At 48.6% G+C, this 942,920-nt stretch overlaps 1 protein-coding gene across 3 annotated transcripts; it reads right to left on the bottom strand.

The window, feature by feature from the left end:
• Window positions 1-106,764: 106,764 nt before the first annotated feature.
• Window positions 106,765-742,257, bottom strand: LOC140385559 (nucleolar protein 4-like). 3 transcript variants are annotated; one of them, XM_072467835.1, is made up of 13 exons: window positions 742,129-742,241; window positions 741,563-741,898; window positions 718,969-719,118; window positions 585,164-585,275; window positions 578,570-578,682; window positions 481,437-481,575; window positions 364,214-364,518; window positions 261,224-261,403; window positions 220,898-221,089; window positions 219,212-219,364; window positions 188,855-188,977; window positions 109,102-109,294; window positions 106,765-108,467 (listed from the first exon to the last, which is right to left on the bottom strand). In XM_072467835.1, exons 2-13 carry the CDS (start codon window positions 741,845-741,847, stop codon window positions 108,265-108,267), a joined length of 2,148 nt encoding a protein of 715 aa, XP_072323936.1. In that variant the 5' UTR covers window positions 741,848-741,898; window positions 742,129-742,241; the 3' UTR covers window positions 106,765-108,264. The 3 variants fall into 3 exon arrangements, with proteins under 3 accessions (XP_072323936.1, XP_072323937.1, XP_072323938.1); XM_072467836.1 differs by lacking the exon at window positions 219,212-219,364 and having other exon boundaries at window positions 741,563-742,257; XM_072467837.1 differs by lacking the exons at window positions 219,212-219,364; window positions 220,898-221,089 and having other exon boundaries at window positions 741,563-742,257.
• Window positions 742,258-942,920: the final 200,663 nt, after the last annotated feature.

The raw sequence follows: 942,920 nt of genomic DNA, 5'->3' as shown, positions 1-942,920 counted from the left end.
GCTGGGCAGTGGTTAGCACTACTGCCTCACGGCACCGAGGACCTGGGTTCGATCCCGGCTCCGGGTCACTGTCCATGTGGAGTTTGCACATTCTCCCCATGTCTGCATGGGTCTCACTCCCACAACCCAAAACTGTGCAGGGTAGGTGGATTGGCCGTGATAAATTTGGGGGAAAAAATTTAAATTATCAAAGGTCTATCTGAGTTTTACACACACCATGCCGCTGGTCACTTCCTGCATTTCCCACATGGTATTAATGAAGTAGTGTGTCCTCTGTGTGTGCCTGAAGATCTCAAATTGACAATATCATGATGTCATGAACCCAAATGGACTGACGCAACACTAGGATATTAAATTTGGCTAACACATGTGCAGACATTGTCACTATTGAGAGATGGGTGGTAGTGGTAGTTGTAAGATGTGATGTGCAAATGCCTTCATTGGCCTTGACCTCACGTGTGAAGTCATTAACTTATTTTGGTACTGTTGCTATTACTGAGTGCGACACGCTGGGCCTTAACTGGTCTTGCCATCTGATCCCATTCCTTTCTGAAGCTCGTTTAGCACAGGACTAAATCGCTGGCTTTGAAAGCAGACCAAGGCAGGCCAGCAGCACGGTTCAATTCCCGTAACAGCCTCCCTGAACAGGCGCTGGAATGTGGCGACTAGGGGCTTTTCACAGTAACTTCATTTGAAGCCTACTTGTGACAATAAGTGATTTTCATTTCATTCATTCATTTCATTTCATGAAGACTTCCTGCATCCCTGGCAGGAACCTGACCTTTGTCCTTGTCTCCATGTCTGACCAATGCCCCCTGTGTGGTTTGACAGAAGCAAGAAAATCTTTCCCTGGCATTGGACATTTTGCTTGCCCCCCCAAGGGTTCCAAAGTGATTATCCAGTAGCCTGCGGTGCATTGCTGCAACCTCCCTTTTATAGGACCTGTGCCTTTTTTTAAAATATTTTTATTCAAAGCTTTTCAACAAAAATATAAATATACAAAATATCAAAAGAACAACCAAAGAGCATCAGAAGAAGATTACATCAACCGAACAAACAACCCCAACCCTCCAGCCCACTGACACTCCCCCGAACCATGCCCCACCTTCCCCGTTTTAACCCCCTTACCCCTTTCTTGCTGCCCCCTCAATCCTCCTCGAAGGAATCGATGAATGGTTTCCACCTCCATGTGAACCTTTCAAGCGATGCGTATCTAAATCCGGAATCCTCCCCAGCACCTGGCTCATAAAATCCACATCATCTCAATTTGGGGCATAAACATTAACCAGGACCACCGTCATCCCCTCCAGTACACAGAATCACAGAATACTACAGGGCAGAAGAGGACTCTCAGCCCATCGATTGAAATGAAATGAAATGAAAATCACTTATTGTCACAAGTAGGCTTCAAATGAAGTTACTGTGAAAAGCCCCTCGTCGCCTCTTTCCGGCGCCTGTTCGGGGAGACTGTTACGGGATTCTGCACTGATGCCTGAAAAGCCCTAACTTGCCCACCTAATCCCAGTTGCCAGCACTTGGCCCAGAGCCTTGAATATTATGGTATGCCAAGTACTCATTGAGGTACTTTTTAAAGTAGCAGCCAGTGCATTCCAGACTATCACCACTCTGGGTAAAAACGTTTTTCCTCAAATCCCACCTAAATTATACTTTCTTGCTAAATTACTCCTTCCAAAGTGTATCACCTCACACTTTTCAGGGTTAAATTCCATCTGCCACTTATCTGTCCATTTGATCATTCCATCTATATCTTCCTGTCACCCAAATCACTCAAACTTACTGTTAACCACCCAGCTAATCTTTGTGTCATCCGCAAACTTTCCCACTAACCACCACATACCTACCGCCCCCCCACTGATTGGCCGCAATGCTCCCCATCGCAAACGCTACCCTCTGATTGACAAACACTGCTACCCCCCTCATCTTCATATAGAACATAGAACAATACAGCGCAGTACAGGCCCTTCGGCCCACGATGTTGCACCGAAACAAAAGCCATCTAACCTACACTATGCCATTATCATCCATATGTTTATCCAATAAACTTTTAAATGCCCTCAATGTTGGCGAGTTCACTACTGTAGCAGGTAGGGCATTCCACGGCCTCACTACTCTTTGCGTAAAGAGCCTGGAGCTATTCTCTCTCAGCCTCTTCTGCCCCGAGTAGAACACCTACCCTACCCATCCCTTCCTCAGCCTTGTCTGATCCCCCAACTTCAGGTGCATCTCCTGCAGATACACCACATCTGCCTTCAGACTCCTCAGGTACGTGAACACACACGACTGTTTAACTGGCCCATTCAAGCCTCGCAGATTCCACGTGACCAACCTGCCTCCCCGCCTCCCTCCCCTGCTGATCAACCATACCCCTTCTTGGGCCAGCCCACGCCACACGCCCCTCCAGGTCCACCCTCGGATGTCCACCGTCATCTCTCCCCAACTACGCCACACCAACCTCACCCATGTCAGCAACCCGTCTCCCTCCCACCCTCAAACAAAGAACCAACCCACCCTCCCCACGGCTTCCTCCTGCAACCCCCCCACTTCACTTCTGTTAACTAGCCCGCTCAACTAGTATGGTTGCCCCCAAGGACTCTAATCTCCCCCTCCCCCTCCAATCCACCCCTCTGTCCAACCAGTAACAAACAAAGAAGAACGAAAAGCATACCATCGCCACTCCCCTGTCGAAACCCAACCTAAAAAATCCACTCAGACATTTTACCATATACACAAAGCTCCTCTCCAAAGTTCATTGTCCTCACACTCCCCCCAGTCCATGGTCTCTCTTAAAGTCCATTGCCTCCTCCGGTGAGTCAAAATAACACTCTTGCGTCTGATAAATCACCCACAAGCGGGCAGGGTACAAAACCCCAAACTTCTTGAAGAAAGCAGCCTTCACACAGTTAAACCCAGCTCTCCTCTTCACAAGCTCCACACCCAGGTCTTGGTAAACCCACTGCTCACTCCCTTCCCAGGTACCTCTACTGGTCTGCCTCGCCCACAGCAAAATCATTTCCTTGTCCAAGAAATGGTGCAACCGCACCACCATCACCCTCGGCGGCTCCCCCACCTGCGGCCTCCTCCTCAGCACCCTATGCGCCCGATCCACCTTGAGGGGCCGATCAAAAGCCCCCTCCCCCGCCAACTGCTACAACATCCTCGCCACATCCTTGGCAGCATTGGCTCCCTCGGGTATCCCGACTATCCTCAGATTCTGTCGCCTGGAGCTATTCTCTCTCAGCCTCTTCTGGCTGTCCATAACCATCCCCTTCTCCGCTGCCAGCGAGGCCGTCCACTCCTCATGTTCCCCACCATCTCTTTCACCTTATGAATCGCCAGGCCCCCCGAGGCCTCCTCCCTCTGCTACTGGAGCTTATTTAAAAACTCCACCAGTTGTTCTGTCGACCACTGGGCGAGCAATGCTGCCACCTTGCCCTCCGCCAACTTGACCTGTGGTGAATCACAAAAACTGCCCTGCTTCAACTGCTCTCTCTTTCTCATAGCGCTTCCCGTCATCTGATCCATGCACCAGACTCACCAGAGGACCATTACCATCCCTGGACAGGTATGGTCCTCATAAGGACTCCCAAGACAGGTGGGGAAGGACCAAAAAATCCACCTTGAGCAGGAGCCATCAAATGTGTGACCACTCACTCCATGGCCACCACTGGAAGTCCCAGGAACTGAGCCTTTAAAAAGGGAAGGTTGCCTGGAGCATCTGGTTTGTTCAGAATGTTGCGTAGTCCTCTGAGACAACACAGAGACAACCGGCAGCAAGGTATACAGCAATTCAGGGGAGACACTTAAGAGTTATGTTGCAATCATGGAGATGTGATTACTGCAACAATTTCTCATGTCATCCATCTCATTTTGAATAGGTGTAGACATGTTGCAAACTGCAACACCACCCCTCCCCCACCCTGATCAAAAAAAGGAGCTATCCAATTTCTAGACCTTTATTTTTGGAAAGGAAATTCAAGCGATGGTTAATATTTTCACCATATTGCTGTTCCATAAACTGATGTATTACAGATACATGCCTGATTGTTGTTTGGAGAGGTCCACCAACCTGTCTGATAGCATCATTGGGTACAGGGTCACATCTTGCTGAAGTAGGGCATCTCGTAGAATACAGCATTAGACTTTTTCTTAAGCACCGCGACATGGGGGAATCTAGAACTAGGGGACAGAATTTCAAAATAACAGGTCTCCTGTTTAAGACAGGGATGAGGAGGAAGTTCTTATCTCAGTGGGTCATTAATCTTTGGAATTCCCTACCCCAGAGAAAAGTAGAAGCTGGATCAATGAATATATTCAAGGCTGAGTTCGAAAGCCTTTTGATCTACAAGGAATTCAGAGGTTATGGGGAGCAGGCAGTGGGGTTAAGGTCATGATCAGGTCAGCCAGGAACTTATTGAATGGCAGAGCAAACTCAAGAGGTCCACTCGTATTTCTTAACTACTGAGATTTAAGGATTAAGCAAGAAATCCACGTCAGCAGAGGAAGGTGCATTGGAGCAAATTAGACACAGAGATTGGATTTAGAGAAATAAAAAAAGACAGAAAGGAAAAGTTAGGATAAAAAGTAACATTTTAAAAATCTAACAACCAATTTATTGCATGCCAACATACGATTGAACAGTTTAAATTGTTTTCTTTGTGAACCAGAGAGGTTAGTTGTCATTGCATTAACAATTATCGTGTCATTAAAGAGATAGTTGTGCTGTTCAGTTCCAGTACTGACTTTCTGCGACAAGTTTTGTGAGCAACTGATATACAAAAGGGCGGCACGGTGGCACAGTTGTTAGCTCTGCTGCCCCACAGCTCCAGGGACCCAGGCTCAATTCCGGCATCGGGGTGACTGGCTGTGTGGAGTTTGCACCTTCTCCATGTGTCTGCGAGGGTTTTCTTCGGGTGCTCTGGTTTCCTCCCACAAGTCAAAGATGGGCAGGTTAGGTGGATTGAACATGCTAAATTGCCCCTTTGTGTCCAAAAGGTTAGGTGGGGTTACGGGGATAGGGTGGAGGTGTGGGCATAGATAGGGCGCTCTTTCCAAGGGCCGGTGCAGACTTGATGGGCCGAATAGCCTCCTTCAGCACTTTAAACTCTATGATTCTATGAAAAGCTTCAAGTTCTTAAAAATAACAGGGTGTCTAAGAGTGCAATGCGTGAAGTGACATAAATTGACCAGCAAAATTCAAGTGATTTGCAATTCAGGCTTTGCCGATTAATTCCCTGAGCTTGTTGGCCAATTTGTACATTAATAACAGCATGAGCCATTAACACACCATTATTTTCCAGCAAGATCCAGCCAAAGGTGTGTCTTTATTATTGGACAGGCTTGGATAGCTTTTCAATTTGGGTTAAATCGTGACATGCTGCCTAAACTGCCTCCAAATCTTCAATGTGATCACCGCCACTGGACTCACGAGTACTTTCCTGCAAGTGCCCGCAACCTCGACGCCTCCGTCCTTACCCTCAGAGTCCCCCCTCTCCTTGCTCCAGCACACACCGTCACCGCATTGGCTGCCCAATAATAATACAGCAAGTTTGGGAGGCCTAACCCCTTCCCACCTGCCATCCCCTCTGCAATATCACCCTTCCTAATCCTGGCCGTCTTTCGCACTTCCCCCACCCCACAAATGAACGAAGAGATCAACTTGTCCACCGCCCTGAAGAAGGACTTGGGTAAAACGACTGGTAGACATTGAAATACAAACAGGAATCGCGACAAAACATTCATTTTAAATGCCAACAATGGGAGATTGTCCCACCTCAGCAAATCGGCCTTCACCCACCCTACCAAACTATGAAATTAAACTTCCGAAACCTTGTCCAATCTCGGACCATCTGCATCCCCAAATACCTGGGTAGCACAGTGGTTAGCACTGTTGCTTCACAGCTCCAAGGTCCCAGGTTCGATTCCCGGCTTGGGTCACTGTCTGTGTGGAGTCTGCACGTTCTCCCCGCATGTTTCCTCCGGGTGCTCCAGTTTCCTCCCACAGTCCAAAGACGTGCAGGTTAGGTGGATTGGCCATTATAAATTGCCCTTAGTGTCCAAAATTACCCTTAGTGTTGGGTGGGATTACTGGGTTATGGGGATGGGGTGGCGGTGTTGACCTTGGGTAGGGTGCTCTTTCCAAGAGCCGGTGCAGACTCAATGGGCCGAATGGCCTCCTTCTACACTGTAAATTCTATGATGTGCGTGGGTTTTCTCCAGGTGCTACGGTTTCCTCCCACATTTCAAAGATGTGCAGGTTAGGCGGATTGGCCATGCTAAATTGCCCTTAGTGTCAGGAAAGGTTGGGTGGCGTTACTGGGTTATGGGGATAGGGTGGAAGTGTGGGCTTAAATGGGGTACTCTTTCAAAGGGCCGGTGCAGACTCGATGGGCCGAATGGCCTCCTTCTGCACTGTAAATTCGATGATAAAGTGGGTTGCTGCCAAACGGAATGGCAGCCACCCCCTCCCCCCCCCCCACCCCCACTCCGCCTACTCCCAGGCGACGATTATAAAATAATCGCTTTTTACGAGATTTCCGGATCTCTGGAGCAGCTCCATTATATTCTCCACCAACATGCTGGGTTCCGAAATATACAACAGCAGATCATTGTCGTATAGGGACACCCAATGCTCCACATCCCCCGACGTTGGAGTTTAGAAGGATGAAGGGGGACTTAATGAAACTTACAGGATACTGCGAGGCCTGGATAGAGTGGATGTGGAGAGGATGTTTCCACTTGTAGGAAAAACTAGAAGCATAGGACACCATCTCAGACTAAAGGGTCAATCCTTTAAAACAGAGATGAGGAGGAATTTCTTCAGCCAGAGGGTGGTGAATCTATGGAACTCTTTGCCGCAGATGACTGTGGAGGTCAAATCACTGAGTGTCTTTAAGACCGAGATAGATAGGTTCTTGATTAATAAGGGGATCAGGGGTTATGGGGAGAATGGGGATGAGAAAAATATCAGCCATGATTGAATGGCGGAGCAGACTCGATGGGCTGAGTGGCCTAATTCTGCTCTTATGTCTTATGGTCTTAGGGACTGGGCCAGCGAGATGGCCATACAGACTTTGAGTATCAGCATGTCTGCCACCTTAAACAGGATGACTGATACCTTAACCAAGACACTAGTATAAAGTGTTACTGATCAGTGCCAATCTACTGTGCAGCAGTGAGGCATGAATGATGTGCCGCGAGCCCAGGAGAGTGATGATAGTGAAAAGGAACATGGAAGTGGGAATTCCAGTTAATGTGGTGCCATGTCTCACTGGTTACCCAACCAGCTACTATCCAACACCTATCCTGATGGTCAAGACAGGTTGTACCCAATTGCAGCTGGAGCAGTCTTTGCCAGGGCCATTATAACTCCAACACACAGAGGACATGAGCCAAGAATACCCCGGCAATCAGAGCAGGGGTTACTGATCAGTCTGCCTCTGCCTCTACTAAAGGCACATGGCAGAATTTTCTATTCTGGCGATTACGTGCGATGGCAGGTGGGGAAGTTGGCATGATTCCCACTGCGGCAGGTGAACATGCATATGTTGCTTCACAGCGCCAGGTTTCCGGGTTCGATTCCCGGCTTGATTCACTGTCTGTGTGGAGTCTGCACATTCTCCCTGTGTCTGTGTGGGTTTCCTCCAGTACTCTGGTTTCCTCCCACAAGTCCAGAAAGACGTGCTGTTAGGTAATTTGGACATTCTGAATTCTCCCTCAGTGTACCCGAACAGGCACCAGAGTGTGGCAACTTGGGGCTTTTCACAGTAACTTAATTGCAGTGTTAATGTAAGCCTACTTGTGACATCGCCTCAAAAGCAGCATCAATGCATTCCAGAATGCACGCACAGGAAACGCCGTCAGCATATTATTAGCGGGCCTGATCTGGAGAGAAAAAAACATAGGTGAGCATTTTTACACCCAGTTGCCTCATAATTGTTTGTGTGTCCTTTTAGTCAGCAAGGTGTGCTGACCTTAAACTCCACGCACTCAAAAAGACCCTCCTCCCACTTTGAGGATTCACACATCCAGAGTAACAGTCGTCATGAACAGCCTTGAGAAAATGGTGCACATAACCGTACACCATAGATCCACCTAATAGCACCATTCCTCTCCCTCCTGTCACTCTTGATCCTCCCCCCATCACTCTGGAATTTATAATGATCCACCTCCACATGGATTCCCATCCCTCAGAGCCAAGCTTCTTCCCCAAGGCGCCACCATCAACATAGCGAACCCCACTTCTAAGACAATCCCTCCCTTTGTTAGACACTGTCCCCCTTTCCCCAGACACTCTACCCACCCTGCTTCCTGTAAACCTTTCTGTACAGCCTTGACACAGTCTGTGATACAAGTATCCAAAATCTTGCAGCATCACTCTTAAACGTAGGCACAAGCAGCGTCCTGCAAAATGAACTAAAGTTCACCAGGCGCACACCATTTATGTACAGTTGGAAACACTGCTCTGATGGGGCCCTTAATTTGGAGAGGGAATGTGATATGGCGAAGTGGCCTGTTGCTGAGCAATTATGAAATGTAAATGGATGCAAATGTGGTTTGCAGTTGCTCAACTAGGTTGAGGGATTCACATGCATCTGCTCCTATGAAGGGCTCGAATTTCATGTCCACAATATAAAACAGCAACATGTACGTTGTGTTATGCACGCTAAGCTCAAGTTCACATTCACCGAATGTTTCCATCTTTTCCGTAGTGTACCGGCAGTCCATGTCGATCAACAACTTCTGGCTGCGCGTCCATCAGGGTCTCCAGCTTGGCATCTGCAAATAGGGGTGCCGCTCTCCGTGCTGCCATCTTGTTGGCTGGAATGAGTGTGCGTGTGTGTGGAGTGGAATGCTAATATGTGGCTGCAGCTTGTTAGTCATCGAGTGTCAAGTCTGACCCCAGCGAATTGGACACCTGGTGGGATTCTCCATCAGTCGACATCGGAATCGGTAAACATGTTTGGGTGGAGAATCGGTTCCAAATCCAAAATCGCAGCGGGCGCCTATTTCACAGCAAATCACAATTCTCCATCGCCTCGAAAACAGCATCAATGCATTCCAGAATGCACGCACAGGAAACGCCGTCGGCATATTATTAGCGGGCCTGATCCGGTATTCTCTGGGTCCTCCGTGATTCTCCGCCTACAATGGCCCGAATTACCATTGGCACAGTTCTCTTCTGCTTTTAAAATTTGTGAACCGGTGTCGTGACTGCTGAAGGAGAGGGGGTACGGAAAGTGTCCAACGTTGCCATAGTTATGCTGCTGGCTGGGGCGGGGGCTTCTTCCAGGACTCGGGAAATAGCGGGGGTGGGCAGCAGGGTGGCACAATGGTGAGCACTGATGCCTCACAGCTCCAGGGACCCGGGTTCAATTCCGGCCTCAGATACTGTGGAGAGCACTGATGCCTCACAGCTCCAGGGACCCGGGTTCAATTCCGGCCTCAGATACTGTGCAGAGTCTGCACATTCTCCCCGAGCCTGTGTGGGTTTCCTCCCAATGCTCCAGTTTCCTCCCACAGTCCAAAGATCTGCAGGTTAGGTGGATTGGCCATGCTAAATTGCTCCTTAGTGTCCAAAAGATTAGGTGAGCTTACTGGGTTACGGGGATAGGGTGGCGGCTTGGGCTTAAGTAGGGTGCCCTTTCCAAGGGCCGGTGCCGACTTGATGGGCCAAATGGCCTCTCTCTACTGTAAATTCTATGATTCTATGGGCTGTGGGGTCGGTGTGGACGGGCACGGAACACCAATGCAGCAGCTGGCAAGGCAGCCAACCAGCTGCGCACAGCATTTACTGCCCATTGTGAACTTAGGGCCACGGGTCGTATGGGTGTGTCCTCCAGGTCACCCCCCTAGGTGCCCTCTGGCCTCAGCCGACCAATCAGCCATATGGGCGTGCTCCAGCACAACCAGTGCCATCTTGTTGGTTAGGATAGTGTGTGTGGGGAGTGCAGTGTGTATGTGTGGCTCCAGCTTGTCAGCCTCCCGAGTGTCAATCAAGAATCCAGCGAATCCCGCACCGTTTCTCATTGGACTCGATTGTGTTCCACGTGGCACCGGTGCTAGCCCCTCAATGGTTGTTGAATCGGTCCCGGTGCGGATCCAGTTATGCTGTCCTGAAAGTCCACGAATCCTGCCCCGGTGTCAACACTTGGTCTCAGGAACGGAGAATCCAGCTGACGGTTTTTCATTGGAATCGCTCATGTTCCACTTGGTGTTGCTGCTAACCCATTAACGGTTCATGAATTGATCTGGCACTGGCCTCCAATTCTGTTGTCGTAGAAGTCCACCAATTCAATCCCGGAGTTAATAGTCTCTGAGACGTAGAATCTCACCACTTATTTTTGATATCACTTGAACAGATTTGAAATCAAACCTTTTCTATGTAACACTCAGTGCAATGTGAAATGAAAGAATCCACAGTGTCAATATTCAAGGCATGTTTCACTTCATTTAAATATTAGCCACAGCCTTTTTTCAGTTTGAAGGGAAATTATGCTATCTTTAGATTTACCAAATTAAAATTCTCACCAGGTAAGGTTATGCGCATTAAAAACAACTGAGAATGAATAAATGAAAAAATACTTCATGACATGAATGTAATACTTGAAACTTCTAATAGTTTGTTCATAATCAGCAATAATTAAAGCAGGTATTTTGTCTCTATGTTGAATGACAAGTATGAGGGGCGAAATTCTCCTACCCGCCCCGCCACATTTCTGCGCCGACCGGCCGGCGGGAGTCTCCGTAACACCGGCCGGTCAATGGGGTTTCCCATTGTGGGGCAGCCCCACGCCGTCGGGAAACCCCCGGGCGCCGGCAGAACGGAGACTCCCGCCGGCGGAGAATGACGCCCGAGGTTACTACAGTTAATGAACTAAAGGACTCTTGCACACTCTCATGCTTTCTTTGAGACTATGAAAAATAAATATCGGAATTGCCATCTCTGAATCCCCCACTATCAACACTCTGGGGGGGTTACCATTAGCCAGCAGCTGAACTAGACTAGCCATGTAAATAATGTGGCTACAAGAGCAGGTCAGAGGTTAGGAATAATACGGCGAGTAACTCACCTCCTGACTCCCCAAAGCCTGTCCACCATCTACAAGGCACAAGTCAAGAATGTGATGGAATACTCTCCACGTGCCTGGATAAGTGCAGCTCCAACAATACTCAAGATGCTTTACACCATCCACAACAAAGCAGCCGATTTGATTGACGCCCCATCCACAAACACTCAAGCCCTCCACCATTGACACACAGTGGCAGCAGTGTGTAACATCTGGTGCACAGTAGGAGCTCACTGAGCCAGCACCTTCCAAACCCATGACCACAACCATCTGGAAGGCAAGGGCAGCAGATACCTGGGAACCCCACCACCAGTTAATTTTCCTCCAAGTCACTCACCATGGGCGAGATTCTCCGACCCCCCCGCCGGGTCGGAGAATCGCCGGGGGCTGGCGTGAATCCCGCCCCCGCCGGTTGCCAAATTCTCCGGCACCGGAGACTCGGCGGGGGCGGGAATCGCGCCGCGCCAGTTGGCGGGCCTCCCCCCCCCCCCCCCCCCCCCCCGTGATTCTCTGCCCCGGATGGGCCGAAGTCCCGCTGCTAGGATGCCTGTCCCACCGGCGTGGATTAAACCACCTACCTTACCGGCTGGACAAGACGGCGTGGGCGGGCTCCGGGGTCCTGGGGGGGGGGGGGGGGGGCGGGGGGGGGGGGGGGGTGCGGGGCGATCTGCCCCCACTGTGGCCTGGCCCGTGATCGGGGCCCACCGATCCGCGGGCGGGCCTGTGCTGTGCGGGCACTCTTTTTCTTCCGCCTTCGCTGCGGTCTCCACCATGGCGGAGGCGGAAGAGACTCCTTCCACAGCGCATGCGCGGGAATGCCGTGAGCAGCCGCTAACGCTCCCGCGCATGCGCCGCCCGGCAATGTCATTTCCGCGCCAGCTGGCGGGGCACTTCCGCCAGCTGGCGGGGCGGAAATCGGTCCGGCGCAGGCCTAGCCCCTCAAGGTTAGGGCTGGGCCCCCCAAGATGCGGAGGATTCCGCACCTTTGGGGCGGCGCGATGCCCAACTGATTTGCGCCGTTTTTGGCGCCGGTCGGCGGACATCGCGCCGATACCGGAGAATTTCGCGCCATATCATGGAAATATATCACCGTTCCTTGACAGTCACTGGGTCAAACTCCTGGAGCTCTCTCCCTAACAGCACTGTGGGTGTACCTACAGCACATGGACTGCAGCAGTTCAAGAAGGCAACTCACCACCACCTTTTCTAAGGGAATAGGGATGGGTAATAAATGTTGTCCTAGCCAGCGACATTCACATCCCATGAATATTTTTTTTAAATCACATACTTTTCCTAACAACTCTTTCAGAGACATCAAATCATGTCTGTATTCACTTTGTCAATAAAAACAGCGTACAAGAGGCAAGAGGATTATATACTGTTCCTGGGACTGGAAACACCATTCTTTTTTTGACTGGAAGCAAAAAGCACCTTCTGAAAACGGTTGTACTGGAGTTTTTGTTTGCTTGAAATGATCCTACTCCAATATGTGCAACATACTGCATAACAGATGGCCAGTAATGTGCCATGAAAATCAGCTTAAGTCAATAAAATTACAGCACACTAATTACATTGTTTGTAACACTCCTGTTTAGATTTTAGCCTTGTGACTGACTTCATGGAGTGTTTGATATATTATGTAATTGCTTGTGAATCCAACAGAGGGAGCAAGACATTAATAATGGTAAATTTGAGAACATGGTGGTGATTTTCAACTGCTGACTGGACAACTTACACTGGAGAATGAGGTGCCAACAATGAAAGATTTTTTAACATGTTTATTGGCTGCCCGAGAGTTGCCCAATTCAATTTTCAAGCAACAAGAATTCATTCTAAAAGTAAGCAAGAGCTTATTTTAAAAAACTAATTAGAATTTTACACCAGCTCAATGTCTCCAGTACCATTCAGAGTTACAAATTGGTGACTTCTGCACAGCTCACACACAACCTATAACCCAATAAATTCTTAAAAGGACCACTGAATTCTGCTGCAGCTGGGCCACCCTCCTTCATCTATAGTCTCAGAATGCAATAGGAATCTTTTAAATATAATAAGACATTCCAGAAATTATGTATTAATACAATCCATTCTGTCGTGTTAAGCACACTGAGATAACACGGGCTGCAACTGGATGCAGCTATAACTGAAATATACTCCAGACCTTGAAGTTAGTTCAATTTGATTTATTGAACTTGTCACACAGTTAGCACAGTTCTCTGTGAGTTCGACTGTCTGCTAACCTCAGTGTAATTACTCTGTCTGACTGAACCAGACTAGCTCTTAGCCACTTGCTGTAGGTGTTTAGCACACAGGGCTAAATCGCTGGCTTTGAAAGCAGACCAAGGCAGGCCAGCATCTCGAGTTCAATTACCATACCAGCCTCCCCGAACAGGCGCCGGAATGTGGCGACTAGGGGCTTTTCACAGTAACTTCATTGAAGTCTACTTGTGACAATAAGCGATTTTCATTTCATTTTCATATCTCCTGTGTGGGCTTCCTCCCAATGCTGTGTGAGTGCCTCGTGCCTTTTATAGTGGGAAACCACCCCCAAGTATTCTGCCTGCTGATTGGTTATGTCCTGTTCTCTGTGTTCATTAGCTGCCTGTCTGTATCTCATTATGTGCATGTCTGCATATCCTGACATCTCCCCTTTTGAAATGTTTTTCTGTAGCATATGTGAAAGTATTTACATGTGTAGGCCGGAAAACTAACTTATTAACATAAAACGGCAGATGGGAACATATGTACATGTGAAAACAGGTGTCTAATGTGCGAAAACAGAACATAGCAAACAAAACAAATGTTCATAAGTCCAGTATCTGGGGCTGGAGTCTGATCCTGGTCGACCGCCGGAGAGGCGGTGGTGGGGACGATGGCGCCTTAATGGGCAGGATTCAGCCGAACTGGTGGCCTCGTGGTTCGAGGTATCAGGAGGTGGCACACTAACAGATGGAAACAACGAAGAATGTGGTTGCAGGTGGGAAACTGTGTGCAGTGCCCATCTGTTTTGCCGCACAAGAGCCATCAGCCATACGCACAACATACGATCGAGGTGCAGCCTGTCAAAGAACAACTGCTGGAGCTGACCAGCCTCCATCAGGTAACTTGATCCGAACAGCATCCGCCGGGGATTGCACAGGCAAATCGATGGCATGAGCATCATAGACCTGCTTTTGCCGGTCCCTGAGTTTCTGCACCTTCTGCAGCACCGGGAGGTGATCCAGATCAGGCAAATGTATGGCTGGAAGAGTCGTCCGCAGGTCCCTATTCATCAGGAGTTGAGCCGGTGACATGTCGGTAGACAGAGGAGTTGCCCTGCACGCAAGCAGCGCAATGTTGACGTCAGAAGCAGAATCCGCGGCCTTGCAGATGAGCTGCTTCACTATGTGCACCCCTTTCTCAACCTTCCCGTTGGACTGCGGGTAATGTGGGCTGGAAGTGACGTGATGAAATTAATGTAACTGGGCAAAGCTTGACCACTCTTGGCTGCTGAAGCAAGGACCATTGTCACTCATGACAGTGAGTGGACCACCATGCCTAGAGAATGCCTCCCTACAGGCCTTGATGATGGTCTTGGATGTGAGGTCCGAGAGCTTCACGACTTCTGGGTAGTTGGAAAAATAATCAATGATTAACACATAATCACGACCATTGGCATGAAAGAGGTCGATGCCCACCTTGGACCACGGGGAGGTCACGATTTTGTGCTGCTGAAGCGTCTCCTTGCTCTGTGCTGGCTGGAAGCGTGACAGGTCGGAGAGTTGAGGATCATATTTGAGATGTCCTGACTAATCTCAGGCCAGTAGACAGCTTGCCTGGCTCTGCGCCTGCACTTCTCGACACCCAGATGTCCCTCGTGGATTTGCCAGAGCACCAAACTATGGAGACTGAGTGGAATGACAATTCGGTCCAGCTTGAGGAGGATGCCATCAACCACCGTCAGGTCGTCCTTCACATTGAAGAATTGAGGGCTCTGCCCTTTTTGCCAGCCATTGACGAGGTGGCGCATGACATGCTGCAGAAGAGGGTCTTTGGCTGTCTCGTCGCGAATGCGAATCACCTTTTCATCCGATGCTGGGAGGTTGCTGGCCCACAGCTGCACCTGTGATTCGATCTGTTGGATGAATACCGGCGGGTCAGTAGGCAAGGTTACGGAGCGGGACAAGGCATCCGCAATAATGAGCTCCTTGCCAGGCGTGTACACGAGCTCAAAGTCGTACCTTCTGAGTCTGAGGAGGATGCGCTGCAGCCGGGGCGCCATGTCGTTCAGGTCCTTGTGGATAATGTGGACCAGAGGCCTGTGGTCCATCTCGACGGTGAACGTCGGCAGGCCGTAGACATAATTGTGGAACTTGAGAATTCCAGTGAGAAGGCCCAGGCATTCCTTTTCAATTTGAGCGTACCGCCGCTCGCTGGGTGTCATCACCCGAGATGCGTAGGCAACCGGTGCCCAGGATGAGGTGTCATCGCGCTGGAGCAACACCGCGTTGATGCCGTTCTGGCTCGCATCTGTTGAGATTTTTGTTTCCCTGTCAGGGTCAAAAAATGCCAATACAGGTGCAGTGGTGAGCTTGGCTTTCAGCTCCAACCACTCTGCTTGATGAGCCGCCTGCCACTCAAAGGCAGTAGACTTTTTCACCAGGTGTCTGAGGGCCGTGTGTGTGAGGCCAGGTTTGGGATAAACTTGCCCAAAAAGTTTAGCATGCCTAGGAAGCACAGCGCCGCCTTCTTGTCTTCAGGGGTCTTCATGGCTTCGATTGCCTTGATCTTGTCTGTGTCCGGGTGCACACCCTGCTGAGATATCTGGTCACCCAAGAACTTCAGTGTCGACATGCCAAAGCAACACTTTGCCCTGTTCAGCTTGAGGCCATTGGCATGGACACGGCGGAATACCTGCTGGAGACGAGAGATGTGCTCTTCGGGGGTTGTGGACCATATGATAACGTCGTCCACAAAAACACGAACCCCTTCAATGCCCTCCATCATCTGCTCCATGATTCTATGGAAGATCTCCGAGGCCGAGACAATGCCGAACGGCATACGATTATAACAGTACCTGCCAAACGGTGTGTTAAAGGTGCAGAGCCTTCTGCTGGACTCATCCAGCTGGATTTGCCAAAATCCATGTTACGCATCTAACTTTGTGAAAAACCGGGCTTGTGCCATCTCATTTGTTAGTTCCTCCCGCTTCGGGATGGGGTAGTGTTCACGCATTTATTCTGGTTGAGATCCTTGGGATCAATGCAGATGCGCAACTCCCCTGAAGGCTTCTTTACACATACCATCGAGCTGACCCAGTCAGTCGGTTCTGTAACTTTGGAGATGATGCCCTGGTCCTGAAGATCCTTTAACTGCGCCTTCAGGCGCTCCTTCAGTGGAGCCGGGACCTGGCGTGGTGCGTGGACCACAGGCGTGGCATCAGGCCGCAGCAGGATCTTGTACTGATATGGCAGAGTGCCCATCCCGTCAAACACATCCGGATACTGAGCGAGGATGGCTTGAAGATCCACATTGGGGGAGGTCATTGTGTAGACCCGCTGCACAAGGTTTAGCTGCTTGCATGCATGTGCGCCGAGCAGGAAGGCCCTGTCTGGCTTGACGATTACAAACCGCAGCCTTGCGTGAATGCTCCTGTTGGAGACAAACAGATGGCAGGATCGCAGTGCTGTGATGGCATTGTCGTTATAGTCCTGGAGCTGGCAGGCTGCTGGAAGGAGCTTGGGTGGCTTCTTGATGCAGTTGAAATCTGCCTGTGGAAGGAGATTGGCAGAAGCACCTGTATCCAGCTTGAACTGGATAGAGCATTGATTTACTTGCAGCACTTCCTGGAGATCCTCTCCACTTTGAGCCGGCAGTTTGCGGTGTCGATGGTAGCCATGATGTGGAGATGCCGGCGTTGGACTGGGGTGAGCACAGTAAGAAGTCTTACAACACCAGGTTAAAGTCCAACAGGTTTGTTTCGATGTCACTAGCTTTCAGAGCGCTGCTCCTTCTTCAGGTGAATGAAGAGGTATGTTCCAGAAACATATATATAGACAAATTCAAAGATGCCAAACAATGCTCACCCCAGTCCAACGCCGGCATCTCCACATCATGGCTACCATCGACACCGCAAACTGCCGGCTCAAAGTGGAGAGGATCTCCAGGAAGATCGCGCATATAGACACTGACATTAAGTTCCTACAAAGATGCAAGAAAGCAGACAAGATCCCGAAAGGGCTTCCAAGCATTGTTTGGCATCTTTGAATTTGTCTATATATGTGTTTCTGGAACATACCTCTTCATTCACCTGAGGAAGGAGCAGCGCTCCGAAAGCTAGTGACATCGAAACAAACCTGTTGGACTTTAACCTGGTGTTGTAAGACTTCGTACTGTTACTTGTTGAAGGAAGATGAGAAAAGTAAATCTTCTGAAATGCTTTAATGTGGATATTAACACTGTCTGTGAATTAAAGTATCTGTTTTTATTCACTGTACTGAATCTTGAAGCAACAATGTTTCAAAATATCTTGAGAAGGCCAGGGTGATTTTTTTTTACCCCCATCTAACCAACATGGACACATCATAGACATGTGCAGGTGAGGGAATGGTGCATCTCGGGGTAAAGGATAAGATGATCAGGGGAATAGATAGAGTAGACAGTCAGAGACCTTTCCCCCAGGTGGAACAAAGCATTACAAGGGGACATAAATTTAAGGTGAATGGTGGAAGATATAGGGGGGATGTCAGAGGTAGGTTCTTTACCCAGAGAGTAGTGGAAGTAGTTGAGTCGGAAACATTAGGGACCTTCAAGCAGCTATTGGATAGGTACATGGATTACGGTAGAATGATATAGTGTAGATTAATTTGTTCTTAAGGGCAGCACGGTAGCATTGTGGATAGCACAATTGCTTCACAGCTCCAGGGTCCCAGGTTCGATTCCGGCTTGGGTCACTGTCTGTGCGGAGTCTGCACATCCTCCCCGAGTGTGCGTGGGTTTCCTCCGGGTGCTCCGGTTTCCTCCCACCGTCCAAAGATGTGCAGGTTAGGTGCAGATGTGCAGGTGGATTGGCCATGATAAATTGCCCTGAGTGTCCAAAATTGCCCTTAGTGTTGGGTGGAGGTGTTGACCTTGGGTAGGGTGCTCTTTCCAAGAGCCGGTGCAGACTCAATGGGCCGAATTGCCTCCTTCTGCACTGTAAATTCTATGATAATCTATGATTAATCTAGGACAAAGGTTCGGCACAACATCATGGGCCGAAGGGCCTGTTCTGTGCTGTATTTTTCTATGACTATGTCTATTCAATTTGAGATGCAGCCATCACTAAGAGATGGTGGTTGGTAAACAAAAGCCAAAATGATCTTCCTCTCATTGAGAAGTGTTTCTGCATAAAGTCCTCTAAGGTACTATTTGCTTTGCGATTTTGCCTATTAATGATTAAATCACAGGGTAACTCCATGATCAGCACCTAGTTGTTTCCCCGAACTTCAGAGACGGACAGTTGCTTTATTAACAAACTAGTTCATTGTGTCACGCTCAGAACAAACATGAGGATATTTTATATGATGGAGTGTAAGATGATACTTTGTGAAAGTAGTCAGAAAACTTTTTAAGAAGGCTATAACTTTACATATGACATAGAAACGTAGAAAAATAGCAGGAGTGGGCTATTTGACACTTTGAACCTGCTCCGTCATTCAACATGATTATAACCGAACCTCTATCTCAGCGCCATACAGTGCTCTCCCCATACACTTTCACAGCTTTGGAGTCCAGAAACCTATCTATTTCCTTCTTAAATATATTCGGTGATTTGGCCTTCTGTGGTAGAGAGTTCCACAGGTTCACCAAACTGAGTGAAGACATTTCTCTTCATCTCAGTCCTAAATGGCCACCCCGCATCATGAGAGTGTGACCCCTTGTTCTAGACCCTCCATCGAGAGGAAACACATCCCTGCATCCCGTCTGTCCATACCTGACAGAACTTAATACGTTTCAATTAGATCGCCTCTTATTCTTCTAAGTTCCAGTGAATACAGGCCCAGTCGACCCAATCTCTCCTCATATGACAATCCTGCCAGATTCCAGGAGTCAGTCTGGTGAATCTTTGTTGCACTCTGTCTATGACAAGGATATTCTTTTTAGATAAGAAGAGCAAAACTGCACACAATACTCCAGGTGTGGGAGGCCAAAACTGCACACAATACTCCAGGTCTGGGAGGCCAAAACTGCACACAATACTCCAGGTCTGGGAGGCCAAAACTGCACACAATACTCCAGGTGTGATAGGCCAAAACTGCACACAATACTCCAGGTGTGGTCTCACCAATGCCCTGTACAGCTGCAATAAGACATTGGTGATCCTGCACTAAGACCTCTTGCAATGAAGACCATTTGCCTTCCTTTTTTGAAAATGTATTTTATTCCAAACTTATATAAAAGGTTACAAAACATAAACAATTAGGGAGCAAACTCCCCAACACTCAACTATACAGTTCGTACAAATGTTTCTCTTTTTCACCCCCCTCCTCTCTCCCTCCCCTCACCCCCCCCCCCCCCCCCCCAATGAACAGCTCCTCAAACACGGCCACAAACGCTCCCTACCTTGCCTTGAAGCCCTCTGCTGAACCCCTTAATTCATATTTGACCTTATCCAGCCGGAGAAAGTCATCAAAGTCTCCCAGTCAGGCCGCCACCCCTGCCGGCGCTGCTGACCACCACTCCAACGGTATTCTTCACTGGGCAATCAGAGAGGCGAAGGCCACAACATCGGCCTTCCTCCCCTCCATCAGCTGCAGCTTCTCCGATATCCCAAATATTGCCACCAAAGGGTGTGGCTCAACCTCCTCCTCCAACTTTTCACAGCCCCAGAACATATGAACATGATTCACTGGTCACCGCCCACACTTCTCACACTCGTTTGTCACTCCCTGGAAGAACCCACTCATTCTTGCCCGAGCCATGTGCACCCTACCACCTTGAACTGTATCAGGCTCATCCTTGCGCATGAGGAGGTCGCATTTCCCCTTCGTAGCGCCTCTCTACATACTCCCCAGTTTAGCTTCCCTCCCAGCTTCCCACAATAGTCCTCCTCCACAATCGTCCTTGTGGTAGTATGTATTGGGGGTCATGTGGGACTGGAAGCCCTAATGTCATTGGCTGACAGATCCCGGGTCCTGGTTGGCGTTGACCTCAAGCTCCACCCTGAAGGCGGAGTATAAGAAGCCGGAGTCTTCCCCCGCAGGCCAGTTTACTATCGAGCTGCTGGGGAACAGACACGCTTAATAAAGCCTCATCGACTTCACTCTATTCGTCTCACGGAGTCTTTGTGCGCTACAATTTATTAAGCGTGCCTAAAAAGGACTATGGAGCTCAGGATCATTCCAGAATGCCTGAGGATCAGCCCCCACGCAGTGAACGCGGCAGCAGCCTTCAAACACTGGCAGACTTGCTTCGAGGCCTACCTCAGAACGACCACCGGCCGAGTCTCAGACGAACAAAAACTGCAGGTCCTTCACTCGAGGGTGAGCACGGAGATTTTCACCCTCATTGAAGACACCGACGATTTCCAGACGGCGTTCGCAGCACTCAGAAGTCTCTAAGTTCGCCCAGTTAACCAAATCTACGCTCGCTACCAGCTCGCGACGAGACAGCAAGCTCCCGGAGAATCGATGGACGAGTTCTACGCCGCGCTGCTGATTTTGGGACGAGCCTGCAGCTCCCCGTCGGTGAACGCAAACGAACACACGGACATGTTAATGCGCGATGCTTTTGTGGCAGGTATGCAATCCTCCCAAATCCGCCAAAGACTTCTAGAAAAAGAGTCGCTAGGACTCTCAGAGGCACGGGCCCTAGCAGCCTCCCTAGACGTGGCCGCGCGTAATACCCGCGCCTACGGCCCCGACCGCGCGGCAGGCCATTGGGCCCCGTACGTACCCATCGCGGCAAACCCCCTACCCCCCCCGGACACCCCACAGGCTTGCGCGGTCCAAACGCCGAGTCGCACCGGGGGCGCCCGCTGTTATTTCTGCGGCCAGGCGAAACACCCCCGACAGCGCTGCCCGGTCCGCGCAGCTATCTGCAAAAGCTGCGGGAAAAAGGGCCATTATGCGGTTGTGTGCCGGTCCCGCGTGGTCGCCGCCGTCCCGGGAGCACAGGGAGCCCTGCAAGCAGTCTATGTGCCCCAACCCCCCCAGCACGCCATGTACGACCCGCAGGCGCAGCCGCTCTGGGTCCCGACCACCGCGGTCCCGGGAGAACTGGGAGCCCTGCACGCCGCCTATGCACCCCAACCCCCCTCCCCGCAGCCCACGTATGACCCGCCGCCGGCGCTACCGCTTTGGGTTCCGGCCAACACTCCCCACGGAGAGGAGGGAGTTTTTCGCGTCCCTAACGCTACCCTAACCCCCGTCCCGCGCCCCACGCCTGACCCGCCGGCGCCACCTACTTGGACCCCGACCACCGCTGTCCCCGGCGAGGGAGCTCCTCGCGGTCCTTGCGCTCGCAGCCCCACGCCTGACCCGCCGGCGCCACCTACTTGGACCCTGACCACCGCTGTCCCCGGTGAGGGAGCTCCGCGCGGTCCTTGCGCTCGCAACCCCACGCCTGACCCGCCGGCGCCGCTGACTTGGGCCCCGACCACCGCTGTCCCCGGTGAAGGAGCTCCGCGCGGTCCTAGCGCTCGCGGTCCTAGCGCTCGCGGTGAGGGAGCTCCGCGCGGTCCTAGTGCTCGCGGTCCTAGCGCTCCCCAGCCCCCCCAGCACACCATGTGCGACCCGCAGACGCCGCCATTTTGGGTCCCGACCACCACGAGGGGAGGAGGGGTGCCGATGTGCGACCCGCAGACGCCGCCATTTTGGGTCCCGACCACCACGAGGGGAGGAGGGGCGCCGCCATCTTGGACCACCCCAGACCTGTACGACGCATGGGGGCGGCCATTTTGTCCACCCCGCCACCATCTTGTGACCCCCCAGCCACGTGCGATGTATGGGGGCGGCCATTTTGTTCATCCCCGACGCCATCTTGGACGGCAACAACGGACCCCACTCCACTACTACAACCACGGCTCGCTTTGATTACGCTCGATCAGGCTCGGCCCCGGACACTCCAGACGACGACGACAACGGTCCTAATAAATGGCCACGAGACGCCATGCCTAGTCGACTCCGGGAGCACGGAAAGCTTTATACACCCCAACACGGTAAGACGCTGTTCCTTGACCACCTATCCCAGCGCACAAAAGATTTGCCTAGCTGCAGGATCCCACTCCGTACAGATCCAGGGATTCTGCATAGTTACCCTTACGGTGCAGGTGAGGGAGTTCAAAAACTACAAACTTAACGTCCTTCCCCAACTCTGTGCCCCCACCTTGCTGGGATTAGATTTCCAATGTAATCTACAGAGCCTTACGTTCAAATTCGGCGGCCCCATACCCCCACTCACTATCTGCGGCCTCGCAACCCTCAAAGTGCAACCCCCGTCCTTGTTTGCGAACCTCACCCCGGATTGCAAACCCGTCGCCACTAGGAGCAGATGGTACAGCGCCCAGGACCGGACCTTCATTCGGTCCGAAGTCCAGCGGCTACTAAAGGAGGGCATAATCCAGGCCAGCAATAGTCCCTGGAGAGCGCAGGTGGTAGTAGTGAAGACAGGGGAGAAACAAAGGATGGTCATTGACTATAGCCAGACCATCAATAGGTACACACAACTAGACGCGTACCCTCTCCCCCACATCTCCGACATGGTCAATCGGATTGCCCAATATAAAGTCTTCTCCACCGTGGACCTCAAGTCCGCCTACCATCAGCTCCCCATCCGCCCAAGTGACCGCAAGTACACAGCCTTCGAGGCAGACGGGCGATTATACCATTTCCTACGGGTCCCTTTTGGCGTCACAAACGGGGTCTCGGTCTTCCAACGGGAGATGGACCGAATGGTTGATCAACATGGGTTGCGGGCCACGTTCCCGTATCTCGACAATGTAACCATCTGCGGCCACGATCAGCAGGACCACGACGCCAACCTCCAGAAATTCCTCCAGACCGCCAAAGCCTTGAACCTCACGTACAACGAGGACAAGTGCGTTTTTAGCACCGACCGGCTAGCCATTCTGGGCTACGTAGTGCGCAATGGGATAATAAGCCCCGACCCCGAACGTATGCGCGCACTCATGGAATTTCCCCTCCCGCACTGCCCAAAAGCCCTGAAACGCTGCTTGGGGTTCTTTTCGTACTACGCCCAGTGGGTCCCCCAGTACGCAGACAAGGCCCGCCCCCTAATACAGACCACGACCTTCCCTCTGTCGACAGAGGCTTGCCAGGCCTTCAGCCGCATCAAAGCGGATATCGCAAAGGCCACGATGCGCGCCATCGACGAGTCCCTCCCCTTCCAGGTCGAGAGCGACGCCTCCGACGTAGCTCTAGCGGCCACCCTTAACCAAGCGGGCAGACCCATGGCCTTTTTCTCCCGGACCCTCCACGCCTCAGAAATCCGCCACTCTTCAGTAGAAAAGGAAGCCCAAGCCATAGTGGAAGCTGTGCGACATTGGAGGCATTACCTGGCCGGCAGGAGATTCACTCTCCTCACTGACCAATGGTCGGTAGCTTTCATGTTCGATAATGCACAGCGGGGCAAAATTAAAAATGACAAGATCTTAAGGTGGAGGATCGAGCTCTCCACCTTCAACTATGAGATCTTGTACCGTCCCGGAAAGCTGAACGAGCCGTCCGATGCCCTATCCCGCGGCACATGTGCCAACGCACAAATTAACCGCCTCCAAACCCTCCACGAGGACCTCTGCCACCCGGGGGTCACTCGGTTTTACCACTTCATCAAGTCCCGCAATCTCCCATACTCTTTAGAGGAGTTCCGTACAGTCACAAGGGACTGCCACATCTGCGCGGAATGCAAGCCGCATTTTTTCAGGCCAGATGGAGCGCACCTGATTAAGGCTTCCCGCCCCTTTGAACGCCTCAGTCTCGATTTCAAAGGGCCCCTCCCCTCCACCGACCGCAACGCATATTTTCTTAATGTAGTGGACGAATACTCCCGCTTCCCTTTCGCCATTCCCTGCTCTGACATGACCGCGGCCACAGTCATTAAAGCCCTGAACAGCATCTTCACACTGTTCAGTTACCCCGCATACGTCCACAGCGACAGGGGGTCCTCTTTCATGAGTGACGAGCTGCGCCAGTTCCTGCTCAGCAAGGGCATAGCCTCAAGCAGGACGACCAGCTACAACCCCCGGGGGAATGGGCAAGTAGAAAGGGAGAACGGCACGGTCTGGAAGGCCGTCCTACTGGCCCTACGGTCCAGGGATCTCCCAGTTTCACGGTGGCAGGAGGTCCTCCCGGACGCTCTCCATTCCATCCGGTCGTTATTATGTACGAGCACTAATCAAATGCCCCACGAGCGTCTCCTTGTCTTCCCTAGGAGGTCCTCCTCTGGAATGTCGCTGCCGACCTGGCTGGCGGCCCCAGGACCCATCCTGCTCCGAAAGCATGTGCAGGCACATAAGGCGGACCCGTTGGTCGAAAGGGTTCACCTCCTCCACGCAAACCCCCAGTACGCCTACGTGGAGTACCCCGACGGCCGACAGGACACGGTCTCCCTGCGGGATCTGGCGCCCGCCGGCAACACGCACAGCCCCCCGACACCATCAACCCAACCCCCCCCTTCCTGCCACCGCCGCACCCCGCGACCGCCCCCTTCCCAGGAGGATCGGTCCCCCTCCCTTTTGCACCAACAGCTGAAACCGTACGGCTCCTGGAGGCGACAACACTGGTACAAGCACCACCACCACCGCCGGGGCCGAGGCGATCGACACGGACGACCAGACCGCCCGACCGACTCGTGGCGTCGATGTAACACAAATATGGACTGTTCACAAGAACATTTTGCTTTTCTTCCTATACCCTCTGTAAATAGTTGCAACAGGACGAAATTGTCCAATACTGTATTGCCATGTGAATGTTTTATCCTCCCAGGACCAGCCCTGTAAACCCTTACCACCATACGAAGCATCACCCCGCCGGGTTCATTTTTGACAAGGGGTGAATGTGGTAGTATGTATTGGGGGTCATGTGGGACTGGAAGCCCTAATGTCATTGGCTGACAGATCCCGGGTCCTGGTTGGCCGTTGACCTCAAGCTCCGCCCTGAAGGTGGAGTATAAGAAACTGGAGTCTTCCCCCGCAGGCCAGTTTACTATCGAGCTGCTGGGGAACAGACACGCTTAATAAAGCCTCATCGACTTCACTCTATTCGTCTCATGGAGTCTTTGTGCGCTACAGTCCTCAATACTGTGGCCCTGCAAGGCTGCACACTTAGCCCCCTACTATTCTCCCTTTACACACACAACTGCATGGCAAAATTTGGTTCCAACTCCATCTACAAGTTTGCTGGCGATACGACCATAGTGGGCCGGATCTCGAATAATGACGAGTCAGAATACAGGAGGGAGATAGAGAACCTAGTGGAGTGGTGTAGCGACAACAATCTCTCCCTCAATGCCAGCAAAACTAAAGAGCTGTTCATTGACTTCAGAAAGCAAAGTACTGTACACACCCGTGTTAGCATCAACGGGGCCGAGGTGGAGATAGTTAGCAGTTTCAAATTCCTAGGGGTGCACATCTCCAAAAATCTGTTCTGGGCCACCCACGTCGACGCTACCACCAAGAAAGCACAACAGCGCCTATACTTCCTCAGGAAACTAAGGATATTCAGCATGTCCACACTGACTCTTACCAACTTTTACAGATGCACCATAGAAAGCATCCTATCGGGCTGCATCACAGCCTGGTATGGCAACTGCTCAGCCCAGGACCGCAAGAAACTTCAGAGAGTCGTGAACACCGCCCAGTCCATCACACAAACCTGACTCCCATCTATTGACTCCACTACAGCTCCGGCTGGCTGGGGAATGCGGGCAGCATAATCAAAGACCCCTCCCACCTGGTTTACTCTTCCAACTTCTTCCATCGGGCAGGACATACAAAAGTCTGAACACGGACGAACAGACTCAAAAACAGCTTTTTCCCTGCTGTTATCAGACTCCTTAATGACCCTCTTATGGACTGACCTGATTAACACTACATCCCTGTATGCTTCACCCGATGCCGGTGTTTATGTAGTTACATTGTGTACCTTGTGTTGCCCTATTATATATTTTCCTTTATTTTATTTTATTTTCATTTACTTAATGATCTGTTGAGCTGCTCGCAGAAAAATACTTTTCACTGTACCTCGGTACACGTGACAATAAACAAAATCCAATCCAATCCAATTCATCCCACATCTCCTTAATCTTCACCACCAGCTCACTTTCCTGTCTCCCAACCACCCATAAATATCTCCGATCCTGCCCTCCCCTTTCACATCCGGAAGCAGCAGTCGCTCCAACAGGGTGTACCCCAGTAACCTGGGGAACTCTTTCCAAACCTTCCGCGTAAAGTCCCTTACCTGCAGTACCTAAACTCACTTCCTCTCGGGAACTCAACACTCTCCTTCCATTCCTCTATACTGGTACCTATCCAGGTACAGATCCCTCATGTTAACCAGCCCCACTTCTCCCCACGTCCTGTACATGCCATCTCCGACAGCGCGGGTTCAATTCTCATACCGGCCTCCCTGCCCATACAAAGTCTGAGATAAACATATCCAGTTTTCGAAAGAAGGTCTTCGGTACAAAGATCGGAACTGTCTGGAATATGAACAGGAACCTCGGCAGAATGTTCACCTTCACCATTTGAACCCACCCTGCCAGAGTCAAGTGTCTCCCTTCGCCCCCTCGTAATCCCTTGCCACTCTGTCGATCCCCTAAGAGCCATGGCCAGAGGCTCTATCACTAACGCAAATAACAGCGGCAACAGCGGGCACCCCTTCCATGTTCCCCTGTGCAGTTCAAAGTTTCGTGAGCCCATGTCGTTGATCCGCACACTCGCGTTCGGTGCCACGTATAACAGATGCACCCATGCCACAAACTTCGGCCCAAACCCAAACCTTCCCAGGTCCTCAAACAGGAACCGCCACTCCACCCAGTCGAATGCCTTCTCTGCATCCATGGACACCACTACCTCCGGTACCTGAGCTCTCGACGGGGTCATGGTTACATTTAACAGCCTCCTTATATTGCTAGAAAGCTGCCTGCCTTTTACAAAACCTGTCTGGTCCTCTGCAACCACCCCAAATTTGGAAACATTACATTTGGTTTCTCATCCAAATTATTGATGTGCATTGTGAATAGCTGTGGCCCAAGCATTGATCCCTGCAGGAATACCAGTAATTGCCAGCAGCTTCAAAATAATAATAATAATAGCTTATTGTCACAAGTAAGCATTTATTCTTACTCTGTTTCCTGTCTGCTAACCAATTCTCAATTCATGCTAGTATATTATCCCCAATCCCATGTGCTTTAATTTTAAAGGATGGAATGTCTGCGGCTGGTTGAAGCCATTTTAGCAGTGGACAGGCAGTACTCAACAGCTGCTGAAGAAGGGTTGTTGAAGGAGAGGAAGAAGCTGCAGATGGGATTTGACCTTATGTCGGCAGGGAAGGCAGTGGGGCAGTTGCATCGGATTAGAGGGGCATTTTATGAGCACGGGGAGAAGGCCAGTAGGTTGCTCATGCATCAGTTGAGGTGACAGGTGGCGGCAAGGGAGATTGGACAGATAAAAGACTCCAGGAGCAGGGTGGTAACTGAACCAAGGAAGATAAATGGAGTATTTGAGGCCTTCTACTGTGGACTGCACCACTGGACTCTCTGTGTATTTCTTTGTATATTCTGTGTATAAGTTGGAGGGGGACTCGTGCATAGTGCAGTTCTTCGATAGCTTGCATTTCCCCGGTGGTGGAGGAGGGGAAAATGTGGGGGCTGGGAGCCCTACCTGGGTTAGAGGAGGTGATGAGGTGTATTGGGTCGATGCAGTGTGGGAAGGCCCCGGGCCCGGAAGGATTCCCAGCGGAATTTTACAAAACGTTTGCTACAGAGTTGGGGCCTTTCCCAGTAGAAATGTTTAATGATGCGTTGGAGAGAGGGGAGCCCACATAGGCACAAGCCTCGATTTTGCTCACTTTAAAGAAATGATCCAAAGGAGTATGGGTCTCATCGACAGATATCACTTTTGAACGTGGCTGGAAGCTGTTGGCTAATGTGTTGGTGATGTGCCTGGAGGATTGTGCGCAGGGGTGATAGCTGAGGACCAGACTGGGTGTGTGAAATGGGCGACGGTTATTAGGAGGTTGTTGAATGTGGTGATGACGCCCCCGATGGGTCAGGAAATGGAAGTGATAATATCCATGGATACGGAGAAGGCGTTTGACCAGGTGGAGTGGGAGTATCTTTTTGAGGTACTGAGGCAGTTTGGATTTGCACTGGGGTTTGTTGACTGGGTTAAGATGCTGGAGAGGACCCCCATGGCAAGTGTGCGCACAAACACTCTGAGTTTTGAGTATTTTTGCATTTTTGTTTGCACCATGGAACGAGGCGGGGGGGGGCCACTGCCTCTGGTGCTTTTTGCATTGGCGATTAAGCCATTGGCAATGGTGCTTAGGGCTTCAACAGAGTGGAGAGGAATGGTGGGGAGTGTGGAGCATCGAATGTCCCTGTATGCATACAGACCAGGGGCGAAATTCTCCCCCAATGGCGGGATGTCCGCCGACTGGCGCCAAAGACGGCGCCAATCAGACGGGCATCGCGCCGGCCCAAAGGTGCGGAATGCTCCGCATCTTTGGCGGCCTAGCCCCAACATTGAGGGGCTAGGCCGACGCTGGAGGGATTTCCGCCCCGCCAGCTGGCGGAAATGGCGTTTGTTGCCCCGCCAGCTGGCGCGGAAATGTGGCGCATGCGCGGGAGCGTCAGCGGCCGCTGTCAGTTTCCCGGCACATGCGCGGGAGCGTCAGCGGCCGCTGTCAGTTTCCCGCGCATGCGCAGTGGGGAGAGTCTCTTCCGCCTCTGCCATGGTGGAGGCCGTAGCGGAGGCAGAAGGGAAAGAGTGCCCCCACGGCACAGTCCTGCCCGCGGATCGGTGGGCCCCGATCGCGGGCCAGGCCACCGTGGGGGCACCCCCCCGGGGTCAGATCGCCCCGTGCCCCCCCCCAGGACCCGGAGCCCACCCACGTCGCCTTGTCCCGCCGGTAAATACCAGCTTTGATTTACGCCGGCGGGACAGGCAATTTCTCGGCGGGACTTCGGCCTATCCGGGCCGGAGAATCCAGCGGGGGGTCCCGCCAACCGGCGCGGCCCGATTCCCGCCCCCGCCCAATCTCCGGTACCGGAGACTTCGGCGGAGGCGGGGGCGGGATTCACGGCGGCCAACGGCCATTCTCCGACCCGGCAGGGGGTCGGAGAATGACGCCCCTGGTTTCTAGCACTTTTTTTTAGCACAGTTGGCCAAACAGCTGGCTTGTAATGTAGAACAAGGCCAGCAGCGCGGGTTCAATTCTCATACCGGCCTCCCTGAACAGGCGCCGGAATGTGGCGACTAGGGGATTTTCACAGTAATTCATTGAAGCCTACTTGTGACAATAAGCTATTATTATTAGTGTAGATAGGATTATGGGAATATTGACAAAATGTGTGTTGTGAGCTTTGTACATGAAATGAAAATGCCTTGAATAAAAATATTTTTAAAAAGAAAGGGAGCTCCAGGATTTTGACCCAGCGACAGTAAAGAAGATACACAAGAACTGCACCTCAGTTAGCCTTTTCCAGCTTTCAGTGCAACCATAGATACAAATGTCTTCACTGATGAGTGCAGATTCATTATAGAATTTACAGTGCAGAAGGAGGCCATTCTGCCCATCGTGTCTGCACCGACCCTTGGAAAGAGCACCCCACGTAAGTCCCCCCCCCCCCCCCCCTAAACCCTAACCTTTTTAGACAACACGGGAAATTTAGCATGGCCAATCCACCTAACCTGCATTCTTTGGACTGTGGGAGGAAACCGGAGCACCCAGGATTGAATCATGTGATAAAATACCTCAGTTGCCGAGTTGACTTCAAAATTGAGCCTCTTATGTTGATAAAGTCCATTGTGACCGGAGAATATGGTAAGATACTCAGTTCTTCTGCCAGCTCAGTTTGATTGTATCCTGCATTGAGATCTTTAGTACAATTCACTTTCTCTATGATACCATCGATGGCCTTTGTCAAGTGTCTTTTTCCTTGCACTGCTTGGTTTGGTGTCTGGATATCAATGCAGATTCCAACTTGATTCTTGCCCTCAGGTTTCTTGAAGACTTGTATGTGTCTCGCCCAAGGGGTCGGCTCATCTCCAAATTTCTCTATAATACCAAAGTGGAAGTTCTGAGGTTCCTTCTCTATCCGCTGTCTGACATGAAATGCTATTCATTTATGGTGACATACAACTGGGGGCACAATAGGGTCTACCTGCAGCTGACATGTACCACCTTGCAATTTGCTGATTACTTCTTCTCAGGCAGTCCCTCGGGATCAAGGATGATTTGTGTCACTCTGATTCCATGGGTTCTGGAATGGCTGCTAAGTCCAATGCATGATCTGCAGATATTGCCACATGCAAGGTAGATGGATCTGGAATGGTTCAGTAGATGGGTTGTTTGGAGGGACATGTTCACCCTCTGAGGCATTGACTTCACCTCTACATGTTCCTGATGAAGTCTCTGGGTGTGTTTTGTGCCTTCAAACATACAAACATAAGAATTAGGAGCAGGAGTACCCCATTCTGCCCTCCGAGCCTGCTCCACCATTCAATAGGATCATGGGTGATCTGATTGTGGCCTTAACTCCACAATCCATCTACTCCCTCCTTGTTAGTGAAGAATCTAGCTACCACTGCCTTCAAAATATTCAACGACCCTGCTTCCACTGGTCTCTGAGTTCTAAAGACTCACAACCCTCTGAGTGAAACCATTGTGTCTCGTGCATGGGAGACTCCTTATTTTTAAACTATGCCCCATATTTCTAGTCACTCCCACTGTCTGCAAAAAGACAAACACCTTCCAAAAATGTCATAATAGGAAGCAATGTTTCCTATTTTTCACCCTCTTTGACACCATTGTGAAGCTCTTGGGAAGAAATGGTAAGATTCAGGAAGAAGCATTCATAAAATAAATGAAATCTGGAATGAAAAACTACTTTCAGTTGTGGTGACTGATGCACTATTACAGTCAGATGTGTGGCCTCCTGCTGCAGCTGGCAAAATGGCAGGGCACTGGAGGTCATGCATATTTATACAGTTCTCCCTGGCCGGAGCCAGCCGGCAGGAGCTACCGGCGAACCTGTTGTGCAGGTCCCACCTTACATCTCCTATTACAGTGGTTCACCACAGTGATCTTGTCACAATTGGATTATTGTAAAAATCCTAACTGGTTCACTGATGTCTCAGGAAGGAAATCGGTTATCCCTCCTGGTCTAACCTGGATGTGACCCCAGACCCACAGCAATGTGATTGACTCTTAAGCTCGCTTTGAAATAGCCTAAAAAATTGCCAAGACCCCCGTGGGACTACATTTTCCACATTAAATGCATTGGTGGCATGCCACCAATCTCATTGACCTTAAATAAAAACCTTGCCAGAGATAACTACACCCCATCAATCAATAAAGAAATGGCAATTCAGAAAACAATCGTTCATGGGTTTGAAATAATTACACAATACTTGTGCTATTTAAAGTTATACATTTGAATGAACAAAACTACTTCTAATATACAGTTGTTAAGTTTATTACATAGGCGATTCAAAATCCAATTATGACTTAAACCCAATTTTGTTTTCGATAACTGAATGTTCAATGTAATTTCATGTTTCCACTACCATCAGTAAGAGACTTTTCACAGTAATTTCATTACAATGTAAGCCTACTTGTGACAATAAAGATTATTATTATTATAGGTTATGACCTGAAGCAGACCTGAATTTTGCGGCCATTAGGCTGCCGCAATGGCCAAGCGCGAATTGCGCTTCCAGCCGTGATAAGCCCTGGAACGTAATTTCACAATGGTTGACCAATTAACAGGCAGCCACTGTGAAATGTGCACTGAGGAAGGCTCAGGGCTGCCAGGGAGAGCGGGCACCAAGAAAATGGAGGGTGACGCCTGTCACTTCTAATCGGCTCCCTCAAGGGGACAGCCACTGAGGAGCAGTCTCACAGAGTTGCAGACCTGTACAAATTAAATCCCAATGAAAATACACAGCGAGCAGTGTCAAGGCAGTGTCAAGGCAGCATATTCAATGACAAACCTCAGTCCTCAGGCAGTTTATTAATTTTATTTCGGCCCTGACATTTCACCCCACCCTGGATGTACCTAAAATACCTGGCTAATCAGCCCACACCCACCAATGTAAAAGTAGCTTTAAAATGGCCCCTTAAAGTGGCATTCTTAATTGTCAGTGGGTGCCCTTCTGACTAGCGCGCACACGTCGACTGAAATATTATGAGAGTGCGCGATGACATTGGGATGTGGGCCCAATGTTTTTTCGCATGATTTCACACACTCCTGGGTCAGGTACGCATCTTTTTCAACCTAAAATTCTGCCCCCGCCCCCCCCCCCCCCCCAACCACCCCCCTCCGCATTATTTACACCCACTGGAGGTAATGGCTGCAAAGAGGAAGCTTTCCTTCATTGTTAATGTTGGTTATTGTCATTCACTGGTCACTATTTCATACCACATGTATTGAGACAATCCACTATCAGATGCTGCTGACAACATACTTCCCTGATGGCTCAGTCCTAGTGTACCTGTTGCTTCACCAGATTGCACCGCTCCACCATGTCAGAACACATGATCCCTCAACCTGATTTCACCTGTGATTGTTGTGCTGACTAGCCTCACTCTGTCCAACCAAAATGCTGAATTAACCAAATAACCAGAAGTGAAAATTCATCAAAGATTATCTGTCAGGTGAGTGAAGGTTTAGGATAATGAATTAAATTAGAGTTTTTATTGGCTGTATTGGTGGATCGTTTCAAATCTTCTTGTGGAGGCTTTGGGGAAAGGATCCTTGGTTCAGAACCCCTGTTCTAAACACACTTTTTCTTTCTTTACTTGACAATTACTACTCCCTTTTGCCCTGCTCCCTGACCCATTTGCCACTTAATCTCTCTCGTCCTCCACCCTATTGCAGATTTTCTGGCTTGTCCTCCCCATCCACTTTTCCCATTTCTCTTAGGATTGTGATATTATCCTATGGTTCTTCAATAATCCTGGACATTAATCCCTAGTGGTTATGTTAGTGATTATTTGTTGTCTTTTCTTCTGCAAAGGCGTGCGAGGTGTTAGCACAAGGGGGGGAGTCACCTGTTACTGTTACAGCAAAGCCATATTGAATTGTTTATGTAAAATGTGGTCTGTGCAGTTTTGCTCCTTTCATTATGCACTGTAATCCTTGCGGTTCTGGGAAGGACTGATTTTTGAACACCCCTTATCATGTTTACAAAGTAGATGAGTGGAGCCAGGGCAGGTTGAAGAGTGATTATTTGGTGGGGAGCTGGGTGGTAAGATTAGTTATGAAACTGAGATTGAGGATAGCATCCTTTGTTATTCTTTGGTCCACTCTTGGTAGTTCTAGTTCTCCATTTTTGTTTATCTTGGGAGGTTTTCAATCATAATCTGAACATGTTGCTGCTGGTCCTCTCTGTATAAATGTATGGAATGATGTTGGTTCTGTACTGGGCATGAGGCTAGGGTTATGTTGTGTTGTGTGATAGATCTATAAGACCCTTTTAGAACTGGAGTTCTCGTGTATTTTCATTGTATGTTTCCTTTTTTTGAAGGTTGGCATAAAGAATCTATGATTGGTTCCTGCATGGGTGCAGATAGGTTTGGTATCTGAGGAAAGGAGGCTGCGGTGTGTCATTGCAGAGTGCTGGCGCTGCTGGAGTTGAGGGAGATGTATGTTAGTGTGCGCTCAAACATAGTGCGATACATTTATCCCAAACTCTTGTGGCAATTATGAACAATCACTTCATGGGAAGGTCATAGAGTCATAGAGGTGTACAGCATGAAAACAGGCCCTTTGGCCCAACTTGTCCAAGCCCAGTTTTTAACACTAAGCTAGTTGCAATTGCCTGCATTGGTGGATCGTTTCAATAACCCTCTATACCCAGCTTTCCCATATAACTGTCTAAATGCTTTTTAAAGACAAAATTGTACCCGCCTCTACTAATGCCTCTGGCAGCTCATTCCAGATACTCACCACCCTCTGTGTGAAATAATTGCCCCTCTGGACCCTTTTGAATCTCTCCCCTCTTACCTTAAACCTATGCCCTCTAGTTTTAGACTCCCCTACCTTTGGGAAAATGTGTTGACTATCTACCTTATCTATGCCCCTCATTATTTTATAGACCACTATAAGATCACCCATAAGCCTCCTACGCTACAGGGAAAAAAAAGTCCCAGTCTATCAAGCCTCTCCTTATAACTCAAACCATCAAGTCCCGGTGTGCACCATTTTACCATTTTGTTCATGGCCATATCCTGATTGGGCTTATAGAGGCAGCAATTTATGTCTAATGATTGTATTGAGCTAGTTATACTGTAGATCTCCTGTCCCCCTCTGTATTCATGTATGTTGAGCCCTATTTTTTTGTTTGCTGTGCTGTATCATTCTTCTGGCTTTGTTGCATTGTTTATCAAAATCTAAATCCTTAATAAACATACTTAACAAAAAAGAAATAAGGTTTAGTTTTAAGTAGGTTTAATTTTATGTTTCGGTGCCTGGAAGGGTAAAGCTTATAGTTGGATTCAAGTTGGACAAAGGTGTTTGTATGTGAGGGAGTTGGTTAAGTTCCAACTGTATTTCTATTGTCCTTGGAGAGGGCTGCGCCATGAAGAATAAATAGTAGTCGTAAGGCATTGCCTAGCAAATGAGGCCTCCTTGCTTTGCTCTTAGTTTTAACTGGGAGCCAGAGCAGTCGGAGATATATAGAGAACGAGAAGGCAGCTCTCACAGCTCTGCTGGAAGCATTTGGTTTAGAAGGCTAGAGAGGGAATATCTCTCTTGGCTTTGCTATAAGAACAACCATACCATGGAGTAATGAGCAGCTAGTTAAGAAAACCAGATAAATGAAGAGAAGTTTCCAAGAGGTCCAAGGTTAAAGATACAAGAAAAGAGATCTGTTCAATAAAGACACATTGAGAGGAAAGCTGAAAATCCAGGAAGCCATCTGGAGTGATTTTCAGGTTTGTGAGATTGTACTACAGTCTGTGGAATGTGAGTTAAAATAACAACAGAAATCAGTGGCTAGATCTCAAGAGTTTGTATCGAAGCCTGTAAGACAAAGAAATCCCAAAAGGGAAGATGTGAAATTCTGTCCTAGATTCACTGTTAAAAGTGGAGCAGAAGCTTTGTTCGAAGTGTCATTTGTAAAATCTGGGCTGGATTTTGGAATGCAAACCGCCAAGGCAAAGCATTATTATGAGAGAAGAATTTAAAGTGTGGTTTTGGGAGTGGAGTTTGGAAACTCTCATGTGATAATATTTGGGGGGGATTCTGAGGAGAAAACCACAGACACTAACGTGGGTTCAGAATGGAGTGTGTATTTGATCACAGTTATCTTGTGTGCTTAAAAGGGACCTTTTGTGTTAATTAGTCCGTTGTTTGCTTAAGATGTACTTTGTAATCTGTGATAATCTGAAAACCTGTGTGTGGTTGTTCAGCTAAGGGGAGAGTAAAAGGAGTATCATGTAATAATACACTTTTTTCATGTTTAATAAATATTTGTTCTTCGTTAAAACTAATTACTGGTCCTGTAACTCTGTTCCACCACGTTTTATCAAAATGAGGAAAGGTTACTGGGCGGGATTCTCCGTCGGCTGTCGCCGGAATGTGATTGGACGGAGAATCGGTTTTGACGCCAGGGGCGAAATTCTCCGGAAACGGCGCGATGTCCGCCAACTGGCGCCCAAAATGGCGCAAATCAGTCGGGCATCGCGCCGCCCCAAAGGTGCGGAATGCTCCGCATCTTTGGGGGCCGAGCCCCAACCTTAAGGGGCTAGGTCGGCGCCGGACGAATTTCCGCCCCGCCAGCTGGCGGAAAAGGCTTTTGGTGCCCTGCCAGCTGGCGCGGAAATGACATCTCCTGGCGGCGCATGCGCGGTAGCGTTAGCGGCCGCTCACGGCATTCCCGCGCATGCGCATTGGAGGGAGTCTCTTCTGCCTCCCCCATGGTGGAGACCATGACGGAGGCGGAAGGGAAAGAGTGCCCCCATGGCACAGGCCCGCCCGCGGATCGGTGGGCCCCGATCGCGGGCCAGGCCACCGTGGGGGCACCCCCCAGGGCCAGATCGCCCCCCCCCCCAGGACCCCGGAGCCCGCCCGCGCCGCCTTGTCCCGCCGGTAAGGTAGGTGGTTTAATCTACGCCGGCGGGACAGGCATTTTAGCGCCGGGACTTCGGCCCATCTGGGCCGGAGAATCGCGCGGGGGGGCCCGCCAACCGGCGCGATTCCTGCCCCCACCGAATATCCGGTGCTGGAGAATTCGGCAACCGGCGGAGGCGGGATTCATGCCAGTTCCCGGCGATTCTCCGACCCGGCGGGGGGTCGGAGAATCTCGTCCCAGGCATCGATTTCAAACCAAATCGCAATTCTCCGGTGCCTCCACAGTGGTGTCAATACGTTCCAGAATGCTCCAGTAAACGTTGTTGGCATATCATTAGCGAGCCTGACCCGGTATTCTCCGGGGCCTCCACTATGCTCCGTCTCCACTGGGGCGGAATCCTGACGGCGAGGTTCACTTATGCTTTTGAAAATTGTGAAACAGATGCTGTGGCTGCTGAGGGAGAGAGAGGGGGTACAAAAAGTGTCCAACATCGGCATAGTTTGCTAACAGTCATGCTGCTGGCCGGGTGGCTTCTGCCAGGGCCGGGGGGAAGTAGGGGGATGGCCAGGAATTGGCTGTGGGGGTCAGGTTGGACAGGCACGGAACACCATTGCCGCGGCCTGCAAGGCAGCCATGCAGTTGTGAACGCCACTGACTGCCCACTGTGAACTTAGGGCCACAAGTTGTATGGGTCTCCCCCCAGGGCACCCCCCTAGGTGCCCTCTGGCTCCAGCCGACCCATCAGTGGGATGGGCGCGCTCCAGAGCAACCAGTCTTGTTGGCTGGGGTGAGTGTGTGTGTGGGGAGTGTAATGTGTATCTGCGGTTGCAGCTTGTCAGCCTTCCAAGTGTCAATCACGGACCCAGCGAATCCCGTACTGTTTCTCATTGGAATCAATTGTGTTCCACCTGGCGCTGGTGCTAGCCCCTCAACGGCCGCTGAATCGGTCCAGTTGCGGCGCTGGTTTTGCTGTCATGGAAGTCCCGAATCCTACTCTGTTGTCAACACTCAATCTCAGGAACGGAAAATCCCACCTCCTGTCTTTTGAACTAGGGTTCCATTCTGGGATTTTCCCATCCTGTTATAACACCAACTGGGATTGTGACACCCCTCAGCAAAGAAGCTCACAACAGTGGTGGCTTTTTCTGCTGCAGAGAGTGCTATTTCTCCTGTATAATGTGACATCAGGGGCGTCATTCTCCGACCCCCCTCATGCTTATCAAGAATCTATCTACCTCTGCCTTAAAGATATTTAAAGACTCTGCTTCCACCGCCTTTTGAGAAAGAGAGTTCCAAACACTAAGACAAAAATATTCTCCTCATCTCTGTCTTAAATGGGCGATCGATTATTTTTAGACAGTGACTCCTAGTTCTAGATTCTCCCACAAGAGGAAACATCCTCTCCACACACACCCAGTCAAGGCCTTTCAGGAATTTAGAGGTTTCAGTCAAGTTGCCTCTTATTCTTCTAAATTCGAGTGGATACAAGCCTAACCTGTCCAACCTTATCTCATCAGCCAACCCACCCAATCCAGGGGATAGTCTAATAAAGCTCCTCTGAACTGCTTCCAACACATTTACAAAGTTCCTCAAACAAGGAGACCAATACTGCACACAATACTCCAGATGTGGTTTCACCAATGCCTTGTATAACGGAAGCATAACCTCTCTACTTTTGTATTCAATTCCTCTTGCAATAAACAATAACATACTATTAGCTTTTCCAATTACTTGCTGTTCCTGCACACCAACCTTTAGCGATGCATGCACTAGGGTACCCAGATCCCTCTGCATCTCAGAGCATTTCTCAAATATTTAGCTTCTTCTTTATTATTCCTGCCAAAATGAACATTTCACATTTTTCCACATTATGGGCGCGATCTACCCGAATGGAAACAGAGTTCCATAAGGCGCACGATTAGCCAGGATGCCAGGCTGGCACTGCAAGGGCGCCATCCTGCCCAGAGGACAAGTACCTTGGAGACCCCATGAGTGCCATTCTGCCTGGTGCCCATTTGTGGAGACTGGCACTGAACAGCACTCGACTGAGATCTCCAAGCCGAGGGAGTTAGATCCCACACCTTAGGAAGATCATAGCCACGATCATATTGAATGTCGGAGCAGGCTCAAAAGACCAAATACCCTACACCCCCTCCTATTTTCTAAGTTTCTACTTTCCTACCTTTGTATAAGCAGAAAATCTGGGAACCATACCTTCAACCATGTATATTTATTGTCAATTGTTCTTATTGGAAAAGTGAAACGGTAAAAAATGAAACCACCTTTGAAGTTGATGGGTTTTTTTTTCTTGGGGGAGGTGCCATGGGAGTGTCCCTTTAAGAAATGTTTTTGTCTTATCACATGGCTTCAATGATGTCATTGTGTGGGTGGCTCTGGGAGTTGGTTTTACTTACGCTTTGGTTAGGGGCTTGTTTGTGGCTCTGAGTTTTGCTTTTGTTTTCACATTTGGCTGCTAAATAGAAGTATCTTGGAGTGTCTCTCTATCTTCATTTTAAAAGCTGTTTCCAAACTACTTGATAACTTAAAATAAATAATTGCTTTCTGGAAGGAATTCAAACCTGCAATTTTGGAAAGGAAACAAGAGCATCCATATCAGGTCTTGAGTGCTGTGTGCTGGGCCACACCTTTGAAAAGGGGTTCTGGATTATGGGATCTTATTATTAAATTGGAACAGTTAAAGGAGAAATTATTTTTTAAAAAATTTTTTTATTAAAGCTTTTTTCAAACAGAATCTTTACATAACTAATAACAGAATAATAAACGAAAAATATTTAACAAAACTAGGTGGCTGTTATCATTATATAAAAAGAAAATATATATTAAATAGACAGTTCCCCCACCTGAGCCCCCCTCTCCCCACCCTCCCCACCCCCGATTGTTGCTGCTGGCATTTTACCGCTCCCCTAGAAAGTCAAGGAAAGGTTTCCACCGCCGGGAGAATCCCAGCAAGGACCCTCTCAAGGCAAACTTTATTCGCTCCAGGCTGAGGAACCCAGCCATGTCACTAACTTAGGTCTCCACACTCGGGGGTTTTGCGTCTCTCCACAGTAACAAGATCCGTCTCCAGGCTACCAGGGAGGCAAAGGCCAGTTCCTCGGCCTCTTTCGCTTCCTGCACTCCCGGATCCTCCGACACCCCAAAGATTGCTATTGCTGGACTTGGCTTCACCCGCGTGTCCAAAATCCTGGACATAGCCCTTGCAAAGCCCTGCCAGAATTCTTTGAGCGGCGGGCATGCCCAGAACATATGGACATGGTTCGTCGGACTCCCTGAACATCTCGCACTTGTCCTCCACCCTAAAGCACTTGCTCATTCTCGCCGTCGTCATGTGAGCCCGATGCACCACCTTAAACTGAATTAAGCTGAGCCTGGCACATGATGCGGAAGAATTCACCCTGCCCAGGGCATCAGCCCACAGGCCCTCATCTAGCTCCTCACCCAGCTCCTCCTCCCACTTGCCCTTCAGTTCCTCCACTGAGGCTTCCTCCGCCTCCTGCAGCTCTTGGTAGATGTCTGACACCTTCCCCTCTCCCACCCAGATGCCAGACACCACCCTGTCCTGTATCCTTCGAAGGGGTAGCAACGGAAATGTCCCCACCTGCTTTTTGAGAAAGTCGAGGACTTGGAGGTATCTGAAGGCATTTCCCGGAGGCAGGCCAAACTTCTCCTCCAGCGCCTTCAAGCTAGGGAAAGTCCCATCTATAAACAGGTCTCCCATCCTTCTAATGCCTGCAATGCCAGCCTTGAAACCCCCCGTCTATCTTGCCCGGAGCAAACCTATGGTTCTCCCGTATCGGGGTCCAAATTGAGGCCCCCTCCTCCTTCCTGTGCCTTCTCCACTGACCCCAGGCCCTCAGTGCCACCGTCACCACCGGGCTTGTGGTGTATCGTGCCGGCGAGAATGGCAGAGGTGCCGTTACTAGTGCCCCTAGGCTGGTGCCTTTGCATGACACGCCTCTAGCCGCCCCCACGCCGACCCCTCCTCCATTACCCACTTCTTAATCATGGCTACATTAGCTGCCCAATAGTAGCTACAGAAGTTCAGCAGTGCCAAACCCCCCCCCGCCCCATCGCTCCAAAAACAGTCTTTTAACTCGCGGGGTCTTGTTTGCCCACACGAATCCCGTGATAATCCTGTTCACCCGCTTGAAGAAGGATTTGGGGATGAAGATGGGAAGGTACTGAAAAACGAACAGGAATCTGGGGAGAACCGTCATCTTTACAGTCTGCACCCTTCCTGCCAGGGAAAGCGGGAGCATGTCCAACTTTTAAAGTCTCCCTCCATCTGCTCTACAAGCCGAGATAAATTGAGCATGTGTAGGGCATCCCAGTTCCTAGCCACCTGTATACACAGGTAATGAAAGCTCTTCTCCGCCATCTTGAGAGGAACCTCTCCCAGTCACTCCTCCTGACCCCTAGCGTGGATTACAAACAGCTCACTTTTCCCCACATTCATCTTGTACCCCGAGAAGCTCCCAAAGTCCCCTAGGATCCGCATGACCTCCCCCATCCCTTCTAGCGGGTCCGAAATATACAATAGCAGGTCGTCTGCGTAGAGTGAAACCCAGTGCTCTTTTCCCCTGTGTTTCTACCGGACTTGAATTGTAAAACGGATGTTACTGGCAATTGTTTACTGAATTCCCACTTCGGTGCATCGAGAGAAGGACTAGAAGTGTTCGTAAGGGCAGAAACAAAAAGATAGAGAAGGCTTGGGCTGTAGCTGCAACAGAAGACAGCATGGCGGAGGTTCGGACCTCTGGCTTGTCGACCCAGCAGTCTATGGAGCAGCTGATGCAAGTCATTCAGGAAAGCTTTGCTACGCAGAAACAGGACTGCTTGGACCCGACAAAAGAGTCGATTGAGTGGTTGGAGCATAGATTGGACGCCCAAGATCGGGCGATCCAGAAGGTGGAGAAGGCGCTGGCTGAGCAGGAGGAACATCAGACTGCGGTGGAGCTGGAGGTGGGGATGCTGAGGGACCAGCAGAAGAAGCTCCTGGAGAAGGTGAAGGACCTATGAATAGGTCGTGCTGGCAGAACCTAAGAATCGTCGGGCTCCCGGAGGGGTCCGAAGGAGCGGACGCTGGGGCATACATCGCAGACATGTTTGTGAAGCTGCTGGGGGATGGGGCATTCTCCCGGCCCTTGGAGGTGGACAGGGCTCACAGAGCACTCGCGAGGAAGCCGTGAATGGGAGACTCCCCGAGGGCAATGGTGGTGAGATACCACAGGTTCTCGGATAATGAGCGCATTCTACAGTGGGCCAAGCAGACATGGAGCTGTAAATGGGACAATAGCATCCTGCGGGTTTACCAGGACCTGAGTGTAGAGGTGGCCAGGAGGAGAGCAGGCTTCAACCAGATCAGGTCGATCCTTTTTAAGAAAAAGGTGAAGTTTGGACTGTTATACCCAGCCTGTCTCTGGGTCACGCATGAGGACCAGCACTTCTACTTCGGGCACCTGAGGACGCGTTGGACTTTGGGAAAAAGAAAGGTCTGGTGATGGATTGAGAACTTTTGAACTTGTCTGCTACGTTCATGTTTTTGTTTTTTCTTTTTGTTTCTCTGTTTTTGTAAAAAGTTTCTCGTTTTGCGTTTCATGGGCGATGTTTGTGATGCCGTTTGCATTGATTTGGAACCAGCGGTAGAGCTGAGTGAGATAAGGTTTCCATTTGCACCGTTAGGGGATGGAGGGGTGCTTGTTTTGATGTCGGTGATTTTCTGTTGGGCAATTGTGTGGGGATTGTTCGATGTTGGAGCTTGTTTGTATGAGCGGGGGGACGACGACACAATAGGTGGGAGAATATCTGGCGTCGGGGATGGGGGCCACCAAGCTAGCTGGGCGAGCTAGCTCACGGAAGCGCAGTGGGGGATGAGCATATGGTTGGTTTAGTAAAGGGGTTGGGTTACAGGGTGTTGTTACTGGGGGGGGGAGGGGGGGTGAATGTTCTGCTGATGAGGGAGGGACTTGGGCTGAGGGACAGAGAGGAGGTTGGGGGTGGGGGCTGCCTGGGGATGGACCGGTGGAGGCGCGGAGCATGGGCTGGAAGCGGGCCTAAAATAGGGGATGGCTGATCGGTGAAGGGGCGGGGCAATGAGCACCCCAACTAGGCTGATCACCTGGAATGTTCGAGGGTTAAATGGGCCGGTCCAAAGGGCACGTGTGTTCGCGCATCTTAGGGGATTGAAGGCGAACGTGGTAATGTTGCAGGAGACTTAGAGTAACGGACCAGGTTAGACTGAGGAAAGGCTGGGTCAGTCAGGTCTTTCACTCGGGACTAGATTCAAAGACTAGAGGGGTCGCGATCCTGATCAATAAGCGGGTGATGTTTGAGGCGGGTAGAACAGTCTCGGACGTGGGAGGTCGGTACAATATGGTCAGTGGGAAGCTAGAGGGGGTGCAGGTAGTATTAGTAAATGTGTATGCGCCAAATTGGGATAATGTGGAGTTTATAAAGAGGATGCTGGGGAAGATACTGGACCTGGATTCGCACAGGTTGGTCATGGGAGAGGACTTCAACACAGTTATGGACCCTGGCTTGGACCGGTCAAGCTCGAGAACGGGCAGGGTGCCAGCAATGGTAAAGGAACTAAGAGGGTTCATGGAGCTGATGGGAGGGGTGGATCCGTGGATGTTTGGGCAGCCAAGGGGGAAGGAATTCTCCTTCTACTCACACGTGCATAAAGTCTACTCCCGGATTGATTTCTTTATTTTGAGCAGAGCCTTACTGGCTGGGGTGGTGGACACGGGGTACTCGGCGATCACAATCTCAGACCATGCTCCGCACTGGGTTGACCTGCAGGTTAGTAAAGACAGAACCAGCGCCCACACTGGAGGTTAGATGTGGGACCTTTGGCGGATGAATGGGTGTGCGAGCGACTGAGGAAATGTATTCAGAGCTACCTGCAGGTCAACGACACGGGGGAAATTTCAGCAGCGGTGGTTTGGGAAGCACTGAAGGCAGTGGTCATGGGGGAGCTGATCTTGATCCGGGCCCATAGGGCAAAGGTAGACAGGGCAGAGACGGACCGATTGGTAAAGGAGATACTACAGATTGATAGGAGGTATGCGGAGACCCCAGAGGCAGGGCTTTTAAGGGAACGGCAGAGGTTACAGGCGGAGTTTAGCTTGCTGACCACAGGGAGGGCAGTGGAGCAGTTGAGAAAGGCGAGGGGGGCCATATATGAACATGGAGAGAAGGCCAGCAGATTGCTTCCAGAGCAGCTTAGGAAGAGGGAGGCAGCTAGGGAGATAGGGGAAGTAAAGGACGGAGATGGGAACATGGTTGGTGATTCAGTAGGGGTGAACAAGGTGTTTAGGGACTTCTACAGCAGGCTGTACAGGTCGGAACCCCCTACGGGGACGGAGGGGATGAGGCACTTCTTGGAGGGGCTGAATTTCCCAAAGGTGGACGGGGAGCAGTTAGAAGGGCTGGGGGCCCCAATCGGGCTGGACGAGATACTGGAGGGCTTGAAGGCCATGCAGGTAGGTAAGGCCCCGGGTCCGGACGGATACCCAGTGGAGTTTTATAAAAAGTTCTCTGGGATATTGGGGCCGGTGTTGTTAAGGATGTTCAATGAGGCAAGGGAAAGAGGGGTGCTGCCCCCGACGACATCACAGGCAACTATTTCGCTGATTCTTAAGCGGGACAAGAACCCGGAGCTGTATGGGTCCTACAGGCCGATCTCCCTGTTGAATGTAGATGCCAAGTTGCTGGCCAAAATATTGTCTTCCAGGATCGAGGATTGTGTTCCGGACATTATTGGGGAGGACCAGACGGGGTTTGTTAAGGGCAGGCAGTTGGTGGCCAATGTAAGAAGGCTGTTAAATGTGATCATGATACCCCCGGAAGGTAGGGAGGTGGAGGTAGTGATCGCAATGGATGCAGAAAAGGCTTTTGATCGGGAAGAATGGGATTATCTGTGGAAGGTACTGGGACAGTTCGGATTTGGGCGAGGCTTAATTGACTGGGTCAGGTTACTGTACCAGGCTCCTGTGGCAAGTGTACTGATGAATAGGGCAACATCGGACTATTTTGGTGTGCGAGTGCATGAGTCGCAAAAAGTTGGTTTACAGGTGCAACAGGTGATTAAGAAAGCAAATGGAATTTTGTCCTTCATTGCTAGAGGGATGGAGTTTAAGACTAGGGAGGTTATGCTGCAATTGTATAAGGTGTTAGTGAGGCCACACCTGGAGTATTGTGTTCAGCTTTGGTCTCCTTACCTGAGAAAGGACGCACTGGCGCTGGAGGGTGTGCAGAGGAGATTCACTAGGTTAATCCCAGAGCTGAAGGGGTTGGATTGCGAGGAGAGGTTGAGTACGCTGGGACTGTACTCGTTGGAATTTAGAAGGTTGCGGGGGGATATTATAGAAACGTATAAAATTATAAATTTATGAAGGGAATAGATAGGATAGATGCGGGCAGGTTGTTTCCACTGGCGGGTGAAAGCAGAACTAGGGGGCATAACCTCAAAATAAGGGGAAGTAGATTTAGGACTGAGTTTAGGAGGAACTTCTTCAGCCAAAGGGTTGTGAATCTATGGAATTCCTAGCCCAGTGAAGCAGTTGAGGCTCCTTCATTAAATGTTTTTAAGATAAAGATAGATAGTTTTTTGAAGAATAAAGGGATTAAGGGTTATGGTGTTCGGGCCGGAAAGTGGAGCTGAGTCCACAAAAGATCAGCCATGATCTCATTGAATGGCAGAGCAGGCTCGAGGGGCCAGATGGCCTACTCCTGCTCCTAGTTCTTATGTTCTTATTTTAGACTGCACCGGGGGACGAGACAGGGATGCCCCCTCTCCCCACTGTTGTTTGCGCTGGCTATAGAGCCGTTGGCAATTGCTCTGAGAGCCTCGAGGGGCTGGCGAGGACTGGTCTGGGGCGGGGGTGGAACACAGGGTTTCACTCTATGCGGATGACCTGCTTCTGTACATTTTGGACCCAATAGAGGCGATGGAAGAAATCATGAGGATTCTAGGGTAATTTGACCGGTTGTCGGGGTATGAGCTTAATATGGGAAAGAGTGAGATGTTTGTGGTCCAGGCGAGGGGACAGGAGAGGCAACTGGGAGAGCTGCCGTTTAGGTTAGTAGAGGGAAGCTTTAGGAACCTAGGCATTCAAGTGGCGCGGGAATGGGACCGGCTGCATAAATTGAATCTGGCCCGGCTAGTGGACCAAATGAAGGACAATTTTCAGAGGTGGGTCGCGCTTCATAGAACATAGAACATAGAACATTACAGCGCAGTACAGGCCCTTCGGCCCTCGATGTTGCGCCGACCTGTGAAACCACTCTAAAGCCCATCTACACTATTCCCTTATCGTCCATTTGAATGCCCTTAGTGTTGGCGAGTCCACTACTGTTGCAGGCAGGGCATTCCACGCCCTTACTACTATCTGAGTAAAGAACCTACCTCTGACATCTGTCTTATATCTATCTCCCCTCAATTTAAAGTTATGTCCCCTCGTGCTAGACATCACCATCCGAGGAAGAAGGCTCTCACTGTCCACCCTATCCAATCCTCTGATCATCTTGTATGCCTCAATTAAGTCACCTCTTAACCTTCTTCTCTCGAAAACAGCCTCAGGTCCCTCAGCCTTTCCTCATAAGATCTTCCCTCCATACCAGGTAACATTCTGGCAAATCTCCTCTGCACCCTTTCCAATGCTTGCACATCCTTCCTATAATGTGGCGACCAGAATTGCACGCAATACTCCAAATGCGGTCGCACCAGAGTTTTGTACAGCTGCAACATGACCTCATGGCTCTGAAACTCAATCCCTCTACCAATAAAAGCTAACACACCGTTCGCCTTCTTAACAACCCTCTCAACCTGGGTGGCAACTTTCAGGGATCTATGTACATGGACACTGAGATCTCTCTGCTCATCCACACTGCCAAGAATCTTACCATTAGCCCAGTACTCTGTCTTGCTGTTATTCCTTCCAAAATGAATCACCTCACACTTTTCTGCATTAAACTCCATTTGCCACCTCTCAGCCCAGCGCTGCAGCTTATCTATGTCCCTCTGTAACTTGTAACATCCTTCCGCACTGTCCACAACTCTACCGACTTTAGTGTCATCTGCAAATTTACTCACCCATCCTTCTACGCCCTCCTCCAGGTCATTTATAAAAATGACAAACAGCAGTGGCCCCAAAACAGATCCTTGTGGTACACCACTAGTAACTGGACTACAGTCTTAACATTTCCCATCAACCACCACCCTTTGTCTTCTTCCAGCTAGCCAATTTCTGATCCAAACTGCTAAATCACCCTGAATCCCATGCCTCCGTATTTTCTACAGTAGCCTACCGGGGGGAACCTTATCAAACGCTTTACTGAAATCCATATACACCACATCAACTGCTTTACCTTCATCCACCTGTTTTGTCACCTTCTCAAAGAACTCAATAAGGTTTGTGAGGCACGACCTACCCTTCACTAAACCGTGTTGATTATCTGTAATCAAATTATTCCTTTCCAGATGATTATACATCCTATCTTTTATAAACCTTTCCAAGATTTTGCCCACAACAGAAGTAAGGCTCACTGGTCTATAGTTACCGGGGTTGTCTCTACTCCCCTTCTTGAACAAGGGGACAACATTTGCTATCCTCCAGTCTTCTGGCGCTATTCCTGTAGACAAAGATGACTTAAAGATCAAAGCCAAAGGCTCAGCAATCTCCTCCCTAGCTTCCCAGAGAATCCTAGGATAAATCCCATCCAGCCCAGGGGACTTGTCTCTTTTCACACTTTCCAAAATTGCTAACACATCCTCCTTATGAACCTCAAGCCCGTCTAGTCTAGTAGTCTGAATCTCAGTATTCTCCTCGACAACAGTGTCTTTTTCCTGTGTGAATACTGACGAAAAATATTCATTTAGCACCTCTCCTATCTCCTCGGACTCCAAGCACAACATCCCACTACTGTCCTTGACTGGCCCTACTCTTACCGTAGTCATTCATTTATTCCTGACATATCTATAGAAAGCTTGAGGGTTATCCTTGATCCTACCTGCCAAAGACTTCTCATGTCCCCTCCTGGCTCTTCTTAGCTCTCTCTTTAGGTCCTTCCTAGCTAACTTGTAACTCTCGAGCGCCCTAACTGAACCTTCATGTCTCATCTTTACATAAGCCTCCTTCTTCCTCTTGACAAGTGTTTCGACTGCTTTAGTAAACCACGGTTCCCTTGCTCGACCACTTACTCCCTGCCTGACAGGTACATACTTATCAAGGACACGCAGTAGCTTTTCCTTGAACAAGCTCCGCATTTCCATTGTGCCCATCGCCTGCAGTTTTCCTCTCCATCCGATGCATCCTAAATCTTGCCTCATCGCCTCATAATTGCCTTTCGCCCAGATATAACTCTTGCCCTGCGGTATATACCTATCCCTTTCCATCACTAAAGTAAACGTAATCGAATTGTGGTCACTATCACCAAAGTGCTCACCTACCTCCAAATCTAACACCTGTCCTGGTTCATTACCCAGTACCAAATCCAATACAGCCTCGCCTCTCGTTGGCCTATCTACACACTGTGTCAGGAAACCCTCCTGCACACATTGGACAAAAATGGACCCATCTAAAGTACTCGAACTATAGCGTTTCCAGTCAATATTTGGAAAGTTAAAGTCCTCCATAACAACTACCCTGTTACTTTCGCACCGATCCTGAATCATCTTTGCAATCCTTTCCTCTACATCTCTGGAACTTTTCGGAGGCCTATAGAAAACCCCTAACAGGGTGACCTCTCCTTTCTTGTTTCTAACCTCAGCCCATACTACCTCAGTAGACGAGTACTCATCAAATGTCCTTTCTGCCACCGTAATACTGTCCTTGACTAACAATGCCACCCCTCCCCCTCTTTTACCACCTTCCCTGCGCTTACTGAAATATTTAAACCCCGGCACCTGCAACAACCATTCCTGTGCCTGCTCTATCCATGTCTCCGAAATGGCCACAACATCGAAGTCCCAGGTACCAACCCATGCCGCAAGTTCACCCACCTTATTCCGGATGCTCCTGGCATTGAAGAAGACACACTTTAAGCCACCTTCCTGCCTGCCGGTACACTCCTGCAACTTTGAAACCTTACTCATGACCTCACTACTCTCAACCTTCAGTATACTGGAGCTACAATTCAGGTTCCCTAGCCCCTGCTGAACTAGTTTAAACCCTCCCGAAGAGCATTAGCAAATTTCCCCCCAGGATATCGGTACCCCTCTGGTCCAGGTGTAGACCATCCCGTTTGTAGAAGTCCCACCGACCCCAGAATGAGCCCAAATTATCCAGAAATCTGAAACCCTCCCTCCTGCACCATCCCTGTAGCCACGTGTTCAACTCCTCTCTGTCCCTATTCCTCGTCTCGCTATCACGTGGCATGGGTAACAACCCAGAGATAATATCTCTGTTTGTCCCAGATCTACGTTTCCACCCTAGCTCCCTGAATTCCTGCCTTACATCCCTATCCCTATTCCTACCTATATCGTTGGTACCTATGTGGACCACGACTTGGGGCTGCTCCCCCTCCCCCTTAAGGATCCCGAAAACACGATCCGAGACATCACGCACCATGGCACCTGGGAGGCAACACACCAACCGCGAGTCTCTCTCGTTCCCACAGAATCTCCTATCTATCCCCCTAACTATGGAGTCTCCATTGACTAATGCTCTGCTCCTCTCCCTCCTGCCCTTCTGAGCAACAGGGACAGACTCTGTGCCAGAGACCTGTACCTCATGGCTTACCCCTGGTAAGTCCCCCCCCCCCCAACAGTATCCAAAGTGGTATACTTGTTACTAAAGGGAATGACCACAGGGGATCCCTGTACTGACTGCTTCCTCCCAGCCCCTCTCACTGTCACCCATCTATCTTTATTCTTCGGAGTAACTACATCCCTGAAGCTTCTATCTATGACCACCTCTGCCTTCCGAATGATCCGAAGTTCATCCAGCTCCAGGTCCAGTTCCCTAACGTGGTTTCCGACGAGCTGGAGATGGGTGCACTTCCCACAGATGAAATCAGCAGGGACACTGATGGCGTCCCTCACCTCAAACATTCTGCAGGAGGAACATTGCACTACCTTCCCTTCTAAATAAAAAAAGAAAAAGAAAGAAAGAGCTTACCTGTTATTCACTCCCCTTCTCAGCAAGCACTCACTCAGCAGCCTTGGCGCCCCGCACAATAACACCCGAGGGAAAATAAAAGAAACACTACTTACCAGTCACCAGCCAATCCCTTACCTGCAGGCCATGATGTCACGGTTTAACTTCTTTCTACTTCTACCTGTCCTCGAGCCTTCCTCTTGATCTTTACAGCGGTTGGGTTTTTTTTGGTTAGAGGAGGGGGTAGGGAGGGAAACATGGAAGAAGTGTTTCGGGTTTAAGTGTCACTTGACAACAGCTCCTCCACAAACCACCTTCAAGTTAGGGTCAGCACAACGGCGTATGCAAATTTCCCCCACAACAACCAATCAGCAGCTCTGCTCTACTGCCCTCTGCTGGATGCTTGTCTTCACTTGAACAGCTAGGGTCTCTTGCTCAGGTACACCTTCAAGTTAGGGTGAACACAACGGTGTATGCAAATTTACCCCGCAACAGCCAATCAGCAGCTCTGCTCTACTGCCCTCTGCTGGATGCTTGTCTTCACTTGAACAGCTAGGGTCTCTTGCTCAGGTACACCTTCAAGTTCGGGTGAGCACAACGGCGTAAGCAAATTTCCCCCGCAACAGCCAATCAGCAGCTCCGCTCTACTGCTCTCTGCTTCTGTTGTCTCTGGATGGGAGGGTGCAAACGGTGAAGATGACGGTCCTCCTGAGATTCCTATTTGTATTTCAGTGTCTCCCCATCTTTAGTCCGCGGTCCTTTTTTAAGCGGGTCAACAGAGTGATCAGGGGCTTCGTCTGTCGGGCAAGACCCCGCGAGTAAGGAAGGTAATGCTTGAGCGGAGTCGGGGAGAGGGCAGGCTGGTGTTCCAAATTTTAGCAACTATTACTCGGCGGCTAATATAGCCATGATCAGGAAGTGGGTGGTGGGGGAGGGGTCGGCATGGGTGCGCATGGAGGTGGCTTCATGTAATGGCACCAGTCTGGGGGTGTTGGTAACTGCACCGCTGCCATTCCCGCCGGCACGGTACTCCACCGGTCCAGTGGTGGTGGCGGCCCTGAGGGTTTGGGGCCAATGGAGGAGGCATGTGGGAGCAGTGGGAGCATCGGTCTGGGCCCGGGGAGTGTGGACATGGGGTTCCGGTTATGGCGGAGAGCGGGGATTGAGAGGATGGGGGATATCTTCATAGAGGGGAACTTTCCGAGTATGAGGGTATTGAAGGAAAAGTTTGGGTTGGCGAGGGGAAATGAATTCAGGTATCTGCAGGTGCGGGACTTCCTTCGTAAACAGGTGTCAACCTTCCCGCTCCTACCGCTAAGGGAGATTAAGGACAGGGTAGTTTCCAGAGGGTGGGTAGGAGAAGGGAGCATATCGGACATTTTTAAGGAGCTTATGGGGTCGGAGGAGACGCAGGCCGAGGAGCTGAAGCGCAAGTGGGAGGAGGAGCTGGGAGGTGAGATAGAGGATGGTCTATGGGCAGACGCGTTGAGTAGAGTCAACACGTTTGCGACATGTGCCAGGCTCAGCCTGATACAATTTAAGGGTGTTCATCGGGCTCACATGACAGTGGCTCAGATGAGCAGATTCTTTCGGGTGGAGGACAGGTGCGCAAAATATGCGGGAGGACTGACGAAGCATGTCCACATGTTTTGGACATGTCCAAAGCTTAGGGGATTTTGGCAGGGGTTTGCGGACGTCATGTGCACGGTGTTAAAGACAAGGGTGGCGCTGAGTACAGAGGTGGCGATTTTCGGGGTGTCAGAAGACCCGGGAATCCAGAAGGAGAAAGAGGCAGACGTTCTGGCCTTTGCTTCCCTGGTAGCCTGGAGACGGATACTATTAGCATGGAGGGACTCAAAGCTCCCAAAGTCGGAGACCTGGCTATCGGACATGGCTCCCTTTCTCTGTTTGGAGAAAATCAAGTTCGCCTTGAGAGCGTCACTGTTAGGGTTCACCCAGATGTGGTAACCGTTCGTTGACTTCTTCGCAGAAAATTAATCGTCAGAGACGGGGGTGGGGAGTAGTTCAGATTAGAGTAGGGGGTCAATGTATATTGTTTATTTTGTTCTTGTTACGATACCAAAAATACCTCAATAAAATCTTTATTTTAATAAAAAGGTATTTTAAGTCATATGGATGTGAAAAGGAAAGCTTAAAGGATTACTTAATGTTGTAGTCTTTGGGGGTTGTATTTGAATTAATGGTTGCTAAGATGTTCATTGTATGTTTCGAAAAAGGTTAACTTGAGTTCATAGAATAAACATTGTTTTGCTTTAAAAAATACTTTTCCATTTCTGCTGTACCACACCTGTAGAGTGGGCCGTCTGCTCCCCATACCACAATCTATTAAAAGTTGTGGGTCAGGTGAACTCCATGACACACTTTGGGGTTCTCTAAACCCTGGCCCATAACAGTGGGGTATTTATGTTTGTATTTGATAAAAATGCTTACTGTGTGTGTTTATAAAATGTTAACTAAATTCGTAGAATAAAGCTTGCTTTTGATTGAAAATGCTTAAGGCCTCTCTTTTATAACACCTGAAAGGCAGGTCCTTGTTCATCGTAACCAAACTCGTTAAACAGTTGTAGGTCAGGTGAACTCCACGATATACATTGGCCCATAACACCATGGCTGATCACCCAACTCAGTAATCTGTTCCCGCTTTACTCCCACATTCGTTGATCCGTTTAACCCAAGAGCTCTATCTAACTCCTTGAAATATTGGCCTCAACTGTTTTCTGTGGTAGCAAATATTGTTCTTGGTTTTCTGTACCTTGCAAAGGAATCCACCAAACACTTTGACTTGTCCAATCCAGGATCTTTATTGAGTCTCCTGTGGTAAAATAGCAATCTGTTACAGAGCACATTATCATGGAGTCTCCTTATTACTCCTCTGGAACTACATCGAGTATCAACCATTCAGTTGTATGTCTTACACAAGTGATGATGGTCGGATGCGTCTCCACTTATATGGGAGTCGCTGATCACATGACCATGGACGAGAGGCCTCATGGTGTGTCTGCACTGCCACCTGCTGGCTGGAGGCCGCGCACAATCCATCTATGATATTGCCCATAGGCATTTCACCACAGCAAATTCCACAGGCTCACCATTCTGTGGGTTAAGAAATGTCTCCTCAACCCTGTCCTAAAAGGTATACCTAGTAACCTTAGACTGCGACCCCTGGTTCTGGACTCCCCCGCCATCAGAAACATCCTTCTTACATCTGCCGTGACTAGTCCTGTTAGAATTCTATAGGTTTCTATGCGATCCCTTCTCATTCTTCCAAATTCCAGCAAATACAAACCTAACCGACTCAAACTCTCCTCATACATCAGTCCCACAATCCCAGGAATCAATCTGGTAAACGTTCTCTGCACTACCTCTATAGCAAGGACAACTTTCCTCAGATAAGGAGAGCAATACTGCACACAATATTGCAGGTGTGGTGTCACCAAGGTCCTGTATAATTGCAGCAAGACATCCCTGCTCCTGTACTTAAATCCTCTCGCAATGAAGGCCAACATACCAATTGCCTTCTTTATCATCTGCATGCTTATTTTCAGTGACTGGTGTACGAGGACATCCAGGTCTCATTGCATATTCCCCTCTCAATTTATAATCATTCAAATAATAATCTGCCTTCCTGTTCTTGCTATTAAAATGCATAACCTCACATTTATCCACATTATTTGCCAGGCATTTGTCCATTCACTCAACTTGTCCAAATCACATTGAAGCATCTCTGTCTGCATCCTCCTCACAGCTCACCCTCCCATCCAGCTTTGTGTCCTCAGCAAGTTTGAAGATACTCAGCTGGATTCTCCATTTCTAAGACTAGGGTTGATGCCGGCACAGGAATCGTGGACTTCCATGACAGCAAAACTGGCGCTGCACCTGGACCGATTTAGCACCTGTTAAGGGGCTATCACCGGCACTGCATGGAACACAATCGACTCCAATGAGAAACGGTGCCAGATTCACAGGACTCATGATTGACACTCAGGAGACTGACACACTTCACTCCCCACACCAACATTCCAGTCAACAAGATGCACAGACCCACGTTTCATGGATGCCAAGCTCGAGATCCTCATGGTGCTGTGGAGGAGAGGCAGGCCACCCTGAACCCCAGCCTGGGAAGGATGCTGACAGCCGCTGCTGTTTGCCGTGCCTGGGTGCAGCTGGCAGAGGCGGTGAGCACCACAAGCAACACTGTCTGGACCGGCCAGCAGTGCAGGAAAAACCTGCATGACCTCCTAAGGGCAGCCAGGGTGAGTAGGCAGCACAGTGCCCCTGGAACCAAACCCCACCCCACACACCCATAACCCTACCTCGCCCCCCATCCCACCCCGAGGGGGCCGAACCCCCACCCTGCACCACATGCCGGCACCCATACCGGCCGCCATGGCAGGGTGTCCTGGCCACTGAGGCCACCAGCTACCCCCCCCTGGGCTGCATGCGTTGGACTGTCTAACATGGTCGTTCTCTGGTTCCAGGAGAAGGCCACCCATAACCGACGAAAGTGGGAGAAAACTGGAGGGGGACCGCCGGACCTGCAGCCCATCCCCTTGGCAGAGCAATGGGCCCTGGACGTGGTTGGCAGCCCTGAGGAAAGGGAAGTCACCAGAGTGGAGATTGGCTGCGGGCGAGGAAGAGAGATCCCACTTAGTTGTGGTTCCCCGTGACACGTGTATCAACGCCCCCCCCAACACCACCCTCACCACCATCTTCACCCCCACATCACCCTCACCATAACACGGCCCTCACCCCCACCATCGCCACTCCCCTCTGGCTCACGGTTTAATTATACATCTTGCCTTGTGTCTTGCAGGAGCTGCTGGTGATGGGGGCGGGGGGGGGGGGGGGGGGGTCCATCTGGTGTCTCCCTCCCCAGCCACAGCCAGTGCCTTAACTTGAACCCCCACTGTGGGCCGAGCAGCGATGGTGACTCCAACTTGGAGGGCTGCCATATGTCTGTGACCCAGGCACCCCAGAGCTCGAGTCTGCAGATGACTGAATTCATCGCACAGCTGTCTCCAACACCCTCCACCATCCCAGCGACACTCACCTAAGTTGGGCACTTCAGTGAAGAGGCTCCTGGGACACCCTCTGGCGCGCACCACACAGCTGCTCAGGTACATCAGGTGGAGGTAGGAACTCCCGAGGGGGCAGACGATTGGAGGGCGGCAATCCCCAGGGTCTTGTTGCCGTCCAGATGGGTTTTGTCCAAGGCCTGGGGTACTGGCTGAGGCCCAGGACCGGTCTGCCCTGTCACAGGCAGCCATGTGCCAGAGCCACCTGGAAATTGCAGCGGCGCTCCTGAGTGTGGCCCAGTCACCGTGGGCCATGGCTGAGACATATGGCGGCACCCCAAAGGAGAAGGAGGTGATTGTGTTCCATGCAGTGCCGGTGACACAGGCATTGGCCGACGTGGCACAGACACAGAGGAAGGTGGCCCAGTCCCAGAGGGGGATGGCGCAGTCACTGGCTTGTGTGACACAGACCCAGAACGTAGTGGCACAGTCACAGCATGATGTGGCGCAGTCCAGACAGAGGTGGTCCGCTCACTGTGCTCCATGACCGCGAGCATGCAGACCCTGGTCGAAACAAGAACGGGCCTCCAGGACTGGCAGCGCCAGGTGGCGGGGGAGCCTCAGGGGATGGCTCCGCTCACACTCGTCTCATAGAGTAGCCTGGGAGCCACCCGGCACCCCAAAGGAGAAGGAGGTGATGGGGCCCATGCGGGTGAATCCCACAAGGGAGGTTCCAGAACACCACAGCACCTCGGTTTCCCCCCTCCCTCCTGTCCCTGGCGCATTTGGTGGGCAGCAGGCAGAGTAGGGTGGTACCACGTCGCTTGGGACACCCGAGTAGCAGCTGGGCCCATCCAGGCCCGGTCGCCCCAGAGGATGCCTGCCAACGCGGACCCAGCTCACAGGGCAGGAATCACAGCAGGCCACTTCCACTCCTGAAGTACTGTCAGGGGATCTATTTCGACGTAGTGTTAGGGCCCGTAAGGCCAGCAAGTTAGACACCAGTTAAGCTGGTATGGGTGCAGGGCACAGTATAATGATAGTGGCAAGGGCACAGATCTGTATATATTTGTTTACATTAAACACCAGTTCACACTGTTACAACCTGCCTCAGTGCTCTGTCAGATGGGCTTGAGGGATGGGCTGGTCTGGGCCGACCACAGAGGGGTCGGGGGGGGGGGAGAGAATGGGGTGGACATGGCTCGGGGACTGCTCTCCACTCCGGTGTCCCATTCCCATTCCCTACCTTCACCACCCCAGGGATTCGTGAGACTGTGATGGAATGGCCAGCCTGCATGCAGGGGTCACCCAGGTGGATGGTGGAAAGTGCTACTGTGGGAAGAAGTCAGATATTGTCATACAATGCGGAGCACCAGAGCTCATCACAGAGCAGGTTGTCATCATCCTCCATCCCACGGACCAGACCTGCTGTTACATCCAACCCAGGGCTCACACCCTGTAGTGCGGCAGGTATGTACCACAGGGGGGTATGCAGGGGTTGGCCGGGAGTGAGGAAGGGAGTAGGGGTGGGTATGGTGTCCGTGCTCCAGGCCAGATCCCCGTCACCCAGTCGATAATCCTGGAGCCAATCAGAACATCTTTCTGAAAGAAAGATGGCGCTCGGAGCGAGGCGACTTCTTGCTCGCTGTGCCCAGCATACCCTCTATTTCTATCTTTTATTCTCATTCTATGCTTCTAAAACTTCATGCTAACTCTTTTAAACTCTCTAACAATGTTCCTAATCAATTACTTACAGATTTAGCGATCTTTAGGACCCTGGAGACACCTGAAATTGACGACCTGAAATCGACCCGGACCAGCTCACCACGTGTGAGCAGCTGCCGAAGCTGCAGTCCCAGGCCTGGGGATTCCCCTACAGCGGATGCCAAAGACCAGCAAAACGCCCTAGAAGCCAGGGCCTTCACTCTACAAGCTCCCAGAGACCTGGAAAAAACACAGAAGCCGGGACCTCCACTCTGCTGCTCTCCAATGACCAGACCAGCATCGCAGCAGCTGCAGCCCCCACGCACCCCACCCCACCCCCCCAGCTTCCAACCCCACTGACCCAGAGAACTGCGACCTCCCGCAGGCCTCAAGCTCTCCCTCCACTCCCCCCTCTACAGTCACCCCACACTCCTAAAAATCAACTCCCACAGCCTAACAATCACTAATACTGCTTGTGGTAAATGCACAGACCCTGTGTGTGGTGCAGAGGAAACCAGGCCTACACAGATACTTGCACCTGCTAAAGGTCAATTACTGATCTCCCCAGGACAATGGGACTCAGATGGAAACATAGCAGCAGTAACAGGCTCAGAGGCGCCTATTCACCTTATTTGGGAGTGCATACGTACCTTGGACAATAACAACTAGGACCCGCCCAGCTATCAAGGTACCCACCCCTAATTGGCCAGAATCGATTAGGGTGATCGTAATCCTATCGATCCATTGGATCCCGAGTTGGGACCGCCCAAAAGAGCGCAAAAGATCGGAGGATAAGAAGAACTGCGCGACCAACGTTCTGTCACTTTTGGGACCGGCTTCTGCCCCACCAACTGCAGCACATCGACCAGCCAAGTCCAAGGACCCGCGATAGCTCCCTGAAGGAAGAGTCGCAGCCTAGACGTACCTGACAACTTCCAGCCGCCTCATGTGGGGATTCAAATAAAGGCCTTATCTAACCTGCACAGAGTTGGTCAGTTGAAAATTAAATATAGGTAATTTAAGCTGTTAGGTATAGATTAATGTGTATCCGCAATTAGATCATTCCGAATTGAGTCTGAAGAGATAGGAGAGGTCTTGAACAAGTACTTTTCTTCAGTATTTACGAATGAGAGGGGCCATATTGTTTGAGAGGACAGTGTGAAACAGACTGGTAAGCGCGAGGAGATACTTGTTAGGAAGGAAGATGTGTTGGGCATTTTGAAAAACTTGAGGATAGACAAGGCCCCCGGGACTGACGGGATATATCCAAGGATTCTATGGGAAGCAAGAGATGAAATTGCAGAGCCGTTGGCAGTGATCTTTTCGAAGTCTTACAACACCAGGTTAAAGTCCAACAGGTTTGTTTCGATGTCACTAGCTTTCGGAGCGCTGCTCCTTCCTCAGGTGAATGAAGAGGTCTGTTCCAGAAACACATATATAGACAAATTCAAAGATGCCAAACAATGCTTGGAATGCGACCATTAGCAGGTGATTAAATCTTTACAGATCCAGAGATGGGGTAACCCCAGGTTAAAGAGGTGTGAATTGTACCAAGCCAGGACAGTTGGTAGGATTTCGCAGGCCAGATGGTGGGGGATGAATGTAATGCGACATGAATCCCAGGTCCCGGTTGAGGCCGCACTCATGTGTGCGGAACTTGGCTATAGGTTTCTGCTCGGCGATTCTGCGTTGTCGCGGGTCCTGAAGGCCGCCTTGGAGAACGCTTACCCGGAGATCAGAGGCTGAATGCCCTTGACTGCTGAAGTGTTCCCCGGCTGGAAGGGAACATTCCTGCCTGGTGATTGTCGCGCGATGTCTGTTCATTCGTTGTCACAGCGTCTGCATGGTCTCGCCAATGTACCACGCTTCGGGACATCCTTTCCTGCAGCGTATGAGGTAGACAACGTTGGCCGAGTCGCACGAGTATGTACCGCGTACCTGGTGGGCGGTGTTCTCACGTGTAATGGGTGGTACCCATGTCGATGATCTGGCACGTCTTGCAGAGATTGCCATGACAGGGTTGTGTGGTGTCGTGGTCGCTTTTCTGAAGACTGGGTAGTTTGCTGCAAACAATGGTTCGTTTGAGGTTGCGCGGTTGTTTGAAGGCAAGTAGTGGGGGTGTGGGGATGACCTTGGCAAGATGTTCATCGTCATCAATGACGTGTTGAAGGCTGTGAAGAAGATGACGTAGTTTCTCCGCTCCGGGGAAGTACTGGACGACGAAGGGTATTCTGTTGGTTGTGTCCCATGTTTGTCTTCTGAGGAGGTTGGTCCGGTTTTTCGCTGTGGCGCGTTGGAACTGTCGATCGATGAGTCGAGTGCCATATCCCGTTCGTACGAGGGCATCTTTCAACGTCTGTAGATGTCTGTTACGCTCCTCCTCGTCTGAGCAGATCCTGTGTATACGGAGCGCTTGTCCATAGGGGATGGCTTCTTTAATGCGTTTAGGGTGGAAGCTGGAGAAGTGGAGCATCATGAGGTTATCCGTGGGTTTGCGGTAAAGCGAAGTGCTGAGGTGACCGTCCTTGATGGAGACCAATGTGTCCAAGAATGCAACTGATTTTGGAGAGTAGTCCATGGTGAGTCTGATGGTTGGATGGAACTTATTAATGTCACCGTGTAGTCGTTTCAGTGATTCTTCGCCGTGGGTCCAAAGGAAAAAAATGTCATCGATGTATCTGGTGTATAACATCGGTTGAAGGTCCTGTGCGGTGAGTAGGTCCTGTTCAAACTTGTGCATGAAGATGTTGGCGTATTGGGGTGCGAATTTGGTACCCATGGCTGTTCCGTGCGTCTGGATGAAGAACTTGTTGTCGAAGGTGAAGACGTTGTGATCCAGAATGAAGCGGATGAGTTGCAGAATTGCGTCTGGAGATTGGCAGTTGTCGGTGTTGAGTACTGAGGCTGTTGCAGCAATGCCGTCGTCATGGGGGATGCTGGTGTAGAGTGCCGAGACGTCCATTCTGACGAGGAATGTTCCTGGTTCAACTGGTCCATGGGTGCTGAGTTTCTGTAGGAAGTCCGTTGTGTCGCGACAGAAGCTGGGTGTACCTTGTACGATGGGTTTCAAGATGCCCTCGATGTAGCCAGAGAGGTTCTCACACAGTGTCCCATTGCCTGAAACGATAGGGCGGCCTGGTGTGTTGGCCTTATGTATTTTCGGGAGGCAGTAGAGATCTCCAATGCGGGGAGTACGTGGGATGAGAGCACGTAGGGTGCTCTGAAGATCTGGATCCAAGGTCTTGATCAGTCTGTTAAGTTGGCGGATGTGTTCCTTGGTCGGATCTGCGGGTAACTGTCTGTAGTGTTCTTGGTTGTTCAGTTGTCGGTATACTTCTTTGCAGTAGTCCGTTCTGTTCAGTATGACAGTGGCCCCTCCTTTGTCTGCTGGTTTGATGACGATGCTGCGGTTGGTCTTGAGAGCGTGGATGGCATTGCGTTGTGCTTGGGTGACATTCGGGGCTGTCTTGTGAATGCGACTGATGAATCTGGCATTGACGCGACTCCTGACGGCTTGAGCATACATGTCGAGTCTAAGGCAGCGGCCTTCCGGAGGGGTCCAATTCGACTCTTTCCTCTTCGGTTGCCGCACCGCAGATCTCTCGGTCTGCTGTTCCGGTTCATTGGTAGTCTGCTTGGGTTCGCTGTTGGCCTCTTGGGGTCTGTGGAAGAATTCCCGGAGCCTCATTCGTCTGATGAATTCCTCCGTGTCTGCCATGAGACTGATGGGGTCCATTATGGTGGTGGTGCAGAAATTGAGCCCTCTGCTGAGGACTTCGATTTCATCTGGTTGAAGGGTGTAGTCTGACAAGTTGACAATAGATTTCCCTGTATTGTTTTCTACTGTGGCACCGGGGGTGGCTTGGTTGCTGCCGGTGGTGATGCCAAGTTTCTCAAGCTTTCTGTTCTTGGTATGCATATAGGTGGCATAGTATTGTTGTCTCATCTGTTTGGCGGTGTTCTGCAGCTGGTCTGCTGCATCCTGAGCGCAAGTTGAGAATATGGCCTCTATCTTGGTTTCCAGGTTGCGTCGTCTGCTGTAGAGCTGGTGTACGAGGTGGTTGAGGAGTGTGAGAGAGGTGCGACGGCAGAGTCTCTCAGCGAAGTCTGTGTTGTAGGTCGACTTGAGTGGGTTTGTGACCTGTAGCCCTTTCGGGATCTTGTCTGCTTTCTTGCATCTTTGTAGAAACTTAATGTCAGTGTCTATATGCGCGATCTTCCTGGAGATCCTCTCCACTTTGAGCCGGCAGTTTGCGGTGTCGTTGGTAGCCATGATGTGGAGATGCCGGCGTTGGACTGGGGTGAGCACAGTACGAAGTCTTACAACACCAGGTTAAAGTCCAACAGGTTTGTTTCGATGTCACTAGCTTTCGGAGCGCTGCTCCTTCCTCAGGTGAATGAAGAGGTCTGTTCCAGAAACACATATATAGACAAATTCAGTGATCTTTTCGTCCTCACTGTCAACAGGGGTGGTACCAGGGGATTGGAGAGTGGCGACTGTTGTGCCCATGTTCAAAAAAGGGAATAGGGATAACCCTGGGAATTACAGGCCAGTTAGTCTTACTTCGGTGGTAGGCAAAGTCATGGAAAGGGTACTGAAGGATAGGATTTCTGAGCATCTGGAAAGACACTCCTTTATTAGGGACAGTCAGCACGGATTTGTGATTGGTAGGTCTTGCCTCACAAGTCTTATTGAATTCTTTGAGGAGGTGACCAAGCACGTGGATGAAGGTAAAGCAGTGGGTGTAGTGTACATGGATTTTATATTCATGCAAATATTCAGCCTGGAGCCCAGTTACCAGTGGCATACCGCAGGGATCAGTCTGGGTCCTCTGCTGTTTGTGATTTTCATTAATGACTTGGATGAGGGAGTTTAAGAGTGGGTCAGTAAATTTGCAGACGATACGAAGATTGGTGGAGTTGTGGATAGTGAGGAGGGCTGTTGTCGGCTGCAAAGAGACATAGATAGGATGCAGAGCTGGGCTGAGAAGTGGCAGATGGAGTTTAACCCTGAAAAGTGTGAGGTTGTCCATTTTGGAAGGACAAATATGAATGCGGAATACAGGGTTAACGGTAGGGTTCTTGGCAATGTGGAGGAGTAGAGAGATGTTGGGGTCTATGTTCATGGATCTTTGAAAGTTGCCACTCAAGTGGATAGAGCTGTGAAGAAGGCCTATGGTGTGCTAGCGTTCATTAGCAGAGGGATTGAATTTAAGAGCCGTGAGGCCACATTTGGAGTACCGTGTGCAGTTCTGGTCGCCTCATTTTGGGAAGGATGTGGAAGCTTTGGAAAAGGTGCAAAGGAGATTTACCAGGATGTTGCCTGGAATGGAGAGTAGGTCTTAGGAGGAAAGGTTGAGGGTGCTAGGCCTTTTCTCATTAGAACGGAGAAGGATGAGGGGCGACTTGATAGAGGTTTATAAGATGATCAGGGTAATAGATAGAGTAGACAGTCAGAGACTTTTGCCCCGGGTGGAACAAACCATTACAAGGGGACATAAATTTAAGGTGAATGGTGGAAGATATAGGGGGGGATGTCAGAGGTAGGTTCTTTACCGAGAGAGTAGTAGTGGCATGGAATGCACTGCCTGTGGAAGTAGTTGAGTCGGAAACATTAGGGACCTTCAAGCGGCTATTGGATAGGTACATGGATTATGGTAGAATGATGGGGTGTAGATTCATTTGTTCTTAATCTAGGACAAAGGTTCGGCACAACATCTATTTTTCTATGTTCTAGAACCAAGCCTATGTTTAATAATAAACAGTAATTGAACTGATATACTGGTTGTGTGGTCATTTGTCCAATACACGGAATGTACTCGCGTCTTGGGGTTATTATTAATAAAGATAAAAGAGCAACAGTACCAATTGTCTGGAACCAATAGTAATAATAGGATGTGGGAAACTGCTTAAAACACACATTCATATTTCTTTTTGAAAAAAACTGCTCCTGCTGCAACACTATACAAGTGTTAATCATAGAATCATAGAATTTACAGTGCTGAAGGAGGCCTTTCGGCCCATCGAGGCTGCACCGGCCCTTGGAAAGCCCACACCTCCACCCCATCCCCATAACCCCACTTAACCTTTTTGGACACTAAGGGCAATTTAGCATGGCCAATCCACCTAACCCGCACATCTTTGGACTGTGGGAGGAAACCAGAGCACCCGGAGGAAACCCACCCGCATGCGGGGAGAATATGCAGACTCGCACAGACAGTGACCCAAGCTGGGAATCGAACCTGGGACCCTGGAGCTGTGAAGCAACTGTGCTAACCACTATGCTACCGTGCTGCCTCACGTTAAGCAACCAGACCATTAAAACATCAATAACAGAAACTTTAAGCACTTGACACCTTTTAACCTTGTGCAAAATACACTTTATAACCTCACAGAGCTGCCAATCAAGCAAATCCCACAGTTCTCTTCAGCAGTGCAAACAGACTTAATCCTTTTATGAGAATATGGGCTCTTAGCCAAGCCTCGTTATGCATTTGGAGTGGGATGGTGTGTAATGTTGCTAGACAAGTAACCCAGGGAGCTCAGGCTAATATTCTGGGGACATGGGTTCAAATTTCACCATGGCAGCTGGTGGAACTAAAATTCACTGAATAAATCTGGAATTGAAAGCAAGTCTCATTAATGGTAACCATGGCGATCATCATCAATTGTTGCAAACACCCATCTGGTTCACTAATGTCCTTTAGGGAAGGAAATATATGTGACTCCAGACCCGCAGCAATGTGGTTGACTCTTAAATGTCCTCTGACATGGTTGAGAGCAAGCTACTCAGTTCAAGGAAAGTTAGGGGTGGGCAAGATGTTCATGTCCCATGAAATAATACAGACAACAAAGTGAATTGGTAGCCAGAGGACAGAGTTTATCACAATGAAGAGAAATGTTTTTTTCACACAAAGTGTTGTAAAGATCAGGAGCGGGATTCTCCGCATCGGCGCGATGTCCGCCGACCGGCGCCAAAAACGGCGCGAATCAGTCCGGCATCGCACCGCCCCAAAGGTGCGGAATTCTCCGCATCTTGAGGGGCTGAGTCCTCACCTTGAGGGGCTAGGCCCGCGCCGGACTGATTTCCGCCCCGCCAGCTGGCGGGAAAGGCCTTTGGTGCCCCGCCAGCTGCCGCGGAAATGACTTTGCCGTGCGGCGCATGCGCGGGAGCATCAGCGGCCGCTCACGACATCCCCGCGCATGCGCAGTGGAGGGGGTCTCTTCCGCCTCTGCCATAGTGGAGACCTTGATGAAGGCGGAAGGAAAAGAGTGCCCCCGCGTCACAGGCCCGCCCGCGGATCAGTGGGCTGCGATCGCGGGCCAGGCCACCGTGGGGGCACCCCCCGGGGCCAGATCGCCCCACGCGCCCCCTCCCCCCCCAGGACCCCGGAGCTCGCCCACGCCGCCTTGTCCCGCTGGTAAGAGAGGTGGTTTGATTCTCGCCGGCGGGACAGGCATTTCAGCAGCGGGACTTCGGCCCATCGCGGGCCGCAGAATCGCCGGGGGGGGCCCGCCAACCGGCGCGGCGCGATTCCCACCCCCGCCGAATCTCCGGTGCCGGTGAATTCGGCAACTGGCGGGGGCGGGATTCACGCCAGCCCCTGGTGATTCTCCAACCCGGCGGGGTTCGGAGAATCCCGCCCCAGAATTGTACTATCTGAAAGGGTGTTTGAAACAGATTCCATATGGAATTTCATAGGCAATTGAGCATGTACTTCATGAAATTATAGAATCCCTACCCTGCAGGAGGCCATTCGGCCCATCGAGTCTACACCAGCCCTCTGAAAGAGCACCCTACATAGGCCCAAAACCTCACATTATCCTTGTAACCCCGCCTAGGGCCAATTCAGCGTGGCCAATCCACCTAGCCTGCACATCTTTGGACTGTGGGAGGAAACCGGAGCACCCGGAGGAAACCCACACAGACACGGGGAGAACGTGCAGACTCCACACAGACTGTCACCCGAGATGTGAAGAGAACCGTGGTACCTGCGCTGTGAGGCAGCGATGCTAACCACTGTGCCACTGAGCTGCAACTGAGGTGTAATTTACAGAGCTAAGAAGAAAAAGCCGAGTGTGAGACTAAATTGGACATTCTTTCAAAGAGCCAACACAGGCACGATGGGCCAAATGGCCTCCCTCTGAATGATGAGATTCTATCATTCTCATGCTCCTGTGTATGATGCCATTATATTAAAATTCCCAGAACCACTGCCTGGTCACTAAATTTTCTGCTGCAGCTTCCTATTTTGGTAATGGTAACTGCCATCTTATGACTATAATGTCCTGCAGGAAGCATTTGAACCTCTTGCCCCATACAAATAAATTATACAGCATAAGAAGAGAAACAATTGCAGACACCTCAGTTCTGCACTGGAATGTAGACAGCTCATTCTGTAAACATCATAAATATGGATCATTCAGATTAATTATTTGAATGCTAACCATGTGCATGTGATATATTACTAATGAAGGATATTCTTGACAAAAGTTATACTTAAAGTTAATTTCATCATAACTATTAAAGTCCTACTTGTATTTGCAACTGTAAAAGGAATGAGTCAGGGCAACAGGCTTGTTCTCTTTGTAAATGGCAAATTATAGATTAAACCCATTCGATTAATGTAGGAATTGCTTTTGTTGGTTCATCTCATGTCACATGTAGAGTATTTGCTGGTTTCAAAAAAATTAGAAAAGCTTTTTATATACAGTAAAGTTTGCAACTTCTTCTTTCGTGATTTTGTTAACCTGCGCAAAGGTTTTTGCACATACTATCACCCATTGCAGTTCCAAATCTTTGCCTATCCATAATTTAAGCAAACAAAAAGTAACAAGTTCCTGTGGAAGCCAGTCTTTCCTGCGTGTGTGACACTGACGGTGAAAAGGAGAGATGCAGGTTAGTTGTGTATATGCACACGTTTATACAATGATGTTTTTCTAAGCAACAGAAGTGAAGTCGAACAGTGTATGTTTGTCCCAGTTGCTACAGTATGTCTCTCTTATTTGCTCTTGCTATGTCCTGGCAACCAACGAGGCTGTTGTGGTGGTTGCTTCCTTCCTCCGTCCAACCAGGAGAGATCCAGAGTCCCCACCCTATTTCCATACTTAGTTCTTCCTCCCATTTTTCCCATGTTTGGTACAGTGGGGAATGTGTCCTTTCTAATAGTCATCCGTAGGTACCTGCAGTTCCTCCCTCCCAGATTTCCCGCGTCCAGTAGATCCTCTAGCATTGTGTGTCTCGGGGTCCGTGGCTATGCTGTTGTCTCCTTGCGGAGAAAGTTCTTCACCTGTAGGTGTCGGAGTTTGTTCCCGTTAGGTAGCTGAAGTCTCTGTCAGTTTCCCTAAGATCGCTAGCCTTTCCACTGTGTAAGCGTCCCTAACTGCCAGTGTCCCCCAGTCTTGACTCCAACTCTTAAAAGGTGGCATCTAGCATGGCTGGTGTGAACCTATGGTTGCTGCAGATGGGGGCATGGTGGACATTTCAGTCAAGCCGAAGTGCTGCCTCATCTGGTTCCAGGTTCGGATGGTGGCTCCCACCACTGGGCTTGTTGAGTGTTTTGCTGGCGGAGATGGGAGCGCTGCCATGGAGAGGGCTCGGGTGGTCGAATCTGTACAGTAGATCTCCTCCAACCTTACCCATTCCATGTCTTGTTCTTTCACCCATCCTCTCACTCTGTGCTGTGGTTGCCCAATGGTGGTACTGTAGGTTTGGGAGGGCCAGGCCTCTCATCTTTCTTCTTCTCTGTGGGATGTTTTTGGGGATCCTTGGGTTCTTCCCCCGCCCCATCCAGCCCCCAACCCTTCACTCCCCACACAACCGCCCAGCCCCATCCAGCCCCCAACCCTTCACTCCCCACACAACCGCCCGCCCCACCCAGCCCCCAACCCTTCACTCCCCACACAACCGCCCGCCCCACCCAGCCCCCAACCCTTCACTCCCCACACAACCGCCCGCCCCACCCAGCCCCCAACCCTTCACTCCCCCACACAACCGCCCAGCCCCATCCAGCCCCCAACCCTTCACTCCCCACACAACCGCCCAGCCCCATCCAGCCCCAACCCTTCACTCCCCACACAACCGCCCGCCCCACCCAGCCCCCAACCCTTCACTCCCCACACAACCGCCCAGCCCCATCCAGCCCCCAACCCTTCACTCCCCCACACAACCGCCCGCCCCACCCAGCCCCCAACCCTTCACTCCCCCACACAACCGCCCCGCCCCACCCAGCCCCAACCCTTCACTCCCCCACACAACCGCCCGCCCCACCCAGCCCCCAACCCTTCACTCCCCCACACAACCGCCCCGCCCCACCCAGCCCCAACCCTTCACTCCCCACACAACCGCTCCACCCCACCCAGCCCCCAACCCTTCACTCCCCCACACAACCGCCCCGCCCCACCCAGCCCCAACCCTTCACTCCCCACACAACCGCCCAGCCCCATCCAGCCCCCAACCCTTCACTCCCCACACAACCGCCCAGCCCCATCCAGCCCCCAACCCTTCACTCCCCACACAACCGCCCAGCCCCATCCAGCCCCCAACCCTTCACTCCCCACACAACCGCCCGCCCCATCCAGCCCCCAACCCTTCACTCCCCACACAACCGCCCAGCCCCATCCAGCCCCCAGCCCTTCACTCCCCACACAACCGCCCGCCCCACCCAGCCCCCAACCCTTCACTCCCCACACAACCGCCCCGCCCCACCCAGCCCCCAACCCTTCACTCCCCACACAACCGCCCCGCCCCACCCTTCACTCCCCCACACAACTGCCCCGCCCCACCCAGCCCCCAACCCTTCACTCCCCCACACAACCGCCCGCCCCACCCAGCCCCCAACCCTTCACTCCCCCACACAACCCCCCCCCCGCCCCACCCAGCCCCAACCCTTCACTCCCCCACACAACCCCCCGCCCCACCCTTCACTCCCCCACACAACCCCCCCCGCCCCACCCAGCCCCAACCCTTCACGCCCCCACACAACCCCCCCGCCCCATCCAGCCCCAATCTTCACTCCCCCACACAACCCCCCCGCCCCACCCAGCCCCCAACCCTTCACTCCCCCACACAACCCCCCCGCCCCACCCAACCCCCAACCCTTCACTCCCCCACACAACCGCCCCGCCCCACCCAGCCCCAACCCTTCACTCCCCCACACAACCCCCCCTCCCCACCCAGCCCCCAACCCTTCACTCCCCCACACAACTGCCCCACCCCACCCAGCCCCCAACTCGTCACTCTCCCACACAACCGCCATAATCATTTTGTTGACCGCATTGCTGAAGGCCTTGGAGAAGTAGATCGGTATGGATCTGAACAGGAAGAGGAACCTGGATAGTACGTTCATCTTGTTCGGCTGTACCCTCCCTAGCAGGGAGAGTGGGAGTGTGTCCCATCTCTATGGGTTCTTTTTTACTTCCTCCACCAGACTGGTCAGGTTCCACTTGTGGATCCGTGTTCAGTCAGGGACAATCTAGATCCCCAGGTAGCGGAATTTGTTTTGGGCTAGTTTGAATGGTGGTCCCCCCAGCTCTGCTCCTCCCCCTCTCGGGTTCACAGCGAAGACTTCACTCTTGCTCAGGTTGAGTTTGGAGCCCCTCAGGCTACAAACTCTCAGGAGCTTCATGATCCCTTCCATGCCGCTTTGCAGGTCCACGATGTAGAGGAGCAGGTCATCCGCATAGAGCAAGACTCTGTGCTCTCTGCTTCTTCTTCCAGCTTCTCGCCTGAGGGCGATCACCAGCGGTTCGATTGCCAGGGTGAATAAGTGTGAGGAGAGCTGGCACAGAGGCCTTGTGCCTCTGTGCAGCTGGAAGTATTCAGAACTGGTGGTATTGGTCCGTATGCTCGTCTTGGGGGCATTGAACTGGAGTTTCACCCACGAGTGAACCCTGTCCCCAGCCCAAACCGCTCCAGTACCTCTATGAGGTACTTCCACTCAACTCTGTCGAAGGCCTTTTCTGCGTCCCCTGGATGGACATCCCTGGTGTTCTCTCCCCAGTTGGGGTCATTATCACATTGAGCAGGCATCTGATGTTCGCCATCAGCTGTCCACTCTTAACAAAGCCCTTCTGGTCCTCTGCGACCCAACTCTGGTATGCAGTTCTCCAGCCGTTTAGCCAGGATTTCGCGTCCACATTGCGCATCGAAATGGATCTGTATGATCTGCATTCAATTGGATCTTTCTTGGGTATCAACGATATGGTGGCTTGTGTTAGCATTGGAGGCAGGGTGCCCCTTGCTAGCGAGTCTGCAAACATCTTCTGCAGATGCGGGGCCAGTGTCATTGCAAATGTTTTGTAGAAGTCTGCCAGGAACCTGTCGGGTCCCACTGCCTTCCCCGTCTACATGGAGCTGATGCTCTTCATTACCTCTCCCAGTCCAAGCAGTGCTTCCAGCTCCCTTCATCTATCATCCACAACGACTGGCATGTTCAGTCCATTGAAGAACTGTTTAATTCCCGAGCCTCCGGTAGCAGGCCTCAAATGCTTTGTTGACCTTTTTTGGTTCGGCTACCAATCCGCCTCTGCTATCTTTCACCTGCACTACTTCCCTCATGGCTGCCTGCTTTCTCAGCTGGTGAGCCAGAAGGCGGCTAGCCTTGTCTCTGAGTAAGTAGAAGGTCCCCCGTGTCTGGCTGAGTTGGTGCACTGCCTTCCTGGTGGATAGCGTTAAAGTCCATTTGTAGCTTTTTCCTCTCCCCCACAAGTTCTGCGGTTGGGGCCTTGGAATATCTTCTGTCCACCTCCAGTATGGAGTCAATCAGTTGTTGCCCAGCCACCCTCTCTTCCCTGTCTCTGTGTGCCTTATAGGCCTAATTTCTCCTCTAATTATAGCCTCCAGAGCCTCCCAGAAAGTGGAGGGTGAGACCTCCCTATTCTAGTTGTTAGTATTATACTCGTCCATTTGAAAGCAAACATTGGGGATTAATGGGTGTTTCTCTGGTTGGCAATCAGTAGCTAGTGGTGTCCCTCAGGGATCAGTGTTGGGCCCACAATTGTTCACAATTTACATAGATGATTTGGAGTTGGGGACCAAGGACAATGTGTCCAAGTTTGCAGACGACACTAAGATGAGTGGTAAAGCAAAAAGTGCAGAGGATACTGGAAGTCTGCTGAGGGATTTGAATAGGCTAAATAAATGGGCTAGGGTCTGGCAGATGGAATACAATGTTGACAAATGTGAGGTTATCCATTTTGGTAGGAATATCAGCAAAAGGGATTATTATTTTAACGATAAAATATTAAAACATGCTGATGTGCAGAGAGACCTGGGTGTGCTAGTGCATGAGTCGCAAAAAGTTAGTTTACAGGTGCAACAGGTGATTAAGAAGGCAAATGGAATTTTGTCCTTCATTGCTAGAGGGACGGAGTTTAAGACTAGGGAGGTTATGCTGCAATTGTATAAGGTGTTAGTGAGGCCACACCTGGAGTATTGTGTTCAGTTTTGGTCTCCTTACTTGAGAAAGGACGTACTGGCACTGGAAGTTGTGCAGAGGAGATTCACTAGGTTAATCCCAGAGCTGAAGGCGTTGGAGTACGAGGAGTGGTTGAGTAGACTGGGACTGTACTCGTTGGAATTTAGAAGGATGAGGGGGGATCTTATAGAAACATATAAAATTATGAAGGGAATAGATAGGATAGATGCGGGCAGGTTGATTCCACTGGTGGGTGAAAGCAGAACTAGGGGGCATAGCCTCAAAATAAGGGGAAGTAGATTTAGGACTGGAGTTTAGGAGGAACTTCTTTACCCAAAGGGTTGTGAATCTATGGAATTCCTTGCCCAGTGAAGCAATAGAGGCTCCTTCATTAAATGTTTTTAATATAAAGATAGATAATTTTTTGAAGAATAAAGGGATTAAGGGTCATGGTGTTCGGGCCGGAAAGTGGAGCTGAGTCCATAAAAGATCAGCCATGATCTCAGTGAATGGCGGAGCAGGCTCGAGGGGCCAGATGGCCTACTCCTGCTCCTAGTTCTTATGTTCTTATGACCTGTGATGTTTTCTAGGAGAAGACCTTGTCAGGCAGGAGGGTCATGTCCAACCTCCATGGCGGGCGTTGGGCACAGCCTGTCTCAAGCCTCACTCCATGTAGTGTGGAAGGTAGTCGGAGATTACAATCGCGGAGTATTCCACTCTTACAATCTCTGGAAGCACCAATTTCACCACCACAAAGAAGTCGACATGGGTATTGACCTTGTGTACTTGCGAGAAGAAAGAAAACTCCTTCTCACCTGGGTGCATGAACCTCCTTGGGTCAACAGCCACCATCTGTTTCATAAATGTTCCCAGTTCGCTAGCCATGCCTGCCATTTTCCCTGTTCTGGGGTTTGATCTGTCCATCAGTGGGTTCTGTAAACAGTAAAGTGCCCCCCCCCCAATGTTCAGTCGGTGCTTATCTATGTCGTGGATTTCCGCTATGACCTTTACAAACTCCGTGTCATCCCAATTGGGCTTGTACATGTTGATTAGGACCATCGGTGCCCCTGACATACCATCCCCCTTAGTCTATAATTGCCTTTGTCACAGTGAACATCATCCTCTTACTTATCAGTATGGTTACCGCCCCCCAGCTCTCGACCCGTAGCAGGAATGATAGGACTGTCCCACCTAGCCCTTTCTCACCTGCAGTCGGTCCTTTTACCCAGGTGTGTCTCTTGGTGGAAGATTATGTCAGCTTTCATATTTTTCAGGTGGGTGAAGACTCTGGATCTTTTCATTCGGCCGTTAAGTCCCCCGATGTTCCAGATGACTATCCTGATGGGGCTTTTTGTCCCCTGCTTCCTGCAGGATCGACCATACGTACCTGGTGGATGGGCCCCTGCACTCCGGGGGTTTCCCTTTGTTAGGGAGCCATCCAAAATGGCCACAGTCATCGTTCTCATCCTGAGGCTGAGCCAGGCCCCTGCGCTCCGGAGTTTCTTTTTGTCCAAGGGCCACCCAACATGGTCGTCAACAATGTGTACACCATGTGGGTGAGTATCTGCACTCCGGGATTTCCTTTTGTTCAGGGACCTTCCAAAGTGGCTGCTTGTGGTGCCATCTTGTTCCACGTTTCCAAGAGTGACCAGTCTAGAGCCCTTCCCCCCCCCCCCCCCCCCATTTTGTTCCCCCTGTGGATTTGTTTTCCCCCCTCTTGCTGCCTCCACCCCTCCATGGTACACCCCTCCTGTACCCCCCTTCTGTTTAACCCTCTGCTTTACCCCTCCTTGATATGACCCCCCCCCCTTGCGAGATGCTCTCTCCCTGATGGGGCATGTGCTGTGTGCCCCCCCCCCACCCCACCCCCCCACTCACTCATACCTCCTGAAACTAGCTTTCCCGCTAGTGTGATGGCTCCTGTCTTGGACTCAGTCTGACCCCCTCCTACGCCCGCTCTGTTGGTGTCCCCTCTGTCTCATCCTCACCCACATCCTCTCCTGCGTTCTGCTGCACTCGCCCCCTCCTTTCTACGAACTGGTTCCGCTGTTCATAATAAGGATATGCAGCCTTGGGTAAAAGTGTCCTTTGGTTCTCCTCTGCCTCCTCCTGTGCCTTCCTTTTTTAAAATAAATTTAGAGTACCAATTATTTTTTTCCAATAAGGGGCAATTTAGCGTGGCCAATCCACCCATCCTGCACAATTTGGGGTTGTGTGGGTGAGACCCACACAGCATAGAGAGAATGTACAAATTCCACACGGACAGTGGCCTGGGGCCAGGATCGAACCTGGGTCCTCAACGAAGTGAGGCAGCAATGCTACCCACTGCGCTACCAGGCCACCCTCCTTTGTGAGTTCTTTATTGCAGTCTCCCTTGCTGTCTGTCTGGACCATTCTCTTAGACAAACTCATCCGCTTCTTCAGGGGCAGTGAAGTAATGTTCATTGCCCTGGTATGTTACCCATAGTCTGGCTGGGTACAGCATTCTGAATTTAATATTGTTTTTGTATAGGGCTAATTTTGCCTTATTAAATTCTGCCCTTCGATTTTCCAGGTCTGTCCCAATGTCCTGATAGACGCTGATTTTGTATTCCTCCCAGCTGCAAGCCTTCGTTTGTCTGCCCCAGCGAAGAATCCTTTCCCGGTCCTAGTATCTGTGCAGCCAGGCAATGACCATTCTCAGCTGCTCCCCCGCCTTGGGGTTCGGCCGGAGTGACCTCTGAGCTCTGTCGATCTCCAGAAGCTGTCTCTCCCCACCAGGTTGCCATGTAATCGGTCCAGTCCCTGCCCTTGATTCCCTCTGGCAGGCCCACTATTCTGATATTCTGCCACCTTGACCGATATGCTTGCTCCTCCACTTTCCCTTTCAGGTTCCTCTGGGTCGCCACCAACTTTTTAATTTCAGCCTCCACGCGATGATTCGGTTGCTCTGGTCTGTCGAGGCTTTCTCCAGCTCCTTCATTGTGGTCCTCTGGGCCTCCAGGCTCTGCGGCCTCTTGAACTGCTGCTTCCTCGCATCTTTGCTGTAATTCTTGCTGCGAAGGGTGAGAGGATATTTTAGTCTGATTTTGTGGGCTAAATTCAGCTAAAAGTGTCTATTATTCTGTCTTTTGGAGAAGAGCCACCTGGTGTGCGACTGCTCAGCACATGCCCATCATAATGAGCACTTCTGAAGCACTAACTTCTTCCTTGCACCCTGGTTCAAGACTCAGTGAGGGCAATGGAGAATTGTCCTCACAGACCAGCAGCCTCACTTTCCCACTTCCCTGGGTCACGAGATGAAAGTGAGAGTTAAATTCCTGCAATTCTGGGGCACTAAATGAAAACTTCAATATAATTTTACAAGGGTAACTTATCTATCCAAGAGGGAAGCCCTGGCTCTCCAAACCAAATGCACAGAAAACAGGCCTCTTAGACCTGCTCTGCTCTGCATACTTGGGAATCTCCGTAACTGGGGTGTAAAGATTGGAAGGCAGTGGAGCAGCTGGTGATTTACATGGCCAGCTGCCTCTGTGAATCGTGCATGTGCGAACCCCCCAGTGGAACATGGGCGCGGGGCCTGGATTTCAGGCCATTTCTGGGATCTTCATCTCTCCATAGTGATGAAAATCTGGGCCTTATTAAGTGTTCTAAACAGCCATAAGTGAAGAAAATATTTTTCATTGTCGCAGCCAAGAAATGTAAATCTACTATTTAGATTTGGAAACTTTAGATTGTACTGGCGAAATTAAAGAATGCCTCACATTAAATACCGAGTCTTTGTATCATGAGAAAGTCTACTCCTGTCAGGTTTATATTCCAAGTACTGTACTGTGAAGGCTAATTGGTTAAGATCACTATATTATAATGATGGACAGAGATGTCACCTGAGTGTGACCCAAATGGTTTACAACCAGGTCAGAATTTACACCGGCAGGGGCAGAACCTGTTATTTGTTTAATGTGGTAGGCAGCTGGTGCTTTGGAGCAATCAAGGAGCATATTATTCACCGTGAGGTTGCCAGGTGCAGCCTGGTTGGCGTGTGCTGAGAAAGAGCTATATTTAATACAAACACCTGTTTGTGTCACTGACGCTTTTCTGGCAAGTGGCTATTATTTTCATGGATGTGTTTTTTAAGTGGTTCTACTGATACGTGTCACTTGTTTCAGAGCAAAAGATAATTAACAGTAGAGGGTAATGAGCATGCTTCTCTTAATATATAGTTCTTAGGAGAAGAAAACAGTGATTAAACTGGTTTATCAATCAGCCTGTCCGTGGAAAGTTGTTATTGTTTATTCACAACTTGCTTGAACACAAAATCCAATTTCGGCTTGAGATGTTACTTAGTGGGAGAGTCTCTGTAGGAAGTCAACTGTCTTCTAATCAAAACATACTTTAAGTTTTGAAAAAGAATTGCCATTTGAGAACCAGTTAGTTCCTGAAGTGCTTTATCTTGTAAATGTTGTAAAAATATTATGATGTGATAATGTGCATGGTAAATTATTTTGAATTTCATGAAGCATTTCCCAATGATACTACTTCAGGTTTTTTTTTCCAACTCATTATCATGTTTCCAATCTTTTAGTCTCTAGGTTTTCAGCCTGGTGGTGGGGAAGTCCCCATCCATTAGGGGGTCTGAAAGGTGCCCAGGTTTTTGTCAATTACTGTGACATTACTTTCGCCTGCTGCATGTTAATAGGTAGTAGATAGATATTTGAGGAGTGAACAATTTAACATTTTTAGGATTAGCCTGGTTACGGCATGAACTTGGTTCACCCTGGTCCGTCAGCACGAACAGATCACGAGTAACAATCCCCGAGTAACAATGAGAGTCGCCCCTATTCACAGTGCTTCATGGGCTGTAGCAGTACAAGCATGTCCAAAGCCTGGATAAATGCCAGGTGGGTGGTGTCGTGTTTGATGTGTTGGGTGTTCTGGATCACATACAGGTCACCAACACTTGAAGTAGTGCAACACTATTTTATTAAAAGGTTAACTATTTAAACATACTTGAACTGTGGGTAAATACGATACTAGCTTTAACTAAAGACCTTTGCCTTGTCCTAACCAGTTGATGCATTCAGCACATGGTGAATGTCTGTGTTGCAAGCTGTGAACTCTGTGCTCCTAGCTAGCTGCTACTCGAATGAGCGGGAACTCTGATGTCCCCTGTCTTTATAGTGCGTGTGCTCTCACTGGTGATTGGCTGCGGTGTTGTGTGTGTTGATTGGTCCCACTGTGTGTCCATCAGTGTGTGTCTGCACCATGATATACTGGTGCATATTATGACAGTGACTTCACTTGTTAGTTGGAATGTGCCACACATGTCCCTTTTTATATAAAAAAATGTGCCTGCGTGACAATAAATAGTATGTGGTGAATGTTCCTGACTACGTGCATGCGAAATATTTACAGGACTATGTACATAAAACTAAGCTATTTACATGGGAAGGTGCCTGGTGCAGAAAAAGCAGTGTCACACAAATAACGAGATGAACACGATATACAAATCACTTGAACGATTAAACGGAAGGACAGAACAGACCAGAGAGTCCATTAGTGCACAAAGTTCACAAATTAAGTCTCTGAGGTGGGCGACGAATTCTGGTTGACCGCCTCAAGGGTGGGTCGGGAGCCGCTGGCTGAGGAGCGGGCTGGACTGCGTCAGAGTGAGGAGGATGCAGAGTAACCGGAATCTCCGCACAGTCCAGGTCAGGGACAACAGGAGGGCGTGGCACTGGCAGAGGATCACGTAGCGAGCGCGGAACGAGACGAAGGGCACGTCGATTACGGCGCAGAATGGAACCATCCGGTAGACGAACCAGGAACGAGCGGGGAGCCACCGGCCGAAGAACCACAGCGGTTGCAGACCAGCCACCATCCAGAAGATGGATGCGGACGTTGTCATCTGGAGCCAGAGCAGGAAGATCAACTGCACGGGAGTCATGAGTCGCCTTGTGCTGTGCATGAGACAGTTGCATTCGTTGAAGGACCGGAACGTGGTCGAGGTCTGGGACATGAATGGATGGCACCGTCGTCCTCAGGGTGCGACCCATGAACAGCTGGGCTGGCGACAGGCCAGTGGACAGTGGGGCCGAGCGATAGGCCAGCAGGGCGAGGTAGAAGTCGGATCCTGCATCGGCAGCCTTGCAGAGGAGCCGTTTGACTATGTGGACGCCCTTCTCCGCTTTGCCGTTGGATTGGGGTTACAGGGGACTGGATGTCACATGCACAAAGTTGTAACTCCTGGCAAAATTGGACCATTCCTGGCTTGCGAAGTAGGGGCCATTGTCCGACATCACAGTGAGTGGGATGCCGTAACGAGCAAAGGTGTCCTTACAGGCACGGATGACTGCAGACGATGTGATGTCGTGCAAACGTACCACCTCTGGGTAGTTTGAAAAATAGTCTACAATCAGAACATAGTCCCTGCCCAGTGCATGGAACAGGTCGATGCCGACCTTGGACCAAGGGGACGTGACCAACTCATGGGGCTGTAGGGTCTCATGTAGTTGGGCCGGCTGGAACCGCTGACAGGTGGGGCAGTTGAGCACTGTGTTGGCGATGTCGTCATTGATGCCGGGCCAGGACACTGCTTCTCGGGCCCGTCAGCGGCACTTCTCCACGATTGCCCTCGTGTAGCTTGTTCCAAGACAAGCTGGCACATGCTGTGCGGGATACCAATGCGGTCCAGCTTCAGGAGGACACCATCGTCTACCGCCAGATCGTCTCTGATGTTGTAGAACTGTGGGCATTGGCCCTTGAGCCACCCGCCTGTTAGGTGACGCATGACACGCTGTAGCAGGGGGTCAGCCGCAGTTTCGTGGCGAATTTGGATGAGGCGTTCATCCGTGGCCGGTAAATTGGAGGCCACGAAGGCCACATGGGCGGCAACCTGGCAGACGAATCCCGCTGGGTCACACGGGGTATTGACTGCCCTGGACTGAGCGTCGGCTATGATTAGATCTTTGCCCGGGGTGTATACGAGCTGGAAGTCGTATCGCCGGAGTTTGAGCAGAATGCACTGGAGGCGAGGCGTCATGTCGTTCAAGTCTTTTTATATTATATTGACCAGCGGGCGATGGTCGGTCTCGACGGTGAATTGGGGAAGGCCGTATACAGAATCATGAAACTTGACGACACCAGTCAAAAGGTCCAGGCACTCCTTTTCTATCTGCACATAGTGCTGTTCCGTGGGGATCAAGGCGCGTGACGCATATGCAACGGGGGCCCATGATGAAGCCTCATCGCGTTGCAGGAGCACTGCCCCAATGCCAGATTGGCTGGCATCTGTCAAAATTTTTGTCTCTTTCGCTGGATCAAAAAAGGCCAATACCGGGGCCGTGGTAAGTTTGGTTTTAAGTTCTCTCCATTCGCACTCGTGGGCAGGAAGCCATTGGAAGTCTGTCGTCTTCCTGACCTGGGGCGAAATTCTCCCCCAACGGCGCGATGTCCGCCAACTGGCGCCAAAGACGGCGCCAATCAGACGGGCATCGCGCCAGCCCAAAGGTGCGGAATGCTCCGCATCTTTGGCAGCCTAGCCCCAACATTGAGGGGCTAGGCCGACCCCGGAGGGATTTCCCCCCCGCCAGCTGGCGGAAATGGCGTTTGTTGCCCCGCCAGCTGGTGCGGAAATGCGGCGCATGCGTGGGAGCGTCAGCGGCCGCTGACAGTTTCCCGGCGCATGCGCGGGAGCGTCAGCGGCCGCTGAAAGTTTCCCGCGCATGCGCAGTGGGTAGAGTCTCTTCCGCCTCCGCCATGGTGGAGGCCGTGGCGGAGGCGGAAGGGAAAGAGTGCCCCCACGGCACAGGCCCGCCCGCGGATCGGTGGGCCCCGATCGCGGGCCAGGCCACCGTGGGGGCACCCCCCGGGGTCAGATCGCCCCGCGCCCCCCCCCCAGGACCCCGGAGCCCGCCCACGCCGCCTGGTCCCGCCGGTAAATACCAGGTTTGATTTACGTCGGCGGGACAGGCAATTTCTGGGCGGGACTTCGGCCCATCCGGGCTGGAGAATTGAACGGGGGGTCCCGCCAACCGGCGCGGCCCGATTCCCGCCCCCGCCCAATCTCCGGTACCGGAGACTTCGGCAGGGGCGTGGGCGGGATTCACGGCGGCCAGCGGCCATTCTCCGACCCGGCGGCGGGCCGGAGAATGACGCCCCAGGTTCCTGGGAGCTGTGGTATGAGAGGCGAGGTTAGGGATGAACTTCCCTAGGAAGTTGACCATGCCCAGGAATCGGAGGACCGCCTTCTTGTCCTCTGGCTTTTTCATGGCTGTGATGGCAGCCACCTTGTCCGCACACCCAACTGTGAGATGTGGTCCCCTAGGAACTTGAGTTCCGTCTGGCCGAAGGAGCATTTGGCTCTGTTGAGGCATAGGCCCTGCTCCCGTATGCGTTTGAACACGCGCTGGAGGCGACTGATATGCTCCTGCGGGGTGGTGGACCAAATGATAATGTCGTCAACAGAGACACGAACACATTCAATGCCTTGCATCATTTGTTCCATGACTCTGTGGAACACATCTAACGCCGATATGATCCCAAACGGCATCCTGTTGTAACAATATCTGCCAAAAGGGGTGTTAAAGGTACACAGTTTCCTGCTGGATCTGTCTAGTTGAATCTGCCAGAATCCTTTCGAGGCATCAATTTTGGTAAAGAGCTTGGCGCGAGCCATCTTGCATGTGATCGCTTCGCGCTTGGGGATTGGGTAATGCTCCCTCATTATGTTGCGATTCAGATCCTTTGGATCAATGCAGGTTCTGAGCTCGCTGGAAGGCTTTTTTACGCACACCATGGAACTGACCCAGTCGGTTGGTTACGTAACTCTGGAGATCACTCCTTGGTCTTGGAGGTCCTGCAGCTGCTGCTTGAGGCGGTCCTTGAGGGGTGCTGGGACTCTGCGAGGTGCATGCACCACACGCGTGGCGTTCTGTTTGAGTAGGGTCTTGTAAGTACATGGGAGCGTACCCATGCATTCGAAGACGTTGCGGTGCTAGTCGATGATGGCGTTGAGTTGCGCCCTGAAGCCAGCATCCTGGAAGGCAGACGTGTCATCAGGAGAGAGAGAGTGAACTCTTTGAACGAGGTTCAGCAGCTTGCACGCCTGTGCGCCAAGCAGAGAGTCCTTCGAGGAACCCGCGATCTCGAAAGGATGGCTTTTCGTCACTTCGAGTTGGCATGAGCTGGTAGCAGGAATGATGTTGCCATTGTAGCCCAATAGCTGGCAGGCCGATGGAAGAATGGTTGGTTTGACACGAAGGCTTTGGAAAGCAGACCACGCCATGAGATTGGCGGAGGCACCAGTGTCCAGGCAGAATCGTATATGGGACCGGTTGACCGTCAGGGTGGCACACCACTCATCGTCTGGATCGATGCTGTATACTGACAACGGCTGGTGTCTTTGCTTTGGGGACTGCCTGTTTTTCGTTATGACACCGACTCGAAAAGGTGCCTTCAGGTCCTCGGTGTCACTGCTGTGTGGGAGGTCGAAATCGGACTCGGTGACCGTGGGTTGAATTGCCCGAACATTCCTGCGAGGCTGGCTGAAGCAATTTGAATTGGAAGGCTGAGCTTCTCGACAGCAGGCAGCATAGTGGCCAAGTCTTCCACATCGTAGGCATTGTCAAGATTTTGCGGGGCATTGCCGCTTTAAATGGGCGGAGACACAGTTGTCGCACGTCGTGACGTCAGCATATTCGCTGCGCCACCGCGCATGCGCGGTGCGGTCGTGCGTGGTGCGCGCCTGAGCATTACGTTCCTCCACGTCGCCGTCCCCTCGTTTGGTGCGCACAAGCACGGGAGTCCTCAAAAAGAGCGTGAAATGGCCGCACTCATCCAGGCTGAGGCCCTGGAGGTGCTCAATCACTTGGACCAGTTCCGCCTCATGGGGACCTTGCCGCGCCGTTTCAGCCGCTTGCATATAGGAGTACCGACTGGTGGCATTTTCATGTAGGACACAGGTGTCGATGGCGGTCGCTAGGGTGAGTTGCTTTACTTTGAGGAGCTGCTGACGTTGGGGGTCCGACTGAACACCGAAAATGATCTGGTCGCGTATCATGGAGTCGGAGGTGGGCCCATGGCTGCAAGATTGCGCAAGGTTGCGGAGGTGCATTAGAAAGGATTGGAAAGGTTTGTCCTTACCCTGCAAACGCTGCTGGAACACTTAGCGTTCAAAACTTTCATTCACCTCTACGCTGCAGTGAGTGTAAAATTTGAGGAGAACCGTCTTGAACTTCGTCTTGTCTTCGTCATCTGCAAAGGTGAGAGAGTTGAAAATGTGGATGGCATGGTCCCCGGCCGTGGAGAGGAGAAGAGCAATCTTTCTGGTGTCCGAGGCGCCCTCCCTGTCCGTGGCTTCGAGGAAGAACTCGAAGCGCTGTTTGAAAATCTTCCAGTTGGCCCCGAGGTTGCCGGCGATGCGGAGCGGCGGCGGCGGGCTGATGTTGTCCATGTTGCAGGACAACGGAATGCTGGCGGAAGGCAGATCACTTGCAGGTAGGTCTAAGAAGAGCTAGTATGCAACCACAGCTGGTATCATGATGTGTTGGGTGTTGCGGATCACATACAGGTCACCAACACTTGAAGTAGTGCAATGCTATTTTATTAAAAGGTTAACTATTTAAACATACTTGAACTGTGGGTAAATACGATACTCGCTTTAACTAAAGACCTTTGCCTTGTCCTAACCAGTTGATGCACTCAGCACATGGTGAATGTCTGTGTTGCAGGCTGTGAGCTCTGTGCTCCTAGCTAGCTGCAGCTCGAATGAGCGGGAACTCTGATGCCCCCTGTCTTTATAGTGCGTGTGCTGTCACTGGTGATTGGCTGCGGTGTTGTGTGTGTTGATTGGTCCCACTGTGTGTCCATCAGTGTGTGTCTGCACCATGATATACTGGTGTATATTATGACAGTGTTTGCTGACATTACCTTCTCAGCCTCCGTTGCCAGGCAATTGCAGCCTGCTAGGAAAGAGATTTGGCTTCAGGCAGGAAAACAGTTTCCATTATTGCATCCTAGCAGCCATGTTAGTTACTCTTGTCAGTGTCCTTCACACCAAATATTGGATCTTGGGCATCATTTAAATGAGACCAGTGATCAACCAATCACTGGTGAATTGGCATTAAACTTTGGCATCAGACTCACTAATAGTGGCTGTTGTCGGCTCCTGGGAGGGGAGGGAGGTGAACAGGACGATGGTCAAAATAGACATTGGGTCTACAATTTAGAGGATCCTATCTTATTTTTTTAAAGCTGGAGGAGTGTGGATTCATCTTCAAATAAAACCCAGTGTTATTGTTTCAAGTAACTGTTTCTCTTCACAGATGTTTCCCGACCAACTCAGTATTCCCAGCATTTCTCTGGTTTTATTTCAGATTTCCAGCATTCACACTGTCGGTTTTTTGCATTGATGTTATTGTTTATGCTCACAAACGGCAGAGGGACACTGACAAGAGTAACTAACATGACTGCTAGGATGCAATAATGGAAACCGTTTTCCTGCCTGAAGCCAAATCTCTTTCCTAGCAGGCTGCAATTGCCTGGCAACGGAGGCTGAGAAGGTAATGTCAGCAAATACGACACCACCCTCCTGGCATTTATCCAGGCTTTGGACATGCTTTTACTGCTACAGCCCAGAGAGTGTGGAAAGGGGCAGCTCTGATTGATTTTATGTCATTATCAAGAGTAGATTTTGGCTATGTTTTCTTTGTATGTAAATGTGGTTAATAACAGTCTCGGCCGACTAAAAGGATTTGATGTTTAAATGGTGTGCCAAATTCATTAGGCAAGACAGTTGGAAAGTAAAATTAAAGGTTACGATTTAAACTGGTGGATTCAGGCTTTGTTGAAAGTAGCCTTAAAAAACTCAATCACAAGGATGAGGTTTATGAGCCTTTTGGGTAGTTAGCAGACATCCAATAACAAATGAATTAATTGGAAATGTAAATATATATATCAATATATAATTTAAAATTCGCATCCTTGTTTTAAAAACCCGACAGACTCTGAACCCTCCTGAACTCTGTAATCTCCTCTGGCACTACAACCCTCTGAGATGTTTGTGCTCTTCCAATTGTGTCTGCTTGAATATCCCCAAATTTAAACATTCCACATTTGCTTGCCAAACCTGCAGTTGCCAAGATTCTAATCTCTGCAATTCCTACCTGAAATGTTCAATTGTTCTGTGTTTAATTATGTGAATCTGTTTACTATTGATACTCACTATGCTTGATTAGTTAAGGCTGGCTCCTAAGTACCCTAGTTTTCATTTTAAGATAATGCCCTTTGATTTGTGTGGTAGCATGGTCCCTTTAAGGGGTGATCCTACGTGGGCCATGTGACAGGACCGGAGCCTATGGGGACAGAGCAGGCGAATGTTCGCCAATAAGGTGTTTAGGTGTGAAGCTGCCTATTCGGGTTTGGTCAGAGTTAGCCTGGGCGTCGTGGGAACAAGACCTGTGTAGTAGTTATACTGTTCTGTATATGTAGTTCTTCTTAATTAAATAAATCACCGTTGTGATTTAACAGCGCCTCGGCGCTTGCCTCATGATACAATATTGGTGACAAGAATAAATCAAGCCAGTCGAAGGAAACTGATTGAAAATTGAAAGGTGAGGAAAAGTGTTGCTTCTCAGAGTCTTGAAATAGTAAAAGATCATCAGCAGTCGAATAGCAATGTCACTATTCTGGAAGATTGATCCGTTTGATTCAGAGGTTGAAAATTGTGGCCAATATGTTGAAACTCTTTGAGACTTTTTCACTGCCAATGAAATCACGGCAGAAAACAAACAGAAAGTAATATTACTTTCATTGCGGCCCACAAGCATATAACCTCCTGTGAAGTTTAACATCTCTGGAGGCTCCAGGCTCCAAGTCCTTTGATCAATTGGTGCAACTAGTGAGGGACCATTTCAATCCCCAACCTCCATTATTATGCAGCGCTATAAATTTCATGCAGCTATTAGAGGTCCTGGAGACACGGTATCTGCTTTTGTAACCAGACTTCAACAAATGTCAGAACATTGTGAATTTCTCTCAGTGACACGTTTCATGGCCGGTTGGTCTGTGGGACAAATAACTTCAATATTCAGAAGAAGTTGCTGGCAGAGACTAAGATATTCTTGGACAATGCGGTTGGCTTGGCTCAAGAGACTCAAAGCACTGAATAAAACGCTTTCAAAGTACAAAGCATGCAAAATGAGGTGAACAAGTACGGCAGGGAGCAGTGGCCATTTGAGGTTCCCTAAGTGAGGGAGCAGCAGAGCCAGAGGAGAAGAAAAGTGACCGGCAGTCACAAGGGTTAGAGGCTTGTTACTGTTGTGGGGGAGAGCATTCCCAAGACAGATGCAAGTGTAAAGAATTCATCTCTTCCAGATGTAATAAGAAAAGCCATTTACAAGCTAGATGTAGAGCTGTCTAATCCAAGTTCACAAAAAAAGATCGGCAACTCCAGCGAACAAACTTGAGGGAGACCTTGAAGAAAATCAGTAGGATACAAGCCTAACATGGTGAGATTAAGTAAAGCATCCCCTATTGAGATTGTCTTTGTCGTCAACAGCTGCCCGCTTAAAATGGAGGTTGATACAGGGGTGGTTGCCACAACAATGGGTGTGCTAACGTTTGGGTATCTGCAGGGAAGGCTGCGGCCTGTGAATCTCATCAGTACTTTGGCCACCTTAGCTACCTTTACTGGGGAAGCACTGAAGATACTGGGGATGGCATCCATACCAGTACCGTACCAACGGCAGTCAGCCAAGTGGCCTTTGATTGCAGTGAAGGGACAAAGGCCAAGCCTCACGGGACAGGATTGGCTGAAGAAAATCAAATTGGATTGGTTAGAAATATTCAGCGTCACTGTCGCGGTTTTCCAAGAGATGCTACATAAATAGCATGTGATCTTCCAGAGAGAGTTTGGATGCCTCAAAGGAGCAAAAGCAGTAGAGCCGGAAGCAACAACAAGTTTTTTCGCGCCAGACCGATGCCTTATGCTGAACACCAAAAAGTGGAGGTGGAGTTGAAGCGTCTGGAGAACCTGGGGGTTATTACTCCAGTTCAGTTTTCAGAATGGGCAGCACTGATTATCCCAGTGTTGAAGACGGACCACACAGTCCAAATCTGCGGTGATTTACAGGATGACGGTGAACAGGGCTGCTGAAGTAGACATATCTCTAGGATAGAAGATTTATATGCCACGCTGGCAAGGGGCCTCAGATATACCAAATTGTATTTAAGCCATGCGTACCAGCAGCTTGAGCTGAAAGAGGAGTCAAAAAAGTTTATTGTAATAAATACACACAAAGGCTTATTCCAATATACGTGATTGCCCTTCGGTATTTCACCGGCCTGTGTTATATTTCAGCAAACAATGGAGAGCCTTTTGCAGGGAATTTTGAAGGTTGTTGTGTATATGGATGATGTCCTAATGATGGGGGCAATACCAGAGCAACACAGGGACAATTTGGAAGGAATACTGAAGAGGTTTAAAAAAGCCAGTATTAGGTTAAAGCGAGAGAAGTGTACATTTCAGGCTGACGTAGTCACGTATTTAGTTGATGTGAAGGGATTGCACCCACTCTAAAGGCAAAAAAAGGGGTCCCTGAATCAAGGAACATGTCGGAATTGAAGTCCTTTTTAGGGATGGTCAATTATTACGGCTGCTTTTAACCCAACCTGTCAACCATTTTGGCACCCGTACATCAACTACTGAGGAAGAACCAACATTGGAAGTGGGAAGATTCCCAGAGGACGTCTTTCAATCAGGTCAAACAGGCCTTGCAGTCATCGACCTTATTCGTCCACTTCAACCCAGATAAACCCATCAAAATCACTTGTGATGCATCATCGTATGGCATTGGTTCGGTACTCTTGCACAAAATGGAAGATAGCATAGAAAGGCCTGTCACCTTCGCATCCAGAACACTGTCGGATGCTGAAAGGAAATATTCCCAAATCGACAGAAAGTCTGGTGGTCATTTATGCCTTTAAAAATTCACATCAATATGTTTGTGGCCGGCACATCACCATCATCTCAGACAATAAGCCATTACTTGGCATTTTTCGTGAAGATAAATCCGTCCCCCAATACCATTGGCCTTGGTGCAAAGATGGGCACTGCTCTTGGCTTCATGTTCGTAAATCTTTCAGCATAGACCAGGTATCATATGTGAATACTTTGAGCAAGCCTCCATTGCCACGGACAATATCTGAGCCCCCCACTCCACAGGGGATCGTCCAGGCTCCAAGTTTTGTTGATACTGTACCTATTTCACCCGGCCACATTAAGACATGGACCAACAGAGACCCTATGTTGTCAAGAGTCTAAAAGATTGTTCTCGGGCAGCACGGTGGCGCAGTGGATAGCACTCATGCCTCACGGCGCCGAGGTCCCAGGTTCGATCCCGCCTCTGGGTCACTGTCCGTGTGGAGTTTGAACATTCTCCCCATTTTTGCATGTGTTTTGCCCCCACAGTCTAAAGATGTGCAGGGTAGGTGGATTGGCCATGCTAAATTGCCCCTTAATTGTAAAAAATGAATTGGGTACTGTAAATTTATTTCTCACAGGCTGGCATTTTCAGAAGTCAGAGCAGATCAGGCCCGATACACAACGTCGGGATGAAATCACTTGTGAGGATGGGGTTGAGTGATAGTTCCACCCCTGGGGTGGCAGCCTCTCCTCCAAGAATTGCACAGTGGTCATTCTGGTCAGTTGAAGATGAACGTCAATGATGAATCAGACTACAGAAGGGAGATAAATCACTTGGTTGCATGGTGTACCAAAAATAACCTCTCTCTAAATGTTGGAAAGACCAAGGAACTGATCATCGACTTCAGGAAGCGTAGCACGACACACATTTCTGTCTGCACCAATGGTTCCAAAGTAGAGATGGTCGACAGCTTTACGTTCCTGGGGGTCACCATCACCAACAGTCTGTCCTGGTCCACTCTCGTTGATGCAACAGTCAAGAAAGCCCAACAACATCTCTACTTCATATGGAAGCTAAAGAAATTTAGCATGTCTGCATCGACTCTCATAAACATCTCTAGATGTGCGATAGAGAGCATCCTATCCGGCTGCATTACATCTTGATATGGCAACTGCTTGGCCCAAGTTCGCAAGAAACTGCAGAGTGTGGTGAACTCACCCCAATGCATCACACAAGTTGCCACCCTCACATTGATTCTCTATACACCTCCCGCTCCCTAAAGAAGGCAGACAGCATTATCAGAGACCCCTCCCACTCAGGCATTGCCTTCTTCCTGACCCTTCCATCAGGCAGAAGGTACAGAAGTCTGAAGTCCCACACATCCCGACATAGGTACAGCTTCTTCCCCACAGCTACAAGACTCCTCAACGACTCCCACTCGGACTGATCTGTTTCCTGTAAGAGCACTATTCATGATGCCCTATGCTGCGCTTAGGGGCTGGTTTAGCACAGTGGGCTAAATAGCTGGCTTGTAAAGCAGACCAAGGCCAGCAGCGCGGGTTCAATTCCCGTACCAGACTCCCCGAACAGGCACCGGAATATGGTGACTAGGGGCTTTTCACAGTAACTTAATTTGAAGCCTACTTGTGACAATAAGCCATTTTCAGTTCATTGCTCATGCATTTGCTTTGTTTGGCCCCTTGTTCCGCATTGTAACCAATCACTGTTTGTCAATGTACCATTTTTCAATGTTCTCTGTTGATTATTCTTTTTGTCTACTCTGGAAGTACTGTGTACGTTCCCTCGGCCACAGAAAAAGACTTTTCACTGTACTTCGATACATGTGACAATAAATCAAATCAAATCAAATCAGGTGTTGACCAGGAGTCATGTTTGATGACCAAGGATTGACAAGGAGATTGAAAATATGGTCAATTGATGCAAACAGTTTCAGATTCAGCACAAGCTTCTGCCTGAAGCAAGTTTTCACCCTTGAGAGTGGACGGAGCATCCATAGAAAAGGCCGCACATTGACTTTGTGCGTCCTTTTCTGGGTATGATGTTTTTGATTGATATCCACACCCATTTGAAGTGGCTGGATGTTTAGCCTATGCTTTTGACCACTGCATTGGTCCCCGCGGACAAGCTGCGCCAAATCTTTGCCAATCATGGCCTACCCAAGGTGATTGTCTCAGATAACAGTACTCAGCTAAAGAGTTTCAACTCTTCATTAAGTTCAATGGGATCCAAATGGGCTGGCTGAAAGAGCGGTCCAAACTTTCAAAGCGCCAATAAAAAGACAAGCTATTCAGCCACAACTGCCTCGTTTAGCGGACCTCTTGCACTCGTCCAATTCAACCATTGGGTCACCCTGGCTGAGTTGTTAATGGGCAGGCGCTTCATGACCCAGCTTGACCTAATTTTTCCAAATTTGTTGGGGAGGGTGGAGGCTAAGCTAGCATCACAGAAAGGCAATGACGATACAGCCAAGGTCGACAGTTTGTTTCAAACAGAAGGTATAGTGTATGTGCGGAACTTTGGTGGAGGACCAGAATGCTTACCTGGGAGAGTTGTTGCCAGAACTGGGCCTGTAGCCCATGTCATAGACCTACAAGGCTGTGAAGTGAGAAAACATCTTGATCATTTAAAGAGAGAAACAGTTGTCCTTGCCGGTGGGCGGGTGGACTCAATCCTAGCTACCAGTACACTACTTGCTGAGTTGGTGGTATTAGAACCAAGATCTTCTGAAGTGGAATCATCAGGGGCCACAGAAGGAGTTGTAGAGGTAGCCAGTACTGCCCCTACTTCCGACTCTACCAATTTGCCTGCACTTGCAGTAGACTCGGATGCCTCCCTTCTGGAAGAGTCAGTTGCCAAGTTGCGATGTTTGCAAGAGGTAGGAAGTCACCTGATAGACTTACTGTATGAACTTTGCTTTAAGCTTTCTTACTGTAATTCTCTTTGTATATAATTGTAAATAAGAGTTTTCCTGCTTTTTGTATTTCAGGGATCTGTAAGGGAACTTTAGGGAGGAGGAATGTGGTAGCATGGAGATCCTTTGTGGGCCACATGACAGGCCTAGAGTCTTTGGGGACGGAGTGGGCAAACGTTCGCCTATCAGATGTTTAGGTGTGGACCTGGTTATTGGAGTTTGGTCAGAGTTAGCTTAGGAGTTGTGGGAACAGGACCTGCATAGTAGTTGTACTGTTCTGCATATATGGTTCTTCTTAGTTAAATAAATCACAGTTGTGATTTAGCACCTTCTCGTCGCATTAGAACAGTTTGGATTTCCTGCCAGGATACACAGTGGTCAAAATCTAATGGCCTCGTCACACCAGGCGCAAATCCGCACAAGTCAAAGAACAAAGAACAAAGAAATGTACAGCACAGGAACAGGCCCTTCGGCCCTCCAAGCCCGTGCCGACCATACTGCCCGACTAAACTACAATCTTCTACACTTCCTGGGTCCGTATCCTACTATTCCCATCCTATTCATATATTTGTCAAGATGCCCCTTAAATGTCCCTATCGTCCCTGCTTCCACTACCTCCTCCGGTAGTGAGTTCCAGGCACCCACTACCCTCTGCGTAAAAAACTTGCCTCGTACATCTACTCTAAACTTTGCCCCTCTCACCTTAAACCTATGCCCCCTCGTAATTGACCCCTCTACCCTGGGGAAAAGCCTCTGACTATCCACTCTGTCTATGCCCCTCATAATTTTGTATACCTCTATCAGGTCGCCCCTCAACCTCCTTCGTTCCAGTGAGAACAAACCGAGTTTATTCAATCGCTCCTCATAGCTTATGCCCTCCATACCAGGCAACATTCTGGTAAATCTCTTCTGCACCCTCTCTAAAGCCTCCACATCCTTCTGGTAGTGTGGCGACCAGAATTGAACACTATACTCCAAGTGTGGCCTAACTAAGGTTCTATACAGCTGCAACATGACTTGCCAATTCTTATACTCAATGCCCCGGCCAATGAAGGCAAGCATGCCGTATGCCTTCTTGACTACCTTCTCCACCTGTGTTGCCCCTTTCAATGACCTGTGGACCTGTACTCCTAGATCTCTTTGACTTTCAATACTCTTGAGGGTTCTACCATTCACTGTATATTCCCTACCTGCATTAGCCCTTCCAAAATGCATTACCTCACATTTGTCCGGATTAAACTCCATCTGCCATCTCTCCGCCCAAGTCTCCAGACAATCTAAATCCTGCTGTATCCTCAGACAGTCCTCATCGCTATCCGCAATTCCACCAACCTTTGTGTCGTCTGCAAACTTACTAATCAGACCAGTTACATTTTCCTCCAAATCATTTATATATACTACAAAGAGCAAAGGTCCCAGCACTGATCCCTGTGGAACACCACTGGTCACAGCCCTCCAATTAGAAAAGCATCCCTCCATTGCTACCCTCTGCCTTCTATGGCCTAGCCAGTTCAGTATCCACCTTGCCAGTTCACCCCTGATCCCGTGTGACTTCACCTTTTGTACTAGTCTACCATGAGGGACCTTGTCAAAGGCCTTACTGAAGTCCATATAGACAACATCTACTGCCCTACCTGCATCAATCATCTTAGTGACCTCCTCGAAAAACTCTATCAAGTTAGTGAGACACGACCTCCCCTTCACAAAACCGTGCTGCCTCTCACTAATACGTCCATTTGCTTCCAAATGGGAGTAGATCCTGTCTCGAAGAATTCTCTCCAGTAATTTCCCTACCACTGAAGTAAGGCTCACCGGCCTGTAGATCCCGGGATTATCCTTGCTACCCTTCTTAAACAGAGGAACAACATTGGCTATTCTCCAGTCCTCCGGGACATCCCCTGAAGACAGCGAGGACCCAAAGATTTCTGTCAAGGCCTCAGCAATTTCCTCTCCAGCCTCCTTCAGTATTCTGGGGTAGATCCCATCCGGCCCTGGGGACTTATCTACCTTAATATTTTTTAAGACACCCAACACCTCGTCTTTTTGGATCACAATGTGACCCAGGCTATCTACACCCCCTTCTCCAGACTCAACATCTACCAATTCCTTCTCTTTGGTGAATACTGATGCAAAGTATTCATTTAGTACCTCGCCCATTTCCTCTGGCTCCACACATAGATTCCCTTGCCTATCCTTCAGTGGGCCAACCCTTTCCCTGGCTACCCTCTTGCTTTTTATGTACGTGTAAAAAGCCTTGGGATTTTCCTTAACCCTATTTGCCAATGACTTTTCATGACCCCTTCTAGCCCTCCTGACTCCTTGCTTAAGTTCCTTCCTACTTTCCTTATATGCCACACAGGCTTCGTCTGTTCCCAGCCTTTTAGCCCTGACAAATGCCTCCTTTTTCTTTTTGACGAGGCCTACAATATCACTCGTCATCCAAGGTTCCCGGAAATTGCCGTATTTATCTTTCTTCCTCACAGGAACATGCCTGTCCTGTATTCCTTTCAACTGACACTTGAAAGCCTCCCACATGTCAGATGTTGATTTGCCCTCAAACATCCGCCCCCAATCTATGTTCTTCAGTTCCCGCCTAATATTGTTATAATTAGCCTTCCCCCAATTTAGCACATTCATCCTCGGACCACTCTTATCCTTGTCCACCAGTACTTTAAAACTTACTGAATTGTGGTCACTGTTACCGAAATGCTCCCCTACTGAAACTTCTACCACCTGGCCGGGCTCATTCCCCAATACCAGGTCCAGTACCGCCCCTTCCCTAGTTGGACTGTTTACATATTGTTTTAAGAAGCCCTCCTGGATGCTCCTTACAAACTCCGCCCCGTCTAAGCCCCTGGCACTAAGTGAGTCCCAGTCAATATTGGGGAAGTTGAAGTCTCCCATCACCACAACCCTGTTGTTTTTACTCTTTTCCAAAATCTGTCTACCTATCTGCTCCTCTATCTCCCGCTGGCTGTTGGGAGGCCTGTAGTATACCCCCAACATTGTGACTGCACCCTTCTTATTCCTGATCTCTACCCATATAGCCTCACTGCCCTCTGAGGTGTCCTCTCGCAGTATAGCTGTGATATTCTCCCGAACAAGTAGCGCAACTCCGCCTCCCCTTTTACATCCCCCTCTATCCCGCCTGAAACATCTAAATCCTGGAACGTTTAGCTGCCAATCCTGCCCTTCCCTCAACCAGGTCTCTGTAATGGCAACAACATCATAGTTCCAAGTAGTAATCCAAGCTCTAAGTTCATCTGCCTTACCCGTAATGCTCCTTGCATTAAAACATATGCACTTCAGGCCACCAGACCCACTGTGTTCAGCAACTTCTCCCCGTCTGCTCTGCCTCAGAGCCACACTGTCCTTATTCCCTAGTTCTCCCTCAATGCTCTCACCTTCTGACCTATTGCTCCCGTGCCCACCCCCCTGCCATACTAGTTTAAACCCTCCCGTGTGACACTAGCAAACCTAGCGGCCAGGATATTTATGCCTCTCCCGTTTAGATGCAACCCGTCCATCTTATACAGGTCACACCTGCCCCGGAAGAGCTCCCAGTGGTCCAGATAACGGAAACCCTCCCTCCTACACCAGCTGTTTAGCCACGTGTTTGTCTGCTCTATCTTCCTATTTCTAGCCTCACTGGCACGTGGCACAGGGAGTAATCCCGAGATTACAACCCTCGAGGTCCTGTCTTTTAACTTTCTGCCTAGCTCCCTGAACTCCTGCTGCAGGACCTCATGCCCCTTCCTGCCTATGTCGTTAGTACCAATATGTACAACGACCTCTGCCTGTTTGCCCTCCCCCTTCAGGATTCCCTCTACCCGTTCGGAGACATCCTGGACCCTGGCACCAGGGAGGCAACATACCATCCTGGAGTCTCTTTCACGTCCACAGAAGCGCCTATCTGTGCCCCTGACTATAGAGTCCCCTATTACTATTACTCTTCTGCGCTTTGACCCTCCCTTCTGAACATCAGAGCCAGCCGTGGTGCCACTGCTCTGGCTGCTGCTGTTTTCCCCTGATAGGCTATCCCCCCCGACAGTATCCAAAGGGGTATATCTGTACAAGAGAGGGGGACAACCACAGGGGATTCCTGCACTGACTGCCTGCCCTTTCTGGTGGTCACCCATTTCTCTGCCTGCACCTTGGGTGTGACCACATTTACATAACTGCGACCTATGACGCTTTCCGCCACCTGCATGCTCCTAAGTGCATCCAATTGCTGCTCCAACCGAACCATGCGGTCTGTGAGGAGCTGCAGTTGGGTGCACTTTCTGCAGATGAAGCCATCCGGGACGCTGGAAGCCTCCCGGACCTGCCACATCTCACAGTCAGAGCACAGCACCCCTCTAACTGACATTGCGTCAATTAATTAAAATTAAAATTTGTCTTTTTTTTTAAAATACTTTTTTTTTAAATTGCAAAGTTACTGTCAACTGTCTGTTTCCTAGCACTAGATTTCTAATAGAAATGCGATAGCTAACTATAATATTCTCCGATCTCTGGCTTAGATATCCTCTAAATTATAATTAAGTTATTATGTTTAATTAGTTCCCAAATACTCAAATTTTTTTTTTTTTTTTTAAATTTAGGTTAGAATCCCAACCAGCCACTCAGGTCACAGCTTTTCTGTGATGTCACTTCAGTTTCCCCCGACACACACAATTTGAAAAAAGGTATAAAAGTAAAAATCACTTACTTACCTTCTTACCTTCTGAGTGTCTGAGATGTTCTCAGGTTCTCTCGCTGACAGAGACTGCTCCTCCACCTCCGATCCTTGACCTGCACAATGCTAATAATATAATAATATAATATGGCACTTACCTTACACCAATGGGTCTTATTATTAGGTTAGAGGAGGAGGGCGGGTGGGAGACACTACACGTGTAGTGTCTCGGGTTTCCTCTCCACCAGAATTTATTGGTGGTGGTGGGGGGGGGGGGGGGGGGGGGGGGGACTTGCCAGAGGTCGAACTTCCGGTTCCTGCCTTATATAAAAACAAATAAAACAGAAAAGAAGAACAGACACGGGACCAGGCAAGGCTTTTTAAATTCACTACTCACCTCCCAGAAGGCCCCTGCGCACCGCTGCCGCCGAAATCCAAAGGGCTGCTCCTGTAAAGGTAAGGTTTTTAAATACACTACTCACCTCCAAGAAGGCCCCTGCGCACCGCTGCCGCCGAAATCCAAAGGGCTGCTCCTGTAAAGGTAAGAGCTTTTAAACTCACTACTCACCTCCCAGAAGGCCCCTGCGCACCGCTGCCGCCGAAATCCAAAGGGCTGCTCCTGTAAAGGTAAGGTTTTTAAATACACTACTCACCTCCAAGAAGGCCCCTGCGCACCGCTGCCGCCGAAATCCAAAGGGCTGCTCCTGTAAAGGTAAGGTTTTTAAATACACTACTCACCTCCAAGAAGGCCCCTGCGCACCGCTGCCGCCGAAATCCAAAGGGCTGCTCCTGTAAAGGTAAGGTTTTTAAATACACTACTCACCTCCAAGAAGGCCCCTGCGCACCGCTGCCGCCGAAATCCAAAGGGCTGCTCCTGTAAAGGTAAGAGCTTTTAAACTCACTACTCACCTCCCAGAAGGCCCCTGCGCACCGCTGCCGCCGAAATCCAAAGGGCTGCTCCTGTAAAGGTAAGGGTTTTTAAATACACCACTCACCTCCAAGAAGGCCCCTGCGCACCGCTGCCGCCGAAATCCAAAGGCAAAATAAGTCGGTTATATCACGGGAGAGGCCGAAATCGAGAACAGCGTGGACGCCGATTGGTTACCGGTCTAACCGGCCCGCTCCCGTTGGCGAGATCAGGATCCCACCGGCACGTGACAAGTAACCAATCATCACCAATTAAGGCCAATCTCCATATCATTAACGGGAAGAACTCCAAATCGAACAGTCTCCCATGATCTAACTGGCTCCCCAGCGAGTGGTCATGCGGGTGCTGATTAGTACTGGTCCACACAAACATGGACCAAGCATTACAGCACCTGGGGGTCTCCCAGGCCATTGGAGATCCCTGGGTGGTCAGGGACAGGGTGGCATCCTGACTCTCCCTCTGGCCCCTGGGCACTGCCACCCTGGCACTGCCAATATGCCTGGGTGGCACTGCCAGGATGACAGGAACAATTCCACGGTGCCAGTGTGCCCGGGTGGCATTGCCAAGGGTCAGGACCTGAGAGGGGCCATGCCCAGGAAAGGAGGATTGAGGGGGGTATGAAGGTGCGGAAGGGGGTGAATGGTTGGGCCCTGGAATGGGGGAACCTGAATAGGAACATGAGAAGGCCTCAAAAGAGGTGTCCCTCAGCGACCCCATAGCCGGGTGTCCTACTTGGGGGAGTGGGTGGGTTAATATCCATGTGTTTGTGGGCCAGTGAGTTCTGCTCCCCAGTGATGGAAAACATTCTAATGACGCAATCTACTGGCCACATCACGCTGGGCGCGAATACGAGCAGGCTGGTTCGATGGCAGGAGAGGCCGAAATCGGGAATGGTGCCAGGCGCTGATCGGTTTCTGATCTAACTGGTCCATTCCCATTGGCGCGATCCACATGGTAAGAAACCAATAATCACCAGTTAAGACCAATCTCCATCCCATTAACGGGAAGGACCCCCTATTAAATGGCCTCCCGTGATCTAACCGCCTCTCCAGCGAGTGGTCTTGCGCATGTCCTTTACCGCACCTATTTAAAAATGTGAAGCTAGTGCAATGGCTGCTGCGAAGATCAGAAGAGGTGAGTAGCCATCTTCAAAATCAGGCAGTCAGTCTGGACACATAGGGGCCGCTGCCCCAGTGTTTGGAGGTTTGTGGGGCTCCGGGCAGGAGGGCGGGGAGAGGTGTTGGCGAGGCTCAGCGCCTGCGGGCCTGCCCTGCCACCTCCTGGATTGTGTATACCCATAATGGGGCAGCTCCAGCTGCTGCCTGTCTCTTCCACTGATCAGCCGCGTGACAGAGTCCCATCCATGGTAATATGGTGAAGGTCACTTTAACCCTCGCTGACTGTGGCGGCCACTGGCCACACAGCTGAAGGCTGTTGCGAATGGGGAATTGACAGTTCTAGGAGTGTGAGCACCTCACGGCTCCCAAGTGGATTCCCGTGGGTACACAGGCGGTTGTTACTGCCTAGCATCCAACCAGGCTGTGGGGCCTGGACACTTGCCCTGAACGCTGGAGACATCAACACCATGGAGGCAGCAGCCAATATTTGAACACCCAAGAGCTGTGCCTTAGCAGTGGGGACATCCACGGAATTGAGGATGTGTGTGTGGACAGAGGGGGAGTGGGGGAGGGGGAGTGGGGGGGGGGGGGGGGGGTGGAAACCAGCACCCGGTCCAGGTAACATTTCCAGCAGGTGTTAGGCGTACAGTATCTGGAGTCCAGAGCCCAGGGGCCACTGCTGCGGTAGGGTGTGTGTGTGCAGGGCATGTTGGATGGCACCCTGAGGAATGGCAGGGGTTGTGAGGGTGGGGGACGCATGGGGTCTCCGAGGGTACAGGGGTGGAAGGAATAACTGAACGTCAGTCTCACACCCTCTCCAATTCCTTACAGATATTACATTTTGATGATATCTTGGACCCCATGGAAGCTGCCCTCACAGTGGCATTGGCAGACCAGGCAGTCAGGCACTGGCGAAGGCAGCGACAGCAGCGTCGACAGAGATTCGAGGCAGAAGCCCATGTGCAGGCCCCGCCGCCCATCAGACAAGGGAGTGATCCAGCGGGGAGGCAGGCAATGGCTCAAGGCGTACAGGCGTTGCTGGTCCTACAAACAGATGACGAACAGCATGTGCCTCAGGAGGCTCTGCCTCAACAAGGAGTTGGTGCAATACCTTTGCCATGTCCTTGCGGACTTGGCACCATGTGGAGGGTAGGATACCCGCTGTCCGGTGGCCGTCAAGATCACCACAGCCCTGAACTTAGAATCATAGAATTCCTATAGTACAGAAGGAGGCTTTTTGACCTATCGAGCCTGCACCTACCCTCTGAAGGAGCACCTTATCTCAGCCCCGTCCCTGCCCTATCCCCATAACCCCACCTAGCCTTTGGATACTAAGGGTCAATTTTAGCATGACCAATCCACCTAACCTACACATCTTTGGACTGTGGGAGGAAACCGGAGCACCCAAAGGAAGCTCATGCAGACACTGGGAGAACATGCAAAGTCCACAAGTCACACAAGTTCGGAATCTAAACTGGGTCCCTAGCAACGTGAGGCAGCAGTACTAACCACTGTGCCATCGTGCCACGCATTTACATCTCAATATCATTCCAGGGTGGGGACATGTGTGGCATTTCCAACGAACAAGTGAAGTCACTGTCATAATAGACACCGGTATATCATGGTACAGACACACACTGATGTACACACAGTGGGACCAATCAACATGCATAACACCGCAGCCAATCACCAGTGAGAGCCCCCGATAAAGACAGGGGGCATCAGAGTTGCCGCTCATTCGAGTAGCAGCTAGCTAGGAGCAGAGCTCACAGCCTGCAACACAGATATTCACCATGTGCTGAGTGCATCAACTGGTTAGAACAAGGCAAAGGTCTTCAGTTAAAGCTGGTATCGTATTTACCCACAGTTCAAGTATGTTTAAATAGATAACCTTTTAATAAAATAGTGTTGCACTACTTCAAGTGTTGGTGACCTGTATGTGATCCGCAACACCCAACACATCATCAGACCAGGTGTGGTTGCATACTTGCACTTCTTAGACCTACCTGCAAGTGATCTGCCTTCCGCCAGCATTCCGTCATCCTGGAACATGGACAACATCAGCCCGCCGCCGCCGCTCCGCATCGCCGGCAACCTCGGGGCCAACTGGAAGATTTTCAAACAACGCTTCCAGCTCTACCTCGAATCCACGGACAGGGAGGGCGCCTCGGACACCAGAAAGATTGCTCTTCTCCTCTCCACGGCCGGGGACCATGCCATCCATATTTTCAACTCTCTCACCTTTGCAGATGACGAAGACAAGACGAAGTTCAAGACGGTTCTCCACAAATTTTACACTCACTGCAGCGTAGAGGTGAATGAAAGTTTTGAACGCTACGTGTTCCAGCAGCGTTTGCAGGGTAAGGATAAACCTTTCCAATCCTTTCTAACGCACCTCCGCATCCTTGCGCAATCTTGCAGCCATGGGCCCACCTCCGACTCCATGATACGCGACCAGATCATTTTCGGTGTTCAGTCGCAACCCCTACGTCAGCAGTTCCTCAAAGTAAAGCAACTCACCCTAGTGACCGCCATCGAGACCTGTGTCCTACATGAAAATGCCACCAGTCGGTACTCCCATATACAAGCGGCTGAAACGGCGCGGCAAGGTCCCCACGAGGCGGAACGGGTCCAAGTGATTGAACACCTCCAGGGCCTCAGCCTGGATGAGGGCGGCCATTTCGCGCGCTTTGCGCGGACTCCCGCACTTGTACGCAGCAAACGAGGGGACAGCGACATGGAGGAATGTAATGCTCAGGCGCGCACCACGCACGACCGCACCGCGCATGCGCGGTGGCGCAGCGAACGTGCTGACGTCCTTCCTTTCGAGATCGTGGGCTCCTCGAAGGACTCTCTGCTTGGCGCACAGGCGTGCAAATTGCTAAACCTCGTTCAAAGAGTTCACTCTCTCTCTCCTGATGACACGTCTGCCTTCCAGGATGCTGACTTCAGGGCGCAACCCAACGCCATCATCGACCAGCACCGCGAAGTCTTCGAAGGCATGGGCATGCTCTCATATACTTACAACATCATACTCAAACAGAACGCCACGCCTGTGGTGCATGCACCTCGCAGAGTCCCAGCACCCCTCAAGGACTGCCTCAAGCAGCAGCTGCAGGACCTCCAAGACCAAGGAGTGATCTCCAGAGTTACGGAACCAACCGACTGGGTCAGTTCCATGGTGTGCGTAAAGAAGCCTTCCGGCGAGCTCAGAATCTGTATTGATCCAAAGGATCTGAATCGCAACATAATGAGGGAGCATTACCCAATCCCCAAGCGCGAAGAGATCACATGCAAGATGGCTCGCGCCAAGCTCTTCACCAAACTTGACGCCTCAAAAGGATTCCGGCAGATTCAACTAGACAGATCCAGCAGGAAATTCTGTACCTTTAACACCCCTTTTGGCAGATATTGTTACAACAGGATGCCGTTTGGGATCATATCGGCGTTAGAAGTATTCCACAGGATCATGGAACAAATGATGGAAGGCATTGAAGGTGTTCGCGTCTATGTTGACGACATAATCATTTGGTCCACCACCCCGCAGGAGCATATCAGTCACCTCCAGCGCGTGTTCAAACACATACGGGAGCAGGGCCTATGCCTCAACAGAGCCAAATGCTCCTTCGGCCAGACGGAACTCAAGCTCCTAGGGGACCACATCTCCCAGTTGGGTGTGCGGCCGGATGCGGACAAGGTGGCTGCCATCACAGCCATGAAAAAGCCAGAGGACAAGAAGGCGGTCCTCCCATTTCTGGGCATGGTCAACTTCCTAGGGAAGTTCGTCCCTAACCTCGCCTCTCATACCACAGCTCTCAGGAACCTGGTCAGGAAGACGACAGACTTCCAATGGCTTCCTGCCCACGGGAGCGAATGGACAGAACTTAAAACCAAACTTACCACAGCCCGGGTATTGGACTTTTTTGATCGAGCGAAAGAGACAAAAATTTCGACCGATGCCAGCCAATCTGCCATTGGGGCAGTGCTCCTGCAACGAGATCAGGCCTCATCATAGGCCCCCGTTGCATATCCGTCACGCGCCATGACCCCCCCCCATGGAACAGCGCTACGCGCAGATAGAAAAAGAGTGCCTGGGCCTGTTGACCGGTGTCGGCAAATTTCATGATTATGTGTACGGCCTTCCCCAATTCACCGTCGAGACCGACCATCGCCCGCTGGTCAATATAATACAAAAAGACTTGAACGACACGAGGCCTCGCCTCCAGCGCATTCTGCTCAAACTCCGGCGAAACAACTTCCAGCTCGTATACACCCCGGGCAAAGACCTGATCATAGCCGACGCTCTGTCCAGGGCAGTCAACACCCCATGTGACCCAGCGGGATTCGTCTGTCAGGTTGACGCCCATGTGGCCTTCGTAGCCTCCAATCTACCGGCCACGGATGAACGCCTCATCCAAATTTGGCGCGAGACTGCGGCTGACCCCCTGCTATAGCGTGTCATGCGCCACCTAACAGACGGGTGGCTCAAGGGCCAATGCCCGCAGTTCTACAACATCAGAGATGATCTGGCGGTAGTCGATGGTGTCCTCCTGAAGCTGGACTGCATTGTTATCCCGCACAGCATGCACCAGCTCATCTTGGAACAGCTACACGAGGGCCACCATGGAGAGTTGCCGCCGACGGGACCGAGAGGCAGTCTACTGGCCCGGCATCAATGACGACATTGCCAACACAGTGCTCAACTGCCCCACCTGTCAGCGGTTCCAGCCGGCCCAACAAAGTGAGACTCTACAGCCCCATGAGTTGGTCACATCCCCTTGGTCCAAGGTCGGCATCGACCTGTTCCACGCGCTGGGCAGGGACTACATGCTGATTGTAGACTATTTTTCAAACTACCCGGATGTGATACGTTTGCACGATATCACATCGTCTGCAGTCATCCGTGCCTGTAAGGACACCTTTGCTCGTCACGGCATCCCACTCACTGTGATGTCGAATAATGGCCCCTGCTTCGCAAGCCAGGAATGGTCCAACTTTGCCAGGAGGTACAACTTTGTGCATGTGACATCCAGTCCCCTGTACCCCCAATCCAACGGCAAAGTGGAGAAGGGCGTCCACATAGTCAAACGGCTCCTCTGCAAGGCTGCCAATGCAGGATCCGACTTCTACCTCGCCCTGCTGGCCTATCGCTCGGCCCCACTGTCCACTGGCCTGTCGCCAGCCCAGCTGCTCATGGGTCACACCCTGAGGACGACGGTGCTGTCCATTCACGTCCCAGACCTCGACCACGTTCCGGTCCTTCAACGAATGCAACTGTCTCGTGAACAGCACAAGGCGGCTCATGACTCCCGTGCAGCTGATCTTCCTGCTCTGGCTCCAGATGACAATGGCCGTATCTATCTTCCGGGTGGTGGCTGGTCTACAACCACTGTGGTTCTTCGGCAGGTGACTCCTCGCTCGTTCCTGGTTCGTCTACCGGATGGTTCCATTCTGCGCCGTAATCGGCATGCCCTTCGTCTCGTTCCACGCTCGCTACGTGATCCTCCGCCAGTGCCACGCCCTCCTGTTGTCCCTGACCTGGACTATGCAGAGATTCCAGTTACTCTGCATCCTCCTCACTCTGATGCAGTCCAGCCCGCTCCTCAGCTGTTGCCGCTCATTCGAGTAGCAGCTAGCTAGGAGCACAGAGCTCACAGCCTGCAACACAGATATTCACCATGTGCTGAGTGCCTCAACTGGTTAGGTCAAGGCAAAGCTCTTTAGTTAAAGCTGGCATCGTATTTACCCACAGTTCAATTATGTTCAAATAGTTAACCTTTTAATAAAATAGTGTTGCACTACTTCAAGTGTTGGTGACCTGTACGTGATCCAGAACACCCAACACGTCAGTCACGGCTACCCTGTTTCCCTGTGCAGCCAACTACATAAACTTTGACCTGGACCTGGACCAAGCCCATCAAAATGCCCGAGCAGCAGGATTCTTCACGATCACCGGGATGCCCCAAGTCCAGGGGATAATAGATAGCACACATGTTGCCTTGCATACCTGGTAGTCCGGGAGCGTCCTTCATCAACAGGAAAGGGTTCCACTCCCTGAACACCCAAATGATGTGCAACCACCACCTAAAGATCATGCCCCAGTGTGCACACTTCCCAGGGAGTGTGCATGACAGCTACATCCTGGGGCAGTCAGAGATCCCCGGCAACTTTGACGGACACCCCAGGTGACCGGTTGGCTCTTGGGGGATAAGGGGTACCTGATGAGGTCTTGGCTGATGACATCAGTACCGAGGCCAGAGACCGACATGGAGACCTGATAAAATGAGGACCATGTGGCCATCCGAGCTGTCATTGAGCGTTGCATCAGACTGTTTAAACAGCAGTTCCGATGCCTGGACAGCTCTGGTCGTGCACTGCAGTAAACCCCCCTGGAGGGTCTCCCCCTTTGCGGTGGTCTGCTATGTCCTCCCCAACCTGGCACAGCACCGGGGCGACGTGTTGGAGCTGGAGGAAGAGGAACATGTAGCCACCTACGAGGAGGAAGATGGAGGACCAGGAGGACGAGCTCGGGGAGGAACCGCAGGGCCAGTCGAAGAGTAGAGAACAGGCGGTGGCAGCGAGGGTCTGGCATGTCCTTAAGGCCAAGGAGGCCCTCATTGTGCCCGCTTCTCATAGGACGTGGTTTCGTCCATCATCTCTCCCCCCTCCCCCCGGCCATTCCCCCCACCCACCCATCCATTACCCACCCCTTTCCCCCCCCTCCCCAATTGCCCTGTTGAACCCTCTCAGGGTCTGTGTTAAATCATTCCAGGGTGATGGGCCTGTGTCGGCACTGTCAGCAAGTCAATATACAAGGCAGGAGGGTGACGATAACCCACTGTGTGCTGAGCTCTGGTGTCATAGTCTGACTCCTTTCTGTCTGCTGAGTGTGCGCTCACACCCATCACCTGCACGTGGCATGCCTTGGGGGGAACCAAGTCTAGTAGCAGTCTATGATGCCGAGCCAAGTAAGGAGATATTAGAGCAGATGTTCAAAAGCTTGGTCAAAAAGATACATTTTAAGTGGCTTAAGGTGGAACATGAATTAGAGAGGTGGAAAGGTAGAGGGCTGAGGCAACTGAAGGAATGACCACCAATACTGGAGTAACTAAGAGCTCAAGGATCCAGAATTGGAGCAGGATAGACATTTCAGAGGGTTGCTTGAAGGTACAGAACCTGAATTTGCTGAAAATAGAGACATGTTGCCGAAGCTTTTCAGCTTGCGCTGATCTGGATAAATGCAAGAATTCCTAATTTCGAACGATTACAACAATTTATACCACAGGAAAAATGGGGTACAGATTGGTTGGTAAATTGACTCTGATTGGACGAGACGTTGCCATAAGAGAAAAGTGCCTGGTCTACCTCGGATTACGCTGGAAAGGCAAAGTAGCTCCGAAATTTGAACATGTTGAACAAGTCGTTTCATGCAGCTTCTATGGAGTGATGACACTCGTGGTACTTTCCACTAATAAGATGCCGCTGTCAGTCCACAAACTACATTCTGCCTACCACACAATTGAGTAATGGCATGTATGAATTTCAGTGCCAGTACAATTTCAGGTACATAGGCTGTACATCCCAATGATTGGCCAATCGAATCAAACGACATGTTCCTCTGGCTGTTTACAATAGGCAGAGTACAAAGACACTCATTGCCTGATTAAGGGCCCTGGCATTGGGAAGAGGGATGCCTACTGAGAGCCACCCCTCACCTTTGCTGGTAACTTCCCTCCCCACAACCCTCATCCTGCGATCAATTACCTCTGTCTGAAATCCAGCAACCATCTTAGGCCTTGGTGGGTGTCATACTGGCAACAGCCACTGCCTCCCCAGTGGTACTGCATTTCAATACAGCTGCCAGTCTTCATAGAAGTTATCATGGAGTGCCTACAGTACAGGCCATTCAGCCCATCAAGTCTGCACCGACCCTTTGAAAGAGCACCCTTAAAGGATTCCACCCTATCCCTGCAACCCCGGGACCCCACCTAATTCACACATCCCTTGACATTAAAGGGCAATTTAGCATGGCCAATCCACCTAACCTGCACATCTTTGGACTGTGGGAGGAAACGGGATCACCCGGAGGAAACCCACGCAGAGATGGGGAGAACGTGCAGACACCGCACAGTCACCAAAGGTTGGAATTGAGGCCGGGTCCCTGGCGTTGTGAGGCAGCAGTGCCAACCACTATGCCGCCCCAAAGGAAACAGTTAGCGGTTGGTTTGACTTGCGTCCCAGGGGTCCTTGTTCTCAGGATGGGACCCATCGCTGGCCTGTCAAGGCATCCCCATCGTCTCGACAAGGCTCTGTCTTTGACTCAGTTATTCGGTTTGTGGGTGCTGTCTGACCTGCTGAATATTTCCAGCTTTTCTGTTTTTAAATCAGAGGCTTCTAGACTCATTAAAATAGCGAAACTGCTGACCCGTCTACTGGGAGTGGGATGTGTGTCTGCCCCTTATCCTGCCTCTATTAAACCCAAAAGTGAGGGCTTAACAGTCCGATTTCAGTTAAAAAAAATAATAGTTTCCATTCGGATTCCTACTCGTTCAATTTTTGCTATTAAAATTCAACCCTAAAACTTGGGAGAGAATGAAAACACTGATTTATTGAAATACATGTCTCAACATTTCCAAGGTATGTATATTTTTGCAGCTCTCATATTTGTACCTTCAAAACATAACCATTGGTCTCCTCAATCAAATGCACCTTGGGTTCAAGCCACAAGCAACATTATACAAGTCTCTCTAATTGCCTTTCTGCACTGATGTGGCTTCATCCTCTGGATCAGGCACCCGTCAGAGGAAAAGCTTTTTTTATGCATCAAGAGGTTAGAATCTGGAATGCACTGCCCGAGGTTGAAGCAGATTCAGTCTTGACTTTTAAAAGAGAATTGCAACATATCTCAAGAGGAAAAATTTGCAGGGCTACATGGAAAAGGCAGGGAAGTGGGACAAGGTGAATTACTCTTGCAAAGAGACGACAAGATGAGCGAAATAGCCTCATTCTGCACTGTGACCATTGTATGATTTTATGATTCTGTCTTGACGCTTTTTCCCTATTCCTTTTTGTTTCCGCCAGGAAGTTGGATTTCTGTACAGAGGTGATTATTACAACAAGCCAGATGTGGCATAATTTGGTCTTTTCCTTTACTGTTTTTCAGATTTCCAGAGCGTGTGGTCCAGGACGGTTGCTGACGGCATGTCGCCAATGGTATACCAAAGTGGTGGGCTTTAGAACAAACAAACAAAGAAATGTACAGCACAGGAACAGGCCCTTCGGCCCTCCAAGCCCGTGCCGACCATGCTGCCCGACTAAACTACAATCTTCTACACTTCCTGGGTCCGTATCCCTCTATTCCCATCTATTCATGTATTTGTCAAGATGCCCCTTAAATGTTACTATCGTCCCTGCTTCCACCACCTCCTCCGGTAGCGTGTTCCAGGCGCCCACTACCCTCTGTGTAAAAAACTTGCTTCATACATCTACTCTAAACCTTGCCCCTCTCACCTTAAACCTATGCCCCCTAGTAATTGACCCCTCTACCCCGGGGAAAAGCCTCTGACTATCCACTCTGTCTATGCCCCTCATAATTTTGTAGACCCCTATCAGGTCGCCCCTCAACCTCCTTCGTTCCAGTGAGAACAAACCAAGTTTATTCAACCGCTCCTCATACTGATCTATGAAGGTGTAAGGCGTGAAAGAGTTTCATTGGGTGAGAATTTTAAATTTGAGATGCTATGAAATTCTTTAAGAACATTAGTGAACCAGATGGGTTTTTACAACAATGGTCATCATTAGACTTTTAATTCCAGATTTTTATTGAATGTGTGGCACGTTTTCAACCTGGGTCCGCAGATCTGTAAGTCAGCAGGGGTAAGGTTGATGACTGAGCAGAACTTGACACAAGATAGCATACAGTCAGCAATTTTTAGACAGTGGAGAATTGAAAGCCAGCCAACAGTGCTTTGGAACTGTGAAGTCTGGAGGATATAAATGCATGGATTAGAGTTTCAGCAGCAGATGTGCTGATGCCAAGGGCAGAGGTAAGCATCATAACTGAGGTGGAAATAGATGGTCCTTAGGATGAAGAGGATATGGGTTTGCATGTCCAACTCAGGATCGAATATGTCGTTGAGACTGCGAACATATGAAAGTTGACTATATGGCTGTGGATGATGTTATCAATAGGAAGCATGTAGATGGGAAAAGTATGGAAGGATATCTAGTTTGAGAACATAGAATGCAGAAGGAGGCCATTTGGCCCATCGAGTCTGCACTAACCCCATCTAACCTTTTTTGGACACTAAAGGGCAATTTAGCATGGCCAATCCACCTACCCTGCACGTCTTTGGATAGAGGACTCCGGAAGGAACAATAGAGGGGTGAGGTGGGAAAAGAAGCCATGACAGCAGATATCCTGGTTATGATTGAATAGTTAAGGCCAGAACCACGTGAATGTCAGAGATGAAAACCTGGAGTTGCAGGAAAGATGCTCACAGATTTGGCACACAATGACATGTTCAGGAATTTTGGAGAGGAGCGATTGGAGGTGGGACCTGTGCCTCACGCTGTCATTTAGTGCTGAGCAATACCTTTTATATAGACTTTGATTTTTGCAGGGGTTTAGTTGGGAGGGGGAAGCACGGTGGGCCAAAGTTTCTTTCTCTCTCCATCCCCAAAGTATCGGCAGAATCTTCTCACTTAGCTCTGATGGAATATTGGGACTGTTTCTGGGTCAGGAATCCAACTCTCAGATTTGCGAACCTTGTGGTTGCTCTTTCCCAGAACAAACCAATTATCCGTCCACCAGTGGGTTCTCTGATCAATCAGAGAGGGCAGGTGGGAAGACCTGCCTAAAGCAGCAATGAAGGATTTATATTTAAATGAACCTGGCAGGACTTACAATGATAACAGTGTTTCCAGGAAACATTCCAGTGAGAGGAAAGAGCTGCAGCATGGATGGGATACATGGAAAGGCTGTTCCCCAGTTCACAGATTCATCCCTGGAGGTGATGATTCATGTAGTGACAGCTTGTTCTATTGTTGCCCGAGAATTAACATGGCTCCTGTTGTATTTCTCCTGTCTCTGTAGAGGGGCTCCACGTTGGGGTCATCGGCCAGTTCTTGTGGTTGTCCACTGTCTCCCAGAAACCGGAGGCTGGGGAAGGATGAACAAGTCATGGTAGCTCCCTGGATATTTGGCAACACTTACATTATCCTTTTGTGGTAGTCGCATGCCAGTTGCTCGTTAAAGGAGGGGAAGCCCCTTTAACAAATACGCCGACTGATCTGATGGCACCTTATTTGCCGAATGGATACAATCAATATCTCATTGAACCTGTAGAAATCCTGTGAAGGAAGTAAAACTTACTGTGGAGAAGACAGCTGTTGTTGCCTCAGTCAGTGTGTCTGCTGAGCTCGGGGACTCTGGAGACTGCCTCCTCAAAGGACTAACCAACTTCATAATATGTAGACTGCATGTCTTTGGAAAGTCTCACAGGCAATAAGGTGAGGTTAGCCTCAGTGGTATTCAAGTTACACAAAGTTGCTGTCCCCAGTGAAATCAGTGATTTTGGGTTGAAAGGACTGCTCCTGTCACATAAGCTCTTTATTGTGGCTGGCCACAGGTTTGTGGGTTTCACCATTAATACAATCAGGTCATTTCACTCCAATGAGTTCCTGATTTGCACTTGTCTTCTCCAGCCTGGTGAGTTGCAGGTGCAGCATGTAACCCACAAGCTGTTGTGAAATAGGGATTTTATTCTTAAAAGGGCTCTTAATTGCCTTTTTAGTACTTCAACTACTTTCCCCCGAAACCCATGGGAGCTTCCCACTGGGGGAGATGTGGGGTTGCAAGCGTTATTCTGCCCGGCGGGGTATTTTGCCCAGGATGTCTGTCAGTAATTTAGAGTATAGAAGATTTTTTTGTTGAACCAGGAATGACAATGTTGGATTGATTTTCTGACTGGCGTTACCATCAGCAGGATTCATGTTCGTAGTGAATAGGGGTGTGTGGGGCAAATTGTTCCATCCATTAAAGGATTCCACGCAGCTTTCAGTTTTTCGCCTTGGTGGCAATAGCCCATTTATGAGCTGAAGTAAGAACTTCCGTAAGGAACTACCATAAGAGCAGAAGTAGGCCATTCAGCCCATTCAGTCTGCTTTGCCGTTCAATGAGATCATGTCTGATCTGATAAAATAATCCTCAATTCCACTTTTCCGCCTTATCCCAAAACCCTTGATTCCCTTACCTACTACTAAACCTACTCTGCAGGAGTGGGAACTCTTTTAAAAAAATAACAGTGAGCACTTGATATTACTAATGACTATAATAGCCTACAGTCACTCTTCCTGGTAATGCATAACGTTGCTAGTAAATGTGTGGCTAGAATCCATTAGAATTAGCTGTCAACAAGGAAAGAAAGGCACTTGCATTCCACTACAAGTATGTTTTTGCATTATTTTTCAAGATGTTTCAAAACTAATTTTGTTCAATATTTATTGGTTCCAGCTTTCTAATAAGAGGTATATGCTGCAGTAGAAGGAAAAATCCACAAATATTTGGATTATAGCAGTGACTGTTTTCTCACATTTATATTCACCTACAATACCAACCATTTTGACTTTGTTAAACAGTATATCAATCAATCAAATAAACATTACAAAAAGCTTAGATGTCAGTGCTGTCCAATTACTATAGAACAAAGTGCACATAACGCAGTTCACAATCACAGTCTGGAGTTGTTAACAAATTGAAAACACTAATTCACATATACTCAAAATGTTACCGATTCATTAAACACAATTATCAAAACATAAATGAGATTCAACATGAATGAGACAATTTTTAAGTATTTCACAAGTGTAGAAACTATACAGGGATTCCCACTATACCTCTTCACTAAGTGCACAGCAAAAATACAAAATTTAAATTATATTCTAACATGAAAAGCAAAGGTAAATTACCCAAGAATTACAGATAAAATGGTCATAAACAACAGAAATTAACATCAATTTGTGTATAAGTAATAATTTATAAAATAATTGACAGAATTTAAGTACACCCACAGTAATTGTGAGAGAACTGCATCCGGTCAGTACAGGCTTTAGGGAACAACAAAATACTGCAGAGAACTGCACATTTTGCACATCAAAAAAAGTCTCCAGGCCTCTGTTCATAGAATTCTGAAAAATGGAACTGTACAAAGATTTCACATTGTTACTTGCAAAATATACAACCTACAGCAAAATACATCCCACAGTAAAAGGTGTCCCAAGACATCCTCTCAATAGAATTCTCTAAAATTAAACTGTACAAAGATCTCAGATTGTTACTTGCAAAATATACAACCTACAGTGAAATACATCCCACAAGGTTTTATGTTTTCATTTTCCAACAAACATCAGATTTAAATTAATCCAATAAACAACTTGTCTATTTTGTTTTCAGATGCATTTTATCCAGGCACCATATCAGAATTTATTTTACCTGAACACAGGGGTAGACTTACATGTGAGTGAAATGGGGATCGATAACAGTAGGAGCGTAAACTCAATATGATAAATTATATTGGCTTAGCTACCACCCCCCCCCCCCCCTCCCCTCCAATTAACCTATTATCACCACCCCAAAACCAACACCAAATTCCCAACATCTGCTCCGCATCTACTACAACATAATTATTTTTCACAGGTATAAAGCCTCCTTAAATTATTTTTATCTCTGCAGTTGTCCAAAATAAACTATTAGTAGCACCTTAAACTAATATTGCACTTGGAACGTAAGACGATATTGATGCTGTTGTTTTTACTTGGCGGTCAGTCACTGAAGATGGTTAAACATTTGTGGCCATATTCCATTTGTTACTCCAATTAGAAAATATGAAATAGAACCGACTGAAGCTTTATAAAACACCAGAGGTGGTCCAATATGTTGTTTCACATTCAGGGGTATGATCGGAGACTACAACAGCCATTATTCCATGGTACTGTATAGTTATAGAAAGGTATCTGCCCCAGAAACCTAAACATCAACAGTGAAGAGGGTAGCTCAATGGGAATTAATTCTGCTGTAAGATCAGGTTTTCTAGCTCATCTGCAGAACGGAGTAAAAAGGCTGCTGATTCTCGATATCCTGCAACAAGCTGCCGTACTGCATTTATTTCAGTGGGACTCAGCTGAGCTGGTGGAGTTTTGGAATTGTTAATGTTGGAGGATCCGGAGTGTGATGCAAGTGACTTCTTCACGCTGAGATCTGCTGGGCCTTTAAATAGAAACAAAACATTATATATGGATGCACTTCTAAATGCATATCTCTCTTTAATTTCAAGCAGTTTTTTGTACCCAACATTCTCACGATCCCTTTGGCAAGATTTGTAACAGAACATGCAATCACAGATAGTGTACTGCAAATCTTTAAATATCACATCTGGGAAATTCTTCATCCATATAGACAATTGCTAGCTCTAGGTATTTTTGTACAAACTTGACAAAAAAACAAGAAGAGTTCTCAGTATTCAGTTACTGTAATTGTTGAAAAAAGTTCACAACACTGACAGCTGCTAAGTGAGTCTAAGGGATAAATTTGACAATGTTGTTGCATTAAAAACCAATGACTTTACATTGACATCTGGCTTCCTGGTCTGAGCTGATGAAACAGAATTAACATGACAAAACATGTTCAATCCCTTTGCTCATTCACTGATTTTAAAGCCTCCTCTTTCAGTTTAGGTCCTCAGCCTTCTGTGTAATTGTATTTGGAATATATATATATATATTTAATAATATACAATTATCAAGAATATAACTAATGCAAGGTTATGCAAGAATTTTCTTTTCATATTGAAATCATTTGAGATATTACTGATAATCATTAATGGATATTTAATTAGACCTACCACTGTTAGTACCGTCACTTGGTAAGGAAGGTGGATTCTGCTTCCCACCACTCAGCCCTCCATAACCATGGTAATTATAGCTTGTATTTCCATTGATGTACATCAACTCCTGTGAATAAGAAACTGCTGGGGCGGTGTATGCGACCTGAGCAGAATCTCTCGTCCACTGTTTGCCAAGTGCAACAGGCTCATCCTGCAAAAGTGCAAAATAATTTTCTTTATTGAGATGTGAATTAATTTGCAAAAAGTGTTTATGGTAGCAACAGAAACAGTAAGAATGGAAATTTCTTATTAAAAATTAAATTTGTCCTATTGACAGTGAGAGCTTTCAAGGTACATCTTATTAGGATAGTAAATTATATGATGCTTTGCCTATATGGTTAAAAAAAGGGCCACATTTTGCGTTCAGTGGTGAAGGAATGGTTCTTATCATTCACCTGGCCACAAATTCTCTGCAAACTTGTCAGCAGAGATTTCCACCAATCTGATGCCTGTTTCAGTGTGATACCCTGTGCAGGGAATCAATGATGGCGGTGAACAGGAAAAGCAAGAGCAAAGGTTTTCAACCAATCAAATTACATTATCATCAATGAGACATACAGTGTCCAACAAAGGAAGTAAAAAGCAGGAAATATATATTATATTACATTTAAATGATGTAGAGCGAGTCAAATAAAGATTGGGAACACAGAATTGATTAAAAGCGAGAGATAAAAGAGACAAACAGTAAGGTAATTATTTTGAAAAATATGCATTAATTTTCTTTTCAGGAAATGAGAGCTCACACTGCTAAATTTAATTTTTCAGAGCCAGAGAGGTTGTTCAAAAGTAATTATCACTTATTATATTGTTAAAAACTCACTTGCTTCTAAAAACAGCAAAGGCTATGGGGCCGTATTAGTACTGGTGACTTGTGTTCCATAACCAGCTGTGTCCCAAACAAAGCTGCTTGTAATGACTTAGGCCAGGCCTTTGAGATTGGCTAATTAGAATACGGGTTCCCTGATTAGTGGCCCAATCAGGGAACCCCTTTCTGTGTTTCTAACAGGGAGTGTCAGATCCGCTACATTCTTGGTGTAGACAGCAGACTGAATGGTCATGGTTGTTCAACTGTTGGGTTTGAAAATAAAAGGTATTCTGGTGACGGGACTTCTGCCTCCGTGGACTTATTACAGTGGTGACGAGGAAAATGGAACGACCCGAAGAAACCTGCTCGTCAGCAGCTGCCGCATATTGAGGGTAAGCCACTGACGGGCAGAATGCCTTTATTCGGAAAGTTGGACTCTTTTGACCCTGCAGTGGAAGACTGGGCCCAATATGTAGAGCGGATGACGTACTTCTTTAGAGAAAACGATATAATTCCGGATGAAAAGCAACGGGTCATTCTGCTGACCGTGTGTGGGCCGGCAGCCTTTGCCGTTATGCGCAGTCTCACTTTTCTGGAGGCACCGGACACAAACTTTCCAGGAATTGACGGACTTAGTAAAAGAGTACTATGACCCTAAGTCACCTCTGGTCCTGCGAAGGTACCGGTTTTACTCCGCATGCCGAGACACTGGGGAGTCGGTTACAAACTTTTTAACAAGATTAAGGCGATTAGCAGAGGCTTGCGAATTTGGCCTGACGCTAAATGAGATGCTCCGAGACTGTTTGGTATGTGGAATAAATAATCTAGCAATCCAGAAGCATCTGTTAGCAGAGGCTGAGCCGGATTGCAAACGAGCATTGCAGCTGGCTTTGTCCTTAGAAAATGCGGCAAGCAGAACGCATGAGTTACAGGGTACTCCGATGGAGGTAGATGCCCACACCAGTGAAACTGAGTAACTACCGCTGGGGGATAGGCAACTGCATAGCCACCCTCCGAAACGACTCGAATACTAAGTTAAGAAGGCCCACTTGCCTCCCAAGCAAGGGAAAATTAGGTCCAGACAGACGGCAGCCTTTCGCCCGGCAAAATGTTGTAGTTGTTGCCAGAGATCGGAGCCAGAAAGGAGGAATAGAAGCCCAAAACCATCATCTTGGAGAAGGTCACGTAGGCCGGGGTACAGGAGAATGCATACCCTAGAAGCTCCACCTATTTCCCAACAAGGAACAACTAAATTGTGTAATGATGGTGAACTCAAAACTCATTAAACTATCCATTAGGTTGAATGGACGTCCCACACTGATGGAAGTCGACACTGGAGCAGCCGTATCAGTGACAGGGGAAACAGTATTCAATAAAATTCGCACTGGACTCCAACCCCTATTCCTAGCCAGGACCTCGGCAAAACTGAGGACATACACAGGGGAACCACTGAGAGTGTTGGGAACAATGCATGTAACTGTGGCTTATGGAGAGCAACTGGTTAGGCTGCTTTTAATGGTAGTGAAAGGTGTGGGGCCAAGCTTATCGGGACGAAACTGACTAAAAGAGATCCAGCTGGATTGGGTAAACATTTTCCAGCTGGAAAATGGGCGCCTGAGCGAACTCCTGTGCAAATACCCAGAGGTTTTCCGAGAAGGGCTCGGAACAATAAAGGGAGCAAAGGCGACATTGCCTGTAGATCCACAGGCAGTCCCAAAATTCTACAAGGCCCGACCAGTACTCTTCGCATTAAGGCAGAAAGTCGATATGGAAATAAAACATTTACAGCGTGCAGGGAATAATAAAACCGGTCCGGTTTGCAGAGTGGGCGGCACCCGTAGTACCTATCCTTAAACCGGACAGCTCGGTCCGCCTTTGTGGAGATTTCAAACAAACGATTAATCGCTACTCCCAACTGGACAAATACCCAATTCCCCGGATTGAGGATTTGTATGCAAAGCTGGCTGGAGGACTCCTATTCTCAAAGCTGGATATGAGCCACGCATATCTACAGCTGAAGCTGGACAAAGTCCCAAAAATTCTCAACGATAAACACCCTGAAGGGCCTTTTTCAATATACAAGATTATCCTTCAGGGTATCGTCAGCTTGTGTGATATTCCAAAGGACAATGGAGAATATATTGCAAGGGCTACCACAGGTCGCCATTTACCTGGACGATGTCCTCATTACAGGAAAAACAAAGACAGAACACCTGCAAAACCTGGAGGAAGTCATTTGGAGGTTTCAGCAGCAGGCATGTGCCTAAAGAGGGAGAAATGTGTTTTCCTAGCACTTCAAGTAACCTATCTGAGTAACAAGATTGACAAATCAGGGCTATACCCTTTGGAGGATCAGATGAGAGCAATTAAAGATGCCCTGGCCCCCACCACAATCCAGGAGTTCAGGTCTTTTTTAGGACTTGTGACATATTATGGAAAGTTCATGCAGAACAAAGCTGCCATCTTGGACCACCTACACAAATTACTGAAGGTGCAAGCCTGGGAGTGGTCCGCCCGCCAAGACAGAGCTTTCAAGAAGATAAAAGAACAGCTTTCCTCCGAGAAAGTCTTTGCACATTACGACACAGCAAAGGGTTGGTGCTCACATTTGACGCGTCTCCATATGGCGTTGGTGCAGTTTTGCACACGAGGGCTAAACGGGCAGGAACCACCTATTGCATTTGTTTCCAGGACGCTGGCAGCAGCAGAACGAAAGTACGCCCAAATCGAAAAGGAAGGACTGGCTGTGATCTTCGCGGTGAAGAAATTTCATCAGTACTTGTACGGGCGGAAATTCACTATAATTACAGACCACAAGCCATTGTTGGGTTTGTTGAAAGAAGACCAAACAATACCACCAATAGCTTCGGCCCAGATCCAACGCTGGACCCTACGACTGGTGGCGTACCAGTATGAACTGGAGCATCGGCCAGGAACCCGGGTGGCAAATGCCGATGCATTAAGCAGGCTGCCATTACCAGACGCCCCGCCAAATAGAGGAAATGGTAATGATGTTACATTTCCTGGACACCCTTCCAGTGGCCGCACAAAACATTCGTTTATGGACCCAAAGGGACCCGGTTTTATCAAAAATAAAACACATGGTGCTAACTGGGGAGATGGAAAGATCAGTCCAGGCGGAATTCCACCTTTACTGGAGCAGAAGAGAGCAGATCATCGTGGAAGACGGGATCCTGCTATGGGGGGCTCGGGTAATAGTTCCAAGTCAAGGCCGTCGAGCCATACTGGCTGAACTACATCATGGGGCACCCTGGAGTCTCAAAAATGAAGATGCTGGCCAGAAGCTGTGAAATGAAATGAAATGAAAATGGCTTATTGTCACAAGTAGGCTTCAAATGAAGTTACTGTGAAAAGCCCCTAGTCGCCACATTCCGGCACCTGTTCGGGGAGGCTGGTACGGGAATGTCTGGTGTTCATTCCAAATGACTGGACGTCTACAAAATGAACTCTGCAAATTCAACAACTACCATTGGAAAAATGGGGGGGGTCTTTGAGCAGGAGGTGCCATGTTGGCAGGTAGTGCTGGTGAACGGAGGTGAGGTGGGGTAGGAGGCCGCGAGAGGTGGCCAGGTGCCGGGGGGGAAGAGGGGGGGATTGGAGACTTGGAGACTGAGCATGGCCATGGGTGGAGAGGGAAGCCATTTTGGATGGGCCCGATTTAGGGTGGTATTAGAGGAGATGGAGGGGTAGGATGATGTCGGACAGTAGAAGGGAGTGGAAGTATAAGTCTCCGGTAAGAATTGAAGCGTGAAACATCTGTGGGTTCAATGGGCCGATTTAAGAGGTCTTGGTTTTTTTTGCACACCTGAGGAGTTTGATGGAGGAGGTGATCTTTTTACTGAAGACGCACCTCCAGGTGAAGGATCAGTTTTAAGTTGAGGAAGGGATGGGTGGGACAAGTGTTCCTCTCAGGGTTTGACTCGGCATGGTGGGGGGTGGCCATTTTGTTGAACGAAAGGAACGGGGTTAAGGGGGCCAATGAAGTGCGGGACCCAGAGTGGGTGGGTGGGGAGGGGGTGGGATCCGGGGGGGAGGGGGGGGATGAATTGATGGCAGAGAGGAAGAGGTTGCAAGGGCAGTTTGATAGGTTGATGACTGGAAAGGCAGCTAAGGGGGGTGCAATAGGAAAATGGAGAGAAGGCGAGCTGTATGCTGTCCCACCAGCTGTGGCAGCAGGCTGTGTCCAGGGAAATTCTAAGGGTGCGAAAGAGAAGGGGCGATGTCAAAGCCAGGGAGGGTAAATGAGGTGTTCAGGGGTATTTGGGAAGCTGGCCTAGCCAGGTGGAGAAGGGGATATGGGATGGTTTTTAGATGGGTTGAAGTTTCCGAGGTTGGAGGAGAGAGAAGGCAGGCAGGCATTGGAGGAGCGGCTGAAGGAGACGATGGATGGCATTAGGGGCATGAAGTCAGGGAAGGCTCCAGGGCCGGACGGTTTTCCAACAAAGATTTATAAGGCGTTTGTGGCAGAGTTGGCGCCACATTTGTTGGGGATATTTCATGAGGTGTTGGAGAAGGGAGAGCTGCCAGAGACACTGATGCAGGCGTCGATCACTATAATAATGATCTTTAATCCCAAATAATAATCCCGAAGAATGGGAAGTGTCGGCCGTATAGGCCCAATTTGTTGTTGAACACAGATGTGATAGCGCTGGCTCAGCTGGTGGCGGGGAGGATGGAGGAATGTGTGCCAGGGGTGGTCGCTGAGGATCAAACAGGTTTTGTAAAGGGTAGGCAGCTCTCTAGTAACATCAGGAGGCTGTTAAATGTGGTTGTGACTCTGTCAGTGGTCCGAAGTTGGTGGCATGTTGTATGTAGCACAAATGTGATGAATTAACAGAGTTTTGGACTGCACAAGGGAACAAAACAAGGGTATCCGCTGTCGCTGTTGCTGTTTGTGATGGCGATTGAGCCTTTGGCGATGGCCCTTAGGGGGTCAGTGGAGTGGCAGGGGATTGTGAGGGTGAATGGGGAACACTGGGTGTCATTGTACGTGGATGACCTGTTGGGTTTTTTGTGTCGAACCCGCTGGAGAGTATGGGTAGTGTTATGGGCCAGAGTTTAAAAACCCCAAAGTGTATCATGGAGTTCACCTGACCCACAACTTTTATTAGATTGTGGTATGGGGAGCACACAGCCCACTCTACAGGTGTGGTACAGCAGAAATGTAAAAGTATTTTTAAAATCAAAACAATGTTTATTCTATGAACTCAAGTTAACCTTTCTAAAACATAGTGAACATCTTAGCAACCATTAATTCAAATACAACCCCCAAAGACTACAACACTAAGTAAACCTTTCAGTTTTCCTTTTAACATCCATACGACTTAAAACACCTTTTACCAGAAGCACATCAGGTTAAAGTAGTTAAACCACTGTTATTAGTTTTAAATCACCAGGATCGATTTACAGTCTTTAGATTACAGAGAGAAATTCATACACCTTCTGGATGTGACTGCAGCTATCCAGCTCTGAAAATGAAACTAAAACACACCTTGCAGCCTGCTCAAAAACGAAAGTATAAAGCTGAGACAGCCCAGCTCCACCCACTCTCTGACATCACTGCAGTAGTAAACACCCATTTCTTAAAGGTACTCTCACATGACACATTCCTCCAAGAAAAAAAAAACTAGCAGCTTCAACATGGTTTCCTTTTTCACTTTTAAAAAAAATATGTTTATTCAAATTTTTCCAACAAAATTTTTAACAAACAAACCCCCATAACGAAAAGAAGAAAGAACACAAACACCACAATCAAAAATAATAAACTACTTATACATTGGGTTTCTCCTGCATATATTAACCCCCCCCCATATAACATTCCAAAGTACCCTTAGGGAACCCCCCCCCCGGGTTGCTGCTGCTGCTGACCTCCTCCTAGCGCTCCGCGAGATAGTCTAGGAACGGTTGCCACCGCCTGAAGAACCCCTGAACAGACCCTCATAAGGCAAACTTTATCCTCTCTGTCTTAATGAACCCTGCCATGTCATTTATCCAGGCTTCCACACTGGGGGGCTTCGCGTCCTTCCATAGTAGCAGGATCCTCCGCCGGGCTACCAGGGACGCAAAGGCCAGGATACCGGCCTCTTTCGCCTCCTGCACGCCCGGCTCATCCATTACCCCAAATAGTGCCAACCGCCAACTCGACTTGACCTGGACCTTCACCACCTTGGACATCATCCTCGCGAAACCCCTCCAGAACCCATCCAGTGCCGGGCACGACCAGAACATGTGGACGTGATTCGCCGGGCTTCCTGAACACCTCCCACATCTGTCCTCCATCCCAAAGAACCTACTCGACCTCGCCCCTGTCATATGCGTTCTGTGAGTAACCTTAAATTGTATTACGCTGAGCCTGGCGCAAGAGGAAGAGGAGTTAACCCTACTCGGGGCATCAGCCCACAGACCCTCATCAATCTCCTCCCCAAGCTCCTCCACCCACTTGCCCTTTAGCTCCTCTACCGAAACCTCCTCCTCTTCTTTCATAAGACCATAAGACATAGGAGTGGAAGTAAGGCCATTCGGCCCATTGAGTCCACTCCACCATTCAATCATGGCTGATTTCAACTCCATTTACCCGCTCTCTCTCCATAGCCCTTAATTCCTCGAGAAATCAAGAATTTATCAACTTCTGTCTTAAAGACACTCAACGTCCCGGCCTCCACCGCCCTCTGTGGCAATGAATTCCACAGACCCACCACTCTCTGGCTGAAGAAATTTCTCCTCATCTCTGTTCTAAAGTGACTCCCTTTTATTCTAAGGTTGTGCCCCTGGGTCCTAGTCTCCCCTGCTAATGGAAACAACTTCCCTACGTCCACCCTATCTAAGCCATTCATTATCTTGTAAGTTTCTATTAGATCTCCCCTCAACCTCCGAAACTCCAATGAATATAATCCCAGGATCCTCAGACGTTCATCGTATGTTAGGCCTACCATTCCTGGGATCATCCGTGTGAATCTCCACTGGACCCGCTCCAGTGCCAGTATGTCCTTCCTGAGGTGTGGGGCCCAAAATTGCTCACAGTATTCTAAATGGGGCCTAACAAATGCTTTATAAAGCTTCAGAAGTCCATCCCTGCTTTTATATTCCAAGCCTCTTGAGATAAATGACAACATTGCATTTGCTTTCTTAATTACGGACTCAACCTGCAAGTTTACCTTTAGAGAATCCTGGACTAGGACTCCCAAGTCCCTTTGCACATCAGCATTATGAATTTTGTCACCGTTTAGAAAATAGTCCATGCCTCTATTCTTTTTTCCAAAGTGCAAGACCTCGCACTTGCCCACGTTGAATTTCATCAGCCATTTCTTGGACTACTCTCCTAAACTGTCTAAATCTTTCTGCAGCCTCCCCACCTCCTCCATACTACCTGCCCCTCCGCCTATCTTTGTATCATCGGCAAACTTAGCCAGAATGCTCCCAGTCCCGTCATCTAGCTTGTTAATATATAAAGAGAACAGCTGTGGCCCCAACACTGAACCCTGCGGGACACCACTCGTCACCGGTTGCCATTCCGAAAAATAACCTTTTATCCCAATCTCTGCCTTCTGCCTGACAGCCAATCGTCAATCCATGTTAGTGCCTTGCCTCGAATACCATGGGCCCTTGTGTTACTCAGCAGTCTCCCGTGAGGCACTTTATCAAAGGCCTTTTGGAAGTCAAGATAGATAACATCCATTGGCTCTCCTTGGTCTAAACTATTTGTTATCTCTTCAAAGAACTCTAACAGGTTTGTCAGGCACGACCTCCCCTTACTAAATCCACGCTGACTTGTCCTAATCCGACCCTGCACTTCCAAGAATTTAGAAATCTCATCCTTAACAATGGATTCTAGAATCTTGCCAACAACCGAGGTTAGGCTAATTGGCCTATAATTTTCCATCTTTTTCCTTGTTCCCTTCTTGAACAGGGGGGTTACAACAGCGATTTTCCAATCCTCTGGGACTTTCCCCGACTCCAGTGACTTTTGAAAGATCATAACTAACGCCTCCACTATTTCTTCAGCTACCTCCTTTAGAACTCTAGGATGTAGCCCATCTGGGCCCGGAGATTTATCAATTTTTAGACCTCTTAGTTTCTCTAGCACTTTCTCCTTTGTGATGGCTACCATAATCAACTCTGCCCCCTGACTATCCTGAATTGTTGGGATATTACTCATGTCTTCTATTGTGAAGACTGACGCAAAGTACTTATTTAATTCCTCCGCTATTTCCTTGTCTCCCATCACTAGATTACCAGCGTCATTTTGGAGCGGCCCAATGTCTACTTTTGCCTCCCGTTTGTTTTTAATGTGTTTAAAGAAACTTTTACTATCATTCCTAATGTTACTGGCTAGCCTACCTTCATAATTGATCCTCTCTTTCCTTATTTCTCTCTTTGTTATCTCTTTGTCAAGGGGCTGTTTAGCACAGGGCTAAATCGCTGGCTTTGAAAGCAGACCAAGGCAGGCCAGCAGCACGGTTCAATTCCCGCAACAGCCTCCCCGAACAGGCGCCGGAATGTGGAGACTAGGGGCTTTTCACAGTAACTTCATTGAAGCCTACTTGTGACAATAAGCGATTTTCATTTTCATCCTCTGTTTGTTTTTGTAGCCTTCCCAATCTTCTGACTTCCCACTACTCTTTGCCACATTATAGGTTTTCTCTTTTGCTTTGATGCATTCCCTAACTTCCTTTGTCAGCCATGGCTGCCTAAACTCCTTTCTGATAACCTTTCTTTTCTTTGGGGTGAACCTTTGTACTGTGTCCTCAATTACTCCCAGAAACTCCTGCCATTGCTGTTCTACTGTCTTTCCCACAAGGCTCTGCTCCCAGTCGATTTTCGTCAGTTCCTCCCTCATGCCCCTGTAGTTACCTTTATTTAACTGTAACACCTTTACATCTGATTCTACCTTCTTTCTTTCAAATTGCAGATTGAATTCTACCATATTATGATCACTGCCTCCTAAGTGTTCCCTTACTTTAAGATCTTTAATCAAGTCTGGCTCATTACATAACACTAAGTCCAGAATGGCCTGTCCCCTCATGGGCTCCATCACAAACTGTTCCAAAAAGCCCTCCTGTAAACATTCAATGAATTCCCTTTCCTTGGGTCCATTGGCAGCATTATTTACCCAGTCCACCTGCATATTGAAGTCCGCCATGATCACTGTGACCTTGCCTTTCTGACATGCACTTTCTATTTTGTGGTGCATTTTGTGCCCCTGGTCCTGACCACTGTTAGGAGGCCTGTACATAACTCCCATGTTTTTTTTGCCTTTGTGGTTCCTCAACTCTACCCACACAGACTCCACATCATCTGACCCTATGTTGTTTAGTGCTATTGATTTAATTTCATTCCTAATTAACAAGGCAACCCCGCCCCCTCTGCCCACCTCTCTGTCTTTTCGATAGGTTGTGAATCCCTGGATGTTTAAATGCCAGTCCTGAACCCCCTGCAACCTTGTCTCTGTGATGCCTACCACATCATACCTGCCAGTCACAATCTGGGCCACAAGCTCATCTACCTTGTTCCGTACACTGCACGCATTTAAATATAGCACCTTTAATTCTCTATTGACCGTCCCTTTTTGTTTTCTTAGTGTGGTGGACCTTGGTTTACTGAGCCTTTCCATACACTTGTGTCATATTTTGTGGGATGGGAACTATCGTAACCTCTCCTGAGTTCTGTCTTTTGGTGCTTTTTTGTATTCCTAAGCAGCTACGCTTCCCACTGATTACTTCACCTCTTGGTTCCCTGACTTTCCCTTCCCCCCCAATCTCTAGTTTAAAGTCCTATTGATCACCCTATTTACTCTTTTCGCCAGAACACTGGTCCCAGCTCGGTTCAGGTGGAGACCATCCCAACGGTATAGGTCCCCCCTGTCCCAAAACTGATGCCAGTGTCCCATGAAAAGGAACCCCTCTTTTCCACACCACTCTTTCAGCCACATGTTAACTTCCCTTATTCTTGCCTCCCTATGCCAATTTGCACGTGGCTCGGGCAGTAATCCGGAGATTATGACCCTTGAGTACCTGTTTTTTAATTTAAATCCTACCTCTTCATAATCTCTAAACAGGTCCTCTTTTCTAGACTTGCCTATGTTGTTGATACCGACATGGACCACAACAACTGGATCCTCCCCCTCCCTCGCCAGTATCCTTTCAAGCCGGTCAGAGATGTCCCGCACCCCAAGAGATGTCATCTCTTGATAGATCGCCGAAACCTTGCCTTCTCCGACCCATACACCCGAAATCACCCTGTCCTGAATCCTCTGTGCCGGGAGCAGTGGGAATTCCCTCACCTGCCGCCTCACAAATGCCCTCACTTGCATATACCTGAACGCATTTCCCGGGGGTAACCCAAACTTCTCCTCCAGCGCCCCTAGGCTCGCAAACGTCCCATCTATAAACAGGTCCCCCATTCTTCTGATCCCTGCCCGATGCCAGCTCCGAAACCCCCCATCCATCCTTCCCGGGACGAACCAATGGTTCTCCCGAATCGGGGACCAAACCGAGGCTCCCATCTCGCCCCTATGCCGTCTCCACTGCCCCCAGATCTTCAACGTTGCCGCCACCACCGGACCCGTGGTGTACCTTGTCGGTGAGAGCGGCAGTGGTGCCGTCACCAGCGCCCTCAGGCTCGTGCCCCTGCAGGATGCCATCTCCAACCTCTTCCATGCTGCCCCCTCTCCCTCTATTACCCACTTACGGATCATCGCCACGTTGGCTGCCCAATAGTAGCTGCACAGATTCGGCATCGCCAGCCCTCCCTGTCCCTGATACGGTCCAGAAACACCCTCTTTACCCTCGGGGTCTTATTTGCCCACACGAAACCCATGATGCGCCTACCTACCCGTTTAAAAAAAGCCTCGGTAATCATAATGGGAAGGCACTGGAACACAAAGAGAACCTCGGGAGGACCATCATTTTAACCGACTGTACCCTGCCCGCTAGCGAGAGTGGCAGCACATCCCATCTTTTGAAATCCTCCTCCATCTGTTCCACCAACCGCGTCAAATTAAGCTTGTGCAGGGTCCCCCAGCTCCCAGCCACTTGGATCCCCAAGTGCCGAAAGTTATTTTCCGCCCTCTTCAATGGTAGGTCGTCTATCCCCCTTCCCTGGTCCCCTGGATGCACCACAAAGAGCTCACTTTTCCCTACGTTGAGGTTCTAGCCCGAGAAGTCCCCAAACTCCCTTAGGATCCGCATGACCTCCACCATCCCCTCCACTGGATTTGCCACATACAGCGACACCCGATATTCCTCTCCCCCCCTCGGACCAACCCCCTCCATTTCCTGGACTCCCTTAGTGCCATGGCCAAAGTCTCAATTGCCAATGCAAACAACAAGGGGGACAGGGGGCACCTCTGCCTCGTCCCTCGGTACAGCCGAAAGTACTCTGACCACTGCCGATTCGTAGCCACACTCGCCACCGAGGATCTATATAGGAGCCTGACCCAACCAATAAACCCCTCCCCGAACCCAAACCTCCGCAACACTTCCCAAATATACTCCCACTCCACCCGGTCGAAGGCCTTCTCTGCGTCCATAGCTGCCTCTACCTCCGCCTCTCCCTCCATCAGCGCCCCGGACATTGTCGGGGGCAGGGTCCCCCTCTCCCTTGCCTCATTGAAAGTCCTCACTAACAACAGGCCTAGCAGGTCCACATATTTCCTATAAAACTCGACCAGGAACCCATCTGGCCCCGGGGCCTTCCCCGCCTGCATGTTCCCCAATCCTTTAGCCAGCTCTTCCAACCCAATTAGCACCCCTAAACCAGCCACCTCCTGCTCCTCCACCCTCGGGAACCTAGGTTGATCCAAATATCTTTGCATCCCCTCTTCCCCTGCTGGGGGCTCAGATCTGTACAGCTCCTCATAGAAGTCCTTAAATACCTCATTTACTCTCACCGCACCCCACACTGTATTCCCCCTGCTATCCTTAACTCCACCTATCTCCCTCGCTGCCACCCTCTTACGGAGCTGGTATGCCAGCATCCGGCTCACCTTCTCCCCATACTCGTACGTCGCCCCGTGTGCTTTCCTCCACTGTGCCTCTGCTTTCCCTGTGGTCAATAGGTCAAACTCCGTCTGGAGGCTTCGCCGCTCCCTAAGTAGTCCCTCCTTGGGGGCCTCTGCATATCTCCTGTCCACCCTTAAGATCTCCCCCACCAACCTCTCCCTCTCCCTCCCCTCTCTCTTCTCCCTGTGGGCCCTAATGGAGATTAACTCTCCCCTGACCACCACCTTCAACGCCTCCCAGACTACCCCCACCTGCACCTCTCCGTTGTCATTGACCTCCAAGTATCTCTCAATGCACCCTCCCACACACCACCTCATCCGCCAATAATCACACATCAAGACGCCACAGCGGGCGCTGGTCTCTCTCCTCTCCTAACTCCAGCTCCACCCAGTGCGGGCTATGGCCAAAAACTCCGTTCCTTCCACTTTCGGGATTAGCGCCCTACTCAAAACAAAAAAATCTATCCGGGAGTAGGCTCTATGTACATGGGAAAAGAATGAGAATTCCCTGGCCATGGATCCATTCCCCCCATCTGGTCCATAAACCCCCAAAGCACCTTGGCCGCAGCCGGCCTCTTCCCCGTCTTGGATCTGGAGCGATCTAATGCTGGATCCAGCACCGTGTTGAAATCCCCCCCCCCCCCCCCCCCCCCAAGCCTCCTGCCTTCAGGTCCGGAATCCGACACAGCATGCGCTTCATAAATCCGGCGTCGTCCCAGTTCGGGGCATATACGTTTACCAGTACCACCCGCTCACCTACCTGCAACCTACCGCTCACCATCACATATCGACCTCCATTATCCACTACAATATTCATTGCCTCAAACGACACCTGCTTCCCCACCAGTATTGCAACCCCTCTGTTCTTCGCATCCAGCCCCGAATGGAATACCTGTCCTACCCATCCCTTTCTCAACCTGACCTGGTCTGCCACCTTCAAATGCGTCTCCTGAAGCATGACCACATCTGCCTTCAGTCCCTTTAAGTGCGCGAACACTCGGGGCCCTCTTAACCGGCCCATTCAGGCCCCTCACATTCCAAGTTATCAGCTGCATTGGGGGGCTTCTCACCCCACCCCCCTGCCGACTAGCCATCTCCTTTTCTAGGCCAGTCACGTGCCCGCGCCTCCCGCACCCTCCAGTCCCCCAGACGGCGGAACCCCGCCCCGACCGCCTCTCCTATTTCCATTTCCCCATTGGCCAATGCAGCAGCAACCCTATACCCACCCCCCTGCCCCCACTAGATCCATATCTAGCTCTTTTGCTCCCCCCATAACACTCCCGTAAGTCAGCTGACTCCTGCTGACCCCGGCCTCTCCCGTCTTCCCATCGACCCCCCCCCCCAGTGTATGAATCCCCCCTCCCCCTCCTTCCTAGCAGTCAGTGCGCGCTCCTCCGACCCCCCCCTGCCATCCTTCCCTAGCGCGGGAAACAGCCCGCGCTTTCCTAAGCCGGCCCCGTCCCCTCTGGCGCAGCTCCTTTTGCGGCCTTATCTCAACTCCCCATCCCCAGGCTTCCCCTCCCTCCAACACCGGCGCCCACACTCTCCCCATCAAATCCCTTCACCCACCCCATCCAGCACCCAACCAAGGGAACATCCCCTACACGTATTTAAAACCATATATACAGCAGACATCCCCCCCCCCACAACCACAGACCCTCAATTTGTGTCCAACTTTTCAGTCTGTATAAAGCTCCAAGCCTCCTCAGGCGTTTCGAAATAGTGGTGCCGATCTTGGAATGTGACCCACAATCGCGCTGGCTGCAGCATACCGAACTTCACCCACTTCCGATGGAGCACCGCTTTGGCCCGATTAAAGCCAGCTCTCTTCTTGGCCACCTCTGCACTCCAGTCCTGGTAGATTCGGATCTCCGTGTTCTCCCACCTGCTGCTCCGCTCTTTCGTGGCCCATCTCAAGACACACTCTCTATCCATAAAGCGGTGAAACCTCACCACTACAGCCCTTGGCGGCTCGTTGGCCTTGGGTCTCCTTGCCAGGACCCGATGAGCCCCACCTAGCTCCAGGGGGCTCAGGAAGGCTCCCTCGCCCATCAGCGAACTGAGCATCGTGCTCACATATACCCCGGTATCGGGCCCCTCCACTCCTTCGGGGAGACCCAGAATCCGAAGATTCTTCATCCTCGACCTATTTTCTAGGTCCTCAAATCTTTCCGCCCACCTCTTGTGCAGCACCTCGTGTGCCTCCACTTTCACCGCCAGGCCCAAGATCTCATCCTCGTTCGCCGAGGCTTTCTGCCGCACCTTCCGGATCGCCGCCCCCTGGGCCCTCTGAGTCTCCACCAGCTTCTCAATCGCCGCCTTCATTGGCGCCAGCATTTCTGTCTTCAGCTCCTCAAAGCAGCGTTTAAGAAACTCCTGCTGCACCTGCGACCACTGCGCCCACGCTGCTTGGTCTCCACCCGCCGCCATCTTGCTTTTTCTCCCTCTCTCTTTTTGCTGCTCCAAGATCCACTCCTGGTCCAATCCATATACTGTCGGGGGGACCTTGCTGTCACCTTCCCAAACTGGAAGCCGTTGAACAAGTGCCGTTGGGGCCCCTCTAGAGAGCCCTAAAGTCCGTTCCTGGCGGGAGCTGCCGAACGTGCGACCTATTCAGGCATGGCCGCAACCGGAAGTCCCATTTTTCGCCTTTTAACCATCCTTTAAGAAATGCACACAGTAAATATACTTTTTCGTTTCAAAAAACAACACACGCAAACAGGTACAATAATATAATCCATTTTTGTTCTTCTTCCTCCAACTGAAATCCTTCTCGATTGACAGACTTTTTGAAAGGTCTTTGCACGATCCCTCCATTTCTCTACGCCTCGGCATTTCTGTTTAAAGTCAGATACTTTAGTTCAATCTGATCAGAGTCCCTTGCAATTCTCCAACACAGGAACATTGGTTATCACAGCTTTCAGGCAGTCAAATGCCTGTTGAAACTCTGCTGTACACTGAAATTTTTGACGTTTCTTCAGCAAGTCCATCAGTGGAGCAATCACGCTACAAAACATTTGCACAAATATTTGATCAAATCCACTCATGCCAAGAAATCGCATTATTTCCCTTCGTCTTGAGGGTATCGGATCTCCTCAATAACTGTTGGTTTCACATCCCGTGTGACCATTCGACCCTGTCTGATTGTATGGCCAAGCAAAGTGACTTGGGCTTTTGCAAATTCACATTTGGCTAGGTTTACCACCAAACCCGCCGCCTGAAATCGATCGAATAACTCCATCAGATGTTTTAAATGTTCTTTCTATGTCTGGCTGAAAATTACCAGATCGTCTATGTATACCACACAATTGGGTAATCCTGAAACAACTTTGTTTGTTAACCGTTGAAATGTGGCCAGTGCGTTTTTCATGCCAAATGGCATAACTTTGAATTGATATATACCATCTGGAGTCACAGGATCTGAAATCTCCTTCACCCTTTCGTTTAAAGGTACCTGCCAGTAACCTCTAAGTAAATGCAGTTTGGAAATAAAAGCTGATTGTCCCACTTTCTCAATGCAATCCTCCAAACGTGGGATAGGATAAGAGTCCATTCTTGTAACTGCATTAACCTTTCTATAGTCCACACACAACCATTGGGTACCGTCTGCTTTAGGTACCATCACTATGGGTGAGCTCCATGGGCCGCAACCCACTTTAATTATGCCATTTTTAAGCATACTCTCAATCTCTTTGTTAACCTGTGCCAATTTTAAAGGGTTAAGTTTGTATGGATGTTGTTTGATTGGACCAGCCTTTCCCACATCTACATCATGTATAGCCATTTTAGTACTTCCCAATTTATCTCTACAAATGTGCCCACGTGATACCAATAACTCTTTCAGGTCAGTTTGTTTTTCCTCTGGGAGGTAACTCATCAATGTATCCCAATTTTTAAGAACATCCTCATTTTCCAATTTAATTTGAGGTATGTCAAATTCACAGTCATCTGGATTTGGTTTGTCACTTTGAGTTAGAATCATTAAAACCTCCTCCTTTTCCTCTCCTTCCCTTTCAAAGTACCTTTTAAGCATATTCACATGACACACTCGGTGAGTCTTCCTTCTATCTGGTATTTTTACCACATAATTCACCTCACTTAATTTCCTTTCAATCTGAAAAGGTCCACAAAACCTAGCTTTTAAAGGTTCACCTACCACTGGTAACAATGCTAAAACTTTATCTCCACTGAAAGTTCTCCACTACGAACTTTGGATTTCTTATCCGCTACCCGTTTCATCACCATTTTCTGTGAAACTTTTAAATGTTGACTAGCCAATTCACCTGCTCTATTTAATTGTTCCCTAAAATTTGACACATAATCCAATAATGTAATTTCCGATTTCTCACTCCCCAATTTTTCCTTAATCAATTTAAGTGGTCCTCTTACCTCATGACCAAAAATTAGTTCAAAAGGACTAAATTTGGTTGACTCATTAGGTGCATCCCTAATTGCAAACAGTACGAATGGAATTCCTTTATCCCAATCCTCGGATAATCTTGACAATAAGCCCTCAACATTATCTTTAATGTCTATTACTCTTACTACCACTTCACCATTCTTCACTGGACTTTCCAACCTTACCTGATATAATTGATCACTACTCCTCTCACCCTGAATTCCACATATTACCACCTTTTCTGGCAACAATCTTCCCAGACTACAGAACTCCTCATCTCTTACGATTAAAGATTGACTAGCTCACATATCTCTTAAAATTGTTACTTCTTTACCTGCTCTTCCTGATACACATGAGTAAACTTTACCCACACAAGTAAATTCTTTAGAGAGATCTGGCACCTTATTATCAATCACCTCCCACTGTCTTATCCTGTTTTACCACATCAGCCTTCCCAGTGCTTTTCTTCAACCACCAACACTGTGACTTTACATGGCCTAGTTTATTACAGTGAAAACATTTGAAACTTTTCATGTCTCTTCCACCCTCCTGGATTTCTTTTTTAATTTGAGGTGCACTCTCCTTATTATCTCCCATCAGATCACCTTTACCTTTACCACTTGAGTATTTCTCATGTCCCTATCATCCAACTGTACGTTTCCCTTTACGTCTGCCAATTTTAACTGACTGTCATGTTTCATGGCCATTTTCTGAAGTTCAAACTCTCTCTCTTTATCTTTTTCCCTGATCTGGATCTCCCTTTCTCTTTCTTTTTGTTCTGCTAGGGCTATTCTTTCTTTTCTCCTTTCTTCTCTCTTCTTTTCTTTTTCCTCTCTCTCTCTCTTTCCACTCTATCTTTTTCTCTTTCTTTTTCCTCTGTATCATATTCAAGCTGCTTTAATTCTTTCTCATGTTCCATTCGTTTAAGTTGTAATTTAATTTTTTGCCATTTCCAATGAGTGAAACTGTATCTCAGGCAACTTTAAATGCTTAGCCACCGCCATAATTACCTCATCTTTTCACATTTTGTCAGGTAATGTTAACTGCAATGTTTTTGCCAAATCTAACAGTCTGCTTTTAGTATCTGTCCGTAAGGTACTGCGTGTGACCGTCTCCACCCCCAAAACCTTCAGAGCCTCTGAAAGAGCCAGTGTCCACAACACACTCCCCACTTAAACTGGAATACCACATCCGAAAAGCAACCACAGTATGCTCAACCCTCACTGTCTTTAAGTTCACTAAGCCAATCCAATAGATAGACTTTTATCCCCCTCAAGCCCCCAATTTGTGATGGGCCAGGGTTCAGAGAACCCCAAAGTGTATCATGGAGTTCACCTGACCCACAACTTTTTCTAGATAGCGGTATGGGGAGCACACGGCCCACTCTACAGGTGTGGTACTGCAGAAATGTAAAAGTATTTTTCAAAGCAAAACAATGTTTATTCTATGAACTCCAGTTAACCTTTTTAAAACACAGTGAACATCTTCGCAACCATTATTTCAAATACAACCCCCAAAGACTACAACACTAAGTAAACCTTTAAACTTTCCTTTGAACATCCATACGACTTAAAACACCTTTTACCTTAAGAACATAAGAACTAGGAACAGGAGTAGGCCATCTGGCCCCTCAAGCCTGCTCCGCCATTTCATGAGATCATGGCTGATCTTTGTGGACACAGCTCCACTCTCCGGCCCGTACACCATATCCCCGAATCCCTTTATTCTTTAGAAAGGCATCTATCTTTTTCTTAAAAACATTGAAAGAAGGAGTCTCAACTGCTTCACTGGGCAAGGAATTCCAGAGATTCACAACCCTTTGGGTGAAGAAGTTCCTCCTACACTCCGTCCTAAATCTACCACCCCTTATTTTGAGGCTATGCCCCCTAGTTCTGCTTTCCCTGTCCAGTGGAAACAACCTGCCCGCATCTATCCTATCTATTCCCTTCATAATTTTATATGTCTCAATAAGATCCCCCCGCATCCTTCTAAACTCCAATGAGTACAGTCCCAGTCTACTCAACCTCTCGTCATAATCTAATCCCCTCAACTCTGGGATCAACCTAGTGAATCTCCTCTGCACTCCCTCCAGTGCCAATATGTCCTTTCTCAGGTAAGGAGACCAAAACTGAACACAATACTCCAGATGCGGCCTCACCAACACCCTATACAACTGCAGCATAACCTCACTAGTCTTGAGCTCCATCCCTCTAGCAATGAAAGACAAAACTTGATTAGCCTTCTTAATCACCTGTTGCACCTGCACACCAACTTTTTGCGACTCGTGCACCAGCACACCCAGGTCCCTCTGCACAGCAGCATGTTTTAACATCTTACCGTTTAAATAATAATCCATTCTGCTGTTATTCCTCCCAAAATGGATAGCCTCACACTTGGCAACATTGAATTCCATCTGCCAGACCCTAGCCCATTCACCTAACCTATCCAAATCCTTCTGCAGACTTCCGGTATCCTCTGCCCTTTTTGCTTTACCACTCATCTTAGTGTCGTCTGCAAACTTTGACACATTGCACTTGGTCCCCAACTCCAAATCGTCTATGTAAATTGTGAACAACTGCGGACCCAACACTGATCCTTGAGGGAGCCCACTAGTTACAGGTTGCCAACCAGAGAAACACCCATTTTGTCCCCACTCTCTGCTTTCTGTTAGTTAACCAATCCTCTACCCATGCTACCACTTTACCCTCAATGCCATGCATCTTTAGTTTATGCAGCAACCTTTTGTGTGGCACCTTGTCAAAAGCTTTCTGGAAATCCAGATATACCACATCCATTGGCTCCCCGTTATCTACTGCACTGGTAACGTCCTCAAAAAATTCTACCAAATTAGTCAGACACGACCTACCCTTTGTGAACCCATGCTGCGTCTGCCCAATGGGACAATTTCCCTCCAGGTGCCCCGCTATTTCCTCCTTAATGATAGATTCCAGCATTTTCTCTACAACCGAAGTTAAGCTTATCGGCCTATAATTACCCGCTTTCTGCCGACCTCCTTTTTTGAACAGTGGTGTCATGTTTGCTACTTTCCAATCCTCTGGGACCACCCCAGAGTCCAGTGAATTTTGATAAATTATCACTAGTGCGTTTACAATTTCCCTAGCCATCTCTTTTAACACTCTGGGATGCATCCCATCAGGGCCAGGAGACTTGTCTACCTTTAGCCCCATTAGCTTGCCCAATACTGCCTCCTTAGTGATTACAATCATCTCAAGGTCCTCACCTATCATATCCTTATTTCCATCAGTCACTGGCATGTTATTTGTGTCCTCCACTGTGAAGACTGACCCAAAAAAAACTGTTCAGCTCCTCAGCCATTTCCCCGTCTTCTATTATTAAATCTCCCTTCTCATCTTCCAAAGGACCAATATTTACCTTAGCCACTCTTTTTTGTCTTATATATTTGTAGAAGCTTTTACTATCTGCTTTTATGTTCTGAGCCAGTTTACTTTCATAGTCTACCTTACTCTTCTTTATGGCTTTTTTAGTAGCTTTCTGTTGTCCCCTAAAGACTTTCCAGTCCTCTAGTCTCCCACTAATTTTTGCCACTTTGTCTGCTTTTTCCTTCAATTTGATACTCTCCCTCACCTCCTTAGGTATCCACGGTCGATTTTTCCCCTTTCTACCGACTTTCTTTTTTGTCGGTATGAACCTTTTCTGAACACTGAAAGATTGCTCGGAAGGTTCTCCACTGTTCCTCAACTGCTTCACCATGAAGTCTTTGCTCCCAGTCTACCTTAGCTAGTTCTTCTCTCATCCCATTGTAATCGCCTTTGTTTAAGCACAAAACACTAGTGTTTGATTTACCTTGTCATCCTCCAACTGTATTTTAAATTCCACCATATTGTGGTCGCTCCTTCCAAGAGGATCCCGAACTATGAGATCATTAATCAATTCTGCCTCATTACACAGGACCAGATCGAGGACCGCTTGTTCCCTTGTAGGTTCCATTACATACTGTTCCAGGAAATTATCCCGGGCACATTCTATAAACTCCTCCTCAAGGCTGCCTTTACCAACCTGGTTAAACCAATCGATATGCAGATTAAAATCTCCCATGGTAACCGCTGTACCATTTCTACATGCATCTGACGAATGTGATATAAAATAGTTACTTTAGAGATACTAGTTAATGTAATGTAGAAATAAGCCACTTTGATTCTGGCAGATAGAGACAAAGGGATTGAGACCGCATGGAAAAAGCAGGAAGAGGTGTGTCTATGAGAGTGATGCTGCATTGATAGGGGCCAGAGAAAGGGATTGGAAGTGAGCCAATCAGAATAGATCAAACAGGTCAGGAGGGATATAGGCAGACCTATGGGTGTCGAGTATGTGAAACTTGATACCATTTGAATTGATTTGCAGAGATCCCTTTGTCTCTTTGTTCATTCGCTTTCTGAAGTGTAGGAGACTGGATGTCTCTTATGTTTCTGTAAGATGAATCAAGCTTGCAAGCTAAATAAATAACTTTTTACGTGCAAATCCATCTCAACTTTTATTGAGGCCAGACTGACGGAGAAAGAAATTTGGGAATCAACATTTGGTGCCGAAAACCGGGATTTCTCAGGGCGATCCTGATCCAACTGCGAAATCAGAATTAGACTGATTATGAACAGGAGGATGGGGAACAAAGGGCCCTCAATGTAGAACTGGAAAACGACCGCGCATTGATTGTTCCCCTCTTCTTATCGTCTGATTAGTCTGGTCACTTGCGGTTGGCACAGAAAGACCGCCTCGACGAAATCACAGGTCAGTCTGGGGATTAGCATTTTAATTGATGGGACTTTATTTGTGAGTTAATTCGGCTGGGGTAGGCTGTATTGTTGATGTAACATTTAAAATATAAATGGTTCAACTTTATTTGTGAGTTAATTAGGCTGGGGTAGGCTGTATTGTTGATGTAACATTTAAAATATAAATGGTTCAACTTTATTTGTGAGTTAATTCGGCTGGGGTAGGCTGTATTGTTGATGTAACATTTAAAATATAAATGGTTCAACTTTATTTGTGAGTTAATTCGGTTGGGTTACGTTATGAGAGGTAGATGTAACATTTGAAATTGAAAATGGTTCACCTCTATATGTCTGTGTGTTAAAAATATAGTTGATTAAGCTAAAATTGTCTCCTTGGACTGTATTGGCGAAAAACGCAGTTCCGAGGGCTAGTTGAGATTGTGGGGAATGCTGCAGATTGGTTGAAACAGAAGTCTCTCAAAGGGTTAACAGCAGCAGGCGAAGTCATGCCAGACAGTGCTTCTCACTCAGGCCTTGAGATAACAGCGCCAGTCGCTAGTGTAATCGGATACCTTTCCTTTGAGTCAGTGAACTCCAGCAAAGTTACGTTTTGAATTAATTAAAGGAAACCAGTGGGTTTCTCCACCTCTTTGATAAAAGTTATTATTTTCGAAAGCAATTGATTGAAATTGCCAGAATCTTAAGTTTTACTTACTTGAAATAAGGTTTATCTCATTTTATCTGGAGATTAATAGAAACTTAAAGAAGATCATGGACACCATTTTAAAAAGTGTCAATCTGGAGATGATAGTTGATTTTGCTAATACTTATGTGTATGTAAAAGAAAAAAACTTGTTAAAAGAAAAATTGTTAAGATAAAGAAATAATTAAGTTGTAAATGTTATACAAGTTTGTGTTAAGCAAATTGTAAATTTAGTTCTGAGTTGAGATCAGAGCTAAGCTTGCAAGTTGCAGTAATTCAATTTGAATTTTCAAACATTTTTAAGTTTAAAAAAAAAGGAGCAAATAGAGAAAAGAAGGACACAGATCTTGAATGCGTTGAATAGCACATTTCAAAGGCCCATAAATCTTTCTGTTATCTTAGACCTAAAACCTAGGAAGACTGAAGAGCCAGAGGAATTTCTGGAGCGTTTTAATGAAATCTACCGGGGGCAGTCAGGCGATTTGCTGTATCAAAATGGTCAGAATTCCCCTCAATACTGTGCTATGTTAATGCATTGCCTACCACCTTCTGTGGTTACTGCTGTGAAATGTAATAACATGAATTGGACAGAGAACGACCCTTCCCAGATGGCAAGGGCAGTCAGATTTTACTGGAAGGAGGGTGTAGGCCAAGAAGGAGGCTCAGTTACAAAGGTTAAGACTGAGTATGTCATGAAAAAGGATGATCTGCGACCCCAACAAGCGGCAGAAATGGTAGTTTACCAGCAGGAGCCCCAATATAGTGACTTTGGGTGGGTGGATCAGCGAAGAGGAGGATGAGACAACAGTGCTATATTTCTATCACCCCCCAGTGGTGGACGTTAGACGTTGAACAGTCACTGCATCACGTTACCCTGGCCTATGACAGAACTGGACGAAACAGGGAGTTGGAGGACAAATACCGGCCATTACTTGAGACCGAATGGCCAGTCAAGGTTACAGCCACAGTCACGGGAAAAGAAGGTACAGCCGATTTTGTTACAATATCACCACATTTATGGCCACAGTCAGCTTCGGTAAGCCCTCATATTACACGTCAGGTCCATGACCAGTACCATGCCAGGGATATGGGGCGAATGGTCAGGAGGGCAGTGGATCATTCAGATCCAACAGACTACGCACTTCAAGTCATGCCGGACGGCACTACCATAAAATATTTTGAGGTCCCTGAAACGATTAACACTCGACTGCAGCATCACAGGGGACATGATGTGTTGGAATATGTCAATCCACAGGTCTGGGCGGAATACCCATCACAAGTGGGAAAGACGAATGTTACACCTATTAAGGTGATGATTAAGGATCATGTAAAGCTACCTTCCTTTCGACAATACCCCCTGAAATCTCAAGCTGCTCCATCAATAGATAAATTAATTCAAGAGCTGTTGAAACAGGGTATTTTGGTCCCTTGCCAATCAGAATGTAACACCCCCTACTTGCTGTGCCTAAACCAGCCAAACCAGACCAGTACCGATTAGTACAGGATTTACGTTCAATCAATGCCATCGCATAGCCATTACATGCTCTCACCCTCCAACAGGATATTACGGTGTATAGCTCCCACTCGGTCATCGCACTACTGAGGCAACTGCAGACTCAGCATCTTACCGCAGCTCGTCAGAATAGGTATGAGATATACCTTTTGAACAATCCACGTCTGACATTTAAATACTGTACCACTATCAATCCAGCCTGTTTTCTTAGCGGTCCCCCTGTCCATGAAGACGCGCCTGGTCACGACTGTTTAGCCTTGATTCAGGAAACTACAACAATAAGGGACGATCTGAGTGATATTCCGTTAGAACAACCTGACATGATTATGTATGTTGATGGCAGTGCATTAGTAAGCCCCACTGGCCGGAGACTGTCCGGTTATGCAATCGTAGATCAGGATGGTCTGATTTTAGAAGCGGCAGCTTTCCAGACCCCTTACTCAGCACAACAAGCCAAACTTTTTGCCCTCACCCGTGCATGTATACTTGGGGGAGATCGCCGGGTAAATATTTACACTGACTCCCGATATGCTTTCGGGGTAGTTCATGACTTCGGACAACTCTGGAAGAATAGGGGATTCCTTACCTCGGCAGGCACAGAAATATCCAACCGGGGTTTAGTTAATGACCTACTGCAGGCCCTCCTTATGCCAGCGCAGATTTCCGTTATTAAATGCGCTGCCCACACGAATGGTACAACCCCAGTTGACGTTGGTAATGAACGAGCAGATCGTGCAGCGCGAACAGCCGCGCAAATTCAGCAAGTGATGGTGCCTAAGATGTTAAGTCAGACTAAACGATCTACTATAAATATGTCTGCTTTTGACAAGTCAATGCCAACCATCCAAGACATCATAAGGTTACAGGAGGACGCTCCTGAGAGTGATAAACAAATGTGGAAACGGTTAGGTTGTACATATGATTCTGTTTCCTCTTTATGGACCACGCCTGCACATCAGACTTGTATGTCTGATGTGCTGGCTTTATGGGTCATTGAATGTGTACACTTTGCAACTCATTGTGGGGCTCGAGGGACTAGTGATTTGTTGCTGGACACTTGGTGGCACCCTAAAATGCAGGGGTTGGCCCAAAGTATCAGTAATCGGTGTTGGATTTGTCAGCAATATAACACCGGAAAAGGTATCCCTTGTGGGAAGGGGCAAACCCCGTTGCCCAGTGGTCCCTTTGAGACGCTCCAAATGGATTACATTGAGTTGGAAAGATGTCAATGTTACAAATATGTTTTGGTCATTGTGGATGTGTTTAGCAGATGGGTTGAGGTGTATCCGACTATCGATAATAAAGCTGCTACTGTGGTTAAAGTCTTGATGAGGGAAATCATTCCCCGGTACGGTATACCAGCTCAGTTAAGTTCTGATAATGGGCCTCATTTTATTGGACAAATTAACAAGGAGTTTTGCTCCCAGTTGGGCATACGCCAGCAGTTACACTGTGCTTACAGACCGCAGGCGGCCGGGTTGGTTGAGAGACACAATCAGACCCTCAAAACTAAATTGGCTAAATTAAGAGCAGACACGGGACTGACATGGCTTAAGTTGATCCCCGTTGCCCTCTTCCAGCTGCGGGTTACACCTGCGGGACCGGCCCGGCTCTCTCCCGCCGAGATTCTTTATGGCAGGCCTCTTAGAACTCCCTGGAGCCTGCAGGTTCCCAGACTGGTTCAGTTTCATCAGATGACTGGAGAAATGACCACCTATGTTCTAGCCCTCACGCAAGTGCTCAAGGAACTCCATGGCCAAGTCCGCGCGGCTCACCAGCCATTGCCCCCAGTACCTAGCTCACTTTCAGTCCAGCCCGGTAGTTATGTCATGGTCGAAAATTGGACTAGGAAGGGGTCGGAGCCGCGATGGGACGGGCCCTTCCAAGTTCTCCTTACCACCCCCACAGCAGTTAAAGTGGAGGGGCGAAGTGCTTGGGTCCACCTACATCACTGTAAATTGAGTCCATCTCCACTACTGTAAAAGGTCGGATACTAACCTGCCTCCCTTCTCCAGTGCTATTTTACAGGTGTGGAGCATGATGGAGTGGCTACGCATCGTCTGTCTGATATTTGGCCTCACTTCGCTTGGCGTGTTATTGGCGATGGACATGGAAAAGGGGAATATTATGTATCTGTGTAGCCCCAACCAATCTACAAGGATACATCACCTATGCAAAGGTGATGTTCTTCGCTGCCCCCATATACGAGGACATGGTATCGACTCATGGAAGGTCATCAAAGTTAAGGAGAATGCAGGAGTCATGAAGCAGTTGCACCGGTCCCGGCGATGGGAAGGGAACATTATATGGACATTGCCTTGTTTTTGGGATACATGTAAATTTGATTTTGGATGTGTTAAGAGTGGTACAATAAAGGTAAAATCAGGCTGTCAGAAGAGTGTAGGAAGAGGCTATGAGAAAGAGAAAGGGACTAGAGAGAGGATGGGGCGTATGAGAAGGGAAGTACAGCTAGAACGTAGGTTACCGGGAGATACACTTAAGTTAATTAAAGGCCAAACTGAGGAAAACCCGGGTAGTAGTCAGTGATCGGAATTATTTTATTTGCGGCCTTACCATCTTGGGAAATGAAACCTTGGGAGCCCTCGGGGCAATAACTAAGGAGTTGTCTCAGCTACGGTTGTTTGCAATGCAGAACCGGTATGCTCTTGACTATCTTCTGGCCCGTGAGGGTGGGGTATGCGCCATAGTACAGGGCAAGTGTATCATGGGAGTTCAGGACTTGACCGCTAACATCACTAAATTTATGGATCGCATACGGGATCACTTGGACGGGATGCAGGATCCTGGCTCTTGGGGTAACTGGGGATTTGGAGGATGGAAGGACTGGTTGATAAATATGGCCATGTATCTAGTGGTAGCTATCGGCTGCATCTTTGTGGGCCTGGCTATCCTTAAATGTGTGATGGGTAGAATGCGGGGTGCACTGGATCAGATCACCGCCCCAATCACCGAAAAAAAAATTTAACTGTTAAAATCCATGAGGGTGAGGCAGATGAAGGGGGGCTAAGACAGGAATTGGAAATGCAGCGACGGATCTTTTTAGATGAGGAACCGTAGCTATGGATTGGGTAGTTCGGTTATCATGGAATGATAAAAGGAGGGAATGACGAATGTGATATAAAATAGTTACTTTAGAGATACTAGTTAATGTAATGTAGAAATAAGCCACTTTGATTCTGGCAGATAGAGACAAAGGGATTGAGACCGCATGGAAAAAGCAGGAAGAGGTGTGTCTATGAGAGTGATGCTGCATTGATAGGGGCCAGAGAAAGGGATTGGAAGTGAGCCAATCAGAATAGATCAAACAGGTCAGGAGGGATATAGGCTGACCTATGGGCGTCGAGTATGTGAAACTTGATACCATTTGAATTGATTTGCAGAGATCCCTTTGTCTCTTTGTTCATTCGCTTTCTGAAGTGTAGGAGACTGGATGTCTCTTATGTTTCTGTAAGATGAATCAAGCTTGCAAGCTAAATAAATAACTTCTTTTTACGTGCAAATCCATCTCAACTTTTATTGAGGCCAGACTGACGGAGAAAGAAATTTGGGGATCAACACATCCGTTATTTCTTTGCTTATTGCCTGCCCTACCATCCTGTTACTATTTGGTGGCCTATAGACTACTCCTATCAGTGACCGTTTCGCCTTACTATTCCTGATTTCCACCCAAATTGATTCAACCTTGTCCTCCATAGCACCAATATCATCCCTTACTATTGCCCGGATGCCATCCTTAAACAACAAAGCTACACCACCGCCCTTACCGTCCATTCTATCCTTTCGTATAGTCTGATACCCTTGGATATTTAACTCCCAGTCGTGACCGACTTTTAACCATGTTTCAGTAATGGCCACTAAATCATAGTCATTCACGATGATTTGCGCCATCAACTCATTTACCTTATTTCGTATACTACGAGCATTCAGGTAAAGTACACTTATGCTGTTTTTTATGTCTTTGTTATGAATCCTAACACCTTGATGAGTAACTTTTCGCAATTTATTTTTCCTCTTGCTCTTTCTCCTAATTTTCCTTGTCTTTGAACCCATATCTCTACATAATAACCTGTCACATAACCTGCTGCCTTGATCTCCATTAACCATTATACTGTCCATAGCTTTACACTTCCCTTCCCCCCAACTTGCTAGTTTAAAGTCCTTGTGACCAACCTATTTATCCTATTCGCTAGAACACTGGTCCCAGAATGGTTCAGGTGAAGACCGTCCCAACGGTACAGGTCTCTCCTGCCCCAGTACTGATGCCAATACCCCATGAAATGGAATCCCTCTTTCCCGCACCACTCCTTTAGCCACGTGTTAACTTCTCTAATTTTCTCAACCCTATGCCAATTGGCACGTGGCTCGGGTAGTAATCCAGAGATTATAACCCTGGAGGACCTGCTCTTTAATTTAGTCCCTAGTGTTGGATAATCCCCAAACAGGTCCTCTTTCCTAGTCTTACCTACGTTGTTAGTCCCAACGTGGACCACAACAACTGGATCCTCCCCCTCCCTCTCCAAAATCCTTTCAAGCCGATCAGAGATGTCCCTCACCCTGGCACCGGGCAGGCAACATACCATGCGGGACTCTCGATCTGTCTTACAAAGGATGCCACCAATCCCCCTAATTATAGAATCCCCTACAACTACCACTTGTCTTTTTGCTCCCCCCTCTTGAATGGCTTCCTGTACCACGGTGCAGTGGTCAGTCAACGCATCCTCCCTACAGCCCTCTTCCTCATCCACACAGGGAGCAAGTACCTCATACCTGTTGGACAAGGTCAAGGGCTGAGGCTCCTCAACTCCTAAACTCAGGATCTCCCTACCTGCCTCCCTTGCAGTCACACCACTCTGTCCCTGACCACTGTCCGAATTAACAGTACTTATTCTACCGGGTGTGACTGCCTCCTGAAACAAAGCGTCCAGGTAATGTTCCCCCTCCCTGATGTGCCGCAGTGTGTGCAGCTCGGTCTCCAGCTCATCAATTCTGAGCCGAAGTTCCTCGAGCAGCCAACACTTGCTGCAGATGTGGTCACTGACGGTCTCAATGGGATCCACCAGTTCCATCATCATACAGCAACAGCACATCACCTGTCCAGCCATATTCAACTAGTTAATTAATTTAAATATTTTTAAAAAATTTCCTTTATATAACCTCAAGGATAAACCCGAACACCAACAAAAACACAGCCCTCTCTTGCCACTCACCCGAACTCAGTCACTCACCTAAACTCAGATGCACTCTGTTCCAATCAGCACTCCGTGTCTAAAGACACTCCTGCCACACCTTTTGTGCACTCACCTCGCCCAGCACTGTCCCAGCTCTCTCCTCCCGCGCTTTTAAAATCTCCCGGCTCTCTCCTCCGGCGCTGTTTTCGCTGTCCCGGCTCTCTCTGCTCCCGCGCTGTTTTCGCTGTCCCGGCTCTCTCCTCCCGCGCTTTTTAAATCTCCCGGCTCTCTCCTCCGGCGCTGTTTTCGCTGTCCCGGCTCTCTCTGCTCCCGCGCTGTTTTTGCTGTCCCGGCTCTCTCCTCCCGCGCTTTTTAAATCTCCCGGCTCTCTCCTCCGGCGCTGTTTTCGCTGTCCCGGCTCTCTCTGCTCCCGCGCTGTTTTTGCTGTCCCGGCTCTCTCCTCCCGCGCTTTTTAAATCTCCCGGCTCTCTCCTCCGGCGCTGTTTTCGCTGTCCCGACTCTCTCTGCTCCCGCGCTGTTTTCGCTTACCAGAAGCACATGAGGTTAAAGTCACTACTGTTATTAGTTTTAAATCACCAGGATCGATTTACAGTCTTTAGATTACAGAGAGAGATTCATACACCTTCTGGCTGTGACTGCAGCTATCCAGCTCTGTAAACGAAACTAAAACACACCCTGCAGCCTGCTTAAAAACGAAAGTAAAAAGCTGACAGACAGCCCAGCTCCACCCATCTCTGACATCACTGCAGTAGTAAACACCCATTTGTTGAAGGTACTCTCACTACAGATATTTATATAAACACCCATTTCTTAAAGGTACTCTCACATGGCAGTAGGATCATGGGAATATTGGAGAGAAGTCCCTTGCCGTCACCAGCACCGCCTCCCTCCACTTTCCAACAGTGGAACTGTTAGCGGAGAGGAAGAAGCTTCAGATGGAGTTTGAGTCGGTGCCGAAGGAGAAGGCGGTGAGCCAGCTTTGATGGGTGAGAGAGACGTCTTTCGAGTATGGGGAGAAAGCCGGACATTTATTGGCTCATCAGTTGAGGCAGCAGGTGGCCTCTGGGAGATAGTCCACTGGGGGGGGGTAGGAGCTGGAGGGCATGCTCAGGCTGGGAGAAATTGTGAGCTGTATTCGTTCAATGAGGGGCTGTTTAGCACAGGGCTAAATCGCTGGCTTTAAAAGCAGACCAAGGCAGGCCAGCAGCACGGTTCAATTCCCTTAACAGCCTCCCCGAACAGGCGCCGGAATGTGGCGACTAGGGGCTTTTCACAGTGACTTCATTGAATCCTACTTGTCACAATAAGCGATTTTCATTTTTCGTTTCATTTTCAATGCAGTTGGGGAAGGTGCCAGTCCAGGAGAGAATCTCCTTCGGAATTTTATAAACGGTTTGCAATTGTGTTGGGGCCACACCTGTTGGACATGCCTAATGATTCTCTGTCTCGGGGGTGTTACCGGCCACACTGGCGCAGGCATCAATATTCTTATTCTTGAAAAAGGATAAAGATCCCATGGAATGTGGGTCATTTGGCCCATCATTCTGTAGCGTGCTGATACAAAGCTGTTGACTAAGGTGCTGGCAACCGTTTGGAGGGGTGCCTGCCGGGGGATACTTTCTGAGGATCAGACGGATGTTGCTAAAGGCCAGCAGTTGTCAGCCAACATTAAGAGACTTCTGAATGTGGTGCTGTCGCCCGTGTCGGGTGTCGATCCAGAGATAATCTCTCCATGGATTCGATAAAAGCGTTCGACCGGGTGGAGTGAAGGTAGCTTTTTGAGGTTTTGGGGCGGTTTGGCTTCGGGTCTAAATTCATTTTGTGGGTTAGGTTTTTGTACACTGCTTCCACTGTGAGCGTATGTACCAATGCATTGAGTTTGGGGTACTTTTGGTTATATAGGGCTACGAGGCAGGGATGTCCACTTTCCCAGTTACTGCTTGCTTTGGCAATTGAGCTGTTGGCCATCATACTTAGTTCGTCGGCCGCATAAGAGGGGAGGTAGGGAGCATAGGGTGCTCCTGTCTACGGACGATTTATTGCTTTATGTCGCAAACCCTCTCTCTAATGTGGGGAAGTTAATGGAGGTGCTTAGGAAGTTTGGTTTCTTCTCGGGATATAGATTGAACATGAACAAGGGTGACATTTCCCCAATGAACCCTCCGAGGAAGGGAGCTGATCTGGAGAGGCTACTGTTTTGGCTGGCCAGGACTAGTTTTAGATACCTGGGAATATGGGTGGCTCATAACTTGGCCTCATTGCAGAGGTTGAACCTGGCCATCTGGTACAGGGGGTGAAGGCAGACTTGAACAAATTAATTTCAACTTTTGTCAGGGTGGGTCCGACACCCCCGGGTTTGAAGGGCATTCTTGCAGAGGGATAGGCAGTCGGGGAGATTGACACAACCTCATTTTATGTATTATTATTGGGCAGCAAACATTGAGAAAGTGTGGGCGTGCTTTAAGGATCCCGGGTTGGTATGGGGCGGATGGAGAAAGCTTCTTTTAGGTTCGAACTTGAGGACACTTGTTACCCCTCCTCTTCCATTTTCTTCGGCTAGATTTTCTTTGATCCTATTGGTAATAGCCTCCTTGAGAATTCAGACAGCCACTTCAATTAGGGTCTTTGACGCTACTGGTGGCGATCTGTGGGAACCATAGGTATATACCGGTTGGGATGGATTTGACTTACAACATTCTTCTTTTGCCAACGCCTTCACTTATGGATGAGGTGCTGTCTCTTGACGAGATGGGAAAGTGAGGATATCAGATATATATGGCATATGATGGCGATGGAGAAGGCTTGTTGCAGGAAGTAAAGGGGAAATAGGAAGAAGAGTTGGGTTTGATTTTGGAGAGGGAAGTGTGGATAGATTCTGATAAGGTCAGTTTTATCTCCTCGTGTTCAAGGCTGAGTTTGATACAGTTTAAAGTGGTACATTGGGCGCACTTGGCCAAAGCACGTATGAGTGGGTTCTTCCTGGGTGTAGAGGGTAGATGTAAGCGTTGTTCGAGGTGGTCAGTGAACCACTCATATATGTTTTGGTCTTACCCTAAGCTGGTTAAGTTCTAGGCCTCCTTCTTTGAAACAATGTCAGAGATTTTGCGAGTTAGAGTGAAGCCATGCCCAATGGTGACAATCTTTGGAGTGTCGGACTTGCTGGGGCTGCAAGAGGGGAAGAAGGCTGATGTCTTGACCTTCGCCTCTCTGATAGCCCGGAGTGTGGTAAACTATTGTATTGTACTGTTGTATTGTTACATGCCTGGGCTTGTCCCTGCTGGCTCCTCCCCTCGGGCTCCTGTACAAAGGTGGCTGGTCTCCGCCTCTGATCCAGTTCGGGATCAGAGGCCAGGAGGCTTTCTGTTTAGTGTATTAAAGCCTCAGTTACGTTCACCACTCGTCGTGTGTTCACTGATGGCATATCACAGAGGCAAGTCTTGTGTGGATGGAGGGCATCCACGCCGCCTAAGATTTTGTCATGTTTGGGTTGGGGGATCTGTTGGAATTTCTGCATTTGGAAACAATAGAATATACCATAAGCGGATCGGAGGAGGGGTTTTACTCCATGTGGCTGCCGTTCATTACCTTCTTTATGGAGCTGGTCATTGCCAGCAATTAGGAGTGGGTGGTATGACAAAGCACACCTTCACAGAGATTGTAGTACAGTGGCTATGTAACGAGACCAGCAATCCAGAGGCCGGAACTAATGATCCAGTGACACGAGTCCAAATTCCACAATAGCAACTGGGGAATTCAAATGTAATTAATTAAATAAATCTGGAATAAAAAAGGCTAATGTCAGTAATGGTACTATCAAAGTGTCTATTTTGTCATGATATGCAAACATGCAGCTAATGAACACATAGAATAGGACACGACCAATGAGCAGTCAGGACACTCAGGGGTGGTATCTCACTATAAAAGGGATGAGGCACTCACACCCCGCCTCTTTCTACAGAGTGAGACAGGGTGGATCCTCAGCATCACACCCCAGCACGTGGCTCAGAGCAAGGCTGGTTCACTAAGACTGAGTTACTATATTTAGATTAGCAGAGAGTCGAACTCATTGAGAACTGTGCTAATAGTTCAATAAAACACATTGGACTCACTTCAAAGTCTGGAGCATCTTTTACTCAAAACTGCATCAAGTGGCAGCTTGTGTTTTTCCAAATTACATAAAACAACATGATACCAGGAGTCTGTTCAATCTAGTTGGTTCAACTCAGCAAGATCCGTGATGACCAGCAAATGTATACCGGCACAATGGAAAAGATTCCGGCTCCTCACCAGCTCAGGACCTCCGGCAATCTCAATGCCAACTGGTGGACATTCAAGCAGAAATTTCAGCTTTAGGTCGAAGCATCAGACCTCAATGGTGCGTCTGATGCACAGAAGACAGCTCTTTTCCTCACCACAGCAGATGATCACACCTTGGAAATATTCAACTCCTTTCAATTCGCCGAAGACCAGGACAAGACAAAGTTCCAGACCATCCTGGACAAGTTTGACAGCCACTGTGAGGTGGACACCAACAAAATCTTCGAGCACTACATATTCAAGCAGCGATTGCAAGGTAAAAGACGAATCCTTCAACTCATATTTAACTAACCTTAGAATGCTAGCGCAATCCTGCAACTTCGGTGATGTCACTGACTCCATGATCAGAGACCAAATCATTTTTGGAGTTCACTCTGATCCTCAGAGAGCAGTTACTGAAGATCAAGCATATGGCCCTGCCAGTCGCGACTGAAACATGCGCAGTGCATGAGCACCCTGAAAATTGCTATTCCCAGTACAAAAACGGCAGAAAATGATAACCTAGCCTCCCATGAGGCGGAGAATGTGCAGGCCATTTCCCGGATGCAGCACCTCAACATTGACGAAAGTGGCCGTTTTGCATGCTCTTCCCGGGGCCAGGCGCATGCGCGATGCGAACGGGATAACGAAGCGGCCGAAACCCGCACCGCAGGTGCAGACATCTGAGAACCAACCTGCGCATGTGCAATGACGCACAGAGCGTCAGGACGCTGACGTCATGACGTGTTCGAACTGTGGCACCGCCCATTTAAAGAAACACTGCCCTGCAAGAAGCAGACGCTGTTTAAACTGCGGGAAGCCAGGCCACTGTGCAGCCCTGTGCAGATCTGCACCACTAGTCAGGAGCCAGTGCTCCCAATTCCGGCGACGGCGCATCCGGAGTGTGCAACAACGCCTACAGGATTCTGATCCCGGCAGTGTAACGGATCCAGATGATGAATGCCTGGACAACGCCTACCGTGTGGACATTACTACAACGTGTGAATATGCCACACCAGACTCATCGCAAGTCCAGTCAATCCTAGCTGTGGATTCAGAGGACGAATGGCGAGCAGTGATGAAGGTCAACCACTGCCCCATCCAGTTCAAGCTGGACACAAGTGCCTCTGCCAACCTCCTCTCACAGGCAGACTTCAGACGCATTAAGAGGCCCCCCACGGTCCTTCCAGCTGCCTGCAAGCTCCTGGATTACAACGAGAATGCCATCACGGAACTGGGATTCTGCCATCTGCAGATATCCAACCGACACACACAAGCACAGTTACGCTTTGAAATTGTTAAGCCGGACAGGGCATCCCTACTAGGTGCGCACACCTCCAAGCAGCTGAACCTCATTCAAAGGGTTTACACCACAACATCCTCCCATGTGGATCTTCAGGCTGACATCAATGACATTCTTGCCCAGTATCCAGATGTGTTCGACGGGATGGGCACGCTGCCATATCGATACAAGATTCTGCTACGACCTGATGCCAAGCCAGTGGCCCACGCACCACGACGTGTCCCTGCTCCACTGAGAGGGCACCTGAAGGCACAGCTCCAGGATCTTCAGCAAAAAGGCATCATATCCAAGGTCACCGAACCGTCTGACTGGGTCAGCTCAATGGTGTGCGTAAAGAAGCCTTCGGGGGACCTGCGCATCTGCATTGATCCCAAGGATCTCAATAAGAATATCATGCGGGAACACTACCCTATCCCGAAGCGGGAGGAACTCACGAGTGAGATGGCACACGCGCGCTTCGTCAACAAATTGGATGCATCACGGATTTTGGCAAATCCAGCTGGAAGAGTCCAGCAGAAGGCTCTGCACCTTCAACACGCCTTTTGGCAGATACTGCTGCAATCGCATGCCATTTGGCATCATCTCGGCATCGGAGATATTCCATCGCATCATGGAGCAGATGATGGAAGGCATTAAAGGGGTCCTTGTGTACGTGGACGACATCATCCTATGGTCCATGACCCCTGAAGAACATGTGCCCCATCTCCAGAAGGTATTCCGCCGTGTACATGCCAACGGCCTAAAGTTAAACAGGTCCAAATGTTGTTTGGCATATCGACGCTCAAGATCTCACAGCATGGTGTGCGCCCGGACACAGACAAAATAAAGGCCATCAAGGCGGTGCAGCGCTTCTTGGGTATGGTCAATTTTCTGGGCAAGTTCATTCCAAACATGGCGCCACACACCACGGCCCTACGCAACCTGGTGAAACAGTCAACTGCCTTTGAGTGGAAGGCGGCACACCAGACAGAGTGGCTGAAGCTGAAAGCCAAGCTCACCACTGCACCAGTCCTGGCATTCTTCGACCCGGACCGGGAGACAAAAGATATCCACAGATGCGAGTCAGGACGGCATCGGTGCGGTGTTGCTTCAACGAGATGACACATTACCCTGGGCACCAATAGCCTACGCATCAAGGGCGATGTCGCTCACTGAAATCAGATTGAGAAGGGTCTTCTCACTGGCATCCTCAAGTTTCCATGATTATGTCTACGGCCTGCCGACATTCACTGTCGAGACGGATCATAGGCCTCTGGTCCATATCATCCACAAGGACCTGAACGACATGACGCCTTGGTTGCAGAGAATCCTGCTTAAACTTAGGAGGTATAACTTCAACTTAGTGCACACACCTGGCAAGGACCTCACCATCGCTGATGCATTGTCCCGCTCCGTCACCTCGCCCAGTGAGCCGCTGGAAATCATCCAGCACATCGAATCGCAGGTGCAGCTGTGTGCTAGCACTCTCCCGGCGACAGATGAGAAGGTAGTTCTCATCCGTGCAGAGACAGCCAAAGTCCCCCTCTTGCAGCACGTCATCCACCACCTCACCAATGGCTGGCAGAAAGGGTAGTGCCCACAATTTTACAATGTGAAGGATGATCTGACAGTGATTGATGGTATCCTCCTCAAGCTGGACAGGATTGTCATTCCTCTCTGTCTCCAGAGCTTGGTGCTGAGCCAGATTCATGAAGGACACCTGGGCATTGAGAAGTGCAGACGCAGAACCCGGCAAGCTGTCTACTGGCCCGGCATCAGCCAGGACATCACGAACATGGTCCTGAACTGTGCTACCTGGCAGCGGCTCCAGCCAGCGCATAGCAAGGAGATGCTCCAACAGCATGACATAGTGACCTCTCCGTGGTCCAAGGTTGGCATCGACTTCTTTCATGCGAATGGTCGCGACTACGTATTGATCATCAACTATTTCTCGAATTACCCTGAGGTGCTGAAACTCCCGGACCTCACCTCTCAAACCGTCATCAAAGCCTGTAAGGAGACGTTCTCAAGGCATGGTATCCCAATCACCGTCATGAGCGACAATGGCCCGTGCTTTAACAGTCGAGAATGGTCCACGTTTGCCAGGTCATACAATTTCCAGCATGTCACCTCCAGTCCGCACTATCCGCAGTCCAATGGAAAAGTCGAGAAAGGGGTGCACATTGTGAAACAGCTCATCTGCAAGGCCGTGGACTCTGCTTCCGACATACATCTTGCACTGCTCGCGTACAGGGTGACTCCATTGTCCACTGGCATGTCGGCAGTTCAACTCCTGATGAACAGGGACCTGCGGACGATGCTTCCAACCATACACCTGCCCAACCTGGATCACCTCCCGGTGCTGCAGAAGATGCAGCAGCTCAGAGACCGTCAAAAGCAGGACTATGGGGCGTAATTCTCCGGAAACGGCGCGATGTCCGCCGACTGGCGCCCAAAACGGCGCAAATCAGTCAGGCATCGCGCCGCCCCAAAGGTGCGGAATGCTCCGCACCTTGGGAGGCCGAGCCCCAACCTGAAGGGGCTAGGCTGGCGCCGGACGAATTTCCGCCCCGCCAGCAAGCGGAAAAGGCCTTTGGTGCCCCGCCAGCTGGCGCGGAAATGACATCTCCGGGCGGCGCATGCGCGGGAGAGTTAGCGGCCGCTGACTGCATTCCCGCGCATGCGCAGTGGAAGGAGTCTCTTCTGCCTCCGCCATGGTGGAGACCGTGGCGAAGGCGGAAGGGAAAGAGTGCCCCCACGGCACAGGCCCGCCCGCGGATCGGTGGGCCCCGATCACGGGCCAGGCCACCGTGGGGGCACCCTCCGGGGCCAGATCGCCCCTCCCCCCCCCAGGACCCCGGAGCCCGCCCGCGTCGCCTTGTCCCGCCGGTAAGGTAGGTGGTTTCATTTACGCCGGCGGGACAGGCATTTTAGCGGCGGGACGTCGGCCCATTCGGGCCGGAGAATCGCGGGGGGGGGGGGGGGGGGGGGCCCGCCAACCGGCGCGGCGCGATTCCCGCCCCGCCGAATATCCGGTGGTGGAGAATTCGGCAACCGGCGGGGGCAGGATTCATGCTAGCCCCCGGCGATTCTCTGACCCGGCGGGGGGGTCGGAGAATCTCGCCCATGATGTCCATTCCACCGATCTGGCTGTGCTATCCCCGGCAGACACTGTCAGAATCAAGATACCGGATGGTGGGTGGTCTGCCCTGGCTGTCGTTGTTCGAAAGGCCGCGCCACACTCTTATGTTGTACGTATGGCTGATGGCTCCATTGTGCGAAGGAATCGACGGGCACTGCGCAAAGTTGCCTGCCCGCAACCACTTTCTCCTCCATTTCCATATGTTGACTTGCCACCACGAAGCCACCAGTCAGGCTTCCATCCCGCCTGTCACGGCGCCGTCGTCCCCTCCGCCACCTCTCCGGCGGTCGACCAGGAACAGACGCAAGCCTCCGAGACTGGACTTGTGAACGTTTGTTTTGTTTGCTCTGTTCTGTTGTCCTCCGTCAGTCACGTTAGACACTCATTCACATGTAAATACATTCACATACATCAACAAAACATAAAAAAAAGGTAGATGTCATGATAGGACACGACCAATGAGCAGTCAGGACACTCGGGGGTGGTATCTCACTATAAAAGGGACGAGGCACTCATACCCCGCCTCTTTCCACAGACCAACATCTACAGAGTGAGACAGGGTGTAACCTCAGCATCACACCCCAGCACGTGGCTTAGAGCAAGGCTGGTTCAGTTAGACTGAGTTACTACATTTAGATTAGCAGAGAGTCGAACTCATTGAGAACTGTGCTAATAGTTCAGTAAAACACATTGAACTCTTTTCAAAGTCTGGAGCATCTTTTACTCAAAACTGCATCAAGTGGCAGCTTGTGTGATTCCAAATTACATAACACAACATGTTTCATTAATGGTTTTGAAGGAAGAAACATGCCATCCTTAACTGGCTTGGCCTATATGTGATTCCAAACTCATTGCAATGTGTTTGAATCTTAACTGCCCTCTGATGTGGCGTAAAAAGCCATGTAGCTGTATCAAAAAGTGCTGTGAAAAAATCTAAGACAAATAAAAATAGATGGACCACATGCCATCAACCTAGGTGCGAGACACAAGGTGCATCTTGCTCAGTTGATCATGAAAAGTCCTCCTAACATCAGAAAAATTGTGTCAAAATTAGGAAAGGTGTCTCCAGGACTAGTTTTTAAAAATATATATATATTTTATTCAAGATTTTTGGCCAAACATAACAGTACGTAGTGTTTCTTTTACACAACGATAAAGCAATATAAATAACAGTGGCCAGTTTTAAACAAATAAATAAATAATATATAAACAAAAACAAAAACAAAACTGAATGGCCAAAATAAATACTCTCAAAATACAATCCAACAATCCAATATACAATTACCTATAGCAACTACCTATCCATATTATACATATACAATAACATCTCTGAGAGTCCGTTCGATTCCTCCCCCTTCCCCCCCCCCCCCCCCTCCCCCCTGGGTTGCTGCTGTTGTCTACCCCTGAATGTCGTGCCCCTGTTCAAAAAAGGAACTAGGGATAACCCTGGGAATTACAGGCCAGTTAGTCTTACTTCGGTGGTAGGCAAAGTAATGGAAAGGGTACTGAAGGATAGGATTTCTGAGCATCTGGAAAGACACTGCTTGATTAGGGATAGTCAGCACGGATTTGTGAGGGGTAGGTCTTGCCTTACAAATCTTATTGAATTCTTTGAGGAGGTGACCAAGCATGTGGATGAAGGTAAAGCAGTGGATGTAGTGTACATGGATTTTAGTAAGGCATTTGATAAAGTTCCCCATGGTAGGCTTCTGCACAAAGTAAGGAGGCATGGGATAGTGGGAAATTTGGCCAGTTGGATAACGAACTGGCTAACCGATAGAAGTCAGAGAGTGGTGGTGGATGGCAAATATTCAGCCTGGATCACAGTTACCAGTGGTGTACCGCAGGGATCAGTTCTGGGTTCTCTGCTGTTTGTGATTTTCATTAATGACTTGGATGAGGGAGTTGAAGGGTGGGTCAGTAAATTTGAAGACGATACGAAGATTGGTGGAGTTGTGGATAGTAAGGAGGGCTGTTGTCGGCTGCAAAGAGACATAGATAGGATGCAGAGCTGGGCTGAGAAGTGGCAGATGGAGTTTAACCCTGAAAAGTGTGAGGTTGTCCATTTTGGAAGGACAAATATGAATGCGGAATACAGGGTTAACGGTAGAGTTCTTGGCATTGTGGAGGAGCAGAGAGACCTTGGGGTCTATGTTCATACATCTTTGAAAGTTGCCACTCAAATGGATAGAGCTGTGAAGAAGGCCTATGGTGTGCTCGCGTTCATTAACAGAGGGATTGAATTTAAGAGCCATGAGGTAATGATGCAGCTGTACAAAACTTTGGTAAGGCCACATTTGGAGTACTGTGTACAGTTCTGGTCGCCTCATTTTAGGAAGGATGTGGAAGCTCTGGAAAAGGTGCAAAGAAGATTTACCAGGATGTTGCCTGGAATGGAGAGTAGGTCTTACGAGGAAAGGTTGAGGGTGCTAGGCCTTTTTTCATTAGAGCGGAGAAGGATGAGGGGCGACTTGATAGAGGTTTATAAGATGATCAGGGGAATAGATAGAGTAGACAGTCAGAGACTTTTTCCCCAGGTGGAACACACCATTACAAGGGGACATAAATTTAAGGTGAAAGGTGGAAGATATAGGAGGGATATCAGAGGTAGGTTCTTTACCCAGAGAGTAGTGGGGGCATGGAATGCACTGCCTGTGGAAGTAGTTGAGCGGAAACATTAGGGACCTTCAAGCAGCTGTTGGATAGGTACATGGATTACGGGAAAATGATATAGTGTAGATTTATTTGTTCTTAAGGGCAGCACGGTAGCATTGTGGATAGCACAATTGCTTCACAGATCCATGGTCCCAGGTTCGATTCCAGCTTGGGTCATTGTCTGTGCGGAGTCTGCACGTCCTCCCCGTGTCTGCGTGGGTTTCCTCCGGGTGCTCCGGTTTCCTCCCACAGTCCAAAGATGTGCGGGTTAGGTGAATTGGCCAATGATAAATTGCCCTTAATGTCCAAATTGCCCTTGGTGTTGGGTGGAGGTGTTGAGTTTGGGTAGGGTGCTCTTTCCAAGAGCTGGTGCAGACTCAAAGGGCCGAATGGCCTCCTTCTGCACTGTAAATTCAATGATAATCTATGATTAATCTAGGACAAAGGTTCGGCACAACATCGTGGGCCGAAGGACCTGTTCTGTGCTGTATTTTCTATGTTCTATGTACTTCTTTTCCATTCCCTCTATCTTTCTATGAGGTAATCGACGAACGGTTGCCACTGCCTGGTGAACCCCTGAGCCGAACCTCTTAACACAAACTTAATCCGTTCTAACTTTATAAACCCTGCCATGTCGTTTATCCAGGTCTCCACACCCAGGGGTTTGGTTTCCTTCCACATGAACAATATCCTGCACCGGGCTACTAGGGACGCAAAGGCCAACACGTCAGCCTCTCTCGCCTCCTGCACTCCCGGCTCTTCTGCAACCCCAAATATAGCCAACCCCCAGCTTGGTTCGACCCGGACCCCGACCACCTTCGACAGCACCTTTGCCACCCCCACCCAGAACCCCTGTGGTGCCGGGCATGACCAGAACATGTGGGTGTGATTCGCTGGGCCTCTCGAGCATCTCGCACACCTATCCTCTACCCCAAAAAATTTACTAAGCCATGCTCCAGTAATATGCGCCCTGTGTAACACCTTGAATTGTATCAGGCTTAGCCTGGCACACGAGGACGATGAGTTTACCCGACGTAGGGCATCAGCCCACAGCCCCTCCTCAATCTCCTCCCCCAGTTCTTCTTCCCATTTCCCTCTCAGCTCATCTACCATGATCTCCTCCTCGTCCCTCATTTCCCTATATATGGCCGACACCTTACCATCCCCCACCCATGTCTCTGAGATCACTCTATCCTGCACCTCCTGCGTCGGGAGCTGCGGGAATTCCCTCACCTGTTGCCTCGCAAAAGCCCTCAATTGCATGTACCGAAATGCATTCCCTTGGGGCAACCCATATTTTTCCGTCAGCGCTCCCAGACTCGCAAACGTCCCATCTACAAACAGATCTCTCAGTTGTACTACCCCAGCTCTTTGCCATGCTCCAAATCCCCCATCCATTCTCCCCGGAACGAACCTATGATTGTTTCTTATCGGGGACCGCACCGAAGCTCCCGTCCTTCCCCTATGCCGTCTCCACTGCCCCCAAATTTTCAATGTAGCCACCACCACCGGGCTTGTGGTGTATTTCTTTGGTGAGAACGGCAATGGCGCCGTCACCATTGCTTGTAGGCTAGTCCCCCTGCAGGACGCCCTCTCCAATCTCTTCCACACCGCTCCCTCCCCTTCTCCCATCCACTTACACACCATTGAAACATTGGCGGCCCAGTAGTACTCACTTAGGCTCGGTAGTGCCAGCCCCCCCCCCTGTCCCTACTACGCTGCAAAAATCCCCTCCTCACTCTCAGGGTCTTCCCAGCCCACACAAAACTCATAATACTCTTCTCGATTCTTTTGAAAAAAGCCTTCGTGATCACCACCGGGAGGCACTGAAACACAAAAAGGAATCTCGGGAGGACCACCATTTTAACCGCCTGCACCCTACCTGCCAATGACAGGGACACCATGTCCCATCTCTTAAAGTCCTCCTCCATCTGTTCCACCAACCGCGTTAAATTAAGCCTGTGTAATGTACCCCAATTCTTGGCTATCTGGATCCCCAAGTACCGGAAGTCCCTTGTTACCTTCCTCAACGGTAAATCCTCTATCTCTCTGCTCTGCTCCCCTGGATGCACCACAAACAACTCACTTTTCCCCATGTTCAGTTTATACCCTGAAAAATCTCCAAACTCCCCAAGTATCCGCATTATCTCTGGCATCCCCTCCGCCGGGTCCGCCACATATAGCAACAAATCATCCGCATACAGAGATACCCGGTGTTCTTCTCCCCCCCTGAGTACTCCCCTCCACTTCCTGGAACCCCTCAATGCTATGGCCAGGGGTTCAATCGCCAGTGCAAACAATAACGGGGACAGAGGACATCCCTGCCTCGTCCCTCTATGGAGCCGAAAATAGTCAGACCCCCGTCCATTCGTGACCACGCTCGCCATCAGGATCCTATACAGCAACTGTACCCACCTGATATACCCATCCCCAAAACCAAATCTCCTCAGCACCTCCCACAAATAATCCCACTCCACTCTATCAAATGCTTTCTCGGCATCCATCGCCACCACTATCTCCGCTTCCCCCTCTGGTGGGGGCATCATCATTACCCCTAGCAGCCTCCGTATATTTGTATTCAGCTGTCTCCCCTTCACAAACCCAGTTTGGTCCTCATGAACCACCCCCGGGACACAATCCTCTATCCACATTGCCATTACCTTGGCCAGAATCTTAGCGTCCACATTCAGGAGGGAAATGGGCCTGTAGGACCCGCATTGCAGCGGGTCTTTTTCCTTCTTTAGGAGGAGCGATATCGTTGCCTCTGACATAGTCGGGGGCAGCTGCCCCCTTTCCCTCGCCTCATTAAAGGTTTTCATCAGTAGCGGGGCCAGCAAGTCCATATATTTCCTATAGAATTCAACTGGGAATCCGTCTGGTCCCGGGGCCTACCCCGCCTGCATGCTCCCAATCCCTTTCACCACTTCCTCCGTCTCAATCTGTGCTCCCAGTCCCACCCTCTCCTGCTCCTCCACCTTAGGAAATTCCAGCTGATCCAGAAAGCACATCATTCTCTCCTTCCCATCCGGGGGCTGAGCTTCATATAATCTTTCGTAAAATGCCTTGAACACTCCATTCACTCTCTCCGCTCCATCTCTCCCTCCTCATCTCTCACCCCCCCTATCTCTCTCGCTGCTCCCCTTTTCCTCAGTTGGTGGGCCAGCAACCTGCTCGCCTTCTCCCCGTATTCGTACTGTACACCCTGTGCCTTCCTCCATTGTGCCTCTGCATTACCCGTAGTCAACAAGTCAAATTCTACATGTAGCCTTTGCCTTTCCCTGTACAGTCCCTCCTCCGGTGCCTCCTCTTATTGTCTGTCCACCCTCAGAAGTTCTTTCAACAACCGCTCCCTTTCCCTACCCTCCTGCTTTCCTTTATGTGACCTAATAGATATCAGCTCCCCTCTAACCACTGCCTTCAGCGCCTCCCAGACCACTCCCACCTGGACCTCCCCATTATCATTTAGTTCCAAGTACCTTTCAATACACCCCCTCACCCTTAAACACACCCCCTCATCTGCCAATAATCCCATGTCCATTCTCCAGGGTGGACGCTGTTGTTTTTCTTCCCCTATCTCCAGATCCACCCAATGTGGAGCATGATCCGAAATGGCTATAGCCGTGTACTCCGTCCCCGTCACCTTTGGGATCAGTGCCCTTCCCAAAACAAAAAAATCTATTTGTGAATAAACTTTGTGGACATAGGAGAAAAACGAAAACTCCTTACTCCTAGGTCTACTAAATCTCCAGGGGTCTACTCCTCCCATCTGCTCCATAAAGTCCTTAAGCACCCTTGCTGCAGCCGGCCTCCTTCCGGTCCTGGACCTCGATCTGTCCAGCCCTGGGTCCAGTACCGTATTAAAATCTCCACCCATTACCAACTTCCCCACTTCTAGGTCCGGGATTCGTCCTAACATACGCCTCATAAAGTTGGCATCATCCCAGTTCGGGGCATACACGTTCACTAATACCACCGCCTCCCCTTGCAATTTGCCACTCACCATCACGTATCTGACCCCACTATCCACCACTATAGTCTTTGCCTCAAACATTACCCGCTTCCCCACTAGTATGGCCACCCCCCTGTTTTTTGCGTCTAGCCCCGAATGAAACACCTGCCCCACCCATCCTTTGCGTAGTCTGACCTGGTCTATCAGCTTCAGATGCGTCTCCTGAAGCATAACCACATCTGCCTTAAGTTTCTTTAGGTGTGCGAGTACTCGTGCCCTCTTAATCGGCCCGTTCAGCCCTTTCACATTCCACGTGATCAACCGGGTTGGGGGGCTCTTTACACCCCCCCCCCTTGACGACTAGCCATCTCCTTTTTCAATCCAGCTCCTCACCCGGTTCCCACGTAGCCGTATCTCCCCCAAGCGGCGCCCCCCCCGCCCCGACCACCCCCCCCATACCAGCTCCCCCTTCTCCCAGCAGCAGCAACCCAGTTAACCCCCCCCCCCCGCTAGATCCCAAACTAGCGTAATTGCACCCCCCATGTTGCTCCCAGAAGTCAGCAAACTCTGGCCGACCTCGGCTTCCCCCCGTGACCTCGGCTCACACTGTGCGAGGCCCCCTCCTTCCTGCTTCCCTGTTCCCGCCGTGATTACCATAGCGCGGGAACAAAGCCCGCGCTTCCCTTTTGGCCCCGCCCCCAATGGCCGGCGCCCTCAGCTCCTCATCCTCCCTCCCCCACGACATGGGGAAGAGAGAAAAGTTACAGGGTCGCAGGATTAACAACTTGGGAAGTCATCTTCCCTCTTTTCCCCCCCTTCATCCCACATATTCACCCCCCCACTTTGTCCCAAACGTTCTTTTTATGGCCCGCTCACTCCAGTTTCTCCTCGACAATAAATGTCCACGCCTCATCTGCCGTTTCGAAGTAGTGGTGTTTCCCTTGATGTGTGACCCACAGTCTTGCCGGTTGCAGCATTCCAAATTTAATCTTCCATTTGTGCAGCACCGCCTTGGCCCGATTAAAGCTTGCCCTCCTGCTCGCCACCTCCGCACTCCAATCTTGATATACGCGGATCACCGCGTTCTCCCACCTACTGCTCCGAGTTTTCTTTGCCCATCTGAGGACCATCTCTCTGTCCTTATATCAGAGAAATCTCACCACTATGGCTCGAGGAATTTCTCCAGCCCTCGGTCTTCGCGCCATAACTCGATAGGCTCCCTCCACCTCCAGCGGACCTGTCGGGGCCTCCGATCCCATTAACGAGTGCAGCATCGTGCTCACATATGCCCCGACGTCCGCCCCTTCTACACCTTCGGGAAGACCAAGAATCCTTAAATTCTTCCTCCTCGCATTATTCTCCAGCACCTCCAGCCTTTCCACACACCTTTTGTGTTGTGCCTCGTGCATCTCCGTTTTCACCACCAGGCCCTGTATGTCGTCCTCATTCTCAGCAGCCTTTGCCTTCACGACCCGAAGCTCCTGTTCCTGGGTCTTTTGCTCCTCCTTTAGCCCCTCAATCGCTTGTAATATCGGGGCCAACAGCTCCTTCTTCATCTCCTTTTTGAGTTCTTCCACGCAACGCTGCAGGAACTCTTGTTGGTCAGGGCCCCATGTTAAACTGCCTCCTTCCGACGCCATCTTGCTTTGTGCCTGCCTTCCTGGCCGCTGCTCTAGAGGATCCACCGCAATCCGGCCACTTTCCTCTCTTTTTTCCATCCGTGTCCAGGGGGGATTCCCTTCTGGATTACAGCACAGTATTTTTTGCCGTTAAAATTGCCGTTGGGGCTCCTATCAAGAGCCCAAAAGTCCGTTCCACCGGGAGCTGCCGAAACGTGCGACCTAGCTGGTCATCGCCGCACCCGGAAGTCCGTCTCCAGGACTAGTTGAGCAACAGTCTGCCATAATCACACTCACAGAATCATACCATTCAGACATTGTCCGAGACCCCTCCTTGGGTATGTCCTGTTCCAGCGACGGGGCAAACCAAACAAAGGAGCACGCGTGATACTTATAAGAACACAAGAACTAGGAGCACGAGGCCATCTGGCCCCTCAGGCCTGTTTCGCCTTCAATAAAATCATGGCTGATCTTTTTGTGGACTCAGCTCCACTTAGCCGCCCACTCCCCATCATTCTCAATTCCTTTACTGTTCAAAATTCTATCTATCTGTGCCTTAAAAACATTTAACGAGGTAGCCTCAACTGCTTCACTGAGCAGGGAATTCCAGATTCACAACCCTTTGAGTGACGAATTTCCTCCCCAATGCAGTCCTAAATCTGCTCCCCATTATTTTGAGGCTATGCCTCCTAGTTCTGTTTCACCCACCAGTGGGAACAACCTCCCTGCTTCTATCTTATCTATTCCCTTCATAATTTTATATGTTTCTATAAGATACCCCCTCATTCTTCTAAATTCCAATGAGTATAATCCCAGTCTACTCAAGTCTTTCCTCAATCCTCTCAACTCCAGAATCAACCTCGTGAATCTCCTCTGCACCCCACCAGTACCAGTACATCCTTTCTCAAGTAAGGAGACCAAAACTGTACACAGTACGCCAGGTGTGGACTAACCAGCACTCAACATAGCTGCAACATAACCTCCCTGTTTTTAAACTCCATCTCTCTAGCAATGAAGGACAAAATTCCATTTGCCGTTTTAATTACCTGCTGCACCTGCAAACCAACATTTTGGACAACTTGTCACTTGTCATCCCATGTGTGGATGTTCTCCAGTTTCTTGTTCCATGTGGGCATTGACTGATTCATTATCTGAGGAGTTGTGAATGGAAATGAACCCTGAGCAGTGATTACTGAAGATCCCCACTTTTGACTTTATGATGATTGAGTTGAGGACACTATCCGAAGGAACTCGTGCAGCGATATTCTGGGGCTGAGATGATTGGCCTCCAAAAATGACAACCTGGCAAAATGACAAAGCTGACCAATTATCACCCAATAGTCTACTCTTAATCATCAGAACCACGATGGAAGGTATCACCAACAGTGCTATCAAGCTGCACTTGCAGAGCAATCATCTGCTCTCCAATACTCAGTTTGGGTCCCATCAGGGTAACTCAGCTCCTCACCTTATTACTGCCTTGGTCCAAACATGGACAAAGTGCTGAACTCAAGAGATGAGATCTGACTGTTTTTGATATCATGTTAACGGGGGTAAAATCAGCGTTAAAAAAAGGTATAGTGAGCGCAGAATTCTCAAAATACATTCAGGTGAAACTTTTTTAGCCAGTATGTAGCAAGGCCAACAAGAACGCACAGTTTTAGACTTAATTTTAGGGAATGAAGCTGGGCAGGTAGGTGTGAGTGTCAATTTTGGTAATTGTGGTCATAATTCAGTTAATTTTAAGAGTAGTTATGGAAAAGGACAAAGATAGACCAAAAGTAAATGTTTATAATTGGGGAAATGACAATTTTACTAAGCTAAAATGCGATTTGTCAAAAGTAGACTGGAAGAAGTTACTTGGAGGTAAATCAGTGTCAGCACCTTCAAGGAAAAGATAAAGATTGTACAGAACCAAAATGTTAAGCATCTATGAGTCCCTACATTCCAAGGAGAATACAGAAAAAGATAAGGCAAAAAAAAAAAAGGATGATTATTTTCGATACAAGAGCTAAATACTATAAAAGGCCTGAACAAGTAGAGAAAGTATAGGGGAGAAATTAAAATAAAAAATTAGGAAAGCAAAGAGAGAACATGAACAAATATAGGCAAGTAAAATCAAGGACAAACCAAAGATGTTTTATAAGCTAAAGAGTAAGAGGATAACGAAATAAATAATAGTGCCAATTAGAGACTAAAGAGGGAATATTTTGAATATTTTTCAGTTTTCTTCACGATAAAGGATGATAATGCAGATATTCTAGTTAAGAATTATTTAATGGACTAAGTACAGTGAGCGAGGGAATATTAAGTAGTTTATTAGCATCTTTGACGGTAGGTAAGTTTCCAGGCTCAGGTAAAATGTATCCCAGGCTGGCACAATCTAAACTGTCACAGGTTAATTAAGCATTGCCTACGTGCGTTTGTTAAGGGAAGGTTTGTTGACTAACTTGATTGAAGTTTTAGTAGCTGACGAGGACAGTTGATCAGCGTAGTGCCTTTGTTGCAGTCTGTGGAATCAAGGAAGGCTTTTGGCAAATGGCACACCGGTCATAAAAGTGTCGTGTTGGGTGCTCTGCTACACAGATGAACCAACACGGTTGCAGATGCTACAACTCTGTTTTATTACTATCAATAGCAACATCTGTAAACCTGTTACTGTGGTTCATTCATTACCCTTTAACCTGTGGACCCAGCCCTAACACTATCTTGGAGAGGCACTCAGCACATGTTGAATGTCTGAGTGGCTTGCTGTGAGCTCTGTGCCCTGAGCGGTCTCCTGCTGGAATGGGCGGGAACTGTGGTGTTCCCCGTTTTATAATGCGTGTGCCCTTGCTTGTGATTGGCTGTGATGTTGCGTGTGTGTTGATTGATCCGTTGATCTGTCCATCAGTGTGTATGTGTGTTTGCACCATGATGTTTATCTGAATATCATGACATCCCCTTTTTTACAAAAATATGTGCCTATGTGTTAATAAATATAGATGTGCACTGAGCGCAGCTGAATGTGTGTGCAATATCTACAACATGTACATGAGGCTAAACTATATACATAGGAAGGTGTCAGGTGCAACATAGCAACGAGGTTGTACCATAAACAAAACAACTGTAAACATCAAGCATCAAAACAAACTCCTGTAACGACAAAAAGAGAAACATATTAACATTGTGGCACTTTAGTGAGTCCAATGTTCAAACAGGCTCATAAGTCCAGCCTAGTAGGTGGGCGACGAATTTGGGTTGACCGCCTCAAGGGTGGGTCAGGATCCACCGGCTGAGGAATGGGCTTGGCCACAGGCGACAGAGGAATGGGCATGGTGGCAGGAAGCTCCACGAAGTCGACATCAGGAACAACAAGAGGGCGTGGCACCGGTGTATGATCACGTAGCGAGCGCGGAAGCAGGCGAAGAGCCCGGCGATTGCGCCAGCGAATGGAGCCATCAGGCATGCGAAAAAGGAACGAGCGAGGAGCCACGCGTCGGAGAACTTCGGCAGTTGCCGACCAGCCACCCTCTGGTAAGTGGATGCGGACGTTGTCTCCAGGCGCCAAGGCAGGAAGATCAGTTGCCCGAGTGTCATGTGCCACCTTCTGCTGAGCACGCTGCTGTCGCATGCTTTGCAGTACTGGAGCATGGTCAGGTTTAGGAACAAGAATGGATGGCACAGTGGTCCTGAGAGCGCGACCCATCAACAGCTGGGCTGGTGAGAGGCCAGTGGCTAGTGGGGCCGAGCGATAGGCCAGCAGAGCTAAACAGAAGTCAGATCCGGCATCAGCAGCCTTGCAGAGGAGCCGCTTGATGATTATGAACGCCCTTTTCGGCCTTGCCATTGGACTGGGGATGCAGAGGGCTGGTCGTCATGTGTGTGAAGCTATACGAAGCAGCAAAAGAAGACCATTCTTGGCTTGCAAAACAGGGCCCATTGTCCGACATGACAGTCATCGGAATGCCGTGGCGAGCGAAGGTGTCTTTGCAGGCCCTGATGACAGCGGACGATGTCAAATCGTGCAGGCGTATGACCTCTGGATAATTCGAAAAGTAATCTATGATGATGATGTAGTCCCTGCCAAGCACATGAAAAAGGTCCACACCCACCTTTGCCCAGGGGGACGTCACCAACTCATGGGGCTGAAGCGTCTCAGGGGGCTGCGGCGGCTGAAACCTTTGGCAGGTGGGGCAGTTGAGCACCATGTTGGCAATGTCGTCGCTGATGCCCGGCCAGTAGACAGCTTCTCGGGCCCTCCGCCTGCACTTCTCAACCCCGAGATGGCCTTCGTGCAGTTGTTCGAGGACCGGCCTGTGCATGCTGTGTGGAATCACAATCCGGTCCAACTTTAAGAGGACACCGTCAATGACGGCCAAGTCGTCCCGGACATTGTAGAATTGTGGGCACTGTCCTTTGAGCCACCCTCCCGTCATGTGGCACATCACACGTTGTAGAAGGGGGTCAGCCGCAGTTTCCCGGTGAATCCGGGCCAGACTTGAATCATTAGCTGGCGGATTGGCCGATGTGAAGGCCACATGCGCTTCGACCTGACAGACGAACCCCTCCGATTCGGGCGGTGTGCTCACTGCTCTGGATAGGGCATCCGCGATGATGAGGTCCTTTCCCGGGGTGTAGACCAGTTGGAAGTCGTACCTCCGGAGCTTGAGCAGAATGCGCTGGAGGCGAGGGGTCATCTCATTCAGGTCCTTTTGTATGATGCTGACCAGGGGGCGATGGTCAGTTTCCACGGTGAACTGAGGGAGACCATACACGTAGTCGTGGAACTTATCTATGCCGGTTAACAAACCCAGGCACTCCTTCTCGATCTACGCATAGTGCTGTTCTGTGGGGGTCATGGCCCACGAGGCATAGGCGACCGGGGCCTATGATGCAGTGTCGTCCCGTTGCAGGAGTACCGCCCCAATGCCGAACTGGCTGGCATCAGTCGAGATCTTCGTATCTCGAGAGATGTCGAAGAACGCCAATACCGGGGCTGTGGTGAGCTTAATTTGAGCTCTTCCCATTCCTTCTGGTGTGCGGGCAGCCACTGGATCTCCGTGGTCTTGTTCACTAGGTGGAGAAGAGCCGTTGTGTGGGAGGCAAGGTTGGGAATGAACTTCCCCAGGAAGCTGACCATCCCGAGAAAGCGTAGCACTGCTTTCTTGTCTGCCGGCTGCAGCATGGATGTAATGGCGCTCAAGGGGCTGTTTAGCACAGGGCTAAATCGCTGGCTTTGAAAGCAGACCAAGGCAAGCCAGCAGCACGGTTCAATTCCCGTAACAGCCTCCCCGAACAGGTGCCGGAATGTGGCGACTAGGGGCTTTTCACAATAACTTCATTGAAGCCTACTTGTGACAATAAGCGATTTTCATTTCATTTCATTCATTTCACTTTGTCTGCATCCGGACGCACTCCTGACCGGGATATGTGGTCCCCCAGAAACTTTAGCGCAGTTTGGCCAAAAGAACACTTGGCTCTGTTGAGGCGCAGGCCGTGTTCTCGTATCCGAGCAAAGACACGCTGGAGACGACTGATGTGCTACTGTGGTGTGGTGGACCAGATGATGACGTTGTCAACATAGACGCGCACCCCTTTGATGCCCTCCATCTGTTCCATGATTCTGTGAAATACCTCGGATGTCGAGATCATGCCAAACGGCATTCTGTTGTAGCGGTACCTGCCGAAAGGAATGTTGAAGATGCACACGTCCTGCTGGACTGATCCAGTTGAATCTGCCAAAAACCCTTTGAGGTATCAAGCTTTGTAAAAATTTTAGCCCGGGCCATTTCGCTCGATCTCTTCCCGTTTGGGTATGGGGTAGTCTTCCCTCATGATGTTGTTGTTTAGGTCTTTCGGGTTGATGCAGATCCGGAGTTTGCCAGAGGGCTTTTTAACGCACACCATGGAGCTGACCCATGGCGTGGGCTCCGTGACCCGGGATAGCACTCCTTGGTCCTGGAGATCCTGCAGCTGTTGCTTGAGGCGGTCTTTGAGTGGCGCTGGGACTCTACGAGGTGCGTGAATGACTGGGGTGGGGTCCGGTTTGAGCCGTATTCTGTAAGTGTAGGGCAGTGTGCCCATGCCCTCGAATGCCTCCTGGTTGTGGGTGAGGAGCGAATGGAGCTGTGCCCTAAATTCTGCGTCCGGGAAGTCTGACGTGCCTTCTGGAGACAGAGTGTGTACCCGCTGAACGAGGTGGAGAACCTTGCACGCCTGTGCGCCTAACGGAGTCCTTCGATGATCCAACTATCTCAAAGGACAGTGATGCTGTGTATGCATTGTGTGTCACCTGGGGCTGGCAGGATCCCATGGCCGGGATAATTTTTCCGTTGTAGTCGACCATCTTACAACGGGATGGCCGAATTGGTGGTCTGACCTTCCAAGGTGTAGAAGGCTGACCATGCTATTAGGTTGGCGGAGGCACCAGTGTCTAAACGGAATGTGACTGGTGATCGGTTGACCGTTAGGGTGGCACATCATTCATCACCCGGAATGACACTGTTCACTGGCATCGGCTGGTGGGTCCGGCTTGGGGACATCCGGTTCCTGTCAATGACGGCAACACGGAAGGCTTCCCGGTCATCTGTATCACCGGTCTGTATATCGTCAGGGTATGACTCGGTGTATGGAGGCTGAATGGTCCGCACGTCCCTGCGAGGCTGGCGGAATTGGGGAGCGTTGGCAGGTTGAGCTGCTCGACAGCAGGCAGCGTAGTGGCCCATCTTGCCACAGCGGAGGCATTGTCGGTTCTTTGCTGGACATTGCCGCTTTAAATGGGCGGATCCACAGTTGCCGCACGTCTTGACGTCATGGCGTTCATTGCACCATCGCGCATGAGCAGTTTGGTCCTGCGTAGAGTGCGCCTGCGCGTCACGTCCCTCTGCGTCGACATCTCTTTTGGCGCGTACAAGCGCGGGAATCCGCGGAAAGCGCGCGAAATGGCCACCCTCGTCCGGGCCGCCGGCCAGGAGGACTTCGATCGCCTGGACCCGCTCGGTCTCGTAGGACCCCTGCCTTGCCGAATCGGCCGCGTAGGACACCTGCCGTGCCGATTCGGCCGCCTGGAATTGGGAGTAACGGCTGGTCGCGTTTTCATGGAGGACGCAGGCGTCGATGGCGGTGGCTAGGGTGAGGCTTTTAATTTTGAGGAGCTGCTGGTGTAGGATGCCCGAGGTGACCCCAAAAACTATCTGGTCCCGAATCATGGAATCGGAGGTGGCCTCGTAACCGCAGGACTGCGCGAGGATACGGAGGTGTGTTAGGAAAGATTGAAAAGGCTCATCCTTACTTTTAGACCTAATCTTGTAGTCTCCTTACTGGGAGGCGAGGGAAGCTCGGGACCTGCCTTCGGACAAAATCCCATACTTGCGGATATCGAAACCCGTCCCACCCGGCAACTCCGATTTCTCCTCTAGCTCCTCCAGGCTTGGGCAACCCTCCTGAATGAAGAGATCCCCAAATCTCTCAATCCCTGCCTGCTGCCACCTCCTGAAGCCCCCGTCCAGCCCCTCCGGAGCGAACCGGTGATCATCACAGATCGGCGACCACACCGACGCCCCCTCCAGTCTCATGTGCTGCCTCCATTGCCCCCACACTCTCAGGGCTGCCACTACCACTGGGCTTGTGGAGTACCGAGCCGGCGAGAACGCTGGAGGTGCCGTTAACAAAGTCTTCAGAGTCGTGCCGTTGCAAGATGCCGCCTCCACTCGCTCCCATACCGACCCCTCCCCCACTACCCATTTCCTAACCATCGATATATTAGCCGCCCAGTAGTAATTAACAAAGTTTGGAAGACCCCCTCCCCGCGCCCCCGCTCAAGAAGGACCTTCTTCACCCTCGGGGCTTTCCCGGCCCATACAAACACAACCTGAGATCGGCGCATTCATCTTCTTAAAAATGCCTTGGGGTTGAAGATTGGAAGACACTGAAACACAAACAGCAATCTCAGGAAGACTGTCATTTTCACAGTCTGTACCCTCCCCGCCAAGGACAGCGGGAGCACGTCCCACCTACGGAAGTCTCCTTTCATTTGCTCAATCACCCGGCCCAAATTTAGTTTATGAAGTTGACCACCGTCCCTTGCCACCTGAATCCCCAGGTACCCAAAACTCCCTCCCACCACTATGAATGGCATCTCCCTCAGTCTCCTCTCCTACCCTCTTGCCTGGATCACAAAGTCCTCACTTTTGCCCATATTCAGTTTGAGAACCTGAGAACCGACCAAATTCCTCCAGTATCCCCATAATTCCTGCAATTCCCCCAACGAGTCTGTTATAAAAAGGAGCAAATGATCCGCATAGAGCGAGACCCTATGTTCCACCCCACCTCTCACTATCTCCCACCAAATGTTCAATGCTCTCAGCGCCATTGCCAAAGGATCTATGGCCAAGGTAAACAGTTGTGGGGAAAGTGGGCCCCCCTGCCTTGTCCCCCTGCACAGACTAAAATATTCCGATTGAACCCGGTTTGTCCTTGCATTCGCCACCGGTGCCTGAGAAAGCAACTGGACCCAATCCACGAATCCCTGTCCGAACCCAAACCTTCCCAGAACATCCCACGAATACTTCCACTCCACCCGATCAAAGGCCTTTTCTGCATCCATGGCCACCACCTCGAGCTGGTATCAGTATAACATTTAGGAGCTCAATTAATGTTGGACATCAGGTGCCGTATTTTAACAAATTCCGTCTGGTCCTCCCGTGTTACCCCCTAAACATAGACTTCTATACGTGTGGCCAAGATCTTTGCCAGCAGTTTTGCATCCACATTTAGCAGGGAGATTGGCCTATACGAACCACAACTCTCCGGATCCTTATCCCGCTTCAAAATACGGGAAATCAATGCCTGCGAAAATATTGGTGGGAGCACTCCCCAGCTCCTTCATTAAAAGCCTTTACCAGGAATGGCCCCAACAGCCCGGAAAACTTTTTATAGAACTCAACCGGGTATCCGTCTGGTCCCGGCGCTTTACCCAATTGCATCGCCCCAGCCCGTCTATAACCTCCCCAAGCCCAATTGGGGCTCCTAAATCCTTCACCAATTCCTCATCTATCCTCAGAAACTCGAGCCCCCCCAGAAATCATTTCATTCCCTCCTCCCCAGCTGGGGGTTCCGATTTATACAATTTACTATAAAACTCCCGAAACACATCATTCATCCCCGCCGGATCCAGAATCACCTTCCCCCCTGTATCCCTCACCTTCCCAATCTCTCTCACCACCTCCTGTTTCCTCAGCTGTTGCGCCACAGTCATAGACTGCCCCCTTTACCCTCCTCAGCTGTCCCTCCGCCTTACCAATGGACAGGAGCCCAAATTCCAGCTGCAGTCTCTGACGCTCCATAAAAGTCCATCATCCGGACCTCCTGTCCACCTGTAAAATTTTGCCTACCAGTCTGTCCAATTCCTCCCTCTCAGCCTTCTCCTTATGAGCCGGAATTGAGATGAATTCACCTCTAACAACCACCTTCAGTGCCTCTTAAACCCCCCTGCCGAAACCTCACCCGTGTCATTGATCTTTATATATCCCCGAATGGCCTCCCTCACCCGCTCACATGCCTCCTCCTTCGCTAACAGCCCCACATCCAACCTCCATTGTGGGTGCTGGGCCTTTCTTTTGCTAACTTGCAGGTCCACCCAGTGCGGTGCCATTAACCATAACATATCTACCCTCCGGGTCCGCTTCTATATTCCCTACCTCAAATGCCATCTGCTTATTAACCAAGATTGCCACCCCCCTCGTTTTGAAGTCTAATCGCAAATGGAACACCTGCCCAACCCATCTTTCCTTAACCTAATCTGGTCCCCCACCTTCAGATGTGTCTCCTGCAAAATGGCCATGTTCGCCTTTAGTTGCTTCAAGTGCACGAACACATGGGCCCTTTTGACTGGCCCATTCAGTCCCTGAACGTTCCATGTGACCAGCCTGATCAGAGGGCACCCCGCCCCCCCTCCCCTGCCAATGAACCATAACCTCTCCTATGCCAGTCTGCATCCCATGTCCCGCACCCCCCCGGCCCACACTCGAGCAACTACCGCCATTAACCCTCCTTCTCCTCCACTTTGAAAGTCCCCTCCCCGTCAGCAGTCTAATCCCACCCCCCCCCCCACATCGATCTTCAGCTCACCCCCCACTTTGCTTCCGTGAACTAGCCCTCCCTGCTAGCCTGGCAGCTCCTGCCCATGGCGCCTAGCATCTTACCCCCCACCGATTCCCCTCCCCCCCGCTCTTAGGCAAACAGTCGAAACAAAGGCAAGAAGTAAAAACAAACAAACAATCCCTCCCAAGGTCCAAACACAGAAACCCACCCCTCATTCCTTAACAAATCACTGTATACCAACCTAACCCCAAACAACCGAAAAAACGGAAAAAACAAGAGATCCGAACAACATAAACCCAAAGTTTATCACAACTTGGTTCAGTTCTCCTCAATTCAAGTTCAAGGTCTTCCTTCCCTTGCCAATCTATTCTCCTTCATAAAGTTCGCTGCCTCCTCCACCGAGCCAAAGAACAACTCCCGGCCCCCATAGGTCACCCATAGGTGGGTGGGGTACAGTAGTCCGAACTTTAATGCCCTTCTTATACAGGGCCGACTTGACCTTATTGAAGCTTACCCTCCTCTTCGCCAGCTCTGTTCCCAGGTCTTGGTACACCCGAATCTTCCCAAGTGCATCGCCTCGTCTGCCTGGCCCACCTCATGATGCATTCCTTGTCCAGAAACCGATGCAATCGTATCACCATCGCCCTCGGCGGCTCGCTCCCCTTGGGCTTTGCGCATCAATGCCCTGTGGGCCCGATCCATCTCCAATGGCCGGTCAAATGCACCTTCCCCAAGCAGCTTCTCCAGTATCTTCCCAACATAAACACCAGCATCCGATCCTTCGATTCCCTCCAACAGACCCACAATCCAGATTTTCTGCCTCCGAGTACGGTTCTCCAGGTCCTCCACTTTCTCCAGCAGTCTCTTCTGCTGGTCAAGCATCAGCACAATCTCTGCTGCCATCGAGGTGAACTGTTCCTCATGTTCCCTCGCCTGCTCCTCCAACCTCTGGATCGCCTGTCCCTAGGCTGCCAGGCTCGTCTCCACGTGGTCAACCACCGCCTTGACCGAGTCCGCCGCCCGGGCCAGGTCCTCCGCACTTTCCTTCCGCTGTTGGCTGAACATCCCATTTAAGAAGCTCATCAACTGGTCCATTGACCACTGAATCGGCAGGCCAGAACCTGCCCATCCGCCATCCCCGCATGCGTTGTCCGTTCCTCCCTCACCACCACCACCTGGTTTGTTCTTTTCCCAGTACATCTGGACCGTAGCTCCATAAACTGGGGTTACTCTCTTCTGCTCTCACTTCTGCACCTTTTTCCGACAAAATTCCTGCGACAAACTGGCGTAAAGGCCACAAAAAGACCACCATGAGTGGGAGCTGCCAAATATGCGACCACTCACTCCCTGGCCGCCATCGGAAGTCGTCCAGGTTAAAGTTGAAGTAGATAGATACCTGGGTGCATCAGGCACATGTCACATCTTGGCTGCTGCGTGTGTGGTGTTGCCTCTCGCAGTGTTTAGGCACAGTGTCCACGCATCAAGGTGTGATTGGGATGCTAGGCAATAACTCAAAATGCTACATGGCCCGCCCACCCACAGGAATCCACTTGGGTTGTATGAAGTGCTCACTTAACCACGATTGCCAATTCCCTATTAGCAATATCCTTCAGCTGCATGGGCACAGGCCTCAGGGGTTATGGATGGTTGGTGGGGCAGATTGGCAGGGGCTAGGGTTGCCCCCGGAACAGGTGCACACTATGTAGGAGTTGGCATGCTGATGCCATGCATGTTTGCCCCCCTCCCCCCTTTCCATGGCAGCCCACCCCTCCGGAGGGTGTCCCCCCTCCAGTTGAGGGACCCAACCCTCCGCCAGGCACTGGGGCGGCAAGCCCAGTGCCACCAGGCTTTTTGCCTATGAGCAAAGATGGCGACTCAAATCCTCGGCTCCCTGCAGAAGTAATTCAAAAGGAGTATTAATCGGCGCCAGCGTGACCACTTGCTGGGCAGGTCGATGAATTACGGGAGACCAATGGATATGGGGTTGCTTCCATTAATTGTATGGAAATAGGGTTTAAGTGGTGATAATTTGTTGCTCACCCGAGCGAGAGTGCCACGAGGTCCGAGAATCGCGCCCATTAGCTCCAATTATGTGGAATGTGTATGGGCAGAGGTGAGAAACACTAGGGGGCAAAAATTGTTCGTGGGGGTTGTATATAAGATCCCCAAACTGTAGTGTTGATGTTGGGAATGGCATTAAACAGGAGATATATGCTGTCATAATATACACCAGTATATCATGGTGCAGACACACACACTGATGGACACACAGCAAGAGCAATCAACACACACAACACCGCAGCCAATCACCAGTTAGAGCACACTCACTATAAAGACAGAGGGCATCAGAGTTCCTGCTCATTCGGGGTGCAGCCTCTCAGAAGGACAGAGCTTACAGCTTTTAGCACAGATCTTCACCATGTGCTGAGTGCATAGACTGGTTAGGACAGGCATAGTTTTTAGTTTAATCTCACATTGTGTTAACCCACAGTGAAAGTATGTTCAACAGATTATAGCTTAATAAATTAGTGTTGTACTATTTTAAGTGTTGGTGGCCTGTATGTGTTCCACGGATCCAGAGCACCCAACACATCACATGCGATAAAGGAACATCTGTAATTATGGATCTTTGCAACCCGAGGTGTTTAAAAGTGGAGGTGGCCTTTCTGCAGGAGACGTACCTCCGCGTGAAGGACCAGGTTAGGTTGTGGGTTTTACGAGGGGGTTGCTGGCAATGCACCAGTTATTATGGGAGGAGGCTTTAATTGTGTCCTAGAGCTGAGGGTAGATAGATCGAGCCCCTGGTCAATGGAATACGAATGACAAAGGATCTGGGTGGGTTTATGGAAAAGATGAGTATGGTGGACCCATGGTGTTTCAAGAATCCAGGGGGAAGGGAGTATTCCTTTTTCTCACATCTGTATAGGATGTACTCCATGTGGTGTTGGGTGTTCTAACACACAGAAGAGCCAACACAGTTGCATATGGTACAACACTTGTTTATTTAAACTCACTATTTACAACTTGGTCTTTGCACTCTGCACGTGGGGGGCTCCCTGCTTGTGGTGTTTCAACAGCTCTTTCATGCTTCCTTCTCCCCAGACCTACTGACCTCCAGGTGTCGTGCTCGTGCTTTTTATGTGGTTGGTGTTCTTGTCTGTGATTGGTTGTGGTGTTGTGTACTCTGATTTGCCTGTTAGTGTGTCCATCATGATGTGTGTGTTTGAATATCATGACATCCCCCCTTTTTACAAAGATATGTGCCTACGTGGTAATAAATATGATCGTGACGTGAGTGCATCTAAGAGTGTGTGTGTGTCGTGTGCAGCATGTGTCTATGACGGAACTATGTACATGGGGCGATGTCGAGTGCGTCACATGAATCCAGTTGTACCATAACATAACAGAAATGCGAACGAGAGAAGAAGAAAAAAAATTTTGAACAGTTGTCCAGTCAGACGACATCTGGAACGATAAACAACAACAGGTTATCATGTAAAATTGTCCAACTTATTAAACATATGAACTGTATTATAAGTCCATTCTAATGGGTTTGCGACGAATTCGGGTTGACCGCCTTAAGGGTGGATCAAGAACCACCGGCTGCTGTGCAGGCATGGCCATGGGTGGCGATGGAAAGGGCGTGATGTGCGGCAGCTCCACAAAGTCATCCTCGGAAGCCTGTTGAGGATCTGGCGTGTTGTGTGGCTGTGAACGTGGAAGTCGGCGAAGGGCGCGCCGATTGCGGCGACGCACGGAACCATCCGGCATGCGAACCAGGAACGAGCGGGGAGCCACTTGTCGGAGGACTTCGGCCGGTGCTGACCAGCCACCATACGGTTGATGGACGCGTACTTTGTCTCCGGAGGACAGGGGGGGCAGGTCCGTCGCTCGTGTGTCGTACCGACCTTTCTGGCGATCACGCTGCAGTTGCATGTCCCGAAGAACCGCCTCATGGTCTGTTGTCGGTGCCAGGACGGAAGGTACCGTCGTCCTGAGGGAGCGACCCATTAGTAGCTGCGCTGGCGAGAGGCCCGTGGATAACGGGGCCGATCGATAGGCCAGCAAGGCAAGGTTAAAGTCCGATCCGGCATCAGCCGCCTTGCACAGGAGCCGCTTTGCGATGTGGACACCCTTTTCAGCCTTCCCGTTCGATTGTGGATGCAGAGGGCTGGATGTCACATGAGTGAAACCATATGCTGCGGCAAAGGACGACCATTCACGGCTGGCAAAACAAGGTCCATTGTCTGACATGACAGTCCTTGGAATGCCATGGCGAGCAAACGTTTCCTTGCAGGCCCCAATGACTGCGGACGACGTCAGATCATGGAGAGGCATGACTTCCGGGTAGTTTGAGAAGTAGTCTATAATAACAATGTAATCTCTGCCGAGCGCGTGAAATAGGTCAACACCCACCTTCGCCCAGGGGGACGTCACCATCTCGTGTGGTAGAAGTGTTTCCGGAGGTTGCGCCGGCTGAAACCTCTGACAGGTTGTGCAGTTGAGCACCATGTTGGCTATGTCTTCATTAATACCCGGCCAATATACCGCCGCCCGGGCCCTTCGTCTGCATTTTTCGACACCCAAGTGGCCTTCGTGTAGTTGACGAAGAATCATCTGGCGCACACTGTGTGGAATGACGATCCTATGCGATTTCATAAGGACCCCGTCTATATTGGTGAGATCATCTCGCACATTGTAAAACTGGGGGCACTGCCCTTTTAGCCACCCTTCCGTCATGTGGCGCATCACTCGCTGCAGCAGAGGGTCAGTCGCCGTCTCTGCGCGTATGTGGGCCAGACAAGGATCATCAGCTGGCATATTTGCTGCTGTCAGAGTCACGTGTGCCTCAATTTGACGCACGAACCCCTCCGCATCTGGTGGTGTGCTCACTGCTCGGGAAAGAGTGTCCGCCACTATGAGTTCCTTCCCCGGAGTGTAGATCAGTTCAAAATCGTACCTCCTGAGTTTGAGTAAGATGCGCTGGAGGCGAGGAGTCATGTCGTTCAGGTCTTTGTTAATGATGTTGACCAGGGGGCGGTGGTCAGTTTCGACCGTGAATCGTGGCAGGCCATACACATAGTCGTGGAACTTGTCCAGTCCAGTTAACAAGCCCAGGCATTCTTTTTCGATTTGCGCGTAGCGCTGTTCGGTAGGGGTCATGGCTCGTGAGGCATACGCAACCGGGGCCCATGATGACGTGCTGTCTTTTTGCAGGAGTACCGCTCCAATACCAGATTGGCTGGCGTCTGTTGAGATCTTTGTAGGGCGAGTCGCGTCAAAGAAGGCCAGCACTGGTGCCGTGACCAGTTTGTGCTTGAGCTCCTCCCATTCCTGCTGATGCGACTGGTGCCAGTTGAATTCCGTCGATTTTTTTACGAGATGGCGCATGTTTGTTGTATGAGAAGCCAGGTTGGGAATGAACTTCCCAAGGAAGTTGACCATGCCCAGGAATCTTAAGACAGCCTTCTTATCAGCCGGTCGTGGCATGGCTGTGATGGCGCTAACCTTGTCTGCATCGGGACGGACCCCGGACCTTGAGATGTGGTCCCCGAGGAATTTCAGCTCCGTCTGGCCGAAAGCACACTTCGCACGGTTGAGACGCAGGCCATTTTGCCGTATGCGGGTGAAGACACGTCGAAGACGATGCATGTGTTCCTGCGGAGTGGTGGACCAAATGATGATATCGTCCACATATACACGTACCCCTTCGATGCCTTCCATCATCTGCTCCATAATGCGGTGGAATACTTCAGATGCCGAAATGATGCCGAATGGCATCCGGTTGTAGCAGAATCTGCCAAAAGGGGTGTTGAATGTGCATAGTCTTCGGCTGGCCGGGTCCAGTTGGATCTGCCAGAATCCTTTGGACGCATCCAATTTAGTGAATATGTTGGCTCGCGCCATCTCGCTGGTGAGGTCTTCTCGTTTTGGGATGGGATAGTGTTCCCGCATGATGTTGTTGTTCAGATCTTTTGGATCTATACATATACGGAGCTCGCCAGAGGGCTTCTTTACACAGACCATGGAGCTGACCCATGGCGTGGGCTCCGTGACCTTGGATAGGACCCCTTGGTCCTGAAGAATCTGCAGTTGTGCCTTGAGGCGGTCTTTGAGAGGCGCAGGAACCCTGCGAGGTGCGTGAACGACAGGGATGGCGTCCGGTCTGAGTCGAATCTTGTACGTGTGTGGCAATGTCCCCATGCCTTCAAAAACCTCCTGGTTGTGAGCGAGGAGGGAATGGAGATTCGCGTGGAACTCAGCATCCGGGAAGTCGGATATCTCATCTGGAGAGAGAGACATGATGCGCTGTACCAGGTGAAGGACCTTACACGCTTGTGCGCCCAGTAACGAGTCCTTTGATGAGCCCACAACTTCGAAGGGGAGTGTGGCCGTGTACCCCTTGTGAGTCACCTGTAGCTGGCAAGATCCTACGGACGGGATAACGTTCCCGTTATAGTCAACCATCTTAAGCCGGGATGGTGTGATGAGTGGTTTGACCTTCATGGCCTGGACTGCAGAGTAAGCAATCAGGTTGGCGGATGCGCCGGTGTCCAGACGGAAGGCGACGCGCGATCGGTTGACCGTCAGGGTGGCACACCACTCATCGTCTGGATTGATGGCATTGACCTTGTTGACATCAATGACGGCAACTCTGAAGTCATCCTGGTCATCTGCATCACTTAACTGGAAGTCTTGATGCGTGGGCTGGACGGTCCTGACTCGTGTGCGAGGTTGTCGAGGATGCGCCGGATCCATGGGTTGAGCCGCACGACAGCGGGCTGCGTAGTGGCCTATCATGGCACATCTGTTGCACTGTTGGTATTTTGCAGGACATTGCCCTTTTAAGTGTAGACCTCCACACTTGCTGCACGTCATGACGTCACGGCGTTCGTTGCGCCACTGCGCATGCGCAGTGCGATCTTGCGGTGGGCGCGCCTGCGCAGTGCGTCCCTCGTTGTGGCCGTTATTCTTGGCGCGCACCTGCGCGGGAGACCGCGAAAAGCGCGGGAAGCGGCCGCTGTCGTCCGGGCCGTGGGGCGGGAAGAAATCGACGGCCTGGATGCGTTCAACGTCGTGGGCGGCCTGGCTTGCCGATTCGACGGCTGGGGACCCCCTCCGTGCCAACTCGGACGCCTGAAATCGGGCAAAACGGCAGGCAGCATTCTCATGGAGGACACAGGCTTCCACAGCAGACGCTAAGGTGAGGCTCTTTATTTTAAGAAGCTGCTGGCGTAGGCCACTGGAGGCAACGCCAAAAACAATCTGGTCCCTGATCATGGACTCTGTGGTGGTGCCGTAACCGCAGGACTGCGCTAGAATCCGGAGGTGCGTCAAAAAGGGTTGAAAAAGCTCCTCCTTACCTTGCAGGCGTTGCTGAAAGATGTATCTTTCGAAAGTTTCGTTTACTTCAGTTTGAAAGTGCTGGTCCATTTTGAGGATGACCGTGTCATATTTGGCCTGGTTTTCGCCTTCCTCGAACACCAGTGAATTAAAGACATCATTTGGGTGGGGGCCTGCGTAGAAGAGGAGCATTGCAATCTTCGAATCATCCGAGACATTCTGTTTTTCGGTGGCACGGATGTACAGGTCAAATCGCTGCCTGTAGAGCTTCCAGTTGGTGCCTAGGTTCCCCGTGACTTGCATCGGCTGCGGTTTGCCGGTGTGGTCCATGTCCAGAATGGCAGGTTGGTAGGCAGGTATCGATCCACTCCTGTACCATGTGGTGTTGGGTGTTCTAACACACAGAAGAGCCAACACAGTTGCATATGGTACAACACTTGTTTATTTAAACTCACTATTTACAACTTGGTCTTTGCACTCTGCACGTGGGGGGCTCCCTGCTTGTGGTGTTTCAACAGCTCTTTCATGCTTCCTTCTCCCCAGACCTACTGACCTCCAGGTGTCGTGCTCGTGCTTTTTATGTGGTTGGTGTTCTTGTCTGTGATTGGTTGTGGTGTTGTGTACTCTGATTTGCCTGTTAGTGTGTCCATCATGATGTGTGTGTTTGAATATCATGACACTCCAGAATCGACATTTTTGTGGTGAGCCGGGAGGTTTTGGTCAGGGTGGAGGGGGCAGGATATGTGGAGTTAGTAATCTCGGACCATGTGCCCACTGGATGGAGATTCGGCTTACATCGGGATGGGAGCAGAGGCCGGGTGGAGGCTCGATTCAGGGTTGTTGGCAGATAGAGGGTTTCGCGATAAAGGGCAGCTGTGATTAATATTATGTAGAATTGAACCAAAATGGGGAGGTCTCGGGGAAGTGCTAAAAGCAGTGGTCTGAGGGGAGATTATCTTGTTCAAGGCTCATGCGGAGAGGGAAAGGAGGGAGGAATATGAATGGCTAATGAACAAGATAGTGGAGTACCCACCACGGAGGGATTGGCGAAGAAGAAAAAATTACAGGGCCAATTTGTTAGGTTGACAACCGAGAGGACGGTAGGGCAACTGCGTAGGGCAAGAGGGGTGCAGTGCGAATACGGGGAGAAGGTGAGACGAATGTTAGCACATCAGCTACAGAGGCAGGCTGCATTCAGGGAAATATTGAAGATAGGGACTGGGACAGGGGATGTGGTGTCGGAGCCGGGGAAGGTAAACCAGGTGTTTGGGAGTATTATAAGGAGCTGTACAGGGTGGACCCGGGGTAGTAAAAAGGGGGACATGGGATGGTTCTTGGATGAACTGAAGTTTCCACAATTGGAGGAAGAGAAGAGGCAGGCACTAGAGGAGCTTCTGGGGCTGAGAGAGGTATTGGACAGTATAAGGGCTATGAAGTTGCGGAAGGCCCGATGGTTACCCGGCAGAATTGAGGGCATTTAATGAGGCGTTGGAGAAGGGGGAGCTACCGGAGATGATGACACAGGCAACGATCACATTACTACCAAAAAAGGGAAAGGAACCGTTGGAATGTGGGTTGTATAGCCCCATAGCGTTGTTAAATAGGGATGTGAAAGTGCTGGCTAAGTTGGTGGTGGGAAGGATGGAAGGTTGTGTCCCGGAGGTGGTTGCAGAGGACCAAACAGGCTTCGCAAAGTGCAGGCAGCTTTCTAGTAATATAAGGAGGCTGTTAAATGTATAGATGATACAAAACTTGGAACCATTGTGAACTACAAGGAAGATAGTGTAGAACTCAAAAAGGACATAGACAAGTTGGTGGACAAGTGGCACTTGAAAGTTAATGCAGAGAAGTGTGAAGTGATTCATTTTGATAGAAAGAACATGGAGAGACAATATATAACAAAGGCTGAAAATTTAAAAGAGGTCCTGGTTGAGAGAGCGATTAATAAAGCACACAGTATCCTTGGAATTATTAATAGGAGCATAGAATGTAAAAACAAGGAAGTTATGTTAAATTTGTATTGAACATTGGATAGATCTTAACTCGGTTATTGGGCCCAGTTCTGCCTGCTACACTTTAGGAAAAGTGTGAAGTCATTAGAGAGTGCAGAAAAGATTCATGACAATTCATGGTCCCAGGGATGAGGAACTTTATTGATGTAGATAGATTGGGATGGGGCACCAACTCCGCCAGGCACGAGGACTCTTTATAAGCACGGAGACAAAGCCAGCCGCCTGCTGGCTCACCAGCTGAGAAAGCAAGAAGTAATGAGGGGAATAGCCCAGATTAGGGACAGTAAAGGCAAAGTAGTAGCAGAGCCGGAAAAGGTTAACAAAGCATTTGAGACATTCTACTGGGGACTGTATACCTCCGAGCCTCCAGCAGGGGATTTGAGGATGAAGCAGTTCCTCGATGGACTGGAATTGCCAGTTGTGGCAGAGGATAGTGGATGGGGCCTGGAAGCACCGCTAGAACTGGGAGAAGTCATGGAGAGTATTAACTCCATGCACATAGGGAAGGCGTGGGAACGGACGGTTTCCCAGCGGGCTTCTACAAAGTATTTGCGATAGCACTGGCCCCACACCTGCAGGAGATGTTCATAGATTCACTGGTGAAGGGCACCCTGCCACCTACACTGGCACAAGCCTCAATCTTGCTGATACCCATGAAAGACAAAGACCCAACAGAATGCAGGTCTTACAGACCCATCTCACTGCTAAAGGCAGACGTGAAAATACTGGCCAAGATCCTAGCCAAGAGGCTGGAGGACAGCGTACCGGAGGTGGTAGCAGAAGACCAAACCAGCTTTGTCAAGGGTATACAGCTAACATCGGGCACCTGCTAAACATGATCATGACCCTATCTGAACAGAGAACACCCAAGGTTATAGTCTCCCTGGAAGCAGACAAGGCCGTCGACAGAGTCGAATGTAAGTCCCTCATAGAGGTACTAGAGCGGTTCAAGCTTGGAGCGGGGTTCACCGCCTGGTGAAACTCCTGTACAACGTTCCCACAGTGAGCATACGGACAAATACCACCAGCTCTAAGTACTTCCAGCTGCACAGAGGCACAAGGCAGGCAAGCCCATTGTCCCCGCTGCTGTTCGTCCTAGCGATCGAACCACTGTCAATCGCCGTTGGGGTGGCAAAGAATTGGAAGGGCACCCGGAGAGAAGACCGAGAGCTCAGAGTCTTGCTCTATGTGGATGACCTGCTCCTCTACATCTCGGACCCGCAAAGCAGCATGGAAGGAATCGTGGCGCTCTTGAAAGAGTTTGGAGCCTTCTCGGGCTGCAAACTCAACCGAGCAAAAGCGAGATTGTTTCGGTGAACCCAAAAGGGTAGAGCTGGAGGGGCTGCCGTTTAAACGGGCCCGGCACAAATCCTGCTACCTGGGGATCCAAATCGTTCAAGACTGGACAGGGATCCACAAATGGAACCTGACCAGCCTGATGGAGGAAGTAAAAAAGGACCTGCAGAGATGGAACACACTCCCACACAAGATGAACGTACTGCCCAGGTTCCTTTTCCTGTTTGGATCCACCCCGATCTGCATCCCCAAGACCTTTTTCAACTTACTAGAAAAACTGATCATGGCGTTTGTTTGTGGGGATGGGGGTGGGAAAACGCAAGAATCCCAAAATGAGTAATGAAGAGAGCAAAAATTATGGGGGCGCCTAGCCCTTCCGTGGCAGCAACCACGGAAAGGGTAAAGAGGTAGATAAAAGAGCCAGAAGCCGAGTGGGAGCTTATGGAGGAGGGCTCCTGCAGAGGAACCTCTCTCGAAGCCCTAGACATGGCAGCACTTCCATTCCCACCGAATAAATATCAATGAGCCCATTGGTGATTGCAATGCTCTGGTCGTGGAGCCAGCTGAGAACTAACTAAGATACATGCAGGTCAAAAACCTCTTTCGCAGGGAAACGAGGGGGGGGGGGGGGGTAGAGAAACTAACTAAGATACATGCAGGTCAAAAACCTCTTTCGCAGGGAAACGAGGACATAACCATGACCACCGCAACAATCACTGCTAGAGGGCCTATTAAGGAGGGCTAACACTCAATTGAGACAAACAATGTGGGAGGAGGACTTGGGGTTTGAAATAGGGTGGGGACACTGGAGCGAAGCACTGCAGAAGGCCAACTCCACCTCCACATGCGCAAGGCCAATGCCTAATGCAGCTAAAAGTAGAACACAGAGCTCACTTAACCAGAACCCGAATGGGCAGGTTCTTCCCGGAGGTGGAGGACAAATGCGAACGGTACCAAGGAGGCCCAGTCCACCACAGCCACATGTTCTGGTCTTGCCCCAGACTTGGTGGGTTTTGGACAGCCTTTTTTGAGGCAATGCCCAAGGTGGTGGGGATGAGGGTGGAGCGTTGCCCAAAAGTGGCAGTCTTTGGGTATCAAAACAGCCAGATCTCTTCATGGGGAGGAGGGCCAATGCCCTTGCCTTTGCCTCCCTAATCGCCCGCTGGGGAATCCTGATCGGTTGGCGGTCAGCAGCACCACCCAAAGGGAGGTGCGGTAGCACAGTGGTTAGCACTTTTGCTTCACAGTGCCAGGGTCCCAGGTTCGATTCCTGGCTTGGGTCACTGTCTGTGCGGAGTCTGCACGTTCTCGCCGTGTCTGCGTGGGTTTCCTCCGGGTGCTCCGGTTTTCTCCCACAAGTCCCGAAAGACGTGCTGTTAGGTAATTTGGACACTCTTGAATTCTCCCTCTGTGTACCCGAACAGGCGGAATGTGGTGACGAGGGGCTTTTCACAGTAACGTCATTGCAGTGTTAATGTAAGCCTACTTGTGACAATAAAGATTATTTAAAATTTTGAAAAGCTGCACACTGGCTGTCCGACCTATCGGGATTTCTCCAGATGGAGAAAATTAAATTTTCCATCCAGGGATCGGAAGAAGGCTTCCACAAAACATGGGAGCCATTCACTCAGTTATTCCAAGATCTGTTTGCAGCCAACAGCCAATAAACCAAAGGAAGTGAGCGGGTAGGCACGTTTAACAAGAAGAGAGGGGTGGGGTGCAGGATGGGGGTGAGAAGGAATAATAATGGCATGGAATCCAACCATGCCCAGCAAGTAGCAAAATACACGGATTCACGCCAACCCAACTGGAGAAGGACACGAGCAGATGAGGGAAGAAGACACGCCAGACGGCCAGAGGGGGACCAGCATTTGGAATCCGTGACCAATATATTTACGTTTGGCTTCGAGAATTTATCCAGAACACCCCAAAATGGTTCTATGACAGTTGATATATGTTTGTAATGCTTCCATAGCATTGAAATTGATCTCCCTTGTACTCCATGAGAGTTAGGAAGAATAAGACTTTTCAGTGTGAATTTTTAATTGGGAGTAGCCTAGCTCGAAGTTTGGTGGAGCACAATTTGCATTCAATTACTGTAATGAGTACTGACACTGCCTTAAGTTCTGGAGTTAGTCTAATGAGGATTGTTTGAATAATACCCATACATCAAAAAACCTCTGATTGGCAATGAATTTGAGCAGAGTGGCAATCAGAATTGGCCTGCCTATCGACGACTACTTTCTTACCTTTAATTTATTTTGGTCCCATCTCATCTGACCTTCTAACCCAGGCAGGCAAGATGTGCAGTGCAGTGCACTCCTGAGGCCTTCAGTCGAGCTCTGCAGGGTCAGATGTAAGGACGTCATACGTGTCCTGAAAAGGGTGGGGGTGGGAGCAGCGCCAGTGGGTTAGGTCGGGCCTCGGTGGATTGGAGTGGGTCTGACCTCTGCAGAAGTGGAGGTGGGGGGGGGGTGATCTGGTGGGGGTGAATGGGTCGGACCTCCAGTAGGGGGCAGGTCAGGTAGTACTTCAAGGTGAGCTTGAAAGTCAAGGCAGGCAGGAGGGTGGTAAGAATTGGGCCTGGGGTGGACCGTGGTGGAAAGAGTCTCAATGCGAGAGACGCTCCGTGTGGTTTAGGGAATCCCATGGGGCTTAGGGGGAGATTCCAGGGAGTATCGCTGGGGTGTGGGGGCATCCTGTTGCAGGGGGGGTGAATTCTCAGGATTACGAGGAGAGGTTGAGTAAACTGGGACTGTACTCGTTGGAATTTAGAAGGATGAGGGGGGATCTTATAGAAACATATAAAATTATGAAGGGAATAGGTAGGATAGATGCAGGCAGGTTGTTTCCACTGGTGGGTGAAAGCAGAACTAGGGGGCATAGCCTCAAAATAAGGGGAAGTAGATTTAGGACTGAGTTTAGGAGGAACTTCTTCACCCAAAGGGTTGTGAATCTATGGAATTCCTTGACCAGTGAAGCAGTAGAGGCTCCTTCATTAAATGTTTTTAAGATAAAGATAGATAGTTTTTTGAAGAATAAAGGGACTAAGGGTTATGGTGTTCGGGCCGGAAAGTGGAGCTGAGTCCACAAAAGATCAGCCATGATCTCATTGAATGGTGGAGCAGGCTCGAGGGGCCAGGTGGCCTACTCCTGCTTCTAGTTCTTATGTTCTCAGGTGGGGATGCCAATACGGTGGAGTGGGAGAGTCCTGTGTGCGGGGGCGGGAGTAGTGTGGCAAATGGGGAATAGTCAGGTGGGTGGGGATGTAGTGTGGGGGGGTGGGGTTAGTCAGGGGGTGGGGGAGTCCCTTGGGAGTTTGGGGATGGGAGATACTCCCATGGGGAGTTGGTTTGGGACTCTACGATAATTACTCAGAATTTAAAGATGGTTTAAATTCTTATAACCTTTTGGGGATATGTATTGATATAACACAGTCACAACCATCCAAAGTTTGCGGTTTAAATCACATTTTTGGCTGGGTACAGCACAGGGCAATTGCCCAGCAGAAGTTTGCACTTCCCAGGTAATTGCTGTGCAATCCTTACCTGGGAACTTCCAGGAGGCATCTTTGGGGTACGCCCCCGTTACACTGCTCTGGAGCTTGAAAGTTATGGCCCAATATGCACATTTAGGGACTGTAAATAATATGCCAGTGGAAGATGAAAAGGACTGCAGCAGCTCAAATGAACAAATACCATCATTATCAAGATGTTTTCTGAATCCAGAATCTACTGCCAAGAAGCAACGTGTGTGTACGTAGTCAGGATAAAAATCAAAATCTCTACTTTCTCATTCTATTATACAAACATTAAGGAGTAATGTTCCCCCCATCCTAAAATCAGACTTATGTGGCCAGTCTGGATGCAGCTGATTGGTAGGTGTTGTTCTTGTTCCCATGACAGCTTGAGAATAACGCAGCAATTTAAATGTCTATGCTCGCAGGGAGTACTTGGGTCTCCATTTAGTGGGCGAGATTCTCCGACCCCCCGCCGGGTCGGAGAATCGCCGGGGGCTGGCGTGAATCCCGCCCCCGCCGGTTGCCGAATTCTCCGGCACCAGATATTCGGCGGGGGCGGGAATCGTGCCGCCCCCCCCGGCGATTCTCCGGCCTGGATGGGCCGAAGTCCCGCTGCTAGGATGCCTGTCCCGCCGGCGAGAATCAAACCACCTCTCTTACCGGTGGGACAAGGCGGCGCTGGCGGGCTCCGGGGTCCTGGGGGGGGGCGCGGGGCGATCTGGCCTCGGGGGGTGCCCCCACGGTGGCCTGGCCCGCGATCGGGGCCCACCGATCCGCGGGCGGCCTGTGCCGTGGGGGCACTCTTTTCCTTCCGCCTTCGCCATGGTCTCCACCGTGGCGGAGGCGGAAGAGACTCCCTCCACTAACGGTCCCGCGCATGCGCCTCCCGGCAATGTCATTTCCGCGCCAGCTGGCGGGGCAAGAAAGGCCTTTTCCGCCAGCTGGCGGGGCGGAAATCAGTCCGGTGCGCGCCTAGCCCCTCAAGGTTGGGGCTCGGCCCCCCACGATGCGGAGACTTCCGCACCTTTGGGGCGGTGCGATGCCCGACTGATTTGCGCCGTTTTTGGCGCCGGTCGACGGACATCGTGCCAATACCGGAGAATTTCCCCCACTATGTTCAAAATAATACCAAAATCAATTAAGTAGATGTTAGAATCAATTTCTTGGGTTCCACACTCGCATTTCAACTGGCTCTCAGCATCCCACATAAAAGTTGAATCCAGCAGAGTGTCATGTGCAGTGCCCTTATACAATAAGCCAGTTAGGAGTTTACAAAAAAAAACTTTACATTGCCCTCAATGGAAAGTAATTCAAAATGTTGAAAAATAGAGAAGGGGGGGGGGGGTCACTACACTGAAATGACCATAAGCACAGATTGAACTGTAAATCCAAAAATTGTGACAACATAAGAATGTGAAGAAAGAAATTTGGTCTATCATATAGCACTGGCTCATGTTTCTCCAAAATATCTAAAAGCGACACTTAAAATGAATGACTTATGGGGCGAAATTCTCCGTTATCGGCGGAAAGTCCGCCGATCGGCGCAAAAAACGGCACAAATCCCACTTGCGTCACGTCATAAAAATGGGACGATAGTCTCCGGCCCGAAATGGGCTAGCAGCGACGTAACGGGATCCGCGCTTGCGCAGTGGTTCACGCCATGCAGCGTCATACGTGAACCACAGCGTCATACGTGAAGCGCTCCTGGACACGGTGGAGCAGAGGAGGGACGCCCTGTATCCCGGGCACGGCCGCAGAGTTGCCCCACGCCACAGCCGGCGTCTGTGGAGGGAAGTGGCAGAGGCCGTCACCGCTGTGGCCCTGACACCACGGACAGGCACCCAGTGACACAAGAAGGTGAACGACCTCGTCAGAGCAGGCAGGGTGAGCCTCCCCATATCCCCCCCCTCCCCCATATCCCCCCTCCCCCATATCCCCCCTCCCCCATATCCCCCCTCCCCCATATCCCCCCTCCCCATATCCCCCTCCCCATATCCCCCATATCCCCAAGTGAATCCAGCCCTAACCTTAACCTCTGCAATGCACGCGCAACCGATGGCGTGCATTCATATACCTGCCTAACACTGTTGCCTTTTACCCCTGCCACCACCCCCCCCCCCCCCCCCCCCCCCCCCACAGGAGAAGCGCGCACACAACAATAGGGAGCATGTGAGGACTGGAGGAGGGCCCGCTGATGAGAGGCCACTGACCGTACACGAGGAAAGGGCCCTGGAACTGGCTGGCGGACCTGAGGACCGGGAGGTTGCTGATGCAGAGGTCGGGGGCCCACGAGCAAGTGAGCCACCAACAGCCCGTCCCCATATCCCCCCTCCCCTATATCCCCCTACCCCGTATCACCTGATCACTGCCTGATGTCTAACCATGCATGCTTCGTTGTGTATCGCAGGACCAAACGTCCAGGCACCCCATCCCCGCAGATGCACACCGCCCGCAGGATGCCCCTCGGAGACCACAGGAGACGGAGAGACCCGCACCCTCCAGCATGCGACGCCCGCAGGATGCCCCTCGGAGACCACGGGAGACGGAGAGACCCGGACCCTCCAGCATGCGACGCCCGCAGGATGCCCCTTGGAGACCACGGGAGACGGAGAGACCCGGACCCTCCAGCATGCGACGCCCGCAGGATGCCCCTCGGAAACCACGGGAGACGGAGAGACCTGGAGCAACAGGGAGACGACACCCCTGTCACGTGCGGGAGCGACCACCCAGTGATGAGGGGGGCAGCCACAGGCCCCCGTCACATCCGAGCCAGGACACCACTACCCAGGACACCACTATCCAGGACACCCCTACCCGGGACACCACTACCGAGGACACCCCTACCCGGGACAGCACTACCCGGGACAGCACTACCCAGGACACCCCTACCCGGGACAGCACTACCCGGGACAGCACTACCCAGGACACCCCTGCCCGGGAAGACGAAATACCGGACAGTGACTCAGAGTGGATGGGTGGAGACGAACCCCCACCCCAAAGTGCCATGGAGTCAGAGTGGGACGAACAGCACGACACAACGCCACTGCTGTCACCAACACCCTCCACCATCGCAGAAACACTCACCACGGTTGGGCACTTTAGTGATGAGGCGTCTGGTACACTCACTGGTGCGCACAACACAGCCGTCCCGGTACAGCAGGTGGAGGTAGGAGCAGCAGAGGGACCGGGCGGTCGGAGGGCAGCCCAGGCCAAGCGAACATCTGCCGCCTAGATGGATCCCGGGTTCCTGCAGTTACCACACCCACACATAGATCCGATGCAACCACCGACATGGAGACGAGCGAATAGGGTGACGGGTGGCTTGCGGCGGCTGCGGTCGCAGGTGGAGGAGTCCACCCGCGTCCAGGAGCTGGGAGTGGTCCCGGTCATGCGTGCCACCCAGGCTGACACCACACGAGTGGCGTCCGCGGTGGAGGCAATGGGTGCGACGGTGTCAGACATGGGGAACGGTTTGCGAGGCCTGGGGCCTTCCGTGCAGGCGGCGTCTGTGGCCCAGGAAATGGCTGCCCTCTCACAGGAGGCCATGAGCCAGTGCCAGCGCCAGATGGCAGAGGCGCTCAACGCCATAGCCCAGTCTCAGCAGGCCATGGCCCAGTCTCAGCAGGCCATGGCCCAGTCTCAGCAGGCCATGGCCCAGTCTCAGCAGGCCATCGCTGAGGGCATCGGCGCCAGTGGCCATGTGCGAGCCGGCGTCGCACTGTCACAGACAGGGTTTGACAACACCCTGGGCTCCATGGCTGCAAACCTGCAGACCCCTGTCGATACCAGCACGGGCCTCCAGGACTGGCAGCGCCAGATGTCGGGGGGGCGTCGGATGGCCAGTCCGTTCGCACCCCCCACCCATGTAGAGGCCTGGGGGCCATCGGGCACCCCGAGGGAGGAGGAGGTGGTGTGGTCCGTCCCGGCTCCCTCTGTAGGGGAGGTCCCGGTACACCGCGACACCTCGGACTCCCCCCCTTCCGTCCCAGGTGCATCGGGTGGGCAACGGGCAGGACAGGCTGGCAGCTCGCCATCCCAGTCGCCCGGGCCGCAGCCTGGCCCATCTAGGCCAGGACGCCCCAGGAAATGGCCGCCAAAGGGATCCAGTGTCAGAGGGCAGGAATCACAGGAGTCCACCTCCAGTTCTGCTGTACCGTCTGGGGAACCACGTAGACGTAGTCAAAGGGCCCGTAAGGCCAAACAATTAGACACTGAGTAAGTTGGCACGGGTGCAGGGCACAGATGAGTTTTAGGGGCGAGGGCACGTGCATGAACTCCTTTGGTTATTAAAGTCAATGTTACACCTACCGAAGCTGCCTTTGTGCTCTGTCCAAGGTGTGCGGGCGTGTCATGTACGTTGAGCGCAAGTGTGTGTGTGAGGGGTGGTCTTACCTCAGCCCCAGGTGAGTCTGCCCCCTTCCCCCTGGGCCGCCATCAACATCCCCCGGGCAGAGGACGGGACCGTGCGCTGCAGTGTCACAGCCGCATGCAGGGATGGTCCGGGTGGATGGTGGTACTGTGGCCATGGGTCAGACATAGTCCAACGATGTAGAGCCAGGAGCTCATCGCAGGGCAGGTTGTCATCATCCTCCATGGCCTGCGATAGACACGCGTCCACCCGCAACTGGGTGAGCCCGGCCCGTTGTGCCGCCGGTGGATCGGCAATTGGGGGGCGGGGGTGGTGTGCATGCGGGTGGGGTGTGTGGGGTTGGGGAGGGGGGTGAGGGTGCTGGGTGGGGTGCTGGGTGGGGGGTGTGGGTGGTCGGCTGTTGCCATGGTGTGCGGTCTGTGGCCATACTACCCGATTCCCACGCCCATCTAGTCAGTGAAGCGGGCGGCTATCAGTCTGTCCCGTGCCTGCTGGGCCAGCCGGTAACGGTGGACAGCCACCCGCCTGTGTCTACCCCGTCTGCCCTGACCATTGCCCCCATCCCCCTCATCTGGGGAGGACTGGGCCTCTTCCTGCTGCTCCTCCACTCCGCCCTCCTCTGCCTGCGGCACATCGCCCCTCTGCTGGGCTATGTTGTGCAGGACGCAGCACACCACAATGATGCGGCCGACCCTATCTGACCGATACTGGAGGGCGCCCCCAGAGAGGTCCAGGCACCTGAAACGCATCTTCAGCACGCCAAAGCACCTCTCTATCACTCCCCTTGTCGCTACATGGGCATCATTGTAGCGGTTCTCCGCCTCATTGCGTGTCCTCCGTATAGGCGTCATCAGCCACGATCGCAATGAGTAGCCCCTGTCGCCCAGCAACCAGCCCCTCAGCCGGGGATGGCGTCCCTCGTACATGCCGGGGATGGATGACCGCGACAACACGAATGAGTCGTGTACACTGCCTGGGTGACGGGCGCAGACGTGCAGGATCATCATGCGGTGGTCGCAGACCACCTGTACGTTCATCGAATAGGTCCCCTTCCTATTAGTGAACACGGCCCTGTTATCTGCAGGTGGCCGCACGGCGACGTGCATCCCATCGATCGCGCCCTGGACCATGGGGAACCCGGCAACGGCAGAGAAGCCCACGGCCCGGGCATCTTGGCTGGCCCGGTCCACGGGGAAGCGGATGTAGCGGTGCGCCATGGCATAAAGGGCATCTGTCACTGCCCGGATGCACCGGTGCACCGATGTCTGCGATATACCGGACAGGTCCCCACTCGGTGCCTGGAATGACCCCGTTGCATAAAAGTCCAGGGCCACCGTAACCTTGACGGACACGGGGAGAGGGTGTCCCCCGCCAGTGCCACGCGGTGACAGGTGTGCCAGCAGGTGGCAGATGTGTGCCACGGTTTCCCGGCTCATCCGGAGTCTCCTCCTGCATTCCCGGTCCGTGAGGTCCTGGTATGACTGCCGGGGCCGGTACACACGGGGCGCCCTCGGGTGCCTCCGTTGCCGTGGGGCCGCGACGTCCTCCTCCCCCTCCTCGTCCTGTAGGTCAGGTGTCCCTCCAGCCTGGGCGGCTGCCGCCTGTCCCTCTGCGGCAGCCTGCGCCGCCTCTCTGGCACGCTCCTCCTCCTCCTCCTCCTCATCCAGGGCAACATAGACATGAGCGGCTGCCACCACGGCGGCCAACATCGCTGGATGGTCTCAAAACATGACGGCCTGGTGGGGGGGAGGGGAACGACGACATGTCATCATTGCCCATATCCCCTCCTCCCCCCAGCCAGGTGGCATGGACCGCATGGGTCCAACTGTTGGAGGCTGGCACCTGGCCAGGTGGACCAACTCATTTGCCCTCCCATCACCCTCCTCGGCATGGACCCCCTCCCCAACCTCCACCCCAGCACGGACCCCCTCCCCAACCTCCACCCCGGCACGGACCCCCTCCAACCCCCAACCTCCACCCCAGCACGGACCCCCTCCCCAACCTCCACCCCAGCACGGACCCCCTCCCCAACCTCCACCCCAGCACGGACCCCCTCCCCAACCTCCACCCCAGCACGGACCCCCTCCCCAACCTCCACCCCAGCACGGACCCCCTCCCCAACCTCCACTCCGGCACGGACCCCCTCCAACCCCCAACCTCCACCCCAGCACGGACCCCCTCCCCAACCTCCACCCCAGCACGGACCCCCCCCCCCAACCTCCACCCCAGCACGGACCCCCTCCCCAACCTCCACCCCAGCACGGACCCCCTCCCCAACCTCCACCCCGGCACGGACCCCCCCCAACCCCCAACCTCCACCCCGGCACGGACCCCCTCCCCAACCTCCACCCCGGCACGGACCCTCTCCAACCCCCAACCTCCACCCCAGCACGGACCCCCTCCCCAACCTCCACCCCAGCACGGACCCCCCCCCAACCTCCACCCCAGCACGGACCCCCTCCCCAACCTCCACCCCAGCACGGACCCCCTCCCCAACCTCCACCCCAGCACGGACCCCCCCAACCCCCAACCTCCACCCCGGCACGGACCCCCTCCCCAACCTCCAACCCAGCACGGACCCCCTCCCCAACCTCCACCCCAGCACGGACCCCCTCCCCAACCTCCACCCCAGCACGGACCCCCCCCCAACCTCCACCCCGGCACGGACCCCCTCCAACCCCCAACCTCCACCCCAGCACAGACCCCCTCCAACCCCCAACCTCCACCCCAGCACGGACCCCCTCCCGGCACTCCCCCGGAGCCCAGCCTACTCTAACCACCCCCCCCCCCTCCCCCCGCCGCACACACACACACACAAGCCGAGACACACCTCTCCTCACGCAATCAGTCTGCGGCCACGCCATTTCCTGCCCAGAGCCAACCCCCCAGGCCGTCACTCACCTCCTCGCTGGTCGGTGTGAGCCTGGAGCACCGGGTCACGCCGATGAAAAGGAGGTTTGATTCACGTCGACGTGAACGGTCATCATGTCGACGGGACTTCGGCCCATCCGGAAGGGAGAATATCGGCAGGCCGAAAATCAGCTGCCTTGCGCAGACCCGTGACATTCTCCGCGGCAGCGGCGCCATTAACGCCCCGCCGACTTTTCTCCCTTCGGAGACTTCGGCGGGGGCGGGGGTGGGATTCACGGCGGCCAACGGCCATTCTCCGACCCGGCGGGGGGTCGGAGAATGACGCCCCATGGTGTGCCGTGTACGAAAAATGGCCGGGATTCTCTGAGCCTCCGCGCTCTCGGCGTGGGGGCAGAGAATGGGGCATCAGACCCGCGATCGGGTCCGACGCCTTCCTGCGATTCTACGGGGACCGGAGAATCGCTGCCAGTCGCGCGTGCCGGTTGACGCAGCGCCGGTCGGGGGCCATTGAAAGAGGTCGGCAACTGGCCGAGTTACCGCCGGCGTGGTTCACTCATGATTCCACCCGCCGAGCGTTTGGAGTGATGGCTGTGCAGTCACCGGGGGGTCTCCAGGGTGGCCAGGCTCGCGATCGGGGGCAACCGATCCGCGGGAGTGCGCGATCTGGGGTGGAGCCTATATTGTGGGACCGGCCCGCTGTGTGGGTCCACCATGATGCGCGGGGCCATCGGCGCAAGTGGCCGCCGCGCGCATGCGTGGACCCGCAGGCGGAAGTGCAGGGCCCCATATCGGCAACCGGAGCTGCGTGGACTACTGCGGGCCCTGCTAGCCCCCTTCAAAGTGGAGAATCACTCTGGACTTTCTAGAAAAAAGTCCAGAGTGATTTGTGCCCGTTTTCCCGTGGGTGTGGGGACATAGCCCCATTATCAGAGAAGTCCGCCCAATATTTTTTGCAAGCTACTCTATAATTATTAAACCTTGTTAAGAAAAAGATCAGCAGTCTTGTCTGAAGATTGAATAACTTGATTGAGATAGTACATCATTCATGAAACCATGTAAAGTGACATTTATTTGCAATTTTGTATTTTATGGGATCATGGCATGGGAAACCATCAGCTGTTTATCCCTTATTTGGAAAATTGGAGAAGTAAGCATGTGGCTACTTGACGTGGAAGACACTGAAATTGATATGGCATGCAAGCACAAAGTTCTGTAAGAATAAATAAGTAAATTTATAAATAGATGGCACAATAAATAAATTGGTAAATTTTGTAACGCTGGACTTGAAGCATTGATGTTGGAATATTCTCGGAGTGAGGTCAGACATGGTAGCAAGACCACGAGAATTATATCGCCTCAAAACTTTATTGGTTAAGCTTTGCCAAGTTGTATCGCAACATCTTACTTAATATGTTACAATTTGTATTTTAAAATCTTTACGACTTATATTGTAACTTGTTAATAAAACCTCTCAATACTTTGGATAAAAATGATCTCTAGACTCTTGATACTACAGACCAAATTTAATATATTTTACTCACAATGCCCACAAGCAACAATAAGATCAATGCTCTTAATTCTTTTGGCAGCGTTAAGTAGTGGAGTAAGGGAATAGGTAAGGGAGCATCAGCAAAACTCCTGCTCTTTATCAAAGAGTGTCATAGAAACTTTAACATATGTGGTTTTGGTTGAATATCTCATTCAATAATGCAGAATTTCCTCAGCACTGCAGTAGTGGCCAGACCAGATAATCTGCTCAAGTCACAATCAGCAGATTATTCATTGGAGAAAAGGGTCATAATGTACTCATAATGTACAATTGTGCTTGTAAAACTGTAATCATGAGACACTTATTTAATTATTATACTAATACCTGTTGCTGTTGACGTACATCCAGACGCATTCTCTTAGCTGCATTCTTGCTCTCGCTCTCACAAGCTGTGGCCAAGATATTCTCTGCTACTGCAGATGTGAGATGTGAAGGGATGGGACGTGACTGAAGAAAGAAATACAAAATAAATACAATACCATCCTTTAAAAAAGCGATAGTCAAAACCAACGCAATATCAGTTTCTTAAAAAAAAACATTATCACAAATCAATAGCATACCTGACTGCTCCGATATATTGTAAGCCAAAGAAAATAAATTACGAATCCTAACATTAAGAAAATACGCACTTAAGAGGTCCAATCTGGTAACGCCCCAAAATTCAATCAAAAACTCCTTTGTCTTGCTTTTCTGGAGACTGAATTCAGTCAACTTCATTAGCTTGCATATTTCTACAACCAGTGACATCTTCTGGGTAGTGTGCTGCAAATCAAGTGCTGGGTTACTATCTTGTCCATTAAACTCAAATGTCTTGTACCCTTTAAAGTTTATGAACGCATCTTACGGTATAATAAAATATTTTGGGCACTCTGCAATTCATCCTGGTACATAATGCTACATCATTTTTCAACCAGTTGTTTCAATATATTTGCATGCAAATACAAATATAAGAAAATTAAAGTTGTGAAGAAATGTGAAATGATTGATTTGAATAAAAAAACATGTGGGTTAAAACATATTCAAGTTGGAATTGCAATTAATATTAATAAGATTGGGTCTGAAGTTACTTGGTGAAATATTTCTAGAAACAGCCACTCTCTATGATATCTTCACAATTTGATTTCCAGTATTTTTTTATCTGAAGATTGAGAGCGTCAAAAAGATATATTCAAACTATAAATAATTATGACTCTTTTAATTAGACATCATTCATTTGTTTTAAAGTACTGATGGCACGATAAATTAACAACCAAGGGCTCATTCATTTTACATGGCTCTACCAGTGCACCGTTGGTAATTAATCGTTATAAATAACTGATTGTTGCATGGTAAGTTACTTCTGATGGTAAATTAGGGTGGCAAATGAGAAAGCTTATTCAACAACTGTCTTAACTACCAAATCTTGAATCAATACTCTTGATTTCTAAAAATCCTACATCGTAACACAAGAATTATTGGACATTAAATGTCTAAGGCCTCTCTAGTTTGGTTTCTACCACCTTGGCAGAAACAAAGATACAAAGGTAAGCATCATATTGTACCAAAGCCCAAAATGCAGAATATGACTGACTTGAAAAGAATAATGAAACTCAAGATTCACAGACCATCATACAAATTAAATTTTGGATGTGATGCTGAGCACAGAGCCTGAATAAATGCCCCAACCAACTTCCAGATATATTGCAAATGTAGCTACATTCAAACTACCATAGAACAAGTGGATGGAAATCAGGAACTCTTTCAATAACATGGAACAAAATGCATAAGGTCAATTAGTACTAATGCATTGGCACGAAGATAAAAATAGCTAAAATTAAAGAAGTTAATACTTGTACAGAAGGGGACTTTGACTCTATAAGTGAGACCACTGCCAAATAAGATAAATATCTTCCAAGTATCATTAAATCTGAAGTTTTCTAAAAGCATTTATATTGACCCAGACCTGCCAATAATGCCCAAGTAGATTGATGAGAACAAGATCAAGTAGGCTTTGCCCTCTTGTTGGGACTCAGCCAGCTCAATCAGTAGTGGTACCACCAAGTCATGCTTGATGATGGGCATTGAAATCCTCACCCAGAATGCACCCTGCCACCTTCAGTGCTTCTTTCAATTTGTGTTCAACATGGGGGAGTACTGATTCATCAGCTGAGGGAGTGGGAGAGTGGGATTTGGTGGCAATCAGCAGAGTTTCCTTGCCCATATTTGACTTGATGCCATCGGACCGTACAAGGTGCAGAGTCAATCATAGAATTTACAGTGCAGAAAGAGGCCATTCGGCCCATCGAGTCTGCACCGGCTCTTGGAAAGAGCACCCTACCCAAGGTCAACACCGCCACCCTATCCCCATAACCCAGTAACCCCATCCAACACTAAGGGCAATTTTGGACACTAAGGGCAATTTAGGACACTAAGGGCAATTTATCATGGCCAATCCACCTAACCTGCACATCTTTGGACTTTGGGAGCTTTGAATCTTGAGAGCTCACAGACCAACTCCCTTTTGGCACCTCTGGTGCGTCTATTCTGCTGTTGAAACATGATATACTCAGAGATGGTGATGATGGTGTCTGGGGCATTATTTGTAAGGTATGATTTTATTTTATTATGTCAGGCTGTTGTTTCAATAGTTTGTGGGACAGCTCTCCAAATTTTGGCTGAAACCCCCAGGGATTAGGACTTTGCAGGTGAATTGGGCATTGTGTGCCCTTTGTTGTTTCAAATGCTGAGGTCCATGCTGGGTGACCCATCCAGTTTTGTTCTTTTTTATTTTTCCGTAGCTGCTTGGCACAACTGAGTGGCCTGCCAGGCCATTTCAGAGGGCAGTTCAGAATGAATCAAATTGTTGCAGGTCTGGAGTCACATAAAGGCCAGACCAGGTCCTGACAGCAGATTTCATTCCCAAAAGAGTGTTAGTTAACCAGGTGGGTTTTTACAACAATTGTTTCATGGTCACCATTACTGGATGATCTTTTAATTTTAATTCAGGGTTTATTAATTAATTGAACTTAAATTCCATCAGCTGCCACGTGGGATTTGAACCAGTGTTCCAAGAGCATTGACTTGATCCTCAGGATTATTAGTCCGTTGACATTACCATTATGCCACTACCTCCCCGCAAATTGTTCAGCGTGTTTACTTTTGCGGCCTTCCCAGTATAGATTCTGCAGTTAATCACTTTTAACTTAAACTCTGTTCTGGAATCCTCATTATAGAAGGGAAGTGATAGCACTGGAAAGGGTGCAAAGGAGATTCACTAGGCTGTTGCCTGGGCTTGAGAATTTTAATTATGAAGTGAGATTGGGGTTGTTTTCCATGGAGTAGAGGAGACTAAGGGGGGATATGATTGAGATGTATAAAATTATGAGTGACATAGAGTGAGTAGACAGGAAGAAACTAGTCCCCTTGGTGGAGGGTTCAATGACCAGGAGGCATAGATTTAAGGTAAGGGGCAGAAGGTTTAGAGGGGATATGAGGAAAGTCCTTTTCACCCTGAGGTTGGTGTGAGTCTGGAACTCACAGCCAGAAAGGGTGATGGGGGCAAAGACTCTCATAACATTTAAGAAATATTCAGATGTGCACTTGTGATGCAAGGCATTCAAGGCTCTGGGCCAAATGATGGGGAGTAGGGACTGGAATAGTTAGGTGGCTGTTTTTGACTGGCATAGACATGATAGGCCGAAGGGCCTTTTTTATGCTGTAGACCTCAATGACTCTATGGCTCCACACTGTGGCGAACAGCGCGAGTATCCTGGGGTAATTTCTGTGATAGCTCCAGGCATCTAGCACAATTCTCCAATGGTAGGATAGTTTCCTAGGCCACCATGAAGCAGTTCGGGTAGTGTACTTTTACCCATTGAAGTTTAAAATCCCCAGGTAAATATAATATCATACATCGGCACTTCTTCAGGGTTCCGACATGCAATAATGGCAAAAGTCTGAACATTTGCTGCTGTTGCCATTGGAAGATCTGGGCTATTGCAATATCCGCATTGAAATGACATTGTTAAATATATATTAACAAACACACACATATATACATAATAGATATTAAATTATGAACACTAAGCACACATACAATCACCTTTGATCTCAATTAGGTATCCTGCGTAAAGGGGTAAACTTCACCTGGATTCAAAATTATTTAAATGCTGCAGCCATGTAGAACCTGTACATAACAACAGTTTCAAACAATTCTTTAAATTGATTTTGTGAAGCAATATTAGAATACATGAGAAAGCAATCTCCAACAATTTTTCCTTCACTCAAGTTGCTCATATCACTGAAAAGCTTCCAGGTAATCTGCTGAATCACCTTTTGAATTTTTAATAATACCAAAAAAGTTAAAAGAATCATCCAATCCTTTGGAACATTAAAAATGTCACTAGCTTAATTTTGCCAGTAAGTGGAGCTCTGTACGTACATTTAAGTAAGCATGCACGAAGTCTTGTTTTGTCTGAGCCTCAAGTATGAATTGATGCCATCTGTTTGAATTGCTCTCAGAAAGGGTACTGATATAAATCATATAAAATATCCAGCATTGGAAACATTACTAACACCAGAAGAGAGGAAGCTAATCCAGCAGATTAATATTCTACTTCCTCATTATCACACAATTGAGCGCTAGTGCTGATGAAACTAGCAGTACCAGAGGACAAAGGAAACTACAGCAGATTGCCTATTTTAAAATTTCAAAGTAATGGAGGCCACATTTATAGGGTGAGGAAGAAAGATTGGAATAGTACCTTACACCTATCTTCAAGGAAATAATTTTCCCAGATCAATTGGATGCACATCAGATATTACTAAATACCTATGAGCTCCAGTGGAACACAGCACACAAGAACTCTATTTAGGCTGTTCAATTTTATCAACCTCCAAGAAGTGATGTGGACAGAATTGCAACGTTGTTTAAATGACTTCCATGGTGTATTCTGGCACAGCTGGAATTCAGCCCATTATATCTAGTAGCAACATGTTGGAGCAGTGAGGTTAACTATACAGGTTAATGAGAATATTGTCCTACCACCTGCTTTCATTGTTGCTTTTAGCGGATACATCTAAGTTTTGGTGTAATACGTTTGAAGTATGTTCCATGCCACAATAATCCCTTATCCATGAGTGCAAGAAGGCAATGGTATAAAAGTTGCTTTAATCATTTTGACGGTTATCATTTTGGCTTTTACTAATTTGGGATAGAGATCCAATGTGTTTCATGTGTTTATCACAAGCACTGCTTGCTAATACTTGTCTTGCTTAGCATTTTAATCAACATGGGATGAATTTCATGCTAGTCAGGATAGCATGACAAACTGCTGCCTAAAGGGACTGAAATACCACCCATTCAGTCGCATCCAAGATGTCATCTAGTTACCAGGAACGTACAATCTGCAACCTTTCATGAGAGCTATTCTAACCGTGAAAATATAACAAAGGAATTCCTCTCTTTATGAATCCAGCTGCACTGCTCAGAGTCAGTCTAGATCTATATGCAAATCGATCTTTAGAAAACTATACAAAACTCCATTTAGAATTCTTTCTATGGATACCTGTAGTTTGACATCAGCTTCTCGGTTCTATCTGATCAATAGTTTACTAATGGTTGTAAAAAAAAATGGAGGACTTGAGAATGAGGTTAATGTTTGAGGAAAATGAAACTGTTTAAAGACAATTCCTAGCCTATTTTGTATCAGCTCCCAGTTTCTCCTTTGACTACAGCCCCGATAAGCAGCATATTGCACCTTGCAACAGAAAGATAAAGAGTTAAACAAGCCAGCTATTGATAACAAGCCATTATCACACAGCTGCAGATTGTGTGTTTGGAGATCGTTTTAATAATTCCAAAAGTTGAAACACTGGGATTTTCATTCAGATTGTTCTGATGTAAACAAGGATTGGAGCCTTCAAAGTCAATGCTGCTGAAAATATCTCTGTAGAATTAAATCATGTTGCCATGTTGAGCAGGTCATTTTTTTGGCAAAATAGCACTTTAATATTTAATTTTCTAACAAATGGACCCATTAATACATCACAATTCAACTGTATCAAACTCAATTTTAGAATGAACTGTTCTGCATTCAGCATCATACTGTTTCAAAAGCTCCGTCTTCATCAAAATCTGTTGTGCAATAAATTAAACGTTACACTTGAATAATTCTGTTGACATTCATTCTGGATGCTGGAGTACTTTTTTAGACCCAATTAGTTTTTTCATACAAGCAGATGAAAAATGTTCTTTATAAATGCTCTCTGTTGCTGACAATACAGCTTTCTTTTTATTGGTAAATTTTCGTTCAAACTTATATTTAATCATTATGTGTGCTTATTCTTCATTAAGTGAGGACCGCAACATTCTGTACTACTGCTGATGCCAGTGTTGTGGGGGCCCAAAACTCAGGAAATGTCAGCCAGAACATTTCCTGCTCAACTATAGGGTGCTGGCACAGGCATGTCATGCTTGTGCCAGACGTATGCAAAATGGGTAGATCACAACATAATTTGAAAATGAAATGAAATGAAAATCGCTTATTGTCACAAGTAGGCTTCAAATCAAGTTACTGTGAAAAGCCACATTACGGCGCCTGTTCGGGGAGGCAGGTATGGGAATTGAGCCTTGCTGCTGGCCTGCCTTGGTCTGCTTTCAAAGCCAGCGATTTAGCCCTGTGCTAAACCAGTCCCTTAGCATCTGATTTAAATTTGGTGCCGATCTGTCACTTTGGACTCACAGACCTGTGAATGCCCTTTCTTATTTACTTCCAGAGGGACACCCTACAATGCTATTTAAAAGGATCACCATTCAATTTTCAGGTTAGGTACTTTAACTTTTGTTGCTGTGGAGTTTGTGAATATACTGTGTTCAAGGTCGTTGGAGAAGTTGACTGATGTTTTTGGATTCACAAAGGTCTGGTGATTTGGACGTGAAGCACAGGCAGCAGAGAATGGGAGCTATGTGCGTAGAGAGGAGAAGGGCCCTCAACTGAAGGCCTACCCTCAAAGGTCTTCAAGGAGCACATCACCTACCTCCACCTCATCCAGGAGCAGTCTCTAACGTGTCTATGTTTCACCAAGGTAACTGAAATAATCCATTACCTGCAATTGGACCTTCAACCTCACAGCAGGTCAAGGGAAGTGCTGCCAGTGGCTATTAAGATAACAGTAGCCCTCAATTTCTATGTCAGTGGGTCCTTCCAGGTGAATGCAGGTGACATTTCCAATATTTCACAGTTAATCACAGAGGAGCTAATGGAGGCTCTGTACACAAGGAGAGAGGACTTCAACGTCTCTCTTACCAGAGAAAAGGACAAGCATGCGTGGGGCTGGCCAGGCTAACAGGAATTTTAACAGTGCCATCGACTGTGCATACATGGTTCTGTGGGCCCTAATATTAATGAGGAGATATACCCTTACAAGGGCTACTCTAGAAACGAGTAGTTGGTGTATAAAAATGCCCAGAAGCTCTTGTCCATGAATGCCTGCCTTTTTTGAGTCACCACATGGGTGAGAAGGGATATCCATTCTATATCTGCTCAGGAGTCTCCAAGTTTGTGGTGGTCTGCTGCGTGCTCCACAACTTTGTTCCAATCACAATGGAGTCCTTGCCAACTTTGCCTTTGGAGAGCACCTCAGGAGGAGAAGGAAGGGAAGGGGCATGCATTGCTTTGAATGGGACGTCTATGAGAGGATATTCAGATGCCCCTGAGATCCCACAAAACCTTCCCAGCACAGTTACAGAATCTATTGTAACCTGCTTTGGCTTGATTAGGGTGCTCTTTCCAAGGGCAGGTGCAGTCTCGATGGGCTGAATGGCCCTCCACCTGCACTGTAGGGATTCTATGAGTGCAGCTACCCTTTAAGAGGGCTGGCAGCTTTTAAGTATAAACTAGCTGTAAACTGTGCCATCCATGAATACTGCTGGGTGCTAGCTGCATGTGCAGCCAGTCAAACACATTTTGTGTTGGGCTGCACTCCACAATCTTGTTGACGAGCAACCAGCACAAAGGTTATGTGCTGCCTGCCTCAACGGGACCAGGCATGGGTGGTTGTGTACCATGGGCCTGTATCTGATAATGGGCCTAATCAAACATTTCCCTGATAAAGCAGTACAGGGCATCACTGCCATCAGCGGTCCCCAACAGAGTCAACAAAATATCTAACTTAATAAATAAAAGCAGAATATTGGAAATCTGAAATAAAAACAAATAATCTAACTTGTTCTGATTTGTCTTAGAAGCAACTGTGCTAACCACCGTGCTACCGTGCTGCCCCTGTGCTACCGTGCTTAACTCTATGTTCCGTAGTTCATCATTTACTTTGATGTTAGATTTCCCTCTGCTCCATCAATGAATGTAACTGAAATTTGTTACTACAGTACTAAATTAGTGACTTAATTTAAAAGAATCTTGGAGGCAAAACTCTATAATCCTGCCTGCCAGTGCAAGACTGTTTTTTTCAGCCACCTGTTGCTTTTGACTCCAAGCCTTGCCCACTTCCTGGTGTCATTGATGTCATGTTCTGTAGACTGGCCAAAGTAAATGATGAACTATGGAACATAGAGTTAAGCATGGTAGCACAGGGGCAGCACGGTAGCACAGTGGTTAGCACAGTTGCTTCACAGCTCTAGGGTCCCAGGTTCAATTCCCGGCTTGGGTCACTGTCTGTGTGGAGTCTGCACATTCTCGCCGTGTCTGCGTGGGTTTCCTCCGGGTGCTCCGGTTTCTCCCACAAGTCCCAAAAGACGTGCTGTTAGGTAATTTGGACACTCTTGTATTCTCCCTCTGTGTACCTAAACGTTTTCCCCGTGTCTGCGTGGGTTTCCTCCGGGTGCTCCGGTTTCCTTCCACAGTCCAAAGATGTGCAGGTTAGGTGGATTGGCCATGATAAATTGCCTTAGTGTCCAAAACGGTTAGGTGGGGTTACTGGGTTACGGGGATAGGGTGCAGGTGTGTGCTGAAGTAGGGTGCTCTTTCCAAGAGCCAGTGCATGATGTGTTGGGTAGGCTGGGTCGCTGTGGACTGCACTTGATGCAGTGTAGTGAGAGACAGACCTCCAACACTTGATAAGATGCAACACGATTTTATTTAACATCTAAACTATTATATGTTCAATTGTGGGTTGACACTATGCTGACTTGACTGGAGACCTGATACTAGCCTGATCAGACTTACTAGCTACCACATGGTGTTTGCACTGGCCAGCTCACTAACTCTGACTGTCTCAGAGGCTGGGTCCCGAGAGAGAGGGAAAACTGGTGCCCTCTGGCTTTATAGAGGTCGTGTCCTGTCTGGTGATTGGCTGCTCTGTTCTGTGTGCTCACTGGTCATCCTGTGTGTAAATCACTGCCTGTCTGCACTCCATTGTATCCATAGATATATATTATGACAGTGTAGACTCGATGGGCCGAATGGCCTCCTTCTGCACTGTAAATTCTATGATAACTAAGATAAATAAATTAATCAATTACTAACACTGACTATTTTAGAGCTACCGCAAAATATGTCTATCCCCTAGCACGACCTACACCCAACTCCCCAGCCACAGGGTCGCGTGGTGGGTTCACACTGCCACCTAGTGGTCGGGGATCATGCATATCATCACAATTGACATTTAAATATTTTGATTGATGCTGCTGCCATTTACAGCCCGAGTAAAAACAATCTGTTCAAGATTTGAAAATCGATGCCCCATAACTGGAAGTAAACACATACAAAGAAATAATTTTGGAAAGTGGAACTAATGTCAAATTAACTTAGTTTTTCTCATGTAGATAGCACCCTGCATTGGTGACATCCACAATACTATCTCTGCCCTCCCCCTTCTCAATTTAGATGTTCCCTTGGCGTCTTGGTCTATTTACATTTTGGCAGGATTTTATTTGTTTGCTTGTGTCAGCCATGGCAGGGCCCTCTACCTGGTTCTGTCTGTTTGCCGGTTAGAATGGACCGTTTCGCCCAGGATTGGGGGGGAGGGGGGGATGGGGGGGGTTTGGTACCCCTCCCTGTAGCCTTAGTCGGCCCCCAGCGGGCATCTCTGCCTTGTGTGTCTGTGCAGCTGGAAGTATTCAGATCTGGTGGTGTTGGTCCTTATGCTCACCATGGAGGCGTTGTACAAGAGTTTGCGCCATGCGCTGAACCCTGTCTCCAGCCCAAAACGCTCTGCTAACTCAATGAGGTACTTCCACTCGACTCTGCATCCAGGGAGATGATCAGCTCTGGTGTTCTCCCCCCAAATGGGGTCATTATCACATTTAGCAGTCGCCTGATGTTCGCTGTTAACTGTCTACCCTTAACAAAGACAGTCCGGCCTTCCGCGACCACCCCTGGTACCCAGTTCTCCAGTCGGTTGGCCAGGATTTTCACGAGTATTTTTCCATCTACATTGAGGAGCGAAATGGATCTGTAGGATCTGCATTCGGTTAGGACTTTGTCGTTCTTGGGTATCAGCGATATAATGGCTTGTGCCAGCCCCAGAAGTAGGGTGCTCCTCGCTAATGAGTCTGCAAACATCTCCCACATGTGTGGGGCCAGTGCTGCCGCACATTTGGTCCCAGCACCTGCCCCGCCTGCATGGAGCTAATGCCTTCTCCCAGTTCTAGTGGTTCTTCCTGCCGCCTCCTTCTATCATCCCCCACGAATGGCATGTCCAGTCCATCAAGGAACTGTTTAATCCCCGAGTCCCCGCCTGAGGGTTCAGAGGTGTACGGCCCTCGGTAGAAGCCCTGACTGCTTTGTTGAACTTTTTTGTTTCGGCTACCAGTCCGTCTTTGCTGTCCTTCACCTGGGCTAACTCTCTCGTGGCTACCTGCTTTCTCAGCTGGTGAGCCAGCAGGCGGCTGGCTTTGTCTCCATGTTCGTAGAAGGTCCCCTGTGTCTGGCGGAGTTGGTGCACTGCTTTCCGGGTGGATAGCAGATTAAAGTCTATTTGTAGCCTTTTCCTCGCCGCCAGAAGCTCTACAGTCAGGGCCTCGGAGTATCGCCTGTCTACCTCCAGAATGGAGTCGATCAGTTGTTGCCTAGCCGCCCTCTCTTCCCTGTCCCTGCGTGCCTTGTAGGCGATAATCTCTCCTCTGATCACAGCCTTCAGCGCCTCCCAGAACGTGGAGGGTGAGACCTCCCCATTCCAGTTGTTGGTAATATACCCATCTATGGCCTGTGATATTTTCTGGCAGAAGACCTTGTCGGTCAGGAGGGCCGTGTCCAACCTCCATGGGCATAGCCGGTCTCCAACCTCACATCCATGTGGTGTGGAGTGTGGTCGGAGATTACGATTGCGGAGTATTCCACTCTTACTATCCCTGGAAGCACCAATTTCCCCACCATAAAGAAGTCAATATGGGGAGAGACTTTGTGTACTTGTGATAGAAATCAGAACTCCTTCTCACCCAGGTGCATGAACCTCCATGGGTCCCCTGCCCCCATCTGCTCCATAAATGTCCCCAGTTCTCGAGCCATGTTTGTCATTTTTCCCGTTTGGAGGTTTGACCTGTCCATCAGCGGGACCTGTAGACAGTTAAAGACCCTCCCCCCCCCCCCCAATGATTAGTCGGTGGGTGTCTATTTCGGGGATTTCCAACATGGTCTTTTTTACGAATTCCACGTTGTCCCAGTTGGACACGTATACATTCGCCAGGACTACCGGTGCCCCGTCTAGGACACCGCTGACCATGCCGTACCGACCCTCTGGAATCATAACTGTCCTCGTTGCGTTAAATGTCGTCCTCTTGCTCAGTAGTATGGCTACATCCCTAGCTCTCGTCCAGTAGCATAATTGGTAAGTCTGTCCCACCCATCCATTCCTTACCTGTAGTCGTTCCTTCTCCCTCAGGTGTGTCTCTTGGAGAAAGGCTATGTTGGCTTTCATACTTTTCAAGTGGGTTAAAACTCTGGATTAAATCACTGGGCTGTTAAGTCCCCTGATGTTCCAGGTGACTATTCTGATGGGAGGGCAGGGGGGAGTTAATTCCCCCCCCCCACCACCCCGACTTCCTCCTGCGGGTTCACCCACTTACCTTGTGGATGTGCCCCTGCACTTCGGGGTTTCAAAATGGTCACGGTCACCGTACTCACCCAGGCTGAGTGAGTGGGCACATGCATGGTAGATGCGATATAATGCGGACAAATGCGACATTATCTGCTTCGGTAGCATAAATAGGATTGCAGATTATTATTTGAGTGGGTGTAAATTGAGAGAGGTGGATACTTAGTGAGACCTTGGTGTCCTCATGCATCAGTCGCTGAAAGTAAACGCGTAAGTACAGCAGGCCGTTAAGAAGGCAAATAGTATGATGGTTTTCATTGCGAGAGGATTTGAGTATAAGAGTAGAGATGTTTTACTGCAATTGTATAGGGCATTGGTGAGGCCGCACCTGGAGTATTGTGTGCAGTTTTGGTGTCCTTATCTAAGGAAGGATGTTCTTGCTACAGAGGGAGTGCAGCGAAGGATTACCAGACTGATTCCTGGGATGGCGGGACTGTCATATGAAGAGAGACTAAATTGGTTAGGATTATATTCACTGGAGTTTAGAAGAGTGAGAGGGCATCTCATTGAAACTTATAAAATTCTAACAGGATTGAAAAGGGTAGATTCAGATAGAATGTTCCCGATGGTGGGGGTGACCAGACTAGAGGTGACAGCCTCCGAAGTCAGATCGGCCTTCTTGAAAGTGAACCCTCGCAAAGCAACAGGTCCTGACCGAGTCCCTGGTCATGCACTCAGATCTTGTGCGGACCAAATGGCGGACATCTTCAACCTCCCCCCCCCTAGTAATGGCAGGGGGGGTGGGTACCGGAGCAATAGGTCAGAAGGTGAAAGCATTGAGGGAGAACTAGGGAATAGGGCCAGTATGGCTCTGAGGAAGAGCAGACAGGGAGATGTTGCTGCAAACAGCGGGTCTGGTGGCCTGAAGTGCATATGTTTTAATGCAAGAAGTATTACGGGTAAGGCAGTTGAACTTAGAGCTGGGAACTATGATGTGTTGCCATTACAGAGGCCTGGTTGAGGGAAAGACAGGATTGGCAGCTAAACATTCCAGGATTTAGATGTTTCAGGCGGGATAGAGGAGGATGTAAAAGGGGTGGCGGAGTTGTGCTACTGGTTGGGTGAATATCACCGCTGTACGACGGGACGACACCTCAGAGGGCAGCGAGGCTATATGGGTAGAGATCAGGAATAAGAAGGGTGCAATCACAATGTTGGGGGTTTACTACAGGTCTCCCAACAGCCAGCGGGAGATAGAGGAGCAGATAGGTAGACAGATTTTGGAAATGAGTAAAAACAACAGGGTTGTTGGGATGGGAGACTTCAACTTCCCCAATATTGACTGGGACTCGCTTAGTACTAGGGGCCTAGACGGGGCAGAGTTTGTAAGGAGCATCCAGGAGGGCTTCTTAAAACAATATGTAGATAGTCCAACGAGGGAAGGGGCTGTACTAGACCTGGTATTGGGGAATGAGCCCGGCAGGTGGTAAAAGTTTCAGTAGGGGAGCATTTCGGGAACAGTGACCACAATTCAGTAAGTTTTAAAGTGCTGGTGGACAAGGATAAGAGTGGTCTTAGGGTGAATGTGCTAAATTGGGGGATGGCTAATTATAACAATATTAGGCAGGAACTGAAGAACCTAGATTGGGGGCGGATGTTTGAGGGTAAATCGACATCTGACATGTGGGAGGCTTTCAAATGTCAGTTGAAAGGAATTCAGGACCGGCATGTTCCTGTGCGGAAGAAGGATAAATACGGCAAATTTCGGGAACCTTGGATAACGAGAGATATTGTTGGCCTCGTCAAAAAGAAAAAGGAGGCATTCGTCAGGGCCAGAAGGCTGGGAACAAACAAAGCCTGTGTGGAATATAAGGAACGTAGGAAGGAACTTATGAAAGGGGTCAGGAGGGCTAGAAGGGGTCACGAAAAGTCATTGGCAAATAGGGTTAAGGAAAATCCCAAGGCTTTCTACACGTACATAAAAAGCAAGAGGGTAGCCAGGGAAAGGGTTGGCCCACTGAAGGATAGGCAAGGGAATCTATGTGTGGAGCCAGAGGAAATGGGCGAGGTACTAAATGAATACTTTGCATCAGTATTCACCAAAGAGAAGGAATTGGTGGATGTTGAGTCTGGAGAAGGGTGTGTAGATAGCCTGGGTCACATTGAGATCCAAAAAGACGAGGCGAAGGGCGCCTTGAAAAATATTAAAGTCGATAAGTCCCCAGGGCCTGATGGGACCTGCCCCAGAATACTGAAGGAGGCTAGAGAGGAAATTGCTGAGGCCTTGACGGAAATCTTTGGATCCTCACTGTCTTCAGTTGATGTCCCGGAGGACTGGAGAATAGCCAATGTTGTTCCTTTGTTTAAGAAGGGTAGCAAGGATAATCCAGGGAACTGCAGGCCGGTGAGCCTTACGTCAGTGGTAGGGAAATTACTGGAGAGAATTCTTCGAGACAGGATCTACTCCCATTTGGAAGCAAATGGACGTATTAGTGAGAGGCAACATGGTTTTGTGAATGGTAGGTCGTGTCTCACTAACTTGATAGAGTTTTTCGAAGAGGTCACAAAGATGATTGATGCAGGTAGGGCAGTGGATGTTGTCTATATGGACTTCAGTAAGGCCTTTTGACAAGGTCCCTCATGGTAGACTGGTACAAAAGGTGAAGTCACACGGGATCAGGGGTGAGCTGGCAAGATGGATACAGAACTGGCTAGGTCATAGAAGGCAGAGACTATCAATGAAAGGGTCCTATTCTAATTGAAGGGCTGTGACTAGTGGTGTTCCACAGGGATCAGTGCTGGGACCTTTGCTGTTCGTAGTATATATAAATGATTTGGAGGAAAATGTAACTGGTCTGATTAGTAAGTTTGCAGATGACACAAAGGTTGGTGGAATTGCGGATAGCGATGAGGACTGTCAGAGGATACAGCAGGATTTAGATCGGTTGGAGACTTAGGTAGAGAGATGGCAGATGGAGTTTAATCCGGACAAATGTGAGGTAATGCATTTTGGAAAGTCGAATGCAGATAGGGAATATACAGTGAATGTTAGAACACTCAAGAGTATTGAAAGTCAGAGAGATCTAGGTATACAGGTCCACAGGTCACTGAAAGGGGCAGCACAGGTGGAGAAGGTAGTCAAGAAGGCATACGGCATGCTTGCCTTCATTGGCCGGGGCATTGAGTATAAGAATTGGCAAGTCATGTTGCAGCTGTATAGAACCTTAGTTAGGCCACACTTGGAGTATAGTGTTCAATTCTGGTCACCACACTACCAGAAGGATGTGGAGGCTTTAGAGAGGGTGCAGAAGAGATTTACCAGGATGTTGCCTGGTATGGAGGGCATTAGCTATGAGGAGCGGTTGAATAAACTCGGTTTGTTCTCACTGGAACGACGGAGGTTGAGGGGCGGCCTGATAGAGGTCTACAAAATTATGAGGGGCATAGACAGAGTGGATAGTCAGAGGCTTTTCCCCAGGGTAGAGGGGTCAATTACTAGGGGGCATAGGTTTAAGGTGCGAGGGGCAAGGTTTAGAGGAGATGTGCGAGGCAAGTTTTTTTACACAGAGGGTAGTGGGTGCCTGGAACTCGCTGCCAGAGGAGGTGGTGGAAGCAGGGATGAAAGTGACATTTAAGGGACATCTTGACAAATACATGAATAGGATGGGAATAGAGGGATACAGACCCAGGAAGTGTAGAAGATTTTAGTTTAGACGGGCAGCATGTTTGGCACAGGCTTGGAGGGCCGAAGGGCCTGTTCCTGTGCTGTACTTTTCTTTGTTCTTTGTACTCCGTTCCGAAGTTCCTACCTACTTCAAGAAGATCACCATCATACTGGTGCCAAAGAAGAACCAGGTAACGTGTCTCAATGACTACCATCCGTGGCCTTGACATTTATCTTTATGAAGTGCTGCGAGAGGCTGGTCAAGAGACACATCAACTCGATTCTCCCAGAATGCCTTGATCCACTGCAATTCACATACCGCCACAACCGGTCCACAGCAAACGCTTTCTCCCTGACCCTATACCCATTTCTGGAGCATCTCGACAACAAAAGCTCCTACATCAGACTCCTATTCATTGACTACAGTTCTACCTTCAACACCATCATCTCAGCCAAGCTCATAAAAAAACTCCAAAACCTAGGACTTGGCTCCTCCCACTGCAACTGGATCCTCGACTTGCTGACTCACAGTGAGGATAAACAACAACACCTCCTCCATGATAGTTCTCAATAGTGGGGCCACACAGGGCTGCATGCTTAGCACGCCACTATACTCCCCATACACACATGACTGTGTGGCAACATTTGGCTCCAACTCCATCTACAAGTTTGCTGATGACACAAACTTAATGGGTCGGATCTCGAACAACGATGAGTCAGAGTACAGGAGGGAAATAGAGAACCCAGTGGCATGATATAACAACAACAATCTCACCCTCAATATCAGCAAAACTAAGGCACTGGTCATTGACTTCAGGAAGCAAAGTATCATACACACCACTGTCTGCATCAATGGTGCCGAGGTGGAGATGGTTAGCAGCTTCAAATTCCTAGGTGTGCAAATCACCAACAATCTGTCCTGGTCCACCCTTGTCGTGCTACAACCAAGAAAGCACAGCAACGCCTAGGCTTCCTCAAGAAACTAAGGAAATTCGGCATGCCCACATTGACTCTGACCAATTTTTACACATGCACCAGAGAAAGCATCCTATCGGGCTGCATCATAGCCTGGTATGGCAACTGCTCGGCCCAATACAGTAAGAAACTATAGAGAGTCATGAACACAGCACAGTCCATTTCATGAGCCCACCTTCCATCCATGGACTGTCCACACCTCCCGATGCCTTGAGAAAGCGGGCAGCATAATCAAAGACCCCTCCCACCTGGGTTACTCTCTCTTCCAACCTCTTCCATCGGGCAGGAAATACAAAAGTCTGAGAACACGCACTAACAGATTCAAAAACAACTTCTTCCCCGCTGGTACCAGACTCCTGAATGACCCTCTTATGGACTGAACTGATCTCTCTACGCATCTCTCTACTGAGTAGTACTACACTCTGTATGCTTCACCCGATGTCTATGTATTTATATTGTGTATCTACCATATGTACTACGTTTTCATGTATGGAACGATCTGTCTGGATCCTAGTTCCTGCCCCCACCCCCCTGCCCCGCCTTGCCAGCTGCTCCCTCGTCCCGGTGGGAGATGCACCCCCCCCCCCCCCCCTGCCATTTTCACACCTGGTGCTAGCTTTCCTGCTAGTGTGGTGGCCCCTTCTCCTGGGGACCTGACCTCTCCTACACCTGCTATGTTGGTTTCCCCTGTCTTCCCCAACCCGCACCCTCTCCTGCGCTCTGCTGCACTCGCCCTCTCCTTGCTGCGAACTAGTTCCCAGGTTCAGAACGAGGCAGTACAGTCCCGCGTAAATTGTCCTTTAGCTTCCTCTGTTTCCTGTGTCCACCTCATCGCTACCTTCTCTGTTACTTGTCTAGTCCGTTCTTGTGGACAAACTCGTCCGCATCTGCAGTGGCAGTAAAATTCCTGTTCTGGTATGTTACCCAGAGTCTAGCTGGGTACAGCATCCCAAACCTGATGTTGCTCTTGTACAGGGCCGACTTCGCCCTGTTAAATATTGTCCGGTGCTTTGCTAGGTCGGCCTCAGTATCCTGGTGTCCCTCCCAGCTGTACGCCTTCAATTGCCTGGCCCTTCGATTACCTGGACCAACGTAAGATTTTTTTCCCTGTGCTCGGTTCCTTATGGCAGGTCCCCTATCCTATTGTTCTGGCATCTCGACCGATTCTCCTGGTCCTCCACCTTCCCCTTCAACCTCTTTATTCCAGCCTCCATGGCGGTTATTCAGTCGCTCTGGTCCGTCGAGGTTTTCTCCAGTTCTTTAATCGTATTCCCTAGTCTCTATCCCATTTTGTCCAGGGCCATCTGCATGATGACCACCCTTCTGTCACTGTGACTTCGACCACCAGCTTGATTTAGTTTTTTATCTCTTCTTCCATCTCTTTCAGTTTCCTCGTGAGGAATGTCTTTATCCGTCCTCCGGCATGGGCAACTTGTTTTAGGGCTCGCTGCTCTCCTTCTCTCTGCATTGCCGGGTCCCTTGCCTCGTGGGTCTGTTGACTGCTCGCTCGCCGCTCCGGTTCTTCACCACCGTTTCTGGTTCCTCTACGGCCCCTGGAGCTGCTGCTTCCTGGCATTTCTGTTGATCCTTGTGTTTTTGAGGGCGAGGGGATGTTTTAGTCCAGTTTTTGTGGGCTAATTACGACTAAAAATGCATATTTTCTTGTCCTACGGAAGAGAGACACCTGGACCGGGATTCTCCCCTACTTGGCGGGGCGGGGGGTCCCGGCGGGATGGAGTGGCGGGAACCTTTGGATTTCTCCGCACCTTTAGGGGCCAAGCCATCACCTTGAGGGGCTAGGCCCATGCCGGAGTGGTTGGCGTGCCGCCGGCCGGCGGGAAAGGCCTTTGGCGCCACAGCAGCCGGGGCAGAAGGGACTTCGCCGGCCGGCGGAAGTCCGCGCATGCGCGGGAGCGTCAGCGGATGCTGACGTCATCCCCGCGCATGCGCGGGGGGGGTCACTTCCGCATCAGCCATCGCGGAGGCTATGGCGGAGGCGGAAGGAAAAGAGTGCCCCCACGGCACAGGCATGCCCGCGGATCGGTGGGCCCCGATCGCGGGCCAGGCCACCGTGGGGGCACCCCCCGGGGCTAGATCGCCCCGCGCCGCCCCCAGGATCCCAGAGCCTGCCCGCGCCGCCTGTCCCGCCGGTAAGGTTGGTGGTTTGATTCACGCCGGTGGGACTGGCATGACAGCAGTGGGACTTCGGCCCATCGCGGGCCGGAGAATCGCCGGGTGGGGGGGGGGGGGGCCCGCCGACCGGCGCGATTCCCACCCCTGACAAATTTTCGGTGCCGGAGAATTCGGTGGCCGGCGGGGGCGGGATTCACGCCGCCCCCCTGGCGATTCTCCGGCATTCAGAGAATCCCGCCCCTAATGTGCGACTGCTCAGCACATCCCCGTCACCGGAATATTCCGACAGAAAATATCCTCGGGCTGATGATTTTTAATGTTATAAAGTCAAATGATTGTTTTTTTCAAAATCATTTTGGTCTCCTAGGTGTCTTAATATATCTTTTGAATTGTAATTTCAGTCATTTGGAAAATAAACAGGTACAATTGCGTAACAACCAATAATTTCTCTTTCTAGTCTCCACATGTTAATACTGATATGGCCATGACAAAAAATACTTCATTGTTAGCAATTCTGCTACTAAGCAGTTTAGGAAAATAAAACTTGAAAATCTTGTAAACCGAGTCAGACAGTGTGATTGCAGCATCAAAGACAATGGGCGCAATTCGCTCAAAAATGACAAGTGTCATTTTGGGCACATTTGGCTGGAATCGGGGCGGAATGCCACCGGTAGATCCCGGATGCCTCTCCCGGGATTTCTGATTGTCGTCACGCCTCGCGAGATCTCATTCGATCTTGTGATCTGGATCCCGCCCACAATGGGCGGGACCAGACTCGCACAATTAAAAGAGGTTAAAAGCTCACTTAGCTATGCTGCCGCTGGGGCAAACGACCACCCTGCATCTTTTGACCTCATCGAGGAGACCTTAGACGGCTTCCGTTCAACTCTGGTCCCCACAAATTTGGCGTGAGCGTGGGGTGGCAACTGGGAGAGAAGGTCTCCCAGGTGATTGGAGGCCCATGGTCAACCACCAGGGCACCTTGGCATTGCCAACCTGGCAGTGTCACCCGGGTTTCACCTTGACAGTGCCAGGGTGTCCAGGTGGCACTGCCAGAGTGTTCAGCTGACTGTCAGGCTGGTAGTGCCAAGTTGCCAAGCTACCATTCTGCCCATACAAAGGAATGGGCCCGAGGGTGCCCTGTCGGTATATGGTGTGTGTGGGGGCTCGACGATCCCCCAGCAGGTGAGTTGGCTCCGGGGATTATGTCAGGGGGGTGGAAAAATCGGGGTGCCATTTCCCTTCCCGCAGGAAGGAGCTCTGCTTGTCAGAGCTCCTCAGTGCAGGATATGCGGCTAAGTGCAGTCTCAGCAAGGCTAACCCAATTGAGTGCTGCAAAAAACAAAGAGTGCCGTTAGATAGCGGGGTTGATCCTGGCACTTGATTTCCACGCAGAAAGAACTCTTTTTATTCAGCTAAATCGCACCCGTAGTAATTTTTTGAGGGCTTGGGAGTTGCTCACTGGTCAAGCCCACACTCAGACTTTTTTTCTGCAATGTGGAGCTAAACATGCCAGCCAGACCGGCTCCTCGGAAATCGGGCACAACTTTGAAAGGGTGCTTCGATCTCAAAGTGAGCTTGAGGCTTCCCCACACCCCACACCCATGTGACCCCACGCAGACATGGGCAACCCCCAGCCCTCGACCCCCAAGGGCCAACCTCCACCACATCACTACAAGCCCGCATGAGCCCTCCTCAACACCCAGGCATGAGGGTGCCTCTGCCCCTCACCCATCCATCCTTGTGGGCATCGAGGAATGGCCCTCCCACCCATAAATGAGTACATCCCGTGAGGGCCCCAAACCTTCAGGACCCCCCTTTAGCTCCCCCCCTACATCTCATTTTAGGCACCCCCCCATCACATCCCCAACCTTCATAATGCCCCCTCACCTTCCCACATTTCATGCCCACGGCACAGACATTGCCCCCATCAGTCCCCTCCCATTTGCAGTGCCAAACTGGCACTGCTAGCCTGACACCCAGGCTGGCACTGCCAAGGGTCCAGAGAGTCATGAACATAGCCCAGTCCATCACACGAAACCCCCTCCCATCCATTGACTCTGTCTACACCTCCCACTGCCTTGGGAAAGTGGGCAGCATAATCAAAGAGCCCTCCCACCAGGTTATTCTCTCTTCCAACCTCGTCCATCGGGCAAGAGACACAAAAGTCTGAAAGCACGTACTAACAGGTTCAAAAACAGTTCCTTCCCCGCTGTTTCCAGACTCCTAAACGACCCTCTTATGGACTGAACTGATCTCTTCACACATCTTCTCTACTGAGTAGTACTACACGCTGTATGCTTCACCCGATGCCTGCGTCTATGTATTTACATTGTGTATTTATGTATGTCCTATATTTTTTCATGTATGGACCAACTGTCTAGACTGTACTCAGAACAATATTTTTCACTGTACCTTTGTACACTTGACAATAAATCAAATCAAATTACGCTCACTGATTTTCCCACCACGTTGCACCCAGCGCCAGTGGGGAACGCGCACCTGATATATCACAATTATCTAAATTTATTATTGAAACTCTATTTCCCTTGTCTAACTTATGCTTGTTTAGCCTTCTCTTAAATGCTTCTGTACTATTCACTTCAACTTACTTCCTGTGATAGCGAGTTCCACATTCACACCACTCTTTGGGTAAAACAAAGTTTCTTCTGAATTCCCTGTTGGATTTCTTGGTGACTATCTTGCATGGTTGTGAAAATGCTCTTTCCCATGAGAGGAAACATTCTCTCTGTATCTATCCACTCCATCAAAACCTCTTTCAATTCATTCCTGATCTGTATAGCCATGAATTTCTGGTAGTATCTTTGTAAATCTTCTGTGAACCTTCTTCAACGCCTTTGTATCTTTTCTCTTGCAAAGGGTTGGTGCAGTCTCGGTGGGCTGAATTCAATGATTCTAACTAGTGAAATCGAGAACCAATGGTGGATGGAGAAAACTAAGGAGCTGCACCTCCCCGCCGACAAGCATGACACCTGGGGCTTCTTCAGTGCCACCAAGGCAATATCTGAACCCAAACCCTTCGGCTTCAAACCTGTGAGGACTAAGAATGGAACCCTTTTGAGAAACAGAGAAAACATCAGCCTTCAGTGGAGAGAACACTTCAAAGAATTCCTAACTGTGATGCAATCATAGATGAGGACATGTTCGAGAAGACCCCCCAATTACCCATCATGGGCATTCCACTAAGCGTGGATGAAATTGAAGCTGTTATTAAACACATGAAGAATGGAAAAGCCGCAGGAGTGAATCCGATTCCAGTGCAGAATTTCAAACTTGGAGGAGAAGAGATCACCCATCATCTCCATCAGTGTTCCTGAAAATCTGGGACAGAGAAGAAATCCCTGCCAGCCTCAGGGATGCCATCAGGAAACTACGGAGGAATCTCCCTACACTCCATCGCTGGGAAGATCTTCGCCTGAAACCTCACAAACCGCCTTTTCCCAGTCTCTTAAGAAACCCTTCTGGAAAGTCAGTGCGGCTTCCGACCAAACCATGGAACAATGGACATGATTTTCACTGCTCAACACCATCAAGAGAAATGCCTGGAACAACATCAACCACTCTACATGGCCTTCATCGATCTGACCAAAGCTTTTGACTCAGTCAATTGGGAAGTGCTATGGAAGTTCCTGTCAAAGGCCGGCTGCCGATGTCTAAAACTTGGGTGGGGGAGGGGAGGGTCTCGGAAATATATTAGGAACTGATATAGTGAGAAGGGGTCCCAATCGGGGAGGTGAAGAGTAAGTGGGAGGAAGAGTTGGGAGGGGAGTTGGAAGTCGGGCCATGATAGAAGGCCCTGAGGACAGTCAATGCATCCTCATCATATGCCAGGCTCAGCCTGATCCACTTCAAGGTGGTCCACAGGGTTCATATCACAGTGTCCTAGATGAGTAGGTTTTTTGAGGAGGTGGAGGACAGATGTGGACGGTGCGGGGGAAGTCCTGCAAATCATGTACATATGTTTTGGGCGTGTCCGTAGCTGAGGGGATTTTGGCAGGGATTCTCAGAGGTCCTGGAAGAGAGGGTGACTCCGAGTCCAGAGGTGGCAATATTTGGAGTGTCGGAAGATCCGGGAACCCCAGGGGGGAAGAGATGCCACGTTTTGGCCTTTGCCTCCCTGGTGGCCCGGAGCCGGATTTTCCTGGAAGGGAGGGACTCGCAGCCTCCAAAGTTGGGGAGTGTGGGTCAGTGACATGGCAGCGTTTCTCAGGCTAGAGCAGATTAAGTTTGTCTTAAGGTGTTCAATACAGGGGTTCGCTCGGAAGTAGCAGCCGTTCATCGACTTCTTTAAGGAAAACTGACCGTCAGCAGGAAGGGGGGGGGGGAGGGGGGGAGAGGCATGGAAGTGAAGAATAAGGGCAGGGAATCTAATATATGGGTTAGGAGTTAGAGCAGAGGGAAGTTGGGTATGCCATTGTGGGGTTTTTGCATGTGTTGGACCGCTCTGTTCTTCAGAACGTTAAAATGTTAAGATTATAAATGCCTCAATAAAATATTTTCTTTAAAAAAAGGCCGGCTTCCCAGAGAAATTCATCAACATCCTCTGACTCCTCCATGACAAGATGTCAGCAACAGACCTCACTGTTGGAAATAAGACAGAAAACTTTTGAGGTCAAGGCTGGAGTCAACCAGAGATATGTCATTGCCCCCCACCCCTTTTTCCACCTTCATCACCACCATCCTTCACCTTGTCAAGCACAAACTTCCCAGTGGAGTGTACAGGATGGACGGAAAACCTTTCAATCTAAACCGGTTGAAATCCAAGAAGGAAATTACACTGATATCACTCATGGAACTTCAGTATGCGGGTGACATCGCCATCTCCACTCTCTCAGAAAAGAATCGGCAAGCTATGCTTGACACCTTCGCGGAAGCATACCAAAGAATTGGTCTCAGCCCCAACCTCAAGAAGACTCGAGTCCTTTACTAATCCGCCTCAGGGCAAGACCTGGTCTCACCATCAAGATCAAAGGATAAACTCTCCCAAACCTGGAAAATGTTCCCTACCTGAGGAGCCACCTGTCATCTAAGGCTGCCATCGATGTGGAGATCCAAAATCGTACCCTATCTGCAAGCACCGCATTCAGACGCCCAAGGATGAGAGTCTTTGACCACTGCGACATTCATGCTGACACCAAGGTCTTAGTGTAAAAGGCAGTTGCCCTCCCAACTCTTCCATATGGCTCAGAAACTTACAGTCACCACCTCAAGGCCCTGGAGAGGTACCATCAACACTGTCTGAGATGGATTCTCTGCCTCAGCTGGGAGGAAAGGCGTACTAACATCAGCATATTTCAAGGAGTCAAGAACACTAGCACCGAAGCCATGATGATCCAAAACCAACTACTCTGGGCCAGTCATGTGCTTAGGATACCAGAGTCCCAACTGCAAATCTTTTTCGCCCAGCTCAAGGAAAGCTCCCGGACAAAATGAGAACAAAGGATGCGCCTCTAAGAAACCCTGAAGGCCTATCTCAGGAAATGCAACATAGACGTCAACATCTGGGAGACCCTTGCTCAGAACTACTTGGAGGAACCTCCCGATTGATGGGACACAATTCTTCGGGAACACCTGATGGCAAGACGAGGTCCGGAAAAGGAGCCTGAGACAGGAATACCAGTGATCTCAAGTCCAAGGACCAATCCCACCTCCCAAAAACACCTGCCAAGTGTGGGGCTGAAGATGCGGCTCTAGGATCGGGCTCAACAGCTACTCAAAGACCCACAGAACCCATGACTACTGACATGGAGTTTCTTTTTTTTAATAAATATTTTATTGAAAATTTTTGGTCAACCAACACAGTACATTGTGCATCCTTTACACAATATTATAACAACACAAATAACAATGACCTATTTTATAAACAAAAAATGAATAAATAATAAATAACAAAAATGAAAACTAACCCTAATTGGCAACTGCCTTATCACAAGTAACACTCTCCAAAAATATAATTTAACAGTCCAATATATAATTATCTGTCGCAACGACCTATACATATTATACAGCATATATTAACAACCCTGAGAGTCCTTCTGGTTCCTCCCCCCCCCCCCCCCCCCCCCCCCCCCCGATCCTGGGCTGCTGCTGCTGCCTTCTTTTTTCCGTTCCATCTATCTTTCTGCGAGGTATTCGATGAACGGTTGCCACTGCCTGGTGAACCCTTGAGGCAACCCCCTTAGAACGAACTTAATCCGCTCTAGCTTTATAAACCCTGCCATGTCATTTATCCAGGTCTCCACCCCCGGGGGCTTGGCTTCTTTCCACATTAACAATATCCTGCGCCGGGCTACTAGGGACGCAAAGGCCAAAACATCGGCCTCTCTCGCCTCCTGCACTCCCGGCTCTTGTGCAACCCCAAATATAGCCAACCCCCAGCTTGGTTCGACCCGGACCCCCACTACTTTTGAAAGCACCTTTGTCACCCCCATCCAAAACCCCTGTAGTGCCGGGCATGACCAAAACATATGGGTATGATTCGCTGGGCTTCTCGAGCACCTCGCACACCTATCCTCCACCCCAAAAAATTTACTGAGCCGTGCTCCAGTCATATGCGCCCTGTGTAATACCTTAAACTGAATCAGGCTTAGCCTGGCACACGAGGACGACGAGTTTACCCTGCTTAGGGCATCTGCCCACAGCCCCTCCTCGATCTCCTCCCCCAGCTCTTCTTCCCATTTCCCTTTTAGTTCATCTACCATAGTCTCCCTTTCGTCCCTCATTTTCCTATATATATCTGACACCTTACCATCCCCCACCCATGTCTTTGAGATCACTCTGTCCTGCACCTCTTGTGTCGGGAGCTGCGGGAATTCCCTCACCTGTTGCCTCGCAAAAGCCCTCAGTTGCATATACCTGAATGCATTCCCTTGGGGCAACCCATATTTCTCGGTCAGCGCTCCCAGACTCGCGAACTTCCCATCCACAAACAGATCTTTCAGTTGCGTTATTCCTGCTCTTTGCTGCATTCCATATCCCCCATCCATTCCCCCCGGGGCAAACCTATGGTTGTTTCTTATCGGGGACCCCCCCCCCCCAAGGCTCCAGTCTTTCCCCTATGCCGTCTCCACTGTCCCCAAATCTTCAGTGTAGCCACCACCACCGGGCTTGTGGTGTAGTTCCTCGGTGAGAACGGCAATGGGGCTGTCACCATAGCCTGTAGGCTAGTCCCCATACAGGACGCCCTCTCTAATCTCTTCCACGCCGCTCCCTCCTCCTCTCCCATCCACTTACTCACCATTGAAATATTAGCGGCCCAATAATACTCACTTAGGCTCGGTAGTGCCAGCCCCTCCCTATCCCTGCTACGCTGTAAGAATCCCTTCCTCACTCTCGGGGTCTTCCCGGCCCACACAAAACCCATGATGCTCTTTTCAATCCTTTTAAAAAAAGCCTTCGTGATCACCACCGGGAGGCACTGAAACACAAAGAGGAATCTCGGGAGGACCACCATCTTAACCGCCTGCACCCTCCCTGCCAGTGACAGGGATACCATATCCCATCTCTTGAAATCCTCCTCCTGTTCCACAAACCGCGTTAAATTTAACCTATGCAATGTGCCCCAATTCTTGTCTATCTGGATCCCTAGGTAACGAAAGTCCCTTGTTACCTTCCTCAACGGTAGGTCCTCTATTTCTTTACTCTGCTCCCCTGGATGCACCACAAACAACTCACTTTTCCCCATGTTCAATTTATACCCTGAAAAATCCCCAAACTCCCCAAGTATCTGCATTATTTCTGGCATCCCCTCCGCCGGGTCTGCCACGTATAGTAGCAAATCGTCCGCATACAAAGATACCCGGTGTTCTTCTCCTCCTCTAAGTACTCCCCTCCACTTCTTGGAACCCCTCAACACTATCGCCAGGGGCTCAATCGCCAGTGCAAACAATAATGGGGACAGAGGGCATCCCTGCCTTGTCCCTCTATGGAGCCGAAAATATGCAGATCCCCGTCCATTCGTGACCACGCTCACCACTGGGGCCCTATACAACAGCTGCACCCATCTAACATACCCCTCTCCAAAACCAAATCTCCTCAACACCTCCCACAAATAATCCCACTCCACTCTATCAAATGCTTTCTCGGCATCCATCGCCACTACTATCTCAGTTTCCCCCTCTGGTGGGGCCATCATCATTACCCCTAACAGCCTCCGTATATTCGTGTTCAGCTGTCTCCCCTTCACAAACCCAGTTTGGTCCTCGTGGACCACCCCCGGGACACATTCCTCTATTCTCATTGCCATTACCTTGGCCAGGATCTTGGCATCTACATTTAGGAGGGAAATAGGTCTATAGGACCCGCATTGTAGCGGGTCCTTTTCCTTCTTTAAGAGAAGCGATATCGTTGCTTCAGACATAGTCGGGGGCAGTTGTCCCCTTTCCTTTGCCTCATTAAAGGTCCTCGTCAATACCGGGGCGAGAAAGTCCACATATTTTCTATAGAATTCGACTGGGAATCCATCCGGTCCCGGGGCCTTTCCCGCCTGCATGCTCCTAATTCCTTTCACCACTTCTTCTACCTCGATCTGTGCTCCCAGTCCCACCCTTTCCTGCTCTTCCACCTTGGGAAATTCCAGCCGATCCAAGAAGCCCATCATTCTCTCCCTCCCATCCGGGGGTTGAGCTTCATATAATTTTTTATAAAATGTCTTGAACACTCCATTCACTCTCTCCGCTCCCCGCTCCATCTCTCCTTCCTCATCCCTCACTCCCCCTATTTCCCTCGCTGCTCCCCTTTTCCTCAATTGGTGTGCCAGCAACCTGCTCGCCTTCTCCCCATATTCGTACTGTACACCCTGTGCCTTCCTCCATTGTGCCTCTGCAGTGCCCGTAGTCAGCAAGTCAAATTCTACATGTAGCCTTTGCCTTTCCCTGTACAGTCCCTCCTCCGGTGCTTCCGCATATTGTCTGTCCACCCTCAAAAGTTCTTGCAGCAACCGCTCCCGTTCCTTACTCTCCTGCTTCCCTTTATGTGCCCTTATTGATATCAGCTCCCCTCTAACCACCGCCTTCAGCGCCTCCCAGACCACTCCCACCTGGACCTCCCCATTATCATTGAGTTCCAAGTACTTTTCAATGCACCCCCTCACCCTTAGACACACCCCCTCATCTGCCATTAGTCCCATGTCCATTCTCCAGGGTGGGCGCCCTCCTGTTTCCTCCCCTATCTCCAAGTCTACCCAGTGTGGAGCGTGATCCGAAATGGCTATAGCCGTATACTCCGTTCCCCTCACCTTCGGGATCAACGCCCTTCCCAGCACAAAAAAGTCTATTCGCGAGTAGACTTTATGGACATAGGAGAAAAACGAGAACTCCTTACTCCTAGGTCTGCTAAATCTCCACGGGTCTACACCTCCCATCTGCTCCATAAAATCTTTAAGTACCTTGGCTGCTGCCGGCCTCCTTCCAGTCCTGGACTTCGACCTATCCAGCCCTGGTTCCAACACCGTATTAAAATCTCCCCCCATTATCAGCTTTCCCATCTCTAGGTCCGGAATGCGTCCTAGCATCCGCCTCATAAAATTGGCATCATCCCAGTTCGGGGCATATACGTTTACCAAAACCACCGTCTCCCCCTGTAGTTTGCCACTCACCATCACGTATCTGCCCCCGTTATCCGCCACTATAGTCTTTGCCTCGAACATTACCCGCTTCCCCACTAATATAGCCACCCCCCTGTTTTTCGCATCTAGCCCCGAATGGAACACCTGCCCCACCCATCCTTTGCGTAGCCTAACCTGGTCTATCAGTTTCAGGTGCGTTTCCTGTAACATAACCACATCTGCCTTAAGTTTCTTAAGGTGTGCGAGTACCCGTGCCCTCTTTATCGGCCCGTTCAGCCCTCTCACGTTCCACGTGATCAGCCAGGTTGGGGGGCTTCCTACCCCCCCCCCCCCCCCCCCCCCTTGTCGATTAGCCATCCCCTTTTTCCAGCTCCTCACCCGGTTCCCACGCAGCTGTATCTCCCCCAGGCGGTGCCCCCCCGCCCATCCCCTCCCATACCAGCTCCCCCCTCTCCCCAGCAGCAGCAACCCAGTAATTCCCCCCTCCCCCCCCCCCCGCTAGATCCCCCGCTAGCGTAATTACTCCCCCCATGTTGCTCCCAGAAGTCAGCAAACTCTGGCCGACCTCGGCTTCCCCTCGTGACCTCGGCTCGCACCGTGCGATGCCCCCTCCTTCCTGCTTCTCTATTCCCGCCATGATTATCATAGCGCGGGAACCAAGCCCGCGCTTCTCCCTTGGCCCCGCCCCCAATGGCCAACGCCCCATCTCCTCCACCTCCCCTCCTCCCCCCATCACCACCTGTGGAAGAGAGAAAAGTTACCACATCGCAGGATTAGTACATAAAACTCCTCTTTCCCCCCTTTTTAACCCCCGTCTTCGCCCCCCACATTCGCCCCACCACTTTGTTCAAATGTTCTTTTTAATAACCCGCTCATTCCAGTTTTTCTTCCACAATAAAAGTCCACGCTTCATCCGCCGTCTCAAAGTAGTGGTGCCTCCCTCGATATGTGACCCACAGTCTTGCCGGTTGCAGCATTCCAAATTTTATCTTCTTTTTATGAAGCACTGCCTTGGCCCGAATAAAGCTCGCCCTCCTTCTCGCCACCTCCGCATTCCAGTCTTGATAAACGCGGATCACCGCGTTCTCCCATTTACTGCTCCGAGTTTTCTTTGCCCATCTAAGGACCATTTCTCTATCCTTAAAACGGAGGAATCTCACCACTATGGCTCTGGGAATTTCTCCTGCTCTCGGTCCTCGCGCCATCACTCGGTATGCTCCCTCCACCTCCAACGGACCCGCCGGGGCCTCCGCTCCCATTAACGAGTGCAGCATCGTGCTCACATATGCCCCGACGTCCGCTCCCTCCGCACCTACAGGAAGACCAAGAATCCTCAGGTTGTTCCTCCTTGCGTTGTTCTCCAGTGCCTCCAACCTTTCCACACATTCTTTCTGATGTGCCTCATGCGTCTCCGTCTTCACCACCAGGCCCTGTATGTCGTCCTCATTCTCGGCTGCCTTTGCCTTCACGACCCGAAGATCCTGCTCCTGGGTCTTTTGTTCCTCCTTTAGCCCTTTGATCGCCTGTAGTATCGGGGCCAACAGCTCTTTCTTCATTTCCTTTTTGAGCTCTTCCACACAGCATTTCAAGAACTCTTGTTGTTCAGGGCCCCATGTTAAACTGCCACCTTCCGACGCCATCTTGGTTTTTGCTTGCCTTCCTTGCCGCTGTTCTAAAGGATCCACTGCAATCCGGCCACTTTCTCCTCCTTTTTCCATCCGTATCCAGGGGGGATTCCCTTCTGGTTTACCGCACAGTGTTTTTAGCCGTCAAAATTGCCGTTGGGGCTCCTATCAAGAGCCCAAAAGTCCGTTTCACCGGGAGCTGCCGAAACGTGCGACTCAGCTGGTCATCACCGCACCCGGAAGTCGACATGGAGTTTCGTAGGTGGACAATCATACCCGTTAGTGAGTGGTCGCTGAAAAATATGTGGAGCAACTTGTAGTCATTAGTGTATTTGTTCTCCAAGATCCCTTTGTTCCACTACGCACCAACTAGACTTGCATCTTCCAAGTAATAAGTGTTCTGCCTATTCTTCCAACCAAAATGTACTACATCACATTAAGAATGGAGATGACGATGTCATCACAATGTACTACATCAGTGTAATTTCCTCCTTGGATTTCAACCACTCTACATGAAAAGTGGGAGCAGACCATATTTTCCTGAATTTGCTTATGTATTCATTTTGTTCTTCTTAACCACCTGCTTTTTCTAATTTATAAATTACTTCATTTACTGCAATTGTGTTGTCCACTGCTAATTAATTTCCACTAGACTTATCTAAACTTAAGCTTTTTCAGACCATTATTGATCAATCATAATCTTATTAAACCATCTGATAATTTCTTACCTGCATCCCTCCCCCCATCCTGTTTCTTTCACTTTGTATACTTCTTAGTCTGTTGCCGATTTGGCTGTGACCGTGCTGTATAACTGTTGTTGTTACAAAGCACTGCAGCATTGTCGTTTGATTCATATGAATGGCAGTGACAAATTTTGCATCCTGGAATTAGTGGACAAAATACATCAATGTGAGGTCAGTTTGTCCTCCGTTCCTATGGACACTTCTCTCAATCATTCTTACGGTTTACTTTGACAAAGCTTACATTTGTGTAAGTCCTTACTTCTTTTTTACTAAATATGAATTAAAATGAGCTCTGCAACTTCTGGAGAATCCAACCAGGATACTTATTCATAAAAACAAAAACTAGTTGGAAGTGACCAAACTTATTGAAGAAAAGCAGTAGTTACCAGCAATTTCAGTTGAATAACTCTGGTAATGTCACACCCATTCACAAAGCATCCTGGTTAGGTATTAAATGAAAGAAGCTGTCAATTTACCTACAGAATACCAGAATTTAATATAACTGATCAAAGGAACTCATATGACAATAAATCAAGAGTTTTACATCAGCAGATGAAATCAGTGAGCTTGATAAGTGTTTTTGAATTCTCATCCCCACCTAAACTTCCACATTGACTAACGCAAAAAAAATGAACTGAAATGTTAAAGTAGCTTTCTTCAGTGGAATAGCAGTGTTTCCTGATTCACTTTATAGAATAAATCAATTCTGTGGCAGACTTTTTGAATAGAAATCGGCTTTTTCTTTTGAAAGGAAGCAGGAACCAAATAAAGAAAAATTCTCTGGATAGACAGGTCTGAATTCCATCGATAAAATGGATCTCATTTATTTAACAACAACATTTCAATTCCATAGTTTTGAAGAACATAGTGATAAGGAAAACTCTTATGAACACATCATTCAGACCTGGATAATAAGAGGTGTGCTGAAGATTGAAATATGTGCAGAATTAAGTGTTACTGAACACATATTGTTCACATAATACTCACCTTCCAACATTTTTTTCTGAAAGAGGAATTAAAGTACTTTCAAGAAGTTCAAAACCTTAATTCCTGTGACAGTATCAATATTAACTCAGTTACAGAGACTCAGACTGCTATAAAATAGATAATTCAGTTGCTATGATATATCCACAGGAACTCCTGTGAGGTGCCAACAGAATTCATGTCTCAGAGTGCCATGTGGCCAGTTTCTGTGCAGTATATCCTATGTATGTATCCCCAAAACTCCATTAGGAAAGTCTATTTGTACTTCTGCTAAATTATATATAAGATATTAGTTTTCTGCAGTGTATTAATCAGAACTAAGAAAATGAATAACCAAATAGATTAGAAATAACTCAGTGTTAGGCATGTCAAAATAGATTTGGAGAAAAGTTTATAGACAGGTACAGTACAGCAGTATATTGTTCATAATGTCTATAAGGCACTTCAATCAACAACCTTTGAAACTACAAACATTCACATAAAATATTCTCCCAGACACCAGTGACGCAAAATAAACATGGTTTGGATGAAAGGGAAAGGTCTTTGAGCCGATGTTACCAAAAATAACATTTAAAAAATCATTAGAATGGTGTGGGGAGGAGGTGAGTGGAGAGATCTTGTAATGAGTTTATGCATGGGAACTGGATGCAGACTGGGAATGGGTTGTGTTTGGACAGTTCAACTCACCGTCTCAAAACCATTCTTTTTCATCCGCCTGCAGGACTTGAGGTAAGTACGTATGCGCTTCCGGGCACGCTCCTGATATTCAGGGAATTGCCGGCTACATGACTCAATTATTGCCTGGATCTTTTCTTTGGGCTGTTTAGAAATGGGGACCATTCGGTCCAAGTTTTCATCTACAAACAGCCTCACAAACATCTGTTGGCAAGAGGAAGACAGAGGAAAAGAATGCATTGGACGGCTGCTCTATTTCGTACTTTTTTACTCCCTTGTTGAGTGGACACTGTAGGATAAATTCAATGACTCTGCATTCCCAATGGGCCACCCAGCTTAATGGGAATGTGTTGTGGAGATAGTGCTACAATACAATAGCACTGATTTTCCAATTCATTTCTGACTTGCAAGGCTTCCCGCTGGGATGCAGGTTCAGTGAATGAACATTTATATCTGCAACCCTTCCCAAGACAGACCATTGTAACACATATATGAAATTTAAAAACAATAAATACATGCTAGTTAATTGAATGTATAAAATAATTAGTATTTAGAAGTGCATGACTTTGTCACTAATGGCATTAATTTGTCATTGATTTACATTCACTAAGCATGCTGTTGGCATAATGCATTATAGAAATATATTGGGTAATGTGGAAGAATATAAGTGTTCAAGGAAGTACAGGTCAATAGTGTATGACAGTACTTTGGTCATGAAGGCTGAAACCCATAAACGACACATTGGTCATGATAATAATCCAGCTTTTACTGCATCTTAGCCCTTCTCATCTCACTTCCATTATAACCTGATTATATAGGATCAATATATATTGTCTCTACAATTCTGAAATTGTTTTTGAGAAATATTTAAGCTTTTAACAATATCAATAATTGGACAACATATTCATGTTTTATTAGCAACTATTTCTACATCTGTAATGCAATTTTGGAGTGATTTAGCTACATTTTTGAAATATCAAGTCCTGAGTTGATATACATTTCTACATAGCTATCTGTGAAGGTTCTATAATATGAAAAAAGTTTCATTTCATGGGTAACACATAAAATAATATATATAATATCTGAGTGTTGCTGAAAAGAGATGTGTTGAAGCTTTTCGTTTTGCACTCATCAGGACACTTCAAAGAATATCAGTATAAAAGGAAAACAATAATTTATACTACATGAGAAGAGAATGATGATTTGTTGGCAAATGGACTCTGAGTGGTAGAGGTGTTGCCATAGAGAATGCACCAGTTTATGGTGACTGACAGATAACTGCCAAGCATTGTTTGAAATTTACACCAGGCTGCTTGACCGTGACCAGACATTGCTCTGGGGAATAAATCAGCAAATGACTGTCACTTATTTTGTTCAGCTAAAACAGATACAATCGGCCCGATTTAACTAAATGGGAATAAAGTCCTATAGCGAGCGCGTTTAGCCATGTGTTTCCCGGTGCTTACAGCACCGAGAAACACAATGCTATCAAACCTCACTTGAGTTAGAAAGGGGATCTCAGCGGGAAACACACGGCCGAGGACACACACAGCCCCATTTTCTGCACTGAGGAGCTCCACTCGCCGGGACTCCTCAGTGTAGCGAGAGATCAGGACGGCATTTTCAAATGACGATCTCTGGAGCCCACGATGTGACCCTTGAACCCCTTCCCCAAGCCTCAACTCACTATGAGTGGATCCCCAGGCCTCCTCACAACACCGGTGCACGGCTAGGTTGCTGCTGTGCAACAATTGTTAGCTTGGCACCTTGGCAGTGCAAACCTGGTACTCTGGCAGTGTCATCTGGGAACCTTGGCAGTGCCAGGCTGGAACCTAGGTGGCAATGCCAGGGTGCAAAGCTACTACTGCCAGGGTGCAAGGCTGGCAGTGCCAGGGTGCCCAGGTGCCATGTACCATCCTGCCCAACAGCATGCACCTGGGAGCCTCCGATCCCCTGGGGATCTCAATAAGTGCCATACCGTCTGGTCTTCGTTTACATCTGGTCCCTGTTTCTGGAGACCAGTACTGAACAGCATTCACCCGAGGTCTCCGAGGCAAAGGGGTTAGATCACAACACCTTGGGTACCTCGGGAAACTGCATATTAAAGTGAGACTAGCTGTCTCGCTTTATATGCAGATTTGCCAAAAAGTGATCCCGCCCACAATGGGCAGGATTCACATGGCAACATCTCACAAGATTGCGTTAGATTTCGTGAGGCACTGCAAGCCGGTTAGGTCGCAGGAGCAGGGTGTCCGGGCTTCTATCGGCTTTTTAGCCACAGTGTGACCTTTCGATTGCGCCCAATGTGTGTATGTGTTCTTTCTGTCTGCAAAGAACAGGGCCTTTTGTGTTATTTTCTTTTGCAATCACCATTCAGCATTCTCTTGTCATACAGCATAAGTTGTTGTTTTCTCCTTATACTGGTATTTTTGCAAAGTACCCTGAGAGCAAGGCGAAAAGCAAATTACTTTTTGTATTAAATTCTTGTTTTTATTTAGCATGCAAATTTCTAGATTATACTTTTTATTCTCTGAAGCAGACATTAAAAGCATACCTTCAATTATATTACTATCTGCTGCCACATTTTTAATTATAAATTTTAATCAACTAATATGTATTTTACAATCATGTTAATCAAAATATCACCAAATCTTTTATTTAGTCAATATCAAAAGCAATGTAAAGGTAAACTTAAGTGTTAACATATATTGTACAGGAAAAAACATGTTAATTCCTTACATAAAACGTTCCATACTTAAAAACTGATATAAATATAACTGCAGATCTTTTCTATCTTCATATGCTTTCCAAATGTCAACGACAACATTTTAATGGATTTGTAACAATTTCCAAACAACCAATAGGATCTAGATGCTTTAGAATGTCTCCAAGATTAAATTGGCATCACATACTATTTTTAAAAATCAGATTATTTCAACATTTGGCAACAAAAAAATCTGCATTTTACAGGCTATGGCATTATCACAAAATTCTGACAGCATCTTCACATTGCAGAGTCAAATGGCATCTGAACAGTTTCACCATCAAAGTTTAATTCAAAGATATGAACAATTAATAAGCAAAGGTCTTTGGATATTAACCAATAATTGTGATAAACTTAAATGGTCTCAATTGTAATATAGCAAAATATCATATTTATTATATCAAATATGTCTTAACATCAAGGAACAAAGATTACAACTGATTTTTGGTAACTCCAAACATCTGTTGCAGATGACACACTGGTCTGAACAGGACATGGTGTGAGTTCGGATGTGGACCGAGTTTTGCATGAACTCAAGCTTGTCAAGTGCCAGGAGAGCCCTGGAATAGTCAAGCCTAGGAATAACCAAGTCGTGGGCAATGATATCAGCACAGGATGAAAGTCGACAGCTGTGTAGTTGGATGATATTATGGAAGAGGAGGTGGGATCATAAGTTACTTGCAATTTTTTCACTCAAACCAATGAGTCAAACATGCATTTGATGTACAAATGACACATTTGTTTACCACTGTGACAATTGGGACATTTTAGAAATATTGACAATTTAAGGGTTAAAAGCCTGGGGTTAGACTGTGTTAGGCTGCAGTGATCAGGGTTTGAAAAATAACTGATCTGTAGGGTCTGGGCAGTTTTAGCAGCCAGCATGATAAATTGAACAAGGAGAATGTCTTTTCAGTCTGGGCTAATGCCTGGTGGTTTGCCTGGGGAAGTCCCTGGGGAGTTGAAGTACTTTGCAGCCTGCAGAGAGAATTTGTTTTTTCAGTTTAGGGAGATGAGGCCATTGCTGGGTGGAGCCGAGGCATGCAGAGATACATTTTGAGAGGCTGTGGAGAGAAGCAGTTTTATAGAAAGCTGTGGAGAGAGACAGGGGACTGGATTCTCTGCCGTCGGGATGCTCCGTTTTGCCGGCAGCACGGCTTGCCGATGGCATGGGGCCACCCCACAATGGAAAACCCCATTGGCCAGCTGGCGAAACGGAGCATCACACCAGCGTGCTGAACCAGAAATTTGGCGCGGCGGGTCGGAGAACCCAGCCCATGGTTTTAGAGAAAAGCCTTTTGGAATTGAAGTCTGATCTGGCAATCCTTGTGTTATTTAGACCACAGATAAAGGCAGTTTTCTTTCCTAGTAGGATAGGAACAAAAATATTTTAAAAGCAGAGCATTTTTGTCTGCAGGCAAGGAAGAGGCTGGAACAACCAAGTTGAAACAGCCATTTGAAGGCATTCAGCCAGAGTCTGAAGAGGTTCTAACAAGAGCCAGAATCTGTTATGTAACGCAAGCATTACTGCATGCCATGCTGGTTTAAGCTGGATTGAAAGCTGTATGTTTATTTTCTTGTTGTTAAATTGGAAATTGCATAGCTGTGTTTTTTAAAATAAATTTAGAGTACCCAATTCTTTCCAATTAAGGGGTAATTTAGCGTGGCCAATTCACCTACTCTGCACATCTTTGGGTTGTGGGAGCGAAACCCACGCAAACACGGGGAGAATGTGCAAATTCCACACGGACAGTGACCCAGAGCCGGGATCGAACCTGGGAACTCGGCGCCGTGAGGCAGCAGTGCTAACCACTGCACCACCGTGCTGCCCATATAGCTGTGTTAAGGGTAATTGTAAGCTGTTCTTTTTCAGGTGAGAAGTTAAAAATATAATATTGTATTCATAAGAAAGTTTTGTTTTAGAAATACCAAAGCCCTATTTTTTCATGCAATCACTCCTGGAGCGAATCATTCTTTCTGCACAGTCTTGAAATAAACTAAAATATTGGGGTTTTGGCCCAGTATCCTAGCTACTGTCTAGCATTGTAATAACATGTATTGTAATGTTCTCATACAGTAATGATCATTATGGACCATTCTATTTCCCTACCGCTGACACATCATTTTATTGCATATTAACTTAACCAATTTTCATTCCAGAAGTGGGACAGGCGTAAAGAAAGATCAGGAAAACTAACAGAAACGGTTCCACCAACCAGAACCGTTTTATCATCCAGATTTTGACATCCCTCGGTAAAAGAATTAGGTTAGTAGGCCAGTGGATAGCTGCGGTATGGATATAACAGCATAATTACATTGACATCTATATGTTCCTGGCAATGATCCAGTAACAAGGTAATTGTGTTAATCCTGCATTACACAATGTTCTTGATAGTAAACCCTGCCATAATGGTCAGAACAAGGACAGTCCAAGAGAGAAATCAATGCCTTTGCAGCCTGCTTGTGGCCTAGAAGGAAAAGCGAAGTCCACCCCGTCCCACAGTTTATCGTGATATCCCCCCTCCCCACTACAGCTTACCTTGTTCCCTTGAATCAGACCACCCACCAAAAAGCCTCTTGGGTTGGGGATCGGACCCCCCTACTCTCCACTCCAGCTTCAGGGTCTACCAACCTGTTCCAGAGTGCTCTCTACACGACTGGAAGCCAAGTATTTCAATCAGGCTGATTTCCAGGTGGTAGATTGTATCAAAGAAAAACACTACACACTGTGTAGTTAATACTCCATACCATATATTAGTATGGTGCCTGAAAGTGAAGATTGGAGACTGAGATTTACTTCCAGGCAGGAGCTGAAATATTGAGTTAATTTCCTTTGCGAGAAGACTATAATTGGAGACTTTCTGAAACCATGTATGAAGTGGCAGGATTTGATTTCCCACCATTGTTTTGTGACACAGACCTTTATGATCAATGGAAAAATTAAGTTGCGGCATGGCCATGGGTCATGTCTCTCACAAAAGAAAGCAAGGGATAGCTCTGACACTTGCTTCCTGCCAGGAACAAGATCTGCCGGAAATTGTTCTCGGAACTAGACACTCAGGAGCTGAACAATGACAAAGGTTTGGACCTTCTCATGGATAAAATTTACATGACAAATGATTTATTGAATGCCTATGGGACTCAGAGTTTAATTGGCTATATATGAGATTGCAGCAATTCCACTTGGAATTTCCTAAATCAGTACTTGCCTTCAAATTATTGGACTGTGTTTGTATATCAAACATGGATAGGTTGTTGGTTTTAAGTGGAGTTAGATTCAAAAAGGAAGAAATGCTTATGGATCAAATGTACGAAGCCTTAAAACAATTTCTGGGAAACCATTCATTTCCAGCCACTCTTATGGCCAAATGGGCTCTCCAGCAATGACACAGAAGATGGAGGATGCAATGCTAGCAGTATTTTGAAACCATTCAGATATTGGGCCCAAACATCTGTACAACGGTAGAATTATAAACAAACAAATATTGATTAGTAAGGGGATCAGGGGTTATGGGGAGAAGGCAGGAGAATGGGGATGAGAAAAATATCAACCATGATTGAAAGGCTTAGCAGACTCGATGGGCTGAGTGACCTAATTCTGCTCCTGTGTCTTATATTCACTAGAGTTTAGAGGAGCGAGAGGGGATCTCATAGAAATATATAAAATTCTAACAGGATTAGACAGGATTCAGAAAAATTGTTCCTGATGATGGAGTAGTCCAGAACTAGGGATCATAGTTTGAGGATAAGGGATAAATCTTTTAGGACTGAGGTGAGGAGACATTTCTTCACCCAGAGAGTGGTGAATCTGTGGAATTCTCTACCACAGAAAAGAGTTGAGGCCAAAACATTGTGTAATTGCAAGAAAGAATTGGATATGGCTCTTGGGGCTAAAGGGATCAAGGGATATGGGGTGAAGGCGGGATCAGAATATTGAATTTGATGATTAGCCATGATCATAATGAATGGCGAAGCAGGCTTGAAGGGCTGAATGTCCTTCTCCTGCTTCTATTTTCTATGTATAAGCATATCAATTAAGGAGTTCAATTGGGTAATTAAACTGGTTATGCACACAAACTAGACCGGATGTGTGCCATTATGCATTAGAATTGAGCACAATGCTGAAATATGCTACTGTTAGGGAAATGCTAAAAACAAATTAGACAGTGAAGAAATTAAGTGTAGAAAAATGTACACTCAGATTTTCAGAGGGATGAAATCAGTCATTTTTAGTGACACCTCTCACACTAACCTTCCCGATAATTATTCAAGTGCATAAAATTAATTATATTTTCAGTGGAAAGAAACTATAAATGTTGTCCATTAGCTTGGGAATCAAAGAGAGGAGTTAAAAGTACTTTAGCGGCAGAGACACTTGCGGTGGTCGAAGCAACAGATATGGCTGTATATTTATTGAATATTTTAAAGGAATTCCTATATAAGGAGCAACTAGGGGAAAAGGTGCCTGTAACATGCTACATAGATAGCCATTAACTGAAAGAATGCCCATTCAACAATGAATTGAGAATTGACCTCAGGTGCAAAAAAGATGTTGGAAAGTAAGGAGGCTTCCAAAATAAAATGGGTTAACCCAAGTCACCAGCTGTCAAATTGTTTCCCAAAGTTAAGAAAGTGAAATAAGAGAGAAAGAAAGATGGAAATGAGAGCAAGAGAGATAAAGGGAAATTTTTAAAAAATCTTTTAAAAATCCAACAATAGTTAGGGGCATGATCTAACCAAACAAAAAGAGTCCGTTCTGGGTGGGAATCGAGGGGTCGTTCCGCTATCTAATGGCACATACCCAAACTCACCTATAAGGTGGTCCTCGAGTCTCCCTGCACCCCTCACATGGGCAGGGCACCACCGAGCCTAATCCCTGGCAAAATGCCAGTCTGACACCTTGGCATGTCAGCTTGGTAGTGTCACCTGGGCACCCTGGCAGTGTCAGCCTGTCACCCAGGTGACACTGCCAGGATGCCCAGGTGACACTACTAGGATGCCAGCCTGGCAGTGCCAAGGTGCCCAGGTGGTACCAGCAGTGCCAGGGTGCCACCCTGCCCAGAGGAGCACCACCCAGTGACTTCCAATCCCTTGGGAGACCCCTCCCAAGTGCCATCTCACCTGATCCCCATTTACGGGGACCAGTACTGAATGGTGCTTCGCCTAAGGTCTCCAAGGCAAAGGGGTCGATCCCAAAGCCTTGGGTAGACCAGGCAAGCACATATAAGAGTGAGACTAGCTGTTCACTCTAAAATGCAGATCTGCCAAATACTGATCCTGCCCATAATGGGTGGGATCCAGATCAGGATCCTGTTAGATCTCGCGAGACATGGCGAGCAGGCCAAATCCCGGAAGAGGTCTCTCCCGGCCACGTCACTCCCAGATCCGGATGGGACGTGGCTTGTAAATCGTACCCTAGATTTATGAAAGTTCTGAAAGAATAAGAAGCAAGAATCCACACATTAAATTAATTACTCAGATCCAAACAGGCATAGCAATAATTAAAGCCTATCACTTATGCCTGAATGCACCAGCCCTAATATTTTCTTACAACAATTTCATGCTCTTCCTGCGTTTCAATGCCAAAATCCTTCATGGAGACACCAATGTAGTGATGCTTGTGAAGGGACAGAGTAACTGGGACCTCACCCTTTGGATTTCTGCATTGAACTGTTCATGTGTAGTGCCAGAATTTGTCGTCTGATTTACTTCCTAATATCAATAACTGCTGATAGCCTCATCCCTATTCCTATCTCAAAATTGGGCAATTGCTGAAATTTAATATTTGCACATAAAAACAGGGTTTGTAGTAAATAATAGATTCTTCATTCTAATAACATACAAATATCACTCTTAAGCTATTTTGACATTAGGGAGATCTAAACATATTTTCTGGCAGTATCGGTAATTACATCCAGTGTATATTTCCCACTTTTATAAGTCATATAAAATATGATTTAGAGCTATACATAAAGTTTATAGTTAGTTAATATGTAGCTGGATCTTTTCACAGCAAATGTTTACTGCTCCTGTAGGTGAGATAGTTAACATTCTTTGGGCACCATTTGTGCGTGCGAGACTCTTGTATTCATGACCAGCCTGTTATCAGACAAACCTGGTGCTGCCTCCTCATTTACCTGATGGTAGTATTAGTCCAAGCAGGGCCTGTGCTGCTGGCTGCCTGAACATTCAGCAGGGGACAGAGCAGCATGGGCTGACAACATGCTCTCCAGCCAGCCTGCACCAGGTAGTCTTCCACATTTAAATGGAATTTGTGCTCAGTAGAAGGGAACTGTTCTGGCTGGTTGGAATGACACTGAATCTAGGAGTTGTATAAATGGAGCACCAGGGAAAGGTTCCGAGATTTACAAATGTGGCACTTGGGCCTTAGTAATGGAGGTGGACTTGTTTCTGTGGGGAGGAGGCAGGACAATCCTCTGAAGGGATTGGAAGCAGGTAGCCAAGGAGGTCAATACGAAAAATCAAACCTCCAAGGAACTGGCAGTGGTATCACGAGATGTGTAATGGCCTCACGCAGTTTGTCAAGGTCAGTGAATACACCTTTCATGAAGCTCATACTCACCGTTCTACCAACCTCTTTCTATATGTTGTTCAATGCATCATCACTCACACATCAGCAATCGTGGCACTCAGGACTTTCATGCCTAACATCCAGATACCTCAACCGCACACATTCCAAGGATGCCAAGCTCGCAACCAATTCTCACTGCTTGGGCAAAGCTCCAGCTATTCAGCTGTGACAGGCACATCACCCAAATAGAGTGCACCAGAATCACTGACATTCTGCTCTCACTCTTGCAGGATTGGGTCACGCGTAACTGCGCGAACATCTCGGATCAGCGAGGAAATGGACATCTGCATTCCTCGAGTCCTGTGGAGGAAATGGCTCGCCATGTCATGGGCCAGGTTTCAGCAGAGTCCAGGGCTTCCTGTGGTATTGAGAACACTCAGGATGCCAGCAAATTCCAGCCTTATGCCCCTTCGACTCCCAGTTTGCCTTCAACCTATCTGGCATGATGTGCAAATTGCTGCTGATCACCGTGAACCTCTTGATTCCCATACCAACACTCTTGTCTCATCCCAATCTTCCCCTTTCTGATTGTTTGAAGTTAGGCACCCAAGATCCATTGTCTGTCCTGCTACAGTAGCCCCAGGAGTAGGAAGAAGTAGAAAACCGCACCAAGTGAAGGGGCCTTGGCATCAGTGATCTGACACCCGCAAAGGCTCACTAGTTTAGATAACTTCACTGCAATTACCTTAGCGGTTAGGGCAGAGTCAGGATCTGCACATGGTGAGACACCAGTTACAAGTGATCTGCAGCCATCTCACCAAAGGACAAGATCATACATGGGTTTTATTTCATGAGACTCAGTAAGGGAACAGGTAAGGACTTAGTTACACATAGATAAAATGGAGGCATCTGGCAAAACTGTCACAATGAATTGGTCTCCCCGAGTGGGGAAAAGACCGCAACATTAACAATAAATACAATACAGAATATTTGAGGGGGAACAGATCAATTATGATTTCCCTTTGAAGGCCTTGAATGGTAGGGAGCAAATTAATAGACAGATATTGCATTTACTGCAATTGCACTGGAGGAGCCAGGGGAAGAGCAACTGGAAGATGGAGTGGTGGAAGAGTGAACCAGTGTGTCTAGATGGGACAAGGTGGAGGTGGAGATGGTAGGTTGCAGAAATGTTGATGATAACCTGACTGATATGGAGACTGGTGGTGTGGATGCGTGACAAGGGATTCTTTACCAATTGGGAGAGGAAAGAGGGGATAAGAACAGAAGTACAGGGAATGCGACACACTTAACCAAGAGTACTGTCAACTATTGCTGGAGACCTTGGCTGAGGAAAAAGTGACATCTCAGAAGCTTTGTTATGAAAGGTGAAGTAATTGAAAGTTACAGTTGCCAATTGAAATGACCAGCTTGAAACATTGGCCTATCAGGTTTCTCCACATGTGCTGACTGACCTGCTGTGTGATTTCAGCATTTCCTAGTTTTTGTTTATATTTCCAGTTGCAGTTTTGTGCCATTTGACAGCAGGATAAAGATGTTTTGCAAGCAAATGCCCAAGATTGCACAGCACAACGTGATTCCTGCCAACCTGTTTCGTACATCATTTGCTTTGCCAAGCTTTCAGTTAACTTTACAGCTCCTTTATTTCACCTCTCATACACCAATAGTTTAACAGGCGATTCATTTCAGTTTAAACTTACAACAACTTGTATTTAAATAGCACCTGTTCCATTATGAAATATTCCAAGGCTCACAAGTACATCATAATGCAACATTTTATGCTGAGTCACACAAGAAAGTATTAGGGCAGATGATCAAACCCATTACCAAGATGTCGGTTTTAAGGAACATTCCAAAGAATGAAAGAGAGATAGTCAGAGAGGTTGTGGAACGGAATCCCGCAACTTAAGACCTAGGGATGGAGCAATTAAAATCCGGGATGCTCAAGGGGCCAGGGGAATGTAGGTATCATGGTTGTTGGGTTGGGGAATATCATTGAGATAGGAAGTAGTGAGGCCCTAGAGGGATTTGATAACAAGGAGTTGCTTAACCAGGAGCCAATGCAAATCAGCAAGCACTAGGGTGATGCACCAAAGAGACTTGGACAAGCAAGGCACAGCAGCAGTGTTTTGGATGACCTCATGTAAATGGAGGCTAGAACGTGGAGGATTGGCCAGGAATGCATTGGTATAGTCCGCTTTAAGGCAACAAAGGCATGGATGAGGGTTCCAGCAGTAGATGAACACAGGCAGGACTTAGGCAATGATATGGAGGTGGAGTAGATGGTCTAAATTATGGCATGGATAGAAATGCACAAAACTACCAAAACATTTGCAGTCAAATTTATTGCAATATTTTTTTTAAAAATCCCTATCCTTTGTCACTCACCCTTCCCATTTTTCTCTCCCTCTTGCCATATCCATCCCATTCCTTTCATCCTTCTAATATCATTCTCATTGCATTCCCGCCCTATCTATGCATGCCCATCCCTCATTCCATCTCTCCATGCCATCCCAGCCTCACGCCACATCCTACACATTCTAGGCTATTCCAGTCTCCCTCCCTAGTCAACCCCCCCCACCTCCACACCATCTTCCTCCTTGACCTATGCCATTCACCTCCCCCCCCACCCAGTCATGCTGTCTCCTTTCTCTATCCCTTCCATGCCATCCACATTCTTTCCCTCCCTACTGTCCCCTGCATCCCATTCCGGTCCCAATCCGCACCCCTCTTCATCCCTCTCCCAATTCACCGAGCCGTCCATGCTATCTGCACCTGCCTTTCATGGTCTTCCCTTCCCCATGCCCATGCTTCTCCCAACTCCCCCAAAGCCACCCCCCCCTCCCCTCCGTTGCCATCCCATTCTCCACTGCCCACTCCTCTTATACAGGTGCCCAGTACAATTGTAGCATGACCTTCTTGTTCTTGTGCTCCAATCTCCTTGCAATAAAGGGGTAACATGCCATTTGCCTTCTTAATTTCTTGTTGTACTTGCATGCTAGCTTTTGGCATTCCTTGTACGAACACACCCATGTCTATCTGAATATCAGCATTTAAAATTTTCCTGACTTTTAAAATTATTCAACTTTTCTATTCTTATTATCAAAGTGAACCACCTCACATTTCCCCGCACAATACTCCGTCGTGTTGTCCACTCACTTAACCCATCCATATATCTTTGCAGCCCCTGTTTAGACGGAGTTCAATGAAGCTAGCTTGTTGGTGGTCGGGGGTTGGTGAGGAAGGAGTATTGTTCTCTAGTAGACAATTCACAGGTTCATTGAGTGGGAGGGGGGGGGGGGGGGGGGGGGGCGGTGGTTAGAGACCTGATAGTGACCAGGGGTTTTTCTTTGTCTCGCCACATGGGTGGGGTTGGTGGCCATCTTAGATGGGCCTTGGACCTAGGCATTTTGTGTAAGAACTGGATATTCCTTCACAGTGGAAATGGTTCATTCTGGGTTGACGGGGTTGAGAGGCCCCCAATTAGACTTGTCACTTGGAACGTAAAGGTGTTTAGGTGGTCCGGTGAAAAGATAGAGAGTTTTCTCGCACCTGCAGAATTTAAGGGCTTTAGCAGTAGAACCAAATGCGGGTGAGGGACCAGACCAGGCTTCAGAGGGTTGGATGAGCCAGGTATTTAATTCAGGCTTCAATGGCAGGGGGTGGAATTTTTTATTAACAAACGGGTCTATTTTTTGGTTCACAAGATTGTGGTGAATCAGGCTGGTAGGTATGTGATGGTCACTGGTCACTGGCAGGCAAGCTACTGGTAAAGATGTGCAAGTTAGGTGGATTGGCCATGATAAATTGCCCTTAGTGTCCAAAATTGCCCTTAGTGTTGGGTGGGGTTACTGGGTTATGGGGATAGGGTGGAGGTGTTGACCTTAGGTAGGGTGCTCTTTCCAAGAGCTGGTGCAGACTCGATGGGCCAATGGCCTCCTTCTGCACTGTAAATTCTATGATAATCTATGTAATGTACGTGCCCCAAATTGGAATGATGTTGCATTTATGAGGACGCTGTCCTCTATACCGGACCTGGACATGTACCAGCTGATTCTGGGGCAGATATAAATTGTGTATCACACCCAAGACTTGATCATTCTAAACCAAAGTTGTTGCCTCTTCGGGGCTTGCAAGGGCACTGTTGGCATTGATGGCAGGGTGGGTGGGGGGAAGACTGCCCCTTGGAGGTTCAAGCACCTGGGAAGTAAAGAATACTTGTTCTTTTCCCCAATGCAGAAGGTACATTATCGGAGAATTTCTTTGTGATGGGAGGGTCCCTTCCTCCCGGGGTGAGGAAAACACAATACTCTGCTATAGTTATTTCAGGCCGTGCCCCACATTTGGTGAACTACGAGGAGCAAAACCTTTATAGTTTACTTTAAGGAATTGATTATCATCAGTTGTTATGGGGTGGAGGGGGGAAGGGGGTTGGTTGGTGTTGCTTTTTGTGTTTGTTTTTGTAAATAGTATTTGGTTTGTTTGTGCGGATGTATCTATTTTGTAATTTATAAAATTAAAATCTCTAATAAACACATTTTGAAAAAATCTTTGCAACCCCTTAATGTCATCCTCACAGCTTACATTCCCAGCTCATTTTGTATTATCAACAAATTTATATACATTCCTCTCGGTGTCTTCGTATAGATCATTAATACAAGCTGTAAATAATTGAGGCCCCAGCACTAATCCATGTGACATTCTACAAGTTAAAATGCCCTATTTATCCCTATTCTTCCTGGCGTTAACCAAATATCCATCCATGCTAATATAGTACACTAACTCCATGAAAGCTTATCTTACATATTAACCATTTGTGCCACATTTAACTGTGTGAATGAGAGCAAGGACCACAGGGAGAATGATCAGACTGACAATATCACCATAGTGCAAAAATAAATTCAAGTGGGAGTAATTAAAAGGAATGTAGTTATAGTAGTGGACAGTATAGTTATGGGGATATCTGGAGTTCTCTGCAACCAACAATGTTGCAATTAGGGGCTGGTTTAGCACACTGGGCTAAATAGCTGGCTTTTAAAGCAGACCAAGGCAGGCCAGCAGCACGGTTCAATTCCCGTACCAACCTCCCCGAACAGGTGCCGGAATGTGGCGACTAGGGGCTTTTCACAGTAACTTCATTTGAAGCCTACTTGTGACAATAAGCAATTTTCATTTCATGTGAGGCCTGAAGGCTGTCTTGCCTGCCTGGTATTGTGATATAATGTGCGTGCACATTTAAAGGTACATATCTTAAACTAAAGTCGTTCATTACACACCTAGAGCCATGCTGGGACAGGTTTCCTGGCAAATTGTACAACTAGGATTTTAGAGGAGTTTCAAACTAACTCATTGGGGATAGAGTTCATGTGAGGAGAGATTTGGAAACGTTAAAGAGAAAGTACAAGGCAATAGTGCAGGGTAATAATACAGGTACTGATAATCAGAGTGTAAAAATATAAGTGTGCATGGGCAAATAAGAGCAAAAATAGTAGTTGCCGCATTTATAACAATACGCATGAATGGTAGCATAAATAGAAATAAATCATCACAGAGACATGGGACTGGATTCTTTGCCACCCACCGTCAGTTGCTGATGCGTTGGGAATTCAGCATAGTCCAAAAATGGGATCGACGCTCGCTCTGATGCTCCGGTCCTCCGCTGATGGCGGCATGGAGGTTCGTGCGTTAGCGTGCAGTTAACGCCAATCAACAGGCTGGGCACCGGATTCGCCAAGCCTGCATGATATTCTGGTCCTGGATTCACAGGGGTGAATCCCATGTGGGTGCCAGCCTGGCACTGCCAAGGTGACCATATGGCACTGCCAGCTGGCATGGGTACTGCCAGGGTGGCAGGTGGAACTGTCAAGGTGCAAACAGGCATTTTATGCGCACATGCGATCGGGCTGTGGGTGCCCTGCATGGGTGTTCATGGGCGGGGACCCTCTCATAGTGCTTTCGGGCTGGGGTGGGGGGAGGTCGGGGATTGATTTGGGGGCCTCGCTACAAAACAGGGCTATGTACGGCCTTGACGCTTGTTTCCCGTTGAGGCCCCTTATACAATGCGAGTCGTGTTGAATAGCCATGTGTTTCGCGGCATTGTGAACGCTGGGAAACACGTGGCTGAATGCGCTTGCTATGGGACTTTGTTCCCATTTGGGTGAATCGCGCCCATTATCTAAGTGGTGAGAAATTACAGAGCTCAGATTTAGCGGAGTCCGGATGTCATAATGCACAAACCACAAAAGGCTATTGCACAGGTACAGCAAGTAATTAGGAAAACTAATAGAACTCTCATTTATTATGCGGGGAATTGATTACAGAAGTAGGGAGGCTATACTTCAATTTTACAGGGCAATGGTGAGACCACATCTGACATAATATTAACAATATTGGCCTCCTTATTTAAGAAAATATATAAATACATTAGGAGCAGTTCAGAGGTTTACCAGACTAATACCAGTGTTATGTTATGCTGTTTGATTAACATAAGTTGCTACTGACCATAGACAACGCTGAAAGACACTCCAGTCCTTGAAGTAAGTTGAAAGGATTTATTCAGTAACAACAACTAGATAAATTAATTCGACACTCTGCTGATCTAACTCTAGTAACTCAGTGATAATGACTAGCTGTACAACTGGGATCTAGGCCACATGTGGTGACCCAGCCTGAGATCTAAACTATTCTGGTGCTAATCCTACAGTCCCTACCAGGAGTGAGAAGGAGGGTCTAGCGTGTGTCTGGTTTTATAATGAGTTGTGTAGTGCCCTCTAGTGGTCATGCCACAGCCGGGTGTTCTGATTAACCCCTTAGTTTCATGTCAGTCTACATATCATTACAACCGGGAGTGGGTGGGTATGAGGAAAGTTGGATAGACTAGGCTTGCATTCACTGGAGTTTAGAAGAGTAGGAGGTGACTTGACTAAAACCTTTCAGATCATGAGATGTATTGGCAGGGTGGATGTGGAGAGGAAGTTTTCTCCTGTGTGAGAATCTATAAGCACTGCTGTCTCACGGTGCCGAGGTCCCAGGTTCGATTCCGGCTCTGGGACACTGTTTGTGCGGAGTTTGCACATTCTCCCCGTGTTTGCGTGGGTTTCACCCCCACAACCCAAAGATGTGCAGGGTAGGTGGATTGGCCACGCTAAATTGCCCCTTAATTGGAAAAAATGAATTGGGTACTCTAAATTTATTTTTAAAAAAGGAATGTGTGTTGAGGTTACAATCAGATCAGCCATGATGTTCCGGGGCCAGCCATGGCCCCCCACCCTATTCCCGCTTCCCCTTATCTGACAGAACTCGTCTTTGGCAGCTGAACCTGTCTTGAGAGAATGGTGTGCATTGCCTTCCTGCCCCTATTTACTCTCCCATGCCCTTCTGATATCCTGGCTTCTGCCTTTCCTGCACAGAAGTTGCCCCTTATTACCAAAATCTTACAGTGTAGGCTTTTTCTTGGACATGTGGCCACCTTAGTGATTGACAGCCTCACCCTCCAGCTCTTCTGACCCACAATGTTGCGGGAAGGAGGAGTGATGACCTCATTCAATGTCTGAAGACTAAATACCCACTCTCTTTGTCATCTGCATCTGCACTGCATCAAGGGCACCTCCTCACCAAGTCCTGAGTTCCCCCTTCATCCCACTGACCCGCTTGTGGGGCTAGGGTGATGCTGCAGGCCACCCATGACTCCCCACTCTGCACCTGTTATCTGATCTGCAAACAGAGATCAGAATGGATGAAGACAAGATGATCTGAAAGGTTGTGACAAAGAATTAGGTAAATATTGTAGCACAAAGTAGAAAGCACAGCATGAGGGACTGGAAAATGATAGAACTTTTTATTAACTGTCGAGAAATGTAAAAGTTTCTGGGTCACTTTAGATAGGTGGAATTATCCCATTCCAGCCTCCCCGAACAGACGCCGGAATGTGACGACTGGGGGCTTTTCACAGTAACTTCATTTGAAGCCTACTTGTGACAATAAGTGATTTTCATTTCATTCATATCTTCTTAAATGCCACTACATCTCTACTGACCTACCCCTTAACCAACATCCCATTTCATTTCAACCATCTCTGTCTTCATGCCCTCTTAATTGCCCTTGTTTAAGATCAAAGCTCTAGTCTTAGATCCACTCCTTTCATGCTCAAATAACTTCTTTGATTGACAGAACTATCACACTGTGAAGCTCCATGGAATGTTTTTCATATTAGAGGTAATGTATAAATTTAAGTTATTGTTGTCTGTATAAGCATAGCAGGTAAGACTATAAGATTGTTCCAGGTCTGGTCATTCATTTTTTAAAAAAAAATAATTTTTATTAAAGGTTTTCATAAAATATCAATAACAAAATGAGAAAGAAAAAAGAACTCAACAGAGTTAAGTACAAAACACAATCTAAAAAAGCAACCCCCCCAAACCCCTCCCCCCCGTACCTAAATAATAAATTAACATTAACACCCCGACTTAAGACAACAGGTGTATACACCCCCTCAGACCCTTCCAGTGTAAATAACATAAACAAAAATAAAGTAAACCCGCCCGCTCGCCACCCCCCCCACCCCCCGAGCTGCTGCTGCCATTGACCAATGTCTAGCGTTCTGCCAGAAAGTCTAAGAACGGTTGCCACCGCCTAAAGAACCCGTGTACCAACCCTCTGAAGGCGAATTTCACCCTCTCCAATTTAATGAACCCTGCCATATCGCTGATCCAGGATTCCACGCTTGGGGGCCTCGTATCTTTCCACTGAAGGAGAATCCTTCGCCGGGCTACCACGGACGCAAAGGCCAGAATTCCGGCTTCTTTCGCCTCCTGCACTCCCGGCTCCTCTGCCACCCCAAATATTGCGAGCCCCCAGCCCGGTTTGACCCTGGATCCTACCACCCACGACACCGTCCTCGCTACGCCCTTCCAAAATTCCTCCAGCGCTGGGCATGCCCAGAACATATGGGTGTGATTTGCTGGGCTCCCTGAGCACCTAACGCACCTGTCCTCACCCCCAAAGAACCTGCTCATCCTTGTCCCGGTCATGTGTGCCCTGTGCAGCACCTTAAACTGTATGAGGCTGAGCCTCGCGCATGAAGAGGAAGAGTTCACCCTCCCTAGGGCATTTGCCCATGTCCCCTCTTCGATCTCCTCTCCCAACTCCTCCTCCCACTTACCTTTCAACTCCACCACCGAGGCCTCCTCCTCCTCCTGCATCACCTGGTAAGTTTCCGAGATCTTCCCCACTCCCACCCACCCCCCCGAGAGCACCCTGTCCTGTACTGTGTGTGGCAGTAGCCGTGGGAGTTCCACCACCTGCCGTCTGGCAAACGCCCTTACCTGTAAGTACCTGAAGGTGTTCCCCGGGGGGAGCCCGTACCTCTCCTCCAGCTCACCCAAGCTCGCGAACTTCCCGTCCACAAACAGGTCCCCCAACTTTCATATGCCTGACCTGTGCCACCCCGAAAACCCTCCACCTGTTCTTCCTGGGGCGAACCGGTGGTTACCCCGTAATGGGGTCCACGCCGAGGCCCTAACTTCCCCCCTATGCCGCCTCCACTGCCCCCAGACTTTGAGGGCCGCCACCACCACCGGGCTCGTGGTATACCTCCTTGGAGGGAGTGGCAGCGGTGCCGTTGCCAGCGCCCCCAGACTCGTACCCACACAGGACGCCGTCTCCAGCCTCTTCCATGCAGCCTCCTCCCCCTCCATCACCCACTTGTGCACCATTGTCGCATTGGCGGCCCAGTAGTACCCACAGAGGTTGGGCAGCGCCAGCCCCCCCCCCTATCTCTACTCCGCTCCAGGAACACCCTTCTCACCCTCAGAGTCCCTCGCGCCCACACAAACCCCATTATACTCCTGTTAACCCGCCTGAAAAAAGCCTTCGGGATAAACACGGGGAGGCACTGGAACAGGAACAAAAACCTTGGGAGCACCGTCATTTTGATTGACTGCGCCCTAACCTCCAGGGACAGCGGCAACGCGTCCCACCTCTTGAACTCCTCCTCCATTTGCTCCACCAGCCTTGTAAAGTTAAGCCTATGCAGGGCCCCCCCAGCTCCTGGCCACCTGGACCCCCAAATATCTGAAACTCCTCTCCGCCCTTATTTAGTTGGAGCTCGCCAATCCCCCTCTCCTGGTCCCCTAGCTGAACTACGAACAGCTCGCTCTTCCCCATATTGAGCTTGTACCCCGAAAAGTCCCCGAATTCCCTTAGCATCCTCATTACCTCTGGCATTCCTCCCACCGGGTCCGCCACATACAGCAGCAGGTCGTCCGCATAAAGCGACACCCTATGCTCCTCCCCACCCCGCACCAACCCCCTCCAGTTCCTCGACTCTCTCAGTGCCATAGCCAGGGGTTCAATCGCCAGTGCGAAGAGCAGGAGGGACAGGGGGGACCCCTGTCTCGTCCCTCGGTGCAACCGAAAGTACTCGGACCTCCTCCTATTTGTGGCCACACTCGCCATCGGGACCTCGTACAACAGCCTAACCCACCTGACAAACCCCTCCCCAAACCCGAACCTCTTTAGCACCTCCCACAGGTACCCCCACTCTACCCTATCGAAGGCTTTCTCAGCGTCCATCGCCACCACTATCTCCGCCTCCCCTTCCCTCGCCGGCATCATGATAACGTTCAAAAGCCTCCGCACATTCGCGTTCAACTGTCTCCCCTTCACAAACCCCGTCTGGTCTTCATGGATGATCTGCGGCACACAATCCTCAATCCTCGTGGCTAAGACCTTCGCCTGCACCTTGGCATCTACATTTAGCAAGGAAATCGGTCTGTAAGACCCACATTGCAGGGGATCCTTGTCCCGCTTCAGGATCAAGGAGATCAGTGCCCGGGACATCGTCGGGGGTAAAGCCCCCTCCTCCCTTGCCTCATTAAAGGTCCTAACTAACAGCGGGCCCAACAGGTCCATATATTTTTTATAGAACTCGACCGGGAAACCGTCCGGCCCCGGTGCCTTCCCCGCCTGCATGCTTCCTATCCCTTTGATCAGCTCCTCCAGCCCAATCGGGGCCCCCAGTCCCGCCACCAGTCCCTCTTCCACCTTTGGAAACTTCAATTGGTCCAGGAAACGGCCCATCCCTCCCTCCTCCCGTGGGGGCTCGGATCGGTACAATTCCTCGTAGAAGTCCCTGAAGACCCCATTGATGCCAACCCCACTCCGCACCACGCTCCCTCCCCTGTCCTTAACTCCCCCGACCTCCCTAGCTGCGTCCCGCTTCCGAAGCTGATGCGCCAGCATCCGGCTTGCCTTTTCCCCATTCTCGTAGACCGCCCCCTGGGCCTTCCTCCACTGCACCTCCGCCTTCCTGGTGGTCACCAGGTCGAATTTGGCCTGGAGGCTGCACCTCTTCCTCAACAATCCTTCCTCAGGTTCTTCCGCATACCTCCTGTCTACCCTCACCATCTCCCCCACCAGCCTCTCCCTCTCACCCCGCTCCCTCCGCTCCTTGTGGGCCCTGATGGAGATGACCTCTCCCCTCACCACCGCCTTCAGTGCCTCCCATACCATCCCCACTTGGACCTCCCCGTTGTCGTTGGTCTCACAAGTACCTCTCTATACTTCCTCGGACCCGCTCGCTCACCTCCTCGTCCGCCAACAGCCCCGCCTCCAAGCGCCACAGCGGGCGCTGGTCCCTCTCCTCCCCCATCTCCAAGTCCACCCAATGCGGGGCGTGGTCCGAAATGGCTATTGCCGAGTACTCGGTATCCTCTACTCTCGCTATCAGCGCCCTACTCAAAATGAAAAAGTCGATTTGAGAATAAGCCTTATGGACATGTGAGAAGAATGAAAATTCCCTAGCCCCCGGCCTTGCAAATCTCCAAGGGTCCACCCCTCCCATTTGGTCCATAAATCCCTTCAACACTCTAGCCGCCGCCGGCTTCCTACCCGTCCTAGACCTGGAGCGATCCAGTGCAGGATCCAACACCGTGTTAAAGTCTCCCCCCATTATCAGGCCCCCCACTTCCAAGTCTGGGATCCGACCCAACATACGCCGCATAAAACCCGCATCGTCCCAGTTCGGAGCATACACATTGACCAGTACCACCCTCTCTCCCTGCAACTTACCACTTACCATTATGTACCTACCGCCATTATCTGCCACAATGCTCGACGCCTCGAATGACACCTTCTTTCCCACCAAGATCGCCACCCCTCGATTTTTGGCATCTAGCCCCGAGTGAAACACCTGACCTACCCACCCTTTCCTCAGTCTTACCTGGTCTGCCACCTTCAGGTGTGTCTCCTGGAGCATAACCACATCGGCCATGAGCCCCTTCAGGTGCGCGAACACGCGGGCCTGCTTAACCGGTCCATTCAGTCCCCTTACATTCCAGGTTATCAGCCGGATTAGGGGGCTACATGCCCCCCTCCCCCGCCGACTAGCCATGACCCCTCCTCGGCCAGCCACGCGCCCGCACCCCACACCCGGCCCATTCCCCACAGCGGCATACCCCCGTCTTGACCCACCCCACTCGCTCCAGCTCCTTCTTGATCTTAGCAGCATGTGATGAACGGTTACTGCCTTATCATCATGTAAGGTGATGTCCCCTTTAAGACCAGGCTTGGAACCCTGGGGACTCCGCCTCTGGCTCCGCCCATCTGGGAGCCATACATAAAGGCCTGCCTCATGGTCTGTATAGCAGTCAGCTCTCGTCCAAATCTGTAGCATAGTTATTAGCCTAATAAAGCCTTCTTTACAGTTTAATCTCTAAGCATCATTATTGAGGGTACCTCAATTTATTAGGCTAAACTAGATTCAGGATGGACGCAGGCCTAAAACCAGAGAAGCTCAATCTGGAAGCACGAACGCCGGAGGCAAAGGACATTTTAAAATACTGGCTGCGGTGCTTCGAGGCCTACCTGGACTCCGCAGAGACTCCCATCCTGGGGCCACGCAAGCTGCGTCTACTCCACGCCCGGGTGAGTCACAGAATCTCCGCCACGCTCGAAAAGGCGACGATTTATGAGGAAGCGATTGAGTTGCTCCGCAAGCGGTTTGTCAAACCCGTCAATGAGGTGCACGCCCGGCATCTGCTCTCTACCTGCCGGCAGCGCTCGCGGGAATCGCTCGACGATTTTGTTGAGAAACTCACCGCGCTGGCCAGGGACTGTGACCATCAGGATGTGACAGGGGAAGTCCATATGAACCTGCACATCAGAGATTCTTTCGTGTCCGACATCCGCTCGACCTACATCCGGCAGCGACTGCTCGAAAACGGGGCAAAAGACCTCCAGGAGACGCTAACGCTCGCCTCCTCGCTGGAGGTGGCCCGACATAACTTGGGTACGTACCCCGCGGACTCTGCCAGCCCCCCCCGGACTTCCTCAGACTCGCCCGTATTACAGGCCTGCGCCACGCGGCGACCCGCTCACCATGGGGGCACACCTTGCTACTTCTGCGGGCAGGGCCAGCACCCACGCCCACGCTGCCCAGCCCGCTCCGCGATCTGCAGCGACTGCGGGAAGAAAGGGCACTTTGCGAGGGTCTGCCTGGCCAGACCCAGGGGCCAGAAAAACAAAGAACAGCCGGCCCGAAAATCAGGCTCTCAGGCCCGCAGGCCTCGCAATGCTGCTGCGCACCGACCCGACACGTCCTCTTCTGACGCGTCATCAGCCTCGTGCGAATCATGGGAGCGGCCATCTGGTCGGTGGCCATCTTCTCGACCCGACACGTGCGACCAACGGCAGCGGCCATTTTACGACTCAGACTACCCGCGACTGGGTGCGATCACCCTCGATCAAACTCGGCCAAAACACCTGCAGAACTCCATGATGCAGGTCCAGGTCAACGGGCACGACACTGCATGCCTCTTCACCCTGTTCGGTTTCCCTGCTTATATCCACAGCGACCGGGGTACATCGTTCATGAGCGATGATCTGCGTCAGTATCTGCTCAGCAAAGGCATCGCCTCGAGCAGAACGACCAGCTATAACCCACGGGGAAACGGGCAGGTGGAGAGGGAGAACGCGACCGTGTGGAAGGCTGTCCTTCTGGCCCTGCGGTCGAGAAATCTCCCAACCACCCGCAGGCAGGAGGTCCTACCCGATGCCCTACCGTGCGCCCCCCCTTGCGCCCCCCCTTTACACACCCCGCCGGCACTGGCTCCGCTACCCCCGGCCCTGCCTAGTTCCTCTGCCCCGACCCGGACCGAAGCTCCGACCGCTGTGCTCCCGGATGTGCCCTCAACCGGGACGTCCGTGCCCGCCGCACCACCGCCCGAACTGAGGAGATCGAGGAGGACGATCCGGCCGCCGAGACGGATGGACCTATGATGGCACTTCACCCCCGCCGGACTCCTTTTTTAAACAGGGGGTGAATGTGATGAACGGTTACTGCCTTATCATCATGTAAGGTGATGTCCCCTTTAAGACCAGGCTTGGAACCCTGGGGACTCCGCCTCTGGCTCCGCCCATCTGGGAGCCATACATAAAGGCCTGCCTCATGGTCTGTATAGCAGTCAGCTCTCGTCCAAATCTGTAGCATAGTTATTAGCCTAATAAATCCTTCTTTACAGTTTAATCTCTAAGCATCATTATTGAGGGTACCTCACAGCAGCAACTCGATTCCCCCCCCCCCCCCCTGGCTAGGACCCATCCTAGCTGGTTTACTCCCCCCATTGCACTTCCGCAAGTCAGCTGACTCCTGCTGACCCCGGCCACTCCCGCCTCCCCTTTGACTCCTCCCATTGTGTGGCACACCCTCCTCTCCCGCTCCCCATTCACAGGCTCTCCCCCTCCGTTCTAAGCGCGGGAAACAATCCTCGCTTCCCAGCCCCGGTCCCGCCCCCCCCAGTCTTCGGCGCGGGAAAAAAATCCCGTGCTCTCCACCTACCAGGCCCCGCCACCAACCAAAACAGTGCCCAACCCACCGTCCCCAACCCGAAAGAGAAAAACACAGAGAAAAAGAAACCCAAAACAATGCAAAGGCCCCCCGCCCCGAACCAAAAATAGGCATAACATATCCACCGCAGTCCCCAATCGCCCATCCCGACCCTCAGTTTGTGTCCAGATTCTCGGCCTGAACAAAGGCCCACGCCTCCTCCGGAGACTCAAAACAATGGTGCCGGTCCTTGTAGGTAACCCACAATCGCGCCAGCTGCAACATGCCAAACTTCACCCCCTTCCTGTGCAGCACCGTCTTCACTCGATTGTACCCGGCCCTCCTCTTCGCCACCTCCGCACTCCAGTCCTGATATATCCGAACCTCAGCATTCTCCCACCTGCTGCTCCTCTCTTTCTTGGCCCATCTGAGCACACACTCCCGATCGACGAACCGATGGAACCTCACCAGCACCGCCCGCGGAAGCTCATTAGCCTTGGGCCTCCTCGCCAGCACTCTTATCGGCCCCTTCCAGCTCCAGGGGCCCCTGGAAGGACCCCGCTCCCATCAGCGAGTTCAACATGGTGACCACATAGGCCCCCACGTCCGGCCCCTCCAGCCCCTCCGGGAGGCCCAGAATCCGCAGATTCTTCCGCCTCGACCGATTCTCCATCTCCTCGAACCGTTCCTGCCATTTCTTGTGGAGCGTCTCGTACGCCTCCACCTTTACCGTCAGACCTAAGATCTCGTCCTCATTGTCAGGGATCTTTTGTCGAGCCTCGCGGATCGCCACTCCCTGGGCCGTCTCGTGTGTCCGGCAGCTTATCAATAGGCACCTTCATCGGCGTTTCATCGGGCCCTGTTTATCCTGTTGCAGCCAAATCTTCCACTGCTTCTGCCGGACCGGGCAGCCAAAAGACACAACACTCTTGGGGGACACCGTCAGGGGAGTGTTGCAGTCCTCTTGCCACACCGGGAAATGTCAAACAAATGCCGTGGGCGCCCTGCAAAAGAGCCCAAAAGTCCGTTCCAAGCGGGAGCTACCGAATATGCGACCTAGCTCTGCATAGCCGCACCCGGAAGTCAGGTCCGGTCATTCATTTGCTCAATTAAAAATTCCATTCCTGTGGCTGATATCATGCCTCACTTCCTTACCTATTGAGTTAGGAGGTTTAGATCAAAATACTTTTTCCTATTCCCACCCAATCCAATGTTTTTACCCTTCATTTGCCCCATTAAGCACATTGCTTTTGAGTATCTTCTCAACCTCTGAACAAGGGTCCCTGCATGCCCAGCATTCTTAACTGGCCACGTTATTTTGTGTATTCAACAATCCCATAACCAAATTGTCATGCCCCCTATTCTCCAAGCTGGGTAAGTTATGCACCACATTTTTCCTTAGGGCAAAATAGCAGGGTACGTGGTGTGATGGAAAAAAAGGGAGATGGGAATGGAAAGGGTAGAGGAAGAGGATGGAGGGAGAAGGCAAGAGACAAGGGATCAGAGTAGCAGGAATGACTGGAAGAGGCATAGAGAGAGGAGAAAAGAAATGAGGTAAGCAAAGGTGGAGGAGGAAGGGAGAGACGGAAGAGTGAATGGAGAGTGACCTTTAAGAAATGGGTGTTTATAAATGGGTGTGTATATAAATATCTATAGTGATGGTACCTTTAAGAAATGGGTGTTTATTACTGCAGTGATGTCAGAGAGTGGGGGAGCTGGGTTGTCTGTCAGCTTTTTACTTTCGCTTTAGGCTTTTTGCTGCAGGGTGGGTTTGGTTTTATTTTAGTTTTGGAGAAGCTGCAATCACAGCAGGGTGTGTGTGAATCTCTGCAAGCTTATGAGTGTCCATTTGCTGATTTCAACGTGGTAACTGTTCTCAGTAGTGAAGTTAAGCCTGATGTCTTTCTGTAAAAGGGTGTTTTTAAGTCTTATGGATGTTAAAAGGAAAATAAGAATTACTTAGTGTTGTATTCTTTGGAGGTTGTATTTGAATTAATGATTGCTAAAATGTTCACTGTATGTTGTAAAAAGGTTAACTTGAGTTCATAGAATAAACATTGTTTTGCTTTAAAAAATGCTTTTCCATTTCTGCTGTACCCCACCTGTAGAGTGGGCCGCGTGCTCCCCATACCACAATCTAGAAAAAGTTGTGGGTCAGGTGAACTCCATGATACACTTTGGGGTTCTTTAAACCCTGGCCCATAACAAATTGGGGGCTCGAGGGGATAAAAATCTATCTATTGGATTGGCTTAGTGAACGTAAAGACAGTGAAGGGTGAGCATATTGTGGTTGCTTTTCAGGTGTGGTATTCTAGTTTAAGTGGGGCGTGTGTTGTGGACAATGGCTCATTCAGAGGCTCTGAAGTTTTTGGGGATGGAGACAGTCACACTCAGTACCTTATGGACAGAGACTAAAAGCAGGCTGTTAGATTTGGCAAAAACATTGCAGTTAACATTACCTGACAAAATGCGAAAAGATGAGGTAATTATGGCAGTGGTTAAGCATTTAAAGTTGCCTGAGATACAGTTTGACTCATTGGAAATGGCACAAATTCAGTTACAAATTAAACAAATGGAACATGAGAAAGAATTAATGCAGCTTGAATACGAAAGAGAGGAAAAAGAGAAAGAGAGGAAAAAGAAAAAGAGAGAGAAGAAAGGAGAAAAGAAAGAATAGCCCTAGCAGAACAAAAAGAAAGAAAAAGGGAGATACAGATCAGGGAAAAAGATAAAGAGAGAGAGTTTGAACTTCAGAAAATGGCTATGAAACATAAGTCAGTTAAAATTGGGAGACGTAAAGGGAAACGTACAGTTGGAGGATAGTGATGAGGATAGTGAAAAAGAGCATCATAGTCGAAGGCTTGGTGGGAATCTACTTAAATATGTCTAAGCATTGCCAAGGTTTGACGAGAAGGAGGTGGAAGCCTTTTTCATTTCATTTGAGAAGGTAGCTAAACAAATGGAATGGCCACAGGACATGTGGGTATTACTGATTCAAACAAAGCTGGTAGGTAGGGCTAGTGAAGTGTTTATATCACTACCGGAGGAGGTATCTGGGACGTATGAGGAAGTGACAAAATCCATCTTAGGTGCATATGAACTAGTGCCTGATGCTTACAGACAAAGGTTTAGAAATTTAAGGAAAGAATTTGGTCAAACATACATGGCGTTTGAAAGGCTCAGAGTAATTTTGATAGGTGGATAAGGGCTTTGAAAATAGACCAAACGTATGAAGCTCTCAGAGAAATTATACTTTTGGAGGAGTTTAAAAATTCAATTCCTGATGTAGTGAGAACTCATGTGGCAGATCAGAGGGTTAAAACTGCAAGATTAGCAGCAGAAATGGCAGATGATTATGAATTAGTTCATAAATCAAAGCTTGGTTTCCGACATCAGTTCCAGCCTGTGAGGGATAGAAACTGGGGACATGAGAAATACTCAAGTGGTAAAGGTAAATGTGATCTAATGTGAGATAATAACGAGAGTGTACCTCAGATTAAAAAAGAAATCCAGCAGGGTAGAAGAGACATGAAAAGTTTCAAATGTTTTCACTGTAATAAACTAGGCCATGTAAAGTCACAGTGTTGGTGGTTGAAGAAAAGCACTGGGAAGGCTGATGTGGTAAAACAGGAAAAGACAGTGGGGTTTGTTAAAGTGGTCAAGGAAAGCCCAAGTGAAGCGAAGGAGGTGTAAAAGATTGTACAGCTTGATCAAGAGGTGATTGATAAGAAGGTGCCAGATCTCTTTAAGGAATTTACTTGTGTGGGTAAAGTTTACTCATGTGTATCAGGAGGAGCAGGTAAAGAAGTCACAATTTTATGAAATACTTTAAGAAATCTTTAATGGTAAGAGATGAGGAGTTAAGTAGTTTGGGAAGACTGTTGCCAGAAAAGGTGGTAATATGTGGAATTCAGGATGAGAGGAGTAGAGTTCCATTATATAAGGTAAGGTTGGAAAGTCCAGTGAAGAGTGATGAAGTGGTAGTAGGAGTAATAGAGAAACTATCTTGTCCAGGAATACAGTTTATCTTGGGTAATGCTATAGCTGGATCGCAGGGGGGAGTGATGCCTACTGCGGTTGATAAGCCAGTAGAAAATCAGACAATTGAAGTGGTGAAGGATGAATATCCTGGGATTTTTCCAGATTGTGTACTAACAAGGTCACAAAGTCACACGTCAGGACAAGAGGAGAAATCAAAGAGTGAAGATGAAGTGGAAGTTCAATTATCAGAAACGATTTTTGATCAGATAGTTGAAAAAGAACAAGAAATAAAATATATTTTTTTTAAAAAGAAAAAGAACAAGAACAGGTGGAGGATGAGGCGGATAATTTTAGTTCAGGAAAATTGGCAGAGTTACAACAAAAAGATATAGAAATAAAACGGATTCATCAGAAAGCATATATGGAAGAGGAATGAGAGTGTATATCAGAGTGTTATTACCGTAAAAGTGATGTCTTGATGAGAAAATGGAGACCTTTAGGTATGCAGGCAGATGAAAAGTGGGCAGAAGTTCATCAAGTAGTATTGCCGGTAGAGTATAGAAAGGAGATGTTGCGAGTTGCACATGAGGTACCAGTGGGAGGTCTTTTGGGAATAAGGAAAACTCAAGCTAAAATCCAAAAACATTTTTATTGGCCTGGACTACATAAAGATGTAGTTAAATTTTGTCAATCATGTCACACATGTCAAGTGATAGGGAAACCTCAAGCAGTGATAAAACCATCACCCTTAATACCCATTCCAGCATTTGAAGAACCTTTTACAAGTGTCCTAATTAATTGCGTAGGATCGCTTCCTGAAACGAAAAGTGTGAATAAATATCTTTTGACTATAATGGATGTGTCTACTAGGTTTCCAGAGGCTATTCCAGTACGTAATATTACAGCTAAAAAGATTGTGGAGGAGTTACTTAAATTCTTTACTAGGTATGGACTAACCACAGAAATGCAATCAGATCAACGATCACATTTTACCTCAAGGTTATTCAAATAAGTTATGGCTAGCTTCGGAATAAAACAATTTAAATCAACTGTGTACTATCCAGAATTGCAGGGAGCGTTAGAAAGGTGGCATCACACATCAAAGACAATGTTGAGAGTTTATTGTCACGATTATCCAGAGGATTGGGATAAAGGAATTCCATTTTTGCAATTAGGGATGCACCTAATGAGTCAACCAAATTTTTGAACGAATTTTTGGTCATGAGGTAAGAGGACCACTTAAATTAATTAAGGAAAAATTGGTGAGTGAGAAATCGGAAATTACATTATTGGATTACGTGTCAAATTTTAGGGAACGATTAAATAGAGCAGGTGAATTGGCTAGACAACATTTAAAAGTTGCACAAAATGTGATGAAACGGGTCGCGGATAAGAAATCCAAAGTTCGTAGTTTTGCCAGTGGAGATAAAGTTTTAGTATTGTTACCAGTGGTAGGTGAACCTTTAAAAGCTAGGTTTTGTGGACCTTATCAGATTGAAAGGAAATTAAGTGAGGTGAATTATGTCATAAAAACACCAGATAGAAGGAAGACTCACCGAGTGTGTCATGTGAAATATGCTTAAAAGGTACTTTGAAAGGGAAAGAGAGAAAAAGGAGGAGGTTTTAATGATTCTAACTCAAAGTGACGAACCAAATCCAGATGACTGTGAAGTTGACATACCTCAAATTAAATTGGAAAATGAGGATGTTCTTAAGAATTAGAATAAATTGTTGAGTTACCTTCCAGAGGAAAAACAAACTGACCTGAAAGAGTTATTGATATCACGTGGGCAAGTTTGTAGAGATAAATTGGGAAGTACTAAAATGGCTATAATGATGTAGCATTGGGAAATGCTGTTCCAATCAAACAACATCCATATAGACTTAACCCTTTAAAATTGGCACAAGTTAACAAAGAGATTGCGAGTATGCTTAAAAATAGCATAATTGAAGTGGGTTGCAGCCAATGGAGCTCACCCATAGTGATGGTACCTAAACCAGACGGTACCAAAGATTTGTGTGTGGATTATAGAAAGGTTAGAGCAGTTACAAGAACGGACTCTTATCCTGTCCCACGTTTGGAGGATTGCATTGAGAAAGTGGGACAATCAGCTTTTATTTCCAAATGGATTTACTACAAGGTTACTGGTAGTAAGTTACCTTTATCTGAAAGGGCGAAGGAGATTTCAGCTTTTGTGACTCCAGATGATATATACTAATTCAAAGTTATGCCATTTTACATGAAAAACGCCCCAGCCACATTTCAACGGTTAACAAAGTCTTTTCAGGATTACCCAATTGTGCGGTATACATCGATGATCATTTAAGACATGGCAGGAGATCTCAGACCCGTGTCATGCTCTTCGTGTGCGATGTGGGAGCTCAGGGACACGTCCACTGTCCCTGGCTCCTTCACGTGCAAGAGGTGTGTCCAGTTGCAGCTCCTGTTAGACCGCTTGACGGCTCTGGAGCTGCGGATGGACTCACTTTGGAGCATCTGCGATGCTGAGGACGTCGTGGATAGCACGTTTAGCGAGTTGGTCACACCGCAGGTGAAAGGTACTGAGGGAGATAGTAAATGGGTGACCAAAAGACAGAGCAAGAGTAGGAAGGCAGTGCAGGTGTCCTCTGCGGTCATCTCCCTGCAAAACAGATTTACTGCTTTGGATACTGTTGAGGGAGATGGCTCACCAGGGGAACGCAGCAGCAGCCAGGTTCATGGCACTGTGGCTGGCTCTGCTGCGCAGCTGGGCAGGAAGAAGAATGGCAGGGCTATAGTGATAGGGGACTCAATTGTAAGGGGAATAGACAGGCGGTTCTGCGGACGCAATCGAGACTCCAGGATGGTATGTTGCCTCCCTGGTGCAAGGGTCAAGGATGTCTCGGAGGGCCTGCAGGACATTCTGGGGGGGGGAGGGTGAACAGCCAGCTGTCGTGGTGCACATAGGCACCAACGATATAGGTAAAAAACGGGACGAGGTCCTACAAGCTGAATTTAGGGAGCTAGGAGTTAAACTAAAAAGTAGGACCTCAAAGGTAGTAATCTCAGGATTGCTACCAGTGCCACGAGCTAGTCAGAGTAGGAATGTCAGGATAGAGAGGATGAATACATGGCTCGAGAGATGGTGCAAGAGGGAGGGATTCAAATTCCTGGGACATTGGAACCGGTTCTGGGGGAGGTGGGACCAGTACAAACCGGATGGTCGGTACCTGGGCAGGACTGGAACCGATGTCCTAGGGGGGGTGTTTGCTAGAGCTGTTGGGGAGAGTTTAAACTAATGTGGCAGGGGGATGGGAACCGATGCAGGAAGTTGGAAGGTAGTAAAACAGGGACAGACATAAAAGGCAGTAAGGGGGAAAGTGTAAGGCAGAGAAGCCATAGTCAAAAATCAAAAAGGGCGACAGTAAAAGGTACAGTGACTGAGGGGAGCTCAGTGAATAGGACCAGGAATACTAAAAGAAATAAAACGGGAAGTGAAAACATTAATGGTAAGCGACGCGGCAGGTTGTTACAGGAAGATATGGGTTCGACGACAAGGAAAATTAGGAGAAAGGTTAAGAGGAAATAGAACTTAGGAGAGGTTACTGATCGAGGTGTTAAGATTCAGAACAGAGGTAAAAAAGCCAACATAAGTGTACTTTACCTGAATGCTCGTAGTATTCGGAATAAGGTAAATGAGTTGATGGCGCAAATCATCGTGAATGACTATGATTTAGTGGCCATTACTGAAACATGGTTAAAGGATGGTCACGACTGGGAGTTAAATATCCGAGGGTATCAAACTTTTCGGAAGGACAGAGTGGATGGTAAGGGAGGTGGTGTAGCTCTGTTACTTAAGGATGACATCCGGGCAACAGTAAGGGATGACATCGGTGCTATGGAGGATAAGGTTGAATCCATTTGGGTGGAAATCAGGAATAGTAAGGCGAAAAAGTCACTGATAGGAGTAATCTATAGGCCACCAAATAGTAACATTATGGTGGGGCAGGCAATAAACAAAGAAATAACAGATGCATGTAGAAATGGTACAGCAGTTATCATGGGGGATTTTAATCTACATGTTGATTGGTTTAACCAGGTCGGTCAAGGCAGCCTTGAGGAGGAGTTTATAGAATGTATCCGCGATAGTTTCCTCGAACAGTATGTAATGGAACCTACGAGGGAACAAGCGGTCCGAGATCTGGTCCTGTGTAATGAGACAGGATTGATTCAGGATCTCATAGTTAGGGATCCTCTCGGAAGGAGCGATCACAATATGGTGGAATTTAAAATACAGATGGAGGGTGAGAAGGTAAAATCAAGCACTAGTGTTTTGTGCTTAAACAAAGGAGATTACAATGGGATGAGAGAAGAACTAGCTAAGGTAGACTGGGAGCAAAGACTTTATGGTGAAACAGTTGAGGAACAGTGGAGAACCTTCCAAGTGATTTTTCACAGTGCCCAGCAAAGGTTGATACCAACAAAAAGGAAGGACGGTAAAAAGAGGGAAAATCGACCGTGGATATCTAAGGAAATAAGGGAGAGTATCAAATTGAAGGAAAAAACATACAAAGTAGCAAAGATCAGTGGGAGACTAGAGGACTGGGAAATCTTTAGGGGGCAACAGAAAGCTACTAGAAAAGCTATAAAGAAGAGTAAGATAGATTATGAGAGTAAACTTGCTCAGAACATAAAAACAGATAGTAAAAGTTTCTACAAATACATAAAACAAAAAAGAGTGGCTAAGGTAAATATTGGTCCTTTAGAGGATGAGAAGGGAGATTTAATAATGGGAGATGAGGAAATGGCTGAGGAACTGAACAGGTTTTTTGGGTCGGTCTTCACAGTGGAAGACACAAATAACATGCCAGTGACTGATGGAAATGAGGCTATGACAGGTGAGGACCTTGAGAGGATTGATATCACCAAGGAGGTAGTGTTGGGCAAGCTAATGGGGCTAGAGGTAGACAAGTCTCCTGGACCTGATGGAATGCATCCCAGAGTGCTAAAAGAGATGGCTAGGGAAATTGCAAATGCACTAGTGATAATTTACCAAAATTCACTAGACTCTGGGGTCGTCCCGGCGGATTGGAAATTAGCAAACGTGACACCACTGTTTAAAAAAGGAGGTAGGCAGAAAGCGGGTAATTATTGGCCAGTGAGCTTAACTTTGGTAGTAGGGAAGATGCTGGAATCTATCATCAAGGAAGAAATAGCGAGGCATCTGGATGGAAATTGTCCCATTGGACAGACGCAGCATGGGTTCATAAAGGGCAGGTCGTGCCTAACTAATTTAGTGGAATTTTTTGAGGACATTAACAGTGCGGTAGATAACGGGAAGCCAATGGATGTGGTATATCTGGATTTCCAGAAAGCCTTTGACAAGGTGCCACACAAAAGGTTGTTGCATAAGAAATAGATGCATGGCATTAAGGGGAAAGTAGTAGCATGGATAGAGGATTGGTTAATTAATAGAAAGCAAAGAGTGGGGTTTAATGGGTGTTTCTCTGGTTGGCAATCAGTAGCTAGTGGTGTCCCTCAGGGATCAGTGTTGGGCCCACAACCGTTCACAATTTACATAGATGATTTGGAGTTGGGGACCAAGGGCAATGTGTCCAAGTTTGCAGACGACACTAAGATAAGTGGTAAAGCAAAAAGTGCAGAGGATACTGGAAGTCTGCAGAGGAATTTGGATAGGCTAAGTGAATGGGCTCGGGTCTGGCAGATGGAATACAATGTTGACAAATGTGAGGTTATCCATTTTGGTAGGAATAACAGCAAAAGGGATTATTATTTAAATGATAAAATATTAAAACATGCTGCTGTGCAGAGGGACCTTGGTGTGCTAGTGCATGAGTCGCAAAAAGTTGGTTTACAGGTGCAACAGGTGATTAAAAAGGCGAATGGAATTTTGTCCTTCATTGCTAGAGGGATGGAGTTTAAGACCAGGGAGGTTATGCTGCAATTGTATAAGGTGTTAGTGAGGCCACACCTGGAGTATTGTGTTCAGTTTTGGTCTCCTTACTTGAGAAAGGACCTACTGGCACTGGAGGGTGTGCAGAGGAGATTCACTAGGTTAATCCCAGAGCTGAAGGGGTTGGATTACGAGGAGAGGTTGAGTAGACTGGGACTGTACTCGTTGGAATTTAGAAGGACGAGGGGGGATCTTATAGAAACATATAAGATTATGAAGGGAATAGATAGGATAGATGCGGGCAGGTTGTTTCCACTGGCGGGTGAAAGCAGAACTAGGGGGCATAGCCTCAAAATAAGGGGAAGTAGATTTAGGACTGAGTTTAGGAGGAACTTCTTCACCCAAAGGGTTGTGAATCTATGGAATTCCTTGCCCAGTGAAGCAGTAGAGGCTCCTTCATTAAATGTTTTAAAGATAAAGATAGATAGTCTTTTGAAGAATAAAGGGATTAAGGGTTATGGTGTTCGGGCCAGAAAGTGGAGCTGAGTCCACAAAAGATCAGCCATGATCTCATTGAATGGTGGAGCAGGCTCGAGGGACCAGATGGCCCACTCCTGCTCCTAGTTCTTATGTTCTTATGATCTGGTCATTTTCGGCCAGACATGGAAAGAACATTTGAAACATCTGAGGAAGTTATTCGATCAACTTCAGTAGGCAGGTCTGGTGATAAACCTAGCCAAAAGTGAATTTGGAAAAGCCCAAGTCACATTTCTTGGCCGCACAATCGGACAGGGTTGAATGGTCACACGGGATGTGACACCAACAGTTATTGAGGAGTTTCAGATACCCTCAAGACGAAGGGAAAGAATGTGATTTCTTGGCATGAGGGGATTTGATCGAACATTTGTGAAAAGTTTTTGTAGCGTGATTGCTCCACTGGTAGACTTTCTGAAGAAACGTCGAAAATTTCAGTGGACAGCGACTTTCAACAGGCATTTGACTGCGTGAAAGCTGTGCTAACCAATGCTCCTGTGTTGGAGAATTACAAGGGACTCTGTGATCAGATTGAACTAAAGTATCTGACTTTAAAGAGAAATGCCAAGGCGTAGAGAAATGGATGGATCGTGCAGAGACCTTCTTGTTCAAAGAGACTGTCAATCGAGAAGATTCCAGTTGGAGGAAGAAGAAAAAAAAATGGACTATGTTATTATACCTGTTTGGGGGTGTTGTTTTTTTAAACAAAAAAGTATGTTTACTGTGTGCATTTCTTAAACGATAGTGAAAAGGTGAAAAATGAAACCATCTTGAAGTTGATGGTTTATTTGTTTTTCTTGGGGGGTGGTGTCATGTACCATGTCAGAGTACCTTTAAGAAATGGGTATTTAAATGGGTGTGTATATAAATATCTGTAGTGAGAGTGCATTTAAGAAATGGGTGTTTATTACTGCAGTGATGTCAGAGAGTGGGGGGAGCTGGGCTGTCTGTCAGCGTTTTACTTTCGCTTTAGGCTCTTTGCTGCAGGGTGGGTTTGGTTTTATTTTAGTTTTGGAGAAGCTGCAATCACAGCAGGATGTGTGTGAATCTCGGCAAGCTTATGAGTGTCCATTTGCTGATTTCAACGTGGTAGCTGTTCTCAGTAGTGAAGTTAAGCCTGATGTCTTTCTGTAAAAAGGTGTTTGTAAGTCTTATGGATGTTGAAAGGAAAGTAAGAATTACTTAGTGGTGTATTCTTTGGGGGCTGTATTTGAATTGATGGTTGCTAAGATGGTCACTGTATGTTGTAAAAGGGTTAACTTGAGTTCATAGAATAAACATTGTTTTGCTTTAAAAAAATACTTTTCAATTTCTGCTGTACCTCACCTGTAAAGTGGGCCGTGTGCTCCTGACACCACAATCTATTAAAAGTTGTGGGTCAGGTGAACTCCATGATACACTTTGGGGTTCTCTAAACCCTGGTCCATAACAAGAGAGTGGAGGGAGATGGGAAGGTGGAGGGTGGGAGAGAAAGGAGAGGTAGCAGGATGGGAGTAGAGAAAGAGTCAGTGGAGTGAGAGAAAGGAAGTTGTAAGGAGTGGGTTGGAGAGTTCAGCGAGTGGAAGGAGGAGATGTGGACACAAGACCCTACTATGAGCATATCCTTGCATTCAGCAGACTTTTACTGCAAAATAAGGTGCACTGGTTGGAATTGTCCATCCATTGAAATTAAAAAATGGAAATTGGGGATAGCGCAACCATAATTTCCTGACATGCCACCTACTACATGCAAGGGACAAGACCTCAGGAAATTTTACCCATTATATCTGAAAAACAAAAACAGTTTCTCAATTAAACACATTGGGAGTCATTTCTCAAGCACATGCTAGTAGTGGGTGGGTATTCTCCCATTACAAGTACATATCAGAAAATTATGATGCTCTACTCAGGAATGTTCCATTATCTGAAATCAATGAATAGAAAATCGTGGGCATAAGATGAAGTTCTTGACCTCAGCATGTATGTGAAATTACCATCTCTACTGCCTTGTCTGCATGTAGCTACTGCAACCAGGAGGTCTGCTGTCATGGCATGTCATACTTGTCTGTTTTGCACCTTCTGCACACATCAACTGTAACTAGTCTGCAACCACTTTTTCCTTCATTATCCAACGACATCTAGGCTGACCCTTCTCGTTGCTCTCCACTTTCCCATTTGAAGAGATTGCTGTAGATTAGCTTTTCAGCTCAGGTCAAATGGCTGAAATATTGACATTTTCTTGTTGGGTGCCACTTTTTGTTATCTTTTTTGCTTTTGTGATTTTAAGCACTTTTTCAATTGTCTTATAATGATAATCTTTATTGTCACACGTAGGCTTACATTAACACTGCAATGAAGTTACTGTGCAAAGCCCCGAGTCGCCACATTCCAGCACCTGTTCGGGTACACAGAGGGAGAATTCAGAATGTCCAATTCACCTAATGGTCTGCATAGGGTTTTTTCGCATAACTCGTCGCACCCACATTTGAAATGCTTCTTTTCATTCGCATAGCTCTATTTATTTTCCAGGTTTCTGAGGCATACAGGAAAGTAAATAGAACGCAGCATTTGTTTTCTTGTTTGAAGCTGAGTTTTCTTGTTGTTAACACATACTTCATCTCCATTGAATGATTTCTGGCTATCTCTATCCTTCTGACTTTGGCATTGCATTTGTCATCTTCTGTCCTAAGTAGACAAATTAATCTATTCTATCAGCTGAAATATAATTTTAATATAGTCGTTGTCAAGATTTTTAAATTTTGACTGACTGGAAATTGTGCAATTTGAACGAGACAGAGCAAGCTGCTTAAATATGAAAGACCACATTTCAAGGTGAAAGAGAGAAACAAACAAATAAACTTCATGGGAGTGTGAAGAGAGAAACATTTCCTATAATCCAGACACCCATCAAAACTCATAACTGTCTAAGAAAGAGACATTAAAAAGGCAAAGTACCGAATACTGAAACAATGGCTGCCACAGAAAGCCACACATAAAGCCTCTTGGAAATACATAATGTGTCAGGTATTTCAGGTAAGGCTGCCCAGCCACTCGAGAGAGATTGCAAGTGACACAAGCAGTGTGAGGAAAGTCTATCAATTTCCGCTCATCCATTACTTGTACCATATCTGTTTCTATCAGCATTTTGTCAGCATCATCTTCCTTAGTAAACACGGACACAAAGTATTCATTAAGTATCCTAATCTTGACCTGTATACGTTCATAAGTTCAAAAGATATAGGAGCAGCATTAGGCCATTCGGCCCATCGTGTTTGTTCCACCTTTCTATCATGGCTATATCACCTACAATGCTATTGCTAAGTTTATGATTTTTTTTAGAAAATATTTTATTGAGGCATTTATAATTTTAACAATTCTCAACATCAAATGTCAACAAAAACATAAACACAACAGTATAACCAACAACCCCCCCCCCCCCCCCCCCCCGAGCACAAACCCCAGCTAACATGGCTTCCACAAACAGTGCCACCTTCACCAGCCACTCCACCGTTGGTTCTCCTGTCCTTACTCGTCTCTCCCATGCCTCCCTTTTCTCCCCCCTCACCCCCCCCCGACCCTGCTGACAGCTTAATTTGTTTCAAAGAAGTCGATGAACGGTTGCCACCTCCGAGCAAACTCCAGCAACAAACCCCTCAAGGCGAATTTAATTTTCTCAAGTCTGAGAAACCCCACCATGTCGCTAATCCATACCCCCGACTTCGGATTTTCCGAGTCCCTCCACCGAGTAAGATCCGTCTCCAGGGAGACAAAGGCCAGGACATCGGCCTCCCTCAATCCCTGGGCTCCCGGGTCTTCCGACACACTAAATAGCGCCACCTCTGGACTCGGCACCACCGAGTTTTAAGACCTCTGACATGACGTCAGCAAACTCCTGCCAGAAACCTCTCAGCCTCGGACATGCCCAAAACATATGACATGGCTTGCAGGGTCCCCCACACAGCGCCCACACCTATCCTCCACCTTCTCAAAGAACCTGCTCATTTGGGCCACAATCATGTGTGCCCTTTGGACCGCCTTAAACTGTATCACGCTGAGCCTGTCGCACAACTAGGATGCATTAACTCTCCTCAGGGCCTCCTCGCATAACCGGCCTTCAACTCCCCACCCAGCTTTTCTTCCCACTTTCTCTTCACCTCTCCTATCTGGGCTCCCTCCCAGTCCATCAGTTCCTTACAGATCTCTGAGACCCTCCCCACTCCACTCCTGTTCTGAACACCACCTTATCCTGTAGTTCCTTGGGGGGTGGGGTGAAGAGGTGCGGGAAGGTCGAAACCTGCCTCCACACGAAGTCTCTGACCTGCAGATACCGGAACCCATTTCCCCCTGGCAACTCAAACGCCTTCTCCAGCTCCTCCAGACTCGGGAATCCCTCATCAATAAAGAGATCTCAACCCCACCTTTTGCTAACTGCTTACAATTTACATGCGAGATGAGGTTTTTGGGTTGGGTTACTTTTGTGGCCATTCTATTAATACCGTCTCTTTGACAGACATATTTTCCTCTTCTTTTCCGCTCTCAACTTAATGTATATGGCTTGGTTCTTGCTTGAAAATGTTATCCAACGTGTTTCATGCAAATTTCAACATATTCTTCATTTCCCGCGTCAACCATGGAATCTTGACTGGTTCTCCTGAATTTTCGTCTTGTTGGAATGTACCTATCTGAAACATCTCTCATCCATTGCTTTGTTACAGTTTTTCACATCAAATCTTGATTTCATTTTAACCTTGCTTAGATTCTCTCTCATTCCATTCAAATTAGCCCTCTTCTAATTTAGAAGAACTACTTCTTTGTTCTTCTCCATTACTCATCTAAAACTTATGATACAATGATCACTCTTGCCCAAGTGAACTCCCACTTGGTTCACTTGGCCCACTTTATTCCCCAGTATCAAATCTGCTCAGACATTTTTGTTGATCAATTGAAAAGAAAAAAATCGAGGTAAAACTCTTGCCCTGTTGGACCACATTTTGACATACGCTCATGTGTGTAAACACTCATTAAAGACAGATGCAAACACAGTTCACCACACAATAATGCAGTGAAATCTTTACTTGGCCAGAGTCTGAAAGCTAAATGTGGATGCTCTATGTTATGAATTTATATCGTATACATTTGTTGTCTTGTGTTGTAATGTATATCAGGATCTTTAAAGATGGGGTTACCAATAGATATGGCACTAAAGGTGGAAAATAGAGTTCTGGGTTATATATTTGTGCCACTGAATGCAAAAGCATTCAAAACAAATAAAATTATTTGTATGTAGCATTTTTTGGTCCAGAGTTAGTATTATTGTGTGAAATTCTTTTTATCCCTTTATTAGAAGAATCACAGAATGGAAAGCATGCAATGAAGATTGGTTTAAAATATATCAGGGTTTAGATATTATAGTTACGAAGAAAGGTTTGAGTGTTAATCAGGAGTCTAACAGAAGTTTGCACATTTATGAAATCACCTTGAGATGGTAAATAGTGAAAGATTGCTTCCACTGATCAGTACTAAGGAAGCACGTACTGAGGATGATCACTATGAGTAAAAAGGAAGAGTTTAAAGAAATATTTTCACAAGGTTATTAGAATATCTAATGAGGCAGAAACGTGGTTTCAGAATAAAACTGGATAGGTATACAAAAGAGAAGAGTATATTTCCATGGTGCAATTGCTGTGGCTCAACTACAAGTGCAGGAAATTACTTGGGTATTACAAATGGTCTATCACTTGCAAATAAAATCATGTTTCCTGTTATGAAGAGGTTTCTGGAGTATAGGAATGAAAACCCAGTTGTAACTTACATTAAAAGCTTTAAGGCGCTCAGATTCTGCTCCATCTGAGTCAATTATCTTCTCAACATCATCATGGTCATCCTGGTCATCATCATCTTCAATAGCTCGACTCACAGTCAGATCTTCAGGGCCACCTCCTACACTTTCATTTCTAAGAGACTCGTAGCTAGAATAGCTGTGTGCAGGTGACTGAATTGGGGAAAAGAAACAGACATGAAACATAATTAGCCTATTGTATTCAACATTATTAATAAAAACAAAGCTTTGAATAATTTAGTTAGCCTTGATAAAATGAGTGTCCTGTCGATTTCTGAATATCCGAATCAAGATGTAACTCATCTTTAACCCCACTAAATAAATCAGCTTTAACTTCAAAAATGTTTTAAAATAGGAATAAAGTAACATTTAATTTATTTCATACAAAAAGTTGCACTTTACACTAACATTAGAACAGCAGCGGTATTGCAGAATTACAGAATGTTACAGAGCAGAAGGAGGCCATCGTGTCTGCACTGGCTCGCCGAATTAGCAATTCACTTAACACCATTCTCCCGCCTTCTCCCCGTAACCCTGCACATTCTTCCCTTTTAGATCATAGTCTAATTTACTTTTGAATGCTTTGATTGAACCTGCCTCCTTAACACGCTCAGGTAGTGCATTCCAGATCTTAACCACTCACTGAGAGAAAAGTTTTTTCCACATATTGCTTTTTCTTCCTTTGTCAATTACTTTAAATCTGTGCCCTCTCACTCTTGATCCTTTTACAGGCAGGTATAGTTTCTCCCTCTGTCCAGATGCCTCATGATCTTAAATACCTCTGTCAAATCTCTTCTCAGCTTTCTTTTCTTGAGGGGGTACAGTCCTATCTCATAAATGAAGATACTCATACCTGGAACCATTCTCGTGAATATTTTCTGCACGCTCTCCACAATGTCTTCATATCTTTCCTAAAGTGGGGCACCCAGAACTAGATGCCACACTCCAGGTGAGGGCAAACTAGTATCTTATATAAGTTCAACATAACTTCTTTGCATTTGTACTCTCTGTTGCTATTTACAAAGCCGAGAATACTACATGCTTTATTAACCACTCTTTCAACCTGTACTGCCACCTGAAATGACCTATGCACACATACACTCAGGTCCCTCTGCTTCTGCATCCCTTTTAAAGTTTTACCCTTTGTTTTATATTATCTATCCATATTCTTTCTACCAAAATGCATCACTTCACATTTCTCTACATTGAACATCCATCTGTCAACTTTCTGCCCATTTCACCAACATGTCTATGTTCTTTTGAAGTTCTACACTATCCTCCTTACAGTTCAAATGTTTTGTATCATTTGCATATTTTAAATTCTGGCCTGTGCACCAAGGTCCCGGTCATTAGTAGATATCAGTGCAAATAGGATCCTAACACTGACCCTGGGAGCTCCATTTCAAAACCATCTCCAGCTAGAAAACCATTAATTAACCACTACTCTCCGTTTTGTGCCTCACAGCCGATTTTGTATCCATGTTGTTAATTCCATGATCTTTAACTTTGCACACAGGTTTGTTGTGTGGCACTGTATTGAATGCCTTTTGGAAGTCAATGTACACCACATCAACATCATTATTCTAATCAACAATCTCAGTTACTCTTCAAAAAACTCAAACAAGTTAGATTTTCCCTCAAAACGTCTATGCTGCCTTTCCTTAATTAACCTGCATTTGTCCATGTGACTATATATTCTGTCACAAATTATTGTTTCTAGAAGTTTCCCCATCACCAAATTTAAACTGAATGGCCATGAAGTTGCTGGCCTCATCTTTGCACACTTTATTGAATAAGGGGGTACGGTTAGCAATTCTCCAGTCCTCTGGCAGCACCCACGTCACAAGAAGACTGAAAAAGTATGGCCAGTGTCTCTGCAATTTCCACCCATCCTGTCCTGGTACCTATCAACTTTAAGTACAGATTGACTATCCAGTACCTCCTCCTTATCCATTTTAAACCCTTCTAGTCTGAATTACCTCCTCCTTCACCATGGCCTGGGTGTAATCTTTCTTATTGGTAAAGGCAGAGTATTAATTTAGTACCGTAGCTATTCCCTCTGCCTCAAGGCAGAAGTCCCCCTATTGATCCCCAATTGACCCTACTCCTTGTTTTACTATTTATATGCCGAAAGAAGACTTTGGGATTCCCTTTAATATCAGCTGCAAATCTCTTTTTATATTCTTTCTTTACTTCTCTTATTTGCTTTTTCACCTTGCCTCTGAACCTTCTACATTCAACCTGATTCACAGTTAGATTTTCTACATCTTCTATAAGAACATATCTTCTTTATTCAAATTTGTTGTCAACTAGAGAACTCTGGATTTGTTTGCCCTAACTTTGCCTTTTGAGGGAATTTACCTTGACTGTGCCTGAACTCTCTCATTGTAGCCCATTGTTCCACTACTGTTCTTATTAAAAACCTTTGACTCCAATTTATTTCACCCAGCTGTGTCATTACCACTTTTATATTCATTTATTCATGAGGTGTTGGCAGCACTGGCCAGGCCATCGTTAATTACCCATTGCTAATTGCCCTCGAGAAGGTGCTGGTGAGCCATTTTCTTAAACAACTGTAGTCCATGTGGTGTAGGTACACCTCAGTGCTGTTAGGGAGGGAGTTCCAGGATTTTGATCCAGTGACAGTGAAGGAACAGTGATACTGTTTCAAGTCAGGATCGTGTGTGGCTTGGAGGTGAACTTGTAGTTGGTGGTTCTCCCATGCATCTGTTGCCCTTGTCCTTTAGGTGGGAGAGATTGCAGGTTTAGAAGATGCTGTCAAAATAGCATTGGCACGTTTTTGCTTTGCACGTTGTAGATATACTGCCATTGTGCATTGGTCTTGAAGGGAGTAAATGTTTCAGGAGGTAGATGGGTTGTCAATCAAGTGTGCTGCTTTGTCCTGGATAGTGTCAAGCTTATTAGGTGTTGTTGGAGTTGTGCTCATCAAGGCAAGTGGTATTCCATCACATTCCTGACTTGTACCTTGTAGATGGTGAACAGGTTTTGGGGAGTAAGGTGGTGAGTTACTTGGCCCAGAATTCTTAGCCGCTTTTGTAGTCACAGTATTTGTATGGCTGGTCAATTTCAGTTTCTGCTGAATGGTAACCCCTAGGATGTTAATCATGGAGGGTAATGTCATTGAATGTCAAGGGGAGATGGTTAGATACTCTCTTATGGAGATGGCTTACTCCTAGCACTTGTGTGGTGTGAATGCCACTTGCCACTTGTCAACACAAGCCTGGATATTGGCCAGGTCTTGTTGTATTTGGAGAGGGACTGTTTCAGTATCTGAGGAGTTACGAATGGTGCTGAACATTGTGTAGTCATCAGAAAACATCCCCACTTCTGAACTTATGATGAAAGGAAGATTATTGATGAAGCAACTGATGGTTGAGCATCAGACACTACCTTAAGGGACTTCTGCAGTGATGTCCTAGGACTGAAATGTCTGACCTCCACCAACCAGAACCATCTTCCTTTATGCTGGGTATGACTAACACCAGTGGAGAATTTCTCCCCTGTTTTCCATTGACTTCAGTTTTGTTAGGACTCTTTGATATCATACTTGGGCCCATAAAATCCGAGCTTCAGGGCAGTGCATCGGGGGAGGGGGGGTCCAAAAGATGCACTGGGGAGCCACTCTAGAGATTCCCACATAAGGACTGCATGACAATTGCTTGGGAAGGTCAAATTGCTGACGGGAACTGCCCCATGCGAACTGGAAACAATTTGAAAATGCAATTTAAATCACAAACTTCGGATGATTCTGACTGTCTTACAGTAACGGTTATCCAGAAAAAAATCAAAAGAATTAAAACCAGTTCTAGCTTCTAGGTAACTATTGTACTGATCCCATCAACACCACCCCCCACCAATCCCTCAGTCGGCCAATGGGATTTCCCATTGTAGCCACCTCACACCGTCTGACCAGAGGATCCCGCCAATGAGAATTCCGCTGCAGATCTTCCGATTTAAAAATATTGGTTGGTGAAGTCATCCCAAATGAGTTTAGCTCTATTGGAAAGGGGCACGAGTTGTCATGTTCTTGATGGACCTGGTCTACAGAATCAGCAATATCATTAGGCTCTCTGCAATGCTCCAGAACAGCCACCATTAATTCTTAGCTGATTTCCTAGTTAGGAACCATACAAAATATAGATAGGATTTCTGAGATATTGCTTCACTCATATTGCATGCTGCCCTGAACCTACCCAGGAACTGGAAGTCTTTTTTCAAGCGTGCCAATGGCTTGCTCTATTCCAATTCTGTCTCATCATGTGCCTCATTGTAGCATCCTCTGCAATGCTGGTGCCCATAAAAATTATTAAAGGATTTAATAGGATAAATGCAGAGAAACTATTTCATCTCGTATAGCAAGAAGACAAATTGAAATCAGGAAGCATTTTCCCACATGAAGGATAGTAGAAATCTGGAACCAAATACATCAAAAGGCTGTAGGTGCTGGGTCAACTGACGTTTTTAAGACTGAGATTAATAGACTTTTGTTAAGAAAGTGTTTTAAGTGAGTTCAGGTAAAGATCAGGCATGACCTAACTGCCTGGCAGAATAGGTCTGAAGAGGCCCAAATAGTTTACCCCTGTTACATAAAGTACCATTAACCACAGGAATAGCAGGCATCACTTGTCACTCAAAGCCATCTTGCACATTGCCCCGATGTTGAAATTAGCTGAGACAATGGACTGGATACAGGCTGAATATAAAAACATCGTAACGGCTCACGGCTAATAGCAAATGTAGGCAAAGGGTCCATTGTATGATGCTGAAAAATATTTTTTGCTACTCGCAGTTGGGGTATGGAGGCGTAGTGGTATTGTCCTAGAAACTCCGAGTAATGCTCTGGGGACCCGGGTTCAAATCCCATCAAGCAGATGTGAAATTTGAATTCAATAAAAATCTGGAATTAAAAATCTAATGATGACCATGAAACCATTGTCGACTGTTGTAAAACCGCATCCGGTTCACTCATGTTCTTTAGGGAAGGAAATCTGCTGTCCTTACCTGGTCTGGCCTACAAGTGACTCCAGACCAACAGCAATGTGACTAACTCTTAACTGCCCCCTCTGAAATGGCCTAGCACACCCTCAGTTCAAGGGCAATTAGGGATGGGTAATAAACGCTGGCCCAGTCGGGGATGCCCACATCCCCTGAACGAATACAAATAAAGTCAAATAGCCAAAACTGCAGAAACAACCTCATTCAGTGGCTTTCCTTTAAACGATTTTTGCCTTGCTAAGTCACGGAGGTACCCTGGTCAGGCCACTTAAAGTATGCAACTCCAAATAGCATCATGCACGGGGCTCCTGCCCGAATCTGGTGGAAGCCCGCCAAATGCAGCAGCGTTAAAATCAGATTATCTGCAACAGTGCAGAAAATAGAGCTGTTCAATTTTAACTTTCAGGTTAGGTGGATTGACCATGCTAAATTTCTCTTTGTGTCCAAAAAGGTTGGGTGGGATTACAGGGATAAGATGGAGGTGTGGGCTTGGGTGGGGTGCTCTTTCCAAGGGGTGGTGCAGACTCGGTGGGCCGAACAGCCTCCTTCTGCACTGTAAATTCTATGAACTGCTCACCTGCTCCACTCTCCCTATGTGGGGAAAGTTGAAATTTCCATCAGAAAGTTAAATGCGTTTAATAGAAAAGGAGAAGAACTCGAGCAAAACAATACTGAAATTCCATTTGAAATATGATTCAATTCCCAGCTCTGAATATTGTATGAACTAGATTCCATTCCATTGGAACAATTTGTTTAACTTGCGGATAGTTGAAACACTGTTTGCTTATTAGTTACATTATTCATAGAATCCCTACAGTGCAGAAGGAGGCCATTTGGCCCATCGAGTCTGCACCGACCGTCTGAAAGAGCACTCCACACAAGCCTGCTCCCAATAACCCCTTAACCTAACCTATACATCCCTGGACGCTAAGGGACAATTTAGCGTGGTCAATCCACCTAACCCGCATATCTTCGACTGTGGGAGGAAACCCACACAGACACGGGAGAACGTACAAACTCCACACAGACACAGTCACCCGAGGCCAGAATTGAACCGGGTCCTTGGCGCTGAGAGGCAATGAAAGAAGCAAGATTGAAGGTAAATCCAACTAAAATACTTGAATCACGACTTGAGCAAAATCAGCATGGCTGGAAGAGATGTTAATTTGCCATCATAAGTCTACACGTTCAGTCTAATGGCTGCTGTAGAGGTGTGAATACTAATTTTGAAATATGAAAATGAGTGTCTTTTTATGCCAAACAATCTCACTGTCAAATCTGTGCAAAAACAGCTGCCAAATCACCCTTACTGTTGTTCTGGTTCCCCTGCGGTACTTACTATACAAAATGTAAAATCTGATGGCTTCTCAATTTCTGTTGGAATCTTGGCCCAACAGAACATTGCAGGGATCCAGCTACACTCTTCTGCCCACAGACATCAGGGGCGGAATTCTCCGCAATCGGCGTGATGTCCGCCGACCGGCGCCAAAAACGGCGCGAATCAGTCCGGCATCGCGCCGCCTCAAAGGTGCGGAATCCTCCGCATCTTGAGCGGCCGAGCCCTAACCTTGAGGGGTTAGGCCCGCGCCGGACTTATTTCCGCCCCGCCAGCTGGCGGGAAAGGCCTTTGGTGCCCCGCCAGCTGGCGCAAAACTGACTTTGCCGGACGGCGCATGCGTGGGAGCGTCAGCGGCCGCTCACGGCATCCCCGCGCATGCGCAGTGAAGGGAGTCTCTTCTGCCTCCGCCATGGTGGAGACCGTGGCGAAGGCGGAAGGAAAAGAATGCCCCCACGGCACAGGCCCACCCGCAGATCGGTGGGCCCGATCGCGGGCCAGGCCAATGTGGGGGCACCCCCTGGGGCCAGATCGCCCCGCGCCCCCCCCCCCCCAGGACCACGGAGCCCGCCCGCGCCGCCTTGTCCCGCCGGTAAGAGAGGTGGTTTAATCCACGTTGGCGGGACAGGCATTCCAGCAGCGGGACTTTGGCCATCCGGGCCGGAGAATCGCCGGGGGGGGGGGGGGGGGGGGGCGCCAACCGGCGCGGCGCGATTCCCACCCCCGGCGAATATCCGGTGCTGGAGAATTTGGCAACCGGCGGGGGCGGGATTCACACCAGCCCCCGGCGATTCTCTGACCCGGCGGGGGGGTCGGAGAATCCCGCCCCAGAACAGTAATCGCTTGGTTTGAAAAGAAAGGAAACTATTGGCTCCAAGCACTTAATATGGGTACAATTATATAATGACGAGCGTGATAGATAAATAATTGGTTATTGAAAGATTATTACAGCAGGTAGCAAATCAATCCATAAACTTAAAATAAAGTTTAAAATCAAAAGGGATCGCGCAATTATCAACATTTCAGCATATTGAAAAATGCAGGTCTCCTAACTTAGAGAATAAAATCGAAGTCTACTACACTCTGAATTTTGTATTAAAGCCCACAGATCAGAGTAATTGGGGGGGGGGGGGGGGGGGGGGGGCAGGGACACTGAAGGTGTGTTTTTATTCCTTCATGGGGTGTCAGCATAATCGGCCAGGCCAGCATTTATTGCCAATCCAGAATAGTTCTTAAGGTGGTGGTAAGCTGCCTTCTTGAACAACTGCAGTCCGTGTGGTGCACACCTACGGTGGTGTTAGGGAGGGAGTTCAAGGATCTTGATAGTGACAGTGGAGGAACAGAGATTTATTTCCAAGTCAGGATGGTGAGCGTCTTGGAGGGGAACATCTAGGTGGTGGTGTTCTCAGGAGCCTCGGTGTTGCTGACTGTTTATGGAGGAAGTGGTTATGAGGAGAAGCACAACAAGTAGAGCAGCAGGGAAAAGAGAGGGCTCCCAGGCTTTCCGATGCAGCTCTGGAATACAGATGGCGAAAAAGAGGGGGGAAAGAAATGATTCTACAGGGGTCCAGGAATTGCTCAAAGCACACCACAAGGAGGAAATAGGAGCAGGTAGCCATGGAAGAAAATGTCTTATTTATTTCTGAGATCTGAGCATCATTTGCAATACCAGTATTTGTTGCCCATCTCTAATGTCCTTGAAAAGGTTTTGGCGAGCTGCCTTCTTAAGCCACTGCAGTCTATATGGTGTAGGTGCAGCCACAGTGCTGTTAGGAAGAGAGTCCCAAGACTTTGACCCAGTACCAGTGAAGGAATGGGTTTGTGGCTTAGTGGGGAACTTGCAGGTGGTTCCCATGCCCTTCTAGATCAGTGACGGGCAACCTAGGGCTAGTGAGTGGGTCACATGAGTGGCCCTTCATCTCAGTTGGCCATCAGATCGGGCATATGCACTAACTATGACCTTTGAATAAAATTGAATATATGAAATACACGGTGAATATTTCTAACAAGTTATAATGGGCAGCACGGTAGCATGGTGGTTAGCGCAATTGCTTCACAGCTCCAGGGTCCCAGGTTCGATTCCCGGATTGGGTCACTGTCTGTGAGGAGTCTGCACATTCTCCCTGTGCGTGAGTTTCCTCCCGGTGCTCCAGTTTCCTCCCACAGTCCAAAGATGTGCAGGTTAGGTGGATTGGCCATGCTAAATTGGTCTTAGTGTCCAAAATTGCCCTTAGTGTTGGGTGGAGTTACTGGGTTACGGGGATGAGGTGAAGGTGTGGGCTTGGGTAGGGTGCTCTTTCCAAGAGCCGGTGCAGACTCGATGGGCCGAATGGCCTCCTTCTGCACTGTAAATTCTATGATTCTATTATAAAGAATCCTTAATCATTCGTATATTAAAGAACTGTCACCAACATGGTGAAAAAACAAATATTTACGCTTGACTGGATGCAGGGTGGGCACACAGCTGTCAGTCAATGTTGTGTGTCATCAGAACATACCTCAATTCACATGCTTATGCATTACATGCATAGCACTTATACCAGTAAAACAAAAGCTATGCTGGTGGAAACCAGCGGAAGGTGGCAGTCAACAATATGCCTCGCGGACCACACTCAGAACCCTTGTGGCTCGCAGGTTACCCACCACTGTTCTAGGCGATAGAGGTCACGGGTTTGGTGGAAGCTACTGTCAAAGGAGGATTGGCAAATTGTTGCAGTGCACCTTGCAGATGGTACACACTGCTGCCACTGTACACCGGTGGAGAGAGTGAACATTTTAGGTGGTGGAGTGCGGAGAGTGGTGTCAATCAAGAGGGCTGCTTTGTCCTATTCTTGAGTGTTATTGGAGATGCACTCACCACTGGCAAGAAGGATATTCCATCACACTCCTGAATTGTGCCTTGGAGCTAGTGGATAGGCTTTGGGGAGTCAAGAGCTGCACAATTCTCAGGCCTGTTCAAATAAGTGCTTGAATGTTTATGTTGCTGGCCCAGTTGAGTTGCTAATTACTAGTGGATCAACCGAGGAAGCTGGTGGTGGGGACTCAGTGATTGTAACTCTGATATGGGGATGTGGTTAGTGACTAGCTGCTTGGACAGTTAGGTAGTGACTTGCTGGACAGTTAGGTAGTGCAAATGCCACTTGGGTTAGGGTGCAACTGTGAAAAGTTAATAAATAACTGATATGGAGATGTCAACACAGATAGCACTGAGCTAAGATCAAAGTATATAGGCAGCAGGCAGGAAAGTGGAGTTAAGGCCACAAGTCAGATCAGCCATGATCAGCATGGTGGCACAGTGGTTAGCACTGCTTCCTCACAGCGCCAGGGACCTGGGTTCAATTCTGGCCTTTGGTAACTGTGTGGAGTTTGTACATTCTCCAGTGTCTGCGTGGGTTTCCTCCCACAGTCCAAAGATGAGGTTAGGTGGATTGGCCATTTTAAATTGCCCCTTTAGCATTCAAAGTTTAGGTGGGTTACGGGGATAGGGCGGGAAATTGAACCTGCCTTGGGGGTCGGTGCAGACTCGTTAGGTCAAAAGGCCTCCTTCGCCACTGAAGGGATTCTACGACTATTGTATTGAATGGTGAAGCAATTTTGAGGAGCCAAATGGTCTACTTAGGTTCCTATTTCTTATGTTCCAAAATCGGTTCACATCAGGGGCGGGATTCTCCGCAATCGGCGCAATGTCCGCCGACCGGCGCCAAAAACGGCGCAAATCAGTCCGGCTCGTGCCGCCCCAAAGGTGCAGAATTCTCTGCATCTTGAGGGGCCGAGCCCTCACCTTGAGGGGCTAGGCCCGCGCCGGACTGATTTCCACCCCGGCAGCTGGCAGGAAAGGCCTTTGGCGCCCCGCCAGCTGGCGCGGAAATGACTTTGCCGTGCGGCGCATGAGCGGGAGCGTCAGCGGCCGCTCACAGCATCCCCGCGCATGCGCAGTGGAGAGGGTCTCTTCCACCTCCGCCATAGTGGAGACCATGGCGAAGGCGGAAGGAAAAGAGTGCCCCCACGGCACAGGCCCGCCGGCGAATCGGGGTCGGAGAATCCCACCCCAGATGTTTCCCAGATCTTGGTGCACGCAGGCACAGGCTAGTTCATTATATGAGGAATTGCGAATAGAGCCAAGTATTGCACAATCAGCCAACAGTCCCATTTATGCTTGCTCATCCAAACACAAAACAGGACAATTTTTAAAAGATCTCTTTGTTCATTGCATTGGGGCTGGTTTAGCACAATGGGCGAAATCGTTGGCTTTTAAAAAGCAGACCTAGGCAGGCCAGCAGCACGGTTCAATTCCCGTACCAGCCTCCCCAAACAGGCGGCGGAATGTGACTACTAGGGACTTTTCACAGTAACTTCATTTGAAGCCTACTTGTGACAATAAGCGATTTTCATTTCATTTCATTTCATTTCATTTATCATGTCATTGCACTCTGCTAGCAAATGCACCCTGCTAGCAATGGAGTTAACAGGAATTTAAAACATTTATTCTGCAGATATCTAAAATATATAATGAAATAAATACATCACATTATGAATTAAATATTCATGTATTAAGTTGACACTGCATATACCAAATGAAATTAGGGAACTATTAAGAAAACAAATGAATAGGCATTGGGACTGGTGTTCACACTTTGATTGATAATCCTAATCAAGCAAAAGTGCAGAAGTGAATATACCGATGTCAACCCAGGAAATGCAAGTATAGCAACACTATGGTCATGGTTATTAGACACTTTGATAGATTATTATATATGCCGATTTTTGGATTTCTGGTTATCAATAGCAAATTATTTCTGAAGACAACTGTAATAAATGCAACCAAGATGTTAATTCTTCAGTACAGATGTTTTCATTCAATGACACAAAAGGATGCAAGATTAAAATTCATCTTGGAAAGTGGCACAAAATGAGTGGAAATATAGTGCTGAAATTCATTTCAATTTTAGTCAATGGAATTAGATATCAGGCACTGCAAAAAAATGAACAGTTGATCCGAAACTGCAGATTTTGTGCCAACACCAAAGACAGGATTCTACCCCTGTGACATTTATTTGGGCCAAGATTTTTGCTCCTGGGTGAGGAACCCAGAGACAGAAGAATTCCTGGCTCTGCGAAAAAGACTTTAAAAATGGCTGCACGCAGTTGGAATTTTCGTTCTGGGGCTCGAGAGTTTTGGCGGGGGGGGGGGGGGGGAGAGAGAGAGAGAGAGAGAGAGAGAGAGAGAGAGAGAGAAGAGAGAAGAGGAGAAAACGGGAATGAGTACAGAGGCTGCCGGATGAGGTTCAGGGCTTCTGTGACTTTTTGATGGCCACCAGGAGCAGGTATCCTTCTCCACGTGGTGTCAAGTCTCTTCTCTTCCCCACCCCCCCAATTGGTTTATTGGTTATGCCAATGAGAGCGGGCTGGTTAGATCAGAAACCAATCAGTGCTCAGCTCAGTTCCCGATTTTAGACTCTCCCACAATCTAACTGGCTCGCTTGGATCATAGAATTTACAGTGCAGAAGGAGGCCATTCGAAACTGCACCGGCCCTTGGAAAGGGCACCCTACCTAAACCCACACCTCCACCCTATCCCCGTAACCCGTGCCTGGCACAACGCGAAGGGAACTTTTAGTTCTAGGCATATAACATTTACATTTGTATTTAAAAAAAATTCTTTCCTGGGATGTGTACGTCACTGGCAAGGCCAACATTTGTTGCCCATCTGCAACTTTCAGAGGGTACATAAAAGCGAACCACACTCCTGTGGATGAAGTAGACCAGATGCTATTCCCTAAAGGGAATTAGTTGGTTTTCTTACACAATATATTACAATTTCAGGGTCACTATTACAGAGGCTAGCTTTCAATTCCAGATTTTAATTAATTGAATTTGAACCCATGTCCTCAGAACGTTAGCCTGAGCCTCTAGATTACTAGTCCAGTGACATTATCACTATGCCACTATCTCCCCCGAGGTTGGAGGCCAAAGTGTTAAATGGACTTCTCGATCCCAGGACTCAGCTGAGTCCCAGTCAAATGTCGAGCTTCTGGACAAGTAATCCTGGAGCTGATGCTGATTCTAGGTAGGGCACAGCTGTGGGATTCAGGAGGGGATGACAGCGACACTCCAGTAAATACATGGCTGATTGGAGGAGTCCCAAAGGCTACGGGCACAGGAAATGGTGCTGGCAATGGGTGACACTGAGGCCAACACTGCTAAGGTGGTGATCACAGTATAAAGACTGGAGCACGACTCTGCATCTTGAGTGGTGGTGTCCAAGGCATGGCTCAGTCAGTGACAACCATGGCTGAGGGCCTCGTCATCATGTGCCAGCTGCTGAGGGACGTGTCCCAGCCGCAGGTGGACATTTCTGATGCACTCCAGAGCATTGCCCAATCACTGATGAACATGTCACAGACGTAGTTGAACATTGGCAGGGGTTTGCAGAGCATGACCCAGTCACTGAGGACCATCACTGAGGGCGTGAACACCATGGTGCGGACAACGGGGAACTACTATGGCTGTCAAAGCCCGATAATTCAGAGGCCTATGCCCTTCCATTCCATAGAGACCCCGAGGGCCCTATGGGCACCGTCCAAGATGAGGGAGCACTGGCAGCTGACCTGGGGTCTGCCACCAGGAGACGATAACTGTCTCCACCTCACCCGAATCTCCCCTACTGACACTGGCACGTCTCAAGGTCAGCGGGCAGAACATGGTGGCACGGCGAAGCCTGTGACATCGGTAAGTCAGCGGGGCCCTCCGGCTCCAGTCCCTCCAAAGGACGTCCGCCAAGGACATCAAAGGCCACTGGGCATGGAAAGCAGCCGTCTGCCTCTACCCCTGATGTGCATCTTGGAGATACACTGGACGTAGCAGTAGAGCACGAAAGATTACGAAGATTGTGGATCACTGAGTGGGCATGGTGGGGGGTGGGGGGCGGGGAAGCATCACTATCTGTAGCCAGGACTATAAAAGTATCAAATATTCATCATTAAATCATGCAAAGCCTGTTACATGGGCAGCCTCTGTCATATTATTCTCTGCAGCGGAACTGCCTGCACCCCCACCCCCTCTTGTCCTTTGCTCCCCCTATCTCCCGCCCCAGGGCATAGTGGTCCAAGATCAAGACCCCGTTCAGAGGACGGGTGTGAGCGCACTGTCAGCAGAAAGATAGGAGCCAGACTTTGGCATTAATTGAGGAGCACCAGAGATAATCTCACAGTGATTTATCATTACTCTCCTGCCTTGTATATTGACTTTATATATTATATAGTGGGAAGCATGGTAGCATAGTGGTTAGCACAATAGCTTCACAGCCCCAGGGTCCCAGGTCCGATTCCTGACTTGGGTCACTGTCTGTGCGGAGTCTGCACTTTCTCCACGTGTCTATATGGGTTTCCTCCGGGTGCTCCGGTTTCCTCCCACAATCCAAAGATGTGCAGATTAGGTGAATTGGCCATGCTAAATTGCCCTTAGTGCCCTGAGGGACCGGGAGGTTCTCATCCTTGCCCGCTTTTCATGGGTAGGGTTACTGGGTTATGGGGATAGGGTGGAGGTGTGGGCTTGGGTAGGGTGCACTTCCCAAGAGCCGGTGCAGACTCCTCCTTCTGCACTGTAAATTCTATGAAATCTATGACCCGCTGACAGTGCTGACACTGGCCCATCACCCTGGAGTGATGTTACAGACCCTTCGAGGGTAAGACAGGGTGGTCCAGGGGTGTGGGAGGGTCTGGGGATGAGTGTGAGAATGATGGAGATGGTCAATGGGGGGAGGGGGTGAATGAAGGGGAGAAGGGGGGCTTGAGAGGGTTGGCTGACGGACAAAGCGTCGTCCTATGAAAAGCAGGCAAGGATAAGAACCTCCCGGGTCCTCAGGGCATGCCGGACCTGAGCTGCTGCCTGTCCTCCATCCTCCGGCTGCTCTCATGGGTCCTCCCCAGGCTCGTCCTCCATCCTCTCCTGGTCCGGCTCCTCCTCAGACGAGGCCGCAGGAGTTTACACTTCCTCCCCGTGTCTGCGTTGGTTTCCTCCGGGTGCTCCGGTTTCCCCCCCACAGACCAAAGATGTGCAGGTTAGGTGGACTGGCCATGCTAAATTGCCCCTTAGTGTCCAAAAGGTTAGGTGGCGTTATTGGGTTACGGGGATAAGGGTGGTGGCATGAGCTTAAGTAGGGTGCTCTTTCCAAGGGCCGGTGCAGACTTGATTAGCCGAATGGCCTCCTTCTGCACTGTAAATACTATGATTCTATGCCCCTCCTTCTCCTCCTCCGGCACATCACCCCGCTGCTGTGTCAGGTTGTGGGGGACACTGCAGACCGCCACAAAGCGGGACAACCTCTGGCGGATACCACCAGAGCGGTCCAGGCATTGGAATCGCCTCTTGAGCAGTCCGATGCACCGCTCAGTGACAGTACAGGTGGCAACATGGGCCTCGTTATATCGGGTCTCCGCTTTGGTCGCCGGCCTCCACACTGGCGCCTCAGCAGGTACCCATATCCCCCAAGAGACAACCCGACATTCTGGGGTAGTCCTTGAAGATGCCGGGGATCTCAGAGTGTCCCAGGATGTAGTTGGCATGAATGCTCCCTGGGAAGCGTGCACACATGTGCATGTTCCGGAGGTGGTGGTCGCACACGAGTTGAACATTGAGGGAGTCGAACCCCTTCCCCTTAATAAAGGGCACTCCCTGATGACCAAGTGCATGCAAGGCGACATGCGTACCATCAATTACCTTGAGAGCTGGGGCATCCCAGCGATGGCAGAGAATCCTGCTGTCCGGGCATCTTGATGGGTTTGGCCCAGCTCAAAGTTGATACAATCAGCTGCCTGGGCATACAGAGCATCCGTGACCTCACGCACAAAATTGTGGGCTGTAGATTGAGAGATGCCGCACAAGTCCCCACTCGAGCCCTGGAATGATCCGGTGGCAAAAAGGTTCAGGGCTGCGGTGACCTTCACAGCCACTGGGAGCGGGTGTCCTCCTCCTCCACGAGCTATTAAGCCTGTGAGGACATGGCACAGGTGCTGCACTCTCTTTGCTGAGACAGAGCCTCTTGCAGCACATGCTGTCTGTCATCTCCTCGAACGACCAATAATGCCTGACCACCTTGGACCGTTGCCCGCGTCCCCCTCGAAGGAATTGTCGAAGGAGAGAGACCATCATCAGTGAGGGCTTACATCCCAGCACCTTCAGATCCTCCAAGCCTGCCCCATCCTTATATGTCCCACCTTTCCTCAGAGTGCCATCCACCAAGAAAGTTGTGCTGGAGAACCTTGCTTTGCACACTCATCCTCAGCCGTAGCAGGAGCCCCGAGACCTCAGCCCCCTACTGGGAACATGAGGGAGACCGTGCTCAGGTGACCTCCCCTGATCCACACACCCTCTGGTTGTGGGGATATCCGCAGTGCTGAAGCCCAGCTCCTGAGTTTTTGATTGTTGGCCACTGCCTCTGTGGTGCTGACACCTCCAGGGTTCAGGCAGTGTCCAGGCCTCAGAGTTTGATTGGAATGCTAGTTTGATTGGAATGCTAGGCAATAACACTCGTCTGAGACATGGCACGTGTACCCATGAGAATGCACTTGAGAATTAAACTATCAACAGTAAACAAAGATTTGAAAATCATCTACAAAACATTCCACATATTACACTAACCATTAAACAACAAGGAAACATCGCCGTTCCATATTGGTATCAATACAAAGCAAATAAGCTCATTATCACAAAAAAACCAAATACACGTCTCACCCCTCACAGGTTCCTCAACAGAAATGGAGAGTAAGTCCAAAAATGTGTTATCATGTCCATAACTTTGTTGTAGAAATTATCTGTCTATCAATGTGTCACTTGTTCCACATATCAGTGCCATTCTCTGCCCAGGAGCCACAGCTGTGCAGGCCCTGGCATCCACATATTCCACTGTTGCTCAAGATATAGTTGAACATCTTTGAGTTCCAGTGTGTTTAACCCACGGTGACATGCCAGTTACATGCAGCACTTACTTCACCACATCAGCAACAAAAGCACCCGCAATCTGCGAAAGCATTTTTTCAACAGGGTCATCAGGTGTCCCATTTGGATCAATGCCGTGCATCAGGTCCCACAATGTGTTCTTGCTTCGAACCAGATTGCCTTCTGGACTCATACATCCCCCTGAGCCCAATGTTCAAGGACCCAGGTATCTTAGAAACATAAGGAAACAGCAACAGCAGCCTCCAGGCATTAGCAGCCACCAACAGGAGCAAATAGCAAGCACAACCTGTAGCTGTGAAGTGATCTCACAACTAACAAGACCAATTCCTTTTTAGAAATAGCCTTCAGCTGTGAAGCTGGAGGCTTCTCACAGTCAAGGGGAGTTAAAGTGACCTACAACATTTAACCAAGAGCTGGTTTCCATCCTGGAAGTGTTTGATAGGACAGGCAGGCAGCAGCTGTAGTTGCCCCTGATACGGGTATACAGAATATTGGAGGGTGGCTTGTAGGCCCCGCAGACAATAAGCCCCTCACCCTCCCAAAGCAAGGGTGACTCCCAACCAAAAGCGCCCAGCCCCCCTGACCAGAACCATTCTCCCTGGGGGGTCCCTCACACCTCCCCTCCCCGAATACTGGAGCAGCGACTCCTGCACCCTTGAGCTGCATGTCAGAAAATGGAAATGGCTACTCACCTCCTCAGTCCCCCTCAGCAACCATTGCACCAGCTTCACATTTTTAAAAAGGAGTACTGAACAATGGCCTTTTGATGGTGAACTGATTTGTGCCTGTGTGGATCTCGATTTTGTCCTCTCCTGCTATTTAACTGGTGTGCCCAGATCCTCGCCAAGCACAACACGGTGGCTAAATTGCACCCTGTTTATCAGATACTATCTTTTACAGTATCAAATCTTTATGCTTGTCTGTGTATGTGTGTACATGCATGGGACTGACTGTGTGACATTGCGTTAATTTAGGGAATGTGTGAGAATAATTAATTTAACTAGATCCAATCTTTGTGCATGTGTGTCTGCATACATAGGACTGAGTATGGGATGTTACGTTAATTTGAGGTAGATGTGTGAGCATACGTAACCTTCTTTATTTAAACTTACAAAAGCTTGTTGCAGAATTATTTAAGTGGAATACACACTCCAATGCCAGGACTTTCCCTGATATCGGCAAAGGCCAAAGCTGGGTGGAAAAAGCCGCTTTCAAGCCGCAGACGGCAATAGCGGCTTTCTCCGCCATATAGAGCGGCACTTAGAAAACAAAGTTAGTCATGGGTCCCTGACGTGTCGCAAGTGGAGAGGTGTCTGATTCACTCTCCCTACTCTGAACTTATGCATTTGATGATCCGAGGTGCCATTTTTAAAGGCTGCCCTAGCAAGAAAACCAGTTCACCGAGTTGCAGCCCGGCATTACCCTGGCATCAGGTTGGTGCTACCCAGGCAGTGTCTGGCTAGTGTTAGTGCATGGGTGGTGCCAGCTTGATGCCAGGGCACTGCCTGGGCAGGGCCCTCTACCCCGAGTGCTGGACTCACCTGAGCTCCCTGAGTGTACTGCTCGTTAGGTGCACACCTTCGGAGACCAGCTGTGCTCCATGCCATTCTGGATGGATTTTGTGACGTGGGTGGACGATTCCAGCGTATGGAGCTGAGAATAATATGTTCATTATTGTAATGATGTGTCTGATGTTGGAAGAATGGCCATCACTGATGGGAGGAGGGGACAATTGTGTCATTTCATGTCGACATAAAACGTGAATTTGCACTTCTCGTGATATTTTCAGCTTCTCTTGCTGAACCCACCCGACGTAAACAAGAAAAGAAACACTTCTTTCCACACAAAACATTCAGATTACGGGCAGTAAGAGAGCAAATATTTTATGTCCATGACAATAAGCTTGACACAGGAATTTGCTTGTAGTTTATTCTTTAAAAACAACTGCTTATGCGCTGTGATTGGTTTTAAAGAGACTCAATCCTTGAAAGATATGTTGAATTGGTGCTTCATACAGCAGTTTTCTATGCTGCATTGGTGATTTCAAACGAATATCTCATTGTCATTTTCACTTTCCTACTCTGCTATGGCTTTGACATCCTGATTATCAACCTGCATGGAGAGATTTGTTTGGAGGGAAAAGTTATGGAAAATGTAGCAGATGGTTGGTAATTATTTGTTTATGTGGCACCTCCAATTAGTCAAGACATTTGAAATGTTACGACAAGATTTCAAACTGCATATTGTAGCATAAGCTTTGGTTTACCTGCACTCTAACTCCTCTATGTTTGGTGTGAGGGTGTGTGGTCTCTGACTGCAGCAGTAGTCTTGCTCTCCCAGGAGCCATCCTTCCATTTATCCTTCCCCTGGGAGACAGATGATTGACCTAAAATAAAGCTATTGTGACAGCTTCCAGCAAAGTAGATCTGTATGATTCAATGCTGTTTCTCATGTAACAGCTGGACATGAGAGAACAAAATATATTTGAACTCATAACAGGCACAAGATTGACACAGGGAATGGAATGAGAAGGCACAGCTTTGTCACATCCTGCCTGTTAAATCTCAACCTCCTACAGCACATTTTCTCTGTTGTTCCAGGTAGCTATGCCTCTCAACCTGTTGTGTTGTGTAGCAAAGGATCTGACAATATGTACGGTGTGCCACTCCTACTCTTGTCCTCCTCGGCCACTTGTACTGTTAATGGAGCATCAAATCTAATCCTCACAGTAAAAAGGTGCTGCAAATAGTGCAGACTCCAAATTGAAGTCATAGCAGTTTAAATTATGTCCTCTGAATCTCCCTGCAAGCAGCAGTTGTTCAATGTCAGGGCTAAAGCTACATTGGACATGAAACACTTCAGCAACGGAATATGGCGTTTATGCTGGAAATAATAAGGTTAATGAACATCACATCTTCAGCAGTGTAGCATTCAGAACAAAGTTTTATTTCATTGCAATTTTGTGAAATTTAGGAAACGGTCATTGAGGGTTAAACAACTAACACACTATTATTGATTATGCTTCAATCCTGCAGCTGTTAAATTGTACTTCAACACAAATTTCCAGGCTTTTCTTGCAATGCAAAAAAAATTTGAACTACAATTACCTTCTTTTAAGCAATGCTCTTGCTGTTCTACGTTTTAGAGTCCTTACATCTTGTCACATTACTGGATAAAAAGACAGCAGGCAAATTATTCCCGGGGCTCTCCTAATGCTACTCTGGAATTGGTAAGTTTTTAAAATGCATCTCCATAACACATTATGATACATACGGGCTGGAATTTTCTGGCAGTTCTCATCGATGCATACCCTGCCGCAGGTTTGCTGGCGGCAAGGGTGCATTCAAAGGGACAATGGCGGAAACAGAGGATCTAGCCGCCCGGCCAATAGTGGGCCACCTCCGCGATGCATGGAAAATCCCACCCAAGATCCTGATGGCTTTATTACTTCAATGACAAGCATTGAGAATGCTTTGTAAATACGCAACATCAAAAAAATTTCCAATTTGGGACATAAATGTATTTCAATGTAGCTGCTGAATATTTTAAGTTCTTTGCGAGGGAAGGGCAGAAGGGAACTTTTAAAATACTTAGAGGTTATAAGTATATTACAATATCAAATCGATAATACAGATTTTATCCTGGTTCTGAAGTTAACTGACTTTAATCAGCAGTAGGAATACTTGACTGGCGTCAGTGAACTCGGGAGGGTAAAATGGCTATCCACCTCTCATGTCAACAATACCTGCTAGAAATGTCTGACTGGATAATGGGCAAGGGTGTCATTATTGATAAAATTCTGACCCATGTAAAATGATGCATTTGGCAAATCACTATTACCTGGAGGAATAGTTCAACGGATTAAAAAATAATTATGCTTGATTTCATTTTGAACTACTAAACCAGTAGGTGAAAAAGATTACACAGATTTTGAATTTTTAAAAAAAATTCTTATGTAATTCCACAACAATCAGATATAATAATAATCTTTATTAGTGTCACAAGTAGGCTGACATTAACACTGCAATGGAGTTACTGTGAAAATCTTCTAGTCGCTACACTCCAGCGCCTGTTCGGGTACACTGAGGATGTTCAATTCACCTGACAAGCACATCTTTCGGGACTTGTGCGAGGAAAGCGGAGCACCTGGAGCAAACCCATGCAGACACGGGGAGAACGTGCAGACTCCGTATGGATAGTGACCCAAGCCGGGAATTGAACCTGGGTCCCTGGTGCTGTGAAGCAACAGTGCTCACCACTGTGCTACCGTGCCGCCCTCTATCAGCATTCATGTACTTACGCTCAACCGTAAGAAACAAATTCTTTCACTTCCGGTTGCGGCTATGCCTAGGTAGGTCGCACGTTCGGCAGCTCCCACCGAGAACGGACTTTTGGGCTCTTTAGAGGGGCCCCAATGGCAATTGTTCAACGGCTTCCAGTGTGGGAAAGTGACAGCAAGGTCCCCCCGACAATATATGGATTGGACCAGGAGTGGAGTGGCTAAAAAAGTGATCCTGGTGCAGCGAAAAGTGCGAGGGAGGAAAAGCAAGATGGCGGCGGGTGGAGACCAGGCAGCGTGGACGTAGGAGCAGCAGGAGTTTCTTAAACGCTGCTTTGAGGAGCTGAAGATAGAAATGCTGGCGCCAATGAAAGCGGTGATTGAAAAGCTTGTAGAGACCCAGAAGGCCCAAGGGGCGGCAATCCGGGAGGTGCGCCAAAATGTCTCGGAGAATGAGGGCGAGATCTTGGGGCTGACGGTGAAGGTGGAGGCGCACGAGGCGCTGCACAAGAAGTGGGTGGAAAAATTCGAGGACCTGGAGAATAGGTCGAGGAGGAAGAATCTTCGGGTTCTGGGTCTCCCTGAAGGAGTGGAGGGGCCCGATGCCAGGGCAAATATGAGCACGATGCTAAATTCGCTGATGGGCGCGGGAGCTTTCCCGAGGCCCCTTGAGCTGGAGGGGGCTCATCGGGTCCTGGCGAGGAGACCCAAAGCCAACGAGCCGCCAAGGGCCATAGTGATGAGGCTCCACCGCTTTGGGGACAGAGAGTGTGTCCTGAGATGGGCCAAAAAAGAGCGGAGCAGCAAGTGGGAGAACACGGAGATCCGAATCTATCAGGACTGGACTGCGGAGGTGACTAAGAAGACGGCTAAGGCGGTGCTCTATCGGAAGGAGGTGAAGTTCGGGATGCTGCAGCCAGCGCGACTGTGGGTCACATTCCAAGATCGGCACCATTATTTTGAAACGCCTGATGAGGCATGGAACTTTATACAGACTGAAAAGCTGGACTCAATTTGTGGGTTTGTCGTGGGGTGGATATTTAATGTGTTTACCGTGTTTGGGGAATCTTCTTCGTTCTTTTTGTTTGGGTGCTGGGTGGGGATGGGTGAATGGACTTGATGTGGGGACTGTGGGAGAGTGTGGGCGTCGGTGTTGGTAGGGCAGGGCCCCCACGGAGGAGGAGGGGGGGTGAGGCTCGGGGATGGGGAGTTGGGGTACGGCCGTAAAAAGGAGCTGCGCCGGATGGCGGCGGGGCCGGCTCAGGAAAGCGCGGGCTTTTTCCCATGCTAAGGAAGGATGGGGGCAGGGCCGGGGGGGGGGGTGGAAGGGCAGTGCTGGAGAGGAGTGCACACTGACGGCCAAGGGGTGGGGAGATTCTCACACTGGGGGGGTCGATGGAATGGTGGGAGAGGTCGGAGTCAGCAGGAGTCAGCTGACTTACGGGAGTGTTATGGGGGGAGCAAAATGGCTAGATGAAGATCTAGCGGGGGGGGGTGGAGGGGAGGGGGAGGAGGGGATTTGGGTTGCTGCTGCATTGGCCAAAAGGGAGCTGGAAGTAGGAGAGGTAGTCGGGGCGGGGGTTCGCCGCCTGGGGGACTGGAGGGTGCGGGTGGCGCGGGCGCGTGGCTGGTCCAGAAAAGGAGATGGCTTGTCGGCGGTGGGGGGGGGGGGGGGGGGCAGCCCCCCGCTCCGGCTGATAACTTGGAATGTGAGGGGCCTGAACGGGCCGGTCAAGAGGGCCCGGGTGTTCGTGCACTTAAAGGGACTGAAGGCAGACGTGGTTATGCTCCAGGAGACACACCTGAAGGTGGCATCAAGCTGGAGAGGATAAAGTTTGCCTTGCGAGGGTCTGTGCAGGGGTTCCTCAGGCGGTGGCAACCGTTCCTGGGCTATCTCGCAGAGCGTTAGGAGGAGGTCAGCAGCAGCAGCAACCCAAGGGTGGGGGGGTTCTTTCTTTTGGGGTGGTGTTTGGGTAAGGCTGTTTTTTTTTCCCTATTGGTATTTTTAAATGTTATACGGGGGGTTATTGTATATGGGGGAAATCCAATGTATAATTTCTGATTGTTGTGTTCTGGTTTCTTCTTGTTTCTTCTTTGTGTGGGGGGGGTTTTGTTGAAAATTCGTTGAAAAATTTGAATAAATATATATATTTTTTAAAAGAAACAAATTCTTTCATGGAATTTCAGTTCAAAATGATTCAGGAAATTGGATCATAATTGTCATTTCATTTTATTCAATATTATGAAACAGAGTTTCATGCTACTGAATAAAACAGAAAATATTCTTTCCTACCCAATCTTATTATTTTACACAGTTTAATTAAATCTTCCTTCAGCTTCCTATTCCAAACAAACCCAGCCTATCCAATCGTTCCTTATAGTTATAATCCTCCATTCCTGTCAACATCCTTGTAAATCTCCTCTGCATTCACTGTCGTGTAATCTCAAACTCACTGAATCCTGTGACCAGAATCTTTTTTCAATTATTTTCTCATGAGTGAGAAAATGTTGGCAGACCTGAGAAACTCTGATGAAGAACTAAGTGTAAGAATGGTGTTCTCCACAATACCTACAAACTTAGCAAAGCAGAAAAGGTTAGCCAGCAGCTTTGATTGACAAACTGACATTGCTCTGATTAAGGACATATATAAAACAGTTGCACTGAAAACACAGGGGGCACGATTCTCCACCCCCACGCCGAAGTGGCCGCGCCGCGTGAACGCCGTCGAGGTTCACGACGGCGTGGAATGGCCCAGGTCCCGACTGATTCAGGCCCTGACAATGGGCCAGTATCGGGGCCGCGTCATCTACCCGCGCCAGGCCTTGTCGCCCGCGTAAAAGCGGCGCCGCATAGATGACACGGCCAGCGCCGCATAACGGACGTCATCCGCGCATGTGCGGGATGGCCGGCGCTAACCCGCTCATGCGTGGTTGCCGTCCTGTCCAAATCCGCCCCGCAAGACGATGGGGGACGGATCTTGCGGGGCGGCGGAAGGAAGGAGGTCCTCCTTCAGAGAGGACGGCCCGACGATCGGTGGGCACCAATCGCGGGCCACCCCACATTTAAGGTACCCCCCGGTGCAGGATACCCCCTCGCCCCCCCCCAGAGGCCGCCCCCCCCAGCGTTCACGCACCGCCCACGACTGTAGCGACCAGGTGTGGACGGCGCCGGGGGGAACCCGCCGTTTTGGCCTGGCCGCTCGGCCCATCCGGGCCTCAGAATTGCGGGTGTGCCGGAGAATCGCCATTTTCGGTGTCTCCGGCGATTCTCCGGCCTGCGGCCCGCAAAACTCGACCGGGCCGTTCCCGCCGCTTGGGAGAATCGCGGAAGGGCGTTGGACCAGCGTCCCCGGAATTTTCGGCGGCCCAGGCGATTCTCCCAACCGGCGTGGGAGTGGAGAATCGCGCCCAGGGTACGTGGGCTTGCTGTACTTCAGCTACAGTTGTATCCAACATTCATCAATTATACTGCAAGGAAACAATAGACTAAAGCAAAGACTGTAGTAACAAATTTAGGCATTTTAAATGTCAGAAATGTAATAGCATGCAGGAGGCCTAAGGGTTGGGGATGGTTATCTTCCCCGTGGTCCTTGATGTGTTCGGTACTCTGCTACACAGGCGAACCAACACGGTTGCGAATGTTACAACTCAGTTTTATTATTAACATTTATTTACAGTGGTAAACTGGTTACTGAGGTTCGATCATAACCCTAGAATCTGTGGACCTATTCCTAATACTATCTTGTAGTGGCACTCAGCACATGGTGGATGTCTGAGTGGCTTGCTGTGAGCTCTGTGCCCTGAGATGTCTCCTGCTGGAATGCCCAGGAAGTGTTGTGTTCCCTGTTTTGTACTGTGTATGCTCTTGCCTGTGATTGGCTGTGGTGTTGTGTGTGTGTTGATTGGTCCGTTGATCTGTCCATCAGTATGTATGTATGTTTGTACTATGATGTTTACCTGAACATCTTGACAGTCCTTGTGGAGTACAAGCTCCCCGCAAGAGCGGGGGATCATTATTAACCTCTGTATAAAAAGTCGGTCAATAAGGCACCGACCAGTGAGAAATCCGGTAGAGATCTATATATTGTGTTATAAATAAAACATTGTTTCTTTATTTTACTTGGTGTGGATTCCCAGTGTCCTTATTAAAAGGAAACATCTGAAGCCATTAGATTTAATTTTAGGAGAGTCAGTATATGAGCCCCCAAAAATGTTGATACTTATTTCAATTTACTACTGTGCTTCATGAAATTAGATGGTACAGCTGTAGGAAATGGAGTAAAACAAGGTCTGTCCACTTTTGCAAGGGCCACTATAAATTTTCCTTTCTTCATCTTTTAAAAAAATATATTCATTCTCAGAATGTGGGCATACCAAGATGCCTTACTGCTCTTGAGAGGGTGGTGCTGAGCTGCCTTCTTGAACCCCTGCAATGCATGTTATGTAGAATTTTGACCCAGCGACAGTGAAGGAACAGCGTTATAGCTCCCAGTCAGGATGCTGTATGGTTTGGAGGAGAACTCGTAGATGGTGGTGTTCCCATGCATCTACTGTCGTTGCCCATCCAGGTGATAGAAGACATAGGTTTGGGAACTTCCAGTGCAGCCATGAACTAAGTGGTCGCAAGCAGGGTGTTTCCCACTTAAATACCCGATTTCAGGACTTTTTTTCCCCCTGGTAAATGGGCACCGCTGTCGGAAAGGGTGCGATTAAATCGAACCTCTTCAATAGCTCCGTTAAAGTGGAATATCAGCTGGCGGCAGCAAAAAGCAAAAGGAAAAATAACTAGCAAAATCCCCCCGCTCCGGTCTCGGACGAGCCACGTGGCGGCACGGAAAAAAACATGGCAGACCTTGCCAAGTCATCTCCACGGAGAAGCTGATGGCTTTTATTGCAGGCGAGTTCCAGGGACACAGACAGGCGGCGAAGGAAGACCTAGCCTTGGCGGCCAAGGCGACAGTAGCACCGCTCCGTGTATTGCTGGTGAGGGTGGAGCAGCGGCTGGAGTCGGAAGACACGACAATCTGGGAGATGGAGAAAACAATCTTGGAATATGATGAACAAATTGCCTCATTGAAATCGGAAATCGCGAGACTGGCAGCGGCCCTAAAAGTCCTAAAGGTCAGAGCAGACAACCAGGAGAATAGGTCCAGGCGCCAAAACTTATAAATTGTCAGATTACCAGAGGGCGTCAAAGGTAAGAGTGTTGAAGATGCTTGAGGAGCTGGTCGGTGAGGGGGGTCTTCACTAAACCCCCTGAGGTGGACCGTGGTGGACCAGGCCCATTGGTCACTGCGCCAGAAGCCGAGAGGCGGAGAATCGCCGTGGGCAGTAATTCACAAATTCCAGGACAGGGAGTGCATTCTAAAATGAGCCACCATGGTCCTGTAACTGGGAGGGACACTCCATCTGCATGTATATCCACTCCATATATCAGGACATTGAGGCCGGCCTGGCCAAACGCTGTGCAGAATACAACAAGGCCAAGGTGGTGTTATTTAAGGATAAAATCCAGATCGGAATGTTATATCTGGCGAAACTTTGGGTTACGTTCAAAAACAAAGAGCATTTCTTTAACTGGAGATGCAAATGACTTTATACAAAAATATTAGTTGGCAGTGACTTGAGCGTGGCTTCACAAAGTTATGGAAATTCTTCCATTTCATGGCCATTTTGTTATTACACACAATGCTTGAAGGGATAAACATTAGCCAGAATGTTTGGAGAACTCCTGTGATCTCCTTCAAAGTACTGCCCCAGGATCTTTTACGTCAAAAAGATATCACCTCTGAACATCTTGCACTCCTTCAATATTATACTAACATGCCACCCCAGATTTTATGCTCCCATCACTGGAGTAGGACTAAAAATCCACAACCTTCCGATTCAGAGGCAAGAGTGCTACCGAGTCATGGCTGACTGGGAACAGACAGTCCAGTGGGATTGTACCTTCGCCTAAAACAAGGCCTGATCAAGTAGAAAACGGGTCTGGTCAATGTGGTGCGCCCTGACTCCAATCCATCTCTGGCACCAAATGTGCCCCAGATGAAATTTCAGTCCATGATTTGTACATTGACCAGCATTTTGTTCCTTTCGTAATTATCCCTGAAAGGTGACAGACAACTAATAACAGAAATAAAATATCTTTTTTTATTATAAACATTTTATTGAGGTATTTATGGTTTTATAACAACAAAATAAACAATGTACATGAATTTATAAACATGGTGCAAAAGCCGTCTTCCTCCCTGACAGGTCCAACTTTTACTAACCCCCTACTCTAAACTAAGCTAACCCCCTGCCCCCTTCTGCTGACGGTTAATTTCCCGCAAAGAAGTCGATGAACGGCTGCCACCTCCGGGCGAACCCTAACATTGACCCTCTCAAGGCGAACTTGATTTTCTCCAGGAGAAAAAGCTAGCCATGTCAGTTAGCCAGGTCTCCGACTTCGGGGCTTTGAATCCCTCCAAGCTAATAATATCCTTCTCCGGGCTACGAGAGGGGCAAAGGCCAGAACATCTGCCTCTTTCTCCTCCTGGAATCCCGGATCTTCCGACACACCGAAAATCGCCACCTCTGGACTCAGTGCCACCCTCGTTTTCATTACATTGGACATGACATCCGCAAACGCCTGCCAGAATCCCCTAAGCTTCGGGCATGTCCAGAACATGTGAACATGGTTCGCTGGTCGTCCCGCACACCTTGCACACCTGTCTTCCACCCCAAAGAACCTGCTCATCCGGGCCACTGTCATGTGGGCCCGATGAAAGACCTTGAATTGTATTAGGCTGAGCCTGGCACATGTTGTGGATGCGTTGACTCTACTCAACGCGTCCGCCCAGAGACCATCCTCTATCTCTCCTCCCAACTCCTCTTCCCACTTGCACTTCAGCTCCTCAGTCTGCGTCTCCTCCGACCCCATGAGTTCCTTGTAAATGTCAGAGACCCTCCCTTCTCCCACCCACTCTCTGGATATGACCCTGTCCTGTATCCCCCTTGGTGGTAGGAGCGGGAAGGTTGACACCTGCTTGCGTAGGATGTCCCACACCTGCGGGTACCTAATTTTGTTTCCCCTCGCTAATCCAAATTTCTCCTCCAGCTCCCTCAGGCTAGGAAAGCTCCCCTCTATAAACATACCTCCATCCTCTCAATCCCTGCTCTCTGCCATCTCCGAAACCCTCCATCCATCCTTCCCGGAGCAAACCGGTGATTATTACAGATTGGAGACCACACCAATGCTCCCTCCGCTCCCATGTGCCTCCTCCATTGCCCCCAGACCTTCAGGGCCGCCACCACCACGGGGCTTGTGGAGTACCATGCCGGTGGGAACGGCAAAGGCCTCTGGGGTCTCCGCATACCTCCTGTCGACCTGCAATATCTCCTTTATCAGTCGGTCCGTCTCTGCTCTTCTGCCTTCTTCCTGTGGGCCCGTATCGAGACCAGCTCCCCTCTAACCACCGCCTTCAATTCCTCCCAGACCACCGCTGCCGAAACTTCACCCGTGTCGTTGACTTCCAGTTAGTTCTGAATACATTTCCTCAGCCGCTCGCACACCTCTTCGTCAGCTAAAAGTCCCACGTCCAGCCTCCAGAGCGGGCGCTGGCGACTCTCCTTGCTAACCTGTAGGTCAACTCAGTGCGGGGCATGATCTGAAATTGTGATCGCCGAATACCCAGTGTCCACCACCCCCGTCAGTAGAGCCCTGTTCAAAATAAAGAAATCACTTTATGCATGTGCAAGTAGAAGGAAAACTCCTTCTCTCTCGGCTGCCCAAATCTCCATGGGTCCACCCCCCCTCCCCGATCTGCTCCATGAACCCCTTTAGCTCCTTTGCCATTGCTGGTACCCTACCCGTCTTTGAGCTCGACCGGTCTAAACCAGGGTCAATAACTGTGTTAAAGTCCGCTTCTCTGACCAACTTATGTGAATCTAGGTCCGGGATCGTCCCCAGCATCCTCTTTATAAACTCCACATCATCCCAATTTGGCACATACACATTTACTAATACCACCTGCACCCCCTCCAGTTTCCCACTGATCATAATGTACCAGCCTCCCACATCCGTAACTATTCTTCCCGCCTCGAACAGCACTCGCTTGTTAATCAGGATCGCGACCCCTAGTCTTCGAGTCTAGCCCTGAGTGAAAAACCTGTCCGACCCATCCCTTCCTTAATCTGATCTAGATGAGTTACTCTAAGGTGTGTCTCCAGTAGCATTACCACATCCGCCTTCAGTCCCCTCAGATGTGCAAACACGCGTGCCCTCTTAACTGGCCCATTTAGTCCTCTTACATTCCAGGTGATCAGCCTAGTTGGGGGGCTCATTGCGCCCCCCCCTTCACTAATCAGCCATCACCTTTCTTGGGCCAGTCTCCAGCCCATGCCCCACGCCTCCACCGGCCCGTCCCAGGCAGCCTTCGCCCCGACCTCCTTTCTGTCCCTCAGCAACAGTCCCCAGCAGAACATCTCCCCCCCCCCCCCCGTAACAGCACAATGTAAACAAGCATAACATCTGCTCACCCCCCACTGGGCGTCCGTGAGCTAGCTCGTCCAGCTAGCTTGGTGACCCGCACCCATGGCGCCAGACATTCTCCCACCTATTGTTCCCTCCCCACCCTCCCCCCTGCTTATATACACATACTCAAACAAAAAAACCAGTCCCAACACAATTGCCCTAGAAGAAAAACCGATAAACAAAGAAAAGATCAAACAGAAGATCCAGCATCTAGCAAACATATCTCCATCCCCCATCAGTACAAATGTAAACTTTAACTCACTCAGCTCTGCAACTGGCACCAAATCAATACAGAAGGCATTACAAATAACGTCCGAAAAATAAGAAACTTTTTTAACGTGAACGTTGCAGCAAAGTTCAAAGTCCTCAGTCCGCCACCAGTCCTTTCCTTTACGCGAAGTCCATCGCTTCCTCGGGCGACTCGACTTAAAAATGTTGCTCCACGTACGTGACCCAGAGACAGGCCGGATTCAGCAGTCCAAACTTCACCTTTTTCTTAAAAAGGATCGACTTTATCTGATTGAACCCCGCTCTTCTCCTGGCCACCTCTGCACGCAGGTCCTGATAGATCTTGTGCAATGGGACAGCGGAGAATTCAGCCCAAAAGGTCACCTCTCATTTTTCTAAATTCCAATGAGTACAGGCCCAATCATGTGGCAGCACGGTAGCACAGTGGTTAGCTCTGTTGCTTCACAGCACTAGGGACCCGGGTTTGATTCCCGGCTTGAGTCACTGTCTGTGCGGAGTCTGCACGTTCTCCCCATGTCTACGTGGGTTTCCTCCGGCTGCTCTGGTTTCCTGAAAGATGTGCTTGTTAGGTGAATTGGACATTCTGAATTCTCCGTCAGTGTACCCAAACAGGCACCGTAGTGTGGCAATTAGGGGATTTTCACAGTACTTCTTTGCAGTGTTAATGTAAGCCTATTTGTGACACTAATAAAGATTACTATTATTATTACTTAACCTCTCCTCATTAGAAAATCCCTCCATACCTGGGGTCAACCTAGTGAACCTTCTGTGAACTGCCTCCAATGCCAGTATATCTTTCCTTAGATGAGAGAACTAAAATTGTTCACAATATTCCAGGTGTTGTCTAACTAGTGCTTGTATAGGTTTAGCAGGACTTCGCTATTTTTATACTTGATTCCCTTTGAAATAAATGTCAACATTTCATGAGTTCCCAATTACCTGCTGAACTTGCTTGCTAGCTTTTTGTGATTTTTAAAGAGGACCCCCAAATCCCTCTGTGCTGCAGTTTTCTGCAGTCTTTCTCCATTTAAATAATATTCAGTGCGTTTATTCTCCCTATCAAAGTGCATAACCTCATATTTCATATGTTATGTTCCACCTATCCACGAGCGAGAAATACAAAATATTGCCAATACTTTCTTCCGGGTCATGCTTGACTTGTAACGGCAATCGCGATAAAGCATCAGCATTTCCATGCTGCTCTGACTTGCAATGCTGGATACTGTAAATGTGTGCCGACAATATCAATGACCATCTTTGCAATTTACTAGCTGCCAAAGAAAGTATTCCTTGGTATGGCCCAAAAATGTAGTCAAGGCTCGGTAAAGTGACACGCATAAAGGTAATGGTAGAATCTCTTACACCAAAAATGATGCTCAAAGCTTTGTTTTCTAGCTGAGCGTAATTCATTTCTGCGCTAGTAAGAGTGCTAAGAGTGCTTGAGGGTAATGTCATCAGTCGTTCCTCTACTGAAGGCATAATGTGCAAGATGACTGCACCAACCCCACAGTGTGAGGCATCGATAGCAAGTTGCAACTTCATCTTGGGATTATAATTACCAATAGCTCTAACTTCTGTAAATCTCCTTTCACTACATTGTATACATTCTCACATTCTTCTGACCAGTGCCATGCTTGTCTGATACTTAAAGTGTGTAAAGGCTTTAATCGTGGTTACCATAAAATTGATCAATCCTAAAAACAACTTTAGTTGTGTCACATTTTTGAGGATGTGATGCTTCTAAGATTACTGACATTTTCATTGGCTCCTTCTGTAAGATATCTTTGTCGATGATATGACCAAGGATAACTTTAAAACGTCTTCCTTTTTTAACTTACAGGTTCTGGCTCTGTAACTACTTCAGGGTAGCTTCCAAATGTTCATAGTGATGAGTATGTCATCTGAATAACATTGTACTCCATTCAAACCACTTTTAATTTGAACTATGAATCTTTGAAAAAGAGCAGGCACAGATATTATTTTGAAAGCAAGTCTTCAGAAAGTCCAGCAAATAAGTCTTCAATCAGCGGCCGTGGATAATGATCTGCACACAAAACTGGGTTCATTGTCGTTTAAAAATTCTCACTGAGTCATCTTGTTTTAGTACAGAAACAATTGGCGTTGCCCAATCATGCGTAGCAACAGGTTCAATGACTGTTCGTATTAATCTTTTTAGTTCTTCTTCAATGTTAGTCCTAATTGCATATAGTATGATTCTAGCTTTGAGACATTTGGGTGTGCTATCTGGCATCATTTGTAGGTGAACCTCAACTCCAGTTATAGAGCTGAATAAATCTTCGAACACCCTCTCCTTCTTCTTCGTGATGTGGAGATGCCGGCGTTGGACTGGGGTGAGCACAGTACGAAGTCTTACAACACCAGGTTAAAGTCCAACAGGTTTGTTTCGATGTCACTAGCTTTCGCAGCGCTGCTCCTTCCTCAGGTGAATGAAGAGGTCTGTTCATTGTCTTCTTCAGAAGTTCTTGCAAGTTGCTCTTCGAATTTACTAATTGATTGGCTGTTTCCCAGTTAAGCCTAATCTTAGCCAATCATGCTCTGCCAAATAGAGCAGGAATGTTTCCATGGACAATGTGAAGGGAACTTTGTTGTCTGTCCATTTGCTTCTACTTTCATGATAACACATTCTTCTAATGGTATGACTTCTTCAGTGTACATCCTTGGGATCACATTAGACAGTTTTAAAGGCTGATGCTTCAGCTTTTGATAATAAATTGCCTCAGGTATTAGTGATACTGCTGTGCCCGTATCCACTTCCAATTTAATTTCATGACCTTCAGTTCTTGGATATGCCCCAAAACATTGTTGATCGTGCTGCATTGACAAAACATCTAGCTTTAGCTCTTGCTGTAGCTCAGCTTTGCTGTCTTTTGAGTGATCTCGAGCTTCATCCAGTAATTTGTAGACAGATTAGATTGTTTGACTGTGTTGTTCTTCTTGTACCTTCTTGATGTAGAGGTTTTCTGAGCCCAACATACCTTTGCAATGTGGCCCTTTTGCCACAGTTCTGGCATGTAATTGTTTTACTCCAGCATTGCCCCACTGAGTGTTCAACCTGTGTACAAAAGTGACATAGTTGCACCTTTGCAGCCTCATTCCTTGAGGTATCCATTTTATGGGTCTTCACTCCAGTCCCATCAGTGAGGCTTTTTTTGTTGCTAGCTCCATAGATGCGGCAACTTCCACAGCTGCTTTTAGAGTTAAAGCAGCTTCCTCTGAATAGCTTCACTGCAGAGTCTGCAAACCAGCCTGTCATGAAGAGTATCATCAAGTGTGTACCAAATTCGCAAGATTTAGCTAATCTTCTTAAAGATGCTACGAACTGTAAAATGCTTTTACCTTCTTCCTGACTACGGCGGTGGAAACAAAACCTTTCTGCAAGCAATAACGGTTTAGGAGAGAAATGTCTCTCTAAGGTATTCATTCATTCACTGTTGGATCTATCTCCTGATTCTGCAGCATAAACATTTTACAGCCATGATGAGAGCTTTATTAAGGGTGTTGTTCATACAATCAAGATGATGATCTGCCACAAAGCCCACGTAAACACTCTGCTGACGTCACTACACATCACGTGGCACATAACCCGCAGGAATGTATTCTCTGATACATAACAAGAACCTAGATAAAAAAACATGTATTCAATTTCTTTAAGTTAGTAAGGAATGAAGTTAAATTAGCAAGAAGCGATATAGGATCCGAAGGTATAGAATCTCTGTGGGTAGAGTTGAGGAATCGCAAAGGTAAAAAGACCCTGATGGGAGTTATGTACAGGCCCCCTAGCAATAGTCAGGATGTGGGGCTGAAAATAAATCAGGAGATAGAAAAGGCATGTAAAAAAGGCAATATCACAATAATCATGGGGGACTTCAATATGCAGGTGGACTGGGAAAATCAGGTTGGTAGGTGATCCCAAGAAAAGGAATTTGTGGAATGTCCAAGAGATGTTTTTTTGGAGCAGCTTGTGACTGAGCCTACTAAGGAACCAGGTAATTCTTGATTTGGTGATATGTAATGAGGCAGACTTGATTAGGAGCTTAAGGTGAAGGAACCCTTAGGCAGCAGTGACCACAATATGATAGAATTTACCCTTAGTTTGAGAGGGAGATGCTGGAATCAGATGTAACGGTATTACAACTAAATAAGGGTAACTACAAAGACATGAGGGAGGAGCTGGCCAGAGTTGATTGGAGAAGGAGCCTAGCAGGGAAGACAGTGGAACAGCAATGGCAGGAGTTTTGGGGAGTTATTCGGGAGGCACAACAGAAATTCATCGCAAGGAAGAGGAAACATGCTAAGGGGAGGACAAGGCATTCAGGGTTGACGAGAGAAGTCAAGGACAGCATAAGAGCAAAAGAAAAAGCATACAGAGTCGATTTCGGCGGGAGAACAGCTGGTGAGTCAGTTTCAGCGGGAGCAGTGCGGAAGTGGCTGCTGGGAGGTAAGTCTGTCCTTTAAAAGCACTTGTCTTTGCAGGGGCAGGCCAGTCGATTTCAGCGGGAGAACAGCTGGTGAGTCAGTTTCAGCGGGAGAAGTGCGGAAGTGGCTGCTGGGAGGTAAGTCTGTCCGTGTTCTGTCCACTTGTCTTTGCAGGGGCAGGCCAGTCGATTTCGGCGGGAGTGGAGCTGGCTGGTTAGTCAATTTCAGCAGGAGCTGAGAATTTTTATTTTTTTAAATTTTTAAAGTAGTGTTTTAGGCGGGAACAGGAAGTCGACCCGCGGACGTCTGGGAAGACCCTCACCAATAAATTCTGGTGGAGAGGAAACCCGAGACACTACACGTGTAGTGTCTCCCACCCGCCCGCCTCCTCTAACCTAATAATAAAACCCATTGGTCTGAGGTAAGTACCATATTTTATTATATTATTATTATTTTTTATAAAAAATTTAATTTCGTTGTTAGCCAGATCTTGGTAGAAAGTTAGAGGAATGGCAGGGAAGGGAGTGCAATGTTCCTCCTGCAGGATGTTTGAGGTGAGGGATGCAGTTAGTGTCCCTGCTGATTTTACCTGCAGGAAGTGCTGCCATCTCCAGCTCCTCCAAGACCGAGTTAGGGAACTGGAGCTGGAGTTGGAAGAACTTCGGATCATTCGGGAGGCAGAAGGGGTCATAGACAGCAGCTTCAGGGAATTAGTTACACCAAAGATTGGAGATAGGTGGGTAACTGTAAGAGGGACTGGGAAAAAGCAGTCAGTGCAGGGATCCCCTGCAGTCGTTCCCCTGAGAAACAAGTATACCGCTTTGGATACTTGTGGGGGGGACGACTTACCAGGGGTAAGCCATGGGGTACGGGCCTCTGGCACGGAGTCTGTCCCTGTTGCTCAGAAGGGAAGGGGGGAGAGGAGCAGAGCATTAGTAATTGGGGACTCTATAGTCAGGGGCACAGATAGGAGATTTTGTGGGAGCGTGAGAGACTCATGTTTGGTATGTTGCCTCCCAGGTGCAAGGGTACGTGATGTCTCGGATCGTGTTTTCCGGGTCCTTAGGGGGGAGGGGGAGCAGCCCCAAGTCGTGGTCCACATTGGCACTAACGACATAGGTAGGAAAGGGGACAAGGATGTCAGGCAGGCTTTCAGGGCGCTAGGATGGAAGCTCAGAACTAGAACAAACAGAGTTGTTATCTCTGGGTTGTTGCCCGTGCCACGTGATAGTGAGATGAGGAATAGGGAGAGAGAGCATTTAAACACGTGGCTACAGGGATGGTGCAGGCGGGAGGGATTCAGATTTCTGGATAACTAGGGCTCTTTCTGGGGAAGGTGGGACCTCTACAGACAGGATGGTCTACATCTGAACCTGAGGGGCACAAATATCCTGGGGGGGGAGATTTGTTAGTGCTCTTTGGGGGGGTTTAAACTAATGCAGCAGGGGCATGGGAACCTGGATTGTAGTTTTAGGGTAAGGGAGAATGAGAGTATAGAGGTCAGGAGCACAGATTTGACGTCGCAGGAGGAGGCCAGTGTTCATGTAGGTGGTTTGAAGTGTGTCTACTTCAATGCCAGGAGTATACAAAACAAGGTAGGGGAACTGGCAGCATGGGTTGGTACCTGGGACTTCGATGTTGTGGCCATTTCGGAGACATGGATAGAGCAGGGACAGGAATGGATGTTGCAGGTTCTGGGGTTTAGGTGTTTTAGTAAGCTCAGAGAAGGAGGCAAAAGAGGGGGAGGTGTGGCGCTGCTAGTCAAGAGCAGTATTATGGTGGCGGAGAGGATGCTAGATGGGGACTCTTCTTCCGAGGTAGTATGGGCTGAAGTTAGAAACAGGAAAGGAGAGGTCACCCTGTTGGGAGTTTTTAATAGGCCTCCTAATAGTTCTAGGGATGTAGAGGAAAGGATGGCGAAGATGATTCTGGATAAGAGCGAAAGTAACAGGGTAGTTATTATGGGAGACTTTAACTTTCCAAATATTGACTGGAAAAGATATAGTTCGAGTACAATAGATGGGTCGTTTTTTGTACAGTGTGTGCAGGAGGGTTTCCTGAAACAATATGTTGACAGGCCAACAAGAGGCGAGGCCACGTTGGATTTGGTTTTGGGTAATGAACCAGGCCAGGTGTTGGATTTGGAGGTAGGAGAGCACTTTGGGGACAGTGACCACAATTCGGTGACGTTTACGTTAATGATGGAAAGGGATAAGTATACACCGCAGGGCAAGAGTTATAGCTGGGGGAAGGGCAATTATGATGCCATTCGACGTGACTTGGGGGGGATAAGGTGGAGAAGTAGGCTGCAAGTGTTGGGCACACTGGATAAGTGGGGCTTGTTCAAGGATCAGCTACTGCGTGTTCTTGATAAGTATGTACCGGTCAGGCAGGGAGGAAGGCGTCGAGCGAGGGAACCGTGGTTTACCAAGGAAGTGGAATCTCTTATTAAGAGGAAGAAGGAGGCCTATGTGAAGATGAGGTGTGAAGTTTCAGTTGGGGCGATGGATAGTTACAAGGTAGCGAGGAAGGATCTAAAGAGAGAGCTAAGGCGAGCAAGGAGGGGACATGAGAAGTATTTGGCAGGAAGGATCAAGGAAAACCCAAAAGCTTTCTATCGGTATGTCAGGAATAAGCGAATGACTAGGGAAAGAGTAGGACCAGTCAAGGACAGGGATGGGAAATTGTGTGTGGAGTCTGAAGAGATAGGTGAGATACTAAATGAATATTTTTCGTCAGTATTCACTCAGGAAAAAGATAATGTTGTGGAGGAGAATGCTGAGCCCCAGGCTAATAGAATAGATGGCATTGAGGTACGTAGGGAAGAGGTGTTGGCAATTCTGGACAGGCTGAAAATAGATAAGTCCCCGGGACCTGATGGGATTTATCCTAGGATTCTCTGGGAGGCCAGGGAAGAGATTGCTGGACCTTTGGCTTTGATTTTATGTCATCATTGGCTACAGGAATAGTGCCAGAGGACTGGAGGACAGCAAATGTGGTCCCTTTGTTCAAAAAGGGGAGCAGAGACAACCCCGGCAACTATAGACCGGTGAGCCTCACGTCTGTAGTGGGTAAAGTCTTGGAGGGGATTATAAGAGACAAGATTTATAATCATCTAGATAGGAATAATATGATCAGGGATAGTCAGCATGGCTTTGTGAAGGGTAGGTCATGCCTCACAAACCTTATTGAGTTCTTTGAGAAGGTGACTGAACATGTAGATGAGGGTAGAGCAGTTGATGTGGTGTATATGGATTTCAGCAAAGCGTTTGATAAGGTTCCCCACGGTAGGCTATTGCAGAAAACACGGAGGCTGGGGATTGAGGGTGATTTAGAGATGTGGATCAGAAATTGGCTAGCTGAAATAAGACAGAGGGTGGTGGTTGATGGGAAATGTTCAGAATGGAGTACAGTCACAAGTGGAGTACCACAAGGATCTGTTCTGGGGCCGTTGCTGTTTGTCATTTTTATCAATGACCTAGAGGAAGGCGCAGAAGGGTGGGTGAGTAAATTTGCAGACGATACTAAAGTCGGTGGTGTTGTTGATAGTGTGGAAGGATGTAGCAGGTTACAGAGGGATATAGATAAGCTGCAGAGCTGGGCTGAGAGGTGGCAAATGGAGTTTAATGTAGAGAAGTGTGAGGTGATTCACTTTGGAAGGAATAACAGGAATGCGGAATATTTGGCTAATGGTAAAGTTCTTGAAAGTGTGGATGAGCAGAGGGATCTAGGTGTCCATGTACATAGATCCCTGAAAGTTGCCACCCAGGTTGATAGGGCTGTGAATAAGGCCTATGGAGTATTGGCCTTTATTGGTAGAGGGATTGAATTCCGGAGTCGGGAGGTCATGTTGCAGCTGTACAGAACTCTGGTACGGCCGCATTTGGAGTATTGCGTACAGTTCTGGTCACCGCATTATAGGAAGGACGTGAAGGCTTTGGAGCGGGTGCAGAGGAGATTTACCAGGATGTTGCCTGGTATGGAGGGAAAATCTTATGAGGAAAGGCTGATGGACTTGAGGTTGTTTTCGTTGGAGAGAAGAAGGTTAAGAGGAGACTTAATAGAGGCATACAAAATGATCAGGGGGTGGGATAGGGTGGACAGTGAGAGCCTTCTCCCGCGGATGGAAATGGCTGGCACGAGGGGACATAACTTTAAACTGAGGGGTAATAGATATAGGACAGAGGTCAGAGGTAGGTTCTTTACGCAAAGAGCAGTGAGGCCGTGAAATGCCCTACCTGCTACAGTAGTGAGCTCGCCAACATTGAGGGCATTTAAAAGTTTATTGGATAAACATATGGATGATAATGGCATAGTGTAGGTTAGATGGCTTTTGTTTCGGTGCAACATCGTGGGCCGAAGGGCCGGTACTGCGCTGTATTGTTCTATGTTCTATGTTCTAAAGTGGTGAGGATTAGTGGGAAGCCAGAGGATTGGGAATCCTTTAAAAGTGAGCAGAGGCAACTAAAAAAGCAATAAGGGGAGAGAAGATGAAATATGAGTGCAAGCTAGCTAGTAATATAAAAGAAGATAGGAAGAGTTTTTTTCAATATATAAAAAGTAAGAGAGAGGCAAACATAGACATTGGACCACTGGAAAATGTGGCAGGAGAATTAATAATAGGAAACAAAGAAATGGCAGAAGAACTGAATAGTTGCTTTGCGTTAGTCTTCACGGTCGAAGACACCAGTGGGATGCCAGAGCTCCAGGAGAATCAGGGGGCAGAGGTGAGTGCAGTGGCCATCACTAAGGAGAAGGTTCTGGGGAAACTGAAAGGTCTGAAGGTGGATAAATCCCCTGGATCGGATGGACTACTCCCCAGGGTCTAAAAGAGATAGCTGAGGAAATTGTGGAGGCATTGGTGGTGATCTTTCAGGTATCACTGGAGGCAGGAAGGGTCCCAGAGGACTGGAAAGTGGCTAATGTAACACCGCTGTTTAAGAAGGAAGGGAGGCAGAAGATGGAAAATTATAGGCCGGTTAGTCTGACTTTCACATTGGTAAGATTTTAGAGTCCATTATTAAAGCTGAGATTGTGGAGTACTTGGAAGTGCATGATGAAATAGGACTGAGTTAGCACGGCTTTGTCAAAGGGAGGTCATGTCTGACAAATCTATTAGAGTTCTTTCAGGAGATAACCAGGAAGTTAGACAAAGGAGAACCAGTGGACATGATTTATTTAGATTTTAAGAAGGCCTTTGACAAGGTGCCACATAGGAGACTGTTAAATAAGTTATGAGCTTATGGTGTTAAGGGTAAGATCCTGTCATGGATAGAGGATTGGCTGACTGGCAGAAGGCAGAGAATGGGGATAAAGGGGTCTTTTTCAGGATGGCAGCCAGCGACTAGTGGTGTGCTTCAGAGGTCTCGGCTGGGTCCACAACTTTTCACAATATACATTAATGACCTGGCAGAAGGAACTGAAGGCACTGTTGCTAAGTATGCAGATGATACAAAGATCTATAGAGGGACAGGTAGCATTGAGGAAGCAGGGGGACTGCAGAAGGACTTGGACAGGCTAGGAGAGTGGGCAATGAAGTGGCAGATGGAATACAATGTGGAAAAGTGTGAGGTTATGCATTTTGGAAGGAAGAATGGAGGCATAGACTTTTCTAAATGGGGAAATGCTTAGGAAATCAGAAGTACACAGGGTCTTGTGATTCTTTGTTCAAGATTCTCTTAAGGTTAACGTGCAGGTTCAGTCGGCAGTTAGGAAGGCAAATGCAATGTTAGCATTCATGTCGAGAAAACACGACCAGGGACTTACTTCTGAGGCTGTATAAGGCTCTGGTCAGACCCCATTTGAAGTATTGTGAGCAGTTTTGGGCCCTGTATCTAAGGACGGATATGCTGGCCCTGGAAAGGGTCCAGAGGAGGGTCACAAGAATGATCCCTGGAATGAAGAGCTTTTCGTATGAGGAATGGTTGAGGACTCTGGGTCTGTACTCATTGGAGTTTTGAAGGATGGGGGGGGGGGAGGTAGTCTCATTGAAACTTACAGGATACTGTGAGGCCTGGACAGAGTCGGTGTGGAGAGGATGTTTCCACTTGTAGGAAAGACTAGAACCAGAGGACACAATCTCAGACTAAAGGAACGAACATTTAAAACAGAGATGAGGAGGAATTTCTTCAGCCAGAGGGTGGTGCATCTGTGGAAATCTTTGCTGTAGAAGGCTGTGGAGGCCAAATCACTGAGTGTCTTTAAGACAGAGATAGATAGGTTCTTGATTAATAAGAGAATCAGGGTTATGGGGAGAAGGCAGGAGAATGGGGATGAGAAAAATATCAGCTCTGATTGAATGGCAGAGAAGACTCGATGGGGCGAGTGGCTTAATTCTGCTCCTATGTCTTCTGTCCTTAAGATGATACTTAAAACCACAGACATCAAGTTTGGTGAGCTTTGTGCAATTTCTTGTTTTGGTTATGATTGATCTGTGCTTCCCAGTTCTGACATGTGGCAGTCAAGTCGAGATCAACTTTGACAGAAGTTCCTAGCTCAGAGCTGCCACCTTCAAATGGAACCAGAACCCTAGAAGTTACGAAGAAAGACTGGGTCTGTTACTGGTGACTGACTGGGAAACGTGACTTCACCCCTTGTACTGTGCAGGGAAATTCTGTCTATGTTCTTAAGGTGAATTTCAGTAGATTACTACTGGTTATCGGTAGGATATCAGGGTATTACACCTATTACTGCCAATTTCATGCAGACTATCAATGAGTTAATGTATTACTCTTGTTTATGATGGAAATCTGAGTCTTATCAGTATATTATTAGTTACCCTTGCAATTTCAGCGAGTTACCATTGTTACTGGTTGAATCAAAGTTCCTTCCACCTTTGGTTTCCACTCTAAATCATTCCTCCACCTTTGGATTCCCCATCCCCAGTTTTCCCTTTTCGCCTTGTTCTGGGCCAGGGTTTAGAAACTCCAAACTGTATTATGAAGTTCACCTGATCTACAACCTTTATATTGAATTTGGCTAGGATGAGCACAAAAATCTTCACTGCAGGTGTGATCACCAGACTTCCTAGACACTTTAATCAAACAAGGTTTATTCTAAGAATGTAGTTAACATATATACAAAAACATTACATTAAAAACATAAAGACACTACACAGCTACAGTAATCTATGTATACAACACCCAATTAATTCCCCCTTAGCTGTTCCAATTCAATAACAAAATCCAATTAAACCAAAACTCCCTTTCAAGGGCATGGCTCAGCACACCGTATTCTCACTTGAATGGGACTGGTCCTTTCCCTGAGATTCTGATCCAGTTCTAAACGGCAGATCCAAACTCCTTCCGGAAAACAACTCCACCTTTAAAGTTACCAAGGCAGTTTCCCACACGCAATGTGCTTTTCACTGGAACAGCTTTTAAAATGAAAACAGACAAAATGCTTCTTTCTCCTTAGCTCAGTGGGCTGGACAGCTGGTTTATAATTGTGGAGGGGAAGTTGATGAGTTGCCAATTTGGAAGCATGCTGGGAATGTTGACTATATTTTAACACTGCTTTTGAGCGAAAATGAGTAGGTCACGTAATGTAAACTAAATACTGCTTAGTATTTTGTACTCGGCCTTATTATGATAATAAGTTGTTCTTCCGAAGGACAACAAAATGCGTACTCGAATTGTTTTTAAACCAAGGGCAAAACATTCATATTTCCTCTTGCGTATGTTCCCAAGCTTTATCTCTTCAAAGTTGTTTATTTCACACTATAAATATAATGGTTTTTGACTGCATAACTCAGAGTGCAGTGCCTTGGCTTTGCAGCTGAAATACTCTCTCTCCACAAGTATATTTGTGTAAATAAATTTCCTTAAATCGAACCTCGAGGAATTTGTCTTTATTATGATTTCCACGACAAATTGCCGTAGTCGTTGCAGTTGTAGCCACCTGAGTTGGCCACTTCCCGACTTAAAATGGAGAACCGCAAAGGCTGAAGAAAAATTCAGCCAACACAGGCAAAAACTAGCAGGTGCAAAGTTACTGTGTATTAGACTCTGCAGAAGCCCAGACAGCATCGATGTAGCAGCCATCTACATAGTAATGAGCGATTCCCGGGAACAATCGAAACATTTTAAGGTAAACAAGGCCAAGCCAGACTCCTCGGCGCCAGCAGGAGCCAACACAAAAGAGGTTAACGGACACTTAAAGACCGCTCAACGATCAGGGAACAGCTCCAGTATTGGAGTAATCGAACCAAGTGATTGGAGCGAAGTCCAATCACTTGAAACCAAATACGGGGTCCGCCCCGAAGGGCGGGAAGCCCCTGGGGACTATAAAGTAAAGCCCCCAAGTTCAAATCATCCTTCTTGACAGGGTCACTCAGCAACGCGAAGCAACCCCTGAGAGTGAACTGTCCAGCGGCCTCCAAGCAAGTAAGTCTCAAGTCAACGCTCGCTACGAGATAGGCGCTCCTAGCTACTGGTCCATACCAGCTTTTGAATCCTGCAGTTTCAGAACCCGAACGAAAGGCCATTTGTTCCCCTGACCTGGTGGGCCAGTCCGAAGCTAAGTATAGGCCTGTTAGTGATAGAAATAGCCTAGAAAGTAGAGTTTATGCATGAGTAGCGATTTACTGTGTATAATAAATGTGTATTGATTTGAATCTTACTAATTGGTGTGTTGAGTTATTGATCATTACTTGAACGTGAGAATATCGTGGCGGTATCATAAAGATACCTGGCGACTCAAGAGCAAAGGTTATAAAACAGAGCCAATTGAACCAACCAAAAATTAGCAACACAGTTTCCCTAATTTAATGGGAAGTGAAACCCGAAACAAATCTCTAAACAGGACTCTCTCAGCTGAAAGGGAGAGAGCCATAGCGCGACCCCAGCTGAAAGGGGGGTCTGCAGCTCGGCAGCCTTAATTACTGGCCAGTGACTCATGCTAGGAGAGTTATCTTAATTAATAAATTAATGATAGCTGCATGGGAAGAAAAAGGTGCCTTAGAGACTAAAATTTTAAAAAAAAGACTTTGAGGTTCCTGAAAGGATAAACACCGGTGTGCGCTCCTTGTAGTATTTGTAAATGATTTCCGCGGTTGTTGTTATTGTTATATATATGTTCTAAAATAATTTGCAGAAGGAACGATGAGCACTAAACTTGACTCACAGGTCGTCCTGAAGCCTCGGTAAAGATATCCGGAGCGAGAAAGAAGGTGAACTCCTTAAAGAGGACAGATAAGGGAGTCAAAATGAGTAAGAAAATGAAAAGAAACAATCGTAAAGCAACGGAATGAGGTAGGAAAACCTATCTGTCCCGCATAGGAATCGAATGAAGCTGACCCCCTTTCGGAAAAAAAAACAGGGGAGTAAAAGTAAATAGAAGGGTAAGGTAAAAGCGTAACAGATGAGTTCCTGGACAGAAAGGGAATTCAGATTTTCTGTAGCCGTGAGATAAGGCTAACGGTTAACTGTGATATTTGTGAGCTGTGAGAATCTGTGTGTTTTGTTTAACCAATTAATTTTAGTCAAAGCATGAAGTGGGTTGTATTTTTTATCGTCTGTCTTTGTGAGTCAGAGATTATAACTTAAGTGATTTTTGTTGAGATTTCTCTAATGAACGGAAACATTGGAAATTACGATCAGTTTAAAAGAAAGAAAGTACCTTTACGAATAAAAGTAATTGAATAAGAATAAGTTTTTAGATTGCGTGAAAAAACATAAATGGCATCATGCCAAGTTCTCCGCACCTTAGGTTCTGCAGGAAACATTAACCATTTCAGCAGACAGTTGATCTTTTCTGAATTGACAAAGAAAAAATATGACTAAGAATAGCTAATGCCTATAAAATCAATCATTGGAAATTGACTTAAATGTGTGTTATTCATAGCCCCCCTCCCAGGGGATGTTTCTAAAATAATCTTTGCTTTGAAGGATGGGATCCCACCCAGCATAAATGGGGGTTGGATTCCCAATAATGATAATCATTTGAATGAAGGAAATGAGTCCCTCGAACACTGGTTACCAAATAGAGGGAAAGAGGCTATCATGCAAGGGGCCAAGAAGCATTTAACCCCCAGGAAGGGTGTACCGCAACTAGCGATACCTGACCCTATTAGGCAGGCAGACACTCTGCAAATTAGGAATGGTAATACATCGCATTGATAATGGAATGTTTATAGAACTGTCTCAAATATGAGCTCATCAGCTGCAAAATTTAATAACTTCTGAGCCTACGCCCGATCGCTCTGTGTCTGTGTTCTATGCTGGCAGCTGAACGTTAACCCTTACAGTACCACTGTTAAAAATAATTTTTTTTAAACTGCAGGAAGTCTTACAAAAGATTAATGACCCTTGGGCACAGCTATTAAAACACCTGATAGAGTCCAGATGAGAGAATATAGTGACCCATTGCACGGCTTGGTATGCTCGTGAGGATGAGCACGCATACAATTTACAAGCGCAATGTCACTTAGGAAAGTAGACATCATTGCATGTCACTCCTTTTTATTTTTCGGTGTTGTGGGATTACGAATGTTAGTATAGTTGACCCATAGTCAGAGGGACCTTTTTAGGATGAGTTTAACTTCAGAGCCCCATTTAACATTGGCCGTAAGACATCCCGCTAAGGCAAAGCAAATAGGAGAAGTGATCAAAGAGGCCAAAGGAAAAAAGTAATACATGGGATTTATATTGAAATGGATGGACGAAATTTCCTGATAGAATTTTATGGCAAACAGGAGGGCAAAGTGACCTGGAAAGAGGAGCAATGGCCCGCTACATTTGAAAGACAACAACCTCCCCGAGAGAGCCATCATTTACTCCCTTCAATCCTGGCCCAGGTACTGCCACATCTATGGGCCCAACATAAAAATCATGTTGGAAAAGTACATTCTGCCCCAGCGCATAGGGTGCAGTTACAGAAGAACGTTGCCCTGCCCTACTTAAAACTATACAGGTTGGCACCGGAAGCAGAAAAAGGGAGAGAGAGAGTGATCAATGCACTATTACAGCAAAGGGTGCTGAAGAGAACACAAAGCCCCTGTAACACCCCTATACTCCCCATTCCAAAGGTAGGAAGACCCAACGAGTGGTGGTTTGGGCAAGATCTTAGAGCCATCAATAACATTGTTATTACTATTGCTCCATTGGTGCCGGACACAAACATCATTTTGTCTTCTATACCACCAACAACGGATACTTTCTCAGCCTTTTTCTCCAAACCATTGCACCCAGAAAGTCAATATCTATTTGCCTTTACATATCGGATTTGGCAGTATTAAAAGAGACTTGGACGAGTGGCAGTTGTCTGCAGGCTCAACATTCCCACAATATGATGACAATTTATTGATAGCCTCAAAGGGAGGGCTAGTTTGTCAACAGAATTCCCTTTTGTTATTATCACATCTGGCAGAAAGAGGGCATAGGGTCTCAATGGACAAGCTGCAATTCTGTCAGGAGACAGTTCAGTATTTGGGATTTCAGCTGCAGCAAGGACAGCAGAGCCTGTAGCAAGGGTTCCAACTCCACGCACAAAAAAGGAAACCTTTACCTTCCTCGGACTGGTGGGCTATTGCAGGCAGTGGATACCGAACTATAGAGAGATGGACGCAGGACTCCCCTTCAGTTATTACCAGAGAGGGAGCAAGCATTTCGTAATTTGAAACAAGTCATGATGAGCGCCCCTGCCTTGGGACTTCCTAATTTCAGCAAGTCCTTTACTCTTTATATGAATGAAGCAGAGAGATTTGCAACAGGGGTCCTAGTGCAAGAGCATTGAGGAGGGAAAAGACCCTTTGCCTATTACCCGTTGTGGTAAACGGTATGCCAAATTGCTTAAGAGCAGTAGCAGCCACAGTGGCCACAGTAGGAAAAAAAATCATCAGTTTTGCTGCTGCTTAATTCATCCGCAATGCAGCATTTTACTGCGGCTCGACACACTGGGTATGAAGCAATTCTCTCCAAAACCAACTTTACCTACAAGCGAGCGCTAGCTGTCAACCCTGCAACAATCTTGCCCACGCCCTCGAAAGCAGAACATATGTATGATCATGACTGTTACAACTGGTTGAAGCCACCACAACCCCTCGACCTGATTCACCCACAAGAAAATCCAGACATCATCTTTTTCACCAATGGGTCAGCAAACCGACCAAATGATATGACCCTCCTGGCCGATGATGTAATAGTAACTCCATTCAAGATAGTGGAAGCTTTTGCACTGCCTTTGGGAACGTTTGCTCAAGCGGCCGAATAGTTTGCCCTTACTAAAGCATGTATTCTAGCTAAAAATAAAACAATCAATTGGGGCAGCATGGTAGCATTGTGGATAGCACAATTGCTTCACAGCTCCAGGGTCCCCGGTTCGATTCCGGCTTGGCTTACTGTCTGTGCGGAGTCTGCACATTCTCCCCGTGTGTGCGTGGGTTTCCTCCGGGTGCTCCGGTTTCCTCCCACAGTCCAAAGATGTGCAGGTTAGGTGGATTGGCCATGATACATTGCCCTTAGTGTCCAAAATTGCCCTGAGTGTTGGGTGGGGTTACTGGGTTATGGGGATAGGGTGGAGGTGTTGACCTTGGGTAGGGTGCTCTTTCCAAGAGCCGGTGCAGACTCGATGGGCCGAATGGCCTCCTTCTGCGCTGTCAATGCTATGATAATCTATGATTTATACTGATTCCCGATCCGTTTTTGGGGCAGTGCATGATTTTGGCCAATTATGGAAAAACAGGGGATTCATAACTTCCTCCGGCCAACCTATTAAACATGCTAAATTGGTTTTAAATTTACTAGATGCTGTTCAGCTGCCCAGCAAGATAGCCATTTTAAAGTGTGAAGCGCCTACTACCGCAGACGATGAAGTCTCATGCGGCAATAGATTTGCTGATAAAATAGCAAAAAAGTGGCTCTCAAACAGCAGCCACAACTACAAGCTTCTGCAGTTGAACTTCCGTCCACCATAACAGAACCAAAGTTAAAACAGGCACAGGAGCAAGCCTCTCTACAGGAGCATCGCTCTTGGCTAAAAGCAGGTTGCTATCAAGACAATTTTGATAGGTGGATAAGGGCTTTGAAAATAAACCAAACGTATGAAGCTCTCAGAGAAATTATACTTTTGGAGGAGTTTAAAAATTCAATTCCCGATGTAGTGAAAACTCATGTGGAAGAACAGAGGGTTAAAACTGTGAGGCTAGCAGCAGAAATGACAGATGATTGTGAATTAGTTCATAAATCAAAGTTTGGTTTCCGACATCAGTTTCAGCCTGTGAGGGATAGAAACTGGGGACATGAGAAATACTCAAGTGGTAAAGGTAAAGGTGATCTGATGGGAGATAATAAGGAGAGTGTCAAAAGTTTCAAATGTTTTCACTGTAATAAATTAGGCCATGTAAAGTCACAGTGTTGGTGGTTGAAGAAAAGCACTGGGAAGGCTGATGTGGGGTTTGTTAAAGTGGTAAAGGAAAACCCAGGTGAAGCGAAGGAGGTGCAAAAGATTGTACAGCCTGATCAAGAGGTGATTGATAAGAAGATGCCAGGTGTCTTTAAAGAATGTACTTGTGTGGGTAAAGTTTACTCGTGTATCAGGAGGAGCAGGTAAAGAAGTCACAATTTTAAGAGATATGGGAGCTAGTTAATCTTTGATGGTAGGAGATAAGGAGTTATGTAGTCTGGGAAGAATGTTGCCAGAAAAGGTGGTAATATGTGGAATTCAGGGTGAGAGGAGTAGTGTCCCATTATATAAGGTAAGGTTGGAAAGTCCAGTGAAGAGTGGTGAAGTGGTAGTAGAAGTAATACAGAAACTATCTTGTCCAGGAATACAGTTTATCTTGGGTAATGATATACCTGGATCGCAGGTGGGAGCGATGCCTACTGTGGTTGATAAACCAGTGGAAAATCAGACAACTGAAGTGTTGAAGGACGAATATCCTGGGATTTTTCCGGATTGTGTAATAACAAGGTCGCAAAGTCACAGGTTAAGACAAGAGGAGATATCAAAGAGTGAAGATGAAGTTGAAGTGCATGTATGATTTGTCAAAGGACTAATCGGTGATAGTGGACATGTTTTCACGGTGGGTAGAGGCTTTTCCAACCAAAAGAGATGATGCTAGAACAATGGTAAATATTCTGGTAGCAGAGAATGGTTAAAGGAAATAATACCTAGGTTTGTGATACCAATGGGTATTAACAGTGACAGGGGAACTCATTTCACTAGCAAATTGACCAAAGCCCTAACAGAAGCCATGGGATTTGATTGGAAATTGCATATCCCATATCAGCCACAATGCTCAGGAATGGTGGAAAGGGCGGATGGAATAATTAAAACTGCAGTTACAAAAGTGTGCCAACAAAATGGGCTGCTATGGCCAGATGCCATACCCATAGTAATGTATGCACTGCAAAATCAGAGAAATCGTAATACGGGCTTAACCCCGTATGAGATATTAATGGAACGTCCCATGACAACTGCAACTAGGAGATTCACTAGGTTAATCCCAGAGCTGAAGTGGTTGGATTACGAGGAGAGGTTGAGTAGACTGGGACTGTACTCTTTGGAATTTAGAAGGATGAGGGGGGATCTTATAGAAACATATAAGATTATGAAGGGAATAGATAGGATAGATGCGGGCAGGTTGTTTCCACTGGCGGGTGAAAGCAGAACTAGGGGGCATAGCCTCAAAATAAGGGGAAGTAGATTTAGGACTGAGTTTAGGAGGAACTTCTTCACCCAAAGGGTTGTGAATCTATGGAATTCCTTGCCCAGTAGAAGCAGTAGAGGCTCCTTCATTAAATGTTTTTAAGATATAGATAGTTTTTTGAAGAATAAAGGGATTAAGGGTTATGGTGTTCGGGCCGGAAAGTGGAGCTGAGTCCACAAAAGATCAGCCATGATCTCATTAAATGGTGGAGCAAGCTCGAGGGGCCAGATGGCCTACTCCTACTCCTAGTTCTTATGTTATTCTGTGAAGTGAAATGTGAAAGTGAAAATCGCTTATTGTCACAAGTAGGCTTCAATGAAGTTACTGTGAAAAGCCCCTAGTCGCCACATTCCGGCACCTGTTCGGGGAGGCTGGTACGGGAATTGAACTGCTGGCCTGCCTTGGTCTGCTTTAAAAGCCAGCGATTTAGCCCAGTGTGCTAAACCAGCCCCTGTAATTGAATGTCAGGAAGCATTGGCTTGTGAAATGGACTTCACAGCAGGGAGTTGGAAATCTCTGGGTGCTGTGTGTATGGTGGGACAGCAAGGTTGATATTAGCTGGCAGAGGTGAAATGGAGGTGAAGTGGGCAGCACAGTAGCATAGTGGTTAGCACAATTGCTTCACAGCTCCAGGGTCCCAGGTTCGATTCCCCGTTTGGCTCACTGACTGTGCGGAGTCTGCCGTTCTCCCCGTGTGTGTGTGTGGGTTTCCTCCGGGTGCTCCGGTTTCCTCCCACAGTCCAAAGATGTGCAGGTTAGGTGGATTGGCCATGATAAATTGCCCTTAGTGTCCAAAAGTACCCTTTGTGTTGGGTGGGGTTACTGGGTTATGGGGATAGGGTGGAGGTGTGTGCTTGGGTATGGTGCTCTTCCCAAGAGCCGGTGCAGACTCGATGGGCCGAATGGCCTCCTTCTGCACTGTAAATTCTATATATCTATATATCTAAACCCCCAATGACTCCAGTGGCAGTAACCTTAATATGGGCAGATGAGGCATCACTAAAATATGCCTAGGCCATGTGTGAAACCGCTGAAAAAATAAATAAATAAATAAAACATGAAAAGGTGCAACAGGCTCAGATGCATCCAAAAGAGGGAAATACACACCCTTTAAACCTGGCGATCAAGTATATATGAAAGCACTAAACAAAGATTATTTTTATCCTCGGTGAAATTGACCCTTCTAAGTGCTGCTCACAACCCGAACAGCCATTAAAGTAAAAGAAAAGCCAGATGGGATCCACGCAACTCGTGTAAACTACATCATACGGAACTACATCACACAAAACACTAACCTGAAGAGAATGACGGCGTTGATGTTTTTATATTATCATATTAATCCAACATCATGTAGAGGGTAAACTGCATACTAACACCTTAATATACATGTCTCACTCATACGCAGAGAGGGTAAATAAATTCAGTTGTTGGGTTTGTACACAAATTCCCAGATGCTTGGGGCAGGGCTTCCCTGTGCGACCTATCCCATTCGCCAGTAAAGAGATAGCAGAATGGGCTCTAAGACAAAATAGTACAGGATAAATACACAGAATATGTTTGATTGGAGATTAGCTGGATATGATATGAATAGGTTTGAGGAATGGTGGGGGCCTTGGTTTAATATAACATGTCAAACGCCCTGTTTGATCCTTCCCAATTACACTGGAGTCCCAAAGGGTAGCATATGCTTTAGGAAACATAAAACATATGGGACCTATCCAGTCAGCACAAGTCAGTGTGATCAGACCTTGAATTTGCAACCCATTATGTTCCACCTTACAGCTAAAGGATTATTCATCTTTGATTGGTCAGGAGTTGAAAATCAAACGAATGGAGGCTCCTGGGAAGGGGATCCGATTAGACTAATGATGACTGATAGTAAAGGAAACCTGACCGCATCTAACGGCACGTATTTTATCTGTGGCCACATCAGAAAATTGGGAGGGCTCCTGCTATTTTGGATACGTAGTCCCTTATGTGCATCACATTCAGCAATTGCAGGACCATCCCCATCACAGGACGACACAAAGTGTTATGACATGGGCACAAATGCTGGGAATAATGATTGTGGAAGGGAAGGTGGGATGTGGTTGATGTTCCCGGCATGCTTCGGAATTGGTGGCTCATGGCTTCCCTTCCACAATTCCTTCCTTGAGCATAAGAATATAAGAACTAGAAGCAGGAGTAGGCCATCTGGCCCCTCGAGCCTGCAGCTAATGACACTGCAGAAGCTGTTAACCAGATAGAAACTGAGATGGTTGCTATAAGAGCGGTTGCCCTGCAGAATAGAATGGCTTTTGATTTCTTGTTAGCTGAAAAGGGAGGCACTTGTGCCCTGATTGGAAGTAACTGTTGCACATACATCCCTGATAACTCAGAAAAATTGATAATCTGGTGGATCACATTCGTAGAGAGGTAACAAGATTACACAAAAATGAGGGATGAGACTTTGGCTTTGGATGGTAGGATCGTCAGGACAGAGGATTGTGTTCTGGATTATAATCACCATTGTAATCTTGATTGTCGTATGGTTACTGTTTTAATATTGCGTAAGATATTTTTATTGTACTAACACAGGAGAACAGCCATCGCCGCCTTCCCACCGGCTCATAACACGCAGGGAACTGTCATACGTCCGTTCCCCTTACATTATAAACCACCATGATATTTACTAAAAGGTGTAAGGAGGGAAATGTGGAGGGGAAGTTGATGAGTTGCCAGTTTGGAAGCATGCTGGGAATGTTGACTATATTTTAACACTGCTTTTGAGCGAAAATGAGTAGGTCACGTAATGTAAACTAAATACTGCTTAGTATTTTGTACTCGGCCTTATTATGATAATAAGTTGTTCTTCCGAAGGACAACAAAATGCGTACTCGAATTGTTTTTAAACCAAGGGCAAAACATTCATATTTCCTCTTGCGTATGTTCCCAAGCTTTATCTCTTCAAAGTTGTTTATTTCACACTATAAATATAATGGTTTTTGACTGCATAACTCAGAGTGCAGTGCCTTGGCTTTGCAGCTGAAATACTCTCTCTCCACAAGTATATTTGTGTAAATAAATTTCCTTAAATCGAACCTCGAGGAATTTGTTTTTATTATGATTTCCACGACAGTAATGCAGAACAAGGCCAGCAGCGCGAGTTCAATTCCCGTACCGGCTTACCCGAACAGGCGCTGGAATGTGGCGACTAGGGGCTTTTCATAGTAACTTCATACTTGTGACAATAAAAAAGATTATTATTATTATGCAGTCCAAAGCAATGAAACTGATCTGAAACCCCCTCTCACCTCACAGCCACATGTGCTACAAGTCACATGATAAGAGATTAAACCTTTCTTAAAGGGACACTCACATGACAGCCTGCTCAATGACAGCGTCCCAGTTCTTAGAACTTGCCACACCACAGCTGGCACAAACGTCAAGCAAAAATATTCAATTACTGGAGGCCCAACCTTGAATGCAATAACATTTGTAGAAGTCATGTGATTGGATGTCAGTCAGAGGACATGTGACCATAAGTCATGCGATCAAGCCTCCAGAATGTCTCCAACCAGAGTAAACCCTGCTGTGGATGTCCTTCGGAAGTTCCATCTCTGACCTATTGATTCCTTTCATTATTAATTTCAAGAATTGATTTACCAACCTCTGGAAAAATTGTCATCAAACTATTGAATCTCTAGGTTTATTTTCTAAGAATGTTTGGAGGTCGGCCTTATACCAAAGAAAAGAACCATGCAACAGCAAAACAAACAGTTCTTACAAGCCTCTCTTTCAGTACCAATGCATTCAAGAGTGGACATTTGAGGAAACAGGCAAAAAAATCAAGTTCATGTCCTTTTCTTATGTCATTCAATTTGTGGGTTGTGAAATAAATTGTAAAATGATCTTCCTGCAACTATGATCTTCAATTTCTTCAATCATACCACGTGCATTTACTTATTATCAGTGAATCGACATTGTTTAAAATTTTGATTAGTCCTTTCAACAGTGAAAACACCATTTCAGTCTTGAAAGATACACATTTTCCCATTCATATAACAGAAATTGTCTGAAAAACTTAAGTAGTGAACTGTGGAAAACAAAAGAACACTTCTTAATTCACAATGTTTCTGGAGTGAGCTACAATGTTGCAGACAATACCACAGTGTGACTCAAAATGCTAATACACAATAAATTACAAATATAGATAAACCTGTAGCTTGTACCTCAGTAATTCAGATCAAAATTGCAGTTACATGAGGGTTGCAACTACTGATTTTAGGAGAACACTTTACTTATTTGTTCTTGAGATGTGGGTGTCGCTGGCTAGGTCAGCATTATTACACATAATTAATTTCCCTCGAGAAAGTGGTGGTGAGTCACCTTCTTAAACTGCTGCAATGCAATCCATGTGTTGTAGGAATACCCACAGTGTTAATCGGAAGAGAGTTCCAGGATTTTATAATAATAATCTTTATTGTCACAAGTAGGCTTACATTAACATTGCAATGAAGTTACTGTGAAAAGCCCTTAGTCGCCACATTCCAGTGCCTGTTCGGGTACACAGAGGGAGAATTCAGAATGTCCAAATTACCTAACAGCATGTCTTTCATGACTTGTGGGAGGAAACCGGAACACCCGGAGGAAACTCCGCAGACACAGGGAGAGCGTGCAGACTCCGCACAGACAGTGACCCAAGCCAAGAATTGAACCTGGGACCCAGGCATTGTGAAGCAACATGGCTAAACACTGTGCTACTGTGCTGGATTTTGACCCAATGACTGTGAAGGAATGGCTACATAGTTCCAAATCAGGACGGGGTGTGGCTTGGAGGGGAACTTGCGGGTTGCAGTGTTCCCATCCATCATCTGCACTTGTCCTTCTCGGTGATAGAGGTCGCAGGTTCGGAAGATGCTGTTGACGGAGTCGTGATGTGTTGCTGCAGTACATCTTGTAGATGGCACTTACTATTGTTGTTGTGCGTCAGTGGGAGTGAATGTTAAAGGTGGTGATTGGGGTGCTAATGAAGCGTGTAGCTTTGTCCTGGATAGTGTTCAGCTTCTTTTTTTAAATTTTAGAGTACCCAATTATTTTTTTCCCAATTAAGGGGCAATTTAGTGTGGCCAATCCACCTACCCTGCACATCTTTGGGTTGTGGGGGTGAAACCTGTCGTGTTGGGTGTTATGATGTGCAAACAATCCAACATGGCTGGAGATGGTGTAACTCAATTTTATTAACTACTTAACTGTAACAGCACACTGCTAACTTGGGTGCGTGCATTACCAGCTAATCTGTGGACGCTGCCCTATCACTATCTGGGTGAGGCACTCAGCACATGGTGAATGTCTGAGTGGCAGGCTCTGAGCTCGGTGCTCTGAGCTGGCTACTGCTGGAATCAGCAGGAACTGTAGTGTCCCCTGTTTTTATAGTGCGTGTGCTCTCACTGGTGATTGGCTGCGATGTTGTGTGTGTGTTGGTTGGTCCTACTGCATGTCCATCAGTGTGTGTTTGATTGCACCATGATCTGGTGATCTAAATATCATGACAAAACCCACGCAGACACGGGGAGACTGTGCAAACTCCACATGGACAGTGACCTGGGGCCGGGATCGAACCCAGGTTGTCAGCACCAGAATGCAGCAGTACTAACCTCTGCGCCACCGTGCCACACAGTGTTTGTTGGCCCTGTACTCATCCAGCCCAAGTGAAGTATATGCCAGCATACTCCTCACTTGTGCCTTGTAGATGATGGACAGGCTTTGGAGAGTGAGGAGGTGAGTTAGTCGCCTCAGAATTTCCAGCCTCTGACCGGCTCTTGTATTCGCAATATTTTTATGGCTTATGATCCAATGCATACAATTGTCTGATAGTCTGTCCATTATTAATCAAATTGTCAGTAAATGGAGAGGAAGTAGTAATTCCACAGCTCAAAATAAAATTAACCAGTTGCATAACAAAACTATGAAGGTTACTAGACTTTGAGTCTAATGATTTGAACTATTTCAGTATATGTAATATGTAATGGGTCCTTTCCTCACCAACAACAGGGGAGCGATTCTTTAGCAAAATAATTGTTCATTGGAGAGATGTACAGTTTTGTGTGACTGAGTCACATAGATCGAAATGTCCCATGTGTGATTCCTGATCTGTGGCCCATTGGCGACCATGCCTTCAAGTGTCAAGATCCCAAACTCTGAATTCGCTCCGGAAACTTCTCTACCTCTCCTCTTCCCTTAAGACACTCTGTAAAACTGGCCTCTTTCCAAATGTTTGGTCATTTGCCCTAATAGGTTGAATTTTTTGAACTCAGTTTTTTTTCTGATGTTACAGCCATTATGGGCCAAGAAACAGATCGCTGGAGCAGCAGGCTTTCCAGTTGCTCTATGCTAGAGTAAACCAATTATGAGCCCTTCCTGACCAATTGAGAGTGGGCAAGATGACGGGGCTCATCAGGACTTTGATCCTCATCAGGACTTCGAATGCTCATCAGGACTTGGAATTTTCAGACTGCAGCACCCACAGGTGAATAGTCTGATATTTTAGAGTACCCAATTCATTTGTTCTAATTAAGGGACAATTTAGCGTGGCCAATCCACCTACCCGGCACATCTTTGGGTTGTGAGGGTGAAACCCACGCAAACACGGGGAGAATGTGCAAACTCCACACGGACAGTAACCCAGAGCCGGGATCGAACCTGGGACCTCGGTGCCGTGAGGCAGCTGTGCTAACCACTGTGCCGCTGTGCTGCTCTTTCATCCCACACTTTTGATTCACACAGCACTCTCCTCACAGTGCATCACAGATCAAGACATCTTGCAGCTCCACTCATTACTCTCATCCTCATTTGAGCAACCAACACTGACAATGACCCTCAGCCTACTGCCCTCTTGAACACGTGCCTCACAGTCAGCAAACACAAATGTTATATTCACTCCTCTGAATACCATCATTCCTATCACTTCCACCTCATGCATTCTTTCCTTGCATGAGAAGAGATCACACACTTTAGCAGGAATCAGAGACATGGGGTAATGAATTGTGGGCCTGGGAATGGGGGAACTGGGTGGGGGGAGTGGGGGGGGAAGGGAAGGGAAGATGGGTGGCGGGGGTGAGGAGTTGTGCCTTCAGTGGCAGGCATCATGTCATCCACTGGTAATGTGCATCTGCCTGGTCTAACAATAATAGCTTAGATTTGTATAGGACTATATGTAATTAAACATCCTGAGGCGGTCCATAGGAGCATTATAAAACAAAGTATGGGGCAGTATGGTGGTGCAGTGGTTAGCACTGCTGCCTCACTGCGCTGAGGTCGTAGGTTCAATCCCGCCCTGGGTCACTGTCCATGTGGAGTTTGCACTATCTCCCTGTGTTTGCATGGATTTCACCCTCATGACCCAAAGGTGTGCAGGCTAGGTGGATTGGCCACACTAAATGGCCCCTTAATTGGAAAAAATGAATTAGATACTCTAAATTTACAAAAAATAAATAAAACAAAGTATGATGCTGAGCCACATAAGGAAATATTAGGTCAGATGACCACAACCTTGGTCAAAGATATATTTTATGAAGTATCCAAAAGAGAAGTGAGATAGAGCAGCACCGTGAGGAATAGGGAGGGAATTCCCAAGCTTGGGGCGGAGGTAACTGAAAGTACAGCCACTAATGGCCTTAAACATTCATTCCCTCCACTGTCGATCCACAGTGGTAGCAGTGTCTAGCATCTACAAGATGCACTGCAGCAACCCGTCAAATTTCACCTTTGACAGCACCTTCCAAACCCGCGACCTCTACCACTAGAAGGACATGAGCAGCAGGTGCAGGGGAAGTCCAGCACCTGCAGGTTTCCCTCCAAGGCACACGGTATCATGACTTGGAACTATATCGTCTTCACTGTCACTGGGACACATTTTTGGAACTCTCTAACAGCACTATGGGTGTAGCTACAGCACAAGGATTGCAGCAGTTCAAGAAAGTGACTCACCACCACCTTCTCAAGGGCAATTATGGATGGGTAACAAATATTGGCCAAGTCAGAGATGGGCTTGGGAGAATCAATAAATAATATTGTCATTTAGAAATTAATTCTTGTGAAGTAAATTACAACCTGAACATCTCTAGTGATATGCTAATATCCTAGCATAGTACTGAGTTACACTGACTGATAAAGCCCTAATCAATGCATAGGCAATTCACAGAGTCCAACAACTTCACGCCATATCCAAAACAACGGCGAGGCTGCAGATCCAGAATACCTATCCAATATCCAGCAAAAACCAATTTCGCCGGGGGAAACAGGGGCAGGGAGAGACAGATTTACAATGCAACATTCAGAGTTGCAGCATGGGCCCCGGCCAAAGAGGTGGCTATGGTGTGGAGGCACCAAACAGAACCTTAATCACTCTGAGATTGCTGATAGGCTGAAACCGGCAGGCAATACAGAAAAACATCGGTCTCTGATTGGCTGACTCCAGTTTCAAGCGGGAAAACAGTGTGCCAGACAGCGTGAGATGGGGGAGACTTAGAGCAGTTCAGGTGGATCTCCTGATTGTCTGGTGTGAAATTTCTGAACTTTCATTGAGTGAAGCAGCAGCCAGGTTTCTGACATTCAGCCTGGCAGCCTGAGAAACAAGTGAGATGGGCAACCTTACATCGGGGTGCAAGCCTGTGGCGTGGCGTAAAGGCGGCGCTGGCCAAAGGGTGTCGAGGGTAGCAGAGGGGTGACTCTCAACCTTCAGGAAGGGTGGAGGAAGGTGGGCAACCAACCAAAGAAAGAACAGAGGTCAGGCCACGGTAGGCCAGATGAAGCCAGCACCCAACCAGGCAATGAGGCAGAAACACACACGGTCAGCAAGGACTCAAAGGCCCAGCCACTCGAACGAGAGTTGAACAGTCAGGAGGTGCAAGGGCCAGGCATTGTGGTTTCCAGGGAGAAGTGGCCAGTGGGGAGACTCAACCATAGCCAAAGGCCAGGGCTGAGAGTGAGAAGGATGGGTGGCAACTGGACAGGTGAGGGTGAGAGCAGAGGTGAGGCCCAAAAACCAGCAGCCAGGCAGTCAGTAAGCTACCAGCAGCACACCTGCAAGATTAGGTCATCCAGGGTAGCAGCTGCAGTGGCCACACATCCCCTAGGCCAGGGCGGAGAAGGGCAAAGAAGCCCACTCTTTCTGAAAATTCATATTCATTGAAATCAAGGCAGATCAGTCAATTTGAACACTTTGAGTGAGATTCTCTGTTGGCTGATGGCAAAATCAGGAAATGTGATTGGGCAGAGAATAGATCCCAATGCCAAAATCGCGGCAGGAGACAATTTGACGCCAAATCGCAATTCTCCGTCACCTTGACAGCGGCGACAATGCATTGCGGGACGCAAGTACAGTAGGGGCAGCACGGTAGCATTGTGTATAGCACAATTGCTTCACAGCTCCAGGGTCCCAGGTTCGATTCCGGCTTGGGTCACTGAATCTGCGGAGTCTGCACATCCTCCCCGTGTGTGCGTGGGTTTCCTCCGGGTGCTCCGGTTTCCTCCCACAGTCCAAAGATGTGCAGGTTAGGTGGATTGGCCATGCTAAATTGTCCTTAGTGTCCAAAATTGCCCTTAGTGTTGGGTGGGGTTACTGGGTTATGGGGATCGGGTGGAGGTGTTGACCTTGGGTAGGGTGCTCTTTCCAAGAGCCGGTGCAGTCTCGATGGGCCGAATGGCCTCCTTCTGCACTCTAAATTCTATGTTAATCTATGTTAAACACCGTTTGCATATCATTAGTGGGCCTGACCCAGAATTCTCTGGGGCCTCTGCCATTCTCCGATGGGCCAAGTTACCGACAGCGCAGTTCACTTATGCTTTTAAAAATCGTGAAACTGGCGTCATGGCTGATGAAGGAGACAGAGGAGGTAGGACATAGAGAGGAGTGATTGTGCTACTGGGCTGGACAGGCTGGGGGGGGTGGGCCATGCCACAGCTGAGGGGGGATGTCGATGGGGCAACAGGCCATGGTCACCCACCATGGGACTGGGGCAGTGCCCAGGCACAGACCGCCATTACCACGGCCTGCAAGGCAGCCATCTTGCTGTGCAACCCACTGACCACCCACCTTGGCCCCTGGTTCTGTAGAGTGACAGTGGCCGCATGGGTGCCCCCACCCCACAAGGATTATCCACTGTAGTTGTGGCTGATGACGCCTAAACGGAGCCCACAGACCGAAACGGAGACCCGTTAGAACGATGCCCATACAGCAACCAGGAGCATGATCGAGCGGTGTTTCAGCCTCCTGAAGTTGCAGTTTAGGTGCCTGGACCGCTCTGGAGGGGCCTCCAGTATGATGCTGAAAGGGCTGCGCGCATCACGGCGACTTGCTGCATCGTCCACAACATCACACAGTGGAAGGGTGATGTACAGGAGGAGGAGGATGAATGCCAGGCCTCATCCGGCAAGGAGGATGCGGGGAAGGGGAAGGATGGGCAGCACATGGGGCCCAGGGAGGCACGGGAGATACTCTGATCACCTCCAGGTTCACAACCGGGGGGGGGTGGCCAGGGGCACAGAAGTCGCATCCCAACACCACACCCCCCTCCTCCCCCACCTGGCCAATCCCCTGCCTGCAGCTCCCTCCATGATACATACCTGCCACACTATGGGGTGGGGGCCCTGGGTTGACAGTAACAGCGCGTCTGGTCCATGGGATGGAGGGTGATGACAACCTGCTCTGCGATGAGTTCTGATGCTCCACATCATCTGACAATGTCGGACTCCTGCCCATGGTAGCATTTTCCACCGTCAACCTGGGTGATCCCTGTATGCGAGCTGGCCATTCCATCACACGGTCCCATCAAATCCCTGGTGACCATCACACCATCTCCATTCAGGACTCCGCCACATCACCCATTGACTGTGCCACCACCTTCTGGGCCTGTGTCACATCAGCCAGTGACTGCGCCGCTGTGATGTCCAGGTGGCTCAGGGACATGGTTGCCTCTGATCGACAACCCTGCCCTGGACTACAGCAAGCACCTGTACAGACGCCCCAGGCCTTGGATGCTGATCCATAGCCAAAACTATCGTCCCCAATGCCTCCACAACAGATGCCACCCTTGCAGTGTTGGCCTGGGTGGCACGCATTGTCAGCACCACCTTCTGTTGCTGCACGCGGTTGGACTCCTCCAACTGCACCTGCAGGTACTGGATGCTCGCCGATAACCCCTCCTGTTGTCCCTGGCTCTGAGACTGCATCTTCACGTTTGATGGGACTGTCCGTTCCAGGAGCCCACAACATATCTGGACAGCAGCTAGTCCCTGGAATCAGCCCACCCTCCGACCGTCCGTCCCCTCGGGAGTTCATACCTCCACCTGCTGTACCGGATCAGCTGTGTGGTGCGCACCAGAGAGTGTCCCAGGAGTCTCTTCACCGAGGTGAGTGTCTCTGGGATGGTGGAGGATGTTGGAGACAGCTGTGACGGAAAATCACTGTCATCCCCCGACTCGCGCTCCGGGGTCTCCTGAGTCACGGGCAGAGGGCTGGTGTCAGAGCTTCTCCCATTGCGGCCGGTATGGGCGCAAGCATGTGGTGTCGGGTAGGGCCACGGGTTTGTGGGGCGGGGTTTAGTGTCAGGGTCACAGTGCTGCCTACTCACCCTGGCCGCCCCTGAGGAGGTCATGCGGCACTGCTGGCCGGTCTACGTTGTCCACGGCGCTGACCGATTCTGCTACCTGCGTCAAGGCACAGCAAACGGCGGCGGCTGGCAGCCTCATTCCTGGGCCGGCGTACAGGGTCATCCTCCTCTCCTCCACGGCATCCAAGAGGGTCTCCAGCTCAGCATCTGCGAAGCTTGTTGCCACTCTCCTCACGACCATCTTGTTGGCTGGGTTGGGTTGTGTGCAGTGAAGTGTGTATATGCAGCTGCAGCTTGTCAGCCTCCTGGTGCGAACCCGGCACCATTTCTCATTAGAACCGATTAACAGTAGCAGAATCGGTCCAGTTTTGCTGTCGTGAAAGTCCAGGAATTCTGTGTTGGCATCAACACTTGTCTCAGAAACGGAGAATCCCGCCCTATGAAACTGGCAGTCAGGAATGCAGGAGATTGATGGCGAGGCAAGAGGAAGTAACTAGGCAAAGAGACAGTTTGGCACTTTACATTAAAAGGTCCGAAGTACTGAGCTGTGCACGAACTGCACATTCATCCTCAACAACAATGTCCACCCAAACGTTTGGTGATTTGTCTGATGACTTCGACCTGACAGTTTCCAGAGACAACACATCGTCTGAAAGACTTGAACAGTAACAAGTGGACATTTAGATGGGAATAGAACTCCAATGAGCTCAAGCTCATTGTTCTGCAGCTGAAGTGAGGGAAGAAACCTAGCCTGAAGGCACTGCCTTATGGCCAAAATCTGTTTCACTGGGTATGATTAAATATTTTATAATAAGTAAACCAGAGGACATAGATAATATGTAAATAAAAGCAAATTGTGCGGATGCTGGAATCTGAAACTAAAACAGAAAATACTGGACAAACTCAGCAGGTCTGACAGCATCTGTGGAGAGGGAAGAGTCTGGAAGACGCTTAGTCGAAACTAGAGAGAACTGGAAATAGGGTCAAATTTATACTGTTGTGGGCAGCATGGAGCGGGGAGGCTGAATAGGGGGCCAGCGATAGGTGGAGATTGACAAAGATGTCATGGACAGAAAGAGAAAAGAAATGTAAATGGATGTGATTAAGGCTAAGAAGGTTGCTGATAGCGGCACATCAAGAGATTAGAATGTGTGAATAGAAAACCTGAGAAAAAAAAGAGATTGAATTTCGAGGCCGAAAGATGTTTAAAAGTCTTCATGAGTCCCAAATGGATGACGGAACGGCCCATTGTGTTTGCTTCACGCACCCTGGCTGCGTCGTAGCGGAACCATGCGCAAACGGACAATAATAATAAAAAGGAAGGTTTTCGGGGTGAAGTGAATCCACCAGTACGTGTACGGGCCTACATTTATGGCTTATACGGACCACAAGCCCCTTTTGTGGTTCTGTAAGGATACCATTCGCCCGCATTCAAAGCTTGCCACTGCTCCTGGTGGTGTACGAATATGTGTTGGAACAGTTTCCAGGAACGAAGATTCCGCATACTGATAGCCCGGCTCTTGTTGCCTACCAGCACGCCACTTCAGTTGAGGTGATTGCAACTTTGCACTTCATGGATTTGTTGCCAGTTACGGCGGCCCAGGTGAAGACATGGACACAGACGGACCCGCTGTTGGCCAGGGTCCACCACATAGTACAGCATCACGCTCTCCCGGAGGATCTGTGCGCATTCACCACAAAGGTGGCTGAATTCAGTGTGGTAGATGACACCCTGCTGCGGAGCTCCTGGATGGTCATGCCTGAGCGAGGCAAGGGGCAATCCTACAAGACCTCCACAACAGACACCCAGAGGTCTCGAAGATGAAGATGTTGGCCCAGAGTTATGTATGGTGCCCAGGATAGACACGGACATCAAATCTTTGACAAAACAATTTACGCAGTGCCAGGAGCACCAGAAGCTCCCTGCTGCAGCTCCACTCCAACAATGGGAGTGGTCGGGCCCACTGTGGTCCCAACTCCATGTGAATTTTGCGGGAACTTTTCAAAGAGCAATGTATTTACTTATCATACCTATTCGAACTGAATGGATGTCCACTGCCTGTCCACGATGACGTTGCGAGCCACTACGGAGAAGCTCCGAAAAACTTTCAGTATCCACAGGCTTCCCAAGGTGTTAGTGTCAGACAACGGCCCAGCTCCCACAAGTGCAGAATTTGCCTATCTTCTGAAGCTAAACGGGGTTCACCATGTACAGACCGCACCTTCCCACCCATCTTATAATGGATTGGCCGAACAGGCAGTACAGATATTTAAGCTGGGAATGCGTAAACAGACCTCCGGTTCCCCAGAGACCCGTCTGGCCCATTTCCTTTTCTATTACCAGTGCCACCCGCCACTACCGGGGTGGCACCCTTGGTGTTGTTAATGGGTTGTCGGCTGCGCACGAGGTTGAGCCTTGTCCTGCCAGACTTCCGGAAAAGGTCCGTGCTTGGCCCGGTGGCCTTCACCCCCCCAGTTGGTTACACTCCTCCGGGCCCAGAGCAACAGACATTAGAGAGGCAGCCAGAGTCTGCAATATTAGAGTTCCTGTGGTCTCACCTGAATTTGCCGAGATGAGGGGGCAGACCTACACCCTTAAGCCAAGGGCCTCATGGGACATAAATATTCCAGCCCAAGTGCAGGCTGGGTGAGGGAGAATGTTCGGAGAGTAGTAGTTGTATTGTAGTAGGTAAAATAAACATTGAGTTTTCTTACAGTCATCGCTTCCGTGTGGTCGCTCACCTGGAACTTTACACATTGGTAGAGCGATCCTGGCTGAGAAAGATCAAGTTAGTAAAGCCTGTTCTTTGAAAAAGTCAAGCACAGTTAGGTTAGGAATTCTTGTTCAAGAGAAGTAGCTCCGGAGTAAACAACTAGCACTATTTACATGAAAAGACAGTTTTCGAATGATTCAAGAATAGTTATGTCATGAGTTCATAACCGTGACGAGTGCTTTTGATGCAGGCAAACAAAGATGTATAGAGGAGCAGAGTTTTGAAAAGGGTTTCTGAGACCTTGAAAGGTACGGAAATCAAAATGCTACTTCTGTGTCTAGATCAGCCGATCAATCATGCAAAACATCAATAAAGCCTGCTCAGTATACTCTACCATTGGTCTCATGCTTATTCGAAACGTGTTGTTCTGAACCGGAGGAAGAAGGAGGCAGAATGCTAAAATAGTGTCTAATGGAAATGGAAATATTAGACAAAGACATGATAGCACTTGGCTGTCACATTGTTCATGAGCGATTGCTCAGAGTAAGCACAGAAGGATTGCTGTCACATTCCAGTCATGCACTGGTATCAGAAGCATGAAAAAATAGACAGAAAATTTGAGTAGGAAAAAAAATCAAAATCTCTTCTTAATTTTACACATTGCAAAGACTCCTTTTTAAAACTAATTTTATTTCATTAAGTTATACATAGTGATTTTATTTTTTATATATTATTATTTTTCGTTCAAGGGAGGTGGGCGTCACTGGCAAGGCCGGCATTTATTGCCCATCCCTGAGGGGGCATTTAAGAGTCAACCACATTACTGTGGATCTGGAGTCATATGTAGACCAGACCAGGTAAGGACAACAGGTTTCCTTCCCGAAAGGACATTAGTGAACCAGATGGGTTTTTAGGACAATCGACAATGGTTTCATGGTCATCTTTAGACTTTTAATTCCAGGTGTTTTTAATTGAATTCATATTTCACCATCTGCCATGGTGGGATTTGAACCCAGGTCCCCAGAGCATGACTCAAGGTCACTAGTCCAGCGAAAATACCACTATGGCATTGCCCCCCCTTATATACACACAATTTGAAAGGTAAGAATGTATTCCAATTACCTGTCAATCTGATATAATTTTTTGAATAAATAGTTCATCACTCATTTAATCAATATCTCTTTTCTGCTTTATGTCCAATTGTGCCCAGTGACAAACAGTATGTATTGTTGTCTAATGTCGGCTTCCTAGCTGACACTTTAAAGCTCAGTCATCTTGCAAAGGGAGAGTGTTACAGACAGCAACCTGACCCAATATGATGCTGGGTACCCTGCTGTGTCTCTAGTGTGGAAGCCTTATCATCCCTACCTTTGAGCCAGAAGCTCCGAGCTTGTGTACCATCCCAGGACTTGATACCCATGAAAGGTGCATTTGAAAAATGGCCAAGAAGGTTAATTAACAATCTGCAAATCCTTCCAATATACCAGTAGCTCAGCCGGCAATGCTTTTCAACATTAATTGCTCAACTTAACAGGGCCTCACGGGCTTGTCGCCACAAGTGAAGGCTAGCCAGTCGATTCGCCTGCTCAGCACTCACCTGCCACCCCCCGCCCCCCGCCTCCCCTCACCCTGCCAGAACAATGTCGAGCAGCACTTAAACAGCTCTTGCACAGCCAACCTCAGCCAGCTCGCCGAGGAGACCAGTCCCAAGATTCAGGGACGCTGACATGGGGAGGCTGCGAGACACTAATGAGGCCAGGAGGGATGTCCTTTCTCCCCGTGGGTCCAGGAGGATCAGTCATAGGGCAGCCAGTCCCACCTGGGACGAGGTGGCGGTGGCAGTGAGCTCAGGGAGTGTGACCGGGAGGACAGGCCTCCAGATCAGGAAGAAGGTCATCAACCCCCCGCCCCCCGCCCCCGCCCCCCGCCCCCCTCCCCCCCAGACCTTTCCACCCACACTCACCTCCTCGGCTCCCCACAGAAGCCCTTCCACCAACTACACATTTTTCAAAAGTAGGACTAATCGGTGCCAACGTGAGCACTTGCTGGGGAGGCCGATGAATGACGGGAGGCCGTTGGATATGGGTTGACTGCTGCTAATTGTATGGACATGGGGTTTAAGTGGTGATAATTGGTTTCTCGCCACGCTACAGCGAGATCCCAATTTTGCGTATGGGAGCGGGCCGGTTGCATCGCCAACTGTTTGGTGCCTGACACGGTTCTCGTTTCCTGCCTCTGTTACTAATCACCAGCCCTGTTTCACTTGAGCGAGAGCGTAATGAGGCTGGAGAATCCCGCACAAAAACTCCCATGTGCAAGCTCTTGCCATGGCTGTACTCCATGGCACCTGTCCTCCTCACTTTAAGTGGCAGAGAGGGCGAGTCTCCCTAGCAGCGCACTTTAGAGTCACTTTTACACTGCATGATTGACAAAAAATTGTATTTGCCTTTTTCAACTGAAGTGGGTCAGCACTAAAATTCCTAGTGGCACGGTTATGCTTTCCTTGAGTCTGAAAAAAGCCACATTTGTGATTACATTTTCCACTTTGATTTCAAGTATTATTAATTTATGATTTCTGGGGTACAAAAGAGACAATGTTGTTTGACTTGACGACATTTGGAAATTCTCTAAAAGTGGGAGTATCAAGTTTGCCTGGTTGAATTTTTTTTTTTAAAAGGCACTGAAGTGGGGGACACGAGATACAGACATGGGAAAGCAGCTTTTCTACAGGCTCTGGTGCCACTCGCTTCATAATCCGTCTTCCTGTTTGCTTGGTACGTGCTTGCCTAATCTGAAGGTTAATTATTCGGTTGAGCATCCCTTATCCAAAACTCCAAAAACCAGAAAATTCTGAAATCTGCCCTTTTTTTTTGAGCATCGACGTGACGTCACGAGTAGGAAATCCCACAAGCCTCTGCAAAGCTACACGGGTGATGCACAGGTCCCAATTCCCCACTCCCGCACAGGTCCCAATGCGCCGTAGACAGTCTCAAGCCCGAGGTGGGGCTGTTTTGGCGCCAAAACCTTATCGATGCCAGAATTGAGGGCATTACATTTGTGCAATCACTGTGATTAAATCACTGAAAATGTCAATAGGGCCTGCAGATACCCTTAAAAGGAAGCATGTGTGTTTATCTATAGCAGTGTTTTTCAAATTTTTTTTCCCGCGACCCATTTATATGAACCGGTCGATCTTTGGGACCCATGCCGGTCGATCTTCGTGACTCACACCGGCCGACCTTCGTGAGACACACCACGTTTGCTTACCTTTAATGCGAAAGGGGAGCCTGCTTGGTCCTCACAATCTCACTTGAATCAGTTTCAAGGCACATATCAGGTACAGATTTCAGCCAGTACCTATGTGCCGTCTTCATCTTTATGAAAACAGAAAATCCAACTTTGCGCATGTAGCTTATCGTGAAGGACAATAGCAACAAAATGCTTGTTTTACTCTGCACTGGATACTCCTGAGAGTTGCCACTCCAGAATGCTGACAGTCTCATGGGCTTTTGGTGTTTTTAATATAGATATCACAGGTCAGGTACAGCAGTGTTGTCTTTTAATTTGGAGTCAGCTCTAAGTTAATAACTGACTCTGGGGACTTAACCTCAAAAAGAATTTTTCACCCACCACTGCACTTTCAAAATTTGAAACTTCCCTGCAAATATCACACATAGGCTTAGCATCCTTATTTGCACTGGCACAATTGGTAAAACCATGCCTCAAGAAATCAACTTTATAGTGCTTTGTTTCTGAGTTAAGCTTCTTTTTTGTGGGTTGTTAACCAGAGGCACTGAGTTCTGTACAGTGCTAACAACAGCACTGCTCTGTCCAGCCCTGAACTCTCCGATGCATCTCTCTCCAGCAGGTTCTGTTGTGAGATCCTGTCCAGTAGGAACATTGCCTATTTAAGTCTCTGGCCATCTCTTACTTTTAAGAAAATGATCCATCGTCACAGTCCTCTTGCCAGCAGCTAGAAAAGCATCTTTGCTCAGTGATCTGGTGCCAAAAGCACATACATGGAGGGCACATACATGCAGGGCGCGTGACCTGTTCTCTGCTGCCGCTTTGGCCGGAAGTCTGCACCCAGCCTCATTTATTTTCAGCCGCCATACTCAATTTAAAAGCAGGTAGCGGTCATTGGCCAGTTATCCCGCGATCAGGACAACAGTGGGAACAGCGTGACCTTCCTGACACACACGCACGGATCCCGACCCACACTTTGAAAAACACTGATCTATTGCACAGAAAGTCAACTTATTACAAAAACTGGACCGTGGTGTAAGTGTGAGGTGTCTTACAGATGAGTATAGCATTGGAACAACCACCATCTATGATCTGAAGATACAGAAGGACAAACTGTTAAAGCTCTTTTTTAAAAAATAAACTTAAAGTGCCCAAATTTATTTCTGATTAAGGGGCAATTAGGCGTGGCCAATCCACCTACCCTGCACATCTTTGGGTTGTGGGGGTGAAACCCACGCAAATACGGGGAGAATGTGCAAACTCCACACGGACAGTGTCCAGGGGCTGGAATCGAACCCGGGTCCTCAGTGCTGTGAGGCAGCAATGCTAACCACTGCACCATCATGCCGCCCACTAAACTGTTGAAAGTGTTGAAAGTATGCTGAAAGTGATGAGCAGAAGCTAACGAAAAATAGAAAAACATTTCATCAGGTGAAAAATAAAAATGTTGATTGTGTATTGAAAGAGTTGATTCATCAGCGCGGAGTGAACATATGCCACTTAACAGTATGTTTATCATGAAGTAAGCAAAGATCTATCATGACAAACTTAGAATTGAAGGTAACTGAATATTCCCCAGGCTGGTTGCAAAAATTTTAGAAAAGATATGGCGTTACATTTTTAAAGATTTGTGATGATAAAGTTTCTGCTGATCAGAGACAGCAGAGGAATTCATTGATGAGTTTGCCAAGGTCGTCACTGCTAGAACTCTAACACCAGAACAAATTTACAAAGCTTCTCCTCCAGGAAGGAGGTTCAGACCTTCCCGATAGCGCCAGCCCCCTTGTTGTTGGAAGAGGCACGGGGAATGGACAAGGGGGGGTCAGCGATCTATGGGAGGATTTTGGGGGAGGATAAGGTATCCTTGGAGGGGATTAAAGCCAAATGGGACGAAAAGTTGGGGGAGTCTATGGGAAGACGGTCTATGATGCGAGGTGCTCCGAAGGGTAAATGCCTCAACCTCGTGCGCGAGGTGGGGTTGATACAGTTGAAGGTCGTGTATAGGGCGCACTACACGAGGGCGATGATGAGCTGACACTTTGAGGGGCTGGAGGATGTATATGAGCGATGTGGGAGGAGCCTTGCAAACCATGTTCGCATGTTTTGGTCCTGCCCAAAGCTGGTGATGTATTGAAGGGAGGTTATTAAGGTCATCTCGGTGGTGGTACATGTGAGTTTGGAGCCAGGGCCCCTAGAAGCTATTATGTCGGACTGGCCTGGGCTACAGGTGGGTGCGGGGGCAGATATTTTAGCCTTCGCCTCGCTGATTGCCCGGAGGCAGGTCCTGCTGGGGTGGAGGTCAACTTCTCCACCCTGTGCTCGGCATGGTGGGGGGACCTGCTGGAATGTTTAACGTTCGAGAAGGTGAGGTTTGAGCTGAGGGGGAGGATGGAAGGGTTCTACAATTCATGGGCATTGTTTATCTTGCACTTTCAGGAAGTGGATGACATCGAACATTAGGGGCCGGGGGGGTTATTGGTGGGATTGGGCACATTGTTTATGGACCGTTAATTTTCTTTGTGTCTTTTTGTTTTGTTTTACTTGGAATGTATGGGTGATGTTTGTGTTTGTATATTGAAGAGGATGCTGTTTGGGGGATTGATACTGTATTTGTTATTGATGGTTGTTCTTTGTTGTGTATTTGATGAAAATGAGGAGAATAAAAAAAGATTTTTAAAAACTTTTTTACAATGCTGAGGAAACATCATTATTGTCCCAGGACGACAGTGACTAAGCTGATGAGAAGGCCCCTTCAGGGGTGTTAAGAATGCCAAGGACAGATGGACTGTGCTGGGATGTGTTCATGCAACAGGCACGCACAAGTGTAAACTTGCTGTGATAGGCAAAGCATGCGCCCTCGCTAATTTAAAGGAGTACCTTACCAGTCCATTATTAAGCAAACAAGAGGGCATAATAATAATAATCTTTATTGTCACAGGTAGGCTTACAGTAACACTGCAATGAAGTTACCGTGAAAAGCCCCTAGTCGCCGGCACCTGTTCGGGTACACGGAGAGAGAATTCGGAATGTCTAAATTACCTAACAGCACGTCTTTCAGGACTTAAGCCCCACACCTCCACCCTATCCCTGTAACCCAGTAACCCCACCTAACTTTTTTGGACACTAAGGGCAATTTATCATGGCCAATCCACCTAACCTGCATGTCTTTGGACTGTGGGAGGAAAACGGAGCACCCGGAGGAAACCCACCAGACACGGGGAGAACGTGCAGACTCTGCACAGACAGTGACCCAAGCTGGGCATTGAACCTGGGACCCTGGCGCTGTGAAACGACAGTGCTAACCACTGTGCTACTGTGCCTCCCTGGATCACCAGAGACATATTTTCTGATTGGTTTCACACACATTTTATACCAGCAGTTCGTGCCCACTACAGGGAAGCTGGACTGGATGACGACTGCAAGATTTTGTTATTCCTTGACAACTGTTCTGCACATCCCCCAACTGAGCTTCTCATCAAGAATAATGTTTATGCCATCGACGTTCTAAAATATGATTTCATTAATTCAACAATGTGGCCAAGGTATCCTTAGATCAATGAAGAGTAAATTCAAAGTGCCAGATTCTCCGTCGCCGGGATCCTCTAGTTCGCTGGCAGCGCACTCACACCCGCGGATTTCCCGACGGCATGGGGGTGCCCACAATGGGAAACTCCATTGGTCAGCTGCTGGGACGGAGGATCTAACCGCCAGTGGAGGCATGCCACACCGGAAAGTGGGTGCGGCGGGATGGAGAATCCCGCCCAAAGACTTTTTCTTGAACAGCATGTTGGCAGTAGTGTAAGGACGCGTGGGTGTGGGAGGTTCCAAAAGGAGTTTACCATGAAGGATTCCACCTATGCCGCTGAGAACACAGAGAACACCGTAGATAAAGACACCCTTGTGCATGTCTGGCTCAACCTGTGGCCTATGACTATGTTGAATGATAATGATGAACAAAGCGAGTTTCACGAGTTTCGTATGACAGATGAAAAAAGGATGATATTGGACCTTCTTACATATGCAAAAGGAACAGCCTCGGTTGCTGTCAATAAGCTGGAGGAAATGGAATCAATATGCTGGAACATCGAAGAAGTTCTCAACATTGATAATGAGGCTCAGTTATTCATTCAATGACTGATGGTGAAGTAGCTGAAATGGTTCTGAATCAAGGGGATCATGATGATAACAGTGAAGATGACGATAACATTGTTAACATGGGAAAAAAAATGCCTATAGATGTCATGGTGAAAATGTGTGATGGACCTATTGAAGGACTAGAACATTCATAACGGAACAAGAAATCATGTCAGTTTATAGAATCAAAGAGAGACTGCTATGACAAAAAACATTGTTAATGATGCAGACAATGCTAGATCAAACATTTAAGAAAGCCATCCAGCAAAGTGCTTCCTCATCCTCAGAGCCCGAAGTAGCCTTAGATTGAATTTATCTTCCTTTGGTTTTTTGATTGTGATGATAACAGTGAAGATGAAGATAAAGATAACATTGTTAACACAGCGGAAAACATACCCATAGACGTCATGCAGATGCTTGGTGAAAAGATGAAGAGAGCGCTAGAAGAGACTGCTGTGACAAAAAACATTGTTTTTTGTTAAATACGGAACATATCATGGGCACAATCCAGTGGCCACGTTGCGCTGAAGCGAGTGTACAACACGGCTGGTAGATCCGGGGTGAAGCCTCCCACAGGCCTCACGGCAGCCTTCGCGCCTTGGGGTATATACCCAAGACCCGCGAGGCGTCGGGACCGGGACTCTGCCCAAAAGGGACGGGACCAAAAGGCACACACTAAAGTAGGTCTTAAACCTACTAAAGGCCTACCTACCTGGGATCTACCAGCCTCCCTCGATTCTTCGGCTTCCCCAGGGAGGCTGCAGCTGGACTCCAATTAGTACTGGTCCACAGGAACATGGGCCAGGCGGAATGGCACCCGGGGTCTCCCAGGGCATCAGATCATGAGCTGTTTCTACTGGAAATTCATGCCAAATTTCGACTGCGTGGTTGCTCCACTGATTGAACTTCTGAAAAAGCACAAGAACTTTTAGTGGATGTCAGAATGTCAGGAGGCATTCGATAATCTGAAGACTATTAACCATTGCATTAGTGTTGATAACACCTAATTATGTGAAGTCATTTAAGGTGGCAATTAATGCAAGTGATGTGGCTGTTGGTGCTATACTGCTGCAGGAAGACAACAAGAAAATCAAAAGACCTAAGGGCTATTTTTCTTGGAAGACAAATATTCACAAAATAAATATTCGACCATCGAGGAGGAGACATTATGTTTGGTTTGGAGTTACAACATTTTGACATTTATGTTGGTAATAATTCATTGGAAGCAAGTATATATACAGACTATAATCCATTAAAGTTTATGGACAAGTTTAAAAATCAAAATGCAAGACTGTTCAGATGGAGATCATTGTTAGAACTGTTTAAATTAAAAATTCTACATGTGGCATGAAGAGAAAATGTGATTGACGATGCTTTATCACAACTGTGAAGTGTGAGAAGACTGAAATGGTCTGTATTCATGTTTACGCTCACATCTTTAAAATGTAAAATGAAATATATATATCTTATAGAGTATAAGTTGTATTAATCATGAGAAATGTTTAGAGTGAAAAGGCTCTGGAAATAATGAAGCCATCTGTTTATATTGCTGGTTCATATTTTTAAGGGGTGGTGTGACAAATGCAAGATTTTAGATAGGATTTTAAAACATTTGGCAATTTAAGGGGTAAAAGCCTGGGTTAGAGTGTGTTTGACTGCAGTTGTCATAGTTTTTTAATGATTTTGTTTTGCAAGACCAGAGTTGAAATTGACCATCGTACAAGCCTGGACTAATGCACTGTTGTTTGATTCGAGGGAGTCCCTGGGGAGTTAACAGGTCTTCAGCCTGGGGAGTCAACTTTTTTTCAGCTTGGGGAGATGATTTTACTTCTGGGTGGAACTAAGCTATTCAGACATTTTGAGAAAGCTTTTGAGTTGAGTCCTGATTTGGCTATCATTTTGACCACATAGTATTTAAAGCAGTGCAGATTTGTCTGAGGCCAAGAGAGAACCTGAAACAAGACGGTTGAAACAGCTTTTTGAAGATATCCAGCCAGAGTCTGCAGGGGTTCTAAAATGAGCCAAATCTGTTCCAGTATTACCCTGCGTTATTGGGATGTAGGATGAATTGAGAGCTTCGGTCTTGTTGTTTAATTGGAAATAGAGATAGTAATTAAAAGTATTTTATTTACTGTATTGAGTGGTATTGTTTAAGGGGTAATTATAAGCTATTTTTGGGTGATGTGCACTTTAAGACTGCAGATTATGCAGACTGTAGCATCAGTATGTGTATCATGCTGATTTGACTCCAGTGGTGCTATTTCCGACCTAAACACTGTTCTATTCTTCCTGCCAAATTGGACAAGTTCATATTTTCCCACATTATACTCCAACTGCCAAATTTACTCATTTAACCATCCCAAGTCCCTTTGCAGACACCTCGGGTGAGATCCTCCAGCTGTTCACACCGATGGGATCTTCCAGTCCCGACAAACGGCGCACCCTTGCTCCGGGTTTCCCGGCAGCATGGAGTAGATACAATAGGAAATCCCATTGACAGCGATGGAACCAGAAGATCCCATCGCTGGCCAACAGTGGGCTGCCTTCCGCCACCTTGAAACACAGCGCACGGAGGCCAGAGAATTTCACCCCTTATGTCCTCTCCACAACTTGCTTTCCTACCTAACTTTGTGCCACCAGTAAGTTTAGCAACCATACACTCCATCCCTTCATCTAAGTCATTGATATATATAGTTGAAGCCCCAGCACTGATTCCTGTGGTACTCCACTCGTCACATCTTGCCAACATGAAAATGACCCATTTATGCCTACTCTGTATCCTAATCCTCTTTCCATGCTTATAATCACTGACATCATGAGCTCTTATTTTAAATAGTAATCTTTCATGTGGCACCTTGTCAAGTGCCTTCTGGAAATCTAAGGATAGCACGCCCACAGTTTCTCCATTATCCACGTTACTTGTTACTTCTTCAAAGAACTCCGATAACTTAATCAAACATGATTTGCCTTTCACAAAACCATACTGATTCTGCCTGATTGCATCAAACTTTACGAATTGCCCCACTGTAACCTCCTTCATAATACATTTCCAGCAATTTCCCTATGACCACCAATGTCATGAACAACTGCAGCAAAACTGAAGTCGCGTTCTCTATTTTCCTATCTGGCGGGCTTTTCCAGAATATGGGCGATTTGGGAAAATAAGTACTTAGATGTTGGGACATAGGGGGCCAATGACATCAATTTTATCCAACCAAGATATTTGGGGTGTTGGAAGATTTCGGAGTCCAGGGGGTGAAAGAGGCCAATGTTTTAGCCTCTGCCTCCCTGATAGCCCGGAGTCGGATCTTGCTTGGGTGGCGGGACTTGGAGCCACTGAAAGTGGGGGTGTGGATGTGCGATCTGGTGGAATTCCTGAGGTTGGAGAGGGTTAAGTTCACCTTGAGGGGGATGGGTCACCTGGAGGTTGAAGCTATTTATTGATTTCTTTAAGGAGGTTTGAGAGGTCAACAAGGAGGAGTAAGAGGGTTAAAATGGGGAAGGTGGGATATGAGGAGAGGGCCGTTCAGGGGAGCAGGGGGGGGGGGATGAGTGTTGGTTGTTTATTGAGTTGTTTGCTTGTTCTTCTGATTCTGTTTGCACATCTGAAAATGCCTTGAATAAAAGTATTTTTAACAACTTTATCCAACCATGTTGGCCAGGACAAACAATAGCCCAATGTGATATCATACGGGTCTCTCAACGGGAATAAAAGAAAGGAGTTAAAGTACATAATTGGCACGCATCAAGAGGAAGAAGACCGACTATGCTCAACAAAAACTGGAAAAGAAGTGAAGACTGTGCCCCAGAGAGCTATCAATGTATCTATTACTATTGTTGAACATTAACTTTGTATTTCTTTGTGAAATGTAATAAATTCTCTGAATTGATTAAAGAATGGGAACCGTGCCTTGTGGTCAGGATTGGTCAAAAGTCCTGAGTGAGGTGGGTTGGGATATCCTCTATCTCACACAGATTATCACATCTGGGGGGTTCTCTCCCCATGATATCTTACGCCCATCAGTTGTTATATCAAGGAGGTGACTGACATACTGGGCGGAATCATCCTAGAAATCGGCAAAATCAAAATCCTATTTCAGGCGGGTATAGTGGTGTTTGACCCACTGAAGGGTCACCATATGGCATTTTGTACAAAAAATGCAGAGGCATGGGTTTCAGGTTGGATCCCTGGCAGGTGACCTTTGATTCACCCGCCGAACCAACACTTCAGTGCTACAATAATCATATTCAAAGGCCACTCCTGCACACAGCTAGCACACTTCCAAGTCAGAGGAAGCCGATGGGAAGTCATGGTTTCCAAACCTAGAAAGCGTACTGCCCTGGGTACCCTTACCTTCCCTCACTTCATTGAAGCCCGAATCCTGGAATCAGGTCCATTTTTAAAGAACTTCCGAGTTGGGCTGACTCTGAGAAAATCTGTGTTGTTCGGTTTCTTTCCACAGGTGTTGGCTGACCTGCAAGGTTTTTCCAGCATTTTCCATTTTTATTTCCGATTTCTAGAAACTGCAGTAATGTTTTTGTTGTAAAAAATTCAGAAAGCCTTAAATATCAGAGCAAGGTATTTACTCTAAACTATCTTTTAAAAAAACAGAACGATTAAATATTGCAAATGTTCATAAAAATGGAAATTAATTTCACTAGATGGAGGAAGTGTGTTAACCGGAACATAATGCGGGAACACTACCCGATCCCGAAGCGGGAGGAACTGACCAGTGAGATGGCACACGCCAAATTCTTCACAAAGCTAGATGCATCATGTGGTTTCTGGCAGATACAATTGGACGAGTCCAGCAGGAAGCTCTGCACGTTCAATACACCTTTCGGAATGTACTGTTATAACCGGATGCCGTTAACATTTTCCACAGGATCACGGAGCAGATGCTGGAGGGCATTGAGGGTGTGCGTGTCTACGTAGATGATGTAATCATATGGTCCACGACCCCCAAGGTACACATATCTCGTCTAAAACAAGTCTTTTGACGTGTCCATGCAAACGGCCTCAAGTTGAACAAGGCCAAGTGCTCCTTTGGCATGTCATCCATCAATTTCTTGGGCGACCAGATATCCCAGCAGAGTGTGCAACCAGATTCGGACAAAGTCAAGGCCATTGATGCCATGAAGACCCCGGAAGACAAAAAGACAGTACTACGCTTCCTCGGTATGGTAAACGTCTTGGGAAAGTTCATTCCCAACCTGGCATCACACACCACGGCTCTCAGGCATCTGGTGAAGAAGTCTACTGCATTCCAGTGGCTATCCACACATCAAGCAGAGTGGCTCGAGCTAAAGGCAAAGCTCACCACTGCTCCGGGACTAGCGTTTTTTTGACCCGGATAGGGAGACAAAAATCTCCACGGACGCAAGCCAGGACGGCATTGGTGCGGTGCTCTTCCAGAAGGATGACTCCTCGTCCTGGGCTCCAGTGGCTTATGCGTCAAGGGCCATGACTGCTACTGAACAGAGGTATGCCCAGATAGAAAAAGAGTGCCTGGGCCTCCTAACCGGCATTGTAAAGTTCCATGACTACGTTTACGGTCTACCAACATTCACAGTGGAGACTGACCACAGACCCTTGGTCCATATAAGAACATAAGAACTAGGAGCAGGAGTAGGCCATCTGGCCCCTCGAGCCTGCTCCGCCAAACAATGAGATCATGGCTGATCTTTTGTGGACTCAGCTCCACTTTCCGGCCCGAACACCATAACCCTTAATCCCTTTATTCTTCAAAAAAACCATCTATCTTTATCTTAAAAACATTTAATGAAGGTGCCTCTACTGCTTCACTGGGCAAGGAATTCCATAGATTCACAACCCTTTGGGTGAAGAGGTTGCTACTAAACTCGGTCCTAAATCTACTTCCCCTTATTTTGAGGCTATGCCCCCTAGTTCTCCTTTCACCTGCCAGTGGAAACAACCTGCCCGCATCTATCCTATCTATTCCCTTCATAATTTTATATGTTTCTATAAGATCCCCCCTCATCCTTCTAAATTCCAACGAGTACAGTCCCAGTCTACTCAACTTCTCCTCGTAATCCAACCCCTTCAGCTCTGGGATTAACCTAGAGAATCTCCTCTGCACACCCTCCAGTGCCAGTAGGTCCTTTCTCAAGTAAGGAGACCAAAACTGAACACAATACTCCAGGTGTAGCCTCACTAACACCTTATACAATTGCAGCATAACCTCCCTGGTCTTAAACTCCATCCCTCTAGCAATGAAGGACAAAATTCCATTCGCCTTTTTAATCACCTGTTGCACCTGTAAACCAACTTTTTGCGACTCATGCACTAGCACACCAAGGTCCCTCTGCACAGCAGCATGTTTTAATATTTTATCATTTAAATAATAATCCCTTTTGCTGTTATTCCTACCAAAATGGATAACCTCACATTTGTCAACATTGTATTCCATCTGCCAGACTTACATCTTTCGGAAGGTACTGTTATAACCGGATGCGGTTTGGCATTGTTTCAGCCTCTGACATTTTCCACAGGATCATGGAGCAGATGATGGAGGGCATTGAGGGTGTGTGTGTCTACGTAGATGACGTAATCATATGATCCACGACCCCCGAGGAACACATATCTCATCTCAAACAAGTCTTTTGATGTGTCATCTGCAAACTTGGACACATTGCCCTTGGTCCCCAACTCCAAATCATCTATGTAAATTGTGAATAATTGTGGGCCCAACACTGATCCCTGAGGGTCACCACTAGCTACTGATTGCCAACCAGAGAAACACCCATTAATCCCCACTCTTTGCTTTCTATTAATTAACCAATCCTCTATCCATGCTACTACCTTCCCCTTAATGCCATGCATCTTTATCTTATGCAGCAACCTTTTGTGTGGCACCTTGTCAAAGGCTTTCTGGAAATCCAGATATACCACATCCATTGACTCCCCGTTATCTACCGCCCTGGTAATGTCCTCAAAAAATTCCACTAACTTAGTTAGGCACGACCTGCTCTTTATGAACCCATGCTGTGTCTGCCCAATGGGACAATTTCCATCCGGATGCCTCGCTATTTCGTCCTTTTTAAAAAATAAATATATTTTATTAAATTTTTCAAACAAAATGTTTCCGTTTTTACAAATCAACATAAAAATAATACAATAACTAGTAAATAACATTATTTAAATAATATAGTGAACTAACAAAATAACAAAAACTAGTGCTTCCCCCCTCCCCACCCTCCCCCCTCCCTTTCCCCCTCCCCCCCTTCCTCCCCCCCTCCTTTCCCCCTCCCCTCCTTTCCCCCCCCCTCCTTTCCCCCTCCCCCCCTCCTTTCCCCCTCCCCCCTCCTTTCCCCCTCCCCCCCTCCCCCCTCCTTTCCCCCTCCCCCCCTCCTTTCCCCCTCCCCCCCTCCTTTCCCCCTCCTTTCCCCCTCCCTCCTTTCCCCCTCCCCCCCCTCCCCCCCCTCCCCCCTCCTTTCCCCCTCCCCCCCTCCTTTCCCCCTCCCCCCCCTCCTTTCCCCCTCCCCCCCTCCTTTCCCCCTCCCCCCTCCTTTCCCCCTCCCCCCCCTCCTTTCCCCCTCCCCCCCTCCTTTCCCCCTCCCCCCCTCCTTTCCCCCTCCCCCCCTCCTTTCCCCCTCCCCCCCTCCTTTCCCCCTCCCCCCTCCTTTCCCCCTCCCCCCCCTCCTTTCCCCCTCCCCCCCCTCCTTTCCCCCTCCCCCCCCTCCTCCCCCCCCTCCTTTCCCCCTCCACCCCCCCCCTCCTTTCCCCCTCCCCCCCTCCTTTCCCCCTCCACCCCCCTCCTTTCCCCCTCCACCCCCCCCCTCCTTTCCCCCTCCCCCCCCCTCCTTTCCCCCTCCACCCCCCCCTTTCCCCCTCCACCCCCCCCCTTTCCCCCTCCACCCCCCCTTTCCCCCTCCACCCCCCCCTTTCCCCCTCCACCCCCCCCCTTTCCCCCTCCACCCCCCCCCTTTCCCCCTCCACCCCCCCCCTTTCCCCCTCCACCCCCCCCCCTTTCCCCCTCCACCCCCCCCCTTTCCCCCTCCACCCCCCCCCCCCGGGTTGCTGATGCTGTCACTCTATCTACCCTTAACATTCCGCGAGATAGTCAATGAACGGTTGCCACCGCCTGGAGAACCCCTGAGCCGATACTCTCAACGCAAATTTTATTCGTTCCAACTTTATGAACCCTGCCATGTCATTTATTCAGGCCTCCACGGCGGGGGGTTTCGCTTCCTTCCACATGAGTAAAATCCTACGCCGGGCTACTAGGGACGCAAAGGCCAGAATGTCGGCCTCTTTCGCCTCCTGCACTCCGGGCTCTTTCGCTACCCCAAATATCGCTAACCCCCAGCCTGGCTTGACCCGGACCTTCCCCACCTTTGAAATCACCCTTGCCACGCCTCCCCAGTACTCATCCAATGCCGGACACGACCAGAACATGTGTGTGTGGTTCGCCGGGCTTCCCGAGCACCTCCCACACCTGTCCTCCATTCCGAAGAACCTGCTCAGTCTTGCTCCCGTCATATGTGCTCTGTGTAGAACCTTAAATTGAATCAGGCTAAGCCTGGCACACGAAGACGAGGAATTTACCCTGCTTAGGGCATCAGCCCATAGCCCCTCCTCAATCTCCTCCCCCAGCTCTTCTTCCCATTTTCCCTTCAGCTCCTCTATCATCGCCTCCCCCTCGTCTCTCATCTCCTGATATATTTCGGACACTTTGCCCTCCCCGACCCATACCCCGGAAATCACTCTATCTTGGATCCCCTGTATCGGGAGCAGCGGAAATTCCCTCACCTGTTGCCTCGTAAACGCCCTCACTTGCATATATCTGAAGATATTCCCCGGGGGCAACTCATATTTTTCCTCCAGCGCTCCCAGACTTGCAAACGTCCCGTCTATGAACAGGTCCCTCAGTTTCCTAATTCCTACTCGTTGCGAACTCTGGAACCCCCCGTCCATCCTTCCTGGACAAACCTGTGGTTATTCCTAATCGGGGACCATACCGAGGCACCCGTCACCCCCCTGTGTCGCCTCCACTGCCCCCAGATCCTCAAGGTTGCCACCACCACTGGGTTTGTGGTATACCTTTTCGGGGAGAACGGCAGCGGCGCCGTCACCAGCGCCTTTAGGCTCGTTCCTTTACAGGACGCCATCTCCAGCCTCTTCCACGCCGGCCCCTCTCCCTCCCTCATCCATTTACAAACTATCGCCACATTGGCGGCCCAGTAGTAGTCGTTCAGGCTCGGCAGCGCCAGTCCCCCTCTATCCCTACTGCGCTGCAGGAACCCGCTCTTTACCCTCGGAGTCTTCCCTGCCCACACAAAGCTCATAATGCTCCTGTCTATTTTTTTGAAAAAGGCCTTTGTGATCAGAATGGGGAGACACTGAAACACGAAAAGAAACCTCGGGAGGACCATCATTTTTACCGCCTGCACTCTGCCCGCCAATGAGAGCGGCACCATATCCCACCTCTTGAAGTCCTCCTCCATCTGCTCCACCAGTCGCGTCAGATTAAGTCTGTGTAGAGTTCCCCGGTTCCTGGCTACCTGGATCCCCAGATATCGGAAGCTCCTTTCCACTCTCCTTAACGGCAGAGTGTCTATTCCTCTTCCCTGGTCCCCGGGGTGTAATACAAAAAGCTCGCTCTTCCCCATATTTAGCCTGTATCCCGAGAAATCTCCGAACTCCATCAGTATCTGCATAACCTCTGGCATCCCCTCCACAGGGTCAGCAACGTATAGCAGTAAGTCATCAGCGTAGAGCGACACTCGATGCTCCTCTCCCCCTCTAACCACCCCCCTCCACTTCTTAGAGTCCTTCAACGCTATGGCCAATGGTTCAGTTGCCAACGCGAACAGTAAGTGGGACAGGGGACACCCCTGTCTTGTTCCCCTGTGTAGCCGAAAATACCCCGATCTTTGCCGGTTTGTGACTACACTTGCCACTGGGGCCCTATACAGGAGTCTGACCCATCTAACAAACCCCTCTCCGAACCCAAACCTCCTCAGCACCTCCCACAAATAGTCCCACTCCACCCTATCGAATGCCTTCTCCGCATCCATCGCCGCCACTATCTCTGCCTCCCCCTCCGGTGGGGCCCTATTTCTTCCTTGATGATAGATTCCAGCATCTTCCCTACTTCCGAAGTTAAGCTCACTGGCCTATAATTATCCGCTTTCTGCCCACCTCCTTTTTTAAACAGTGGTGTCACGTTTGCTCATTTCCAATCCGCCGGGACCACCCCAGAGTCTCGTGAATTTTGGTAAATTATCACTAGTGCATTTGCAATTTCCCTAGCCATCTCTTTTAGCACTCTGGGATGCATTCCATCAGGGCCAGGAGACTTGTCTACCTTTAGCCCCATTAGCTTGCCCATCACTACCTCCTTAGTGATAACAATCCTCTCAAGGTCTTCACCTGTCAAAACCTCATTTCTATCAGTCACTGGCATGTTATTTGTGTCTTTCACTGTGAAGACCGACCCAAAAAAACTGTTCAGTTCCTCAGCATTTCCTCATCTCCCATTATTAAATCTCCCTTCTCAACCTCTAAAGGACCAATATTTACCTTAGCCACTCTTTTTTGTTTTATATATTTGTAGAAACATTTACTATCTGTTTTTATATTCTGAGCAAGTTTACTCTCATAATCTATCTTACTCTTCTTTATAGCTTTTTTAGTAGCTTTCTATTGCCCCCTAAAGATTTCCCAGTCCTCTAGTCTCCCACTAATCTTTGCCACTTTGTATGCTTTTTCCTTCAATTTGATACTCTCCCTTACGGTCGATTTTCCCTCTTTCTACCGTCCTTCCTTTTTGTTGGTATAAACCTTTGTTGAGCACTGTGAAAAATCGCTTGGAAGGTTCTCCACATCCCATTGTAATCTCCTTTATTTAAGCACAAAACACTAGTGTTTGATTTTACCTTCTCACCCTCCATCTGTATTTTAAATTCCACCATATTGTGATCGCTCCTTCCGAGAGCATCCCTAACTATGAGATCATGAATCAATCCTGTCTCATTACACAGGACCAGATCTAGGACCGCTTGTTCTCTCGTAGGTTCCATTACATACTGTTCTAGGAAACTATCGCGGATACATTCTATAAACTCTTCCTCAAGGCTGCCTTGACCGACCTGGTTAAACCAATCGACATGTAGATTAAAATCCCCCATGATAACTGCTGTACCATTTGTACATGCATCCGTTATTTCTTTGTTTATTGCCTGCCCCACCATATTGTTACTATTTGATGGCCTATAGACTACTCCTATCAGTGACTTTTTCGCCCTACTATCCCTGATTTCCACCCAAATGGATTCAACCTTATCCTCCATAGCACCGATGTCATCCCTTACTATTGTCCGGATGCTATCCTTAAATAACAGAGCTACACCACCTCCCTTACCATCCACTCTGTCCTTCCGAATAGTTTGATACCTTTGGATATTTAACTCCCAGTCGTGACCATCCTTTAACCATGTTTCAGTAATGGCCACTAAATCATAGTCATTCACGATGATTTGCGCCATCAACTCATTTACCTTATTCTGAATACTACGAGCATTCAGGTAAAGTACACTTATGTTGGCTTTTTTACCTCTGTTTTGAATCTTAACACCTCGATCAGTAACCTCTCCTACGTTATATTTCCTCTTAACTTTTCTCCTAATTTTCCTTGTCGTTGAACCCATATCTTTATGTAACAACCTGCCGCGTCGCTTACCATTAATATTTTTACTTCCCGTTTTATTCCTTCTAGTATTACTGGTCCTATTCACTGAGCTCCCCTCAGTCACTGTACCTTGTACTGTCGCCCTTTTTGATTTTTGACTATGGCTTCTCTGCCTTACACTTTCCCCCTTACTGCCTTTTGTTTCTGTCCCTGTTTTACTACCTTCCAACTTCCTGCATCGGTTCCCATCCCCTGTCACATTAGTTTAAACCCTCCCCAACAGCTCAAGCAACCCCCCCCCCAGGACATCTGTTCCAGTCCTGCCCAGGTGCAGACCGTCTGGTTTGTACTGGTCCCCCAGAACTATCATTCATAAGGACTTGAATGACATGACGCCCAGGCTTCAGCGCATTCTCCTTCGACTCCGAAGGTACGATTTTGAGTTAGTATACACACCAGGCAAGGAGCTGATAATTGCGGATTCCCTGTCCCGCTCCATCACCTCGCCTTTGAACAGGTTGACTTCATCCGCCTGATTGAGGCGCAGGTGCAACTGTGGTCAGCAACCTCCCAGCCTCAGATGCAAGAGGGATTAACATTCGAGAAGAGACTGCCAAAGACACTCTTCTGCAGCGTGTAATGCACCACCTCGCAAATGGTTGGCAAAAGGGCAATGCCCTCAGTTCTTTAATGTCAAGGACGGCCTGACAGTCATCAAGGGGATCCTCCTCAAGCTAGATCGTATCGTTATTCCTCGCAGCCTGCAGAGCTTAGTGCTCAAACAAATCCACGAGGGACACCTCGGTGTCGAAAAGTGTAGGCGCAGGGCCTGGCAGGCCTGGAATCAACCAGGACATATCCAACATGGTCCTCAATTGTGTGACCTGCCAGCGCTTCCAGCCTGCTCAAGCAAAAGAAACTCTCCAGCAACACAAGATCATGACCTCTCCGTGGTCCAAGGTGAGAATCGACCTTTTTCACGCCAATGGGCGTGACTATTTGCTCATCATAGATTACTTCTCAAGTTACCCGGAAGTTGTGAAGCTGTCAGACCTCACATCAAGGACAGTCATCAAAGCCTACAAGTAGACATTTGCCAGGCATGGTATTCCACTCACTGTCATGAGTGTCAATGGTCCCTGCTTCCACAGCGAAGAGTGGTCCAATTTCGCCAAGTCGTACCAATTCAAATGACATTACCTCAAGCCCACACTACCCGCAGTCCAACAGGAAGGTCGAGAAAGGTGTCTATATAGTGAAGCAACTGCTCTGCAAGGCTGCGGACTCTGCTTCTGACTTCAACCTTACGCTATTGGCATACAGGGCGACCCCTATGTCCACCGGTATGTCTCCGGCACAACTCCTTATGCATAGAGACTGCGAACGACTGTTCCGGCCATACACTTACCAGACCTGGATCACCTCCCAGTGCTGCAAAAGGTGCAGCCACTCAGGAACCGGCAAAAGCTGACGAACGATGCTCATGCTACCCATTTGCCTGTGCTATCTCCGAAAGATGCTGTGCGCATCAAGCTACCTGATGGAGGCTGGTCAGCCCCAGCTATTGTTGTTTGACAGGCTGCTCCCAGATCGTTTGTGGTTTGTATGGCTGATGGCTCCATTGTCAGGCGCAACAGAAGGGCACTACGCAAACTTGCCTGCCCACCACCAAATCTCACCTTTCCAGAAGTTGTTATGCCTCCTCCGGATACCTCGCACCACTAGGCCACCAATCTGGCAGCAATCCCGCAGTCGACAAGGTTCCGACGCCAGCCCCAAATATTGGACTGAAAGACATGTATCTTGTAAATATTGTTCTGTACATATTCATTCACTCACCATTTAATGTAAATAGTTATACATGTACATACAGTCGCATCTGCTCTAAGCAACCGACAATTTTTTTTTTTTAAAAGGGAGGATGTCATGATATGCACTCATGCACATAATGAGGTACAGACAGGCAGTGACAGACAGGCAGTGACAGACACCCAGTACAGCCAATCAACACACAGGACAGAACACAACCACTAACCGTGGGGCAGCACGGTAGCCTTGTGGAGAGCACAATTGCTTCACAGCTCCAGGGTCCCAGGTTCGATTCCGGCTTGGGTCACTGTCTGTGCGGAGTCTGCACATCCTCCCCGTGTGTGCGTGGGTTTCCTCCGGGTGCTCCGGTTTCCTCCCACAGTCCAAAGATGTGCGGGTTAGGTGGATTGGCCATGATAAATTGCCCTTAGTGTCCAAAATTGCCCTTAGTGTTGGGTGGGGTTACTGGGTTATGGGGATAGGGCGGAGGTGTTGACCTTGGGTAGGGTGCTCTTTCCAAGAGCCGGTGCAGACTCGATGGGCCGAATGGCCTCCTTCTGCACTGTAAATTCTATGATTCTATAACCAGGCAGAACACTAGAGGGAGGTTTCCCACTATAAAACACACAAGGCATCAGCACTCTGCCTCTTTCCACTGGTGACAACTGTAGTGACCATCAGGGTGTATATATCAGTTTAGCACCTTCTACATGTGGCTCAGAGCTAGTCTGGTCTAGTTAGTTATAGTTAGCACACTTCGATTAGTAGAATGTCAACCCACAGCAAGCTGTGTGCACTGCTCCAGAAGTTCAATAAAACATATTGAACTGACGTCTAAGTTTGGTGTCTACTTTACAGTACAACTGCATCCAGTTGCAATCCGTGTTACCCCAGGGTGAATAACACGACAATCCTAATACAAACCCTTGAGGTACCTCACCATATATTTTTCACCAGTCCAAAAAATAACCATGTACTACTGCTCTCCGTTTCCTAACTTTGTATGCATGCTGCCATTGCCCCTTTTCTCCATGGGCTTCAACTTTACTGACAAGATTGCTATTTGACACTTTATCAATAACCTTCTGGAAGGAAAAAATGTACACTACAACAATCAGATTACTCTTATTAATCCTCTATGTTACCTCATCAAAAAACTCAACCAAGTTAAACATAATAATAATATAATAATCTGTATTGTCACAAGTAGGCTTACATTAACACTGCAATGAAATTCTGTGAAAAGCCTCTAGTTGCCACATTCCGGCGCCTGTTCGGGTACACAGAGGGAGAATTCAGAACGTCCAAATTACCTGACAAGCACGCCTTTCGGGACTTGGGGTTGAAAACCGGAGCACCCGGGGCAAACCCACGCAGACACAGGGAGCACATGCAGATCCACAAATTACCCAAGCCAGAAATCGAACCTGGGATCCTGGTGCTGTGAAGCAACAGTGCTAATCACTGTGCTACTGTGCCGCCATGAACTGCCTTTGACAAATTCATGCTGGCTTTTCTTAATTAATACACATTTATCCAAATTATTGTGAATTTTGTCTTAGATAATCTTTTCTAAAAGTTTTCCCACAACTGACGTTGAACTGATTGGCTTGTAGTAGCTGGGCTGACTCTTACAAACCTTTTATGAGCAAGGATGTGTTATTTGCAAATCTGCAGCACTTCTGACAGTATAATCTTCAGAGTTGACCCACACAAGAGAAGAAAGTAGGAGGCACTCCCACATTTGTCCTCATGCAAATATGGCAGCTTGCTCTGACCCTCTCGTCTCAGTAAATTATGGAAGTTATTAGCAAGACTGCTGCAAAACATTGAAGATTCCCTCAGGAACTTCTGTCATAGATAATATCAAAAGCCTGGCCAACTTCAAAACCAATTGCTTGGATCTATCTACCAGCTGACCTGAAAATTGTGCTGTAGCATTTTCTTCCAGAAGTTTGTAATAGAGATGTGGTGACACTGTCTGAACAGTACCTGGATATTTTTCATTTTTTGGATTATTCATCCATTGTGTTCAACATGTTTATTCTCCTGTTTAATGCCCTCTTTTCAAAAAGTAAAATAAGCTGTCTTAAACTTTTGTTTTGTTTTTATGTAATTCATATGTATAATTGACACCGAAATTAACAACATTGGTGCATTTCACCTGAGGTGTGTAACAGCATTATTCATTCTTTCTAAAACAATTAATGCAGGAGCACGTTAAATTATTTTCAGACGTTTTCCCTTGAGGAAGGGTGCTTGAGAACTGGGTTAGCATTCCTAGAATCTTAGAATAATTACAGCACAGAAGGAGGTCATTCAGTCCATGCCATTTGGGTTGGCTCTCTGAAGAAACAATTCACCTCTTGCACTACTGCCTTCTCATAACCCTGCACATTCTTCCTTTTCAGATAATAATCCAATTCCCTTGAGTGCCTCGATTTAATCAGCCTCCACCACACTCTCAGGTAGATTCTAGATCTATTCCAGATTCTAACCGCTCACTACATAATAAGTTTTTCCTCACACTGTCATTGCTTCTTTTGCCAATTACCTTAAATCTGTGCCCACTTGTCCTTAATCCTTCAATCAATGGGAATAGTTTTTCCAACCTACTCTGTCCAGACCACTCATGATTTTGAATACCCCTTTCCATCTCCTCTCAAACTTCTATTTTCCAAAGAAAATAGTCCCAACTTCTACAATCTATTTTGATATGGGCGAGGATTCTCAGAACCCCAAAATGTATCAAGGAGTTCAACCAACCTCTCCCTTTAATGGATTTGTTGCTTTTCCGAGCACACGGCTTTTTCCCTCGGTGTGGGATTACAATTATGGACACGTGGGTTTTTAAACACAAAACACTGTTTATTCCATGAACTCAACTTAACATCTTAAATGAGCATTGGATCTCTTAACACCCTTTTCTTCAAAGATAACTCAGAAAATATTGCAACAGTAAATACTTCCTTAAAATGTTCCTTCAAACTTCCAAGAGACTTAACACCTTTAAACAGTATCACATCAGGTTAAAGGATATATATATTTTCTGTAGAATGGCAGAGACATATTAGCTTGGTTGATTTCAGCTCCAGCACCTTGCTTTTCTTCATGTAGCTCTCTGGAAACCCACAGACATACCCAAACTGCTTTCCCAAACCTGGCTTTCTACTGTTTTGCTCACGGCAAAACAGCCAGGCACTTTTAAGCTGCTCTCAGCAAAACCAGCTGGGTTCTTTTTTTAGCTGCTCTCAGCAAAACCAGCCAGGTTCTTTTCAAAACTGAAACTAAAAACCTGCAAAACACAGACCGCAAAATGGCTGAACTGAGCTGAGCCCCACCCACTCTCTGACATTACTGTTTTCTTAAAGGTACATTGCTTAAACATCCAGTTCTTAAAGGCACTCTCGCATGGCAATCTACATAACTGAAGTTCTTAATCCCCGGAACAATCCATGTTAATCTTTTCACATCCTTCCTAAAGTATGGTGCCCAGAATTTACACTGTACTTCAGAAGTGGTCAAACCATGTTTTACATTCCTGCCTCTTCTGATCCAGAAATAGTGCCGGAAATGCACTTACCTGCTGGATCTGACAATTACTGCCTCTTCTTAACTGTCAGATTTCCAAGAAACTCCCGTCTATCATTAAATCCAAACACTAATAATATTGGAGGCATAGAAACTGATTGAAATATTATAATTAATTGCCTGCCTGTCAAATTTGGATTACTTGGCAAACACAAACCCACGTAGTTAAACTGGAAGTAGCGTATTTACAATGGGGTGTGATTACAATTCCCATTTTAACTTCTCATGGCCTTGTCCAGCCCCTCAATGGGGTGGGGTTAAAATGACCCCCTTTTTGTTTGCCACTTCAACAACTACGAAAATGTGTCTACTATTTAAAATGCATTGCACTGTTGTTTTGTATTGTTGGATGGTCTGCATCTACCACACATGATGTTAACAACAAATTGAATAGCAGGCAAATGTGAAACAGACCTCCTTCATCCAGTAACATATCACACAAGTGAATATCACACTGTAGAAATGACACTATACTACATTTCGCATAAAACGAAGATTAAGTACAGCACATCACATTAAATATAAACAACAGACTAAATGTTCTGAGTATGTGTCAATCATAGGATATCTCAAGGGATGAAAACTTACAAGCAATGTGTCTAGAATTTTCCTGTTGCTTTTACCTTGAGCAAAATGTGCAACCACTGGAGCAGACACAGAAACATAATTCACACAACTGCATTGCTATACTCAAAATAAAAACTGCAAACTCTGAAGTTGTTAACTTTTGAAACAAATTTCCGAATAAAAGGCATTCATAAAGAATAGTTTTTTTTAAAAAAAAATTTGAACAAGCATAAAGATAGGCTTAAATTAAAGAACTCAGTAAGATGCTGGCAGACTACTGCTGAATATAGCAATTACTGAATTTCTGTTAGCTCTTAGAATCCAAAGAATCCCTACAGAGCAAAAGGAGGCCATTCGGCCCATTGGGTCTACACCGGCGCTCTGAACGAGCACCCTACCTAGGCCCACTCTGCTGTCCTATCCCCATAACCCCACCTAACCTGCACATCATTGGACTGTGGAGAGAAGCCGGAGAACACAGAGAAAGCTCACGCAGACACATGGAGAACGTGCCGCCCTCATCTACATCTGACACATCCTGTGCCATTTCTTCACATTCAATTTGGGTTTTGCCAGTATCACTTGGCTCAAGGTCTCATCACAGACTTGGTCCAAACATGGCCAAAAGTGTATTCCAGAGGAATCTGTGGGAGTTGCTTTGCTGCAACATAAGCTGAGCCAGCAGCCTTGAGGTGCTGCACCATGATTGGGTCCACAAGTGCTTTGCTGGAGTTGGCTACCATTCCCACGCTAGAACTTCCAAGCTCTGTGCAAAAGCTTCTGCTAAGTTTGTGCTGAATTCCTCCATGTTCCTTGACATCAACAACAGGTTTACGCGCAGGTTTCCCAATGCACCAAACATTTCTTTGTGTCTACCCATGAGCGTTATTTCATAAGTTGCCTCAGTGATGAGATCTCTGCAGCAGACCTTGTGTGTGATCTCACCCTTTAGCAAGCTGGCATTTGAGCTATACACGGACACTGCCTTGGCTTCAATCACTCTTGCCTGCTGTCTCATAGCATGCAGGTCACACCTCTATGCTATTCTCTAAAGTACATGCAGTGACAGCATCTGAATTAGTGGATAACTCTATGAAATAAAGTAATAGAAAAGGCAAACCAATCACTTACCCAGTTTTCTGTGTCATCACATTTTGATTTTGCTTTGGAGACCACCCGCTGGTTTCGTAATGACTCTCTTATGCTCTCCGCCGCTCCTTTTCTCTTCTCTTCACTGTGCTCTAGTCTCTTCTCGCAGTGAATCTACCGCTTTGTCCGCCATTCCTTTCTTCCCTGATATGCTCTTGCCTCTCCTGCTCGTCTAATGATGACTTGCTTATCTTTCTGCTAATTCTTTTCTCTCCACTGCGCTCTCACCTCTCCCACTGGTCTTGCAGATTTACTTAATTAGCTATTTAAATTCCCTGGCTGCCATATGCAGTTTTAACTCAAGTCTCTGGATCATTAGTCCAGGGCACTGGATTACTGGTCCAGTAACGTAACAACTATGCTACCGTATCTGTACGTATGGAGTGTGCTTTTATAAAATGCTGAACAAGTGCATTTTTGGAATGACAGGAAAGGAGAAAATTAGCCTACGTTTGTACACATGCCTTCAAAGAATATGGAAGGGTTTCACACTTTAGGGTGCACTTTATGTATGCAGACTCGTCGCAGGAAGCTTTTGGCTATTTTGTGAACATTATTACTTTCCTTGCTGTAATCAATCACTTATTCTGTTTTTGTTTGGGAAACTGATCATTGAACCTTTATGACCTTAATATGCTAAACTCCAACCCGTTCGTGCAGTTGGAGGGCCTTGCCGATCTGAAGCACATATCAGGAACTCAGGTGTGCACTGTGCAGGATTTCATAATTCAGTAAATAATTCACAGGGCACATTTACATTTCTGACATATGTTCCATGTAGGTGATCCTCACTGTCAGCTACATGGGCTTACAAAGCGCCACTGAAAACTTAATCTTCCATGCTGTACAAAATTATACAAGCAGATGCCTAGTCAAATCACAAAAATGTTTGGTTTGTCTGCAAAGATTTTTCATTTAAAGAATTATATTTGGAGAAATGTTTCAAGAAAATCTAAATCCACAGGATTTTTCTGGTATAAACAAGGCATAAATTTAAGAAATGTCAATACATAGTGAGGTACATAGTCTCCCTTGAGAAACGACATAATTGAAGCAGTTGAATTATTTCTTGACTGTAATAAAATTTCAACACTCCAGCCTTCCAGATTATCAAGGACACTGTGATAGACAGATACATGCCTAGTTACTAGATTTCCAGCGATGTTAGAAGAATAAAATGGCAGTTTTAAAATGCGCTGTCTTTATAAAATGCTTCAAAAGTCAGCAAAGCGTATTACATAAACTCAGTAACTAGAATGTTTAGAAAGTTGAAAAGAACCCCACATGTAGGTTATAAAGTATTACAACTGGTTCAACATTCATACGACTGCAAAGCCTGGTTTGATGAGCAACAAATTAAAATGTTTTCAATAATCTATCAAGAAAAGTAATAGAGTCTAAACATTAGGGTCATTCATGGTCATTCAGATGCACAACAGGAGAATTAATATACTAGAGGTTTGAGCTATGATAGGTTGAATGATTTTTTTCCTAATCCTCGTCCTCTGTAAATACCATTACTGTTCATTGGGACAGCCCAGAGACTTAGAGCCTGGAATTCAATTTTGCGACAGCATCTTATCCCAACTTTTATTAACATTCAAATTTAGCTGTCCTAAATTTGGAATGTTTTGAGGTTAAAAATCTTATGTATTGTGGATCATGGGTGAGTGGTCTTCATATTGAGGAAACCCTTCCATTGTGTGGCACTACCTTTGCGCTAAATGGGATAGACTGAGAACAGATCTAGCAACTCAAGACTGGGCATCCTTGAAGCGCTGTGGGCAATCAGCAGCAGAATTGTTCTCAGTCACAATTTGTCACCTCATGGCTCGACGTATCCCCCACTCTACCATTACCACCAATGAAGAGTGCAGGAGGGCTTTCCAGGAGTAGCATGCGGCAGAAAATGAGGTGTCAAGCCGATGAAGCCGATAGAACTACTTGCATGCCAAACAAGATAAACAGCAAGTGATAGACTGCACTAAGCAATCCCACAATCACTGATCAGATCTAAGCTCTACAGTCATGTCACATCCAACCATGAAGAGGGACTGGTTTAGCACAATGGACTAAACAGCTGGCTTGTAATGCAGAACAAGGCAGCAGCGTGGGTTCAATTCCTGTACCGGCCTCCCCGAACAGGCGCCAGAATGTGGCGACTGGGGGCTTTTCACAGTAACTTCATTGAAGCCTATTTGTGACAATAAGTGATTATTATTATTATTATTATTAATAAGAGTGGTGGACAATTAAACAACTCACTGGAGGAGGAGGCTGCACACATATATCTCCATCCTCAATGTTCAGAGGGCCCAGCACATCAGTGCAAAAGACAAGGCTGAAGCAGTTGCAATAATCTACCTTGTACGATCTACCTTGGTCTCCTCCAGAGGTCCCGAGCAACACAGATGCCAGTCTTCAGTCAATTCAATTCACCCCACATGATATCAAGAAATGGCTGAAGGTACTGGATACTGCAAAGGCTATGCGCCCTGACAATATTCTGGCAATAGTACCGAAGACTTGTGCCCCCCACTATCAACATCTGGAAGTTACCATTGACCAAAAATTGAACTGGATTAGCCATATAAATATTGTAGCCACAGGAGCTGGTCAGAGGCTAAGAATCCTGTAGCGAGTAACTCACCTCCTGACTCCCCAAAGCCTGTCCACACCTACAAGACACAAATCAGAAGTGTGATGGAATACCTGCCTGGATGAGTGCAGCTCCAACAACACTCAAGAAACTTGACACCATCCAGGATAAAGTTCTAGAATCTGGGAACATTTGGACAATTATAACCAGTGCATCTGCTATTTCTGCAGCTACCTCTTTTAGAGCCCTCACATGTAGGTTATCAGATTCTCAGAATTTGCTGACTTTTTGGCCCAAAGTTTCTCCAATACTTCTTTTCTGCTGATATTATTCAAAATTTCTCACTTTTGTTAGTCCTTTAGTTATCTCTATTTGTGGTATGCAATTAGTGTCTTCTCAAGTGAAAACAGGCAAAATATTTGTTCAATGTTTCTGCCATCTCCTCATTCCCCCCATGTTAATTTCCCTTTTTGCTCCCTTAGAGTTATTTAAGCTATTCTCCTTATTGTATATTTGTAAAATCTCTTCCAACCTGTTTTTAAATTCCTGGCTTGTTTTCTGTCAATCTATTTTTTTCCCTTTTGATCAACTTTCTGGTCTGTTAGGATACTGGACCAGACCTCAATTTGTGTTGGGATACCAGCCGAGAAACCCGAAACAATTTGCAATTTGTAAAACTGTGAGGAAAGGACACTTCACCCCAGGAGTGATGGGCGGGATTCTCTGACCCCCCGCTGGGTCGGAGAATCGCCAGGGGATGGCGTGAATCCCGCCCCCGCCGGCTGCCGAATTCTCCGGCGCCGGGGATTTGGCGGGGGCGGGAATCGCGCCGGTCGGTGGCCGCTGGCAGCGGTGTCGTCCCCCCCCCCGCCGATTCTCCGGCCCGCGATGGGCCGAGTGGCTGCCCGTTTTCGGCGGATCCCGCTGGCGTATGTTACGACAGGTATTTGCCAGTGGAACCTGGCTCCGCGGGCGGCCTCCGGGGTCCTCGGTGGGGGGCACGGGTGATCTGGCCCCGGGGGGTGTCCCCATCGATCCGCGGGCGGGCCTGTGCCATAGGGGCACTCTATTCCTCCGTGCCGGCTGGTGTATCGGTCCGCGATGGCCGGCGCGGAGATGAACCCCCCCTGCGCATGCGCTGGGATGACGCCAGTGCACGCTGGTGCTCCCGCGCATGCGCCAACTCGCGCCTGCCGGTGGAGGCCATTTGGCGCCCCTCCGTGCCGGCCGGTGCGGCGCAAACCACTCTGGTGCCAGCCTAGCCCCTGAAGGTGCGGAGGATTCCGCACCTTCGGGAGGCCCGACGCTGGGGTGGTTCACACCACTCCTTCGCGCCGGAGTTGCCTGCCCCGCCAGTTTCCGAAGAATCCCGCCCGATGACTCTGGCCAATAGGTATCTGTTATGTTAAAACAAACTTTAATTTAAACACAGAATCAACCACATTAGCATCAAAGGAATTGCTTTACAATTAACATTCAAACAGTTAAAATAAACAGTTAAATAAAAGGAAAACTTTCACTTATGCCCTACACCTTCACTATATATATTCCAACCAAGCAACCCAATACAGTTCACTCATAAATAGATTTAGCATTCAAGGTTACTTGCTATTCTCTGTGCAGACGTTTGGAGAGAGACCCTTCCAGGAACAACTTGAAAATCCTTCTGTCTTGACAGACTCACATCCTGTGGCAAACTGCCAAAAACTACAGACATAATTCCTTCCATTAATTACATTATCTGTATCCCGGATCTGTACCCGGATGATCTGCTTAGCTTGGACTAAACACCTCCTTAACTATCTACACTCCAGGGAAGTTCCTTTCTATAAACAATATTTCATTAGCCGCCTTTTTGTAAAGAAGTAAATGGTTAAAGTCAATGATTTCCTCACTTTTACACCTTTATTACAGCTTTAGCAGACATATTGCCTGTATGCATTTGAACACAGGGTTTTTAATTATATTATTATAAAAAAATATAATACATAATATATTACAACAATTTCTTACATTTATTCACTCATCCTCAATCGAAATTTCTCCCAGTCCTCAGGTTTACCATTGCGCATCGCAACTTTATAAGCCACTTCTTTTAATCTTATACTATCCTTAAATTCCTTTGTAAGCTACAGATGGCTCTTTCATCTTGTGATTTTGTATTTTAATGGAACACATTATTGTTAAACATTTTGAATAATTTTTAAAAATGTTTCCCACTGTTCATTTACCACTATACCTTTTAGTCTATTTAGCAAACCAGCTTAGCCACCTATATAATGGTTTGGTTTAAGATTTTTGTTTCGGACTTGAGTTATTAATTGTCAAACTTAATATGACATTTAATTGTATTATGGTCACTTTGTCCCAGAGAGTATTTCACTATGAGATTAATAATTACCGTGCCTGATTACACAATACTATATCTAAATAGCTTTATCCCAGGTAGATCCACATCACATTGTTCCAAAAATCTGTTGTGAAATCATTCCACAAACTCATCTTCCAGAACCAGTTTTATCAATTTGATTTGTCTAATTTGTATAAAGATTAAAGTCATTCATGATCAACACATTGCCTTTGTTACAAACTCCGATCATTTCCAGTTAATGCTCTGTCCAATGGTATAACTATTGTATTCTACTCTGAACCGCATTTTCTAACCCTTATTCCTAGGCCTGAGTTTCCCCATGGTGGGAAAACTTACATTAGGACCGTTTCGTAAGTCCACATGTCTTGTGACTGTGCCCACTGGCCAATTGTACACGAAGCAACCAATATTACGAACACAGGTGGGTCAATCCAAGTGACCCACGTAAGAGCTGGCCAGCAGCCCCACAGGGACTGGAGAGGCTTCTCACATAGACAGAGCAATAAGGTAACACAAGATGAAGTTACTCACCTAAAGATCCAAATGGATCGTTTGACTAAAGGCCAGAGCTATGATGGGGTTCAGAATGCAGAATAAATGGCTCCAATTGCCTGTAGTTGTGCTGCTTATAATCTTTCTGCTAATTTTCATTCAATTCTGAAAGATCATGGGCGGGATTCTCCACTCCTGCGCTGAAGTGGCCGTGCCGTCGTGAACGGCAGCCTGCATGCCTGACCTGGCCTGTTCCATTGTGGGGTTAGGCTTAGCCGAGCAATTTTCATGGAGTCGGGCCAGCTTCCCAAGGACAAGTGGCCACGGCCCCTCAGATGAGTTGTGAACCAAAGCCTGGATTCGGAACCTTTTGAAAGGTAATTTCAAAAGGTCTTTTTACATGTCATTCATGCCACCTCTATGCCCATTCGTGACCTGCATTAACCCGCATGGCTCCTTATAGCCTTCTTGCCAACTTAATGTCCATTCATAACCCCACCCACCCAGTAGTACCAAAAGTAAAATCAGTCTGTCTGGAGATTAGGACTGGAATTTAGAAATTTAGAATGCAGCCCGTCAGGTTGGTTTCCGAATGTCTAACTGCCTCTCTGTACTTTTCCTGGAGGCAAATTCCAAGCAGCAGATAGCTAATTGAAATATTTTTTAGAACAGTGCATTGAAATTCTCCTAAAGGTAAAGGGCCATCTTATGGGGCAAAATTCTCCACTCCCACGCCGGTTGGGAGAATCGCCTGGGCCGGCAAAATATCCCGGGACGCCGGTCCGACGCCCTCCCGCGATTCTCCCAAGCGGCGGGAACGGCCCGTCGAGTTGCGCGCGGCGCAGGCCGGATAATCGCCGGAGACACCCAAAATGGCGATTCTCCGGCACCCCCGCTATTCTCAGGCCTGGATGGGCCGAGCGGCCAGGCCAAAACGGCGGGTTCCCCCCGGCGCCGTCCACACCTGGTCGCTGCCGTCGTGAACGGTGCATGAACGCTGGGGGGGCGGCCTGCGGGGGGGGGCGAGGGGTGATCCTGCAAATGTGGGGTGGCCCGCGATCGGTGCCCACCGATCGTCGGGCCGTCCTCTCTGAAGGAAGACCTCCTTCCTTCCGCGGCCCCAAAAGATCCGTCAGACACCTTCTTGCAGGGCGGACTTAGAGAGGACGGCAACCACGCATGCGCGGGTTGGTGCCGGCCAACCCGCGCATGCGCGGATGACGCCCGTTATGCGGCGCCGGCCGCATTATCTATGCGGCGCCGCCTTTACGCGGGCGCCAAGGCCTGGTGCGTGTAGATGACGCAGTCCCGATCCTGGCCCATTGTCAGGGCCTGAATCCGTCGGGATCGAGGCCGTTTCGCGCCGTCATGAACCTCAACGGCGTTCACGCGGCGCGGCCACTTCGGCGCGGGAGTGGAGAATCGCGCCCCATGATTCCACGAAAATCCACTGTCTCCAACCCACAGAAATTAGGAGTTTTTGCATTTCCTACGTATAAAATCCAACATCTCTTGAATAATGTACCGGGAACCACTTCATGTGAATTGAAAGCTGACTTCAGAAAAACAAAATCACATTTTCTTTCATTTGCGTTGTGCCAAGGAGATATTTTACTCCCTCCTCTAATGTGCCACAGCTTTTATTTTAAAAGATTTACATAAAATAGTCATTTTGCTTTTAGTCTATTTTATTTCACCAGCCCCACCTGAATGCATTCACTTCTTTCTGAGAGACAATTTTACAAGTGCTCATTCTTCAAGTGACCAGAAAGGGTGTGATTTTCAATCCTGTTGAATTTCCAGTTCCAGGTTTCCAAGCCTCACATATTTGTCTTGGAATCTCCAGGAATGAAAGCTTAATCTTATGGATACCGCTTCAAGGATCAATTAAAAAGTAAATTCCTCAATTTCATTGAAAATGTTTTTTTTTCAGTTATTAGCATATTGGAAGTGAGAAAAAAAGATTGCTCGGCTGACAGTCAAGAATTATCCAATCAGGGGGGCCTGAGCAGGACGAGGTCGTGAGACGGTGCGTGGACCTGCTGAAGAAGGAGGTACTGACCCCGATACTACAGGCAATTGAGGGGCTTAAGGAGACTTTAAAGACCCAGGAGACTGAGCTTTGCGTGGTGGAGCAGAAGGTGTCAGGTATTGAGGACGAGGTCCTGGGCCTGGCGGTTCAGACTCAGACGCACGAGGCACTTCATAAAAAGTGTGCTGAAAGGATCGAGGCCCTTGAAAACGGAGCGCGAAGGAAGAACCTTAGGATACTAGGTCTCCCTGAGGGTGTGGAAGGAGTGGACTGTGGAGCGTACGCAAGTAAGATGCTGAGCTCACTGATGGGTGCTGAGGCCCCTGCGGGCCCCATGGAGGTGGAGTGGGCAGGTCGGATCCCGGCGAGAAGACCAAAAGCGGGAGAACCACCGAGGGCGATAATCGTGCGATTCTACCGCCTTAAGGTCAGAGAAGAGGTCCTGAGATGGGCTAAAAAGGTGCGGAGTAGCAGATGGGAGAATGCGGTGGTATGGATATACCAGGATTGGAGTGCGGAGGTGGCGAGAAGGAGGGCAAGCTTCAACCGAGCCAAAGAGGTTTTGCACAAAAAGAAGGTGAAGTTTGGGATGCTGCAGCCGGCAAGACTATGGGTCACGTATCAGGAGAGACACTATTACTTCGAGACGGCGGAGGAAGCATGGATCTTTATTAAAGAAGAGAAACTGGACCGGAACTGAGGGACTGATGCTGCAGGGAATTGTTATTGTTATTGTTTTGTTAATGTTATGGTGAAAGTTAATCGAGAAGTAAACAGGGAAGGGGGGAGACACTGGGGAAATGTGGCGCCGGTGAGGGGGGAAAGACGGGACATAGTCGGAGAATGGGGAAGGGGAGGGGGAGGGGAAAGGGAGCTGCGCCATAAGAGGCGGGTCAGGTAAAGGGATGTTCCCGCGCCAGAAAGAATAAGGCGGGAAAACAGGCGCAAGGCGGATGGGAGTTCCCTCACACCGGGGGGGTCGAGGAGTGAGCAGGAGTAGCCGGGGTCAGTTGAAGTCAGCTGACTTACGGAAGTGATATGGGGGGAGCAATCAAGCTAGATAGGGATCTAGCGGGGGGGGGGGGGGGGGGGGGGGACAACTGGGTTGCTGCTGCGGAAATCCAAAAGGGAATGGCTAAAGAGTGGGTGTTCGGGGACGGTGTGCGACGCTGGGGGAGCGAGCGGGAGCGCGGAGGCGGGATATGGGACTGGCCTAGAGAAGGTAATGGCTAGTCGACACGGGAGAGGGGCAGGTAGCCCCCTAGTGAGGCTGATCACGTGGAACGTGAGAGGCCTGAATGGACCGATAGAAAGGGCCCGAGCGCTCGCGCATTTGAAAGGACTAAGGGCAGATGTGGCTATGCTCCAAGAGACGCACCTAAAGGTGGCAGACCAAGTTAGGCTAAGGAAAGGATGAGTGGGACAGGTGTTCCACTCAGGACTGGACGCAAAGAACAGAGGGGTGGCCATTTTGGTGGGGAAACGGGTAGCATTTGAAGCAAAGAACATCGTAGCAGAGAGCGGAGGTAGATATGTAATGGTGAGTGGTAGGCTGGAGGGAATGGAGGTCGTGTTGGTTAATGTGTATGCCCCAAATTGGGACGATGCGGGATTCATGAGACGGATGCTGGGGCGTATACCGGACCTGGAGGCAGGAAATTTGATTTTAGGAGGGGACTTCAATACGGTGCTTGACCCGGGACTAGATAGATCCAGCTCAAGGACCGGAAGAAGGCCGGCAGCGGCCGAGGTACTTAAGGGGTTTATGGACCAAATGGGGGGAGTGGATCCATGGCGATTTCTAAGACCTAGGGCTAGGGAGTATTCCTTCTTCTCCCATGTCCATAAAGTGTACTCCCGGATAGATTTTTTTGTTTTAGGAAGGTCGTTGATCTCTAGGGTGGAAGAAGCTGAATACTCAGCCATAGCGGTTTCGGATCATGCCCCACATTGGGTGGACCTGGAATTAGGAGAGGACAGGGAGCAGAGAACACTCTGGCGATTAGATGTGGGACTGATGGCGGATGAGGGAGTGTGTGCAAGAGTGAGGGGGTGTATTGAGAGATACCTGGAGGTCAATGACGACGGCGAGGTCCCTGTGGGAGTGGTCTGGGAAGCACTAAAAGCGGTGGTCAGAGGAGACCTGATCTCTATTGGGGCCCACAAAAGGAAAACAGAGGCCAAGGAAAAGGACAGATTACTGGGGGAAATTTTAAGGGTGGACAGGGAATTTGCAGAGACCCCGGAGGAGGAGCTGTACAGGGAGAGGAGACGACTCCAGACCGAGTTTGACCTTCTGACCACCAGAAAGGCGGAGGTACTGTGGAGGAAGGCACAGGGGAGGAGGTACGAATATGGGGAAAAGGCTAGTCGCCTGTTGGCGCACCAACTGCGAAAGAGGGCAGCAGCGAGGGAGATAGGAGGAATTAGGGATGAAAGGGGAGACACCGTGCGAAGGGCAGGAAAGATAAATGAGGTGTTTAAGACCTTCTATGAGGAACTGTATAGGTCTCAACCCCCAGAGGGAGAGGAGGGGATGCGGCAGTTCCTGGACCAATTGAGGTTCCCGAAAGTGGAGGAGCAGGAGGTGGCAGGCCTGGGGGCGCCGATTGAGGTGGACGAGGTTATTAAGGGACTGGGAAGCATGCAAGCAGGGAAGGCTCCGGGGCCGGACGGGTTCCCGGTGGAATACTACAGAAAATATGTGGACTTGTTGGCCCCGTTGATGGCGAGGACGTTCAATGAGGCCAGGGAAGGGGGGACTCTACCCCCGACGATGTCGGAGGCGACGATATCGCTAATTTTGAAGAGAGACAAAGATCCGTTGCAGTGCGGGTCCTATAGACCTATTTCACTATTGAACGTGGACGCCAAGTTGCTGGCAAAGGTACTGGCATCGAGGATAGAGGACTGTGTCCCGGGGGTGGTGCACGAAGACCAGACAGGGTTCGTAAAAGGGAGACACTGAATGTTAACGTGCGACGACTATTAGGGGTGATAATGATGCCCCCAGTGGAGGGGGAGGCAGAGATAGTGGCGGCAATGGACGCAGAGAAGGCATTTGATAGGGTGGAGTGGGAGTATTTATGGGAAGTGTTAAGGAGGTTTGGGTTTGGGAACGGGTTTATTCGCTGGGTTAGACTTCTTTATGGGGCACCATCGGCAAGCGTAGTTACAGGTCGACATAGATCGGAGTATTTCCGATTATATAGGGGAACAAGACAGGGATGCCTGCTGTCTCCATTGTTGTTTGCGTTGGCAATTGAACCTCTGGCCATGGCGTTGAGAGACTCCAGGAAATGGAGAGGGGTGATTAGAGGGGGAGAAGAACATCGAGTCTCATTATACGCGGATGACCTATTGTTATACGTGTCGGACCCAGCGGGGGGGATGATAGAGGTTATGCGAATTTTGAGGAGGTTCGGGGAATTCTCGGGGTATAGGCTAAACATGGGGAAGAGTGAATTATTTGTGATACAACCAGGGGACCAGAGTAGAGAGATAGAAGGCTTACCGCTAAGGAAAGTGGAAAGTAACTTCCGATACCTGGGGATTCAGATCGCTAGGAGCTGGGGAACCTTGCACAGACTTAATTTGACATGGCTGGTACAACAAATGGAAGAGGACTTCAAGAGGTGGGACATGCAGCCTTTATCGCTGGTGGGCAGGATGCAAGCAATTAAGATGATAGTCCTCCCGAGGTTCTTATTTGTATTTCAATGTCTCCCTATATTAATCACCAGGACCTTTTTTAATAAAATAGATAGGAGCATCATGAGCTTTGTGTGGGCAGGGAAAGTTCCGAGAGTAAGGAGGGGGTTCCTTCAGCGTAGTAGGGATAGAGGAGGACTGGCACTACCGAACTTGGGAGATTATTATTGGGCCGCCAATGTGGCAATGATATGTAGATGGATGATGGAGGGTGAGGGAGCGGCGTGGAAAAGACTGGAGAGAAAGTCCTGTAAAGGGACGAGTTTAGAGGCGCTGGTGACGGCACCGCTACCGCTCTCACCTAAAAAGTATACCACGAACCCGGTGGTGGCGGCAACACTGAACATATGGGGACAGTGGAGGCGACAGAGAGGGGTGCGGGGAGCCCTGGTGGGGTCCCCTATCAGGAACAACCATTGGTTCGCCCCAGGAAGAATGGATGGAGGATTTCAGAGCTGGTACCAGTTGGGAATTAGGAAGGTGGGAGATTTATTCATAGATGGGACTTTTGCGAGCTTGGGAGCATTGGAGGAAAAGTATAAGTTACCCCAGGGAAATTTCTTGAGATATATGCAGGTGAGGGCATTTACTAGACAACAGGTGAGGGAATTTCCGTTGCTCCTGACACAGGGGATACAGGACAGGGTGCTTTCAGGGGTGTGGGTCGGAGAGGGCAAGGTGTCAGAGATTTACAGAGAGATGAGGGAAGAGGGGGAGGAGTCGGTGGGAGAACTAAAGGGAAAGTGGGAAGAAGAATTAGGGGAAGAGATAGAAGAGGGTATGTGGGCTGATGCCCTAAGCAGGGTAAACTCCTCTTCCTCATGCGCCAGGCTTAGCATGATTCAATTTAAGGTGCTACATAGAGCACACATAACGGGGGCAAGATTGAGCAGGTTCTTTGGAGTGGAGAACAGATGTGGGAGGTGTGGCGGGAGCCCGGCAAACCACGCACATATGTTTTGGGCGTGCCCGGCACTGGAAGGATATTGGAAGGGAGTGACGGGAGTGATCTCGCAGGTGGTGAATGCCCGGGTCAAACCAAGCTGGGGGTTAGCTCTATTTGGAGTTGCGGAAGAGCCGGGAGTGCAGGAGGCGAAAGAGGCCGATGTCGTGGCCTTTGCGTCCCTAGTAGCCCGGCGCAGGATCCTACTCATGTGGAAGGAGGCGAAACCCCCCGGACTGGAGGCCTGGGTAAACGATATGGCGGGGTTTATTAAACTGGAGCAGATAAAGTTTGCCCTGAGAGGATCAGCTCAAGGGTTCACCAGGCGGTGGCAGCCATTTCTCGACTACCTAAGGGAATGTTAGAGGGAAGACAGATGACCAGCAGCAGCAACCCAGGGGGCTAGTTTAGTATAGGTCAATAGATAATGGGGTTTTGTTACTTGTGTATTGTTAAAAATTTATATTTTGTTATCGTTCCGTTTGTTTTGTAAGAGGGAAAAATGTTGTTTAGAAAAAATTTTCAATAAATATTTTTTAAAAAAATAATTATCCAATCAGTAATATATAGTATGCTCACTTTCAAAAAAGCATGGGAAAGAAAGCAGTGTATGGGTGTGTTGGACAACCAATGGTAATAGTGTGGGATCAGGGGGTCATGCAATAAAACCTCCAGGAATACATTGAACCAAAGTCTGGAGCCCCTCTTCCAGTAGAAGCTCCTGGTTAGCGATAAGATGACAACTTTGGCCAATTTCTACCCCAAACCCCTCCAAAGGCCATTCGTGGAACCAAAACTATAATCAACTGAGCACACAACAGTGATTAAACCCGGGACCTTCCTGCTCTGTATAACTCAATTATTGAATCTATATTGATCCTAAAAGAGAAATGTATCTTACATTTCCACTGGGTCATTTCCTTTCTGATGTCCAATACACAATTCTGCCACACTGACGTTAAAACCACAACAGATCAAGTACTTGGCCATGCTCAAAAGTTATTTTTGCTGCAGATTAAAATGGGTGTACAAACATTACAAGTCCAACTACATGGTGTAAATAATCCAAGACACAATCATGTAAGCATTTAAAAAAATATGCCATCACGCAACTAATAAAACATGTTCTTAAAGTCAGGTGATGGAAAACATCCGAATTTCCCAAGTTGAGTGTAAACAGTTCTCTTTTATTCATTTCATGGGATGTGGGCATCACTGGCTGGGCCAGCATTTATTCCCAATTCCTAATTGCCCTTGAACTGACTGGCTCGCTAGGCGATTTCAGAGAGCATTTAAGAGGCAACGACATTGCTTTGGATCTGGAGTCACATGTAAACCAGACCAGGTAAGATGGCAGATTTCATCCCCCAAAAGGTCATTAACGAATCAGATGGGATTTTAACAATCGGCAATAGTTTTACTAATAATCGCTTATCGTCACAAGCAGGCTTCAATTAAGTTACTGTGAAAAGCCCCTAGTCGCCACATTCCGGCGCCTGTTCGGGGAGGCCGGTACGGGAATTGAACCCGCGCTGCTGGCATTGTTCTGCATTACAAGCCAGTTGTTTAGCCCACTGTGCTAAATCAGCCCCTATCTTGCTTACTTTTTGTAATCATCCTCAGACTTTTAATTCCAGAATTTTATTGAATTCATCTGCCATGGTGGGATTCGAACCCGGGTCCCCAGAGTCCAGTGAAAATACCACTGTCTCTCGCCAGGGAAAGACTAACACGTAAAATAAACGTAAAATTTACTTCCAGTATTGAAGGTAAACCAGTAATTTTTTAATAAAGATTCCACAGTTGTACCTATTTTCTCAAAAGAATTTCAAGGTTATATTGCTTTTGAATGGCTGCCATCAGGTTGATTTTCCCATATTTGTAGTGGAATTTTTAATCATATGACAATCTGATCATTTCTTACCTTGCTTCCCAAATCTCTTGAATCTCGCTCCATTTTAATGTCAGTAACTGTATACTTGATGCGGTTTCTTCTGCCATTGCTGCTGTTATCTGTGCCATAGTCTGGTGTTATCTGGACTGATAGAGGACTGTCACTTAGGTTGATTGGTTGCTCATCCTGGCCAGCAGAATGGTCTGGATTGGCTGTGCCATTACCATTAATGTCTCCCATATTTGCATACATCTCCCCACAATGGCCTCCTTCTGCAGCACTAGAATTAAGCATTAAGGTCTCATTTCCATTGAAACACTCCACAGATGAATCCTCTGTAAAGACAAAAATGTCAGACTTCAGGACTTATCTGATTTACCGATCCAAATATCAATTTCTGCAATATAACCTGAAGTGTTCTTTCATGACAACATATCATATTAGCCAATTAGCAAGAGGAGCATTCATAAATCATGGGATTGAAACTAATATATACAAAAACTTTGTGCCAGTGTGAATGTTTTCAACGATCTTTCATTCTTAATACTTCATACTTTTTATTTTTAACTTCCAAATGTTAGTATTCATTGGAACAAATTTTTCTCATCAATTGTACCGAAATGCTGGTAAAATGGAAGTGGCAATACCACTGTTGTGGGGCGTCACTCATTAAAATTGCCCTTATTGTGTTTGCTTCATGCCTGTTTATCTACTACTTCACTTGTGTTCCATAAGGAAATCCTCTGCTGTCCAGGATCCTCCCATGTTCCTGCCTTTGAAATTGGCACCATAAGTTGCCCCCACCCTAACAAAGGTTTTTTTCATTCATTCATGGGATACGAGTGTCACTGGCTAGAATAGCATTTATTGCCCATCCCTAACTGCCCTTTAGAAGGTGGTGGTGAGCTGCCTTCTTGAAACCCTGCAGTCCATGTGGTGTGGGTACAACCACAGGGCTGTTGGAAAGGGAGTTCCAGGATTTTGACCCAGTCAGAATGAAGGAACAGCGATATATTTCCAAGTCGGTATGGTGAGTGGCCTGGAGGGGAACTACAAGGTGGTGGTGCTCTTATATGTTTGCTGCCCTTGTCCTTGAAGAAGGTAGTGACCGTGGGTTTGAAGGTGCTATCTAAGGAGTCTTGGTGATTTCCTACATTGCATCTTGTAGATGGTACACACTGCTGCCAAAATGTTTCAGTGGTGGAAGGAGAGAATGTCGTGGATGGAGTGCCAATCAAGCGTGCTGCTTTGTCCTGGTTGACGCCAAGCATCTTCAGTGTTATTGCAGCTGCATTCATTCAGGCAAGGCGAGAGTATTCCATCACACTCCTGACTTGTACCTTGTAGATGGTGGACAGGTTTTGGGGAAGTCAGGGAGTGAGTTACCCGCCGCAGGATTTCGAGCCTCTGACCTGCTCTTCTAGACACAATATATATGGCTAATCCAGTTCAGTTTCTGGTCAATGACATCCCCGAGGATGTTGATAGTGGGTGATTCCAGTGATGGTAACGCCATTGAATGTCAAGGGGCTGGCACTTGTTTGGCGCGAATATTACTTGCCACTTATCAGCCAAAGCCTGAACATTGTCCAGGTCTTACCTGGACATGGACTGCTTCAGTATCTGAGGAGTCACAAATGATATGGAACCCAAACTGAGCGCCAGTGAGCAGGTTATTACTGAGTAAGTGCTGCTTGATAGCACTGTTAATGATTCGTCCCATCATTTTACTGATTTTTGAGAGTAGACTGATGGGTGGTAATTGGCCATGTTGGATTTATCCTGTTTTTTGTGTACAGGACATACCTGGGCAAATTTCTATATTGCCAGCCAAATGCCAGTGTTGTAGCTGTACTGGAACAGCTTGGCTAGTGTGTGGCAAGTTCTGTCGCACAGGTCTTCAGCACTATTCTGGGAATATTGTCAGGGCCCGTGACCTTTGCAGTATACAGTGCCTTCAGGCGTTTCTTGATCTCACGTGGAGTGAATTGAATTGGCTTAAGACTGGGATCTGTGATGCTGGGGACCTCTGGAGCAAGCCAAAATGGATCATCGACTCGGCACTCTGGCTGAAGATTTGTTCAAATGCTTCAGTTTTATCTTTTGCACTGATATGCTGGGCTCCCCCATCATTGAGGATGGGGATACGTGGAGTTCCCCACCATTCTGAACTGGATGTGGCAGGACTGCAGAGCTCGGATGGGAATAGAGGGATACGGACCCCAGAAGTGTGGAAGATTTTAGTTTAGACGGGCAGCATGGTCGGCGCAGGCTTGGAGGGCCGAAAGGCCTGTTCCTGTGCTGTACTTTTCTTTGTTCTAAGATCTGATCCATTGGTTGTGGAATCACTTAGCTCCGTCTAATGCGCATGTCGTATGCTATAGCTTTACCAGGCTGACCCCCCATTTTTACGTATGCCTGGTGCTGCGCCTGGTATGCCCTCCTGTACATTTCATTGAACCAGGGTTGGTCCCCTGGCTTGGCGGTAATGATAGGGTGGGGGATATGTTGAGCCATGCAGTTGCATATTGTGGTTGAGTACAATACTGCTGCTGCTGATGGCCCACAGCACCTCAAGGTTAACATTTCAAGGCCGTATGACTTTTCTTCAGAGTTCTAAACAGTCAAACGGACTCGAAATGTTAACTCTTTCATTCTCCACAGATGCTGCTAGACTGGCTGAGTTTATCCAGTGTTTCTTGTTTTTCTCTCCATTGTCGTTTCCAGTGCCTAGGTCGATGCCAGGTGATCTGTACGGTCTCATTCCTTATATAATTTATGTTACAACTGACTGGCTGGTAGGCCATTTCAGAGGGCATTTAAAAGTCAACCACACTGATGTGGATCTAGAATCACATGTAGGCTAGGCCATGTAACGATGACAGATTTCTTTCCCTAAAGAGCATCAGAGGAACAGATGGACAATCAACAAATCATTAGACTTTAAATTACATATTTTTATTGAATTCAAATTGCACCATCTGCCATGGTGGGATTTGAACCCGGATTTCCAGAGCATTACCCTGGGTCTCTGGATTACTAGTCCAGTAATAATATCATTATGCCACTGGGGTGGCAGTGGCAGCTTACAAGCCTCATGACTTTGTCTGGCCTGAAGGCAGTCATTGGCCTCTCTCTACCTGTTTTGGATGGGTAGTGAGGGAGCAGGATATAAATGAGGCTTGGCCATGAAAATCAGGCAAAGCTTCCCATCGAGATGGACCAGCTCCTGCTGGGAGGTAACATTCACCTTACACTGTTAGCCCAATAACCTGATATAGTGAGCCACATTGTCTGCCTACACTATTATTATACCATTGGGTGCTCAACTCTAACTAGCCCTGCTACTTTCATTTCTATAAAACATTCCTTGGAACTTAGAGCCAGAAAATGCTGAAGCAACACTAGTTTATTAGAGCAATTAGATGTTACTTTTGTCACCACCAAAGTATTGAAGATGATTGTAAATTGACCCTCTGCTTCAATAGCTTATAAGATATTAAGCCAACCAAAACTGTGGCAGAGATTATAAACGGATTCACAGCAGCTGAATAGTTACATGCCTCAAATTGCAAGGGTCATTAAAAAAAGGCTTCAATTTCTTGATACAAGGTGACCTTAGTCATTATGATGGGCTGAGAAGTTTCTGGTGGAGACATGAAGGGGAGAAGTCACACATGAGGTGGCTTACACCAGAGGACTTTATTTAAGCCCTTTTCGCCTAGATTTTTGTAAGAAATTTGGGCTCAAGTTTGTTTTTATTGATGGGTTAAATATCCCACATCAAGAGATGCCCAATAGATACCAGACCCGGCAGCAGAAAAAACAAGGAATTAGTGTTGAATTTAGAAACTTCTGAGTCCTGTCTTGAAAAAGAAATGGCGGCGGCGGCTGCGGTATCATAGTCCACTCCACGAACTGTTGACATCTTAGCTCTGGAGCTACAGAAATTGCAGTGGGAGGTCTCAGGGGACCATGAGAAAGACATTGGGGCGGTGATATCCTCGATTCGAACGGCCTTGGCTAAGGTGGACGAGGTGGTGAAGGTGCAGGGCGTGGAGCTGAAAGAGGTGAGGGGAGCTCTGTCTAGGTAGAGTGATCAGATCACTGCCCTGGAAGGGGAGATGGCACAGGTGGCAGCCGATAACAAAGTATTAAGGGCCAAGGTAGATGATTTGGAAAATCGGTCTCGTAGACCGAAATGGAGGGTGGTTGGGTTGCCGGAGAGTCTAGAGGGTGCGAGCACGACAAAGTTCATGTCGTAATTGTTTTGGAAGATGGTGGGGCAGGGGGAAATGGTGACCTATCCAGAGTTGGATCGTGCCCGCAGGTCGTTGAGGCAGAATCCCCGTACCGTGTGTGATCATAGTGCGCTTCCACAGCTTTCATGACAAAGAGTTTTACGGTGGGCAAAGGATCATCCCAATTACAGATGGGAGGGTCATGCAGGAGAATATATGTTAGAGCAGAGCTGGCCAGAGGTGTGCTGCACTTAATAAGGCCAAGGCTGCATCGTATCGCAATAAGGTTCAATTTGGTGTGGTTTACCCCCTGCGCCTCCATGTGACTTACGAAAATAAAGACTATGGGCGGGATGCTCCGTCCCGACGAGCCACATTTGTGCCTCACCCCGCCGGCGGGATGCTCCATTACTCCAGCTGGTCAATGGGGTTTCCCATTGTGGGGCAACCCCACGCCATCGGGAAACCCCCTGGGCTGCCAGCAAAACGGAGCATCCCGCCGGCGGAGAATCCTGCCCTATTACTTTGGGACTCCAGAAGAAGCTGAACCGTTCATGGAGAGAAATGAAGTGGGATTCTCTGGTCTGCCAGCCGCGTGTTCCTCGGCGGCATGCTCTCGTATGCATCGCGTTCTCCATTGCCGCCACCTGCCAATGGAATTTCCCATTGTCACCACCCCACTTTGTCGGGAAACCCACGGGCGTGGGTGTTCTGCCGCCGCAACAGACAATCCCACTGGAGGAGAATCCCGCAAATGGACTGGGCTTGAGATAAATGTTTTCTTTTTGTATTGGTTCGGTGATGTTTGTATAGAGGCGGTGGGTGATTTCTGGTATTTGATGGGGTGTGTTTATTGGGCGATTTGGAAGTTTTTCTGTGTTAATGGGGAATTTTATTGTGGGGGCTAGAGGGATGGGTGTTGTTTATTGTTCATGTTTCTTTTTGTGTTTTTTTCTCTCTCTACTTTGGCAATAATAAAGTTGATTTCGGCGGTTAGTTAACTGGAGTGATAGCTGCAGCTCATATGGTGGGGGGGGGTGCTGGGCACATGGACTGTGAGGGGGGTGAGCAGACCGGTAAAGAGATCTAGTGTGTTTGCGCACCTTAAGGGTTTAAAGGATGATGCGGTGCTGTTGCAGGAGACCCATTTGTGGGTGAAGGATCAGTTAAGGTTGCGGAAGGGTTGGGTGGGGCAAGTGTTTCATTTGTGATTCGACAGTAGGGCCCGAGGGATAGCGATCTTGATTAATAAGAAGGCAGCTTTTTTGGTGGCTAAGATTTTGACGGATCCACATGGAGATATGTTATGGTTAGTGGGTTGTTGGCGGGTGCCCTGGTGGTGCTGGTCAATGTACATGCCCCGAACTGGGATGACACAGATTTTATCAAAATGTATAGATCCCCAATTTGGACTAACGCCAGCTAATTCTGTGAGAGGGCTTTAACTGTGTATTGGATCCTTGATTGGATAAGTCGAGGCCTAAGGCTGTGAGGCCTTCGGAGGTGGGAAAGGTACTTTTGGCCTTCATGGAACAGATAGGGGGAGTAGACCCGTGGAGATTTTTACACCCTGATGAAAAGGATTTTTCTTTCTTCTCCCAGGCACATCAAGTATAATCTAGGAGCGATTATTTTTGTGGTAGTTAGGTCCCTGCTGCCAGAAGTGATGGGGGAAGGGTACTCGGTGATAGTGATCTCTGATCATGCTCCGCATTTTCTGGCTTTGGTGGTGGGGTCAGGGCCTGCTCAGCTCCCCCCGGGGAGGTTGGAGATGTCGCTGTTGGCGGGTTTCCTCTGCCATTGAGGAGAATCTGGGGTTTAACAGATGTGAGGGGATTTCACTTCCATGTTGTGGGAGGCTTCGAAGGTGGTTATTAGAGGAGAGATCATTTCTTGCAAGGCACATTAGGAGAGGACTGAAAGGGTGGCGAAGCAGCGGTTGGTGGATGTCACCCTGGAGTTGGATCGGTAATACTCAGCTAGTCAGACACCGGAACTACTGGCAAATAGAAAGAATTTGCAGTTGGAATTTGGGCTGCTATCAATGGACAGAACGGTGTGCCAGCTAGAACGTTCGAGGGCGGCTGTTTATGAACATGGGGAGAAGGCCAGTCACCTGTTAGCGCAACAGCTGAGGCGACAGGTGGCTTCTCAGGAAATAGTGCAGGTAAAGCACTCTAGTGGCAGGTTGATCTCTCCCCCGGCCAAGGTTAATGAGGCTTTTGAGATTTTTTACTGTAACCTTTACAAGTTGGAGCCCCCGAGAAACAGATTGTCAATGTTGGAGTTCTTGGATATTTTGCCTAGCCCAGTGGTGGAGCAGGAGAGAAGGGAGGAACTGGAGATCCCGCTGACCTTAGAGGAGGTTATGTAATGCATGGGTCTGATGCAGTTGGATCAAGGCGCCAGGAGCGGATGGATTCCCAATCAAATTTTACAAGATATTTATGAGACAATTGACCCTGGTGGTGTTGGAAATGTTCAAGGATTCAATGTCTCGAGGGTGTTTCTAGCCACATTGACACAGGCGTTTATCTCCTTCGTCTTAAGAAAGATAAGGATTTGGCAAGAGTGTGGGTCTTATTTCTCTCCAGAATGCAGATGCAAAGTTGTTGACGAAGGTCTTGGCTATGCGCCTGAAGCCCTACCTTCCAGGGGTTATATCGGAGAAGCAGACTGGATTTGTTTGGGTAGGCCATTGTCGGCCAATGTTCGGAGACTGTTAAATGTTGTTTTGTTCCCTTCTCCAGTCCTTGAGTCAGAGGTGATTATTTAATTAGACACGGAAAAGGCATTTGATAGGGTGGAGTGGGGTTATTTGTTTGAGGTCCTAGGGAGGTTTGGCTTTGGGCCTAGATTTATAGCTTGGATCCAGCTCTTATATAAGGTCCCCACCATGAGCATTCAGATGAATGCCTTGAGTTCAAAGCATTTCTAACTGGTGAGAGGCACGAGACAGAGATGTCCACTGTCCCCGCTATTGTTTGCCTTAGCAATTGAAGTTCTGGCCATAGAGCTGAGGTCACCTACGAAGTTGGGGGGAGGAGAGAGGGAGGGGAATAGAGCAGAGGGTACCATTGTAGGCAGACGATTTGTTGCTGGATGTGATGGACCCCCTCACCAGTACAGAGGAGATAATGAAACTGCTCAGGAGGTTTGACTCCTTTTCAGGGTATAAATTAAACTTAGGCAAAAGCGAATGCTTTCCGGTGAGTCACCCAGGGTGGGGAGTTGGTCTGGGGAGGTAGCCCTTTCGCCTGGCCAGTCCAGCTTCTGTTATTTAGGAATCTGGGTGGCCTATGATTGGGCTGTGCTCCATAAACTAAATTTGGGGGATCTGGTCATTGCAGTGAAAGCTAACCTGAAGAGGTGGGGAAACCTCCCACTGAACTTGGCGGACAGAGTTCAGTTGGTAAATAGGAATAACTTCCCAAGGTTTTGATTTTTGTTGCAGTTTTCCACCCTAAATGTATCTTTGTGAAAGTCAGTAAAATATTATCTTCTTTTATTTGGGCGGGTAAGACCCCGCTGATTCTCCGGGTATTTTTGCAAAGGGATAGGTAGTCGGGCCATCCTCTTATGGACTGACCTGATATGTATTTACATTGTGTACCTATTCGGTATTTTATTTTTATTTTATTTTCATGTACTAAATTTTTAGTACATGAAAAAATTTAATTTTTCTTTGTTCTTTAGAAAATAGGTGACAGTTTTAGATAGAGGATCTGGATCGGCGCAGGCTTGGAGGGCCGAAGGGCCTGTTCCTGTGCTGTAATTTTTTTTTGTTCTTCTATGTTCTTTAAATGATCTGTTTGTGCTGCTCGCAGAAAAATACTTTTCACTGTGCCTCGCTACACGTGACAATAAACAAATCCAATCCAATACAATCTGTTATTTTATTATTGGGCGGAGAATATCGAGAGGATGCGGGGTTGGTACAGGGGGACGGAATTTGTTTGGGGGCAGATGGAGGGAGGTGCCTGCAGAGTTTCAGAGCCTTGGTTACAGCTCCTCTTCCATTCGCTCTGGCTAAATGGACTTCAGTCCAGTGGTGTGGCCATATGGAAACAGTTTAGAAAGCATTATAAGCTGGATGCTATGTCATTGTTGGCCCCAATCTGTGAGAATCATTGTACCAGTGGCCATGGATTTGGTGTAGAGACAGGGGGCCTGGAGGGGTTTGGAGATTTGTTTATAGATGGGAAGTCCACTGATTTTGAAGAGTGGGTGGAGGCAAGTACCGACTTCCAAGAGCTAACTTGTTTTAGTATTATCAGGTACGAGCCTATGTATGCAAAGATTTCTTCTTACCCCATGGCACCTCCGTCCTCGTTGATGGATAGGGTTCTTTCGGTGATGGATGTAGGGAAAGGGAAGGTATTGGACATTTATAGTCAGCTCGTGTCGATGGAACAAGTTTCGCTGGATGAGGTTAAGAGAAAGTAGGAGGGGGACTGGGCCATGTGTTTGAAGGGGGGTGCAAAGCGAGGCTCTACATAGGTCAACTCCACCTCCTTGTACGCTAGGCTCAGCGTAATTCAATTTAAAGTGGTTCATAGGGCACATCTGGCCAGGGCATTATTAAATGGGTTCTTCTCGGAAGTAGATGATAGGTATGAGCAGTGTACTAGGCGTCCGGTGCACCATTAGCACGTGTCCTGTTCTTGTTCTAAGACTTTGAGCTTTTGGGTGTCCCTCTTCAGCACCATGTCAGGAATTCTTGGGGCTGAGTTGGAGCCTTTCCATTTGCTGGCTTTCTTTGGGGTTTCAGATTTACTGGAGCTACAGATGGGGGCAAAGATGGATTATCTGGCCTTTCCTTGCTAATAGCCCGAAGGTGACGGCAATTTGGATGGAGGTCTTCGGTCCAGCCCAGTGTCACAGTGTGGTTAAGTGACCTGACAGAGTTTTTACATTCAGAAAAAAATTAAGTATATCTTGAGAGGTTCTATCTGAAGCGCCAGCTGTTCATTTCCTACTTCAGGGAGCTGATCAACATCAGATGTTAGGGGGTGGGTTTCGGGGGATTGTTTTTTGCACTTTTTGGGTTTGTTTCTGGGGTTGGGGGGTTGAAATATTGTAATGGTTGTTTGAATTCTGTAATTGTTGTTGAATATGGTTGTGAAGGTGTTATATTGGTAAACTTTCTCAATAAAAATATTTTCAAAAAGTGATGGGCTGAGAAAGTGTTCTATAACTTTGCTGATAGTCCATGTTGTTACGATTCCAGTTAGTATTATAACGGGACAGGAAGATCTCAGAATGGGACCCTTGCTCAAATAACTGTAACATTTTTAGAAAACATGGAAGACTGAGTCATACGACTTCAAATTAGTTTTAACAAGAAATAAAACATTCCTTGTATGAAACATGAAAAATTTAATTATACAATACTCCTTAGTCCCCCCTTAGTGTCACAAAAATGCAGATACAGATTACTAAGTACATCTTAAGTTACAATGGTCGCAGTAATGCAAAGTCCCTTTAAACACAGACTGAATGTAGTCAAATACACTTTCCACTCTGAACCCAAGTGAATGTCTCTCCTCAAAATCCCCCAGATGTTTCTAAATTTGTGAGCCACTTTGTCTCATTGAAATCCGGCTTCCACATGAGTGATTTCAAATTCCGCTTTCAAAAAGACATATTTTGAAACAAGAGGCATCCCTCAGAGTCATCCATCAAGGATTCACTTACAGGTTTTACTCCTTCCGCCTTCAGGATTTCGTTGTCTTCACAGTTGCTTATACTATCGATTCCCATATTAAAATGGCATCAAATCTTTGATTTACCTCTGAAGTCTGCATGCGCAGTAATCACTAATCCACGCAATTGCTTCCGCAGTGGCTAAATGGAGTTTGGTGAGGCCTCTGCAAAATTTTGTCAGGGGCAGTCTTCAGTGATGTGAGTCATTGATTGGGGTGCACCACACCTGCAGTCCGGGTTCCATGCAAGGCCTCACCTGTGCCGATTTGCTGAACAAAGGCCTTTGCCATACAGAAATGGTTAAGGAGAGTCCAATGTTGGCGTGGCAGGTTGAAGTCGGGTGAATGGGTTGTGGGCTCTGTGATGAAGAAGTGGTTATTAATGATGTTGGTTCCATTCCTGCTGGCATAGGGCTTCTGCAGTTATTCCTTGGTACAGTGGTCTTAACCATACAGACTGGCGTGATGGGAGGCAAGCAGCAGGTGGACTGGTACAGTCTTTGTATAGCTGTAGGCTTGGGTTGTTGTCTACCTTGTCCAGGAGCTTTCTTGGTACAATCTCCCTCCTTATGAGAGGGGGATGAATGGTGCTCACAACTGGGAGCCAGCTGAGTTGATTGGAGGGTAGCCGAGATGATATACATTGTTGTGTTAAGCTGGCCATCTACAAGGCGCGTATGGAATGAGTTTTACCATGCTGTTGTACAGTGCTCTGCACGGTACTCTGCACTTGAGTAGATGATGGCAAGAGCAGGTTCCTTAAGGTTTGAGCAATTGCAACCCATGAAGAGCCAGCAAGTTTGTTGATGAAGTTGTTTCGTGTTTAGATCTTTGTTGCTGTCTTGTACAGGTGTTTTTTGTATATCAGTGTTCGACCAAGGATAACACCAAGATAAATGGGATCAGGGGCAAAATTCGCCTACCCCCCGCTGGGTCGGAGAATCGCCGGGGGCTGGCGTGAATCCCGCCCCCGCCGGTTGCCGAATTCTCCGGCACCGGAGATTCGGCGGGGGCGGGAATCGCACCGCGTCGGTTTGCGGGCCCCCCCCGCGCGATTCACCGGCCCGGATGGGCCGAAGTCCCGCCGCTAAAATGCCTGTCCCGCCGACGTAGATTAAACCACCTACCTTACCGGCGGGACAAGGCGGCGCAGGCGGGCTCCGGGGTCCTGGGGGGGGGGGCGCGGGGCGATCTGGCCCCGGGGGGTGCCCCCACGGTGGCCTGGTCCGCGATTGGGTCCCACCGATCCGCGGGCGGGCCTGTGCCGTGGGGGCACTCTTTCCCTTCCGCCTCCACCACGGTCTCCACCATGGCGGAGGCAGAAGAGACTCCCTCCACTGCGCATGCGCGGGAATGCCGTCAGCGGCCGCTGACGCTCCCGCGCATGCGCCGCCCGGAGATGTCATTTCCGCGCCAGCTGGCGGGGCACCAAAGGCCTTTTCCACCAGCTGTCGGGGCGGAAATTCGTCCGGCGCCGACCTAGCCCCTTAAGGTTGGGGCTCGGCCCCCAAAGATGCGGAGCATTCCGCACCTTTGGGGCGGCGCGATGCCCGACTGATTTCGCCGTTTTGGGCGCCAGTCGGCGGACATCGCGCCGTTTCCGGAGAATTTCGCCCCTTTTACGTGAATCAGACTCTCAACATTCAGGAGATGTTGAGTTCCCTCTTGGTGCTGACATTGTGGAGGTGGAATATACTTGAGACTGGTTTGTTGCTGCTGGGCTGAGACTTACAATAGTTAGCCAGTTTTGCAACATTATTGTTTAGTGTGGCCTGTACTTTAGAAAACATCCGAACCTGAGGCACAGCAGATATTGTCAGCGCAGATGAACTTCCAAGACAGATCATGGCAAAGGTTTGGGACTGGAACAGATCCCTGGGTAAGCCTGTTGGACTATTTCTGCCAGGCACTTGGCACATCTCCCATTTGCTTCCTGAACCATCTATCGCGGAGTAATAATTCAATGGCATCAGTAACCCACAGAGAGAGGACTTTTGAGATTTTGACAAGGAGACCAATATGCCAGACCGTGTCATATGCCACAGTGAGTTCCAGAAAGACAGCACCTGTTTTTAGCCATTTTCAATGAAAGATGATTAGGACAAGAACTTGGTTGCATGTGCTTCACTCTCTTCAAAAGCCAGCCTGTTCAGCCTTCAAGATTTTCTCCACCTCTGGTTCTAGCCGCTTTAAGATGACATGTTTTTAAGATCTAGCAGCACACACAGAGCAGAGATATTGGTCAGTAGCTTGAAATAAGTTTGGGCCTTTGCCTGGTTTTGGGAGGCCATTGGTCATAGGCCTGGGTTTAGGCAATCTCCTTTTGCAAATAATCCTTGAGAGGAATTGAGCCAACCAACAGAATGTTGTCACTGCTGGCAGCAGTGCCAGGCTTGATTTTATGTAGGGTTGACAGCATCTGCGGAGATTAACAGAGCTAACATTTTGAGTCTGGATGATTCCTTGTCAAAGCTGGTTGACTCTTTGTCAAAGCTGGTAATCCAGACTCGAAATGTTAGCTCCCATTTCTCTCCACAGATGTTGTCCGACCTGCTGAGATTGTCCAGTATTTTCTGTTTTTGTTTCAGATTCCAGTATCCGCACAATTTGCTTTTATCTTTTTTGATTTTTATGCAGCACATTATCCAACTGCACTACAGTGAAGCATTCAGGGCCTTCAAAGGGCTCTCCACTTAGTTTTTCATTTTTTTTTTTCACTTTTATCCCAGGGATGCCGTTCCCATGTGGTGATGGGTCACTACTTTGTTGGCATTTACAGGTGGTCGGCTTGGTGTTAGTGGTTGCTGGTAGCGTAGGAGCCTCCAGCGTTTCTGGCCGGAACGGGCGAATTCAAGTTTCTGGTTGTCTCTTCCCATCTAGCTCAGCGGCACTCCAAATGTTCAGCTACATCTGGGTCACCAGTTTCCTCATAGTGTTGAAGGAGAGAAGCACATTCCTCTTCAAAGCAGGGAGTGTACACTGGGCGATATCCACGTGGGATAGATTTGGTGGCTGCTTGGTAGATGGCTTTGCAGAAGTGGCTGTATACCTGCTCTATGGGGGATATGGTGGTGCCACACTTTGTTCCAATGCCTTGTGGTATTTCCCCCAGTTAGTTTTGGGTAGGTTGCACCGCTTTTTCTTTGAGCTGGTGATGGAAAGTAGTTGAAGGCAGTTGTGGGTCAGGGTTGGTCTGTGTTGGCTGTGTGGGATGCCAAGCAAGACTTAGTATGATATTGGGAATGGGTTGCCATGTGTTGAGCTGACCCAGCAGAGGTCAGGCGAGTAGTCATGCCTCCATCTTGCAGATTGGAAAGTAAAATTGAGGTCATTTTGTGCGGCCCAATTTGCAAATTTTGCACCATTAGCATCAACCTCATTGCAGCTCCCCCAGGCTGTGTGATGACTGTTGAAGTCTCCGGAATAGACAGCTGGGTGTGATGGAGCAGGGAGAATATGTTTGTCCCAGCTGCTGCTGGGAGGCTTGTGGACATTTGCTATTTTGAAGGCCTCAATCCTGATCACATCCTATAGATCAGGCTGATGGGCATCGCAGGGACTGGGGTGCATCATCACCCCTGGAAATGATATTGTGGTTTTGTTTGTTAAGTTTCCTTTGATGATTTTTTTAAAATTACAGTGCTCCACCAGGGGCTGTCACCCCCTCTGATTTTTGTTTAATTTATTGATTTTTTTTCTATTCAAAAGTATACAAGGAGTCAGCTGGGACACATAGATAGAAGTTAGGAGGCAGAGATCTGTAAGGCTACATACTGTGAATAAGCCTACCATCAAGGAAAGGAATTGTGTCTTATTTTGTACTTCACCATCTGGCTTGGATCCATATAACAAACTGAGTCATCACACACAAGCATAAATTCATTTAGGGGTCAATTTTAATATCAGGTGGGATTCAGCGCAGATTGTGTTTGCAGAGAATTCAAAAGCTGGACTAATTAATTTCCCAGGGATAATTTAAACGACACTAATACATAAAAAAGTATAAACTGACCAAGAAGCTATTGCTGGCCTTTGAAAAATGTTTCGCTGTTTACTAGCAAGAGGTAGGTGTTGGGAAGGGGGTTCTGGGGGGGTTTGTGAGGTGGTGGTGGAGTGTGCAGGGCCGGGAAGGCTCCTTCTGATCTCCCTGGCCCCATAAAAAAATGTAAAAAAACACTGCGGTGTTTTCTGGTGCGGTGCACCCCCCACCGGCAGCAGGCCCACGCCGTCGGGAAATCCAGGGGCGTGAGTGCGCTCCCGCCGACGGAGAATCCAGCCCATGTTCTTAAGACCCCACATTGAAAGTCCTGAGATCTGAATTTTCAAAGTAAATGATGCAAGTAGACAGCATCAATCTGCACAGTTCACTCACACCATTCCAACGATACTTAGAGCATACTGGCAGCACAGCAAAAACATAAATTACACTTTTTTTGTAAACATTTAATCCTGTAAAGGATGCTGGCTCAGAATTGTTTTGTGAAGCATAAAGTCTGGTTCAGGTTAGGTTCACAGCCCAGGGAAGTTGAAAACTACAGCACCTTTGTTGAAACAGAGGATTTAAATAACTGAATCAGTGTTGAGCCTGCAGCAATTTAAAGTTGAGTTGACTGCTAACCAGGCAACTACCCACAGCTGTCTGTAAGAACAAGTTCAGTTTTGATGCTTCGGCATTTCAATGCCAGGTGTGGCATGAGTGTGTTTGGCATAGCAAGGGTGAATGTGGGACTGGAGAACAGTACAGCCCACATGAAGAATGTCATAATATACACACATGTATATGATGGTGCACAGACAGGCAGTGATTTACACACAGGATGACCAGTGAACACACAGAACACAGCAGCCAATCACCAGACAGGACACGACCACTATAAAGCCAGAGGGCACTAGTTTTCCCACTCTCTTGGGATCCAGCCTCTGAGACAGTCAGAGCCCATGAGCAGCAACCAGAACATACACCATGTGGTAGTAAGATAGTCTGGTCAGGTTAGCCTCAGGTCTCCAGTCAAGTCAGCATAGTGTCAACCCACAGTTAAAGTGTGTATGATAGTTAACAGTTCAATAAAATCAAGTTGCATTTCTTCAAGTGTTGGAAGCCTGTCTCTCTCACTGCTGCAGTACACGCAGTCCTCGCAGACCCGGCATACCCAACGCATCATGGTACCAGTGAGTCATGCTCGAGTTTGACGGACCGACCTTGAGATAGTCTGCCTTTGACCAGCGATCAGCCATCCGGTAACATGGACAGCGTCCGCCCTCCCCCGCAGCTGTGCAACGCCGGCAACCTCGGTGCTAACTGGAAGATTTTCAAGCAGAAGTTCCAGCTGTATCTTGAAGCCACCAACCTCGAAACCGCATCGGAGCCAGGAAGATCGCTCTCTTCCTCGCTACAGCCGGGGACCACGCTATCCAGATTTTCAACTCCCTCACCTTTGCTGAAGGCGAGGACAAGACAAAGTTTAAAACAGTCCTGCTTAAGTTTGACAGCCACTGTGACATCGAAGTCAACGAGAGCTTTGAACACTGTGTTCCAGCAGAGGCTTCAGGGTAAGGATGAACCTTTTCAGTCCTTCTTAACCCATCTCCGTATCCTCGCGCAGTCTTGCAACTACGGCTCCACTTCCGACTCCATGATCCGCGACCAGATCGTTTTCGGGGCCCACTCCGATCCCCTTCGCCAGCAGGTCCTTAAAGTTAAGCAGCTCACCCTTACCATCGCCATCAAAACCTGCGTCCTCCACAAGCACGCTAACAACCGGTACTCCCATATCAAGGCGGCAGAGATGACACGGCAAGGCCCCCACGATGCGAAGCGAGTGCAGGCCGTAAAACAGCTCCAGGACCTGAGTCTGGATGAGGGCGGCCATTTCGCGCGCATTTCCCGGCCTCCTGCGCAGTGCAGGGACGTCCGGTCAGTACAGCAACTCATTGCAGACTCTGACATGGTTCCAGATCCCGACACCGAGGGCCTCACATCCCCATTCCGGGTGGGCATCATCACCAAGCATACGCTGCTTTCAGCGAACAAGCTGAAACAACTCCCAGTGATGAGCATTGATCCGGACGACGAGTGGTGTGCCACCCTTACAGTCAACGAGGCTCGCATACGCTTCATGCTGGACACCGGCGCTTCAGCGAACCTCATTTCAAAGTCTAACCTGGACACCATCCGCACCAAGCCAAGCATTCTTCCACCGGCCTGCCAGCTCCTCGACTACAATGGCAATGCCATTGCTGCCAGTGGCTCATGCCAGCTTGCAGTATCCCATCATCCTTCAAAAGCAACCCTGCATTTTGAAATTGTAGGAACCAACAGAGCTTCCCTGCTCGGTGCTCGGGCCTGCAAAATCCTGAATCTTGTGCAGCGGGTTCACACCATGGCATCCGCAGAGGCAACGGCCTCGCCAGATGTCAACTTCCAAGTCCAATTAGATGACATCATAGCACAATACCACAGCGTCTTTGAAGGTATGGGTACACTACCTAACCGATACAAGGTACTGCTGAAGCCGAATGCCACACCTGGGATTCATGCACCGCGTCGGGTGTCGGCACCCCTCAAGGACCGTCTCAAGCAGCAGCTGCAAGACCTCCAGGACCAGGGCGTCATTTCTAAGATCACTGAACCCACGGACTGGGTTAGCTCCATGGTCTGTGTCAAAAAACCGTCAGGGGAACATCGCATTTGCATCGACCCCAAAGATTTGAACAGTAACATCATGAGGGAACACTACCCTATACCTAAACGAGAAGAGCTCACCAGTGAAATGGCTCACGCCAAGCTTCTCACGTAGCTGGATGCCTCCAAGGGGTTTTGGCAAATACAACTGGACACGTCCAGTCGAAAGTTGTGTACATTCAACACCCCGTTCGGTCGCTACTGTTACAACCAGATGCCCTTTGGCATCATCTCCGCCTCGGAGGTGTTCCACCGCATAATGGAGCAAATGATGGAGGGCATCGAGGGGGTGCGAGTGTACGTCGATGATATTATTATCTGATCCACAACTCCTCAGGAGCACACCAATTGCCTCAAGCGAGTGTTCCGCAGGATCCACGAGCATGGCCTCCGACTCAATGGAGTCAAATGCTCGTTCGGTCAAGTAGAAATAAAGTTCCTTGGCGACCATATTTCGCAGTTCGGTGTGCAGCCAGATGCAGACAAGGTGGCGGCGATCAACGCCATGAAGACCCCGGAGGACAAGAAGGCCGTCCTCCGCTTCCTCGGGATGGTCAATTTCCTTGGGAAGTTTATACCCAACCTTGCATCACACACCACAGCTCTCCGCAATCTTGTCAAAAAAACGATGGACTTCCAGTGGCTCCCCGCTCACGAGCAAGAGTGGCGTGAGCTCAGGGCGAAACTCACCAAGGCCCGGTACTGGCATTTTTCGACTCCGCCAAGGAGACGAAGATCTCCACCGACGCGAGCCAGGCTGGCATTGGGGCAGTACTCCTCCAGCGGGACGAATCCTCCTCCTGGGCCCCAGTCGCATATGCCTCCAGAGCCATGACACCTACTGATACGCTCAGATTGGAAAAGAATGCCTGGGCCCACAGTTAAAGTATGTATGATAGTTAAGAGTTCAATAAAATCGAGTTGCATTTCTTCAAGTGTTGGAAGCCTTTCTCTCTCACTGCTGCAGTAAACGCAGTCCTCGCAGACCTGGCATACCCAACACATCAAAGAACACATGACAAGGGGCCTGGGTCAGTCAAAGAATATGCAGAGACCTTTGTAGAAGTAAGTATGAAGTCAGCTCTTAGTCTGGGCTATACATTGTACACATGTAAATAGTTGTGTGTTACCAGTGAACACTACTGACCAACCTTACATGTCTTTAAACCTCTTTGTGAGATCTATTAGACAAAAGTCTTCCAACATGGTGGGAGCTCATGAACAAACCCAGGACTGAAGCAGGACCATGAAGTTTGAAAAAAACAAAGGAACAGCATCCTGACCTGACTGAAGTACATTTGCACTGAAGACATAGCTGGAGATCGCTGACAAAGAAGTTCCATTGCAGGCTAGGATGCTGAAGGGCAGAAAATAAATCCACTGTGCAGCTAAAGATCTCCAACAAAGCACATGGAGGTCCATTGTGGATCCCCATCGAATGCACAGTCAGTCAAAGGAGCTAGCAAGGGTGAGCAAAAATTCAGTTATAAAGCTGAACCAGCCTTTAAAGGTCTTCCGGCCATTAAACAATCAGAGCAGTCTGTTTCATTAATCACCACAGGCAGCCAGGGTTCAGAGACTGCACCATACCACATGGCAGCCGAGCTCATGTCGAAAAACACCAAAACAAACGGCCGGGAAAAAAGCGGATGAAAGTCCGTTGGAGAGGGGAAAGGTCACCGCGGGGTCAACAAAGAAAATGGAGGTTGGAGCACCAGGGGAGGCCGCAGTGCTTACGGCTGAAGAAATAACTAAGGTGATGGCTGCGGAATTCCAAAAGCAGTTGCCGCAGATTGAGAAATGTATGGAGATGGTGAGGAAGGAGATGAGGGGGGTTTTGAATGTGCTGGTGGAGGAGGCGGTTTCCCCGGTGAAGACGGCGGTGGCGAGCGCAGTGGCGGAGGTGCGAGAGCAAGGGGAGGCGCTGAAGGAAGTGGAGGAGACGGTATTGCAGCATCGTGATCAACTTGCCTCGATGGGGAAGGAGATGCGGAAGGTGATGGACACGAACAAGAATCTGCAAGGAAAAATGGAAGATCTGGAAAACAGATCCAGGCGACAGAATTTGAGGGTCGTGGGGCTGCCGAAGGAATTGAAGGACCGAAGCCGACTGAGTATTTTGCCGCGATGCTGGCAAAACTACTGGGCGAGGGGAGGACCCCTCCCGATATGAACTGGATCGGGCTCATCGGTCGTGGAGGCCTGTACCAAAGGCGAGTGAGCCGCCAAGGGCAGTGACTCTGTGCTTCCCTAGGTACAGTGTGGAGGAGAAGGTCCTGAGCTGGGTCAAGCAGAAGCGGGTGGTGCAGTGGGCTGGAGCTGGTATACGTGTATACCAGGACTTTACGGTGGAGCTGGCGAGGAGGCGGGCTGCCTTCAACCGGGTGAAGAGTGCACTGTACATTAGCAAGGTGCGGTGCGGCATTGTATATCCAGCTGAGGGTGACTTACAAGCTCAGGGACTTTTATTTTAGAACGGCAGAAGCAGCGGAGGAGTTTGCGAAGGCAGAAGGACTGTGGCAGAACTGACAAATTGAGGAATGGTCATGTGCCGATGTAACCTCATGACTGTATGTTCTTCTTTTTTTTTGTATCACTGCGCGCGGGTGTAGAGGCTAAAGGAGCCAATGTTGAATATATTTGGACAAGGGAAGGGACGGGACTTTTACTCGAAAGGTTGCCTCTTTGGGGTGTCGGTGGATATGCGGGGTTTGTGTGCTAACAGGGGATCTTTGGGCTTTCCTAGGGCCGGGCAAGGGGGAAAGGGACCCGGGCGGGGGCCTCCACGCTGGCCGGTTTAAGCCGGCCAGTGAACGGGAGTGAGGTGGGGGGAGGGGCTGCAGCCATCGGAGCCTGACAGAACAGGGTCCGAGTGGTCTAGCCGGGGTGGAAAGTTGGGGGGAAGGAACCGAGGTTGGGGGAGGGAACCGAGGTTGGGAGGGGGAGTTTTACAAGAGGCAGTGGACAGGAGGAGCTGGAGACTTGGGGGGGGGGGTACAACTTTGGGGTATCATGTACGGTACTCTCTTAGAGGCTGGATGGCGTTGGTTGGGGGGGTGGGTAGGTGGAAAGCCGTGTAGATTAAGGGTGACTACGGGTAATCCCGGATTCCTTTTTGTCATTTGTTTATGTAAACATGCGGGTTGAGGTTTGGGGTTGGTGGGCGGATGGGATCGTTGTTATTATGGGGATTGACATATCTTGTTGATTATTGTTTATTGTTGATGGGTGTAAATGTGGGAGAAAACGTGAAAGAGGAGATTTTTTTAAAAAATGTGTTTAAATGGCAGCCGAGCTCTGTTGAAAACAAAGACCAAAGTTTTAAAATCTCAGCCGGAGCCAGGAGTCATATTTTAATCGGACTAATGCTCCACAAACCTTTTAAAGGGTCCACACCTTTGAATAAAAAAAATCACTGCAAGAAATCGATCCCTTTGATGTCAGGTCCATGATAACCACAAGAGCCCGCCAGAATCCGACAAACATGGGAAGAAGCATTGAAAAAATGGTTATTCTTGGAAAGTGAAAGAGCAATTAAATCTGTACTTCCTCGAGTTTAAAAATTGTGGATAATAAATCAATCACACCAGATCAATTTGGGATGGTTCAAGGATCAGACCAGGTACAGAACTGGGGCTTTGATGAAAACGATTTTCAAGATACATGATAGTTTCAGGATTAGATAAGGCAGAGGCTAAATAAGAGAAGACACTACTAAACTCAGTAGGTCTGATAGCTGATTACATCATTGCAAGGCGCAGAATAAATAAGCTTCAAATTTTGAAGATTTTCTGAAATCCTTTGATAACTTTTTGAATTTAAGCAATAACATTTTAGAGCAAACCAAGTTCAACCAGCGCGTCCACAGCCTGGAGGACCAGTTGACTCTTTTAGAAACAAATTTTACAGATTGGTTGAAGACTGTGATAACAGTGACTTTAGGTCAGAGGGCATACAAGACCGAATAGTAGTCGAAGCAGCTGATGATGTCCTTTCAGACATCCTACAGGTAAAAGATCTGGGGCGAAATTCTCCGGTATCGGCGCGATGTCCGACGACCGGCGGCAAAAACGGCGCAAATCAGTCCGGCATCGCGCCGCCCCAAAGGTGTGGAATCCTCCGCATCATGGGGGGCCGAGCCCTAACCTTGAGGGGCTAGGCCCGCGCCGGGCTGATTTCCGCCCTGCCAGCTGGCAGAAAAGGCCTTTGGTGCCCCGCCAGCTGGCGCGGAAATGACGTTGCTGGGCAGCGCATGCGCGGGAGCGTTAGCGGCCGCTCACGGCATCCCCGCGCATGCGCTGTGGAGGGGGGTCTCTTCTGCCTCCGCCATGGTGGAGACCGTGGCGAAGACGGAAGGAAAAGAGTGCCCCCACGGCACAGGCCCGCCCACGGATCGGTGGGCCCCGATCGCTGGCCAGGCCACCGTGGGGGCACCCCCCCGGGGCCAGATCACCCCGCGCCCTCCCCAGGACCCCGGAGCCCGCCCGCGCCGCCTTGCCCCGCCGGTAAGAGAGGTGGTTTAATCCACGCCGGCGGGACAGGCATTCTAGCAGCAGGACTTCGGCCCATCCAGGCCTGAGAATCGCGGGGGGGGGGGGGGGGGGGGGCCAACCGGCACGGCGCGATTCCCGCCCCCGCCAAATCTCTGGTGCCGGAGAATTCAGCAACCGGCGGGGGCAGGATTCACGCCAGCCCCCGCCGATTCTCCGACCCAGCGGGGGATCGGAGAAATTCGCCCCAGATTCTAAAAATGGCCATCCAAATAATCAGGGAGTCTGAAATTCACCATTTTGTGTGGCGAAGTTAAGTCATGGTATAAAGCAACTCCAACTCTCCAAGTCATAACTCAACAAAAGGCCAGGGAGACTCCGGGCCAGGGAAGAAAATACCCAAACAGATCACACGATAGTGGGAGACCATCTCTGCACTGTGAAGCCAAAAGGCCTCATGGGCGAGAACAACATCCAGCAATCTGCACACTTTTTAACTGCACCCGGCTGGGACACTTCAGAAAACGTGCGGAGGATCCCAAAACAGTCCATGACTTTGGGGTACCATAACAGGAGGAAGTTCAACCGTGCTTCTTGGGCAAGATTTCTCCGTTTCTCCTTTTTGAACGCTGACAGATCTGTAAACGGTCACCTCACCAATTTCAAATTAGACATGGGAGCCAGCGTGACAAACAAATATTGAACTTTTGTATGTCAACCATGGCTCTGGAGGAATCTGACTTCCGATCATAGGTAAGGTCGTTGAACCACGCCAGTATGGCAACAAGCAAATATTAGAAATTTAGTAAGTCATCAAAACTAAACCTTTTCTCACTTAAGCAGGAATGCCTGTGTGGCCCTTAATTTCCTCAAAATGGCATAAGATGTCAAAACTACCTGTGTCAACTACACAGAACTGCAAGTTGCTGAGAGGTCCACCAGTGGAGAGACTCTCAACTGGGACTTCAGTTCTGAATTACCTTCATTCTTTGCAGAGATGGTTTGTCCAGCTCCCTTGCAGATGACAGAAGCCCCTCTTTGGTCAGCCAGTTAAACCTTCAGGTAAATACCACCATACTTTGATTGGAAGACACACATGAGAATGACCAGCAACAGAGCGATGAAGCCTCAAACTCAGGCTCCAGCAGCTGCTTTTGCACATCCAGGGAACAACATGGCACCAAAACTGCAATTTCGAGCAAAAGCGCACAGCAGCAAGCGTGTGCTGCAGCAGGGGAATAGCAACAATCAAATCACCAGAACACATCTTAGTGGGGTATAAGGGCACACAAAAGAACATGGTGTGGCAATAAATGTAACAAAACATCCCAAATTATTTCACAGATGCTTAATATACAAGGTATAACACCAAGCCACATAAGGAGATACTAGGCCATATGAACAATTGCTTGGTCAGAGAGATAGGTTTTAACGAGTGTCTTAAAGGAGAAGAGAGAGGTAGAGGCATGGAGAGGTGAAGAGAGGTTATTGCAGAGTTTAGGGCATAGGCTACTCTAAACTCAGCTATCAATAGTAAAGAAATTAAAATCGGGAATGCACAAGAGACTAGAATTAAAGGACTACATTTATCTTGGAAGGTTATGGGGCTGGTGGTCATTATGGATTTAGGGAAGGGTGAGGTCATGGAAGGATTTGAAAACAAGGAAGAGTATTTTAAAATCAAGGCTTTGCTCGACCAGGTCTCAATGTGACTTAGGCCAGGCCTTTGAGATTGGCCAATTAGAATACAAGTTCCCTGATTAGTGGCCCAATCAGGGAACCCCTTTCTGTGTTTCTAACAGGGAGTGTCAGATCCTCTGCACGCCCGGTGTAGACAGCAGACTGAATGGTCATGGTTGTTCAGCTGTTGGGTTTGTAAATAAAAGGAATTCTGGTGACGGGACTTCTGGCTTCGTGGACTTATCACAGTGGCGACAAGGAAAACGGAACTACCCGAAGAAACCTGCTCGTCAGCAGCTGCCGCATATTGAGGGTAAGCCACTGACGGGCAAAATGCCTTTACTTGGAAAGTTGGACTCTTTTGACCCTGCAGTGGAAGTCTGGGCCCAAAATGTAGAGCGGATGAAGTACTTCTTTAGAGCAAACAATATAATTCCGGATGAAAAGCAACGGGTCATTCTGCTGACCGCGTGTGGGCCAGCAGCCTTTGCCATTATGCGCAGTCTCACTTTTCCGGAGGCACCGGACACACAAACGTTCCAGGAATTGACGGACTTAGTAAGAGAGCACTGTGACCCTAAGCCACCTCTGATCCTGCGAAGGTACCGGTTTTACTCAGCATTCCGAGACACTGGGGAGTCAGTTACAAACTTTTTAACAAGATTATGGCGATTAGCAGAGGCTTGTGAATTTGGCCTGACGCTAAATGAGATGCTCCGAAACCTTTTGGTATGTGGAATAAATAATTTAGCAATACAGAAACGCCTGTTATCAGAGGCTGAGCTGGATTGCAAACGAGCATTGCAGCTGGCTTTATCCTTAGAAAAAGCAGCAAGCAGAGCGCATGAGTTACAGGGTACTCTGATGGAGGTAGACCCCATACCTGTGAAACTGAGTTAAGGGACTACCGCTGGGGGATAGGCAACTGCATAGCCACCCTCAGGAACGACTCGGATACTAAGTTAAGAAGGCCCACTTGCCTCCCAAGCAAGGGAAAATTAGGTCCAGACAGACGGCAGCCTTTCGCCCGGCAAAATATTGTGCTTGTTGCCAGAAAGGAGAAATAGAAGCCCAAAACCATCATCTTGGAGAAGGTCACGTAGGCCGGGGTACAGGAGAATGCATACCCTAGAAGCCCCACCTACCTCCGACGAGGAACAACTAAATTGTGTAACGATAGTGAAATCAAACCCATTAAACTATCCATAAGGTTGAATGGACATCCCACACTGATGGAAGTCGACACTGGAGCAGCCGTATCAGTGATAGGGGAAACAGTATTCAATAAAATTCGCACTAGATTCCAACCCTTATTCCTAACCAGTACCTCGGCAAAACTGAGGACATACACAGGGGAACCACTGAGAGTGTTGGGCACAACACCGGTAACTGTGGCTTATGGAGAGCAACTGGTTAGGCTGCCTTTAATGGTAGTGAAGGCGTGGGGCAAAGCTTATTGGGACGAAGCTGGCTAAAAGAGATCCAACTGGATTGGGTAAACATTTTCCAGCTGGAAAATGGTCGCCTGAGCGAACTCCTGTGCAAATACCCAGAGGTTTTCCGAGAAGGGCTCGGAACAATAAAGGGAGCAAAGGCGACATTGCATGTAGATCCAGAAGCAGTCCCAAAATTCTACAAGGCCCGACCAGTACCCTTCACATTAAGGCAGAAAGTCGATATGGAAATAAAACGATTCGATTGTGAGGGAATAATAAAACCGGTCCAGTTTGCAGAGTGGGCGGCACCCGCGGTACCTATCCTTAAACCGGACGGCTCGGTCCGCCTTTGTGGAGATTTCAAACAAACGATTAATCGCTACTCCCAACTGGACATATGCCCAATTCCCCGGATTGAGGATTTGTATGCAAAGCTGGCTGGAGGACTCCTATTCTCAAAGCTGGATATGAGCCACGCATATCTACAACTGAAGCTGGACGAAGAGTCCCAAAAATTCTCAACGATAAACACCCTGAAGGGCCTTTTTCAGTCTACAAGATTACCCTTCGGGGTATCGTCAGCTTGTGCGATATTCCAGAGGACAATGGAGAATATATTGCAAGGCCTACCACAAGTCGCCATTTACCTGGACGATGTCCTCATTACAGGAAAAACAAAGGCAGAACACCTGCAAAACCTGGAGGAAGTCCTTAGGAGGTTTCAGCAGCAGGCATGTGCCTAAAGAGGGAGAAATGTGTTTTCCTTGCACCTCAAGTAACCTATCTGGGGTACAAGGTTGACAAATCAGTGCTACACCCTTTGGAGGATCAGGCAAGGGTGATTAAAGATGCCCCGGCCCCCACCACAATCCAGGAGTTACGATCTTTTTTAGGACTGGTGACATATTATGGAAAGTTCACACAGAACAGAGCTTCCATCTTGGATCCCCTACACCAATTACTAAAAAAGGGCAAGCCTGGGAGTGGTCCATCCGCCAAGACAGGGCTTTCAAGAAGATAAAAGAACAGCTTTCCTCAGAGAATGTCTTGGCACACAACGACCCCAGGAAACAGTTGGTGCTCACGTGCGATGCATCTCCATATGGCGTTGGTTCAGTTTCGGCACACAAGAGGGCAAAACGGACAGGAACCACCTACAGCGTTTGCTTCCAGGACGCTGGTAGCAGCAGAACAAAAGTACGCCTAAATCGAAAAGGAAGGACCGGCTGTGATCTTCGCGGTGAAGAAATTTCACCAGTACTTGTACGGGCGGAAATTCACTACAATTATAGACCACAAGCCATTGCTGGGTTTGTTGAAAGAAGACAAAGCAATACCACCAATAGCTTCTGCCTGGATCCAACGCTGGGCCCTACTACTGGAGGCGTACCAGTATCAACTGGCGCATCGGCCAGGAACCCGGGTGGCAAACGCCGATGCACTCAGCAGGCTGCCGTTACCGGACGTCCCGCCATTAGTACCCAAAATAGAGGAAACGGTAATGACGTTACATTTCCTGGACATCCTTCCAGTGGCCGCACAAAACATTCGTTTATGGACCCAAAGGGACCCGGTTTTAACAAAAAGAAAACACATGGTGCTAACTGGGGAGATGGAAAGACCGGTCCAGGCGGAATTCCACCTTTACCGGAGCAGAAGAGAGCAGATCACCGTGGAAGACGGGATCGAGTAATAGTTCCAAGTCAAGGCCGTCGAGCCGTACTGGCTGAACTACATCATGGGTACCCTGGAGTCTCAAAAATTAAGATGCTGGTCAGAGGCTGTCTGGTGGCCAGGCCTGGACACAGACATAGCGGCATTGGTAGGTTGGTGCCAAGAATGCCAACAAGGGCTGAAGGTACCACCGGCAGCCCCGCTGCACCCATGGGAATGGCCAGGTAGACCATGGTCGTGACTTCATGGCGATTTTGCAGGCCTGTTTATGGGTTCAATGTTTTTTATAACAGCAGACGCCCATTCCAAATGGCTGGACGTCTACAAAATGAACTCTGCAAATTCAACAAATACCATTGAAAAACTCCGCACCTCGTTCGCAACTCATGGTATCCCGGAGGTGTTAGTTTCGGATAATGGATCGGTTTTCACCAGCCAGGACTTCACAACATTTATGAAGTCGAATGGCATTCAGCAGATAAGGACGGCACCATACCACCCGGCATCGAATGGTTTGGCGGAGAGAGCCATCCAGACCTTAAAAGTCGGGTTGAAGAAACAGTCAGCAGTATCATTGGACACCAAACTGTTGCGCTGGCTATTTGACTACAGAACAACCCCACACGCCACAACGGGAAAAGCACCGGCGGAGCTACTCATGGGCAGACGACTCCGTACCCGGCTGAGTCTACTATTCCCGAATTTAGGTGTCAGAATAGAGCGACACCAAGAGGCCCAATGCAGGGACCACGGCAACACTCACCGAGAAAGGCAGTTTAACATGGGTGAATGCTAATGGCCCCACATGGGTAGCAGGAGCAGTCAAGGCCAGGGCAGGACCTGTGTCGTATGAGATACGTGTGGGAAAACATGTAATAAAGAAACACCTGGACCTGGTGCGGGCCTCAGATTAGTTTCCTCCTCCGGAGCTGACTCAGACCAGCATGCCAAGGACCGTGGCGAGTCGTCCCCGACAAACTATTCATGCCAGCATGCGGCTCAGGTGTAGCCCGCCTGAGTCCCGGCCCCTCAGGCATTTGATTCGCTCACGTCGGGATTCATGTTCAGAGCCTGACAAGCTGGAGCAGCCTCTAAGTGCACCACTCAGCACAGACTGTCATTCCAGCCAAGAAGATGGCTGCACCACCAACACCACGTTTCCTAGATGCTGATACTGAACGCGTGCTGGATGCCAATGAGGCGAGCAAGAACACCCACTTACCCAGTGGGATGTCCGCTATATTCGATGAGGCCTGGGATGAGGTGAAAGGTTGTGAAGGCTGGCGCCTCACCAAGAGGACTGACATTCAATCATTGAATCATAGGATCATAGAATTTACAGTGCAGAAGGAGGCCACTCTGCCCATCAAGTCTGCATCAGTCCTTGGAAAAAAAACCCTACTTAAGCCCACACCTCCACCCTATCCCCGTAACCTCACCTAACCTTTTTGGACACCAAGGGCAATTTACCATGGCCAATCAACCTAACCTGCGCATCTTTGGACTGTGGGAGGAAACCTGAACACCCGGAGGAAACCCACGCAGACACGGAGAAATTGCAAACTCCGCATAGACAGTGACCCAAACCGGGATCGAACCTGGGACCCTGGAGCTGTGAAGCAACAATGTCAACCACTGTGCTACCATGCCACCCTGTAAGAAGATGAACAACCTCCTTCTATTGGCTTGGGTGAGGAGCCACCTGTGTGCTCCTGGCATCACTCCCACCCTTACTCCTTACATCTGCCCCCAATCCTGAGAGGCCAATAACATCCCAGTTACCTGCATCTCCCTTACAAAACAGCCTCCACAAACACCCAACACATGTTTTGCCCTTTTTGTGCCGGAGCCTTGCACACACATGCCACCAGCTACAAATCCCCCATTAAACTTGCATCTCACTATGTCCTTTCTGTGTTCCCAAGAATGAAACGGACCATAATCGTCAGGAACACTACAAGACTGGAGGGGGCATCCCAGACATTTGGGTCCACATGCCCTCTGTGGAAAGAGCCTGCAACTCACAGGGGAGGTTGAGGAAAGGGCAGTGGCTGGAATGGAGTTCGGCACGCATCAAACACAAACAAGTGAGAGTCCAATACAACACACACTCCCCACAGCAAGTGAGTCACCCCTCTCTCACAATCCAGCCCTTCCCAAGATCTCACGGATGTGCTGAAAGCCAAGATGATGAAATGCAATGAAAGGAAAATATTGCGGACGCTGGAAATTTGAAATAAAGCAGAAAATGCTGGAAAATCTCAGAACGTGATATCGAAGAGTGAGTCCATAGAATCCATAGAACCACTACAGTGCAGAAGGAAGCCATTCAGTCCATCGAGTCAGCACCAACCCTCTGAAAGAGGACCTTACCTAAGCCCACTCCCCCACCCTATCACGCCACCTAAACTGCACATCATTTTTAAAATAATCTTTATTGCCACAAGTAGGCTTACATTAACACTGCAATGAAGTTACTGTGAAAAGCCTTTGGACTATGGGAGGAAACCGGACCACACGGAGAAAATTCACGCAGACACTGAGAGAATGTACAAACTTCACACAGACAGTTACCCAAGGGCGGAATCGATCCCAGGTTCCTGGTGCTGAGGCAGCAGTGCTAACCACTGTGCCATCATGCCGCCCCTTTTGGGTGGCATATTGGACTTGAAATGTTAACTCTGTTGTTCTCTCCACTGCCAGACTGAGTTTTTCCATCATTTTCTGTTTTTATTTATGAATAAATGTAACATTGACACCAACTCCTATGAAACCATTGCTTTACTTTGGACCTTGCCCACATCCTGAAGTGAAAAGTGATGGCCACTGCAGTTTCTATTAGGATGATAAATTTACTACACTGCAGTTCCCTTTTTGAAGTACTGTGCAGTAAAGTAAAAAATAGGATTTGGGATATCATAAGTATATACTTGTGTGGCAGAATATGTACAGCACTCCTTTACATCGGTGATGGTTCATATGCTACTTGGATTTGCAAAAGATTCACAGCATGGCTTTTGTGTTACAGATATTATGACAACTACTCTCATTCATAAATAACTAATCAAAACGAAAAAAAATTCAGGATGACACTTAGCAACCAATCAAGATCTAAAGCAATTTACACAGTGCTACAGATGTAAGACAAAATGAAAATGAAAATCGCTTATTGTCACAAGTAGGCTTCAAATGAAGTTACTGTGAAAAGCCCCTAGTCGCCACATTCCGGCACCTGTTCGGGGAGGCTGGTATGGGAATTGAACCGCGCTGCTGGCCTGCCTTGGTCTGCTTTTAAAAGCCACCTATTTAGCCCTGTACTAAACCAGCCCCATATTATCTAAAACCGTTCCAAGAACTTTTTAGTTATTGTAAAGAATAATAAGCTTCTTCTCATTTTTCTCCATTTTTGGAACTGATTTAAAAATACGCTACTCGTTATCACCAATCACGTATGCACAAATTGATAAAATATAGTATTTCACAAAACCAGGGATGTGAAGAAAGACACCCTCTCGATCAATTGCAATATTGTTGCTTGGATCATGTTTTTACTATGGTATAAATGACTCCTATTGAGCCTAATATGAACATTTTATCTTTTGTCTTGCAGGATGCCCATCAGATGAAGCCAGGCTGTCCGGGATTGCTGCCCCCCCCATCCAGACCCTCAGAACACCCTGGAGCATGACTCCAGGAAAGACACTGACGTCTCAGCACAGCTTTCACCAGCACCATCCACCATCGCAGAGACGATCACCTCGGTGGGTAATGTTAGCGATCAGGCTCCTGGGTCACCTTGCGCTGAGCACCACACACAAGCTACAGCATATCAGGTGGAGAGAGGCCAGGACCCGCGAGGGAGTGGATGATCAGAAGGCTGCCTGATCCCAGGGAACAGCTGTCGCCCAGACGTATGTTGTGCTTCTGGAAAGGATATTCCCATCACTGGTTCTGATGCAGAAGCAGAGCCAGAATCTACAGGCGGGGATGTCAGCAACATTCCAACACCTGCAAGTCCAGCTGGAGGAATCCACTCGCCTTCAGGACCAGGAGATGATGCCGACAATGCGTGGCACCCAGGCCAACGCTGGCAGCCATGATGGAATGCCTGGGGCAAGACGTCAGACCCATGAATCAGGATGTCCAGGCTAGGGGCACACTATGCTGTTTATGGCTGAGGCGCAGGACAGGAGGACCCAGTCACAGGCTGACATGGCCCGGAACAGATTGTCATTAGTGAGGTGCTCCAGAGCTTAACCATTCACAAAGGGTCAAGGCTGAGAGCATTGGCCGGATTCTGACTGACTATAACCAGTCACAGAGTAACGTGGCTGACTCTGAGGGACATGGCTCACTTGCTGAGGGATGTGACCCAGTCTCAGTGTGCCATGGCTGAGGGCATCAATACCATGGTTCAGAAGAGAGCAGACCTCCAGGACTGGTAGGGCCAGTTAATGGCGGGGCCTCTGGAGCACTCTTGCCTCCCCTCTGTCCCAAGGAATATCCCGGGGGCCATCGAGCACCCTGAAGGAGCAGGAAGTGATGGGGCCCATCTGGCGCTGGAAGACCACAGCCCTTCTGAATCCCCCCCCACCTGGCACTGGCTGACTGGGCAGTGGCAGAACAGGGTAACACGTTGTCACCTGTAACACTCGAAAGTCGGCCGGGTCCATCCAGGCCCAGGCCTTCTAGAGGTCGAACGTCAAGGGCATCAAATGGCAGAGGATGAGACAAGCAGTAGTCCATCCCCACCTCAATGTGCTGTCTGGAGGCGCTGAAAGGTTAAAAAAAATAGATGTCACCGGTGCAATAGATAGTAAGAGGAGAGCGGGGGGGGGGGGGGGGTCTGCTGGGTGGTAGGACACCATTACACATGAACGTCCCACATGCTTATACTCTCGCTGAGAAGTGGCAGGACATGGGAGTAGCAGTGTGAGTCTGCCTTGTATGACAGCATCCCCAGTGAGTGTGCCCTGGAATCACCAGCACATATGTAGGGGTGGATAGTGGAATGTTATCTGAAAGGAGTCAAACTTTGTTCGACACTGAGGTCACGTCACAGCGAGTCATCAACATCCTCCATCCCGTGTTTGTGGAAGAAGGAGCAATCAAGCGGGCTGCTTTGACCTGGATGGTGTCAAGCTTCTTGAGTGTTGTTGGAGCTGCACCCATCCAGCCTTTAACCTGCCCTGCTAGCCACAATATTTATATATTTTTTTCTTTTTTTATAAATTTAGAATAGCCAATTCTTTTCTTCCCAATTCAGGGGCAATTTAATGTTGCCAATTAACCTACCCTGCACATCTTTGGGTTGTGGGGGTGAAACCCATGCAAACACGCGGAGAAAGTGCAAACCCCACACGGACAGTGACCCAGAGCCGGGATCGAACCTGGGACCTTGCTGCCGTGAGGCAACAATGCTAACCACTGTGCCACCATGCTACCCTGGTAGCCACAATATTAATATGGCCAGTCCAGTTCAGTTTCTGGGGGTGAATGAGGCATGTGTGCATTTGCTGGAACCATTGATGCAATGTGATGTGGAGTCTGGGTTCTATACGTGGGTTGTGACAGAGATCAGGAGCACGGTGGGCCGTCAGGGCTTATCCTTGGGGTGGGCTAGCTGATATTGTCACTGGGGAGGCTTTTACTTGAGAAGGGGCTGTGTGCCAGGGAAGGGTTCAAGCGGCAATGGTGCAGGTGTCCATTGTTTGGGGTCAGCTCTGCTAATCGCCTGCTTCCTGTGGGTCTGCACTGAGGAGTGCCAACACCAGGTGGGCCGCCAATTGAGCATGGCCTCCCCCAAACCCTATATTTCTAGTTTAAATATTTTAATTCAATCTTGTAATTTCCCTTTCCAGAAGAAAGTATAGGTACCTCAAAGAGTACCTTGAACTGCCCTCTCAGCTTGCCAGGTTCTCAGGCTACAAACGCAGTATGACGCTCTGGGCATTCGCTTGGAGGTGTGTACATGACCTGGTTTTCCAGGTCCCAAATGTTACTACTTTTGTCTTTTGTGTGTTTCTACCCCAAAAGGTGATCCTTCTATAGCTATCTAGTCTGGAGATGTGAAGCAGACTTATGTTTATGGCATCTATTTTAGTCCCCTCCACAATAAGGTGTGAGCAGAATTGATCCTGAAGATGCCTGCTCAGTTACAGTTACAGCTGCTGAAAGGCACCCCTGCCTTATCCGAATGCTAGACAACCCTCTTGTAACTGCCACCTTTGTGCAAGACGAGAAGGTATCAGACAACACAATCCTGCTCCTGTCACCATTTTTTGGTTGCCGAATGGCTTGGGAGATGTGCTCATAAAGAGTGGCATCTTTTAGTTTGGAGAATCCATTGCACATCAGCTTCCTTACAAGTCTCAACAGGACAAAACCTTGATCCAATGACAAGGAAACCAAGATAATTGGAAGTTTTGTTCTGCTGCAGCCTTCGCCCGTCAGAACAGCCTGAGATATTCCAGATGGCGTATCTCCCTCTGCCTGTTTTGCTTTTGAGGACTTGTTTGCCAGAACCCATTCGGCTGAGTATTTCTAGGGTTCCTAACAGGCCTTCCTGGTAACCAAAATGGCTCAGACATAAGACCCTGTTTTGATCAAACCTTTCATACTCATTGTCCTGATTTTCTGGCAGGGAGCAGGGATGGATTTAATCGTATATACACGTTCTAGACCTTTTGACTACTGGAAACAGGACCATCAAGTTTAAACAGGGTTATCTAATCAACTTGAAAACATCTCTGTTTTATCCTCCATTGTCATTTCATTCCTTGTATATTTTATTTCTCAAGAATAGGCAGCATCCTACTGAACATGTGCTATGCCCTTCCTATTGCTAAATGGTTCTTCCTGTATAATGGAGCGCAAAATTTCACAATACTCAAACTGGTAGCTGACTAAGGTTTTAGACAGATACACAATTACATTTTGTTTTATTTTTGATACTACTAGCATAAAACCCAGTAATCCATTACCTTAATTTGGCCGTATCAACTTAAGATGCGGCTTTTGTACCTGAAGCTTCAAATCTTTCTGCTCCTTCTTACGCTCCAAGTGCAATTTCTTTTTACCTTCTTTTCATCCAAAATATACCATCTCACATTTCCTGAGATTGAATTCCATTTACCATTTTCGTGGCTATTCCACGACCTTATTAATATTCTCTCGCAGCTTCTTTTGTCCTCAGAATTATTCACTATGCTTCCAATTTTACTATCCTCTAGAAATTTGGACAACCAGGAGCCTTGTATCCAAATGGAAGAACAGGAGCTTGAACTGAACCCTATGGGACACCACTGCACACTTTCAACCACTCTTCAAAATGATTAAATTAAACCCTGATCCCATCAATCTGAATTAAACTCATACTCCCTAATGTCTGCATAGTACATTTTCCCCTTCGATCAGCATATATGTCAAATGCCATAAAATTAATTCCAGTTATATTGTTGTGTCGCAACATTGCAACGGCAAGCATCAGTGTGCAGACAACAGGTTATCAAGTAGCTTTAATAGCACTGGTAAATTGTTGTTTTTTGCTCCAATATACAAATTATAACTCTGAATTAATACTGCATAGTACATTTTAATTCAGACCAACTGTATGCTCTCAACAGATTTGAATATATTTTACAGCAGATGTATAATTGCGATTTTAGATGGTGCCTACAGAGCTTCTATCGAGGCACATGCTGCAGAATCCTCACTGTTAATGCATTTAGTATTAGTGCACTCAAAGGAGCATAATGTCAAATTAAAACAAGATAACTGTATTACAGTCACAGCATGCAACGGTATCATTTTGATTCAAATTGTACAGTTTTAGTTTCTCATTGAAATTTTCGTAAACAATAGCGATACTCCAGTTCTTACTGTGTGCAACACAATTTTGCCACAGTGTATGATGAGGATTCACAGAAAAATTTGAATAACTGGAAATAATTTAGTGTTTGATTATATTTAGTTTGTATATTAAGAGGATTTGAGGACTAGGATCTCAAACGGAAGCCCACGGTCATGGTTCACTGGGCAGCAGTGATTCCCACGCTCCTACATGCTTGGACAAATGACAGCAGGCATCGCAAAACACTGGAGAAGTACCACCAGCAACACCTTCATAAAATCCTCCAAAACCAATGTCAAGGAAAATGGTCCAACATCAGTACCCTCTCCCAAGTCAAGGTGTGTGGCTTGAAGGGGAACCAGTTGGTGGTGTTTCCTTGCATCTGCCCTCCTTGTCTTTCTAGGTGGTGGAGTGGGTTTGGGAGGTGCTGTTGAAGAAGTTTTGGTAAGCTACTGCAGGGCATCTTGTAGGTAGTACACACTGCTGCCACCGTGCACCAGTGGTAGAGGGGTTTCAAGTATTGGATGGAATATCAATCAAGCATGTCGCTTTGTCCTAGGTGGTGTTGATCTACTTGTGGTGATGGACAAATGCGACACGCATGTTACTTGCCACTTATCAGTTCAAGTCTGAATGTTATTGTGGCCTTGCTGCACATGAATTTGGACTGCTTCAGCATCGGAGTTGCAAATTCTACTGAACTCTGTACAATCTTTAGTGAACATCCCCACTTCTGACCTTATGATGGAAGGAAGGTTATTGATAAAGCAGTTGAAGATCACTGGGTATTTATCAGGAGCTTATTGAACAAATAGACTGCATTCTTGTTAACCCTGAACAAGTTATTGATTGGTTATCTCCTCTGTAGCCAAGTCTTTGTGAATGCCAATAGCAATTGCAACTGCAGTGATTGCTGCAATTTGTAATGAGTCTTTTAGAAGTCTTCAGTTGATATCTGTTAAATTAGTCTAATAAATACTGGTGGGGACAATGGTTTCTCTGGGAACTACAGCCAGAAGCAAGTACATGGGAACAGGTTGGCATTTCAACAGCAACAGATGTGACTCTAGGATGGTAAACTGCCTTCCTTATGTTCAGATCCAGGATATCACTGAGCAGCTGCAGAACATTCTGAGGGGAGATGGTGAACAGCAGAAATCATGGTCCATATTGGTACCATGACTTAGGTAGAAAGAGCGATGAGGTCTTGCAGGGAGAATTCAGGAAGCTAGGAAAGAAATTAAAAATAGGAGTTCAAAGTTTGTAATCTCCAGATTGTTCTCGGTGACACTGAGTACAAAACTAGGAAGATCGGGCAACTGAATGTGTGGCCCTTAGATCCCTGGGCATTGGGTTCGGTTTTGGGAGGTACAAGTTGGATGGGTCGAATATCAACAGGCTGGGACCAATATCTTGGCAGGAAAACTTAAAAGTGCTATTGGGAAGATACAAAATAGCTTTTCAGGTGGTGGGAACCTCAGTGTGGATTCAGATGGGAGAGAAGCCAATTGAGTATGGAAAGCCAAGAAAACAAAGGCTATCAAACAGACAACAAAAATGTTGTTCAGTGTTTAGTAGTGTATACTTAAAATGCAATATGATTCACTGTTCAGTAAACAAGAAAAATGAGCAAAGGGCAAACATTGACACTTGGAAGTTTGAAATGATAGCTAACATGGTTTAAAAAAGTCAGGAATGGCACCTCAACATTCCTGGATTTTAGAGAGTAGAGAGGGTGGAAAAAAGGAGGCAGGGAGGGGCAACATTGGTTAAAGCAAATATTGCAGCTGTACGGAGGGATGATCTGCTAGGAGCATAAAATGAGCATATGGGTTGAACTGAGAAACAAAAAAGGGGCAATTCACTGCTGGAGGTATACCATAAACCACAAGCAGTCAGAGGGAGATCGGGGGGAAAGAGGTAGGGATCATAATTCGGTTAGATTTTAAAGTAGTTAAGGAAAAACATAAAGATAGCCAAATGAAAAAATTATGCACTGGGGAAATCTCATTTTTCCAAGCTAAGATATAATTTTGCAAAATTAGACAGGAAAGGCAGCACACGGTGGCACAGTGGGTTAGCCCTGTTGCCTTATGGCGCAAGGTCCCAGGTTTGATCCCGGCTCTGGGTCACTGTCCGTGTGGAGTTTGCACATTCTCCCCGTGTTTGTGTGGGTTTTGCCCCCACAACCCAAAGATGTGCAGGCTAGGTGGATTGGCCACACTAAATTGTCCCATAATTGGAAAAAATGAATTGGGTACTCTAAATGTATTAATTTTAAAAAATTAGACAGGAAACAGCAACGAGAAGGCAAATTATCAAAGTGGAAGCCATTCAAGGAGCTAAAATGGTTTCAGGACAAATATATTTCCACAAAGATAAAGGATGGTACTCCCAAATCCAGAGCCTCCTGGATGGATATGGAGAAAAAAAATAAAGTTTGTCAGATGCTAATAGTTTAAAACTGCAGAAAGCCGAGGAATATACAAGTGCAGAGGCGAAATTTAAAAGCAAATTAGGAAAGCAAAGGCATGAAAAATATCAGCATGTAAGATCAAGGAAAACCCAAAATTGATCGAAAATACACAGAGCAAGAGGATAACTGAGGCAGCAATAGTGTCAATTAGAGATCAAAAAGGTAATGTTGTAACCCGTCCGGAGGCCATGGGGTCCGTAACCTCAGAGTCCCTGTGGCCTCACCTGAGTACAATGTCCCTAAATGAGGGGGCGGAGCCACCCCCTTAAGCCAGGGGCCTCTGGGACATAAACCCAAGAGTGGGCTGGGCGCGGAAAACCCTTTCGGGATTAGGAGGTGTACAATAATAGGTGAAATAAATTTGAGTTTTTCTTACATCCATCGGTTCTGTGTGGTTCCTCGCCTGGAACTTTACAAGTAATTTGCGTATGGAGGCAGAAGATACAAATATGGATCTTAATGAATACTTTGGCTGAACTACCATGGCAAGTAGCTTGAGTTAGAAAATTTTCAGACTTCCAGAGCCCCTCCTCAGTAAAACGTACTTCAAAAGTGCAAGTTTGTTCCAGGGGAGTCGGGGAAGGGGCGGTTGCGGGATGCCCACCAACCCTGGAAACAAATTGTAGATGACCACAGGGACTGCTAGTGCTGTGGTGGGCTGGTTAAAAGATCCACCTCGGTCCTCTGGGACTATGTCCCAGTGTGTTAGAAATTGTTAAACCCTGTCACAGCCACTCACCACTCTGATGAGGCCTCATCCCATCCTTACAAATTCATACACCCCGTTCACCCATTATCCCTCACACGCACCAGGCCATATTCATAGACACATACCACCATAAGAAACCCTCAGGATCCATGTGGAGATGGAAAAAAATCTAACTATTTAATAGCTCTCACTCTTACATTGTTGATACTGGAAAAAGCTCCCATTCATAGAAGCCATTCAAAGCTCATAAATCCCACAGCTAATCTCTTATTAAAACAAATACACTTCCATTCTGACCCCACATCAAAGACAGCTAATAATTTAATAGATTCTTTAAATTGGCAGACAAATTGTAAACTCAGGACTCCCTGCTGAGATAATTGTAGCTTTTGGAACTCAACCAAACACTCAAAATGACATAATGATAGCTCTTGGGGAAATGTCAACAAAGAGCACTATTAAAACTGCACCACCAGATGCTACTTTGTTTTCTAACCTATACCTGCCAATCAAAGCAGTCTAGCTAGCAAATAATACTTCTCAACTCTCACTGACAGCTGTAACCATTTTATTTTTATTTTAAAGTGCAGGGAATTTAAAAGCCTTCAGATAATGACACTTAAAACGATCTTATTCAACCTTCAAGAGCAATTATGTCTACTCTCCAAGTTATGACTCCCACATTGTGGGTTAAGGCCCTTGCAACAGCCAAATTGGGGTTGGTTTGAACTCAGTACTAAGTTCAAATGACCCTGCTACGTTCAGGTTTCCCCATATATGAATGATCGGGAACTGTCAGAAATGAGGGAGGGATTTACGCATTTGGATCTTGTCCACCAATTGTAAAGGTCCATGGAGTCTTCTTGACTTCATAAAAATCCAGCCCTCAGTGTCTGTTTTCACAAAGCGAGTGAGAGAGTAGGAGCCGAGAGTAATAGCAGAGATTTAAAAAGAGAGGGAGCTGAGAGTCAGATTGCAGATTTAAAAAGAGCGGGATCTGAGTCAGAGTGGAGATTTAAAAAGAACGGGAGTTGAGAATCAGAGCCGAGATTTAGAAAGAGAGGGAGCTGAGTCAGAGTGGAGATTAAAAAAGAGCGGGAGCGGAGACTTAAAAAGAGCGAGAGCTGAGAGTCAGAGAGAAGATTTATAAAGAGCGGGAGCTGAAAGCGACACCTCTAGGCAGTGGGCTGAGTATGAAAAACAATCCAAGAATGACATCATAGGAAAATACAGAATTGATCAATAATATCTAACTACACTCATCTACTGCTAATCTCACTAACTGGTGTAAACTATAATCTAACCATCTCACACTAACTTGTTTTATGACCTTTACTGGCTGTCTCCTGCTTACACTCCTCCCTTAAGGTCTTGCATCACTGCTTTATATAGTAGTATCTGCAGCTCCCGCCAGCAGCTATTCATGGTACTACATTAACCCTTGTAATGCTGACAGTTATGATAATACCACAGTAGGTAACTGCGCATTTGCATTATTTTTTCCAAATTGCTTTCAGATTACAAGTAAAAAGGAGAAATATTTTGCAGATTACAAAAACTAAAAACCAGCTGGAATTTTTTTTTTAATAAATTAAAAATAAATTAAATTAAATAAAGATGCAGGGCCAGGCGATGTGTTGTACCTGCATGATGTGAGAGCTAGTGGACCCCATTGTGCCTCCCAGTGAACTCATCAGTAGCAAGAGTCGTTTGCTCGAAGAACTTCGGCTCAGGGTTAATGAGTTGGAGTCTGAGCTTCGGACGCTGCGTCACATCAGTGAGGGGAAAGTTACCTGGATGCTGTGTTTCAGGAGGCAGTCACATCTCTTAGATTAACTAACTTGAATTTGGCCAGTGTCAGGGACAGGGGTGTGTGACTATGAGTGAGGTGGATAGAGAGATCCAAGAGGTAGGGTGACAGGAGCTTCAGCCCATGTTCTTGTCCAACAGGTTCAAATTCTTGCTCCCTGTGAGGATGAGAGGGACTCTGGGGAGGATGAGCAAACTGACCACACCACCGTGGTACAGGGAGTCATTCAAATGGGAGGGCGGTGGGGGAAAGAGAAATGAAATGTAGTCGCAATCGGGGTAGTATAGTTAGGGGCATAGATATTGTTCTCTGTGACCAAGATCGAGAGTCCTGAAGGCTCTTTTGCCTACCTGGTGCTCAGGGTTGGGATATCTCATCTGGGCTGCTGAGGAACTTGGAGTGGGAGGGTAAAGATCCAGCTCTCATAGAACACATAGCTACCAACGACATAGGTGGAACAAAGACAGAGTTTCTGCTGAAGAAACATGAGCAGTTAGGGTCTAAATTAAAAAGCAGAACCAAAAAGGTAATAATCTCCGGATTACTACCTCAGCCACGAGCTAATTGGCACAGGGTCAATACGATTAAAGAGGTAAATGCTCAAAGGTTGATGTGGGAGAATTGGGTTTGAATTCATGGGACATTGATACCAGTACTGGTCAAGGAGGAGGGACGGTCTGCAGCTAAATCATGCTGTGACCAGAGTCCAGGTGAATCAAAGTAATAGTGCACCAAGGAATCAGACAAGAGTAGGGAGATTTGATAACAGAAGAAACTTTGTGTCTGATTGCATGAAACATTCGGAACAACATTAACGAGTTAACAGTGCGAATAGAGACAAATGGGTGTGATTTGGTGGTGATAACTGAGACATGGTTACAAGGAGACCAGCAGTAGGAATTAAATATCCAAGGGTATTCAATATTTCGGAGGGATAGACATAAAAGTCAAGGAGGTGGTGTAGCTTTGCTGTTAAAGAAAGGGATCAGCGCTGTAGTGAGAAATGATGTGGGCACTGCAGATCCAAGGCATGGAATCAGTCTGGGTAGAAATAAGAAACGGCAAATGAAAAAAATTTGTGGTGGGAGTATTCTAAAGATCCCCAAACAGTAGTTGCCCAGTGGGGTACAGTATAAGCTAGGAAATATTGGAGGCTTGTAAGAAAGGTACGACAATAATCATGGTTGATTTTAATATGCATATAGACTGATTAATCAAAGTGACAAGGGTAGCCTCGAAGGAGAGTTCATTGAATGTGTTAGAGATTGTTTCTTGGTGCAATATAGATACATAAAACATACAGTGCAGAAGGAGACCATTCGGCCCATCGAGTCTGCACCGACCCACTTAAGCCCTCACTTCCACCCTATCCCCATAACCCAATAACCCCTCCTAACCTTTTTTTTTTGGACACAAAGGGCAATTTAGCATGGCCAGTCCACCTAACCTGCACGTTATTGGACTATGGGAGGAAACCAGAGCACCTGGAGGAAACCCACGCAGACACGGGAAGAACGTGCAGACTCCGCACAGACAGATATGCTATGGAACCAACCAGGGAGCAGGCTATTCTGAATTTGGTATTGCGCAATGAGGAGGGATTCATTAATAACTTCATATTTAAGGGTCCTATAGGAAAGAACGATCATAGCATGACAGAATTTCAAATTCAGGACTTCCGGTGACGGGGATGTGCTGAGAATTCGCACATCAGGTGGCTCTCCTCCCGCAAACCTGAAAAATACACACTTTTTACCTGAAAAATGCCTGCAAATCATCTCCACAACACTAGCAGAACAACAGGAGAGAAAAGGATGCCGAACAAGAGCCAGTTCAGGGTTCGAGCAGAAACCAGGACTAGGAAGAGCCTGGACCGTCAACAAACAGTCGAGCCAACTGGCGCATGAGGCGATGAAACCCAAACTTCGCCGGACGAGACGGTCCGATCAGCCGCACAAGAAGCCCCCCCTCACCAGGGATGGCTGGATGTCATTCCTTTCAAGGGCATTGAGGGAACACAGAGACAAGCCAAAGTCAGACATCCAGGCTGTGGTGAAGGGCCCGGTAGCCAAGTCGAAGACCAAGATAGCCGGTCGAGGCGGCGGAACTTGCGAATTGTGGGCATACCCGGGGGGATCGAAGGCAGGGACCCCACAAAATACGTGGCCCAAATACTGGGTAACCTGGTGGGAAGGGAGAGCTTCCCTAACCCGCCAGAAATAGACAAAGCACATCGGTCGCTCCGAACAAAGCCCAAAGCCAGGGACCAGCCAAGGGCCATTACTGCAAAAATTCACCGGTACCAAGACCGAGAGTGAATCCTGCGCTGGGCGAGGCAGTCCAAAAACTACAGCTAAAAAGGACACAAGATCCAGATATACCAGGACATTGGGGCTGACCTAGAAAAGTGCCGGGCCGAATTGAACAAAGCAAAGGCCGCACTGTACAAGAACGGCGTAAGATTTGGAATACTGTACCCAGCCAAGCTCTGGGTCATATTCCAAGGCAAAGAACACTTTTTCACTTTTCTTGCAGATGTGGACAAATTTGTCGCAGAGAACGGGCTGGAAAAGCGGCAGCAGGGGAAACGATGAGGAGCCCACAGAGCGAGACTGTAACAATGCAATGCTTTAACATAGTTGGGCGGGGGGGGAGAGAAAAGAGCTCACCCCACTCCATAACCCATACAGCCGACACTGCAACCGCTTAATGCGGGAGAACGTGGCCTCATTTTGGAAAACGACGGTAGTGAAAGAGGGAAAAATGAGCTGCGTACAGACAAGCACAGGGTAAGACTGGGGAAAGAGTGGGTAAGGAGTCCAGAGAACGGGCGAGGGGAAGTACAGTAATTCCTGGGAGGGGGGGCCACCACACGAGTGGGATTCATGAGAAGGAAAGAAGCCGCGGCTCGCCCCCAGTAAGGGGGAAGGTGCCTGGTAGAAGGAGGGCAGATAAAGGAGACGGGGAGGTAAGCGGGGAAAGAAACAGGGGGAAGGGGAATGGGGGTATGGGATTGGATTGGATTGGATTTGTTTATTGTCACGTGTACTGAGGCACAGTGAAAAGTATTTTTCTGCGAGCAGCTCAACAGATCATTAAGTACATGGGAAGAAAAGGGAATAAAAGAAAATACATAATAGGGCAACACAAGGTATACAATGTAACTACATAAGCACTGGCATCGGATGAAGCATAAGAGGGTCGTTTAGGAGTCTGGTAACAGCGGGGAAGGAGCTGTTTTTGAGTCTGTTCATGCGTATTCTCAGACTTCTGTATCTCCTGCCCGATGGAAGAAGTTGGAAGAGTGTGTAAGCCGGGTGGGAGGGGTCTTTGATTATGCTACCCCCTTTCCCCAGGCAGCGGGAGGTGTCGTGGAGTCAATGTATGGGAGTCAGGTAGGAGGGAGAAGAGGAGGGGGGGGGGGTACCGTAAGAGAGAAATAGGCAAGGAAAGAGGGAAGACTTTAGACTGGCTACAGCAGGCCACACGTGGCAACTTGGAACAAAATGGTGCTGTAAGCAACCACTTAGAAGGGTCACTGGACAAAGAGAAACCTTGAAGTGCAGGGGCTTATTTCCATGGCCGCCCATGTGGCCGCCATGTTGGACAGCCCCCTAACAAAGGAAAACCCCAGAGGGCAGGGGCCCGCCCACCAGGCAAATACAGGAGTAGGAGGGACAAAAAAAAAACCATTAGGATAGTCACCTGGAACGTGAGGGGACTTAATGGCCCATTGAAAAGATCCAGAGTCTTCACCCTTCTGAGAAACATGAAAGCTGACATAGTCTTCCTCCAAGAGACGCACCTGAGGGAGAAGGACTGACTGTGGGTAAGGAAGGGCTGGGTGGGACAGACCTACCATTCCTACTACATGACAAGGGCCAGGGGGGTAGCCATTTTGCTAAATAAGAGGACGATGTTCACGGCAAGAAGTCTTCCAACACCAGCTTAAACTCCAACATGTTAGCACAGTAAGAAGTCTTACAACACCAGATTAAACCCAGTCAAACGCCGGCCTCTCCACATCAGGGCTACCATCGACACCGCAAACTGCCGGCTTAAAGTGGAGAGGATCTCCAAGAAAAACACCCCAGTCCAATGCCGGCATCTCCACATCATGGATGTTCACAGCGACAAAGACGGTTACGGACACAGGGGGACGTCATGGTCAACGGGTCCTGTACGGGGCATCGGTAGTCCTCGTTAACGTGTACGCTCCCAACTGGGACGACACAGAATTTATAAAGAAAACGATGACGGTACTCCCCAACATAGATACACACCAACTGATCATGAGGGGGAGGGTACTTTAACGGTGTACAGGATCCACGGATGGACAGGTCGAATCCCAAAACAGGAAAGACCTCAGGCGGGATTCTCCGACCCCCCGGCGGCCGCCGAATTCTCCAGCGCCAGAGAATTTGCGGGGCGGGAGTCGCGCCGCGCCAGTTGGCGGCCGCTCAGAGCGCCCCCCCCCCAGCAATTCTCCGGCCCGCGATGGGCCGAAGTCTCGCTCATTCTATGCAGGTCCCGCCGGCGTAAATTGGATAGGTCCCTTACCGGCGGGACCTGGCGGCGCGGGTGGGCTCCGGGGTGTGCCCCCAGGGGTGTGCCCCCACAGTGGCCTAGCCCACGTGGGGGCACTCTTTTCCTACGCGCCAGCCGTGTAGGCCACCGCGATGGCCGGTGCGAAGGTGAACCCCACCCTGCGCGTGCGCGGGGATGACATCAGCAGCCGCTGAAGCTCCCGCGCATGCAGGGACCTACACCGGCCGGCAGAGTCCCTTCGGCCCCGGCTGGTGCGGCGCCAAAGGCCTTCCACGCCGGCCAGCGGGGCACAAACCACTCCAGCGCCAGCCTAGCCCCCTCCGCACCATTAGGGCGGCCCGACGTCAGAGTGGTTCACGCCACTCCGTCCCGCTGGGACGCCCCGCCCCGCCGGGTACGGGAGAATCCCGCCCCTCCAGTCTGGCAAAATAATTTGGCCTTTTTATGGAGCAGATGGGGGCGGTGAACCCATGGCAATTCACCCACCCAGGGGAGAAGGAGTTTTCCTTATTCTCCCAAGTACATAACGTCTATTCACAAATTGACTTTTTTGTAGTGGGGAATTCGGTGCTTCCAGGGCTGATGAAGGCAGAGTATTCCGCAATCGTAATTTCAGACCACGCTCCACATTACATGGATGTGAGGTTGGAGACAGGCCGTGCCCAATAAGGCTTTTTGTGAAAAAATATCACAGGATATAGATGAGTATATTACAAAGAACAAAGAACAAAGAAATGTACAGCACAGTAACCGGCCCTTCGGCCCTCCAAGCCCGTGCCGACCATGCTGCCCGACTAAACTACAATCATCTACACTTCCTGGGTCCGTATCCCTCTATTCCCATCCTATCCATGTATTTGTCAAGATGCCCCTTAAATGTCACTATCGTCCCTGCTTCCACCACCTCCTCCGGTAGCGAGTTCCAGGCACCCACTACCCTCTGTGTAAAAAAACTTGCCTCGTACATCTACTCTAAACCTTGCCCCTCTCACCTTAAACCTATGCCCCCTAGTAATTGACCCCTCTACCCTGGGGAAAAGCCTCTGACTATCCACTCTGTCTATGCCACTCATAACTTTGTAGACCTCTATCAGGTCGCCCTTCAACCTCCGTCGTTCCAGTGAGAACAAACCGAGTTTATTCAACCGCTCCTCATAGCTAATGCCTTCCATACCAGGCAACATTCTGGTAAATCTCTTCTGCACCCTCTCTAAAGCCTCCACATCCTTCTGGTAGTGTGGCGACCAGAATTGAACACTATACTCCAAGTGTGGCCGAACTAAGGTTCTATACACCTGCAACATGACTTGCCAATTCTTATACTCAATGCCCCGGCCAATGAAGGCAAGCATGCCGTATGCCTTCTTGACTACCTTCTCCATCTGTGTTGCCCCTTTCAGTGACCTGTGGACCTGTACACCTAGATCTCTCTGACTTTCAATACTCTTGAGGGTTCTACCATTCACTGTATATTCCCTACCTGCATTAGACCTTCCAAAATGCATTACCTTACATTTGTCCGGATTAAACTTCATCTGCCATCTCTCCGCCCAAGTCTCCAAACAATCTAAATCCTGCTGTATCCTCTGACAGTCCTCATCGCTATCTGCAGTTCCACCAACCTTTGTGTCGTCTGCAAACTTACTAATCAGACCAGTTACATTTTCCTCCAAATCATTTATATATACTACAAACATCAAAGGTCCCAGCACTGATCCCTGCAGAACACCACTGGTCACAGCCCTCCAATTAGAAAAGCATCCTTCCATTGCTACTCTCTGCCTTCTATGACCTAGCCAGTTCTGTATCCACTTTGCCAGCTCACCCCTGATCCCGTATGACTTCACCTTTTGTACTAGTCTACCATGAGGGACCTTGTCAAAGGCCTTACTGAAGTCCATATAGACAACATCCACTGCCCTACCTGCATCAATCATCTTTGTGACCGCCTCGGAAAACTCTATCAAGTTAGTGAGACACGACCACCCCTTCACAAAACCATGCTGCCTGTCACTAATATGTCCATTTGCTTCCAAATGGGAGTAGGTCCTGTCTCGAAGAATTCTGTCCAGTAATTTCCTGACCACTGAAGTAAGGCTCACTGGCCTATAGTTCCCTGGATTATCCTTGCTACTCTTCTTAAACAGAGGAACAACATTGGCTATTCTCCAGTCCTCCGGGACATCACCTGAAGACAGTGAGGATCCAAAGACTTCTGTCAAGGCCTCAGCAATTTCCTCTCCAGCCTCCTTCAGTATTCTGGGGTAGATCCCATCAGACCCTGGGGACTTATCTACCTTAATATTTTTTAAGACACCCAACACCTCATCTTTTTGGATCTCAATGTGACCCAGGCTATCCACACACCCTTCTCCAGACTCAACATCTACCAATTCCTTCTCTTTGGTGAATACTGATACAAAGTATTCATTTAGTACCTCGCCCATTTCCTCTGGCTCCACACATAGATTCCCTTGCCTATCCTTCAGTGGGCCAACCCTTTCCCTGTCTACCCTCTTGCTTTTTATGTACGTGTAAAAAGCCTTGGGATTTTCCTTAACCCTATTTGCCGATGACTTTTCGTGACCCCTTCTAGCCCTCCTGACTCCTTGCTTAAGTTCCTTCCTACTTTCCTTATCTTCCACACAGGCTTTGTCTGTTTCCAGCCTTTTAGCCCGGACAAATGCCTCCTTTTTCTTTTTGACGAGGCCTATAATATCTCTCGTTATCCAAGGTTCCCGAAATTTGCCGTATTTATCCTTCTTCCTCACAGGAACATGCCGGTCCTGAATTCCTTTCAACTGACACTTGAAAGCTTCCCACATGTCAGATGTTGATTTGCCCTCAAACATCCGCCCCCAATCTAGGTTCTTCAGTTCCCGCCTAATATTGTTATAATTAGCCTTCCCCCAATTTAGCACATTCACCCTAGGACCACTCTTATCCTTGTCCACAAGCAGGTTAAAACTTACTGAATTGTGGTCACTGTTCCCGAAATGCTCCCCTACTGAAACTTCTACCACCTGGCCGGGTTCATTCCCCAATACCAGGTCCAGTACCGCCCCTTCCCTCGTTGAACTGTCTACATATTGTTTTAAGAAGCTCTCCTGGATGCTCCTTACAAACTCTGCCCCATCTAAGCCCCTGGCACTAAGTGAGTCCCAGTCAAAATTGGGGAAGTTGAAGTCTCCCATCACCACAACCCTGTTGTTTTTACTCTTTTCCAAAATCTGTCTACCTATCTGCTCCTCTATCTCCCGCTGGCTGTTGGGAGGCCTGGAGTAAACCCCCAACATTGTGACTGCACCCTTCTTATTCCTGATCTCTACCCATATAGCCTCACTGCCCTCTGAGGTGTCCTCCCGTAGTACATCTGTGATATCCTCCCTAACCAGTAGCGCAACTCCGCCACCCCTTTTACATCCCCCTCTATCCCGCCTGAAACATCTAAATCCTGGAACGTTTAGGTGCCAATCCTGCCCTTACCTCAACCAGGTCTCTGTAATGGCAACAACATCATAGTTCCAAGTACTAATCCAAGCTCTAAGTTCATCTGCCTTACCCGTAATACTTCTTGCATTAAAACATATGCACTTCAGGCCACCAGACACGCTGTGTTCAGCAACTTCTCCCTGTCTGCTCTGCTTCAGAGCCACACTGTCCCTATTCCCTAGTTCTCCCTCAATGCTCTCACCTTCTGACCTATTGCTCCCATGCCCACCCCCCTGCCATACTAGTTTAAACTAATTACTAATAACCCGAATGTGGAGGTCTCACTTTCCACATTCTGGGAGGCGATGAAGGCTGTGATGAAGGAAGAAATTATAGCTTTTAAAGCACGAAGGGACAGGGAAGAGAGGGTGGCTAGGCAACAGCTGGTTGACTCCATACTGGGGGTGGACCAGTGATACTCCAAGGTCCTGACCGTAGAGCTCCTGGCGGAGAGGAAAAAGCTACAGATGGACTTTGACCTGCTCTCCACAAGGAAAGCGATGCACCAACTCTATCAGGCACGGGGACCCTGTATGAACATGGAGAAAAGACCCGTGCCTGCTGGCTCACCAGCTGAGAAAGCAGGCAACCACGAGAGAGATTGCACAAATTAGGGATAGCGGAGGCAAACTAGTAGTGGATCCAGACAAGTTCAACAAGTCCTTCAAGACCTTCTACCAGGGCTGTACACCTCGAGGCCCCGAGCAGGGGACTCGGGGTGAAGCAGTTCCTTGATGAACTGGACATGCCGGTTGTGGGGGAGGACAGGAAATGGGTCCTGGAAGCACCCCTAGAACTGGGAGAGGTCATGGAGAGTATTAGCTCCATGCAGGCGGGGAAGACGTTGGGAACCAGACGGTTTCCCGGCTGACTTCTACAAAAGATTCACTACAGCACTGGCCCCGCACCTGTGGGAGATGTTAACAGACTCACTGGCGAAGGGGACACTGCCACCTACGCTAGCACAAGCCTCAATCTCACCGATACCTAAAAAAGACAAAGACCCAACAGAGTGCGCTTCCTACAGACTCATCTCGCTACTAAACGTTGACGCAAAAATACTGACCAAAACCCTAGCCAAAAGGCTGGAGGTTTGCGTACCAGAAGTGGTTGTAGAGGACCTGACAGGTCCTGTCAAAGCTAACTTCGAACATCAGGCGCCTGCTGAACGTGATCATGAGCCCATCCAGGGATAGAATACCTGAGGTGATCATCTCCCTGGACGCAGAAAAGGCCTTCGACAGAGTTGAATGGAAGTACCTTATAGAGGTACTGGAGCGGTTCGGGCTCGGAACAGGGTTCACCGCCTGGATAAAACTCCTGTAAAGCGCCCCCATGGTGAGCGTACGGACAAATACCACCAGCTCTTAGTACTTCCAGCTGCACAGTGGCACAAGGCAGGGATGCCCGTTATCCCCGCTGCTGTTCGCCTTAGCAATTGAACCATCAGCGATCGTGCTCAGAGCAGCAAAGAATTGGAAGGGGATCCGAAGAGCAGACAGAGAGCACAAAGTCTCACTCCATGCAGATGACCTGCTCCTCTAAATCTCAGACCCGCGAAGCAGCTTGGAAGGAATCATGGTGCTCTTGAAAGAGTTTGGAGCCTTCTCGGGCTACATACATAACTTGAGCAAAAGCAAGATCTTCCCGGTGAACCCGATAGCATGAGGACAGATTTGGCCCAAGTGGACTGAGCAGGGAGACTAAAAGGTAGGACAGTTGATGAACAGTGACAGTTGCTTAAGGTGAAATTAAATTCCTTCCAACTAAAGTATATTCCAAAGAAGAAGAAAAATTGTTAGAGGGAGAAAAACATCCCTGGCTAAGCAAGGAAGTTAAAGATAATGCAAAGACAAAACAAAAGGTATACCATATTACAAAGACGAGTAGCAGGCTGGAAGATTGGGAAACTTTTAAAGATCAACAAAGGGTTACTAAAAAAGAAATAAGAAGAACAAAGATGAATTATGAAAGAAAACTAACACAAAATATTTAAAAAGGGCGGCAAAAGCTTCTGTAAGTATATAAAAGGGAAAAGAGTAGTTGAAGTGAATGTTATTCCCTTGGCGGATGAAACCGTTAGTAGTGGGGTACACAGAAATGGCTGGACGCCAAATCAATATTTTGCCTCAGTTTTTGTGGTGGAGGACACTAGTACCATTCCAATAATAGCAGGTAATGCAGAGGTAATAGAAAGAGAGGAACGTAGAACAATCATCATCAATGGGGAAAAAGTGCAAACTATTGGGATTTAAGACAGGCAAATCCTCAGGGCTTGATGGCCTCCATCCGAGGGTCTTAAAGGAAGAGGCAGAGGAGATAGTGGGTCCATTGGCTATAATATTCCAAAATTCCCTTGATGCGGGAAAGGTTCCAGTAGATTGGAAAAATGCTAATGTCTAGCCCTTATTCAAAAAAGGAAGGAGGCAGAAAGTAGGAAACTAGAGTTTTATTCACATCTGTCATTGGGAAATTGTTAGAATCTATTATTAAGTAATAACAGGACATTTAGAAAGTCAAAACACTTTCCATCAGAGTCAGCATGGTTTTATGAAGGGTAAATTGTACTTGACTGATTTGCTAGAGGTCTTCGAATATGTAACAAGCCAAGTGAATAATGGGCATCCTGTATTTTATCTGGACTTCCAGAAGGCATTTAACAAGGTGCCACACAAAAATGTTTAATACTCAAGGTAAAATCACATGGGATATGGGTTAATTTATTAGCTTGGATAGAAGACTGGCTCACCGACAGAAGGCAGAGAGAATAGGAATAAATGGGTCTTTTTCTGGTTGGCAAGATGTAACTCGTGGGTGCCATTGGGTTTAGTCTCGGATCCCAACTATTCACAATATATATTCATGACTTGGATGTAGGGATAGAAGGTACTATAGTCAAATATGCAGATGACACTAAAATAGGTGGAATTATAAGATGCAATGAGGAAATAAGAAATTTACAAATTGCTATAGATATGTTTGGTGAGTGGGTAAGTGTGAGATTATCCATTTTGCGCGGACAAATGGAAAGGCAACTTATTATCTAAATGGAGAGAAACTTCAGAATGCTTTGGTGCGAAGGGATCTGGGTGTCCTCATGCATGAATCGCAGAAAACTAGTATCCAAGTACAGCAGGTAATAAGGAAGGCAAATGGAATTTTGGCTTTTATAGCTAAAGGAATAGAGCATAAAAGCAGGAAAGTGTTGCTGTAACTGTACAAGGCATTGGTGAGACCGCACCTGGAGTACTGTGGACAGTTTTGATGAGGGATGTAGTTGCATTGGAGGAAGTTCAGAGGAGGTTCACTAGATTGATTACAGAGATAAGAAGTTTGTCTTATGAAGAGAGATTGAACAGTTTAGGCCTATACTCTCTTAAGTTTAGAAGCATGAGAGGAGATCTAATTGAGGTATACAAGATGATAAAAGGAATTGACAAAGTAGACGTAGAGCGAATGCTTCCTCTTCTGGAGCAATCTAGAATGAGAGGTCATAGTTTTTCTGATAAGAGGTAGCAGATTTAAAACAGATGAGGAGAAATTGCTTCCCTCAGAGGGTCATGAATCTGTGGAACTCACTGCCCCAGAGTGCAGTGGATGCCGGGACATTTGAGTAAATTTAAGGTGGAGGTAGACAAATTTGTAATTAGCAATGGGTTGAAGGGTTATGGAAAACCGCAGGAAAGTGGAGTTGAGGGTGAGAGGAGTTCAGCCATGATCGTATTGGATTGCATAGCGGGGTATTAGCACCTCATTTCTGTGGCTATGACTCATCTTTCATTCTCACTCCACAGTATAAATATTTCTCACTTTCTGTCTTTTAGCTTTGACAAACGGTCATCTGGAATCGAAACGTTAGCTCTTTTCTCTCCCTACAGATGCTGCCAGACCTGCTGAAAGTTGCCAGCATTTTCTCTTTGGTTAAACTTGATGGTCCTGTTTCCAGTAGTCAAAAGGTCTAGAACGTGTATATATGATTAAATCCACCTCATCTCCCTGCCAGAAAATCAGGACAATGAGTATGAAAGGTTTGATCAAACCAGGGTCTTATATCTGAGCCATTTTGGTTACCAGGAAGGCCTGTTAGGAGCCCTAGAAATACTCAGCCGAATGGGTTCTGGCAAACAAGTCCTCAAAAGCAAAACAGGCAGAGGGAGATCTGCCAACTGGAATATCTCAATTCATGTTACATTATTGAAATCAAGGGGTTGATCACTTGGGTGAGAATTGAATTAAGTATGATGAATGGCATTAAATTAATCATCTTTGTCACATTTGGCACCTCAATCTGCAGCGTGGCTTTACAGCAGTTTCCGAATCTGCATTGTCAGAATGTTATTGATATTAGAGGTTTCAAATTGATACAAAGATTTCAATAATGCAACATGAATTGAGTAATGAAGGATATATCGAAGAGCAAAGGTGCCCTGTACAAGTTCTCAGAGCAGGGATATATTAAGCTCAGCAGCATGACCAAGCAATAAATTGATCCCTCACATCTCCTTCTGCAAGACAGTGAATTGGCAGTGCATCTTATGCTGCTTCCTGCTCTTTCCCTGAAGCTGTTTTTGATGCTGTTGCTCCTCTGCCTCGTCCAAGTGCAGGCCTCTCTGTAATTCAAGTTCTGCAGTGCAGCAGATTCAACCTGTGCCTATTGTGGAAAATCCCTGAAACTGGTCAATTCTCCAGAATCTCTACTTCAGTGTGTGTTTTGGATAATCCTCTGGCTTTAGTTAATATATGTGCAGCTCGGGCATAAGGGTGTCATTAAAACTATTTATCAGGAGTATCCTTCCTGCTGCCATTCTGTCATGTACCTCACAGGCAGGCAGCTCCTTGGATACCTTACACAGATCTGTATGATAGTGTTCATGCGATCAACCACTAATTGCACATTGCTGAAATTACTCCTTTTCTATTTGCAAGTGTTACTGTTTGCGTACTCTGATGAAAATAGGAATGCAGCTAATAACACCCTCCACATAAAGGAAGCTAGACTATAGTAAATACTCAAACGGACATATCTGTGCACTGCAGATTGTAATATGCTGCTGATAAACCCAGTAGCAGCTCAAAAGGATCAAATGGCAAAATTCACAGCCGTGGAGGCGGTGGTGTAATGGTATTGTCACTGGACTAATAAACCAGAGACCCAGAGTAATGTTCTGGGGAGCCAGGTTGAAATTCCGCCACTGCAGATGATGAAATTTGAATTCAATAAAAATTTGAAATTAAAAATGTAATGATGACCATGAAACCATTGTTGTCGTTAAAACCTACCTAGTTCACTTATCTCACTTAGGGAAGGAAATCTGCCATCCTTACCTGGTCTGGCCTACATGTGACTCCAAATTAACTGCTTCCCAAGGGCAATTAGGGATGGGCAATAAATGCTGGCACAGCCTGCGGCGCCCAAGTCCCATGAACAAATAAAAAATAAGCCTGCCTGGATAAGTGCAGCCTGCTCCTCAGATAAGGTCAAAAAAGTTACTCTTGGCATGTAGACCCATACTTCTGGGGATGGCCTCAAATGAGCATTGCCCCCAAATGTTGGCATTAGTGGTTGCTGAAACTGAAGCTCGAATTTCAGCCAGTCTTTCACCTCCGACTGCCCACCAAGTAGAATAGAGTAGAATATCCCCATAATAAGCAGCTAAAGCTGACTAAGGGTAGATAATTGCGCAAAAAGACAATCTATGGGCTTGAAAAACTCCTAGCAAAAAAAAACCTTCTCCTGGAAGCTGCAGCGAGAGCTCCTTTTTATACACCTTTTGGAGCTCTCCCATACCAAATATGCCAGGTTTTACTGGCAAGTCTAGGACTGAACATCTATTCATCAATTTTAGGTTAAAGTGGCATTTAGGTGTGAATTATGCCACTGCAGTGTGGCTTTTACATTTTGATTGCACCATTGGTTGTCAGAGGCATGCTGGTGTCTGGATGAATGTTGAGGAATGCAACAGTGCGTCTAGGGGATTTTCATAGTACCTTCTTGCAGTGTTAATGTAAGCCTACTTGTGACAATAAAGATTATTATTAAATAAAAGACTCACAATTTTAAGTCAATCGTATCTTCTTGGTTTATCAAAATTATCCCTCTCAACAGTACAATGGCTGGTACACTGTATACTACCACATTATGGAGAAGCAATGAGCTCTGAAACTTGGGTGTGTCATCAGGCCGAACAGGACGCGGTGATGGTAATGGAGCGCTGGTGGTGGGGGGCTTGTTCACACTGGGTTCAAAAATGGCTGCCCCACCGCGATAATATGCTGGGGGTGGCCTTACCAAAAGTGAGTGTGGGACTTCTGTCTCCCGGGGAAAGGAAGCCTTTCGAGACCTATCAGCCAATTTGATTAGCTGGTAGCCGAGTATTCCCAGCAGCAACAGAAAGCAGCACTAGCCGCTGCAGGCTCTCCAAGAGTGTCCCCAGAAGACACATGCCAACCGGTCTTCGGAAAGTCTGGATTTTTGGGAAAGGACGGATCGGAACACTAGAAAGTGGAAAATGCAGGGATGGGCGGAGGTCAATTTTGGATGCCAGTGGAGGGAGGCACAAAAGGGGGAGGTGTTACAATCTCGGGGGTTTCCCCCAGTGGGCACAGGAGACCTCCCAAAGGTGGCCTCCACTTCCTTCCAGTCTTTTAATCCAGTTTGCAAAAGTAGTGGGCTGGCATCCTTTGTTACGCCTTTCCCAGCCACATCTATTATTGTAGTGGAGACAGAATGAGGCCCTTAACTGGCCATTCATTACTTTTATTTTAGGTGCCACCCCAGAATGATCAGTGGGGAGGGGTGGGGGGGGCTAAAATTCCTGCCTTGAAGATGATAATAGTTTATTCATCAGGTTGGGCCAGTTTATTAGCGTTTAGAAGAATGAGAGGTGATCTTGCTAAAATATAGAAGATTCTGAGGAGGTTTGACAGAGTGGGTGCTGAGAGAATGTTTCTCCTTGTAGCAAAATCTAGAGCTAGGGGGCAGAATTCCAAAATTTAAGATGGAGATGAAGAGTAATTTCTTCTATATGAGGGTCGATAATCTTTGGAATTCTCTACCTCAGCCACGAGTACAGGCTGGGTCATTGTATCTGATTGTGGTTAACACATCAGAAACAGGAGTTTTACTTTGACTCATCAGAAGAGGCAATGCACTTTATGAGGGACCATGGACAGTTGGAAAGGGAGAGACAGCAGTGGACATCCAAGGGCGGGCCTGGAGGGGTGCGTGGCGCGGGCCAGCTGCTGGCTCAAAAAGGGTAATGGCAGGTTGGCAGCAGAGGGGGGCGGGGAGTCGCTGACCAGGTTGGCTACGTGGAATATGCGGGGGTTGAATGGGCTGGTTAAATGGTCACGTGTTCACGCACTTGAGTCTCAAGGTGAACGTTGTGTTTTTGCAGGAGATGCACCTAAAGTTGTGGGATCAGACAAGGCTGAGAAAAGAATGGGTGGGCCAGGTGTTCCACTCGGGACTGGACATGAAGATGGGGGGGGGGGGGTGGTGGTGTTGGTTAATAAGAGGGTGGCGTTTGAGATGGGGAGGATTGTGGCTGATCCGGAGGGTAGGTACGATATGGCCAGTGGAACGTTGGAAGGGATGCCAGTGGTCCTGGTAAATGTTTATGCACCAAAGTGGGATGACGTGTGCTTTACGAGGTGGGTGCTGGGGAAGATTACAGACCTGGACATGCATCGGCTGATTATGGGGGGGGGGGGGGGGGGGGGTGGACATGCATCGGCTGATTATTGGGGGGGGGGGGGGGGTGTACATTGAGGAAGAATTCAGAATGTCCAATTCACCTGACAAGCACATCTTTCAGGACTTGTGGGAGGAAACCGGAGCACCAGAGGAAATGCACGCAGACATGGGGGGAACGTGCAGACTCCGCACAGACAGTGGCCCAAGCCGGGAATCGAACCCAGGTCCCTGGCGCTGTGAAGCAACAGTGCTAGCCACTGTGCTGCCAATATAGTCCTGGACCGGCCAAGTCCTAAGTCGTTGAGCGGCTAAGGAATTGAGGGGTTCATGGAGTGTGTGTGTGTGTGTTGGGCGGGGGGCCGACCTGTGGAGGCTCGGGAGGCTGAGAGCAAACGAGTTTTCATACTTCTCCCGTGTGCACAGGGTTTACTCCCGGATTGATTTTTTTCATGATGAGCAAAGCTCTGCCGGTTGGTGGCTGACTCGCAGTACTCGGTGATTGTGGTTTCCGACCACGCGTCGCATTGGATTTGCAGGTGGTTCAGGGGGAGGCCAACGGCTGCAATGGAGGTCAGATATTGGGTTATTGGCGGATAAGGGGATGTGTGAACAGGTGAGGGCGGCCATTCGGGGTTATGCGGTGCTGAATGATACGGGGAAGGTCACAGCCGCCACCTTGTGGGAGACACTCATGATAGTAGTCGGGGGGAGTTTACCTTGATTCGGGCACACAGGGAGAGGGTGGAACAGAAGGAGAGTGTAAGGCTGGTAAATGAGATTCTGAGGGTGGACCGGAGGAAGGGTTGTTGAAGGAGAGGCAGAGGCTTCAGGTGGAGTTTGGGTTAGTGTCTACGGGGAAGGCAGTGGGGCGGTTGCGGAGGGTCAGAGTGGCAGTGTACAAGTACGGGGAGAAGACGAGTAGGATGCTGGCCCATCAGCTGAGGGAGGGAGATTGGTAGGGTGAGGGTCGAGAGGGGTAAGGTGGTGATGGACCCGGAGGGGGGGGGGGGGGGTGAATGAAGCATTTGGAGCCTTTTATAGGTGGCTGTATGAGCCGAAGCTCCCACCAGGGGAAGAGGAAATGCGGCAGTTCCTGGATGGGTTGGAATTTCCCATGGTGGAAGGGTGGGTTCAGGGCCTGGGGGCCTCGATTGGCTGAGGGAGGTGATGGATGGCATGGGGGCGATGCAGGCAGGGAAGGCCCCGGGACTGGACGGGTTCCGAATAGAGTTTTATAAAACGTTTGGTGCAGAGCTGGGTCACTGCTGATGAGGCAAGGGAGAGGGGGGGATCTTCCCCCCACAAGCAGGCTTCCATCGCCCTGATTTTAAAGAAGGATAAGACCGGGAGCAGTATGGTTCGTACCGCCCGATATCGCTGCTGCATGTTGATGCCAAGCTGTTGGCGAAAGTGCTTGCATCGCGAATTGAGGACTGTGTGCCGGGGTGATAGGGGAGGATCAGATGGGTTTTGTGAAGGGAAGGCAGTTGTCGGCAAATGTGCTGATGTGATGATACACTCGGTGGAACAGGAGGTGGAGTTGGTGGCGATGGACGTGGAGAAGGCTTTTGATCGGGTGGGCTGGGTATTTGCTTGAGGGGCTGGGAAGTTTGGGTTCGGGCAGGGGCTTGTAATTTGGTCCAGCAGTTGTGCGAGGCGCCGGTGGCGAATGTGCAGACAAACTGAGTGAGTTTGGAGTACTTTGGGCTACACCACGGGACAAGACAGGAGTGCTCGCTATCCCCATTGCTTTTCACCTTGGCAATGGAGCCATTGGCAGTGGCGCTTAGGGCATCGAGGGTTTGGAGAGGGATTGAGCGGGGGGCGGTACCGAGCATAGGTTTTCGCTAGATGCGAATAACTTGTAATTATATATTTTGGACCCGATGGGCAACATTGGGGGAATTATGGAGATATTGGCGGAATTTGGTCGGATTTTGGGATATAAATTGAACATGGGAAAGAGTGAGGTGTTCCCGATCAATGCCAGAGGGCAAGAAAGGAGAATAGGGGATCTGCCGTTGAGGGTGGTGAAAACGAACATTATATACCTAGGTATCCAAGTGGCACGGAGCTTGGCCCATAGACTGAACTGAGCTTGATTGGTGGAGGGAATGAAGGTGGATTTTAAGAGGTGGGATGTGTTGCCACTATCGTTGGCTGGGCGGGTGCAGACAGTGAAAATGATGGTGCTGCCTAGGTTTTTATTTGTGTTCCAGAACCTCCCTCCCTTTGTTCCTAAGTATTTTTTGAGGAAAGTCGATGGGATAATTTGGGGGTTTGTGTGGGGACGGAGAAGGCCCCAATGGTGCGGCAGATATTTTGGATCGGGTGTGAGGGGAGGGGGGGGGCTGGCGTTGCTGAATTTGATAAATTATTATTGGCTGGCGAATATTCGATGGTGAGGAAATTAGCTGTGGAGGAGAGATATGGCAGGTCTATCATTGTGTGCGCCAATTTGTGACAACCATTAGTTTGGGGCTGGACACTAAATTTCGGGGGTGGCAGCAGATGGGGGTTGAGTATTTCAGGGACTTGTTTGTAGGGGAAAATTCGCAGGGCTGGAGGAATTGGATGAATTGTATGAGTTGCCCAAGGGGAATGGTTTTAGGTACCTGCAGGTTCGGGTTTTCGTGAGGAGGTGTCGTCCTTCTTGGGGCTGCCGCCTCCGGTGTTGTAAGACAAATTGCTATCGGAGGACGAAATGGGGAGGGGAAGGTGTCAGATGTTTAGAAGAAACTGATGGAGAGGGAGGGCACTCCAGTGGAGGATGTTAAGCACAAGTGGGAGGAGGAGCTTGGCGGGGATGTGCGGGCCGGGACGTGGGCGGAGGCCTTGCGGAGGGTGAATACATCTTTGTTATGTGCAAGGTTAAGCCTCATCCAGTTTAAAGTGGTGCATAGGGCCCATATGATGGTGGCAAGAATGAGCAGGTTCTTTGCAGAGGTGGAGGATACGTGTGGGCAGTGTGCGGGGGGGGGGCTGCGAATCACAACTACATGTTCTGGGTGTGTCCAAGACTGAGGGGCTTCTGGTGGGGGTTCTTGGACGTGATGTCCGAGATTCCGGGTGTGGTGATAGCTCCGAGTCCAGAGGTGGCTATATTTAGGTAAGTGTACTCGAACAGGAGTTTGCCGACTAGGGGCTTATCACAGTAACTTCATTGCAGTGTTAAAGTAAGCCTAGTTGTGACAATAAAGATTATTTTAAAAATATTTGGTGAGTCGGAAGACCTGGGAGTCCAGGTGGGGAGAGAGGCCGATGTATTGGCCTTTGCCTCCTGATAGCCCAGAGGCGGATTTTGTTGGGCTGGAGGGACTCGGAGCCGCTGAAGAAAGGGGTGTGGGTGAATGACCTGGCAGAATTCCTGCGGCCAGAGAAGGTCAAGTTCGCTCTGAGGTAGTCGATAGTTGAGTTCTCCCGGAGGTGGAGACTGTTCAATCAGCGACCCACCTGGTGTTGGCACTCCTCAGTGCAGACCCACAGCAGAGGAAGCAGGCGATTAGCAGAGCTCATCCCAAACAATAGACACAGCACGGTAGCGCAAGTGGATAGCACTATGGCTTCACACGCCAGGGTCCCAGGTTCAATTCCCTGCTGGGTCACTGTCTGTGCGGTGTCTGCACGTTCTCCCCGTGTCTGCGTGGGTTTCCTCCGGGTGCTCCGGTTTCCTCCCACAGTCCAAAGACATGCAGGTTAGGTGGATTGGCCATGATAAATTGCCCTTAGTGACCAAAACAAAAGTTAGGAGGGGTTCTTGGGTTATGGGGATAGGGTGGAAGTGAGGGCTTAAGTGGGTCGGTGCAGACTCAATGGGCCGAATGGCCTCCTTCTGCACTGTATGTTCTATGTACTATGCATCATTGCCGCTTGAACACTTCCCTGGCACACAGCCCTTTCTCCAGTAAAAGCCTCCCCAGTGACAATATCAGCCAGCCCACCCCAAGGATCATGAGATGTCTCCAAGCCCTGCCTGCCTATCATGCCCCAGATCCCTGTCACAATCCACGTATAGAACCCAGACTCCACATCATATTGCATCTATGGTCACAGCAAATGCACACATTCCACATCCCCCAGAAACTGAACTGGACTAACCATATTAATACTGTGGCTACCAGGGCAGGTTAAAGGCTAGGAATCCTACGGTGAGTAACTCACCTCTTGACCCCCCCAAAGCCTGCCCACCATCTACAAGGCACAATTCAGGAGTGCAATGGAATACTCTCCACTTGCCTGGATGAATGCAGCTCCAACAACACTCAAGAAGCTTGACACCATCCAGGACAAAGCAGCCCGCTTGATTGCTCCTCTTTCCAGAAACACGGGACGGAGGATGTTGATGACTCGCTGTGACGTGACCTTCTCAGTGTCTAACAAAGTTTTACTCCTTTCTTTCAGATAACATTCCACTGTCCACCCTTACCATAAGACCATAAAACCATAAGTGCTGGTGATTCCAGGGCTCACTCACTGAGGATGCTGTCATAAAAGGTGGACTAACACTGCTACTCGCATGTCCAGCCGCTTCTGAGTGAGAGTGTAAGCATGTGGGACGTTCATGTGTTATGGTGCCCTACCACCCATCTCCCCCGCTTACTGCCTATTGCACCCGTGCCATATTTTTGTTTTATTTTTCAGGGCCTACTAGGAGTTTCTCCAGCCAACACATCGAGGTGGAGATGGCCTGTTGCTTGTCTCACCCTCTGCCATTAAATTCCCTTGGCGTTCGGCCTCTAAAGGGCCTGGGTCTGGATGGGCCTGGCCGACTCTCGGGTGTCACTGGCGACGACGTGTTACCCTGTTCTGCCACTGCCCAGCAAGCCAGTGTCAGGTGGGGGGGGGATTCAGAAGGGCTGTGGTCTTCTGGCGCCAGATGGGCCCCATCACTTCCTGATCCTTCAGGGTGCTCGATGGCCCCCAGGCTATTCCATGGGTCAGAGGGGAGGCCTGAGTGAGCTCCAGAGGCCCCGCCATTAACTGGCTCTACCAGTCCTGGAGGTCTGTTCTCTTCTGGACCATGGTATTGATGCCCTCAGCCATGGCAGACTGAGACTGGGTCACATCTCTCAGCAAGTGAGCATGTCTCTCATAGCGTTGGCCACGTTACTCTGTGACTGGCTATAGTCAGTCAGCATCCGGCCAATGCTCTCAATGCCCTCAGCCTTGACCCTTTGTGAATGGACAAGCTCTGGAGCACCTCAGCAATGTCCATTTGTTCATGGCCATGTCAGCCTGTGACTGGGTCCTCCTGTCCTGCGCCTCAGCCATAAACAGCATAGTGTGCCCCTAGCCTGGACATCCTGATTCATGGGTCTGACGTCTTGCCCCAGGCCTTCCATCATGGCTGCCAGTGTTGGCTTTGGTGCCATGCATGCTTGGCATCATCTCCTGGTCCTGAAGGCGAGTGGACTCCTCCAGCTGGACTTGCAGGCGTTGGAATGTTGCTGACATCCCCGCCTGTAGATTCTGGCTCTGCTTCTGCATCAGAACCAGTGACGGGATTATCCTTTCCACAACATACGTCTGGGCGACAGCTGTTCCCTGGGATCAGGCAGCCTTCTGATCATCCACTCCCTCACGTATCCTTGCCTCCCTCCACCTGATATACTGTAGCTTGTGTGTGGTGCTCATCAGAGGGTGACCCAGGAGCCTGATCACTAACATTACCCACCGAGGTGATAGTCTCTGCGATGGTGGATGGTGCAGGTGAAAGTTGTGCTGAGACATCAGTGTCTTCCCCGGATTCATGCTCCAGGGTGTTCTAAGCGTCTAGATGGGGGGCAGCAATCTCAGACAGCCTGGCTTAATCTGATGGGCATCCTGCAAGACAAAAGACATGGGGTGGAGTGAGATCTTGGGAAGGGCTGGATTGTGGGAGAGAGGTGACTCACTTGCTGTGGACTCTCACTTGTTTGATGCGTGCCGAACTCCAGTCCAGCCACTGCCCTTTCCTCAACCTCAGGGCTCTTTCCACAGAAGTCATGTGGACCCAAATATCTGGGATGCCCACTCCCATTTTGTAGTGTTCCTGACCACAGAAAGTACATAGTGAGATGCTGGGACGCAAGTTTTATGGGAGATTTGTAGCTGGTGGCATGTGTGTGCAAGGCTCCGGCACAAAAAGGGCAAAACATGTGTTGGGTGTTTGTGGAGGCTGGTTTGTAAGGGAGATGCAGGTAACTGGGGTGTTATTGGCCTCTCAGGATTGGGGGCAGATGTAAGGACTAAGGGTGGGAGTGATGCCAGGAGCACACAGGTGGCTCCTCACCCAAGCTAATAGGAGGAGGTTGTTCATCTTCTTACAGGGTGGTAAGGTAGCACAGTGGTTAACATTGTTGCTTCACAGCTCCAGGGCCCCAGGTTCAATCCCGGCTTGGGTCACTGTTTGTGCGGAGTCTGCAAGTTCTCCCCGTGTCTGGCTGTGTTTCCTCCGGGTGCTCCAGTTTCCTCCCTGTGATGAACGGTTACTGCCTTATCATCATGTAAGGTGATGTCCCCTTTAAGACCAGGCTTGGAACCCTGGGGACTCCGCCTCTGGCTCCGCCCATCTGGGAGCCATACATAAAGGCCTGCCTCATGGTCTGTATAGCAGTCAGCTCTCGTCCAAATCTGTAGCATAGTTATTAGCCTAATAAAGCCTTCTTTACAGTTTAATCTCTAAGCACATTATTGAGGGTACCTCAATTTATTAGGCTAAACTAGATTCAGGATGGACGCAGGCCTAAAACCAGAGAAGCTCAATCTGGAAGCACAAACGCCGGAGGCAAAGGAAATTTTTAAATACTGGCTGCGGTGCTTCGAGGCCTACCTGGACTCCGCAGAGACTCCTATCCTGGGGCCACGCAAGCTGCGTCTACTCCACGCCCGGGTGAGTCACAGAATCTCCGCCACACTCGAAAAGGCGACAATTTATGAGGAAGCGATTGAGTTGCTCCGCAAGCGGTTTGTCAAACCCGTCAATGAGGTGCACGTCCGGCATCTGCTCTCTACCTGCCGGCAGCGCTCGGGGGAATCGCTCGACGAGTTTGTTGAGAAACTCACCGCGCTGGCCAGGGACTGTGACCATCAGGATGTGACAGGGGAAGTCCATATGAACCTGCACATCAGAGATTCTTTCGTGTCCGACATCCGCTCGACCTACATCCGGCAGCGACTGCTCGAAAACGGGGCAAAAGACCTCCAGGGGACGCTAACGCTCGCCTCCTCGCTGGAGGTGGCCCGACATAACTTGGGTACGTACCCCGCGGACTCTGCCAGCCCCCCCGGACTTCCTCAGACTCGCCCGTATTACAGGCCTGCGCCACGCGGCGACCCGCTCACCATGGGGGCACACCTTGCTACTTCTGCGGGCAGGGCCAGCACCCACGCCCACGCTGCCCAGCCCGCTCCGCGATCTGCAGCGACTGCGGGAAGAAAGAGCACTTTGCGAGGGTCTGCCTGGCCAGACCCAGGGGCCAGAAAAACAAAGAACAGCCGGCCTGAAAATCAGGCTCTCAGGCCCGCAGGCCTCGCAATGCTGCTGCGCACCGACCCGACACATCCTCTTCTGACGCGTCATCAGCCTCGTGCGAATCATGGGAGCGGCCATCTGGTCGGCGGCCATCTTCTCGACCCGACACGTGCGACCAACGGCAGCGGCCATTTTACGACTCCGACTACCCGCGACTGGGTGCGATCACCCTCGATCAAACTCGGCCAAAACACCTGCAGAACTCCATGATGCAGGTCCAGGTCAACGGGCACGACACTGCATGCCTCTACGACTCCGGGAGCACGGAGAGCTTTATCCACCCTGAAACGGTAAGGCGCTGCTCCCTACGCACCCATCCCACATCCCAAACCATAGCCCTCGCATCTGGGTCCCACTCGGTACAAATCACGGGGTACTGTATTGCGGATCTCTCGATCCAGGGTGCCAAATACACCCGTTTCAAATTTTATATCCTCCCTCACCTCTGTGCCCCCCTGCTGCTCGGACTGGATTTCCAGTGCAGCCACCGAAGCCTGACACTGAAGTTCGGCGGACCCTTGCCCCCCCTCACGGTGTGCTGCCTTGCGACCCCTCGCTATTCGCTAACCTCACTCCCAACTGTAAGCCCGTCGCCACCAGGAGCCGGCGCTACAGTGCCCAAGATATGGCTTTTATCAAGTCAGAGGTCCAGTGTTTACTGGGAGAGGGGGTCATCAAGGCTAGCAACAGCCCTTGGAGAGCGCAAGTGGTGGTAGTCCGGTCCGGGGAGAAGAAACGGATGGTCGTGGATTATAGCCAGACCATAAACCGATTCACGCAGCTTGATGCGTACCCCCTTCCTCGCATCGCGGAAATGGTAAATCGGATCGCCCAATACCGAGTCTTTTCCACGGTCGACCTCAAATCTGCCTACCACCAGCTCCCCATCCGACCAAAAGACCGCCCCTATACTGCCTTCGAAGCAGCCGGCCGGCTCTTCCACTTCCTCAAGGTCCCCTTTGGTGTCACAAATGGGGTCTCCGTCTTTCAAAGGGCGATGGACCAAATGGTGGACCAGTACGGTTTGCGGGCTACATACCCGTACTTGGACAATGTCACCATCTGCGGCCATGATCAGCAGGACCATGACGCTAACCTCAAAAAGTTCCTCCAGACCGCCCGAGCCCTTAACCTGACCTATAACGAGGGCAAATGCGTTTTCCACACCACCCGGCTGGCCATCCTCGGCTATGTCGTGGAAGACGGTGTCCTAGGTCCCGACCCCGACCGCATGCGCCCCCTTAAGGAACTCCCTCTCCCCCGCAGCCTCAAGGCCCTCAAACGGTGCTTGGGGCTTTTCTCCTATTACGCCCAGTGGGTCCCCAAGTATGCGGACAAAGCCCGCCCACTCCTAAAGACCACCACTTTTCCCCTCTCGGCTGAGGCTCAATTGGCCTTCAACCGCATCAAGGCCGACATCATCAAGGCCGCCATGCACGCGGTGGACGAAACCATCCCTTTCCAGGTAGAGAGCGATGCATCAGACATCGCCCTGGCTGCTACCCTCAATCAAGGAGGCAGACCAGTAGCGTTCTTCTCCCGAACCCTCACCGCCTCCGAGATTCGACACTCTGCAGTCGAAAAGGAGGCACAAGCCATTGTGGAGGCTGTGCGGCGCTGGAGACACTACCTCGCCGGTAGGAGGTTTACCCTCGTCACCGACCAACGGTCGGTCGCCTATATGTTCGATAACACGCAACGGGGCAAAATAAAAAACGATAACATTTTGAGGTGGAGGATCGAACTCTCCACCTACTCGTACGATATCTAGTATCGTCCAGGGGAGCTCAACGAGCCCCCAGATGCCCTGTCCCGCGGCACATGCGCCAACGCGCAGGAGGACCGCCTGCAAGCCATCCGCAATGACCTCGGCCACCCGGGGGTTACCCGGCTCGTCCATTTCATCAAGTCCCGCAACCTACCTTACTCAACCAAGGAGGTCAAGGCCATGGTCAGGGCCTGCCAGGTCTGTGCGGAGTGCAAACCGCACTTCTATCGGCCAGACAAGGTTCGGCTCGTGAAGGCCTCGGGCCCCTTTGAGCGACTAAGCGTGGACTTCAAGGGGCCCCTCCCGTCCACCAACCGTTATGCCTATTTGCTCACCGTGATCGATGAGTTCTCCCGTTTCCCATTCGCCATTCCCTGCACCGACATGACCTCAGCCACGGTGATTAAGGCACTGCACAGCATCTTCACCCTGTTCGGTTTCCCTGCTTATATCCACAGCGACCGGGGTACATCGTTCATGAGCGATGAACTGCGTCAGTATCTGCTCAGCAAAGGCATCGCCTCGAGCAGAACGACCAGCTATAACCCACGGGGAAACGGGCAGGTGGAGAGGGAGAACGCGGCCGTGTGGAAGGCTGTCCTTCTGGCCCTGCGGTCGAGAAATCTCCCAACCACCCGCTGGCAGGAGGTCCTACCCGATGCCCTACACTCCATTAGGTCACTCCTCTGCACGGCCACAAATGAGACCCCTCATGAGCGATTGTTTCTCTTCCCCAGGAAGTCTACCTCCGGGGTCTCGCTTCCACCTTGGCTGACGGCTCCGGGACCTGTTCTTCTCTGGAGGCACACGAGGAGCCATAAAACGGACCCCCTAGTTGAAAAGGTCCGACTGCTCCACGCCAACCCCAGTTACGCCTACGTGGAGTACTCCGACGGCAGGCAAGATACGGTTTCCCTCTGGGATCTGGCGCCCGCTGGATCCTCCACCACAGACGCCCCTTCCCGCGCCGCTCCCCTGCAGGATCCGTCGCCCCCTACAACACACCCCCTTCCGGCCCTACCACCCGTTGGTGAGCTCCTACCGTGCGCCCCCCCTTGCGCCCCCCCTTTACACACCCCGCCGGCTCCGCTACCCCCGGCCCTGCCTAGTTCCTCTGCCCCGACCCGGACCGAAGCTCCGACCGCTGTGCTCCCGGATGTGCCCTCAACCGGGACGTCCGTGCCCGCCGCACCACCGCCCGAACTGAGGAGATCGAGGAGGACGATCCGGCCGCCGAGACGGATGGACCTATGATGGCACTTCACCCCCGCCGGACTCCTTTTTAAACAGGGGGTGAATGTGATGAACAGTTACTGCCTTATCATCATGTAAGGTGATGTCCCCTTTAAGACCAGGCTTGGAACCCTGGGGACTCCGCCTCTGGCTCCGCCCATCTGGGAGCCATACATAAAGGCCTGCCTCATGGTCTGTATAGCAGTCAGCTCTCGTCCAAATCTGTAGCATAGTTATTAGCCTAATAAAGCCTTCTTTACAGTTTAATCTCTAAGCATCATTATTGAGGGTACCTCACTCCCACAGTCCAAAGATGCGCAGGTTAGATTGATTGGCCATGCTAAATTGCCCTTAGTGTCCAAAAAGGTTAGGTTAGGTAAGGTTAAGGGGATAGGGTGGAGGTGTGGGCTTAAGTAGGTTTTCCTTTCCAAGGGCCGATACAGACTCGATGGGCAGAGTGGCCTCCTTCTGCACTGTATATTCTACGATCCTATGAATCAATGATTGCATGCCGGTCCTCTTGGTGAGGTGCCAGCCTTTCACCTCATCCCAGGCCTCATCGAGTACAGCGGACATGAGTCCAGCATGCGTTCAGCATCTGGGAACCTTGATGCTGGTCTTGGTGCAGCCATCTTCTTGGCTGGAATGACAGTCTGTGCTGAGTGGTGCACTTAGAAGCTGCTCCAGCTTGTCAGGCTCTGAACATGAATCCCAACGTGAGCGAATCAAATGCCTGAGGGGCCGGGACTCAGGCGGGCTACACCTGAGCTGCATGCTGGCCCATTTGCATGGTATGAATTGCTTCTCGCAACTAGGTGCATCTAGCAACAGTGCAGATTTATCTCAGGCAGAGGCAGTTAGTCTCCAGAATCCAGGCTTCTAATTCTGTTCTGCCATTCAGATGGATCTTGCTGATGTGTAACTTGGTGTCATATTTCACCTTGAGATGAGCTTATGACTAAATACCCTTGCCATCATTAAGATCAACTATTTTCACCTCTGTAACATTGTGAAAAGTTGCCCTGCCTCAGCTCATCTGCTGCTGGAACCCTCATTTGTGCCTTTGTTACTTTAGACTTAATTATTCCAATGTCCTCCTGGCTGGCCACCCACATTCCCCCTCAGTAAACTTGAGGTGGTTCAAATCTCTGCTGCTCTTGTCCTTACTTGCACCAAGTCCCATTTCCCTATCATCCCTGTCTCCCAGTCAAGTAACACCTCGATTTTAAAATCCTAATTTTTGTTGTCAAATCCCTCCATTGCCTCATCCCCATCGCTGTAATGTCCTCCAGCCCCGCAACCCGCTGTGGTATCTGCATTTGTATCTTTCTGGCCGCTTCAGCATTCCTGATTTTAATTGTTCTACCATCGGTGATCGTCCTTCAGCTGTTCTCAGCCCTAAGCTCTGGAATCCCTTGCTAAAGCTCTACACTTCTTTAAATCTCTTCCTCTCTTTAATACACTCCTTAAAATAATGGGAAAGTGGTTTCGTAGTGGCAATGTCACTGGACTAGTGTAGGAGGTCATGTGGTACAGTGGTCCCTACCTCAAGGCCAGAAGCTCCGGGTTCAAGTAAAACACCAGGACTTGTGGCCACAGAAGGGGCATTCAACAGGCTGATCATCAGCTTGGAAATCCGTCCACTCGCCCCCAATATTCCCCAAAGGAAAGAAAAAAATTGCACGTGTGAAGATACACTAAAACAGAACTACTCTGTCTAATTCGATCTTCCAGCTCTTGGTCTGTAGCCCTACAGGCAACAGCACCTCCAGCAAAAACCTGGCATTCTTGCTTGATAAGGGGACCAGGGGTGATGAGGAGGAGGATGGAGAATGAGGATGAGGAACTTATCAGTCATGATCGATTAGAGGAGCAGACACGATGGGCCGAATGGCCTAATTCTGCTCCTATATCTTATGGTCTCATGCTGACATCAACAGCCTGGGTTCAATTCCTGTAATGACTGACATTATTCTCAACCTTGCCCCTCGCCTGAGGTGTGGTGACTGTCAGGTTAAACCGCCATCAGTCAGCTCTCAAAGGGGAGAGCAGCCTCTGGGACTGTGGTGACATTTACATTACGCTCTTGTGAAATGTCTATGGGTTTTCTATTTTGTTAATAGTGCTGTATAAAAATAAGTTATTGTTGTATCCTAGCTCCATTTAACTACCTGGTTTGTGATCCAGTGTGACTTCACCTTTTGTACCTGTCTACCATGGGGGACCTTGTCAAAGGCCTTACTGAAGTCCACATAGACAACATCCACTGCCCTACCCGCATCAATCATCTTTGTAACCTCATCGAAAAACTCTATCATGTTATTGAGACACAACCTCCCCTTCACAAAACCATGCTGCCTCTTGCTATATGTCCATTTGCTTCCAAATGGGAGTAGACCCTGTCTCGAAGAATTCTCTCCAGTAATTTCCCTACCACTGATGTAAGGCACACTGGCCTGTAGTTCCCTGGATTATCCTTGCTACCCTTCTTAAACAAAGGAACAACATTGGCTATTCTCCAGTCCTCCGGGACGTCACCTGAAGACAGTGAGGATCCAAAGATTTCTGTCAAGGCCTCAGCAATTTCCTCTCTAGCCTCCTTCAGTATTCTGGGGTAGATCCCATCAGGCCCTGGGGACTTATCTACCTTAATATTTTTCAAGATGCCCAACACCTCGTCTTTTTGGATCTCAATGTGACCCAGGCTATCTACACACCCTTCTCCAGACTCAACGTCCACCAATTCCTTCTCTTTGGTGAATACTGATGCAAAGTATTTATTTAGTACCTCGCCCATTTCCTCTGGCTCCACACATAGATTCCCTTGCCTATCCTTCAGTGGGCCAACCCTTTCCCTGGCTACCCTCTTGCTTTTATGTATGCGTAGAAAGCCTTGGGATTTTCCTTAACCCTATTTGCCAATGACTTTTCGTGACCCCTTCTAGCCCTCCTGACTCCTTGCTTAAGTTCCTTCCTACTTTCCTTATATTCCACACAGGCTTCGTCTGTTCCCAGCCTTCCAGCTCTGACAAATGCCTCCTTTTTCTTTTTGACGAGGCCTACACTATATCTCGTTATCCAAGGTTCCCGAAATTTGCCGTATTTATCCTTCTTCTGCACAGGAACATGCTGGTCCTGAATTCCTTTCAACTGACATTTGAAAGCCTCCCACCTGTCAGATGTTGATTTACCCTCAAACATCCGCCCCCAATCTAGGTTCTTCAGTTCCTGCCTAATATTGTTATAATTAGCCTTCCCCCAATTTAGCACATTCACCCTCGGATCACTCTTATCCTTGTCCACCAGCACTTTAAAACTTACTGAATTGTGGTCACTGTTCCCGAAATGCTCCCCTACTGAGACTTCTACCACCTGGCCGGGCTCATTCCCCAATACCAGGGCCAGTACAGCCCCTTCCCTAGTTGGACAATCTACATATTGTTTTAAGAAGCCCTCCTGGATGCTCCTTACAAACTCTGCCCCATCTAAGCCCCTAGCACTAAGTGTGTCCCAGTCAATATTGGGGATGTTGAAGTCTCCCATCACAACAACCCTGTTGTTTTTACTCTTTTCCAAAATCTGTCTACCTATCTGCTCCTCTATCTCCCACTGGCTGTTGGGGGGCCTGTAGTAAACCCCCAACATTGTGACTGCACCCTTCTTATTCCTGATCTCTACCCATATTGCCTCGCTGCCCTCTGAGGTGTCCTCCCGTGGTACAGCTGTGATATTCTCCCTAACCAATAGCGCAACTCCGCCACCCCCTTTACATCCCCCTCTATCCCGCTTGAAACATCTAAATCCTGGAACGTTTAGCTGCCAATCCTGTCCTTCCCTCAACCAGGTCTCTGTAATGGCAACACCATCATAGTTCCAAGTACTAATCCAAGATCTAAGTTCATCTGCCTTACCCGTAATACTTCTTGCATTAAAACATATGCACTTCAGGCCACCAGACCCGCTGTGTTTAGCAACTTCACCCTGTCTGCTCTTCCTCAGAACCATACTGGCCCTATTCGCTAGTTCTCCCTCAATGCTTTCACCTTCTGACCAATTGCTCCGGTACCACCCCCCTGCCATACTAGTTTAAACCCTCCCGTGTGACACCAGCAAACCTCACATCCAGGATATTTATGCCTCTCCAGTTTAGATGCAACCCGTCCTTCTTGGACAGGTCACACCTGCCCCGGAAGAGCTCCCAGTGGTAAGATTACTGAAACCCTCCCTCCTACACCAGGGAGTAGCCATGTGTTTAGCTATTCTATCTTCCTATTTCTAGCTTCACTGGCACGTGGCACAGGGAGTAATCCTGAGATTACATCCCTAGAGGTCCTGTCTTTTAACTTTCTGCCTAGCTTCCTGAACTCCTGCTGCAGGACCCCATGCCCCTTCCTGCCTATGTCGTTGGTACCAATATGTACAACGACCTCTGCCTGTTTGCCCTTCCCCTTCAGGATGCCCGCTACCCGGTCTGAGATGTCCTGGACTCTGGCACCAGGGAGGCAATATACCATCCTGGAGTCTCTTTCACATCCACAGAAGCGCCTATCTGTGCCCCTGACTATAGAGTCCCCTATGACTATTGCTCTTCTGCGCTTTGACCCTCCCTTCTGAACATCAGAGCCAGCCATGGTGCCACTGCTCTGGCTGCTGCTGTTTTCCCCTGATAGGCTATCCCCCCCCCCGACAGTATCCAAAGGGGTATACCTGTTCGAGAGGGGGACAACCACAGAGGATTCCTGCACTGACTGCCTGCCCCTTCTGGTGGTCACCCATTTCTCTGCCTGCACCTTGGGTGTGACCACATTTATATAACTGCTATCTATGACGCTTTCCGCCACCTGCATGCTCCTAAGTGCATCCAACTGCTGCTCCAACCGAACCATGCGGTCTGTGAGGAGCTCTAGTTGGGTGCACTTTCTGCAGATTAAGCCATCCCGGACACTGGAAGCCTCCCGGACCTGCCACATCTCACAGTAGGAGCACTGCGCCCCTCTAATTGACATTGCGTTAATTAATTAGTTAATTTAATTTAATTTTTTATAAAATAAAAGTTAGTTGACTGTATGTTTCCTAACTCCTTTACGGCAGCTGATCAATGGGGCTTCCCATTGTGGGGCAGCCCCATGCCGTCAGGCAACCCCCGGGCTGCCGGCGAAACGGAGCATCCAGCCGGTAGAGAATCCAGTCCTCTGATTTTCACAAGGAATGTTTCTCAGATTAGCAAATGGGCTCATCACATCTTGATTTCCTTTGAAATCTTCTTTGGCTATCTGACTTCAAACTTGCCATTTTGCATCATTTTTTTTTACAGATTTTTCTATTGCAAGCATTATGCTCCAATGTGTTCTTTGAAATATCTTTTGGGCAGCACGGTAGCACAGTGCTTAGCACTGTTGCTTCACAGCGCCAGGTATCCGGGTTCAATTCCCGGCTTGTATCACTCTCTGTGCGGAGTCTGCATGTTCTCCCAGTGTCTGCGCGGGTTTCCTCCAGGTGCACCGGTTTCCTTCCACAAGACCCAAAAGACGTGCTGTTAGGTGAATTGGACATTCTGAATTCTCCTTCAGTTTACCTGAACAGGCGCCAGATATGGTGACAAGGGGATTTTCACAGTAACTTCATTGCAGTGTTAATGCAAGTCTATTTGTGACACTAATAAAGATTATTATTATTATTCAGATATTTAGACATCCTTACAATTTGATCGTAGTACCACAGGAGCACTTACCAAGCTTCAGCTCAGAAAATATTTTCTTGGGTAGTTGTATCAGGACTAGTCCAATACTGGATTAAATGACTAACATTTTACTATCATTGCCTCTATGACTGAGGCTTCTTTGCTCATCTGAGGACCTGTGTCCAGAATCAAGTGCTGTCTTCAAATTATCAAGATCTTTCTGAGGCAATCTGGATGGAAATAGAGTTTTCTGATGTGATGATTGCAACCGATCCTTCTATTTCACATAAACAGTAAAGATATTATAACCAATGGCCTTGTAGACCTAGTTTTGTTGCCTGTTCAATGCCGCATTTATCCCATAATTTCACACAGAACCTCCCAATAGCACTATTTATTTTAAGCAATGTGATTCACTTCAGCACCTTAGAGCGTCTCACCTGACATGGTGTTTCCTGGGTGGTAAACCCCATCCACTGTAATCAGCCTTTGTTCTTCAATGGTAATATTGGGTGACAGATAACATTTTCTCGAGGCAGGCTGGTAGGTACCTATGCCTCTTTCGGACTGATAATTTCAAATAAATAATCCGTTAAGATTTTGAGCTTTACTTCTGTGACAGCAACAAGGGTAGATTAAGCAATCAAGAGCTCCCGAATAAGTTTGTTGTTTTGGACTGCAGGTGGCTGCACCCTAGAAGTGGGTCACATCAGCGGCACTCCCTCCGCCAATGACCAAGTTCGTTCAGGGGGGGGGGGGGAGACAAATGCCAACCCCATGATCCCTTAAAGAATAATATGCCTGCTCCAACCTGCCATTTATAAAAGGGACACTGCTGTAAAACACCCCCAAAGATTTATAGGCCCCTGAATCTCCAGCATCCAAGCTCCGATCCCAGCCTGGACCCCCAGATGGGCCCTGTTCCCTCTAAAAAAAAGAATGCTTTCAGAGTGTGATCTTTTCTGACTGTTATAAAACAGCTTTTGGATTCACTAAGGTCCCTGAGCCTGACAAATATAATTAGTTGTCACCTTCTTGTTTTACTCCTGCTTGCGGAACAGCACTTTGACATAAATCAGACAATTAAGTGAAACACCATGATTAAAGGAATTGGTGTGACACACAGAAATGTACTTTATTTGAAATAAATGTAGTCACACCATTCTATCCATATGAACAAAAAGAACATTTGATGGGCGAGCGAGATGTAACATCTATAGTTGGTGAATGGTGGTGGCAGAGACTTAATTATTTTCCATTAGATATTTTAGGGACTGGAGGGACAGAGTGTCCTTATTTACTGGATTACCATTAATTTTCCATAACTAAATTTTTTTCTGTGTTTTTTTTATTATTTTGCTGAGTCTTATGCAATCCAGCAAGTCTTAAATACCAAACGCCCAAGCTTTCAGGGGAGCATTATAAATTGGAAGTGCCTGCACAAGATTCATCCATAACTTGTTGGATGCACTGCAGTCTGACATAGTAGCATCCTAAACGCCTCTAATGGCACAAAAATTAACTTTCTACTCCTCTTTTACTTACACTGTGCACCACGCAAGAACACAATTACCAATCCTCTCCCAAAAGGTGATATAATTTTCCCATCGCTTCCCCACTTGAATGAACCATAAAAAAGTTCTACACTCATCCATGGTAAATATCCATACACAGCTGGATATCAGCTTGAAGGTGTTTGTATTCTCTGCTCCTGACTGACCTCACATAGATTCGTCGGTGTTTTCTGCTTTTCGTCCTCTAGATAACATGTGGAATGCCAAAAGTGATCCCCATCAGAGAGATCAGTCAACTAACCTATCAACACACAGACTACAGGCGAGAAAATCCCAAAGAATATAAAACTTCAAGATCTGCAGTTGATGGATCAATAATACCACTTTAATTTCAAAGTTACCGGAACTCTCCATCCATCATTGCAAGTCTTTCCTCGCGGTAATAACATCAATTCAGGAGTGGCCAGTTGATGTGTGTAAGCAAAAATATAATCAAAAACAATCACAATATCAGGAAGCCAGGTTGCAAACCTTTCAAATAAAACACTGGTTATATACCACTGTTCTGCCACTGTGACATGGGTTTCTACTGAAAACGAACACAAGAAAGTTTAGGGGAAGAGACAGGTGAGGAACTTCCTGCAGGCTTTAGGCTGGAATGGGAGTCAGAGAACCACACACTGTGGGAAACAGTCATTCATTGCAATTTTCCCCCAGGGAGGCCAATTAACAGCCCAAGGGTGAGCTTGTCATCCAATGAACGGCAGCCAGGGCAGGCTCGTGATGCTGGGAAGATAATCAGAGGCCTTTCAGCTTTAGAGGAGGAGCAGGCTGAAATGGCAGGTGAGTAAGGAAAGGGGCGCTTTAAAATGAAGGCAGTTTCTCTCCCAGTTCTTTAAATTTAAACAAACAAAAGGCTGTTTCAGTAAGGTTGCTGCTGTGGGGGAGATTAGGATGATGGGGGGGACTCTCTACTGGGCAGCTGCAGCTGCTGCAGCATCCAGGCATGCAGAGAGGGCTTTTAGGCCTGCCTGGAGCACAGTGCCGCGCACTGGGAGGCCAATTCCAAGCAGTTAAAATGGCCTCCGCCACCCATGGAGCCCTTGTGGCCAACTAGAAAATTGCAATTGGCCTTCTTTAATTTCCCTTAGTAGGCCCTTAACAAGTTGTTTCAGCTACCCACTATGTGTGGGTTAGCACTGCCACACCACCATCTCACCTCAAGGAAAATGTCCCTGAGGCAGGGTGGTGCTATGGAACTTGCACAAAGGCCAGCGGCACAATTCTTAGCACATGCCCATCTCCATTTCCAGCACCAGCAGGGCCTGAACATCAAGCATCACAGTACGTTTCAAATTTCCAATGGACTTAAATTGTGCTGCTGAAGCACTAGGACCAGGAAAATTGGCCCAATGTGTCTTTGCTAGCTCTCTAAAAGGAACAACCCAGCAAGTCATTTCCTGACTTTTCCCTGTAGCTTTGCATATTCTTTTCCCTTCAAATGCTTATTCATTTCCCGTTTGAAAGTCATAATGGTATCTGTATCTACCATACACTCAGATAGTGCATCCAAAATCCTAACCACATGCTGCATACATTTTTTCCCCCTCATATCATCTTGGTTCTTTTGCCATTTATCATAAATCATTATTCTCTGGTTCTTGACCCTTCCACCATTCGGAACAGTTTCTCTCTATTCTGTCCAGAACCCTCAAGAATTTGGACACCTCTATCACATTTTCTTGCAACCTTCTAGCCACTAAGAAGAACAACAGCAACCTCTCCAACCTTTCCAATCTATCCATGCAACTGTCCCTCATCCCATTATCCCAAATATTCCCTGCACCATCTCTATAGCCTTCACATCCTACCAAAGGTGTGGTGTTCACAATTGGACACAATACTTCAGATGGGGCTGGATCAGTGTTTTATGAAGGTTTACTGCAACCTCCTTGTTTATGTACACTATGTCTCTATTTTAAAACCCAAAACCCCTTATGAATTTTGAACCACTTTCTCAATCTGTTCCATCACCTTTAACAATTTATGTACATACAGTCCCAGGGCTCTCTGCTCCCGTAACCTCTTTACAATCATCCCTTTTATATTATCTAGCTCCTCATTCTCCCTACCAAAATGTATCATTCCACATTACTCTGCATTAAATTTCATCTGCCACTTGTTCTACCAGTCTGTTAAGCCCTGGTGCAGTTTATCACTATCCTCCTCACAGTACACGATACTTCCAGGTTTTGTGTCATTCTCAAATTTAGGAACTGTGCCCTGTACACCCAAGTCCAGATTATTACTTTAGATCAAGGAAAACAGGGGCTCTAAAACCGACCCCTGTGGAAACACACTAAATAGCTTCCTCCAGTCCGAAAAACAAGTTCGCCGTTACTCTCTACTCCTAGTCGGTCGATCAATTTCATTTCAATGCTGCCATTGTCCTTTTTATTCCATGGGCTCTAACCTTGTTGACAAGCTTGTTTTGTGGCACATTATCAAATGCCTTTTGGAGGTACATGTATACCACATCAATCACATTACCCTCATCGACTATTTCTGTTACCTCATCAAGAAACACAAATCAAGTTAAACACAATTTGCATTTAACAAATCAATGCTGACTTTTCTTAATTAATTCACACTTGTCAGAGAGATTTGTCCTAAAATCAAAGTTAAACTGTGGTTCTCAGTTGCTGGACTTGTAATTTCATCTTTTTATTTTGACCAGGAATGGAATTCTGCAGTCCTCTGGCACCACTGTTGAATCCAAGGAGATTTGGAAGATTATGGCCAGTGCCTCTGCAATTTCCTATTTGTGATTAATTTCATATTCTGATATTCATGGGGTCCTGTAGGGATCAGTGTTGGGGCCCTTGCTGTTTCTGGTTTATATAAATGACTTAGACTTGCATAACGGAGGGTTGATAAGTAAGTTTGTGGATTGTACGAAAATTGGTGGGGTGGTAAATAGTGAGGAGGATAGCCTTAGATTACAGGAGGGTATAGACGAGTTGGTCAGATGGGCTGATCAGTGACAAATAGAATTCAATCCGGAAAAATGTGAGGTGATGCACTTGGGCAGGGCAAACCAGGCAAGGGAATACATAATGCATGGCAGGACCCAAGGAAGCATAAAGGATCATGGTCTGCATGTACACCGGTCCCTTAAGGTAGAAAGGCAGGTGGATACCGTGGTTAAGAAGGCATATGGTATACTTGCCTGTTAGGCCTGAGTTAAAGAGCAGGGTGGTTATGCTGGAACTGTATAAAACTTTGGCTAGGTTACGGCTAGAGTATTGTAGGAGGAATGTGATAGCACTGGAAAGAGTGCAGAGGAAATTTACCAGGATATTGCCTGGGCTGGAGAGTTTTAGCTATGAAGAGAAATTGGATAGTCAGGGGTTCCTTTCCTTGGAGCTGGGGATATCGAGGGGGGGACATGATTGAGATGTATAAAATTATGAGAGGCATAGATAAAGTAGACAGGAAGAAACCTTTCCCCTTGGTAGGGGGATCAGTTAGCAGGGAACATAATTTTAAGGTAAGGGGCTTAGAGGCGATGCGAGGAAAAACCTCCTTTTCACTGTGAGTCTGGAACTCACTGCCTGAAAGGGTATTGGAGGCAGAGACCCTCATAACATTTAAGAAGTATTTAGATGTGAACTTGCGATGCCAAGGCATATAATGATAGGGCCAAGTGCCGGGAAATGGGATTAGAGTAGTTAGGTGGATATTTTTGACTGGCGCATACACAATGGGCTATAGGGCCTTTTCTGTGCTGTAGACCTCTGATTCTATAAAACATAGAAACATCTTTTCAGGTTTCTTTGTATGTTTGCACCTATTGTGCATTAATAATAATTTTTTGTGTTTTGATTCTTCAGTATGAGGAGGTTTCGCAGGGATTCCTTCAGAAATCTCAGCAGGTCAAAATGGTTCCGTGGCTGGAAAAGTTTGGAAAACCCTGCAGTAAACAATAGTTGGCCCTTTTCTTGAATCTTGGTGAAAACAAGAGCTCTATAGATGTTGCCATGAGGGGTGGAAATTATTCATCTGGTTTTTCAAAACAAAGTTAAGGGTTAGGAATTGGAGATAATCAGTTTAAATCTCCATCTGGGAGATCCCAGATATGCTATGTTCTGGTGGGGATAGATTGCAGCGGGGTATATTTAGTTTTGGGCTTGGCCATGTGTTTTCTCATGGAAACTGTTAGTCAGCGCGATAGCAGCTTTGTAAGAAGTAGTAGTTTATGTCTCGAGCTGGAACAGCATGGAAGCAACACAAGGTAATCTGCCAGAAGCTGTAGACCAGAAGCAAAGCACTATTTCAGATCGGGGTATTTTAGTTGGAGTACTAAGCAAGAGTGCAGTGAGGCCCATGCTTCAGCTGGAGAGTTCACAGATGCTTAAGGAAAATTGGAGGATCACTTAGCCAGATGCTAGTGAAAAGATCCCAAGAAATCCCATACCTCGGAGAATCACGGAAACACTGAGGAGAATCAAAGTGAATTCCTGAGAGCTGTGGCACACCTTGGTTTGTTCCCAATAGAAGTAAATGAATCCTCAAGATCCTGTAACATATAGGTGAACTCTTGGTGTGTAAATAAAAATAGAACATGAACACCCTGTTGAGATTTTCGGGCTGAAAGAATAGGTACTTACAAAATAGAGTGTTAAGTTAATAGTACTTATTTTGCTTAACTCATGTACAGTAAAAGCTTTTGTTCAAAACATGACACCTCATGGCATAATTCTTCAAATTATTAGTCTCCCTTGAGATCATATCATTTCAGTTCATACAACTTAAAAGATAATGGGCGCAATTTAACCATTGCGTTATGCCCGGCGCAGATCTGGGCTGCTGGTCAAATAGCGGGAAAGACCAAAATCGAACAGGAAATCAGTTTGCAATCTATCCAGCCCACTCCCGATGGCGATTTCCGGATCTCGCCCAAATATGGCAAGTACATCATTAATCGCAATTTGCATTCATTTCCATCTCATTAGCAAGATTGGAGTTGAATATAACTCCCTCCTAGGAATTAACCAGCTCCCCAGCAAGAAACTCCTTTTTAAAACGTGAAACTGGTGCAATGGCTGCTGAGGGGAACGGAGGAGGTGAGTAGCCGTTTCCATTTTCTGGCTAACATGCTGATCCCCAAACCACCCCAACACCTTCTCTGCATTGGCCACCCAGTAACAGTGCAACAAATGTTGCAGCGCCAACCCCCCAGCCCATCTACCTTTCTTCTGTAGGACCCACTCCGAATGAAAGGTGTTCATCCTGCCCATATGAAGCCCATATGAGCCACTCCATCTCCTGAAAAAACGACTTTGGCAGGTATAATGGTAATGTTCTTATGTTCTTAAGTAAGGGTGGGGGGTGGCTTGGGGGATTTGAGGGTGGCAGGGTGGATGTCCTATCTGATTGTTGGTCTCTCTCCTCACAGATGCCAAAATAGATGGTGCTGTCCGCCCCGCAGAGGATTGCCGTTGCAGTGATGGTGGCAGCCCAGGCAGCCAGGCGCCGGCGTTGATGCAGGCTAGAAGCAGCACCCATGTGCAGGGGGTCGCTGCACACCCTGAAGACCTGGCTGCCCATCAAGCCGAGAAGGAACCCGGAGGGGGACGCCAGCAACAGCCCAAGGTGTCCAGGCGCCGTTGATCTTTCGAGGAAATGACAGACAGCATGTGCCGCAGGACTCCCTCTCAACAAAGAGACAATGCGGCACCTGTGCCATGTCCTCGCGGACTTGATACCCCATGGAGGAAGAGGACATCTGCTCCTGGTGGTCGTGAAGGTCACCGCAGCCCTGAATCTTTATGCCACTGGTTCATTCCAGGGCTCGAGCGGGGATTTGTGCAGCATATTCACAAGCTACAGCCAACAGCTGAATCCGTGAGGTCACGGATGCCACGTATGCCCAGGCATCAGACTTTATCAACTTTGAGTTGGACCAAGCCCACTAAGATACCCAAGCTGCAGGATTCTCCACCATTGGTGGGATGCCCCAGGGCCAGGGTGTAATTGGTGGCACGCATGTCGCCTTGCATGACCCGGGGCATCAGGGAGGGCCCTTCATTAACAGTCACTTCCTGAATGTTCAACACATGTGCAACCACTACTGTGGATCATTCACATGTGTGACCGTTTCCAGGGAGCATGCATGACAGCTACATCCTGGGACACTCGGAGATCCCTGGCATCTTCAAGGGCCACCCCACGATGACAGGTTGGCTTTTGGGGGTAAGGGGTACCTGCTGAGGTCCTGACTGATGACGCCAGTGCGGAGGCCAGCGACCGAGGGCGAGGCCCAATATAAAGAGGCCCATGTCGCCGCCCGTGCTGTCATTTAGCGGCGCATCTGACTGGTCAAAATGTGATTCCGATGCCTGGACTACTCTTTTGGTGCACTGCAGTACCCTCCCGCCCCCCCCCCCCCCCAAAAAAAAAGGTCTCCCACTTTACGGTGATCTGCTGTGCCCTCCATAACCTGGCACAGCAGTGGGGCGACATGCTGGAAAAGGAAGAGGGTCATGTGGCCACGTCTGAGGAGGAGACCAGGAGGGATGGAGGAAGAGCCCCAAGGGGACCCACAGGAGAAGCCGGAGGACTAAGGACAGGAGGCGAGGGTTTGACATCCTTGGGGCCAGGGAGGCCCTCATCCTCATCAGATTCTCATAGGACGAGGTTTTTCCATCAGCTCACTCCCTCCACCCCTCCATTCTCTCCCCATTCCCTAAACCTCGCCCTCCCAACCCTATTACCCTCCTTCCCACGAACCTCTCTCTCTCCCCTGGCCCCACAGGGTCTGTGTAACATCGCCCTAGAGTGATGGACCTGTGTCGGCACTGTTAGCAGGTCAATATATAAGGCAGGAGAGTGATAATCACTCACTATTTGGTTAGATCTGATGCTCCTCAGTTTATGCAAAGCCTGACTCCAGTATCTTTGCTGATCTCCGCTCATAGCCATCCTCTGAACGGGTGCTGCATCCGGGACTCTTGATCTTGGACCACTGTGCCCACGGGGGCACAGAGGTCAACAAAGGGTTGGGGTGCAGGCAGGCCCACTGTGAAGATTAAGTGTTAGAGGCTTCACATGTATTCGGTGTAACATTTTAAAAATTGTGAACATTTTCTCCAAAGCCACAGATAGTGCCCCAGCCCGTGTCCAATGATCCTCAATCTTCTTGATCTTACTTGGTCTACAGCTACCTCTGTTCCCTGGATGCACATCAGAGATGGAGGCAGCGTGCTGCTTTTCACACCCTGTGGCCTTTGATGCCCTTGGCAGATGTCCTCTGGAGGACCTGGAGCCCGAGAGCCCCGGCTGACTTATCAGTGTTAGTGGATTTGTTGTGCCACCCTGTTTTTCCCGCTGCCTTTGAGATGCGCCGGTATCAGTAGTGCGGGAGGGGTAGAATTCAGAAGAATTGGAGACCACCGTTGTCGCCTTGGTGGTAGGTCCTGGGTTGGCCTCCAGCCCTTCCTCCTCCTTGGATGGTGCCCGTAGGGCTCGGGGGGGGGGGGGGGGGGGGGGGGTAGCTGGAGTGAGCTCCAGTGGCCTCTGCATCATCTGGCTCTGCCAGTCCAGGCATTTCCCCATTGTCTGCACCATGGTACCGATGCCCTCAGCGATGATCCTCAGTGACTGGGCTACGCTCTGCAGTGCACCAGCAATGTCCTCCTGTGTCTGGGAGACACCCTCCAGTGACTGGGACATGATGTTGAGGCCCTCAGCCATGGTAGTCACAGACCCAGCCATGCCTTGAACACCACCACTCAGGATGCTAATGTCGTGCTCCAGGCTTTTCACTGCGGTCGCCACTATTGTCGTGCCACATGTTGGCCTCGGTACCACGCATTGTCGGCATCATCTTCTGAGCTCGGAGACTTTGGGACTCTTCGAATTGGCAATGCGTCTGCTGGAAGGTCGCTGACATCCCCTCTTGAATCTCATGGCCATGTCCTAGCATCTGCATCAGCTCGGGGATAACCTTGTCCAGAGGCTCGGCATCTGACTGGGAGCCGAGTCCTTGGATCCAGCAGACTTCCAACTGCTGACTCGCTTGGATGTTCTCGCCTCCACCTGATGTGCATCAGCAACTGTACGGTGCTCACCAGATTGTGCCCCAGAAGCCTGTCCACGAATGTCACCCACTGAGGTGTGTCTCTTGTGGAAGGTGGGGGTGTTAGCTGTGACCCCTTCGATGATGGTCCCCTCCGAGCTGATCTCTTGGGTGGCTGTGATGGTCCGGCCCCATCAGATGGCGATCCTGCGAGAGAATGGTCATGTGGTCAGCGAGAGGGAAGGATCATTTTGCCTGACATGAACAACTGACTTGAGACAGGTCATCTGGGTGAAGGGGCAGTGGATCTTCACTTCGGCGGCGTCGGCCAACCTTGCTGCCGGTGACGGCACTCTCATCGGACAACCCCACAAACTCACGGGCCCGTTCCTCATAGGGGGGTGAGGACTTGGATCTCTAGTACTCCCCCCCAACCCCCTCTCCCGCCCGCCTTGGCCCTTTCCCACTTATTATGGGCTATCCTCTCCTCCGATGACGAAGAGAGCGTTTTGTCAACCCCATGTTTGATGGATCAGGGGTCTATAGCAGGTGGCATGTGTGGGCATATGTGGGCACTGAAGAAGTTCTGCTGGTGGGTGCTGAGGAACAAGCACAAAGATTGGATGTGGGATGGTGCGAGGTGTAGGGCAGTGAGGGGAGGGGGGGGAATTTAAGGACTGGCAGGCTTTGAAGGAAATCATTGGTTTTCTTCCGACATTGGACACTGGTCCTCCTGCCCGCACTGACAGCTACTGCCACTGCCTCCCAGGAGATATTGGTGGCCCTACGGCTGGCCCTCCACATTCCTCGGCGGAACAGGATACCCCATCTCTCATTCACAGCATCAAGAAGCCTGTCCAGGTTGGCATCTCCAAAGTGAGGGGCAGGTCTGCGTGCTGCCATGCTTGTCTGTTGACTGGGAGTGAGTGGTGCTGCAGCGTTTAAAACCAACTCCCTTGTTGGCAGCAAGACGCTGAGGCCTGAGTCTTGTGAATCAGATGGCGAGACAGCCAGTAATGGCAAGACGCTCGTGAGAGCTCATTTTTTGGCACTAAATACGGACCGCGATCTCGCTAACGCAGCTGTCGAGATACACCTTGCCGATCATGCCCAAAATGAGACTTCGAAATGTTTCCATTAAATCGCACCCAAAGAATATTTTTATGTCACTGTAAATAAATGGGGCATGGTTAATGCAAAATATCGGTCTATCCATATATTGTAAATGCTGTGTGTGGAAGTCATGCTTGTCTACAAATCTTACTTGCTGTTGTCATCATTTTGCATCATATTTGTGCCAACATTTAGCACATTAGCTTCTATATCAAAATGTAGTTCCTCCAGGCTCCAACTATTTTTTTTAATGTATTTTATTCCAAACAAGACCAAAGTTTCTACAATTGTATAAAACACACAACTATATTACAGATAGTATATCTTTGTTAACTAACTCATTTTACCCCGAAAACAAATCCCCAATCCCCTCCCGCCCTCCCCCTCCCTCAACAACCCCCCTCTCCCCTTCCCCCATTTAATTGCTGGCGACAAACAGATCTTTGGAAACAGAGATGAACGGCCTCCACCTCGAATGGAACCCCTCCTCCGACCCCCTAAGGACAAACTTAATTTTTTCCATCTGCAGGAACTCTGCCACGTCCTCCAACCACACCAAAGGCCTAGGTGGCATCGCTTATCTCCATGCAAGTAGGATTCGTCGCTGGGCAATCAGAGAGGTGAAGGCCACGGCATCGGCCCCCTTCCTCTCCAGCAGCTCTGGCAACTCCAGTATGCTGAAAATTGCCAGCAAAGGGCACGGCTCCAATCTCACCCCCACGATCATCAACAAAGTCTCAAACACCAATGTCCAGAGCTCGATCAGTTTTGGGCAGGACAAAAGCATATGCACGGGATTCACCGGTCCCCTTGAGCACCTCTTGCAGCTATTCTCCATCAGGAAAGAACCCATTCATATGTGCTCTAGTCATATGAGCCCTGTGAACCTGAGGACCAAATTCGCACCTCAATATGCCAACATCTTCATGCACAAGTTTGAACAAGACCGCCTCACCGCACAGGACCTTCAACTGACGTTATATACCAGATACATTCATGAAATTTTTTTCCTTTGGACCCACGGCAAAGAATTACTGAAACGACTACACGATTACATCAATAAGTTCCATCCCACTATCAGACTCACCATGGACTGCTCTCCAAAATCGGTTGCATTCTTGGACACACTCATCTCCATCAAGGACGGTCACCTCAGCACTTTGCTTTACTGTAAGCTCACGGATAACCTCACGATGCTCCACTTCTCCAGCTTCCACCCTAAACACTTTAAAGAAGCCATCCTCTATGGACAAGCCCTCCATACATACAGGATCTGCTCAGACGAGGAGGAGCGTAACAGACATCTACAGACGCTGAAAGATGCCCTCGTGCGAACGGGATATGGCGCTCGACTCATCGATCGACAGTTTCAACGCGCCACAGCAAAAAACCGCACCGACCTCCTCAGAAGACAAACAGGGGACACAACCAACAGAGTACCCTTCGTTGTTCAGTACTTCCACAGAGTGGAAGACATCTTCGCAGCCTTCAACATGTCATCGATGAAGACAAACATCTTGCCAAGATCATCTCCACACCCCCACTACTTGGCCTTCAAACAACCGCGCAACCTCAAACAAACCATTGCTTGCAGCAAACTACCCAGTCTTCAGAACAGCGACCACAACACCACACAACCCTGCCATGGCAATCTCTGCAAGACGTGCCAGATCATTGACATGGGTACCACCATTACACGTGAGAACACCACCCACCAGGTACGTGGTACATACTCGTGCGACTCGGCCAACGTTGTCTACCTCATAAGCTGCAGGAAAGGATGTCCCGAAGCGTGGTACATTGGCGAGACCATGCAGACGCTGTGACAACGGATGAACGGACATCGCGTGACAATTGCCAGGCAGGAATGTTCCCTTCCAGTCGGGGAGTACTTCAGCAGTCAAGGGCATTGAGCCTCTGACCTCCAGGTAAGCGTTCTCCAAGGCGGCCTTCAGGACGCGCGACAACGCAAAATCGCCGAGCAGAAACTTATAGCCAAGTTCCGCACACATGAGTACGGCCTCAACCAGGACCTTGGATTCTTTTTGCATTACATTCACCCCTCCCCATCTGAAGACAAACAGGGGCTTGGGAATCCTACCAACTGTCCTGGCTTGAGACAATACACACCTCTTTAACCTGGGATAACCCCTCTCTCTGGATCTGTAAAGACTTAATTACCTGCAAATGCTCGCATTCTAAGCATTGTATTGCATCTTTGACTCTGTCTATCTATATGTTTCTGGAACCTACCTCTTCATTCACTTGAGGAAGGAGCAGTGCTCCGAAAGCTGTTGGACTTTAACCTGGTGTTGTAAGACTTCTTACTGTGCTCACCCCAGTCCAAAGCCGGCATCTCCACATCACTTTAAATTGAATTAAGCTCATCCTGGCACACAAAGAGGGCGAGTTCACCCAATACAGTGTTTCACTGCACCCCCTCTCCCAGTGCCAATCCCAGTTCCTCCTCCCACTTCCCCTAATCTCTACATATCAGAGAGCTTCCCTTTCCCTCGCTCAGTGCATGATAACATTCTATCCATCAATGTATGACTCGGCAGCTGAGGGAACAAAGGAAACTCAAACTCATTGTGAACAAAGTCCTGCACCTGCATATACCTAAATTCACTCTCCCTCGGGAGCTGGCTGTGGTAGTCACCAATGTTGTATTATATTGTACATATGGGTAAGGCCCCTGTACTACAGGTACAGGGGTAGATCCCTGCCTGCTGGCTCCGCCCAGGAGGCGGAGTATAAATGTGTGTGCTCTCCGAACAGCAGCCATTTTGTAAGCTGCTTAGGAGGCCACACATCTCTGCGTAATAAAGCCTCGATTACATTCTACTCTCGTCATAATTGATAGTGCATCAATTTATTACACAGAGATTTTTCAGAGATGGACCTCCGCATCAAGCCGAATCGCCTGCAGCTGCATCCTCAAGCAAACAACGCCAAAAAGGACTTCCAACATTGGCTGCGCCAGACCCAATCTCAGAAGCAAAGAAGCTCCAGATTCTGTACACGCGGCTGAGCTCAAACGTTTTTCCCCTCGTCCAGGATGCGCCTACCTATGCAGAGGCCATGGCGCTACTGAAGCAGAATTACGCTCAGCAGACCAACAAGATCTATGCCAGGCACCTCCTATCCACGCAGCACCAACTTCCCGGTGAGTCTGTGGAAGATTTCTGGTGTGCCCTGCTCGCCCTGGTGAGACTGTGACTGCCAGGCCGTTTAGGCCACTGAACATTCGAACCTGCTAATGAGAGACGCGTTCATTACGGGCATAGGGTCTGACTACATCCGCCAGCGCCTCTTAGAAGGGGCCACGCTTGACCTCGCGGCGACCAAGAAACTAGCGCTCTCGCTCACCTCACGCAACGTACAGGCTTATGCCCCCAACCGCACGGCCCACCCCCCCATACATCATGGACCCCGCCAGCGGCCACCCCATCGTGGACGCCATCAGCGACCGCCCTCAGCCAACCCCACACCTGCGCCGCGCGCCGCTCGGCAGCCAACCAACCCCGGGGGACCCAAGTGCTACTTCTGCGGACAGACAAATCACCCCCAACAGCGCTGCCCGGCGCAGAGGGCAGTGGCAAGGCCTGTGGCAAGAAGGGACATTTCGCTGCAGTGTGCCAGGCCCGCTCAATCGCCGCTATTGTCCCGGCACCCCCCACGTGCGGCCAGTGGGCGCCGCCATCTTCCTCTACTCAGACTGCGTGCGCAACCGCCGACGACCAGCCGTGTCTCGCCTCGGTCACGATCGACCTTTCTCAACCGCACAACCTCACGACCACTTCGACAAAGGTGAAGATCGACGGGCACAAGCTATCCTGCCTTCTGGACTTCGGGAGCACTGACAGCTTCATCCACCCCGATACGGTAAGGCTCTGCTCCCTCGCGGTACATCCCATTCAACAAATAATCTCCCTGGCCGCCAGATCCCACTCCGTGGCGATCCGGGGGTACTGCATCGCCACCCTCACCGTCCAGGGCGTAGAGTTCAGAGGCTTCCGGCTCTACGTCCTCCCCAACCTCTGCGCTGCCTTGTTACTCGGCCTGGACTTCCAGTGCAACCTCCAGAGCCTAACCCTGAAATTTGGCGGGCCCTTACCACCCCTTACTGTTTGCGGCCTCGCAACCCTCAAGGTCGACCCGCCTTCCCTGTTTGCAAACCTCACCCCGGATTGCAAACCCGTCGCCACCAGGAGCAGACCTTCACCAGGTCTGAGGTCCAGCGGCTGCTGCGGGAAGGTATCATCGAGGCCAGCAATTGCCCCTATAGAGCCCAAGTGGTAGTGGTGAAAACTGGGGAGAAAAACAGGATGGTCGTTGACTACAGTCAGACCATCAATCGGTACACGCAGCTCGAGGTGTACCCCCTCCCACGCATATCTGATATGGTCAATCAGATTGCACAGTACCGGGTCTTCTCGACAGTGGACCTGAAATCTGCCTGCCACCAGCTCCCCATCCGTAAGGCGGACCGCCCATACACTGCATTTGAAGCAGACGGCCGCCTTTACCATTTCCTTAGGGTTCCCTTCGGTGTCACCAACGGGGTCTCGGTCTTCCAACGGGAGATGGACCAAATGGTTGATTGGTACGGGCTGCGGGCCGCTTTCCCGTACCTGGATAACGTCACGATCTGAGGCCACGACCAGCAGGACCACGACGCTAACCTTTCCAAATTTCTCCACACCACCACACTCCTCAACCTAACTTAAAACAAGGAGAAGTGTGTGTTCAGCACGAACCGATTAGCCATCCTCGGCTATGTGGTTCAGAACGGAGTTCTAGGGCCCAACCCCGATCGCATGCACCCCCTCATGGAACGCCCCCTCCCCCACTGCCCAAGGCCCTCAAACGATGCCTGGGGTTCTTTTCGTACTACGCCCAGTGGGTCCTAAACTATGCAGACAAGGCCCGCCCACTCATTCAATCCACCGTTTTCCCACTGACGGCCGTGGCTCACCAGGCCTTCAACCGTATCAAGGCCGACATCGCCAAGGCACGGGGTCGACAAGACCCTCCCCTTCCAATTCGAGAGCGATGCATCAGACGTCGCTCTGGCCGCCATCCTCAACCAGGCAGGCAGGCCCGTGGCATTCTTTTCCCGCACCCTCCATGCCTCCGAAATTCGGCACTCCTCCGTCGAAAAGGAGGCCCAAGCGATCGTTGAAGCTGTGCGACATTGGAGGCATTACCTGACCGGCAGGAGATTCACTCTCCTCGCTGACCAATGGTCGGTTGCCTTCATGTTTAACAACACACAGCGGGGTAAGATCAAAAATGATAAAATCTTGAGCTAGAGGATCGAGCTCTCCACCTACAATTACGAGATTTTGTATCGCCCCGGTAAGTTCAACGAGCCCCCCGATGCCCTGTCCCAGTGCACAAGTGGACCGACTCCGGACCCCGCACGACGATTTCTGTCACCCGGGAGTCACCTGCTTTTACCACTTCATAAAGGCCTGCAATCTGCCCTACTCCAGCGAAGCAGGGCTATCACCAGAGACTGCCAGGTCTGCGCGGAATGTAAACCACACTTTTACCATCCAGAGCGTGCGCGCCTGGTGAAGACCTCCCGCCCCTTTGAACGCCTCAGCGTGGACTTCAAAGGGCCCCTCCCCTCCAGCGACCGCAACTCGTACTTTCTTAATGTGGTCGACGAGTATTCCCGATTCCTCTTCGCCGTCCCATTCCCCGATATGACGTCTGCCACCGTCATCAAAGCTCTCAACACCATCTTCGCTCTGTTCAGTTTCCCCGCCTACGTCCAGAGCGACCGAAGATCCTCATTTATGAGCGAGGAGCTGCGCCAGTACCTGCTCAACAGGGGCATTGCATTGAGCAGGACGACCAGCTACAACCCCCGGGGAAACGGGCAGGTGGAGCAGGAGAATGGGACGGTCTGGAGGGCCGTCCAGGGCCGCAAGGCGTGACGATTCGGGAGATGGAGCAGGTGGCCTCAGACCACAGCGACCAGATCAGGTTTCTGGTAGCAGAGGGCCACAAAATGTTGAAGGCCAGAGTGGATGACCAGGAGAATCGATCCTGGCGTCAAAATTTAAGAATAGTTGGACTGCCGGAGGAGTTGAAGGCACGAGCACCACCGATTACGTTGCAAAGATGTTTGGGAAGTTGTTAGGGGAGGAGGTGGATCGGGCCCACTGGTCGCTGCGTCAGAGGACGAGAGCTGGAGAACCGCCATGGGTGGTGACTGTTCAGTTGCATAAGTACCAGGAGAAGGAGCGGATTTTGAAGTGGGCGAAATCCACACGATACTGTAGCTGGGAGGGTCACCCGATATGCCTATATCAGCACATTGGAGTCCATCTGGCCAAATGTCAAGAGGGCTTCAGCAAGGCCAAGGCAGTGTTATTTAGCAGCAAGGTTCGATTTGCGATGCTGTACCTGACAAAACTGTGGGTCACGTTCAAAAATAAAAAACATTACTTTAATACGCCGGAGGAGGTGAACTACTTTGTTAGGAAGGATGGTTTGGGGGAGGACTAATGTCGAGAATGTATAGTTTTGATGTCTTTGTAATTTGAATGTGTGAAGGTGTTACGATTGCATTTATTGTTTTTTTCACTATGGTGGGTATTGGGATTTTTCCGAGTCCTGTGTTCTTCTCTTGCTGGGAGACTGGGAGATGGGGCTTCGGTAAAAGGAGGTTTGACTGGGAGGCTGTGACTTCAGTAAGAGGGGGTTTGGGCTTGTTCTTTCCGGATTGTATTAGTTTACATGAACAGGGAAGAAGACACAAGAGAGAATCTAACCATCTCTCCCTGAAATTCAATGGCATCACAATAGCTGAATCCCTCATTATCAGCATCCTGGATCTTACCATTGACCAGAAATTGAAATGCACTAGTCATATAAATACTGTAGCTACAAGAGCAGATCAAAAGCTCGGAACTCTGCGGAGCGGAACTTATCTCCCGACACCCCAAAGCCTGCCCACCACCTATAAGGCATAAGTCAGGAGTGTGATGGAATACTCTCCACTTGCCTGGATGAGTGCAGCTCCAACAACACTTAAAAAGCTCAACACCACACAGGACAAAGCAACCCATTTGATTGGCACCCCATCCACCACCTTCAAGATTCACACCCTCTAACACTGTTACACAATAGCACAGTGTGCACCATCTGTAAGATGCATTGCATCAACTCACTAATGCTCCTTCAACAATGCCTTCAAAACCCATGACCTCTACCATCTAGAAGGACAAGGACAACAGATGCATGAAAATAGCATCATCTTCAATAGTTCCCCTCCATGCCGCCCACCATCCTGACTTTGGAATTTAATCGTCTTCTTTCACTGATGGTCAAAATGCTGGAACTCCATTCCTAACAGCATTGCAGATGTTCCCACAACAGATAGACTGCAGTGATTCAAGAAGGCAGCGCCCCAGCACCTTTGAGGGCAGTTAGATATGGGCAACAAATGTTGGTCTAATCAGTGATACCCACATCCCATGAACGAATAAATAAAAATAAAATATTTCACAGCGATGTAAATAACAATGAAAAAATCAGATTACGGAGAGGGGCACTAAAATAAAACTTACACATTTAATGATAGAAGAATAGTGGTAAACTAAATAATTACTTTGAATGCGAGACCAACCTATGGCAGAAATATATAATGACATTTAAGATAGAAAATGGGTAAGATAACTGAAGTCCCCAATTTCTGGTCATAATGTAACTATATGAATTATATCATGAAAGCACAAATAATTCCTTCTACTTCAACCTATAATCAACTGTGCAGCTCAGCAATACAAGCTTTTGTTGTAACAGTTTCTACATATCCCAACTCAAAGAGCAAGATATGCATTCAGCAAACCCCCTACTGCTTCAGGCCCTAATGCACTTCATTATGCTGCCATTATTTACCTTCTCTGTCAAATATCGGTTTGGTTACTTATGCCCACAGGCAATTACAGAGGGTAGTGAACAGGCAGAGGAAGGAGATTCAGGATGCAAAATAAGGAAGACATTGTTGACTTGTTGAAGAGATGTGTGGCTGACAGGTTTCTTGTGTGTCCTTCTTTGAAAAGCTGGACATAAAAGGAATCAAATACAATAATAATAATAATCTTTATTAGTGTCACAAGTAGGCTTACATTAACATTGCAATGAAGTTACAGTGAAAATCCCCTAGTCGCCACACTACAGCGCCTGCTCGGATACACTGAGGGAGAATTCAAGATGTCCAATTCACCGAACAGCACATCTTTTGGGACTTGAGAGAGGAAACCGGAGCACCCAGAGGAAACCCATGCAGGCACGAGGAGAACGTGCAGACTCCGCGCAGACAGTGAACCAAGCCGGGAATCGAACCCGGGTCCCTGGCGCTGTGAAACAGCAGTGCTAACCACTTTGCTATTGTGCTTATATATGTATAAGCACTGAGGATAATCTGCCAGAATGAAAGCAAATGACAAAGCTCTACATATGCAGGATCATGGTGCATACATATGCAGCACAATTGTCCAAACCTGCACATATAACTGCTCTGGCAACATCTACAGCACAGATCATAACCAATACATGTCTTCCGACAAGCTGTTGTGACTGCTATCATTGGTTTTGGGCATTTTGAATGGGGAGCACTGTTTTATCCATTCTCCGAACAATTGTGGGTGGAGTACACAGCTGTATATTTCAGGCCTTCAGTGACTTGACAAGTCTGGAATATAAAGTTAGTCTCCATCATCGATTGTCATAAAAACACAGCTGGTTCACTTAAATGTCCTTTAAAGGAAGGAAACCAGCCATCCTTACCTGGTCTGGCCTACATGTGACACCAGACCCACACAATGTGGTTGATTCTTAACTGCCCATTTAAATGGCTTAGTACACCATTCAGTTCCAGGACAATTAGGGATAGGCAACAATTGCTGGTCTTTCCAGCAATACCCACATCCCATGGAAGAATAAAAAAAATTCCTTTGGGATGTCAGCCACCTCCATCAACAGAGAATCCTGAATGAAATCAGTCAACTCAAGGACGTCTGCAACACAGAGATTACTCAAATAAAGCAAGCGGCTAGGTTTGAAAGAGTTTGTAGCAATTAATGGCATCAAGATGAATTACACTATAAGTAAGCAGACACCACTATCATTTGTACAAATGTTCTTTGTGCAGGGGAGGAAGGTGATAGGTCTTTTCACATAGTGGCAGATTCCATTTCCTGCTAGAGGACTCCACAAGGATTCTTTTTGCCAAATGATATTGCAAAAATCGTCCAGACCCGCAACCAAGTGTCACAATTTTCTTATCTATGCTGTATTAACTACACAAAAATAAACCTTCCCCATCAGTTTTGGTATTGTATACAATCAAATCCAGATATACAACTCATAAAAGTCATTAAAATTGCTTTTTAAAGCCTGCTTTTAAACTTTACAATTATTAAACGTAATCCACAAAAATGCAAATAAGATTATAGGGTGAAAAATTGGATCCTCACCCGAAAATGATAGCACTCTGAGCCAGCTTGAAGATGAAACCCATAAGAAGTTGGGCAAAGAGCCGCATATGCATTTAACTGATAGTTGCAGATATTGTTCAGGCACCCCAATAATTTAGAGGTCACAAATTTGAGTGGGCCACTAACCTGGTTGGCCCTGGGGAGTGAAGTGTACAAATGTGCAGTGGAGAGGGCAATTGCAGATTGTTACTATGGAGCTAGAAGGCCACCTCAAAACCAAAATAATTGTTTATTATGTGCCAGGTCTCGCTTGTTGTCCAGATTGGTACAGGATTAATGATCGGGATCATTAATGGCATAATGATCATGCCATGAGAATGATCAGGTCTGCCAATTTATAAGGCAATACAATTCCAGGGGAGAGAATCAGGTATGGCATGCCCTTATTTTGTGACTAAAGTCCAGGTACAAAAGTATACCAATTTTTACTCCATTAGTACTTGGTAATAGAATATCAACTGTGTTTTTGAGAAACAACACCTAACAGAATTCACAAACTTACTTGGAAATGCCAATGCAAGTCAATCCCTCATTCCTTCCACAATTCATATAACTTATAATTTTAACTATGTTTTAAATTCCTGGCTTTCAGTAATCTTTAAATCAATTCCTTAGAAATTGACATTTCAGGGGCAGCACAGTGGCGTAGTGGTTAGCATTGCGATCCCGTTCGATCCTGGCCCCGGGTCATTGTCCGTGTAGAGTTTGCACATTCTCCCCCTGCCTGTGTGGGTCTCACCTCTACAACCCAAAGATGTGCATGGTAGCTGAATTGGCCATCCTAATTGCCCCTTAATTGAAAAAAAAAAGAATTGGGCACTCTAAATTAAATATAAATAAATTGACATTTCACTGACATTGCCAATTTTCATTTAGAAATAAGGGGCGAGATTCTCCCACCCCCCCGCTGGGTCGGAGAATCGCCAGGGGCTGGCGTGAATCCCGCCCCCGCCGGTTGCCGAATTCTCTGGCACCGGATATTCGGCGGGGGCGGGAATCGAACCGCGCCGGTTGGCACCCCCCCCCCCCCCCCCCCCCGCGATTCTCCGGCCCGGATGGGCCGAAGTCCCGCTGCTAGGATGCCTGTCCCGCCGACGTAGATTAAACCACCTACCTTACCGGCGGGACAAGTCGGCGTGGGTGGGCTCCGGGGTCCTGGGGGGGGGGGGCACAGGGCGATCTGGCCCCGGGGGTTGCCCCCACGGTGGCCTGGCCCACGATCGGGGCCCACCGATCGGCGGGGGGGCCTGTGCCGTGGGGGCACTCTTTTCGTTCCGCCTTCGCCACGGTCTCCACCATGGCGGAGGCGGAAGAGACTCCCTCCACAGCGCATGCGCGGGGATGCTGTGAGCGGCCGCTAACGCTCCCGCGCATGCGCCGCCCGGAGATGTCATTTCCGCGCCAGCTGGCGGGGCACCAAAGGCCTTTTCCGCCAGCTGGCGGGGCGGAAATTAGTCCGGCGCGGGCCTAGGCCCTTAAGGTTGGGGCTCGGCCCCCCAAGATACGGAGGATTCCGCACCTTTGGGGCGGCGCGATGCCCGACTGATTTGCGCCGTTTTGGGCGCCAGTCGGCGGACTTCGCGCCGATACCGGAGAATTTCGCCCAAGATTTCGGAATCAGACTTAGCCCACTTTAATTCTGTTTGTACGTTAATTTTGCTATCTTGCTGACCAGTGAAAACTGTAAACCAATCCATCAGAGTAAAACAATCAGTGGGCTAGAGAGTGGCATTACATTTATGGGAAATAACAAATCAAAAATTAATGAGCATACCAAAGGCAACAATTTTGCCTTCTTTTACATCTATTTCTCCTGTACATGTTTAGATTATGCCACTGCAATAAGGAAAGATAAAGCTGTTTTGTGGATTCTATTGTTACACTTCACTTCTTATGGAGCAAATAAAATTAAGATAAAGATGAGACTGTTCGAAATGAACACTTTACAAAATGTAGTCAATGGAGATTCATTTGATGTTAGTCCACAAAATTGAGATAATGTATCGGGAATAAGCTTTTATTTTCTAACAATTGGAGATCATCAAATTCGTAACATTAAAATATAAACACATTCCATGGCACAATAGGACCAAGTCCACTGTTAGAATAGTGGGACAGGTTCAGTCCTTTACTATGATAATTTGGGTAAAAATTTCAAAAAAGGTCCAAGTTTACTCAAATTGAGCACAATAAAAACCTATGGTGGATCTGCTACAGTAACTTAAGCTGCAATGCTGAAACAAATTCACACTCTCTCCAGCAGTAAAGATAAAGGACGGAATTCTCCCCACCACCCCCCCCCCCCCCCCCCCCGCCCCCACGCCAGGTGGGAGAATCGCCGGGGCGCCGCGCGTGTCCCACACGTGATTCTCCCGCGGCGAGAATCACGGCTGGCCGCTCAGAGAATCGCCGCTCGCTGTTTGTAACGGGCGAGCGGCGATTCTCCGGCCCAAATGGGCCGAGCGGTCTGCCCAACACGACAGGTTCCCACCTGTACACACCTGGCGCCGTACACACCTGGTCGCTGCCAGCGGGAACAGCGCGGGAACGCTGGGGGGGGGGGGGGCGGCCTGTGGGGGGGCGGAGGGGGGTTCCTGCACTGGGGGGGGACTCAAAAGGGGTCTGGCCCTTGACCGGTGCCCACCGAGCGGCGGGCCGGCCTCTCTGAAGGAGGACCTCCTTTCCTCCGCTGCCCCACAAGATCCATCCGACATCTTCTTGCGGGGCGGCCGCGGGGAGAATGGCAACCACGCATGCGCGGATTACGTCATTTACGCAGCGCCGGCCGTGTCATTTACGCGGCCCCGCTTTTACGCGGTGCCAAGGCCCGGCGCGCGTAAATGACGAGGCGCCACTCCTAGCCCCCCCGGGGGCGAGAGAATAGGGGGCTGGGAACGGCCTCCGACACCGGAGTGAAACACTCCGATTTTCACTCCGACGTCAGCACTTAGTCTCCTGATGGGAGAATTGCGCCCAAAGCCTCCGAGAAGAAACCCTTGATTGATTTTCATGCTAGATCTTAAAATCAGATTGGCAAATCCCTTGGTGACTAGTATTGGGTTTCAGGTATTATTGGTGTGGGGACACTGTGGGCGAGATATTCCGGCTATTCATGCTGACGGGATCTTCCGGTCCTGACCACCACCCCCCACCCCGCTCTCCGCCGGCCGAGGGATGGATTCAGTGGAAAATTGCATTGGCAGCTGGTGGCGGAATCTTCTGGTTCTGCAGCTGCATCTATGTTTGTGTGGGACTATCTGGTATTGACTTTTCCAGTCATTTTTGTACACAAGTTATCGAGATTCAGATCTGTAGCAAGTCAGAGGCCCTTATAGTAGGGCTCCCATGCTAGGTAGGGCAATCATGTGGACATTCCCTGTGTAAACAATAAGTCTCCCAATTGCTATGGTCATATTTTTCAGTCCCATGTTGATTTAATGCTCCATTTGCAAACTTTAAAAAAATAAATTTAGAGTACCCAATTATTTTTCTTTTCCAATTAAGGGGCAATTTAACGTGGCCAATCCACCTAACCAGCACATCTTTGGATTGTGGGGGTGAAACCCACGCAGACATGAGGAGAATGTGCAAACTCCACACGGACAGTAACCCAGGGCCAGGATTCGAACCCAGGTCCTCAGCGCCGTAGTCCCAGTGCTAACCACTGCGCCACATGGCGTCCCCCATTTGCAAACTTGGACCATGCAAATCCATTCAATGTATTCTCTTATTGCTCACAAAAGAGCACATATTCACTTGCAGAAGGGACTCAGCAGTAGTGTTACTTAAAAGGGTCAGCACACAATTTGGAGGGATGACTCAGAGTAACTACAGCTATTGCAAAATCTCTGAAAAACAATATAGTTTTTGGAGGTGTTGTGAATTCTTGGAATTTGCAAGGAGTTTTGCTATATCCTCATCGTGGGCCGGAGATTTGGTAATAAAAAACAAGAAAATGCTGGAAAAGGTCAGCAGGTCTGTCAACATCTGTGGAGGCAGAAACAGAATTGATATTTCGAGTCCAATATGATCCCTTTTTGGAACATATCGACTACGAGCCCTATTAAACTTATTTTACTTCACTAGCCCCTTAAGATACATGCTGTCAGAATATCATAATATGGATTATGCTGATGTGGTGGTGACGCATTGATGAGATCTTGAGGCTGTCTGTTAAAACATAAATCACCTTTCTGGATAGGCTTTAACTAGATACATCACAATGTGTGTGGTGCCACTCTTCAGTCCCACATTAACTCTTACTCTGCTGAGCACCTTACATTATAATGCATGCAGGCACATATCACCATATCCTCCTTTCTTTTCCAAAAACATTCTCCCTTCTAACAGAGAATACAATACAATGTTTACTTCCTAGCACAATACAACACAGTCTTATGCCTTGGCAATTATTTCACATCTTGGTCCATCACATGTAAAAGAATGGCGGTAGTACTCGGTGTCTCTGGTGCTTCGGTCATGTGATATAAAGTTCCTTTCTCTACTAGCAGGGTGTTGTAATGTGAAGAGATCTTTTCATGCCTTTCTCTTCAATTCATCTTTTCAATGATTTGACTGTTCCCTTCATTGTTTTAGTTTGTCAAGCAAAACTTCCTTTTCTGCAGTTATTTTCTGGGGTCCTTGTTTTATAACTGAGAGCTCATTCTTGACAGAACAGAGCTGAATTTACAAAGGCTTTTTAAAAATAAATTGAAATTTGGTTCTTTTTCTTTGCCGTCTTTCAATTCAGCATCTTTTTCATCAGCTTTTTTATCATATTGGTCCTTGTGCTTTTCCATTAGCATGACCATTTCAGCACAGAAGTTCTGGCACATTCTATGTGTCTGAATTGCTGATTCTACCGTCGATTTCAACGTTTTTACCTCTTTTGTTAATTTATCATTGTCATCCTTACTCTCTTCAACTTCCGTCTACAGGCTGAATAGTTTCTTCAACTTGCTTGACGAGACCCGAGTCAGTTCCAAATTCAATTGTTCTGTTAGTTTCTTCTATAACCTTCTTTTTTAATCTCTTATCTCTGGACTTAATTCTTCACTGGACTTGTTTTTATTTTCCAGTTGCTTTTCTCCATTGTCTTCATTAATTTTCCCTTCTTTCTTATTTTGCATCAGCCATTTCATCTTATTGTTTTGATGTCTGAGAGCTTTCATTCTTTTTGCTGTTTTTTTAAAGTACTTTTCTTGCCTCCTTCTGCACTGTAGGAATTCTATGATTCTGCTGCAACAGAATTTTGCCCTCCCCGAGGTCATTTGTTGCCCATCATTTAATGTCCTCTCTCTGGGGTCATTCAACCCTCCTTCTCGTATCTTTTGTTGTCTCTCGAGGTCTTCTGTTGCCCTCTCTCTGGGATCTTATGTTGCCTCCTCTTTTAGGTCTTTCATTGCCTGCTCTGAGAGGTTTCCGTTGCCCATGGATTTTTTTTAAAAGTTGCCCCTAAATGGGGTCTTCCCTAAACCATAGTGGTTTGCTTTTTCTTGTGGGTGCCACTTAAGGGCTGTCACCGTTTTTTTCCCCACTCGGCTGTCAGCAACTACCGGTTGTATCTGTGTTTTTCCCACGCTTTGTTGGGAGACCCTTGCTTGTAGCTGCTTGTTCAAAACTTAGTATTAGACCACTGCAGTCTTTCTTTGAATACCTCGTGCTCTGGGAGTTTGGCAGACATGCTTCCCTTTGAAGTTGCGATCTATCAGTTTCTTCATGTCTTTGATCTTCCCGTGCTTCGGGACACCTGGCAGGTGCCGTCAATGTGAAAACCATGAGGCTTCAACTCTGCAGGTTGCTTGCTCGCTTTCTTTGGCCTTTGTTTTAAATGTAAAGTGACAGCTTTCTCTGTCTGCTTTTTGAATGTTGCAGCAATTATTTTTTTATTAAACTTAAATTCATATTTTTAAAAAAGTTTAAGCCACTGAACTTCTTGCTGTTAATTCTGCACAGCTATGTTTTTTTTTAAACTCTTAAGTTTCTATTTAAACTTTTGACTTTGCTGGCCAATTTTACATGTTTTCTTCTCTACCTGCTTTTTTTAAGAAAACAGGTTTTGCTACAATAATCTTTTAATTTCTTCAATTTATTGGGACTACCACTACAATGTAAGGTACTTTTTTGTATTTTGCACACCCTTCTTGTGGATTAATGTTTTGGAACCATAGAATTCCCAGAGTGCAGAAGGAGGCCATTTGGCCCATCGAGTCTGCACCGACCCTCTTGAAGAGCACCATACCCAGGACCCAACCCTACCCCATAAACACACCGAACCTACACATCTTTGGACACTAATCTGCACACCTTTGGACACTATGAGACAATTTAACATGGCCAATTCACCTAACCTGCAATTCTTTGGACTCTATGTTCTCTATGCTGCTCACCCATCTTGTAACTGCCCATGTTCTTTGACTCTACATTTCTCAGAGTCTGGCAATATATCTTCTTATATGCGTTTCTGGTTAGGTTTCATATTTTCCACTGTTTTGCGTTCCTAATTTAGTTGGCATCTTCACTGTTGTTCATCACCATCAAACAGCATGGCACAATCACCAAATCCCCTTCTGACACCATATAATATGGATTCTGTACTGTTGCTCCGACCATGCAGGTTAGCTGTTTACAGAGTGTTCTTCTAGACTGTTCTCTTAGCATGTGACTCCATGAATCATACAGTGAGCAGTACCACATTATCCCTGGTTCTGTTAGACACCTTACATTATAATGCATACAGGCACATATCATCTCACAGGCAATGCAAGTATCTCAGGTGGTGGCTGTGAATGTGAGATAAAATGATGGAGCCTTTTTATCAGTGCTGTGCTATTGCACTCTATTTTTCACCTGGGTGTGCCGTGGCTGGGTAGGCCACAAATCTTAGATGTCTGAGATCTGGAAATTAGAAAGGAGAGGTTGGGATGAGAGAAATGGATGAGGTGGAAAGCAAGAGGTTATTAGTCACACCATCTGCAGCTAGTTTATCCTGCAAAGTAGTAGGATGATGACGATCTGGGAATTGAGAAAGGACATAAGGTAACATGCCTAAAGGTTCTTAGTGGTGCTGGATGCTATAGGTTCTGTCGCAGCTGGCCTCATGTTGTAAGGAACCATCTCTTCCATAGGGCATAGGAGACATAGGTATTCTTGTTGCCCAACAATTTTGCTCTGCCCGCTCCTGTAATGAGCTACCTTTTCTGCATGAGAGGGGAAAACACAATTGATTATATTGCACTACGATCTAAATTTTCAAGACAGCGAGCAGCGGCACCTGTCATCCCAAGAGTAGGCTGGGAACTCATCCTGGCGACTGGCAGACCTATTGTTAGCATTGATTGGCACATGGCAGGACTTTCATCCCCCATGGAGCTTAACTGACAGCTCTGCAGTGACAGGAAAGGGTACTGCAGTGCCCGGGACCACAGTTCAGAGAAATACCAGGGGCGGGATTCTCCAGTCGCCGACGCCGTAATTGCATTCGCCGATTGGCAGGGGAATCCCCGTTCACGACCGAATCGGGGACGGCGCCATTTTTGCGATGTTCCGAACCCTCCAAAGTGGTGTAGTCCGCCCATTGATTATTGTTTTTACACCTCCAACACCATGGGTGGCACGGTAGCAGTGGGCGGCACGGGTAACACTGTTGCTTCACAGCGCCATGGTCCCAGGTTCGATTCCCGGCTTGAGTCACTGTCTGCACGTTCTCCCTGGTTCTGTGTGGGTTTCCTCCGGGTGCTCCGGGTGCAGTTAGGTGAATTGGACATTCTGAATTCTCCCTCTGTGTACCCAAATAGGCACCGGAATGTGGCGACTAGGGGATTTTCACAGTAACTTCATTGCAGTGTTAATGTAAGCCTACTTGTGACACTAATGAAGATTAAAAACTCGAACCCCTTTATGTACAAATGGACCATCCTTTGAATTGTAGTTATCTTAGGGGCATTTATCAATTTCTGAAAAGCAGTTTCTTTGCCATTTATCTTGCTTTAAAACAATAATTCCCAAAAGTAAGTTATACCCAAAAACATATGAATCGCAATATTAGATATTCATAACAATGGGAACTCCTGTGCATAGTACCATGCTCGGCAAATCTGTGACACCTAGAGTGAAGCATTTTGAATATGTACACAATATCAGAGATTACATGGGAGTAAGGTGCATGCACACCTCTCCGTGTATATTGTTAACAAATTTGATTTTGAAGGCAAGGACAGTAACTGCAGGGGATTTAAAATCAGATACTTGCAGGAACAGCAGCTGCAGGGTTGGTTCAAACTGCAAATACCAGCATGGACAAAAAAAAATCAGTCATCACTACCTGAAGGTAGAGTATTTGAATTGAACATTTTAAAGTGTGTCAATGGGCTGCGTCCTGTGTTTAAAGTTGTTAAACGTCTTTGTATATTGAAAGCAGTTCAGAGTTTATAATCCCAGTGACCATGGTTTAAGTTTCCCTTGTATATTTACTGATGCAAGTAATTTGGTACTGAATAGCCAATGTTGTTCCTTTAACCTTTATCCTTAAGAAGAATAGCAAGGATAATCCAGGGAACTACAGGATGGGGAGCCTTACGTCAGTGGTAGGGAAATTACTGGGGAGAATTCTTTGAGACAGGATCTACTCCCATTTGGAAGCAAGTGGACGTATTAGCGAGAAGCAGCACGGTTTTCTGAATCATAGAACCATAGAATCATAGAATTTACAGTGCAGAAGGAGGCCACTGGGCCCATCGAGTCTACACTGGTCCTTAAAAAGAGCACCCTACTGAAGCCCACCTTATCCCCGTAACCCAATAGCACCCACTTAACATTATTTTTTGGACATTAAGGACAATTTAGCATGTCCAATCCACCTAACCCGTACATCTTTGTACAGTGGGAGGAAACCGGAGCACCCGGAGGAAACCCATGCAGACACGGGGTGAACGTGCAGACTCGCACAGACAGTAACCCAACCGGGAATCGAACCTGGGACCCTGTGCTAACCACTATGCTACCATGCTGCCCATAAAGGGGAGGTTGTGTCGCACTAACTTGATAGAGTTTTTCGAGGAGGTCACTAAGATGATTGATGCAGGTAGGGCAGTGGATGTTGTCTATATGGGCTTCAGCATGGCCTTTGACAAGGTCCCTCATGGCAGACTGGTACAAAAGGTGAAGTCTCACGGGATCAGAGGTGAGCTGGAAAGATGGATACAGAACTGGCTAGGTCATAGAAGGCAGAGCGTAGCAATGGAAGGGTGCTTTTCTGATTGGAGGGCTGTGACTAGTAGTGTTCCGCAGGGATCAGTGCTGGGACCTTTGCTGTTCGTAGTATATATAAATAATTTGGAGGAAAATGTAACTGGTCTGATTAGTAAGTTTGCAGACAACACAAAGGTTGGTGGAATTGCGGATAGCGATGAGAACTGTCAGTGGATACAGCAGGATTTAGATCTCTTTTAGAGGATCAGTACAGACTCAATGGACTGATTGGCCTCCTTCTTCTTATATCGTTTGGAGACTTGGGCGGAGAGATGGCAGATGGAGTTTAATCCGGACAAATGTGAGGTAATGCATTTTGGAAGGTCTAATACAGGTAGGGAATATACAGTGAATGGGGAAACCCTCAAGAGTATTGACAGTCAGAGAGATCTAGGTGTCCAGGTCCACAGGTCACTGAAAGGGGCAACACAGGTGGAGGAGGTCGTCAAGAAGGCATACGGCACGCTTGCCTTCATTGGCCAGGGCATTTGAGTATAAAAATTGGCAAGTCATGTTGCAGCTGTATCGAACCTTAGTTAGGCCACACTTGGAGTATAGTGTTCAATTCTGGTCATCACATTACCAGAAGGATGTGGAGGTTTTAGAGAGGGTGCAGAAGAGATTTACCAGGTTTAGAGGAGATGTACGAGGCAAGTTTTTTTACACAGAGGGTAGTGGATGCCTGGAACTCGCTTCCGGAGGAGGTGGTGGAAGCAGGGACAATAGTGACGTTTCAGGGGCATCTTGACAATTATATGAATAGGATGGGAATAGAGGGATACGGACCCCGGAAGTGTAGAAGATTTTAGTTTAGACGGGCAGCATGGTCGGCGCTGGCTTGGAGGGCCGAAGGGCCTGTTCCCGTGCTGCACTTTTCTTTATCCTTTGTTCTTTTTTTGTCAATAATTGTCCATTTTGTGATGGTGTTTGTTTTTTCAGAAGGCCCATTTCTACAGGTTTCACTGTAGCTTATAAGTCATGATGCACCACGGCATAGCTGCCAGCTGGCTCAATAAAGATATTCAGCTTGTCCAGCAGCACTAGCACTTGGGGGGGGGAAACGCACTGAATTGTTACTGCAAATGATGGACAAAATATTAGGTTTCTGCTAGAATTAAATTACTAACAATGCGGAATATTATCCCGATTCAGTAGTTAAAGAAGCATCAAGGACGCACTGAAAATATCACACTATTGTCAGACCCTAAATAAAATGATGTTGGGCCCACTTCCAAATTCCCAGGCCAGCGTTGACGATTGACAGCAAACAAGTATTGTGGCTGCGATAAATTTCAGAGTACACTTTTTTCAAGACTTCACCTGAGTAATTTATGGAAGCCCTATCTGTTGAATCATAGCTATTATAGGGGGAAAAAATGTACTTCTCTGCATGTCATGAAGGCTGCAGCTTCCTATTCAGGACTTAGTTATTTAATCAGATATAATATACAATGCTTCGCATTGGCTTTGTATTAAATTTTGAACAGACTGTGTCTATGACTGGGATTTTCTCGCCCTACCGTGGCAGATTCTGCTGCAGTGGATGCTGCGAGCCAGCAAAAGTCCATTGACTCAACAGGACCAGAAGATCCCGCCAGCGGGTGGGGCCGGAAAATCCCAGCCTACATCTCTGGATTGCAAAATTGGATAAGACCTGGAAATAGGCTTAAGTCAACACAATGTACGATTAGCCCATGGTCAGCGTTCCTGATGCAAACAACACACAACGTTGTGCTGCAAATGTCATGTATGCTCTTGAGTGGCTGCATGCCTGAGGTGAGGATACAAATTAATGAGATGTTAGTATGAGTTCAAGCTAGTCTGCTTGAGGGTGGCATTGTAGCACAGTGGTAAGCACTGCTGCTTCATATCGTCAGGGTCCCAGGATCGATTCCCGGCTTGGGTCACTGTTTGTGCGGAGTTTGCACGTTCTCCTAGTCTGCGTCGGTTCTCAGGTTTCTTCCCACAAGTCCCGAAAGAAGTGCTATTAGGTAATTTGGACATTTTGAATTCTCCCACTGTGTACCCGAACAGGCGCCGGAATGTGACAACTCGGGGCTTTTCACAGTAACTTCATTACAGTGTTAATGTAAGCCTACTTGTGACAATAAAGATTTTTTTTAAAATAAACAAGTCTGCACACCTACTAAATGTGTGGTGCATCTTGGCTGAATCAAATATTGAAAGTCACTCTAAAATTGAGTTTGGAAAGTCATACAAATGGCACAACATAGGAGGTAACGGGTTCCAAGATGCATGAGAGGCCGTGATCAAGGGGGTGCAGAAGAGAAATCTCAACTCTCCAAACATAGTCAAAAGATCCTGCAGACAAACTTTCAGAACACAGGAGGACCAGATATCTGTGGCGGCCAATGGCAGCAGCTAGCACCTGTGTGCAGTGGTGCAAGAAATTCAATGGTTTCCCATAAATGGTCAAAAACAGTGAATGCATCTTTAAAGATGGCAAATCCCATCAATTGCACCACTAACTTCACAGCTACGCAATGAACCACATTGACACCATTCATCGCTTTCACACACAGTAGTCTTTTAACCATGACAGCCATGTCACCCAAACACATTGCACCACACTCACTAACACTTCCCATTCTTGTTGGACATAGCATAGTCGAACATAACAGAAAGAAACAAATGGGACAGTCACAGCTCCATGAAATTACCCCCATATACGAGATAGTACCCCCAGGCACAGCTCCATGAACCTATCCCCATTTACGAGATAGTAATCCATTGGAACTATCATAACTGAGGACATGACCAGCAGCAGGACTGAAATCATTAAAGGTGATGGTATTCTAATACCTAAGTCTCCTTCTCACATCCTACTTCACTGTCATCACACAATCTCTTCCGATACTTGGCCAGATTGTAGTGGAAGAGAAAGAAGTGGAAAGTAGGAAGATGATGCTCTTACAAAGCACATCCACCAGCTCAAGCATTGATACTGCATGTACATTCACTTGATTGAAGTTTTATACAAGATCCTGATTGGTCTTGACAAGGTGGATGTGGAAAGGATGTTTCCTCTTGTGGGTGAGTCCAGAACTAGGGGGCACTGTTTTAAAATCATGACTTTGGAACTCTCTGCCTCAGAAGGCAGTGAGGTGGAGTCATTAGATGCTTTTAAGGCAGAGGTAGATGAGAATGTAGAACTTGAAAAACAACCATGGTGGAGTGGACTCAAGGGGCCAAATGGCCTACTTTTGCTCCTACTTTGTATGTTTGTAGGATAGCTTAGAGGCAAAATCTGCATGTGGTGAGACACTGGACCTACATTAGACGGGGTGGGTTTAGCTCAGTTGGCTGGACAGCTGGTTTGTGATTTTGAGCAAGGCTAGCAGCACAGGTTCAATTTCTGTACCAGCTGTGATTATTCATGAAGGCTTGCCTTCCCAACCTTGTCCCTCACCCGAAGTGGTGATCCTCAGGTTAAACCACCACCAGTCAGCTCTCCCACTCAAAAGGGGAAAGCAGGCTATGGTCATCTGGGACTATGGCAACTTTACCTAATTATATGGATGCACACAAGTTAAGAGACATCAAGAGTATCTCAAAACCTAGTGAGTTGAGTTGCATACTTGTTTTTAATGTAATTAGTCAAAATATTTCTGACTGATGCCTCCTGAGTAACGTGCATGTTTAAAAAATGTTTTAACTTAACAACAGTGTAAAGATCACCCTTTGTATTGCACTGAGTAAGACTAACACATCCAGGCAGCTATTATTGAACTAACTTATCTTACACCTCCTCCACCGAGAGGACAGCAAATAGGGCAATATAACAAATGCTCAGGTCTTGCAGTATACTACAGGAACCTTGTTGTTGCTGTCGATCTCTGGACTTACAGCAGCTGGCGGATTTTGTTGGTGGCCTCCTCAGTGCAGCAAGAGACATCTGATATATAATTCCTTGTTAAGATACAGGTAGGAGAATTTCTCCCTTAATGCTCTCAGCTGATACAGCCTCTTACTGAGAGCCCACCTCTCCCTCCTCCTATTTCCTTTTCAAGCATTTGTCTTGCTGTATGACATCTCTGCTGATTTTTCCTGTAATATTGTAGGCCAAGGCGGCTAGAAACTATTGCATATATATGGGAGCAAAAAATAAGGTGTTACACATTACCGCCCCATTATATACCCATCCGATGTGACAATTACATTTTGGATTCTGTTGAGCCAGTCTAACCATTATCTTATTAGATAAAGCATATTTAATAACCCTTTTCCTTTGGAAAAAATGAACATATAATACAAAACGAAGGACGGGAAAAGGTCAGCTGGTTTACCGAGCCACTTCTGTGATATCACCTTGTCACTCCTAATACTGTCATGGTCTGACTGCCACCAACCACAAAATAAAAGAACAAACTAATATTTACAAAATGCTTTTCACTTCTCAGGACATCTCTCCAAAGACAATTAAACAGCTTTGAACTAAATGGGATGGAAATTTTCGGAAATGGGAGGAGAAGGGGATTAGGACAATAAAAGATTTGTTTCTTGGGGGTCGGTTTGCAGGATTGAAGGAGCTGGGGGCGAAGTATGGGCTGGAGCGGGGGGAAATGTTCAGATACATGCAAGTTCGAGATTTTGCCAGGAAGGAGATACAGAGCTTCCCGGTGGAGCCGGCCTCCACATTGCTGAAGAAGGTGCTGACGACAGGAGGATTGGAGAAGGGGGTAGTGTCGGCGGTTTACAGGGCTATTTTGGAAGAGGAGAAAGCACCACTGGAAGGGATCAAAGCAAAGTGGTAGGAAGATTTGGGAGAGGGTATGGAGGAGGTACTCTGGTGTGAGGTGCTCCAGAGAGTGAACGCCTCCACCGCGTGCGCAAGGTTGGGGCTGATACAGCTGAAGGTGGTATATAGAGCACACCTCACAAGGGCGAGGATGAGCCGGCTCATTGAGGGGGTAGAAGATGTATGTGAACGTTGCCAGGGGGGCGGGGGGGGGGGGGGGCGCAAATCACGTTTATATGTTTTGGTCCTGTCCAAAGCTGGAGGATTACTGGAAGGAGGGTTTTAGGGTAATCTCTCCAAAGTGGTGCACGTGAAACTGGACCCGGACCCTCGGGAGGCCATATTCGGGGTATCGGACCAGCCGGGGTTGGAAACGGGTGCGGAGGCAGGTGTTGTAGCTTTCGCCTCGTTGATCGCCCGAAGACGGATCCTGTTGAGATGGAGAGCAACCTCTCCACCCTGTGCTCTAGCGTGGCGGGGGGACCTGTTGGAATTCTTGACTCATGAGAAGGTTAAGTTTGAACTGAGGGGAAGGATGGAGGGGTTCTACAATTCATGGGCATTATTCATTATGCACTTTAAAGAATTGGATTACATCGAACATTGGAAGGGTTGAGGGGGAGAGGGACTGTATGTGTTAATGGTGACTATGGGTTATTCCTGATTCCTTTTTGTTATTTGTTTATGTTAACATGCGAGCAGTTGTTTGGAGGTTGGTGGGAGGATGGGATTGTTCTTGTTGATATGGGGATTGACATTATATTTGTTACTGCTTATTGTTTATTGTTGGTGGGTGCAAATTTGGGAGAAAATGTGAAAAAGGAGAATAACATTTTTTTTTTTAAATTGTTTTGAACAGTCTCCCCCGTAAAGCTGCATTGGGAAGCAGTTAATTTGTGTACAAACTGCAATGAGATAAATGATCCGAAAATCTGCTTTGTGATGTTGACCAAGGGGTAAATGTTAGCCAGGAGACCAAAAGCCTCCCTCTGCTCTTTAATTGATCATGAAGGTTGTTTTAAACCACAAGGGCTTCGGTTTAGTGCCTCATTTTAAAAAATGCAACAGTGCAATACTGTACTGATATGACCAGTAGATTATGCACTCAAGTCTATGCAAGTGGCCATGAACTACTCATGGCCTTCTTAGAATGGGAGACCGGCTCGAAAACATTAGAATGATTGACAAAGGTATGGATGAGGATCTCAGCAGCAAATAGATTAGGTAGGGGCAGAGGCTGGTGATGTTACAGAGGTGGTGTGATGAGGGTCAGAATTGTAGCTCATGTTCAGTTAGAATTTAAGAATTGCAAACAGTCTGATTCAGTCTGCAATGGTGACTTTACAGAAGGAACGACTCTATGATAAGGATACAGTTTGTGGCTTCTGTATTCCCAATGTTTAGCTGAAGGAAATTGGATAATAAACACCCTGTGTGAGAGGACAGACCTTTTGAGAAGGAGAGCATAATAGTAGTGGCATACATGTAGAAAGATGATATTGCGAAGGAACAAGGTGGAACTAAGTGAGAAAGGTCCCACCAAGCTATATAATTGAAGTGAAGTGATTAAAAAAGGACAACATGGTCAACTGCAGCAAAATTGGATGAGGAGTGATAATGCACTACGGACAGTTATAGTGAGTAACATTTGTAACTTTATTTTGAACACAAGTTCCATGTGAATCTCCGCAATGTCAGTTGATATCAGTTCTTTCCACATGTCAGAACAAGGAAATTTTAATTCCATAAACCGTTCCAACTCCAGATTCAAAAAGTGTGTGAATTCACAATGCCAAGCGGTCACCCAAAATGATTATTTTTCCATCATTTCCTGTCCAAAAACAATATTTCTTGATGGCTCTACTGAATTAGAAATTGAACAAGTATCATTTTAAATTCTGCAACTGAATTAGTATTTACTACACTAGATGGCAGCCTATCCCTTTAAGTAGATCATTCATAACAGTGAAAAGTTACATGTTGTCGACTATAGTAATAGTTTCAATGCACAGAAACTGTAGGAGGTGGTAGGTCCAAATTCTTGAAATGGTCTTTGGTGGTTGGGTTCTGCATCAAAAATGCGATTTTGCAAAAATTATTAAAATTCCTCCAATTGTTTATTTAACTACAAGACTTAATAGTATACCTTTCATATTATTTATGAATGGTGAAAAGGTTAGAATATCCTGCATAAAAGGTTATGGTATCCAAGCAATGCAAACATCCATTGATTATTTTTGCAATCGCACATTACCCATGTGCTCACTGATCTACATTGACTATTGGTGCATCAACAACCCAAGTTTAAAATTCTTATTCTTGTTTCAAATCCCTCCATATTGTTCTTCCTTATCTCTGTAATCTCCTACAACGCAACAAAGACATGGGGCGAAATTTTCCTACCCGCCCCGCCACATTTCTGCCCCGACCGGCCGGCGGGAGTCTCCGTAACACCGGCCGGTCAATGGGGTTTCCCCGGACGCCGGCAAAACGGAGACTCCCGCTGGCGGAGAATGACGCCATGGTTTCGGATCTCAGCAGCAAATAGGTTAAGGGGACAGGAGGCGAATTAGACAGGCAAAATTTGCAATGAACAGACTTTTAAATCACAGGGGAACCAGAAACGCACCCTTAGCAATAAGGGATGGGAACCTTGAACCTTTTCCCACTTCTTAATCTTGAAGTTCATTTTTTTTTGTAGATATATTTATTGAGATTTTACATTTTAGAGAAGTTAATGCAACAAAATTACAAAGTTACAAATAACACATCACCATGAGCAAGAAGAAAATGTTTCACCTACACGAGTACAGAATGGAACAGGAGAACAACATCACCACTGGCTTGCCATAGTCATTAGACAAAACAAGATACTCCTATGATCCCACCAAAGACCAAGGGAGGAACAAGATAAAGTCATCAAGACATGATTAAACGGTGCACACCTGCCCAAGCCACACAAATCCACAATCATCACAAGAAATCAAGAAAACCTTCTCGCTGCGTGAGCGGGCTTGCACCAACATACAAATCTCTCGACCCCAACAATGCCAAAGGCATCAACCACCCATCACAACTTTCTGTGCTTTGATATCAAACCCATCTACCCCATGCAGGAGCCAACAATGGATTCATCATACCCATCCTTACAAAAAAAAAGAGAAAATACACAGAACCCCAGTTCTAGGGAAGTTATATATATGCCACACAGCATAACTTAATCCCAATCCAGGCCCAGAGCAGAACTAAATCATTCCATACAATTGTGGAGAGAGAGAACCAGCAATAACATATTTGGATTACAATCAAACCTCCAGAGCCTCACATACAAGAAAGAACTAGAATTACTAGAACTAACTAGAAAGAAGGACTAGAATTACTAGAACTAACTAGAAAGAAGGACTAGAATTACTAGAACTAACCCACCGAATCACATACTGGTATTACAAGGAAGTAGTAAGGAAAGGGATTCTCCCAATGGAGGATCAAACCTTCAGGGCCTCCCAAAGGAGAAGAGGAGGAGAAGAACTACCAGAACTAGCCTATCAGATACCAAAAGGATCAGGACCCATTCCATACCTCATGCTTTCCTGGTGTCCACCAAGCACCCACCAAGAAAGAGAACAGACCGCTCAAACCAACAGAAAGGTGCCCAAGCCCCCTGGGATAGCAGGATAGCCACCAAGAACAGGACCTGGCCCACCCCCAGGCCCTGTGCACCTGGGAAGCAAAGCCCAGCTTCCCATGATACTCTCCAGGCACTCCTGAAAAGGGACACCCCAGGTATCCATGGGCAACAGGAGACTGGTCATGGTACTGGACCTGGTCAAGCCCAGCACCATCCAAAACATTAAAAACTATAACCCCAGGATCTCCAACACAGCCTAAAAACCTATACCTAGCCAAGCCTGCATCCCTCCAACCCCATCCTAGGCAATGCATCCCCTCCCCTCCCACTCACAATGAAAAAGCTGGGTTAATTGCTCCAGCCCTCGTCAAAGGAAGCCCCAAATCAAGAAGAAGAACCATCAAGACACCCAGCAATTGGGCATCCTGGGAGGGAGGGAAGATTCCCTCCTCCACAGCACCACGAGGAAATCACCCCACTCCCAACCACCTAGTAAGATCAGGGTAAGAACCAGCACAATGCTCCCCAGATGAAGAAAAGAAGAGAAGAGTTAGAAATCCCCCAAGGAGGGAACTTCTAGACTAACTCAAAGAAATCACCGTTACAGAAAGGATACCCAGACCAATCTTTCTCCCCAAAAACCCACCACTGGTCCCATCGGCCCCAATAATTCACATCACGTTCAAATAGTTCAAGGGAAAAAATTGGCAAGAGAGACCCAAACAGAGAGAGTTGCAGGCGTGCAACACAGATGTTTATCACAGGATAGAGGCATGCACAATAACTCCCAGGGTCCTGTGGGGCTGCACACATAACATAGCCAGAACATCCCCTTCCCTGGCTTGCCCATATGCACCCCCAACTCTTCCATGACTTGCCCCCAATTCTTCCATGCCCACATGGCTCTTTCATGGCTGCCTCCAACTCGACTCATTCATGGTCACCACCGTCGCACCCTCCCCCACACTTTCATGATCACCCCTGACCCAACTCTTCCATTACTTGGAAGGAGCAGTGCTCTGAAAGCTAGTGATTCAAAACAAACCTGTTGGACATTAACCTGGCGTTGTAAGACTTCTTACTGTGCTCACCCCAGTCCAATGCCAGCATCTCCACATCATGGTTTATGTAGGCACAGGGTGGCATTTTCACCAGCTGGTTGACAGCCTCTAACTTGTATGTGAATGGTTCAAGATGTGAAGGACTCAAGGTGTATTTGTGCACCATGTTGAAGCCAAGAATTATGATAGTCGTGATTTCAACCATGTTGATGGCACTGACTTTCAGTATGTGCTGTCGGTTTTCTCTTGTTAGGGGTGGACATTTCCCTCAGTCACTGTGGCTTCCACATTAAAGGTTTTTTATGTGGAACTGTTCACTGGAAACTGGCTGATGTAATTTGCAACCTTTCAAGAACTGAGGAAAATCTACTCTGAATTAGCAGGCGTCTGGTGATAGTTCCCTCCTGTAAAGGATCAGCTATGGGCCTGCCCCTCAGCTAGTCTCCCATTGCTGCCCTTTTCCTCCTCCACCATATCAGATCCATGACCCTGGACAAGGGCTTCCTATTCCTGTACCCCATCTTAACATCATCCTCCTCCTCAGCTGTTACAGCTATAGGTTAGCTTCTGCCTTCTTTGCTTTTAGGCCCCTCAGCTGTGCCATATTGTGTAGTATACCGCACACAATAGCTATTCTGGAGACACTCGCAGGGGAATACTGTGGAGTGCCTCAAATATTGTCAAGCCGTTTAGAGTGCATTTTCATGATGCCAATAACATGCTCCACTGTGTTGTGGATGAGGACATGGCTGTTGTTGTAAAGTCTTTTGGGCTCCGTTTGCAGCCGCCTAAAGCAGGACGTCAGCTAACTCCTTAAGGGCCCCTAGTCCCCAGAAGCCAACCACGACCTGTGTTGGTGTCTGGAAAAGCTGAGGCAGTTGTATATTCCTCAGCATTAGAAGAAACAGCAGCTTCAAGAGCACCATACATTTATATCCACGAAAATGTTGATGTGGTCATAAATCGCCTGCACCTTCAGAAAGTGGAAGGATTTCCTGTTTATGAAGGGTTCAGGTTGATCTTATTGCAATGTGGGTGCAGTCTATAGTCCCCTGTACTTCAGGGAACCCTGCTAATTTGGCAAGCCTTGGCCCATTGTGTGTGCAATGTCACCCCCAGTCAAGCAATGACAACATCTGGATTTGCCTTGATGCGCCAGTGCGTGGCCGATTGCAAAATTCCACAGAGGTCTTCAGCTGACCTCTGGGAAGAGCTGGCAGCATAAAAATTCAGAGCCACAGGACCTTTAGTCCCACTAGCAGGGCATTTTCAAAAATTATTCATGAATGGGCTGTGGACATCACTGGCTGGGCCAGCATTTATTGCCAATCCCTCGGGCAGATTTGCAAACTAATATTTATCTGAAGGCCCAGAAAAGGAAAGAGCCTTCCTCTGCTGAACAAGATTGCACAAATCCTTGCTCCTGATGACATCAATGAGAGATGGATTTCAATATGTAGACTTCAGTGCCACTGGTAAGAACTGCCTTTATTCTGTAAACATTCTCTTTCAGGGTATGTTGTCAGATTTTGTTGTACCATGACACAAATGTTAGTAGCAAAATTCCTGAGTTAATCAAACCTTCTTCTGCATTTGTTCTCCATCCTTTCCAGAAATTACCTCCACTGGTGATAGACCCTTGCCTCGGGGGTAAAACAGGGCAGTGCGCTGCCTCAAACTCCTGGCCTTGTCCTGTCTCTCCAGCCACACATTGCTCTCAGTCATGTGCCGCTATGACATAAATGTGCTAAGGGGCACCATGCCAATTTTGCAGCCATGATGCGCAGTTTCCCTTATGTGCCACACTCTTCTGCTTCCCAGCAGGGTGCGCGAGTCATAAGAACCAAAAATATATGGCCTTTCAAGGCCACCGACATCAAACTCCCATATGTCAAGACACAAAACCCGTGTTTCAATTTATTGAAGTTGTGTTTGAAATGTTTGTAAGCTCTGTAAAAGGGTATCTGCCCTCTCCAAAAAATTGCAATTGTTGTAGTCATTCTCCTCTCAGGCATAGATTCCTCGGGTCATGCTTTAGAAATCTCACGTGACAAAAACTGCTGAATTAAGGTAGTTGCACTTGTAATGTTCTGCTGTTTCAGTGAACCACTTGTATACAAAATAAGTCCTACCCCTGTTCCTCCAAAAACAGTCCGTCAAACATAGGGGCAGGACTTCAGGACTCAGGGGTCTGGTGCCTTTTTGGCTAATGCGTGGAGCTCTTCTCTCTTGCAGAATTCAGGCCTTAATTTTATGGTACTCCCAAGTGCTTTGGGTCTTTTCAGTACTTTAAAAATACGATAATATAATTTTATTTTATAGAAATTTGGAGTTCACAATTATTTTTTTCCAATAAAGGGGCAATTTAGTGTGGCCAATCCACCTACCCTGCACATCTTTGGGTTGTGCAGGTGAGACCCACGCAGACATGGTGAGAATGTGCGATCTCCACACGGACAGTGATCCGGGGCCGGGGTCAAACCCAGCTCCTCGGCGGCGTCAGACAGTAGTGCTATCCACTGCGCCATCATGATGCCCCTACGTGCAAATATAATTTGCTGCTTTTATGATCAAGCAGGTTTTTTTGTAATTGCTAGGTGCGCGGTTATCCAGAAAGATTTCTTAGTGTGGTAGCAAGCCGGAACTGCCGCGGGTTTCCTGGCACTCAGCCTGGCAACGCAACACAACGTTAATTGGTCCACATAATGAGGCCTCACGGGCTTCACGCCGCAAATGAAGGCTCGCCAGCCAATTCATTGGAACTGTATTCGCCAGCCCCCGCTAACAAGGTTGAGGGGCACTTAAACGGCACTTGCACAGTCAACCCTACTCAGCTCGCAGCCATGGTGCCAAGACGACCAGCCCCAAGGTTTGAAGAGACTAATCCTAGATGCAGTCGAGGACAGGTGGGATGTCCTGTTCCCCAGAGGATCCCAGAGGTGAGCCACAGGGCAGCCAGTACTGCCTGGGGTGAAGGGGCAGCGGCCGTCAGCTCGGGAAGTGTGTCCAGGAAGACTGGCCGCAAGAAGGGCTGCATGGGTGAATTAAAACCCGCCCCGCCCCTGAAACCTTCCCGCCCACACGCGACCAGCTCCCCCAACCTTCCATTTGCCCCCCTAACCCGCCCATCACCCCCCTTCCTTCACCCTTCCTTTCCCTCCTTTCATTGCCCCCCCTTCACCCCAACCCTCCATTCACCAGCCCTGCCACCACCAATGTGAACCACACATGTGGCTTACAATGCACTCTGTCTACGCAGGAGAAGCTGTCCCACAATCATTGGGAGGAGGCCCAGACTGGTGAAGGGGTGCTGGACATAAGCATCCTCATAGACTTTGAGGGACCACGCCCTGGAGGTGACCGGGGTGGCTTAGAACAGAGCGATCACCAATGCGGAGGTTGATGCACGTGGCAGAGGTGAAGATCCACCAGGCCCCACCTGGAGGATCTGTCAAATTTCAGTTGTCCTTGCCATGCGGACTGATCCATCCCTCCCACTGACCATGTGTTAATTCTCTCGCAGGTCCTCCAGCTGACGATGCTGGCCCATCCAGGATGGCCCCCTCCCCTGCCTCCCATCAGAACACTTTGGAGGAGAGCTCTGAGGATGCCACAATCGATGTGTCACAGCTGTCATCCCCAACCTCAGCCAGTGATAAGACACGGACCTCGGTGGGCAGCTTCAGTGGACAAGCTTCTGAGGCACAATCTGGTGAACACCACACAATCGCTGATGCACAACAGTCGGAGGTCTGCTGGATCCCAGCCAAATGCTGAGCCTCTGGAACAGGCTATCCCAGAACTGATGGAGACAACAGGGAGCGGCCGGGACATTCAGAGGGAGATGACAGCGACACTCCAGCAGTCAGTGGAGGAGTCCCAGAGGCTACAAGCATCGGAGATATCGGCGGCAATGCGTGGCACCAAGGCCAACACTGCTACGGTAGCAAACGCAGTGGAGAGCCTGGTGCTTAATGTCAGCAGCATGAGTGAAGCTGTCCAAGGCTTGGCGCAATTGGTGATGGCCGTGGCTGACGTCTTTGATAGACTGTCTATTGGGAGAATAGGACAGCAGTGTACACTTGTTGAGGAACAACCAGTATGATGCCTCTGGCTCCTTGTTCCACAATGCGGGCCGACCACCAATCCTATGCCCCCCCTCCCCTCCACCACACGACATGCCTTGCCCATGCACACTGGCTGCGGACATGTGCCCGGGGCTGGGGCCCATCCCCTAGGTGGTCAAAGACTGGCCACTGCACCTGTGGTGCTGCCTCCCACAGTGTTCAAGCACAGTGTCTGTGCATCAAGGTGTGATTGCCATGCTTTGTAATGAGTCAGCTGCCTGCGTGGTCAGTGGGAGTTATGGATGGTCATTGGAAAAACAGGCAGGGACTAGGATTGCCCCCCGACACAGGAGCACATGGTCCAGAGATTGGCATGGAGGACCCGTGCACAGTCGACCCCCTCCCCCACCGCCTCCATCAGCGCCACCCCCCCCAGCCCCGATACCCCTCCATGGTGGCCCAGCGCTGCACCTCCCAGTTGCATCCCCGCCCCACCCACCCCTCCCCACCCAGCACAGGGGCAGCATGTCCAGTGCTCCCGGGTGCATTGCCTGTGAGCGAAGAAGGCTGCTCCCTTCCTCGGCTTCCCACAGCAGCCCATCTGCCAGGTCCATGTTTTTCAAAAGGAGTACTAATCGGCGCCAGCGTGACCGGAGGCCGCTGGATCGCAGGTGGCTGTTGGATATGGGGTGGCTCCCGTTAATTGTATGGAAATAGGGGCTTAAGTGGTGATAATTAGTTTCTCACCGCACTACGGTGGGATCCCAATTTCGCCAATGGGAGCGGGCCAGTTTCATCGCAAACAGGTTGGCGCCCGGCAGGGTTCTTGTTTTTGGCCTCTCCCGTTATTCACCGGCCTTGTTATACTCTCACTCGAGCAAAATGAAGCTAGTGAATCGTGCCCTATGGTTCTCTAAATTATATTATATGCAACACGTTGCAATTGTCAACGCAACTTCAAAATCTGCTTAATCCACAGGCAACTAAATTTCCTGATCCAAACTTTGCCAGCAGTTTAACTCCAGATTTATATGTGAATGATCTCAAAATGACTCATTACAAATATTTCTCGTATCTCCAGTAAAGTGCCTGAATCCTCTTCCCCTTTTCAAGACGTGACAGCAGCCTTAGAAGATAAAACTATTTCTAAGGCTGCTCACAATAATACCTACTGTAAAACAGCAGCAGCCACAATATGTTTGACATCCTAACCACCATCATTAAACTGCTGCCCCATCAGTGGTCAAAACCTGGGGCGGGATTCTCCGAAATGGAGGCAGAGTGTTCGCGCCATCGTGAACGCCGTTGAGGTTCACGACGGCGCGAAACGGCAGCTATCCTGACCGGTTCAGGGCCTGATAATGGGCTAGGAGCGACGCCGCGTCATTTACCCACCTAAGAAACATGCGTGGTTGCCGTCCTCTCCGAGTCCGCCCCGCAAGAAGATGCCTGGCGGATCTTGCGGGGCTGCGGAAGAAAGGAGGTCCTCCTTCAGAGAGGCCGGCCCGACGATCGATGGGCACAGACCGTATTTGAGGCAGGATCCCCCCTCGCCCCCCCCCGCAGGCCGCCCCCCCCCCCCCCCCCCAGCGTTCCCGCGCTGTTTCCGCCGGCAACGACCAGGTGTGGACGGCGCCGGGGGGAACCCGCCGTTTTGGGCAGGCCGCTCGGCCCATCCGGGCCGGAGATTCGCACCATTTTGGCTGTCGCGCGATTGTGTCACCCGAAAGTGGCAGTCTTCGGGGTTTCAGACAGGAGGGCAGGCGCCTTTGCCTCCCTGATCGCCCGCTGTAGAATCCTGTTCGGCTGGTGGTCAGCAGCACCACCTAAAGCTGCAGACTGGCTGTCCGACCTCTCGGAATCCCTCCAAATGGAGAAATTCAAATTCGCCATCCGAGGGTCAGACGACGGCTTCCACAGAACGTGGGAGCCATTCACCCAACTGTTCCAGGACCTGTTTGTGGCCAACAAGTAAGCAAAGGAATAGCCAGGTAGCCAAGAACCAGGGGAAAGCAGCCAAAGCATGAGGGGGAAAGATAGACCGGGAGGGGGGCAGGGAGGGGGTCAGCTAAATCTAAGAGGAAAGAAAGGCGAACCACGTGGGTGGGGGGGGGGGGGGGGGGGGTGGGGGGGGGCGGAGAATAGGGAAGAGACAGGAAACAACAGAGGAGAGCCAGGGAGGTAGGGGGGGGGGGGGGGAGGGGGGAGAGACGGACGTTAACAAACTTGGCTTCCACAGGAACAGAGGAAACGGGAGAATACAGGCGGAAGACGGGAGGGCCGGCTGAAGCGGTAGTGAGCACAAGACGACAACGGCGGTGAAATCCGTCCGGGAGAAGCAAGGGACAACACCAGCACCAGACCCATTCGAGGATTGCCCTCCGAAATTGTCTCTCTGGAACCCAATATCTACCCCCCCATCCATCCCCACAAACAGATGCCTACTTATGTGTGTAAATAATTTTGCCAAGTGTACAGAGTTTCTGCGGCTGGGCGGGTGCATAATACCCCACCAGTTACATTCTTTGAGTTTGTACTTCTTTCGTGTTATTACTGTTTTTTTTTTCTTTTCTCCTCTTCCTTCGTGATTTGTGTGTGTGTGCCCTTCTCTTATTCTGTGTACACAACGGCAAATATACTTTGTTCAAAAATCCAATAAAAAACATTTATTAAAAAAGTGTCTGCTATATTAAAAATGTTATTTTTGATTTTGAATGTCAAGCAAGTGTAAATTTGTATTGGGATCCTCCATAGTTCAGATATGGGCTGGATTCTCCGTTCCTGCGCCTAAGTGATGACATCAACGGAGGAGCCATGGAGTTCCACAACAGAATAATGTGTGCCGCACCCGCACCGATACCACTACCGGTCGGTGAGTGGCTAGCACCGGCACTGCGTGAAACATCCGCAGAACACGTGGAAAATGGTGGGAGAATCGGCGGGTCCGTGCTGGACACGCGCAGGGCTGACAAGCTGCAGCCGTGTGTACACTTACATCCCCCCCCCCACACACACGCACCGATCGCACCCGAATAGATGGCGCCGGTTGTGCTGGACTGCGTACCCGTCCACCCCGACCCCACAGCCTACCTCCCAGCCCTGACAGAAGCCCCCCTGCCAGCGGCACGAGTGTCGGCAACGTATGGCGGTGCTGGACACTGTTCATTCGCCCTCTCTCTCCGCAGCCTGCTGCGATTTTGGCGTCGGAGAATCACGCCCATGGTTTATTTCAAATGTGTGTATTAGCAGTAGCAGAGCAGAAAGGAATGCTCTTTGAAATTGACATTCTATTGACGCTATTATGCTGAATCATTTTACAAAGTTTGGATATGTATTTTCAAAATAATTGGACAAAACATAAGGGCGATACTTTTAAATAACATTAACAAAAACCTAGATCAGCACACTAATCAACCTTAAACTGCAATGCAGGCAAGATAAAGGAGCAATAATATAAAAGTGCTGTGTTTAATCAAGTAACTATGATCGATGTACAGTTAAAGTGTCCTTTTCCCTTCAAAGTATCTAATTGATCTCAGAGAATTTAACACAATATCTAGGGTGTGCAAGAGTACTAACCATCCTGATGGCTGTCAATGTTCTGCGGACTATGCATTTTCTCTTCCAGGGTAGAGCTTTGGTCAGAGTTCATGCGATCGACTGACATCCATGTGGAGTCACTGAGTTCAAACTCTTCACTGCTTAGTGAGTGCTCATCCTGCAAAACAAGAAAAAAACATTTTCACTACTATATATAAAAAAACCTTCTGGAGTTTCTCTCTCTGTTTAAAATCATAAATGGCTATTTAAAAAAAATATATTTTTATTAAAAGGTTAACAATTTTTATACAAAGTTTATAAAAACCAAACAATAACACATAACAGTATAAACTAACCCCCCCACCCACCCTATCCCACCCCCTCTAACAGCTAACAGTGACCAACTCTTTAAAGTACATTCTAAACAGCCGCTATCTTACAAAAAATCCCTTCTACTGACCCTCTCATGGTGAACTTGACCTTCGAGGTGCAAAACTCCATCAGGCCACCCAGTTATACCGAGGCGTTTGGTGATGTAGCGACCACAAGCCTCAGAGGATCTGCCTCCTAGCCACAAGTGAGGCAAAGGTCAAAACATCTTCCCCACCCGGAGCTCTGGCACATCCAAAAGCCTAAAAATCGCTACCAGTGGGCAAGGCTCCGACCCGATGTTCAGGATTGTCAGCACGGACTCCTGAAGCCCACCAGCTTTGAGCATGACCAGAACATGCAGGCGTGGTGTGCCAGCTCCCTCGAACTAAGATCACATCTATCCTCCAATCCATCGAAAAACCGGCTCATTCTAGCCTTCGTGAGGTGTGACTGAAACATTACTTTCAACTGAATGAGATTCAGCCTCGCACAGGACAAAGCCGTGTTCACCCTCCTCAGTGCCTCGCTCCAAACCTCCTCCTCCAAAATTGGTCCCAGCTCTTCTACCCACTTTTCCTTCACTCCCTCACTCGAGCCTATCTCCTCCCCCACTGTCTGCTGGTCGTACTGGCCACCTCCGTCCCGGAGCAGCTCGAGCAAGATAGAATCTGGCTGCTTCACCAGGAAGGGTGGAAAGTCCCTTTTGACCCAGCTACGCAACTGGAGATACCCGAACCCATCAGCGTCAGTAAGCCCACATTTCTCCTTCAGCTCCCCCGGGCTGAAGAACCGATCTTCTAAGAGTAAATCTCCCACCTTTTGCAACCCGTTCTCCTTCCACTCCCTAAACCACGCATCCAGCCAAGCGGGCTCGAATAACTGGTTTGCACAGATGGGAGCTAGCCATGAGGCAGCCTTCAAATTGAAATGTTGATGGAGCTGTCTCCAAATTTTTAACGTGGCTACTACCACCGGGTTAGCCGACAGTTTCTTCGGCATCACTGGGTGCGGAGCCATTACCAATGCCCCAGGCTTTCCCTCCTCAGGCTTCCACCCGGACCCACAACTCCTCCAAGTCCCCACACCACTCTAGCACCTTTTTAGCATTGGCCACCCAACAGTAATATTGAAAGTTTGGTACGGCCAAGCCCCCTGCTTGTCTCTCCCTCTGAAGTACCATCCTCCTGATCCTTGGGCCCTTACCCGCCCAAATAAACCCAGTCACAGGCAGGTCAATCTTGGGCAGGAACACCAGGAGGCACTGGAATAAAAAGTAAAACCTCGGCAAGATATACATCTTAACCAAATGTACTCGGCCTGCCAGGGATAGTGGCAGACGGTCCCATCTTTGCAGGTCCGCCTTGACCTTACCCACCTGAGCCCCGGTACCCCAATCACAAAGTATATTTGCTATTTCCTATAGTTAGCTTATTACCAGAAAAGACCACAAAATGCAGCAATATCCCCATAATGTTTCCCACTGATGCCTCCAGATCCCTAACGTATAATAGCAAATTGTCAGCGTATAGTGAGACCCTATGCCCCACCCCTCCTCTAACTATTCCTTACCATGCTGTGCTTTCGAAGCCCTCAGCCCCACGGCTAGTGGCTCTATTGCCAACGCAAATACCAAAGGGCACCTCAGACATCCCGGTCTCCAGCCCCGGTATAAATAAATTGCTATCTTTAACAATTTATAACTTTTTTAATTCAAGATCAGTTTTTTTGCTTTTCCCTTAATTAATTAATCCTTCCTTTAATTAGCTCTTTGACATCAGAATACTTGCCTTTAACCTCAAAGTGAGAAACTGGGTAAGCAATCAATACCTCACCATCTCATCAATAATGCATTTCCAATCAAAGTCTTAGCAAATAGGTTGGTTTGGAGCACTACTAATCTTTAATAAAATATTCTATTGGATACCTTGATCAAATAACAACTAAAGATCCTTGCTCTGAAATTCCTATGCCACTGCACCAGAGAATGGAGATCACTTTGGTGCTGAAAGATCTTAATATAGGATAGAAACCCATTCAGCTGGATTCCTGTACTTTTTGCAGCTGTCAGAAAATCTACCAAAAATGAGAATCAGCACATAATACATTAAACACATTGCGAGAAATGCACCATACATGTCTTTTGTGTCACTTATCGGACGCGAGGGCAGGTTACCATTGATTACATTAAGAAACTACCACAATACGGAACACTTTTTTTAAATTTAAAAAATGTTCCCTGTGCACCCTGTGGAGTACAAGGAAAGTAGAAAGAAACTTAAGCAAGTGTCAGGAGGGCTAAAAGTGGTCACGAAAAGTCATTGGCCAGCAGGATGAAGGAAAATCCCTTGCTTTTTATACATATATAAAGAGCAAGAGGGTAGCCAGGGAGAGGGTTGAACCACTCAAGGACAGGGGAGGGAATCTGTGCGTGGAGCCAGAGGAAATGGGTGAGGTATTAAATGAATACTTTGCGTCAGTATTCACCAAAGAGAAGGACTTGGTGGATGATGAGTCTGGGGAAGGGTATGTAGATAGTTTGGGTCATATTGAGATCAAAAAGGAGGTATTGGGGGCCTTGAAAAACATCAAGCTGGACAAGTCTCCGGGGCCTGATGGGATATACCCCAGAACACTGAGAGAGGCAAGGGAGGAAATTGCTGGGGCCTTGAGAGAAATCTTTGTATTCTCACTGGCTACAGGGGAGGTCCCAAAGAATTGGAGAATAGCCAATGTTGTTTCTTTGTTTAAGAAGGGTAGCAAGGATAATCCAGGTAATTACAGGCCAGTGAGCCTTACACCAGTAGTAGGGAAGTTATTGGAGAGGATTCTTCGAGACAGGATATATTCCCACTTGGAAATAAGTGGATATATTAGCGAGAGGCAGCATGGTTTTGTGAAGGGGAGGTCATGTCTCCCTAACTTAATAAAGTTTTTCATGGAAGTGACGAAGATGATTGATGAGGATAGGGCAGTGGATGTTGTCTACATGGACTTCTGTAAGGCCTTTGACAAGGTCCCTGATGGCAGACTGGTACAGAAGGTGAAGTCGCACGGGATCAGAGGTGAGCTGGCAAGATAGATACAGAACTGGCTCAGTCATAGAAGACGGAGGGTAGCAGTGGAAGGGTGCGTTTCTGAATGAAGAGCTGTGACTAGTGGTGTTCCTCAGGGATCAGTGCTGGGACGTTTGCTATTTGTAATATCTACAAATGATTTGGAGGAAAATGTAACTGGTTTGATCAGTAAGTTTGCGGACGACACAAAGGTTGGTGGAATTAAGTATAGTGATGAGAACCGTCAGAGGATACAGCAGGATATAGATCAGTTGGAGACTTGGATGGAGAGATGTCAGGTGGAGTTTAATCCGGACAAATGTGGGGTAATGCATTTTGGAAGTCTAATACAGATGGGAAATATACAGTAAATGGCCGAATCCTTAAGAGTATTGATACGCAGAAGGATCTGGGTGTACAGGTACACAGATCACTGAAAGGGCAACACAGGTGGAGAAGGTAGCCAAGAAGGCAGACAGCGTACTTGTCTTCATTGGCCGGGGCATTGAGTTTAAAAATTGGCAAGTCATTTTGCAGCTTTATAGAACCTTAGTTAGGCAGCACTTGGAATACAGTGTTTAATTCTGGTCGCCACACTACCAGAAGGATGTGGCAGCTTTGAAGAGGGTACAGGATGTTGCCTGGTATGGAGGGCATTAGCTATGAGGAGAGATTGGAGAAACTTGGTTTGTTCTCACTGGAACGACAGAGGTTGAGGGGCAACCTGATAGAAGTCTACAAGATTATGAAGCCATGGACAGAGTGGATAGTCAGAAGCGTTTTCTCAGGGTGGACGAGTCAATTACTAGGGGGCATAGGTTTAAGGTGCGAGGGGCAAGGTTTAGAGGAGATGTACGAGGCAAGATTTTTACACAGAGGGTGGTGGGAGCCTGGAACTCGCTGCCGGGGGAGGTAGTGAAAGCAGATACGATAGTGACTTTTAAGGGGCTTCTTGACAAATACATGAATAGGATGGGAATAGAACATAGAACATTACAGCGCAGTACAGGCCCTTCGGCCCTCGATGTTGCGCTGACCTGTGAAACCACTCTAAAGCCCATCTACACTATTCCCTTATCGTCCATATGTAGAGGGATATAGAGGGATATGGACCCCGGAAGGGTAGGGGTTTTTAGTTCAGATGGGCAGCATGGTCTGTGGAGGCTTGGAGGGCTGAAGGGCCTGTTCCTGCATTGTAATTATCTTTGTTCTTTGTTCACAGTGGCCACTCATGGAAGGAAACCAAATAAGAGCTTGCTTCAAGCCAAATGAAAGGAGATGAAGCAATGAGTGAAGCGTCCATCATCCCTAGAACTGCCGTACACCACAGAAAGAGAGAGAGAGGTTCAATGATCTCAAAAGGGCATAAAGTTAAGTCAACTGGTGCCATGTTTTATTCTATACCACCGACCCAACAATAGAGACAGATACAGAGCCCACTAGAAGGTGCAAAGTGGAGTCAACTTGCACAATGGTGTCATTTCACAGGGAGCGGCACAAACCAGACATCCAGCTTATATTTTCAAGGCACCATGCAAATGATTAGTTACACATATTTAATATTCAGTTATTCCTGCAGTAGAAATGGAACTGCAGTCTGGTCAGGCCAGAAAGGTTGGCATGGTGTAAAGTTGCAAAATGTGTATGAAAAGATCAGAGCAGGAGTCTCCATCAGCGGGATCCTCTGCTTCGCCGGCAGCGCACTCATGCCTGCGGATTTCCCAACGACGTGTAGGTGGCTACAATGAAAAACCCCATTGACCAACTGCCGGGATGGAGCATCCTGCTGCAGGCGGAGGCACAGCGCGCCAGAAAACGTGTCTGGCGGTAAAGCATTGTAACAGAGGGCCAAACCTTTTAAGACACCACCCTCCCTCCAAATTTAAAGACAGCAAAAACACCCTTCAAAGACCCCAATGGTTCTCTTGCAGTCTTGTCTTATTGCAAACATCAGCTGTTTTTCTGGAGATATGCAGAGAGGTCATAATCTATGCTACATCTGACCATCGACGCGGCCACTGGTTACTCTAAATTTTTCTTTGAAAATACCAAGGACAGCGAATTCCGTCGGATAATTGCATCACGGCAATTTCCAGCAAATCACCTGGCATGCACATTCTGTGCATCTGGTCACTCACGGTTTATATGAACAGCAAAATAAAGCTCGTTCTATTCAAAACTTTAAGGTACTTTGGCAGTTTGCACTGCTGCATGTCTGCCATCTAATTGTTTATGGCCGCGATTCTCCAGTCTCGTTGTGCTCTCGCTCGAGCGAAACGAGGCTGATGAATAGCGGGAGAGGCCGAAAACGAGAACCGCGCCAGGCACCAGTTTGCGATGCAACCAGCCCATTCCCGAGGCAAAATCGGGATCTTGCCATATCATGGCGAGAAACCAATTATCACCACTTAAGCCCTATTTCCGTACAATTAATGGAAGCGACCCCATATTCAATGGCCTTCCCAGCAAGTGGTCACGCTGGCGCTGTTTTGAAATACGTGAACCTAGCGGAAGGGCTTCAGCGGGTAGCCAAGTAGCCATCTTTGCTCACAGGCAAAAATCCCAATGGCACTGGGCTTGCCGCAGCAGTGCTCAGCAGGGAGTGGGGACCCTCGGCTTGGTGGGGGGGGGGGGGGGAGTGGGCCGCCATGGGAGGGTGGGGTGGTAGGCGCTAGAGGGGCAATCGCACTCAGCCCCATCATGCCAATCCCTGGATTGTGTGTACCCGTTCCAGCGGCAATCCTTGTCCCCAACTAGTTGCCCACCGACAACCCATTACCCCCTCCGACTGGTGAGGCCTCTGGCCGTGCAGCTGAAGACTATTGTGAATGGGCAATTGGCAATCATGGTTAAATGAGAACTTCACACAACCAAACTGGATTCCTGTGGGTAGGCAGACCATGTAACATGTGGGAATCATTGCCTAGCATCCCAATGAAAACGTGATGCCTGGACACTGTGCTTGAACACTGCGGGAGGCAACACCACACATCCAGCAGCCAACATCCGAACACCCAGGGGAAGCTCCAGGGACATGCCCACTGCCGGAGGGTGGGTGAATGCAACAGGGAATGGACCAGCGCCTGGTCCAGCTGACGTTTTGTGCGGGTGTCCAGGGTATAGGCTCTGGGGTCCGGTCAGGGGAGCTGCGGCCGTGAGTGCGTGGAAGGGGGTGTTCAATGGGGGAATGGAGGGTCCCGGATGGGAGCCACCGCTGTTTGTCAGTCTTATACCCTCCCCCAATGTCTTACAGATATTGAATTGTATGGACGGCACTTTGGACCCCGCTGAACTTGCCCTCGTGGTGCTGCTTCTAGGCCCGGCAGCCAGACGGTGGAGATGGCTGCAGCAGCAGAGTCTGCAGATGCTCGAGGCGGTGGCACATGTGCCGCACCCCACCCCACACCCTGCGGACCCGGCCGCCCATCAGGCCAGAGGGGGAGGCCCGCGATGACCCAAAGTGTACAGGTGTCACGGGCCATTTGAACAGATGACCGTGCGTGCCACTGGAGGCTCCGCCTCAACAAGGAGACAGTGCGGCACCTGTGCCATGTCCTCACGGACTTGGCACCACGTGGAGGAGGACGCCCACTCCCGATGGCCTTCAAGGTCACTGCAGGGCTGAACCTTTACGCCTCAGGATCCTTCCAGGGCTCGAGCGGGGGCTTGTGTGACTTCTCGCAGGCCATAGCCCACAGGAGCATCCGACAGGTCACGTATGCCCTGTTTTCCCACGCGGAAACCGATATCAACTTTGACATGATCCAAGCCCAACAGGATGCCCGAACAGCAGGATTCTCCACCATCACCGAGATGCCCCAAGTCCTGGGCTTACAGGCTGCACGCATGTCGCCTTGCGCTCACTGGGCCATCTGGAAGAGCCCGACGTTAACAGTTTACCCGCATCCCCCATCCTCCCAGGGTCTGTCACATCACTCCAGGGTTCTGGGACTGCGTCGACTCCATCGGTGGGTCATGTCGAGGGCAGGTGGGGTGATGATAACCTACAGAGAGCTGCGCGCTGGTGCTCCTCAATCTATTCCACAGTCTGACCCCTGCCTATCTGCTGAGTGCTCGCTTACACCCATCACCTTGACGTGGGGTGCCGGAGGGGGGATGCGTGGAGAGATGGTTAAGGGCCTCTGCGTCATCTGGCTCTGCCAGCGTGGCATCTCTCTAATGTCTGCACTAAGCTGTCGACGCCCTTGCCGGTGCTCCTCAGTGATTGAGACATGCTCTGCAGCGCCTCGGCCATGCCCACCTGAGAGCAGGACAAGTTCCGCAGCTGCTCGACCATTCCCATCTGAGAGCGGGACAGATCCCGCAGCACCTCATCAAGGTCAGCCTGATACTGGGTTGCGCCCCTCAGTGAGTCGGACATTCTGCCGAGACCCTCAGCCATGGCCATCACCAACTGAACGATGCCTTGGATATCTCATGCTGCCGACGACAAGCACCAGGCTTTCCACAGTGGTCGCCACCCTTGCAGTATTGGCCTCGGTGCCACGCATTGTGGCAACATCTCCTGCACCATAGCCTCTGGGACTCCTCCAGTCGACTATGGACCTGCTGGAGTGTCACTGACATCTCCCTCTGAATGTCCAGGCCGCTCCCTAACGTCTCCATCAGCTCCGGGTGTACATGCACCAGAGGCTCAGCAACAGGCTGGGACCCAGCTAGGTCCTGGGGTCCAGCAGACCTGACTGATGTCTTGCCTGGGGGTTCCTGCCTCCACCTGATGTACATCAACAGCTGTGTGGTGCTCACCAGATTGTGCCCCAGAAGCCTGACCACTAACGTTTCCCATCAAGGTGCCTGTCTCTGCACTGGCTCAGGGTGTGGATGATAGCTGTGACACATCGATTGAGTCTTCCTCTGAGCTCTCCACTGAGGTGTTCTCCTGGGAGGTAGGAGAGGGGGCCACCAGTTATGGCCTGACGCTATCGACTGCAGGACCTCGTGGGAATGGACATGTGGTCAGTGGGAGGGATGGGCCAGTTAGTATGGCAATAACAACTCATGCCCCCGCTTATGGCACTGGCCGTTACTGGGGGACTGACGAGCGCTGTCCCGGCAAATCAACTGGCAAGCCTTCATTTGCAGCGAGAAGCCCGTGGGGCCTCATTAAGTGGACCAATTAACATTGAATAACGTTGCCAACCTTGCTGGGCCAAGCGCCGGGAAGCTCGTGGCATTTCCCGCTCGCATCCACACTTAGAAATCGTTCCGGAGAATCGTGCCTTCTGTCTTTATCATGCCAAGATGAAATAATTCCCCTGCTCTCTGAAGAATGGTCAGTATCTTGATGAACTGTTGTGACCGAAAGGTAAGGACTCCACATGTAGCCAGACAGACAGGATACAACCAGGTTTATTCTACTACTCAATACAATACTCTCTCACTCTCCACTCCCCTCAAGGTCATCTTCCCCATTCTGCTCCCAGGCCAGGATTTATATCCTGTGGGGGATCCTCCAGTTGGGAGGAAGCTCTGCCCCCTAATCCTGGGGAGCCCATACTCCAAGGTGTGGGAGGGCAATTCAACACAATGCAGGTGTGAGCCCCTTTGGTGGTCCTACATGAAGTAGCCACAAATAAAACCCAGAGTAATATTATGCAGGTTGTCTTCAGATACTTGAAATGCATCAACGGCATAGAATTTGAATGCCGTTTTAATTTGCCCAGGCAGTAGAATTTTGCAGGTCTTTACCTGGGCAGCACGGTAGCACAAGTGGATAGCACTGTGGCTTCACAGTGCCAGGGTCCCAGAATCGATTCCCCGCTGGGACACTGTCTGTGCGGAGTCTGCACGTTCTCCCCGTGTCTGCGTGGGTTTCCTCCGGGTGCTCCGGTTTTCTCCCACAGTCCAAAGACGTGCAGGTTAGGTGGATTTGCCATGATAAATTGCCCTTAATGTCCAAATTGCCCTTGGTGTTGGGTGGAGGTGTTGAGTTTGGGTAGGGTGCTCTTTCCAAGAGCTGGTGCAGACTCAGGGGGCCGAATGGCCTCCTTCTGCACTGTAGATTCAATGATAATCTATGATTAATCTAGGACAAAGGTTCGGCACAACATCGTGGGCCGAAGGGCCTGTTCTGTGCTGTATTTTCTATGTTCTATGTTTTACGCAGAAGGTAGCAAGCACATTACTGCCACGGTACTTTTTATTAGCAAGCATTTTTCCCCAGACAGACCTTCTCACTGAGGACTTATGTTGTTGGCAGATTCTTTTGTGGTGGAAGGCGATATATCCTCTTCATATGTTGTCTCACCCTCCTTTTTTCCATTTTATATTGCTTGCTTTCTGGGGGCGGAAAATCCAATTTCACGCCGAAATCAGGCCCGGCGCCGGTCCAGCGATTCTCCGGGACCCGGGAATCAGCGTGATCGCGGAGTACGCCTCACGGCTGGGGGCCCATTGACAGAGGCCCGCTCAGCAATCCTCTGCTCCTGACTGGCTGAGTTCCCGACGGCGTCGAACTAACCACCTATTGCCGTTCGGGATGCTGGAGTGGTGGCTGCGGACTCAGTCCAAGGCCGCACTGGTGGGTGGCGGGGGGATCAGACACGGGGCCGGGGGGGGGGGGGGGGGGCGCCATCTTATAGGTGGCCGGGGAGTACTTGTGCGCAGTTAGATGCTCGGGTGTGCGACCGATCGGGTGGGTCTCATTTTTGCGTCTGGCTCCGCAGTCCGAGTCCGCCATGGAGCTCGGCGTGGCCGCTGGAGGCCGCCGCCGTGCGCGGATTCAAAACCAGAAGTGCGGGGGCCCATAACCGCAGTTAAAGCTGCGAGATTTACTCCGAGTCGCTGCCAGCCCCCTGCAGGGCATTGAATTAGCTGAACTTTTTTACAGGAATCTCTGGAGTAAATCTCCAGCGTTTTTACGCCGGCGTGGGAACATAGTCCCATTTCGGGAGAATCCAGCCCAGGGTCAGTCGTCATTAGGAGTAGAGTGAAACCATTTGCTCCAAAAGCTTTATTACAAGCCCAGCAATCACTTTCTAATTCTTCTCCAAGCTCCAAAGCAAAGATCTCCCATCACTATTAGCTTATGCTGGCAACAGATAGTCCTCTTTTATCTCATTGTGACTAGCCCTTGGTGGAATGGTGCAGCAATCGCAGGATCTGGGAACTCCTGTGGCACTTCAAGTCACAAATACATTCTAAGGAACTCCCAGTGGCACAGGCATAAACATCATACCAATCAGAGGACACAGCCTTCAATGTAAACAACAGCACAGCTTAATTGGGATTTATACGGTCTTAAATTTGTAAATTTCGAACACTGTTCAAGCTCTAAAGAATCATTGGAAAAGTCCAGAAAATTCAGGGCCAAGGCATCGATTGGACAGTTCCAGGAACTGGTATTCCGAATGCCTGTGAATCGTTGCCCTGTTTCTGCTCCTGTTGATGATAAATATCTCTTTCTTCATCATCGTCTCTTTCTTAGTGCAAGCACTGTCACATGAGCACAATCCAAATCTTACCGCGCTCCCCGATACCACCTATTACTCCTAAAACATGGAGCTTCTGAGACTTGGTTTTCCGTACTTAGTTCAAATGTCCTTGGAAAAATGGAAATTCAAATTGCACATCAGGTTTATCCCTCTGTATATAACCAAAAATGTAGATATTGTTAGCCTGAATTGATAATATCTACAAACTCTCAAAGGGTCAGAACTCTGTTTACCTCAGATATATTATTAAAATAAAATTGCTATTTTGCCTAATTGCTCACAATGGGCTATAGATCAGTGTTTTACAAACTTTTTTTCCCAGGACCTACATTTTCCAACTGGCAAATCTTGGGGATCCACGCCAGCCGACCTTCGAAATCCACGTCCCGTTCGCTTCCCCGTCTTTCCTGGGCCTAGGCAATGGTTCGGACGCTAAAGCTTCTTTGCCCCAGATAAGGGAGAGAAAGAAAATATCTAGTTTTCTTGTTCTTAATCACTATCTAGTAGCCCCATGAGCATTGAACTTATGTCAACATTGAGTGAGGAGAGGATAACTGTGCTAACCGACCCCCAGAATGCAAAGTACCTGAATTTAAAACAGACAATACTGGAAATAGTCAGCAGATCAGGCAGCACTTAATAATAATAATCGCTAATTGTCACAAGTAGGCTTCAATGAAGTTACTGTGAAAAGCCCCTAGTCGCCACATTCCGCCGCCTGTTCGGGGAGGCCGGTACGGGAATTGAACTCTCGCTGCCGGCATTGTTCTGCATTACAAGCCAGCTGTTTAGCCCACTGTGCTAAACCAGACCCTGTTTGATGGCTGTGATGGAAGGCCATCGATTTGAAAACTTTAGCCATTTATTTTTTTTGCACTGAACTTTGAAACGCTGCTCAAAGCTAAAATGAAGGATAAGAGAAAGTAAAGGCGTTATTCAGTCATCCTGTCTCCCCTTTCTCAGCCACATGGTGTCTTCCATATTCAAAGTGTTGAAACCACTGAGAGTTATGTTAGCTGGCTGAGTTGTGTGATTAAATACATCTGCCTTCACATTCACATGAAATCAACACAAGTGGGCAAGCATTTAATTAAAATACAGAGAGAAGGGAATGACAGTTTTTGTGGTCAGTGGTGTGGAGGGATTTAAAACAAATATGTAAAGAATCACAAAACAGTCTGAATCGCATTTGCAGATCTTTCGAAACAGTTCCAATTCCCATTTTTATTCAGCAATTCGAACAGAATTTCAGATAGGACCATATAAATCCGAGCCAATGTGCAATTTCACCTCGATCATTTAATGAGATTTGGTGACTCGGTCCCTTAATCAACAGACAAATAAATCGATTAACTACGATATTTGTGGTCTTGCCACACTACGGAAGTTGCCTCCCGTGCTTTAACAATTTGGTAGGTTAAACAAATGCCACCTTAAAAACCCTTCACTCATCAGCGCCTGGCTTTATCACATTTCCGGACAGAAATGCTGAGCACAAATTAGGGCAGGATTTTAAGCTATGAAGCCCCATTCTGTTCTCACCTACAGTGGCTGACACACGGTCACTTCCCCGAGTTGCATTGCGACCTACCCCTGCGGAGGGTCTCCCATCCCCAGCCTGTGTTTTTGCCCCACCCCTCAGCCGATGGTCCCCAAACCTCCGCCAAGCACTGGGGTGGCACGCCCAGCATCCCCGGGCTCTTTGCCTGTAAGCAAAGGTGGCTACTCACCTCCTCAACTCCCCACAGAAGCCCTTCCTCCAGGTTCACATTTTTAAAAAGGAGTACTAATCGGCGCCTGTGTGAAGGCTTGCTGGGGAGGCCAATGAATCACAGGGAAGCGTTGGATAAGGGATGGCTCCCATTAATTGTTTGGAAATAGGGCTTAAGTGGTGATAATTGGTTTCTCACCACGCTACGGCAAGATCCCGATTTTGCATACAGGAACGAAACATTGCCAACTCCTGGCGGCCTCCCATATTCACCAGCCTCGTTTCGCTCGAGCGAGATCGCAACAAGGCCGAAGAATCACGCCCTATATCTTATGCATACAGCAGTACTTCCGCCTTCCTTTGTAACAGTTGAGTGTAAACAATCCAATATAGCACACATAAAAAGAATCTCCATGTTATTTTAGGATCAGACATGGAATGGCAGAATAGGCTTGAATGCCAAATGGTACAGCCCACTAGAGAACAGGCAATTCTGGATTTGGTGATGTGTAATGAAGCAGACTTGATTAGGGATCTTAATGAAGGAACCCTTAGGGAGCAGTGACCACAATATGATAGAATTTACCCAGGGCAGCACGGTGGCACAGAGGTTAGCATTGCTGCCTCACGGCGCCAGGTTCGATTCCGGCTCTGGTACACTTTGTGTGGAGTTTGCACATTCTCCCCGTGTTTGCGTGGGGTTCGCCTCCACAGCCCAAAGATGTGCAGGGGAGGTGAATTGGCCACACTAAATTGCCCCTCAATTGAAAAAATGAATTGGGCACTCTAAATTGTTTTTTAAATTATAGAATTTACCCTGCAGTTTGAGAGTGAGAAGCTGGAATCAGATGTAACGGGATTACAATTAAATAAGGGTAACTACAAAGACATGAGGGAGGAGCTGGAAAAGGAGCCTAGCAGGGAAGACAGTGGAGCAGCAATGGCAGGAGTTTTGGGGGGTTATTCGGGAGGCACAGCAGAAATTCAGCCAAGGATGAAGAAACATGCTAAGGGGAGGACAAGGCATCCATGGTTAACGATGGAAATCAAGGACAGCATAAGAGCAAAAGAAAAAGCATGCAAAGTGGTGAGGAATAGTGAGAAGCTAGAGGATTGGGAAGCTTTTAAAAGTTAGCAGGGGACAACTAAAAAAGTAATAAGGGGAGAGAAGATGAAATATGAATGTAAGCTAGCTAGTAATATAAATGAAGATACAAAGAGTTTTTTTCAATATATAAAAGTAAGAGAGAGGCAAAAACAGACATTGGACCACTGGAAAACATGGCTGGAGAAGTAATAGTAGGAAACAAAGAAATGGCAGACAAACTGAATAGTTACTTTGCATCAGTCTTCACGGTGGAAGACACCAGTGGGATGCCAGAGCTCCAGGAGAACCAGGGGGCAGAGGTGAGTGCAGTGGCTATCACTAAGGAGAAGGTTCTGAGGAAACTGAATGGTCTGAACTTGGATAAGTCACCTGGACCTGATGGACTTTAGAACCCCAGGGATCTAAAAAAGATAGCTGAGGAGATTGTAGAGGTATTGGTGGTGATCTTTCGGAATCACTGGAGGCAGGAAGGGTCGAGGACTGGAAAGTGGCTAATGTAAGACCACTGTTTAAGAAGGGAGGGAAGCAGAAGATGGGAAATTATAGACCGGTTAGCCTGACTTTGGCCATTAGTAAGATTTTCGAGTCCGTTAGTAAAGATGAGATCGCGGAGTACTTGGAAGAGCATGGTAAAATAAGACTGAGTCAGCACGGCTTTGTCAAAGGGAGGTCATGTCTGACAAATCTGGTAGAGTTCTTTGAGGGTGTAACAAGGAAGTTAGTCAAAGGAGAACCAGTGGACGTGATTTATTTAGGTTTCCAGAAGGCCTTTGACAAGGTGCCGCATAGGAGACTGTTAAATAAGTTAAGAGCCCATGGTGTGAAGGGTAAGATCCTGGCATGGATAGAGGATTGGCTGACTGGCAGAAGGCAGAGAGTGGGGGTAAAGGGGTCTTTTTCCAGATGGCAGCTAGTGACTAGTGATGTGCCTCAGGGGTCTGTGCTGGGACCACAACTTTTCACAATATACATTAATGATCTAGAAGAAGGAACTGAAGGCACTGTTGCTAGGTTTGCAGATGATACAAAGGTCTGTAGAGGGACAGGTAGTATTGAGGAAGCAAGGGGGCTGCAGAAGGATTGGGACAAGCTGGGAGAGTGGGCAATGAAGTGGCAGTTGAAATACAATGTGGAAAAGTGTAAGGTTATGCACTTTGGAAGGAAGAATTTAGGCATAGGCTATTTTCTAAATGGGGAAATGCTTAGGAAATCAGAAGCACAAAGGGATTTGGGAGTTCTTGTTCATGATGTTCTTAAGGTTAACGTGCAGGTTCAGTCAGCAGTTAGGAAGGCAAATGCAATGTCAGCATTCATGTCAAGAGGGGTAGAATACAAGACCAGGGATGTACTTCTGAGGAAGTAAGGCTCTGGTCAGACCCAATTTGGAATATTGTGAGCAGTTTTGGGCCCCATATGTAAGGAAAGATGTGCTGGCCTTGGAAAGGGTCCTGAGGAGGTTCACAAGAATGATCCCTGGAATGAACAGCTTGTCGTCTGAGGAACGGTTGAGGACTCTGGGTCTGTACTTGTTGGAGTTTAGAAGGATGAGGGTGGAATCTTATTGAAACTTACAGGATACTGCAAGGCCTGGACAGAGTGGACGTGGAGAGGATATTTCCAGTCGGAGAAACTAGAATCAGGGGACACAATCTCAGACTAAATGGACGATCCTTTAAAACAGAGATGAGGAGGAATTTCTTCAGCCAGAGGGTGGTGAATCTGTGGAAGTCTTTGCCGCAGAAGGCTATGGAGGCCAAATCACTGAGTGTCTTTAAGACAGAGATGGATAGGTTCTAATAAGGGGATCGGGAGTTATGGGGAGAAGGCAGGAGAATGGGGATGAGAAAAATATCAGCCATGATTGAATGGAGGAGCAGACTCAATGTGCCAAGTGGCCTAATTCTGCTTCTATGTAGTCATGGGAGTATTCTTTTAAGAAATGTTTTGTCTTATCAAATGACTTCAGTGATGTCATTGTGTGGGTGGGGCTGGGCTGTGGCTCTGGGTTTTACTTTTGTTTTTGAGCTGGGAGCGTTTGTGTGGCTCTGAGTTTTTCTGCTTTCGTTTTCACATTTGGCTGCTGTATTCAGACAGACAAGGATCTTGGAGTTTCTCTCTCTCTGCATTTTAAAAGCTGTCTCCAGATTATATGATAACTTAAAAGTGATAACTGTTTTCGGGAAGGAATTCAAAGCTGCTGTTTTGTGCAGGAAACAAGAACTACCTACACCAGGCCTTGGGTGCTGTGTGCTGGGCCACACATTTAAAAAGGGTTTTCGGGTTTATGGGATCTTGTTGTCAAATTGGGACAGCTTATAGGGGGAATTTATTAAGGGTTATACATAGAGTACTGTAGCTGTGTGAGGGATTTATGTTTGCCGTTGATAAAAATGCTTACTGTGTGTGTTTATAAAAATGTTAACTAAATTCACAGAATAAACTTTATTTTTGATTTAAAATGTTGAATAACACCTGAAAGGTATACCCTTGTGCTCCTCGTAACCAAAATCTATAAACAGTTATGGGTCAGGTGAACTCCATGATATACTTTGGAGTTTTCTAAACCCTGGCCCATAACAATGTCTTATGGTCTTATGGCCAACCAACACTTGCTCTTACTTCTTAATTCACTTACTAGATTCTGAAACTAAAACATAAACAACTGTGTTCAGTTCAATTGTACACTCCCTTGAAATGTTATGACAGGTACAGTACCTCAAATCCAGCGATCCAAAAAATGTCTGAAAACTGAACATTTTTTAAGAAGGCTAATCTTTATTAGTGTCACAAGTAGGTTTACACTAACACTGCAATGAATTTACTGTGAAAAGTCCCTGGTTGCCACACTCCAGCGCCTGTTCGGATACACTGAGGGAGAATACAGAATGTCCAATTCACCTAACAGCGCGCCTTTCGGGACTTGTGTGATGAAACCGGAGCACCCAGAGGAAACCCACGCAGACACAGGGAGAATGTGCAGACTCCGCACAGATAGTAACCCAAGCCGGAATCGAACCTGGGACCCTAATGCTGTGAAGCAACAGTGCTAACCACTGTGCTACCATGCCACCCACTGGATTGTTCAAGGAGTTACTACATTGGCACAATGGTGTAACGAATAGTTAGCAGTTTTGTGTGCCTGTTGTTTCCCACGCTCAAGAGTGGTCAGAGCAACCCTTGATCCCACCTGACCCAATTTGGAAAAGGAGGAGTTGCACTTCTTTGATCAACCTCCATCTTGAGTGTTTCCCTCCTGATCCAGTGACCCGAAGTAAACACCGTTTTTAGGTTGCAGCCTTAGCAAAGCATTATCCAGCTTCAATGTGTCTTAGATTTAGACTTGATCATTGTCAATCATTATCTAATTAGACAACAGATGCTGTGAAAAGCCTTCGGACTGTAGCTCTGGCCCTAAGCCTACAGGGAAATATAGCCAAGTTAGAAGATACACTGCAGCCCTATAGGTATTTGCAAAGTGAAGACACCAGCAAAGCCTGATGGTTAAAAAGGCGAACTCTGATTCAGCACAAGTAGCATAAACAGCGGGGACCTGCAGTGAAGAACAGGATGTACAGTCAGGGAGTGAGCACAGGAGCACAGGACAATGTCTGTTGCTATCCCTTGGATGGACAGACAGTGATTAAACCATGTCCCTGTGTGTTGTGGTCCTGAGAAGAAATACGACTCCGGAGTATGTCACGGCTCTTTGAACAGTTGTGATCAGAAAAGACACTGATTGATTAGTGCTGTCCTGCGAGCACATGACTAGAAGCATAAGATCGGTGCCAGCGAGATCTGTATAAGAAGGAGAGACAAAGATGTTTCACCAGCGGAACCCGGCAAAAGAAAGAAACTTCAAGTCTCCAGCATGAAGACGGAGTCCGATCCCCACTTGTGCCTGGCCAAGCGGTGCGATGGGGTAATAACGTCCTCCACAAGTTCACCACTAGAAGTTGGATAAGTATTAACAGTTTAACATATGCTTGAAAACTTGTCGTGGGAGCGAAGGAATGAATGGTGGCATAGAAATCGGTGGCCAGTGCTAGAAGAGCAAGAACTTGGCTCTGAAGTAATTAAGATGAGGTGAGTAAACAAGTTGTATGACTCACCCACCGACACGCCAGAATCACACAACAGTGCTCAAAATCGGGTGATTGCATTTTGTACCAATAAGGATCGTCAATCGGACTGATTGAAGAGCCTCACTGTTTCTTTTCTTGCTAACGGATGCTGCAGATCCTCCGTGGAAGGTACCATGCTAGATCAGAGCAAGTATCGCGTAAAAGCCCACAAAAAGCTTGTGGGTGGCTAAGAACATAATGATGGTGAGTGCCATCCCTTCGCCACTGCCTGATAAAATCCAGACCAATACCAATATCACGGCTGCTAAGGAAGTTGCATATATACAATAATCTTGACTGAGCAACAGCCTTTGTATTTCACAGATCTCATGAGTCTGTGCAGCAAAACATGGGGCTACACTTGATCAGATGTTCAGGCGTAGTACTCTGGCCCCAAGTACTACTTGAGAGAGTTGAGCACAAAACAAATTGAGGCTGATGCTTCAATGCAGTACTGAGGGAGGGCAAAAGTGTTGGTGGTGCTTTTCAGATGTGAACCATTTTCCCTTTCAGGTGGTACTATTCAATTTATTTCCTTTCTATTCATCTATTCATTTCCTTTGAAATGGACCAAATTTGATTAACGCTATCAATTGGGATGGCTAGACTGTTACATTTCAAGTCTTTTGGACATTTCTCAATATTTTTACAGACCTATATCAATAGGCACATATGTTATACAAGTGCTCTGGGAGATTTGAAGTAATGTTCGGCTACAAAGGAAAATTGGTTTTCCATCATACATCTGTACAATAGATTCAATAGGCTATGCAGAAATAGAAAATGAAATTGAAACTGTAAAGAGGAACTCAATTCAGCAAAATGAATGAGGAGAAAAATCATCCACATGTTATAACCTCTACCATTGCTGGCAAATATGGTATTCCTACAGCAGACAGTGCAGATTTGATATATAGCTGAATCGTAGAATTGTTACAAATGCAAGAAGCCATTCAACCCACCGTGTCTACACCAGCTCAGAGTGAGCTATTCGCCTAGTGCCATTCTCCCACTTTCTCCCCATAGCTCAGCATATTGTTCCTTTTCAAATAACAGACTAATTCCCTTTTGCATGCCTTGATTGAACCTGCCTCCACCACACTCTCAGGCAGTGTATTCCAGACCTTAACCAGTTGCTGTACACAAATTTCTCTCATGTCGCTTTTGCGAGTTACTTTAAATCTGTGCCCTCCCCTGCTAGATCATTTCACGAATGGGAACAGTTTCTCCTTCTCTACTCTGTCTGGACCCCTGATGAGTTTGAATACAACTCGAATGAGAGGTCATAGTTTTAGGGGAATTTAAAACAGTGATGAGGAGAAATTACTCTCTCAAAAGGTCTTGAATCTGTGGAATTCACTACCCAAGAGTGCAGTGTATGTCAGGAGTGTGGTAATGCCAGGTATTGCGGTGAATGAGAGGTGAATGACCATTGGCTAGACCTAGGGGTCTACCATTGGCTAATGTACATAGCCCCGCCCTGAGAGGCGGGGTATAAGAACCGATGCCGTCCCAGCAACCTTCACTTTCTGTGTCATCGCTGCTGGGTACAGTTCTAGCTGATTAAAGCCGATTAGATATGACTCCTCTTTGTCTCGAGAGTATTGATTGTGCATCAATGACATTGAGTAAATTTGAGGAGATAGACAGATTTTTAATAAATGAAGGGTTGTGGAGAACATGCAGGAAAGTGGCGATGAGGCCGAGACGAGATCAGCCATAGTCATATTGAATAATGGAGCAGGCTCGAGGGGCTGAATTGCCTACTCCTGCTCCTAGTCCATATGTTATGTTCATGAGAATCCTGTGTTTCTAAAAAACCTTCACTTCAACTGAAGCATCAACTCAACCAAGATGACATCCGTCCTGCATCAAGATAAAGGATTACAAATTTCACCTTCATAATGACAGTTTAACTTCACCTGCATTTAACTTTTGCAAGGTGTGCTAATATGAGACAGGTGTTTGAGATGCTTGTGTTTCAAACATCCAGTGAAAGTGTGCATGATAATAAATAACCTTCTTTATAAAAATACTTTTTCACACGAGTGGTTTGGGTCTGAAATGCACTGCCTGGAGGTGTGGTGGAGGCATGTTCAATCGTGGCATTCAAGAGGACATTGGATGATTACTTAAATAGAAACAATGAGCAGGGGTACGGGGAAAAGACAGAAGATTGGCATTAAATCATAATGTTCATTTGGACTGCCAGTGCAGACACAATGGGCCGAATGGCCTCCTACTGTGATATTGGGCGCAATTCTCTAAGTTCTCGAAGTTCATTTGTGACGGGTTTTTCAGGGAGTTTCTCGCCAGCTCTGCCGGCAAGTTCCCCACTGCTACTCAATGACACTCACTCATTTCTTTGGACCCTGGGGAGCTTCTCACTGACTTAGCTCACATTTAGAATTTTTTTTAGCACTCGGGAACTGAACTCAGAGATTGGGTCGCCATTTTGAAAGGTCTCCCACACACCCCACCTATGGGCAATGTCACCGCCCCCCCCCCCCCCCCACACATGGACACTAGAGGCTGTTGGGAGTTCCGCTGGAGGCCTCTCCCGAGATTCTCTGGCCGTATTGTGCTCTTGCTTGAGCGCAACGTGGCAAGAGAATCGGGCCCTTATAATTTTTTTTTAGCACTGGGGGGCTGAAATGAAATCGGGCCATCCTTTTGAAAGAGTGCCCCAATCTCGAAGTGAACTTGTGTATACCCCCACACCCCCCATCCATGGGCAATGTCACCCCCCACACACATGGCACTACCCCACACCCCCCAAGTGAGGTCACCCCGCGATGGGGTCCCTGGGGATCTGGCCTCTTCATGCCCCCCCCCCCCCCAGGCCCACTCACAGCACCCCCTCCTTCCAGGATCCCCATCTGTCACCTCTCCAACCTCCCAGAGGCCCCTACTTACCTGTCATGCACCCCCCCCCACTATTCAAACCCACCCTCCAACATCCTTTCAGGGGCACAGCCCCCTCAGCCCTGACCCTTGGCAGTGCCACCCTGGCACCTGGGCAATGCTCCTGCCAGTTTGGCAGTGCCAGGGTGGTGGTGCCAAGGTGCCAGCTGGGCAGTGCCAAGCTGCCAACGTTCCGGGGGAGGGCCAGGGGGCCACCCTGCACTTGCCCTGATCATCCAGGGGTCTCCGATGGCCCGGCAGACTCCCTGGGTGCCATTCCGCCTGGTCACGTTTGTCTGGACTAGTGCTGAATGGTACCCAGTTGCAGCCTCGCTGGGGAGGCAGTGGATATCGGGGAAGTTCGCTGAAGTCGAACCGTTTTAAACCAACTTCATCACGCACCATTTTGCCCCACCCCTTGTGGGCAGGATCCTGACACGGACACCTCACCGGACTTTGGTGGATCCCGCGAAACTCGCGAGAGGGCTCTACCGGCATTCACCGGCCGCCTCAAGCGAAAGCGCAATGCAGCCAGTGGATCGCGCACATTAGCTCCTCCCAGCCTTCTGTTCTTCAAGGATAACAGTCCTAACTTCTCCATTCTACCTTCATACGTGAAGTTCCTCATCCCTGGAATCATTCTTGTGAATCCTTTCTCAAATGCGACGTCCAGGACACAAGACCTCAACTGAGGCCAAACCTGTTCAAAATAACTTCCTTTCTCTTCTACTCAAGGCCTATAATACAATATGCTTTATCCACTGCTCTCTCAACCTGTCAGACCACCTCTAAATGATTTCATACACCCAGGTCCCTCTGCCCCGCACCCCTTTATAGTTATACCCGTTATTTTATATCATCTGTCCCTGCTCTTATCAAAATAAATCGGCTCACATTTCTCAACATTGAACTTCATCTGCCAATTGTATCAAAATATGTCTGTCCTTTTGAAGCTCTACACTATTTTCCTCACAGTTCACAAAACTTCAAAGTTACCTATCATCTGCAAATGTTGAAATTGTGCCCTGCACACCAAGGCCCAGGTCATTAATATATATATCACGATAAGCAAGGATCCTAACAATGACCCCTGGGTAGCTCCACTACAAACGTTCCTCCAGCCTGCAAAACATCCATTAACCTCTACTCGCTATTTCCAGTCACAACTATTGTTGTCTCCATGTTGCTATGTTCCTTTTGATTCCATAAGCTATAATTTTGCTCACAGGTTTGTTGTGCGGCACTGTGTCAAATGCCTTTAGGGAGATCATATCAACAGCATTATCCTCATCAACCCTCTGTTACCGCTTCAGAAAGCTCCAGCAATAATAATAATCTTTGGGCGGGATTCTGCGAAAACCGGCGGGGCGGGCAACTCCGGCGGGAAGGAGTGCCGTGAATCACTCCGGCGTCGGGCCGCCCCAAAGTTGCAGAATCCTCCGCACCGTCAGGGGCTAGGCCGGCGGCACAATGGTTTGCGCCGTGCCGGCTGGCGCAGAAGGGGCTGGCGCCACGCCAATCGGCACCGAAGGGCCTCCGTGGGCCGGCATGAGTTGGCGCATGCGCGGGAGTGCCAGCGTGCGATGGAGTCATCCCAGCGCAAGCGCAGGGGGGGTTCATCTCTGCGTCAGCCATCGTGGACTGTTACAGCAGCCGACGCGGAGGAATAGAGTGACCCCCACGGCACAGGCCCGCCCGCAGATCGGTGGGCCCCGATCGCGGGCCAGGCCACCGTGGGGGCACCTACTGGGGCCAGATCCTCCCGCGCACTCCCCCCCCCGATACCCCGGAGGCCGCCCGCGCAGCCAGGTCCCGCCAGTAAGTACCTGTTGTAATTTACGCCGGCGTGACAGGCCGAAAACAGGCGGCCACTCGGCCCATCGCAGTCCGGAGAATCACCGGGGTGGGGGGGGGGGGGGGGGGAGGGGGCGCTGCCAGCGACCGCCGACCGCCGCGGCACGATTCCCCCGCCAAAACCCCGGCGCCGGAGAATTCAGCAGCCGGCGGGGTCGGGATTCACGCCGCCCCCCCCCCCCCCACCCCGGCGATTCTCCAGCCCGGCGGGGGGGTCGGAGAATCCCGCCCTTTATCTTTACATGCTGGCTTTTTTTAATTTTTTTTTTTTAATTTGGAGCACCCAATTATTTTTTAATCTCCAATTAAGGAGCAATTTAGTGTGGCCAATCCACCTAACTTGCACATCTTTGGGTTGTGGCGGTGAAACCCACGCAGACACGGGGAGAATGTGCAAACTCCACACGGACAGTGACCCAAAGCTGGGATTCGAACCCTGGTCCTCAGCAAAGTAGGCTGCAGTGCTAATCATATGCCGCCAGCTTTTCTTAATTAATCTGCATTTGTCCATGTGACTGTGGGTTTGTTCCAAATTATTGTTTCTGGAAGTTTCACCACTACTAAAGTGAAACTTGTAAGTCACTGAACTTATCTTTACACCTTTTTTTGAACAAGGGTGCAACAATTGCAATTCTCCAGGCCTCTGGCAGCACCCCAGAATCGAAGAAGACTGAAAATTATGACCAGAAACTTTGCAAGTTCCATTCTCACTTTCCTCAGTATCCATGGATGCATTTCATTCAGTCTCAATGCCTTATCAACTTAAAGTACAGTCAGCCTATCCAGTCCCTCCTCTTTGTAATCTTAATCCCTTTTAGAGTCTGAATTGCCTCCTCTTTCACTATGGCATGGGTAGCATCTTCTTCCATGGCAAAGACAGGTGCAAAGTATTCATTTAATGCCTCAGCAACACCCCGCCCTACATCTGTAAATCTCCTTTGTGGTCCCTAACCAACCCTATTCCCCTCCTTTAACCACCCTTTGACTATTTGCTGAAAGACAACATTGGGATTCCCTTTTATTCCATAAGCTATAATTCCACTAGCTACAAGTCTGTTTTCATGCTCCCTCTTTGCTTCTTTTATTTTCACCATTCCTCTGAACATTCCATATTCAGCCTGGTTTTCAATAGTGTTTTCTACCTAATCTCTGTCAGAAGCATATATTTTCTTTTTCATCTTAATTTAAATCTCTTGTCATACAGGGACATATCAGCACACATTAGCAGGAATATGCCCTTCAGCCCCTCAAGTCTGTTCCAGGATTTCTTTGTCATATCTTTACCTTTCGAGGGAATAGTCTTTCACTGTGCCTGAACGATCTTTTTTGGAGGTTCAGCTAATGTTTTTCCTGCCAAACCTTGACCCCAGTATATTCAGCCCCAATCCGTTCTTACCCCATGCTGCAGTTAGCATTCCCATAGTTTGTTTTTTAATAAACATTTTATTGAGGTATTTTTGGTATTTTAACAACAACAAAATAAACAATGTACATGAAACTATAAACATAGTGCAAAAGCCGTCTCCCTTCTTTACAGGTCCCACCTTTATTAACCCCCTACTCTAAGCTAAACTAACGCCATCTCCGGGCTACCAGGGAAGCAAAGGCTAGGACGTCTGCCTCTTTCTCCTCCTGGATTCCCGGGTCTTCCGACACCCTGGAAATCACCACCTCTGGATTCAGTGCCATCCTTGTTTTTAACACCGTGAACATGACATCTGCAAACCCCTGCCAAAATCCCCTAAGCTTCGGACATGCCCAGAACATGTGGACATGGTTCGCTGGTCCTCCCGCACATTTTGCACACCTGTCTTCCACCCCAAAGAATCTGCTTATCCGGGCCACTGTCATGTGAGCCCAGTGAACGACCTTGAATTGTATCAGGCTGAGCCTGGCACGTGTTGCGGACGCGTTGACTCTACTCATAGAATTCATAGAATTTACAATGCAGAAGGAGGTATTCGGCCCATCGAGTCTGCACCGGCTCTTGGAAAGAGCACCCTTCCCAACCGCACACCTCCACCCTATCCTCATAACTTAGCAACCCCATCCAACACCAAGGGCAATTTTGGACACTAAGGGCAATTTAGCATGGCCAATCCACCTAACCTGCACATCTTTGGACTGTGGGAGGAAACCAGAGCACCCGGAGGAAACCCACACACACATGGGGAGAACGTGCAGACTCCACACAGACAGTGACCCAAGCCTGGAATCGAACCTGGGACCCTGGAGCTGTGAAGCAATTGTGCTAATCACTATGCTATCGTGCTGCCCACAACGCGTCCGCCCATAGACCATCGTCTATCTCTCCTCCCAGCTCCTCCTCCCACTTGCGCTTCAGCTCCTCGGTCTGCATCTCCTCTGACCCCATAAGTTCCTTGTAAATGTCAGAGACGTCCCTTCTCCTACCCACCCTCTGGAAACTACCCAGTCCTGAATCCCCCTTAGCGGTAGGAGCGGGAAGGTTGACACCTGTTTATGTAGCAAGTCTCGCACCTGCAGATACCTGAATTTGTTTCCCCTCACCAACCCAAACTTCTCCTCCAGCGCCCTCATACTCGGAAAGCTCCCCTCTATAAACATGTCCCCCATCCTCTCAATCCCTGCTCTCTGCCATATCCGGAACCCCCCATCCATACTTCCCGGAGCAAACCGGTGATTATTACAGATTGGGGACCAGACCGATGCTCCCTCTGCTCCCACATGTCTCCTCCATTGCCCCTAGACTCTCAGGGTCACCACCACCATGGGGCTGGTGGAGTACCGTGCCGGCTGGAACGGCAGAGGCGCAGTTACCAACGCCCCCAGACTGGTGTCCTTGCATGAAGCCGCCTCCATACGCTCCCATGCCGACCCCTCCCCACCACCTACTTCCTGATCATTGCTATATTCGCCGCCCAGCAATAGTTACTAAAATTTGGCAGCGCCAGCCCGCCCTCTCCCTGACTCTGCTCAAGCATTACCTTCCTTACTCGCGGGGTCTTGCCCATCCAAACAAAGCCAGTGATCACTTTGTTGACCCGTTTAAAAAAGGACCGCAAAATAAAGATGGGGAGACACTGAAATACAAACAGGAATCTCGGGAGGACCGTCATCTTCACCATCTGCACCCTCCGAGCTAATGACAACGGAAGCGCGTCCTATTTCCAAAAATCGTCCTTCATTTGGTCTATTAGTCGGGCCAGATTTAATTTATGCAGCCGGTCCCATTCCCGCGCCACTTGAATGCCTAGGTACCTAAAGCCTCCCCCTACTAATCTAAACGGCAGCTCCCCCAATCGCCTCTCCTGCTCCCCCGCCTGGACCACAAACATCTCACTTTTCCCCATATTTAGCTTATACCCCGAAAACCGGCTAAATTCCTCTAGAATCCTAATGATTTTTTCCATCCCCTCTATTGGGTCCGATACATACAGAAGCAGGTCATCTGCATAGAGTGAGACTCTGTGCTCCACTACCCCCCGGACCAGCCCTTTGAGGCTCTCAGAGCAATTGCCAATGGCTCTATAGCTAGCGCGAACAACATTGGGGAGAGGGGACATCCCTGTCTCGTCCCCCGGTGCAGTCTAAAATAGCCCAATGTTGTCCTATTCGTCCGTACGTTTGCCACAGGAGCCTAATGCAGCAACCTGACCCAGTCAATAAAGCCTCGCCCAAATCCGAACCGTCCCAGTACCTCCCACAGATAATCCCATTCTACCCGATCAAAAGCCTTTTCTGCATCCATTGCGATCACTACCTCCACCTCCCTACCTTCCAGGGGCATCGTGATCACGTTTACCAACCTTCTTACATTGGCCACCAACTCCCTACCCACAAACCCGTCTGGTCCTTCCCAATAACATCCGAAACACAATCCTCAATCCTGGAGGACAAAATTTTGGCCAGCAATTTGGCATCTCCATTCAACAGCTATATCGGCCTATAGGACCCACACAGCTCCGAGTTCTTGTCCCGCTTCAGTATCAGCGAAATCGTGGCCTGTGACATCGTCGGGGGCAGCACCCCTCTTTCCCTTGCCTCATTGAACATCCACATCAACACCGGCCCCAATATCCCAGAGAACCTTTTATAAAACACCACCGGGTACCCGTCCAGCCCCGGGGCTTTACCCGACTGCATGGCCTTCAGACCCGCCACCATCTCTTCCAACCCGATCGGGGCCCCCAGCCCTTCTACCAGCTCCCCGTCCACCTCTGGGAAATTCAGCACCTCCAAGAAGTGCCTCATCCCCTCCAGCCCCATAGGGGGTTCCGACCTGTACAGCCTACTGCAGAAATCCTTAAACGCCTTAATCACCCCTGCTGAATCTCCAACCAGGTTCCCATCTCTATCATTTACTTTCCCTAACTCCCTGGCTGCCTCCCTCTTTCTAAGCAGCTGGGCAAGCATTCTGCTGGCCCTCTCTCCATGCTCATAGATCGCCCCCCCCCTCGCCTTTCTCAGCTGCTCCACCGCCCTCCCTGTGGTTAACAAGCCGAACTCCACCTGTAGCCTCCGCCGTTCCCTTAAAAGCCCTGCCTCTGGGGTCTCCGCATACGTCCTATCGATCTGTAGTATTTCCTTTACCAGTCGGCCCCTCTCTGCCCTGTCCACCTTCTCCCTATGGGCCCATATCGAGATCAGGTCCCCTATGACCACCGTCTTCAGTGCTTCCCAGACTATCGCTGCTGAAATTTCCCCGTGTCGTTGACCTGCAGGTAGTTCTGAATATATTTCCTCAGCCGCTCGCACACCCCTTCGTCAGCCAAAAGTCCCACATCTAACCTCTATTGCGGGCGCTAGGTACTTCCTTTACTAACCTGCAGGTCAACCCAGTGCGGAGCATGGTCTGAGATTGTAATCGCGGAGTACCCCGTGTCCAACACCCTTGCCAGTAAGGCCCTGCTCAAAATAAAGAAATCAATCCGGGAGTACACTTTATGCACGTGTGAGAAGGAGAATGCAGTGTTTTGGGAATTCAGTACACAATTGCCTCTGTCATCAGTTTTACAATTCAAGTCCGGTAGAAAATCGGGGGAAAAGGTCCAAAAGTCCGACCAGAGTGGGAGCCACCAAATGTGCGACTTACTCCTTCATAGCCGCCACCGGACAGCGTTCCTGTATTTAATTACTTTTACTCTGGATTGTTATTTGTCCTTTCCTATTTGATGTTATTTTCTGGTTCATAAACCCCTGCCAAGTTAGTTTAAATCTTCCCATTAGCACTAGCAAAACACTCCACAAGGAACTCGTCCTGTCTCTATTTAGGTGCAACCCGCCTCACCTGTACAGGTCCCATTTCCCCCAGAGCTGGTCCCTAGGGGTAGTAGCCACAATATGATAGAATTCACCCTGCAGTTTGAGAGGGAGAAGCTGGAATCAGATGTGACAATTGAATAAAGGTAACTACAAAGACATGATGGAGGAGCCGGTCAGAGTTGATTGGAAGGAGAGCCTAGCAGGGAAGACTGTGGAACAGCAATGGCACAAAAACAGAAAATACTGGACAATCTCAGCAGGTCTGACAGCAAGTGCAAGTGTTTTTGGGGGTTATTTGGGAGGCCCAACAGAAATTCATCCCAAGGAATAGGAAACATGCAAAGGGGAGGATGATGCAACCATGGCTGACAAGGGAAGTCCTGGACAGCATAAAAAGAACATGTGGAAAAGATCAGTGGGAAGCCAAAGGATTGGGAAGCCTTTAAAAGCAAACGAGTACCAAAAAAATCAATAAAGAGGGAGAAGATGAATTATAAGAGTGTAAATTAGCTAGTAATATAAAAGAAGATTGCAAGAGTTTTTTCAATATATAAAAGGTAAGAGAGAGGCAAGAATGGACATTGGACCACTGGAAAATGAGAAGTAGTAACAGGGAACAAAAAAATGGCAGAGGAATTGAATCAGTACTTTACATCAGTCTTCACAGTGGAAGACACCAGTGGCATACCAGAACTTCAAGAGAGTCAGGGGGCAGAGGTGAGTGTAGTGGCTGTAGTGATCTCTGTATATGTTAATACATGATTAGTTAATGTGCAGTCAATACAGTCAGATGATCATTAGATGGCAACACTAACAGGAACTATATAAGGAGTTTCCCATTCTTTCTGTAGGTTAGTGTATGTGTGTAGTGCAGCTACAGTATAGATCTGACCAGCTCAGAGTATAGTGAATTATCTTAATTGTTAGTGTAATCTAATCTTAGTTAATTCTATTACTAGTCAAAGTATTAAAGTATTAAAACTATTAAAGTATCAAAGTATTAAAGAACTCACATGTATATTATTTTGTTACTCAATAAATAATTTGTCATCAACTGAAAAACTGGTGGCCAAAAGGACACTATCCTCAGTATCAAAGTATTCAAGCTGAACTTACTGTGGTAGATGGCATGCTATTAATAAATGGCAGGATTGTCATTCCATCAAATCTCAGGTCAGAAATGCTCAGCAAACTTCATGAAGGACATCTCGGCATCGAGAAGTGCAAAAGAAGAGCTAGGCAAGCTGTGTATTGGCCAGGAATGAACAAAGACACCGCAGAAATGATAATGTTGTGTTTGACATGTCAAAGGCATCAATAAGCACAATGCAAAGAAACACTACAACAACACGATATTGCTACGTCACCATGGGTGAAAGTAGGCATTGGCTTGTTCCATGCAAGTGGAAAAGACTATGTTCTTGTCATTCATTATTATTCCAACTTTCCGTAAGTAATGAGACTACATGATCTCACCTCTACAGCAGTGATCAAAGCGTGTAAGGAAATTTTTGTGAGATATGGCATTCCGCAAACTGTTATGTCAGATAATGGTCCGTGCTTTGCAAGCTGGGAGTGGGCAGAATTTTTAAGAACATAAAACTTCAATCACAATACTTCAAGTCCCTATTTTCCTCAATCAAATGGAAGAGTGTAAAAAGGTGTACTCATTGTAAAGCATTTGTTTAGCAAAACAAGAGATTCGCAATTGGATTTTTACTTGGCTTTACTATCATACAGAGCCTCTCCATTGAATTCAGGTTTATCTCCAGCTCAAATGTTGTACAATCGTGAAATTAGAACAACATTACCGAAAATTTATGTTGGTGATCCAGATCAACTGGGTGTGCTGAACAGAATTCAACAGCTATGTGAAAAACAACAAAGTTATTATGACAGGCACGCAAAACCACAAAAATCGCTAACAGCAGATGACGTTGTTAGAATCAGACCTCCTGATGGAGGATGGTCTGATACTGCTATGGCTATTAGGTAAATATCACCACGTTCCTACATAATCAAAACTGCAGAAGGTGGATTGATTAGAAGGAACAGGCGTGACATTTTGAAAGTGCACATTTGTCAACCTATTTTTCCAACTTTGAATTTAAACCAATCATTAAATCAGCATGTGAATATTAAACAACCTGTTAAAAGTGAACAGCAGAACATTAAAATGTCGACTTCTCCAATCACTGAGAACATAAGAACATAAGAACTAGGAGCAGGAGTAGGCCATCTGGCCCCTCGAGCCTGCTCCGAGGAGGAGATCTACTAGACGTAGAAGAAAACCGAATTGTTTGAACTTATGAACATTTGACTGATTGATTCATAATGATGTACAATGCAAGACAGAATACTTCATTTCTTATGTACAATTTTCTTCATCATGTATATAGAAAAATGTAACGCAAAAAAAGGGGGATAGAGTGATCTCTGTATATGTTAATACATGATTAGTTAATGTGCAGTCAGTACAGTCAGATGATCCCTGCTGCCTCAGGGCCTCGAGGTCCCAGGTTCGATCCCGGCTCTGGATCACTGTCCGTGCGGAGTTTGCACATTCTCCCCATGTTTGCGTGGGTTTCGCCCCCACAACCCAAAGATGTGCAGGTTAGGTGGATTGCCAACGCTAAATTGCCCCTTAATTGGAAAAAATGAATTGGATACTCTAAAAAAAATTTTTTTTTTTTTAAGTTGTCAGATGACCACTAGATGGCAACACCAACAGGAACTATATAAGGAGTTTCCCGCTCTTTCTGTAGGTTAGTGTGTGTGTAGTGCAACTAGAGTATAGACGTGACCAGCTCAGAGTGTAGTGTATTACCTTAATTGTTAGTTTAATCTCATCTTAGTTAATTCTATAACTAGTCAAAGTACTAGTCAAAGTAAAGTGAAAAAACTCACAAGTATATTATTTTGTTGCTCAATAAATAATTTGTCATCAACTGGAAGACTTTAACTGTTTATCATCAAGTTAAATACAACTCGGCAAGACAAATGAGTAATATCTAGATTACATTTCTGTATTACAACAGTGGCTGTCACTAAGGAGAAGGTGCTGTGGAAGCTGAAAGGTCTGAAGATGAATAAATCACTCAGACCGGATGGACTGCGTCCTAGGGTTCTGAAGGAGATAGCTGAGGAAACTGTGGAGGCATTGGTGGTATCTTTCAGGAATCACTGGAGGCAGGGAGGGTCCCAGAGGATTAGAAAATGGCTAATGTAACAGCCCTGTTCAAGGAGGTGAGCGGTCGCATGAAAGGTGGCTCTCGTCTAAGAACTTCGACTACTGCCTTTTAACCCCAACAAATGGGCATCAAAAGTACACTGCAGACTATTCTCCCCATCGACCGCACAGCCAAGCAGGATAAGAAATAATCAGTCGCCCAGCCAAAAGCCAGTAAAGACGAGGGGAGGGAAACCTCAGCCTCAGAGCAGGAGACCGTACATGGAGGCACAGAACCAGTGAGGGTCGAGCCCGCAGAGCTCCCAGCGCAGACCCAGGCGCTAATGGAGAAATTGATGTGCTTCATCCCCTCTGAGCTCCAGAGACATAGGAAGAAGATTAAGAAAAGACCGCCTGGCAGCCGTCGAGGTGGCAGTGGAAGCTGCAACCGCCCCCAAGAGGGAAGCAATGGACAATATGGAGTGAAGTCTAGAGGTCCAGGCGACAACAATAAGGGACCTCGAAAAAGACGCCACAGACCATTTGAGGCCGATCAAGTGATCCTGATCAAGATCCAGAAGTGGTTGGAGGACAAAGCCGAAGACCAGGAGAACCAATCGCATCAGCTAAACTTTGAGAATCGTGGGCCGGCGGAGGGAAGAAACCCCACAGGATATGTAGCAGCGAGGCCAGGGAAACTGGTCAGTGAGAAGGGCTTTGCCAAGCCCCGGAGGTAGTCCGTGCCCCAACAGGTCACTTCGGCAACAGCCCAGGGCTGGGAAATCATCCTGGGCGATAATCATGAGGCTCCACAGGTACCAGGACAAAGAGCAGATCCTGAGTTGGGCGAAAGGCATGAGAGGGTGCAGGTGGAAAGGATATTCCATCCACCTGTACCAAGACATTGGTGCTGACCTGGCCAAGCACCGGGCAGAAATCAACGGTGTCAAATCCGCGCTGTACTTAAGTGGCGTGCAGTTTGGCATGCTCTGCCCTGTCAAGCTATGGGCCACATACCAGGACAAAGAACACTACTTTAACACCCCGGAGGAAGCCAACAAGTTTGTCCAGAAAAATGGACTGGGCAACCAACGATAGAGGGCAATGGCCAGACCGCGAGCTGCAAGAATTTGAGAGAGGCAGGGGCAAACACAGGCAGAGGAGCGCGGGAGGGAGGGGATAGATGGGAGTTAAATAGGGGAATCTGAAAGGGAGCTTGCGTATAGCAGAGAAGGAGCGGGGAGGAAAGCCATTCACAGGAGGGGACACAAATCCCTCCTGAATGTGCCAAACCAGGATCGCGGACCATCCTAACCTCCCTCAAGAACTAGGGGGGAACACAGGACTGCTCCCACACCACCCCGCCCAGAAAAACAAATGTAATTATAAATGATCTAAAGAGTCCTGGCAGTAATTGTAAATACATGTGTAAAGTTGTGTATAATTCTTATTACTAAAGTTTAAAAGTCCCAATGGGAATACTTAAAAAAAAAAACTATGTATGATACATACTAATGTAAATAATGTAGGGAAATGATAGTACTGGGACTACTGTCACAGGCATGGCCGGTTAGACTTATTTTGGCTGTTGAAAAGATTTTGGAGTCTTTTATGAAGGATGAAATTGCGGAGTCCTTGGAAGTGCATGGTAAAATAGGACTGAGTCAGCATAGCTTCGTCAAGGAGAGGTCATGTCTGACAAATCTATTAGAATTCTATGAGGAAGTTAGACAAAATAGCACCAGTGAACATGATCTATTTAGATTTCCAGAAGGCCTGGACAAGATGCTGTAGAAGGCTGCCAAATAAGATAAGAGCCCACGGTGTTAGGGGCAAGGTGCTGGCATGGATAGAGGATTGGTTGACTGGCAGAAGGCAGAGAATGAGGATAAAGGGGTCTTTTTCAGGGTGGTAGCTGGTGACCAGTGGTGTTCTGCAGGGGTCAGTGTTGGGACCGCAACTATTCACGAGATACGTTCACAATCTTGAAGAAGGAACTGAGGGTATTGTTGCTATGTTCGCCGATGATACAAAGGTATGTAGAGGGCCAGATTGTGTTGAGGAACCAGGGAGCTGGATAAGAACTTGGACAGGCTAGAAGGGTGGGCAAAGAAGTGGCAGATGGAATACAATGTGGAAAAGTCTGAGGTTATGCACTGGTAGTAAGAATAGAGGCATAGACTATTTTCTAAATCTAAATGGGAAAAGACTTTGGAAATATGAATCACAAAAGGGACATAGGAGTTCTAGTTCAGGGTTCTCTTAAGGTTAACATGCAAGTTCAGTTGGCAGTTAGAAAGGCAAATGCAATGTTAGCATTGCAGAGGGTTAGACTACAAGAGAAGGGATTTGAGGCTGTACACGGCTCTGGTCAGACGCCATTTGGCGTGTTGTGAGCTGTTTTGGTCCCCATATCTAAGGAAGGATGTGCTGGCCTTGGAGGGGGTCCAGAGGAGGTTCGCAAGATTAATCCCGGGAATGAAGGGCTTGCTATATTAGGAGCGGTTGAGGACTCTCCGTCTGTACTCGAAGGCATTTAGAATGATGGGGGGGAATATCATTGAAACGGACTGAATGATGAGAGGCCTAGACAGAGTGGACGTGGAGAAGAGAGTCGGAGAGACTAGAACCCAAGGGCACAGCCTCAGACTGAAGTGACGATCCTTTAAAACTGAGATAAGGAAGCATTTCTTCAGCCAGAGGGTGGTGAATCTGTGGAACTCATTCACACAGAAGGCTGTGGAGGCCAGGTCTCTGAGTGTCTTTAAGACAGGGATAGATAGGGTCTTGATTAATAACGGAATCAGGGGTTACAGGGAGAAGGCAGGAGAATGGGGATGAGAAACGTATCAGCCATGATCAAGTGGCAGAGCAGACTGGATGGGCTGAATGGCACAATCCTGCTCCTATATCTTAGTGCTTTATAGTCTAATCTCCTAAGAATCTAAACCCGGTCTTCTTCCTGCACCATCTTCCCAGCAACAAATTGATCTGCTGTAACCTCCTATTTCCATACTCACTTGCACTTGGGAGTGATTCAGAGATGGCTACTTTGATTCAGAGATGATTATTTTTGATACCCTGTTTATTAATTTCCTACCTAGCTCCCTAAATTCTGACTGCAGGATCACATTCCTCTTTCCACTTATGTAATTCATACCAATGTGGATTACAATTGCTGCCTGTTCACCCACCCCGCTCCGGGTGCTCTACAGCCACTCAGTGACATCCTTGACCCTGGCACCAGGGAGGTAAGTAACCATCCTGGATTCATGTATGCACCACAGGAACACCTAACTATGAATCATCTATCACTATTTCTCTTCAAGTCTTCCTTCCTTGTATGTGATACAATTAAAACTGAACCATGGAGTACGTTCTTACGAATGTTAGAAGGATTGTCAAGGACATCTATATCTTGTCGAAGTGTTGAACTCAGGTCTCATTGGGTACTCTCGGGTTGTAATCTTTGGATTAATCCCTGTGCCATATGCTAGCGACCACAGAAATAGGAGAAAAGCGCAGATGAATGTGTGGCTTAAGAGTTAGTGCAGGAGGGAAGGTTTTAGATTCCTGGATCACTGGGATTAATTCTGGGGAAGGCAGAACCTGTGCAAGCAGGTCGGTCTACATCTGAACCAGCGGGGGACTAACATCCTTGCGGGTGGGTTGTTCATGTTGTTGGGAGGAGTTTAAACTAATTCTGCAGGGTGAGGGGACACAGACTGTTAGCAAAATAGGGACACAGCATAATACCGGAAAGCAATGAAGGCAGAGGGAGTACAGCTGTATTAAGTTTCAAGTGTCTGCGGACTTAAAATTGGCCATGCAGAACAATAAAAACGTTGACCGGGTATATTGGTCAACAGTCCTCTAAGCAGTTTTCAATGATAGACAGGAATTTCAAGTTTTTAAAATAAGTTTTCGTTTTTTTTTCTTTCTCCATTCAAATTGCCTCAAACCACTTTCCCTCTTGAACCCGGGTGTACTTCAGGTTTCACCTTCATTGACTGCCAGTTACCTTCTTGCCTCGTCTCCCCAATCCCCAAACTGCAATGGTTGTGGTCCAATTCTTTGAAAGGCTAGCCCTGACATTATCCAACTTTTAGTCAATTAACTAGTCTTTTTTAATATCAACTCAGCGCTTTCAAAAATATTTAAAAGGTTAGCAAGACTATCTGAACCGGACATTCATCATTTAGGACTTCAGAATTTTGAAATACAAGTATCTTCACCCATTTTTTTTAATGTGCCTTCCTCTGCAAATGTCTCTACATTATTCCACAAGGTTGGCCTAACAGCAAAACAGCAAGAAAGAAGTGGAGTGTCACATATTAGCAACCACATTGATGTGACCCTAAAGGCAATGTGAAAAATCACAGTTGTGCTGTTTCCTGCCTGAGGTAGAAACATGAATAAGACAGAGTGCCAAAACCATGGCCAGAATTGGTGGGGTGGTTCCAACACCACAACACACTGAACATGGCTACAATGGGAGAACACATTCAATGATCTCCACTAAAAAGGGCAAGCTGGACCAATAGCTGGCTACACAATTTGGGGAATTGATTCTGCCCCTTTTCGTTTTCAAAAACATGCATTGGTGTCCATTGCATATATTGTTTCACCAAGCTATTAAAATTTTGCATAACAATAGAATGATTACAGCACAGGAGGTCATTCAGCCTGTCATGTCTGTGCTGACCCTTTGAAGGGGCAACTCGCAGTGCCACTCTCCTGCCTTTGTTGTATAGCCCTAAATTTTTATTTTCCCTTTGCAGAGGTCCCAGGTTCGATTCCCGGCTTGGGTCAGTCTTTGCGGAGTCTGCAAGTTCTCCCCATGTCTGCGTGGGTTTCCTCCGGGTGCTCCGGTTTCCTCCCACAAGTCCCGAAAGACGTGCTTATTCGTTGAACTGGACATTCTGAATTCTCCCTCAGTGTACCCGAACAGATGCCGTAGTGTGGCGACTAGGGGATTTTCACAGTAACTTGTGACACTAATAAAGATTTTTTTTTTTTAATATCCAGGAAATTACAATCTAGCTGAGAAATAGTTGAATTTTACACTATTGGAAGGAAGTAACACTAGACTGACTTTCTTCCTTTGGGTGTCAAGATAGCTAGACACTGCAGACCCAAATTAAGTGTCCTGAAGTCTGGTTCCCTCTGGCTGAAGTTGAAGAAGGTAGTTTAGCGATAGCAGTTTCTATTGACTTCGCGTAGAAGTTACGATTGTAAAAACACCACAGGGGAACAACACGACAAATCTTCCTTTAGTCTTAAAACCAACTGTTCACACTCCTCTCTGGATTTCCTGTCACTTAACCAATTTTGCATTTGTGTTATTACTGTTCTTTTTATTCCACAAGCTCTAGCTTTGCTTAAACGTCTGTTGTACAGTATTTTGTCAAATACATTTTGGAAGTCTGAATTCTCCCTCAGTGTACCCAAACAAGTGCCGGAATGTGGCAACTTCACTGCAGTGTTAATGTAAGCCTACTTGTGACAATAAAGTTTATTAATATTATTATTAAGCCCATTTCCATTACATCAACAGTATTAACCTCAACAATTCTCTGTTAACTCATTAAAAACGCAAGCTAGTTAGTTAAACACAATTTGTCCATAACAAATCCATGCTGACTTTTCTTTAACTCACATTTGTCCAAGTGACTTTGAATTTTGTCCAGATTATAATTTTTAAAAACTTCCCCACTGAAATTAAACTGACTGCTCTGCAGTTGTACTTATCGTTCCACCTTTTACTTGAACAAGATTAGATTGGATTGGATTTGTTTATTGTCACGTGTACAGAGGTACAGTGAAAAGTATTTTTCTGCGAGCAACTCAACAGATCATTAAGTACATGAGAAGAAAAGGGAATAAAAGAAAATACATAATAGGGCAACACAACATATACAATGTAACTACATAAGCACTGGCATCGGATGAAGCATACAGGGTGTAGTGTTAATGAGGTCAGTCCATGACAGGGTCGTTTAGGAGTCTGGTGACAGTGGGGAAGAAGCTGTTTTTGAGTCTGTTTGTGCGTGTTCTCAGACTTCTGTATCTCCTGCCCGATGGAAGAAGTTGGAAGAGCGAGTAAGCCGGGTGGGAGGGATCTTTGATTATACTGCCCGCTTTCCCCAGGCAGCGGGAGGTGTAGATGGGGTCAATGGATGGGAGGCAGGTTCGTGTGATGGACTGGGCGGTGTTCACGACTCTCTGAAGTTTCTTGCGGTCCTGGGCCGAGCAGTTGCCATACCAGGCTGTGATGCAGCCTGATAGGATGCTTTCTCTGTAAAAGTTGGTAATGTGGACATGCCGAATTTCCTTAGTTTCCTGAGGAAGTATAGGCGCTGTTGTGCTTTCTTGGTGGTAGCGTCGACGTGGGTGGACCAGGACAGATTTTTGGAGATGTGCACCCCTAGGAATTTGAGACTGCTAACCATCTCCACCTCGGCCCCGTTGATGCTGACAGGGGTGTGTACAGTACTTTGCTTCCTGAAGTCAATTACCAGCTCTTTAGTTTTGCTGGCATTGAGGGAGAGATTGTTGTCGCTACACCACTCCACTAGGTTCGCTATTCGGACTCATCGTTATTCGAGATCCGGCCCACTATGGTCGTATCGTCAGCAAACTTGTAGATGGAGTTGGAACCAAGTTTTGAGTGTAATATTTTCAATTCTCCAGTCTTCTGGCATCACCCGAGAATAAGAAACAGTGAAAAATTATGGCCAGGGCTTCTGCAACATCCATTCTCACTTCCTTCAGTATCCTTGGATGCATCTCATTCGGTCCTGGTGGACAAATCCAAACTATTCATTTAATACTTCGGCAGCACGGCCATGCCCCCTGCCTCCCTATATAAATTCACATTGTGGTCCATAATCGACCCCACTCCTTCTCTTACCACCCTTTTAGTATTCATATGCCTACAGAGGCCTTTTGGGCTCCCTCTTATGTTAGCTGCCAGTCTCTGATATTCCCTCTTGGCTTCTCTTATTTGTTTATTTCAATTTCCCTCAACTTTCTATTGCTGTTAGATCTGAGTACATACCGAAAGATCAGACTGGATTTTTTTGTTCCCCTACCCCAGTGTTTGAAGACGGGGATCTTAAAATGCAGCATGTGACCTGCCCGCCGCCTTCCCACCCACTCAGACATGTCTCCCTTTTGATGCCGGCAGTGCAGGCATTGAGCAGCCCTCGCACAGCGGACCTTGAGGTTCTTCAGTGACCATTAACAGTCACTTAGTGCCTCATTCCACCCTCACTGCTGTTTTATCTGTGTCAGGGGAAGACCCACACTTGAAGCCCAACAACATTGTACTGGGTGGGCTATTGTCAGGCAAGGGCCAGAAGAACCTCCTTTTTACAGAGGGGAGGGTGCCCACCTCCTATTACCCCTAGCCCTCATGGGGGCATGCCAACCAGGTCCTGCCAATACCCCAGCCTCCATAACCTCCTGCTTCAGGGCCTGGCCTCAATCCCAGGAGTCACCACTGACTGAACCTGGTATTGCTGGAATTACAGAGCTGCCAGCCAACTCAAATTGATAGACAGCTCACCAAAGCAGGACTTCTACCCCCAGATAGGGGGGCAAAGTCTTTCCCATCGCAAAACAACGTCCCACTGAGCATAAAATAGCTGCAGGACAGCTGACTCTCTCATGGTCAGGCTTCCAACCAATCTTTCAGTCAGGGGGCTGGAGGCCACAGTGCCTGTAAAATCAGCACATAATATTCAAGAAAGTGTCTCTTTGCTATGCAGCAGTACTGAGTAGGAGGAAGTGGGTTTAACTGCAGTAGAGAATTTTAGTAGCACTAAGGATGGTCCTGGGATTTGGGAGAACTGTGGTGGGACTGCTAAGATTTGGTAGCATCCTTAAGTTAGGCATCAGGACAAAAAGGAAAGCTGGGGCGGGATTCTCAGAGCCTCCGCACCGAAATCGCGATCAGCGCTGGGGCGGAGAATGGGCGTCAAACCCGAAATCCAGTCTGACGCCGCGCCCGAACCGCCGCGAATCGTGCGCGCGCAGTCCAAGCGGCGCGGGTCGGGGGCCACTGACATAGCCCCCGCGGTGATTCTCCAACGTAAATTGGCCGAGTTCACGATGGCGTTGTTCCATCCATGTTTTGCCTGTCGGGAACAGCCAGTGGCGGCTGCGAAGTCAGTTCGCAGCCGCCCTGGTGGGGGCGGGGGGTTCCTTCTATCGTTCGGGGGCCATCAATCTGCGGGTGTGCGCGATCTCGGGGGGTGGGCTATCTTTTTGGTACCGGTCCGCAGTGTGGGCCCACCATGTCGCGCGGGACGGCTGACGCAGGCCACCACCGTGCGCATGCGTGGACCTCCGACCGGAAGTGCAGGGCCCCGTATTAGCAGCCGGAGCTGTGAGGACTACTCTGGACCCTGTTTGCCCCCTTCAGGTAGGAGAATCTCTCTGGACTTTCTTCAGGAAAGTCCAGAGTGATTCGCAAGCGTTTTGACGCTGGCGTGGGGACATATCCTCATTATTGGAGAATCCTGCCCCTGATGTTTGACAGAATTGGGGAGTGTAATATCAGATATGGTTCACTATTGGAACTTTTATTTATTCATTCGAGGGATGTGGCTTCACTGGCAAGCCAGTCCTTAATTTCCATGCTTACTCTCCTTGAGAAGCCAATGGCATGCCTTCTGTCAGTAGCAAAGGAAGGGAGAAGTCATATATGTCCAGCAACACTGGTTTGTAACTTTCTAAAATACCTCTGCAACATTAAAATTGCTTGTTTTTATGATTCATTGCTTTAAGTGCATCCCTCGCTATCTCATGGGTGCCACTAATTAGAATGTTTATATTTTGAATTAACATCAAAATAATAGTGACATTTAGATGGTAATTAAATGCTCTGTCTGCCTTCAAATTTGTTTTTGACAAAAGTACAAATCATAAGAAGAAAAACATCCTGGTATATCTTGACTGTATATGATTGTGTATAATGGATGGTAGAGTGTCAGCAGCCCATTTTACACTTCTCCCAATTTAGGTCAGTGCCCTAAATAGGGAGTGATTCCAGTGTCAAGCATCAACAGTGCACCAGAACAGAGAGGCACAAAGACCGTGCTAAATCTTCAGATCTCCACACAAATTTAGACAAATTACAATTGAGTGCCTCATTGCACTTCAAGTGGGAGCGTAACCAATTTCAGCCAGTGAGTTTGGGAAGAAGGGAAGCAATTGGGAAAAGAGCAGGCCTGGGCCAGGTGCATCCCACAGTTGTTTTGTGGAACAGTGCAGTTAATCATTGGATGGACCTAAAACAGATTTGTAATTCATAGGTCATAGAATTTACAGTGCAGAAGGAGGCCATTCGGCCCATCGAGTCTGCACCGGCTCTTGGAAAGAGCACCCTACCCAAGGTCAACATCTCCACCATATCCCCATAACCCAGTAACCCCACCCAACACTAAGGGCAATTTTGGACACTAAAGGCAATTTATCATGGCCAATTCACCTAACCTGCACATCTTTGGACTGTGGGAGGAAACCGGAGCACCCGGAGGAAACCCACGCACACACGGGGAGGATGTGCAGACTCCGCACAGACAGTGACCCAAGCCGGAATCGAACCTGGGACCCTGGAGCTGTGAAGCAATTGTGCTATCCACAATGCTACCATGCTGTAATGAGTACGTTAACCTAGTAACTTCCATCACCACACAAATTATCCAAAGACCTTGAATAATAATACAAGAATATGAGTTAAAATTAAATGAGGCAGTTTGTGAATTTATTTTTAAGAAATTTTGAATTAAAAGCTATTAGTAAAAAGAGATCATTAAGTTATTGGACAATCAAAACCCAAGCAATGCCCTTTATGAAGGGCATCCATACCAGATCTGTGTCTCCATTCCTATGCCAACATGCATGTTACCAATCCTCCCCATTCACAGGACTATCGAAACTCCAGAGGATCCCTGAGATTGCATTATTTCTCATTAGCCTCTTTCAAATCAATCATGGATGATCTTTTTTTTAATCTGCAGTATTTCTTATATTTTGTCCAATACTTCAGAAACTGAAGAGAAAAAGTAAACATTTTGGGCTGGATTCTCCGATCCTGCAGCTATGTTCAGGATCGGTCTGGTCTTACGACCAGAAAATCGGCGGCGCCCCGCACCGATCCTCAGTCCGGTGGGGGGGCTAGCAGCCACGCAGCGTAAAACCACTGGCATTACCTGCAGATACGGCCAGAGAAATGCCGGGTCCAGGGCCGCGTATGCGCACGCCGGCGTGCAGCAGTCGCGCCGTGCAACATGGCGCCAGTTGCGCGTGGACCCAGCCTGCCAAAGACTGCTCCCCGTTCCCTGGAACCCCCATCGCCACCCCCGGATCACCCACTACCAGTCCCCCAAGCTCCCGACAAAGGCTCCCCTGCCAATGGAACGGCTCCCCCACCCCCCTGACTGTGGTGCCACTGGACTCAGTCCGAGCTGCCACCAAGTCCCCAAACGGTGTGAGCACACGCGAGCGATGCTGTCAGGGACTCGGCCCATCGGGGGCGGAGCATCGGGGAAGGGCTTCAGGTGACGTCCTGAGGCCGTCCATACAGTGTTTTTGAGGGGGCGAAGCATCGCAAAAATGGCACCACCCCCAATTCCGGCGTAAACGGGGATTCTCCAGCCGATCGACAAATGCGATTTGAGAATCTCCCCCCACAGCCTCTTCTATCTTAGCTTACCTTTTCGACATATTAAAAACTCGTCCTTGAATCGTCACATATTTGATTTATGACTACAATCCTGTCCAAATAGTAAATTTAAAGAAATCTAGCTGACATGAATGTTGATCAAAGTGTCTCAAAGACGAATATATAGCACAAAAGTATATAAAAACTTGTTCACAATCTATCACAAGTGCCGAAACAAAGTCATGGAGAATAAATTCACATTCAGTGAAAGAAACACAGATATAAAATGGGAGATGTGTATGGGTGCCTCCAAAACTGGTGTAGCATTAACAGCCCAGATTTTGCAGTTAGAAGCAAAGCAACTGTGAACAAAGAACAAAGAAATGTACAGCACAGGAACAGACCCTTCGGCCCTCCAAGCCCGTGCCGACCATGCTGCCCGACTAAACTACAATCTTCTACACTTCCTGGGTCCGTATCCCTCTATTCCCATCCTATTCATGTATTTGTCAAGATGCCCCTTAAATGTCACTATCGACCCTGCTTCCACCACCTCCTCCGGTAGCGAGTTCCAGGTACCCACTACCCTCTGCGTACAAAACTTGCCTCGTACATCTACTCTAAACCTTACCCCTCTCACCTTAAACCTATGCCCCCTAGTAATTGACCCCTCTACCCTGGGGAAAAGCCTCTGACTATCCACTCTGTCTATGCCCCTCATAATTTTGTAGACCTCTATCAGGTCTCCCCTCAACCTCCTTCATTCCAGTGAGAACAGTGCTCCTCAATGATCTTGAAAAGAACTGTTCACAAATCTATCAATCTTTGTAGCACTGACTCCCCATTTCCTAATGGCAGTTTAAATCTTGTGCCAAGTCAAGGGGCTGGATTCTCCGATCCTGCGGCTATGTCTACAGGATCCGTCTGATCATATGACCAGAAAGTCAGTGCATCCCCCACACCAATCCTTCGGCCAGTGAGGGGCTAGCAGCTACTCAGCGTAAAGCCCCGGCTTTATCTGCGGATACAGTCGCAGAATGGCTGGGTCCATGGTCGCGCACGGCGGCGGCCTGCAGCAGCCGTGCCGTGCAACATGGCGCTGGCCGCGCGTGGACCCGGCCTGCCAAAAACTGCGCCCTTCTAACAAGCCTCGCCACCCCCAGATCACCCCCCACCAGTCTCCCTGGCCCCAGCCGAATACCTCCTGCCAGCAGAACGCCCTCCCCCTCAATTGTGGTGGCGCTGGACTCAGTCCCCAGTTGCCACGCGAGGTCCCCGAACGTTGTGAGGACACGCTCCCCACGCTGTCAGGGAGTCGGCCCATTGGGGGTTGAGCATCGGGGGAGGGCCTCAGGTGACGACCTGAGGCTGTCCATACGGTGTGTGGTGTACACCTGAGTATGCTGATTTCATGGGGTCGGAACATCGCAAAAAAGCCGCTCCCAATTCCAGCATAAATGTGGATTCTCGAGCCGATCGCCATTTCTACAGCACTGCAAGGAGAATCCTGCCCAAGATCTCAAGGTGCTTATTAGTGATGATATCAGAAAGCAGTGTTCTGAAAAGCAGCCAATCACTCTGCAGTATTCTCTGGAACAGGAAACCAGGAAGTGGAAAGCACTGAATCCCTTTTAATTTGAAATTTAAAATAACAAAAAAAATGATTATGAATGGATTAAGATAGTAACTATAAAGATAAAATATCTTGAAAACATTTTAGAAGAAATTATATATCCCACAAATACTAAATTAGCTTTTCAAGACCTGTGAGGGTGTTTAAATAACCCTGTCACATTTCATTCAACATGTGCATTTTTCCAAAGGTTTTTACAACAAGATTAACGGTGCAAGAATTGTAGCTTTTGACAGTTCAAAGATTTCCCCTTGATTGCAATCTGGGGATGGGGTGGAGAGGGGCGGACACAACCTCAAACAGCATACTGTTCTGTCAATTAAGCCAGGCAATGACAAACATTGATAGTTCACCATGAGTATCATCATTAACTTCAGGCCATTGTTACAGCACTGCAAGGATACCCAAACTGTACACAATATCTTAGGTATATTCTTACCAATACCCTCTATTGTAGCAGAACTTCCCTACTTTATACCCCCTTGCAATAAAGGCCAACCTTCCAATTGCCTTTCGAATGATTTGCTGTACATGCAGACTAACTTTTTGTGATTCATACAGGACACTCAGATCCCTGTGCTGCAGTATTCTGTCTTTCTCCAATGATGTAATATTATGCTCTCCTATTTTTCCTGACAACCTCACATTTCCCCACATTCCATCTTCTTAACTTTTGCTCATTCACTTAACCTTTCTACATCCCTCTGCAGACTTCTTGTACCCTTCACACAACATACTTTCTCACCTATTTTTGAATGGGGCTACAATACAGTTGGTTCCTTCATCCAAGTTATGAATATAAATCATAAATAGTGGAGGCACTAGCACCAATCCCTGTGGCACTCCACCAGTTACAATTTGCTAAACTGAAACCAACCCATAGTCTATAATGGGTTCCCATGGATTGATGTTGGAGCACATCCTTTTTGATAAAAGTTAATGAACGAGATTGTACAGGGCACAAGGTCAAATTTTGTGGATAATATGAAACTTGTGAACTATTAGAAAAATGGTGTACAAATTCAAAAATACATTTAGTGGAATGGGGAAATAAGTGCCAGATGAAATTTAATGCAGATTCATTTTGCGAGCAAGAATGTAAAGAAACGATATAAAACAAAGGGTACAATTCTAAAAGGGGATGCAGTAGCAGATTGAGAATGGGGGTGTGTGTGAATAAATTATTGACAGTGTCAAGTCAGATTGCGAGCTGTTAATAGAGCAAATGGGATCCGGGGCTTTATAACTAGGGGTATAGAGTACATGAGCAAGGAATTTATGATAAACCTGAATAAAACACTGGTTTGGCTTCAATTAGAGTATTACATCCCATTCTGGGCATCACACTTTTGGAAGGATGTGAAGGCATTAGAGAGGGTGCAGAAAAGAACCATGAGAATGATTCCAAAGATGAAGAACTTCCATTATGTAGATAAATTAGAGAAGCTGGGGTTATTCTTCTTTGAGAAGCTAAGAGGTGGTTTGATAGAGGTATTCAAAATCATAAGGCATCTGGACATAGTAGATCGGGAGAAAGTGTTGCCATTGCTGGAAGGATCAAGTTCCAGAGGACACCAATTTAAGATGATTGGCAAAAGAAGCAACAGCAATACAAGGAAAAACTTAAAGTACTCTGACAGCGTAGTGGAGATAGATTCAATCATGGCTTTCAAAAGTGAATCGGATCACTAGAACATACAGTGCAGGAGGCCATTCGGCCCATCGTGTCTGCACTGACCCACTTAAACCCTCACTTCCACCCTATCCCCGTAACCCAATAACCCCTCCTAACCCCCACTACCACAGGGTGAAAATTTGTTTGGCTGGGGGGAAAATGGCACTAGGTGAATTGCTCTTGCAGAGGGCCAGCACCATGGGCTGAATTGACTCTTCTGTGCTGTAACAATTCTATGATTCTAAAAAGTGTAAACATAATGAATAATTTGGAGCTCAGAAAAAAACAAGAAGGAAAAGAAAAAAGTTAAAATTTGCACATCACACACTTGCTCCTCACATATTGATCAAACTTTTTTCAACTACATTTTTAAAAAACCTACAATAAGCCAAAATCATGCAAGTTTAAATAAATGTTGGATATTTACTGCCAGTGATCTGATAAAACATAAATTGCCCAATAGCATCGCCCATGCCACTGCTCACAGTCCAGGGCCTGGACCGACCTTGGGTTTTTGATTTTTATTGCTCTGATATTTGGAATTTCCTACCATGGTTGTAACTCCAACTCTGATAACGCTCTTCTGAGTCTGTCCTGGAATCGTAACCAAGGAGGAAGAGGCAAGAACCATTTAGGAAGACGAAAACTTATCTATCTCGGTCTTTCAAGTTACATATGGTTTGTAATACTCAGTGGTGACCCAGTAGTACTGTAAGTACCAAAAAGTGACTGTTTCTCCAACAAGACTAATACTTGTAGTTTAATTTGCTATTTTTTATCAATCGCATTTTACTTTACATATTACATTAGCTTCAGTTTTGGCGCTTAGAATGTATTTTGGGGAGAGATTCAGAAAACTTATAAAACGATATACATCTTTAAATCACAATTTTACGACCTTGTGCTGCAATACTTATGGTATCCTTATACTTATGGCATACTCGCAATTTAAGTTTTCTGGAGCACATGATGCAGTTTCCACAACACTGCTTCACACAGCTAAACATTTCAGTTCCCAAATAACAGAAACTTAATGGAGGAAGGGGGGGGGGACAATTAAAGGAATAGCTGTGGAGATCGCTGCGTGATTGCTAATCGCTTGACTCCGCTTTATCATTATTACCTCAGTTCCATTATCAACACACAAACCCAGCAGTTGCCCGCCCCCCACCACCACCACAACTATTTTCATTTCAAATAAATCGTTGTTTCTCGCCTCACTCGGATATAACAAAAATCTTCAAATCGCAAGGAGCGAATTCAACTACATGCTCAAAACGTGCATCTTACTTCGTGAAGAAAGACGTCGTTGCCGAATAATGCATTGTATCAATCCTGAAAGGGTAAAAGGCTGGTTGGTATCTGTTACAGATAAAAGCTACACTGTATTCACTTTCACTGCATCTTATGTGAGGGTGACAGGCACGGGGGAGGGGAACGCCGCTGACATCACTGCTCAATGACGCTAACCTCCTCTAAGTGAAGGAGCAGGACATTGAAGCAACAACCAGGGAAAAGGCGTTACTGAATCCGTCTTATAATAATAACCACTGTCACCGCCGCAGTATGCTCAATTGTTAGCCAAAAAGAGTTAATAATTACCCAAATTTCATGTGAACCATTTTAGCACCACGGTAGCATTTTACAATATGTCAAGAATTTTTTCAGGCAATACAATGTTGGCAAATCAATATCATTTTACAATTTCTGCCCTTTGTTTTAATTCTACCGACAAATTATTCTGCATTAAAAAATTACAGTAAGAAATGGTTGCATGAAAATTGTTTGCAGAATACATTAAGCTAGAAATTATCTGTACAATGTGTCACTCAATGCCACCGTGTCACCAGCCATACATTCAACCTCACTTTATAGACCTGTGATATCAAAAAGATATCAAAAAGCAACAGACGCAAGTGACTTGACGATCATAAACTATGGATGACAGTTTTTAAAAGGAATATTCTGCAAGATAAGGACGTAATGAATCCGTGTCAAAATATACAAGCTTCTAAATTTTTCTAAAACATTTTTTTAAACCAAAATCTCAGCAGGAAGGGACTGCTCTCCCAGACAGGATTACAATTGTCCACTGCATTTCAATATTACGGAAAGGCCATCTGTGAGCCACTATTTTTAGGAATAATGTAACCTCTTTTTGGATATCGCATGCAAAACAAACCTTCCAAAAAACCGAGCTCTATTTAATAGAATGACAATCTGGATCACTATTTATAAAGAGAAACTTCTACCTCCAATGGTCTGACCTTGGCAGCAGTAAAAATATGACGTTTGTTGCTTAGCTTCAATTTCGTACATTGAAACACCCTCATCAACAAGCAGCAAAGATTGTCGAGAGTCAAGGCTAAGCGGCAACACATCATGGCCAAACATTCCTTTAGTTGAAAAAGCACACAATGGTTAGTTTTTCAACTATTTCAGGGGGACTAAAATTTTTTTTTAAACTTTGTTCATAGGATGTGGGCATCGCTGGCTAGCCCAGCATTTATTGCCCATCCCTGTTTGTCCTTGAAAAGGTGATGGTGTGTTCCCTTCTGTTTAAGGAACACCCACAGTGCTGTTAGGATTATTTCTATGGCTGGTCCAGCTCGGTTTCAGCTGAATAGTAAACACCAAGAGATGTTGGCAGTGGAGAAGTTCAGTGATGGTAAGGCCATTGACTGTCAAGGGGAGATGCCCATTGACAACTTGAAAATCACAGAACTGTTACAGTACAGAAGGCAGCCATTTGGCCCATAGTGTCTGCACCAGCTCTCCAAATAATAATCATCTTTATTATTGTCACAAGTAGGCTTACATTAACATTGCAATTAAGTTACTGTGAAAAACCCGAGTCGCCACACTCCAGCGCCTGTTCGGGTACACAGAGGGAGAATTCAGAATGTCCAATTCACCAAACAGCATGTCTTTTGGGACTTGGAGGAAACCGGAGCATCTGTAGGAAACCCATGCAGACACGGGGAGAACGTGCAGACTCCACACAGACAGTGACTGGCGCTGTGAAGAAACAGTGCTAACCACTGTGCTACCGTGCCACCCAGCATCGTTTTCCTGCCTTTTTCCCATACCCCTGCAAATTACTTGAATAGAAACAATCTAACGCCCTCTGAATGCCTCGATTGAATCTGCCTCCACCACACTTCCAGACACAAACTACCGAAAAAATGTTCTCAAATCGCACATGCTTTTTTTTTTAAATCACTTTAAATCTCTGCCCTCTTGTTCTTGATCCTTTACAAGTGGGAACAGTTTCTCCCTATCTACTCTGTCCAGCCCCCTTATGATTTTGAACATCTCTAGCAAATCTCCCCTTAGCCTTCTTCCCTTCAAGGAGAACAGTCCTCACCTCTCCTATCTATCCTCATAAATGAAGTTTCTGATCCCTTGTACCATTCATGTAAATGTCTTCAGCATTGCCTCCAATGCGTTGAGATGGATAGTCCACTCAGCACCTCCACTCAGTACCTCTGGCTGAAGGTGATCAGAAATGCTTCAGCCTTGTATTTTGCACCAACATGCTGGGCTCTGCCATCGTTCAGGAGCGGAATGTATGTGGAACCACCCCCGCCCATTAGGTAATGGTCCACCATATTTCATGATGGATGTTGGGGACAGTGGAACCTATGTAACATGGACGGGTGGCACCTGAACTGAAATGGGACCAATATCCTTGAAGGGAGGTTTTCTAGTGCTGTTGGGGTGGGTTTAAATTAACTTGGCAGGGAGATGGAACACTGAGAGAAAGTTCAGCAGGGGGAGATGCACAGCCAAAATTAGAAGAGACAGTGAGTCAGGAAAGCATAGAAGTTCCAGACCAGTAAAGCCACAAGGGAGTTTGGCAAGATTGGATGGTATTTAATCAAATGCAAGTAATTTGATGAACAACGCAGATGAGTTGAGGGCACAAATTAAAACATGGGAGTATGGTGTCTTTGCTGTCACTGAAAATGGTTGCGAGAGGGGCAGGATTGGCAGCTCAATATTCCAGGATGTAGGATTTTCAAGTGAGACCGGGAAGGAGGTAAAAGAGCAGGGGTGTCACAATTTTGAGCAGGGAATCAATTACAGCAATAAGAAGGGATGGAATCTTCGAAGGCTCTTCAAATAAAACCATATGGGTAGAACTTACAAACCAAAAAGGAGCAATCACATTGCTGGGAGTGTTCTATTGGTCCCCTAACAGTCCGAGAGAAGTAGGAGAGCAGATAAAAGCAAATTACTGTGGATGCTGGAATCTGAAACGAGAGAGAAAATGCTGGAAAATCTCAGCAGGTCTGGCAGCATCTGTAGGGAGAGAAAAGAATAAAGTTTCGAGTCCGGTGACTCTTTGTCAAAGCTAACGGAGAAAGTGGGAAATATTTATACTATGGAGTGAGAATTAAAGATGAGTCATCGCCACAGAAACCCAGGGAAACCGGGTGCTAAAGGCCACAGAAACCAAGGGGAAAGAAACTGCCAGTTCGCGGCCCTAACCACATTCTATTCACCATGGATGTGCAATCTCTCCACACCTCCATCCCACACCAGGATGGCCTGAGAGCTCTTCGCTTCTTTCTCGAAAAGAGGCCCGGACAATACCCATCCACCACTACTCTCCTCCGCCTGGCTGAACTTGTTCTATCTCTCAACAACTTCTCCTTTAACTCATCGCACTTTCTCCAAATCAAAGGTGTAGCAATGAGTACCCGCATGGGTCCTAGATACGCTTGCCTTTTTATGGGGTATGTGGAACATTCCTTGTTCCAGGCCTATCCGTCCCCCTCCTACAACTCCTTTACCGATACAGTGATGACTATTTTGGTGCCGCGTCATGCTCTCACCCGGACCTGGAAAAATTCATCAACTTCGCTTCCAGTTTCGACCCCTCCATCACTTTCACCTGGTCCATCTCAGACACCTCCCTTCCCTTCCTTGAACTTTCTGTCTCCATTTCCGGCAATAGACTATCCACTAATATCCACTACAAGCCCACTGACTCCCACAGCTATCTGGACTACAGCTCTTCACACCCTACACCCTGTAAGGACTCCATCCCTTTCTCTCAATTCCTTCGCCTCCGTTGCATTTGTTCCGATGATGCCACTTTCCAAAATGGTGCTTCGAAAATGTGTTCCTTTTTCCTCAACCGTGATTTCCCACCTACAGTTGTTGACAGGGCCCTCAGCAGTGTGCGGTCCATCTCCTGCGGCACTACCCTCGCCCCGTCCCCTCCCTCCCAAAATTGGGATAGAGTCCTCCTCATTCTCACATTTCATCCCACCAGCCTAATCCTCCGCCATTTTCGCCAACTCCAGCGTGATGCCACCACCAAACACATCTTCCCTTCACTCCCTCTGTCAGCATTCCGCAGAGACTGTTCCCTCCGAGATAATCTAGTCCACTCCTCCACCATACCCAGTACCTCTTCCGTCATCCATGGCACCTTCCCATGCAATCACAGAAGGTGTAACACCTGCCCCTTTACCTCTTCCATGCTTAACATCTGTAGCCACCTGGGTTGGCCACTTCCCGACTTAAAATGGAGGTCCGCAAAGACTACAGGGAAATTCAGCCAACACAGGCAAAAACTAGTAAGTGCAGAAATCCTGTGTATTAGAACTTGCAAAAGCTCAGACAGCACTGAAACTCACAGCCATCTGCATAATAATGAGCGATCCCCGGGAACAATCAAAACATTTAAGGTGAATAAGGCCAAGCCAGACTCCTCGGCGCCAGCAGGAGCCAAGACAAAGGAAGGCCAACGGACACGCAAGGATCGCCCAGCGATCAGGGAACAACTCCAGTATTGGAGAAATCGATCCAAGTGATCGGAACGTAGTCCAATCACTTGGAACCAGATACGGGGTCCGCCCCAAACGGCGCAAAGCCCCTGGGGACTATAAAGTAGAGCCCCCAAGTTCAAATCGGTCTTCTTGGCAGGGTCACTCAGCAGCGAATCAACCCTTGAGAGAGAACTGCCTAAGCTGCCGCATCAACCAAGTAAGTCTCCAGTCAACGCACGCTACGAGATAGGCGCTCCTAGCTACCAGTCCATACCAGCTTTTGAATCCTGCAGGCTCATGATCGAATGAAAGGCCATTTGTTCCCCTGACCTGGTGGGCCAGTCGAAGCTAAGTATAGGCCTTTTAGTAATAGAAATAGCCTAGTAAGTAGAGTTTTATGCATGAGTAGTGATTTACTGTGTATAATAAATGTGTTTTGATTTGAATCTTACTAATTGGTGTGTTGAGTTATTGATCAGTACTTGAACTTGAACCTCGTGGCGGTATCATAAAGATACCTGGCGACTCTAGAGCCAAGGTTATAGAAACAGAGCAAATTGAGTAAAGACACAACGGGCAACGAATTAAGGGCCAACCAAAGTTAGCAACACATCCCAGGCCCAATACACTCATTCCAGGTGTTTCACTTGCATCTCTTCCAATTTGGTCTACTGCATTCGCTGCTCCCAACGTGGTCTCCTCTATATCGGAGAGACCAAACGCAGACTGGGTGATCGCTTTGCTGAGCATCTTCGGTCTGTGCGCATTCAGGACCCTGACCTTCCCGTTGCTTGCCATTTGAACAAAAGACCCTGCGCCCATGCCCACATGTCTGTTCTTGGCCTGCTGCAATGTTCCAGTGAAGCTCAACGCAAACTGGAGGAACAACAACTCATCTTCCGATTAGGCATGCTACAGCCTTCCGGTCTCAACATCGAATTCAACAAATTCAGATGATCAGCCCCACCTCAACCCATTTGTTTTCATCCCATTTCATTTTAACTGTCTTTTACCATTTCTTTCTTTCTTAATATATATTTAAACCCCGCCCAATCTTATCCACCTTTCCTTAACCTTTCTCCTCTTTGCTTCCCCCTTCCTCTCCCCCCATATCTACAGTTCATCCCCTGATGAAAGTTTCTCTGCTGTTTGGCCTTTCACATCTTTTGTTCTCTCTGGGAACTGCCATTAGCACTCTTTCCCCTTGGTTTCTGTGGCCAGTAGCACCCGGTTTCCCTGGGTTTCTGTGGCTATGACTCATCTTTCATTCTCACTCCACAGTATATATATTTCCCACTTTCTCTGTTAGCTTTGACAAAGAGTCATCGGACTCGAAACGTTAGCTCTTTTCTCTCCCTACAGATGCTGTCAAACCTGCTGAGATTTTCTAGAAGAGCAGATATGTAGGCAAATCTCATGAAGTGTAAAAGTAATAGGGTAGTGATAGTGGGGGATTTCAACTTCCCCAACATTAACTAGAACTGGGATAGTCACAGTGTGAAAGGTTTAGAGGGAGCAGAATTCTTAAAATGTATCCAGGAGAACCTTTTAAGCCAGTACGTAGAAGAACCTACAAGAGAGGGGGCAGTCCTGGACTTCTACGTAACAAAGCCGGGCAAGTGGTTGAAGTTTCAGTGGGGGAGTGTTTTGCAGACAGCGATCATAACTTAGATTCAAGATTATTGTGGAAAAGGACAAAGAAGGGCCTGAAATCATAGTCCTCAATGGGAAAGGCCAACTTTAGTAAGATCAGTTATGATTTGGCCAGAGTGGACTGGGAGCGGTCACTTAAAGTAAATCTGTGACAGAACAGTGGGACGCATTCAAGAAAGAAATAGAGAGAGTAAACGGCCAACATGTCAGGGTGGGACCAACAAATCCAGTGTACCCTGGATATTGAGGGATATACAGCTTTGGATAAAAAGAAAAAGGGAAGCTTATGTCAGATATTAAGGACTGAAAACCGAAGAAGGCCAAGAATTTGGGTGTGCAAGAGGGAACTTAAAAAAGAAATTAGGAGATCAAACAAGGGACATGAAAGGAGACTGGTAGGTAAAATAACAGAAAATCCTCGGTTGTTTTACAAGTACATGTTAAGGGCGAGGCGTTTTCAGAACCCCAAAATGTATCATGGAGTTCAACCAACCTCTCCCTTTAATGTATTTGTTGCTTTTCCTAGCATACGGCTTGTTCCCTAGGTGTGGGATTACAATTATGGACACATGGGTTTTTAAACACAAAACCCTGTTTATTCCATGAACTCAACTTAACATCATAAATAAACATTGGATCTCTTAACACCCCTTACTTCAAAGATATACTTCAAGATCTGAAAATATTGCAACAGTAAATAATTCCTCAAAATGTTCCTTCAAACTTCCAAGAGACTTAACACCTTTAAACAGAATCACATCAGGTTAAAGGCTTTACTATTATGAGTTTAAATCACCCAAAAGATCCAGCGATAGTCTTTCAAGGCAGAGATCCAGCTCACTGCTAACACAGACACTCCCCCAGTGGGGATAAAGTTTTAGTGTTGTTACCAGTGGTAGGGGAGCCTTTAAAAGCTAGGTTTTGTGGACCGTATCAGATTGAAAGGAAATTAAGTGAGGTGAATTATGTGGTAAAAGCACCAGATAGAAGGAAGACTCACCAAGTGTGTCATGTGAATATGCTTAAAAGGTACTTTGAAAGGGAAGGAGAGAAAAAGGAGGTTTTAATGATTCTAACTCTAAGTGACGAACCAAATCCAGATGACTGTGAATTTGACATACCTCAAATTAAATTGGAAAATGAGGATGTTCTTAAAAATTGGGATGAATTGTTAAGTTACCTTCCAGAGGAAAAACAAACTGACCTGAAAGAGTTATTGATATTACATGGGCAAGTTTGTAGAGATAAATTGGAAAGTACTAAAATGGCTATACATGATGTAGATGTGGGAAATGCTGATCCTATCAAACAACATCCATATAGACTTAATCGTTTAAAATTGGCACAGGTTAACAAAGAGATTGAGAGTATGCTTAAAAATGGCATAATTGACGTGGGTTGCAGCCAATGGGGCTCACCCATAATGATGGTACCTAAACCAGACAGTACCCAACAGTTGTGTGTGGACTATCGAAAGGTGAATGCAGTTACAAGAACGGACTCTTATCCTATCCCACGTTTGGAGGATTGCATTGAGAAAGTGGGACAATCTGCTTTTATTTTCAACTTCCAGACATGGGAAGAACATTTTAAACATCGTATGGAGTTCTTCGATCGACTTCAGACGGTGGGTTTGGTGATCAACCTAGCCAAAAGTGAATTTGGAGAAGCCCAAATCACTTTCCTTGCGGAGTTTCCAATATCCTCAAGACAAAGGGAAATAATGCGATCTCTTGGCATGAATGAATTTGATCGAACCTTTGTGCAAAAGCTTTGTGGCGTGATTACTCCACTGGTGGACTTGCTAAAGAAACGTCAGAAATTTCAAGGGACAGCGGACTTTCAACAGGCATTTGACTGCTTGAAAGATGTGGTAACCAATGCTCCTGTATTGGAGAATTGCAAGGGGCTCTGTGGTCAGATTGAACTAAATTATCTGATTCTGAAGAGAAATGCCGAGGATTAGAGGAATGGGTGGATCGTGCAGAGACTTTGTTCAAAGAGACTGTCAATTGAGAAGGGTTTCAGTTGGGGGAAGAAGAACAAAGAAAAATGGACTATATTATTATACCTGTTTGCAGGTGTTGTTTTTTTTTTTAAAACGAAAAGGTATATTTACTGTGTACATTTCTTAGTGGATGGTGCAAAAGTGAAAAATGAAACCATCCTGAAGTTGATGGGGGTTTTTTTCTTGGGGGGAGGTGTCATGTGAGAGTACCTTTAAGACATGGATGTTTAAGCAATGTACCTTTAAGAAAACAGTGATGTCAGAGAGTGGGTGGGTCTGAGCTCAGGTCAGCCATTTTGGAAGTTTTCAGTTTGGAAAAGCAGCTTGTGTGTGTCTGTGTGTTTCCAGAGAGCTGCAGTTTTGCAGTTTGAAAAGAGCTTGAGAGTGTCTGTGTTAGCAGTGAGCTGGATCTCTGCCAAGAAAGACTATCGCTGGATCATTTGGGTGATTTAAACTCATAATAGTAAAGTCTTTAACCTGATGTGATTCTGTTTAAAGGTGTTAAGTCTCTTGGAAGTTTGAAGGAACATTTTGAGCAATTATTTACTGTTGCAATATTTTCAGAGTTATCTTTGAAGTAAGGGGTGTTAAGAGATCCAATGTTTATTTATGATGTTAAGTTGAATTCATGGAATAAACAGGGTTTTGGGTTTAAAAACCCATGTGTCTATAATTGTAATCCCACACCTAGGGAACAAGTCGTGTGCTAGGAAAAGCAACAAATACATTCAAGGGAGAGGCTGGTTGAACTCCATGATACATTTTGGGGTTCTGAAAACGCCTCGCCCATAAACGTAGTCTACTTGAACTTTAGCAAGACTTTTGATAAGGTCCCACATGGGAGACTGATAGCGAAGGTCAAAGCCCATGGGATCCAAGGAATTTGACAAATAAGATCCAGAATTGGCTGAATGGCAGGAAGCAGAGGGTAATGGTCAGGGGGTGTTTTTCTGACTAGAAGCTGGTGTTCGGTAGGGTCCTGCAGGGATCAGTGTTCGGCCCTTGCCTTTTGTGATTTATACAAATGATTTAGACATTGCTGATTTGTAAGTTTGAGATGATAAGAATTAGTGGGGTGGTAAATAGTGAAGAGGACAGCCTTCGATTACAGGAGGATATAGACAGGCTGATCAGTGGCAAATAGAATTCAATCCAGATAAGTGTGAGATAATGTACTTGGGCAGGACAAATAAGGGAAGGGAATACATGATGACTAGCAGGACCCTTGGAAACACCGAGGATTAGAGGGACCTTGGTGTGCATGCACACCGGTTCCTTAAGCTAGCAGACCAGGTGGATACAGTGGCTAAGAAGGCCTTTGTTAGTTGAGGCATAGGGAGTTTAAGAATAGGGCAGTTATGTGGGAACTGTAGAAAATGTTGGTTAGGCCACAGCAAGAGTATTGTGTGCAGTTCTGGAATCCACATTATAGGAAGGATGTGATAGCACTGGAAAGGATGCAGAGGAGATTTACCAGAATGTTGTCTGGGCTGGAGAGTTTTAGCTGATGAAGAAAGATTGGATAGACTGGGGTTGTTTTCCTTGGAGAAGAGGGGACTGAGCGGGTCATGATTGACATGTATAAAATTATATGGTGCACAGATAGAGTAGACAGGAAGACATTTTTCCCCTTGCTGGAAGGATCAATGACCAGGGGGCATAGATTTAAAGTAAGGGACAGGAGACTTTGAGGGGATGTGAGGGAAAACCTTTTCACCCCAGAGGGTGGTGGGAATCTGAAGTGCCTGAAAAGCACGGTGGAGGCTGACACTCCCATAACATTTAAGTGGTATTTAGATGTGCACTTGCGATGATGCCAAGGCATACAAGGCCAATGGGCCAAGTGCTGGAGAATGGGATTAGAATACTGACGTGGCTGTTTTTGACCAATGCAGATGCGATGAGCCGAAGGGCCTTTTCTGTGCTCCAGACCTTTATGACTGCAGAGTTTTGATCTGATCCGTTAGTGTGAGAAAGCAAGAGTTGTATTCAAACTAGCTAAAGGTTTTGGTTCTGCTCTACCTTCACTAGCAACCTCTGCACATGCCATAATCCACCTTCAGCATCTTTCCCTTGGCTCCTGCCTCCAGATGCTTTTCTCATCCCATGGCACTGATATAATCCAAGAGACTGCAAGCCAACCTCTGATTCAACCAATAATCAGAAAGATTTCCTGTGAATACTCATGTACAAGCCTTGAAGGAGGCTGTGAATACCTATATACAAGCCTTGAAAGAGGCATGGGCTTTATTCCGTTATCTCCGTTGCTGGGATGATGCAAAGATGTCATCAGCTAAAACAGCAGAGGGCATCCTCAATTCCCATATAATCAGCACTTCACCTACTGGCAGTGGGAGCGGAATAGAGGACTGACACAGAATATAGTCATCAGGATAGCATTCTGTATACTGGCCATTACAAATCACAGACATTATTGAGTAAATGGTGTTTGGGTGTAAGCTGGGGTACTCTTGCAAGGAGGAACTGAGAGGGTTTCAAGAAGCCATCGATCGGTGTGTGCACCTTAGAAATTTAGCCAAATTAAAAAAGGACAACAGCTTCAAATGGACGACGGTCTGAATTTTAAGGATGGCGTGGACCCCTCAATCAGGAGCAAGTCCTACCTAGGAGAGCTGCCAACCAATTGGTAGCCCTCCAGTTCCTTAACGCAGTGCTGTAGCGACCAGAAGAGGCACTGCAAGGAGCTGCCTGGTACCAAATCCCAGGAAACGGAGGGTATGGTAAGTGGCGGGGTCCCTACTCAGAGGGTAGAGAACGCCTGGGGTGAGGGGAGGGGGGAGTTGGTCTGGCATTAAGGGGAGGGCAGCCTTCAATCAAAAGGGGGGCTCTGATGGAGATGCCCCACCCCACCCCCCAGCTTTCTGTCCGAGATCCAAATATCTTTATTTTCCACACATCCCCCCCCCCCCCCCCCCCCCCCCCCCAAATCCCCAGTTCTCACCCACCATCTTAACTGACTGAGGTTGAGCAGAAAACAGCCAATAAGTAGTCACTTTTTTTAAAAATAATTTTTACGGGATGTGGGCATCGCTGGCTGGGCCATCATTTGTTGTCAATCCCCAATTTCCCCTTGAGAACCGCTGTAGTCCATGTGATGTAGGTGCACCCACTATTAGAGAGGGACTTCCAGGATTTTGACCCAGCAATAGTGAAGGAATTGCAATATACTTCCAAGTCAGGATGGTGAGTGACTTGGAGAGAAACCTCCAGATGGTGGTGTTCCCATGTATTTGCTGCCCTTGTGCTTCTAGGTGGTAGTACTCGTGGGTTTGGAAGATGCTGCCCAAGGACCCTTGTTGAGTTCCTGCAGTGCAAATGAATGTTTGTGGAAGAGGTGCCAATCAAGTGGGCTGCTTGGTCCTGGATGGTGTCGAGCTTCTTGAGTGTTCTTAGAGCCGCACTCATCCAGGCAAGTGGGGAGTATTCCATCACACTCCTGACTTGTGCCTTGTAGGTGGTGGACAGGGTTTGGGGAGTCAGGAGGTGAGTTACTTATCAAAGGCTATGAATCCTGCAGCATGTTCTTGGAGCCACAGTATTTATATGGCTAGTCCAGTTCAGTTTTTGGTCAGTGGTAAACCCAGGATGTTGATATTAGAGGATTCAGTAATGGTAATGCCATTGAATGTCAAGGGATAATGGTTTGATTATTTTATTGTAATGGTCATTGCCTGACACTTGTGTGGCCGAAATGTTACTTGCCACTTGCCAGCCCAAGCCTGGATATTGTCCAGGTCTTGCTGCATTTGCACATGGATGCTTCAGTGTCTCAGGAATCACAAATGGTGTTGAACATTGTGCAATCATCAACGAAGCAAATAGCCCACATTTGACCTTATGTTGGAAGGAAGGTAATTAATGAAGCAACTGGCTCTGGGTCACCATCTGTGTGGAGTTTGCACATTCTCCCCGTGTTTGCGTGGGTTTCGCCACCACAACCCATCTTTAGTAGATGTACGAGGCAAGTTTTTTACACAGAGGGTAGTGGGCGCCTGGAACTCACTACCGGAGGAGGTGGTGGAAGCAGGGACGATAGTGACATTTAAGAGGCATCTTGACAAAATCATGAATAGGATGGGAATAGAGGGACATGGACCCAGGAAGTGTGAAGATTGTAGTTTAGTCGGGCAGCATAGTCGGCACGGGCTTGGAGGGCTGAAGGGCCTGTTCCTGTACTGTACTTTTCTTTGTTCTTTGTTCTATGTGCAGGGTAGGTGGATTGGCCACACTAAATTGCCCCTTAATTGGAAAAAAATGAATTGGATACCCTAAATTTATTTTTTTTTAATTAAAAAAATAATGAAGCAGCTGGAGATGGTTGGGCCTAGAACAGTATCCTGAGGAACTCCTGCAGTGATGTCCCAGGACTGCGATGACTGATCTCCAACAACCACAACCAGCTTCCTTTGTGGTAGGTATGACTCCAACCAGTGGAGGATTTTCGTCCTGATTCCCATTGACACCAGTTGTGCTTAGGCTCCTTTATGCCTTACACAGCTATCTTGATATCAAGGGCAGTTATTCTCACTTCACCTCAGGAGTTCAGCTCTTTTGCCTAAGTTTGAACCAAGGCTGTAATGAGGTCAAGGGCTGAGAGACCCTGGTGGAACCCAAAACGAGCGTCAGTGAGCTGGTTATTGTGAAGTAAGTTTCACTTGATAACTGGATGGCTGGATTGCATCAACCTGCTAGCAACACTTTACTCAGAAATTCCTCTCTATTCCACCTCTAATCCTCCCCCAAGTACTGGGAAATGTTTGCCCATTTATTGCAAAAGAAGGTAAGTTACAATGAGGCTTCATAAAACATTAGTTCAACCTCAACTGGAGTAAGTATTCATTGTGTTCAATGAATGCAGAAAAGATGTACAAGACTGGCTCCAGAGATGAGGAATCTGAGGTTATCCTCCTGATAAAAGACTGAGAGATTTGGTAGAGGTATTCAATATCATGTGGGGTGGACAGAATAGATAGGAAGAAATTCTTCCCATTGTTGGAAGGATTGTGAACCAGAGGACACCAATTAAGGATGTTTGGCAATAGAAACAATGATAAGGTGGGGAAAAGCCTTTTGACGCATCAAGTGGTCGGGATCTGTAACATACTGCCAGAAATAGTGGTGGAGACAGATTCAATCACAGCCTTCGCAAGGGAATTGGATAAGCAACTAAAGAACAGATTTTCAGGGCTCAGGGAAAGGTGGAATAAGTGGGACTAGCAGTGTTGCCCTTGCAGAGGGCCAGTGGGGACTCAATGGGCCAAATGACCTCCTTCTGTGCTGTAACCTTTCTCTGATGAATTATACTCAATTAAGGATTTTTCCTCAGAAGGAAGTGCATAGTATGCACCTTATACCAATAATTATAAACAAGCAAATATTTACAAAAATGGTGCGATACTTCAATTTAAGGCTTCAAACCTACAGCAATGTAATAAATTGTAAATATGTTGTTTAAATCATTTCTGAAGATATCATTAGTATATTGTTTGCGTATATGGAAACAGTTCTAAATTATAATCATGTTTGATTAAACTGTTTACAACTATGAGGAAAATAAAGAGGTGCTGCAAATAAAGTACATTTTCCAGTAGAGCTAATGTTTGCCATGTTGGCACTAGATCTCATGGTCTTGTGATCGGCGAAAAGGTGCAAAAATGGAGCCAGCAAGTCTGGGTTGAGATGGTCAGTCCTCATAGTCAAGGGGGCCAGGTAGTCAGATCGCGCATAGGCGTGGGCTATATGTAAATCTACACGGAGGTAACCCCTGGGAGGTTAAAAATAGGAACTCGTGATTCTCGGTGACTGGCACCTCCTCCAGCATGCTGTGTATGTCCCTGAGAAAACATCGGAAGCAAGACAGCATCAGCTGTGTCCAGACAGCTGCAAGAAGGAAGGATTGCAAGCAGTTTGTCTACTATCACCTATTCTTAAATATTTTGTTTAATCATTTACTTAATAAATTCTGTTAGGTTGAACTGAAATTGCCTGTAGCCTTTTTGTCTTGTTCTAAGAACTCAGCCTTACAGACTTGGCGATCCAAACGGGGAGGTTTGATCAGCATCCTCACTCAAGCAGACAAAACCCCGAGACGAGGAGGGTGAAGTAATTTTGCATGCTGATAGTTCTGCTAACATAATATTTGTCAAAAAACAGTGGAGTACCCTTTGAGGAGTCAGTTAATTTTATTCAGGAGCGAGTAAATTAAAAAAATTAAAGCAGATAAGGCAGCTAAGCTGATCACATTTACTGTGCTCAAAGGGATGAAGAGTAAAGCAAAAAAAAGAGAAAGAGAATGAACAGTTGAAAGTCAACTCCAGACCTTTACAAGAGACCAAACAATTCTTAAAGCAGTGTCAGTGGGAGAATAGAAGCTATCTCAACAGCCCCACAGAAAATATCCCCATGTGTAAATTGAGAAAATTGGGAAGACAGCAGGTAGCCATCTTAGCTATAACCATTCGGGCTCAGGAACTAGTTCATAATATTTATTATTGTCACAAGTAGGCTTACATTAATACTGCAATCAAGTTACTGTGAAAAGCCCCACGTCGTCACATTCCGGCACCTGTTCGGGAACACGGAGGGAAAATTCAGAATGTCCAAATTATCTAACAGCACGTCTTTTGGGACTTATGGGAGGAAACTGGAGCACCCGGAGGAAACCCACACAGACACAGGGAGAACGTGCAGACTCCGCACAGACAGTGACCCAAGCCGGGAATCGAACGTGGGACCCTGGTGCTGTGAAGTGACAGTGCTAACCACTGTGCTACCATGCCGCCCGTAGAGGGGACCCTGGAGATGCAAAATGGCATATGAATATGAGAATACCTGAGGAGACTAATAGGACAGTCTCCCTCCTTTAGAATAAGCCCCTGATCTGTGCTTCAAACACGATGGAATGCAATTCCTCAGGGTGGTATGATTGGTTATGCACCTCTCGCCCACTTACCCTTTCTGAGTTGCAAGCTTGTTTCCACGAGTTAGGTCCTATTAAGTCAGGTAAGTACCCTAATCGCTATTTTCACCCATTATCAATATTTCCATTTGGGACACCCAAAGTTAGAGCGGGAGGTTCTAAAAGGTATCACCCTGACAGCCTATGATTCTAGTCTTAACAAGTCTTCACCCTGATATATACCGCAAGCAGACAGAAGATGTTGTGCACACCATCCTTAAATAATTAGGTATGGACAGAATGGATGTTAGTGATAAAATTATAGCTTGCAGGCAGGGACCTGAAGAGCACCCTTAAGCCTTTGCCTGATGGCACTATGGCTTTTATGTTTTTATCACAAGAACAAGCTGCAGGATTGACCAAATGGGACCCGTTGGGTGGATGGTATTTTACGACATTGGCGCATGGTTAAGGATAGTATTCAGACTAAAGAATCAACCATGAAAAATCCAGCTGATACACTGAAGGGACTACAAGCTAACTCCTTGGCACCCACTGCTCCTTTTGGTACACTACACAGGGATCCCGTTACAGCTGTGAGATACATTGAAACTCCATGTGAAATTGTTGAGTCACCTGCTATGATGATTATCCTTCATGCTAAAATAAGTTTAGGCGACTAAAGTCCTAAAACAGCATGGGTGATCATTGATCATCAGAATTGTATAGGAGGTAGTGAATTGTCGAAATATCAGGGGCGGGATGCTCTGTTTCTGAGACTAAGTATTGACACCGACACAGAATTTGTGGGCTTTCTCAACAGAAAAACTGGCGCCGAACCTGGATCGATTCAGCGACTGTGGAGGGGCTAGAACCGGTGCCACGTGGAACACCATCGATTACAATGAAAAGCGGTGCTGGATTTACTGGGTCCCATGATTGACACTAGGCTGACGAGCTGCAGCCACACATACACATTACAATCCCTACACATTCATCCCAGCCAACAAGATGACACTGGTTATGCTGGAGTGCGCCCATACAGCTGATGGGTCGACTCGGGCCAGAAGTCACCGAGGGGTGGTGCACAGGCGGACACCGATATGACACATGGCCCTAAGTTCACAGTGGACTGTTAGCGGTGTGTGTAGCTGCATGGTTGCCTTGCCGGCTGCAGCAATGGTGTTCCGTGCCTGGCCACCCTGACCCCACAGCCCACCTCCTGGCCACCCTGCTACTCCCCCCTGGCCCTGCAGAAGCCCCCCAGCCAGCGGCACAACTATCAGCAAACTGTGGTGATGTTGGACACGTTCCGTATGCCCTCTCTTTCCCTCAGCAGCCATGACGCCGGTTTCACGATTTTTAAAAGCACAAGTGAACCGTGCTGTTGGGAACTCGGCCCATCAGAGGTGGAGCATTGCGGAGGCACCAGAGAATACCGGGTCAGGCCCGCAAATGATATGCAAACGGTGTATACTGTACATGCGTTCCGGACCACATTGACGCCGCTGCCGAGTTGATGGAGAATTGTGATTTGGTGTCAAATCGGCACTTGCCACGATTTTAGAGTCGGAATCTATCCTCCACCCAATTGCATTTCGCGATTTCGGCATCAGCCAACGGAGAATTCCACCCCAGATGTTCACTCTGTCTTTGCCCATAAAAGGGCTTCCTTGTATGAACTCCCTGGCCTACTAACAAAAGTGTCTGTCAGATGATCCATTCCCACTCATCTGCCTTCGCCACCAACAAGCATGCCTGTGGCGATTACAGGTTAAAGGTACGATTAATGGTCCTTCCCGTCCCTTTGACAGACAATATCCCATCCCTAAAGAAAGTTACCCGTATACTCAAGGTGTGATTAATTCAGCCTCAGAGGCCAGGCACATTTGCAACCAACTTTCCCTTCTGGCTGGTTCGGAAACCAAGGGCGGGATTCTCCGACTCCCCGCCGGGTCGGAGAATCCCCGGGGGGTGGCATGAATCCAGCCCCGCCACTCCGACGCCGGTTGCCGTATTCTCCGGCGCCGGTTTTCGGGTGGGGGCGGGGATCACACCACGCCGGTCGGGGGTTGGTGCCAGCGGCACCCCCGGCAATTCTCCGGGCCCCGATGGGCCGAGCAGCCGTCAGTTTCTGGCCAGTCCTGCCGGCGTGGATTGGACTTGGTCCCACACGGCGGGACATGGCTGGTAGGCCGGCTGGTGCGGTCCTCGGGGGAGCGGGGGGGGGGGGGGGGATCTGGCCCCGGTGGCTGGCCCCCCACGGTGGCCTGGCCCGCCATCGGGGCCCACCAATCTGCGGGCGGGCCTGTGCCATGGGGGCACATTTTCCTTCCGCACTGGCCCCTGTAGGGCTCCGCCATGGCCGGCACGGAGAAGACACCTCCCTGTGCATGCGCCAGAATACGCCAGCTGGTCTACGCATGCACGGAACCATGGTGGCGGTTGTGCGCATGCACTAACCCACTACGGCCCTTCAGCACCGGCTGGCGCGGCGCCAACCTCTCCGTCGCCGGCCTAACCCCCGGGAAGTGCGGAGAATTCCGCAACTTCCGGTCGGTCTGATGCCAGAGTGGTTCTCGCCGTTTTTTACGCCGGCATCGGGCCACCTCGCTGATCCGGGATAATCCCGCCTCGGATGTCAGCTAGAGGCTTACCATTTATTATCAATGCTTGAATAAGGTAACACCTAAATGTACCCCTATCGTCAGAGAGGCACCTACCCTACTCTGAGCATACATGTAGGTTCTTTTTTCTTTACCTTTCTGGCAGTCCCTATATCTCCATAAGGTCACAAATAAACACCATAGGGTCAAAATTGTTCAGTGATTACCTTTCTGAGTTCTAAAACCATTCACAGTTCTTTCCTAGGATTGGTGGATAGGGGGCAGCACGGTGGCATAGTGGTTAGCACTGCTGCCTCACAGCACCGTGGACCTGGGTCCGATCCCGGCCCCGAGTCCGGGTCACTGTCCGTGTGGAGTTTGCACATTCTCCCCGTGTCTGCGTGTGTCTCACCCACACAACCCAAAGATGTGCAGGGGGGTGGATTGGCCACGCTAAATTGACCCTTAATTGGAAAAAAAAAATTGGGTATTTTAAATTTATTTTTAAAAAAGGATTGGTGGACTTCCAGTGGCGGCCATGGAGTGAGAGGTCGCTTGTTTGGTAGCTCCCGCTCGTGGTGGACTTTTGGGACCTTTTTCCCCGACTTATGGGGGATTTGATCAGTAAAATTGTAAAATCAGTAAAAGTGCTTCGCCAAGTAAAGACAGGTGTACCTGGACCCGATTAAGACATGGATTGACCGGGTGGAGCAAAATTGGAAGCGATTCAGGGACAGGCGATTCAGAAGGTGGAAGAGACGGTGGCTGAGCACGAGGATTAGCTAATAGCGATGGCAGCGGAGATGGATTTGATGAGGGACCACCAGAAAAGGCTGCAGGAGAAGGTAGAGGATCTGGAGAACAGGTCGCTCAGGCAGAATTTGAGGATCATTGGCTTCCCAAAGGGCATCGAAGGTTCGGACACAGGGGGATACGTGGACCGTATGTTCAAAAAGCTGCTGGGTGAAGGTGCGTTTGCTCGACCTTTGGAAGTGGACAGGGCACACAGAGTGCTTTGAGGAAGCCGCGAATGAATGAGCCGCCGAGGGCGATGGTGGTACGAATGCACCGGTTCCTGAATAAGAAACAGATCTGCAGGTGGGCCCGGCAGACGAGGAGCTGTAAATGGGAAAATAACGAGCTGCGCATTTACCAGGTCTTGGGTACAGAACTGGCCAAAAGGAGGGCGAGCTTCAACAAAGTTAAATCGGCCCTCTTCAAGAAGGGGGTGACGCTTGGCATGTTGTACCCAGCACGCTTGTGGGTCACTTACGAGGGTCAAGAACTTTATTTCGGATCGCCGGATGAGGCGATAAACTTTGTGATGGAGGACATTGAACTTGGAGGCAAGTAATTCTGTGCCTGTGCTGCTAAAATTTCTTTTCTTTATGGGCTGTGTATGTAGTGTTTTTGAACCACTTTTTTTTTTCAGTTTTGTATGTTGGTTAACTTTGTTCTTGTAGGTGGTATTTTCTTCTTTGCGTTGTTGGGGATTGTTATGTGTTGCATTTGAATGTTTGAGCGGGGGGGGGCAGAACAATAGGGGGTAGGATGCTTGGCGCCATGGGCGGGGCAACTAGGCTAGCTGGGCAGGCTAGCTCATGGAAGTGCAGTGGGGGGAGTGCAGGTGACTAGTTTGATATGGGGGGTTGGGATTGTTGTTTTGTTAGTGGGGGGTGGGTGGGGAGGAATTGTTCTGGTGACGAAGGGAGGGACTGGCATGGGGGGGGGCAAATTGGAGGTCGAGGACGGTGGGCGCCCGAGGGCAGGCCTGAGGAGGCGCGGGACGCGAGCTGGACGCTGGCCTAAGAAGGGCGATGGTTGATCGGGGGGGGGGGGGGGGGGGGGCTCATCAAATGGGTTGAATGGGCCGGTCAAGAAGGCTCGCGTATTCGACTCTAAAACTAGGGGCGTTACGGTCTTGATCAATATGCGTCATAAGGGTGGCATTTAAGGTAGGGAATATAGAGGCGGACTCGGGGTAGGTATATGATGGTGAGTGGGAAGCTGGAGGGGATGCCGGTGGTATTAGTGAATATTTACGCATCAAATTGAGACGACGCGGGGTTTATGAGGCGGGTGCAGTTGGGCAAGGCCCTGGGACCGGACAGCTGCCTAGTGGAATTTTATAAGAAGTTTTCTGGGATGCTGGGCCCGTTGCTAGTGAGGGCATTTAATGAGGCTAGGGAGTGAGGTGTCCTTCCCCCAACAATGTCACAGGCTTCGATCTCATTGATCCTGAAGCGGGAGAAGGACCCAGAGCAATGCGGGTCATACAGACCAATCTCCCTACTGAATGTTGATGCCAAATTGCTGGCCAAAATTTTGGCCTCAAGGATAGAGGACTGTGTTCCGGGGATGATAGGGGAAGACCAGACGGGATGTGTTAAAGGTAGGCAGCTAACGGCCAACGTTAGAAGGCTCCTAAAAGTGAACATGATGCCCTCCGAGCGGAGGTAGTGGTCGCTATGGACGCGGAAAAAGCCTTCGACTGGGTGGAATGGAATTATTTGTGGAAGGTCTTGGGAAGGTTTGGGTTTGGGCAGGGCTTTATTGACTAGGTTCGGTTGTTGTACCAGGCACTGGTGGCGAATGTGCGGACGAACCGGGTGAGTTCAGACTACTTTAGACTGCACCGGGGGACAAGGCAAGGATGTCCCCTCTCCCCACTGTTACTGTAGAGCCATTGGCGATGGCACTGAGAGCGTCAAAGGGCTGGAAGGGGCTTGTCGGGGGGGGGGGGGGGGGGGGGACGGACAGGGTCTCGTTATATGCAGACGACCTACTCTTATTTATTTCTGACTCATTAGGGGGAATGGGGGAGATGATGTGAATCTTAAGAGAATTTGACCGATTCCCGGGGTACAAATTGAACATGGGTAAAAGTGAGGTTTTGTGATCCAGGCGAGGGGCAGGAGAGGAGACTGGGGGAGCTGCCATTTAAAATGGTGAGACGGAGTTTTCGTTACTTGGGAATTCAGGTGGCACAGGGATGGGAGCAGTTACATAAATAAAATTTGACCCGGTTAGTTGAACAAATGAAGGAGACTTTCGAAGGTGGAACATACTCCCATTGTCACTGGCGGGGAGGGCACAGACCGTATAAATGACGGTCCTCCCGAGATTTTTGTTTGTTTTCAAGTGCCTCCCTATTTTTTATACCATAGGCCATTTTTAAGCGGGTGAGTAGGGTGATCTCTGAGTTTGTGTGGGCTGGTAAAACCCCACGAGTAAAGAAAGTACTGTTAGAGCAGAACTGAGGGGAGGTGGGCTGGCGCTGCCGAACCTTAGTAACTACTACTGGGCGGCAAACATAGCAATGATTAGGAAGTGGGTAGTGGTGGAGAAGGGGGGGGGGCTGGTGTGGGAGTGAGTCGAGGTGGCATCATGTAAGGGCACAAGTTTGGGGGCATTGGTAACGGCTCCCTCTGTCGTTCTCGCCGGCCCGGTACTCCACAAGCCCAGTGGTGGCGGCGGCTCTGAGAGTTTGAGGGCAGTGGCGGAAGCATATGCGAGTGGAGGGAGTGGAGGGTGTGGACTCCAATTTGTGGCAATCACCGGTTTGTCCCAGGGAGGATGGATGGGGGGTTTCAGAGGTGGCAGAGAGCTGGGATTGGGAGGCTGGGGGATCTATTGATAGATGCATGCTTTCCATGTTTAGAGGATTTGCAGGAGGAGTTTGAATCACCGGGAGGGAATGGGATTTTACGTGAAGGCAGGTTTCGACCTTTCCGCTTGTACCACCACAGGGGATACAGGACAAGGTAGTTTCTAGAACGGGGGTGGGGGAGGGTAAGGTTTCGGAAATCTATGAAGAGCTTATGGAGTGGGAGGAAACGCAGATAGGTGAGCTAAAGAGTAAATGGGAAGATGAGCTGGGTGGGAGGTAGAGGTGGGTCTGTGGGAGGGTGCGCTGAGTTGAGTCAACACGTCCTCATCATGTACAGGCCTTACACATAATGGTGGCCTGGATGAGCAGGTTTTTTGGGATGGAGGACAGGTGTGTGAGGTGTGCGAGAGGGCCCTCAAACCATGTCCACATGCTTTGGGCATGCCCTAAGCTTAGGGGATGCTGGCAGGGATTTGCTGATGTCATGTAAATGGTACTAAAAACGAGGGGGGCGCCGAGTCCAGAGGTGGTGATTTTTGGAGTATAGGAAGACCCGGGAGTCCAGGCGGGTGAGAGAGGCTGATGTTTTGGCCTTTGCCCCCTTGGTAACCCAGAGACAGATATTGCTGGCGTGGAGGGACACGGAGCCCCTGAAATCAGGGGTTTGGGTTCGCGACATGGCGGGGTTTCTTAGACTTGAGAAAATTACGTTTGCCCTGAGAGGATCAACGTTAGGATTCTTTCGGAGGTGGCAGCCGTTTATCGACTTCTTCGGTGAAAACTAAACTGTCAGTAGATTCAATAAGGGGAGGGGGTGAGGGAGTAAGGGAGTTAGGGGGAGTTAGGCTATTTGGTGTCTAGAGTAGGCAGGAACAGTGGAAGATGGAGGGATGTGTTACGCACTGAATTATGTTTACATTTGTATTTGTATCGTTTATTGTTATTAAACCATAAATGCCTTAATAAAATGTTTTTTTTTAAAAGGATTGGTGGTATACCAAGGTTATTTATTCCAGGATTTACAGAGGTGGCCAATCCTCTACAAACTTCTGAAGGGAAAGGATTACCAGGCACTCTATCCTGGATCCTGATGCATACCATGGCATTGGAGAATGGTGGACCTGCATGTGGAAATGGGAGTTTCCAGCAGCTGCAGTGGAGGTTGGATGTGGTGCTGTTGGCTGATAAGGAGTCTGCGAAAAGATAGGAATGGCTATACACAACTATGTGGAGCTCAATAAGAGTGATGAAGTCTCCACCTCTGTGTTGTGGGAGATGCTGAAGGCAGTGATCATGGGAGAGTTTATTTCGATCAGGGCGCAAAGGAGAAGGTGGAGTGGGTGGAAAGACTAAGATTGGTGGAGGCCTTTCTGGAGGTGGATCGAAGGGATTGCTGAAGGAGAGGAAGAAGCCCCAGCTGGAGTTTGTGCTGATGTCTACCGGAAAGGTGGTGGGGCAGCAGTGGCGGGCCGGTGGGGGGGAGGGGGGTGGAGGTGGGGGGGGGGGCTGGAGCCAGCAGGATACTTGCAGTTGAGGTGGCAGGCAGCGAGGAAGATTCGGGGGGGGGAGGTTGTCACTGAAGCAGGGGAGGTGAACTGGGTATTTGAGGCCTGTTATCGGGGACTTTATAGTTCAGCGCCTCCGGTGGGAAGTGAGGGCATGAGGCAGTTTTTGGATGGTCTGGATTTCCCGCTGGTCAAGGAGGGGAAGATTCAGGGGTTGGAAGCCCCGATCAGTCCGGGGGAAGTGATGAGCGGCATGGGCTCAATGCAGGCTGGGAAGGCCCCGTGCTCAAATGGGTTCCCAGCGGAGTTCTATAAAACCTTTGGCACAGAATTGGAACCCCTACTATTGGAGATGTACAATGGTCGGTGGGCAAGGGGGAGCTTCTGCCCACACTGTCTCGGGCTTCCCTTTCACTTATTTTAAAGAAGGACAAGAGCGGCTAATCCTGAGACAGTCTCGATCCACTGCAGTTTGCCTATCACTGCAACCGGTCCTCAGCAGATGCTATCTCCCTGGCTCTACAGTCAACACTCGAACACCTCAACAACAAGGACACCTACGTCAGACTGCTGTTCATAGACTACAGCTCCACCTTCAACACCATTATCCTGACAAGATTAATAACCAAACTCTGCAATCTTGGACTTGACCCCTCCTTGTGCAGCTGGATCCTTGACTTCCTCACCAACAGATGCAATCTGTCAGGATAGGCAACAGCACCTCCGCCTCAATAGTCCTCAACACCGGATCCCCACACGGATGTGTGTTCAGTCCTCTACTGTACTCCCTATACACACATGACTGTGTGGCAAGATTTAACTCCACCTCAATCTATAAGTTTGCGGATGATACGACTGTGGTGGGCCGTATCTCAAACACGACGAATCAGACTACAGGATTGGTACACCATGCAAATCACTTGGTTGCATGGTGTAGAAAAAACAACCTCTCTCTAAATGTCGGAAAGACCAAGGAACTGATCATCGACTTCAGGAAGAGTAGCATGACACACACTCACGTCTGCATCAATGGCTCCGAAGTGGAGATGGTCGATAGCTTTAAGATCCTGGGGGTCACCATCACCAACAGTCTGTCCTGGTCCACTCCCATTGATGCTACAGTCAAGAAAGCCCAACTACGTCTCTACTTCCTACGGGAGCTAAAGAAATTTGGCATGTCTGCATCGACTCTCACAAACTTCTCCAGGTGTGCGATAGAGAGCATCCTATCCGGCTGCATCACAGCCTGGTATGGCAACTGCTCGGTCCAAGATCACAAGAAACTGCAGAGTGTCGTGAACACAGCACAACACATCACACAAGTTGCCACTCCCACGTTGATTCTGTATACACCCCCGCTGCCTCAGGAAGGCAGAAAGCATTATGAGAGACCCCTCCCACCCAGGTATTGCCTTCTTCCAGACCCTTCCATCAGGCAGAAGATGCAGAAATCTGAAGACCCGTACATCCAGACATAGGAACAGCTTCTTCCCCACAGCTACAAGACTCCTCAACGTCTCCCCCCTGGGCTGATCTGTTCCCTGTAAGAACACTATTCACGATGCCCTATGCTGTTCTTGCTCATGTATTTGCTTTGTTTGGCCCCTTGTTCCGCACTGTAACCAATCATTGTTCGTCAATGTACCATTTGGCAATGTTCTCTGTTGATTATTCTTTTTGTCTACTATGTACATACTGTGTACGTTCCCTCAGCTGCAGAAAAATACTCTTCGGTACATGTGACAATAAATCAAATCAATCAATCAATCAATGCAGAAGAGTGGATTTGCATTTGGATTTTGGTTTATTGTCCCGTGTACCGAGGTACAGTGAAAAGTATTGTTCTGAGAACAGTCCAGACAGATCGTTCCATACATGAAAGACATAGGACATACGATAAAGACAGAACGTAAATACATATACATCGGGTGAAACATACGGAATGGAGTACTATTCAGGAGGGAAGATGCGCGGAGAGATCGGTTCAGTTCATAAGAGACCCATTTGGGAGTCTGGTAACAGCGGGGAAGAAGCTGTGTTTGAATCTGTAGCGTGTGTTCTCATACCTTTGTATCTCCTACGCGATGGAAGAGGTTGGGAGAGAGAATAACCCAGGTGGGAAGGGTCTTTGATTATGTTGCCCGCTTTCCCAAGGCAGGGGAGGTGTAGACAGAGACAATGGATTGGAGGTGGGTTCGCATGATGGACTGGGCTGTGTTCACGACTCTCTGTAGTTTCTTACGGTCTTGGGCCAAGCAGTTGCCAGGACACCTCAGAGGGCAGTGAGGCTATATGGGTAGAGATCAGGAATAAGAAGGGTGCAGTCACAAAGTTGGGGGTTTACTACAGGCCTCCCAACAGCCAGCGCAAGATAGAGGAGCAGATAGGTAGACAGATTTTGGAAAAGAGTAAAAACAACAGGGTTGTGGTGATGGGAGACTTCAACTTCCCCAATATTGACTGGGACACACTTAGTGCCAGGGGCTTAGACGGGGCAGAGTTTGTAAGGTGCATCCAGGAGGGCTTCTTAAAACAATATGTAGACAGTCCAACTAGGGAAGGGGCTGTACTGGACCTGGTATTGGGGAATGAGCCCGGCCAGATGGTAGAAGTTTCAGTAGGGGAGCATTTTGGGAACAGTGACCACAATTCAGTAAGTTTTAAAGTGCTGGTGGACAAGGATAAGAGTGGTCCTAGGGTGAATGTGCTAAATTGGGGGAAGGCTAATTATAACAATATTAGGTGGGAACTGAAGAACCTAGATTGGGGTGGGTGTTTGAGGGTAAATCAACATCTGACATGTGGGAGGCTTTAAAGTGCCAGTTGAAAGGAATTCAGGACCGGCATGTTCCTGTGAGGAAGAAGGATAAATACGGCAATTTTTGAGAACCTTGGATAACGAGAGATATTGTAGGCCTCGTCAAAAAGAAAAAGGAGGCATTTGTCAGGGCTAAAAGGCTGGGAACAGACGAAGCCTGTGTGGAATATAAGGAAAGTAGGAAGAACTTAAGCAAGGAGTCAGGAGGGCTAGAAAGGATCACGAAAAGTCATTGGCAAATAGGGTTAAGGAAAATCCCAAGGCTTTTTATACGTACATAAAAAGCAAGAGGGTAGCCAGGGAAAGGGTTGGCACACTGAAGGATAGGCAAGGGAATCTATGTGTGGAGCCAGTGGAAATGGGCGAGGTACTAAATGAATACTTTGCATCAGCATTCACCAAAGAGAATGAATTGGTGGATTTTGAGTCTGGAGAAGGGTGTGTAGATAGCCTGGGTCACATTGAGATCCAAAAAGACGAGGTGTTGGGCGTCTTGAAAAATATTAAGGTAGATAAGTCCCCAGGGCCTGATGGGATCTACCCCAGAATACTCAAGGAGTCTAGAGAGGAAATTGCTGAGGCCTTGACAGAAATCTTTGGATCCTCACTGTCTTCAGGTGATGTCCTGGAGGACTGGCGAATAGCCAATGTTGTTCCTTTGTTTAAGAAGGGTAACAAGGATAATCCAGGGAACTACAGGCCGGTGAGCCTTACTTCAGTGGTAGGGAAATTATTGGAGAGAATTCTTCGAGACAGGATCTACTTCCACTTGGAAGCAAATGGTCGTATTCATGAGAGGCAGCATGGTTTTGTGAAGGGGAGATCGTGTCTCACTAACGTGATAGAGGTTTTCCAAGAGGTCACAAAGATGATTGATGCAGGTAGGGCAGTGGATGTTGTCTTTATAGACTTCAGTAAGGCCTTTGACAAGGTCCCTCATGGTAGACTAGTACAAAAGGTGAAGTCACACGGGATCAGGGGTGAGCTGGCAAGGTGGATACAGAACTGGCTAGGTCATAGAAGGCAGAGAGTAGCAATGGAAGGATGCTTTTCTAATTGGAGGGCTGTGACTCGTGGTGTTCCGCAGGGATCAGTGCTGGGACCTTTGCTGTTTGTAGTATATATAAATGATTTGGAGGAAAATCTAACTGGTCTGATTAGTAAGTTTGCAGACGACACAAAGGTTGGTGGAATTGCGGATAGCGATGAGGACTGTCAGAGGATACAGCGGGATTTAGATTGTTTGGAGACTTGGGCGGTGAGATGGCAGATGGAGTTTAATCCGGACAAATGTGAGGTAATGCATTTTGGAAGGTCTAATGCAGGTAGGGAATATACAGCGAATGGTAGAACCCTCAAGAGTATTGAAAGTCAGAGAGATCTAGGTGTACAGGTCCACAGGTCACTGAAAGGGGCAACACAGGTGCAGAAGGTAGTCAAGAAGGCATACGGCATGCTTGCCTTCATTGGGCGGGGCATTGAGTATAAGAATTGGCAAGTCATGTTGCAGCTGTATAGAACCTTGGTTAGGCCACACTTGGAGTATAGTGTTCAATTCGGGTCTCCACTCTACCAGAAGGATGTGGAGGCTTTAGAGCGGGTTCAGAAGAGATTTACCAGAATGGTGCCTGGTATGGAGGGCATTAGCTATGAGGAGCGGTTGAATAAACTCGGTTTGTTCTCACTGGAACGACGGAGGTTGAGGGGTGACCTGATAGAGGTCTACAAAATTATGAGGGGCATAGACAGAGTGGATAGTCAGAGGCTTTTCCCCAGGGTAGAGGGGTCAATTACTAGGGGGCATATGTTTAAGTTGCAAGGGGCAAGGTTTAGAGTAGATGTACGAGGCAAGTTTTTTACACAGAGGGTAGTGGGTGCCTGGAACTCGCTGCCGGAGGAGGTGGTGGAAGCAGGGACGATAGTGACATTTAAGGGGCATCTTGATAAATACATGAATAGGATGGGAATAGAGGGATACGGACCCAGACGTGTAGAAAATTGTAGTTTAGTCGGGCAGCATGGTCGGCACGGGCTTGGAGGGCCGAAGGGCCTGTTCCTGTGCTGTACCTATCTTTGTTCTTTGTTCTTCTGTGTATACCATATGCCATCCCCTCTGCTGGGCCTGCCTTGCCGGTGAGACAGGACATACCCAGGAATGGTAGTATTGATGTCTGGGATATTGTCTGTGAGGTATGATTCTGTGAGTATGACTGTCAGGCTGTTGCGTGACTAGTGTGTGAGATAGCTCTCCCAACTTTGGCGCAAGCACCCAGATGTTAGTAAAGAGGACTTTGCAGGGTCTACAGGTTCTGCAGCAATACAGGGTCTTGGTGAGACTACATCTGGAGTGTTGTGTTGTTATGGGCCAGGGTTTAGAGAACCCCAAAATGTACCATGGAGTTCACCTGACCCATAACTTTTAATAGATTGTGATATGGTGAGCACACGGCCCGCTCTGCAGATGTGGTACAGCAGAAATGGAAAAGTATTTTTTAAAGCAAAACAATGTTTATTCTATGAACTCAAGTTAACCTTTTTTAAACATACAGTGAACATCTTAGCAACCATCAATTCAAATACAATCCCCAAAGACTACAACACTAAGTAGTCTTTTAAGCTTTCCTTTTAACATCCATAAGACTTAAAAACAAAACTTTTAACAGAAGCTTCTCAGGTTTAACTTCACTACTGAGAACAGTTACCACGTTGAAATCAGCATGGACATTCATAAGCTTGCAGAGATTCACACACATCCTGCTGTGATTGCAGCTTTTCCAAAACTAAAATGAAACCAAATCCACCCTGCAGCAAAAAGCCTAAAGCGAAAGTAAAAAGCTGACAGTCAGCCTAGCTCCACACACTCTCTGACATCATTGCAATAATAAACACCCATTTCTTAAAGGTACTCTCACATGACAGTGTGCAGTTTTGGATATACTTTTCATGGAGGGAGTGCAGCGAAGGTTCACCAGTATGATTCTTGGGATGGCAGCACTGTCGTATGAAGAGAGATTGGATCAATTAGGTCTGTATTCACTGGAGTTTAGAAGAATGAAGGGGATCTAATTGAAACGTATAAGCTTCTGACAGGGCTGGCGATTGCCAGGGATGCTATTTTCTCTGGCTGGAGGATCTAGAACAAGGGTGTCATACTCTCAGGATGCTGGGCAGCCATTTAGGACTGAGATGAGGAGAAACTTTTTCACACAGAGGCTGGTGAACTTACGGAATTCTCTACTTCTAAAAGCTGCTGAGGTCAAGGCACTGAATATATTTAAGAAGGAAAAGATAGATTTCTCGACTCGAAAGGCATTTGGGGAAAGCATGGGTGTACGATGTTGAGATAATGGATTAGCCATGATCGTATTGAATGATGGTGCAGGCTCAAAGGACTGGATAACTTACTCCGGCTCCTATTTTCCATGTTTCTAATACTCATATTTATTTTATTACTGTTTTTTTGCTCAGCAAGTTGTTTCTTTTCATATCACTTTTTTATATTCATGTGTAATGTTGTGCCAAATTTAATAATTCTAAAATGTACTCATCGGCCCCTTGAGTGAGAGAAATATTGAAGTGTGGTTGCCCAAACAAAAAGTTTAGACAGCCCAGTACTAGACCTCATCCTCAACAATCTACCTGTCACTGATTCATCTACCCATGACAGCATTGGTGGATGTGTCCACTGTATAGGCCTTGTAAACTTCATATCTTCACACTGAGCATACTTTCCTTTATGTCGTGTGGCAATACCGCAGTGCTAAAAGGAACAGATTCAGTACAGACCAATAAACTCAAAACAAGGCATCCATGAGATTCTGTGGGCTTTCAATCAACATCAGCATTGTATTCAACCACAATCTGTAACCTAGGAATAATAATAATCTTTATTATTATCACAAGTCGGTTTACATTAACAATGAAGTTACTGTGAAACCCCCCTCGTCACCACACTACGGCGCCTGTTCAGGTACACAGAGGGAGAATTCAAAATGTCCAAGTCACCTAACAAGCACGTCTTTCGGGGCTTATGGGAGGAAACCAGAGCACCCGGAGGAAACCCACGCAGACATGGGGAGAACGTGCAGACTCCGCACAGTGACCCAAGCCGGGAATCGAACCTGGGACCCTGGCGCTTTGAAGCAACAGTGCTAGCCTCTGTGTTACTGTGCCACTAGCACTGTGCTAATAGGAGGAAGAGGATCCCCAAATGTTCCTATCCTCAATGAAGGGAGATCCAGGCATGTCACTGCAAAAGGCATTTGTAACCACCTTCAGCTAGAAATGTCAAGTTGGTGATCCATATCAGTCTCCGCCTAAGGTCAATAGCATCACAGATGCCAGTTCAGCTAATTTGATTCACTCCCCATGATATCAAGAAACTGCTGAAGGCACCGGATACTGAAAGGAAAATGGGTACTGACAACATCCCAGCAATCACAAACCACATTCTCCCCATGCCTGCATGGGTCTCACCCTCACAACCCAAAAAGATGTGCAGGGTAGGTGGATTGGACACGCTAAATTGCTCCTTAATTGGAAAAAAATAATTTGGTTCTCTAAATTTATTTTTTTAAATCCCAGCAATAGTGCAGAAAATTTCTTATCCAGCACTAGCTGCAGCCCAACCAAACTGTTCCAGTAGAGCTGCAACATTGGCATCTACCTAATAATGTAGAAAATTGACCAGGTGCGTCCTAGTCACAAAAAACAGGACAAATTCAACCCAGGGAAATACCGTCCCTCCAGTCCATTTCAATCATCAGCAAAGTGACAATGCCATCGACAATGCTATCAAGTGGCACTTCCACAGCAATAATATTCACTTACGCTCAGTTTGGTCAGGGCCATTCAACATCTGACCTCATTGCCGTCTTGATCCAAATTTGCAAAAAAGAATTTAACCCCAGAGGTGAGGTGAGAGTGACTGCCCTTGACATTAAGGCAACATTTCACAGAGTGTGGCATCAAATGTGCAAGATTGGAATTGACGGGAATCACAGGGAAAACTCTTCACTGGTTGGAGTCATACCTTGCACAAAGGAAAATGGTTGTGGTTGTTGGAGGTCAATTATCTCAGACCCAGGACATCTCTGTTAGAGTTCCTCAGGATAGTGTACTGAGCCCAACCATCTTCAACTGCTTCATCAATGACCTTCCTTCCATCATGGGTTGCAAAGTAGGGATGTTCATTGATGATTGCACATAGTTGAGTCCCATTCGTTATTCCTCAGATTCTGAAGTAGTGTATTTGATTAAAACAAAATTCAGGCTTGGGGTGATTCATTCTTTATTCTTTGATGTAATGTGGGTATCGCTGGCAATGTCAGCATTTGTTGCCCATCACTAATTGCCCTTGAACTGAGCAGCTTATTAAGCCATTTCAGAGAGTAATTAAGAGTCAACTACATTGCTGTGGATCTGGAGTCACATGAAGGCCAGGCCAGGTAAGGACAGAAGATTTTCTTCCCTAAAGGCCATTAATGAACCAGATGGGTATTTACAATAGTCAATAATACTTTCATGGTTATCATTGCTGAGACCAGCTTTCAATTCCCGATGTTATGAATTAATTGAATTTAAATTCCACTCTGCCATGGTGGAATTTGAACAAATGTTCCCAGGGCATTAGCCTGGGACTCTGGGCTTTGGATTCTTTATCCAGTGACAATACCACTCAGCCACCGTCTCCATCTCCCCCTAAAATGTGTGGCACGTAATATTCGTGCCATACAAGTGCCAGGCAATGACTATCTGCAAGAGAGAATCTAACCATCTCCATTTGACATTCAATGGTGTTAATTACCATTGCTAAATCCCCGACTATCAACATCCTGGGGAGTTACCATTGGCCAGAAACAAACTGGGCCAGCCATTTAAATAGTGTGGCTACAAGAACAGATCAGAGGTTGGAATTCTGCAGCAAGTAGCTTACCTCCTGACTCTCCAAAGCTGGTCCACCATTTACAAGGGCCAAATTAGGAAATGGGATGGAATACTTTCTACTTACTTGGATAAGTGCAGTTCCAAAACACTCAAGAAGCTCAACACCATCCTGGACAAAGCAGCCACTTAATTTGCATCAACTTAAACATTCACTCCTATCGCCAATGTACAGTGGCAGCAGTGTGTACTATATACAAGATGCACCTTCGACAGCACCTTCCAAACCCACAACCCCCGTCATCTAGAAAAGTGCAGCAGACACATGGGAACACCACCACCTACAAATTATAACAACATAAACTGTTCGACAAGCTCAGAAGATCTGGCAGCACCTGTGGGTTCCAAAGAAGAGTCATATCGACTCAAAACGTTAACTCTGTTTCTCTCTCCACAGATCCTGCCAAACCTGCTGCCCCTTTTCAGCATTTTCTGGTTTTACTTCAGATGTCCAGCATCCATAGTATTTTGCTTTTAAACCATCTACACTTTCTCCCTAGGCCACACCCTATCCTGATTTGCAACTATATCGCTGTTGTTTCATTGCCACTCGATCTACACCGCATGGACAGCAGCAGTTCAAAGTCACAGCTCACCACCACTTTCGCAATTTGGAACAGACAACAAAGTTGGCATAGTCAGCAACGTCCACATTCCAGGAAACATTGAAAAAAAATTACAACTTCACCACAGGACTGCACGTTTTCCCTTTAAACAGCCAAAATAAAATCCTTAGTCAATCGGCCCTCCTGTATGATCTCTACTTTTTGACCATATAGGTAAATATTTTTCATAATATAATTTTGCCTACTACGAATAATAGTAATCTTTATTGTCACAAGTAGGCTTATATTAACACTACAATGAAGTTACTGTGAAAAGCCCCTAGTCGCCACATTCCGGTGCCTGTTCAGGTACACAGAGGGAGAATTCAGAATGTCCAATTCACCTAACAGTATGTCCTTCGGGACTTATGGGAGGAAACCAGAGCACCCGAAGGAAACTCACGCAGGCGCGGGGGGAGACTCCGCACAGACAGTGACACAAACCAGGAATCGAACCTGGGACCCTGACGCTGTGAAGCAACAGTGCTACCCACTGTGCTACTGTGCTGCCCTACTAATATTCTCGATAATAGAAGCAATGCAATTGAATGTATCTTTACTTAGCTTATCTAGATGTGTACAAAAAAACTTTGATAGATTTTTCCTTAAATCGTTAAAAACAAATGAAAACACAACTAACTGTCCGTTTGTTATTTGACTATGTTTAAAAACAGAGCAAATTTGTACTGCATTGCTCTACAAAACTGTTCAAAGTATTTCAGTATAAGTCACTCAAGATAAATTCTTGTACAAGAGTGAATATTTTGTGGTGTCTCAGCCAGGGGTGGGGGCAGGGGTGGGGGGCTGCCATTCCGTAGGGCAGGGGCTCACTTTAGGTACCTGGGGGTGCAGGTTGCTTGGGACTGTGGGGGGCTCCGTAGGTACAACATTTCTAGTTTGGTGGGGAGGGTGAGTGCTAATCTGGCCAGGTGGGATGGTCTCCCTCTGTCACTGGCGGGTTGGGTACAGGCGGTTAAAATGAATATGTCGCCACAAATTCTGTTTATTTTCCAATGCCTGCCGATTTTCCTGCCAAAGGCATTTTTTAGAAATATTGAAGGGATGATTACCTTGTTCATATGGGGAGGGAAGGTGGCCAGAATTAGAAAGGTGCTACTACAGAGAGGAAGGCAGGCAGGGACTTTGAGTCTTCCAAACTTGATGTATTACTACTGATGACAAATACGGAGAAGGTACGGAGCTGGGTCAGAGTGGTTGACTCCCAGTGGGTCAGAATGGAGGAGAGTTTGTCTCGGGGGTCGGGATTGAAGGCACTCGCATCAGCGCAGTTCCCGGCGGCCCCGGGGAAATACTCAGGGAGTCCAGTAGTAATAGCTTTGTTGAGAATTTGGAGGTAGTTTCGCCAGCACTTCAGGTTGGGGCAGGGTCAAGGGACATGCTGATTCGGGGAAACCATAGAGTTGAGCCAGGGCAGTGGGATGGAAATTTTGGAGATTGGTGAAGAAAGTAATTAGGACATTAAAAGATTTGTTTCTTGGGGGTCGGTTTGCAGGATTGAAGAAGCTGGGAGCGAAGTATGGGCTGGAGCAGGGGGAAATATTTAGATACGTGTAGGTTCGAGACTTTGCCAGAAAGGAGGTACAGAGCTTCCCGGTAGAGCTGGCTTCCACATTGCTGGAGGAGGTGCTGAAGACAGTGGGACTGGAGAAGGGAGTTTACGGGGCTATTTTGGAAGAGGAGAAGGCACCGCTGGATGGGATCAAGGCAAAGTGGGAGGACGAGTTGGGAGATGGTATGGAGGAAGGGTTCTGGTGCGAGGTGCTCCGGAGGGTGAATGCCTCCACTCCTGCGCGAGGATGGGGCTGATGCAGCTGAAGGTGGTATATAGAGCACACCTCACAAGGGCGAGGATGATTCGGCTCTTTGAGGGGGTAGAAGATGTGTGTGAACATTGCGGGGGGCCCCCGCAAACCACATTCATATGTTTTGATCCTGTCCAAAGCTGGAGGATTACTGGAAGGCGGTTTTTAGGGTAATCTCTAAAGTGGTGCACGTGAAACTGGACTGACTGTATGTGTTAATGGTGACTATGGGTGATTCCTGATTTCTTTTTGTTATTTGTTTATATTAACATGTGGGATGCTGTTTGGGGGTTTGTTGGGAGGATGGGATTGTTGTTATTGATATGGGGGATTGACATTGCATTCGTTACTGATTATTGTTGGTGGGTGTAAATTTGGGAGAAAATGTGAAAAAGGAGAATAAAAATAAATTCTTGTACTTGACAATCATACTTTGTAGTTTAGCATGAAACCTGTCACAAATAGAGTTAAGCTGCAACAATATTGGAAAAATTATAAATTCAATCCTGAAACAATCTTTTTCATTGTTCAATGAATACTCTGTGAAAAGGTTACCTGCCAATCATAACGTTATACACATATTAAAGTATGGTTTCTAGGTTAGAGAGGGAAGTAGGCGATATAACCAATTATAGCATTGATCTTTTACCTCTGGGAACTTGGTTCAGATTTGACAAATTTTCAGATGGAACAAATGGCTCCTCTCAATAGTCATCCTTAGCCCTAATTGATTTGCAATTTATTTGCAGATAGATTGGCACCGCAAATAAATGTGTCAAATTTACTAACTATGGTAGTAATGTGTTTAACAATCTTACTTGCAAGAGGCCAGAGGACTCGGGTCTGAGCATCAAATGGGAAAGAAGAAATAATGGCTCAATCGTAATAAAAGAAAACCAAACTCGGGGTGAATTCTTGGGAGAAGTAATGGGTGGGATTCTCTCAGGCATCAGAACCCTGACATTGCAATCATATTGGAGACCCAAACCTAATTTATGGACAGCGCAACTTCCGAACTCGCCGCCTCCTGCTCACAAGCCCATTAAAGACAGCGGCCAGGTACCCAAGATTGAAAGCTCAATCAGAGAGCCCACCACTCTGGAACCTCAGCAGTCCCTCCAGGAATGATCCACGTGCTAAAGTAGATTGGTCACATTGTGCTGCCCTAGTTGGCCTGCAGAGAAGGCAGTAAATAAAAAATCATGAAGTGGCTGGGCCATCAGGATGGAGCAAAAATACCTCCATAAGAACATTAAAAATATAAGAAATAAGAGGAGTGTGCCATTTTGCTCCTCAAACCGTTTGCCATTCAATAACATCATGGCTGATCAGATTGTGGCCTTAAGTCCACTTTCCTACCTGCACACAACTCCATTTTCCCTCCCCTCCCCCCCACCACCCCACCCCGTCCATAACTCCCTCATAGATCAAAAATCTGTCTCACTCAGTCTTAAAAATAATCAATGACCCAGGCTCCACTGCTCCATGGGTAGTAAATTCGAATGATTAACAACCATCTGAGAGAGGAAATTCCTCCTCATCTCTATCTTACTTGGGAGATCCTTTATTTTGAAACTGTGCCCCCTAGTTCTAGATTCACCCTCCTCTCAGCATCCACTCTGCAGGATTGCTCTTGGTTACAGATGCTGTCTTTCGTCCAAGTATCCCGTCACTGAAGCATGAAGACTTTGGTTCCAATGGTCCTCCCGGCCTGCCTGCGTCCAGCTGGTGGCCTTCGCACTCAGGGGGGGTGGAGGGGACTCCACTACACCAATGGGAAAATACCAGTGATGGGACAAAATCAGCCTCAATTGAGGCTTTTTACACTCTAATTGGCTGCTCGCCCACATGAAGTGGGCAGCCGATCCTGTTCTGAGCCTGCCTTCTCAACATGACCACCTCTTATTTTCCCAACCCCTCCATCTCTAACCCCATTCTTCAGGGGTCAGGAAAATCCACCCAATTGGCTCAAAGACATTTGCTGCGCCCGCTAGAAAAATGAACAAATGGTTAGAAAAGCTTAAAAATGTAACGGATAGTGCCTAGCATGACTGTAAACTTGTAAAATGGCAAATAGTGTGTGGAATATTAGCAGATGCTTGAAATATTTCATGGGGGAAAAAGTCTATTTGCACACTAACCTCATATACTATATCCAGCATCTTAGATTCTATTATGGCAGATTTTTGTTTGTTTCATACCTTCACCCACACTCTTTCCCTTTGGGGAATAATTGGGAATTGTTGGAAGGATTAGCAGGTTAATTATCAACCTGTCTGAGCCATATCATAAATGTTGCTTCCACGGTCTTGGAGTGAGTTTGAACGCAGAGCTTCTGGCTGAGAGGCCAAAGTGCTCTAATGAGCCACAAGACCTCTATAGCCATCTAAGATGACCACCTGCAAAGGACCATGGGAAATATGGCCAACCCAGGACCCAGACAAATACAGAGCCTATGTGTATCTGAAACACAGGTAAACAGGCCTGATCGAAAACCCCGTTTGTTTTCATTTCAATGTCCCATTTTACCAGGACAATAGAACTCCAATCAAGCAACCGGTACAGCCACAGACTGATACCGCGGTGCCACTCCCTTTACTCAGAAAGCCCAAATGCCAAGGTCAATGACCGCGAAGGACCCGCCCAGCTACCAAGGCACCCGCCCCTTTATTGGCCGAAATCAAAGATAGTGATCAGAGCCCTGTCGAACTATTGGGTCCAAGGTTAAGGACCACCCCAAAGAGCGGGCAATCCCAGAGGTATAAAAGAGAGCACAGCCATGTGTTCTGTCTCTTTTGGATCCGGCCTCTGCCAACCCAATTGCAGCAGGAACAGACAGCTAAGTTCAAGACCAATGATCGCTACCTGACGGATGAGCCCAGCAGAGACAGAGCCACTTTCTTCGAACCAGCCAAGTGAAATCCAAATAAAGGCCTTGATCCATTTGCACAGTGCCGGTTGCCCTGAAGTTAAGTATAGGTTATTGTAGCTGATAGGTGTAGTTTATCTCATAGTAGATATTGTGTTTGCATGTCGAGGAAATTCTTGTGTGTGTAAATAAATCATCTTTTGAACGAACTAACTGGTTGTGTGGTCATTTGTTCGATATAAGGGAAAGGCTTGTGGTTCACCAACATTATTAATAGAGCAACACCTCCTGCCTCGGGTAGACAAACTCTGTATTTACAGCTGGGAATTTCCACAGATTTATTCCAATTGTGCACAGTAACTTCGACAGAAGTGTGGTGCAAGAAGGTTTCTACAAAACTTTAGCAGTGGAGTAGAAGCAGCTGTAAAGAAATTCCCAGTCTATGTGTCCAACTCATTTATCTGTGTAAACTGGCAGCTGTAATGGGTGTATAATTTGTCTTCCCTGTGGCTTTGCATTTAAGCTACAGATTACAATGAATCAACCCCTTTTCAGTGCCATGTGTGAAATTTAAGGCTAGAAGCAGAAAGAGAGCACTTGAAGATGAAGGGCAGAGACACACTTATGGATCGAGTACTAATGGAAAGATTTACATTAAAAAGAAGACAACCTCTGTTTAATTTATGAGCTTTGATTTGAAGAGTGCTTCAATGTTTCATGAAGTTGTTGATCCAGTGAAATTTGACAGTTGGTTAATTGGATGTTGTAACATTTACATACCGCCAATATACCAAATGTAACAATTTTTGACACATCTGGCACGAGACACCTGAGGTAAAAGGAGAATGTCTTCAGTTCATAAGCAGGACAAATATCTTCCAATGTCAAGTGTTCCTATGTAACCTGACTTCCCTCTGCCATGTGAGTGTTTTGGCTGCAACTCAAGATCCGCCCATTGGTCAGAATTTTATGGCCGTTCACACAGGTGGAATATTCTGGTTCCACCGACGGCACAAGTAACGAGGGGTGTATTAAACGGGAAACCCCATTGACTACGGCAGGACCAGGTGATCCCGCCACTGGCCAATGGCGTGGAAAATCCAGCCAATTATTTCTATTCCTTTTTTTAGTTGGTTAAGTATCTTTGAGCAGCTAATTACAATTAGTCGTTTGGTTCTACAGAACTTGAATATTATAGAAGGAAGACTTTTTTGGTGGAGCTTTTCATCTTGCATTCATCAGGGCAATTTGCAAGAATACCAAATGTAAAGGGAACAACAATTTATACTATATGAGAAGTGCTGATTGGTTGGCAAGTGGAATCAAATTGGTAGAGGCATTGCCATGAAGAATGCACCAGTTGGTGGTGACTGACAGTTAACTGACAAGCATTGTTTGAAAATTTAAACTCCAATTGGTCAAGGCATTGCCCTGAGGAATGAACAAGCAAACAGCTGTCACATATTTTGTTTAGCTGAAACAGGTGCAATATGTATACATATTCTTTCTGTGTGCAGTGCTTAGCACTGCTGCCTAACAGCACCAGGGACTCGGGTTCAATTACCACCTTGGGTGAGTATCTGTGTGGAGTTTGCACTTTCTCCCTGTGTCTGCATGGGTTTCCTCCGGGTGCTCCGGTTTCCTCCCACAATCCAATGATGTGCATGTTAGGTGGTTTGACCATGTTAAATTGGCCCTTAGGATGAGTTTACAGGGTGGAGGATTGGGCCTAGCTAGGGTGGTCTTTCTAGATAGGGTCAATGTAGTTTCAATGGGCCAATTACCCCAACCCACTGGAGATCGACAGGGCGCACAGGTCACTCCGGCCCAAACCCAAGGATGGGGAGCAGCAGAGGGCGATCATTGCCAGATTGCCAGGCAAACTAAGGCTTGAAACTGGGAGGGACACACAATCAGGATATACCACGACACTGAGGTGGACCTGGCAAAGCACCGGGCAGGATTCAATAAGGCAAAGTCTCCCTGTACAGGAGCGAAGTGAAGTTCAGGGTGCTGTACTCAGCCAGACTTTGGGTCACGAACCAGGGCAGGGAGCATTATTTCATGACCCCTGCAGGTGAGTTCATCCAAAAGAACAGGCTGGGTAAACAGCAGCAGAGGCAATGATGATGCAGACTACCTGAGATGCGGAAAATGTGAAGGGACAACTTGCGCTGGACTGTACTACCTCGTTCTGGACCTGGGGACCAGAGCATAAAAAGGAGGGGCTGAGGACAGCAGAGCGCAGGAGAGGGTGAGGTGGAGACAGAGGAGAAATCAAAGCAGCGGGTATAAGAGGGGGATCAAGCCAACTCTAGGAAGGGAGGGCCACCACACCAGCCGGAAAGCTAGCGCCAGGAGGTACGAGTGAGGGTGGGGAGGTGGCGGGGGGGGGGGTTGCATGCGCATTTCCCACCGGGGAGAAAGCGCTTGGGAATGGGGGATAGCTGGGGGGGGGGGTGTAAAGACAGGGGGGGAGAACAGAGGGGGTGGCATTAGTAGGGAGAAGGGTGTAGGGGAAGGGGAGAGAAGCAGACCATAGGGAAGGAATTGGTGAATGTTGAGTCTGGAGAAGGGTGTGTAGATAACCTGGGTCACATTGAGATCCAAAAAGAAGAGGTGTTGAGCGTCTTGAAAAATATTAAGGTGGTAAGTCCCCAGGGCCTGAATACCCCAGAATACTGAAGGAGGCTAGAGAGGAAATTGCTGAGGCCTTGACAGAAATCTTTGGATTCTCACTGTCTTCAGATGATGTCCCGGAGGACTGGAGAATATGCCAATGTTGCTCCTTTGTTTAAGAGGGAAACAAGGATAATCCAGGGAACTACAGGCCGGTAAGCCTTATGTCAGTGGTCGGGAAATTACTGGAGAGAATTCTTCGAGACAGGATCTACTCCCACTTGGAAGCAAGTGGACGTATTAGCAAGAGGCAGCACGGTTTTGTGAAGAGGAGGCCTTGTCTCACTAACTTGATAGAGTTTTTCGAGGAGGTCACTAAGATGATTGATGCAGGTAGGGCAGTGGATGTTGTCTATAAGGACTTCAGTAAGGCCTTTGACAAGGTCTCTCATGGCAGATTGGTACAAAAGGTGAAGTCACACAGGATCAGAGATGAGCTGGCAAGATGGATACAGAACTGGCTAGGTCATAGAAGGCAGAGAGTAGCAATGAAAGGGTGCTTTTCTGATTGGAGGGCTGTGACCTGTGGTGTTCCGCAGGGATCAGTGCTGGGACCTTTGCTGTTCGTAGTGTATATAAATGATGTGGAGGAAAATGTAACTGGTCTGATTAGTAAGTTTGCGGATGACACAAAGGTTGGTGGAATTGCGGATAGCGATGAGGACTGTCAGAGGATACAGCAGGATTTATATCCTTTGGAGACTTGGGCGGAGAGATGGCCAATGGAGTTTAATCCGGATAAATGTGTGGTAATGCATTTTGGAAGGTCTAATACAGGTAGGGAATATACAGTGAATGGTAGAACCCTCAAGAGTATTGACAGTCAGAGAGATCTAGGTGTACAGGTCCACAGGTCACTGAAAGGGGCAACACAGGTGGAGAAGGTAGGCAAGAAGGCATACGGCATGCTTGCCTTCATTGGCCGAGACATTGAGTATAAGAATTGGCAAGTCATGTTGCAGCTGTATAAAACCTTAGTTAGGCCACACTTGGAGTATAGTGTTCAATTCTGGTCGCCACACTACCAGAAGGATGTGGAGGCTTTAGAGAGGGTGTAGAAGAGATTTACAAGGATGTTGCCTGGTATGGAGGGCATTAGCTATGAGGAGAGGTTGAATAAACTCGGTTTGTTCTTACTGGAACGAAGGAGGTTGAGGGGCGACCTGATAGAAGTCTACAAAATTATGAGGGGTATAGACAGAGTGGATAGTCAGAGACTTTTTCCCAGGATAGAAGGGTCAATTACTCGGGGGTATAGGTTTAAGGTGCGAGGGGCAAGGTTTAAAGGAGGTGTACGAGGCAAGTGTTTTTTTCACAGAGGGTAGTAAGTGCCTGGAACCCGCTGCTGGGGGAGGTAGTGGAAGCAGATGCGATAGTGACTTTTAAGGGGTGTCTTGACAAATACATGAATCGGATGGGAATAGAGGGATACGGACCCTGGAAGTGTAGAAGATTTTAGTTTAGACGGGCAACATGGTCGGCGCAGGCTTGGAGAGTCGTAGGGCCTGTTCCTGTGCTGTACTTTTCTTTGTCCTTTGTTCATAGGGGGAACAAAGGGACAAAGGGGGAAGGGCTCTAAACTGGCTACAATAGGCCACATGAAGTAACAAGGAACAAAAGGGCACCACAAGCAGCCACTTTGGAGGGTCCCTAAACAAAGGGAAACCCCGGAGTGCAGGGACTCACTCACATGGCGTAAACAGAATTAGTGGCCATGTAGGGTTGCCCCTGGACAAAAGGAAAACCCGGAGCACAGGGGCCTGGCCTCATAGTGAGTTCGGTCACCGTGGCCATTTTTGACGGCCCCCGAACAAAGTGAAATTCCAGACTGCTGCTGCTTATCCACAAGGTAAGTATGGTTGACCCTGCAGGAAGGGCGGGGAGACAAAAATTCCCCATTGGAATAGTCACCTGGAACAAGAAAGGACGAAACAGCCTAGTGAAAAGATCCAGAGTCTTTGCCCACCTGAAAAGTATGAAAGCCGATGTAGTCTTCATCCAAGAGACACACCTGAGGGAGAAGGACCAACTACTGGTAAGGAAGGGCTGGGTGGGACAGACTCGAAACCATGACAATACTGTGGCAATAAAAATCTTCAGATAAATTCTCAGATTCTTAACATTGCTCGAAATCTTGTTACATGGCGGTTACCTCGAAATAAAAACACGAGAGTCCATTCTGCTCGAGGGGGAATGGATTAATTCAGTAATCTGAAAGCTCAAGCTGTGATTGGAAAGAGTGTGATCTGGAGGTATAGCCATACTGCTTAGTAAGAGGACGGCATTTAGCACGACGAGGGTGGTTAAAGACCCAGAGGGATGGTATATCGTGGTTAGTGATGTCGTGGATGGGGCACTGGTGGTCTAGGAGAACATGTATGCTCCCGACTGGGACAACATGGAATTTATAAAGAAGACCGTGGCGGAAATCCACAACATAGACACCCACTGACTAATCATGGGGAGAGGTGCTTTAATTGTGTACAGGACCCGCTGACGGTCAGGTGAAATCCCAAAACGTGGAAGACATCAAAGATGGCAAAAGGACTAGGTGCATTTATGGAGCAGATGGGGGCAGTAGATCTATGGAGGTTCATGCACCAAGGGAGGAGTTCTCATTCTTCTCACACGTACACAGGGTCTGCACCCATATCAACTTCTTTGTGGTAGGGAAATCGATGCTTCCAGGAATAGTAAGAGTGGAATACTTTTGATCGTAATCTCCGACCACCCTCCACACTACATGGATGCGAGGTTGGAGACGGGCCGTACCCAACGTCTCCCATGGAGGTTGGACAAGGCCCTCCTGGCCGACAAGGTCTTCTGCAGGAATATATCACAGGCCATAGACGAGTATATTACCAACAACCAGAACGGGGAGGTCTCACCCTCCGCGTTCTGGGAGGCGCTGAAGGCTGTGATTAGAGGAGAGATTATTGCCTACAAAGCATGCAGAGATAGGGAAGAGAGGGTGGCTTGGCTACAAAGGGTCGACTCCATACTGGAGGTGGATCGGCGATACTCTGAGGTCCTGACTTAGAGCTTCTGGCGGTGAGGAGAAAGTTACAAATGGACTTTAATCTGTTGCCCACCAGGAAAGTAGTGCACCAACTATGCCAGACATGGGGGACCTTCGATCATGGAGAAAAAGCCAGCTGCCTGCTGGCTCACCAGATGAGAAAGCAGGCAGCCACCAGGGAAATAGCGCAGGTTAGGGACAACAACGGCAGACTGGTAGCAGGGCCAGGAAAGGTCAATGAAGCATTTGAGGCCTTCTACCGGTTACTGTATACCTCTGAACCTCCCAGACAGGAACTCAGGGATGAAGCAGTTCCTCAATCGACTGGAAATGCCGGTCATTGGGGAAGATAGGAGGAGGGGGCTGGAAGCATTGCTAGAACTGGGATAAGTCATGGAGGGCATTAGCTCCATGCAGGCGGAAAAGGTGCCAGGGCTGGACAGGTTCTCGGCGGACTTCTATAAAACATTTACAGCAGTACTGGCCTGGCACTTGCTGGAGATGTTTGCAGACTCGCTAGCAAGGGGTACCTTGCCTCCAATGCTAGCACAAGTCACCATCTCGTTGATACCCAGAAAGACAAATAACTGACCAAATGTAGTTCTACAGACCAACCTCGCTGTTCAATGTTATGCGTAAATACTGGCAAAATTGCTGTCCAGGGTTAGTCGGAAAAGACAGGCGGGCTTTGTCAAGGGTAGACAGCTTACAGCAAACATCAGGCGCCTACTGAATATGATAATGACCCCATCTGGGGAGTGATCACCAGAGATGATCATCTCCCTTGCCGCAGAAAAGGCCTTCGACAGAGTCGAGTGGAATAACCTCATTGAGGTACAAGAGGAATTTGGATTGGGAACAGGGTTCACCTCCTGGGTGAGACTTCTGTACAATTCCCCCAAGGCCTGCGTGCAGACTAACACCACCAGCTCTAAATACTTCCAGATGCACAGGGGCACAAGGCAGGGATGCCCACTTTCCCCGCTTCTATTTGCCCTGGCAATTGATTGCCCTCAGAATGGCGAATTAGAAGGGGATCCAGAGAGAGGAGAGAGAGCACAGAACATAGAACATAGAATATAGAAAATACAGCACAGAACAGGCCCTTCGGCCCACGATGTTGTGCCGAACCTTTGTCCTAGATTAATCATAGATTATCATTGAATTTACAGTGCAGAAGGAGGCCACCCGGCCCCCCGAGTCTGCACCAGCTCCCGGAAAGAGCACCCTACCCAAACCCAACACCTCCACCCAACACCAAGGGCAATTTGGACATTAAGTGCAATTTATCATTGGCCAATTCACCTAACCCGCACATCTTTGGACTGTGGGAGGAAACCGGAGCACCCGGAGGAAACCCACGCAGACACGGGGAGGACGTGCAGACTCCGCACAGACAATGACCCAAGCCGGAATCGAACCTGGGACCATGGATCTGTGAAGCAATTGTGCTATCCACAATGCTACCGTGCTGCCCTTAAGAACAAATAAATCTACACTATATCATTTTCCCGTAATCCATGTACCTATCCAACAGCTGCTTGAAGGTCCCTAATGTTTCCGACTCAACTACTTCCACAGGCAGTGCATTCCATGCCCCCACTACTCTCTGGGTAAAGAACCTACCTCTGATATCCCTCCTATTTATGTCCCCTTGTAATGGTGTGTTCCACCTGGGGAAAAAGTCTCTGACTGTCTACTCTATCTATTCCCCTGATCATCTTATAAACCTCTATCAAGTCGCCCCTCATCCTTCTCCGCTCTAATGAGAAAAGGCCTAGCACCCTCAACCTTTCCTCGTAAGACCTACTCTCCATTCCAGGCAACATCCTGGTAAATCTTCTTTGCACCTTTTCCAGAGCTTCCACATCCTTCCTAAAATGAGGCGACCAGAACTGTACACAGTACTCCGAATGTGGCCTGACCAAAGTTTTGTACAGCTGCATCATCACCTCACGGCTCTTAAATTCAATCCCTCTGTTAATGAACGCGAGCACACCATAGGCCTTCTTCACAGCTCTATCCACTTGAGTGGCAACTTTCAAAGATGTATGAACATAGACCCCAAGGTCTCTCTGCTCCTCCACAATGCCAAGAACTCTACCGTTAACCCTGTATTCCGCATTCATATTTGTCCTTCCAAAATGGACAACCTCGCACTTTTCAGGGTTAAACTCCATCTGCCACTTCTCAGCCCAGCTCTGCATCCTATCTATGTCTCTTTGCAGCCGACAACAGCCCTCCTTACTATCCACAACTCCACCAATCTTTGTATCGTCTGCAAATTTACTGACCCATCCTTCAACTCCCTCATCCAAGTCATTAATGAAAATCACAAATAGCAGAGGACCCAGAACTGATCCCTGCGGTACACCACTGGTAACTGGGATCCAGGCTGAATATTTGCCATCCACCACCACTCTCTGACTTCTATCGGTTAGCCAGTTCGTTATCCAACTGGCCAAATTTCCCACTATCCCATGCCTCCTTACTTTGTGCAGAAGCCTACCATGGGGAACTTTATCAAATGCCTTACTAAAATCCATGTACACTACATCCACTGCTTTACCTTCATCCACATGCTTGGTCACCTCCTCAAAGAATTCAATAAGATTTGTAAGGCAAGACCTACCCCTCACAAATCCGTGCTGACTATCCCTAATCAAGCAGTGTCTTTCCAGATGCTCAGAAATCCTATCCTTCAGTACCCTTTCCATTACTTTGCCTACCACCGAAGTAAGACTAACTGGCCTATAATTCCCAGGGTTATCCCTAGTTCCTTTTTTGAACAGGGGCACGACATTCGCCACTCTCCAATCCCCTGGTACCACCCCTGTTGACAGTGAGGACGAAAAGATAATTGCCAACGGCTCTGCAATTTCATCTCTTGCTTCCCATAGAATCCTTGGATATATCCCGTCAGGCCCGGGGGACTTGTCTATCCTCAAGTTTTTCAAAATGCCCAACACATCTTCCTTCCTAACAAGTATTTCCTCGAGCTTACCAATCTGTTTCACACTGTCCTCTCCAACAATATCGCCCCTCTCATTTGTAAATACAGAAGAAAAGTACTCATTCAAGACCTCTCCTATCTCTTCAGACTCAATACACAATCTCCCGCTACTGTCCTTGATCGGACCTACCCTCGCTCTAGTCATTCTCATATTTCTCACATATGTGTAAAAGGCCTTGGGGTTTTCCTTGATCCTACCCGCCAAAGATTGTTCATGCCCTCTCTTAGCTCTCCTAATCCCTTTCTTCAGTTCCCTCCTGGCTATCTTGTATCCCTCCAATGCCCTGTCTGAACCTTGTTTCCTCAGCCTTACATAAGTCACCTTTTTTCTCTTAACAAGACATTCAACCTCTCTTGTCAACCATGGTTCCCTCACTCAACCATCTCTTCCCTGCCTGACAGGGACATACATATCAAGGACACGTAGCACCTGTTCCTTGAACAAGTTCCACATTTCACTTGTGTCCTTCCCTGCCAGCCTATGTTCCCAACTTATGCACTTCAATTCTTGTCTGACAACATCGTATTTACCCTTCCCCCAATTGTAAACCTTGCCCTGTTGCACGTACCTATCCCTCTCCATTACTAAAGTGAAAGTCACAGAATTGTGGTCACTATCTCCAAAATGCTCCCCCACTAACAAATCTATCACTTGCCCTGGTTCATTACCCAGTACTAAATCCAAGAGTTTGACTCTGTGCAGGTGACTTGCTCCTCTGTGTCTCAGACTCACAAGGCAGCATGGAAGGGACCATGAAGCACCTGAAAGAGTTAGGGGCCTTATCGGGCAACAAACTCAACCTGAGCAAGAGTGAAATCTTCCAGGTGAACCTGAAAGGGAGAGGGGCAGACCTGGAGGTATGCCAATGCAAATTCCGCTACCTGGAGATCCAAATAGCCCATGACTGGACACGGATCAACAAATGAACCTGACCAGTCTGGCAGAGGAAGTTAAAAAGGACTTGCAAAAGTGGGACGCACTCCCACTCGCCCTAGTGGGGAAGGTGTAGATGATCAAGGTGAATGTGCTGCCCAGGTTCCTCTTCCTGTTCAGATCCATACCGATCTACATCCGCAAGGCCTTCTTTAACACAGTTGACAAATTGATAATGCATTCATCTGGGGGGGTGAAGAATCCAAGCATCCTCAAAAGGGTTGTACAAAGAAAAAGAAGTATAGGGGCCTGGCCCTTCCAAACCTACAGTACTACCACTGGGCGGCCACAGCAGAGAGGGCGACAGGATGGGTGACGGAATCAGAAGCAGAATGGCTGAGGATGGAGGAGAGTTCCTGCATAGGGACATCTCTTCAAGCCCACGCCACAACAACACTCCCATCCCTGCCAGCCAGTGATAGTAGCCACACTCCAGACCTGGAACCAACTGAGACAACACTTCCGCCTGACCGAAATGTCCACCATGGTCCTCATTTGTGGAAAACACAGGTTCGCGCCAACCACGATGGACGCCACCTTTAAGAGGTGGAGACAGGACGGAGGAACGCTGACAGTTAGGGACTTCTACATGGACGACAGACTAGCAACTTGAGTGGAACTGATGGAAAGATTACAACTGACCAACGAAAATGAACTCGGACTCTTACAAGCAAAAATCATCGTCCACAAGTAGACGACATCATACCCACTGATACCGAGACACTCAACGTTCGAGGAACTATTGGGCGCAGGCAACCTAGGTGGGGAAAACTACAGGGACCTGAATGGGGTGACTCTTAGAGAGACTACGCTCCCCGCTGAAAAATGGGAGGAGGAACTAGGGACAGAAATAGGGTGGGGACTCTAGTGCGAAGCACTGAACAGGACCAACTCATAGAATCCCGACAGTGCAGAAGGAGGCAATTCGGCCCATCGAGTCTGCATCGGCCCTTGGAAAGAGCATCCTATTAAGCCCACGCCGCCACCCTATCCCCGTAACCCAGTAACACCACCAAACCTTTTGGACAATAAGGGCAATTTAGCATGGCCAATCTACCTAACCTACACATCTTTGAACTGTGGGAGGAAACCGGAGCACCCGGAGGAAACCCACGCAGGCACGGGGAGAATGTGCAAACGCCACAAAGACAGTCACACGAGGCTGGAATTGAACTCGGGTCCCTAGATCTGTGAGGTAGCAGTGCTAAACCACTGTGCCACCCACCTCCACATGTGCAAGGTTAATCCTAATGCAACTGAAAGTGGTGCACAGAGCGCACCTAACTAGAACCCGAATGAGTAGGTTCTTCTCAAAGGTGGAGGACAAATGTGAACGGTGCTAGGGAGGCCCAGCCAACCACACCCATCTGGACATGCCCCAGATTTGTCGGGTTCTGGGCAGCATACTTTGAAGCAATGTCCAAGGTGGGGGGGTGAGGGTGGAGCCAAGCCCAAAAGTGTCAGTCTTTGGGGTGTCAGACCAGCCAGAACTCTTCATGGGGACGGGGGCTGATACCCTTGCCTTTGCCTCCCTAATCGCCCACCATAGAATCCTGCTTGTTTGGCGATCAGCTTCTCAACCCAAAACTGCAGATTGGCTGCCTGACCTATTGGAGTTTCGTCACCTGGAGAAACTCAAATTCGACATCTGGGAGTCAGAAGAGGGCTTCCACAAGACATGGAAGTCATTCACCAACTTGTTTCAGGACCTGCATGTGCCAACAGCCAAAAAAGGACAGGAGGGGAACAACAGAGGGGCTACAAAAGTGCCAATAATAATGAGAGAGCAGAAGGAAGGGGGTGGGGGGGAACGGAAACAACCGGGCAGATACAGGAGGCTGACAGCAAGACCACAAAGAAAGGTCCCGACAGCAGGGTCAAATGGTTCCAGGTCAGAACGAGTTAAGCACATGCTGAACTAACCCTGCACGGGGAGGATCCCCCGCCGCCCCCCACCCCCCCTCTCTCCACCCCCAACACTCAGATGGAGACATGTAAATAAAACTGGCGAATGAGCAGAGCCATTGTACATCCAAAAGGGGGGGGAGAGGGATAGAGTCAAAATAGCACACATGTAGCGCCTCCCTCCCCCATCATTTTTGATGGGGCTGACACATGTAAATAACTAAAACCCTGAAAATATGTAATATAGAATGCAACAGCAATGATACTCAAACAGTTAGGGGATGGGATTGGGGGAGGGGGGAGGTTAGTTGATATTGGTGTGGGGGGGGGGAGGGAGTTATTTCTTCTATTAAATGCTAATATATGTCTTTTTTGTAAATTGTGTAGAAAATCACTAAAATAGCAACATAAAAATTTCAAAGAAAAAGAAATCAAATGCACTACACTACAGGCCCAACTGACAATCTTAAATTGGTTGTCAGCATAATTCTTAGCATACCAAGTATGCTGCTCCTGCACACACACAAAGTGGTGCTCCACATGGCTATCCATTGTCTCAATGGAAGAGCTCACGTGCTCAAAGCCCTGAGTCATAACAGACCACATTCATAAAGAGACTCCTCCACTGTCTGTCACTGACCTCAGGGATTTCCTACATTAAGGAGTCACCTGCCTTTGATGCTTGAAAAAAAAACCTGTCCTTTCTTGTACCACTTAAGACCCAGCATCTTCACCCAATGATGCATGGCTGTGTCTGTCCTCCATCTTGAGAGAGACTTCTCATAGCTGACTGTGTCTCAAATCTCATCCTCCTGCGTCCTTGTGATGTGCATCTCATCCAATACTTCCCATTCTAAGCCAGATTGAGGAATAATATAAGGGTGCTGGTTCGACAACGTCTGTGCCTGCCAAGGAGGCAGGCAACAACTCAGCTAAGACATTTTACTCGTTATCCACAACTGTCCCCATGGAAGACACAAGAAACTGGTGATAAGAACTAAGGTTACTCAGCAGGCGCCTCAGGACCACCAGCCCTGCAGTGGACAGAGGTTGTACACATACAATACACATGGGGCAGGAATATTCTCCATGCCCTTCACATAAAGATGTATCTGTCAAATGATCCTGCTTTTCACAACCACATGGTTCTCCATTGCAGACAGCCTGGTGCCATGGCATCCTACCAATCTAGCACTGCCTTCTCGATCGTGATCAGAGTGTGGAGTTGTGGCACACCACCATCTATCCAAAACATTTTTTGCAATTTTATGCACTCTCTTCTACAGAATAAAGAGAGGAAGATGTATGAGTAGTTTGCCCTCTCTCACTTATTCCAGCATGACATCCACATGAGATATTATGCTCCTCAGTGATGCAACTGGGCACTTAATCTGACAGAGCTAAGGAGAACTATGGACAGTTGGTGTAAACAGAGTTAGTGTCCCGTCACCTGGGGGTCACCTGGCCAGAACGTATCAGATTATTGAATCATTTTCTGCACTGCATCCACATACTTCTGGTGCCACCCCTCCCTGTTGACCTCCAGCTTATCTTCTTCATTTCTCTAGGCAGATTTTTCCTATTGCTGAGAACAAAACTTTTCTCCCGTTGGACACTCCTGTTGGATACTATGTCCGTTAAAGCCTCAAAGAATATTATCTGAAAATCCTGGAGACGCCTGCCCATGACGGCAGCATTCCTTTGAGGTCTTTGCTGCTTCACTGCTTCATTGTTGTCTGACTTTTGCCATGGCCCTCAGTTACTGGGTCTTGTCTCCAGACAGTTACCAGTGCCGCTAGTTGGGCGCCAAACGTATCCCCAGGCCAATTTGGCTCTTTGTATATCAAAATCGTGTTACGCTATTGGTATTGATGCAATGTGGGGTTGGGGTCCGGAAATTATTTTGCCATTGGGTCCCTGACCCTGGATTGAAAATCCACCCTCCACTTCGGTCACTGTCTGCACGTTCTCCCGTGTCGGCATGGGTTTCCTCCGGGTGCTCCGGTTTCCTCCCACAAGTCCCGAAAGACGAGCTGTCAGGTGATTTGGACATTCTGAATTCTCCCTCAGTGTACTCGAACAGGCACCAGAGTGTGGCGACTAAGGGATTTTCACAATAACTTCATTTCAGTGTTAATGTAAGCCTACTTGTGACAATAATAAAGATTATTATTATGTCTGTTTGGTCAGAATGCGTTGCTTCTACTTTGATTACCAACCATTGGAAAGAAACAAAAACAAAAATAAAAATGTTGCAATGTTGATAGTTTTGAATTTATAGTATATAAAGATTAAAGTTTGAATGTTTATAACAAAGGCATTAAACAATTAAAATTAGGCCAAGAATTTTAAATCAGTTACCGCCAGTGGTAAAGTTCAAATCAAACACTATCCAATATTATCCATTTCTATTAACCAAAAATTTTGTATTTACTCAATTTAAACTACAACCATTAGTAACATCTTCTTTTGTGCAATTTAGATATTTATTATTTTAAAAAGTATTATACCTCATCTTGGTGAGAGCTCAGCAACTGCAGCTTCATGTGCTTCATGTAGGCCATTGTTATAGGCATATTATAGTCTATCATACTGGTCACCAAAGAAGCTGGTTTTTCATTTTCTGGAAAAGAGGAAATATAAGTTCACATGTATCACATATTGAATCAATTTTTCTGTTTATGAGTGATCCCTCATGATCCTCATGAGGGTTACCACAGCTTTAATATCCACCTCTTAGATGGGACATCTTTACACTCTCCTTCAATCTAAAACAGCAACAGTAGGACACCTATTGGGATGATCCTTCCATCTGTATTACTTTTAGGAAGGAGGAAAAGGAAAATCAATTTCATCAAGCATCACAGAGAGCATATGACACCCAAACACTGTTAGCCCTGCTACAGAATATAGCCACCAAGGTATTCCTACTTCCAGTTAACCCAGGAACAGAACATGCAGAGGTTGCATTTACCAAGAGATGTCAATTATGTCCATAGAACTACACCTATATCTGTTGTCTGTGGATGTGAGGGTCTGCACTACACTGCATAATTCGGTTACATGGCAATTCTAGGCTGTCTTTGTAGGTCATTGCTTTTATTATTCAATTGGCTGTAAATAGGTCCATTGAGAAAGTCAAAGATGTATTGTTTCTTCAAACAAGGCAATGTATCTACCATGATACAGCATTTACTACAGTTTCACCAAGTATCTGAATTTCTTTAAGTACTGTTATATGTTCAGTGGGTCTCACAAAGAGGTTCCGAGTTTTGTAGGTTGAACATTAAGTGTTGATTGATAACGCATAGCTATGTATATCCAGCCCAAGTCATGAACTAACTCCATGCTTGCTTCTATACAGGTCTCTGTCCAATTCACAACTCTACCGTAGTCTCAGGTCATGTGTCTCTTTACATCACACTGTGAGTGGTACTGTTTCCCAGTCCCACATTCATTCTTGCCATGTCAGATACCCTTACAAGCACAGGAAGTAATTAATTGCAACCCAGTGTCCATCAATTCCATCGCTCATTTTAAGAAAGACAAGGTTCTACAGCATGTAGTACACCAGCACTACCTTTGAATTGCTATCCCCAAACTGAAGCACTGATGTATGCTGGTGCTGATGAGGTGGCTAACTATTTGAATGAGCCTTGGGACTGATGTGCCCTTCAGGTCATGACGTCTGTTTTGAAAAGAAGCTGCACCTTTTGTGCTGCAGCATAAATACCTGGCCTTCCTTTCCCAATCAATACACAGACTGTCAGGAGCGCATGCTACCATGCTGAGAGAATCTCATGGAATTAAAGAGGCAGTTGCAACATGGGCACAAAATTAGCAAACAGATAGAAAGCGGAGAGCAGTGGCGAACAATGTTTTTCAGACTGGATGCAAGTATACAGTGGTGTTCGCAGGGATCTGTATTAGGTCCACTGTTGGGTAAAAAGGACAAAATTTCAAAGGTTGTAGATAACACAAAATTCAGAAATGTAATAACAAGAGAAGAGGATTGTATCAGGCTTCAGGAGAAATAAAGAGACCAGTGAATTGGGAAGAGATTTGATTGGCACCATGCATCACCAGCCTTCCATGACTGCAGTGTATACCACCTGCAAGATGCGCTGCAGCAACATGCCAAGATTTCTTCAACAACACCTCCCAAACCCATAAACTTTACCACTTAGAAGGAGACAGGCAGAAGGTGCATAGGAATACCACCTCCAAGTTTGCTTCCAAGTGACACACCATCCTGACTTGGAAGCATATCGCCACTTATTCACCATCGATAGATCAAAATCCTGGAAGTACAACCTAACCACACAGTGGGAGTACTTTCACCACATGGATTACAGTGATTCGAGAAGTTGGCTCACTATCAACTTCTCAAAGGTAAGTAAGGATAGACAATATATGCTGGCCTTGCCAGTGGCACCCATATCCCATAAATAAATGGGGGGAAAAACACATGGCAAATGAAAGGTAATGCAGGGAAGTGTGAAATAATGCACTTTGGAAGAGGGATCAAGACAGGCAATACAAATTAAATGTACAATTTAAATGGAGTGCAGGAACAGAGAGACTGGGGGGGGTATCACAAACACAAACTTGAAGGTGACAGGACAAGATGATAAAGACTGTTAAAAAAAGCATATAAAAGCCCTGGATTTATAAATAGAGACAGAGTAGTAAAGCAAGGAAGTTATATTAAACCTTTATAAATCACTGATTGGGTCTCAAGGGAAGTAGTCTGTCCAATTTTGGACACTGCACTTTAGGAAGGTTGTCGAGGGACTTCCAGTGGTGACATGTAGGTGGAGGTCACCCGTTAGGTGGCTCCTGCTAGAGTCTCTGCTTTTTGGACTTTTATGCCCGGTTTCAGGGGTAGTTTGTGGATGAGTTGGTGTGGGAAGTCATAAGGAAGTCAAGGACTGTCGAAGCCCCAGAAGAAAGGTGCTGGAAAGAAAGAGGCGAGTGATAGTCTCCGGGCAAGTGCAGCTGTGAGTCCTGCGGGAAGAAAGATGGCGGGAGCTGGGTTGTCGGGTGAGGCTCAAGGTGGAACCTCGTACCTAGGTGATGTCGGTGGAAATTAAAAGGCTGCCAAGCACATGGAGGTGCTTCGGGTAGGAGATATGGCTACGCCGAAAGAGTGGGTGGAGGAGGCGATAGCCCCGGTAAAGGTGGTAGTGATGAAGATGTTGGTTGAGGTGCAGGAACAAGGAGAGAAGTTGAAGGGGGTGGAGGAGGCACTGTCGCAGCACAGCAACCAGTTCACCACGATGGGTGAGGAGCTGCGGAGGGTGACGGAGGTCAACAAAGGACTCAGAGCTAAGGTGGAGGAGGACCTGGAGATCAGGTCGATGAGGCAAAACCTGAGAATCATGGGCCTGCCCGAGTGGGTGGAGGGCCCAAGGCTGACCGAGTACTTTGCAAAGGTGTTGGCTGAGTTGATGGGGAGGGGGAAGAACCCTCCGCCCAGGTTGGACAGGTCACATCGGTCGCTCAGACCAAAGCCTAAAGCGAATGAGCCACCAAGGGCGGTCATAGTCTGCTTCCACAGCTACCACATGAAAGAGAAGGTTTTGAACTGGGCGAAGCAGAGACGAGATATACCTGATGTGTTATCTGAGTTGGTTTAACATTGACTGCAACTGGATGCAGTGAGACTAGAAACATGCTTCCGACACAGGAGATGGTCCAACACTGTTTTATTGAACCTGCTGGTTGCTGTACATAATCTGCTGTGGGTTCACACTCTATTAATCTAACTGATAACCTCTGACTGGCTTGACCAGACTAACTCTCTGTCACATGGAGACGGTGCTCACGGCCTTGTGCACTCTAACTATCTCTGTAGCTGTATCCTGTGAGAAGAGAGAGAGTCTTAATGCCTTGTGTGTTTTGTAATGGTAGTGTCCTGTCTGGTGATTGGTTGTTCTGTGTCGTGTGTGTTCATTGGTTATCCTGTGTGTCGATCATTGCCTGTCTGCATCTCATTACATACATGAGTGGATATTATGACAGTACCAAGGCTTCATGGCAGAGCTGGTGAGAAGGCAGGCAGCCTTTGGATGGGTGAAAGTGGCATGTATTGCAGTGGAGTGAGATTTGGAGTGGTCTGCCTAGCAAAAGTGAGAGCGACTCGCAATTCAAAGGGCTTTTATTTTGAGTCGGGGGAGGTGGTGGAGGCATTCGTTAAGACTGAAGGACTGGGACTGAGATGAAAGTTGGGATTTGGACTTGGTTGGTGGGGATGGCGTGCTGTTTTCGTATTGAAGGTTTTATATTTGACTGGGGTTCTGTTTCTGCCTCTTAAATGGGGGGAGGGTTTGTTCAAATGTGTTCTGGGTTTGGGTTTTCTTTTTTCCTTATGGTTGCAGTTCTGTATTGTTTATGGTTTCAGGGAAGTAGGTTACTGAGGAGGGGGGGGGGGGAGGAGGGGGGCTCTGGCAGTGGTAACCGCACGAGCAAACGCTAGTGAACGGGAGTGTGGTGGGGGGAGGGGCCGCAGTTGTAGGAGCCTGGTCGAGCAAGTTTCAATGGACCTGGGAGGTGTGAATAGCATCGATACTGGGTTAGATGCAAGAAGAGGAAGTGGATGGGAGATTCAGGCAGGGGCAGCGGGGTGATCGACAAAAGGCTGAGGCGGGCCTGACCATATGGAATCGAAGGTGGCTACTCACCTTCTCAGATCCCCACAGCAGCTATTCTGCCAGCTTCATGTTTAAAAAAAAAGAGGACAAATCAGCTCCCACGTGATCATTTGTTTGGGAGGTGGTTAGATCACGGGAGGACGTTAAATAGCGGGTCTTTCCCGTTAATTGTATGGAGATTGACTTTAACTGGTGATTATTTTTTTCTCGCCCCGCTGCGGCAGGATTCAGTTCTTGCCAACGAGGGCAGGCTGGTCAGATCGCAAACCAATCGGCGGCCAGAGCAGTTTCCGATTTTGGCCTCTCCCGCGATCTAACAGCCACGTCGTGCTCTCGCTCAAACGCAACGTGGCCATTAAATCGCGCCCTTGACTTTACATGTCATAGGACTGAATCTAAGTCCTGTTTTACAACCAATATGTAATTGTTGCAGGAACAAAATGAAAGGCAGTATTAAATCACCTGAATTCTACACCTGCTGAGGGAAATCAACCTTCATTCTTTTCTCCAGTGAGGTGTTCAGCAGTGATATCCATGAGGTTTCAGTGCTGCACAAGCTGGATATGCATGGACCTAAGGCAGGGTAACTGGAACTTAATGTATTTACTATCATGTAGTCTGCCCTTAAACTCAACAGGTTGTTGCAGATGCACACTTTAAAGAGCACCAAAGCTTGGCAGATTGTTTGAAATCTTCATAAAATGGTATGGAGACAGGTGGCATTGGTCCAACTGCAGAATTCAGATTGAGAAGACTTGTGCATAATGATGGTGCAAGTTTTGTTAGCTTCATATTTTTCCCAGCTGTTAAAATCAATTTAAAAGCTGCTAAAGCCAGTAAATAATTTGCAGAATTAGAATGCTCTATCCACATCTTTAGAATTAGAAAGTGCACTTCTTGGCAGAACCAGAACTTGAAATGTCTTTGCATTTGGGGAAATAAGCCTCTCTTCGAGCCAACAGATCAATAAATAGGCTATTGCTTCCAGCCGTTTTTGTTGAAATCTGAATATCAGGAAACAGTGTAAGAAGTTGCCATATGCACCAATTAGATCGATCCATACTAATTTTAAAACTGGCTGTCCAAAGTCAGACTTAAATGAACTGATGTTGAAGTAGATAAAATATCAGCAAAGAAAGGTGATCCCAGAAATTAAAATTTTGCAAAAGGAACAGTCCTAGTCTAAACTATAAAACAATATTCATCAATGGGGGGGAAACTAACTTAGTTGGTCACAGACAGTGTTCTTGTGAATGACAGCAATAAAACAAACACGGCTTGGACTTAGCATGAGCCTTACCTACAGCAAACAGGCAGAAATCATCAGACTGAAAAGATACTGTCATGGCAGATGGCACAAACCTTTTAAAAGGGCAACATTACCAAATAATTTGTTGTCTCCCTGGCCACCAGTGCAATCATTATGTAAGAGACCGTACAGTACCTTAAAGGTACACAAGCAATATTAAAAGTACCTACTGAAAGAATACGCACCCACTTGCAAGCTATTAAGGCAACACTGCGTATATCTGCAGATTAATAGGAAGTCCAAACCCAGCTTTGTACAAATTATGGGGGAGGTGGGAAGGAAAAAAGAAATAAATCTTTCGTATTGATGTTAGCAAAGAAAAGTAGCTCCATATTCATTTACTACAGGTATAATAGGGTGATTTCATATTTTAATTCATGTTTATAATTGAGTTTTTTTTCTTTTAAAATCACTACTAATAAAGATTTATGAAGAACCTACAGTTTCCCTGGTATCACTCAAGTGTTTTACCATAACTTTCCATTTTGACAATTCTGTTACCTTTTAACTTTTCTATTGGTTTTGAACATCTTTAAAATGGCTCATTTTCATTGATTGATTGATTGATTGATATTTATTGTCATATGTACCGAAGTACAATGAAAAGTATTTTTCTGCGGCCAAGGGAACATACACAGTACGTACATAGTAGACAAAAGAATAATCGACAGAGTACATTGACAATGGTACATCAACAATTGGTTACAGTGCGGAACAAGGCCAAAAGTTCTGAATTTTTGAATCAATTATTTATTTTTACTAATAGCACAAAGCAACATCCAGACTCAGAAAATCTGATTAGTAGAAATTAATGTGCTTCTCTAGATTAAAACGGTACAGTCCCAGTTGACCATGAACTGCTTGCCCCTTTGAGGGGCGAGCTGATTGTGGTGATTTACCCGAAGGATCACCACACATTTCTAGCCAAGCTAGCTAAACAGGCTCCCATTATATTTCCATTATAGTTCCAATATAATTACCTTCTCTATACGCTGGATTTACAATAAGATTGTACAAAATGTGTACAATTTCTAGATTTAGTTTTAACTCAAAGCATTACAATGAAGCGGTTAATAAATTAAAAGTTATGCTCTCATTCTTAAAATTATTTCACATAGAATCAAATACCAAAAATGTACTACCTTTATGATCTGCACCGTCTGGATTCAAATGCATTCTCTTCTGGCATTCTGAGCAGCTCATTAGAAATCGGGTTACCGCTTCTCGTGGTAAAAAGGCATAGGTCTCTGAAATCTGAAATTAATCATAAAACGATCATCATACTCAATCATCCAGATTCATTTCAAAGTTTATAGAAAAAAACCAGAGCTTACCAGAAATTCTTCTATTCTGACTTTATTGTATAAAGGTGAAACAAAGAACCTTGTTACTGTTACTGTAAGTATGTAAAAATATTCCTGTCCATAAAAATACTACAGCTGCTTTGTAACCAAGAGAATAATCAATTTTGGGAATCCTTCACTTTCCATTTTTACAGAAGTCTGATCGATGTCAGGAAACCATAGAATTCCTACAATGCAGAAGGAGACCATTCAGCCCATCTGCTGAAAGAGAACCCTACTTACACCCCCACCCCCACCCTGTAACACCACCTAACCTGCACATCTTTTGACTATGGGAGGAAACCAAAGCACCCAGAGGAAACCCACGCTGACACAGGAAGAAAGTGTAAACTCCACACAGACAGGCATCCCAGGTCAGAATTGAACCTGGGTCCCTGGCGCTGTGAGGCAGCAGTGCTAACCACTGTGCCACCATGCTTCCCTATGTTTAGCACCCAACTTTTTTTTAAAGCTCACAAACAATGAAAAGTTCTTGTTAACTTGTGTTTTATTCCTAATTTTTCCTTCCAGACTTCAATGCTTTCTGAATTACTGAGATTTGTAGATAATTTGTGAAGTGATTTAAGAGGCTTTCCTTTTCGAACAACTGACAAAATATACATATTACCCTTTAGTATGAAATTTAATTGAATGGATCAAATGAAATAACGATCAGCAAAAACAAAATTCAGTAAATGGGTGTTGAAAATGTAATTACAAAATATTGAAAGAGCCTGAGAAGGCTCAACCTATTATTAACCTTCTCTAAGGCTGATTTGGCTAAGGGCCAACAAGAGATGGGCAACAATAAAGGAAGAGAAAACAAAGTTGCAATGATGAGTCTGCAATTGGCAGAGTATAAGCATCTGACCTCCTGTTTGGTAGCTGCTGAAATTATTATATGAGGTGTGCGCGACTCTGGGGGAGGTATTGGTGTAGTGGTAGTGTCACTGACTAGCAACTCAGAGGCCCAGGGTAATGCACTGGGAACACAGGTTCAAATCCCAGTGGTTTTTGAATTCAATTTGAAAATGACCATGAAACTGTTGTTGATTGTTGTAAAAGCCAATCTTGTTCACTAATGTCCTTTAGGGAAGGAAATCTGCACTCTCGCCTGAGGGACACCAGCAGGACAGAGCCAGCGGAGGTGGCTATACAGTGCTATAGAGTTGGGAGGGTGTTGCCCTGGGAGTTCTCAACAACGACTCTGGACCCCATGAAGTCTCACGACATTAACCTAACATAGGCAAGGGAACCTCCTGCTAATTACCATGTTGCACAACACCGAAGGCGGCAAAGGCGCAGATTGTACTTTGCATGGGCAACTTCAATGTTCATCACCAAGAGCGGCTCGGCAGCACTGCTAGCAATAGGGCTGGTTGAGTCCTAAAGGACATGATTGGGCCTGTGGCAGGATGGAAAAACATTTTTGGATCCTTTTGACGTGGATCCATCCCTTGAGGAGATCGGGAAATTTCCTCGATTCCAGACACCCTTGAAAATGGCTGGTTTGATGAGAATTATGAAAATATCATCCTTCTTGTCAAAAAAAATCACAGATTACACAGACAAGGCTTCTAGCGGTGATACAGTCAACAGCCAAGTATCAAGCCTATAAAAATAATAACAAACTCCAACGTGCTTTAAGAGAATGACCAATGGAACACAAAAGCTGATGAGCCACAACATCTAGCTGAGAGGCATGATCTATGTTTTTACAATGTGCTGAAGATTGTATATTGCCCATCTACCACAACCTTCGCTCCTATCACAACCTTCTGCACTGTAAATTCTATGATAATCCCAAACAGGTGTTGGAATTAAATTAATCACTGATAAGGGAGCTGCAATGTGAAAGTGGTGTGAGCACATCACCAAGCTCCTCAACAGAAACTCCCAAATCGCAACAGATTGTCTGCATCAAATTGAACAGTTGCCCGAGAACAAAAACTTTCTTTTCCTCCTCCCACAGAAGAGATGATAACGGCAATCAAATCAACCAAACAAGGAAATGCTCCAGATGGCATTCCAGCAAAGGTCTGGAAGTGTAATGTGAGATTCCGATGTACCATTCTCAAATCAGCATTGCACCATCCTGCAAATTGAGAGAGGGCATGTTTCTCCCAAAAGGGAACAAAGTCCCATAGCGAGCATATTTAGCCGCGTGTTTCCCAGCACACATGGCTATTTAATGCGCCTCGTGTTGAATAAAGGGCTCAAATGGGAAACACGCGGCCGAGGCTGCACATTGCCCTGTTTTTTAGTGAGGAGCTCCGCCCGCTGGAACTCCCCACCATAGCGAGAGATCGGAACGGCATTTAAAAATGGCATCCCGATTTCTGAGGCCCCCGAAGCAACCCCTGACCCCTCCCCGCCCCCCCGGGCCAGCTTAAGCGCACAATGGACCTCAACATTACACTCCCAACCAACCCCAATGGACAAGAGAGGAGTCTTGGATTTTCAAAAAAAAATCTCAATGGTGGACGTCTCTCCAACCTGCCACACTAACAATTGCCACTATTTTTATGGTAGCAGATTTTATTGCATCAGTGTCCTGCCATCAAGAGGCTGAAACGTCAGCATTATATGCAAATCAAGTTCCCACAGTGCAATTATAAGTCTGATTTAAATGTAACAGTTATTGCTTGGAAAACAGCTGTAAGAGGAAAATGGGAGCTGCCAGTTCAAGAGGCCAAGTGCCTTTCTGAACAGGTCTGCTCACCCGTGACTATTGCAGAAAACCGTTGACCTTCCCGTGCCAAACAAAACACTTTTCCCTCCTTGAAGGCCTCTCCCCCCCCCCCACCATCCTCTTTCCCACCACCTCCAGGCTCTATCACTCCCTCCTTCCCTGTCCCAATGGATGAACTGCTGCTGGTTTGCACACCCTTCAATGCCTCTCAATTGCCAGATGCTGGGCATGAAACAAGAAAAAAATTACAGCAAGGTCCTGCTGTTAAATTTGGCAGCATATTTACAGGTCAGGCCTAGTCAGATTTTGCCCCCGTCACTCCACATACTCTACCCTCCCGAACAATATCTGGGCTGTGGTATCTTAGCCTTACTATCTGGGTTCCCCTCCAGTGGTCTTCCTCCTCTTACAAATATATCATTCACTGGCATGTCCATTAATACCAGTACAAGTGTTAGGGAGAAAAGAACAATAAATAATTTACATTAATTGGACAAAAAGGACTAATAATTCTTGATTTCTCGAGGAATTAAGGGCTATGGAGAGAGAGCGGGTAAATGGAGTTGAAATCAGCCATGATTGAATGGTGGAGTGGACTCGATGGGCCGAATGGCCTTACTTCCACTCCTATGTCTTCTGGTCTTATGGTCTAATAAAGCCTTATATACCAAACCGGGAACAAATAATTGCTAAATTGCTGAAATGCATTGACCTCTAAATTAATGCACCCTTTCCACAGCTAGGCAGTGCAGGTATTTGTATAGTGTTGTCAGGTCAGGAAAAGCAAGCCAGCCACATTTTTCCAGAATGTAAAATACAAAGAATATCTACAATTTTGAGGCTCTTCTCAATCACATTGTGCCAAAGGGACTTCAGTTGCTTACCATCAGTTACTATGAGGCATCACGGTCCCTGCAATACCCCAGTATATTGCATAAATATTGCTTAATCATGCCTTTACACATGTTCACCCGATAAAAAACCTCACATGGAAGGATTATTGCATTCCACTGTCACTGCACACTTTCTAAAATGGATACTGATACATGCGTTTCACTGTTGCAATAGCGTTTGAATTTTTTTTTAAGTGCGTGACAGGCCACAACTCCAGAGAGTCAAGAAAGATATTAGCTTGCATGCCCAATCATGGGCATGATCTTCTGGCCTTGTTAAGCACTCGCTCAAGCAAAACGAGGCTGGTGAATAGCGGGAGGGGCCAAAAGCGAGAACCACGCCAGGCGCCAAACAGTTTGCAATGCAACCGGCCCGCTCTTGTAGGCGCAACCGGGATCTCACCGTAGCGAGGTGACATACTAATTATCACCACTTAAGCCCAATTTCGATGCAATTAATGAGAGCCACCCCATATCCAACGGTCTCTTGTCATTCAGCAGCCTCCCCAGCAAGTGGTCACGCTGGCGCCAATTAGTACTCCTTTTGAAAAACGTGAACCTGGCGGAAAGGCTTCTGTGGGGAGCTGAGGAGGTGAATATCCATCTTTGGTCACAGGGAAAGCACCCGGGGGTGCTGGGATTGCTGCCCCTGTGCTCAGCGGGGGGTGGGGACCCTCGGCTGGGGGTGGGGGAAGGGTGGGCCGCCATAGGAGATGGGGGGGGTGCTGGGGGGGGGGGGGGCAACTGGGGGGCAACCGCTCGCAGCACCACCATGCCAACCCCTGGATCGTTTACCCATTTTGGGGGCAACCCTTGTCCCTGCCCGTCTGCCCCAAAGACCACCCATAACCCTCACCGACTGCCGAAGCCTCTGGCCGTGCGGCTGAATGCTATTCCTGAATGGGAATTGCCAATTGTGGTTAAGTGGGCATTTCACACCACCCAAGTGGATTCGGGTGGGCAGGCCATGTAGCATGTGGAGTCATTGCCTAGCATGTGGGAGTCATTGCCTAGCATCCCAATCATACCTTGATGCTTGAACACTGCGGAAGGCAACACCACACACTCAGCAGCAAACATCTGAATATCCAGGGGACAGGACACAGCTCCGAGACATGTCCACTCCCAGAAGGTGGGTGGGTGCCACAGGGATGGGGGGTGCCTGGAGAGATGGGCCAAGGGATCGTAAGTGGGCCCGCATTGTGGAAGAAAGTGACACAGGGAACATATGGATTGTGCACAAGGGTGTTTAATGTGCTTTACAATTTCGCACCCCCACCCCCCCCCAATCCCCACCAGTGCCCTCAGTGATCCTCAACGTGCTTGGCCCTCCTAGTCCACCAGTACGTCTAGGAGTTTCCCCAGGATGCACATCTGAGGTGGAGGCAGCCAGCTGCTTGCCTCATCCCGTGGCCTTCTGGTGGCCACTGTCGCCATTTCATGGGACGGGTCCAGGTTGGCACTCAGCGCCCCCTCCTCCTGGTTAGGGCCCTGGGGTTCATCTCGGAATGGAGGGGCAGCTGGTTCGAGCCCCTTTTGCCCCTGAATCATCTGGCTGAGCTAGCCCTAGCAGTTCCCCATTGTCTGCACCATTTTGTTGATGCCCTCAGCGATGCTCCTCAGTGACTGGGCCATGCTCTGCAGTGCCTCGGCAATGCACACCTGCGACTGGAACAAGCTCCACAGCGCCTCGGCCATGCCCATCTGAGAGCGGGACATGTCCCACAGAACGTCATTGGGGTCGGCCTGGTACTGGGTGACATCCCCAGCGAGTCGGACATTCTGCCGAGACCCTCAGCCATGCCCGTCACCGACTGCGCGACGCCTTGGGCACCTTCACTAATGGTGCCGGTGTCATGCACCAGGCTCTCCACTGCTACCGCCAGCCTTGCAGTGTTCACCTTGGTGCCAGGGTCTTTGGCCTGCTCTTGGAGCCACAGTATTTACATGGTTAGTTCAGTTAGGTTTCTGGTCAATAGAAACCCATAGATGATAGGGTTTCAGTAACAGAAATGCCATTGAATGACAAGGGGAGATAGATAGATTCTCTCTTTTGGAGATGGCCGTTGCCTAGCACTTGTGTGGCATGGATACTATTTGTCACTTAGTAGCTCAACGTTGAATGGTTTTCCAGGTCTTGCTGCATATGCACATGGACTGCTTCAGTATCTGAGGAATCATGAATGGTGCTGAACACAGTGCAATCATCAGCAAACATATCCACTTCTAATACTATCATGAAGGGAAGGTCATTGATGAAGCAGCTGAAGATTAGTGGGCCTAGGACACTACCCCGAGGAATTTCTTGAGTGATGTCCTCATGTCAAGATGATTGACCTCCAACAACCACAAGCAGCTTTCCTCATGCTAAGTAGGACTGGAATCAGAGGAGATTTTTTAAGAGATTCACGTTGACTTCAATTTTGTGAGGACTCCATGATGCCACACTTTGATAAATGATGCCTTGATGTCAAGGTCAATCACTCTCACCTCTTCAGCTCTTGTGCCCATGTCTGGACAAAGGCTGGAATGAGGCCAGGAGATGGGTGGCACTGGCAGAACCCAAATTGAGAATTGATGAGCAGTTTTAAATTAATTAAATAAAGTGATTTGGGCTTCGCTGGCCAGGCCAGATTTATTGCCCATCCATAATTGCCCTTGAGAAGGTGGTGGTGAGCTGCTTTCTTGAACTACTGCAGTCTGTGGTCTGGGTACACTCACTGTGCTGTCAGAGAGGGAATTCCAGGATTTTGACCCCACGACAGTGAAGGAATGGCGATATTGTTCCAAGTCATAGTTATAGTCATTTTACAGCACAATCAGAGGCCCTTTGGCCCATTATGTATGCACCTGCCATCAAGCACCTGTCTATTCTCATCCCATTTTCAGCTTTTGGTCCGTAATCTTGTATGCTATGGCATTTCAAATATACATTTAAATGCTCCTTAAATGTTGGAGGTTCTCACTGCTATCACCCTTTCAAGCAGTGAGTTCCAAATTCCTACCACTCTCTGGGCGGGAAAGTTTTTCCTCAAATCCCCGGTATATCTCCTGTGCCTCACCTTAATTCTATGCCCCTGGTTATTGATCCGTCTGCTAAAGGGAAAAGTTCCTTCCTATCTACCTTAACTATGCCCCTCATAATTTTATACACCTCAATCATGTCCCCCCGCAACCTTCTCTGCTCAAAGGAAAACAACCCCATCCTATTCAATCTCTCGATAGCTGATACATCCCAGCCCAGGCAACATTCTGGTGAATCTCTTCTGCATCCTCTCTAGTGCAATTACACCCTTCCTTTAGTGTGGTGACCAGAACTTGCACACAGTACTCTAGCCTTGGTCTAAAGAGCATTTTATACAGCTCCAGCATAACCCGCCCTTATAAATTAATGAAGTTAAGTAGCCCATGTGCTTTCTTAAACCACCTTGTCTACCTGTCCTGCTGCCTTCAGGGTTCTATGGACATGCACCCCAAGATTCCACTGTTCCTCTGTACTTCTTAGCGTCCTATCGTTCACTGTGCATTCCTTTGCCTTGTTAGTCCCCCTAAAATGCATCAGCTCACATTTTTCAGAGTTAACTTCCATTTTCAACTGTTCCGCCCATCTGACCAGTCCGTCTATGTCGTCCTGTAATCTAAGGCTTTCCTCCTCGGCATTTACTACACCACCAATTTTCATGTGTGAAATTACTGATCATATCTCCTACTTTCACATCTAGATCATTATTGTACACTACAATAATAATAATCGCTTATTGTCACAAGTAGGCTTCAATGAAGTTACTGTAAAAAGCTCCTAGTCGACACATTCCGGCGCCTGTTCGGGGAGGCTGGTATGGGAATTGAACCCGCGCTGCTGCCCTGTTCTGCATTGCAAGCCAGCTGTTTAGCCCACTGTGCTAAATCAGCCCCACAGTAAGGGACCCAGCATCGATCCCTGCAGTACATCACTGGACACTGACATCCAGTCACAAAAACAACCTTTGACCATCACCCTCTGCGTTCTGCCACAAAGCCAATTTTGGATCCAGTTTACCAAATTGGCCTGGATTCCATGGGCTCTTACCTTCTCGGCAAGTCTCCCATGCAGGACCTTGTCAAAAGCCTTACTGAAGTCCATGTAGACTACATCAATTACACAGCCCTCATCTACACACCTAGTCACCGCCTCAAAAAATTCAATCAAATTTGTTAGACATGATTTCCCCCTGACAAAGCTATGCTGATTATCCCTGATTAATCCCTAATCTCCAAATGGAGATTAATTCTGCCCCTGAAAATATTTTCCAATAATTTCCCCTCCACTGATGTTAGACGCGCTGCCTTTAATTACCTACTTTCCTTCTTGAATAATGGTATCACATTAGCTGTTCTCTGGCACCTCTCCTGTGGCCAGAGGGGATTTAAAAATTAGTGTCAGAACCCCTGCAATTTCCTCCCTTGCCTCCCACAGCAGCCTGGGATACATCTTGCCTGGGCCTGAGGAATTATCCACTATTAAGGCCACTAAAACCATTAATACCGCCTCCCTCCCAGTGCTATTTTTTTTCAATTAAAGTCTCCATCCCTGATTTATAATAATCTTTATTGTCACAAGTAGGCTTACATTAACACTGCAATGAAGTTACTGTGAAAAGCCCCGAGTCGCCACATTCTGGCGTCTGTTCGGATACACGGAGAGAGAATACAGAATGTCCAAATTACCTAACAAGCACGTCATTTGGGACTTGTGGGAGGAAACTGGAGCACCCGGAGGAAACCCATGCAGACACGGGAGAACGTGCAGACTCCGCACAGATAGTGCCCAAGGGGGAATCGATCCTGTGACCCTGGCGCTGTGAAGCCATAGTGCTAACCACTATGCTACCATGCAGCCCTACATAATCTATACCTGCATGGGGCGGCGGGTGGCACAGTGGTTAGCACTGCTGCCTACGGCGCTGAGGATCCATGTTCGAACCCCGGCCCCGGGTCACTGTCTGTGTGGAGTTTGCACATTCTCTCCGTGTCTGTGTGGGTTTCATCCCCACAGCACAAAGATGTGGCTAGGTGGATTGGCCACACTAAATTGCCCCTTAATTGGAAAAAAAACAATTGGGTACTCTAAATTTTTTTTTTTAAATCTATACCTGCATCATCTTTCTCCATAATGAATACAGATGCAAAAAAACTCATTTAAAATCTCGTCAATGTCTTCCGCTCCACACACGAATTGCCACTTTGGTCCCCAGCACACCTTATTCTTTCCCTGGTTACCCTGTTTCCCATAAAATACTTAGAAAACACCTTTGGATTTCCTTTATTTGCCCGTCAGTGGTTTTTCATGCCCCCTCTTCGCTCTCCTAATTTATTTTTCAAGTAACCCCCTGCACTTCCTATACTCCTGTAGGTCTTCGCTGTTGTGAGCGCTCGGTATCAGCCGTAAGCCACTCTTTTTTTTTTCCTTATCCAATCCTGTATATCCCTTGGTTCCCATCATTTTGGTCCCACTCTTTACCTTTAATAATAATCTTTATCATTGTCACAAGCAGGTTTACATTAACACTGCAATGAAGTTACTGTGAAAATTCCCTAGTCGCCACGCTCGGGTACACTGAGGGAGAATTCAGAATGTCCAATTCACCTAACTTGTGGGAGGACATCGGAGCTCCCGGAGGAAACCCACGCAGACATGGGGAGAACTTGCAGACTCCACACCCAAGTCGGGAATCGAACCTGGCGCTGCAAAGCAATACTGCTAGCCATTGTGCTAAGGTGCGGCCCTTTACGGAACATGTTGGCCCTGTACTCTCTCCATTTCCTTTTTGAATGATTCCTACTGTTCTGATATGGATTATCTGACAAGTAGTTGCTTCTGGTCTGCTTTGGCCAGTTCCTGTCTTATCATATTAAAATCAGCCCTCCCCCAATTTAGAAACTTTATGCGCGATCCACCGACCACTTTGCATTCTACCTTGAGCACGGTGCGGTTGGTGAATGACGGGAGAGCCCTCTCGCGGCTTCCCGACAGTCGTCACACCTCGTAGGATTCACCCACAAGGGGCGGGGCCAAACGGTGCACACTGAAGCCAGTTAAAACCGGCTTTGGCGAACTTACCCGGCATCCAGTGACCTCCCTCGATTATCCAGCCTCCCCAGCGATGCCGCAGACAGGAGCCATTCAGCACTGGTCCACACGATAAAAGGGTAAGTGCAGGGTGGCTCCCTGCCCTCCCCTGGAACATGGGTACCTTGGCACTGCCCAGCTGGCATTGATACCCTGGCACTGCCAAGGTGCCTGGATGTCACTGCCAAGCTGCCAGTACACTGCCTGGGTTTTAGTGCAAGGGTGCCCAGTTGCCAGGGTGGCACTGCCAAGCTTCAGGGGCTGAGGGGTGCCATGCCCATGAAAAGAAGGTGGAGGGGGGTTTTAAGTGTGGGGGGGGTGCAGGGCAGGTAAGTAGGGATCTCCGGTAGGTTGGGGGGGGGGTTGGGTTGGGGCCCTGGAAGGGAGGGATTGCTGAATAGAGGCTTGGGGTGGCCGAAGAGAGGGACCCCACAAATGGGTGTATTCACTTGGAGGGGTGTGAGGTAGTGCCCATGAGTGTGGGAGGTGATATTGCCCATAGGGGGGGGATGTGGGGTCACACAAGCTCACTTAGAGATCGTGGCACCCTTTCAAAATGGAGGTCTGCTCCAAGTGCTAAAAAAAATTCGAAGTGTCGGCGAAACCGGTGCGAAACTCTCCAGGGTCCAAAAGAATGACTACTGGCTGGATTCTCCAAATCTGCGGCGATGTCCACAGGTTCCGTCTGGTCTTAGGACCAAACAGTCACTGCCACCCTCGCACTAATGCTCCGACCGGTGGGAGGCTAGCTGCCATGCCAAGTAAAGCCCCCCTGCCGATACGGACGCATCATGGCTGGGTTCTGGCTGCGCATGCGCACGGTGGTGGCCTGTGGCGGCCGCGCCGCACAACATGGCGCCGGTCACGCGTGGACCCGGCCTGTCAAAAACTGCCCACCTGTAACCCTGCTCGCCGCCCCCCGGGCCACCCCCCACCAGTCCCCAAGCCCCCGCCGAAGCCCCCCTCCCAATGGAATGCCCCCCCCCCCCGACTGTGGTGGCACTGGACGCAGTCCGCAGCCGCCACGCGAGGTCCCCGAAAAGTGAGAGGCCACTCGCCCCGTGCCGTTGGGGGATTCGGCCCATCGGGGGAGGTCCTCAGGTGACGTCCTGAGGCTGTCCCGACTGGGTGCGGCGTACTCCTTGAGTACGCTGTTTTTAAGGGGGCGAAGCATCGGAAAAACTGCGCCACCCCCAATTCGGGCGTAAAAATGGATTCTCCGGCCGAACGCAATTTCGTCGTCGGCAATGGGGGAATCCCACCCTAAGTGTTATTAAACAGTGGTGTGGAACTCACCGGCTCCCTGAAAAACCTGCCACAAATGAACTTAGAAATATTTCTGGAGAATCACCCCCTTTATTTCTGGTCCACCTTTGTCCTTTTTTACCTTAAATCTTACGAGTTATGGTCACTATCATCAAAATATTCCCCCACTGACACCTCTACCACATGCCCAGCTTAAATCCTTGAAATTGTTTAAAAAAAGAATCCAATTCTATTTTTTCCAATAAAGGGGCAATTTAGCGTGGCCAATTCATCTACCCTGCACATCTTTTTGGGTTGTGGGGGTGAGACCCATGTAGGCATGGGGAGAATATGCAAACCCCACACGGACAGTGAACCGGGACCGGGATCAAACCCGGATCCTCGGCTCTTGAGGCAGCAGTGCTAACCACTGTGCCACCGTGCTGCTCACATCATTCCCTAAAATTAAGTCCAGCACCGCCCTCTCTCTTTTTAAAAAATAAATTTAGAGTACCCAATTCATTTTTGCCAATTAAGGGGCAATTTAGCGTGGCCAATCCACCTAGCCTGCAGGGCTGCAGGGCTAACCCACTGTGCCACCGTGCTGCCCTCCACCCTTTCTCTTGCAGGACTTTCTACGTGCTGGCTTAAAAAGCTCTGCTGGATTCACTTAGATTCCTCCCCTTTTGAGCCTTTCACACTGAGTGTCAAGATGACGAGTGGCTTGGAGGTGATCTTGCAGGTGGTGATGTTCTCAGGTACCTGCTGCCCTTGTTTTTCTTGTCAATAGTGGTCGTGGATTTTGAAGATGCTGGCTAAGTAACCTTCCTGAAATGCATCTTGCAGATTGTATACACTGTGCTACTGTGCGTCAGTGACGGAGGGAGTGAATGTTTGTGGATGGGGTACCAATAAAGCGGGCTGCTTTGTCCTGGATGGTGTTGAGCTTCTTGAGTGTTGTTGGAGCTGCATTCATTCAGGCAATGAGAGAGTATTCATCACACTCCTGACTTGTGTCTTGTAGAAAGCCTTCAAGGAGTCAGAAGTTGAGATACTCGCCGCACGATTCCGAGCCTCTGACCTGCCCTTGTAGTCACTGTATTAATATGGTTAGTCCAGTTGAGTTTCTGGTCAATGGTAGCTCCCAGGATGTTGATAGCGGGGCATTCAGCAATAGTAATGCCATTGAATGTCAACAGCGATGGTTAGATCCCCTTTTGTTGGAGATGGTCACTGCCTGCCACTTGTGTGGCACAAATATTCCTTGTCAATTGTCCAGGTCTTGCTACATTTGGACATGGGCTGCTTCAGTATCTGAGGATCTGCAAATGTTGCTGAACATTGAGCAATCATCAGCGAACACAGGCACTTCTGACCTTATGATGGAAGGAAGGCCATTGATAAAGTTGGCTGAACCTTGGACACTCCCCTGAGGAACTCCTGCAGTGATGCCTTGAGCTGACATGACTGACCTCCAACAACCACAACCATTTTCCTTTGTGCCAGGTATGACGCCAATCAGCAGATAGTGTTCCTTCTATTCCCATTGGCTCCAATTTTGCCAGGGATCCTTGATGCCACACTCAAGGAAATGTGGCTTTGATCACCAACTTATTGCTGTGTACCTGCCACTTCATAGCCTGTCAACGACATCTTCCATCACTTTGCTGAGATCAAGAGTAGACTGATGGGATGGTAATTGGCCAGATTAGATTTGTCCTTTTTATTGACAACATACCTGGCCAATTTTGAAAATTGTCAGTAGATGTCAGTCTTGTAACTGTAACTGGAAGAGTTTGGATAGAGGCACAACTAGTTTTGGAGTGCACGTTTTCAATACTACTGCTAAGGGTCCTACCAAGCTAAATGACATTTGGAGGTGTAACAGGGGATGTGCAAGCTGTCAAACACTGTCTACAAATGCAGCAGAACTACAATTTTAATGAAAATAGGTGAATATCTTTTCTGTAGTTAATTAAGTTAGCAACTAGCTATGAATAGAAAGTAAACATATTGGGCAGGATTCTCCGTTTGGGAGACTATGGGTGTGATTCTCCGAAAAGATTTCTAAATGCTGCAGCGAGCGGGAATTGCCACCCTTCCCAGCCCTCGGCCCAGCGAGGCCGGCAACGCTATTCAACGTTAAGTGGTCCACTTAATGAAGCCCCACAGGCTTCTCACCGCAAATGAAGGATCGCCAGCCGATTCATCGGCATCGCGCTCAGCCAACCCCAGCCAGCTCGCAACAATGGCTTTGAGGAGACAAGCCTCAAGATTCGTGGATGCTGACCTAGGGAGGCTCCGAGATGCCATGGAGGTGAGGAGGGATGCCCTCTTCCCTGAGGGTTAGCCATAGGGCAGCCAGTGCTGCCTGGGACAAGGTGGAGGTAGCTGTAAGCTCCAGGAGTGTGACCAGGACAACTGGCCTCTAGTGCCGTAAAAAGGTCAACGACCTACACCAGGCAGCACAAATGAGTCAACACCAACCACCTGCCCCCAAGACATGGCCGCCCACATGGGAGAATCCACCTCCCAAATCTCCATGCGACCCCCAACGCTCCCTCCACCCCCTCCAACTCCCCCCAACCCTCCCTTCACACCTCCCCTCCCACCACTGTGAACTACACGTGTGGCTAACGATGCCCTCTCTGTGTCTCCTCAGGAACAATTTTGCCATAATCGCCGGGAGAGGGCCAAGGCTGGCAGATGGGTGCCAGACTTAAGAATCCTCACCACCTTCGAGAATCCTGCCCTGTGAGTGACTGGTTTGGCCAAGGACAGAACAATTACCCATACAGAAGCTGGCGGATGCCGCAGAGGTGAGGAACCACCGGGCTCCACCCAGTGGACCTGTCAAATATTAGTTGTTATTGCCTTACTAACTGACCCATCCCTCCAACATGTCCATTCTCCGGCAGGTCTTCCAACCGGCAGCGCCAGCCCATCCCGGGCGGCACCCTCTACAGCCCCCAAGAGACAACCTCGGAGGAGAGCTCTGAGGATGCCACCGTAATAGTCGCGGCACAGCTGTCACCCCACCTTCCCCCAGTTCAGATGCACACACCTCGGTGAGAAACATTAGTGGACAGGCTTCTGGGCACAATCTGGTGAGCACCACAGTGTTGCTGATGTACATCAGGTGGAGGCAGGATCCCCCAGGCGAGACAGCAGTCGGAGGGCTGCTTGATCCCAGGACCCAGCTGGGTCCCAGCCTGATGTCGAGCCTGTGATACAGAACTACCCAGCAGTCGGAGGGCTGCTGGATCAAATGGTCGAGGTGGGGTAGAGCTAACAACTTCAGATGATTAGCTCTACCTCACCTCGACCCACTTATTTTCATCCCCTTTCATTTTAACTGTCTTTTACCATTTTTTCTCTCGTCTTTCTTTATATGTATTTAAACCCGCCCATCTGATCCAACTTTCCTTACCCTTTGCGTCCCCCTTCCCTTCCCCCCACATCTCCATCTGTCACAGTTTACTGTCTGTTATTAGTTTCTAAGCTGTTTGACCTTTCACACCTTTTGTTCTCTCTGGGGACTGCCATGAGCACTCTTTCCCCGTAGTTTCTGTGGCTATGACTTATTTTTCATTCTCACTCAACAGTATAAATATTTCCCACTTTCTCTGGGTTATAGCTTTGACAAAGGGTCATCTGGACTCGAAAGTTTAGCTCTTTTCCCTCCCGACAGATGCTGCCAGACCTGCTGAGATTTTCCAGCATTTTCTCTTTGGTTTCAGGTTCCAGCATCCGCAGTAATTTGTTTTTATGGCTACTCTTAAGACTAGGGGGCATAGTCTAAAATTTAGGGCTCGACCCGTTCAGGAGAGATGTGAGGATCTTCACGCAAAGGCTGGTAAAGGTTTGGAACTCACCCCCACCAACAGCAGTTGAAGTTAGAACAGTTGTTAATTTTAAATCTGAGATAGATAGATGTTCATTAAGCAAAATGTGGTGGTATGTATTAAGGGTAATACGGTACACCATGAATGCCGAGGAGCCATTGGAGGACAGATGCTGGATCCCGATTGGATCCGCCGCCTACTGGGCTCCACCCAGATAGGCGGGGTATAAGAACCTGGGTTTAATCCCCGCAGCTGCATTCTGTGACTGAGCTGCTGGGGAACGAGTCTGAACAAGTCTACTCAATAAAGCCTCGATTGAAGTTCTTTACGTCTCGTCTCGTATGTGATCGCGATGGTGCTACACAAAGATATTAAAGTATATGGGTCCAAGGCAGGCATATGGAGTTCGGCCACACATCAGCCATGATCTCATTAAATGGTGGGACAGGCTCAAGGGACTGAATGGCCTCCTCCTGTTCCTAAATTCCTATTCTTCTAATTTTGATTACATTTCTATAACTTTAGGTGAATTAGTCAATGTACACAGAAACTGGAGTCATTCTATGTTTGCATTTTTCTGAGCAGGTTAAATTACTGGAAAACAAAGTGGAGTTGAAGCCTAAGATCAGCCTTCATCATACAGAGCAGGCACGACAGGCCTTATGGTCTTCTCCTCCCATTTGTTATGTTACCTCGTTTTCACCAACACTTCTCTCAAATCCTCCATTGTTGCTAAATTATCAAGGCTGCTGGTCGATACCCAGTACTGGATGAGCAGAAAATTCCTCCAATTAAGTATTGGGAAGACTAAAGTCATTGCTTTTGGTGTCCGCTCTAAAATTGATTTCCTAACTACTGACTACATCCCTCTCTCTGGCAACAGTCAAGATTAAGCTCATCTGTTTGCAACCTTGGTGTCACATTTGGGCCCGTGATGAGCTTCCAACCTCAAATTTGTGATACCCTCTTAGACCGCCTTCGCCATCTCAGCCTGTCTGCTGCTTATTCTTATTCATGCCTTCGTTACCTGTAGCCAATGTACTGCTACATTCTCCCACATTCTACGCTCTGTAAATATGAGGTTATCCAAAACGTTGCTGCCGGCGTCTTAAATCCCCTGTAATCCTGTTGCTCACTGACGTACATTGGCTCCCGGTCAAGCAAGTCTTGATTTTAAAAGTCTAGTCTTTATTTTCAAATCCCTCCATTGCCTCCCTATCTTTATAATCCCATTCAGCCCAACATACGCAAATCTCTGTATTCCTGTCATTCTGGACCCTGGAACATTCCTGAGTTTAAATTCCCCAGCATTGGTGGCCTGCCATCAGTTCCCTAGGCTCTAAGCTCTGGAATACCCCCCTTATACCTCTCTACCTTGCTTTCTTCCATTAAAACACTTCTTAAAATCTATTTTAAGTGTCTTAGTGTCACATGTTCCTCTGTAATGTTGCTATGAAGTACTTGGGATATTTGAAAGGAGCTATATAAATATAAGTTCCAGTTGATAAAACTGAAGTTAGTACAAGACTCACCAGTCATACTCTCTTCTGATGACCCATCAGGGACAAGATATTTTCATAGATTTCATAGAATTTAAATGCAGAAGGAGGCCATTCGGCGCATCGAGTCTGCACCGGCCCTTGGAAAGAGCACCCTACCCAAGCACACACCTCCACCCTATCCCCATAACCCAGTCACCCCACACAACGCGAAGGGCAATTTTGGACACTAAGGGCAATTTAGCATGGCCAATCCACCTAACCTGCACATCTTTGGACTATGGGAGGGAACCGGAGCACCTGGAGGAAACCCACGCAGACACGGGGAGAACGGACAAACTCCGCACAGACAGTGACCCAAACCGGGGGCCCTGGAGCTGTGAAGCAATTGTACTAACCACTATGCTCCCGTGCTGCCCCGAATATCCTCCCAGTGTTACTCATTTTCTTTAATAATGTGCAAGATTGAAGCCTGGAAGGTTTTTTTTATTGCTACCTCTGTGAAATAAATCCTTAAAAAGAGTTACTGGCCTGGAACCCTTCCCATCTGTCGCATGTCCAAAAAACCCTTTTGCAATGTAACGATTGATAATCCCTGTCAATTATATTTTTAAGGTTTGTTAATGTCAATTCAATTACATTGTTAAGGTTAAAAGAATCATGTGATGAGTCTTGATTGTCTCTGAGCACAGATAAATAAGCGATAGCTGGGACACAAGGGGCGCGATTCTCCGCTCCCGCGACTAAGTGCCCACGCCATCGTGAATGGCGTTGAGGTTCACGACGGCGCGAAACAGCCCCGATCTCGACCGATTCAGGGCCCGAAAATGGGCTAGGATCGGGACCGCGAGAAACTTGGGGGGCGTGTCGCTAAAGCAGCGTCGTCAGCGCGTGCCGGGCATTGGCGCCGCATAAAAGCGCCGCCGTGTCATCCGCCGCCTAACTGGCGTCACCCGCGCATGCGTGGTTGCTGTCCTCGCCGAGGCCGCCCCGCAAGAAGATGTTGGATGATCTTGCGGGGCGCGGAGGAAAGGAGGTCCTCCTTCAGCGAGGCCGGCCCGCCGATCGGTGGGCACCGATCGCGGGCCAGACCCCTTTTGAGTCCTACCCCGGTGAAAGAACCCCCCCCCCCCCCCCAGCATTCCCGCGCTGTTCCCGCCGGCAGCGACTAGGTGTGGTTGGCGCCGGCGGGAAGCCGTCATTTTGGGCAGGCCGCTCGGCCCATCCGGGCCAGAGAATAGCGGGTGTAGCGGAGAATCGCCATTTTGGGTGTCCCAGGCGATTCTACCACCTGCGCCACGCAGAACTCGATGGGGCCGTTCTCGTCGCTTGGGTGCATCGTGGGAGGGTGTCGGACCGGTGTCACGGGGAAAAATGGCGCGCCAGGCAATTCTCCAAACCGGCGCGGGAGTAGAGAATCGCGCCCTAGGTTCTGTAGGAGGAGAGCTGTGAGACTGAACAAGTCAATTAACTCTCTGAATAAAGAAAAGCTCTGTGTCATGGTTTTAGCTTCACCAACCAGCTTGGATCCTATTAGCAGCGATGCTGGAAAGGCAGCGCTTATTCTGATTGAATTAAATAATCAGCCACAGTGCAGAACTGTTGGAAAATTGGGTTTTCCCTAACTTGATACAGTATGGAATGTGTGATATAACTACCACATTATATGAGTTTGAGCATGACTTCTTCTGACTCTGCAGTTTTGATCATCTATTTCAGCCTTTTATGTGCCTTGTTGATTGCTGCCATACATTTTAACCAAGTATTCAAGCCTTATAAATCTCTCTCAAATTCATTTTAATTAGTATCACACCGGGTTAAAGTCCAACAGGTTTATTTGAAATCACAAGCTTTCGGAGCACTGCTCTTCACCTGATGAAGGAGCAGCGCTCCGAAAGTTGTGATTGCAAATAAACCTGTTGGTCTTTAACCTGGTGATGTGAGGCTTCTTACTGTGCCCAGCTCAGTCCAGCGTCAGCATCTCCACGTCATCTTAATTATTGAGGGGACCTGAGAGAGCCGGTACCAGGAGGATATTTCCACTTGTGGGAGAGACTATAACTTCATGACACAAAGTTTAAGAATAAGGGTCTCCTTTTTAAATTTCAAATAAGGAGAATTATTTTTCTCTCAGTGGGTCATTAGTATGTGAAAGTTTCTTCCCCAGAGACTAGAGGAGGTTGGATCACTGAGTTTATTTAAGGCTGAGTTAGTCAGATTTTTCAATGACAAGGGAGTCAAGGGTTATAGGGGGCAGACAGGAAAGTGGAGCTGAGGCCACAACCAGATCAATCATGATCTTATTGAATTGCGGAACAGGTTCAACGGGCTGAATGACCTTCTACTGCTCCTAAGTCCTCTGTTCCAAATTTACAGAGAACATACAGTGCCCATTTTTTCTTCCTTTGTGCAATACTGTATATTGGTTCAACGTGAACTAGCACTAGCAGCGAAAACAGCGCGGGAGGAGAGAGCCGGGAGATTTTAAAAGCGCGGGAGGAGAGAGCCGAGACAGTGCTGTGAGAGGTGAGTGCACAAAAGGTGTGGCAGGAGTGCCTTTAGACATGGAGTGCTGATTGGAACAGAGTGCATCTGAGTTGAGGTGAGTGACTGAGTTCGGGTGAGTGGCGAGAGAGGGCTGTGTTTTTGTTGGTGTTCGGGTTTATCCTTGAGGTTGTTTTTTTTAAAAATTAAAATTATTATTTAAATTAATTAACCAATTGAATATGGCTGGACAGGTGATGTGCTGTTGCTGTATGATGATGGAACTGGAGGATCCCATTGAGACCGTCAGTGACCACATCTGCAGCAAGTGTTGGCTGTTCGAGGAACTTCGGCTCAGAATTGATGAGCTGGAGACCGAGCTGCACACACCGCGGCACATCAGGGAGGGGGAAAATTACTTGGACGCTTTGTTTCAGGAGGCAGTCACACCCGGTAGAATAAGTATTGTTAATTCAGACAGTGGTCAGGGACAGAGTAGTGTGACTGCAAGGGAGGCAGGTAGGGGGACCCTGAGTTTAGGAGTTGAGGAGCCTCAGCCCTTGACCTTGTTCAACAGGTATGAGGTACTTGCTCCCTGTGTGGATGAGGAAGAGGGCTGTAGGGAGGATGCGTTGACTGACCACTGCACTGTGGTACAGGAAGCCATTCAAGAGGGGGGAGCAAAAAGACAAGTGGTAGTTGTAGGGGATTCTATAATTAGGGGGATTTATGGCATCCTTTGTAAGCCAGATCGAGAGTCCCGCATGGTATGTTGCCTGCCCGGTGCCAGGGTGAGGGGCATCTCTGATCGGCTTGAAAGGATTTTGGAGAGGGAGGGGGAGGATCCAGTTGTTGTGGTCCACGTTGGGACTAACAACATAGGTAAGACTAGGAAAGAGGACCTGTTTGGGGATTATCAAACACTAGGGACTAAATTAAAGAACAGGTCCTCCAGGGTAATCTCTGGATTACTACCCGAGCCACGTGCCAATTGGCATAGGGTTGAGAAAATTAGGGAAGTTAACACGTGGCTAAAGGAGTGGTGCGGGAAAGAGGGATTCCATTTCATGGGGCATTGGCATCAGTACTGGGGCAGGAGGGACCTGTACCGTTGGGACGGTCTTCACCTGAACCATTCTGGGACCAGTGTTCTAGCGAATAGCATAAATAGGTTGGTCACAAGGACTTTAAACTAGCAAGTTGGGGGGAAGGGAAATGTAAAGCTATGGACAGTATAATGGTTAATGGAGATCAAGGCAGCAGGTTACGTGACAGGTTATTCTGTAGAGATATGGGTTCAAAGACAAGGAAAATTATGAGAAAGGATAAGAGGAAAAATAATTTGCGAAAAGTGACTGATCAAGGTGTTAGGATTCATAACAAAGACATAAAAAACAGCATAAGTGTACTTTACCTGAATGCTCGTAGGAGATGAAATAAGGTAAATGAGTTGATGGCTCAAATCATCGTGAATGACTATGATTTAGTGGTCATTACTGAAACATGGTTAAAAGATGGTCACGACTGGGAGTTAAATATCCAAGGGTATCAGACTATACGAAAGGATAGAATGGACGGTTAGGGCGGTGGTGTAGCTTTGTTGTTTAAGGATGGCATCCGGGCAATAGTAAGGGATGATATTGGTGCTATGGAGGACAAGGTTGAATCAACTTGGGTGGAAATCAGGAATAGTAAGGCAAAAAGGTCACTGATAGGAGTAGTCTATAGGCCACCAAATAGTAACAGGATGGTAGGGCAGGCAATAAGCAAATAAATAACGGATGCATGTAGAAATGGTACAGCGGTTATCATGGGATATTTTAATCTGCAGATCGATTGGTTTAACCGGGTTGGTAAAGGCAGCCTTGAGGAGGAGTTTATAGAATGTGCCCGGGATAATTTCCTGGAACAGTATGTAATGGAACCTACAAGGGAACAAGCGGTCATAGATCTGGTCCTGTGTAATGAGGCAGGATTGATTAATGATCTCATAGTTCAGGATCCTCTTGGAAGGAGCGACCACAATTTGGTGGAATTTAAAATACAGTTGGAGGATGACAAGGTAAATCAAACACTAGTGTTCTGTGCTTAAACAAAGGCGATTACAATGGGATGAGAGAAGAACTAGCTAAGGTAGACTGGGAGCAAAGACGTCATGGTGAAGCAGTTGAGGAACAGTGGAGAACCTTCCGAGCGATCGTTCACAGTGTTCAGAAAAGGTTCATACCGACAAAAAAGAAAGACGGTAGAAAGGGGAAAAATCGACCATGGATATCTAAGGAGGTGAGGGAGAGTATCAAATTGAAGGAAAAAACATACAAAGTGGCACACATTAGTGGGAGACTAGAGGACTGGGAAGTCTTTAGGGGACAACAGAAAGCTACTAAAAAAGCAATAAAGAAGAGTAAGGTAGACTATGAAAGTAAACTGGCTCAGAACATAAAAGCAGATAGTAAAAGCTTCTACAAATATATAAGACAAAAAAGAGGGGCTAAGGTAAATATTGGTCCTTTGGAAGATGAGAAGGGAGATTTAATAATAGGAGACGGGGAAATGGCTGAGAAGCTGAACAGGTTTTTTGGGTCAGTCTTCACAGTGGAGGACACAAATAACATGCCAGTGACTGATGGAAATAAAGATATGATAGGTGAGGACCTTGAGATGATTGTAATCACCAAGGAGGTAGTGATGGGCAAGCTAATGGGGCTAAAGGTAGACAAGTCTCCTGGCCCTGATGGGATGCATCCCAGAGTGTTAAAAGAGATGGCTAGGGAAATTGTAAACGCACTAGTGATAATTTATCAAAATTCACTAGACTCTGGGGTGGTCCCAGAGGATTAGAAAGTAGCAAACGTGACACCACTGTTTAAAAAAGGAGGTCGGCAGAAAGCGGGTAATTATAGGCCGGTAAGCTTAACTTCGGTTGTAGGGAAAATGCTGGAATCTATCGTTAAGGAGGAAATAGCGGGGCACCTGGAGGGAAATTGTCCCATTGAACAGACGCAGCATGGGTTCACAAAGGGTAGGTTGTGTCTGACTAATTTGATAGAATTTCTTTGAGGACGTTACCAGTGCAGTAGATAACGGGGAGCCAATGGATGTGGTATATCTGGATTTCCAGAAATCTTTTGACAAGGTGCCACACAAAAGGTTTCTGCATAAACTAAAGATGCATGGCACTGAGGGTAAAGTGGTAGCATGGGTAGAGGATTGGTTAACTAACAGAAACCAGAGAGTGGGGATAAATGGGTGTTTCACTGGTTGGCAACCTGCAACTAGTGGGGTCCCTCAAGAATCAGTGTTGGGCCCGCAGTTGTTCACAATTTACATTGACGATTTGGAGTTGGGGACCAAGTGCAATGTGTCAAAGTTTGCAGGCGACACTAAGATGAGTGGTAAAGCAAAAAGGGCAGAGGATACCGGATGTCTGCAGAAGGATTTAGATAGGTTAGGTGAATGGGCTAGGGTCTGGCAGATGGAATTCAATGTTGCCAAGTGTGAGGCTATCCATTTTGGGAGGAATAACAGCAGAATGGATTATTATTTAAATGGTAAGATGTTAAAACATGCTGCTGTGCAGAGGGACCTGGGTGTGCTGGTGCACGAGTCGCAAAAAGTTGGTGTACAGGTGCAACAGGTGATTAAGAAGGCTAATCGAGTTTTGTCTTTCGTTGCTAGAGGGATGGAGCTCAAGACTAGGGAGGTTATGCTGCAATTGTACAGGGTGTTGGTGAGGCCGCATCTGGAGTATTGTGTTCAGTTTTGGTCTCCTTACCTGAGAAAGGACATATTGGCACTGGAGGGAGTGCAGAGGAGATTCACTAGGTTGATCCCAGAGTTGAGGGGATTAGATTATGATGAGAGGTTGAGTAGACTGGGACTGTACTCATTGGAGTTTAGAAGGATGCGGGGGGATCTTATTGAAACATATAAAATTATGAAGGGAATAGATAGGGTAGATGCGGGCAGGTTGTTTCCACTGGTCTGGGAAAGCAGAACGAGGGGGCATAGCCTCAAAATAAGGGGAAGTAGATTTAGGACGGAGTGTAGGAGGAACTTCTTCACCCAAAGGGTTGTGAATCTCTGGAATTCCTTGCCCAGTGAAGCAGTTGAGGCTCCTTCTTTAAACGTTTTTAAGAAAAAGATAGATACCTTTCTAAAGAATAAAGGGATTCGGGGATATGGTGTACAGGCCGGAGAGTGGAGCTGAGTCCACAAAGATCAGCCATGATCTCATTAAATGGCGGAGCAGGCTCGAGGGGCCAGGTGGCCTACTCCTGTTCCTAGTTCTTATGTCCTTATATGTTCTATTATTTGGAAAAAGCACAGATAAAGAAGACACTCTGGGTAGGCAACTTCAATATCTATCACCAACAGTAGTTCAGCACTACTGCCACAGACCCAGGTGGTCAACTTCTGAAAGACAAACTGCCAGACTAGCCCAACATCAGATAATAAAGGAAGCAATAGGAGGGAGTAACGGAATTGATCTCCTTTTGATCAACCCACCAGTCCATATTAGTGGCTCTCACAGAATCCTTGTGAATTATAGACTCTAATTTACAATAATATGACACAATCACTGTGCTAAAAGGAAGAGGCAAAAGACCAGGGGCGGGATTCTCCGACCCCCCTTCAGCTGGCGGGGCACCAAAGGCCTTTTCCGCCAGCTGGCGGGGCAGAAATTCGTCCGGCTCCGACCTAGCCCCTCAATGTTGGGGCTCGGCCCCCAAAGGTGCGGAGGATTCCGCACCTTTGGGGCGGCGTGATGCCCATCTGATTTGCGCCGTTCCTTCACTAACAGCACTGTGGGTGTACTTACATCTCAGGGACTGCAGCGGTTCAAGAAGGCAGTTCAGCACCACCTTCTCAGGGATAACTAGAGATGGGCAATAAAAGTTGGCATAGCCACACCCTGTAAATGATTTTTTAAACAATTCCTCACCAACCAAACTGTGTTCACTACCAGTCTCCCCAGAGTCTCAAATTTGAAGTTGTACAAGACATTAGTAAGACCACACATGGAATACTGTGTTCAGTTCTGGTCACCCTATTATAGGAAGGATATTGTTAAACTAGAAAGAGCGCAGAAGAGATTTACGAGGATGCTACCAGTACTTGATGGCCTGAGTTATAAGGAGAGGCTGGATAGGCTGGGACTTTTTCCCCTGGAGCGTAGAAGGCTTAGGAGTGATCTTATAGAGGTCTATAAAATAAAAAGGGGCATAGATAAAGTAGATAGTCAATATCTTTTCCCAAAGGTAGAGGAGTCTAGAACTAGAGGACATAGGTTTAAGGTGAGAGGGGAGAGATACAAAAGAGACCATTGGGGAATTTGTTTCACACACAGGGTGGTGAGCATCTGGAATGAATTGTCAGAGGCAGTGGTAGAGGCGGGTACAATATTTTCCTTTTAAAAAACAGTGAGACCGTTACATGGGCAGGGTGGGTTTAGAGGGATATGGGCCAAATGCGGGCAAATGGGACTCGCTTAGTGATAGAAACTGGGCGGCATGGACAAGCTGGGCCAAAGGGCCTGTTTCCATGCTGTAACTATCTATGACTTTAAATTTGAAATTCTCATCCTAGTGTTCAAGTCCCTTTATGGCCTTACATCTCCCTATCTCTATAATATTCTCCAATATTACAACCCACCAAATACTCCTCCAATTCAGGCTTGTGAATTCTTTCACATGACCATTTATAGAAATGGGTGCAGGAACAGATATGGGGATGAAGAGAGGAAAATATATAGCAAGATCTTTAAACAGCAGGATGTAAATTTTAAAATGTGGTGTTGGGGGATCTGGAGCCAATATAAATCAGTGAGGATTGGGATGATGGGTGAACAGGTGTCTTGGATAAGGCAGTAGAGTTTTAGATGCGCTGAAGTACAGTCTGTAGATGCTTGAACAAGGATAATACTGAGTCATCTCTCTCCCTGTCAGTACATAATGAAAACGTTGAAAAGTAATTCATCAGGCGATAGGACTGAACAAGCAGCTGGCCCAATTCCACTGTAAACAGCCACCTCCCTGCGCCCACCCCATCCCCGGCCCCGGCTTTAACTGTTCATTTGTTTCAGACGAACCAGAAGAGCCTCCGTTGTTTATTAGTAAAGTGAATAGTGGGAGGAAGCCTTCACAGTTAAGGTGACATAACCGACACTTGGTTAAGGCAACAAAAGCCATAATGGGCCCAGAGTGATGAAGCTGAATCAAATGGGTGAGAAACAATGGGCAGGATTTTCAGGTCACATTGGAGGTGACCAGCATCCGAGCATACCTGTCCCTCAGTGTTGGCCAGGCTACTCGTCCCCTAGGCAGAGCGGATAGCTGATCAGGCTCGTTAAAAACCTTGTCAACTCTGATTAAAGGAGGCTGACTGGAAAATTCTAGTCAGCCTTCAGTTTCACACACTCGGGGGAGAGTTTAGGTGCCTGGCTACAAGCATCATCTTAATTAAATTCCCTAAAAACGTTGATGAGAGGGTGCCTCCATGTTGAAGCATCTCTCAGTTACTTTACGTTACACCCTGCACCCCCTTTCAAGCTGAAAGGCTTCTAATTGGCCCTCTAATTGAAAGCATCCACCGACCACTCTTACTTGGGCAGGGAACCTGACTCCATGTCAATTTAAGGAGTACCTCCATCAAACTTGCCATGGGAAGGTGGTGGTGCATTGGCATTGTCGCAGGACTAGTAATCTAGAGACCAAGGTAACGCCTGGTAAGGTGGTTCGAGTCCTACCACCGCAGGTAGTGGAAATTAAATTCAATAAAACATCTGGAATTAAAAAGTCTAAGGATGATCAAGAAACGAGTGTTGTAAAAACCCATTGTTTACTAATGTCCTTTAGGGAAAGGAATGTGCCATCCTTACCTGGTCGAGCCTGGCCTTCATGTAACTCCAGATCCACAGAAATGTGGTTGACTTTTAAATGCCCTAACATGACTAGCCACTCTCAAATGAAATGAATGAAAATGAAAATCGCTTATTGTTACAAGTAGGCTTCAAATGAAGTTACTGTGAAAAGCCCCTAGTCGCCCCATTCCGGCACCTGTTCGGGGAGGCTGGTACGGGAATTGAACCGTGCTGCTGGCCTGCCTTGGTCTGCTTTAAAAGCCAGCTATTTCACCCAGTGTGCTAAACCAGCCCCTCGGCCACTAGGAATAGGCACAAATGCCCACATCCCGTAAATAAATTTTTTAAGAACTCTTCACAAATGACTTTCTTCTGCCACAGTAGAGAAAATTGGCCTGACACTGCCAGCCCACCTTGCTGAACAATTCACAATTCCTTGTCTCAGTCTGATTTTCTAGTGGCTGAAACTCCTCAATCCGGTCCACATGCCAGCCTCATGCACTACAGGGAAATGGCACACAAAAGCACTACTTTGCACAACTGTTTAAAGCAGGTTACTTTCAGTGACCATCACACCATGAGACATGTGACATGTATTTTTATTTGAGAAATTAATTTTTGAAAAAAAGTGCCTTTCAGATTCAAATTATTGCACCAGAACATGTACAAAATAATTGGTCAAACTTACAGCCCAAAAGTATTAAAAAATTAAAATCATAAATCATAAGTGGGTTTCTTCTGGGTGCTCCGGTTTCCTTCCACGGTCCAAAAATGTGCGAGTTAGGTGGATTGGCCATGCTAAATTGCCCCTTAATGCCCAGGGATGTTCAGGTTGGGTTATGGAGATAGGATGGGGTGGACGGAGGAGGGGACATGGGTAGAATGCTCAGTCAAAGGGTCCGTGTAGACTCGATGGGTCGAATGGCCTCCTTCTGCACTGAAAGGTTTTGCTGATTCTATGAAAGTTTAGTTTGAAAGCACAGTTAATGTTCATGAGGGAAGGGGAGAGATAGAGAGAAGCAGATTGCACAAGGACCATGCTCGACACACTGGTTATGTTTGGCAGACCCATTGAAACCTTCGCACAGACCCCTCGAGAACCTTATATTCCCAGTTGAGAATTCTTGTTTAGAGGATGACTCACTTACTAAGTCAACTCAACCTCAATTAGTCCTTTGCTTTTACCTGCCCTTGCATTCCTGTCCCCATCTCTCTTAAGACCATAGCTGTTTCCTTAAATATTTTATCAACTGACTGATGTTGCACCTGTTCCCGCTGATATGATAATCACTTTCTCAAACAAAAACATTCCACAGCAAACACCATGGGTTGCATTTTACATGCCCCGCTGGACGGGATTTTGGCAGGGGGAGGGGTTTGCAAAATAAGTAAGGTGCCAAGTCCACCATCGTTGCACATACCTGCAAGCTCACCCACATAATAATAATAATATAATAATCACTTATTGTCACAAGTAGGCTTCAATTAAGTTACTGTGAAAAGCCCCTAGTCGCCACATTCCGGCACCTGTTCGGGGAGGCTGGTAATGGGGGCGGAAGGGGAGAGGAAGAGGTGGGCGCCAAAATCAACAGCCACATGCCATATTTAAATAAATAGTGTGACGGGAGTGATTTCGCAGGTGGTGAAGGCCCGGGTCAAACCAGGCTGGGGGTTAGCTCTATTTGGAGTTGCGGAAGAGCCGGGAGTGCAGGAGGCGAAAGAGGCCGATGTCGTGGCCTTTGCGTCCCTAGTAGCCCGGCGCAGGATCCTACTCATGTGGAAGGAGGCAAAACCCCCCGGACTGGAGGCCTGGGTAAATGATATGGCGGGGTTCATTAAACTGGAGCAGATAAAGTTTGCCCTGAGAGGATCGGCTCAAGGGTTCACCAGGCGGTGGCAGCCGTTTCTCGACTACCTAGGGGAACGTTAGAGGGAAGACAGATGACCAGCAGCAGCAACCCAGGGGGAGGGGGTGGGGGGGGGGGGGGGGTTAGTTTAGTTTAGGTCAATAGACAATGGGGTTTTGTTACCTGTGTATTGTTAAAAATTTCTGTTTTGTTATTGTTTCGTTTGCTTTGTAAGAGGGAAAAATTGTTGTTTGGAAAAAATTTCAATAAAATATATATTTTTAAAAAATATTTAAATAAATAGCCACGGGTCAATTAGGCTTGTTACCAAGACAACTGAACCCAATATTACGCTGCGCAAGTCATAAAATGGTTGGCGTGTGAAGTCAGGCAGGAGTGGGCATCCTGACTTTTAAAAATAAATCTTCAAAGGACAAGAAGGAAGTGGACTGCTCTTTGCAGATCTGGGTGTAGCCCCCCCCCTCCCTCCCCCCTCCCAAGCTAGAACCTCCACTTTCTTCCTACCCAACTGCTGCCTGAAACACATCGCCCCCTTCCAAACCCACCCAAGTCCATGGACTTGCCTGTTTCCAAAGATACAATTGGCTCTTCTTCTGTTTCTTCATTACAGCCGCACAGCACTGCCAAGGCTGATTGTGCTGCCGGGGCGTAAGTCTCACACTGACCATGTTTAGCCTGCCCGCATTTGTTTATGACTGCGGGGCTGACCAGCATGGGTCGGCAGTCAACCATTACCGCATCACCCCCCCCCCCCCACCCCAACCCCTGTGATATTGAGTCCCACATTCCCTAATTTCTCACAGTATATTTCTTACAGATGCCCATTTTAATATTTCTTGGCTGCTCCATAGACTCATAGACTCATAGAACATACAGTGCAGAAGGAGGCCATTCGGCCCATCGAGTCTGCACCGACCCACATTAATCCCTCACTTCCACCTTATCCCCGCAACCCAATAACCCCTCCCAACCCTTATGGACACTACGGGTAATTTAGCATGGCCAATCCACCTAACCTGCACGTCTTTGGACTGTGGGAGGAAACCGGAGCACCCGGAGGAAACCCACGCGGACACGGGGAGAACGTGCAAACTCCCTTTTATATTTTTGCTGTGAGTCTTTTCTGTTAGTTACCAACTTCCCATCTGGCTCCCATGAGTTGATATTATTAATGGCTCCCTCTCTCGTGCATTGTTGCACTCTCCTTAAAATCTTCCCCCGTCACCCCTATCCTTAAAACTAAGCCTTTACCCCCCTATCCTTGCAAACTACTGCCCTGTGTTCAACCTCCCTTTACTCACCAAATTACCTCAAAGTGTTGTCAGCCACCAAATATATGCCCATCTTTCCCAGAACCTCCCATGTTTAAACCCTCCCATCAAATTTCTGCCCCTGCCACAGGACCATAATAGCTCTTGTCAAAGCTATATATGAAATCCTATGTGACCATGTATGTTAGTAACACCTGGCTTTACCTCACCACCTATCTTGACCCCTGTTGATAAAATTGTCAGACTGCTTGTCAAGACATCCAGGGCTGGATGAGCAGAATTTGCCCCAGTTAAATACTGGGAAGGCCAAACTCATTGTTGTTGGCTCCCTTCTCACCAACTCCAACCCCTCTCCTTGGCAACTGCCTGAGCCTGAATCAGATTGTTTGAAACCAGGATTGTCCAGCATATGGTCAGAATCTGGCCAATAAACAGCCTGCCAAGCAGCATTCCAATCAGCATTCAGTCTGAAGACATCAATTGTAGTGGAAATTGAACCCTAAATACTAAATGTGGGACGTGAGCTTCATTAGAATTGTTGCTTTCATCCAGACTGTTCCTTAATTTCTGTACTGCAGCATTTCTCTCTGCCAGCTACCCTAGGGCAGTCAAACACTTCCATAAGTGCACAATAGCCCTCTGAACTCTCAGTTACTTGGAGACTTAAATGTGTGACCTTTTTGAACAAAACACATTTAGAAAAAAAACAAGTCACTGTGGTGCTACGGCGGCACATTAATATTAGTGAGGTACCCTCAATAATGATGCTTAGAGATTAAACTGTAAAGAAGGCTTTATTAGGCTAATAACTATGCTACAGATTTGGATGAGAGCTGACTGCTATACAGACCATGAGGCAGGCCTTTATGTATGGCTCCCAGATGGGCGGAGCCAGAGGCGGAGTCCCCAGGGTTCCAAGCCTGGTCTTAAAGGGGACATCACCTTACATGATGATAAGGCAGTAACCATTCATCACAATTAGATCTCATTTAATTTTGAAGAAATGTTTGTAGTTAAGATTTACGATCATTAAGATTGAGACAGCTTTGAGGCTCACTTAAATTAAGGTATTTAAACAACCCTGTCCAACATACGATCTAGAGGCCAGGCTCTGGCTCCATTAGTGAGAAAATAATTTAAAGGTGGTCCCTCACATGAGAATGTTGGACATCCCTGTCTTAGTGCCCTATTTGACTCTGAGATGAGCTTTCAACCACATATCTGCGCCATCACTAAGACTGCCTTTTTCCACCTGCCTTAGATCATCAGATGCTGAAATCCTCATCCTGCCTTTGTTACTTCTAGACTTGACTATTCAATTCCTGGCTGGCCTCCCATGTTTTGCTCTCTTTTAGTTCGTCCAAAACTCTGCTGCCTGTGCCCTTACTTGCTTGAAGTCCCATTCACTCATCACCACTGTGCTGGCTGGCTGGCTTACCCTTGCACTTGGTTAGGCAACATCTAGATTTTAAAATTCCCATCCTCATTTTCAAAGCCTTCAATTGCCTCGTCACCACTCCGTGTAAGCCTCTCAAGCCTTCAGAGATATCCGTGGTCCCCTAATTCTGGTTTCTTGAGAATTCCTGATTTTAGTCACTCCACCACTGTTGCCGTGCCTTCAGCTGCCAAGATCCTGAGCTCTGGAATTCCCTCTCTAAATTTCTTTCTTGCTCAAATCCTACTTCTTTGACCAAGCTTTTAGCCATTTACCCTATCTCGTTAGCTGGCTGGGAATTGATTTATAATCCTCCTCTGAAGCAAGTTAGGATGCTTTATTACATTAATGGCACTATATAAATGCAAATTGTTGTTGTTATCATGGTAAGCTTACAGAATATTTGAGGACATTTATGTTTGTCCACTCGAGAACAGTTTAGGCGGGTGGTTTAAATTGTGTTTAGGTGCTTCTTGCTGTGTCCGCAATGTGTTCACACACCAATTGCCATTTTAACTTCTAAGGTTTCAGCAGACAGATAGTTGCCTCATCATCATTCAGAATTTGAAGTCTGATTGCACCACTTGAACCCCAATGTGTTATTCTTTTCCGAACCCCAACCCCCAAGTTAAGCGCAGTGTCAGATCCATTTGTAAACCCTTAACATCACAAAGGATTAGCATCAGAAGAGATTCAGATGAGTTACAATTTTTATAGTTTCTTGTAGATCAGAAGGACGACACAAAGATTGGCCGAGTAGTGGATAGTGTAGAGGATAGCTATAATCTCCAAAATGATATAGATGGGTTGATGGAGTGGTTGGTAAGGTGGCAGATGGAATTTAATACAGAGAAGTGCACGGTCATGCATTTATGGAGGTCAAATAGTTAAAGGGAGTACACAATAAATGGAAATATACTAAGAAGGGTAAATTAAGTAAGAGACCTTGGTGTAAAAGTACACAGGTCCCGAAAGGCAAAAGTTCACGTAGACAAGGTTGTAAAGAAAGCATATGGAATGCTCTCCTTTACTGGCAGAGGTATACAACATAAAAGTATAGATATAATGCTGGAATTGTATAAAACACTGGTGAGGCCACAACTGGAGTATTGTGTGCAGTTCTGGTCATCACATTACAAGAAGGATGTAATTATGCTCTGGAGAGAGTGCAGAGGAGGTTTACAAGAATGTTGCCAGGGCCAGAAAAGTGTAGCTATGAGGAGACATTGGATGGGTTGGGGTTATTTTCCTTGGAACAATGGAGGGTGACTTCATTGAGGTATACAAAATTATGAGGGGAAGAGAGAGAGTGGACAAGATAACATTGTTTCCCTTGGTGGAGACTTCTAGAAGCAGGGATCATAGATTCCAGATAAGTGGCAGAAGGTGTAGAGGGAGCACGAGGAAGAACTTTCTTTTAACGCAGAGGGAGTCTTTAATTCACTGCCTGAATTGATGGTGGAGGTAGAGACCCTAAATTCTTTTAAAAAGCACATGGATCTGCACCGTATCTGCTGTAAGATACATGGCTATGGATCAGGTACAGGAAGGTGGGATTAGAAAGAGCACCTGGGTATCCTCAGGCCAGCATGGATAAGATGTGCCGAATGGCCTCCTTCTCTGCTGTAACCTTTCTATGATTCTATTCTATAAGGAGCACGAGTCCTAACCCTCACGTGGAAGCCTGGGCTTCCAGCCTACCTATTCACCAGCTACTGTGTGCTGATAACCATTTCTTTGGGTGTCAGCGATAGCCTTTTGCCCGCTTCCACCTGACAGTCACTATGTTATTCCCACCCAGCTCGAGCAAGAGTTTCTTCCCGTGTAGAAATGAGGCTCAACAATTGCTGATACCATCATGGGCACTTCCTGCCTGCCCCTAACTCTACATGCATATAGTTAAAAATCAGGATGCTAGGAATTCACAAGTTTTGTCCCACTTTTGGAAAACAATCCCAATAGTATTTGAATTTATTACTTTTGTAATTTTGGTTATAAAATGATGGCCAAGAGAGTGAAAAACTGGTTAACATTTCAACACAATCAAAATGTTAGTCAGAGGTTCAATGCAGTAATATTGAAGATGAATCAGATGAATATGTTTTAGTGCATGTAACAAATAACCAAACATTACTTGCACCTATGAAGAGAAACAATGGTTAAAAACGTAATGCAGCTGGTTGGACTTTTTTGTAATTAATGCCATTTTGCTTATTAGATTAATCTGCCCATGATAAATATTTCCATAAAGTATTCAAGGGAAAATGAGCACTCTAATATCACTTACACCTAGAAATTAACTGGCCAATTAGCCAGAAGAAGTATAATTTAAAACCTGGCATTTTGCAATGTATTGCAATTAGGCAGATAAACAGTATCTCAGTATTAACAATATCGCAAAGTCCCAGGTCCCCAATCCAACGGGACACAAAGTTTTAAGTTCCACTTCTAGGTTCTCACATTGCAGTCTCTCAATGACCATATTTTCTAAAGCACCGTCATTTCAAAATTCAAATGCCATTGCAATGATATGCGTAACAACAATCTGAGTGATTTAACTGCCCATGTTAGTGGTTATCCAGGGTTGCTAGAGACTGGGATATTTATCAAAGTTCAATTAAAGAGGCATGTAAGATTGTTTCGGGCATTTATTTAAATATTTGTTTGAATGGGCTAGGAACAGGGCATTTCAGGTTGTACAAGTGAAGAACTACGTATTACCTCAAGCAATATTTCTATTTATTGTAGGAAGGATTACTTGTTTAAGTAAGGTTACTGGCATTACAGTCTATGGTAGCGTTGTCCCTTTAAGGAGGCGGACCTGGCAGACCTCCTGGCCGGCTTGGGACCAATCGTGTGGAAGTGCGTGAATCCCATCGAATAGTGAGTTTGTGCAGGATCCTAGGAGCGGTGTGGACCCTGGAGCCAAACAGTCAAGACCCATCCTATTATGTTCTGTGCCTGTATAATTACCAACCTTTGTCTTTCATCAATAAACCCCTTTGTTACTGATGTGTTGGGTGTTCTGGATCACAAACAGGTCACCAACACTGGAAGTGGTGCAACTCTATTTTATTATAAGGTTAACTATATTAACATACTTGAACTGTGGGTAAATGCAATACCAGCTTTAACTGTTGACCCTTGCCTAGTCCTAACCAGGTGATGCACTCAGCACATGGTGAATGTCTGTGTTGCAGGCTGTGAGCTCTGTGCTCCGAGCTGGCTGATACTAGAAAGAGCGGGAACTCTCCCGTCCCCTGTCTTTATAGTGCGTGTGCTCTCACTGGTGATTGGCTGCGGTGTTGTGTATGCTGATTGGTCCCACTGCATGTCCATCAGTGTGTGTGTGTGTGTCTGCACCATGATATACTGGTGTATATTATGACAGTTACTACTGGAAGCCTCCAGAGTGTTTCTTGAGCCACCACAGTGGCAACAAGGTAAAAGCTTCGATCACAGTCTGCAGGATTCAAGGGGAGAAAGGAAGGAACAACTGGAAAAAGAAAGAAGGGAACTATCAAAACATGAGTGAAAATGCCTATTATCGATGAACTAGACCCGTTTGACCAAGGGGCTGGAGATTGGAGCTAGTATATCGAACAGCTCAGTTATTTCTTCACCGCGAACGAGATCACAGGGGAAGACAAGTAGAAGGTGATACTTCTGACAATTTGCAGGCCCAAAACTTATAATCTAATTAGGAACCTCATGGCCCCGGAGGCACTAGGTTCAAAGACCTTTGCTCAGATAGTCAAGTTGGTCAAAGAACGCTCAAGACCCTTGATTATCCTCCAACTCAGCCTTCATAGCCAGGCTTCGTCAACTCGCTGAGCACTGCTAAGTAAGATGCTGCATGATCAGTTGTTTTGTGGAATCCACGATCTCATCATCCAAAAGAAACTCCTGGCTGAAACTACCATAATGGTCGTAAATTGGGAGAGGGGATTGTGCAGCGGGCGGTAAAGAAGGATAATGGTATGTTGGCCTTCATTGCGAGATGTTTCGAGTATAGAAGCAGGGATGTGTTGCTGCAATTGTACAGGGTCTTGGTGAGGCCACACCTGGAGTATTGTGTGCAGTTTTGGTCTCCGTCTCTGAGGAAGGATATTATTGCTCTCAAGGGATGCAGTGAAGGTTTACCAGACTGATTCCAGGGATGGCGGGACTGTCATATGAAGAGAGATTGACTAGGTTGGGATTGTTCTCGCTGGAGTTCAGAAGAATGAGGGGGGATCTCATAAAGACTTATAAAATTCTAACAGGACAAGACAGGGTAGATGCAGGGAAGATGTTACCAGTAATGGGTGTGTCCAGAACCAGGGGTCACAGTCTGAGGATTCAGGGTAAACTATTTCGGACATAGATAAGGAGACATTTCTTCACACAAAGAGTGGTGAGCCTGTGGAATTCATTGCCACAGGAAGTAGTTGATGCAAAAACTTTGAATATATTCAAGAGATGGCTGGATATAGCACTTGGGGTGAGTGGGATCAAAGGCTATGGGGGGAAAGCAGGATTAGGCTATTGAGTTGGATGATCAGCCATGATCAGGCCTCCTCCTGCTCCTATCTTCTATGTATCTATGTAACGTTGGAAAACGTGATCGAGATAGTTCAGGTGATAGAGGGTGCTGAAAAAAACGCCACTGAACTGCACAGTATGACTGAAGGGGAAATCAATCAAGTATGGGGCAGTATGATTTGGCTTCTGGCGAGAGAAGAGAGTGGTCGGGGTAGAAGAGCTCCTGAGGGGGGAACACAGTTGCGTCCCGTTCCCCGAGGAGAACATGCACCTAAGCGTGCAAACTTGTCCAACTGGGCCCCCACACAGCAAGAGAGTGCAGAAGAAGAGCAGCGGCGACCCGGACTCCAAAACGGAGCAAAGTCAGAGACCTGAGCGCTCGGAAGCGGAGCGAGCGACAAAGAGAGAGGCCCTCCCCCCGCTTTCCGGCGGTGACCACAAGGTGAGCAGCGACATAAAGGGGGACTCGCGGCCCAACTAGAAACCTCTCTCTCGACCCTCCTGACCCAGTGAGAGAGAGAAGGGGAAAGAAAAAGAGAAAGGAAAGGAAGGGAACCAACCACAAGCAAAAACAAAACCGGACAAATAAAGAAACCCAAACCTGAAACCTGAGGCAGACCAGCCCAGTGAGAACAGAGGAGCGGGGGATGGGAGAGAAATCTCAGGGTAAGGAACAGCAGCGTGGAGAAAAAGAGAGAGACAGATGGCTGGAGGAAAGAAAAATACCAAAGAGAAGGGACGGTGAGACGCAAGGACCAGCAGCAGCAGTGAGGGAAAGGCGCAGGAGTGGCAGACGCGCAGGCAGGTGGCCCCACAAGACGAGACGGAGGTTCAGGCGAGCCTGGAAGGGAACAGGATGGCGGACCAAACAGCGGAGCGGTACCAGCACCCAGGAACCAGCATGCCCCCCGCACAGGGGGAAGAGTGGAGAAACAAGCTAAAAAAGGAGTTAAGCGCCGTAAAGGAGGCGCTCAGGACGGAGCTCCACACAATGATGAAGGAGATGCTGGCGGAGACAATGCACAAAATGCAGCAGACCATCGAAGGCCTGGGAAGGAAAGTGGAGGTGCAGGAGAAAACGATTCTGGAGTTGGAGAGGGCCGCCTCGGACCAGAGCGACAGGGTGCTAGCTCTGGAAGCCGAGGTGAAAAGGTTGGTAACAACTCAGGGGAGCCTAAGAACGAAAGTGGAGGACCAGGAAAATAGGTCCAGATGGCAGAACGTCAGAATAGTGGGTCTGCCAGAGGGGATAGAGGGCAGAGACCCAACAGACTACATCGCCCAAATGCTGGACAAGCTAGTGGGAAGGGAGGGATTCCCAAACCCCCCAGAAATAGACAGGGCGCACAGGTCACTCCGACCCAAGCCCAAAGCCAGGGAGCAGCCCAGAACGATTATCGCAAAGCTGCACCGGTTCCAAGACCAGGAGAGAATCCTAAAGTGGGCCCAGCAGACAAGATCGAGCACATAGGAAGGGAAGAACATAAGGGTGTGTCAGGACATTGGGGCGGACCTGGCCAAAAGAAGGGCTGAGTTCAACAGGGCGAAATCAGTACTCTACAAAAGTAAGGTGAAATTTGGGATGTTATTCCCAGCCAGACTCTGGGAACATTTAAGGGGAAGGAGCTGTATTTCAACACCCCAGCGGAGGCTGCTGAGTTTGTTAGATCGAACAAGCTGGGGGAAGAACAGCCGCAACCGCATTGAAAGCCATGGGGACGGAAAAGAAAGGAAGAAACGGAACAAAGAGCAGAGGGCAGACCACAAACAGAGACAATAAGATCATTAACTGTGCACATGTTTTCTATGTTTTGCGCGGGACTGTGCTGCCTCGTTTCCGGGCTTGTCTCTTCTCTCAATGTGATGGGGGGGGCAGTGGAGCAAGGGAAGTGAGGGTGAGAAAAGTGGACAGGAGGGCGAGACAAGGGCTAGTAAGAGGAAGGTAAAACAGGGCCAGAGCTGGGCAAGTACTGGGAGGGGGCCCACAGCACTATCGAGGAGGGCCAACACGGGAGGGGAGGAAGGAAGGAAGGCCGCGGTGCGCCTCTCATGGGAGAGGGAGCGCCTGGCACGAGGAGGGACAGAAGGGGGGAGAGAGCACAGGGAGGGGACAGAGGGACAAGGGCTGGGGGTAGGGGGGGGGGGGGGGAGTCGGGGGGAGAGCGCAGAAAAAAAAGAGAAACAAACAGAAGGGTGAGATAGAGAAGCAGTACAGACACAGACCTTGGCAGGCACGGAGCAGGGCGAGGAACCAAGATGGCGCCGCAAACAGCCACTTGGGAGGGCTTCAGGGTGAAGGGAGACCCCGGAGTGTAGGGGCGCACCCACATGGCGTACACGTGGTTGCCGGCCATGTTGGGTGCCCCCTGGACAAAGGGGAACCCCGGAGCACTGGGACCTGACCTCATGGTGAGAGCGGCGGCCCCCTAACAAAGGGAAATCCCGAAGCGCAGGGGCACGTCCTCCAGGTACGTATGGGTGATCCCGCAGGACCGGGGGGGTCAGAAACCCCCCCCCACCAGGATTGTTACCTGGAATGTAAGGGGACTCAACGGGCCAGTGAAAAGATCCAGAGTCTTTGCCCGCCTAAGAAGCCTAAAGGCAGACATAATCTATCTACAAGAGACCCACCTGAGGGAGAAGGACCCATTGCTGGTAAGGAAGGGCTGGGTGGGACAGACGTACCATTCATGCTACAGGACGAGGGCTAGAGGAATGGCAATATTAATTAGCAAGAGGACGAGGTTTACGGAAACAAGACAGTTACGGACCCGGGGGACGGTATGTCATGGTCAGCGGTGTCCTGGAAGGCGCACCGGTCGTACTGGTAAATGTGTATATTCCCAACTGGGACGACACAGAATTCATAAAGAAGACCATGGTGGAAATCGTCGACCTTGACACACACCGACTGATTATGGGGGCGACTTTAACTGCGTACAGGCCCCACCGAGGGACCGATCAAACCACAGAACGGGGAAAACGTCTGGCATGGATAGGGAGCTAGGAGCCTTCATGGAACAGATGGGGGCAGTGGACCCATGGAGGTTCCTGCACTCGGGAAGAAAGGAATTCTCACACTTTTCACAAGTACACAAGGTATACCCCTGTATCGACCCCTTTGCAGTGGGGAAATCGGTGCTTCCTGGGATCACGGGAACGGAATACTCCGCTATCGTTATCTCCGACCATGCTCCACACTGTATGGATGTGAGGTTGGAGACAGGCCAGGCCCAGTGTCCCACGTGGAGGCTGGACATGGACCTCTTGGCCAACGAGGCCTTCTGCCAAAAAACATCGCGGGCCATAGACGACTACGTCTCACCCTCCATGTTCTGGAAGGCACTGAAGGGCGTGATTAGAGGAGAGATCATATCCTACAAGGCAAGCAAAGACAGGGAAGAGAGGGTGGCCAGGCAACAACTGGTAGACTCCATTCTGGAAGTCGACCGAAAATAGTCCGAGGCCCCAACCGTAGAGCTGCTGGCAGAGAGGAAAAAGCTGCAAATGGACTTTAACCTGCTATCCACTAGGAAAGCAGTGTACCAACTCCGTCAGACACGGGGGATCTTCTACGAACACGGAGACAAGGCTGGCCGCCTGTTGGCTCACCAGCTGAGAAAGCAGGCAGCCACAAGGGAAATAGCACAGGTAAAGGATAGCATAGGCAGACTGGTAACAGAACCAAAGGAGGTCAGTCGGGCTTTTGAGGCCTTGTACCGGGGACTGTACACCTCCGAGCCCCCCAACAGGGACGCGGGGATGAAACAGTTCCGAGATGGACTGAAACTACCAGTTGTGGGGGAAGACAGAAGGGGGGAGCTGGAAGCACCAATAGACCTGGGAGAAATCATGGAGAGCATCAGCTCCATGCAGACGGGGAAGGCACTGGGACCCGATGGGTTCCCGGCGGACTTCTACAAAAACTTTGCACCAGTCCTGGCCCCACACCAAAGGGACATGTTCGCGGACTCACTGGCAGGGGGCACGCTGCCCCCCACACTACCGCAGGCCACAATTTCACTGATACCCAAAAAAGATAAAGACCTGGCGGAATGTGGATCATCCAGACTCATTTCACTGCTGAACGTGGATGTGAAAATACTCGCAAAAGGTCCTGGCCAAAAGGCTGCAGGGCTGTCTCCCTGGACGCAGGAAAGGCCTTCGACAGAGTCGAATGGAACTACCTCCTTGATGTACTGGAATGGTTTGGGCTAGGTGCGGGATTCACCACCTGGGTGAGGCTCCTGTACAACGCTCCCAAAGGAAGTGTCCGAACTAACACCACCAGCTCTGAATACTTCCAGCTACAGAGAAGCCCAAGACAGGGCTGCCCCCTGTCCCCACTCTTGTTCACACTAGCGATCGAACCCCTGGCGACAGCATTGCGGGACGTAAAAAGCTGGAAGGGAATCCGGAGAGGAGACAGAGAGCACAGAGTCTCACTCTATGCAGATGACTTGCTCCTCTATGTCTCAAAGCCACAGGAGGGACTGAAGGCAATACTGCAAATACTGAAAGAGTTTGGAACCTTTTCGGGCTACAAACTTAACCTGGGCAAAAGCGAGGCATTCCCAGTAAACCCAAAAGGGGGAGGGACAGAGCTGGAGGGGCTCATTTAAAATGGCCCAGTACAGATTCCATTACCTGGGGATCCAGATAGCCAGAGACTGGACACAGATCCACAAGTGGAACCTGACCAGCCTAGTGGAGGAAGTAAGAAATGACCTTCAAAGTTGGGGCTCACTCCCACTCTCCCTGGTGGGGAGAGTGCAGATGATCAAGATGAACGTACTGCCAAGATTCCTCTTCCTGTTTAGACCCATACCGATCTTCATCGCCAAGGTCTTTTTCCAAAATATAGGCTGTCTAATCATGGCGTTTGTGTGCGGGGGTAAGAACCCGAGAGTTCCCAAACCGACACTGCAAAGAAGGAAAATCAAAGGGGTCTTGGTCTTAGCAAACCTACAATACTACCACTGGGCAGCAACGGCAGAAAGAGTGAGGGGATGGGTATAAGAACGTGACACAGTTTGGGTCCAAATGAAGGAAGCATCCTGTAAAGGAACGACCCTCCGTGTCCTGGCTAGAGCAGCCCCCGTATCCCCCTCAACAAGTTACACAACGAGCCCAGTGGTCGCGGCCACGCTTAGAACGTGGACCCAGTTGAGACGACACTTCGGGATAACTAAAATGTCCCCCATGGCCCCCATTTGAGCCAATCACAGATTTCCCCCCAGCCATGCTAGATACCACCTTCAAAAGATGGAGGCGGGATGGGGGCACATTGACGGTCGGGGACTTCTACACAGGGTGCAGACTGGCAACACTGGACAAACTGACGAGGAAGTGGAAACTAGCAAAAGGACAGGAAATGAAACGCATCCAAATAAAACACTTCCTCCGCAAAGAGACAGTAGGGTACCCCGGGCCCCCAGAAAACACACTACTAGAGGACCTGATAGGCACAAGCAGCGAGAAGGGGGTGCTATGTGGGAAAATATACAAACAACTACTGGACAGAACTCGAACACCACTGGACAAGACCAGTCAAAAATGGGAGGACGAACTGGGGACAGAGGTAGAGTGGGGACTCTGGAGCGAAGCACTGAGCACGGCTAACTCCACCTCCTCCTGCGTAAGACTAAGCCTAACGCAGCTCAAAATGGTGCACAGAGCGCACCTGACCAGAACCCGAATGAGCAGGTTCTTCCCGGAGGTGGAGGATAAATGTGAACGGTGCCAGAGGGGCCCTGCCAACCACACCCACATGTTTTGGGCTTGTCCCAAACTTGCTGGGTTGTGGACAGCCTTCTCCGAGGCAATGTCCAAGGTTGTGGGGGTGAGGGTGAAGCCATGCCTCATAGTGGCAATCTTCGGGGTATCGGAGCAGCCAGAGCTACACATGGGGAACAGGCATAGCAGGGATACAAACACACTCTTCGGGACTAGACCAGCGTCAAAGGGCCAGTAAAAGAGTGGAATGTCAACCTAAGACAAAGGGGAACTGCTATCATTGTGGGGGGGGGGGGGGGGGTGCAGGGGGCATCTCCAAGGGGGGCACGGTAGCACAGTGGTTAGCTCAGATGCTTCACAGCTCCAGGGTCCCAGGTTCGATTCCCAGCTTGGGTCACTGTCTGTGCGGAGTTTGCACATTCTCCCCGTGTCTGCGTGGGTTTCCTCCGGGTACTCCGGTTTCCTCTCACAGTCCAAAGGTGTGCAGGTTGTCATGATATTCAAACACACACATCATGATAGACACACCAACAGACAAATCAACACACACAACACGACAACCAATGATAGACAAGGACAGAGACAGTATAAGAGAAGAAACACGACACCTGGTGGCCAGTTGATCTGGAGACCAGGACAAGGACAGGACCTGATTAACATCACACACAGGGAGTCACCACGTGCAGAGTATCAAGACAGAACTGTAAATAACAAGTTGAAATAAAACAGCGTTGTACCAAATACAACCATGTTGGTTCATCTGTACATCAGAACACCCAACACTACATGGTGCAGGAGTGGATCGATACCTGCCGGCAAACCTGCCATCCTGAGATATGGACATCACCAACAAACCGCAGCCGTTGCAAGTCGCTGGGAACCTTGGCACCAATTGGAAGCTTTTCAAGCAGCGATTTGAACTGTACATGCGAGCCAACGAGAAACAGAGTGCCTCGGACGAAACAAAGATTGCGATGCTCCTCACCACGGCAGGTCAGCACACCATCGATGTATTCAACTCACTGATGTTCGCGGAAGGCGAGAACCAATCCAAGTATGACACAGTCCTCCTCAAGCTAGACCAGCACTTTAACGTTGAAGTGAATGAAAGTTTTGAAAGGTATATCTTTCAGCAACGCCTGCAAGGTAAGGATGAGCTCTTTCAACCCTTTCTGACGCACCTCCACATACTCGCGCAGTCCTGCGGTTACGGCACCACCTCAGTGTCCATGATCCGGGACCAGATTGTTTTTGGCATTGCCTCCAGTGGCCTACGCCAGCAGCTTCTTAAAATTAAAGGCCTGACCTTAGCGTCTGCGGTGGAAGCTTGTGTCCTCCATGAAAATGTAACCAGCCATTTTGCCCAATTTCAGGCGACCGAATCGGCACGGAGAGGGTCCCTAGCAGTCGAATCGGCAAGCCAGGCCGCCCATGAGGCCGAACGCATCCAGGCAATTGATTATCTCCCGGCCCGCGGCCCGGACGAAGGCGGCCGTTTCTCGCGCTTTTCGCGGTCTCCCGCGCTTGTGCGCGCCAAAACCAACGGCAACATCGAGGGACGCACTGCGCAGGCGCGCCCGATGCAAGACCGAACTGCGCATGCGCAGTGGCGTAGCGAACGCCGTGACGCCATGACGTGCGGCAACTGTGGAGCTGTACATTTAAAAGGGCAATGTCCTGCTAAAAACCGACAATGCCTACGATGTGGCAAGATGGGCCACTACGCTGCCTACTGTCGAGCGGTTCAACCGATGGATCCTACACATCTCCGACAACCTCGCAGACACGTCAGGACCATCCAGCCCACACATCAGGACATCCAGCCAAATGACACAGATGACCAAGATGCCTTCCGGGTTTCAGTCATTGATGTGAACAGGGTCAACACCATCAATCCGGCCGATGAATGGAGTGCCACCCTGACGGACAACCCGAATTCGTCGCACACCTACTAGATTGGACTTATGAGACTGTTCACACGTTAAAGTTGAAACACTATTGTATTGTAACATGTTACTGTTTTATCATTCCAGATATCGTTTGACCGGACCACACTTCAAAGTTTTTTGTCTTCCTGTTTTGTTATGGTACAACCTCGTTAGCATGACACACCCAACGTCGCCCCATGTATATAGTTACACCACATGCACCTGCTGTAAATATCACGCACACACACTTTTAGATGCACTCACGACACATTCGTATTTATAACCACGTAGGCACATACTTTTGTAAAAAAAGGGGGGATGTCATGATATTCAAACACACACATCATGATAGACACACCAACAAACAAATCAACACACACAACACGACAACCAATGATAGACAAGGACAGAGACAGTATAAGAGAAGAAACACGACACCTGGTGGCCAGTAGATCTGGAGACCAGGATAAGGACAGGACCTGATTAACATCACACACAGGGAGTCACCACGTGCAGAGTATCAAGACAGAACTGTAAATAACAAGTTGAAATAAAACAGCGTTGTACCAAATACAACCGTGTTGGTTCGTCTGTACATCAGAACACCCAACACTACACAGGTTAAGTGGATTGGCAATGATAAATTGCCCTTTGTGTCCACAAAGGTTAAGGGGGGTTACTGGGATAGGATGGAGGTGTGGGCTTAGGTAGGGTGCTCTTTTTAAGGGCTGGTGGACAGTCGATGGGCCAAATGGCCTCCTCCTGCACTGTAAATTCTATGATTTCTAAGAGACCTGCCATTGTTGAGAGTTTGTTTGTTTCCGATGTAATCGTAGGGGTCATATTCAAGCATGCTGCTGCACAAAGCAAAGCAAAGCAACGGTTAGGTGGATTGGCCATGATAAATTGCCCTTAGTGTCCAAAATTGCCCTTAGTGTTGGGTTGGGTTAATGGGATAGGGGGGAGGTGTGGACTGAAGTAGGGTGTTCTTTCCAAGAGCCGGTGCAGACTCGATGGGCTGAATGGCCTCCTTCTGCAGTGTAAATTCTATGATAATCTCTGATGCCAAAACAGCAGCAGTCCACAGTGCCACTGAACATAATGGAAAGAAGCTCTGAAGAGGAGCAGGCAATGTTCTGTTTGAACGCAGTCCAGTTGAACAAGGCGGTCCCAATTGAAAATATCCTAAAGGTAAACGGCAAACCTTTAAAAATGGAAGTTGACACCAGGGCCTTGGAGACTATTGTGGGGGAGCAGACCTTCAAGTATATTCGTGACCGAGCTCATACTTTAAATTTGAGCAGCACCACAGCCAAGCTTTCCACTAACACTGGGGAAACCTTGAAAATCCTTGGGACCACTAATACACCAGTGTCTTATAAAGAACAAGAGTCCCATCTAACCCTGGTTGTTTTGGAAGGGCATAGACCCAGCCTCATGGGAAGGGACTGGTTACAGCAAATCAAACTCAATTGGCTGGAAACATTTTTAGTTTCCTTTGGTGTCCTTCAAGATGTCCTCAGAAGGTATGAGGACATTTTTCACAGCGAACTGGGCTGGTTTAAAGGTGTCAAAACCAAAACCTATGTAAATCCAATTTTGTCACCAAAGTTCGTTTGAGCCAGACCAGTACCCTATGTCCTTCATCAGAAGGTTGAAGCTCAGTTTAAAAGATTAGAAGAATCGGGCATAAGAAGAACGGTTCAGTTCTCCAAGTGGGCAGCCCCATATTTGTTTCATAAGAACCTGTGGAGATTACAAATTAACCATAAATCAGACTGCCCAGGTGGATAGGTACCTGCTCCCCTGGGTCGAGGACCTCTACGCCAAGCTGGCGGGAGGCCTCACCTGCTTTAAATTAGATCTCAGCCATGCATACCTTCAATTAGAATTGGACAAGGAGTCTCAGAGGTTACCACCATAAACACCCACAAGTGCTTGTTTCAGTACACAAGATTGCCATTTGGTATCACGTCAGCCTGCACTGTTTTCCAGTGTACAATAGAAAACCTTCTCAAAGGAACTCCCAAGGTGATGATCTATCTCGATGATGTGTTAATCACCGGCATCACTACTGAAGAGCAATGTCTAGTTTGGAGGTGGTGTTAAGAAGGTTTCGGGACATCGGGGTCTGTCTCAAATGTGAAAAACGTACATTCCAGGCCTCAGAAGAGAGGTATTTTTAGGTTTTCGATTAGATGCAACAGGGTTCCGTCCCCTCATGGAGAAGATCACGGCTATCCGTGAAGTCCCAAGAATGTAAGTGAGCTCAAATCCTTCCTTGGATTGGTAGATTAGTATGGAAGATTCATTTCAAATTTAGTCACAACAATGATACCATTACATCAGTGTTTTCCACTGGCAGCACGGTAGCATTGTGGATAGCACAATTGCTTCACAGCTCCAGGGTCCCAGGTTCGAATCTGGCTTGGGTCACTGTTTGTGCGGAGTCTGCACATCCTCCCCGGGTGTGCGTGGGTTTCCTCCGGGTGCTCCGGTTTCCTCCCACAGTCCAAAGATGTGCAGGTTAGGTGGATTGGCCATGATAAATTGCCCTTTGTGTCCAAAATTGCCCTTAGTGTTGGGTGGGGTTACGGGGATAGGGTGGAGGTGTGGACCTTGGGTAGGGTGCTCTTTCCAAGAGCCGGTGCAGACTAGATGGGCCGAATGGCCTCCTTCTGCACTGTAAATTCTATGATAATTCTATGATATGATCAGCTGCTAAAGAAATATCAACAGTGGCGTTAGAGGAAGCCTCAAAAAGAAGCTTTTCGATTGGGGATTTAGAATACTGTGACCAATTTTGGGCCCCACACCTCAGGAAGGACATACTGGCACTGGAGCGGGTCCAGCGGAGATTCACACAGATGATCCCAGGAATGGTAGGCCTAACATACGATGAACTCATAGTTATCACTAACTATGAGCCACTTCTGGGCCTTTTGAGAGAGGACAAACCAATACCACCAATAACCTCAGCCAGGGTGCAGCTTGGGCCTAACTGCTGGCGACATACAATTATGCTTTCCATCACCGGCCAGGCTCTCAAATTGCCTATGCAGGTGCATTGAGGATCCTGGGTATTATATTCATTGGAGTTTAGGAGGTTGAGGGGAGAGCTAATAGAAACTTACAAGATAATGAATGGCTTAGATAGGGTGGACATAGGGACGTTGTTTCCATTAGCAGGGGAGACTAGGACCCGGGGGCACAGCGTTAGAATAAAAGGGAGTCACTTTAGAACAGAGATGAGGAGAAATTTCTTCAGCCAGAGAGTGGTGGGTCTGTGGAATTCATTGCCACAGAGGGTGGTGGAGGCCGGGACGTTGAGTGTCTTTAAGACAGAAGTTGATAAATTCTTGATTTCTCGAAGAATTAAGGGCTATGGAGAGAGAGCGGGTAAATGGAGTTGAAATCAGCCATGATTGAATGGTGGAGTGGACTCGATGGGCCGAATGGCCTTACTTCCGCTTCTATGTCTTATGGTCTTATGGGATGTAATCTTTACAATCCTCAAACCTGTTAGTTCACTTTGACCCCGATAAACTGATCACACTCACAAGTGATACATCCCCTTATGGTATTGGGGCAATATTATCCCACAGATGGGAGATGGTTCCGCTTGCCCCTTTGGCCTCGAAGACCCTTTCAGAAGTGGAGAGGAACTATGCTCAAATCGAGAACGCCAGTTTAACAGTCATATTTGGTGTGAAGACATTCCACCGGTGTGTGGATGGTGATTTAATATTATAGAAATATAGAAACATAGAAAATATGAGCAAGAGGAGGCCATTCGGCCCTTCAAGTCTGATCCGCCATTCATTATGATCATGGCTGATCATCCAACTTAGTAACCAGTTCCCACTATCCCGCCATATCCTTTGATCCCTTTAGATCCAAGAGCTCTATCAAACGCTTTCTTGAAAACATACAATGTTTTGGCCTCAACTGCTTTCGATGGAAGTGAATTCCACAGGCTCCCCACTCTCTGGGTGAAGACATTTCTCCTCATCTGAGTCCTAAATGGTTTACTCCATATCCTTGGACTGTGACCCCGGTTCAGGACTCAACCGTCATTGGGAACATCCTTCCTGCATCTCATTTGTCTAGTCCTGTTAGAATTTTATAGGTTTCTATGGGATTCTCCCTTCATTCTCCTAAACTCCAGTGAATACAATCCATTTTTTTGTATAAATTTAGAGTACCCAATTCTTTTTATTCCAATTAAGGGGTAATTTAGCATGACCAAGTCACCTACCATACACATCTTTGAGTTGAGGGGGTGAGACCCACGCAGATACGTGGAGAATGTGCAAACTCCACATGGACAGTGACCCGGGTCCTTTGTGCCGTGAGACAGCAGTGCTAACTACTGAGTCACTGTGCCGCCCTCAGCGAATACAATCCTAACCAACTCAATCTCTCCTCAAATGTCAATCCCGCTATCCCAGGAATCAGTCTGGTAAACCTTTGCTGCACTCCCTGTAGAGCAAGAACTTCCTCAGATAAGGAGACCAAAACTGCACACAATATTCCAGATGTGGCCTCACCAAGGCCCTGTATAATTGCAGGAAGACATTCCTGCATTCCTGCTACTTGAATCCTCTTTATCACTAACTATGAGCCGCTTCTGGGCCTTTTGAGAGAGGACAAACCAATACCACCAATAACCTCAGCCAGGGTGCAGCTTGGGCCTAACTGCTGGCGACATACAATTATGCTTTCCATCACCGGCCAGGCTCTCAAATTGCCTATGCAGATGCATTGAGCCAACTCCCGCTGCAGAAAACTATACCATCTCCACCAGTGCTTCACAGTGCCAGGGTCCCAGATTCGATTCCTGGCTTGGGTCACTGTCTGTGCGGAGTCTGCGCATTCTCCCCGTGTCTGTGTGGGTTTCTTCCGGGTGCTCCGGTTTCCTCCCACAAGTCCCGAAAGGCGTTCTATTATGTAATTTGGACATTCTGAATTCTCCCTCCGTGTACCCAAACAGGCACCGGAATGTGGAGACTAGGGGCTTTTCACAGTAACTTCATTGCAGTGTTACTGTAAGCCACGTGTGACAATAAAGATTATTATTATAGTACCCCAGGAAATTGTATTAACATTGAATTTCTGAAGATACCTTGTCTGGTGCAACAGTCCCTGAGTCCATTGGCCACTCTCCACCCTTGGGAATGACTAGGTTGCCTATGGACCAAGGTCTACATTGACTACGCAGGTCCTTACTTGTTTTTAGTTTAGGTGGTGGTCCACTCCAAGTGGCTGTCGATACAGAAGATGGCGACCATGACACCGGCAGCCATGGTGGACACCTAGCGCCGAGTGTTCGCTATTTATGGACTGCCAGAGTCCATTGCATCTGATAATGGCACCTCTCTTACAGGGACAACATCCAGACTTTTGTTCGAGGTAATGGCATACGCCTACGAGGACAACCTTGTATCATCCTGCGCCCAATGGATTAGCCAATAGGGCTGATCAGACCTTTAAGAACGCCATGCAGAAACAGACAAACCACTACACCAATGGCTTTCCAATTTTTCGTTGCCATACAATTCAACACCCCACCATGGGGGTCACACCTGCCGAGTTGCTGATAGACCATTGCCTCATAGCTCATTTGGATTTAGTGTTTCCTAATTTGGCAGGGAGGATGGAGGCACATCAGGGTTCCCAGAGAAGTCACAGGCTATGCGGCGGGGCAACTGATCATTCCGGGTGGGGACACAGTTTTGGTTTGTAACCCTCCTTGGGGCAGCCATGGCTAGCTGGACGGATTGTGTCCCAGTCGGGGCCTGTGTCATATGTGGTGAATGTAAATGGAAGGACTGTCAAAAACCACATTGACCATTTGAGGAACCAGGGGAGTAACGATCCCCAATTCAGAGCAAACGAGTCCCACTGGTGTTGTTGACACTCCTGTGAATTTTTCTATGCAGAGGGAGCTGAGAACTCCCAAGTCCACCCAACCAGCTGTACCGTTGGAGGCTGGTGAGGCTAGTTCTCCTACCATTGAGGCGGTGCCTCCTGTCATGTCACCGGCCACTTGCCTACCTCAAAGGATGTTGAGCCATGGGCAGACTACAGATGTCTGGAGGGACTCGAAGGTCCCCGGACCAATTATTAGCCCGCATGTTAACATAAACAAATAACAAAAAGGAATCACGATTAACACATAAAGTCTCCCTCCCCCCAACCCTCCCAACCTCCCGCCCCTAATGTTCGATGAAATCCAAGTCTTGAAAGTGCATAATGAATAACGCCCATGAATTGTAGAACCCCTCCATCCTTCCCCTCAGTTCAAATTTGACCTCAAGAGTCAAGAATTCCAGCAGGTCCCCCCGCCACGCCAGGGCACAGGGTGGAGAGGTTGATCTCCACCCTAACAGGATCCGCCTTCGGGCGATCAACGAGGTGAAGGCTATGACATCTGCCTCCGCACCCGTTTCCAACCCCGGCTGGTCCGACACCCCGAATATGGCCTCCCGAGGGCCCGGGTCTAGTTTCACGTGCACAACTTTAGAAATTACCCTAAAAACCTCCTTCCAGTAATCCTCAAGAACAAAGAACAAAGAAAATTACAGCACAGGAACAGGCCCTTCGGTCCTCCCAGCCTGCGCCGATCCAGATCCTTTATCTAAACCTGTCACCTATTTTCCAAGAATCTACTTCCCTCTGTTCCCCGCCCGTTCATATATCTGCATAGATGCATCTTAAATGATGCTATTGTGCCCGCCTCTACCACCTCCGCTGGCAAAGCGTTCCAGGCACCCACCACCCTCTGCGTAAAAACCTTTCACGCACATCTCCCTTAAACTTTCCCCCTCTCACCTTGAAATTGTGACCCCTTGTAATTGACACCCCCACTCTTGGAAAAAGCTTGTTGCTATCCACCCTGTCCATACCTCTCATAATTTTGTAGACCTCAATCAGGTCCCCCCTCAACCTTCGTCTTTCCAACGAAAACAATCCTAATCTACTCAACCTTTCTTCATAGCTAGCACCCTCTATACCAGGCAACATCCTGGTGAACCTCCTCTGCACCCTCTCTAAAGTATCCACATCCTTCTGGTAATGTGGCGACCAGAACTGCACGCAGTATTTCAAATGTGGCCTAACCAAAGTCCTATACAACTGTAACATGACCTGCCGACTCTTGTACTCAATACCCAGTCCGATGAAGGCAAGCATGCTGTATGCCTTCTTGGCCACTCTATCGACCTGCGTTGCCACCTTCAGGGTACAATGGACCTGAACTCCCAGATCTCTCTGTACATCAATTTTCCCCAGGACTCTTCCATTGACCGTATAGTCCGCTCTTGAATTAGATCTTCCAAAATGCATCACCTCGCATTTGCCTGGATTGAACTCCATCTGCCATTTCTCTTCCCAACTCTCCAATCTATTTATATTTTGCTGTATTCTCTTGACAGTCCTCCTCGCTATCTGCAACCAATCTTAGTATCATCTGCAAACTTGCTAATCAGGCCACCTGTACCTTCGTCCAGATCATTTATGTATATCACAAACAACAGTGGTCCGAGCACGGATCCCTGTGGAACACCACTAGTCACCTTTCTCCATTTTGAGACACTCCCTTCCACCACTACTCTCTGTCTCCTGTTGCCCAGCCAGTTCTTTATCCATGTAGCTAGTACACCCTGAACCCCATACAACTTCACTTTTTCCATTAACCTGCCATGGGAAACTTTATCAAACGCCTTACTGAAGTCCATGTATATGACATCTACAGCCCTTCCCCCATCAATTAATGTTGTCACTTCCTCAAAGAATTCTATTAGGTTTGTAAGACATGACCTTCCCTGCACAAGCCATGCTGCCTATCACTGATAAGTCTATTTTCTTCCAAATGTGAATAGGTCCTATCCCTCAGTACCTTCTCCAACAGTTTGCCTACCACTGACGTCAAGCTCACAGGTCTATAATTCCCTGGATTATCCCTGCTACCCTTCTTAAACAAAGGGACAACATTAACAATTCTCCAGTCCTCCGGGACCTCACCCGTGCTCAAGGATGCTGCAAAGATATCTGTTAAAGCCCCAGCTATTTCTTCCCTCGTGTCCCTCAGTAACCTGGGATAGATCTCATCCGCACCTGGGGACTTGTCCACCTTTATGCCTTTTAGAATACCCAAAACTTCCCCCTTCCTTATGCCGATTTGACCTAGAGTATTTAAATATCCATCCTTAGCCTCAACATCCGTCATGTCCCTCTCCTTGGTGAATACCGATGCAAAGTACTCATTAGGAATCTCACCTATTTCCTCTGACTCCACGCATAAATTCCCTATTTTGTCTTTGAGTGGGCCAATCCTTTCTCTAGTTACCCTCTTGCTCCTTATATACGAATAAAAGGCTTTGGGATTTTCCTTAACCCTGTTAGCCAAAGATATTTCATGACCCCTTTTAGCCCTCTTTATTGCGCGTTTGAGATTTGTCCTACTTTCCCGATATTCCTCCAAAGCTTCATCAGATTTAAGTCGCCTAGATCTTATGTATGCTTCCTTTTTCATCTTAGCTAGTCTCACAATTCCACCCATCATCCATGGTTCCCTAATCTTGCCATTTCTATCCCTCATTTTCACAGGGACATGTCTGTCCTGCACTCTAATCAACCTTTCCTTAAAAGACTCCCACATTTCAAATGTGGATTTACCCTTAAACAGCTGCTCCCAATCCACATTCCCTAGCTCCTGCCGAATTTTGTTATACTTGGCCTTTCCCCAATTTAGCACTCTTTCTTTAGGACCACTCTCATCTTTGTCCATGAGTATTCTAAAACTTACGGAATTGTGATCACTATTCCCAAAGTAATCACCGACTGAAACTTCAACCATCTGGCCGGGATCATTCCCCAATACCAGGTCCAGTATGGCCCCTTCCCGAGTTGGACTATTTACATACTGCTCTAAAAAAAACTCTCCTAGATGCGCCTTACAAATTCTGCTCCATCTACGTCTCCAACACTACATGAGTCCCATTCAATGCTGGGGAAGTTAAAATCTCCCATCACGACCACCCTGTTGCTCCTACATTTTTCTATAATCTGTCTACATATTTGTACCTCTACTTCACGCTCACTTTTGGGAGGCCTGTAGTAAAGTCCCAACAATGTTACTGCACCCTTCCTATTTCTTAGCTCTACCCATATTGCCTCAGTGCTCATATCCTCCATCGTGCCCTCCTTAATCATAGCTGTGATATCATCTCTGACCAGTGATGCAGCTCCTCCACCCCTTTTACCTCCCTCTCTATCCCTCCTGAAGCATCTATACCCTGGGATATTTAGTTGCCAGTCTTGCCCTTCCCTCAACCAAGTCTCCGTAATACCAATAACATCATATTCCCAGGTACTAATCCAAGCCCTAGGTTCATCTGCCTTACCTGATACACTTCTCGCATTGAAACAAATGCACCTCAGACCACCTGCCCCTTTGCGTTCATCATCTCTTCCCTGTCTACTCTTCCCCTTAGTCACATTGAGTTTATTATATAGTACCTTACTGGCTTTAGTTGCTGCCTCTTTACTGACCTCTAACTTCCTAATCTGGTTCCCATCCCCCTGCCACATTAGTTTAAAACCTCTCCAACAGTGTTAGCAAAAGTTAGGACATTAGTTCCAGTCCTGCCCAGGTGTAGACCATCCAATTTGTAATGGTCCCACCGCCCCCAGAACCGGTTCCAATGTCCCAAAAATCTGACTCCCTCCCTCCTGCACCATCTCTCAAGCCACGTATTCATTCTGACTATTCTTGAATTTCTACTCTGACTGTCTCGTGGCACTGGTAGCAATCCTGATATTACTACCTTTGAAGTCCTACTTTTTAACTTATCTCCTAACTCCCTAAATTCTGATTGTAGGACCTCATCCTGTTTTCTACCTATATCATTGGTGCCTATATGCACCACAACAACTGGCTGTTCACCCCCCCCCCCCTTCCGTATGTCGTGCAGCCGATCTGAGACATCCCTGACCCGTGCACCCGGGAGGCAACATACCATTCAGGAGTCTAATTTTCGACCACAGAAACGCCTGTCTACTCCTCTTACGATTGAATCCCCTATGACTATAGCCCTGCCAGTCTTTTTCCTGACCTTCTGTGCAGCAGAGCCAGCCACGGTGCCATGAGCCTGGCTACTACTGCCTTCCCCTGGTGAGTCATCTCCCCCAACAGTATCCAAAACGGTATACCTGTTTTGGAGGGAAATGACCGCAGGGGACACCTGCACTGTCTTCCTGCTCTTTCTCTGCCTTTTGGTCACTCATTCCCTGTCTCCCTCACCAACCCTAATCTGCGGTGTGACCAACTCACTGAACGTGCTATCCACGACCTCCTCAGCATCGCGGATGCTCCACAATGAGTCCATCCGCAGCTCCAGAGTCGTCATGCGGTCTAACAGGAGCTGTAGCTGGACACACTTCCCGCACATGAAGGAGTCAGGGGCATCGGCCGCGTCCCTGAACTCCCACATTGAGCACGAGGAGCATAACACGGGTCTGGGATCCCCTGCTATTTATACACTTTACCTTAACATATTACAAATATAATATTAAATAATGAATAAGTGAAAGGAATAAGGATTTTACTTACCAATCACAATACTTACCAACCCAGGAAGAGTTAAATTGCTCCCAGCTACTTACCTTCCCGACAGACCCCTGGCCACTGCTCCCGCCGAAAATCTGAAGGCCGCTTCTCCTGCAAGGTAAGTTTTTAAAGGGTGAACTTACCTTCCCGACAGACCCCTGGCCACTGCTCCCGCCGAAAATCTGAAGCTATAACTTGCGGATAAAAGAAAAAGAAAAGAAAGAGCTTACCTGATATTCACTCACCTTAGGAGCACCTCACACCAGAACCACCAGGGTGCCAAGATGGCACTGCCAAGCTGGCATGGGCATTGCCAGGGTGCCAGGCTGACAATGCCAAAGGGGCATTTTGCCTGTAGTGGGAATCTGTGCTGGGGGTGCACTGCCCTTATGAGGTGGGGTGCGGGCGCTCGAAGACACCCCAAACGGTAATTTGGGCCATTGAGGAGGGGGTCAGGGAGGCACGTAGGAGGATCGAGAAATCAAATGGCACCACAATCTCTTCTTGCACTGACGAGCGGAGCTCCTCTTACTGAGGAGCTCCGCTTTCTCTCTCTCTCTATCTCACACACACCCTCACTCTCTCTCACACACATTCACTCTCTCCTTCCTGTATGCACACAAACCAGCTTCTCTCTTCCATGCCCTGCAGCATCTTCTCTTCCTCCAGGCCTCGCAACACCTTCTCTCTCCAATTGGCTGACAGTCACCGTCTCTCCACCCAGCGCCACAGCCTCTCTCTCTATTCCCTGGGCCCCGCAGCCTTACTGTATCCCCCGCAGCCTCGCCGTCTCTCTCTGCAGCCTCTCTTTCCGCTCTAAATCCTTTCTCTCCCCCCACAGCCTCTCTCCCCTCGACAGCTTCTCTCCCGACAGCCTGTCTCTTGGCTGACGGCCTCTTTCTCCCCCCCCCCCCACCGAAAACCTCTCTCTCTCCCCCCTGACAGCCCCCCCTCCCCCGACAGCCTTTCTCTCTATTCCCTGGGCCCCACAGCCTTCCTGTATGTCCCCGCAGCCTCCCCCTCTATCCCCTCCACAGCCTCTCTATCCCCTCCACAGCCTATCTCTCTCACTCTCTCAGGCCCTGCAGCCTGTCTTTCTCCTTGCACCCTTCTCTTACCAATCCCCACTGCATATTCTCTTACCCAGGCCCCGCTTCACCTTCTCTAACACAAGCCCAGCAGCTTCTTACCCCACCCTGGGGAGAGAGGCTCACTAGTGATCCAATCACCAACAAACGTGGGAGATTAATGGCCAGTGATTGAGGGAGCAGCCGCTTGCAGAATCTTCAACTTCACTTCTCTGTCTAACCAGCTTCAGGGGCCACAATCTGGACCGCAGGCCGTGTGTTGGACAAGGCTTTGTCAGCTATACTTGATCTAAGCGAAAGCATTTCTAGCAGTTTTAACCACATTTCTAATGACACACACAAATCAACCTATAAACTGATAATGACATACAGGTAAAGGATTGGCTGATATGGCAACAGGAGAAATGTATTCTGCTCAAGGAGGTGGTAGTTTTGGAGGTTGCAAATAAGGCACATGAGTGACATTGTGCTTGATCTTGCAGTGTTAGGTGCTGGTAACATGTGCCCAAAGGAAGAGATATTGCAAATACATGAAAATTTGTACTGGTTCAAAAATAAAATGAATTTATTTACCAAATACAATTTTATTCTTCATATTTTTGGGCAAATTCCATCAAAAAGCCTGTAAATGTAAGTAAAGTGCCCTGTACAATTGCGCTTTCCACAACAACTTGGCTTGCTTCTCTTCAAAAAGTCCTGTGTTATCGAGATAAGGAAAGATTCATTCAGTTTCAATTCCTAATTTATATTATGCCCATATAAAATTTTAGCTAGACCAAAATGAGAAAAACTAAACTGGGTTCTGTAAACTGCCAGCTGAACGAGATTAATGACTTCCTTTCTGTTTTAAATATTTCTTAATTCTCCTCCTTTTTCACATTTTCTCCCAAATTTACACCCAGCAACAATAAACAATAATCAGTAATGAATATGTCAATCCCCATATCAATAACAACGATCCCATCCTCCCACCAAACCACAAACATTAGCTCGCATGTTCACATAAACAAATGACAAAAAAGAATCAGGAATCACCCATAGTTACCATCAACACACACCGCCCCCCTCCCCCAACCCTCCCACCCACCCCCCCCCCCAACTAATGTTCGATGTTATCCAGTTCTTGAAAGTGCATGCTGAATAATGCCCATGAATTGTAGAACCCCTCCATCCTGCCCCTCAGTTCAAACTTGACCTTCTCAAGAGTCAAGAATTCCAACAGGTCCCCCCACCAGGCCAGGGCACTGGGTGGAGAGGTTGCTCTCCATCCCATCAGGATCCGCCTTCGGGCGATCAATGGATATTTGAATTTCAGTGACCGATCATACAAGATTTCAATATTTTACTGTAACAAAAAAACTAAAAGCAACTTTGTCTCAACACTTCTCATTGGGAAACTTAAGGATGCTCCATTTAACATTTAAAAATGACCAAAGGTCCCTTTCCACTTTCTCAATCCCTTAAGTGGACACTTCACTTTCCAGGAACCAGGCCAAAGTTATTCTCAGCTCCAGGTGGCTTGCTCCCTTTTTCATTTTCCAGCCGGATAACTTCTAATACCCAAACTGACTTTCACAGTGAGGATTACTATGGAAATCTCCCTCTCTGGCCAAAGCTAAGCGAACATTCCAGCCTCCTTTACATCCTCACAAACTTGGTCTCTTCAGTCTGAGCAGAAGGTCTCACCTTCATGCTACATAGTGAACAATAACTTTCGGCAGCCTCCAGCATTCTGCACTCTTTCAGATTTTGCAAATTGACTTGCCCGTGAGGTTCAGGAATGTCTTCCGATAACCCTGGAAGCCAATACTATATTGGCTTTCTATGGCCTGTTCCCCTCTCAATGCTTACTTCTTTGGCAACAGGAATCACATGGGCTTTGTTTCAAGGTAGAAATGCTAATTAACTATCCTCTGAAACCCCAACTTTATTCTATCTTAGAATTAAAGGGGCGGCACAGTGGCTAACACTGCTGCCTCACAGCTCCAGGGTCCCAGGTTCAACTCCGACCATGGGTGACTGACTGTGTAGAGTTTGCACTTTCTTCCCGTGTCTGTGTGGGTTTCCTCCGGGTGCTCCAGTTTCCTCTCACTGTCCAAAGAAGTGTAGGTTAGGTGGACTGGCCATGCTAAATTGCCCCTTAGTATCCAAAAGGTTAGGTGGCGTTACTGGGTTACGGGCATTGGGTGGAGGCATGGGCTTTGATAGGGTGCTCTTTCCAAGGGCTGGGGCAGACTCGATGTGCCGAATGGCCTCCTTCTGCACTGTAAATTCTATGAGTATGAAGTATGACCATTTACAAAATCTGACATTCCTAAAGCCTCGCTGTGACTTGGAGACTATGGGTTGGATTTTCATTCTAGAGGCGAGTAGCGGGATTCAGGAAATTTCCCAGCTTGGGTCACCTGCCTAAGAGAAAGTGCGAGCAAAGACGGGTCTTCGATCCAGGGAAGCAGGTTCTAACTGGAGTTGGGACACTGCCCCAGTGTAACGAAGCTTGGCTCGGCGTCCAGAAATCCATTAGTCTTTTGAAACAGCTACATCCAAGAGAAAACAATGCTTGATTAAAAGCTGTTGCTCGGTGATCTTTTATATCAATAGCAAAATGTTATTTGCACAGAATAAAGAGACGTCAAGAGCTTGCAGTATCTGCTCTTGATATTTTAAAGAGTCTGGATGATTGACACTTTTGTCGGGCTATAATGAAAGCCAGATTTTATTAAAGAAAGCAGAAAGCTATGAATGAACTGTTTTTCTTGAGAAAGTTTTTTCACCCATCCTATTGTTACTATAAGGTTCATTGGTTTTGTACAGAGTGTATGGTGGGTGCTTCAGTATGGAAGTGCCATTGCTTTGCATGGAGAGTATGAGGAGCCACGAATAAGACCTTTTGAACTTAACTTTCAAAAGGTTTCCTCATCCAGACTATGGTTCACAATACTTCTGGGGGGGACCTGAACCACAAATTGCTTCAACTCCATGAAAATGGTAGAGGATGAGGAAATGGACCTGGCCAGGTGGGGAGTGCTGGCTCACACCAGCCAGCACTCTTAACCCGCACAGATGAATATTGGGGGTGCCAAGAATGGAGTTGGGCATGCTGAAATCAGGCCTGTCCTGGCTGCCATTTTTTTTCCTTCACACACTTCACCGACTCCAAGAAAATCCAACCCTAACAGTTTATCCACTGTCAGTACAGTTGCCTTCGTCATTGTTGATAGGCGTTAATATCTTGCATCTTTTCCCCAATAAGACAACCTGGGCTCCACCTTTAACCTTAAACAACCAAACCACCCAGGTTTTCTGGCAGGCAGAATTCAGAACCGCTCACATGACCCCCTTCTTCCTCGGTGTTATTTTAATTAAAGAGACAGTGCCAAAACAAAACAACCTTACAAACTTCCTATTTGTGACACCAGCCACTTTCGATCAAAAAAATTGATCAAAGAAGCTGGCTGTATTAAGTGAAGACAATGCCGAAACTAATGCACATTTTCTCTCCTCCAAGCATACAATTAAGTGCCAATCATAAATGGATGCTGAACAACTGCCACTTCAGCCACATTACAAGACATCCATCAAATATTAAAGAATATTGAGAGCTTAATAGGCCTTGTTCATAATGAATGCTTAAGCTCTTGATTTTCAAAGTGGTTGCAGCCAGCACAATGAGACATTCTGTTCATTGGTGTTGAAAAGGCCTCAGGTCTTAGTACTGGACAGTACAACAGCCAGAAGCTGCAAGGATCTGGAATAAATATGACAAATGTAACAATTCATGCAGGTCCACTGCTTGTGCCGATCACTTTAATGAGCTAGGAATTAATAATTGTAATGTTGTGCTCTTGGATAAAAATGACCTTAATAAACTTGGTTATTTTGGTTTGTGGTCTGACAGGGCGATATTTCATCGTTTGAGAGATCTGGAATACACAAACAAGTGTTTTCTCGGCAAACCAATATAAAATACCCGCTTTAGCTTGGTGTCAAGTTGCCTAATTACACCTCTCTGCATTGGGGTTTTTCCAAATTTAAAAATAATACATAAATGCTAGCAGTTTTTTCTTATTCACCCTCCAGCAACTCTACACAATATTGTTTTGTTACCTGTCTGGTAGGTAACATATGCTACTCAATCCTTGTTTAGTGATGAGGTATTCTGAATCCTGATGAAGAAGATTCGAACTCTTCCAGTAGTAACAAAAGGTTTATTGAGTAACTACAACAATATTTACATGAGTTCTTTACTTTAACTTTGATACTAGTGATAAGGTTAACAAGATCTAATTATGGTAATTATACATAACTCCACTGGCCATCTAAACTAGTCTGCTGTTGCTATGATCACAGTGCACCCAAGAGAGAGCGAGAGCTCCAAAGTGGCTCCCTTTTCTACCCCTGTTGGTCCGGCCCTCTAGTGATCATGTGGTGCCACTGATGACACATTAACCCCTTGTGTACATGCACATGTAGAGATCACCACATCCCCTTTTTTTTGTGTTACATATTTTCTGTATGTTGTAAAGAAAATTGGACAAAACATAATGGATGCAGTTTGCAAATGCATGACATAAAATCAACGAGTTAGTCCGTCAAATGTTGAAACATTCAGTCTCCTAAGTTTTTTTTGCTTGCGTGAAATAGGTAGACAAATGATGTTATGTACAAGTTGTGATGATCTTGACGATTATACAAAGTCAATTAATATTTATGAGTCCAATCTTAATTTTAAAAAAATTTGTGAGTCCATACTTTATGAGTTTGTTCGGTCGAGTTGCTTTCTTCTTCTGTTGTTGAAGTGGTGATGTTAATGTTGTTATGTCTTTGTGAACGTCATCAGTGTTCCTGTGTTTAAGGAACCAAGAAGTCATCAATGAGGTATTTGAATGGTCGAAGCACTTTGTTGTCTGATTTATGCTTTTATTTCTATGCTTGTGGTAGTGATTCGGTGTTACACCTTTGTTGTCTGACCTGGACTTTTTCCTGTGTTTGTGGTGTTGATTCTGCATGTCATCTTTCTTGACAGCTAGTTTGCTTGTTTGTTGTGGAGCAAATGTGAATTTGTGAGATTTGTTGTCATGCCATGGCATGTTTGTACTCTTGTCATTGTTTCGCAGTGTGCTGTGGCATTGCCCTTCATGTGCAGAGTTGTACCATGTTGTACAGGTCGTTGTTTCATTGTTGTTGTTTCTGTCTTGGTCGTTTTTGTTGTTGTTCTTGGTGTTGTCGTTCTTGTTGTTGTTTTTGTCATGCTTGTTGTTTCTGTTTTTTTGTTGTTGTTTTTTTCACTGTTGTTTTTCTCGTTGTGCTCATTGTTTCTGTTTTTGGTATGCTTCTTGTGTTTGTTTTTGTTCTTGTAGTTTTTGTTGTTGCTGTCGCTGTTCTTGTTTCTGCAACGCTTCATGTTGTTGTTGTTGCGCTGCATGTTGTTTTCATTGTTGCTGTTGCACTCAATGAGTGTTCCATTTGGATGATGTGAGTCATTGTCACAGTTATTGGTGTCAGTGTCCTTTGTAATATCTGTTACATTGAGTGTTTCTTCTTGAGAATTGTGAGAATGATCTGATGTTGCATTGATGTTGGTGACATCAGTCATTTGTGGTGGATTTGATTCCTCTGTTTTGCTTCCTTGGTACTCCTCATCTAGAGTCATTTCTGGTTCACTTGAATCATCTGTGATCTCTTTGTGCTCCTCTTCTGGAGTTATTTCTGGTTCATTTGAATCACCTTTGGTTTCTTGGTGCTCCTCTTCCGGAGTCAAAATCTTCAGGATTTCTACTGACATGATCTCTCTGGACTCTTGGTGCTCCTCTTTTGGGGTCAAAATCTTCACAATTTCATTTGACGTGGTCTCTCTGGACTCATGAGTAGCCGTCCTCTGATTATTGAGTACTTCTGTGCAGACAAGCTGAGATATGTCAGTCTCGCTATGATCCTGCACATCTTGTATGGGAATTGTGATTCCTTCGTCACTTGTCTTACATACAGTGGGAAGACATTCAGTGTCTTCTTCTGGTGGCTCAAATAAGCTTGATAGATCTTCATGGTCTTATTCATGCATGGTGTTCGCTATGGAGTGTTTGCTTGCTTCCATTTTTGAAATCTGTCTCCGAGCTGTCTGTGGAGGCTTGCGTCGCTCTCTTTGTGGAAGCTTGTGTCGCTCACTCTGTGGAGTCTTTCATCACGCTCTCTGTGGAGTCTTTCATCGCTCTCTCTATGGAGTTTTCATAGCTCGCTCTGTGGACCCCTTCATCGCTCTCTCTGTGTAGTCTGTCATCGCTCTCTCTGTGGAGTCTGTTATCGCTCTCTTTGTGGAGTCATGCAATGTTCTCGCTGTAGAGTTGATCTGTGCTCTCTCAACGGAGTCATTCTGTGCTCTCTGTGTGGCGTCGTCTTCGTCTTGGGTATTGCTGTCATCCAATGTATCAACGATCTGCCATGGCACCATGGTATTGGATTCATCTACCATGAGAAGAGTCGTGTTGAGCTTTTCAACCGTGTTGCTGATGCTGTGATCAGGATCTCTGAATAACTCAGCCATGTCTGAGTAGTATTGTTTGATAGACAAATCATCCCTTTTTGTTTCGAAGTTGTTATCGTTCTCTTCATGTTTAATGGAGACTCATGTCTTCATGTTTTGGGCAGCACGGTAGCCTTGTGGATAGCACAATTGCTTCACAGCTCCAGGGTCCCAGGTTCCACTCCAGCTTGGGTCACTGTCTGTGCGGAGTCTGCACATGCTCCCTATGTGTGCGTGGGTTTCCTCCGGGTGCTCCGGTTTCCTCCCACAGTCCAAAGATGTGCGGGTTAGGTGGATTGGCCATGATAAATTGCCCTTAGTGTCCAAAATTGCCCTTAGTGTTGGGTGGGGTTATTGGGTTATGGGGATAGGGTGGCGGTGTTGACCTTGGGTAGGGTGCTCTTTCCAAGAGTCGGTGCAGACTCGATGGGCCGAATGGCCTCCTTCTGCACTGTAAATTCTATGATAATCTATGATAATGAACAAACCATCATCTTTGGTTTCGGATTTTTCATTGTGCTCTTCACTTTGGGTGGTGCAGACTGCTTGTTCCAGGGTGTTGTGAGAGTTATTTTCAACTGCTGGTGTAGATTCGGATATAGTTCTGTCTTTTGAGGCAAAATAATTGGGTTTTGCAGCTTTAAATTTCTTTTTGTTCCTTTTCGTACATTTCCCTTTTAAGTGGGCGTGGTCCTGGTCCTCTGGCATCATGACGCTCGTGATGTCATGCGTAGGACTCGATTGCGCATGCGCAATTCGAGTTTCCTTTACTGTGCGCTCTTTGCACAACTGCGCACCTTTCTCAAGATGGCTACCGCTCAGAACTTCCAGCTTCTTCGGTTTCAACCCTGCCTCTGGCTCGTGGTAAGTTTTGGTGCCGTTTTTACCGATTTTGTTCTCCAGAAACTGATTCTGTGTTTGTAAAGACTCACAGTATTGATTTTGTTTTTGTTCATAAGCAAGGCATTTTTGTATAGCAGTTTCTAGAGTTAGATGCTTATTTTGTGAAAGTTCTTCCCTCAAATTTTATCAGATAATCCAGAAATTAATTGATTCATTATAACAGTGTCTCTGAAATCAGCAGAATCACAGCCTTGTGGTATTAACTTGAGATTTGTAATAAAATCAGTGATGGACTAGCTCCCGCAGAATTCCTAATGGGCCGGAGACTTCGCACCCGCCTTAGTATGATTCTCCCAGACATTGGCGCAAAAGTACGCCGCACACAAGAACGGCAGGGACAGGGATTTTCTCGGCCTCGGGCGATTCGGCAGTTTGCACCCGGTGACCCAGTGTTCGTTCGGAATTTTGTTGCTGGTGCCCAGTGGGTTCCTGGCGTAATCTTTCGCCAAACGGGCCCTATATCTTACCAGGTGCAAGCCCAGGGTCGTCTCCAGCGCAAACATGTAGACCACGTTCGGTCCAGAAGAGTATCCCCTCAAAAGATTCCCCGCCCCCGGAGTTCATTTCTACGGCCGCAGAGACGAGAGACAAGGGAAGGTAGTCCTCACAATCTTCCACTGGTGCCTCACTCGAAGCCTGCGCAGGTCGTTACAGAACCGAATGGAGATAGAGACGCTGACATGACGGAGGCAGCAGACTCTGACTCCGAGATGGAGACACAGGATGCATCAGAGGGGGAATCCTCGGGTCCACAGGCCGTGGATGTACAACCGTTGCGCCGATCATCACGGAAGCGCCGGTCTCCGTCTCGTTACACGCCGCCTGATCCAGCGCCGCGTGCAAATGGTGTACGGCCTGCGGCAAAACAAGTCCGACGCCCTCCTTCGCCAGGGTCTTCGGTGGGGAGGGATGTTATAACCTGCCTGCTTACCATTGGCTGGGGGCTAATGACAATCCCACAATCCTGTGGGAGTAAGAGCTTCCCCAATGTGGGGGGCGGAGAAACCATTAGTAAACTCCAAGTATAAATAAAGCTGGCCAATTTGGAACCATCAGGAAGGAGTGTGCAGCAGGGGAAGTTGCTGCTGCTGTTATATATATATGTTATTGTAAATAAATGTTATTACTTTGTATCCTTAAAACATGTGCTGGATTCTTCGTGGCCCTCACAAAAGTAACTATACGTAACTCCACTGGAACTAGTCTGCTGTTGCACCCAAGAGAGAGAGAGAGAGAGAGCTCCAATGTGGCTCCCTTTTATACCCCTGTTTGTCCGGCCCTCTAGTGATCATGTGGTGCTACTGATGACACATTAACCCCTTGTGTACATGCACTCATAGAGATCACCACAACTATGTCAAACACAAGGGGCAAGCTCACTTATGGAAGCTGACTTTTGCTCAAAGTATTGGGTACACCTGACGGTCAGGGGGTAGAATCATCTGAGGAGGCACTTTAAGTTGGAGGGGATGTCGGTGTTGATGCCACTGTCCGTGAACCACAGGATTAAGCCGGGGGGGGGGGGGGGGGGGGGGGGTAGATGGGATGTGCAGGAAGTGGAGGGAGGCGGGATTGGAGAGGGTGAGGGACATGTATCTGGACTGGCAGTTTGCGGGTCTGAGTTGTGGGAGAGGTTGGAGTTTCCGAGGGGGAGTGAATTTAGATATATGCAAGTGAGGGACTTTGTAAGAAAGGAATGGAGGGCGTTTCCCATGTTGCTGGGGTATACCCTTTGGAGCCTCTGCTGCTCCCGGACAAGTCAGGAGAGGGTAGGATTGGGGATATATATGGGTGGTTGGGGGAGCATGGCGGGGCACAAATGGTGAGGATCAAGAGCAAATGTGAGGAGGAGTTGGGGGAGGGGAATGGACTGGGGTCTGAGGTGTGTGGCAATGGGTAGAGTAAATTCAATCGTCTCTTGCGCGAGGATGAGCTTGATTCAGTTCAAGGTAATGCATAAGGTGCATATGACTCGTGTGAGGATGAATGGCTTCTTTCAGGGATGGCCAACAAGTGCGAGAAGTGTGGACAAGGGCTGGCGAATCATGCAAACATGTTCTGGGGCTGAGAGAAGCTGGAGAGGTACTGGGAAGCGGTGTTTGGGACGTTGTCTAAAATTGTGGGGGTCGAGGTCTGGTCGGACCTGATGGTGGCGATTTTTGGAATATCGGGAATGCCGGAGCTGATGGAGGGGAAGGGTGCTGACTTCATGGCCTTCACTTCTCTAATTACCCGACGAAGGATCTTGCTGAATTGGAGGTCGGATATGCTCCGGGGCTGGCGGCCTGGCTGGGGATTCTGTATGACTTTCTCCAGTGGATAAAGATTAAATTTGAGTTGAGGGGATTAGAGGAGGGCTTGAGACATGGTGGGGGCTGTTCATGATAATGTTTGAGGAACTGTTCATCATGAGGGATGGGGAGGGGGGAGGGGAGGGTGTAAAACGGGAGAAAATTGGACAAACTGTGGGCTGTGAGGTTGTGGAGTGTGTTGTGCATGTCGCTGTTTTTACACACGTTTATAATAAAATTCTTTTTGTTTAAATGATAATCTGGGACAAAATTAACAGTTGCTTGGACAACCGTAGATTAACTAACGAAAGGCAGCACAAATGCAAATTGTGTTTAACTAATTTGATTGATTTTTTCAATGCGGTAACGGGGTGGATGAGGATATTCCAGTTGATGTGGTCTGCCAAAAGGCATTTGATAAAGAGCCACATAATAATCTTGTCAGCAAAATTGAAGCTAATAAATAAAAAGGACAGTGGCAGAATGGACAGGAAGTTGGCTGAGTGACTTGAAGCAGAGTGTAGTGGTGAACAGTTGTTTCTTAGACTGAAAAAGATGTTTCCAAGGCTTTGGTACCAAGGCAATTGCTTTTCTTGATCCATATCAATGACCTAGACTAGAGTGTGCAGGACATACAACTTTAAAATTTACAGATAAAACAAGACTGAAAAATATTCTTAACTGTGAGGTGGATGGTGATAAGACTTCAACAGACAAGCTGGTAAATTGGACAGAGACATGGCAGATGAAACATAATGCAGGGAAGTTGAAGTGGTACATTTTGGTTTGAAGAAGAAGGAATCACAATAGAATTGTACCCTTAACCTTATTAAGGGATGGAGGAACATAGAGACATGGGGGTATATTTGCATAAATCATTGAAGATAGAAGGGCTGATTCAGAAAGTGTCTATAAAGGAAGCCTGAGCTTTATAAATGGAGGCATAGAGTACAAAAGCAAGGAAGTTATGGTGAACATTTCCAGAACACATCTCCAGTTGAGGCCAGACCATTGCGTCCAATTCTGGGCACTGCACTTTCTGGAGAATGAGAAGGCATTCGAGAGGGTGCAGAAAAGATTTTCAGGAATTGTTTCAGGGATGAGGGATGTTAGTTACATTGACAGATTGGTGAAAAAGGGACTGTTCTCTAGAGAAGATAAAATTTGGATTATTTAACAAAGTGTTCAAAAGCATGCAGGGTCTCAACAGAGTAGATAGAGAGAAACTGGTCCCATTGATGAAAGGTTCAGACAACCAGGTGGCACCAACTTAAGGTAACTGGCAAAAGAATCAAAGGAGAAATAAGGAACATTTTTTTATGTATAAGCAAATGGTTATGATCTGGCATGGGTGCGTCTGTTGTATGCAGCACTGGAGGCAAGTGTACGCCCAAATGAGATGTGTTCATAGAGTTTTGGACTGCATAGGGGAACACTGTCGCCACTGTTGTCCACTTTGGTGATAGAGCCCTTGCCGAAGACCCTCAGGAGGTCTGTGGAGTGGCAGAGTATTGTGATGATGTGGAGATGCCGGCGTTGGACTGGGGTGAGCACAGTAAGAAGTCTTACAACACCAGGTTAAAGTCCAACAGGTTTGTTTCGATGTCACTAGCTTTCGGAGCGCTGCTCCTTCCTCAGGTGAATGAAGAGGTATGTTCCAGAAACATATATATATAGACAGATTCAAAGATGCCAGACAGTGCTTGGAATACGAGCATTAGCAGGTGATTAAATCTTTACAGACCCAGAGATGGGGTAACCCCAGGTTAAAGAGGTGTGAATTGTGTCAAGCCAGGACAGTTGGTAGGATTTCGCAGGCCAGATGGTGGGGGATGAATGTAATGCAACATAAATGAATCCCAGGTCCCAGTTGAGGCCGCACTCATGTGTGCGGATCTTGGCAATAAGTTTCTGCTCGGCGAGTTTGCGTTGTCGCGCGTCCTGAAGGCCGCCTTGGAGAACGCTTACCTGGAGATCAGAGGCTGAATGCCCTTGACTGCTGAAGTGTTCCCCGACTGGAAGGAAACATTCCTGCCTGGTGATTGTCGCGCGATGTCCGTCCGTTCGTTGTCGCAGCGTCTGCATGGCCTCGCCAATGTACCACACTTCGGGACATCCTTTCCTGCAGCGTATGAGGTAGACAACGTTGTCTATCTCATACGCTGCAGGAAAGGATGTCCCGAAGCATGGTACATTGGCGAGACCATGCAGACGCTGCGACAACCATTCAGCCTCTGATCACTAGCTCCGAAAGCTAGTGACATCGAAACAAGCCTGTTGGACTTTAACCTAGAGTATTGTGAGGGGGAGTACCGGGTGTTGTTGTATGCGGACGATCTGTTGTTGTTTGTGTCAGACCCGCTGGAGAGTATGGGTAGGATCATGCGAATATTGGAGAGTTTTGGGGCCTTCTCTGGGTATAAGTTAAATGTCGGGAAGAATTAGGTGTTTCTGGTGAACGTGGTGGGGCGGGGAGCCAACTTGGAGGTTTTGCCGTTCAAGGTAAAAGAGAAAAGTTTAGGTATTTGGGGATTCAGTGATGAGGAAATGAGCTACATTGCACAGGGAGAATTTGACAAGTTGGTGGAGGAGATTGGGGGGATTTTAGCAGATGGGATACATTATTGCTGACACTGGCAGGGAAGGTGCAGGTGGTAATGTTGAATGTGCTGCCAAGGTTCCTGTTTGTTTTCCAGACCCTCCCAGTTTTTCTCAGTCAGGCAATCTTCCAGAAGTTAGAGACAGTGATTTTGGAGTTCATATGGGAAGTGAAGGTGCCAAAGGTAAAGAGGACTCTGTTACAGGCAGAGACAGAAAGGGGGTTGGCATTACTGAACTTGATGCACTATTATTGGACATCAAATGTGGAGAAGGTGAGGCGATGGTGGTGGTGGGGGGACGGGGTGGTGGGTCAGGGTGGAAGAGGAGTCCTGTAGGGGATCTAGTCTGAGGACCATGTTGACGGCTCCACTGCCATTAGCGCCGGGGAAGTATACGGGGAGCCCGGTGGTAGTCGACGGTCAGGGGGTGGAATCAGCTGAGGAGACATTTTAAGTTCGAGGGGATATCGGTATTTACACAAATGTGTGGGAAAGCTGAGGGAGATGGATGGGATAGATGGGAAGTGGAAGGAGGCAGGGCTGGACAGGGTGAGGGACTTGTACTCGGAAGGGAAGTTTGCAGGTCTGGATGAGCTGTGGGAGAGGTTTGAGTTACCGAAGGAGAGTGAATTTACATTTCTGCAGGTGAGAGACTTCGCATGAAAATAGTGGAGAGTGTTTCCCAGGTTGCCGGAATGCACTTTATTGGAGCAACTGCTGTTCCCGGATGAGTTGGGGGAGGGTAGGATTGGGGATGTATACGGATGGCTTAGGGAGCAGGGAGGTGAGGATCAAGAACAAATGGGAGGAGGAGTTGTGGGGGAGTGGAAGTAGGCTGGGGACTGTGGTGTGAGGCTATGCGGAGGGTGAATTCAACCTTCTCCTGCGCGAGGATGAGCTTCAGCAAGTTTAAGGTGGGGTGCATAGGGTACAAATGACTCGGGCAAGGATGAGTGGATTCTTTCAGGGGGTGGGCGTTGAGTGCTGGAAGTGTGGGCAGGGCGGGGGGGGGTTTTGAGAAGCTGGAGGAATATCGGGAAGCGGTGCTTGGGACGTATCTAAGATTGTGGGGGTGGAGGTCAAGCCAGACCCAATGGGGGTGGTTTTTAGGGTATCGGAAGTTTTGGAGCTGCTGGAGGGGAAGGGGGCTGATGTTGTGGCCTTTGCCTCTCTGATTGCCCGTGAAGGATACTGCTAAAATGGAGGTTGGATATGCCGCTGGGGGTGGTGGCCTGACTTATACGACTTCCTCCAGTTAGAGAAGATTATGTTTGAGTTGTGAGGGTCAGAAGAGGGTTTCAAGATGTGTTGGGGGTTGTTCATGGCACAGGGGGGTTGGGGGGGGGGGTTTAAAAAGGGGGAAAATTGTACAAACTGTGGACTGTAATTTTGTGGAGTGTGCATTTAATATGTATTTAAATGTTGCTGTTTTTTTACACATGTTTGGAATAAAGTACATTTTAAATGCATTACCTGAATGTGATGGGGCAAATTCAATTGTGGTTTTCAAAAGTGAATTGGATAAGCATCTGAAGGGGAAAAAAATGACAGGGCCTCAGGAAGAGGGCCAGGGTGTGGTACTAAATAAATTGCTCTGCAGAGATCCAACATGGGTGTGACAGGCCAAATGTCCTCCTTCTGTGCTCTAACTAATCTATGATTTATCTTTCCCCATTCCCCTACTCCATCTGTTATTTCTTCAAGTATTGCCACTGTTGTATTAAAGGCATTGGTGTAGGGCTTCCCACTTTAGTCTGCTGTCAGTACTTCCCTTGATAAGCTGACAAAGTTTATACAAAGATTTCCTCCCCTCCATCTATGATGCAGCTGGAATCAGAACTGAACCTGCACCCCTTCATGTCACAGAACTATATACAGCAAAATCTTGTGGAAACCGGAAATAAAAAGGAAAAATACTATGAATATTCAGCAAGTCAGGCAGCATCTGTGGAATGAGATACAGTTAATGCTTCAGGTTGCTGACCTTTCAACAGAACACATGTATTCATCACTGTTCCAATAGGGGGGGGAGGGGGGGTTCAACCACCTTAAACATTAACTCCTTCCCCACGGTCGGCTATTGCAGAAAATACGGAGGCTGGGATTGAGGGTGATTTAGAGATGTGAATCAGAAATTGGCTAGCTGAAAGAAGACAGAGGGTGGTGGTTGATGGGAAATGTTCAGAATGGAGTTCAGTTACAAGTGGCGTACCACAAGGATCTGTTCTGGGGCCGTTGCTGTTTGTCATTTTTATAAATGACCTAGAGGAGGGCGCAGAAGGGTGGGTGAGTAAATTTGCAGACGACACTAAAGTCGGTGGTGTTGTCGACAGTGCGGAAGGATGTTGCAGGTTACAGAGGGACATAGATAAGCTGCAGAGGTGGGCTGAGAGGTGGCAAATGGAGTTTAATGTAGAGAAGTGTGAGGTGATTCACTTTGGAAGGAATAACAGGAATGTGGAATATTTGGCAAATGGTAAAGTTCTTGGAAGTGTGGATGAGCAGAGGGATCTCGGTGTCCATGTACATAGATCCCTGAAAGTTGCCACCCAGGTTGATAGGGTTGTGAAGAAGGCCTATGGAGTGTTGGCCTTTATTGGTAGAGGAATTGAGTTCCGGAGTCATGAGGTCATGTTGCAGCTGTACAAAACTCTGGTATGGCCGCATTTGGAGTATTGCGTACAGTTCTGGTCACCTCATTATAGGAAGGACGTGGAAGCTTTGGAGCGGGTGCAGAGGAGATTTACCAGGATGCTGCCTGGTATGGAGGGAAAATCTTATGAGGAAAGGCTGATGGACTTGAGGTTGTTTTCGTTAGAGAGAAGAAGGTTAAGAGGAGACTTAATAGAGGCATACAAAATGATCAGGGGGTTAGATAGGGTGGACAGTGAGAGCCTTCTCCCGCGGATGGAAATGGCTAGCACGAGGGGACATAGCCTTAAACTGAGGGGTAATAGATATAGGACAGAGGTCAGAGGTAGGTTCTTTACGCAAAGAGTGGTGAGGCCGTGGAATGCCCTACCTGCAACAGTAGTGAACTCGCCAACATTGAGGGCATTTAAAAGTTTATTGGATAAGCATATGGATGATAATGGCATAGTGTAGGTTAGATGGCTTTTGTTTTTTGACTTCCCATGTCGGTGCAACATCGTGGGCCGAAGGGCCTGTACTGCACTGTATCGTTCTATGTTCTATGTTCCTTCTCTCTCCAAAAATCCTGCCTGATCTGCTGAGTATTCCCAGAATTTGCCATTTTTATGTTATGGAACTAAATGCTGATATTTGTACCACGCTTCGGGGCATCCTTTCCTGCAGCGTATGAGGTAGACAACGTTGGCCGAGTCGCACGAGTATGTACCGCGTACCTGGTGGGTGGTGTTTTCACGTGTAATGGTGGTATCCATGTCGATGATCTGGCACGTCTTGCAGAGATTGCCATGGCAAGGTTGTGTGGTGTCATGGTCACTGTTCTGAAGGCTGGGTAGTTTGCTGCAAACAATGTTTTGTTTGAGGTTGCGCGGTTGTTTGAAGGCAAGTAGTGGGGGTGTGGGGATGACCTTGGCAAGATGTTCATCTTCATCGATGACGTATTGAAGGCTGTGAAGAAGATGTTGTAGTGTCTCCGCTCCGGGGAAGTACTGGACGACGAAGGGTATTCTGTCGGTTGTGTCCCATGTTTGTCTTCTGAGGAGGTCAGTGCGGTTTTTTGCTGTGGCGCGTTGGAACTGTCGATTGATGAGTCGAGCGCCATATCCCGTTCGTACGAGGGCATCTTTCAACGTCTGTAGATGTCTGTTACGCTCCTCCTCGTCTGAAGCGTGGTACATTGGCGAGACCATGCAGACGCTGCAACAATGAATGAACGGACATCGCGCGACAATCACCAGGCAGGAATGTTCCCTTCCAGTCGGGGAACACTTCAGCAGTCAAGGGCATTCAGCCTCTGACCTCCGGGTAAGCATTCTCCAAGGCGGCCTTCAGGACGCGCAACAACGCAGAATCGTCGAGCAGAAACTTATAGCCAAGTTCCGCACACATGAGTGCGGCCTCTTCCGGGACCTGGGATTCATGTCGCATTACATCCCCCACCATCTGGCCTGCAAAATCCTACCAACTGTCACAATTCACACCTCTTTAACCTGGGGTTACCCCATCTCTGGATCTGTAAAGATTTAATCACCTGCTAATGCTCGTATTCCAAGCATTGTCTGGCATCTTTGAATCTGTCTCTATACATGTTTCTGAAACATACCTCTTCATTCACCTGAGGAAGGAGCAGCGCTCTGAAAGCTAGTGACATCGAAACAAACCTGTTGGACTTTAACCTGGTGTTGTAAGACTTCTTACTGTGCTCACCCCAGTCCAACACCGGCATCTCCACATCATGGCTACCATCGATATCTGGATAGGCAGTGCTGCATTACACCAGGGAAAAGTGCATTCAGATCGCTAATTTGGTTGAACTCTCGTCCCATTGGAGAGTTAGCAACAGAGCAGGACTGGTGTCCACCAATGTGGCACAGCTACCGATGATAATTATATAAACTAAGGGCATTACCCTGGGGTCTCTGGATTACTAGGCCAATAACAACACCATTACACCATCCCCTGTCCATATCATTTCAGACACAGACACAAAATATCTGTTCAATATATCCACCATTTCTTTATTTCCTACTATTAATTCCCCAGACTCACTCTCTCGAAGATCAATTTTTATGTTAGTTATTATTTTCCCTTCTAAATAGAAACTCTTGACATCAGTTTCTGCATTTCCAGACCCGGCTTCAAATCCCACCATGGTACATGATGAAATTTGAATTAAATTAAAATCTGGAAATAAAAGTCTAATACTGACGATGAAATGATTGTCATAATAACACCCCTGGTTCATTAATGTCCTTCAGGGAAGAAAATCTACCACCCTTATCCAGTCTGGCCTACATGTGACTCCAGATCCACAGCAGTTGACCCTTAAATGCCATCTGAAATGGCCTTGCAAGCCACTCAGTTCACAGGCAATTGGGACTTCAATGTTGTGGCCATTTCGGAGACATGGATTGAGCAGGGACAGGAATGGTTGTTGAAGGTGCCGGGGTTTAGATATTTCAGTAAGCTCAGGGAAGGTGGTAAAAGAGGGGGAGAATTGGCATTGTTAGTCAAGGACAGTATTACAGTGGCAGAAAGGACATTTGATGAGGACTCGTCTACTGAGGTAGTATGGTCTGAGGTTAGAAACAGGAAAGGAGAGGTCACCATGTTAGGGGTTTTCTATAGGCCTCCGAAAAGTTCCAGAGATGTAGAGGAAAGGATTGCAAAGATGATTCTGGATAGGAGCGAAAGAAACAGGGTAGTTGTTATGGGGGACTTTTATTTTCCAAATATTGACTGGAAACGCTATAGTTCGAGTACTTTAGATGGGTCCGTTTTTGTCCAATGTGTGTAGGAGGGTTTCCTGACACAGTATGTAAATAGGTCAACGAGAGGCGAGGCCATATTGGTTTTGGTACTGGGTAATGAACCAGGACAGGTGTTAGATTTGGAGGTAGGTGAGCACTTTGGTGATAGTGACCACAATTCGATTATGTTTACTTTTTTAAAAATATATATTTTATTAAAGTTTTCAAACACAATTTTTCCCCTTTACAAATCAACAAAAACGGTAACATGATAACTGATAGATAACATTGTTTAAATAAAATAGTGAACTAACAAAATAAGACGAAATAGTGCTCCCCCCGCCCCTTCACCCCATCTAGAACACAAACAATTTACCCCTCCCCCCCTTCTCCCCCCCCCGCCCCCCCCCCCCCCCCCTCTGGGCTGCTGGCTATCTATTTTTCCCCTAACGTTCCGCTAGATAGTCAAGGAACGGTTGCCACCGCCTGGTGAACCCCTGAGCCGATCCTCTCAGCGCAAACTTCATCGGCTCCAGTTTTATGAACCCTGCCATATCGTTTATCCAGGCCTCCACGCCGGGGGGTTTCGCTTCCTTCCACATGAGTAAAATCCTACGCCGGGCTACTAGGGATGCAAAGTCCACAATATCGGCCTCTTCCGCCTCCTGCACTCCCGGCTCATCCGCTTCCCCAAATATAGCTAACCCCCAGCTTGGCTTGACCCGGACCTTCACCACCTTCGAGATCACTCCCGCCACTCCCCTCCAATACCTGTCCAGTGCCGGACACGACCAAAACATATGTGTGTGGTTCGCCGGGCTTCCCCCGCACCTCCCGCACTTGTCCTCCACTCCGAAGAACCTGCTCAACCTCGCCCCCGTTATGTGTGCTCTATGTAGCACCTTAAATTGGACCAGGCTAAGCCTGGCACACGAGGAAGAGGAATTTACCCTACTTAGGGCATCAGCCACAAACCCTCCTCAATCTCCTCCCCAAGCTCTTCTTCCCATTTTCCTTTCAGTTCTTCTACCTGCTCCTCCCCCTCTTCTCTCATCTCCTGGTATATTTCGGACACTTTGCCCTCCCCGACCCACACCCCCTAAAGCACTCTATCCTGGATCCCCTGTGTCGGGAGCAGTGGAAATTCCCTCACCTGTTGTCTCGTGAACGCCCTCACCTGCACATACCTAAAGATCTTCCCCGGAGGCAGCTCATACTTTTCCTCTAGCGCTCCCAAGCTCGCAAACGTCCCATCTATAAATATGTCTCCCACTCTCCTAATTCCTGCCCGGTGCCAGCTCTGGAACCCTCCGTCCAACCTCCCTGGGGCAAACTGATCGGGGACCACACCGAGGCTCCCAGCACACCCCTCTGTCGCCTCCATTGCCCCCAGATACTTAATGTTGCCACCACCATTGGGTTCGTGGTAAAGCTTTTCAGGGAAAGCGGTAGTGGCGCTGTCACCAGCGCTTTTAAGCTCGTTCCTTTACAGGACGCCATCTCCAGCCTTTTCCACGCCGCCCCCTCTCCCTCTATCATCCACTTACGGATCATCGCCACATTGGCGGCCCAGCAATAATCGCCCAAATTCGGCAACGCCAGTCCCCCTCTGTCCCTGCTACATTGCAGGAACCCCCTCCTTACCCTCGGGGCCTTCCCTGCCCACACGAAGCTCATGATGCTCCTATCTATTTTTTTGAAAAAGGCCTTAGTGATCAATATAGGGAGACATTGAAACACAAATAGGAACCTCGGGAGGACCATCATCTTAATCGCCTGCACTCTGCCCACCAGTGACAGCGGCTGCATATCCCACCTTTTGAAATCCTCTTCCATTTGCTCCACCAGCCGAGTCAGATTGAGTCTGTGTAAGGTTCCCCAGCTCCTGGCTATCTGAATCCCCAGGTATCGGAAGTTTCTTTCCACTCTCCTTAGCAGCAGGCCATCTATCCCTCTACCCTCGTCCCCAGGGTGTATCACGAAAAGCTCACTCTTTCCCATGTTCAGCCTATATCCCGAGAAATCTCCAAACTCCCTCAATATCTGCATAACCGCTGTCACCCCCCCCCCCCCACTGGATCCGTCACATACAGCAGTAGGTCATCTGCGTAGAGTGACACTCGGTGTTCCTCTCCCCCTCTAACCACCCCTCTCCATTTCCTGGAGTCACTCAGCGCTATGGCCAGTGGTTCAATTGCCAGCGCGAACAGTAATGGGGACAGCGGGCATCCCTGTCTTGTTCCCCTATGTAGTTGAAAATACTCCGACCTTTGCCAATTTGTGACTACACTTGCCATTGGGGCCCCATAGAGGAGTTTAACCCAGCTGACAAACCCCTCCCCGAACCCGAACCTCCTCAGCACCTCCCATAGGTACTCACACTCTCCCTATCAAATGCCTTCTCTGCATCCATTGCCGCCACTATCTCTGCCTCCCCCTCTGCTGGGGGCATCATTATCACCCCCAATAGCCGTCGCACGTTGACATTCAATTGTCTCCCCTTTACGAACCCTGTCTGATCTTCGTGCACCACCCCCGGGACACAATCCTCATTGTCAGCACTTTTGCCAGCAACTTGGCGTCCACATTCAGGAGCGAGATAGGCCTATAAGACCCGCATTGCAGCGGGTCTTTATCTCGCTTCAGGATTAGTGATATCGTCGCCTCCGACATTGTTGGGGGTAGGGTCCCCCCTTCTCTGGCCTCGTTAAAGGTTCTTACCAGCAGCGGGGCCAACAAGTCCACGTATTTCCTGTAACATTCCAACGGGAACCCGTCAGGTCCCGGGGCCTTCCCTGCCTGCATGTTCCCCAGCCCTTTGGTTACCTCGTCCACCCCAATTGGCGCCCCCAGGCCTGCCACCTCGTGCTCCTCCACCCTCGGGAACCTTAGTTGGTCCAGAAACTGCTGCATCCCCTCCTTTCCCTCCGGGGGTTGGGACCTATATAACCTCTCATAAAAGGTCTTGAACACCTCATTTACCTTCCCTGCTCTCCGCACCGTGGTTCCCCTTTCATCCCTAACGCCCCCTGTTTCCCTCGCCGCTGTCCTCTTACGAAGCTGGTGGGCCAACAGGCGACTCGCCTTTTCCCCATATTCATATCTCATCCCCTGTGCCTTCCTCCACTGTGCCTCTGCCCTCCCCGTGGTCAGCAGGTCAAACTCCGTCTGGAGTCGTCGCCTCTCCCTATATAGTCCTTCGTCCAGGGCCTCCGCATATTTTTTATCCATACTCAAAATCTCCCCCAGTAATCTTTCCCTCTCTTTGGCCTCTGTTTTCCCCTTGTGAGCCCTGATGGCGATCAACTCTCCCCTGACCACCGCCTTCAGCGCTTCCCATACTACCCCCACTCGGACCTCCCCATCATCGTTGGCCTCCAGGTACCTTTCGATACATCCCCACACCCTTCCGCAGACTCCCTCATCCGCCAATAATCCCACATCCAGTCGCCAGAGTGGACGCTGTTCCCTCTCCTCTCCTAGTTCCAGATCCACCCAATGTGGGGCATGGTCTGAAAGAGCTATGGCCGAGTACTCCGTTCCTTCCACCCTCAAAATCAGTGACCTTCCCAAAACGCAGAAACCTATCCGGGAGTATACCTTATGGACATGGGAGAAAAAGGAGAACTCTTTGGCCAGCGGCCTAGCAAATCTCCACGGATCCAATCCCCCCATTTGGTCCATAAACCCCCTAAGCACCTTGGCCACTGCCGGCCTTCTTCCGGTCCTGGATCTAGATCTATCTAACCCTGGGTCTAGCACGGTGTTGAAGTCCCCCCCCCCATTACCAGGTTTCCTACCTCCAGGTCCGGGATGCGTCCCAGCATCCGCTTCATAAATCCCGCATCATCCCAGTTCGGGGCATATATGTTGACCAGCACGACCTCCATTCCCTGCAGTCTGCCACTCACCATCACATATCTGCTCCCGCTGTCCGCTACAATGTTCCTAGCCTCGAACGACACCCATTTCCCCACCAATATGGCCACCCCTCTATTCTTTGCGCCCAGCCGGAGTGGAACACCTGTCCCACCCATCCTTTCCTTAACCTAACCTGGTCCGCCACCTTCAGATGTGTCTCTTGAAGCATGGCCACGTCTGCCTTCAGTCCTTTTAAGTGCGCGAACACTCGGGCCCTCTTAATTGGCCCATTTAGGCCTCTCACGTTCCACGTGATCAGCCGGACTGGGGGGCTGCCCGCCCCCCTCCCCTGTCGACTAGCCATCACCCTCTCTGGGCCAGTCCCATGTCCCGGTTCCGCGCACCCACCCGTCCCCCAGGGGCGCATTCCCGCCTCGACCACCTTTTCTCTTACCAGCTCCCTTTCGATCTGAGCAGCAGCAACCCAGTTGTCCCCCCCGCTAGATCCCCATCTAGCATGGTTACTCCCCCCATATTGCTTCCGAAGGTCAGCTGACTTCAACTGACCCCCGCTTCTCCCGCTCTCTCCTTGACCCCCCCCCCCCCCGTGTGAGGAACTCCCATCCTCCTTGCGCCTATCTTCCCGCCATCATCTCTCTGGCGCGGGAAAAGAAAAAGAAACCCCGTGCTTTCTAGAACCATCCTGCCCCCCATGGCGCAGCTCCCCCTACCGCCCCGTTTCCGTTCCCCATCCCCCGCCTGTGTCTCTTTTTCCCCGCCCACCGGCGCCCACATTTCTCAGTGTCCCCTCCTCCCCAATACATCAGCATTGTCGTTTCCCCTCCAACATCAGTCCCTCAGTTCTAGTCCAGTTTCTCTTTTTGAATGAAGGTCCATGCTTCTTCCAACGTTTCAAAATAGTAATGTCTATCCTGGTGCATGACCCATAATCGCGCCGGCTGCAACATCCCGAACTTCACTTTCTTTTTATGCAGCACCTCCTTGGCTCGATTGAAACTCGCCCTCCTTCTCGCCACCTCCGCACTCCAATCCTGATACATTCGTATCACCGCATTCTCCCATCTGCTACTTCGTACCTTCTTGGCCCATCTCAGAACAACCTCTCTGTCATTGAAGCGGTGAAATAGCACGATCATCGCCCTAGGTGGTTCTCCAGCCTTTGGTCTCCTCGCAGGGACCCGGTGGGCCCCTTCCACTTCCAAGGGGCCCGAGGGGGCCTCAGCTCCCATTAGCGAACGTAGCATCGTGCTCGCATAAGCCCTGCCGTCGGCTCCTTCCACTCCCTCGGGGAGACCCAGGATCCGGAGGTTCTTTCTCCTTGACCTATTTTCCAGGACTTCAATTCTTTCGATGCACTTCTTATGGAGCGCCTCGTGCGTCTGCATTTTGACCGCTAGGCCCAGGATCTCGTCCTCGTTGTCCGTTACCTTCTGCTCCACCACACGGAGCTCTATCTCCTGGGTCTTTTGTGTCTCTTTAAGCCCCTCAATTGCCTGTAGCATCGGGGCCAGCACCTCCTTTTTTAGCAGCTCCACACACCGTCTTAAAAATTCATCCTGGTCCGGTCCCCATGTCGCCTGGGCTCCCTCCGACGCCATCTTGCTCCTTTCTTTCCTCTGCCGCTGTCCTCGAGGATACTCCGAGATCTGGCCGCCGCCGCCGATCTTTTTCTTTCCCACTGGGGGGAACTCAGTGTGCTTCACCCCACACCGGGTTTCGTCGGAAAAAAAATTCCCGTTGGGGCTCTTAAAAGAGCCCAAAGGTCCGTCTAAGCTGGAGCCGCCGAAACGTGCGGCTTAGCTGGTCATCGCCGCAACCGGAAGTCCGATTATGTTTACTTTAGTGATGGAAAGGGATAGGTATATACCGCAGGGCAAGAGTTATATCTGGGGGAAAGGCAATTATGATGCGATGAGGCAAGACTTAGGATGCATCGGATGGAGAGGAAAACTGCAGGGCATGGGCACAATGGAGATGTGAAGCTTGTTCAAGGAACAGCTACTGTATGTCCTTGATAAGTATGTACCTGTCAGGCAGGGAGGAGAGGTGCTAAATGAATATTTTTGTCAGTATTCACACAGGAAAAATACAATGTTGTCGAGGAGAATACTGAGATTCAGGCTACTAGACTAGAAGAGCTTGAGGTTCATAAGGAGGAGGTGTTAGCAATTCTGGAAATGGTGAAAATAGATAAGTCCCCTGGGCCGGATGGGATTTATCCTAGGATTCTCTGGGAAGCTAGGGAGGAGATCGCTGAGCCTTTGGCTTTGATCTTTAAGTCATCTTTGTCTACAGGAATAGTGCCAGAAGACTGGAGGATAGCAAATGTTGTCCCCTTGTTCAAGGGGGGAGTAGAGACAACCCCGGTAACTATAGACCAGTGAGCCTTACTTCTATTGTGAGCAAAATCTTGGAAAGGTTTATAAGAGATAGGATGTATAATCATCTGGAACGGAATAATTTGATTAGAGATAGGCAACACGGTTTTGTGAAGGGTAGGTCGTGCCTCACAAACCTTATTGAGTTCTTTGAGAAGGTGACCAAACAGGTGGATGAGGGTAAAGCAGTTGATGTGGTGTATATGGATTTCAGTAAAGCGTTTGATAACGTTCCCCGCGTTTGGCTACTGCAGAAAATACGGAGGCATGGGATTCAGGGTGATTTAGCAGTTTGGATCAGAAATTGGCTAGCTGGAAGAAGACAAAGGGTGGTGGTTGATGGGAAATGTTCAGACTGGAGTCCAGTTACTAGTAGTGTACCAGAAGGATCTGTTTTGGGGTCACTGCTGTTTGTCATTTTTATAAATGACCTGGAGGAGGGCGTAGAAGGATGGGTGAGTAAATTTGCAGATGACACTAAAGTCGGTAGAGTTGTGGACAGTGCGGAAGGATGTTACAAGTTACAGAGGGACATAGATAAGCTGCAGCGCTGGGCTGAGAGGTGGCAAATGGAGTTTAATGCAGAGGGTGATTCATTTTGGAAGGAATAACAGGAAGACTGAGTACTGGGCTAATGGTAAGATTCTTGGTAGTGTGGATGAGTGTGGATGAGCAGAGAGATCTCGGTGTCCATGTACATGGATCCCTGAAAGTTGCCACCCAGGTTGAGAGGGTTGTTAAGAAGGCGTACAGTGTGTTAGCCTTTATTGGTAGAGGGATTGAGTTTCGGAGCCATGAGGTCATGTTGCAGCTGTACAAAACTCTGGTGCAGCGGCATTTGGAGTATTGCATGCAATTCTGGTCGCCGCATTATAGGAATGATGTGGAAGCATTGGAAAGGGTGCAAAGGAGATTTACCAGAATGTAGCCTGGTATTGAGAGAAGATCTTATGAGAGAAGGCTGAGGGACTTGAGGCTGTTTTCGTTAGAGAGAAGAAGGTTAAGAGGTGACTTAATTGAGGCATACAAGATGATCAGAGGATTAGATAGGGTGGACAGTGAGAGCCTTTTTCCTCGGATGGTGATGTCTAGCACGAGGGGACATAGCTTTAAATTGAGGGGAGATAGATATAAGACAGATGTCAGAGGTAGGTTCTTTACTCAGAGAGTAGTAAGGGCGTGGAATGCCCTGCCTGCAACAGTAGTGGCCTCGCCAACACTAAGGGCATTCAAATGGTCATTGGATAGACATATGGACGATAAGGGAATAGTGTAGATGGGCTTTAGAGTGGTTTCACAGGTCGGCGCAACATCGAGGGCCGAAGGGCCTGTACTGCGCTGTAATGTTCTATGTTCTATGTTCTATGGGCAATAAATGCTCACCCAGCCAACAAGGCCTACATCCCATGAAGGTTTTTTTTTTAATCGTAAATCAAGAGGTGAAAGGTAAGAAGGAATGTTTTGGGATGTGGGCATTGCTGACGAAGCCAACATTTATTGCTCATCCCTAATTGTCCTTGTGAAGATGGCGCATTGCCCTGAGAAATTAGGCAGCGGATGGCTGTCACTTATTTTGTTTAGCTGAATCAGGCACAGCTTGGCGAGAAGACAGAACCACAGACGCAGGAATCTACTCCCTCCTCCCCTGTAATTAACTTCTTGTTCATCCTTTTGTTTCAACTATTATTTATCTATAGAGTCATTTTGTAGTACAGTACTTGAGTATTGCTGAAAAACTGGACATCTTGAAGCTTTTCGGTTTGCACTCATTGGGACACTGTGCAAAAATACCGATTTAAGAGGGAAAGAATAATTTTTCCTTAATGAGAGGGCATTACTCTGAGGTCTCTGAATTACTAGACCAATTACAATACCATTGGTTAGCTGATTGGTTAGCAAGTAGACTCAGATTGATAGTGGTGTTGGCATGCAGAATGCGCCAGTTAACTGACAGTTAATTGGCAAGCATTATTGAAACTTAAACCAGTCAGTTTGATCCTGATTGATCAAGACATTGCCCTGATAAGGTGGTGCTATACAATAATACAATAAAAGGGCCCATGGTATTCAAGGCAAGGTACTAACATGGATTGATGATTGGCTGTCAGGCAGAAGGCAGAGAGTTGGGATAAAAGGTTCTTTTTCGGAATGGCAACCGGTGACGAGTGGTGTCCGGCAGGGTTCAGTGTTGGGTCCACAGCTGTTCTCTTTATATATTAACGATCTAGATAACGGGACTGGGGGCATTCTGGCTAAGTTTGCCAATGATACGAAGATAGGTGGAGGGGCAGGTAGTATGGAGGAGGTGGGGAGGCTTCAGAAAGATTTAGACAGTTTAGGAGAGTGGTCCAAGAAATGACTGATGAAATTCAACGTGGGCAAGTGCGAGGTCTTGCACTTTGGAAAAAAGAATAGAGGCGTGGACTATTTTCTAAACGGTGACAAAATTCATAATGCTGAAGTGCAAAGGGACTTGGGAGTCCTAGTCCAGGATTCTCTGAAGGTAAACTTGCAGGTTGAGTCCATAATTAAGAAAGCAAATGCAATGTTGTCATTCATCTCAAGAGGCTTGGAATATAAAAGCAGGGATGTACTTCTGAAGCTTTATAAAGCATTAGTTAGGCCCCATTTAGAATACTGTGAGCAACTTTGGGCCCCACACCTCAGGAAGGACATACTGGCACTGGAGCGGGTCCAGCAGAGATTCACACGGATGATCCCAGGAATGGTAGGCCTAACATACGATGAACGTCTGAGGATCCTGGGATTATATTCATTGGAGTTTAGGAGGTTGAGGGGAGATCTAATAGAAACTTACAAGATAATGAATGGCTTAGATAGGGTGGATGTAGGGAAGTTGTTTCCATTAGCAGGGGAGACTAGGACCCGGGGGCACAGCCTTCGAATAAAAGGGAGTCACTTTAGAACAGAGATGAGGAGAAATTTCTTCAGCCAGAGAGTGGTGGGTCTGTGGAATTCATTGCCACAGAGGGCGGTGGAGGCCGGGACGTTGAGTGTCTTTAAGACAGAAGTTGATAAATTCTTGATTTCTCGAGGAATTAAGGGCTATGGAGAGAGAGCGGGTAAATGGAGTTGAAATCAGCCATGTTTGAATGTGGAGTGGACTCGATGGGCCGAATGGCCTTACTTCCACTCCTATGTCTTATGGTCTTAATAATCGATATTAATGTCACAAGTAGGCTTACATTAACACTGCAATTAAGACACTGTGAAAATCCCCTAGTTTCCAAACTCTGGCGCCTGTTCAGGTACACAGAGGGAGAATTCAGAATGTCCAATTCACCTAACAAGCATGTCTTTTGGGACTTTGGGAGGAAACCCACGCAGACACAGGGAGAACATGCAGACACTGCACAGACAGTAACCCAAACCGGGAATCTAACCGGGTCTCTGGCGCTGTAAAGCAACAATGCTAACCGTGCCACCCAGGTTGTGGAGGTTAGAGGCTGGATTCTCTGTTCCTGAGTCTAAGTGCTGGCGCCACACTGCACCGATTCCGCTATCGGTGAGGGGCTAGCACCAACGTTGCGTAGAACACCAGCGGAAAACACGGAAAACGGTGCGGGAATTGTCAGGTCCGTGATGGTCACTCGCAGGGCTGACAAGTTGCAGCCATGCTGAAACTATACACCCTCCGCACACGCTGACCGTGGCCGAAAAGATGGGACAGGTTGTGCTGGGGCAGCCATACAGCTGATGGGTCGGCTGGGGCCAGAGGGCACCCGGGTTATGACCCCGGGCACCAGATTTAAAGCGGGCTGTCAGCGGCAGGCATTGCTGCCTTGTTGGCTGCGGTAATGGTGTTGCGTACCCGTCCACCCCGACCCAGCCCACCTCCTGCCACCCCCCACTGCGCCCTCCAGCCCTGGCAGAAGCCCGCAAGCCAACGGCAAAACTGTCAATGAAGTATGGCGATACTGGCGATCTCTCTCAGCAGCCACCACGCCAGGTTCACGATAGTTGAGAGCACACATGGACCACCCCGTCGGGAACTCGGCCCATCTGAGGTGGAGCGTCACAGGTAGGCCCACTAATGAGATGCAAACGGGGTTTCAACTACACACGGCGTGCTGGCAATGACGTCGGTTTCAATGAGGCGGAGCATCGTGATTCGGTGTCAACCCGGCGTCGGTCGCGATTTTGACGTGGGAGCTATTCTCAGCTCGATCGCACGCCCCGATTTCGGCGTCGACCAATGGAGAATCCCGCCCTAGATGTACGGGTTAGGTTGATTTGCTATGCTAAATTGTCCCCAGTTGGGATTGCTAGGATAGGATATGGGAGTGGGTCAGTGCTGGGTGCTCTTTCAGAGGGGTGGTGCAGACTCGATGGGCCGAATGGCCTCCTTCTGCACTGTAGGAATTCTATGATTCTATGAACCTGAACTTGAACAACTCCAATCATCATTTCAGCTGTGATTTGTACTCGTTGTATAATCACCAAGTTGTGTGGCTTTTCATAATATAAAATGTGTCTGTTTACTTAAAACTTAAATTGACCAATCTAACCTTCTGTATCAAACAGTCCACAAACCAAACTCCTATTCCCTTTGACGGGGGAACAATTTCTGAAGCGTTCTCACCTGAACCCTTAGAATATCCGGGAAATTAGGGCGGCATAGACGATTGGAAGGCTGTAAGAGGTTACACAGAGAAGGGAGAAGGCAGCACGATAGCATAGTGGTTAGCACAATTGCTTCACAGCTCCAGGGTCCCAGGTTCGATTCCCAGCTTGGGTCACTGTCTGTGCGGCGTCTGCACGTTCCCTCCGTATGTGCGTGGGTTTCCTCCAGGTGCTCCGGTTTCCTCCCACAGTTCAAAGACGTGCAGGTTAGGTGGATTGGCCATGCTAAATTGTCCCTAGTGTCCAAAATTGCCCTTAGTGTTGGGTGGGGTTACTGGGTTATGAGGATAGCGTGGAGCTGTGGGCCTGGGTAGGGTGCTCTTTCCAAGAGCTGGTGCAGACTCAATGGGCCGAATGGCCTCCTTCTGTACTGTAAATTCTATGATTCTATGAGACCATGGAGAAATTTGAAAATAACATGAGAATTTTGAAGTTGGCTTTGTTGCTTAACAGGAAACTGACACAGGTCAACAAGATTAGGGTTCATGGGTGAACGAGTTAAGATAAGTTATGGGCAACATAGTTATTGATGAGCTCTAATCTTTAAAAGATGGACCCTTGCAAAGCACCATCTGAACTTGCAATCACTGTGTCAATTCACAAGGCCTGCTGCTGGTCTTCAAGGACACATTAATTAAAGAGCCAGTGCAACTGTCCCTTCCTAAACTTTGCCAGCTCTATTCTCTGTTGTCCTTTAAGACATTTCTCAAAACCTATTATTGCATTACATTTGGTCACTTGTGCTAACTTCTCATGTGACTGAAAGTCAAATGTTGTTAGTTAACACTCCTGTGAATTTCCTTGGAACATTTTACTACATTAAAGGTAGTATATAGTTTGTTACTGTTGTCATTATCATGCATGGATGCATGCACTCTCACATGAGGCATATGTTTCTGCGAGGCACATGCCCTTAAAATAGTTTTCTCTCAATCCAAATAAACATCTTATCATAACTATCATGAAAAAGACAACCAAAAGAGGAATGCCACTGAAAACTCAGTCAATAGGAAGCAAATGCTTTACACATCATAAGCAAACCAAAATTAGACTTTGGGAAGATGCAGATTGGTGCAATGTTATGACAACATTGATTGGCACGGCTGAATAAGGTTCATCATAGAGTTTCAGATGTTCATTGAGACGCTGGAAAAGGTTCAGAGAAAGATTTCTATGTAAGATCTCGAGCCGAAATATCCTTAGATATCATGATAGGCTGAGAGACACTTGAAATCTTTGGAGCTGAGACTTGTCATAAAATAATCTAGCTCAAATATTTGTCTGCAAAAGACGTGTGTTTTGTAATTGGGTGAACAGGTAGCTATTAAAAGACAATTTGTTGATCCATCTTTTATAAGTGATCAGAATAAAACTGTATTCCATATTAATTTTAAAGTGACAGGCTCAAGATCAAAACAGGAATCTTTAACAAAGCCAATTACAGAAGTGATGATGTGGAGATGCCGGTGCTCTCACTTCACCTGAAGAAGAAGCGGCGCTCCGAAAGCTTGTGATTTCAAATAAACCTGTTGGACTTTAGCCTGGTGTTGCGAGACTTCTCACTGAATTACATAAGTATGAGAGGAGAACGGGCTACGTTTGAGTGGGTAAATTGACAAAAAGGTATGGCACTAAAGAAACATTGGGAAACATTTGCATTTTGGCACTAAATAACTGATGTGTTGCTTCATTGTAAGCAACTCCAATTTATCATCCTTTTTCACCCCACTCCTATCCTCTAAATTACAAAGGAACAGAGGGACTCCCATTATAGAATCAATTTACCAGGCTCCTTTGACAGTACCTTGCAAACCTATGACCTCTACAGCCTAGAACATGGGTAGGTAACCTTTCAGAAGTGATGTGCTTCATTTATTCATTGTGTTTTAAGATTTTGCATGCCAGTAATACATTTAAATATTTAAATATTAAACTACTATTGTATGTAAATAAAGTTTTTTAAATGGTTAAGAAGTTTCATTTCAAACTAAATTTAAAAAACAGATCTTACCAGTTTAGTATGATCCTTGCCCTTGCTTTTCCTTTCTTTCTTAAGAGCTGACATTTTGCCAAATGTACCCCTCAATTTACAGTGAAATTACAGTGAACCCACAACCAGCACCAGCGTAACATCAAAGACAGTGCGCCTTTCCACATTTGTGATGCAGATGTAAGCAGCAAAATGGGACTTAAAAATATCCCAATTTAAATTCTACACATCTTTTATGGATGTGAAATACCTTCTTGAGATAAGTAAATGAGAACATATTTTCTTCTTTCTAAATTGTTGTGACATTAATTGGACTAGCAGTGTGAGTGCTGCTCAAAATCATCTCATGAGCCACCTTTGGTACACATTCCATAGGTTGCCAACCCTTGACCTAGAAGTACAAGGCGCAGCAGATGCATGGAAACACCTCCATTCCCCTCCAAGCCACAACCCATTCTGATTTGGAACTACATCGCCATTCCTTCACCGTCGCTGGATCAAAATCCTGGAACATTATACATGGTTGGAATGAATGACGATTTCATTTTTGCGATGCTTTAATTGCACATCTGCGGCCAAAGTGTTTGCTGGTCTTGTAAACCAGGATTTTTTTTAAAAATCACTACAGCAGTCATACACACACTAACACTGGCGTTTAACCCTTAGTGCATCAAATACATATAATACAATTAATATCTGAAATTCCTACTTTCATCACAAGTATCTACCAAATCAGGCCCCAATTTGACTCAAATGTAGCAGCATGGGCTCCCAGTAGGCCTGAAAGGGGAAATGCCAATTTTTTTGGAGGGGGAAAGAAAATTCTGATCTAATGTTACATCGGCAATTTTGAGGCCACAAGTATTTCTGCTGTATTTTTTGTCCATTTATAGCCCAAGTCCAGGAAAATCCAATCCACAAAGCTCCTCTGAAGATTTACTATTAACTGGACTGTATGAAGACTGCCTGGGTTGAAGACTGTCTGGGTTTGGGAGGAGTGAAGGGCTGGGACACAGAAGTGTAAATGAGGTAATCAGATTCTGTTACAAAACAAATTTCTGTATTTTGATCAAGAAATTATGACAAAAGATTTATCTCCAAATTCTTCTCATTGCTCCATGGCTAATTAGCAGCACCTAAACTGAACGCGATTATAGCATCCTGAGTATTCTAATGCAAATTTTACTTTAAAAAGATCTATGATGGAATGACGTTACCCATCAACAAAATAGTAATACTGAAGCGGTTTTCAAAAAGATGAACAACTTTGATTTTCAGGCTGAACAGATTATAATTTGGGTACAGAACATAGAAAGGAAGATCCTTATATTAAACTTTATGTATCCTCGCCAAATTCGCTTACATGAGAAAGAAAAGGAAATATTTCAACTTTAGAACCTTAATTCAATAAACCAGAAAATATAAATATTTAAATTGTCAAGTAAACTATTACAGATATTTAATATAGAGAATAAATAATAGTAGCATTAAAAGTAATTTTACAACTTCCGGTTGCGGCTATGCGGAGCTAAGTCGCACATTCGGCGGGGTTCCCGCAACAACGGACTTTTGGGCTCTTTTCAGGGCCCCCAGCAGCACTTTTTCGACGTTTCCCGGTGTGGGAAGGAGTCTACAACAGCTCCCCATCAGTATAGGGCTTCAACTAGGAGCGGAGTGACAAAAAAGGTGGTGGTGGACCCGAAGAAGGTGCGAGGGAAGAAGGACAAAATGGTGGCGGGTGGAGACCAGGCAGCGTGGATACAGTGGGCGGAAGAGCAGCAGGAGGGTATCCAGTGCTGCTTCAGAGCTTTGAAACGGACCTGCTAGAGCCGATGAAGGCGTCTATTGATAAGCTGCCGGAGACACAGACGGCCCAGGGAGTGGCGATCCGCGAGGCACGACAAAAGATCCCTGACAATGAGGACGAGATCTTAGGTCTGGCGGTAAAGGTGGAGGCGTACGAGGCGCTCCACAAGAAATGGCAGGAACGGTTCGAGGAGATGGAGAATCGGTCGAGGCGGAAGAATCTGCGGATTCTGGGCCTCCCGGAGGAGCTGGAGGGGCCGGACGTGGGGGCCTATGTGGTCACCATGTTGAACTCGCTGATGGGAGCGCGGTCCTTCCAGGGGCCCCTGGAGCTGGAAGGGGCCGATAAGATTGCTGGCGAGGAGGCCCAAGGCTAATAAGCTTCCGCGGGAGGTGCTGGTGAGGTTCCATCGGTTCGTCGATCGGGGGGGTGTGCTCAGATGAGCCAAGAAGGAGAGGAGCAGCAGGTGGGAGAATGCGGAGGTTCGGATATATCAGGACTGGAGTGCGGAGGTGGCGAAGAGGAGGGCCGGGTACAATCGAGCGAAGGCGATGCTGCACAGGAAGGGAGTGAAGTTTGGCATGTTGCAGCCGGCGCGACTGTGGGTTACCTACAAGGACCGGCACCATTACTTTGAGTCTCCGGATGAGGCGTGGGCCTTTGTTCAGGCCGAGATGTTGGACACAGATTGAGGGTCGGGACGGGTGATTGGGGACTGCGGTTGATATGCTATGTTTATTTTTGTTTCGAGGGGGGGGGCCTTTGTATTGCTCCGGGGTTCTTTTTCTTTGTGTTTTTTCTCTTTTGGGTTGGTGAGGGTGGCTGGGGTGGGTTGGGCACTGTTTTGGTTGGGTTGGTCGGGGGGGGGGGGGGGCTCTTGGAGGCGAGATGGGGCCCCGCAGGGGAGGGGGAGGCCCGAGCCGGGGTGAGGGGACCGGGCCTGTAAAAGGAGCTGCGTCAGAGGTGGCGGGGCCTGGTAGGTGGAAAGCGTGGGCTCTCTCCCGCGCTGAAGACTGGAGGGGGCGGGGCCGGGGCCGGGAAGCGAGGGTTGTTTCCCACGCTTAGAACGGAGGGGGTAGGGGGAGAGCCTATGGAAGAGGAGAGTGTGCCACACAATGGGAGGAGTCAAAGGAGAGGCGGGAATGGCTGGGGTCAGCGGGAGTCAGCTGACTTGCGGAAGTGCAATGGGGGGAGTAAATCAGCTAGGATGGGTCCTAGCCGCGGGGGGGGGGGGGGGGGGGATCGAGTTGCTGCTGCTATGGTCAATAAGGAGCTAGAGCGAGTGGGGGGGGGGGTCGAGACTTGGGTATGCCGCTGTGGGGAACGGGCCGGGTGCGGGCGCGTGGCTGTCCGAGGAGGGGTCATGGCTAGTCGGCGGAGGAGGGGGGGCGGGTATCCCCCTGTTCCGGCTGATAACCTGGAATGTAAGGGGACGGAATGGGCCAGTTAAGCGGGCCCGCATGCTCGCGCACCAGAAGGGGCTCAAGGCGGATGTGGCTATGCTTCAGGAGACACACCTGAAGGTGGCAGACCAGGTAAGATTGAGGGAAGGGTGGGTAGGTTAGGTGTTTCACTCGGGGCTGGATGCCAAAAATCGAGGGGTGGCGATCTTGGTGGGAAAGAAGGTGTCGTTTGAGGCGTCGAGCATTGTGGCAGATAATGGCAGCAGGTACATAATGGTAAGTGGTAAGTTGCAGGGAGAGAGGGTGGTACTGGTCAATGTGTATGCCCAGAACTGGGACGATGCGGGTTTTATGCGGCGTATGTTGGGTCGGATCCAGACTTGGAAGTGGGGGGCCTGATAATGGGGGGAGACTTTAACACGATGCTGGATCCGGCACTAGATCGCTCCAGGTCTAGGACGGGTAGGAATCCGGCGGCGGCTAGAGTGCTGAGGGGGTTTATGGACCAGATGGGAGGGGTGGACCCTTGGAGGTTTGCAAGGCCGGGGGCTAGAGAATTTTCATTCTTTTCACATGTCCATAAGGCTTATTCCCGAATTGACTTTTTCATCTTGAGTAAGGCGCTGATAGCGAGAGTAGAGGATACTGAGTATTCGGCAATAGCCATTTCGAACCACGCCCCGCATTGGGTGGACTTGGAGATGGGGGAGCAGAGGGACCAGCGCTCAGTGGAGCTTGGAGGTGGGGCTGTTGGCGGACGAGGAGGTGAGCGAGCGGGTCCGAGGAAGAATAGAGAGGTACCTGGAGACCAACGACAACGGGGAGGTCCGAGTGGAGATGGTATGGGAGGCACTGAAGGCGGTGGTGAGGGGAGAGCTGATCTCCATTAGGGCCCACAAGGAGCGGAGGGAGCGGGGGTGGAGGGAGAGGCTGGTGGGGGAGATGGTGAGGGTAGATAGGAGGTATGCGGAGGAGCCCGAGGAAGGATTGTTGAGGAAGAGGCGTAGCCTCCAGGCCGAATTCGACCTGGTGACCACCAGGAAGGCGGAGGGGCAGTGGAGGAAGGCCCAGGGGGCGATTTACGAGTATGGGGAAAAGGCAAGCCGGATGCTGGCGCATCAGCTTCGGAAGCGGGACGCAGCTAGGGAGATCGGGGGAGTTAAGTACAGGGGAGGGAATGTGGTGTGGAGTGGAGCTGGCATCAATGGGGTCTTCAGGGATTTCTACGAGGAATTGTACCAATCTGAGTCCCCACGGGAGGAGGGAGGGATGGGCCGCTTCCTAGACCAATTCAGGTTTCCAAAGGTGGAAGAGGGACTGGTGGCAGGATTGGGGGCCCCGATTCAGCTGGAGGAGCTGATCAAAGGGATAGAAAGCATGCAGGCGGGGAAGGCACCGGGGCCGGACGGTTTCCCGGTCGAATTCTATAAAAAATATATGGACCTGTTGGGCCCGCTGTTAGTTAGGACCTTCAATGAGGCAAGGGAGGGGGGGGCATTGCCCCCGACGATGTCCCAGGCACTGATCTCCTTGATCCTGAAGCGGGACAAGGATCCCCTGTAGTGTGGGTCTTACAGGCCGATTTTGTTGCTAAACGTAGATGCCAAGGTGCTGGCGAAGGTCTTAGCCACGAGGATTGAGGATTGTGTGCCGCAGATCATCCACGAAGACCAGATGGGGTTTGTGAAAGGGAGGCAGTTGAACGCGAATGTGCGGAGGCTTTTGAACGTTATCATGATGCCGGCGAGGGAGGGGGAGGCGGAGATAGTAGTGGCGATGGACGCTAGAGAAAGCCTTCGATCGGGTAGAGTGGGGGTACCTGTGTGAGGTGCTGAAGAGGTTCGGGTTTGGGGAGGGGTTTGTCAGGTGGATTAGGCTGTTGTATGAGGTCCCGATGGCGAGTGTGGCCATAAACAGGAGGAGGTCCGAGTACTTTTGGTTGCACCGAGGGACAAGACAGGGGTGTCCCGTATCCCCCTGCTCTTCGCACTGGCGATTGAACCCCTGGCTAAGGCACTGAGGGAGTCAAGGAACTAGAGGGGGTTGGTGCGTGGTGGGGAGGAGCACAGGGTGTCACTTTATGCGGACAACCTGCTGCTGTATGTGGCGGAGCGGCGGGAGGAATGCCGGAGGTAATGAGTATTCTTAGGGAATTCGGGGACTTTTCGGGTACAAGCTCAATATGGGGAAGAGCGAGCTGTTTGTAGTTCATCCAGGGGACCAGGAGAGGGGGATTGGCGAGCTCCCACTAAAAAAGGCGGAGAGGAGCTTCAGGTATCTGGGAGTCCAGGTGGCCAGGAACTGGGGGGCCCTGCATAGACTTAATTTTACAAGGCTGGTGGAGCAAATGGAGGAGGAGTTCAAGAGGTGGGACACGTTGCCGCTGTCCTTGGCGGGTAGGGTGCAGTCAATCAAAATGACGGTGCTCCCAAGGTTTTTGTTCCTGTTCCAGTGCGTCCCCGTGTTTATCCCGAAGGCTTTTTTCAGGCAGGTTAACAGGAGTATAATGGGGTTTGTGTGGGCGCGAGGGACTCCGAGGGTGAGAAGGATGTTCCTGGAGCGGAGTAGAGATAGAAGGGCACTGGCGCTGCCCGACCTCTGTGGATACTACTGGGCCGCCAATTTGACGATGGTGCGCAAGTGGGTGATGGAGGGGGAGGGGCCTGCATGGAAGAGGCTGGATACGGTCTTGTGTGGATATGAGTCTGGGGGCGCTGGCAACGGCGCCGCTGCCGCTCCTTCCAAGGAGGTATACCACGAGCTTGGTGGCGGTGGCTGCCCTCAAAATTTGGGGGCAGTGGAGGCGGCACAGGGGGGAAGTGGGCACAGGGGGGAAGTGGGGGCCTCGGCGGGGACCCCATTACGGGGGAACCACCGGTTCACCCCAGGAAGAACAGGTGGAGGGTTTGCGGGTTGGCACAGGGCAGGGATACGAAAGTTGGGGGACCCATTTGTGGATGGGAAGTTCGCGAGCCTGGGTGAGCTGGAGGAGAATTACGGGCTCCCCCCCCCCGGGGAACACCTTCAGGTACTTACAGGTAAGGGCGTTTGCCAGACGGCAGGTGGCGGAATTCCCGCGGCTATGGCCACACACTGTACAGGACAGGGTGCTCTCGGGAGGGTGGGTGGGGAGTGGGGTAGATCTCGGAAACTTACCAGGTGATGCAGGAGGAGGAGGAGGCCTCGGTGGTGGAGGTAAAAGGTAAGTGGGAGGAGGAGTTGGGAGAGAAAATTGTGGAAGCGACGTAGGCAGATGCCCTGGGGAGGGTTAACTCTTCCTCATTGTGCGCGAGGCTCAGCCTCATACAGTTTAAGGTGCTGCATAGGGCACACATGACCGGGACAAGGATGAGCCGGTTTTTTGGGGGTGAGGACAGGTGTGTTAGGTGCTCAGGGAGCCCGGCAAATCACACCCATATGTTCTGGGCATGCCCAGCGCTGGAGGAATTTTGGAAGGGCGTAGCGAGGATGGTGGCGAGGGTGGTAGGATCCAGGGTCAAACCGGGCTGGGGGCTCGCAATATGTGGGGTGGCAGAGGAGCCGGGAGTGCAGGAGACGAAAGAGGCCGGAATTCTGGCCTTTGCGTCCCTGGTAGCCCGGCGAAGGATTCTTCTTCAGTGGAAGGATGCGAGGCTCCCAAGCGTGGAATCCTGGATCAACGCTATGGCGGGGTTTATTAAGTTGGAGAGGGGGAAATTCGCCTTGAGAGGGTCGGTACAAGGGTTCTTTAGGCGGTGGCAACCGTTCTTAGACTTCCTGGCAGAGCGGTAGACATTGGTCAATGGCAATAGCAACTCGGTGGGGGGGTGGGGGGTCACTTTATTATTTTTTGCTTTTATTATTCACACTGGAGGGTCTGAGGGGGTGTATATACTTGTTGTATTAAGTCGGGGTGTTAATGTTAATTTATTATTTATGTACAGGGGGGAGGGGGATATGGAGGGTTGTTTTTCTGGACTGTGTTTTGTACTTAACCCTGTTGGGTTCCTTTTTTATTTTGTTATTGATATTTTATGAAAATCTTTAATAAATTTTTTTTTTTTTAAAGTAATTTTACTTATACTCTGCCATATTCTGCACAGAACAATCACACAATCTTATTGGAAACATAACAATTGTTCTTTTATGGTTTTGCTGATGCCCAACCTCGTCCACAATAGTCCAGCATTACCGGTTTAATACCGCAGAGAGGACCCCAGGAGAATCCCTTGCAGGGTTGCTAACCAGGCTACGCAGGATTGCAGAGTACTGTGACTATGGTGAGACCTTGTCAGAAATGTTATGCAACCGTTTAGTTTGCGGTATTAACAACGCGGCCACCCAAAGAAATTTGTTAGCTGAGCCAACATTGACTTTTCAACATGCCATTCAAATAGTATTTTCCCAAGAGAGCGCAGAACGAGGAGTGCAGGAGCTACATGGAATGGAGGTGCATGCCTTGGGGCGCAACCCCTTCCATTCAAAAGCGTCTCCCCGCACCCCTGCAGTACCTTGGGCGGGGCGGCATCCGGATCGACTCCAGTGGCCGCCGGACATTCCTCCCCGAAGGAAGCCTCCAAAATTGATGGATGAGGAGCCATGTTAGTGTCGGACGTCTGGCCGCCGACCCCGTCGTGGACGCCGGTCCTGGGGGCACCAGAGGCGCCGTTGTTCCGATAGAAACTGGGGCCAGCCCAGGGGCCGTACCTTTCCATTTGGATGAACCTGCGGTGACTACTCCCGAGGACGTGGAGACGGAGGATGACTGCCTGCAGCTGCATTGTGTGGCAGCTCCCCGTGTGGCCCCCATTAAGGTGACAGTACAGGTCAATGGTCACCCACTTGAGATGTAGTTGGACACTGGCGCAGCGGTCTCCGTGATCGCCCAGAGGACATTCGACCACATCAAGCAGGGTTTACAGACCCTTACATTAACCGATACACAGGCCAGGTTGGCCACCTACACGGGGGAACCATTGAACATTGCAGGAATTATGATGACTCCTGTTGTTTATGGGCACCAGGAGGGGATTTTCCCACTTATCGTGGTGCGCGGCCACGGGCCCAGCCTGTTGGGTTGGGACTGGTTGCGCCGTTTGCGGCTACAGTGGCAGCACATCCTTCAAACAGGTTCTGGAGGGTTGACGGAGGTACTAGGACGGTACCTAGATGTATTCCAGCCCGGTTTGTGGAAAATAAAAGGAGCCGTAGCCCGTATCCAAGTCGAACCAGGATCCACGCCCCGCCCGGTGCCTTACGCCTTGCTCGAGAAGGTAGAAGGGGAACTCACTCGTTTGGAGTCCTTGGGTATTATCAGGCCCATCCATTTCGCTGACTGGGCAGCGCCAATCGTACCTGTAATGAAGCCAGATGCCACAGTTTGCTTGTGCGGCGACTATAAACTTACAATGAATACGGCTTCCCGGCTCGACCAATATCCAATTCCCCGCATAGAAGATCTCTACGCGAAGCTTGCAGGCGGACTCTCATTCACAAAATTAGATATGAGTCACGCCTACCTACAGTTGGAGCTGGACCCTGCCTCCCGCCCTATGTAACTATTAATACACACCGGGCCTGTATGAATATACACGGTTGCCTTTGGGGTATCCTCTGCCTGTGCTATCTTTCAAAGCATCATGGAGGGCATCTTGAGAGGTTTACCGCATGTCACTGTCTACTTAGACGACGTTTTGATTACAGGGATGTTGGAGCAGGAACGTTTGAAAAATTTGGAGGTTGTCCTTAGATGTTTTTCAGAGGCTGGAGTCTGTTTACGTCGCACAAAGTGCGTCTTTCTGGTGAAGGAAAGTCTACCTGGGTGGACCGCGAAGGTTTGCATCCCGTTGCAGAGAAGGCGCACGCAATTCAACAGGCCCCCGCCCCGACAGACACTTCGCATCTTTGTTCTTTTCTCAGCCTCGTAAACTTTTACGGGAAGTTCCTCCTCAATCTGGCAACTGCGCTGGCCCCATTGCACCTTCTGCTAAAGAAGAATCACACCTGGGTTTGGGGTCAGCCACAAGAAACTGCTTTCTGGTGGGTAAAACAGCAATCGTCGTCGTCTGGGTTACTAACCCACTATGATCCTGGAAAGTCTTTGCTCGTCACATGTGATGCATCCCCGTATGGTATTAGGGCCGTCCTGTCCCATACGATAGAGATTGGGGCTGAGCGGCCAATAGCTTTCACCTCCCGCACATTGACTGCAGCGGAAAAGAAGTACGCGCTGATCGAGAAGGAGGGCCTGGCGATGGTCTTTGCGGTGAAAAGCTTCCACCATTATGTGTATGGCCACCACTTCACTATCGTGACTGATCATAAGCCTCTGTGTAATAACCTGCACAGGACTCATCCACCTGGGGATGATTGTTCCCTGTGTTCAATTGGACTGAGTTAACGCAGCACTAGCATAAAAGGCAGGCAGCTGTAGAGCCAGCTTAAAAGGAATGAGGACCCGGTGAAAGGGAACCGGGCCCTGTGTATGTATGATGCTGTTGCTGAAATAAAGGACTTTTAAGAAGCTTGTTGGACTCCCCTGGCTTTATAACATTGGCGACGATGATGAATTGGAGCTGTCGGCGTGCTGCTTGTTTGGCTGAGCTACCTCCCGGGAATTTTTTTTTTAAAAAGAGTGGACTACGGTACCAAGTTTGTTTCTGTGGTTTTTTTTAGAGCCTCTAATGTTATGGAAGGCGAGAGCCGGGTCGAGTTTTTTTTTGCTGCCGGCTTGTGAAGTGTGTCCGCTGGGAGTGATCTGGAGTCTGATGTGTCCGGCAGTACCAGATGCGGTATCATTCTGGTGTGGATCGCGTAGCGTTTCGTCCATCTCTGTCTGCTGTTGTTTCCTGATGCTGGCAGAGTGGTCCACCGGGAAGTCCGTTCTTGAGTTGCTGCCACCGTTTTGGAACGTCATTCTGGTCATGAGTGCAGCGTTGTGTTTGGAAGACTGTTCTGCGGCAGCTTGGACTGTGGGATTTGCAACAGTGATGTTTTGCCTGGGACCTGACAGTTATTGTACGACTGCAGGTTTTGTGCCTGGAGACTCTGGTGTGGAGTTGACTGGACATTCCATATGTGACTTCTGGTCCTGTGGAAGCTTGCACGGAACCCTGCTGTTTTTTTAAATTTGCGCTGTGTGTTTATTTGCCTGTGTACTGTAAGAATGTCGGGGCGACAGCTCCATGGACATTTTGGTAGGTGTTTTATTTTTTTGGGTAGAATTGAGAGTATCCAATATTAAAAATTAAGGGGAGTTTGGGAGTTGCGGGACGTTGTCTGATGATTCCCCCCCCCCCCCCCCCCCCCCCCCCGTTCCCTCTGTGGCTGGAAGGCATGCCACGCCGATTGGGTCTTGGGTTGATGGTCCGATGCTGTGGCGCGCGCCATCCCCGGGTTCGGCTGTTGGCAGCTTTGCCCCCTGTGTGACTAGTGAGGGTGTTGGGCCGGACGTAATGCTTGGTGGAGTACACGCCTGCCCGTTCTGCTTCCCCGTTCGGTGGAGCCTTATCCGAACTAATTTTTTTTTAGGTTTGTTGTCTGATCACTGTGGGGTTTGCACCCGTTTGGTCCTCTCCTATCCACTCCTCCTAAATGGCCGTCCTTTTGAGGGGTTTTGGGCTTTGTGGGGGGAGGGGTGTAATAACCTGCACAGAACTCATCCACCTGGGGATGATTGTTCCCTGTGTTCAATTGGACTGAGTTAACCTAGCACTAGCATAAAAAGCAGGCAGCTGTAGAGCCAGCTAAAAAGGAATGAGGACCCGGTGAAAGGGAACTGGGCCCTGTGTATGTATGATGCTGTTGCTGAAATAAAGGACTTTTAAGAAGCTCGTTCGACTCCCCTGGCTTTATCACACTCTGCTGGGACTTTTCCGAGAGGATAAGCCAATACCGCCCATTGCTTCTGCACGGATCCAGTGCTGGGCTTTGTTGCTCGCTGCCTGCGAGTATTCTTTGGAGCATAAACCAGGGACTCAGATAGCGAATGCCGATGCACTGAGCCGACTGCTTTTGTCGACTGGCCCCATAGCGACCTCCACGACCGGTGAGGTGGTTGCAACCCTAAATTTTATGGACTCCTTGCTTGTCACGGCATCACAGATCCGTGAGTGGACCCAGATGGAGCCAGTCCTGTCAAAGGTTCGGTACACAGTCCTGTATGGTGGGCAACATAGACAGCTCCCAGGCGAGTTGCGAGTTGCCTGCGCAGGTAGTTGCAGAACCGCATGGAGACAGGGACACCGAGATGACAGAGGCAGCAGACTCTGACTCCGAGATGGAGACACAGGACGCCTCAAAGGGAGAGTCCTCGGTCCCATGGGCCGTGGATGTACAACCGTTACGCCGTTCATCACGGAAGCGTCGTTCTCCGTATCATTACACGCCGCCCAATCCAGTGCCTCATGCAAATGGTGTCCGGCCTGCAGCAAAACGAGTCCGACGCCCTCCTTCGCCAGGGTCTTCGGTGGATTCCTTGGACTTTGGTTGGGGGGGGGAGAAATGTTATAATCTGCCTGCTTACCACGGGCTGGGGATAATGGCAATCCCACAATCCTTAGGGAGTATGAGCTTCCCCAATGAGCGGGGCAGTGAAATCATTAGCAGATTCCCTGCATAAATAGAGCTGGCCACCTTCACTTTCTTTCCTCCAGCTCCACCTTCCACCTTACTGGAGATTCCATCCTCAGTTCAGCTGGATAGGGGGTCTATCTCAGACTTATTCAGCCACATTCTCTAGTCTGATCCCTCCCACTGAATGGGGTGAGGGCAAAATGGGAGAGTTCACTGGGCCCCAAACTCACGGAGGTTTGGAAAGAGGCCCTTTACAGGGTCAACTCACGCTCTCATGTGCACGGTTCAGCCTAATTCAGTTCAAAATGCTACATGGGATACACTTGACCAAGGCAAGGATGAGTGGGCTTTTCCCGAACATGGAGATATAGTGATGCAATTATATAGTGATGCAGATATAGTTGTCCAGGAGGAACACTGTGATACTGGATGGGATAATCATAAAGAGAGAGGAAATATTCGAAGCATTGAAATCCTTAATTTGCTAAGTCGGCAGGGCCAGATGGATTGTTTCCATCTGAGGTCAGGGAGGAGATCGCAGATGCTCTGAGGATGATGTTTCAACCCTCACTTCTCACAGGGGAGGTACCAGAGGACTGGAGAAATACAAACATGGTACCATTGTTTAAAAAGGGATCAAAGGAAATTCAGAACAATTATAGGCCAGTTAGTCTTATGTCAGTGATGGGCAAATTAGTAGAATCCATCCTGTGAGATGGAATTAACTGTCACATAGAAAGGCATGGACAGTCACGGATAATCAGAATGGCTTTGTCAAAAGACGGTCTTGCCTCACAAATTTTATTTAATTCTTTGAGGAAGTGGCAAGAGAGGCTGATGAAGGTAGTGCAGTGGTGTACATGCATTTTAGCAAGGTGTTTGACAAAGTCCCACATCGCAGATTGGTCAAGAAATTGAAAGCCCATGGGATACAGGGCAATGTGGATGAAAATTTGGCTTAGTAACAGGAAACAAAGGTAATGGTCGATGGCTGCCCTTACATTTGGAAAGTTGTTTCAAGTGGTGCTCCACAGAGCTCTATGTTGCGCCCTTACTGTTTGTGTTATATATTAACGATTTGGACGTGAACATTTGGGAACGATTGGGAAATTTGCAGATGACAGAAATATTGGCTGAGTGGTGAATTGTGTAGAGGGTAGTTATGATCTCCAAAATGATATAAATGGATTGGTGGAGTGGGCAATTCAGTGGCAGATGCAATTTAACACAGAGAAGTGTGAGGTCATGCATTTAGGGAGGTCAAACAGCTTGGGAGTACACAATAAATGGGAATATACTAAGAGGGGAGGATTAAATGAGAGATCTTGGTGTACAAGTGCACCAGGTCCCTGAAGACAGCAGTTCAGGCAGACAAGATTGTTAAGAAAGTATATGGAATGCTCTCCTTCATTGACAGAGGTAAAGAATGTAGAAGTAAGGATATAATGTTGGAATTGTATAAAACACTGGTGAGGCCACAACTGGAATATTGTGTGCAGTTCAGGTCACCACATTATTGCTCTGGAGAGAGTGCAGAGGAGGTTTACAAGAATGTTGCCAGGGCTAGAAAAGTGTAGCTATGAGGAGAGATTAGATAAATTGGGATTATTTACCTTGGAACAAAGAAGGCTGGGGGGGGTGACTTAATTGAGGTGTACAAAATTATGAGGGGAAGAGGTAGGGTGGACAGGATAGAATTGTTTCCTCTGATGGAGAATTAGAAAACCAGCAGACATAGATTCAAGATAAGTGGCAGAAGGTGCAGAGCGGACATGAGAACGAACTTTTTTTACGCAGAGGGTAGTGGAAGTCTGTAATTTGCTGCCCAAGTTGGTGATGGAGGCAGACACCCTAAACTATTTTAAAAAGGACCTGGATCTGCATCGTAAGTGCTCTAAGCTACATGGTTATGGATCGGGTGCAGGAAGATGGGATTAGAAAGGGCACCTGAGTGTCCTCTGGCTGGCACAGACAAGATGAGCTAAATGGCCTCCTTCTGTGCTGTAACTTTTCTAGGATTCTATGTGACCACCATTCTCTTGACCCCGCAGATCACACACATATGTTTTGGTCCTGCCTCCGACTCGCCAGCTTCTGGGCTTCCTTTTTTAACACAATGTCTAATATTCTCCGATTGGAATTACAGCCATGCCTGCTGGTGGCCATATTTGGGGTTTAAGACTCTTTGGCAGTTCACTCTGCGGTAGAGGCGGACGTTATCGTCTTTGCCTCATTGATAGCCCGGAAGTGGATACTGCTTGGTAAGAGGTCTTCTGCTCTGCCTATTGTCCCTGACTGGTTAGGGCACTTAATGTCCTTTTTGCATGTGGAGAAAGTTACATTTATCATCAGGTGTTCTGTTGAGAGGCTCTACCTGAGATGGTAACCGTTTATCTCCTTTTTCAAAGATCTAGACAGTCAACTTTTAGAGATTTTGGGTATAGAGTTTAAGTTATTTGGATATAGGGTTTTAAGTTATTTGAGGATAGAGTTTAAGTTATTGCTTTTTCTTTGTTTTGTTTGTTGTTTTGTTTGTATTATTGGAAACATTTTCTTGGAGTGGGGAGGGGATTGGTCTGTAGATTTCAGGATAGTTTTTCTTTAGCCGAACACTTGAAACTTCACTCTCAGGATTTTTTGCAATTGTTTATATATATATTATTGTGTGTTTCTCAAAAAAAGGAGAGGAATGGGCAATAAATGTTGGCCTAGTCATCAATAAATAAATAAATAAAATTTCCCAAACCACAGCACTCAAACATTTAGTATTAGCAATGTCACATAACCATTCGGACATCAAGTTCATTAAATATTTTGAATTTCAATAGCTTCAAAAATCCTAAAACTGGGTTAACTTTAGAGAAAGCAGACTGTGTTTTAATAAGTTCGTTTTATGTTTCTCTTCACAACCTACAATACATTCAAAGCAAACCTGTCCGATACCGAGACACCACAGATGTTTTCGACCCAAGCAACCCCTCTCCCAACCTCCCCCACTCCCTTTATCTGCCTCCAATTCTTTCTTGTTCCCTACCTCCTACTCCTGGATTCTTACTTTCTCTTTCCCTCCCTCTCTCCCCACCTCCCCCTCCACCACCCCATCTGCCCTTCTGTATATCCATTACACCCCTCGCCCTCATACTCGCTCCCTACTCCTCTCCCTCTCGCTCCCCCTTCTCTCTCCTCACAGCCTTCTGCCCCTCCCATTCTCCCTCCCCTCCCCTTATCTCTCTCTTCCCTCTCATGCTCTCTTCCTCACCTTCCAGCCCCTCCTGCTCCCTCCCCCTCCCCCACACGCACCCTCTCTCCCCACTCCCCCACCCCCTATTTTGCCATCTCATCCCCCCACCCTCTCTGTCCCCAGCCCCTCTCTCTTCCACTGCCCCCTCTTCCCACACCTTTGCCACCACTCAGTCTCCCCTTCTCCCTCTCCCTTACTCCTCTCTCCCTATCCTTTCCTCTTCGCTATCTCCTTGTATGCCCCTTTCTCCCCACCTGTTCTCTACCCACCCTCTTCCCCCCCCCCACTTCATCTAAATCTCTCACCTCTCCTTTTCTCCGTCTCTGCCTCTCTCTCCTCTACTCCTCTCACCTTCCCTCCATCCTCCTATCTCTATCATAAGACCATGAGACATAGGAGCAGAATTCGGCCACTCGGCACATCGGGCCTGCTCCGCCATTCAATCATGGCTGATAGGTTTCTCATTCCCATTCTCCTGTCTTCTCTCCAAAACTCCTGATCCCCTTATTAATCAAGAACCTATCTATCTCTGTCTTAAAGACACTCCGTGATTTGGCCTCCACAGCCTTCTGCGGCAATGACTTCCAAGATTCACCGCCCTCTGGCTGAAGAAATACCTCCTGATCTCAGTTTTAAAGGATCGTCCCTTTGGTCTGAGATTGAGTCCTCTGCCTCTAGTTTTTCCTACAAGTGGAAACATCCTCTCCACATCCACTCGATCCAGGCCTCGTAGTATTCTGTAAGTTTCAATAAGAAACCCCCTCATCCTTCTCACTCCAACGGGTACAGACCCAGAATCCTCAACAGCTCCTCATACGACAAGGTCTTCATTCCAGGGATCATTCTTGTGAACCTCCTCTGGACCCTTTCCAAGGCCAGCACATCCTTCCTTATTTACGGGGACCAAAACTGCTCACAATACCCCAAATGGGGTCTGACCAGAGCCTAAGACAGCCTCAGAAGTACATCCCCGGTCTTGACATGAACGCTAACATTGCATTTGCCTTCCTAACTGCAGACTGAACCTGCACGTTACCCTTAAGAGAATCGTAAACAAGGTCTCCCAAGTCCCTTTGTACATCTGATTTCCTAAGCATTTCCCCATTTGGAAAATAGTCTATGCCTCCATTCCTCCTTCCAAAGTACATTACCTCACACTTTTCCGTGTCCTTCTCTTCATCACTGTCCCCATCTACATCGACCTCACCACGTCTCTCATCCCCTCATCCACCCTCTCCCACCTCAGCCTCCTTCTCTCCCTCTCCTTCAATCCCCTTCCTCTCTCCCCATCACTCTCTGCCCCTCTCCCCACCACTTCCCCTCCCTCCCCTATACTCTCTTCCTCCATCTCCCTTTCCCTCTCTCCTTTCCACTTACTCCCTCTCTTCCTCCCCATTTACCCCACTAGTCTCTTCCCCCTCCACCCCCTCATTCGCTTCCTCCCCTTCGCTCTCTCTAACCCACCCCTCCATTGCTTCCATTCCACATCCCCTACCTCACTTCCTGCTCTCTCTCTCTCCCTATCCTTCTCCCCAGTATCCATACCTCTCTCCTTCCCCTCACTCTCCCCCCATCCCTTCCCTGCCATCACCCCAAAGCCTCACCTTCTTCCCGCAGACTCCTCTCCACCCCACCTCACCCACTCTCATTTCTCCCCCTCCAGCCACTCACTTGCTCCCCCTCCCTCCAAACCCTTGCATCCTCCACCCGCTCAGCTGCACCTCCTTTCTGCCACTTGCCCTACTCCACCCCTTGCTCTCTCCACACACACCCTCACTGTCATTTCCTCACTCCCTCACCCTTTCACCCACTCCATCCCTTCCTCCTTATACCTCTTCCTCCCTCTACCCCTTCCCTCTACCTCCCGCTCCCTGCTTCTTAATTCACTAACTTCACCACCCCCTCTATTCCCATCCTTCCCATCCCACACTCACTCAGTCCGCCCAACCCTCCCCACCAGCTTAGCCCGACCTCTCCCGTCTCTCCCTACACCTCCTCATCCATCTCGCCCTTCATCCCTCTCTTCCTTCTCCCCTTCCTTATCTCTGCCCTCTCCCTTCCTCCTCTCTCCTCCCTCAACTGGTCCCCCCTTTCTTTGGATCCAATCCCCCTTCTCCTGCACCCTTCTTTCCTCTCCATCACCGCCTCTTCCCTCTCTCCATCCTCCCATCCCCTCCTGCCTCCCTCCATTCCCTCCCCCCTCTCCATCCCCTCTTCCTTCCTTCTTTCTACCCCTTCCTCTCTCTCTATCCCCCTCCCCCTCTCTCCCCCTCTGCCTCGCCCTCCCTCCCGCCCTCTTCCCACTCTGTCACCCCAACGCCCACCTCCCTCCATCCTTCTCTCTCACCCCATCCTATCCTTATACCTCATTTGCCCCAACTCTGCCTCTCCTACCAGCATAGACTGACCTCCCTCCCTCCTACCCCTCCCATCACCATCCCTCTCCTTGCCCCCTCCCTCCTCTCCCCATCCTTCTCCTCACTTTTCGCTCTACTACCCACCCCTCCCTCCAACCCTCGTCGCCCCTCCCTGTTCCTCCACCCCATCCCCACTCCCCGTTCACATCTCCCCATCCTCGCCCCTCTCCAGCCCACTCTCGCCCAACCTTTCTCTCCCTCTCCTCCCATGCCCTCTCTCACCCCCTCTCCCTCCTCTGTAGCCACCTGGGTTGGCCAATTCCCGACGTAAAATGGAGAACAGCAAAGGCTGAAGGGAAATTCAGCCAACACAGGCAGAAACTAGCAGGTGCAAGTTTACTGTGTATTAGACTCTGCAAAAGCCCAGACAGCATTGATACCAGCAGTCCAATCACTTGAAACCAGGTACGGGGTTCGCCCCAAAAGGCAGGAAGCCCGTGGGGACTATAAAGTAAAGCCCCCAAGTTCAAATTGTCCTACTTGACAGGGTCACTCAGCAACGCAAACCAACCCTTGACAGTGACCTGTCCAGCTGCCTCCAAAGAACGTAAGTCTCAAGTCAACGCTCGCTACGAGATAGGCGCTCCTAGCTACCAGTCCATACCAGCTTTTGAATCCCGCAGACTCAGAACCTGAACAAAAGGCCATTTATTCCCCTGACCTGGTGGGCCAGTCCGAAGCTAAGTATAGGCCTGTTAGTGATAGAAATAGCTTAGAAAGTAGAGTTTATGCATGAATAGCGATTTACTGTGTATAATAAATGTGCTTTGATTTGAATCTTACTAATTAGTGTATTGAGTTATTGATCATTAATTGAACTTGAACCTCGTGGCGGTATCATAAAGATACCTGGCGACTCTAGAGCAAAGGTTATAAAACAGAGCCAATTGAACCAACCAAAAGTTAGCAACACTCTCCCTTCCATCGCACACCTTCCCTCTTCCGCCATCCTTTTCCCCTATCTTGCCTCCCCTCTCCTGCATCCCTTTTCCCCCTAACTCCTCTCACCCTCTCTATCTCCCATCACCCTCCCCTTCTAGAATTTGGAAACTGGAGAGAGAGAATAGGGAAGAGCACTAAAATGCAGGAGCCCCAAGAAGGTAAATTAAAAACATTTAATAAGCCAACATGAAGTAAAGGCCGCAACATGGCTTACATCTCAACGGTCCCAACCGGGACTGCTGACCATACCAGTCTCAGTCCTGCCTGGTTTCTATGAGGCAAATTTATGAGCCCCAGATGGACGGGCCTCCATCCCCTCGCGAGGGAGCTCGTATTCCACGTGTCCCACGGGAAGATGAATTGAGGTGCCCCTGTGGGTTTCATGAGGGTTATTACATTCCACCCCTCCACCTCCACCGCTGCCACCCCCACCCCCCTGCAAGTCTGTGGGTTCTCCTGAAACAGATTGTGAAGGGGTCCAGTTCACTGTTTCACCATGGCTGTGCATCTAGCAGCTGTGGGGCCAGGTGTGTGCCTTTTTTGCGGAGAACGCCGAAGAGACCATGTCAGGAGCCCGTATTGCAATTGCATGTATTCTATGGGAAGCAAGAGATGAAATTGCAGAGCCGTTGGCAATGATCTTTTCGTCCTCACTGTCAACAGGGGTGGTACCAGGGGATTGGAGAGTGGCGAATGTCGTGCCCCTGTTCAAAAAAGGGACTAGGGATAACCCTGGGAATTACAGGCCAGTTAGTCTTACTTCGGTGGTATGCAAAGTAATGGAAAGGGTACTGAAGGATAGGATTTCTGAGCATCTGGAAAGACACTGCTTGATTAGGGATAGTCAGCACGGATTTGTGAGGGGTAGGTCTTGCCTTACAAATCTTATTGAATTCTTTGAGGAGGTGACCAAGCATGTGGATGAAGGTAAAGCAGTGGATGTAGTGTACATGGATTTTAGTAAGGCATTTGATAAGGTTCCCCATGGTAGGCTTCTGCAGAAAGTAAGGAGGCATGGGATAGTGGGAAATTTAGCCAGTTGGATAACAAACTGGCTAACCGATAGAAGTCAGAGAGTGGTGGTGGATGGCAAATATTCAGCCTGGATCCCAGTTACCAGTGGCGTACCGCAGGGATCAGTTCTGGGTCCTCTGCTGTTTGTGATTTTCATTAATGACTTGGATGAGGGAGTTGAAGGGTGGGTCAGTAAATTTGCAGACGATACGAAGATTGGTGGAGTTGTGGATAGTAAGGAGGGCTGTTGTCGGCTGCAAAGAGACATAGATAGGATGCAGAGCTGGGCTGAGAAGTGGCAGATGGAGTTTAACCCTGAAAAGTGTGAGGTTGTCCATTTTGGAAGGACAAATATGAATGCGGAATACAGGGTTAACGGTAGAGTTCTTGGCAATGTGGAGGAGCAGAGAGATCTTGGGGTCTACGTTCATACATCTTTGAAAGTTGCCACTCAAGTGGATAGAGCTGTGAAGAAGGCCTATGGTGTGCTCACGTTCATTAACAGAGGGATTGAATTTAAGAGCCGTGAGGTGATGATGCAGCTGTACAAAACTTTGGTAAGGCCACATTTGGAGTACTGTGTACATTTCTGGTCACCTCATTTTAGGAAGGATGTGGAAGCTTTGGAAAAGGTGCAAAGAAGATTTACCAGGATGTTACCTGGAATGGAGAGTAGGTCTTACGAGGAAAGGTTGAGGGTGCTAGGCCTTTTCTCATTAGAATGGAGAAAGATGAGGGGCGACTTGATAGAGGTTTATAAGATGATCAGGGGAATAGATAGAGTAGACAGTCAGAGACTTTTTCCCCGGGTGGAACAAACCATTACAAGGGGACATAAATTTAAGGTGAAAGGTGGAAGATATAGGAGGGATATCAGAGGAAGGTTCTTTACCCAGAGAGTAGTGGGGGCATGGAATGCACTGCCTGTGGAAGTAGTTGAGTCGGAAACATTAGGGACCTTCAAGCAGCTATTGGGTAGGTACATGGATTACAGTAAAATTATATAGTGTAGATTTATTTGTTCTTAAGGGCAGCACGGTAGCATTGTGGATAGCACAATTGCTTCACAGCTCCAGGGTCCCAGGTTCAATTCCGGCTTGGGTCACTGTCTGTGCGGAGTCTGCACGTCCTCCCCGTGTCTGCGTGGGTTTCCTCCGGGTGCTCCGGTTTCCTCCCACAGTCCAAAGATGTGCAGGGTAGGTGGATTGGCCATGATAAATTGCCCTTAGTGTCCAAAATTGCCCTTGGTGTTGGGTGGAGGTGTTGAGTTTGGGTGGGGTGCTCTTTCCAAGAACCGGTGCAGACTCAGGGGGCCGAATGGCCTCCTTCTGCACTGTAAATTCAATGATAATCTATGATTAATCTAGGACAAAGGTTCGGCACAACATCGTGGGCCGAAGGGCCTGTTCTGTGCTGTATTTTCTATGTTCTAATGTCCTCCAAAGCACTGAGGATTCTGCGTCCAAATCCAATGCTGATTTCCAATCCGCGTCCTGCTGACCCGGGCATAGATCCCTGATAGGAAGTGCCTCCTGGCTAAAGGACAGCAGATAGGGTGGTCAAGGTACAGATTTATTCACCATGGCTTCCTCTGGGGTGGGCTCCCTGCCATTGAGGTGGTCCGCAGGTTTTTGCAGTCTACTCTCCAGTCCAAACCATGTAAGAAACTGGCCCCATTCTCTCACTATAGTTCCTGGGACCCACTGGCTGCTGTCCCCGAAATTTCAAACAAGAACAGCCTCCCCTTGTTTAAAATCTTTGCCGCACATTCGGTGATCATGATACCTCTTCTGGACGTCCTGCTTTCGTTCCACCTTCCCGCCAAGACTCAGGAACGTTAAACTCAGGCAGGTCCAGAAGCGTCGGCCCATCAGTAATTCTGCTGGCGCTACCCCAGTGATGAGCAGAGTAATTTGGTAAATGAATAAAAACCGGCTTTCTGCCAGCTTTGTTTCAATGGAACCTGCAGTCTGTTTCTTCATGCCCTGTTTAAACATCTGGACTGCCTGCTCAGCCAGACCATTTGAGGATGGATGGTTTGGGGCAGTATTTCAGCCCATTGGCACATATATAAACGCCGGGAATCCCTCGCTGTTAAAGGGATACCATTGTCCACGACAAGTACCTCTCGAATTCCCTAGATGCTGAACGATTGTCTCAAGGTCCCAACGAAGTTGGCATGCAAGCATCCTGGCCTCTCCGAAAGATGTTCCTGGCAAGCCACACACTGTTGCACCAATCGCTCAATGTCGCTGTCGAGCCCTGGCCACCACACATGCTTCCCCTTCCTCTTCATCTTGGAAAGACCCGAATGTCGCTAATCAAATCTTGCAAGATTATGTGCTCGCCTGGCTGGGTATGTCCATGCAGGCTCCCCACAGGAAGCTGCCTGTCGTGTTATTCTCCCTGGGGTAACACGGACTGCAACACGATGCAGTTAAATGATCAAGCATACACCAAACATAAGCGTTGGTTCAATAAGATTTATTGAACTTCAGAAATGAAGCACATAGCTGCCTGTGGGTTGACTCTCTACTACTCTAAGTAAACTAACATTAACTATTTAGACCAGGCTAGCTCTGATCCACGTGTAGAAGATGTTGAATGATTTGTACACCCTGACTGTCACTACAGTTGTCACCAGTGGAAAGAGGCAGAGTGCTGATGCCTCGTGTGTTTTATAGTTGGAAGCCCCCCTCTGGTGTTCTGTTTGGTGATTGGTCATGTTCTGTTCTGTATGTTGATTGGCTCACCTGGATGTCTGTCACTGCCTGCTTTTACCTCATGATGTGCACGGGTGCATATTATGACAATGCCCTCTCTCACACTGAGCTCCTGCTGTTTTACAAGATAGGCCCACAGATCCTCTGAGGATTTTCTTTGTAGCCCACCACGTAGCACGATGTGGCACAATTTCACCAACATGGGGTTCCTTTGGGTCCACGTGCGGATTTGTACGGCCATCTTAGGTAGGGTGTCCATAAAGTTCAGTCTCAATACGATTTTGGCCCCTGATGGCAGGGACAGGCAGTGGGAGTCAGCTGAGGGGAAATAGGGAGATGAGTGTCTTCGATGGATCAGAGTACAGTTTGGATGATAACATCTGCGACCTCACTCTGAGCAGGGTCGTTTGTACCTGTAAAGCTTTCCGTGCCATGGTTCTTCTTTAATAGTACATGCAGAGGTGCCAACAAAGGAAGCCAGGTTCAGGATGAACGTACCATAATAATTGATGGTACCCTATAATTGATGAGCCCTCAAAACAACCTCAGCTCTGTCGCATTCTCAGGTGTCAGGACTCCCTAGATGGCCCAGACTTTATCCTCTACCAGGTGCAACCAGTCTTTAGTGACACGGTATCCAAGATACATGACCTCTTTCACCTGGAAGATACACTTGCTCCTCTTCAACACAGGCACCCGCTTTGGAGAACTGTCGGAGGACCTCTTCCAGGTCACCCAGGTGTTCCTCCTTGGTGTAATAAGCTCATTGTCCAGGTTGACAGCCACCTTGGGAATCTCTTGGAGGACATTTTCCATCACTTGCTGGAAAATCGCAAATACTGATGACACCCGAATGGAAGCCGGGTATACTCGTACAACCCTCTGTGGGTGCTGATGGTGACATATTTGGGCTGGGTTTCCGGGTCAATATTCATTTTTGCGTTGGACGCCTTTATATTTGCTAGGTGCTGGTGGAAAACTTGTGGATACCTTTGGGGACTTTGTACACACCACCAATACCCATCCGGAAGGTCTGTTACCAGTCCAGGCGGAGTCTCTGTAACCAATCACGGCTTAGGAGGCTGGGCCCGAGTCCTTGTACCACTACCAGTGGTAGCCTAACTGTTGTCCGTGGGTAATTGAGGTCACTGTGGTACTGATGATGGTCAATGGTTCCCCGGTGTATGTTTGCCAGCCGGGTCTTGGTATCCCTCAAGTCCTGGTGCAGGAGCCTTCGGAATGCTTGTTGTCCAACAATAGAGACAGCAGCCCCCGTGTCAATTTCCATGTCCAAGGGGTGACCATTGACTTGAAACTTTATTTTAATTGGGGCTACTTTGGGGGCCGCGATTTAACTGCATTAGGTCTTCTTCTTGGAGCACCTGGGGCAGCACGGTAGCATAGTGGTTAGCACAGTTGCTTCACAGCTCCAGGGTCCCAGGTTCCCGGCTGGGTCACTGTCTGTGCAGAGCCTGCACGTTCTCCCCGTGTCTGCGTGGGTTTCCTCCGGGTGCTCCAGTTTCCTCCCACAGTCCAAAGTTGTGCGGGTTAGGTGGATTGGCCACGCTAGATTACCCTTAGTGTCCAAAAAATGTGAAGTGTATGTTACTGGGTTACGAGGATAAGGTAGATACTTGGGCTTCAGCGGGGTGCTCTTTGTAAGGGCCGTTGTAGACTCGATGGGCCAAATGGCCTCCTTCTGCATTGCCACACCAGAGGAATCATAGAATTTACAATGTGCAAAGCCCTGGCTTGGGTGCATGTGTCACCTGGCCAGGGCAACAAATTCGCTGTTGATTCTGAAAGCCTCGACCGCCAGGGTTTCTGCAACTACTGAGAGTTAAACCCATGAGAGTTGCAAGGGTCGGTGGGTGGTGTAATATCCCGCATGGGATCCACGGGGTGGGAATTCTTGTTTTCCCTGTTATCCTTGCAGAGTAGGAGCTAACTCAATTATCCGGTGCATACAAGGTCGGTCAGTGAGGCACCGGCCAAGCAGGAACCCGCTACGGGAACTGTATATATACTGGGTGAGATTCTCAAAGCCCACGCCAGGTCGGAGAATCGCCGTTCACGGCGGAGAGTCGCACGACGCTGGTTCGACGCCGTTTCGCTATTCTACGAACAAGGGAAAATGGCGTGGTCGTGATAGGCGCTGCGTGGCCCGGAGAATTGCCTAAGGTGGTCCGATGAGCCATTATCCGGGCTCCCGGCGATACAGCAGCCTGGATGGGTCGAAGACCCGAGGGCGTGACCCGAGGTCATGCCGGCGCGGTTCTATTGTGGTTTTAAAAATCGTCAGCCAGTTGAGGGGGAGGTGTGGGGGGAGCGGGGGGGGAGCAGGAGGGGGAGGGGAGAGGTGGGAGGGAGAGGTGAGGGGAGGGGAGGAGGGGGGAAAGGGGAGGGGAGGGAGGGGGGTGGTGGGTGGAGGGGTGAGGTGGGGGGGGAGGGGAGGATGGGGTAGGGGAAGAGGGGGGAGAGGGTCAGGAGAGGGGAGGTGAGGGAGGGGGGTGGTGAGGGGAGGTGAGGGAGGGGGGTGGTGGGGGGAGGGGTGAGGTGGGGGGAAGGAGGGGGAGGTGGGGGCGAGGGAGGGGAGGTGGGGGCGAGGGAGGGGGAGGTGGGGGCGAGGGAGGGGGAGGTGGGGGCGAGGGAGGGGGAGGTGGGAGAGAACGCGGGAAGGGGGAGGTGGAGGCGGGGGAGGCGGAGGCGGGGGAGGCAGGGTGGGGGGAGCGGGGATGGAGGGGAGGCAGGGGGGTGGGGCGGGGGGATGGCACGGGGGAGGGGCTGGGGGGGCGGGGTGGGAACAGGGTGGGAACAGGGTGGGGAGGCCCTCCAGGTTCAGGTGGGGGTGTGGGGAGGACAGCCCCGCCGGTCGGGAACGGCCCGCCATGGCAGGGCGGTGGCAAAGCCACGGACGCCATTACAGCGGCCAATCTGATGGGCACCAACCCCGGGTGCTGGCTGAACGCAAATGGATGGGTGCTTGACCCCCCCAGGGGGCGGCTATCCTAGCCGGTGGCACCCACCCTTGTGTAGGTCCTGGGCCACACCCACGGCAGCCCCCGGTGAGGGCAGTGCCATTCAATGGTGGCGCTAGCAGGAGGGACGGGCAACAGGAGTCGGAGCACCGAGGGGGCAGGCGGGGGGGGGGGGCATGCGAGGCTGGAGCGCAAGCTGCCAACCTGGGCGGCCATGTAGCCCATGGCACCTGGCTGTGGAGCGGGGTCATGCACCATGCTCAAACTTGTTGTCGACCCCCCCACCCCCTGCAGATCATAATGTTTGGGCACCAGCCAGCGATGTTGGCCGCTGTGGCGAGGACAACTGCCCTGTATGCAGCCCTCTGGCAGCGTCAGCGCAGACGGCTCAGAGAGGTGGCGATGGCTGCAGCACAGGACCGGGCTGCAGAGGAGCATGTGGCAGCCGCTCAGGCTGGAGGGCCACCCGCCCGACAGGCGCAGGAGGAGGAGGAGGACCACAACTAGGGCGAGACACAGGATGAGGATACCGATGAGTATGAGGGGGAGAGGGGGGAGGAGGAGGTGATGCCACGGCAATGGAGGCGCCCGATGAGGCCCCGTGTTTATCGGCGCCGCATGACATTCGATGACCTCCCGGACAGGGCATGCAGGAGGAGATTCCGGATGAGCCGGGAAATAGTTGCCCATATCTGCCACCTGATGGCACACCTGGCACCGCGTGGTACTGGAGATGGACACCCTCTCCCGGTGGCCGTCCAGGTGACGGTGGCCCTGAACCTCTATGCAACGGGGTCGTTCCAGTTGCCGAGTGGGAAGCTGTCCGGCATCTCCCAGGCATCGGTGCACCGGTGCATCCATGCAATGACGGACGCCCTGTATGACTCGCAAAGCGCTACATTCAGCTCCCTGTGGACCACACCCACCAGGATACCCATAGTACAGGGGGTGAATGATGGGGCGCACATCGCCATGCGGCCACCAGCGGATAACAGGGACGTGTTCATGAACAGGATGGGGTCCTACTCCATGAGTGTGCAAGTGGTCTGTGACCACCAGATGAAGATCCTGCACGTCTGCGCCCGTTACCCGGGCAATGTGCATGACTCGTTTATCCTGGCGCAATCGTTCATGCCCGGCATGTTCGAGGGACCCCCCCCCCACCCCCACAGCTGAGGGGCTGGTTGCTGGGCGACAGGGGTTACCCGTTGCGGTCGTGGCTGATGGCGCCTATACAGAGACCACAGATCGACGCGGAGACCCGCTACAATGAGGCCCATTGTGCGACCAGGGATGTGGTCGAGAGGTGCTTCGGGCTGGCGAAGATGCGCTTCAGGTGCCCTCCAGTACCCGTCTGAGAGGGTCGGCCCCATCGTTGTGGTCTGCTGCGTCTTCCACACCTCGACCACAGTGGCACTCAGTCCCCTACCCGACCCCGCAAGCATCGGACATAGCACAGAAGCAGCTTGCATTGGTGTAACAGTGAGTTTAATTAGAAAGGTTACATACACGTGCCCTAGCCCCTATAACTAAGCTGTGCCCTGCACCCGTGCCAACTTACTAGATGTTTAACTTCCTGGCCTTACCACTACATCTTTGTGGTTCCCCAGATGGTACAGCAGCAGTGGAGGTGGACTGCTGAGACTCCTACCCTGCGACCTGGGTCCCCGTTGAAGCTCGTTTCCTGGGGTGGCCCGGCCTAGATGGGCCAGGCTGCTCCTCGGGCATCCTGGATGGCGTGGTGCCATCCTGTTCTGCCCGCTGCTGAGCAGATGCACCAGGGACGGAACAGGGGGAGTCCGAAGTGCTGTGATGTTCCGGGACCTCTCCTGCAGGAGTCACCGGCACAGGCCCCAGCACCTGCTCCTCCCTCAGGGTGCCCAGTGGCCCCCGGGCCTCTCCGTGGGACGGGGGTGCGAGCGGAGACAAGCCCCGAGGCACCACCGACACCTGGCGCTGCCAGTCCTGGAGACCCGCTGTGGTATCGACCAGGCTCTAAACGTTAGCAGCGATGGAGCTCAGGGAGTGGGCCATCCCTGTCTGGGACTGCGCCACCTCCCTCTGGGCCTGTGCAACGTCATCCAGCACCTGGGCAATGCCGCCAATGCTCTCACCGATGGCCTGCTGAGACTCGAACACACTGTGGAGCACCGCTGCAATCTCCAGCCGGCTCTGGCACATGGCTGCCTGTGAGAGGGCAGCCCTGTCCTGGGACACGGATGCCCCTGCACATGAGGCCCCATGCCTTGCATAACCTGACCCATGTCCGACACCGGTGCCCTCATTGCCTCCACCGCGGACGCCACCCGTGGGTTGTCAGCCTGTGTGGCAGCCATGACTGACACCACTCCCTGCTCCTGGACGCGGATGGACTTCTCCACCTGTGTCTGCAGCTGCTGGAAGCCGGCCGTAATCCCGTAGTCTAGTACCTGGGTGTCTGACTGCATCGGGTCTCAGGGTGGGTCTGGTAAGTCCAGGAACCCGGGACCCATCTGGGCGGCAGCTGTTTGCTGGGGCAGTCTGCATTCCGACCGTCCGATCCCTCGGCTTCTCCTACCTCCACCTGCTGTACCGGTACGGCTGTGTGGTGCGCACCAGTGAGTGTCCCAGAAGCCTCATCGCTAAATTGCCCAACCCAGGAGAGAGTCTCTGCGATGGTGGAGGGTGTGGAAGACAGCAGTGAGGAAAAGTACGTGTATTCATCGGAGGCAAAGTCCGGGGTCTCCTGCGTCAACCCTTGGCCCGATGGTCCCTGTGTCGCCCCCGTCTGTGTGTCAGTGTCCTGTCTGTACATCCTCTGTGTGTATGTCCTGTGTGTGCGTCCTCTATGTGGCCGTCCCCTGTGTGTGTTCCTCTGTGTGTGCGTCCTCTGTGTGTGCGTCCTCTGTGTGTTCGTCCTCTGTGTGTTCGTCCTCTGTGTGTTCGTCCTCTGTGTGTTCGTCCTCTGTGTGTCCGTCCTCTGTGTGTCCGTCCTCTATGTGGCCGTCCCCTGTGTGTGTTCCTCTGTGTGTGCGTCCTCTGTGTATGCGTCCTCTGTGTGTTCGTCCTCTGTGTGTTCGTCCTCTGTGTGTTCGTCCTCTGTGTGTTCGTCCTCTGTGTGTCCGTCCTCTATGTAGCCGTCCCCTGTGTGTGCTTCCTCTGTGTGTGCGTCCTCGGTGTGTGCGTCCTCGGTGTGTGCGTCCTCGGTGTGTGCGTCCTCTGTGTGTGCGTCCTCTGTGTGTGCGTCCTCTGTGTGTGCGTCCCCTGTGTGTGCGTCCCCTGTGTGTGCGTCCCCTGTGTGTGCGTCCCCTGTGTGTGCGTCCCCTGTGTGTATGTCCCCTGTGTGTCCGTCCTCTATGTGTCCGTCCCCTGTGTGTGCGTCCCCTGTGTGCGCATCCTCTATGTGTCCATCCTCCGTGTGTGCGTCCTGTGTGTGTGCGTCCTGTGTGTGTGCGTCCTGTGTGTGTGCGTCCTGTGTGTGTGCGTCCTGTGTGTGTGCGTCCCCTGTGTGTGCGTCCCCTGTGTGTGCGTCCCCTGTGTGTATGTCCCCTGTGTGTATGTCCCCTGTGTGTCCGTCCTCTATGTGTCCGTCCCCTGTGTGTGCGTCCCCTGTGTGCGCATCCTCTATGTGTGCGTCCTGTGTGTGTGCGTCCTGTGTGTGTGCGTCCTGTGTGTGTGCATCCTGTGTGTGTGCGTCCTGTGTGTGTGCGTCCTGTGTGTGTGCGTCCTGTGTGTGTGCGTCCTGTGTGTGTGCGTCCTGTGTGTGTGCGTCCTGTGTGTGTGCGTCCTGTGTGTGTGCGTCCTCTGTGTGTGCGTCCTCTGTGTGTGCATCCTCTGTGTGTGCGTCCTCTGTGTGCGCGTCACCGGTGTGTGCGTCACCGGTGTGTGCGTCACCGGTGTGTCCGTCCCCTGCGTGTGCGTCCCCTGCGTGTGCGTCCTCTATGTGTGCGTCCCCTGTGTGTGCGTCCCCTGTGTGTGCGTCCCCTGTGTGTGCGTCCCCTGTGTGTACGTCCCCTGTGTGTGCGTCCCCTGTGTGTGCGTCCCCTGTGTGTGCGTCCCCTGTGTGTACGTCACCTGTGTGTACGTCACCTGTGTGTGCGTCCCCTGTGTGTGCATCCTTTGTGTGTGCGTCCCGTGTGTGTGCGTCCCCTGTGTGTGCGTCCCCAGTGTGTGTGTGTGTCCTGGGTCTCTGTGTTGGTGGCAGGTCAGGGCTTCTGTGACTTCTGCCCCCTCCGCCGCGGCCTGCATCCCTGGGGGCCACTGGACCGGGCACTAGCCGTGGACGTGTTACCCCAGACGGCCCGGGATGACCGGCGGCTGATCCTGTAAGACACAAGACAGCATTATCATCACAGAATCATAGAATTTACTGTGCAGAAGGAGGCCATTCGGTCCATTGAGCCTGCACCGGCCCTTGGAAAGAGCACTCTGCCTAAGCACCCAACCTCAGCCCATACCTCCACCCTTTCCCCGTAACCCCACCTAACCTTTTTGGGGCACTGAGGGCAATTTAGCATAGCCAATCCACCTAACCCGTACATCTTTGGACTGTGGGCGAAAACCGGAGCTCCCGGAGGAAACCCACGCAGACACGGGGAGAACGTGCAGACTCCGCACAGACAGTGACCTAAGTTGGGAATCAAACCTGGGAACCTGGAGCTGTGAAGCAATTGTGCTAACCACTGTGCCACCGTGCTGCCCGCCTGTATCATTAGACAGGCGGACGGGGGTGAGGGGGTGGAGTGGGGGGCTAGGATGAGGGTGTGGAGTGGGGGGCTGCAGTGAGGGTGTGGAGTGCAGGGCTGGGGTGAGGGTGTTGAGTGGGGGGCTGGGGTGTGGTGTGGGGGCTGGGGTGTGGAGTGGGGGTCTGGGGTGAGGGTGTGCAGTAGGGGAGGCTGGGGTGAGGGTGTGGAGTAGGGGGGGCTGGGGTGAGGGTTTTGGAGTGGGGGGCTGGGGTGAGGGTGTGGAGTAGAGGATTGGGGTGAAGGTGTGGAGTGGGGGGCTGGGGTGAGGGGGCGGAGTGGAGTGGAAGGCTGGGGTGAGGGGAGGGGAGTGGGGCACTGGGTGAGTGGAATGGAGGGCTGGGTGAGGGGAGTGGAGTGGGGGCTGGGGTGAGGGGGTGGAGTGGGAGCTGGGGTGAGGGGGTGGAGTGAGAGCTGGGGTGAGGGGGTGGAGCGGGGGGCTGGGGTGAGGGGGTGGAGCGGGGGGCTGGGGTGAGGGGGTGGAGTGAGAGCTGGGGTGAGGGGGTGGAGCGGGGGGCTGGGGTGAGGGGGTGGAGCGGGGGGCTGGGGTGAGGGGGTGGAGTGGGGGGCTGGGTTGAGGGGGTGGAGTGGGAGCTGGGGTGAGGGGATGGAGTGGGAGCTGGGGTGAGGGGGTGGAGCGGGGGGGCGGGGGTGATGGTGTGGAGTGGGGGAGTGGAGTGGAGTGGGGGGCTGGGGTGAGGGGGTGGAGTGGGAGCTGGGCTGAGGGGAATGGAGTGGGGGGCTGGGTGAGAGGAGTGGAGTGGGGGGGCTGGAATGGGAGCTGGGGTGAGGGTGTGGAATGGGTGAGGGGGTGGAATGGGGCAGTGGGGGGCTGGGGTGAGGGGAGTGGAGTGGGGGGGTTGGGTTGGGGTCTAGGGTGAGGAGGTGGAGTGGGAACTGGGGTGAGGGGGGAGTGGGAGCTGGGGTGAGGGGGGAGTGGAACTGGGGTGAGGGTATGGAGTGGGAGCTGGTGTGAGGGTTGGAGTGGGAGCTGGGGTGAGGGTGTAGAGTGGGAACTGGGGTGAGGGTGTGGAGTGGGAACTGGAGTGAGGGGGGAGTGGGAGCTGGGGTGAGGGTGTAGAGTGGGGGGCTGGCTGTGAGTGGAGTGGAGTGGGAGCTGGGGTGAGTGTGTGGAGTGGGAGCTGGGGTGATGGGGTGGAGTGCGGGGCTGGGGTGAGGGTGTAGAGTGCGGGGTTGGGGTGAGGGTGTGGAGTGGGAGCTGGGGTGAAGGTGTGGAGTGGGAGCTGGTGTGAAGGTGTGGAGTGGGAGCTGGGGTGAAGGTGTGGAGTGGGAGCTGGGGTGAAGGTGTGGAGTGGGAGCTGGGGTGAAGGTGTGGAGTGGGAGCTGGGGTGAAGGTGTGGAGTGGGAGCTGGGGTGAAGGTGTGGAGTGGGAGCTGGGGTGAAGGTGTGGAGTGGGAGCTGGGGTGACGGTGTGGAGTGGGAGCTGGGGTGAAGGTGTGGAGTGGGAGCTGGGGTGAAGGTATGGAGTGGGAGCTGGGGTGAAGGTGTGGAGTGGGGGCTGGGGTGAGGGTGTGGAGTGGGGGCTGGGGTGAGGGTGTAGAGTGGGAACTGAGGTGAGGGGGGAGTGGGAGCTGGGGTGAGGGGGTGGAGTGGGGGGCTGGGGTGAGGGTGTGGAGTGGGAGCTGGGGTGAGGGTGTGGAGTGGGAGCTGGGGTGAGGGTGTGGAGTGGGAACTGGGGTGAGGGTGTGGAGTGGGAACTGGGGTGAGGGTGTGGAGTGGGAACTGGGGTGAGGGTGTGGAGTGGGAACTGGGGGGAGTGGAGTGGAGTGGGAACTGGGGTGAGGGTCTGGCATGGGAACTGGGGTGAGGGTGTGGAGTGGGGGGCTGGAGTGAGTGGAGTGGAGTGGGAACTGGGGTGAGGGTGTGGAGTGGGGGGCTGGGGTGAGTGGAGTGGGAACTGGGGTGAGGTTGTGGAGTGGGGGGCTGGGGTGAGTGGAATGGAGTGGTGTGGGGGGCTTGGGTGAGGGTGTAGAGTGGGGGGCTGGGGTGAGTGGAGTGGAGTGGGAACTGGGGTGAGGGTGTGGAGTGGGGGGCTGGGGTGAGTGGAGTGGAGTGGGAACTGGGGTGAGGTTGTGGAGTGGGGGGCTGGGGTGAAGGGGTGGAGTGGGAGCTGGGGTGAGTGTAGAGTGGGGGGCTGGGGTGAGTGGAGTGGAATGGGAACTGGGGTGAGGGTGTGGAGTGGGGGGCTGGGTGAGGTGGTGGAGTGGGAGCTGGGGTGAGGGTGTAGAGTGGGAACTGGGGTGAGGGTGCGTAGTGGGAGCTGGGGTGAGTGGAGTGGAGTGGGAGCTGGGGTGAGTGGAGTGGAGTGGAGTGGGGGGCTGGGGTGGAGTGGTGGCTGGGTGTGAGTGGAGTGGAGTGGGAGGTGGGGTGAGGGGGTGGAGTGGGGGGAATGGGTTGAGGGGGTGGAGTGGGGGCTGGGGTGAGTGGAGTGGAGTGGGGGTCTGGGTGAGGGTGTAGAGTGGGGGGCTGGGGTGAGTGGAGTGGAGTGGGGGGGGATGGGTTGAGTGTGTGGAGTCAGGCAGGGGAGTCTCACTTGGTGGTGCGCCTCCGACCTGGCAATCGGCAACCTCCCGGTCCTCGGGTCCGCCTGCGAGGTCCAGTGCCCTCAGCTCATGGATGGTGAGGGGGTACAGTATGGGTGGAACCCCTCTCATTCTTTCCAGCTCTCTGTGGTTGTGGGCATTCTTATCCTGGGCGGGGGGGGGGGGGGGAGAAACAACCATCAGTGTTAGGCGGTCCGACGCATGCAGCGCAGCTGTTGGGTATATGATGGCAAAGGGCACAGGGCACCTGACCAATGCGGCTGGCATGAGTGGGTACAGCCCATGTGGGTCAGGGAGTGGGTTGTGTCGTCCTCTTGCGGGGGTTCACGTCTGTGGGGGGTAGAGAGGGTGGTGCCAGGGGCACGTTGCTGGGTACTCACCGTGGCTGCCCTCGTTAGGTCTTGCAGCTTTTTGCGGCACTGTTCGCCAGTCCATGGGGTCTGCACCACGGCGCTGACGGCCTTGTCACCCTCCCTCCATATATGCTGGAGTGTGTTGCGGTCAGGTCCGGGGTACAGGACCGCCCTCCTCTCCTCCACTGGCGGGTGATGGCCATCTTGCTCTTGCGAACGTCGGCAGTGTGCGCCGCTCGCGCAACTTATGGGACGCAGCCCGCGTATCCGACACCGGTCTGGGGGCGCTCCCCCTGCGCTGCTCGCGCCGCCCGTGCTGGCCCCTTGTGCGCCACAGGATCGCTGCTCCTAGCGGCCCGCTGATGCCGTCGTAAAACACGCCTGTGGAAAGCACAGACTCTATTGAGACTCAAAAAAAATCAAGAACTGATCGGGATCTGATGGGTGCTTCCAAGCATGTACGATATGGTGGAAAGATTTCTTGGTCTATATGAAAAAAGCGAATAAATACAAATTTTATTGGGTAATTAATTTCCTTGTATTTTTCAATGCAGGTTGCTAATCGTATTGGATAGCTTTGAACGTGTGTGATAGCTTTGAGCATGCATGATAGCTTTGAGCAGCACATTTGATGCCGCTAACCATCTTCTATCATTTGATTGCATTTAATATCAAAGATGACTAAATGCTGCTGATCTGTGATTAAGCCCATTCCAAATTATAACATTTGATGTTAAGTGATCGCTGATAGTTTTTGAGCACATTGAATGCAAAAATGATGTCAACATTTCAGGTAGGGAAGTCAATGCCTGAGCTCCTGGCAGCTATCCACTGTGCCATAAACATTTAAGAAACCAGAGGGTGGGTAATGGTTAATGAGAACTATCTGCTGACCATTTGACTCATGGCTCCAGTGCACAACTCAGAAGCACACATGGACAGATGGATATAATGAGGACAATGCTATCAGATAAATGTCATCAAGCAGACCATTAGAGTGGGTGCTTAAACAAAATTCCCACTGCCTAAACAACTTGGAGAAGTTCTGCAGGACACTCCAGAGAGCATCTCACAATTCATCATAGTCTGATGAATCCTACACAACTCTACAATCATGAGGAAACAGCCCTTACCAAGGCATGTACAGGGAGCAACTCAGAGGGAGGAGGAAGAGCAGGACAACCAACATTCTGACTGGACTGTCTGTGATCAGCTTATCTGACTGTGGTTCCATTGAACACAATCCCTATTTCCCCGTCACCAACAGTCCCATAACTCAGCTTCCCTTCCCTTTGTTAATGACCATCACAATGCTCAGTTGGCCACAATGCTGAAATAAAAGAACCAGAAAACAAACATCCCAAATCAATTTCTCAATTAAACCAGCCAATATTCCATAATAAAGTCAACAAATCACTCTTTTGGATTCCCTTAGTGCCTGTCTTCCATGTACCTTTGCCTAGTGCTCCATTGCATTACTATCCAAATGGCTGAAACAAGCCTGATGCAAGACTGTTGATTGTCAATGGGGGAGACTGCAGATGGCCTTGGAGAATGACCTTGCTGGACAGCCTTGCACAGCTCTGGCCTTGGCGATCAGGCTTTGGACACCAGATGCTGGCATGGGTAGCATCAGGCTGGGTTGGTGCCTGATAGGGAGCAGCAAAGGCAATGGTGAAGTGACAAAAGTGGGGAATGAATGCTTTGATCCTAAGAGATAACAGCAGATTCATTAACACAGCACCGTTTCCACTACTTAGCCTTAACAATCCCAGCAATTATTTGCAGAGGACAAATTGCAACATTGCTTTGAGACCTTGCAAGCTACTCTTGTATCCCCAATTATGATGGCAACAGTCTAAGCATTCATGACAGCAAACTAAGCTTGCATGGTTTCAGTTTCAGTACTCAAGACATTCACAGAATCAATCAATTGTTACAGTGCGGGAGGATGCCGTTCAACACTTCATTGCGTGGCTGCTGCTTGTGTTGCAATGGAGGCTGATGCATCAGCCATCAGACGCCACATTATGGTTGGGTTCATGAGTGTAGTCATAAAGCTGGCCAGAAATTCCACACTGGAAAATAGGTTTCAAACTCCATGAAAAACCATACGCAATGTTGGTGCCAGACTCTTACATGCTCCTTGACAGTCACCACAGACTTTCTGACAGGCCTGCCACTGCACCGAGCATTTCTGTCGACATACTCATCAGTCTTTTTCTGATTGCTGCTCCATCCAAGTCTTCATCTGAGTCCTCTGAAGCAGAACTCAGGTGTGACCTTGCACTCCAGCATGCTGGCACCCACTCTGTCCTTTCCCCCAGCCCTGCTTGCAAGCCAGTGCTTCATCATGTACAAATCCCACTTCTAAAGTACACATAGTGTTTGTATCTAAACTGGTGGCTACAAGTGAGAGAGGAACAAGTGAAAGAGGAACAAGTGACAGCATCTCTTCATCATTAGTTTCTTCTCCCTTTACCACATCTCACTCTTGCACCACAATCTTTTATTTCAGCAATGTGGCCGACTGAGCATTGTGATGGTCAGTAACAAAGGGAAGGGAAGATGATTTATGAGACTTTGGTGACTGGGGATTGTGTTCACTGGAACCACAGTCAAGTAAGCTGATCACGGACAGTACAGGCAGAATGTTGGTTGTCCTACTTTTCCTCCTCCCTCTGAGTTGCTTACCATATATGGTGGCAGCTCTTGGACAAGACCCAAGTCACAAAAGCATGTTTGTAGTGAGTGAGCTGCAGAAAAGGAAGAAGAGCATACTTTGACTGTGAGGCTTCTAAATCAGAAGAAATTATGGGACAAGGGGCATGTGGGATATGAGGAGGAGGATTAGTTATGGGCATACTGTGATCTTCAGTGCTTTCAGCCCCATTGCTGGTCAAGGCTTTGTTCATGGCTGCTTCAATGATGACAAGAAAAGTCTCATCATCAGTGTCAGAACATGCAACCATGCCTGTCTATCACTGATTCAATGGTGCTGTCTGCAACTGTGCGCCTGTACGAGAGAAGGAAATGTATGTCAATTAGTGTAGTGCAATGTGTTTTGAGGATGTGCCTGTCATGGTGAAAAGTGGGCAATGTTTGCAAGTTGTGGAGCTTGGGTGTATGGCTTACAGCAGTGCTAGGTGAATGAGAGTGAGGTGAAGCTGCAAGTGTGAGCTATGAGTCGTGGTTAATAGATTGTTGGTAGTTAAATAAAGTGTTGTGCATTGAACAATGTGTGAGGACAATGGTTCAGTTGTAAGGACATGACATTTGAATATGCATTTGCTCACCTTTGCCATCCCTGCGAGCTACAAGGCCTCGGGGCTACACTGCCTGCATTGACCAACCTTCTCCCACTGCTTTTTAAAAAAAATTTAGAGTACCCAATTATTTTTTCCAATTAAGGGGCAATTTAGCGTGGCCAATCCACCCAACCTGCACATCTTTGGGTTGTGGGGGTGAAACACACGCAGACGCGGGGAGAATGTGCAAACTCCACACGGACAGTGACCCAGGGCCGGGATTCGGACCCGGGTCCTCAGCGCCGTAGGCAGCAATGCTAACCACTGTGCCACCGTGCTGCCCTTCTCCCACTGCTTTTGAAGTGTCAGTTTGGAGAGCCATCTGGTGCCCTGAGGATACAGAACCTCGCTCAACCTGTCCATCTCCTGCACTAAGAGCTCCTGTGCATTGTAGGAAACCTTGGAGTAAAATCTCTGTCAAATCGTACAACTCATTCAATCGTTCAACTCATTTCTATATTGAATTGAATTCCTGCACCTGATCCAGTCAAAATGTACCTTTCCTATCAGGTGAAGGCTGGCTTGAACTCATACTAACCTCTCATGATTTTGCATCTCATTCAACTGCAAGCTTAATACTGGCTGCATGCTGCAATCATGTAAATGGGCAGGCAACACAGTTTGCTTACTGCCTGCATTGGAAGTAATGGTCACAGGTTAGTCACATGATAATCCCTTCACCCATTTCCAGGCCTGATCAAATTTCTCAACCTTTCTTATGCTTATTGTGGTAATCACCACTGTTGTATATACCGCATACGAGGGGTATTACGGTAAGGTCCCTGTACTACAGGTACGGGGGTAGATCCCTGCCTGCTGGCTCCGCCCAGTAGGCGGAATATAAATATGTGGGCTCTCCGAGCTGCAGCCATTTCGGAAGCAGCTGCAGGAGACTACACATCTCTGCGTAATAAAGCCTCGATTACACTCTACTCTCGTCTCATCGTAATTGATAGTGCATCAATTTATTACGCAGAGATTTTACAACGATGGATCTCCGCATCCAGCCTGATCGCCTGCAGCTGCACCCTCAAGCAGACAACGCCAAGTCAGCCTTCGCACATTGGCTAACTTGCTTTGAAGCCTACATCGGATCTGTGACAGACCACCCTCAGAGGCACAGAAGCTCTAGATCCTTTACACGCGGCTGAGCTCTGATAACTTTCCTCTCATCCGAGATGCGCCGACCTATGCTGAGGCCATGGCGCTATTGAAGGAGAACAACACTCAGCGGACCAACAAAATCTACGCCAGGCACCTCCTGTCCACGCGGCATCAACTCCCCGGTGAGTCTGTGGAAGATTTCTGGTGTGCCCTGCACGCCCTGGTGAGAGACTGTGATTGCCAGGCTGTCTCGGCCGTTGAACATTCTGACCTGCTACTTAGACACGCATTTGTTACGGGCATAGGGTCGGCCTACATCCGCCAGCGCCTCTTAGAAGGGGCTACCCTCGACTCGTGGCGACCAAGAAACTAGCAATCTCGCTCACAGTCGCCTCACGCAATGTACAGGCGTATGCACCCGACCACACGGCCCACCCCTCCTGGGCATCGTGGACCCCGCCAGCGAACACCCCATCGTGGACCCCATCAGCGACCGCCCCCAGCCAATCCCAGGCCTGCGCCACGCGGCAGCCAACCAACCCCGGGGGACCCAAGTGCTACTTCTGCGGACAGACAAAACACCCCCGGCAGCGCTGCCCGGCGTGGAGCGCGCTTTGCAAGGCCTGCGGAAAGAAAGGACATTTCGCTGCTTGTGCCAGGCCCGCTCGATCGCCGCTATTGTCCCTGCGACCGGTAGGCCCCGCCATCTTCCTCGCCTCAGACAACGTGCGGCCCGTGGGCTCCGCCATCTTGCTCGCCTCACAACACGTGCGGCCCGTGGACGCCGCCATCTTCCCCGCCTCTGGACCCCTGCTCGTCGGCCACCTCATCGGGCCGCTCATCGCCTGCAACCGCTACCGACCAGCCGCGTCTCGCCTCCATCACGATCAACCAGTCCCGACCGCACAACCTCGCGACCGCGTTGAAGACCGTGAAGGTCGACGGGCGCAAGATATTCTGCCTCCTGAACTCCGGGAGCACTGAGAGCTTCATCCACCCTGATACGGTAAGGCGCTGCTCCCTCACGGTACACCCTATTAACCAGAAAATCTCCCTGGCCTCTGGATCCCTGTCTGTGATCTCACGACCCTTAAAGTCGACCCGCCTTCTCTGTTTGCAAACCTCACCCCGGATTGCAAACCCGTCGCCACCAGGAGCAGGCGGTACAGCGCCCAGGACAGGACCTTCATCAGGTCTGAGGTCCAGCGGCTGCCACGGGAAGGTCAAGGGCCGAAGTGGTAGTTGTGAAAACTGGGGAAAAAAACAGGATGGTCGTTGACTACAGTCAGACCATCAATCGGTACACGCAGCTCGACGCGTACCCCCTCCCATGCATATCTGATATGGTCAATCAGATTGCACAGTACCGGGTCTTCTCGGCAGTGTACCTAAAATCTGCCTACCACCAGCTCCCCATTCGCAAGGTGGACCGCCCGTACACCGCGTTTGAAGCGGACGGCCGCCTTTACCACTTCCTTAGGGTTCCCTTCGGCGTCGCTAACGGGGTCTCGGTCTTTCAACGGGAGATGGACTGAATGCTTGACTGGTACGAACTGTGGGCCAGCTTCCCGTACCTGGATAACGTCACCATCTGCGGCCACGACCAGCAGGACCATGACGCTAACATGTCCAAATTCCTCCACACCGCTAAACTCCTCAACCTAACCTACAACAGGGAGAAGTGCGTGTTCAGGACGAACTGATTAGCCGTCCTCGGCTATGTGGTCCAGAACGGAGTGCTAGGGCCCGACCCCGAACGCATGCGCCCCCTCATAGAACTCCCCCTTCCCCACTGCCCCAAGGCCCGTAAACGATGCCTGGGCTTCGTCGCACTACGCCAACTGGGTCCCTAACTATGCGGACAAGGCCCGCCCACTCATTCACTCCACCGTTTTCCCCGACGGCCGAGGCTCACCAGGCCTTCAATCGTATCAAGGCCGACATCGCCAAGGCCGCGATGCACGCGGTCGACGAGACGCTCCCCTTTCAAGTCGAGAGCGATGCATCAGACGTCGCTCTAGCCGCCACCCTCAACCAGGCAGGCAGGCCTGTGGCATTCTTTTCCCGCACCCTCCATGCCTCCGAAATTTGTCACGCCTCCTTCGAAAAGGAGGCCCAAGCTATCGTTGAAGCTGTGCGGCATTGCAGGCATTACCTGGCTGGCAGGAGATTCACTCTCCTCACTGACCAACGGTCGGTTGCCTTCATGTTCAACAACACACAGCGGGGCAAGATCAAAAATAATCAAGATCTCCACCTACAATTACGAGATTTTGTATCACCCCGGTAAGCTCAACGAACCCCCCGATGCCCTCTCCCGAGTTACTTGTGCCAGCGCACAAGTGGACGGACTCCGGACGTTGCACGACGATCTCTGTCACCCAGGGGTCACCCGCTTTTATCACTTCATAAAGGCCCGCAATCTGCCCTACTCCATCGAGGAAGTCAGGGCTATCACCAGAGACTGCCAGGTCTGCGCGGAGTGTAAACCGCACTTCTACCGGCCAGACCGAGCGCACCTGGTGAAGGCCTCCCGCCCCTTTGAACGCCTCAGCGTGGACTTCAAAGGGGCCCTCCCCTCCACCGACCGAAATATGTACTTGCTTAATGTGGTCGACGAATATTCCAGATTCCCCTTCGCTGTCCCATGCCCCGATATGATGTCTGCAACCGTCATCAAAGCCCTCAACGCCATCTTTGCTCTGTTCGGCTTCCCCACCTACGTCCACAGCGACCAGGGATCCTCATTTATGAGCGATGAGCTGCGCCAGTAGCTGCTCAACAGGGGCATTTCCTCGAGCAGGACGACCAGCTACAACCCCGGGGAACTGCCAGGTGGAGCGGGAGAATGGGACGGTCTGGAAGGCCGTCCAGCTGGCCCTATGGTCCAGACATCTCCCGGCCTCCCGTTGGCAGGAGGTCCGATGCCCTTCACTCCATTCGGTCGCTCCTTTGCACTGCGACTAACGAAACTCCCCATGAACGTCTCTTTGCCTTCCCCAGGAAGTCCACCTCCGGGGTTTCGCTCCCAACGTGGCTGGCAGCTCCAGGACCCGTCCTCCTCCACAAGCATGTGCGGCTCCACAAGGCGGACCCATTGGTTGAGAGGGTACAGCTACTTCACGTGAACCCGCAGTACGCCTACGTAGCGTACCCCAACGGCCGCCAAGACACAGTCTCCCTCAGGAACCTGGCACCAGCTGGGTGCCCACACCACCCCTCCCTGCCCTGGCGCCACCTTCCCTCCCCCCAGCGCACCCTACCATAGCCCCAGCTCCAGGACGATCCGTCCTCCCCTTGGTCCCACCCGGATGAAGATGAGGTCGATACGCTCCCGGAGTCACCGACGACCGAACCAACGCCGAAATCGCCACCAGAACTGTGGCGCTCGCAACGACGGATCAAGGCGCCCGATCGTCTGAATTTGTAAACTTTTCCTTAAAATGTTAAACACCTGAATGTAAATAGTTCTCCACCACCCCCGCTGGACTCTTTTTTAACAGGGGGTGAATGTGGTAGTCACCACTGTTGTATTGTATATACCGCATACGAGGGGTATTACGGTAAGGCCCCTGTACTACAGGTACAGGGGTAGATCCCTGCCTGCTGGTTCAGCCCAGTAGGCGGAGTATAAATGTGTGGGCTCTCCAAACTGCAGCCATTTCGGCAGCAGCTGCGGAATGCTACGCATCTATGCGTAATAAAGCCTCGATTACACTCTACTCTCGTCTCGTAATTGATAGTGCATCACTGATTGACAGGTTTCAGATGCTCAGACAGACACATAGATTTCTCAACCTACAATTGTTAAATGCCACAGTCAACTTTGTTATTTATTCACAAGTCTCCACGTTCTTCCCATGTCTGCGTGAGTTCCCATGTCTGCGTGAGTTTCTTTTGGATGCTCCGGTTTCCTCCCACAAGTCCCAAAAGACATGCTTGTTAAGTAAATTGGAAATTCTGAATTCTCCCTCTGATTACCTGAACAGCCACTGGAATTTTGCGACTCGGGGCTTTTCACAGTAACATCATTGCAGTGTTGATGTAAGCCTACTTGTGACAATAATAAAGATTATTATAAAAAATATATACATATTGGCATTGGAAGCAGTCCAGAGAAGGTCCATGAGATTGATCTTGGATATGAAGGGATTTTCTTAAGAGGAGAGGTTGAGGAGGTTAGGCCTGTACTCATTGGAGTTTAGAAAAATGGGGGGGGGGGGAATCAAGGGTTATGGAGATAAGGTAGGAAAGTCGAGTTGAGGATTATCATATTAGATCAGTCATGATCGTATTGAATAGCAGAGCAAACTCAATGGGCCGAATGGCCTATTCAGCTCCTACATCTGATGATCTTATTGTCTTATATTACAGCAAGATGACAAATGAGAGTCTCACATTTTGGCATAATTTGACCGTTTTGCCACAGAGGAAATTAGGGTGGGGGTTGGAGAGGGGCAGGGGGGAAGATGTAAGGATTGTGTTTTCAATTTTTTACAATTTTCTTGACAAGAACAAAGAGGAAAGGTAACTTAAATGCTTATTACAAAGCTTTGTTGTTTGCTTCAAATGTAATTTGCTGGCTTGTCTTAGCAACTGAGAGATAGCTCAGACTTATTATATGTGAACATCGGGATGAGGAGGCCAAGATGCAGTCAGTCAGATTTTTAAACATAAAACTACAAGGACAGTTAGCTGGTTAGCACTGTTGCTTCACAGCTCCAGGATCCCAGGTTTGATTCCCGGCTTGGGTCCTATGCGGAGTCTCACGTTCTCCCCGTGTCTGCTTGGGTTTCCTCCGGGTGCTCCTGTTTCCTCCCACATTCCAAAGATGTGCAGGTTAGGTGGATTGGCCTTGATAAATTGCCCTTAGTGTCCAAAAAGGTTAGGTGGAGTTACGGGGATACAGTGGCTTAACTGGGGTGCTCTTTCCAAGGGCCGGTGCAGACTCAATGGGCCGAATGAGCTTCTGCACTGTAAATTCTATGGTTCTATGACAGGCATTACTCGGCTTAGAAGAAGATCATAGAAGGATAGATAAGAATTACTTTGTTTAAGTCAAGCAAGACACGCACTGATAGCAAAGTGTAGTATGTTCATTATTTGTGTATTATTATGCAAAGACAATGTGTATTGATTGTACTGACTTAATTCAATCATAGTTGTTACCCAGTTGTGCATTCTTGCATGTTCTGTGAAATAAAAATAGCTAAAGGATTCATCTTTGACCTAATCTTACCAGGTGCTTCCCTGGTTTACAAGGCATAATTACATCTCCAGGGTATATTATCATGCAAGTAGATGGTGGGCAGTCTGCTCCAGCACATAAAGAGACAAATCCTCTTATAGGAATAAGTTATGCGACGGAGCCTTGTCATGATATTCAGGTAAACATCATAGCACATACATACTGATGGACAGATCAACGGACCAATCAACACACACACAACACCACAGCCAATCACAGGCAAGAGCATACACAGTACAAAACAGGGAACACGACACTTCCTGAGGATTCCAGCAGGAGACAGCTCAGGGCACAGAGCTCATAGCAAGCCACTCAGACACCCACCATATGCTGAGTGCCACTACAAGATAGTATTAGGAATAGGTCCACAGATTCTAGGGTCATGATCGAACCTCAGTAACCAGTTTACCACTGTAAATAAATGTTAGCAATAAAACTGAGTTGTACCATTCGCAACCGTGTTGGTTCGTCTGTGTAGCAGAGTACCCAACACATCATAATACCAGGAGTAACTGTGGGACCTACCTACGGATCCTCTGGAATCTGCAATCCTGCGCCATGGACACCATCAGCACACCGCAGCCGCTACAAGTCACTGGAAACCTCGGCGTTAATTGGAAGCTGTTCAAACAGCACTTCCAGCTCTTCCTGGAAGCCAATGAAAAGGATAGCGCTTCAGACACCAGAAAGATCGCCATCCTCCTCTCCACGGCAGGTCAACACGCCATCCATGTCTACAACTCCCTGGTGTTCGAGGAAGGGGAGGACAAGACCAAGTACAAGACGGTCCTTCTCAAACTCGACCAACACTTCAACGTCGAGGTCAACGAGAGTTTTGAGAGGTATCTCTTTCAGCAGCGCCTGCAGGGTAAAGATGAGCCCTTTCAATCCTTCCTTACGCATCTCCGTACCCTTGCGCAGTCCTGCGGTTACGACACCACCTACGATTCCATGATTCAGGACCAGATCGTTTTTGGTGTCACCTCGGGCACCCTACGCCAGCAGCTCTTAAAAATAAAAGGCCTCACCCTAGCCTCCGCAATCGAAGCCTGTGTCCTGCATGAAAACGTGACTAGCCACTACTCCCAATTTCAGGCGGCCGAATCGGTGCGGCAGGTGTCCTACGCGGCCGGATCGGTGAGGCAGGCGTCCTGCGAGGCCGAACGGGTCCAGGCGATCGAGTTCCTCCCGGCCCACGGCCCGGACGAGGGCGGCCATTTTGCGCGCTTTTCGAGGCCTCCAGCGTTTGTGCGCGCCAAAAACAACGTCGACACAGAGGGACGTGATGCGCAGGCGCGCTCGACGCAAGACCAAACTTCGCATGCACCGTGGCGCAACAAACGCCATGACGTCACGACGTGCGGCAACTGCGGAGCGGCACATTTAAAGAGGCAATATCCCGCAAGAAACCGACAATGCCTCCGCTGTGGCAAGATGGGCCACTACGCTGCCTGCTGTTGAGCAGCTCAACCTGCCAATGTTCCCCAATTCCGACAACCTCGCAGGGACGTGCGGACCATTCAGCCTCCTTACTACGAGTCGTGCCCAGATGATTTCCAGACCAGTGACACAGACGACCGGGACGCCTTCCGTGTTGCGGTCATTGATGGGAACAGGATGTCTCCAGCCAGGACCCATCAGCCGTTGCAAGTGAACACTGTCAATCCGGGTGATGAATGGTGTGTCACCCTAACGGTCAACTGATCACCGATAACATTCCGTCTGGACACTGGCGCCTCCGCCAACCTCATAGCATGGTCAGCCTTCTACGCCATGAAGGTCAGACCACCAATTCGGCCATCCCATTGCAAGATGGTCGACTACAATGGGAACGTTATCTCGGCTATGGGATCCTGCCAGCTCCAGGTGACACACAACACACACACGGCCACACTCTCATTCGAGATAGTCGGGTCATCAAAGGACTCCCTGCTAGGCGCACAGGCATGCAAGGTTCTCCACCTCGTGCAACGAGTCCAAGCTCTGTCTCCAGACGGCACATCTGACTTCCCGGATGCAGAGTTCAGCGCACAGCTCAAATCGCTCCTCGCCCACATCCAGGAGGCATTCGAGGGCATGGGGACACTGCCCTACACCTACAGAATTCGGCTCAAACCGGACGCCACCCCGGTCATTCACGCACCTCGCAGGGTCCGAGCGCCACTCAAAGACCGCCTCAAGCAGCAGCTGCAGGATCTCCAGGACCAAGGGGTGCTATCCCGGGTCACGGAGCCCACGCCATGGGTCAGCTCCATGGTGTGTGTTAAGAAGCCCTCCGGCGAGCTCCGGATCTGCATTGATCTAAAAGACCTCAACAACAACATAATGCGGGAACACTACCCCATACCCAAACGGGAAGAGATCACGAGCGAAATGGCCCGGGCTAAAATCTTTACAAAACTGGATTCCTCGAAGGGTTTTTAGCAGATCCAACTGGATCAGTCCAGCCGAAAGCTGTGCACCTTCAACACCCCTTTCGGCAGGTTCTGTTATAACAGAATGCCATTTGGCATCATCTCGGCATCCGAGGTCTTTCACAGGATCATGGAGCAGATGATGGAGGGCATCGAAGGGGTGCGCGTCTACGTGGACGACGTCAACATCTGGACCACCACACCACAGGAGCACATCAATCGTCTCCAGCGCGTCTTTGCGCGCATACGCGAAAACGGCCTGCGTCTCAACCGAGCCAAGTGTTCTTTCGGCCAAACCGAGCTGAAGTTCCTGGGGGACCACATTTCCCGGTCAGGGGTCCGTCCGGATGCAGACAAGGTCAGCGCCATTACAGCCATGCCGCAGCCGGCAGACAAGAAAGCAGTGCTATGCTTCCTAGGCATGGTCAACTTCCTGGGGAAGTTCATTCCCAACCTTGCCTCCCACACGACGGCTCTGCGCCACCTCGTCAAGAAGTCCACGGAGTTCCAGTGGCTGCCCACACACCAGAAGGAATTGGAGGAGCTCAAAATTAAGCTCACCACAGCCCCGGTATTGGCGTTTTGCGACACATCTCGTGACACTAAAATTTCGACTGATGCCAGCCAGTCCGGCATTGGGGCGGTACTCCTACAGCGGGGTGACACTGAGTCATGGGCCCCGGTCGCCTATGCCTCGCGGGCCATGACCCCCACAGAACAGCGCTACGCGCAGATCGAAAAGGAGTGCCTGGGTTTGCTGACCCGAATAGACAAGTTCCATGACTATGTGTATGGTCTCCCCCAGTTTACCGTTGAGACTGACCATCGCCCCCTGGTCAGTATCATAAATAAGGACCTGAACGAGATGACCCCTCGCCTCCAGCACATCCTACTTAAACTCAGTAGGTATGACTTCCAACTGGTCTACACCCCGGGAAAGGACCTTATCATTGCGGATGCCGTATCCAGAGCAGTGAGCACACTGCCCGATTCGGAGGGATTCATCTGTCAGGTCGAAGCGCAGGTGACCTTCACATCGGCAAATCTGCCAGCTGACGACTCCAGTCTGGCCCATATTCACCGGGAAACTGCGGCTGACCCCCTTCTACAACGGGTGATGCGCCACATGACAGGAGGGTGGCTCAAAGGACAGTGCCCGCAGGTCTACAATGTCCGAGACGACTTGGCCGTCATTGATGGTGTCCTTCTAAAGCTGGACCGGATTGTGATTCCGCACAGCATGCACAAGCTGGTCCTCGACCAACTACATGAAGGCCATCTGGTGGTCAAGAAGTGCAGACGGAGGGCCCGAGAGGCGGTATACTGGCCGGGCATCAGTGATGACATTGCCAATATGGTGCTCAACTGCCCCACCTGCCAAAGGTTTCAACTGGCGCAGCCTCCTGAGAGGCTTCAGCCCCATGAGCTGGTGACGTCCCCCTGGGCGAAGGTGGGTGTGGACCTTTTTCACACGCTCGGCAGGGACTATGTAATCGTCATTGATTACTTTTCAAACTATCCAGACGTCATACGCCTGCACGATTTAACATCGTCCGCTGTCATCAGGGCCTGCAAAGACACCTTCACTCGCCACGGCATTCCGATTACTGTCATGTCGGACAATGGGCCCTGTTTTGCCAGCCAGGATTGGTCATCCTTTGCTGCTTCGTATGGCTTCACACACGTGACGTCCAGCCCTTTGCATCCCCAGTCCAATGGAAAGGCGGAGAAGGTCGTTCACATCGTCAAGCGGCTCCTCTGCAAGGCTGCTGCTGCCGGATCGGATTTCTGCCGAGCCCTGCTGGCCTATCGCTCGGCCCCACTAGCCACTGGCCTCTCACCAGCCCAGTTGTTGATGGGTCGCGCCCTGAGGACAACTGTGCCATCGATTCTGGTACCCACAACCAACCATGCTCCGGTACTACACAGAATGCAACAGCAGCGCGTTCGCCAGAAGATTGCATATGACACACGGGCAACTGATCTTCCCGCCCTGGCGCCTGGAGACGACATCCGCATCCACCTACCAGAAGGTGGCTGGTCAGCACCTGCCGAAGTTCTCCAACGCGTGGTTCCCCGCTCGTTCCTGGTTCGCATGCTAGATGGCTCCATTCATAGGCGCAATCGCAGGGCTCTTCGCCTACTTCCACGCTCGCTACAGGAACTTACACCGACACCGCGCCCTCCTGTTGTTCCTGATATCGACTTCGTGGAGCTTCCTGCCACCATGCCCTTTCCGTCGTCGCCTGTGGCCAGGCCCATTCCTCAGCCGGTGGATCCAGACCCACCCTTGAGGCGGTCAACCCGAATTCGTCGCCCACCTACTAGACTGGACTTATGAGCCTGTTTGTACATTGAACTCGTAATACCACTGTGTTAATATGTTTCTGTTCTTCCTTGTTACAGGAGTTTGTTTTGTCGTTCTACATATCCCCATTCTTTGTTTATGGTACAACCTCGTTGTTATGTTGCACCCAACATCGCCCCTTGTATATAGTTTAGCCCCATGTACATGCTGTAGATATTGCACACACACACATTCAGCTGCACTCAGTACACATCTCTATTTATAACCACATAGGCACATGTTCTTGTACAAAAGGGGGGATGTCATGATATTCAGCTAAACATCATAGCACATACATACTGATGGACAGATCAATGGACCAATCAACACACACAACACCACAGCCAATCACAGGCAAGAGCATACACAGTACAAAACAGGGAACACAACACTTCCTGAGGATTCCAGCAGGAGACAGCTCAGGGCACAGAGCTCATAGCAAGCCACTCAGACATCCACCATGTGCTGAGTGCCACTACAAGATAGTATTAGGAATAGGTCCACAGATTCTAGGGTCGTGATCGAACCTCAGTAACCAGTTTACCACTGAAATAAATGTTAGCAATAAAACTGTACCATTCCCAATCGTGTTGGTTCGTCTGTGTAGCAGAGTACCCAACACATCAAGCCTGAGAAAGTATCTATAGCACATCCAAATTTGTAACAGAGAGCAAGACTCCCTTTATTTTTACCTCGTTTTCTCATCACCTATTATAACCCCAATGGAGATCCCGGGATCAGGACCATACGGTTTCCCATGACCGCCCCAGAATATCAACTTCCCCTTTAAGGGGACAGGGCTTTTCCTTAACGAGGAGAGCCCAACTCGTATAAAAACCCCAGCCTGGGTGGGGGTCGGGGAAGGAGACCCTTAGGGGAGAGGTGAAGTTTTGGATTTGTATTGCAGTAAACTTTATTCTTAATTTCTACTTATCATCTATGCATTCTGCTTACCGCAGATTCAACATCGCCTAAGGACAGGTACCAATTATGAGCAAGAGGCCAGTCACTGCATCAAAATCCTGTAACTCACTAACAAGCCTATGGGTGTACCAATACCACATGGACTGCAGTGATTCAAGGCAGTAGCTGATCAGCATGAACATTTTTTTTTAAAAAAGGAAGCAACACAGGAATATAAAGTTCCAAGGAATGCAATTAAAAGTTGAATCAAAAACGAGAAAACATACATTTAAAAATGTGTCATGTTGCAACTTTCTCCCAACCTCAATGCAAAAGTAGTAGCAGAAGTATTTTCAAGTTTATGCTACAAACAGAACTTTGCTCATGACACACAATACTCTGGAGATTCAGGAACCCAAATGAAGTCTACTGATGCAGAGAGCCACTCCACAATTTTAATGTTGATGTGGAGATATTTGTATAAGTGGCAATCTTGAATTTAGCAGGACTTTCCACCACTTCACTGTGATCACAATCTAGTACCCGGATGCTTTTTGCATGTTTCTTCTTTAAATTAAGTTTTAACACGTCATTTTACCTCTTTATGAAATTGTACTAGTTGACTACCTTATCTAATACAGAAGTAACTTTTTTTTTTAATGTGAAAGAGTAACAGTTCTCAAGAATTGCCATCCATGAATTGGAAAAATGATTAAAGTTGCCATTGTGATTATCAATCATGATATTTCATAGACATAATATTCAGGATGCCCTGTTGGAACTGTCATGATAACCAAAGAGTAGCAGCATAAATATGGCACACTATATAAGTACAAAGATGAACAGATTGAGGGTCAATCACTTACTGCTTTGTAGGTTCTTTTCTGACCAGCATGTTTTCGGGATTTTTCTCCATTTACTCCTATCTCAACGTGCATTGAGTAAATAATATCAAAAAAATCTTCAACCACTGCGACCCGCTTTAAAGACTGCTTCTCTGTTGTACTGAGTCCATCCTGTGAATCCACAAAAGAAGTCTTGTTCAAAATATTTACACTGGGTGAACACAAGTCTGAACAGCAAAAAGTACAGTCCATTAAAAGGTTTAGATTTACTGTACAACTTTAACTAGAATGTTAACATCCAACAGAAGTCATGTTTTCAACAACTGAAGTAAAACAAAAATTTCATTGAAATTAATTTTTAAATTACTTTTTTCTTGTACAGAACTTAATATCTCAATACAATTGACAACACAGAAAATATAAACCGGCATACTCTGTCCAAAAACAGAACTTTTCCAAAAGAGGATTACAATTACAGTGTGATAGGCTACCCCAACTTATGAATTAGAGTGGGGAGTTCACCCAAGGTCCAAATCATCATTCTTCCCTCAACAAAACATTTTCAAAAATAGGTCACCTGCTCCTTCTTCTCAGGTCTTGTTTGTGGGGCTTTGCTGCAAACTGGCTGATGCTTACAAATGATTATAATTCTGAAATATTTTATTGCTGTGAAGAGCTGAGGTTTAATAAAGTTACATAAATGCAAATGCTTTCTATACACCAATTTTTGATTTTTCTGTTCAATTTCATGGAATGGTTGCAATACAGAAGGAGACTATACAACCCATCAAATTAAACTCTCTGTAAGAGCAACTCAGTTAGTCCCACTCCCCTGCCTTTTCCCAGTAGCCCTGCAAATTTTCCACCCTCAGATATTTATCCAATTCCCTTTTAAAAGCCATAATTGAATATGCTTCCACTGAACTATCAGGCAGTGCATTCTCGATCTAATCCATTCACTGCATAAAAAATACTTCCTCTTGCCACCTTTAGTTCTTTTGCCAATCACCTTAAATCTGTGTCCTCTGGTTCTCGGTGTTCTGGCAATGAGAACAATTTCACCCGATCTATTCTGTCCAAACGAGTCATGATTGTGAACACCACTATCAAATTTCCACTTGATCTTCTCTTCTCCAAGGAGAACAGGCCCAGCGTCTCCAATCTATCCGCATAACTGAAGTCCTTCATCCCTGGAACCATGCTTATAAAGATTTCCTGCACCCTTGCTAATGTATTCACATCCTTCCTAAAGTACAGTGCCCATAATTGGGCAGAGTACTCCAATTGGGGCCAATCCAGAGTTTTATAAAGGTTTACCATAACTTCCTTACTTCTTTATTTTATTCATAACACCCAAGATACTATGTGCTTTGTTAACAACTTTCTCAATCTGCCACCTATCATTTATGCACACTCCCACCAACCAACCCCACCCCCCAAGGTCCCTCTGTTCCTGCATCCATTTAGAATTGTACCCTGTATTTTATATTCTTCCGACAAAAATGAATCATTTCACACTTCACTGCATTCAATTTCATCTGCCAATTGCCCAACCCTTTCACCAGCCTGCCCATGTTTTCTTGAAGTCTATCAGTATCCTCCTCAAAGTTCATAATACTTCGAAGCTTGATATCACCTTTTTGAATCATGCCCTGTATACCCAAGTATATGTTATTAATATATATCGAACAAAAGAGTAGTCCTAATACAGAGCCCCAGGGAACCCCAACATTTACCACTACTCTCTACTTCCTGTCCCTCAGCAAACTCTGCATCCATGCTGCCACTCTCCTTTTTATTCCATAGACTTTGACTTTGTTGACAAGTCTGTTATGTGGCACTTTATCAAACATTGTTTAGAAGTTGTACAAGACTTTGGTAAGACCCCACATGGAATACTGTGTTCAGTTCTGGTCACCCTATTATAGGAAGGATATTGTTAAACTAGAAAGAGTGCAGAAGAGATTATATGGATGCTACGAGGACTTGATGGTCTGAGTTATAAGGAGAGGCTATTTAGGCTGGGACTTTTTCCCTGGAGCGTAGGAGGCTCTGGGTGATCTTATAGAGGTCTATAAAATAATGAGGAGCATTGATAAGGTAGACAGTAGACATCTTTTCCCAAAGGTAGAGGAGTCTAGAACTAGAGGACATAGGTTTAAGGTGCGAGGAGAGAGATACAAAAGAGACCAGAGGGGAAATTTCTTCACACAGAGAGTGGTGAGCATCTGGAAATGGCTGCCAGAGGCAGTGGTAGAGGTGGGTACAATTTTGTCCTTTAAAAAGTAGACAGTTACATGGGCAGGTTGAGTATAGGGGGATATGGACCAAATGCAGGCAAGTGGGACTAGCTTAGTGATGGAAACTGGGCGGCACGGACCAGCTGGGCCAATGGGCCTGTTTCCATGCTGTAAACATTTGTGACTCTATGACTCTCAGTCAATGCACAGTACATCATTTGCATTAATATCATCAACCATCAGTGTTATCTCATCAAAAAACTCAAGCACGTTACAAAGAACAAAGAACAAAGAACAAAGAAATGTACAGCACAGGAACAGGCCCTTCGGCCCTCCAAGCCCGTGCCGACCATACTGCCCGACTAAACTACAATCTTCTACACTTCCTGGGTCCGTATCCTTCTATTCCCATCCTATTCATATATTTGTCAAGATGCCCCTTAAATGTCCCTATCGTCCCTGCCTCCACTACCTCCTCCGGTAGTGAGTTCCAGGCACCCACTACCCTCTGCGTAAAAAACTTGCCTCGTACATCTACTCTAAACTTTGCCCCTCTCACCTTAAACCTATGCCCCCTAGTAATTGACCCCTCTACCCTGGGGAAAAGCCTCTGACTATCCACTCTGTCTATGCCCCTCATAATTTTGTATACCTCTATCAGGTCGCCCCTCAACCTCCTTCGTTCCAGTGAGAACAAACCGAGTTTATTCAATCGCTCCTCATAGCTTATGCTCTCCATACCAGGCAACATTCTGGTAAATCTCTTCTGCACCCTCTCTAAAGCCTCCACATCCTTCTGGTAGTGTGGCGACCAGAATTGAACACTATACTCCAAGTGTGGCCTAACTAAGGTTCTATACAGCTGCAACATGACTTGCCAATTCTTATACTCAATGCCCCGGCCAATGAAGGCAAGCATGCCGTATGCCTTCTTGACTACCTTCTCCACCTGTGTAGCCCCTTTCAGTGATCTGTGGACCTGTACTCCTAGATCTCTTTGACTTTCAATACTCTTGAGGGTTCTACCATTCACTGTATATTCCCTACCTGCATTAGCCCTTCCAAAATGCATTACCTCACATTTGTCCAGGTTAAACTCCATCTGCCATCTCTCCGCCCAAGTCTCCAGACAATCTAAATCCTGCTGTATCCTCAGACAGTCCTCATCGCTATCCGCAATTCCACCAACCTTTGTGTCGTCTGCAAACTTACTAATCAGACCAGTTACATTTTCCTCCAAATCATTTATATATACTACAAAGAGCAAAGGTCCCAGCACTGATCCCTGTGGAACACCACTGGTCACAGCCCTCCAATTAGAAAAGCATCCCTCCATTGCTACCCTCTGCCTTCTATGGCCTAGCCAGTTCTGTATCCACCTTGCCAGTTCACCCCTGATCCCGTGTGACTTCACCTTTTGTACTAGTCTACCATGAGGGACCTTGTCAAAGGCCTTACTGAAGTCCATATAGACAACATCTACTGCCCTACCTGCATCAATCATCTTAGTGACCTCCTCGAAAAACTCTATCAAGTTAGTGAGACACGACCTCCCCTTCACAAAACCGTGCTGCCTCTCACTAATACGTCCATTTGCTTCCAAATGGGAGTAGATCCTGTCTCGAAGAATTCTCTCCAGTAATTTCCCTCCCACTGAAGTAAGGCTCACCGGCCTGTAGTTCCCGGGATTATCCCTGCCACCCTTCTTAAACAGAGGAACAACATTGGCTATTCTCCAGTCCTCCGGGACATCCCCTGAAGACAGCGAGGATCCAAAGATTTCTGTCAAGGCCTCAGCAATTTCCTCTCCAGCCTCCTTCAGTATTCTGGGGTAGATCCCATCCGGCCCTGGGGACTTATCTACCTTAATATTTTTTAAGACACCCAACACCTCGTCTTTTTGGATCACAATGTGACCCAGGCTATCTACACCCCCTTCTCCAGACTCAACATCTACCAATTCCTTCTCTTTGGTGAATACTGATGCAAAGTATTCATTTAGTACCTCGCCCATTTCCTCTGGCTCCACACATAGATTCCCTTGCCTATCCTTCAGTGGGCCAACCCTTTCCCTGGCTACCCTCTTACTTTTTATGTAAGTGTAAAAAGCCTTGGGATTTTCCTTAACCCTATTTGCCAATGCCTTTTCATGACCCCTTCTAGCCCTCCTGACTCCTTGCTTAAGTTCCTTCCTACTTTCCTTATATGCCACACAGACTTCGTCTGTTCCCAGCCTTTTAGCCCTGACAAATGCCTCCTTTTTCTTTTTGACGAGGCCTACAATATCACTCGTCATCCAAGGTTCCCGAAAATTGCCGTATTTATCTTTCTTCCTCACAGGAACATGCCTGTCCTGTATTCCTTTCAACTGACACTTGAAAGCCTCCCACATGTCAGATGTTGATTTGCCCTCAAACATCCGCCCCCAATCTATGTTCTTCAGTTCCCGCCTAATATTGTTATAATTAGCCTTCCCCCAATTTAGCACATTCATCCTCGGACCACTCTTATCCTTGTCCACCAGTACTTTAAAACTTACTGAATTGTGGTCACTGTTACCGAAATGCTCCCCTACTGAAACATCTACCACCTGGCCGGGCTCATTCCCCAATACCAGGTCCAGTACCGCCCCTTCCCTAGTTGTTAACGTTAGTTAAACAGAATTTGCCTTTAACAAATCCATACTGGCTTTCCTTAATTAATCCACATTTATCCAAATGATTGTTAATTTTGTCCTGGATTATTGTTTCTCAAAGCTTTCCCACTCCCAAGGTTAAACTGACTGACCTGGCATTGCTGGGCCCATCCTCACACTATTGAGGTTGGGACATTTGCAATTTTCCAGTCCACTGGCAAGACTCCTTTGTTTGAGGAGGATTGGAAAATTATTGCCAGTGTCTCCACAATTTCCACCTTTACTTCCCTTAGATGCATCTGATTCATAAAATAAATCTGGAATTGAAAGTGAGTCTCAGTAACATACTTGAGAGAAAATGCTGGAAAATTTCAGCAGGTCTGGCAGCATCTGTAGGGAGAGAAAAGAGCTAACATTTCGAGTCCAGATGAACCTTTGTCAAAGCTATAACCCAGAGAAAGTGGGAAATATTTATACTGTGAAGTGAGAAAGAAAGACGAGTCTTAGCCACAGAAACCCAGGGAAACGGGGTGCTAATGGCCACAGAAACCAAGGGGAAAGAGTGCTAATTGCAGTCCCTAGAGAGAACAAAATGTGTGACCGCCCAAACAGCAGAGAAACTAACATCAGAGGGGAAAGTGTGACAGATGTAGATGTGGGGGAGGGGAAGGGGGAAGCAAAGGGGAGAAAGGGGAAGGAAAGGTGGATAAGATGGGGGGGGGGGGGGGGGATATATATAAAGAAAGACAAGAGAGAAAGAAATGGTAAAAGACAGTTAAAATGAAAGGGGATGAAAACAAATGGGTCGAGGTGGGGTAGAGCTAATCATCTGAAGTTGTTGAAATCGATGTTGAGGCCGGAAGGCTGCGGTGTGCCTAACCGGACAATGAGATGTTGTTCCTCCAGTTTGCGTTGAGCTTCACTGGAACATTGCAGCAGGCCAAGGACAGACATGTGGGCATGGGAGCAGGGTCTTGTGTTAAAATGGCAAGCAATGGGAAGGTCAGGGTCCTGAATACGCACAGACCAAAGGTGCTCAGTAAAGGGATCACCCAGTCTGCGTTGGTCTCTCCGATATAGGGACGTCCAGATTGGGAGCAGCGAATGCAATAGACCAGATTGAATGAGGTGCAAGTGAAACGCTGCTTAACCTGGAATGAGTGTTTTAGGCCTGGGATGTTAAGCATCGAAGAGGTAACGGGGCAGGTGTTACATCTGCGATTGCATGGGAAGGGGCCATGGGTGATGGGAGAGGAGTTGGGAATGGTGGAGGAGTGGACTAGATTATCCCGGAGGGAACGGTCTCTGCGGAATGCTGACAGAGGGAGTGAAGGGAAGATGTGTTTGGTGGTGGCATCACGCTGGAGTTGGTGAAAATGGCGGATTATTAGGAGGCTGGTGGGGTGAAGTGTGAGGACGAGGGGGCTCTATCCTTGTTCTGGAAGGGAGGGGAAGGGACGAGGGTAGTGGCGCGGGAGATGGACCGCACATTGTTGAGGGCCCTGTCAACAACTGAAGGTGAGAAATCACGGTTGAGGAAGAAGGAACACATTTTCAAAGCATCATTTTGGAAAGTGGCATCATCGGAACAAATGCGACGGAGGAGAAGGAGCTGAGTGAGAGAAGAGGATGGAGTCCTTACAGGATGTAGGGTGTGAAGAGTTGTAGTCCAGACAGCTGTGGGAGTCGGTGGGAATCAGTGGGCTTGTAGTGGATATTAGTAGATAGTCTATTGCCGGAAATGGAGACAGAAAGATCAAGGAAGGGAAGGGTCTGGAAAGTGATGGAGGGGTCGAAACTAGAAGCAAAGTTGATTAATTTTTCCAGGTCCGGATGAGAGCATGAAGCAGCGCCAAAATAGTCATCAGTGTACCGGTAAAGGAGTTGTAGGAGGGGACCCGGTTAGGCCTGGAACAAGGAATGTTCCACATACCCCATAAAAAGGCAAGCGTAGCTAGGACCCATGCGGGTACCCATTGCTATACCTTTGATTTGTAGAAAACGGGATGAGTTAAAGGAGAAGTTGTTGAGAGATAGAACAAGTTCAGCCAGGCGGAGGAGAGTGGTGGTGGATGGGTATTGTCCGGGCCTCTTTTCGAGAAAGAAGTGAAGAGCTCTCAGGCCATCCTGGTGTGGGATGGAGGTGTAGAGAGATTGCACATCCATGGTGAATAGAATGCGGTTAGGGCCCGTGAACTGGAAGCTGTCAATATGACGCAGGGCATCAGAGGAATCCCGGATGTAGGTGGGGAGGGAATGGACCAGAGGAGTGAGGATGGAGTCAAGATAAGAGGAAATAGGTTCGGTGGGGCAGGAGCTTGCTGACACAATGGGCCTGCCGGGACAGTCCTTTTTGTGGATTTTGGGAAGTAGGTAAAAGCAGGCTGTCTGGGATTGGGAGACTATGAGGTTCAGTGGTCTGGTCATGGTCCAGGGGGAGGTAGGAGGAAGTATTGGAGAGTTGGCACTCAGCCTCGGCAAGGTAGAGGTCAGTACACCAGACGACAACAGCACCTCCTTTGTTGGCAGGTTTGATGACAAAGTCGGGGTTAGACCTGATGGAATGAAGAACAGAAAGTTCGGAATGAGAGAGGTTGGAATGGGTGAGGGGGGCAGAAAACATAAGACGGCCAATGTCCCGTCAACAGTTCTCAATGAAAAGACTGAGGGCAGGTAATTGCCCCGGTGGGGGTGTCCACTTGAAAGCAGAATGTTGGAGGCACATGAAAGGATCAGTGGAACGGGGGGAGCTCTCTTGCCCAAAGAAGTGTGCACGGAGACGAAGGCGATGAAAGAAGAGTTCAACATCATGTCGAGCCCAGAATTCATTGAGGTGCGGACGTAAGGGTACAAAGCTGAGTCCTTTGCTGAGAACAGCATGCTCATCCTCAGAGAGCGGAAGGTCAGAGGGTATAGTGAACATGCGTCAAGGGCTGGGAGAAATGGGGTACGAGGGATTGGGACTGGTGGAGGGCCTAGGATGGGCAGTGGTGTTGATAAGTTGTTGAAGCTTGCGTTCCTTAACATCGGCAAGAAACAGGAACAGTTTCTTGTTAAGGCGTCGAATGATGTGAAGGATGATTGACTGTTGTACTTACTTGGTCGAGCTTACATGTGACTCCAGACCTACAGCAACGTAGGTAACTCTTCATTGCCCCCTGAAATGACCTTACAAGCCATTCAATTGTACCAACCTGTGGATGCACCTACACTAGGTGGACTGCAGTAATAACAGAAGAAGGCTCACCAGCATCCTCTCAAGGACAATTAAGTTGGGCAACAAAATGTTGGCTTTGTCAGCAACGCCCACATTTTGTTGTGATTTATCAACTTTTAAGAACATTTGCATATCTTCCATTTATCAAAGTTTAACCCATCCAGTGTCTCAACTATCTCCTCTTTCACTTTGGCTATATTCAGCATTGTTCTCACTCACATTATCAACCTGACATCTGTCATAAGCACCCTTTTCCTGCTTCATCCTACTCTCCATCTCCTTTGTCATCTAGGGAGGTCTGGACTTTTTTGTCCTGTCATTCCCCTTCAAGGGATGTACCTTACTGTCCCTGAATATTTCCTCTTTAAAAACAGCCCATTGTTCTGTTAAGTATTTTGCTTGCCATCTTTGATTCCAATTTACCGAGACAGGTCCGTTCTTACATATTGAAATTGGCCCTCCTCCAATTAATCACCTTTACTCTAATTTCTCTTTTGTCTTTTTCCATAGCTAACCTCAAGGTCATACTATGATCATTGTTCTCTAAATGGTCTCCTCCAACACTTGATCAACAAGGCCCACCTCATTTCCTCAACCCAGATCCACCAATGCCTCCTTTCATTTTTGTCCAGAAACATACTGACCTGGAAAACTTCCCTGAAGACACTTCAGAAACCCTTCTCCCTCTATGTCCTTTACGCTATTACTATCTCAATCAATACAAGGATAATTAAAGTGCTCATGATCACAACTCTGTGATTTTGCACATCTGTAATTTCTTTGCGAACTTGTTCCTCTATATCTTTTCCATTCATGTGTGACCTATAGAATACACTCTCTAATGTAAAATATACATCTACTGTTTTGTAGCTCTACCCAAATAACTAACAGCAACTTCACTGTTAAGGCCTGACTTCCTTTCTTATGTTTGATTGCATGCTTGTTTTGCAACGTTTCCCTGCTAATTAACCTTCTACCATGGAAAGTGTGCACTCGGACTTTCACACTACCATGAAGCTTTTTATTGAAAGAACCCATCCATGCGGTTACTAATACACCGATTACACATTCTGTGACCTCTCCTCCACAAAATTATATGGTCTCCTGCTAGATGTTGTATTTCTTGAGGAAAACACATCATACAGAAAGAGGTCATTGGCTTTGAAGGTGCATGCGAAATCTAAAGCATAGAAATAGTATAATCACTGCCCAAACAATTCTGTACATTACATTCAAACCCAACCCTCTATCAAGACAATCCAACAGGTTTGTGCCAACAAATTTGAAAGATTTCAAATAATCCAAACCCGGTTTCTATCTGGAAATGCACATAGCCTGAACATATGCCGGCTGGTGTGGGCAGGAAAGAGGTGGACTTGAAGCCAGGATGCAGAAGGCCACACAGACGCCTGCACCATAGAACAGGGTTTTTGAAACTGCAAGTCGTGACTCACAGGAGGGTTGCAGAGCGATCGGTCGCAGCATTCCCGACCACGGGAGAAGCGCCTAATGTCTGCGACCAGCTTTTGCACTCTTTTTATTGGCTTTTCTCATATGTATAAACAATTGTATACATACACATCATATTTTTCTTACCCGCGTTAATTTACTTTATTGTACAAAGAAGTTTATTTTGTCTTTCATTTAATTGACCCGATATACATTTCACCATCCTCTGGATCGGTCTATGGTCCCTCAGTTCGTCCTCCTATTCTAGCATGGCTGGGGGGAATCTGTGATTGCTGCAGATGAGGGACATTTTAGTTAGCCTGAAGTGTTGTCTCAGCTAGGTCCACGTTCTCAGCGTGGCCGCTACCACTGGGTTCATTGTGTATCTTGTTGAGGGGGATGGGAGTGATGTAGTCAGGGCCTGGAGGGTCGTTCCTTTACAGGAGGCCTCCTCCATTTGTACCCAGTCTCTGCTGGGTTCTTGTACTCAGCTCCTCACTCTTTCTGCCGTTGCTGCCCAGTGGTAATATTATAGGTTTGGTAAAGCCAGGTCCCCTTTGAATTTCCTTCTTTGCAGTCTCAAACAAAGAACAAAGAAATGTACAGCACAGGAACAGGCCCTTCGGCCCTCCAAGCCCGTGCCGACCATACTGCCCGACTAAACTACAATCTTCTACACTTCCTGGGTCCGTATCCTTCTATTCCCATCCTATTCATATATTTGTCAAGATGCCCCTTAAATGTCCCTATCGTCCCTGCTTCCACTACCTCCTCCGGTAGTGAGTTCCAGGCACCCACTACCCTCTGCGTAAAAAACTTGCCTCGTACATCTACTCTAAACCTTGCCCCTCTCACCTTAAACCTATGCCCCCTAGTAATGACCCCTCTACCCTGGGGAAAAGCCTCTGACTATCCACTCTGTCTATGCCCCTCATAATTTTGTATACCTCTATCAGGTCGCCCCTCAACCTCCTTCGTTCCAGTGAGAACAGACCGAGTTTATTCAATCGCTCCTCATAGCTTATGCCCTCCATACCAGGCAACATTCTGGTAAATCTCTTCTGCACCCTCTCTAAAGCCTCCACATCCTTCTGGTAGTGTGGCGACCAGAATTGAACACTATACTCCAAGTGTGGCCTAACTAAGGTTCTATACAGCTGCAACATGACTTGCCAATTCTTATATTCAATGCCCCGGCCAATGAAGGCAAGCATGCCGTATGCCTTCTTGACTACTTTCTCCACCTGTGTTGCCCCTTTCAATGACCTGTGGACCTGTACTCCTAGATCTCTTTGACTTTCAATACTCTTGAGGGTTCTACCATTCGCTGTATATTCCCTACCTGCATTAGCCCTTCCAAAATGCATTACCTCACATTTGTCCGGATTAAACTCCATCTGCCATCTCTCCGCCCAAGTCTCCAGACAATCTAAATCCTGCTGTATCCTCTGACAGTCCTCATCGCTATCCGCAATTCCACCAACCTTTGTGTCGTCTGCAAACTTACTAATCAGACCAGTTACATTTTCCTCCAAATCATTTATATATACTACAAACAGCAAAGGTCCCAACACTGATCCCTGTGGAACACCACTGGTCACAGCCCTCCAATTAGAAAAGCATCCCTCCATTGCTACCCTCTGCCTTCTATGGCCTAGCCAGTTCTGTATCCACCTTGCCAGTTCACCCCTGATCCCGTGTGACTTCACCTTTTGTACTAGTCTACCATGAGGGACCTTGTCAAAGGCCTTACTGAAGTCCATATAGACAACATCCACTGCCCTACCTGCATCAATCATCTTGGTGACCTCCTCGAAAAACTCTATCAAGTTAGTGAGACACGACCTCCCCTTCACAAAACCGTGCTGCCTCTCACTAATACGTCCATTTGCTTCCAAATGGGAGTAGATCCTGTCTCGAAGAATTCTCTCCAGTAATTTCCCTACCACTGAAGTAAGGCTCACCGGCCTGTAGTTCCCTGGATTATCCTTGCTACCCTTCTTAAACAGAGGAACAACATTGGCTATTCTCCAGTCCTCCGGGACATCCCCTGAAGACAGCGAGGATCCAAAGATTTCTGTCAAGGTCTCAGCAATTTCCTCTCCAGCCTCCTTCAGTATTCTGGGGTAGATCCCATCAGGCCCTGGGGACTTATCTACCTTAATATTTTTTAAGACACCCAACACCTCGTCTTTTTGGATCACAATGTGACCCAGGCTATCTACACCCCCTTCTCCAGACTCAACATCTACCAATTCCTTCTCTTTGGTGAATACTGATGCAAAGTATTCATTTAGTACCTCGCCCATTTCCTCTGGCTCCACACATAGATTCCCTTGCCTATCCTTCAGTGGGCCAACCCTTTCCCTGGCTACCCTCTTGCTTTTTATGTACGTGTAAAAAGCCTTGGGATTTTCCTTAACCCTATTTGCCAATGACTTTTCATGACCCCTTCTAGCCCTCCTGACTCCTTGCTTAAGTTCCTTCCTACTTTCCTTATATGCCACACAGGCTTCGTCCGTTCCCAGCCTTTTAGCCCTGACAAATGCCTCCTTTTTCTTTTTGACGAGGCCTACAATATCACTCGTCATCCAAGGTTCCCGAAAATTGCCGTATTTATCTTTCTTCCTCACAGGAACATGCCTGTCCTGTATTCCTTTCAATCATCATTCTCGGTTTGGGAATTCTTGGGTTCTTACCCCCCCCCACGAAACAAACGCCATGATTAGGCTGTCTACATTTTGGAACAATGCCTTGGGGATGAAGATCGGTATGGATCTAAACAGGAAGAGGAACCACGGCAGTACGTTCATCTTGATCGTCTGCACTCTCCCCACCAGGGAGAGTGGGAGTGAGCCCCAACTTTGAAGGTAATTTCTTACTTCCTCCACCAGGCTGGTCAGGTTCCACTTGTGGATCTGTGTCCAGTCTCTGGCTATCTGGGTCCCCAGATAATGGAATCTGTTCTGGGCCGTTTTAAACGGGAGCCCCTCCAGTTCTGTCCCTCCCCTTTTTGGGTTTACTGGGAATGCCTCGCTTTTGCCCAGGTTAGGTTTGTAGCCCGAGAAGGTTTCAAACTCTTTCAGTATTTGCAGTATTGCCTTCAGTCCCTCCTGTGGCTTAGAGACATAGAGGAGCAGGTCATCTGCATAGAGTGAGACTCTGTGCTCTCTGTCTCCTCTCCAGATTCCCTTCCAGTTTTTTACGTCCCGCAATGCTGTCCAGTCTCTGGCTATCTGGATCCCTAGGTAATGGAATCTGTTCTGGGCTGTTTTAAACGGGAGCCCCTCCAGTTCTGTCCCTCCCCCATTTAGCTTCACTTTTGCGCAGGTTATATTTGTAGCCCAAAAAGGTTCCAAACTCTATCAGGATCGGCAGTATTGCCTTCAGTCCCTCCTGCAGCTTCGAGACATAGAGGAGCAGGTCATCTGCGTAGAGTGAGACTCTGTGCTCTCTGTTTCCTCTCCGAATTCCCTTCCAGATTTCCGCCTCCTACAGGGCTATAGCCAGGGGTTCGATCGCTAGAGCGAACAAGATGGGGACAGGGGGAAGCCCTGTCTTGTTCCTCTCTGTAGCTGGATGTATTCATAGCTGGTGGTGTTAGTTTGGACGTCACCTTGGGAACATTGTACAGGAGACTCAGACAGGCGGTGAACCCCACTCCTAGCCCAAACCGTTCCAGCACCATGAGGAGGTAGTTCCATTCGACTCTGTCGAAGGCCTTTTCTGCGTCCAGGGAGACGATCACCTCTGGTGTTCTCTCTCCGGCAGGTGGGGGGCGGGGGGGCGTCATTATTACGTTCAGCAACTGCCTGATGTTCGCTGTGAGCTGCGTACCCTTGACAAAGCCTATTTGGTCCTCTGCGACCACCTCCAGAACGCAGCCCTCCAGCCTTTTGGCCAGGACGTTTGTAAGTATTTTCGCATCCACATTCAGCAGTGAAATGGGTCTGCATGATCCACATTCCGTCGGGTCTTTATCCTTTTTTGGGTATCAGTGAAATTGTGGCCTGTGCCAGTGTGGGGGGCAGAGTGCCCCCTGCCAGTGAGTCTGCGAACATGTCCCTGAGGTGTGGGGCCAAGACTGGTGCAAAGATTTTGTAGAAGTCCGCCGGGAACCCATCGGGTCCCGGTGCCTTCCCCGTCTGCATGGAGCTGATGCTCTCCGTGATTTCTCCCAGATCTATTGGTGCTTCCAGCTCTCCCAGTCTGTCTTCCCCCACAACTGGTAGTTCCAGTCTGTCTAGGAACTGTTTCATCCCCGCGACCCCATTGGGGGCTCGGAGGTGTACAGTCCCCGGTAGAAGGTCTCAAATGCCCGAAAGACCTCCTTTGGTTCTGTTATCAGTCTGCCACAGCTATCCGTTACTTGCGCTACTTCCCTCGTGGCTGCCTGCTTTCTCAGCTGGTGAGCCAATAGGCGGCCAGCCTTGTCTCCGTGTTCGTAGAAAGTTCCCCATGTGTGGCGGAGTCGGTACACTGCTTTCCTAGTTGCTAGCAGGTTAAAGTCCATTTGTAGCTTTTTTCGCTCTGCCAGCAGCTCTACGGTCGGGGCCTCGGAGCGTGATCAGCTTTTAAATGCAAACGGCAGAAGCGGCGGCAGAGAGCAGGTCACCCACCCAGCACATACACTGACTTCATGCACCATGTACATCCATGCTTTTTGCCCCAAAATCACAGAGAGATCCCTCCATCGTCTAACTGCGAGCAAGCAAGACAGCAGGACTGTGAAGAACTGAAGATGGATCATTTTGTTATAAGGAAGAGAGGGCTAGAGACACAACAGGCCAGGATCTCACAACTGAATCTGCTATAGAGAACATCTCAGGAGAGTCCATGGCAGGACAAAGCAGTGCTAGTGTGGGCTGCTCAGGAGACTCCATAGCAGGACAAAGCAGCTCCAGGGCCTTTGGTGAATAGCCTACTGAGAAGAAACTGAAATTGGGAACAAAGCAGTATAAAGATGATTTCTTGAGGTATGGCTTTGTTAATTGGGCATCAGGATATAAAAGCCCGTGTGTGTTATAGGCAGGGACGTACTGGCAAATGAGAGTTGGATGCTAACTATGTCTTAACTTGCAGACATATTTTCAATTCTAAACGAACGGAACCTCAATTTGCAAGGGAAGAATGATGATTGCTTACGGAACTGTGAAGAAATAGATGCTTTCCAATAGTCATTAGAATTTTGACGAGTACAAGGTCAAAACTACTATATGTTCTCCACACTTCTACAACACATCAAAGAAAACAGGGTTACTAAGGGAACTGTCAACAGACGAGCAAGTCTTATTCAGTCAAACCTGGCTGCGCTGATCAACAGTTTTTGTCCCTACTTTCCGGAGAAGTTGAAAGAGAAGAGGTCGGTGAAAAATCCTTGGGTTTGAGACCCCAGAGTCAATTATTAACTTACAGCTGGCTCCAAAATGACGAGACTAAATTTATGCACTTCATCTGTGACAGCACATTAAAACACGCCACAAGTCCATGAAGCTGTCAGCATTTTGGAGTAACATCTCTGCGGAGTATCCAGTGCTGAGTAAAACAAGCATTTGTTGCTATTAACCTTCACAACGGGCTGCTTGTGCAAGGTTGGATTTTCTATCCTCACAAAGATGAAAACAGCGCAAAGGAACCGGCTGAACTCTGCACCTGGTATGCATATTGCCCTCTCCTCCTGTGAACATGATTGGAGTGAGATGGTGAGGACCAAGAAGGCTCACCTGTCGCATTAAAGGTAAGAGAAGGTGGTGTGTTGCGAAGGTCGGCCAGCGTGGGGTTGCAAAGGTTGGCTGGCATGGGTCCCAAAGGTCAGCCAGTTGGTAAAAGTGAGTCCCAGGGGGACTTCCGGTGGTGGCCATGAGCTGAGCATGAAAGATGGCCCTCACAGGGGCTTTTCACAGTAACTTCATTTTAAGCCTACTTGTGACAATAAACGATTTTCATTTCCATTTCATCTAAGAACTTCGACAATGGCTTTTTAACCCAAGCAAATGGGCACCAAAAGTACTCATATTCCCCCAGACTAACCCCCCAATCGACCGCACTGCCAAGCAGGATGGGAAAGAATCAGCCGTCCAGCCAAAAAGCCAGGAAAGACAAGGGGAGGGTAACCTCAGCTTCAGAGCAGGGACCTGCACAAAACTGATGAGGATCGACCCTGCGGAGTTCCTACCGCAAACCCAGGTGCTAATGGTCAAAATGACATGCTTTATCACCTCTGAACTCCAGAGTCATAGGCAGTAGATGAGAAGAGACTTCCTGACAGCCGTTGAAACGACAATGGAGGCTCCTACAGCCCCCAAGAAGGAGGCAATGCACAATATGGAGTGGAGGGTAGAGGCCCAGGAGACGATGAAAAGAGCAATGGACCAAGGGGACTGGATCACAGCACTTGAGGCCGAGATAGTGAGCCTGGTCAAGACCCAGAAGAGGTTGAAGGATAGAGTCGTCGACCAGGAGAACCAATCGGATTGGCAAAACCTGAGAATTGTGGGGCCGCCGGAAGGAACGGAAGGGAGAAACCACATAGAATACATAGCAGTGGTGCTCAGGAAGCTGGTTGGTGAGGAGGGCTTCGCCAATTCCCCAGAGGTAGACCATGCCCACAGGTCACTTTGGCAGCAGCCCAGAGCTGGGGAACCATCCTATGCGATAATCGTGACGCGCCACAGGTACCAGGAAAAAAGAGCAGATCCTGAGGTGGGCGAAGAGTGCAAGGGTGCATGTGGGAAGGACATTCCATCCACCTGTACCAATGCATTGGTTCAGACCTGGCCAAGCGCCAGGCAGAATTCAAGGGTACCAAATCTGCATTGTACTAAAGTGAGATGCAGTTCGGCATGCTCTATCCTGCCAAGGAATGGGTTACGTACCAGGGTAAAAAACATTACTTTGATGCCCCGGAGGAGGCCAACAAGTTTGCCCAGAAAAATGGACTGGGCAACCAACAATAGAGGGAAATGGCCAGAACGCCACCAGTAAGAATTCAAGAGGGGCAGGGCGACCACAGGCAGAGGCACGGAGAGAGTGGGGGAAGAGAAGTAGACAGGGGTTAAATAGGGGAATCCAACTGTTAGAGGAGCTGCTACACTAGTGAGCAGGCTGGTGTATGGAAGTACAGTGAAGGAGGAGGCCGCAGCGCGTCTCCCGGTGGGAGGGAGTGTCTGGCAGAGGGGAAGGGAAAAACAGAACTTCAGGGGAAAAAGCAGGGGTAGGGGAGAGAACAAGGATAAGAGGGGTAAAGGAGGAGAAAGAGGGGGGTAGGGGGTGGGGAGGGGGATGGGAGGGTAGAGCGCTGGTTGCAGAAGACGGCGATGGCGAAAATGAAGACGTCATCAGCAGTCATCTTGAATGGCCCATGAACAAGAGCAGGCCCAGATGAACAGGGTCAGGCCCACAGGGTGAATATGGTTAACCGCACAGGAGGGGGGGTGGAAGTTCCCCCCATCCGGATAGTAACATAGAACGTGAAAGGCCCCAACGGGCCGGTGAAGAGATCCAGAGTCCTCGCCCATTTCAAGAGTCTGAGGGTGGACGTAGCCTTCCTACAGGACACACTTCAGAGAGAAAGACCGACCGCAGGTAAGGAAGGGCTGGCTGGGACAACTGTTTCACTCATGTTTCAACACCAGGACAAGGGGGTGGCCATACTAATCAACAGGACAGCTTCATTCACGGTGACGAAGAGCAATGGACCTGGGGAGGGGGGGGCACACATTATAGTCAGCAGAACCCTGGAAGGGGCCCCGGAGGTCTTGTTAAATATATACGCCCCGAACTGGGACAACACAGAGTTCGTCAAAATAAACAGTGCCCAAAATCCCTGACCAAGACACCCATCGACTCATCATGGGTTGGGGGGGGGGTCTTTAACCGCACACAGGATCCAACAATGGACAAGTCCAACCCCAGGACAGGAACCGTGTCAGGTGTGGCACAAGAATTGAATGCCCTTAAGGAGCAGATGGGGGGGGGGGGGGGGGGGCAGCCAAGCAATGGCAGATCGACTCCATACTGGAGGTAGATTGGCGGTACTCCACAGCCTCAACCGCAGAACTGCTGGCGGAGAGGAAAATGCTGCAAATGGAATTTGATCTGCTCTCCACAAGGAAGGCATCCACCAGCTCTGCCATGGAACATGGAGACAAGGCCAGCTGTATGCTGGCGCATCAGCTAAGAAAGCAAGCAGCTGCAAAAGAGATAGCAAGTTACGGACAGAAATGGTAGGGTGGTAGCAGCCCCAAATGAGGCCGGTGCAAACTTTTATCGAGGGCTATACAAATCCAAACCCCCGGATGGTGACTCATTGATGGAACAGTTCCTCGGCAGACTGGGCATACCGATGGTGGGGGAGGAAAGGAAACAAAGGCTGCAAGCACTGCTAGAGCTGGGCAAAATCGTGGAGTGCATTAATTCCATGCAGTCATGGAACGTGCCGGGAGCGGGTTGGTTCCCGGTAGATTTTTACAAATCATTTGCAGCAACACTGGCCCCGCACTTGCGGGAGATGTTCAATGATTCACTGTCAAAGGGGCTCTGCTGCCCATGCTGGCCCAGGCCTCGATCTCATTGATCCCCAGAAGTGATCACAGAAGATTTGTCAAGGGCAGACAGTTAACAGTGAACATCAGATGCCTGCTGAATGTAATAATGACCCCAATAATGACCCTGGACGCTGAGAAAGCCTTCAATTGCATGGAATGGAGGTATGAAATGAAAATGAAAATCGCTTGTCACAAGTAGGCTTCAATTAAGTTACTGTGAAAAGCCCCTAGTCGCCACATCCGGCACCTGTTCGGGAAGGCTGGTACGGGAATTGAACCGTGTTGCTGGCATGCCTTGGTCGTCTTTAAAAGCCAGCTACGTCCACCCTCAGACTCTTGAAATGGGCGAGGACTCTGGATCTCTTCACCGGCCCGTTGGGGCCTTTCACGTTCTATGTTACCAGTGTGCTAAACCAGCCCAGTCCCTAAACCAGGTACTCATGGAGGTGCATGAAAGGGTTCTTCCCGGAAGTGGAGGATAGGTGCAAGTGATATCAGGGGGACGGAGCCAACCACACCCACATGTTCTGGTCCTACCCCAGACTCAGGGATTTCGGGACTGCCTTTTTTGAAGCCATGTCCAGGGTGGTGGGGATCAAGGTGGAGCCGCCCGAGAGATTTGTCACTATCAGGTCATAATCATTTTTTCAGAAAGTGGCCTTTCGGCCCATTTAAGTAAACTCGAAATTGTGCTCGAATCTCAAATTAGCATTTTGTAATGCCAGCTTTGTTTTCCAAAGACTCAACGAGGCGTGTCGTCCTCAACGGGCGAAGGACAGCATCCAACTGTCGTTTGTAGCATTTTTAGGGAACACACACAAGGTACAGCATTGCTTAATCCTGTCGCTTTGTTAAAAGGAGGCACAACCGTCAGCTCGATTCAAAACCGAGTTGTGACTGAAGAAATTCAAAACATGTCAATAGATCTCTCAACTTAAGCCTGCTCATTATAATGTGCATTTTGAATTTGGTACCAAGAGGGAATAGTTTAGATATGTTGAGGGCACCCATTGCAGCGGGTACACAGCCGTCAGACGGTAACCGTCTTCTGAAGGCGTTGTAACATAATTGTGGGTGAGATTTACCAAACAGATCCTCGGCACCAATAAAGAAAAATCAATAGTACAACGAATGCGTCAGGTTCATTTATTTGGGACATGTTTTTTTTTTCTCTCCCTTCCCCGCCCCATGCTGGAAAAGCGACATTAAATGAAGCACTCAGCAGGGGACAAATCAGGAGCGCATGTTATTATCCCCGAGGGCTCAAAATCTTGGTCATGAAAAACAGATGGGAATGTAAGCTCGTTAACCTCGTGCGATTCACACCTGTGGCAATTAGCACTGTATCTGGAAAATATTTAATTTTATTTTTCCGTCACACCAACTTAAAATGATTCTAATAGCATCACCAGCCATTCATTTCGACGTAAAATTGCTACGGGTCTACATGAATTCAGTTTCATAAGAAATGTTACGGCAAGGTGGCCTGCTGACAACAATCCTGTTACCAATGGCTGTATCAACAGCTGCCTCAACGTCGCATGAACTAGATGACCTATCCAAGTTGCCGGTGGTAGAGGGTGTTGCTGTGTATATCAGCAAGTGCTCCAACCTCGCAATGCATCCAAAAAAGGTGCTGATGAAATGAAACTGCTTCAGCTTCATTGGTAAAATGGTCAGTTTTAGGAGCTCCTATCGGCCGGTAGCAGGATGAGAGTGGAACTGGAGCAGAGAACAACTTTTTTTTTAAAAGCTCGGGCGAATATCACATGGGCCATCCTACCACCATTTAAAAGCAAACCTGCCCGAACTATTTCATAGAATCACACAAAAGTTTACGGCACAACAAGAGGCCACTTGGCCCACCGTGTCTGCGCCGGCCTGATAAACGAGGCACCCGAGCCCAGATTCCACTTGGCGGCCATTTGGGACGGTGACCCGGCACATCTCCGAGACACACACCTCCTGGCCCAACAGTGACTCCCATTGTCTCTTGCGCGCACGCGGACGGGGGGGGGGGGGGGGGGTTAAACAGGTTGATTCTGCGCCGTAGGCCACAGCCGAGCCCGAGAGCAGGTAGTAACCGTCTCCATGGGAACGCGCGAGCAGCCGCGAGGTGTGGAGGGAGACACTGTGGGAGCGAGGATCTCCGGGCACGCGCGCCCATCCCCTGCGCGGCCCGGGAATGTCGGCGAGGCGGCGCTGGTGCGCGCATTCAGGGGCGGGGCGCGAGGGCTCGCGCTCGGTGCGGGTTGGGGGGGGGGGGGGGTGGCGCGCGCATGCGCGCGCTCAGGCGGGACCCACAGCCTCTTCGCAGCACAGTTACATTTTACGCCAGATTGTAGACAACCCGACCCGGCAACTCTCGGAGGGGGAGGGGAGAGATGGCACGCCATTCCGGGCCTTTTCATCGCATTTTGAACCTTAAAATATACAGTAGGGCAGCCACATGACAACGTTTGCGTTTAGGTTTTTTTTCCCTCCCACATTTATAATGACAAATTATACAGATAATCGACTGCAAACCAAACACCAGACTCTGCGAGCGGAGTAACTTGCTAATAAAAGGTAAGGTTGGTGACAGGCCTACTGGATAGCAATATGGTCGCCTGTAACACACTGTGCGCACACTGTAAAATTGATAACTCTGCAGCCTGGTAATGTTTTTAGTGCTGCCCTCTTGACTTTATCAATCATGTAAACCACGACACTAAATGAATGTAGAATACAACGGTGTATTCGGAGTTTCCGTTTATTCTTCCAACCAGAAGAGCTGAATGTCTTTGTGACTTACTAGTCAAGGAAACATACAAAATACTTCCCTGAGCATATTCTTCAACTGAGCCCTTTTGCTAATATTGTCTCAATCAAGTGCACAAACTCCCCTTTCCCTACATGTGTATGCATTTTTATTCCAAAGCGAATGCTACACATCTTTATTACATTTACTTGTCAACATCTCCACCGTTAATATTTATTATCTTTAACAGGGACGCTTTAGTTGGTGCTAAAACAAATCAGCTTTTAACATGCTTCGAGTCGGCATCAGCTCCTACCCATACTCTTATTGTAAACTATATTAAAACGTCTTGGTATTTACTTGGTATACATGAGAAACAGGACCTAGAATCAGATAATCAGGCAGGTAGGTCTGGCCAATCGTTGTCAGATTTCTATCAGCATTCATCGGCTGCTGGTACCTTCGTCCCATCGTGATGAAAGAAATGCCAGGTCCTGAGGTTCTGTTGCCTGGTGACAAAAGTGCATATCCCAGACCATGGAGGATATGAATGCAGAAATATCGATAAATTTTAATCTAACTCTCCATGATGCTGTTCACTGAGCAGTAAAATATCAAAATGCACCGTCGATGTAGCCTCTGGAACCCACGATATTTCCTGTACTTTCAATGAGCATAAATACTGTGGAATTGCTTTCTGTGGAATGTATAAAATGGATACTGAACAGTGCAAAGCGCCCTCCCATTTTATTTGCAATTGCCTGTCCTGTTGATGGCACTTGTAATTCAGTCTCTTAGGCAATCGGGTAGTGTAGTTAATTAGCCCGATAACACAGACGATGTTTCTCCAGCTCCCATGTCTTTTAAAAGATAGTAATCATGATGCCTAATTATCAGACAGCAACGGCGGATTTAGGGACAAGAGCGGATCTCTTGGGCAGACAGGAAAGAACTGTCCAAAAATAAGTCCCCAAAGCCCCCAGCATAATCCAGGTTGTCAGAAACGTTACGGAAAACAGAGCCCATCATTCGCGTCCGCGTTGTAATCACACCCTTTCTGTTTCACCGGGATAATCGCGTGGGTGGATGAGGGGATTTGGATTGTTAACAAAAATGTTTCTGAACAACAGCTATCACCATTACTCATCTAATGCTATTGAAATCTGTAGATCTACAAGTGCTGCTTAAAATAAGTGGTTAACCAGAGCCATTTAAAAAAAATATTCCTTATTAAATGGAAGTATAGGTAGTGTAGTTTTCCTTCTATTTATTTTGGAAATTGCAATATTAACACATTATAACATGATGCCAGATGTATTCGGGAAAACAGGTCTGTTGAGAAAATAACTAGAAAAACTGAGCGGGGGGATGGGGGGCGGCAGGGTGATATACACACCCACCAGCGCTGCATTTGGCTTCCGACCAAAAATTCTGTCCCGACACTATGTAATGATATCCGGGATGCATCAAACACTCGCACCTCAAATATGCCTTAAAATTAGACTCTGGGAATTAATGCTACTTTTAAAAAATCTTCTCAAGGCAAGTGGTCGAGCTGTAAACTAAAGAAGCAATTGACCCCAAACGTCATTTTCCCTGTAATTAAATAGAGAGATCATTGTAGGATGAGTGTACAAACTAGACGTGCCAACCGAGGCAACATGACCGCCTGATGTACCATACTGAAAGATCCCCATCATCAGGCAGCCAACTGTGGCACCCCTTTGCTTCTTTACGTACAGACTTGGAAACAAATAAACATCAACTTTAATACAAGTGAGCACTAACCGTTGTTTTGACTGGCACGTAAAGGACCAGTTTACCACCACCTCCAGCCTTCAGCTCCTCCGACGATCCCAGCTGGAACCCTTTCGATTTCACCCAGAATTTAAATTTGGCGTTATCGGCAGAGCTGGGCTCTACTCCGCTCAGGAATTGGACGATGCGATCGTATTTCTTACGGGTGACCGTCTTGGTTTTGCCCGAGTCCCCGTAGGTCTTCAGACACCAGTCCTGAAACTGGCGGTACAGGTCCCGGTCGCTGCTGTCCCGTGCGGCCGCTTTGTTCTCCATAATAGCCCAGGAGCCTGGGACTCGAGTGTGGTTAATGTATGGACTTTACACCTGGATAGCCCAACGGAACAATAATACACCGAGAGGGGTGTTAGTCGACAAATCCCAACAGCAATGCTAATACATCAAATCAGTCTTTATATTTTTTTAAAATAATATATAATAAGAACGGTATAAAAGACCGAGCAATGCACAAACTGCCGGTTTGCAAAGGGAGCGATGTGGCCGGGAGACCCGCTCTGTGGTCGCAGTTTTTTTTTTGTTCTTGCCCCGGTTGGTACCGTTAGCAGCACTGCCGCCCTTGTCCGAATCGGTGCCGCCTGCGGGACTCTGGCCGTGCAGAGTGAGGCGAGCGGATCACGCGCCGCGCTCTCCCGGGCCCCCCCCCGAGCTGCCAGAGACAGAGCGCGAGCGCCGGGCTTCCCTGCTCCACCAGCTCTTCCCTTTTTGTTTCCAGCCGTGCGATTGGACAACGGAACAAAAGTTTCTCTGGCGACGGCCAATCAATGATGTCACGTACAGCTGTCCCATTTAGGAATACAGTGCAACACGCATGCCTTCTGCACCGCGATAGCAGCGCACATTCAACAGCTGGTCCAGGTGAATGCAGAACACACATCCTGCATCTTAAAAAGAAATAAGGGTCTCTGGTCTGGTTCCTGCGCGAAGCCAAGCCAGGGAATCAAGCGAAATTACGGCTATCAAAATATAAGTGATATATGTCAGACAGATGCTCCTTATCTAAACAAAACACCTCTAAGAATACTGCAAAGGTACACATTTTGGTTCTGAGATGATAACGTCAAACACTTTACTTGTCACTTTATCTCTCAATTTGAAGTTTAAGACTTACCAGTGACACATGGCCACGACTGACCTGACGCTCTAACTGCTATGCTTAGACAGTTTCAAAATAAAATAATTCAAGGGGTGTGGTAGCTTCGCTAACTGGGCCAGCATTCATTGCCCATCTCTAATTACCCTTGAGAACGGGGTGGTGAGCTACCTTCTTGAACCACTACAATCCATGTGGGCGGCACAATAACAGTGGTTAGCACTGCTGCCTCACAGCGCCAGAGACTTGGGGTTCAATTCCGGCCTTGGGTGACTGTAGAGTTTGCACATTCTCCCATGTCTGCGTGTGTTTCCTCTAGTTGCTCCGGTTTCCTCCCATAGTTCAAAGATGTGCAGGTTAGATGGCCATACTAAATTGCCCCTTAGTGTCCAAGCATTTGCGGGTTAAGTGGGGTTATGGGGTTGCAAGGATAGGGTGGGAATCTGGTTCGGGTGCACTTTTAGCGGTCGCTGCAGACTCGATGAGCTGAATGGCCTCCTTCTGCACTGCAGGGATTCCATGATTCGATGTGGCGTGATACACCTACAATGCTGTCAGGGAGGGAATTTCAGGATTTCAGGGCAGTGAAGGGATGGTGATATATTTCCAAATCAGGATGGTGAGTGACTTGGAGGGGAACCTGCAGGTGCTGGTGTTCTCATGTATTTGCTGCCCTTGTCTTTCTAGATGGTGGTGGTCATAGTTTGGAAGATGCTGTTTAAGGAGCTTTGGTGAGCTCTTGTAGTACATCTTGTAGATGGTACACATTACTGCCACTGTGTCGATGGTGGAGGGAGTGTGGAAGTGATGGCAATCAAGTTGGCTGCTTTGTCCTGGATGGTATCAAGCTGTTGTTGGAGCTGCACTCATCCAGGCAAATGGAGAGTGTTCCATTACATTCCTGGCTTGTGCCTTGTAGACTGTGGATAGGCTTTGGGGAGTCAGGAGGTGAGTTACTCACCACATAATTCCTAGCCTCTGACCTGCTCTTCTAGCCAGATTATTTATATGGCTCGTCATTACTGGTCGTCCCCCCCCCCCCCCCCCCCCCGCCCCCAGGGTGTTGATAGTGGGGAATTCAGCAATGGTAATGTCACTGAATGTCAAGGGATGATGGTTAGATTCTCTCTTGTTGGAGATTGTCATTGCCTGGCACTTGTGTGGCATGAATGTTATTTGCCACTTGTCAGACCAAGCCTGGATATTGTGCAGGTCTTGTTACATTTGGACATGGACTGCTTAGAATCTGAGGAATCACAGATGCTGCTGAACATTGTACAAGCATCAGCAACCATCTCCACTTCTGATTTTATGATGGAAGGAAGGTCATTGATGAAGCTTCTGAAGATGATTGGGCCTCGAACACTACCCTGAGGAACTGTTTCAGTGATGTCCTGGAGCTGAGATGACTGACCTCCAACAACCACAACCATCTTCCTTTGAGCCAGGTCTGACTCCAACCAGTGGAGAATTTACCCCTGATTCCCATTGATTCCAGTTTTGTTCGGGCTCCTTGATGCCATACTAGGCCAAATACTGCCTTGATGTTGAGGGCAGTTACTTTCACCTCAACTGTGGAGTTCAGTTCTTTTGTCCATGTTTGAACCAAGGCTGTAACAAGGTCAGGAGCTCAGTGGCTCTGGTGGAACCAAAACTAAGCGTCAGTGAACAGATTATTGCTGCTTGATCACACTGTTGAAATTCCCTACTATCAGTTTACTGATGGTCGAGAGTCGATTGAAGGGGCGGTAATTGGCTGGGTTGGATTTATCTTGCATTTTGTGTACAGGATATACCCAGCAAACCTTCCACATTGCTAGGTGGAGATCAGTGTCGCTGCCCTGAACAGCTTGGCTAGGGGCACGGCAAGTTCTGGAGATCAAGCCTTCAGTACTATTACTGGAATATTGACAGGGTCCATATCCTTTGTAATATCCAGTGCCTTCAGTTGTTTCTTCATATCATGTGGAGTGAATTGTATTGGCTGAAGACTGATGTCTGTGATTCTGGGGATCGCCGGAGGAGACCAAGATGGATCATCCACTCGGCACTTCTGGCTGAAGTTTGTTGTGCCAATGTGTCAGCCTTATCATTGGCACTGATGTGCTGGACTTCTCCAGCATTGAGGATGGCAATATTTGTGGGGCCTCCTCCCCCAATGAGTTGTTTGATTGTTCATCAAGCAGGACTGCAGAGACTGATCCTGATGATATTCCTCTCCAATATTGGTTCAGAACATTCAGCTATTTGGCACAAAAATGGTTCCTGTTCCTACTCTTTACCCATGGATTTCCTGGAAGTAAGAACTTCATTGAGAGTAGGCTCAAGATTGAGGCAGAGACAGAATTGGGAGGACCGTAACAGGTTCTTCCAGTTTGCTTTCCCCCAGGTACACAGGGCTGGCTTGTAGACTTTTGCCACTCCACCTCCCTAGGCCACACCCCAACCCTCAGATGGAAGGATCTGAGTGGTATAGCCAACATATCCAGGTTGGCCTCAAAATTCAGATAAATCATTCATAATGTCCCACTAGGTTTGTGGAGCTAAAGATCTGGTTCTGTTTTTTGGGCAACAACCAATAGGCCTCACCACCAACACTGTCATCACTGTCATTCTGGAATTTTGACAGTCTCTGCCAAAGGTTTGGCTTTCAGCTGCATAAAGTCTTAGCATTGTAAACATCCTGACTGGAAATTCAGGCCATGTCAAGTAAAGTGCACATTTGCCTAAATTGCACCCTTGCAAAAATGGGGAGGAAATTTAGGATGAATGTGGATAGCATACATTTTATCCTTCACACTTTAATATAAGAACAGGAAAGCTATTTTAATAGGAGCCTTCAGTCAACAAATATAAATTGCAAAAAGGCAAGTTGTGTAGAATCAGAAGGATCAGGTGGTAGGTGAAGTCCATGACTGCTGCTTAACCTTGTCACAGAAGCCATAGCAGACAATGCCATCGTCATTTTATTTTTTTTAACGTTTAAGTTGAAAAAACTGCAGTGTATTGCACATGGAAAGGGCAAATACACAAGAACACACACACTCCAGGAGAAAGCATTAAAAAACATAGGAACAGAAGTTGGTCATTTAGCCTCCCAAACCTTGAACCTATTCAACAACAACAACTTATATTTATTTTGCTGCTTTAACATAATAAAACATCCTAAAGCATTTCACAGGAGCATTATATTTAAAAAAAAAATTTTTTTTAGAGTACCCAATTCATTTTTCCCAATTAAGGGGCAATTTAGCGTGGCCCTCATCTTTGGGTTGTGGGCAAAATTCACACAAATACCGGGAGAATGTGTGAACTCTACATGGACAGTGACCCAGAGCCGGATCGAACCTGGGACCTTGGTGCTGTGAGGCAGCAGTGCTAACCACTATGCCACCTTGCTGCCCTCTCAGGAGCATTATAAAATAAAATATGTCACCGAGTCACATAAGGAGATATTAGGTCAGATGACTAAACCCTTGGTCAAATAAGTGAGTTTTAAGGAGTGACTTAAGGAAAAAAGAGGCAGAAGAGTGAAGGAGGCGTATTCCAGAGTTTGGGCCAAGGCAATTGAAGGTATGGCTGCTAATGGTGGAATGATTAAAAGTAAGAGGCACCAGAATTAGAGGAGCATAGATACCTTGGAGGGTAGTGCGGGTTGGGGAAATTACAAAGATATGAGTAAGGCCTAGTAGGGATTTGGAAACAAGGATGAGAATTTTAAAATGAAGACCTTGTTTGACGGGGTGCACAGGGGTAATAGGGGAATGGGACTTGGTGCAAGCTAAGACATGGGCAGGAGAGTTTTAGGTGACTTCAAGTTTCTGGAGTGTAAATTGTGGGACAGGAGGTATTGTCTTCTGAACAAGATAAGCTCAAAAACAGTGCATGAGCTGAGGTAGGAGAGAAACCAGAGAATTATGTGAGTTCAATGATAGGACAGGGAGGAGCATTAAAGGAAGTTTCACCATTGGGCTTGTTGGAAGGGAGGGCCACGGCAGAGACAGCTGATAAGATTATTTCAATCTTGGTAGCAAAGAGGTCCTTCAGCTCCTGGCACTTGTTGCAGGTGGGGGCATGGGAGAGCGGCTTAAGAAGATGGTCTGCAGTGCAGAAGAGAAGTCAGGGGTTGTCTTGGCATTCTGGGAAGATCTTGGAATACTGAGCAGGTTTAGCAAATAAGAGCAGGATCCAATGGTGTTTTAAGTGGTTCAGTCGGGTCTGGTAGTGGATGGTTAAACCAGTTAAATACCATATCCTGCCAAGTCTATGCTGCTTGGACATAAGGGAGCTGAGATGAGGGCCAAACCAGGAAGATCTGCCAGGGTGAGAGAGCATAATGGTTTTATGGCAGCACGGTGGCACATCGGTTAGCACTGCTGCCTCACAGTGCCAGGGATGTGGGTTAAATTCCGGCCATGGATGGGTGATTATGTGGAGTTTGCACATTCTCCCTGTGGCTGCGTGAGTTCCGCCGGATGCTCCGGTTTCCTCCCACAGTCCAAATATGTGCAGGTTAGGTGGATTGGCTATATTAAAATTGTCCCTTAGTGTCCAAAGATGTGTAGGGTTACAGGGATAGGGCGGGGGCCTAGGTTGGGTACTCTTTCAGAGGGTTGGTGTAGACTTAATGGGCTAAATGGCCTCCTTCTGTATTATTGGGATTCTATGGTTCTATTAGGGACTAGGGCATCAGCGGTGGTGATGAGGAAGCGGGTAAGAAAATTAGCTGCAGAAATGTGGCAAACAGAGAGCCAGCTACTGGATAGTTGGAATTTTGTATGTGCAGTTGTAAATTAATTGAAGGATAGTTTTTTCCAGGGATGGATACAAATGCAGGCAGAGTTTGAAGGAGGGTGTAGGTGATGTGTAATATAAGGAAGTGTTCAGCGGCCTTATCTGCAATTGATACAATAGGGTTAGCAGGACCACATGAGATAGCAAGGTAAATGGGGTGTCTATGAAGCTGGACTGGGGAGTTTACATGGAGGATTTAGGGAGCAGTGAACTCAGAGGGGAGAGAATATGATGAGAATATTCAATGAAATCATTGCTGATTCATGACCTAACCCTTTATGACTACCTTTGCCCCACATTACTTAATAACGTTTGCTTACAAAACTCTTATCAATCTCAGTTTTAAAAATAACAATTGATGTAGCATCAATTACCAGTGAAAGAACTTGACCTGCTCTCCACAAGGAAGGCAGTCCACCACCTCCAACAGGCATGGGGGGCCTTCTACGAGCACAGAGACAAGTGCTACAGAAATGGTAGGATGGTCGCAAACCCAAAGAGGCCTTTGTAAACTTCTACCGAGGGCTATACACCTTCGAGCCTCAGAGGACGGCTCAGGGATGGAATGGTTCTTTGATGGACTGGACATACCAGTGGTGGGGGAGGACAGGAAACAAAGGCTTCAAGCAATGCTAGAGCTGGGCAAAATTGTGCAATGCATTAATTCCATGAAGTCAGAGAAAGCACCGGGACCAGACACGTTCCCGATAGACCTTTACAAAAAATTTGCAGCAGGGTTGGTCACACATTTGGATTGGATTTGTTTATTGTCACGTGTACCAAGGTACAGTGAAAAGTATTTTTCTGCGAGGAGCTCAAACAGATAATTTAGTACATGAAATAAAATAAAATAAGATAAAAAGAAAATACATAATTAGGCAACACAAGGTACACAATGTAAATACATAGACACCGGCATCGGGTGAAGCATACAGGAGTGTAGTATTAATCAGACCAGTCCACAAGAGGGTAATTTAGTAGTCTGGTAACAGCGGGGAAGAAGCTGTTATTGAATCTGTTCATTAAAATATTTTTTTTTAGAGTACCCAATTATTATTTTTTTCGAATTAAGGGGCCAATCCACCTAACCTGCACATCTTTGGGTTGTGGGGGTGAAACCCACGCAGACACGGGGAGAATGTGTAAACTCCACACGGACAGTGACCCAGAGCCAGGATTCGAACCCAGGTCCCCAGCGCCACAGTCCCAGTGCTAACCATTGTGCCACATGCCGCCCCTTTGAATCTATTCATGCGTGTTCTCAGATTTTTGTATCTCCTACACGATGGAAGAAGTTGGAAGAGTGAGTAAGCCGACTGGGATGGGTCTTTGATTATGCTTTCCCCAGGCAGTGGGGGGTGTAGATGGAGTCAATGGATGGGAGGCAGGTTCATGTGATGGGCTGGGCTGTGTTCACGACTCCCTGAAGTTTCTTGCGGTCTTGGGCCGAGCAGTTGCCATACTAGGCTGTGATGCAGCCAGATCGGATGGTTTCTATGGTGCATCTGTAAAAGTTGGTAAGAGTCAATATGGTCATGCTGAATTTCCTTAGTTTCTTGAGGAAACATAGGCGCTGTTGTGTTTTCTTGGTGGTCGCGTCGACGTGGGTGAACCAGGACAGATTTTTAGTGATGTGCACTCCTAGGAATTTGAAGTTGTTAACCATCTCCACCTCGTTGATGCCGACAGGGATGTGGACAGTACTTTGCTTCCTGAAGTCAATGACCACCTCTTTAGTTTTGCTGGCATTGATGGATAGATTGTTGTCATTGCACCACTCCACTAGGTTCAGCACGGGGCAGCATGGTAGCATAGTGGTTATCACAATTACTTCACAGCTCCAGAGTCCCAGGTTCGATTCTCGGCTTGGGTCACTATCTGTGCGGAGTCTGCACGTTCTCCACGTGTGTGCGTGGGTTTCCTCCGGGTGCTCCGGTTTCCTCCCACAGTCCAAAGATGTGCAGGTTAGGTGGATTGGCCATGATAAATTCCCTTTGTGCCCAAAATTGCCCTTACTATTGGGTGGGGCTACTGGGTTATGGGGATAGGGTGGAGGTGTGGGCTTGGGTAGGATGCTCTTTCCAAGAGCCGGTGCAGACTTGATGGGCCGAATGGCCTCCTTCTGCACTGTAAATTTTTTTTTAAAATAAACATTTTATTGAAGTATTTTTGGTTTTACAACAACAAAATAAACAATGTACATGAATTTATATACAGAGTGCAAAAGCCGTCTTCCTCCCTTACAGGTCCCACCTTTATTAACCCCCTACACTAAACTAAGCTAACCCGCCCCTTCTGCTGATGATTAATTTTCCGCAAAGAAGTCGATGAACGGTTGCCACTTTCAGGCGAACCCTAACATTGACCCTCTCAAGGCAAATTTAATTTTCTCCAAACAGAGAAAGCTAGCCATGTCAGATAGCCAGGTCTCCGACTTTGAGGGCTTTAAGTCCCTCCAAGCTAATAGTATCCGTCTCCGGGCTACCAGAGAAGCAAAGGCCAGAACGTCTGCCTCCTTCTCCTCCTGGATTACTGGATCTTCCGACACCCCGAAAATCGCCACCTCTGGAATCGGTGCCACCCTTAGTTTTTAACACCGTGGACATGACATCCATAAACCCTTGCCAAAATCCCCTAAGCTTGGGCATGTCCAGAACATGTGGACATGGTTCGCTGGTTCTCCCGCACACCTTGCACACCTATCTTCTACACCAAAGAACCTGCTCATCCGGGCCACTGTCATGTGAGCCTGGTGAACAACCTTAAACTGTATCAGGCTGAGCGTGGCACATGTTGTAGACGCGTTGATTCTACTCAGCGTGTCCGCCCAAAGACCATCTTCTATCTCTCTGCCCAACTCCTCGTCCCATTTGCGCTTCAGCTCCTCCGTCTGCATCCCCTCTGACCCCATGAGTTCCCTGTAGATGTCGGAGACCTTCCCTTCTCCCACCCACACTCTGGAAACTATCCTGTCCTGTATCCCCCTTGGTGGTGGGAGCGCGAAGGTTGAAAGCTGCCTACGTAGGAAGTCCCGCACCTGCAGGTACCTAAACTCATTTCCCCTCGCCAATCCAAATTTCTCCTCCTGCTCCCTCAGGCTAGGAAAGCTCCGCTCTATAAACACATCTCCCATCCTCTCGATCCCTGCTCTCTGCCATCTCCGAAACCCCCCATCCATCCTTCCCGGGGCAAACCGGTGATTATTACAGATTGGAGACCAGACCGATGCTCCCACCGCTCCCACATGTCTCCTCCACTGCGCCCAGACTCTCAGGGCTGCCACCACCACGGGGCTCGTGGAGTACCATGCCGGCGGGAATGGCAGAGGTGCCGTTATCAGCGCCCCCAAGCTGGTGCCCTTGCACGAGCCGCCTCCATATGCTCCCATGCCGGACCCCACCACCACCACCACCACCCACTTCCTGATCATGGCTATATTCACCATCCAGTAGTAATTACTGATGTTTGGCAGCGCCCAGCCCGCCGTCTCCCCGGCTCCGCTCAAGCATCCCCTTTTTTACTCGCGGGGTCTTTCCCGCCCATACAAAGCCAGTGATCACTTTGTTGACCCGTTTAAAAAAGGATCGCAGAATAAAGATGGGGAGACATTGAACCGCAAACAGGAATCTCGGGAGGACCGTCATCTTCACCATCTGGACCCTCCCAGCTAATGACAACAGGAGTGCGTCCCACCTCCGAAAATCGTCCTTCAATTGGTCTACTAGTCGGGCCAGATTTAGTTGTGCAGCCGTTCCCATTCCCGCACCACCTTGCTGCCTAGGTACAGAAAGCTTCCCCCTACTACTCTAAACAGCAGTTCCCCCAGTTGCCTCTCCTGTCCCCTTGCCTGGACCGCAAACATCTCACTTTTCCCCATATTTAGTTTATAACCCGAAAACTGGCCAAATTCCCCCAAAATCCTCATGATTTCTTCCATCCCCTCTATTGGGTCCGATACATACAGGAGCAGGTTGTCTGCGTAGAGCGAAACTCTGTGTTCCACCCCCCCCCCCACCCCCCCCCACCCCGGACCAGCCCCTTCAAGCCCTCAGTACAATTGCCAGCGGCTGTATGGCTAACGTGAACAACAGTGGGAGAGGGAGCATCCCTGGCTCATCGCCCGATGCAGCCTAAAGTAGTCCGATGTTGTCCTATTCGTCTGCACACTTGCCACAGGAGCCTGATACAGCAACCTGACCCAGTCTATAAAGCCCCGCCCAAATCCAAACCATCCCAGTACCTCCCACAGATATTCCCATTCTACTCGATCAAAAGCCTTCTCTGCGTCCATTCCGACCACTACCTACACCTCCCTACCTTCCGGGGGCATCATGATCACGTTTGACAACCTTCTTACATTGGCCACCAACTGCCTTCCCTTAACACACCCTGTCTGGTCCTCCCCAATAACGTCCAGCACACAGATCTCAATCCTAGAGGACAAAAGTTTGGCCAGCTGTTTGGCATCCACATTCAATAGGGATATCGGCCTGTAGGACCCACACAGCTCCGGGTCCTTGTCCCGCTTCAGGATCAGCAAAATCGTGCCTGTGAAATCGTCGAGGGAAGCACCCCATGCTCCCTTGCCTCATTGAATGTCCTCATCAACAGCGGCCCCAATATCCCAGAGAACGTTTTATACAACTCCATTGGGTACCCGTCCGGCCCCGGGGCTTTACCCGGCTGCATGGCCTTCAGACCCTCCGCTTTCTCTTCCATCCCGATTGGGGCTCCCAGCCCTTCTACCAGCTCCCCGTCCACCTTCGGGAAATTCAGCCCCCCTAGGAAGTGCGTCATCCCCTCCAGACCAGCTGGGGGTTCCGACCCATACAGCCTACCATAAAACTCCTTAAACGCCTTATTCACCCTGCTGAGTCTCCAACCAGGCTCCCGTCCCCATCCTTTACTTTCCCTATCTCCCTGGCTGCCTCCCTCTTTCTAAACTGCTGTGCAAGCATTCTGCTTGCCTTCGCACCATGCTCATAATTCACCCCTCTCGCCTTTCACAGCTGCTCTACCGCCCTCCCTGTGGTTAACAAGCCGAACTCCGCCTGTCGCCTCCGCCGATCCCTTAAAAGCCCTGCCTCTGGGGTCTCCGCATACCTCCAGTTGACCTGTAATATCTCCTTTACCAGTCGATTTACCAGAGAGTAATATCTCCTTTACTCTGCCCTGTCTGCCTCCGCCCTGTGGGCCCGTATCGAGATCAACTCCCCTCTAACCACCGCCTTCAATGCCTCCCAGACCACTGCTGCCGAAACTTCCCCGTGTCGTTGACTTCCAGGTAGTTCTGAATACATTTCCTCAGCCGCCCGCACACCTCTTCGTCAGCTAAAAGTCCTACGTCTAACCTCCAGTGTGGGCGCTGGTTACTGTCTTTACTAACCTGTAGGTCAACCCAGTGCGGGACATGGTCTGAGATTGCGATTGCCGAGTACCCCGTGTCCACCAACCCCGTCAGTAGAGCCCTGCTCAAAATGAAAAAGTCAATCCGGGAGTACACTTCATGCACATGAGAGTAGAAGGAGAACTCCTTCACTCTCTGCTGCCCAAATCTCCATGGGTCCACCCCCCCCCCCCCCCCCCCCCCCCCCACCCATCTGCTCCATGAACCCTGTCATAATATACACACAAGTATATGATGGTGCAGAGACAGACACTGACTGACATACTGAAAGACAAATCAACACACAGAACACAGCAGCCAATCACCAGACAGGACACGGCCACTATATAGCCAGAGGGCACTAGTTTTCCCACTCATTCGGGATGCAGCCTCTGAGACAGCCAGAGCCCGTGATCAGTAACACGAACATTTACCATGTGCTAGCAGTATAGTCTGGTCAGGTTAGCCTCAGGTCTCCAGTCAACCTAACATAGTGTCAAACCATAGTGCAAGTATGTTTAACAGCTCATAGCTAAATAAATTGAGTTGTACTTCTACAAGTGTTGTAGCCTGTCTCTCTCAGTGCTCTGGGAAATGCAGTCCTCGCAGACCCAGCATACCCAACACATCATGGTACCAGTACGTGATGTTAGAGTTTGATGGACCTACCCTGAAATAATCTGCCTTCGACCAGCGATCAGCCATCCGGTAGTATGGACAGCGTCCGTCCTCCCCCGCTGCTCCGCATCACCGGCAACCTCGGTGCAAACTGGAAGACTTTTAAACAAAAGTTTCAACTGTACCTTGAAGCTACCGACCTGGAAGCTGCCTCAGACGCCAGAAAGATTGCTCTCTTTCTCTTCACGGCCGGGGACCACGCCATCCATATTTTCAACTCCCTCACATTCGCTGAATGTGAGGACAAGTCCAAGTTCAAGACAGTCCTGCTCAAATTCGACAGCCACTGTGACATCGAAGTCAACAAAAGTTTTGAACGCTTCGTCTTTCAACAGCGTCTGCAGGGTAAGGATGAACCTTTTCAATCTTTCCTCACCCATCTTCGCATCCTCGCGCAATCCTGCAATTACGGCTCCACCTCCGATTCAATGATCCGTGACCAGATCGTTTTCGGTGTGCACTCGGACCCCCTACGCCAGCAGCTCTTCAAAGTTAAACAGCTCACTCTCACTATAGCCATCGAAACCTGCGGTCTGCATGAGCACGCCACGAACCGATACTCGCACATTCAAGCGGCAGAGGCGGCGCGGCAAGGCCCCCATGAAGCAGAACAGGTGCAGGCTGTAAAACAGCTCCACGGCCTAAGCCTGGATGAGGGCGGCCACTTCGCACGCTTTTCCCGGGCTCCCGCGCATGCGCGCAACGACCGAGGGGACAGCAAGGCCGAAGACCAAACTGTGCAGGTGTGGACTACGTACGACCGCACTGCGCACGCGCAGTGGTGCACTGAGCGTTCTGACGTCACGACGTGTGACAACTGTGGCTACTCCCACTTAAAGCGGCAATGTCCCGCAAAATCTCAACGCTGTCTCCAGTGTGGCAAGCTTGGCCACTACGCAGCCCTGTGCAGGTCTGCTCAAGCACCTGCCTCCCGTCTCTCCCACCAGCAGCGCAAAAACGTCCGAACTGTACAACAACCGGTCACCGATTCACACTCCGACATGGTTCCAGACCCTGACACCGAGGATCTCAAATCCCCATTCCGGGTGGGCATCATCACCAAGCACACGGTGCTTCAAAATAAAAAGGCCAAGCCCTTCCCAGTGATAAGCATTGATCCGGACGATGAGTGGTGTGCCACCCTCACGGTCAACAAATCTCGCATCAGATTCAGGCTGGACACTGGCGCTTCTGCCAACCTTATTGCGCGGTCTGACCTGGACAGCCTCCACGTTAAGCCGACCATCCTTCCATCCGACTGCCAGCTTCTCGACTACAATGGCAATGCCATTGCTGCCAGTGGCTCATGCCAGCTTGTGGTGTCGCACCGTTCCTTAAAGGCCACCCTGCCCTTCGAGATTGTAGGGGGCACTAAAGCTTCCCCGCTCGGTGCTTAGGCGTGCAAGATCCTAAACCTCGTGCAAAGGGTTCACTCCATGTCACCCGCTGAGGCTTCAGCATCACCGGACACTGACTTTCAAACACAACTGAAGAACATCATCACTCGATACACAGCATTTTCGAGGGCATGGGCACACTCCCATACATGTACAAAATTATTTTAAAACCAAATGCCACGCCTGTGGTTCATGCACCTCGCTGGGTACCGGCACCCCTCAAGGACCGCCTCAAGCAGCAGCTGCAGGACCTCCAGGACCAGGGCGTTATATCTAAAGTAATAGAACCAACCAACTGGGTCAGCTCCATGGTGTGTGTTAAGAAACCATCTGGAGAACTACGCATCTGCATCGACCCCAAAGATCTGAACTGTAACATCATGAGGGAACACTACCCTATCCGAAACGCGAAGAACTCAACTGCGAGATGGCTCGCGCCAAATTTTTCACAAAGCTGGTCGCATCCAAGGGGTTCTGGCAGATACAACTTGACGCATCGAGTCAGAAGCTCTGCGCCTTTAACACCCCATTTGGCCGGTTTTGTTACCACCGGATGCCTCGGAGGTGTTCCACCGAATAATGGAGCAGATGATGGAGGGCATCGAAGGGGTGCGGGTATATGTAGATGACATCATCGTCTGGTCTACCACCCCGCAGGAACACATTGATCGCCTCCAATGCGTCTTCCGGAGAATCCATGAGCATGGCGTCCGCCTCAACAGAGCCAAATGCTCCTTTGGTCAAACAGAACAAAAATTCCTCGGCGACCACATATCACAGTTTGGTGTGCAGCTGGATGCAGACAAGGTGTTGGCAATCAATGCCATGAAGACACCAGAGGACAAGAAGGCGGTCCTCCGCTTCCTGGGCATGGTCAACGTCCTGGGGAAGTTCATCCCCAACCTCGCATCCCACACCACGGCTCTCCGCAATCTGGCGAAGAAGACAACCAAATTCCAATGGTTCCCCGCCCACGAGCAAGAGTGGCGTGAACTCGTGGATTGTGTTTTCGGGATCCTTAAGGGAGAGGGGGGAGCAGCTCCAAGTCATGGTCCACATAAGTACCAACGACATAGGTAGGAAAAGGGATAGGGATGTAAGGCAGGAATTCAGGGAGCTCGGGTCGAAATTTAGATCTAGGACAAACGAGTTATTATCTCTGGGTTGTTACCCGTGCCACGTGCTAGCGAGATGAGGAATAGGAAGAGAGTGGAGTTGAACACGTGGCCACAGGGATGGTGCAGGATGGAGGGTTTCAGATTTCTGGATAATTGGGGCTCATTCTGGGGTCGGTGGGACCTCTACAAACAGGATGGTCTACACCTGGACCAGAGGGGTACCAATATCCTGGGGGGGAAATTTGCTAATGCTCTTCGGGAGGGTTTAAACTAGTTCAGCAGGGGCTTGGGAACCGGAATTGTAGCTCCAGTATACAGGAGGTTGAGAGTAGTGAGGTCATGAGTAAGGTTTCAAAGTTGCAGGAGTGTACCGGCAGGCAGGAAAGTGGTTTAAAGTGTGTCTTCTTCAATGCCAGGAGCATCCGGAATAAGGTGGGTGAACTTGCGGCATGGGTTGGTACCTGGGACTTCGATGTTGTGGCCATTTCAGAGACATGGATAGAGCAGGGACAGGAATGGTTGTTGCAGGTGCTGGGCTTTGGATGTTTCAGTAAGTTCAGGGAAGGTGGTAAAAGAGGGGGAGGGGTGGCATTGTTAGTCAAGGATTGTATTACGGTAGCATAAAGGGCATTCGATGAGGACTCGTCTACTGAGGTAGTATGGGCTGAGGTTAGAAACAGGAAAGGAGAGTTCACCCTGTTAGGGATTTTCTATAGGCCTCCGAAAAGTTCCAGACATGTAGAGGAAAGGATTGCAAAGATGATTCTGGATAGGAATGAAAGCAACAGGTAGTTGTTATGGGGGACTTTAACTTTCCAAATATTGACTGGAAACGCTAAAGTTCGAGTACTTCAGATGGGTCCGTTTTTGTCTAATGTGTGCAGGAGGGTTTCCTGACACAGTATGTAGATAGGCCAACGAGAGGGGAGGCCATATTGGATTTGGTACTGGGTAATGAACCAGGACAGGTGTTAGATTTGGATGTAGGTGAGCACTTTGGTGATAGTGATCACAATTCGATTATGTTTACTTTAGTGATGGAAAGGGATAGGTATATACCGCATGGCAAGAGTTATATCTGGGCGAAAGGCAATTATGATGCGATGAGGCAAGATTTAGGATGCATCGGATGGAGAGGAAAACTGCAGGGGATTGGCACAATGGAAATGTGGAGCTTGTTCAAGGAACAGCTACTGCGTGTCCTTGATAAGTATGTACCTGTCAGGCAGGGAGGAAGTGGTCGAGCAAGGGAACCGTGGTTTACTAAAGCAGTCAAAACAACATTTGTCAAGAGAAAGAAGGAGGCTTATGTAAAGATGAGACATGAAGGTTCAGTTAGGGCGCTCGAGAGTTACAAGTTAGCTAGGAAAGACCTAAAGAGAGAGCTAAGAAGAGCCAGGAGGGGACATGAGAAGTCTTTGGCAGGTAGGATCAAGGATAACCCTAAAGCTTTCTATAGCTATGTCAGGAATAAAAGAATGACTAGGGTAAGAGTAGGGCCAGTCAAGGACAGTAGTAGGAAGTTGTGTGTTGAGTCCGAGGAGATAGGAGAGGTGCTAAATGAATATTTTTTGTCAGTATTCACACAGGAAAAAGACAATGTTGTTGAGGAGAATACTGAGATTCAGGCTACTAGACTAGAAGGGCTTGAGGTTCATAAGAAGGAGGTGTTAGCAATTCTGGAAAGTGTGAAAATAGATAAGTCCCCTGGGCCGGATGGGATTTATCCTAGGATTCTCTGGGAAGCTAGGGAGGAGATTGCTGAGCCTTTGGCTTTGATCTTTAAGTCAACTTTGTCGACAGGAATAGTGCCAGAAGACTGGAGGATAGCAAATGTTGCCCCCTTGTTCAAGAAGGGGAGTAGAGACAACCCCGGTAACTATAGACCAGTGAGCCTTACTTCTGTTGTGGGCAAAATCTTGGAAAGGTTTATAAGAGATAGGATGTCTAATCATCTAATCAACAGGTGGATGAGGGTAAAGCAGTTGATGTGGTGTATATGGATTTCAGTAAAGCGTTTGATAAAGTTACCAACGATAGGCTGCTGCAGAAAATATGGAGGCATGGGATTCAGGGTGATTTAGCAGTTTGGATCAGAAATTGGCTAGCTGGAAGAAGACAAAGGGTGGTGGTTGATGGGAAATGTTCAAACTGGAGTTCAGTTACTAGTGGTGTACCACAAGGATCTGTTTTGGGGCCACTGCTGTTTGTCATTTTTATAAATGACCTGGAGGAGGGCGTAGAAGGATGGGTGAGTAAATTTGCAGATGACACTAAAGTCGGTGGAGTTGTGGACAGTGCGGAAGGATGTTACAAGTTACAGAGGGACATAGATAAGCTGCAGCGCTGGGCAGAGAGGTGGCAAATGGTGTTTAATGCAGAAAAGTGTGAGGTGATTCATTTTGGAAGGAATAACAGGAAGACAGAGTACTGGGCTAATGGTAAGATTCTTGGCAGTGTGGATGAACAGAAAGATCTCGGTGTCCATGTACATAGATCCCTGAAAGTTGCCACCCAGGTTGAGAGGGTTGTTAAGAAGGCGTACGGTGTGTTAGCTTTTATTGGTAGAGGGATTGAGTTTCGGAGCCATGAGGTCATGTTGCAGCTGTACAAAACTCTGGTCCGGCCGCATTTAGAGTATTGCATGCAATTCTGGTTGCCGCATTATAGGAAGGATGTGAAAGCATTGGAAAGGGTGCAGAGGAGATTTACCAGAATGTTGCCTGGTATGGAGGGAAGATCTTATGAGGGAAGTCTGAGGGACTTGAGGCTGTTTTTGTTAGAGAGAAGAAGGTTAAGAGGTGACTTAATTGAGGCATACAAGATGATCAGAGGATTGTTAGGGTGGACAGTGAGAGCCTTTTTCCTTGGATGGTGATGTCTAGCACGAGGGGACATAGCTTTAAATTGAGGGGCGATGGATATAGGACAGATGTCAGAGGTAGTTTCTTTACTCAGAGAGTAGTAAGGGCGTGCAATGCCCTGCCTGCACCAGTAGTGGACTCGCCAACACTAAGGGCATTCAAATGGTCATTGGATAGACATATGGATGATAAGGGAATAGTGTAGATGGACTTTAGAGGGGTTTCACAGGTCGGCGCAACATCGAGGGCCGAAGGGCCTATACTACGCTGTAATGTTCTATGTTCTATGTTCTAACTCAGGGTGAAACTCACCAAGGCCCTGGTATTGGCAGTCTTCGACCCTGCCAAGGAGACAAAGATCTCCACTGATGCAAGCCGGTCCGGCATTGGAGCAGTGCTCCTCCAACGCGACAACGCCTCCTCATGGACTCCAGTCACATACGCATCGCGTGTAATGACGCCCACCGAGCAACGCAATGCGCAAATCGAAAAAGAGTGCCTGGGCCTCCTCACGGGAATTGTCAAATACCACGACTACGTCTATGGACTCCCCAAATTTATGTTCGAAACGGACCACAGGCCACTGGTCAACATTATACAGAAGGATCTTAACGATATGTTGCCGTGCCTGCAACGCATCCTCCTTAAACTCAGGCGGTATGACTTCGAACTGGCCTACATCCCAGGTAAGGAGCTCATCATCGCCGATGCACTCTCCCGTTCTGTCACTACGCCCTGCGAGCCATCGGGCTTCGTGTGCCAAATTGATGCTCATGTTGAGTTCTGCGCATCTAACTTGCCCGCTACGGACGAACGACTCATCCAGAATCGTCGTGAAACAGCCAATGATCCTTTGCTCCAACGCGTCATGCGCCATCTTACAGACGGATGGCTCAAGGTCCAATGTCCGCAATTCTACAACATCAAAGATGACCTGGCAGTGGTAGATGGAATTCTGCTAAAGTTGGACAGGATCGTCATCCCGCACAGTATGCGGGAACTCGTCCTTGAGCAGCTCTATGAGGGTCCTGGGGATGGAGAAGTGCCGACGGCAGGCCCGTGAGGCAGTGTACTGGCCTGGCATCAACCATGACATCGCCAACGCCATTCTCAACTGCCCGACATGCCAACGGTTCCAGCCAGCTCAGCCAAAAGAGACCTTGCAGCCACATGAACTGGTGTCGTCCCCCTGGACCAAGGTTGGCATTGATCTTTTCCATGCGCTAGGCTGGGACCATGTCCTCATAGTGGACTACTTCTCTAACTACCCAGAGGTAGTTAGGCTGCATGATCTCACGTCGACAGCGGTCATCCATGCGTGCAAGGAGACTTTTGCTCGCCATGGCATCCCACTCACGGTCATGTCCGATAATGGCCCGTGTTTTGCTAGTCAGGAGTGGTCCAACTTTGCCCGGCGGTATAATTTCACGCACATCACCTCAAGTCCCCACTACCCCCAGTCGAATGGCAAAGCCGAGAAGGGGGTACACGTTGTCAAATGACTCCTGTGCAAAGCGGCCGATGCTGGATCCGACTTTTACCTCGCACTACTTGCCTACAGGTCAACTCCATTGTCCACTGGCCTGTCACCAGCTCAATTGTTAATGAACCACACATGACGAACGACGGTACCTGCAATACACGCTCCAGACTTGGACAACTTTCCGGTCCTGCGTCGAATGTAACTGTCTTGGGCCCAACACAAGTCGGCGTACGACGCCTGCGCCACAGATCTCCCTGCTCTCGTTCCTGATGACCAGGTTCGTGTACAACTTCCTGAAGGTGGCTGGTCTGCCGCTGCGGTGGTAATCAAGCAAGTGGCCCCCAGGTCGTTCCTGGTTCGTATGCAGGATGGCTCTTTTCTTCGCCGAAATAGGCGGGCACTGCGGCTCCTTCCACGCTCGCCGCCAGATCGTGATGCCCTGCCTCATCCTCAGGACAGGCCCGTCCAAGAGCACACAGATCTGCCTCTTCTGTTGCCACCCTCTGCGACTGACACAGTCCTGCCCGTTCCAGAGCAGGCTGCCCCTGACCCACCCTTGCGTCGGTCAACCAGAATTTGTCACCCACCACAGAGACTGAATTTATGAACTGCCTGAACTTATGAACTCTCTAAACTCATGGACTGATTGTTTCGTTACCCTGGTTATTTGTTCGCTAGTTTGTACATACTGTTATTCATGTCCCTTGTTTTGTTACATACAGTCTATCTGCACTAGACATCTTCCCGTGTAAATATGTTAGAATTTTTGTATATAGTCCTGTAAATATGCTCACATATTCTCCACATAGTCAGGAACATTCACATACCACACTATTTATTGCCACATACACATATTTCTTTTTCAAAAAGGGGAGATGTCATTATATACACCCAAGTATATGATGGTGCAGAGACAGACACTGACTGACACACTGAAAGACCAATCAACACACAGAACACAGCAGCCACAGTAGTCTCAGGTCTCCAGTCAACCTAACATAATGTCAACCCACAGTGCAAGTATGTTTAACAGCTCATAGCTAAATAAAATAGAGTTGTACTTCTACAAGTGTTGGTAGCCTGTCTCTCTCACTGCTCTGGCAAATGCAGTCCTCACAGACCCAGCATACCCAACTCATCAAACCCTTTTAGTTCCTTTTCCATTGCTGGCACCCTGCCTGTTTTTGAGCTTGACCGGTCTAAACCAGGGTCAATAACTGTGTTGAAGTCCCCTCCCATGACCAACTTATGCGATCCCAGGTCCGTATCGTCCCCAGCACCCTCTTTATAAACTCCACATCGTCCCAATTTGGCGCATACACATTTACTCATACCACCTGTACCCCCTCCAATTTCTCACCATAATGTACCGGCCTGCCACATCCAAAACTATTCTTCTCGCCTCAAACACCACTCGCTTGTTGATCAGGATCGCGACCCCTTTAGTCTTCGAGTCCAGTCCCGAGTGAAAAATCTGTCTGACCCATCCCTTCCTTAATCTAATCTGATCAGCTACTCTAAGGTGCATCTCCTGTAGCATTACCATGTCCGCCTTCAGTCCTCTCAAATGCGCGAACATGCGTGCCCTTTTGACCGGCCCATTTAGCCTTCGTACATTCCAGGTGATCAGCCTAGTTGGGGGGCTCATCGCCACTCCCCCTTCACCGATCAGCCATCCCATTTCTTGGGCCAGTCTCCAGGCAGCCTCCATCCCCGACCTCCTCTCTGTCCCTTAGCAAAAGTCCCTCCCTCGTCAGCAGAACATTTTCCCTCCCCCCCCCACCTAGTAACAGCACAAAGTAAATTAACCCTTCGTTAAGCCTAACATCTGCTCACCCCCCACTGCGCTTCTGTGAGCTAGCCCGCCCAGCTAGCTTAGTGGCCCCCCCCTCCCCCCCCCCCCGCTCATACACACATATTCAAATGAAAGACAATCCCAGCACAATTGCCCGACATTAAAAAAAAACGCTAAACAAAGAAAAGATCAAGCAAAAGATCCAGCATCTAACAAACATACCTCCATCCCCCAACAGTGCAAATGTAAACTTTAACTCACTAAGCTCTGCAACTGGCCCCAATCAATACAGAAGGCATTACAAATAACGTCCACAGAACTAGAAACGAGAAACTTTTTTAAACATGAACGTTGCAGCAAAGTTCAAAGCTCTCAGTTCACCACCAGCCCTTTCCTTTTCGCAAAGTCCAGTGCTTCCTCAGGCGACTCAAAATAGAAATGTTGCCCCTCGTACGTGACCCAGAGATGGGCAGGATACAGCAGTCCGAACTTCACTTTTTTCTTAAAAAGGGTCGACCTTAACTGGTTGAACCCCGCTCTTCTCCTGGTCACCTCCGCACTCAGGTCCTGATAGATCCGCAGGATACCATTCTCCCATTTACAGCTCCGTGTCTGCTTGGCCCACAGTAAAATACGCTCCTTGTCCAAATACCTGTGGAATCTCACCACCATTGCCCTCAGGGGTCTCCCATTCACGGCTTCCTCGTGAGCGCTCTGTGAGCCTTGTTCACCTCCAAGGGTCGGGAGAGTGCCCCCTCCCCCAGCAGCTTCTCAAACATGCCCGCTATGTATGCCCCAGCATCCGCTCCTTCGGAGCCCTCCGGGAGCCCAACGATTCTCAAGTTCTGCCGGCGGGACCTCCACCTCCACTTTCTCCAGGAGCCTTTTCTGCTGGTCTCTCAGCAGCCCCACTTCCACCTCCACCACAGTTTGATGTCCTTCCTGGTCAGCCAGTGCCTTCTCTACTTTCTGGATCGCCCGTTCTTGAGCATCCAATCTAAGCTCCAGCCGCGCAATTGACTCTTTAATCGGGTCCAAGCAGTCCTGTTTCTGTTTGGCGAAGCCCACCTGGATAACTTGTATCAACTGCTCCGTTGACCGCTGGGTCAACAAGCCCAAGCTCCGGTCATCCGCCATGCTTTCTCCCACTGCAGCTTCAGCCCAAGCCTTCTCTGTCCGTCTGTTTCTGCCTTTGAAAGCACTTCTAGTCCACCTCTCCATGCACTGATGTGGGAATCCAGTACACAATTGCCTCTATCATTGATTTTCCAAATCAAGTCTGGTAAAGAATTGGGGAAAAGGTCCAAAGTCTGACCCGAGCGGGAGCCACCAAATGTGCGACTTACCCCTTCATAGCCACCACCGGAAGTCCTGCACTGTAAATTCTATGATTCTCTATCTCCCTCCTGTGTCCTGCGGGAGATGTTCAATGACTCACTGTCGAAGGGAGCCCTGCCGCCCACTCTGGCCCAGGCCTCAATCTCACTGATCCCCAAAAAGGACAAAGACCCGACAGATGATGGAGCATACAGACCCATCTCTCTCTTCAACACTGATGCAAAATTCCTAGCAAAAGCTCTGCTGAGGAGCCTGGAGAGCTGCCTGCCAGAAGTGATAGTGGAAGATCAGACCGAATTTGTCAAGGGCAGCCAACTACCAGGAAACATCAAACGCTTGCTGAATGTAACAACAACCCCATGAGGTGATTGTCTCCCTGAATGCTGAGAAAGCCTTTGATCGAGTAGAATGGAGGTACCTTATGGAGGTGCTTGAACGGTTTGGGTTTTGGAGCAGGGTTCACTGCGTGGGTGAAGCTCCTGTACAGTGCCCCTACGGTGAGCGTACGGAGGAATGTTACTAGCTCCGAAAACTTTCAGTTCCACAGGTGAACAAGACAGGGATTTCCACTATCCCTGCTACTGTTCACACTGGCAATCGAACCACTGACCACCTCCCTCAGATCAGCGGATTGGAGGACGAGCACTTGAAGAGGAGGCATTTAGCATAGAGTCTCATTCTATGCGGATGACCTGCTTCTCTGCGTGTCGAACCCCCTAGCCAGCATGGGAAGGATAAACGGACTCCTCAGAGTTCAGCGCCTTCTCAGGTTACAAACGCAACCTGGGAAAGAGCAAAATCTTCCCAGTGAATCCCCAAGAGGGAGGAGTGGAGCTGTAAGATCTATCCCTAGTTGCCACATTCCGCTACCTGTTCGGATACACCCAGGGAGAATTAAGAATGTCTAATTCACCTAACAAGCAAGTCTTTCTTGTGGGAGGAAACCGGAGCACCTGGAGGAAACCCACGCACACACAGGGTGAACGTGCAGGCTCCGCACAGACATGGCCCAAGTCAGGAATCAAACCCGGGACCTTGGCGCTGTGAAGCAACAGTGTTAACCGCTGTGCTATCATGCCGCTCTTGTACGTGGACGATAGACTGGTGACTCTCAGAGAGGCTCCAATTCCCGAAAGGGAATGAGCTCAGGTACCTGCAACTTTATGACTTTCTCTGCATGGAGACAAAATCATTCCCCCAGAGACCCGGACACAAATTTCAGGACACAATGGTAGAGCTGAACTGGTATGGGGACGAAAAATGTGACAACATCTACAGACCACTCATGGAAAAGGTTAGGACTCCACTGAACGAGACCAGATGGAAATGGGAAGAGGAGCTGGGCATGGAGACAGGGGGAGGACACTGGATCATAAGTTCATAAATTCATGAGATACATGAGCAGAGTTAGGCCAATCGACCTATTGAGTCTACTTCGCCAGCCTATCATGGCTGATATGTTCCTCATCTGCTACCTACAATGCTACAGACCAAGAGCTGGATTGATAAATCTCCAGAGCATCTCCTCCCTAGAAACATGACCTAGGAGCAGGAGTAGGCAATTTTGCTTCACGAGCATAAACACCTTCAATGTGATCCTGGCCTCAACTTCACTGTCCTGCCCATTCTCTATAACCCTTCAACCCATTACCAATTAAAAATTTGTTTTACTCATTCTTAAATTTACTCACTGTCCCTGCATCCACCGCACTCTGGGGTAGCGAATTCTACAGATTCACAACCCTTTGGGAGAAGTAGTTTCTTCTCAAATTTGTTTTTCGTTTTCTACCTCTTTTTCTAAGGTATGACCTCTCATTTTAGAATGCCCCACAAGAGGAAGCATCAGCTCCACGTCTACGTTATCCATATCTTATAGTATCTTGTATACCTCAATTAGATCTCTCCTCATTCTTCTAAACTCTAGAGAGCAGAGGCCTAAACTGTTCAATCTCTCCTCATACAACAAACCCCTCATCTCTGGAATCAATCTAGTGAACTTCCTCTGAACTGCCTCCAATGCCACTACAGCTTTCCTCAAATAAGGGGACCAAAACTGTGCACAATACTCTAGGTGCGGTCTTACCAACGCCTTGTATAGTTGCAATATTTCCTTACCTTTATACTCAATTCCTTTTGCTACAAATACCAACATTCCATTTGCTTTGCTTATTATCTGCTGCACCTGCATGCTCGTTTTCTGTGACTCATGCACGGGGACACCCAGATCCCTCTGCATCGGAGCTCCCCGAAGTCTCTCCCCATTTAGGTAATAAGTTGCCTTCCCATTTTTTCGACCAAAATGCATGAATTCACACTTATCCACGTTAAACTCCATCTGCCACATTTTGGCCCACTCTCCTAACTTATCTATATTCATTTGTAAGGTTCTCATTTCCTCATTGCAACTCACTGTCCCACCTATTTTTGTCTCACCTGCAAATTTGGCTATAGAACCGTCTATCCCTGCATCCAAGTCGTTAATATAGATTGTAAATAGCTGGGACCCAAGGTCTGAACCCTGTGGCACCCCACTAGTTACACCTTGTCATCCAGAAAAAGACCCATTTATCCTGACTCTCTGTCTCGTGTCCCATGAAGTCTTCTTCAAGCTGATAAATTACTCCTAATCCCATGTGATCTTACCTTGTGAATTAAACTTCTGTGCGGCACCTTGTCAAACACCTTCAGGAAGTCCCGATATACTACATCTACAGGTGGGGCGGGGGGGGGGGCGGGGAACACCACCCGGATGAAAGGAAGCCTGCAGATAAAGGAGAAGGAGCGGGGAGGAAGGCTAACCACAGGAGGGAGCATGGATTCCTCACACACGGGCCAAACTAGGAGAACGGACCTGTCTAACCCACCCCCCATGAACTCAAGGGGAGACAGAATCTCCCTCTCCAGAAAAGCTATTGTAAGAGTATTTATAAATTATGAATGCTGTAAAGAGCCCTGGCAAGACTTGTAAATACATATGTAAAGATGTGTGTAACCTGTATCACTAAATGTTAAGAGTCCTAATAAAAACAAAAAACCTATGAGATACACACCTTTGTAAATAAAGTAAGAGGACAGAACAGGGACCATCGTCATGGACATGGAGACAGCCTGTGATGCCTGTGCTGATATTGTTACTATGTTGATTATTACGGTTGTTTCTGTATTATTCTGCAGAATTTGGATAATAAGTGCATAATTCCAATTAAAAAAAATATTTTTAAATTACCATTTAAGAGATCCAAACATTCCCTACCCTTTGCATGTAGAGGTGTCTCCTAATTTCACTCCTGAAATGTTTCGCTTAAATTTCTAGACTGCCCCCTCCCCCCGCCTGCTGCCCCTGCCCCCCGCCCCCCCCCCCACCCCCCCCCCCCCGCCCAGTCCGAGACTCACCAGCTCGCAAAAATCATTTCTATCTCCCCTATCTATTTTGCTTACCATCTGAAACATAGAAACTTAGAAACTAAGAGTGGGATTAGGCCATTCAGCCATTCAAGCCTGCTGCACCATTCAACATGACCATGGCTGATCCTCTATCACAACATCATACTCTCGCACTCCCTATATGCCTTGACACCTTTAGAGTCTAGAAATCTATTTTCTTCTTAGATATATTCAGTGATTTGTCCTCCACAGCCTTCTGTGGTGGAGACTTCCATAAGTTCACTAAGTCCTCTAAGTGACAAAATTTCTCTTCATCTCAATGGTCTACCCCATATCCTGAGAGTGTGACCCCCTTGTTCTAGACCCTCCAACCAGGGGAAATAACATCCCTGCATCCAGTCTGTCTAGCCCTATCAGAATTTTATACGTTTCAATTAGATCCCCTCTCATTCTTCTGAACTCCGGTGAATGCAGGCCCAGTCAACCCAATTTCTCCTCATACCACAATCCTGCCATCCCAGAATTCAGTCTGGTGAACCTTCACTGCACCCCCTCTATGGCAAGTATATCCTTTCTTAGATAAAGCGACCAAAACATGACTTCTACTCCCTTGTATCCTCTAGATTCCATTTGCCTTTTTGATTATTCTCTGTACCTGTTCATGGCACTTAAGATCTATGTTCCTAGATCCCCACTGCTTCTAGATGTTCACCATTTGGAAAATATCGTGTTCTATTATTTTAATTTCCAAAATTAATGACCTGACACTGAAATCCATTTGTCTCTATTTTGCCCATGCATGCAAACCCTCAATATATTTTCATAATGTTACAAATCCATCTACACTCGCATTGCTGACATAATTGTTCATCTGTTCATATAATATTGTTTTTTTGTAAATTACTTTGAAAATACACACAAAATGGAAGTTGGTGGACAGCAACCACAGCGTAACAACATTTAACATTATCTTAAAAACACTTGAGACAAGTAAATAGGACATAATTTTTAAAAATCTAAATATAATGAACTGAAACAAGTGAAGTAAAATGCTTGGAAGAAGCTGTTTTAACAACATTTCAAGGGTAGTTAAATGAAGTATCTCTCAAGGTACAATGCTGAGGATGCAAATAAACATTTCCCAAAACTAACAAGCTCAGACTAAATATTAATGATCCAAAATGGATTAGGAAACAAATTAAACTATAAATCTGACACGTACAAATCCTCAATCCTCCAAGGAGAAAAAAGAAGGAATAGGCTCATTGGGCTATGTACAAATATGAGTTTTTATTGTAGAAACTGGTTAACAAAATGATGAGAGGCATAATGAAGGACTGAGAAGAGAGCAGATCATCTGAATCTATTCATAGTAGTACAGAAATTATTTCAGTATCATAAGAGGACAATAAGAGAAGAGGCAAAACCCCCATAGTCGATCAAATGGGCTTGAAACTGAGAATAAGAATACTCTGAACAACTTCATCTTTCAGGCAATCACAAAATAAGTTATGAGCAACATGCCCTCGCCACAAAAAGATATTCAAAAAAAATCAATGATTTGTTATAAATTATTGGAAGCCCGAGACAGGCTAATCAGCTCAAAACAAATAAATCCCCAGGGATAAGATGTAATCCCAAATTGCCAAAAGAGACAAAGGAAAAGATTTGTGGGGCACTGACAATAATTACTATTGAGTGAATAGACTAAGGAGGTAACTCAAGAATTGGAAACAAGGTAATGTGATGCCCATATTCAAAACTGCTGCCAAAACTGATACAAATACAGGTCCTTGAGCCTTACTTCCATTCCATGTAAAATCATGAAATCAACAATCAAGTATAAATGTAAGCAACGTCTGAACAATAAACTCATTATAATACCACACAGCATGTATCAAAGAGAATTGCTCAATTTCTATGAGGAAGTGACAACCCATGTGGACTATGAGAAAACCTATGTTATTGGTGTATCTCGACATCCAAGTGTTTTTTTTTTGTTGCCCAAAAGTCTATTTAAACCTAAGCGTTGGGATTCAGGATATAAACTGGGAATGAGAAGCAAGCAATGGGTGCTCATTAAAGAAAATTTGTCAGAGTGAAACGCGGTACTGATTGGGGTGCCTCAGGGCTCAGTGCCCGAACAAGTTCTGTTTCTAATTTACATAAATTACCTGGATTCTGGAACGAAAATGTAAACTGCTAAAATGTGATGACAGGACGGTGGAAAGGGAAAAGCTGCTCGTAAACAACAGAATGAGTTGGACCAGACGTGTAAATGAGTAGAACAATGGCATACGTTTAACGCAACGAATGTAAAATAAAACGACGCATTAAAAGAGAAAAGACTGTAGATCGCACGTGTAAAAGCCCCCAGGGTGTTGAACTATATAAACAAAAGTGTAATGCACATCAGAGGAAGCGATGATTAAACTTTGTAGTGCTCCAGTCAGACTACAACAAATAGGCGTTGAATTCTGGTCGCCAAGAAACCCGAGAGATATTCAAATGCTGCGGGCAGTTCGATTAAAAAGTCACAAGGCTGCTTTTTCGTGACCGTGCTCTGAGTTAGGAGGAAAGGCCGGAGAAATTTGATCTTTTCATTCGGGTAATGGGGGAACTTGCATTGCGATCGTAGGTTCAAATGATCGATATCAGGAAATCTTTCTTCACAGGATCACACATAGGATAAGCTATAGAAACACAACTATTGGAATCTTTTAAGAAACAATCGGATCTTCCAGTGGGGTGACAGTAAGATCTTTTGGATGGATCACTGAGGGTTGAATGAGTTTCTTTATCCATAATTATCATGTGATATTGTCGAAAAACAAGGAGACCCCCTAGAAAAAATAAGAATTGCTAAAAAAAACATTAAAAGAGTAAACCAAACATGAAAAATAAGCAGTTAATTCCAATTTGGGCGGGGGGGGGGGGGGGGAAATCCTTTCCTGTAACATCATATTTTCTGTACGAAGTTAGGGACTGACGGTTGGAAATAAGGTTGTCGCATAATAACTGCACAACAATAATGTACGATAATATGAATTTTCACACAATAACATTTTATATGATCAAAATATAAACAACATTGTTCATTGGAAACTTATCCCGCCGATACTAGAGGCTTGCGTTTGAAGTTCATCAGGTGTCCAGCCACCATTCATAGAATCCCGGCAGTACAGAAGGAGGCCATTCGGCCCAGCGAGTTTGCATCGACCCCCTGAAAGAGCACCCCACCCAGGCCCACCCCTCATCCCAGAAACCCCACCGAACCGTTGGACATTAAGGGGTAATTTAGCATGGCCTAGCCTTCACATTTTTGGACTGCGAGGAGGAAAAACATGCAGACATGGGGAGAATTTGCAAACTCCACACACTCACCCATGGCCAGAATTGAACCCGGGTTCCTGATGCTGTGACAGCAGTGCTAACCACTGTGCCACCATGTTGCCCAGCTGCAGAGACTTCTAAATTTTAGATGACACTGACAGCATTTTGCATCATTTGCCACTGATCAATATTCAAACACATTTCTCTTGGAAGATTTTTAAAAGTTCATATTCAGGATGCAATGATTAATTTCCCATCTCTGAATAAGCTGAAAAGGTGATGGTTGAAGCACTGTAGTTTGATGCAACTGAATGGCTTGATCAACCATTTCAGAGATTGGCATCGCATGTTGGCCAGTTCGGCTAAAGGTGGTAGGTTTCCATCCCTAAAGCTTGGTTAAAACAACAGCCTCATGGTCACTTGTACGAATACCAGTGTTTTATTTCCAGATTTAAAAAATAATTGTATTGAAAATCTCAATCCCTAAGGCCTCTGAATTACTAATATTTCAGTAATGGAAGTGTGAAACAATGATACAGCTGGATATTCTCTACAAGTCATGCTGGGTTTACAGTGTCAAAATTTGTAGTTAATCTTGCAACTAACAAGCTTCAATTGGGCAGTATGTAGCACAGTGGTTAGCACATTAGCTTCACAGCGCCACAGTTCGATTCCCGGCTTGGGTCATTGTCTGTGTGGAGTCTGCACTTTCTCCCCGTGTCTACGTGGGTTTCCTCTGGGTGCTCCGGTTTCCTCCCACAGTCCAAAGATGCGCAGGTTAGGTGGATTGGCCACGCTAGATTGCCCTTAGTGTCCAAAAAGTTTAAGTAGGGTTACTGGGTTATGGAGATAGAGTCGAGGCGTGGGCTTGAGTAGGGTTCTCTTTCCAAGAGCTGGTGAAGACTCGATGGGCCGAATGGCCTTCTTCTGCACATTAAATTCATTGATTCTATAATTCTGTGACTGTATCTGAACTGGGGGCGGGATTCTCCCATCCTGCGGCAGAGTGTCCACGCCGTCGTAAATGCCATCACGTTTTATGACAGCGTGAACGGGCCGCTGCCAGGTGTAATTCTGGCCCCTACAGGGGGCCAGCATGACACTGGAGCAGTTAACACCACTCCAGCTGCCGATCCCAACGCGAACTGTGTGCCGCGGGATCCGCTCATGCGCAGTGGTGCCGGCGCCAATGTGCGCATGCGCAGTGGCCTCCTTCAACGCGCCGACCCCGACGCAACATGGCGCAGGAGTACAGGGGCCGGCGAGTAGGAAAAGAGGCCGGGGGTCAGAGAGACCGGACCGCCGATCGGTGGGCCCCATTCGTGGGCCAGGCCGCATCGGAGGCCCCCCCCCTGGGGTCGGAGCCCTCCTCCCCCCCACCCCCCACAGGCCGCCACCCGACCCTTCCATGCCGAGTTCCCGCCAGCTACGAGCAGGTGTGGACAGCCCCGGTGGGACTAAGCGTTTTAACTACGGCCGCTCGGCCCATCCCTCACAGAGAATCGGCGGGCCGGCCACGTAGAGTGGCCCGCGACCGGTGACGCACCAACCACGCCGATGCCAATGGCACCGATTCTCCGCTCTGTGGAGAATACGTGCCGGCATCGGGGCAGCATGACCCATTCGTGGGGATTCTCTGGCCCAGCCCAAGGCTGGGAGAATCCCGCCCTGGATTTATTTACACCCATTTACACCAGTACATTGTAGGAATGATTAAATGAATCCTTGGTTCACGTCCACTGCTCATGAAAGCATTGAATGGTTCAGTGGACACCATCAACTGGATTTTCATGTCCTCTTGTTGTCAGGACAAGGGTCAGCAATCACCAAAGCTTTTAAAGGCTTCTGAAAACCTGTCCTGATTGAGAACTTGGGTTACTTGGGGGAACCTGCTGAGGATCCATGAACATTCTCACAGGCAGGTTTTAAACGCTTTGAAAAAAATCAAATGTCATTATTAGGTGCTGTATTATCGGTTAGATTTTTTTACTGCAGTAGTTGATCATCGTGCTCTGCCTTGCAAAGGTAAGTTGACCATTACATTGATCAGCATTGTGTAAATTGCATTTGTTGCATTAGAGCACTTCTCCCATTAGGAAAGTACTTTTAGCGTATTGAAAACCGGTGAAAAACAGTGTTTGGGAGCACCAGTGTCATGTTCACAGTGCTTTAAATTTATTTTTTTTAAAAGTCTGCTTTGATTGACAGGTCATCTGGTGTAATTTGGAAAAAACCTTGCAACCTGCTTTTCCAGTTTCAGTAGGCTCCATTGTCTGCAGTTTCAAGGCATTTTTGGCAGGTAAGCACATTGTGAATGCTTGGCTGAGTTTCAAAAGTTTGTGGCATCAGTGGAGACACCTGGAGGTGGAGGATAAAACTCAAACTTGTAAGTTAAATAAAGGATGTTCCCCTGGTTCCTGATCACACATGCTGCCAACCCCAAAGTGCAGAAACCAAATCTTTCCATGGTCGCTCCAGACCCAACTGTGCCATGGTCCAGCCCTGACTCTTCCATGGGCATCCCTAACCTCACCCCTCCATGGCTGCACTGAATCCTCCATAGATGTCCTCAATCCAACTCTTCCATTTCCACCCAATTTGAGTTTTATCATTTTTACAGATAACATAATAAACTTGCAAAACACCAAAGGTACCGTACAGAACAATTATATCTGTGAAGAGAGACAGACAGGATAATTTCAGAACCATGACCCTTAAGACATAGTGCCTCTAATTACATATCAGGTCAATCAGAGTGGAGGGATTAAGAAGGGGAAAATAGGGTACAAGCATAATCTTGCGGAGAGCACAAAAACTCTCTGTAAACGTTTTTATAGGTATATGATGAGAAAAGATTGATGAAGACAAATGTAGATTCCTGACAGTCAGACACAATGGAATTTATAATGGGGAACAAAGAAATGGCCAACCAACTAAATACATACTTTGGTTCTTCTTCACAAAGGAGAACACAAATAAATTACCAGAAATGTTGGGGACCACAGGGTTTCATATTAGGGAGGAACTGAAGGTATGTTTTGAAGAAGGAGTTAGATATTGTTCTTGAGGCTAAAGGGATAAAAGGGTAAGGGGCTAAGGGGGGGGAACAGACAGTTGCATTGTATGAGCAGCCATGATCATAATAAATGGTGGAGCAGGTTCGAAGGGCTGAATGGCCGACTTCTGCTCCTATTTTCTATGTTTCCATGGGAAAGCTGATAAAGCCATTCAAGCATTGTCTGAGTGCAGAAGTCAAAAAAATTGGCTATCAACTCAGCAAAGTCCAGAAAGACTTTAGTAACAAACTCCGGGGAATAATTTGGAGGGCCATACACATCCATTATAGAAACAGATTTTCCATATACAAGACCTATAACAATCACATATTTATCCTCTCTTATCCTTCACACAATCCTCCACCTTGAAGGGAACATTTTTATTGACCAAAGTTACTTTTCCCCTACTACTGGTCAAAAATCTGATCCACCCAGTCCTGTTTTAACTTTTAGTGCTCCTTGACATTCAAATGAGTCTCCTGTAACAAGGCTATGTCCACTTTCTCCTTCTTAAGGAAGGACAAGGGGCGGGATTCTCCATTTCAGAGGCTAAGGGCTAGATTCTCCGATTCTGCAGCTATGTCTACAGGATCCGTCTGGTTTAAATAGTCGTCACCGCTCCCGCACCGATGCTCCGCCCAGTGGGGGGCGAGCAGCCACGCCACATAAAGCTCATGGCTTTACCTGCAGATACGGACGCAGAATTGCCGTGCATGTGCACAGCGGTGGCCTGCGGCAGTCGCGCTGTACAACATGGCACTGGCCACACGCGGACTCGGCCTGCCAAAAACCGCCCCCCCGTAACCCCCCCTCGCCATCCCTGGACCAACCCCCACCAGTGCCCCCAGCCCCCGCCAAAGCCCCCCCCCTGCCAGTGGAACAGCTCCCCGACTGTGGCGCGACTGGAAACAGTCCGCAGCCGCCACGCGAGGTCCCCGAAAAGTGAGAGAACACGTGCCCCATGCTGTCGGGGACTCGGCACATTGGGGGCGGAGCATCAGGGGAGAGCCTCAGGTGACGTCCCAAGGTCGACCCAACGGCATGCGGTGTACTCCTCGAGTACGCCAATTTTGAGGGGGCGGAGCATCGTAAAAACAGCGCCACCCACAATTCCAGCATAAAAATGGATTCTCCGGCCGATCGGCAAACGCGATTTGGCTGTTGTCGATCGGAGAATCCTGCCCATTGTGTTGATGCCGGGACTGAATCAGTGGACTTCCATGACAACAAAATTAGCATTGGTTCCGGAGCAGTTCATGATCCATTAATGGGCTAGCACAAGCGCCATGTGGAACACGATCGATTCCAATGAAAAACGGTGTCCGATTCGCCGAGGTCGGGATTGCAACCCAAGAGGCTGACAAGCTTCAGCTGCATATTAGCACTCCACACCCTACACATACACTCATTCCAGCCAACAAGATGGCAGCACAGAGAATGGCACCTCAGTTCGCGGATGCGGAGCTCGAAGCCGCGAAGGAGAGATGGGCCATCTGGTTCGCCAAGGTGGAAAGAAGGCTGCCACCCTTCGCTGCATACCGGGCCAGGACGCAGGTGGCAGAGGCCGTGAGCGCCATGGGCCCCACCACCAGGACCGACAGCAGTGCAGAAAGAAGATGCACAACCTCCTCAGGGTGGCCCAAGTGAGTAGGTAGCCCCTGGCACCAACTCCCATCCCAACCACCCGTAACCACCGCCCCACCGAACCCCAACCACCGGCAGTGTGTGCCACTAATTTATAATTTACTCAATTCGGCCAAAATGTCTGACCATCAATTTAAGAGATATATGTATTTAAATGTATTGGGGCAAATTTCCCATTCCATCGCTTGCCAATTTTCCAAATTATCACCCTGGGCTGGCTGTTGCCATAGAAATGGGACTACCCGTGCTGCGACAGCAGCACCAATTCTTACAATACAATGGGGCTTTTTAGCTAGTTGATGTCACTGACCTTGCAGCCTCAATCGACTTGCAGATGTGAAACCTAAGTTAAAGTGTATGATCTGGATTAACCCTGAGTGGATTCCCAGCTATTGTTGCACTCAAGAAATGCTTAATATGATTATAGTTAATTATTCTGAATGAGTTCTCATTTAACCCTTTTACCTCGATCATCTTCCCTTACTCTCATGGTTATAGAATACTTCAGTTTAAGAATACTTCAGTGGTTGTTTTTAACTGCCACAGACGCAATGGGCCGAAGGGCCTTTTATGCGATGTAGACCTCTATGACTCCAATGCTTTCTATTCTATCTGAACATAATTTGCCAAATGGCAGCCTGGATATTTAAGCTTATTCTCACAGAAAGAATACTCAAGTTCCTTGGTTGGTTAGCTGGCAGCTTCTCCAACCCACATTTGTTCAGCCCATGAATCCACAATGTCACCAGACTGTGATGTCTTCTCAGAACAAAAACACTCATGTGCCACCCCATTATTCACAACATGCCAGCACTCATACCGACCATCATGGCCGGGTGCCCTGGCCACGAAGGGCATCAGCAGCCCGTGTCTGACTATCTAACACTGTGCACTTTCTTTTTCTTTTAATTTAGAGTACCCAATTTATTTTTTCCAATTAAGGGGCAATTTAGCATAACCAATCCACCTACACCGCACATTTTTGGGTTCTGGGGGCGAAAACCACGCAAACATGGGGAGAATGTGCAAACTCCACACGGACAGTGACCCAGAGCCGGGATCAAACCTGGGACCTCGGCGCCCTGAGGCCACAGTGCTAACCCACTGCACCACCATGCTGCCCTCACTGTGCAGTTTCTGTTCCCCCCCCCCCCCCCCCCCCCCACCCAGGAGAAAGTGGCGCATAACCGCAGAGAGAGAGAGAGAAGACCTGAGGGGGATCGCCGGACCGGAGGACCCTCAGGGTTGCGGAGCGGTGGACACTGGACCTGGTCGATGAGCCAAAGAGGGTAGTCGCCGAGCCGGAGGTATGCATCGGGCAATCAAGTGAGACCCCGCTGCGATGCGGTTTCCCATGGCATGCGTGACACAACCTGCACCTCACACACTCACACCTCCCCTTCACCACCACCACACCTTCCCCTCACCACCATCACGCCGCCCCTACACCACCACCCACCACCCAAACCCACAATCCAATCATGCGTCACATCTTGTATCTTGCAAGATCACCTAGCGACGAGGGGGGGCCCTTCTGGTGTACCCTGCCCCCGACCCCAACCCTAAGCAGATGCCAGCGACGAGGAGGCAAAGGACAGTTATGTGAGTCCCCAAATTCCAGCCTGAGACACCAATCCGGGGACAACACCAACTTCCGTCACAACTGTCTCCAGAGACTCCTCAGTTGGGCGCTTTAATGAAGTGGCTCCTGGGGCACCATCTCATGCTCACCACACACGTGCTGCGATACATCAGGAGGAGGTAGGAACACACGAGGGGGAGGACGGCCCGAGCCCAGGGACTAGCTGCCGTCCAGACAGGACTTCTGGAAAGGGCGGTCCCATCAGTAATAGAAATGCCGATACAGAGCCAGGAAGCACATGAGGGTCTGTCAGCAACCAACCAGCGTCTGCAGGTGCAGTTGTAGGAGTTCAGCCGCGTGCACGGACAGGAGGCGACGCTGACCATGCATCCCACCCTGGCCAACAATGCATGTGTGGTGTCCGCAGTAGAGGCCTTGGGGGGGCCAAGGTATTGGCCATGGATCACGATGTCCAAGGTCTTGGGCACTCTATGAGGGCAGTGGCCGAGGCACAGGACAGGACTCCCTATCAAAAGCAGTTATGTACCAGGGCACCTGGACATTGCAGCGGCGCTCCAGCGCTTGGCCCAGTCACTGAGTGATGTGGCATAGTCCCAGAGGGAAGTGGCCCAGTCCCTGTGCTCCATGGCCGCGAGCATGGAGATCCATGTCAAGATGAGAGTGGGCCTCCAGGACTGACGGTGCCAGATGGTGGGAGGAGCCCCAGGAGTTCGCTCAGGGTGCACCCCCATCCCACAGAGTAGCCCGGGGACCATCAGGCACACCGAGGGAGGAGGAGGTGATGGGGCCCGTGCCGGTGACTCCCGCAGGGGAGGTGCCGCAACACCATGGTGCCTCAGACTCCCACACCCTCCTGCCTCTGGTGCATCCAATGGGTAACAGGCAGAACAGGCCAGCATCATGATACCTGGGGCACCCGAGCAAGGGTGCCCTTAGGACAACCGCCAAAGGGAACTCATGTCACAGGGCAGAATTCACAGCAGCCACCTCCACCTCTGATGTACTGCCTCGGGCTGAACCTAGATGTCGTGTTAGGGCTTGTAAGGCCAGAAAGGCAGACACAAATTAAGTTGGCACGGTGCAGCACATAGGATAGCATTAGGAGCTAGGACACAAACCTTTATAGTGATGCTCACATGATACTTTTGAGAGAAACCCTGTGCACAAAAGTTCCAAACTGCCTCGGTGCTCTGTCAGAAGGATGCAAGGGTTGGGCTGGGCTGGGCTGGCTGCAGAGGTGGGAGAAGTGGAATAATGGGCGGAGATTGGAGGTGGTGACAAGCTGGTGCCCCCAGGGCAGACACCGCATATTGCCCCGGTATCCTGGCCCTCCTCCTCTCTCTTGGACATTTATGTCATCGGCCAGACCCCCTAGTCGATGAACCTGGAGGCAATTAGAGTGTCCCGTGCGTGGCGGCCCTGGAGCACACATTTTGCGGCAGCCTGTGCCTGTCCAGGTCCCATGCCCTCCACATCCTCTGTATCCTCATAGTCAGACGTGGCCTGGCGTTTATCACCCTCCTCCAGCACGTCGCCCGTCTGCTGCGGGATGTTGCAGGGAACACTGCAGGCTACTACGATGTGGGAGACCCTCTTAGCACTATACTGGAGGGCCCCTCCAGAGCAGTCCACACAACTGAACCACACGTTAAGGACACCGATGCACCACTTGATCACACCCCTGATCGCTGCATGGGCGTCATTGAAGCTGGTCTGTGGCTTCTGGATAGACGTCATCAGCCACAACCTCAGCGGATAACCCCTGCCACCCAGGAGCCAACCCCTCACCCGGCGGTGTGCCTCGAAGATGTCAGGAACCATCAAATATGCCAGGATGAAGGCACTGTGTACACTGCCCGGGTACGTGCATGTATGTGTTTCGTTGCTCAGCCATTTCTTTGTCCCCTATTATACATTTCCCTGTTTCTGACTGTCAGGGATCTACATTTGACTTCACCAATCTTTTTCTCTTCACGTATCTAATTAAACTTTTACAGTCACTTCTTATGTTCTCTGCAAGCTTACTCTCATATCCTATTTTCCCCTTCTTAATCAATCACTTGGTCCTTCTTTGCTGAATTCTAAAATGTGCCAATCCTCAGACCTGATGTTTTTCTTGGCCAATTTGTATGCTACTTTCTTGGATTGAATAGTATCTCTCATTTCCCTTGGAAGCCATGGATTGGCCTCCTTTCCCGTTTTACTTTTGTGCCAGACAGGAATAAACAATTGTTGCAGTTCCATGTACAACATGGAATCTGGTGCAAAATTAAAACTAGTTTAAAAAAAAAATGTTTTTATTCTCCATTTTCACATTTTCCTTCAAAATTTATACCCCACCCACAGACAGTAAATGGTAACAAATACAAAATCAATCCCCTTAACAATAACAATGATCCCATCCTCCCACCACCCCAAACAATGGCCCACCTGTCAATATATGCATCCAATAAAACAAACCCTCCCACGGTGGAAACAAAAAAACAAAGGAGAAAAAGAAAAAGGAGTCCGGGACCGCCCATGGTCACCATTAACCTATAGAGTCCACTCCCCCTCCCCCCCCCTAGACTCAACGCCATCCAACCTCTGAAAGAGTACCGTACATGATACCCAAGAGTTGTAAACACCGCCCCCCCTCTCCAACTCCTCCCGTCCACTGCCTCCTGTAAACCTCCTCCCCCCAACCTCGGTTCCTTCCCCCCAACTTTCCACCCCGGCTAGACCACTCGGACTCTGTTCTGCCAGGCTCCGATGGCCGCAGCCCCTCCCCCCACCTCACTCCCGTTCACTGGCCGTCTTAAACCGGCCAGCGTGGAGGCCCACGCCCGGGTCCCTTTCCCCCTTGCCCGGCCCTAGGAAAGCCCAGAAATCCGCTTTTAGCACACAAACCCTGCATATCTGACGAATATGATATAAAATAGTTACTTTAAAGCTATTAGTTACTGTAATGTAGATATGGCCGGTCTAATTCATGTCAGTTAACAGACAAAGGATTTCAGAGAGCATGGCAAAGGAGGGGGGATGGGGTGTCCAGTGGATGAGGAGAAAAGGATGCTGGGTAATGGGAGGCCAGAGGGAGGAATGAGAAGTGAGCCAATTAGGATGTATGGCCAGGTCAGGAGGGGTATAGGATGACCTATGGGAATCGTGTATGTGAAACCTGATGCCATTTGAATGTGTTGGTAAAGATTTCTTTGTTCTTGAGAATCACTCGATTCTGTAGACCTAAGAGGCAGCTTGTGTTCTTGGTTCTGAGAAACGAGTCAGACTTGCAAGTCAAATAAAAATAACTAATGCTATGCCTACAAATCCATCTCGAGTTTTATTGAGGCCAGACTGACGGGTAAAGAATTTATTATTTCTCATATCCACCTACACCCCAAAGAGCCCTCATTTCGAGTGAAAGTCCCATCACTTCCCTTGTCCAAATATATACAACATTGGCTCCTTTAACCCATACACCCGCACGCAGTGAAACAAAAAAGAAGAAAATACAATCCTGAGGTTACATCGGCACATGGGCATTTCTCAATTTCTCAGTTCTGCCACAGTCCTTCTGCCTTCGCAAACTCCTCCGCTGCTTCCGCCGTTCCAAAATAAAAATCCTTGAGCTTGTAAGTCACCCTCAGCTTCGCTGGATATACACTGCTGCACTGCACCTTGCTAATGTACAGTGCTCTCTTCACCCGGTTGAAGGCAGCCCGCCTCCTCGCCAGCTCCACCGCAAAGTCCTGGTATACACGTATACCAGCTCCAGCCCACTGCACCACCCGCTTCTGCTTGGCCCAGCACAGGACCTTCTCCTTCGCACTGTACCTCCGGAAGCACAGAGTCACTACCCTTGGCGGCTCACTCGCCTTTGGTACCGGCCTCCACGACCGATGAGCCCGATCCAGTTCATATCGGGAGTCATCCTCCCCCTCCCCCAATAGTTTCACCAGCATCACGGCAAAATACTCAATCGGCCTCGGTCCTTCAACTCCTTCGGGCAGCCCCACAATCCTCAAATTCTGTCGCCTGGATCTGTTTTCCAGGTCTTACATTTTTCCTCGCAGATCCTTGTTACTCTCCATCACCTTCTGCATCTCCTTCCCCATCGAGGTAAGTTGATCACCGTGCTGCAATAATGTCTCCTCCACTTTCTTTAGCACCTCCCTTTGCTCCCGCACCTCCGCTACTCCGCCACCGCCATCGTCACCGGGGAAATCGCCTCCTCCACCAACACACTCAAAACCTCCCTCATCTCCTTCCTCATTGTCTCCATGTATTTTGTAAACTGCCTTTCGAATTCCGCAGCCATCACCGTAGTTATTTCTTGAACTGTAAGCAATGCGGCCTTCCCTGGTGCTCCAGCCTCCATTTTCCTTAGTGACCCAGTGGTGACCTTTCCATTCCCTGACGGACCTTCAGCTGTTTTTTTTACGGCCGTTTCTTTGCTCACCCTCGACATTTTTCTTTTCTGTGCCTTCACTATGCCCCTCCTCCGTGCCTTCTCCCTGCTTTTGCCGCCTCCGTGGACCCTGGGACCGGGCTTAAAGCCCCGAAAATGCCTTTCCCGAACGGAAGCCCTCCATTGTGCGGCTGCGTCCCGCCCGCCGTCACCGGAAGAAGCTCAAAATTAAAACTAGTTTAATCAGATTAGGCCTATATACATACATACATGAATGGCCATAAGAGAGCACTGTTCTAAGAAGGACAGGGGAAAAGGACAAGAGAGAGGTACAGAGAGAGGGACAAGGGAGAGGTACAGGGCATGGCAATGAGGACTGGGACAGCGAGATGGATTGGGAGAAGGATAGAGGAACAGTCCTGGTGGAGAGAGACCCTATCATGGACCGGAGCTTTCCATGGCTGCCCCGAGCTTTCATGGTTATGTGCCTGAACAGGAGTTGGTTACTGGAGAATGGGTTAAGAGAGATGGACAGGGGAGTGTGAGAGGGAAACATAGAAAAGAGCACCTTCGAGCATGCACTCTGCCATTCAACATGATCCTCTAACTCAACACCATATTCTATCTCTATCCCCATGCCCCTTGGCACCTTTAGAGTCTTGAAATACATCTGTTAATGGGCCAGGAGGGAGAGAAATAGGTGAGGGACAGGGACCAGGTCATCAGCACATGCAAGTGAAACCTCAACAGTGTCACATGTGTTACATTTACTAACTGCTTTGAATTCTGAAATGATGAGGTTACTTTTGTAATTACTTCACGTATCTCACGTATATCGCTCTCAGAAGCTGTACAACAATCATGTCATCATCAACAGGCATATCATCTGGTTATAAAAATTATCAAAGTTCGGTCACAAAAAGAACTGCTGCCTGTGAAACGTGTGGAACAAAGGTGGTCAACGTCCTTTTGACAACATCAGATTTCCTGTGCCACCTGAAAAGCCATCCTAAAAAATAAGTTTTACCATTTTTCACAAGTTAATTGCAATTTTTGCTTGTGTTGACATGCAAGAAACACCGCTCGTCTCTTATGGTTTTGAATGACCTCAGATATTACATGCGAGATCTACTGGCCGCGTTACACCCAAAAGGCAGCAGGCGTGGCACAATGTGACCAGTAGATACTGGGAGATCCCTCTTCCGAGATCTAGCCATATCGCTACACCTTGCGAGATCTAACGCGATCTCAGATAATTTAAAGTGCAGAAGGAGGCCATTCGGCCCATCGAGTGTGCACCGGCTCTGGGAAAGAGCACACTACCCAAGTCCACACCTCAACCCTATCCCCATAACCCAGTAACCCCACCCAACACTAAGGGCAATTTTGGATACTACGGGCAATTTTGCATGGCCAATACACCTAACCTGCACATCTTTGGACTGTGGGAGGAAACCGGAGCACCTGGATGAAACCAACGCACACACGGGGAGAATGTGCAGACTCCGCACAGACAGTGACGCAAGCCGGGAATCGAATCTGGGACCCTGTAGCTGTGAAGCAATTGTGCCAACCACTATGCTACCGTGTTCGCAAGATGTTGTGATGTGAATCCCGCCCATTGCGCGAGCTGGTGTCCACAAAAGGGGACCAGACGGAATGGATCAAAGGCCCCTAGGTGCGTGCCCTCTAGGCAGGGTGGCTCCCTGGCACTGCCAGTTGGCAGTGGCACTGCCATGTGTTCAGGCTGGTACTGCCAAGGTGCCAGGCTGGCATCTTGCCCGTGCTGCGGATTGAGCCCTGTGTGGGTGCAAAGGGGCGAGGTCTGAGGACCCCCATATCGGTGAGTTGGGGCTTGGCGGGGGTTTTGGGGAGGGTTGAGAGATCGGGACGCCATTTAAAATGCATGAAGAGGTTCCGGCGAGCGGAGCCTCTCAGTGCAGAAAATTGGACTAAGCGTGGCTCAGCCGCGCGTTCCCCGCTGTGGCCCCCAATCTGCCCGCATGGCTGCTGGATAGAGTGTTGTTTCCCAAAACTCCCAGCAGCGGTAAACACCCAGCTGATCAAGTTAAGTGATTCTGTTCCCATTTGGGTGGATCGTGCCATATATTAATTGTAATTTTGTCATTGAAATCCTTCATCATGAATCACTGTAAGAAATGCCTTGTAACGCTTAGGGTACAATTAAATTTACAATCGATTATCCTGTCATTAATGTCAGAAAAGTTGTGTTTAAACCTGGGATTATTATTGCTCAGTCCATAAATGCAGCAAAGTAAAGGCTTCTTCAGCTTTTATGTTACAGGGGCTGGTTTAGCACAGTGGGCTAAATAGCTGACTTGTAATGCAGAACAATGTCAGTTGCGCGGGTTCAATTCCCGTACCGGCTTCCGCGAACAGGCACTGGAATGTGGCGACTAGGGACTTTTCACAGTGACTTCATTGAAGCCTACTTGTGACAATAAGCTATTATTATAAATAGATTAGGCTGCATTTTAATCCCTATCAGTTTTGCAGTGTATGGTGAAGTCAAACAAATGAGCACATATTATTAACTTGCACTTTAAAAAATAATGTGTAGCTTGACTTCACCTGGGAAAGAAATTACTTAGTTTCAACTCTAGAGAGCACGTTGATTATACCTCGGAAATTAACCCATTTCCGACAACTGTATGGCAACTTTCACCAAACCCAGGAGCAGATCTACTCAGGAGGTCCTCCTTGTTTTTGCATGCAGAGTGACCAAAAATTATTTTAGTTTAAGAAATATTTGAGGTAATTTATTTTTTATAAAACCAACAAAGCAATGAAATGGATCAACATTGGAATTTTGCCTGAGGTATAGATAAATTACTATAGTTGAAGGATTTTTAATTTTGTTTTATATATGTGAAAGATTAAAATCTACAGCTTATTTCTTAACTTGCAAGTTTCTGAACATGAAGTGTGCAGGTAATTTGTACCATTTGTGTACTTAATAATCTCACTTTGCCACTTTTCATTAGCCATATGTTGTAGACATGGCAGCAAAACAGAGCGGGAAAAAAATATTGCCTGAATAAAATGATGGGCCTTCCTGGATTGCTACAGCTCTTGTGGCATTACCTAAGGAACTCCAGCATTTTAGCCTAACGTCAATGAAGGAATCAGCATATATAACTTAATTAAGATAGTGTGTGACCTGAAGAAGTATTTCAAAATGATGGCGTTCCCAGAGCACTGCTATTCTCATCATTCTTTGTGGTAGAGTTTATGAGGACATGCTATCAAATTATGCTCAGCGATATACTGCAGCACATCCAGTGGATAGTGCATTCTGCATTCACATTTGAAAGAGTAGATATTGAGTCCCATACCAGGGATCACTGATCAAGAAAGCTGCTCTAACATGGATTGTATCAACCTTTTTGAGTGCTGTTGCAAGAACACCCATCCAAGTAGGTGGTGAATATCATATCACAGTTCTGTCTTGAGATTTATAGATCAGTGTTTTCAAACCTTTTTTCCCGGGACGCATTTTTACCAACTGGCCGATCTTCGGGACCCACACCGGCCGACCTTCGCGACCGACACTGGTTGATCTGGTGAGCCTGCTTGGTTCTCATGATCTCACTTGCTTTGTCATTCAATGTTATACTTCTGCTAAGGACTTCAACTGATGATTTAAGTTCTCACTGCATCCTTTGAAAAGAAATCAAAAGGTTTGTCCTCAATCTTCAAATTCCTTTGAGGTTTTGATGGTTTTAAACTTTAATTTGCCAGTACTCCCTGCATATAACACACATGGACTTTGCATCCTGATTTACATTGGCACAATTAACAAAGCCATACCTCAAGAAACCATCTTTATACTGCTTTGTTCCCGATTTCAGTTTCTTTTTAATGGGTTGTTCACCAGAGGCCCTGGAGCTCTGTATGGTGCTAATACTAGTACTGCTTTGTCCTGTTGTGGACTCTCCTGAGCAGCTCTCGCCAACAGATTCAGTTGTCAGATCCTGACCTGATTATGTCTCTGAGCCTCTCCTCCTTATCACAAAATAATCTATCTTCAGTTCTTCACACAGTCCTATTGCTAGCTTGCTGGTAGCTACAAAATTGAGTAAATTCTCCTCTGTAATTTTGGACCCGAAGCAGGAATTCTTTTTTTTTTAAGCTTTGAAACTTTATTTCCAATTCCAGATTTTTCCAAGTTTCTGATTTTTTACCACTGAATGTTAAAACAATTTCGGTTGAACATGTCCATCCTTACATTTACACACAATCTTTGTTATAAATATATTCCCAAACTTAAACAGATATAGAAAAAAGTGCAATCTTGTTTTTACTTTACAAACTATGACTTTAGACGAGATGAAATAACTTGATAAACACATACAATGTCACAATATTTCTTACTGGTTCCGCTACATTGAACTGTCCAAACATTCAAGTCATCTCCTTCTCCATTCTCACGAGAAGCACTTACTTCCTGGTTTTGGTGACACAAAATGATGAGTGATGATTGTGTAGATTTCTTCCTGTGTTGACATGTGTCAGCCATATTGACTGGCCTCGTTTGATCAGTATTCCTGGCTGACAAACCTGGCCTGGCTTCCTTCTCACAGTCCAGTAGCTGCACCCACCCCAGACTGCTGACCACTTCCCGACCAGCACTTCACGTTATGGGAGTGCAAGTGGACATTGTGCCGACTGTTGAGCAGCTTGACACAGTTCATATACTGCCGATCGGTGGTGGTGGACGAGCCAAGCAGCGCGCAGAGGGCAAGCACCAGAGCAGAGCTCCAAGTTGGAGTCACCACAGTTTGCATCGTGCGGCCACCTGGTCACCCGTCAGCCCCTGCCCCTCTCGCGCATGTGCAGTGACCAGTACACAACCCAGCCTTGCGCTGCCCCGCACCCTCAAACGGCGCAATCGGGGACTGCCTGCGGCCGCCATTTTTAAAGCCTCATTTGATCAGGAAACCCACGGCCGACCACTCCGCGCCCCTCCCGACATCTGCCCGTGACCCACCCTCGGGTCGCGACCCAGAGTTTGAAAACCCCTGTTATAAATGGTAGAGATACGTTCAGGAGTTAGGAGGCGAGTCATTTTCCTTGTCATTGTGATCAAAGCTCATTCAGATAATGTCCTGGAAATTATTACCTGTAAAATGTTAGTGCAGGACAATGGTAGTTTGTTTTTATTCTTTGGGTGTCACTGGCAAGGCCAGCATTAGTTGCCCATCCCTAATTGTTTGAACTCCCTTGAATGGAGTGGCTGACTCGGCCATTGCAGAGGGCAGTTAACAGTCAACCACACTGGAGCCACCTGTTGGCTAGGCAAGGATGGCAGATTTCTTTCCCCAAAGAACATTAGTGTTTTTAACATCATCAATGATAGCGTCATTGTCACTATTACCGAGACTAGTTTCTAATTCCAACTTTAAAAAAAATTAGGATTTGAACCGATGTCCCCCAAAGCATTAGCCTTGCTCTCTTGAGTACTAGTCCAGTGACGTTACCACTGCACTATCATGTCTGCTTAACCACTACTGCAGGTTGGGGAAGATGGTTGGGCGTTTTTGTCTGGAATCTGTACAGCATGACGATCAGCTGCCATCTGCCTTTCTAAGTCTGGATATTATTCAGATCCATCTGTGAGCTGGCATAGGCTGCTTCATTGTCAAAAAACCTATGAATGGGACTGAGTCATCAGTAACCAGCTCTGTTCTTGACATTGTGACCAAAGGAAGTTAACTGATAAAGCAGTTGAAGATGGCTGGGTCTTGTATGCTTCCTTGAGGATCTCTTTCATCTGTATCTTGGGGCTGCAATGATTGGGCTCCTAAAAACCACACCACTGCTTTAATCTTTCTTGGATAATACTTTAAAATCAGTTTTTGTAATGAGTCACATGGGGCGGGATTCTCTGATCCTGAGGCTAAGTGTTGACTCCGTCGTAAACACCGTCACATTTCTCGACGGCGTCAACATGGCCTCAGGAGCAGCAATTCTGACCCCTACAGGGGGCCAGCACGGCACTGGAGCGACCCACGCCGCTCCAGCTGCAGATCCTGGCACCAACGCGTGCATGCGCAGTGGGACCGGCGCAATTGCCGTGCATGCGCAGTGGCTTCCTTCTCCGCGCCGGCCCCGACGCAACATGGCGTAGGGCTACAGGGGCCGGCGCGGAACAAAAGAGGCCCCCACCACAAGAGGCCAGCTCGCCTCAGGCCACAGCGGAGACCAGCCCAAGGGGCCGGACCCCCCTACCCCCCCCCCCCACCAGGCCGCCCCGAGATGCATCCACGCCGAGGTCCCGCTGGGTAAGAGCAGGTGTGGACGGCGTCGGCGGGACTCGGTTTTTTTAGCGTGGCCGCTCGGCCTATCCCAGGCAGAGAATCGGTGGGGGGGGTGGCCATGTAGAGCTGCCCCCCACCGGCGCCGCACCAACTGCGCCAGCGCCAATGGCGGCGTGCCGCGATTCGCGCCTGTCCCAGGCGATTCTCCAGCCCGGCGTGAGAGAATCCCGCCTATGATATGTGACTACATTCACCTACAGGTCAGGTCAAATAGGTGTAACAGATTCCATTGCCTGAAGCATATTAACAAACCAGTGAGCTTTTGAGAATCCAGCAACTTTTTTGTTATTTTTTTGCTGTCAATCTCTAAATTGAATTCAGCATCATAATTTGCCATGGTAACATCAGAATTATTTGTCTAGTACCATAAACCACTGCATTATCGTATCTCCGTCTTGTTCATAGAGATTTTCTGATGGGTGAATGGGGATAGCGGTGCTTAACCAGATAGATGCTGAGAGAATGTTTCCCCTTGTGGGGGAACCTAGAACTGCAGAGCACAGTTTGAAAATAAGGAGCTGTTATAACCCCCACAAGGCACACAAGGACGACCTGATTGATCTCCCGATAGAGCTCATAAAGTATGAGCTACTCCACTGAGGGGCAGAGGTCTGACAGCGGGCTCGTTAACTCCCGGAGATAAAAGCCGGCCCAGGAAGGCCAAGAATGGTCCCGGCTGGGACTTGGACTGTTGTTTAGTTGCTGTATTTCCTAGCTATGAGTAGGAAATAAATTACTTGTGATTCACCTTTTCGGGACTCCTCATTGACTACAATAGGGGCCCTCCATTTAAGACTGAGGTGATGTGAAATTTCTTCACTCAGAGGGTTGTTACAATTCTCTTTCCCAGAGAATAAGAGAGGCTGGATCATTGAATATGTTCACAGCTGAGCTAGTGAAATTTGTGATCAACAAGGGAGCTGTGGTAGTCACCACTGTTGTATTATATTGTATATATGGGTATTAGATAAGGCCCCTGTACTACAGGTACAGGGGTAGATCCCTGCCTGCTGGCTCCGCCCAGTAGGCGGAGTATAAATGTGTGTGCTCTCTGAACAGCAGCCATTTTGTAAGCTGCTGTAGGAGGCCACACATCTCTGTGTAATAAAGCCTCAATTACATTCTACTCTCGTCTCGTCGTAATTGATAGTGCATCAGGAGCCAAGGGTTACAGGGGCAGACAGGAAAGTGGAGTTAAAGCCACAATCAGTCATGATCTTATTGAAGGGTGGAGCCGGATCAAAAGACCACAATGATTTCTTCTGCTCCTAATTCCTATGATCATACATATGACTCCAGTCCCTGGAGGATTTCCACTGAAGCTCATTGACAGTTTTGCTAGGTGTTGCATCCACGGTAAGCACAGTGCATAGACATAAGTAGAAATTAACAAACACGGTTCAGTTCATTAAGGGCAGCACGGTGGCGCAGTGGTTAGCATTGCTGCCTCACGGAGCCGAGGTCCCAGATTTGATCCTGGCCCTGGGTAACTGTCCGTGTGGGGTTTGCACAGTCTCCCCGTGTTTGCGTGGATTTTGCCCCCAGGGTAGGTGGATTGGCCAGGCTAAACTGCCCCTTAATTGGACAAAATTAATTGGGTACTCTAAATTTATATTAAAAAACAATACGAATCCAAACCTCCTCCACTCCCCCACGGGTCTCCTTCCCCAACCTGCACCCAGGCCGGGGTTTTTACACAAGCTGGAGCACTTCTTGTTAAGGGAAAACCCCGCCCCTTTAAAGGGGAAGTTCATATTTCGGGGAGGTTATGGGAAACCGTATAGTCCTGATATGAGGACCTCCATTCGGGCTATAACACTCCTCTCCCCCCCCCACCACCAAATCCAGAGCAACTATTCACATCCATGGGTAAGTGTAGCAGGCCAATTGATTGTTTCGCCCGTGGACGCCGTTCAGACATAGACCTCGCGGAGTCAGGAGGCATATATCGGACCAGGGAGCGGCGTTTGCGTGATAAGCACCTGGGTGGCGGCGGCTTTTCTGGTGTTGCCATGGAGGTGCCTCCAGCTATGGCAGAACATCCATGTCGTTTTCTGTGTAAGAGCCAGGCGGTTCTTCGTCCGGCATCTCAGTGTCCTCAATAATCACCTCTGGATACTCGACAGCCTGAAGGGCCGGGGTGGCAGCGGCAGCGGCAATAGGGGTGGCTGGGGCAGCGGTGAAGACAGCGAATCAATGGGTGTTATGGCTGGAGTATCCGGCGCACGGCTTCGGAGGTGGTCCATATGGCGATTAGACTTTCAGCCCTGTGTCCGTATTTGGTAGGAAACTGGACCCAATTTGCAGCAACACAATGCCCAGGATCCAAGCGGCCCCGTCGCCGAAATTCTGGACGTCACTGCATCTCCTGGAGTGAACGTGCGCAGTAGCTTGCGGTGACCTGTGTCTGCTTCGGTTCGGTCTTGAGCGTGGCGGCGACCCATCAAGATCTCTGCTGGCACGATGCCCATCATGGCATGCAGGGTGTCTGGTAGCAGAATAAGAACCTGGCTAAGCGGATCTCCCAGGAACCCCATGTCTGCATTTCATGCTGTAATTAAAAGCTTGCACCACCCGCTCGGCCAAACCATTTGAAGCCAGGTGGTATGGGGCGGTCCTCATGTGACATCCCGTTGACGAACACGATTGCTGCAAATTCTGCATTCGTAAACACCATACCATTGTCTGATACCAGCACCTTGGGTATGCATGCATGCTGAAAATGTGCCGGAATTTCTCTATGGTGAGCTGGGCCTCCATCCACTTGGCATGGGCATCGACAAGGACGAGGAACATTGTGCCCTGAAACAGGCCCGCAAAGTCTATATGGAGACGAGACCACAGACAACCTGACCATTTCCAAGGATGGAGCGGGGCTGCAGCAGGAAACGTCTGGTGTGCTTGACACTGGATGCAGTGCTGGGCCACCCACTTGATGTCCATGTCAATGACAGGCCACCAAACATAGTTGCGAGCTAACATTTCTATCTGGACATGCCTGGGTGTCCATTGTGGAGGCCCATCAGGAGCGGACCACGTCCACGTTCAAGGGCGACCATGTGGGTCTCCCAAATGAGCACGCCATCTTCTATGCTTAGCTCCTGCATCTTTGTGGTGTAGGCCTTCACGTTCTATGGTAAAACCAGTGCTGAGCCCCATGCTGCACCATGTGGCAGACTCGGAATAGCTGAGGGTCAGTCTGGGTCTACCTGCGGATGCCAGACGCCGTGACCGGTAAAGCATCCATAAAATGTAGCACGGCAATGACCTCACTGGCTGCCGCTGGTGTGGGTGGCCTGGTCGTCAGAGGCAGAGGGCTTAATGCGTCAGCATGGGCAACCTTGGCCCTGAGCGGTGTTCCAAAACATTGTCATATGCTGCGAGCAGCAATGCCCATCGCTAGATGCGAGTGGAAGAAATTAGGGGGAAATTTGCTCAATCGTCCTCGAAGAGCCTGAGGAGGGGCTTGTGGTCTGTGAGAACAGTGAAGCGATGCCCATAGATGTACTGATGACATTTCTTGACACTTCTTTGCGATCTGCGCATATCGCTTCTCTGCTTTGGCCAACGTTCGTGAGGCAAAGGTGATGGAACGTTCAGATTTGCCATCCATGGTGGGGGGAAGCCCAGCCCTGACGCTGTATCAAGAAACGTCGCAGGTCAACAGGAGTGGTTGTGATGGGTCGAAGTGGGTTAGCAGTCTTGATGAGGAAGGCTGTTGTTTCACCTTGGCGCAAGCCACTTGCTGTTCTCGTGCCACTCCTAGTGTTGCCCCTTCTTTAACAGATGGTGGAGGGGTGCTAAGGTGGTAGCCAGGTTCGCGAGGAACTTGCCATCATTATTTACGAGGCCCAGGAATGATCAGTGTTCTGTTTGGCCACTTGGTACGGGAGCCTGCCGAATTGCATGTACCTTATTTTTTTTAAATTTAGAGTACCCAATTAATTTTTTCCAATTAAGGGGCAATTTAGCGTGGCCAATCCACCTAACCTACACATCATTTTGGGTTGTGGGGGCAAAACCCACACAAACATGGGGAGAATGTGCAAACGCCACACGGACAGTGACCCAGAGCCGGGATTGAACCTGGGACCTCGGCGCCGCAAGGCAGCAGAGCTAACTCACTGCGCCACAGTGCTGCGCATGTACCTTTTCTTCTAACGGGTGCAACCCACGGCAGTCAACGCAATAGATAAGACACGTTACTTCGGCGGTGTAGAAGACACATCCCTCCCGCCGGAGGTGGACGCCAGCTTCCTCAATATACCACAATACCTCGACCAGGTTTTGCATGTGCTCCTGGTCAGACAAGCCCGTGGTCAGGACATCATTCAGATAGACCGCCATGTGAGGCAGGCTTCGCAGGATATTCTCTACTACGCGCTGGAATATTACACACTGGGAGCAAACCCCAAAGGGCAGACAGGGTATTCATATAGCCCCCTGTGCGTGTCCACGGTTACAAAGCATCTGGACTCAGGGGCCAGGACCAACTGGAGGTAAGCTTGACTCATGTCGAGTTTACTAAAGTACAACCTCCGCTGAGCTTCACATAAAGCTCCTCAATCCTAGGGACTGGATAACGGTCCAGTCGAGACACATGGTTGACCGTCATCTTATAGTCATCACATAAGCGCACTGATCCGTTCAGCACGGTGGCACAGTGGTAGCACTGCAGTCTCACGGCGCCGAGGTCCCAGGTTCGATCCCGGCTCTGGGTCACTGTCCGTGTGGAGTTTGTACATTCTTTCCGTGTTTGCGTGGGTTTCACCCCCACAACCCAAAGATGTGCAAAGTAGGTGGATGGAACACACTAAATTGCCCCTTAATTGGAAAAAATGTATTGGGTACACTAAATTTATGAATGGGGCTGTTTAGCACAGGGCTAAATCGCTGGCTTTGAAAGTAGGCCAGCAGCACGGTTCAATTCCCGTAACAGCCTCCCCGAACAGGCGCCGGAATGTGGCGACTAGGGGCTTTTCACAGTAACTTCACTTGAAGCCTACTTGTGACAATAAGCGATTTTCATTTCATTTCATTTCATGTCCGGAACAACCGGCGCTGCCCAGTCGGAAAACTGCACTGGTGTATGTTGCCCAAACTCTCCATCTGATCCAATTCAGTGTCTATCTTGGGTCGTAAGGCCTATGGAACAGGTCGGGCTGAGCCATCGAGTCCATGCTTATTCGGACCACAGCCTCTGTGATGGTGCCTAAACCATCCTGGAATATCGCCAAAATCTTGTCCGAACCCCTTCAGAGCCTTGTGGGTACAGGTGGCACACCCGCTGCCAATCTAACCGCAGGTGGCGTAACCAGTCACGCCCCAGTAAGCATGGACCACTCCCCTGGACCATCACTGAAGGAAGATTTGCAGATTGCTGACCATACTTGACCGGAACAGTCAAAGTGTCCGCTATTGCCAGCGGTTCCCCCGTATAGGTGACCAGCTTTGCGTTGATATTGGGTTGATGTCCAGCAGAGTCAGTGCACCAGAAATGGACAGAGCACACCGGTCGCTGCGCCCGAAGCCCAAGGCTGGAGACCACCCGAGAGCAGTTATAGCTAAACTGCACCGGTACCAAGACAGGGAAACAATCCTGCGCTGGGCTAGGAAAAACAGAACCTGTCCTGAAGGACGCTTCATTAGAATTTACGAGGACATTGGGGCAGACCTAGCCAGGAGACGGGTCGAATTCAATAGAGCGAAAGCAGCTCTTCACAAGAACGAAGTGCATTTTGGTATGCTGTACCCAGCGAAACTCTGGGTCACATACCAAGAAAGAGAATACTTCTTTACAGCCCCTGCCGAAGCAAACAATTTGTCGAGAGAACACGGGCTGGAAAACCAACAGCTAGGGTAGAAATAAGGGGCCCCTGACAAGGGGCAACAACATGCCGATGGGGGGGGGTGAGGCAACGTCAGGCCCCCCCGCCCCCATCCCCGCCATGGCGAGCGCACCCTGAGCAAAAAGCAAACCACTGCCCGAGGGACCGCTTCAGGTGGGAGGCCAGGCCCCAGCACGAGGGAACGAGAATAGCGGAGAAGGGAGAGCAAGCAAGAGGAGTACAGGGTAGAATGGGGGAAGAGCGGGCAGAAATGGCAGAGGCCAGGCAATGGAGAAGCGAGACAGCAACACCCGAGAGGGATGCCACCGCACTAGCAGGAAAGCTAGCGCCGGGGGCATGCAACAAAGCAGGGCCACAGCGCGCCCCCAACAGCGGGGAAAGCACCAGGCAGGGGGTGGGGGGTGGGGACTTAACAGAGGCGGGAGAGCAAACGGGAATAGGAACAGGGGAAAGAGGTACAAAGGAGGGGTATACGGGAGAGAGGGGAAAAAGGGGGGGGGAAGGGAGAGACCGGGGGGGTGGGGTGGGGGCACAGTGAAGGAGGGACAAACAAGGCTAGAAAAGGAATAGCAATAGGGCGACAAAGTGCCACAACCAAGGGCTCGGAACAAGGAATCGCTTACAGCACCCACCCAGTACGGTCTCTGGGCGAAGGGAGACCCCAGAGTGCAGGGGACTACCCGCATGGCGGACGCACAGTGGGCGGCCATGTCGGGTGCCCCCTGGACAAAGGGAAACCCTGGAGCATAGGGACCCGACCGCATGGAGAGAGCAGTGACAGCGGCCATCCTGGACGGCCCCCTAACAAAGGGCAGGGACGCGTTCACCAGGTAAGAATGGTTAATCCCCCAGGAGCGAGGGGACAGAAGCCCCCTACCAGGATAGTCACCTGGAACGTAAGGGGACTCAACGGCCCAGTGAAAAGATCTAGAGTCCTCACCCACCTAAGAAATATGAGGGCCGACATAGTCTTCCTCCAAGAGACACACCTGAGAGAGCAGGACCGACTGCGGGTAAGAAAGGGCTGGGTGGGACAAACCTACCATTTCTGCTATGGAACAAGGGCCAGGGGGTGGCAATACTGATCAGCAAGAGGCTGATGTTTAGGGGTGGGGTTAGGGTTAGGGTTACGGACCCAGGGGGACGGTACATCATGGTCAGCGGGGCCCTGGATGAGGCACCGGTAGTACTAGTTAACGTGTATGCACCCAACCGGGATGACACGAGCTTCATCAAGAAGACCATGGCAGAAATCTCTGACATAGCGATACACCAACTAATCATGTGGTGGGGGAGGGGACTTCAACTGTGTACAGGACCCAAAGACAGACAGATCAAACCCCAAAACGGGGAAAACCTCAAGCATGGCAAGGGAACTCGGTCACTTTATGGAACAGATGTGAGCGGTGGACCCCTGGAGGTTTGCCCACCCAGGGGAGAAGGAATTCTCTTTCTTCCCCCCAGTACACAACGTATACACCAGAATTGACGTCTTTGTGGTGGGGAAAACGGTGCTTCCGGGGATAGACAAAGTGGAATACTCCGCAATTGTGATATCAGACCACGCTCCACATTACATGGATGTGAGGCTGGACCGGGCAGGGCCCAATGCCCCACATGGAGGTTGGACGCTGCCCTACTAGCTGACAAGGCCTTCAACAAAAAGATATCGCGGGCTATGGCAGAGTACACAGAGAACAACCAGAACGGGAAGGTCTCACCCTCCACGTTCTGGGAAGCGCTAAAGGCCGTACTAAGAGGGAAAATCATCGCTTTCAAAGCGCGAAGAGATAGGGAGGAAAGGGCGGCTAGGCAGCAGCTGGTCGACTCCATACTAGAGGTAGACTGTAAATACTCCGAGGCCCCGAACATAGAGCTCCTGGCGGAGAGGAAAGAGCTACAAAGGAACTTTGATCTACTCTCCACCAGGAAAGCAGTGCACCAACTCTGCCAGGCACATGGGACCCTATACGAACACGGAGACAAAGCCAGCCGCCTGTTGGCACACCAGCTGAGAAAGCAGGCAGCCACCAGAGAAATGGCACAAATCAGGGATACCAGAGGCACATTAGAAACAGAAATAGAAAAGATCAACAAAACCTTCAAGGCCTTCTACCAAGGGCTGTACACCTCAGAGCCCCCAATGTGGGTTAGGGTAGGTCATGGGGGAGGGCAGAAAACAGGGCCTGGAAGCACCACTAGCACCGGGAGAAATCATGGACAGCATTAGCTCCATGTAGGCGGGGAAGGCGCCGGGACCAGGTGGGTTCCCGGCAGATGTCTACAAAACATTTGCGACAGCACTGGCCCCGCACCTGCGGGAGATGTTCACAGACTCGCTAGCTAGGGCACACTGCTACCCACGCTAGCACAGGCCTCAATCTCGCTGATACCTAAGAAAGACAAAGACCCAATGGAATGTAGGTCATACAGACCCATCTCACTGCTGAACGCAGGTGCCAAAATACTGGCCAAAATCCTAGCCAAAAGGCTAGAAGACTGTGTGCCAGACGTGGTCGCAGAGGACCAGACAGGCTTTGTCAAACGTAGACAGCTTACCTCGAACATCAGGCGCCTGCTGAATGTGATAATGACCCCCCCCCCCTCCGGGGAGAGAACACCAGAGGTGATCATCTCCCTAGACGCAGAAAAGGCCTTCGAAAGAGTCGAATGGAAAAACCTCATAGAGGTACTGGAGCAGTTTGGGTTTGGAACAGGGTTCACCTCCTGGGTAAAGCTCCTATACAACGCTCCCATGGCGACGTACGGACCAACAATACCAACTCCCGATATTTCCAGCTGCACAGGGGCACCAGACAAGGATGCCCACTGTCCCCGCTGCTGTTCGCTCTAGCGATCGAACCACGAACAACAAAGCAGCAAAACCCCGTTTTGGGGTTTGATCAGAGCAGCAAAAAGCTGGAGGGGGATCCGAAGGGGCGGCAGAGAGCACAGAGTCTCACTCTATGTAGATGACCTGCTCCTCTACATTTCGGACCCACAACGCAGCATGGACGGAATCATCGCGCTCCTGAAAGAGTTTGGCGCCTTCTCGGGATACAAACTCAACATGAGCAAAAGCGAGATCTTCTCGGTACACCCACAAGTAGGGGGGGCAGCACTAACGGGACTGACGTTTAAACAAGCCCGACACAAATTCTGTTACCTGGGGATCCAAATAGCCCATGACTGGAAAGGGATCCACAAATGGAACCTCACCAGTCTGACGGAGGAAGTAAAAAAGGACCTGCAAAGATGGAACACACTCCCACTTTCCCTCGCGGGGAGAGTCCAGATGATCAAAAGGAATGTAATGCCCAGGTACCTCTTCCTACTGAGATCCATTCTGATCTATATCCCTATGGTAGTATGCATTAGGGGTCATGTGGGACTGTGAAGCCGTGATGTCATTGGCTGACAGATCCCGGGTCCTGGTTGGACGTTGACCTCTAGCTCCACCCTGAAGGCGGAGTATAAGTACCAGGAGTCCTCCCCCGCAGGCAGTCTACTACTGAACTGTGGGGGAACAGTCACGCTTAATAAAGCCTCATCGACTTCACTCTATTCGTCTCTCGGAGTCTTTGTGCGCTACAATTTATTAAGCGTGACTAAAGGACTATGGAGCTCAGGATCATCCCGGAATGCCTGAGGATCAGCCCCCACGCAGTGAACGCAGCAGCAGCTTTCAAGCACTGGCAGACTTGTTTCGAGGCCTACCTCAGAACGGCCACCGGCCGGGTCACAGAAGACCAAAAAACTACAGGTCCTGCACTCGAGGTTAAGCACGGAGATTTTCTCCCTCATCGAAGAAGCAGAGGATTTCCAGGCGGCGTTCGCAGCACTAAAAAGTCTCTATGTTCGGCCAGTAAACCAGATCTACGCTCGCTATCAACTCGCAACGAGACGGCAAAGTCCCGGAGAATCGATAGATGAATTCTACGCCGCGCTACTAATTTTGGGACGGGCCTGCAGCTGCCCGCCGGTGAACGCAAATGAACACACGGACATGTTAATGCGCGATGCTTTTGTGGCAGGTATGAACTCCTCCCAAATCCGCCAAAGACTTCTAGAAAAAGAGTCGCTAGGACTCTCAGAGGCACGGGCCCTAGCAGCCTCCCTAGACGTGGCCGCGCGAAATACCCGCGCCTACGGCCCCGACCGCGTGGCAGCCCATTGGGCTCCGTACGCACCCGTCGCGACAAACCCACCCCCCCCCCCGGACACCCCACAGACTTGCGCGGTTCAAACGCCAAGTCGCACCGGGGGAGCCCGCTGCTATTTCTGCGGCCAGGCGAAACACCCCCGGCAGCGCTGCCCGGCCCGCGCAGCGATCTGTAAGAGCTGCGGGAAAAAGGGCCATTTCACGGCTGTGTGCCGATCCCGCGAGGTCGCCACTGTCTCGGGAGAACAGGGAGCCCTGCACGCCGTTTACGCTCCCCAACCCCCCCCCAGCGCCCCATGTATGACCCGCCGGCGCTACCACTCTGGGTCCCGACCACCGCTCTCCCCGGAGAACAGGGAGCCCTGCACGCCGTTTACGCTCCCCAACCCCCGCCCCCGCGCCCCATGTATGACCCGCCGGCGCTACCACTTTGGGTCTCAGCCACCGCTGTCCCCAGAGAAGAGGGAGTCCTGCGTGTTCCTAACGCTCCCCAACCCCCCCAGCGCCCCATGTGCGACCCACAGGCGCCGCCATTTTGGGTCCCGGCCACCACGAGGGGAGGAAGGGCGCCGCCATCTTGGACCAACCCAGACCTGTGCGACGCATGGGGGCGGCAATTTTGTCCACCCCCGCCGCCATCTTGTGACGACCAGCCATGTGCGATGCATGGGGGCAGCCATCTTGTTCACCCCCGACGCCATCTTGGACGGCAACAACGGACCCCAGTGTCGACGGCTCCACGGGGTTCGAAGAAGGCGCTCAACCATTACAACCACGGCTGGCTTCAATGACGCTGGACCACGCACGGCCCCGGACGGTCCAGACGGCGACGACAACGGTGCTGATAAACGGGCACGAGACACCATGCCTGGTCGACTCCGGGAGCACGGAGAGCTTTATCCACCCCGACACAATAAGACGCTGTTCTTTGACCATCCGTCCCAGCGCACAAAAGATTTCCCTAGCTGCAGGATCCCACTCCGTACAGATCAAAGGCTTCTGCATAGTTACCCTAACGGTGCAAGGGAGGGAGTTCAAAAACTACAGGCTCTACGTTCTTCCCCAACTCTGCGCCCCCACATTACTGGGATTAAACTTCCAGTGCAATCTACAGAGCATAACCTTCAAATTCGGCGGCCCAATACCCCCACTCACTATCTGCGGCCTTGCAACCCTCAAGGTGCAACCCCCATCCTTGTTTGCAAACCTCACCCCGGATTGCAAACCCGTCGCCACTAGGAGCAGACGGTACAGTGCCCAGGACCGGACCTTCATTCGGTCCGAAGTCCAGCGGCTACTAAAGGAAGGCATAATCCAGGCCAGCAATAGTCCCTGGAGAGCACAGGTGGTAGTAGTAAAGACAGGGGAGAAGCAAAGGATGGTCATAGACTATAGCCAGACCATCAACAGGTACACACAACTAGACGCGTACCCTCTCCCCGGCATATCCGGCAATGTCAATCGGATTGCCCAATATAAGGTCTTCTCCACCGTGGACCTCAAGTCCGCCTACCATCAGCTCCCCATCCGCCCAAGTGACCGCAAGTACACAGCCTTCGAGGCAGACGGGCGATTATACCATTTCCTAAGGGTCCCATTTGGCGTCACAAACGGGGTCTAGGTCTTCCAACGAGAGATGGACCGAATGGTTGATCAACACGGGTTACGGGCCACGTTCCCGTATCTCGACAATGTAACCATCTGCGGCCACGATCAGCAGGACCACGACGCCAACCTCCAAAAATTCCTCCAGACCGCTAAAGCCTTGAACCTCATGTACAACGAGGACAAGTGTGTTTTTAGCACAAACCGGCTAGCCATCCTGGGCTACGTAGTGCGCAATGGGATAATAGGCCCCGACCCCGAACGTATGCGCGCCCTCATGGAATTTCCCCTCCCGCACTGCTCAAAAGCCCTAAAACGCTGCCTGGGGTTCTTTTCATACTACGCCCAGTGGGTCCCCCAGTACGCAGACAAGGCCTGCCCCCTAATACAGACCACGACCTTCCCTCTGTCGACAGAGGCTTGCCAGGCCTTCAGCCGCATCAAAGCGGATATCGCAAAGGCCACGATGCGCGCCATCGACGAGTCCCTCCCCTTCCAGGTCGAGAGCGACGCCTCCGACGTAGCTCTAGCGGCCACCCTTAACCAAGCGGGCAGACCCGTGGCCTTTTTCTCCCGAACCCTCCACGCTTCAGAAATCCGCCACTCCTCAGTGGAAAAGGAAGCCCAAGCCATAGTGGAAGCGGTGCGACATTGGAGGCATTACCTGGCCGGCAGGAGATTCACTCTCCTCACGGACCAACGGTCGGTAGCCTTCATGTTCGATAATGCACTGCGGGGCAAAATCAAAAACGACAAGATCTTAAGGTGGAGGATCGAGCTCTCCACCTTCAACTACGAGATCTTGTATCGTCCCGGAAAGCTGAACGAGCCGTCCGATGCCCTATCCCGTGTGCCACCGCACAAATTAACCGCCTCCAAACCCTCCACGAGGACCTCTGCCACCCGGGGGTCACTCGGTTCTACCACTTTATTAAGTCCCGCAACCTCCCATACTCTTTAGAGGAGGTCCGTACAGTCACAAGGAACTGCCACATCTGCGCAGAGTGCAAACCGCATTTTTTCAGGCCGGATGGTGCGCACCTGATTAAGGCTTCCCGCCCCTTTGAACGCCTTAGTCTGGATTTCAAAGGACCCCTCCCCTCCACCGACCGCAACACATACTTCCTTAATGTGGTGGACGAGTACTCCCGCTTCCCATTCGCCATCCCCTGCCCTGACATGACCGCGGCCACAGTCATTAAAGCCCTGAACACCATATTCACACTGTTCGGTTGCCCCGCATACGTCCACAGCGACAGGGGGTCCTCCTTCATGAGTGACGAGCTGCGCCAGTTCCTGCTCAGCAACGGTATAGCCTCGAGCAGGACGACCAGCTACAACCCCCGGGGGAACGGGCAAGTAGAGAGGGAGAACGGCACGGTCTGGAAGACCGTCCTACTGGCCCTACGGTCCAGGGACCTCCCAGTTTCACGGTGGCAGGAAGTCCTCCCGGACGCCCTCCACTCCATCCGGTCACTACTGTGTACTAGCACTAACCAAACGCCTCATGAGCGCCTCCTTGTCTTCCCCAGGAAGTCCTCCTCTGGAACGTCGCTGCCGACCTGGCTGGCGGCCCCAGGACCCATCCTGCTCCGAAAACATGTGCGGGCGCACAAGTCGGACCCGTTGGTCGAAAGGGTTCACCTCCTTCACGCGAACCCGCAGTGCGCTTACGTGGAGTACCCTGACGGCCGACAGGACACGGTCTCCCTGCGAGATCTGGCGCCCGCCGGCAACACACACACCCCCCCGACACCAATCACCCCCTTCCTGCCACCGCCGCACCCCGCGACCGCCCCCTTCCCAGGAGGATCGGTCCTCCTCCCAGGCCCGACCAGGAGTGAAGCCCAAGCTGAAACCGTAAGTCTCCCGGAGACGACAACACCGGAACAAGCACCACCACCACCACCGGGGCCGAGGCGATCGACACGGACGACCAGACCACCCGACCGACTCGTGGCGTCGATCTAACACTACAATATGTGGACTTTTAACGAGAACATTTTGTCTTTTTTTTCCTGACGATTACTGTAAATAGTTCGGAAAAAAAACCAAAAAAACCTTGTACATACTGTAATAACATGCAAAAGTTTTCCTCCCAGGACCAGCCTTGTAAACCCTTACCACCATGCGAAGCATCACCCCGCCGGGTTCATTTTTAACAAGGGGTGAATGTGGTAGTATGCATTAGGGGTCATGTGGGACTGTGAAGCCGTGATGTCATTGGCTGACAGATCCCGGGTCCTGGTTGGACGTTGACCTCTAGCTCCGCCCTGAAGGCGGAGTATAAGTACCAGGAGTCCTCCCCCGCAGGCAGTCTACTACTGAACTGCGGGGGAACAGCCACGCTTAATAAAGCCTCATCGACTTCACTCTATTCGTCTCTCAGAGTCTTTGTGCGCTACAATCCCCAAGGCCTTTTTCAAAGCACTGGACAAACTAATCATGGCATTCATATGGGGGGGGAAGGATGCTAGGATCCCAAAGAAGGTCCTACAAAAAACAAAATCCAGGGGGGGGGGGGTGCTAGCCCTCCCAAACCTACAATTCTACCACTGGGCGACGATGGCTAAGCGAATAAGCGGATGGATCAAGGAGCCAGAAGCCGGGTGCGTGTGGAAGAGGCCTCCTGCATGGGGACCTCTCTCCGAGCCCTTGCCACGGCAGCACTCCCATCCCTGTTAAGTAATGGGTTAAGAGACATTGCAATTAGTTGCCTCATTTATGTTAAGTATCCATTAATTGACACTGATATGTAAAGGGGCTTCAGGTGGCCTCTGTCAGGTGATGTATAGTGAGAGTTTTGTGCAAAGGCTGTTGGAAGGAAATAAATGTGTTTTTGTGAAAAAGGAACAGAACTAGACTCTTCATATCACAGCAACTAAAATGTCTAACGATTGGTAGCAGAGGATGGATGCTGTGTAAATGTGAAGGGTTGAAAGATACAACTTTCCAGATCAAACCAAGGAGTTAGTGAGAAAAAAAAAAAGGGATATATGGCTGAACTGAGGATAAAGATGGCTGGATAGGACTATCCTCCCTTATTTTCTGAAAGGGAATCGTACGACCAATGGAGAAGTGCAGTAGTTATGTGGACTAAGGTAACTGCTTTGGGAAAGAGAAAAAACATTGGCTCTTTCTCTACCATATGGCAGTAAAACCCGAAACAAAGTGCTTTCTGAGCTGGAATTGGAAGAGTTAGACTCAGAAGAAGGTCTGGAGACTTTATTACATTATATGGATAAGATTTATAAGAAAGATGACTTGTTAAGTGCGTATGAAGCATGGTCGGATTTTGATAAGTTCCGGAAAATGGAGGATATCTCCATGGAAGACTATATAATGGAATTTGGCAGACTATATAAAAGGCTGCAGAAACACAATCTGGAATTTCCACAGTCTGTGTTGGCCTTTAAATTACTTGACTGTGCTAGAGTGAGCAACATGGATAGGCTCCTGGCTTTGACATGAGTTCAGTTTACTAATAAGGATACCTTATTCGAACAGATGACAAAAGCTTTACAAAGGTTTCTGGGGAAACATTCGATTCCGATGGCTCTGATGACCCAAATAGGTCAGCCTGCAATAAGGCAGAATATGGAAGATACACTAGTAACAGGATGGCGAAATCGTATGGCTACGAACAGGGCCCAAGACTATAGAAGGAGATCGCGACAAGGAAATTATGAAGACAGAAACCCAGTTAGAACCTACAATAGGAAGATGAACCCCAGAAATACACGGGGCATGATAAATCGATGTTTTCGATGTGACTCTCAATACCATTATGCTTTCAACTGTCCAACTCGTTATGATAGAGTGTTTGAAGTGACACATGACACGGAAGAGTCAGAAGAGGAAAAAGATAGTGACCAGAAAGAAGGCATTGTCCTATTGACAAGCAGTTTTACGCCGGTAATGAGGGTGTTGGTTGCAGAATCCTTCAACTGTGCTGTATTGGACAGTGGCTGCACATCTACTGTGTGTGGAATTGACTGGTTAAAATGTTACCTGGACTCTTTGAATGCTGAAAATCGTACCAAGGTTAAGGAATTTGAAAGTTCCACAAGTTTCAGGTTTGGGGATGATAATACTCTGAAGTCGCTGAAAAGAGTGGTGATCCCTTGCAATATTGCCGGAGTGAATCATTTCATTAGCACGGATGTTGTATCAAGTGAGATACCTTTGTTTCTGAGCAGACCGTTGATGAAGAAAGCACACATGAAACTGGATATGGAACAGGATAAGGCAACAGTTTTTGGAAAGACGGTGGACTTACAATTTACACAGTCGGGACACTATTGTATTCCATTACTGGCAAGTAATATTTCAAGTAGAGTGGTTAAGGATGTGTTAATGGCAGTTGAAAATGGGACTTTAGCTGATAAAAAGCTTGTGGTATTAAAACTGCATAGGCAATTTGCACATCCGTCTCCTCGGAGGCTGAAAAATTTATTAAAGGATGCAGGGGTAAGGGATGACGACTGTACTAAACTGATAGAACAGGTTAGTGACCGCTGTGAAGTTTGTAGGAAGTACAGAAGGACACCGGCACGACCGATAGTAACCCTATCTTTGGCCAGGGATTTTAACGACATTGTGGCCATGGACCTTAAGATCTGGGATAAAGCAAATAATATATTTATTTTGCATTTTGTAGATTTCGCAACCAGATTTAGTCAATCAACGATTGTACGAAGTAAAGAAAAGAGAGTAATTCTGGATCAAATCATGGAAAAATGGATAGGGACAGGAATGGGTCCACCTCAAAATTCCTTAAGGACAATGGGGGAGAATTTGCTAATGATGAGTTTAGGGATATGTGTGAAAACATGAATATCAGAGTTATGAATACGGCTGCAGAAAGCCCATTTAGTAATGGTGTCTGTGAAAGAAATCATGCTGTCATCGATGACATGCTTCAGAAAATTTTGGCAGATCGACCAAATTGCAGGCTAAATTCAGCTTTAACATGGGCAGTACATGCACAAAATTCATTGTAGATGGTTGGGGGCTATAGTCCTTATCAATTACTGTATGGTAGAAATCCTAAAAGTCCGTCCATTTTGGATGACCAGCCTCCAGCTGGGGAGGGGACTACAATTAGCTCTGGTTTTGCTGAACATTTAAATGCATTACATCGCAATAGAAAAGCTTTTTTGGAAGCAGAAGTCTCTGAAAGAATTCGCAGAGCTTTAAGACATAACGTACGGCCATCAGATGCCGTTTTTCAGCAAGGAGGCATGGTATACTATAAGAGAGACAATTCTAATGAATGGAAAGGCCCAGGGAAGATCATAGGCATAGATGGCAAAACAATTATTTTGCAACATGGTAATCAAACTGTTAGGGTACATTCGTCAAGGATAATGGGTACAGATGACAAATTTTCAAACTTAGACAGAGCAGACAGACATGACGAGGAACCAGTGTCATCTGGTACGCATGTGTTACAGAACTATGAGGACCAATTAACTGATATAGACAGGGTTTCTGTGGAGGAACACAACACTTCTGATGAATTAGAACAGGCCATTTTTCCGAAAGGGCAACTGCCAAAAGTTGGTACAAAAGTGACATACTTGCCTGAAGGGTCTAGTCAATGGAAGGACGCAACTGTTATTAGTAGAGCAGGGAAGGCCACTGGAAAGTATAAACATTGGTTGAATGTACAGCATTCAGAGGAAGGAGTCAAGACAATGGATTGGGAAAACGAAGTTCAAAAATGGAGGGCACAGAAACGCAGTGCCAGTTCAGATAGTACATCGGATAGTGAACAGGTCCGCAGGAAAAGGTGGAGAACTATTGAAAGGAAATCCCATAGCAGAAGGGAAAGATCAAGCAGTAGCAGTACAGAATTAGATACCAGGTGGGAGCAGGGACGTAGTTTATCAAGATCTCGGAACATGAGTAAGACTACGAATACTAATAGGAGTAGAAGCCCACATGCACGTGAGATTTTGGTGGCTTCAAATAAATTAGATGAAAAAGTTATCAAAGAAGCTAAACAGCAAGAATTGCATAGTTGGAGTGAATTTGGGGCATACACGGAAGTACCGGATAGGGGCCAAATAGCTCTATCCCACAGATGGATTTGCACGGAAAAGGTTCTTCCGGATGGAACTTATAAGGCAAATGCCAGGCTTGTGGCAAGGGGATTTGAAGAAAACTTAGAAGATCAGGATTTAAGGGTAGATTCACCTACAGCAGGAAAGGTTATTTTAAAGATCTTCTTGGCTCTATTAGCCACAAAGGCATGGGAATGCAAATCTATAGATATAAAAGTTGCCTTTTTGCAGGGGCATCAGCTCCAGAGAGACATTTTTCTCCGTTCTCCTAAAGAAGCAGCTAACACAGAAGGGGTACTCTGGAAGTTGAACAAATGTGTATATGGATTAAATGATGCATCTAGAGTCTGGTGTTTTTCGGTAAGGTCAGTTTTGTTAAAGTTAAGCTGTTGCCAGTTGAAAGTAGATCCTGCAATGTTTTACTGGCACTATAAAGGAAATCTTTCTGGCATTTTTATGATGCATGTCGATGATTTTTTGTGGGTTGGGACTAGTGATTTTGAAGCTATTGTAATCTCTGGTTTGAGGAAAGAATTCAGGGTTGGAAGTCAGGCTTCCGGTGCATTTAAATATATTGGACAGACTAAGTTAGGGGCAACTTTATGTCAGCAATCTTATTTGGAAAGCATCAGCCCAATAGCAATTGGTCGTGGCCGAGTTTCACAAAAAGACGCAATGGTTTCAAAGATAGAAAAAGAGCAACTGCGAAGTTTAATTGGGCAACTGAACAGGTTAGGTAGACAGACTAGACCGGACGTGAGTTTTGATGTCTTAGAGTTGAGTACAAAAATGAATGATCCCAAAGTGGAAGACATAATAAGAGCAAATAAAGTGTTGGCCAAACTAAAAATGCAGGAGTGTGTTTTGAAGTTCCCGGTTTTAGGTGACCTTAGGCACTTGAAACTCAGTTTATAGTGATGCGTCCTACGCACATTTATGTGATGAGGTTTCAAACGCAGGAGGTTTTATAATTTTCCTTTTGGGGAACAATGGTAAGTGTTGCCCGCTTGTGTGGGAAACAAAGAAAATAAGGAGAGTGGTAAAAAGCACTTTGGCTGCTGAGACGTTAAGCCTTGTAGAGGCGGTGGATATGACCTTTTATATAAGTATGATATTGACAGAAATTTTGGGATTAGGGGATTTGGGTAATATACCTATTGACTGTCACATTGACAATAAATCCCTGTGGGAAAATGTGCACTCTACAAAAAGTGTCAATGAAAAGAGGTTACGGATAGACATCGCAAGTTTGAAGCAGATGTTGGACAGAGGGAAATAACAAAAATGAAATGGGTCGACAGGAGCTATCAACTGTCAGACTGTTTTACGAAAAGAGGGGCGAGTTCACAGAAACTTTTGGATATTGTTAATGAAGGGCGCTTGTTTCTGTGACTTTTTTTTTCTCGTCCAAACAAAAAAAAAGGGGGAGAAATCATGTGTGTGTTTATGGTTCGCCCACTGAGTCTATATGGGTGGAACTGAAAAATAAGAAGGGAGAGATCACCTTGGTAGGACTGTACTACAGGCCCCCAAATAGTCAGCGGGAAATTGAGGAGCAAATATGTAAGGAGATTACAGATAGCTGCAAGAATAATAGGGTGGTAGTAGTAGGGGACTTTAACTTTCCCAACATTGACTGGGACAGCCATAGCATTAGGGGCTTGGATGGAGGGAAATTTGTTGTGTATTCAGGAGGAATTTCTCATTCAGTATGTGGATGGACCGACTAGAGAGGGGGCAAAACTTGACCTCGTCTTGGGAAATAAGGAAGGGCAAGTGACAGAAGTGCTAGTGAGGGATCACTTTGGGACAAGTGACCATAATTCCATTAGTTTTAAGATAGCTATGGAGAATGATAGGTCTGGCCCAAGAGTTAAAATTCTTAATTGGGGCAAGGCCAATTTTGATGGTATCAGACAGGAACTTGCAGAGGTAGATTGGGGGAGACTATTGGCAGGCAAAGGGACGGCTGGTAAATGGGAGGCTTTTAAAAATGTGTTAACCAGGGTGCAGGGTAAGCACATTCCCTTTAGAGTGAAGGGCAAGGCTGGTAGAAGTAGGGAACCCTGGATGACTCGAGATATTGAGACTCTGGTCAAAAAGAAGAAGGAGGCATATGACGTACATAAGCAACTGGGATCAAGTGGATCCCTTGAAGAGTATAGAGATTGTCGAAATAGAGTTAAGAGGGAAATCAGGAGGGCAAAAAGGGGACATGAAATTGCTTTGGCAAATAATGCAAGGGAGAATCCAAAGAGATTCTACAGATACATAAAGGGGAAAAGAGTAACTAGGGACAGAGTAGGGCCTCTTAAGGATCAACAAGGACATCTATGTGCAGAGCCACAAGAGTTGGGTGAGATCCTGAATGAATATTTCTCATCGGTATTCACGGTGGAGAAAGGCATGGATGTTAGGAAACTAAGGGAAATAAATAGTGATGTCTTGAGAAGTGTGCATATTACAGAGGAGGAGGTGCTGGAAGTCTTAAAGCGCATCAAGGTAGATAAATCCCCGGGACCTGATGAAATGTATCCCAGGATGTTGTGGGAGGCTAGGGAGGAAATTGCGGGTCCCCTAACCGAGATATTTGAATCATCGGCAGCCACAGGTGAGGTGCCTGAAGATTGGAGAGTGGCAAATGTTGTGCCCTTGTTTAAGAAGGGCAGCAGGGAAAAGCCTGGGAACTACAGACCGGTGAGCCTAACGTCTGTAGTAGGTAAGTTGCTAGAAGGTATTCTGAGAGACAGGATCTACAAGCATTTAGAGAGGCAAGGACTGATTCGGGGCAGTCAGCATGGCTTTGTGCGTGGAAAATCATGTCTCACAAATTTGATTGAGTTTTTTGAGGGAGTGACCAAGAAGGTAGATGAGGGCAGTGCAGTAGACGTTGTCTACATGGACTTTAGCAAAGCCTTTGACAAGGTACCGCATGGTAGGTTGTTGCAGAAGGTTAAAGCTCACGCGATCCAGGGTGAGGTTGCCAATTGGATTCAAAATTGGCTGGACGACAGAAGGCAGAGGGTGGTTGTAGAGGGTTGTTTTTCAAACTGGAGGCCTGTGACCAGTGGTGTGCCTCAGGGATCGGTGCTGGGTCCACTGTTATTTGTGATTTATATTAATGATTTGGATGAGAATTTAGGAGGCATGGTTAGTAAGTTTGCAGATGACACCAAGATTGGTGGCACAGTGGATAGTGAAGAAGGTTATCTAGGATTGCAACGGGATCTTGATCAATTAGGCCAGTGGGCCGACGAATGGCAGATGGAGTTTAATTTAGATAAATGTGAGGTGATGCATTTTGGCAGATCGAATCAGGCCAGGACCTACTCAGTTAATGGTATGGCATTGGGGAGAGTTATAGAACAAAGAGATCTAGGAGTACAGGTTCATAGCTCCTTGAAGGTGGAGTCGCAGGTGGAAAGGGTGGTGAAGAAGGCATTCGGCATGCTTGGTTTCATTGGTCAGAACATTGAATACAGGAGTTGGGACGTCTTGTTGAAGTTGTACAAGACATTAGTACGGCCACACTTGGAATACTGTGTGCAGTTCTGGTCACCCTATTATAGAAAGGATATTATTAAACTAGAAAGAGTGCAGAAAAGATTTACTAGGATGTTGCCGGGACTTGATGGTTTGAGTTATAAGGAGAGGCTGGATAGACTGGGACTTTTTTCCCTGGAGCGTAGGAGGCTTAGGGGTGATCTTATAGAGGTCTATAAAATAATGAGGGGCATAGATAAGGTAGATAGTCAACATCTTTTCCCAAAGGTAGGGGAGTCTAAAACTAGAGGGCATAGGTTTAAGGTGAGAGGGGAGAGATTCAGAAGGGCCCAGAGGGGCAATTTCTTCACTCAAAGGGTAGTGAGTGTCTGGAATGGGCTGCCAGAGGTAGTAGTAGAGGTGGGTACAATTGTGTCTTTTAAAAAGCATTTAGATAGTTACATGGGTAAGATGGGTATAGAGGGTTATGGGCCAAGTGCAGGCAACTGGGACTAGCTTAATGGTAAAAACTGGGCGGCATGGACTGGTTGGGCCGAAGGGCCTGTTTCCATGCTGTAAACTTCTATGATTCTATGAGTTTCTTGAAATTTTGTTTTCACCTAATTATTATTTTTTCTCCAAGGAAGGGGAGACTGTTAAGTAATGGGTTAAGAGACATTGCAATTAGTTGTCTCATTTATGTTAAGTATCCATTAATTGACACTGATATGTAAAGGGGCTTCAGGTGGCCTCTGTCAGGTGATGTATAGTGAGAGTTTTGTGCAAAAGCTGTTGGAAGGAAATAAATGTGTGTTTGTGAAAAAGGAACAGAACTAGACTCTTCATATCACAGCAACTAAAACGTCTAACAATCCCCACCCAAAAAACACTCTAGCAGCCCGGTGGTGATAGCCACCCTCCAATCCTGGAACCAACTACAACAGCAATTTTGCCTGGCCAAAATGTCAGACAGAGCTCCCATCTGCAACAACTATAGGTTCACAGCAGCACTGACTGACGCAACCTTAAAAAGGTAGGGGCAGGACGGAGGGACACTGACAGTCAGGGACCTATACACGGACGGCAGGATCGCAACACTGGACGAACTGACAGAGAAATTCCAGCTAGCCAGGGAGAACGAGCTAAGGTATCTACAACTCAAAATCTTCCTACGAAAGGAGACAAGGACCTAGCCACAACCACCACGACAGACATTACTGGAAGAGTTACTGGATGCAAGCATACTAGATAAAGGAAACTAGAGCAACATGTATGACCGACTGGTAGAGAGGGCCGACACCGAACTGGACACAACAAGAAAGAAATGGGAGGAGGACCTAGGCATTGAATTAGGGTGGGGACTCTGGGGCGAAGCACTGCCCAGGGTCAACACCACCTCCACGTGCGCAAGGCTCAGCCTGACGCAGCTAAAAGTGGTACATAGAGCCCACTTAACAAGAACCCATATGAGTAGGTTCTTCCCAGAGGTGGAGGATAGATGTGAACGGTGCCAAGGAGGCCCGGCCAACCATGCCCACATGTTCAGGTCTTGCCCGAGACTTGCGGGGTACTGGGCTGCCTTACTCGAGGCAATGTCCAAAGTGGTGGGGGTGAGGGTGGAGCCATGCCCGAAAGTGGTGGTCTTCGGGGTTTCAGAAGAGTCAGATCTATTCCTGGGGAGGAGGGCGGGCGCCCTTGCCTTTGCCTCCCTGATCGCCCGCCATAGAATCCTGTTCGGCTGGCGGTCAGCAGCACCACCCAAAGCTGCAGACTGGCTGTCCGACCTCTCGGAATCTCTCCAAATGGAGAAAATCAAATTCCCCATCTGAGGGTCAGACGAGAGCCGTTCACCCAATTGTTCCGAGACCTGTTTGTGGCCAACGAACAAGCAGAAGAATAGTCAGGTAGCCAAGAATCAGGGGAAAGCAGCCAAAGCATGAGAGGGAGTGATAGACCGGGGGGGGGGGGGGGGGGGGGGGGCAGCTAAACCTAAGTGGAAAGAAAGGCGAACCACAGGAGGAGGGAGGGGGGAGGGGAAAGGGAAGGTACAGGGAACAAGAGAGGAGAACCAGGGAGGTGGGGGGGAGGCATGGAAATGACAGCCGGAAGGAGGGCACGGGATACGATACCAAACTTGGCATCTACAGGAACAGAGAACAAGGAGAATACAGGCAAAAGACGGAAAGAACGTCTGAAGCGGAGATGAGCACGAGACGACAACAGCAGCGAGATCCTTCCGGCGAAGCAAGTGACAACACCAACACCAAACCCATTCGAGTATTGCCCACTGTAATTGTTTCTCCGGTATCCGAATGTATATCTACCTCCCCAGCTACCCCCCCCCCCCCCCCCCCCCCCACACACAAACAGTCGCCTACTTATGTGTTGTAAATAATTTTGCCAGTTGTACAGAGTTGCTGCTGTTGAGCTGGTGCACAATACCCTCCCAGTTATCCTATTTTATTTTTTATTATATTTTTTATTATTACTTTTTTTTGGTATGTTTGGGTGTGCCCTTCTCTTCTATATATGTGTATATATATATATTTCTTATTCTGTGTACATAACAGTAAATATACTTTGTTCAAAAACCCAATAAAAACATTTATAAAAAACAGCAGTCAGTGATGGAAGGCCAGAATGGATGCAGTCGAACGTATGGCGACTAACTACAGACAGTGTCGGCCCAGTGTCGAGTTCCAAGCAGATTGGGTGTCCATTAATCTGCAGAGAGATCTGGATGGGCGTTACTCTTGATGTAGCCACGCAGTGTAACTGTTGGTAGGTGCTCTCGTCGTCTCCCACATAGTAAGCCCTGTCACGTGGGGGGCCGTCGCTGCCAGTTATCTCAGTGCTGGTGCAGATACTAAGACATGGCCATGAGATTCAGGAGGGGATGGCAGCAACATTCCACTGAGTGCACAGCCAATTGGAGGAGTCCCAAAGGCTAAGGGCGTAGGAAATGATGCCGGCAAAGTGTGCCACCGAGGCCAACACTGCTAGGGTGGCGACCGCAATAGAAAGCCTGGAGTATAACATCAACATTTTGAGTGATGGTGTCCAAGGCATGGCTCAGTCTCTGAGGACCATGGTTGAGGGCCTCAATATCATGTCCGAGTCACTGAGGGAGGTATCCCATACACAGGTGGATATTTCCGAGCACTGCAAAGCAGTCCAGGCATCGGAACCTCATTTTCAGCAGTCCAATGCACAATTCAATGGCAGTACGGGTGGCAACATGGGCCACATTATATCAGGTCTCTACCTCAGTCTCTGATCTCTGCACTAGTGTCATCAGCTAGGACATCAGTGGGTAACCCTTATCCACCAAGAGCCAGCCTCCTCCACGGGGTGCCAAGTCTGCGAATACATGGCATAGGTGCCCAATGTCTCTTTGTTGAGATCGAGTTTTCTGCAGCACATACAGTCCGTCATCTCCTTGAAAGACCAACAAAGCCTGTACACCTTGGGCCATTGCTGGCTCCCCTCTGGGTTCATGCTCGGCATGATGGTCAGGGTTTTCGGCGGCCCCCTGCACATGGGATGCCGCCTCCAACCTGCGTTGAAGCTGCTGCCGCCTTCTCCAGCATCTTTCCACCTGGGCTGCAAGCAGCACCACGAGGGCAGCCTCTGAGGGACCGACAAGACTAGCCATATTGTTATATCTGTAAGGAATTGGAGCAGGAGAGAGACTGACAATCAGTTAGGCCTTCCAGCCCGGGACGCTCATATCCTTCAAGCCTCCCCACCTTTACATGTCCCATCTTCTCTCAGAGTGCCATTCTGCGAGCTTGTTGTGCTGGAAAACCTTGCTCTGTACCTTCACCCCCTGGCCACATCAAGAGTCCCTATACTGCAGACCCTAGACCCCAGACCTCAGATGCCAGACCCCTGCCAGGAACATTCGGGAGACCGTGCTCAGGTGCCCTCCCACACACTCACCCTTTGGTCGTGAGGATATCTCTGGTGCTGAAGCCCAGCTCTTGAGTGTTTGATCATTGGCTGTTGCCTCTATGGTGCTGATGCTTCTAGAGGTCAGGCAAAGTGTTCAGGCTTCAAAGTTTGACTGAAATGCGATGGACTAAGCATTGTCTGAGACATGGCACGTGTACCCACGAGAAGCCACTTGAGAATATTTTGTTTATTAAGCAGTCAACAGTACCTTTGTACAAAAAGATGAAAGCAACTACTTAACAGTCCATATATCACACTAATCATTAACCAAAAGGAAAAGACACTGTGCCAATCACACACAAGCACCTTTTCGCTTCAGAATATCTTTAGAAACACAAAGCTACAAGTTAATTTTTACAAAGAAAACCAAACATACTGCATCACCCTTCGCAGGTCCTCAACAGAATGGAGGATCCTTGCCCTTCGGTCATTGTATGTATCAGTCCCTGACCATTCTTATATGGCCTAAGTTAATCAGAGCCAAAGCTCGGTATTCACATGTTCCGCTGGTGTTCAGGGTGCAGCAAAACAGCCTGAACATCCAGCGTGTTTGACTCATGGTGATGTGCTAGTCGACAAGCAGCACTCACCACGCATACAATAAAACCACCAGAAATCTGCAAAAGCATTTCTTTAACACCTTCATCAAGTTGCTCACTCAGATTAATCCGCCTCTCTCTCTCTCTCTCCCTCCGGCAGCTCCCAGCAGGAGGCTCCTCAACAGTAGAAAATTGCACCAACCCAGAGCACGCCAGACGAGAGAAAGAGCTTTCCTTTCCCTTCTCCAGCCCAGGCAACAGGCCATCTTACCATCTTCCCTTTCCTTACTCCAAGCCACAAAAGCAAGAGGCAGCAGGAAACAAACACACAGCCTCCAGGCAGATGCAGGTGCAAGCTGCAACAAACTGTAAACTCCGCTCATTTGGATCACTCTGCCTCTCTCTCCCCCTCTTGCAGCTCCCAGAAGTAGACAGCTCAGCAGTGGAAAATTGCACTGACTGAGACACGCCAGAAGAGAGAAAGAGTTCCATTTCCCCTTCTCCAGCCTAGGCAGCATGTCATCTTCCATCCAACCTTTCCTTACTCCAGGCTACAGAAAAAGAAGGAAACAGCAACAGCAGCCTCAAAACATTTGCAGCCACAAGCAGCAGCAAGGAGTAAGCACAACCTGCAGCACCACTTGAGAGCTGTGAAGTGCTCTCACAACTAATAAGGCCAATTCCTTATCAGCAATAGCCTTCAGCTGTGAAGCGAGAGGCTGCTCACAGTCAAAGGGAGTTAAAGTGACCTATAGCCTGGAAGCTTTTGGTAGGAACTGACAGGTTGCAGCTGTAGTTGCCCCTGTTACGGATCTCCACAATATTTAAAGATGGCTTGACGGCCTTGTCGTGTTGGGTGTTCTGATGCACAAATGATCCAACACGGCTGTAGATGGTACAACTTTGTTTTATTATCTTAACAGCGGTTACAACTAACTGTTGGCTTGGGTACGTGCTTCACCAGCTAACCTGTGGACCCAGCCCTATCACTATCTTAGTGAGGCACTCAGCACATGGACTATGTCTGAGAGGCACGCTGTGAGCTCTGTGCTCTGAGCTATCTCCTGGTAGAATGAGCGGGAACTGTGGTGTTTCCTGTTTTATAGTGCATGTGCTCTCACTGGTGATTGGCTGCGATGTTATGTGTGTGCTGGTTGGTCTAACTGCCTGTCCATCAGTGTGTGTGTGATTGCACTATGATATGCTAATGTGGATATCATGACAGGCCTCATGGACAAAATGTCCCTCAACACCGCGCCCCCCCCCTCCTCCCCCAGTGGCCCAAGGGAGACCCCAACCTGGAATGCTTCAGCCCCCCAATCGAGCCAAACCTCCCTGAGTACCTCCCCCCCCCCCCCCCCCCCCGAGCACTGAGGCAGCAGCTCCAGTGTCCTTGAAAATGGCTACTCATCTCCTCAGTTCCCCTCAGTAGGAATTGCGCCAGCTTCACGTTTTTAAAAAGAATATGAAATGATGCCTGCGTGATTTTTCACTGGGGAGTCAGTTAATTCCCGGGAGGCCGTTACATTCGACTTCAATCTCGCTAGTGAGATGGAAATTAATGCAAATTAGGATTAATGACATGCTCGCGATATTTTGGCGAGATTCGGAACTCGCCATCGGGAGCGGGCTGGTTAGATGGCAAAGCCCTATCACTATCTTAGTGAGGCACTCAGCACATGGACTATGTCTGAGAGGCACGCTGTGAGCTCTGTGCTCTGAGCTATCTCCTGGTAGAATGAGCGGGAACTGTGGTGTTCCCTGTTTTATAGTGCGTGTGCTCTCACTGGTGATTGGCTGCGATGTTATGTGTGTGCTGGTTGGTCTAATTGCCTGTCCATCAGTGTGTGTGTGATTGCACCATGATAGGATATGTGCCTACATGCCAATAAATAGAAATGTGTACTGAGTGCATCTGAGTATGTGTGTGCAATATTTACAACATGTACATGAGGCGGAACTATATACAGAGGAAGGTGTCAGGTGCAACAGAACAACGAGGTTGTACCAATAACAGAACAAATGCAATCAGCAAGCGACAAGAGAAAACTTCTGGAACAATGAACGATAAGAAAAAAAACTTGTTAACAGTACTGTAAAACAATTCAGTGAGTCCAATGTGCTAATAGGCTCATAAGTCAAGTCTCTCAGGTGGGCGACGAATTCGGGTTGACCGCCTCAAGGGTGGGTCAGGATCCACCGGCTGAGGAATGGGCCTGGCCACGGGCGAGAGAGGAAGAGGCAGAGTGGCAGGAAGCTCAACAAAGTCGACATCAGGGACAATAGGAGGGCGTGGCACCGGTGCATGGTCTCGTAGCGAGCACGGAACCAGACAAAGGGCCCACCGATTACGGCGGCGAATGGAGCCATCAGGCATGCGAACCAGGAATGAGCGGGGAGCCACGTGGCGGAGAACTTCGGCGGTTGCCGACCAGCCACCCTCCGGTAGGTGTATGCACACGTTGTCTCCAGGCACCAGGGCAGGAAGATCAGCCGCCCGAGCATCATGTGCCACCTTCTGCTGAGCACGCTGTTGTTGCATCCTTTGCAATACTGGAGCATGGTCGAGGTCAGGAGCATGAATGGACGGCACAGTGGTTCTGAGGGTGCGACCCATCAACAGATGGGCTGGCGAGAGGCCCTTGGACAGTGGGGCCGAGCGATAGGCCAGCAGGGCTAAATAGAAGTCAGATCCGGCATCAGCAGCCTTGCAGAGGAGCCGCTTCACAATGTGGATGCCCTTTTCCGCCTTGCCATTCGACTGAGGATGCAAAGGACTGGATGTCACGTGTGTAAAGTTGTATGAAGTGGCAAAGGAAGACCATTCTTGGCTCGCAAAGCAATGCCCGTTGTCAGACATGAACATGAGCGGAATTCCATGGTGAGCAAAGGTTTCTTTGCATGCTCTGATGACAGCTGATGACGTTGTGTCGTGCAGGCGTATGTCCTCCGGATAACTTGAGAAGTAGTCAATAAGAATAATGTAGTCCCTGCCGAGTGCATGAAAGAGGTCCACGCCCACCTTCGCCCAGGGGGACGTGACCAACTTATGGGGCTGAAGGGTCTCAGTGGGTTGCGCCGGCTGAAACCTTTGGCAGGTGGGGCAGTTGAGCACCATGTTGGTGATGTCGTCGCTGATGCCCGGCCAGTACACAGCCTCTCGGGCCCTCCGCCTGCACTTTTCAACTCCGAGATGGCCTTCGTGAGTTGTTCGAGGACGTGCCGGTGCATGCTATGTGGGATCACGATCCGGTCCAACTTCAAGACGACACCATCAATGACGGCCAAGTCGTCCCGGACGTTGTAAAATTGTGGGCACTGCCCCTTGAGCCACCCTTCCGTCATGTGGCGCATCACACACTGTAGAAGGGGGTCAGCCGCAGTCTCACGGCGAATGTGGGCCAGACGTGCATCAGTGGCCAGCAGATTGACCGATGTGAAGGCTACTTGTGCGTCGACCTGACAAACGAACCCCTCCGCGTCGGGCGGTGTGTTGACCGCCCTGGACAGAGCATCTGCGATGATGAGATCCTTCCCCGGGATGTAGACAAGTTGGAAGTCGTACCTCCGGAGCTTGAGCAGAATGCGCTGTAGGCGAGTGGTCATGTTGTTGAGGTCCTTCTGACTGATGCCGACCAGGGGGCGATGGTCGGTCTCCACAGTGAACTGCGGAAGACCATATCCATAGTCGTGAAACTTGTCGATGCCAGTCAACAGGCCTAGGCACTCCTTCTCAATCTGCGCATAGCGCTGTTCAATGGAGGTCATGGCCTGCGACGCATAGGCGACCGGGGCCCATGATGCGGTGTCGTCCCGTTGCAGGAGTACCGCCCGAATGCCGGACTGGCTGGCGTCAGTTGAGATCTTTGCTTCCCGTGAGGTATCGAAAAACGGCAGTACCGGGGCGGTGGTGAGCTTGACCTTGAGCTCCTCCCATTCACTCTGTTGTGCGGGCAGCCACTGGAATTCCGTTGTCTTTTTGACCAGGTGGCGAAGAGCAGTCTGATGGCTGCTGCATGGCTGCGATGGCTGCCACTTTGTCGGCATCCGGCCGCACACCCGACCGGGAGATGTGGTCCCCCAAAAACTTTAGCTCAGTCTGGCCAAAAGAGCACTTGGCTCGGTTGAGGCGCAGGCCCTGATCTCGTATCCGTGCAAAGACACGCTGGAGACGACTGATGTGCTCCTGTGGTGTGGTGGACCAGATGATAACGTCGTCTACGTAGACGCGTACCCGTTCGATGCCCTCCATCATCTGTTCCATGATGCGATGGAACACCTCGGAGGCCGAGATGATGCAGAATGGCATCCTATTGTAGCAGTATCTGCCAAATGGAGTGTTGAAAGTGCACAGCTTCCTGCTGGACTGATCCAATTGAATCTGCCAAAAGCCCTTGGAGGCATCAAGCTTGGTAAATATTTTTGCCCGAGCCATTTCGCTCGTGATTTCTTCTCATTTGGGTATGAGGTAGTATTCCCTCTTAATGTTGTGATTCAAATCTTTCGAGTCGATACAGATCCGGAGCTCGCCGGAGGGCTTCTTTACACACACCATGGAGCTGACCCAGGCGTTGGCTCCGTGACCCGGGAAAGCACTCCTTGATCCTGCAGTTCCTGAAGCTGCTGCTTGAGACGGTCCTTGAGTGGTGCTGGGACCCTACGAGGTGCGTGAATGACCGGGGTGGCGTCCGGTTTGACCCGTATTTTGTACGTGTAAGGCAGTGTGCCCATGCCCTCGAAAACCTCCTGGTTGTGCGCGAGAAGTGAGTGGAGCTGCGCCCTAAAGCCTGCATCCGGGAAATCGGACGTGCCTTCTGGAGACAGAGTGTGTACCCTCTGAATGAGGTGGAGGATCTTGCACGCCTGTGCGCCTAACAGAGAGTCCTTCGAGGATCCAACGATTTCAAATGATAATGTGCCTTTGTGTGAGTTGTGTGTAACATCGAGCTGGCAGGTCCCCGTGGCTGGGATGACGTTTCCATTGTAGTCAACCAGCTGACAGTGGGATGGCAGAATCGGTGGTTTAACTTTCAAGGTCTGGAAGGCTGACCATGAGAGGAGATTGGCGGAGGCACCAGTGTCCAGGCGAAATGTGATGTGTGATCGGTTGACCGTTAGGGTGGCACACCACTCATCGCCCAGATCAATGCTGTGCACTGGCAGCGGCTGGTGGTTCCGACTTGGGGACATCCGGTTCTTGTGGATTACTGCAACGCGGAAGGGCTCTCTGTCTTCGGTATCGCTGGTCTGCATACTGGCTGGATATGACTCAGTGCAGGGGGGCTGAATCGCCCGCACGTCCCTGCGAGGCTGGCGAAATTGTTGGGAGTTGGCAGGTTGAGCTGCTCGACAGCAGGCAGCGTAGTGGCCCATCCTGCAACAGCGGAGGTATTGTCGCGCTTTGGCCGGACATTGCTGCTTTAAGTGGGCGGAGCCACCGTTGCCGCACGTCGTGACGTCATGGCGTTCATTGCACCACCACGCATGCACGGTGCGCTCCTGCGTAGAGCGCGCCTGCACATCACATCCCTCTGCGTCAACATCCCTTCTTTTGGCGTGTACAAGCGTGAAGGCCTCGGAAAGCGCCCAAAATGGCTGTCCTCATCCGGGCTGCGGGCCGGGAGGAACTCGATCGACTGGACCCGCTCCACCTCATAGGACCCGTGCCATTTTGGCCGCCTGGATTTGGGAGTACCGGCTTGTCGCGTTCTCATGGAGGACGCAGGTCTCGATGGCAGTCGCTAGGGTGAGGCGCTTTATTTTAAGGAGCTGCTGGCGTAGGGTGTCCGAGGTGACCCCAAAAACTATCTGATCCCTAGTCATGGAGTCGGAGGTGGCCTCATAGCCGCAGGACTGCGCGAGGATACGGAGGTGTGTCAAGTAAGATTGGAAAGGCTCATCCTTACCCTGCAGGCGTTGCTGGAAGAGGTACCTCTCGAAGCTCTCATTGACTTCCACGCTGAAATGTTCAGCGAACTTGAGCAGCACTGTCTTGTATTTTGTATTGTCCTCGCCTTCCGCGAATGCCAGGGAGTTATAGATGTGGATGGCGTGTTGCCCCGCCGTGGAGAGGAGGAGGGCGATCTTCCTGGTGTCTGATGCATTCTCCCTGCCTGTGGCTTCTAGGAAGAGCTGGAAGCGCTGTTTTAACAGCTTCCAGTTGACGCCAAGATTTCCAGCAATTCGGAGAGGCTGCGGCGGGCTGATGTTTTCCATGGAGCAGGATGGCGGATTTCTGAAAGGGTGCAGGTAGGTCGCACAGTCACTGGTTAGCTTCCACTACTGGTATTGTGTCGTGTTGGGTGTTCCGCTGCACAAATGATCCAACACGGCTGTAGATGGTACAACTCTGTTTTATTATTTTAACAACGGTTACAACTAACTGCTGGCTTGGGTACGTGCTTCACCAGCTAACCTGTGGAGCCAGCCCTATCACTATCTTAGTGAGGCACTCAGCACATGGACTATGTCTGAGTGGCACGCTGTGAGCTCTGTGCTCTGAGCTATCTCCTGGTAGAATGAGCGTGAACTGTGGTGTTCCATGTTTTATAGTGCGTGTGCTCTCACTGGTGATTGGCTGCGATGTTATGTGTGTGCTGGTTGGTCCAACTGCCTGTCCATCAGTGTGTGTGTGATTGCACCATGATATGCTGATGTGGATATCATGACAGGCCTCATGGGCAAAATGTCCCTCAACACCCACCCCCCCCCCCTCCCCCACTGGCCCAGGGGAGACCCCAACCTGGAATGCTTCAGCCCCCCCCAATCAAGCCCAACCTCCCCAAGTACCTCCCCCCCCACCCCCGAGCACTGAGGCAGCAGCTCCAGTGTCCTTGAAAATGGCTACTCATCTCCTCAGTTCCCCTCAGTAGGAATTGCGCCAGCTTCACGTTTTTAAAAAGGAATACGAAATGACGCCTGCGTGATTTTTCACTGGGGAGTCAGTTAATTCCCGGGAGGCCGTTACATTCAACTTCAATCTCACTAGTGAGATGAAAATTAATGCAAATTAGGATTAATGACATGCTCGCGATATTTTGGCGAGATTCGGAACTCGCCATCGGGAGCGGGCTGGTTAGATGGCAAACTGATTCGCGCCCGGCGCAAATTTTGACTTTGGTCTTTCTTGACATTTACCTGCTGTGCTTTGCGCCGGCACAACATGGTGGTTAAATCATGCCCCGAGTCTCACACCAGGGGTTTCTACCTCATCTCTCTCAGATTCCGCGTTTTCATTCATGTCTGGATCACAGCTGGGATGTGAGTTGGAGCCAAGTGGTGCTGGCACTGAAGGTAACATTGATGTTATGGCACTTACCTTAACAACATTTCCGAGACCTGTGAATTTCTTGCACAACTGTTTCCACAATCTGTGGACAGGTGACATAGCATTGACCTCTCTGCTAATTCCACTCATACCTCTATTACATTGCCTTTTAAAGCTTGATTCAACTAATTTAAAAGGACTGTCTTTCTGGCCTGCACCTACTCAAACATACATCTCCAGGGCTATATTATGCCATTCTGTTTTAGGATTTGCTGCAACCATTTACCTGATCAGTAGTAGAACAATAGCTTTAAGGTGACCAGCAGCCAATTAACTGCGCATGATGCATAATAACCCAGTCCTTGACCTCCTACACACTCCCAGAATGTCATGGTGCATCACTGAGAAAATATGCACACCATCTGATTTTGTTGTATCATGCTGGGTACTTATCACTTCCAGAGAGATGTGGCTTTGACAACATCAGGCTACAATATCAGCTCCTACATTGTCCTAGTTACCTTTTCCTACTACAAAAACATACAGGCATCATGGTCAGAATTTTACATTGCTTGGGCAAGAAGCACGTTAAATCATGTGGGAAAGGAGTGGCACGATGGCACAGTGGTTAGCAGTGTTGCCTCACGGCACCGAGGACCCGGGTTCGATCCCGTCTTCGGGTCACTGTCCATGTGGAGTTTGCACATTCTCCACCCTGTCTGCATGGGTCTCACCCCCACAACCCAAAGATGTGCCGGATACGTGGATTGGTCACGCTAAATTGCCCTTGAATTGGCAAAAAATTTGAATTGGCTACTTTAAATTTATTTTTAAAAATGACGTGGGAAAACATCATCGCTCACTTACATTGTTCCCGATGGCAGGTGCGAGCAAGAGTCGGAAGCGCTCCCACTGACAGTCAAACAGGCAATTTAGCCCATTAATGGGCCACTTGAAAGCAGCTTTATGTGGCCTGTGTGTTTTTGCGGTTGGCGGGTGGGCCAGTTGGACAGGCAGCCTTTATGTTTTAGCCATACCCTTGATTCAAGGTGGGTTGAAATGTCAGTGCTGAAATAAAATTTTAAAAGTGGTCTGGTGACCGAGGTTTGTGCATGAATGTACTGCCTAGATACTCTTTCCAGCATTTGCAATTTAATTTTTACAGATCTGCAGCTTCCTGAATCAGCTCCGCATTGACTGTCCCCTGAGGGGACATTAGAAGAGAGCCCATTAGAAATGCCAGCCCGTATCCTCCCTTTACTAAGCGGCTACCCTCTTCCCCCGGCCCTAACAGTGCTAAGCCTTTCTCCGCGCGTGTTTCCAGTTGCTCGTTATTTGGCCAGCCAATGAGAAATTGCGTACCGGGATCGATCATGGTCAGAGGTGTGTTTCGCTCCTGCTTCCAGGCCCGCAGAGTGCAGGCGTCCAATGGATGAAAAATCTAGGCCCTTGATTGGAGATCAGCACAGTGGAACCTATTCTCTGGATCATGAGTATGATGGAAAACAAGTCTTTTTTACCCAAAATATACTTTATTCATAAAATTTGTAAAAGGGCATTACACAACAGTTCAAATTTTACAATATATAAAATGCTATAAATATGAGTTTCTTTCAATACAGTACATGAGGTGCCTCACTACATTTGTCATTACAGTTTGTATGTACACTGTACATTTACACTTCATGTCAACCATTCTCTGGTGCACACAGCCTGAGGGGTATTGCATTGTTTCCAGTTCCTTGGTACACTATGATGGTAGGATCTTTAACAGTAATTTTCCTCATTAAGCAGTTGCAGCAGCTGCCCCACGTTTTAGTGCTTCGCTCAGCACATATTATAGAATCATAGAATCTCTACAGTGCAGAGAGAGGCCATTCGGCCCATCAAGTCTGCATTGATCCTCGAAAGAGCCCCATACCTGGGCCCACTCCCCCACCCTATCCTGTAACCCCATAATCCCGCCTAACCTTTGGACACTAAGAGGTTTGGAAGGTGCTGCCTAAGGAGCCTTGGTGAGTTCTGCAGTGAATTTTGGAGATGGTACACCCTGCTACCACTGTGTGTCGGTGGTGGAGGGAATGAATGTTTGTGGATGGGGTGCAAATCAAGCAGTCTGCTTTGTCCTGGATGGTGTTGAGTTTCTTGAGTGTTGTTGGAGATGCACTCATCCAGGCAAGTGAATGTCCTTTGACAGTTTGTCTAGACTCTCCCATGTACTGTCATCTAAGAACTCCGTGATAGTGTCTGTGTCTGTCTGTGAACTTTACAATATACAGCCTGTCATAAAAGGATTTCTGATCCTTAGTCTGTCAGGCTGTGATGACATTACCAAGGTATCCTGTTCTTTCAGGCTGCTAATTACAGAGCTCTTTGTGTATCTTCTGGAAAGAGAAAAGCAAGCACATCTCATCCGGCTCCACGTAGAAGACACTGGATGGATAATGATCTTGGAGGTCACCACAGTAAAGAGCGAGGTCTGCTTCCTCTTCACCTCTTGAAGGTTGTCCTTGACACCATTGACTGCAGCAGGGACAGATTTTGCAGCTTTTCTGGAGTTGGGATATTTTCCTCTGTCTTTCCCTCCCCTCCTGAACACATTTGAAGTTGAAGAACGTTCGCCTTGATCACTTCTCACCAGTGCTTCAAGCATTCACAGAGGAGTTTCACAGTTTTCTAACCATTATAATCCCTCAGGAGTTCCTTGATGGTTTGTGGGTTGAAACAGTTTCACTTTCAGATTCTATGTCTTCCTGCAAATTAACCTTTAGATCATTCTCTCAGTGATAAATGGCCACTAGAAGACAGCGGTCAAAGAAGAGCACAGGACTGACGTCAGCTCTTGGAACACAAGCAGAAATTCTGTCCTGGAATGGACAAATCCATCTTTCCAAGGTGATAGCATGATGGGCTGGGCATTAGGGTGGGTGCAGGATGGGAAGGTGGAGGCTCATACAAGCAAGGAGGTGTGGGCTGTCCTCCATTGGTATTTTCTACCTCTGTTGCTCATCAAGGACATTGCTGCTCCTGCCTTCCTGGAGCTGGGGTGTGCTGGACCATTCACTGCTTTCAGTATTTCAGAGCAGAGGGGCTCTTCTCCTCTCACTCCTTGGCATTTGCTTGGTTGTCCCTCTTTCCTTTCTTCATCTGATGAGAAACAGCCGCTGTAGCCGATTCAGACATGAGCCGCCATTTGCTATTGGTGTGGGCACAATGTTTGCTCTTCTCCTTTGTGATTTTCATCATAACCACTTGCCATTTATTTGGTTGTGCCCCTGCTGGTAAATTTCCATTACACAAATGTATATATTTTCTTTCCTACAATAAATACACCCTCACATTCTCTTCCTTATACAATTTCTAATAACTTATTCGAGCTAGCCCCTTTTTTCATCAGTCAGATAATTGGTAACTGCTATCAACCCACTTAATCTTGACAATCTCCCTGTTCTCTAGCATCTGTTTTTTTAAATGTATTTTATTCCAAACTTTTTCAAACAGTTATAACACATAAATAATATGGGGAACATGCTCCCCAACTTACAATTTTCCAATCTGTACAGGTTTTATCCCATTTTCATCCCCTGTTCCCCCCCCCCCCCCCCCCCCGGGCGACAAACATGGCCACAAACAGCCCCCGCCTTGTCTCGAAGCCCTCAGTTCATACTTGACTACTTGACTTTCTCCAACTGGAGGAGGTCATACAGATCCCCTAGCCAGGTTGCCACCCTCGATGGTGTTGCAGACCGCCATTCCAATAAAATTCCACGTCGGGCAATCAGAGAGGCAAAGGCCACAACATCGGTCTTCCTTCCTGCCACCAGCTCCGGCTTCTCCGATTTCCCAAAGATCACCACCATATGGTCTGGCCCGACCTCCTCCCCACAATCTTTGTTTGCATTTTAAACACTCCTGCCCAATATCTCTCCAGCTTATCACATCCCCTCAACATATGTGCGTGGTTCGCTTGTCCTTGCCCACACTTCTCGCATTTGTCTGCCACACCCTAAAAGAATCCACTCATCCTCGCTCGAAACATAGGCACCTTAAGTACCATCTTAAACTGTATTGGGCTCATCCTCGCACACGATGAGGTCGAGTTCACCCTGCGTAATGCTTCATTCCACACGTTTCAATTTATCTCCCTTCCCATCTCCTCCTCCCACTTCTCCTTACCACTTGCACCCGCAGCCCCCCCCCCCCCCCCCCACCCCGCACCCCCGCTTTCCCAACCATCCATTTATGCTCCCAATCCTGCCCTCCCCATACACGTCCAAAAGCAGCAACCGTTCCAATAGGGCATACTTCGGCAGCTTGGGGAACCCTTTCCACACCTACTGTGCAAAGTCCCTCACTTGTAAGTATCTAAATTTGCTTCTTCTCAGGTGCTCTACCCTCTTCCTCAGCTCCTCTATGCTTGCAAACCTCTCTTCCAGGTATAAGTCTCTCACCCTCACCAGCCCCACCACTCTCCATTTCCAGTACATAGGGGGGTTTGTCCCCCCGGTTCAAACTCGTAGTTCTCACACAGCGGCGTTAACACCAACATCCCTTCTATCCTAAAATGTCTCCTCAGCTGGTTCCACACCTTAATCGTGGACTATACAACCGGGCTCTCCGTATATATCCTTGGTGCCAGCGGTATTGCCGCCGTCACCATAGTCCTCAGGCTGGACCCCCTACAGAACTCTTCCGCCATCCTAATCCATTCTGTTCCCTCTCCCTCCCACCACCACCTCACCTTCTCCATGTTTGCTGCCCAATAATAATGCAACAAGTTCGGTAACACCAACCTTCTGCCTCTGCCTCTGCTATAGGATCCTCTTTACCCTTGGCGCCTTCCCTGCCGATGCAAACTCTGAAATAACTGTATCCAACTTCCGAAAAAAGGCCTTTGGTACGAAAATTGGGAGGGTCTGGAATATCAATAAGAACTTTGGCAGGACAGTCATTTTCACCCCTTGAATCCTCCCTTCCAGAGTCAGATGCAGCATATCACATCTCTTAAAATCTTCCCTAATCTCCGCCACCAGCTGTGTTAGGTTCCTTTATGCAGCGTCACCCACTCTCCTGTCACCTGGATCTCCAAATCTCTGAACCTATCCCTGGCTACCTTGAATGGTAGTTCCCCCAAAGCTGGCCCTCCGACCCAACTCGTTCACCGGGAACACCTCACCTTTTCCCACGTTCAGCTTATAACCTGAGAAACCTCTCTAGCAGGCCCATAACCCTCCCCATGCTCTCCAGCAGGTCTGACACATATAGTAGCAGGTCATCTGCGCATAGCGAGGGTCTAGAAGGTGCGATTCCAATGGAATATATATCACAGCTGGAATGACATTCCCTCCAGAGCTGGATTAGGCCCACAGGTCACTCAGGCAAAAGCCCCGTTCTGGTGAACTACCACGGGCGATCATCATGCAGTTCCATAGTTACCAGGAGGAGTGAGTCCTGCAGTGGACACAGGATCATCGGGACTATAAATGGGAGCGCCATACTATTAGGCGCTACCAGGATGTGGGAGTGGAACTGGCTGAGAGGCATTCGGCATTCAACAAGGCCAAGGCCACATTGCACAGGAACAATGTTCGATTTGGTGTGGTATACCCTGCACGCCTCCAAGTGATTTACGACTCAAAAGACGACTACTTTGATGCACCAGAGGACATAGATGTGTTTCTGAAGAAGCGGAGGCGAAGGTCGGGCTAACTAAACTGCATTTATAGTGAGAACTCTGTTTGGAGAAAGGGCATGTAATGTTTAGAATTTGTTGGGGTTTTCATGGACCTTTTGGAGTTATTATTTATATTTTTCCTGTTCATTTATGGATGGGTATAGTTCTTTTTCCTTTGGCTATTAAAGTTGGATGTGGGTGGGGGGCTGGTTAGTGTTATGGTTATTTATTCTGATTTTATTCTGAGCGGGGTCCGCTCTGTGAGCTGTAGAGTTAGCGAACTGGAGCCGAGCCGGGGGTGGGGTTGTTGTTCCCTGCTTTGCTTTACCTGAATGGCTTGGATGCCTCATCATCTTCTCTGACCTTCATCTTCAGTCCTTCTGTCTGTATCTTCTTCTTCCTCTGACCCACAAGGCTCAGCGTCATTATATACTCTTAGGACTACCTCCCTCTAGTGGCTGTCTGTATATACTTCATTAACCTTTGCATTGCCTTCATGTATGATACTACATCCCCCATTCTATCTAAAGAAATATTATTACACTTTGTTTAAGACATTTTTCTTTCACTCATACTTCATGCAGTATCAATCATACATGCATTATCCTGTTCCATTACTAATGACTATACATGTCATACTATCCCGCTTTCTTCTTTTTCTTGTCTGTAAGAGAATTGGAGATTGTTACAAACAAAAGCATTGTTTGTTCATCACAAGCATTTGAGTGCCAGTTAACAATTGTTTAAACTGTTTTAACTTTTTTTTACAGTCCACAAATTTGAGTATGCACACAGTCTTCACTGTGGCAGCATGTTACAGTACTAACAAATCATCAGTCCAAATCGATCAGGTGTTCGACTGGTTGAATCACTTTTGTTGTCTGACTTGGTCAGAAAAGACCACTTGGTCTTTTTTTCTGTGCTTGTGATGTTGTTTTCGTGTTTCCTCTGCCTTCAAAACCTGTTTGGTTTCTGGTCTTTGTGCAAATGCCAACTCGTTAAATTCGTTGGCATGACTTATTTTTTGTCTAAACAATGTCCTGTTCTTCCTCTCATTGGTGCCATTATGCATGAATTTTGTATTGTATACACACACATTTGTCTGTGGTTACCTCGACCGATAGCTGTGTTTCACACACTGTCCTGCATTCCCTTGCTCTGTTGCCATCTGGATTGCTTTCCATACTGTATGGTCTGTCAAGTGTGACTGCCAGTTTCAACACTTTGTCGTCATTGCATTGGACTGTGCTGTTCAGTTGTCCTTCGGTTTCACAGCCGTACCTTTGTGTACAGTCTGTTGTTCCGTAGTCGCTCTTTGTGCTCAAGATCCGTTCCTTCTGGCTTGTTTGATTCATTTTCAACCTTTACACTATCAGTGTCTTTTGTATTATCTGATGTTTTGCTGCACTTTATGATCTCAGGTCCCTGTGGATGATCTGATGCATCATTGAGCTTTGTGACGTCAGTCCCTTATGGATGATCTGATGTATCATTGAGCTCTTAGTGCTTCTCATCTGAAGTCAACTTGTCCAAGAAGTCTTCATCCTGTTGGCTGTGCACAATTGCTGAGCTCTCAAGTGATCTGTTCACTGTTGCAGTTGCACTTTCATTGTCATGTTCTTGTTGGTTATTCACAATTGATGTGCTCTCACTTGATCTGTTTATTGTTGCATTCTGATTGTCAGCCTTTGTACAGTCCAGCTGAGATCTATCAGTCCCGCTTTTGTCCTGCACATCTTGTATGCGACTTGTGATCACTTCGTCACTATTCACAAATAAAGAGGATAGACCATCATAGTCTTCTTTTCGTTACTCATCATTTGTTTCTTCACTGTTTTCCTTACTGGCAAATACAGTGGATAGACTTTCATAGTCTTCTTTTTCTGGTTGTTCATTTGTCAGATTACTGTCCTCATCGGATGATTGCATAATCATTTCTCATGGGCAGTTACCATGATCCTCTGTCTTTATGCTGTCTGGAACGTGCCGTCATTTAACGAGGTTCAGGGCTATGCACGCATTCGCTCCCAATATGGACTCTCGCTTTGTGTCCACAATGGCGAATTGCACAATGTGACTTTGATTGTGCACCCATTCTTCTAGGTTACATACCCCTAAAGTTTCAATCACATTCCCACTGTAGTCGATCAGTTGGTTCTGTCGATCAAAAACTGTCGGTTGAACTCTCAAGCGGTTCAAATCGGAGAGTCTAAGGACATTTTCACTTGTTCCTGTGACAAGCTTGCAATTCAGCATCGCTGAATTATCCATTCATCAAGATTTGGAACAATTGTGATGGGTTTCTTTTTTCAGCTTCTGAAATTTCCTGTGTACCTTGGTCTACACTTTCAATAATATCCACATAGAATATATCTTCCAAATCTATTTCATCTTCTATGATGTTGAGTTTACCTTCTTTATTTTTAGATTTTTAAAAATTTTCCTCTTGTTTTATGCCGCAGACTTCTTTTCCAGCTGTTGGTTTAAATTTCATCCCTGTGCTGCATTGCGAGGCAAAATGATTTAGTTTTTTGCACTTCAAATACATTCTTCCAATTGCCGGGCATTTTTTCTTAAGTGGGCATGGCCACAACACATACACGTCATCACGTCAATGACGTTATGCGCAAACTTCCATTGCGCATGTGCAAGTCAATCGTCTTCCGGAGTGCACTGGTCCCGCACATGCGCAGAACGTTCAACATCCGAATCGCATGTTTTTTTCTTTAACTACGCATGTCCAAAATGTTCAACTTCTGGAGCGCATGTTTTTTTCAGGTGCGCTTGTGCAAACTGGTCTTCTTTTCCAGCGGGCTTAATTTTAAGCTGCGCCATGGCTTCAACGTAGGTAAAGTTTTTCACTAAACTTTGCCCAGAGAATTTTTCGGAACATCTATTTTTTGTTATGTTGCTCGCACGGGATATATTTTGAGGATTTCCTCGCATTGCTTTTTGTTGCTTTTGCAGTCATTTACTCGGCTTTTCATTTCTTTTAAGCTCACAATAATTATCAATTCTTTCAATGACCACATCAAACTTATCTTTTTCAACTTAATTCTCAGAATGGAATGAGTAATACAATTATATAGCCAGCGGTCCAGCCAAATTTTGTAAAAGCGCAATCTTTCGTTTTTCACTGACCGCTTCGAGATTTAAGGCTGAGGGGTACTGTTCAAATTCTTGTTTGAAAATTTTTCCAGCTCACACCTGCTTTACCTGATGTCCTGAATGACTTTGGAGTCTGCAGACCTTCCATGAAGCTTCGGCTGGGTATTTCTATTTGTGATTTCTTTTTGTCGTTACTGGAGTCTGATTGAGATTTTTCTTCGTGCGTTTTTTTCTTTGTTCGAACGGGGATTCTTTCTTTCTCCCTACTGTAGCGCACAATGACTTACGCGAGACGAGAAGCGATGAAGTCTATCTAGGCTTTATTAAGCGAGACTTGTCCCCAGCAGCTCAGCAACAGAATGAGGCTGCGGGGAGAAGCTCGAGCTCTTATACTCCGCCTTCAGGGCGGAGCCAGAAGTCGGCAGATCCAACCAGGATCCGGGACCTGTCAGCCAATAGCCTCTCGGCTTCACAGGTACCACATTACCCCTAATACATACCACCACACCTACACCATACTAATCTACTCTAGGACCACTTTGGGTACCATGTGTTGTTCTCTGCTTTGCTTTACCTGAATGGTTTGGATGCGTAGTGTTGAACAAAGAACAACAAGTCTTGTTAACAAACAAAACTATAAATTTATTTACACTACTTACTATGATTCGTTCACATTCCAAAAGTAGAGTTACTGTATTAAACTATGCTATATGTGCCGAACTCTCAAGTACACAACTGCTCTCTCTCTCTCATGCCTCACCATCTTCTCTAACCTTAATCTTCTGTCCTTTTGTCTGTATCTTCTGCTTCTTCTGACCCACAAGGCTCAGTGTCATCCCTGAAATACTCATAGGACTAGGTCCCTCTAGTGGCTGTCTGTATACACTTCATTAACCCTTGCATTGCCTTCATGTATGTTAATACCATTAGGGGCCGGGGAGGGGGAATAACTGCAGTTAATTTTTTTTATTAGGGTTTAGGGGTGGGCGAGGCTTTGTTCACCCGGTTGCTATTTGCTGGTTTCTTTGGGTGTGAGAGTGGTGGGAGGTGAGTTGGGCAGGGAGGGGGGAAGGGGGGCGGGTTAGTTCTCTGGCGGTGCTGCAACTCTTTTCTTGCTCTGTTCTGATGGGGAGGGTGGGTTTGGTGGCCTCTCGGTGGGCCTGGTGTCAGCACTCAGGATAGTTGCTGGGTTACCCCACATGTTGGGAATGGCAGACTCTAGATCGGTGGGGAGGAGGGGGGGAGGTGGATGGCCTGCTCACATGGAATGTAAAGGGGTTGAACGGCCCAGTTAAAAGATCCAGGGTATTTGTACACTGTTATAACCCACACACTTCATACGGGGTAAGGATGATGAACTACCCTGTGGATTTTGCAGAATACAAACTCCCCCGATAAAGTGGCAGGGGACCCTTAACAATGTTTGGCTTTGTATAGAGTTAGCCAGTAAGGCACTGACTAGAGAAGGCCCAGTAGGAAACTACTGGAGCTGTACATAACAGTAAAGTGTAAAATAAAGTACGTCTATGCTTCAACCTATTCGGTGGCACTCTTTGTTGCCTTACAAAACACACCTTAAGAGTTTGAATGCTTGTCTTCGGTGGCGGAGGGGGGACGTACTGCCTACAGGGGAAGGGCTTTTAATAGGCAATAGGAGGAGGATCGATGCCGGTGGATGCCCGAGGGCGGGCCTGGGGAGGAGCGGGACGTGGGCTGGCAGCTGGCCCAAGAGGGGCTATGGTTGATCGGCGCGGGGGTGGGGGTGGGGTGGGGGTGGGGGGTGGGGGTTCCCCCCCCAATCAGGCTGATCATGTGGAACGTGCAAGGGTTGAATGGGCTGGTCAAGAGGGCCCATTTGTTCGCACATTTAAACAGATTAAAGGAGGATGTGGCCATGCTACAAGAGACCCACCTGAAGGTGGGGGACCAGACTAGACTGAGGAAGGGATGGGTAGGGCAAGTTTTTCACTCAGGATGGGATTCTGAAATGAAGGGGGTGGCGATTTTGATCAATAAGCGGGTGGCGTTTGAAATGGGGAGTGTAGTGGAGGATTCTGGGGAGGTATGTTATGGTGAGTGGGAAATTGGAGGGGATGCCGGTGGTTTTAGTGAACATTTATGCCCCGAACTGGGATGACGTTGATTTTATGAGATGGGCGCTGAGGAGGATCCTCGACCTGAACTCACATCGGCTGATTATGGGGGGGACTTCAACATGATGCTAAATCCGAGACTGGACCAGTCGAATTTGAGGTCAGGGAGGGTGTCGGCAACAGCTAAGGAGCTATGGGGGTTCATGGAGCACGTGGGGCGGGTGGACCTGTGGATATTTGGGAGGCTGAGGGCAAAATAATTTTCATTCTTCTCTCATGCGCACAAGCTGTACTCTCGAATAGACTCTTTTGTGTTCGATAAGACGTTGCTGGCAGGTGTGGTGGATGCCAATAGTGGTGTCGGACCATGCCCCGCACTGGGTGGACCTGCGGGTGAGCAAAGCGGGAGACCAGCGCCCACAATGGAGGCTGAACGTGGGGCTGTTGGCTGAGGAAGAGGTGTGTGAGCGAGTGAGGAAGGCCATCCGGGGACATGTGGAGATTAATGGTACGGGGGAGGTCGCGACAGGTATGGTATAGGTGGCACTGAAGGCAGTAGTCAGGGGCGAGTCATATTAATTCAGACACAGAGGGAGAAGGCGGTGAGGGTGGAGATAGAAAGGCTAGTGGAGGTAATCCTGCAGGTGGACAAGAGATATGCAGATGCCCCGGAGGCGGGGTTGCTAAATGAGCAGCAGAGGCTGCAGATGGAGTTTGGGCTTCTATCTGCGGGAAACGTGTGGCATTTGAGAAGGGTAAGCGGGGCGGTGTATGAATATGGGGAGAAGGCGAGCAGGATGCTAGTGCACCAATTGAGGAAGCAGGAGGTGGCAAGGGAGGTTGGGAAAGTGAAGGACGCGGGAGGGAATATGGTCTTCGACCCGGCTGGGTGAATGGGTTGTTTAGGGACTTCTACAGTAAGCTGTAGAACCTATAGAACCCGCAGCAGGGGTGGAGTGGATGAGGCGGTTTCTAGATGGGTTGGAGTTCCCAAAGGTGGATGGAGAGTTGATGGAGGGCCTGGGGGCTCCAATTGGGCTGGTGGAAGTCGTGGAGGGACTGGAGGCGATGCAATCGGGCAAAGCCCCGGGTTCAGACGGGTACCCGGCGGAATTTTACAAAAAGTTCTCGGGGGTGTTGGGACCGCTGTTGCTAAGGGTTTTCAACGAGGCAAGGGAGCTTGGTGTGCACCCCCCCCCCCGATGTTGTCGCAAGCTTCAATCTCCCTCATTTTAAAGCGGGATGGAGGACCAGACGGGGTTCGTGATGAGGAGACATCTGCCGACCAACATCAGAAGGTTACTTAATGTGATCACGATGCCTCCAGAGGAGCAAGAGGTAGAAGTGGTGGTCGCCATGGATGCAGAGAAGGCCTTTGATCGAGTGGAGTGGGAATATCTGTGGGAGGTCTTGGGGCGGTTTGGGTTTGAGCTGGGATTTCTGGATTGTGTCCGGTTGTTATATCAGGCACCGGTGGCGTGTGTTCGGACGAACCGAGTGAGTTCAGACTATTTTAGGCTGAACCAGGTGACGAGGCAGGCGTGCCCACTTTCCCCACTGCTTTGCCCTGGCTATAGAACCATTGGCAATGGCATTGAGAACATCGGGGTCTGGCAGGGGATAGTGTGGGGGTCCCATATCGTCCCAGTTTGGGGCATACACATTATCCAAAACCACAGGCATCCCCTCCAGCTTCCCATTCACCATCACAAACCTTCCCCCTAAATCCGCCACAATGTTCTCCACCTCGAACGCCACCCACTTGTTTACCAACACCGCTATCCCCCTCATCTTCATGTCCAACTCCGAATGAAAGGCTTGCCCTACCCACCCTTTTCGTAACCTTGTCCGATCCCCGATCTTCAGGTATGTTTCTTGCAAAAAGGCTGCATCCGCCTTCAAGCTTCTCAAGTGAGCAAACACATATGACCGTTTAAGTAGCCCATACAATTTTGCTTCTGCTTCGGTTTGCTTTTTATGAAAATGCCTGAATAAAATAATTTTAAGAAAATAAAAAATTTGTGCCGAATTTACCATAATAATTGATCAATCCTAAAAATGACCGTCACATTCCTCGGGCGTGGTGCTTCTAAGATTGTTGTCACCTTCTTCAGCTCCTTGTGTAAGCCACCTGTATCGATGCTATGGCCCAGAGAATTTATGGATGCATTGAAAACCGCGCTTTTCCTTTTTAACTTGGAGATTATGGTTTAGTAGACATTTCAGAGTAGCTTCCAAGTTCTTCAGGTGTTCTTGTTCACTCAAACCAGTGATGAGGATGTCATCTAAATAACATTAAGCCCATTTAACCCACTCAGAATTTGATCCATGGACTCTGAAAAAGAGAAGGAGCACATATTATTATACAAGGAAGACTTTTGTAATGAAACCGACCTTTGTGCTTCACAATAGTGAATAGCAGCTATGATGTTGCAGCCACATTCATTTTTAAATACGACTGTGATAAATCAATTGTACTGAATTTCTGTCCTCCAGTCCAGCAAACAACTCTTCAATCAGTGGCAAAAGTGCAAGTGGGGAACTTAAGGAAGCAATTAGGAGAGCAAAGAGGGGGCATGATAAAGTACTGGTGGGTAGAATTAGGGAGAATCCCAAGATATTCTATAAGTATATTAAGGGGAAGAGGATAACTTGGGAAAGAATAGAGCCTATAAGGGACCAAGCGGGCAATCTGCACGTGGAGCTGGAGGACATTGGTAGGGCACTTCACATCTGTCTTCACTTGTGAAAAGGAGGACCGAGGTATAGAATTCAGGGAGAGGGACTGTGAGGTTCTTGAACAGTTTAACATCGGGAGTATTAGTAGTTTTGACGGGCTTAAAAACGATTAAATCCCCGGGTTTGGATGAGTTGTATCCCAGACTGCTGTGAGAGCCAAGGGAGGAAATTACTGGGGCTCTGACCCTATTTTTTATTCCTCACTGGCCACCGGAGAGGTGCCAGAGGATTGGAGGACAGCTAATGTGGTTCCACTTTTCAAAAAGAGTGATAAGAGATAAACCAGGGAATTACAGACCAATGAGTCTTACATCAGTGGTAGGGATACTGTTGGAGCACAGTGGTTAGCACTATGGCTTCACATCACCAGAGACCTGGGTTCGATTCCTGGCTTGGGCCACTGTCTGTGCAGAGTCTCCCCATGTCTGCGTGGGTTTCCTCCGGGTGCTCCGGTTTCCTCCCACAAGACCAGAAAGACGTGCTTGTTAGGTGAATTGGACATTCTGAATTCTCCCTCTGAGTACCCGAACAGGCGCCAGAATGTGGCAACTGGTGGCTTTTCACAGTAACTTCATTGCAATGTTGATGTAAGCCTACTTGTGACACAAATTAAGATTATTATTATTGAAAGAGAAAATCAATCTCCACTCGAAGGGCAAGATTTGCTCAGGGATAGTCAGCATGGCTTTGTCAGAGGGAGGTCATGCCTAAATGATTTAAAAAAATCTAAATTTAGAGTACCTAATTCTTTTTTTCCAATTAAGGGGCACCTACCCTGCACATCTTTGGGTTGTGGGGGTGAGACCCACGCAGACATGGGGAGAATGTGCAGACAGTGACCATGGGCCAGGATCAAACCTGGGTCCTCAGCGCCGTGAGGCAGCAGCGCTAACCACTGCGCTACCATGCCGCCCCTGTGCCTAACAACTTTGATTTAATTTTTCAAGCAGGAGATTGGGTGTGTAGATGAGGGTAGTGCAGTTGCTGTAGTTTATATGGACTTCAGCAAAGCCTTTGACAAAGACCTATAAAGGAGGTAAATGTACAAAGGATCTATGATAACTTGGTAAGTTGGATCCAAACTGGCTAGGTGTCAGGAGACAGAGGGTTGTGGTAGAAGACTATTTGTGTGACTGGAGGCTAGTGTCCAGTGGCATTCCACAGGGATCAGTGCTATGTCCCTTATTGTTTGCAATATAAAAACGAAATGGGGAATGTGGGGGGAATAAGTACGTTTCCGGGTGACATGAAGATTGGCAGGATGGTTAATCGTGAGGAAGAAGTTCTTAGGTTGCAGGAAGATATAGACAGAGTTGGTCAGATGGGCAGAACAGTGGCAGATGGAATTTAACCCTGAAAAGTGTGAGATGATGCACTTTGGAAGGAGTAACTTGACAAGGGAGTACTCAATGAATGGCAGGACACTGGTAAACTCAGAGGAACAGAGGGATCTTGGGGTGCTTGTCTACAGATCCCTGAAGGAGGCAGGCCAGGTGAATAGAGCAGTTAAGGAGGCATACGGGACACTTGCCTTTATCGGTCGTGGCATAGATTATATGTGCGGGGAGATTATGTTGGAGCTGTACAAAACTTTGGTTAGGCCATAGCTGGAATGCTGTGTGCAATTTTGGCCACCCCACAGAGGAAGGATGTGTTTGCACTGGAGAGGGTGCTGAGGAAATTCACAGGATGTTGCCCAGGATGGAGCATTTGAGCTATGAAGAGAGGCTGGATAGGCTTAGGTTGTTTTCTTTAGAGCAGAGAAGGTTGAGGGGGTACCTGGTTGAGGTGCACAAGATTATGTGGGATATGGACAGATGGATAAGAAGCAGCTGTTCCCCTTAGTTGAAGGGTCAATAACGAGGGGGCATAATTTTAATGTGAGGTGCAGGAAGTTTAGAGGTGATTTGAGGAAAATATTTTCACCCAGACAGTGGTGGGAATCTGGAATGCACCGCCTGGGAGGATATTAGAGGCAGGAAACCTCACAACCTTTAAAAGGTACGTGGAGGAGCACTTGAAATGTCATTCAAGGCCTTGATGGAAAGTAGGATTCGTGTAGATTTAGTGTAGTTTTGTTGGTGCAGACTCAATGGGCCAAAAAGCCTATTCTGTACTGTATGACACTATTAAAATGATGCAAACCAGTACAACATAAATATCTGATAAAATGCATCGATTTATATACGTTAGAGAGGGCTTAAAGAGGAGGTTGGTTTAGTTCAGTTGGCTGGACAGCTGGTTTGTGATGCAGAGTAAAACCAACAGCATGGGTTCAATTCCTGTATGGGCTGAGGTTATTCATGATAAGCCCACATTGTTCCTTGCCTGAGGTGTGGTGACCTTCAGGTTAAATCACCACCAAACAGCTCTTCTCCCTCAGAGGGGAAAGCAGCCTATGGTTATCTGGGACTATGGTGACTTAACGTTTAGAGAGAGAAAAATATTTCAGGGCACAATAATTGTAAACCTTTGCTGTTTATTGTACCATGCTGAAGGAAGACTACAAATGTTTAAGTGCAATTATATGACTAAAGCCTTAAAGGTCAAGCTCCATGTTTGAGTCTTCACACAGTGCATTTTCCCTTAATTAAAAGGCTGTTGTCTTACATGATGTTCTTTCCTTGGTAGCTGATACAAGTAGAACTAGTTTAACTGCAAAATATGCCAATCTATGATTTATTGCAAGAATTCTTTTACACATCATAAACAATAATATTTCTGCCTATTAATATTTCAGATGTTTTAATATATTTTTACACGTCCCAGATTGTAAAGCCAGACAAATACAAAGGCTTATTTCCATTGTTTAAGGGCTGCTGGGGCCCTGTAATCAGAGCTCCATAAATGATTTATTCAGTGCTGCACAATATTACTGATTATTGCTTGTTGCAGCTTGACAAAAGATAACCTGTTTCATATGATGCTGGCATGAAGGGCTGGGTTCCCCTCTCAATGGCAGGTTAGTGGCAGTATGCTACTTCCACATCTTCATGTGGCACCGCTGTTAATCCATTGAACTTTCCTCCTGGAGCCCTCATTATCCATGCAGCGTCAGTTAAGAGCGATTGTACTGTTCCTCATTGTTTTAAAAAAACACATCTTTTCAAAAGGGCCGATCGATTTTTCAAGAGCAGGAAGCACAGGTGAACAAATTACCAGCATTCTCTTCCAGAACAAAGTGTTAACAGGGCGGGACTGTCACCTGTTCCTCTTGAACTATCCCAAGTCAACAATTCCCCTGGTCCGCGTTCACCCGATATGCACCGTGGAGTCTAGGCTGTCATTTATAGAACACCAACAGCTAAAATTGAAATATTGCCAAAGCATTACAAACTTATCACTTCAGTATGCAAAATCGCCTCTTCAATACAGTCTCAACCTTAGGCATACCATTGCGCTCCTCACATTGCCTGATCTAGTGGTGCCAAGTAGGGTCAGGTTTGAGCTGGGAAAATGGAGTCAGCAGCGCCAAACAGATCGCACTTAATATGGCAGAATAGGTTTCAGGCAGGTAGTACAGGGGATAAGCCTTATTTTGTAGACCACGAAGGAGCCCACATCAAGTTGTGGAAAGGAAATAAAGATTTATTCCGACAACTATTATTTACATAGCACAAAGGATCCCAGCCAGGAGACCCTGTCAGAATTCAAACTGGCAGACTTTATTTTTTTTCATTAAATCTTTTTATTCTCATTTTCAACATTTTCATCAATAAACAACCAAAGAAAAAACAAACAAAAACAAATACAACAATCCTCCACACACAAACCGCCCCCCGCTCAATGTACCGACCAAAACATCCACCTGTACATTCCAGGTAAAAACCACAAATTAACAATCAATCCGTAAATAGTGTAACCAAAGACAACGATCCCCCCCCCCCCACCCCACACAGTGTTCAATGGCAACCAATTCTCGGTCGGAAGTGCAAAATAAACAGCCCCCATGAATTGTGAGACCCTTCCTTCATCTGCTTCAGCTGAGACTTCACCTTCCCGAGAGTCAAAGAAATTCAAGTCACAGGATGGAGAAGCTGACCTCCACCCCAACAGGACCCGCCTCCGGCCAATCAGCGAGGCAAAGGCTAACATCTGCACCCGCCTGTCGCCCAAGCCGGTCCGACTCACCGAATGCCGCCCGCCTCCTTGCCAACTCCACAGTAAAATCCTGGTATATACATTTGCCAACTCCAGCCCACTGCACCTCCCGCTTCTGCTTTGTCCAACTCAGAACCTTCTCCTTCATGCGGTACCTATGGAAACAAATAATCACTGCTTTTGGCGACTCATTCGTCTTTGATTTAGGCTTCCACGCCCTATAAGCCCAATCCAGTTCATACCGAGAGGTATCTTCCCCCTCCCCCAAAAGCTCTGCCAACACCTTGGCAAAATACTCCATCGGCCTCGGGCCCTCCACCCCTTCGGGCAGGCCCACGATCCCTCAGATTTTGCCATCTAGATCTGTTTTCCAAGTCCTCCACTTTGGCTCACAGATCCTTGTTGGCCTCCACCACCCTCTGCAGCTTCTTACCCATCGAGGTGAGTTGATCACTGTGTTGCGACAAGGCCTCTTCCACTCCTTTCAGTTTCTCACCCTGCTCCTGCACCTCAGCCGATGTCCTCGACACCGCCGCCTTCACCGGGGCAATCACCTCCTCCACACGCACCTTCAATGCTGCCATCATCTCCTTCTTCATCACCTCCATGTGCTTTGTGAACTGTTTGTCAAGTTCCACAACCATCACCTCGATCATCTTTTCTGCCGTGAACAGTGCGGCCCCACCCAGTGACCCAGCCTCCGCCATCCTTCCAGTTGCCGAGCCGACCCTTCCACTCAACTGTGAACCTTCATTCGCCCCCTTCTTCACGAGAGCTTTCCTTTGTGTTTTGGACATCCTTCTTCCTTATGTCTTCCTGCACTGGGACCGGGCATTAAATTCTAAAAAATCAAGCCTCGAGCAGGAGCCGTGTAACATGCGATCTCCTCCTACATGCCACCACTGGAAATCGTCACCGGCGGACTTTATATCAAAGATGGTTTAGGGTTCCCTGCCCCCTTTAACAAGGGAGTTCGTATTCGGTGCGGCTCACAGGAAGTTTAATCGTTGCCACCTCCTAAGTCCCGTGTGGGTTATGACACCCCTCCCTACCAAAGTCAGAATAATCCTCCGACGACTGTGGAGATGGAGGGTGGCAGACTCGCTTTGTATCTGGCTGTGCGTTGTGTACCCGCAGTGCAGGATCAGGCGGTGTGTACCAGGAAGACGTTGCTTTCGACTGGAACTTCGAGGTGGACTCTCTGCCGGAGGCTGCTGTACTGTGGATTCCCCGTCGGAGACCACTAGCAGTTCAGTCTCCTTATCCAAATCTGTATCGACGGCCTCTTCCATGTCGGCGTCTTGACCACCTTGAGGTTCTGCTGTGGCCCATTCAGGCATCAGATTCAGCTGGACAAGAACGTTTTCATTCACAAGGAATTTAACTAAGAATTGGTCGCCTGGACCTATTACGATCTCAGTGCTTTGCCATTACTCTACCCTGGACTTGCACTTGATAGGAAACCAGCCTATTGTCCATCAACCCCGAAGACTGCTTCGCAGTCTGGTCCACGCTATCTGCTAATCCATTTGAAGCCGGGTGGTACGGGGCAGTTGGGGTGTGTCGTATCCTGTTAACCTTCAGAAACCCAGAGAACGAGGGTGGTACGGTGGCACAACGGTACATTGTTTTGTTAATCGTTCAATGTCAGCATCCAGGCACTGCCACCAAATATAGCTGTGCGCTAACATCTTCATTTTTGACACCCTCTGGTGCCCATTGTGGAGGTCTTGCAAGATCAAACCCTGGCCCTATTCCAGGATGATGACATACGTACCCCAAAGCAGGACACTGTCCTCCACATTAAATTTGGGAATTTTAGATGAGAAAGCCCACAATTCACCTGGAAGCTGTCGATGCTGGCCATCATACAACACAAGATTTCGAACTTTGGAAAGAACCAGGTCCATTTGGGTCCAGTCACGGATCCGAGCTGCAGTGACCAGCAACGAGTCCATAAAGTTAAGGGTGGCGACAACTTCATCCACCTTGGGATGAGACAGAGGGCTAGCCGGCAACGGTAATAGGTTGGCGTGCGCAATTTGAGTGCCCAGCCGATGTTCAAACGAGTATTCATAGGCAGCCAACAAAAGGGCCCACCGCTGGATCCTTGAGGAAGCAGCAGCGGAATGCACCTGTCCACCTTGAACAGACTGAGCAACTATTTGTGGCAGGTTATGAGGGTGAAATGACGAGCGTATACGTATTGGTGGCATTTCTTTACTGTGAAAGCCACTGCCTGGCCCTCTTTTTCTAAATGTGTATGCTTGCATTCAGCCACAACCAGCGTCTGGGAGTGAAAGCGATCGGCTGATCTCTGCCATCTGCCATCCTGTGAGAGAAAACGGCCCCAGTGCCGTACGGCGATGTGTCAAACATGACGATGAGTGGCTTGGCGGGATCATAGTGAGTCAACAACCCAGAAGACGAAAGTTGTTTCTTCACTTATCTGAAAGCCGCTTCCTGCAGTTTGCTTCCTGCCCATTCTTGTTTTTTTTTCAATAGTAGATACAGGGGGCCAGCATCGTTGTAAGGGTCAGGATGAATTTGCCATAATAGATCACTAACCTTAAAAATGATCGAAGCTCCCTGGCGCTGGTAGGGGCAGGGGCCTGCTGAATGGCGCACGCCTTCTCTACGACCGGGTGTAAGCCCTCGCGGTCCACCTGATAGCCAAAATACATCACCTCTTTCACGTGAAAAACACACTTGGCTCTCTACAGGCGGATGCCAGACTCTGAAAAAAGCCAAAGAACTTCCACCAGATTGTTCAAATGTTCCTGCTCGGATGCTTCGGTGACCAGCACATCATCTAAATATACCGTGCATGTGGTACACCATGCCGAATGTTCCCCATCACCCACTGGAATATGGCATAGGCCAACGACATGCCGAAGGACAACTAGGTGCAATCATACAGATCGTGGTGTGTGTTGATCATGACGTCCAATTCGAGTTGCAAATATGCATGGCTCATATCAGGTTTAGTAAATGAGAGCCCACCTGCTGATTTAATGTAAAGGTCTTCAATGTGGGGCATTGGGTAGCAGTCCAAGCGCAAAACCATATTCACCTTCAGCATGTAATCCCCCCAAAGCTGGACCGTTTTGTCCAGTGTGGGAAAGTGTGGGACCTAGGCAGATGCCTACATCTACCAGGACACCGGGACCTCTGGCCACTCTGCAGCTTGCATTCACGTCAGGGCCTACAACCACATGCCCCACAACGGCCTGGTTCTCCCTCTGCAGATTCTGGGGAGGTATACCATCAGGACTACTTGGTCTTAGACCAACGGACCAGACCTGCACGGTGCTCAGTCCACGGCCGGGTACCGCCCTTGGGAGGGGTCGATCACCGGGAGGGGGCATGTCCTAAGGCATTTGTAATGCTATGTAGACAGACATGTAACGAAAGGGTTAATCACAACACTTAGCTGTGACACTACCACTAGAGGGCACCACGAAATCCACTATATAACTGAGCTCCCAAAGACTCTTGGTCTCTTTCCACAAAGGAGTAGCCAGACAGCAGTAGTATAGTATAGTTAGATCACAGCCTAGACACCACGTGTGGTTCAGATACAGTTTATATAGTTCTATCTCATTTCTTTATTTCTAGAGTTAGTTCAGTAAAGTGTCGAACTCATTTATTAGTTACTTAATAAATTTGTTTACTTTCCAGCGAAGACTCTTGTATTCTTCAAGATCATCTGCAACCAATAACGACAGATATTACTTCAACCAAGTAACCTCCATTTCCTGGATTTCCTGCACCCCTCACTCAGCGCTCTCGCAAGATCGTGAAATTTGCACAGCTTGCTGTCATGATATTCAAACACACACATCATGATGGACACACCAACAGACAAATCAGAACACACAACACCACAACCAATCACACACAAAGACAGGAACCATATAAAAGCACGAACACGACACCTGGTGGACAGTAGGTGGGAACAAGGACACGGACACGACCTGTTTTAACATCACAAACAGGGAATCCCCACGTGCAGAGTATCAAGACAAAACTGTACATAGAAGGTTTAAATAAAATAGCGTTGTACCATATACAACTGTGTTGGCTCATCTGTGTGTCAGAACGCCCAACACCACATGGTACAGGAGTGGATCGATACCTGCCGACTAACCTGCCATTCTGGACATGGACCGCACCGACAAACCGCAGCCGTTGCAAGTCGCGGGGACCCTTGGTACCAATTGGAAGCTCTTCAGGCAGCGATTTGACCTGTACATCCGAGCCAACGAGAAACAGAGTGCCTCGGATGAAACAAAGATTGCACTGCTCCTCTTCTACGCAGGGCAGCACGCCCTCGATGTCTTCAACTCACTGGTGTTCGAAGAAGGGGAAAACCAATCCAAGTATGACACGGTCATCCTCAAACTGGACCAGCACTTTAATGTTGAAGTGAATGAAAGTTTTGAAAGATACCTCTTTCAGCAACGCCTGCAATGTAAGGAGGAGCTTTTTCAACCCTTTTTGACGCACCTCCGAATTCTAGCGCAGTCCTGCGGTTACGGCAGCACCACAGAGTCCATGATCAGGGACCAGATTGTTTTTGGCGTTGCCTCCAGTGGCCTACGCCAGCAGCTTCTTAAAATAAAAGGCCTCACCTTAGCGTCTGCTGTGGAAGCCTGTGTCCTCCACGAGAATGCAACCAGTCGTTTTGCCCGATTTCAGGCGTCCGAATTGGCACGGAGGGGGTCCCCTGCCGTCGAATCGGCAAGCCAGGCCGCCCACGACGCCGAACGCATCCAGGCCGTCGATTACTTCCCGACCCGCGGCCCTGACGAGAGCGGCCGCTTCCCGCGCTTTTCGCGGTCTCCCGCGCTGGTGCGTGCCAAAAATAACGGCCACAAGAGGGACGCACTGCGCAGGCACGCCCACCGCAAGATCACACTGCGAATGCGCAGTGGCGCAACGAACGCCGTGACGTCATGACGTGCGGCAATTGTGGAGCTGTACACTTAAAAGGGCAATGTCCTGCTGAAAACCGACAGTGCCTCAGATGTGGCAAGATGGGCCACTATGCTGCCCACTGTCGTGCGGCTCAACCCATGGATCCTGCACATCCCCGACAATCTCGCAGACAAGTCAGGATCGTCCAGCCCACGCATCAAGACTTCCAGTTAAGTGATGCAGATGACCAGGATGCCTTCCGCGTGTCCGTCATCGATGTCAACAAGGTCAATGCCATCAATCCAGCCGATGAGTGGTGTGCCACCCTGACGGTTAACCCAAACTCGTTGCAAGCCCATTAGACTGGACTTATAACACCGTTCATATGTTCAAAAAGTTACACACTTCTGTATTATAACCTGTTGTTGTTTATCGTTCCAGATATCGTCTGACTGGACCACTGTTCAAGTTTTTTTTCTCGTTCGCATTTATGTTCTGTTATGGTACAACCTTGTTGATGTGACGCACCCGCCATCGCCCCATGTAAATAGTTACGTCATATGCACATGCTGTACACAACACACACACACTCTTAGATGCACTCATGACACGATTATATTTATTACCACGTAGGCACATATCTTTGTAAAAAAGGGGGATGTCATGATATTCAAACACACACATCATGATGGACACACCAACAGACAAATCAGAACACACAACACCACAACCAATCACACACAAAGACAGGAACCATATAAAAGCACGAACACGACACCTGGTGGACAGTAGGTCTGGGGACAAGGACACGGACACGACCTGTTTTAACATCACAAACAGGGAATCCCCGCGTGCAGAGTATCAAGACAAAACTGTACATAGAAGGTTTAAATAAAATAGCGTTGTACCATATACAACTGTGTTGGCTCATCTGTGTGTCAGAATGCCCAACACCACACTTGCTACAGGTTTGAGGACATTTCGGCCAACATTTTTTTTTGTTCAGCCGCATTATTGATACCATATACCAAATGGTCGTGCAGCATTTCTGACAGTGACGTGGCATATTCACAAAATTGGACTCACCGGGGGTCCTTTCCGCTGCATTAAAGCGATACCTCTGCACAATCTCAGATGGTGTCAGGTTGAAATTTTGTGCCACTGGTGTTACTAGCTGCTCGAAAGTAGGCGTGTCAGGCACCACAGGTTAGCTGAGACTTTGTATCACACCATGGTATGTGTGTAGCAGGCAGTTAGCAAAATGACTGTCTTGCGATCATTCTCTGTCATACTATTGGCCCAGACAAAGTAGCACATTCTTTCCGCAGACTGAGTCCAATCTTCCAAATTGGCGTCAAATACATCTAATCTTCCGAACAGAGGCATGGTTAATGAAAAGAGTCCAAACTTTATCCAGCAGCAAACCAGTTGAACCTTCATCGCCAGTTTTGTACACCACGAAGGAGCCCACACCGAGTTGTTGAAAGGAAATAAAGTTTTATTACGATAAGTATTATTTACACAGCCGGGCCTCTCCTGAATATACCAAACTGGCTGACTTTATACAGAAGATAACTATACATGGTTTCGGATTTCCGGCCCCTTTAACAAGGAAGCTCATATTCGCCAAGGCTCATGGGGAGTTCAACCATTGCCACTTTGCAATGGGACGTGTGGGTTATGACACCTTTTTTCTGGGGAAGGAAAATTTTGTTGATAGTTTTTTGAGTTTAGTTTTTGAGTTTAGTTGTAGCCTTACTCAGTGCCATACCCCCCAAAAGGTTATATGCTAGAGGTAAATCTTAATCCTAATGTTGGAGTGTTTCAGGTAGGCTGTGCTCATGTGCAGTTTTTACCAGGTTACTAAAGGTGCAGGCCACCCAAATCCACCCAGATCTTGCGAAGTGTCACGAACAGAATCCCACCCACAATGTGCGTGACCAAGCCTCACACATTTAAGTAGGTTTTAAGCCCACTTAGGTATGCTCACCCAGGATCTACCAGGCTCCCAGCATCTAATGGGCTCCCTAGGAGTTCCCCACCCAGGTGCCATTTAGTAGTGGTCCACACAAACGTGGACCAGATGGAATGGTCCCCCAGGAGTCTCTCAGGCCATTGTAGGCCCCTGGGAGGTCAAGGATAGGGTATGGTGGCCCCCTGGCCCTTCTCCTAGATTGCAGGCATCTTGGCACTGCCAGGCTAGCACCTTGGCACTGCCACCCTGGCACTTCCAAGGTGCCCGGGTGGGACTGCATAGCCGACAGGAGCACTGCCAGGGTCCCAGGGTGACAGTGCCCAAGTGCCAAGGTGGCACTGCCAAGGGCCAGGCCTTAGAAGTCATTCCCATGACAGGAGGATGTAGGAGTGGTGTGACGGTTGGGGGTGTGTACAAAGAGAGTATGAAGGGCCTCTGGAAGGTTTGGTGGGTTGAAGGTGGGGTCCTGGAAGGGGGGCCCCAAAGGGGGCATGGGAAGATCTGAAAAGGGGGGCCCTCAGCGACCCCATAGCAGGGTTCAGAACTTCAGGTGGTGTGGGGGCCCCATAAACCCACGAGATCGGGGCACTCTTTCAAAATGGTGGCCCGATTTCTGAGGAGCCGGTCTGACCAGGGGATTCAGCTCGCCAGTGATGAAAATAATTCCAAGTGTGGGTTCGACAGGGGAGAAACTCCCCAGGGCCCCAAAAAGTGACTAAGTGTGATCAGATAGCGGTGGGGAACTCGCCGACAGAGACGGGGTGGAACTCCCAGCAAAACCCACCACAACTAACACTTAGAGAGCTGGCTTTACTGACCGACCCGCTGTGTTTTTTTCGGCAGTGGACGTGGCCCGCCAGCTGGATTTACTGGTCCGCCGTTGACAACGGGATTTCCCTTTGACTGCACCCCTCATCGCCAGAAACCCGCGCGCCATGGTGGGACCGGAATATCCCACCAGCGTGAACAGACGATAAATCCCACCCAGAAACCTTTCCGTTAGATCACGCCCTAAGAGTTTACAGCGGCTAGTTTCAGGTAAAATACAGCATTTTATTTGAACTGTAGAACCATCAAATTCCTAAGTGGAAAAAGGAGGCCATTCAGCCCATCATATCTGCACCTACCCTCTGAAAGAGCACCCCATATAGGCTCACTCCTCCATCCTGTCATGTTACCTCATAACCCCACTCAACCTGCACATCTTTGGACACTAAGGGGAAATTGATTATAGCCAGCCTACCTAACCCGCACGTCTTTGGACCGTGGGAGGAAACCAGAGCTCCCAGAGGAAACCCATGCAGACATGGGGAGAAAGTGTAAATTCCACACAGCCACCAAGGCTGAAATTTAACCTGGATCACTGGCACTGTGAGGCAGCAGTGCTAACCCCTGTGCCACCTTGCCCTGCATTGGATTAGTAAGATTTGTAGTGGCAAGTCTCGAACATCCAGTATCATGCCAAATTACCGAATGTTTGCTGGAGGCGGTCTCAAACAGACGGTGCTAATTTGTAGACTTGCAGGGGGAACTGGGGGTTTACAGATCATAATCTCGGTAAAGCTATTCTCTGCCAATGTTCTCACCTCCTGTCCTGAATGTAGCATAGTTCCATATGATGTTGATTTCACACCAGTAATTTCATGGAAAGCCATTCGTTATGTATGATCCTTCAAATCAGAGCTCCTGGGCAGCAATCAAGAGCAAAAGCTCTGGTCACTTTTCCCCTGCCTAATGAAAAACCTCAGATCAACAAACCAGAGGTTTGAACTTGATTATTGGCCCGAATGGCTCAGCTGCTCTCTGGATAAGTTTGTTAAACAATGAGGAAGCCTCCTTAATTAATCTTTTATAGAAGGTTGTCAATAATTATGCCATGATAAAGGAGGGTAACACCTGTGAAACATGGGGCTGGCTTCTCCGATTCTGGGGCAATGTCCCCACGACAGCGTGGGAACGGTGACGTTTTACGCCAGGCAAAATGCCCCAAATGGCCACCGATTCCCCGGTTTGCTGGGGGCTAGCAGGACAGCAGCGCAGAGTACCCAGCTCTAGCTGCCGATATGCCCCGGAAAATTGCTGAGTCCGTGGTCACGCATGCGCACGGTGGGGGCCTGCAGTTGCCGCGCCATGCTCCATGGCGGAGGCCGCTCGTGGACCCAGCCCGTGAAATAGTGCCCCCCTTTGACCAGCACGCGTGCCCTGGACCACCCCCCAACAGTGCCCCCAGCCCCAAATAATGTCCCCCCTTGCCCGCGGATCGTCCCTCCACTGACTGTGGCTGCGCTGGACTGAGTCCGCAGCCGCCAAGCCGAGTTCCCGACGGGTGAGACCACACGCAACCCACACCGTCGGGAACTCGGCTGGTCGGGGGCAGAGCATCAGGGCTGGGCCTCAGGCAATGTCCTGAGGCCGTCGATACGTGGCGCGGCGTAGTTTTGGAGGGGCCGGAGCATCGTGAAAGCGGCGCCACCCCTAATTTGGTTGGAATCGGGTATTCTCCGGCCGATTGCTGAACTCGATTTTGGCATTGGCAACCGGTGAATCCCACCCATGATCTCTATTTAAATACAAGCTCTACTGTAGAACAGTGATGGGCAACCTAGGCTAGCGAGTGTAGTGATGGTTGTGCTGTAATTCACTGACTGACCACTAGGGGTCTCACTAGAATATAAGTGACTGTTAGAGTTAGGTGACTCCTCAGGCTGGCTGGAGGAAGCGAGAGAGAGTTTGCTTGTGCTTGATTTTACTGTTATTCATCTGTTGTTTTGTATATAGTTTACCCACAGTTAATGTTAATAAATCGTTTATAGCTTTAGCTTTAAGTGTTCTTGTAATATAAATCATGCCATCCGACAAGAACATTACAGTGAGTGAGCCGCACTTCATCTCAGTGGACTGCAAGATTGAAATTAGGCTTGTTTACTAACCATGAATAAGGTTTAATACACGCTGAATATTTCATAACGAGTTACAGAAAATGCTCAATCATTCATCTATTATTAGAAAATCAACTTCAATGGGTAAAATGCAAAGAAACATTTACACTTTGTATGGAGGGGGAGCGCATGGCTCTCACAGTCAATGTTGTGTGTAATCAGCATGCACATCACTTTACTTATCCTTGCTTTGCATGCTTATCACTTCAGTCACACCAGCAGGAAAAAAAATTACACAGACGGAAATCAGCAGAATGTTGCAACCCTGTGTATGAGCAATGGTCAACAAAATGTCTTATGGACCCCACTCAGAATCTGGACAGACGGCATGTGGCCTCCGGGCCACTGTAGAATGGTTCCAAATGCTATAACTCAATAGAATAATAGACCCATTGAAATTTATAGCACAGAAGGAGGTCATTCAGCCCATTGTTTGAGTGCCAACTGGAAAAGAACAATCCAGGGCAGCGCAGTGGTTAGCACAGTTGCTTCACAGCTCCAAGGTCCTAGGTTTGATTCCCGGGTCACTGTCTGTGCGGAGTCTGCACGTTCTCCCTGTGTGCGTGGGTTTCCTCCGGGTGCTCCAGTTTCCTCCCACAGTCAAAAGATGTGCAGGTTAGGTGGATTGGCCATGATAAACTGCCCTTAGTGTCCAAAAAGGCGTTCGCAGCACCGAAAAGTCTCTATGTCCGCCCAAATCTACGCTCGCTACCAGCTCGCGACGAGACGGCAAGCTCCCGGAGAATCGATGGACGAGTTCTACGCCGCGCTGCTGATTTTGGGACGAGCCTGCAGCTGCCCGTCGGTGAACGCAAACGAACACATGGACATGTTAATGCGCGACGCTTTTGTGGCAGGTATGCAATCCTCCCAAATCCACCAAAGACTTCTAGAAAAAGAGTCGCTAGGACTCTCAGAGGCCCGGGCCCTAGCAGCCTCCCTAGAGGTGGCCGCGCGTAATACCCGCGCCTACGGCCCCGACCGCGCGGCGACCCATTGGGCCCCGTACGTACCCGTCGCGGCAAACCCCCTACCCCCCCCGGACACCCCACAGGCTTGCGCGGTCCAAACGCCGAGTCGCACCGGGGGCGCCCGCTGTTATTTCTGCGGCCAGGCGAAACACCCCCGACAGCGCTGCCCGGCCCGCGCAGCTATCTGCAAAAGCTGCGGGAAAAAGGGCCATTATGCGGTTGTGTGTCGGTCCCGCGAGGTCGCCGCTGTCCCGGGAGCACAGGGAGCCCTGCAAGCAGTTTACGCGCCCCAAGCCCCCAGCACGCCATGTACGACCCGCAGGCGCAGCCGCTCTGGGTCCCGACCACCACGGTCCCGGGAGAACTGGGAGCTCTACACACCACCTACGCTCCCCAACCCCCCTCCCCGCAGCCCATGTATGACCCGCCGCCGGCGCTACCGCTTTGGGTCCCGGCCAACACTCTCCACGGAGAGGAGGGAGTTTTGCGCGTCCCTAACGCCACCCTAACCCCCACCCCGCGCCCCACGCCTGACCCGCCGGCACCACCTACTTGGGCCCCGACCACCGCTGTCCCCGGTGAGGGAGCTCCGCGCGGTCCTAGCGCTTGCGGTCCTAGCGCTCGCGGTCCTAGCGCTCGCGGTCCTAGCGCTCCCCAGCCCCCCCAGCACACCATGTGCGACCCGCAGACGCCGCCATTTTGGGTCCCGGCCACCACGAGGGGAGGAGGGGCGCCGCCACCTTGGACCGCCCCAGACCTGTACGACGCGTGGGGGCGGCCATTTTGTCCACCCCGCCGCCATCTTGCGACCCCCCAGCCACGTGCGATGTATGGGGGCGGCTATTTTGTCCATCCCCGATGCCACCTTGGACGGCAACAACGGACCACACTCCACTACTACAACCACGTCTCGCTTCAATCACGCTCGTTCAAGCTCGGCCCCGGACACTCCAGACGACGACGACAACGGTGCTAATAAACGGCCACGAGACGCCATGCCTAGTCGACTCCGGGAGCACGGAGACCTTTATACACCCCGACACGGTAAGACGCTGTTCCTTGACCACCTATCCCAGCACACAAAAGATTTCCCTAGCTGCAGGATCCCACTCCGTACAGATCCAGGGATTCTGCATAGTTACCCTAACGGTGCAGGGGAGGGAGTTCAAAAACTACAAACTAAACGTCCTTCCCCAACTCTGTGCCCCCACCTTGCTGGGATTAGATTTCCAATGCAATCTACAGAGCCTTACGTTCAAATTCGGTGGCCCAATACCCCCACTCACTATCTGCGGCCTCGCAACCCTCAAGGTGCAACCCCCGTCCTTGTTTGCGAACCTCACCCCGGATTGCAAACCCGTCGCCACTAGGAGCAGACGGTACAGCGCCCAGGACCGGACCTTCATTCGGTCCGAAGTCCAGCGGCTACTAAAGGAGGGCATAATCCAGGCCAGCAATAGTCCCAGGAAAGCGCAGGTGGTAGTAGTGAAGACAGGGGAGAAACAAAGGATGGTCATTGACTATAGCCAGACCATCAACAGGTACACACAACTAGACGCGTACCCTCTCCCCCGCATATCCGACATGGTCAACCGGATTGCCCAATATAAAGTCTTCTCCACCGTGGACCTCAAGTCCGCCTACCATCAGCTCCCCATCCGCCCAAGTGACCGCAAGTACACAGCCTTCGAGGCAGACGGGCGATTATACCATTTCCTACGGGTCCCTTTTGGCGTCACAAACGGGGTCTCGGTCTTCCAACGGGAGATGGACCGAATGGTTGATCAACATGGGTTGCGGGCCACATTCCCGTATCTCGACAATGTAACCATCTGCGGCCACGATCAGCAGGACCACGACGCCAACCTCCAAAAATTCCTCCAGACCGCCAAAGCCTTGAACCTCACGTACAACGAGGACAAGTGCGTTTTTAGCACCGATCGGCTAGCCATTCTGGGCTACGTAGTGCGCAATGGGATAATAGGCCCCGACCCTGAACGTATGCGCGCACTCATGGAATTTCCCCTCCCGCACTGCCCAAAAGCCCTGAAACGCTGCTTGGGGTTCTTTTCATACTACGCCCAGTGGGTCCCCCAGTACGCAGACAAGGCCCGCCCCCTAATACAGACCACGACCTTCCCTCTGTCGACAGAGGCTTGCCAGGCCTTCAGCCGCATCAAAGCGGACATCGCAAAGACCACGATGCGCGCCATTGACGAGTCCCTCCCCTTCCAGGTCGAGAGCGACGCCTCCGACGTAGCTCTAGCGGCCACCCTTAACCAAGCGGGCAGACCCGTGGCCTTTTTCTCCCAGACCCTCCACGCCTCAGAAATCCGCCACTCTTCAGTAGAAAAGGAAGCCCAAGCCATAGTGGAAGCTGTGCGACATTGGAGGCATTACCTGGCCGGCAGGAGATTCACTCTCCTCACGGACCAACGGTCGGTAGCCTTCATGTTCGATAATGCACAGCGGGGCAAAATCAAAAACGACAAGATCTTAAGGTGGAGGATCGAGCTCTCCACCTTCAACTATGAGATTTTGTATCGTCCCGGAAAGCTGAACGAGCCGTCCGATGCCCTATCCCGCGGCACATGTGCCAACGCACAAATTAACCGCCTCCAAACCCTCCACGAGGACCTCTGCCAACGGGGGGGTCACTCGGTTTTACCACTTCATCAAGTCCCGCAATCTCCCATACTCTTTAGAGGAGGTCCGTACAGTCACAAGGGACTGCCACATCTGCGCGGAATGCAAGCCGCATTTTTTCAGGCCAGATGGAGCGCACCTGATTAAGGCTTCCCGCCCCTTTGAACGCCTCAGTCTCGATTTCAAAGGGCCCCTCCCCTCCACCGACCGCAACGCATATTTTCTTAATGTGGTGGACGAATACTCCCGCTTCCCTTTTGCCATTCCCTGTTCTGACATGACCGCGGCCACAGTCATTAAAGCCCTGAATAGCATCTTCACACTGTTCGGTTACCCCGCTTACGTCCACAGCGACAGGAGGTCCTCTTTCATGAGTGACGAGCTGCGCCAGTTCCTGCTCAGCAAGGGCATAGCCTCAAGCAGGACGACCAGCTACAACCCCCGGGGGAACGGGCAAGTAGAGAGGGAGAACGGCATGGTCTGGAAGGCCGTCCTACTGGCCCTACGGTTCAGGGACCTCCCAGTTTCACGGTGGCAGGAGGTCCTCCCGGACGCTCTCCACTCCATCCGGTCGTTATTATGTACGAGCACTAATCAAACGCCTCATGAGCATCTCCTTGTTTTCCCTAGGAGGTCCTCCTCTGGAACGTCGCTGCCGACCTGGCTGGCGGCCCCAGGACCCATCCTGCTCCGAAAGCATGTGCGGGCACATAAGGCGGACCCGTTGGTCGAAAGGGTTCACCTCCTCCACGCGAACCCCCAGTACGCCTACGTGGAGTACCCCGATGGCCGACAGGACACGGTCTCCCTACGGATCTGGCGCCCGCCGGCAACACGCACACAACCCCGACATCATCAACCCGACCACCCCCTTCCCAGGAGGATCGGTCCCCCTCCCCTCAGCACCGACCAAGAATAAAGCCCAAGCTGAAACCGTAAGGCTCCTGGAGGCGACGACAACGGTACAAGCACCACCACCACCGGGGCCGAGGCAATCGACACGGACGACCAGACCACCCGACCGACTCATGGCGTCGATCTAAAACTAAATATGGACTTTCACAAGAACATTTTGCTTTTCTTCCCATACCCTCTGTCAATAGTTGCAACAGGACAAAATTGTACAATACTGTATTGCCTTGCGAATGTTTTTTTTCTTTTCCTCCCAGGACCAGCCTCATCGACTTCACTCTATTCGTCTCACGGAGTCTTTGTGCGCTACAATTTCTCGTATCTTGACAATGTAACCATCTGCGGCCACGATCAGCAGGACCACGACGCCAACCTCCAAAAATTCCTCCAGACCGCCAAAGCCTTGAACCTCACGTACAACGAGGACAAGTGCGTTTTTAGCACCGATCGGCTAGCCATTCTGGGCTACGTAGTGCGCAATGGGATAATAGGCCCCGACCCTGAACGTATGCGCGCACTCATGGAATTTCCCCTCCCGCACTGCCCAAAAGATTTCCCTAGCTGCAGGATCCCACTCCGTACAGATCCAGGGATTCTGCATAGTTACCCTAACGGTGCAGGGGAGGGAGTTCAAAAACTACAAACTAAACGTCCTTCCCCAACTCTGTGCCCCCACCTTGCTGGGATTAGATTTCCAATGCAATCTACAGAGCCTTACGTTCAAATTCGGCGGCCCAATACCCCCACTCACTATCTGCGGCCTCGCAACCCTCAAGGTGCAACCCCCGTCCTTGTTTGCGAACCTCACCCCGGATTGCAAACCCGTCGCCACTAGGAGCAGACGGTACAGCGCCCAGGACCGGACCTTCATTCGGTCCGAAGTCCAGCGGCTACTAAAGGAGGGCATAATCCAGGCCAGCAATAGTCCCTGGAGAGCGCAGGTGGTAGTAGTGAAGACAGGGGAGAAACAAAGGATGGTCATTGACTATAGCCAGACCATCAACAGGTACACACAACTAGACGCGTACCCTCTCCCCCGCATATCCGACATGGTCAACCGGATTGCCCAATATAAAGTCTTCTCCACCGTGGACCACAAGTCCGCCTACCATCAGCTCCCCATCCGCCCAAGTGACCGCAAGTACACAGCCTTCGAGGCAGACGGGCGATTATACCATTTCCTACGGGTCCCTTTTGGCGTCACAAACGGGGTCTCGGTCTTCCAACGGGAGATGGACCGAATGGTTGATCAACATGGGTTGCGGGCCACATTCCCGTATCTCGACAATGTAACCATCTGCGGCCACGATCAGCAGGACCACGATGCCAACCACCAAAAATTCCTCCAGACCGCCAAAGCCTTGAACCTCACGTACAACGAGGACAAGTGCGTTTTTAGCACCGATCGGCTAGCCATTCTGGGCTACGTAGTGCGCAATGGGATAATAGGCCCCGACCCCGAACGTATGCGCGCACTCATGGAATTTCCCCTCCCGCACTGCCCAAAAGCCCTGAAACGCTGCTTGGGGTTCTTTTCATACTACGCCCAGTGGGTCCCCCAGGACGCAGACAAGGCCCGCCCCCTAATACAGACCACGACCTTCCCTCTGTCGACAGAGGCTTGCCAGGCCTTCAGCCGCATCAAAGCGGACATCGCAAAGACCACGATGCGCGCCATCAACGAGTCCCTCCCCTTCCAGGTCGAGAGCGACGCCTCCGACGTAGCTCTAGCGGCCACCCTTAACCAAGCGGGCAGACCCGTGGCCTTTTTCTCCCAGACCCTCCACGCCTCAGAAATCCGCCACTCTTCAGTAGAAAAGGAAGCCCAAGCCATAGTGGAAGCTGTGCGACATTGGAGGCATTACCTGGCCGGCAGGAGATTCACTCTCCTCACGGACCAACGGTCGGTAGCCTTCATGTTCGATAATGCACAGCGGGGCAAAATCAAAAACGACAAGATCTTAAGGTGGAGGATCGAGCTCTCCACCTTCAACGATGAGATTTTGTATCGTCCCGGAAAGCTGAACGAGCCGTCCGATGCCCTATCCCGCGGCACATGTGCCAACGCACAAATTAACCGCCTCCAAACCCTCCACGAGGACCTCTGCCACCCGGGGGTCACTCGGTTTTACCACTTCATCAAGTCCCGCAATCTCCCATACTCTTTAGAGGAGGTCCGTGCAGTCACAAGGGACTGCCACATCTGCGCGGAATGCAAGCCGCATTTTTTCAGGCCAGATGGAGCGCACCTGATTAAGGCTTCCCGCCCCTTTGAACGCCTCAGTCTCGATTTCAAAGGGCCCCTCCCCTCCACCGACCGCAACGCATATTTTCTTAATGTGGTGGACGAATACTCCCGCTTCCCTTTTGCCATTCCCTGTTCTGACATGACCGCAGCCACAGTCATTAAAGCCCTGAACAGCATCTTCACACTGTTCGGTTACCCCGCTTACGTCCACAGCGACAGGGGGTCCTCTTTCACGAGTGACGAGCTGCGCCAGTTCCTGCTCAGCAAGGGCATAGCCTAAAGCAGGACGACCAGCTACAACCCCCGGGGGAACGGGCAAGTAGAGAGGGAGAACGGCACGGCCTGGAAGGCCGTCCTACTGACCCTACGGTCCAGGGACCTCCCAGTTTCACGGTGGCAGGATGTTCTCCCGGACGCTCTCCACTCCATCCGGTCGTTATTATGTACGAGCACTAATCAAACGCCTCATGAGCATCTCCTTGTTTTCCCTAGGAGGTCCTCCTCTGGAACGTCGCTGCCGACCTGGCTGGCGGCCCCAGGACCCATCCTACTCCAAAAGCATGTGCGGGCACATAAGGCGGACCCGTTGGTCGAAAGGGTTCACCTCCTCCACGCGAACCCCCAGTACGCCTACGTGGAGTACCCCGACGGCTGACAGGACACGGTCTCCCTACGGGATCTGGCGCCCGCCGGCAACACGCACACCCCCCCCGACATCATCAACCCAACCCCCCCCCTTCCTGCCACCGCCGCACCCCGCGACCGCCCCCTTCCCAGGAGGATCGGTCCCCCTCCCCTCAGCACCGACCAAGAATAAAGCCCAAGCTGAAACCGTAAGGCTCCTGGAGGCGACGACAACGGTACAAGCACCACCACCACCGGGGCCGAGGCGATCGACACGGACGACCAGACCACCCGACCGACTCGTGGCGTCGATCTAAAACTAAATATGGACTTTCACAAGAACATTTTGCTTTTCTTCCCATCCCCTCTGTAAATAGTTGCAACAGGACAAAATTGTACAATACTCTATTGCCTTGCGAATGTTTTTTTTCTTTTCCTCCCAGGACCAGCCCTGTAAACCCTTACCACCATACGAAGCATCACCCCGCCGGGTTCATTTTTGACAAGGGGTGAATGTGGTAGTATGTATTGGGGGTCATGTGGGACTGGAAGCCCTAATGTCATTGGCTGACAGATCCTGGGTCCTGGTTGGCTGTTGACCTCTAGCTCCGCCCTGAAGGTGGAGTATAAGAAGCCGGAGTCTTCCCCCGCAGGCCAGTTTACTATCGAGCTGCGGGGGAACAGACACGCTTAATAAAGCCTCATCGACTTCATTCTATTCGTCTCACGGAGTCTTTGTGCGCTACAATAGGTTACTGGGTTACAGAGATAGGGTGGAGGAATGGGCTTAAGTATGATGCTCTTTCCAAGGGCCGGTGCAGACTCGATGGGCCAAATGGCCTCCTTCTGCAGTATAAATTCTATGATTCTATCAATCCAGTCCAACCTCAGTTCCAGATCTTGGTCTTTAATCATGTCGATAACGGCACTTAAGGTGAATATTCAAGATTTTTAAAAATGCAATGTGGGTTTCAGCTTCTGCCATCTTATTAGGAAATTCCAGACCTTCAATATCCTCTGAGTGCACAATATATTTTTGACTCCCTGCTCCCGCTTGGGTCACTGTATGTGCAGAGTCTGCATTTTCACCCCGTTTCTGCGTGGGTTCCCTCCGGGTGTTCCGGTTTCCACCCACAAGTCCCGAAAGACATGCTTGTTAGGTGAATTGGACATTCTGAATTCTCCCTCAGTGTACCCGAATAGCTGCCTTAGTGTAGCGACTAAGGGATTTTCACAGTAACTTCATTGCAGTGCTAATGTAAGCTATCCAATTATTTTAAATCTATGCTTCCTGGCAATTTACCTTTCTACCAACGAAAGTAAATCATCCATCCACTTTATCTCGGCCACTCATAATTTTATGCACCTGAATTAAATCTCCCCTCAGCCTTATCTGTTCCAAAGCGTTATATCTTTGAGTTTGCCACAAAGAGAAAAGGTATGGAGGTGCCTTACAAATATAAGGAGAGATTTTAACGGGGATGTTGCTCATACAATCTAAGATGGAGAACTGAAGCCCACGCACAGCTGATATCACTACAAATCATGTGATGCTTCACCAGCAGGGATATATTCTCTGATGCATAACACAAAGAAACAACCCCAGCCTATTCAATTTTTCCTCATACTTAAAATGATCCATTCCTAGCAACAATTAAATATATCTCCTCTGTATTCTTTCTAGTGCAACCAATGGTGTTAGGAAGAGGCCCTTAATTGAGCATTTAGTAGCTCAATTGTATGCTTCCTACCCATCATTGGCAAAATGGCATGGCATTGGGAAGCCATTGGGCATCCTATCTTCCTGTGCCATTTTGCCAGATTTCCACATCCCAGCACATCCTAAAGGTATAGTAACATTTTGTTTTTCTCTCTCCACAGATGCTGCCAGACTTGATAAATATTTCCAGCATTTTCTGTCTCATGTCTTGTTGAGTTTTCTAGATGTTGGCTAAAAAGATTCTCTTGAATGCATTTTGAGAATTCCATGCTCTCTATACCTTTCACATTGTTTTTAACCCAGTTAATATTAGGATAAATGAAATCTCCTACTATTAACGTCCTATTGCTTTTTCACCTTTCAGATATTTGCCTCCGTATTTGTGCTTCTGTCTCCTTGGACTGTTTGGGTACCTATGGTCCAACGGTATAATTTTCCCTCTACTCTTCTTCAGTTCAATTCCATCTGGCCTCACTTGATAATCCCTTGAGCATATCATCCTTCTTCACAGACGGAATTGCTTCTTTGACCAATATTGAGACCAGGACTTCCTGGGCCATTAGGAGCAGTTCTGGGGGAGGTGGGATTTGTACAAGGCGGATGGTTTGCACCTCACCTGAACACCATGTCATCAGGAATATTGATCTGCTATTCCTGAACTATCTGTGCCCCTCAGCTCAGTTGCCTAATTCAATAGACTCCTTGCATTAAAATATATATCATTAAGCACTGCCCGCATCCTATGTTGTCTGTTTTCTACTCTTTGTTTCCTCTGCCTTCCAACCTTGATTATTAATTTCCTGCCTTTCACTTCATTTTGGCTTCTTCTCCTTCTGAATCTCCACTCAGGTTCCTATCCCTGCCAAGCTAGTTTAAACTCTCCCCACTAGCATTAGAATCATAGAATCATAGCATTTACAGTGCAGCAGGAGGCCATTCGGCCCATTGAGTCTGCCCTGGCCCTTGGAAAGAGCACCCTACTTAAGCCCACCTCCACCCTAACCCCGTAACCCAGTAACCCCACCTAACCTATTTCCTGGACACTAAGGGCAATTTAGAATGGCCAATCCAGCTAACCTGCACATCTTTGGACTACGGGAGGAAACCGGAGCACCTGGAGGAAATCCATGCAGTCACGGGGAGGACGCGCAGACTCCACACAGACGGTGACCCAAGCCGGGAATTGAACCCGGGACCCTGGAGCCGTGAAGCAACTGTGCTAACCACTGTGCTACCGTGCTGCCCACCAAGCTATTAGTCCCAAACCTGTTGAGGTGCAAACCATCCGCCTTGTACAAATCCCACCTCCCCCAGAACTGCTCCTAATGGCCCAGGAAGTCCTCCCTCCTGCACCATCACTTCAGCCATGCAATCATCTGCTCCATCTTCCTGATACTCTCTAGTTTATGGCGCAAGGAGTAATCTGGAGATTGCTACTTTTGAGATCTTATTAATTTCTTTCCCTGCTTCCTAAAATCTGCCTGCAGAACCTTATCCTTCTTTGCACCAATGTCATTGGCACCAGTGCATACCACATCTGATTTTACACCAACCCTGCTCAAGATGTTCTGCAGTCACTCAATGACATCTTGACCCCAGCATCAGGAGATGTAATACACCATCTTGGAATCAAATCTGTAGCTTCACAAACACCCGTCTTAATCATCCGTCACTATTGCTCTTCAGGCTTTCCTCTCCCTCTCCCCCCCCCCCCCCCCCCCAGACTCCGTTGTATGACTGAATCACAAATGGTGCCATGTACTTGGTTCTGGCTGTACACCCAAGGGCCAATGCCCTCACCAATATTCAGATCTAAGAGCAAGATATACTGCGGGGATTCCTGAATTACCTGCATGGTCGTCCTTGATCATCTGACAGTCACTTATTCCCTCTCTGACGGCACAGCAGAGATGATACAAGTGATTTCCCCCTGATTGTAACCTCTCAACTGACTGACGACAATGGGCAGAATTTTCCGATATATTTTCAAAGTGTCAGTTTCAGCGAGAATACCGGAGTGAATCCTGCCGGCTCCGTTGGCTAGAAAAATCTTCAGCCATGTTTTTGGAAAAAATATTCTCATGAGTTGCACAGTGTGCCCGTGGCAGCCTGCCTCTGATTCGCTCATCCCGGCATTACTTGATCTTAGCAATCAGGACGTGACTTTTAAACACTTTGCCAGCACTCCCCAGCACTTATTCCAAGTCCAATTGGGGGCTGACAGCCAGAAAGACAACCCCATGATTTTCAACGGGAGCCCTGACCAAGATGCAGGATGGGGTGGAGCAGAGTCACAACATATTTTACCCTCTCATGGGCAGACAGCCTGCCAGCAAGGTCACCAACCCCGCATTGGACCAACTCACTGCATGAGAGGTTGGGGATCCAGTGCAGGAAGAATACATAGAATCACTACAGTGAAGAAGGAGGCCATTCTGCCCATCGAGTCTGCACTGACCCTGCAAAAGGGCAGTCTAGGAAGGCCCACTCCCCTGCCCTATCCCCATAACCTGCTCATTAATCATGGTCAATCCACCTCACCTGCACCTCTTTGAATACTAAGGGGCAATTTAGCATGGATGAACAATCTTCTTCTTGCAGCCAGGGTACGTCACCCTTCTCATGCATCTGCGTCCATTATCACACCCATCATACTTCCACAGTGATCTAACACCCAGACACCTCACCGGATCCCAACACTCACCCTCCTGCCCCTGCCCCCCCCCCCCCCCCACCTTTTATCCCTCCCAACGGATCCTCTCCGCCTCACATCCCTTCTCCCACTCACCTACCACACATGCCAGACATCCTTATCATCTGGCCTGCCACAAATCCTGCCGGCAGTCGCCCCTCCTGTCTCATTGCAGGACAGGCTCGAGCATAGTCAGCGTGACAGCCTGCGGAGTAATGCCCAAAATGAAGACCCTCACTCCATTTGAGGAACGAGCACTTGAACTGGCCAGAGAGGAGCAGGACCACACCTGTGCGAGGTGGGGGCAAGAGCCAAAAGTGAGAGCCCGCAGCAAATCCAGCCGTTGCCCCATCCTCATGTGTGTTCACTTTCTGCCAACCTTATGCCCCTGTTCTGCACTGATGCCACCTTGCTTCCCTTGCAGGTTAATCAGTTGACTAGGCTGATCCATTCTTTCACTCTTTGGAAATGAGCAGCTCCGAGAGAAATATCTTGGAGAATAACATTGAAGAGGTGTCACAGCTGTCAGCCACATCGTCCACCAGCACAGATACTCACACCTCATGGGAAACAATAGTAGGCAGGCTTCTGGATACTCACTGCTGACCACCTCACAGTCGATGATCCACGGCACACAGAAGCAGGGACGCCCAGGGGTGCGGCACACGGAGGGATGCTGGAGATGGGAATCTGCTGAGCCCTGGTCAGGTGACCTGACTCCAGGTTTTGTCATCCCACAGCTGCTGGAGCGACAAAGACAAAGTTGTGAACATCGGGAAGGATCCTCCTCGGACTGCAAGACTGACTGGAGGAGTATCGGGTGAGTTTAGGCACAAGTAGATTGTAACTGCCAGTGTTAGCCAATTTCATGTATTAAATGTCACATTATGCACCCATAAAGTGCTTCCGTGCCCTCATTTAATTGCAGCATGAGCTTTGACAAAGGGTCACCTGGACTCAAAACATTAGCTCTTTTCTCTCCCTACAGATGCTGCCAGACCTGCTGAGATTTTCCAGCATTTTCTCTTTCGTAATTGCAGCATGCTCAGCCAAGCCCCATGTTTAGGCTGTGTGGTAGTATGTATTAGGGGTCATGTGGGACTGGAAGCCCTAATGTCATTGGCTGACAAATCCCGGGTCCTGGTTGGCCGTTGACCTCTAGCTCCGCCCTGAAGGCGGAGTATAAGAAGCCGGAGTCCTCCCCCGCAGGCCATTCTACTATCGAGCTGCGGGGGAACAGACACGCTTAATAAAGCCTCATCGACTTCACTCTATTCGTCTCTCGGAGTCTTTGTGTGCTACAATTTATTAAGCGTGCCTAAAAAGGACTATGGAGCTCAGGATCATCCCGGAATGCCTGAGGATCAGCCCCCACGCAGTGAACGCGGCAGCAGCCTTCAAGCACTGGCAGACTTGTTTTGAGGCCTACCTCAGAACGGCCACCGGCCAGGTCACAGAAGACCAAAAACTACAGGTCCTGCACTCGAGGTTAAGCACGGAGATTTTCTCCCTCATCGAAGACGCGGAGGATTTCCAGACGGCGTTCGCAGCACTGAAAAGTCTCTATGTCCGCCCAGTTAACCAAATCTACGCTCGCTACCAGCTCGCGACGAGACGGCAAAGTCCCGGAGAATCGATTGACGAATTCTACGCCGCGCTGCTGATTTTGGGACGAGCCTGCAGCTGCCCTTCGGTGAATGCAAATGAACACACGGACATGTTAATGCGCGATGCTTTTGTGGCAGGTATGAATTCCTCCCAAATCCGCCAAAGACTTCTAGAAAAAGAGTCGCTAGGACTCTCAGAGGCACGGGACCTAGCAGCCTCCCTAGACGTGGCCGCGTGGAATACCCGCGCCTACGGCCCCAACCGCGCTGCAGCCCATTGGGCTCCGTACGTACCCGTCGCGACAAACCCACCCCCCCCCGGACACCCCACAGGCTTGCGCGGTCCAAACGCCAAGTTGCACCGGGGGCGCCCGCTGCTATTTCTGCGGCCAGGCGAAACACCCCCGGCAGCGCTACCCGGCCCGCGCAGCAATCTGCAAGAGCTGCGGAAAAAAGGGCCATTTTGCGGTTGTGTGCCGGTCCCGCGAGGTCGCCGCTGTCCCGGGAGAACAGGGAGCCCTGCACGCCGCTTACGCTCCCCAACCCCCCCAGCGCCCCATGTACGACCCGCAGGCGCAACCACTCTGGGTCCCGACCACCGCGGTCCCGGGTGAACAGGGAGCCTTGCACGCCGCTTACGCTCCCCAACGCCCCCCTCCCGTCCCCACGTATGACCCGCCGGCGCGACCAATTTGGGTCCCGACCACCGCTGTCCCGAGAGATGAGGGAGCCCCGCGCGGTCCTAACGCTCCCCAACCCCCCCAGCGCCCCATGTGCGACCCGCAGACGCCGCCATTTTGGGTCCAGGCCACCACGAGGGGAGGAAGGACGCCGCCATCTTGGACCATACCAGACCTGTACGACGCAAGGGGCGGCCATTTTGTCCACACCCGCCGCCATCTTGTGACCCCCCAGCCATGTGCGATGTATGGGGGCAGCCATTTTGTTCATCCCCGACGCTATCTTGGACGGCAACAACGGACCCCAGTGTCGACGGCTCCACGGGGTTCGAGGAAGACGCTCCACTACTACAACCACGTCTCGCTTCAATAACGCTCGATCAAGCTCGGCCCCGGACACTCCAGACGACAACGACAACGGTGCTAATAAACGGGCACGAGACACCATGCCTAGTCGACTCCGGGAGCATGGAGAGCTTTATCCACCCCGACACAGTAAGACGCTGTTCCTTGACCACCTATCCCAGCGCACAAAAGATTTCCCTAGCTGCAGGATCCCACTCCGTACAGATCAAAGGGTTCTGCATAGTTACCCTAACGGTGCAGGGGAGGGAGTTCAAAAACTACAAACTACACGTCCTTCCCCAACTCTGCGCCCCCACATTACTGGAATTAGATTTCCAGTGCAATCTACAGAGCCTTACGTTCAAATTCGGCGGCCCAATACCCCCACTCACTATCTGCGGCCTCGCAACCCTCAAGGTGCAACCCCCGTCCTTGTTTGCGAACCTCACCCCGGATTGCAAACCCGTCGCCACTAGGAGCAGACTGTACAGCGCCCAGGACCGGACCTTCATTCGGTCCGAAGTCCAGCGGCTGCTAAAGTAAGGCATAATCCAGGCCAGCAATAGTCCCTGGAGAGCACAGGTGGTAGTAGTGAAGACAGGGGAGAAACAAAGGATGGTCATAGACTATAGCCAGACCATCAACAGGTACACACAACTAGACGCGTACCCTCTCCCCCGCATATCCGACATGGTCAATCGGATTGCCCAATACGAAGTCTTCTCCACCGTGGACCTCAAGTCTGCCTACCATCAGCTTCCCATCCGCCCAAGTGACCGCAAGTACACAGCCTTCGAGGCAGACGGGCGATTATACCATTTCCTAAGGGTCCCATTTGGCGTCACAAACGGGGTCTCGGTCTTCCAACGGGGGATGGACCGAATGGTTGATCAACATGGGTTGCGGGCCACGTTCCCGTATCTCGACAATGTAACCATCTGCGGCCACGACCAGCAGGACCACGACACCAACCTCCAAAAATTCCTCCAGACCGCCAAAGCCTTGAACCTCACGTACAACAAGGACAAGTGCGTTTTTAGCACCAACCGGCTAGCCATTCTGGGCTACGTAGTACGCAATGGGATAATAGGCCCCGACCCTGAACGTATGCGCGCCCTCATGGAATTTCCCCTCCCGCACTGCTCAAAAGCCCTGAAACGCTGCCTGGGTCTTTTTCATACTACGCCCAGTGGGTCCCCCAGTACGCAGACAAGGCCTGCCCCCTAATACAGACCACGACCTTCCCTCTGTCGACAGAGGCTTGCCAGGCCTTCAGCCGCATCAAAGCGGATATCGCAAAGGCCACGATGCGCGCCATCGATGAGTCCCTCCCCTTCCAGGTCGAGAGCGACGCCTCCGACGTAGCTCTAGCGGCCACCCTTAACCAAGCGGGCAGACCCGTGGCTTTTTCTCCCGAACCCTCCACGCTTCAGAAATCCGCCACTCCTCAGTGGAAAAGGAAGCCCAAGCCATAGTGGAAGCTGTGCGACATTGGAGGCATTACCTGGCCGGCAGGAGATTCACGCTCCTCACCGACCAACGGTCGGTAGCCTTCATGTTTGATAATGCACTGCGGGGCAAAATCAAAAACGACAAGATCTTAAGGTGGAGGATCGAGCTCGCCACCTTCAACTATGAGATCTTGTATCGTCCCGGAAAGCTGAACGAGTCGCCCGATGCCCTATCCCGCGGTACATGTGCCAACGCACAAATTAACCGCCTCCAAACCCTCCACGAGGACCTCTGCCACCCGGGGGTCACTCGGTTTTTCCACTTTATCAAGTCCCGCAGCCTCCCATACTCTTTAGAGGAGGTCCGTACAGTCACAAGGGACTGCCACATCTGCGCAGAATGCAAACCGCATTTTTTCAGGCCGGATGATGCGCACCTGATTAAGGCTTCCCGCCCCTTTGAACGCCTTAGTCTGGATTTCAAAGGGCCCCTCCCCTCCACCGACCGCAACACATACTTCCTTAAAGTGGTGGATGAGTACTCCCGCTTCCCATTCGCCATCCCCTGCTCTGACATGACCGCGGCCACAGTCATTAAAGCCCTGAACAGCACCTTCACACTGTTCGGTTGCCCCGCATACGTCCACAGCGACAGGGGGTCCTCTTTCATGAGTGACGAGCTGCGCCAGTTCCTGCTCAGCATGGGCATAGCCTCAAGCAGGACGACCAGCTACAACCCCCGGGGGAACGGGCAAGTAGAGAGGGAGAACGGCATGGTCTGGAAGGCCGTCCTACTGGCCCTACGGTCCAGGGACCTCCCAGTTCCACGGTGGCAGGAGGTCCTCCCGGACGCTCTCCACTCCATCCGGTCGTTATTATGTACGAGCACTAATCAAACGCCTCATGAGCGTCTCCTTGTTTTCCCTAGGAGGTCCTCCTCTGGAACGTCGCTGCCGACCTGGCTGGCGGCCCCAGGACCCATCCTGCTCCGAAAGCATGTGCGGGCACACAAGGCGGACCCGTTGGTCGAAAGGGTTCACCTCCTCCACGCGAACGCGCAGTACGCTTACGTGGAGTACCCCGACGGCCGACAGGACACGGTCTCCCTGCGGGATCTGGCGCCCGCCGGCAACACACACACCCCCCCGACACCATTCACCCAACCCCTTCCTGCCACCGCCGCACCCCGCGACCACCCCCTTCCCAGGAGGATCGGTTCCCCTCCCCTCAGGCCCGACCAAGAATAAAGCCCAAGCTGAAACCGTAAGGCTCCCGGAGACGACAACGGTACATGCACCACCACCACCACCGGGGCCGAGGCGATCGACACGGACGACCAGACCGCCCGACCGACTCGTGGCGTCGATCTAAATCAATATATGGACTTTTCACAAGAACATTTTGCTTTTTCTCCCGATACCTTCTGTAAATAGTTGAAACAGGACAAAATTGTACATACTGTATTGCTATATGAATGTTTTCCCCCCAGGACCAGCCCTGTAAACCCTTACCACCATGCGAAGCATCACCCCGCCAGGTTCATTTTTGACAAGGGGTGAATGTGGTAGTATGTATTAGGGGTCATGTGGGACTGGAAGCCCTAATGTCATTGGCTGACAGATCCCGGGTCTTGGTTGGCCGTTGACCTCTAGCTCCGCCCTGAAGGCGGAGTATAAGAAGCCGGAGTCCTCCCCCGCAGGCCATTCTACTATCGAGCTGCGGGGGAACAGACACGCTTAATAAAGCCTCATTGACTTCACTCTATTCGTCTCTCTGAGTCTTTGTGCGCTACAGGCTGGAGGTGCAGTGCTGGCTCATCCCCAATCTCCTATGAAAAGATGCAGCTCAACGACATTTTGGTGCCAGGTTATGGAATGTGCAGCACACCACGATGATGGGCGAAACCCTCTGGGGGATGTACTGGTTGGCTCCCCCTGATCAGTCTAGGCACTGGAAGCGCATCTTCAGCAGGCCAATCATCTGCTCAACCAGGGCACGTGTAAATGCAGGAGCCTCGCTGTAATGAGTTCCCCCCAGTGTTTGTGGCCTCTGCACTGACATCATTCGGCACTTCCTGAGGGGGTACCCCTTGTCGCTGAGGAGCCATCCCTCCTGCTGCTGGTCTCCCTCTGAGATGATCGGGATCTGAGTGCGTTCAAGATTATAGCTGCCATGGATGCCCCCCAGGAGACAGGCACATACCTGCACAATGCGCTTCACATCGTCACAGATGTTCTGTACATTGAGGGAATTCCTTTTCGCTCATGAAGGGCACCCCATGCCACCATGGGGAACGCAGAGCCACATGCGTGCAATCAATCAGACCCTTCAGTTGGCGCAGGCCAGCCATGCGAGCGAAGCACATGGCCCTGGTGTCTGGTGTCTGGCTAGTCTGGTCCCGGTCAAAGTTTATGTAGTTATGAGCCGTTCCAAGTAGTGCATCAATCATCTCCCATTTTCACTTGCGTGCAGCGGACTGGGAAATGCTACACAAGTGCCTCGTCCAGCCCTGAAATGGGCTGCTAGCACAACTGTTCAGCACAGCTGTTGCCTTAAGGGCTACAGGCAATGGGTGACCTCCCAACCCATGTGGTACCAACTCCCGCATGGCCTGGCACAGGTGGTCCACCATCTCTCGGGACAGACGCAGCCGTCTCCGGCACTGATTCTCCATCATCTGGCAGTATGTTGTTCTCCTATCTGTGTGTGGTAGTGTCACCTCTGAGCCATTTAAATGTGTGATCCTGCCCCAGTAAGTTAGCAGGCCCTGCCACCTCCTCCCCTGCAGGGCAGTGATCCTGTCCACATGCAGCCCCCTCTCCTGTTCCACTGCAATCAGAAGAACAGCCAACTACACTGGCTCTATCATCTTCACACTCCAAGAACTGAAAAGGAGGAAACAGACCTTTGAGCAATGAGGAGTCCTCTCAATGTCCTGACCCATTGCCCTTTCAAGGCATGGGACATCCACCCATGCACATTCCCTTATGTGAGTGCCTTTCCATGTGAGCCCCCTGTGGGGGGGTCCCCCTATCACAGGCATCCCAGTGGGGGGGTCTCCCTATCACAGGGGACCTTGTGGGGGGTCTCCCTATTCCAGGGGTCCTTGTGGAGGGGATCCCCCTATTACAGGCATCTCAGTGGGGGTCTCCCTATCACAGGGGTCCTGGTGTGGGGTCTCCCTATTACAGCCACCCCAGTGGAGAGTCTCTCTATCACAGGGATCCTGGTGTGGGGTCTCCCTATTACAGGCACCCCAGTGGAGAGTCTCTCTATCACAGGGGTCCTTGTGGGGGATCTCCCTATTACAGGCATCCCAGTAGGGGGTTTCCCTATCACATGCTTCCCAGTGGGGGGGTCTCCATATCACAGGCATCCTAGTGGGGGGGTTTCCTATTACAGGCATCCCAGTGGGGGGTTTTCCTATCACAGGGGTCCTTGTGAGGGTCTCCTTTTACAGGAGTTCCTGTAGGAGGTCTCCCTATTACAGGAGTCCCTGGGGGGATCTCCCTATTACAGAGGTCCCTGGGGATGGGGGCTCAGGCAATCTGGGGGTTAGCGGCTGCTGTCCGGTGCGGGGGTGAGGGGTCGGGCCCGATGTGCGGGGAGTAATTGGGCCTCAGATGGGTTTGGATAGTCTCTACCTTCATGGACCTGGCATGGTGGACCTCACGGTGGGCCAAGGGGCGGTCCACCATACCAGGGTCACAATTGCAGCGACAACAAGTGAACTGCACCCATGTGATTCCCTGCCATGGGACCAGAGAGTCACGGGAGGCCGGAGCATAGAGTGCCAGGCCCGCTAAATAGATGCAAATGTGTCATTATGACTCATTTGCATTTAGTTACATGTTCCTGCTGGTGTGTGGCATGGAACTCGTTCACGCCACCAGCAGGAAGTTGGAGTAAGGCGTTCGGGTTGGCACCCTGCACCGATCCACATTTTGCTCCGACGCCCGATTCTCTGTCCCATTGGGGAATGCATTCCGGGAGAATCCAGCCCATTGTATGTTTTCAAGAAGGAGTTCTGTGTAGCTCTAGCGGCTGAAGGGATCAAAGGAAATACGGAAATAGCAGGAGCAGGTCACTGAGTTGGATGATCGGCCATGATCATAATGAATGGTTGAGCAGGTTCGAAGGGCCAAATGACCTACTCCTGATCCTATTTCCTATTATTTTATGATAAAATAAAGTTTTTTCACACCCATCCTCTGGACTCAACCTCTAGAGTCGAAAGACTGCCAACAGCATTATGAAATCAGTTTCTTTAATTATTAGAAGGGAAGGGCCTTTTCATAACAATGGTTTTTTCCACTTTAATGACTTCTCAAAGATGTCCGGGAACTTTATGTGCATTTTACTGACTTTGCCAAGACTTGTTCAGACAAGATGAACTCAGGAAGTGGGGTTGGGGGTGGGGGGAATTTTGTTGTTCCATGTGTATTGGCAGAAAGGAAAAGGTCACCTGACCTTTCAACTTTATTTTGTTCTGAAGTAAAGGGCGCGATTCTCTGGAAAGATTTCCGAGTGTGGAAGCGAGTGGGAACTGTCGCGATCTTCCCGGCGCTCGGCCCCACAAGGCCAGCAACGCAATACAATGTTAATTGGTCCACTTAACGAGGCCCCATGGGCTTCACGCCGCAAATGAAGGCTCGCCAGCCGATTCGCTCCCCAACCCGAATCCTCACCTTCCCCAACCCTAATCCTAACCCTGGCCCCCACCCCACCAACAAGGTCAAGCAGCATTTAAACGGCACTTGCACAGCCCATCCCACTCAGCTCGCAACCGTAGCACCAGAAGATCGGCCCCGCAAATTGGGGATGCAGACCTGGGAAAGCTCCTAGATGCGGTGGAGGCCTGGAGGGATGTCCTGCTCCCCCGAGAGTCTTGGAGGTTTAGTCACAGGGCAGCCAATGCCGCCTGGGGCAAAGTGGCAGTGGCTATAAGCTTGGCTAGCGTGACCAGGAGGACAGGTCTCCAGTGCCGTAAGAAGATCAATGACTTACACTGGACAGCACGGAGGAGTTGACACTAACCCGCAGCCCCCCCCCACCCAGAACCTTTCACCCCCCAATGTGCCCAGCTCCTCAACCCTTCATCTGCCCCCAACCCATCCTTCACAACCCCCTCCCTTCCCCCCAACCCTCCCATCACCCCAACCCTCCCTTAACCCCCCCCCCGCAACACTGTGCCCCACGTGTGTGGCTAACGATGCCCTCTCTGAGTCTCCGCAAGTAAAGCTCTCCCACAATCGCCAGGAGAGGGCCCAGACTGGCGGAGACATGCCAGACATTAGAATCCTCACAACATTCGACGGGGATGGCCGAGGAAAGAGCCGTCACCAATGTGGAGGTGCAGAGGTGAGGATCCACCGGGCACCACCTGGATGGACTGTCACACGTGAGCTGTTATTGCCCATACAGACTGACTCATCCCTCCCACTGACCACATGTCCAATGTCCCGCAGGTCCTCTAGCCGATGGCACCAGCCAATCTGGGATAGACCCGACCCCTGCCTCCAATGAGAGCACCTCGGAGGAGAGCTCCGAGGGTGCCACAGTCGATGCATCACAACTATCATCCCCGCCCTCCACCAGCACAGATACACGCACCTCGGTGGGAAACATTAGTGGATTAGTGGTCAGGCTTCTGGGGCACAATCTGGTGAGCAGCACCACAGTTGCTGATGCACATCAGGTGGGGGCAGGAAACCCCAGGCAACACAGCAGTCGTAGGACTGCTGGATACAGGACCCAACTGGGTCCCAGCCAAAGCTGAGCCTCTGGACCAGGCTATTCTGGAACCGATGGAGACAATAGGGTGCAGCCATGATATTCTGAGGGAGGTGTCAGCAACACTCCAGCAGGTCCATAGCCAATTGGAGGAGTCCCAGAGGCTATGGGTGCAGGAGATGCCACTGGCAATGTGTGGCACCGAGTCCAACACTGCTAGAGTGGCAATCGCAGTGGAGAGCCTGGTGCATGCCTTTGGTAGTATGGTTTAAGGTGTCGAAGGCGTCACACAGTTGATGATGGCAATGGCTGAGGGTCTCGGCAGACTGTCCAACTCGATGGGGGATGTGACCCAGTGCCATGCTGACCTTGATGACGTGCTGCGGGACATGTCCCGCTCAAAAATGGGGAAGGCCAAGGCACTGTGGAGCCTGTCCCAGTTGCAGGTGGGCATTGCCAAGTCATTGCAGAGCATGGCCCAATCATTGAGGAGCATCGCCGAGGGTGTCAACACCATGGTGCCGACATTGGGGAGCCGCCAGAGCCAGATGATATAGGGGCAGCCGGGGCTCGAACCAGCTGCCCCCCATCCAAAAGGTGGATCCCAGGACCCTATGGGCACCAACCATGAGGAGGGGGTGTTGGGTGCCAACCCGAACCGGTCCTATGGAGTGGTGACGTTGGCCACCAGCTCCCCCGAGTTCCACTCCTCTGATGAGGTCACGTCTCGCAGCCAGCGCCCAGAGCAGGACAGCACGGTATGTGCTTCTGAGAAGAGCGCTTGGGCCCTCCGGCCCTCAGAGGATGCCCGCCAGGCATATTGAAGATCACGGGACGAGGTAAGCAGTTGGCTGCCTCCACCTCTGATATCCAATCTGGGGACACACCTAGATGGAGCGGTAGAGCTAAGAAGGCAAAGAGTAGGTAGGGGTAAGGAGTGGAGTGTGCATTGGTTGGAGAGGAGGAGGGGGCTTTGTGGGGGTTAGGGTGGAGGGTAGGGATAGTGGGATGGCACCATGGGCTGGGACCCATCCCCTGGGTGTTCGGATGTTGGCTGCTGCATGTGTTCAAGAACAGTGTCCAGGAATCAAGGTGTGATTATTGGGATGCTAGACAATGAGCCGCACACGCAACATGGCCCGCCCGCCCATCGGGACCCATTTGGGATGTGTGAAGTGCTCACTTAACCTCGACTGCCAATTCCCTATGAGCAATAACCTTCAGCCGCACGGCCAGAAGCCTCTGCGGTCAGTGGGAGTTATGGGCAGACAGGAAGGGGGCTGGGTTGCCCCCGGTACAGGGGCTAGCATTGCGGACCCGCGCTCGTCAGTCCCCCACCCCACTCTCCGCAGCCCCGATACCCCCAACCCCCCATACCCAAAGTGTCCATTTTGAGTTTACACCTCATTGGAGAACTTAAAAAAAAAAGTTTTATTTAAGTTTTCACAAAATAGCAACAACAAAATGTAAAAGGAACCCAATAGAATTAAATACAAAACAAAACAACCCAGTGCCCCCCTCCCCCCATACATAAATAATAAATTAACACCCGCCAAAACACATAGCAAACAGAGCAAATATATACACCCCCTCAGATCCCCCAGTATAGCCAAACAAAAATAAAATAGAACCCCCCCTCCCCCCTTGGTTGCTGCTGCTGCTGACCATTGTCTACCGTTCTGCCAGGAAGTCTAAGAACGGTTGCCACCACCTGAAAAACCCTCTCCAATTTAATAAACCCTGCCATATCGTTGATCCAGGATTCCACACTTGGGGGCCTCGCATCCTTCCACTGAAGAAGAATCCTTCACCGGGCTACCAGGGACGCAAAGGCCAGATTACCAGCCTCTTTCGCCTCCTGCACTCCCGGCTCCTCTGCAACCCCAAATATTGTGAGCCCCCAGCCCGGTTTGACCCTGGATCCTACCACCCCGAACACCGTCCTCGCTACGCCCTTCCAAAATTCCTCCAGCGCTGGGCATGCCCAGAACATAGAGGTGTGGTTTGCCGAGATCTTCCCCTCTCCAACCCACACCCTCGAGAGCACCCTGTCCTGTACCGTGCGTGGCGGCAGCAGCGGGAATCCCACCACTTGCCGCCTGGCAAACGCCCTTACCTGTAGATACCTAAAGGTGTTTCCTGGGGGGAGCCCGTACTTCTACTCCAGCTCACCCAGGCTCGCGAACTTCCCGTCCACAAACAGGTCCCCCAACCTTCTTATCCCTGCCCTGTGCCACCCTGAAAATCCTCCCATCTATTCTCCCTGGGACAAACCGGTGGTTCCCCCGTATCGGGGTCCACACCGAGGCCCCCACTTCCCCCCTGTGCCACCTCCATTGCCCCCAGATTTTGAGGGTAGCCGCCACCACCGGGCTCGTGGTATACCTCATTGGAGGGAGCGGCAGCGGTGCCGATGCCAGCGCCTCCAGACTCATATCCTCACAAGACGCCATCTCCAGTCTCTTCCATGCCACCCCCTCCCCCTCCATCACCCACTTGCGCACCATCGCCACATTGGCGTCCCAGTAGTATCCGCAGAGGTTGGGCAGCCGCAGCCCCATCCCATCCCTACTCCGCTCCAGGAAAACCCTTCTCACCCTCGGAGTCCCTCGCGCCCACACAAACCCCTTTATGCTCCTGTTGACCCGCCTAAAGAAGGCATTTGGGATACGAATGGGGAGGCACTGGAACAGGAACAAAAACCTGAGGAGCACCGTCATCTTGACTGACTGCACCCTTCCAGCCAGGGACAGCGGCAACGCGTCCCACCTCTTAAACTCCTCCTCCATTTGCTCCACCAGCCTCGTGAAATTAAGTCTATGCAGGGCCCGCCAGCTCCTGGCCACCTGGACCCCTAAATACCTGAAGCTCCTCTCCGCCCTTTTTAGTGGGAGCTCGCTAATCCCCCTCTCCTGGTCCCCTGGGTGAACCATGAACAACTTGCTCTTCCCCATGTTGAGCTTGTACCCTGAGAAATCCCCCAACTCCCTGAGGATCCTCATTACCTCCGGCATGCCCCCCACTGGGTGCGCCACATATAGCAACAAGTCGTCCGCATAGAGCGACACCCTATGCTCCTTCCCACCCAGCACCAGCCCCCTCCAGTTCCTTGACTCCCTCAGTGCCATAGCCAGGGGTTCAATCGCCAGTACGAAGAGCAGGGGGGACAGGGGACACCCCTGCCTCGTCCCTCGATGCAACCGAAAGTACTCAGGCCTCCTCTTGTTCGTGGCCACACTCGCCATCGGGACCTCGTGCAACAGCCTAACCCACCTGACGAACCCCTCCCCAAACCCGAACCTCTACAGCACCTCCCACAAGTACCCCCACTCTACCCTATCGAAGGCCTTCTCAGCGTCCATCGCCGCCACTATCTCCGCCTCCCCCTCCCTTGCCGGCATCATAATAACGTTCAGGAGCCTCCGCACATTCGCGTTCAACTGCCTTGTGGTGATCCACTGTAATAGGAGATGTAAGGTGGGACCTGCACTACAGGTTCGCCGGTAGCTCCTGCCGGCTGGCTCCGCCCACGGAGATCTGTATAAATATGCATGACCTCCAGTGCCCTGCCATTTCGCCAGCTACAGCAGGAGGCCTCGCATCTGACTGTAATAAAGCCACAGTTGTACCCAACCTTAGTCTTTGTGCAATTGATCATGCATCAATTTATTACAGTCAGATTTTCCACAGAATGGATATCCAAATTAAGCCCGATCGCCTGCAGCTGGATCTGCACTCGCCCGGCGCCAGGACTTTACTCACTGGCGAGCATGTTTCAAGGCTTACAGTAACGCGGCGGACCCCGCGCCAACAGCCTTAACAGTCTCCCCGAACAGGCGCCGGAATGTGGCGACTAGGGGCTTTTCACAGTAACTTCATTTGAAGCCTACTTGTGACAATAAGCGATTTTCATTTCATTTCATTTCAATGGAGGCTCAGAAGAAAAACGTCCTGTACTCCAGACTGAGCTCCAGTGTGTTCCCGTTGATCCAAGATGCCATGACTTACACAAAAGCGATGGAACTCCTCAAAGAACACTACACACAGAAGGCGAACACGCTCTTCGTCAGACATGTACTTGCCACCCGCTCGCAACTACCTGGTGAGTCCATCTAAAACTTCTGGCGGGCCCTAATTCCACTTGTCCAGGACTGTGACTGTCAGGCCGTCACGGCCGCCGAACACTCGAATCTCCTCATGCGCGATGCCTTGTGATGGGGATTGCGTCGGACCGCATCCGAGAACAATTACTGGAAGGGGCCATGCTTGAACTGGCAGAGACGAAAATCTTGGCGCTCTCCATGACGGTCGCATCCCGTAACGTACAATCGTACCTCTCCCATCGTGCTGCTCACCCTTCTACCCCTTCCTACCCCTCCTGGACCCCGCCAACGCCCTCCTCAGTCGGGGACCTGCCTTCGCAATACGCCTGTGCCGCACGCCGATCCGCGCACCCGGGGGTCCCCGCTGTGACTTCTTTTTTTAAAAAATAATTTTTAATAAAGGTTTTCATAAAATATCAATAACAAAATGAGAAAGAAAAAAGAACCCAACAGGGGTAAGTACAAAACACAATCTAAAAAAGCAACCCCCCAAACTCCTCCCCGCCGTACCTAAATAATAAATTAACATTAACACCCCGACTGAAGACAACAGGTGTATACACCCCCTCAGACCCTTCCAGTGTAAATAACATAAACAAAAATAAAGTAAACCCCCCCCCCGAGCTGCTGCTGCCATTGACCAATGTCTAGCGTTCTGCCAGAAAGTCTAAGAACGGTTGCCACCGCCTAAAGAACCCTTGTACCGACCCTCTCAAGGCGAATTTCACCCTCTCCAATTTAATGACCCCTGCCATATCGCTGATCCAGGATTCCACACTTGGGGGCCTCGTATCTTTCCACTGAAGGAGAATCCTCCGCCGGGCTACCAGGGACGCAAAGGCCAGAATTCCAGCCTCTTTCGCCTCCTGCACTCCCGGCTCCTCTGCAACCCCAAATATTGCGAGCCCCCAGCCCGGTTTGACCCTGGATCCTACCACCCTCGACACCGTCCTCGCTACACCCTTCCAAAATTCCTCCAGCGCTGGGCATGCCCAGAACATATGGGTGTGATTTGCCGGGCTCCCTGAGCACCTAACACACCTGTCCTCACCCCCAAAGAACCTGCTCATCCTTGTCCCGGTCATGTGTGCCCTGTGCAGCACCTTAAACAGTATGAGGCTGAGCCTCGCGCATGAAGAGGAAGAGTTCACCCACCCTAGGGCATCTGCCCACGTACCCTCTTCGATCTCCTCTCCCAACTCCTCCTCCCACTTACCTTTCAACTCCACCACCGAGGCCTCCTCCTCCTCCTGCATCACCTGGTAAGTTTCCGAGATCTTCCCCAATCCCACCCACCCCCCCGAGAGCACCCTGTCCTGTACTGTGTGTGGCAGTAGCTGTGGGAATTCCACCACCTGCCGTCTGGCAAACGCCCTTACCTGTAAGTACCTGAAGGTGTTCCCCGGGGGGAGCCCGTACTTCTCCTCCAGCTCACCCAAGCTCGCGAACTTCCCGTCCACAAACAGGTCCCCTAACGTTCGTATCCCGGCCCTGTGCCACCCCGAAAACCCTCCAACTGTTCTTCCTGGGGCGAACCGGTGGTTCCCCCGTAATGGGGTGCACGCCGAGGCCCTAACTTCCCCCCTATGCCGCCTCCACTGCCCCCAAATTTTGAGGGCCGCCACCACCACCGGGCTCATGGTATACCTCCTTGGAGGGAGCGGCAGCGGCGCCGTTGCCAGCGCCCCCAGACTCGTACCCACACAGGACGCCGTCTCCAGCCTCTTCCATGCAGCCCCCTCCCCCTCCATCACCCACTTGCGCACCATTGTCGCATTGGCGGCCCAGTAGTACCCACAGAGGTTGGGCAGCGCCAGCCCCCCCCCTATCTCTACTCCGCTCCAGGAACACCATTCTCACCCTCGGAGTCCCTCGCGTCCACACAAACCCCATTATACTCCTGTTAACCTGCCTGAAAAAAGCCTTCGGGATAAACACGGGGAGGCACTGGAACAGGAACAAAAACCTTGGGAGCACCGTCATTTTGATTGACTGCACCCTACCCGCCAGGGGCAGCGGCAACGAGTCCCACCTCTTGAACTCCTCCTCCATTTGCTCCACCAGCCTTGTAAAGTTAAGCCTATGCAGGGTCCCCAGCTCCTGGCCACCTGGACCCCCAAATATCTGAAACTCCTCTCCGCCCTTTTTAGTGGGAGCTCGCCAATCCCCCTCTCCTGGTCCCCTAGCTGAACTACGAACAGCTCGCTCTTCCCCATATTGAGCTTGTACCCCGAAAAGTCCCCGAATTCCCTAAGCATCCTCATTACCTCTGGAATTCCTCCCACCGGGTCCGCCACATACAGCAGCAGGTCGTCCGCATAAAGCAACGCCCTGTGCTCCACCCCACCCCGCACCAACCCCCTCCAGTTCCTCGACTCTCTCAGTGCCATAGCCAGGGGTTCAATCGCCAGTGCGAAGAGCAGGGGGATACGGGACACCCCTGTCTTGTCCCTCGGTGCAACCAAAAGTACTCGGACCTCCTCCTATTTGTGGCCACACTTGCCATCGGGACCTCATACAACAGCCTAACCCACCTGACAAACCCCTCCCCAAACCCGAACTTCTTCAGCACCTCCCACAGGTACCCCCACTCTACCCTATCGAAGGCTTTCTCAGCGTCCATCGCCACCACTATCTCCGCCTCCCCCTCCCTCGCCGGCATCATGATAACGTTCAAAAGCCTCCGCACATTCGCGTTCAACTGTCTCCCCTTCACAAACCCCGTCTGGTCTTCATGGATGATCTGCGGCACACAATCCTCAATCGTCGTGGCTAAGACCTTCGCCAGCACCTTGGCATCTACATTTAGCAAGGAAATCGGTCTGTAAGACCCACATTGCAGGGGATCCTTGTCCCGCTTCAGGATCAAGGAGATCAGTGCCCGGGACATTGTCGGGGGTAAAGCCCCCCCCTCCCTTGCCTCATTAAAGGTCCTAACTAACAGCGGGCCCAACAGGTCCATATATTTTTTATAGAACTCGACCGGGAAACCGTCCGGCCCCGGTGCCTTCCCCGCCTGCATGCTTCCTATCCCTTTGATCAGCTCCTCCAGCTCAATCCGGGCCCCCAGTCCCGCCACCAGTCCCTCTTCCACCTTTGGAAACCTCAATTGGTCCAGGAAACGGCCCATCCCTCCCTCCTCCCATGGGGGCTCGGATCGGTACAATTCCTCGTAAAAGTCCCTGAAGACCCCATTGATGCCAACCCCACTCTACACCATGCTCCCTCCCCTGTCCTTAACTCCCCCAATCTCCCTAGCTGCGTCCCGCTTCCGAAGCTGATGCGCCAGCATCTGGCTTGTCTTTTCCCCATACTCGTAGACCGCCCCCTGGGCCTTCCTCCACTGCACCTTCGCTTTCCTGGTGGTCACCAGGTCGAATTCGGCCTGGAGGCTGCGCCTCTTCCTCAACAATCCTTCCTCAGGCTCTTCCGCATACCTCCTGTCTACCCTCACCATCTCCCCCACCAGCCTCTCCCTCTCCCCCCGCTCCCCCCGCTCCTTGTGGGTCCTGATGGAGATCAGCTCTCCCCTCACCACCGCCTTCAGTGCCTCCCATACCATCCCCACTCGGACCTCCCCATTGTCGTTGGTCTCCAAGTACCTCTCTATATTTCCTCGGACCCGCTCGCTCACCTCCTCGTCCGCCAACAGCCCCACCTCCAAGCGCCACAGCGGGTGCTGGTCCCTCTCCTCCCCATCTCCAAGTCCACCCAATGCGGGGCGTGGTCCGAAATGGCTATTGCCGAGTACTCGGTATCCTCTACTCTCGCTATCAGCGCCATACTCAAAATGAAAAAGTCGATTCGAGAATAAGCCTTATGGACATGTGAGAAGAATGAAAATTCCCTAGCCCCCGGCCTTGCCAATCTCCAAGGGTCCACCCCTCCCATTTGGTCCATAAATCCCCTCAACACTCTAGCCGCCGCCGGCTTCCTACCCGTCCTAGACCTGAAGCGATCCAGTGCCGGATCCAACACCGTGTTAAAGTCTCCCCCCATTATCAGGCCCCCCACTTCCAAGTCTGGGATCCGACCCAACATACGCCGCATAAAACCCGCATCGTCCCAGTTCGGAGCATACACATTGACCAGTACCACCCTCTCTCCCTGCAACTTACCACTTACCATTATGTACCTACCGCCATTATCTGCCACAATGCTCGACGCCTCGAATAACACCTTCTTTCCCACCAAGATCGCCACCCCTCGATTTTTGGCATCTAGCCCTGAGTGAAACACCTGACCTACCCACCCTTTCCTCAGTCTTACCTGGTCTGCCACCTTCAGGTGTGTCTCATGGAGCATAACCACATCCGCCTTGAGCCCCTTCAGGTGCGCGAACACGCGGGCCCGCTTAACCAGCCCATTCAGTCCCCTTACATTCCAGGTTATCAGCCAGATTAGGGGGCTACCCGCCCCCCTCCCCCGCCGACTAGCCATGACCCCCTCCTCGGCCAGCCACGCGCCCGCACCCCACACCCGGCCCGTTCCCTACAGCAGCATACCCCCGTCTTGACCCACCCCACTCGCTCCAGCTCCTCCTTGATCTTAGCAGCTGCAACTCGATTCCCCCCCGCCCCCCCCCCCCCCGCCCCCGGCTAGGACCCATCCTAGCTGGTTTACTCCCCCCCTTGCACTTCCGCAAGTCAGCTGACTCATGTTGACCCCGGCCACTCCCGCCTCCCCTTCGACTCCTCCCATTGTGTGGCACACCCTCCTCTCCCGCTCCCCATTCACAGGCTCTCCCCCTCCGTTCTAAGCGCGGGAAACAATCCTCGCTTCCCCGCCCCGGTCCCGTCCCCCTCAGTCTTCGGCGGGGGAAAAGAAATCCCGCGCTCTCCGCCTACCAGGCCCCGCCACCAACCAAAACAGTGCCCAACCCGTCCCATCCACCCTCCCCAACCCGAAAGAGAAAAACACAGAGAAAAAGAAACCCAAAACAATGCAAAGGCGCCTCCCCCCCCCCAGAACCAAAAATAGGCGTAACATATCCACTGCAATCCCCAATCGCCCATCCCTACCCTCAGTCTGTGTCCAGCTTCTCGGCCTGAACAAAGGCCCACGCCTCCTCCGGAGACTCAAAATAATGGTGCCGGTCCTTTTAGGTAACCCACAATCGCGCCGGCTGCAACATTCCAAACTTCACCCCTGTCATGATATTCAAACACACACATCATGATGGACACACTAACAGGCAAATCAGAGTACACAACACCACAACCAATCACAGACAAGAACACCAACCACATAAAAAGCACGAGCACGACACCTGGTGGTCAGTAGGTCTGGGGAGAAGGGAACAAGAAAGAGCTGTTGAAACACCACAAGCAGGGAGCCCCCCACGTGCAGAGTGCAAAGACCAAGCTGTAAATAGTGAGTTCAAATAAAGAAGCGTTGTACCATATGCAACTGTGTTGGCTCATCTGTGTGTCAGAACACCCAACACCACATGGTACAGGAGTGGATCGATACCTGCCTACTAACCAGCCATTCTGGACATGGACCACACCGGCAAACCGCAGCCGATGCAAGTCACGGGGAACCTAGGCACCAACTGGAAGCTCTACAGGCAGCGATTTGACCTGTACATCCGTGCCACCGAAAAACAGAATGTCTCGGATGATTCGAAGATTGCAATGCTCCTCTTCTACGCAGGCCCGCACCCAACCGATGTCTTTAACTCACTGGTGTTCGAAGAAGGCGAAAACCAGGCCAAATATGACACGGTCATCCTCAAACTGGACCAGCACTTTCAAGTTGAAGTAAACGAAAGTTTTGAAAGATACATCTTTCAGCAACGCCTGCAAGGTAAGGAGGAGCTTTTTCAACCCTTTTTGACGCACCTCCGGATTCTAGCGCAGTCCTGCGGTTACGGCACCACTACAGAGTCCATGATCAGGGACCAGATTGTTTTTGGCGTTGCCTCTAGTGGCCTACGTCAGCAGCTTCTTAAAATGAAAAGCCTCACCTTAGCGTCTGCTGTGGAAGCCTGTGTCCTCCATGAAAATGCTACCTGCCGTTTTGCCCGATTTCAGGCGTCCGAGTTGGCACGGAGGGGGTCCCCAGCCGTCGAATCGGCAAGCCAGGCCGCCCACGACGTCGAACGCATCCAGGCCGTCGATTTCTTCCCGCCCCACGGCCCAGACGACAGCGGCCGCTTCCCGCGCTTTTCGCGGTCTCCCGCGCAGGTGCGCGCCAAAAATAACGGCCACAACGAGGGACGCACTGCGCAGGCGCGCCCACCGCAAGATCGCACTGCGCATGCACAGTGGCGCAACGAACGCCGTGACGTCATGACGTGCAGCAATTGTGGAGGTCTACACTTAAAAGGGCAATATCCTGCAAAAAACCGACAGTGCCACAGATGTGCCATGATGGGCCACTACGCAGCCCGCTGTCGTGCGGCTCAACCCATGGATCCGGCGCATCCTCGACAACCTCGCACACGAGTCAGGACCGTCCAGCCCACGCATCAAGACTTCCAGTTAAGTGATGCAGATGACCAGGATGCCTTCCGAGTTGCCGTCATTGATGTCAACAAGGTCAATGCCATCAATCCAGCCGATGAGTGGTGTGCCACCCTGACGGTCAACCCGAATTCGTCGCAAACCCATTAGAATGGACTTATAATACAGTTCATATGTTTAATAAGTTGCACAATTTTACATGATAACCTGTAGTTGTTTATCGTTCCAGATGTCGTCTGACTGGACAACTGTTCAAGTTTTTTTTTTTTTTTCTTCTTCTCTCGTTCGCATTTCTGTTATGTTATGGTACAACTGGATTCATGTGACGCACTCGACATCGCCCCATGTACATAGTTCCGTCATAGACACATGCTGCACACGACACGCACACACTCTTAGATGCACTCACGTCACGATCATATTTAATACCACGTAGGCACATATCTTTGTAAAAAGGGGGGATGTCATGATATTCAAACACACACATCATGATGGACACACTAACAGGCAAATCAGAGTACACAACACCACAACCAATCACCAACCACATAAAAAGCACGAGCACGACACCTGGTGGTCAGTAGGTCTGGGGAGAAGGGAACAAGAAAGAGCTGTTGAAACACCACAAGCAGGGAGCCCCCCACGTGCAGAGTGCAAAGACCAAGCTGTAAATAGTGAGTTCAAATAAAGAAGCGTTGTACCATATGCAACTGTGTTGGCTCATCTGTGTGTCAGAACACCCAACACCACAACCCCCTTCCTGTGCAGCACCGCCTTCGCTCGATTGTACCCGGCCCTCCTCTTCGCCACCTCCGCACTCCAGTCCTGATATATCCGAACCTCCGCGTTCTCCCACCTGCTGCTCCTCTCCTTCTTGGCCCACCTGAGCACACACTCCCGATCGACGAACCGATGGAACCTCACCAGCACCGCCCGCGGAAGCTCGTTAGCCTTGGGCCTCCTCGCCAACACTCTATGGGCCCCTTCCAGCTCCAGGGGCCCCTGGAAGGACCCCGCTCCCATCAGCGAGTTTAACATGGCGACCACATAGGCCCCCACGTCCGGCCCCTCCAGCCCCTCCGAGAGGCCCAGAATCCGCAGATTCGTCCGCCTCGACCGATTCTCCATCTCCTCGAACCGCTCCTGCCATTTCTTGTGGAGCGCCTCGTGTGCCTCCACCTTTACCGGCAGGACTAAGATCTCGTCCTCATTGACAGAGATCTTTTGTTGAGCCTCTCGGATCGCCACCCCCTGGGCCGTCTGTGTCTCCAGCAGCTTATCAATAGAAGCCTTCATCGGCTCTAGCAGGTCCTTTTTAATCTCTCTGAGGCAGCGCTGGATACCCTCCTGTTGCTCCTCCGCCCACTGCCTCCACGCTGCCTGGTCTCCGCCCACTGCCATTTTGTCCTTCTTCCCTCCCTTCTTCTGGTCCACCACCACCTTTTTTGTCACCCCGCTCCTAGTTAAAGCCATATACTGACGGGGAACTATTATTAACTCCTTCCCACACTGGGAAATGTTGAAAAAGTGCCCTTGGGGGCCCTGAAAAGAGCCCAAAAGTCTCGATAAGGAATCCTTTTGGCAGTATTCGCTTCACCAATCTGCCCCAAAATGTCCGTGGAAACTCCTGAAAAAGGTCTAAGTGTCCGTTCCAGACGGGAGCTGCCGAATGCGTGACCTACTCCTCCATGGCCGCCACCGGAAGCCTCGTTCCCGCTTCTTCAGTGGCCTTGGTGAGATCTTTTCACAGTTGTTCCCTCTGCTGTTCGAATTCACTTTTGATAAAGGTCCTCAGGACTGTTTGCAGCTTTAAGCTTGCCCTTCTCCCGCTTGCATGCTGCAAACTGCTGCAAATGCTGTTTATCCTGTTGCTGCCAAATCTTCCACTGCTTCTGCCGGGCGTGGCAGCCAAAATACACAACCCTCCTGGGGGACACCGTCAGGGGAGTGTTGCAGTCCTCTTGCCACACCGGGAAATGTCAAACAAATGCCGTGGGGGCCCTGCAAAAGAGCCCAAAAGTCCGTTCCAAGCGGGAGCTACCGAATATGCAACTTAGCTCTGCATAGCCGCACCCGGAAGTCCCCGCTGTGACTTCTGCGGTCAGCAGAAGCACCCCCGCCAACACTGCCTGGCCCACACTGCATTTTGTAAAGCCTGCAGTAAAAAGGGCCACTTCGCGGCTGTGTGCCAGGCCCGCGCAGTCGCTGCAATCGCGCCCGCTATCGCCCCCTCCCCCACGCCAGACGCACAATGGGAGCCGCCATCTTCTCCTCCCGGGTCCATGTGCGACCAATGGGTGCCGCCATCTTGTCCCGACCCCGCAATGTGTGCACCATGGGCGCCGCCATCTTGTTCCCCACAGTGTCCCCGGACATCTCGACATCGGAACCGCACACGCTCGCCACCCGAAGCATCCGATGGCTACCCTCAGCTCGCTTCGATGATGCTGGACCAATCTCGCCCGCACAACCTGGCCACCGCATCGACGACGGTTAAAATCAATGGCCACGCGACCTCGTGCCTGCTGGACTCCGGGAGCATCGAAAGCTTCGTTCACCCAGATACAGTAAGGCGCTGCTCCCTTGCAGTCCACCCAGCCAATCAAAGGATCTCCCTAGCCTCCAGATCCCACTCCGTCCCGATCCAAGGCTTTTGTACAGTCACCCTCATGGTCCAGGGCGTAGAATTTAGTAACTTCCGCCTCTATGTCCTTCCTAATCCTTAACTCCCCCGATCTCCCTAGCCGCGTCCCGCTTCCGAAGCTGATGCGCCAGCATCCGACTTGCCTTTTCCCCATATTCATAAATCGCCCCCTAGGCCTTTCTCCACTGCGCCTCCACCTTCCTTGTGGTCAACAGGTCGAATTCGGCCTGGAGGCTACGCTTCTCCCTCAACAGTCCCTCCTCAGGCACCTCCGCATACCTCCTGTCTACCCTCACCATCTTCCCCCACCAGCCTCTCCCTCTTCCTCTGCTCTCTCCTCTCCTTGTGGGCCCTAATGGAGATCAGCTCTCCCCTAACAACCGCCTCCAGCGCCTCCCAGACCAACCCCACTCGGACCTCCCCGTTATCGTTGGCCTCCAAGTATCTCTCTATGCTTCCTCGGACCCGCTCGTTCACCTCTTCATCCGCCAACAGCCCCACCTCCAAGCGCCACAACGGGCGCTGGTCCCTCTCCTCCCCCAGCTCTAGGTCTACCCAATGCGGGGCGTGATCCGAAATGGCTATCGCCGAGTACTCGGTATCCTTTACTCTCGCAATCAGCGCCCTGCTCATAACAAAAAAGTCAATCCGGGAATAGGCCTTATGAACGTGTGAGAAGAATGAAAATTCCCTTGCCCCCGGCCTTGCAAAACTCCAAAGGTCCACCCCTCCCACCTGGTCAATAAACCCCCTCAGCACTTTAGCCTCCTACCCGTCCTAGACCTGGGGCGATCCAGTGCCGGATCCAACACTGTGTTAAAGTCCCCCCCCCCCATTATCAGACCCCCCACTTCCAAGTCCGGGATCCGACCCAACATGCGCCGCATAAAACCCGCATCGTCCCAGTTCGGGGCGTACACGTTGACCAGCACCACCCTCTCCCCTTGCAGCTTACCACTTACCATTACGTACCTGCCGCCATTGTCTGTCACAATGCTCGACGCCTCGAACGACACACTCTTTCCCACCAAGATCGCCACCCCCCCCCCCGCCCCCCCCGATTTTTGACATCCAGCCCCGAATGAAACACCTAGCGTACCCACCCCTTCCTCAATTTTACCTGGTCTGCCACCTTCAGGTGTGTCTCCTGGAGCATGACCACATCCGCCTTCAGCCCCTTCAGGTGCGCGAACAAGCGGGTCCGCTTAACCGGCCCGTTCAGTCCCCTTACATTCCAGGTTATCAGCCGTATCAGGGGGCTACCCGCCCTCCTACCCCGCCAACTAGCCATAACCCCTCCTTGGCCAGCCACGCGCCCGCACCCCACGGTGGCAGACCCCTGTCCCAACCCCCTCTACTCGCTCCAGCTCCCCCTTGACCATACCAGCAGCAACCCAGTCCCCCGCCCCCCCCCCGCCCCCCCCACCCCCAGCTAGGACCCCTCCTAGCTGCATTGCTCCCCCCATTGCACTCCCGCAAGTCAGCTGACTCCTGTTGACCCCGGCCGCTCCCGCCTCTCCTTCGACTCCTCCCATTGTGGGACTTCCCCTCCCCCTCCACTACCCACCCGCGGGCTCTCTGCCTCCCCCTTCCATCCCCAGCGCGGGAAAAAACCCGCGCTTCCCCATCCCGGCCCCGCCTCCTCCAGCCTTCAGCGCGGTAAAAAGTCCGTGCTTTCCACCTGCCCGGCCCCGCCTCCTCTAGCGCAGCTCCTTTTACAGGCCCAGTCCCCTCACCCCCCGACTATTGCCTCCCCCTCCCCCGCGGGGCCCCATCCCCCCTACTCCGTTTACTTGCCCCCCTCCAAGAGCCCACCCGACAGATCCAACCAAAACTACCCACACCGAACCAAAAATAAACAAGAACAAAGAACCCCCCCGTCAAAATGTAACACAACAACAACAATCCCCGACCATCCCCACACTCGACCCCCCCATCCCTACCCTCAGTTTGTGTCCAGCTTCTCGGCCTGAACAAAGGCCCACTCCTCTTCCGGGGACTCAAAATAATGGTGCCGGTCCTTGTAGGTGACCCACAGATGTGCCGGCTGCAGCATGCCAAACTTCAGCCCCTTCCTGTGCAGCGCTGCCTTCGCCCGGTTGTACACAGCCCTCTTCTTCGCCACCTCCGCGCTCCAGTCCTGATATACTCGAACCTCTGCATTCTCCCACCTGCTGCTCCTCTCTTTCTTGGCCCACCTGAGTACTCACTCCCGATCAGCGAACCGATGAAACCGCACCAGCACCGCCCACGGCGGCTCGTTAGCCTTGGGCCTCCTCGCCAGCACTCTATGGGCCCCTTCCAGCTCCAGGGGCCCCTGGAAGGACCCTGCTCCCATCAGCGAGTTTAGCATGGTGACCACATAGGCCCACACGTCCGACCCCTCCAGCCCCTCCGGGAGGCCCAGGATCCGCAGATTCTTCCGCCTCGACCGATTTTCCATCTGCATCTCCTCGAACCGTTCCTGCCATTTCTTGTGGAGCGCCTCGTGCGCCTCCACCTTTACCGCTAGGCCCAAGATCTCGTCCTGGTTATCTGAGATCTTTTGTCGGACCTCGCGGATCGCCACCCCCTAGGCCATCTGGGTCTCCAGCAGCTTATCGATAGAAGCCTTCATCAGCTCCAGCAGGTCCGCCTTGAGCTCCCTGAAGCAGCGCTGGATAACATCCTGCTGCTCCTGCGCCCACTGCATCCACGCTGCCTGGTCTCCGCCCGCCGCCATCTTGCTCTTCTTCCCTCGCACTTTCTTTGGCTTCACCACCACTTTTCTAGTCGTTTTTTGGTCCAAGCCATACACTGTCGGGGGAATGTTGCAGTCTTCTCCCCACACCGGGAAATGTCGAAAAATTTCCGTTGGGGGCCATGAAAAGAGCCCAAAAGTCCGTTCCAAGCAGGAGCTGCCGAACGTGTGGCTTAGTTCCGCATAGCCGCAACCAGAAGTCCATTGGAGAACTCTTAATTATCTATTGCCTATGCTTAATGCGCAAACACTGGGGAGAGAAATAGGACCTTGTTTCATCCATATTCCAGGCATGAAACAAGGACAAAGAAAGCCAATTTAGCCATGCACTATTTTATGTGAAATATGTCTTCTGCCAATTAGAATGCTAATCAGATATACTTGAACAGGTGTTAGACACCTTGCCAATTGATCAAAATCCGTAAACAGAGTTTGCACTGCACAATCTTCAACTATGTTTTTAGAACCAACAGTGATCGAAACAACTAGTTCTTTAAGGGGCTGCCAGAAGCCACCAGACAAGGTAAATAAACTTGTTTCACAGATTTAATATGTTCCAACTGTATTCCAACAATACTGTGGCTGATAATGGCCTGCGCTCACTGTCCCTTCCATTTGCCCCCGAGAATCTACCTGATGACTGTTGCCACATGTGAGCTGGCTGATCTTCCCAGTGGTGCCTGCAGCTCACCACTTCCATGGGAATAAGGCCCATGACCAATGTCTGACTATCTTGGGGCCAATATCTTTGGGTGTATTTTGCAGTTGTGCCATGCATTTCATGGCCATAGTGAGGCACAAACCAATTTCTTCTCTTGTATGTTGCAAAGATCACCTTGATTTTATCAACTTATCTTTTTAAATAAATTCTGTTTTGATTAATCCATATTTATATACTTTTTTTTACATCTGCCACAACTTCCTATCCGTAGCTCTTTACTTTCTACTAACATAGATTGTAAATCAGACAAAACGGACAAAGTCTAATTGTGGGAGGACAAATGAGAGGAGCATCGGTAGGAGGGAGAATGCAAGCACATCATGTTGTAGGTGCTGTATGTCAACTCTGCCACGTACAGGAACTGAAAGGAATTCCAGTCTTTCAACAGACAACAGAGGCAGCAAATCATGCTGTTCAATACCCAGTACACCGGTAGCAGCTATGATGCATCCATTCTGTGGCAGTTTGCTGTGCAATCTGCATTTGAGCCACAAAGGCAAACCAAAAGGTGCATACTGGGTGACAGAGCTAACTGTTGATGGCATCGCTCATGCATGTGGCAACATGCATACAATGATAGCCATGCTTCCAAAAACTCATGTGGTCCACCAATGTCCCTTAGAGATTAAAATCTGTTACACCACTGGCATCTACCTAACAATGTGGAAATTTCTTTTATTCATCAAATTTGTAAAAGTATGTAACAGTTGAAATTTGGCAAGAAAAGTCAGTTTCTTTCCCTACTGTACATGAGGCACCTGACTACACTTGCCATTAGAGGGTATATTAAAAATGTACATTTACATTTCATGTCAAATATTCTCTGGTGCATAAACCCAAGGAGTTTTACAGTTTCCAGGCCCTCAGTATACATTGTGGAAAATTGCCCAGGTATATCCTACCAACAACCAGCCCAGTATATTTATTTTCTCATTCACTGAATGTGAATGTCACTGGCACAGCCAGTTTTTATTGCCTATTCCTACTTGCCCTTGAGAAGACAGTGGTGTTCCCAGAAACTGAACTAGACTAGCCACATAAATACTTTGGGTATAAGAGCCAATCAGAGCCTAGAAATCCTGCAACGTGCAAGTCCACATCCCTTGAACAAATAAAACAAAACATTGTTGTACAGACCCAAGTGAATCTCAAATGTCACTATCTCATCTGCTTTCTATTATTTTTCTTTTAGAAAATATTTTATTGAAACATTTATAATTTTAAAATTTTAAACAACAGAGATCCAACACACGCAAAATCCCCACAATAACATACCCAACTCCCCCCAGCACTAGTACCTAACTAACATACATTAGATTCCCTGCCCTTAATCTTGACTTCCGTGCCTCCCCTTTCCGCCCCCCCCTTCCTGCTGACAGTCAAGTCTCCTTGAAGAAGTTGATCAATGGCTGCCACATCCGAGCGAAACCCCGTAATGAATGCCTTAAGGCAAACTTCATTTTCTCTAACTTAAGAAACCCTGCCATATCACTGACCCAAACCCTTGACTTTGGAGGCTCCGAGTCCCTCTATCCCAGCAAAATCCATTTCCGGGCCACAAGAGAGGCAAAGGCTAAAACGTCGGCCACTCTCCCCCCCGGGATCTTCCTACACTCGGAATATCGGCACCTCTGGACTCGGAGTCACCCACCCTTCCAGGACCTCTGACATGACATCCGAAAATCCCAGCCAAAATCCCCTCAGCCTCGGACACGCCCAGAACATGTGCATATGATTCGCAAGGCCTCCCCCACACCGCCTGTACCTCTCCTCAAAAAACCTGCTCATCTGGGCCACAGTCATATGAGCTCTGTGGGCCACCTTGACTTGGATCAGGCTAAGCCTGGCACATGACGAGGATGCATTGACTCTACTCAGGGCCTTCTCCCATAACCCGACTTCCAATTCCCCTCCCAGCTCTTCCTCCAACTTCTTCGTCACCTCCCCAATTGGAACCTCTCCCACTCCATCAGTTCCTTATATATTTCCGAGACCCTCCCTTCCCCAACCCCTGTTTTTGATACCAACTTATCCTGTAGCCCCCTTACTGGGAGGCGAGGGAAGCCTGGGACATGCCTCCGAACAAAATCACGCACTTGCAAGTACCGGAACCATTCCCCCCTGGCAACTCAAACTCTGCTTCTAGCTCCTCCAGGCTCGGGAAACCCTCCTCAATGAAGAGGTCCCCAAAGTTCTCAATCCCTGCCTGCTGCCACCCCCTGAAGTCCACCCGGGGCGAACCGGTGATTGTCACAGATCGGTGACCACACCTACAGCCTCATGTGCTGCCTCCATTGCCCCCACACTCTCAGGACTGCCACTACCATTGGGCTTGTGGAGTACCGAGCCGGCAAGAATGACAGAGGTGCCGTTAACAAAGCCTTCAGGCTCGTGCCATTGCAAGATGCCGCCTCCACCCGCTCCCACACCGACCCCCCCCCCCCACAACCCATTTCCTAACCATCGATATATTAGCCGCCCAGTAGTAATTAATAAAGTTCAGAAGGGCCTCGCCCCCCCTCCCCACGTCCCAATTCAAGAAGGGCCTTCTTCACCCTCGGGGCTTTCCCAGCCATATAAAACCTGAGATCACCGCATTCATCTTCCTAAAAAATGCCTTAGGGGTGAAAATTGGAAGACACTGAAAGACAAACAGCAATCTCGGGAGGACTATCATTTTCACAGTCTGTACCCTCCCCGCCAATGACATCGGGAGCACGTCCCACCTTCGGAAGTCCCCTTTCATTTGTTCAATGACCCTGCCCAAATTTAGTTTATAAAGCTGACCCCAGTCCCTTGCCACTTGAATCCCCAGGTACCTAAAACGCCCTCCCACCACTTTAAACGGCATTTCCCTCAGTCTCCCCTCCTGCCCCCTTGCCTGGATCACACAAACCTCACTCTTACCCATATTCAGCTTGTAACCTGAGAACTGGCCAAATTCCTCCAGTATTTCCATAATTCCTGCGATTCCCCCCAATAGGTCTGTAATATAAAGGAGCAAGTTGTCTGCATAGAGCGAGACCCAATGTTCCAACCCCCTCTCACTATCCCCCGCCAAATGTTCGATGCCCGCAGAGCCATTGCCAAAGGCTCTATGGCCAGGGCAAACAGTAGTGAGGAGAGTGGACACCCCTGTCTCGTCCCCTGACACAGACTAAAATATTCTGATCGGACCCGGTTTGTTCTTACATTCGCCACCGGTGCCTGATATTGCAACTGGACCCAATCCACAAATCCCTGCCCAAACCCAAACCTTCCCAGAACCTCCCACAGATATTTCCACTCCACCCGATCAAAGACCTTTTCTGCATCCATGGCCACCACCACCTCGTTCTCGCACCCCTCCACAGGCATCATTATTATGTTAAGGAGCCGCCTAATGTTGGACATCAGGTGTCGTTCCTTAACAAAGCCCGTCTGGTCCTCACCTATTACCCCTGGAACACAATCCTCTACACGTGTGGCCAAGATCTTTGGCAGCAACTTCGCATCCACATTTAGCAGGGAGATTGGTCTATACAACCCACAGCTCTCCGGATCCTTATCCAGCTTTAAAATAAGAGAAATCGATGCCTGCGATAAGTTGGGGGAGCACTCCCCGCTCCTATGATTATTAAAAGCCTTTACCAGAAGCAGCCCCAACAGCTCGGAAAGCTTTTTGTAGAACTCAGCCGGATATCCGTCTGGTCCCGGGGCTTTTCCCAATTGCATCGCCCCCAACCCGCCTATAACCTCCCCAAGCCCGGTTGGGGCTCCAAAATCCTCCGCCAACTCATCTATCCTCTGGAATTCCAGTCCTCCCAGAAATCACTGTACCCCTTCCTCCCCGGCTGGGGGTTCCAATTTATACAATTTCCTGTAAAACTCCCGAAACACATCATTCATCCCCACTGCATCCAAAACCACCTTACCCTCTGTATCCCTCACTTTCCCAATATCCCTCGCCGCCTCCTGTTTCCTCAGCTGGTGCGCCAGCATCCTGCTGGCTTTTTCCCCATATTCATACACTGCCCCCTTTATCCTCCTCAGCGGTCCCACCACCTTACCTGTGGACAGGAGCCCAAATTTTAGCTGCGGCCTCTGATGCTACTTCAATAGACCGTCATCCGGAGACTCCACATACCTTCTGTCCACCTGTAAAATTTCGCCTACCAATCTATCTAACTCCACCCGCTCAGCCTTCGCCTTATGGGCCAGGATTGAGATGAATTCCCCCCTAATAAACGCCTTCATTCAGTGCCTCCCAAACCACCCCCGCCGAAACCTCACCCGTGTCATTGATCCTTATATATCCCCGAATGGCCTCCCTCACCCGCTCACACGCCTCCTCCTCCGCTAGCAGCCCCACATCTAACCTCCATTGTGGGTGCTGGGCCTTTCCTTTGCTGACTTGCAAGTCCATCCAATGCGGGGCGTGGTCTGACACCATTATTGCTGAATATTCAGCATCTACCACCCCAGCCAGCAGCATCTTATCCATAACAAAAAAGTCTATCCGGGAATACACCTTATGCACATGGGAGTAGAATGGAAACTCCATACTCCTCGGCCTCCCAAATCCCCATGGATCGACCGCCCACCCCAATGTGCTCATGAACCCCGGAGCTCCTTCAGCATAGCTGACACCTTCCAGACCTAGAACTCGACCGGTCCAGCCTTGGATCAAGGACCATATTAAAATCTCCCCCCATAATCAGTCGATGTGAATCTATGTCTGGGATCTTCCTCAGTACCCATCTAACAAACTCAATGTCATCCCAGTTCGGGGCATATATATTTACCAATACCACGGCTATTCCCTCCAACTTCCCGCTAACCATAACATATCTACCCCCTGAGTCCGCTTCTATGTTCCCCACCTCAAATGCCACCCACTAATTAACCATGATTGCCACCCCCCTCGTTTTAAAATCTAACCCCGAGTGGAACACCTGTCCAACCCATCCCTTCCTTAACTTAACCTGGTTCCCCACCTTCAGATGCGTCTCCTGCAACAGGGCAACATCCGCGTTCAGTTATCTCAAGTGCGCGAACACACAGGCTCTTTTGACTGGCCCATTCAGTCGGCAAACATTCCATATGACCAGCCTGGTCGGGAGGGCTCCCTCCCCTCCACTGCCAATCAACCATAACCTCTCCTAGGCCAGTCTTTGGCCTATGCCCCTGCCCTCGGGCAGGCACCGTCATCAACTCCCTTCCCCGTCAGCAGTGAAATCCTCCCCCAATACCGCCCACCCCCCTTTCCCTTCCATTTCCACCCCCCCCCCCCCCCCCCCCGCCATCGATCTCCAGCTCACCCCCCCCACTTTGCTTCTGTGAACTAGCCCGCCCAGCTAGCCTGGCAGCCCACGCCCATGGCGCCTCGCATCCTACCTCCCACTGATTCCCCTCCCCCCGCTCTTCGTGCAAACAGTCAAAACAAAAGCAAGAAGTAAAAACAGACAAACAACCCCTCCCAAGGTCCGAACACAGAGACCCACCCCTCATTCCTTAACAAAGAACTGTAACCCAGCCTAACCCCAAACAGAACAGAAAAACAGAAAAAAAAGAAAGAAACCCAAACAGCAAAAGCCCAAAGTTTTTCACATTACAATACATGCACTCCAGTTCTCCTCCATCAAAGCTCAAAGTCCTCCTTTATCTGTCAGTCTAATCTCCTTCATGAAGTCCGCTGCCTCCTCCGCTGAGCCAAAGAACAGCTCCCGGCCCCCATAGGTCACCCATAGGCGAGCCGGGTACAGCAGACCAAACTTAACGCCCTTCTTGTATAGGGCCGACTTGAGCTTATTAAAGCTTGCCCTCCTCTTCGCGAGCTCTGCCCCCAGGTACTGGTTCCCAAATCTCGACGCCTTCCCAGGTGCATCGCCTTGTTTGCCTGACCCACCTCATGATACATTCCTTATCCAGGAACCGATGCAATCATACCACCATTGCCCTCAGCAGCTCGCCCCGCTGGGGCTTGCACATCAGCGCCCTGTGGGCTCGATCCACCTTTGATAACCAATTGGATTAGATTTGGATTGGATTGGATTTATTTATTGTCACGTGTGCCGAGGTACAGTGAAAAGTATTTTTCTGCGAGCAGCTCAACAGATCATTAAGTACATGGGAAGAAAAGGGAATAAAAGAAAATACATAATAGGGCAACACATGGTATACAATGTAACTACATAAGCACTGGCATCGGATGAAGCATACAGGGGTGTAGTGCTAATCAGGTCAGTCCATAAGAGGGTCATTTAGGAGTCTGGTGACAGCGGGGAAGAAGCTGTTTTTGAGTCTGTTCGTGCGTGTTCTCAGACTTCTGTATCTCCTGTCCGATGGAAGAAGTTGGAAGAGTGAGTAAGCCGGGTGGGAGGGGTCTTTGATTATGCTGCCCACTTTCCCCAGGCAGCGGGAGGTGTAAATGGAGTCAATGGATGGGAGGCAGGTTTGTGTGATGGACTGGGCGGTGTTCACGACTCTCTGAAGTTTCTTGCGGTCCTGGGCCGAGCAGTTGCCATACCAGGCTGTGATGCAGCCCGATAGGGTGCTTTCTATGGTGCATCTATAAAAGTTGGTAAGAGTCAATGTGGACATGCCAAATTTCCTTACTTTCCTGAGGAAGTATAGGTGCTGTTGTGCCTTTTTGGTGGTAGCGTCGACATGGATGGACCAGGACAGATTTTTGGAGATGTGCACCCCTAGGAAATTGAAACTGCTAACCATCTCCACCTCGGCCCCGTTGATGCTGACAGGGGTGTGTACAGTACTTTGCTTCCTGAAGTCAATAACCAGCTCTTTAGTTTTGCTGGCATTGAGGGAGAGATTGTTGTTGCTGCACCACTCCACTAGGTTCTCTATCTCACTCCTGTATTCTGACTCGTCGTTATTCGAGATCTGGCCAACTATGGTCGTATCGTCAGCAAACTTGTAGGTGGAGTTGGAACCAAATTTTGCCACGCAGTCGTGTTTGTAAAGAGAGTAGAATAGGGGGCTAAGTACGCAGCCTTGCGGGGCCCCGGTATTGAGGACTATTGTGGAGGAGGTGTTGTTGTCCATTCTTACTGATTGTGGTCTGTTGGTCAGAAAATCGAGGATCCAGTTGCAGAGTGGGGAGCCAAGTCCTAGGTTTTGGAGCTTTGATATGAGCTTGGTTGGGATTATGGTGTTGAAGGCAGAGTTGTAGTCAATAAATAGGAGTCTGATGTAGGAGTCCTTGTTGTCGAGATGCTCTAGGGATGAGTGTAGGGCCAGGGAAATGGCATCTGATGTGGACCGGTTGCAGCGGTATGCGAATTGCAGTGGATCCAGGTGTTCTGGGAGTATGGAGGTGATGCGCTTCATGATCAACCTCTCGAAGCACTTCATTATGACTGACGTCAGGGCCACCGGACGGTAGTCATTGAGGCACATTGCCTGGTTCTTCTTTGGCACCGGTATAATGGTGGTCTTTTTGAAGTAGGTGAGGACTGTCGTGATGTTCACCCTGGGGTAACACGGACTGCAACATGATGCAGTTAAATGATCAAGCATACATCAAACGTACGCGTTGGTTCAATAAGATTTATTGAACTTCAGTAAAGAAGCACACAGCTGCCTGTGGGTTGACTCTCTAATACTCTAAGTAAACTAACATTAACTATCCAGACAAGGCTAGCTCTGATCCACGTGTAGAAGGTGTTGAGTGATTTGTACACCCTGACTGTCACTACAGTTGTCACCAGTGGAAAGAGGCAGAGTGCTGATGCCTCATGTGTTTTATAGTCGGAAGCCCCCCTCTGGTGTTCTGTCTGGTGAGGTGATGGCACGCGACAGGGCATCCGCGATGATTAGCTCCTTTCCAGGTGTATTAACCAGTTCAAAATCATACCTGTGGAGTCGAAGGAGAAAGCGCTGGAGCCTGGGTGTCATGTCATTTAAGTCCTTGTGTATAATGTGCACTGGGGGTCTGTGGTCCGTCTCTACTGTAAAGGTCGGGAGACCATAGACATAATCATGGAATTTCACGATGCCAATGAGAAGGCCCAGGCATTCTTTCTCTATTTGAGCATATCGTTGCTCAGTGGGGGTCACGGCCCTTGACGCGTAGGCCACTGGGGCCCAGGACGAGGTGTCGTCCTTCTGGAGGAGCACCGCCCCAATGCTGCCCTGGCTGGCATCTGTGGAGATTTTAGTCTCCCTCGCTGGGTCAAAAAAAGCTAGAACAGGAGCGGTGGTTAGCTTCGCTTTCAACTCAAGCCACTCTGCTTGATGTGCGGGTAGCCACTGGAAAGTGGTGGACTTCTTCACCAGGTGCCTGAGGGCCGTGGTGTGTGACGCGAGGTTGGGAATGAACTTCCCCCAAATATTTACCAGCCCCAGGAAGCGGAGGACCACCTTCTTGTCCTCTGAGGTCTTCATTGTGTTGATGGCCTTGACTTTGTCCGAATCTGGTTGCACGCCCTGTTGGGAGATCTGATCACCCAGAAACCTAATTGACGACATGCCAAAGGAGCATTTGGTTTTATTTAATTTCAGGCCGTTGGCATGAATGCGCCTGAAAACTTATTGCAGACGAGAAATATGTTCCTCCGGGGTCATGGACCATATGATGACGTCGTCAACATAAACCCGCACACCGTCAATGCCCTCTAGCATTTGCTCCATTATTCGCTGAAAGATTTCGGAGGCCGAAACAATACCAAACGACATGCGGTTGTAGCAATATCTGCTGAAGAGTGTATTAAACGTGCAGAGCTTCCTGCTGGACTCGTCCAGTTGTATCTGCCAGAAGCCACGCGATGCATCCAGCATTGTAAAGAATTTGGCATGTGCATCTCACTCGTCAGCTCCTCCCGCTTCGGGATCGTGTAGTGTTCCCTCATAATGTTGCGGTTCAGGTCCTTGGGATCGATACAAATGCGCAGTTCTCCAGAGGGCCTCTTGACACAGACCATCGAGCTGACCCAGTCAGTTGAATCCGTCACCTTGGATATTATCTCTGGTCTGCGAGCTCCTGCAGCTGCGCCTTTAGACGGTCTTTTAGGGCAACCGACACCCGGCGTGGCGCATGGATGACAGGCATGGCATCAGGCCTGAGCAGAATTTTATAGCGGTAGGGCAGCGTGCCCATCCCACTGAACACATCCGGGTATTGCAATAGTAGCTCCTCAATGTCGGCCTGAAGAGTGCTGTTGGCAGAGGACATGGCATGTACACGCTGGACGAGATGGAGTAGCTTGCATGCATAGGCACCAAGCAGAGAAGCCTTTCCGGGCTTGACGATCTCAAACCGCAAAGTGGACTTGATGGACACATGCAGGTGACAGGACCCTAACACAGTGATGGTATTTCCATTGTAGTCGAGAAACTGGCAGGCCGGCGGAAGAATTATTGGCTGACGTTGGATACGAGCAAGATCTGCTTGGGATATTAGATTGGCTGAAGCACCGGTGTCCAGCTTGAACCGGATGCTACAATCGTTGACTTGTACTGTGGCACGCCACTCGTCCACATAATCCACATTGAGGATGGGTGTGTGTGTTGCTGAATGCGAGGAGGCCTTGTCATGCATGGTGATAATGCCCATTCGATATGGGGACTCCGGGCAGTCGTCCTCTCGGTCTGTGGCGGGATCAGGTTCCAAATCCAGCAGCCCTTGCTGCACACTTCGAACGTGTCTGCGTTGGAACTGGAATCGCTGGCCCCCTGTCGGAGGTGCAGACCTGCACAAAGCCGCATAATGGCCAAGCTTCTTGCAGTTGAGACATCGCCTGCCTCTTGCAGGGCATTGCTGCTTTAAATGGGTGGTGGCGCAGTTGGGGCACGTCATCACGTCGACATTGTGGCACTCGGTGTGGTCGTCGCACATGCGCAGTGCGGTCAGCCGCCGCTCGCACCTGCGCAGTGTAGTTTTCGGCCGCTTCGTTCTTCCGACCGTGGTGCGCATGCGTGGGACCCCTGGAAAAGCGCACAAAATGGCCGCCTTCGCCGATGCTCAGGCACTGCATTCGGTCGATGGCCTGTACACTCTCAGCCTCGTGGGATGCAAGTTGGTCCTGCTCTGCCGACATAAGGCGGGAATAGCGACCTTTCGCCTGTTCGTGGACTTTACGCGTCTCGCCACTGGCAGGGTCATATTTTTTATTTTAGGAGCTGCTCCCGCAGGGCGTCGGAGTGGACACGAAACACAATCTGATCCCTGATGAGGGAGTCAGTGGTGTCACCGTAGTTGCAGGATTGCGCTAGAATGCAACGATGAGTGAGAAAAGACTGGAAAGGCTCATCTTTCCCTTGAAGGCGCTGCTGGAAGACATAACGCTTGAAGCTTTCGTTCGTCTCGACCTCACAGTGACTGTCGAGTTTGGCTAAGACGGTCTGGAACTTGGTCTTGTCGTTACCGTCGGCAAAAGTGAGCGAATTTAAGATTTGGATTGCCTGGTCCCCCGCAGTCGACAGTAGCAGCGCAATTTTTCGGGCATCGGACGCACATTCGAGGCCCGAGGCCTCAAGGTATAGACTCAATTTCTGCTTGAATACCCACCAGTTGGTGCCAAGGTTCCCGGAGACCCGCAGCTGTGGAGGTGCCTGGACCTTTTCCATGCCGCTGGAATGCAGTTGCTGGTCGTCAGTAAATTTTCAAAGGTAAATTACTTAGAAGCAGTAGCTAATCCTGGTATCATGTCGTGTTGTTCACCCTGGGGTAACACGGACTGCAACACGATGCAGTTAAGTGATCAAACATGCACCAAATGTAGGCGTTGGTTCAATAAGATTTATTGAACTTCAGTAACGAAGCACATAGCTGCCTGTGGGTTGACTCTCTACTACTTTAAGTAAACTAACATTAACTATCTAGATCAGGCTAGCTCTGATCCACGTGTAGAAGGTGTTGAATGATTTGTACACCCTGACTGTCACTACAGTTGTCACCAGTGGAAAGAGGCAGAGTGCTGATGCCTCGTGTGTTTTATAGTTGGAAGCCCCCCTTTGGGTGTTCTGTCTGGTGATTGGTCGTGTTCTGTTCTGTATGTTGATTAGCTCACCTGGGTGTCTGTCACTGCCTGCTTTTACCTCATGATGAGCATGGGTGCATATTATGACAGGGACCTCGGAGTGGAGTAGGGACAGGTTAAAGATGTCCGCAAATACCTCTGCCGGCTGGTCCGCGCAGGCTCTGAGTGCACGACCAGGGTTCCCGTCCGGGCCCGTCGCCTTCCGAGGGTTCACTTTCAGGAAGGCCGATCTGACTTTGGAAGCTGTGATGGTGGGTATGGGTGAGTTATGGACTGCTGGGGCACTCGACAGTGGATTGTTGGTTACCTGCTCAAACCGAGCATAGAATGCATTGAGTTCATCGGGGAGGGGTGCACTGCTGCCGGAAGTACTGCTCGGCTTTGCTTTGTAGCCCGTTATGTTGTTTAGTCCTTGCCACAATCGCGGAGAGTCTGTCTGTGACTCAAGCTTGGTTTGATATTCTCTCTTGGCATCTCAGATGGCTTTGCGGAGGTCGTACCTGGATTTCTTGTATAGGTCAGGATCGTCTGACTTGAACGCCTCAGATCTGTCCTTCAGTAGGGAGTCAATCACGTGATTGAGCCATGGTTTCCGGTTGGGGAACGTACGTACTGCTTTCTTTGGCACGCAGTCATCCACACATTTGCTGATGAAGTCTGTGACGGTGGTGGCATACTCATTTAAGTTGGTCGCTGAGTTCTTAAGTATGGACCAGTCCACTATGTCTAAGCAGTCACGTAAGAGCTCTTCTGTTTCCTCGGACCAGCACTACACGACCTTCTTAGCTGGATTCTCCCGCTTGAGTTTCTGCTTGTATGCCGGGAGAAGGAGCATCGTCTTATGGTCTGATGTCCCAAAGTGAGGTCAGGGGAAGGAACCGTAAGCGCCCTTGATTTTTGAGTAACAGTGGTCAAGAGTGTTGTCGCCCCTGGTGGGACAGGAGATGTGCTGGTGGAATTTTGGCAGTACACTCTTGAAGTTGGCCTTGTCGAAGTCTCCGGCCATGATGAACAAGGCTTCCGGGTGTTCTGTTTCGTAGTTGTTTATAACTGTGTATAGTTCGTCCAGGGCCTTCCTCACTTCTGCCTGGGGTGGAATGTAGACCACTGTGATAATGGCTGAAGTGAATTCACGTGGAAGATAGCATGGGCGGCACTTCACAGTCAGGTATTCCAGGTCCGGGGAGCAGTCGGTCGCCAGGGTCGCCACATCCAAGCACCAGGAGGAGTTAGAACATAAGGACATAAGAACGAGGAGTAGGAGTAGGCCATCTGGCCCCTCGAGCCTGCTCCGCCATTCAATGAGATCATGACTGATCTTTTGTGGACTCAGCTCCACTTTCCGGCCTGAACACCATAACCCTTAATCCCTTTATTTTTCAAAAAACTATCTATCTTTATCTTTAAAACATTTAATGAAGGAGCCTCAACTGCTTCACTGGGCAAGGAATTCCATAGATTCACAACCCTTTGGGTGAAGAAGTTCTTCCTAAACTCAGTCCTAAATCTACTTCCCCTTATTTTGAGGCTATGCCCCCTAGTTCTGCTTTCACCTGCCAGTGGAAACAACATGCCCGCATCTATCCTATCTATTCCCTTCATAATTTTATATGTTTCTATAAGATCCCCCCTCATCCTTCTAAATTCCAACGAGTACAGTCCCAGTCTACCCAACCTCTCCTTGTAATCCAATGCTTTCAGCTCTGGGATTAACCTAGTGAATCTCCTCTGCACACCCCCGAGCGCCAGTATGTCCTTTCTCAGGTAAGGAGACCAAAACTGAACACAATACTCCAGGTGTGGCCTCACTAACACCTTATACAATTGCAGCATAACCTCCCTAGTCTTAAACTCCATCCCTCTTGCAATGAAGGACAAAATTCCATTTGCTTTCTTAATCACCATTTGCACCTGTAAACCAACTTTTTGCGACTCATGCACTAGCACACCCAGGTCTCTCTGCACAGCAGAATGTTTTAATATTTTATCATTTAAATAATAATCCCTTTTGCTGGTATTCCTACCAAAATGGATAACCTCACATTTGTCAACATTGTATTCCATCTGCCAGACCCTATCCCATTCACTTAACCTATCCAAATCCCTCTGCAGACTTCCAGTATCCTCTGCACTTTTTGCTTTACCACATATCTTAGTGTCGTCTGCAAACTTGGACATATTGCCCTTGGTCCCCAACTCCAAATCATCTCTGTAGATTGTGAACAATTGTGGGCCCAACACTGATCCCTGAGGGACACCACTAGCTACTGATTGCCAACCAGAGAAACACCCATTAATCCCCACTCTTTGCTTTCTATTAATTAACCAATCCTCTATCCATGCCACTACTTTACCCTTAATGCCATGCATCTTTATTCTATGCAGCAACCTTTTGTGCGGCACCTTGTCAAAGGCTTTCTGAAAATCCAGATATACCACATCCATTGGCTCCCCGTTATCTACCGCACTGGTAATGTCCTCAAAAAATTCCACTAAATTAGTTTGGCACGACCTGCCCTTTATGAACCCATGCTGCGTCTGCCCAATGGGACAATTTCCATCCAGATGCCTCGCTATTTCTTCCTTGATGATAGATTCCAGCATCTTCCCTACTACCGAAGTTAAGCTCGCTGGCCTATAATTACCCGCTTTCTGCCTACCTCCTTTTTTACACAGTGTTGTCACGTTTGCTAATTTCCAATCCGCCGGGACCATCCCAGAGTCTAGTGAATTTTGGTAAATTATCGCTAGTGCATTTGCAATTTCCCTAGCCATCTCTTTTAGCACTCTGGGATGCATTCCATCAGGGCCAGGAGACTTGTCTATCTTTAGCCCCATTAGCTTGCCCATCACTACCTCCTTAGTGATAACAATCATCTCAAGGTCCTCACCTGTCATAGCTTCATTTCTATCTGTCACTGGCATGTTATTTGTGTCTTCCACTGTGAAGACCGACTCAAAAAACCTGTTCAGTTCCTCAGCAGTTTCCTCATCACCCATTATTAAATCTCCCTTCTCATCCTCTAAAGGACCAATATTTACCTTAGCGACTCTTTTTTGTTTTATATATTTGTAGAAACTTTTACTATCTATTTTTATATTCTGAGCAGGTTTACTCTCATAATCTATCTTACTCTTCTTTGTAGCTTTTTTAGTAGCTTTCTGTTGCCCCCTAAAGATTTCCCAGTCCTCTAGTCTCCCATTAATCTTTGCCACTTTGTATGCTTTTTCCTTCAATTTGATACTCTCCCTTATTTCCTTCGATATCCACGGTCGATTTTCCCTCTTTCTACCGTCCTTCCTTTTTGTTGGTATAAACCTTTGCTGAGCACTGTGAAAAATCGCTTGGAATGTTCTCCACTGTTCCTCAACTATTTCACCATAAAATCTTTGCTCCCAGTCTACCTTAGCTAGTTCTTCTCTCATCCCATTGTATGAGGAGTTGATGAGGAGGCAAACCCCTCCACCCTTTGCTTTGTCTGATGACGCGGTGCGGTCCGCCTGATGAATTGAGAAACCTTCAGGTTGTATGGCACACTCCAGTGAGGTGGGGATGAGCCATGTCTCTGTGAAACAGAGCACACAGCAGTCTCTTACTTCCCTCTGATAGGTAAGTCTGGCGTTAAGTTCATTCAGCTTGTTTTCGATCGCTTTGACGTTTGCCCGGAGTATGCTGAGGAGAGGGATCTTGAAACCGCGTTACTTCTGTCTAACCTGCAGACCACCGCGTTTCCCTCGCTTCCTCGATTGGCGGCTGCGGCTGGATGATCCTGGGATCCGATGGGAGAAGTCTGACCTTGTGGAAGGTAGGTGGTTGCGTCTGGCGGGGTCCAGGACGCTGGTTACGTTTCCGGGGTTGCGTTTGGCAGGGTCCCGGGCGCTGGTTGAGGTAGAGGGGTTGCTAACGTACCTTCAAACGTACCTTCCTCAAGCAGCTTCTCCAGTATCTTCCCAACATACGCACCTGCATCCGTTCCTTCGATTCCCTCCGGCATGCCCACAATCCAGATGTTCTGCAAACGAGAACAGTTCTCCAGGTCCTCCACTTTCTCCTGCAGTCCAGCTTCTGCTGGTCCCACATCAATCCTATCTCTGCTGCCATTGAAGTGGACTATTCCTTCAGCTCCCCTGCCAGCTCCTCAAATCTCTGGATTGCCTGACCCTGGGCTGCCAGTCTCGTCTCCGCGTGGTCAACGACCGAGTCCGCCGCCCGGGCCAGGTCCTCCAAACTTTCCTTCCGCTGTTGGGTGAACTTCTCATTTAAGAAGCTCATCAACTGGTCCGTCGACCACTGAGCTGGAGGACTGAACCCTGCCCATCCGCCATCTCTGCGTGCGTTGTCCGTTCCTCACATGCCACAGCCACCTGGTTCATTCTTTTCCCAGTACTTCTGGACCGTAGCTCCACAAACTGGGGTTACTCTCTTCTGCTCTCACTTCTGCACCTTTTTCCTCCAAAATTCCTGCTACAAACCGGCGTAAAGGCCACAAAAAGACCACCATGAGTGGGAGCTGCCAAATATGCGACCACTCACTCCGAGGCCGCCATCGGAAATCATCTGCCTTCTATTATTGGCACGTGGTGCAACCCCTGTGGCTTCAGCAGAGCTAGAGGAAGTCTGCTCATTTCCTGCATGAGATAACTTTGACATATACCGTTTGGAGCCAATGAAGGCCCACCAAAGACTGACCCAGGCTCTGTCCTGATTGGGGGGTTGGGACGGGACAAGGACTAAGAAGTTAAAGTGCTTTGAAAAGACCACTACTTTCATGTGCCCTTTCTCCATCTTCCCCCTTGCAGTTGTAGTTGGCCTGCGCTGTCCTGCTCGCCAAATGTCTAGTGTTAGGTTTGTAAAGGTTAATGTGTGGGACTGTGCAAATATCACCCCCCATAATGATGATGTAAGAGAACACATGAGGAGGAGTTGAGAAAGAGAATGTTAATGTCTTCAGCATCAGTCATGGATGGCTGTATATAGTTTGGTTGTGTATAATGAATTTGTGTGGACATAACATTTTTCAGTAATCATTCCTCAGCTAGACTCACTAATATACAAAAAAGCTAGAGAGCATGTGGCTGCATTTCAATGAGTCAATGAGTCACCAAAGCAAGGTTTGTTTCCATGCTGTGTAAGTTGGCAGACAGACTGTGCAGCCCATTACTCTAAACCAGCATGCACTCGGTTGCTTACTACATCTGATTCTCCAAACAGGTCGTCACTCTTTGCATGGAGATGGCCATGAAGTGCAGAGTCATCATGGTGCTCATGGACTCCTCCAATTCCTTCAACCTCTCTCTAAGCATGTGCACTGCCTCTGGAAACAGAAGCACACAGATTTCCCATTGCTGTTCATGGCTTATCTCAGGGGTTCAGCACCTGTGTTCAACTAAGCAGAACTTGGAGTGTCCTGTGCCCTCTTATGGGGATTCTCCATCAGTGTCCTTGTCTCCAGCTCCTGATGAAATGTGATGCGCACATCATCATGTGACAATCTGACTATCTAAGTAACTAACAAGGTGTGTGAATCTGATGGAGGATGTTCATGAATCATGTGACAGTGCAACTACAGAGTGTTCACTATTGCCTGAGTACTCCTCAGCCACCTCCTCCTTCTGCTCCACTGTTACGCTTGAAGGACTGTAGAAGCTGAAATACATGAATTATTGCTGACATGAGTACAATCTCTTAGTGCCTATCTTCTGAGTGCCTTTGCCTGTCCCAAGGATTCTAGGCAGTGCTACCCCAGTGGCTGCACATGGCTGATGAAGGACTGTTGGCTTCCTTGGAGAACAACCCTGAGCACCTCTGGACTGGTTGCGGACTGAATCATCTCGACATGGACAGTCTTGGAAGACAATAGCAAGGGCACTGGGAAGCGGGAGTATGAATGCAGTGTGTCCAAGAGAGGACAGCAGGCGGGTGCTTCATGGAGCCTCAGCCAGTCCCCTAGAACAGCAACTCAGCAATCTTCCTAATCTATCGGAGGCAGGTTGCTAGATTATTGTCAAACCTTACTAGCCCCGTTGAACACTGGTATCTGCAGTCACAATGGCAGAAAACTGAGCTTTCGTGACAGCAGTCTGAATTTTTACTGTCGGACATTGTTGGCTGCTTGTGGGTTGGCCTCAAAGTGTGCAAATGGAGTTGGCCACCACTTCCATGCTGGGCTCCAAGCTCTACAAAAAACCCTATGCCAAGTTGGCTCTGGATTCCTCCATGTTCCTTGATATTAAATAAAGGATTCTATCAGTTTTCCCAATACACCAAGCATTTAGTTGTGTAGACCTATCAGTGTTCTTAAAGGCTGGTCTATTGAAGTCCTCAAATGATTACTCTGCGTCAGAACGTGTCTGCCACCTTGCCCTCCAGAGGCTAGTATCTGCATTATTGTTGTCTCTGTCTGTAGGCACTCATGACTGGTGTCTCACCATGTGCAGATCCCATCTTAAATCTATCCTCTAAAATACCCCTAGGTCATCTTTGATGGTTTCAATCCTGCCACTGGTTTTGTCCTCATCAATGGAAGATAATGGCCAACATTGTCTCCTCCATGGAGGTTAGGACATGAAGGCTTTTGCTGCTTCCAGCTGTCTGCCACCTTGTCCCGCAAGAGAGAGACAATTGTGCCAATAAGTATTATGCAGTCTGTTTGGACGATGTGGCTGTCATAATGTCAAAGAATGGATACAAAAGGAGGTCACTGGGTCCATCGTGTTCGTGCCAACTCACTGCCACAGCAACTCATCCATTCCCACTTCTCCACCTTATCCCTATAGCCCTGCAATTTGTTTCTCTTCAGGTAATTATCCAAATGCCTTTTGAAAGCCTTGAACATTCCTCCACCATAGCCTCAAGCAATCATTCCCGACCCTTACTGCTCGCTGCTTAGAACATTTCCTCATGTTGCCTCTGGCTCTTAAGCCAATCACTTTAATTCTGTGTCCACTCGTTCTCAATCCTTTCACCAATGGGAACAGTTTCTCCCGAACTACTTTGTCCCGGATTCTCATGATCTTGAACACCTCTATCAAATCCTCCTCTCAACTTTCTCTTCCTGGCTTTGTCATCCATCCATGTAATGAAGTCTTTCATCCTTTGAAACATACTTGTAAATCCTTTCTGCACCCTCTGAAATGCCTTCACATCCTTCCTAAAGTGTGGTGCCCAGAATTGGACACAATACACTTGTTGAGGCCGAATCAATTATAAAGATACACCATAACTGCCTTACTTTTATGCCTCTGTATATGAACCCGAGGAGTCTGTATCCTTATTAACCAATTTTTCAACATGTCTTGACACCTTCAATCATTTGTGCACATATAGCCTCCGGCTCCTCTGCTTCTGCACCCCTGTTGGAATTGTATTTGTTGTTTTATATTGTTTATCCTCATTCTTCCAAGTGGAATCACTTCACATTTTTCTGCAATAAATTTTGTCTGTCATATATCTGTCCATTCCACTAACTTATTATGTTCTCTTGAAATCTATCACTGTCCTCCTCACAGGTCACAATAAGAACAAAGAACAGTGCAGCACAGGAACAGGCCCTTCGGCCCTCCAAGCCTGCGCTGATCATGCTGCCTGTCTAACCTAAAACCTTCTGCACTTCCAGGGTCCATATCGCTCTATTCCCAACCTATTCATATATTTGTCAAGATGCCTCTTAAATGTGACTATCATCCCTGCTTCCACCACCTCCTCTGGTAGAGTTCCAGGCTCTCCACTTTCTGTGTAAAAAACTTGCCTTGCACATTTTCTCTAAACGTTGCCCCTCGCACCTTAAACCGATGTCCCCCAGTAATCGACTTTTCCACCCTGTGATAAAGCTTCTGACTATCCAATCCATCCACGTCACTCATAATTTTGGAAACTTCTTTCAGGTCGCCCCTCAACCGCAGTCGTTCCAGTGAAAACAATCCGGGTTTATCCAACCTCTCCGAGTTTATCCTTCTAAGTTTTGTGTCATCTGTAAGTTTTAAAATTGTGCTGCACATACAAGTGTAGATCATTAATATATATCAAGAAAAGCAATGGTCCTAATACTGAACCATGGGGAACCCCAATATATACGGCCTTCCAGTCCACAAAACAATCGTCATTATTGAATACCTGGCAGTATGTGCAAGTTGTGAAATGCAGATGTGAAGCTTTCAGGAATGTTTATTATATGAGATTACTCTCCCCATGTCTGTGTGGGTCTCACCTCCACAACCCAAAGATGTGCATGGTAGGTGGATTGGCCATGCTAAATTGCTCCTTAATTGGAAAAAATGAATTGGGTACTCTAAAAAAACTTTTAACGAGATTGCGATGCAGCTCTGAATTTTAAGTTAGAGTGCTGATTGATAGAGATTAGTGAGAGGTGAGTGATGTGAAGAACTGAGCAGGGACTGAGGCCGTTGATGCAGCTTGCAACACGTGGCATTTAAAGATGCGTTCACTGATCTTGACCACTCATATGAGATAATTGAACTTGTTGTGGCACTACATCCTTGAGGCTAAACCCCTGGCACTGCTCTCCACAGCTAGTTGCTTCCACTGCCTTTCAGCCAGATGACTGGAGTGCCTTCTGCCCTGTTGTGGAGGAGAAAGTATACACATCTTGTATTTCAATCAATAGGTGCGGGTGAATCATGCATCACGATCCTTGGGCGAAATTCTCCGGTATCGGCGCGATGTCTGCCGACTGGCGCCCAAAACGGTGCAAATCAGTCGGGCATCGCGCCGCCCCAAAGGTGCGGAATGCACCGCATCTTGGGGGGCCGAGCTCCAACCTTAAGGGGCTAGCCCCACGCCGGACTAATTTCCGCTCCGCCAGCTGGCGGAAAAGGCCTTTGGTGCCCCGCCAGCTGGCGCGGAAATGACATCTCCGGGCGGCGCATGCGCGGGAGCGTTAGTGGCCGCTGACGGCATTCCCGCGCATGCGCAGTGGAGGGAGTCTCTTCCGCCTCCGCCATGGTGGAGACCGTGGCGAAGGCGGAAGGAAAAGAGTGCCGCCACGGCCCGCCCGTGGATCGGTGGGCCCCGATCGCGGGCCAGGCCACCGTGGGGGCAACCCCCGGGGCCAGATCGCCTCGCGCCCCCCCCCCAGGACCCCGGAGCCCGCCCGCGCCGTCTTGTCCCGCCAGTAAGGTAGGTGGTTTAATCTACGCCGGCGGGACAGGCATTTTAGCAGCGGGACTTCGGCCCATCCTGGCCGGAGAATCGCGGGGGGGGGGGCCCGCCAACCGGCGCGGCGCGATTCCGGTCCCCGCCGAATATCCGGTGCCGGAGAATTCGGCAACCGGCGGGGGTGGGATTCACGCCAGCCCCCGGCGATTCTCCGACCCGGCTGGAGGGTCGGAGAATCTCGCCCCTTGTGTCCATTCTGTCAGGCTATCCAGTTTAGTCCCTACAGATTTTAAGGTGTTGAAAGTCAGGGAGTAAATATAGATCAGCAAATACTGGGATGATGTGAAATGATTCTGCATAATTCTCTTTGCTGCCACTCACCTGTATCATTCTCTTCCTATAATTCAGCTATGTCGGTTATGATCCTTCTCCTATTGTCATTCTGTAGCACTGGTTGCAGGCAGTTTTTTACATTGAAGGGAAAGAAGGTTATTTTACATGTATAGGTGTCATGGAGACTTGGTATCAGTTCATATATTCATGATGATGATGAGAGATGAAAATAAATTGCCCCTTTAAATAAGTGCCCTTGGAGACTGTAGAAACTCTTGTATCAGGCTCAGTGAATTGAAAAAATGTTTTGAATAAAGAATTGCTTGGTGATTGGCCTGAGCAGTGGGAGTTGCCATGACACCCAGGTGCTGAAATAGAAAGTGCATAATAGGTCAGGAGTAAGTGAAGCTGTGTGAGTGGTGGGAAATATGTATTCAAGTAGAGACCTGATTTAACTTCTGCTATACAAAAAGGTTGCTAAACCTCTTCCTGCAAGTGTGGCAGTTTTTGGGGTGGTGGAGATTGTACTCATCACATCCTGGTTCCTCCAGGGTTTTATTTGATCCTCACTTCTGCCAGCAGTAATTCCTCAGAAGAGTTAGGAAATGGCAAGCTGAGAGTTGGAAGCCTTCTGGTTGCCAATGCCCCAAGGCCGTTTATCCTTCTGCAGTCTTGCTGAGAGGCAATGTTGTCCTTTAACTAGCTGAAGCTTTTGAAACATTCCATTAGAACTTTAGTTCCCACCCTCCCCATGGAGGTATGCCACTGAAGAGAGATTTTCTTGGCCTCCAATCCAAGGTAGAAAGATGTATCAGGATTTTTGGAAGAGAACAGCAGTGGTTTCACATTGACAGCACTTAAGTCCCATTGCAAAGGCGTCAAGTGGACAAGAATACAGGACATTGTGTATGATTGAATCATAAGTTTTTTACGATTGTAACAAGTATTGCAGGTCCTGTGGCATTTTTGACTGAATGGTCCTACACTGAAGCTCAATTGGTAGCACTCTCCCCTCTAAGTCAAAGGTTTTTTGATGGATGTCAGACTCCAGGATTGAGCTTAGCCCATGTCATAGCACATCTTCCAGTGGTTGGGACCAGCAATAGTGGTAATGCCTGGCTCAGAATTCATTTAAATGTTGATTGATAATAATGTGGATCATGGCTGGCAAGGTGGCGCAATGGCTAGCACTGTTGCCTCAAGGCGCCGAGGACCTAGGTTTGATCCCAGCCCCGGGTCACTGTCCATGTGACCACAACCCAAAGATGTGCAGGATAGTTGGATTGGCCATGCTAAATTGCCCCTAAATTGAAAGAAAATACCCTAAAGAAAATAATATGAATCATGAGGTGAAAAATTGCAGACTTTAGGAGAATTTGGACAGACTGATGAAATTAATAGACACTTGATAGATGAACAATAATTCAGTGAAGCATGAAATGTTGAATTTCAGAAGAAAGTATCAGGAGATACAATTTAATTCCGTAGGGCAGGGACTCACTTTAGATACCTGTGGGTGCAGGTTGCTCGTGATTACGGGGGGCTCCGTAGGTACAACATTTCTAGTTTGGTGGGGAGGGTGAAAGCTGGTCTGGCAAGGTGGGATGGTCTCCCTCTGTCACTGGCGGGTCGGGTACAGGCGGGTCGGGTACAGGGGGTTAAAATGAACGTGTTGTCATGATTTCTGTTTATTTTCCAATGCCTGCCGATTTTCATGCCAAAGGCATTTTTTAGAGAGATTGAAGGGATGATTACCCCGTTCATCTGGGGAGGGAGGGTGGCCAGAGTTAGAAAGGTGCTGCTACAGAGAGGAAGGCAGGCAGGGGGTTGGGTCTTCTGAAACTGATGTATTATTACTGGGCGGCGAATGTGGAGAAGGTACGGAGCTGGGTCAGAGAGGTTGTCTCCCAGTGGGTCAGAATGAAGGAGGGTTTGTGTAGGGGGTCGGGATTGAAGGCGCTAGCAACAGCGCCGCTCCCGGCGGCCCCGGGGAAATATTCAGGGAGTCCGGAAGTAATATCTTCATTGAGAATTTGGAGGCAGTTTCGACAGCACTTCGGGTTGAGGGCAGGGTCAAGGGAAATGCCCATTCGGAGGAACCAGGGAAGTGTGATGGAAATTTTCAGAGATGGTAGGAGAAAGAAATTAGGACACTAAAATATTTGTTTCTTGGGGAGCAGTTTGCAGGATTGAAGGAGCTAGGAGCGAAGTGTGGGCTGGAACAGGGGAAATATTTAGATACATGAAGTTTTGAGACTTTGCCAGAAAGGAGATACATCGCTTCCCGGTAGAGCCGGCCTCCACATTGCTGGAGAAGGTGCTGACGACAGCGGGACTGGAGAAGGGGGTAGAGTCGGCGTTTACGGGCTATTTTGGAAGAGGAGAAGACACCACTGGATGGGGCCAAGGCAAAGTGGGAGGAAGAGTTGGGAGAGGGTGTGAAGGAGGGGTTCTGGTGTGAGGTGCTCCGGAGGGTGAACGCCTCCACCTCGCATGCGGGGTTGGGGCTGATACAGCTGAAGGTGGTATATAGAGCACACCTCACAAGGGTGCGAGGGAGGGGGGGGGGGCGCAAACCATGTTCATATGTTTTGATCCTGTCCAAAGCTGGAGGATTACTGGAAGGAGGTTTTTAGGGTAATCTCTAAAGTGGCGCACGTGAAACTGGACCCGGGCCCTCGGGAGGCCATATTCGGGGTGTCGGACCAGCCGGGGTTGGAAACGGGTGGGGAGGCAGATGTTGTAGCCTTCGCCTCGTTGATCGCCCGAAGGCGGATCCTGTTGGGATGGAGATCAACCTGTGCCCTGGCGTGACGGGGTACCTGCTGGAATTCTTGACTCCTGAGAAGATCAAATTTGAACTGAGGGGAAAGATGGAGTGGTTCTACAATTCATGGATGTTATTCATTATGCACTTTTGAGAATTGGATTAGGAGGCGTTGGAAGGGATGGGGGGGGGGGGGGGGAGAGGGACTGTATGTGTTAATGGTGACTGTGGGTGATTCCTGATTCCTTTTTGTTATTTATTTATGTTAACATACGGGCTGCTGTTTGGGGGTTTGGTGCGAGGATGGGATTGTTGATATTGATATGGGGATTGACATTGCATTCGTTACTGACTATTGTTTATTGTTGGTGGGTGTAAATTTGGGAGAAAATGTGAAAAAGGAGAATAAAAATATTTTTTTTAAAAAGAAAAGACAATATAAATTCAATGGTACAATTTTAATGGAGTGCAGGAATATAGAGATTTGCAGTTCACATGCACAAATTTTTGGAAGCGGTTAGACCAATTAAAGTCAATGGGATTCATTGGGAAATTTCTCCACTGTTTTGGAGTCATAACTAGAATGAAAGAAGATGTTATGGTTGTTGGCGGCTAATCAATTTAGTCCAGGACATTGCTGCAGGAATTCCTCAGGGTTGTGTCCTAGGTGCAACCAGCTCAGGCTGATTCATCAACGATTTTCCCTCCAACATAAGCTCAGAAGGTTTGCTGATGATTGTATAGTGTTCAATACCATTCACAACTCCTCAGCTGCTGAAGCAGTATGTGCCACATACTGCAAGACCTGGACAACATTCAGGTTTGGGCTGATAAGAGGAAAGTAACAGTTGGCACTGTTGCTTCACAGCGCCAGGGTCCCAGGTTCGATTCCCGGCATGGGTCACTGTCTGTGCGGAGTCTGCACGTTCTCCCCGTGTCTGCGTGGGTTTCCTCCGGGTGCTCCGGTTTCCTCCCACAAGTCACGAAAGATGTGCTTGTTCGGTGAATTGGACATTCTGAATTCTCTCCCAGTGTACCCGAACAGGTGTCAGAGTGTGGCGACGAGGGACTTTTCACAGTAACTTCATTGCAGTGTTAATGTAAGCCTACTTCTGACAATAAAGAATATTATTTTATACTTTGTATAAAACATCCGATATGATGTTTTCTCTCCTGATCAGATGAAAGATTTTAAGGTAAATGGTTGCAATAGCAAACGCCATCAGATGTTCCAATCTCAAAATTTCTCAAAAATGTCATAAGGTTAGGTCTGTATATATGATTGCCCCTCTGCTGGGTTGCTGACAACATAAATCTCAAAATGTCTCTTTCTTAACGGACGAATACTTCTGCTGATGTCAATTTAATTTTCTTGAGAAATATCCGACTGGCCTCTCAAGGCCAAGTTCATCTTCTTGCAATAACATAGCTCCTACCCCAGTGTCACGAGCATCCACCGCCAGTTTAAACTGCTTGTCATAATTGGGTGCTGCTAACATTGGGTTGTAGTCAACATTGTTTTTTAATGGTTGAATGCAGTTTGGCATCTCGTGGGGCCATTTGACCATGTCCCACTATGTGTCCCAGATATGGAATTTGTGCCTTAGCAAATTTGCTTTTCGCGAGGTTCATCACGAGATTGGCTTCTTCTGAGCAGCCAAATAGTTCCTTTAGGTGGGTAGATGCTCTTCCCAACTCTGGCTGAACACCACTATGTCATTAATGACACAGTGACTCAATCCTCAAATCATTTAGTTTGTGAGCCTCTGAAAAGTTGCGGGGCATAACTTTGAATTGATAAAGACCTTGGGCCATCACAAAATCGGAGATCTCCTTTGCCCTCAGTCAAGGGTACTTTGCCAATAGCCCTTTAGCAAATCATTGTGGAGCAGGCGGAGGCTGGTGACAAATCTTTGGAAGCAGCCGAAACAGAGGAGGATGCTCCATAATCCCTCATGGTTGACATTGTCAAAGGTCTTTGTGAGGTGAAAGAAGATCATGTACAAGGGTTGGAGCTGTTCCTTGCATTTCTTTTTTGCTTGCCATGTGGTGAAGATCATGATCATTGTGCTCCTTAGTGGGAATGGGAATCTGCATTGGGACACTGGAAGGGGACAATTAAGGAGGAATCTTGTGATGACCTACCCTGTGGCTGACAGAAGGGAAACTCCTCAGTTTTTATTTCAGTCAGATTCATCATCTAACTTGAAGATAGTCATGATTACGATATCTCTGAGATCTCCTGGCATGTTCCCCTCTTTCCAGATAAGGGAAATTAACTCATGTATTCATGCAATAGTGCTTCTCTGCCATGCACTAGTTCTTCGGAGGGAATTCTACAAGCACTTGATGCCTTATTGTTCCTTAGCTGTTGGATGTCCTTTTTTACCTTGTGTGGGTTCGGGTTGTGCTGAGATGGTGCAGGGTAGCGTGCCGTTGCATGGAGTCAAAGACACTCAAATTGAAGACTGAGGCTGGAATTCTCCATTTGGGAGACTATCTTCTCCCACCGTAGATGAATCGCCATTGTTTTGTGCACGCACTGGGAGCGCAAATCCAGAGGTGATTCATTATTCCTTGCCTTGCAAATTAATGCATGGCGGAGAGAGCAAGGGATTCCCTCCCGAATCTCGCTATCAAGCCTACATTTTGAGTGGGCCACCTGCTAATGAGGTCTGGCAGGGCACAATGCAATCCCACCTCTCCCCACCACGGGATTTTATGGGTCAGCCCCCTTTCCCCCCACCACCCACTGACCTCCAGACCAGAGACCCCATTACAGAGACTCTCACAAGAGACACCCTGATAAGAGACACTGCTGACTGGAAGTCCCCCATTACAGAGGCCACTCCCTAGAAGCCCCCATTACAGAGAGCTCCCCCAGGAAGCCCCCCCCCCCCCCATTACAGAGATCCCTGCCTGGAAGCCCCCCATTACAGAAACCCCTGCCTGGAAGATAGAGAGTAGTCCAGACAGAGACAGTGAAAAAGAATCACTGCTTTAAAACTTGCCTGTGCAATACACCTGCTAGCTCAGGCAGAGGAAGCAGCACCTATCAATTCCTGGAAAGAGAAAATCAGTTGGGTTTAAACCCCCTCAGTTCTTTGATCTGCAAGGTTTTCATTCATATCAATGTGAAATTGATTTTACTGGGCTCTGATTGACAGCTTTCACACACAGCCGACTGTCTGGATCGTTTAATCTTATTTCCCTTCACGCTTGAGTGGATTTCAAGTATTCAGATGTGAAACTAACTGCAACTTCATAAACATCTAGCTATTATTTTTGTGGTGTCTTACTCTGGGGCAGGGGTTGGAGTGGAGCGGCTGCCAGTTCAAGTATTTGGGAGTGCAGTTGGCCCGGGATTGGGCTCGGCTTTGTAAATTGAACTTTACGAGTCTGGTGGGTAGGGTTAAGGTGGATCTACTGAGGTGGGATTGTCTTCCCGTCATTAGCAAGTCAGTTGCAGGCAGGGAAAATTAATATTTTGCCACGGTTTTTATTTTTATTGTGCCTGACGTTTTATTTTGGCGAAATCGTTTTTCAATGGTTTGGATATGTTGGTAGGTAAGGTGGCTAGGATTAGGAAGATGGTACTTCAAAGGGGGTGGCATATTGGGGGATGTGGTTGGGCCTTCCGAACTTCTTGGACTATTACTCCGCGGCAAATGCGGAGAAGGTTTGGGGCTGGAGTAGGGAGGATGGAGACAGGTTGCTATAGGTGATTGGGCTTGCAGGCACTGGCAACGGGGAGTCCTGTGGTGGTTGCGATGCTGAAAGTATGGTGGCAATTTTGGCAGCACCTTAGATTAGGGGCAGGGTCGAGGTTGATGCCGATCGGAGCCTGGGAGGATGGATGCGAGGTTTCGGGGATGAGAGGAAAGAAGGATGAAGGAGATGAAGGACCTGTTTTGGAAGGGCAGTTCTCAAGTTTGATGGGGTTGGGGGCGAAGTTTGGATTCCTGCATGGTGAGGGGTTTAGGTACATGCAGCTACAGGACTTTGGAAGAAAAAAAGGTCACCCGGGAGGGGGTCAAGGCCAAGTGGGAGGAGGAGCTGGCGATGGTACTGGAGGAAGAGGTATGGTGTGAGGTTCCGTGGAGAGTAAATATGTCAACCTCATGTGTGAGGCTGGGGTTGGTACAGCTGAATGTGGTACAAGGGTGCACCTGTTAAAGTTTGAGGAATAGAGGATATTTATGAGCGGTGTGGGAGGGGCCCAGCTAATCATGTACGTATGTTCTGGTTCTATCCGAAGTTGGAGAAATTCTTTCCTTGATGGGCACCTTTCCATTCTTGGCCAGGAACAGGATGAAGTTGTGGGTGCTTGGGCTGTAGGTGGTCTTGACTGTCTAAAAAACCTCACGCAACATTGCTGTTGGTTAAATGTTGGATATCAGCACCATGTTGGCGACCTTGCATGTGGATTTGGAGCCTGGTCGCCTGAGGGCCATATTCAGGGTGTCAAACCTGCCGGAGTTGCAGACGGGAGCGGGGGCAGATGTTTTAGTCTTTGCCCCGTTGATCTCTCGTAGGCAGGTTCTGTTGGGGTTCTCTGTTGGGGGTTCTCTGTTGGTGGTTAGCTTCTCCACCCTGTGCCTCAGCGTGGCTGGGGAATCTAATAGAGTTACTGCATTTAGGGAAGGTGAGGTTTGCCCAAAGAGGGGCAAATTAGGTATTCCACAAGAGATGGGGGCTGTTTATTATGCATTTCAGGGGGCTCGTTACTGTCAACTGTTGCAGGAGAGGGTGTTGATTGAGGAACAGGGGGGATTATTTTATTTTGCATTGTAATGTTTTGTAACTGTTACAAACTTGAATAAAAATACTTTTTAAAAAAATCTAGCTATGATTGACAGCTCTTAGAGTACATCAAAGACAATTATGGGGGGCGTTGGGGGTCTGGTGTGGGCAAGATTTGCATTGTGAGGAGTGAGGGTGGCCCTCCAATGGATTTTGGGGCAACTCCCTTAAAGAGGTACCCACTTGACCCACCGTAAGGTCCACTGCACCAGGACCACACTGGGAAAAAACCTACACCAATTCTCACCCAGGTGGATACGAGTCCAGAGATTCATGCCGGCTTGAAGAAACCGGTGCCCACCCAGTAATTGGATGCAAATAGGTGAAATTGACCCATTTGCATCCTCTTGCTGGCAGGGAGTATGATTCTCCAGCTGAAGCTGGGTTCTCTGCCACATCGGGAACTCCACTACCAATGGCGGATGGTAGAGAATCCAGCTCAGAATCTCTGTTAAGGAGGACTTTGATGTGTTCCTTCCAGCAGGCGCTGCATGCCCTCTGTCCTTGATAGGTACCTTTCCATTTTTGGCCAGGAACAGGATGAAGCTGTGGGTGCTTGGGCTGTAGGTGGTCTTAACTGTCTAAAAAACCTCATGCAACATTATTGTTGGCTAAATGTTGGATATCTTGCGCTTTCTCTTCCACGCACCATCTGTTTTTTAGATCTCAGGTGTTTTGCTGGTGTTAAGAAAACAAAGATAGTTCTGTGGAAGGATATTTAGATCCAAAATGTGAACACTGTTTCTCTCTTCACAGATGCTGCCATACCTGCTGAGCTTATCCAGCATTTTCTGTCTTACGCGAGAAGGTTGAGCAGAAGAATGTGAGATGATCTTTCTTAAATATATAAGAATCTGAAGAAGCTGGATAGGGTAATGTTGAGAAGATGTTTCCCCTTGTGAGGAAATCAAGAATAAGGTTGCACTGATTAAAAGTAAGGGATCTACCTCCTTTGAAGATGAAAAGAGGAGAAATCTCTCCTCTCAGAGGGTTGTTACTCTTTGGAACTCTCTACCGCAGGTGGCAGGGTTGTTGAATATATTCCAGGCTGAGATGGACAGATTTTGATCTCTTAGGGAATTGTTTTATGTGGGGGTTTGGCAGGAAAGTGGAGTTAAGGCCACAGTCAGATCAGCCATGATCTTATTGAATGGCAGAGCAGGCTTGAATGGCCTACTCCTGCTTCCATTTCTTATGTTCTCTTCAGGATTTGGATTTGTTTATTGTCACGTGTACCGAGGTACAAAGCGTGCAGCTCAGACAGATCATTCCGTACATGAAAAGAAAATACACAGTCGGGCAAACATACAATACACAATGTAAATTTATAAGCACAGGCATCGGATGAAGCATACAGGACTGTAGTACTACTCAGTAGAGAAGATGTGGAAGAGAGCAGATGAGTCAATAAGAGGGTCGTTTAGGAGTATGGTAACAGTGTGGAAAAAGTAGTTTTTGAATCTGTTAGTGCGTGTTCTCAGACCTTTGTATCTCCTGCCTGATGGAAGAAGTTGGAAGAGTGAGTAAGCCGGGTGGGAGGGGTCTTTGATTATGCTGTCCACTTTCCCCAGGCAGCGGGAGGTGTAAATGGAGTCAATGGATCGAGGTGGGTTCGTGTGATGGACTGGGCGGTGTTCACGACTCTGTAGTTTCTTACGGTCTTAGTCCGAGCAGTTGCCATACCAGGCTGTGATGCAGCCAGATAGGATGCTTTCTATGGTGCACCTGTAAAAGCTGGTAAGAGTCAATGTAGACATGCCAAATTTCCTTAGTTTCCTGAGGAAGTATATGCAATGTTGTGCTTTCTTGGTCGTAGCGTCGACATGGGTGGACCAGGACAGATTATTCGTGATCTGCATTCCTAGGAATTTGAAGCTGTCAACCATGTGCACCTCGGCCCCGTTGATGCTGACAGGGGTGTGTACAATACTTTGCTTCCTGAAGTCAATGGCCAGCTCTTTAGCTTTGCTGACATTGAGGGAGAATTGTTGTTGTTACACCACTCCACTAGGTTCTCGATCTCCCTCCTGCATTCTGACTCATTGTTGTTTGAGATCCGACCACTACAGCCATATCGTCAGCAAACTTGTAGATGGAGTTGGAGCCAAATTTTCCAGCAGTCTTGTGTGTATAGGAAGTATAGTAGGGGGCTAAGTACGTATCCTTGTGGGGCCCCGGTATTGAGGACTATCGAGGAGGAGGTGTTGTTGTTTATCCTTACTGATTGTGGTCTATGAGTCAGAAAGTCCAGGATCCAGTTGCAGAGCTGAGGAGCCAAGCCCTAAGTTTTGGAGCTTTGATATGAGCTTGGCTGGGATTATGGTGTTGAAGGCGGAGCTGTAGTCAATAAATAGAAGTCTGACGCAGGAGTCCTTGTTGGCGAGATTGCTCCAGGGATGAGTGTAGAGCCAGGGAGGTGGCGCCCTCTGTGGACCGGTTGTGGTGGTATGCGAATTGCAGTGGATCGAGGCGTTCTGGGGGTATGGAGTTGATGTGCCTCATGACCAACTTCTCGAAGCACTTCATTATGATCGGTGTCAAGGATACCGGACAATAGTTATTAAGGCACGTTGCCTTGTTCTTCTTTGGCACCGGTATGATGGTGATCTTCTTGAAGCAGATGGGGACCTCGGAATGGTGTGGGGAGAGGTTGAAGATGTTCGTGAACACATCTGCCAGCTGGTCCACGCATGGAATACTCTTCACTTGCCTGAATCAGTTCATCTTTGACAACACCGAAGAAGAATGACGCCACCCAAACAAAGCAGCCTGCTTGATTGGCACCCAATCCACCACCTTAAATATTCACTCTCTGCAACACTGACACACAGTGGCAACAGTGTGTACTTTATTCAAGATTCACTGTTGCATCTCACTGTAGCGAGTCATCCTCCAATTGGCACACCACTCTGAGTTGGAACTATGTCATTTTTCCCTCACTATTGCTGGGTCAAAATCCAGGAACATGTGCCCTAACAGCACTGTTCACATACCAAAACCTCACGGACTGCCGCATTTCAAGAATGCAGCTTACCACAACTTTCTCAAGGGCAATTAGGGATGGGCAATAAATACATAAATAAATGCGTCTGCAGACAGGAGAAAGATAGTTCAAACTGCACTGATTTCCTCTTACCACCCGTCTGTTAGTAGAAGGTGTTTTCAATTAGTTTTTAAAGAATAGGCGGTGGTGCGGTTTCCAAATCCCTTGTATCCTTGAAACAAACAATGCTGCTGCACAAAGGGGTTTTCTGTGTTCAGACCACTTGGCAGCTGTTGATCAAAGACTAACATTTTAGAGTCAAGCAGGTTGTGGGGTTGAGACGTCTTACGCACCCTAGCTCCTGGAGTTCTGTCCATTTGATGTTAAAACAGTAGTCTGGCTGTGAAGACCAGAGATGTAATATTAAATTGTCCAAAAGGTGGGCGGCACATGGCGCAGTAGTTAGCACTGTGACTACGGCGCTGAGGATCCGAGTTCGAATCCAGCCCTGGGTCATTGTCCGGGTGGAGTTTGCACATTCTCTCTGTGTCTGCATGGGTTTTGCCCCCACAACCCAAAGATGTGCAGGTTAGATGGATTGGCCATGCCAAATTGCCCCTTAATTGGAAAAAAAATTAATTGGGTTCACAAAATTTATTTTAAAATCTGTCCAAAAGGCTGAAGGCTTGTGATATGTGACCTTCCTGTTCTGCATTGACTTATGTTTATCCTGTATCTGGAATTGGTTTTGGTTTCAGGAATGATAATGTGTCAGTCATTAGTTGTTGAAAGGGATGTGATCTATGTGAAGGGTCTGGCATTTGGGAAGCCATTATATCAGCAGACCCACTCACTCCACTAGAAAGGTTGGCTTATCAAATTCAAATGACATCCCCGTGGTTTCCTTTGCAATTGGCCTGAACTAACCCAAGTGTGATATGAATCTGTCAGTAGCTCTCAAGCACGAGGTGTGACATTCAAAAAAAAAAGAGAAAATAAGTATTTTGTCCATAAAACTCCTGGGGATAGCTCCCAGACAGGAGGCCAACTCCATGAGCAGGTGACTTGAAGCAGTCATCTTAATTTTCTTTGTTCAGCAGAAAAAGTCTAGTTTAAAATAAAATAGCAATAAGGATAAGGGGCGAAATTCTCCGGAAACGGCGCGATGTCCGCCGACTGGCGCCCAAAACGGCGCAAATCAGACGGGCATCGCGCCGCCCCAAAGGTGCAGAATGCTCCGCATCTTTGGGGGCCGAGCCCCAACCTTGAGGGGCTAGGTCGGCGCCGGATGAATTTCCGCCCCGCCAGCTGGCGGAAAAGGCATTTGGTGCCCCGCCAGCTGGCGCGGAAATGACATCTCCGGGCGGCGCATGCGCGGGAGCGTCAGCGGCCGCTGACGGCATTCCCGCGCATGCGCAGTGGAGGGAGTCTCTTCTGCCTCCGCCATGGTGGAGACCGTGGCGGAGGCGGAAGGAAAAGAATGCCCCCACGGCACAGGCCCGCCCACGGATCGGTGGGCCCCGATCCCGGGCCAGGCCACCGTGGGGGCACCCCCCGGGGCCAGATCGCCCCCCGCCACCCCCCCAGGACCCCGGAGCCCGCCCGCGCCGCCTTGTCCCGCCGGTAAGGTAGGTGGTTTAATGTACGCCGGCAGAACAGGCATTTTAGCGGCGGGACTTCAGCCCATCCGGGCCAGAGAATCGAGCGGGGGGAGGCCCCTCAACCGGCGCGGCGCGATTCCCGCCCCCGCCGAATCTCCGGTGCCGGAGACTTGGGCAACCGGCGAGGGCGGGATTCACGCCAGCCCCCGGCGATTCTCCGACCCGGCGAGCGGTCGGAGAATCTCGCCCAAGGTTTTTAAGTATGCAGTGTTAGGTTTCTTTTCCTTGTTGTAGGAATCTAATATGTGATACTTGTCGTGTTGGCTGTTCTGATGCACAAATGATCCAACACAGCTGTAGATGGTACAACTCTGTTTTATTGTCTCATCAACGATAACAACTAACTACTGGCTTGGGTACGTGCTTCACCAGCTAACCTGTGGACCCAGCCCTATCACTATCCTAGTGAGGCACTCAGCACATGGTCTTTGTCTGAGTGGCGCGCTGTGAGTTCTGTGCTCTGAGCTATCTCCTGGTAGAATGAGCGGGAACTGTGGTGTTCCTTGTTTTATAGTGCGTGTGCTCTCACTGGTGATTGGCTGCGATGTTATGTGTGTGCTGGTTGGTCCAACTGCCTGTCCATCAGTGTGTGTGTGATTGCACCATGATATGCTGATGTGGATATCATGACAATACTCACATTACAAGCACAAATAAAAAGAAACATCTGCACCTGTATCGGTACCCAATGTGACTGGTTTTGTGTGGATTGATCTAATGGCTGGATGCAGGAACTCCGATCCCTGTGTTACCGTGTCCAAACCTTTAAGACCCCGCACCCTCACCTTCCCACAACATCTTCCCATGCAAATACAGGAGATTCAACACCTGCCCTTTTACCTCCTCCCTTCTCACTTCCAAGGCCCAAAACATTTCTTCTGGGTGAAACAGCAATTTACTTATACTTCTTTCAAGTTATCATATTGTATTTGCTGTTCATGATGCAGTTTGTTCTACATTGAAGAGACCAAATGCAGATTTGGTGGCTGCTTTTCAGAATCCCTCTGCTCAGGTCACAAGCAGCACCCCAACCTTCTTGTCATTTTAATTCCCCGCCCCAACCCCACTCTGCCCTCTATGTTCTCGGCCCCCTACTTTATTCCAGTAAGACTCAATGTAAGCTCAAGGAACAGCTCCTCATCTTTTGAATAGGCATCTTACTGCCTTCTGGGCTCAACATTGAGTTAAACAATTGATTTTTTGAAAATATATTTTTATGAAGGCATTTGTATACACATTAAACATAACCAAAACCAGAATAAGAACAAACAGGAAACCTCGTAACATCTGGTTCTCCAGATCCTCCACCTTCTCCTTTAGCTGCTTCTGGTTCTCCCGCATCAACCCGATCTTGGCCGCCAATGAGGTAGGCTGCTCCTCGTGCTCCCCCACCGCCCCCTCCACTTTCTGGATCACCCGGCACTGGGTCTCCAGCCTCTGCTCCACTTTTAGTGGGTCTACCACATTTCCAAGTCTTCTTGAGCCTGCCTTCTCTGCTGGATAAACTTCTCATTCAGGAAGTCTACCAGCTGCTCCATCGACCATTGGGCTGGTAGGGCCGACCCTTTAACCTCCACCATCTTCCCCTGTTTCGCACACAGAGTTTCTTGCTCCCGCAGCTCCTTCCTTCTCAACCACTTCTGGTTCTCGAATCCATCCACCGATACCACCAGTGGAGTATAACGTTCCTCCACCACCTCTACACCTTTTTCCACCAAAACATCCGCCCAACACATGGGGAAAAGGACCGGAGAAACCGATTGAGCGGGAGCTGCCAAATGTGCGGTACCCACTCCATGGCCGCCACCGGAAGTCCAAAAATTGTTGTGTTTTTAAAAAAAAAAACACATTCATGAGTTGTGGGTACTGCTGGAAAAGCCAGGACTTGTTTCCCATCCCTAATTTCCCTTCAGAAGATGATAGGGAGCTGCCTTCATGAATCGCTGCAGTCCATGTCATGTAAATGCATCTATTAGATAGGATTTTGGCCCAGTGACAATGAAGGAATGATGATATATTTCCAAGTCAGAATGCTACGTAACCTGAAGGGAATTTGAAGATGGAGGTGTTCTGATGTTTCTGTTACTGTTATATATTCAAGTAACACTATTGGCTGATGAAATGTCACGTGATACGCAATAACATCAGCAGAGGATTTTGCAGGCTTTTAGGAAGTTCAGCATCTTACCCTGGAGAAGCAACATCTCTGAATGAACACTGCAGTACCTTTTATGAACTTAAAGCATGGCACCTCCACTTCTTTTTCTCTTTGCAGCAGCAATAAATAAATGCCAGTTGCCTTTGCATTTCTAGATGGTAGAGACTATAGGATGGAAAGTGCATCTTTTAGATGATACATTTTACAGTCCTGGTGTGTCAGTGGTAAACAGAGTGAATCTTAAGGTGATGGATGGGCTCTCGAACAACTTAAATGCTTTATCCTATATAATAAGACCATAAGACACAGGAGCAGAATTAGGCTATTCGGCCCATCGAGTCTGCTCCGCAATTCAATCATGGCTGATATGCTTCTCATCCCCATTATCCTGCCTTCTCCCCATAACCCCTGATTCCTTTCTATCTCTGTCTTAAAGACACTCAGTGATTTGGCCACCACAGCCTTCTGCAGCAATGAGTTCCACAGATTCACTACCCTTTGGCTGAAGAAATTCCTCCTCATCTCAGTTTTAAAGGATTGTCCTTTCAGTCTGTGGCTGCGGCCTCAGGTTCTACCAGAGGAAACATCCTCTCCACATCCACTCTAGCTAAGCTTCTCAGTATCCTGTAAATTTCAATAAGATCCCCCCACATCCTTCTAAACTCCAATGAGTTCCTCCAATGTTCCTCATATGACAAGCTCTTCATTCCAGGGATCATTCCTGTGATCCTCCTCTGGACCCTTTCCAAGGCCAGAACATCCTTTCTTAGATATAGGGCCCAAAACTGCTCACAATACTCCAGAGCCATATACATCCTCAGAAGTACATACCTGCTTTTGTATTCTAGCCCTCTTGACATGAATGCTAACATTTCATTTACCTTCCTAACTGTCGACTGAACCTGCACGTTAACCTGAAGAGAATCTTGAACTAGGACTCCTAAGTCCTTTGTGCTTCTGATTTCCTGAGCATTTCCCCATTTGGAAAATAGTCTGTGCCTCCATTCTTCCTACCAAAGTAATATTGAGCTTCCTATATGTTGTTGGAGCTGCACTCATCCAGGTGAAGCGAAGAATATTCCATGAACTTCTGATCTGCCCTGTAAAATGGTGCAAAGGCTTTTGGGGGGTGAAGAGGTTATTTGCTACGGAATTCCCAGCCACAGTGCTGTTCTGTAGCCTTATTAATTTAAATAGCTGGCCTAGATAAGTTGCTGATCAATGATGACCAGTGTTGGCTTGACACTCTCCTGTTGGAAATGGTCATTACCTGGCACTTGTGTGATGCAACATTACTTGCCACTTATCAGCCCAGGCTGGAATGTTGTCCAGGTCATGCAGCATATGAGCACGGACCCCTTAACTAAGGAATTATGAATGGAAATTAATATTGTGGAACTGTCTGCAAACATGACACTTCTGACCTTAGGATGAACAAAAGGTAATTGATGAAGCAGCTGAGTTTGGTTGGTCCTAGAACACTACCCTGGAGAACTCCTGAAGCAATGTTCTCGGGTTGAGATGATTAGTCTTCCAACAACAACACCATCTTCATTTGTGCTAGTTGTGACATCAGCCATGGGAGACTTTCTCTCAATTCCCATTAATTTCAATTTTACTAGTGCTCCTTGATGCCAAACTTCATCAAATGTTGCCTTGGCGCACGGGAGGATTTGGCCCCCGGGGGGGGGGCAATATTATTGCAACAAATATATGCCCTAACCTGTGCTTTTAAAAACTTTACTGCAACAGATATAAAATACAACATATATCAAATTCTACATTCATCACAATTGCTTTAATGCTCACATTGTACGAAAGATTTGTAGGATTCCAAATAATACCCTCTTTTTTGCCTGTCTTCCTTCAGAAGCAATTCCAAAGCCTCGTCAGTAAACATGAGGGCTCTTACACCTCCTACAAACTTAATATAGTAATTCTATGGAAGAGCTTTTGGAGCTGCTGCGGTTCAGTCATTTTCATATGCACCAGGCTTTAAACCTCCAATAACACACAATTTTCCAACTGGTCAGGTCCCAATTAATGATGCTTCTGACACCATGAACTTGTTATGCAAAAGCAAAATACTGTGGATGCTGGAAATCTGAAATAAAATGTAGAAAATACCGTACAGGTCAGACAGTATCTGCGCAGAAACAGTTACCAGGCCGGATTTTTACTACTGAGGCAGATAGGTCCAGTCAGGAAGTTTCCCCTGAAAGTAGGTCTGAGGTGGCCACAGGGAATATGCGAGTACTATGGAAGGCTTGTCTTGGTTCTCTGGCACTTCATTTCAGTTGTTTTAGAAGCTGTTGGGCTTTCTAACTTCACCCCTTACCCTCCTCAACCCACTATCAATGCTACCTCCATTCTAGCTCACAACCCCATTCTCCTTCCATGTCCCCGCCATGCCAACACATGTCCCGAACCCCCACAGCTTCATGTTGCTTCTATGCCCTCAATTGCCTCTCCTTGCTGCCTCATGTCACCTCCATAGCCACATGGAGATGAAAAAATCAAGAAACTTCACATGATTAAATAGAGCTCGCACTCATACACACTTGAGGATGGAAAGCATTCTCAATCATGAAGTCCATTCAATGATTTTAAATCCTCTCATATGTTCAATCAGCTATAAAAACAAACACATTTCTATTCAGCAACCATATCAAAGACAATGAATCCTTGAATAGCTTCTCAAAAGTGTCAATCAAAATGTGAACTCGGCTTCCCCCACTGAGATAAGTAATTTTGTATCATTTCAACCAAGCATTCTTAATGTCCTTATCTGCAATAACAGCCCTTGGGAAATGTCAACAATGAATTCTATTGAAACTTCAGGAACCAATGGTAATGTTTTTTCCTAAATTACTCCAGATGCAAGCCAATTAAAGTTGTCCGGCAGCTAGTATTTTTTATAACCCTAACTGTGAGCTTGCACCTGGTTTTTCATTTTTAAAGGGTTAGGGATTTCATTAACTTTTTATCATGACACTTAACAGACCTTATCCCCCTTTCAAGTTTACTCCATAAATTTCTGACTCCCAAACTGCAGATGAAGGCCCTTGGAACAGTGGAAATGGGCCAGCTTGGACTCAGCACTAATTTCAAATTTCCCACCGAGTTTGGGTTTCCTGCCAGTGTGAATCATGCCCTGCCCCATTGGCGGAAATGTCATGTTAGTAATGAAGGCGGGACCTCGGTATCCAGGTCCAATCTATCATTTTTAAAGGTTTCTGGAGTTGGCCCAACTCCACGAAAATCCAGCCCAACATTTAAGGTTGATGGCTATTCATCAGAACTGTAACAGAACTGGATTTCTGACAAAAGGTTGCCAACCCGAAACATTTATTCTCTGTTTCTCTCTCCACGCGTACAGCCTGACCTGCTGAATATTTCCAGGATTTCCTGTTTTACTGTCACCAGGCAAATTTAACAGATTTTAAAACTCTGGTAGTGTGTTTTTCAACCAGGGCTCCCTGGATCACAAGGGTTGCACTGCATCCTGAAGTGTTCCATGCAATTTTCAGGTCATTTGAAAATGATCAAAAAACAATAGTTTTTTAAAAAGATTTATGCAATAATCTAAAATGATGATATGTGAACAATGTGCAGTAACAATGTACATTACAAATATTCTGTATTTGACAGTATAGTTTAATTTCACTTTGTTATGATTTTAACGGGAGGGGTTCAGCGATTTCCAATATGTAACACATATGTAGTCACATCTCGGAAACATTGGGCATGATTTAATGGTAGCGACCGGAATGCCAGATGTTTCCCGACGGCTGACAGGACAAGACTGCCACTGGTATCTAATGTCAATTAGGGCTGGTAGTCATGCCCCACAAGCTTCATGCCACAAATGACTGTCCCCCAGCTGATTAACCGCAACCGCACCCAGCAGCTCCCCGCTAATGAGGGGGAGCAGTTCTTAAACCGATCCTGCAGAGCAAACCCTAGACAGCTCGCAGCCATGCCACCCTGCAGACCAGCTCCATGTTCTGGGGATGCCAACCTGGCATGACTGATGGACGCGTTGGAGTCCAGACGGGATACTCTGTTCCCCCGAGGACCTCAGAGGGTCTGCCACAGGTCAGCCAGTGCTGCCTAGGAGGTAGTGGCGGTGGCCCAGAGCATAGGGAGTGTAACCAGGAGGACCACCGTCCAGTGCCGCAAGAAGCTAAATGACCTCCAACGGGCTGAACGGGTGAGTTAGCATCGGCTCCCTGGCAAAGGTCCTGCCTGCCACCCCCAGACAGCCCCATGATGACCCTGCACCTAGCACCGTCCTCCCAGCACCTCAGCACAGTGTTATGGGCGAGGGTTTAGAGAACCCCAAAGCGTATCGTCACCTGACCCACAACTTTTAATAGATTGTGGTATGGGGAGCACATGGCCCACTCTACAGGTGTAGTACAGCAGAAATGGAAAAGTATTTTTTAAAGCAAAACAATGTTTATTCTATGAACTCAAGTTAACCTTTTTAAAACAAACAGTGAACATCTTAGCAACCATTAATTCAAATACAATCCCCAAAGAGTACCACACTAAGTAATCCTTTAAGCTTTCCTTTTAACATCCATACGACTTAAAAAAACAAAACCTTTAACAGAAGCACATCAGGTTAAAGTTACTACTGAAAATATTTATAATTCTGAATTCACCAAATGATCAAGAGATAGTCTTTTCATGGCAGAGAGATCAACAGTACAGCTGCTCTGTCTGGCTTCAGCTCCCACACTGAAAATGAAACTAAAACACACCCTGCAGCAAACAGCCTAAAATGAAAGTAAAAAGCTGACAGGCAGCCCAGCTCCACTCACTCTCTGACATCATTGCAGTAAAAACACCCATTTCTTAAAGGTACTCTCACTACAGATATTGATATACACACCCATTTATAAACACCCATTTCTTAAAGGTACTCTCACATGACACCTCCCCCCCAAGAAAAATAATAAATCATCAACTTCAAGATGGTTTCATTTTTCACCATCCTTTAAGAAATGCACACAGTAAATATATCTTATCGCTTCAAAAAACTACACGCAAACAGGTATAATAATATAGTCCATTTTTCATTCTGCCTCCAACTGAAATCCTTCTTGATTGACAGTCCCTTTGCACAAGAAGGTCTCTGCATGATCTGTCCATTTCTCTACGCCTCGGCATTTCTCTTTAAAGTCAGGTACTTTAGTTCTATCTGATCACAGAGTCCCTTGCAATTCTCTAACACATGAGCATTGGTTATCACAGCTTTCAGGCTGTCAAATCCCTGTTGAAAGTCTGCTGTCCACTGAAATTTTCAACGTTTCTTCAGCAAGTTCATCAGTGGAGCAACCACGCTACAAATATTTTTCACCAGTGTTTGATCAAATCCACTCATGCCAAGAAATCGCATTATTTCCCGTTGTGTCGAGGGTATCGGAAACTCCTCAAGGAAAGTGACTTGGGCTTTTCCAAATTCACTTTTGGCAAGGTTTATCACCAAACCCGCCTCCTGAAGTTGATCGAATAACTCCATCAGATGTTTTAAATGTTCTTTCCATGTCTGGCTAAAAATTACCAGATCGCGATGTATACCGCACAATTGGGTAATCCTGAAATAACTTTGTTAGTTAACCGTTGAAATGTGGCTGGGGCGTTTTTCATGCCAAATGGCATAACTGTGAATTGGTATAAACCATCTGGAGTCACAAAAGCTGAAATCTCCTTTGCCCTTTCGGATAAATGTACCTGCCAATAACCTTTAAGTAATCCAGTTTGGAAATAAAAGCTGATTGTCCCACTTTCTCAATGCAATCCTCCAAACGTGGAATAGGATAAGAGTCCATTCTTTTAACTGCATTAACCTTTCTATAGTCCACACACAACCATTGGGTACCATCTGGTTTAGGTACCATCACTATGGGTGAGCCCCATTGGCTTCAACCCACTTAATTTATCCCATTTTTAAGCATACTCTCAATCTCTTTGTTAACCTGTGCCAATTTTAAAGGGTTAAGTCTGTATGGATGTTGTTTGATTGGAACAGCATTTCCTACATCTACATCATGTATAGCCATTTTAGTACTTCCCAATTTATCTCCACAAACTTGCCCATGTGATATCAATAACTCTTTCAGGTCAGTCCGTTTTTCCTCTGGAAGGTAACTCAACAATTTATCCCAATTTTTAAGAACTTCCTCATTTTCCAATTTAATTTGAGGTATGTCAAATTCACAGTCATCTGGATTTGGCTCGTCACTTTGAGTTAGAATCATTAAAACCTCCTCCTCCTTCCCTTTCAAAGTACCTTTTAAGTATATTCACGTGACACACTCGGTGAGTCTTCCTTCTATCTGGTGTTTTTACCACATAATTCACCTCACTTAATTTCCTTTCAATCTGATAACGTCCACAAGACCTAGCTTTTAAAGTGTTGTTACCACTGGTAACAACACTGAAACGTAATCTCCACAGGCAAAACTACAATCTTTGGATTTCTTGTCCACTACCCGTTTCATCACATTTTGTGCAACTTTTAAATGTTGTCCAGCCAATTCACCTGCTCGATTTAATAATTCCCTAAAATTTGACACGTAATCCAATAATGTAATTTCCGATTTCTCACTCACCAATTTTTCCTTAATCAATTTAAGTGGTCCTCTTACCTCATGACCAAAAATTAGTTCAAAAGGACTAAATTTGGTTGACTCATTAGGTGCATCCCTAATTGCAAACAGTACGAAGGGAATTCCTTTATCCCAATCCTCTGGATTATCTTGACAATAAGCCCTCAACATTGTCTTTAAATGTCTGTTGCCACCTTTCTAACGCTCCCTGTGATTCTGGATGATATGCAGTTGATTTAAATTGTTTTATTCCTAAGCTATCCATAACTTCTTTGAATAACCTGGAGGTAAAATTTGATCCTTGATCCGATTGTATTTCTGTGCGTAGTCCATATCTAGTAAAGAATTTAAGTAACTCCTCCACAATCTTTTTAGCTGTAATATTACGTACTGGAATGGCCTCTGGAAACCTAGTAGACACATCCAGTATAGTCAAAAGATATTGATTCCCACTTTCCATTTTAGGAAGCGGTCCTACGCAATCAATTAGGACCCTTGTAAAAGGTTCCTCAAATGCAGGAATGGGTATTAATGGCGCTGGTTTTATCACTGCTTGAGGTTTCCTTATCACTTGACACGTGTGACATGATTGACACAATTTAACAACATCTTTATGTAGTCCAGGCCAATAAAAATGTTTCTGGATTTTAGCTTGACTTTTCCTTATTCCCAAATGACCTCCCACTGGTACCTCATGTGCAACTCGCAACACCTCCTTTCTATACCCTACCGGCAATACTACTTAGACCATAAGACATAGGAGCGGAAGTAAGGCCATTCGGCCCATCGAGTCCACTCCGCCATTCAATCATGGCTGATTTCAACTCCATTTACCCGCTCTCTCTCCATAGCCCTTAATTCCTCGAGAAATCAAGAATTTATCAACTTCTGTCTTAAAGGCACTCAACGTCCCGGCCTCCACCGCCCTCTGTGGCAATGAATTCCACAGACCCACCACTCTCTGGCTGAAGAAATTTCTCCTCATCTCTGTTCTAAAGTGACTCCCTTTTATTCTAAGGCTGTGCCCCCGGGTCCTAGTCTCCCCTGCTAATGGAAACAACTTCCCTACATCCACCCTATCTAAGCCATTCATTATCTTGTAAGTTTCTATTAGATCTCCCCTCAACCTCCTAAACTCCAATGAATATAATCCCAGGATCCTCAGACGTTCATCGTATGTTAGGCCTACCATTCCTGGGATCATCCGTGTGAATCTCCGCTGGACCCGCTCCAGTGCCAGTATGTCCTTCCTGAGGTGTGGGGCCCAAAATTGCTCACAGTATTCTAAATGGGGCCTAACTAATGCTTTATAAAGCTTCAGAAGTACATCCCTGCTTTTATATTCCAAGCCTCTTGAGATGAATGACAACATTGCATTTGCTTTCTTAATTACGGACTCAACCTGCAAGTTTACCTTTAGAGAATCCTGGACTAGGACTCCCAAGTCCCTTTGCACTTCAGCATTATGAATTTTGTCACCGTTTAGAAAATAGTCCATGCCTCTATTCTGTTTTCCAAAGTGCAAGACCTCGCACTTGCCCACGTTGAATTTCATCAGCCATTTCTTGGACCACTCTCCTAAACTGTCTAAATCTTTCTGCAGCCTCCCCACCTCCTCCATACTACCTGCCCCTCCACCTATCTTTGTATCATCGGCAAACTTAGCCAGAATGCCCCCAGTCCCGTCATCTAGATCGTTAATATATAAAGAGAACAGCTGTGGCCCCAACACTGAACCCTGCGGGACACCACTTGTCACCGGTTGCCATTCCGAAAAAGAACCTTTCATCCCAACTCTCTGCCTTCTGCCTGACAGCCAATCGTCAATCCATGTTAGTACCTTGCCTCGAATACCATGGGCCCTTATTTTACTCAGCAGTCTCCCGTGAGGCACCTTATCAAAGGCCTTTTGGAAGTCAAGATAGATAACATCCATTGGCTCTCCTTGGTCTAACCTATTTGTTATCTCTTCAAAGAACTCTAACAGGTTTGTCAGGCACGACCTCCCCTTACTAAATCCATGCTGACTTGTCCTAATCTGACCCTGCACTTCCAAGAATTTAGAAATCTCATCCTTAACAATGGATTCTAGAATCTTGCCAACAACCGAGGTTAGGCTAATTGGCCTCGAATTTTCCATCTTTTTCCTTGTTCCCTTCTTGAACAGGGGGGTTACAACAGCGATTTTCTAATCCTCTGGGACTTTCCCGGACTCCAGTGACTTTTGAAAGATCATAACTAACGCCTCCACTATTTCTTCAGCTATCTCCTTTAGAACTTTAGGATGTAGCCCATCTGGGCCCGGAGATTTATCAATTTTTAGACCTCTTAGTTTCTCTAGCACTTTCTCCTTTGTGATGGCTACCATATTCAACTCTGCCCCCTGACTCTCCGGAATTGGTGGGATATTACTCATGTCTTCTACTGTGAAGACTGACGCAAAGTACTTATTTAGTTCCTCAGCTATTTCCTTGTCTCCCATCACAAAATTACCAGCGTCATTTTGGAGCGGCCCAATGTCAACTTTTGCCTCCCGTTTGTTTTTAATGTATTTAAAGAAACTTTTACTATCATTCCTAATGTTACTGGCTAGCCTACCTTCATATTTGATCCTCTCTTTCCTTATTTCTCTCTTTGTTATCCTCTGTTTGTTTTTGTAGCCTTCCCAATCTTCTGACTTCCCACTACTCTTTGCCACATTACAGGCTTTCTCTTTTGCTTTGATGCATTCCCTAACTTCCTTTGTCAGCCATGGCTGCCTAATCCCCCCTCTGATAACCTTTCTTTTCTTTGGGATGAACCTCTGCACTGTGTCCTCAATTACTCCCAGAAACTCCTGCCATTGCTGTTCTACTGTCTTTCCCACTAGGCTCTGCTCCCAGTCGATTTTCGTCAGTTCTTCCCTCATGCCCCTGTAGTTACCTTTATTTAACTGTAACACCTTTACATCTGATTCTACCTTCTTTCTTTCAAATTGGAGATTGAATTCTACCATATTATGATCACTGCCTCCTAAGTGCTCCCTTACTTTAAGATCTTTAATCAAGTCTGGCTCATTACATAACACTAAGTCCAGAATGGCCTGTTCCCTCGTGGGCTCCATCACAAGCTGTTCCAAAAAGCCCTCCTGTAAACATTCAATGAATTCCCTTTCCTTGGGTCCACTGGCAGCATTATTTACCCAGTCCACCTGCATATTGAAGTCCCCCATGATCACTGTGACCTTGCCTTTCTGACATGCACTTTCTATTTCGTGGTGCATTTTGTGCCCCTGGTCCTGACCACTGTTAGGAGGCCTGTACATAACTCCCATTATGGTTTTTTTGCCTTTGTGGTTCCTCAACTCTACCCACACAGACTCCACATCATCTGACCCTCTGTCATTTAGTGCTATTGATTTAATTTCATTCCTAATTAACAAGGCAACCCCACCCCCTCTGCCCACCTCCCTGTTGATAGGTTGTGAATCCCTGGATGTTTAAATGCCAGTCATGAACCCCCTGCAACCATGTCTCTGTGATGCTTGATGAACCTCTGCCCACTTTTCATCCACCTGCATATGTAAAGGTCTCCATTTTCTCACCAAGTCATCACTGTTACGGCAATAACACTCTGGTATAAACTCAGATTCCTCTTCCGTGTATGCTTTTTGATACATCCGTTTTATTTCTACATCTTTCTGTTGTAACTCCGCCAATTTTCCTGAACTAAATATATCCACCTCATCCTCCACCTGTTCTTGTTCTTTTTCAACCATCTAATCAAAAATCGTTTCTGATAATTGCACTTCAACTTCATCTTCACTCTTTTGCTTTCTCCTCGTGTCTTAACCTGTGACTTTGCGACCTTGTTACTACACAATCCGGAAAAATCCCAGGATATTCGTCCTTCAACACTTCAGTTGTCTGATTTTCCATTGGCTTATCAACCACAGTAGGCATCACTCCCACCTGCGATCCAGCTATATAATTACCCAAGATAAACTGTATTCTTGGACAAGATAGTTTCTCTATTACTCCTACTACCACTTCACCACTCTTCACTGGACTTTCCAATCTTACCTTATATAATTGAACACTACTCTCACTCTGAATTCCACATATTATACCTTTTCTGGTAACATTCTTCCCAAATTACATAACTCCTCATCTCTTACCATTAAAGATTGACTAGCTCCCGTATCTCTTAAAATTGTGACTTCTTTACCTGCTCCTCCTGATACACATGAGTAAACTTTACCCACACAAGTAAATTCTTTAAAGAGATCTGGCACCTTCTTATCAATCACCTCTTGATCAGGCTGTACAATCTTTTGCACCTCCTTCGCTTCACTTGGGCTTTCCTTTACCCCTTTAACAAACCCCACTGTCTTATCCTGTTTTACCACATCAGCCTTCCCAGTGCTTTTCTTCAATCACCAACACTGTGACTTTACATGGCCTAGTTTATTACAGTGAAAACATTAGAAACTTTTCATGTCTCTTCCACCCTCCTGGATTTCTTTTTTAGTCTGAGGTACACTCTCCTTATTATCTCCCATCAGATCACCTTTACTTTTACCACTTGAGTATTTTTCATGTCCCCAGTTTCTATCCCTCACAGGCTGAAACTGATGTCGGAAACCAAGCTTTGATTTATGAACTAATTCATAATCACCTGCAATTTCTGCTGATAATCTCGCAGTTTTAAACCTCTGCTCTTCCACATGAGTTCTCACTACATCAGGAATTGAACTTTTAAACTCCTCCAAAAGTATAATTTCTCTGACAGCTTCGTACGTTTGGTCTATTTTCAAAGCCCTTATCCACCTATCAAAATTACTCTGTTTGAGCCTTTCAAACTCCATGTAAGTTTGAACAAATTCTTTTCTTAAATTTCTAAACCTTTGTATGTAGGCTTCAGGCACTACTTCATATGCACTTAAGATGAATTTTTTCACCTCCTCATACGACTCAAATACCTCCTTCGGTAGCGATGCAAACACTTCACTAGCCCTACCTACCAGCTTTGTTTGAATCAGTAATACCCACATGTCCTGTGGTCATTTCATTTGTTTAGCCACCTTCTCAAATAAAATGAAAAAGGCTTCTACCTCCTTCTCGTCAAACCTTGGCAATGCTTGGACATATTTAAATAGATCCCCACCAAGCCTTCGACTTTGACGCTGTTTCTCACTATCCTCATCACTATCAACCAACTGTACATTTCCCTTTACGTCTGCCAATTTTAACTGACTGTCATGTTTCATGGCCATTTTCTGAAGTTCAAACTCTCTCTTTATCGTTTTCCCTGATCTGTATTCCCTTACTCTTTCTTTTTGTTCTGCTAGGGCTATTCTTTCTGTTTTCCTTTCTTCTCTCTCTTTTTCATTTTCCTCTCTCTCTCTTTCTTTTTCCTCTCTCTCTCTGTCTTTTTCCTCTCTCTTGTATTCAAGCTGCTTTACTTCTTTCTCATGTTCCATTTGTTTAATTTGCAACTGAATTTTTTCCATTTCCAATGAGTCAAACTGTATCTCAGGCAACTTTAAATGCTTAGCCACCGCCATAATTTACTCATCTTTTTGCATTTTGTCAGATAATGTTAACTGCAATGTTTTTGCCAAATCTAACAGTCTGCTTTTAGTCTATGTCCGTAAGGTACTGCGTGTAACCGTCTCCACCCCCAAAAGCGTCAGAGCCTCTGAAAGAGCCATTGTCCACAACACACTCCCCACTTAAACTAGAATACCACACCTGAAAAGCAACCACAATATGCTCACCCCTCACTGTCTTTAAGTTCACTAAGCCAATCCAATAGACAGATGTTTATCCCCCTCGAGCCCCCAATTTGTTGTGGGCCAGAGTTTAGAGAACCCGAAAGTGTATCATGGAGTTCACCTGACCCACAACGTTTAATAGATTGAGGTATGGGGAGCACACGGCCCACTCTACAGGGTGGTACAGCAGAAATGGAAAAGTATTTTTTAAAGCGAAACATTGGGCGCGATTCTCCACTCCCGCGCCGGTTGGGAGAATCGCCTGGGCCGCCAAATTTTCCCGCGACGCCCGTCCGACGCCCTCCCGCGATTCTCCCAAGCGGCGGGAACGGCCCCGTCGAGTTGCGCGCGGCGCAGGCCGGAGAATCGCCAGAGACACCATAAATGGCGATTCTCCGGCACCCTGCTATTCTCAGGCCCGGATGGGACGAGCGGCCAGGCCAAAACGCCGGGTTCCCCCTGACGCCGTCCACATCTGGTCGCTGCCGTCGGGAACAGTGCGGGAATGCTGGGGGGGGGCGGCCTGCAGGGGTGGGGGTGGATCCTGCACCGGGGGGTACCTCAAATGGGGTCTGGCCCACGATCGGTGCCCACCGATCGTCGGGCCATCCTTTCTGAAGGAGGACCTCCTCTCTTCTGCAGCCCTGCAAGATCCTTCTGCCATCTTCTTGCGGGGTGGACTCGGAGAGGACGGCATCCATGCATGCGCAGGTTGGCGCCGGCCAACCCACGCATGCGCGGGTGATGCCAGTTATGCGGCGCCGGCCGTGTCATGTATGCGGCGCCGCCTTTACGCGGCGACAAGGCCTGGCGCGTGTAAATGACGCGGCCCCGCTCCTAGCCCATTATCGGGCCCTGAATCGGTCAGGATAGGGGCCGTTTCGCGCCGTCGTGAATCTCGACGGCGTTCATGACAGCGTGGACACTTCGGCGCGGGAGTGGAGAATCCCGCCCAATGTTTATTCTATGAACTCAAGTTAACCTTTTTAAAACAAACAGTGAACATCTTAGCAACCATTAATTCAAATACAATCCCCAAAGAGTACCACACTAAGTAACCCTTTAAGCTTTCCTTTTAACATCCATACGACTTAAAAAAACAAAACCTTTAACAGAAGCACATCAGGTTAAAGTCACTACTGAAAATATTTATAATTCTGAATTCACCAAATGATCAAGAGATAGTCTTTTCATGACAGAGAGATCAGCAGTACAGCTGCTCTGTCTGGCTTCAGCTCCCACGCTGAAAACGAAACTAAAACACACCCTGCAGCAAACAGCCTAAAATGAAAGTGAAAAGCTGACAGGCAGCCCAGCTCCACCCACTCTCTGACATCATTGCAGTAAAAACACCCATTTCTTAAAGGTACTCTCACTACAGATATTTATATAAACACCCATTTATAAACACCCATTTATTAAAGGCACTCTCACATGACAACAGTACCGTGCCTGTGCCCCAGCACACCCTGGCACCCACTAGCAGACCCCAGCCATGCCCAGAGTGGTGCACACATCCGTTCTCCACCATGCCCCCCATCCTTGGCAATGCCCCCTCTGTGTCTCCGCAGGATAAGTTGGCCCACAACAGATGAGAAAGGGCCCGGATGGGCAGCAGGTTGCCAGACATCAGAGTCCTCTCTGCCTACAAGAAACACGGGGTCACGGGGGTGGCCGAGGTCAGAGTGGTCACTGATGTCAAGATTGGCAGAGGTGGGTATCCACTGGCTCCCACCCAGATGGCCTGTTACACATGAGTTGTTCATGCCAGACATAATGATCCTTCCCTCCCACTGACCACACGTCCATTCTGCTGCAGGATCCACAGCTGGTGGTGTGCCCCCCCCCCCTCTACCCCCAGCTCCCAACAGAACACCTAGGAGGAGAGCTCTGAGAATACCATCATCGATGTGTCATGGCTGTCATTCCCACCCTTCACCAACACAGAAACAGACACACACCTCGATGAACGAACGTAGTGGACAGGCTTCTGGTGCACAAGCTGGTGAGCACTACACAGTTGCTGATGCACATCAGGTAGAGTCAGGAACATCCACGGAGACAGCAGTCGGAGGTGCTGGTTCCCAGGACCCAGCTGGGTCGCAGTCAGATGCTAAGCCTCTGGACCAGGCTGTCCTGGAGCTGATGCAGTTGCTAGGGTGCAGCCATGAAATTCAGAGGGGGATGTCAGTGACACTCCAGCAGGTCCATAGCCAGTTGGAGGAGCCCCAAAGGCTATAGGCACAGGAGATGGCGCCAGCAATCTTTGGTACCGATGCCAACACTGCTAGGGTGGCGACTGCAGCGGAGAGCCAGGAGCACGATGTCAGCACCATGGGTGGTGATGTTCAAAGCGTTGCTCAGTTAGTGAGGGCCATACCTGGGCACCTCGACAGCATGTCCCAGTAGTTGGGGAACATGTCCCAATCTCAGGTGGACTTGCTGAGGCACACCAGAGCATGTCCCAGTCGCTGAGGACCATATCCCAGAATCAAATAGACATTTGCAAGGTACCGTAGAGCACGGCCTGCTCACAGAGGGTTGTCACTGAGGGCATCAACACCATGGTGCAGACATTGGGGAGCAGACAGGGCTGGCACAGCCAGAAGATGCAGGGGCATCCAAAGCTCACTCCTGCTACTCCTCCGTCCCGAGGTGAACCTCAGGACCCTACAGGCACCGACTGGGAGGAGGAAGCGCTGGAGGCCAACATTGAGCCACTCTACGGGGTGACGACAGTGGTCACCAACTCTGCCAAGTACCCTCCACTCCCCCCGCCGACAACAGTGCATCTCGGAGTCAGCATATGAAACAGGGTGGCACGGCAAGGCATGTGCCACCGGTAAGTCGGCCGGGGTCAGTTATGAAGCCCCAGACCCTCAAGAGGACTCCCGCCAGGGTCATCAAAGATCACAGGGTGCGGTAAGCAGTAGGCTGCCTCCACCTCTGATGTGCATCCTGGGGGGACACATAGATGTGGTGGCGTGATGGCACAGTGGTTAGCACTGTTGCCTCAGCTCCAGGGACCCAGGTTCAATTTCCACTTCAGGTGACTGTCTGTGTAGAGTTTGCACTTTCTCCCCGTGTCTGCACCCGGGACATGGGAAGCCTCTGTCACGTTATTCCACACTGTGGGATGGCCTGCACCTCCCCCTGTTTCCCTCAACCCTCCCCTGGCCTCAGCCCGCCGGGCTCCCTGCCGCTAGACCTTGGTGTCCACCCCCCCTCCCCCCTCCACTGCCACCAAGGCACTTCACATGCAGGTGATGGGTGTAAGCGTGCACTCAGCAGGCAGACAGGAGTCAGACTGTTATAGAGTGAGGAGCACCAGAGCTCAGCTCACAGCGGGTTATCATCACCCTCTTGCCTTGTATATTGACACACTGATAGTGCCGACACATGCCCATCACCCTGGAGTGATGTAACACAGACACTGGGAGGGTGGAACAGGGTGATGGTGGCGATGGGGTGGGTGAAGGGGGCGGGTAATGGGTGGATGGGTGGGTGGGGAAATGGTGGGGCAGCACGATGGCCCAGTGGTTAACACTGCTGCCTCACAGCTCCAGGGACCCGGGTTCAATTTCGGCCTCCGGTGGCTGTGTGGAGTTTGCACTTTCTCTCCGTGTCTATGTGGGTTTCCTCCGGGTGCTCCGATTTCCTCTCACAGTCCAAAGATGTGCAGGTTAGGTGGATTGGCCATGATAAATTGCCCCTTAGTGTCCAAAAGGTTAGGTGCGGTTATTGGGTTTTGGGGATAGGGTGGAGGCATGGGCTTAAGTAGGGTGCTCTTTCGAAGAGCCGGTGCAGTCTCGATGGGCCGAATGGCCTCCTTCTGCACTGTAAGGATTCTATGAATGGTTGGGGGAGCGAAGGATTGTGCTTGTGAGGCGGACTGGGTGGAGAGGAGAGGCACTGGTAAGCGGGGATGGTGGGTGGGAAAGGGGGGGGGCAGAGATGATGAACAGAGCCACATCCTATGTGAGGGGGGGTGAGGATGAGGGCCTCCCTGGTCCTCCGGGCATACCGGCCCCTCGCCGTTACCATCTGCCCTCCAACCTCCGGCTGATCTCACGGTCCTCCCCATGCTCGTCTTCCAGCCGCTCCTGGTCACACTCCTCCTCGTCCTCTTCCTCTGATGTGGTTGCATGTTCCTCCTCCATCTGCAGCATGTCACCTTGCTGCTGTGCCAGGTTGTGGAGGGCACAGCAGACCACCACAAAGTGGGCAGCCCTCCGGGGAGTGTAGTGCAGTCTACCACCACAGCGGTCGATGCATCGAGAATTCATTTAGAGCAGTCCAATGCACCGCTCAAATGCACGGAAGAAGGTTTGGTTTTTAAAAATATATTTGAGGAGGGGAGGCTTGGAAATTCTTGAAAAAACAAAAACATCTTGAGCAGCACTGAATGAACACAAACATTGGAATCACAACTAAAATAAAGAGAGATACTGGCACTACAGGAAGAGGAACACCCAGAAGAGAATAAAAAAGATAAATACTGCAAGTGTGACTATAGAAAAGTGCTAGCATGAATAAAGAGGAAATACATAAAAGGCAAAATGCAAATAAAAAGACAACACAATTGTTAGTAGTGGGTGTTTTTAACAAAAATTCCAAAGCAAGAGACAGCGGAGGAATAGGGAGACTCACGTTTCCATGTGCTTCTTTAAAATATCCTGTGTGTTCAAGCCTGAGAATACTTGGGATGGGAATCTGGGATTGTTGGAGTCTCAGAGATGTCGAAGAAGGTTCTTGAAGTGTTTCTTGAAGGATGTGAGTAAGATCAGTCACACATGAAGAGGAAACTAGCAAACAACTGAAATTGTGAGGTTATTTTTCAGCATACTTATTTGTGGGAATGTACTGAAGCAACTTACAAGCAATAAATACAGTAAATTGAGCAGGAAAATTGTATAAATAATAAAGGTACCCCACAATGTCATCAGCTTTATGATTCAGATTCAATTGCAACCGGCAACCAGTGTCATTTAGGCAAGTTCTACTTTGTAGATAAGTGTCCTGATAAGCTTTTGTTGTTCAGTGAGCTTGTTTAACGCCAATGCAGCTGATGTTTGTGTTTTGTATACTGTCAACAGGTGCTGTGAGTCAGACCAGATCCAGCCAAATAGTGCCAGGTGGGACTGGAGAGCAATTGTTTGCACAGGAGTGAGTGGGCCCCATCGGCTGCTTCGTAAACATATATGCCTCTGATTCAATTCACACAGTAATTTTTTAAAATTTACCTACGCCTGTAATTTAATACCATTATCAAATCAAATTAGGAGCTTTCTCATTATTATATTCTTTTAAAAAGCGCATGCTCCAAATAACCCCTGAAATCTGTACTTATATCAATTTGTGACAAAGTAATTGCATTTATTTATGTGTTTGTAATCTGGCTTTCTTATCAGCGAAGTTCGTTGGAGTTGATTTCAGACTGCTGCAGTAGCTGGAAGGAAATTCTTTTTGGGGCTATCAGTGTGGTATTTATTGTAACTTGAATAGGATTCATTGCTGGCTACAGCTACATCAGTAAATACGGCAACTCCCTTTCCTATCACACAAAAAACTCAGCTAATTTCTGTGCTACTGGACCTATTCCACCAGGCCTTTTTTTAGTAATTTACATTACATATATAATTTTCAAAAAGCAAGATCAAAAGAAAATGCTTTGCTCAAGGCTGATAAATACCAACAATCTTTAATAGCAAAGAAAGCCATGAAGATGGGCATGGACAGGATAGATAGGGAACAGCTGTTCTGCTTAGTTGAAGGGGTACTTACGAGAGTACACAAGTCCAAGCTGAGGGATTTGAGGAAAGCCTTTTTACCCAGAAGGTGGTGATGGCCTGGAACGTCCTGTTGGGTAGAGTGGCAAAGGCAAGGTTGCTTAATATCCTTTAAAAAGGATGAGCACTTGGCACGTCTTAACATTTGAGGCTCTAGGCCATGCACTGGCAAATGGGATTAGGATTGTGCAGATCAAGTGCCTTTCAAGGGGCGTTACAGACTCGATGGGCCGAGGGGTCTTTTCTGCACTGTATTTTTCTGTGATTCTGTAAGTTCAAGCGGAAGCCTTTTAAAGGGATACCGTCTGTTGTGTTCTATCATGTGTATTTTTCCACCTTTTAGCTTTGTGACATGTTTGGGTAATCATGTATCCCATCACCAGCTTTTAAATTCTGTGGCAAGCGGTCTCTTCCTAACTCTAATACTGTGGGTTTATCAATTATTGGAAGGAAGGATCAAACGATGAAGATTAAGGGGATAAAAACAAGATTAAGGGGATTCCACAATGCAGCACTGTAAGCAAGCAGAGATACTTAAAAAGGGGACTTCTTGGAAAGCTGTGGGTACACAGCCTACAATTTTGGGCAGCCTACAATTTTGGGTGAGTTCTGTTCCCCACTGGCAGTATCAGATTTGAGAATCCACTCCTATTACATCAGCCAAGTTGAGATGCTTAAACGCCACTTTGCAGGTCACAGATCCAAGTGTTACGGCCAGGTGAGAAATGGTAGAACAGCTTCCTTCTCTTTCCACCTCCCACTCGGTTGACTGCAACAGGTGTTTTAAAATAATTTACACCAGTTCAGTGAGCGTTTAACTATTTAAGTGCTGTGACTGTAAAAGATACACAGACCTATCCTGGGATTTCAGCCCACTTAGGCAGTTATTTTCAACATGAAACATGGTTTTATAATGATAGGATATACACAGGTATATCTTTCGTCGGTTTGCATAACCATTTTGAATGAGTTGCGAGTGCGGAGTATTGAAGGCAAATCCCACTCGCTGGTGTAGATGTTGGAGGCAGGAAGTGCCCAGTGTGCCAACAGTTGGAGGACTGCTGGAGACAAGGACCACGCTGAGTCCGAGGAAGATGATGAGTCTCTGAAGTCATCCATAAGGTGGCAAATGCTGGATGTCCAGCGGAATGTGCAGGAAGATCTGCGGAGGTCCCCAAGGGTCGGCCAACCAGTCTCTGTCATGGAAGAGTCCTTACGGAGCATAGGTGCTGAATTGACCGTCACTCCAAGTACATGGCCTCATCCATTGGAAGAGTGGCAACTCTAATGGAGAGGCAGCCCCAACAGGGCATTGAGGTGTTCCTTTCTCATCAGTGAACCTACTTCTGGAAAGATAAACCAGAAGAAGACGCCGTCTCTACGGGGTCGGCTTCATCGTAAAAAACAAATTGGTCGGACATCTCAACGAACCCCCTGCAGGGTGAGTAAATGACTCACGATCCAATGGCTCACCCTGGCCCAGAGACAGCACATCACAGTCGTCAGTGCCTACATCCCAACCTTAGATGCAATGGATGAGACAACAGAGGCATTCTACCTCCAGCCTTGACCAATCACTGTCCCTTATCCCAAAGGGCGACAAGCTGATTCTCCTCGGAGGCTTCAATGCTAGAGTCAGGAAGGACGCAAACTTTTGGAAGGGCGTGTTAGGCAGGGAAGGTGTGGGGAAAACATACACCAACGGAGTTCTCCTCCTGATAAAATGTTTAGAACATGACCTTGTCATCGCAAACACCCTGTTTCACCAGAGGGACAAGCAGAAGACCACATTGCAACAACCCTGCTCCAAGCACTGGCACCAAATAGACTATGTCATCGTCCGAGAAAGGGACAGCAAAGATGTTGGCATCACCCGTGCCACAACCGGAGCCGACGACTGCTGGACTGACCACTGACTAATCTGCTCCACCATCTCCATCACCCTGGCCCCAAACTGACACAGGCAGAAATATTCTGCCGCAGGAGATTGAATATCGCTGGGCTCAAAGACCCTGAGAAGAAAGAGCTGCTCAGCCAGTGCCTCAGCTAACCTGGCGACATCCAATGAGCCAGAGCTGCAGAATGCCCACAGCACCTGGTCCACCTTAAAAGCCATGATAGTCAGCACCTGCGAAGAGATGCTCAGGCTCTCGACACGGAAATAACAAAACTGGTTCAACGGGAATGATCAGCAGATTCAGGATTTCCTTGACTGCTAACACAAGGCATCCCTGAACTAACAGCTTCACAAAAACTCAAGTGCGAGGAAATAAGCCTACAGGCAACTTAAGGCCGAAGTGCAACAAATAACTTGTGGCCTAAAGAATAGATGGTGGCTGGAAATAATGCAGGAGACTCAGCTACTCGCCAAAAACCACAATGTGCACAGCTTCTCCAGCACAATCAAAACCATCTACAGTCTGACTACCCAGGGACAGGCCTCACCGAGAGCCAGAAACAGAGGCGCTCATCAAAAATAGAGAGGCATTCAATGCCCGCTGGAGAGAACATTTCAAGGACCTCCTCAACCAAGACACAACCTTTGACACAAGTATTCTCAACATCATCCCGCAACACGCTACCTGCCACCATCTCAGTGTAACCCCAGCTCATTGTGAGGTCGGAAAACAAACAGCTGAAGAACAGCAAGGCCTCTGGCGCAGATGGAACCCCCGCAGAGGTATTAAAATGCAGAGAAGAGGCACTTAAAAAAAATATTTTAATTGGTTTTCATATTTTATATTACATATTTTAGTTTGAAGGTTGAGTTATAGGTGTTGTACCGGTGTGTAGTATTTTACAAAGGCAATCAAGGTGCTCTTCTGGTTTATACAAGAGAGAAAATTAAAAAGTCAACAAAGTACGGACAGACAAGGCTTGCTATACACATTTACATTTGCCTGCTTTGTCTCCTTATGGTAGCTGTGGGTCTCATTTGGCCGATCTGCCTCAGCAACCCTGCCTGTTGTTGGCCCCAGCTTGCGCCTCCCCACTTGTTGCTGCTCCCTCTGGTCCTCCTTTTGCCATTGGGTCTGTCCCCCTGTGGCTGTGCCCTTGTGTTTCGTAGTCTTCTTATGGGTTTTTGCCCCCCTCCACCTCCCCTCCCCTTCTCCCTCCCCCCCCTTTCCTTTGTTATCTCAGGCTCGTCCATGTCCCCCCACCCCCCACATCTCTGCCCTATTGGCTGTTGGGTACAAACTGGTCCTGGGACAAGTTGGTGAATGGCTTCCATGTCTTGTGGAAGTCCTCTTCTGACTCACGGATGGCAAATTTGATTTACTCCAGTTGGAGAAATTCTGACAGGTCGGACAGCTAGTCTGCATCTTTGGGTAGTGCTGCTGATTGGCAGCCGTGCAGGATTCCACGGTGGGCAATTGGGGAGGCAAAGGCAAGGGCATCGGCCCCTCTTCCCATGAAGAGTTCTGGCTGGTCTGATACCCAGAAGGTTGTCACATTTTTGGGCTTGGCTCCATCCTCACCCCCACAACCTTGGATATTGCCTCAAAGAAGGCTGTCCAGAACCCACAAGTCTGGGACATGTCCGGAACATGTGGGTGTGGTTGGCCGGGCCTGGCACCATTCACAATTGTCCTCCACTTTCGAGAAAAACCTGGTCATTCGAGTTCTGGTTAGGTGCACTCTGTGCACCACTTTCAGCTGTATTAGCCTTGCGCATGTGGAGGGCTTCACTCCAGAGTCCCCACCCTATTTCTCTCCCTGGTTCTTCCTCCCATTTTTCCCTTGTCTTTTCCAGCGGGGAACATGCCTCTTCTAACAGTCACCCATATAGTTCCCCGCAGTTCCTCCTTCCGAAGTCGACCACGTCAAACAGCTCCTCTATCATCGAGTATCCCGGCGTCCTTGGGTATGTTTTTGTCTCTTTATAGAGGA

Source organism: Scyliorhinus torazame, chromosome 11 (genome assembly GCF_047496885.1).
Source record: "Scyliorhinus torazame isolate Kashiwa2021f chromosome 11, sScyTor2.1, whole genome shotgun sequence".
NCBI lineage: Eukaryota > Metazoa > Chordata > Chondrichthyes > Carcharhiniformes > Scyliorhinidae > Scyliorhinus > Scyliorhinus torazame.
Note: the sequence above shows the minus strand (reverse complement) of the source record. Positions and strands in the feature narration are given on the sequence as shown.

Excerpts from the sequence above, each read along its gene's own strand:
- LOC140385559 (XM_072467835.1), bottom strand. The coding sequence starts at position 741,847 with ATGGAGAACAAAGCGGCCGCACGGGACAGCAGCGACCGGGACCTGTAC. Across the intron at positions 585,276-718,968 it reads AGAAAAGAACCTACAAAGCA|ATTTCAGAGACCTATGCCTT; the intron begins GTAAGTGATTGA and ends GATTAATTTCAG. Across the intron at positions 219,365-220,897 it reads AAAAGAATGGTTTTGAGACG|GATGCAAAATTTGTCACTGC; the intron begins GTGAGTTGAACT and ends CACTAATTCCAG.